The following is a 1,153,433-nucleotide window of genomic DNA, read 5'->3' as shown; positions in this document are numbered from 1 at the left end:
GAATCATGTTGATTATGTTTATTCCAGTGTGCAGAGGAGTCAATTCCCTTCACAAAGTTTATAAATTCACTTGAACCAAAATTAGGAGCACCCGGTGCTGCAAGAGTTAATAGTCACAATACCCAAGGATAAGCACAAGAGCATGACTGATATGATGGGACTGGGATTTTGCTACACTTAATTATTGCAGACACAACTAAAACTATAACTGAAACTAATCAAAACCAAACTAAACTAGCAAACAATTGGTAAAAACTGATTAAAACTGATATAAAATTGAAAATCTGAAGTCGAAGCTAAAAAAAAATAAAAACTAATGAAAATTGCAAAACTATTACAATCCTGGTCCAGACTAAGATGGCGTTGGACATCTTCAGGGCAGAAAAGGGTTGGTGTGACCAAGGTGTGGTTTGGCTTGTTGTATGTACATTTCAAAATGTTACAGCTCTGGATGGACCAGTTACTGTCAGCCGGTGATCGGCTGTGATCAGCTGATCACGGGGCCGGGGTTAAAAGAGAGACGCCACCCACCTGTTCGCCGCTCAGACATCAGTATCCTCGTGTCACGAGCTCCGAAACTCTGCCGACGTCAGTCTCCGCCTGATTCAGCAACTGTGAGTTACAATCCCTTTCAATCCTTTTTCTCTTCCCGGCTCCGCTCGCTCTCTGTCTGTAACGACCGTTCCGAAGCCACGCTTCGTGCTCAGGTCATTACTAGAATAACTGCGTGTCTGCTCCAAACCCACCGCTAGCCTTCGCCGCGCTTGGGTCTAGCCAGCACGCCACACGGGCACGCCGAATTACTGTGTGCGATCCGCCCGGCCGTGACAGTTACCAGGGCATGGAAGGATGACAGACTTCATTACATGAGGAGAAGGGAAATTTCCGGGATTGAGGATCCTCTGGGATGACAAGGCTGGAGCAACGGTACTCGAGAGAAGAATTTCTGATACTTTCTGAGATATGATGTCACTAACCTTCTCTTTTAATTGTCTAGCTCCAATGAATTGACACATGGGAGTGTGTCAAAAAGGGGGAAGTTGAGTCCGAACATCAAACAATGGTTTTATGAACATCTGATGACTTTATTTGTGTGTTTAATAATTTAGGTATGGCAAAACTTAAGCATATAATGTGTTAGACTTAGAAATGGTTCATTAATTTGTGATTTCTTTTACACACACATAGATTATGATTAGAATAAGTCCCTGGGTCAGAGAGTCCTGAACATAATATTTTAAACCAAATTTGAATCATTAGAACAATAATGGATAACAATATTAGATTATCAAGGCTAGGGAGAGAGGTGTTTTGGTTTTCTGTCTCTTGCAGAGAAAGGAACAGACACCAGACGGGGACACGGAGATGTGAGGACCCTTCACAGCAGAGACAGATGTAGGGACTGCCGAGACAGCAACTGGGGTCAAGTGTCATGGCGTTTGAGCTCCTTGAGAAGATGGATCCCATAAACACAGCAATAACCATGAAGGGGTTGGCGAAAACCAGGGACACCAGACCAACGAGGTTCAAGAGGCTCTTGGCAAAAAGGGGGACACGGCAGTGATCCCAAAACACACAGATCTTTGTTTGAAATCGGGGCAGAATAATCCCCAGAACTGTGCAATGACTAAAGGGTGGTCTAACCCCGGAGGTCGAAGAAAGAAGCTGAGAATCACCCAACTGGAAGACACTGGTAGCTGCAGCAATAAAAATAAAGGTTAAAAGCTCCTTAGACAGAGGTTCTAGTCTAAGTACATTTGAAAGGTATAAGGGGGCATTAAAAAAGGGGGTGGAAAACTGGAGCACCAAAATAAAGCTGTGGGAGAATTGGGGAGTGATGGGAGTGTCATCTGTAACTGCTGTTATGGTCGTAAATCTAACTTTGCTTGCATCTGAACTGCGTGAACACAGAGGTCATCCCACATATGGTCCACCCGTTAAAGGGGGACAGAGGGCCTCAGGACCAAGAAGAACTGGACCTTCCAATGCTGGAGTGTATGTTGTAAGTGATCTCTTTGAAGAAAAGAGATCAAAGGGGGAATTGTGATATTATTCTGTTATCATATGTTTTTTGTGTGTCCCGTTTGGATCTTTAGCCATCAGAATTGTTTGTCTTAAGTCCAAGAAAGATGCCAAGTGGATTTATTTTACCAAGTGGATCATCATGGCCTTGCCATATTGGTCCATTTGATTGACCTTTATTATAATTATGTATTTATTTTATTTTCGGTTGCTACAAACGGTACAGACATGACTGGGGGATAGGACAGGGAGAAAGAATGAAAGAAAGAGAGGGAGAGAAAGAAAACCAAAGGGGAGAAGAGACGGTGAGAAAGGGGGGAAGAAAGAAAGAAAAATAAACAAAACACCTGGATAACTGTATGGAGAAAAAAAAAAGAAACAGAAGAGAAAGGAAACAAAAAAAAAAGAGCAACATAATAAAAAACAGCACCATCACAATAAACTAGCTAGCAGTAGATAACAGTAGATACTAAGTATTAAACGATATTGTGCAGCACGCAAGATAGACAGCACACAATGTGCTTTGAGGCAGCAGCCAAGAAAGGTGTAGTCCGCGTCTGTGAACACCCGTGTGTACACCTGTGTGCACACCTGTGTGGATCAGCATGCTTGTATTACAAAGGTTTCTCCATGTAACGATCTGCTAGGGAGTGTGGGGAGCCATAGCCCCGTCCACCAGGGTATGAAGCAGGTATGGAGGAGATCCAGGCCCCAGAGTACAAGGACCCGAGGAGGACCACCAAAATGGGGGGAACCGTGCCACCCTCCTGGGAAGAGCTGAGTAGCGCCCCAAACAAGAGGTCACCCAGCAGCTACGGAGCAGAGGCCAGAGGGGGTTGCAGTGGCGTGCCCGCAGGCTCTGCCGGCAGCCAGCTATGCCAGAAAGGACCGAGCTTCAGGCCCAGAGGCCTGAGGGCATTCCACCCCCCGGAAGGGGCCCAGCCGGGCCACAGGTGCCAGGCCCCGCCAATCGGCCACCAGGAGTGAGCCGGTACATACATGAGCGCCCAGCCCCAGACGACAAGGACCACCAACACACCAACGTCTGAGGGCATCAGCCACCGGCAGGTAGTGTGGTGAGGGGAGATAGGCCTCCATACTAAGGAGGGCCTGAGATGTACCCAGAGAGGTTGAGTCTAAGACCCAACCTGACATATAGACACAGACGAACAGGCGCACGCGGACACAAACGTGCATTCCCATCCCATATGCACAACCAAATACTCGGCTCGGCACTCACCCAACGTGTAGACAGACACAAATAGACACTGCACAGACAGTTGCACTCCCCAAACATACTCTATATCCCAGGTCCAGGTACCCCCGCCCTCAGAGGGGCAAGCCGCACCTAGACCCAGGAGATGTAACACTTTTCTCTGGGGTGGAGGCAAGCGGACCACCTCCTTATCTGCAGTAGCAGGGAGGCCCCGCATCCCAGACCCCTATCTATATCACAATGTCACCAGGAGACCGAGGCCCTGTACAGGCTCTTGGTAAATGCATTGAGGAAATGAATGACTGGTTGTGCCACAATTTTCTCCAGCTAAACAAAAACAAAACTGAGGTAATAGTCTTTGGCGCCAAAGAAAAACGATTACAGGTCACCAGAGAACTTCAATCTATACATCTAAAAACCACAAACCAGGCGAGAAATTTGGGTGTAGTGATGGATGCAGACCTAAACTTAGAAAAACACATTAAGACAATAACAAAGTCAGCTTACTATCACCTCAAGAATATTTCAAGGATAAAAGATCTGATGTCTCAACAGGACCTGGAAAAACTAGTCCATGCATTCATCTTTAGTAGGCTCGATTACTGTAACAGCATCTTTACAGGTCTACCTAAAAAATCAGTCAGACAACTACAGCTCATTCAGAACTCTGCTGCTCGAGTCCTCACTAAGACCAAAAGAGTGGACCACATCAGTCCAGCTCTGAGGTCTTTACACTGGCTGCCTGTCCGTCAGAGGATAGACTTTAAAGTTCTGATGCTGGTCTATAAAGCTCTGAATGGTTTAGGACCAAAATACATCGGTGACCTCCTGACCCAGTATGAACCTTCCAGATCCCTCAGGTCATCTGGATCCGGTCTTTTATCAGTTCTGTGATATTATTCTGTTATCATATGTTACCTTATATATGTAATCAAAGTAGTTGAATTAGAATACTGCTGTAGATCATATCATACCCTTTAATATAGAGTGTGTGAGCTGTATGTAGTTTAGTTCTCATTATACTTTTGAGTTAACAGAACATATTCACATATTAGTTCATTAGATAAATGTGCATCACTCTGTATCCTTGATCTGCTGGGAATGTGTTACACTGTTTTCTTGACATGTTCTATTGTTGAATCATGAAGAGAAGGAGACTCTGTGTCTAAGACAGGGGAGATAGACAGACCACATTCCATACCCCCACCTTACAGAAAGCAGAGAAACAACTGCCGAGGTCATAACTTAGGCGCTGTAACAGAGAAAGAATGTGATGTTTTGGCTTTTACGACTAGATGGGGGCCACTAGAGACTATAAAAAGCTGAGCAACCCGTCACCATTTTGAGACTTGCTGTGACCCTCTTCAGGCATGTCTCCCCATCATGATGGTCCTTATGCTCTTAAGTGTTGAATTGTATGGAAATAAATGATTGTTGATTGAGCATAAATACACCGAGTATTGTCCTTCCTTCAGCCCAATATTCAAAGAATTGGGAGATTTCAACAGTTCACAGAGTCAGAACCAGACACGGAGAAGCTGCATTCAGCTTTTATGCTCCTTATATCTGGAACAAACTCCCAGAAAGCCTCAGATCAGCTGAAACACTCAGTTTATTTAAATCCAGGTTGAAGACTCACCTATTCTCAGCTGCATTTGAATAAAGCACCAAATCCACACTTTTAAGCTTAAATTTCAAAACTTACATTTTAACTACTGATTTTATCTACTGTTCTGATTTTATCTGTTTTGATTTTATATACTGTTTTGTTTGTTTGTTTGTTAATTAGTTTGTTTGCTTGTCTTAATCAATTTTAAATCATGCTTTTTATTTGTTTTTGTTTCTAATGTCTCTGTAAAGCACTTTGAATTACCTTGTTGTTGAATTGTGCTATACAAATAAACTTGCCTTGCCTTGCCTATCTGACGGCCAGCACCTTCTCCCAGCCCCCCAGCCCTGACGGCTAACAGAACCGGGGTGAGTGAAGACCTCAAACCTCCCTACGCCCTCTCATATGTAGTGTTGCTGTGTGCTGTTCTAAAGTGCATTTAAAACTCAGGAGAGCATGGTACTTGCTTCCTCTCAGAGAGCATCAAGGCTCCTTGCCAAAACCCTTAGTGTCTATATGCATTTAAAATTGAGGGTAGGGCACCAGCGCCAGAGGTGGGTTGGAATACACCGACCATCCTCTGGATGCTGTAAAACGTGCCCACCCCCAAGGCCCTATATGTATGTATGTGTTATGTGAGAGTGTGAGTAATGTGGATGTCTAGATTGCAGAATCAAATTGAGGCACAGGCGGCCAGAAGGGGACAGAGGGGGAGTGCCTCCCCTGCACCCCAAGCCCTGCGTGTGTGGGTGGGTGCGGTAGAGCGGGAATAGGGAGGCAGCTGAGGATGGGGAGGGAAGAAACTGTCAGATTTATCTGCCTCTGAAGCAGAAAAAGGCCTTCTCTATCAAGCCACTTCTAGCATGTCTAGAAGACATTAAATCTTGGATGTCCCTAAACTTTCTAAGATGTAATTCAAGGAAAACTGAGGTGATTCTGTTTGGTCCTAGTGGACCTTGTGAACACTCCGATATTGATTTGGGACCCCTGGCAGAGTATTTTAAATCTGTTACAAACCTGGGTTTTAAGATGGACAGTGATTTTAAATTAGACGGTCAAATTAGGGCTACTGTCAAGTCCAGTTTTTATCATTTAAGGCGCTTGGCAAAGATAAGACCGATTTTATCCAGGCCGCAGATTGAAACGGTAATCCATGCTTTTATTTCGTCTCGTTTAGATTACTGTAATGCACTGTATTTTGGAGTTAGTCAGCATCTTCTCTCTCGTCTGCAGCTGGTCCAAAATGCTGCTGCACGACTTTTAACCAGAACTCGTAAAAGAGAGCACATAACTCCCATCCCAGCTTCACTCCATTGGCTGCCTGTATATCTTCGAGTTAATTTTAAAATTCTCATGTTTGTTTTTAAATGTTTAAACGGTCTTGCCCCAACTTACCTCTCTGAGCTTCTGCATCCTTACTCACCCCCCAGGTCTCTCAGGTCAGCTGACGAGTTGCTCCTGGAGGTACCCAGGTCCAAGAGAAAGCTCAGAGGGGACAGGGCTTTCTCTATTGCTGCTCCTAATCTGTGGAACAATCTTTTCTGTCACATTAGAGAGGCCCCTTCACTGTCCACTTTTAAAACAAGTCTTAAAACCCATTTTTATTCCTTGGCCTATGACACAGTCTGACCCTGCTTTTATTGTTTTAAATGTTATTCTCTTCATCATTTTTATACTATTTTATTATTGTTTTTGCTATTTGTGCAAATTTTATTATTTTAAATGTCATTTTAATAATCATCTTATTTTTTTTTATTATTTTTAAAAAAAAAATTATATTATTTTTTTAGATCTTATTTTTTATCATGTTCAATGTATCATTTCTGGCATGTCAAGTGAGCAACACTTTGTGTTCAGCTGGGGGCTGATCTGAAAGTGCTATATAAATAAATTGCTTGCTTGCTTGTTATCTGGTCAATTCCCTACTATTTTAAGAATGTTGTCATTCACCCACTTATAAAAAAAACAAAAAAAACAAACAAAACATTTTAACCTTTTCTTCTCAGGCATTCCAGAATTTAATGACAAACATTATTTTGTTTCAAAATAACACAGTAATTACTTCATAAATTGTTAGTGTCAAACAGTGTCGCTCACAAACAACAACAAATAATCATGATAAAGAATAAATGAGAGAAATTGCCTGTTCACTACTTGAATCGTAAGCTCTTTGAGCTGTCAGTGCATTTAATCCAAAACTCAAATGTGCCACAGTGAATTGGAACATTTTGTCTTTCAAAATTTTTTTGTGGAAGAAAATCATCTTCAATCTACTTTTTAAATATGACTGTAAGTGTAATAGGACTCAAAAGTTCACAAATCTGACCAGGACAAAGTTTAAAAAATGCATATGAATATTCCAACATTTCTGCCCATTTTAAAAGTTAGTGTACTCACAGTTCACAAGACTCTAACGAGCTGTGTTAGCCTTTCTAAGTATCTTAAAAATCTTATTTTTAATTTCCTTTGTCCTAAGACAATACACAAAAGGATTTACAAGAGATGGACCGAGGATGGTGCCAATTGATAAACCTTGGCGTTCTTCAAGAGTTAATACCACACCAAACCTGGTCAAAATAGCAAAGATAAAAATGGGACAGTATAAACATATTACACAAATCAGGTGACTCACAAGAGTGCTTCCCATTTTCATTCTGTCATTATTTGATGATAATTTCACAAAAAACAAGATCCCACAGTATGAAAGACAAATGAAAACAAATGTGAAAAATAACAGAAAAAATAACCTACTGGCACCTTGATTGAAATATTTCTCTGGGTCAACACAAGTGGTTCGTAATACAGACGCAGCGTCACAGAAAGCGTACCTAAGCCTTAAGGTGCAGTGAGGGAGAGGGACAACTGTTGCAGGTAAAGAAGCCGAAAAACTAGAGGCAACAATCCACAGAATGTATGTAAGTACCATTATACGTGTATTTGTTAAATAACTATGGTACCGAAGAGGATAAATTATAGCTATTAATCGATCAAATGCCATAATTGTTAAAGAAAACATCTCCATTGTTGATCCCAGCTGGAAAACACACATTTGAATTAAACACTCCACATATGATATGGTATTAACACCAGCAAGTAGAACCGCGATCATTGTTGGAGTGGCACTAGAGGTATACAGTATGTCAACAACGGCAAGATTGCAAATCAGAAGATACATTGGTTTATGTAACTGCTTGTCAGAAACAATGAAGATGATATTGACCAAACTGCCAGTAACAGCTAGTAAATAAGTTATCAGCATAACCACACCAACTGCTACAGGCCTTTTGACTGTGTCAAACCCACCTATAATAAAATGTGTTAGTTTGGTTGAAGCATTCTGTAAAGACATATTAAAAAATATTAAATTACATTAAGTTTCAAATTGGAGTTGATAAAGTAAAAAGACAAAAATAAAAAACACCTCTCAAAGCAAAAGGTGGTTAAAGATATTGCAAATCTTTAGCAGCAGTAGACAGTGATTAAGAACAAAAAAATAATAGCCCAGCTAAACAGACAGTTTGGCTTTGATGACAAAGCATCTGTGCTTTCGCATTTTAAGCCTCACAAGATTCATTCTCACTCTGCACTTCCGTCATCCAGTGACACTGCATTGTGACATAGACAATTTTCTATTTACATATCCGCAGAGATTGCAGAACCATGCTCCCATCCACACAAAAGTAGGATGAGGACGGCTGGATACTTTAATTTACTTTTACTTTGGCTCTTTAGAGTTGCTATAACACAGAAGCTATCACCACAAGGAAATTGCACCTTTGAAAATATTAACTTAACTAATGGCAATTATTAAAACTGACAGTAGATCCATCACGGATGAAGCAACGACAAAATAACAAATAGTTTTGTACTTGATTAAGATTAACTACATTCTATGTAGTATTTTAATAGTTCGTTTAAAGAAAATTTCACATATACAAAGGCGCCGGTTTAGCTCACTGGGATAAGCTGGCTGAGAGAAGCCGCCCGGGTTCGAATCAAAGCTTTGGCCCTTTTCAAATTCAGAGATTCTGATTTTTATACTGATTGATCTCTCTACTAGATTCTGAGATAAATCAGAATCTCTGATTCTGATTCCGGTTTATCTCCACCTCTGGTTTCCTGGTCAACCCCCTAAAGTGAACTGAAACAAAACCACAAAAAACAAAGAATCCGAAGCACTCAGTCCAAACACAATTGCATAAGAGTCCGAGACCCTGTTTCAGGAGGGCGACCATGATCTGGGCAGAAAAGGAGTTCATGGCGAAGTAGTTCAGGTGGCCGACCTGGAGGCCGATGGCACAAGAGTCCAAAGTCAGGCGGATCAGGGGGTCGCCCTGGAGGTCGAGGGCACAACAGTCCATAGGTCAATGGTTCAGGGGGCCGGCCACGAGGTAGGCAACTCAACAGGCCGCGCCATCTCCTATTAGGAGGCCGGCTGTGCAGAAGGCAGCGGCGGTGCAGTTCAGGAGGCTGTCCAGGACGGCAATGATGCCCAGCTGACGGCCCAGAAAGTGGCCGGTGACGGGACAGTCATGAGTGTGGCTTGGCGGGCCCCGACAAGGCAGGAGGCCAGATGGGCTGCTCGGGCCCTCCAGCAGATGAGGCGTGGGACTGGACTGGCTCCTCAGGCTCTCCAGCAGACAATGCGTGGGACTAGACGGGCTCCTCGGGCCCTCCAGCAGGCGAGGCGAAGGGCTGGACGGGCTCCTCAGGCCCTCCAGCTAATGTGGCAGGAGGCTGGACGGGCTCCTCGGGCCCTCCAGCGGAAACATAAGAAGGTGCAGGCGCCTGCAAGGCAGCAAGCGCTCCCCCATGGGTTCTTAGTATGGGTGTGGAGCTTAGCTTCGCCCTGGCTGACCTCACCCTGGGCACCGCAAGCAAGCAAGCAATTTATTTATATAGCGCTTTCAGATCAGCCACCAGCTGAACACAAAGTGCTGTACACTTGACATGCCAAACATGATACATTGAGCATGTTAAAAAAATGAGAAAAATAATAATAATAATATAAGTAAAATATATATATATATAAAAAAAAAACAACCCAAGAAAACCCAAAAAAACCACATTTAAAACAATAAAATCAGCACATTAGATTAAAACAATAAAATCAGGGTCAGACTGTGTTATAAGCCAAAGAGTAAAAATCGGTTTTAAGACGTGTTTTTAAAGTCCAGTGGATGCAGGGTCAGACCAGATGCCAGCCACTCCCACCCGAGATGTAGAAAAGGGTGCAAGAGATGGCTGGACCCACAGCTGCCCTGACCCTAGTAGCTGGAACTAGAACAGGTGCTGGCTGGGTGACCGCTGCCTCCACCCGGAATTCAGGCACGTGGGTAAGGTTGCGCGGCGCCTCAGCCACCCTGGGAGTAGGAGATGAATCTGGAACATTAGTTTCTTGGGTTAGCATGGCAGCAATGCATGAAACAGTCCTTGAGTTTATTAAGTCTTTAACACAAGTCATGCAGTCTTCATTCACTCTTTCTAAGGGGCAGAGCACAGTTCCTTCTGACTCACATGACTCTGTCCGTGCTTCAGCCTCTGAGGAAGACAGTCCAGCTACAAAAACAACACTCACATCTTTGCCCAAAGAAGGATTATTTATAAAGTCACACCCAGTACCAGCCTCTAGGGCGGCAGGCTTGTCCCCCCGAACTTTATTCTCAAGATCATAGTCTTTGAGTGCATTGTTAATGGGTCTGAAACAGGTGTTAGTCTCCTTGCTGGGAGACTCGGAATTGAGATTGAGAGCAGTGGCTGTGCTAGGGCTAAATAGTTCAAAACCATGATGCTCAACATCTTGAGAGAAACAGAAACCAGTCATTGGGGTTTCAAAATCCAAATTGCTATAAGCCACATTCATTTTCTCATTGTCAATATTCAGGATGGGTTCATGATTTGCTCATTTAACTTTTAACTCACTGAGCACAGGTACTGCTGGCAAAACATGGTCCCCAGTAAACTCAAACACAGTCTCTTCACTTTTTAGATCATGAATTGCTACTCTGGAACCACAGACACTCACCGAGATTCCAGAAGGAACAGGAGGAAGGATGCCACAGTTCTTGACAACAGGCTCGGAAACACTCACCATGGCTAGTTCATTAACAGGGGGCATGACTTGGGGACTGAACAACTCAGGTACAGAGGCACCTTTATTATGAGTGACGTGCATAGACATAAGCCTTTCCAGAGAGTGAGAATCCCCATCATTACCCACATTATGAACACCATGGATCATGGACGACTCATTAAATTTAACTGTGGAATCTAAGATGCCTGCAGGACCGCTACACTTGTCTATGGTAGCCTCTGCAACTGAATTTTGTAACCATGGCTGTGCTTTACAAAACCCACATTTTGTCCGGCTAGCTCAGAAACAGTGTCTTTATTCATGCAAACCGCGGCACACAGATAGTTGGATTCATTGCTAACATCGGTCACTTCCAAACTATGAGTCTCTCTGTGCTTTTCAAACGCTGGTAACACAGTACCATTCTTCCTCTCCTCGGTGGAAGTTTAGGATGAAGAAACACCATCACTCACCTCCAGCTGTTGCAAGGGGTGACGACAATGCGGACGTCGTTTCCTTCCAGTAGGAACCCGTGAGCCCAACTGTGGAGCCTCCTGCGTGCTGGATGGCGTTCCTGAGGCTGGAGAGCTAGGCGCTGGTGGTGTGAGTCTCTGGCGACTCAGGGGGCCCCTGAGAGCCAGACGAGTTCCCTGGAAAAGGTGCTGATAATCGGGGTTGAGCCACGGCTCTCCCCGGAGCTCCTCCTCTAGCTGGGCACAAGCTGCTTCCTGCCGCTCATAGAGGTCGGGATCCTTGACACCCATAGTAGATCCCTCTGAACAACTAAACACAGTTCTGTCAGCTTCAGAGCACAATTCCACTATAGTTTCCGGCCCCGGCAAATCAATGCTCATCTCACTCTTCTCCACAGAAAGATCGTGAGGCACAAAAACACAGTCACTCACCGGAGTTCGCGTGGCTCCGCTTCATTCTGGTAGCAGGTGCGATGGACGCTGATGCCACCAAAGCAGAGGGTGACGTGGTGGCAATCTCATCTTCTGCCCACATCCTCGCTAAAGATGAGGCAGGGGAAGTGAAGTCTGAGCGGGGAGGTGAGGGCGAGCAGCCGGTCCAAGGCGAAGCAACAGGTGAGCGCTCCCTGTCGGGAAGGAGCCAGGGCTTCCAATGGAGCTCTTCCTCCCGATAAGCCCGTAACACCTGCTGCTGCTCTTCCTCACCAAAGTCTATGGCTTCCGTCGTCTCCGTGCGCCGCACCCTGCGGCTAGACTGTGGTGAAGACGCGGAAGCACGAGCGGATGGTGTGTCGGTGGTGAACCTCACCGTTCCGACCCTGAGTGCTTCTGGCTCACGAAGCAGCGGGGAAACAGCACAACAGCAGGGCTCAGGCGGCGCAGTACGCACAGTGGGCAGCTGCTGCGGCGGACGGAGTTGACGAGAAAGTCAATGATCAGTGGATGTAGTGCCCCCCATAACCAGGGAAATACAGATGCGCATACCCCTACTTGGCAAGCTAACTCTTCTCATTCCTCCCCTCCTGAACACTGCAACCATTTACTACATAGCGACTCCACCGTCTGGATGATCTCCCTCTCTTGTGTCGCTGGGTCCGGCATGGTCAGGTCGTACTGTCACGGTTTGTGGAGACAAACCTTGCGGAGATGTGTGTGGTTGACCTAGGTGCGAACACAAGTGAGGATATGGGAGTGAACTTAAACAAAAGCGAGCCTTTTATTGTAGCTGATGATCACCAAAGAACCAAACGAGAATGAGGGCAGCAGAAGAGCAATAACTAAACAGAAACCTAAACTGGGAACAAACTATGAAAGCTAACTATGGCAATGGCTGTGACTCTGACTATGGCGAGAAAAACAGACGACCTGACGACAAACAAAAGAGGACTGAGGACTTAATACACACATGAGGTGATCAGGGGAAGTGGAGACACATGAGAACACAGCTGACTAGAATGAAACATAATGACAATACAGGGGAGAGTAACACTAACTACAATGAACAAAGAACACCAGACTCAGGGAGCCGCCGCTGCCTTCCGCGCGGCCGGCCCCCTGAACTACTCCGTCGTCTCCTTCGCCGCCGCCGCTGCCTTCCGCGCGGTCGGCCCCCGGATCGCCATCGCCTGAATCGCCAGCCGCTTTCTGGGCCACCAGCTGGACGTCACCGCCGTCGAGGTCGGCCCCCTGAACAGTTTCCACACCGTTGCTGTCCGCACGGTCGGCCCCCTGAACAGTTTCCACGTCGCCGCCGTTGCCGTCCGCACGGTCGGCCCCCGGAACTATTTGACCATGAACTCCTGTGCCGTCGGCCTCCGGGCCGGCCCCCTGATCAAATGAACTATGGACTTCTGGACCGTCACCCTCCAGGTCGGCCCCCTGAGGAGTTATGAACTGTTCCCTGCGCTCCTGTGTTTTTGATGGACATTTTGTTTTTGTGGCCTTGTTTCTGATGTTTAGGTTATTGTTTAGTTTTCACCGATTCCCGATTATTTTTACCCTCATTGCTAGCCTCAATAAACGGCTTGTTTTGTTTATCCACACTACGTTTTGGTCTGCGTTTGAGTCCTCCCCTGCAACACATACGGTCTGCCCCAGCCAGACCGTGACAACCTGCACACACAGATATCCCCCTAAAATAGCTAAAACTAAAAACAAACTAAAAACTACTTCCAAAAACATTCAGCTTTGATATTAATGAGTTTTCTGGGTTCATTGAGAACATGGTTGTTGTTCAATAATAAAATTATTCCTCAAAAATAACACTTTCCTAATAATTCTGCACTCCCTGTACACACATGAGGTGATCAGGGGAAGTGGAGACACATGAGAACACAGCTGACTAGAATGAAACATAATGACAATACAGGGGAGAGTAACACTAACTACAATGAACAAAGAACACCAGACTCTTCCAAAATAACACAGGAAACATGTGAAGGAGACATGACAATAAAAACTTGATAACATAAGACATGCAGTCAAAACAGCCTCACAGACAAAGGGTGAGGGAAACGTAAATACAGGGGAAGAAAATACAAGAGGAATCGAAATTGACAAATGAGCTTAGGTAATCTAATGAACTTGAAAATAAACCATAAACATCAAACATTACCTAAAACTTAAAACGCTGGGTCAAAGACCCAGGATCGTGACACAGTGTGCTTTAAGGTAGGAGCCAAAAAGGGTGTAGTTTGTGTGTGTGAGTACCCGTGTGTACACCTGTGAGCATGAACGTGCTTGTTTTTAAAAGGTTCCTTCATGTAATGATCTGTTAGAGGGTGTGGGGAGCCACAGCCCCATCCTCCAGGGCATGAAGCAGGTATGGAGGAGATCAAAACTCCAGACATCCAGAGGCCCTCAGAACACAAGACACCAAGGAAGACCAACAGAAGGGCAGCCGCGCCACTATCCCAGAAAGAGCTGAGGAGAGTCCCAGATGAGGGGTCACTCAGCAGCCGCGGAGCATAAGCCATGGGGCGTTGCAGTGACTTGCGCGGGAGCTCCGCCAGCAGCCAGCTGCGCCACAGTGACCGAGCCCCAGGCTGAGAGGCCGAGGGCACCCCACCCCCGAAGTGGCCCGAGCAAGCCCCAGGCTCCAGGCCCCGATAAGCAGTCACCAAGGAGTGAGCCGGTGTATACCTGGACACCCATCCCCGGACACAAAGAACCACCAACGCACCGATGTCTGAGGGCGTCTGCCACTTGCAGGGGAAGTGGTGGGTGGAGATAGGCCTCCATACCTTGGAGGGCCTGAGATGTCCCCAGAGAGGTGGCGTCTGATACCCGACCTGACATATGAACACAGACATACAGGCACACACAGATACAAACATCCATTCCCACCCTCATGCTCTCATATGCAATTACTCAACACTCTGCTGGCTAAGGGTAAACGTAAATTCAGTAAAATCATAACTCACATCGGCAGTAATGACACCCGGTTATGCCAATCGGAGGTCACTAAAATCAATATTGAATCGGTGTGCAACATTGCCAAAACAGTGTCGGACTCTGTAGTTTTCTCTGGTCCCCTCCCCAATCAAACCAGGAGTGACATGCTTAGCCGCATGTTCTCCTTAAATTGCTGGCTGTCTGAGTGGTGTCCAAAAAATGATGTGGGCTTCATAGATAATTGGCAAACCTTCTGGAGGAAACCTGGTCTTGTTAGGAGAGACGGCATCCATCCCACTTTGGATGGAGCAGCTCTCATTTCTAGAAATATGGACAAATTTATTAAACCCCCCAAAATATGACTATCCAGAGTTTGGACCAGGAAGCAGAGTTGCAGTCTTACACGCCTCTCTGCAGCTTCTCTCCTCCTGCTACCCCCCAAAAAACCCATCTCCATAGAGACTGTGTCAGCTCCCAAAAAGACAAAAAATAAACTAAAAACCAGCAACAAAAAACTTAAACATAAACAATTACAAAGAAAGAAAAATACAGTATCCACATCTGAACCAAAGAGTAAAACAGTGAAATGTGGATTATTAAATATTAGGTCTCTCTCCTCCAAGTCTCTGTTAGTACATGACTTAATAATTGATCCACAAATCGATTTACTCTGCCTTACAGAAACCTGGTTGCAGCAGGATGATTATGTTAGTTTAAATGAATCATCACCCCCGAGTCATTCTAACTACCAGAAATCTCGAAGCACAGGCCGAGGGGGCGGTGTGGCAGCAATTTTTCACACCAGCCTATTAATCAACGAAAAACCAAGACAGACTTTTAATTCATTTGAAAGCCCGATGCTTAGCCTTGTTCACCCCAGCTGTAAAACTCAGAAACCAGTCTTGCTTGTTATCATCTATCGTCCACCTGGGCCTTACACAGAGTTTCTGTCTGATTTCTCAGACTTTATATCTAATTTAGTTCTGAGCTCAGGTAAAATAATTATTGTGGGTGATTTTAACATCCATGTAGATGCTAAAAATTACAGCCTCAACATGGCATTTAATCTGTTATTAGACTCAATTGGCTTCTCTCAAAATGTAAAAGAACCCACCCACCACTTTAATCACACTCTAGATCTTGTTTTAACATATGGCATAGAAACTGAACATTTAACAGTGTTTCCTGAAAACCCTCTCCTGTCTGATCATTTCCTGATAACATTTACATTTACAATAATTGATTACACAGCAGTGGAGAGTAGACTTTATCAAAGTAGATGTCTTTCTGAAAGTGCTGTAACTAAGTTTAAGAATATAATCCACCCACTGTTATCATCTTCAATGCCCTGTACCAACATAGAGCAGAGCAGCTACCTGAATACTACTCCAACAGAGGTCGATTATCTTGTTAATAATTTTACCTCCTCACTACGTACGGTACGACTCTGGATACTGTAGCTCCGGTGAAAACTAAGGTCTCAAATCAGAAGTACCCGACTCTATGGTATAATTCTCAAACACGTACCCTAAAGCAGATGACTCGTAAGCTGGAGAGGAAATAGCGTGTCACAAATTTAGAGGATCATCATTTAGCCTGGAGAAATAGTTTGTTGCTTTACAAGAAAGCCCTCCGCAAAGCCAGAACATCCTATTATTCGTCACTGATTGAAGAAAATAAGAACAACCTCAGGTTTCTCTTCAGCACTGTAGGCTGACAAAAAGTCAGAGCTCTTTTGAGCCAACCATCCCTTTAACGTTAACTAGTAATGACTTCATGAACTTCTTCACAAATAAAATTTTTATCATTAGAGAAAAAATTACCAATAATCATCCCACAGATGCAATATTATCTACAGCTACTCTTAGTACCATTGATGTTAAGTTAGACTCTTTTTCTCCAATATGTCATTCTGAGTTAACTTCAATAATTACTTCCTCCAAACCATCAACGTGTCTTTTAGACCCCATTCCTACAAAACTGCTCAAAGAAGTCCTGCCATTAATTAATTCTTTGATCTTAAATATGATCAACCTATCTCTAATAATCGGCTATGTACCACAGGCCTTCAAGCTGGCTGTAGTTAAACTTTTACTCAAAAAGCCATCTCTAGACCCAGCAGTCTTAGCTAATTATAGGCCAATCTCCAACCTTCCTTTCATATCAAAAATCCTTGAAAGAGTAGTTGTCAAACAGCTAACAGATCATCTGCAGAGGAATGGTTTATTTGAAGAGTTTCAGTCAGGTTTCAGAGCTCATCACAGCACAGAAACAGCTTTAGTGAAGGTTACAAATGATCTTCTTATGGCCTCTGACAGTGGACTCATCTCTGTGCTTGTCCTGCTAGACCTCAGTGCAGCGTTCGATACTGTTGACCATAATATCCTATTAGAGCGATCAGAACACGCTGTAGGTATTACAGGTACTGTGCTGCAGTGGTTTGTATCATATCTATCGAATAGACCCCAATTTGTGCATGTAAATGGGGAGTCCTCTTCACACACTGAGGTTAATTATGGAGTTCCACAGGGTTCAGTGCTAGGACCAATTCTGTTTACATTATACATGCTTCCCTTAGGCAGCATCATTAGAAGACATAGCATACATTTTCACTGCTATGCTGATAACACCCAGCTCTATCTGTCCATGAAGCCAGATAACACACACCAATTAGTTAAACTGCAGGACTGTCTTAAAGACATAAAGACCTGGATGGCCGCTAACTTTCTGCTTCTTAATTCAGATAAAACTGAGGTTATTGTACTCGGCCCTGAAAATCTTAGAAATATGGTATCTAACCAGATTCTCACTCTGGATGGCATTACCTTGGCCTCCAGTAACGCTGTGAGGAACCTTGGAGTCATTTTTGACCAGGACATGTCCTTCAACGCACATATTAAACAAATATGTAAGTCTGCGTTCTTCCATTTGCGCAACCTCTCTAAAATTAGAAATATCCTGTCTCAGAGTGATGCTGAAAAACTAGTTCATGCATTTATTACTTCCAGGCTGGACTACTGTAATTCATTATTATCAGGATGTCCAAAAAACTCGCTGAAAAGCCTTCAGTTAATCCAAAATGCTGCAGCAAGAGTACTGACAGGGACTAGAAAGAGAGAGCATATTTCTCCTGTTTTGGCTTCCCTTCATTGGCTTCCTGTTAAATCCAGAATTGAATTCAAAATCCTGCTCCTCACATACAAGGTCTTAAATAATCAGGCCCCATCCTATCCTAATGACCTTGTAGTACCATGTCACCCTATTAGAGCACTTCGCTCTCGCACTGCAGGCTTACTTGTTGTTCCTAGAGTATTTAAAAGTAGAATGGGAGGGAGAGCCTTCAGTTTTCAGGCCCCTCTTCTGTGGAACCAGCTTCCAGTTTGGATTCGGGAGACAGACACTATCTCTACTTTTAAGATTAGGCTTAAAACTTTCCTTTTTGCTGAAGCATATAGTTAGGGCTGGATCAGGTGACCCTGAATCCTCCCTTAGTTATGCTGCAATAGACGTAGGCTGCTGGGGGATTCCCATGATGCATTGAGTTTTTCCTTTCCAGTCACCTTTCTCACTCACTTTGTATTAATAGACCTCTCTGCATTGAATCATATCTGTTATTAACCTCTGTCTCTCTTCCACAGCATGTCTTTTATCCTGTCTTCCTTCTTTCACCCCAACCGGTCGCAGCAGATGGCTGCCCCTCCCTGAGCCTGGTTCTGCAGGAGGTTTCTTCCTGTTAAAAGGGAGTTTTTCCTTCCCACTGTCGCCAAAGTGCTTGCTCATAGGGGGTCATATGATTGTTGGGTTTTTCTCTGTATTTATGAAGCGCCTTGAGGCGACTTTTGTTGTGATTTGGCGCTATATAAATAAAATTAAATTGAATTGAATTGAGCCTCCTAGGGCAAAGCAGTCCTTTTAGAAGCAGCATGGTAACAAGTGGTAATGGGATAGTCCAGAATGTCATCACAAAATACAGTCTTTGGGTTAGATTTATGGCGAACGGTCTCTGGTTTATGGTGAGGTGAAAGAAAAAAGTCCATTTTGGTCACCGACTGATACTGCTGCTCCAAACGGGAAGAGCAATGGCAGCGTGAGCTGTAAGAAGTAAGAAGCACAAAGTCCTATTTATTGTCCTATTTATTGATAGCAATGATGTCATTGAAAATAAAAGCTTCTTTTTTGTGTTTGTTGTATAGACTTTAGAATGCATGAAATATAAGAAAAATAAATGGCTTATGCAATGATGAAGAGCGGATTGAGATGTCCTGATTCTGCATGAGCTATCTATTGTAAGCTATTGAAATTACAGAATAGGTATCACCAGACAATGTTCAGTTGTTTATATGAAAACTGTGCAACCTTAAATGGTGACCGCCCATAAGTAAAACTTGCCATATTTGAAAATGAAAATGTTTGTACTTTTTTTATACACATTTCTTTTCATATTTTCATATGAAAATTCATATTTCTCCTTTTGGCAACTTTCATTTTGTTACCTGTTCCTACCCCAGCTGAGTTTGTTATTTAAGAAACATTTTTATCTGAGCTGGTCAAAGTAGTTGAATCAATAAAAAGATCCCATTTCTCTTCACATTTTATCTTTATCTTTGTTTAAAAATTCCCTTCAGTCCATGTGTGCTCACTATAATAATTCTCGCACTGTTATCTGGTCAATTCCCTACTGTTTTAAGAATGTTGTCATTCACCCACTTATAAAAAACAAAACAAAACAAACATTTAAAACAACTAAACAAAACAATTTAACCTTTTCTTCTCAGGCATTCCAGAATTTAATGACAAACATTATTTTGGTTCAAAACAACACAGTAATTACTTCATAAATTGTTAGTGTCAAGCAGTGTCGCTCACAAACAACAACAAATAATCATGATAAAGAATAAATGAGAGAAATTGCCTGTTCACTACTTGAATCGTAAGCTCTTTGAGCCGTCAGTGCATTTAATCCAAAACTCAAATGTGCCACAGTGAATTGGAACATTTTGTCTTTCAAAATTTTGTTGTGTAAGAAAATAATCTTCAATCTACTTTTTAAATATGACTGTAAGTGTAATGATTTACAGGTTGATTCTTCTCACATAAATAGGACTCAAAAGTTCACAAATCTGACCAGGACAAAGTTTAAAAAATGCATATGAATATTCCAACATTTCTGCCCATTTTAAAAGTAAGTGTACTCACAGTTCACAAGACTCTAGCTGTGTTAGCCTTTCTAAGTATCTTAAAAATCTTATTTTTAATTTCCTTTGTCCTAAGACAATACACAAAAGGATTTACAAGAGATGGACCGAGGATGGTGCCAATTAATAAACCTTGGCGTTCTTCAAGAGTTAATACCACACCAAACCTGGTCAAAATAGCAAGGATAAAAATGGGACAGTATAAACATATTACACAAATCAGGTGACTCACAAGAGTGCTTCCCATTTTCATTCTGTCATTATTTGATGATAATTTCACAAAAAACAAGATCCCACAGTATGAAAGACAAATGAAAACGAATGTGAAAAATAACAGAAAAAATAACCTACTGGCACCTTGATTGAAATATTTCTCTGGGTCAACACAAGTGGTTCGTAATACAGCAGCAGCGTCACAGAAAGTGTACCTAAGCCTCAAGGTGCAGTGAGGGAGAGGGACAACTATTGCAGGTGAAGCAGCCACAAAACCAGAGGCAACAATCCACAGAATGTATGTAAGTACCATTATACGTGTATTTGTTAAATAACTATGGTACCGAAGAGGATAAATTATAGCTATTAATCGATCAAATGCCATAATTGTTAAAGAAAACATCTCCATTGTTGATCCCAGCTGGAAAACACACATTTGAATTAAACACTCCACATATGATATGGTATTAAAACCAGCAAGAAGAACCCCGATCATTGTTGGAGTGGCACTAGAGGTATACAGTATGTCAACAACGGCAAGATTGCAAATCAGAAGATACATTGGTTTATGTAACTGCTTGTCAGAAACAATGAAGATGATATTGACCAAACTGCCAGTAACAGCTAGTAAATAAGTTATCAGCATAACCACACCAACTGCTACAGGCCTTTTGACTGTGTCAAACCCACCTATAATAAAATGTGTTAGTTTGGTTGACGCATTCTGTAAAGACATATTAAAAAAATTTAATTACAATAAGTTTCAAATTGGAATTGATAAAGTAAAAAGACAAAAATAAAAAACACCTCTCAAAGCAAAAGGTGGTTAAAGATATTTCAAATCTTTAGCAGTAGTAGACAGTGATTATAAAAAAATAATAGCCCAGCTAAACAGACAGTTTGGCTTTGATGACAAAGCACCTGTGCTTTCGCATTTTAAGCCTCATAAGAACCGTACATTCTCACTCTGCACTTCCGTCATCCAGTGACACTGCATTGTGGCATAGACAATTTTCTATTTACATATCCCCAGAGATTGCAGAACCATGCTCCCATCCACCCAAAGGTAAGATGAGGATGGCTGGATACTTTAATTTACTTTTACTTTGGCTCTTTAGAGTTGCTATAACACAGAAGCTATCACCATAAGGAAATTGCACCTTTGAAAATATTAACTTAACTAATGGTAATTATTAAAACTGACAGTAGATCCATCACAGATGAAGCAACGACAAAATAACAAATAGTTTTGTACTTGATTAAGATTAACTACATTCTATGTAGTATTTTAATAGTTCGTTTAAAGAAAATTTCACATATACAAAGGCGCCGGTTTAGCTCACTGGGATAAGCTGGCTGAGAGAAGCCGCCCGGGTTCGAATCAAAGCTTTGGCCCTTTTCAAATTCAGAGATTCTGATTTTTATTCTGATTGATCTCTCTACTAGATTCTGAGATAAATTCTGAGATAAATTGCAACCATAAAAACACATAACATTCAGATTCAGTGTACAAAAGCTTGTAAACACAAGACACATTTGAATAGTTTGGTAAGGATGGAGTCAAGTAAACAGGTGGGAAACTAATTAATGACTTCTGCCAGATACACTGTGCAATATTTGCAATATTTGTTTTTTGTTTTGTCTTTTTTTTCTTATATTCGACTGTGCAATAATCACTGTGCAATATACTCACTCAAATGAGCAATCCTATTTATCCATATTGTATATTCTGTATCTATATATGTGTATATGTGTATATATGGTGTATTTATGCTTATATCCTTACTCTCATTCCGCTTAATGTATCTGTAACATGCAACTTCTTTCGGTGCTTTGCTACTGGAAACTGAATTTCCCGGAGGAACCCACCCGAGGGATTAATAAAGTTTCATCTAATCTAATCTAATCTAATCTAATCTAATCTAATCTAGATCTTCATGATTTACACGTGAGAATATGAAAATCAGGCATATGTAACTGATCAGAATGTAAGACAATGCTAAATAAATTCATTTCAGACACTAAGATATTATCTCTATAGAAACTTTGTTCTTGTAGAAAGAAGAATTCCTTATATTTATTAGCTGTAACAAATTAAGTTGTTACGGTTTTGGAGGGATTACGCCTCTGTCAGTGCGCCCCAGGGCGGCTGTGGCTATATTGTAGCTTGCCATCACCAGTGTGTGAATGTGTGTGTGAATGGGTGAATGACTGAAAGTATTGTAAAGCGCTTCGGGGTCCTTAGGGACTAAGAAAAGCGCTATACAAATACAGGACATTTACCATTACAAACTTTATCATCCATCCTTGATCTCTGACCCAGGGTTTATGTTTTGGACAGTGTGAATCTGGTAAAAATTATATTCTAAGTTTGGTTAGAACCTGCAACCCCCCCTGGCTTCTGCTCGGCAACTGCTGAGTGACCCCTCATCTGGGACTCTCCTCAGCTCTTTCTGGGATGGTGGCGCGGCTGCCCCTCTGTTGGTCTTCCTTGGTCTCCTGTGTTCTGGGGGCCTCTGGATGTCTGGAGTTTTGATCTCCTCCATACCTGCTTCATACCCTGGAGGACGGGGCTGTGGCTCCCCACACCCTCTAGCAGATCATTACATGAAGGAACCTTTTAATACAAGCGCGCTCATGCTCACAGGTGTACACACGGGTGCTCACACACACAAACTACACCCTTTTTGGCTCCTACCTCAAAGCACACTGTGCGCTGTCGATCTTACGTGCTGCACAATAATGTTTAACACTTAGTATTTACTATTATATTCCCATAGATCATCGTGATGTTGTTTATCCCTTGTTAAATGCTTGTTTTCTTTTTTCTTTCTCAACAGGTGATCCAGGTGATTGATATGTGTATTTTTTGTCTGCTTATTTTGTTGGTTTTTGTTTTTTGCCCTTTATCCCCGTCCCTCTTCCCCACTGTTTTTCTTTCCCTCTTTCTTTCTCCCCTTTCTTTTCCCCAGTCAAATCTGTCCCGTATTTAGCAAGTGAAAATAAAACAAAAGTCCTAGGTCACGGTTTCTTACACATATAGTGTTGCAACAACTGCACAAAAAACACTTGCAGCAACAAAAACATAATATTCCAGAAACACGCTTTGCCAATCCGATCAGCTGTTCATAACACTTCCTACGTTGGAATAGGCATCATCACAACTATCGCATGTCCACCATTACTTACCCAAAACCAGAAGTGACATCAATGTAGGCTTTTTTTTTTTTTTTTAACCTTCAGGGCCTTATAAGCTTATACCGGTGTTTTTAAAAGTCATGTTCAACTTTATGCTTTTCTGTATAGTTTCTGGGATGCTTAGAACTCAAATTGCACTGCTGGAAATAGTTTATTTTGATACACATGCTGGTTTTTCTTTGCAAATTTGCATTATAATATTTACTTTTGTTTTTCCTGCAGTATATAAAAATTGGTGTATCTCAAAAATAAAACTATTAAGACACTCAAAATAAATTTCCTGTGGTTGGAAACTATTTTGTGCAACTTTTTTGTATTTACAGTTTTGAGGGACAAACCTCTTAAATTTCTCTAACTAGAACTATATGCAAAAAACCATAAACAATTTTCAATTTTTCTGTAGTTTATTGCACTTTTTTTGCAATTTATGAGGTTACTATTCACTTAATGCCCACTCACATCTTGGGCCATCTGATCTCAGGAAATCATATGATAGGGTGGGGCTAGGTTTCACAATGAGCTCACCCGAAACCTTGGCTGATTGTGACCTACCTACACCCGTTTTCACACCTTGGTTCATGTGATTAGGTAGAGGATCATTAGGGTGTCCTTTTGTCCCTGTTGGGGGAACACTCCCACAGCATTTAAATCTGGGACTCTCCACCATTTGACCTTAGCAACTTCAAACAACTTAAAGAAGTCCAGATGCTTTTTATTTTCAAGCTCAGGGTTTATATTTTTGGACAGTTTGAATCTCCTTAAAATTATATTCTAAGTTTATTTATATTTTCTGAGCGACTTATGTTTAATTTTCTTGTGGGGGGGGGGGCATTCACACAGGAAGAAGCCAGAGTGGGGGAGAACAGGTAGTGGAAAGTGGAATCCTTTTTTAGATCTAAGTTGTGAACAACAACGGTGAAAGGCCTTGTGTATTGCAACTGTGTTTAAAAGAGGAGCTGGACTGTTCATTGTCAGAGACACTCTCAGTGCCCCGTGTCTGACGTCCCTTCTCATGCATGAGATAGAAGAAATAAAAGTGCTGTTACAACCCATCATGCCCGCAGGCCTTGCTAATGTGGCAGAAGGAATATTAAATGTTCTGGTTGATCCCACTTTTAGTCAGGCGCATTAGGGGGCACTAGTATAAATAGTGGCCATCTGAGCATCCCCGAATCGTGTACCTGTTATCTCCTTTCGGTCACCTGACTTCTCCCGGTGTTACAGGTAGGAGCTGCGTACATGTTGTTGTTGCCTCAGCCTGAATTGGCAGTACTCATGTTGGTTGTTGTTTGTGTTACAGAGATCACCCGTGGATTACCTTCCTGAAGCCTCCATCGTGGCTGGTATGTGTTTATTCGGTGCAGGGCGTACATTATTTCACTCAGTGGTAAACCAATGTTGTTTATAGGTCGTAGGTGCAGAAGCCTCCTATGATCCACTGTGTTAATAAATCGGGTGACGCCGTTTAATTGGTACGTAACTCTGATTTTTCACAATCTGTCTTTTATTGTTTTCTTTTCTAGTAAACACTCATTATGTATTGCAGGAAGTGTGGGCCTTAGTGGGCGGCCAGTAGCTTTACAGCAGGGCCGCTACGCCTTTTCTATTCTACGCTCAGCTAACAGAACAGAAGTGCTGCTGCTTTGCCTTCCTTTTCCTGTTTGGGATTTTCTTTTCCCTGTTGCTGCCAGTTTTATAGAAGTGGATAATTCAGAGAACAGTGGCGCCATACATGCCAGATATGGAAGCCTGCGGACGTGCATGTTAATTGACCGAAGTATCCAATTAGAATTGTCGGACGGATGACGATTTGGAGTGATATTGTGATGCCGTCTGCTTCGAGCACAGGGTTAATTCATTCCAATGTATATTTGGTTTTTGAATGTTTTGATTTGTAACCTTTTGTTTTTGCTTTGCACCACTGGAAGGAGGCCCGTTTTCTAGCTACTTTTCTATCACCAGTGTGTTCTGTGGTTGGGCTAGCCACAGGGGGTGTATATCGAGTTTGTTTTGAATCCATTATAGTTTTCTTTTGTTTCTTTTATTTAGATGCAGAGGGCCTGAAGTGGAAGTGACTGGGGTGTCTTGGTGGTGGGACCCTTGGTGTACTACACACCTTTGTTTGAGCTGCACTAGAGTGTGAGTGTGTGACAGTGTGCTGCACATTTATCGGTGGATTTTCTCTTTTTTTTTATTCGTCCTCATTTGGCATCTCTGTCACCCACTGGTAAGCCTCTGCTCTGAACTTTTTAGAATATATGTATATTGATCCACCTGTTAATGCTTTTATGGGATGTTTTAAATAGTTGTTAATAAACTGCTATTTATTTTATCCTTGAACCACGTCTCTGTCGTGGTCAGCAGTGGCAATACACCGGTCAACATATTGCCACTACCGGCTGTGGCACAAAGCAACCTGCGTATGGATCTAAACCCGTTGGGCATGCTGCATGTGCTTTGAATGATTTAAACTGCCAGCTCAATCTCATTCTTAAAGAACAGTGGAAATTGGTACCCTAGAGTAAATTCAAAAGAGGAAAGGCATGTAGCAGAAGAGGTAAGAGAGTTATGAGGGTACTAGATCCGAGATAGCTTTCGGGACAGGTGGGTGGGTTATGGGAGATAACAAAACGGGGAGCGATTTCTAGCTTTTGATTGAGTCTTTAAGTCTGACCATTTGTTTGAGGTTAAAAACTGGAGCTTAGCCTGTTAAGCACCAAGGAGCTTTCTGGGCTTCCAGCTCAAAAATGATATGCCCAAAATGAATGGAGCAGTCTCTCAATTACAAACTGTATAAACTAGTGATGGGAGCCGGCTCTTGTGGCATGGCTCCCAAAGAAGAGCCGGTTCTTTTGGCTACCAATTGGCTCTTAATTTATTATCATCTGTAGCCTCATATTTTATCTTTACTTGGCAAATATGAATGATTTGTGTGTTGATAAAACCTTTTGCATTTAGCGTTTTTATGAGAAGCCTTATAATTCCCTTATTTTGTGTATTTGTTCTGTTACAAAAGCAGGCATTCTTACATTTGTGTAATATTTTAATTAAACTTTTAATTTTGATTTAACACAAAAACAAAACAGAAATCCACAGAACCAAACTTAGTAGCCAAACTGTATGTCCTCAGTGCAGGTTGACATTCAGAAAAATCAAATGCCTCAGCTTGGATTGGCTGAATCTCTTCTCAGTTAGCACCTGCTTCTTCTTTAAACTGCAGTCAGGTGCTGCTTCATTTACGGGTGTCAGTCATATTTGCGTGTTTTTGTGACGCACTTGCACTCTCCTCCTCACCGCTGTCTACTGTCTTATTCTAAAACTGAGGAGTAGTGATGTGCAGAGCGATCCTGAAATATCGATACTTCCATTACCCATGGTTCATGTTGCAGGATAAATTCCGATATGAAAATGTCAATATCTATGTTGGGTAGATAGCTTGGACTGGGAGGACTGTAAGGTGCTAGTTCAGATTTGCCGCTACCACTCCCCGGAGTGTCGGCCAGAACACTGCTCAAGGCCCGGATGAATGTTCAGAAGGGAGACAATGAAGACACTGAGGATAGTGCAGACTTTTGTATTGACTTGATGTAACAGAGTTAGAAAATAGCTTAATGAATTTCCTCAAAATTGATGTGCTTTGTGAATAGTTGGAGCCACCTGGTGGACAAACACAGCAACTGCAACTGTTAAGGTTCCAAATTGCTGCACAGCGCATGCCTCAGCAAAGGAAAAAAACTCCCAAGCTGGTGGTAGGTGCTAGTGAGCGATACTGTTGTCAATTTTGTAATTGTATTAATGAAAACACTCTCATAGTGGTAATTGTCAACATGTATTTTGATTGTAAGCAGTACTAGCATGTATCCTGAAAGTTACAGGCATTTTGATGCATGGGTAGTAACTTTATTCACGAGTAGCATTTTTAGTTAGCATGCTAAGCTAATACTCGTTAGCTAGTTGGGTGCTTTTTGACTTGCACTTAGCTCTAATGCTTCTCTATGAGATTGTAATTGCTCTAATTCTTTTTAACAGAACTGAATGTTGCAGTTGCTTTGCACATTGTTAATGAAGACTGTGTGCTGTTTTCTTTGTACCAGGTAGGCGCTGTTAAGTATAAGTTTTAATTGATGCTGTTGTATAGGAAAAAAAAAAAGATGAACAATGATGATTGTTTTATAATAGAAAAGCTGTTTTTATATGTTATTGTTGTTGTTGGTTAGGAAAAAGGAGAAAAATAAATAAATAATATTGCTACTATACGATCACAGGTTTGGTTTCAGCTAGAACTTTTAAAAGAAAGACTTTGTTGATGTTGTGTTGTATAAATATATCTTAGTCATTTGTTAAGTGTTATGTTTGGAAAGAAAAGGAAAAAAACTCCCAAGCTGGTGAACTGAATGTTGCAGTTGCTTTGCACATTGTTAATGAAGACTGTGTGCTGTTTTCTTTGTACCAGTTGCCAGAATAAAGAGGGAGCCCAGAGTAAGGGCAAGTCCAGCGTTGCAGTGCCGTCCTTTCTACATGGGCATATCACACCACTTGCACAATAGACTCTCAGAACAGCAACAGCTACATTTACACAGTTGAAGGTAACAGGGATTGTCAGAGGAGCAGGTATTGCATACAGGCTTAGGTGCGTGGGCATGTGTGTGTGTGTGTGTGTGTGTGTGTGTGTGTGTGTGTGTGTGTGTGTGTTCTGTTGCTCATTAACGCACACTTCTCACGGAATGACAACTTCTCTGCTGGTAATCTGGAGCAGAAAAGCTCAGGTGCCTTGCCCACGTTTCTCCCTGCCCATAGTCTCTCTCATACAAAGCGGTGGGGTGACCTCTAATGGCCACTCTAAAAAACTACAGGTGAACTAACAACTGAACGGAATAAAACCGTATGTGGACTGCTCGTATCCTCTTAGCATGCTCTGATGACTTTGGTCCCAGCCATTTACATAGCAGATCAAGCTCCTCTCTTGACGTCAGTTTTAAGTCCTCTGTAGAACTGTGGAAAGATTGCTTCCAGGCCCAATAATTTTCTGGCTGATCGTCGAACCTTAACAGCCCAGAGCTTATCATCTCTCGCCGTATTAGATACTTGGCCAAGTCTGTGGTCGATGATGAAGTGGGCTCGTCAGTCCTGGCAGCACCTGTATGAGACTGAGGCGGTTGGTAGCTACTGCTGTATGGTCTCATATCATGTGACTGTGTCTGGTGTCTGTAGGTATCCCTGGATGGATTTAAGCTGCGTGAATGTTCTTGCTTGAACGGGGCTGTCCTGCAGGGGCTTTGAGTACGAGGGTAATAGGGAGTGGCATCTTGACTCAATTTGGATGTTCTCTGAACAGGCAAGTTGTATTTGCTGATCTCATCACTGTCGACTGGTAGTTGGTGCATCAGAGTTGGCATGAGTTCTGGTAGCTGTGTGTTTTGGTGAGGTTCAGGACTTGGGTTACGCTCAACGTATTCACTTTTCAGGCTAACCCGATCTAACTCCCCAAATTCGTTTTCAACAGCTGCTTCAAGAACATTCGCTTCAGCAATGGCAGCTGCAGCCGCGCTCTCAAGCCTCAAGGTATGCAAACTGGCTTGCAGCTCTGCTCTCTTCCTAGCAGCCTCAGCTGCTGCTTTTTGTTGTTCTTCCTCAATATATGCTTGTGCTTTTAACATATCTGCCTCTTTTTGTGCAAATAGTGCTTGAGCACGTGCAGCCTCTGCTTTTGCCCGTGCTCTGGCTGCAATGGCACTGGCTGAAGAGCGCTGACTGGCACGTGAGGTGTTGGAGCATATTGACCGCGTCTCAAGCGTGTCGTCATTACTATCCATCGTAGCTTAGAAGAAACAGAAGAAACTGTGTTCAACGCAGATCCACTTTTCTGTAGGTAGCCGTGTTGGGACGATGCCTTTTTACTATTCTGCCCTCACTAGGGTGTAAAGCTGGTTTCTAGCTTGGCAGATAGCTAACAGGTCCACAATAAACATCCAGGAGTCAGCGGATACATTTTAGATGTTTACTGTTGAAGCACTGTAAAACTGGTACAGAAACAAAAATAAAATATTACATTTCTGCTGTAATTGCATTTTCTTTACAACATCAAACATTAAGCCATGCACTACAATGTATATAACACATAAACACAAACTTATCCAAACCCTTTCACTGGTTATCAGTAGTGATGTGTCCTGTGTGTCGAAGCTTCGAATCGTGCGTCGGGTAATCGCGGGGGCGTTTTTCTGAAGCGCGTATCGAGGCTTGCTTTGATTACGTAGGCAGTGACGTTCGAGGCCTCGCGGGCAGTCCGTACCACGTGACTGATTCAGGGACTGGTTCACCGGTTCGCGCCAGATTTGAAATAACATGGGCAGGAAAACAGCTGATTCCCCATCACACCGTGTTGTGGAATTGGATTACGTACGTGCTACATAGTTACTTGTGCATTTCTTCTTCGATGGAACCAGCAAGGAAGAGATGTTTTGTTTTTTTTAAATTTTGTCTCTCCTAATAAAGTATGCACACAGTAATAAATATCACAAATGATAAACACCAAAATATAAATAAACAACACTACACATCCTATAATCTGATTTCTGTCTTTTAGTTTATTAAAAAGTGAAGCACCAAACACTAGTTTTTGTCATTATCCAGATGTACATAAGGTTTACACATCATTATAATCAAAGAGCCCGCTTCACTTGAATTGTCCACTTGATGGCGCAGTAGAGCAAATGAATCATCACAATGCTTCGAACCATGAGTCGACCAATTGGATGGAAAGCTTCAGTTCATCATGAGGCTTCATCTCACCATCACTAGTTATCAGGCTCACGCATTTAGCGATTAGCTTAATGCTAACATTACATGGGAAATCCCATAGACGGGCTAACGTGTTAGCATCGCTGCCGTTTTTCCTCACAAAAGGAAGTTTTCCACACAAACCTCTAAACTGCTACACAAAACTATCGCGGGAAAGCTTACAAAACAGATAGCAACTACTTACAGGCATGTGCTCTCTCAGGCTCAGCAAGAAAAAGTGAACAAAAAGTGGAACAGACGACAGTTTGTCTAAAGGACTGTTTTTCACTGGTGAGATACTACGGCAAGTCTGCTGGTACAAAAAACACACACCCAGATGATCATGCCTGCCTTAAAGGGGCAGCACAACCATATTAAGGGATACGGGGGCAAAGCATTCTGTAGCGCGGCGTGGAGTTGTGCCTTTCTCTCAGCAGTCGTATTGTGGCTCTGATTTGTTGGTGTGGGGAATTAAGATGAGTATTTTGCGCATGCTGCTTCACACTGTTACCTTGACCTCCCCCTTCGTATCGGGCGCAGTGCGGGTGGGGGTGCAAGATCAGCTGCCAATTGAAGGTATTGATCTTATTCTGGGAAACGACTTGGCCGGGGGAAAGGTGTTTCCAGCCACTCCTGAAGTCACTGATTGTCCTACTCCGGATTTTTTGTGTCATACCTCTTCTGGACTTGGTGACTCTACGGTTTTTCCAGCATGCGTGGTTACACGTGCTCAGGCTCATCTCCTGGGTGACGAGGTGGACATATCCGAGACGTTCTTGAATGGGTCTGACGCACATAATAGCCATTCCCCGGAGGTTGACGGTGAGAAACCTAGGGTTTTTAATGTAGTATCAGAGGACTTGTGTTTGGCAGTGAACAGGGAGCAGCTCGTTGAGGCTCAACAGTCTGATGATACGTTGTCTGCCTGCCGATCTGCTGCCCTGCAGCAGGTGGCTGTACCTGGTCCTGCGTCCTACCAATTTGACCACGGGGTCCTGTTGCGCAAGTGGACTCTGGCGACTGGGTTAGAGGGTGAGGTGGTCACTCAGGTTGTGGTGCCGACGGAGTACCGACCCCAGGTCTTGAGTCTTGCCCATGAGCATCACCTGTCGGGCCACCTAGGGATTAGAAAGACGTATGACAGGGTGCTCCGCTATTTTTTTTGGCCAGGGCTTAAATCTGATGTAGCTCTTTACTGTCGGTCCTGTCATGTTTGTCAGGTGTCTGGCAAGCCTAATTGTCATGGTCTCCGTGCCTGCCCGGTCGGCCCCACAAGGCTACAATTGCTGTTTCTGTTCTCTCCCTCTCTGCCTGGGCGGAGCTCACTGTGGGCTCCCGCCCTTGGCCCACACACACACCTGACAACACTCACCCATCATCACCGGGAGCACTATTTGAGGCTGGAACACAGATCCTCTCGTCGCTGAATGATTGTACCTCTAACGTTAGTGTTCTCACAGCTCTTGTGCTTCATATTCGTGATTTGTGATTAGTTGGTGACCTGCCTTCTCATCTGCCTCAGATCTCCCCCCCCCCCGGACCTGCGACCTCCCTGCTGTGGGAACGTGTGTGAGTGTGAGCGAAGAAGACATGAGCGAGTTACCCTGTGATTCCCCCGGAGTTTTGGATCCCTTCACTGTACATATATTGCACTGGCACTGTAAATAAACTACACCTTGGAGATACCTTACCGCTCTGCGTTTGAATCCCTGTACCAGAACGTGACACTAATCAGGTCATCCCTCCTGCCCCTTTACATCCTATCCCTGCAATAGGTGAGCCTTTTGAACACGTCATAGTGGACTGTGTAGGGCCCTTGCCGAAGACCAAGGCAGGTTACCAGTATGTACTTACCATAATGTGTGCAGCCACACGGTTCCCAGAAGCTATTCCTTTGCGATCACTCAGGGCGAAGGTCGTTGTGAAAGCACTTGTGCAGTTTTTTTCTACATTTGGGTTACCGAAATACATTCAAACCGATCAGCGATCTAATTTCCTGTCTAGAGTTTTTGCTCAAGTTATGTCTGAACTGTCTGTTAAGCACCGGGTGTCCAGTGCTTATCACCCAGAAACTCAGGGGGCATTGGAGCGGTTCCATCAGACTCTAAAGGCCATGTTGCGGAAGTACTGTGTTGAAACTGATTCAGAATGGGATGTGGGCCTGCCATTGTTGCTGTTCGCCATTCGAGAAGCCACACAAGAGTCCCTGGGTTTTAGCCCGGCAGAGTTGGTTTTTGGACACACTATGCGTGGACCCTTACGTCTGCTCCAGGAGAGGTGGCTGGCAGACCAGCCGAAACCCGCGCACAATGTACTTGATTATGTGAGTTCGTTTAGGGAGAGGTTGCACGCTGCGTGTGAGTTGGCACGCAGCTTGCTTTCTAATGCCCAGAGTAATATGAAGGAGAGGTACGATAGGAAAGCCCTCAAGCGTACCTTTCTGCCTGGTGAGCATGTTTTGGTTTTCCTACCAATCGGGGGTTCATGTCTTCAGGCTCGCTTTAGTGGTCCTTATGAGGTTGAGCGCCAAATCAGTGATACAGATTATCTGATTAAAACCCCAGATAGGCGGAAAAAGTCCCGGGTCTGTCACATCAACATGTTAAAGAAATATGTGGACCGTGAAAAGAGCCATGTCGACATAGGTTCTCCTATTGTGACGGTGGGATCCCCCTCCTACCAACCTGAGGTGGACGGGTTGCTTGAGCCCCAAGGCCCAAGTTTGGGGGCACGCTTAGAGAATTCTAAAATCCTGGAAAACCTTGAGGCTCATTTGTTTTATTTGGATGAGCCCCACAAGCAGGACATACATAGTCTGATCTGTGGCCATACCGTGCTTTTCAGTGACCAACCAACTCAAACTACCATGCTTGAGCATGATATAGATGTTGGTGACCACAGGCCCATCAAGCAGCATGCCTACCGGGTGAACCCAGTAAAGCGGGCTGTTATGAAAAGGGAGGTGGAATACTTGCTGAAGAATGGTTTTGCGGTCCCTAGTTTCAGCCCCTGGAGTTCACCTACCCTTTTGGTGCCTAAATCTGACCAAACTCCACGCTTCTGTAATGACTACCGCAAAGTAAATGCCGTCACTAAACCGGAGTCTTTTCCGCTCCCACGCATAGACGACTGCGTAGATCGGGTGGGCTCAGCCAGATTTGTCACAAAGCTGGATCTCTTGAAAGGTTATTGGCAGGTGCCCCTTTCACAACGGGCGGCTGAGATCTCTGCTTTTGTGACCCCAGACCACTTCCTGCAATATACGGTGATGCCGTTTGGGTTAAGAAATGCCGTTTGGGTTAAGAAATGCCACATTCCAAAGACTGATGAATACGGTGCTATTGGGTGTCCATGGCTGTGAGGTTTACTTAGATGATATTGTAGTTTACTCCCCAACATGGCCCGAGCACATGGACACGCTGCGGGAAGTTTTTGCCCGGTTGAAGGGTGCCTGTTTGACCGTGAATCTTGCCAAGTGCGAGTTCGGCAAAGCTGTGGTTACCTATCTGGGGAAGCAGGTGGGACAGGGGCAGGTACGCCCTCTCACAGCCAAAGTCCAGGCCATTTTGGATTTCCCCGTACCAACAACACGCCGTCAACTTTGCCGTTTTCTGGGGATGTGTGGCTACTACCGTGGGTTCTGTAAAAATTTTGCCACAGTGGTTACTCCCTTGACTGCGTTGACAAGTCCGTCACACCTCTTTTTGTGGAACTCTGACTGTCAGGAAGCATTTGACTCAGCCAAAGCCCTGTTATGCAGTGCCCCAGTGTTAGCTACCCCTGATTTTACTTGTGCGTTCAAGTTAGAGGTGGATGCCAGTGCGTATGGTGCCGGTGCTGTACTTTTGCAGGAGGATGATCGGGGAATTGATCACCCAGTGTGCTACTTCTCGAGGAAGTTCAATAAGCATCAGTTGAATTACAGCACCATTGAGAAGGAGACCTTAGCGTTGCTTTTGGCCCTCCAACATTTTGAAGTGTACGTCAGTTCCAGCCCCCCACCAACGGTTGTCTACACTGACCACAATCCTCTGGTTTTCCTTTCTCGCATGCGAAATAACAACCAGCGCCTCATGCGATGGTCCTTGATGCTGCAGGATTTTAACATTGACATTCAGCATCTCCGAGGGGCTGATAATATTGTGGCCGATGCACTATCCCGAGTAGAGACCTAGATTCAGCATCTCTTAAAAGGTGGAGATGCTTGATTTTAGATGGGGGGGTGTTATGACCCAGGTCATTGTTGCTGTGTGGTGCTGTGCTCTGTGATGTCTGTTTCCAGGTGGAGGCTAACCATTGGTGGAAGAGGGAATGAGGCCAGCTACAAATTGGGACCTGACGGGGCCGGCAGCAGCCTTCTACTTCCTGCTTTCAGCGAGCTGCGCGTTTGGGGCTCCTTCGTGGCGTGTGACAGAGTCGGGCTGCAGTGAAAACAGTTTAGAGAGTCGTATCTGGACATGGTAGCTGTAGGGGTGGGAAGCCGTTTCTTTTATTACCTTTTTCTCCTGTTTCGGGTAGGGAGGCAGGTCAGAGGTTTGTATTTTCTTTTGGGGTTGACTCACTATAGGTAAGTTAGTTCTGATTTATTTCCAGTGTGTTTTGTTTGTTGTTTTGGCCATGCCCACCCTGACGCTCGCTGCCTGTCAAGTTAATAAAACGACTCATTGTAACGCTGTGGCTGTGTGATTTACTTCTTTTTATTATTTTTCTTGTGTTGCACGCCGGTAGCCTAGGCCGGGGTGTAACAGCAACTCTACGTGAATTATAATCCTTTGTAGGGCTGTGTGATATGACCAAAATCTCATATCCCAATATAAGACATATCTCTCCTGATAACGATATATATCACAAAATAGTACATTTTCTGTAAATTCTGTGATTCTCGGGCAATTCGACTTATGTGAAGTGTTTTCAGTTGGGCGTTGTGTACCTGGAGTCACATGAAACTACATTTTTAGACATGAGTTTAAACGGCCGCCATTTTCTTTCTGAGTATTTATTACACAGTGTGCTGCGAGGAAAAGCCTGTTCTAACGTTTGAGTCTAAGGATTATTTTGAGCACCTGATGGCTCTTTTTTGCTTTTCATTCGTAAACTCTCTCAAAACTCATGTGATTCTTGTGTAGGTGGTTAAAGAGGTTTGTCGTGTTTGAGTGGTGGTGGGGACCAGTTTGTGGCATAATTTGCATAGTACAGTTTTCTGGGGCATGTCAGACTTTTCATAACCTAACCATGCCCATGCTACAGATGGACCAAACAATAAGGTCCTCGATTTCTTTTGACTGGTCCTTCTGTTTGGAGCTAGGTGGTTCTGCCTCATCCTTGCTGGCCATGCTGGTATTCTCTGTGCCTTCATCTGCGTGGTGACTGTAAGCGCCATTTATAGTTACTTGATGTTTTTATTTGAGGTCATTTGTTTGATGAATATTCTGAAATTTTATGTTTGAGAATAATGTATATCGTTTCAGTTTATTTTGAAAAGTCTCAACAGAAACTTGAGCTTTATTGTGAAAGGTTTATGTGGAAAATAAACAAGCGGACGGCGGAGCCAAACAATGGTTTTACCGTCATTGTTGGTAACGAAAGTACGCGTAAAAACAGTCACTTGTCCGTCCATAGTGTGGTTATTGTAAGTATAAGAGAAAGAGAGAACTAATATAGCAACTACAGTGACCATCAAAATCATGAAAATAATATTGTGTCACGGCGAGTGAGGTGAGCCGTGTGGAGGAAATGAAGGAGGATCCAAATGCAGGCAGTCGTGAAGGTGTAAAGGTGGTTTATTGAACATGAAAGTAAATACAAACGGCAAATGGAGCTAGAACTAAACTATACTGGGATCAACTAAACTACAGAGCACAAACCTTAACGAGAACGACCAGAAGAGACTAACGGCGGACAGCAGGGAGAACACACGGGTGAGACATGGTAGAAACGCAGATGAGGCAGGGTGGAATACACAGACGGACCAGCAACTACAATAACGGAGGACATGACGTAAATACACCCAGAGAAACACAGGGGAATTACACACAGGTGGTGGACACAGCTGGGAATAATCAACAAGACGAGACAGAGGTAAAACTGAACACACTCACATGAGACCCAGACCTTCACAATAAAACAGGAAATAAGAACACCACACCAAGACGCAGACCTGACACTGAGAGACAGACAGAATGACACATGGAACCTGAACTAAACTAAACGTGAGATACAACCGAGAACAAATCCTTAAACATGAAACTCAAATAATAAACATCATAATCATCATCATAAACACAACAAGAGAACAAGAAAACAATCCCTGATGCAAACTAAAACCAAAACATAATAATCTCAAACATGGAATAACAAAAACATGTGTTAAGTCTAATTGTTGAATGTCGCCATTGTGTTTCTTAAATTTGTATAGTCTTAGTTTAAGCAGTAGGATCAAAGCCATTCCTTTGATCCTGACCACCTCTCCAGCCACTCTGTGCTGGGGGAGGTTTTATTGTAGATACATCCTAACTTGAAGATCTGTTTGATGTTTGGTAGAGCTTCCTACCCTTTGTATGGTTTCACTGTGTTATCTTTGGTAAACCATACATTGGGTGTGGGGGAAGACTACCCTCTTTATGACCAAGGATGTTGTTCCTGCTTTTAGGTTTTATGACCCTTTGACCAACAAACACACACACACACATTCTCACATAACACACACACACACACACATTCTCACATAACACACACACACACACACATTCTCACACACACACACACACACTCAGTGTATACATTTACATACAGTGCCTTGTCTTTGTAACCAAAGGGGGGTTGCAAGGGGAGGTGTTTTGTAAACTATTGTTTGAAGTTTGTCAATAAAAGGCAGCGAGAGGAGGCCACCAGTGTGGTCATTTCAACGTGCTGGTCACAGACGAGAGGCCTCCCTTGCGCAAGAAATCGAACGTTGTTGCCTTGCTTTTCTTTCATGGGAATAAGTCTTAGATACAGCGGGGTCTGAGTTTAGACCCAACATTAATTGGTCCTTCGAAGCCGGAGTCCAAGAATTTCGCCGCACACTGAGGGGAGAGAGGACACGCCGCAGACTGTCGACAACCAGGCCGTTAGGACGCCTGACAAAGCCCTGGAGTGTTAAATTCGCGACCAGGCCGGTGGAATAGCGTCTCAACTCCCCTCGTGGACGGCGACTGACGGGATTCTAGGACTCTCCTGTGAACGAAACGCAACACAACGGTAAGCAATCAGAGAGCGTCTCTATAACCGTGTGAATGAATGTAGATCCTAGATACACGTCACCGTGATTCTGCGTGAAACGTTTGAGTCCGGGGGAGCGCTGGTCACGAGAGCGCACGTGACCCAAAACAATAGAGAGCGGCTACGGGCTGTGCGTTAAACGTGAGTCCGGGAGCGCGCTAGCCGCGTGAGAGAGACGCAGGCTTCTCCGCCATTTGGGGCGTAGAGAGTTCTCCGCCATTTGGGGCGTGGAGAGAACCTAGGTTCAGAGTCCGGAATCTCCGCCATTTGGGGCGTTGGAGAGTGTCCGAAGGTTGAATTCTCCGCCATATGGGGCGTTTGAGAGTTTTCAACAGAGAGCGCTAGCTGTGCGTGCAAACGCAAGCGATAGGCCTATGTTGTGTGTGTGCGGGCCAGACGTGGTTTGCGTGAGTGTGGCTGATTTTTGTCTTGTAATGGAGAATAAAATGTGTAAGTCTGCCTTAGAAGGAGATGTAAAATTTATGCAGAAAGTTTTACCAGGCAGCACGCAGTATGTAAGTTGTTGGTGTAAGAAATGTGGATTTGAAGGGACATTAGTGGAAGTTAAGTGTAAAATGCTGGTAGAAAGAATAGCTGTAAGTGTAGCAGGTAAAACAGGTAAAGCGAAGCAGAGGAAGGAATTGCAGTTAGCAGTTGCTAAGTTGTGGCTGGAGCAGGTTCAGAAGAGGAGAGAAGCAAGAATGTTAGCAGAAAGTAGAGTCAGAGAAGAGCGTGAGAGAGCAGAAGTGGAGGAGAGATTAAAGGCATATTAGGAGCAGCATTGAGTCCAAGACAGACTAGGCAAGAGAGGAGACAGAAAGGAAAGAAAGTGAACACAAACGTTACAACTACATATCCATCCCTGACACAACACAAAAAAAAAACAAACCATATGGTGTTTCTGTAACAGAGTGTGAAGATGAAGAAAGTTTTTCTCCTGATCAATTCCGCGAGTGTGAGAGTGTCTGACATCATGGTGTGTGTGAAAGGTATCCAGCTGGGGCAGACGTAATTCTGCATGTCACCTGCCCAGTGGACAAAAAGAAATAAAATAGTTGTGTGGATGAATGATAGCATGATGAGTGTTTGGTGTTTCTCAGTCTGAAACAGCTGTAATGCTATTTTCTGTTTTGGAGAAAAGTACAGTTAAAGAAAAAAAAAAACAGAGAGAGATGTGTGTTGTTTTAAGCAGTGATGAGAATAATGGAAGTGTGATGAGAGATGAACACAAAAACATACTGAAAATGCATTAACCATACTAACCCCACATGCATATACACATACAATGATACTCATGAGACCAGACAGCATCTTAAGCATGAGATTCTGTTTGTCATCTTGTCCAAGTCACTAGTAAGATGAAAGTGATACATAGACTAGTGGACTGAATATTATAGGAGGACAGATGGTTGCATTATAGAGGAGAAAGCAGAATGCTGATGAGAGGTCTTAAATGAGTGAGTTGAGTGAGCTGATTGTGAGTTTCTGGTGTGTGAAGAAGTTTTACCATGACACACATTTAGTTACATGAGAACTAAAACTGATTATGTGCTAAGACAACAGGGTTATGCTGTATGTTGTGTGTATGGCTGATTGGATGAATGTTTGAGATTAAACTGGCTGTTTGATTGTCTTTATTACTAAAGTTGAACCTGCCAATTGGGTTGTTACGATTTATCCCCCTGGCATGAAGAACACGTGTCATGACTTAAACAAGGCCTTTCTTTCCATTATTGTGTGGATGCCTTAATAGGCATCCACACTATTGAGTTCCTGTTTCTCTTTATTCTTTATTATTCCGGGTGTTTCCGTACACTTTTCGCCGTGGATCTACTTCCACAATTTTTGTGCTATTTTCACCGTTCAAACTCTAAACTGTTCTGCTCTTTCTGCTTATGCCGGCTATGACTTTTGGTGTTTATTACTATTATACTTTTTAAAATATTACACTTTTTTCCTTTAATTTGTCCCATTGAAATGAATGGGAAACTTCCACAATTCTGCTAAAACTTTCTTGTCTTTGAAACTTAACTACTGCCTCATACTTTCACCTAGAAACTCCATTCAAACTTTAAAACGTTCTCAAATGATTGGGCTATTCCTGTGTGATTCAGCTTTTTCAGATCTTCTACCTTTTTCATCTTATCTCTCTTTAAGTCTTCAGTTGCAAAATTGTGATTTTTCAGAAAATACATGCGTTGCTATGGTTGCTATGCAATTAACTCAGAGGGGACAGTGAAACTGTTTGAATTTTCTCTTCATGTCCAAACAACTTCTTGCTACTCGCTCAATTTCCACTCAAGCCGCACAAATTATACATCAAAACGTAGGTATTTTTGCTGGCTTTCAGAAAATGTCCCTATCATTGTTGTGGGACTCATAGATATTTTGCAAATCTCCTCAGAGTAACACAAAGTGTGAAAACTCTCCATATAAACTCAATGGAGAGTTTGTTCAAAATCACCGCTGGATTTCTGTAATGAGAGGCATTTTCAAATTGTCATATCTCCTTAACGAAGCGAAGTTAAGACATGAGGCTTGTCCCCGTATATCTTCAGACACTCCTGATGCTCACAATTCAAGAATTATTTTCTCACCTATTACCGTTCTGAGATGAGTTAGACTTGTTTGAGGGTAGGAAATTTGTCCCTCGCTCAGATTTCATCAGATTTCAAATTCTGGAAATGAGTCACTTTTTTCTCTCATCATATCTTTTTGATGGATTTCCACAGAGCCCTGAAAATTTCCATGACTGTTCACCAAAGCCTGCTGTTTCTTACGGTGAAAGAATGATTTTGATGCTCCATATAGATTTAGAGTTACCAAAGGTTGTTTGAGAGCAAGTCAATGCAGTTTTTGCTTCGCCTCTACTCAGTTACAGTGTATTACAAGTCATATATCTTTAATAATTTATATTTTATCTCTGAATTATGAAGACCTGAAGATTCCCCCATCTCTTCTGAACAAAACGATGTCTGAATGACCGTTCTAGCCTCTACGGTTAGGAAATTATGGCCATTTGTTCGAGGGGAATCCTGAATGTCAGAAATACACTGAAGAAAACTCACACCTCTCTCTGTGTCTGTGTGTGTAAGGGCTGACTACAGCAGGTGCAGCTAATTTAACTGACCTACATATACCAAGCCCAGACTCTCCACAGCTCCTGTTCCCTTTACTCTCTGTGTATGTGTGTCTGTGTATCAATATTTCTCCTATGTTTAGGTATTACTCCTCAATCATAGTATTTCTGCTAAAGCAAAGTACTTCTACTACATCTAAGTACTTTTGCCAAATCATAGTATTTCTGCTAAATAATAGTATTTTTGCAAAAATCATGGTATTTGTGCAAAATCATGGTTTTGGGGCCAAATATTTCTGTTATTTTATAATGTATGTGCTGAATATATTATATGTGCCAAATCATAGTATTTATCCCAAATTATAGTATTCATGCCAAATTACAGTATTTCTGCTAAAACGCAGAAATAGTACCTTTTAGCAGGAATTTCTACCAAAAGATAGTACTTCTGCTAAATCAGAGTATTTCTGCTAAACCAGAGTATTCCTGCCAAATCATAGTATTTGTACTGAAACATGGTACTTCTGCCCAATCATAGTATTTGTACTAAATGATAGTACTTCTGCCAAATCATAGTATTTGTGCCAAAGCACCGTATTTGTATGGAGTCATAGTATTTCTTTTAAGTCATAGTATGTATTTCAATCAAATCTCAGTAGTTGTTGTTAAAACGCAGTATTATTGCCAAATCATAGTATTTGTACCCAATCATAGTATTTCTGCTAAATCATAGCATTTGTGCCAAATCATGGTATTTGTGCAAAAACATAGTATGTCTGCAAAACCATAGTATATCTCTTATGTTATAGTATTACTACTAAGTCATAGTATTTCTGCGTTGTTATAGTATTTGTGCTAAAACGTAGTATCTCTGCCAAGTCATAGAATTAATGCAATTTCATAGTTTTTTTTTAGGAAATCTGTTATGTTATAGTATTACTACTAAGTCATAGTATTTCTGCCAAATCATAGTATTTGTACTAAATCATAGTACTTGTGCCAAATCATAGTATTTGTTGCACATCATAGTATTGGAACCAAAACATAGTATTTGTCCCAAAGTATCGTATTTGTATGGAGTAATAGTATTTCTTCTAAATCATAGTATTTCAATCAAATCTCAGTAGTTGTGTTAAAATGCAGTATTATTGCCAAATCATAGTATTTGTACCCAATCATAGTATTTTTGCCAAATCGTGGTATTTGTGCCCAAATAATAATTCTGTTATGTTATAGTATTACTACTAAGTTGTAGAATATCTGTTATGTTATAGTGTGTCTGCGGAATATAGTATGTGTGCCAAATCATAGTATTTATACCAAATCACAGTATTTGTGCTAAAACATAGTATTTCTGCCATATTGTGGTATTTGTGCAAGAACATTGAACTGTTATGTTATAGTATTACTACTAAGTCATAGTATTTCTGCGTTGTTATAGTATTTGTGCTAAAACGTAGTATCTCTGCCAAGTCATAGAATTACTGCAATTTCATAGTTTTTTTTAGGAAATCTGTTATGTTATAGTATTACTACTAAGTCATAGTATTTCTGCCAAATCATAGTATTTGTGTGAATTTGTATACTGTAATATCACTGTATTATGTAGTGGCTAAGTAGGGGCTGTTTACTAAGTGCATCAGTGTAAATAGGTCATCTCTTGTGTTGGAGTGCCCTCTTGTGGCGCCTTTTGGGTAGTGCCTTAGTAAACGGGAACCCTGTAAAAAGTGGCATCAGACTGATTTGTAGTGGAGGAATTTGTTGCCAGTTTTCTTAATCTTTAATCTGTATGCATGTTGTAATGCATACCCTGTTCTTAATCATAGAAACCACACCATATCACCTCTCCACAACCTCCTACTGTATGCCATACCTCCCTGTACCATCCATCTGACCGCAATAAACTCCACCTGTGGTAATCTAATCCCTGGATGTCAGCCTCTCCTTCTGACCGAGGATAGTTATAGTATTTGAGCCAAATCATAGTATTTGTGCTAAAACATAGTATTTCTTCCAAATCATAGTATTTGTGCCAAAGTATAGTATTTCTTCCAAATCATAGTATAACTGCACAATAAAGGTTCTTGAGCCACATCAGTGTTTGTGCCAAATCTTAGTATTTCTTCTAAATCCTAGTAATTCTGCTCAATGATAGAATTTCTGCTATGCTGTAGTACTTTTTTCCTAGATTGTAGTACTTCTGCTAAGTCAAAGTATTTCATGTAAATCATAGTATTTCTACCAAGTCCCAGTGTTTCTGCTTAATCATAAATAATGTTTTAGTACAAATTGTATGATTTGGCAGAACTTTCTGTGTTCCAGCACAAATGCTATGATTTGGCAGGAAAAAAATATTATTTAGTATAAATACTAAGTTTTAGCAGAAATACTATGTTTAAACTTTAAAAAATTCTGCTATTTCTGCTGATGTGTGTTATGACTTTTGACCATTGAAATGAATGGAACACATTATCAATGTGGTCACTGATTTTGCATGATGGGCTGAGCTGTGTTTTAGCTCAGTGAGATAAGCATCCGTTCTCAGACTGGGAGGCCTGGGTTCAAATCCAGCTTATGGCAACATTTCTTTCACTTAACAGTTAAACTTTTTTTAAACTCTTTTCAACACAAATTTCATCTTTTTCACCCCTTTTCAGCAAAATTTTCAGTTTTTTTAACCCCTTTTCAGCACAAATCCAAACTTTTTCAACTCTTTTTCAGCAAAAACCTCTTTTCAGCAGAATTCTGCTCATTCAACTCTTTTCAGCAAAATTTTCAGTTTTTTCTGCTGTTTTCAGAAAAAAACTCTTTTCAGCAGAATTCTGCTCATTCACCTCTTTTCAGCAGAAATTCTGCTGATTGAACTCTTTTCAGCAGAATTTTCACCCCTTTATTTTTGCCCAAATTCTGCTTATTCACCTCTTCTGAAAAAATTTCCGCCTTTCCACCTGTTATCAGCACAATTCTCAGTAGCTTCTGCTCATTTCAGCACAATTGTCAATCTCTCCACCTTTTCTTGGTGAGAAAGTGTTTTGCTCAGTGAGCTAAATAGCTGCCCTTTGACCAGGAGGGCCAGGTTCGAATCCTGCTCAGGGCATCTTTTTTTTTTTTTTTTTTCAACTTTTTCAGCTTTTTTCAGCAGATATCTTCAGCCGTTAAGGCATCCACACTGCATTTTCGCAGGAAATGCAAATTTTTCTAGTTTTCTTTGATTTCTTTTATTTTCTTTCTTTTATTTTGTTACTTTCATGGTGCACTGAAAGTTTTGTTTGATGATCTCTGTTTGAGCAGATCTGCACGATTAGAATCGAAGCGTCGTCGAGAAAACTGTTGCAAAGTGAGCTTCCCCAAAATTAAAATGGGCTCTTATTTGGGACAATCAGGAAACAAGTTCCTGTCCAAAAGGATTCAACGAGGAAATCCAGTCTAAATTATTTTTCTTTTTGAAATGACGTTGTTTTGCTGAGCGTGGAAACGAATGCGACGATAATTTCCACAATTAGCAAAAGAAGGAATCACTGAGTGAATGAGTAAGAATTTTAAAATAAATGGGGAACTGACTGACTGACTTAACACCATTGTGTGAAGTCAACCCCCACTTGACAAAGGTGTGGATGTATCTCTGTGTGTGTCTCTGTTACAGGAGCAGAAAGATGATAGCAACATCTGAGGTTGCGTGATGGTTTAACCTTTTAAATGCCATTTTTATGTTTGTGAATCTATCAGAGGTGTGTTATTCATGGGCTTGTGGTACTCACAGAAGTTACTGTGAGAAAGTGTGTACACACCTGCGCAGCGCTAACATTTGCATTTTTTCTTACAGCATTGCAGTTTTTCATGTGATTTGATGATGTGGTTTTTAGCAGAACAACTGGTGGATGTTTGTTTCTTTATTTCAGGTTTTGTTTTCTTTAAGAGTGCATGTAACATTCAGCAGAAGTGGACAAGTGACATGAGTAAAACAAATAAGAGATTACGATATTTATGGAATAGTTTATTATGGGCTCATTTGCTGGCCACTTTTGGACCCATAATAATATATGAGTGGAGTGACTTTGCTTAAGGGAAGTCACCGATTACATTAATGTTAACTGAGCACATGGGATGATCCATGTTTGAGGCGAATTATGGTAACAATAGTGATTTAATGATTTGAGAAAACCTGCACATGACACTTGTCTTGCTGATGCTGAATGCTTGTTACCCTTGTGATATACTTGTTTATAAGTGTGAAGTTTGATTTTACTTCCAGATCTTGTTTTCCAGGCCATGATGGTGAGTATGCAGGCTCCTGGTGGAGCCAGTTTTTAAGGCAGGGATCCAGGTTTGGTGAGTTGACGCATGAGAGTGTCCATGCGTCAAGAGGTGGGGTCCAGAAGTAACATTAAACAATGTTTTCTATTATTGTTGCAGTGATTTGTGTGATTAGCTGTTTATTTACAAGTATTAAACCTATGCAAGTGGTGCATCCTTGTTCAGATGAGGCTTTGATGGCCTATAAGTGAAGTTCACTGATTACAATGTGGAATAACATTGAGATGTTAAATAATTTGGAATAAATTATGGGAAAACGTAGGAGTTTAATGAGTTTAGAATAAACCTGCAATGATACTTGTCTCTGTGATGCTGAATACTTTATTACTCTTATGATCTACAGTTGGTTGCGAATGTGAAGTTGTTTTAAATTTAAGACTTTGTCTTCTGTGATACAGGAGCTGGGAGCTAAACAAGCTGAACATTTAAGTGCTGATTAATGTTTTTACACAGGGTTACAGCTTGGAGTGAAGCTGCTCCAAGGGACAAACCCTGGAGATTGTTTTAGGGAGACTGTGCAACATTCTTGTACATGTCTCATTGGGGAGTTGACACATGGCGAAAGCCGTGTGGCGAGAGGAGTGTCATTTTTTCAATTTGTAGATGTCGTGAGATGCCATGATGAGAAGGAGTGACTGAGAGGATCGCCCACAAAATGGAACCTGAGGGAGCGTGCCAAGCTCCAAAAAGTGACAGCGCAGAGGAGGTCCAGCGATGGACTTGCGGTTCTGTGAACAGCACAAATGCAAGGTGACTGTAAAATAACTAACAGCACTTTTTCCACAAGTGAAGCCAGTAACTTACTATCCTAAAAGATTAGCTCTAGTTGCTCGTGCTTTACCTCCATGCGTGAGATCAGTATGTGCAGCAGCTTAAGCTGTACAATGTTTCAATAGTTTATTTCACCTTTTGCAATTGTTAGTTCCACACGAGGTAGATGTTTACTATTGCAGACTAAACTTACATTTCTGTCACCTACAAGACACTTGTCTTTAATGTTACTGTTACTCTCACAACCACACATATTACCATAAAGTGGTGCAGAATTCTGAATCTGTCCAACCCTTTTTGCCAACGGAGGAGGGCACTTCTCATGAGTGTAGAGAGCGCGAGGAGAAGATGTGTAAGCTGAGGGATGACTTAATAGATGTGCCACTCGTTGAGGAAAAGGTTTGGTTTGTTGATGATTTGAGTTTTATAACAGCAGAGGGACAGACTAGAACAGGTTTTACTGTAGCAGACAGTGAGAGAGAGTTATCTATGTAGGACAACTAGCATGTTTCATATTTGCTTGAGCAGCAGAGATGCTAGCTTTAACGGAAGCGTGTAAAGCTGTAGAGAGACAATATACACTGATAGGCAGTATGCATTTGCTACTGTACATTTCTTTGTAGTGCAGTGAGTGAGACGAGGTGTGACAACCTCTACAGGGAAACCTGCAGAACACACCAAACTCTTGCAAATTCTGCTGGATGCAGCGTTATTAACCAGTGGAATTGCCGTTTGTAAATGTGCAGCACACATGTGAGGGAAAGATCCAGTTGCATTAGGAAAAGATTTTGCAGATAAGATCGCAAAAGAGGCAGCTGTAGTTAAACATGGTGTTAACATTTTAGAAATACAGCATCAGCAGACATGCACATCCACTCACCTACAGCAGGAAAACAGTTGTGACTTACAGAGGGAGCAAGCTTGCAGGATGATTTTTTTTATCTGTGTGATACACCAGTACTGCCTAATAATTTGTATAAGACTGCTGCTATTTTGAGCCATTGGCTATGCCATGTCTCAAACAGGAGGGAGATGAGCAGTCGTTATACTCACTCTAGGATTATTAAATACTTTTTTAAAAAAAAGCTTTTTTGCAGAGAGAACTAATGGAACAGTAAAGTTAAGATTTAGGAAGACAGGCAGGACATGGTTAGACTGTATAGAATAAGTACATGAGGATTACTCCAACAGAGAATGGTCTGACTCTTTGAGATTACACATGTTAGAGCATTTAGAGTTCCAGTCTTCTGTAGTGATGATAGAAAAGCAGAAGAGAGAGCATATTAGCGGATTAGATGCTTGAAATGTTTAAAAGTAAAGTAGTCATGAGAACAAATGATCTGCCAGATGATTCTGTTTCTTCGCAGGAGCAGAGCCTGAAGTCTGGAGATTGGATGATGATAAGGCCATGGAGAGGAAGTGCTGGTCCAGTCCACGATGGGAAGGTCCATATCGGATGCTGCTGACGACGACCACAGCAGTGAAGATTGCCGGAAGGAACACTTGGATATATCAAGCGCACTGCAAGAAGGTGACACACATCCAGGCCAGCTCGGAGTAAGTGGCAGGAAGACCGGGAACAAAGGGGGGGGAAAGCCTCCAGGGCCCCTCGTCTCAATCCGGTGAAGAAACCAACTGAGCCACAGGTACTCATCAGAATGGCTGGGAATGTGCTGTGCATCTTCTTGTGCCTGTGGACCCTGAGTGGGATGACAGGAGCGCATTGGGACAGAGCAAATCACACCCAGTACCCGCATGGGTTTTCAACCAACTACTGGTGGCAGTTTAAGAACACAACCGGATAGCATCACTTGGAGCGAGACAGTTTGTTTGGTTGCTTTAGCAACACATCCAGGAACACTGCCAACTTTTCAACTGCTCTGAACCTGAATGGAAGGTTGATTCACCAGTAGCTGGGAAGGTGAACTGCTCTGGTGAGACAGACATGCTCGTCTGACTCAAAGAATATGACTTGTTGCAGGACATTATACAGTTAAACGAACTGGAAACAGGCCAATTGCCTATGTGTACGAAGGACAATGGATTAGCCCAAGTTGGAGATTAACCATGGAACATGGCAACATCACTTATTCTTTTGTCTTTTGCAAGAAAGATGTAAACAGAGAAGCCTTTTGTCTACATTTACATCATGAACACTTGAGGTTTTGAGCCAAGAAGATCAAAACAGCTTGATCCAATTTCCTTTACAAAGCTTTTTCTGTGGTGACAACAGGACAGGAGAAGAGTTGTAAATGCAGATAATTCACAAGTTGACTCTAACCCCCACAGGATGCCTACAGTGAGAAGATTTGGGGGGTTGATAGGAGTCAATAAAGAAGGGTGTTGACTTGCTGCAGCTTTGAAGTTAGCTGAGAGCCACATGGACAAACAATAAAGTCAACTGATGCGTTTAAATACCTATGTCTGTATACAGTTGGATTGTAGAGACATATGATTTTTGAGAATGATGATTCTTCTTGTTTGACCTTTGACATTCAGTTGTGTACTTGAAGAAATACATAATGAATTGCACGACAGGAGTAGATCCGCCACAAGGCTGGATAGCTTGGTTACCGTCTGGTCCTTGGTGGCATCTTCTTTTGAAAATATTAATTCCTGTTTTTGAACTGTTGATACTGATTTGCTTATGTATAGGATGTAGTTTACTGTGCATGAATGAAATCTACACTGACACTGTCTAAACAAAGGGTGCATAAGTTGAAATTTAAGTATACAATGACAAAAAGGAGGGAAATGTTAAGTCTAATTGTTGAATGTCGCCATTGTGTTTCTTAAATTTGTATAGTCTTAGTTTAAGCAGTAGGATCAAAGCCATTCCTTTGATCCTGACCACCTCTCCAGCCACTCTGTGCTGGGGGAGGTTTTATTGTAGATACATCCTAACTTGAAGATCTGTTTGATGTTTGGTAGAGCTTCCTACCCTTTGTATGGTTTCACTGTGTTATCTTTGGTAAACCATACATTGGGTGTGGGGGAAGACTACCCTCTTTATGACCAAGGATGTTGTTCCTGCTTTTAGGTTTTATGACCCTTTGACCAACAAACACACACACACACATTCTCACATAACACACACACACACACACACACACACACATTCTCACACACATTCTCACACACACACACACACACTCAGTGTATACATTTACATACAGTGCCTTGTCTTTGTAACCAAAGGGGGGTTGCAAGGGGAGGTGTTTTGTAAACTATTGTTTGAAGTTTGTCAATAAAAGGCAGCGAGAGGAGGCCACCAGTGTGGTCATTTCAACGTGCTGGTCACAGACGAGAGGCCTCCCTTGCGCAAGAAATCGAACGTTGTTGCCTTGCTTTTCTTTCATGGGAATAAGTCTTAGATACAGCGGGGTCTGAGTTTAGACCCAACATTAATTGGTCCTTCGAAGCCGGAGTCCAAGAATTTCGCCGCACACTGAGGGGAGAGAGGACACGCCGCAGACTGTCGACAACCAGGCCGTTAGGACGCCTGACAAAGCCCTGGAGTGTTAAATTCGCGACCAGGCCGGTGGAATAGCGTCTCAACTCCCCTCGTGGACGGCGACTGACGGGATTCTAGGACTCTCCTGTGAACGAAACGCAACACAACGGTAAGCAATCAGAGAGCGTCTCTATAACCGTGTGAATGAATGTAGATCCTAGATACGCGTCACCGTGATTCTGCGTGAAACGTTTGAGTCCGGGGGAGCGCTGGTCACGAGAGCGCACGTGACCCAAAACAATAGAGAGCGGCTACGGGCTGTGCGTTAAACGTGAGTCCGGGAGCGCGCTAGCCGCGTGAGAGAGACGCAGGCTTCTCCGCCATTTGGGGCGTAGAGAGTTCTCCGCCATTTGGGGCGTGGAGAGAACCTAGGTTCAGAGTCCGGAATCTCCGCCATTTGGGGCGTTGGAGAGTGTCCGAAGGTTGAATTCTCCGCCATATGGGGCGTTTGAGAGTTTTCAACAGAGAGCGCTAGCTGTGCGTGCAAACGCAAGCGATAGGCCTATGTTGTGTGTGTGCGGGCCAGACGTGGTTTGCGTGAGTGTGGCTGATTTTTGTCTTGTAATGGAGAATAAAATGTGTAAGTCTGCCTTAGAAGGAGATGTAAAATTTATGCAGAAAGTTTTACCAGGCAGCACGCAGTATGTAGGTTGTTGGTGTAAGAAATGTGGATTTGAAGGGACATTAGTGGAAGTTAAGTGTAAAATGCTGGTAGAAATAATAGCTGTAAGTGTAGCAGGTAAAACAGGTAAAGCGAAGCAGAGGAAGGAATTGCAGTTAGCAGTTGCTAAGTTGTGCAACTTAGCAACTGACACAAAAAACACAAAAAACCAGGAGCACGAGAGTCCAGAACCAAAACACGACTGTTCACTAGTCCATAACACAGTCAGGGGGCCGACCATGCACACAGCAACGGCGGTGACGGGCAAACAGTTCTGGGGGCCGACTGTGCACACGGCAACGGCGGCGACGGGCAAACAGTTCTGGGGACCGACCGTGCACACGGCAATGGCGGCGACGGGCAAACAGTTCAGGAGGCCGACCGTGCACACAGCACCGGCGGCGACGGGCAAACAGTTCCGGAGGCCGACCTCTTGGAAGGTAGTGGCAGCCACTGAGCAGGTCCGGAGGACGGCCGCGATGCCAGCGGCGGCGACAAACTCTTTCCGGAGGCCGTCCCCGAAGGCCATGATGCCATCTTAGAGGCCCGGAAAACGGCCGGCAGAGACGAGGCGGAACGGGTCGAGCTGGCACTGACGGCGGCGTGGCAACCACAGGACCAGATGAGGCCGGACCAGACGAGGCAGGACCAGACGAGGCAGGACCAGACGAGGGCGGAGCTGAAGCTGGACCAGACGAAGGCAGAGCTGAAGCTGGACCAGACGTGGATGAAGACACGGAGGCTGGACCAGACGAAGGCGGAGCTGAAGCTGGACCAGATGAAGGCGGAGCTGAAGCCGGACCAGACGAAGGCGGAGCTGAAGCCGGACCAGACGTGGATGAAGACACGGAGGCTGGACCAGGCGCCGATGAAGACACGGAGGCTGGACCAGGCGCTGACGACGGCAGCGGGACCGCTGCGGAACCCGACGGCAGCGGGACGGCTGCGGAACCCGACGGCGGTGATGCTGCAGGAGGTGATATGGAGATGTGCTGGCTGGGTCCTCCAGGACCATCAGCAGATGTGAGGATGTGCTGGCTGGGTCCTCCAGGACCCTCAGCTAACGAGGCGTGGTGCTGGCTGGCTCCTCGGACCCTCCAGCAGACGTGGCATGAGGCTGGACGGGCTCCTCGGGCCCTCCAGCAGACGTGGCATGAGGCTGGACGGGCTCCTTGGGCCCTCCAGCAGACGTGGCATGAGGCTGGACGGGCTCCACGGGCCCTCCAGCAGCCGATACTTGAGGCTGGCTGGGTTCTCCTAAACCCCCAGCAGATGACACTTGAGGCTGGCTGGGTTCTCCTAAACCCCCAGCAGACGACACTTGAGGCTGGCTGGGTTCTCCTAAACCCCCAGCAGATGACACTTGAGGCTGGCCGGGCTCCTCTGGCCCTCTAGCCGACGAGGCAGGACGCTGGCTGGGTTCACCTGAACCCCCAGCTAACATGACGTGAGACTGGACGGGCTCCTCAGTCAGAGCCGAGACTGTTCTGGTGAGTTCTCCGGTGAGGCTGCTGGTGCTGGCGTCTTGACCTCTAGGGGTCCAGAGTTGGCTGGTGACTGACACCCAGCCTCTGGGGAGGCCCTAGAGGGAGCAACTGTCTCTGAGATGGCCAGCTTAAATGAACCAGCAAAAGTTTGTGTGGAGTGTGTTCCCTGCTTGTAATGAGGCTGTGAGGATAAAGGCTGGGTAAATGAGTGGACAGGCTGCTGAACTGGTGGCAACTGAGCTACAGGTAGCGAAGTAGTAACAGGTGGTGGAGTGGCTGGCTGAACTGATAATAAGGCTGATGAATCTCTTGCCAACTGAGCTATTGACTGGGCTATGGACTGTAACATGGTGTCTACTGGGTCTGACTGTGACTGTAATGGAGGTGAAGATTGAGCGGCTGACTGAGTTAGCGACTGCTGGGCAGTTAACCGAGCTACCGGCTGAGCAGCTGACTCAACGAACACAGCCCCGGTATAAACAGTCATATGAACTGGTGAAACAGACGGAGCGTCTTTTCCACTCACCACAGCCGGCAGTTCCGAAGTCCTAATCTCCGGCTGTGGGGCGACGCGCCAACGGCGCGATCGTCGCTTCCTCCCAGGCAAAACCTCCGGCTGGGTTGGGAAGCGGTAGCGGCTGGTGGGTGTAGGTGAAGTTCGTGAAGGATGAAGTCTAGCACGAGTGGGTGTAGTGAGTCCAATAGCCAGGGATAATCCGTGAGCAGCTGTTGCAGTCTGGCTTCCAGAACGTGGAGGGATGCTTCTCCCTCATGCTCTAGCCACAGGTTGATTATTTTTGAAGCGGAGTTCGTGATGAGGTCCCGAAGCTCCATGGGTGGGGTGAATGCCGCTGGATCCATATCTGGCTGGTCCGTACTGTCACGGCGAGTGAGGTGAGCCGTGTGGAGGAAATGAAGGAGGATCCAAATGCAGGCAGTCGTGAAGGTGTAAAGGTGGTTTATTGAACATGAAAGTAAATACAAACGGCAAATGGAGCTAGAACTGTCATGGTCCTGGGCCATGTGGGCCCAGTATTCTTAGTTTTCATGTATTTTTGTATTTTGTTCTTTATTTAGGCCATGCTTCCTGGGTTGATCTGTTACGTTGTTCCTTATGTGTTTTCCCTTCGTGACTCCTACCCCCTGTGTGCCCCTCTGTGTATTTATGAGCCCTCGTCTCTCTTTGTGTTTTATTCTATGTTTTCCCCAGCCCGTTATGTCTGCGTTCTCCCCGTGCTCTCTCTCCTCCTGTTTGAACCTCTGTGTACTTCCTGTTTTACTTTGCCCATCTCCCATCAGTGTTACGTTCACTCCTGCCGTGTCTTGTTATGATTATCAGTGTCACCTGTGTTCCCCGTGTGCATCCACTTCCCCTGATCATCCCTCATGTGTATTTAGTCTCTGTGTTTCATACAGTCTGTGTCGCGTCGTCTGTGTTCCCACCCCCTGTGTTCCGTATTTCCAGCCATAGCCTTTCCTTAGTTTGTCCAGTTTAGGTTTCTGTTGAGCTACTACTCATATGCTGCCTTCACTCTGTTTTGTTCCTTTCATCAGCCATAATAAAAGGCTCGCTTTTGTTTAAATCCACTCCTGCATCCTCGCTTGTGTTCGCACCTGGGTCCACCATACACATTCCCGCACGGTCTGCCTCCGCAGACCGTGACAAGAACTAAACTATGGATATAGGAAAAAGTACTATAGCTTTCTAGGGTATATTAGACTTAACAGTTACTATATACAGTAATGGACTTCTATACATTTTACATCAGATTAAAACTTTGAGTGTAAGATTCAGATAATTATTTATTAAAAGCTCGACATTTTAAATGAGAATAAGAAAGAAAAGTATGTCTTTGTGCCCCCCTTTTCCCTGTTCATGCCCTCTCGGCCCCCCTGGCTAAACTTTGCTAGATCCGCCCCTGCACAGTTACCAGCTGTCAGCTATGTAGAAAAAGATCCTGGTGTCGAAAGTAATATTAAATAAATTCTAACAACAGCTTATCAAGCTTAAACGTGCTGCTGTTGTTCAGCCGCTGGTTTACTCTTTCTGGTGCAAAGCGGGCCAAAAACAAGAAGAAAAACTCGCGACAGAAAAGCCGATCAGCTGATCATTAAGCAGTTTCACAATTGAAGTAGCAGCAGGAGAGAGAGGCAGTCATGCCATATATCAGTTGTTAAGCTTAACATGGGAATTCTTTACAAACATTCAGAGATGAACTTACACACTTGCTTTACTTCTCTCTGGGATAACTTCCTCGGGGATGAAATGCTGGTTTGGTAGAAGGCTAAAAATACACACAGCCGCTCTATCACGTGAGCACACTGCTCCGACGTGCTACGGTTTTGAGCCGAGTTACCCCGTGTCGCAAGTTTTGTGAGGTGCTTTGTTGATATTTAATGGCTCGGATTACATTTTTTATTTCTCGCCGATATCCGATCCGGTAATTTAGGTCAGTATCGAACCGATACCGATAGGTAATATCGGATCGGTCCATCTCTAGTTCTAGGTAAAAAAAAAATTATAAAAATACAAACTTTTTAAAAATGTCTTGTTGTTTCTCTTTTTTTCCTCAGAATAAATTGCAACTAGTCTCAATGGCTGACACGGAGGAGCAACACAGTGACATGTTAACCCCGACTGCTCCAGTTCCTGTATGAACTGAGGAACTCTGAAAATCCAAGGAAAAGTTGAGTGTATTTTATTTAAAGCTCAGATGGACCTTGATGGACATGTAGGCTGCATTCAGGACTTTGTCACACTGGTATATGAAGAGTGGTAACAAGACTTTGTAGTAATTTGTCTTACTATTGTCTTATTTGTTGTGATTTAGGGTCTGTGCGCACAAGCAGAGGTTTTTGTTTGTAAACGTAACCTTGTTTTCAGAGCCTTGTCTAACATTTAATGGTCATGAAATATGTCAGACTTTTTCCTGACATATTTCATGACAGCTAAGAGCATTTGAACACAGTGGAGAGAAAGGTGTGCATTAAGGATTTTGAACTATGATGATTAAGTGTTGTCACTGCTGAGGATTTGTGGACACAGATCCTTATTCACTACGCTGCTGTTTACAGTTTAACATTTCATCAGAACAAGCACTTCTAATTGTACTTTGCTCCTCACTGACAAAACAAGTCCAGTAAATACACTTTTATCTTTAAGGTTGGGACAGTAATCTGTCTTAATTTATTTTGTGTTTTAGTTATCATATGGGGAAAAGTCCTGTGGTTATCCATCCGTCCTGTTCGAATAAACCCAAAGTTCAGGAACATCTTCTTTAGATCTGTTCAGTTTTATTCATGTGGCACCACTTAAACAGTCAACAAATTTTGACTCAAGTATGTTATATTGTAAGGTAAAGACCCCAAAGACTTAATCTCAGACAAATGTTCACACAAATGTGAATTACATTCACTTCATTAATGAAGTGAATGCAATTCAGTAATCAAAGGTGAGTGGCTATAACTGACTACATGTGTATACTGTATCATAAGTGGACAGACAGGGATGTAAACCACACCTTAACCATTTGGCTGAGGCAAAACTACCACAAGGCAGTGATTCTAACTAAAAGGTACTCTGGATATTATTATGTGAACATATTGTTAAATATGACATTTTTTGTTTGTCAGGTGTCCTGTTTGAAGAAAACACTTGGTAGCCACTTGAATGAATGTAAATAAACACATTTACATGAGGGCAACCTGATTTCAAGGAAATAAAAATGCTCAAATTTGAAAGCTTGTGAGTTATTTTGTTCATGTATCAGTTGTTTAGTCGTTTTATGACACGACGGATGCTGTTGTTATATTTTAGTATAGTGTTTGAGTTAAGGAGAATAAAAGAATGTTTAACATTAATTGTACCAATGTTGTTGTGTTTGAAGCACAAATTAATTTAAGTTTTAATTTATGAATTTTTGAGTACATGGTGTACTAGGTTGTAATTGCATAGAAATGTACGTTTAAGGATATAAGGAGCTATATTTAATGAGTTACAGTGAAAAGAAGTGCTTGGAAATAGTAATATAAACAGAAATTTCAACTTTTCTATCAACGGAAAATATCAGTTAATGATACAGAAAATATACTGTAGGAGTGTTTAGCTTATTTTAGAGTTTAGAAATGTGTTAACATAGAATGTAGAACTATTGTAGAGATACTGACACTGCTCTTAATATAATAAAGGCCTCACTGTGTCGTGAACTTAGGAGTAGATTGTAGGAGACCTCTCCCCCACTTGAACTGTGAAAGTAAAACAGAGAGGAGTTAATGCTGAGTGGAAATTCCCCAGAGAATGTTTGGGTGGGGGTCTCAACATTTGTAACTGGATAACTGTGGTCTGGAAGGGAGATGGGTTTTATAACCTAGGGAGTCACCTACACCCACAGTGTTTTAACTGTCATGCACACACATCCACACGCACACTCACTCATGTGCACACACATACACACAGGTATGCGTACACAGTCACTCACGAGCACTCACATAGACACGTGGGAACGCGCACATGTAGGCATTCATGTGCTCGTGCACATAGACACAGACAGAGTTTGCAGCACACCGTGGGGGTTTTATGATAGGGTCGCCCCTACAAAACTGTGTTTCACAGACAAAGGAGTGAAGATTTGCAGAGGGACACACCGGCCTCGTCTTCCCTTCTAGAAGTGCATGCTTAAATGAAGATGAATAAAGATGAATAAAGGTTTTGTGAAATGACTACTGAGTTCCGTTGCCGTCTCTGGATGCTTCGACGAATAAAAGACCAGGGCTCAGGAGCCACGGTCGCCCCTGGGAATCGCATCTGTAACCGGAAGGTCACCGGTTCAATCCCTGGGCTCTCTGTCCTGGTCGTTGTGTCCTTGGGCAAGACACTTTACCCTACTTGCCTACTGGTGTTGGCCAGAGGGGCCGATGGCGCGATATGGCAGCCTCGCTTCTGTCAGTCTGCCCCAGGGCAGCTGTGGCTACAACTGTAGCTTGCCTCCACCAGTGTGTGAATGTGAGAGTGAATGAATAGTGGAATTGTACAGCGCTTTGAGGTTCTCGAAAAGCGCTATATAAATGCAATCCATTATTATTATTATTAAAACTGATTACGCAACAATACTTTCCATTTTATAGCAGAAGGAAATGTCCATAAATAGTACAGAGAGTATACTGTAAATCTACAGAATTTTCCGTTTTATCATTTACAGAAAAGTCCGTCAAACTTCCGTAAAAAAACAGAAAATGTACTGGCAGAGAATTACCAGGACATTTTCCGTTTTTCTACGGAATATTTTTTACAGTGCATGACACTTTCACATAGGACACAGCGTGCACTGCAAGCGCTGCACTGACCACTAGCTGGACCAAATAAATGACCCAAAATTTGTGTTGTGGTGGCTGCTGCGCTCTTCCCGTGTGCCATTTTTTGTGGCTGCTCTACATTTTCTAGATGTTTCCTGTCATTTTGAATCATATATATTTCATGCATACTTGAGTTTTATATGATGTCTTAATACAAACCTCCTGTATGGAACTCAGTCTGCATTTTACATTATTTTGCAGCTGACAAGTGAATTTAATATAATATTAATATCATGTTAGATAACAAACAATGTATTAATTTTTAGTACATAAAGCAAAACTTCACACATGCCCATAACTTTTATGTCTAACAACAATTTATTTCAGTGTTTAAAAAACCTGACATGCCCAATTCAGTGGAAATACATTTCCACAACACTGCTTTCCTCAAGAGGTCCCTATATGCACATAAACTGGTGTCATAAAGTTGCTTGCACTCAGACGCTCAGATAGACTCAAGTTTTTGGTTTGGAGGAAGTGTGACTCTTCAGCCTGGCTACAGCGCTGAAGAGAAACCTAGGGTTGTTCTTATTTTCTTCAATATGATGAATAGTAGGATGCCCTTTCTTTACAGAGGGCTTTCTTATAGAGCGGCAAACTCTTTACATGCTAAATAAAATTCTAAATTAGTGAGATTATATTTACTCTCAAATTTTGGAGTGATCTACTTTAAGGTACGCATTTGAGAGTTATACCAGGGAGTACTTCTGATTTGAGACTGTTTTTCAGAATATCCATACGAAGTGAGGATGTAACACTATTATAGATTATTGACTTGTGTACGAGTAGTGTTTAGAGAGCTGCTCTTTAATAAATTGTGCAATCATTAGATTAAGCTTCTTTAACAAATAGCACAAAGGACAACAAGATGATTCACATACAGAATATTTTCTGGGGTGTAATTCTCCTGGTGGCAATCTTGGTCTCCTCATCTCGTTCTTCACAGCACAAACAAATGAGTGGTTTTCAATTCAGATGTGTAATAATGTGAGTCCAACTTTATCAAGCCCAAATCTTGATATATCTATGTATCAAATACAGAAATAAAAGACACAAGTACTGTGTTACCAAACCCTTTGAGGTTCATTACTGGAGCTAGGTACTAATGATAATTCACTCAAGAGGGGTGAGTATGACACATCTTTCCTGTCAGCCCTTTGTAAACAAAGAAGTCATTAGCCTAATGAGCAAACTTAAGAGGGAACACAGTGAAAGTTGTGTCTTGTTTTGTAAGAAAGTTTAGTTGGACAAAAGATTAAATCTATCTATTTGTATTTTGTTATAATTTTATATATTTCAAATGAAAAGAAATGATTTGTTAAATTTACTTAGATTACAAATACTAACATTATTTCTAAAAATAAAAATATTTTGTGATGCATACATTTATCCACAACACATTTATTCGTTTCTACACAAATACCGGTTCAAATGTTAAATTGTGACTCAGAACCGCTTCAAGAGACAGACCCGTTTATTTAGAATGGTTGATAAGTCTTTAAGTGCTGTATGAAAGTGTGTTGGTAAATATGAACATGCTCAGAGCAGAAGAGTGCTATTCCAATGCATTTATCTGCTTAATTTATGCATAATAGGCTGCATCTCCTCAGTACAAGGCCTGCATATGTTTTATTTAATCTATGAATTTTGTGCTTAAAAACTGCTCCAAAAATGTTTCTTGTCTTTATCAAGTCTGTCTAAATTATAATATATTATTGGAATACACTAAATGGTTGTTTGTTTTTATTTGCCTTTTTCATTTGTTTGTTGTTGGGGTTTGCAACGTTGAGTTGTGTTCAGTGGTTGAGAGGAGGCGGTAGAAACCTTAGCAGGATAGTAGGAAGAATACACGATCACACTGGTAAATTCAAATCAAATTTTCAAATTCAAATTTTATTTGTCACATATACAGTCATACACAGTACGATATGTAGTGAAATGCTTGGACAACTGCTCGTGACCTAAAGAAAACAAAAAAAGGAAAAGGCTATGAATAAGATAGGAAATAAATATGAAAAATTAAAAAGGGTAAATTTAACTAGGAAGGAATAAAATATAAATTAAGGTTAAAAATGAAATAACTGTACAACACAAATTAGAATGAAGGGTAAATTTAACTGGGAAGAATAAGATAAAATATATAAATTAAAGTTGAAAATAAAATAACTGTACAACAAAATACACAATATAGAACTATATAAGAATGTATGAAGAAATATAAATAAATATATACACAATAACAGCAGCTGTACAAGTATTAACTGGAAATGAAGAATATAATGTCCAGTGTCGTGCAATCCAATGGTACTGGGGATTCCACAGCGTATCCTTTAATGCACATTCTCTTCATCAACCATACAAGGCCCGGCTGAAATGCTGCTGCTTATCAAATATGACAATGTTCATACAACCCGTAACGTTGTAAAGGTTTTCTGGAGAGGTAAAACATATAAAGTCCATCTCTCTCCATGTATTCGCGTGCAAGCACATTGCTCGCATAAATCACAGAGAGGGCAGTGGCGCACACTAATGACCTCATAACCCCTTGACTTATGTTATATTAAAGAGACACCACACCATTGTAACTGTTACATATTCCCCACGGGTTAAACAAACGCTGTCCCCAGCCGAACACAGCAAAGGTACAATCCAGACTTAACCAGCCTCCATACATGGTTCAGCAGGATAAGATGTTAAAAGTAAAACAGGGAAATGTACAGTGCAATATGGACAAACTGGCATACATGACAGTGTCCCACATGGTAAATGGCCATATTATAGAAACTTAGGATAGTGAGGACAATTACAGAATGAAAGTCCCTCTTTTTCGTTGTTTTTTTTTTTTCTTCAAAAACTGTAAGAGTCGGCATAATATGTGAAAACAGTACCAGGAAGAATTGTACAAAACTTAAACACTCATGCTACAACTGTAACCAGCACGAAACACATAAAAAATGCAACTTCAGGTACTATGGCAAAGCTGCATCAATCCCACGCTCAGGAAAAGCAGGTCCACGCACATCTAATGGAGCCACGACGAAGGGCCAAACAGAGAATGGCACCAGAGTCCACAAACAGCGCTGGAGCGGGTCCAGTCATTGCCATGGAAACCCACCACCGCAATCCTTCGATCTTCTCGATGTCCGCGTCCAGGCCAGCCTGGTCTGTTTCCGCGAAGTATGGCAGACATCAAATTTGATGCAGAACACCTGATTGTTCTGTAAATAGTTTGAAATGTTTATTTAAAAAAACACCTTGGCTACATTTTTAGGTAAACAGCTGAAAAAAACTTTGTTGTTTCCATAACTCAGTGACTTTTTTGAAGAAGTAACTATATAATTATTTTCCCAACATTGGTCATTATATACTGTATTTTGCAGACGGAGAGTTACAGGACTCTCTCCCAGACCACAGACTCATACTCATAATACAAGTCAGAGCTTTATATGAAAAAAAAAGAAAGAAAGTTTTGTTTTCTAAAATTGGAGTTCAAGTTATTTTTACTTCCAATAGTGTTACAACAACTACAAAGGTCACGAACAAGATTTTTTTTCTAACTTTTCATTGTAAGTGGGCTAAATCAGTTAATTAAAAGTAGTCTAACATAAATGTAAATGCTGTAATTTTTATTATTTTAATAAACCATGTAGCTTGGATGGATTCGATGCTGGCTGGACCACAGTGCACATGTCTGCTGTTGCTCACAGTGGTCCAAGGGGCCGCTCAGGGAGTTTGTGTGCTGGCTTAAAAACATTAAAAATTAGAGGGAACATTGCCCTGTAGCATTTTGTGCTGAGTTATGTAAATAGAATTAGTGTAATTTAAAATTATCCTAAAACTATCCTCATCTACCATTGGTTTTGGAGGGTGGGGGTGACATCATACATGATGTAATCTGCAGTCTTTGGTGATATGTAAACACAGACAATTGATATCCAGCGTGATTTGATGAGGGAGCTGCCAAGTTAAGACTTCCTGTTGTTGTGAGACTTAAAATATGAAAGCACTGTTGTGTGCTTTCAAACAGGTTTGGGTTAACCCAAACCTGTTTGGATTTAATAGGGTTAAAATTCTTTTTCTTTTGTTACAACTGTTTATCACTGTTAACAGCATATCTTTACTTCTTCAACCGCATCTGATCATTTTTGTAACATAATATTTGTTAAATATGTCTTTACAGAATGCTTCAATCAAACTAACACATTTTATTATAGGTGGTTTTGACACAGTCAAAATGCCTGTAGCAGTTGGTGTGGTTATGCTGATAACCTATTTACTAGCTGTTTTGGCAAGTTTGGTCAATATCATCTTCATTGTTTCTGACAAGCAGTTACATAAACCAATGTATCTTCTGATTTGCAATCTTGCTGTTGTTGACATCTTCTATACCTCTAGTGCCACTCCAACAATGATCGGGGTTCTACTTGCTGGTGTTAATACCATATCATATGTGGAGTGTTTAATTCAAATGTATGTTTATCAGGTGGGAGTAACAATGGAGAGGTTTTCTTTAACAATTATGGCATTTGATCGATTAATTGCTATAATCTATCCTCTTCAGTATCATAGTTATTTAACAATTACACGTACACTAGTATTTACATACATTCTGTGGTTTGTTGCCTGTAGTTTTGTGCTTTTTACACTTGTAACAGCTACACCGCTCCCTCACTGCTATTCGAGGCTTAGGTACACTTTCTGTGACTATGCTGCAGTTATGCGAACCACTTGTGTTGACCCAGAGAAATATTTCAACCAAGTTGCCATTATATCATTTTTTCTGTCATTTTTCACATTCACTTTCATTTGTCTTTCATATTGTGGGATCTTATTTTTTGTGAAAATATTATCAAATAATGACAAAAAGAAAATGGGAAGCACTCTTGTGAGTCACCTGATTTGTGTAATATGTTTATACTGTCCCCAGTTTATCATTGTTATCTTGACCAGGTTTGGTGTGGTATTAACTCTCGAAGAACGCCAGGGTTTATTGATTGGCACCATCCTCGCTCCATCTCTTGTAAATCCTTTTGTTTATTGTCTCAGGACAAAGGAAATTAAAAGTAAGATCTTTAAGATATTCAGGAAGGTTAACACAGCTGGTTAGAGTCTTGTGAACTGTGAATACACTTACTTACTGGGCACAAATACCTTACAGTATGAAGTGCCTTGAGGCAACTGTTGTTGTAATTTGGCGCTATATAAATAAAACTGAACTATTAAAATGTTCATATATGGACTTTTTAAATCTTGTTTGGTGATTTGTGAACTTTTGAACCCTATTTAAGTGAGAAGTCACATTTAATGCAAAATTGTTGAAGATAATTTTCTTACACAGTTAAATTCTGAAACACAAAATGTTCCAATTTACTCTTGGACTTTTCTGAGTTTTGATTAAAATCCAGCGACCACAAGGTTACAATTCAAATACCGAACTAACACTTTCTCTAACTGATTCTTTGACAGTTTTTTAGTCATTATTTATTGTTTTTTGTGAGCAACACTGTGTGACAATAACAATTAAGTAATTCTATTATTTTGAAACAAAATACCAAAATTAATGCTTTAATGTTGTCTGAGCAGACTTTTATAACCCTAAGAATATTCATTTCCTTTGTGAAAACAGTTAAGCTTGTTATTAAAAATATAAGTAACTGCTGTTAGATTATAATATTATTTTATGCCATGTTATACCCCTAATTAAAGATTGTGAATTATTATGTAGTTTTAGTTTGCATTATTCTCCTGAATTAGAAGAAGCTGATAACTATTGCATTAGTTAAACTGATTTGCATTACATTAAACTGCTGACTTGGTGCGAAGGAATGATATTGTTTTATGATGCATTATACTGCTGAGTTATAAGAAATCTAATTTGTCTGAGTAGAAGAGAACAGAGTGTGCTGGAGTTTTCTGCCCTATTTCAGCAGGAGCAGATAAACAGGGAGCCAAGGTCGTAGCTTAGGCGCTGTGTGAGAGAAAGCATGTGAATGTTTAGGCTTTGTATGATAAGGTGGAGGCACCAGAGGCTATAAAAGTTTGAGCAATGCTCCACCATTTTGAGATTTTGAGGCTGTCTGCATCAGTGTCCATCTCCCACGCGTGTGTTCATTAAAATCATCGTTTGACTCAACCTGGCCGGACCAGTGTTGTTATTGTGGTTTTTTCTCTTGTCTCCATCCCCAATATTTTGAACCTTAACAGCTTGGGGGCTCGTCCTGTGGTATTGGGGTGGAATTTAAAAGTTTGGACGGTCCGAGGTTGTCGAACGGACAGGCACGAGCCAGTGGTCTGATTTGAGTGGACAAAAGCCGGCTTATCTAAAGGTAAGGCACTACCTGTTGAATTATTTCCAAAATGTGCCAAATTGGATATGACTAAATTAAAGTCTACTCACTGAAATTACTGGTAGAGTGTCTGTTTTGATTTTGATGAGAATCACCGTGTGTTATGCAGTTAAAGTTGCTTAAGAGTATTTAATGAAGTTGAAGTAAATATGAACGTAATAATGTTGGGTTTGAGTCCCTGGATATTGAGCTGAAGGCTCAGGTAGTTTGGTAGGGAAATTAGGACAGAAACTGTTCCCAGAAGTAACAGAGACTGGTTAATAGTTTTACAAATTAGGTCAGAAACTGTTCCCAGAAGTAACAGAGACTGTTTAATTGGTCGTAAAAAAGTTATCTTTCTTCGGTGAGACCCGTTATGGTAAAATTTCTCAAAATCGGTTAGGTGAAAATTATTATAGGACGGCAGCCCAGAAGTCTGCTAAGAAGCACATAGCCCGGGGGTTACGCCCCCTCCTGGCCGTGGACGCGCGGTCTTGACCTGTCGGCGAACAGGGTTAGTTCAGTTTGGCTTATCTGTGGGGTACAGGGCATCCTGAAATAAGCTAGGAGTTACCGAGTCTCCTCATCGTTTAAAACGGTGTCATGTGCTTGTTTGGACAAAGTTAAATTGAGTTAGGGATTTAGAAGTTAGGTCAGAAACTGTTCCCAGAAGTAACAGATACTGTTTGATTGACTACAAAAAAGTTGGACTTTCTTCGGTGAGACCCGTTATTTTAAATTTGTCGAAATTTGTTAGGTGCTGAATCTGTCAGGCCTGTCAGTGATTGTAAATATAAGACGTCTTTGTAATATAAAATAATAGAGTTTTGCCTGAGCTTTGTGTGAGACTCTGTGTGACGTGCAGCTGCAGCGCTGCGAGCTATTTTTAGACGGTGTGTGAACATGCAAATGAGCGGTGACACGCACAGAGGACTTTTGTTGCTGTTTAGCGTGTTTTTGAGTTTTATAATTTTGATTTGCAAACAATGATACATGCCTGTAATTAAAACGCTGATTTTGCTGATTATGATACTACAAATAAGGTTTTGAATGACTAGGGTGTGAATGATGTTGGGTTTTAAAGCTGAAACTGAGAGAGGAGTGTGTTGGGAGACTGGCATGTAGTCTGCAGTGCAAAGGTGGGCGTCTTGCCTGCTAGTCTATTTAACAATGATGAAAATGATATTAAATAAATCTCTCAGTGTGTTGATACAGGTGGCTATGGGGCTGGACCAACTGCCCCCACAAGCACGGCGGCCGAAGCAAAATTATAGTAATGGAAACCAAACTCAGCAAGAATCAGCAGCTGTGGAAAAGACAGCAGCTAGAAGAGAATTAAAGGAGAAATTAAGAGAAGTTTTAACACATAAAATTGCGGCCAACAGACTTGTGGAGGTTGGGAAGGCGCCTGGAGCATCACAACAAAAAGGTGAAATAAAAACACACACAAGCAGAGAAATGTGAGAGAGAGGCACGTGCTAGAGAAATGCCTCGTTTGAGAAAAAACGTTAAATTAGCCCATGTACAAACGCACATACACGCAATGAAGAAACAGCTTACACCCATGAACATGTGAAGATTTTCCAGCAAGTTTAAAGCAGTGAAGCTTAACATACACCCGCCGTTACACAATAAAGTTTATCCACTACTAACAAATAAACCCTCTGGGTTGCAGGACAACAACTTAACTTCAAAAAAAAAAAAATCACAACCAGTGATAACACGACAAATTTAGTGGTTAATAAAAGTCAAATTGTGACATGTTTTCTTCTGATTGATTAATACAAGTGATTACTGAATGAAAAAAAATTCCATTTTTGTGCTTTAAACATGATCTTAAGAATTTTAACATGTACCTGTGTTGTCCTGTCAGCTTGGTGGGTTATGAGAGGATTATATGGTGAGAAAAAACAAAAAAAGGGGGAGAGAAGGCTGACACAGGGCCTGGTCCCGTTGTTTTTCCCCTCTCTGAGTAACACAGCCAATACAACATGATTTTCCTGTTCGTTTGTTTTTGTTTTTGTTTTGTTTTGTTTTTTCTCTTTATGCTTGATTACAGGCTGCTTTGTCGGCCCGGAAAAGCCGAGGCTGACCCTGGACTCCTGCTCTCCCCTCTACCATCGTTGCTCTCTCCTTTACCATCTTCGATGTGACTCTGACCAAATGCTAAAGCAGCTGGACCCACAACAACTTGAAACTGTCAACAGTGCTGCAGGAAAACGATCTCAGGCAGCAGAGACGGAGAGAGTTAAATCCAAGGCCCGTTTCACTACACGGGGAGATTTCCGTCAGCGTCTTTTCTTTCTGAGAAGACTGAGAAAGGCCCGGCTCCCACCACCGATTCTGACCACCTTATATAAAGGAATTATTGAGAGCATCCTGAGCAGCTATATCACTGTCTGGTTCGGGAACAGCACCATGCCGGACAGACAAGCTCTACAGAGGGTTGTGCAATCAGCTGAGCGCACCATCCGCTCCGAGCACCCTGACCTGCACTCAATCTACAGCAGGCGGTGCTGGACCAAGACCAGGAAGATCGTGAAAGACCTCAGCCATCCCAACAACAGACTGTTCTCTCTGTTGCTGTGTACGTGACAAATAAACATCTGGATTTGGAAAACGAGGCACTCGCAAAGCCACCAGCATTGTGCCTGATCGGACACACCCCTCTCACACACTCTTCACACTCTTGCCATATGGAAAAAGACAGCTTCAGCTGACAGAGCTGTGACGAGACGCCCATTAAGCCCAGATGAAAAGTGAGGCCGAGCAAAACCATGCTGACCTTAACCACTCTGCATTAAAACTGTGCAGGACAGTGACGGACCAACAATGACCATCGGGCAGCAAAAAGGGCGTGCCAGAGACAGGAGGAGTAACTGAGGTCAGGAGGCACCTCAGAATGGACAAAACACCAGGAGAAAATAAGCTGAAGGCACAGGTGTCGGGGCTCGGCCAGGAGCTGACCTCTGAGAAGAGCCGAACAGCAGAGCCGCAAAAGGCCGTGGAGCAAAGCAAGGAAAACATCAATGGACTTTAATCTGATTTCTACGGAAAAGACTCTGAGGTTTCTGCCCTCAATAAGACCTCGAGGCATCAGAGCAGAAACTGAGCATGGCCCAGGAGGAGCTAGCTGAAAATCGAACCCATCAGGCTTGGAGTCCAAGACACCGGACTTGAAATCAGGCCGGAGCATCCTGGAGCTAGATGAGCAGTGTGATTTGTCCGGTCTGCTATGGAGCAAACGTTAGGGGGATGGCTTCCTGTCGCCTCTGCCGTCCTCCGATCGCTCAGCGTCCTGGGCTGCCCAGCTCCGGACTGAACGCTCGGGCCGAGACACCCAAACAACCATGGACTCCATTCCCCTGGAATGGGACCACGACTACGACCTGAGCCGTGGGCTTGAAAGTGCAAGCAGGGATCCCAGAGAGCCTTGAGGCCTGTGTTAAACTAACAGAACAAAGATTGAGGTCTTCCACTGGGGAGGTGGAAGCTGCAGACTCTCCTATACACCTTCTGGATGTCAGCCGTTCCACCTGCAAACAAACGGACAGCAGTCGCACTTCTGCAAGCAACAAACGGACATCCAGACAATTGAGCTGCGTATCAAAACCCTGAAGGAAGACCGAAGCAAAAGGGTCAAGTTGAGGAGGAGCGAAATAAGGAGAAGATGCTGGACACTGGAGAAAAGGACTGCCTCAATTGGGGCCAGAACCAGTATGGACAGAACTCTGAGCAGCAGCACCAATGGATGCAAACAGACTGAAAAGGAGGAGGGCAGGACCCAGGGCACGCTTCAGGCCGTGGTTTACCCAGAACACTACAACAGGAAAGTGATGAACACAAACACCCACACAAACACACACATCTACATGCACCGACTCAGAGTGAAAAGAAACATACATATGAACATATGCACTCGTTGATTGAGGGAGAAATGACACACACACACACACAAATTAAAATGTTGATTCAATGAACTGAGAAGTGATCCACACACACACACGCTGATGCAATGAAGAATGCTTTACTAACAAATGCTGCACACAAACATCCAAATACGGAGTTGGTTACAACAGCAAGAACTGATTGATTATTTATTGCTTAAATGTATTTCATGCCACGCAGAGGGCATTTGTGTAGATTTAGAGGACATGGTCTGAAGCACTTTGATAATGAAAACAATGTCTGTGCGTGATGTCTGTTTATGGCTCAAAGCCTCCACTGAATTGTTTACTGTGCTTCACACAGTCTAACAAGGAGCAGTGGTACAGAGCGAAAATGATGAATGAATGGTGTGAGTTTTATTTTGAAGAGATTATGAAAAGGTTGTGTTGATTCAACTTAGTTGTTTACGTTTTTGCCAAAGTAAAGAGTTGGTGTGTAACTAGTGTCCACTATTGAGTCAAGTAAATCCAACATGTTTTGTTGGTGCAAAAAGGAGTTTTGGTTGATCTTTGGGTTTTGTTTGATACTAGGTTGATTCTATCAGTGAGGTTTGGATTGTTTTCTTTCTCTGAGAGAGAAAAGGATGGTTTTATGCTTGGGCATGTTTGTAATGGGCCCCAGTATCTGTTATTATATGAGTGTTTAATTGGTTACGTCTGTGTTTGCTTTCGTTACAGTGCACTGAGATAAGAACATCTGAGAGGTGTGATCCACCGGTGGTGATATTTTGGTATTTTGTGAGCTCCTGATTTAACAAATCGGCTCCTTAATCCAGGCCTGAGAGAGTGAATTTTAAAGTGTTATAAAATATTCTTACTGAAAACAGTCGCGAAGTATTTTTCTCCATGATTATAATGAGCTTGGGAGAAAATTCACTTATATGGGACACTGATCCTGAAGCCTAAAAGGATTGCAGCGAGTCAATCCAGTCCAAAGAAGGAAAAACAAACAAGGAGCTGTTTCCTTTAAAATGATGACGTCATCTTGCTGGTGATGGAGCCTCGAATAGGTTGCGCGTGAGACTCCATTATCAGCAATATCTGGTATGAATGTGTGTGAATGTATGCATGTGACTGGACTGTGACGGACTGACGACTAAAAGTTTTAACTGACTTGGTACTGAGACAAAAACGGTGCCGACTTTAGGATTATTAAATGTCCACAGACAATTCACCCAGCCTGTAAAAGAAGGGTGGATGTTTTGTTTTGCTTTGTTTTGTCTGCAAGAACAGAAGAATGACAGAGACTAAAGAGCTGTAGCTTCACAGCAGTGTGAACTGCAGACTGAACCCTTTGGTTGCTAATTTTGAGCTACTGATGTTTGCATTAAGGAAATTGTGTTTTAGTAGCTGTGTTTTAATTAAGGTATCACATTATATTGTTGGGAATATTAAATGCTAAAGTGAAGAAAAGGTTTGATCCCACTCATGACTGAGCATGTTATTATTAACCATAGTGGGTCATTGTAGAGAGTGAATTAATTTTAGAGAAATAAAGAAAAAACAAACAAAAAACCCTCCACCGAGGTCTATGAATAAGAGGGGAATGATAGACAGCCACACTCAAAATGGAGATATGTAATGATAAACACTGGTCCCCGTCTTTTGGGCGCTTTCTTGAAGTAGTCAACATTTTAAAAGTAAGATAAAATAACAGGGGCATGTGCTGAGGGGTGGTGCTGCACAAGAACAAGAGTAAAATAAAGAAAATATTGTTTTTAGTTTTGAGAAGTGCAAATTAAAATGTACCATTACACTCAGAGGATCAATATGAAGCTTGATATTTGTTAATTTTGAATGAAGTACATGACTGGTGACTGTTCTGTCCTGAGCTTTTGTTTTTACAGCACCCGCTTGATCACACCAACAGTTTCTCGCCACCGAAGAGGGGTACTTGCAAAAAAATAAAGAACGGGGAGGAATATCATCAAAACTGGAAAAGGTAATCCCCAAAGGGGGTGATAACGCCATAACTTTCACTATGGTCAAATTCTCAAAATTTGACCCTCAAAAATTCTTCAAACATTTAGACACAAAGTGGAGATTTAGATAAATATAATGTCGTAAACCACATAAGCATGAAGTATTTGATTCAATAAGATGGTGAAAAAACAAGCAGCAAAAGGTTGATCATGTTAATGGTGTTTATTCAAGGGTGCAGAGGAGATTATTATTAAAGACAACAAATGAAATAACGAAAAGTAGAAGTGGAAAAAATTTGCGTTAACGGTAATAAAATCAAAACAAAAAGGAATACTAACTAAAACTGTACTGAATGTTCACAAAACTAACTAAAATTAACTGGATTTATAGCAAAATGTGTTTGGTTGCATTGATGTGTGCGTGCCCTGCTGTAGTGAAATTAAGGTAGTACGTTAGTCGAGTCGTCTGTGTTGCTGCTCCGTCCACGCGCAGAATCAGGTCAGGAAAAGTCGGGAGACAGCGCCAGAATAGAATTGAGGATGATTTTAATATGACTGTTTTGTAGACATAACAAGAGTCTTGTAGTGGAGAGGGACGTAATGTCCTCCTGAGACCCAGAGAATAAGAAAAAACAGGGAGAAAATATTTTCGTTTTTTCTTTTTCTTTTTCTTTTAAATGAATCAAGTGTTATTAAAATAACAATCTCATAAGATGAAGATCAGGGACCAACCCAGAAGTCACTGACACTTCACTAGCTGTAAACTATTGGTTTAGGAATAAGTGATGGCACTGAACTTTCTATTTCACAAAAGTCAATTTATTTAGGATATCGGAGGAAGTACTGATTTTATTTGGAGACACAAAGGAACATTTGGCACTTCCCTCATCTCACATCTGTTTCATTGTTGTACCCAATCATTCTACAACTGAAATGCCTTGGACTGCTAACCATTTCAGGCAAGTGGAGTGAACCATATTTTGCTAGACTCTCATCAGATTGGGGCTTCCTTTTATTGATCTTTGGAGAGAAGTCTTCATTACTGGTATTATTCAGGTCTTGTTCACATGTTTGTCCCAGGTTTCTCAGCTAAGAGGAGCTTAAACCCCAGATACTGTGAGTTCTTTTCACACATTGAGATCACTGATAACTCTCAGCAACGACGTGATCTCGTAGAAACAATTAGGTGTTATGGATTCAACTATAATTGCGACTCTTATTTTTTACTTTACTGGAAAAGATTTCTGCATTTTACCCATATTTTATTTTTAACTCAAAATCAAAATTCCAGATTCTACTACATGTTGGTTTTGCACCAGATAGGATGACAGATTTCAGGTGGCCCTGTGTCTTTCTCTATTACATCTGCCACTGCATCTCGATAATCTTTGTGTGGCTTCTAGTGGGTCCTGACCCTCTCATATTTTGAAAAATCTATGTTTGAATCTCCCTTAATAATTGTGTTAAGAATTCTCTCCGCCTTGGTCAAAAGTTGGGTATTAGGAAAAAGTGAAATAAATATAAATATAAAGTCCCAATGTGTAGAGCACACATTAATAAATTAGTCATGTTCCCTGTGAAAGTAAATGAGCCTAATTCTTAAAGACCCCTGAAATTATTTACTAGATGTTTATTTTTTGAATAAAATAAGAATCTGAGTTTAACAAAACATTTTAAATGTAAATATCAAGCTTACCTTTCTCTCTTCCATAAAATGTGCTTGTGGGCACGCCAGCCATTTTGAAAAGGTGGGAAAAACAATTGGCAAGGCCACACCCCCACACATGTGACATAATTTTAAAGGTACTGTTGTCCTCTCTAAGAAACATCAGGACTTAGAGGAGTGGCAAGTAGAGTATGAGAGCTACAAGCAAAAAACTAAATGTGTACTACAGTGCGCAAAAATGAATTACTGGGCCATCAGGGGGTCTTGAGGGACATTTATCAAAGTCAAAGTCAAAGTCAACTTTATTTGTCGATTCTGCCACATGTACAGGACATACAGAGAATAGAAATTGCGTTACTCTCAATCCCTAGATAAATAGCAAATGAACATTTAAATATATTTAAATATAAAAGTGATTAAAAATGCAAGTAAAATAATTAAAAAGTAAAAATTTAAATAAATACAATTTTACATATAACAAGAAAGCTATATAATATACAATATAATGGGTAAGTGACATTGAGTGTAAACCAGGCAGAGTTGTGCAAATAGGCAGATAGTGCAAATGGAGATTTAGTAGTGTACGGTAAGAGAAAGTGTAACAACAAAGTCTTATGAGGTAATGGCAGTCCAATGCTCCACAAAGTGACTGGTAACTGGTGCAGGCCAGTGAGTGAGTCAGAGAGTGTGTGTGTTTGTGTGTGTGTGACAGAGTTCAGTGAGACCGTGGAGGAGAGAGGGGAGAGGGGGCAGAATCGGGAGGGAGTTAAGCTTCCTGACAGCCTGATGGATGAAGCTGTCCTTCAGTCTGCTGGTCCTGGCCTGGAGACTCCGCAGTCTCCTCCCCGACGGCAGCAGCTTGAAGAAGCTTTGCATTGGGTGCGTGGGATCAGCCGCTATGCAAAGGGCTTTTTTAGTGAGACGGGTGCTGTAAATGTCCTGGAGGGAGGGGAGAGAGACACCAATGATCCTCTCTGCAGCTCTCACTATGCGTTGGAGGGTTCTATGACAGGACGCATTGCAGGCTCCAAACCACACAGTGATGCAGCTCGACAGGATGCTCTCGATGGTGCCTCTGTAGAAAGTGTACATGATGGGGGCTGGTGCTCCTGCTCTTCTTAGTTTGCGGAGAAAGAAGAGACGCTGCTGTGATTTCTTGGCCAGTGCTGTGGTGTTGTACGTCCAGGAGAGATCCTCTGTGATGTGCACACCCAAGAACTTGGTGCTGCTCACTCTCTCCACAGACGCTCCGTCAATGGTCAGAGGAGCATGTTGGGTGTGCATTCTCCTGAAGTCCACAACAATCTCCTTCGTCTTCTCCACATTCAGAGAGAGATTGTTGTCAGCACACCACGTGGCCAGGCGTCTCACCTCACTTCTGTAGTCGGTCTCATCCCTGTTGCTAATGAGACCCACCACCGTTGTGTCGTCCGCAAACTTGATGAAGAGGTTGGAGCTGTATGATGGAGTGCAGTCATGGGTCAGCAGAGTGAAGAGGAGGGGGCTCAGCACACATCCCTGCGGGGCCCCCGTGTTTAAAATGATGGTGCTGGATGTATTACTGCCAACCCGTACTGCTTGAGGTCTTCCGGTGAGGAAATCCAACAGCCAGTTGCACAGTGAGGTGTTGAGCCCCAGCTGGACCAGTTTTTGAATGAGCTGTTGGGGGATTATGGTGTTGAATGCTGAACTGAAATCTATGAACAGCATTTATATAAAAAAAAAAAAATCCCACAAACCTTAAAAGTGCACTTGAAAAGCTCACACAAGAAGGTTAACCTAGCTTACCTAGAAGACCTCATCAGGGGGAGCACACTCCCCCTCTTTGAAGAGCTCACCCACTTAACTCGCATCCCAAGAAAATAGCTAACCCCAGATAAGGCAGCGTGATGTATCCCGAGATAACAGGACTGGGACATCTAAATAAAGGTGTGAAACAATCGCATGGAAAAGGTTATCAATTGACTTCAACCAAAATTAGGAACACTCGGTGCAGCAAGAATTAATAGCTATTAGTCTCAACACCCAAGGATAAGCAGAAGAGCATGATTGATATGATGGAACTGAGAGTTTGTTACACTTAACTTTTGCAAAACACAAATAAAACTAAATTGAAACTAAGGATTTTCAGAAAATAAAAACTAGACTAAACTAGCAAAGAATTGGTAAAAACTAATTACAACTGGCAAAAAATTGAAAATCTGGAGTCGAAACTAAATAAAAAATAAAACCTAATGAAAATGGCGAAACGTTTAAAACCCTGGTGCAGAGATTGGCAAATCTGACCAGGAACGTTATAAAATGGATTGTCAGAACAGTCAGCGTTAAAGCCACATTTGACAGTCCATACTAGGATGGCATTGGACATCTTGGGGGTGGAAAGGGGTTGGTGTGACCAAGGTGTGGTTTGGCTTGTCGTATGTATATTTGAGATCATATGGCTCTGGATGGACCAGTTACCAGGGCATGGAAGGAGGACAGACTCATTAAAGGAGGAGAAGGCATTTCCTGGGATTGGAGATCCTCTGGGTGAGTGGTTGATTAAAAGCATGCATAAAATAGAAGTTATCTGTTGTTATTGATTGGTAATAGATTGATAATTGGCCACATTTACAGCTGTATTGACTTGTTGTGGACGTAGTCGACTTCAGGTTTAAACACTCTCATTAACAGGTTGAAAATAGTGACATTAAAGGAAGAGTATGCAGCGCCACCCTGTCAGACGCCAGTGATGGTGGAGCTCACTGATGAATCAGGTGAGCTGGATTCATGGCTGATTCAAAACTAAGATCCCCCTGCTGTGGTCAGTAAGGGGAGAAAAGGGGGAAATAAAATCAAGAATAAAAGAGGCATTTATAAACGTTTAGGTGTCAAGTGAAACGGGACAAAAGGGGGTGTTTTACTGTTATTTTAATGTCAGCATTATTATTGTATGAGAATCATGCAACAAGCATTGCATCGATGATCATTTATTGAAGCTTTTGACCTTATACTAACATCTGTGTTCCTGTGATTGTTATAACCTCTGATGAATCTTCTATTTACAGGTGTTAGGATAATGATATAATTTTTCATTGCAGGTGTAACCATGATCATTTTCATACATATTGCAACTTGTTGCTCATTGTAGAGTTGTGCTCAAGTTAATAAGGGTTAAAAGCTACAGTCAGCGCGAATGTCTGACTGATCTATTGAGGGGAAAGGCTTCGAGCATAGAAGGCCACACGCGCTTACATAACATTGATATCATGTTATTCTTTGTGATCTTTTCTTCAATTATGTCTTTAAGGTTAGTTTAAATAGTGGCAGTTAATTAAACGACATTTATTAAAATATTAAATACCTGAGTCAGAACGTTACACGCGGATCACCTTAAGAGTCTGGGAAACTTTGTAGCTGCCTAACTTTTTTTTTTTGAATGTTCTAGCTCCGTTGATTTGACACATTGGAATGTGTCAAAAAAAGGGGGGGGAGGTTGAGCTTTAACATCAAACAAGGATTATTTGAACAATTTATAACTTCATTTGTGTCTTTAATAATTTAGGAATGGTAAAGCTTAAGCTAATAGCGGTCCGAGAAGACGGACCTTTTAGAGAATCAGTGAAAAAGCATAAACTATCACTTTCATGTTTAATCATTACTCATTGAAATGAACTGAATAGCGCTTAGAAGATTTGTTAATTTCTTTGTCTTTTGTTAAAAAGAGGGGTTTCAATAATTTTCAGACACACCTTGCAAATGTGCTTATAACGAGTTGGCACTCGGCCTTTTGAAGGTCAGAAGCTTCGTTCGGCGTGACTGTCCGGACTGATAAAGTGTAGGAAACGCCTTGAGTGCAGAGGGCTAAATGCAAACACGCTTACACACACATAAGATATGATTAGAATAAGTCCCTGGGACATTCTGAATGTTTTAGACCAATTTTGAATCACTAGAAGGTCAGTAGATAACAACATTAGATTATTAGGGTTAGGAAGAGAGGTGTTTTGGTTTTCTGTCTCTTACAGAGAAAGGAACAGACACCAGACGAGGCCACAGAGATACGAGGGTCCTTCGCAGCAGAGACAGATACAGTGACTGCCGAGACACCAACTGGGTCCAAGGGTCATGGCGTTTGGGCTCCAGCTAGTCACTTCAAAAGGATGAATCCCATAAATACAGCAATAACCATGAAGGGGTTGACGGAAATCCGGAAACACCAGACCAACGAGGTTCGAGAGGCTCTTGGGCAAAAGGGGGACGCCTTCCTGTTCTTTTCTGGAGGATACACGGGAGACACAGGACCCGAGGATACACAGATCGTTGTTTGAAATAGGGGCAGAATAATCCCCTGATCTGTGTCACGACTGAAGGGTTGTCTAACCCCTGAGGTTGAAGTAAGAAGAACAGAGGATCACGCAACTGGACGACACTGGTAGCTGCAGCAATAAAATAAAGGTTAAGAGCTCTTCGGACAGAGGTTCTAGTCTACGTCTGAATGGTATAAGGGAACACCAAATAAAGCTGTGGGAGAACAGGGGAGTGTCATCTGGACCTGCTATCCTTGTAGTAATAGTTTGTCTTACACCTGACTTGCGCAAACACAGAGGTCATCTTACATATGGTTTGCCCGTCAGGGGGACAAAGGACCTCAGGAGTGAGAAGAGATGAACCCGGCCACACTGGGCTACAGGGTGTTTGTGAGGTCATTATTCTAATGACCTCATCAGGGGGAATTGTTAGATTATAATATTATTTTATGCCATGTTATACCCCTAATTAAAGATTGTGAATTATTATGTAGTTTTAGTTTGCATTATTCTCCTGAATTAGAAGAAGCTGATAACTATTGCATTAGTTAAACTGATTTGCATTACATTAAACTGCTGACTTGGTGTGAATGAATGATATTGTTTTATGATGCATTATACTGCTGAGTTATAAGAAATCTAATTTGTCTGAGTAGAAGAGAACAGAGTGTGCTGGAGTTTTCTGCCCTATTTCAGCAGGAGTAGATAAACAGGGAGCCAAGGTCGTAGCTTAGGCGCTGTGTGAGAGAAAGCATGTGAATGTTTAGGCTTTGTATGATAAGGTGGAGGCACCAGAGGCTATAAAAGTTTGAGCAATGCTCCACCATTTTGAGATTTTGAGGCTGTCTGCATCAGTGTCCATCTCCCACGCGTGTGTTCATTAAAATCATCGTTTGACTCAACCCGGCCGGACCAGTGTTGTTATTGTGGTTTTTTCTCTTGTCTCCATCCCCAATATTTTGAACCTTAACACTGCTAAGAAGTCAAGGGTCACATCAAGACAGTAAGAGGATCTTTTTGTTGTTCAACTACTAAAATAGCAAACTTCAGATGGGATAGGAACGGACCGTGAAAAGAAAGATGTCTAAATTTAAAAATTAGATTTTTTTCTATAAACTAAAAATATTTTCATCTTATATATGAGAAGTTTTTTGGGCTACAACCCACATACTGAAGTGTGCTGCTAACTCACAAATGGATATATTATATGAAATATTAGTGCTCACTATATTTGTCAGTTAATACTTTGAAACATTCTCATTAAGCTGCAATCTGAATGTATCCTATGCTGTGAGAAGAAATGTTTTGCAGGGCAAATACTTTCCATGACATTATCATTATAATTATTACTAACACAAGAAGAGTGATAAATGCATCTCCCCTGATCTGATATTTCTTTTTCAAAGATATTTTACTATTTGAAGCATATTTTTTGTTTATTTTATGCATGTCATACTATAGTACTCCAAATGACAAAATAGGACTAAAATCACTCAAACTAATTTCATATACTGGTTTTAAAACCTTCTTAAAGATATTTGGTCCGGTTGTATGAAAACTGTATCCTCTGGACTGATGCCCAAAAACATCACACTAGAGGACATTGTCTGTCCTACATACCTAGGACTTTGACTTGCTCTTGTGTGCACTAATAATCATAAGTTAATAATCAAGCATGCATGTGTGCATGTCTAGTAAAAAGGAACTCTCAGTTTCATTTTTAGTTTTTTCAACTGCACTTCAGGAAACGATCATCGTTTTAGTCTGACTGACCGACCTTCTGTTCTTAAAGTAATGATGGACTGTCGTTTCTCTTTACGTAGAATTAATTTTATGGCAAGAGTACTGTGTACCAACCTGACTTCTACACAACACAACTGATGTTCCTAACACCACTGAGAAGGCAAGAAATTCCACAAATGAACCCTGACAAGGCCCACCTATGAAGTGAAACCACTTCAGGTAACTACATCATTTTGAGTGTCAGTGTAGATATTTTTCAATATCTTAGCTGCCTTAAACAACATACATTCTACATAGGGCTGGGTCATATGACCCAAAATTCATATCTCAATATTTTTTAGCTGGATGGCGATATACGATATATATATCTCGATTTTCTTTTTAAAAGCCATATGGTAAGAACAAAAAGAGAGTTCTTACTCAAAGCTGTGGCCCAGATGTCACACAGGCACTTTTATTAACATACAGTGTATATATACATGAAGAAATTACTCAAAAATAAATTTTCAGCATTTATTAAATAATAATGCTCCATAAATAAAAGAAAACAATGTTGTGTTTGTGAATAACAAAAAGCTCACAATTGTGCAGTCAAAATGTAAACTAACAGATGCTGAGCATAATAACAAAGACAGACAGATTTCACAGCTGCTCTATTCCCAATTTCTACTGCTTGACTGACAGCTTTGAGTTTGAAATCCTCTTTGTAACCACGTCTCTTAACAGATGCCATTTATGGTCCTTATACACACACAATATGGTAATATTACGTTGAAGCACAGTACGTATCACTCCGTGAGGCTCCAGACTACGGTAGCCGTAATGCTCCGACAATCCATTAAGCGGTGCGGCTTCATAGCTCACCAAAGTCGAACTAAAACGTTTTTTGACAGATTGCTGAGCGCCGTGTAGCACATAAAATCAGTTCACGGTCAGTAAGCACAACCAGAATTCATACATAAGGCACACAGGATTAAAAGGAGCAGTGCCGATTTTCATTTAAGTCAATCTCACTGCTCACATACTTTCATTAACCTTTATCTAGACGCTTTACATGAAACAAAAAGGAAAGCATGACATTTATAACTACACCACTACATCTTGGTATGGAGTTCCCTTAAGTTCAACAGAGAAAAAAAAAAAAGCAAGAGCCAAAAATCTATACAAATATGGACTTTGCGTGTGGATCTTAAATTCTTATCTTGTCTTGAAGCAGATCCTGAAGCCATCAAGACACAGACTCTCTCTGCTTTTTGATTGTGCCTATAAATTGTGTCCATAAAAATTGTGAACAGAATCGATGACAAAGGACACCCACCAAGAATGGGTCTCACATTCTACTGCAAGAGATCTGAGAGTCACTGCAGGTCCCTCTTCTAATGATTAAACCATTTTGGGCTGGTTTCAATGTGTCAGTCCTTGTTGTCTTGTGGTGGACCACTAGAGGGCTCCACTCACACCCAGTGTATAGGAAGTGTGTTCCTGTGTTTTGTGGCGCGATATGCGCAGTAAATGTTGGAGACGAATAAAGAAGGAGTGAGAACTGAGAGCTCTGTGTCGTTGATGCTTACCTTCACATTGGTGATAATGCAGACTCTGCTATGGATGCATCAGCGGCTGCCGGACCTCCACCTCCTGTTGCAGCTACGTTCGCTGTGGCGCTGAAACTGCCGGACTTTTGGCTCCATGACCCCCTGTCATGGTTTGTACACGTGGGGGCTCAGTTCGCCCTTCACAGCATCTTGGCTGACGACACGAAGTATCACCGTGTGGTGGCCTCGCTCGACCCGCTGGCCACCCGTCACGCGATGGCGCTCCTCCGGGACTCATCCGCCCAAGGGAAATACGCCGCCCTCAAAGAGCTGCTTCTTCAGCGCTATGCCCTCTCCGACGCTGAACGAGCCGAAAAGCTCCTCAACCTGTCAGGCTTGGGTGGCGGTACCGCGCTCGAGCTCATGGAGAACATGCTATCGTTGCTCGGGCCAGATGACGGTGGTTTCCTCTTCGCCCACCTCTTCCTCCGCCAACTACCGGCCGCCGTGAGAGCTGTCCTCCGCTTCTGCCTGCGAAGGATTATCGCTCCCTGGCTGAAGAAGCGGATCGCATTCTCCTGGCTAGCCGCACTTTCGATGTTCACGCCCTGGCTACGGACTCGCCAGCGGCACCTTCCACGCCTCCACCTGCCTCCCCCGGAGCATCTGCCCCCTTGCTGACGGCAGGGATTGCTACACGCCGGCACCGTGGAAAGAGCATCTGTTTCTACCATCAGCGTTTTGGCAACAGAGCGCATCGCTGCCTGCCGCCTTGCGCTTTCACGGCCCAGGGAAACGGACCCGCCAGAGCACCGTAGCAGCCGCGACCGCTGGCAATAGAGAAAGGCTGCTCTTCATAGAGGACTTGCACTCCGGGAGACGTTTTCTCGTGGACTCCGGCTCCCAGAAGAGCCTCCTTCCCCCTACCGCTGCCGACGGACTAGCAGCGAACTGTGGGCCGCAGCTCATTACAGCTAATGGCTCTCCCATCAAAACGTTTAGGGAAAGGTTGGTGACTGTTTGTTTTCATGGCCGGGATTTCCAGTGGAACTTTGTTGTTGCCGCTAGCTCTGTACCTATTTTAGGTGCTGATTTCCTGTGTGCTCATGGACTGCTTGTCGATGTTGCTAACAGACATTTAATCGATGCTCTCTCATTTTCTTCGCTACCCTGTTTTACTCGGGCCGCCGAGCCCCTGATTCGGACTAATGTGGTGACCTCCGGGGATGGTTTTCAGCGTTTGCTTTTAGAGTTTCCATCGCTGTCTGTCCCTAATTTCTCTAGCATGGTAATGAAGCATGGGGTTGAGCATTATATTCCCATGGTTGGGCCCCCGGTGTTCGCGCGCAAGCGCCGCCTCGACTCCGCGAATCTGTCCGTCGCTCGGGAAGAGTTTGCAGCCATGGAGCGCCTTGGCATTGTACAGCGTTCGAACAGTGCATGGGCCTCTCCGCTTCACATGGTGCCCAAATCGGACGGTCGGTGGCGGCCATGCGGAGATTTCCACCGTTTAAATAATGCCATGGAGAATGACCGTTACCCCATCCCCCACATTCAGGATTTTTCTGCCAATCTCGCCGGAACGTCGATTTTTTCTAAAATTGACTTGGTGCGGGGGTATCACCAGGTTCCTGTGCGCGCCGAAGACGTTCCTAAAACCGCTGTCATTACCCCCTTCGGCTTGTTCGAGTTTTTGCGCATGCCGTTTGACCTGAAAGGTGTTGCCCAGACCTTTCAGCGGCTGATGGACACCGTTTTGCGTGGGCTCCTGTTCATTTTTGTTTATCTGGATGATATATTGGTGGCCAGCTGCTAAGCGAGCCAGCACGAGTCCTGTTGTGATATTTTGATACTACGGTTAGCATTTACAGGATATTGTTTTGTAGTAATATTATACAGGAGAACTGTTACTCAATAAGGCCCATTTACTAGTTGTTTTTCTCTTTCTCTCTGACCCATGTATTGATGTGTAAGACTCACAGGCTGGTACCCCAAGGTCGAAAATACCACAGAGACGAGACCACTTCCTTACTCCCATCCTCCCTTCCTTATGATTTAGAAAAGAGCTTGTTAAAGGCCAGGTGGTTCGTTTCAGAATTCACTAATGAAAGAACTCTGTATTCTATGTCTAGGAGTGTATTTTGCTGGGATGATCATAAATTGTAGCTGAACTGATAAACTACACAAAGGATACTTCTTTGCTCACAAGGCAGGAAGACGTTTCCTTATTTGGTCTGTACCGGTTTGAACTGAGAACCTGCTGACACACGAACCTTTTTTTCCTCTATATAAGCTGTTATGTACTAAATAAACCTTTGAGTCGATTTGGGAAGGCAACCTGAAGCAGTCTGTGTTTCCTTGTTCTCCCAAGCTGCTCCCGACGTCGTAACTAACCCAGCTGAGCGGCATACCTGAGTGTTACTTTGAATAATTAGGAATCTTATAAGGAAAGGACAAAACTCTGCTTATCGGTGCTCACGCCTTGGAGGGAAACCGGGACGGAGATTTTCTCTTCAATTTGGTGTCCAGAAGTGGGATCGCTGACGAAGGTAAATATGCGTCTTTCATATTTATATAAAGACCGTATTATACCTCTCTCAGTTATCGACCCATAAAAACGGGATATGCTGACGAAGTTTCACTTAGTGATCCAGAGAGATACACTGACGACTTCCTTAGTCCCCGAATAAAGTAAATTAAAAGCAGAAAGACACAGGGAGTTGCCTGTTGTATTGCGAGAAGTTGCTCGTTAAGTGAGAAGTTGCTCACCCAAACAAAAATTGCTAGCAATAAATTTAAAGTAACCTCAGCTGTGCCACAGCAAAATACTAACATAAATCCTTCAAAGCGTGTAAACCCCTCTGGAAATCACTGAACATGGGTCAGAATAATTCAAAGACCACAGACAGGTCCGAGAAAAAATCGAAATTAACTGTTAAACCAAAAAAAATAAAATATAAAAATAACGGCTCAGTACGCCTCCCACTTCCGGTCACGTGCAACTCACGTCCGCGAATCGGTGAAGACTTCCATGATTACGTAACCAGAACATGCGGAAGTACTTACGTGACTGACTTTGTTTACAACTTAAGAACTGTAAGTTCAATACATTCTAATTTATTTCCGGAGCCCTCTCCCGAACGATTATCGCCAGAAAACAGGTCAGTAAAACTGAAGGCTAGTGCAGACCTTTTTCCTACTACCACAAAAGCTAAAAGTGTTAAGATAATGTTGAATTTTGATGTTGAAGGCTCAGAGGAAAGTGAAAAAATGATGTATGCAGGATCTGCTCCAGCACAGCAAGGAAGTTTCAGAGGACGGAAAGATAAGAGTAGAGATGTATGTTTTATTGTGGAAAAATAGGACACTGGAGGAGGGAATGCAAATCAGCAGCACATAGGTCTCAACCACAAAACACAGGACCAGTTCCTGCCACTAGGCGTCAGCAGAGCGCTTCCAGTCAAGGTAACTGGCAACAACGGGAAGCACGCAATACTGGCTCCACATCTAAGCAGCCTTACAACCCACATTATAACCCACAAGGCAGACAAGCTAGAGGTGCAAATTTAGCTCAGTTTTCCAGTAGCCGCAGAAACCCAGAGCATGACTCAGAATGGGAAAGGGTGCGTTACAATTCTCACCATGATCTTTTCCCATCATCTGATAATACCCGGCTGGACCGCCGATAGGGAGGCCCAGGTGAAGATGAGGGACAGCAGTGTGAAGCACTACACACGATGTTGCATTTGCAACTGTCCCCTAACACAGAACATTTGCCCATGCTACAAGTAGAAATAGATGGTAAGAAATACCCATTTTTAGTGGATAGTGGAGCCACTAAAAGTTCACTGTCTGGAAAATTCTATAATGGGCCTGTCTCCTCTGTGTGCATCAACACTATGGGAATTAATGGAACTGTAGTGCAATGCCCTAAAACTCATTCTCTAAAGACACGTTGGGGCCCAAAACCAGATGAAATCACATATCATCCATTTGTAATTATTCCAAATTCGCCTGTGAATTTATTAGGCAGGGATTTATTGGCAAAAATGAATCTGTGTATTTCATTTAACACAAAGGGTGAAATGTTTGCTGATACTGATAACAGCTATGTTTTCTCTGCCTTATGCACCATGGAGAAGGAACAGCCTCTGTGTCAGCTGGACGCCTCAGCAGAGGATGAACTCAACACCTTTTTGTCTGGTATTCCACGTCACACAATGTGCCAAAAACGTGTTCAAAAACCACTGCCAGGTAATCCCATATCTGGGAGCCACACCTTTGTCTCTCTCACACTGTTCAACAACATGATAACTGCTCACACCAGTGAAGGTCAAACAGTGGTTTTGTCACATAACTCAGACATAGGTTATGACATAACTACACCATGTCGACACATAGATCTAACCTACCCTATCCACTGTACTATTTCTGCAGTTACGTTGCCAGCTGAATACCAGAATATGACATTATGGTCTAAAGGTGAGAATGATGTAGGATTTATTGACTGCACACCTTATCACGCACAGCTGAAAAACAACAAGCCAGTATATGTCAAGCAATATCCCATTTCTGCCGAAAAAGCCGCAGCCCTAGATGTCATCATAGGAGATTTATTGACTACAGGAGTAATAAAGCCCACAGTATCTCCATATAATACCCCTGTCAATCCTGTGCCAAAGCCTAACAAACCTGGCGTATGGCGTTTTACACAAAATTTAAGGCAAATTAATGCAGTCATTATGCCTCTGCCACCTCTCAGACGTTCCCAGCATATTGACATGCATTCCATCCACAGCTACACATTTTACCGTGGTGGATTTATGCTCTGCCTTTTTCTCAGTACCTGTGCATGAAGACACACAGCCGTTATTTGCATTCACACATAGAAATAAGCAGTACACTTGGACCCGTTTGCCCCAAGGCATGGTAGACAGCCCTGCTGCTTTCTCAATGGTGGTCCGTGCTACCCTGGACAGCTTTACTCCTCCTGAGGGCTGCACCCTGATCCAGTATGTGGATGACCTCCTCCTCTGTGCTCCGAGTGAGGAACTATGTCAAACTGCTACACACATGCTTCTCCAGCACCTCCAACAGACTGGCCACAAAGCATCTGCAAAGAAAATGCAGTACTGTCAGACTTCTGTTCAATATTTGGGATTTACACTGTCTCACGGAAAACGTTCCATGACTGCAGACAGGGTCAAAGCTGTGACCTCCGTCCCTCGGCCTACTACACAGAAGGAAATGCTGTCCTTCTTAGGCATGGTGAACTATTGCAGACAGTGGATACCAGACTGTTCTTTTCATGACCACATTCTGCGTGAATGCTGCAAAAAAGACAAGCCTCCTCGAATACTGTGGTCCACAGAAATGACTGCCTCTTTCAATGCATTAAAGGGAGCGCTGACCTCCGCCCCTTGTTTGGGTCTGCCTGACTACCACTTACCATTCCATCTGTACGTCACGGAGAACGGCACAACCTGCACAGGTGTACTGGCCCAAGAGCATGGCAGTGGCTACCGTCCAGTAGCCTTCTATTCGAAGGTACTGCCTGTGGTTATTCAGGGAATGCCGGCCTGCCTGAGGGCAGTAGCAGCTTGCTCTATCATGATAAGGGACTGCGAGAAGCTCACACTCTCACATGACACTATTCTACACACCAATCACCAGGTCACGACCATTCTAGCAAACATAACTACACAACATATGACTGCACAACGTCGCTCAGGTTATGAAGCTACACTGACCTCCACAGCAAACCTCATCATAAAAGCGAGCAGCACACCTGATTCGCCAGCACATTTGTTGATCCGTATGCTGTGTTCTTCTGACCGACAGGATGGCTCAGACAGGCTTGACGTTCATGACTGCATGACACGTATACAGGAATCCACAGCACCACGTCCAGATCTAGAGCAAACACCTATTCCAGACTCAGCCACGGTTTATGTGGACGGGTCCTGTTCAAGGCCGAATGACAACTCATTTCTTTGTGGCTATTCAGTAGTGACATTGCCTGACATCATACTAGAGGCTCACTCATTACCATTTCACTCAGCACAAAAAGCAGAGCTCATGGCTTTAATACGCGCCTGTGAGCTCCATGTGGATAGGCGTGTGACAATTTACACAGACAGCCGCTATGCGTTTGGCGTCGTACATGACTTTGGCACATTGTGGAGACAAAGAGGATTTAGATCTGCTGATGGAAAACCGATTGCTAATTCTGATCTTGTGCAAAGACTTTTGCAGGCTATACAGCTACCATCGGCCGTTGCAGTTGTAAAAACGAAAGGACACAGTACAGCTGACACAGACGAAGCAACAGGTAATGCCCTAGCAGACGTGACTGCCAAGGCTGCAGCTGCGTCGCAGCTCCCACCTCCACAGGAAGTATTATCTGTGCCCCTACAGCTGCCACTTGTTACACTCCCAGACTATTTAGACACAAATGTTGATTTAAAATTCATACAAGAGCAAGCCTCTGCATGTGATTACACCTATTGGGAGAATAATGACTGTACCTTAGATGACAGAGATGGCTTATACAAAAATCTTGAGGGTTTGATTGCCCTCCCGTCTTCCCTGCTGCCAGTCCTTGTCTGACATTTTCACGGCGTGAGTCATGTCGGACAAAGAGGGGTTATTGCAGCAATAAAATCAAGATTTGTAATTGAAAAAACATTGCATGCAGTAAAAAGCATATTAGCAACCTGTCTAACATGTGCACGAACTAATGTAGGAAAACCAAAAGCAAAACATCAGCATTTACCACAACCAGATTTTCCATTTCATACATTACAAATTGATTTTACACACATGCCAGCACAAGGAAGCATCAAGTACTTACTGGTAATAGTGGATCAATTTAGTAAATGGGTAGAAGCTTATCCAACCTCAAAAGAAACTGCACAAGTAGTCTGTCAAAAGTTGTGCAATGAAATAATACCCAGATTTGGAATACCTCACCAGATTAACAGTGATAGAGGACCCTCATTTACATCAGAAGTAATTCAAAAGTGTGCTAAAACTTTAGGAATAGACTGGAAATATCATGTGCCATACCACCCTCAGAGTTCAGGAGTTGTAGAAAGAATGAATAGGACCATAAAAAATCGCCTGACTAAAGCAATGATAGAAACAGGAATGACCTGGATCAAATTACTTCCTCAAGTCCTCTGCGAGATTAGAATGACTCCATCTGCAGCAACCAAATTATCTCCATTTGAAATAATCATGGGAAGACCATTTCCAACACCATGGTCAGCTTCCAGAGGGGCACCGCTATTAGAAGGTGATGTAGATACTGCATTGTCCGACTATGTTCACAATCTGGTAGAAACACTGAATAATAACTATCAGAAAGTTTGTCTCTCCCAGCCTCTCCCCCCCACAGCTCCAACGCACCAGTGGAGACCAGGAGATGCGGTGTTGGTGAAGTCGCTAAAACCAAGGACACTCGGGGAGGCCGCGTTTTCCAGCCCCCAGACTGTACTGGCAGTGACGAGAACCAGCATCCTTACGGACGGACAACCTCAGTGGATACACGCCAGCAGGGTTAAGACCAGCCCAATCAGACCACCTCAGGCGTCGGATCAAGCAGACGACATCTCAGGCGGGCCAGCGCCGGGAACCAGAACAAATAAACACACACGGGTAGATGACATCTCAGGCGAGCCAGCGCCCGGATCCAATCCACCTACACACACGCAATCACTGATTAACACACAAAGCCTGAGAGAGCCAAGACTCAGAGAGCTCTTTGATGCTTCACCTGAACAAAAACAAGGTACTCGAACATCCAGCAGGAATAGAAAGCCAAGAGTACCACATGATTTCTAATCTGATAAAGCTAGACTAATTTCATCCTGATAATGGAGAAAATGAAATGCCCATTGTCATCACACGGCGCTTATTCAATGTCTCTCGAACCTGGGACCAGGCCAGGAGACGACTGAAGAACTGTGTTTTTTCTTATATATTTTTTTATATATTTATCATATCTATCGCATTAACCTTAGGATTTTTCTTTGCTATTTTGTATTGTAAACTGCAACCATGTTCACATTTCTGCAGGTCATATTTTGCTGACGATACCTCATGCTCTATTTTGCAAGACACCTACTTAATGTACTCCTCACGCTCCCTAAAATCAGTAAATGACAACATAGACGCCACTAATAAACCCTTTTATGCGCCTTCTAGAGCAGGAGTTAACTCTTGGTATGAAAATGCTAGAACAGCTGCTCGTGATTTAGGAAACAGTAATTGTTATGTTTGTTCAAAGGGTAATCCAGAACAGATTATAGTGGGATACCCAATCTCAGGGTTTCCCCTGACAAAGATACTATTCAATAATGATAAAAAGGGGCCCTTAACAGCAATTATGATGGAAGTGCAAGTAGAACTAAGTCCTTTAGATTGTTTACTCGTATACATAGGACGAGTCTCTGGTACAGATGTCCGCATGATTGACAACACTACCTGCCCCTGCATAAAGCGCCCCGAAGACCGGACTGAACCTCTTTCGCCCCCAACACAGGTGCGCCATCACCCAAATATCTCGATGATATGCATATACCAACCAAAGCTTAAAAACATAAATTATGACGCGCAAAACTATACATTTTTTTTCTAACTTTCCAGGAGCACGCTGTACCGAGACATGGTTAGCAGCGAGTATTGACAGGATACGAGATAGAGATATGTTTTCTTATTTACAGGCATATGCTAGTAAGTATTCAGTAAAAACCTTGCGTGCCCCCAACGCACTGAACGACTCATATTGGGGAGGCATATTAAAAGGCTATACGGCTTTGCGCCTGACCAGACCAATCCCACATGCTTATTGGATGTGCAATAATACCCTTAGATTAGCTTTACCTGTTAATTGGACCGGTACCTGCGGTCTAGTAACTTTAGCTCAAGAACTACTAATACAACAAACCTCGGATTCGCCTGTATCCAGCAGACGTACAAAACGTTCCGCTTACTCACATAACGTTTACATAGATGCTATAGGAGTCCCACGCGGGATACCAAGGGAATTAAAGGCACAAGGAGAAATATCCGCAGGGTTTGCCTCACTACTACCGCATATACAGATAAACAAAAATGTCGCCTGGATTAATTATGTTTATTACCATCAGCAAAGACATACTAATTTGACCAATACGGCCCTTAAGGCCCTAGGAGAACAGATGTCTGCTACCTCTTTAATGACCATGCAAAATAGGATGGCCTTAGACATGTTGTTAGCTGAGAAGGGAGGTGTTTGTGCGATGTTTGGAGATGTTTGTTGTACTTTCATTCCCAATAACACTGCCCCTAACGGTTCATTCACACAAGCTATGAATAAACTTGAAGCATTGCAGATAGAACTAAGAGCCAATGCAGGTCACGGTCAGTGGCTAGACAAGTGGCTGCAGGACACGTTTGGAAAATGGAAGGAACTAATTGTAGCTTTTGTAACCATTGTGGCATGTATTATTTTGTTTTTGATGATTATTGTCTGTTGTGTGGTACCCTGTGTACGTTCAATGATAACCCGTATAGCTACTAGTACAGCTACTTCAATGTATTTGCAATTGGCACAAATTGACCCAGATTATGTGTCAGATGTCATCAATGATGATCCTGATGTATGTATTGAGCATTAGATTGAGAATTACTCGATTATCCAAGACGAGACCAGTCACATTTATGATTTGTTTCACATTTATGATTTACTTCACATTTATGATTTGTCTTTAGATTATGTTATTACATTCTGTCTTTATACTATGTTATCATTTCATGATAAAAGGAGAGAACTGTTGTGATATTTTGATACTACGGTTAGCATTTACAGGATATTGTTTTGTAGTAATATTATACAGGAGAACTGTTACTCAATAAGGCCCATTTACTAGTTGTTTTTCTCTTTCTCTCTGACCCATGTATTGATGTGTAAGACTCACAGGCTGGTACCCCAAGGTCGAAAATACCACAGAGACGAGACCACTTCCTTACTCCCATCCTCCCTTCCTTATGATTTAGAAAAGAGCTTGTTAAAGGCCAGGTGGTTCGTTTCAGAATTCACTAATGAAAGAACTCTGTATTCTATGTCTAGGAGTGTATTTTGCTGGGATGATCATAAATTGTAGCTGAACTGATAAACTACACAAAGGATACTTCTTTGCTCACAAGGCAGGAAGACGTTTCCTTATTTGGTCTGTACCGGTTTGAACTGAGAACCTGCTGACACACGAACCTTTTTTTCCTCTATATAAGCTGTTATGTACTAAATAAACCTTTGAGTCGATTTGGGAAGGCAACCTGAAGCAGTCTGTGTTTCCTTGTTCTCATAAGCTGCTCCCGACGTCGTAACTAACCCAGCTGAGCGGCATACCTGAGTGTTACTTTGAATAATTAGGAATCTTATAAGGAAAGGACAAAACTCTGCTTATCGGTGCTCACGCCTTGGAGGGAAACCGGGACGGAGATTTTCTCTTCAAGTCCCATCAGGTTTTCCAGCATTTGGCAGCGCACGGCCTGATCATCAACCCTTCCAAGTGCCAGTTTGGGTTGCCTGTTCTGGATTTCCAGATTTCCTCGGGCATTTCCGCTGGAGGTGTGGTTCCGTTGCCCGACAGAGTCCAGGCCGTTTCGGCTTTTCCACGTCCCACGTCGGTTAAAGCGTTGCAGGAGTTCTTGGGGATGATAAATGTTTACAACCGCTTTCTCCCCAGAGCTGCCCACCTGCTACAGCCACTCTATGCTGCCTTACAAGGTAAAACAGCCAAAGATCCGGTTGACTGGCTGCCGGAACACGTTGACCAACCGACGCGTCTGACGTGGCAGTGGGTGGGGTGTTGGAACAGCGGGTTTCAGGTCTCTGGCATCCGCTCGCCTTTTTCAGTCGTACGCTGAACTAGAGCAGGGTGATATGGCCAAAAATATTTATCACGATATATATTTGAAAATTTGCGATAATGATATAACTGACGATATAATTGATGCGAGACAAAATACAACTCCACAACATTACTAGCGCAAAAAGACAACCTTCCATTTATTTTCACTTAAACAAGAAGCTGGTTTTTATGTACATTAAAGCTTTATAAAAATGTAACAGTGCAAATGCAAATTCCTTGCTGAAAGTTTAACCAAAAGGCATTTCCAGTAGAAATGGGCTGACATATCCTGAGCATAACCATGTATAATATCCACTGAAGTTAAAAAGAGGTGCTTTGCAACATTAAACTGCAGTGTGCAGTACGTATTTTTCGGACCATAAGGTGCACGGGACTATAAGGCACATTAAGCGAAACAAAGCAGTCAGATAAATCAAACTTTATTAAACTCATTCTTCTTGCTTCCTCCACTTCTGTACCATTGATTCATTTATGCTGTATTCTATCACAGCTGCTCTATTCCCATGTTGTTGCAGTATATTAATGACTAACCTCGTATTGTGGATGGATTATCTCAGTTGTTCTCCTGACTGAAGTTTGGTCCGTTTACAGCATCCTGCCATGCGATTGCATTTGTCTCTAACTATCAGGAACCTTAACGTTAACTTTTATAAGTGGAAAAGTGTTAGCGTTCATCCTCCAGCTTCACTGTTTATGTTATGCTAATGTAGCTGTGTCGCTAGCGATCACGTAGCACATCATTATATACCAGCTAGCCCAACTTCAGTAACCCTACAAACGTCACTGCTGTTTAGTTTCCTGTCTTCATTTATGTTGGAAGTGATAGCAGAGCTGTACGTTTGAATTTTTTCAGAAATCTCTCAGTCAGAACATGCAATATCATGCTTAGGTAACTAGCGAAACTAGCGAGCTAACTTCTGCTAGCTTCCTGCTAACTTCTAACTCCGTTAAATGTAATAAATTTTGTTTTCATGGATGCCTGGAAGTTAAACTTCATAGTTACACCTGGTTAAGCAGCAATGCTGATCGTTTTATTAAAGATGAAAGAATTTAGACAGTTTTTAACTCTCAGTGATGCTGCAGTGTTCGTTTGACCTGAAGTATACGGAGTTTAGGACCCAGATTACTCCCAGATTTAAGAGCATCTTAGTCTGACAAATACGACAATAACGACGGCTGCTTGCATGTTCTGCAAAAAAATGTGCTTTGTCGTGTATCTGACGGACAAACACCAAACCAGTTCCACATCACTGAAGTTGCACCATTTTTACAAACCAATTCTGGTTCATCTGTTTCACTCAACAATCGGCCATGTGCGTATGAAAACAAAGGCACTGCGCATGCGCGTTTTACTCATATTCTATCACGATATTTCATTTTCCTATCGTTGCCTAACATTATACCGGTATTACCGTGAACAGTATAATATGGCCCAGCCCTACGCTGAACGCAAGTACAGTGTTTTTGACAGGGAGTTTGCTGGCCCTGCACCTCGCGACACGACATTTTCGTTTTTTCCTCGAGGGTCGCAACTCACTTGTATTTTTATTTTTTATTCCTATTTATTCTATTTATCCCCTTCGTATATTTTATTTATATTGTCTCTGTATTTATATATATATGTGTGTGTGTGTGTGTGTGTATATATATATATATATATAATATTCTGCAACTCTGTAACTTCTGTCGGTGCTGTGCTTTTTTGGAAATCGAATTTCCCAGAGGAACCCACCCGAGGGATTAATAAAGTTCTATCTAATCGAATCGAATCGAATCGAATCGAATCTAAAACTTTACTGCGTACGTTGACCACAAACCTTTGACGTTTGCGATGTCCAAGATCTCTGACCCATGGAGCGCACGCCAGCAGCGCCAGTTGGCGGCCATTTCAAAGTTTACCACAGACATTCAGCATGTGGCTGGTAAGTCCAATCACGTCGCTGACTGTCTCTCACGTGTGTTGGTTTCTCCCGTGTATGTTGGCATCGACTACGCTGCCATGGCCGCCGAGCAACGTGCTGACCCGGACGTCCTTGCCCTTCAGTCAACAAAAACGGGCCTCGTGCTGGAGGACACACCGGTGTGGGACGGCAGTCCGCACCTTCTTTGCGACGTTTCCACCGGCCGCCCCCGCCCGGTGGTTCCCCTTTCGTGGCGTCGTCGTGTTTTTGACTCGGTGCATGCCCTCTCTCATCCCGGCGTCCGGGCCTCGGTCAAGCTGGTCAGCGCCAGGTTTGTTTGGCCGGGCCTTCACAAGATGGTGAAAGAATGGGCGGCGGTTTGTATTCCATGCCAATGCTCGAAAATCCACCGGCACACACAGGCACCCCTCGAACCTTTCCGTGTCCCAGGGTAGGCGGTTCGATCACGTTCATGTGGACCTGGTTGGTCCCTTGCCGCAGTCACAGGGTTTCATGCACCTTTTGACTGTGGCGGACCGCACAACCAGGTGGCCGGAGGCGGTACCCCTGGCATCCATGACAGTGGCGACAGTGGCCAGGGCATTTTTGTCAATGTGGGTTTCACGTTTCGGCCCCCCTGCTGACATTACCTCGGACAGGGGCCCCCAGTTTGTTTGTTTTTCTTTTTTTTCTTTTTTTTTTTGGCCTGTCCCATTTGGTTCTTTAGCCATCAGAATTGTTGTCTGAAGACCAACAAGGATACCCAATGGATTTACTTTGCCAAATGGATCATCGTGGCATTGCCGTATTGGTCCATTTGATCGATCTTTGTTTTTATTATTTATTATATTTTATTTTCAGATGTTACAGAAAGGACAGACATGAGTGAGGGATAGGAAAGGGAGAAAGAAAGAGGAAGGAAAGGAAAAACAGAAGGGGAGAGGGACAGTGAGAAAGGGGGGGAGAAAAAAAATAAAAATCTCCTGGATCACCTGTTGAGAGAAGAATAGAAAACAAGCAAAAAAAACAAAAAACAAAGCAACATACTAAACACAACACCATCGCATTAATCTAGATAAGTGTAAACAGCAGTAAATACTAAATATTCAATGTTGCTGTGCAGCACGCAGGACAGACAGCGCACAATGTGCTTCGAAGTAGCAGCCAAGAAAGGTGCGATTTAAGTCTACGAGCAGTGAACACCCGTGTGCATACCTGTGTGGATCAGCACGCTTGTATTCAAATGGTTTCCAAATGTAATGGTCCGCAAGAGGATGTAGCGAGCCATAGCCCCGTCCCCCAGGGCATGAAGCAGACATGGAGGAGATCCAGACCCCAGACAACCAGAGGCCCCAGAGTGCGAGAGCCCAAGGAGGACCACCGGAGGGGCATCCGTGCCACCTTCATGGGAAGGGCTGAGGATCCCCAGACGAGGCGTCATCCAGTAGCCACCGAGCAGAAGCTAGAGGGGGCTGCACCGGCGTGCCCGCCGGCTCTGCCGGCAGCCAGCTGTTCCAGAGTGAACCGAGCCGCAGGCCCAGGGGCCGGAGGCCTGAGGGCCCCCCGCACCCCGGAGGAGGCCTGACCGAGCAACAGGTGCCAGGCCCCGCCAGGTAGCCACCGGGAGCAAGCTGGTACATACCTGAGTGCCCAGCCCCGGACACCAAGAACCACCAATGCACCAACCCCTGAGGGCATCAGTCACCGGCAGGGAGTGTGGTGAGGGGAGATAGGCCTTGGAGGGCCTGGGAGTTCCCAGAGAGGTGGAGTCTAAGACCCGACCTGACATATACACACAGACAAACAGGCACACACAGACACAAACATGCATTCCCACCCTCATGCACACATACAGTATACAAACACTCAGCACTCACCCAACGTAAGGATTGACATAAATGGACATGTAAACACAATCACACTCCCCAAACATACTCTATACCCCAGGTCCAGGTACCCTCGCCCCCAGAGGGGGAAACAGAACCCAGACCCAAGAGATGTTACCCTTCCCCCCGGGGTGGAGGCAAGCAGACCGTCCCAGGCTCCGCAGCAGCAGGGAGGCTAATCGGACAGCCAACATCTCCTCCCAGCCCCCCCGCCCCGATGGCTAGCAGAGAACGGGGGTGTGTGAAGACCCCATACCTCCCTCCTCCCGCTCATGTGTAGTGTTGCTGCGTGTTGTTCTAAAGTGCATTTAAAACAAGGGAGAGCATGGTGCTGCTGCCAGAGAGCAGTAGGTGTTAGCACGGCAAACCCCAGTTTGTTTCTGAGCTTTGGTCTGCTATGGCTGACGGCCAGGGAGTCAAGGTCCACCGCACCACAGCATACCACCCACAAGCTAATGGGATGTGCGAACGGTTTCACCGGTCACTTAAGGCCGCGCTCCGGGCTTCCTTAACAAGTGGCGACTGGGTCGACCGTCTCCCGTGGGTTTTGCTGGGATTGCGTAGCGCGGTTAAAGAAGATCTCAGGGTTTCCCCGGCTGAACTGGTCCTCGGCCTGCCTCTCCGGGTCCCCGGGGAATTCTTACCTGAGAGTCCTCCCCCATGTTTCGATGCCTCTTTGTTGCCTTTTCGCCCCCCAAGAGACTCATTTCCTGTTCCTGGTCCTGTGCACCACTGCCTGCCTGACACTTTTGTTCCGAGTTCGTTGGACTCTGCTCGTTTCGTTTTTGTCAGGCACGATGCCCATAGGACTCAGCTGCGTCCACCATATGACGGGCCATACAGGGTTCTTAAACCAGGCAACAAACATTTCATTTTGGACTTTGGCGGTCGGCAGGAAGTTGTCTCTGTTGACAGACTTAAGCCTGCACATGTTATGCAACAGGATCAGGTGGTCCCGGCCCAGGCCCCTCGCCACAGCCACCCACCTGCCACCGGGCTGATGGATTCTGTTCTTTCCCCCAGGAGTGACCCAAAATCAATGGAGTCTGAGTCGTCTTCAGCTTTTTCTGACCGCTAGAGCCAGCCTCGCTCCCGGGCTGGGTTGCCCTCTGTCAGTTCCCCCCCCCCAGGTCAGCCGTTCCGGCCCCTTGCTTAAGCCCCGGGTCCTGGACTAGTTCTGCTGGGTGTTCGGGGGGGGGGGGCATGTGTGTCGTTGATGCTTGCCTCCACAATCTGGACATTTCAAAAATGTTTCTCCAGCAGGTGTTTTCACCTGACAACAGCAAGTCCTGTGCTTGGCCTCCAAACTTTCAATCTCTGCATGTTTTCTCGAGAGAAACCTGGATTTTGTAAATATTCTTTTGTAAATAGCTCAGTCACTGTGTAAGTATCACTTAAGCAGAAGGGTGAACTGCCCTGGCTGGCTCTTTGTCGACTAGATACTAGGAATAGGGATGGGATGGAGGCAGATTATCTGCTGTGGCAACTCCTAATGGAACAAGCTGAGAAAAAGCAGACAAATGAAAAAAGTTAACAATGGAATTGGAAACCCCATCTTAACAGAGACCTTATTTCCACTGTTTGTCATCACCAGGTATACAGCCACATCTGTCGTAGTCTTTGTGCCTTAAAACCATACACCTGACTCAGCGTTAAACAGTAGAGCTCTAACAAGAGAATATAACTCTGCAGTGCCACCCATACATGTGCAGTGCACATTCTACACATTTTTCTGATTTTCTCTGTCAGTCAGCTTGTGGACGCTGAAAAATCCATGGGAAACATCTCACATCCATGATTTTAAACAGGCTGGAAGAGCTGAAAATTCCCTTTGAGGACTGCTGAGGTCAGTCTGATGACAACGGGGCAAATATGAGGGGAAAAACAAGGGCATTTAAGCCAGGCTCCTGGATCAGAGTCCTAGAGCTCCTTTTGTTCCATGTGGAGCTCACTGCTCCCCTGACTGCTCACACCACAAGCATTAAATTGTATTAAATTGCTCCTTATTACACAGAAACTGCCACAGGTGTTTCCTGGTAGACATTACTATTCTTAAAGTTTGTTTTAAAGGTTATTACATGGTTTGTTACGTTCCCCCCGAAGGGGTCTAGGCATGCGAGTGAGGGGACCAGTAACAAATGAGTCCAGAACAGAATGAAAGGAAAACAGGCAGGTGTTTTTAGTAAATAAAATAGCCTTTATTATAGATAATCTTAACATAAAGAGCCGGCAATGCCGTTCTACCAATAACACTTGAAAAAAACAAAGGTTGCAACAACAAAGAACACAACAACCAAACAAAAACTCCACACCACGAGGAGGCACTTCCAGGGGCCCACAAGCTCACCCTGTCACTAGCAGCAGCTAGCTTTACTGCTGCCGAGGCCCACAAGCCCACACTACTCATGTAAAGCAGCTATACTATTTCCACAACTCCACACTTCAGGCAGGCTAACTACACACCAAGACCACAAAGCAGAAGACACCAGAGAAACACCCCACCCTGCTCACAGCTCATCCCCAGGTGGTAAATGAGTCCAATGAGCAGCAGCTGTGTCCTGGGGAGAGAGAAGAGCAAGAGAGAGACAGAGGGGTGGAGCAAGAGAGGAGGAGGCGGAGAAAAACACCACCACGCCCACACAAGGTGTCCATATGTTTTAAATAGAAACAGCCAGTTTTGAATTTCGCACCTCTTTTTCTGCTTATTATGCAGAATCTACCATGGGCAGTTGAATGGTAATAACTTTGAAATTACCATATGATTACATTCTTGTTTCTTCCTTGTTACGAGCTGTAATAAAAAGTGCTACCTAACACATTACTTCATTTTTATTATAAGAATATGAACAGCTGGCTGTGCATTGTGAGCAGAGATGGGCAGTAACGCGTTACTGTAATCCGATTACTTTTTTCAAGTAACGAGTAAAGTAAGGGATTACTATAGCAAAAACGGTAATTAGATTACCGCTACTTTCCCGTAGGAACGCTGCGTTACTGCGTTACTAAAACCGTGATTTTTTTGCGAGAATGTGTCATGACAGTGATGTAAGCAAGTGCTACGTTCATGACAACAGCTGTGTGCAGATCAACAATGGCGTATGAGCGTGCAGCGTTTAAAGCATGGAAGTACTGACCTTAGTTTGAGTTTGATTCCATAAAAAAAGACGAAAACATTAGTGTCAGTTGTGCGTGGGAAGAAAACTTCTTTTTACAGCGAAAAGACCCCCCCGTAACTTCCAAGCAACCACCGAGTGCGCAACTCACAGAGAAACTCGCGGATTCTTCCACTGACCGCCGCGGCACACCTGCACCAGGGTAAACCTCCGCCTACCCAACTCCTGCTTTACAGGTGAAAATAGAGCAAAAGGACTGCTAATCTTTGATTTTATTTATTTTCTGCTGTGTTTTACTTGCATCTATTTGAAAGAGTGAGTGTAAACACAAAAAAAAAAAAAAATGATGTGCTGGAATGTGCAGAAAATAGGTTTAAATATTAAACAAATTTCTTCCAGTCAGAGAATGTTGCATATAATTAAATTTTTGCTTGATGCATGAAGTTAAAAGACTCAAACTAATAAAACAAGTTTTAAAAAGGGACTTTTCCATTTGATTACATTTTGTATGATGGATTATGCAGAAAAAGTAGAATTGGGCTGAAAGAGCTATCGCTTTATCACCTATTCAGGTTGTAAATGGTGTTTTTAAAAAGTAACTAAGTAACTAAGTAATTAATTACTTTTGAAAATAAGTAATCAGTAAAGTAGCGGGATTACTTTTTTGGGGAAGTAATCAGTAATTAGTTACTGATTACTTTTTTCAAGTAACTTGACCAACACTGCCCTTGAGTAATATTAAAATTATAGGTGATTATTTTCAAATTCATATGTTTCCTGGGTCATTATTTTAATTTGCTGTGGGATGAGACTACCAAAATAACTTTTAGGTTTGGCTCTAAAATATAAAAGTAAAGTTCATATCTATGCTGTAGATTGTGGCACTATTTTCCTCCTCTGGCACACAAACTGAAATCAGCTAATTATAGCACAAATGCAAGTGGAACCAATAAGTGGAATCAACAGGTGAGCAGACTAACAGTTCCTAGGTAGTGAGCAACTGCGAACCGGTTTTCCACAAGACCCTCATCCTTACTTTCTTCTTAAATAATTTCTATTCCTCATCTACTATAAAATTGTTGAGATTGGTTGTAGAGGAGGATTTCAAAGATACATGTCGATGATTACTCTGGTCTCACTACCATAAATTATATCAGCGTCATGGATTTTTTCATGATGCAGAATATGCATCAGGCCCCACATTTATGATAGGACACACAATGGACCTTGTTTTTATTTTGGTGTAAATATTGACTGTATTTGTTCCGAGGACATTTATTTCTGATCAATACTGTATTATTTTTAACTTATCTTTTCTTTCCTGTTCAGTATCTGCACTGTAAAACCTGACCAGTTAAGTTAACTCAAATGATTTGGGGAAACCGATTGCACCAATTGATTCAAGTTTTATAACTTAAACAGTTTTGGGTTATTTAAGTACTTTATTAGAGTCCCGAGAACCCAAAGCAAATATGATAATGTAACTCAAATGCATTATGTTTATTTACTCATTGTTTTTAGTATGTTTTAACTTAAACCATTAAATTTGTTGTACTAAGATGCTGTATTTATTCAAACTTATTTAAAATGGTACATGCTCATATTCAAATTAAGTTAAATTAACTTAAATAGTTGTATTTAAACAACTTAATCCATTTGGGGAAACCGATTGCACCAAATGGTTCAAGTACTATTAACACAAAACCAAGCTATTGTTCTTTCCATTCAGTTTTTATTAACTTTAACTGCAGAGAAAATACAGAATGAATACAACCATACTTTGAGTCATAACCTATGACTGCTAAAGCCATTATCAAACAAACAAATAATTAGGCATTTTAAAACTTGCGCTTTTAGGGAATTTTGAATGTTTTTTGTAGCATTTTGAAAATCAATTAAATATACAAAACACACATTTAGGTGTACATCATATAAAAAACAATAGTCTAGAGGCAATTAGAGCCATAACAATCACAATTTTAAGTAACATTTAGTATAATAATGAAATCAGATGCACTACAGCAATGCAACTATAGAAAACAGCTGAACTAACAAAAAATATTCTCAAAGGTATTTGTGGCTTCTCAACAGTTTTGCCCAGACCTCGAATCAAGTAAACTGGCACTCATCACACAATTAAAAAATAAAGCTTGAAAGTATACTGTACATATTGACTAATTATCAGTTATCTTCCAAAAGATTTCCATGTAACTAAAAGGTGTTTTTAGAAATAAGCTTAAGATTACACACTATGTAAAGATTTTTTTCAATCACAAACAAAACGTCAAATATGGATTGTCTCCTTATTCTTAGCTTTCTCCACATTGCTTTTTAGAAAGCTAATTACCCTGAACAAATAAAACTATTGAAGCCATTCACAGATAACTGAAAAAGCACGACTATACTGACAGTGAAAAACAAACATCATCTACACAAGCTCATTTTTTAGTGTCTGCAATTTTGGTTTTAGTTGCTTTCTCTCATCGTCTAGCTTCATCAACACTACTTGAATGAACTCAAAAAAGCCAGTACACTTCTCAGGATAGCTCAGATGCAGAGCATAGATTAGCCCAAACAAACACACCAGGGCATCAGTCCATGAGTGATGAGTCATAACAACCTGATCTTCAAGTACTATGAACACTTGACGTGGTGAGAAAGGAACTCCTCCAGGCACCTCCTCTTCATCGACATCAGCAACCAGAGCAATTGTGGCTTCATAGAACTCAATTTCCTCCTATAATACACAGTGCACAATTATTCATCTGTAATACCTCTGTTAAAAGTATAAATACAAATGGTCAGGCACCTTTCTTCAGTTTTTAAAATTCTATATATCATAACATGTTTTAAATTGACAGTGAAGGGTCATTTTTCATTCATCCAGTCAAATCAAGGATGAAAGAAGTTTATAAGTCATTCAACTTCACGTCTTCAACTTTCAACCCAAGTCCAGATGACTTATAAACTCCTTTCAACCTTTTTTAAATTCAAATGTGCAAATTATTGTAATACCCAAGTACCTTGCATGTTTTGAAAATCTCTGAAGAATCCTCCTTGAGGTACATTGGTAGGCCGGCCAGCAGAGCGTTCTCACTCCCGAGGCGTAACATGTCGACGTTTTGTCACGTCCCGCGGCGTTCCTGAGGAACGCGAAAGGAGACCTTCGGCGTTCTTATGGTACGCGGCGGGTTATTGCTGGAATCCAGTGCAATGACGCTCCCGCGGTAGTAGACGTTCCAGCCCTGTATTCCAGCCCTAAACCTAACCTTATCCCTAGCCCTGACCATAACCTTATTCCTGACCTTAACCAGGACTTTAATGATGTTAAATAGCGTGTTTCTAAGCGATTTGAAGAAAAAGAGCGAACATGTGTAGGTTCAGTCCAGACGGTTCTCATATTTCCTCTTTTTCCGAGGTCGTCATTTAGGAACGTGGTGGGTAGCCGAAAACGTAATATGGTGACGATTTGTCACCTAGCGTAAAATGTTACGCTTTGGGAGTGAGAACGGGTTGCGGCCAGAGCTGCTGTTCTAGTTGCATAGATGTCGTTTTTGTCCTAAAAAAATAAATAAAATAAAGATATATATATATATATATATATATAAAAACACCCAGCACGCCCCTGCGGGCGGTTTATCCTTCAAGCTCGGGTCCTCTACCAGAGGCCTGGGAGCTTGAGGGTCCTGCGCAGTATCTTAGCTGTTCCCAGGACTGCGCTCTTCTGGACAGAGATCTCCGATGTTGTTCCCGGGATCTGCTGGAGCCACTCGCCTAGCTTGGGAGTCACCGCACCTAGTGCTCCGATTACCACGGGGACCACCGTTACCTTCACCCTCCACATCCTCTCGAGCTCTTCTCTGAGCCCTTGGTATTTCTCCAGCTTCTCGTGTTCCTTCTTCCTGATATTGCTGTCATTCGGAACCGCTACATCGATCACTACGGCCGTCTTCTTCTGTTTGTCTACCACCACTATGTCCGGTTGGTTAGCCACCACCATTTTGTCCGTCTGTATCTGGAAGTCCCACAGGATCTTAGCTCGGTCATTCTCCACCACCCTTGGGGGCATCTCCCATTTTGACCTCGGGACTTCCAGGTTATACTCCGCACAGATGTTCCTGTACACTATGCCGGCCACTTGGTTATGGCGTTCCATGTATGCCTTGCCTGCTAGCATCTTGCACCCTGCTGTTATGTGCTGGATTGTCTCTGGGGCATCTTTACACAGCCTGCACCTGGGGTCTTGCCTGGTGTGATAGACCCCAGCCTCTATGGATCTTGTGCTCAGAGCTTGTTCTTGTGCTGCCATGATTAGTGCCTCTGTGCTGTCTTTCAGTCCAGCTTTGTCCAGCCACTGGTAGGATTTCTGGATATCAGCCACCTCCTCTATCTGCCGGTGGTACATACCGTGCAGGGGCCTGTCCTTCCATGATGGTTCCTCGTCTCCCTCCTCTTTCTTGGGTTTCTGCTGCCTGAGGTATTCACTGAGCACTCGGTCAGTTGGGGCCATCTTCCCAATGTATTCTTGGATGTTCGTTGTCTCATCCTGGACTGTGGTGCTGACACTCACCAGTCCCCGGCCCCCTTCCTTCCGCTTAGCGTACAGCCTCAGGGTGCTGGACTTGGGGTGAAACCCTCCATGCATGGTAAGGAGCTTTCTTGTCTTTATGTCAGTGGCTTCTATCTCCTCCTTTGGCCAGCCTATTACCCCAGCAGGGTACCTGATCACGGGCAGGGCGTACGTGTTGATGGCCCGGATCTTGTTCTTACCATTCAGCTGACTCCTCAGGACTTGCCTGACCCTCTGCAGGTACTTGGTGGTTGCAGCTTTTCTAGCGGCCTCTTCATGGTTCCCATTCGCCTGCGGGATCCCCAAGTACTTGTAACTGTCCTCTATGTCTGCAATGTTGCCTTCTGGTAGTTCAATCCCCTCAGTTCTGACTACCTTCCCTCTCTTTGTTACCATCCGACTACACTTCTCCAGTCCGAACGACATTCCAATGTCATTGCTGTATAGCCTGGTAGTGTGGATCAGTGAATCGATGTCTCGTTCACTCTTGGCATACAGCTTGATGTCATCCATGTACAGGAGGTGGCTGACAACTGCTCCGTTCCGTAGTCGGTATCCGTAGCCAGTCTTGTTAATGATCTCACTGAGGGGGTTCAGGCCTATGCAGAACAGCAGTGGGGACAGAGCATCTCCTTGGTAGATCCCGCACTTGATGGTGACTTGTGCTATGGGCTTGGAGTTGGCCTCTAGTGTTGTACGCCACATCCCCATTGAGTTCCTGATGAAGGCTCTTAGGGTCCCATTGATCTTGTACAATTCTAGGCATTCCAGTATCCAGCTGTGGGGCATTGAGTCATAGGCCTTCTTGTAATCAATCCAGGCAGTGCACAGGTTGGTCAGTCTGGTCTTGCAGTCTCGGCTGATTGTTCTGTCTACCAGTAGCTGGTGTTTTGCGCCTCTGGTATTCTTGCCAATTCCTTTCTGTGTCCCGCTCATGTATTGACCCATGTGCCTGTTCATCTTAGCCGATATGATGCCTGACAGGAGCTTCCATGTAGTACTGAGGCAGGTTATTGGTCGGTAGTTGGAGGGGACCAGTCCCTTCTTGGGGTCCTTGGGGATCAGGACCGTCCGGCCTTCAGTTAGCCATTCCGGGTGTCTCTCGTTAACTAGCAGCTGGTTCATTTGTGCTGCCAGACGCTCGTGGAGTGCAGTTAGCTTCTTCAGCCAGTAGGCGTGAACCATGTCGGGCCCTGGTGCTGTCCAACTCTTCATACTGGAGACCCTTTCTTGGATGTCTGCCACTGTGATGGTTACTGGACCCTGTTCAGGGAGGTCGCTGTGGTCTGCCCTCAGATCCTCTAGCCACTGAGCATTGCCGTTATGGGTTGCATCCTTCTCCCATATGCTCTTCCAGTATTGCTCCATCTCCAGCCTTGGTGGTGCTGTTCTCTTATTGTTCCCTTGCCACTGAGAGTACACCTTTGCTGGTTCTGTGGAGAACAGCTGGTTTATTCTCCTGCCTTCTATCTCTCTGGTGTACCTCCTCAAGCGGCTGGCCAAGGCTGTGAGTCTTTGCTTGGCAGTTTCCAAGGCCTCAGGTATGGACAGCTTGCTGTATTTCTTAGGCACCTTATTCGTCGCACCTTTCTGCAACTCCGTTAGTTGGCTAACCTCTCTCCGTGCTACTTTGATCTTGCCCTCTAGCCTCCTTCTCCATGGAGGATACTGCCCCTTGTGGCTGTTCAACTTGTAGCCAAGCATCTCACTGATCACTGCTGCCGTATTGTAGATCAGCTTGTTAGTGTCGGTAATCGTGGTTGTAGGTATTGCCCGTAGTGCTGCATTAACATCATCTAGCAGACCTTCTGAGGGTACTTCACGTAATCTTGGTAACCGGCTACGGGGGATCCAGGTTTCAAGCTTGGCCATGATCCTATTTTTCAGGTCAGTTCCTCTCGCACTCAACGATCCTTCTCCTATCACACTTGGGGCTATGTACCCAATCTCGGGTGGGGGTGATGATATCTCCCCCCTGACCTGGCGTCCTGACTCCTCCTTGCCGTAGCATTTGTGTTGTACCTCGTCAATCTCTAGCTGTGAGAGCAGTCCCTTCTTTCGAATGTTGGAACACTGAGCTACTAGTTGTTTCGCCGTCATTGTGGATGTTGGGTATCGAAGAATCCATAGGTCCCTCATCCTATTCATGTAGCCCCTTCCGCCGGGGTTACTTGCGTAGTAGCATTCCAACAACGCCCTGTTTTCGTCCCTTGCCCACCGATGCCTTCTTGTTCCAGTAGCCCACTTTTCGTCAGGGTGCCCTGGTTCCTCAACACCTGACGCGGACCTTGTTGATCCGGGCGACGTCCGAGCCGGCATGCCTTCATATTTATCTGTCTCGCTCATGTCTGCGGTAGGCTTGCTTAGCATAGGGGGTCTAGCCTTAGGACCCTTACTGGATACAGACGCCCCAGGCAGGAATCGAACTTGCGACCCTCTGCTCCAAAGGCGTGTAGTCTAACCACTACGCTATCCAGCTGCTATATATATATATATATATATATATATAAACATAACAATGGCAACTGCCAAGCAAGCAGAATAATAATTAGTATTTTTAAATACCTGTTTTCCATATGCCAACAAAAGCTGCTCCATCCTTTCACCGACCCATCCAGTTTTCCTCTTTTTGTAAAGTCCAATCAGCTGAGGAGCATAATCATCCAGTGCAGCATAAAACACATGTGGCAGAGTCTGATTGGTGATCCGATGAAATTCAAAGTAGAGCTGAAGAGAATTCCAAAAATATTATAAGCAAAACACAGCATACTATATGAACAGCAAATGTTATATATGTAGTTGTACTTACCTGTGTCTCATGAATGAGTGCTGGCCATCTGTCCTTGAGCTCTGATACAGGAGGAGAAGTGGTGACAATCTCTTCACGCCGGAGGGCAAAAGTGCGCATCATATGCTGATGAATGAGAGGGATGTCTCTTTCTGCTGAGGTCTTCTTGAACTCCTCTACCATCAAGTCTTCTGGTTTCCAGAGACTCCCTTGTTTCTCCAGAAGGATAAGAAGGAAGGAAGTTGACCTCACCTCTCCTAGGTCTTTTAATATTGGCCCTTGGTGAAGCTCCATCTCGGTTTGTTCTGCTGCGCTTTCCAGCATTCACAGCAACATCCATGATGCCAGCTTTAGCCAACTTCTTTCTTTGGTTTCCCATTTTATATCTCAGGCTATTCTTCCACCCTTCCCACCCAGTGTCAGAATTCCTCTCTTTCAGACAGGGATGTTTTCTAACTAAAGCTTCTGCAGCCTTGCCAATTTGTGTTGTACTAGGGTATGCTTTTAGTTTGTAGATTTCTTCCCCCATTGTCTCAAGTATGTTGTGTTTTTGATCTCGTGTCAGCGTAATTACTTTCCCATTTTTATCAAATGCTGCATTACCCTCTCTTAATACATGTTCCACTTCATAAGAAAATGGCGGAACAATAAAAACTTCTGGCCATCTACTAATACGCTCTGGTGAATCTATGGTATCAGTGCTATCAGTCTGAAGGATTGTGTCATCAGTGCTCGTTGAAATCCGGTCAAGCTCAACTAACCTGACAACTTTAACAGATGCTATAGCTGGCAGGTCTTCTATTTTAACCAAATTACACAAGGCATTATCAAAATCTGGGTCATGAAACTGAAGCCGAAAGTCAAAAGTAAAATTTAGCCTAGATTTGATCGCATCTATGAGGGCTTGCACACTGTTTGGACGAGATGGCAAAATAAGTTTTTCAGCGTTATCCTTATCAAGGATGACCCTTAGCTTCAATATTCCTGTTGCCTCCATCTGAATTTGTTATTTCTGTAACAGACAGGTTTCACATATTATAGTGGCATTTTAATACATGTTTGTGTTTACAGTTATTTGCAAAATATTAATTGTGCAAAAATATAAAAACATTTATGTGAATACAAAAAAACTGAATAGATGAATTACCTTTGCATTGGTTCAGAAATTGGTGGAATCAGCTGATGTCTCAGTTCTGTTTCTTTAGTCAGACACTGGCATGAAATGGTTTGCTGTTAGAATGAGTTCATTTGCTATCTTGTAAGCAACATGCGGCATGTGGTCAGACAGTTGGCACAGAGATTTTACACTGTGACGGAGACCCCTCTGTTGATTCTCTGCTACTTCATATGAACGCAAGTGCTCAACGTAATAAGTGTCATAGTCTTTCAAGAGAAAATAAATGTTGTTTCTGATGAGCAGAATCGAACATTAGGAAACACTTCCTGAAAGAGTTGTCTGTGATCTAATATTTTACAGGCCATGTACTGAATGGTCTCGTCACTAAAAGTATGAGACATGGCAAGCTGAACTACGTCCTTTAAATCCATTAGCACTTCCCAAAAAGTGTCTCTTTCTGGAACTTTGGAGCCAATGAGAAGAGGCAACAGTCTAAGAAGGGCATGATTTTCATGCCCGTTCTCACCAATGGTCCCTCGCCTGGCAAAATTTGAGGGTATTGGATGAGGGCGATCAACTTTGTCAGAATGTTGGTAGGGAAAGCGCAGAATTGCTCTGTTTAAGTCTTCTAAGGTAAAATATCTCTTAGAAATCAAACCTTTTAAACAATGTGCCAACTCCACTGGAACGACACCTTCAAACAGGTCGTGTAGGAGGTCAGGTGGGAAGCCTGTGACAGGATGGAAGAAAGAGAGATGGTCAGAAAGAACACAGGGGTTTTTAACACCATAGTTTTCCTCAATGTCATCATTCTGAAGCTCTTGCACAAGATTATCATGAGCATCTTTTGTTCTCATTACATAATTCCCTGTAACAGCATTTTCTGTTTGCATTTCTGTTTGGGTGGCATGACAAAACCTACAGAAATATGTAGACCTGAAACTCTCATTGAAACCAGCAAGTCCATGGGCAGCAAGGTTGTCTGCCACAACAGAGTAGACAGTGCCTTTAAGACATTCACCAAGAGTCTCAATGTAGACACCTACTTCTTCAAGAGTTTTCAGATCATTTAAGAGTGGTGACAACATTTCCTTATACCCAAACTGGCATACATCATTGGAATTGCACAGCAGAGCAAGCTGAGTGCAGTGTAGAGCAGAACGAGATTTAACTGGAAAGTTTGCCAGTGTCCAATAAACTGCAAAGACTTTATGTATTTTCTTTGAGGTACCAAGTGGGTTTGCGATTTCAAAATCATCCACCTAAAGTATTATTGACAATTTCTGTCCCTCTTGTGACAGTAGAACATTTTCCTGGTAGTAGGATCCATCACAAAATGACATGAAATGTCCAGGAATCTGTGTGGGTGCTTGTTTAATTTCTTCAAGCACATCATTTTTTTTCAACAACAATTGCAAAGATGTGAGAATAGGCACATACATATAAGTGTGCTTTGATGATTCAATTAAATACTCCACAGGTTTGACATATGGAAAATTTGCTTCGTAATATGATTTCCTCCTCTTTGCTGTAGATAGTGGTCCTTCAGATGTGACACATTTATGTAAAACATTACTATCAGAAACTGCCTGACAAATCTCATCCACCAGTTTGTCCGTATATGTACAGTTGTGCTTTTTCAGTATATCTACAACTGATTTTCTAACCAGAGGTACTGATAACAAAAACAACTGATCAATATGCTCAATAATCTCCTGTGTTGCTCTCTGGGACACATGGAGAATGGTCTGCATTTTCAAGAAAAATCCAGCCAGATTGTATTGCAACTGCTCTTCTAAACCCTCATTTCCACTGATTTCACTGGTGGATGCCACTTGATTGTCATCTGATGACTCTATTGAATCAAGTTGCATGTCATCTTTTTGTTCTACATTTATAACACTTTGCACAATGCCTTCATTGTAACTTGTTGAATTTTGGTGGTCTCTGCATTTGTGGGCATTGAAGGTTGAGTATACATTGGTTTTAAAATTACAGTTCTTGAAAGGACATGGAACAGTTTCTTTTCGTTTTAAATGCCCCCTCAGATGGATAAACATTTGGCTTTCAATAAATGGCTGCTTAAAATTACACACAGGGCAACAAAATCCATATTTATTCAAATCTAGATAAGAACCGTCTTTTCTTTGTGTGGGAGTGTGCATTCTTGACATGTGTATCTTTAATGAATTAAATGTACTAAATGTACACATGCATGTGTTGTAGAGACAGGGTAAGGGTGAAATTGTGGAGTACTGACCATGGTTGAGCCGATAATGCTTCAACAACATGACTTTTATGGCAGTAGAAAAACTACACAACTTGCAATTCCACATTTTGATGCCAAATCGTTTTAAAATCACCTTTACTGGCTGTCTTTAGTGCAGTGCTGGATGATCTCTCGCATGCTACTGCTCCTTCAATCGTCAGACTGTAATAACACAAAAGCCATGAGGACAGAATGCTAGCAGAACAGTTTTTACTTTTAGACTTTTACTTCACTTAAAAACAGTCAACCTGGATAACACAATCTTTGAAAACAGTAACTACAGTTCATTTTCAATTCAGGTTGGTCAACTACTCTAAATGTTATAAAATAATAAAGCAATTTTACATAAGTGAAGTACACAATAGGCTAACCCTTGGAAAGTACAGAGTCAGAAACGTTTAGGTTTGGTGCAGTGCAGCTTTGAAAAGGTAAATTATTTCACGACTAAAATGCCACTAAGCATCATATTTTAAATTTGTGAAGGTGAACTTGTCCAGTAAACTCTTAAAATGAACACTAAATAAATCTTCTACTATTTTCACTGTGTCAAAAGTAGGCTACATTTGAACTTGATAAAGTTCAGAGTCAGAAAAGCCTAAACACTGATTTTACCAAAGGTTTTGTGGCATGCAGTTTGCAAAAATTAGACTACTTACCAACTATTTGATTGAAACAAGCCACCAACCGTTAATTTTTTAAATTGTGAAGGCAGACTCCAGACTCTTTTCTGTAAAAAAAAAAGAAAAGAAAAAGTTGACATCATGTATTTCGGCACATTCACCTCCTTCTTTTAAAACTTGTTTCAAATTCTTTCAGCAACTAAATCAAAGATGCAATGTTTCAAAGAGCAGATGTGGTGGGGTGTTATTTGACACCATTGATGATATTACTGCTCGAACTACACATGCTGTCACACTTTTTGTGAACATTTCTTGCGTATTTTGTAGGGGCAAAAATGAGTCAGGTGAGAATTTATATTTCTCCTTTGGCATTTTTCCTTTTTTTATGTGTTCCTGAACTTCTTGTTTTAGAAACGTTTTTACCTGAGAGGAAAATTAGCTGATTCAACGAAAACGTTCTCTTGCTCTCTTGCAATTTTACCTATTTCTTTGTTAAAAAATCTTACAATCCCTGCCCCTACATGCTCACTATAATCATTGTTTCTTTGTTATCTGGTCAATTCACTGCTTATTATAAGAATACTGTCATCCATCCACCTAAAAAGAAAGAAATAGCAAACACACATACTAAAACGTTAGTAAGATAACAAATGTCATTTTCTTACTTTGTTTCAAAATAACAAAGTAATTATTTTATTAACAGATTAACTGTTGTCACATAATGCTGCTCACAAACAAACAGTGCATTTTAATGAAAACTTTAAAATATATCAGAATTAATAGGAACAGTTTGTGTTTCAACAATTCAGTTGTGTAAGTAAATAGTCCCGAGGCTATTTGGTTAAAATGTGACTGTCATATCAATCAATCAATCAATCTTTATTTATAAAGTACTTTTCATACAGAGAAAATGTAGCACAAAGTGCTTTACATAATATAAATGATCATAACATATATAAAGTTATAATAGCAGTTCACAGGTGGATGCTCCTCTCCTAAATAGGATTCAGAAGTTCGCAAATCCGACCAGAACAAAGTTTAGAAAATTCGTACATGAACTTTCCAATTGTTAGGAGAAAACTCTGCAAAAAACCCAGGAGAAATAAAGACACAATGAGACAAAGTTTCTTTCTTTGCTAAACGTGTACACGGGTGAGCTGCCAGAAAACAACTCACACCATGCACAGTGGCTTGGCATTTTTTATAGGCACAGAGCACAGAGACAGTGAGAACAGGATAAGAAAATAATAAACAGATAAAATAAACAACTCCATATGTGGTACTAGTCTCGTCAGCAGAGAGCTGGGAGAGAGCTGTGAGAGATAAAACAATCTAAAACAATATGTCCCAAAACAATATGTCTTTGCTGGGAAAGTCTAAAAGGATAATTCTAAACTAATCTAACCATAGACAAAGGGCATCTTTGTACATTTAAAAGAAGGTAAAGAAACATAGAATCATTTTTCCTGTAACACCAATGATTCTGTCTATTTTACATATAAGTGCATTCACAGTTCACAAGACTCTAACCAGCTATGTTAACCTTTCTAAGTATCTTAAAAATCTTATTTTTAATTTCCTTCGTCCTAAGACAATACACAAAAGGATTTACAAGAGATGGACCGAGGATGGTGCCAATTAATAAACCCTGCCGTTCTTCAAGAGTCAATACCACACCAAACTTGGTCAAAATAACTGTGAAAAACAGAGGACAGTATAAATGTCACGGCTGGGGCAGCAGTCGTGTTGAGGTGAGAAAGGAGGATCCACAAGCAGACACTGGCGGAGGTGCAAGTGGGTTTTATTTACAGTGCACAATAACCAAAGTGTGAGCAGAACTGAACAAAACCCTAAACTGGGAAAACTAATGCAAAAGGAGGACACGGAGCGAGGAGCAGAGAGACACGGAGAAACACGGAATAACGTTAAGTACACGAACAATTCACAGAGAAACACAGACGATGCCACGAGGAGCACAGGCAGACACGCAGTATAAATACACACACCAGGTAATTAGGAAATGGCAGACAGGCGGGGACACAGCCGGAACTTATCCAGTGGTCCCAAACCCCCGGGCCTCGGACCGGTACTGGTCCGTGAGTCGTTTGGTGCAAGTCCGCGAGAGTTGAGGCTCAGGTGTGAAATGTATGGTTTTCAGAGTTTTTATCGGTTTTCAGCGTTATTTTGTTATCGTTTTGATTGTTAACTCGGTTTTCCTGGGTCTTTTCACATGTGTTAGGAATAAATCTTCTTTTTTTCGGTACCGGTACTAGTTTTATTTTGTTGGATTTATCCGCGACACATTAAAGGCCGGTCCGTGAAAATATTGTCGGGCATAAACCGGTCCGTGGCGCAAAAAAGGTTGGAGACCGCTGAACTAATGGACATAACAAGACACAAACCTACAAAGTAAAACAGGAAACTCACAGACTGTTTTACACTACCAACTGAGGACACGAACAGAACACAGAGGAGAGGCACAGGTAGGGATGATAGAAACACACAACTCAAACCCTAAGAACAAATACAAAATCAGAATAAACTAGAAAAATGATAATGATAAACTTAAAGCGCTGGATCAGCAACCCAGGACCATGACAATAAACATACTACACAAATCAGGTGACTCACAAGAGTGCTTCCCAATTTCATTCTGTCATTATTTGATGATAATTTCACAAAAAACAAGATCACACAGTATGAAAGACAAATGAAAGTGAATGTGAAAAATAACAGAAAAAATAACCTACTGGCACCTTCATTGAAATATTTCTCTGGGTCAACACAAAGTGGTTCGTAATCCAGCAGCATAGTCACAGAAAGTGTACCTAAGCCTCAAGGTGGAGTGAGGGAGAGGGACAACTGTTGCAGGTGAAACAGCCACTAAATTAGAGGCAACAATCCACAGAATGTATGTAAGTACCAATATACGTGTATTTGTTAAATAACTATGGTACCGAAGAGGATAAATTATAGCTATTAATCGATCAAATGCCATAATTGTTAAAGAAAACATCTCCATTGTTGATCCCAGCTGGAAAACACACATTTGAATTAAACACTCCACATATGATATGGTATTAACACCAGTAAGAAGAACCCCGATCATTGTTGGAGCGGCACTAGAGGTATACAATATGTCAACAACAGCAAGATAGCAAAACGGAAGATACATTGGTTTATGTAACTGCTTGTCAGAAACAATGAAGAGGATATTGACCAAACTGCCAGTAACAGCTAGTAAATACAGTGGGGCAAAAAAGTATTTAGTCAGCCACCGATTGTGCAAGTTCCCCCACTTAAAATGATGACAGAGGTCAGTAATTTGCACCAGAGGTACACTTCAACTGTGAGAGACAGAACGTGAAAAAAAAATCCATGAATTCACATGGTAGGATTTGTAAAGAATTTATTCATAAATCAGGGTGGAAAATAAGTATTTGGTCAATAACAAAAATACAACTCAATACTTTGTAACATAACCTTTGTTGGCAATAACAGAGGTCAAACGTTTACTATAGGTCTTTACCAGGTTTGCACACACAGTAGCTGGTATTTTGGCCCATTCCTCCATGCAGATCTTCTCGAGAGCAGTGATGTTTTGGGGCTGTCGCCGAGCAACACGGACTTTCAACTCCCGCCACAGATTTTCTATGGGGTTGAGGTCTGGAGACTGGCTAGGCCACTCCAGGACTTTCAAATGCTTCTTACGGAGCCACTCCTTTGTTGCCCGGGCGGTGTGTTTTGGATCATTGTCATGTTGGAAGACCCAGCCTCGTTTCATCTTCAAAGTTCTCACTGATGGAAGGAGGTTTTGGCTCAAAATCTCACGATACATGGCCCCATTCATTCTGTCCTTAACACGGATCAGTCGTCCTGTCCCCTTGGCAGAAAAACAGCCCCATAGCATGATGTTTCCACCCCCATGCTTCACAGTAGGTATGGTGTTCTTGGGATGCAACTCAGTATTCTTCGTCCTCCAAACACGACGAGTTGAGTTTATACCAAAAAGTTCTACTTTGGTTTCATCTGACCACATGACATTCTCCCAATCCTCTGCTGTATCATCCATGTGCTCTCTGGCAAACTTCAGACGGGCCTGGACATGCACTGGCTTCAGCAGCGGAACACGTCTGGCACTGCGGGATTTGATTCCCTGCCGTTGTAGTGTGTTACTGATGGTGACCTTTGTTACTTTGGTCCCAGCTCTCTGCAGGTCATTCACCAGGTCCCCCCGTGTGGTTCTGGGATCTTTGCTCACCGTTCTCATGATCATTTTGACCCCACGGGATGAGATCTTGCGTGGAGCCCCAGATCGAGGGAGATTATCAGTGGTCTTGTATGTCTTCCATTTTCTGATGATTGCTCCCACAGTTGAATTTTTCACACCAAGCTGCTTGCCTATTGTAGATTAACTCTTCCCAGTCTGGTGCAGGTCTACAAGACTTTTCCTGGTGTCCTTCGAAAGCTCTTTGGTCTTGGCCATGGCGGAGTTTGGAGTCTGACTGTTTGAGGCTGTGGACAGGTGTCTTTTATACAGATGATGAGTTCAAACAGGTGCCATTCATACAGGTAACGAGTGGGGGACAGAAAAGCTTCTTACAGAAGACGTTACAGGTCTGTGAGAGCCAGAGATTTTCCTTGTTTGAGGTGACCAAATACTTATTTTCCACCCTAATTTACGAATAAATTCTTTACAAATCCTACCATGTGAATTCATGGATTTTTTTTTCACATTCTGTCTCTCACAGTTGAAGTGTACCTCTGGTGCAAATTACTGACCTCTGTCATCATTTTAAGTGGGGGAACTTGCACAATCGGTGGCTGACTAAATACTTTTTTGCCCCACTGTAAGTTATCAGCATAACCACACCAACTGCTACAGGCCTTTTGACTGTGTCAAAGCCACCTATAATAAAATAAGTTAGTTTGACTGAAGCATTCTGTAAAGACATATTTAACAAATATTAAATTACAATAAGTTCCACATTTCAGTTGATAACGTAATAAGACAAAAAGGAAAAACAAAAAAAAAAACTCCTCAAACAAAAGGTGGTTAGAGATATTTCAAATCTTTAGCAGCAATAGACAGTGGTTAAGAACAAAAAATAATAACCCAGCTAAACACAGATAGTTTGGGGTTAACAACAAAACACCTGTGCTTTCACATTTTAAGCTTCACAAGAACAGTACATTTTCACTCGGCATCCAATGACATCCAGTGACACCTCATGTAGGGATGGACGATCTTCTATTTACATATCCCTAGAGATTGCAGAAACATACTGCCATCCCCTCAAAGGTGGGATGACGATGGCTGGATGCTTTTATGTACTTTTTACTTTGGCTCTTAAAGAGTTTCTATAGCACAGGAGGTACAGCAGGTTGTCTACTATTTGTAAAGTTGGTGGTTCTATATCTGCCATTTACCACATGTGAAACAATGAACTAATAATTTTCAGACCATACCTCAGCAGCTATATTGCTCTGATCTCCCATAATTATTATAAATCAGAAATTACAACCTAGCTTACAGCTTAATTTGTTTTTATAACATCTTTCATTTTGATTAGGGTAGTTCAAAGTAATTCTCAGACAAATCAAAGCTAATGCTAAAAACTAATAAAACAAAAACTAATAATAAAAAAATGACAAGTAACAACCTAATTCTTAGAGGAAGCCATGTCTCAGTCTAAGAGGATGATATATAGTGATTACTAATTCAGGAGGATATACAGAATTAATTACTAAACTTTAAAATGCAACAGTAAAATAGCTGTCAAAAAGCAAAGACTTGCAATTATATGTTTTTTATATCATAGCAATCCCACCACCACATTGTCATACAAGTCGGTCATTTTACCTAATGTTTTAGAATTTGGGGGCTTTTTAGTGGTTTTGTATATTCTGTGCTGATTCTTGATTTGTTGAATGTTTGTATTGCGCTTGTGTATTCTTAGTATGTTTACTCTACCATTCAGTTTTTAGTTATCTCAAAGTTTTGTATTTTCAGTGTTGCCCATCCTCTTGTGTTTTGTTATTTTTGTCTCCCATGTCAGTCTTCTCTTTGTATTTAGTTACTGTTTTCTCTTTCTGGGGACACCTCAGGCCCTCCAAGGTTTGGAGGCCTATCTCCACCCACCACCACTTCCCCTGCCGGTGGCGGACTCCCTCAGGTGTCGGTGCGTTGGTGGTTCTTTGTGTCTGGGGGTGGGCGTCCAGGTACACACCGGCTCACTCCTTGGCGGCCGCTTATCGGGGCCTGGAGCCTGGGGCTCGCTCGGGCCCCTTCGGAGGTGGGGTGCCCCCGGCCTCTCGGCCTGGGGCTCGGTCACTCAGCTACAGCTGGGGGCCGGCGGAGCTCATGGGCGCGTCACTGCAACTCCCCCTGGCTTCTGCTCCGCGGCTGCTGAGTGAACCCTCATCTGGGACTCTCCTCAGCTCTTACTGGAACAGTGGCGCGGCTGCCCCTCTGTTGGTCTTCCATGGTCTCTTGTGTTCTGGGGGCCTCTGGATGTCTGGAGTTTTGATCTCCTCCATACCTGCTTCACACCCTGGAGGACGGGGCTGTGGCCCCCCCACACTCCCTAGCAGATCGTTACATGGAGAAACCTTTGGAATACAAGTGCGCTGATCCACACAGGTATGCACACGGGTGTTCACTGCTCGTAGACCCAAATTACACCTTTCTTGGCCGCTACTTCGAAGCACATCTGTCCTGCGTGCTGCACAACAACATTGAATATTTAGTATTTACTGCTGTTTACACTTAGCTAGATTAATGCGATGGTGTTGTGTTTAGTATGTTGCTTTGTTTTTTTTGCTTGTTTTCTATTTTTCTCTCAACAGGTGATCCAGGAGATTTTTATTTTTTTTTCTCCCCCCCTTTCTCACTGTCCCTCTCCCCTTCTGTTTTTCCTTTCCTTCCTCTTTTTTTCTCCCTTTCCTATCCCTCACTCATGTCTGTCCCGTCTGTAACATCTGAAAATAAAATATAATAAATAATAAAAACAAAGATCGACCAAATGGACCAATACGGCAATGCCACGATGATCCATTTGGCAAAGTAAATCCATTGGGTATCCTTGTTGGTCTTCAGACAACAATTCTGATGGCTAAAGAACCAAATGGGACAGGCAAAAATAAATAAATAAATAAAAAATAAATAAATAAATAGTTACTGTTTTCTCTTCTCTAAGTTTCTGTGTTTTACTCCTTGTTTTAGTTTCCTGTGTTTTTCTTGTTCTATCTTGATAGTCTCTCGTGCTTTATGTTCAGTTTTGCTTCCCCTGTCTCATTACGTCTAATTTGTCCCTGCTGTGTTTCCCAGCTGCCTTCACTTCCTTAATCACCCCCCCTGTGTAATTATTGTGACAGTCTCACTTTGTCCTCTGTCAGATTGTCAGTGTATTCTCCCCAGTGTTTCCTAGCTCTCTGTGTCTCCAATGTTTTTGCTTAGTTTAGTTCTGGCAATTTGAAAGGTTTAGTTTCTTTTTCCATTCCATGTTGAGTTTTTGGTATTGGGATCAGCCAAATAAATGGCTTGCCTGTTGTTAAGATTATCCTGTCTCCAATAGTCTCTTTTTGGGTTCCCCACCTCTACACTTGGTCTGTTCATTCTATAGACGTTAACACTCTCCTGTTTGTATTGGTGCAAAGTTCAAAACCATAGTTAGTAGTAGTGATGTGCGATACCACTGATTTCCTTTCCGATCCGATACCAAGTAAAATCCAGGGTGGTATCGGCGATACTGATCCGATACCGATACTCTGTACAAAAACTTAATGTTTCATTGCATTTCATAATACAATATATAATTTTATTATATAATTGTAATAATAACATAACCATATTGCTTCATAATGATTAGAGGACATCAGACAACTTGTTTTTATTGCTTAATAATGCAGAATAATCATATAGAAATAAAAAGAAAACTGAAGTTGTGCACTATTTGAGCATGTTGCCTGCCTGCAGCACTAAAGGACTCTGCGAGAGACGTCTGTGTCCCTGTCCTCCTCTTCAGTTCGCCTCAACATAAGCTCATCATATTCTGTGATGTGATTTACTCCGAGGTGTTTGACGAGGTCAGTGGTATTGCCACAACACCTCAATGTCTTGCCACATATATCACAAACCGCGTCTAGGCTGTTTGTGGAGGTAAAACGCGTCCACACATGACTCTGTTTGCGCTCAGCCATTGTTGTGAGTGTGCAGGCCAGGGGCTGCGACACATTTATACAGCCGTATTTCGCATATGACTATGAAAGGCGTAAGAGGAAGTAGTTCCTTCCAAATTAGACGATCCGAATGGTATAGTTTCTTTCCACTGCGTTCATTTTAATGGAAAAACTACAAATTTACCCCAGAGTACTAAAATCTCGATATTATAATATGAGAATCGATTCTAGAACATAAATTGCTGGTATCGGAAGAATCGATATTTCAGTATCGATCCGCACACCACTAGTTAGTAGGTGATGTTGCAATCAGCTTTGTGTTGCCCGTGTCATCGAGCCATGTTTGAGTAAGAAGCACAAAGTCCTATTTATTGATAGCAATGATGTCATTGAAAATAAAAGCTTCTTTTTTGTGTTTGTTGTATAGACTTTAGAAAGCATGAAAAAATAAATGGCTTATGCAATGATGAAGAGCAGATTGAGATGTCCTGATTCTGCATGAGCTATCTATTGTAAGCTATTGAAATTACAGAATAGGTATCACCAGACAATGTTCAGTTGTTTATATGCAAACTGTGCAACCTTAAATGGTGACTGCCCATAAGTAAAACTTGCCACATTCGAAGATGAAAATATTTGTACTTTTTTTATTACTTTTTTTTTTTTTTAAAGAAAATTCATATTTCTCCTTTTGGCAACTGTCATTTTGCTATCTGTTCCTACCCCAGCTGAGCTTGTTATTTAAGAAACATTTTTATCTGAGCTGATCAAAGTAGTGGAATCAATAAAAAGATCCCATTTCTCTAAACATTTTATCTTTATCTTTGTTTAAAAATTCCCTTCAGTCCATGTGTGCTCACTATAATTCTCGCACTGTTACTACTGATACTGACGATACAAGATGGCGCCGGTGTACCTGGCTGCTCGTCTATCGCTGTCAGTTTTCTTTGTTTTTATATTGCTCCTGTCATGTGTCACTAAAGAAATCAGGTCGTTACTAGTGTACGATTGCCAATCGCTTCTGAACGTCCGAAGTTCTGGACAAAATACAGCTTTTTCTAACGGAGGACAGAATTCCTACTGTCCGCTGCTGTCACATATCCCGACTTGCCTATGCCGTGCTGTCATGCTACCTCCCCTGGCGAAGACGTCGGGGTAGGCGCAGTGGTGGGCTGGTTAAACTCAAGATCTCTTTGGCGCACCATCCCACTATGGTCAAAGGAATACATAGATTATTTCCTGGAGTTTTTGTGCACTGACGTTTCCTGGACCCTGTGGATTCCTGCCTCATCACCGTGGTCTGCCAGGATGACGCGCCGCTCCTCCGTGACCCCTGTCCTCCTCAGCTCAATGTACGCCGGGCGAACCTCCACAATCTGAGGCCACTGTGTCGGGCTCCCTGCTGAGGCTCATACCTCATCCCCGGATCCTGTCAGGATTGGGCTGGTGAACGCCAGATCGCTGGTGAACAAATCTTTTATTCTGAATGAGTTATTCACCTCCTGGAAACTAGACTTCATGTGTGTCACGGAGACTTGGCTTAACACTGGTGAGTCCAGTATTTTATCTGAACTTTTACCAGCGGGTTGTTCCTATTTTAACACACCAAGGACATCAGGCAGAGGAGGAAGTACGGCGGTTGTTTTTAAAAAGGATTTTAAATGTAAACAGTGTTTTTTACAGCCCTCGTTTTCCAGCTTTGAGCTCACGTGTTTTGAAGTTAATCGCTCTAACTCTGTGCTCTTTGCTGTTATTTATCGCCCCCCTAAATACAATAAGAATTTCATAAATGACTTTTCAGAATTTCTAGCTGGGATTATGCCCAACTACGATCATTTTCTTATTGTGGGAGATTTTAATATCCATGTCTGCTGCCCTGATAAACTTCTGGTGAAGGAGTTTGTAAGTCTCATTGACTCTTTTAATCTGGTCCAGTCCATACCTGGTCCCACACATGAACACAGACACACACTAGACCTGGTCTTGTCACACAGTCTACCTGTGTCTAACGTGGAAGTGACCGACACTGCTTTCTCTGACCATATGGCTGTATTTTTTGATGCTGTGTTTTCACGCACTACAGTTCAAACCAGCGCTCCTGTTTACCGCTGTCGGATTATTAACCCTTCCACTGCTGCCCAGTTCTCTGCTTCTTTTAGCCAGCTGTCTATCCCCACCGATCGTACTCCCTTGGACACAGAGGACCTCAGCTCCTGGTTTCAATATTCTTGCCTTACTATTCTGGACTCTGTGGCACCATTAAAAACCAGGAAGCCCAAGGCTAAAACTGACCCTTGCTGAAGCAACGTGACGCCGCTTTTAGATCCGGTGATGGTATGCATTACAGTGCAGCCAGATCTGAGTTGAAAAGAGGCATCAGAGAAGCCATGGCAGCGTACAAGAGAAGGATCGAAGACCACTTCAGCAACAACAGCTCATGACAGGTATGGCAGGGAGTTCAGCACTTAACTAACTACAAACCTTGCAATACCACGTTGACTGAGGGTAACGCGGCGCTTGCGGAGGAGCTGAACCACGTCTTCGCACGCTTTGAGGTGAAGGGACCAGAGGCAGCAGCAGCAAAAACATCGGACAGCAGCAGCAGCCCAAGCCTCATAGTGCAGGAATATGAGGTGAGGCACACACTGAGGGCAGTGAACCCCAGGAAGGCCGCCGGACCAGATGGGGTAACCGCAAGGGTCCTTAAAGAGTGTGCAGACCAGCTGCCTGGGGTCTTCACTAAGATCTTCAACACTTAACTGTCCCAGTCCTGCATCCCACTGTGCCTAAAGTCAGCCACAATTGTCCCACTGCCAAAGTGTACTAACATTAGCAGCCTCAACAACTACCGACCAGTTGCTCTAACACCTGTTATAATGAAGTGCTTCGAGAAACTGGTCCGACGTCACATCATGTCCTGCTTGCCACCCAACCTCGACCCGCTCCAGTTCGCATACAGAGCTAACAGATCAACTGAAGAATACGATACTCCCGGACAGACTAATAGTTAAACTGCTGGAAATTGGACTTCCTTCTACCACCTGCCGCTGGATCAGAGACTTCCTCTCAGACAGTGTACAGAGAGTTAGAGTGGGGCCTCATCTTTCCTCAGCCGTCAGCCTTAACACCGGCTCTCCACAAGGCTGTGTACTGAGTCCCCTACTGTACACTCTGTACACACATGACTGTGTTAGTTCCCACCCAGACAACGCAGTCATCAAGTTTGCAGATGATACCACCGTGGTGGGGCTCATCTCTGGGGGAGATGAGACGGCGTACAGAGCTGAAGTTCAGAGGCTGTCAGATTGGTGTGTAGATAACAACCTGGACCTCAATACCAACAAGACAAAAGAACTGGTAGTTGATTTCAGAAGGAGGAAGTCTGAGCTGCAGCCTGTCAGCATCAACGGGGAGTGTGTGGAAAGGGTCTCTAGTTTCAAGTTTCTGGGTGTGCACATAGACACAGACCTCCAATGGAGCTCTAACACCTCTGCAGTTTTTTAAAGAAGGCCCAACAGCGTCTCCACTTTCTGAGAATCCTCAGAAAAATGGACCGTTGCTCCATTGAAAGTGTGCTGACATATTACATCGGTGTGTGGTTCTCCAGCTGCACCACAGCACAGAGAAAGGAACTCCAGAGGGTCATTAATATGGCCCAAAAAATCATTGGACATCCTCTTCCCTCCCTGAAGGACCTGTACAGCACTCGCTGTCTCAAGAGGGCACGCAGTATCCTACGGGACGGTACACACCCAAGACACGGGGTGTTCAAGCTGCTGCCGTCTGGCAGGAGGTTCAGGCTGCTGAGGTCCCGAACAAATAGACTCAAGGACAGCTTTTACAACAAGGCAATAGCCCTGATCAAGGCAAATAGCTGACCTAACTGGCTACCTACCTGGACTTTTTTTGGGGGGGGTTAACAATGGTAAAAACCATAGTAATAATAATAATAATAATAATAATAATAATAATAATAATAATAATATTTATATTTATAACAAGGTGCAATAATAATTAATGTGCAATAATAACAGTGTGCAATACAAATACACTTATTCTTCTTTTTATTACTAAGTTATTATACTGTGTTGTGTTGTTTGTGTTGCGTTGTGATGTGTCGTGTTGTGTTACATGTAGTGCCGACGTAGGACAGTTTTCCAATTTCATTGTACTATTGTACTACAGTATGTATGACTGTGCAATGACAATAAAGAGTTATCTTATCTTAATGACGCCACTCGGGCTGTGAGGAGGGAGTGTCGTAGAGCTGAACGCAGATGGAAGAGGGACAAACTGCAGGTGTCTCTTCAAATCCTAAAGGACTGCTGGCGCCTCTATCAGGATACAGTCAAAGAGGCTAAGAGAAAATATTTCTCTAAGATCATTTCCTCCAACAGTCACAATCCACGTGTGTTATTTAAATCTATTGACTCAGTCTTAAATGCTCCACAAAGTGGCTGTTTGGAAGCCTCTCATAAACTGTCTAATGATTTTATGTGTTTTTTCATTGAGAAGGTTGTAACCACGCGGGCTCTCATTTCTTCCCCTGAGTCTGACCCCTCTGTCTTGATCCCTTGCTCTGCTGTTTTAACCAGTTTGAGCCTGTGACTCTTTCTTATTTAGAGGATGTCGTCAGCCACTTGAGGCCCTCTGGTTTCCCAAATGATCCTGTCCCACCACAATTTTTTAAGAATATTTTTCCTAGCATAGGCCAGGCTGTTCTTACTGTTATAAACAGCAGTTTAATAACTGGTGTAGTCCCTGCTAATTTTAGGCATGCAGTAGTACAACCCTTGCATTAGAAACCTGCCAAGGACCACACTGTATTGGCTAACTACAGGCCTATCTCCAAGTTTTCTTTTACGTCTAAAATCTTAGAGAAAATTGTACACTGCCGATTGATGGATTTTTTAAAATGAGAATGGTATCTTAGAGGTCTTCCAATCAGGTTTTAAAAACTTTCATAGCACGGAGTCAGCACTCTTAAAGGTTTTTAATGATATCAATTGCTGTCTGTGGTGATCTTCCCACGCGTGTATTAAAATCATCGTTTGACTTCACCCGGCCGGATCAGTGTGGTTATTCTTCGATCACCTCTTGTACCCTTCCTCAATATTGAACCCTTAACAGCGCCCAGCCCCAGACGACAAGGACCACCAACACACCAATGTCTGAGGGCATCAGCCACCGGCAGGGAGTGTGGTGAGGGGAGATAGGCCTCCATACTTAGGAGGGCCTGAGATGTACCCAGAGAGGTTGAGTCTAAGACCCAACCTGACATATAGACACAGACGAACAGGCGCACGGGGACACAAACGTGCATTGCCACCCCATATGCACAACCAAATACTCGGCACTCACCCAACGTGTAGACAGACACAAATAGACACTGCACAGACAGTTGCACTCCCCAAACATACTCTATATCCCAGGTCCAGGTACTCCCGCCCTCAGAGGGGCAAGCCGCACCTAGACCCAGGAGATGTAACCCTTCTCTCTGGGGTGGAGGCAAGCGAACCACCTCCTTATCTGCAGTAGCAGGGAGGCCCCGCATCCCAGACCCCTATCTGACGGCCAGCACCTTCTCCCAGCCCCCCAGCCCTGACGGCTAACAGAACCGGGGTGAGTGAAGACCTCAAACCTCCCTACACCCTCTCATATGTAGTGTTGCTGTGTGCTGTTCTAAAGTGCATTTAAAACTCAGGAGAGCATGGTACTTGCTTCCTCTCAGAGAGCAGCACGGCTCCTCCCGAAAACCCTTAGTGTCTATATGCATTTAAAATTGAGGGTAGGGCACCAGCGCCAGAGGTGGGTTGGAATACACCGACCATCCTCTGGATGCTGTAAAAAGTGCTCACCCCCAAGGCCCTATATGTATGTGTTATGTGAGAGTGTGAGTAATGTGGATGTCTAGGTTGCAGAATAAAATTGAAGCACAGGCGGCCAGAAGGGGACAGAGGGGGAGTGCCTCCCCTGCACCCTGGTGACATACCTGCACCCCAAGCCCTGCGTGTGTGGGTGGGTGCGGTAGAGCGGGGATAGGGAGGCAGCTGAGGATGGGGAGGGAAGAAACTGTCAGATTTATCTGCCTCTGAAGCAGAAAAAGGCCTTCTCTATTAAGCCACTTCTAGCATGTCTAGAAGACATTAAATCTTGGATGTCCCTAAACTTTCTAAGATGTAATTCAAGCAAAACTGAGGTGATTCTGTTTGGTCCTAGTGGACCTTGTGAACCCTATTGATTTGGGACCCCTGGCAGAGTTTTTTAAATCTGTTACAAACCTGGGTTTTAAGATGGACAGTGATTTTAAATTAGACGGTCAAATTAGGGCTACCGTCAAGTCCAGTTTTTATCATTTAAGGCACTTGGCAAAGATAAGACCTATTTTATCCAGGCCGCATCTTGAAACGGTAATCCATGCTTTTATTTCGTTCGTCATTTTAGATTACTGTAATGCACTGTATTTTGGAGTTAGTCAGCATCTTCTCTCTCGTCTGCAGCTGGTCCAAAATGCTGCTGCACGACTTTTAACCAGAACTCGTAAAAGAGAGCACATAACTCCCATCCCGGCTTCACTCCATTGGCTGCCTGTATATCTTAGAGTTCGTTTTAAAATTCTCATGTTTGTTTTTAAATGTTTAAACGGTCTTGCCCCAACTTACCTCTCTGAGCTTCTACATCCTCACTCACCCCCCAGGTCTCGCAGGTCAGCGGACGAGCTGCTCCTGGAGGTACCCAGGTCCAAGAGAAAGCTCAGAGGGGACAGGGCCTTCTCTATTGCTGCTCCTAATCTGTGGAACAATCTTTCCTGTCACATTAGAGAGGTCCCTTCACTGTCCACTTTTAAAACACGTCTTAAAACCCATTTTTATTCCTTGGCTTATGACACAGTCTGACCCTGCTTTTATTGTTTTAAATGTTATTCTCTTCATCATTTTTATACTATTTTATTATTGTTTTTGCTATTTGTGCTAATTTTATTATTTTAAATGTCATTTTAATAATCATCTTATTTTTTTAAAAAGAAATTATTTTATATTATTTTTTTATTTCTTATTTTTTAACATGTTCAATGTATCATTTCTGGTATGTCAAGTGTACAACACTTTGTGTTCAGCTGGGGGCTGATCTGAAAGTGCTATATAAATAAATTGCTTGCTTGCTTGTTATCTGGTCAATTCCCTATATTTTAAGAATGTTGTCATTCACCCACTTACAAAAAACAAAACAAAACAAAACAAACAATTGAACCTTTTCTTCTCAGGTATTCCGGAATTTAATGACAAACATTATTTTGGTTCAAAATAACACAGTAATTACTTCATAAATTGTTATTGTCGAACAGTGTTGCTCACAAACAACAACAAATAATCATGATAAAGAATCAATGAGAGAAATTGCCTGTTCACTACTTGAATCGTAAGCTCTTTGAGCTGTCAGTGCATTTAATCCAAAACTCAAATGTGCCACAGTGAATTGGAATATTTTGTCTTTCAAAATTTTGTTGTGTAAGAAAATAATCTTCAATCTACTTTTTAAATACGACTGTAAGTGTAATGATTTACAGGTTGATTCTTCTCACATAAATAGGACTCAAATTTCACAAATCTGACCAGGACAAAGTTTAAAAAATGCATATGAATATTCCAACATTTCTGCCTATTTTAAAAGTAAGTGTACTCACAGTTCACAAGACTCTAACGAGCTGTGTTAGCCTTTCTAAGTATCTTAAAAATCTTACTTTTAATTTCCTTTGTCCTAAGAAAATACACAAAAGGATTTACAAGAGATGGACCGAGGATGGTGCCAATTGATAAACCTTGGCGTTCTTCAAGAGTTAATACCACACCAAACCTGGTCAAAATAGCATGTAAAAAAATGGGACAGTATAAACATATTACACAAATCAAGTGACTCACAAGAGTGCTTCCCATTTTCATTCTGTCGTTATTTGATGATAATTTCACAAAAAACAAGATCCCACAGTATGAAAGACAAATGAAAACGAATGTGAAAAATAACAGAAAAAATAACCTACTGGCACCTTGATTGAAATATTTCTCTGGGTCAACACAAAGGGTTCGTAATACAGCAGCAGCGTCACAGAAAGTGTACCTAAGCCTCAAGGTGCAGTGAGGGAGAGGGACAACTATTGCAAGTAAAGGAGCCACAAAACCAGAGGCAACAATCCACAGAATGTATGTAAGTACCATTATACGTGTATTTGTTAAATAACTATGGTACCGAAGAGGATAAATTATAGCTATTAATCGATCAAATGCCATAATTGTTAAAGAAAACATCTCCATTGTTGATCCCAGCTGGAAAACACACATTTGAATTAAACACTCCACATATGATATGGTATTAACACCAGCAAGAAGAACTCCGATCATTGTTGGAGTGGCACTAGAGGTATACAGTATGTCAACAACAGCAAGATTGCAAATCAGAAGATACATTGGTTTATGTAACTGCTTGTCAGAAACAATGAAGAGGATATTGACCAAACTGCCAGTAACAGCTAGTAAATAAATTATCAGCATAACCACACCAACTGCTACAGGCCTTTTGACTATGTCAAACCCACCTATAATAAAATGTGTTAGTTTGGTTGACGCATTCTGTAAAGACATATTTAAAAAATTAAATTACAATAAGTTTCAAATTGGAATTGATAAAGTAAAAAGACAAAAATAAAAAACACCTCTCAAAGCAAAAGGTGGTAAAAGATATTGCAAATCTTTAGTAGGAGTAGACAGTGATTAAGAACAAAAAAATAATAGCCCAGCTAAACAGACAGTTTGGCTTTGATGACAAAGCATCTGTGCTTTCGCATTTTAAGCCTCACAAGAACCGTACATTCTCACTCTGCACTCCCGTCATCCAGTGACACTGCATTGTGGCATAGACAATTTTCTATTTACATAACCGCAGAGATTGCAGAACCACGCTCCCATCCACCCAAAGGTAGGATGAGGATGGCTGGATACTTTAATTTACTTTTACTTTAGCTCCTTAGAGTTGCTATAACACAGAAGCTATCACAAAAAGAAAATTGCACCTTTGAAAATATTAACTTAACTAATGGCAGTTATTTTTAACACTGACAGTAGATCCATCACGGATGAAGCAACGACAAAATAACAAATAGTTTTGTACTTGATTAAGATTAACTACATTCTATGTAGTATTTTAATAGTTCGTTTAAAGAAAATTTCACATATACAAAGGCGCCGGTTTAGCTCACTGGGATAAGCTGGCTGAGAGCAGCCGCCCGGGTTCGAATCCAAGCTTTGGCCTTTTTCAAAATCAGAGATTCTGATTTTTATTCTGATTGATCTCTCTAGATTCTGAGATAAATTCTGAGATAAATCAGAATCTCTGATTCTGATTCCGGTTTATCTCCACCTCTGGTTTCCTGGTCAACCCCCTAAAGTGAACTGAAACAAAACCACAAAAAACAAAGAATCCGAAGCACTCAGTCCAAACACAATTGCATAAGAGTCCGAGACCCTGTTTCAGGAGAGCGACCATGATCTGGGCAGAAAAGGAGTTCATGGCGAAGTAGTTCAGGTGGCCGACCTGGAGGCCGATGGCACAAGAGTCCAAAGTCAGGCAGATCAGGGGGTCGCCCTGGAGGTCGAGGGCACAAGAAGTCCATAGGTCAATGGTTCAGGTGGCCAGTGCAGTTCAGGAGGCCGTCCAGGACGGCAATGATGCCCAGCTGACGGCCCGGAAAGTGGCCGGTGACGGGACAGTCATGAGCGTGGCTTGGCGGCCCCCATCGAGGCAGGAGGCCAGACGGGCTTCTCGGGCCCTCCAGCAGACGAGGCGTGGGACTGGACGGGCTCCTCAGGCTCTCCAGCAGACAATGCGTGGGACTGGACGGGCTCCTCCGGCCCTCCAGCAGGCGAGGCGACAGGCTGGACGGGCTCCTCGGGCTCTCCAGCTGACTTGGCGTGGGGCTGGACGGGCTCCTCGGGCCCTCCAGCTGACTTGGCGTGGGGCTGGACGGGCTCCTCAGGCCCTCCAGCTAACGTGGCAGGAGGCTGGATGGGCTCCTCAGGCCCTCCAGCAGAAACATGAGAAGGTGCAGGCGCCTGCAAGGCAGCAAGCGCTCCCCCGTGGGTTCTTAGTATGGGTGTGGAGCTTAGCTTTCGCCCTGGCTGACCTCACCCTGGGCACCGCAGTGGATGCAGGGTCAGACCAGATGCCAGCCACTCCCACCCGAGATGTAGAAAAGGGTGCAAGAGATGGCTGACCCACAGCTGCCCTGACCCTAGTAGCTGGAACTAGAACAGGTGCTGGCTGGGTGACCGCTGCCTCCACCCGGAATTCAGGCACGTGGGTAAGGTCGCGCGGCGCCTCAGCCACCCTGGGAGTAGGAGATGAGTCTGGAACATTAGTGTCTTGGGTTAGCATGGGAGCAATGCATGAAACAGTCCTTGAGTTTATTAAGTCTTTAAGACAAGTCATGCAGTCTGCATTCACTCTTTCTAAGGGGCAGAGCACAGTTCCTTCTGACTCACATGACTCTGTCCGTGCTTCAGCCTCTGAGGAAGACAGTCCAGCTACAAAAACAACACTCACATCTTTGCCCAAAGAAGGATTATTTATAAAGTCACGCCCAGTCCCAGCCTCTAGGGCGGCAGGCTTGTCCCCCCGAACTTTATTCTGAAGATCATAGTCTTTGAGTGCATTGTTAATGGGTCTGAAACAGGTGTTAGTCTCCTTGCTGGGAGACTCGGAATTGAGATTGAGAGCAGTGGCTGTGCTAGGGCTAAATAGTTCAAAACCATGATGCTCAACATCTTGAGAGAAACTGAAACCAGTCATTGGGGTTTCAAAATCCAAATTGCTATAAGCCACATTCATTTTCTCATTGTCAATATTCAGGATGGGTTCATGATTTGCTCATTTAACTTTTAACTCACTGAGCACAGGTTTTGCAGGCAAAACATGGTCCCCAGTAAACTCAAACACAGTCTCTTCACTTTTTAGATCATGAATTGCTACTCTGGAACCACAGACACTCACCGAGATTCCAGAAGGAACAGGAGGAAGGATGCCACAGTTCTTGACAACAGGCTCGGAAACACTCACCATGGCTAGTTCATTAACAGGGGGCATGACTTGGGGACTGAACAACTCAGGTACAGAGGCACCTTTATTATGAGTGACGTGCATAGACATACGCCTTTCCAGAGAGTCAGAATCCCCATCATTACCCACATTATGAACACCATGGATCATGGACGACTCATTAAATTTAACTGTGGAATCTAAGATGCCTGCAGGACCGCTACACTTGTCTATGGTAGCCTCTGCAACTGAATTTTGTAACCATGGCTGTGCTTTACAAAACCCAAATTTTGCCCGGCTAGCTCAGAAACAGTGTCTTTATTCATGCAAACCGCGGCACACAGATAGTTGGATTCATTGCTAACATCGGTCACTTCCAAACTATGAGTCTCTCTGTGCTTTTCAAACGCTGGTAACACAGTACCATTCTTCCTCTCCTCGGTGGAAGTTTAGGATGAAGAAACACCATCACTCACCTCCGGCTGTTGCAAGGGGTGACGACGATGCGGACGTCGTTTCCTTCCAGTAGGAACCCGTGAGCCCAACTGTGGAGCCTCCTGCATGCTGGATGGCGTTCCTGAGGCTGGAGAGCTAGGCACTGGTGGTGTGAGTCTCTGGCGACTCAGGGGGCCCCCGAGAGCCAGACGAGTTCCCTGGAAAAGGTGCTGATAATCGGGGTTGAGCCACGGCTCTCCCTGGAGCTCCTCCTCTAGCTGGGCACAAGCTGCTTCCTGCCGCTCACAGAGGTCGGGATCCTTGACACCCTTAGTAGATCCCTCTGAACAACTAAACACAGTTCTGTCAGCTTCAGAGCACAATTCCGCTATAGTTTCCGGCCCCGGCAAATCAATGCTCATCTCACTCTTCTCCACAGAAAGATCGTGAGGCACAAAAACACAGTCACTCACCGGAGTTCGCGCGGCGCTGCTTCTTTCTGGTAGCAGGTGCGATGGACGCTGATGCCATCAAAGCAGAGGGTGACGTGGTGGCAATCTCATCTTCTGCCCACATCCTCGCTAAAGACGAGGCAGGGGAAGTGAAGTCTGAGCGGGGAGTGTTTTGTTTATCCACACTACGTTTTGGTCTGCGTTTGAGTCCTCCTCTGCAACACATACGGTCTGCCCCAGCCAGACCGTGACAGTACGACCTGACCAGTATGGACTCAGCAGACCGCGAGCTCTATGAGCGTCGGGAGGCAACCTTCGCCCAACTGGAGGAAGAGCTCCATTGGAAGCCGTGGCGTACCCCCGACTACGAGCGCATTTTCCACGGGACTCGGCTAGCTCTCGGAGGTCCCAAGAGCTAGCCGAGTCCCTGTAACCGCTGTAAACAATGCGGTTACAGGAAAAACTGTGAGCACTTCTACCAGGTCTACAACACTCAGTTCAGGTTTTGTTAAGTCTGGTTCAGTCATCCCCAAGTCAGCTCACTCTAAGACCGTTAACCCAAGGATTCCGAAAACTATTAAAACAAAGACTGCTAATACTAAGACTGCAAAACATGAAGTGGACAGCGGGTTCATTTTTGATAGATCTGTTTTTGTCGACCCAGTACATGTTGACCCTGAGCCTGCCGTTTCTCGGACTGTTTTTTCTGAGCCTGCTCCTTTTCCTGCTCGTGTTTCTCCTCCCGGGGCAGCTCGGGCCCAGCGTACCTCTGCACCCGTACCAGTTCCTCGGGTGGGGGAGGCTGAGGCCCAGTTGGTCCCCGCTCTGGTTTCCAGGCCGGCTGAGGCTCTGTCCCTTTCTGCACCCGTACCAGCTCCTCGGGTGGGAAGGGCAGTTGTCCAGCCGTTGCCGGTGCCTGTTCCGGTCCCCAGGGTGAGGTCAGCCAGGATACAGCCCGTCTCCGCACCCGTACCTACTCCTCGGGTGGGAGTGGCTAGTGTCCGGCATGTGCCTGCACCCGTCCCTGTTTCTGCTAAAGGCTCAGGAGAGTTCAGTCCTCAACCATCACCACCATCACTACTGCATGCTTTTCAGTCTATAGCTCAGTCATTAGCTCTGTTAGCAGCCCAGTCCATAGTACACTTTCCTGTGCTTCCGTTAACTCAGCCTTTAGCCCACTGTGCAGCTCAGTCATTTGCTCCATCACCTGCTCAGCCTGTTGTTCAGCCAGTAGTCTCGGCACCTACTGGTCCTTCCACTGCTTCAGCTGGAGGGCCCGAGGAGCCCGTCCAGCCTCATGCCTCGTCTGCTGGAGGTGACACATGACACATGAGGTGATCAGGGGAAGTGGAGACACATGAGAACACAGCTGACTAGAATGAAACATAATGACAATACAGGGGAGAGTAACACTAACTACAATGAACAAAGAACACCAGACTCTTCCAAAATAACACAGGAAACATGTGAAGGAGACATGACAATAAAAACTTGATAACATAAGACATGCAGTCAAAACAGCCTCACAGACAAAGGGTGAGGGAAACGTAAATACAGGGGAAGAAAATACAAGAGGAATCGAAATTGACAAATGAGCTTAGGTAATCTAATGAACTTGAAAATAAACCATAAACATCAAACATTACCTAAAACTTAAAACGCTGGGTCAAAGACCCAGGATCGTGACACAGTGTGCTTTAAGGTAGGAGCCAAAAAGGGTGTAGTTTGTGTGTGTGAGTACCCGTGTGTACACCTGTGAGCATGAACGTGCTTGTTTTTAAAAGGTTCCTTCATGTAATGATCTGTTAGAGGGTGTGGGGAGCCACAGCCCCGTCCTCCAGGGCATGAAGCAGGTATGGAGGAGATCAAAACTCCAGACATCCAGAGGCCCTCAGAACACAAGACACCAAGGAAGACCAACAGAAGGGCAGCCGCGCCACTATCCCAGAAAGAGCTGAGGAGAGTCCCAGATGAGGGGTCACTCAGCAGCCGCGGAGCATAAGCCAGGGGGCGTTGCAGTGACTTGCGCGGGAGCTCCGCCGGCAGCCAGCTGCGCCACAGTGACCGAGCCCCAGGCTGAGAGGCCGAGGGCACCCCACCCCCGAAGTGGCCCGAGCGAGCCCCAGGCTCCAGGCCCCGATAAGCAGTCACCAAGGAGTGAGCCGGTGTATACCTGGACGCCCATCCCCGGACACAAAGAACCACCAACGCACCGATGTCTGAGGGCGTCTGCCACTTGCAGGGGAAGTGGTGGGTGGAGATAGGCCTCCATACCTTGGAGGGCCTGAGATGTCCCCAGAGAGGTGGCGTCTGATACCCGACCTGACATATGAACACAGACATACAGGCACACACAGATACAAACATCCATTCCCACCCTCATGCTCTCATATGCAATTACTCAACACTCTGCTGGCTAAGGGTAAACGTAAATTCAGTAAAATCATAACTCACATCGGCAGTAATGACACCCGGTTATGCCAATCGGAGGTCACTAAAATCAATATTGAATCGGTGTGCAACATTGCCAAAACAATGTCGGACTCTGTAGTTTTCTCTGGTCCCCTCCCCAATCAAACCAGGAGTGACATGCTTAGCCGCATGTTCTCCTTAAATTGCTGGCTGTCTGAGTGGTGTCCAAAAAATGATGTGGGCTTCATAGATAATTGGCAAACCTTCTGGAGGAAACCTGGTCTTGTTAGGAGAGACAGCATCCATCCCACTTTGGATGGAGCAGCTCTCATTTCTAGAAATATGGACAAATTTATTAAACCCCCCAAAATATGACTATCCAGAGTTTGGACCAGGAAGCAGAGTTGCAGTCTTACACGCCTCTCTGCAGCTTCTCTCCTCCTGCTACCCCCCAAAAAACCCATCTCCATAGAGACTGTGTCAGCTCCCAAAAAGACAAAAAATAAACTAAAAACCAGCAACAAAAAACTTAAACATAAACAATTACAAAGAAAGAAAAATACAGTATCCACATCTGAACCAAAGAGTAAAACAGTGAAATGTGGATTATTAAATATTAGGTCTCTCTCCTCCAAGTCTCTGTTAGTACATGACTTAATAATTGATCCACAAATCGATTTACTCTGCCTTACAGAAACCTGGTTGCAGCAGGATGATTATGTTAGTTTAAATGAATCATCACCCCCGAGTCATTCTAACTACCAGAAATCTCGAAGCACAGGCCGAGGGGGCGGTGTGGCAGCAATTTTTCACACCAGCCTATTAATCAACGAAAAACCAAGACAGACTTTTAATTCATTTGAAAGCCCGATGCTTAGCCTTGTTCACCCCAGCTGTAAAACTCAGAAACCAGTCTTGCTTGTTATCATCTATCGTCCACCTGGGCCTTACACAGAGTTTCTGTCTGATTTCTCAGACTTTATATCTAATTTAGTTCTGAGCTCAGGTAAAATAATTAGAATAGAATAGAATTAGAATTCAACTTTATTGTCATTGCACATGCACAGGTACAGGGCAACGAAATGCAGTTTGCATCCATCCAGAAGTGCTTTAGTGATATAGATATATTACAATATATATTAGCAATAATATAGATATGTGAGTATATTACAGAAATGGGTCTATTATGGTATGTTATAATGTACACGGTATGAAGTATGTTGTGAATATTCTATAACTATAAGTATGTACAGGCTGTAGTGAGTACAAGCTATGTACAGGATATGAACAGGATATAAATATGAAAAACTATACAGAATATGAAATAAATAACTTTACATAATCTGGGATATACAGCTATACAGAAATGGGAACTATGCAAGTTGTAAACAGTTGTAGGATTAAAGATTATCGAATGTACAGAATGATTATTTACACAGAGCTATACAGTAGTGCAGTTAAGATAAGTGAGGGTGTAGATAGTTTCTACAGAGGCTATATAAAGTGCTAGTGGTTGTGAGTGGTGGTTCAGTCCATGTTATTATTGTGTTTGAGGGTACAGTTGTCCATTGTGGGTGTGTGTATGTTCAGTCCATGAGTTTAACGTGGGTCAGATGTCAGAAGGCAGAGTTCAGGAGTCTGACAGCTGTGGGGAAGAAGCTGTTCCGGTACCTGGTGGTCTTAGTCCGGAGGCTCCTGTGGCGCCTCCCAGAGGGCAGGAGGGTGAAGAGTCCATGTGATGGGTGACTGGGGTCTTTGATGATTTTCCCAGCCCTTTTCAGACACCGCTTCCTGTAGATGTCTTTTATGGCAGGAAGTGGTGCTCCGGCGATGCGCTGGGCAGTTTTCACGACCCTCTGCAACGCCTTCCGGTCCGAGGCAGAGCAGTTCCCATACCAGACTGTTATACAGTTGGTCAGGATGCTATCGATGGTGCAGCGATAGAAGTTCACCAGGATGTCTGAGGACAGGTGGTTCTTCCTCAGAGTCCTCAAGAAGAAGAGGCGCTGGTGAGCCTTCTTGACCAGCTTGGAGCAGTTGGTCGTCCAGATGAGATCCTCGGAGATGTGGACTCCCAGGAACTTGAAGCTGCTCACACGCTCCACAGCCGTCCCCTTAATGTGGATGGGTGGATGTGGGTCAGCATTCCTCCTGTAGTCCACGATGAGCTCCTTGGTCTTCTCGGTGTTAAGCAGCAGGTTGTTTCTGTCGCACCACTCAGCCAGACGATCCACCTCCTCCCTGTAGGCGGCCTCATCGTTGTCACTGATGAGGCCAATCACCGTGGTGTCATCTGCAAACTTAATGATGGTGTTGGAACCATCAGCAGGTCTGCAGTCGTGGGTGAAGAGGGAGTAGAGGAAAGGGCTCATCACACAGCCTTGTGGTACACCGGTGTTCATTGTGATGGTAGATGAGCAGCGGTTATCCAGCCGGACATGTTGGGGGCGGTTGGTCAGGAAGTCCAGTAACCATTTGCAGATGAGGGAACTGATACCCAGGTCTGTCAGTTTCCTGATGAGTTGTGAGGGGTGGATTGTATTGAATGCTGAACTGAAGTCTATAAACAGCATTCTGGCGTAGGTGTTGTTGTTGTCCAGGTGTGAGAGGACAGAGTGCATTGCGATGGAGACTGCATCCTCTGTGCTCCTGTTCCGGCGGTATGCGAATTGGTGGGGGTCCAGGGTGGGGGGGAGACAGGATTTGAAGTGTGCTAGGACCAGTCGCTCTAAGCACTTAGTGATGATGGGGGTGAGTGCTACTGGGCGGTAATCATTGAGGCAAGATGGGTTGGAGTTTTTGGGTATCGGGACGATGGAGGTGGATTTGAAGCAGGCCGGTACCACAGCGTGGGCCAAGGACAGATTGAATATGTCTGTGAGCACTCCTGCAAGCTCCCCAGAACACGCTCTGAGAACACGCCCGGGGATGCCATCAGGGCCTGCAGCCTTGTGGACATTGATCCTGCTCAGCACCGCTCCTACATCGGTGGGGGAGAGAGTCATAGGTTGGTGGTCTGGCGTCATGTCTGCTTTGGTTGTGGTTGTGGGGTTCCCTCGCTCAAAACGAGCATAAAAGTTGTTGAGCTCGTTGAGGAAGGAGACATCAGAGGATGCGGGGGAGGGTTTGGTGGTCCTGTAGTCTGTGATGGTCTGGAGTCCTTGCCACATGCGTCGGGGGTTGGAGTTGGAGAAGTGTTCTTCTACCTTCTTTTTGTAATGGTGTTTGGCTTTTTTGATGCCCTTCTTTAGATTAGCCCTGGCTGTACTGTAGGCGTGTGCATCTCCTGACCTAAAGGCAGTGTTGCGGGCCTTCAGGAGGAGACGAACATCCCGGTTCATCCAAGGCTTCTGGTTGGGGTACATGGTGATCCGTTTCTGGGTGGTGACACTGTCTGTGGTTTTGGAGATGTAATCCAGTACAGATGAGGCGTACTGGTCCAGGTCTGTGTGGGTGAACATATTCCAGTCTGTGTTTTTAAATCTGTCCTGGAGCACTGCGTCTGTCCCCTCTGGCCACACTTTAATTGTCCTCACAGCAGGTTTCACACGTTGGATGAGTGGTGAATACCGAGGTGTGAGGAACAGGGAGAGATGGTCCGATTGTCCAATGTGGGGGAGGGGTTATTGTGGGTGATTTTAACATCCATGTAGATGCTAAAAATGACAGCCTCAACATGGCATTTAATCTGTTATTAGACTCAATTGGCTTCTCTCAAAATATAAAACAACCCACCCACCACTTTAATCACACTCTAGATCTTGTTTTAACATATGGCATAGAAACTGAACATTTAACAGTGTTTCCTGAAAACCCTCTCCTGTCTGATCATTTCCTGATAACATTTACATTTACAATAATTGATTACACAGCGGTGGAGAGTAGACTTTATCAAAGTAGATGTCTTTCTGAAAGTGCTGTAACTAAGTTTAAGAATATAATCCACCCACTGTTATCATCTTCAATGCCCTGTACCAACATAGAGCAGAGTAGCTACCTGAATACTACTCCAACAGAGGTCGATTATCTTGTTAATAATTTTACCTCCGTACTACGTACGGTACGACTCTGGATACTGTAGCTCCAGTGAAAACTAAGGTCTCAAATCAGAAGTACCCGACTCTGTGGTATAATTCTCAAACACGTACCCTAAAGCAGATGACTCATAAGCTGGAGAGGAAATAGCGTGTCACAAATTTAGAGGATCATCATTTAGCCTGGAGAAATAGTTTGCTGCTTTATAAGAAAGCCCTCCGCAAAGCCAGAACATCTTACTATTCATCACTGATTGAAGAAAATAAGAACAACCCCAGGTTTCTCTTCAGCACTGTAGCCAGGCTGACAAAAAGTCAGAGCTCTTTTGAGCCAACCATCCCTTTAACGTTAACTAGTAATGATTTCATGAACTTCTTCACAAATAAAATTTTTATCATTAGAGAAAAAATTACCAATAATCATCCCACAGATGCAATATTATCTACAGCTACTCTTAGTACCATTGATGTTAAGTTAGACTCTTTTTCTCCAATATATCATTCTGAGTTAACGTCAATAATTACTTCCTCCAAACCATCAACGTGTCTTTTAGACCCCATTCCTACAAAACTGCTCAAAGAAGTCCTGCCATTAATTAATTCTTCGATCTTAAATATGATCAACCTATCTCTAATAATCGGCTATGTACCACAGGCCTTCAAGCTGGCTGTAGTTAAACCTTTACTCAAAAAGCCATCTCTAGACCCAGCAGTCTTAGCTAATTATAGGCCAATCTCCAACCTTCCTTTCATATCAAAAATCCTTGAAAGAGTAGTTGTCAAACAGCTAACAGATCATCTGCAGAGGAATGGTTTATTTGAAGAGTTTCAGTCAGGTTTCAGAGCTCATCACAGAACAGAAACAGCTTTAGTGAAGGTTACAAATGATCTTCTTATGGCCTCTGACAGTGGACTCATCTCTGTGCTTGTCCTGCTAGACCTCAGTGCAGCGTTCGATACTGTTGACCATAATATCCTATTAGAGCGATTAGAGCACGCTGTAGGTATTACAGGTACTGTGCTGCAGTGGTTTGTATCATATCTATCTAATAGACTCCAATTTGTACATGTAAATGGAGAGTCCTCTTCACACACTGACGTCAGTTATGGAGTTCCACAGGGTTCAGTGCTAGGACCAATTCTGTTTACATTATCCATGCTTCTCTCAGGCAGTATCATTAGAAGACATAGCATAAATTTCACTGCTATGCAGATAACACCCAGCTCTATCTGTCCATGAAGCCAGATAACACACACCAATTAGTTAAACTGCAGGACTGTCTTAAAGACATAAAGACCTGGATGGCTGCTAACTTTCTGCTTCTTAATTCAGATCAAACTGAGGTTATTGTACTCGGCCCTGAAAATCTTAGAAATATGGTATCTAAGCAGATTCTTACTCTGGATGGCATTACCTTGGCCTCCAGTAACGCTGTGAGGAACCTTGGAATCATTTTTGACCAGGACATGTCCTTCAACGCACATATTAAACATGTAAGACTGCGTTCTTCGATTTGCGCAACATCTTCTCTAAAGTTAGAAATATCCTGTCTCAGAGTGACGCTGAAAAGCTAGTTCATGCATTTATTACTTCCAGGCTGGACTACTGTAATTCATTCTTATCAGGATGTCCAAAAAACTCGCTGAAAAGCCTTCAGTTAATCCAAAATGCTGCAGCAAGAGTACTGACAGGGACTAGAAAGAGAGAGCATATTTCTCCTGTTTTGGCTTCCCTTCATTGGCTTCCTGTTAAATCCAGAATTGAATTCAAAATCCTGCTCCTCACATACAAGGTCTTAAATAATCAGGCCCCATCTTATCTTAATGACCTTGTAGTACCATGTCACCCTATTAGAGTACTTCACTCTCGCACTGCAGGCTTACTTGTTGTTCCTAGAGTATTTAAAAGTAGAATGGGAGGGAGAGCCTTCAGTTTACAGGCCCCTCTTCCGTGGAACCAGCTTCCAGTTTGGATTCGGGAGACAGACACTATCTTTACTTTTAAGATTAGGCTTAAAACTTTCCTTTTTGCTGAAGCATATAGTTAGGGATGGATCAGGTGACCCTGAATCCTCCCTTAGTTATGCTGCAATAGACGTAGGCTGCTGGGGGATTCCCATGATGCATTGAGTTTTTCCTTTCCAGTCACCTTTCTCACTCACTATGTATTAATAGACCTTTCTGCATTGAATCATATCTGTTATTAACCTCTGTCTCTCATCCACAGCATGTCTTTTATCCTGTCTTCCTTCTTTCACCCCAACCGGTCGCAGCAGATGGCTGCCCCTCCCTGAGCCTGGTTCTGCAGGAGGTTTCTTCCTGTTAAAAGGGAGTTTTTCCTTCCCACTGTCGCCAAAGTGCTTGCTCATAGGGGGTCATATGATTGTTGGGTTTTTCTCTGTATTTATGAAGCGCCTTGAGGCGACTTTTGTTGTGATTTGGCGCTATATAAATAAAATTGAATTGAATTGAATTGAGCCTCCGAGGGCAAAGCAGTCCTTTTAGAAGCAGCATGGTAACAAGTGGTAATGGGATAGTCCAGAATGTCATCACAAAATACAGTCTTTGGGTTAGATTTATGGCGAACGGTCTCTGGCTTATGGTGAGGTGAAAGAAAAAAGTCCATTTTGGTCACCGACTGATACTGCTGCTCCAAACGGGAAGAGCAATGGCAGTGTGAGCTGTAAGAAGTAAGAAGCACAAAGTCCTATTTATTGTCCTATTTATTGATAGCAATGATGTCATTGAAAATAAAAGCTTCTTTTTTGTGTTTGTTGTATAGACTTTAGAAAGCATGAAATATAAGAAAAATAAATGGCTTATGCAATGATGAAGAGCGGATTGAGATGTCCTGATTCTGCATGAGCTATCTATTGAAAGCTATTGAAATTACAGAACAGGTATCACCAGACAATGTTCAGTTGTTCATATGAAAACTGTGCAACCTTAAATGGTGACTGCCCATAAGTAAAACTTGCCATATTTGAAGATGAAAATGTTTGTACTCTTTTTTATACACATTTCTTTTCATATTTTCGTATGAAAATTCATATTTCTCCTTTTGGTAACTTTCATTTTGTTATCTGTTCCTACCCCAGCTGAGCTTGTTATTTAAGAAACATTTTTATCTGAGCTGGTCAAAGTAGTTGAATCAATAAAAAGATCCCATTTTTCTTCACATCTTATCTTTATCTTTGTTTAAAAGTTCCCTTCAGTCCATGTGTGCTCACTATAATAATTCTCGCACTGTTATCTGGTCAATTCCCTACTGTTTTAAGAATGTTGTCATTCACCCACTTACAAAAAACAAAACAAAACAAAACAAACATTTAAAACAACTAAACAAAACAATGTAACCTTTTCTTCTCAGGCATTCCAGAATTTAATGACAAACATTATTTTGGTTCAAAATAACACAATAATTACTTCATAAATTGTTATTATCAAACAGTGTCGCTCACAAACAACAACAAATAATCATGATAAAGAATCAGTGAGAGAAGTTGCCTGTTCACTACTTGAATCGTAAGCTCTTTGAGCTGTCAGTGCATTTAATCCAAAACTCAAATGTGCCACAGTGAATTGGAACATTTTGTGTTTCAAAATTTTGTTGTGTAAGAAAATAATCTTCAGTCTACTTTTTAAATACCACTGTAAGTGTAATGATTTACAGGTTGATTCTTCTCACATAAATAGGACTCAAAAGTTCACAAATCTGACCAGGAAAAAGTTTAAAAAATGCATATGAATATTCCAACATTTCTGCCCATTTTAAAAATAAGTGTACTCACAGTTCACAAGACTCTAACGAGCTGTGTTAGCCTTTCTAAGTATCTTAAAAATCTTACTTTTAATTTCCTTTGTCCTAAGAAAATACACAAAAGGATTTACAAGAGATGGACCGAGGATGGTGCCAATTGATAAACCTTGGCGTTCTTCAAGAGTTAATACCACACCAAACCTGGTCAAAATAGCATGGATAAAAATGGGACAGTATAAACATATTACACAAATCAGGTGACTCACAAGAGTGCTTCCCATTTTCATTCTGTCATTATTTGATGATAATTTCACAAAAAACAAGATCACACAGTATGAAAGACAAATGAAAACGAATGTGAAAAATAACAGAAAAAATAACCTACTGGCACCTTCATTGAAATATTTCTCTGGGTCAACACAAAGGGTTCGTAATACAGCAGCAGCGTCACAGAAAGTGTACCTAAGCCTCAAGGTGCAGTGAGGGAGAGGGACAACTGTTGCTGGTAAAGGAGCCACAAAACCAGAGGCAACAATCCACAGAATGTATGTAAGTACCATTATACGTGTATTTGTTAAATAACTATGGTACCGAAGAGGATAAATTATAGCTATTAATCGATCAAATGCCATAATTGTTAAAGAAAACATCTCCATTGTTGATCCCAGCTGGAAAACACACATTTGAATTAAACACTCCACATATGATATGGTATTAACACCAGCAAGAAGAACCCCGATCATTGTTGGAGTGGCACTAGAGGTATACAGTATGTCAACAACAGCAAGATTGCAAATCAGAAGATACATTGGTTTATGTAACTGCTTGTCAGAAACAATGAAGAGGATATTGACCAAACTGCCAGTAACAGCTAGTAAATAAGTTATCAGCATAACCACACCAACTGCTACAGGCCTTTTGACTGTGTCAAAGCCACCTATAATAAAATGTGTTAGTTTGGTTGACGCATTCTGTAAAGACATATTAAAGAATATTAAATTACAATAAGTTTCAAATTGGAATTGATAAAGTAAAAAGACAAAAATAAAAGACACCTCTCAAAGCAAAAGGTGGTTAAAGATATTGCAAAGCTTTAGTAGCAGTAGACAGTGGTTAAGAACAAAAAAATAATAACCCAGGTAAACAGACAGTTTGGCTTTGAACACAAAGCACCTGTGCTTTCGCATTTTAAGCCTCACAAGAACCGTACATTCTCACTCTGCACTCCCGTCATCCAGTGACACTGCATTGTGGCATAGACAATTTTCTATTTACATATCCGCAGAGATTCAAATTCAAATTCAAATTTTTTATTTGTCACGTACACAGTCGTACGATATGCAGTGAAATGCTTAGACAACTGCTCGTGACCTAAAGAAGAAGAAGAAAAAAAAAAGGAAAGGGCTATGAATAAGATAGGAAATAAATATGAAAAATTAAAGTGTAAATTTAACTAGGAAGGAATAAAATATAAAAAATTAAGGTTAAAAATGAAATAACTGTACAACACAAATTAGAATGAAGGGTAAATTTAAATGGGAAAGAATATGATAAAGTATATAAATTAAAGTTGAAAATAAAATAACTGTACAACAAAATACACAATACACAGTATAGAACTATATAAGAATGTATGAAGAAATATAAATAATTAAATAAATATATATATACACACACACACACACACACACACACACACACACACACACACACACACACACAATAACAGCAGCTGTACAAGTATTAACTGGAAATGAAGAATATAGTGACCAGTGTTGTGCAATCCACATTATGTCTTGTGCAGTGTAAATATGCTTAAAGTGATTTAAGTGATAACAATGCCCAGAATGTCCAGTGTGTGTGTAAGAACTATATGTGTGAGTCAGTACTGTGTGGTGGTGTGATTGAGAGACCGTATCGCCTGCGGGAAGAAGTTCCTCCTAAGTCTCTCTGTGTTGGTCTTCAGGGAGCGGAATCGCTTTCCTGACCTCATCAGAGAGAACAGTCCGTTGTTGGGATGGCTGAGGTCCTTCACGATCTTCCTGGCCTTGGTCCAGCACCGCCTGCTGTAGATTGAGTGCAGGTCAGGGAGCTCGGAGCGGATGGTGCGCTCAGCTGACCGCACAACCCTCTGTAGAGCTTGTCTGTCCTGCATGGTGCTGTTCCCGAACCAGGTTAAGATGTTTCCCGCCAGGATGCTCTCTATGGTGCACGAGTAAAAGTTCCTGAGCACCTTGGAGGGCAGTTGGAAGTCTCTCAAGCGTCTGAGGTGGTAGAGACGCTGACGGGCCTTTTTCACCACGGTGTTGATGTGACAGGACCATGACAGGTCCTGCGTGATGTGAACTCCGAGGTATTTGAAGCTGTCCACTCTCTCCACTGGGCACTCGTTGATGACAGGGGTCTGGTAGTTCCTCTCCTGCTTAGTGCTGAAGTCCACTATCAGCTCCTTTGTCTTACTGACGTTTAGAAGGAGGTTGTTCCTCTGGCACCAGTTCTCCAGATTCCTAATCTCCTTCAGGTAGGTCGTCTCGTTTTTATCAGAGGTCAGGCCCACCACGACGGTGTTGTCAGCAAACTTGATGATGGTGGTGGAGCTGGTAGTGGCCACGCAGTCATATGTGTACAGGGAGTACAGCAGGGGGCTCAGAACACACCCCTGGGGGGCTCCAGTGCTGAGAGTGGTGGAGACTGAGACATGTCCGCCCATCCTTACTGCCTGTGGTCTGCCAGTTAGGAAGTTGGAGATCCACTGACACATAGATGAGCTGAGTCCCAGATGCTCCAGCTTGGTGGTGAGTGTGGAGGGAATTATGGTATTAAATGCAGAGCTGTAGTCTATGAAGAGCATTTTAACATAATTCCCCCTTCTAGTGTCCAAGTGAGTGAGTGATGTGTGGAGGAGATGAGAGATGGCATCGTCTGTGGAACGATTTGGATGGTAAGCAAACTGTAGTGGGTCCAGTGTGTCTGGTAGTGAAGAAATGATGAAGTCTCTGACCAGGCGTTCAAAGCACTTCATCACTACTGAGGTGAGTGCTACAGGGCGATAGTCATTGAGAGAAGCAGGGTGGGGTTTCTTCGGGACAGGAACAATGATGGACTCTTTGAAGCATGTGGAGATCACCGACTGAGATAAAGAGATGTTGAATATCTCAGTGAACACAGGAGCTAGCTGGTATGCGCAGTCTCTGAGGATACGACCTGGGATGCCGTCTGGTCCTGCTGCTTTCCTGGTGTTCACTCTCTTGAAGGCTCTCCTAACTTCATGCTCGGAGATGACGAGCACGTTTCCGGTGCTGGCAGTATCTTCCTGTCTGCAGCCGTTAGCGCCGCTAGCACTAGCATTGTTGGAGTCCTTAGCTGCAGCCTCGAAGCGAGCATAGAAAGTGTTCAGCTCGTCTGCCAGAGTCACGGCCGCGTTCGTCATACCGGTCGTTGGTGCTTTATAGTCCGTTATTGTCCTTAGTCCCCGCCATAGGCTCCTAGAGTCACTCAGTTGGAGTTGTGACTCTAGTTTCCTCCCGTAGCGCTGCTTCGCCTCTTTCACCGCCCTCCGCACGTTATATGACGCGGCTTTGTACGGGTCCATGTCCCCCGTCGTGAGTCCCATGTTGTAGGCAGCGGTGCGGGATCTCAGAGCGTCGCGGATGGTTTTATCCACCCACGGCTTCTGGTTGGGAAACGTTGTGATAGTCTTTGTCTCCACGGTATCATCCGCTAGTTTCCCGATGAATCCCACAACCGCTTCCGTAAACACGTTGACATCATCATCGGAGCTGTTTCTGAACATGCCCCAGTCTGCGTCATCGAGTGCGTCCTTTAACGCGGCCACCGATTGATCAGTCCAGCGCGCGATCTTCCTCTGAACCGGAACTTCCTGTTTTAGCCTTTGTTTGTATTTTGGCATGAGGAAGATGGCGGCGTGATCATATTTGCCAAAAGGAGGGCGGGATTGTGCCTTGTAGCCATCCTTGACCGTAGTGTAGCAGTGGTCCAGTGTCCTTTCACCTCTGGTGGGGCAGGTGATGTGTTGATAAAAGTTCGGCGCTGCACGTTTGAGGTTGGCACTATTAAAGTCCCCCGTCACAATAAGCGCAGCGTCCCGGTGTTGTGTCTGGTGCTGTGTGAGTGCCTCATGCAGCTCGCATAAGGCGGTGACCGTGTCCGCTTGTGGTGGAATATAAACGGCACTTACAATGACCGATGTAAATTCCCGAGGTAGATAAAAAGGACGACACATGATGGACAGTAGTTCCAGATTTGGTGTGCAGGAGCGTGTGAGAGGAACAACGTTCGCACTGTTGCACCAGTTGTTGTTCACCATTAAACACACGCCGCCTCCCCTTGACTTCCCCGAGTCCCGTGTCCTGTCCATGCGGTGAACCGAGAAGAACTCGGCCGTCTGGATGGCATGATCCGGCACCGCTGGGTTCAGCCATGTCTCGGTGAAGCAGAGGAGATTGCAGTCCCGAATGTCTCTCTGGAACTTTATCCTGGCCCTGAGGTCATCAAGCTTGTTCTCCAGTGAATGGACGTTGGCGAGCAGGATGCTAGGCAGAGGTGTGCGGTGTGCACGAGCTCTCAGCCTGTTCCTAACGCCGGCTCGCTTCCCTCTAGGCCGCCGCCGCCGCTTCCCTTTTTTCTCCCTCAAGATCTCACTCGGCCAGCTCGGATCCGGAGTTAAAAACTTCGAATTGTGAGTACATTGTATTCCAATAGAAACAAGAGTGTCACTGTCATAAATAATGTACCCAATGGTGATGATTTTGCCTATTTAGAGATGCTGAAAACTAACTTAAAAAACAAAGACAAAGAAAAAGTGGTCGGAGCAGTCGTGACGGCAGCCGACCTCACCGGCGCCAGATTGCAGAACCATGCTCCCATCCACCCAAGGGTAGGATGAGGATGGCTGGATACTTTAATTTACTTTTACTTTGGCTCTTTAGAGTTGCTATAACACAGAAGCTATCACCACAAGGAAATTGCACCTTTGAAAATATTAACTTAACTAATGGCAGTTATTAAAACTGACAGTAGATCCATCACGGCTGAAGCAACGACAAAATAACAAATAGTTTTGTACTTGATTAAGATTAACTACATTCTATGTATGATCTATGATCCAAGATGGCGCGGCCACGTCCAGACGCCTTCCTGACCGCGCCGCTCCGACTATCCACTTTTCTTGTTTTTTACTTATTTTTTGCTCTGGTTTACATCCCAAAATCCTCTAGTCTTATAGTATACGACAGCGGATCACTTGTAAACATCGGTGCCAAGGTTGCACATCTAATCTTGGACACTTTTAAACCCGACCCTTCCTCGCCGCCAGAGATTCTACGCGGCGCGGAGAACAACAAAGGACAGGCCGCTCATCCGAGGCGCAGAACAAAGAAGCGCCGGGGAAAACGCGCTGGTATTAGGAACAGACTGAGACAGCAGGCGCATCGCGCACCACTGCCCAGTATCCTACTGGCCAATGTACAATCCATGGAGAACAAGCTCGATGACCTAAGAGCAAGGGTCACCTTCCAACGTGACATGAGGGACTGCAACATTCTGTGCTTCACGGAGACATGGCTGTCCCCCACCGTGCCGGACCAGGCCGTAACTCCGTCGGATTCATTCTTTGTGCTCCGCGCGGACAGAACGGCAGAGGTGGAGGAGTGTGTTTCATGGTAAACAGAAAGTGGTGTGATGCCAGGAGCATTTCTACTCTCTCCAGCGGCTGCTCGCCACATCTGGAGTTCCTGAGCATTAAGTGCCGCCCTTTCTATCTGCCCCGTGAGTTCACCTCAGTCATCACCACGGTGGTCTATATCCCACCCCAAGCGGACACAGGTATGGCTTTGTCCGAATTACATGATGTGCTGAGCTCGCTTCAAAACAAGGACCCGGGCGCAGCCCTCATTGTAGCAGGAGACTTTAACAAAGCGAACCTCAGAAAAGTCATGCCAAACTTTTACCAGCATGTCTCGTGTCCAACTAGAGGGGATCGGATTTTGGATCACTGCTACACGCCATACAAGCAGGGCTACAAAGCTGTCTCACACCCGGCTTTTGGGAAGTCTGACCACAACGCCATCTTCCTCATTCCCCAGTATAAATAAAGCATACGGAGGGAAGACGTGACCACGAAGGAAGTAAAACGGTGGACTGCCCAATCAGAAGCTACGCTACAGGACGCACTCAACGACGTAGACTGGGACATGTTCAGAGCATGCACAGTCGACATCAACGAGTTTACGGAAGTAGCAGTATGCTTCGTCAATATGCTAGCGGAGGAGATTATCCCCACTGCGAGAGTCACCACATTCCCAAACCAGAAACCGTGGATGGACAGATCGATCCGCACTGCAGTAAACGCCAGGACCGCCTCCTACAACACGGGTCTCGCCACTGGCGATATGAGCGCCTACAAAGCGGCCTCATACGGCGTGCGGCGCGCGGTGAGAGATGCCAAACGCAGGTACCGGGAACGTGTGGAGTCCCGCTTCCACCAGGGCGACACACGGAGTATGTGGCACGGACTACGCACCATTACGGACTACAAAGCCAGGGACACTGCGCCGATCAACGCCGACTCTGCATTCACCAACGAGCTGAATTGGTTCTACGCCCGTTTCGAGGTTAGCCAGGCGGCTAATGCTATCTACCGCCTGACTACCGAGGACAGTGACGTCATCAGCGAGAGACCGGTGACCAGCATCGCGGAGCAAGACGTCCGAGCGGCACTGAGGAGAGTGAACACAAGGAAAGCGGCGGGGCCAGACGGCATCACCGGCCGTCTGCTGCGCTGCTGTGCTGACCAGCTAGCAGGTGTGTTCACTTACATCTTCAACGAGTCCCTGGCGAAGTCTGTGGTCCCCACATGCTTCAAAAGATCCACCATCATCCCTGTGCCCAAGAACAGCAAACCCTCATCCCTGAACGATTACCGGCCAGTTGCACTGACCTCGGTAGTAATGAAGGTGTATGAGAGGCTGCTGAAGAACATCATCTCCTCCGCCATCCCAGACACCACAGATCCGCTGCAGTTCGCCTACAGATCCAACAGATCCACAGAGGATGCCATCGCCCACGTCCTACACACCACTCTCAGCCACGTGGACAAGAAACAGGGTAACTATGTGCGAATGCTGTTTGTTGATTACAGTTCAGCGTTTAACACAATAGTGCCCTGCAGACTGTTCACAAAGCTGAGGGATCTGGGACTTAACAGCCGTCTGTGTGCATGGGTGTTGGACTTCCTCACTGGCAGAACTCAGGTGGTGAGGGTGGGCAGGTGCTTCTCCAACAGCATCACCATCAACACAGGAGCACCTCAGGGATGTGTCCTCTCGCCACTGCTCTACTCCCTCTACACTTCAGACTGTGTGGCCACCCATGGCTCCAACACCATTGTGAAGTTTGCTGACGACACAGTGGTGTTGGGTGCCATCTCCAACAACGATGAGACGGCCTACATGGATGAAGTGAAGAATCTGGCATCGTGGTGCCAGGACAACCACCTCCAGCTGAACGTCAGCAAGACCAAGGAGCTGGTGGTGGACTTCAGAAGGGGTCAGCACAGAGACTACAAGCCCATTATCATCAATGGAGCTCCAGTGGAGATGGTGCAGTCCTTCAAGTATCTTGGTGTCCACATCTCCTCAGACCTGACATGGGCTGCCCACATTCAGGTCCAGACCAAAAAGGCTAGGCAGCGCCTGTATCACCTACGACAACTGAGGAAGTTCAGGGTCTCTCCAAAGATCCTCGGGATTTTCTATACAGGCGCTGTGGAGAGCATCCTCACACAGAACATGACATCGTGGTTCGGGAACAGCTGTGTGAAGGACCAAAAAGCTCTCCAGAGAGTGATCCGTACAGCAGAACGCTGCTGCAGGATTGCTCTCCCCCCGCTTCAGGACACCTACACCAGGAGATGCCGGACTAGAGCAGCGCAGATACTGAAGGACCCGTCCCATCCTGGCAACAAACTGTTCCAACTTCTGCAATCTGGTAGAAGGTAGAAGGTGTGTGTGTGTGTGTGTGTGTGTGTGTGTGTCTGTGTGTGTCTGTGTGTGTGTGTGTGTGTTCTGTAACACAATCTTGATGCGCTCAGGGTAGGCCCAGCAGAAGATGTTCGTTGAGGGCCTGGCCTTGGAACTGGAAAGAACAGTTAAACACAAGGCAATCTTTGCCATTGTGGCTAACAAGGGGGTGAGGGATGTACCATGACTCATCTGTTTGAACAACCTCAGAGGCGGACACCTTAACCACCGAACCGGCCTGGACCAACTTCTCTATCTCCGCCCAGTAGATCTTAGCTCGTTCTGGATCTTTCTGGAGCCTTCTCTCCACGCTTCTCAAACTGGGAACAACAGCGTTAGGGCTAGCTTTAAGGTGTGGCATGTTCTGGCGGCGAAGGAGTGGGGTGGCATAGCGTTGGATGCCCTCGAGTTCTACACGAACTGTCTTCTGCTCTAGCAGGCTAACTGCATAGTTATCCTCTCTTGAACGGGTAACCACCTTGCCTTCTGGCACTGGGATGACATCTACCTACCATAACTTCTCTACATGTTTGAGTAGCTCACTCACCTGGGGAGGAATAGCAGTTGTGAAGAGGCACTGTTGTGGCAGCGAAGAGGAACCGATAAGGCTGGAGGGACCCTGTAGTGTCCACCCTAACCTGGTGCGCATAGCAGCGGGACCACCCGGTGGACCAAGATGGACAGCTTCAGTTGCAGTGATGAGCTGTGGGTGGTCACTGCCAATGAGAAGGAGAGGTTTGACCTTCTTGAAGGCCTGGAGAGGCAGGCCTCTGAGGTGTCTCTACTTCCGCTGCAAGGACTCCACATCATCCAAAACTATGTGAGTGCTCAAAGTCTTGCCATTATGGTGAAGGATGACTGGGACAACCTTTAACAGGACTTGGCCGCTCTCTGTAGGACGATCGAGGTACAGGACGCCCGTAGGATTCTCACCTCGTGGGGGAGCAGACACTGGGCCATGTGTCTTTAAGGGCTTAGAATTCACGTCGTGAAGGACCTGCAGATGACGACCCTGACACAGGCTGCAGGGTTTCTTGAGGGTACACTGTGCTGCCTGATGGGAGCGAGCGCAATGCCAGCACCTCTTGTTGGTCTTTATCCAGTCTGTGAGCTGTTCGCGACTCAGCTTGATGACCTCCTGACACTGACTCAGGTGATGGGCACGGTTATCGCAAAAGGCACAGTAGGGCTGCTGCCTAGCTTTGTTTGGAGTGGTACCTAGTGACCTGGGTGAGCTCTCTACACTGTGAAGAACCGCAACAGAGCGCTTGCTTGGTCTGACATCAGGCTTCTCTCTGGTGATCGTTGGCGTGGGCAAGCCGTCATAGTCCTGACACCAGGATTCGTACTTTAACCAGGTAGCCAGGTCGTCCAGGGTGTAAGCCTGACCAGAATGGTTGTACATGCACCAACGGAAATCAGCTCTTTGCTCTGAAGGAAGCTTACTAAGAAGTCGAGCCACATGGGAGCCACACTGGAGTTCGACCTCCCCATCAGGGCCTAAAGTCTTCAGCATGCCCACGAGCGACTGGATGTGAAGAGAGAATCGCTCGAATGCGGCTGCATCCCCTCGGCGGATGTCAGGTGAGTCCATGACAGCAGCAGTTCTCCTCAGGGCAAGCTGGTGAGGCTGCCCAAGCCTGTCGTTAAGAGTATTCATGGTGTCACTGAAGGGCGTGGCAGAATGGAGGTAAGCGTCCGCTATCAACTTTGCTTCCTCCAGGTGTAGGTGATCTAACAAGACTTGGTACCTGAAGAGCTCTGAACTCTCCGGGGGCAATAAGTTCTCTAGCGCCATCTTTAGACGAGCAAATTCCCCAGGATTACGGCGTGTGAGCTTGGGAATGCTCGGACGAGGCCCCCTGTAGGTCAAATCTGGGGCCACTGCTAAGCCGGGGGTCTGTACATCTGTGAGGGCCAGAAAGGAGTAGATGAGGATGGAGGTGGAACTGGCAGTGGTTGCAATGGAGGGGGGTGTGCTCTCGGAGGCAGCGCTGGAGGGTAGGTGGTCCTTGGCTTAGGAGAAGTGAACCCTGGCTTAGATTCATGTGGGGGGATGATCTGACTCTTCTGTGCAGCCATAGACTCCCTCTTCAGATCCTGCAGCTCTTTCATCATTGTATCGATGCGGTCCTCAACTGGACCCTGGCTGGAGACAGACGCCTCCTTGAATTCAATAGGAGGTGGTGGTGGAGGCCAGTCCTCTTCCTCTTCAGCAGGGGGTGGCTGGAGATGAACAACAGGGGCTCTGTGCGGTGGACTGAGCTGCAGACTCTCTGCACGGTCCAGCAGCTGCAGCAAACTAGTATGAAGGGCCTGGAAATCAGCCAGCCCGGCTCTCATCTGGTCATGGGACTGCTGGAACAGGAACCTTTCACCTTGTATATCTTCCAGAGGCGGAGCCAGACATTTGAAACACCCGGGGCTTAGCCCAAAAGGGTAGTATGCATGTGGGATTTTGGTTTTTTTTGGGAGGGGGGGGGGGGGGGGTAAAAATGACTGAAAGATTAATAGGCTCTGTTTTGAGTTTTGTTCAAAAAAGAATGACTTCATATAGGGAAAAATATATATCACATGTGCAGGACACCTTAAACTAGTTTTTAAGCAGCAAGGCAGAACAAAATCAGGGCTGTATCAAGACATGAGGACTAAACCCCAATTCAACCAGACCCAGAACTGATCCAGAATTAAAACAGGACTACAACAGTTCAAAATCAGGACCACTTAGGATTTAACCAAGACAGAACCAGAATCAGAACTAGATGATAGTAGCACTAAAAATCATCATAGACCTGCACTACACTTATTTTTTAATTCTACCAATGTACAATATTTAGATTGAGAAAAGTTTATATAATTATTTAGCCTTGTTGTGCAAACAAGCCCGCATAACTTAATAAATATAGAATTTGAAAAATAACAAACCTAAAAAGAAACACTAGGTACGAGATACATGAGGACCTATGATACGGTGATACTTTTGGTAAACAACCATTTGACTAACATGTGTGTCTCACCTGCTCTTGTTCCACCTCTGTTCTGTCCTCATTCTCCATCTCCCTCTCTCTCCCTCTCTGCTCCTCTCTCTCCCTCTCTGTTCCTCTCTCTCCCTCTCTGCTCCTCTCTCTCCCTCTCTGTTCCTCTCTCTCCCTCTCTGTTCCTCTCTCTCCCTCTCTGCTCCTCTCTCTCCCTCTCTGCTCCTCTCTCTCCCTCTCTGCTCCTCTCTCTCCCTCTCTGCTCCTCTCTCTCCCTCTCTGCTCCTCTCTCTCCCTCTCTGTTCCTCTCTCTCTCTTTGTGCTGACAATCATCAAATATACAGATATTTACAAACTCTTCAGAAAACACAAACACTTTTTAAATTGTAACATCAAATCAGACTAAATGTTTATTTTTTTAGATTGATAAATATAAAAAACATATATTTGTTAACTTTAAGAGTAAAGAGAGAAACTATCTGTATTTCTTAATTTTAAATGGCACCAAATTGTATTCAAAATTGAGCCACACTTATGGAGCTCCACAGTTCTTTTCCTGGTGTTTTGGTTGACATCTCTTGATGTTCCCATGTCACAGAAACAGGCTCTGTGTTTTGCCTTATATGCATCCACAGCTGTGCCACCAGTTTACTCACATGGACTCTACGAACCTATCAGAAGCTTCTTCAGCTCAGAATGGAATCGTCTGCAGTTTTCTTATTAATTAACAATAAACTTAGTGTACATGTACTCCTAAATTTGATGAAAGTGATAAAAATAGACAGCTCTGTCTCTCTTTATTCTGACATTTAACTAATTCAAAAGATATTTCAATATTTATCTAAAACAAAAGTTTACTCTAAATTGATGTTGTACAGTAAAAATGTTTTATGTTTTCTCCCTAAAGTGTATGTAAATATCTGGTTTGTACTGAAATCCCTCTTGTTTTGCATAGAAATATACTGAACAACATACAAAGCATAATATATAAAATAACATTTACCTGAGTTTTTTCTTTGAAAGAACCCTCTAATGTCCATTCTTATATTTCAGTACATAACTGAAACCGATTTAGTCGGGGAGGGTAAGAACTGAAAATATGAAATAAACACACGTAAGCTAAGACTCTAAAAAATAGCATTTGTTCGGCTTTTCATTTCGCCATTTGTTGATTCACTTGAAGAGCAAGTAACATAATATTGGTCAAGTGATCAGTTTGATATCAATCTTTCGTGATGCACCGTCATATTTACATTATTTGTACGGTACGAATGATTTGCTTTGGTACCTGCTCAAACTTAAGCTCTCCTTAGTATGGCTGGCTCCGTTTCTCCAACAGTGCACTCACAGGCAGCAGCTGCCCCGCCCCCTCGCTCAGTCGCTTAGTGCCTGAGCTCGGATCATACCAATATCAGGGGGGGGATTCACGCACAGTCGTAAATTCCCACAGTGTGCACTATGTGCTTCGAATATTGTGTGTACTTTTTGTTTTATACAGTTGTCAGCCAGGCATCTAACTATGAAAAAAATTACACTCCAAAAGACCCCGGGCTTCTGACAAAACAACCCGGGCTTAAGCCCAGTAAGCCTCCCCCACGCGCCGCCCCTGATATCTTCTAACTTTGCTCTCAATGGTGTGACATGGCTGTGTGAGCGGTCATCAGAGGGGTCAGACGGAGGATGGTGGGAAGAACGGGTGTCGCCTCCTGTCTCACTTTCCTCCTGGTAACCTGCACCAAGCCCGGGGAAGTCAGTCTCATAAGCTTCATAGCGGAGGGGGCGACGTATATTACGCCGTGGGCGTGCACCAAGGACTGAGAAATTCTGAATATCATCCATCTTGTTAGGGTAGAAGCAGCTTACCTCCGGCTCGAAGGACCATTAATGTTGGGTAGATAACTTGGACTGGGAGGACTGTAAGGTGCTAGTTCAGATTTGCCGCTACCACTCCCCGGAGTGTCGGCCAGAACACTGCTCAAGGCCCGGATGAATGTTCAGAAGGGAGACAATGAAGACACCGAGGATAGTGCAGACTTTTGTATTGACTTTACACAGTTGAAGGTAACAGGGATTATCAGAGGAGCAGGTATTGCATACAGGCTTAGGTGCGTGGGCATGTGTATGTGTATGTGTGTGTGTGTTCTGTTGCTCATTAACGCACACTTCTCACGGAATGACAACTTCTCTGCTCGTAATCTGGAGCAGAAAAGCTCAGGTGCCTTGCCCACGTTTCTCCCTGCCCATAGTCTCTCTCATACAAAGCGGTGGGGTGACCTCTAATGGCCACTCTAAAAAACTACAGGTGAACTAACAACTGAACGGAATAAAACCGTAACCTTTTGTACAATCTAATTTGATTAAACTTTTTTTAATTTCAATTTTTATTTTATTTTTTTAATCATAAATATGACATACAATTAGCAGGACAGTCGGCAATACCCTGTTAATAGGAACTACAATCGCCTTCCACCTCTCATTCATGTGCGTCCTACGGCTCTGCAAGTCCCACGGTTCATGCCTCTGTCTCAGTGTTAAGTCTGTGTCTCTGTGTTATACTTCTTGTTTCTTTGACAGTCTGTTTTTTTCATTGTATCCTGCTTCGCTTCCTTTGTCTTGTTAGGTCTGATCACTCCCAGCTGTGCTTACACAGGGGAGAAAAGTAGTGATATTTCCTATGTAAAGTACTTTTGAGCGATTGGATGTGATTGCTACTGCTTATCATGTCCAGGATGGTGGACAGTTCTTGACCGAAGTCCACATGATGTCATATGAAAAACTTCTATGCCAACCCCTATATGAACTGTGATTGGATGAGACCAATGAAAACGTAGCATTCTTTTGATACTTAAAGTGTTTACCCTAAGCTGTTTGGGTTTGGGTTGTGCTTTTTTCTTAACAAATGTGTCCAGCTGATAAAGATTTAAAATATATTTGAAAGGCTATTGCTTGAGGCTGAGGTGTTGTTGTTGTTTTACTTCTTTAACTAAATTTTGAAACATCTCCTAATTTAAAAAGTTGTTGAGTATGTTGTTACAGAATGCTTCAATCACAGTGAAACACTTTATTATAGGTGGTTTTGACACTGTCAAAAGACCTGTAGCAGTTGGTGTGGTTATGCTGATAATCTATATACTAGCTATTTTTGCCAATACAGTAAACATCCTCTTCATTATTTTTGACAAGAGATTACATAAACCAATGTATCTTCTGGTTTGCAACCTTGCTGTTGTTGATATAATGTACACTTCCAGTGCCACTCCAACAATGATTGGGGTTCTCCTTGCTGATGTTAAAACCATATACGTGGACTGCTTAATTCAAATGTGTGTTTTCCACTTAGCAATGGTGATGGAACGGTTTGCTCTAGCAATTATGGCATTCGATCGATTAATTGCTATAATTTTTCCTTTTCATTACCACAGTTATTTGACAAATACACGTACTGTTGTTCTTACATATATCTTATGGATTATTGGATGTGGTACTGTTGTCTTGTTTCCTGCAACAGTTATCCCTCTCCCTCATTGCACCTTGAAGCTTAAGTACACTTTCTGTGATTATGCTGCCATAATGCGAACCACTTGTGTCAAGGTTGATGAGTATTTCAACCAAAGTGCCATTTGGTCATTTTTTATTTTATTTTTCACTTTCACTTTCATTTGTATTTCATACTGTGGAATCTTATTTTGTGTGAAATTATCTTCAAATAATGACAAAAAGAAAATGGGCAGCACTGTTGTGAGTCATGCAATTTGTGTAACATGCTTTTACTCTCCTATATTCATTATTGTCATCTTGACTAGAGTTGGCGTGGTATTATCTCTTGACGAACGTCAGGGTTTATTGATAGGAAACATTCTCGGTCCATCTCTTGTAAATCCTTTTGTGTATTGTCTTAGAACAACAGAAATTAAAAATAAGATGGTTAAGATATTCAAAAAGATTCTTAGACTCTTGTGAGCTGAGTGTGCTTTTCTATTATAATAATTACTATACATGTTTTGTCTTTTTCCCCACTGAAGTTTTGTGAATATTATATATGTAAATGGTTGTAAAACATCTTCCACTTCATCACATCTGATTTTATTTGTTTTTTATTGTGAGTTTATACTAGCATCCTAACAACTCTAAAAATGGCTGTTTTGTATGTGTGTGTTCTAAATCATACTTTTTTTTTTCCTTAATCAACAGAAGCTAATCATTATGAATAATTGCTTTCAACCTCAGAAAATATTGCTTTGTGGAACAGCTCTTAAGTTTTGTTTAACTACATGTTAAATGAACACAAGCATTTGATATCTGAAAACAGCACATCTTTCATTCTCTTTCAAGAAATATTCAAATGACTAATTGATAGGTTATTATTTATTTGTTTTTATTGGGGTTTAAATTGATCCATTCCTTGACTGTCTTAAGACAAATGAAATTAAGAATTTTTTTTTTTTTTACAATTAAACTAGCTAGAGTTTTGTGGAGTGTAGGCATGGTTTTTTTTTGTGCAAAATGACATTAAAAAATATTTATCAATTCTTAATTGTATTCTCTTGTCGAGTTTATTTGAGTATAACTCTAACCCACCTTGTAAATCATTGTTTTGATGGTTACTGATGGTTACTGTAGTGGCTATATTAATTTTCTACTTTCTTTCTACTTTCTTTCCACATCGTGGGTGCCGCAGCCTGCCACTGAAGGAGCTGCTCAGTGCTGTCAGTCTCCTGCATGAGGTGGGAGATGTTGTCCAATAGGGATGACACCTTAGCCACCATTCTCCTGTCACTCACCACCTCCACTGGGTCCAGAGGGCATCCTAGAACAGAGCTGGCCCTTCGGATCAGCCTGTTCAGTCTCTTCCTGTCCCCAGCAGAGATGTGGCCACCCCAGCAGACCACACCATAAAAGATGGCTGAGGCCACCACAGAGTCATAGAAGGTCTTCAGGAGTGGGCCCTCTACTCCAAATGATCCGAGTCTCCGCAGCAGGTACATCCTGCTCTGCTCTTTCCTGTAGAGGGCTTCTGAATTATGAGTCCAGTCCAGTTTATTGTTCAGATGAACACCAAGGTACCTGTAGTTGTCCACAGCCTCGATGTCCATACCTTGGATGTTCAGTGGTTGCAGTGGAGGATGTTTGTGCCTGCGGAAGTCTACCACCAGCTCCTTGGTTTTACTAGTGTTGATCTGAAGGTAGTTCAGCTGGCACCAGTCCACAAAGTCTTGGGTCAGTTCTTTGTACTCCTTGTCATCCCCATCAGTGATGAGGCCGACTATTGCGGAGTCATCAGAGAACTTCTGCAGGAAGCACTGGGTGGAGTTGTGGGAGAAGTCTGCAGTGTAGATGGTGAAGAGGAATGGAGCCAGAACTGTTCCCTGTGGGCCCCCGTGCTGCAGACGACCTTGTCCGACACACAGCCCTGAGTTCTCACATACTGTGGTCGGTCAGTGAGGTAGTCCAGAATCCAGTGAGGTAGTCCAGAATCCATGTCCAGAATCCACTCCTGAGTTCTCCAGCTTGTCCTTCAGGACCGTGGGAAGAATGGTGTTGAAGGCACTGGAGAAATCAAAGAACATCATTCTCACAGTGCTCCCAGCGGTCTCCAGGTGAGAGAGGGAACGATGTAAGAGGTGGATGACGGCATCATCCGCTCCAATGCCAGGTTGGTAGGCAAACTGAAGTGAGTCCAGTGATGAGTTCACCAGTCGCCGAAGCTGAGCTAGGGCCAGCCGCTCCAGGGTCTTCATCAGGTGGGATGTCAGAATCACTGGCCACTAGCAGTTGAGGTCCTTGGGGTGTGAAGTCTTTGGCACTGGTACAACACAGGAGGTTTTCCAGAGTATTTTGGAAAACCAGTATTGGTCTTTCACGTGGAATTCCAATAAAATTGATTCATGTTTGTGGCTGTAATGTGACAAAATGTGGGAAAGTTCAAGGGGGCCGAATACTTTTGCAAACCACTGTATATGTGACACATTGTGGTTAATTGGGTGAATAGATTTATATTTGTCCAACCAACTATATAACATTCTTTTACATTTTCTTTCTTTTTGTATTTCTGGGCACTGATTTTCCCTCATTCATACCAAGGCATTATGTGTTACATGTGAATCATTTCTTAACTGTTTATTCTATATTTGTCATTGGGCTGTCCTAAAAATGCCCTGAAAAGTCTTCAGTTCTATATCACCACTGTAAGATTCGGGAGAGGCACCATTTAAAGGATTTTTAAAAAAATACTTTCCAGTGTGTTTGGTGTTTAACATTTATTTTGAAATGTTGCCTCCTCTCCTGTTTATTTTAGTTATTTTCACCCGGAATAATCTATAAAATCTACAAGAATATCTTCAACTAACAACTGTATTGTACCTTTTTGTCACTCTGCTTTGGCAGTCAGCATTCTCTGTGAAATCTTCAATTCAACTGAATACCATCCCTGATACCATTAAGTATTCCAGCTTTTATACCACCTTTAAAACAGATTAAAATATGATATTTAAAAGTAGAATAGGAGGGAGACCCTTCAGCTTTCAAACCCCTCTTCTGTGGAACCACCCCCTGGGGGCTTCCCATGATGAGTGTTTTTTCTTAACTCACCTTTTTCGCTGACCATGTGTTTATATACCACTACACATTTAATCACGAGTTGTTATTAATATCTAGCTCTCTGCAACAGTGTGTCTTTTGTTTTGTCTTCCTCTAATCTGAGATTGTATGTTTCACTGAAACTTTTCAAAGTATTTCTGACATGTTAAAACAACTGCTGGGGACCCAGAGTTAAACAGCTCCAACTACTTGAGGATCTGGGCATAGACACAGTTGTCACAAGTGAATGGGCCAAGTTTGAGACCCTTGTCAGTCTATTTGAACCCTTTACCATTTATGCAGAAAGCCTTCAGAATGACAGCCAGCCAGTCTCACAAGTAGTGCTGTCTGTTCAACCTTGAGGCACATAAACTGATTAATCGGTTTAGCAATCTGTTAGTTGAAGTGCTGCTTTTTGAGAGTAAGAGAGTAACATTTGCTGATATTCTTAATCGTGATTTTACGTAATTTGATGTTGCACAATCTAGAGCCTGGCTGTTGGACTTAAATGTTTCACTGATTCTTCAATAATCAGATAAAATGTTGCTGATAAGAGCAGGACAGCCCTTGGTACAGACTCCCAGTCCATCCTCATCCCTCCATTGGAGGGGATGACATCAAATATCTGAAATCTCTGGTGATATGTAAATACAAAAATTGCCAAGCCCTATGTCTAGTGTGAGTGGATGAATGAGCTGCCAACTGAAAACTTGTGGGCCTTTAAATACCAAAGTCTACACTTTGCCTGGTTAACCCACAGCTGTTTGGGTGTGCCACAGTTATTTCTTCATAACAATTTTATATGGCTGGTAAAGACTTATATTTATATATTTATATATTTAACCTCTTTCTTTCCTTGAAAAAGTTCCTTATTTTTTTGTAACTCCAAAGCTTACATATTACATTTTTTTTCTTTTTCTTTTTTCTGAAACATATTTTACCACATTTTTCCTTTGAGACAAGTTGTTTCTGTCTTTTCTGCCTTAACAACCGCAATTTAAGATTTTGTTGAATATGTCATTACCAAATGCTTCGATCAAAGTAACACACTTTATTATAGGTGGATTTGACACAGTTAAAAGACCTATTGCTGTTGGTGTGGTTATGCTGATAACCTATCTACTTGCTGTTATTGCCAATGTGCTAAATATTCTCTTCATCATTTTTGACAAGAGATTGCATAAACCAATGTATATTCTGATTTGTAACCTTGCTGTTGTTGATATACTGTACTGCTGCAGTACCACTCCCACAATGATTGGGGTTCTACTTGCTGGTGTTAATACCATATCCTATGTTGAGTGTTTCATTCAAATGTCTGTTTTCCACTTAGTAGGAGTGATGGAGTTGTTTGCTTTAGCAATTATGGCATTTGATAGATTAATTGCTTTTTCTTTTCCTTTTCAGTACCACAGTTATTTAACAAATACACGTACTCTTGTTGTTACATACATTCTGTGGGTTGTTGCCTCTGGTTTTGTTGCTGTTATGCCGGTAACTGCAGCTACACTTCCTTACTGTACCTCAAGGATGAAGTACGCTTTCTGTGACTATGCTGCTGTAATACGTACCACTTGTGTTGATCCTAATTACTATTTCAATTTAGTCTCAGTCATGATGTTTTTTCTTTTATTTTTCACTTTTTCTTTCATTGGCCTTTCATATTTTGTGATTGCATTCTTAATGAAATTTTCATCAAATAGAGATAAAAAGAAAATGGCAAGCACCTGTGTGAGTCACTTGATTGTAGTAACATGTTATTATTCTCCTTTATTTGTTCTCATTGTCTTCACCAGAGTGGGTGTGGTATTAACACTTGAGGAACGTCAGGGTTTATTGATTGGGACCATCCTTAGTCCATCTCTTGTAAATCCTGTTGTGTACTGTTTCAGGACAAAGGAAATTAAAAATAAGATCTTTAAGATATTCACAAAAAAGGCTGACATACTCAACTAGATTCTTATGAACTGTGACTGTACAAATAAAAGATGCATAATTTTTTAGTCCAAATACTGTGCTGAAATGATGACATTACTATTTTGACTGTCTCTAAGAATATCTCCCCCTCATTAAACAACCAATTATGCAAAGAAAACAAAGGTTAAAAAATACATTTTTGTGCTGTGTTTGGAAGTCTTAAACTTTCTATGCACCTTTTTGGCTGAAGAATTGTAAACTCTTATTATTTTTGTAACTATCATAACAATATTTACTATTAGCTGTTAATAACAAGTGGTAGGGATATTAAAAGTAGCAAAAAAAAAAAAAAAAAAAAAACCAAAGCCACACACACAAACAATAAAAACACTACAATGCACATAAAACTGCATTAATTGAAAATTGCATAGAAATCAAAGTATAAGTAAATATCCAACAGAAAAATGTTTTTCATTAGTGTTACATGGATTAAGTTTACTGCTGCAAATGTTTAAACTTGAGCTCATTCTAAATATGTCATATTCTGTTGAATCTACAGTAATACATTATTTTATGTAAAAATCATATGTTTGTAGTTTGGCTGTTAATGAGCTCTAATGCAAAGGCCTACATCTAGGCCTAGGGCTTTAATATACACTAAAAAAAAAGTATATTAAATATCTTCATAAAATAAAATAAAAATCAGAGCTGAATAATAATTGGCAATTGACAAAGCATCAGTAACTTTTTAATTCATTTTCTTTTATGATTTCTTACCTCTATTTATATATATAACTATTTTCCTAGTATGCAATCTGATATTTGATAAAATATTAACTTCATCAGGTTTTTTTTTCAAAATGAACAGCACTGTAATTTATATTTAAACTTTTCTTTTAAATCAAGAAAATATATTAAATAATGTACAAATGGCTTAAAACATATTATGTTTCATGTAAAATTGACGTTAATAATATTTTTGCACCAAGGATGGTTAAACTTGTTGGACTTTGATTTTTTGTGATTAATATACTCAGTCTTATGTGAAAAGTATTTTGTTTCATCGTCAAACACTTACATGATTATATTTCAGCATTTTTGAAAAATAAATTGGCAGTCTGTGTCCAGTTTCATTTCAGTCTTTCTTGATACCTCATCATCATAATTCCTACACAACAAGTTAACATCAATGTATATGTATAACAGTGCAATTCACAAGCTTATATGTTACGGTCTGATATGTATATAACTGAGTTATAACTGAGTGACAACCGTTATAATCACTCAGTTATTTTTGTCTTTTTAAGATCATGGTGTTATTATTCTAAAATGACTAGCTGTTACCTAACAAATTTAATGTTTAATAATGGGTAGTCATATTGCCCTTCCTTTTCAGTTAGATTCATATTTGTCACACATGTTTCAGATCATAAAAGAAATATTAATATTAGACAATAGATAACGTGGATAAAAGATAAAAGGCACTTTTTAAATTATATTTTTAATTTACAAATGAAAAAGAAAAAACTCTAACTCCCCTTTTTTGAAAAAGTAATTGCCTGTAATACCCATACCTGATAACTAATAACTGGTAGTGTTACCCTTGGCAGCAAGAACTGCAAAAACATATTCACAATAACTGACAATGAGTCTTTCACGGTTTAGTGAAGCAATTTTGGCCCACTCTTATTTGTTTTGATTTAGCCACATTGGAGGGATTTCCAACACGAACAGTCTGTTAGAGGTCATACCAAAGCATTTCAATCCGATTTGAGTCTGGACTTTGACTAGACCACTTCAAAACATGATTCATTAATTTTTTAACACATTTTATTTATTAATATATATATCTTCTGACTTTTTTTAGAGTTGGTGTTATGGCCCGTCTAGGCGCGGCCAGACCACAACATAAAAGACGATCCACCCCTACATGCTCCTACATTAAACCAACATAGTTAAACAGTGAACACACGGTCTGCCAGTTGGGTTGGGCCGAGAATGAATGACCTGGCAGTCCCTGGTGGTGTCTTCTTATGCGCTGCCTCCTGGTCATTAGCCAATCTGTACGGTCCATCCACCCATAGCTGGACTGGCCATCGGTCATACCGGGCATTTGCATTAACAGTTATATCGTTTTATCAGTTAGTTGCTGTAACTTATCCTTCTCAGTGCCAAAATTACATTCATAAGCCCTTTTGGTGCAGGAGTGAAGGGGAAAAGAGAAAGCTAACATATTGTAGTGCGTCCACATTGGGAAAATGTCCAGATATTTATGAGGCAGTATGAAGTATGAATTTGACAGAAGGGTGGATTATTGGTCTTTATAATGGCAAGCACTAAAAGTGCTTCTATTTTTCAGCCATGCAACATTTCTATACTGGGCAATACCATGATACCACAGTATAAGAAATTCAGACTATCAAATACTCATTTAAAATGTTACAAGTGATATATAAATAGCTTCTATTCATTATAGCAGGGCAGGTACAGGAACCGCAATGCAGATATACAGATTAAAATAAGAACTGCAATTAGGAAACACAGAACAAAACTGGGAAGCAAAACAAAACCCAAGCAAGCAAACAAACAAACAAACAACAACAAAAAACAAACAAAAAAAACTTTATGTAATATTAAATAACGTGTGACAATCTTAGCCATAAATGAACAAAACGAAATAGACCTATGCTAAATTATTGAAACAGTAAAGCATGTATGGGTCGCCAATGCTCAGTAAACAATTCTCTCTGAATCCGCAGAGCATACAGGGAGTGCAGAATTATTGGGCAAATTAGTATTTTGTCCACATCATCCTCTTCATGCATGTTGTCTTACTCCAAGCTGCATAGGCTCGAAAGCCTACTACCAATTAAGCATATTAGGTGATGTGCATCTCTGTAATGAGAAGGGGTGTGGTCTAATGACATCAACACCCTATATCAGGTGTGCATAATTATTAGGCAACGTCCTTTCCTTTGGCAAAATGGGTCAAAAGGAGGACTTGACAAGGTCAGAAAAGTCAAAAATAGTGAGATATCTTGCAGAGGGATGCAGCAGTCTCAAAATTTCAAAGCTTCTGAAGCGTGATCATCGAACAATCAAGCGTTTCATTCAAAATAGTCAACAGGGTCGCAAAAAGCATGTGGAAAAACCAAGGCGCAAAATAACTGCCCATGAACTGAGAAAAGTCAAGCGTGCAGCTGCCAAGATGCCACTTGCCACCAGTTTGGCCATATTTCAGAGCTGCAACATCACTGGAGTGCCCAAAAGCACAAGGTGTGCACTACTCAGAGACATGGCCAAGGTAAGAAAGGCTGAAAGACGACCACCACTGAACAAGACACACAAGCTGAAACGTCAAGACTGGGCCAAGAAATATCTCAAGACTGGTTTCTCTAAGGTTTTGTGGACTGATGAAATGAGAGTGAGTCTTGATGGGCCAGATGGATGGGCCCGTGGCTGGATTGGTAAAGGGCAGAGAGCTCCAGTCCGACTCGGACGCCAGCAAGGTGGAGGTGGAGTACTGGTTTGGGCTGGTATCATCATAATAATCATAATCATACATAAAATTAGCATGATATACAACACAAACTCTTAAAAAAAAAACAGTTATTCCCAGTGACAAAACTGGGTATCATATCATAACTGGAAAAAGTTATATTGCTGTATAACTAATACAGTATAATATTTTACTCAAATATATAACATAGTTGAAGTGGAAAGTAGCATGACAGTGCAAAAACTTAAAACTTGTGTCCCTCTATTCTGAATTTGACCATTCATTTTCATTTTAATCACTTTGGCTGTGTTGGTATTTACGGTTTCCTCGGCCTGTCTTAAAAATGTATTGCTTTTTACTTTTTTGCATTTGAGTCATTTCTTAAATGCTTGCACTTTGGGGTTATTTTCTTGCTTTCCATTTGGATTATTGTTCTTCTACCATGAAGGATACCAAAACAGTGCATTTAACAAAAATATTGGATTGATGTGTGCCTGTATATATGGATGTCAGACAGTGTGGTGCAATTTGTCTTTTTTTATACAGATATAGTTTTATCCTCGTTGGATCTTGTAGTGGGCATCATGGATGAGAACAGTCCCTCCATCATAAAACCTCCAAAGATTAAAAAGTCATATTTAATTCCCTACGTGTAAAGAAGGCAAACCAATGGATTATCAGCACTTTGGCGGTCAAAACATCACCATAAGAGCAGAGGATGGCAAAGAAGTAAGTTAGATGCACCAGAGAAACTGGGCCTTTGTAAAAGCCACTGAAATACACAATGCAGAACTTTCAGAAGCACACTGAAGAATCTTCATCAAAAACTGCATTCCTGTACAATTTGCGTTCCTTTGCATGCTTATTCGGGTAGATGAATCAAAAAGAAAATAATACTTAATAAACTAACATTAAAATGGTCTCTACATTTTTTCATGGGGGCAAAGAGTTCTCTAACTTTTAGAAGTTATCTCAACTTACAGTGCAAAATGCTGAAGAATAAGTCACCAAATGTTGAGTCACCAAACCCTTTGAGGCTCATTACTGGAGCTAAGTACTGAGGGTAAATCACTCTAGAGGGCTGAGTATGACACTTGTTTCCTATCAACACTTTGTAAACAAAGAAGTCATTAAGCTAATGAGCAAACGCAAGATGAAAACAGTAACAAATTCTAGGCAACCATAATACAGTGAAAGTTGTGTCTTGTTTTGTAACAAAGTTCAGTTAATGAGAGATAGTCAACTCCTTATATTTGTATATTATATATTATTATTGCATTGAGTTTGGTTTTAAAGCCTGATAATATTAGACCAATATATTCCAACTTTTATTTCATCTTATTTTGTTTTATTTTATTTATTTTTAACAGGTGTTCCCAGTGCTTCAAAGCAACAGGAAAAAGAGTTAAGAGTTAAAAGTGTGTTCAACTGTTTTTCAATTCTATTGCAAATGAAATATGGGATTATTATTCAAAGTCAAAGTGAACTTTATGGTCATCTCTTTTTTTTTTCTTTTTTTTTTTGCCTGTCCCATTTGGTTCTTTAGCCGTCAGAATTGTTGTCTGAAGACCTAGAAGGATACCCAATGGATTTACTTTGCCAAATGGATCATCATGGCCTTGCCGTATTGGTCCATTTGATCGACTTTTGTTGTTATTATTTATTTTATTTTATTTTCAGTTGTTACAGACAGGACAGACATGAAAGATGAAAGAAAAGAAAAACAGAAGGGAAGAGGGACAGTGAGAAAGGGCACTTAAAAAGAGAAAGAAGAAAAAAATCTCCTGGATCACCTGTTGAGAGAAAAAGAAGAGAAAACAAGCAAAAAAACAGAGCAACAAACTAAACACAACACCATCACGTTAATCTAGCTAAGTGTAAACAGCAGTAAATACTAAATAATGAATGTTGTTGTGTAGCAAGTAGGACCGACAGAGCACAATGTGCTTGGAAATAGCAGCCAATAGAGGTGTAGTTTATGTCTATGAACAGTGAACATCCGTGTGCACACCTGTGCGGATCAGCACGCTTGTATTCAAAAGGTTTCCCCATGTAACGGTCTGCTAGAGGATGTAGAGAGCCATAGCCCTGTCCCCCAGCGCATGAAGCAGGCATGGAGGAGATCCAGGCCCCAGACATCCAGAGGCCCCAGAGTGCGAGAGCCCAAGGACGACCACCGGCATCCATGCCACCCTCCTGGGAAGAGCTGAGGAGAGCCCCAGATGAGGGGTCACCCAGTAGCCATGGAGCAGAAGCCAGAGGGGGCTGCAGTGGCGTGCCCGCCGGCTCTGCCGGCAGCCAGCTGTGCCAGAGTGAACCGAGCCGCAGGCCCAAAGGCCGGAGGCCCGAGGGCCCCCTTTGCCCCGGAAAAGGCCTGACCGAGCAACAGGCACCAGGCCCCGCCAAGTATTCACCGGGAGTGAGCTGGTACATACCTGAGTGCCCAGCCCCGGACACCAAGAACCACCAACGCACCGAACCCTGAGGGCATTAGTTACCGGCAGGGAGTGTGGTGAGGGGAGATAGGCCTTTGGAGGGCCTGGGAGTTCCCAGAGAGAGGTGGAGTGTAAGACCCAACCTGACATATAGACATAGACAAACAGGCACACACAGACACAAACATGCATTCCCACCCTCATGCACACACATACAAATACTCAGCACTCACCCAACATAGGGATAGTCATACATGGACACTGTACACACAATCACACTCCCCAAACAAACTCTATACCCTGGGTCCAGGTACCCTCGCCGTTGGAGGGGGAAACGGCACCTAGACCCAGGAGATGGGTGACTTTATGGTCATCTCTGCTATAACCAGTGCAACATACAGAGAGACCAAACGACGAGGCCCCGGTTACATCAGTGCAAAAAAACCTAATAAATAGATAGAGGGAGAATGGGAGAAAAAAATAGGAGAAGAAAATAAATATATGCTTAAGTTACAATAAGATTTTACAATTTACAGATTGGAGTGATCTAAAGTGACCATTGTAGCAGCTTGTAAACCTGGAGTAAAAAAAATGTCCATACAGCAACATAAATTGTCCATAGAGCAGCATGTCTTATAGAGGCAGTGGTGAGTAAAGTGCAAAAGAGTCAATAAACAGTTTGTGTGGGTGTGTGTGGTGGTGGGAGAGGGAGGGCTGGTCGTGAATTCAGGAGTCTGAATATTCCACAGACATGTGCCGATAATCTTGGCAGCTGCTTTAACAATCCATTGTAGTTTGCTAAGATAACCAACATTGTAGCTGCCAAACCACACAGAGATGCAGCTGGTCAGAACGCTCTGTAGACCAGAACGCTCTGAAGACCAGACACCAGCGAGGGAGGATAAGAAGGACAGACGCAACAACATTGTCATCCCCTATGTAGCCGGTGTATCAGAGAAACTCAGGAGAGTTTTCTCCAAGCATGACATCCCGGTGCATTTCAGACCCAGCAACATGCTCAGACAAAAACTGGTTCACCCGAAAGACAAAACGCCAAAACACAAACTTAACAATGTGGTGCATGCTGTACAGTGCAGCGAGGAATGCTCAGACCGCCACATTGGAGAGACCAAACAGCCACTTCACAAGCGCATGGCACAACACAGAAGAGCCACCTCCACAGGACAAGACTCAGCTGTCCATCTGCATCTTAAGGATAAAGGACACTCTTTCGAGGATGCCAATGTTCACATTTTGGACAGAGAGGACAGATGGTTTGAAAGAGGAGTGAAAGAAGCCATCTATGTCCACTGTGAGCGACCATCTTTGAACAGAGGCGGTGGTTTACGACACCAACTCTCTGCCATCTATAATCCAGTTTTGAGATCCCTTCCCAGACGCCTTAACGCCCACTCACATCCTGGGCCATCTGATCTCAGGAATTCGCATGATAAGGTGGGGCGAGGTTTCACAATGAACACACCCGAAACTCTGGCTGATTGGGACCCACACCCAGTTTCACACCTTGGCTCTGACGATTAGAGGATCATCAGGGGGTCCTTTTGTCCCTCTGTGGGGGGATACTCCCATTAAGTTTATATCTGGGACTCTCCACCATTTGGCCTTAGAACTGAAGAAGCTTCTCGGATGAGAGGTGAAACGTCTTCAAGCAACTTAAAGAAGTCCAGACGCTTTTCTTTGCAAGCTCCTTTGACTATGATGACCTGGATGACTGAGAACCTTCACAGACAACGCTCTGTATGGTGCCCTTGTAGAACGTGGTGAGGATGGGAGGAGGGTCGTTGGCCCGCTTCAGGCATCTCAGGAAGTGGAGGCGCTGCTGGGCCTTTTTGGAGGTGGTGTTGGTGTTCCAGGTGAGGTCGTCTGAGATGCGCGTCACTGCAACTCCCCCTGGCTTCTGCTCCGCGGCTGCTGAGTGAGCCCTCATCTGGGACTCTCCTCAGCTCTTACTGGGACAGTGGCGCGGCTGCCCCTCTGTTGGTCTTCCTTGGTCTCTTGTGTTCTGGGGGCCTCTGGATGTCTGGAGTTTTGATCTCCTCCATACCTGCTTCATACCCTGGAGGACGGGGCTGTGGCTCCCCACACTCCCTAGCAGATCGTTACATGGAGAAACCTTTGGAATGCAAGCATGCTGATCCACACAGGTATGCACACAGGTGTACACACGGGTATTCACAGACGCGGACTACTACGCCTTAACGCCCACTCACATCCTGGGCCATCTGACCTCAGGAATTCGCATGATAAGGTGGGGCCAGGTTTCACAATGAACACACCCGAAACTCTGGCTGATTGGGACCCACGCCCAGTTTCCCACCTTGGCTCAGGCGATTAGAGGATCATCAGGGGGTCCTTTTGTCCCTCTGTGGGGGGTCACTCCCACTAGGTTTATATCTGGGACTCTCCACCATTTGACCTTAGAACTGAAGAAGCTTCTCGGATGAGAGGTGAAACGTACTTCAAGCAACTTAAAGAAGTCCAGAGGCTTTTCTTTGCAAGCTCCTTTGACAACGCGGACTACAGCTTTCTTGGCTGCTGCCTCAAAGCACATTGTGCGCTGTCTATCTTGCGTGCTGCACAATATCGTTTATTATTTAGTATCTACTGTTATCTACTGCTAGCTAGTTTATTGTGATGGTGCCGTTTTTTTTTATTATGTTGCTCTTTGTTGTTTGCTTTCTCTTCTGTTTTTTTTCTCCATACAGGTGACCCAGGTGTTTTTTTGATTTTTGTTTTTTGTTTTTTTTCTTTCTTCCCCCCCTTCTCACCGTCTCTTCTCCCCTTTGGTTTTCTTTCTCTCCCTCTCTTTCTTTCATTCTTTCTCCCTGTCCTATCCCCCAGTCATGTCTGTCCCGTTTGTAGCAACTGAAAATAAAATAAATTCATAATTATAATAAAGGTCAATCAAATGGACCAATATGGCAAGGCCATGATGATCCACTTGGTAAAATAAATCCGCTTAGCATCTTTCTTGGCCTTAAGACAACAATTCTGACGGCTAAAGATCCAAACGGGACACAAATAAATAAATAAATAAATAAATAAAAAAGAGATGTGAACTCCCAGGAACTTGATGTTGTTAACAGTCTCTATCATGGAACCCCGGATGCTGAGTGGTGTGTGGGTGGAGCGAGTCTTCCTGCAGTAAACGATCATATATTAAATATATAAAATCAGATATTAGATTTTATTCTTATTTATTCTTATTTTATTCTTAAAATAAAAATAAAAGAATAGTGGAGACAATAAAATTTTGCTTCATCATGGAAAATAACTGTGTAGCACGTTTTGATATCTTAGGTGTGCATTCTCAAATATCACCACAAGGTGGAGACAAAGTATTCATGACACAGTATTCAGATGTTTTACATTAGACTTTTCTGTAGGTTGTCAGATTTTGAACAAATGTTAAAATATGTCTTTGACTTGCTTTGCAATTCAAATGAAAATGTTTCTGATTTTGTCTGTGAGCTTTTAAAGTTTCTTGCAATGCTTTAAAGAACAAATTTTAACTAAATAGAAGAGGTTTTTTTGAGTTTCCTGAATAATCTCAAAATCAGTAAATGCCTCAGTTTTTTTACTTTTTGACTATTTCTTTTACCCTTTTGAGTAAGATAAATCACATACTCATTATGTTTTTATCAACAAAGCTGGGATCCACTATTCTTTTTTTTTCCCCCTTTGGTATTTTTTCTATTATCTTGTAAAATACATATGATGTAGTGCTAAAATGTACAATTCACTGACTCAAAGATATAAGACATAAGATATATATTTGTCACATTTACATGTGAGAATTATATTGTCAGAAGTTTACATACAGCCATAATAAGCTTGAATATCATGGTAATTTTGGCCTTTTCATTTCATTCTGCTCATTTTATTCTGCATTGGTTAAGAGGTCAGAAGTTACAAACACTTTTGTTTGTTTTTAGAAATATAGCATATGACAGACTTTCATTAGGGAAACTTTATACAACTTTTTAAAACAGCCAAAATAATTAAAGATCAAATGGATGAAAATTCTTTAAAGTTTTACACAATGTATCAAGTATTTCTAATTATATTTATATTTGCATTATGAGGTTAGTTTCTAGGTATTCACTAGGATTATTGTTCTTCTGTTATAAGGAACAACTCTCTGCTCCTAACACAGTAAAAACAAGGGACTAACAAGAAAGCAAGGAATGTAATGGGTTTAGATGGCATCAAGTCCTGGCTTTGCAAATCCCACGCACATCAGCTGTGCAGGATAGCTCAATACATTTTTAGTATATGCCTGAAGCTAAATAAAGTGCCACAGCTTTGGCACAGCTTTGTGTGGTATCAGTTCTGAAAACAACCTCAACAGCCACAGGTTGGTGGCTAATATCAGTGAAATCACACCTTATGAAGACCCTGGAGAGTCAGGTCCTTACGCATCTTCAGCCCCAGTTGGGCTCATTGTGAGACCCACTCCAGTTCACCTATTAGCCCAGCACTGAGGTACATGATGCACCCAGAATGGCTAACCAAAGGCTGGATAGTCCTGCTCCCCAAGGATCCTCAGAAGGGACTGGTCCCATTCAGCTACCGGGCAATAACCTGCCTCAGTACCGCATGGGAGCTCCTGTTACACATCATATCAGCTAAGATGAACAGACACATGGCTCAAAAAATTAGCAGGGCCCAGAACGGAATTGGCGAAACATCAGAGGAGAAAACACTAGCTCCTGGTAGATAAAGCAATCATGCAAGCCTGCAAAACCAGAATGACCAATTTGTGCCCCTGCATAGCCTTAAAAAAATGCCTATGACACTTCCTCACACATGGATCTTGGAATTCCTAGAACTGTAAAAAATCAACAGACTAGACACTCACTACAACTACTGAACTCTACACACTGTCACTTTAAACCTCACTGCACAGTTTTTCAGAAACTTTAAATACCAAACAATTGAATTAAATTCTCCTAATATTTAATACTTTAGTAGTTTTATTACTTTTATATTTTATTATTATTATTATTATTATTATTATTATTATTATTATTATTATTATTATTATTATTATTATTATTATTATTGTTGTTGTTGTTGTTGTTGTTATTTTCTTTCTTTAATATACCTGTACACTTCTATTGGTTCATGTAAACCTGAGGAACACGAGCCTAAGAATTTCACTACTGGTAAATGTTGCCACACTGTTTAAATGTATATGACAATAAAACTTGAACATGAAACATCTCCACAAAAGCAGAGTTGAAGACAGAAAAAGCAGATTAATAATGAAAATGAATAATAAACTAAAATTAAAATGCTGTTTAACATGGAGGCAAACTATTCTTTTAGAAGTTTAATCCATCTCTTAGCCACAGTTTCAAATGCTGAAAAACAAGTATTGTGTCACCAAACCCTTTGAGGTTCATTACTGGAGTTATGTACTGAGGATAATTCACTCAAGAGGGCTGAGTATGGCACATCTTTCCTATGAGTGCTTTGTAAACAAAGAGGTCATTAACCTAATGAGCAAACTTAAGATGGAACACAGTCATATATGACAACCAACATTATTTGTGAAAATAAAAATGTATCGTGACATATACACTCTATGCATATCTATACAAATACCAGTTCAAATGTCAAAATGTGGCTCAGAACCACCTCAAGAGGTGTACAGCAGCGGTCCCCAACCCCAGACCGGTTTATGTCAGACATGGACCAGCCTTTAAAGTATCGCGGATAAATACAACCACATAAAATGATCCGACCAAGACAAAAAGTGTGGCATTTTGTAAATATAATAATAAACGTGAATGTACTGTGTAATTGTGTAACTTTATTAGCAGCGTCCTCCTGAAAATGTGCCAAATTGAGAGTTACATCCTCCTCTCTGCTGCTTAATGCTCTCTGGTCGCTATGGTAAATATTTCTTTCAAAATAAAACACACAACTACAACAAGGGAAAAGAGCCAGGGAAACCGAGTTAGCGATAAAAACCCTGAAAACCATACATTTCACAGCGGAGCCTCAACTTATGTGGCCCGGTACCAAACGACCGCTGCTGTACAGAACCTGTGATGTCCAGACGGTGTTCCTCTGGTGTTCTGCTGTGAAAACCTTTGGGTTTAGGGATTAATATAGTTGCCATGGTTTCCTTTCTTATCTTATTTGTTGTGTGTGATCAGGACAATTCTGGAGAAGATGGGCCTGCAGGGAAAAGTCACCCCCTTGCAGGCCAGAAGACATGAGATAACTTTAAAGAATACAAAGTATGTATGTGTGTTATCAAGAAGATAATTCTTAAGAATACAAGTTAATAAATGTGCAATTACTAAGAGTTGTTGTGGTGTTTTTATTTTCCTGCTGTCATTTTTGATTTCATCTGCCTTTAGGATTGCAAGTATCCAGGCTCAGGAGAGGGGGTCAGTGGGAAGCCCACTGCTGCTACTTGGCCCTTGTTTGCCCTCATGGATGAGGTGATAGGACAGATGCCTTCCACTAAGCCTCTTGTCCTAATGTCCGCTCTCCCTGAGGACACTCCAGGGCCAAGCACAGCAGTGGGTGACCAAAACAGCAGTGATGATGAAGCGAGTCAGCCACCTGCGACAGGGAGAAAGAGGAAAAGAGACAGGGATGATGAGCTGCTAGACCTCATCAGAGAGGACATGAGGCAGCAAAGAGAGGCTGAGGAGAGGAGAGCAGGGAGAGGATGGACAGACAGTTTTCACTTCTAGAAAGATTAGTTCCCAAATGAGTTATGTATTGAGAAATTTATTTATTTGAATATATTTGTTACATTGTTATATGTGTTGCATTAGTTTAAAGGTTTTATGTTATTAATAAATTGATTCAAACAAACAGTAATTGTCACTGAACTCAATTTGATTTACAGGCATTTTTAACATGTATGAACATAACGCTAACCTTGAACAATATTACTTGGATATTTATTTGATAGCAATAAAGTAAATAACAATAACAATTAAACAAGAATATTTCAAATACACAGTATGTAAAGATGGAAAAACAATATTTTCAGTTGTTCACACAGGATTAACCTGAGTGACCTGTTCCTGGACCGTTTCTTGAACAACTGTAATAGATTACAGGAAGTCTCTGGCAGTGTTGCTGAATCTGCCCGAGCAAGATCAGACATGGATGGGGTGCTGCAACTGAGATATGCGGTTTGTCTTTTCTGGTTGGCGAGTGGAGAATCACACAGGGTGGTCTGCAAAGAGAGCTTTAGGATGCTTCCTCCCACTGTCCACTGCATCGTCCATCCACAGGGTTTGCAGGGCTGGCTCAATCAACGGCTGCCACACCACTAAGACCAGAAATATGCAAGCAGGAGATGGTGGATGCTATATTATTAGTATAGTACTTGTAACTCTGTAGCAGACAACAGTTTGATGTAAAAAAACAAACAAAAGATTAGATTCTATACGTTTCAAAGATATTTAGTTTATATATTTTATATGATACAGTACATATGTAAGAATGACCGATGTTGAGGCAAAAAATTATCGTCTGCCAAAAACTGATTTCCGGTTTTTGCCCTAAACTGATTGCTCATATTTAACCTGCCTGCTATGAATAACTTGTTGGTCTATAATACGTGAAACATATGTCAAATGTATCCCTCATTAATGATATCAAGTCACTTTGAGCCACCAGCAACATTCCTGTAACAAGGTAGAAGCTGCAATCAGTTTTTGGCAGTGACTTTTATATATCCTTTATTTATCCAGTTCACAAACAATCTTGTTGACATTAGAAATTTATTATAACAAAAAAAAAATATATATATATATATATATATTTTTTTTTTAAGAGTAATCTGGTCAAGATGACAGCAGACAGTGCAACAAATATATCAATTGCGCCTACATTATAGCCAGAGTTATAAAGATACTTGAACAACAGGTAATTATTGTATATATAAAACTCCTTTGTAAACCATGTTCACCGAAGTCTATTTACCAACATACATAAAGATATTACACATATTACACACAGAAACTTTGGAAATCAGTTTTGGCAGGCGAACACTTTTTTGGCACAACGCTGGCAATAATAGACTATAGCTGTGTTCCAAAACGTCAGCTGCATCCTTCGGCGGACCCGGCCTTCGCGGTCTACGTGGGCCGGGTCCTTCAAAAACCGAGAGGGCCGGAAGTGCGAGGCTGTGAAATGGGACGGTCTAGCCTTCAGATTAGCGTCACCGCTGTGTCGGTGGAGTTTAATAAACTTGGCCGTCCGCTCCTTGCTATCTAAAATATAACAGGAGACTGGCATAAATTCTCGACCGTCTCACACTTCTGTTTAATCAGTTTTCTGTTTAACGTTTATTCAGCCGTGTGAAAATCCCGGAGGAACCCACCCGATGGATTAATAAAGTTTTATTTAATATAATAATCTAATAACTTTGATCTCAGCCAAACCGATTTACTCCGGAACAAATAAAACACCGAAAAAGGAAAACAATTACATTTTTAAGTTATCCGAGTGACTTATAGATCATGTTTAACCTGAGTAGCGAAAAAGCGGGGGTCTGAAAACGATGAAGCCGGGAGTCCGCTGCTCTCGCCGGCTGGAGTGACCATTGTACCCCCCGGCTTGCTATCGAGCGGGTGGGTAACAGACGTCTCCGAAAACGTCGGCACACTTTTGCAAATATGCGATGTCTTGATAAACCAAGCAGATATTTGAAGTTTACACAGCTACTTTCTCGCCTGAAAATATGTTAAAAGTTTATTTTGTGACCCAGAAAGATTAATAAGAGTAATTTTAAAACTTAGTAGCGGCCGCCATTGTTGGCAGCTGAAATTTGGCTGGCCCGCGCTATGAATTCTGGGATATGGTGGGCCACGAAGGACACACCCGACCCATCCTTCAAATTCGGGGAAATGAAGGACGCATTTGTCGGGCGCATTTGAAGGAGTCGACGAATTGGGACAGCCTTCGTCGCCTGGCTGTGACGTAATCGGCCTTCAAATGCGGCCTCCGGAGGATGCAGCCGACGTTTTGGGACACAGCTTATGTGCACGTTAGCATATGCTACTTCCGGTGCGGAAACTCCTGTGGGGAGCTTTGTTTCCGGTGTCCTACTCACGCCTTGTTTACGGTCCAAAACAAGTTAAGCAAATGAATGAATCAAGCGGCGATTTACATTTCTATAGATGTCTTGGGCATTTACCCAATATATCTGTAAATGATGTTCATCGACTTGTCGATATTTTTTCCCCAAAAAAGTGGAAAGCTGTTGTCAAATGTTGTTAGATTCCCATTCATTTCCTATGGTGGTCTGGCTTTTAACCGGGAACAAAGTTGATTAAAACACTCAAAATTCAATAAAAGAGGTGCTCATCACTTTTATATGTTCAAGTGCATAATATGGAGGATGTAGTAAGGCCTCAAGGCAATCGGATGTAAAACACAATATTTATGAATTTTTAAATTTGTAAATCGGTCAGATTTGACCCGACCATGACAGGAAGGCTAGTTACCTCATAACAGAACTTCCCCATCCACACATTATTTATTTGTTGCTTTAGTGAATATTACAGAATAGTAAAAATGGAAATTAAAGAATTTTCTATGAAATGTTTCTTTATAATAGAAAGTGACTATGTAGATACTCTTTGTCTTAGTCTTAGTCTAGCCATGATATCAAGGTGTGTATTATCAGGTTTTACCACAATGTGGAGACAAAGTATATGTGACTGAGGTCATAAATAACAGGAACATTTTCAGATCTGCTTAAGCATATTTTGTCATAATTTTGAACAAGTCTGGGTTTTTTTTGTAGTTAAGTCTGTGAGTTTTCTTAAGGTAATGAGAATGTAATACACAATGTTTCTGTAGTACAAATTGTATTTAATTATTATTTATTGATAGATTTAATATCAAGCAGCCTAAAAGTATTAAACTCATGGAAAACATAATTATTCTTAAACAAAATCACATTTATTTGCCAAGTGTGTTCAAACATTTAAGAAGCTAGAGTTGAGTAACAAGTGTAATTCTACAAAAATTGAGGATAGCAGTTGATAAAATAAGCAATAGTGAAATGGAATATTGAACTGTAATTTGTGTGTGTGTGTGTGTGTGTGTGTTTAATCAGACCATACTAGATGTAATGTCCTGTGAGACATTTAATGTGCCTTCAAAGACACTAGAGGGCTGCAGATTACACAAAATGAAAGAGAGATGTACACTGCTGAATGAAATGAAGTCCATACAGTTTCAGTTTTAATGACGATATGAATTCAGATTGTATTGCTGGCGCCCTCTGGTGTAGTCAGACTATATTCTATATTGTCCAGCAATATGAAGAAGTAATTTTAATCTGCGATGTATACAACAGTTACAGACATCACTCTTAATTTTATGTGTATTTATGTTTAATGTTTTAAGCACTGAACCACACATTTCTTAGACTTCACATTATGTACAGATCAGGTTTAGACAATCACAATAAATTTACACTGATTTCAATTTCCTTTGGAATGACTTCATAAATGCCTTAAAATACAATGCAGAATTCAAGTTAGTTAATATCGAAACGACACACACAGCTGACCTATAGAACACCAAAAACTAAGTTTGCTTTTTATTCTAGACTTTAAGTACTATAATATTGGAATAAAAGCATAAAGATTAGACTTTTTAATTAAAGTCTACTCTTTCTGAGTCTTAAATACATTTCCCTATTCTCCTATTTTATACAAGTAGTACCCTGCAGTTATGTATAAGATAAATGGTGATATTTTGGTGCTAAACATGAAAATGCTCAATGAGTAAATTTGATCTTTTTAATACTGTAAAAGGGAATAGTTCTTATGTATTGTATTGTATTGTATTGTATTGTGTCTTTATTTGTTTCAGACATATAAAACAAAAAACAATATATACACACTACATATATTTTCATTTACAGATACGAATATATATGTAGATATACACACACACACGTATGTGTTCAGATAAACAAAAAATATATAATGAAATAAAACAAAATCGTCTGACATAATGTAACAATGTTTGGTCTGAAAAGGAGTAGGAAGAAGTATGAACATACTTATTAATTCCTACCCCTGCTCAACATCTTATTGATCCCACATAATTCACCTAATTCCCATCATCACATACTCCACACGATACACGAGGAGAACCTATATAAACTTGGCTACCGTGATTGATATAATTTGGATATAATTTGATATTTTTATACATACAATGGGTGATCATCTTTATCGGTATCATATTCTTCCAAAATCAGTTTTCGAAGTATTTTCATGAACTTACTAATTCCTGAGCATTGCTGTAGATCTATAGTAAAACTATTCCACAGTTTTACCCCATAAATAGTGACACAAAAGGTTTTAACCTTTGACCGTGCTTTAAGAATCCTTAGATTCAATTTCCCCCTCAATTCATAGTCTCCTTCTCTGTCATAGAACATCCTCTGTATATTTCCTGGTAACATATTGTATCTGGCCTTGTACATAATTTTTTGCAGTTTTATATTATATAAGATCCATAAACTTCAGTATTTTTAATTTCAAAAACATGATGTTAGTATGGTCTCTAAATCCTGCTTTATTAATCATCCTGATTGCTTTTTTTTTAATTTTACATATTGGTTGAAGTGCAGTTTTATATGTGTTTCCCCAAATTTCCACACAGTATTCCAAATATGGCAATATAAGTGAACAATAAAGTACCCGGAGTGATTTGGAAGGCAAAAAATATTTAACTTTACTTAGTACGGAGATGCTTCTTGACAGTTTGGCTTGTATATGCTTTATGTGAGGTTTCCAGCAGATTTTGTTATCTATTATCACACCCAGAAATTTTGTATCCGAAACTTGCTCTATTTCAACATTGTTTACTAATAATTTTGCTCCTGCATCTTTTTTACAATTTCCGAATAACATAAATGTAGTTTTTTCCAAATTTAATGAGCGCTTTATAGAACATGCCTCATTCACCCATTCATACAAGCACTTTTTGCATCATGCCGAAGGATATCTGGCAAGTAGACTACAATAATAATAATAATAATAATAATAATAATAATAATAATAATAATAATAATAATAATTTAATTACACATATTACAATAGTAAATACTCGTTTGATGATAATCAGTGCATAAAAGCAGTATCTTATCTGCAGGGCAACACCTGTTTAAGTTACATTATTTGACAACATAATTCTAAAACCAAATCAGAAATGATCATTATCAATGATTATAATTATTCCAACTGCTGTAGTACCTACTAAACAGTGTTTGTTTATTTATTTAGAAAATTGTCATACAACATAAGAAAGCAAAAACATTGTAATTAACTTCAAGTATGCGTTTATTTTTTTATACAATGGTATAATGACAAACATTAATGATAAAGTAACAATGCACACTAAAAAAATATTACCTTCAGTCTTTAATCAGATGTTAATTGCTTGTGTTGTTGTTTTCAAAAATTGTTTGATTTCAGAAATTTTAATGTGCACTGCTTTTGGGTTAGGGTTAGAAAAGGACGTGACCGAGTAAACAATAACATACAATATAATTTCACATAACAGGAGGACAATGAAGGTGAAAAATGTCCAATGTTTCAGCATGTTACATCAGATTCTTTTGAAAGAGTGCATTAAGATGAAAACATCCTATTCTTTAAAAAGTTCAACACCTTTTCTCGAATTTCCTTTGTTTTCAAACCATAGATGATTGGATTCAGTGTTGGGGGAAAAATTAAAGTTGACAAACCCATAAATCTTCTGAAATGGGGTGAAACATTATTTAGTCTATATGATATGATGGTGAAAAGACCAAGACACTCCAACAAGAGAAAAACAATCAGATGTGTAGCACATGTCTGCAGAGCTTTGGCTTTTGTATCTGATCGTTTAGATCTAAAGCAAGTTATGAGGATGCGGAGATATGTGTAGAAAACAATTCCATTAGCCACTAATTGTGAAAGAGCAACTATCAAAAGGCCATAGATATTGTTAATAGTTGTGTCAGCACAGACCAAAGTCAACAGAGATGGATTATCACAGTAAACGTGAGTCATTTCAGATCGACAACGAGGCAAGCGCAAAAGTAAGAAAAAAAGCACAGCAATTAAAACTAAACAACTCATCCATACAATGGTGATTATTCTCATGATATGGGCATTAGTCATCACAGTACTGTACTGCAGTGGGTAACATATGGCAATGTATCTATCATATGCCATTGCACTCAGATTGAACACAGTGCCTGCTGCATAGATATGGATAAAGAAAGCTTGAGCAATGCAAGCTGAGTATTGCATTATCCCACTGTTCTTCAGTATTTCTTTGATGAGCTGTGGAAAGAGAGCTGATGAACCTATAAGGTCATACATAGGAAGGTTCAGCAGAATTAGGTACATTGGCTGATGCAGAGATTTATTCAGCACAATGGTGAGGATTAGAGTAAGGTTGCAAAAAAGTATGATCATGTAACTCAGAGTTGCAAAAAGAAATGCAGGCAAAACACTCTCAGAGGAGAGATTAAAGACATTAATCTGTAAAAAAGAGGATGTGTTGTATTGGTTGTTCATTTCTTAGCTTTTGCTACTTATAAAACTCAGAAATCAATCATCACTTCATTGTTTATTAGGGAGAAAATATTTATGCATTTCAATTTAGCAATCACACCAATGAACATAACAACAAAAAAATCATAAAAAGAGGAAAAAACATTGAATGTTATGATTACATTTTATTCATAAACTGTAATCATGATAACTTCATGCTGGACAACTGAGTCCATGTACACTGCGGTTAAGCATTACACAGTGTATATATTATGCATTTATGATAACATGTTATAATATTTTTGCCTGTAGTCTGGAATTCAAATACTCAAAGGCAATAGAGCAAAAAAGCATTAATTCACTTCAATGCATAATAAAGATTATATCTAAACCACATACACACAAAGCAGTCATCTTTATTGACTTATGTTAGTGCTGCCTGTGACTACCCGGTAAAACATTCAAGGCTTTATAGGTGTGATTTTGAACAGCAGGCAGATCTCTGGAGTATTGGGTGTTATCTTAAAGCTCATCTTTAGATTGTTAGTTGTGACTTAAGCACTGCTTCACAGGGTTTGTGAAGAATCAAAAATGTATTATCATCTCACTAAGGACATGCACAAACGTGCACGTGGAAATCAGACATAATCGCTCTAATTGAACATTGCAAAAAACAGTATGAACAGTGAAATGTTGGAATATTTTTAATATAGAGCTAATGAAGTGGATAGGACTTGATAACAATTTGTATAGACACTATAGGGTCAGCAATGGCAACTTCAGTAATATTCCCAGTTGCCCAGTTAATTGCAGTACTTGTAAACCTGTCAAAAACAAAATAAATAATTATCTCCAAAAGTTGATTGACGCTACGTCCAGATGAACAGAATCAACTTTTGGAGATTTACTTACCTGGATGATTGAGCATGCATCAAAATAAATCCCCAATGTTAAATTATTGAAGGTATTTCAGCACCAAAAGATGAGCTTTTACCTTTTCTTTTCTTTTCCAGGGGACCACTGACCACACAGAAACTTGTGGATGAATGGTGATAAACCTGGTAATTATTTATGAGTATTATGTTGTCATCCTATTATTCAGAAAAATATCCAATTAGGTCAAATAGCCTGATATATATAGCCCAGTATCACACAAAAGACAGGGGGTCATTTGATCCTGTTTTTTGTTTTGTTTTGTCCAGTGTGCATTAGTAAATATCTGTCTAAAATATTCTATTGAAAATGATTATGATGGGGAAATTAAATAATAATAATAATAATAATAATAATAAGCAAGAATTATATTGTCAGGGCTTGTATCGTGTGTGGATGCGAGGAAAAGAGGACCCAAACGCTGGACTCAGATAGGTGAAAGCTAGAGTTTATTATGATGAGCAGATAAACAGGACATGAAACGGAGGACTGACTGAACTGAAATAGCTGACTAACCTGGCTGGACTGGAAACAGGTATGGCGTAGACAACATCAATGACACGACAAGGACCGAAGGGAACATATACACGTGGAAGCTCCTGTCAGGCATCATAGTGGCTAAGATGAACAGGCACATGGGTCAATACGTGAGCGGGGCACAGAAAGGGATGGGCAAGAATACCAGAGGCGCAAAACACCAGCTACTGGCAGACCAAGCAGTCAGCCGAGACTGCAGGACCAGACTGACCAACCTGTGCACTGCCTGGATTGATTACAAGAAGGCCTATGACTCAATGCCCCACACCTGGATCCTGGAATGCCTAGAACTATATAAGATCAACAGGACCCTGAGAGCCTTCATCAGGAACTCAATGGGGATGTGGCGGACAACACTGGAGGCCAACCTCAAGCCCATAGCACAAGTCACTATCAAGTGCGGGATCTACCAAGGAGATGCTCTGTCCCCACCAGGGTTTTAATAGTTTTGCAATTTTCATTAGTTTTTATTTTTATTTATTTTTTACTTCAGATTTTCAATTTTATATCAGTTTTAATTAGTATTTACCAATTGTTTGCCAATTTAGTTTAGTTTTTATTTTTTTGAAAATCTGAGTTTCAGTTTAGTTTTGATTAGTTTCAGTTAGTTTTAGTTGTGTTTGCAATAATTAAGTGTAACAAAATCCCAGTTTCATCATATCAGTCATTCTCTTCTGCTTATCCTTGGGTATGTTGCTATTCCAGCTACCATACCCTGCACCCTGGACAGGTCGCCTGTCTGTCGCAGGGCTAACACGCAGAGACAGACAACTCACATTCCCACCTATGGGTTCTTTAAATAAATAAATAAATAAGGGCAGATGAACAACCATTGATACCAGGCAACTATAAAATGTATATCTTGGCCCCAATGAGACTATTAACTCTTGCAGCACCGGGTGTTCATAATTTTGGTTCAAGTGAATTGATAAACATTTTGAAGGCAATTGACTCACACAGTTATGTAGATATCCCAGTCCTGTTGTCTCGGGATGCATCACGCTGCCTTGCCTGGGGTTAGCGTCTGTTTCTGGGGATGAGGGTTGAGTGTGCTCCCTTACCTTCTCAAGGTAAGCTAGGTTAGCCTTCTTGTGTGAGCTTTTCAAGTGCACTTTGTGGGATTTTTTTCCCTTTAGAAATGTCCCTCATAATTTGTCTCTTTCCACTACAAGACACTTGCTTTATCCAAAACACAGTCATATTCAAAGTAATCCCAAATTGGACTCTGGTGCTTTCTCCTCACTTTTCCTGACATGATTCTGCGCGTGGACAGAGCAGTAACACAGACGACTTGACTAACGTACTTGCCACCTGCTGGCATAATTAGACAGCAAGAAAAAAATCTGAAAACTAAACTTCATTTTAACCCTTGACTATTGTATGACATACACACATCTACGAAAACTAAACACATTTTTGCTATAAATTCAGTTAATTTTAGTTAGTTTTGTGAACATTCATTACAGTTTTAGTTAGTTTTCCTTTTCTTGTTTTTATTTTTATTTCCGTTAACGAAAATGTTTTTTCACTTCTAGTTTTTGTTATTTCGTTAGTTTTCGTTAACGGTAATAACCTTGGTCCCCACTACTGTTCTGCATAGGCCTTAACCCCCTCAGTGAGATAATTGACAAGACTGGCTATGGATACAGACTACGGAATGGAGCAGTTGTCAGCCACCTCCTGTACATGGATGACATCAAGCTGTATGCCAAGAGTGAATGAGAGATCAATTCATTGATCCACACCACCAGGATATACAGCAATGATATCGGAATGTCGTTCGAGCTGGAGAAGTGTAGTCGGATGGTAACAAAGAGAGGGAAGGTAGTCAGAATGGAGGGGATCAAACTACCAGAAGGCAACATTGCAGACATAGAGGACAGTTACAAGTACCTGGGGATCCCGCAGACGAATGGGAACCATGAAGAGGCCGCTAGGGTCAGGCAAGTCCTGAGGAGTCAGCTGAACGGTAAGAACAAGATCCGGGCGATCAACACGTACGCCCTGGCCATGATCAGGTACCCTGCTGGGGTAATAGGCTGGCAAAAGGAGGAGATAGAAGCCACTGACATAAAGACAAGAAAGCTCCTTACCATGCATGGAGGGTTTCACCCCAAGTCCAGCACCCTGAGGCTGTATGCTAAGCGGAAGGAAGGGGGCCGGGGACTGGTGAGTGTCAGCACCACAGTCCAGGATGAGACAAGGAACATCCAAGAATACATCACGAAGATGGCCCCAACTGACAGCGTGCTCAGTGAATACCTCAGGCAGCAGAAACCCAAGAAAGTGGAGGAAGGCGAGGAACCATCATGGAAGGACAGGCCCTGCACGGTATGTACCACCGCTAGATAGAGGAGGTGGCTGATATCCAGAAATCCTACCAGTGGCTGGACAAAGTTGGACTGAAAGACAGCAGAGAGGCACTAATCATGGCAGCACAAGAACAAGCTCTGCGTACAAGATCCATAGAGGCTGGGGTCTATCACACCAGGCAAGACCCCAGGTGCAGGCTGTGTAAAGATGCCCCAGAGACAATCCAGCACATAACAGCAGGGTTCAAGATGCTAGCAGGCAGAGCATACATGGAACGCCATAACCAAGTGGCCGGCATAGTGTACAGAAACATCTGTGCTGAATATGGCCTGGAAGTGCTGAGGTCAAAATGGGAGACGGCCCCAAGGATGGTGGAGAATGACCGAGCTAAGATCCTGTGGGACTTCCAGATGCAGCCGGACAAAATGGTGGTGGCTAACCAACCGGACATAGTGGTGGTAGACAAACATGAGAAGACGGCCGTAGTGATCGATGTAGTGGTTCCGAATGACAGAAACATCAGGAAAAAGGAACACGAGAAGCTGGAGAAATACCAAGGGCTCAGAGAAGAGCTCGAGAGGATGTGGAGGGTGAAGGTGACGGTGGTCCCAGTGGTAATTGGAGCACTAGGTGCAGTGACTCCCAAGCTAGGCGAGTGGCTCCAGCAGATCCCAGGAACAACATCGGAAACATCTGTCCAGAAGAGCGCAGTCCTGGGAACAGCTAAGATACTGCGTAGGACCATCAAGCTCCCAGGCCTCTGGTAGATAACCCGAGCTTGAAGGATAGACCGCCCGCAGGGGTGAGTGGGGATTTATATATATTTTTATATAATGACTAATTGCAGAGAGGTGTATCAGATGCCACCTCTCTGGGGACATCTCAGGCCCTCCAAGGTATGGAGGCCTATCTACCCCCACCACTTCCCTTGCAAGCTGCAGACGCCCTCAGACATCGGTGCGTTGGTGGGTCTTTGTGTCAGGGGATGGGCGTCCAGGTATACACCGGCTCACTCCTTGGTGACTGCTTATCGGGGCCTGGAGCCTGGGGCTCGCTCGGGCCACTTCGGGGGTGGGGTGCCCTCGGCCTCTCAGCCTGGGGCTCAGTCACTGTGGCGCAGCTGGCTGCCGACGGAGCTCCCGCGCAAGTCACTGCAACCCCCCATGGCTTATGCTCCGCGGCTGCTGAGTGACCCCTTATCTGGGACTCCCCTAAGCTCTTTCTGGGATAGTGGCGCGGCTGCCCCTCTGTTGGTCTTCCTTGGTCTCTTGTGTTCTGGGGGCCTCTGGATGTCTGGAGTTTTGATCTCCTCCATACCTGCTTCATACCCTGGAGGACGGGGCTGTGGCCCCCCCACACCCTCTAGCAGATCATTACATGAAGGAACCTTTTAAAAAAAACAAGCGCGTCCATGCTCACAGGTGTACACACGGGTGATCACACCCACAAACTACACCCTTTTTGGCTCCTACCTCAAAGCACACTGTGCGCTGTTGATCTTATGTGCTGCACAATAATGTTTAATATTTAGTATTTACTGTCATATTCCCATATATCATTGTGATGTTGTTTATTCTATTACTCTTGTTCTCTTCTGCTTGTTTTCTTTTTTCTTTCTCAGCAGGTGATCCAGGTGATTGATATATGCATTTTTTTTCTCTGCCCATTCTGTTGGTTTTTGTTTTTTGCCCTTCTCCCCCGTCCCTCTTCTCAGCTGTTTCTCTTTCCCTCCTTCTTTTTCCCCTTCTTTCCCCCAGTCAAGTCTGTCCCGTATTCAACAAGTGAAAATAAAATACACAATAAAAGGTGAATCAAATGGACCATTATGGCAAGGCTGGGATGGTCAATTTGGTAAAGTAAATCCGTTGGGCATCTTTGTTTGCCTTTAGACAACAATTCTGATGGCAAAAGAGCCAAACGGGACAGGCCCAAAAAAAAAAAAAAAGAAAAAAAGAAAAAAGAAGGATACATTTTCAGTGCCTGACAAAATTGTATTTGCTCCATTTTGCAACGTGAAGAATCAGCCAACATGAGTGAGCCAACTGATGAAAGAAAGAGAATCTAATTTTCTAAATTTCTTTTTTTCAGGACTTAAAAAATTAAAAAGTACCTCCTGAAAAAAAAAATAAAAAAAAAAAAGCAGTGAAGTTGGCGCTCGAGAAATGGAAAGAGGGGGCTGAACATCCTTTTACCATCTGGACAGACCATAAAAAGTTTACCTATTTAAGAACGGCTAAGAAAATTAATGTCTGTCAAGCCAGTCTATAGTCTTTGTTTTTGCTCACTTCAAATGATTAGTCTTTTGCCATCCAGATTCTAGGAAGTTCAAGCTAGATACCTATGGAAATTGTTTCTGATAGAGATCCACAGTGTACTTCTCAGTTCTGGAAAGCCTTCGACTCAGCACTTGGAGAAAAGGTCAGCCTCAGCTCCGGTTATCATCCACAAACCAATGGCCAAACCGAGCATCTCAAATAGAAACTGCAATCAGCTCTCTGCTGTGTCACCACGCAAAACCACCAATATGGTCTACACATCTTCCCTGGGCATACACACAAAACACACTAACCCCATCTGCAACTGGTCTCTCACGCTTTGAAGACACCTCTGTTTCCGTAAGCCAAGACTCACCTTCTCCCTCCACATCATCTGCAACAATGTTGATACATCTGGACCAAGAAGGCGCTATTCAGATCAAGCAATCTTCAGTTCTGCTGTGCAGACAGCCTAAGGACACCTGCTCCCAGGAACCAGCCTGGGCAAAGGGTATGGCTTGCTGCTAAAGACAATCCACTGAAATGCCTTTCCCAAAGGCTCGCTCCATGTTACTTTGGACCATACGAGATTGAAGCTATCATCAGTCCTGCGGCAGTTACAGTAAGCTGCAGTACATTCCAGTCCTCTGTGCCCACGTGTGATGGAGTGACCCGTCTCAAGGCAGAGTCCGCTGAGTATGGCACCGCCACCATTAGATCGCCACCATTAGTTCGATTTGGCACCCGGGGCGGCGTATCTTTCTGACGACCGAGTAGAGGAATAAAAGGGGTGAGGAGCAAGTTGTGAGCCGCATCGGGGGTGGCTAGATTTTGGTTCCCACTTACTTGTTAAGGGCGTCGGTCGGGGAGACGTGCGGGGGATCGCCAATCGTGCAGGGTGACGCAAGCCGATGGTATGGGGGTGTGGGGTTTAAATAATGAGTTCACGTGTGTCTGGACCGTCATGAGAATGGCCTCATTACGTGGGCCGTTAATGTGTATATGAAGTCGGGTAGACTTCCGGGAAATAGTTGAGAGCTTGTATTAATGTATATGTTTTGTGAGTGTATAATGAAAAAGAAATTCTGGGGGGAGGGAGACGGGGATTAAAGTTAGAATAAAGAATTGGTGGTGACGCCAAGGGGGGAGGAGACGGGATATAAGAGACGGCGAGCCGGATATGAAGGGGGTGTGTTGTAACATACAGGCTGTGTAGCGCGGAGCTCAGTTTTATGTCTTTGGAACCATCTTTTTATGCACTGGGGAGGCCGTTTCAAATAAAGTATCCACACTAATACCTTACCGACTACGCCTGTATTTGTCCGGGAGAGGTCTGGAAGGGGACCCCGTGACATATGGTGTCAGAAGTGGGATGGCTAGTCGGAAGAGGAAAACGCGCCTCCCAGCGAAGCGCACAGGGCTGCGGTCCCAGCAGCATGAGTTTCCGGGGGAGAAGACAGCAGAGGAGCTGGCGTGGGACACAGTGCCGGCGTCGTCTTCTTCAGCAGAGGAGGAGGAGATTTCCGGCAGGATTGGTCCGGAGTTGCCTACAACCTCGACCGCAGCACGTGATGGAGAACTGATTGCGATGATGAGGGACTTCCTGGCGGGACAGCAAAGGAGAGAGACGGTGTTATTGGCTGAACTCAGGGGGCTGAGGACCGTTCCCTCTCCTAATGCGCTGTTGCCGGCGGATTCAGCTAGTCAGCAGAGCTCAGGGCAAGTGTTAGCGGGAGCTAGCACTACGGCCGCTACGGCTACACCGAGCACGGTAACAGCGAGTAGCCCCAGGATGGTGCTGCCTACCCCGGCCCGGCAGCGAGAATCCCGGCCGTCGTTACTGGAGGAACCGGCTCGCCAGTCCCTGGCAACGACAAGCAGCCTCGACCAGACGGGCGGAGAGTGGAGGCGATCGGAGGGGCCAAAGATTCCACCGTACCAGATGGGGGAAGATATTGAGAACTATTTGTTGCGCTTTGAGCGGGTGGCCAGAACCTGAAGATGGCCGGAGAATGAATGGGCCTGTCGGCTAGTTCCGTTGCTAGCGGGGAAGGCGTTGGAGGCCTATACCGCAATGGATGAAGAAAGAGCCCACTGTTATGAGGATTTAAAAGCTGCCTTGTTAGTTAAATTTGACATTTCCCCGGAGATGTATCGGCAGCGGTTTCGCTCTAATATTATTCCACCTGGGGAGAGCCCCACCGAGACGTACTACCGGCTGAAAGGACTGTACCGGCGCTGGCTTCGACCAGAGCAGCATACGAAGGACGAGATGGGAGAAGCGATTATTTTGGAGCAGCTAATTCGAGTTCTTCCAGGGGAGGTGAGGACCTGGGTGAGGGAGCATGAGCCCGCGGACGGACTGGCCGCAGCCAAGTTGGTGACGCAGTATTTCAATGCGCGGAGAGGAGCGGCCCCGGTCCGCTCAGCTGGGACGCCACAGCGATCGTCCCCGCAATCCGCGGGTCTGCCGAAGCGGGAGAGTAACCCCGAGCCATCCGGGGCCCCCAAGGTATCCACTCTACGAGGAGCGGGTAAGGACTTTCTTTGTTATTACTGCCAGCAGCCAGGCCATAAAGCCTCGGTGTGCCCCATCCGGAAGGCCAAAGTCACTGGGGCCTGCTATGCACCTCGGCTGGAGGCGGAACCAACAAAGGTCCAGCCAGCTGAGGGGCAACGCTATAAAACTGTAATGGTAAATGGGCAGCGGGTTACTGCTTTGCTGGACACTGGTAGTTTTATGTCATTAATTAAGCAAAGCTTGGTACCAGTGAACTGTGTGGACTATAGTCGACAAGAAGAAGTGTTATGTGTGCATGGTGACAAACATCCCTACCCAAAGGTGGAAATAACAGTGACTATTAATGACCAGCCATATTTATTGTCTGTTGGGGTGGTACAGAATTTGCCGGTAGAGGTTATTCTGGGGATGGATGTGCCTGTGCTTATGGATTTGTTGCAAGAAAAAGAAGAGCGGGACACAGAGACAAAAGGGAGGGAAACGGGGAATGTTCAAATGAAGGCATTAGGCCCAGTGGTCACTAGGGCCCAGGCGAAGGCGGGATGCCAACCCTGCCAGACTTGGACAGTAGTCTGTGCGAGGGTGGCACGAAAGGGCCGAGAAAATCTCGTCGCCAACGCCGCTTTGAGAAGCAGCTATGGTCCCAGGGACCGGGCAATAAGAACATGAAATGGGATGTACCTGAAAATATTTCTGTGTTGCAAAGGGAGGATGAGACGTTGGAAGTGTTGTTTGCTAATGTGCCTGAAGGGGGAACAGGGAAATGGGGAGGAAAAGAGAAGTTTGTGGTTGAGAAAAATGTGTTGTATGCAGTTGATGGGGACCACCAGCGGCTTGTGATCCCTGCTAGTTGTAGACCTCTCATTCTGCATTTAGCTCATACCCTCCCCTGGGCAGGCCATTTGGGTCGCCAAAAAACCTATTTATGGGTTAGTACGCGTTTCTTTTGGCCGTCAATGTATACGGATGTACAGAAGTACTGTCGTGCATGCCCTGTGTGTCAGAAAACTTGCCCAGCGCGCAAATCGGATCGGGCTCTGCTACAACCCTTGCCGGTCATCTCTATCCCCTTCCGTAGGGTAGCTATGGACATTGTGGGTCCGTTAGTAAAAAGTGGTCGGGGTTATCAGTACATATTGGTGGTGTGTGATTACGCGACCCGTTTCCCAGAGGCGTTTCCGTTGCGATCGATCACAGCCCCTAATGTTCTGCGCGCACTGATACAGTTGTTTTCTCGGGTGGGGATACCTGATGAGATTTTGACCGACCAAGGGACTAACTTTACGTCGAAGTTAATGCAGCTCTTCCACACTCAGTTAGGCGTTTCGGCCATCAAGACGTCACCGTACCATCCACAGACAGATGGGTTGGTTTAATCAGACTCTCAAACGGATGTTACAGAAGTTTGTGTCAGACACGGGAAAAGATTGGGACCAGTGGTTACCCTTTCTTTTGTTCGCGTATAGAGAGGTTCCACAGGCGTCCACGGGGTTCTCCCCCTTTGAGTTACTCTATGGGTGGGAGGTACAGGGGCCGCTTGATCTCGTTCGAAAGGGGTGGGAGTCTTCGACCGTGGCTCCAAATGAGAAAGGGGTGGTGCAGTTTGTGCTGGAGATGAGAGAGCGGTTGGAGCAGTACCAGGCCGAGGCCGAAGCCAATCTGCGGGATGCTCAACGAAGCCAGAAGATCTGGTATGACCAACAGGCCCGGCAACGTGAGTTTCAGCCCGGACAAAAGGTGCTGTTACTTCTCCCTTCTTCCAACAGTAAACTGCTGGCGAAATGGCAAGGGCCCTATATCGTGCTTCGCCGAATGGGACCAGTGACGTATGAGATCCATCATCCGGGAAAAAAGAAACCGAAACAAACCTACCATGTGAACCTCCTGAAGGAATGGGTGGAGCAGCCCCGTCCGGCTCCGAGGGAGGCACTGATGGCCAGGGTGGTGCACGGAGGAGGACAGAGTGAACCTGAGCAGGCTACGGATCCAAGGTCTCCGGTATTGACTCATCTGACCTCACAGCAGGCTGCGGAGCTACTGAAAATTCTGCAGGAGACGCCTTCGCTGTGTTCCGTTAACCCAGGTCGGACTACCTTGGTTGAACACGTGATCCGGCTAAAAGAGGGACAGCCCATCCGGCAACGGCCCTATCGGGTTCCGCAACACTTGGTGGAGAAGCTGCGACAGGAGGTGGAGAAGATGCTGGAGCTTGGAGTGATCGAGCCGTCCTGCTCCGAATGGATGGCTCTTTACGCATCTGCATCGACTTTCGAAAGCTAAATGCCATCTCCGAGTTTGATGCGTACCCCATGCCGCGAATTGAGGATTTACTGGAGAAGATTGGGGCTGCCCAGTATATCACCACTTTGGACTTGTGCAAAGGCTACTGGCAGGTGCCACTGGAGGAGACGTCGAGGCCGTACACTGCTTTCAGGACCCCTGCCGGGCTCTTCCAGTTTACCGTGATGCCCTTTGGCCTACATGGGGCACCGGCTACCTTCCAAAGGCTGATGGACAAGTTGTTACAGGGCTGTGACGGTTATAGCGCCGCCTACCTGGATGATGTCGTCATCTTCAGCCACACGTGGGAGGAGCATATGCAGCATCTGTCGGAGGTCTTGGGAAGAATTCATAAGGCCGGGCTGACTCTGAACCCCTCGAAGTGTGAATGGGCGCGGCAGGAGACTTGCTACTTGGGCTACCAGGTGGGACGAGGAGAGGTGCGACCGCAGCTGGATAAGGTGGAAGCTATCCAGAATTGTCCTCGGCCTCGCACCAAGAAGGAGGTGCGGGCTTTCCTGGGACTGGTTGGTTGGTACCGAAGGTTTGTGCCCCAGTTTGCAACAATGGCGGCGCCGCTGACGACATTACTGGGGAAGAACCAACGAAATCCGGTCATATGGACCGCAGCATGTGAACAGGCGTTCCAGGGACTGAAAACTTGCCTGTGTTCGACCCCCGTGCTCTGGAGTCCGGACTTTAAGAAACAGTTTTTGGTCCAGGTGGATGCCTCCAAGAGCGGCCTGGGAGCCGTGTTGGTTCAAGGGGACCCGGGCGAGGAGCACCCGATCCTATATCTGAGCCGCAAGCTGCTGCCGCGGGAGACCAATTACTCGACGGTGGAGAAGGAGGCTCTGGCGATTAAGTGGGCGCTGGAGAAACTCCGGTATTACTTACTGGGAAGAGAGTTTGTGTTGGAGACTGATCATCGGGCGCTTACCTGGATCCAGTCCATGAAGGATCATAATAGCCGACTTACACGCTGGTACCTCTCACTGCAACCTTTCAGGTTCGCCATCCGGCACAGACCAGGTACACTCAATGTGGTGGCGGATTACCTCTCTAGGTTGCCGCACATCGCCAACCTCCGGGGGGAAGGGGATGATGTGACGGAGTGACCCGTCTCAAGGCAGAGTCCGCTGAGTATGGCACCGCCACCATTAGATCGCCACCATTAGTTCGATTTGGCACCCGGGGCGGCGTATCTTTCTGACGACCGAGTAGAGGAATAAAAGGGGTGAGGAGCAAGTTGTGAGCCGCATCGGGGGTGGCTAGATTTTGGTTCCCACTTACTTGTTAAGGGCGTCGGTCGGGGAGACGTGCGGGGGATCGCCAATCGTGCAGGGTGACGCAAGCCGATGGTATGGGGGTGTGGGATTTAAATAATGAGTTCACGTGTGTCTGGACCGTCATGAGAATGGCCTCATTACGTGGGCCGTTAATGTGTATATGAAGTCGGGTAGACTTCCGGGAAATAGTTGAGAGCTTGTATTAATGTATATGTTTTGTGAGTGTATAATGAAAAAGAAATTCTGGGGGGAGGGAGACGGGGATTAAAATTAGAATAAAGAATTGGTGGTGACGCCAAGGGGGGAGGAGACGGGATATAAGAGACGGCGAGCCGGATATGAAGGGGGTGTGTTGTAACATACAGGCTGTGTAGCGCGGAGCTCAGTTTTATGTCTTTGGAACCATCTTTTTATGCACTGGGGAGGCCGTTTCAAATAAAGTATCCACACTAATACCTTACCGACTACGCCTGTGTTTGTCCGGGAGAGGTCTGGAAGGGGACCCCGTGACACCACGACTTGTCAAACAACTTTGTTTACATAAACTTGTAAATCTTATCGCTGTTTCTGTTTGGTGTTTCTGTTTGGTGTTTGCGCTTGAGTTCACTCCCACATACTGGGCTCCAGGCCCCTTTGACAATATTGCTGGTACAGAAAAGGCAGTGTGTTTGTGTTGCCTTGAGTAACACAAAGTGTATAAACAGAAATCTATATTTTGGGTGAAACACAAATTAACAAACTCAGTAATGACCTAAATACCAAACTCTGTTAACAGGCTTTGTCGTCAAATGTGTGATATTTTCTGTTGGGGCCATGACACTGTGCATCAGTGCATCTGTGATCAGTCTTTACAAATGCTTGATCTGTTTTCTTATTACAGTTTTGTATTTAACTACCCATGACTGCTTCAGTTGTTCTGTATTCCTGTTTAATAAAGAAATTACCAAAGTTTACAGACGTGCTCTGGAAACAAGAACTAAACTATAACTCTGCATTTATAGGAAGTACTTTCAGTAGGTATGCTGTGGTTAACTTAAAATGAAGTAATGTTTTCAGGCTTCTCAATGACTCAACTTTAGAATCAAATCAACCTCAGTGGCATTTTGATAAGCTTACTTTTGTTGCACTCTCAATGAAAATCATAGGGGCTAAAAAAAACAACAAATTTCCCAGGTGTGGGAGTAATAAAGGTTTATCTTATTTCATCGCATCTTATCTTAAAACAAACTTAAATTCTTTTTCCTTATTTCTTGTCTATTTATCATGTTATCATATGGAGTCAACGATGAAATTTCAGGAGTTTTTTATTCTGACACAAGCACAATGATAAAATCGAAAACATGAAAACATAAATACACAAATAAACATGTTACTAATACGAATTCCATAAGAATTAGTAAAAAAAAAAAAAAAAAACATATATGATTCACATGTTACTAAATGCATTTACTTATTTGCAATATACATTGAATATAAATTCCAATATCATTGAAATCAATATTAGATTAATTTCATAACAGTCACTAGGCAGGAGGTTAAAATAATTATAATGAACATGAGCAGAAGTTCACAATTCTATATTATTCTAAAGTAACTGCATCTGCTAATCTTGTAATTTTTTAAATTATTATTTTATCATTATTTTTGCATAAAGATTATTCTTTAGCTTCATTGGTGGTCTTTGATTTACAAAAAAAGAAAACAAAAACTACAACACAGAGGAGATCAAGAAAAGATTTCTCCGAAGAAACTTAGTATTCAAAGGACTAACTTATGTCAGTTAGATTGTAATTAAATAATTTGATAAAAAGCAATCAAGATTTAATCAGTTTATCAACTGAAACAGAAGTTAACCTACTCTGTAGAATAAAAAAGACATATGTAAACAGCACATTCAATCGGAAAAGTGGCTACATTGTTAAACCCACATTTCGTTTTAGAAACATTACTATGCATTGCTTTAGTTCTTTAGTTTTCAGTCCGTATATAATAGGATCAAAGAAAGGGGGGAAAATTAGAACAGACACACCAAATGCTCTTCTCAGAACAGGGGATGAGCTGTCGATGCGGTGAGAAATCAATGCAAAGACAGTGTTGATTTGTAAGCTTAAGAAAACAATTAAATGTGTAGCACATGTCTGAATGGCTTTTTGCCGGGCATCTGTATGATTAGTAATGACACATGTACGCAAGATCTGTGCATATGTGTACCAAATTAGTGCCAACGGGCCTCCCATAAGCAGGAATATAGTTGCTAATCCATAGTAGTTGTTCACACTGGTGTCGTCACAGATTAATTTTACTAATGACTGATTGTTACAGTAAAAATCTACAATGTTTGTTCTGCATGTTTTGAAACGTACAAGCAGAATAAACAATGTAAACATCATTGACAAATTTATGAACCATGTTATAACAATCATTTTCATTAAATTATGTGAATTCATAATGGTTGTATACCTCAGTGGAAAACATATAGCAATATATCTGTCATATGCCATGGCACTCAAGATGAGCAAATTTCCTGTACCATAAACATGAATCAGAAAAGCCTGAAAAATACATGCATGGTGGGAAATAAGTCTGTTCTCTGCCACAATGCTAAAAATGAGATGAGGAAAAAAAGCCGTTGCACCCACTATGTCACTAATGGGCAAGTTGAACAACAGGATAAACATGGGCTTGTGTAGTTTTTTATTCATAGCGATGACTGTTAACACCAACAAATTGGAAAACATAATAATTAAATAGGTAAGTGTTCCAAATACAAATGCTGGATAGATATCTGTGCTAGATAAGCCCAGTGATTGCAGTGTTAGAAGGCTACTTGTAGATGAATTAGTATACATAATTATACAATCTTTAAACTGTTTCCTTTCCTATGGAAAACAATATGTTCCTCCTGCTTGTCAAAATCTGTATCAAATTTCTCCAATTAAAAGAAATTATCATAAATTAACAAGCAATTTCAATTTGATTATGAAACACAAAGTTAGTTGTACCTGTGTTGTTGTTTTTTCCTGAAGCCTTGCATCACCCTAACTTCACCCTTAGAGTGCTGTAATTACCAATGATGATGATGTTGTTCTTTATATATGCCAAAGATGCCCCATGAGGCTAGCTGTTGGAGCATTTTGCATGAAGTAAGTCCTTACATAGAAGTAGATATGTAAAATTTTACTTTTATTCAGAAAAAGTCTTTGAAGTATACCTCATTAATAATTTTGGCATGCTTTACCCTCCTTTGATTTTAAAACTAAAGGAGGGGTTGCCAAATATGTAAAGTAGAGAATTGTTTCAAATGCGAACACTTATATATGCACGTTCAAGCTTCAATGAGCTTAGATTGACTTTCATGACCAGCATCTTATGCTGCATATCTTGGCAACCTGGAATTTGAAGTCCCAAGATTTTAGCTCTGCTGTTCTCAGCCACCTTTTGCTGGTGCATGTTGAGAGTACTTCTAAGTCAAATTAGGCACAGATGTCTCTTTTCCTGTCCCAGTCTTGCCCAAGGTATCTCATCTAACACCATGAAACTATGAGCTGGCTCTACCTGCCTCTATTTCTCCAATAATTAGGGCCTTTTCTGCCATAAGATCACAAAGAATTTCCGTGTTGTCTTCTAAGCCAGTCCCTAGACATGGAGAGGATTTATTGACATCAGCAACTTCCTTGACTCGCTGGTGATGCCTCCTGTGAAGGGCCATAGTCTTCTGCATTGTTTCCTATCCCTTCTCATCTCTGTAATTTCTATTGCCTGGGCCCCTGACTTTTCTTCACTTTCGTTTATGACAGGGGTGTCCAACTCCAAGCCTCAAGGGCAAGTGTCCTGCAGGTTTTAGATGTGTCCTTGATCCAACACAGCTGATTTAAATGGCTAAATTACCTCCTCAACATGTCTTGAAGTTCTACAGAGGCCTGGTAATGAACTAATCATATGATTCAGGTGTGTTGACCCAGTGTGATATCTAAAACAGGCAGAAGCTGAAACAGGAAGCTCCAACCCGGAGGGCGGTGCACTGTTGGACGAACCAATCGGAGTCTGCACTGCGGGACTGTTTTGATCACGCGGACTGGGAAATGTTTCACGTGGCTGCTAGGGTCATTGATGAGTACACAGACTCAGTCTGCGGATTTATCAGGAAATGCGTGGAAGATGTTGTCCCATCCAGAACAGTTAAATCCTTCCCAAATCAAAAACCCTGGATTAACGGAGATGTTCGCGCGGCACGGAGCACCGCCTTTGCCTCCGCGAACACATCGGACTACAAACACGCACATTACCAACTCCGGAAGACGATCAAAGCAGCCAAACATGAGTACAGGGACAGGGTGGAGCAACAGTTTGACAACCCTCAGAGTATGTGGCAGGGACTAAACACGATCGCAGACTTTAGAGGGGAACCCAGCACACCGCAGACCACGGCCTCTCTGTGTGAGGATCTAAACGTATTCTACGCTAGATACGACACAGCGAACACCATGAGACCGGACAGTGTGCGCACCGCGGATGACGTCAGTGCGCACACTGTGTCTGAGGAGGATGTGCGGAAGTGCTTCAGGAAGGTGAATGCACGCAAAGCTACTGGTCCGGACGGGATTCCCGGCCGCGTCCTCAAGTCATGCGCGGCTCAGCTGGCTGGAGTGTTCACACACATCTTCAACCTTTCCCTCTCTCTGTCTGTAGTCCCAGCCTGCTTCAAAATGGCCACCATCGTCCCTGTACCCAAATCCTCCACCATCTCCTCATTGAACGACTGGCGACCTGTAGCCCTGACCCCCATCGTGAGCAAATGCTTCGAGAAGCTGGTCAGGGACTTCATCCGCTCTGCACTACCCAACTCACTGGACCCTCTACAGTTCGCATACCGCCACAACAGGTCCACTGATGATGCCATAGCCCTGACACTACATACTGCCCTGTCACACCTGGAGAAGAGAGACACGTATGTGAGAATGCTGTTTGTAGATTACAGCTCAGCATTCAATACCATCGTTCCCTCGAAGCTGGACAGGAAACTGCAGGATCTAGGACTGAGCAGCTCCCTCTGCAGCTGGATCCTTAGCTTCCTGTCTGACAGACGCCAAGTGGTCAGACATGTTCAGAGCATGCGCAGTCGACATCAACGAGTTTACGGAAGTAGCAGTATGCTTCGTCAATATGCTAGTGTTGCCCCCCTGGTGTGACAGGTGCCTGGGAGGGGTGCGATCCTAGATCCTGCAGCTGTGTATTGACATAAAGAGGCACAGATCATGAACTTGTTTACGTTTCAACTGCAGGATTTATTCTCTCATCAACAGGGGAACAAATCATTAATCGCCTCTCATAAGACCCAGCAATTCTTTGTAACGTGTGGCATAACAGCTGTCAGCGCATTGTCAAAAGTACAGGAATAACCTTGCCAAGTATACATTAACCATCATAAATATAGATAACATTGGCTCGCAGTGACCAGGTTGCCTCAGCCTTTGTTCCGGTTACACATACATATCACTGCATCAAGAAATACAATGTACTGTAACTCACAGCCCGTAAATAGCAAATAACCATTCGTATACAGCACATGAGCAGCTATGCAAGCATTAATTACAGCCTTTGCATCCTGTCTTACTTCAACAAGACATATAGAGAACACACAACTGAGAACGTGCCTTAGCATCGCTACGGTACCTGAGGCTCACTTCCCCCGCTAGCCAGTCCATTAGCCTAGCACGATCACGTTCACATCACGATCTCATTCAAAACACAATACTTAAACAGTACTTAACTTATAACGGTATACTTTCATTCACGAGTTCACAACAGTCTTATTGCTTCTACTGTGTTACCTATTAGTCATTTTGAGGACTAGTAACCCACCTGTGTATTGAAATAAAGAGGCACAGATCATGAACTTGTTTACGTTTCAACTGCAGGATTTATTCTGCAGATTTGCCTCCCAGGGGGGTTTACGCTCCTCCTGGCCGCTATGCGCCACCTAGTGGTATTTTTTAAGTAATGCCATGGAAGATGTAAAGTGTAATTAGAAAATACTGATTTAACACTGAACGATATAACAAAGACCAAAATATAACTGGGGTGTTCCCTTTATTTCCTTGTATGAAGACATAAACTGAACTAACATCCCCATAAGTCTTTTTATCTCTTAATTTTTTAACTATTAGTGTAATCCAGATTTACCAGCCACACATTTCAACTAAAACACATATGTTAACCTTTTACACTAGCGGAGGAGATTATCCCCACTGCGAGAGTCACCACATTCCCAAACCAGAAACCGTGGATGGACAGATCGATCCGCACTGCAGTAAACGCCAGGACCGCCTCCTACAACGCGGGTCTCGCCACTGGCGATATGAGCGCCTACAAAGCGGCCTCATACGGCGTGCGGCTGGCGGTGAGAGATGCCAAACGCCGGTACCGGGAACGTGTGGAGTCCCACTTCCACCAGGGCGACACACGGAGTATGTGGCACGGACTACGCACCATTACGGACTACAAAGCCAGGGACACTGCACTGATCAACGCTGACTCTGCATTCACCAACGATCTGAATCAGTTCTACGCCCGTTTCGAGGTTAGCCAGGCGGCTAATGCTATCTACCGCCTGACTACCAAGGACAGTGACGTCATCAGCGAGAGACCGGTGACCAGCATCGCGGAGCATGACGTCCGAGCGGCACTGAGGAGAGTGAACACAAGGAAAGCGGCGGGGCCAGACGGCATCACCGGCCGTCTGCTGCACTGCTGTGCTGACCAGCTAGCAGGTGTGTTCACTTACATCTTCAACGAGTCCCTGGCGAAGTCTGTGGTCCCCACATGCTTCAAAAGATCCACCATCATCCCTGTGCCCAAGAACAGCAAACCCTCATCCCTGAACGATTACCGGCCAGTTGCACTGACCTCGGTAGTAATGAAGGTGTTTGAGAGGCTGCTGAAGAACATCATCTCCTCCTCCATCCCAGACACCACAGATCCGCTGCAGTTCGCCTACAGATCCAACAGATCCACAGAGGATGCCATCGCCCATGTCCTACACACCACTCTCAGCCATGTGGACAAGAAACAGGGTAACTATGTCCGAATGCTGTTTGTTGATTACAGTTCAGCGTTTAACACAATAGTGCCCTGCAGACTGTTCACAAAGCTGAGGGATCTGGGACTTAACAGCCGTCTGTGTGCATGGGTGTTGGACTTCCTCACTGGCAGAACTCAGGTGGTGAGGGTGGGCAGGTGCTTCTCCAACAGCATCACCATCAACACAGGAGCACCTCAGGGATGTGTCCTCTCGCCACTGCTCTACTCCCTCTACACTTCAGACTGTGTGGCCACCCATGGCTCCAACACCATTGTGAAGTTTGCTGACGACACAGTGGTGTTGGGTGCCATCTCCAACAACGATGAGACGGCCTACATGGATGAAGTGAAGAATCTGGCATTGTGGTGCCAGGACAACCACCTCCAGCTGAACGTCAGCAAGACCAAGGAGCTGGTGGTGGACTTCAGAAGGGGTCAGCACAGAGACTACAAGCCCATTATCATCAATGGAGCTCCAGTGGAGATGGTGCAGTCCTTCAAGTATCTTGGTGTCCACATCTCCTCAGACCTGACATGGGCTGCCCACATTCAGGTCCAGACCAAAAAGGCTAGGCAGCGCCTGTATCACCTACGACAACTGAGGAAGTTCAGGGTCTCTCCAAAGATCCTCGGGATTTTCTATACAGGCGCTGTGGAGAGCATCCTCACACAGAACATGACATCGTGGTTTGGGAAAAGCTGTGTGAAGGACCAAAAAGCTCTCCAGAGAGTGATCCGTACAGCAGAACGCTGCTGCAGGATTGCTCTCCCCCCGCTTCAGGACACCTACACCAGGAGATGCCGGACTAGAGCAGCGCAGATACTGAAGGACCCGTCCCATCCTGGCAACAAACTGTTCCAACTTCTGCAATCTGGTAGAAGGTTCCGCATCTTCCGGGCAAGGACAGAGAGACTCAAGAGGAGCTTCTATCCCCAAGCCATCCGTGCCCTAAACACACACACCCGCCCTCTCACATCATCTATAATTGACTGAGTCAGGACTCTTCCAGACACTAAACCAAGGCACAATGTACATTTCGATTCCTTTAATTTTAAAAATGTTTATATTGTCTATCCTGTAAAATAGTCAGATGCCTATCCATATTAATGTACAGAATTCACCTGCTTGCTGCTACTACTGCACATTCACCCAATGTATATACTACATATATATATATATATATATATATATATATATATATATATATATATATATATATATATATATATATATATAATGTTTTTCCTCTACACCCCCCCCCCCCCCCAATTTTTTTGCACATGTCGAGGAGCGTGTCAGGCTACATTTCACTGTGTGTTATACTTGTATAACTATGCATGTGACAAATAAAGAACCTTGAACCTTGAACCTTGAGCCTTGACTAGGCAGCATCACCTCATCCCCCATCACACTGAAGACTGGTGCTCCACAGGGGTGTGTACTGAGCCCTCTCCTATACTCACTCTACACCTACGACTGCACAGCCACTAACAACTCCAACATCATTGTGAAGTTTGCGGACGACACTACAGTGGTGGGTCTTATCACCAATGGTGATGAGACGACTTACAGGGAGGAGGTCAGCGCCCTGACCCACTGGTGTCAAGACAACCATCTCACCCTCAACGTCGCAAAGACAAAGGAGTTGATAGTGGACTTCCGGAGGTGCAGAGAAGTACACACCCCCATCACCATCAACGGCGCTGCTGTGGAGAGAGTGAGCAGCTTCCGGTTCCTTGGCGTACACCTGGCTGAGGATCTTACGTGGTCAGTACACACAAACAAAACAGTGAAGAAGGCGCAGCAGCGCCTCTTCTTTCTCAGGAGACTGAAAAGATTCGGCATGAGCCCCCGCATCCTCAGGACCTTCTATCGCTGTGCCATTGAGAGCATCCTCACTGGATGCATCACCACCTGGTATGGCAACAGCACCGCCTACAACTGCAAAGCTCTCCAGCGAGTAGTGCGGTGCTCTGAACGGATAATTGGAGGTGAGCTTCCCTCCCTCCAAGACATCTACAGGAAGCGATGCCTGAGGAAAGCGGGGAGGACCATCAAGGACTCCAGTCACCCCAACTGTTCAGACTACTTCCCTCAGGAAGGAGGTTCTGCAGCATCCGGTCCCGTACCAGCAGACTGAGAGACAGCTTCTTCCACCAGGCCATCAGACTGCTGAACACGTCACAGACACCTCACCTTCACTACTGGAACTTCAACATTATGCACTCCACACTGTATATAAATGCCACTGTTTTGCACATGTCTCAACTCTGTATATTTTTATATATTTTATTTATTGTTTACTCTATTTAATTTGTAAAATATGTGTACACACACACACACACACACACACGAAGAAAAATATTTAGTATACACATCCAGAAATGCATATACTATTATATATTGTACATATATTTATTAGTTTCAGATGTAGCCATTCTTGTATTTTGCTTGTTTACATTATTGTATTTTGCACAACTCTGTTGCTTGTGAAGCTCGCACACAAGAATTTCACTCACATGTACTGTACCAATGTACCTGCACATGTGATGTGACAATAAAAGTGATTTGATTTTGATTTGATTTGAAAACCTGCAGGACACCAGCCCTTGAGGCCTGGAGTTGGACACCCCTGATTTATCAACTGTGCTTCTCAATCTGTATCACTTCCTAGGCTGTATCCATATCTACTTTTTAATACTGCAAAGGCTTAGACCTCTGCAGAATACCAGTGCAGTGCACAACCTCAGTATACTTGATAGTGACTAATATGCCTTCTGATTCTATTTTTTAGTGATATAACTTGTTGAAGTCAGTCTAAGCTATATTCCGATACACTATGTCAGGTCTTTTCTTAACATGGGGATTTAGATACTTGACAAGTTGTTAGGTTTTGTATTGTTGTTTGTCATTTATGCTTAGAAATATTTAACCATATAGGCTTAGAGGTGTATAATCAATTGTGTAGTGATAGGATGTGTGATCTTTAGCAGGCTACAAAGGCTTGGTGCACATCCTAGGAGCATAAGAGAGGTCCTATCTTCTCTTTGTTGATATATGGTTGACATATGGTATAGCAAACACACGTATATCTCTTTAAGTATAAGAGCCTTTTGTTCAGATGGACCCGCTAGACTCCTGGCACCAGCTTTGGGGAGTCTTCACAAGGTCACATCTTGACCTCACACACACACACACACACACACACACACACACACACACACACACACACACACACAGTATTCTTTGTTCACATGTATACCTATGTAAGATGTTATATGTTAATGACCCTATGCATATTCTAGGGGTGCAACGATATTCGTATCGATATTGAACCGTTCGATACAGTGCTTTCGGTTCGGTACGCATATGTATCGAACAATACAACATTTGTAATTTATTTTATCAATTTTCCTTCTGACGATGCTGTCTGTGTTGAGCGCTCAGTGAATCTGTGTTCGACTACTCCGCCTAGGCTGCACTGTCCAGCGCAGATCCACTGAGCGCTCAACACAGACAGCATAGTCAGAAGGAAGAGCGCAGGGCACCTCCCCCACCCTCATTCAGATCTGGCGTTTGGAATTACTTTGGTTTTCATGTGACGTATGACCCTGAAGGTAAGCGAGTCATGGACTAAAGTAAAACAGTATGTTGGATGTGCCATGCAATGCTCAATTACATTGGTGTGAACTAGTGTGCTAGCGCAGTTAGCTCGTTAACGTGTTGGCCGTCTAGCCCCATGCACGGAGCGATCGGCGGTAGCTCGTTAACGGAGATTTGCCGTGTTGTGGCGTTAAGGTCATTTCAACGAGATTAACCTGAAAGCACTAGTGGGAACACGACGAACATGACTGCACATTTACGCCGACATCATCCTAGTGCAAAGACAAGTGGAAGCAGACAAAAAAAGCAAGCATGCTACTAACTTTAGACGAGTCATTTAGACAGCTGTTAGCACATGATTCTCCTTATGCTGCTGAGAATATAGCCCAGAAGAAGCGGATAGTATAGCTTTTATTTTGGAAAGAGACATTTCTCTGTAATAAACTCTCTTTTCCAAAGATGAGTGATTCCTCAATCAGATACAGGGCTTGCAATATCGCTAGCCCGACGTCCCGGAGCTAGCGATTTTTTCAGTCGGGCTACCAAAATCTATCTCTTCCCTGCCCGTCGGGCTATTGTAGGAAAAATATATGTCAATGCTTTTGCATTCTTTCAGAAATGTAGCTGGGTAATTATGTCATTGGCATCGGTGAGCCACTGTCAATATGTGACATATTGAAGTCGCGTTTGAATTTGCGCTTGTTTTTTTGCTTTCACTTTGCAATCATGCGAACTGTGTATAGAGAGCGACAGCACTGATCTGTGAGTGATGATAATTTGTGCACCAATTCCTCTGACATCGTCTTATTAATCGTTAGCTTACTATGCAAACATGACAAGTGAAATCTCCCGCAGCAAGCTTAAACATGTGAGAGGTTGATCGCGCAGAGAATCACTGAGCTTATGTGAGTGAGTGTGTAAAAGCATTTCAGTTCTGCTGAGCCAAATAAGACAGGTCAGGGTGAAGAAGTGACAGCCAAAGAAAAGCTTACCACAAAACGGAGAAGTTATGACAAATCAGACTATAAGGCAAAAAGAAAGTGCAGCTTTATGGTTTCATGGACAAAAGAATTTCTGTGGCTGCGATATGACGAGCTAAATAACCAGGGCTGCACATAAGTGGTCCGCAGGTGCGCATTCGCTGTCAAAATAAAAAACACGCACAAGGGTTAGGGTTAAATTTAAAAACTGTACTTTTGAGTTAAAATATATATTTATAATTTTAATAAATGACAAATTAAAAATGCATGAACATTTTTTTGTATCGAAAAAATATCGAACCGTGACACCAAAGTATCGAACCGAACCGAACCGTGAATTTTGTGTATCATTGCACCCCTAGCATATTCATGTAACCTCAATGAAAAAGCAGTGTTACGGGGGAACGGACGAGAGCAACTGGGGTCAAGCGAAGGAACGGCGTTTGTCCGGTTCTCTCCCGTGCACGAGAAACATGAAGAACGTTGCCTACTTCGTGTCTTGCGTGCTGTGTAATTATATTGTCTTCAACGTTCCAGCGAATAGGTTCAAGCTACAAACCTATCATAAGTGTTTTATGGTTGACTTGAATCCTTAAAAATGAAAGATTACTAAATAACTATGTAAGGATTGTGCTCTTTCTCTCGCACCACTTCCAACAGAGTTTAACATAAAGGCAGTCTGGGAACCAATCAGTCTGTCTACTGACCAACTTTGATGAGCTTTACCTGATGGTCCTTGTTTACAAATAGTTGTAAGACATGTTAAAAAGAGATGAAGTTTTTGAGATTGTATTTAGGTAAAGGCATGCCCTCCATTGTTTTCTACACAGACTGTTTACTTGTATGAGACCAAAGCATTCTAAAATGGGATTGGTCAGTAAAACTCAGAGTACAAGCAGATTATAAATGAAAATCAAACAAATTACACAACCAAAAGTAATATCCCTCCCTTACAAATTCTGCATAGAGATTTGGTTAAGGGTAAGGCGATGGGGATAGAGTCAGCACAACAGGCTACAGACAGAGGGTTCATGGCAAGCTGTTTGACAGTTAAAGGCATCTATGTGCTCATGCAGGTCTCAGGCAGTTACATTGCAATATATAAAATTTAAAAAGTAAAGTGCTTCTTACTAATTGTGATTTATTTTATGCATGTATACAAACTATGCTCTTTTATTTATTTAGTTTTGTGACTAAACAACTTCATGTTTATATATTTATAAACTGTCATGAACCAGAGGTTCAAGCAAGATGCAGACCGAAAAGCAGACTCAAAAACCCACTTAACTTTTCACAAGTCTTTATTTACACAGCGAGAGTGGAATCTGGTTAAACATGAATACACATGAGGAGACACCAGCAGAGAACAGGTGTTACGGCCTCTGTGCAGACTGTCCCTCCTGCCTTTGCCTTTGCCTTTGTCTTTGCATTGCTGCCCTTTGCAACCTTTGTGTTTAGTAACTGCCTGTGAGATGTTTAGATGAGTAGTGTTAGTGTTATTTGAATATATAAGTTGTTTGTTATGTTCGTTTAAATCACCCTATTGCCTAGTGAGATGTTTCACTAACGGCTTTCGGTTGTGTTAATAAACCTTATGTTTTTCTTTTTATGTAACCCTCTGTCTCTGGGCTCATTTATGTTACATCCCCTGTAGCAGAGCCGGGTCGTAACAACGGGTCATCACGAGGAGTCACTGGCGGAGAATGCGAGCGGAACGAGAACCCTGAAACAGCAAAATAGCAAAAAAGCATTCATTCAGTTCAATGCATAATAAAGATTATATCTAAACCAAATACACACAAAGCAGTCATCTTTATTGACTTATGTTAGTGCTGCCTGTGACTACCCGATAAAACATTCAAGGCTTTATAGGTGCGATTTTGAACAGCAGGCATATCTCTGGAGTATTGGGTGTTATGTTAAAGCTCATCTTTAGATTGTTAGTTAAGACCAGTGTTGGTCAAGTTACTTGAAAAAAGTAATCAGTAACTAATTACCGATTACTCCCCCAAAAAAGTCATCCCGTTACTTTACTGATTACTTATTTTCAAAAATAATTAATTACTTAGTTACTTAGTTACTTAGTTACTTTTTAAAAACACGATTTACAACCTGAATAGGTGATAAAGCGATAGATCTTTCAGCCCAATTCTACTTTTAATCCATCATACAAAATGTAATCAAATGGAAAAGTCTCTTTTTAAAACTTGTTTTATTAGTTTTAACCTTTTAACTTTATGCATCAAGCAAAAATGTAATTATATGCAACATTCTCTGACTGGAAGAAATTTGTTTAAATCTATTTTATGCACATTCCAGCACATAAAATATATTTTTTTGTGTGTGTACACTCACTCTTTCAAATAGATGCAAGTAAAACACAGCAGAAAATAAATAACATCAAAGACTAGCGGTCCTGTTGCTCTATTTTCACCTATAAAGCAGGAGTGGCATAGGCGGAGGTTTACCCTGGTGCAGGTGTGCCGGAGCGGTCAGTGGAAGAATCCGCGAGTTTCTCTGTGAGTTTCCCATTACGTCGTAGCGCACTCAGTGCTTGCTTGGAAGTTTAGGGGGGTTTCGCTTTAAAAAGAAGTTTTCTTCCCACGCACAACAGACACTAATGTTTTTGTCACTTTTTATGGAATCAAACTCAAAGTAAGGTCAGTACTTCCAAGCTTTAAACGCTGCACGCTCATACTCTCTCCTGCACTGGATATATGATCCACTGTTGATCTGCACACAGCTGTTGTCACGAACGTCGCACTCGCTTACGTCACTGTCATGAGACATTCTTGCAAAAAAACTCACGGTTTTAGTAACGCAGTAACGCAGCGTTCCTACAGGAAAGTAACGGTAATCTAATTACCGTTTTTGCAATAGTAATCCCTTACTTTACCTGAAAGTAAGGGATTCGTTACCTGAAAAAAGTAATCAGATTACAGTAACGCGTTACACGTTACTGCCCATCTCTGGTTAAGACTTAAGGGTTTGCGAAGAATCAAAAATGTATTATCATCTCACTAAGAACATGCACAAACGTGCACGTGGAAATCAAACATAATCGCTCTAATTGATCATTGCAAAAAACAGTATGTGCTCTGTGTTATGACATTTATGCTTGGAACCCTAACATCATCTATTCTTGGCAGGAAACAGTGGTGAAGATCTTTTATGTACAACGCCACTCTGTTTTTTTCCTTCTTTCTTTAGAAATAAGCTAGACCAAAATGCTCACTGAAATGTTGGAATATTTTTAATATAGAGCTAATGAAGTGGATAGGACTTGATAACAGTTTGTATAGACACTATAGGGTCAGCAATGGCAACTTCAGTAATATTCCTAGTTGCCCATTTAATTGCAGTACTTGTAAACCTGTCAAAAACAAAATAAATGCAGAAGTTTTGGCACGAGATATGTGAAGATTTATCAAAGTGTCTGAAATGTAAAATTCCAACCTCCCCTTTAGTATGCTTGTTGGGAAAATAGGATGAGGTCACTACAGAAACTAATACAGTCCACATGGTTTTTACTGCCCCATGCATCGCCAAGAAAACGGTCCTCATGAACTGGAAAAATAAAAATAATCTTAATTCTAGCCAATATAGAAACCTTCTAATAAGATAAGATAAGATAAGATAGAACTTTATTAATCCCTCGGGTGGGTTCCTCTGGGAAATTCGACTTCCAAAAAGCACAGCAACGACCGAAGTTACAGTTACAGAATTGTTATATATATATATATATATATATATATATATATATATATATATATATACACACACACACACACACATATAAATACAGAGACAAATATAAATAAAATATACAAAGGGGATAAATAGAATAAATAGGAATAAAAAATAAAAATACAAGTGAATTGCACATTTCAAGTATTGAGTCTATTGCACTGTTGACTATTTACAAAAAGTATTGCACAAGGTATTGTACAGTGAGGTGAAGAGGCACTACAGCTTAGTTGTTCCCCCCTCCTTTGTCCTCCTGTTTCCCCTCCCTCTCCCCTCCAGAGAGGAGTTAAACAGTTTGATGGCGTGTGGGACAAAGGAGTTTTTAAGTCTGTTAGTTCTTGTCTTGGGGAGAAGCAACCTGTCACTGAACAGACTCTTCTGATTGTTTATGGCCGTGTGCAGAGGATGCCCAGCATTGTTCATAATGTCCAGCAGTTTCTTTAATGTCCTTTTCTCTGCCACTGTCACCAGAGTGTCCAGCTTCATGCCGACCACAGAGCTAGCCTTCCTGATCAGTTTCTCCAGCCTGGATGAGTCCCTCTTTGCTGTGCTGCTCCCCCAGCACACCACAGCATAGAAAAGTACTCCAGCAACCACCGACTGGTAAAACATCCTCAGGAGCTTCCTGCAGATGTTAAAAGACCTCAGCCTCCTGAGGAAGTACAGTCGGCTTTGGGGTTTTTTATACAGGTGCTCTGTGTTGCATGACCAGTCCAGTTTATTGTCCACCCACAGCCCGAGGTACTTGTACTTGTTGACCACCTCCACCTCCTCCCCCTCTATCTGAACCGGCAGTGGACCTTCTCTGGACCTCCCGAAGTCCACAACCAGTTCCTTAGTCTTTGAGGTGTTGAGTTGCAGGTGGTTTGTGTGACTCCATGCGACAAAGTTCCTCACCAGACTTCTGTACTCCTCTTCCTGGTCATCCCAGATACACCCCATGATGGCCGTGTCATCTGCAAACTTCTGAATATGGCATAATTCAGAGTTGTAGCAGAAGTCAGAGGTGTACAGGGTGAAGAGAAGAGGGGACAGCACAGTTCGCTGTGGTGCTCCTGTGCTGCTGACCACAGTGTCAGACGTGATGTCCTTCAGCCTGATGTACTGTGGTCTGTCGGTGAGGTAGTCGGAGATCCAAGCCACCAGGCAGGGGTCCACCTCCATCCTGTTCAGTTTTTCCTGAAGCATACAGGGCCGGATGGTATTAAAGGCACTGGAAAAGTCAAGAAACAGTATCCTGACCGTGCCTTTTCACTCATCCAGGTGTATAGATCACATTAGTCTCGATATAGCCTCTGCCACCACATTAGATCAATCCCTCTGGGCTCCTTTGATCGGCTCCATCACCTAGCGGGGGTAGGGGGTCATGGTTTGGTCCCGCCTTAGCTACTGTTGTTGATATGGAGTTGGGACGGGCTTAGGGCGCCTGGAGGACCCCTAGAGACGTTATCCCTGGAGGGCTTAACCCGGGGGTTGTGTTCATAACCTGGTTAGTGGCTCTGGTCGCTCTTAGAGGTTGTTCTCCTCGTGGCTGCGTGCAGCGGGGCTGAAGGATGGTCTGTACTGGTGGACGTAGGTTACTGGCCTGGTGGCCTGGCTGCCCCTGAGTGGATCCGGGGCAGGCGTGGGGGTTTGGGGTTCGGGGGTGCTTCGCCTCCGTGCTAGGGCTCTGGCTGGGCCTTGGGGGCTTCGGTCCTCGTCGGTGTGTCACCGAGGTTGTGAGCGGGTGGGTGCACGGGGGCTCAGCCCTGGCGCAGGGGGCCTCTTGTGCATCGGCCTAAATGGGGGGCTCTTCAACTGGCGGGGAGGTTGTTCCATCCTTGCAGGAGTCCACTCTGCAGGTGGGGGAGAGACATAGGAGAGGTGGAGAATAAACTTAACCTGGGTGTCTGTTGTCTTGTATACTCTGGGAGAAGATTGAATGTTGGGGTGGGTACAGTTTCCTGTCTGTGTACTCAAACCTACCTCTGGCGCTGGTGCCCACCTCTCAATTTTAAATCCATGTAGACATTGAGGGTTCTCGGGAGGGGCCGTGCTCTCTGGCAGCAGCACCATGCTCTCCCTTGTTTTAAATGCACTTTAGAACAACACGCAGCAACACTACACATGAGCGGGAGGAGGGAGGTATGGGGTCTTCACACACCCCCATTCTCTGCTAGCCATTGGGGCAGGGGGGCTGGGAGGAGATGTTGGCTGTCCGATTGGCCTCCCTGCTGCTGCGGAGGCTGAGACGGCTCGCTTGCCTCCACCCTAGGGGGAAGGGTAACATCTCTTGGGCCTGGGTTCTGTTTCCCCCTCTGGGGGCGAGGGTACCTGGACCCGGGCGGGGTATAGTGTATGTTTGGGGAGTGTGATTGTGTGTACATGTCCATTTATGTCAATCCTTACGTTGGGTGAGTGCTGAGTGTTTGTATATGTGTGCATGAGGGTGGGAATGCATGTTTGTGTCTGTGTGTGCCTGTTTGTCTGTGTCTATATGTCAGGTCGGGTCTTAGACTCCACCTCTCTGGGAACTCCCAGGCCCTCCAAGGCCTATCTCCCCTCACCACACTCCCTGCCGGTGACTGATGCCCTCAGGGGTCGGTTCATTGGTGGTTCTTGGTGTCCGGGGCTGGGCACTCAGGTATGTACCAGCTCGCTCCCGGTGGCTACCTGGCGGGGCCTGGTGCCTGTTGCTCGGTCAGGCCTCCTCCGGGATGCGGGGGGCCCTCGGGCCTCCGGCTTCTGGGCCTGCGGCTTCTGGGCCTGCGGCTCGGTTCACTCTGGCACAGCTGGCTGCCGGCAGAGCCGGCGGGCACGCCGGTGCAGCCCCCTCTAGCTTCTACTCGGTGGCTACTGGGTGACGCCTCGTCTGGGGATCCTCAGCCCTTCCCATGAGGGTGGCACGGATGCCCCTCCGGTGGTCCTCCTTGGGCTCTCGCACTCTGGGGCCTCTGGATGTCTGGGGCCTGGATCTCCTCCATGTCTGCTTCATGCCCTGGGGGACGGGGCTATGGCTCTCTACATCCTCTTGCAGACCATTACATGTGGAGACCATTTGAATACAAGCGCACTGATCCACACAGGTATGCACACGGGTGTTCACTGCTAGTAGACTTAAATTACACCTTTCTTGGCTGCTACTTCAAAGCACATTGTGCGCTGTCTGTCCTGTGTGCTGCACAACAACATTGAATATTTAGTATTTACTGCTGTTTACACTTAGCTAGATTAATGCGATGGTGTTGTGTTTAGTATGTTGCTTTGGTTTTTTTTTTTTTGCTTGTTTTCTATTCTTCTTCTCTCAACAGGTGATCCAGGAGATTTTTTTTCTCCCCCCCCCTTTCTCACTGTCCCTCTCCCCTTCTGTTTTTCTTTTCCTTCCTCTTTCTTTCTCCCTTTCCTTTCCCTCACTCATGTCTGTCCCGTCTGTAACATCTGAAAATAAAAATATAATAAATAATAAAAACAAAGATCGATCAAATGGACCAAAACGGCAATGCCACGGTGATCCATTTGGCAAAGTAAATCCATTGGGTATCCTTGTTGGTCTTCAGACAACAATTCTGATGGCTAAAGAACCAAATGGGACAGGCCAAAAAAATAAATAAATAAATAAATAAATAATTGAATCCACTTGAGTCCCCAATGTTAAATTATTGAAGGTATTTCAGCCCCAAAAGATGAGCTTTTACCATTTCATTTCTTTTCCAGCGGAACAAATAACCACACAGAAACTTGTGGATGAATGGTGATAAACCTGGTAATTATTTATGAGTATTATGTTGTCATCCTATTATCCAATTAGGTCAAAAAGCCTGATATATATAGCCCAGTATCACACAAAAGACAGGGGGTCATTTGATCCTGTTTTGTTTTGGGGCGATCGTGGCTCAAGAGTTGGGAGTTCGTCTTGTAATTGGAAGGTTGCCGGTTCGAGCCCTGACTCGGACAGTCTCGGTCGTTGTGTCCTTGGGCAAGACACTTCACCCGTTGCCTACTGGTGGTGGTCAGAGGGCCCGGTGGTGCCAGTGTCCGGCAGCCTCGCCTCTGTCAGTGCGCCCCAGGGTGGCTGTGGCTACAATGTAGCTTGCCATCACCAGTGTGTGAATGTGTGTGTGAATGGGTGGATGACTGGATATGTAAAGCGCTTTGGGGTCCTTAGGGACTAGTAAGGCGCTATATAAATACAGGCCATTTACCATTTTGTTTTGTTTTGTTTTGTTTTTAGCGGTGTGCATTAGTAAAATATCTCTGTCATAAAATATTCTAGTGAAAATGATTACGATTGGGAAAAAAAATCAGCAATAAAAATTATATTAACCTGTCGAGAGGAGATATAGGACACCGGAATAAAGATTTATTGTATATAAACTAAAGTCATAGTGAGTTACTAAAATTACTCACATTCTACTTGATGTTCATTCCTCTAAACTGGAGATTTAAAGAAGAGAAATGTAGTAAGGAGCCTTAATTAACTCATTCACTGCCAGCCATTGGCAGTGAATGAGTTAAACCCATTGACTCATTCACTGCCATTGACGGCTATAGACGTCAATGGCAGTGAATGAGTTAAGATGTTATTGATAGATATTGTCATGTTCCTAGGTCGCAGACCCATTGTTTTCAGTTTCTTCTGTCTCTGAGTTTTTGTATTATGATCTTAGTTCTCTTTGTTGCCCCAGTTTATTCTTTAGTCTAGTGTCTTACTTTGGCTTTCTTGTATTCTATTTAGTTTTCTGAGTAGTTAGTTAGCCGCTCTCTGTGTCTCCCTGTTATTGTTCTCTGTGTCTCCCTGTTATTGTTCTCTGTGTTTCTTAATTGCTCTGTCTCCCCTAGTCCCCTATGTTACATTTCCTGTTTTACTTTGAAGGTCTGTGTCCTACGTGAATGTATTGAGTTTCGCTTCCCTTGGGTCTGGTTATGGCCGATTTCTCCCACCTGTGCTCCCCTTCTGTGTCTCATTCCCCTCGTTATTTCCCAGTGTATTTAAGCCCTGTGTTTCTCTGTGTCAGTGTCGCGATCTCCCTCATGCTCCCTGTGTCTCCCTGCGTGTGTTTTGTTAGATTCTTCTCAGTTTAGGTTTTGTAGACGTTCTTTGTTCAGCAATTAAAGCTGCCATATTGATTTCTAACCTGTTTCTAGTGAGTTTGCGTTTGGGTCCATTTCCTCCCTGCACACTGCCGGATCATGACAGATATATGTTTAAATCAGTCTGAGTTATGTAGCACACTTCACATAAACAATGTACTGAATATAAATAGACACTATGATAACTGGAGTGTGCAGAGTTTCCGTGAGCAGTTTCCTGCATCTTGACTCATGTGTGTGGAGTGTTCATAGCATCAGCATCATGTTTTTGTTTATTTGTTCTGTTGGGTTGAAAAATAAATAAACTTATGATCATACTCATGGATCACCATGGCACATATCATCAGCCATATGATTTATTTATGCACATGAAAAAAGTGAGTGTGAATGTGTCTGACGTCACAGTGTCTTTGTGCACTGCAGCCTTGAAGAGCGTGTGGAGAAGGCCAGCCCACATCAGCAGCACTTAAGATATGCTCTGGTGAATGGCTTTCCCCCACCCCTTGCTGACACAAAATGTTTATTCTTTAGCTTGCCCTGTTCGACAGCAGCCTGTGCTCCAGACCATAGATTTAATTGAGGTGGATAATTGTTAAAAGTAATCTGCATTAAGCTTAGGGTTGCTCAAATTCAGTACAATGACATATGAGATGAAGTAAAATAGGCAAATATTTAATGGAATTATATATTTAAATTGTTGTATTATTATTATTATTAGTAGTAGTAGTAGTAGTAGTAGTTATAACAATAATACTAATAATAATAGATATTAAAATGGAAAAAGATGATTGATAATATACAATGTATATGAAAGTATAAAAGTTCATATTCTATGAAAATAAAGTTTTTATTTGATTTTTGTGAAAACAGTCACACAACGAGAAAAACGTGTAATTGGAAGTTTCCATTTACTTTTTATGCAAAAGAATATAATGACAAGCAATAACTAAAAAATAAAGTAATAACCTAGATTCTTTCAAAAAGCACTACAATATCTGTCATCAGAAAACTTAATCAGCATTTTTTAAAAGACTCGACAGAGTGACTGAATTAATGTCAGACAGCAGGATAAATACGGGAAAATAAAACAATTAAAATGTTTCAGCATGTTACATCAGATTCTTTTGAAAGAGTGCATTAAGATGAAAACATCCTATTCTTTAAAAAGTTCAACACCTTTTCTCGAATTTCCTTTGTTTTCAAACCGTAGATGATTGGATTCAGTGTTGGGGGAAAAATTAAAGTTGACAAACCCATAAATCTTCTGAAATGGGGTGAAACATTATTTAGTCTATATGATATGATGGTGAAAAGACCAAGACACTCCAACAAGAGAAAAACAATCAGATGTGTAGCACATGTCTGCAGAGCTTTGGCTTTTGTATCTGATCGTTTAGATCTAAAGCAAGTTATGAGGATGCGGAGATATGTGTAGAAAACAATTCCATTAGCCACCAATTGTGAAAAAGCACTTATAAAAAGGCCATAGATGTTGTTAATAGTTGTGTCAGCACAGACCAAAGTCAACAGAGATGCATTATCACAATAGGGGTTTGTCATTTCAGATCGACAACGAGGCAAGCGCAAAAGTAAGAAAAAAAGCACAGCAATTAAAACTAAACAACTCATCCATACAATGGTGATTATTCTCATGATATGGGCATTAGTCATCACAGTACTGTACTGCAGTGGGTAACATATGGCAATGTATCTATCATATGCCATTGCACTCAGATTGAACACAGTGCCTGCTGCATAGATATGGATAAAGAAAGCTTGAGCAACGCAAGCTGAGTATTGCATTATCCCACTGTTTCTCAGTATTTCTTTGATGAGCTGTGGAAAGAGAGCTGATGACCCTATAAGGTCATTAATAGGAAGATTCAGCAGAATTAGGTACATTGGCTGATGCAGAGATTTATTCAGCACAATGGTGAGTATTAGAGTAAGGTTGCAAAAAAGTATGATCATGTAACTCAGAGTTGCAAAAAGAAATGCAGGAAAAACACTCTCAGAGGAGAGATTAAAGACATTAATCTGTAAAAAAGAGGATGTGTTGTATCGGTTGTTCATTTTGTTGCTTTTTCACACTATAAAATTGAGAAGTCAATCATCGCTTCTTTGCTAATGAGCAAGACAATATTTACGTACCTCAAAGGACATAATAGAAAATATATAAAAAGAAGACATAGGATTAAATGTTACAGTTCAGTTATAATCAACAAACTCTATCCTCCCTCTCCAAAGAACTTCATATACATTTCATGTCATGTAATTTGCACTCTTAAAAAAAACAACTTAGAATGTTTTGACCTTAAATTTAAATAACTCATAGAACACACACACACATATATAGGAGTCAATCGCTTCAAAGAAGAAAAAACATTGTACATATGCACAACATTGTACATACACACAAAGCACTCATCTTTATCCAGTTATGTCAGTGCTGGCAATGACAACCTAGTAAAAGATTCATAGGGATTAAAGGCTTTATAGACGTGACTCTGAACAGCAGGCAGTTCTCTGGAGTATTAGGTGTTATCTTAAAGTTCATCTTTAGATTCACATGGTCTTAACCACTGCCTCACAAGGGATTTATCAAGGATCAGAAATGTTATATCATGTCATTAATTACCTACACAAACATCAACAACATATCAACAGGTCAGCTTTCATCATTTTATCAGTTTTTCAAGATTATCTGTAAGCACATAGAAACTATTTTTACTAAACTTGACTTACGCATTGCCTATCATCTGGTCTGTATCCAGGAGCGGAGATGAATGGAAAACCACATTCAATATAAAACTTTATCCTCATTAACGCTCCAGTTTTCCTGGTATTAGTAAGTGACATTCTAAGAGATTTTCTGAGCATCTTTGTGTTCGTATGTCTTGATGGTATCCTGACTTTCTTCAAAAAACCCCAGGAGCACTGTGTCCATGTCCACTCCATCCTGCAGCGATTCCTCGAGAACCGCTTATATGTCAAGGCCAAGAAATTTGTTCCACTCTCCTTCTGTCATTTTTCTGGGTTATATTTTGGCAGGAGGACAGGTGAAGATCGACCTGTAAGTGAAGGGCTCACTTCCACATCACACAAGCACCCACCACACCTCACCTCCACCAAAGTCCTGCCTGTCTTGTCCACTGAAGCCAAAACTGCCTTTGTCTTACTAAAACACCTGTTTTGATCCACCCAGATACCGCAAAACCATTTATCATAGAAGTAGTTGCATCAGACTCTGGAGTCAGGGTTGTTCTCTGTTCCCAGCGTTCTGGACTAATAGGTAAGCTGCAACTTTGTGCATTTTTCTGTCACCTCCTGCAGAGAAAAATTACAGTATGATGTGGCCAACTGGGAGATGTTAGCAGTGAAGTTGGCTCTAGGGAAATGGAAAGAGGGGGCTGAACATCCTTTTAAATGGTAAAATGGTAAATGGCCTGTATTTGTGTAGCGCTTTACTTAGTTACTATGAACCCCAAAGCGATTTAAACTACATTCAGTCATCCACCCATTCACACACACACATTCACACACTGGTGATGGCAAGCTACATTGTAGCCATAGCTGCCCTGGGGCGCACTGACAGAGGCGAGGCTGCCGGACACTGGCACCACCGGGCCTCTGACCACCACCAGTAGGCAAGTGTGAAGTGTCTTGCCCAAGGACACAATGACAGAGACTGTCGGAGCTGGGGCTCAAAATGCCTTTCCCATAAGCTCGCTCCATGTTACATTGGACCATACGAGATTGAAGCTATCATCAGTCCTGCGGCAGTTACAGTAAGCTGCAGTACATTCCAGTCCTCTGTGCCCACGACTTGTCAAACAACTTTGTTTAGATAAACTTGTAAATCTTATCGCTAAGTCAGTCCCTAGACATGGAGAGGATTTATTGACATCAGCAACTTCCTTCACTCGCTGGTGATGCCTCCTGTGAAGGGCCATAGTCTTCTGCATTGTTTCTTATCCCTCCTCATCTCTGTAATTTCTATTGCCTGGGCCCCTGACTTTTCTACACTTTCATTTATGACAGGGGTGTCCAACTCCAGGCCTCAAGGGGAAGTGTCCTGCAGGTTTTAGATGTGTCCTTGATCCAACACAGCTGATTTAAATGGCTAAATTACCTCCTCAACATGTCTTGAAGTTCTCCAGAGGCCTGGTAATGAACTAATCATATGATTCAGGTGTGTTGACTCAGTGTGATATCTAAAACCTGCAGGACACCAGCCCTTGAGGCCTGGAGTTGGACACCCCTGATTTATCAACTGTGCTTCTCAATCTATCACTTCCTAGGCTGTATCCATATCTACTTTTTAATACTGCAAAGGCTTAGACTTCTGCAGAATACCAGTGCAGTGCACAACCTCAGTATACTTGATAGTGACTAATATGCCTTCTGATACTATGTTCTTGTTGAAGTCAGTCTAAGCTATATTCCGATACACTATGTCAGGTCTTTTCTTAACATGGGGATTTAGATACTTTACAAGTGTTTTATGGTTGACTTGAATCCTTAAAAATGAAAGATTACTAAATAACTATGTAAGGATTGTGCTCTTTCTCTCGCACCACTTCCAACAGAGTTTAACATAAAGGCAGTCTGGGAACCAATCAGTCTGTCCACTGACCAACTTTGATGAGCTTTACCTGATGGTCCTTGTTTACAAATAGTTGTAAGACATGTTAAAAAGAGATGAAGTTTTTGAGATTGTATTTAGGTAAAGGCATGCCCTCCATTGTTTTCTACACAGACTGTTTACTTGTATGAGACCAAAGCATTCTAAAATGGGATTGGTCAATAAAACTCAGAGTACAAGCAGATTATAAATGAAAATCAAACAAATTACACAACCAAAAGTAATATCCCTCCCTTACAAATTCTGCATAGAGATTTGGTTAAGGGTAAGGCGATGGGGTTAGATGCTCTTTTATTTATTTAGTTGTGTGACTAAACAACTTCATGTGTATATATTTATAAACTGTCATGAACCAGAAGTTCAAGCAAGATTCAGACCCAAAAGCAGACTCAAAAACCCACTTAACTTTTCACAAGTCTTTATTTACACAGCGAGAGTGGAATCTTGCTAAACATGAATACACATGAGGAGACACCAGCAGAGAGCAGATCATCACGAGGAGTCACTGGCAGAGAATGCGAGCGGAACAAGAACTCTGAAACAGAGGAGAGGAAGATTACTGGACTGGTAAGGTGATAGAGGAAAGCTGGAGGTTAGTACTGACTGAAGGGAGTTTTGCAGGCCAAAATTTGAGACGCTTCGGGGAGGGTACCTGTGGGAGTGTCCAGAGCAGGGCATGAACACTGAAAACGGTGGAAAGTCTTCCAGAAAAGTGGAAAGTTTTCCAGATTCTCCAGAGGGGTCTAGTAAAGGCACGATGGGCAGGAGGGCATGCATGTAAGCAAGGTTATGGATTCTGAGAGCAGTTTGCAGGTGAGGAAAGCAAGCAGGACCAGCGCTGGAAAAAGAATGGTAACCGAGCGTCGATCTGGGAGACTGCGACCAGGAGCTGAAGCGCATAGAAACAAAGTTGCACATGAAGAAAACTGGGATGAAGCTAACCATAAGGGACGCCTAGTTATCACTAAGAGGTAGCAGGATGAGTGGGAGACAGTGCTGGCCAAAATAACCCTCCTGCTGATTTGCTAATGAATGAGATACAGGTGAGACACCAGAACCTCTGAGGGTGGACACCAGAAGCACTGGAAAATCCCTAGCCACTCCGACAGGCCATGACATAAACCACAACACAAATATCTCCCATCTTTTCTCCATTTTTCTTATGGACCATGAGTATATTTTCTGTAATTCAAAAAACTGTATAAAAATAGAATCTAAATATATTATCATTTATAATAAAGATGATCAGAAAAATGTACTTTGATGTATTGAGCATGTGCAGTATATTGTCAATATATTGACATCACAAAACGCATCACAAAACCAAAACAAAAAGATCAGGATAAAAGTAACAACAAGTTTTCATAACTGCAGTACGATGTAGTCAACAATCATTCATTTAAAGTGGGATGAATGTTTATCTCTATATTTTAAGAATCGCTACATCTTATAAGTGTTACTGAGTCAAACTACATTAGCAAAAAGGTCAGACACAAAAAATCCACAATAATATTTCCTGTAATACAGGAAACTGCAGATTTTTCCACAGTGATGCAGATGGCGTATGTGTCTGTTCTTGTGTGTGTCATTATTTTACATAACTTCTTCATGTGTAGCTCTTACAGTTTTCAAAGTGCTGATCAGATGACGCAGTGTTTTCATTTTTATTGCAGCTCAAAGAAGATTTTTATGATTTGATTAACAGTAAGCAAATATTCACATAGATACTCTATTTTTTAAGACTCTCAGGAGAGTGCTTCGTATTTCGTTTGTATACAACCCATATACGATTGGATTCAGAAGTGGAGGTACAGTAAATATGAGCATGCCCATGATCTTTTGCATGTCAACCGAAACATTTTTGAATCTGTGAGATAAAATCGTGAATGTTGCCACAACCTCAAACATGAACAGTATAACTAACTGTGCGACACACGTGTTGACAGCTTTTGCCTTTGTTTCTGATTTCCTTGTAACCACACATGCAATGAGAATTTTAACATAGGAATATGCCTGAATGGATACGCTTACAACTTGTATAACAGCAGTGTTAAACAGCCCCATAATATTATTGACTGTTGTGTTTCCACACGTCAGCTTCAGGAGAGATGGGTTATCACAAAACACATTCATAACAACATGTTTGCACCTGGGAAGTCTTGCCTGCAAAGAGAACAGTGATACAATCAAGACAAAGTCGAGGCCCCAAACTAGTACAATGATACAACTAATAAATCTTGGTGTCATGACAGAGCTATAGCGTAAGGGCATGCAAATAGCAACATAACGGTCAAAGGACATTGCTGCAAGAATAAACAAAATGCCACCACCATACATGTGGAGCAGGAATGCCTGTAAAACACAGAGATGATAGTCTATTTTGTGTGTCTCTGTAACAATATCTGAAAGTACTTTTGGTAACATTGCAGATAGTCCTATGAGATCATTGAGTGGAAGACTAAATAGGATGAAATACATGGGTTTGTGAAGGTTTCTGTTCAATATGATTAAAGCCAACAAGGTCAGGTTGCAGGAAATTCCAAAAATACAAACTGAAATGCCAAGAAAAAATATAGGATACTTTCCTCCAGGTGGGATAACAAATGGATCAAGGGTTAACTCGGAACTAAAGTCAAAGGACTGGTTTTCCATTTTAAAGTTAGAAAAAGACAACTGTGAATTTACTAAACATTGTTACTAAAATATTTTCACATTATAATTAAAATCAAGTTAATATTTACAGAAATCAAGGGTGCCATTTTTCAAATGTAATGTTGCCTAAAGTGCTCTGAACTGTTGTGCTTCTCTTGCTTTATTAAAGTCACCTTGACCAGAACATGTAACGTCACCCCGTGACATGTATACTTCTGGGATTATTAATGGATTTACAAAGATAGAAAAAAAAAATATTTTTGTTAAGGTTGTATTCAGTATCCAAATCAAGTACTAAAAGTTTTACTTAATTTAGCTAAATAAACTAATGTTAAGCGCATTACTATTAAAATAACCACCAGTAAACTACAGGGTAAATGCAGGAAACATAAGGAATAAACTAAAATGTTTCCGACACAAAACAGTCTGTTTGTTCCAGTTCCAGCAGTATAGAATAGAATAGAATTCAACTTTATTGTCATTGCACATGTCACAAGTACAAGGCAACAAAATGCAGTTTGCATCCATCCAGAAAGTGCTTAGCAATAATATAGATATATTACAAAATATATATTAGCAATGAAATAGATATATAGACATATTACAAAAATGGGTCCATTATAGGTATGAGGGTACAAAATTATGGTCTTAAAAAATTATGCGGGTCTATTATGTACATGGTATGAAGGTATGTTATAAATATGCTATAACTAAAAGTATGTACAGGCTGTAGTGAGTGTACAAGCTATGTACAGGCTATGAACAGGATATAAATATGAAACTGTATAGAAATATGAACTATACAAGTTATAAACAGTTGTAAACAGTTGTAGAACTATAATTATTATTGAACAGAATTATAGAGTAGTGCAGTTTAGATCAGTGAGATATGTGGCTATTTCCTACAGAGATTATATAAAGTGCTAGTGGTTGTGAGTGGTGGTTCAGTCCATGTTATTATTGTGTGTATGAGGGTACCGTTGGTCATTTGTTTGTTTTTGTCCGTTGTGTGTGTGTTCAGTTATAGGTGGTTGTGGGTGTGTGTGTGTGATAAGTCCATGAGTTTAATGTCGGTCAGATGTCAGGAGGCAGAGTTCAGCAGTCTGACAGCTGTAGGGAAGAAGCTGTTCCGGTACCTGGTGGTCTTAGTCCCTGCTCCTGTAGCGCCTGCCTTAGGGCAGGAGGGTGAAGAGTTGTTGATGATTTTCCCAGCCCTTTTCAGACACCGCTTCCTGTAGATGTCATTTATGGCAGGAAGTGGTGCTCCGGCAATGCGCTGGGTGGTTTTCACGATACTCTGCAATGCCTTCTGGTCCGAGGCAAGAGCAGCTCCCATACTAGACTGCTATACAGTTGGTCAGGATGCTCTCAATGGTGCAGATGGTGCACCTTTACCTTTCAGTTAAAGGTGAGATGGGTTAGAAAGTTTCTTTCAGTTTTTATAGATGTTAGATTTCTTTAAATAAGATGATGGTACCAAATATTCAAATGTGGCTTCTTATTCCTTATTGCTTTTCAAAGATGTTTCCAAAATAGTAATTCTACCATATGTTGTTTGAATTTTACAAATGGCAAACAATAAAGTCTTATTCATATATAGATAGATAGATAGATAGATAGATAGATAGATAGATAGATAGATAGATAGATAGATAGATAGATAGATAGATAGATAGATAGATAGATAGATAGATAGATAGATAGATAGATAGATAGATAGATAGATAGATAGATAGATAGATAGATAGTGGCTTCTATCTCCTCCTTTGGCCAGCCTATTACCCCAGCAGGGTACCTGATCACGGGCAGGGCGTACGTGTTGATGGCCCGGATCTTGTTCTTACCATTCAGCTGACTCCTCAAGACTTGCCTGACCCTCTGCAGGTACTTGGTGGTTGCAGCTTTTCTAGCGGCCTCTTCATTGTTCCCATTCGCCTGCGGGATCCCCAGGTACTTGTAACTGTCCTCTATGTCTGCAATGTTGCCTTCTGGTAGTTCAATCCCCTCAGTTCTGACTACCTTCCCTCTCTTTGTTACCATCCGACTACACTTCTCCAGTCCGAACGACATTCCAATGTCATTGCTGTATAGCCTGGTAGTGTGGATCAGTGAATTGATGTCTCGTTCACTCTTGGCATACAGCTTGATGTCATCCATGTACAGGAGGTGGCTGACAACTGCTCCGTTCCGTAGTCGGTATCTGTAGCCAGTCTTGTTAATGATCTCACTGAGGGGATCTCACTGAGGGGGGACTGGTGAGTGTCAGCACCACAGTCCAGGATGAGACAACGAACATCCAAGAATACATTGGGAAGATGGCCCCAACTGACCGAGTGCTCAGTGAATACCTCAGGCAGCAGAAACCCAAGAAAGAGGAGGGAGACGAGGAACCGTCATGGAAGGACAGGCCCCTGCACGGTATGTACCACCGGCAGATAGTGGAGGTGGCTGATATCCAGAAATCCTACCAGTGGCTGGACAAAGCTGGACTGAAAGACAGCACAGAGGCACTAATCATGGCAGCACAAGAACAAGCTCTGAGTACAAGATCCATAGAGGCTGGGGTCTATCACACCAGGCAAGACCCCAGGTGCAGGCTGTGTAAAGATGCCCCAGAGACAATCCAGCACATAACAGCAGGGTGCAAGATGCTAGCAGGCAAGGCATACATGGAACGCCATAACCAAGTGGCCGGCATAGTGTACAGGAACATCTGTGCAAGTATAACCTGGAAGTCCCAAGGTCAAAATGGGAGATGCCCCCAAGGGTGGTGGAGAATGACCGAGCTAAGATCCTGTGGGACTTCCAGATACAGACGGACAAAATGGTGGTGGCTAACCAACCGGACATAGTGGTGGTAGACAAACAGAAGAAGACGGCCGTAGTGATCGATGTAGCGGTTCCGAATGACAGCAATATCAGGAAGAAGGAACACGAGAAGCTGGAGAAATACCAAGGGCTCAGAGAAGAGCTCGAGAGGATGTGGAGGGTGAAGGTAACGGTGGTCCCCGTGGTAATCGGAGCACTAGGTGCGGTGACTCCCAAGCTAGGCGAGTGGCTCCAGCAGATCCCGGGAATAACATCGGAGATCTCTGTCCAGAAGCTAAGATACTGCGCAGGACCCTGAAGCTCCCAGGCCTCTGGTAGAGGACCCGAGCTTGAAGGATAAACCGCCCGCAGGGGCGTGCTGGGTGTTTGTTTTTTTTTATAGATATATATCTATAGATAGATAGATAGATAGATAGATAGATAGATAGATAGATAGATAGATAGATAGATAGATAGATAGATAGATACAAATGGCAAACAATAAACTCGTATATATATATATTATTAGTAAAGATATGTTGGTATATAGTGCTACAAATAATACTTTAAAAGTATTTCTTTTATATACTTTTATAACTGTTTTATAACATAATTGCTGCATTAGCATAACAATACCTTATACCATAAAGTAGTGCCACAGAAATAATAAAAATATATTTTTATTCAGCTTAAATATAATTTCAGCTCTTAAAATAAAGAGCTGTAATAAAACTTTTATAAAACTATTATGTAACTGGAACCACTTTAACTAGGCAGAATTACAACAGCCAAATCCCTGATTACTTTGTCAAAACATATTTTTAATGAGCCCCTTAGAAGTTTGATTAATTGATGTGTTATTAACTGTCTCACATTTTAATTAATCCCTGGACAAATGGTAAACCTCTAGTCTAGAATGATATACTGTTTTACTTGCTAATGAGGATTGTTTTTCAATAATACTCCTGGGAGGTGTGTTTGACTCAGATGTTTACAAGTTGTTAAGTGGAGTTGCATAATAATGTGTGAACATTTGATTTTTTTAAACTTTAATCATGAACTGTGAAATTAAGTAAATTATTTTTACACCTTGGGTACTATAACACTGTTTATTATTTTTTCATAAATATATAAATTATTACAATCATTTATTGTTTTTTATGTACATTCATTTGCACTGTAGGAACAACAGTTCCTTCTGACATAGTAATTTATTAATATTGAAGTAAAATGTTTTACAGAAAATGCAGAAAGACAAAAACCATGTTTAATGATTTCAATGTTCGGCCTTTCCAGAAAGTATGAAAGAATACTAATTAAAACAGAGCTCTGAAGTGATCACAGCAGGCAATGGGGAACAAGGACAATTTTTACTCACACAAAAGGGCAGTAAGGACATTAGGACTAATCATCTTCCCCTGGGAAATTGATATGATGAACCCTTGAGCTGCTTTGATAATTCATTTGACCCACTTATTACATTATTTTCCCTTTTTTAGTACTGTTCCACAGAAAAGGACATGGGTTGAGTTTACTGTCTCGGGCCTTTCTATGTAAGGTTAAGGTATTTTTCTGCTTGATTGTTTATTTGAGTGGTTGACTTATCTGATGACATGGTTCACTGGGACATAAACATATTCACATTTGGGGAATTTGAAATTGCCCCAGTCCCTGGTTCATTTTCAGATGTTAATGTAGATATGAAATATTGAAAATATTTATTTATTTATTTTTACATGTGCTTATGCTTTTATGGAGCACTCATTGAAATACATGGAAAATCATGGAAATATATGGAAAGAGGCAGGGTAAATCCTGGACTCCAGCTTGCCACAGGGCACTTTTTTTTCTTGTATGTAATTCAGTCAAAACTAAATAAATCATAGGTGCACAAAGGAGCTTAATAGCAGGTCCTTCCTCCCAGCAGCTGTTAGACTTTATAACCATCACTCTGCATATTATCAAAAACCAGTGCTACCATTTCTATGCCACAAATTTCACAAATTTTTAGAATCCCAACACAAACAACACCTGTCTCAACATTTAGAATAACTTTTGAGCATACACTTTTTTGTGTTTTTGTTTGTTTTTTCACTCAAACTCTTAGTTTTGATGTTTTGACAAACTACCAACAGCCTTTGATTAGATGATCTCAGGCTGCGAGAGGGAGTGTGAGGTTCTAAGAGATCAGAAACATAGGCAGGAGATGGTCAAGGTTCTTTTTGCTCAAAAAAAAAAGATTGTTACAGTAATCTAAGCGAGAAGAAATAAAAGCATGAATAATCATTTCTAACTCAGATTTAGACAAAAACGTTCGCAGTTTGGAGATATGACAGAGAGAGCATTTTTAAACAGCACAGCAGGTAGAATGTCATTTGGACAAGTGGTGATGTTCATTTTATCCAGCAGAAGTGAAAGGTCATGTATGGTCAATGGGTTAAACACTTACAGCAAATGAGAGGGAGGTGGACCAGAGACTCAATGCTCATATGGACATTATTAACTTTATCTACAAAGAAGTTTAGAAAGTCATCACTCTCACATATAGAGGACACAGGTACTGGGTGGTCCACGGGGGAAACAATAGAGTTTATGGGGCGATCATGGCTCCAGAGTTGGGGGTTCGCCTTGTAATCGGAAGATTGCCGGTTCGAGCCCCGGCTTGGGCAGTCTCGGTCGTTGTGTCCTTGGGCAAGACACTTCACCCGTTGCCTACTGTTGGCCCGGTGGCGCCAGTGTTTGGCAGCCTCGCCTCTGTCAGTGCGCCCCAGGGTGGCTGTGGCTACAATGTAGCTTGCCATCACCAGTGTGTGAATGTGTGTGTGTGAATGGGTGGATGACTGGATATGTAAAGCGCTTTGGGGTCCTTAGGGACTAGTAAAGCGCTATATAAATACAGGCCATTTTATGGTTTCGAACAGTACTTTGGAATTTTTCTTGTTTGATGAGATCAACTGAGAAAAATATCCTGATCTAGCTGATTTAATGGTTTCATGCAGGGAAACCCAAACTTCCCTAAGGTGGAGCCTGTGAACATCAATTTTAGTTGATTTCCAAAGGCGTTCTGCTTTCCTACAGAGTCTTTTGACGTTCCTTATGTCATCGTTTAGGAGGAGGAGCTCTTTTTGGGGCAACAATGACAGTTTTTAAAGGTACAACTGTCACAATCCTGAGTCTTTGGACCCAGCGTTTTGGGTTTTAATATATTTTGATGTTTATAGTGTATGTTTAAGCTCATTACGTTTTCTATGTTCATTTGCTTATTAGTTTCCCCTTATGTTTTCAACCCCTGTGTTAAGTCTCCCTTACCCTTCATGTGTTTCATGTCTGCATGTCTTTTGTTAAGTTCATGTCGTCAGGTCTGCTTTACATTATGTTTCCTGTTTTATTTTGAAAGAGGTCCTGTGTTCTTGTGTTCATTGTGTTTAGTTTTACGTTTCCCCTGTGATGTCGTTATGTTCATGTGTGTCAGCTGTCTTGCCACTTCTCCTGATACCTCATGTGTGTATTTAAGTCCTCTGTCTTCCTGTGTTCAGTGTTGCATCCTCGCTTATTTATGTCTGTGTGTTCTGTTTGCCAAGTCTACCAAGTTTATTTTGTATTGTCAAGTTTAGTTTAGTTTTTCCAGTGTTCAGCAATAAAGCCACCATTTTGAGTTTCAGCCTGGCCTCTACGTTTGTGTCTGCATTTTGGGTCCTTTCATGCCTCTGTCCACACAGACTTTGACAGCGTAGCAACATCAGCACCAGTGCAGCCCCTGATCACATGAGGATCCATAAATCAGAAAACTTCAGGGCAACATCCTGATTTATGAACCACTTATTGAACAAGAGATTGGATGGTGGTGTTTCCAGAGGGAAGCTAAGGTTAAAAATAACACAAGAATGGTCACTCACTTGTACATCCTTAACACAGAGATTAGTTGTGTCTAAGCAAAGAGAAAACACGAGGTCCAAGGTGTGGCCTTTAACGTGAGTGGGACCAGAGACATGCTGAATAAAATTAAAAGAGTCAGAGGCCATGCTACAGCTAAGATCATCCACATGCAGGATGAAATCGCTGATCTAATAATGGAGGATAAAAAGTCTGTGAAATCCTGGATATAAACACCAGCGGGGCCGGGAGGGCGGCAGATTAAAACACAGTAAAATATATTTGATGAACCGACCTTAAGAAACTGTGACTCAAAGAAAGGGAAAGTCTCATAGTCCAAAGCTCTGCAGGAGAAACTGTCCCGGAAAACAGTGGCAAGTCCAGCACCACCATATAATATAAGGCCTAACTTAAATGGTTGTTTTTTGTTTTTTGTTTTAGTTTGATTAAGTGTGTTAAGCTGTGTCAGCAGATATGTCTATAACACTTAGTTGCACTTGGTAGTAATGATAAATCCATGGCGGACAAGTCCACATTGTTTCCATATCCCATTGCTTTCTTCATGTGTCTGGAAGGACTGCAGGTAGAGTGCAGGTCACAAACATACAGTGAAAAGTGGAAAGAGTACAATTTCTACAGATAATACACACTGGCCACTATTTATGGTCCTCATTGTTGTTAATAATTTAAAATGTGCTTGTTAACTTTTTTTTTTCTTCTTTCGAAGTGTATGGCAGGAAAAGTTTTGCTTTTATTCTTGCATCTAGACAAAAATTAAATATCAAGCTCCATATTAATTCATGTGGGAATCTATAACGAGCCCTTGATAAATATAGAACTGTAGCTGAAATGGAGAAGCCAGTAAATTCATATCAAATGTTACACCCTGAATATAAAAGTCACTCAGCTGTAGCTGCTGATTAGATTCCTTCCTCCACAGCCAAGGTACAAAACACTAGCAGCTTAAAACACTGTGACTTCACATTGTTGTAGGTTTTGTTGAGCATTTTTTTGTTTTGTTTTGTTTTGTTTTGTTTTTTTCAAAACATCTGCATTTTCACTATAAAATGTTGGTACTTTCCTTAGTTTATGGTTATGGTTTATTGGTGTCAGTTTTAGTTGTTGTTGTTTTACACACCATATTTGAAAATGAATGAAAAAGGTTTGTTTTTTTTATGCAAGAGAACAAGACAGAATTTGATTACTGAATATTTCAATTGAAGGTAATGTGTTTTTAAAAGTGTAATTTAATTTAATTTTGTGTTTGTTTTTCTTTTTTTGTTATCATGAAGCATTTTTAATCATATTTTATTTTTATTGATTTTTTTTCCAGGCAGAAAAAAAAGTGTAATAAGTATGTTCATTCAGCTTTAACATACTGGGACACTTATCATGTTTCATTGTCAGTGTTTTCTCTTTTAGGTTTCCCATTAAGTAAAGAGAATGGAAAAAAACAAAACAGTTTCAACCGATATTCTGGAGGTCCAAGGTTTTGACATTTCTCCACAGTTAACGTATCCTCTCTTTTTCTTACTGCTCTTTGTTTACTTCACCCTGCTTTTTTCTAACATTGGAGTCCTTTTGCTTATCATTTCTCAGAAGAGTTTGCACCAGCCAATGTACTTTCTGTTTTGTAACCTGTCTGTCAATGATCTCATAGGTAACACAGTCCTGCTGCCTCAGCTAATGGCTCACATCTTGGCAACCGAACGGTTTATCACCTACAAACAGTGTGTGGTTCAGGCTTTTCAAAGTCACACATTTGGATCGGCTTCACATATGATCCTCATCATTATGGCAATTGATAGATATGTGGCGATATGCCACCCCTTAAGGTATAGTTCCATTATGACAACCAGAACTGTGGTTGGGCTGTCCGCAGCTGCCTGGGGGGTGTCAGTAGTGCTTGTGTCTATATTAATAGGTCTTACTGTGAGGCTGTCCCGCTGCAGATCCACTATACAAAATTCTTACTGTGACAATGCATCACTATTCAAGCTTTCTTGTGAGGACGTGTCCATAAACAACATCTATGGACTCTTTTTCACTGTGCTGCTGTTTACTAGTTCAATTGCAAGCATAGCTGCCACCTATTTTAGAATTGCTCTCATTTGCTGGATTAAGAAAAACAAAGACTTAAATAACAAAGCGCTGCAAACATGTGCAAGCCACCTTGTTCTTTATCTGATCATGCTCTGGTCAGGATTTTTAACAATTATTTTGCATCGTTTCCCAAATTACCCAGACTTAAGGAAAATTGCATATGTTTTATTTCATGTTGTCCCTGCTAATCTGAATCCAATAATTTATGGAATGCAAACGAGATCATTAAGACATAAAATTACTGAAATACTAAAAAGAAAAGTGACTCCATCCTAATATTTTTTTATCTTAAATTTACAGTACTAATAATAATACATTTTATTTATAGGCGCCTTTAAATACCCTGAAGGTCACATTAGTACAAAATAAATAAATAAAGTAAGGTTTTCAGTGGTTGCAACTAAAAGGTACCTATTTTAGATTAACCTTTTCTTTTAACTGTAGTTCCAGTTCCTTTTGAAAAGTCTTTCAACAGCTCAATAACAATAACAACAGCATAAAATGACAAGACATCAGAATGAGTGACGCATTAATTTTCCTCCCACCCATGTATTCAAATCTAAATGTTTTCTACCAACCTTTTTTTTTAAGTGGGGCCAGGCCTACACACTTCTATTGATTGATTGCTGAAAAGCCATTAAAATAATATCTATGACAGAGCATAAAATAAATAAAAATGTCCTTATAATCAGTATCACTATGCATGTATTTGGAGCTGAGTAATGCATTTGTTTTCAGTAAGCTTGTGGGTTTTTTTCTGTGTAGTCATTGTTAATAACTTACAACCCAAAACTTATGCTCAAAAAGTTAGTAATGTTTTTTTTTTTTTTTACTTTAATAGAGTATCACAATACAAAATGTATTGTACATATACCAATAGGGAATATATTTTCAGTTGTTTATTATGTACCCTTGCAACTATTATTTTCCATCTAACGCTAACTGAAGCTTCTGAGGCTTCTTTTTCATATCCTATTAAAAACAAAAGGCTTTTAGAGTTTTTTAACTAATTTTACTCATAAAAGCCAACTAAGATTACTGTGTGGCTAAAGATAATAAGAAATGCCAGTGATAAAATATTTCCTTGGTGAATGGCTGTTTGGATCAACTTAATCAATTCAGTTCTTCATTCTAATCCATTATCAACACTGTTCTGTATTGTTTGGCATCATTGTGTTCAAGGAGTTGTCTTTCACACCTTCAAATTAGGACCATTAGATAGAAGGAAAACATTTTTTACCAGAAATATATTTCTGAATTTAAAAAAAAAAAAAAAGAAAGTACCATTGTAATCCCCCTAAAATACTTTCCTTGTCTTTCTGCATGCCACATGCACCTGGATTATCCAGGACAGATTATTTTCCCATGACATTTTACTGTAATTCTTCTCTACTTCTGTTAATGTGACATTGCATTGTAGTGCATTTCCTAACAGTTTAGAACAGAGTACTGCTGACTAAGCATTCAGACTATTTTCCTTTCTGGTCGAGATTAAAGAGGGCTATCCCTCTCTAAGACATATAGATGAGGGATTATACCAAGAGCTAAGCTAATGGCTGCAAACTATGAGATTTCACAGTTAATGCATAAGCGTTACACTAGTGGCATCATCATAAGCATGTTATATGTTTTAGAGAAACTGGTAACACAATTTTTATCAAAGGGTCTTGTGCTAGTATAATTATTTTATATCCATGCCAGCTGTTATATTTTCATGGATTTATAAATTAGTCAAACAAGCCATGTGAAGCATTAAAAGAGCATTGAACCCTCTCAGGGTTCACTGGAGGCCTTACTTTCTCAGGACACCACCATAACCATAGTAACTGCTTTTGATTTAACTGCTTTGTCAGATTTTGGGTTGGAGGAGGGCTGGAGCCTATTTTAGTGAGGGGTGGGATAAACCCTGGGCACATCACCAATCTATCACAGGGCTATTCAGCTGATTTTAATCTCTGCAATCAACCTGACACGTGTGTCTTTGGACTGAGGGAGCAAGCTGTTCGCCCAAGAACAGGGAGAATATAGAAGCTCCACACAAAAAAGCCTCAGGTGCTGACTGTTTTGAATGAAAAACCCTCTTTCTGTGACATGACAATGATGACCACTATATAAAAGTTACTGTCACATCACGGGTTCGTGAGGTCCCATTTTGGACCCTCTATTTGAAAATTATGGGCATTACCATTTAGGCTTTTTGGAGACAAAAGTGACAACATTAGGTTCCTTCATAGATCTATAATTAACCTTGCATTACAGATACCTGCTAATTAGTGCAGATACCCAGTCTCATTAAGTGAGCAATGCGTCTTTAACACTTTAATACCTCTTGCATAAGTCACAGTGCATTTTAAATGGGTGAGCCATAAAATAATAAGAAATAATTCAAATATATAATAAATCACCCTGTAAATGGGAATTTTTCCCATAGAGACTTAAATGGTTTATGAACCAGGACGAAAACATGTTTATTTCTGCTCAAAAGTTGTGTTTTTCAACAGTCAGTCTCAAGTGGCTAATTAAGTATTCAAGGAAACTGCAAGTAACAGTTTTTGCTGCTTAAATGATCTGTATGTTTATTTCATCACTTCACTATTTCGTTTCGCATCAGTAAATTAATTGATTCTTTTCTGGAATGTGGACATTTTAAATTTTCCTGCAACAATAAGACATTTCTTAAGCAACAGCGGATAATATTTATTTGTTGCTTGTTGATATTAGTTTATGAACACCTTAAATAAAGGGGAAATAAAAGTTGCTGTATAGAAATTAATCTGTATTTTATTTTTTAAAAGAAGAACTCAATAGTGAACAACTGAAAAAATATCATTATCATAAAATATATAGATTTGACAAAAGAACTTCCCACTTCTTGGGTGAGTGGAATAACTTTCACATAGCAAGGGGAGAAAGTCCATAAACAACAACTTTATCAAAGATTTAATTCTACTCACAAAAAGGTTTGTAATAGGAGATGAAATCTCAAACATTCCTGGAAATATGAGAAACTTTTACAGAATCTGATAATACTGGATTATTCCTGTCCTAACCTGGAATAATCTTTATGCTATTAACAGCATTTCATGCTGTCACCAAACCTTCTGAAAAGGTCTGCAGTTATATGGTTTTGCCCATGATGAGAAGGCTCATGAAAAACACCATAATGAAAAAAATCCACATGAAGAAGCGGTCTAAAACTTTGGCCACCTTCTTCCACTCTCCAGTCCTTTTCTGCGTGGCCCTCTGATCTCTGTGGCAGTTGGCTATATACTCTATGTTACGCAAGAGCTGTGTTTCATTGCTTTGGATGCTGCAGGAAATCTCTCTGTCTTTTTTCTCTCCATCACTCACTCCTCCCTTCCTGCATCTCCTCCCCTCCCCTGAGTCACCACAGTCCAGGCTTGCAAAAATGCCATTCTTCCAAGAGCTGTAGTTGCTAGTAGGGTTCTTCCCGATTGAGCCTATAGGAGACAGCATCTGATCCATGTCTTCTTTTTCCTCTGTGGGCATAGGTCCCACTATCTCTTGTCCTCTCTCCATTCTGAAGATGCAGTCCTCTCTGCCCGGTCCCGCCTGACCATTCATGGTGCAGTTGGTGTTCTGTACAGGAGGAGGCTCCTGTTTCTCTGGCTGAGGTGACATGCAGTTCTCCCCAACTTCATACACAAAGCACATTCTGGCCATGTACTGCAGAATGACTTTCTTGGCCCATTTGGGAACAGGCTTGGCATCAGGGCCACAGTGGTGTATGTTCATGACAAATATGGTCAGAGCAGTGGAGGCTGTAATCATTGTCATTGTTGCAATGTAATATTTTCCTGTGGAAGGAAATAAGATGAGAAAATCTGTGAACAGATTTGTGGTGCATTACTATCACGCATACTGGGATTTGATTCTTACCAATTAGTGGTACATTCTCAGAGGGGGGCATGATCTCTGCAACCAGTAACTGAAAGACAGTGAGTGCCAGCATCACTGTGACACCCAATGACACCTTCTCTCCAGAGTCAGCAGGAAGGTAGAAACCAAGTGGTGCCAGAAAAGAGATCATCACACATGGTATGAGCAGGTTGAAGACATAGAAGGATGCTTTCCTCTTAAGTTTCAGTGTGTAGGTCACATCTGGGTATGGGTCAGCACAGCAACCATAAAGAACAATGCTCTTCTTAGCTGGCATACCAAGCACCTCCCACTCAACGTTTTCCACCAGGTCAGCCAGGTCAGCACTCTCCATTGCATTAAGGATGTCAAGCTGGTTACCGTTGTAGGTCCAGGAGCCGTAGGTGAACCGGCATTGCTGAGCATCAAAGGGGAAGAAAGACACATCCACTTTGCATGAGCTCTTAGTGATTGCTGGAGAATCCCACATTATCTGTCCATCATGTCGAATCACCACATTGGTGTCCATGGGACCAGTGAAATGATCATCTGCGCTAAAAAACAAAGAAATCATTGCTGAAAAAACAATGTTCAACAACACTGTAAATTCATACTAGGAGCAAATTTTGAATAGGTCTTTTACAAAAACAGCTTTGATTAGTTTCAAACTGGAAAGGCACAAGTACACTAGGTAAGGATCGTGTCTGTTTTTATTGCTTTTCAATAATATAACATGATTATGTTTAATGTTTCAGCATCCTTTAGTTTCAATGACACTTTTAAACCATGGGAGGCATCATTATATGGAATTACTTTACACCTACTTACCTAATACTTTCTTGCACTTTCAATCACTTTTCTAAAATTCAAATTTTATGGTTTTGTTTTTATAGTTGCCTAGACTGTTGTATATGCTGCATTATTGGACTATAAGAAGCAGTCGGCATAGGCCTGTACACCTACAAATGACAGCTTCAAAGCATGTTTAGCTTGTGTATTTCATATTGGGCAGAATGTCGTCATACAGTATTGAATTTGTGAACTCTATGCCCATCCAACCTACCTGTTATAGAGAACTATATCAGGTCTCCATACATAACTACCCGGTATGCGGATGGTATCAAGGCCGTCATAATCATCTTTATTCCATTTAAGGTGTGCATCAAACCACACTTGCCGTATCCATAAATATGCAGTTAGAATTTGGTTTCGCTCATCCTGTAATATATTGAGAAAGGTGATCATAAAAGGGGAATATTACAGTTAAAACAGTAAAAATAAAAAATAAAACACAATAAAATAAAATACAAAACAGCAATACAGATATATGTGTATCTGCATGGATCAATTTCACTCATACGGTTATGTGCACTGTGGGAGTTTACCATGTCAATTATCTGGGAGAGTGTAACCTGTAGAGTTACATTCAGGATGGTGTTTGTGTCCTCTACAGGCCTCAGTGCGCTAGTGTAGTTTGTGAACAAATCCTTTAGGAGTTTCTGAGCATATCTTCCATGAGCACACCAACAAGCTAGGGCAAGGAACAAAACAGTTTAAAGCTATGTTAACACAAAACATGTGATGCATTTCAGTATTCATGTATTTCCATTTTAATCGAGAAAAATATGTGTTTGCTATGAAAGGCATGCTGGTATGATCACGGATCATTAGATTTTCAAGCCAGTGACATGCACAGCAAAGGCAGTGCTGTGGGTTTAGAGGGTTGCAAGAAAAGGGAAAAACATGTGGGGCATGTGAGACAAAATATGGATGGTACAGCAGATGGTGGTAGGGAACAAAGGGCAATGGCAATCTATATTTCCCTTCTATAAGGCTCTAGAAATAGACCAAACACATCTGCCAACATGTGCCAACAGTGACTTTCGCTGCTAAAGCTCAGTATATAGAGTGCAACATGCAACATTAATCCAGTGAACAAACAACAAATAAAAATGAGCCTAAACCTGGAGGCAAAGTATTGGGAAATATTCGTCAAACGCACGAAGCCATTATTCACGCATTAAAATAAAATCTAATTAAAATAATCACTCATCAATCAGGAAACGAGCAGGAAGAGTTTTCAACAGGAAACGTAGTTTATAGCACTAAATTTATTCCCAGTGTCAACAATGGATTTGGACTAACCAGATGTTAACCTCGAGTCCTGTTTCAATAAAGCCTCTGAGCTGGATGCAAAGAAGGTCTACAGGATTATGATGACAGCAAAATCCCCAAACAGCTGGCAACAAGTTTGCGGATTGCGGGAAACAGCTTGAGGGGGAGAGGAAATATGAGGTGAAAAGGATGTTCTATAAAATATAATAGATGCAATGAAATACAGATGACTGGGATCACACGTCCAACCACACTTTATAGAAAAATGTTATCTAAAGTTTTCTTCTCTGCTAGGACAGTTTTAATATAGTTCCCTTTCATATGATATTAAACCAACCTAAATAGGAACGCAAAACTGATCGACATACCGACATCGTTTTAGATTATACGAGGTAAACAGAAAATAAAACGAAAGTAAGCTTACTCGGCAAAATACCGACACACAGCAGCCAGCGGAATAAAGTCTTCGCCATTCGCCATTGTTTCATCTTGCTGAAGCAAATGCCCTCCATCCGAGAACCATTTGAACTGCTCTGTCCCCAAACACGTTTTATTCGCCGAAAATAGTCTTTACAAAAACACACCGATGGGGGAAGTCAGCAGCGATGTAATCCGGTGCTGTACAAGCCCAACAAGCGCTCAGGAAGGGGCGGGACAGAACGAATCCAGCTGATACGACCACGTGTACACCTTGCACAAACACGGCGAGTTAAAGGTGGTGTTGTGTATTATCTTTGATGGGGTTTTGGTGGCGAATTAATGATAATAAGAACAGTCCCCTGTTTGCTGTGATTCAGCACCACGGAGAGCTACCGGCAACTAACAAACAAATAATAACACATTTCTCGCTCCTTGTCTTCGGGCTAAATCTGGCCAATGATTTTTTTTTTTTAAAGATAATAATTACATAATACATAATTTGCATTATGTCGAAATATATATGCTGTAGCAATCACAACACTGTCCTCCTCGACTTTCTCTTCCGGGTGCTGGTGGTCCCCACCTACTCGTTTTACACGACAAGGATGCTACACCCGCAGGCCCGTTATCATCTCATCGGAGCATTCATCTGAGGTGCAAACAACAAAACAAACAAAACAAACACCCCCTAAAATGCGGGAATTTAAAATGACTGGATGAGCCGAGCAGTGTTTTAGGCGATCGACGATAGCTGATTGAGAAATGCACGTCCACCGCCCTGCATACTTAAATATTATTGTTACAGCGTAGGTATTGTTGGGAGAGACCACTGGCAAACAGTAAACAGGGTGAAGGTAGGATGGATTTAGCCATTACATGTTCAGTAAATTCACGCGAATGTTTTAAATCTGAAATGTTCCCGAGTGGTTCAAGATAAATATTGACCTTATGGATGTACTTGACATGTTTACTCATCTCCAGTCTATTTTCTTCTTACCTAGCATAGCTACAGATGCCAAGAGCGTTATATCCCGTATGTGATCATCTTTACACGATTGTTTCTTTTCCCGCTGTCGCAATCTAAAATGCTACAAAGTTCAAATATTTTGGGGCATGAAAGACCCCTGGTTATTAGGGTATCCTTCGCCACCTGTGTTCTGGCGACTGTGTGCCTACCCCTGCTCGGGCTCATCACTTGTGTCTTCATATCCTCTGTTTTTCATTTTGAAGATGCCACTGGTACACACTGCCAGGTAATGTGTATGTTTAGTTCTATGGTAGTAGTTGCAATACCTTATTATGTATTGATTATATATTTTTAACCTAAACAAAATTCTTGATGTGTGTTTAGGTTCCTAATTACCTGCCATCTATAAGTGCCTCTATCAGCTTAAGTCCTGAGTGCCACATTTGGCGATTCTGCATTGGACTACACTCAGCACCAAGGTTACTGGTGGCTTTTACCTACTTCAAGTTTTACAAGGCTCGCTTTGCTACCAGGTTTCCAGAGAGTTTACTCAGCTGTTTAAACCTGGGCTTTTCTATATCTGAAAACATTGGACTCTTGTTGCTCACATACGTATCATCCACTGAAACTTACTGTGAGTATTCTGAATTTAGTTTGCATTTTTGTACAGGCCTTGTCTGCACAAATATAGTGTAATACTATAATAATAATACTGATAATACTATTACCTATTCTTGTACATTAAAAACAAGCAGTTTCAGTTGTGCTAAGTATGATATGACTGGTGGTTGGTGCATTTATGTAAAGTTTAATAACATATTATCACAAGTTCTCCCCATTTGTTGGTCAAATTTCCCTTCCTCTTTGTGTTTTTGCTCCTTAGTTGTGCATAAGGAAGGTTTTGTCCTGTTCATTGTAAGTTCTCTAATCTACATGTTGATAACCTGCCGTTTATGGAAATCTATTAAGAAATATTCCTTAAGTCCTGAGGTAAGAAATAGCAAATGAGGCACTAGAACTTAAAAACTGCCATATCATTTGTAGAATTACAGTCAATTTCAGTATTTGTTTACTTTGTTGTGCCCTCACAGGATGCCAAGTCTCACCACTGGAAAGTGCGTTTCTTACTTCTCAATGTATGTTTCTGTGCTTTTGCTGGATTCTTTTACTGGAAACACAACATGTACTGTGAATCAGGGAGTGAGTATTTAACCCATCCTTATGTTTCTGTGTGGATTGTGTGCTGCTTTATTAATATTAATCATCAACCATCATATTTACAGTAATGCAAATATTCACAATATTCTGACCAAATTATATTTTTTCTGTACTCTGTTTCTTCTTTTATCAGGTTACACATTCTTTGCCCTGTTTGAGTATCTAGTTGTTTTCTCCAATATGGCCTTCCATCTTACAGCCGTGTGGGACTTTAAGAGCCGGGAGGTCATGCTCATTTCATCTTCAGAGGATAAAGACTTCTGACTAGAAAGTCAAGGACTAGGTACTACATGTACCACCCCCCAACCACCTGATGATAGCAGCCTTGATCCTGCTGAAGCGGAAGAGTGGGATGAAGGCCTTTTCCATATATTTCCATGATGACCAGTCACAAATCCTTAGTGAGTGATGATGTCTGACAAATGAACATAAGATATGCACATGTGCTACAGTAGGGGTATTAGGATAACTTTAAGTGCATTCTTTTGCCTCAGTGTCTCATTCATGGATGCCTTCACCAACCTACATGATGTTATGTAATGTGACATTTTAACTTTTATACACTGCACAGCAAATTTGTGGTCATACTAGAAATGTGCCAAAGTAAAGTGATAGTTCTTCAAGTATGCTTGGCTTTTATTTTGAAATATAAACTCAAGGATAGGAAATGGATGCATTCTGAATTCTAAGCCTTAGTGTCCAGCTTCAGAAACACTGCACTCTATTTAGAGTCCTCAAAAAAGATTGGCACCGATACTCACTTTCATGTAATAAAATGCAATATTCAGGTTGCTGTTGACAAAGCGCTTTATTCTATGTTGTTACTTATTTATGGTTTATTTTTTAAGGGCAAGTATATTACATGAACCACATTACACACCAGAGTATTTTTAATCTTAGCTAGTTTGCCATGCCCATTCCTAGTCGGGCTTTTAAAACACAAACAGAGACATAATAAAGTTCAGTAAATCATAACTTTAAATACTTCTGCAATACTGGCAGTTGAAATGTTAATTTAACACTTTTCAAAACAGATTTCCTCAGTAATATGTGAGGAACTGTGCACACTATTGTGTCCTGATTACCTAACTCTTCGCTGTGCACCAAAATTAAATCCCCCAATAAAAACCTGTAGATTTAAAGATTTTAAAAAAAGCTATATAATACTGAAACCTATGAACCATGATGTGATGACAGTAATTTTCTCCAATATTAATTATTTTATTTGCACTCAAACTTAAGGATATTTACCATAATATACTGGCATGACTTGGAAAATACCTCAGTGTGCAGGTTTACTCTACAGGAAAGCTACAGGACCCTGTGTTAGCCCAAACAGTCAACATTGCAGACATATACTCTGCAAAGTCTGTACATGTGTTTAATAACAGGAATTCTAAAAAAAAAAAAAAAAATGAGTAAGAAAAGTAACAACAAATAATATATTTTTCTTTTTAATTCAAGCACCATTATTCTTTTAAATAGAGGTCTCTATCAAACAGTCAAGGTTTCCCTTTATAGTATAACTCTGAATTGATAACCAGATCAGTAACAGTCAAATAAAATTTTTGGACACCTAAAATTTCTCAGCAAAAGCCATAAACCTTCTTTAAATGTATCTTAGTTCAACAGAGCAGCATGTTTTGGGGCATTAGATCCCCTTTACTTCAAGGGGTGTCCTGCCAACCTTTGCTGGTGTGCATGCAGGAACGTATTGCACTTCTTGGATTTCCACCTCGACACACCCTTTGGACAGAGGTCACACCATTCCAGCCTTTCACAGTGAAGCAGCAGATGTCCACACCTGTCCTAACACGCATCTAGTTGTGTTGTTGCTGTGAATATCCTGGGATGTAGCCTTCCTTTTGAAACAACACATGTGGTGGAGAATATGATTACATTTATCCAGCTTAAAATGCTGGCATGTTGACTTGCTTAAAATTGTGAGCAACTGCCAAGCAAAACCTGGATTGGTGTCTCATTCAATAAGACACAGATGAGCCAGCAATCTGAGATGCACAGGACGAGGATGTATCTAAGCAAGGCAAGGCAAGGCAAGTTTATTTATATAGCACGATTCAACAACAAGGTGATTCAAAGTGCTTTACAGAGACATTAAAGAACAAAAACAAATAAAAAGCATGATTTAAAGTTGATTAAAAAAACTGTAGATAAAATCAGAACAGTTGATCAGCTGAAACACTCAGTTTATTTAAATCCAGGTTGAAGACTCACCTGTTCTCAGCTGCATTTGAATAAAGCACCAAATCCACACTTTAAGCTTAAATTTCAAAACTTACATTTAACTACTGATTTTATCTACTGTTCTGATTTTATCTGTTTTGATTTTATATACTGTTGTTTGTTTGTTTGTTTGTTTGTTTGTTTGTTTGTTTGTTTGTTAATTAGTTAGTTAGTTTATTTGCTTGTTTTAATCAATTTTAAATCATGCTTTTTATTTGTTCTTGTTTCTAATGTCTCTGTAAAGCACTTTGAATCACCTTGTTGTTGAATTGTGCTATACAAATAAACTTGCCTTGCCTTGCCTTGCCTTGATAAAATCAGTAGTTAAAATGTAAGTTTTGAAATGTAGCTTAACAGTGTGGATTTGGTGTTTTATTGAAATGCAGCTGAGAATAGGAGAGTCTTCAACCTGGATTTAAATAAACTGAGTGTTTCAGTTGATCTGAGGCTTTCTGGGAGTTTGTTCCAGATATAAGGAGCATAAAAGCTGAATGCAGCTTCTCCGTGTCTGGTTCTGACTCTGGGAACTGATAAAAGACCGGATCCAGATGACCTGAGGGATCTGGAAGGTTCATACTGGGTCAGGAGGTCACTGATGTATTTTGGTCCTAAACCATTCAGAGCTTTATAGACCAGCATCAGAACTTTAAAGTCTATCCTCTGACGGACAGGCAGCCAGTGTAAAGACCTCAGAGCTGGACTGATGTGGTCCACTTTTTTGGTCTTAGTGAGGACCCGAGCAGCAGAGTTCTGAATGAGCTGTAGATGTCTGACTGATTTTTTAGGTAGACTTGTAAAGATCCTATTAGAGTAATCAAGCCTACTAAAGATGAATGCATGGACTAGTTTTTCCAGGTCCTGTTGAGACATCAGGGCCCGTATCCCTAAAGAATCTTTGTGCAAAAAGTGGCTCCTAGCGGCCAAATTCTAAGAAAATTCTCAGAGTCATGACGTTTTCTTAGAATTTCCCCTAAAAGTGACACGACAATCCCAGTTAATATAAAAGCTATTCCTCAAGATTCCTAGCGCTTAAAAGGGCTCCTAAGGCGAGATCTGCTAAGAGCAGGGAAGAGGACTTTTAGTGGCTTAGGAGTTCCCCTAAGCAGCTGCACAAAATGGCCAACAGAAGAGGCAGGAGAGATGTCCTGCAAACACTGGATGACTGGGAATTATTGAGACGCTACAGATTGGATCGTGCAGGAATCATGTTTGTGGTGGATCTCCTTAGAGATGCAATTACTTCACCAACTCGACGCCACAACGCTATTACACCGGAGACGAAAGTAATCACAACCCTGAGGTATTTGGCAACTGGGAAAATGCAACAATGCAGCAGTGATGACTTGGGTCTGTCCCAATCCTCTGTCAGCAGAGTCATCACCCAAACACTGACAGCTTTGTCACAACCTAATATTGTGACACAATTTGTTTCATTCCCGCTGGATGCCCGCACTTTACACACACATAAAAGGGCATTTATGGACATTGCAGGATTCCCTGGCGTTGTGGGTGTAATTGATGGAACACATGTGAGAATAATTGCGCCATCAGAGGACGAGGCTGTCTTTGTTAACAGGAGGAATTTCCACAGCATCAATGTGCAAATAGTCTTCAATGCGGCCTGTAAGATTTTGGACATTGTGGCTAAACGGCCAGGCTCCACACATGATGCGAGAATGCTCTCCGAGAGTGGCATCAGACAGCTTTTTGAGAGACGCTATGTGCCAGCTAATTGCCACTTGTTAGGGGACAGTGGCTACCCATGCAAACCATGGCTCCTTACACCTTACCTCCAGCCATGCCAAGGGCCCCAACTAAACTATAACAGGTAAGCCAAACAATACAAAAATCATGGAAATGAAATGCAAGCAATATGTTAGAGCATCCAAGTAGTGCAATATTTCCATCAAATAATTAAAGGTCTCTGTATTCTATTGTAGGGCCCACAAGACAACAAGAGCGGTGGTGGAGCATGGCATAGGCCAGCTTAAGAGGCGCTTTCATGTTCTCCACGGAGAGGTGTGGCTGAGGCCTGAAAAAGTCAGCAAAGTCATCATAGCCTGTGCAATATTACACAATATTTGCAAGGTTAGACAGATTGCAGAACCTCTGGAGGATGGCGATGAGGATGAGGACAACGATGAGGATGGTGGTGAAGAAGATATTTACATTCCACAGGGGAACCTAGCCCAGAGTGGACTGCCTTACAGGGCAAACTTCACAAATTTACATTTCAGGCAAGCTGTAGCCCCATGTCTTTTGAGAACTTGTGATGGTATTAAGAACTACCACAGTTTTACTGCACATCACCTGCAATTGTTAAATGCAAGACACAGAACACAATCTGTAAATGGTTTATTTTTTAGGTGTTCAATTTTAAGGTGGTAGTACTCCTCCTGAAGGGAAAGGACTTCTTTTTGTTTTTCAAACACATCAATTGTGAGTTGCAATCTGCTCTCCTGCAGGGGTGCTGACGGAGCAGGTGCTGCAGATGGGAATGGTGTTTGATCCGCTGGGCTATCCTGATATTGTGTCCCAGGCGCGCCTCTTGCCTTGGCTAGTGACAGTTGGGCCAAATTTTCCTCGTAACATACCTTTATGTTCGTTCACCAACTGGGCCAGCAACAAACCTTGCTCCTCAGTCCAGTTCGGCTTGCGAGTCCTTTTTTTTCCCTCCATTTTCTGTGTTTGTAGGATATTTGTTAACAAGCCTTTATAAATAGACCAGCCAGCAATCACAGACATTGATAAAAACTGAGCCGTGTTACCCTCGTTAAGACCACACTGGACTTGTAACGTTGTGATTTCCACTTCATTAAGGACAGCCCCTTGAGATAGGCCATCTTGTTTTCAATGGGGTCCATATGGGAGTGAAAGTACAAAATATGCCAGCTAGGATATTAATATGAGCAAATAAGACACGAATCATTATTTGAACAGGGTGTAATGAGTTTAAGTTTTCACATATTTTAGATTCTAATGTTAGGCTATAACCCCTACAGCTTACTATTCATTTTCCAGATATTTTCTTGAATGTGAAATATTATTTACAATTACAGTCAGCATAAGATTAGAGTGTATAATTATGTTTATTGATTTGAGGGTACATCCTTTGCTCATTATCACCAAAAGCTCATTTCCATCAAACTTGTAGGATCAACCAATCACGGCTTTTGAAATGATGACTCATACCTAGCAACGGGGTCAACCACACCTCCTCACTAAGATAGGATTTCCCAACCATTCCTTGCTCAGAGTTCAATGAAAATGTTCTGGAATCACTTCGAAGCTAAAACTCCTGGCAAGGAATTTTTAGGTTAAGTTAGGAGCTCTCTGAGAGGATTCTCAGAATCTTTAGGGATACGGGCCCATATCTTTTGTCCTTGAAATATTTTTTGTTTTGTGCACTTTATGTTCAATATATTTATTTTGTTGTGCCTGAAATGAATGAATGAATGAATGAATGAATGAATGAATATTAAGCTTTTTTTGAAAGCAGGGGAAAGTGCCATCGCCTTGACCTTGCTGTTGTCAAGACTGACGACCTGTCCAGGGTGAACCCCACCTCTCATCTCATGGTATCTGGGATGGACTCCATCAGCCATGACGGCTTGTGTAAAATCTGGTTATAGCTTATTGAATTCAGCTGTGTAACTCTACAAAGAGCAGAGATTGAAAAAGTCAGAGTTTTTGTTTTAATCAGCCGGCGAGCACTGTGAGGGTCATGTTTTTTGACTTTTCCAGTGCTTTCAACACCATCAGGCCGACCCTCCTGGGTGATAAGTTAGCAGCGATGCAGGTGGATGCTTCTCTGGTGTCCTGGATTGTTGATTACCTGACAGGAAGACCACAATATGTACGTTTCCCACAGTGTGTGTCTGACAAGGTGATCAGCAACACAGGGGCACCACAGGGGACTGTCCTCTCCCCCTTCCTCTTCACCCTCTACACCACAGACTTCAGCCACTGCACAGAGACCTGCCATCTTCAGAAGTTTTCTGATGACTCTGCGGTGGTTGGATGCATCAACAGGGATGATGAGACAGCGTACCGGGCTGTGGTCGACTCCTTTGTCACGTGGTGTGAGCAGAATCATCTGCAGCTCAACGTGGCAAAGACCAAGGAACTGATCGTGGACTTCAGGAAGACCAGGAAACACTTGACCCCTGTTTCAATCCAGGGGGTCAGTGTTGACATTGTGGAGGACTATAAATACCTTGGAGTACACATTGACAATAAACTGGACTGGGCTAAAAACACCACAGCACTTTACAGGAAGGGCCAGAGTCGTCTCTATTTTTTGAGGCGACTGAGGTCCTTCAACATCTGCCAGAAAATGCTGAGGATTTTCTATGAGTCTGTTGTGGCCAGTGCGATCCTGTATGCTGTTGCATGCTGGGGGAGCAGGCTGAGGGTCGCAGATGCCAACAGACTCAATAAACTAATCCGTAAGGCCAGCAATGTTGTGGGGATGGAGCTGGACTCCCTCAAGGTGGTGTTGGAGAGGCGGATGCTATCCAAGATAAAGACAATGTTGGATAACACCTCCCACCCACTCCATGACATGCTGGTCAGTCACAGGAGCTCGTTCAGTGAGAGACTGAGATTACCGAAAAGCACCACTGAACGACACAGGAAATCTTTCCTGCCTGTGGCCATCTCCCTGTACAACGCATCCACTTAACACACTGTTTGCTGCTATAACTACACATGTTTCTTTTTCAGCTATTTATTTATGAGTGACTTATGTATGTATGTATGTATATATATGTATATATTGTACTATTCTTAGTTAGTGTATTGTCTGTCTTGTCTTAATGTTGGTTTATAATGGAGCACTGTAACAAAAAATAATTTCCCCCAGGGATCAATAAAGTATCCTGATTCTGATTCTGATTCTGATTTAAATGTTGTATAATATTCTATTATAGTAAAAAAAAAAAAAGGTGATAAAGAGACTAATATTTTTTTCCCTCATTATTGCAAAAATACTCGATGTCTTAATGTCTCTCTTCAGCTTGGACGCTTGGATCAAGTATAGCCTATACTCCAAACGCTAGGGGGCGACATTAGCCGATGATGACTATACGGAGGAGGAGGGAGTACTAGTGCCTTTGCACTGTAGAGGAAGACAGTTCACGTCTGTCCACATTCTGCGGCTTTTTCGGTTCGGTCTCTCGGTCGGTGGAAGAGCGAGACCTCTCACAGGAGGTGGAGTTCGCCGTGCTTAAGCTACGCGGGACCAGTCGTCTCTTGCGATGTTAACAGAGAGCTGAAAAGACAGACCTGCTTGCTTCAATACATGACAGGTAACTTTATCCTGTGTTGTGGTGTGCCTGTAGTAGCATCCAGCGTAGATGAAAAACTACAATCCCTCGTCGGTAGCGCTCTCTCTTGTGGTTAGCTAAACGTCAGCAGTCGCTAATGTGCGCCTGTAGAAAATGCAGCAAGTCGACAGTGAAATAAACACCTCCATCTGAAAACTATAGAAGCGTCTATATGAGGCGGGTTAGACTGTTATTTTTCCATTGGAGGCTATTACACCCAATTGTCGAGTTAACGGAGATGTCGAGCTAGCTAGCTAGCACGCCAAGCCCTTTTTAGACATCAAACTACGAGACGGACCAGACTTCTGTCACTTTCTCATAATCTTTTTACTTCTCTTCCTGAAGTGATATTTTGGGGAATTATAGGGATAAAAATGCCACATACCAACTAAACCAGCATAGTAATGGCTTAAAGGTTACCTTAGCTACAACCAGGTATTAGTAAGCTAATGACTGTTCGATGGCTCATTCAGGAAGAAGAGTCACACATGACAAGTGAGCTTTATGTAACAGCATTTCTTGGTGTGCTATAAGCTGCTTAACATAGTTCCCTGTCCCTGGGAAAGCGGTCATATGTTGTAATATACCACCACTACACTCCGAATGTGTTATGCAAGAGTTGTCAGAGTGTTTGATGGACTCTTATCTTATTTCCAGCGTACACAAGTCATGGAGCTCCACAGATCCTTGAGCTTGTGGATATTGTGTTTGTGTCTCGTTGGAGAAAGTTGGACTGAAAAGCCAAGTTCACCTACACCGGTGGACAGTCAGCTTGCTGAAAATGGAATGCGAGGTGAGTAATCAATCATGGCAATAATTTGTTATAGCAAACCGTGAAAGATGTAATTGTATCCCTCTTGACACACACTATACCGCCTGTTTGAGGACAGCAGTCTGTGTCACAACATTGCGATTGTGTGCAGGCACTAAATGTAGCCATGCTGAGAATAGTCTGGCTGGCATTTGCCATTAAGCCCTGTCCTCCTACTTCGATCTAGCCACTGAGTCAAACAATAAGCAGTTCATCAAAAAAAAAAAACATTAGTGGAAAGAATGACTATTGGGTGAATGTAGGCATTTTATTTCCAGTAAATAATAGATTAGAATAATTATTTTCCAACTACTTGTAGCACAAAAGACAAAGGCGCACCAGCCAATTATAACCTTGTTATTTAGAAGTCCGCTAGTTTAATGATTTTTTTTTATTGGATTACAATGGATTTTTTTTTTTTTTACCTTGTAAATCGTTTCTATACTTTTTTGAATAGCAAACCAGTACCACTGAATTAATCATTTCTGCATTTTTATTATTGAACAGTGCAGTGAAATGGGAAACTGCCCAAATCGTCTACACGCATCAGTAGAGATGATGCACTTCAAATGTACTTTTCTCCTAAAAATTTCAGTGTGCCATATAATTTATTCTTGATGTGACAGTGATTTTTAAAGCTTGACTGGTATTCTAAATTATCATGGGAGACCGTGGAAGAAGGATTTATGGGGTGGAAAAGCTATGGGTGTATTCTTCATCTAAATGGAAGCTCACAGATTGACGTGAGTAACCTGAGCTCTTTTTAAAAAAAAAAAAAATATATATATATATATATATATATGCAAATATCTTATCTTGTGTCTCTGGAGGTTTGCAAGCCAAATGAGAAAGAGAGAGAAGGTCAAGTTTGGCGTTTGAGAGTGTTACAGGTGGTAGACTTTTTACTAGAATAACTGTTTTTTTTTTTTGTTTTTTTTTTTGTTTTTTTTTGTTTAACGCAAAGTGTGTTAACGTTGAAAGTGAGTAATCACTTTGTGGTATGTGGCTTTGCAAGTTTGCTAAAAGTTGAAAGCGTGCATGCTCACAAATGAACTTATAACTACACGGAAGTTCACCCACACTATCCTTCCTATTTCTATCTTTTGTGTTGTCATGTAGACCATAAGGTACATTTTGCAAGTTAAAAAAGTTTTATAGGCTTACAGACACAATATCATGGACAGAAATTATTTCAGGTATTAATCTGTGACATTTTTACTCTCTGTTCTCTGTCCTTAATTGCTAAGCCTGCATGTCAAAACATCCAGTTCTGGGAATTAACAAAACATGGATTGGTATGATGTGTTGATCAGTAGGAGGGGGCATTACACTGTAACCTCCGGCACAATGCAAGCCAAATGCCTGCAGTCTGTTATAGTTGAGAAAAAAACAAAAAAAACAATGTGGGTGTCATTGATTAATGATGAAGCTGCATGAGCTCATTTATGAAAGGGGAAGTGAGGTTATGTTTGCATACTGCTACACCATGTTATGGGAAAGATGGTACAACAAAAAGAAGAATCCTTGCCTGATAGTCAACACTGCTCAGTTTTCAACCTAGAATCAAGGTTTTTGTCAGTAATCTGTAGTGTGATTAAAAAGTTCCATAAAAATGTTTCTCCAGGAGTATGTTGTTGCTGTAAAAAATCCAAGTTCAGACCCAGAAAGGAAGTCTTGACCACTATTTCTTGTTGGCATGCAGGCAAGGCGTGCTTCCCTTTTAACTCTTTTCTTCATCGTTTCCTTTTGTGGTTAAAATTTAGTCAATTGTGTAGCAAAGCTTACTGCTTTAATATATGCTTCTTAATCTTACTTATGTTTTCTAAACTTGTTGTTTTGTAATATTAGTCATTCCCTTCATTGGTTAAAATAGTGTCTGAGATATACCTGAGATCAGAGCTGCATATAGTTCATACAAGATAGATTTAGAAGATAGATTTGAAATCAATAGAATATGAAGCTTTCATGAGTACTATTCTTGTAAGTTTACCTGAACTGTGCTGCATTCAGTCAAGGAATGCACACACACTCTTAAATCTGCCATTGCTGCACACATGCAAAAATGTTTTCCTCTTAATGGGAGTGGCGTCATCATCTCATATCTAGCAGAGGATCAGTAATCCCCCAGGAAGCAAAGTGACACAGGAAAACAGTGGGCACGCAGGGACATCATAAGAGATGTCCATTTTGATTTCTGTATAATTAGAGTCCTACATACGGATATTTTTATACAATACTAAAGCCTGTAGAATAGCAAACCTGAGTTTCTTGACATTAAACAGAATAGTGACAATGACATCTAAAATTATGATGCCTCTACACTCATCGATTCAGTTCAGTGAATGGTCTGTTTTTGGTCTACACATAGGTGTAGCAGATACAGTCAAAAGTACCTGCCTTTGTAACAGCCCGCAGTAAGTGAAAGGCCTTATATAAACAAGCCTTCCTATGCAGCCAAGGAATGTTGCAGTTCAGTTATCTTTGCTAAAGAGAGTGCTGTGGGGAAGCCAATTCAGCAGGGGACATTGAGAAGGTTTTCTGTCTTTTCTGCAGGAAAGTGCACACAAGATTAAAAGCTATTAGCCTTTATTGCATCACAGTGTTGCAGTGTTACAAATGAAGTGCTAAGCGCAAAAAAGAACATCTTAGACATTATTTTTTACAAAAACCTCTAATGTTATATAAATGTTTTTTGTTTATCTGTGCATAGTTACATCTACTCTTTATCCAGTTGTGCTTTTTTTGTCTGTTTTTGTTTGTTTGGTATTTTTGGTGATTGTAAAAAGTAAATTAGTAATTGTAGAATAAGGAAAAAACTAAATATTAGTCGACGAATTCGTGGACCTTTGTCACTTAACAACTTGTGGATATGACTTCTGTTTCTTCACCAGATTTTTGTCGCATTGATGAGCCACTATGCAAGGATGAAAATGCCTTTCTCACCTTTGAAGCTATCCGTAATATCCATAAGCAGATGGATGATGATGCAAACGGCAATGTAGATGTCGTAGAGACAGATGGCGTAAGTAACAACCTGAAAAGCCCTCTAAGTTAAACAAGACTGAAGTGTTGCTATACTCTAACAATATCAATTCTGCCCTCTGTGTTGGAGAAGTGAAGTGATATTGATACAAAGGGTTATCTTTTGTGTTTTATCTCACTGACACAGTTTCTAACTTGCTCTAAGAATAAGACATCCTTCTTTGGTGGGGTTTTTCTTTCTTTCCCTCTTCACAATTCAAAAGAGAGCTCTTTCTCCTGAAGTCTGTGAGTGAGGGGCAGGGATACAACCAGCTGAGATCCTGCTCTTAGTGAGGGAGTGTTCTAAGGCTTGGACACACTTCACTAGAGCTGAAGCTGACAGTGCTCGGAGCCTTATATACTCATTGTCATTCTCAAAATGCTAGTTTGAGAGGATTTGAGCTTTCAGACATTGCACATTGGAATGTGGGCAAACTGTGGTTATAAAGGTACTATTAACAATACTTAGGTAGGCTGTGACATATAAATTACACTCAGTTGGTACTAAAGGCCACAAACTGTGCCAAGAAACGATCACCCACACAATTACACCACCAACAGCAGCCTGAACCACTGATACAAGGTAGGATGGATCCATCCTTTCATATCGTCTCTGACAAAGTCAAATATCTAAATCACAGTAGGAATTGCGACTTATCAGAACAGGCATAGGTTTTCTTATCATGGTTTTTCTGTCCAATTTTGGTGAGCCTATGGGACCAGTAGCTCTGCATAAACACCACTGAAGTTGCAGCATTTTTACAAACCAATTCTGGTTCATCCGTTTCACTCAACGATCCGCTTTCCCCTTTCTCATTCTCCGTTGCCGCCATGCTTTTTCGGCCATGTGCGTATGAAAACAAAAGCATTGCGCATGCACGTTTTACCCATATTCTATCGCAATATTTTATTTTCTTATCGTTGCCTAACATTGTACCGGCATTACCATGAACGGTATGATATGGCCCAGCCCTAGTTGAATGAGTGTACCTAATATAGTGGCTATGCTGTTACTTTAAACCCTCTGTCATCTAAAATTTTGTAGATTTTGCTCCAAAGGTGGCCAGATAATGACTGTCTAACTGGTAGGTTCATCCTGTTGCACGCCAGTGCTCTTGCTGATATACCTTTTTCCCTTGTCAAATAATTAACCTGGTGTATTTACTGGCTTAGAAAGCATAGCTGGCATTCTTTCTACCCTTGCCTGTCAGAGTTGAATCAAAGGTATTTTTGAATACTCTTGACAGCTTTTGTCATTACAGTAGAATCACAACCATGGAAAAGACAGTCCTAAAACAACACATGCAAATGAAGGCCTAGTATGAAGATGGGTGTGGTGTGGGAGAGTATTTCTTGCACTAAATCCTGTTGTAACTTGCATGTGATTTGTAGACAATTATGCTGCAGTTTCTTTAAAAAAATGTAGCACAAAGGGGATTTGTGAAGCCACAATCTGCTTTGTGCTTATGGTAGAGTAATACTGCACAGTACAGTAGTTCTCTTCAATAGCATAAATTATAAGCAAAACAGAAAAAAATACATATGCATATGTACAGTAGTGCAATGTTGCACTGTAAGCTTTAGTGTAAACTACAAGTTTTGGCCTCGAGAAAGCCGCCTCTGGTGACTTGATTCAGGTATGGTTCGGGCTCAGTCTGTGTTATGCAGCTGAGGCCAGATCAAAGCAGGTGGCACGATCACTGCTTTTAAGAGGGGCACTTGGCATGCAACCCCCCTAAAGCAAATAATGAAGAGAAGCACAGTGAGCAATCGTATGTGTAGTGGCTTTTAGCCAAGAAATGGAAAGCTCAAAATGATGATGAAGAGTACTTCAAGACAACCCTCTTTTTCTTGTTAATCATACAGTGATTAAATAAGGTGGGGAGTTGCTTTCTTTACGAGCAAGATGAAAGTGTACATCTGGTCTCTTAACAGTAACCTTGGTGACTCTGTCACATTATACAGGTCCTGCTAATTTTCCATTGAATATGTTCGGGAGTGCTGTATTTCACCTGCAGCAGAGACATCTTGCTGCACTGTAGTGAAATCTTCCCACACAAATCTATCAAGAAAGAAAGGCATCATGACTTATTACTGTCTTTCACCCATGACTCTGCTTTTGTGGGAGTGCTAGATGTTATGTAGGGTTCATTTTTAAAAACCTGGTGAGTGGGTTAGCCTACAATACAGTGGGCAATCAGCAATGTGGTTCCAAAAGCAAGTGAGGGACAATTACCATTTCAGTGAGAGTGCAAGTGGAATTTACATTACGATCAGTCTTTGGTACAGTTTAGTGAGCATGACACTGTCTTATTCTAAAAGGAATACAAAAAAAGCTGTTTTTATGATTAAATGTATAATAGTTTTGAACAAAAGTGAGAATGGCATTCTGTGTTGCACAATTAAATAATGAGGGGAAAATCCCTGGTGAGGTATTTATTAGGTTTTATTTCATGTTAAGCGAGTGAAGGCAATGGATATATCCCACAGGAGTTGCATTTAATTGCACTAAAACGATGGATTAACTATTACAGCAGTGAAATGGGTCACAGTGCTCACAATCAATAGAAACCCTAAACACCATTTACAAATGTGGTCTTTCCGCATTGTCACAAAGCAATGCACCTCTTTGTAGTAATGGTTTCATTAGAAGTGATCATGTTTTGTGGTGTCACAGCTTTGCAACATGAGAAGTTTGCCCTCATGGCGTTCTGTCTGAAAGGCTTTTTTTTTTTTTAACTATATGGCTAATGTTTTGTACACAACTCATGATATCGTTCTAAACATAGCCAAGTACTTTTACTGCCTAAATGTAAACAAACCCTAACTGAGAGCTCACCGTTTTTTCCCCACAGCCTCATCTTCATATGGGGTTTGTGACTTAACGTTTTCACTCTCGGTGTGAACCATGCATTTGCATTTTTTTTCCAAGTTCCAAAGCTATCATATGACAACATGGCGATACCTTAGTTGTAGTGATTGCCCTACAGCAATATTGTATTGTAGGAGCAACATCAACAAGGTAATATACGGTGACACTCCCTTTCCTTTCATTCTTGATGTCACTCGCCCCTTTTAGCAGCAACATTTGTTTAGATAGTTTGGAGAACATGGCATCGATTACAATGGGTCTGATTTTTGTCTTACAAAGTTCACACCACTTCAATTAAGCAACTAAGTTTGATATACAAAGGTATCATCTTTCAAAGCCAACTTTAAGGACTTAAAGATGTGCTCAAAGTTTGGTCAGAATACGCTAGCCAAAGTTTTAAATGCACTGTCAGTTTCAGTGGTGAAATTGCAGTTGTAAAACAAATGTTTTAACAGTGTAGCTATTTTGTCATGCAAGTCTTGTAAAAGGTTTTTGTTTGTAGCCATTACAAATGTCTTTGTCATACTGCAGTTCCTGAGAGAAGATTTAAACTACCATGACCCTAAGGCCAAACATAACAGCTTCCATGGGGATGACCAGTTCATCAGTGTGGAGGACTTGTGGAATTCATGGAAGGGCTCTGAAGGTACAGTTTTGTTGCAAAAAGGGCCTTTCTTTCACATCCATTTCTATGTAGAGTTGTATGTTGTAAACCTTTTTCTGCATACTTGATACCTCCAAACACTACTTAATGTTTGATATTGTAGCAGTGATTTTCATTTTTAATGAAGCAGTCTTAGTGACTTTGATTACCAGTCAGAGAATGGCAGAGCTTTTATATGCCTGTAAATAAAGGTTTATGTGCTTCCCTCTGACTGAAAGTGTGTGTTACAGCTTATCCATGCTTGACCCTTTCACTCAATTAACAAAGGCACAAAGTAGTTGATAAGATTGCATGCCCAGCAAAGTGCACTGTTCTGCCAGAGTGGCCCAGAGTTAAGATCGTTGAAGCTGTCAGCACAAAATTCAGTCACACTTCTTTCTGACTATGTCTAACCATACTAATGTATTCTATTATACTCACTCAGAGCACTTTCATGTGCTGTATCTGGCACTCACCTTTTAGCATCCTTTCCTCTGACTGCTTTTACCACAGTTTTGTTCACAGTACTGACTTACACTGCATTGCAGTTTCTTGACAAAGTTTTAGAGGTTCTGAGCAAGGAAACAGGGTTATTGTACAAGGGAGCAATGTATTAACTTAGTCAACTCACAGTTTTGACTCTCTGCCAGGTGCTGGGGATCAGATTTGCCTTCCCCAATTATTCCTGTCAGCATGTTATGCTGCGGGGATCTCGTAGATCATTCAGGATGTGTATGCACACAGTCAAACAATGCATTTTGTGTCAACCTGTATTATGCAGTTGCAATAGTGATGCATTTTTTCTCGGCTGCAAGTGTTAGATTTGAAATGAATTGATGTTTATGAGGTTACAGCTGTTTCTCAGATAAGTTTTTACAGTGTAGCTAGAAAGGAGAACATTGGTTAAATTACTCCAGCCTTTGCTACAGTAATAGTTAATACTTAGTTTCAGATGTTGTGACTGCCTGAGGTCTATGAATCAGACATCAGGAAACACTTGGTTTCTTCCCTCTTGAATCTCTGCTGCCCTATATTCAAACATGCTTTAATTATTTCTGGTTTCAGAATTATATATTTTTTGCCTTCAGTCTGTTTTTAAGCAAGTGAAACATTTTCTATCTAGTCGAGGTCATCTAACCAACTGCTGGCGTGAGAAAGGAAGTGTAATTCCCTTTCTGGATTGCTTTGACTAACTGTTGTGCTACACGACTCTTAAATTTGTCGCTGGAAAGCTACAGCTGTCCACATGATTCCTTGAATCTTTAGAAGTTGTGTATCATCTGCATAACAGTGGAAGCTAGCACTGTATTTGTGGATGGCCCAATGGAAGGCCTGTGGGGAACACCACATGAGAAGAGGGCTGAGAATGAGCTGAATCATCCATTTAGGAAATAAAACAATCTAACTGACAAGGAGGATTCCTTGAACATCCTCAAACACAGTGAAAGATTACAGTCAAAGTTTCTCTTTTAAAACAGTTGTGTTAGAAAATAGCAAGACAGTAAAATATACTGCAGCTATTTATTGAGTTCTCTCTATGAAACGTGAATAAATATGAATTCTACTATTATAAAATGAATAAAAAAACAGAACGAATGAGGCTGGAGGACAAGCTGGCATGTAATTTGGTCTTTATATCTGGAACATTTGTGATTATAGAAATCCTTTGTCTTATATGTATTCACAGCTAACACTAGTGACAAACACTGCTATAATGCCAGACATGCTTTTATGGGGTATTTTAATTTAGAAGCAGGAAGTTTTAGAAAGGAAATCCTGTTGAGTTACAATTGATTATTATCTGTGAAGACTGATTCAAGTTCTGATGTTGTCTTAAATATCAATCATGATATTTGTTAGCAGAATGTCCATCCATCCATTTTCTGTCATGTATCTGGGTCTTAATCCTGGGGCAGCAGTCTGTGCCAAGATGCCCAGACTTTCTTCTCCTCCACCTCTTCCAGAGGGACACCCAAGCCAAACCATAAATCTAATCTCTCTTGTGTCCTGGGTCTGCCCCGGGGCCGCCTTCTAGTAGCACATGCATGGAACACCTCACCTAGTAGGTGTCTGGAAAGGCATGCTGGTCAGCTGCCCATAGATTCCTGACTTACTGTGGGGAAGTAAGTTTGACTCCGAGCCCCTCCTGAATGGCCGAGCTCCTCACTTTCTCTTTAAGGTTGCGTCGGCCAATCACTGGTGAAAGTTCATTTCCATCGCAGTTTAACTCTTTTGGTCACTACCCAGTACTCATATTCATAGGTGAGGGTGGAAGCAAAGATCAACCGATAAATCAGCTACACTCTCTTATTACTAATACACTCGTCTTACCAGCAGAATGTATTTGTCACATTTTTTTATTGTTTGTAGGTTGTTATAAGAGTTGAAGGAAATACTTTTCATTGTAAATAATTGATCCATTATCTGTAGTTTGATTGGATTTTTTTCATAGTGTTTATATTTTGGGCTACAGAAAGAATAATTGTCGCTTTGGGAACAACTAATGTGGTGCAAAATAAAGACTGAGAATTGTAATTATAGTGGATATTTTGTTTCTTCTTTTTGCCAACAGTGTATAATTGGACAGTGGACAAGGTGGTGGAATGGCTCATCAGCTATGTGGAGCTGCCACAGTATGTGGATGCATTTCGCAAGATGAATTTCAATGGAAGTGCCATGCCAAGGTGTGACATCATCATGACTTTATTTTCCTTTCTTTCTTTTTTCAAACTGAACCGATCTATGAACCCTACACATCACTGTGTGTGATAAAGTGTCTTGGTTTACTTATTACTGTGGAGATATTTTTATGTACTTAATACAACTTTTTAAAGTCATTAAATTGGCTGTCTTTGTTAACCTGTTTTATTTTGATATGGGTTACTTTAGTTTACCTTTGATGAATTAAGGACTTGTCAAGCGATCGCATTACAATCTTTGTTGTGTATGTGTCTGTGTGTGTGTGTCCCCCGCTTTCTTCCTGCGAAATGAATGCACGTCTGGTCTCTTTCAGGCTTGCTGTAAAGAACACCACTCTGACACTCTCTATTCTGAAGATTTTGGATCGAAGCCATGTGCAAAAGTTGCAGCTCAAATCGTTGGACACCGTACTCTTTGGAGCACCACTGAGTATGTAACTTTATTTTTTGCAAGTCGTGTCTGACTTTTAGAAACACGGCTTCCCCAGCAGACAGTCTACTATATGAATCTCTTGCGTTCAAATGTTTTACTGTGGAAAATAAGTTTCATTACCAACATGACCAACATCCTGCCCAATTTGGTCTACTGCTCTCATTTTCATTCGCTCTTTGTCCCTGTGAAGTGTTGTGGCCAGAGTCACCAGGTCTATGCAATGCTTGATTTATAGTACTGCACTAAATCTTAACTGTAGCTATGCCATAGCACCTTTCCAGAAACGCTACACATCACAGCAAAGCAGATCTCAATAACTCTTTGGTAATGAAATGTGGCGTATTGATTAGTGGAAGGATTATACCTCTGTGAAACATAATGTAATAGACTGTAATTGTGGCTAGCTTCCTCATTAGACTGAAGCAGTAACTCATAATTTGCCAGTTTAGCTTGTGTTTGTTTCTTCTGACAGGTGTAACAATCTGTGTATAGACTCTGTAAGTCCTACAGTCTTCTCCCCATTCTGAATTCCAGTTAATTTAACTATTGTTAAAGATTAATTGGCTTTCACTCATGACTCATGTTAGTAAAACGCAGACACAACAGTGTACGAGTATAAACAACATAACCCACAATTGTGAAAGGTGTATGCTCATTCAACCCAGTGCTATCGTTTAAGCTTAGGAAATCCTGTACCACCTGTATCAATTTCAGGGACTCAGGAAGATTTAGACTGTTAGACCACACTACTCTGTATTCCAGACACATCACTCTGCGTACAGAGACAAATAAACACTCCACTCATCCTCTTCTTCTCCACTATCTCTGCTCCAATTCTGCACTTGTAGATTGTAATCCTTTAGGGGTTTCTCAGTTTTTTTTAGCTCCTTAGGGATTTGTAACATCACAATGGATAGGTTGTCTTCGATATCATATGTCCTGTCAGCAGTTTAGATGTTTTTTTTAAAAAATTGTTTTGATACTGGAGAATTATTTCCCAGGAATTTCAAAGTAGAGTAAAGGTGTGTATTTAGAAGAGTTTATGAGACGTCAAAAAGAAAAAAAGAAAATCTAATAAACAGTCAGTGGAACCAGGTATTTGCTTTAAGCACACAGATACACACACACACACACACACACACACACACACACACACACACACACACACACACACACACACACACAAAAAAAAAAACAGGAAAGGGGAAGAGTGTGTAGTGGTGTGTGTCTGGCATGTGTCATTGTGAATGTGTTTTGTAAGAGTCACCCGCAGGAAGACATTAGCAAGGGCTGTCTGGCTTTGACAAGCTCTCAAAACCAGGGGGTCCCACTAACAGCCAGACTGACCAACTGTGAAGCGTAGCAGCATTTTAAGACACACTGCACAAAAGGTTGCACCTAATCTGGCCAACAGTTGTGTAATAATTAACCCAAGCTCGTTTGGGTCCTGTTATTTCCAGTTCTGCGGCTAATTACCTGTCACTTGATGCGCTCTTGGTGGTATTCCTGAAAGAAATTGAATGTTTTGTTCACTGTATGTAAAAGGAAATTGCCTACAATAAATAGCCCAGCAGAGGAGTGGCATCAGGAAATTGCATTCTCAGAGATAATGCCCTGTTTTTCATTTTGGCGTCTGTGCTCAGTGAAGAACTATGATGCACTAGACATGCATTTCAGTAAGCATGACTCATTTTGGGTTATTGTGTTCCAGGTCATTTAAGAGGTAAAGATCTGTTACTCAAGGTCACATTATTGGAGGAGCGACCACCAAAATAAGGTTTTTCTTCTGTTGCCTGTCAGCTAGACGTTATTGACCCATTTTGATCAAAACGAGGTGAAAAACCTATCTGTGTGCTTTTATTCTTACATCAATGTAAAAGGAGTTATTCTGTACATTATCTATGTATGGCAGGGGCAGAGAGTGATTAAAATTCTGTGGTTACTATGCATGGTTCTCAAGTGCCCACAACTTGCTGTTTATTCATCTTATTCTGACAGGTGGTCTAAATATTTGGCCTGGAATAGGTAAAAAACTTACAGGCTTGTACTTCTGGATTGTCCAGTGTTGGCCTTCATTTTAAAAACTGTGTTTCTGCCCTCCAAGGCTACATGCAGGTCAGACTAAAAAGATATGGATATATTGTATGCAAAGTGCATTCCTGTTATTCTTACTTATTCAGTGGAACTGATAAGACTTGAGCTGTACAGGTACTTGAGATTTACAGCTTGTGTTGTAGAAGTTCTGTCTGTCGAGCTGGCACGATCTACTGATATATTCATTTTATTTCCCTTTGTCTCACTCCAGGAAGTATACTGTTCTTTCCTGTATACTCCTACTCAGGTTTTGCAAGAAAAACTTGTGTAACTTGCAAAACTTTGAGAAACTACGCTAGCTGCTACATACATGTTATTTCTTCGACACATCAAATGACAAATATCTGTTGTTAGTTCCCAGCTTGGGTTTAACTTTAAGTTATTCTGTTAGTGGTTGTAAAGGGATCTGAATATGGGATGTGTTCTTACAAGTAGGATACTTGATTCCAAGCTATTGTGACTCTGAAAATCTATAAAACCCTCACAGTGATAACGTCAATGAATACTTATAGTTGCAGCTAAAGTTTGAGCTTTAGCTTCACATCTTCCCCAGATTAAAATAGGTCGTGTTAAGCTGTCTTTATCGTGGTCTTTTGCACTGGGTCCCTCTCACCGCAACCTGAAATTGTGCTGGTGAGCCTTCTATTTGTGTCACTCCACAGCAGTTGCAATATGACTATGAGATTCAAGTTTCACACCACATTCTTGTAAAATTTCTGTGTTGTTAAACAGCTTTATCCTATAATACATGTTGCTGACCAAAATGCATCTCCTCATCTATAGGCCTGCTTAATGACTTAGTTTCTTGTCTTACTAAAATGTAACCTCATGTCTTTTTATTTCATTCAGTGAATAGACATAACCACTTGAAGGACTTCATGCTGGTCGTGTCAATAGTCATAGGCATGGGTGGATGCTGGTTTGCCTACATCCAGAACCGCTACTCTAAGGACCATATGAAGAAGATGATGAAGGACCTAGAGGGCCTGCAGAGAGCTGAGCAGAGTCTGCATGACCTACAAAAGAAGTGAGGGTTTTTCCCAACACCAACACAAGCTCTATTGCATTTAATTGTATTTTCTGCACATGGCGTTCATTTTAGATTTAATATGAAACTGTTATTTTTGTCTTCACATGAGAACTTTTGAGCTTTTAATACATTTAAACTCATCATCCACTTGTCTGAGGATAACTCTCATACGTTAAACTGTGTGCTATAATAATCAGCTGTAAACGGTTATTTCTGACATTAGTAGCTTATTAGCTTATTGAGCTGTAAACCTCCAACATTTACTGATTCTAAATGGTGGAGGTCACAAGTGAACAGAAGATTTTTAGTTTCCACTTGAACATTCTGCTGATATCCAACCTTGAATGACAATCAAAGCAACGGCCTGACTCGTTGTAGCATGTTTGCAGGGTTACTCCCTAGTTCTTTTGCTGTCAACTTTCAATGTTTTTCTGGTTTGATTGTTTGGATTTGTATATAGTTTTTCCAGGTTTGCACACAATCCTGGGAAAGGTTTGATTAATGGCATTCATTGTTCTCAAATAGGAACTTGTGTTATGTTATAAAAGACTGGCAGACCTGCTCTAGCACCGGGCACTTATGTGTTTATACTTAGTTATCATCAGGCCTCTATGGACCCATTCCACGGAGCGTTTTTATGTTCAAGCAGGTGACTAATTTAGTGAAGCCAAAGTCTTTGGATCAATGGTGGAAGGTTTGCTTCATGCATTCGTGAAGCTGTCTGATTGCATGAGGGGTTTTTTTCTGCTGTTTTATTTATTTTTCTGGCTTCATACACGAGCATGTCACAGCAAGTCACACATTAACTGGCTGCAGATGCATGTGATCAAGGCATGCTTACTTCTTTATTTAACAAACTAAAACACTGCTTATTACTGGTAGCATTGGCTGCAGTTTTATAGCCTCCATATCTGCGTAGTCGTAAAGGTAATTCTTAATTTAGTCTCCAGCCATCACTTCTGACTATACTCTGACAAATTGTTTAAAAGTACACATTGTAAGTACCAGTGATCAAAATCACACTTTTCTTTTAGAAGAGAAAAATCTTGGGAATTTGTAAAATGGTGGCCAAACCTCAGGGCTAAACCTTTTAGAATTTTAGAACTCTTTAAAAAACAACTTTTGAATCGCACGTTTTATACTTTGCCCTTTCTTATATCTTATAATGCAAAATATTTCATACTCTGAGGAGTTTTTTGGCCATCGGATCATTCCAGCCTGTCTTGTGATTTAAGATTTGAAATGAGATGAAATTTCAGTGTTTTAAAGTAAAGCTACATGAATTGGTGAATAAAAGAAAGGCTAATCTAACTATTTTAGTCCTGCTAATACCTGAAGGAATGCTCAGAATGTGCTTTGAAGTGCATATCCTATTTTGCCTTTCAAGGAGACTTGAACTCAGTTTTGACGTGATACATGAACCAAAGGTTTTTGAGCTTGAAGGTGCAAAGAGATTCCCATTTTATGGTTTTGCATCTCTAACACAGTTTATCCACTGGGGGAGAGGTCATCTTCAGGTAAATTTAAAAAAGGAATAAGCTCAGGCCACTGGAAAGAGCCACATAACTGTGTAACATTCTTGTCTTTATTCTTGAGAACAAAGGGAGAGGTGAACTCTTGTTGCAAATTTTTCTTTGACTGCCCTTATTACCCACATACGTTAATGTTTGTATGTTAAATGGGGGATAAATGGGCTGTTCAAGAGACAGGCTTTTGAAATATTCATTTTATGCTTTGTCAGTGCTTACTGACTGAACTGAAACTAATGTTTGTGTCTGTCATGGATTCTTGATTTTTTTACAGTTGCACCTTTATCTCCTGCATCAGCATATTTTTGTAACAGACATGTTCTTTGTTAGTTCCTTTTCCTTTCAGTACACTAGGTGGAGGGAAAAGTGTTTTGTGGGAGTTTCCTGCTGAATTCCAACAAACAGTGCAACTGATGGCTTAAATGGGGACAAATCAGTGAGGTCAAACTCTGTCCTTCTGACGCTGCCAAGTTAGTCTTTGTGTTGACTCTGTGGATTTATACTTTGACTGTTTGTAAAACACCTGCCACTAGCATCTTTGAAGTAGATTTTGACTTTCCTTTTTTTGCTAAGCTAAGTACGCATAGTTAATTCTCCTCTACAGATCACAGTGGCAAACCTTAAGTAAATATTAAAGGCCAGCAAGTGCAGACATTATTTAGTATCCCATGCAAGTAAACAGTCTGCACCATGGTTGTGCGTAATACTTATTAGTAGTTTGTCTGTCTGCAGATAGTAGTATAGTGCTTTACAGGAACTGCTCAGATCCCTGAATTATGCTTGTTTGTTCAGCACTGCAGTAAAATTTGCCTGTTACAATTCAGCAGTGTTTTGTTCAGCTGCATTTTAAACTTCAACTCAGTTCATTTTGGCCATAGAGGTCATTTAAATTCTATTTAATTAAAAATATCTGAAATGCAAGTTGAGAGCTTCAGTGGGAACTGCAGCTGCCTCAAATCGGTGTGCTTTGAGCTTTGACCCTCTTGCTTTATGTGTAGTTGGCTCAGAGGATTGTGGGTTAGAGTGGCAGGAAAAGCATGCGGGCTTGTGCAAAAGTGTGACTGCATGCAAAAAGGGCGTTCTATTTTTGGCAATACTGCATGCGACTTTTTCTAGCATAATAAATGCTATGACAGAAAAGGCTAGACCACGGGATCAAATACTTTTGTTGAGTCAAGTCATTTCAAAACCAATAGTATGAGGTCATGAGGATTATAGGGCTGCATTACTGTGCAAGCATGGGTATTGTGTGCATTTCTGAGGCAATATGAATGCCAAAGAATATGCAGGTTCTGGTATAATAGGCTATCAGACAGGCAGCAGGTTTTTCAGGCATGCTTGTTTCAATAAGACCGCCACACAAAAATCAGCAGCTTGAGAGGTTTGTGCTCTGTCTTTAGTTGTGTGTTTCCTACTGATCCCTGCAGCCAGCTGCTCTCTTTCCATACCTTTAAGCAGATCCTGCGATGCTGTCAAGTAGCCTGGTCCAAACATGGCTTCACTGTTGGGAGACAGTGTAAGGAGGTTGTGACGAGAGCTGGATTTCCTGGGTGACTTTTACAACACTCTTTGACCTGGCCTCCCCCTTCACTGGTGGGCGAGTGTTTTAAGCATGACTGTTAAACATGTCAGCTCTGATGCAATTCACCCACATTTGAATTTGGGTGTGGTGTGCAGATGAAAGGCCTGAAAAAGGACAGGTGACAGGGACAGCTTGTATTGCATGTGAAAAAAACTTAAAGGTTGGGCATATAAGGCTACGTATGTCTTATAATATCAGTGTGTATTCAGTAACATTACCTGCAAAGTCTGCAGAGACATTGTGTCTGCATTCTTTAAGCTCTGTAATTCAGGTCATTTCATTCAGGAACAGAATTTGGCATCTACTCTGTGGACACTGTTACTCAGCCAGTGCTTTCAAATTTTAGCTAGAGAATGGCAGAGGTCAGGGTCGAAAGCATTAGCAGGACTGCCCACCAGCAACATTTTCCATAGCTCATGGTCTGGATCAAGTTTCAATTCTCTGCACTTGTGTACTACTTCTGCTGTTGTGTTCAGCCTCAGTGGGGGAAAGTGCTGCTCCCTGGTGACTGAAATGTGTTTGTACGTTCTGCCCTTGTGCCACATGTTTAACAAAACAACAAAACAGAAATTTGAAAACAACAGCATTTATTTTGTTGTATCACAGTATATGTAGTACTGTAGTTCTGGGACTTGTCATATTCATCAGGCTATCAAGCCCAGTGACATTTTTCAATTGAAAAATATTACAAAGTCCTGCATAAATGTAACCACATCACGGGTTTAGTTGGACCTGAATGGTTACAGATGAGAGTATATCGGAATGGTGTGTGTCTCAGTGAAAACAATCGTGTTATTGGTGACAAGCCCGCTTTCAAAGGCTTTTTTTTTTTCCCTTTTTTTGTTTTTGTTTTAAAGGCTAGTCTAATTATATCCACCACTTGCATGTTCAGAACTCTACAGGAGCACTGGGTGCCACACTGTACTGTTCTAAACTTAAATCCTGACAGCTGTTCTCTTCTTGGCTCTGCTTCCTCTGATGTCAGATTATTGTGAGCTGCCTAGCAGCTGACCACAGTCCTTTGCTCTTCTACATGTTAGCTGTTTCTGGTGATGCATGGCTGATGCAATGCCTACTATGGCATGCAATCTAGGCACCCCTAGTAAACATTTCTGTTGATTTCAGCACAAGATAAACTTTCTAAAAGAAATAATGTCAGAGAGAAAACTATCTCCTTAATGTGTTTTGCAATTGTTGAGTAAAAAAGAACAAGAAACACAAAAGATTTAAAATTTGATTCCAGGTACCTTTTACCAAAAGTCAAAGCTTTATAAATCCTCTGCCTCTCTAATACTTGTCATAACAACTAGCACTCAAGGGCTCCTTTAAGCCGGTGCAGCACTGAGCACTGCCCAGAAGGCAGGAAAAGCCTTTTTTGAAGACGCCAAAGCATTTAACCTAATTAAGAAATGGTATTTAGCAGGATCGGTGGTGGTCAAGTTAAGGTCTGGAACACTGAAAAAAACTGATGCTACTAGGATAGCTGGAAAGGTAAATCAAAATTTCTCTTTGACTAAAAAAATCCTTGGCAGACTGATGGTGCATTTTTTCCACTGTGCAGTCTTCAAAATCCTGCTTGCTTATCACAAAATTCAGCATTAAAGCCATGCATATAAACCTCTAAACAAGCCTGATACAGTCTAGAAATTAATCCTGAGGTTGGAGGATAAGATTAAAATAGAACTTATTTGCTGTGATGAGCAAAGGTATGTTTGGAGATGAAAGGGTGCTACAGTTACACAAAAAGAACTTTCCAACTGTTAGTACAAGGGTTGATTGATCATGCTTTGGGCTTGTGCTGCAGCCAGTGGTACATGGAACATTTTCACTGATAGAGGGAGGAATGTACTAAATAGCTGAATAATATAAAGGCAGTTTATTCTGGGAGCAGTCTGTTGCTAAAAGCTGAAGATGACAAGAGTCTGGATTATACAACCGGATAATGATCCTAAATATACCCTAAAAAATGCACCATGGACTACCTCAAGAGGATCGACCTGAATGTTTTGCCTTGGCCCTCTCAATCCACTGATTTAAATATAATCCAAAATTTTTGATTAGACAACAAAAGAGCAGTGACTGCTAGACAGCCAACAATCTGTAACAGAAATTTTGACCAGGGTTGCTCAAACCTAAGCACATCTCCATAGTTCATAGAAAATAACAATAGCTCCAACACGGCTTCAGTTGCTTGGGCTTAGTAAGCAGCCACTGACTAAAAATTGAGCATGACCTTTGGTCCTTTTTTCCTTAGGTTGCAGATTGCCCAGGAGGAGCATCGAACAGTTGAAGTAGAGAAGGTAAATCTCGAGCAGAAGCTGAGGGATGAGATAAACGCTGCTAAGCAGGAGGCCCAACGATTGAGAGAGCTGCGTGAAGGCACAGAGAATGAGCTGAGTCGCCAAAAGTATGCAGAAGAAGAGCTCGAACAGGTAATGGTTGCAGTCTGATCAGTTACATTTAAACGCAATCTGTAGTCCACAAAGTAGAAGCAGTGAATTTGAGTAAATAGAGAAGAAGACTTCCAAGGTGGCATCGGCACAGTATGTTTAGGTCTTTCAGATTCACACTAGCTATAGTGTAAATACACCCACTCAAGTCTTTGTCCTTTGGAATTTGGCAGAAGCAGCACAGTTCAGCCCACGTACATAAGTGAAACTGTTTGTGCTTGGAGGATTATCACAGTGCACTAATTCTGATGCTTTTGTCACATTTGACTGTCCTGCTAATTTGGGATTAAGCAGGGCTTCTACAGTCCATATATGAGCTGTTTTCATTAAATACAAGCCTGAACTTTACTAGATTTGAAACCCCTGCTGCGTAGTACCAGTTGTACCCATTTAAAGAATAGTGCAGGTAATCGTGGATATAGGTAATTAACAGGTAAATGGTGGCCAAACCTGCGTGATGCCGAGACTCTCCTGATGTGTGCAGTTGAGAAGGGGCAACTATGGAAATGTTCGGACTTGATTTTACATAAATTGTCCAAAATTCATGTTTGAAAATGGGGGGCCATTTACGTAGACACCTTTATTCAGGTTTGAGGTTACATCTGAGCTTTCAGTGTGTGGGATTGGGTTATTTGTGGATATGGAAAAGGCTAAAAATTGTTGGCAGATTGTGGGTCCATTTTTCCTTATGTGCTCATCTAGTATGGCTAATAGTTGAAACTTGTTGCAGGTGCGCATGGCATTGAAGAAGGCAGAGAAGGAGTTGGAGTCACGGAGTAGCTGGTCGCCACCAGAGTCTCTACAGAAATGGCTGCAGCTCACCCATGAGGTGGAAGTGCAGTACTACAACATCAAGAAGCAAAATGCCGAACGGCAACTCCTGGTGGCCAAAGAAGGGGTTAGCATGAAAAATATATATACATTTCCTTGTGTATGTTAAACAAATAGAATATCATAAAGATAGAGCTTTATGCTAATAATTTAATATCCAAAAATGGTAAACTTCCACAAATTCTGTATTCATTATCCATGAAGCTTTTCCTGTTCTTAAATATTTGGTCAGTTGTTGTAACCTGGGCACCACTTTCCACTTCCTCCTGCTTACCTTGATAAGTCCTTGGTCACTTGCTTTCGCAGGCAGAGAAGATAAAGAAAAAGAGGAACACTCTCTTTGGGACTTTCCATGTGGCTCACAGCTCCTCCCTGGATGATGTGGACCACAAAATATTAGCAGCCAAGTAAGTTAGAGACTCTTAATTGTGCGTTGATATGTTGTTAAAAAATAAAAGCTGAGGAAAGATGATTTCATACATACATTTCATACATTCTCCTCTTTGCAAAGTTTTCTTTTAAATACTTTCTTCTGATCTTTTGCAGACAAGCCCTTGGCGAGGTGACCGCTGCTCTGCGAGAGAGGCTGCATCGCTGGCAGCAGATAGAGATTCTAACGGGTTTTACCATCGTCAACAATCCAGGCCTCCCATCACTGGCCTCGGCCCTCAACCTCGACCCCACTTTCATGGGCGGCAGAGCTACACCTCAGCACTTCATCATGTCTGACGACATGGACGACATGGACGAGGATATCGTACCCGGAACTCTGCCATGTAAGAGTTCCTCCGAAACGCTCAGCCTTTCAGTGGGGATTAGCAAAAAAATCCCTAAACCTTCCTCCAAGGCTCTGCTTGGGAAATCCAAAAATCAGCTCACATGACAATTTGGACCTAATGCTACATGTATTATTGTTGCCTCCATGGTGCTGACGGTAGTGGGGGTTAGACATGTCGAAAATGAGTATTGAATGGTGTTTTACACTTCACACTATGTAAATTCAGATAATTGTCTTGTTGTTTTACACACGATACCACTTGCCTTTTTGTTAACTGTTATTTTGGATACATTTGTTTATTTCATTCAGTAAATTATTGAAACTGAAGATTGCCATGATTTTCCTCTGGAAACTGAAACCCAAAGAAAAATATACTTCTTAAAGAGAACAATTTTTTGTGTTGACCGATTTGTAGTGCTTGTGTCATGTTACGTGTTATAGATATGTTGGATCAGTTTTTTTTTGTTTTTTTTTTCGAAGGATGCCAAAAAAGGAAATACTTCAGATGTAGTCACTGCCAGAATTATATTCCTATTTAGGACCAAGATAGGAACACCAAAAAACACAACTCAAATTCTTACACACCTTACAGTTCTTGTAGAATTCATACATTTTTATACATATGTCAGTTTCAAACCATATTTGACTTTATATGTTAGGTTATGGGTTTAGGTAACTGGAGCTCCAATTTGCTGCACAAGTGAACAAGTGTTTAATCAACATTAATTACACTGCCTGTCTCACTCCCCTCTCTCCCTCCACCACTTCTCTGGTATTTGGCTCCCACTGCTGTCTCATTGGTCCAACTACAGATGGCAATCGACTGTTGGAACGGCGAGCTAGTGACCTGTGGTCCATTGGTTCAGACTGTCAGCCCGTGTGGAAATATCCTGGTTGGCCATTTATTCATGCCCCACTTCAGTCCTCAGTCTGACCTTCCCATCTCCACTTTTGCCTAAAAAGAGTTTTCATACATTTTAACTGGCAGTATGCTCCAGATGGACCCAGCTGTAATAATAAAAAAAAAAAAAAAAAACACCTTCTCCATGCTGCCTTCATTTAAAAACACCCCTGACCTGACCTTAGTTGCTTGCTTGGTATTGAAATCCTCCTCCTAAATGTTGCCCCTCCTCCAGACAAACCCCTTTTTTCTACTCCACTATTGTTTTGTATTTGTTTTTCTTTTTTAAAGAAACAATTTTTTCCTATTTAAACTTATTATATTCTTATAATTTGCCTTTATTAGATGGAAAGATTAAACAAGTGTTGGGATTTTACTAATATGCATCACTATTGTGGAGTAAAGAGGCTAAAATTTGTGTATTTTTATATTTAATAATGTGTAACGTTTCCAAAGACTAAAGCATCTTTTCAGTAATTTTCTCATTGTTCTCACTTTTTCCATCAGCCATTTATTTTATGTTAATGTTACTACCGCTGTTATTTTGTGCCAACAGCTCCCAGTATGATGTCTCTGCGCCAACGCCACATTGATCCCCAGCTGGCCCTGGGCTCCCAGAGGTTGGTAGAGAGTTGCCTGTTGGCAGGGCAGCAGGGCGAGGGAACCCCCTACCATTCGAGGCCTAGGGCTACCTTCAGACATTCACGCAGCCACTCGTTTGGGCAGCTCGATTGTCTCCCTCTGCCTCCCCTCTCCTCGGCCGTTTCTCACCCGTCCATAATCTTTACTTCCAGCCAAATTCCTCAGTCGTCATCATCCTTATCCTCATCTTCTTCCTGCTTACCCAGCTTTGTGGGTGGCAGTGCAACCCCTCATTCCCATGCATACCATGCTTCTTTCCAGCCCATGGATCCTATTCCTGATTTGTCATTCTCAGATGTCTCCAAAGTGCACTCCTCGTGCAGCGACAGTTTCGGGTACCCATCTGTCTCCATTCTCCACACACTTTGCATGTGCGTGGGTGTTTTTACACCACCTGTCATGGTTTTACCTTGATAACACATGTAGAGTAGATACACTTCCCTTAGTATATTCATTTTGTTATGTTTCCATTTTATTTTGTAATTTTTTTTCTTTTATAAAATTTCTCATCCTTTGCTGTTTTTAAGCCATTACAGAGACTTTGCATTTACTCTCTTTCAACCTCTCAGTGTTCCTCCTGTTCTTTGCCTGCTCAACTAACAAGTGTGGAGCCGCACTATCCAGCCTGTGCCCTGTGTGTCCGTGACTTTCAAGGCATAGTGTAGATAAACTCAAGCATGCAAAGCTGCTTTTAAACATTCCTTGGATCTGATTTTTCCTTCTCTAACTTGTGAATTTTTCTTCCTGCAGGGATCTAAATCGCTCCGACTCAGACTCCTCTTTGTCCCTTTCACAAGTTGGTGATCGACTGTCTGCCTACAGCTCCAAAGGCCACCTAATCAAGCCCACTTCTCTCATGCACGGCCTGTCCAACCGAGCAGATGATGCCGTCTCACTGCATGCTCACACCCCCAATGGAGGGACCCGTGTTCATGAGGGAGGTCCCGACAGCCCCATACTCATGAAGAAGGTGTACAGCCTGGGAGAGATCAACAGTCTGTCTGAGTCATCTCGCTCACTCAGCCCAAACTCCACTGAACCTGACACACCATCACCAACAGGAGGGCAGGTAGGAGTGGTGGGAGCTAAAGCCAACAGCCGCATCCCACAGCTGTCCTCCAAGAAGAGCCCTCTAGAGGAAGATAGTGGTTCAACAGGAGAAGACACAGATTCAGCTGCCAGCCGTAAGAAACATACCTTCAAGATCTTCAAAAAACAGAGGAAATAAAAGCTAAATGAACTATGGGCTACCAAAGCTGTCTGACTGTATTCCTCTGTCTAACCTGTTTTTGTTATGTTTTTTTTAGTTTCTAGTTTTGGGGGTTCATTAATGGTCACATGATTGCAAGATTTTTTGTCATTGAATCTTTTTGTAGGTTACAACACCTACTTTGAGAGACTGTGGACTGTTTTACCCAGCTTTATCTGCTTACACTTGGTCAATGTTGAGTATGTGGGGAATGGGCAGGTTTGTATATTGGAATGTAAAGTATTATTTATTCTGCAGGAACTTGTGCCAGTGTCAAAGGGAAATATGTCTCCCACTTGTTGTTTCCTTTTTTTTCCTTCTTGTTCTACAATCTATAACATTTTGCATGTCTTCACTTTTGTTTGACAGATACTCGAATGCTCTAAGTGTTTGCTTGGTTCTTGTTGTTAACCTGCTTAGACAACACTTGTTTCTTTTATTACTATCAAAACACCTACAAGTCCAAAGTGAATGCGCACTCCTGACTATTTTCTTTTTAATGATGGGTACACTTTGTCTGTTTTCTTTTTGTTGATGTCTTGTTTGCGGAGAAAATGACACATTCAGGGGATCTTCAAATACAAGAGGTGTATTAGAATGCTCCTGTATATTACCTTTGGCTGTAAAAACAAATGTTGCGTGTTGCTATTTGAACTCAGTATATTACGATGCCTTCTTAGGGCCATTCTAGGGAATAATAATAATAAAAAAATAATAAAAAAGGATCAGGGAGGGGGTGATACTCTGAAAAAGAAAAAATCCTAACTTTTATGATGTCTTAGGTGGAAAATTTCTTTTTAAAATGAATGCAAAAAACCCCAAAAACTATAGTCTCACATTGAAGTCACAAATATAGAAAAATAAAAATGTTCCTCTTTTTGTAAAGCAATCTCATCACACTAGATGGTGCTTTGCCTCTATTATTCCTACTGACATTATTCAGATGCAGTCAGCAACTATCTGGGAGCCCATAATATCACATTAAGTATAGCTGTTTATTGGGTTATTCAGAAGAAATATACTGATTTGCATGAGATGCTTTTGTGTAACAGTTATTCTTGCATCACGCCTCAACTTGGCCATTTTCTGTTTAGCAATAGAAACCACATTTTTAAAAAGATAAAATAAAAGATAATTATTAAGGGTTTTAATATTTTTCTCAGAATATTAATCAGTTATCTTTTTTCCACATAGAACAGCCCTAATAAGCTGTCCTAGTGTATCAGCATTAACTGCTGGGTCTAAATGTATTTATATTGCACCCTAGAGGTAAATTCTTGCAAAGTATCTAAAGGACCAGCATCAGACCTTTTGCGGTTTTGAGTTTTAGTGCATTTGAAAAATGGGAGAGTGAAGAATGTCTCTTCTCTTTGCTGAAATATCCAGCTTATCTTAAGGACTATCACTGATTAAACTGGGGGTTTACACACACCCTCACTGAACCATACGGTTATCAGGTGTTTGAAGACTAAAAATAGGGTGTATATAGAAAAAAAAAAATTTATTAGGCAATAAATTACCAAAATGTTTGAAGTGGCAGCCATGAAATGCAATGGTATCTTTAGGTATTTAATTTTAAAGTTAGGATACACATTGTGAAAAGAAAATGCTAGAGATGCTTGCTTTCTACACCTGTATATCATAAGAAAATGTACACCTTTGGGTTTGTTTTGTAAGAATAGCCCCTTGAAGGTTAACCAGTATCCCACAATTTTCACGTAATGTGGATTGGGCTATGCTGTCCTGTCTTTTAGTTTTATTATTTTGTCTTTTTAGTGGACATTAAAAGATCCACAGCAGTTTTTCAGTGAGGATTGGTTGTTGGTAAGGGCTATAATTAAGGAAAGTATTTTGCTCTGTACAAGACTGAAAATTTAAAGTTGTAACCACTTCTGGTTAACGTTTTATGGAGGCAGGAAGTCAATCATGTAAAAGTGCCAAATTGTGATTTCTGTCAGAGGCCTTTGTATTTGTAGTGTGTTCTAAACCTTGAGCCCCTTTTGCACAGAAGACAAAAGTGCATGATGTATACAGTAATGTATATTCAAAGATGAAATGCTGAATGTCCGAGGGTATATCCTGTATCAGTACCGTATGTTTACATTTGTAACAAATAATTATTCTCAGATAAGTACAACAAAAAAAAAAATACCTTGTGCCAGTTTTAATGTTGATTGCTTCATTTGAGCACAAAACTATGCATCTAGTTGTAGGTAATTACTAAAGTAGTAGGGACGCCAGTACACTTAGGGTGCTCCTGACCAACGAACAACCAAAAAGTGCTGCAGAAGACACAAGAAGTCTCCCCCAGCCTCATAATGTAACAGGTGGTTTGGATTTATAAGACACGTTTAAATATTTTATTTTAAAAAATAAGACGAGCTTAAAAAAAATAACAATTTCCTACTGGTACTTTTTTTAAAGTGTCATTTGTACCTTTTTTGCACGACAGAGCTGTAAATTGATTATGCCATCTGAATGTGTGAGTGTGTCTGTCTGCTCCCGGTATAATGCACTGTAACGTTGATGCATGTCAACTGTCATAACGAAACCTATATTGGGTTAAAAGAGTGGATCAGCTTAAGCTCTTAAGTCCTTCACCCTACTTTTCTCGTTGTCTTTATTTTGAGCTTCTATTTATGAAAACCTACAGTATATTTGTACAGGGAAAAAAATCATTTTGCATCTAATGTTGTGGTCTAAACTTTGATGGCACTCCTGCATGAAAGCAATAAACTATTTTGAATGAAAGGTGAGCTTCTTCTCCTAATACACAGCACTTTGATTTCCTGCTGTAGATTCTTTTTGAATTTTTAGATTTGACTCTAAAGTTCGCACCAGCACAAAGAATTCAAATGTAGGTTGTGAAATGTAGATTCAGGAAACGGTGAAAGATACTGGGTTACCTTTTGTTATATTATCAGCAGTGAAATGCAACCAAATCCAGAGAGCTCCACGGAGGTGTATATAGTAAGTGGGTGGAGCTTTGTGCTGTCAAATATTTACCTAGGAGAGTAGCTGAGTTAGAGCAGGATAAGATCCGGGTCTTGATGCTTCTGTTTCACTGCAGCAAGATTATTGCTTGGGCAATGGATTTTCATACACTGTACAAATATATCTATCAGCTTTGCCTCACGATGCAGGTAGGAGAAGGTTTGCCTTCATCAATAATTCACTAATACACTGGTTCCTTCTTGTGTAGTCTTCTCAGGAAAATGTATGCTTGTCTTCTGTCACATACAGGTTGTTTGGGGTTTAGATGAGGTGAAAATCCTGAATCCTCCAGAGGAGGCTTTGCCAGACCATCTTTTGCAAGTATTCTACTCTTGTGATGAACCTGCTACAGTACAGCTGGACTGTGTTGTATCCTTTGAAACTGGCACCATAAGCACATTTCTGCTAAGACAGTGGAACTGTGTCCCAGGTGTCAATAAAATAAGGACTGTGAAGCTGAATCTGCCAGACTGGTTGGTGTATCAACCTGATGGGATTGTTCCAGACTCTCAGTGGGTGCTGAGTTGTATCCTTCGAGCCTCAGTCAGACACACTGGATATGATGATACTGAGAAGTCTGTCAGAGCTCAACATGTGGCAAATTTGAAACCTAAGCCCTACTTAAGTCGACGTGTCAAACAACATCAGCTCTGTATTGCCTGGGGCACACAAATGCTCCAGCTAACTAAACAGTTTATCCAGAAACAGTGTGCCTTGGAACAAGGTGAGGTAGGAGAAGTACGAGTAAAAGTTAACTCCATATGAAGTTAAAGTGAAGCTATGAAAAAAAAAACATTCTCTCACCGTATTTGACAGCAATATTCTGTGAATCTTAAAGATTTCAGAGAAAGATGAAAAAACTCACACAGTCCTCGTTTTTTAAACTTTGCAATAACCATGCTAAATTGTAGGCTTCCAAATTTCATTTAGAAACGCTTCATTTGCTGTCTTCAATCTATGCTTCAACTGGAGAAAGCTTTGGTATCACAAAGACACTGAATCCCCACAGGAATGAGGTTCTGGAGTATTTACGTGTTAAAGCCATCTCTTTCCCATGGTATGATAGACTGTTTACAGTATATCTGCTAGTTTTCCATTCTGTCATTGAAGTTACCATTTAAGGTCATTTAAACAAGTCTTTTTTTATGGGGGGGTTTCTAGGTGTACGCTTTCCATCTGGATATTTGTAACCAGACACTGCCAGGAAGCCTTGTGTGGCGTGTTTCATCATATAAATTCCCAAAATAGTTATATCACACCAGCAATACTCCTCACAAAGTCAGGTATAGTTAATTTTTCTTACATATTCTATTTATCGCATTATCTTGACTTCCATAAGGCTCATCTTCATTCACATTAAACACAGGTCACCTACACATCCAGATGAATGGAGAGTCTCAGGAATCCTCTGCATTTCTCTCTTCATTCAAGGTCCCTTTAAATGTGTGGTGCAATCTTATTGTGATGGTGCAAGGTAGAACAGTAAGTAGTCTTTTGTTGACACAGCATACCGTTTATCATGCACATCATCATCATAATGAAAAAAACATGCTCATTGTCATTGCATCTCAGGTGGCTGTCAATATGGTATGCTTGGATAACAACCAGAGAACAGTTAAAACTTCTGAATATATGTAAGTCTATTTCTAATGTGACATCATGATTCAGTTTTTACCCAGAGGAAGAAAATGCATTTGAGGTGTACTATAACACTATGTGCTCTTCTGCTGTATAACATGCTTTACAGGTTTAGATTTATTATCATGTTTGATGACACAGAGGGATATTTTGTGATTGGAGGAGGGAAGTATATACCAGGAGTGAAAGGCTATTTTGGACCAGTGATATACCACCGGAACCGAATAGTGTCTGACATTATGGTACTTCTAGTAATACTGTACTTACTTAATACTTGTAGCTACATCCAACTCAACTGTTCACTGTGTTCAAGTCTGATTATATCTTTCTTTTTCAGTCTGAGTTTTATATTCCAGATGTTATACAGAATTTAAATCTCACCAGGTGGCTGCAGACTTGTGAAGAATTTAGCTTTGACATGAATGTCAAGATCAGTGGCTATTCAATCAAGATCCAGCAGAGGACAGAAGCCGGTAATACCAGCAGTAGGGTTTACTTACACTAGATGGTGCAAAAAATAACTTTTCAAATAATGACACTGTGAGTAATGTGTTTGTGCTGCTTTTCTTCAGAAACTTGCTCTCATGCTTTCCATAAGTGGGTGGTAAAACACAGACAAACATCAAATCCACAGTGTGCATCGTGGGAAGCAGCTGCTCCTCGCAGAAGACATGCCGCTAAACTGGCCAAATTATTAGTTTTAAAACATGGTGAGAGATGAAGTATAATATTTTCAATTGCCAGGGCATTTTAAAATATAATGCGGTCTGAATTAATGATGCTTTTCTGCAGTTGTAATAGCTGCTGTTTTGGATTCTGCATGTCATTAAACACATTAAAGTTCAATTTGTTCCTTGCAGAAGGAAGAGCAGTTGGCCTGCATGATTTGGGCAGAGCACTATACTCCTTATCACTCCATAAGCTGGGCAAAGCGAGAAGCACGGAAGTGGTCAGCAAAGTATTATCACTGCTTCTCCAAGCTGGCTGTCTAGCTGATACCCGAGCTCTGCACATGTCATCTGTGCTCTACAGTACTGGCCTAGGAGTCCAGAAAGAGCCTTTTAAGGTCTGTTTTATCAGGTCATTTATAGTTTAATTAGTTATTTGTTTTTTAAAAGCTTTTTTTCAATATATTCTCACATGTTTAAATGTATGATGCAGGCTTGGCTCCTTGGCCTGCTGGGTGCCCAAAAGGGTGATCGATTGGCATTGCTGCATCTTGGGCACCTGCACCACCTTGGACTGCATGGTCAGCCCAAGGATCATGATCTGGCCTATGCCTATTATGCTAACATTGCTCAACAGACAACTATAGACCGTCACAATCCCTCACCACAGCAGGTTTGGAAACCATTGTTTTTTTCTATATAAATAATTTTTTTATACAATGTATGACCTGCTTTACCAATACATTTAGATTACTTTTTATCATGGCTACAGTTTTTCGATTTCTGTCCTCAATAAATGTATCTTTGTTTCTTCAGTTCATAAAAAAGCAGCAGTATAATGAAAGCGGAATTATTACAGTGATCAAAATTAGTTAACATTTAATTTAAAGCAAATTTATTTTTGAACCTTAGCATTTGTCTCCTCTTTTTTTTTCTCCTTTTTAGACAACAGTTGAGGCTATTTTTGTGAACGATGAAAAGATGTTGAATATCCAGACCAATGAAAACCACCACATCTTTCAATGGCTCAAACATCAGGCCCGGAGGGGAGCAACTGAGGCTGAGGTAGTCTACTGACTTTGTTGTTGCCCTTTTGTTTCAAGTATGCTTCTCACATTTCATCAAGCCAAAGACTGAGTTAACAGGTTTGTCACAAGACTAACTGCTGATATAACTGTTGGTATAATTGTTCTTCCACAAAGACAAAAGCAGAAGTAAAATCACTGATGTTCATTAGCAAGAACTACAGAGGCTACAGAGGTGGAGCATGGGCAAAGGAAACTCTGCTGGTGTTGATCTGCATCACTTTTTTTTTTAAAACTCGACTCCTGGGGGGATTTCAACATTTAGATTTTAGTAATACTTTGAAAATTTTCTTACAGCAAGCTATTGCCCGCATGCTATTCTGGGGCCAGCAAGGAGTGACTCCAAACATCCTGAAGGCTGTGAGACACTATGAAAGGGGAGCTGTCCAGTGGGAGGATCCAGTGTCAATGTATGACTATGGGATAGTACTTCTGCAGGTCAGATTTGTGTTTGATATGCAATATGGAACAACATTGACAAATATCTTAATCTAAAGCATTTTCCTTCCACCTGTGTTAACATTTAGTCACATCTACTTGTAATATATGAATGTTTCTCTCTGTAGGGACATGGAGTGGAAAAGAACATTCCAAAAGCTGTCACATTCCTAAAGAAAGCAATGGATAAGGTGGCTAAATGTTAAAAACTTCTTTATGATGTATTTGTTATCTATGCTGTAACATCTGGAGTCCACTTTAAGTTTGCATCTCATTCTGGTTCTCAAAATAATCGGTCCTACAGGGTCATGTTCCTGCAATAAATGCCTTGGCTTGGTACTATGAGCACTTTGAGAAGGACTACAAACAGGCCATACAGCTATGGGAACAGGCCGATCTCCTCATGTGTCCAGAAGCAGCTTTCAATCTTGGTGTGATTTACTCACAGGGCCTTTATCCAGGAAAACCTGCCAACCAGGTAAGCTCAACCGTAACATCATCATCCACTGTAACGTATATTTCATGGGTCCTGTAAGTGGTAATAACAAATATATCTTATAATATAACAAATTTATCTGTCCTACAGTATATAGCCTATAAGTACTATCTGAAGTCTGCAGAGAGAGGAAATATCAGGGGAGGGATTCTGATTGCTGACATTTGGACCACTGGGATGCCTGGCTTTGTCAACAGACATCCATCCGACGCCGTTTTGTCAGCAACTTACTTTTTTATTTATTTTAATTCACATGCATTTCTATTTGTCTCTTAACCAGAATGTATTCTTAACTTACTGCAGGTGGGTAAAGTGGGCAGCGGAGCACAACGGATACTTGGGCAGCATCTTACACAAAGCTTTGGATGCCTATCTCAAGAACGACATGTAAAGTCTTTCTCTAGTCACAGTTGCCAAAATCCTGATCAGATCACTAGAATGCAATTACAGCTATTTCATCTTCTGACTTCGCTACAGGTTCACATCACTATTATATTACATGATGGCTGCTGAAGCAGGATATGCAGTTGCACAGTTTAATGTGGCGTACCTGTGTGAACAAAATTCGGTAAGTAACAGAAATGTAAATCTGAAATGTGCCTCTATTAGCCTAAATGTTATTGTCACTTTCCTGCTTACTTCAGCTCTCCCTCTTTATTTACTACTTTTATGTCAATAGGGAGGTTTTCTGGATCCTGATTATGCATCAGACTGTATGTGGAGATATTACAACATTACGATCCAAAGTCAAAATCCTAACACTTATGGTAAGTCACTAACTTTAAATGCAACAGAACAGTTGCAGACTTGTGCACTTACTATACCTGATTTGATCTCGAAATCTGTTTTCGCCCCAGCTTTTATTAGGATGGGCGACTTGTTTTACGAGAGGCATGGTAACAGGCAGAAAAACTTGTTTTCTGCAGCACAGATGTACACACTGGCAGCACTAAGGAACAATCCCCAGGTTTACCTGCTTTTACATTACACCTTTGCTATGTTTTTGTATATATTGTGTGTGTTTGTTTATGTTTTAGTAAGTCATACCTGTCATTTTCCACAGGGATGGTATAATTTAGGTGTCCTTGGTGAAGAAGGTTACAAGCTGCCACTGTCTATACTGATTAAACTTGGCATCTCAGAGTTATACCTGGCAGACAAGGAATTGCTTCTAAATGCCCTGTACAAAAGGTTTGTTTGAATACTGTCTGTATTAAAAATGCAGCTTACTGCACGTACGTATATGCAACAAAAAAATCTATATTTCTTTCCAAAAGATGCAGAGACTCGGAAGATGCAGACTCATTCTTTCCTTGCAGCCTTGCCCTCTTCAGTGTATACGTACAGACATTTCAAAAGCACTATAGCGCTGCTATTAAGGTAAGTGTAATATCCATATCTACAACAAATCAGTGACCAACATAAGATTTAACAACCCAAAATTAGGTTCAAACACAATATGTCATAACTGAAGTACTCAGTGTCTTTAAATTATCATTCTTTGTGTAGCCTGTAACATGTTTCTATCATTATACAATATAATGACATTCACACTGATAAGAAGTCATCAAATTTTAAAACTTGAAAATATTAAAATCTAAATCTATTAGGTAATGTGGTGTAGTATAATATTTATCTATCAAATTAATATTAATACTGCTTCAATCTGAATTTTGTGTTCCTGTTCCTTTTATTTCCCACAGTTCTGCACTGCTCTTGCTGTGGTTGCAGCTCCAACAGTGTTTTTAATCATCCGTGGTATGTTCAGGAGACGCTTGTCTCTCCACTAGAACCAAGGTTGTTGTGACACTTGCCTGCAAACAAACTGAAGGACTATGTGGAAAAATCAACCTTCATTAGCACAGAAACACCACAGTAGTTTACCTATTGGTTACTTGGGACAACTGTACGGAGCAAAGCTGACATAAAAATGAATGTATTTTTTGTATATGTCTGTGTCTGTAATCTGTTTACTGCTGTTAAAAAGACTCGCTTTTATTTTATTTTTTAATTGAATAAATCATAAAGATTGCTGTTTCCTCTGTTGATTATTTCATCTTGGTTCATTTGTGAGTGAATGACCAGATGGTCAGATGGTCAACTCCACCATCACCACTTTATACTGCATCATGAGAAACACATATCTTATAGTTCAAAATTAATATTTGGATTTATATAAAGTAAACAAACTAAACACATTTGTTTAAAAGCAGTAATAATATCCACAGCCCTGCCACTTTCTGGTTTAAATGTAATATATGTATGTACACTCAACAAAAATATAAACGCAAAACCTTTGTTACTGCTCCCATTCCCCATGGGATGGACGTAGAGACCTAAAATTCATTCCAGATACACAATATAACCATCCCTCCCAAACAGTGGTCACAAATCAGTCCAAATGTGTGGTAGTGGGCACATCTGCTATATTGAGATAATCCATCCCACCTCACAGGTGTGCCACATCAGGATGCTGATCTGACATCATGAGTAGTGCACAGGTGTACCTCAGACTGCCCACAACAAAAGGCGACCCTGGAATGTGCAGTTTTGTCTCACAGCAAAATGCCACAGATGCCACAAGCAATGAGGGAGCGTGCAATTGGCATGCTGACAGCAGGAATGTCAACCAGATCTGTCGCCCGTGCATTGAATGTTCATTTCTCAACCATAAGCCGTCTCCACAGGCGTTTCAGAGAATATGGCAGCACATCCAACCGGCCTCACAACCGCAGACCTCGTGTAACCACACCAGCCCAGGACCTCCACATCCAGCAGGTTCACCTCCAAGATCGTCTGAGACCAGCCACCCAGACAGCTGCTGGAACAATTGGTTTGCACAACCAAACAATTTCTGCACAAACTGTCAGAAACCGTCTCAGGGACGCTCAACTGCATGCCCGTCGTCCTCATCGGGGTCTTGACCTGACTCCAGCTCGTCGCCGTAACAGACTTGTGTGGGCAAATGCTCACATTCGATGGTGTCTGGCACGTTGGAGAGGTGTGCGCTTCACGGATGAATCATGGTTCACATTGTTCAGGGCAGATGGCAGCTGAGAATGTCCCAGTTCTTGCATGGCCAGCATACTCACCGGACATGTCACCCATTGAGCATGTTCGGGATGTGCTTGACCGGCGTATACGACAGCGTGTACCAGTTCCCGCGAATATCCAACAACCTCGCACAGCCATTGAAGTGGAGTGGACCAACATTCCACAGGCCACAATTGACAATCTGATAGACTCCATGCGACGATGTGTTGCACTGCATGAGGCAAATGGTGGTCACACCAGATACTGACCGGTTCTGGGTCCCCAGACCCCCAATAGCGCAAAAAACTGCACATTCCAGGGTGGCCTTTTGTTGTGGGCAGTCTGAGGTACACCTGTGCACTACTCATGATGTCAGATCAGCATCCTGATGTGGCACACCTGTGAGGTGGGATGGATTATCTCAATATAGCAGATGTGCCCACTACCACACATTTGGACTGATTTGTGACCACTGTTTGGGAGGGATGGTCATATTGTGTATCTGGAATGAATTTTAGGTCTCTACGTCCATCCCATGGGGAATGGGAGCAGTAACAAAGGTGTTGCGTTTATATTTTTGTTGAGTGTATGTGTGTGTATATATACAGTAACACAATGCTGCTTACAAACAGAAAACAATCCAGAGAATTTCTATAGCAATTCATATTCTAATAATCAGAGTTAAACAAGTAGTCACTGACAACTCTCCTCAGAACAAATTAGTTCAGCCACATCTTAATTCCCCTGGTTCTATTTTGGGGAATAATTTGGCATTTGTTGGGGGGGGGGGGGTTGATGATGGTATGACAAATGTTTAGTTAATTAATTTTACGATAACATTGCATCCTTTGATATTGAAATATAAAAAGAAAATTGTATTTTTTTTTATTTTTCATCGCTCAAAATAAGCGTCACACTCGCGGAAGCCGGTATACCCGCCGAAACGCCGTGCATTTATCCAGACTTTCAACCCCAGATAGGCCAATTATGGATCTTCGGATCCACATTATGTCAGCAGCTGTTCTCCACCGTGAACTATGTTAAAAACAAACACCGCTCACGCCTCATAGATGATAGCTTACAGTCCTGCGTAAAGATGAAAGTGACTTCGTACAGCCCCGATTTGCAGACGCTGTGCGCAGAGGTTCAGGAGCAGAAGTTCCATTGAAAACATATCACGGCAGACCCGCTGCTTTTCAGCATCTCTTTATTGACCACTTTTCATACACGGTTGCTGCACGCATACAGCCGGCTATAGTTTTTCAGCTCACAGCCCGACAACACAACAGCAGAGAGAGCACAGACTTTAAGGCGGCGAGGCGTGATTGCGGGTGCCGCTCAGGTGCGTCCGACTCCCATGCAGCGGAGCTGCAGACCACGCCCCGCCACACACATTAACCAGGTAAAATACATATTTAGGCAGAATTTTGCAAATATCTATTTTTCATTTTTTAGCAGCATAGTGCTTCTTTTCCAATTACTTTTTAAAAGTCAGGTCAAGGCTCCAAAAGCCCAAAGGCGATATAAGGGGGGCGGCTCACAACAGTTTTTGTTTGCTACATGGATCATTTTAGTTCAGCTGGGTGTCTTTCCTTTTGTTATATTTCTTTAAGAGTTCAAAATGTGTTAATTACATAAATAAAATATAATTTTCTCATTAGCACTTCATGGATTTAATAAGCAACACACTTTAGTTGTTCACACAAAACATAAAGGTAAAAACAATATATACAGTGTTGTCTTCATTTTTTTTCTCTCACTTGTTATTTATTCAAATGTCTTTGATGTGAATTTTTCCCTCGCTGTCTTTATTTCCTTCTTTTTTTTTTTCTTTTTTTTCTTTTTTTTTTTTTTAGTGTTATCTTCATTTTAGACGTCAAAAAATTTTTGGGGCTCCCAGTGTTTTCTTCTGCGTGGAAACCGGGTCCAAATGGCTCTTTGGGTGTTAAAGGTTGCAGACCCCTGGGCTAAGGGATTTGACCGGACAGGCTGAGCCATGTTGTTTTAAGCTAGCATTACCCAAGAAGTTAGCCAATGTTATTGGCTACTCTTAGCTCCAGAAACAAAGGAATCTTTTTCCCCCTTTTTTACCCACATTGCAAAGCATAATAACATTATGACTGTTGCAATGTCGAACCTGTTGAATTAATTATTGGATAGGTCAATGCAAGCTTTTTCAGTTAGTTTTTTTTAGCTACATTTTTATAGTATTTCTCCAGCTAAGTGCAAGAAAACTTACATTTAAACCGGGTTAAAATAGACTTGAAAAAACAACAGAATTGTCTTAACTCTTCATTGGATGGATTCAACAAAGTGGTGGAAACATTGCTCGGAGATTTTGGTCCTTGTTGAAATGATAGCATTACACAATTACTGCATATTTGTCATCTACATAATTGTGATGCCACCACATCCCAAAGGTGCTCTATTAGACTGAGCCCTGGTAACTGTAGAGGCAATTTGAGTACAGTGAAAGTAGTACCTACCATATAAATGTTACAGCCTTTAAAAAGACTCATCAGCTTTTTTCCAATCGTCTGTTGTCCAGTTTTGGTGAATCTGTGTGAATTGTAGCCACTCCTGTAAGCCATCAGCTTTAAGGTTTGACAAGTTGTGTGTTCAGAGATGTTCTACATTTGTTGTAGCAAGTGGTTGCTTAAGTTTCTGGTACCTCCCTGTCACCTTGAAACAGTCTGGCTATACTTCTGTGAACCCCTGCATCAACAATTCAGAGATCCATCCAACATCCAGAGGAGCTGCCATTCACTGGATGGTTTTTCTTTTTCGGACCGTTCTCTGTTAACATTAGAGATGATTGTGTGATATAATCCGGTCATTTTGACCGTGTCTACATGACTACACTGAGTTGCAGACATGTAATTGGCTCACAAAATATTTGTGTTGACAAACATTTGAACAAGTGCACCTAATAAATTGCCTGATAATATAGTGTCTGTATTTGTGCATCATAGGCAAATACCCCAACTAAGTACAATAATTTGACAGCATGAAAACAAAAAGTAACAATTATTTATTCACTCATGAATGTACACTGAATGTACCTTAAATTTCAGTTGAAATGCCGCTTCGTGGTGTTGGAGATTTTTTTTTTCATTTACTGGTGATGGAGGCTATGACTAATGTACCTATTGGACAGCAGCTTGCAGTCAGCAGGGAGACTGACCTTCAGCCTCCAGACCTGGATTCAAGTCCGTGCATCAGCTTATGTTTTTGAGAAAGTTCCAAAATTCTTAAAACCTGGAGCGTTTCTATTATCCAGGTGACCTCTGTTCTTACCACAGTGCTGAAAAGGGCAATGACGTGGTTACAGAGGGTTGACAAATTAATGTCATCACCTCACTGATAATGACGTGAACCCTAAAGTAATACATCAGAATTACAAACACTGCCAAAATGGTTGGTTAAATTACAGGAGCCTGTCTGTCAGTTTAATATATGTCTCAAATTCCCAATACTACCCTGAACAATAGCTGTATTATACTGTGTGAGACATTAACCTCTCCAATTGAGCTGTGTAACAGACAGAGGCAGAATGGGTAGTTGGACAAGTGCTTTTGAAATGTAGAGATGGATTTTGTGCTGTGTATTGCTTACATTATAAGAGAGTGGTGAGTTCTGTACTTATATTAGTGATGATAACTATTTTGGCATGATTTGATAAACCTCTAAATGGTGAACTGCCTGTTATCATTTTTAATTTATTCTAATTTTACTGGGTCTAGTAATTTAACGGTTGACATATATGCCAGTAACAAAGAGAAATATACATGAGAAAAGCCAGTGATGTCTGAATAGTTGGTCTCACTTGTTCTTCCACTATTTTTTGCTGCTCTGATATATTACCACTATTTCACGGCCATTTTTATCTTGCTTCTTTTGATTTAGGACAGGGACTGTTATACAAAGCATATCTGTTTTTGTTCCCCTTACTGTGACTTTAATATGTTTTCAATTACTTTGTACAAAGAGAGGTTATAGGGTACGCTGTCCAAGCTTCAATAAGGTTCTGCAATCATTGTAATTTAAGTGCACCATAGCCAGGCTTGTGATTTGAAGCTCAAAAGCTGAAATGTGGAGAGAAGTTGAATAGAAAAGGAAACGCCAGCACTTGGGGAATTTGAAATCAAATTAGTGTAACTCTGCAGCTTTTACTTTGTGCATGTTGGTTTACAATGAATGCAGCTCCTGACAATCTACATGATCAATGCAATCTGTCTCGCTTTTTCTTTTCTTCTTTTTCCCATCCACTGGTTTTGATCTCCTTTTTCTCTTTTTTTCATTTTTCCCATCTGTTTCTCTCCCTCTGTGTTTGCAGAGGTTATTTGGCTGGTGCAAGGAAAGAGAGCTGTGGCAGTTGAGTGTGTACAGATAAGGCGAAGGGAAGAAAGTCATTCAGGCGGTGAGCTTCACTCATTTGTGGGATATACAACTGAAAGGCTACACAGAGGTGCAGACACTGTGAAGGTACTGTGTTTGTTAGTGTGTGTGTATGTGGTTGTGTGTCTATTGTATTTGGGGACGAGTGTAAAGTAGTACTAACTGCAGCACTTGTGGGCATTTTTAATCATTTCTTGTTTGCAGCACTGAAGACTTTTAGTTGGATTGAAGCTTTCCTTTTCAGAGACTTAAAAAGTTAGTTTTAAGTTCAAAGGAACATGTGTGGTATTTGTCAACTGTCATTATTTTTTAAGCTAAGTCTCCACATAACTGTCTTCAAGGATATCTGCTGTCTTTTCATTTTGGGTCTTCAGCTAAAAAGCTGTCTTTTCACTTTTGGTTAATATTCTGTTATTTAATCTTACTCTTACAAGTTAGGGTTATTATGGAACATTGGTATACCGAAGCTATAGTACTGTGTGCTCAGTATAATTAACTATAGCCTTGAAATATTTTATTTCCTTTAAAAATGCGATTCTGGACTAAAATCATATTATTGTATTATTTATTCATTTTTCCTATTTCTGCTCAAATCTTAAGCAAAATAGTGATATGTTTATGAGTCACTACGTTTTTCCATGTTAGAAATTATATGCCATAATCAGTGGGCCATAGATATCATAATGTAAGTGGTGTGATAAAAGCTATTTGAGAATTTGCAGCACACTCATTTTCTGGTAATTGTGGGGATCAGAGGAACTATAAAGAAAACACTGATCAAGCATCTTAGTGCACCAATAAGGCCTTCTTTCTAATGTGGAGATATATTGAACGAAAGCCAGCGACAATATTTAAAATGTCTTGGAGGACTTTTTAAAACCACTGATGAGTTTTTTCTACTTACATTTACATGTAAGAAAGAACATTTATCCACAAACTTTGTAATGCTGAAATTTATTAAGTAAGTTGAAATTTAGTGTTATCTTCCAGTTCACACACAGGATGCAAATCTCAAGCATGGATTGGAGCTGTCACTTGAGAAAACGAAAAACAGAGGAAATCAGTTTAGGCTTAAGGGAAAGAAAGTTGATGCTCACAAAGTAAGAGATGGATAAACAAAGCTATCACGACATTTTCAAGTGTCAAGAACTATAGTGAGAAATATCATCAAGAAATTCACACAGTGCAGAACATGCCTGCCAGAACAAACATTTCAAAGACTCTAGTCTTGTTTGAAAGAAAACTAGTGAGAGATGTGTCTTAAGACCCCAGTACAACTGGCAGCACATGAGTGAATCGCTCAGGCAAGTCGGGAATTGTGGTATAAAAGAAGACAATCAAAAGAACCCTACACAAGAATGGATTCCGAAGTTGCAGTGCAAGAAAAAAAAGAAAAAACCTGCAAGCTAGACTGAAGTATCCTAAGGACAATCTGGATGGAGAATCTGCATCCAGATTGTCTGACCAAGTGCATCCCTCGGTCAGATACGATGAAGCTAGAGCTAGAGCTCTTTGGCCATAAAGACTTGAAGCCCATTGAAAATCTGTAAGTTGAACTGAAGACCAAGCTCCATGCCAGCAGACCATCAAATCTGGAGGAGCTTGAGAGATTTCCCAAGGAAGAATGGGCGGATTGCTCAGGAGATGTGTGTGAGACTTGTTGAAAACTTAAAAATAAATCACTGCAGGCTGTTATCAAAAGCATGTTATCACACTTTGGATAACAGCATCAGTTAGCTGATGCTAACTGACTGTTAGCATCAGTGGGTTTAATAATTTTTGCTTGGAAAGTAAAATAATGTAAGGATCCAAAATAAAACTAGGATGTTTGGAAAAGCTGTGTTTAAAAAAAATCCTTGCTCTATTTAACAGCACTTAGGAAATATTTGAGGAAAGAAATTTCATTTCATAGGGAATCCTAGCTAATTCTTCCTTAGCTGTACTATATGTTGCAACTTTTCTAATCCTGGCACAAGAAGACAAAAAGAACGTTCTCGTTCATTTTCTGGATTTCTGTGAGGGAAATGAGACTTTTCCAACCCAGAAAACACACTAGTGAACATCAGAAAACACACTAGTGAACATCAGAATATGAAATTCAGAAAAAAAGAAAAAACAATCTGCAGGTTTACTTGTGTTTATTTTTCTTGCTGACTTTCTCAGGAAGCATTGAAAACTGACTCCTTGCAGAACTTAGCAATTAGGTGAGAGTAAGTTCTCTTTTGTCAAATATGTTGTGTATGTGTATTATTACAACGTATAGGAGTTTAGGTTTCAATTATATATAACCCTATAATAGTCACAACTCTGACTATTACAAGTTGTAATTACATTAAATGTTCAGTTCTCCATTGTGGTTTTTGTATGTTGGATTAAGCAATACTCTACCAGACTGATGTGTTGTAATGGATGGTGATCAAGATTGTCTTCATATTGTTTAGTATTTGCAAGTCTTTTTTTTTTTTTTTGTCTAATTATGAAATGGAGCCAAATCATCTTTTTCTTCAGTGTCAAGATTTGAATAAATGAGTGCATAAAAGTGTTAGGGTATTGATTTTATTCTTCCTTTGAAAGCTCGTTGTTAAATGTCAGAATGAATGATAGCACTTAGTATACCTTGCCAGATAGTGTCCATGAGTTATTAAAGTGGGAAGATGGAGCTTTGCCCACATTTTACTTCACTTCATTGCTTAGTGAAGATAGAATATGTGTCTTTGCAGATATAAACACAGTTATGAGTATGCATCGTTTAATTAAGAGCAAGTAATAATAAGTATTTAATAGTGGTTATATACCGCCCAACCTCAGCTTTATTATGTATTTATTAACACATTAATAAATCTTACACAGCCAAGTAAGTTGCAGATTATCATTTGAAGTGTCTGCTATGATCAATTATGATTATTATTGTTATTGTCTTGTACTACTGTTGTCTTTTCAAGTAACTTAGAGGTACTGCTGGATTGAAATGTTTAATCATTTCCTGATGGTCTTACATTTCGAAAGCACATTTTGTTTGTTTCAGATTTCACATTATTTTTATGTATATATTTCTGAATGTCTTAATTCATCAAACTCTACATTTTATTAAAGGTAAACTGATAGATTTTATCTGACTTAGAACAATTGTACAAGTATAAACCTATATTAATACTGTGCACCCGTGTATTATGGGCACCTTCATCCTGCAGCTGTTGTTTGTCCTGAACTGATTTTTGTACCATAAGTTAATTTCAGCTGTAATATTGTTATATTTTTCCAGGTATCAGAAGGTACCATGGTCACAAGAAGCTTCAGTACTGCAGGATGCAGAGCTCTCACAGTGTGTGTAGCGCTTTCCCACTTCAAACTTCCTCTCATTTTCTGTGGTCACTTCCTGGGTGTCCATGGTCAAGGTAAGAAAACCCCCCCAAATTAAACTCTGTTTCTACTACACTGTGCTATGAGGCAGGAAACATGAAAAGGACCAGCTTTTATTTATAGTTCAGGACCACTGTAATCAGAAGAACATCGGTGTTTCCATATACAATCATTTATATTTCTTAGTAAGGCCCTAGTGAGGCCTTTCCTGCCCTTCGACTTGCATATATCAAAAGCATAGGGAAGCATGGGAAGAACTCACCTCTCTCACACTTTCTGCTTCAATTGATATCAAATTTGTTATTTATAAAGTATCAATTGTTCTCTGGTTCCAGGTGGATGTGTTTTATTTTGCATTGTATTGTTGGAAGGTCATTTTCACTTGAATTTTTTAAAAATTCATTTTGGTCCCAAAACACAATAAGAGTAAACTTAAAGACTCTGCAACATCATATCCTGGGTGGAAGCACCAGTGACGCTATATGATGAGGTATGTAAGAATAACAGTTTGAATGTTGTTTTATATTTTGATAGATAAGTAATACAGCATGTTAAAATCTGTACATAATCTATATAATGTGCAATAGCACACTATATGAGATCCATAGTGAGCTGCAGAGCAAATTTAATCCCCATATCCTAGAGAGACAAGGCCACTATGCCCTCTGCTGTCAAGGCACTCCACTGGCTTCCATCCCTCCCTGTGACTGGTGTTATTTATAGCATGGCAGGAATAGGTACACTAACAAGTGACAAAAGCTTAAAATATACACGCACACGTATACACACTCACATATTCTGAAGAACAGACACTAGTGCACACTAGTTCCAACTTTCAGGGGTGGTAAGGGGCAGCAACAAGGTTAATGCATGAGAATCGAGTGCGGGGTATTCAGTCTTTATAAAATTAGCTCTGATTAATGGAGCTCAGCTGTGGCATGTGCCAGGGTAAAATGTGTGGGAGGACAGATGAGGACATTCCACACCAGAAAAAATAATTGATCCATCTTAAGAAGCAGATATTAAATACTTGCCACAGTTCAGTTACTATTCTTCTTTAAACTGCTTTGTCTGTCACAGTAATACTGAAACATTTTTACTTAATGCTATAATCCACACTTGCTTATCAGATGCTTGCTTATCAGACAAAGAAAGCTTCCCACAGATCTTTTGACCTTAAACCCTGAAAGTTAGTTTTATAATTGGCTGAAAGCTAAAAATAACAAAACGTGTTTGTGGTTGACATCTGGTTATTGGCTTCCCATGCTTCTATGCCTTCTGTTGAGGATATGGTATTCTTGTCAAGGTGAACTGCCTGCTGCAGAGACACAGGCAGGAGATTTAGCTTGTTCTCTGTGCTGCCAGTTTGCTATGCTCTTCACATGTAAGTAATGACACATCACATTATAAATAAATAAATAAACTGAAATAACTAAATCTAGTAGTTTTTACCCCTCAGTCATAAAAGGCTGATAGGGTATGGTAGTCAGCCTACTGGCCGTGTGGGCAGCGTGGACACCTAAGATTTTGAAAGTAATAACTCGAGAACAAGGCGACATAGGATTATCAAATTGATGCAATAGGTGCAGCTAATGAAAATCTTGGATGAGTTTGAATCTCAATGAACTTGACCTCAAGGTCAGAGGTCAAATTTTCTGAAAATGTTGTGAATGCACTAACTCAGTTAGAAAGTCATCTGGGCTTTTCAAATTGATACCAAAGGTTAAATCTTGGACAAGTTCGAATCACGGTGTCCTTGAGCTCAAGGTACAGGTCAGAGGTCAAGTTTTCTGAAAACTTTGTGAATGTGATAACTCGGGAGCAAGGAGACATATTTTGAATTAGTGTGTCTACTAGGAGGCTGAAGGGTAGCACTGCCAGTTGCTATTTTTTGACTATAAACATTAGACACTAAAACCACCAACATGGGTCATGGACTGCACTCCTTTCCTGCAGTTCTCTGCAACCTGCCCAGTTCTCCATGGTTATAGTTGTCTTTATAGTTGTGGCTCTAAAGTTAGTACAAAGCACAGCAGCAAAGCTATTCACCAACACTTCACTTGAGTCCTTGCAAAATTACTTTGGCTTCCTATTCACTACTTCGTCTTTTTCTAACTCGTCTCTTTAGGGGTCGCTACAGCAGATTATCTGCCTCCATCTCACCCTATCCCCAGGATCCTCTTCTGTCACACCAATGCTCTGCATGTCTTCCTTCACTACATCCATGACTTTTCTCTGTGTTCTTACTCTTTTCCTCCTGCCTGGCAGCTACATTTTCAATATCCTTTGCCCAGTTAATTATCTTTTCATTGCAAAAGCCATCTCAGCCTTGCATCTTTAACTTTGTCTCCACAGCTGTGCCTCTGATGTAGTCATTTCTAATACTGCCCAGTTTTTGTTCACTCCGAGTTAAGATTTTAGCTTCTTCAATTCTGCCACTTCAGCTCAGCCTCCTGTCTTTTTGTACACATCATAGCAGATCTCGCTACCATCTGGTAAACCTTCCTTTTAACTCTATTCTTCAGCCACAAATCACTCCTGAAATTCAGTTCACCCTGCTTGAAACCTGCTTGTACATTCTGTTGCTGTGAATTGTTGACCCCAGGCATTTAAACTCATCCACCTTTATTACCTTTGCTCCTTGCATCTTCACTTTAATCTTCACTTCAGTGCATGCTCCACTTTATTTCTCAGAACAATAACTGATTCACCCTCAGAGTGGAGAATCAATTACAAAGGGGGGACTGTGTATTCACCATTTCTTTGGAACAAACTTTCTTTTATCATTAAATCAATAAAAGCTGTTCCCCATTTAAAAAAAAGAAAACAAAAAACGCCTGTGCAATTTGATTTTTGTGTAATTTCTTATAATATTTTCTTAAAATTTTACTCTAGCCTCTTTTTCACTTGTTTGTATTTATATTTTTCTTTCATTCATTTTATGTATTTTGGAATGTTATTATGTGTTTTTGTAAAATCTTTGAAGCAACTTATAACTTACACATGACTTTGGTCAGTATTATTATTATTGTTATTATTTTAGATCTTGCTGATGATAGGACAGCCTTCATTACAAAATATGTATAAGTTAGCCAACTAGGTAAGGTTATGCTGATTACTATGAGGTCAGAATGATGCCTTTGGCAGTTCCAAGTATACAGTAAGTAGTCCTGTTGTTTGTTTTATTTATTAATTTTTTTTAAATATCCCACACACTCCAAAATTTACTATATGATGAATAAACCTCTTTTAAGAAAAATGATGAAATATGCAATATGATTCAAAATGACCACTTTGGCATTTTCCAGTGTAAACACTGTTTTGTAAGATAAGCATTTTTGTCAACACACTGTAATACTTTTGGCTGATGTAAATCAGCGTCACCCAGAGGTATGAGCTCATGTTACTGCTGCACTCATTCTTAATTGCACTGGTTAACTGCATCATCAAATAGCCTAAAATAGGAAGTGTACTGTATGCTCATCTTGTGCCATCATATAAAACTGTCATGCAATTTTAATACATCCGTTATAGTAATTCTGCCAAGTCACGATCTCTGATTAAACAATCAGTGTAAATGATATGCAAGTAATTTCTTAGACACACTGGACAACCCCGGGAACAGCACTGGAGGCACTTCAAATGCTTGTAATGTGCCAAAAGACAACTCTGCCTTATAAGTAGCAGTGGAAGCCTGCCAACCACCTTCCAGATTGATTCTTTTCATTACCAAGAATAAATGGTTATAGAATCTATGAGTAACGTTGTGACTGGCACTGAAGACGCTAATGTATTTAAGTTGAGTGTGGGAAAGTAGAGTTTGACAGCTAAACAGATTGTGTCAGGTGTAGTGTTTTACATTTACACAATGAAAAGTGCCCAAAGCTGCAAGAGGGGACATCGAAAGGCTTCACTGCACTGGCACTGCTCACATTTTTCAACCCCTTCCCGTTAGTACTCTTTGATTTGCAGTGCTATATATTTGTGGTACCAATCAGCATATATAACAGTAGCTGCTTTAGCTTTCGTGTAATATGCAAACACATTCTTAAAACATCATTGCAAGAAACTTTTTATATAATTATCCTGTTTACTGTATGTTTTATTACAGGAGAGAATTGCAGTGGTTTAGTTATTTCTTCATAGCTTACTTTCTTGCTTATATTAAGTAAACATACCAGAGGGTACAGATAGAGTCAAGATACAGCTGTGGCTGTCGTACCATTTGTCACTGCAGGCATTTATTTGATCTAGACGCCTGGGCCAACCTTCAAAACCTTGAGAGAGCATGGCAGACATTCAAAGCGGGAGCATGGTGGTGCAGAAATAAAACAGGCCTGTAGCCTTTCTGAAAGAACACCTGTAATAAGTGAAGCAGAGTCCTGGTACATTTGGCACTACTTACAGAAATCCAACTCTGTGGTAGATCAGTATGACAGTGGGAATTACAAAACTGTCAAAAGTAGTCTTTAAGCATGAGCATGCAGCATTTGCTGGGCAGGCTCAAGTGATAATTACAGGATTGTGGTACTTTAATTTCTGCTGGTCTCTAAGCTTCAGAAGTGAGGGGCACACACAGCACACCCAATCTGCTACTTGTGTTATAAACACAAAATCTCATCTCAATACAAGCCAGTAATTTTACTGCTCGAAGAAACAGGAAACCTAGTCTTACGTGTGCCTCAGTGGAATTAAATCAGAAAAATCTGTACCATTTATATTTCTTACTTTAGGTTGTTGGTTGAGGACATCAAAAACATCAGAAGGGAAAAAAAAAATGCAATTTCCACACTAAATGGCTATTTTAATATACTTTACAGCATACCAGTGTATTCTCAACTATGTTAGCAGACACTAGTGATAAAAGCAGTCAAAGCAGTCAGCTGTATCGTCAGCTACTGCTAACCCAAACAAGTGCAGCAGCACAAGAAATCCACATGGAAGTTTTGATCTGCTAGTAAAGAAGCATCAATTTTAAATACTGAGTTTGACAAGCAGGCATCCCAGTTGTGTTAGCGTGTATCTTAGTTAGCAAACAAACCAGGATCCCTCATCTGCTTCTGTGCACACTGCTTCTTTTTGATTCTGGTCATCTTGTTCAAGTTTCCTGCTGCAGTGCCTGCTCTTCTTTCAGTGACCTTTTAAATGTGCTTATGCAGTGTAATTTTTCCAGGAGCTTTTTTTGGCTTTCCTAAGTTACAAAGTCCCAAAACAGGAAGTTGTAAGGTGGAAATGGAAATGAAAGTGGTTCCATACCTAGTTTATTGTGTCACATAATACATAATATTAAAAAAGGACTGTGGTGCTAAATTTCTCTGTATTGTTAATAAAGCCATTTAATTCCCCCTTATCTGCTTTTAAAGAAACTTATTGAATAATATTGATATTAAGACTCTTTGTCATCTAATAATACATGTTGTTGCTTTGAATGCTGTCATTGGCGTCGCCTGTGAAGACGTGTCCACTTTCATTAAAACACTAGGTGGCACTATTGCTTTGTTTCAAATTAGTAACTATTTTAGGTAGAAATGATGTGTCAAAAGGACAGGGATTTAATTATTTGATAAGTACTATAAGGTGACTTAGTCTATAGTGTTTATTCCTTGAAGTTGAATCCTTTCCTGAGATACTTTACTGTATTCATATTAGTTTTCATTTGAAAGGTAATGTAAATCAAACCTCTTAATATAGAGAGATTTTTACAGTTTAATGCTTGATATTAATAACAAATTTGTTTAACAGAGATGCTGTGCTGTTGAGAGTGGGGTGATTTTCTTCCTTTTGTTTTCTAGACCTCTGTGTCTGCAGTGTGTCTTATTTTTTTAATGAAAGTGTGGAGTCATCTAACATTCATTAGCCCAAACACTGGTGTTGTAGTCAATTGAAAAAGCCCACAGCTCAGCAGGGTGCGGCTCCATTACAACACAAATGACTTCAGAAAGCCATCTTACGAAAACCACTATTTAGGGAGTTCATTTAGGATGCCTGGTTGCACTTGCTTATTCTGATGACCTTAATGTCACTGAGCCAAAACACATCACGGTGGAAGGGTTTTTGTAGCAGTGTTTATTTTAGGAGACTGACTGGTGCCGCTGTGTTTTTCATCTGCTTCACTCTGATTTACCAATGTATAGGGTCATGAAATATTACGGACTATAAAAGTCATGGCACATATACCGCCCAGTACAGAACTGGGGGAGTGAAGTCTCAGTGGACTATGTCACAGTCACAGCCTGTGACTCCCTGCACAGAGCAAGCCTCATTAAATCTGGCTTTACGCTTCCCACGAGCAACACCTCTTTTACAACTGAAATTGCTGTGATAGTAATGTTTATTCAGGAATAAATGATATAAATGTGACACAGTAATTTTGTGTTATGAGGTTGCAGCCTTTAAATTGTTTTCTCGAAGAGTCGCAGCATAAAAAAAGACATTTGAATTTGAATTACATTTTGTCATTCAGCTAGAAACTCCTGCCCAGATCAACCTCAGCGACTAGTTCGTCTGCATCATAGGAAACTAGCAGTGAGACGTTCAGGGGAGGAGAGACAAACATTAGCTGCAAAACAAGACAAAGCGAATTATTGTGGCACTCCTGGAGACAGTGTTGCTATCACACTCTAGTCATTTTCTGTCCTCTCTTTGTGAGCTTTTCTTAAATCGAATTGTATCACATAATAATGTCAAGATGGACCTCCTAAAGTTGTTATGGAACTGCAGATGTTTAGGTGTAAAAGGAGATCCAGAGACCATGTGTGAGGGATTGTGTAATTCCTTTTGTGGCTCGTGAGCTTTCTAAAAGCGGATAAAACGAACCTGATTCGATGACACCACCAGAATTTGCACATACGGGAAATGTGCAACATGGCATTTTTGGAGCCAGAGTTATTCTTGCAGATCAAATTCTAACTCTACAGCTTCAGCTTTTGTCAGTTTAACATATCTAATATAGGCCTCCTATCATAGATTTCTAATCCATGTAGACTAAAGATTCCAGCGAGATTTGTTTTTTGCTGTCTACCTTAAAAGAAGTAGTATATAATAAAATAAATCAACTTGTGGATGGGTGTTATCATTTCTATTTCATTTGATTCTTTTCTGCATTTGATAATTACTTAAATAACATTGACCAAATATTTGTTCATGTTTTACATTTAATATTTCTTGTATAAACACTAAAGTTATGGTTTATAATTCTACTGTAATGGCATCCACATAAAGGTCAAGCCCATAACCCTCTTGAGAAAAACAAGATGAAAAGTGTGCAACAAAAATAAATACCTACAGCTATAATGGAACAGGTTTCTGTAGCTTTACCTGCCTTGAGGGAAGCATTGAAGCTGCAGCATAAAAGGTCTAGTGAACCTTGTCATCTTGCACAATGACCCCTGCATTGTGTTCTCTTGTTTAATGCACCTTTTCCCCTGAGAGAGCCCGGCTTTCATTGACCCATTGTGATCCTGCAGCAGTCGTACCTGTGGGCTCAGGAATTAGGTATGTTATTGCATACTCTTGAGACACCAATTATGGAGATCTTTTGGTTTTTGAAATCATACTCAGTACTTGTGCTTTTGTGACTCTGACTGTGCATGAGGATTTATTTGTGTGCTGCTCTTATAAATTTAGCTCTGTTGCCAAGTGGGAAGACTCCAGATGTCCTCTGAGTGTTTAAATGTTTGTCCTCTGAGCATGATGGTGTTGTGGCGGGGGGTGTGGCTGCATGACTGGGCACCTGCTTTGGTGCTAGCATTGACACTGTTCTTCAAAATGACATCTGAGGGAGGGACCTTTCTCCATATGCATCACAGTCTCATCAAGTCTTGCAGCCTGCCCCAGATTAATGGAGCTGAGAGCTGATTATGCAGGGCTGTACATCATGTCTTTCTAACTGCCTGCTGCTCTTTCTGCTTGTCAATGATCCACCCTTCTAGAGTCTATGCTTTCATGGAAAATGTATTCTGTTGCTTTCAGAATGAAAAACACCTGTTGTTTACTCCCAGACGTATGATATGTTTGAGCAGTTTTCATGTAGTTGTAGATAAAACTACATGGTTGGTGAATCTTCCTACTATCCTTATGGTTGCTACTACTATGCTGGTACTATAGTCACTTGTAAAGATGTCTGCCAAGACCATACAACTTGGAAATTTTAATTGGAATTTGAAAGATGTGGTTTTTGCCACATGTGGGAACTGTAGTTTCCAGTATTTTATTGGACACCTGTTTTTACCCCCAGAATTATGCAATATTATATTCTTAAACAGTTTGTTATTAAACTGTAAAGAAAGTACCAGTTTGGTAAAACATCTCCACCTTTGTAATTGATATACATAATTGTAAAGCCATCTATCAAACACAGTTTAAATACAGTTTTTAAAGCACTTGCACCATATTGTATCCCTTAGTTGACAGGACATGGACATAGTGTGGGTCTAGGAGGTTGGCATGGCATCCTTTAGGTCATTTGGGTTGTGGGATGGAGCCTCAAAGGTTTGGTTTGTTGCAGTGTATTACGTGGATGCCCAGTCAAAATTGAGTGCAGGAAGTCTGGATGGCAAGTAAAATATCTTAGACCGTTGACATGTCCTTTGTTGATGTTGAATAGTTTGTGCACCACAGGGCACTCTGCAACTTTGACAAGTTGTGATAGTAAAAACAAGATTATTTATAAATGGCATTTTTCTTTTTGCATAAGTAAGGATTAGGGATGTTCCTTTGGACTAGTTTCTTAGTGTTGGGTCTATGCAGGGGCCTCCTCCAGGTAGGACATGCCTAGCTGGAACACTACACAGGAGGCGCCCGCTCACCCACCCCCTGCTTGGGTTTTATCATTGTCCTCCTGGGAGAGATCTTGATTATTAGGGAGTACCATTTAGGTGGCATGTGCCGAGGTAATACCAACGTCAGTGCCAGGCTTCAAGGTTTCAGAACATTGCCACATGATAATGAAATGGTCGTATTATTCAAGTAGTTTTAATCGTCTGTCAAATCAGTGTACATCATATAAATGCTGGGGGATAATATGCAAAGTATTTGATGAGTAATTTGTTAAATGTGCTGCAACAAATTGTATTTTAAAATTTTGCAAAACATTAAAAGGTACGGGATGTATGGCATCTTGTAGATTTAATTCATGACAGTGTCACACTAGAAATTGTAATTAAATGGATTGGAAATACTAATATACAGACATTTTAACTCTGAAGGCCTTAACTGCTGAGTTGGGTTACCTGCATGTGTAAATTACCTCAGTCGCGGCACCCCGTGAGCCCAGCCCAGTGTGGGGGATGGATTAATCTTCCCAGCACATTATTGAATGTGTTCCCTTGCTTGGGAGCAGCCGATAAATTGTGCTTGTCACAATGGCCCTGCACCTGCTCTCCACAGCCTTGGAATTTCTAACAAAGCGTCACATTTCTGAACATAGCACTCAGGGACATAGGGGAAAAAAACAGTCACAACATGGATAGAAAATGCTTGAGGATGATATGAAGTGTGTCATTTGGAGGTTTACCAATAGAACCATAGCAAAGCCAGGTAGAGAAACCTAGTTGTTATTTTACATGGCATACTATACTTAATGTGAACATCAGGATTTTAAAATGTAATTATTTAGAGATAAATAATGGTGTGGTCTTAAAAATCAATAGTAACTGCCACTGGACTATTTTGAGCAACATGGGTTGCATAGTCAATGAAATATTCTTAGCAGTGACATTTTATATAACCATTTAGAACAAAATTGTTTACATTTTGACATCTAAATTAGCTATTGTTGTCTATTTAAAATCACCGCTGAATCCATATCTTTGGGGTTGCACAATTCTGTGTTACTCCTTTTTTTTGGTGTCTACAGCAATACTGCGTTTTAGTGTCTTGCTGAAGATATGTGTTCTGGCTGCTGATGTTATTGAATGTTAGTTTGGATGTAGACTCCTACATACACTGGCCTTTGCAACTATAATGTCTGCACATGATTCATGCAGACTTGAAATTCTTGGCTATTAACAGCTACAAACAGTCCACAGAGCAGAATTAGCCAGCCAGCTCAATCTGACACGCTTAAACACACATCGACTATGAATATATTTCATTTGGAAACAAACGCAGAAGAATGAATGGACTCCCTTTACATCATTTGCACTGCTCAATAATTGAAACAGCTCCCACAAGTATATTTTTTCCACTGATCTCCCCGTACCTCTTTTCATGCAATTATTGTCATCCAGATCAATAGTCAGTACACTCCACTGAGCACACTAAAGACTATTGACTTTACAAAAGTCTTGGAATTTTTTTTTCCACATTGCTCTTTTTGTTTAGTTGCTGATTCAACAACTTTTCTTATATACTAAGCACATTGCATAGCTTCATTTGAGCCTGAAATGTTATGTCCATCTGTGACTTGTACTAATATGCAGTGTGGTGTAAAATTTCAGTGTCACCAATAGGGGGAGCTTGCACACTTGCCATCGTATTTGTTTCTTGCAAGCTCTCTTTCAGTCCTTCGTCGAGCAGTTTTATTCATGCCATCCCATGTAGCCCTTCTGTAGCCTTTGTTTTTCTCTCCACCCAAAAAGGTCACATGCTGTATATTTTCCGTGATAATTTTTATTGTTTTGTCACATTAGTGCTTGGTGGTTTGCAGTGCTCAGACAGCAATGCTTATTTTGCTTCATTGTGGAGTCACTAAACAAGACCACTGACACCAGTTGTCAAATGAATTTCACTACATCTCCTACTCCATCTTCACCTTCGTCATTCATGTCTCTTTGTTTTTCACTCACTTCTCTCTCTGCGTTGACTTCCTACACCAATACCACCCATCCCTATTTCCCACCCTGGCTTCACTCACGCAGTTTCATCCCCAGAGGTGAAGAGCAGACTCCTATAATTACCCAAGTGTCTGTGAAATGAATCATTGGGCGGCTGATTGAGCTGCATGATGGGAAACATCCATCCTGAGTAGTACGACTGAGTGTTCTCCGCCCTCTACCCCATCTCTCTGCTGATGCCCAGGGCTGGCACGTGTGCATACTCATTGCCACCGCTGAGAGAGAAAGGGTGTGGTCTGCAACCGCTGCATGCTGTACTAGAATCCCTGACAGCTGACAAGGAAATTTAGTAATCATGAATGCTCTTACATAAACAACTCAAGCGACACACGGATTACTGCGCTGGCATGATTGCAATTATAAAATTGTGAGACTGTGCAAAGATTTGAAATCATGCATGGCATAATTGCATGGCCCACCTAATAAGATGCACATGTGTGTTCGAGAGTTTCTTTTACCTTCTTAGTCTCTTTGGTTGTATAATTTGAGCACATGCTCCTACCTTTAGCTGTTTATTTAGAGGCTGTGCACACTGTTGTGTGACATTTCATTGTTTTGAAAAGAATATGAGGCTTATCCTCGTCCTTTTAAGTTCATTTTGATCCCTCACATTACCCAAGACTGAGTAAAGATACCAACAGTTTTTGATTGTTTTGATTAAAAAAAATAGAAAGATAAAATATAATAGATGGTTATCCAGATCAAAGAAGGTAAATTCTTGTTCACAGTTTGACTTTTCTTGTCAGACAAACATGGCAATTTCTGCAAAGCTCAACCTAAAATAAATGTTTATTTTGTTGTGGTTATTGGTCTGTACTTGTACTTTGTTATTGTTAAATTAACTATCCAAAAGCAGTTTCTTACCACAGTTACTGCTGAGTGTAGCAAACTAAATATGTTTATTTTTATGTGCCAATAAATCTGAGCGTTTGTGACAGAGATGAAACAGCATGTGCAAACTAAGTGCCTATTTTCCTTGACTGTTACCAGACTAGATACACCACAAAGTTGCAATCTCTTCCTAATGTTAAATGGATAAAAGGCACCACTTTTCAGATCTTAGATAAAGGCAGAACTGTTTACTTGGGTCAGGTGACTTGTTAGCAGTAAATGTTCTTTCAACTTGACAACATGATCAGTCTCTGTGGTGGCTCCTCTCGCAGCTTTCCAAGTCGACAAAACCAGATCATTGTGAAGTCACCTGATGATTTCCCAGGAGGAATAAATGACATGACTGTTTACATTACTGACTAGTATAAGTTCCTGGGGACTTAGTCACCTTCAGATGTAATAAAACCTGCATCTTTAAAGCTTCCTGACAGATACTCAGCACACCCTTAGTGTACACATTGGAAGGATTTTAAAACATCATCAACATTTTTTTTAAATGTTTATTTATAAGATTTTAAGTTCAAAGTTACATAACGTCACACCAGACAAAGGACATAAGATTCAAAAACAATAACATTTAAGCACAGAAAAAAAAGAAAAGAAAAACCAGAAACCAAACACGCAACAAAAAAAACCCAACAGGAAAACAGGAAAGAAAAGGAAAAAAATATATATAAATAAAAAATAAATAAATAAATAAATAAATAAATGAATAAAATAAAAAAAATAAAATAAAAAAATACACCGGTTAGCCAGTACAATTCAAAAGTTCAAAAGAAACACCATTGTACAAAGAAGATGATCTTCTGTGTGAGTTTAGACAGGGCAACAGAGAGTTCACCAAGACCAAAAAATGTGGGAAACAAGTCCAGGAAGGAATCAGGGCCCGACAGAAGTGCAGTTTCACACAAACACAAAGTGCAGTCAAATGGGTTAAAGTTTATGTTGAATTCACATTAATATGATTGAGAAAAGGGCCCCAGATTCCGACAAACTTAAAATGGGTGTCAGCCAAACGATAACGAACCTCTTCAATATACAAACAAGCAATCATCTCACGTAGCCAAACCCTGAACAATGGAGGAGATGGTGATTTCCAGGCTCTAAGAATAAGTATTTTAGCTACAATCATGCCAAACATTAAGGCTTTCTGAAGAGGATGTCTGAGTTTCAATATCATCAACATTTTTATGCAGTTTACTTTCACTCTTACGTTCTGTATTTAAAGAGAAACACTCTTTAGTAAAAACATTGCTACACTAAGCCTTCATGGTTTGAAGGCTGTTGACACAGACAGTGTTGACGACTCTCTGTGTGCCAATGGAGTATATTGCATTATACAGTAGATCCAGCTGAAATTATGCCTTGTACAGTATGTTACAGTAGTATGAGGTAGCTTCATTCAAGTTCAGTTAATAAAACACGTATTTCTGTTCCAAATTTCTTTTAACGTTGATTTAAATAATATGTTTGTGGATTAGTTTTGCATCAACTTCATATCGTCTATTTACTGTGGATGACATTGTATTGAATATGAAATAGTATGCAAGGTCCTGTTTATTCCTGCATCCTGTTATGAGTAAGTGCTGTGCCAAATGCTTAATTTCATGCATCCACACATCGAGAGAAAGTTATTTCAATACACTTTTGGAGTGGCAAGTCCGCAGTGCAACTTCAGTCACATTTGCGCTCAGCGCTTTAGCTTAAACTCAACACTAAAGCTTTGGTTTGCTCTGTCAGAGCTCAGTGCGGCTGCTGCTTTGATGCTGACTCTGTGCTCACAGAGACGAGGAGAGATAGGGGCACAAACAGTGTGTGACAACAGCCCTTCTCTCTGACTGGCATTAGACATGGGACTTTATACTGGGGAGAGGATGAGTGCTGTGACAAAGTCAATAGGACAGAAGGGGAATGGGACTGCATGGGCCTGATTGTTTAATTAGACTTTACTTCATGGCATGCCAAGCCAAATGAAAAAAAGGGGGAAAAAGTACTGGGGACAAAAGTCTGATATTCTTGGCCAGAACTCATTCTCACAGATTGTGATGGGCTCATGAGATTCTGGTGAGTTGCTGATAGTGTTGTCATTGTAGAATTAGCACTTGTGTTCAAAGCCAAGACTTTTCATATAAACAATCACATTTTTTACATCATTTTTATTCATGCTTTATGAACTTGCTAGCATAGTCATGTAGTGTGACAGTGTGCATTTACTAATATTTCCTACACATTTCACTATATCGGACAGTGTATTAGCCACCTGGTATAACTCATTGGTAACACCCATCTCTATCAGCTTAGTTGTTCCCCCCTCCTTTGTCCTCCTGTCTCCCCTCCCTCTCCCCTCCAGAGAGGAGTTAAACAGTCTGATGGCGTGTGGGACAAAGGAGTTTTTAAGTCTGTTAGTTCTTGTCTTGGGGAGAAGCAACCTGTCACTGAACAGACTCTTCTGATTGTTTATGGCCGTGTGCAGAGGATGCCCAGCATTGTTCATAATGTCCAGCAGTTTCTTTAATGTCCTTTTCTCTGCCACTGTCACCAGAGTGTCCAGCTTCATGCCGACCACAGAGCTAGCCTTCCTGATCAGTTTCTCCAGCCTGGATGAGTCCCTCTTTGCTGTGCTGCTCCCCCAGCACACCACAGCATAGAAAAGTACTCCAGCAACCACTGACTGGTAAAACATCCTCAGGAGCTTCCTGCAGATGTTAAAAGACCTCAGCCTCCTGAGGAAGTACAGTCGGCTTTGGGCTTTTTTATACAGGTGCTCTGTGTTGCATGACCAGTCCAGTTTATTGCCCACCCACAGCCCGAGGTACTTGTACTTGTTGACCACCTCCACCTCCTCCCCCTCTATCTGAACCGGCAGTGGACCTTCTCTGGACCTCCCGAAGTCCACAACCAGTTCCTTAGTCTTTCAGGTGTTGAGTTGCAGGTGGTTTGTGTGACTCCATGCGAGTCACACAATGTTTGTGTTGTTTGTTAGTTCTGATGATATTCTGGCACATACAGTCAGGTCCAGAAGTATTTTGAGAGTGACACAGTTTTCTGTAGTTGTATCTTTGACACCACCAAAGTGGTGGTAGAGGTCGTCATCTACTAATCGGAAGGTTAATGGTTCGAACTTTGACTGCTTTAGTCTACATGGCAAAGTATCCTTGGAGAAGACACTGAACCCCAAGTTGGTCCTGAATTGTTCAGAGTGTGAATGTTAGCTAGGTAGCACATGGACGGAGAAAAAAAAGTTGCTTGTATGAATCTGTGTGAATGGGTGAGTGAGACCGCGTTTTGAGTGCTTAAGTAGAAAAGTGCTACGTACAGTAAGAACCAGTCCATTTTTCAATCACAGCGGATTTGAAATTAAACAACTAAGATCTGATTGATGTACAGACTTTCAGCTTTAATTCACTTGTTTTAACAAAAAATGATTAACCATTTAGGGGTTATAGTCAGTGTTTATATCAATATTTTTTTGTTATAAACTCATAGTTTATAACAGACTGGCGACCTGTCCAGGGTGTACCCCGCCTCTCGCCCTATGACAGCTGGGATAGGCTCCAGCGCCCCTCGCGACCCTGAAAAGGATAAGCGGAAGCGAATGGATGGGACTCATAGTTTATAACATGACAAACTAACATTGTACACAAGTTGTTTACTTTTAACTCAAAGGTTAAAACAAGTCCAGAGATCTATTAACAGTGATTGCCCCAGCGACTCCACAGTAGGAACAGGTACAGGTAGAAATGATGGTACATTTCTACAAGTCTGACGACTCATCACTGGTTTTGTTACACTTTGACATTCAGGCTACGTCCACATGCACCCGGGTATTTTTGAAAAGGCAGATTTTCTATACGTTTGCACCTTTCGTCCACACGTAAACGGCGTTTTCGGTCACTGAAAACCGAGATTTTTAAAAACTCCTGCCAGGGTGGAGATTTTTCAAAACTCAGTTTTTGCATTTAGTGGACGAGGAATACGGAGAAAACGCAGCGTCAAAGGTGTGCGCCTTTTTTGACGTCGCACTGTGCGCCACGTTATTATTTCAGTGAAATGGATTTCTACAATGGTGGACTTAGACAAAATACTGTTAACTTTACTCTCTGCAGTGTTTACATGCTTACATATACAACACAGTTTCTGTCCCTCCACACATAGGACTCAGTTCTGCTTCTATGCGCCATCTTTGTTTACTCTTTCCCATCCAGGTTTCTAGACTTCTGATTGGCCAACATTTCTACACGGTTAGGAATATATTGCCACCTGTTGCTTTGGCATGTTCCTAGCAGCGCTTTCCTTCATTTTTGCGTTTACGTTTGGACAGGATTAAAAAGAAAAAACGAAAACGGAAAATCTCAGTTTTCAAAAATGCCCGTGTGGACGTAGCCTCAAGCTTTGGCTGCTTGTCAGAGGTCAGTATGTACTCATGTTTAACATCATTCTGGGTTGATGTTCTTTGTTACAAGCTTTGTGTTAGCAAATTGTCTTTGCATATTATTACAAAGAGTTGATGTCTTATTAGTAGACCCAGTTGTTTCTAGTTGTTTCTAGGCACGGTTTCCCATCATGTTCTTGTTCTTACGTACAATAAAAATACCACTTATGTTCATATTTCCTTAATTGAAATTTGGATACAGTTTTTCTCCTCCTTCCACATGAACTAAAATCAGCTGATTGTAGCACAAGTTTATAGAAAAAAAAAGATTAAAAAAAAGATACTTAGTCATCGGTCTGTCCACAAGTTATCTTTACTTGATTCTTCTGATTATAGACCATTACATCCACCTTTTCATAGGTGATCTTGTCACAGCGTTTCCTTGATGCCATATTTTTGTTAACTTTTAACTTAATAGTTAATAGTGTCACTATTCAAATACTTTGACCTGGAAGTGCAGTTGACACATAAAATATACAAGAAAAACAATTCTTTTAAAAGTCCTTGTTACTTACCCAGACAGCAATAAAACATAATTTTCGTAGACGGATCCAAAATCAGTAATTCACCTCAGTGTTGCAGTTTCTTTTACTGACTTTCAGAGGTGATTGGTGTATTAGCCACCTGGTTTGCCATATGCTTTGTGAGTTGACAAAAAATGACACCTGAGTAGATGAACTTTCTATATTTTTCCACGTCTTCATATGAATAAATAAATAAGTAAATAAAACAAAAAACCAATAAAGGGACAGTCCTGTGCAACTATATAATTTACAAGTAGAGAAGTGTTGAAAGATGAGATCCGTATCTCTTGTCCAGTATGCTCTGCTAATGCAGTGCATGTGCATGTTTGTGGACTTTGCTGTTTGACACAAAGAAGTCCAGCTTGTATATTACATCCTTGTTCCAAGGTATTTTTTGACTGTATTATGGCTTGTATCTCTCCGCTGAACATATCCATATAAAAAGACACTGGGTATTTCCCCACAGGCTACTCTAAATATACTACTTTTCTGAAGCACACCTGTTTTAGCACTAAAGATTGGGGAGAGAGATTCCCACCTGTCCTCGGAAATTGACAGTGCTGTGTTGTGTGACATCTCTTTGCTGTTACTGGGTTCTCTGGGTAATCCAGTGCATATGGAGCAGTACCCTGACAACTGCAGCAGCTCCCCAGCAGCCTGAGAGAGCTTGCAACTGTGCAGTTGATAGAGTATACCTGACTATTGTCATTGCAGTTACCTCCACCTACACACACTTCAACACAATTTCTGCCAGTCATCACAGCCTAAAGAAGAATGATTGAACTCTCAAATTATTAAAGTCCTTCATATGCCCTTTCTTCTTCCAAGCTTTATTATCTGCAGTATTTTCCATCATCTGGATTCAGTGAATATGCATACTTCTTTTCCAAAGGGGATGTTTAATAAGAAAAATGAAGAAAAATGTTAACATCCGCTTTTATTTTAATTATTGCCTTTGCTTCTGCTGATATGGTATACACCATATCTGTCTGCAAGAAGGACCATATATTACATTTTTTTTAATAAGGATTGTGTTCTGAAACAAACAAAAGATATTACTTCTTGTTTTTTTCCCTATGTTTAATGCATTGCTTTTTGAATATAAGTGCTTATGAGGCCTGATAAGGTCTGAGATGTGTGACACAGAGTGTAATATCACTGCTGTGGCCATCGCTTGACTAGTCTGAAATTGGGACAAAATGCCTGCAAGGATAAGCTTCACAAAGCAGTTTGAATGTGACAGCGTGAGAGAATTGGCACGGATTTATTGAATTTTCAGTAGGATGTGGAAAAAAAACACAAACTAATAAAACAACATGAGCTTTTTTCCTATAGGGCCATATTTATGACTTTTTGCCATCTCAATAAGAACTGAGAGCTACGGGTTTGTGCATTTGTCTTTAGGCTATGTTGTAATTATGAACCCCCATCACCCTGCTAAGGAAGGGGCTGAGAAAGGGCCAGTCACGCTGCATCTAAAATGACTTTGGGACTGCCTTTATTCTGCTGTCATGCTGACACAGTTATATTTAGTCTTTCTTTTCATTTGCTTTCCTTCAGTGGAGGATAATTTACATATGCTGTGCTTCAGAAAGAAAATACAGAAACAATAGAAGTCTCTTTAATATGAGTACACCAGAGTAACATGTGTGGGTGGGAGTGTGAACAGAATACAAATATTTGCCCAATTAATTGTCTGTGTATTGTGGACTATATAACATGGTCACGTTTTTACCCATTTGGCCACTTTTGTCAGTTATAAGAAGTAACTCATTGCTACCTTTTAGTTGTGGTCCTGTTTGCGTTCATGGTAAACTTGAAGTGTTAAACTACTTTATTAGACCATTATTGGGATTGCCATCCTGCATTACGTCCCACATGGGAAAATCACATTTTGGTGACTGTTAGTTGGTCATAAAGCTCTTTATGGCTTCTTTTATGTTGATTGTGGTCCACAAGGAAGCAGATTATGGACACTATTAGTTAAAACTGACTCATGTACAGTTTGCTCATTTAATTATATAGGGTAAAATCATTTTTACTTTCTTGCTTGATTATTTCTATAATATAGATAAACTAATATAATATATTTTATATATATATTATATATGTGTGTGTGTGTGTGTGTGTGTGTGTGTGTGTGTGTGTGTGTGTATAGTAGCTTTTTGAATGTGTACTAAATTTGTGCTAAAATTGCACAGATAGTATCTGACACGGGGTGCTTTGAGTGCAATCTGACCTCAGTTTTCAGTTGGTTAAACTCTGACCAAAGTTTGACTGACAGCTTGTATATCAGCATAAAATAATTGAACTAAACAAGCGGCTGCACCAATTTGATCGATATGCACTGTTAAACTGCACAAATGCAAAGTTAGATGTGAGGCAAATTATTTAAAGCAGCATCAAACATTAACATTGAAGTGTGTGTACTAGAACTTGCCTGTAATTCTCTTGATTGCAGGATCTCAAGTATTTCACATGGCACCATTATGGTGATCTACGCCATACAGAGCAAGACATTTCAATTGGATAGAAAAGCCTCTTCCTTTTCCACATTTCCTCTTTTTAACAGTGACAACTCTAATCATCAGAAATTGATATTTTAAATGCCAAGTCTTGAGCTTCATTAAAGTGGTGTCAGGGGCAATAATAAATATCTTTAAAGTAGAAAGAAATGTGTTTAATAATGACTTTAATCTAATTCATATCAGCATGTTCTCTTGGGGAAACTGTTTAATTTTTATGATTTACACATAGTTCCTTGTCTGGAGGCGAAAATGAGCAATGGCCCATATTTTTGTTAGCATGATATGAAAGCATTAATTTTCACCCACAAACCTGACAGAACAGGGCTCCTAGAGGCAAGTTAATACAAAATGATCACATTTTCACTCATAATCAATATTGGTCAGTGACAGTAGTCTCCTATTTTTCATTCCACCAGTTGTCTGGAGAGAATGATATGTGGCTCTTTCCTGGTAAAGGGCCCTCTCAGCGACTTGGAGATGGAAATGGCGTTTTTAACAAGTGGCCTGGGAAGCTATTGATTATAGTGCCATTTCTGGAGCTGCAGTTTCTACGCCCTGAGAGCCTCTCCAGCCTTCTACGCCGGTTGGTTCTTAACAGTGTGAAAGTAGGAATGTTGAAACTGTTGCCACTGTTGTGTGATGCTTTATTTTCAATATTTGCTGTGCAAGTTGGCTTTGTGGATTTGTCAGTATCTCCAGTATGTTGTTAGTTGAGGTGACCACTTATTCATTTCTTTCATTTTCTGGTTTTTGATTTTCTGTTTTTTTTGTTAGTGGGATGAAAGTCATTTTTAGTGTTTGGAACTATTAAATTGATTTATACTATTTTCCTTAGCTAATTACTAATTACTAATTACTAATTGACTTTTCTAATGACTTTTACTACCATTGAGCTTCCAGTTGTGTATGTTACTGTGGCATGTACAATCCACATAAATGTTGTCGTAAACCAACCCTAGGCCCCCAGCCCCAAGGGAACAATGGTCCTAAGCAGCAGCCAGCTCCTCTAGCAGAAAATGCTGAGGGCCACCTCAAGGAACAAAACAAAGAGACCTAAACTTTGATGTGCAATCTTACGCTGAGAGGCCACAGACACAGCTCATAACATCCACAGCTACCACTTTTAACAAGGAACCTCAGAGGTGTCATTGTCGTGCTTGATGGGAAAGGCACACGGAGGACCTAAACATTATTAGGTAGATACTGATCAGTATATATGTCAGGATCTTGGCACACCTACTTAGTACAAAACTAATATTGCTAGATTATTTTCATATTTAAAAAAGATAAAAATATCAAAATAAAATGTCATCAGTGATTCAGGATATAAGAGATGGTGATTTTCTGCCCATCCTTGTACATGCATATAGTAAGGCTAAAATAATTTTTCTCTTGTAACTTGGGCGTAACATGTAAGTAGACCTCAGGGCCTTATTATTGACCATTATTAGCTGTTTGGCATTTATAACAACTGAAAAATGAAAAATAAACTAAAAGGAGACAGGAGAAACATCCTTCAACTGTGTGTGAATATTGATGTTGTAATGTTTGTCCACCAGATGGCACTCTGCAACTTCCCTGTTGGAAACTCATGTGTTGGGAACTGCTGATCCGGGTAAACAATTTTTTAAATGACCAAATAGAATAAGTCTTAAAAATCCTATATCAGCCTGGCTCTGCATGTAACAATACAAGACAACACTTAAGACAGAAATGGATATCACAGTTTGTTGACAAACAAACATAACATAGCAGAAACAAACTTCAAAGTAATAGTACTACTTAGTGATAGATGGGAGGAATAAAGTAATTTGTAAAAGTATATAGTAACTACTGATATGTAAATATACCAGAATATGAAGTGCATCACTAAGAGATGAAAGCATAAAGCTCCTCTTAATTTAAAGCGTAGCTTGTCAGTGTCTTTCTGGACCTCCATCCATTTTTGTCTGCTTGTTCAATTCAGACTCCCAGAGTAAGGGTGGAGCTCATTCCAGCTTTCATAGAGAGGGAGGCAGGATAGACGCTGAACAGGCTAACACAGAAAGACTGACTAAGGCCAGTTTAGAATCACCAACTAAGCTAACGACATGGATGTCCTTGGACTGTGGGAGGAAGCTGGAGGACCTGGAGAGAACCCACCACCTTCTTGCTGTGAGGCAACGGTGGTAACCACTGCACTGCTGTGCCGCCCACAATGCAAACATACCGTACAAGACTGTAAACATGTCTGAGTTAGCTTGTTGAGTCTCTTGATGCAAAGAAGGACCCCCGAGGTGTTGAGGAACCTTAATGCGTGGGAGAAGAAGCTATTGCAGTGTCTCATGGTGGTGGCTGAGATGCTCTGAAACCTTTTTCCAGGCAGCAGAAAAGTGAATGCTTCTCACACACGAGGGGTCTGCAACAATGCTGGTAGCTTAGCGCACAGAGAGTGTTGTTCCTTAGGGGAGCTTAGAGCCATATAAAAAAACAAACACTATCTTCCAAAATTGTTCTCTCATCAATGTCTGGGTACAGGTTTTCTTCGCTTTTGTTAACAGATTAAAATGGTTAGTCTTTTAATATGGGTATTACAAATCTGTTAAGATTGAGTACACACCAGAGGATATGTGAAAACCTCTCCACACGGTTTAGTTGCTGTATCCCAACCTCTCCCAAGCTGTGCATCTTAGGTGACATCAGTGAATTAGATATGGAAGTAAATACATCACATATACTCCTTAGTTTTCTTAGTGATGCATAAATAAATATTTTCATGGACTGGAAATCAAAAAACAGTTTCTATGGGTATCTATGGGTGGTTGACTGTAGGGATGGTTACCGGTATCTGACATAAACGGTAGTAACCAGACCGAAAAGCAGCGCACATTTCGGTGCTTTATTTTGGTGCTTTTTTTTTTCCTGAGATGTCATACACTTTGGATTCCAGCCAATCATTTTACCTTTGCAAGGATAGTAGTCGGGCCCAGGTACGTACGTTCTTTTAGAGCTACAGATTAAAAATGCCCAAGGCGAAGCGGTCAAAAGTCTGGCTGTACTTCACATGCAAACTCAGCAGCCTGCAACAAGTGCTTTAAGGTGATACTGTGATACTGTGCAAAGGAGGTAACACCTCGAATCTGACGACGAATCTGGCGACGCATAGCGTTTTTTTAAAAGCCGAGAAATGTACCGAGTTAGCAACATCCCCCAAGAACCCGAAGAGGAGAGTCCTGGCCCCTAGCCCTGTCAGTGTAGCAGAAATGATGATGGCAGCAGCAGCCGTTCTTCTCTGCGTGAGTAGCTTAATGTTGTTCGTGTATAATTTATGTTGAGTAGGCTAACCACGTTATTAAATTAATGCATGTAAGGTGAACTAGCAAACACCGTCGTAGTTACATGCAGCTGTCTTCTTGTTTGATGGCAGATACTCCCTTCACCCTGGCCAAAAAGGCTAAAATGACCAAAGAAAAAGTGGAAAACAGCTAAACATGAGAGGTTTTTGGACAAAGTTTGTGTTTTTTCCATTGTTTAAGCACTGCTTCCAGCCAAGAGTGATACCATATATGCCCTATAGCTGCAGAAAAAGCTAACATTGTTATCTTTTTACAAAAAAACAGCTAAAAATAAGAGGATTTTGGACAAAGTTTGTTTTCTCTATTCTTTAAGCACCGGTTCGAGCACCGTTTAAGCACCGGCACCGTTTCAAAAGTACCAGTTTGGCACCGGTATCGGATAAAACCTAAACGATACCCATCCCTAGTTGGCTGTAGTCTTTTTTCCGCCTTCATCCACCTTGCAGGTGTTCACTGTGTTGGGTGGGTTGGCCAATGCTGGGAAGTCCGTTCCGCACCTTGGAGGCTTGTGGGTGCACCAAAGACCTATGGTGTGGATTGCTGGGTGAAGCTTGTCCCAGACCCAGACCTGTGTGTGTTGTCCCTCTTGTAATAAAAGGATAGTGCACAAATAGAAATGTTCACGCCACTAAATTACATCTTCCTGAATCCCCCCCCCCCCCATTTTTTTTGCCTGTCCTGCCTTAGACATTGTCATACTGTATGCCACATGTAATGTAATAACTTAAATAACACGACTAGAAATGAAGAAATAAGCAGATAAACCCTGAAGAAGAGGAGCCTATAGAGAATTTATACAGCTGATCTTGGAAAAGCAAAATGTATTTAGCACAACAGTGTATTCAGATCATGATACTGATTACAAAAGCTGCCAGATAGGACAGGATTTTTTTTTTTTTTTTTTTTAAAGATTGAGTTCACAGAAAACGCTGGTAATAAAAGTTCTTGTGTAAAGTCATTGTTAAGCTGACTTTAGGCACAGCACATTTTTGTATCTTATTTCCTCTGTGACACCTTTACCCCATTGGTCCCAAGCTTACTTGATAATCTTGTAGCAGCTCAATAACAACTTACAATGTGTTTGCAATATCATAACCTGAGCTGAAAGTAGAACTAGAACCTTTGGATACTTAGAAATGTTGGGTCAGGTACTGGTCAAGGTTGGCAACACATAAAATTCAATCCAAAGATAAATTATCTACCCCTTTTATGACTCTGAGCCTCAAGTCCATTTGTTTGTGTTGAAGATTGAAATCTTAAGCCTTAGAGCTTCTTTTCCTCCCTTAATATACTACAGAGACTATACTATATACTACACTCAAGCTACAAAAATAAAATAAATCCATCAGCTTTAGAGGGATCACAAGAAGTAGCCAAATTAACAATTTGGTATATTTTGAGAATAAAGACAGTACTAGTGGGCACACTAGTAACTTAAAACTAAGTCTAAAAATTGTTGTAATTCTTATCAGAATTTTATTACCTTTTTAATGATCATCACTCAATCAAGTTACGTAGGTAAACATGTCCCAGTCTGCTCAGAGCCCACTGTGTTTCTGCAGGTTTAATTACATTCTTATTGTAGATTTTATTGGCCACACAGAAAGAAAACAAATATTTCAATCATAGATAGGCAGAAAAAATGTGTCATTAGTCTGTCGAGCTTCTCCCAAAGCCTTTTTTTTTTTTTTTTTTTTTTACCTTGGAGTCACCTTACCATTGTATAAATTCTTACAGAAGCATCTATTTTCATTGCTCATTAATTGCCTAATTACTCCCCAACTGTCTTTGTTTCAGAGGATGGCTTACTGACCAAGGGGGTAAGTCTTCCAGCTGGTGTCTCAAAACAACCTATTAATCCTGTGTCACAGCAATTCTATGAACTTGTCAGCATTAGCAATTCATTCAACTCTAATCACAACTTGAGCTTTATTTTTAAGAAATTTCAGGTTGCTGAGTTGAGTGGATCTGGTGTTATTATAATGTACCATTGGCTAATCCTCTACCTCTCTAAAATATTTTAAAAACTGAACAAGGAGATTTACTGCAACTTGCTATAGGAAAGACCATATTTTAATATATACCCAGGTTATAAGAAGGGGAAGTTTTTTTAGTTGCTACAACAGCTTTAATTGTATGCCATAATTAATTGACTTTCCTTGTATCCTTATTTATTACTTGATATTTTCTGCTTGGTCTCTTCATTTCCCTAGAGATTTGGTTTATTGGTGTAGACTATAATTAGGCTGAGTTTTGATTCCTGTGCGTTTCTTTTATTATTCCTGTTTCTTGTATTTTAGAATTGTAGTTACTGTGTAGTGTTTTTGAAGTTTTGGTTTCTTTGGTTTTCTCCTGGTATTTTGTTATTTCTAGCCTTCCCAGTGTTCTCCTGTACCTTGTAAGGCTGACTTTTGTCTCTGTTTGGTTTAGTGTTCTCATTATTTCCTATTTTACTTTGTTTGTTAGTGTCTCTTGTGTCTTGTTTGCTTATACCACCTGTGTGGTGTTCATCTTGATTTTGTTCAGCGGTGTCTCGATCACTTCCTGTTTCCACTTCCCCAACTAGCCCTAGAGTATATAGAGTCCTGTCTTTCCCTTGTTCACTGTCAAATATTTGTTGTGTTTTTGTTGTTCATTCCATTTTTCACTTTTTTTTGTCTCTCAGCTTGCTTTGTGAAATTTTGTGTGCAGGACTTCAGCTCTCACCCTAAAAAAGGTTATTTTTTTCTTTACTGTGTTTGCCTTGGAGTATTGTGTTTGGATCCACTCTCTGCTGAAAACATAACAGATGAGTGTGTGTAGATCATTAAACTATTGTTAGTAATTTAAAAAAATATATTAATAAATAACACCAACACACTTCCACACAGTTCCGATTGGGGTGAAGAAAATGGATGCATCCCCTGGCTTTTTCTTTTAGGTCTACCAGTCTCCACACTCCATGGAGTGTTGATGAATGATTTGCTTGGCTGAGCGTACTAACAGCAACTAGAAAGAGAGATTATATTTATCACATAGTGGTTACTCTTCATTGGCTCACTGTAAAATTCAGAATAAAATTTAAAAACCTTCTCCTCACATACAAAGTCCTGAGTGATCAGGCATGATTATGTATTTAAGAATGCATGAATTCATAGTAGGATTGTTTCTCAGTAGAAAATATTACTTTCAGAGTGAAGGTTCCTAAAGCTTCCAAAAGTAGAATGGGAGGTAGATCTTTCAGTTTTCTGCCTCATTTCCTGTAGAACCAGGGCCCATTTGAGGTTAGGAAGAACTGTCTGTGAAGGTTCTCAGGAAGAACGTTCTCTTCTTGTCTTAGAACTCATGTTTGTCATAAAGCTTAAAGTCAGGGCTATATCAAATGCCCCTGAAACATCCCTTACTTATGTTGCTGTAAACTACTTTAACTTAGTTCATATTTATATTTAAAGTATTTAATACTTAGTAAACATATGACATACGGTATTTATTTTTAAAAGTTTGACAGTGAAACCATGATAAGATGTTTTGAGCCTTTCTAACTAAATCCATTTGTAGATTGAACTTTAGACTTTGTGTTTGTAATGGACCATGGATAGTCTTGCTAACAAAAATACCCCCTCTCTAGACCCCAGATCCCAATTTGATCCAGCAGATGCATGGAGACCTCACATGATGCATTGTGCAGTGTATTTTGCCTCCACTGCTTTCAACATGTGTTGATATGCTACTATTGCATGTTATTGGCTTTGCTCTTCTCATCTGTACATACTTTTGGCCTGGCTGTTTTTCACAGTCTGTCTCAGTCATGTCAGATAGCTGAAGCTCTCCGAGTGTGGTTTTGCCTGAGGTCTCTTCCTGTTAAAGGGAGTTCATCTTCTTCTCTGTTGCCAAGCATTTACTCACAGAGGATCATCACATCTCTATGAAATCGCTGAATATGAAACACCTTCAGATAATTGTTGTTGTAAACTGCTGCTGTATAGATAAAAGTGAATTTATAGCAGCTCATCAGTCTACATTTGATTTGAGAAAGTAGCAATACAGCTATACTATAAGCCATTACAATAAATCCAACTGGCATTTGAGGGGAAATATGGACCCAAAAGCAGATTTACATGCAGACAAGATTAACGAAAGGCCTTTAATAATAGTCCACAAGATGGGAGTTCAGAAATCTGAAGAATAACACAGTCCGACTCTTACTGAAAACTCAAGGGGCAGGGTAACATTGGATGACTAGAAACAGACAGTACAACAAGACAAAGGATAGACTCAAATTGAGGGTTTAAGTACACAAAGATCGATTAGGGGCAAAGGAAACAGGTGGGTGAACAAACAGGCAGAACCAATCAAGGGAAACAAGAGAAAAGCCAGACATGGGTCAAAATACTATCAAAATAAAACAGACAGCGACAAGACAACAACCACCTAACAAAGAGACTGAGACCTGACAATAAGATACAGGCAACACAGGGGAGTCCAGATAAACTGAAACTGAAGAATTCTAACCACAAACAGTTAGTCTGCAAAAAGCTAAGAACAAGAAAACAGAGACAAAACTGAGACGACTAAAAAACAACAACCTGGAATTAATTCTAATCACCATAAAATTAATCTAAAAATAATTAGAGAAGTCTAAACTTGTGCAAAAAACCAGGGACAATTAACACCAAAAAGCCTTGAGGTAAGTTATCTCGATATTTAATGTGATATACACATCACAAATGGATGACTGAGTTTTGTGTCTTGAAAACAATTGTAATTAACTGAGGAGACATAGATTATGTGAATGGGCTGTTTTGTACTGTTGAAGATGAGTGGCAGCTTACAACTGCAGATCTGTTAATTGCCACTGATAATGCTGGTAACATGCCAGAGGCTAAACAACTAAGTAACTTCAAACACATGAACCTAGCTGCTCAGTGAGTTCTGTAGCAGACCTCTGTGTCACCATTACTTGGAAGGATTAAACAAATCTCCACAGCTAATCATACCTTGGTGGTAAAAGCATCAGCTGCAGCATATGCCACTTGCTGTTTAGCTTGAAATTTGAATAGAACCTTTAACATAATGGAGAGGCATTTTTTTTGTTTTGTGCAACAACCTGCCATTTGTGTTGCTCTCTTCTTAGTTGTGAAAAAGCAGAGCTGATATTAACACTAATCCAAATTGCCATCAGTGGCTTTTAAGCCACTGAAATTAGTGGGCATCATTGCACCTTTCCATCATCTGAATTATGACACATGAACAGGCTTTGGTGGTACAGCCACATAGGACTTTTGGGAAATTATTCCAGATATATACGTTGGGTTAACTGACTCACATAGCCTTGTTTAACCTGATGTTCATGTCATTGATGTTCAACTGGACATACACTTGGACATTGGTTTTTTTTTGCCAGTCCCGTTTGGTTCTTCTGCCATCAGAATTGTTGTCTAAAGGCAAAGAAAGATGCCCAACGGATTTACTTTACCAAATGGACCATCCCAGCCTTGCCATATTGGTCTATTTGATTCACCTTTGCTTTTATTGTTTATTTTATTATCATTTGCTGAAGACGGGACAGACTTGACTGGGGAAAAGAAAAGGGAGAAAGAAAGAGGGAAAGAAAAAGAGCGGGGAACATTGTTAAATATCCCAATTCTTTGATCTTTGGGCTGAAGGAAGAACAACACTCTGTATATAAATGCTCAATCAACAATCTCTTTATTCCATACAACACTTTGAGCTTTAAAAACGTCTAGACGGGAGATGTGGACAGGAGGGTGTCCGCCAGATCTCGAAGTGTCTGACTGTTTCTCACATTCTTATAGCTTCAGCCCCCCTCCAAACTAAGCATTCACATTCTTTCTCTCTTACGGCGCCTAAATGACAGCCTTGGCTTTCTGTTTTATCTCCTGATGAGATGGGGCAGAAAACCTCTGTTCTGTTCTTTCTAATCAGACAAATAAGGCCATGATTCTCTGAAAACAGTGTTTCTTATAAATCCGCAGTATAATGCATCATAAAACAATGTCATTCATTCACAATAAATCAGCAGTCTACTGTAATACAAATCAGTCTAATAAATGTAATAGTTATCACCTTCTTCTAAGTCAGGAGTATAATGCAACCTAAAACTACATAATGATTTCACAATCTTAGAGGTATAACGTGGCATAAGATAATATAATAATCTCACAACATACACTTTATAATGAGAGCTTAGACTGCAACACTGTGCAGTTTCTGCATATTTTGTATTATTTTGTATTTTTGCATTTTCCATTGTCACAGGAGGCGACCAAGGACAGTTCTGAAAAACTAAATCTTTTATGATTATTTGATTAGGTTTAAGATGAAGGGCATGCACCAAAATGAAGAGTATCTTCTGAGATGGATAAAAGTAAAAGATTCAGTGAGGTTGGAGTAACTGCGACTGCCAGCTCCCACTCTTTTTTTTATTCTTTAGTAAGACTCTTGGGTGGGTGTCTTCAGCACACTTAAAAATACTAGATACTCCTGTGCAAAAACATACAAAGATTTAAGAGATTTAGGAGCTGTTTGCTTTTTAACTCTCAAAATATGAGGTGATGAGGTTTTTCCATTTCTCTCTACATCCTATCTGCTGTTAGAAACATACTATTTATAATTTATTGTTAATATTTTTTTAATCACAGACCTTGCAAATGTCTAAGAGCCTTTCATATTTCAGAACCAGCTAGTTGGAAGTAAATACAGATTTCAGGCAGTTCACATTCAAAGAATTTCTATTCAGCTGTAGCAAACACTTGAACATCGCCATGTGTGTGAGATTATAATCACCTTGTCATTGTGTCCTCTGTTGTTGTTATGTGTTGATCATAAAGGTGCTTAGTGTGGGGCTGGGCCACAGCTATACACATGTGGCCATATGCAGGGATCCTTCTGTCCTCTCTCCTGTTTGACATATAAGCTCTGTTGGTGCCAGATGAGCTCTCACTGAAAACTGGATGTAGGCCGGTCAATCCTCACGGGCTCACCTGTCAGCCTGTGTTTCTCTTTCCCTTCTAAAGCAACGCTGACACTTCCTCTGTCCCTTGTCTCTACTCTTCTGCTGTCACTCTTTCTTCTCTCCTTCACATTCTTACTGACTCAGTGACTAGTGTCACCAGTACAGGGTTAATCATGTACCTGGCACAGGTATTTCCAAGATGCCAGATCCTACCATGTATCAGTCTTGTCTGGGTCTATATCGTTAGTTCTCTTTAATCCATATATGCCGTGATTTTGGGCAGCAAACAAATTTGTACAAATTGATCAGTAGGAAGGTTGCTAACTGGCCTTTTATACTTCTTCTTCTTTCTTTTTTCTTTTTTTTTATCTTGCGCAATATTCTTGTTGTTGGTGGTTGTGGCTGTCTTTTTCTTTAAAACCACATATTTCTAAAAAAAAAAAAAATCTTAAATACATATTTCAGTACAATCTATCAACAGTGCATACTGAACAACAAATAAAATAGTAGTCAAATAGTATTTCATTTCTGCTGGAAGTACTTAATTGTTTATCCACTAGTCAAGTCAAGTTTATTTATAAAGCACATTTAAAAACAACCGAGGCTGACCAAAGTGCTGTACAATAAAATACAAATATAAAATACAATAAAACAGAGCCTTTCATATTTCAGAACCAGCTAGTTGGAAGTAAATACAGTTTTTAGACAGTTCACATTCAAAGAATTTCTATTCAGCTGTAGCTGTAGTTTGTTTAGGTTGCAGTAGCTCTGGTTTGCATTTGTTTGAGCCTTGCTTCCCTGTAGTGGTGCAATCATATACTCTCCAAGCGCATTTTAAGTTAGTGGGACTCAGTACTTTTTGTCATAGATTCATTCCAATTACACTGTTGGAAATATTCCTTTGAGATTCAGATTCATGCTGACAATTGTGATTGCAATACAATTTTTGCAGATTTGGCTACTGCTTCTTCATCCTGATAATCTCCCATTCTGCCACATCCCATTGGGTTTTATTGGATTCCGATATAACCACTGAAAATCACGAGAGTCACTGTCATGATATAGCTACATAGACATACACATAGCAGACAATAGAATTTGACTTTGGTATTTATGCCGTGATTGATTTGTATTTATTCCATAAAACCTTTGTTTCCACAAATGTGCAGAAGGCTGAACTTTGACACTAAACAGGTTGGGATCAATGGATTCAAGCTGTTGACACTAAAGTCTGACCCTGCCATCTGCATGCTATAGCACAAATTAAGATTAATCAAATCCATGCAACCAGTGCAGTCTGTGTGAGCATTATAAAGAGTGTGAATTTTGAGTAACTGTGTGCCAAGCTCAAAACAGTCTGGCTATTCTCCTCTGACCTCTTTCATAAACAAGATCTTAGACAGCCGGCTATCTCCAGGTTCTGTTGATTCTTTTGCTTTAGATTGCACACAGATTTCTGTTTCACCCCTTTGCATGTTGAGATGAAGTGCTGCTATTAAGCCAGGCAGACATATTGGAGGAAAAAGGAATGAAGCAGCATCAAAGAATAACGGTAAGATAATACAGTAATAGAGAACAGCCAAACCTGAACAAGCAGGCTATTGGCAAGCAATTGTAACTTACTGATCAATGTGCGATATGACACTACACAATGGTTTAATTGCTTGATTAAGCATACGAAACTGTATTACTTATAAAAAAGCTAAAACAAGAGAGTGTATCAGGTTTTTATTTGTTTATTAGTCTAAGTAATTCTTTGGCACATGTTTTGTGAGGTGATCTCATTCATCTCACTTAATTTGTTAATGTTTCATATGACCACTTTGAAAATATTTATTTTTCTGCCAAATCCTGAAATTTTTCAGTTGATTTAATTCATGTAACATAATGTCGTAATAATTAATTGACCTATTTTTTCAGCATAATATGATTAACTGCTCCTCTGCAGAGTTTCTGTGTAAACAAACAACATATGGGCATGTCATTTATCAAAAAAACCTGCTGTGGGTATTAAAGTTCAAAAACAACATGAGGATAATTGATGATATTATGTTTAAAAACCAAGCAATAACAATAAAACTACTGAATGTATTTTACACTTGACTATAAGTACAGTAAATGCATGCATACATACACAAAACTATATTGATTGCATGTAAAATGCAATTATTAAAGCACAGCATATCCAGCTTATTGCTACAAGCTGCAACCCCCCCCCCCCCCCCCCCCCCCCAAAAAAAAAAAAAAAAAAAAAACAACCAAAAAAAACAAAAACATTATGCAACATGTAAAACTTTACATATGGATTCAGTTAGGAGACTTTGTTACTAGTACTTTTGAAATCCTTACAGGGCTAGAAATTAAATATAAATAGATACTTGAACCTGGTGGAGCAAAAATATTTAATCAGTATATGAGTACACACTTTTTGTATCAGTTAGATAAGAGCTTGTCAAATGATGAGTTTTCCACCTCTCCTATCACTCTATCTCAAGTTCATCTTCGATTTCCTAGCTGCAGCCTGGTGTTAATGCTAATGTTATGTGGTATCATTGGAGACACTAAAGTTGATGGCTAGCTTTAGTGGACTTGTGTCCTGTATAAAACCCTGTCTCCAGATATACCAAGAAAGATTTAGTGAAGAGCGAAGGGGTCTTTTAAATGAATAAGTGCTGGAAATGTGGTGACACATCTCTACACCCAGCCATTTGGATTGAAATTGCAAAGAGGTGAGCACTGAGGTCCTGTCCATTTGGAAGACTGACAGCACAATCAGGGACGTCTTAATCACATCTGGTTGTCTCATTAATCAAAGGAAGTACTATTGTTAAATGTCATGCCTCTGTCCATCACTTCACCAGTACATTTCTGGTAATAATTTGGCTAGCATTCAAGGAAAGTTCTTTGAATTGACACAGCATGTAGCTGACCTGCTGTCTGTTTTAATTTTTAGTTTGCAAATATCATATGGCTACATTTTCAACTACTGAGAGAGGGGTAGTAATCAAGTCCACAAAGTATATGTGATTGACATGACACTGGAGGCTCTGTAGCATGAGTATTTTCCAAAAAGGCAAAAGCAAAGTGTGCTTACTGAAATAGTTGCTGGGGTTTTTGCCAAGTAGAATTTCCAAAGTATTTTTATTTGATTGAAAAGAAGTCAACACTCCCTTAAACGTTTAAATGTTGCATAAGCTGTAGAAAGTGAGCAGCCATCAACATGTATTTGACATCTCATTTCAGTATTTTTTACTTGGTCCATCATATAAAACTTACATGATTGATCAGTTTATTAGGTTGTCCTTACTATTATTTTAAAAGTTCAGAAATTGCTAACCAACTACTCCCATTCCCAGAGCAATGCACCACAAGATGGGTAAAATGAATTGCATAGCCAATAGTTCTATTTATCATTAAGTTGACGTAACCCTTGTGGTGTCCTCGGATCAAAAATGGTCCCTAGGTGAATGGCAAACAAGCATATGGGAATCCCGAGGACACCAGTGTCAAGAACTGGAGAGAGAAGTATCATCAAGAAAGCGAGAGCCACGCTGTACAGAACAAGCCTGGCAAAAATATTTCAACTAGTCAAAAATGTATCTAGGAATCTCAGAACAACAAAATCTATCTTAAATTCTGTACTATGTTTAACAGCATTTGGGAGATAATTAAAAAAAAATCATGGAGGCTAATCTGTCCTCTATGGTATGTTTTTTGGTTTACACTTTAGTTTACATATTCCTTTATCTACTCAGTCTAATTGACTTTTATTGATATGCAGTATTGTCTCAGGGTTTTGGCGTAATGGAAATATTTGCTGTGGAGCATGTTATTTATTGCATTGTTTAACGATTCATTTATCAAAGTACATGAATGGCCGCTAACACCACCACCACCCGCCGCTTAATCCACCACAATTAGAATCTAATTGTTCGAAAATCCCTGCACAGTATTATTGAGAAACTCTTTTGTGAATGACAAAGGGTTATTTTTTTGTTTTTAGTTTCTATTTGACCTGCAGAATATATTTGCCATTGCATGTTTATACTTTTATTATGCATGCTGAATACAGACTTTTCAGTGCTATGAATTGTACAGTGGAGATTTCATGTTTGGTATTTTTTTTGTGTCAGATACCTGTATCAGCACAGCTAATAACATTCTGCCTCCATGCTTGGGGTCGGCCATCTTTCTAATTCACTCCGATGTACTTTCAGTTACAGTATACTCATTTTCACAAACTGCACTAATCTGTCCAACTACTATCCCGTCTCACCTCTGGACAAAGCAGGCGTCTGACTGCCCAGAAGAGTAATTCTTAAAGATCCTGCTGAATGCTTCCCTCTTTTGGCTGAGGTAGCTTAATCATTACAGTTAATGGAGATACTTGACTGTCTGTGGGTTTAATACTGTACTAGATGGAATCCTCAAATTTTTAAAGCAAAATTGACTTGTAGAGTCAGTTGTCGTTGATCCTTTCATTGCAGTGTGGCACAAGAGTCCAGGGTTGTCAGTTTCAGGATCCTCCTCTCCTGCTCTTCTGCTCCCGTTGTGACATAGCATGCTGTTGATATGTTGTAGGAGAAATGTCATTTTTAAAAAATATATATATATATAACAGGTTGCCTTCAACTAGTGTTGACATTTCGATGTTCAGCTGAGGACAAACACTCCATAAACCCATGATGAGGGTCGACTTGCAGAAAGCTATGACGAGCTAACAAGCAATCTCTTCATATTCAGTCTCGCATCATCACTGCAGTGCTTATGATAAATGCATAGCGGTCAGCATTGTTTCAGGCAGGTTACTGCTGCGAATGGGATTTATTGACTAAGACATAGTTGTTTGTATGAATTAAAGAATAATTGTTTTTTCATGTGTAAGGTTTTTGATGAAAACAGTGCAGTAAAATCATAATGTTAAACTCTCTTGAACAGTTTGTAGGCAACGATTGACTGACTTTCTGCAACCTTCAAGTTGGTCTCATAAAAGCTGGCTAACTGTCACCCCTGTCAGCACAGCCCGAGAGGTGGACGAGACATGTCATCCCAACAAAATTTAAAATGTGTTTTGAGGCCCCTTAGTAGAGTGGCTGCCACTCTTTCTCATCCCCAGGCAGATTTAATGCCCAACACTACTCCAGAGAGCAATGTGCCCACCCCAGCACATCATGGGGTGTATTTCTGTCTTTCTCAAACTCTCTCTCTCTCTCTCTCTCTGTCTATGTGAAGGGACCCAGGTGAGGCTGTTATAGAGCTGAACCTTGAATTCCCTCCAGAATGTTTCTGTATATCAGAAGTTTGACCTCTCTGCTGTCCATTGAAGGCATCTGAATAAGAATTATTACTGTAGGAATTTGTTTGCTTTACCTGAAACCATAATAAACTGTGTGTGCCTGTGATGGAAATATCCTCAGAAATGCACATTCATTGCTTAAATAAATGTGAAAATTTTGAAATTGCATCTGTGAAACTTCGTGCATGGAGCAGTTTGCCTTTTACCGTAATTTAGTTTATAGTACAGGCAGGTTTAGCTGAAAAGGCTCTGCTCTTTTTTGGGAGTTCTCTACGAATTTGAATAGGAAAAACTGTTTAGCTTGTGAATCACTTATTTTTATTTGGAATAGTTTCCTCATTTTCTGAATGCTGGAAATGAATTGCCATCTTAATTTGACCAGAAAAGTCTGTTTCTGTCCTCGGAAATCACTTAAAGACGTACTATGTTTGAGAGTATTCTCACCTAATATACTCTTCTCTCTCTTTCTTTAGTCATCCCCCCACCACAGCCAATATTTTGTAATAACATTCTAACAACAGTTTCGTATTCAACAAAGGAACATATCCTGAAATCATAGCTAAATAATTAACTGATTAATCAAAATGTTCTGATTCTTTTATTGATAAAGGAAATTATTGCTATTTTCAGTCATGCTCTAATATGGTCACTGCCAGTAGCAACATTTAAAATTGCGGAAAAGATTGTGCCATTATTAAGAAAGCAGTCCAGAAGCCTTATGTTTTATTTAAACTACCAAATGCAAAACATTAAATATGCCAGCTACGTGCAGCCGTTGAGCTCATGCTGTTGATTTAGATGCATGGCAATACAAGTGTAATTCGAAATGCGTCACTGCCAGTATACCTGCTCTAAGTATTCACAGTAGTCCGTATTATCAACTAGGACAGGTATGATCTGTCAGTTAATCAGCTTTTCAAGTGTCAGAATTTATAGGTGTGATACAAATGTACTAGTACTAGTACACCTTTCATGTGTGACTAAGTGTGTGGTGGTAGACTACACTTTCTTACCATGTGACAAGTGTCCCTTTTTCCTGATGGTGAACATGGAAGTTCAGGGGAAAAAGAATATCATTATGGAAACATCGAACTGAGTCTGAGTGCACCTCTCCACTGCTGATTCTGTGTAGTCATCATTTAAACAGGATAGGGGGATAAATTTCATATTGACTGGCTGATTATACTCATTCAATTTGCAGTGATCAAACGGAAGGATGAGCTGTAGGCTTCGGTGACTGTATGGTTGCTGGGTTGGCAGCTCAAATAAAGCCTGAGGTGCCTCACATCTACCTGGAAGTCTCTGTGAGATGATGTGATTGTTGGTGATGATATGGGGTAATGGATGTGTATAGCTTTCAATCTATTGGCAGTCTTTCTTACTCCTGTGCCTGTTGCGGGCAAACTCATTTTGTAAAAACCTCAAGAAAGTTATTCAGAGAGACAGGGGTTCTTACTCCATCCATCTGACTAAATAGCACTCTGACAAAGCTTTGGGTGTGTATTTTTATAATGAGAGCTTCTTTCCATGATCCCAAACCACCTTTTGGCATTTCTGCCACAGTTATTTTGTATTTGATAATAAATAACCCCCACACAGTTACTTTATATTCTTAGAGCAAACAAGCCCATGGACTGTATACACCCGATGATCAATTGGCTACCAGTCTAATAGTCTGCAAATGTACAGTATTCAAATGAATGAGACAGTGCATCAGCCCGAAGCAGAACTGAGCTAATGATTTATGTCTGCTGGCACAGTGACTTCAGTGCAGCCCATTTCTCACCTTTCCATAACATTACCTATTATGGTTCCTCTCTACAACTATATGATAGGCAGTATGAGTAGAAGTACTGTGTTTCTGTATGCAGTAAAATGATAAAAATCCCCACATGAATATTAAAACTTTCACAGAGGGCAAAAGATGTAATGTTTTAATCTGGAAAGGGTCAGAAGCAGTTATTTAGGTATTCATAATTCTGAATGGGCAAGTACTAATAATTAAAATTGTGTTCTGCTTAAAGTAAAATGTCATCCCTAATAAATAAAAAGAAAAAGCTATAATCGAAGCTGAAGGTAACCTTTATCTTCTCTTGATTTTCATGACTACTTAACGTTTAGTTTTCTGCAGGGTCAAGTACCAGTTCACCATGATGCTTACTGAGATATTAATATTATCACTCTTTTCACACTTTCCTGGAAACCATTACCTAAATTAACAATTGTCACAAAAATTTAAAAAAGATAAGCGTTTTCTGTATTTCTGCCTTTATTAGTTAATGTAATTTAAATGATAAAGTAGTTCAATAGCCAATGAGACTTATAGCTCTATAATATAGAGCCTGGGAGACAACATTATTGTGATAATGCCATATGTAACTCAACTCAATTTTACTCTTGGAAATAGTTAAAGCTGGCAAACTAGTTATGTATTGATCTGTGGTGCTAAACTGTGCAGGTTAGTTTAGCAGAACTATACAGCTCCATCTAGCATTAGACTATAATTATAATGCAGCATAGGTGTAACAAAACCACAGCAGGAGAGAACTCAAATGCAAACCACCAGTTGGGACAGATATCCAAAATGCTGGTCTTTTAATCCAGGCAGGCAGTGCATGCACAAATGTTTATTACATCAAACACGTCCAGCAAGGTACCAGACACGGCAGAGACCAGAAACAAGCAAAAGGTTATACACGAAGAAATTGCAGTTTGCACGAGGTAGCACAGAACATTCACTAGGAAAACTACAAACACTGGTGATGATGCACATATGAGGGAGAGAGAATTTTGACAAGGGAAAAGGGCAAGATGAATATGAATTATGAAACTGAATCAAAGGTTGAAATTGAAAAAGGCAGTCTGGCAAGTGGGAGGGGAAGGACATTAGATATACACTGAGAAGACAAATTGGCTAACTAGAAACGGGTAGGAGAAATTAGACACAGGTGAAACTGGTGAGGAGAGGGCAAACAGCTGGAAAGGAAGAAAATCTAAGAGCGACAAGAACCTGAGAGACCAGGGGGTAAAATAAAAAATAAAACAGGAAATCACTTGAACAAAAAACCCAGAGCCATGCTTAAATTTAAAAATTCCAGTAGTCTGATGGCAGCTTTTGCCCCAGAGTCTTGCCCCAGAGCACCAAAACATGCTCATGTGGTTTTATTGATGTATTTTGCTTCGCTTGGTGTCGCTTGACGCTTTCTCTGTGTGACTGGAAACCAAAGCATGGGAAAAAGGTACAAGTTTGCAGTTGGTGTGAAGACAACCTAAACAAGATTGCAACTCGCATCTTCTTGTCAGCACTTTTAAAAGAAGCATTTACTGTATCAAGATGCCGTTTTGTTTTTAATTGCGCCTAGATTAACATGTCTATGATAATCACCACCTTGATGATATCACCTGGTGATAAAATGTCTTAATTTTACCTAAATTGGTGCTTTACAGTTTTGACTTAACTTTGTCTATTTTTCTCACATAAGGCAGCATACGCTCTAAGCTTTCAGTTATGGCAAGCAAAAATAGTTTAGTTGAGGAGTTTGTTACAGTGAAAGAAATAATTGTAGGTCATATTTTGTTGAGTTTTAGATTTATTCTAAAAAATTATAACACTTGACATCTCTACATAAACTACATTTACCATTATTGGAACTTTGCAGCAATGCAACAGTGGTGGGATTTATTTATTCTACATTATTTGTTTTTTATTTGTTACACTCTGTGCCACCATTGTCTTTATGCCATTCTAATAGCGTCATTGTGTCACTATCTTGCAGGACTTTGTTGTGAACAAGCGAGTAATTGCAAAGTACTCATGTGACATACTGCTAATGGGCCCACTCAACAAAAAAACCAACAAAAAAAAAACAAGCTGAAATGCTGTGTTGAGCTGTAAGAGGATATAGCGATTTGAAATATGAGTGAGGCAGAGAAAGAGACAGAGAAGGAGAGAAAAACCGTTGAGAACAAGATTGTTGAAACATGTTATTAAATTGATTGTGTGATATAGAGTGCACAGTGCTGTTGGTCTGAGGAGCTTGTGACCTTCAACAATGAGACCATTGATCAGGTGAGTGGAGATAGGAGACTTGACCACATGTACAATAGTCTGTCCTGCTAGTGGAGAACAAAGCACCGATAGACTGATTCATGCCGTTACAGTTTTGTAATTGTTGCCAACTTTTTTGTTGCCCCAGTGGATTAATGCGGGGTACAAATTATTTAGATTTTTACTTTGATACTGTTGACTAACAAAGCTGATGGATATGAATTTAATGCATGCTTTTTCGGTTATGATGTATTTTCTTCATCACATGAAAATAGATTTTGTTAAGTATAAAGCAGTTGTAGCAGTATCATTATTCTTATGACTTTGTATTAGCATTAAAATCAATCTGTACAAATTCACTTGTTGAAAATGTGTTTCCAGTTTCCACCTTTTGTTGGATTACAGATATTAATACAGATGTTACAGACATTTTTAATTGCCATTAAGGTTGTTTCTGTCAAAGTGTAAAAAAATAAATGCAATGGTCCTTGTTAACGATGCGCATATAAGAGAGAGCAAAAACACCAATACCAAAGCAGTTTTAGCTAATAATTCCTATATTAAATAAATGTGAATTTATCTGCTGTTGCAGTTAAAGATAAAGACAGCTCTTTTTAAAATTAATTTAATAAAGAATATGACTCACTTGCTGTTAAATTCAGAAAGTCAGCTTAGCTTCATAAAAATGTTATGCAAAGGGTTTTATTACTACCCATAAAAATCTGATATGTTTAAAAAGTATCAGAACAATAATGTCCCAGTGGCAGACAAAACCTTACAACCACCTGTTGTGCAGGTTATTTCAATGACAATTAACTTAATCTAAAATAAAGTTAGGGTTGAGTGCACCGTAAGTTATGTGTTTTGTTAACCGGTCAGTCCAAAGTTGTTTCTCTTGGACTGCAAGAGAAGATATTTTTAATATGTCCCCACCTTCTACTAACACTAAGATGCATGCCAACTTTTTTGCCCATTATTCAAAATCAGCTTTTCTTTCCCCCAGTATAGGCCGATTGAGGATAACACTGCATTAATACTTGATTGTGTTTTTTAATTGAGGATGAGAAAACAAAGGAAGACCTGAGCACGAGGCAGCAGTTTGGGTTGGTCTCAGCTGCATTTTCGAGTCACGCTGCCACCAGTGTTCCATACAAGCATGGAGCTGTTGCTTTTTTTAGCGCCTGCTTTCCAGTTTGCAATGCTCTATTAGACAGAATGTCCATCTGCCAATATATTCAAAATGCACAGCGTAGGGTATTAACATGCCCTTGGAAAAAAGGGTTTGGCTCTGTAGGGCAAGCATTTCCATAAATCGCAGCAGAGGCAGTTTTATTACAGGTTGTAAATAGAAGTCTCTGCCATATTTTATGACAGCCATCACTAACTCATTCTGATTCTTATTACCTCTCTGTTCTTTGACTTGCAGGACCATTCATAGACACATTCTGTGCACAAGTTTATGCGGCATAAAGGATTGATTGTAAAGGAATTTATTCCCAGTGTAATTGCGCCTTTAGCTTGAGCTACACTTTTGTCTTCAGCTGCTGTTTTCACGTGCATTATAACAGGACCAGGCACTTTTTACACATAAAATTTTCATACGGATGCCATATGTACATATGTACTAGGAAATTGATTGAAGAGCCATCAAGTACAATATGTTATGAAGGCAGGGAACACAGTGATTAGATTACAGATTATTAAATCTACATTGGGCTTGAAGGGAAAAGTGACTGTTTGATTTTTACTGAATTGATATTACTATAAAGCACTTTATTGTATAGGGATAATTGTTTGTGTAATTTTGTGATTAAGAATTAGCATGACCTTTAATTAAAATTAAACTACAATATCTAGTCTTGTTAGACACTGTGCCCTTGCATTTATAATTTTTACGCTGATAAGTCATCAGCCAGACCAGCCAGGCTCATACATATGTGCATTGCAAATATATTTGCTAATCGTTTTTTAGAAGCACTCCACTTTTCTAGTCTAGCTTGTTTACTTATTTGAATTGGCTGGCAGAGCCATAATCAGCTTATGATCTTTATCATTTTGTTGCCAGGAGCGATACTGAGATTATTGCTTTATTCAAGTATGGTGATTTGTTGACCATAATCTATACGTTTTAGTGAAAATATTAACAAAAAGAGAGTGGCATGACTTTCTCAGCTTTGATATCTCAGTACAGTTGAATTTAAAAATTAGGGAAAGGGCAACATTCAGCTGCTCAAAGAAGAACAGCTCTACCACTGATTATTTGATTGTTGTTGCTCTGATTCTAGCGAATTATAATTAGAATGTTGATCATTTCCCAGAAGTTAGCAGTGCAGGGGAAATAATAATTTTAGTGCTGCGTTTCAAGAGAGGAAAACAACAAAATCTCTTCCATTATAGACTTCCAAACTACACCCCTGTTTTGTGCTGGGACACACATGGGTGGAGTGAATGGGGATGGATGGCTGGATTAGGAATGCCGGGAGCGAGTAGATTATCCAGTATCTGGGCAGGCAGATGCGCAGAGAAGAAAATGACTACACAAAGAGCCAGATCTCCATCAGGGGATCAATTCATGTTGCTTGGTCTGTCACTTCCTGTGAAAAAGCAAATTTCATGGTGTGTTTTTCACAAGGCCAGCTCTGAAAATAAACATCACAAAGACAGTTTCTCGCTCTCTGTCTCACTCGTTTCCTCTGTCCTCCTCCCTGTCCCCACTTCAGCTATTTCTGCTCCACACTCACCTACCACATTCTTGGAGTAATAAAATGTGCAATCAAATATGCACACATGCACAGTTACACTTGAGACACATGACCACATGCGTGCTGTAACCTATATTTGCTGAGTATGGTGAATGCCGGTGTGTAAATTTTTTAAGAGGTTTAGCCAGCAAGAGCTGGAATGAGCATTGCTGTTGGCTGAGTTTCTCAGCCTGGGGCCCCTTGCTTTGCTCCCCCATTTCGCCCAGTAGAGCTTCGTCCTTATCGCTGTCCTGCACCCCATCACTGCTGAAGCTGGGTTCCTTTCCTGCTTGACCACATTTATCCAGGGGGCTCTTGTCTGGGGGTGATAAGCTGTTAGACTTACCAGTATGGACGTTGGGGTTCCCACATCCTCTCCTTCACTCCACTCTACAACTCTTTACTTCTTTCACAGTAGTGAGGACCGTTTTGGGGACACTACCCAATTCAACAATACTTTCACACTTAATTTTTTTCCTGCTTTGGCTATTACACACTGCACAGGTTCCACTCTCATCCCACTTATCCCATCTCTTTCTTTCCTCGTCTTTCTTGTGCTAATGTGATAAAGCACCTAAAAGTGAATGAAACAAAAACTACTTTCAGTGATTAGTTGTAATGAACACATTGTGATCATATTGTTCAGGTACTCAAATTTGTATCTGTGTGACAACAGATTGCGCAGACCCCACCTTTTTGGGTTCTGAAGGCATGCACAGTTTGTCTTGAGTTATTTTCCTGTGAAGTTTGCATTCAGCACTTTCTCACGTAGTTTAAAGTCTTTGTCAAATTTCTTGTGTGGTTGTGTCACTTTGCTGTGTTTAAAAGGGATTGTGATGGGCAGAAGCCTTGGTTTTATAAATATTTAAAAATAGGGGAAAAAAGACTCCTCGTCTTTGTTGTAGTGTGATGAATCCTTTGCTTAGTATGGGAATGAGAGCTGTAATTATAGCCTTAAAAGTAACAGTCAGAGTTTTCAAGGTTCTTGCTATCCAGCCTTGGGTTAAAAGCAGCAAAGCCATGTGACACAATCTCTAACAAGTTGTCAGTGTAGACCACTTTCTATTTAGCACAAGCCATACCACATCCTTCATGTGTTTTCAGGTTGTCCTCCACTAACCGCTGGCATTGGAGTTACTTGTTGCTTAGGCTTGCCAGCTTCATTTAAATTTGGAGCCCAAGGAACCATCCCAGGCTTTTTATGTGTAAAAAGAATAATCTCTGAGTATTACTGCTTAACAAAAAAAGCTCCAGGCATTTGATGAAAAAGTACTGCTTAGAAGCGTAGACATGCAACTAGATTTATTGTGGTATTACAGTTTGAGTTTGCCTTTTCTAGTCCCGATTTGCTTTTGTAATTTTATATCTCAATTAACAGGAGACTGTCGTACTTTAAATGATGTACTTTAGTTATTGTCTAATAGCCCGTAGAGAGACAAACATTGCACTTGTTTATTTCTCATTGGAAATGTGTATTGCCAACATTGTAACGAGATGTTACAAACACATGCTCCTGCTGGTGTCATCTCTTTTCTCATGTGCAGGGAGCTTAATTATAGTTCTTCGTGTTGTTGCAGGTTGTTATGAAGAGAAAGCGAGATAGCGTGAAGAAATGGGAAAAGGAGAGGGTAAACCATTAAAGACTGTGTGCAGATTCAGAATGTTAATTTGGGCTGTGTATAAAAAAAATTATGGACTTGATCATGGGTTTCCTCAGAAGCTGTAATTAGGACATTAAAGCCATGGTGTGTGTACGACAGCCTGTTCTCACTCCCCACTTGTGAAGTACTTGTTTTATGAACTTGGAAGCATACTGACCTTGGAGCTTTGAGATATCTAATATCTTGATCAGCTACACACCACCAAATATTCAGAATAATCTGTTTATCTACTTAAGATTTTGTATTTTTGTTTTTATCTGTGTGTCTGCTTAATTTAGGCACGTACTGGAGGACCTGCGGTTTTTACAATTCTTTTAACTTAATTGTTAAAAGCTATACTGTAGAATACAGAAACTAGTTTCTTTATCTCAGTGAGCAAAATCGCTAAAATCATCAAGTGTAAGTTGTAGTTTTTGGGCCTATGGAGTCTAAAGCTGATGTGATCAGCTGTTTGCCCAGTCAATAAAAAGACAATCCAGTCACTTAATCTTTATTAGCTGTTTGTGAAGAGAAAATGGCAAATGTCCTCAGGTTTGGGCTTGCTGCTTTTTTCAGTTTTATGCAACACTGAATCAAAATATTTTTGTGTTTCGGACTGTTGATGGGGCTGACCGTACGCTTTGGAGGTGTCACTTTTGCTACTTAGTTTTAAATATTTCAACCCAAAAAAAATGTAAGCATTGCAACAAATAAGAATAAAAATGTAGCTGCTTAGGTTTCAGATTGATTGAAAGATTTAGTTTGACTTCATCAGCAATGTTTCCGGGATGTCTGTCACAGCTTTTCTGAAGAGCTGTCACTAAAGGGGTGGGACAAGAGGTGAAATCCCTACAAATTCCCTACCAGAGTGCTCCTTGGTGATCCCTCCTCTTTTCTATCTGTTCTTCTTGCTCCTTTTGCCCTTTAGATCCCTAGACCTTTACATTCTCAACGGAGAAACAGTCTCCATGCAAATTCCCTGCATCTCAACAAATATGGACCTTGTTCCTCTTCTGTCACCTTTTCTCCCCATGCTCCTGTGTGCTGTTTACGGTATCAGACAGCCTCAGTCAAACACACCCACGGAAACTCCTTGCCACAGCGCTGAAGGTGGATTGTGCTCCTACCTCTTGTTTTCTCTACAATGTGAAGCTCTAAGCCAAAGACAGAGCTCAGAGGAATGAATTCCTCGTGAAACCCAGAGTGAGGAGAGCAGGAAATAATTCAGCAGCAGCTCCAGCAGCAGCATCAGCATCGATAGTGGTGGCAGCAGTGAGCGTGAGAGAGACGGAGAGAGAGGGAGTGTATGTGTGTGTGAGAGTGTGTGAGCAAGCTTGAGTGAGAGCGAGTTCCTATGCACTGAGCCGAGCGTAGCTGAGCCGTGCCGTCGCATGGCAAGCTGTGTGTTCCCCTTTGGTTCCCGCGCGCTCTGATCAGGCAGAGCTTACAGAAGGGAGAGATGTGGCTTCACTCGGATCTCCAGCGTCAGTGAAGACCAGCACCCAGCCGGGGCATCACACAGCAGCATGGTAGGACTAGAGACCCACTGCTGACACCAGCGTGACTGATGATGACAGCCCACGCGTGGGTTACCATGCGCCACAGCCGCGCCGCTCTAGGAGGAAACACAGCCATGTGAAAGTGACTCGGCTGCCAGCAACTCTTGGACATGTTTTCCAGGGCAAAGTCTGGATTTCTTTCTGTTTTGAACTTGTTTGTTTTTCTCTTGGTGCTGTCTGGCTGCCCCGAACTCACCTATCAGGCAAGGACTAAAGGCAGATGGAACAAGGGGGGTAAGTCATGATGGGCAACCGTGATTTCGATTTATTTTGATTATTAATTGGAAAATTGGAGTAGTGTCATTGAACTGACCTGTACCAGGATATTTTATAAATGAGACATTGGACATTTGACTGTGATCTTGTGTGGGATAGTGTTAAAATCTCATCACAGACTGACGTTGCCTTTAAACACATTTGGAATAATACAACTGTGGATTTAACTGTCATGCTTCTTTTGCAATAACACACTCTGGTAGAAGTGTGTGCAAAGAAAGTTTACCCTTTTTTTTTAACACAGCACAAAGTGATGACCGCTTACAACCACAGAATGGTAGCTCCCAACTTTTCAGAGCTAGCCATTGAATCGCTGTCCAACACAGAGGTTAACATTTTTCATAGATGGGATGTTATTTTAACTGTCTACCTGTGATCTTTTAGATTTTTAAAGATCTAGCTTGAAATCCCTTCACATACACGCACACCCTTCTGTCTCCGTGTGGCGAAGGTGTGTTGCGTGAGATCACATTTATCTTTGCACCCTGGAATATTTGGTTGGCAGGACATGCCACCGGTGTCTTAGAACTGTGATTTTTGGTTTAAAGACTTAGATCACTAGTCTTGAGGGGAGGTGTAAATAATTCATCTCAGCCCCTCCGTGGGAGCGGTCCTCTCGCCTCTCTTGTAGCATTTAATCCCCTTTGTCGGATTAAAGGAACCTCTAATCTTAGTGCTAGTGCTCAGCGAGAAGGCTGAGAGATGCTCCCTGCAGCCTATCGGCATTGTTAGCACTCAAGGCTCATGCTCAGTGGGTGTGTGTCTTCAAAGAGGCAGTGTCACCACTGTGATCTATGTAATGATTCCTTGTTACTTTGCTCTTTTTCTGCCTCACCCACTCTCCACTTAAAATTTCTTGAAATCCAGCTCTTTCACACCCACCTTGTACATGAACTTCTCACTGAGATGCATCATTAGCACCCAGCAGTTCTAAATTAATGACTTGGACCAAGCTTTCAGGTCACTAATACACATTTTTAAAAGAATATTAGGTAATGAAAGAATTTCTCTTTCCATTTCCAGTGCCTCTCACGTAAGCCGCTCTACATATTCATCGTTTAATTTTTCATAGTTTCAGCTATTGGTGTATTTTCAGCCCAGTTTTGAATCACTTGAAATGATAAAGTGTGCTTAAGAGTAGAGCTTGATTTTTTTTTTTTTTTTGCAAATATGAATTAGCAATCAGTAAACCAAGAGTAAAAGCAGTTACACTATGAAATCCCAGCTATCACTGGCCTCTGGTGAAATGGAGGGCAGTGACCTCCCTCGGTGTAATTAGGCCATAAACTCCATCCCTATCTGTGCACTGTTGAACAAATCATTCCACAGGCTTGCTCTTAATTTTAACCTTGGTGGCTTAAACCAGTAGTTTTGTGACAAAAAAAACTAATGTTTCTTCATATTTAAGATAAGATATGTGTGGAGTTAAGAAATGTTTATGGATGCTGTTTCATTCGCTGTAAAGATACTAGTTGTGTGTAATTTTGTGTACGTCATTTGTGTACCATCACAGTGTAGCTGGATTTCTCACATGATCATATAATTTGCCAGAATTATTTAGGTTGTCAACATTTACCTTGCTGTTACTTATAGCTAACAGTCCTTTGGAAAAACGTGTGCACACTGCATAGTTTTATATGTTCAGACTGAGTTTCCTGTTGCAAAAATACAGCATGAGCAAAATATAAAATGATATAAAAAAACATCAAAAAAACATCAAAATGACCCAATACATTGAGGTTATTGGCCACCCAATATCTTATGAATGTCAGACACTCGCCATCCACCTTCCAGAGGAATGAAAGCTGTTTATAGAAATTTGGATTCCACTAGGGGCAAGTTGTCACAGTGGAAAGGTGATCAAAACTCTCATAGAAATATCTCAAAGCACTTCTGCAATCTAAGGAGACTGGCTCCCATATTGTGATATCTCACTCCATGAGCTTTGAAGCTCCGCTGAAACACCACTGCTACTGTTTTTGAGTGAAGGAAAAAAAAAGACTATAATATTTCTCTGCCTCCTGTGATAAGCGGAAAAAGACTTGCGTTGCGTTGATTTGGGTTGCATTGTACTGTAAAGGTTGGCAACTGAAAGAAATGTACTGATATAAAACTGAAAGTCTGTAAGTTAGAACTTCCAACAAGAAAGTCCATCCATCCATCCATCCGCTTATCCTTTTCAGGGTCACGGGGGGCGCTGGATCCTTTCCCAGCTGTCACTGGGCGAGAGGCGGGGTACACCCTGGACAGGCCACCAGTCTGTCGCAGGGCTAACACACAGAGACAGACAACCATTCGCACTCACATTCACTCCCGCATTCATACCTATCGGCGATTTAGACTAATCAATTAACCTGTCCCCACAAACTGCATGTCTTTGGACAGTGGGAGCAAGCCGGAGTGCCTGGAGGGAACCCACGCAAACACGGGGAGAACATGCAAACTCCACATAGAAAGACCCCGGCCTGATGGTGGAATTGAACTCAGGACCTTCTTTCTGTGCGGCAACAGCACTTACCACCGTGCCACCAAAATAAAATCCATTTATCTATAAAATTACAGCAGAAAAACTTGCATTGCATATTTTTGCTGTCAAATTTCAAACGGACTCGAGCATCGGGCTTTGCTTTGCAGCTCAGCGTGGCTGTAGTCGATATTAGAGGTGCGAACTTCTTCCCACAGATTGATGTCTTAGTCAGTGGTATTCTTTGGTTGTTGCTTTAATCGTTTATCTTAAAGGTAAGAGTAGTTAACCCTACCTGCTCGCATGCCACTGATGGGTATTTCACTTGTCATTCCTGCAAGTTGCTAAATTTCTTTGTTAATTCATCCATTGATCACCACATGACCTCTAATCTCTTTCTAAAGGTCTATCATATTTTAGACATAGGTACAAGCTAGATATGATAACTTATAAAACAACCTTTATCTTTATCTATATGTTGCGTTGCTTTTATCTGTTCTGACACCTGACTTCAAAGGTAAAAAGAACACAGACTATTCCCGACTGCCAACTAGCATTATGACAGAAGAATGTGACAGAAGTGAAGGCTTTTTGTAGACACATATTACTAGTAACTTTTAGCAGGATTTTGAGATCAAATCAGAACTGGTTGGTCCAACTTGTTAAAAAATCTTAAATCAGTGTTGTCCAATAAAGCTGCAGTCGGAGCATCTTTCATCCATCTTTCCGCAGCCTGGTTTGTGCTGACGGTGTTTAGCCATTTGATTAACACCATGTGTACAAGGTGTGCTGCTGTGTAGGTAAAAATCAATGGTTAAACATTATTTGCTTTCATCCAATCTCAAGAGAGTGCTTGTTCTGAGTGTCTTGTGATCAGGAAAGATTCCACTTACTTCCTATCCATGATGTCTGACACGACACTGGAGAAAATCCAACAAATTACTATTCCTTCATATTCTTACACCACCCTGCAGAGACATCCTCCATAACTAATATCACACAGGCACCCAGATCAGGGACAGTAGAGATTGAACTGAGCCCAGCAGTGGGGGAGAAATCCAATTGAATGTATTACAATCCCACCAAACTACAATAAATGGAAATGTGAAGACAGTACCAGGTGGAGAGAAGCCTGGCTGTGTTAACACAAAGCTATGAAGACAAATGATATTTGGAATACTCCAGGTTTAGAGACGGGGTCACTTTTTGTAATGTTTTCAAAAACTGATTTACTAAATGGGGGGCCTGCTGAGGTGGTCAGCGATGAACACACATTAGAGAAATAACACACACTCCAACAACAGAGTATCTCTGGCGTCTGGGATGATAGTGAGAGTATCAGATTTATAGAGCAAGAGAGGAGATGGGGAATTAATATCATCACTTCCTACTCACACAGGAATAATATGTAGCCTACAGATCAACAGCACAAATTGCTTGCTTTATCACTGTGTTTGCACATGCTCTGCTTCATAACTGTGCAATTAGTAAGTGCCGGTCAAGGCCGATCAGTCCATTAGAAACAATAAAGCGATCATCTGAAAACGTTGCATACAAAACAAAATTAGCCAAACAAAATGACCTTTTTACAGATTTATGTAGGTAGGCACCCTAGTTTTAACAGACAAGCGCTGTTATGGGATAATTTGTCTGTTTTGCACATATCAAATTCATACATTCAAATTATGAAAATACACGTTCATACCTTACTGACATGACACTGGGATATGGATAAATCAGCTTCTATCAAGAAAAAATGACGCATCACTGCATAGGGATCGTAAATACATTAGAGGGTAAAGTATACAACTGGAGCCTGAAATATCACCTAATGACCAACCACCAGCGACAAAACAGGAAATGATTTCCATTAAAATCGGATAGGTGCATTAGTGTTCTTACTTTTAGAGTAGTTAAATGTCCCAGGAATCCACAGGGTAGAGGCTTCTGGCACAGTTTGACCTGCGTGCAATGTGGATGGAGAAGATTAGAAAGTCTTGCTCCAGCAAGTTACTGCAAGTTTATTGTTTAAAGGATGTGTTGCAGCTTGTGGCCAGACAAAAAAAAAAAAAAGAATTACTCCTCTCTCATATACTTACACTACCTACTCTATAAATCAACCCTTTTCCATACATTTCCGCTAGAGAAATCAGACACGGGCACATCAGTGGGCTGAGCATAGAGATGCATTTTGTAGTGTTTCCTTTTCCCCCACATCTTTGAAATCACAGCTCATGCAAACTTTGTCTCTGTTGGCTTGCTCACAGTTATGAATAGAGTCAAATCACAAATACTCCCCAAAAGTTTAATAGTTATTCTTTATTTACTACCGACAGCCACCACATTTAACAGCTCAGTTATAAGGCAGAGCTCAGCTGACTATTCAGCAGCAGAGACTGCCCGATGTTGTCGTGTTTATGCTGTTTACCACAGTTCATGACCTCAGTATAGCATTTCCATACGAATTTGATAGAAAGAGAAGCATTTATTTTTGAAGGTAACAAAAGTCAGTAGTATGAATAATAGATGATAGTATTGAAAAAAAAATGCTTTATGTTGGTACTGTAGTAGATTTAGTCTTCCGTTTTCCTCAGAATTGGGTGTATTTTTTGTGAACCAGTCTTTATGTAAAATTGCTATTAATGGATATGCCTGAACCCCCAATGTGCCAGTCATGCTGTGGCCCTAGCAGGAAGTCAGAGCTGGCTGCAGGGATAGAAATATTATACAAACTAATGGGGGGAAAATTAGGCAACAGCCTGACAGGAAAATTAAATCACTGTCATTATTTTTACAATTAATAAGCTTTGACTTGTGTCTTGGGGCAGGGAACACATGAAGGACTCTCACAGAACAAGCAAAAAAAATTAAATAAATAAAAATCACTCACTATCTGTTCCTGTGACGTTTTGCTGACATTCTGTGACTCAGTTTGATTTCATTATAGAGATTTCTCAGAACAGTTTTCACCCTCTCGTGTATGCTAATGTGAAAATGTAGGCCGAATTTTCAGTTCTGCTAAACACTTGATTTTATTTTAGAAAAAAAAATGCTTACAAGACAGCCAAGCAAGTACATCTGTAATGAGTGAAGTAGCTCTCCTAATTACGCAATCATGAAAAAGGCTCAAAAGGCAAAAAAAATATGCCTGCTGTTTCTTGTTCATTCCAATTAGATCATTAAGCTGTGTGCCACTGCAAGTTCAGAAGAATCGTTTTCTCAAATGTACTTGCCTTATGTACGCCTACATGTGGTTAGGAAAAAAAAATGCATTTGTACAAGCTGAAAAGTGTGGGCGAGATTACAGATACAGTGGTAACAGGATTGAGTCAACATTAGGTAAATGTTGTTGCTACCCAGTTTAGAGTGTTAGAGGGTTGATGATAAATGAAAGCAAAGAAAATTATTATTTTATGCGTTCCGACGCTGCTTTCTTTACTTCTTTCTTTACTGAATGTATTTTTTTTAAACATAAAGCATACAATGACAAACATACACACACAAAGGTAAAAAATTCAACATTGTTATTGAAATGCAAATTTTAGAAGTAAATATATAAACACATCTATCGCTGTTTTAATTTGTGATTGTGTGGGTGTCACAATTTGTCGTGCAGTATGTGTTTATTTATATTATCTAACAATCTTTGTGTTGTGACTCATCGGGTTGTAATGAGGGACTGAGGCTATTCATTTATAGATAGGCCAGTGTTTTTTCTCTCTTCTGTGTGAATAGGAGTTTGTCTCACTGTAGTTCCGCCTTCAGACGAACACAGAGCTTGTTTTGAACCTTCACCTTTCTTTCACCATTTTTTTTTTTTTATTGATGGGTTTTTATGCCACGAATCTTGTTGCAAGAAAATTGCCCGCTTTTGTCACTGATTTGGCTTTTCTTTTTACACCTATGGGAACAGAAGGATCAGGAAAATTGTAATCTTTTAATGCTTGTATGGGTGTTTTGAAAATGATTTTACAGGTTAAATACAGTTAGGTAAAGACAGAAAAAGGTAAGGACATTTGTGGGATAATAGAATTCAATAGTAATATTCAGTTATCTGTCATTCCCATTTTGGTATGGTTTAAATAACATGTATGAAAATGTGCCACTAATTTTGCTAATGTGACTTTGGCTGCCAATCAAAATAATAATCCATCTGTGTGATTAAGTCATCTAAATATTATGCAATTAAATATGTCAGTCCCTGTGTTGTTGTTACCCCTAGCTATCTTAAACTTTTAAGTGAAGGGGTTTATCATTTTTGATAAACCTGAGGAAGATTATTTACTGTGGACAATTACAAAGGAAGAGGCAGTGAAATAACTAATTCTGTAAATGGGTAAAGTGTCATCACTGTACTTATTGCTCTTTTGCCACTTGCCATGTAAACAGCTTAGCTTAATTTCCACATTCTAGTCTTCCAATGAAGCTGACTTCTAATAGCAGAAGAAATTACACAATACAATAACAGTGTTTGTGAGTAAATTTCACACCGTAAATATGACAGCTTAGCTTGACGGATAGAAGAGGGCACATTTTATAGCTGCAGATCCTTTCACCCTGTCGTTATCTGACTTGGCTACAGCCACGTTGCAGAGTATCTGCTTGATCACATGTGAAGATGGTCCAAGTATAATAGTGTATGCATGATTGCTTTACTGCACACAATATCCTTTCCTCTTGCATCTCGCTCTCTCTCTAGCTTGGTCTCTAGAGATGATGATGGCTATGATGTGATGATTGTGACGAAACACAAGTTTTGCTGTTTAAACTTTGGATTTAAATATTGTATTGCAGCAGAAAAACTGTGCTAGTCAGCAGAGAGTGTGGAGAGAGTGTAACGCCTTACTGTTCAAGGTAATTGTATTGTAGGGATTCTTTATTATTTCTTTGGAAATGTCAGGAGCTAAGCTCTAACATCAGAGTCTCTGGCCAATTGAATTTTTCTACTGTTGCCAGGAAGATGACGCTGTCACGGTCAGAAACAGGAATCCTTCACAAAGCATGTCAGTAGACAGAACTACATCTCAGTAAGCTTTTCTTTTCTTTCTTTCTTTCTTTCTTTCTTTCTTTCTTTCTTTTTTTTTTTTTTTACCTTATCTGTGACTCTCTCCTCCACTCTAACTCACTTTCTTTTGATATACCTCCTTACCGCTCTTTGCTCTCCCCAATAAAACTTTAAAGAGGTAAGAAGCTTTTTTCTATTTCAGGGTCACCATTAGCCTGAATAATGCATTGACAAGAGAAGAGCAGTTTGAGTTCTGTGGAGGATAGAAGCACAGCCTTCAATTAAATTATACATCATTATCACAGCTGGCAAGCCTGGTGCGACCGTACCCACTCCATCCTCCTCTAAATGTTCCATGTTACTGCCTTGTCCAATATTGTGTGTCAAGCAACAGCCTCTTCTTGTGCCAGCATAGAGCTGGGATGCAGATAGCACCGCCTGTGTTGGTTAGAGGAGCACATAAAAAATGGGAACAGTCTAATACAGCAACTTAACTGAAAGTACTGTAGTGGTGTTATTCTGACTTTCTGATTACGCCCATCTTTAATGGACCGTGGTATGCAGATTGTTAAGTTGTTCCAGTCAGTCTGTAAAATAATGCAATATGCAGCAATATGTTTAAATAAAACGTTAAAGCAATCTCCTGTTTGTTTGGGTTTTTTCAAAATTTCCTGCAGTGTGTCCTTGAGTAGTGTATTTGAACCTGTGACTGCTAATCAGTAAGGACATTTTAAGAATTGGGTCCATTATTGTTTCTGGTCTGTTTCATTCTCATGTCTGTAAAATCTCTGCCAAAGGAGGGAATTTCTTCAAATTTTGCACAAACAATAAGCTTGTCTAAAAGATAAATTCATTAGAATTTATGGACTATGGTCGACAGTAAGTATTGTTGTGACTTTACAAAACCCATTTTGTCCCACTGTCACATCTCAATGAGTGGCACACATTATCGGCTATCATGTGTGACATAAGCATAAATGACATACTGCGTTTTTGTTTGTTTTTTAACTGTTGTTTTTTGACTGCAGCAAACACAACAGATTTTAATATGATACCAGGCATCTCTTAGCCGTACATTTGTGGCAGCTAATTGCTTCTTTCGTAAAGAAAATGTCAAATGTAAAGATCTTAAATTGTTCGCCAGCATATTAAGAAGTCTGAGCACTCATTTGAACAGCATCTTGGACAATAATCTGTTTGCAGGTACAACAGTGTATATTTTTATTGCAGATTTATTAATGCCAGTGGCTTTTAAAAGCCACTGTTGTATAAAATGATAACTTTCATTGTACATCCTACTTGTAGAAAAACTGAAAGCTGTAGTTGAGAAGGACATTCTCTAGTGTGTTATTACCTGCCCTATATTAGTGCTGCATTATTAACATTGTCCTTAGCCCACTAGTTAATTAACCCCAAAGACCTTAATTTACAGACGAATAATGCATAACAATGGATTACCTTCCTGTTCTCATTACTAAGATTGATTGATTAAAATCACAGTTGTGTTATCGGTCATGCTTAAATATGAACATATTATCAGTGAGTTGCCATTATTGAGCTATTACTAGAAATTAACTCTAGCGTACTGTATTCAGCTTTCTCATATTCTGACAAAGCTGGTACGTTAAGCAGTTTTGACTATACAGACATGACTCCCGCCCTTTGTGAATTATTTCAAGTCAAGCCGTGTTAATACAGTTTAATCTCAGAGTTGTCTTGTGATTAAATATTTGTAAAACACATATGCCGTACCATGGTACTGTAGAATTAGGTGTCATTAAAAATCTACGGAGTGTCATTAAGCAAGGGAACTGAAATTTTAATATTTTCATTAGCAGTCCAAGTTCTAATAACCAATCATGTTTCCTCAGGCTACATGCATAGTGAATAAAACAAACAGAATTTGCCAAATAGCTTTTTTGAAATTGCCAGCTTTAATCTGACTTCAATTTGACCCTAGTGGATAGCTGATGCGTTTCCTGGCTAATGTTAACATTTCAAACTTACAAATTATACAGTCTTATATGCGTTACTACAAGACAAAAATAAATAAGAAAATGCAGCAAATTATTTGTGGAAATTTTTTTTCGTTTCTCTGTTAAAAGGAAAAGCAGCCTTAATAGCAGTCTTGTTAAAAAAAAACAGTCCTTTTTATATATGTACCAAAGTAAAAAAAAAAAATCTATCTGCATGTGCTCATACTCAGTTTTAATACCATATAAAATTGTTAAAATTGTAAAAAACATCCTTCTGAAACAGGACACTGCATTTTTGTTGCATTGAGCTCATATTTAGTGCAGCATTATTTCTCTGTGCACTTTTGTGTCACCGGATTAGTGTGTTTATAGTCCAATTTATCATGTTGGATTTACCTGCCATGAAAAATCTCTTCCTATCTCTGAATATGTAATGGCTCTGCTTTGCAAATACACCGAGATGAATATTAACAAGTGGTCTCTGCAGTCTTCCAGCTGATGCCCTGCAAAGGTTTTAGAGCGTGATGTCTTGCAGAGACTAAAATAACTTGTAGAATATTAACCCAAAGCCAACAAATGTAAAACAAAGTAATTCCCAGGATCTCACTATACCTACCAGAACCCCTTTTCCTTAAGCATATAAAATACAAAAAGTTGGATCACTGGGAGCTGCAATCTTTTGCTTTTTGTCTGCCATAAATGATCCAACAAAGGTTTCTCACCTTTGCTTTCTGACAGAGTGGGTGGCTATGATGCAGTGGATAAAATGAAGTGATATGTGACCATGGATGCTTTGAAAGATGAGGTGGAAGTCTGCACAGTGAGGCTGGATTAAGAGTTTAATGACTGGTAAAATTGTGGCATTTCGTCCAAGGTGACCCCTGTGGAGAGGTGATCACGCCAAAGCTAGATGGAAAGTGAAGGTAATCCTTCCTGCCTCATTTTCAGATAGATGTCACCAGCACAGGCTTTGTCACCAAAGCCCAAGGCATGTAATTACACTTTTATTGGCTTTAGGGAGCCTGCATCATTCATTTAAAGAATAATCTCACTTCTGAGCACAAGCCACAGTACATATAGATCATACCTGCATGAAAGCCTCTTGTTCTTACTTGCTGTGGCTTAATGGACTTCTATGAATATAGGTTGGATTCATTGCTAACAGCACGTAGGGCGTTAATACCTGAGTGTTGCCCAGACGTTAGCCCTCTCGCTTCCTCAGTTGGGTGTTTCGTGAGTTGAAGAGCAAGGCCATATGAGTATGACAGCAGTAGCATGTGAGTGTCTGGATCTACTGCCAACCAGCCTTGACACCATTAGCTCTGGTGACACATTAAGGTTCTGTTTGCCTTGTAATTTGTTTTGTCTGTCAGTTTGATGGATGTCTTGTTTGCCGGCACTTCCTCACACATTGGAAAATGGTGGCTCGAGGACATTGTTAAACGAACTTCAGAAAGGGAGGCAGAAAGCATTTGTTTTCTTCAAACAGGTTTTTTTTGTGCGTGTGTGTTAATGGGTGTGTGCAACAATGTCTCCACTCCATACCGCGTCACACGCTGGGTAATTAAAGGTGAAAAGCTCATTTGAGGGCAAAGGCAGGGTAGGTACAGCGGTATGAGTAAGCTAGAAATGGAGATGGCGGTGACATTCCTTTGAGTAAATTTCCTAGCACTGAGATTTAAGTCATATGCTCAAATATGATTTGTACTCGAGCGTGAAGACTGTAAAACCACAAAAATGTCAATCTGATCTCATTTTATTTCCTATAAATATATGCTGGTAAGCACCGCTTTTAGTAATTCCGCTCTGCTATGCTTTGTTCATACTATTGACCTTACGTCTGTGACTGAGCAGCATGGCAGTATCCGTAAATGCAGTTTAGCACACTTGAGGAAGTGTAGCAGTATGCCAAAGAATGGTTTCACCTCTTTCTGCACAGCAGGTCACGCAAACGGCAGCATAGGACTGTTGAAAATTTCACTGCCTGACCACTCGCCCCCAGCTGTGCAATGTGGGAAGCCATCAGAGCCTTCTACCTCGACCACTCGGCTGTGGAAACATTTCTGCTACAGCACCAGCTCAGCTTAATGAGCCTCTTCGTCATTACCTACAATATATGTAGTGCCCCCAAAGGTGGGTGAATGAATAGATCTACAGTCAACACACTTTATTTGGTGCTCAAGCTTCAAGGATGTTTCAGATATGGGACATGCCATAACATCGTTGATGTTGTTGTTTGTCCTGTCTAAGTGTGGCCAAATATTGGAATCCCATAAATAGCTTAATATGAATGAATTTAGATACATAATTCTTACTGTTTAACACTGCGCTCATATGGTTTGATGTTTACTCAAAGTGGCAGTAAATATTAATATAAATGTAGCTGGTTTCAAACAAGTTTTGGTAGATGGGTCCAGCTTAGATTGATTCAGAATTTGGATTACTGAATTTTATGTCTAGGTTGTTTATAAAGGTGGACGTAGCTACTGTGATACTATGTATTGGTAAGTGAAATCCTGGAGTAAAGTCTCAAAATGAGTTTTTCTTAACTCACAGCTTCCTGTTTATAAATCAGATGTGACAAACGAGGGGCACTGACTGCACATAGACTAGCAAATCAGTAACAAGGTACTCCCACCCTAAAACATAACTTGCTTTATCCTTCTTTTTGACTTTACTGAGGCCTGTAATTTACAAAATGAACATCATGTTGTTTGAATAAGACTTGAAAACAGTGATTTAAAACCACGCAGTTATTAAGAAACTGTTTACCGAGGTCTTAGACAAAGATAGGTGGAGCACCATTTTCAAGAACAACTAAATAACTGGAATCTATTTTGCCAATGTTCCTTATTATGTGAGAATTTTGGTAATTACACTCTAAAGAAACTGCAGTATAGTCACCTGCTCGTCTTCAGTGCACAGTGATGTTAGTATGGAGCAGGTGAGCAGTCTGTGATGAAATGCTGCTCAGGTGCTGCTCTGCTGTTTTCTTCTGTCAGCCCCATTGACAGTGTACTCAGCTCACTCAGTCTCAAAACTTGACTAAAGTTGGTAAGCCCCGTGTGCTATCACTCTTCCCCTCTTTTCCTCGCGTGGTTTCATTTGTTACAACAGACCTTGAAATTTGAGAGACTGTGAGAAGAGCGGTGTAAGACTGTAACAGACATATCACAGTCTGGAAGCCATGGCTTCTCTTCCATTTTTCCTCACACGTGGAGAAGATAATATGTTACAGCTGAATCTCTTCACCACTCTAATCCACGGAGCAGGGGATGAAATCTTATTTGGGGATCAGCACCAGTGCATCACTGCCATGATAGCAACAACATGCAACTCTGCAAGCTCTTTTTTAAGAGCATTAGAGCCTAGGAATGAATCAGTCAGCAAAAAACCCCAAAAAACAACTTTTTGGCTCAATTATTTACTTATTTTTATTTTTTCAATTAGAACTGAAACAGCTGGATGCTGGTTTCTTAAAGTGTGTCACTAAAATAGCCATGCCTTAATCCCTCCATTCATTGAAAGTATCAACTATACTCGCCATTAAATTATGGATGTCTGTTTGAAACGCTATAGCAAAATATTTGAGACAGAGAGCGTTGGATTATTCAAATACAAAGGCTTGGTGAATGAGCTTTCCTTTTGTATGTGTTTGTTTCCTTTTCTGTCCTTTTAAATCTGAAGCCAAGCTTGTCTCAGAAGGATATGCAAATTTAGAAGAATAGCTGTCTGGCTCCCTGAGAAGCTCTTATCCTGCACTGTAGCTTCAATGGTGAATAGAGCTGGAAGATTTTAATGTGCTATAAGGGGCCGTTTTGACAAACTCTTCCTTTTGAACGATGGAATAAGCGTCTGTTCACTGTCTGAGCAACATAACTGGACCCTTTGGTAGAGATTAAAGCATTTCTGTTTCTCTGTTCTGTTGTTGATGGCCTAAATAACTTTGGATTGTCTATAAATAGCTAATATCTGTTATCCAGCATCCTGTCACCAGTTTAAATCTCAAATCTTATTTTAGATTTTGACAAGCTAGTCTTAGTCTGAATAACACCTGCTCACGTAAAAGAAAGGAGGGCACCTTATTTCCTATCATGTTGAATCACTGAGGGCTGAACTTGCTCTCCTCTGTTAAACTTGCATAGCAAATAAGGGTCTCCGAGGAGCTATGAAAAGCTGGAGGAGATTGTCACAGCTCATAAACAGGAGCTCGGGAGAGGTATTACAAAGCAAAAAAAATCGGAGAGGTAAAACTGCAGAACTGCAATTTGACAAGCAGGTTCAATCTTCATTTCACTCAAGTAGCTGCTGACTGTGATTGTTCTCCACAAAAACTCAAATGGTGTCGCTTTTATTTTCTGCTTGTAATGCTTACAGTGTTTCCAACACTTGATTTGCGCAGAGATGTAGTGATGCAGTTATTCAGTTTGTGGATGCAGCCAAAGTGTTTTTGCTGTAAACATTTGTTCGTGATTAAGAAGACACCATTAGCATATTGGAACTCTGTTCCAATTAATAAAGATAATTTCATCCATGCCCACACATGCCCCAAATCTGTGCATGGTGGCAGCCTACAGTAACAGCTGAGAGGATAGATTTTGACTCAAACAGATGAATGAGCAGATGTGAGTTGACAGTTCGCCACCACAGGTGAATCTGATGTTGGGGATATCATAGAAAAAAGCAGCCTACCCCAGAATCATTTTCAACAATGCAATCATTTATTCTAACAGGATTAAAAGCTACTTATGAGCCAAACTATCACTCGATTCCATTTTTTTCTTGGCTGGTTCCTTCTTTCTGCTACGTTTTGTTGCAGTGATGTGTATCAAAGTAAATACGGACCTTTTTATTACAAGAAGGGCTGATTTTGTGTTTTTTAAAAAGCTGTTCACGTGTTAATTTGAGGACCGAGTACAATATATATTCATCATACTTACATAGACTGCTTGTGCTTTAAGTAGATATCAACTATTAGATGATGGCCAAACTTCTCAGTCTCCTCAGCTGGACTGCACTAGGATGAAGAAGGTGTGGTGCTTCTGTGCTTCAGGCCATCGTGATCACATACTGTATGAATATTTTATTGTATGTGCTCTGATGGGTTACTTCAGTAAACCACAAGGACAGACCATTGCTAGCTGTAGATACACTGTAGTTTTGCCCATCGGAAATGATCTTTTATTATTCTCTTGACTCGATGGGTATATAACCATAGCTAATGATGCTTAGAATGTTTGTACCATTACTTTTGCATTAATGACTCCAGTATCTATTGTTTTTTATAGTCTGTAATGGTGTTTTTATGAATAGAGTTTAAAAAGGTTTTTTTTTTTTAAATAGCAATTTCAGTTGAATAGTAAAACTCCATTACAAAGATTATACACTTATAGTTATGCAACAAAAAAAGCTGTCCCTTTATGAGAGTCACATATCCAGGTATTTCTACGTGTAACTGACTTGTTGGATAGTCTACTTGTGGACTGACCCTAATATATATATGAATTCTTTTCATGTGGATAGCAGTGGTATTTAAATTAAAAATTAGTTAGGAAAGGAAATGTAAAAACATTTAGGTAAGATTTCAAATTTCCCACACTATACTTTTGTTAACTTAAGCCCCCTACTCAGTAAAAAGGACTCAAGAGGCAGAGGGGGTGTTTTTTCTCTTAACTTTGTCCCATTGGGATGACACGCTGTCTTTGTTATCTTACACCCAACATCAAACTCCTGATCCCAATCATAGCCTCTCTTTTTTTTTTATCTGACTGTGCACACTATTCTCCCACGTCACCCCAGCTGCTCCAGCACTGCTCCTCAGATTAGAGAACTCGCCAGCTCTCAGCTTTATCTACCATTGTTCCCCACCAAATAAAATTGGCTCCAGCGGGGAGTGGGAAGGAGAGTCGCTGGGGTTTATCTTAATCAGGAGCAGACATTAAAAAGTTACACAGAATTAGTTTTTTTTCTTGCTCCTCTCTGACAAGGGTCATTAGGGTTAACGCTGTAAAAAAAGGGGTGGGATGAAGTAGAGATTTGTCTCAGCATGTTCTGGCTTGAAGTACAAAGCTTCAAGGACAGTTGTGAATTGAATACACCTGGTAAGACATGGTGGGACAGAATGAAAAAGAATCAGCATGACGCTCGACAGCAGTTTGTATTTTGGATCTGTGTCAGAGGCTTTCAAAGGATGGTTACTGTAAAATGTTGTTGTGTTTTGTCATGAAATATCAATTTCTCAACTTAGCTTGTTTTACTCATGTTTTCAATGTAGATAGTTGCATGGTTGAACAAAGTGTCCTTTATCAAAGTCATCATATCGAAATTCTGCCATACTGAAACTACAAAGCCTTGTATTACTGTACAGTTTATATCTGAGCATGATATCTGGATAGGGAGGATTAAATGTTAAATGCTGATGTAATTAATTACAGCACATTACAATCACAACGTGGGTGGATAGTTCAGACAGGTAGACTTGACCACTAGACAATATTGGACAATTTGACCTAATATTCAAGATAAAAACCTTCTCAACATATTAAAAGGTCAACTACATCATCCACCTGTGAACTTTGTTTTGTATTGATATAAAGACTGAAAGTGATTCAAAACTCAGTCTTTTTTGTAATAGTGGGGCGACCGTGGCTCAGGGGGTTGGGAAGTGCATCTGTAACCGGAAGGTCGCCGGTTCGTTCTCTCTGTCCTGGTTGTTGTGTCCTTGGGCAAGACACTTTACCCTACCGCCTACTGGTGATGGCCAGAGGGGCCGATGGCGCGATATGGCAGCCTCGCTTCTGTCAGTCTGCCCCAGGGCAGCTGTGGCTACAACCGTAGCTTGCCTACACCAGTGTGTGAATGCGAGAGTGAATGAATAGTGGCATTGTAAAGCGCTTTGGGTGCCTTGAAAAGCGCTATATAAATCCAATCCATTATTATTATTCAGCCACCATCTTAGGGTTATTGAATCCCTCCATTTGAAACCTTTGGCCCATTCAGAGTTTGTTAAGTGAAGAGCATGAAAGTCAAAGTAAAATAAACATGTAGTCTGGAGCACTCAAACAGTGCCATGCAAAACTAACAAATTTAAGAGGATGAATATGGGTGGTATTTGTCTGTAGCAAGATTTGAGAAATGTACAATAGGTAGTCTAATGCAAACTCAAATGAAAAAATGGTTATAATGAGCTGTGTATAAGGCGAGACAAAAGAGAATGGACAAAAGGACTTGTAATAACGGGCTCGACGAAGAGATTTTCACTGGAAAGGATGTGCAGTAAGTTAGGTTGAAGGATTGAAATGGATATGTGCTAACAAGTAAGGAGTGTTGAGAAAATGGAAGGAGTACTCTGGGAAGTTGATGAGACAGAAGGAGATGTGACTGTGTCTTTGTGGATCTCGAGAAGGCATTTGATAGGGTGCCAAGAGAGGAACTGAGGTATTGCGGGTTTAAGTCAGGATTGGCAGAGACGTACAGTATGTGAGGCAGTTGAAGGACATTTATGAAGACAAACAGTGGAGAGGTGTGGTAGTACTAACGGATACTTTCAAGGTGGGGATAGGATTACAACAGGGATCAATTCTGATGTTGAGTTGACAATTTTATCTCAATTTTCATATTATTTTCATGACAACACAATACATTGCACTGCATTGAGTTATTTGTCATTGTCGCAAAAGTATTGTTTTTAATTTGAATTTTAATAAAGAAAATGTTTTTCACACTTTTTTTTCAGAGTTTTAGATTAATTTTAGTCCCATGTTCCCTGTGTACCAGAACTGTTGGTACTCAGTGAGCAATTCTGGCTCAAAATATCTTCTCTTCCACACTGGCCCAGTTGGCATTTCCCTGCCTGCACCTGCACTCCTATAATTAGTCATGTCAATGTTTCCTAAAAAGTTCAGGTGTAGACTGAACTATCCGTGTTAATGGCTACCAACTATATATTGTTTGTGTGCATATACACATTTACTGTACAGGTCAGGACAGACTGGATGAATTTGTGAAGAACAAATGCCTTTGTATGCATTCACCCATAGATTGCAAGACATTAGCTCACACAAATGGAAAATTTAACTTGGACATTTACTGATTTACTTTTGTAAATGGTCACATATGCTACAATTCTGGTCACAATCTGGAGCTCTGAATTTAAGTTTAGATTGTTTTAATTGGATGGTGGATGTAGATAGAGGAAGCTAGTTTCTTTAACCTTGACATGGGACCACCAAATCCATCAGATCCAACTAGGCTCATATGATACTGAGATATGACTGTAATGTAGGCAGCACTGATAACGAAAACACTTATTAATACCAAGATGAGGTAGGAACCAATGATCTGATGTCATTATGAGATAAAGCACCCCTGATACAGGTTCATCATTTTTAATTCATAAATTTAGTTGGATGTTTTGTTTTGTTTTTTTTTAAACCTGGTGATTATACCACACACCCATGTCACGTTACAAGTTTCCTGTGAGTGTGGACCTTAAATGGTTCTGATTCTTATCAATTCTCACTATGTCCTGGTTTCAGTCCTGACTCACACAGGGACTAAATGTGATGGAAAGTGAGTGAAGGACAGCCTGTATGTCCCTGTGGCCAGTGTCCAGTAAGATGGACTTCAAATATGACAGTGAAGGGCAGGGGTTATGGACAGAACCAAATCCCTCATCAGAATTTTGATTGAAACCATAAGACAGTGACAGATTCACTATGACCCTGACCCAAGCTGACATGGCCATGGTGAACTATTCAAATAGATCAACCACAATGAGCTTTTGGTTTTCTCAAAGAGCTGACCTAACTGGCACGTTTCTCTTTCAGTCTTTGTCAAGACACAGCTTACACTTCCTGTATCTCCTCTACTTATCCTTCATAACTCCATTCTCTGTAACCCCTCACGTCAAACCTCCCATTTGGCCTAATTTTCCCATGAGCTGCGTGTATTAATCAAGCTTAAGGCCTGATTGACAGGAGTTATCACCAGTGAATCAGTTCAGCCCTGCCTATCTAGCCCTTTCTGTCTGACTTGGAGACTATCAGAGCTTCTGCTATCTCTTGCGCCTGCAGCCAGTGTCTACCATGAGGAAGGGCTGCTACATCTGTGGCTCCCGCTTATCGCTTTCATTTTTAAACATCCCACAATCAAAGAGCCTGTAGCATTTCCTAGCTAATTGCCAGAGGATAATAAATTGCAAAATCCCACAACACCCCCGTCCTCTCTGTTAACCTCCATCTATGGTGCTTACAGTAACTGGCAGCAGGTAGCTAATAATCTGCTTCATTGGCGCCTCTCTTGATCGCCTGACTTGAGCATGTCCGCTATTCAGTTACAGGCTGAGTGACCCACTTTAATGGAAATTGTACCTGAATCCCTGGAACTCATCAAAACAAATGGTAAGTTATTCCAAGCGATGTGATGGTATACTGGTACTCTATCTGCCAAGATACAAATATGGAGCACTGTGGCTGAGCTGCAGTTTTCATTTAAAGATATTGGTCTCTGTCATTGCCCCAATTTACAGGATTACTATCTTTTCATTATGAACTGGTTATGTTAAACCAGATTTACTGTATTTAAACAGATGGCATACGAGGGTGTCAATTTTGCATGACAGGATTAGGCTCATCTCGCCATTTGGGGGTCTTTTAAAAAGCAGCAGAATATTAAAACATGAGCGCATTAGGAAAGATGCTTTCATGCAGAGTTGCTGAGTGTAATACTAAGGGGTGATAATTGCTGGGGATACACCCTTGGTCCTAATAATGTAAGGCTTAATTATTCCATGAAAAAGAAATGTTGCCTGATCATCTCGACTCCAGCATTTAATCTAAGCCTTATCTAGATTCCTATAGCCTTTTCTGCATTTGTAAGCATCCTGATATTAAACAACATTGGCCCGTTGAGACTTATCTGGTTCAGGATGTTCTCTCTGATTATCACTTTAACAAGAAGATTCTCAATTTTGAAGCAAATGTGTCAGTTTATTAACTGCATTAACTCCACACATGTATACTCACACAGAACACTGTGGTACACACAAAAGTGCACATTACTCTCTCTTTTTAAAAAATATCTATTTACACATAGAGCATTAAATTATTATCTAATGTTTTGACATGTAAGTGGAGGACTTTTTTATGTTTTTCATAACACAACGAACCTCACATTACCCTGACGTTTGTGTCATACAGTTTTCAGATCTCTAAGATTTGCACAGAAAGTGTTTTGACTTGGGATCAAAGCTGTTGCAAAGTGTCTGATGAATATGTGCATTTAGATTGGTTACAGTGGCGTAAATATGTTTTAGCTGGTGTTTTCTACTCCTGGAAGGTTAAACTTCTAGGAAATTTTACCAATATTTTACCGATAATTTTCCATAGTTATGAAATTTTACGTCACCAACAGATAAAGTGTTTGAGAAGACTTATGGATTAACAAGCTAGTATGTGAGAAATAGAATTTTTGAATATTAAAAAACACCAGCACAGCTAGTCTCAGAGCACTAACTGTAACATGAACATAGGATTATAGAGTGAGAATCTACAGTTTTCTCTGGAGTATCTACTTTGCTGTACCTGTCATTAGGGGATCCCTCTTGGAACCCTCCAGTCATCCTTCTCACCATTCCTGTGTCCCAGTTCCCACTCCTATTTTTCCTCTGGGTACTAATTATTGTGTGGAGGAGGCTGAGAAGTTAACCAGCAGATACATTATAACAGTATCCCTATGTCTCTGTGACTCCTCCCAGGGACACAAGATACTACTTTTGATATCACTTCAAATCAGAAACACATACTGATACTGGTGTTTACATATATTTCTGGTAATTTTTTTTTTTACTTACTTTGCATTAAAACCGATGATGACACAATTTCATATAGTTTCATACAATAAAACTTTACCAAGTGCCTGCAGTTCAAAAAAGTGCCCCTCCGACAGCCAAACTCATCTGTTCTCTGATTGGATAGTTGCATTTGTGATTGACATGACATTGGCCAATCAGATGAAAGGAAGAAAAACAGGGTCAAAATTCGTACTTTTAACTTGAAATTTGTGTGCAGAGTTTCCCACGTATTTTTTGACTAAGTTCACACACAAATCGTTTTTACGCACACACAAATTCTTTTTACACATACAAATCTTTTTTACACACACACACAAATTCTTTTTACACATACAAATCTTTTTTTACACACACACAAATTCTTTTTACACATACAAATCCTGATTTACAAGTGCAAAACTGATTTACAAGTACAAAATATGTATGACCACAATTTGAGCCCATAATCAGGTCCTCTACCATAGGCCTAGTTTGAGGGTCCTGCACAGTATTTTTGCACATTTCCTAGTATCTGTTGGAGCCACTCACCTACGTCCAAGTCCACACACAAATCTTTTTTACGCACACACAAATTCTTTTTACACATACAAATCTTTTTTACACTCACACAAATTCTTTTTGCACATACAAAACTGATTTACAAGTACAAAATATTTATGACCACAATTTGAGCCCATACCTGATCTTGAAGGATAAAGGCTGCCAACAGCTGCCCAATCACATGGCAACCTGTCGGTGCATTTAGGCATGTTCACAAGGATGTTAATCCAAGAATGTGTAAGACAGGTGATTTAAGTGACTGAACGTAGCATAGATGGTGGTGGCAGATGGGCTGGTCTGATCAGAAACCTCTGATATACAGGATTTCCTGCACAGCCATCTGCAGGGTTTAAAATACCCATGAGCAGAAACTCTTCTTCAGAAGCTCTTCTGCTGGCAGTGTAATGGTGTGAGGGAGTGTTTTTATATATATTTAGAGAATACTCTCAGTCACTATTAGCACTAACATCTCAGTGTGTTACAGGCTAAAGCGTTAAATCTGAAAAATATTAAAACATACCAAAACCAGCTGACCTTGAAACTATGTTCAGTTAGCATATGGGGAAAAATAGCTACTTGAACAAAGATGCTAATACATACATAATCCCAGTAATTCATAAAACATGTAACATTAATGGGCATGCGTAAACAACCTTGTTTATTCCACCAATGTTTTAATGACTCACCTTTGTTTTGACCTTAGTAGGCCATATAATGTGCATTTTTAATGAGGCCATAACATCCATTTTAACATAAGTAAACATATTTTTGATTCATTTAACACGGAGGCTTGTTTGTATGATAATGACCCGGATTTGTGTAATTGATCAGTTGTTATTGTTATTCTAGTTTATCATTAATATAGTCACTTTTATATAGTTTTGTGTGTAAACATTTTTCTGCCACTGGATGCATAAATAACAATAACCATTATATGTTTAAATCACAGTCATGTGGTGTCATGGACAGCACACGATAATAATCACATTTATTATGAATTTTAAATGAGGTGTTTACACTTTGGCGCTTTCATCCAAGTCTATATGGCACATAAAGAATGCAGCCACTTACGAAGCAAGTTGTTTTCTAATCTTGGTGTATAGCAGTTGCTGGATGCATTATTGAAGTTTTACCAATCTGTGTGTAATAAATCCTCTTGACTCCTATTATTCATTGCATAATGGCTTCCATTCATCACTGAAAACATAGGGTAAATTAGCTGCTGGAACCTGGTGTTTGGCTCTAAGGCTTTATTGAAAGAATCTTTCAGACTCTTTGTCTATTAGTTCATGTCTTTAAGAAAAGGAAAACTTTACTTTGTGTAATGAACCCTTTTAAAATATTGCTTTTGAACTTTAACAATAAGATATCCCCATGAAGTGGCAAACTGTTCTTTCGAATATGTTTTTTAAGACCTCACACATTTGAGATAAACTTCATATTTTCTGTTCATGAGCACTCCATGTTTTAGATCATCACATTACACAGTTGTGTCTCCTCCCATTACTTTCAACCCTTCCCCCCCAAATGATAATTAAACAAGGAATGCGTCAGAAAGCACAGAATTAACGCACTTGATTATGCATTCTTCACACATTAATCTTTCATGATTTGGGAATCAACATTCTTAATTATTCAAAACTGCAAAATGTATGAAAAGTTGAATGTGGAATAGGCAAAACACATGAATACAGGAATAAGAAAAACCAAATGCACGTGGAAATGGAGAAGCAAAAGTCTAATATCACATAGTGTGAAGCAAGCTTTCTCTCAATTCTCTCATCATTAAGTCAAAAATGTGCATCAGGGAAGAAGACTGGGTTTAATTACCTGATAAAATTTTAATGCAGGGCAGAGAACGGAATGGCCTAAGTGGTGCGGAAGAGATCTTTGACCTGAAACGGCAGTCCTGCAGGGCACATAGACCAGTAGGGATAGAAGGGCCTATTTAGCTATCATGTTGGATCAAAGCGAAGTCAAGTTAAATTAGGTGAATAGAATGTGTCAAGGTACCCATAGTGGTTTTTCTCATCTGTCCAGTTTCAGTTAATCTTATCTAGGAATTAGAGTAAACTTCACAAGGGATTATTTTGTGTATTTTTTACTGGAAATTGTTTAGCTCTAATTAATAGAGAATGAGAAGTGATTAATTTAATCCATTTTAAATGTCTGCAAAAGATGAAAGGCCACGTTTTAATCCACCCATATTTCAACAAATAAACAATCTCTTGCATGTTTGCATAAGGTCACACTAATGCTGTGTATGCTCTTTCAATCTGCTTGTGTGTATATATACTGTGCATTGTGTTTGTTTTTGGCTAACCCCAGTTAAAAAACCAAATCAATTAGTCACTGTGACAGTGAATACATTTCGACCCCGCTCTATTGTGGCCATAAATTGGTTTCAAGTTTATGTAGTCTAAAGGTCCTTCTGAGAACAAAACACTGACCTCTGCCTCTGAAATCTTCTGTAGTCTGACAGTGACTCTGTAAACCACAACCCTAGGAGAGAGTTGTTACTGTGGCTGGAGGTCACCCAGGCAAGTCTGCTGGGATGACACAAGGGCTCCCGGCATGTTTTCTGGCCACTGTTGCTTCCACTCCCGGTCACCAAAACAAAGACAGTAGCTAGAGCCAGCACTTGGCCTCTCTCTCCCCGGCCCTTGAAGGCAGTCACAAACATATGCACTATTGTGCGTGTGCATACACACATAACTGTGCATTGGAGTTGACCAAGGTTCCCCATGAGGGTCTTGGCTTGTCATCTGACAAAGCCTAACAATAGCGGTGAGCAGATGCCTGGGTTCCAGGGCCAAACAGATGGATTGGCCAAGTGGCTTGGATAAAGATCACCTTCCTAACCCATAAAGGCAGCTTGGGGTTCTGACTGTCATGGTGTTGTGTTTTTAGATAAATTAGCACAGTGAGAAGAAAAACAGTGGGGTTTGGGTTTGCAAAGGTCCAGCAACAGCTTGCAGGAAAGCAGGCATAAAAGAGAAGCTTGCTTAGGGCCTAGACTCCTACCAAGTCTAATCCTTCACCCATGGCTTGGAAGTCCAGAAGGGAGGACTGGTATCTCTCAATGAGGGTTTGAATTATTAAAGTAGATTTAAACCATCAGGCTGGCCTGTTCTATGGCTGATGGGCTGGTTTGAAATGACCTTTAGATGTAACATGCTATAGGCAGTGCGTCAGTAACCACGGTTCCCACTACTGCAACTGTGCCTGAGAATTAGGGATTAAATATATATATATATATATTTATTTATTTATTTACTGTGTGTGTGTGTGTGTGTGTGTGTGTGTGTGTGTGTGTGTGTGTGTGTGTGTGTGTGTGTGTGTGTGTGTGTGTGTGTGTTTTAAACCCTGAACAACATTTTTGGTACCTAAAACATGACCAACAAAAAGTAAAATAAGCAGCTAGTGAAAGGGAATTTTTTTAAACGGTCCAACACTAACTCCAGTCTTTGTGATATATAGTCTAGTTTGTGATATTTCTACCCCATGTACCTCCTAACATGGAATTTGTCACTCTCTAAAAATTTAAACACACTTGTGTATCTTTTATGGAACACATGGGTCTTTTGGGTTGTTCCGTTGTGTTCATTTATATACAGGAGTATTTCTGCACAAAAGATGTAGCAAGAGTTGCACCAGCCACACAGCTCCCTTGTGCCAGCTGTGCCACCCAGTAGGCATTATGGGAGGTGGATAGTGTTCTGTTAAACTAGTGTAAAATAAAAACTAGTTTGGGCTGTTTCCAAGCTGCATTTTTTGCTATTATTAGTATTCATATTATAATTTATACATTTTCTCTTTGATGTTATCCTTGTTTCACTCTATACTCCAAGCCTACTCCAACCTAAAAAAAAAGTTATTAAGAGATTAGTGAAGGAGAGTCTTTGCCTTCAAAGAGCCCCAATGTGCTGCTGATGTTACAGCTTGGCTTGTAATGATGGCTTTGTTGGCTGGCAGCTGTAATTTGAGGAAGAGGAAGTGCTGGTGTCTGACCTCTTGGTTTTCAGGCAGCCCTCACAGCACATATAGTATTAAAACTCTGGCAGTCAAACAGGGAGGGGCAGTCGGTGTAATGGTCCTGAGTAAAGTAGAAGAGGGTGCTTAGCCAGGGTAATTTAAGAGCAGGGCATACGGATGGAATTGGGGGCAGAGAAGAGACTCGGCAGGGCAGCAGTGATTAGACAGAAGGGCTCTCTTAAATGCAGCAATGGATCTTGCCACCATGATAGAAGAGCCACGAGAACAGGGGAACCCTCCTTGTGACGTCATCAAAGGGGTGAAAATGACCATGAGGTTTGGGAATTCTATAATTAAAGGGCTCAGTGAAGTCCTTTTGACAACGCTGATCATGCTGTTTGCTAAAAAGCAAGTAGGACACCGGGTTGCTATGCTCAGTAAAAATGTCCTCGTGGTCAGCAATGTACAACAAAGGTTTTCCCAGAGGATAAGAATACGGGAAGTTAAACGTTCAAAAGCCAAGTACTTTAATGCTACACTGCTGCATCAAGCCTTGTGCACACACAATCAGAAGAATTAGCAAAAAGCACAAGTCATCATGCAGTGGTGCTGCACCCTCAGGTTCAAGAGGTCGCTGTTGATAGGGTAGGTAAGCACTGAAGGCATGCAAATGTATTTCAGATGACTTGATGACAGGATGTTACAGACCTTCCTTGCCAAGCAATGAGTACACAATGCCTGCGGTCCTTATGCTGCCTGGCCCTTATTTATCTGAAGGTAAAACATAAATGGAAAGCTGCAAATGGCACTCAGCACCTGTGTGCATGTCTGCTTGGGCATTTAGTATAATGAAAGCCACATGTCTCCTGTCTGGACAGGTTGGAAATGATGCAGCTCAAATGAACCTGCCTCTCAGTTAAATGTTTTTACACTTCACACTCCATTATAGTGGTGCTGATGTGAGCAGCTCCAGGTGAGTCGCAGGGATGAAAGCTGTCAGTGGAGGAGAGGGGCGGAGGTCCTTGGAGTGGGAGTGGGAGAAAGGAATGAGAATGGAGCACAGCTCATTGGGAACATCAGCCTGCTACAGGGAGGACAGGGAACATGACTCATTAGGTATGGGCCTCTGCACTTTCTATACTGAGCTGCATGCTAATATAGGGAAGACATGGCTGTACTGGGACTTCAGTCATGGATTATTACAATGCTAGAGAGTGGGAAAAGGTTGTGGCTTTTCTTTGGAGCATATGTTAGATATATCACATCACCTTGCAAGAACCAATTGCATGTGATACAGTCAACAATGTTCATATTGTTATAAAAGATCAACTTTTCTGTGAGTTTACTGGAAACATAGTAACAACCACATGATTGATTTGAATAGTTAATGAGAAAAAAAGCCTTGGATCATATACATTATGACCATCGAAAAGCAAGTGAACCCTGATGGAGAATGAAGGAGAGTGAAAACCTTTATCATACTAATGAGGGATATTAGCCATACTTTCAGGCTTCAACGACATTGACAATTTTACACTTGACATTAATTGCCTATCTCAAGTACTGAAAATCTTTTTTAACCTCAAGAGTGCAATTTTATGAGCCCGAGTTAAATATGGAGGGGTTGGTAGTGAATGCAGACAGCCAAAAGTTTCCTATTTGCAACTTTGGGTTGTCAATAAAATGCTTCTGTGATGGAATTAATATATAAAAGTACATATCATCCCTGGGTGTCATATAAAAAAAAGCAAACAACACAGTTCTATTTAAGTCACATTCAATGTGTGAAGCCACCCTGTAAATTATCATTAACCACTAAACACAGCACATGGGGATGGACTGTGTTTAAACACCACAAAACAAATGAGGGTTTATTTGCTCTCTAATTTTCTTCCTTTTCCTGACAAAGACTAATTAGATGCTTGAGGATACATCCAATTAAACAATATGCCGCTCTCACAATTAAATGTCATGTGCAATTACTATGAGAGAAGTGACCATTCCTCATATCTCAGAACCCATTTCCATGAATCCCTCTGTCATTCTACAAGCTCTTCTTTTTAGATTTTGATTTCTCTCCTGCCCTTTGTAAATGCAGTAATTGCATCAGAAATCTGTCTGATTACTCATGATGTAAACTGTGTAAAATGTTCAATAATACTAATAATTTTAAAATACCATATCTTAAAAACAAAATGTTAGTAACTACTTGAATAAGAAGAATAAGCTATTTGTTAGTGGAAAATGTTCATTGTTGGAATTTGTTTTCTCACATGATTTGTTGGCAATGTTAAATATAGAATATCAACACACATATGTTGTATTAAGAAGTAGTACTTTAGATAAGTTTATGTTTTGCCTGTGGTCCTACATTCTTAACAGAGGTGTCCCAGTTTTAAAGAGATTTATGAGAGATTTGGTCCCCAACTAAGGCAGAAAACATCCCCTTTGGGCAAAACTCCCACTCACTCACACCAAAGTGAACAACAACAACTGAAAGCGAAGCCCCTTTGAAAGTTGCCTCGAGACCCGCGAGCTTACCTCTGCATTGTTGTTGTGTTTTGCTTGTTGTTCACCTGCAGTGATTTATGTGTGTATCTGGCGGCGTGTTTGCTACCATATTTTAAGTTCCATTTTTGGGGCATTTCAACTTTATCCTGTCATCATGTAGCACAGGCTAGACTCGAGCCTCAGTGCCCCAAGAAGCAGGTAGAAACCTGACCTTGCTACATGACGGCTATTTCCTAAGTATCAAATCATTCAATCCCATCTGGAGTACTTCTGAAGAGGCAGCTCATAGTGAAGTGTTTTTGATTTGGCTCACATGATGTGACCATTTCCTTTATCAAAGTGCAGGCTGTTTCAGTTAATCTCAAGGGTGCTCCTTTAGAGAACCCTCACCCACCCACACACACACACCCACACACCCATGCTGCTGCACCCCTGTGACAGTCACCTGTTTTCTGTTTCACACAAATCTTGCGTGGGTAGTGCAGTGTTCATCCGCAGTTGCTGCCGTGTCACTGGGAGAGGGTGTATTCTCCAGAGTAATCCAGATCTACTCCTCCGTAGAGCCCGCGCACTGCTGCCTCGATGGCTGTGGAGTTGAAGCACAAAGCTAGTTCCACCATACTCTTCTTCTCTCTTGCGCACTACCCCACCCATCTTACATGTTCCTCATCTGTTTCCAGAGGTGAGATTTGGAATCGGGTGGGAGTGTGTCCAATGGCATTAACCCACAGTGGAGGCTGAATCAAAGATTAGAGCAGTGGAGGGACTATGCAGACTGGTGCTGGGTGGGAGGTGATACTGTGGTGAGATGGGGCTTCAGGCGCCTGGGAAGGGTGGACAGCTCTCATCTGGGCCAGCAGGGAAAGAGAAATAATACAGAGATATGGGGCTTGAAATCCAAAAAGGGATAGGCCTAAATCTTATGCTATTGAGATGAAGCTTTGGGGCTAATAAAGGATTCCCTTGAAGAAAGAGTGAGAGCTCGGCAGCTTTCAGAGTTTGTAGTGTCCCTGCTGGCGCCATAGTAGACCAATTTATCATCTGTGTTCCTTTTGAAAGCTGCTGCAGTCATGGAAGAGGCAAATTTTCCTTGATGTCAGTAAAGTTTAGTTAAAAGTTTTACTGACTTGTCAGCATGTTCGGAAATTTGTCTTTTTAAACTGGCTTTCTAGTGCTGGGTTGAGTTATAGAGATATTGAAGCACTTTAAATTCAAGAGCTCATAAAAGAACAATTATTTGTCAGTGTCCTTCCCTTTCCTTTGCTTTCCTTTCCTTTCCTCTTTGCCCTTGCTGGTATAAATCTGTTTGATGGGGCATTAAGCGACGAGACACTACTCAGAGTATCATAATATGTGCAATGAGTAAATCGTCAATTTGAGGGCAGCACTATACCACACCGATTTCACAGGAAAAAATAATCAGGGTTTTTTTTTTTTTTCAGATTCTTGTAGGTCGTTTGACTTTAACTGAATACCTTTAAACATCATTGGAATTCTTAAAATATTAACAAAATTTGTGAATATTTATCAGTGCCATAGCCACGATACACTCCAGCATTACAGGTAAAAGCATGAAGTACTTTTACTTCCTCTGCTTTTTTACAATATTAATGTCAGTCAGTAGTAAAAAAATTACCTTTACATTTGGGTGAACTTTCAAAATGGTAAATACATCAATCTTGAACGTTCTGCTCTTTCTGTCTCAGTGAGTGTGTGTGTGTGTGTGTGTGTGTGTGTGTGTGTGTGTGTGTGTGTGTGTGCAAGGTTGAATGAGTCCATCAGTCTTCTTTGCACTGATTAATAAGGGACACGCTGAGAAATATGAGAACTGGGAGGGGCTGGTGTTTGTATGCCAGTGGTACCTGCATGTTATCAGCACATTACACCAAGTAAAAATGCACTTTTTGTTTATACAAGTTACCGCGCTGTTTACTGAGAATCCCTGGGAGATCTGTCAATGATGAGGACCGGTCTAAGTAAGATAAGTGGCAGGAAGGTGATTCAAAATGTTTTAGTTATTTGAAAGCAGGAGCAAGTTGCGTCAATACAGAGGATGGTTCTGTGAGCATTAGGGTAAAGTGCATGAGCAATAATAATTTGGACTATTTCCTTGGAGGAATGTAGAGATGGTTGGTGATGAGTAGAGGGGTTTGCGTTTATGAAACAGCATTCAGTGATGGTTTGATAAGGTATCTAATCGAAATGTACCACTCACTTATTTCTCCTGCAAATCGATCCCCAGATATTTGGCTGCTATTACATCAAGATCAGCAATTATTTAATCTGATTTTTTCCCCTTTTCAAAAGTTCATAAATGTCTTTAATGTCTTTGTCTTAATATTTCCCCTGGCAGAAAATCCGTATGTATTGATTTACAAATGAGGGGTCAAAGGTGTTGTTAGAACCAGCAAAGATTTAAGATAGTTTGACTGATAACCTTTAAATGACATAAAACTAATATATTTAGTGGTGTTTAATTTAGTCAGTGTTGATGATTAACTGTGCAGTTATTTGAGTACTTATTACCTGTATCAAAGGTGTTCCTCTGTATCACTATAAACTGAGTACACTGCTGATTAGAACCACTGGGCTCGAGGAAATTGTGATCCCTATTACCTACTTCTGTGATTCAAAATCAGCAGATGACTTAATAGGGAAAATAATTACAAGTGGCAGCTGCATTTCGAGTTGGGCCTTCTTCAGATCACCTGGAATCGGTTATACCAACACTGATTCCATAAGGAGCCTAACCTGTCTCCTAACAAGTACTGAAATTAGGACAGTTAGCCTGCACCAGCCAGTTATTTACACTGCACTGAGCCAAGTAGTCATTATTATGCAAATTCATTCAATTGCAAAAGTGGGGAGAGAGTGGTCTTGTGAAGATGAGGAATTGAAGATAATTAGCAAGAAGGCATTTTGTTTGAACCCAGCCACTTCGACTTGGGATGCACTACGAAGATTGGGTGATAAACAAGCAATGAAAACACACAAGGGGAAAGAGAAAAAAGACAACAAGCGCTTTCATCTAAACCCACACAGAGATAAGTCTAAGGAATACTCGGCTGTTGTGTTGCTAAATGTTGCTGGTAGACAGCTTTGGAATTAGCCATCTCCAATCTGATTGTCCCCAGCACTTTAATCTGTAATGCAGATAAATATGGCTCCAAACTCTTTGGGAGAGTGGCTGCCGATGCCCCGGGTCTGGCCATCTAACAGCGTCTCTCTAAATGGCTTTGACTGGCGATGAAACGAGACTGTGGCAGCAGCACTGATGTGATGTTAGCTCGCTCTCTCTGTTTGTCTGTCTGCCTGCTTGTTGTTCGCTATAGGTATCATTGTTTCCATTCCATTTCACAGCAATCGGCCTTGGTGAGAGAAAGTGCTTTTCTATCCTTGAGCTGTGTCTTTGTCATATCAAGGCCTCTAGCTTGAGCTACAGATTTTTTATATAAGCGTAAGAATGTGTGTATTTGTATGCTTATCTAACGTATGTGCCTGTAGTTAGAGCAGTTTAACTTTACAGTACATAGATTTTTAATGTGTGCAAGTGAGTATGTGCAAAAGTGTGTTTGTGAGCACTGAATGGTTAAGAATGCTGATGGATCTATTTTAGGCTAAAGGCTCTCTGTCAAACGAAATTGCATTAGTATGACAACAGACATTCAAGGCTTGTTGAAAGCAGTCACTAGAATAAAGAATCTTTTATCAAATCCAGGCTTGCACATTTTACAAATTGTATGCAAAGACCTTTCTTCTGCTCTTTAATTTTTCAAAACTGACAAAACACATTTTGTGTGGCAATTTCAATCGGCTGTTTTCTCTTTGTGTCTTTTTTGACATATGCATATTTTGGGTACCTACTAACAGTGGCTGGCTTTGATTTAATGAGTGTGTCGTCAGCAAAGCAAAATTTTAAGAAAACACATTTATGCACTGTGCAGCTCTGACAGTGTTAGAAGCCGATTCCTTTCAGTTTTAATTGCGTCCTGATAACATAGGTAGAATGATGCTAGGAGTAATTAATCACGCAACTCTTTTGTAAGTACATTTATAACACACACACACAAGTAGACTCACAGAGACGCACACACACACACACAGGGTTGTGGCAAGGTGATCAATCAACCTACGGCAATGTTCCAAACACACCATCATTCCCTCCATGGCTGCCTTTATCAACAGGCTAATTTGTCTCCCTCTGCACCTCAAACATTATGAGTCCTCACACATTTAGCCCCACACCTTTCCCTTTTATCTTTCTACCCACCACTTAATACAGCAATTAGAGAGCTGTGGAGGTTGCAGCTTCCCATTAACTCATGCCAGCTCAGGGTAGTTGCCACAATCACATACTGTAACCTGTAGCCTGCTGTGACAGCTACAGTGTTCGGAAGACAAGGCAATTGCTACCTCAGCCCAGTTTCCCTCCCTCTACCTTTTCCCTGTCTCTACTTTTCATAACACGTCCCACAGTTACTCTTATTACATTATTTCTTGCATACCAGTCTCATCGATCTTCCTGCTTGCAAATCTTCCGTCTCATATGCAGGCTCACTGGGTTGATAAAGCAATCAGCACTACTGTAGCATTAAGTAGGTAAACATATTATCACTGCCGCGCTGTGCTCTCTCTCCTCCCCCTTTTCATTTCCTTATAGTTGCCCACACCTTGTGTCTCTCCCCTTCACTCTTTCCTTGCTCTCGCATACTTTTCTGCTTTCATGTGCTCCCCCTGCTCTTGTTCTGCCCTCATCCTCCAATCTTTCATGTTGATTTCAAAACTGGCAAGTCCACAGATGAAAAGTGGAATGGAGTCAGTTGAAGAGAGCCAATTTCCTCTTCTCTTGTGAAGATTAGCTGAGGCTCATTGGAACGTATGCTTTGTGTTAAAGAGCCTGCCAAATGACAGAACACGGTTGGGGAATTCATAATTATCTTTTTATTACACTGCATGTATAATGACTGCCCCTATTATAAAGCTCAGGACGATGTACACAATTACATTGCCCCAGACAGTTGTGAAACAGGTGCATCTATTGTACATTATAGCTGATGTCTTTTTGATAGCGAAACCATGTATTTTGGCCATTTTCTATATTTGTTTATTTGCGATGCATGGTTTACTGCGAAATGTGATATTTTGCAAATAACATTACGGAGAATCAAACGGCATTGCCTATTAATGTGGTTAACATCGTCATAATATGTGCGCACACTATTGGAGCTTTGGAGGTGAAATGAATGGAATTTCCTTTATCGAAGCAGCAAAGCTGTTTGCAGTATTTACCATATTATCTGAATTATGTGCAATTTTGAGAAACAGTGAGACCTAGTGGTGAATAAAATATGAGGGCTCATAGAGGGTAGAGCATCTGTTATAGATGTAGCCTGAAGGCATTAAGAATGACTGTGGATTACCATACAGTGCTATACCAAAGTGTTGTCTTCATTCCTGGTTTACGTGCAGCTGCTGTATTATTTAAAGGTGGTATGGGAATATGCACATTTTTCCCGACTAAAGGTTTAAAAGGTTTGAGGGATCACAGGAGAAAAAGAGGACCATTTCAAAAGCAGGAGTGTGTCAGCAATACATTGAGAGCTTTTGCAGTCTTTGCACTTGTCACCTATGCATTTTTATTTATTTTTTTGCACGCAGTTTCAGATTAAATTCCAAGTATTTTTCTTAAAATTGAATTTTTTCCTTAACTCTCTGGTTGGTCCCATTCTTGCAGACCTTGAAAATTAAATTGGAAGGAGAATTCCAAGTTTGTAGTAGTGTTTGCCTGGTTTAGGGAATGTGTATAAATGCAATTGAAGGGATGCTTTGAGTGAATATTTACAAATACCTACACATGGTCTTATCCGTGATGCCAAATGGTACAGAGTTCAGCAAGGGCTGGGTTTATAGGTTTTTAAATGAGAGTGGATCAGAACAAATGGGTGGTTTGGCTGTAGTATTTCTGTCATCCCACCACAAACAGAAAAACAACAGGACTGCAGGCTTGTGAATAGACTCTGTTATTAACCCCATAAATCACAAGACTGCTGATGGATGCCATATATGAAACAATTCATCAGATTTTCTCGCTCTCTTTCTCATTTGCAGTCTCTCACACACACACACATAAGCCCATACACACAAGCACATGTACAAACACGCAAGCTCGAAAAGTACTAAATGTTTCAGCTCTTTCCCACAGTGTAGCATGACATTGCATTTTGGTCACGAAGAATGTTTTCTTTTTCTTATTTTTTTCTTCTGCCAACCTAAACAGGAATGGATGATTCCCTAAAAACTGTTCACATCCTAACTGTCCTAACAACTTGTGTTAGACAAGGTATTTGCTGCTTGGCGAGCAAGAGAAAATATCTCTCCACGAATAATCCCGTTGACTCTTGTGGATTGTGTGAAGGAAAAAAAAATAGAGGGTAGATAAGATTATAGGTAATGAAGAGGAATGGATTGAGGCAAAGCAGATGGAAAAATGGAAGGAGTCTTAACTCCATGACCAGCAGCTTTGTGATAGTGATTTAAGAGGTCAGAGAAGAAAGATAAAGGCTTGTGCATTATTAATGCTGAAGGGATCTAACTGATGTGACTGCAAGTTTCTGCTGGTGTTCCTGCTGCAGAAAAACGATAATTCATCAAAGTGTGTTATCACTGCCTCATGCAATAACATGTTTGAATCTGTATCTGCTCTCATTCCTGTTTCTTCATATTGTAAAAATAGAACAAATACCTGCTTTTTTAGCTAGCTGTCACTTTCCTGGGGTGGAAGTATACATGAACTGAACTAAATGCACCAAAATGAATTTTTAAAGTCAGTTCTGCAGGAATTTGACCTCTTTCTCTGTGGAAGTGCTTGAAAAAATATTTCCCTTGGTGTTTGTGAAACTGGAGAATATTTATCTACAAGTGTGGAAAGTTTGTGCAACGCAGGCTGGTGAAACTGCAAACACTGTTACCAGTACACAGTCGGGTCCTTGCACATGTGGCGTTCTCCTAGAATTGTGTGTTTGTGTCTGTTGCCCGTATTTGTACGTGCATGTTTGCGTGCGAGATTGAGTGTAAGCTTGATGTTTGCTGTCGCTCCCAGTGTAGATTGATGGCTTATGGACAGGTAATTTATGACCTCTTTGTGGCAGGCGGAGAGAATGGTGACATGTGACTTTCCCTGCAGAAAAAATAAATGTTGCTGTGGAGCCCACATCACCTTACCCTCACTTGTTTTTGAAAGAACAGATTTTGTTTTTCTGTCTTCTCAAAAGCTCTGTTTTTATGCAGTAATAGTATACTAATTTCTCTTTCCTAAACTAATAGTTGTTAAAAAAAATTCACCCTCAGTGATTGATAAATACATGAAATATAGCCAATGGTTTTTTTTCCATATGCTGCTACTAAATGTTTTAAACCATCATATTATAAGACACATGCTGAAACTGAAGAACAAAGAGAACACTACAGGACTTAATCATTATAGAAGTTATATTGCAATGTAATAATAATACTGATGATGATGATGGGGTCAGGGTTGGAACCTTGGTCTTATGTTTGGAGTGGAGGAATGGAACAGGAGAGAAACCAGCTGGGGCTCAGGTGCTAGAGCGGGTCATCTACCAATCGGCAGGTGGATCAAACGACGACTCTTACAGCTCATGTGCCAAATTATACTTGGGCAAGATAGTGAACCCCGATCTTGTCCCCAGTGCATCCATCAGTGTGTGAAAGAGCGTGGGACTGTTGTATGAAAGTGCTTAATTATAGATAAAAGCAACGTGTGTGTGAATGAGATTTGCAGTAGAAAGCGCTCCGAGTGCTCAAAAAGGCGCTATATAAGAAGCACTTCATTTAACATTTAATTATAAGCTATGTTTAAGATTGTGACAAATGAGATACTAACACTATGGCACTGGCACTATGAAATTGATGACCTAAAAATAGGAAAATGCATCAAAAATAGTAAACACCACTAATTTTATTGGTCTCTAAAATCTGACATCAGTAAGTGCTGCCAATACAGTTCATCACTTTATTATTTTTTGCTCTAGAGTTGTGCAAAAGTTGTACTCCACCACTGCTGGCAGATTCTCAATGACTTAGCTAGTTTAGGGTTACTGCATGTCTCTGATAGCTAGCTAAACTGGACAACTGGCTGAGAAACAGCACAAACTGCCACAGTCAACGTAGCCTGAAGGGCCTTACATGTATCACATGTCTTCATCTTATTAAAGTTGAAGAATCTGAACTTGTTGTTGTAGCCAGGAGTGATACCAAATCCACAATGCATTATCTGGCAGTTACACGTGTGTCCTTTGTCCTCTGCAAGATTGGTTGAAATATTTTCGATTAAATAATTTATTAAAGGCAATCGATACACTCTTAAAATTACACTATAGTCCTGAAACCACACAGTTGGACTCATTGATTAATCATTAGCTGCCTTACATTTCACCACAGTTTTTTCTCTGTGCCCATTATTAACCATGCATGTCTGACCCTTACCTCGCTGCTCAGATTCCACCTCTAGCTGTCTTTGTTTTGCCTCTCTCTCAGTAGGGAGCTGGGGACTTTGACATGCCAGCCATCATTTACAGGAATATGGTGTAAAATCGATCTCATGGAGAAGTCTACTGCAACAGTAAATTTGTGAGGGCTGCAGATTAATTTCAAGGTCTTTTTGGGGGAACATATGGTCTGTCTGAAATGGGGAGAACACATGAAGGTGTGATATCATATTGTAATTTATCATGTGGCTATATTCTCTGTTGCCTGTGCGTCTGTGCCAGAGGTTTATTGAAAGGACAAGACAGTTTCATTTGAGCTGAAATAAACATCAAATGGTGGCCCAGCTCAATCAATCGCTTTGTCCGTCCAAGTAATTCTTCCCCAAAGATGAAGGCTGTAGTGAGAGGAGCAAGAGCAGGAAGTAGAATGGCAGCGAGGGAGAGAAATGTGTGAGCAGAGGTTGCCTGATGGATGGGCAAGTTATTACACCATGGGGAGGACGTGTCATTTATTGCCAGTTGCCTGTCTCTTGTTGCCTCTTGTTTCTTTTATGGCAGTGATTACAGAGCGGATGCATGGACAAACAGCTCCCTCAGAGATCCCCATAAGCCATATAAAACACATGCAGACAGAAACACAAGCAAACTGGATTCTAACCTTCCACAGCAAGCCGGTGCACCGCCAGGACAGACAGGGCATGTTGTGGGTAAGAGTTAGATTAGCGAGGTCTACTACAGGATGTGTCTGTCCCTAATATGATGTCTTGCTAAAGCCAGAGTCCAACAGACCTTGAACAACTTCTTTTGTTTCTTGCTACCAGGAACTGTAAACAAATACAAAATCTGCTGCACACAGAAGTCGTTAGTGTGTCTGCGTAAGACTGTGGCTCATCCCCAGATCAGTCGAGCAAAATGTCTGTGGTAGAGCTGGAAAAACACAATCACAAAAACAACTGTCTGAAGAATGTAGCTGAAGGAAATGAGTATTTATTTTATTGCATTTTTTTCTTTTTTATGGGTACATTTTAATCTGAATAAAAATGCAGACCAGGCCAGCCTTAAAAAAATATAATTGTATTTGCCCAGACTTAAAGAAACTGATAATAGACTGTATTGTTGAATACCACATTGTCTATTTAAAGGCGATCACTGGAAGATATGAATTGCCTCCTTCTTTACACTTTACATTTCCATTATACAGAATTTGCAAACTTCTACCCATAAAAAAAGACTTAAGTCGCTGCTCGGGAGATTTGTGCCCATGTTCATTGTCTCCTAATCACTCAGCTATCAAGCCAGCCCCACTGCTCCAACTTTTTTATCCAAGGACAGTGGCAATTTAGTGGTGCCTGTTCCTGACACTGTGCCAAGCCATGCTCTTCTTTGTTGTCCTATTTTTCATAACGCCACTTTCTTCCGGGGCTAAACAATAACAGAAGGGAGGGCCTTTAATAAGCCTCCATCTCAGCACTGTGGAGCTCAGGGGCGTGTGGCAACAGTAACTGTGTGTATATATTATTGATGGCTGGCACCTTGGCCCTATGTTTGCAGTGGAGGAACGGAACAGGAGAGAAACCAGGTCATCTATTGCGCTATGGAGAAAGTGCCGGAGGCCCAGCTGACTCACCCAACCAACATTATTGCATTATTATTGCATTTCTTTCATTACTGCTATCACCTGCTTTTTCAGTACCTCTGGCTTGGAGTCACAATTCCCAAAGAGTTTTCCTCATGGCCTTACGGAGAGTCACTTCTCACAAATTTACCTGTTCTGTTACACACACAGATGCTTTACTGTTTCTCTCAATCCTCCCAATCTTAACAGCCCCCTTTCTCTCGTCCGGTGTGTGAAGTGTTTTTCACATCTTTGAAGAAAAGTAACATGATTAGCCTTTGAAAAAACATCACTTCAATTCAATGTTGTTGAGTTGCTGCAAGGGATAATTTGCTGGACCAAAAATGTTTTGCTACAAATATTTAAACAATCTTTTACTCTAGGGTAATATTTTAGCCTAGTAGATGGTTATTTCCCATTTAATAGCCTGGTTTTACACATGCATTTGTGTTATGGGATGCAATTAGGATGGACAGAATGTTGTTGTTCAGAATTATGTTTTGAGGTCAAAAGCACAGTAAACACCTCAGATATATCACATTGACCCCCAGTGTGTTTTTTGTTTTAGAGGGGTGCATTAATTTGTGCTGCCGAAATTATACTGCACTACATGTAACACCCACATGTTTAAAGTGAAGTAATTATAATTTGTGGGTTGAGTAGAATGGTCACAGAGTTTGTAAACATTGATGCAGAGCATTTGTATCCTAGTCATATTGCTCTTTCTGTCTCCAAGAAGGCAACTGTGGGTGTTTGATCTCATTAATGTGGTGATTAAGTGTTCATTGTCTCATATTTCTCTACTAGAAAAGATTCTACTCTCTTTATGTGGCTGTGAATTGTAAATGTAATGGGACTAAATGATACTATCACATCCTGCATGAGCCATTACTGTTTCAGGGTAAATGTGTTTCCCAGAATTAGCAGTAGGTCGGCCCATTGTGTTATCACACGTAGTGATCACGGGCATGAATGCCTCACTGAAATGTTTCCTATTCAAATGGTTAAAATACACAATTAAAAGTGCATAACTGCAACTTTATTCAGTAAAATGTTCCTGTCTGATTTCAGTCACTGATCCATTTGATTGGGCTGATACAACCATGACACAGCCTACCATGATATTTATGTACTTGGTATATTGGTACTATGAACCAGAAATTTAGTAGGTAGTACCAATACCACAGAATTGCATGATTCTCAATACTGGTATAATGTTAGTTTAAGCAGTTATATAATGTTAGCCACTGTAAACATGTTAGCCTATGAAAGGCTATGCATAGTTGATTTTTACAAAGACATTGCCAGCTGCCTTACACAAGATGGTAAGCTGTGTTTCAGGAAAATAATGCTTTGACTGCTGTTGGATGTTGAGCTAAAACTGCACCAATTTCACCTTGAATTATTTGAACACATCTAGGTTTGGTCTTTTAGGTGTTTCTCTGAACTGGAAGCCTTTCCTTTTGGTATAGAAAGATATGACAGTTTCCGTTCTGGTGGCCTCCATGGTTTGTTTAAACCATCACCTGTTGGATTTATGTCATACAATATTATGGAATTTTGATCTTTGTTAAATTCGCAATTATATATTAAATTAGAGCTTTTTAAAGTTTATAATTACGCTGTGTTGTAAGGTGGAAGTAGTTTTGTTGCTTTTCTACTGAGTATGGCGATGTAATCTATAACTCAACAAATTATGTTCATGCTTAGCCACTCACTGTGTATGGCATATTTATTACCTTTATCTAACCAGGATGTTCTATTGATTTCAAATCTCTTTTACTAGGGAGAACTGGTCAGGAGAGCAGCCGTAGAAACTCAAAACATCTAAGAAATCCAAAAAATACGACATGGTTGGAAATGGAAAGAAATTCTGTGCTTAAAACAGAACATTAATACTGAAAATGTATCTGTTTTAAAACACCAGCACTCCAGCTGACTTTGTGTATTGTACATCAAACAAATAAATAGATTAAAGCATTTCTTTTTAATCTAGCATAGAGTGATTTTCCAAAGTATTTCTAGATTTTCTAGATTTTTGATTGATTGGTGGATTGAAAGGAAGTTCAGCAATTCATCACCATCACATTTATTTTGATGGATTTAAAAAACACATGTTTTCAAACATGTACTGAATATCTTCACGATTTGGGGAAAAAATGTATTGCTGGGAATGGTGGGATATTCGCTATTTTCTGATATTTCATGGACTATTATTTTTTACTATACCCTAGTTGTGCTCATGTAGTGGCCGCTTTCTTTTATTTATTTTTATACTGCGTGTGTTTGTGTGTGTATGTGTGTGTATGTGTGTGCATGCTCTGTCTGACAAACCATCGCTGGCCTTGTTTAATGGAAGGGTCACTAGAGGTCATTCAGGGCCAGAGCCGACCACGGGCCACGCATTCCTTGGGTCACTCATAATTACCCGGCTTGTAGCCTGGGGGGGCGCCATAAAAATGAGATAGGCCATCTCAATCTCCACTCTTCTTGGCCAAGCCTTTTCCTGCGCTAGTTTTAAATGTGTTCAGCGACCCCCAACAAAATACTTCCATAAACTACAGTGAAGTGTCCCTGGGTTGTCAGTCATGTTTTTTTGTTTCCCTTTTTTCCCCATCAGATATGATGTAGGAAGTTATATGAGCATATTAGCCAAGACCTTTAATGTTTTTATGGACCACCTCTGAAAATTGTTTGTTTCAGTAGTTGTGTTTTCCTCATCACACAAGTATAAAATATTTCATCCTTATTAGAAACCTGCATAGCTCACTAATAATTGATAGCATGAAGGCAGGGTTCCATCAGAGGAATAGCAATGAGCATTATCTCTTACACCTTTTATGGGGAAGTAAGTGCTCAGGAGTTGTCTTGTTTTGCATTTGATCATTAAGGCTATCATGAGCTCTGCACAACAGATAGGGCGGGGTTTTTTATGGGTTTCATTTATAGCACTCAAACTAAAGGATCTAGTACATTAAATTGGGTAGACAAATAGCTACAACACGTAGATGCAGAGTGTAACTATGTGTTTTACATGTCAGGATATGTAACTGAAGTTGAAATGAATGTCTTTGTTGGTGGTTTGGGGCAGTGAGGCTCCAGAATAATGGTTGACTAATCCACATCCTCAACTTTACATATTTCATGGAACTATAGTTAATTTTTTCCTCAAGTACATCATTTTCTTTTCAAATCTTCAGCTCTTTGTTGTCTCGTTCTGACTTGTTCCCCAAATGTCATTTTCAGCGTGTCTTGTATGCTCATCATTCATCTTCAGGCTCCCATAAAATTGAGACAGTGATTTCTTTTATGGCTATTATTAGGGATGGTGTCTGTCTTCAGAAGCCTGCACAAAAGTGTGAGTGGTCCCTTGTGCACTGTTTCATATCAAGGTTAACTTGTAGTGATTAGAATAAGGAGATGAGTAGTTGCCATGGGGATGAAGGAAATGGTAGTGGAGAGGATGATAAGCCTAAAGTGTCTCAAGTCTGATGTTTGTGTTGCACTGCAAACAAAGCTAATCTAAGCATTGTTCATATGTATCATTTTTTTTTCTCCTTTTGCAGTATGGTGTGATGATGTAACAGATTCCTCTTACATGATTATTACTACAGTTGAACCGTAGTCTAATATTGTAATTACTTACTTGAATACAGTATTTTATTTTTTACTTTTTTATACCTACAGATGATGGAATGTATTCACTTATGTATTTCTTTATTTCTGGTTTAGAGGGATAATTGTAATTATTATGAACGATAATGAGTAATCAAATGTTATTTTATATTATAAATGTTTGCATTCAGCGATTATACAAGCAAGATAATTAAGTACTTTTATTCATTTTTGCTGTGACTCTGTCATTTTGTCTTATGAATCCAACACACACTTTTTCTTTGTTGTAGTCCACTTTTGCACCTCCCTAAAAACAAACAAAAAAACATTCACAGATCTCCTGCTTTGTAGGCGTTGCCCAGCAGGGATCATTGTTTGCCAGTGTAAGACAAAAACATTAAAAAACACCCCCAAGTCATTTAGTTATTTGGTTTTCGGTTAAGCCCTAAGAAAATCAGATGTTTCAAAGAAAATGTCAGAACAAAGATCAATAAATGCATAATGCTTCTAAAACTGAGCAATCTGAATTGTAAACAATCATCATCTCAGTATTTATTATAATATTTGTGATTATGATTTTGGCTATAATCATAATCAAAGCTAGCTCGTAATATTTTCCATTAACCGATGAGTTTTGGTTGGCCGTCTGAACTGTTGCTTTGGGAATTCTGGCATCTGTCTTTGAAAAATATGCATCCACAAATAGTATTCATGTGATATTGAACAATTTTCTCTAACTTAACCTCTTAAACAGCACTTTGTTTACAGTACTGCCAACAATTTCAACAATCTAGGCTCCATCTTGGATGGAATTTCTGTTCTTTGACATATTTTTTAAGTAACTGTTTAAGGCTCTTTATAGAAAATCCCCTTGAAATCATAATCGCAAATAATGTAAAACCCTAATCTCAATCTGTTGTTATCAACTGGGTCATCTTCAGTCATTACAAAAATTGTGTCTTTAGTGAAGGAAATTCTCAAAGTTGTGTTCATTTTGTTACAAAGACTGTATAATTGGTGATTTTGACCATTTCTATAGCTCCATGGCACCCGCTTCTTCTATGGAGTTAAGCCAAAATCCTATTCAGTGTATGTTTCCCTTGGCAGTGCCTTGAACATTCAATCTATAATCCTTGGAGGAAAGGGCTAATGCCCCATGATCGCCCCCGTGAGAGGTACTATCCTCACATCCCTAATGCAGAGCTTCTTCTCCCTGCTGCCGTCCCCAACAACACAATAATTAATGAGCTCGAACAGCCTATCACTGTACAAACCTCCCTGCCCAATCTCAGTTATCCACATCATGGAATGATAATTTGACTTACGTAGGTGCTAATTTCATATAAGTTAAAAGGCAATTAGGAAAATGTGTCTTTTTGACAGGCAGAGGGATTAAGGCTAAGCTGTGATGCCACCAGTCTTCAGAGGCTTCAGGCTTATACTGGGTATGGAGGCCTCTGCTTGGCAACAACATTATCGGTCATCACATTAATAACCCCATATTTCACATCTCCATTTGATGTGCTACATTTAATTAAAGTGTGAGGTTGTGTGACGAATTAATGCCTAATTGGAAAGCACCTCTTGAACAATCTCTTTGCCCTACACCAGATGTGGTTAGTTATGTGGTGAGATAAGTTGTCTTTTCTTGTGTCCAAGGCTAAAATAAATAAAACTGGACACATTTTATGGATGCACATATTTCTTTTGATACATTACTAGAGTATGTCACCTGCAGAACTATGCATTTCAGAAACAAGGCGTCTTCAGTGATGCAGTTTGACACAGCAGTGTTTGTGTGTAGGATAGAAGGTCGTTGCATACAAGAGTATCAACTACACAGGTAAAACTCACCTGCCAGCTAAAATTAAGGGTAAAAGCTCTGAAAATGTGGACAACTGGACCCAATCTTCGGCTTAGAAACCTCAAACATCTGCTATTCCACATTATAGTCATAGTTCAAATCTCATAAAAATGTAAATTTGCCATAAGGTGCAGGAGAGTGCTTAGAAAATGATTTATAAATACCTCTGACATACTGTGTATTTTCTATGCATATATTTCTCTCTTTGAAAGCTAGTGGATGGGAATTTGAGCTAATCTGACATTTCATATACCTCAGACTATTTTGGGAGATACTTAAAGATAGAGGTTTTCTCTCCTACCTCAGCATTCCCTGAGCGTAGAAATGATGATTATTGTGGATTTGCATAGAAGTGTTGTTAACGAGTTTACTCATACCGTTTAGAGCCTAAAAAGCAATTTTCACCTAGGCAGTAACCATGCAGGATATTGAAGTATGATATATGCTCAGTTCCTTGGTTCTGCTTATTCCTGAGGACATTTTGACTGTTGTTTAACTTGCTGTTCTCTCTTTAGATCAGGTTTTCTGGGCCTGATTGTTTGTCTTGTGCGTGTTCTGCTCTAAAGGAGACCTAACAAATTGAATTTGTTTAATAGTGGCAGACAAACTAGCTCCCATTACAAACAGGTTAGCCCCATTTACCCTTTTCTTTGTTTCAAATTAAAGCATCAATGTTACACTTGAGCTTGTCAGTCCACTGAACTCCCTCCTGCTGCACATCAGGCAAGTTTTTATTTTTTCATTGTGTAGCTGTTTATCTGCACTAGATATGTTCTCGTGCCGGCATGTTTTTCATCATTTGTACCTCATGCTGTAGTAATGACTCTCAGGAACTTGATTAATGCGAGTATTGATTTCATTGTTAAATGCATGGACTCCAGTGTAGAATTCATCAAAATACAGTTGCATATAATTAAATTGTCTGTTTATATTTAATGGCTCTACATAATTATAAATTATTAAAACTGACACTGGTATTTTTAACACAGGATAATGATGCTGTCTGTTAATATGTTTATTATGTTAGAAATGAAGGCGAAGGTTCATCCAAATTCAAACACATGGTCTCATTTCAGGTGTACAGTACTACAAGGAGCATTCTGGGCTACATGAATGTAATAAAAAACGGCTGGTAGGACAATGAAAGACCAGTACTGAAAATGTGTATATTAAAAAAGACCTTTATTATTGAAATGCATCTTCTTCAGTAATTTTTTCAGGTGGCCTCATGTGGATATCTGTATATAAATGTCCTTTTTGTAACTGGCATTTAAAATACAAGCACTTAAACTGTTTTGACGAAGAGGGGAGGTCACTGGGACTGGATTGAAGCTTAATGTGACATTTCTTTCTTGTATATTAACAAAAAATGTTTCATTAAGACCACAATCTTTAAGAATGTTGAAAAGTAATCAAACCTGAACTGTTAAATAAAAGATAACGGAAACATCCTCAATTTTTAGAGTCAGCTGTGCTTTTTATCTCTAATCGAGTCAATGATCCACTTTCCTATTCTTGGTAGTATTTTCTGCTCTTACTACTCTCTCCGTTGTCCATCATCCCTACTATAGCTATAAAAAAAAAATCCTACACATACCCACCCCCACACATACAGACACCATTTTTGGGTAGTGGGATTATGGACTGTGTCCCAATGCATCCATATTTCAGGGTTGTATCTCTAGTGTCACTCTGCATCTTGTCTGTGGAAGCAACAAGAAGGATTCAGCTTGTGTTTAAGCATGTTTATGTTGCTGACCCAGTTACTGGATTCTTGCAGCGTTAGATATGTGGGCAGGGTGGGGCAGAATGTAGACATCATTTATTTCAGTTTAGCTTTGCATTGTAATAGAGATTTACACATTCACACATGAGCACAAATGAACGACAATACATAGGCATTCAGTGGTGCACACACAAACACACACACCTCTCTAAATTATATGTGACGAGCGCTCAATCACTTGACCAATCCTTGAACTTTATGTGATTCTCATAAATGGCATTAGAAAAAGGCACAAGCGTAGAGCTTCTTCAGATGCTTTAGAGTAGCTACATTGTAAAAATACAAATTAGCTCCCAGTGGATGGGTAATGGAATACCTACGCTGAGCAGAGAAAGTGGTTAGATAACCAGGGAGACACAAAACCATGTGGAATGCTTTAGAGTTTTGTTTAAAATCCAAGGTATTCAATAATGTAGAGAGAACTTTGAAAGCTCAGCCGAGTATTCAAGCACAGAGGATGTCAACAGTGTTGGGAAAGTTAAAGGTACAGCTCGTTCTGAGCAGCGACTGCGGTGGGTGTGTGAGCCTGTGTGTGACGAAGATGCAGACGCAGCGCAGAGCGTGTGGGAGCAGGGATGCTGTTATGATATGGTGAAATGACATGAAAACAACAATCTGGTATATTTTCATGTTCAGGTTTTTGGGCATTTCTGTTGCATTGCCTACAGTCAGGTTAAAACTGAACTTTGTGATGTCATGTTTACCAGAATTACTGCAAGACGTCAGCCTGTTATTTGAACATTCAACACATGAAGTAATACAGAGCTCTTATTGAGTCACCACTCTTCATTATTCCCTTTCTCATATTTTTCAATACTCACTTTACATCATCTTTGTATCAGATGATGTGAAATCTGTTTACAGTTCTTGTTGTTCATTGCAATATACACTTACCAGCCACTTTGTTAGGTACACCTGTTCAACTGCTGTTAACGAAACAAACTATTTAATCCTCCAATCACTTGGCAACAGGTCAGTGCATTTAAGCATGTAGGTATGGTCAAGACTTTGAATGTGGAGTGGTTGTTGGTGCGTGATGGAGTGGTCAGAGTGTTTCAGAAACTGCAATCATCTCTAGGCTTTGGAGAATGGTCCAAAAAACACCCAGAAAATATCCAGAGAGCAGAAGAACACTCCTGTCATTCAGGAAACGGAGGCTGCAACTTGCAGAGTCTCACTGAAATTGGTTAATATAAAATAGGAAAAGTGTTCTGCTGCAACTTTTGTTATCCTGTTTAAGTGTCCTGTTTCGCTTCAAGGGTTCAGGCCGATCGAAGTGATGTTTTCGTGTGGGGGATATGTTCTTGGCACACTTTGGGCACTTCAATAAAACCGAGCATCGTTTAAATGCAACATCCTACCTGAGTACTGTTGCTGTCTATAATCATTCCTGTACCACGGTGTGCCCATATTCTGATGGCCGCTTCCAGCAAGATAACAGAGCATGTCACAAAACTCAAATCATCCCAAACTTGTTTTGAAGTGGCCAGTGAGTGCCTCACTTCGCAATACCTACCCCGCTGGGTTTTTACATCAACTCATGCACATCTTTTGTGTACTTAGTAAAGGTCAAACCACCATAATTATCTTGCAGCAATTAGGGGATAATAAATACATAAATACATTATCATGGCATCAAATTTAATACAAAACTGTATTTATTCGTTATTCTTTTATCCCTCTTCTTCCTGTTGCATCTGTGTTTTCTGTGGCATAAGCTACTCTAAACTCTACTTGCTGAGTGAGTAGTACTTTCAACTTTTTGTAGACTCCTGATAGACTGCTGGATCCCCCAGTAATGAGCCATGTCACCACCACATGTGAAGAAGCTGCTGTCTGTTCACTGGAGAGATGTTCTGCTGCACACACTAGCACACAAACACACATGCTTCATTCACCATCACTGAGAGTTCTTCTATGACTCTTAAAAGAATGATGCTTCCTCTCAAACAGGTGCAATGTCTCATGTGGAAAAGCTACGTCTGTGAAACCTGTGTATCAGCTTTAAGACACATTTTGCACACATCTAATTATTAAATGATACTAGCTGCATTCTTTACCTCCTTGATCTCACTGACAACACCATCCATCTGTGTGTCCTTCATAACTCTGCTGTCAGTGAACATGTGACACCACTTGTCCTTGTTGCGAAGCTTGTTGCTCTGACAGTGCTGTGAGATTAATGTATTCACAAACCTTTACTGATGTCTCTCTCTCACTCTCTCTCTCTGTATTGGTCCTACAAAGCTGGAGAGCTTGGTCTGTAGGCGTTATGAATGTTAAGAATATTTTTGTCATCACTGGGTTTTGTCTCTGAGGCTATCTTCAGGTTCCTTTAAGTCTCTGCAGTAATTCTCATGATGTTCTTACTCTGAAACTAACCCAGGCAGCAAACATAATTGAGGTGCCCCCTTTTCTCTCTTATGCTGTCAGGATGACACTGTCCATCCTTCCACTCTCAGCTAAGAAGAAGACAAAGGCAGTTATCTGGTCTTGGCATGGTTGGCTGTGAAAGTAATTAGAATGCACACTTCTTAGGTCCTTACATAGATATGCTAATTCACCCTATTAATCTTGTCCCCCTCCATGTAAACATGGGAGCCAGATGCTACACCAGTTGCTCCTTGCTTTCAAAACTCAGCTAATGCTGCTTTACTGAGATAGAGCAATCTGCTGGAAAATAATCAACAGTGCCTGACCAGAACATCGCTCTGGAAACTCCCCATGACCTCACTGGCTAAGTTCAGAGCCCAAATATCGCTGGAATAATTAGGGTGACTATGTATCTTCCCCATTCCCTCAGCCTTTATCAGTAAACTTCATCCTGTTTATTTAGTGACACTTTAATTGGACGGGTTTTTACTTCAAGCGAAGGGCTCTTTACACATTAGATGTTTATGGAAACGTTCATCTAAAGTGAATATGTTAAATCAGTTTTCAAATGCTGTCTATGAAGTAGCTTCTGTGGTGTTCAAAGTGAGCACAGTCTCCTTTTTAAGCACTCTCGTAGTCTTGTCCTTCCATATGGCATAGACATTTATTATTTAATGGTATTTCTTCTTTGTCTCTCCATTTCTTAAAAATATTTAAGTTTTGCAACAGTGGAGTACACAGTACTGGGAAAAAATTACTTGCAGCAGGTGAACTTAAGGAAGGGATTTCACTTATTTATTTCCTTCAATGGCATGTGCTCACACAGTGAAGGGCACAGTTAAGTTGATTATCTTGTTACAAGTGCTGGAGCCTCACTGTATACATTACTGCATACTGTGGATCCCACTACAAAAGAAAGAAAAAACTCAGAGAGATATAAAACAGAGAATGCGTAAGGTGGTAATGTTGTTACTCTAATAAAAAAAGCCCCTGTGCAGCTAGTTCATCTTATTCATCACTCATAGAGGAAAACAGGAAGAACCCTTGTTTTCTAGCACTGTAGCCCCACTTAATAGTCAGAGCTCTGTTGAACCTTTTTCCTTTAGTTGTAAGTAGAAATAACTTCATTATTTTTTTTTTTTGAATAAAAATGCAGTTAGAGAAAAGAAAATCATAGCATGGATACATCATTAAGCACAGCAAATGTAATAATTGCTTGTATTTATTAGGTCTGCTTCTCTCCTATTGATCTTCCTGAACTGTCCTCAATACTTACTTCCTCCAAACCATCAACATTACTTTTAGAGCACATTCGCAAACTCTTAAAAGACGTTTTACTACTAATCTCTACTTCAGCTTTACTACTACTTAAAAAAGACCTTGCTAGATCCATCTGTCTCACTTATTTATATACTGATTGCCAAGTTCTTTCCAGAAGGTCTTAATAGAGTGTTCAAACAGTTCTGTGACCATTTCCAAATGGTTTATTTAAAGAGCTTTAGTTAGTATGTAGAGGTGATGGCACAGACACTGCCCTACTGAAGGTTACTTAATATCTTCTTATGGTGTCTGACAGTGGAGAGTGGCCCTTGCAAACTTAATTGTAGCATTCAAAAGCAGTGATTACATTTTACCACATTAGAACTAACCAGTATTAAATGAAATACAGCGATCTGGTTTGAATTATATCAATATGTATCCACAGCATCCCAAATGGTTATGTAAACGAGGGGTGTTCCTAGCACACAAAGTTCTCTGGCTGATCCTTTTCACATTATAAGTGTTTCCCCATAGATAATGCTTAGATAACAATGCATATATTTTCATTGCTACGCAGACGATACCCAGCTGTGTTTATCAATGAAGCCAGATTAAACAAATCAATTTGTCATGTCTGGATGATTTTTAACTTCTTGCTTCCAAATGCTGATGAAACTGAGGTTTACTATTAAATCCAGAATTTAATTTAAATTCTCATAACATTCTTCTCCCTCATATCCTTTTAAAGTCTTTTTAGTATCATATTACCACCAAAAGTTAAGTTATGTGATCCAGAGTTTTCAGCTGACAGGACTCTGTCCTGTGGAGTCAACTCCTTGCTATCATCTCTACCTTTACATTTAGGCTTAAACCTTTCCTTTTTAACAAATAAAATATACTATAGTTAGAACTGGATCAGAAAACCCAGAATAACCTCTTAATTGTGACTCTGTAGGCTCAGGCTGCTTGGTGGGCTTTTGATGATGCAGTGAACCCTTTTTAGCTACACCTGATGAATTTGCATGCAACTACTGCATTTCATTAACTTCTTTTTCCTACTTTCTTCCATAGTTTGTGTTTTTCCTTGTCTCTCTGTGCTTCTGTCTTTCCATTGTTCCCTCAACCAAAAACGCAGATGACTGCCACCCCGTGACCCAGATTGTCCTGGAGGTTTCTTCCTGTTAAAAGGGAGTTTTTCTTTCCCATTGTCAACAAGTGCTTGCCCACAGGACATAGTTTGATTGTTGTGGTCTTATTGTAGGGTCTTTACCTCGCTATATAAAGTGCCTTGAGATGACCGTTGCAGTAAATTGGGCAATATTAATAAAACTGAATTGAACTCAATTCAACATATAACATACATGATGTTTGTATTGGGTAGAACATTTCATGGTTACAGAAAGAAAAAGTTGTCACTACTCTGGAAAAAAACACAGCATTTATGCTGTTAAATTTCTTCTTATTAATTAACGTGTCATTCAGGAGATGAAATACATGCCAATAAATATATCTCCGATGAATATATTAACTTTAATCATTCAGACTCAAGCAAAGCTGTGTCAAGCAGTACTGCAGTGTTGTCGGATTTGTCGAATTAAGTGTGTGGCAAGTAAAATGAAACTGTAATGAAACTGTCATCAATATCATTAGGAAAATTGGCAACTTTGTTATTCCAAGTACATTTCTTTCAATATTTCAGACTGACATGCTAAAACACACACACACACACATCGATACACAATGAATACATGCACAAGGGTGAGAGAAATATGCAAATCTACATTTGCAAATCTTATTCTGAACGATGATGTATCCTACTGCTTTTAGAAATTATATGCCTTTCCGACATATATATCTACTTTACTATAAGGCCTCCTGTTGCTGCTGAAAGTTCCAGATATATCTTTCAAAAGTCTCCTACGTGGCTCTTAAAAGCATTTAAGATCTCTGTGGCTGTAGCATTAAATCATATCCACATTTTGCTCTCTCTCCAGTCTCCATGACAATAACTATTTCTAAATACATCTGTAAGATTGCAGGGATTAATGTTTATAAAAATTAAGACCATGGAGTATAAGATTTATTTGGGTAATTACAAGCTGGTTAGTACATAACAAACATTGCCCTGCTGTTTATCCACTGTGTAAATTTGTTATCATCAATAGTTGTGTAATTTGTTTTACCAGATGCAGGTGGAAAGTATATGGAGTGCAGATTTACTTCAGTGAGCCCATCCCCTCTCCGTGGTGTTGTAACCACTCTGGACCACTGACCATCACTGGTAGCTGGTCATGTCACTTTATCAGCTTTATCAGGTGCTATGTCATGTCACTTGTTTGGTGTGGGGAGTGTGTGTGTGTGTGTGTGTGTGTGTGTGGGGGGGGGGGGTCTTTTTTCACTTCATGCTTTGGTAGGCACGGCTTTGTTGACCAGGGTCTGCCTGCATGTGTACTTTGGGCTTGACATGACGACTGTGCTGGATCAGTGGGAGAATCAGTGGAACAGAACTTGACAAGAGAACACGAAGGTTCCCTCTGGAGGACGTTAGACAGAAAAAGAGTCTTTCTCTGTGGGGGAAACATTTCATTCATTGTTTGGCTGATCCACTGTTACCTCTTGTTTTACCCCAGATAAGTCCTGATGGATGATCACAGACGTCTCAGATGTCACTAAGATGTAGTGGATTGCTAAAGGCTAAGGATAAACTGTCAAAGGAGAACTCCACACATTTAACACATGCTTAATTTACCTGTGTGTGTGTGTGTGTGTGTGTGTGTGTGTGTGTGTGTGTGTGTGTGTGTGTGTGTGTGTGTGTGTGTGTGTGTATCTTTGGTGCATATTTTAGTGAGTTATTCAAATTAGAGATGGACCGATCCGATATTACGTATCGGTATCGGTCCGATACTGACCTAAATTACTGGATCGGATATCGGAGAAAAATAAAAAATGTAATCCGATCCATTAAATATCACGAAAGCACCTCACAAAACTTGCAACACGCCGTAACTCACCTCAGAACGTATGCATCACGTGATAGAGCAGCTGTGGCATGCAGGACCTGTCGGTGGTCTGGATAGCATGTGGAGCTTCACTAGCAACCTGGCATTTCATCTCCGACAAAGTTATCCCCGAGAGAAGTAAAGCAAGTGTGTAAGTCCATCTCTGAATGTTTGTAAAGCATTCCCACGTTAAGCTTAACAAGCGACTGCCTCTCGCTCTCCGGCTGCTACTTCAATCGTGAAACTGCTTAAATCAGCTGATCGGCTTTTCTGTCACGAGTCTGTCTCTGGTTTGTTTTTGGTCCACTTTGCGCCAGAAAGAGCAAACCAGCGGCTGAACAACAGCAGCACGTTTAAGCTTGATAAGCTGTTGTTAGAATTTATTTAATATTAATTTCTACACCAGGATCTTTTTCTACGTAGCTGACGCTGGTAACTGTGCAGGGGCGGATCTAGCAAAGTTTAGCCAGGGGGGCCGATAGGGCATTAACTGGGAAAAGGGGGCACAAAGACATACTTTTCTTTCTTATTCTCATTTAAAATGTCTAGCTTTTAATAAATAATTATCTGACACCCAAAGTTTTAATTTGATGTAAAATGAATAGAAGTCAATTACTGTATATAGTGACTATTAAGTCTAATATATATACCCTAGTAAGCTATAGTACTTTTTCCTTTGGGAAGGTACCATCTGTGCAGTCTGCAATTTTGTTGAAGAAAGATGTTGAATCTATTTAATATTTCTTGAAAAATAATTGATTTCTGTGCATTTTTTTTCACACTGCATCAAATTAAGGTTGATTACGTCGATTAAGCATCATGAGGTGGCGCGTGAGGGGTGGTTCCCTATTTTTTATTTATTTAATTTTGTTGTTGCTGGGAGTTGGAACCCTATTAGTTAGGTTGCTTAATATTTACGCTAAGTACTCTTTAAAATACCAGAATAGGGAGGATGGTGTAGGTCTAAGTTTATTAGATTGATCAGTATTGCTGAACTATGAAATATTTTTTTTGTATACAGGTATAACAGAATAGCTTTAGTGTAGTTGTTGTTTTAAACTTGAGTATGAACTTGCAGACTTGCAAAATGCAGCAAGATATTTAAAAAAAACAGTTTTGTTGATTAAAAAACACTATATCGGATTTATATCGGTATCGGCAGATATCCAAATTTATGATATCGGTATCGGACATAAAAAAGTGGTATCGTGCCATCTCTAATTCAAATGTAAGACATTTTTTTAATTGACATTTGTTAGGTGTTTAGGCTTTCAAGTTTGAACTCAAGCATGAATTCCCCAACCTTGTGGAGTTTCAGGTCCTCATTAGAAAAATTATTTAGGTCCTCTATTTATTTATTTTTTGATTCACCAACAACAATCCAGTAGTTTTGGCTAATTTGATGCTGGTCAAAGGTCAACAACTAAAATCTCTACTCAATCAGCTTTTGTGGTTTCAGTTTTTTTTGACAGTGTTTAGCATCTCAGTAACAGAAGCCCAAAGAAAACATTTATTTCATTTGAGAAAAGTTCAGTAGCAGCAAACTAGACATGAACACAGCACACTTTGTTTTGATGAAATATGTGCTCTTGACATTAATCTGAATACTGTTACTTTAGGCTCTGGAGCTGCATGCAGCTCTTCTTGAGTGGCTTCCTGTGTCTTTAAAAAATTCTGGATGAACACGAATATGGAAACATTTTCTTTTTACATTTAAAATTTTATTTATCATTCATTTTAGTAATTGTATTCTTCAGTTATTAGAATTTTTAGCCTATACCGACACCAGGTTAAAAAAAAAAGTTTAGTTAACTATACTGTGTGTCATACCCTGTCTCTTTAACCTGCTGACTTATCTTCTGTACTAAACCTCAGTAACATGGACTGTTATCAATATGTACAAATACCTTCACTTCATAATTGGCAATCATTTTTGCTTTAATTTCATAGATGCAACAAAAGAAATGCTTTTTGAAAACACACATTAAAGGCACTAAATATCCCTGAATAGCCCACTTTAGAGTAGTCACATGTTAAAAGATTAATTATAAGGCTCAAGTAGTTTTTTTATGTCTCTACGTTTTTTTGGGTGGAGGTTAAAAATTGCTCAATAATGATTCATTTGATCGTAAAGGTTGCCAAACTCTGGTCTAGTAGAACAGGATCATTACTGGTTTCATATTCAAATGATGATTACCTTTTGAAAGTTTACTGACGTGCTCTGACTACAGAAACACGGAGAACACTGACGTGTGTGTAAATATAATCTGTTCTGCAAACCCAGATTTGTCACTTGGCTGCAGGATCCCTTGTACGGCTGGCAGTGTCACTGTGTGAGATGGCTGCTGTTGTGATGGGTAGTTGATTATGGCTCATCTGCCTGCCAGCACCCTCAATCAACATCCACAACTAAATGGATGAGGAAGAAGGATGTTTATTTGGGCCTGGATTTCGTAAATGCTAGTGTGGAGATATAAGCCCTGTGCCTTATTTCCAAGCTTGACTTTCTCTGCTTTCTCTCTCTCCGACTCTTTCTTTCTTTCACACTTCTCCTCATTCTCCCCCTGTCAGCTTTCTACTCCATTTCCCCCTCAGTCCCTCTGCCACAATCACAGAGAAATGTTTATGAGTCGAGCTTGAAATCGTGACCCAAGCCACCCTGTCCCATGTCTCCGTCACCTGCTGTATTTTTCTCCAATCTCCTGTCTCTATGCCAAAGTCAAATTGGCGAACCCTTAACATCTCCTACAGCCCCACCAGACAACCTCCTCCCTCTCCCCCTAGCCTGGCTCAACCCATTCTGCCAGTCTGCTGTGCTGTTCTGTGCTCTACACGCTCCAGTGCGCTGTCGGCTGGTGACAGGCTATTTGGGATTTACCCACTGCTGCTGTGCCTGTCTCTTCATCTGCAGCCTTTCATGGCAGTAAAAAGCAGTCTCTCCTCCCCCTTATCCTTTTCCTCCCCTCTCTCCCCCCCCCTCACCCTTCATCTCAGCTCATTCCAGCCATCCTCCCCCTCCCCTCCATCCATCTCTGCTCGTAATCCCATCCTCCTAAAGACTGTAATTGAGCAGCGTGGCATGCTGGGATTAGGACTGTTATTGGGGGTATTATCATTACAGGAGAAATTTGGGTGAAAGTACAGGCAACCGGAATCTAGTGACACCAAGATGTGAGCAGATGGTTGGGGATTGCAGGGTGTAGGGTGAGAAGGAGGGGGATGCATATTCAAAGGCTGGGTTGGCTGAGGGAACTGCCATCACTGGACCCCAGTTCTGACAAGGTTGATCTCCAGGTCACTGCTGATATCCAACAAGCTGACAGGAAATCCATAAAACCATCACGCTTAAACAATAAAACATCAGCTCCTACAGACCAAAATGACATCATATCACTGAACAATGATGGTCATACAGTATTCTCCATATAGCATCTAACATTTGGAATTACATTTCACATGAACCATGGGGGCTATTTGAGTGATGGATAGCTTTAATGGCAATTATGAATCCATGTCATACCACCTGATATGCTATGTGAAGAGAAAAACGTGTGACCTGGCACAACTGGCTCTGTGATGGAAATTTACAGCTTTGTGAGAGGAGAGGCTTGTTGTTAAAAATGTGCTTGCCAATTTATATTGGTCAGGTCTTTGGGCCTTGATCCAACCTTGTTTTTAATGTTTTCAAGAGATAAAAGTGAAAGTTACTTCAAGTGGACCGAGGTGGAGTTCATTTTTCCCTCACTTTCCAAGTTAATTGAGGGATTTGCCATGACCCACATGGATATTGATTCCTAATGGAAACTAGATATCAACTGGCAAGTAGGTGAAGCAGGCCACTGAAGCAGTCAATAAAAGATGAAGCTTCAATTTATCTGGTAGCATCCAAAACAATTAATCAGCTTTAGTTTAACAAACGACGGCAGTTTTACATTTGCGATCAAGTGTGCACGATTTTGATCGTGCAAATTGTCGTGTGGACAGCATGAGGTGGGATGTGTATTTAAACTCTTTAGGATTTAAAAAAGTCATGCAAACTGCTGTGGAATCATCAAGTTTATTTCCCTGTACTTTGTAAGCTGCTTAAGTCCTGTGCCAGCTTAGCATTGCCATATTAACATCACCCAGTGAGACAGCTCTGACAAGCTCCCTTCCTCCACAGTTGCCTTCTGCTCCTACTGCCTGACTGGCACTGTTGGAGGAAAAAAATAGTCTTAAAAATGTCTTATGAACTGATACACACACACCTTTTGCTACACATGCAGATCCTGCTTAAATGCGCTTTAAACAGACGCGTCTTTTTACTTCATACTGAAGCTTTACGATTTGATACTAAACAACATTTGTCCGAACTGTAACGTTTGCCAGGATTAGTACCTAAATCATCAAAAAAATACATAGCTGAGGTATGTACATGTGATGATTGACATAGCTTAAAGTCATTTTACCAGATGATCAACACCATTTGCTTACCCTTGTGTTACTGGCTTGGTTCCCTGTTTCTTCACTGTTGAGTTTGTACTCCTGTGCCTGTGTAAAAGTAGGCATGTGGAGAGTGAGGATTATGAAGTCACTGTTAAGGAAAGGCATGAACACAACATAGTTTTGTGCATTAGGCGATTAGTTAATGACATGTCATTAAGTAGTTTGCCTTACATCTTCTTATATGATGAAACCAGCTGCCCTGCGACTTTGATAAGTCTGACTTTTTAAGTCTGGTTAGCTGTTGGATACTCGTTATTACTGTATGACTCTGGTTTGATTACAATTTTGGGAATGATGAATCCTAAGAGAACAATTGCGCTGCCTACCAGATGTAGCTGGGCAGTAGCAGCTTTTTATATAAAGACTTATGTAAAGGAACAAATTTCTTCCTAGGTTTTGGCCCTTGGCACTAAAATTTAGTTCCATATGTGACTGTCCTCGGGCTCTGCTCTATAGTAGTGAGTAAGCATCCATCTACTGTTACTAGTTGTTCACTCTACTTTAGATAAAACTTTCTTTCACTTAGTTTAAGGATAACAAATATCAGGTGTTTAGGGAAGAAGAGCTCAGTTGAATATTTAAAGTTACTGATTGGATTGCTGCCATTTCTTTCAGATGTAGTGTGTCTTTCTCTTTACCAGCTTTTGTTTGCTTTCACATTAAGATGCCTTTACATCTGAAGTTGAGTAAGTCCTCTATCTTTTGACATATTGCGAACATGGCACATGCTTCAGACGGTGACAGGTCCAGCTTTTTGTCAGTGACAAAATTTAACAGCACGCATAAGCCTCTTACTACTGCGGCAGCAAACAGGATGGACCTTTATTGGTTGGTACAAAACAAAGGTATCATTATTATTGTGTGAAGAAATATGCCCGTGAAAATTATGTTCGCCTGTCAGACTGATTTCTGAGGCAGCGCAAAGCAATAAATTTGGAAACTGAAAATGTAATTCTATTCATGACATTCTATATTCCCTGAGTAATGTAACATTTATATTATGTAGCAGTCTGGTTTTTCTCTGGAGTCTCTCTCATATCAAAGCCTTCAGTTTTCATAATAAAGACCTTATAATGGAATAAAGAGTACTCACACATTTTGATGTTGCCTTCTACAAAAGCATTTGCCACTTTTAAGCTATTGCTGTTGGCCACGTTTTAGCATAAAACCAAATATTTACTAGAGAGCGAATGATGTTCGGCACATTGGAGGCCAGGGTTGGTATGCGATTTATAATATGGTATGTATGATTCATCTGGGTAATGAGAACAGAGCTCTTTTCTAAGTCGTTCCACCCACCGTATGCCCTGATTGATTAGGCCCTGGCAAAACAAACTCAGTGGATTCATGTTCCCTTAATGCTCTGGACCCCAAGCTGGAATATTAACCTAGATGCATTACAATAAAATATTCACCTTCTTGGGCCTTATAAATCACAAAGTGGGCAGAGATTACAGTGAATGTGCCGCTGATGTGATCAGGGTCAGTCCATTTTCTCCTTTCTTACTGCGTCTCATCCTTCTCTGTTCGCCTTCCTCACTGCCGAATCAGTAAGAGCATGTCATAGACAGACCACAGGGTGGGGTAGGAGGACACATAAACAGCCATATGTCTTCAATCTGCAACACAGCAGCCCTGGGGGGAAATGGGAACACAGCCCAATGCATCACACAGTTTGTGTAGAAATGGATATAAAGATGCCATTTGTTATTCTTTTTTCTTAAAGCTGTGTTTTATATTTTCTGTCTGCCTTAAATAAGAATTAATAAAATGGGATTGTGCGTTGGAACTTTGGTTAAGAGTCTTCTGGAATAAACAGTAAGATGTCATCAGTCATCAGTACTTATTAGACTTTGATAGGCTTATGCATTCCTTTTATTTAGCAGTATATCCCATCATGTGGGTGCTACATCGCACCCTGTGGCTGTATTGTAGGTGAATAATGAGGGTGTAAATCTAAACGCTGGGTTGGAAAGCAATCGTGGGCACACCTTTAATATTCATCTGAAATTTCAGTTTGGCGGAAACTTTCATAAAATTGACAAGAGAGACATATTAACACAGCCTTTCCCAGTAAGAGAGGGAAAAAAAGAGGGCTGAACAATGCCCAAATACACACACATGCACAGAGAATGAGACAGGAAGACAAACAGTTTCCCCAATGAGCGTGCAACATTAATGCAATTTAGAGATGAGTAACAGCGAGAAACAGACAGCATATTATCAACTAATGGCTTTGGTTTTGCAATCCATCTCGCAGTGAATGTGCATGCTGATATAAATAACATTACTAACCGCGCTTGGAAAAAGAAACGTCTCCACTGCAAAGAAATGATCGTGAAACATCAAATAAAAGAACAGGGCTTTTTTTTTTTTTTTAATGAAATGAAATGAAGAGTCAAGGTTGTGCCATAATGTTTCTATTAGACCAAGAAAAATGTCAAAGGTGGACAGCTTGTGGTTAAACTCACACTGGTTTTAAAAAGCAGCTGCCTTGTGTGTGATGTGGCTTGAGACATCTAACATCAAAACAGCATAATAAGGTTTGTCTGTGAGTGTATATATCTTGACACCAGTCAAATCTATCAGTCAACAGTATAGATCCCCTGAGTTTTCCAGAGTGATGGGTTTTATTGCTGTCTCGCTGTTGTTGCAGTGATGATCTAATAGTTTGTTGTTATTATTAAGTGTAAAAAAAGCTGCAGTTAAAGCTTTGTCATTGTCCTTAAATCCCTCCTTTGTTGGATATTATTAGATTCTTTTTTATAATTATACATCTTCACATTAGGTTCAGTTTTTTTATATTGACAGATTCAAATATTCATTTTGGAACTTTCCTTAGGGGCACACTGTAAAAAGAAAATTGTTTCTCTGTAGGTAGATTTTCTTCTTGGCAGTAGTGTAAAATTGTGCAGCATGTATTTTAGTTTTCTCTCACTCAGGGATCCAGCAATCAGCAGTATTCATTGTAGTGCACTAGACTGCTAGACTTGAAAAGCAAAAGGTAAAAATGCAGAGTTGCATATTAACAAGAAGGAATGAGATGTATGTTTTGCAGGCTGACTTCAAGCCTGCAGCAGTAAGCATCCCTGAAAATGAGTATCTGAGTGTCTCTGGGTTATTATTGTGCCCGTCCTCCCAGGATTGGAGATGGTGGTAGGAGCTGCTCAGAGGTATGAAGAAACTAACAGGATTAACAACTCTATCCCCCATGCACGCACTTTGGTTCATGTAAGTGCATATATGTGGTCATTTATGCAGAAATGTTGTTTTATTAATGGAAACATTTTTCTGGGCCTTTTAGCTGAAAAAGAAACAAAAAATCATGTGGTTTTTCTTTCCCCATCTTCACCAGATTCCTCTCAGCTTTGTTCTGTTTTGCTTTACTTTTGGAAAACAAATTGATTTACACACTCTTGATAACACAGTTGGTTGGGGTAGTAAATAACTGGAGTACAATCTTGCCATTATCTCAGGAAGCTCCAACAGCTTTTGTATGTGTTCATATTTCTAGACATGGAAGTCATTATTATTTTGTCCATGTTCGTCTTGGAAACATTATTTTTGTAAATGGTTTTCCAGCACATGTATAGCAGGCCTATTCTTGGTTTTCATTACATGGATGTAATCAACTATAGACACATGTAATGGACCCCAGCGAAAAACCTAGTAGACACTGAGGAGCTGGGGCATCACAGAGAAAACATACCAGTGAGGTGCACAGTCCTCGTGGTAAACTCCATTCCAAACAACATATTTAGATTGTTACTGAGACGTGTCTCAAAACTGTCTGTTGTTTTTATTATTTTCTGTTACTATCAAGTAAGAAGGGTTATGGGACAGCTGTGCAAAGAAACATCTTGCACTGCTAACAAGAGATGGGCAGTAACGCGTTACTTGTAATCGGATTACAGTAACGCGTTACTTGTTACTCTGATCAAGTAACGAGTAAAGTAAGGGATTACTATTGCAAAAATTGTAATTATATTACCGTTACTTTCCCGTAGGAACACTGCGTTACTAAAACCTTGAGTTTTTTGCGAGAATGCCTCATGACAATGACGTAAGCGAGTGCGACGTTCGTGACAACAGCTGTCTGCAGATCAACAGTGGATAGTATAAGGAGTGCAGGAGAGAGTATGAGCGTGCAGCGTTTAAAGCGTGGAAGTACTGACCTTACTTTAAGTTTGATTCCATAAAAAGTGACAAAAACATTAGTGTCCGTTGTGCGTGGGAAGAAAACTTCCAAGCAAGCACCGAGTGCACTACCACGTAATGGGAAATTCACAGAGAAACTCGCGGATTCTTCAACTGACCGCTGCGGCACACCTGCACCAGGGTAAACCACCGCCTACCCTACTCCTGCTTTGCAGGTGAAAATAGAGCAACAGGACCGCTGAGTCTTTTACTTTATTTATTTTCTGCTGTGTTTTACTTGCATCTATTTGAAAGAGTGAGTGTAAACACAAAAAAATATTTTATTTTATGTGCTGGAATGTGCAGAAAATAGGTTTAAATGTTAAACAAATTTCTTCCAGTCAGAGAATGTTGCATATAATTACATTTTTGCTTGATGCATAAAGTTAAAAGGTTAAAACTAATAAAACAAGTTTTAAAAAGAGACTTTTCCATTTGATTACATTTTCTATGATGGATTATGCAGAAAAAGTGGAATTGGGCTGAAAGATCTATCACTTTATCACCTATTCAGGTTGTAAATCGTGTTTTTAAAAAGTAACTAAGTAATTAATTACTTTTGAAAATAAGTAATCGGGAAAGTAACAGATTACTTTTTTGTGGAAGTAATCAGTAATTAGTTACTGATTACTTTTTTCAAGTAACTTGACCAACACTGCTGCTAACCATAAACCCTGCTGCCTGACCACATTACTGCTTCACAAACCACAGTGACATTCTGTATCATTTCTTTTTAATTCTTTTGTAATGTTTTAACCCATTTTGATCGTACTATAAATGAGTGAAATGCCTCAGTTGCAGTCTAGACTCTGCATGTTGGTTAAACAACCCCGAGGGCTTAACCAGGTTGGCATCGCTCTAAATGGGGGAAAGACTGGTGAGTTGGCTGCTGTCATGTCTGCTAATAAAGACATCACATCCAGTGGGCACGCATGCTCACGTCCTTGGTTGGCATGACAAATAATACCATTAACCCTGCCTCCCAAAGCAGCCATTTTGATTGATGGCAAGCAAAAGTGAGTGGTGCATGTGTGTATTTGTGTGTAGAATAAACCAGTGCTGGTATTTATTGTTGACCATTCTGTTTTTGTTTTTTTTATGAAGCTGGTCAGCATTTCAATTAAAAGCTGAAATGCTGGATGGGCTGATTACCTAGCTGAAACCCCGATCAGATCTTTGTATGATATTCCACAGATTTACCGAGCAGCTTTACTGCAGGCACATGGGGTGCCAGTGATTTATCACCAGGTGGCAGTATTTATGTACAGAATAACTGGGAGCTGCATTGGTTCTGAATTCCTGCACTGTAGACCCCTTTTGCTTGGCAAGGGTATGGTGTATTATTTTGCACATTGCTCACAAGAAATTAAAAATCTAATTTCTGAGGATGAAATACTCCAATGTCTCATAATTAAAAAATGGAGGACATTTAATGTGAATAAAAATTTAATGGCTCATCCATAATTTAGAGAAACAGATGGGCATTCTGGCACATGGGATTGGCTGCATGTGAAATGCTGTCACTTTTCAGGGGGTGCCGTGTGCTTTGTATGATTTGTATGATTATCGAGTGATTGGGTCATTTTGTTTTGTTTACTCTGAACACATCCCCTCTTGCAGGGCCTTTTGAATGTGAAAGTTGAATGTTAGAGTTTCTGAAGGTCACATAAGAACTGTTGAAGTCGATGCACAATCACAGCTGGTCAGATGTATACAGATATGAGAGCAACAGTGCTCTTTTTTGTCTTTTTGTCTTGATTTCCCTGACCGTTCTCAGGTTCATATTAGCTTAAATTTTCTTATTATCTTATTAAGTCATCGAAAAACACTCTCACTTATAGAAATAAGGATTGCAAATACACAGTTTATCTCATGTATTACTTGTCGCCAGTTCTAAGCCGGTAGTTGCGCATACATTTTATTGTTGTATTTACAAGTAGAATTAGGGAATCATGCTCACTTCCAGATCCTTTTGTGTGCACCAGCAAAACTGTCATGAAAAGGACTGCCAATTAACATCTCCTGAATTTCACTCCCATCATCTCCAACCACCCCCCCTCCCATCCTCCTCGACTGCCCTTCACTCTGTGGATGACCCAGGATCACTGAACAGAACTGAATGTCTGACTGTTTTAATAAAGGAAATTGCAGTCAGAACACTCTGGACCCAAATCAGATTTGAGTGATGATGATTTGAGTTACGGCGGAGCATGCTGAGGACTCTTTGTGTTCCGTGCTGCATGTATGTGTGCGTGGACACTCGCTCCCACACACATGGAAACGTATGTGTGATTTCAGGGGCTGATTGCATTAGGTGCTACAAGTTAGTCCCTGTGGAGGAGCCACATGCTCGTTGTACCCCAGCTGTAGCTGAGATCTAATATTCCTCCACCAGCACCATTATGCCCTTGATGGGCCAAACCCAATCTTCTGCTCTTTGTGTCTGCCTGGCAGGGTGGAGGACAGAGTGAAAAATTGTGTGAGGAGGCACACTGTATGCAATATTAAATTGCAATGTAGACTTACAAGACTGACTTTAAGGCAACTCCACCTGAAGAGCCTTTGGTTCTTTATACTGACATTTAGCTTTGTGGGAAAGAAGAGAAGTCAAACACCAGTCTGAAGAGTGACACTTTAAATGATTCATCTTCAGTATTGCGTTTTGTCTACTGAGGTAGACAGAAAACCTTTCAGTCTGTCCTTTGTTAATTTTCTCAGTTCAGAGGACAAGGGAGCATCCATTTCTGTTTGTAGCTGATATTTAGTTGATGTTTTTTTTCCCTCTCTCTTTTGGCCGCAGTTGATGCAAACACATGCTGTAGTGTGAAGCGGTCAGACAGTGGGCACTCTTGTTACCTCTCTTAAAATGGCCACTGTGAAAGCCTCTATTAGACAGCATTCAACTTGTGCTCAATATGCCAAAACAGCAGCCCTGACAAACAGAGAAGCCTCACTCTCCACTCCAGTATGTGCACATCAGTTTCAGTCGGCCAATTCACTCTTCATTTTAATATGCCCCACCATGCCAGATGGTCTAAGTGCAAGCTATATTCCCCATTTAGGGTTAATTCTACAGCTGTTGTGTTTGTTTAGCATATAATGAAAATCCTGTCTGTTTTAACAGACACAGGCTTCTCTCATTGCTCTGTATGCTTCTGTTATAGAGAAGAAATTGACCTTTTCGGGCTGTAATCTCACTCCATTGTCTCTGCTGATTACCATTATTGTCATCAATTCATAAGCAGTTAGGATGGTGCCATGTTAGATTGACAGTAGCAAGCGGAGAAGCAATTAACACAAACAGCTGGTTAGAGAAAGAGACAGGGACTGTCATTCACGGGGGACAAAAACAAACACCATCATGGCAAACGCTTTGTCATACTGGAGCAGCTTATACAAGTTCCAAGATTACGTTGCACATTATGGCATGTATATTAAAGTGTATACAACTTGTGCGATGAAATTTGGTCTTTGTGTATTCATACTTGAAAAGAAATTCCGCACCAGTATTTCAAAATCTGTATTGTAACGGGCAGAATGACTGGATATTTTCAGTACTGAGACAGCATCTTGGCTGCAGCTTAAATTTAGCCATATTGTGTTTTATTTATATAAGAAGAAAACACCCTGAGTGTTCTGAGCAGGTTTGGTGTATGGGAAGCAAATGTGATGTAGTTATTGTTTATCATAGAGTTAACACAGAGGTATACACGCACAGCTGTACATGTGTGTTTCTTCAACAGCAAAGTCACACTATCCCAGTGTGGGATGGCTGATTGTATGCACAGCTTGTTTTTATGGCTGTGCCATTTTAGATCCAACACTTAACTTTCCCTTTTTAATTTTCGCTGGTCATTTATGTGAGAATTTTTAAATAGGTCTTTATTCACTGACGTGACACAGGCTATTATACTCTATATGAAATATTTAATGGAAATGCTACAGAATAAAACACTGATTCATTTCAATCATGAGTGGTGGGGTGGTGGGCAGTTGAATAATTCCCCCTAATAGTAACTTTGTTGCCATGGTAACACTTCATTCTGGCAGTACGTCAAAGGCTATTGAAGAGAAATTAAGCAACCCATTTGCCACATGTTGCCTCTTTTGCCATATGTGCTCATTTCTGACACCAGATTTATGTGCTCATGTGAGCAGCAGTTAAGATACTATCGTTTTTTTTATTTTGAGGTGCAGATTCATTTCATCAGTGACCTGCTTGTTTACCAACATCTGCTTAATTAACCTCCTGCCTTGGCTGCAGACTAGTGAGTGCTATCTCCCAGTCCAGGACAGCTGCCAACTGGCCGGCAGGTGACTGCATAAACCAATGGACCCAGGACAAGATTGATCACTCCAATAACACCTCCGGATTCAAATGTGGGAGATGATTGCTGTAGTGATTGGATGCCTCTGATAAACAGCAGGCTTTTTTGGGAGCTCTCCTGCTGGGTCGTTTAGAGTCTTCTGGGTCCAACATGGCAGCTCTGTGTCCAGATGTTTGATAAGTGAATGCCCTTCATTAGGAAGTTTTTGAACTTTACTTGTTTGCTTTTGCGGCATTTCTATTGTATGTAGGCTTTTTTGTGTTTTGTTCTTTTTTTTGCATCAGATATTTGCAGATATCAATATCTTGCTGTACACTGTCTTAATGCATTTCATGGATGACACTCCTAGGTAACGTTATGGTATTAGATATAATGAGAAATCGCCTATTGCTTCTAATCATAGTATATTAAAAAGAGCAGAATAATTATTGAGAAATGATCACTCTCAGTATTCACTTCATGTGCAGAAATTCTATAAAAATGATTTAAGTCCCCCTCAGATGTTTTGATCGTTGCTTTAGGACATAGATGTACTCGTACTGATTATAAGAGAAAAGGCAACGAGAACAAAAAGTGGGAAGTAACCTTTGAAGATGATCTTCTTTGTCACCTCTCTTTGCTACCGGCGATGTCTCTATTGAGGCAAAAACAAATTTCATTAAGATGTGGGGGATGGTTTGTGTTTGCCTCACAGTTGAGCCCACATTATATCATTAAAGACTTCATCAGTGTTTCAGATTGAGGAAAAGAACGATCAATACATAGTTCTGAAACAGTGTACCTTGCTGCCCGAAATCAAATCCTACGTACATGATTCAGCCACGAAATCACAGCGAGTGGGGACCTCACCAATTCAAGGTGTTGGTGTGGGCAGTAAAAGTAGTGAGAGGCTCTGCTTTCTTTAATCTACTTTTTGCCTCTCGTGCTTCTATCATTGTGCTTCCAGCACTCTGCTGAGCAGCACGAGGTAGATTGGAAGGGGAAAGCACTCAGAACATGACTTTATCTCTTTTCACCAGCTCCTCTCTGCTCCCATCTATAGAGGGAGCAGGGGAGGAGGGTGAAATGCAGTCTTGTGCTGCTGCTTGCAGGCTAACTCTAAAAAACGACAATGATCGCAAACCAGTCATGGCTTACCTATTCTGTGTGTCGCACTTCCTGTTTTTTTATGTTACTCTGGGACGCTGATCTTACTGTACGCACAAAACGGCTCCAAGTGGGAATAACAATTATAGAAGTTATGTTAGTTAAGTTAGTTAGGTTAATTTGCAGGGTTGGGACATTTATGTAATGAAAACGTTGAGCTGCTACAACAAATTAAAGGGTGATCAATGGTGGAGTTCATATGTAGACACCAACAAATAAAGCCTTCTAATGCACAATTTCATGTCAGTTAAACTTTAAATATTTTAATTACTCTGCTTAAATTTAAATTAAAACTCATATCTTTAAAATAAAAATGTATATTTAATGTTACTGTGGCCTTGTGGTAATTCGTGCATGTGTGTGTAAATGACTATAAGCCTGCAGACTGGCATGGGGGAGGGAATGGTGCCCTCTGCTACTCCTAGTCAACACATTAATTAAAGAATTATTAGCAGTGTTCCACATGTAGCCAGACATGGGTGATTAAAATGAAGAGAAAAAAAACTATGTTCAGCCTTTTTTGTTCTAATCTATGAAGCCAAGTCTCTGATATATAATTAAAGCCGTGGTATCATTTAGATTAGAATTATGCTGACATTAAAACATCTCATTTAAATAATGCCACTGTCAGAGCCAAGTTTAGTTTAATCAAAATGTACTTTGCTCAGGCTGACCTGTAATATTGCCACACACGGGATAAAGATGGTAAACTCATGACATCAACAGATCAACCTAGCTACGCATGCTTTAGATAAGAGAACTGTGCTGACTGGAATAAAATAAGCAATGGCTACGTTCTTTTCATGTTATTTGATAATGCAACCCTGAATTGGATAAGCGGTTAAGAAAATGGAAAGATGGATGGACGGAAATTAAAAGCAAAGCTAACCTTTACTTTCATGCATTTTAGGACAGACGGCACCCTTCAGCAAGCCTGATTTTTACCCACAGGCCATAAATCGAGGATTACTATACTGTAAGTGAGGCAGATTGTGTTTCGCTAAAGATTCTTTTTCACTTAAAATATGATCAGTGTTAAAAGCGAATACAAGCATAAAGTGTTGAGCATTTTAAAGTTGGGTATTTGTTTGAATGTTTTAGCTTAAAGGCTGATGATCGATATATTTTTGGATCCTTTTTTTCATTCACGGTTAAGAGGAAGAGACTCAGCAGAAATGGGATTGAGTGTTATTAGTGCTTTAACATCACAGGATTTGCTACTTAAAGTAAATGTGGGATTAGTGCAGAGAATTGTCAGTAGCTTGCAGAGATTTTCAGGAATACAAATATTTAAAACAACAACATGTTGTCTGTGTTTATTTCACACGTGTGTGACTGCAGATTTATAAGCTTGAAGATTGTTTGGACGTGGGTATTTTTCTTGTGCATGATCAAGCATCCTCGGTTTTGAAGTTATGACGGGGCAGCCTTTCTGTCGTGGTTGCATGGTCATGGCAGAGCACCAGTCACTTCTCCTCTCTCACACCAGCTACTGTCACACTCTGACTGATTTGCTTTATACCCTTGACTGCTCATAGATCTCTTCGGGCTTTTCACCTCTCTTATGTATTACCAAATTGACATCTCTGAATATGAAGAGGATAAAAGTACATGGCTCATTGTTTTAAGAAGAAGCCATCAATGTTCCGAGCAGTTTAATAAGTCCAGAACTTCATAGCGATCAAACGACAACCTATTTACATATCCAGCAGACAGGAAGTGCTGGATATGTCTCTCAGGAGGTAAAGCAGGTCGTCTAGTAGGGGTCAGTCGTTTGATCCTCATCCCTTCAGTGCACATGTTGGAGTGTCTTTGGCCAAAAACCAATTTGGGCTGAACCCCAGATCCTCATGAATGAATCCATTGTGTCTGTTAAAATTGTATGAAAAGAAAAACATGGATTATAGCTTAAAAGAGCGTATAGTGCTCATGTTAAGGCAGAAAAGTGGTATATAAATATCAGTACAGTTATGATGGGCTTTGGGTTTTCACTGATTTGGAAGTAGACTTTAAGAGAGGATGTTTCTTGCTTGGAAAAAGTTGATGATTGTGGAAAAAATGTCAAAATAAAGTCTTAATGAACGTTACTTTTTAATGTATTGAATATGATATCATATTTAATACATAAAAAAGTATCAAGTAAAACTTTCACTACAGACTAGAGTTAGGTAATATGGCCAAAGATGTTCATATTAATGAATAGGGTATAATTCCTCTCTTAATGGATTCCCTTCATCTCTTGCAACAGATATCTGTTTTTCAGAGTTAGAAATCTCCCCCCAAAAAAATCTGTTGTGTGACTATTCTGCACAACAGTTTCCTTATTTTTTGAGCTAATGTGTGACTTTCCCCTACGGCTCTTAGCTCTCACTTTTCATCATGTTTTCTTTTCTTTCCTGTTTTTGACCTTACAAATAACAGTTATCCAGTAGCAAAAGGTGATTGTACATCAATATGTCAGAGTCATATTTTTTTTAAAAAGAGTAGCTAATAAGCTCATGTTTTCTAGGCTTCATTCATTTTGTTTATTTATTTTTTCCATGTGCTTGTACATTTTGTCATCCGGCAATGCTGTGAAGATTCTTTTGAATCTCAGTGACAATATAAGTTGCGTAATAATAATAGTAGATAGCGCACAGAGAAGCAGGATGAGATCGCTTTACCATTCAGTTTTCAATGAATCACATAAACTCCAGTCCATTTTCCATAAAGACAGGAACAAAAAGCTAATATAGATATATTTCTTAATATTGTCTGAGACGCTTTGGGGATTTGGTGAGAATAAGAAGGTTTTATTGGTATAACACAACTTGAGCTGGAGTGCTATAGGTTATTTAAACAAACCCCCTTCAACCAAACACAGCTCCGTTTCTGTTTACCAGCATTAATGCTGTGTTATTTAGTGCCACGGGCCCGTAGGGAACAGGGTTCGTCTACAGGGTGAATATGCATCTGGGACTGACACCTGAGACACACCAGCTTCTTCTTCAGCCCATCCTTATTCTTCATTAGAAATGCAGTGGATGACACATATTGACTACATTGTTTCAGAAACAGCCACTAGAATCAAGACATTAATGTTTATGTAGCTTAGTAGAAGTGTGTGTGGTAATTAAGATATGTTGCATATTGTAGTTAAAAACTAAGGTACAGTAAGACTGATGATGTTATCGTTAGGAAGGGGAAGCTGGAAGAGTGTTTTATCTTACAGTATTTAGATTTAAGAGTATTTCCTTGATGCTAGTGTAATCCAGTGTATTGTGAAGCATAGAATTGCAGATGCCATGCTTTTGAGCTTCCTCAGGCTTCTTTGTGTGCAATATAATGAAGGCATTGAGCGTTTTATGAAATCCATTTCCCTCTAGATCAATCTGGCCTAATGTCATCTGTCTCATTCACATCTAACTGCCAAGGACTGTATTAATAATTGCATCGGCTGTATTGATTTCTATTGACTGTCAGAGCAGCCTGTGTGAAACACTGTAGACTTCAAGCTCCCTGACCCTAAATCAAGTGACATCTCATTAGAAAAGACAGTGGCTTTTAAACAGATCTTTTTCCAGCTATAAAAATGGAAATGGGGCCGGGCCACTAACATAAAAGAGGATTGTTTCTTCATTCTTTGCTTATATGTCATCTCCTGAATGAGTCAATACATCCTCTGAGGCTGACAAAAGCCACCTTGTTCTGTTTTTGTTATTATTATCAAAAAATAAACATTCCCACTGGCAACTTTATTAGGAACATTTGCCTTCTATTTTATAATCACTTTCAGGGTTAGATTTAGGAAACAGCCTTGTTTGCCCCAAATTTTGACAATAAACATGCATTTTTCATATATTTTTGGATACATTTTTACTTGGAATCAAGTATATTTTTAAGATGTATTTAACTGTTTTATGTAGACTTGCTGCAGAAATTAGAAACTCTAAGAAACATAAATAGCTGAGTGAAATACACACTATAATGTCTGACATTATTTGAAGTCATCATTTGAGATTGATGTTGTTTGAAGTGCAGTTGGGGGTTAATTGGATAACAATTAGAATCACTCTTGCAGTTAATAGTAACATTACAGTCATGCTAATGCACATAGCACACTCATTGCTGAGGTTCAACTAATAGAAATTTAGCAAAATTTTGTTTGCAGTGCAAGCCTTCCGAACATTAAGAAATTGTATATGTATTTCTTTAGGTAAACACAGAAAAATAAACATAGAGTATAAACACAGGAAATAATTACCTGAATTTTTTTTTTTTTTAATTGTTAACTCTCATGGCACAGTGGTGCAGCAGAACGGTCCATGGATTTGAATCTCCTGGTTGGCTGGAGCCCAGGACTTTGCCTGGATATCGAGCCTCCTCCCAGAGTCCAAAGACATGCATGTAATGTCTAAGTTGGCCATAAGTGTGAATGTGAGCATGAATATTGTCTCTCTGCTACCTGTCCAGGTTGTACTCTACTCAAACAGGCTCTAGCCCTCCCTTGATAAGTGGAAGAGGATGGATGGATAGATGGAAAAAGTATAGTAAACAGAAAGAAAAAGGGTTTTTGGGCGGGACCACACTTGAGTTTCAAAAGCAGGCATTGCTTTGATTATACTGGTGGATAGTATTCATAGTATTTAGCAGGAATGATGTTCTAAACATGTAAATCTTTGCTGTCTCAGCTGTTTCTGTCTCTCCATTTAATCTCACACCGACTCTACAGTCTTGAGACTGGCGTTCTTTCAGATGTATCTGTTTTTTAACTCCTTATTCTTCTGAGAAGACTTCTTCTGGCAAGTCTCATGGCATATTTGAGATCACAGGCTTGAACTGATTAATTAATTTGCACTAAGCTCACTGATGATGTTGCATCTAAGCATGTTTGTTGTTTAGAATTTCTGGGCCATCACTGTACTATGCAGAGGCTAATTGTTCATTTTCACACACCGATTTGTTTATATTTATGAGGAGTCTGAGGGTTATTGCTCGGTTGGACCTAAAGTTTAGGGCCATTGTTAGTTTATATTGGTCCTTTAATTGTTGCTGAGCATTTCCAGCATAATCACTGACATTCATATCTTTCTTTGTTTTTTCTTTTTTTTTTTTTCCTGCCTCAATGGACCTCATCCAAAATAGGTAAGTTCAAAAATACATTTGCCACATTGCATTGCCAAAGCTTCGGTTTGTTTTGTTTATGTTTTGTAATCTAATGAGATTCTACGGTTTCATGCAGGCTAGTCTCCATTTTCTAAGCACTGTAAAAATAAACCAAAATAGCTTCAGCTTGTGTGTTCAGCTTTATACCATCTTTGTTGTCATGCATTCTCTAGAGTATTGTTAGCAAGCTAAAATAATCAGAGCAATTAAGAATTTTAGACTTGTGTAATTAGAAAAAATAGTCTAACGCAAGTTCCTCTTTCTTGTCTTAGTGCAAGCAGTCAGGAACATCAGTACACACACAACACATTTAATAATTAAACACAATTTCTGTTTCAGTCTGTGTATAACAGATAAATTAAAACTCTCTACATGTCAGAGTGATTGACAGAATAGGTGTTGACTTGTCAGGATTACCAGTTGGAACAATTATTCATTTTGTACAGTGCTGCCCAGGCCAGTATAGAGGAAAATCTGTTCCTGGTGTTAAATTAGTGTTTTATGATTCAGTGTGGTTCTCCCATGGCTGAGCTGCATTCAGTAATGAGTTAGTAATGAAATTTGGGTTGGTGGGTGCTGGGTAATATGGCTAAGCAATGCGCTGGAGTCCATGGTGTATGCTCACTTGCTTGTTGGGCCCTGGGCTCTTATGAAACCCCCACAGGTTTTAATATTAGAGCAGAGGCCAGCTCTGTGTAGTTGGACTAACGTGACCTTATTGCCTTCTGATAAAGAATATTGACAAAGACAGGCATTTTCCACATCTCACCGAGGATACACACGAGGAGTGATTAATGAATAACGAGATAAATAACCCATATAATGTCCAAAATAATTCTCTCTGATTTAACATTATGTCCGTTCGGTCTTCTAGCTACCCTTTCTATCACTTCTCCTCGCTTACTTTCCAATCTTTTCCATCAGACCATTCTGCTGAAAGCAGCAAAATGGGAGCCCTCGTTTTCAACTTTAATAGTCATTAGATTTGTAACAGAGTGACAGCTTCATGAATCCACAGCGCTCCTTTATTGTGTTAGTATGCTCAACCTTGTAAATTCCTTTGTGAGTCTTTGTAAATTTAAAGCATCAATTACATTGTGTAGTGACGATCTGTGATAAATCCATGTGGGGAAAGTGGCGCTGTGAGCTCAGAAGGAGATCGCTGTTGTTGCATATATCCTCCAGCTGCCATGCATCCCAAAACAAATCTTACTCTGCTGTCAGTATGTAAATGCATTTGTATTCATGTCACTACTTCCGTGACTGATTAACTATAAAATTTAAATAACTACCTTTGCATAGATTATTCACAGCACAATTTAAAAGTAGTCTTGTATAAAGTTGCATCAAGCCTGAAGTTATTGCATGTGTTTAGTGAACAATACGTTCTCACTCTGTTACCTGTAATTAATGTAATTACCTTGTTGCAGTTTTCAATTTGTTTTGTTGTTGTTGTTTGTTTGTTTTTGTTTTTTTGCTTTGTTGTGTATAAAATTTATTTTGAGAATAAGAAGCTGTTTGTGTCAAAGTCAAGCCAATGTAGGTACTGTTCTCTCTGCAGTCCTTTGCTTAAATTTAAGTCTCTTTCCTGCATTGCCCGAGTCAGTATAGGTACAGTACTGTTTCCAAATTCCACCTAATCCACTGTGGATTTTTACCTGCCTTCCTAGCTTGCTACAGCAGTGACGGTAACACTAGACATATATATACAGCCCAGGGCCAAATAAAGAGCACCTCTACCTAAGGGAAAGAGGAACCTCCATAATAACTAGTTGAGACAGCTGGATGAAAGAAGCACAGCAGAGAAAAGAAAGCAGAGAGCAGAGCGTGGCTGACCTAAGGATCACGCACTGGTTTGGCCCTGTGGGGTTTAGATCATAGCCAATTGTAGTGGCCCCACTGCCCTGGCCTCACATGCAGCATTTCCTGAGCAGGGCTGTTCACAACCTTTCTACAATACTGGCACTGCTTATATAAAGTATTAAAGACGTATTAGACCCTGACTCTTCTTGGAATAAACCTGGTGATATTAATGTGAAAATATATATTTATCACATCATTAGAATCTAATTTATTTTACTATAGTGTTTCAAAAGGTGTAGCTTAGTTAATGTTTTGTTGCATGACACTGTCAGGGCCCAGGCAACTCTGTGCTCCAGCCGTGTTTGGTGCACCTCATTTAAATGGAAATTGTACAGTTATAACTCCCGTGTAACTCTACCGCTGTGATGAGAAAATTGAGACTTTTTTTTGTGTCAAACATGCATTTTTGGTTAGGCAATTACTGATTTAGAGTTTCTTCCTTTTTTCCACAGGAGGGGAAACTGCTTAAGGTGTGGTTTGCCTCTAAATGCACTATAGCAAAGATAATGGCAACTATCAAGCTATCAAGCTTTTTATTACATGGGGCTCACACACAGGGAGCCCATAAGACTGAGTTCTAGTAATCTTCTTTCCTGCGTGACTCCAACCCTTAACTGGGTTTGGCAAGGCCTGCTGGCACAATAGCCTCAACACTTATCATAACCACCTGCCATTTACCTGCAAACACAATTCCATTCTCTGACTAGGTAATTACTCTGTTTGCTTCCACATTGTTGTGCCTCCACCATGCTGATAGTCATGTCTGAAACTGACAGCCACTGCTGGTTCTCCAAAGCCTCTACAGCAATGTGCCGTATGTGCCTAGCCAGCATTGTTTATCTTTTCGTTGAACGTAAAGCACCTTAAAGAGACAAGCATGCATCACATCTTGTTTTTAAACTCTTGTGCAGCCTTTGCACCTCTTTTCGTTTTATTGCTTTTTCTGTAAATCGAGTCAATGAGGCAGAGGGGGTGTGAAGATCTGTGAGCGACCATTTATCCCTTGCAGCACAGTACAATTGACTCAGTGGATAGAGATGGAGTCAGAAGTAATATGAAGGACTTCACAACCTGTCTTTGACCTGGCAGGACAACAGCTGCAAGATGTTGACTTGCACAAATACAAGTCCTCTACACTGGCTGGGATTAGCGGTGTGGAGAGGCGAGGTCGTACAAAAAGGGCTGGGAGTGGAATGTGGTTTTGAGGGGTAAAAAAGCAGCTGTTTGAGGACTGTAAAAGCTTTCATGATGTAGGCCCTGTGTGCTCGATAATGATGACCTTGCATCCTATTACTCCAGAATGAGGGACTCAAACAGTCATTCCCTACCATTTAGGAGCAGGATTCCAGTGTGTAATGAGAGGCCCCTGGTCTGGAAGACATGGAAACAGCCATGTGAAGCAGGAAGTCACCTTGATTCCAGGTCACACAACAAACACACTGACCTTAACACTCTTAAATCTGATAACTAAATACAGTTTATCCATTAAGTGTGTGAATATGATCCTTGTAAAGAATATTTAAGATTACAAAATCACTGCTGCTCATGTTTTAGGATAATCTTACCTTACCTCTAAACCCTACTAGGTAAATAAATAAATAAATAAATAAACCTAACAAGTATCCATATATTTAAAGATTTAAAGTAAATCACAGAGCATGGTGTTATCAGGATGACAGCCTGTGTTTGTCATCTCGGAAGGAGGGTGTAGGGATGGGGGCTGATAAAATCATTTCAAGGAAGGACAATTGGTCTCTGCTGAATTTTAAAACTCATTTACTGTCTTTTGCCAATTCTTGACAGATGGGAAAGCTGATGTTAAGCTCCCCAAAGACTAAACAAATGAAATGCAGTGAGGTCACTGACGAGTTCCTGTGACTGAATTAACTCAGCCTCTTCATAATTGCTCTAGAATATGTGTTGTGAATTTCAGGTGATAAACATTGCCTTATTGTGCACATAGATTTAGCTTAGAGCCTGACCCCCTACAGCTGTAATTCACATCAGGATTAGATTTTCCCCACATGCTTCTTCCCTGTTTTTATATATTTGAAACTCCATCTAGGTGCAGGCATCATCCACAGTAAGTTCATAATAGAGTTTATTAAAACCCACCATGGTGGGTTTGGTGGAATGGAGGTCATATAAGAGAGTCTAACCTGTGTCATCTATAATTCATTGTCAGAATATGCTCTTCTTAGTGGGATTAAAGTTTAATAACTTGACAGACTCTGTAAATACCTCTTTGTGCAGAGCTAGTGTCTTGCCTGGTGCAGGGACTGGTGCAGGAGCGAGAGCTTGTGCTGAGTAGGGGGCTGGGAGAGATGGGGAGTATCTGCTTTGGAAGAAGAGGTGCAGTAAGCCCAGGTTAAGCCCTAAGAGCCCACCGTCAGCAGGCCGTTCTCGTGCGCAACGACAGGCCCGGCTGAAATGTGTTTCCCTGCAGATAAGGTCCAGTCCAGAATGGGGGCATGGAAGAGATGTGGCCCCTATCTGTTATGGTTCTTATTGTGTGGGCAAGCGATTAGGTTAGGGGAAATGTAATACCTCTGTGAAAGAGTTTTGCAGCATATCTAAATACTGTAGTAACTTTAGGTGAGGTTAGACAGGGTTGAGGACGTGTGTGTGTGTGTACAGTTGTTAAAGTCATAGAGTTGCAATTTTACAGCCTCATCATCACAGCAACATATTTAGCAAAACTGCAGGTTGTGTATAAAACACACAACACATGGCACACATCTTTGTGGAATAAGTACATGCTTTCTTTTATAATATGTCGTGGCTGTTTCTGATTTTACTGTCTCAGGAGAGTTTGGCTTTGCAGCGAGAGCCTTGATTGCCTTTGGCTGGCTCTATTATTAGTAGATACGTCTTGTTTATAGCTACATACAGGCTTTGGACTAGGTGGGGTCACAGAAAGCAAAGGAAAAGAAACAAAGTCTATTTGGCTATCACTCAGTTCTTGTTAAAAATTACAGCTCTGGCTCAGCACATAACGCACTTTTCCTAGAGTGCAGTACTGCTAAAGTATCTGTAACTGATCTGTTATATTCCTGCATTTCATAGCACTGCTTCAGTGCAGTGACTTTTCTCATGTATCGAGTTAAGTAGTGTATGTTTTTGATCAGACTTTTGTAAATTAAAGTGCCTGAATGCTAACTGGCATTCATGCTAACTGCTTCTTCACGCCTACAAATAATTTCTTATAGTATGTGCACAGACTTAGCCTTCACTGAATCTGTTTGGCACCAGACCAAGCAATTAACCTCCCTAAATGGCAGTATGGATTGTTTGAAATCCTTTTTGTCACATTTAGACCCCCTGTGGTTTCTATCAAGGAACAACAGGGTAAGGGGTGAAGTCTGAGTGTATTGTGTGTGTTTGTGTGTGTGTTTTTGCATGCTATTATTGAACTGAAAGTGTAAGGCATAGTCTCAGAGCTATTCCCTAGTAATTCCATTTTCTCTTTAATATAGCTTGAACTCTCGTTAAAGCTATGGATATGTACGTATATTTCTGCCATTTCCCCCCTCAGTGGCCCCTCTCTCAGGTTTATGGAGCACATTACAGTCTAATTGCTTTGATTTGGATCCCTCTTGTAAAATCAAACCCGCTGTAGTGCATTTCAGACCGTCTTCTTACTTTAAAGAAGAACCATCTGTCCCTTGCAAATGCCCTGTTTGCTGTGGTGGCAAATAGGTGAGCAGGAGGAAGTGCTTCCCTTCAGACTCATCTCACTGATACATACGAGTCTGCAATTATTTGTAATGGATGAGTTAAAAAAAAAGCTTTTGTTTTTCCCCAAATTTCACCTCCATCCTGTTTTTGTGTATTTTGTGTGAGTATTGCAAATATGTGCGTTTTTCTGAGTGTGTGTGTACATGCGTGCACACAGTGGTGGTCTTGTGATTTAACCACATAAAACAACCTGTATTCTTGGCCTCTCGGGGGCTGTCCTTTGACACTGAATAAATTAAACAGTGGAGGAGATGGTTTTGTGTGCTCCGTTGGGCAAGTGTTACAATGGTCAGGTAATGCTAGTGTAATGCATTTCCACCACACCTCTTTTACAGGTCTGAGTATATGGCCAACAGCAACACTGCAGCATTGTCTCTAACTATTGTCTTGTGACTTGGCTTGTGTGGAGAATTTACCAGCAGAGTGCTCAGGGAAAACACAACATTTAAGTGAAAATGTCTCAGCCTATTAATATATTTTCAGCTGAAAAAAAACCCTGTCTATATACCTATATATATTGCGTACAAAAAAAAATTGAATCTTAAATTTAAATCAAAGGTTAGGTAAAATAATTTCAAATTAACCTACTTTTGTCCTTTAAAATTGATTTCAGGAGAGTAACTGATATATTTTGATAAGACTGACACTGCAGACACTCATGTATGAGCAGATAATAATCTTTTTTTTTTTTTAGATTAAAATACCTTATTGATTTAAAGAGTGCTTTTGTCTGTATTACAAACTTAAAAGAAGCAAAAGCCCACATAAAGGTGGTTAAAAGTATTAAAGTAAATAGTATTAAAAAGTATGTAATTATGTATGATACATTCACCAAAGGGTATGAATGTTTCATGGACGTTATGGCAGTTAACAATCACAAGACATTAAAATTGCACCACTTTTTCTAAGGTCTGTGACCCTACCTGTTGTACAGCAATATGAACACGTACAAATTAAAAATGCATTGAATATTGATTTCACTGTATTGATTCATTTGCCTTGTCTACACAGATCTTAGCCTTTCCTCGTAGGGAAATACTGAGTCTTACCTTTGTTTTTGAGGTTGATCAAGTGGGATTGCTTTGTCAAAACATGTGGCTGGCTATTTGTCTTCATTCAGTGAACAATTGCAGTGTTACCATGGGGCTTCCTGTCTCTATTGTTTCCTTCAGTTTTATTCATTTTTCTCATCTACAGTCATTTTTTTTACTCAGTGTAGAGACTTTGTGCAGGTATACAAACCCCAGAATGCTTTGAAAAACCTGATTACATACTCTTGCAGGGATAATAAAAAAGAGTAATTCCTTCTGATTGTTCAATGGCGATCTGTTCTGTAGTATACTTTGTGGACATTACTGTCAGAATCCAGTAGAGGGCATGTTTTGCCAGCTGCTTTAAGTTTCAGATCACTTTGTTTTTTAAATTTACCACACTTTATTCTCTCTAATGCTCTGCTGTTACCAAATAGCTAAAAGGAATACTTTTGAACTCACAAAGCAAACATAATTGGGTTGAAGCATGTTTAAACATTTGGGTTTCAGCATTTTGTCTTTAAAAGGTTTCTTTTTCTGACTTTTTTGCAGATGTTTTTCAGTATTTCTCTGAAAAAGAGAAGGTGGGAAGAGGATTGTCTAAAGAGTTTTAAAGTTTTTTCCCTGGATGTCACTGATCGTAAATCAATTCTGGCGTACCAACATTTAGGTTTAAATGTGAGAAGCATAACAACCACCTTGGCCATCATTCTGCACACATGCACACACTAGATTTATGACTGAAGTCATAGAACCCCTGGGAGAAAAGCTCAACATTTTGTCAACACAGAACAGGAAGAATATATAGCACTCCCAGTCACTGAAAGCTCAATACTTGAGTCTTAGGGAGAGATTTTCAGTGCTGAACTTTCACATCCTCAGAATATATGTGTATCTAGCCTCTTGAATAAGATGTGTTCCTGGTTTCTTTTAGTATTGCTGTGTTGCTTTTTTATAGAAGGGAAATGGCACACAGAGTTCATGGCACTCATTAGAGGAGAATCACTGGCCATTTAAAGGGATATTTGTGTGGGTTGAGACTCTTCCTGCTATTGCAGTAGCTTACAAGTACAGCTCTATCTTTCCTTACAGTATGCTTGGCTTGTGGCAGAAAGAAAAAAAATATTTTATTGCATTTACATTAAATTAGTAATATCAGCTACAGCTTCAGAAATGCTTTAACTTTGTTTTTTTGGTGATTTTCTTTCTTTAACATATTAGCACTAAGAATTTAATTCGTGTTCACATTTCCAAGAAGTATAAAAGTACTATACTTCCTACATCTTGTTCTTTCTTTGTTTCTTTATATGGTGGATAAGTGATGTCTGCACTTAAGTGTAGCCTTACTAAACCTGTTCTGCAGATGCTGAATCATCCTTCAACATACAATAAAGACTGTGGTATACCGATGCCTTTTTTTCACCCTTTTTTCTACACAAAGCTGAAAAGCACTTTGAAAAATAAAAAGGGGGCAGGGCGACTGGCTATGTATTATGTAATCTACTCTATTTTAAGGAATAGACTTAAATTATAGTTGGAGAGAGGATTGTTTAGAATTCTGCAGATGAATAGTAAAGATTTGAAAGCCTGTGGCGTTGACATGATTTCTCAAAGCCAGTGTTCAGGAAAGACGGCATGCTGTGAGGATGGGAGAGGGCAGCAGATGAGGTACACTAATAAAAGATAAAGAAATGCTGCCCAAAATACTGCTTGAATAGGATGTAGTTTGTAATAGAAAAGATGCCCAATTCATATTTTATCTAAATGTAGTTTGTTTAACATGTAGAGAACTCATTCTTTGCATGAACATACTGTGAATAATAGTCTTTCTAATGTGCAGTGCTCGGCTAATAATAATTATAATCATAATAAGAATATCATGAGAAAAAAACACTACAGTCTGTTACAGAATGACACCAGGGATCTCTGGTTATGAGAACCATCAGTCAAATGCTAGATTAGACATCGACATTAAGCCAATAAGCTAAACTGTTTCTTCAATATATTTGACATGCTTCCTCACATAGACTGCAATGACAAGCAGGCACCCAACATCAACAACAATACCTCTAACATGCTAACTGCCTCCACTGAACATGTGTATAGGTAGCTAGGAAAACTTCACCTAACAATTGGTGCTCTCCAGCTGTTTGTCACACCTCCAGCACCTATTTTGGCCGATGGGTGGCCCCACAGTTGTGGGAGACCTCCTTCCTAGTGCCACCAGTGACTACATGTCATTGTCATTAACAAAAAATTAAATTAACATTCATAGAATACCCTTCAAATAATTCTCCATTTTGCCTACTAACCAGATGGAGTTGATGACAGTAGCATTATAAACACAGTCTATTGTGCCTACAATCATAGGTCAGGCCAGTGGATGCTGTCAGAATCATTTGATTTGATTTCTCCACTAGCTTTTAACACATTTTAGCCTACACCACTGAGAAAGAAGATGATTGCTAAGTAGGCAGCTCTTAGATGCATCAGATGGGAGGATGTGTCAGAGTACCAGAGGGTGGTGCACAGCTTGTGGACTTTAGTGAAGTAAACCATCTGCTGCTTAACATTAGCAAAACACTAAAGCTGTTGATAGACTTCAAGAAATTCAAGATTTCTACTAATTCTTTGTCTACTAGGGAAGAAATCAGAATGGAAAAAGTACAAGAAGGCTGTCCTCCAAAGTATTGAACCCTCACTGAAGTGTTGAGTCTGTGGTACCTAGTGTTGGTCTGCTGCATGCTCATTGGACCTTTATTTGTATATCAGTTCAACTACTCCTTAAAGCAAATATCTAATAAGCTAATAACATGGCAGTAGATCAATACAGGTGTGTAGATATAGTCAAGATGGACTGCTGAAGTTCAATTTAAGCATCAGAATGGGGAAGAAAGGCGATGTAAGTGACTTTGAATGCCGTTCCAAACAGGCTGGTCTGAGTATTACAGCAACCACTAATCTTCTGGGATTTTCACACACAACCTCTAGATCTAGGCTTTAAAGAAAAGGGTCAGAAAAAAAGAGAAAATATCCAATGAGTGGCAGGTGTCTGGACAAAATTGCCTTGTTGATGCCAGAGTTGTCAGAGGAGAATGGCCAGACTGCTTTGACCTGAGAGGAAGGGAACAGTAAGTCCAATGACATAAGCTCATTACAACCAAGGTATGTAGAAGACCATGTCGGAATGCACAACACATAAAACTTTGAGGCAGCATAAGACCACAACTGGTGTCATTCCTGTCAACTAATAACAGCAAACTGAGGCTGCAGTTTGCACACAGGCTCACTACAATTGGTCAACATAAAAACAGAGGCTCTGCACGACTACAGTGTACCATTTACTAATGGGAGCTTCCAGCAACACACCTTGTCATAAATCTCAAATCATCTCAAAAGAATGTTTCCAGCACTTTGCTAAATCTGTGCCATGAAGAATTAAGGCAGTTCTGAAGGCAAAAGAGGTGTCCAACCCAGCACTCGCAAGGTGTACCTAATGAAGTTTTAAGTGGGTGTATATGTAGCAGAAAAGAAAAACATGTCAAAAACTCGTCTCTGTGTTAGACAACTTCTCCCACCTTCTGGGTGGTGTTCTTGCTGGCCGTAGGAGCTCCTTCAGGAAGTTACTAATATTGACAAAATGTTTCATTGAGCATCGCAGGCGGGTTTTCCTTCTTGTGGACAGGTTTTTCAAATTACACACAGTAATTTTCTGTCTTTTATTTTCAGAATTAATTTATATTTTAGTTTTCCTCCACATTCACTTATGTTTTTTTTGTTATAAAAAACCCTAATAATTCTTCTTATTATTATTTAATATTATTTATCAAACTTTTCTAAGAATGTATTTATAGTCTATTATGTTCACTGCTTTGATACTAAATATTTGTAACTTTTCTTAAACAAAGCGTTCTTGGTTAAACAAAATAATTTTCACTTTTTAACACGAAAGTGTGTCAATATTGATTTTTTTTTTCTTTAAAGACTGTTGGTGCTTTATCACGAGTTATTTGTGTTACTTTAATTTTGAAATGGTATAAATATATAAAAAAAATCTTATTGTCTATTCTGGGTTGATCAATCCTTTTGTAGAACTGCAAAAAGTATGTCAAAAGTAAAAATGGAAAAATGTTTTTATTCCTTTGCTGATGTTTGTCTCGAGGCTGCATTGTTGAATTTGTTTGAAGTAGGTCACCAAAGCAGAGCAGTGTACAAGCAAGTTTCTGCATGAAAACCTGTGTCCTACTTTAAATTGGTACTGCAATAATGCATATATTGTAAATTTAAACAGCTGTTTATTTATACAGCGAATCACATTTCTGAATGTTAGTTTAAATATAATTCTGTAAAGTGCTTAATGTATTTAAAGTAAAAGACCGATTCCACCAAAATTATGGCCATGCTCTAAAGAGAATTCAGAGTTCATCAGGTGCAAATAAATTTTATACATATCCCTATATTTGCTTTATCGAGGATGAAATCATTAACGTTATTTGTGCCTCTTAGTGGAGTGTCCAGAGCCCCAAATGACTTATTTGTAAATATGCACTAGTCTTTACAAGCCAAAGCAACAATACGACTTATTTTCACTTTCAGCGATGGTCAAAATCACTACCTCGTATTATTTTTATTACAAAAAGGATTTAGAAGCATTTATCTTCATAATGACCAAGAGCCTCTGTCTTTATGGTGAACACTTTCCCATAATAAGTGGTGTTCACAGGATGACAACTGCTCTTTTTCTGCATCACCGTCCGTAATCACCATCTCCAGTAAAGCATGTATCCCATCATACCGTTACAACCACCCTGCTCACATTACAACTGCAATAATGCCACTTTTTAGTGCTTGATTATATCCTTAGGACAGATCAGACAGTGACCACCTTCCTGCTGCAAACTAATCAGCTCCAAAAAATTACTTATTGATCCCAGGCCAGACCGAGAAAGGGGGATTTAGTGGCGGGGTCAGTAGGAGGGCCGGTAGTGCCTGATTGCCAGCCAGCTTTTCTGAATCACGATAAACATACACTCACATTGATATGCACACACATAAATATACACACATTCATGCAACACATTGAAAATTTTCATTTCCCCCCAAAATGAATCAGTTACAACCCAAACATGCACTTGTAATGTTTTTCTTTTGCAAAATCACATCATGATAGATGTGACAGTAACTGGAACTGGTTTCAAATAAAATACTCCCCAGGCGTAACATCTCCTCCCTTTAAGATACATAAATTGGAAATGGATTTTTTTTATATATACACTGTGCATGGCATTTAGCTGGGGAGAGTAATACGCTGGGACTGGAATTGAAAAATCGTCTCCAGTAGTAATGCTTACTGTATGATCCTCTTGAGTTTTGTAATAGCTCACCGTTGGAGCGCAGACATATATTGAGGCACTGAGGGCTTTGATATTGTTTTTCTGTTAAACCTATTTCTTATTTCTATATATTATTGATGTTACAGAGTATATGGGCTAATACATACCGTTGCAGTTCACCAAATTAGTGTTTTGTCAATAATTTCATTCAGCCTAGTTACAGCTTTAACCAACCTGGTCTACATGGTTCTCCTGTACTATTCCCCTGGCATGGCATTCCAGACAGCATTGATCGGATCTTTTAGAGATGAATGGATTAATTACAAGCAGTGAGAGGAGACGAAATATAGTTTGGCATGGGGACGAATGGAATTGAGGACTGGGATTGAGAAAGCCATTAACTCAAATTGAGGGCATTAATGACTGTAGCACTGCCAGGGGCCCCAGTGGCTCACCCTTTTCCTTGGCACTACGGCTGTGTAATGGCTTTCTTGGATGCTCTTTTCAGGGATTGGTTGAACAGTGGCTCTGTGGTAGTGTGGCTGACATGATGTACTTTTCTACACCTCTAAACCTTTGAGATTTTACAGTGTTCCAAAAAAGCTGCTTCCAGAAACCACATGAACCACCTGCACTGGTCTTTCTTATGTTTATGTTAATATAAATTGTACTTCAAAAAGATAGGGTTAAAGGTTATGTCTTGAAGCAATATGTTTATGTTTAAAAGGGACAGTTCACATTAATTACAGTACTGTGTGAAATTCTTAAAACTCTCCGCATTTCTTTAGATTTTGCTTGCAAGGAGGCTTCTTTGTAATCTTTTTTAGGTCATCTTGAGCTATAGTTCTCCAGGCTTTCTGAAGTTTTTCCTTCAACATTGGCTGATTTTTCACTCACTTTCAGTCCATTCCCTGCACTTAATCATTTTCTATCCACAACTTTGCAAAGAAGCAATAAATGCTCACAAAGAAAACGGCGGCCGTTACAACTTATGTCTAAAAATGTATAGTTTCATGCATCTGTTGAAACACTCGACTCCAGCTACATGACGCGCAGCTGGAAACACTTCCCGCAAGTCGAGCTGCCCAAGATTCATAGAATTTACAGAAAATGTTACATTTTTGTGATTTATATCGTTATCGGGACGATAGAATTCTTATATCGGGATATGAGATTTTGGTCATATCGCACAATATCTAAAAATCAAGTCCTTAAAAAATCGGAAGAAATCCAACCTTTCACAGGACATGAGAGATACATCTGGCCTTTCGGTTGATCCATCTACCGCTCACTGAAGCCTCGTCAGAAATGGTCTCAGTGGGGGGATGGCTGTCGAGAAGCCGTTCTTAAGGAAGAGAAACAGAGAGAAAAGGCAATGTGTCAATGCAATGGTCTGAAAAGCAATGTCTTATGACTGAGTCCAAATTTGAAAAATGTGGATCAAATCATTGTCAATATATATGGTAAATGGCCTGTATTTGTATAGCGCTTTTCTAGTTCCTAAGGACCCCAAAGCGCTTTACACAACCAGTCACACAAATAAACACACATTCACAGGTGATGGCAAGCTACATTGTAGCCACTGCCACCCTGGGGCGCTCTGACCACCACCAGTAGGCAACGGGTGAAGCGTCTTGCCCAAGGACACAACGACCGAGACTGTCCAAGCCGGGGCTCGAACTGGCAACATTCCGATTACAAGGCGAATTTCCAACTCTTGAACCACGATCGCCCTATATGGAGAATGTCAGGAGAAATGTACAAGAGTGAGTGTCTATAGCCATCTGCAAAACATGTGGAGGCTCTGTTTTGGTTTGGATCTGCATTTCATCTAGTGGTGTTGTGGATATTGTCAAAGTTGATGAAATTTTAAACATAGAAAGTACCCTCAATTTTTGATCCATCATTTAAAACCATCTGGGAAGTGTTTGATTGGTATTTTTCAGCATGTCAATGATCCTAAACATACTGTCAGTGTGATAAAAGCATATCTAGACAGAAAGACACAGTGGGACGCGATCAGTAGTGGACTGCCCTCTTGACAGAGAATAAAACAAAAGGCAGCCAACATCCAAAGCAGAGCTTTGAATGTCCTTCAAGAACCCTAGAGAACTATTCCTGAAGACTACTCATTTCAACAAAGCTAGTCCAGCAAAGTTCAGGTTGTGTTTAATAACAGCAGTGATACCAAATACTGACTTTCCAAGCTTGTTAGATTTATGCAAACCATTTTTGCCTGATATACTGTATTTCCATGTTTCAACAATTCGCCGCACCTCTATTTACCAGCAAAATATAAAGAAATGAGGGGTGTCTCAAGACTTTTGCACATCGTGTTTAGTTCTTTTTGTAAGACTTTTGTAAGTGCTTAGGTCGATCATTTAAATGTACCAGATTTGGCCATACTGGGAATCCCTGGCTGTCTGCTGGAATTTATGGGCTTTACAAGATAACCTACAAAAGCATTCGGACACACATAAAAACAGATGTGCAAATACAAGCTGAAACAGTGACATAACTCTATAACAGATTAAAGAAACATAAGAGAAAACTGAAGCACATACGATTGAAACAAAGGCATTTACTGAAGTACTGATATAACTACTCTATCAAACAGCATGTTTGATTTTCAATTAGTCCGTTTTATAGATTTGGAAAAGCAGCTTTTCTCAATGACATTAAAATGGTAGATATATTTAGATTTCATTTGAAAATGCACACAATTGAATAGTACAGGAAACACAGGCTCTTTGTTTATCTAATTGTTCTTGTTCATATTTTGTGTTTTTTTTAATAAACAGTTGTGTTTTACTTGCAGGCTTTTAACACACCACACAGGTGCATCTAAAATCATTTAACGACAGTTTAGAATTTAGCCACAAGAATAAACATATGTATTAAAAATGCTAGCTGGTGCATTTTGTCACCAAATGTTATGCACATGAGGTCCAAGTACGGACGTAACAATTAATAATAATATGAAGAATAATTATAATAATCATGGCGTTTGTGCTCCTCTTTGTTCTTCCCTTTTAAATTCGTTTCACCCCTTCTCATTGCCTGGGCTGTTTAAATCTAATCTAGCTGAACACATTACTCCATTCGCACGGCCGCCAGCTGAATGTAGCAACTCATAAAAGCCCAATATTTCAGCCATATTGATTCCTCTGGTAAAATTGGTTTGAGCTATGAATGCGCTGCAACACTGTTCACTGAAATGTTTTGCTGCCCGGGGGGGGGCGAGGGTGACCTTGAATGTTTTTTCCCCCTCCTCTTACTTTCATATCAGTTTTTCTCATTCTGCCTTTGAGCACTGTTTCATAGCTTTTCTGATATCCTTATATACGCTCTAACTGGAGTGACCTATGGTACGCTATTCACATTCTCTCAACCCTGAATTACACTCTCTATTCATGCCTTCTCAAAAGAAGAAAATATTTGGATTTGTTCCTAAATTTGATTGAGGAAATGACATGGAGCAGCTCTTGTTTGATCTCGGGTTCAGATCATTCGTGTGATGGTTTCTCTGCATCCTTTCATCTTTTTAGCTATTTCAGCAAGAGTTCACTCAGATGGAAAGTATTTTATGTGATCTTTGACCAGTATTTCAATAGCATGCTGCTGCATTACAGCTTACAGCACACTGACTATACAGTATGCATCTGAGATAGGAAATGTTGCATGGTAAGACACCTAATGCCTACAGGTTTTCAGTTATGAATAACCCTAAAGAATATCCTCACACAAGCTCAAGCATGTGTAAACATATTTGTCTGTATTTACTGTAGTTAACAACAGCTCTAGCATCATTTGCACTTTATCTTCCTCTTATCTTGATTAGTGCAGACAATGAATGATCACTGCTACAGCTGGCTGTTTAATTTTTACAATGATCCATTCACTCTTTAACAGCAACAGCTGCAGTCTTATCAGTACTAACGATGGGTCTAGTTAGGATTTTATAGATACTGCCATTTATACAGTCACTGTCAATACTGCTCTTAGTGCCTTAATGCTAAGGGCAATTGAAGTTCTTTTTCACAAAGGGATCATGGCATACAGTGAAAACAGGTGAATAGGTGAGGGCTTATACATTGAATCAAGTTCGGCACATATGCATGCAGATAGTTTTGGTTAACCAGTTAAAGTAGATTTTATCCATTTAGCATGAATTCAGAAGTCATCTCGAAGCACTTAATACCACGGTTGAATGAGAAAGCAAATAATTTCCTATGAACAAGCACTTAGTGATAATGGGAGGGGAAAAGCCAATTTTACAGGAAGAACTCTTCAGCAGAGCCTGGCTCAGGCAGGACAGCCATCTGGCCCAAATGGCTGGGCTGAGGGAAAAGAATAATAATAAAGAACATCATAGAAAAGCTATAGGCTCACATGCAGCACATCAGATATAGGAAAACAGCTGAAATGCTGTTATTGCATATTAAGGAACAGAGCTGCTTAATGCCATATGAACATCAGACGACATATCATATGCTAAAGTTACTGTTAGTTTTTAAAACCTTTTATTTAGGCCTTTTTGTTTGGAGTTTTTAGGTTCTGGCTGAATGAGTGTATTGAATGGTGTTCCATTGTTCCATCCATCTGTCCATTAAGACTTCCTTCTACAATGCAAAAGATTTGCTTCTTCAACTAAATAATTGGTCAGATTTTAGAGAAGCGTGCATGAAGTGATCACCTAATGGGTTTTTACCCAAACCTTGCTCAAGGACAAACTAGTTGCTTTACAGGCACTTCCCCATTTTCACAAAACTTGCTGCTCCTCCTCGAGTGTTGGTCAAATTATAATGGAAGATTAATTTGTCCTGGGTATGATGGTTGGTGAGCCTCCTTGACCTCTCAGTGCATTTTAATTGTCTTCAATACAGCCAAACAGTAACAAACAAATTATAATTTTCTTTCTGTAATCTACCCTGTGAGCTCTGATGAGTTACATTTGACAACTGAAACAAGCAGAAGTGATAATATGATTCCTGAGCAGCCACTTTGCACTTGATGGGTTTTTTTTGTTTTTTGTTTTTTGTAATTCTGCATACATCATTGTGCAAAAATATACAGTATTGCCCTTTAAATTAATAGTAGGCAGTATTGCTTCATCATGTCATGTCCATCTCACATTGGTATTTTAATGCTGGTATTTTAATGCTTGCTTTCACCTGCAGAGGTCCAGTAGATTTGACAGTAGGCTATCAGTGGAAACACATGTTCCTCTAACATTTTTGCTAGTTGATTTATGTCCTAAAAAGAGAAAGAAAGAAAACTCCGCTCTTGTTTTCTTGAACATGTGCTCCTCTAGGGCAGACTTGTAAGTATAATGCTGAACTGTAATAAAGCAAAGGGGTAAGACCTAAACTCAGTGGAGGGAGATGGAAGGAAGTAGGAAATTGTGTGCCAGGATCTTCAGCAGCAGGTTCATTGTGGCAAAATTGTGCTGCTCCAGAAAAAAAGTTCTACCTGATGGAAATAAATTGGCTGCGGGAGCCAGTGCTGAGCTGGAGTCTCTAAAGACAGAGCCAGCTTCTAAATGGCTCAATTTAGCCTTTGTGGGAGACAGGAACCAGAGCAGGTCACGGGCCCACAACCTGACACAGTAAAAATCAATAGGTAGTTTCAGAACAAGGGGCCTTATTAAAACAGGTCCTTTTTCAGTGAGGTCTTACGATGACACCGTCGCACAGAAATCATTAAGCTCAGCTCAAACTACTCACTCGCGTTTAAATTGTTGCAATCCTTTTGACCCACACATCCTCTCGTGTTGTCTCTTATATCCTCTTTTTGATCCTGAAGATAGTGGGAGCACAATTACGATCAACTGTAATTGGATACTAGAAACTGGATCATGAATTTTCCAGTTTATTGCCTGGAAACAACAGCAGTAATAACTAAGGGAAAAAATATTTTTAAGGAGAAGAACAACAAGATAACTTCGATAAACTGGTGCAGTTTTTGTTTTTTCGGATTGTTGTTGATTTTTATATATGGCTATGAAAAAGAACAGGTCTCCGAAATAAATAGTGGGACCATGGGAGACTTCACTGAAGCAAAGTAGGTTGTATTGTGTGGTGGTTCAATTATGTTAATAGTAATACCATGTTATCTGAGCCTCCAGAGCCTTTCAAGTGTCCAAAACTCCCAATAAAGTAAAACATTCATGACAGGACAAACATACCTTAAAAACTCTACCTGTAATGATGTAAAGCTTTATCGGCACACTGGGATTGTAGATGCACAGCTGCTGGAAAAAATCCCAAGGAAAAAGTTGGATCCTTTTCTATTACCTTCTCTTTCTCTCTTTTCCCTGTCTTTCTTTCTCTTGTACATGTAACAATCTCCTGTTTTTAGAGCAGTGATGACCTTTTCGATTTTATGTGTTAGACCTCGATAGCACACTGTAAAGTCTCAAGGGCAGCAGTGCTGCACATCAGAGCTGGTGTAGTAAAAATCCAGATGATGTTGTTGACCAGAGACCATATGCCCGTACACTCTCTGCATCAGCCACAGAAACACAAGCAGTGTTTTGGACATGCAGGAGCTTTCAGATCCATGAAGTTCTGAACTTTTATTTTCCTTGATCATTTTTTAAACAGATGATTTCAGTCACAGACTCACCGGAGAGCACATTCACTCCCTCACCACATTGTAGTATTATTTCTTTGGTCTACCTTTATTCTGAATTCATGATCTGCCCCAGCAGGAAACCATTTATAATAAATGGCTGTGTAGTGTAACATTCTTGCACATCTGTGTCTGTTGTGTTTTTGTTAGCTGTAATTAAAAAAGAAGAAAATAGATACACCGAAGTAACAACCTAAAGCATTACATCAACCTTATCCCCAATACTAGTGCTTTGTTTGGGGGGTTTTGTGTGTGGACATATATAAAAGTACACGCTGTACATTAATCTGTCCAATAAACCATAATGCTGCCACTAAGCGCATGCCAAGGAATGACAATTTTTCCACCTCTGTAAAGTGGGGAAAAGGGTGTTTTACTCAGTTTCTGCTGTTTCCATGCAGGCACGGTATGGGTAAATATAAGGTTGGGTAAATATAGAAATGAAACACAGTCATTAATATTCATAAAACCTCCACTGAATATTAGCCTACTGTCTTGGTTCATGTGCATGCACTTCTTTCTTACTCTGAAATAGACAAAAGTTTAGAAAATGCATCAACTTTCAGCCATGCTATGGGACAGGGAATTTACTTTTTCTTTGGGGGGGGGAGTCAAACGGTTGTCAAAGTGTCTTTGACACCATAGTTAAGTAAGCATCTATCAGCAGTACGTAAACCTGAAATCATTCCTCGTTCATATTCTCATTGCCAAAAAATCAGCATGCGCCTCAGAAGCTCTTGGAACACAGCAGCTGAGAGTAGCTGTGGGTCAACATTGTGAAGGGAGGGAGATGGGGTTACACAAAGATGGTGCCAGAAACCAAATGGTGCTGAGTTCAGTTTGAATTGTAACAACAGAGAGTCATGCAGCAAAATCAGCATCTAATTTTATTGTCCAGATGTGTCCGTCTTGTGCTTGGGTGGTAGTACCAGATGTCTATTTTCAATTATTTTCTGGTGGTACTTTATTTTGCTTACACTGCTTAAATAATCTCTACTGTGTGACATGTATACCCATGTCCAATGAATCACTAGCACATTGAATTAATAATCACTGGTACATAATGAAAGGTTTCAATCTTCAGCCGTTGTCCTTTGGACCGTATGCCAAAATATCCAGAAAGCGTGCCGTCATTGTGTGAAAACCTAAACGCCTTCAAATGTGATTTGAAATGGAAAAAATAACTGATGTTTTTACAGCTGGAAATTGCAATGTGACTGTAAACTTCAGTAGTAATATGTGGACTCAGTGTTGTAAAGAACAAGTATTTGAATCAGAATTTGTACCAGGGAGTGATCATCTTTTGTCTGCTCTGCCAGCTTAGAACAGAAGAAAAAGCTATTCTTGGAGGTAGGGATATTATAATACTGTATGAGTTGAAAGTAAGCCAGATTAGACAACAAAGGCAGCAAAAACAGTAATTTATTGGAGCATTAAAGCGGATTATGGAATTTGCAAAAATGTTCTTTGATGATTCCTTGCAACTGAGATGTTTACCAGCTCCAGTTAATGTATAATGTACAGTAGCTGTAAAAAAAAACATCTTTGATGAAGGTTAGATTTTAAGTAGAAATACAGTCTCACTAAGCTGCACATTGTTTGGCCTCATTATATTATCTTTTACTGTGCTGTGCCATAAAAAATAAATTAGAAGAAAAAGCGGCATTGCCTTTTCTTCCTGCCATTTCAGTATGGAAATGAGAAGTTTAACTAACATGCTTTGTTTCCTTTTCTAATTTGGCATCCTGTTTGCTGCATAAAGCAACTAAAGTTCTTGAATATCACTCAGTACACATTCTATAAAATGTTTGGAGAAGATTACAATATTTAAAATACAATAAAACAACATAAATAAAGCGAAATTATGATTAACGTGCCGTGTAACCATAAAACTTTCTGAGTACCAGAGCAGCATTTCTGTATTGATGGCATCGTGGATTTATAGGCTTCCATACAGCCTTTGTGTATTCATAGCTTTCAGGTCTGTTTGGCTTAATGTCCCAGTGCTGCCGACAGTATTTGTGGCACGGTGCGAAATCTGACTTCTTCGGTGCTCAGACTAGGCCTGTAATGGCTCTGCTGGGACAGAGAGAAAGTGCTTCTTCAGCGCTCATTAATGGAGCAAATTGAACAGGTCTCCTGGCCTAGCTATATAATGAGGGCCTCCCTCTTTTCTACCCCCCTTCCTACTATCATCCTGCAGTCTATTGTTCACCTGCAGTTAGGGTCAGAGCTTCCGAACCATAATTGTATCACTCTGACCCTCTTTTGGTTCTTGTTTTGTCACAGATACCTGCTCTTTATTGGATGCCGACTATCCTTCAGGTTGTAAAAGCCAGTGCCCCTCCTCCCATACCTAGGGACAAGGGTGCTGCCTGCCTGCCTGCCTCCCTGTCCGCCTGCCAAGGATCAATATGCCACTGTCGTTAACTGGATTTGTTGCTGTGGCGCTTGCTTATGAGGCAGCAATTAGAGTGTGAAGTGGCAAGGCCAGGGTATGAGGCAGCGACCATGTGAGCGTTGGCCCTGGGGGATGGAAATGTCAGGGGCACAAGCCCAGTTTCATTAGGGCTTGAAGAGAGTATGACGATCCATACTGTCCGTGTAATTCATTCTGCCGAGGGGGGTTTATAATTATTTGTTGGAGACAGTTAGCAAACACAGAAAGAGGTCACAGGTTAGGAGTGGCTGTGGACACTTGCTCACTGTGAAATCCACTTACACCATGTGGAAGCCACTTACATGCCTCCATTGTTTTATTACCAGATCAGTGCTTTGAGGGGAGCTTAGCCTGAATAGTGGAGCTGATCTACAGTCTCTTTTCATGTGTCAATTCAACATCACTCGTTGCCATTTACAAATCAATCTGTCCTCCATTATCCATGTGTTCCAGTGTAAATGTTTCTTAAAGCTTTGGCAGTCATTTCAATCTGATTGTTGATGTATTTTGCTTTTCTGTTCTGTTTTTGCTTATAAATAATTATAGGCCAGCATGGTCATGTCCAGCGTCATTTGTGTCAGACCATCACTCATCTCAAATTGGAGACATCGAAGACTTTATGGTAGATGGGGGCCCCTGTCTGGACATTTTCCTCCCTCAAAAGGGTCACGGTGTCCCTGGTCAACCATGAGGATGGGGTGCCCTAATGTGTCATTTGGGACTACTATGACCTACGGCTCTAAATCACTTTCCTTTTTGGGGGACAATTAAGTTTGAGCCTCTGATGTATATGGCCTTTGGCTGATTCTGTCGATGGCACTCAGGGGTGGGGGTCATTTTTTATTTTTTTGTTTGGTCGATGTTTTTTAAAGTGTCAATGTGCTTTGTTTGCAAGGCGGTCAGATATATTGATGATTGAGTCAAATGCGACAACTGAGCAACATTTTAATTTGGCATTTACACAGCCTAGGTGAATTTATATGTGAGGGTTTTTTTGTAACCCCTTCTTTTTGCTCCATATGAGCTTGCTACTGTAATTACGTCTTCATTCATAACTCCAGAATGCATCTTTGGTAATGCCAGTTGTCTTCATGGAAATGGATTTGTTGTGTCGGGCAACAGATATCTGATTTCTGAAAATTGCCTAGAGCCTAACAGAACTAGCCCAACCAAGAGTTAGCAGATGTGAACAATGTTATTCAATTCTCTTAACATATGTCTCCTGTGTGGTGCAAAGGAGACAGTTTTGTGTGAGGGTTAGGCTGTTTTTCTAGTCCACAGTCAGTTTGCCGAGGTTACGAGGGATGAGGAGAGTGAAAACATCTGAGTAGGGGTGAGAGAGAAGCTGTGAGAGGAGCAGTTTTAATTCTAGGCTCTGTTCCAAAAGTGAGTGCATTGTTGAGAGTGTAATGGGTTACATATTTTAGGCATAGTCTAGACTGTGTCCAAAAAAGTGCAGTCTTTTCACTGATAAAAGCCAAAATTCATCGACATTATTTTCCCTCAAAATGGGCTTCTGGTGAAATAGGTGGATTATTATGTTTACCATTCAAATTAAACCCCAGCATATTGGACTGAGTGCTGAAATGGATAAAATATAACAATTGCAATTTGCTAATTAGAATTAGGACCATTTGGAATGATTGGACGCATCCATAAAAGAAGTGAATGCAGTAGATTTACAGTACCTATCCTTTAATGTATCCTTTAATGTCTTCTTCTTTCTTGTTAGAGTAAATTAGAGTATGCTACATTGCTTAGTATAGTACTAAGTCTAGTGGCATCGCTATCTTCCATTATAGAGCTCTGTGTTGTCAATAAAAAACTTGAATCTAAGACATTTTCAACATTCTGGAATTAAGGGCTAGCTGCAAATTCCCTACATAACTAACTTTAAAATCCCTTTTCTCAGAGCAGCAATCTTTTCCATGTCAAAATACAGTTTTTTAAGTAACTACTTATATAGTATATAGCCACGTCTATTAGTTTTCAGCCCCATTACCACAGGTACAGAGTTGCACAGTGCTATATAAAAGTCTTGTTCTACTGATCAGTTCTTTATATTCTGCTAGGAAAATGGGAAATAGGTGCAGCAGTTTACTGAAGCATGTGCAAACAGAAATGAAAAAATAGTATATATCTTCAGCTCAGCCTGAACTCTATTAGGTAACCTTTTGTCTCTCAGGTACTATGCCAATTCTATGAAGGGTTGTTTCTATTTTGTAAGGGCATTTTTTCAGACACTGTTCATCTGAAATTAAAATGATATGTTTTTGGGACAGGCTGATGGTAAAATGTACCAAAAAATAGAATCTAAAATTGGTTCTTTGTTAAGTTTTCTGTTATGTGTAGACACAACACTAGCCTTTTTTATTCTTGAATGATTGATAAGTCAGTGTTAAGTGGCTGAACAAAAAAAAAAAAAAATCTGAAAATGGTCATGCACAGGGCTTAAAATAAGTGAAAAGTAACAACAACAACGCAAAGAAAAGAAAAACAAAAAAATGTGCCTCTGAAAATGGTGAAATACAAGGAATGAACTAAAAATTAGTGAAAAAGCAACCAATGTTGAAAAGGGTTTCAACAGCTTTGAAAGAGTTTCAGTATTGCTCAAGACCACTTTGGAAAATTCCAGGAAGGTGTTATAAAAAAAAATGTGGGGTGACTCAAGACTTTTGCACAGTATTGGACAGAATCAAGGATCTAGTCATAGTTATAAACAATTGTGAAAGAATGGGTCTTTGTAAAGAACTCACTAGTTTTGAGCATGGTACTGTAATACAATGCTACTAAGCACAACAAGTCAGTTTGTGAAATTTCTTCTTATGAAAGAACCACATCAACAGATTGACTCAATAATTGGTGAGTTCCAAACATCCTCTGGCATTAACAGCACAAAAACTGTGCGCTGGGAGTGTCATGGCATTAGTTTCCATGACCAAGCAGCTCCTGTACAAGTGGTGTGTAGATATAGCCCAGTTCTTTTGTTCATAGAGTGTATGTGGTTTTCTTCATTAGTCATATTCAAATCAAAACTGTTTTAAATATGAACCTCCTGATCTGTAAAGTGCAGGTAGTGAACCATGCATATCTATACATGCTGTGTGCATTTGTACATTGAATGCCAAATATACAATTTAATGTAATTCTAACTTCCAACAACAGGACAGTGCAAAAACCTTAAATACTGTTTATTGATCAGATGTCACCACCACAAAAGGAGGTTTAATGAAACCCATAGTTCATGCTAATACCCACTCTGCTTCCTCTAACAAGGAATAATAAATATTTACAGTACATGTCCATACTATTGTATGGACATGTCTCTTTCATAATAAATAATCAAACTTGCTGCATTTATATATTTACAACTCAAGCTATAACAATGTACAAGTCTTACAACCTGTAATGTGGATGCAATTAGTTACTGGAAGCTCACACATCCATTTAGAGATAAAAAAGAAAATATTAACAGTTGATAGTACGGCATGTATGAGGTAATCATTCTTGCAGAATACTAAATGCTAGCGGTGAGCACCAAAAATAGACTTGACAATCTTCCTCTAAAAGTCTTTTTCTACAAAAAAATACTTCTCCTGTTAAATTACAAGCCAAAACAAACAGTAAAGTAGGAAATATATGCTCTATGTATTTATTGGTTAAATCATGTGAGAAATAAGGGTGTAATTGATTAAATGAGGCATATCAGACATCAGACTTTTAATGTATTATTTCTGTCTTATAGAGTTTATTCTACCCACCAAAATTTGTAAATTGTTATGTCCCAGTTGAGACTTTTCTTTCCAACTTACTGGGAAACTTGACAATTCTTTATAATGATTTTAATGAGCCAAAAGGAAATGACAATGAATACGTGTTTTTGTATATACAGTCAAACTGCGACTGTAAAAGGGACTGGTTTCCTTATGTCAATCATAAAACCTGTCTTCACTTTTTTATAGTCAGGTCCTTTATGTATGGCTAAGGGATTTATGAAGCGCAGGAAACAGCGTCTGTTCTGAGCTTTGCTAATGATGGGTATAGCTGTGGAGGAGGACTGGAAAGAGGAAGGACAATGTCCTAACTGATAAGCAGGTTTGAGAGATACTTGAGACCCTCCCTTCCTCTCATTCCCTCCTTTCTTACTCATCAGGGCTCAAGTATTCTCACCCATTAGCCGCTGCTGCCCATCGTTCACTGGACCAAACTGTTTACCCTGCACTGTCATGAAAATAACGTGTACCCTGTTGTCAAGTGCTACCCTAGGTGGGGAGTGACAGTCATGATGAGTTTCCACAGAGGCAGATTAAGCAGCTGCGTTCAGGAAAAAGTAGGGCAGCTAATTAGCTACAGCGATCAAGACCATGGGAGTGGGCTGTTTTTTCACCTAGACAGGGAAATTCCGTAAATGGCAGGAATGTGTTTAAAGAAGTGGGGCTGGAATATCTAATAAGAGTGGGAGGAAAGCAGAAGATGACATAGAATAGAAAAAGTGAAGGAGGGAGGCAGATTGTGCTGGAAAGTTTGCTCCGAAAAGGAACTTATAGTGTCATTTAAGCCTTTTTTTTGCCATGTGTGGGTTTGTTGATAGGGTTAGGGTTATCTTTTGAAATGTGTTTTTCAGAGGAAAAAATGCGTGCATTACAGCGTCTGTTCAGGACTAAATATAAATGTTTCTGTAACTCATTAATTTTTATTTTTGTTCAGTCATTAAATCTGAATTGATAATGTTTTGCTTTTCATTTCACTTGAAAGATAATTGTATTTTGCTAGTCTTTATTTAACTTGTTTGGTGTGGACAGGGCTCGGGATGTGGTGTCACATTTTTGTACGCCACAGTTCAACAACATTTGAATTTAAATGTGATTAGCTCTGAGCATTTTTGCTCAAAATGCTAGACCACTGACAGTTAAAATCTGATCAAACAACACCCCAGAGCCTTGATGAAATGGATAAACTATTAGACCCCATCTAAAAAATATCTAAGAATGTTTATCTTTGATTGCTGCATATGTAGTCATGAATTTTTGATAAAGAAATAAAAATGTGAAATTAAGTTTTATGTTTTTCACACTTTACATGCAGTGCTGTGAAAAGTACTCACCCCCATTCTGATTTTGTTTTTGGCATATTTGTCACACTTATGTGTGATCATCAATCTAAAAAAATCAACAACAAAAAAAAGCAAAAAAAGCAAACACAGTTCTGGAAAAACATGCATTGGACAGATGAAACCAAGATCAACCTCTACCAGAATGATGGCAAGAAAAAGGTATGGAGAAGGTGTGAAACGGCTCATGAGCCAAAGCATACCACATCATCTGTAAAACACGGCAGAGACAGTGTAATGGCTTTGGCATACATGGCTGCCAATGACACTGTGACACTAGTGTTTATTGATGATGTGACACAGGACAGAAGCAGCCAGCTGAATTCTGAGGTGTTCAGAGACATACTGTCTGCCCAAATCCAGCTAAATGCAGTCAAACTGATTGGGCAGCATTTCATAATACAGATGAACTATGAACCAAAACATTCAGCCAAAGTAACCCAGGAGTTAATTATGCCAAAAAGTGGAAAATTCTTGAATGGCCAAGTCAGTCACCTGGTCTGTTGAAGACTAAACTTTGGACAGAAAAACCCACAAGCAAACAACAATTGAAAGTCGCTGCAGTAAAGGCTTGGCAGAGCATTAAAAAAGAGAAAACCCATCACCTGGTAATGTCCATGAGTTCAAGAGCAATTATCCACAAATGGAGACACAGTAGAAGACCTTTCCAAGAGTTGCTGGCCTATAAAAATTTCTTCAAGAGGACATCAATGACACATCCAGAAATTCACAAAAGAACCGAGAACAATATCTAAAGAATTGCAGGCCTGCTATATCTGCCATAAAACTAACACAGCATTTTATAAAAAGAGCATCATACCAGCAGTCAAATATGGTAGTGGTAGTGTGATGATCTTGGACTGCTTCAGAACCTGGACAACTTGCTGTAACTGATGAATTCTGCATCAGGTCGTGCCCTGAAGCTCAAGCATGCTTTCTTTATGCAGAAGTACAATGAAACACACCAACAAGTCCACCTCTGAATGGCTAAAAAGTAAATAAAGGAAAATGAACAAAAACAAAATGAAGGTTTTAGAGTGGCCTAGTTAAAATCTGGAATTAAATTCAATAGCGATGCTTTGGAATGACCCTAAACTGGCAATTATGCAAAGAATAGTGGGCCAAAATTCCTTCACAGTGTTGTGAAAGACTTATCACAAATGTTTGATTGCAGTTCTTGCTGTCAGGGATGGCACAACCAGTTATTAGGTTTAGGGGGCAATTACTTGTTCACACAGAGCCAGGTAGGTTTTGATAACTTTTTTCCCCTTAATAAAAATCATCACTTAAAAACTACATTTTGTATTTTCTTGTGTTATCTTTGTCGGATATTAAAACTACATTGGTGATCTGAAACCTGCAAGTGTGATGTGGATGGATGAATATTGAACAGTTAAAAAAAACAGCAAAAGAAAAACCCCAAGACAAAACATTTTACTACATAAAGTTCGTCCTAAACGAAATCTGTACAAATAATAATCCACTTCACAGCACAGATTTTTTTCACTTCTGTTTTTTTTGTCTCCTCCATGTCTTTCAGTCTTCTGTGCTATTTAATTCTTTCTTTGCGACTTGCCTTTGTTTGATTTACATCATAAGGTTAATTTTTCTTTTTCTCTCTTTCTTTCTGCTCCTCTGCCAGTTCTTTCTGCACTTGATCGGATATTCTTGATCTATCCCTGTCCTGTGTTCTTTTTCTCCTGTTTTTTTTCCTTTACCTCTTCAAGTTCTGCTTATTTTACTTATCCATGACAAATTCCTTATTCTTCTTTATCAGCTCTTTATTTCCATCCTTCAGTTATTTATTTTTTATTTTTTTTATTTCTCCCGTGTTTTTGATTACCTACTTTTCTTTTTTCTTTACCTTGTTAAGCGCTTTCTTCTCATCCAACAGTTTTTTTCTTATTTTACTTCTCCAAAGTCGCCTTCTCCTCCTATGGTTTTTCCTCTCTGTCACCTCCTTTCTCAGGCTCTTCTCCAGAGCGTTACATTTTGGCCTGCTATTTTTGAAGGTTTTCAGTTAGCCCTGCAGAGAGGCTCTCCATCTCCTTGTTGAGTTCTAGTACTTTACTGTCCTTCTCCCTGAGCAGCTCTTTCAGGGTTTTTACCTCTTCCTGGCAGGCACTGGATTGATTCTCAGTCTCTAAACAGTCCTTGTCTTTCTGCTGGTTGTTCGTTAAGTTTTTTTCTTTCTCTGCCTCCAGCAGTGTGCTGAGTCTGTTCAACTCTTGTTGGTGTGACACTGGAAGCTTCTCCAGCTTGTCTGTTTTCAGTTTGTCCTCATGCACATTATGGCACATAGACAACCTTTCGGCCAGGAGGTATTAGATGAACTATGTGACTCTGTACCCTGTTTCAATTGGTCATTTTAACCCTGGCGGCATCAAAAACCTCAATTAAGTAGCCCATGATATTTTCCTAAGAAATGTTCACAAATCCTCGTTTGCATCATTGATAGTTCGTCTTGGCCACAAATAAAAGGGCAACTGAAAGCAACAATTTCTTGGTATCATAGGTATCTGTAGTTTTTACCACACATGTGTGAAGTATGGGTGTGTAGATATGAATTTTAAAAAAAAAGCTCCAGAGTCCTACGGCAGTCGGTGCTATTGCTCAAATGTGACTTGTTAAGATTTGTATCTCCGTCATTAGTAATTGTAATGTCAGGTGGTGGGGCCGGGGCATTGGCAATATATGCCAATATTAAGTATTGGTATACTGATAAATGAAAATTTAAAAAATAAATGAGAGATAGGAGAAATCTAAAATCATCTAAAAAAACAAAACAAAACCCAACAATATTGGCCATTATATTGGATTTTAAAAACACCAAATATCTTTATTGATGTTTGTCACAAAGATATTTGGTTATTGGCAATGGGTTCCATTCACAATAGGCTAATATCCAGTGTTTGCATCATATATATCTCAATTCCTAACACATGTTTGATTGAATGCTTAATTGGATGCTTTTCATTTTTAAGGATAAGTAAATTTTATCCACTTTATACATCTAGGTAGTTTAATTGGAAACAATGTAGTGAAACACATCTCAGCTCGTAATCTAGTAAAATATTTTTAGTAAAATACTTGAAAATAATTAACACATTTACACTTAAAGAGTTTAATTCCCCAAATAATACAGGCAGAGGACAGAATGTGTATATGTTTACTTAGCTGAGATCATAATACATAAATAAAGACATTTTTAGCATAAGTAGATGCTGTAAATGTAGAAGTAGTTGCATTAAATTCAACCAGAATGCACAAAAGTGTGTGTGATGCTCAGCATTTGAGGGAGAGCTTCCTCAGACTCTCCGTTGATGTGTCCGCCTTCTGGTTTTGTTTGTTTGAATCCACTCGTATCCAAAATTTGTAATATGATGTAAATAGCAATGTTCAGATTAAAAAATAAATCACTTCATCTTTTAAATATATATTTTGGCCACAGAACTTGACATGAACTTCAGAGTTAATAACATAGAGATTCCAGTATTTTTTTTTAAATAGAATTTAATAAAAAGTTTATGTATGACTATGAAAAGGTGATTCCCTTGTAAGTACCACATTAAAACTTGCAACCAAAATCACAAACTGATGACCTTTTTAGTCACATGAAAATAAGAAAGTCAGCAAACTGTGGAGCTGAAGTAGATGTTAAAAGAAAGAACGCCTGTACAGTTAATCTTCTACTTCAATTTTCCAACATTTGATAGGGTTCCCCTATCTCGCTTCCTGTACCTTTCAGTGAACACAGAGGAAGAACAGACGATGCATTACATGCAAGGTTTATGTCCTGCTGATGGAAGACTCTCTCTACACTGAGCTCAAGTGTCATATCCTCCATACTCTCTCCATCTGTCTGGCCCCTTACTTAGCTTCTCTCAGGGAGTATCAGAGAGTACAGGTTTTAACTGGTGTCATGCTGACTTCCATTAAACATTTTATTGTCCCGAATAAACCCAAAATTTGGATACCTATAAATGTCTCCCCGGTTCATGTACCTTATTAAAGAAGCAAGTCTAGATTGCAAAAGCAGCCCTAGTTTAGTCTTAGCCAATATTTGAGGGGTATTTGCTTTTAGCTGGCCTCATTTCTAGACAGAGATTTTACAGAATCTGTACTCAGTAGCCATTCAGTGTGACCTTTTTAAAACTGCATGGGTCTTATTCACTGGTGACTAGAGTGATTTGCATTGTTGGACGATACATCATAGTGAAAGGTTTGTCACTTTTTAGGCTTAATGTGATATTGGGCTGTGTGTATTAAAGAGTAGAAGGAGAGGAGGGAAACAGTGATATCTAATAGATCTATGGACTCTTTGTCACGCTGAAACAAAATCAGAAAAAGTTGCTAAAGAAGGAAGTAATATTTCAGCGAATGTTAATGCACATGTGGTGATGTGTTTGCAAGTTCTGCCTGTGCCACACTCTGCCGTGTGTGTTTATGTCTGTCACTGGATTGTATAGGAATGTGTGTGTGTGTGTGTGTGTTTGTGTGCCCGTGTGGGCGTTATTGCCAAGGCTAGTGCGAAGCGGAGCACAGCTTAATATCTATGTTTGACATAGAGGCCCATTAATAAGGGCCTGATCCGAGCTGGGTGACAGGACTGCTGACAGAGGAGGATCATGGGGAAGAATCATGCCCTGCTGAGGGAGCCTGGGCTGCAGGTAGGCCCATTCTGCCTTCCCCAGGTGTCATTACGGATGCTGGGTAGGGAGCATAGGAGGAAGGGCCACTACTGACATCTACATTAATCACCCCTCCACACATCAAACCCCCCACCCCACCATCCTCTGCACACCACCTCCTCCCACCTCCAGCTCCTAATCATCCCCACGCAGAGACACAAACCCAGTAAGGGGATACTCAGCCATGAAAGATATCCAGCTAAGAGCTCCCCAAATACCACTCTGATCTGATCATGAGTGATGTTGCTACCTGAACCTCTGACCTGGCGCACAATTAAAAACACTTTTCTTTTTCTCCCTCGGACACGCAGGAGAAGCACTTCTGATGAAACTACACACTTTGTCACTGTCTGCATGTGATTCATAGTTTGCATTTGGATTACGCCACAGTTACATGCAATTAAAGTGTTGCAAATACCTCTGCTGGAACGTGTAGCCTACAAACCCCCAGAGTCCGCAGATGCTGTTGTACACACTCCTGATCATCTCGTAGATATCACTCGGTCCACTTGGGGACCCGCTATTGATTCTCAGCCATGCTTTTATCTGCAGAAAACAACCACACTGTAGCACTTTGTGTTCGCAGCGCTTTAGTATAACCTGAGCCTCATCATGGACAATTCTTAGTGAGAAAAAAACTGCAATAATTAAAGGGTGGAGCATTTCATATGTAGGCTGATCATGTCAGTTGTTGTATTGATTTGCAAACTAATATTTTGAATACTTATATTTGCCATAAAAGTAAGTGGACTTGACCAATTAATGCCATGTCATTTGACAAGTAGATGAGGATGGATGAATGTAGGTCAACCGTCCCAATGAATGGCTCCACCCATGGATCCGTCAATGAGCAGATGTTCTGGGGACATTAATGGGTAATTATCTGATTGATTATTAGTTTTGATTTAATTAAAAACACATAATTGCACACAAAAACATGACAGAAATTAGTTTAGGTCAAAACAAATGATTCATTTCAGCATCTGGTGGTAAATTCATATATATGTTGTCTCTTTGTGGAAAATAAGGTGCACTTGCATGCTTTTAATATATTGGAGTCCTGCGTTTTTAATGCACTCGTTCCAAACCGCTGCTCCTGATTTGCTTTCCCCCCCACTGACGTCAGCCTCATTTGTTTGTGGTTACACCTCATCTGCAAGCTTTCAGTTTTTGAAATGAAAGAACTAATCAACCCAAGCAAACCTTGTTTGTCAGTAATATTATAAATGTCACCCTAATGAAAGATTTGTAATGTACTTCCAGCAGTGGAATGAAGCATAATCAGAATCAGAATCAGAATCAGAAAGGGTTTTATTGCCAAATGTTGAGCAGGTTTACAACATTAGGAAATTGCTGCGGTGCTTCAGTGCAAACATACTGTCATAAAAATATAAAAATAAGAATAAGAATTAAAAGTGCTAAGTGGATAGATATATACATGATATATACATGAGTGCAGGTGGTGATCAGTGCCAAACATGGAATGATGCAGTGAACACAGCGTAGGGTCATGTGTTAGTGGTGGGAACAGTCATACGGTTATTGTTCATGTGTCCGACAGCAGAGGGGAAGAAACTGTTCTTATGGCGAGAGGTTCTGGTGCGAATGGACCGGAGCCTCCTGCCTGAGGGGAGCAGGTCAAACAGACTGTGTCCAGGGTGAGAAGGGTCTTGTATCCTGGTGTCCGTGAGTTATCAGTCCGTTGCGTATGCCCCCCAAACTCATTTTTATGTAACATGCCTTGTCCTGAGTAAACACAGCCTCCAGTTTAATTAAAATAAATCCACTTTGAGCTGATATTTAGAAAGCCACAAAATATCACTGCTTGTGCTACAGATAAAGTGATTGAGAGTGGGGAATAAAAGGCTGGGCTTGGGGGAGAATTACACTCTACTTACTTTTCCATCAATGAAGCCATACACTCCATTGTTTATGTTTGAAGTGGGCTTTTCTTTTTCGTAAATGACCTTTCTCCAGTTCCCTTTTTTCTCCCTCTCCTCTCTTTTATTTGCCTTCAACCCTCAGCAACACTGATGACACAATAAATTTCTGTTTGCCTCTTTGTGTGTCTGTTTGTGGCTGCATGCATTTGCTAGAATCTAGGACACTGGAGAGACACTGAGAAGACAGCATTTGCATGCAGCTCACAAACATATTAAAATATGAAGACAAATCACTGTGTCTGGCCAGCTGACAATGCTCCCTGCAACGAGAGCCAGCTAGCAAACTTACAGCATGTCGCAGTTCCCCGTAAGGCCTTTACAGGGCAAGCTTCGACATGTAGCTCAACAAACAAACAGAAGAAAAAAGTGGCCGTGAGCAGTCAAAGCTATCATTAAAGGCGGTGGAAGTGTTTCCTTCTGCCACAGCTATTCGATCATGTGCCTTAGCCTGTATATTGTTTTTAGTGGGAGAGCAGGGCTTTCAAACACATCTTGGGGGCACATATGTTGGGCTTTGTTGTATGGCTGACTTTGATGTAAATCACAAAATGAGAAATCCAAGCCTTTCAGCCCACACTTCTGCTAATGTTGCGTCCATTCAGAGGAGAAACAAAGCACCAACTTGTTAGATTGTGCGTTCCATCTTTTTACACTGGCGTGCCCAGAGCTGTATTCTTTAATTTGCAAGCATGCTTATTTATTGCTTTGTGCCATTTTTGCTTTCTGAAAGTCGTTTGAATTACACAATATACTGACTGGGGAAATGAAATGATAATACTTTGGTACAAATTTTGGAAAACAGTTTGTCAGCGTAATCATAACTTTTTGATGTAAAACAGTGCATTCGGCTTGTTATTTCCTAACATAGAAGATTTGAGATTTGCGTGCTGAAATTGCCCCTTAGGTGTGGCATTTATCAAATCATGTGAATTCATCTACTTGATATAACACAGCAATGCACGCAGTCTCCAAGTTTTCTTATATCCGTCACACTCCTGTTGGGTCTCCATATGCTGTACCATGGCTGTATACGGCTTCGTAAGCCGGTATTAAAAAAAAGAGAGCATGGTAACAAGAAGGTAGCCATAGCTGACACCAGTAGGGGGAGCTCACAGTTCATAGCTCCCCCGTAATAAACCCTGTACGGAAACATGCAGAAGGCTGCTGCGCGGTAGTTCAGACCACATACACGAACCTCCCCTCTATCTCTGACCATCAGCACATCTCTGGTCCTCCTTGTTGTTTCCAATCACGATTTGGCCATGATTAAAATTGGACTGCAATAATGTTGTTCTCTGCATTCCGTGTGTGCGTCTGCATATCTCGCCCTTAAAAAGACATTTGTGTATTTATTTGTTGGTATGCAGAGCTGCTCCTCTCCTCATCCTGGGGCAGGGCCTCGGTCAATCAGTCATTGATTTCTGACAAAGATCATATTTACAATTCTGCTTCAGTATCTCAATGGATTAATATCCTCATGCTATTCAGCTTATAATTTCCCAGCAAGTGTAATTTGCCTGCGTTCAAATATGGAATATATTGATTAGCAGCTTTATCATATGATGAATGAATTCCATTCATAAAATAACGTGATTCTTATGTTATCCTGTTTTCGTTTTCCACCCTTTTACCGCTGTTGCCTGTGCAGATGTAGTTGTTGGCCCCACTAGGAAATGTTTCAGTAAATAAGATGCTTAAACTCCTTGATGTCTTAAGATAACATTGTTCTCCAACATCCAGCCCTGTGGTGAACAATGACTGCACTTGAGGCTGTAAACGTATAAAAAGTTAAACTCCTAATGTGTAAACATTCAAATATGTGTAAAGTGGTTTTATGGCTTTATTATCCTCCCTCTTTCTCTCTCTCTGCTTGAAATGCTTATCTTGATTATCACAACTTAAGAGAGATTCGGGCTGACATCCAAACTCTCCTCGTTCTCAAACCACTAGGCTGCTCTCTCTTCGTCTCGCTCCTGATTTCGCGAACCGATCCTTGTTTTGTGCGAGTGCGTCGAGCTTCAGTGTGGTGGGCTGCGGGCTGTGCGCAGAGACCGTGCGCTCCTAGCGGCCGCGCTGTTGAAACCCAAAGGCAGAAAGAGAGGAGGATGTTGAACTGTAGAATGACTGTACATTTACAGCGCTGAGCACATGGGTCTTTCGGGAGCTGCTTCTCGCTACAATAACACAACTTTCTGGAAATGCATGATAGCTGAAGTTTGGTTTGCTGCCGAGTCGTCTCTCCAACTATGGAGACGTCGCTGAAGATTTGAAAGGTGCCAGAGACGCGTCTCAAGGACCCGATAACGAGCGGAGAAGTATAGATACTATGCTGTGTTTTCCAGTGTGGACTTAAATTACCTTTCTTTCAGACTCTGTTCGTTACAGCGTGTACAGTAGGTCATCTTGTCAAACAGCAGAGACTGCAGAGGAACTCACGGGGCAAGCAGGGATAATATCCAAAGACCGAGAGTTTGGATTCAAGGTTCGCTGTGTATTTACATCCCGCTCTGCTCCGGGTAAACTACTACTTTAAATGGATCCTCTCTGTTTCTGGACCTTAACACTGGCTTTTGTCAGTAAATAGGGCCCATCCATAACTCCTAGAAACACGGAATTGACTTGATTGTCATTTTGGACATCTTTCTTTCTGTAGTGAAATCGAGGATTTACGCGCCCGCCGTGGATGGTTAATATGCTAGTATGGGTCCGCTAGCGTTCATCCTTGTCAGTGGACTACTGTATTTTCAAGTTGATGGTAAGTTACTAAACGCGTTGTTGTGTAAAACTCCTTAAATATATTATAATGTTCTGTTCTTCCCTGACTCCGCAAGTCCCTGCCGTGCAACACCCAGTTTAAAGCCAATTTTGTTTCTCATTTATTTTACAGTTTAATTATTATAATAATAATAATAAGTCGCCATCAGCATTGGCTTTTGGGTGATAACATGACGAGCTTGTGGAGTTTTTATTTAAATGAATTTACATCTCCTCAGTGCTTATTTTTCATTTTCTTCTCTTTTTTCATCCACTAAAGTCGAAGCAAAAAAAACGAAGAAATGCTTAAAACCAACAAAAAAGCTCCTCCCAAGAGGCTAAAATCGGAGCAAAGATTAGGTGTATTTTCTTTTTATATGCAACAGATGAGAAAAAGCTGTTCAATATAATATAGAACCATAGCTCATACCATGACAGAACACTTTAAATGTGTTTTGAAACACTTCTGACTGTGACACAGGTTTTAGAGAAAGCTGAATATAAATGATTTCCAGGTTCTGTCACAGCGGCTACAGGTATTTCCATTGCAGAGGTGAGAGAGACCCTTTTGGAAAAGGAAAATACAGAACGTATCAAACATATGAGATTCGATGTGGTATAAATGGAAGTAGTGCTGTATAAAACAGACAGTAGCCTAGTTCTGCTCTGTAAATTTGGGGGTCATTGGCCTGCTTCTTATATATGCTATGATTGTACAATACTCAGTGTCTGCACTCTGCACTACATGGCGTGGTTTCTGTGCTTTAGGTTTTCAGAGCTGTGGTTGTACATTGTGGTGTAAGCTGACCTAAACCAAATCTGGAACAGTGCCACAGTTTATTATTTCCATTTGTTTGATTAATGTTTAATGATGATGTGGATTACAGACAAGATTGATTCATTTCTGCAGCCAAAAGCTCCTGCCCTCTTGATCCAGTCTACCACTGAGTGCCCAGTCAGCATCTTTATATTACATGCTTCTCAGGATTCTCTGGCCTACAAGGGAACTAGTTTAATAGAGGAATTAAAACAGCTTCAGCTAGAGAGTTAATGTAATGACTCACAGCAATCATCAAAATAGGACAGCTTAGGTGACGGAAATCGTGATTGGAATGGGTCCAACCTGTGACTGGCGAAACGATAATCGGTATTAAGATGTATTACCTTCAAATTCCGTGGTCTGCTTTCATTTTAGTGCTTCTTTTGAAAAGGACACACCTTTTTTTCAGTGATCTTGCACACTGTCTGCACAGACAATCAGAGGCTTATAATCAAAGAATGAGAAAAGAATACTTCTGACGAGTCTCGTGCTGGGTCATTATATTATCATACGTGAGTGATGATTCACACATATGTTTGTATTGCATTGTTTGCTCAGCTTATCCATATGTGAACCAGTTTTTTTTGTTGCCCCTGAATGCAAGAGTCTGTAAGGTCCCATTTTTTCTTTTCTTTTGCCTGTCAACCCACGCTTTTGTTCCTCACAGCTGCAAGTTTTGGTTCTGAAGCGTCTTAGTTCAGTGTCCACGTTTAGTAGTTTGCAAATCAAGTCTCCTTTCTTCTGGGAATTGAATTTTTTTCCCCTTGGCCTTTTTTGGTGTTTTTTACTCTGTTCAGCCACTGGTTGCTAAGCAGTAGCTGATGGCATTGCTAGCTGGACAGAGAGAGAGAGAGCACATCTCCCAGGGAGCAGTGGATCTTCCCAATCATTTGCCTGTCACCCTCCTCCCCCCTCTGTCTTGCTCTCCTATTCCATCCCAGCAGAACTCACCCATCACCCAGCCTTTTAAGAGGTAATCTTAGGGTCCATGGAGAGGGAGGAGCTTCCACTAAGAGTCCACTTGGGCAGACAAAAAGGCCTGGAGTTGCATTCACTGGGCTGCATAGCCAACAAAGCCAAGACTTGTGAATGGCGTCAGTCACTGTTTAGTGTGCTGTGATTAATACTGCTAGTGTGCAGGAGAGGACTGATACTGGGAGGGAATAGGTGGAGAAAGTGGATGTGTGTTGGCTGTTGTTGGCCAGAGTTGGAAGACATTTAGTGACCCGAGACAAGTTGTGCATCTGAAAACAGTTTTACCACAGTGTGTGGGGTTTTTTTGTATGAAAAGGCCCACTGCAGTAGGATATACTTTCTGGAATACACATGTCTGCAGCTGTTTTTGTTATCTTACAAACTCTGCTGTGTTGCTTTTGAAGCTGGTTTAGAACATGCTTTGCATAGTGGACATGCACTCCTGACCCTTTGCTATTTTGAGATCTCCTGCATGCCTGTGTCTGATGTAGGAGCTGGTGACATCACATTCATCCTGGGTGATACACCAAGAGGTGCTGAAATAAGGACCAACTTAAATATGTCAAGGAGGCTGTTTAGATGGCCGCTTGGGGATGGGGTCGTTTCTGTGGATAGTGTGTAGTTTTTGATTCACCAGCGGGGTTGGGGCTTCACTAATGCTGAGTCAAGAGAAACTCAAACCAGGAGAGCACGCGTGTGCGTGTGTTATGGAAAGGAGGAGGGACAGAATGGGTGCAATCAAATCTAAAAACTGAGAGAAGAGTGGTTTAACAATACAATCTTTTAAATATAAATTGCAAGGCTGATGCTTTATTACCGAAGAACACTGCAAACTAACAACTCTGTTGATGGTTATGATTAAATGAGAGAGGTTTATAGTGCTGGCCTATAATGGAAAGTAAGCCCAGATTAAAATAGTCTAGGTGAATGATGAGGCAGGCTGAGGTCATTGTGTAAGAGCCATTGCGATTCGTGCCCCAAATGTGATTGTTCTGCTCGAGCTGGCAGTGTTTAGGCAGTGTTATTGTAATTGCGGTTCATTTGCTGGAATGGTGTTGCTGTAATGGTGAACCTTCATCTCAAATGTACAGGAAAGTCCCCTCTCTACTGTCTCCCATAGTCTCATCACTGTCAAGGAAGTCGCCTTGCTCTTCGCCATGAAGCGCTACTGTTTATTCTCTGATTAACATCAAAAATGAGTTAAGACAACAAGACTGAAGCTGGTAATCATAATACAAAGTGACAGAATAGGGAACGAGGAAATGGGATGCGGTGAGCACTTGTCCAGTAAAAATCAGCTTCCTGATCCTTTTGTGCCATTTAAGTGATAAGTGTTACTTGGCCGGTAACGTTGTCATGTCATCTCCTATGATGTTTTAACAGCCAAGTCTGGCTGCTCAGTGGTTCGTGTTTCAACAGCGATCACTTCACACATTCAACACGTGATAGAGTAAAGTTTGAGCTCTCCATAATTCTTTTAAATCACAAAAATAATGCCGTGTGATCACTGAGATATAAGAGGATTCACAGCTGTTTTAAATTCTTGAAACACGATAGGTAGTGTCTTTGCAGTTTCATGGTGCAGATGTGGGAGAGAAAATGTCAGCTTCAGACAATGCACATGGCTGGTTTTCCTCTAAGACCAGCAAAATGGAGGGAAGGTAATGCCACTTTTCCCTGTTTTACCTCCGCTTTATTAAGCCCCAGTCAAGCATACCCCTGACATTTACAGAGCAGAATTGCACAGAGAAAAAGACAAAATAACTGAGAGATTACAACAGGACCAAGTAGAGGTTTAACACTGTTAGGTAGACAGCTAGTGTCTTTCCTCCCACAATATATATTTTCAGATCTTCCCACAGTCTTGCTCTTCCCCTGTATCTCACGTACACACATACTGTCATTGCTCAGGTATCCCATCAGTGGCGGTGTCAATGAGGGTGGAATTCAAACAATGAGGAGTTTATTGTACACCTGTGATAGGAGCATAAAGTGGGAGTGTGTTTAGGTTGGGGTGGGGGAGGAGTGATATGATGACTAGAGATGACTAAAGCAGGTAAAACAAGTGGTAAGGGCCTTCACCTGTCTCACACACCTGTACTTATAGAATACACACCTGTGCTTACCGCCTGGGCCCCAGAGCACAGATATAAGCCTCAGTCTGTTCTGTCATCGTCTTTGTTTCGCAAACAGCAGATTAAAAGTTGTAAGGGGGCCAGCAGTAAATAAAGGTGCCGTTATATAAATCAGGATGTGCAGGATGTGTTACTCATTTACACTGTGGAGTTGATGAGCAGTCCTATCAGGAAAAATGTAACTGTCGTAAGAGCACGGCAAAACAACATGACATAAGGACTGAGTATAACAGAAGCCGGTAGTGATGTGAACATGGAAGGGACTGAGTGTTTGTCTTATCTGTGTTTTCATGTTCCAAGCTGCACTGAAATGTTTTTGGGGAAAGCATTTATTTACTCTGTGTCCCGTTGCCCTCACCCTGCCCTCTGTTTGGCTGTCTCGCAGCAACCTTCAGATAGGAGGAAGGGATGTCAAGGTTGAGTGACTCATGGAAGTACATGGAACTGTATAATCCATGCTTTTAGGATAAAGCCCCCTACACAAACAAACACAGATACACAAATCCACCGTAAACTTACAGACCATACAGATCTATACTGGCAAACATAAAGTGATTGCAGGAGGATAAAGCAAGAAGAAATAATGCACAATTACAACAGTTCAGATAGAGGGGGGAGGAGGTGGAGGTGGAGGTGGAGGTGGTCAACAAGTACAAGTACCTCGGGCTGTGGGTGGACAATAAACTGGACTGGTCATGCAACACAGAGCACCTGTATAAAAAAGCCCAAAGCCGACTGTACTTCCTCAGGAGGCTGAGGTCTTTTAACATCTGCAGGAAGCTCCTGAGGATGTTTTACCAGTCGGTGGTTGCTGGAGTACTTTTCTATGCTGTGGTGTGCTGGGGGAGCAGCACAGCAAAGAAGGACTCATCCAGGCTGGAGAAACTGATCAGGAGGGCTAGCTCTGTGGTCGGCATGAAGCTGGACACTCTGGTGACAGTGGCAGAGAAAAGGACATTAAAGAAACTGATGGACATTATGGACAATGCCAGGCATCCTCTGCACACGGCCATAAACAATCAGAAGAGTCTGTTCAGTGACAGGTTGCTTCTCCCAAAGACAAGAACTAACAGACTTAAAAACTCCTTTGTCCCACACGCCATCAGACTGTTTAACTCCTCTCTGGTGGGGAGAGGGAGGGGAAACAGGAGGACAAAGGAGGGGGGAACAACTAAGCTGTAGTGCCTCTTCACCTCACTGTACAATACCTTGTGCAATACTTTTTGTAAATAGTCAACAGTGCAATAGACTCAATACTTGAAATGTGCAATTCACTTGTATTTTTATTTTTATTCCTATTTATTCTATTTATCCCCTTCGTATATTTTATTTATATTGTCTCTGTATTTATATATATGTGTGTGTGTATAACTCTGTAACTTCTGTCGGTGCTGTGCTTTTTTGGAAATCGAATTTCCCAGAGGAACCCACCCGAGGGATTAATAAAGTTCTATCTTATCTTATCTTATCTTATCTTATCTTAACATTGGGGGGATGTATGTGTTTTTAATTTTTGACGTTTTAAGCCAAAAAACAAAACATACTCTCTTGTTCTTCATTGTTAAGACTTTGTGTGACAGTTGTGCCTGAGCTGAGTATCTCACCAGTGTTTTAAAGATGAGGTCAGGTCTGGTGATAAAAATGCATGAGCTGTCTCGCAGTGCAAGACATATGAAGATGGACAGCCAGAGTACGACACTCAAGCACACATCCATCACGCGCAGCAGTAGTCCAGCACAGCTGTAATGCTGCTCAGAGTGGTGGAGCCACTGAATAAGTGTCTTGTTCCACCGTCTTCATCTCCTGCTCGGTCTATGGATCACCTAGCCATGACAGCTATCCAGCTTTTCTTACCTGAAGCTAACTGGAGGATAAAAACCTTTAGAAATACAAAGACTCCAGACTATAGACCATCACCTCATTAGAGTAGTGTTTCAGAGCAGAGGCTATTACTTTGATGATGCACAAATGAAAAATGCACGCATCTCTCTCTGTCAGTACTGTAGGAACCTGTTCTTGTCGTGTCCTTGCTGGGAAAAGAAAAAAATGGCACCCCACTGCTTTGTAAACCTAGTCACCATGACCCGGGGCGAGTTGATTTACTGTATATAATGACTCCTGGTGAGACTGGCTTTGTGGTTGAAGTTTCAGTGTGGAACGTGGCATCAGCCAAGTGTCACAACCGTTTTGGTGAAGAGGACAAAAGCCCTAATCACATCCTTGAACATTTGAACTCTCCACTTTCACTTCCAGGATGGTGGTGATTTTTTTTTCTGCATAGCTGCTCCCGGGCATTTGTCACTGAGAGGCTATGCAACACAGAGCCAGCTCCAGAATTATGAACTGCTGTAGGAGTGTGCGGGTAAATGTGTTTTGGAAACACTATTAATAACCATCAAAGTCTTGTTTTGTGTTAGCGTGGATACATGGGCCTCAATAAACTGAATGAGTCCTCTTCCACTTACTGCTGGCACCCTTGACCCTGTATCCCAAAGCAAGACCACACTAAATGTCTTGTGGTATAAAAATTTAATAAATCTTATTCTGACTTGCTTGGCTGCACCTTAAAAAAGGAAGTATCAGAGCCGGTGCTTTGCTTTCTGAGTTTATCGGTTGGATGGTGTGGTTATAGCTCTTATTTTTCATGTTTCCATCTGGAGTTAAGCTTATCTAAGGACCACTGGAGTGCTTGACATGCAGGGAGGACCAATGAGTTTTTATATTTCCTTGCTTTTTTTACAACTTGGGTAAGAAATCCTCTTAAAAACATTTTGGGTTTGACCTCTGTCCTGTGAAATAATATCATTCGTTTTGAGAAAATACTTATTTTTTGTTTGTGCGCTTACATAGGAGGCTCAGGTTAGTTATTTACCTTCTGACTACCTGATGTCTCTGTGTGACATACATATGCTCATCCTGAAGAGGACTCAGCTGAATGAAATGCTTGTGGTTAGATAGCAGAGAGATACTGTTTCTGAACACATCAGTCCTGGTTTTGGCCTTTCTGTTTAGTCTCTTTTTTTTTGTTTTCTCCTGAAAAACTCCACAGCTAAATTTAAGTTAAATTAAGGTTTCTATTATTTGAATAGCTTATTATTTTGAGTGCTTTATGAAAAGTGTGTCAGTATCTCCCAGCCTAACTGTAGGCAGCTAAATAAGTCTATTTAGGATTAGTCAGTCCACTTACTGCAAAGTCACACAGTCACAGCTCAACACCATGTGTCACCTACACCCTTCTCTATCCCCCTCCACATTTGATCAAAATCTATATTTTTTAATTTCTGTTAACACCTGAAAGTGATTTTGAGTCAGCTGTCTTTACAATTACACGCACTCTGCACACACGATATACCATGAAAAGATAGATCTAAACACTGCTGCTTTCTTATCTAATTTGTAGAACATTTACAGAGATTAAAATGACCAAAGAAAATTGGACTCTATTACGATTGCTTATTACTGATGATCATTGCATGACTGGAGCAAGTGAACATTACCTTAACTGTAAGGGATTCTTTGTAGTGGAATAGGAAGGGGAGACTGGGCTGGAATTGAAATCGTTGAGTTTCCAAGCACACAACTTTAATATCAAGGTTACTGTCATGGTGCAAAGCAAAGGCCAACAGTCAAATGCTAGAGCAGAGGCTCTTCAAAAGGATCTGCAGGAAAAAAGAGAGGTTTGAAAAAGGTGGGGTGGCGCAGTGAGCTACACGCTTCACTGGCCCAGGAATCGGAAATCATTTAATCTGCATCACGCAGTTTAGTATCCCTACCAGTGGCCTGACAGCCCCACAGAACTAGCACTGTACTCCTTGTACTAATCAGTCCATACAAAGAGAGGAAGCAGCACGCTTGTCAACACTTTTCCCTTTACAATAAAGCAGTCTTAACTGTTTTTACGTTATCCTGCTCTTCCTCCTTTAGTATCTTGTTGCAAGTCAGCGATCTCCGCTCTTTTGAGACGAGGCAAGTGCTGAAAAGTGATAACATCGCCTTTTCTGTGCATGGATACTCATAGTAGGGTGGAGAGTAAGAATGGGGGAAAACAAGGTTGAAACTCCTTGAAATACAAGCAATGTGAATCAGCCCTTTGCAGTAAAATCAGATATTCTGTTTCCCACAGTTATCTATTTATATATTCCATCTGCATGGGGGAGAGAGTAAATACATGGATGCAAAGTCAATTTGACCCCACCTCGACATTGCCTGAAATACACTCAGAATGGAATTCTATCTGATATTTGTTAGAGGCAAGCATGGATGCATTGAGGGGTTGGGAGCAGCTCATAGAATTACCCCTGTGTTTGCTTTCAAAGTATGGATCCTAGCAGGAGAAGAGAGGAGCAGTATGCGGAGCACTGAGGTGGAACAGACTCCATCATGTGAGCCAGTTACCTAGTTGAAACCCCTCCCTCTCTTGAAACAGAAGATGAAGCGGAGGAATCTGCTCTGCACCTGTGAACACTCTTCATTTCACTCTGTGTGTCTTCAGTTTGAGGATTCTGCTGTATCGAGTGGCTGGCCGGATGCGCTGGACTGGGCTGGGCTCCAGCAGATACAGCAGGATGTCTCCAGTGACACCTCACTGAGATGGGCTGTTTGTCTGGTATTGGAGTATACTGGCGCTCATGCGCTGTGACGCCACTGACAGCTTGGCATAAAGAAGATGAATTTCGGGTGCAGAACGGGCTGCTTGGAAGTGTCACGGCAGGGCCGGTGCTGAGGCGTAGAGGGCCAGTAACATCCGTCTTTCACCATCACCAGTTTCCCCCTGCTGCTTTATCGTATTTCCCCTTTGATGACATGACGGATATGACTCAGTCACCCTCACAGTGAGGACAGCATGTAACAGGACAGGGAGCAAGTGAAATGGACAGAGGGATATGGGGAGGTAGAGGCGGAGATGCATAGAGAGAAGGAGATCGAGTGGGAGGTTGAAGAGAAGTGGAGAGAGTTGGGAGAAGTGGGAGGCAGAGGGAGGGTATACTTCAGATTGGACAACATGGATCTAATGCATAATTCATTCACTCTGAAAATTCTTTGAGGTTTTCTTTTTTTTTTTTTTTTGGACACTTTTATATTCACTCAGTCCACTGGGTTTCAGCACTTTCTGCCCGAAATACCTCGGCCTTTTCCACATTATAATATTACTGCATTCCTGGCCCGGACCTTGGTTTTTTCTGTTTGATGTTTTATGGCGCTTTGGTGACCAAAACTTTTTGCCTTGGTCTGGGGTTGCCATTGGTTACCTCCGATTAGCATGCATCTGTTGGTAGAATAATTAATATCTCTTTGGGGAGCCCTTCCTTCAGTGCTCTTCCTGTGACTGGTGTGTGTATTGATTTGGTTGGTGGGAGAATTTCTCCTGGGAGCTAATAAAAATAATTACAAAAAGATCATCAAAGGCCTGGCCTTCTGTTGCACACATGAATAAATATGTGACAAAGATAACAGAAAAGACCAGTTCTAGGTGTGTGGTCAGTGGTAATGCAGGAGAATGAGTTGTAGTTAAGCAGCTTTTTATCTCGGATTTAAAGGACAAATGTTACCCATCTTATCTTGTTTAACCTATATGTTTTTCAGTTATATTTCAATGCTAACGTCACATATTGGTTGAAACACTATAGCGGGAGAAAAGCGGGTGCTCAAATACTGCACATTTCTTGGATAACAGCACAGCGAAATTGCATCCATTTCAGTGAAACTGACATAAGTAGACGGGAAGAAAAAAGGCAGAAAAGAATCAGCTTCTGGTTCAGTAATCCCTCTCTGATTTAATTCCCTGTCTGTGTGCTTGTTTGTTTGTTCTGTGGTTCCTACTTTTTTCCAAAAGTGGATGACTGCACAGCAGTGGTGAAAAGTAATGGCGGTATTATTGCAGACAGGGGGAAACACAGCATTTTGATTGGAGCGTGTGCCCTGAGACCCAGTGAAGTGCACTCGCCTCAGCTCAGAGAGCACTTGATTGCACAGCACCAATGATCACATTAAAAGGGCAACAGAAAGCCCATTTACCGTAAAGAGAGTGGGAAAAGGGGCCCAATAGGAAGCTGAAAATTGACTTTCGCTCCTGTGAGGAGTTAGGTCTGATGGCTCAAGAATGTATATAAAGTTTTTTAATTTGATATTTTTGGACAGTGCACATTCAGGGACATTCATGGAAGCCACATGAGGGCTGTAGTAGATACACTCGCTTAAGCTTGTGCAAATATTTTCTTTGCACTTTTCAAAGTGAAACTGCTCACAAGGTTTATGTGTTGAAGTTTTTCAGTATTGAGATTAATGGGTCATTTTCAAACCATATTCCACAGCATATGGATGTGCTTTTAACCTCTACACCTGACTCAGGAAGGACACTGACCAGTCACGTCTGGCCTTCTGTGCACCCAGCTTAGCTTTTTTTGGCAGTGAAAGGACAATTGTAGAGGCATCTGCTGTGTTCATTTCCACAGGAAAGAGGAGACCAGATGGAGACTCAAGGTTTAAGTGATTAGAAAGCAGTAGATTGGAATACAAATTGGATTCAAAGAAATTAGACTGATAGAAATCGAATAGAGTCACTGCAGTTTAGTCATGTCCATTGGCCTTAGCGGAAAGCCACTGCACGATTTGTGGATTATTGGGGAAGCAGATGCTCCAATGAGATAAGAATAAATGTGCGTTTGACACTGGATCTGAGGGAGAAGGGGGCCTACATGACTGTCCTTTATCTTGCCCTCCATTTATCAATGTCACAGTGTTAATTACTGCTTAATCTATTAAGTCACTTATTGCCAGAATACAAACTTGCTCTTTGCCCTCTCTGTGACAGGAAAATTGGCTGCTGGCTAGGTTATTGTTCCCTACTTTTGGTGAAAAAGATAGCAAGAAAAATACCTTAGATTTTTGTTCCAAACACCAGCTATACTTCTTCAGTTTTCCACATAATACCAGTGAGATTAGATCATGGACTCTGGGGACAGAATATTACCTACCCCTCTACTACAGATCGCTGTCTGTGGCACCAGTTAGTGCAAGACACCAGGCCTGATCACTAATCAATGACAGGGAAATGGAAGGAATTAGCCCAAATTAGGAAGAAGAGAGAACAGACTGCCTCCTGTTCAGGGGTCAATATGTCCCTATCTGATCCCTGATTCCTGACATTTTGTGGACTAGTGCACATTTCCAGACTAAATCTGTGTGTTTTGTGTGTGTTTGTGTGTACATATGCACACACATCCACCACACTTGGTCTTTGAAGTGGATTTTATGCTGACCAGCAGGTTTCTGCTGGCTCGTGTCCCTTTGCCTGTAGACTCATGAGGAGAAAAGACCTCGGTACAGCTTGTCCTGGTTTCCCCTGGGAGGTTGAAGTGTAACGGGTGGTGGGATGTGCAAAACCCAGCCAAACAAAGAGCTGAAACCACCGCTGTTATGCTTGCATCCTGTGTTCAAATTACCCCTTACATAAGCACAAAGGCCTATGTGGTATACTGCACTTCTGTGCAGCAGGCATCATTCTATTACCCCACTGTACTGCCCCCAGGGAAGGGCACAATCATCAACTCTGCTCAATCACATGCACACCTGCAACAGCTCATTTTAAGACAAAGAGCTGAGCTCTTAACTTAAGGCAACACTGAGTGGTTAACATTTAGCTGTCAACTGAAGCAGAGTTATTGATGAGGTATTGAATGGTTCAAAAGAAAAAAGGGTTGTTGGAAAACTGTGCCTCATTCCCCATTCCCTTTGCTGTGTCTTTGATTGCTGGATCAGACTGTTTGATTGTTGCATGGTTCCCATGGCTTCCTTGATATAAGAGTGTGTGCGTGCGTTTGTGTGGCCTACAGCCTCTTATCACCATGGGTAAGACCTGGTCACAGACACACTGCGCACTCTGACTCGGGGAGCATTATCTTAACTGCCAGGCTCCAAAAGCTTACCCACTGTAAGCTCTAATGAAAAGGAGTGGGCCAAGGTTTTCAACCACAGGGGATTAGCATTTGACATTAGTCTGGACCCCAACATTCATATTCACATCACATGCCTGCTTTTTGCATAGTGAACTCCCACTTTTCCTGACTTTTTCTGAAAACCAAATATAGAGGGCAGATAAACAGCATAATGTGGGTCTATGTGTGTAATTCTAATGTAAGCTAACTGTATGCCTTCATTCACTGTTTGCCTGTAAGTTCCATTACTCTCAAGCTCTTGCATGGGCTGAGAAGAGCAGATAGAATATTTTTTTGACTAACCTGTTATGGTTATTAAAAGCTTTAATAGGCTTTTATTACAAGCTTCCATCCCAAGTCAGATATATAAAGGCACTTACCTCTGCTATTTGGGTCCAGGCAGCAAGAAAAATAGCAAAAACAACTGCTTTTGTCACCTGGTTTTTGAACAATGTGAATCAAAATTGGGGGGGTTTAAATGTGGATACATGTAGCCAGATTAGCTGTTTTGGGTGGGTTTTTTGTATATACCTATTGCTGTTGAGTTGAATTGTAGCTTGATGGTTTTAGATGTCGCTTAGTGAGTAGTAACTGCATTTGTAAATTATGTATAGGCTGCCAAATCAACTCAGCAGAACACAGTGGATCGCAGTGGATATTGGATCATTACACAGAAAGTAGAAGTTCTGTTGTCCTTCTTTTCCAGTATATATTAACTTGAGTTTACTTTTTATTTGAAAAAGTGGATTACCAGAGTTTCTTTTCCTAGTTGTTACTATTTGTTTGTTTTTTATGGGATACTTAACACTGAATTATATATGTCCATCAATTTTCTTAATCGCTTTTCCAATCCAAGGTCACATGGGCACTGGTGCTTATCCCAGCTGTCAGGAGCAAGAGGCAGAATGCATTCTTGACAGGTCGCCAGTCAATATAAATGGCCAGAGCATGGAAGCAGACAATCATTCACGAGACATTCACACTTACAGACAAAATCCCCAGTTAACCTATTATGCATTTCTTTTGACTGTGGGAGGTAAAAGGCAGTAGGTACCCAGTGGGCACTGGGTAAAAACCCCACACATAAAGGCCACAGCTGACCAGTGGGTTCACCCTGGACCCCTTTGCTGAGAAACAACACTGTTTATATGTGCTTTCACTGTGCCACCTGTTTATATGTTTTTCTTCTTTAAGAGTAAAAGTTGTCAATTGATACCTTGGAGACCGCTTCAGAGCCACACCTCATAGCTTTTGCTCTGGGCAGAGGTCGGTCTTCCTGACCCAGACAACTTATTTATTTTGTTGCTATGAGTTGTGTTTATTAATTAAAACCCCATATTCCCACTATTTTTCTATTGTTTGTTATGAAAGAGGTTCTTAACTTTATAAAGCTTATATAATAACATCACTGAACATAAAACATCCTTTTTTTTCCTCAGGATCCCGTCTGCGCCAGGAGGACTCCCCACCCCGGATTGTGGAGCATCCCTCTGACCTGATCGTATCCAAAGGGGAGCCCGCCACTCTCAACTGTAAAGCAGAGGGGCGGCCAACCCCGACAGTGGAGTGGTACAAGGATGGAGAGCGGGTGGAAACAGACAAAGATGACCCACGTTCCCACCGTATGCTGCTGCCCACCGGCTCGCTTTTCTTCCTGCGCATCGTTCATGGACGGCGGAGCAAACCAGATGAGGGAGCCTATGTCTGCGTGGCCCGGAACTACCTGGGAGAAGCTGTGAGCCGCAATGCATCTTTGGAAGTAGCATGTAAGTCAAGAGTCTCTTCTCCTCTTTGCTGGAGTTCAAAATGATTCTGCTCACATTATGTAATTTATAAGGACAGATAAAGAGAAATCCTGATCTCACTGCTTACTGATGGAAAGACTGGATTTGCATTCAGCACATTCAGAATACATTTTTGATCTAATCAAGCGTTGAAACATCGTCTCTACTGTAGGTACTTAAAGTAAACAAGTCAACAATTTCTGGCACTATTTTTAGTTAATTTCATTTTTCTTCTCCATTTACAAACAATACTAATTTCCTGCTGGTCTAAAAGAGCCACTTAAACCCTATTACGACCTCACATTGTGGAATATTGGTCGGAGTTTTGGATAATGAGTTTTTTCTTCCATGCACTTGATAAATGTGATCCAAGCCCAAGGGATATATATTGATGTTGTGTGTATGGGTTGGAGTATGTACGTAAAGCTGCTGGGAGGCTTTATGATGGGAACATGATGGCATGGCTGACATGGCTCTCTCGCAGGTGAGTGGGGGTCGAATGACAAGCACAGTTTGTGATGGACATTTAGCACAGGCCTTCTGAAGTCTGTTGGTGAATGGTGACAGGCATAACCTGAGCTGTGTATCGAATTACCTTTGAAGATGAGCCTACCCCCCAGCAGTCTCAGGATGGGCTTCCTATACAGCCACTCCCAGGCACCTCAAAATGCCCATAAGGTGGAGGGGAAAGTCCCTATGTCCTTATGTTGTGGAAGAGGAGAATTCTTATCATGAAAGTGACAAACTTTAGACAGTCTCTCAAAATGTTGAGCTGGACTCCTTAGACAACATAAAACAAGCAAAAATTGGAAATCAAATGTTTTAGATTTATAGACAAAAGAGAGCAGGAACAACATCCTCTGCCTGTAATTGTATTTCTGAGGTGATGACAGTAAAATTCATAGTTAGTTTTTGATCCTTAGGAAATGGGTTGGAGGGGGTTGGTCTCTGCTTCTGATCCACTGCCCTGCCTTCCCGAGGGCCTTCCAGTGGCCCCCAGGTGCTAACTGTGTGACAGCAGCTTGATCTATCGATTGCTGTAAGAGGCCTCTCCCACTCTAAATGAAAATTCATGAAAAATTGATGAACCCTCTCGATTATTTTATTTTTTTCCTTCTAACACGGTTTCTTAGCCTTTCTTCTTCAGTATTCTCTCTCTCTCTCTCTTTCTCATGGTCTCGCTCTCCCTCTTTCTCATGTAATATGGACTGAGGAGCAGAGGGGGTTGAATAGAGGCATTGACTACTTGAATGGCTTAAAGGTGAAGGGTGAGGGGTCACTAGGGCAGGAGGGAAGAGCAGAGCTAGGTGAAGAAATATGTATAGCGCACATCTGATGGGTATTAACAGTGATGCCAGGTTTGAGAGTAGGGTTCAGCATACAGGCAACAAACAAGTGTACAGAACTGGACATGTTTGTGTAGCTCCATACACTATACAAGGTATAACAAAAGAATGGTGTAAAAGTAATCTATACAATACACCATCATAAGACAACACTGCTGGCTAAAAAGACAAATACACTGAATTTTTCACTCAGTACTTTGAGGTCTTTACTTTTTAAATTACAGTGAAGACTTCTAATTGGAGTTTGGTTTATTTTAGCTCTGCTGTAAAACACTTAACAAGGACCAATTATGAAAACGTGAAATAAGCTGAACACTTCAGTATTCATTATAGTGACAGCATACTGGCCGGAGCCTGTATGAGGCATAGCAGTTTGAGAATGACGGCAATGGTGGCCTGACAAAGATGGAGTGTGGGTGCAGGAAAAGGCTCTGTTTGACAGTCATTCACTGTGCTACTTGATTACAGTGTGATGGTGCACAAATGTGACTTTTTGTTAAAGTAGGGTAATTTTGATTTAAATTATTTTAATAGTAGGAGATCAAAGCCCTCAGAGGCATGTTGAAGAAAATGGAAAAGGTGAGGAGAAGGAAAAAGATGTTTAAATATTCAGGTAATGTGTTATATGGAGACATTAATTATTTGTTTCAATTTTAATAATACTGTAGGTAATCCTGAGCATCTTGAGGAAGAATTTCCTGAAGCTGATTGGCAGCATTTCTTTCTGAGCTAATCAAGTATCTGGCTTAAGGTACCAAAATGGTCCGAAACAGTGCAGAGCTCCAGAGTCTTTTGCTATTGTACTTTTGTCATGGTTAGAGCGCACTATCTTTTTCCGTCTTTTAAATATAGACTATTTTTGGTCTTTTAAATGTGATTAGATGACCAAATAATTATGTTCCTTTCCAGTAAACTTTAGGTATTTGTTGACATCTACAAAGTGATGATTAGAAATTTAACCTCCGTGATAAAAAAAAAAAGTGCCCATTTTGCAGCGTATTTCCTCTGTGTGTTTCATTTTTACTGAGATAAGGGTATCATAGAGCCTGAAGAAGAGGGAGGGGCACTTTGCGGCACGCTCCATGCCTGGTCTGTTTTGGGCCCTGGGCTTTCTCAGTTTTCTTTCACAGCCAGGTCTTCAGGGGACTGCGGGGGCAGAAGGGGGGGCGATGTGCTAAATCCCTCTGCATTCGCTTTACAGCAGTGATTAGCTTTATCAGGTCCTGACATCCGTCCAGTGATTGTAAAGCCAAAGCTAATCTCACAAGAAAAAGTCTTAAATCTATATCCATGTTGAACTGGATTTGTGTTTATGATATGTCTTGTAACCCCCCCAATCCTCCCCCATCCCCTGCCTCGATCTCCCCCTCCATTGTATTGAACGCACCTTTGCCCCCCTTCCATTCACGAGTGGTTGAACAGGACCCTGGTGAGATAATTGAATTGCAGTTCTGAAACAGATTGAACTCTGTGTCCACTGAACAGAGTGGCGCTGCTGCATGCCAGGCATCAAGCTGGGCCGGACTCACCACTCTCTCTTTTAGAGGAGGAAATGTGGAGTGAAGAGGCAAAGGGGGAAGAGCCCTCCAAGAGGTGCCAATGCATTATTAATGTGGGCCCGAGTGGGCAGGGGCACTTGTGCCTTTACTGGGCTTAGGTCTGCAACCTTGTCTCCTTTAAGTGTTGGATGTTGAGCACAAATAGATGGACAAGAACATGGACTGCTTTGTGTAATCTAGCTCCATGGTGCATGTGCAGAGTGTGGGGATAATGCCCAGACATCACTCTGCTGCATTTGGGAGAGATTTCATTATAGCTGTTGTTCACTGTCCTGTACTTCAGAAGATAAGAGAACTTGTAAATGTGTTGCCTAGAGGGTATCGGAGCAGCCTGCCTTGTAATCTTACTCCTCTTCAAAACTGACTCCAGGCCAGCAATATGGGATATACTGCATATAAGAGAATGTGCCCCTTTTCTCTTTTCAGGATAAACTAGGTCAATGAGCAGGTTCATAAATCATTGTGAAGCCTGTGTCAGAAATGCAAGCTGCAGCCATCGCTGCTGCATAAATTGCTAGCACTGCGAGTATCTGTGTATATGTAAGTGTGACAAGGCACACCTGGGGCAATAGGATCCCAAGGAAAACGTTAACTAGCCCAATCTTTTCAGGTGCTTGACGCAAACTACATCCACCTGAAACTAGCACATATCACTTTTAATTGAGTGCCAACTGTGATATAGGCCCTCTGACATGTCTACTTGTGTATTAACTGTATGTAATCATCAGGGGAAAGGCACCACATATAAATGAAGACAAAAAAAATGAGTTTTAGATGTATACCTTTGCAGCTTTGTTCGGTTTTAACCTTTAAAAATGCAAATGACACTGAAATGAAACAGATGTCTTGGGTTGGTTCTAAATGCCGCTTGGAATGGGATTGGATGACTTTTAAAAAGGTCCTTTGATATCATCTAATGTACCACTTCTGCAATTAAGTGAATCGTTAGGTAGCAGTTGGTACTCGTACAACAAGGTAATTAGCAGGAAAATTGAGTTGGGAAAGGTGCGAGTGTTGAAGAGAGGAGGAGGGTTACCAAGCTGTTGCTGTTGTGTCCAGCATGAGGTGGGGAGCTAATAAAGGGATGGGCCAAAAGGAGCAAGCCAGGTGGGGAGTCAGGATGAGCTGCACTGCTGAGCTCATCTGGACTCATTATTCCAGTTCAGAAATGAGAAAACGGGGTGACAAGTGCACACAAACAACAGACACTCACGCACTTACACACGCGTGTTCACAAACACCTGCCCTCGTGCTTGTATAAACCCCGGTAGACTGAGGTTTAATCTGTGCGGGAGTCCTTGAGAAATAATGAAGGGTAATGAAGAAAACAGCAACAGCGCAACCATTACAGCGCATTAATGATGCATGCTATAGTTAGGAAATACAACACAGTCTCAGAAACTCTCATTTGTAAGTGTAATATCTAAGTGTTTTATTCATACCACACATCTTGACGTGTCTGTTTCTTTATGTTCTTAGATGTGTAAAACACAAATTTCCGGGTCCATCTAAAACAGTTTGTCTGGTTTTTCAATAACTTGCTCAATAAATAAAAGATCAGTTGCTCACACAGATAAAATAAACATAAATCTGCTGCTCACACCACACCAAAGTATTTTCTAGTTTATTACATTTTCATATAAAAAAAGTAAAAAATAATTTAAAAAACCTTCCTGCTGGAGCTCACTGTTGTCTGAGCTGAAACAAGCACGGAGGAAAAGCAAAAAGCATACATGCAGAAAAAGTGGGAATGTTGTCCTGTGATAAGAGGGATGGGGAGAGAGGGCAAGCATGTGAAACATATCTTCTCCTGATAGTGTTAGAGAGGAAAAAATCCCTGATTAAATGTGTCAGCTGGAGTTTGCTGACCTCTGTAGAGATCTTCCTGTCTATTCATATGCACACACACATACACACACACATATTCAGATGCACGGCTATAGTGTTTTCCAGCCATATACAGCGTCACGCAGCTTGATCGTATCACCTTTATCAGTCACAGATGGTCACAGTAAATGAGGAGCTCCTACAGATGCCTAACTCCTGTGCCATGCTTGGAAAGAGGCCGGGCTGCAGAAATGGAACAGAAATTTGGAAAGTCTCACAGGAAGATAAATCATAGGGATACACTACGGTCACTAACATCCTCACTGTCTCTCTCTCATACACGCACACGTACACATCCTGAGACTGCACTTTTACTTTCCTCAGTGGGCTTTGTGTCCCAGCTCTGACCTCGCCAGCTCCACCTAGGGAAATAGATTACCTTTAGATGAAGCGACAGCAGTACTCTAGAAGGGAAATACGGTGCACATACATTGTGGCTGAATCACGACAACAGTAATGTAGAGGTGTGACAAAAGCTGCAGACAAAGATGGAAAATGTGGTGAGTAGGTGGCGAAGAGATCGAGTACTTAGATCCAAGTTTGGGATGACCTTTGACCATCTTTCTCAGCCTATTATCAGTCTTTTTGTCTCCTTTTCTTTCAAACTTCACCTCTCTACTTATACCATTATGTCACCTTTGAGTGTACAAACTGGATTAAGTAAGTGCGTGGCGCTCGGTCAAGGATGCCATGGCCCGTCACAGGAGGAGTGAGCCATCAAGCAAAGAGTGCTGAACCAGCCGCTTCTCACGCCCATTAGTGGCCAGCAAGATGAAGCACCAGTCGCACCAGGTTTTGTTGTGTTTCTTTTATATACCCCGCTCTCGCTTCTTCACACTCTCCCTCTTTCTCCCTTCATAGTGACACTTTTATTGATGGCCTCTCCGCTCTGACAATGCAGGTCTATTGCTTTGTCTCTTCTCCCTGCCTGCCTGTGTTTTGCCTCGTCCTCTTTGCTCCACAATGTCTCTCATCACCCATGCTACATACCCCGGATGCTCACTCACCAGAAAAAAAAGTTAAAAAAGAACCTTTGCATTAACATAGAGTGTATAAATTTTACAAATCGGACAGCACTGTAGAAAGAGAGCCCTTCTAGACAGGTATCAGACAGTTTCACATGTAGACTGAGCTCTAAATTATTGAAACATGTCTGCAGGCTGATTATTGATTAACTTTAAAACACAGACTGGGTGACAAGATCTTGCTTTCTTCACTGTATTGGTCTTTGATTTCTGTTGTCATTTTTTTAAGTGATGGTTCAGGTTTATTTGAATTGTGTACATTTTGCAAATTGTTATGTTTAGCATTAAAACAATAAACCCTTATCACCGTATTAATCTAGTCTTCAGTGTCTATCTGTTAATAACACATGAAGTTTCCAATTTTAAGTCTATTTTAATTTGTTGCACAGGTGTGCCATTTACCAGATTTGGATTAATATGTGTGACACCACTCTATTTTCTGGCAAGTGGGCGAAAGGACAAGTGAGTGATAATAATATTAATCAAAAATGTGACCCTGAGTTAAATCCCTGTAGACCACTGCATTTTGAGGGTGGCTTGCCATTGCGTCCAGCCGGGATTGGATCCTCTGACCCCTGAAAACCCCTTTGCCCTCTCCTATCCACCCCAGATCTCTGTCATACCATAATTCCTTAACCTAGCGCTCCCTTCCGATGAATATGTCCCTGTCGTAACTGACCTCCCCCACCCACCTTCCCTTCTCTCTAAGACCCTCTGAGGCTGCCAGAGATGGTAATCCATCATGCGGAGCCAGGGAGGAGGTGACAGGATGAAGGGCTGAAGTTCAGTCACTAGCTGTTGTGGGTTTGAATCAAATGTTACCGAAATTGATTCAGGCTCTGGTGTGTGAAGTGCCGTGTTTGTTCTGTGTTCAAGTTCCTGGTTCAAATGTCCATTATTCCTTATACTTTCCTACACACCCTTAAAAAACACATTTATTCACATGCATGCATGCCATCACCATACGCTGCAGGGTGCACAATGCTCTTGTGAAAGGGTCAGGACTCAGCCAGGTCCATATTTCAGTGTGTGTATTTTGGGCTGCATATGTCACACTGCAAACTGGTGTTCTGATGGATATGTCCTGTTAAATACTGTTGTGCACACAAAAGTACACAGGTACATTTACACAAGTACATAAGCAAACTTAAAAATGCTTAAGGTAAATGGCTTTTGTGGCTGTTTTTCTTGTTGTTCAAACATTAAGGACATTCCCTCCTTAAAGTAGCCCTTGGGGAATGTAGGAGATGCAGCAGTTCAGCTTCATTACATTCTTAACTGAACTGTGGGAGAAAGAAGCGAACCGGGGAAGGGAGGAGGAGAAAACACATACTGCAAACTGACCATAAGAAGCACAGTATTCATAGTATATTGCTTTTCTAGCCTTGTGGTTTTTAGGGGGAAAAACAATCACCAGTGGAATATTCTTCATTATTAATTCATATGTTTATGCAGTTATTTGTTCTCTTTTTTGCACTGAGCTTTGTTTGCCCCTGCATCACGCTCGTTATTGAGGATCCGGATGTGTTATGACTGTGATTTTTTTTCCATGGCGTAGACAGATAATGTGTTTCACTTGGATTACGTTTGCTGTAAGGGACACCTAGAGCCCTCAACAGCTGCAGACCAGCGTTGAAACCTAATCATCCAGTCTCTGCTGTCTCCATCTCTTTCCTTCTCTTTCCCTCTCTCTGTGCTATCTTTCCCTTTTTCCACTCCCCCCTCGCTCACTTCCTTTCCTGTTGTTTGAAACTGATACTATAAGTATTTTAGTCACTTTCAAAAGTGAGGGGAGACAAGATCAAATGTTTGAGAGGACTTTCTAAAACAGCTGTGGTTCCTTTCCACTTTGCAGCTTGGCCCCTACATGATTGTGCTGCTCTGTCCATTGCACGCCAGCAAAGGAAGTTACATAGATGCTGTGTGTGTTTTGAAGGTGACCTTGTGTGTTCCAGAGCTAATAGCTTCCCATTTTGATGTGGATTGGGTGCTAACTGCTGCCTGTGCCTGTTAGACTGCTGTGGGATCCGTCCCAGACTTGGCCAAGGTGTGGATGAGTCACAAAAATGTGATCCGTTCACTCAGCCACCAATGCACCACAGTAAGCTGCCCATCTACTCCAGTGAGAAATAAATGTCAAAGGTTTTGCGCTTCAGGGACAGACACTTCGTTTAACAGGGGAAAACTATCTTGCTCATTTATATGTAACGCAGTATGACCAGGTGCAGTGAAATGACATCACATGGTGAATGAGACTGGGAGCTGTGGTATGTGTGGCCACCTGCTTCTGCAGCTGCGAGAATGATTAGCAGCTAGCCAGGCTGATTATTAACCGGCCAGACACTGATCCAGCCAAACGGACAGACAGACAGACAGACCGGGACACTGACAGACGTTGCACATTGCCAGATATGAGCCTGCATATTTGCTGGCACGGTGGAGACCAGTCACCAGACAGACTTGCCCAGACCACTTCAGTACTAGCATGGCCAAAGGCCAGCTGAATAGAAATCAGAACTCTCTATTCAAATGCTAAGCAGAATCTTATCTCAGTGCCTCTTGCTGCTGGCCCCTGTGCACTACACTGTACAGGGCAAAGTTATTAGCGAACATGCAGGTGCCGAATGTGTTTGTCTCTGTTTCACTGCGTCTGTGTGTGTGTGTGTGTTCAAATGGTTGGACGGTTAGTTGTCTTTTCTTTTTGCTTCCTGATTTAGTAAAAAATGTGGAAAATAAATCATGTCATGTCATACTGGTGGTGTGTTTCGAATGAATCTTGTTAGTGTAACAGTCTAAATTTAATAATACCACACGCAACAGCACCCGCCACCCAGTAAGGATGAAATGAAGGCAGTGAATCATCTGAAGTGTTGCTATGATTGCAGGGATTTGTCTGGGATCTACCAAGATCCTCTTATTCCACAGGAAATGAAATCTAATGACACTAAGTGATCACCAAAGGGTGTGTGTCTAACTGATGAGCACGCTCATTTGACTCCACCGATCTTTAGAAGCCATTAGTGTTCTCCTGTTTCACGCACAAATTAGACCTCCACACACAAAGGCACACAGGAACAACGGTACATAGCTGTTTCTCATACACAAGGCAAGGTTTGTAAAGGCACATATGCACTAGCACACACATGCCTGTGCCCACACACTGTAACAGACTCCAAATTCCCCCTTTGTTGTCCAACTGGCACAGTCAACATTTGCCCATTTGAGCCCTAAATTGCACAGTAAGGGAAAAATGAACCCCAAGACACAGCGTTGTAATGGAGCTGAAAAGAACAGCTTAATTGGCCAACATAAGCCATGCCCAGGCATTAACTGTGAAATTTACATGTTAGCTGTGCTGCCATCTTTCTTTTAAAGGTCCCTGTGGTGTTTGTGCGCAACAGACACATGAATTGCAACTCTGACACTTCATGAATATCGATCTAGGCTTCTGTTGCTGTAGGGGCAGGCTATGGAAAACAATATTATTCAAAACATGCTGAGTGGGATACATCTGCAATTAGTCGGTTGATAATTTATGCAGCTAATGTGTTATTAGTTTAATTGCCTGTTTTTGGCAATTTACTTATCCCCCCCTTACACAAAACTGCACAAAAAAAAAATCCTAAATGGCAAAAATTAGCTCTGATTTAAAAATATCGTTCGCTTGTTGTTCTCATTTTTTAATTATAAAACATTAGTTTAAAAATGGGGCAAACTGCTCTTCTTATCAGGTTCTCTGACTCGAAGCAGAAGGGAGCTGTCCACATAATTTAGTTCCATTCATAGCAGTTAAGGGGTTGATAGGCCCGTTGTACCTTTGGGTCCAGATAGGCTGACCTTTGGCCAGGTCTGGATGTGACCTCCCATTGATTGACCATCATCTGACCTCATGGCTTGAAAACAGAGCTGCATTCAGGTCCATTTGGCAGTCTGGAGAGCATCTCTAGCATACACTGCTAATACAGTTATGCTAGTGTTATTGGGAGATGTATGAAAGGAGAAATAGCTCAAGAAGGCAGGGTTATTCCTGTGTCAGAGGAGGAAGAGCTCAGATAATTTAATTATAGATTAAGGGATATGAGGATCTGTCAGCTTTTTCATTCTTATAGTACGCCCTACTCAAGTTCTGTTATTAGTGGTATAATCTCGAAAGTAGAATTGTTATTACCAGCTCTATGGCTGACTGGGCTCATGTAGGTATTGTGATGTTCTTTAGTAAGTTTTATTTACCCCACAAAGACATTTTGTGAAACTAAACCTAAACAAGTGATTGTTTTTTTTATTTATTTTTTTTGCATTTGCTACGGGCTATACTGGATTTTGTTATCTTTCCCTCAGTATCTTGCAGCTCTTCAACCCACACCCCTCCTCCGGTTCTCCCTTATCCCTTAAATTGATGCTCACTCTGCTCTGAAACCAAAATGCTGATCGCGTTCCCCTTCTTGCTATCACAAACCAAATAGCGACCTTGTGATTGACTGCTAACAAAATTAGCAGAACTTCTCATAAACCTTAATTAGTAATTTGACTCGATAAAGCATGCTGATGAAGGCAGGAGACAGCCATGTAATTGAGAAGAGAAAAAAAGAGGAGGGGTATACTGTATCATTCATGTATCACTCAATAGTGCCAAATGGGGTGTTGACTGTCATAAATGTTCTCAGACCCTAAATTTTCACCAATGTGCCACACCCCCCCACCTTACAAGAGCATCTCACCTCTTCTCACTGTTTCCATGTGCCAAGACACGACACCCTCAGTCGCCTATCTCTGTCTCTCTTTTCTCGCACGCAGCAGGGGGATGGTTGGCCCAAGAATGTGGCATCATTAACTTACTTGAGTGGCAGACGTTAGACGTGCAGAGGGCTGTCCTGTCCCACCCCCCTGCTGGGTGTCCCTCAACCCCCATCACTCCTTCCTGTCATCCTTCATTTCTGCATTTCTTGATTCCTCACCCCCCGAAAAAAAGCCATCCACAGATTTCGTAAACTTGGTGCTCCATCAACCGTAGATGAGTGGACGCATTAAGCCATGCATTTATAATTTCAGCATGATGGGCGTGCCACATGATTATTTATGGGGTTTTTTTAAAATACAATTTTAATACAATTTTGCTATATATGAATGTCAATTTTGATATTCCGCCTATTGTGACTAGCTGTTTTAAAGTGTGACAAGTCCACAATCCCTCAGTGTATGGAGTTTTTGTTGTTGCCACCAGTGCGGCACGTGCTGCTGAGCTCCTTGTGGCGCAATGCCCTGTGTCATTAATCACAAGGCCAATGCTGCCTGGAGCCCTGACAACTCACAACCTGGTGGCCTACCACCTCCCCTCATCTATACTGTGAAGGCTGCGCCATTATCAGCTCACATGATGAAGGTGCCACACTAATGACAGCTGTTGGTGGTCATATGAACCAGCCCCATTTTTCAATTGAAACTCCTCATTCATGTATCCCCCACCAGGCTTTTTGGTTTTCACTTGTCTCGGGTTCACAAGTTTTGAAGCACCAGGGCAAAGGTCAGTGGATTTTCTCTGTCACCACAGCAACTCTCAACACCATCAGATGTCAAGAGAGTTGGTCGACCATAACGGAGCCAGGCAGAGAGCGCTGCTCAGCCAGCCACTTCCTTCTGGAGAGCAGAGGAGGCAGGACAGAAGGGGAGAGAACATCTTTTGTTAAGCATACACTCTCCCTCTCTCTTGGCTTCAGTCCGGGGTGTTGGGGGTTGTCATAGATGGGTATTTAGGCTTTTATGGGTGGAGTGTTAAAGGCTTGTTGGGGTCCAAGTCAGGCTTGTACTGTGGGGTGTGGGGGCTCAGAGCAGTGCCGTGGTCTAGTTGTGTCATGACCATGAAGCTGAGCTGTCACTTGCGTCTAATTGGCTTAGATCAGCCCACGAGTGGCTCAAAGCTCACTGACCCACCCTCTGTCTTTCACTGTCTCCCTCTCGCTCTACTCTCTCATTAGCTATTTTCCTTCTGCCGACCCAAAACAATGGTCTCCACATGGTTCTTACCATCATTCTGCTTGGTCCAAAAGTTCTCTATTGTTCCAGAAGGCCTGGCACTTTCTGTGTGTCCAGTTATGTCTTATTATGAGGAAGAATCCTTGTGATGAGCAAGTTACTAGAATGATGGGGAACGATATAAAGGCTTGATCTAATCTTGATTTGAGACCTCATTGATCTGGAAGCTGGGGTCATCACAAGGTCAACATAAGGAATGATGATAATATTGTTCATCTTTAGGGAATAGGCCTATCATAGCACTTGTACATGCCATTAACTCTCAAATCTGTCCCAACAACAACTTGTCTCTAACAGATTCATCCTGAAAATACTACTGAGTATTCTGTCTGCCTTTCTGAAGCCTGTCAGAGTGGGGGTTCTTTCTTGGGTACTTGGATTTACTATGTGTTACAATGGTTCAGGCAATGACCCTGCGGTGTGCATCCCTGATGATGTTCTAATTGGATGGAGTGACCTTTCTACACTGTAATTTTGAAGCGTCCTTGGTCTTTGGGGGTGGAAACAGATTAAAAAGCAGCAGGAGCGGGATGATTGATGTGTTCTGTGGGTGGTATGGTTGTGGATGGACAGTGGCAGGTAGTGCGACAGTAACATATGAGTCCACAGCTGTTGAACGAGGGTGTCCAGACTGATACATGGGAGGTGGCTACACCCAGCCTGACTGATTGCTGCCTTTTGGTACATCAGCATTTTCTAATGGCCGCAAAGTCTACATCTGCTTTGATTGAAGGTTGGTTATTGTGTTTGCTTATTCGTCTGTGGTGTCTCATTTCATGCAGCACCTTTATAATTTTTAATGTGAGGGATTTTTTGTACTTATTTTGAAGATCAACACGGTGAATAATATTCTAAAGGGTGGAAGTGGTTAAAACCTTGCACATGACTGACATGAACCGGTTGCTTGAATGAACTGCATTTTTTTTCCTTCATTGTAAGAAGTCAGAGAAGCATGTCCGAATGTTGAAGGAGGAAAAATGTAAGCATTGCTTGGGAAAAGTCAAATGTGGCAATGAGAAAAAATCAGCACGCACAGTACCTATAAACATAAATATTTGTAATCAAAAGGAGTATGTTTATCCTTGAATTTTGTGTGTGTTTTTGTGTGTGTGTGAATATGACATTTACTCTGCTTTTCTTTGTAGCCAGAATGAAGTGAAGTGTGGTGAATGGGGTTGTTTTGGTGCATTGACTGGTGGATCCTATTTTAACAGCGTGTGAAGCTGGAACTAATTCCTGCATATTTATTTGGCCTGGTCTTAGCAAACTAAGCACTTACCCTACTTGAAATTCTACACAGTACTAACAGGAGCAGACTGTAGGTGATAGCAAAACAGCTTTATAGTGCCTTCGGAAGACTGAGCAGAAACACTTGGAAACCTCAGAATGTAGAAATCATAGAAGTATTTAATAGAACATTTTAAAATTTGCTTTTCCAGCTTTTAATTAGTTTATGTTTATGTCTACTCTGAATGCTATGCTAAAATGTAGTGTAGTATTAACTGCTACAATTATTGTCAAAACTTGCTTGATGAGTTCAGTTTGGTCGCTCAAAATAAATGAGATTTTTTTCTGCATTGGTTGTTTCGTCTAGGTTCAGCTAACCCCTTTGTCTTTGTATTTCCAACTCTTCGTCCTACATTAACTGAAGAAATGTAAAAGAAAAAAGATCAGAGTGTGCAAGTCTGATCCTGTTCCCTCAGCCATCTCGACCAAGCTTGAGGTGCTTTTGTTGTGGGCTGCATTTGAAAAGATCAGCTTTAACAACCAAAGCAAATATCCATGGAAAGGCTTGTGAATGGAGGACTTTGAACCTTCTGTAGAACAGGTGTGTTTTATAGCACTGTGTTTCTCCTTTGGTCTTTAATGCTGTACGGTCGCATGTTGTGTGTGTATGTGTGTATTTCTCAGTGGCTGAAGCTCCACTGTAGCGATGAGCCAGTCCCTGCAGGAGGGCCGCAGTCAACCCTGTGCCATGTGAGAGCTGCAGGGAGCGGGGCTAACGAGGTGTCCAGGCAGCTGACAGCTTTGTCCTGCCGCCTGCGAGTGGCGATGGCACAAAGAGGGTCCTGCAGAGAGTACTGTCTGTTCTTTGTGTCTGCCTTTCTCCTCTGCCCAGGACTTGTGTTACAAAAGAAAGCCACGCAAGAAAGCATTATGGCATCAGGTGGATGAGGCACTGTGCCTGTTCTCCATTTCCCTCCTCCCCATTTGCCTCTTCTCTAGACCAGAAAAAAAGAAAAGCATACATTTTAGCCTTGGATTGCTTTCAATGTGTTTCTCGTGTAGCTGTTAGATTTGAACAGTTGTTCTTTTCTAAAGCTTTACCAAATATTTAAATCAACAATTATATAGTTTTATTAGCCTTCCCACATCTTCTCTTGCTGTTTCTAGCTTTTCCTTCTCCCTCTTTTCTGCCACATTCTCTTGAGTTGAGTGACAAGCCAAATGGGAGATAGTTTTCTGTCATGTGTTTGCTGCTTGTATTTGCTCAGTCTCCCTTCTTCCTCTCTTTGCTCATGTCTTTAATTTATGAACTGCTACACTTGAGTGGGCCTAGTGTCTGTTTAAACCAGTACAGTGCCTGTGTTTGTCCTGGCTGTCACAGCTCCACAGGAAGCTCATCTAGAGCCTTCAGTGCTTAATGTCACTGCAGGAGGTGAGCAAGAAACACGCAGACTTCCGTGGATCCTCTGCACACTGGAGGGAGAGGTTTGACGCTTCTTTTAAAAGGCCAAAGTCGTTTGTCTTTGTTGTTTTTTGTCTCCTAGGAATTGTTTAGAGAGAAGAAGACAGCCAGAGAGATAAAGGGTGAAAGGAAGAAAGAGCAAGCAAGAAAACATGTCTTCCTCCCAGGAATTTCTTTGTAGAAGTTGTGAATGTTTCTCATCTGGGCAACAGCTCTAAAGCTAGTTTTTGCTGTGTTCTGTACTCAGGAGCCTCCGATGAGTGTTGCTATCATTATGCATTTTTCTCTCCTTTGGTTGTGTACTGTTTCATCCTCTGAGTTTAAAACATCAGATTCAGAAAGCTGAACAGATTTGGTGTTTATGTATTGAATTTTTTTTTCACATTTCTCACCTTTTAGCTTTATTTACTGCTGTAAAGCAAACTTAGTCAACACCATATGTGTGTTTGGCTCTGCACATCTCTGCATGATTAATGGTTAATCATGTGGACAGTAGCTCTGAATATTGGTTTTTGGATTTATGGTCCATCAGCGCAAACATTCTTAACTTCGGTCTTTTAACCTGTGTGCTACATTGTGAGTGGACCGAGAAATAGTGTTTGCTCTGTGAGTGAGGATCATGAGCTGAATATCCACATCGGAATCAAGGAAGCTCAATTAATGTTGAAGCAGACTTTCATTCTGATAAACAATCCACACCTTTGGCATCGACAAACACCACATTCGTAGTGAATGCACAGTGTTGCTGCTTTGCTTCACATATGAAATTCAGTTGCTTAGCTCATCCGAGTGTTTCCATATTGTAGAAGTAATCGGATTTAAAACAGAGGAACACAGAGGCAGACAACCAAGAGAGAACCACAAAAATCACAGAAAGGTTAGGATGGAATCCCAAAGGACTACAAATCCCTTCTCTGAAATCTCATTGTTTGGAAACCATGAAACCGGATTCCTGTAACAAGTCTCTGATCAGTGGAGCCTCGGCCCAAAGGACTCAATTAGACCAGAACGGCCCTTTCTGACCAGGCCTTTATTTTGCTTCCTTCCCTCTCCCAGCATGCTGTTACCACTGCAGAGGAGCTGCCTAATGCCCTAGACTGGGAGCAAAGCCATACAGCACACCGAGCAATCACATCACTCAGCCTTTGCCCCTCTCATTACACACAAACGGTATAAATCCGTACCAGAATTTGTGCATGCCCGTTTCTGTTGCTTCACAGTGAACCTGTAGCACTCCCCTTGACTTTGTGTTTTAATTGGCGGAACGAGTATAGTAAACATATATTAAAAAAGCTGGCAGAAAATAGCAGTTACTGAAACATCCTTGCGATCGGAGGCTGTAATCCAGAATTTAATTTCAGTCATTTTGCCCTCCTTCACTTATGATTAGAGTGAATTATGATAATTTCTTGATTATGGTTTGGCCCCTGCCTGTGAGGACACCACTTGTCTGAGCTCAACAGAAGAGTGCAACCCACTGGATCTGCAGTATTAACCACTTGCCTCTGAGATGGTATAAACACAAGCTGTACTCGGTTCTGTTTGTCTTCAACTTGCCCTGCAGTTATTGAAGCACATTTAGCTAATGATGCAAGGATATGCTTTTATTCTGATCCATGGTTGCAGAAGTGTTTCACTATCCATCTGTAGTTCAACATCGGTTTTTAAAAGTCTCATCTAAAGGTGCAAACAAAGAACCAAATGAAAGCGGTAGATGAAAGATATGAAAGCGCTTGGCTTAAAGGCGTGAATTAATGTATGGATGACAATGAGGGAGGACATGTGTGACACAGAGGAACATCAGCAGTCAGGCCAGCAATCTTCCATGGTGTGCAAACACAATACCATATCACTAATTCACATTCAATCAGGAATTCAAGTAATACAAGCTGGATCAGCCACATTGCTTTCTCCACACGAAAGTCAATTAGAGCTCCATTTAAAAAGCAAAATTAGTTGTTATAGATTTAATAAGTGACCTGGGCTGTGGCAGACTGGGCAGAGGATAGGAGACAGTGGCTGGAGGTCCATGGGGAAATGAGCACCACATCACCAAAGCCCACTCGTAATGACTTCTGTTGAGTCTTGATAATGTCTACTAATTAGTTAATCAAAGACAATGGCCCTCTACATACACCTCCCACCTTAACAGCTTCTGTCTGCTTCACTGAACAACAGCTCGGCGTCTAAAGCCTTGAAATCCCCATTCACTCTCATCACTGGCGGACACACCTGGTTGGGCTTGGTGTATGCCTGCAGTAAGATGTACAACACATTAATTTGTTGAATTAATGTTAATAGGTGCATGCACACAAAAATATGCAGTGTTCAGTGTTATAAAGCATGTAAGAGGATAATGAAATATAAAGGTAATAACACTTCATCTCATGCCTGGTGTCCATGCTGGTCAGAAGGTCGATATAAAGACCCTCAGGGCTGGACAGACTGGGAAAACAGTGCATTGACAAAGTGTCTCAGCACCCCTTGGAGCTGCCATCATAGGGTGAGTAATACTCTGTTTTCTCCCTAATCAATTAGTAAGCCTTCATTAGCTAGGCCATTCATTATGTTGCTGTGTCAGGGACGGGACATGGTGCTGTGGTTGCCCCTGGGATGGGCACGTCAGTGGGTGCTGATACATGACAAGGCTCTCACGATTGCTCTTGCATCTAAAGAGGACACAGCTATTACTCTGTTCCACAGTCAAGGATTAACCGTGGACAGCCAAATCAACAACACTTTGTTGTTACACAGCCAGCCAAGTAAACATTATTCATTTTAATCGCAGCCTAGGCAAATATTATTTACTGCTCTTACACAGCCAAATATTCATTACACTGTATTGTTTAAGCCATTTACTCTCATTTATTTTTCAACTAGAAATGCTATTTCTGTCCAACAGCATATGGGAGCTAAAACCTACACTGCATATTTGGGGATTTTTGAAGTAGCAAAGTGCAAGAAGCCCTGTTTTTAGTGTAGTACTACATAGTTACACTTCCTAAACATATCCCAATTACTTTGGTTTCTCATAGCCCTTGTGAATATTACAGTAGCTTGCGAGCTGTGCTACGAATCATTAATATAAAACAGATGTTAGGCACATTCCAGTGCACCAGCCCTCATTGCTGGAGTCAGTATCACCACAGCAGCCTCAGCAGTGCTTGTTTGATGCATAGTTAATAGAAACACAAATTATTGTGCTATACATGGCCAGGAGAAAGAGATCATATGACTGTGCTTTGACTACGTGTGTGTGTTGGTGTGTCAGCGTTTGTTTGTGACCAGTGTAAAATATGCCCATAGCACAATGTGAGCCTTCTCTCCATGTGTAATGACCTGTGCAGTGGAATAATGTTGAGGGGTAGACAGAGATTAAAGGAGTTAGATATTGAATAGTCCTATGATGGATGAGAGCTGTTTGGAGATCAATTAAACAATAAGAAATTAATTCTGCCAGCGACATGCTCATTAGAGACTTGGTGAAAAGAAGGCAAGGGGGGGGGGGGGGGGGGGGTATAAGTGTCATTTTTTAAATTTTGTTCATCTTGACCCAATCTAAGGCTCCTGGAGAATATGGATGGCATTCATTTACAGTTTTATTTCATTTGATTTAAACATTTATTTATTAGCACTGAACCTGATCACATAACAATACCCACAGTCAGTCAGCTACTTGGCAAATGGTATTCTGCTTGCGTGCTGCCACTCTCTGATGCTATCTTTTATGTTTACCATATTGCTGACCTTGTTTAAAGGCCAACACTTATGGCTTCTCTTCCTTTTTGTGCTGAAAAGAAGCTGTTGTCAACCTTGTGCCCTGCTCTGCAATGTTGCCTTTGTGCTGCCCACTGCTGCTAGATTAGGCTAAGCACAGAAATAAAGGAAAGTCAGCTAGTTACGATAGCAGCTCATATCAAAGGGCTGCTGTGCATTGCAGATTCGGGAGCCAGCAGATGTGAGTAACAGCTGCCATGTTGAGTGTCAACCTTCTCGCTGCTGTCATTCTCCATTTGCCCCGTGCACGGGTAAATAACGTGTTGTCTTAATTCATTTGCCTCCACTTGCAACAGCCGGAGCGTAATGGATTCTAATATTAAACACGATCCCATTCCAGTGTGCAATTAGTTTATAGCTCCACCTTTTAACACTTACTTATTAATGACGTCTCCCAGGATTTGCTGAATAGATGTTGTGGGCAGGAGTGGGATACAGCTACTGGCAGGTGCCAGTGGTTGGGGATCCTTCAGTCTAGCTGCCAATTGAAGGCACTGTGGAACCTCTGTGGTCCAGTGGCAAAGCCAACCTCTCTCCTCCTCCATGGGGAAGGCTAACCTGATGTGCTGGCTCGGGGGGTGAGCACACAGACGGACAGGCGGAGCTAGTTGCCAAGTCGGGCCAGGCCTGCTTGGTATGTGGGGGGGTTTCAATGTGGATAGACTACTAAGTGGAATTTGAAAAGATGGTGTGGGGGTGTGGCTGCTAAGTAGTCAAGGGTATACTGTACAGATGGGGTATATAAAGTTTGCATGGCGAACAGATGTTTTAGGGGTCTCTGTTTGTCTTGAGGGTGCGACATGGTAAGTGAAGGGCAGTCGAGAGTACTGTACAGAGGACATTTGTTGTAGAGCCTGCTGTTTTTCAGGGGCTATTCAGAAAATGTTTGATAAAGCTTGTGGATTGTACTTTAGCAGTTAATGATGGTGTTACAGTCAGTAGCCCCGCAGACATTTCTTTTCTGTATTCACATGTGTTTACTTGTTGTTTTGTCCTGAAGACGGCAACGCTGGCACTGGGTTAGCAGGGAACTTGCATTTTTGTAGTAAAAGGGCTTGATGATGCACATTCATCATAGCACTCCTTTCATCCCTAGCCTTTTTCTCTGACTGCTTGGCACTCTTTCCTTTGGTGCATGGCAGAAAAAAGCAGATTGGAGTTTTCATTAAGGCAGAAAAATGTCAGATTCTTGACAGCTTTTGGTCTGGACATATGCTCTGTTATAGCAAACACTAAGCCTAGAAAATCTCCCTCTCTCATCTCTATCACTTTTTTCCATCAGCCTGTTGCGCTATGTTTCTGTCTATATTTTTACTTCACCTGCAGTCGAGGAGAAATGCTTGCCTGGATCTGTTTTTCATATTTGCTGGAGCTTTTTTTTTATAATTGGTAGATAGAGATGGGTCTTTGAGTATGGATCATGGCTCTGTAATGACTCTCTCCGTGTGTATGGGTGTGAGTGTAGGGTGTAGACTAGCACTGAATGGGAATGAGATGAATGCTGGGTGGAAATGAATTTCTAAAGGCCATGGTGCTTCATCACTAGCCTACCACTGCCTGTCCCACTCCTGCCTGAATAACACCAGAATTATCACTCAGAGGGAGGAGAGAGCGATGAATACCTCCAGCTACTACACCCTGGGGATTTGGGTACCCCTCACCCTCCCTGTTGCTTTCACTTCTACACATACACATTTGGATGTGCTGCACACTCACACAGGTAGAGATTGGGAAGGGGGGCCTAACATTATCCACTAATGGTGTGCTCCATTAATCATACAATGATGAAGGCCATTTTCTTTATTTAATTGGCTCCCAGTATCTCTGTGCCTTTGTTGCATGTCATTTCAGACTCACTGGCAATATGCTTGTGTATGTGGGCCACTTTTAGCTAGCAGAGTGCAGCATCAGGGCGTGGCTGAGAGCTCTGTAGACATATCAAACAAGTGTCTTTTGTATCTGTTCACAGCATATCTCTAATAGACTGAGCAATATTAGGAAAAACAACCCCCCTTTATTCCCTTTTGTGCAGTTTTTCTACACACAGCATTAATATACACTTGTTCTAAAACCATCAAATTTCCTTGAACAAGCAATTTAGAATTTTCATTTATTTTCGCATTAATGGTACATGCTTGCTTTTGTTTAAACGAGATCCTGACAGAGCACCTGCAGTACTGTGCGCTGTGTACTGTTTTTAAATGTTTAGATCTTACCCATCACAGAGTGTCATTAGCAAGCATCTGGTTAAATTCATTCTATAGCATCAGCATCAATTATACAAGTTATGCTCATCAAAAAGAAGTACTCCAACAAAGGGTATGCCATAACAGAGCACTGATCTAAAAATCATCTTTTAAGTCTTGGATTACTTGAACAGACAGAAGTAACTGAGACAGCTTAAATCCATATAAGAAGTTCCTGAAATAACCTCCTCAGTTTTATTTACATAACGCCAAATCACAACAACAGTTCCCTCAAGATGCTTTATATTGTAAGGTAAAGACCCTACAGTAATACATACAGAGAAAAACCCAACAATCATATGACCCCTTATGAGCAAGCACTTTAGCGACAGTGGGAAGGAAAAACTCCCTTTTAACAGAAAGAAACCTCCAGCAGAACCAGGCTCAGGGAGGGGCGGGGCGGGGCCATCTGCTGCGACCGGTTGGGGTTAGTGAATAACTTGACATTTTTGTGACATTTTTAAAGCATCCTTTCTCTTCTTTAACATTGTCTGAAGTACTGAGTAATATGTTGAATGCTGATATGTAAAATGATTCCTGCTTCAGTGTAAAGTTAAAGTTGGGTTAAAGTTACTGGGCAAATTAACAAAACTGCTCAGAATGAAATATGCTTTGGGGCAAAGCATAGAAACAAAACGCTAGTTGGAGTTCAAATTAACAAGTGATACCAGGCAGATGTAAATGGATCAAATATGTGCTCGGTAAAGTCAAACACCAGGGTCTTGCATTGAACAGGTTTCTTTATTGCTGCCACATGGAAAGCATTTGCTAGAGTGTATCCTGTATTAGATATACACCATAATTACTGTGATGATTTTTAACTTCTGTAATTTATGGCATACTACAATTGATTTTTGGTCAGATTTACAGGCTGACCGTGGTAATTAGGCTTCATTCATTGTTTACTCACCAGAGGAAATGGAAGCATTTGTGTACCGCTGCACAGTTCTGACTTATAGGGATCATATTTACCACTGCTCACCCATTTATGGAGCTTCGACTTAATAAAATGTTATTGTTTGTGAAATGTCTAAATGTGGTTGCACTTTTTTTTTCGATTAGAAGCTTTGACAATATGAAAGTCAAATGTAAAAGGATGATCATTAGTACCAATATTTATTTTCTTTTTGGTCTTTCTTTGATAAAACAATACAATAAAATAGCAAAAATACTTTTCTGTTTTTAGGCCTTAACTACTTAGTCGCAAATATTTGAAGGGTATTGAGTAGAAATGGTACTCCCATGGATCATATTGCTTCAAAAGACAATTAAGACAAATAAAACCATCAGTAAAAGATATTACATAGTCGAAACTTGTTTAAGAGAATTGCTGTTGTTGTTTATGTTAATTTCTGAAGCTTTCAGTCTACTCAGTCCTTTGTAGTGCTTCTAATTAGACAAGACAGCTCTCACATTGCAACAATAAGGGAAACAAAAAAGTATGCCATTGTGTACTGCTTGCAACAGCCTTTTTGATTTACAAAACCCAGCAGCTTTACACAGGCATGTCTATTACCATAATGCCTAGTGCCTGTTCACTGTGCAGAGAGTAGAGCAAGACAGGCAGAATGCTGCGGTTGGCTTGTTTTGCTCTTTGAAGGCTGAAGGAGGGCATGGCAATATTTACTGAGAGAGTGCCCCCCTCTGTCCCACCCTGCTAGCCTTGTGTTTGAGCTTCACAGCCGGGGGATGTGTTTTGCACCAGTACATCACTCCCCCCCTCCAGCTCACCCACCCAAGTCCTCCATGGGCACACTGCACAGGGACACCCGCTTCCTCATTAAAAAACCAACAGCCATTAATGTTAGATGAGGGCAAGAGGAGCTGGAGGAGGTAGAGTCGGGAGAGAGAGGGAGGTGTTTTCCCCTTGATCGACTCCTAAGGATGCATGATGAATCCTCACAGACACAGGCCAACATGCTGAGGAAGGGGAGGAGATGAGAGGCTGTAGACATTTTTCCCAATGATAGACTGACAGACACAATCGAGGTCCTGCAAAGCGACTGCAGAATCTCCCAGACTGACACACAGTTGGACATAGTGGTAAATGCATCAGAGATTCATACAGAAGAATTGTAAATTGCAGGATTTGCATGACTGCAGGAAGCATAATTAATGCCAAATTTGTTAAAAAGCACTGTCTCCCTCCCTGTCTCCCTTACTCTCACATACACAATCAATGTGCCCCCACCCGCTGCCCTTTGAGATGGACTGTTAATACTCAATACATCCCTGCTGTGCAGTCTTAAATTGGTAGGCTCCCTTGGGTGGAAAAAGTGGCAGGGGGCGGAGGGGGCAACACCATCCCAGCCGTAAGTCTTGGGACTCAGCAATAAGATGCAGCTTAGGCTTAGAGCTTAAACATAAACAGGCAAGCTCAAATGCTAAAAAACGAAGGCTTCACAAATGTCTGCCTTTGCCTTTTCATTCTAAGTAGGCTGAAAGTTCCTTTTACCTGCAGCTATCCACCAATGTACGCAATGATCAATTCTCTGAGACCCTCCACTCAATTGCACTTCTACTTGTACAATTTTTATAGACAGTTTGGTCCAGGTAATCAATCCCATCAATCTTGGGATTGACTTCAGCTACATAGACTATGACACAGGCTCAGAAAACAACAGCAGTTTTGGACATTTACATTTCACTAGTTTATGCACATTGTTGAAATTTTCCTTTGCTATGGTCTTTATTCTGCACTGTGTGTCTGTGTGTGTGGTGAAATTTGGGTCATTGTTATTCTGCTGTATTTAGAGAGAACCTCCAAGAAGACGGGATTACCGCCCAAAGCAATGTCGGTGAGTGTTATAGTGGGTGTGTATTTAGTTGCTGTGCGATGTATGTGCGATTATGTGTGCGTGTTCGTCTTTTCTTTCCAAATATTCATCCAGAGTTATTGGGGTTGCGTGGAGAGTTCCAGAGCCCTGATGAGCTGTAGAGCTGTAGCCCTATAGCAAAGGCTGGTCTATGGGGAACCTACTGTGTGTGTGTGCGTTTGTGTGTGAGTGTCTGGAGGCCCTGTCTGTTGCGTAGAGCTGTGGGAGACAGAGATAGAGAGTGCGGGCAACAAGAGCTATCTGACTGGGTAATGAATTTACTCCTGCGGCACTCTTTAAAGCATAATTACACTCATCAAAGCCAGGAAGGTTTCTCTCGCCCACTGACTCTTAGCTAAAACAAAGGCAGAGCAAAAACACCACTGCTTAATGTTCTTTCCATATTAAGGTACCACAGTCATCATTACAAACCGCAATATAATTTTTATGTCTTTATTTTGTCTTTAGGCAGAACACAGACTGGAAGTCGGATTTTTCTGTGTAGCAGTAAATGACCATAGCGATTTGTGGTCAAAGGGCGTAAATACTCCAGAGTTCAGTTTAAAATGTAAACAATACAGACAGTCTTTTTATCCATACCTTTTAACCTCTGCTTTTAGTTAGTCACACATTACATTTTAACCTTAATACTTTATTCCCAATCTCCCTGTTTGACCCTCGTTCTCAAATTCAACCCCACGTTTCTCTTGCGCTCGCTGTCTGCCCCCTCGTCTCCCCTTTGATCTCCCTTTCACCTTCGATTTCTGTGGAAAAAGGTCAAGGTTGTGTGTCCATGCACCCATGGGGTGTGGGGTTCTTGTGTGTGGTTAGAATACAGAGAAACCCTGCAGGGAGTGCATGAGCTCACTTACACCTGTACTAGCTCTGGTGACGAACTGCATGCTTAGTACAGCTTCCAGTTCGGAGACTTGAATACAGACAGTCTGACACTGTTGGGACCAAGTGTGCAAAAGCTAATATTGCTGAATGTTTCATTCATCTGTCTTTGCAATTTTGTTGTGAGATTCTTTAGGACTTAAAATTCTTGATTTTACAAAATGCATAAGTATGCTGTTGTAGCAGTGGCTTCTATTCAATGTTTGGTGTCACTGGGACACTCATGAGCAACCTATCATGATAATGACTACAAACCCACTACACAGCAGCCCACAAAAATTCGCTAGAGGACAGATGTGGCTGACATCTTTGAGAATACTACCATTATACCCCTTCAGATAAGTGTGTCTCTTTGAAGCCTTGCTTGTAGAAGATTTAGGAGAAGAACCACAACTTTGATCAATTTAGAATCAGTGAGTTTATGATTTGAACCACTATGATTCAACATAATAAAAGTCCACATTTGGAGACCGATGAATTAATTACGAGCTGTCGCTTTTCAGCTCACATAGTTGTGGAGAGAATACTGTAGGTTGTATGTGTTTGTGACTGTGAATTACTGCCGAGGAGCAGTCGTGTCTTGGTCATACTGTGTGAGGGGAGACATTAAAAGCAGTAAATACATTATGTGTGCTTTTGTTAGGTGTGTGCACAGGGTGTTTGTTCAGTCTGCATTTAGTCTAATTACCGCGGCCCCTCTGCTTGGTGAGGTGATTTACACATTGTTTTTCCTCCACCAGGTCTTTTGGTAAATTTGAGATAAGCTCTCTCTGTTTTCTTGCCCTCCAACTCAACATAATAAACAGTTTCATTGTCTTGTTTTCCTCTGCAATGCCTTTGTGTCTCTTGGGAATTTATCATCTGCCTACAGTATTTTAGGGGTCTTAATCTCCTACCATTTGATTACTACCAGCTAATTAAAGAGAGGGGATGCCAAGCAGGTGACGGAGCGATGGAACAGTGAGGCAGCAGCAGTCGCCGCACAGAAGACAGGGCTCCTCTTTTGTTCTCTGTTCCACTTTCCATGTGCATAATACGACCATACTTGTAGAAAATTTAGTTTGCACAGTGAAGCACAGTATATCTTCAGATCTGTTCCATGAGCTGAGTTGTTTTTCTTTTTGGTTTAGATAGACACAGTCTTTATTTTGCTTTACCCTTGCTACCAGACTGCCAGAGGCCTGTAAGAGGGAGGGGTGCTGGGTTTCAAGGCTCTGTGGCTAGAAGTAAAGAGCTGCTGACATCAGCACCCAAAAGCTATATTAGTGAGAAGAAAAATAGTACAGTGGGAAAAAAAATCTTATAGATTTTTTTTTGTTGTTTTTTTATTTAAAAAAAACAACATTTAAATCGCAGGGAAAAAAATCTTTTGTTCCGATTTTCTCCCAAACAAAGTTCCGCGTATTTAAATTTTTAGTCGCTGATGTGGCTCTTTAACTCTGTATCCATTTGCAATGACGCCTTGCCACCCATGAGGTTGCTTTAACTGAGGAGTGAAATGGTGGTTTGCAGATATGAGAAGGACAGTGATAAATGTCACAGATGACAATGAGTTTGTCACAGCGCAGAGATGCCCTTTTCCCCAATCCCTCAGCAGAGATGCTCTCTTCACAGGTCTCAATCCCTTGTCAAGTGGTTGAACCTGGACATACATATGCATGCTGCTACACATGAAACAGAATGCATCTGCTTGTCGTACTCTGCGGCTGCCCTTGTAGACAGGCAGACAGGATGTTCTTAGCCGCAAGGCCAGGGAGACAACACACGATCTGCTGACCAGGAGAAAGGGGCCACGGAGATCCTCAGGGCAGACGGATGCGCTGCTGTGACTGTGGATGAACTACTGTAGCTTGTTGACAAAGTAGACTCTGTCAGCATATCAGCAGAGCGATATTCAAAATGACCTCTTCTGGCGATTCACCAATTTTGCTCTCGTAAGGGAATGCACATTCTTTGAGGGGATAAGGATTGTGGTATTTCTTACTGTAAGCATGCTGAAGAGCCTCTTACGTATTTTGGGATTATATTCTTATAGAAAGCACGGAGCATAAATATATATTTTTATGATTAGATGTAGTCAAACACATTATCCACTGAAGAGATGTCAAGCTGTACAATATGTATTTAATACAGCTTTTTCTGGTGTTAAGTATGAGCAATGAATCGCTGTTGTTTTTTGTAATTAGAACAAAATACTTTTGCTCTCTGCTATTACAGGATGTTGCTTTCTATTTTAATTGTCCAGAAGATATATATTCCATCCGCTTTTGTTTCTTCTGTTTAATCACAACCAGAATCATCTGTCATAGTGTGGATTGGTGCCCATTAATCATAGGAGAAAATGGGATATCTTTTTCATAGGAAGTATCTTGATAATGATGATTTATTGGACAACGGTATAACCTTTTTTTTATTTCCAAGTTTTGTTTAGCTTTCTAAATGAGTTCTTTTTCAATTGTTTTTGTATGGCTCTTTAATGTGATGCTTTACTGATTTGAAACAGTATCTCAAATATGAATTGCCTCAGCGACACTTAATTAATCCTAATTGCTTTGAAACAAGCCAGCCTGCAGAATCACCTCGTTTTTCTAAACGACTCTTCCTTCAACAATATTGCATGCAACCATTTTTCCCCTTCTCTCCTGGTGTGATGAAATGCGCTTTTCTTTGCTATCTATTCCTTATCCACTCTGTTCCGCCACACACTCCTCTCTCCGGCTGAGGAAAAGCTTTCGGAGGCTGCCAGAGCAAACCCGTCATCCGCTGGCAGTCTATTTGCTGTTGTTGGTGGGGGATGAGTAATGGCAGTACCACTGTCCTTATCACCAGTCCACACACCTGCACTTCTGCCTGTGCCACACACTTAATTGCTCCCCATACCCCCACCCCTGCTTCAGGCCCTGATATCTGCTTATGCTCTGCATTCCTGGATAGAGGCCTTATGTCCATTAGTGCCATGGCTGCATAGGATTTATAGCTTTGCTAGAAATCCAGTGCAGCCAGAAAGCTAGAAATCAACATTTGTGGTGTGATGAGGCTGGAAAGGTTTTCATCTTGATGGAAGATTGTTTTTGGTGCGACAGATGGGGAGTCAGCATTAACCATGTTTGCTGTGAATTTGCTGAAGAAAAGCAGTGGTGATATTTGCCTTGATTTTCAGAACTGACAGATCCCTCATGCTCAGGGTCACAGCTGGCGTGCCACTGAGGAAACAATGAGGGACAGAGCATCAAACAAATAATACCAGAATTCCTTGAGGAGCATTGAAGTGATGTCCACATAAAGCCAGGCAGGCTATTCCAAGGTGAGGGTGATAACTAGGTGTATGCAGATATATATTTTTTTATAGCCAAAAAACCATGGAGTTATGAGCCTGACAAAACAAGGCCAACAAGCGGAAGTGCCTATAGGCTATAAGATATATCTAAAGGAACATTACTTTGGGCTGTTGAAAGGTAATTGGAGAGCTATTTGAAGTCCTGTGGTTGTAGATTCCTTAGGCCCACTCCACCACTGACAAGCCTGTAATAGCTATGTCTCTCAGTAACTGTGAGAATAAGGAGGGGATACCCAGTCATTCTTTCCACGAGGAAAGAACTCTCACAAGAGATCATGATTGTAGCTTAAGAGATTATGTCTGTGTATTATTTGTCTTTCTAAATGTGGAGGACTTGTATGGAGTTATTGGTCTGAAAGGCTTTTTTTTCCTACTGGTAAATGCACTTGAATGCATTTATTCCCCCTATTTTCTTTGTTAAATTGCAAATGTCATATTTAAAAGGAATGAATATTTTTGTGCTCTAGCACTTTGTTTTTTTCTCTTCTCGATGTGTCACTACACAAAGGAGTTGGAGCGAGAACTTGAGACATGCAAATGATTCCTGTTTGTAAAGACTGATAGAAGAGTGCTCATTCAAGCCAGCTGCCTTCTCAAATAGATGCAGTGGCAGCATGGGCTGCAGCTCTGGCCTATAAAAATCAGCAGCAGCAGCAGCTTTAGTATCTATTTAAGAGTATCCATCCTCCTCTGGACGAATACCCCAGAGAGAGTCTCTATTAGGGCTCCAGCTGGATACAGTAGCAGCTATGGTTATACTCTTATCCTGCTACCAGCCTCCCAGGTCAAGGGGGTGCTAAGAGGTTCCTATTGGCAGCTCACCCCTCCCCGGTGATAAATATCCACAAGCCTACTGGATGACACCAAATTTTTCATCATTAATCCGGGCCATTATGAGGCTGTTTCCTCGGCATTGATCCCCAGTCGAGTCCAGCTGACGCAGCCACTCCAGGGTTGATGGGGGGGCTGGGGACTTGTCACCAGTGGAACTGGGACACAGCCAGGCTGCCCAGTCAAGTGCAGGGTGGAAAGCAAGTATAAGCATGAACATGAAGCTTTGTTTGTGCATGCTAATCATGTGCACAAACAAACTCAGGTGAACACCTTCATACACACATACATAAATATAAACACAAAAATGCGCTTGTGAGGACTGGGTTATTATGAATCAGGGCCAGATGTCCAGGTGTTTGCTGATAGTGAAGTCTTAATTATATTCACATGTGCTACAGAGAGGCTGTTGCCTTTATGCATGCACTGTACCCACACACCACTGAGCTCAAGGGGGCAGATGCACAGCTTTTGTCTTAATTTCATTGCAGACTTTTCCTTGATCTGCTCTCCTTTACCCTTCCTGTCTGGCCCAGTTGTGATTGGCCTGCTGTTGCACACTCCCAGTGTTTCAGAAAATGAGATGAGCAGAATGCATTAGATCCCACTGGAGACACACGTAGAACAGGGAGATTCACCATTTTTTTTTTTTTTTTTTACAAATGATATCGAATCAGGGAAAGGAAAGTCTGTCAGCTGTGAAATTACTGATCATCCGGGTCTTTCTTGTTTCTGTTCACTGAGAGTCACAGAGACTGTAGAGAGAAACAACACAGGAAAAGCGAATGGGAGGTGTTGGGCTCAGCATGTGTTCCTCATCCCTCATTTTTTCTTCTCTTTGTAATTATCTTCTTTTTGTCATTAGTTGTTGAGGACAGTCTTGCCAGGGGTGACACATTCTTTGATGAAGCAAGGCACCGAGATTGTCCTAGAGCCACACAGAGGCTCCGAACTTTACCTCCAGGTTAACAGTGGGGACTGCTGCGAGTCACACCCCTTTAAATATTTCTCTTTTATTGTTCCCGAGGTAATGGCTTCATGTACTTCATGAAAGCTGAAATGAGTGTTGTTTCCGAGGCGGTACCGTCAGCCTTAGTTATAATTAAAAAAACATGGCGAGTTGATCTTAGGGTGGCCTTTTTAATCGAGTAACCATATTGTCTATATAGCTCTCCCAGACTCTTCATTGCAGTAGTGACAGCCACCTCGGTCAGAGTGGTGTGGAGGTGGTGTTGTGTCTGTGGAGAGAGGGTCAGATGGACGAGGTAATTACTTGGATCAGTGAGCATGAAGGTGGGGCCATGGACCGCTGTCATCACCAGGCTAACAGCTGGAGGCTAAAGCCTCTTCAACAGCTGGGTGATTACATACACACTCCAGCACCAACACACACACAACCACTTGAGCACAGTCCACAGGAATTATCTTCACCTGTACTGAAAAGAGTTTGAAGCTGTGATAATTGAAGGCACGGTCAGCCAACAACTACTCTTTGCTTATTGAGCTGGGCACTCCGCAAAGAAAGCAATGAGCACACAAGGTCCTCCCTCTGTCCTGCTGTTCATATCGTCATTAAGACCGTATGAGAATGTGACCTCCCCCATGCCCTCCCGTTTTCTTGTGTTTTTGAAATGTTGACATCCCTGTCGCTCTCTTTTATCCTCCTACATGTAGAAAATAGAGACATTAATGGAGCAGGCAAGCCTACTGTGTGAGTTATTATACTGCTCTTTCCCTAATGGAGAAAAATTTAATTATCAGCTAATTTGCTGTGTTGTCTCTGGTGACATGAAGTTCCCCGTAGTGTCGGCTCCCATTAACTGCTCTGCCATGACTCCTTTATTCAGACACTGTGAGTGTAGAATACAGGTAGGCATGCTAAAGTGATAAGTTCTTTTGCCTGTTGTAGTACACGCTGTGTGGATGGCCGCATTTCAGGAAAAAGAAATGACTTTCACTGTTTAGTTGAATACCAGTGTCAGCTTCACATCTGATCAGACACATTGTAAAATTAGAAAACATAAAATCAGGATAATTGGATATAAAGTATCGGAATTTCAGGACTGGGACCACGACTCCAAACACGCTCCCTCTGGTTCTTATCGATATATGTTCCCCCAGTTCTACAAGCTGTTCATTCTCGTTTACGTGCCCCACCCTCACTCCCCTTTTCAATTCTTTAACTTCTTCACTTCTATTTAGAAAATGGGGATCTGCTAGGCCCGGGAGCTGCCAGTTTGGCCCTCTCCAAACCGCAGCTCAATTCATGTCCAAGCCATTCACCTTTATCTACTAAAATGCTGTCAAACCTAAGATGAGGACGTGGGCCCAGCTAGTAAACTGTATGTAAAAAAACAGTCAGTTGTGAAGACTATTACTGATAGCCCTCTTTTAAAAATAAGTAACCTGTATTAAACCTTTGCATAGTTTGTCATATTTTTATCTACTAAGTGCGTTCCTCATTTATCTGTCTGTCTCTGCTCATAACCACTGGGTATAATAATAGTCAGCAGTGGAGCCGTCTTGCTTCCATATATATTGTTGATGTCATCCAGTGGGACCATTAAAACAATGTGTTATGATTGGGCGTCTTGAGCAGTGAAAGGGATTGATTTCCATTTACCCCCCATTAAATCCTCAGACATCTGGCATGCCTTTGCCAGCATGTTACCAACTCCTCCTTTTTGTTTTCTGTTGAAATATTCAGGAGTACCTCTTGGTTCTTTGCACTTACTACCTCCCTGTCAAAATACGCTCAGTCTAATTTATTTATATATTTAGTGTTAGGGTGTGAGTGTATACTATGCGGGCTTTGTGCATAATCCGTTGACAGCTGAATTGAAATCAAGTGATATTATGTGATTATACGATGTGACTCCATAATTGCTTTACCCCCCCAGTGTGTAAGTGTGGTTTTGTGTACCTGCATGCGTGTGGTGTCTGTAAATGAGTGAGTCTGTGTGCAAGTGGTTGTGCCAGTGCTGTAGTGAAGCTCTATATAGCTGGTATTGTGCTGTTGTATGTTAGCCCTGCAGGTCAAGCGTAAAGACTGAGAATGCACATGAAAAAAACATGATAATCATCCCACCACAGTGCACACAAAAGCTTAATTGGAGAGAGGGACCCCCTCCTTATTTGGGTGTTACTGTCAGTTCATTAGGCTTTAGTTTTTATCTTTATGTCAGATGTATAGCTTTGTTTTGTTTTGCTATCGATAAACATTGCATTTAACACAAGGATTCGGTGCTAAAACAGCAGATAATGAATGTCACAGTACAGTGAGGGTGCAGTTTAACCAACATTATTTATGGTTTTGGCTATGTGTATGTATCTCATTTTATTCAAGAAGCACAATTTTACTAAGGACAGTGCTCCAGTTTCACCATCTTCAATCTGAATATTCTAGTGGCTGTTATTGAATTTGGCTAGAGGCACTGTCAAAAGGGGTATAAATATGTGGGTCAGAAGTGAGAAGTGTTTGGCCACCCCCGTCTTTGCTCTCATAGCCATTAGAACAAACACCACACAGATGTTTATCCATGCGTACCTCGCCTGCAACACAATATCTTATCATCAGAGAATCCGCAGTAACCAAATCAATTAGAGCCTGTGAATATCTATGGATCTGCAGTGCGAAAGCATAAACATCCCCCAGCTCCTCCTGAGAACAGCCAAATTAATAACTCTAAGTGGATAATGCCCTTGCTCCTATCAGCATCAAAATTGAATTTTTGCAAACAGCTGAAATATAGCTAGGGCATGCTGCATTGTGGTAGTCAGCAATACGGGCATTTGCTTTGATAGTTGGGTATCCTAGGGTCCCGATCTGCACATTGAAATTCAAAATGCAAATTCTTAACAGTATCTAATTGGCAGGGGGTGCTTAATGTAAAAGTGTTCCTGGAGCCATTTCTTTCCAGACACTCTCAGTTTAGCATCGATTCTCCACTGAGCGACAAAGAGACTATGAGTACAAATAGTGTGGTGAAATAGTTGTCGTGAGCAGAAATGGGTCAAACGGAAGTCAGGTCTACTGGTTAGCTGTAAAACTGGGGACTCTTGGGGATAGGAAGCAGCACTGTTTTGAAAATGAGTGCAAAGGACAGCGTAAGTGCTTTTTCATAATACATAGTAACATGAGGGCCATCAAAGTCCAACCCCCTCCTTTGTTTTTTTTTGAATGCCCATCGACTGTTGAGATCTCACGGCAATCGGTTATTTTCACTGTTTTATCCACTGTGGACCAACTACAGTACAGTGACAGGAGCAAAATAACACACTTATTTAAAGAGTCCTTGTGCTGGCACCACTTAGACATTCACCATTCACATTGGCTGTGTGGGTATGGTTAGGAAGAATGCATTTGAATAATCAGAGAGATAGAGCTGTTGTACTTGGTAATATCAACCAGTCTTTGAAGCAGCAGTACATCAGCCTGGACTCGCTCAGTTGTTTGTCCCTGGAGTTTGTTAAAGTAAATCTGGCACTGATTAGCTCTTTTAATAAGATAAAGTGTCTGTTCTCTGGAGTGGTTCATTCTTCCTGGAGAACAGGCTTCTATGTGTTTTCCGTGTTGTACTTTCCAAGGACTTTGTCATAATTTACTTCCCATCATAAATGTAAGTCGGTACTGACCCTGATTCACACACATCCTTTCTTATCCTGTTCAGACTGTTCTGCTCGATGGAATTTTGCTCATTTTAAGGCCATTTCAAAGCCTTCACTGATTACTTTTTCTACCTCCTCGTTCTTTTTTCTGCTTTGTCCTCCTGTCCTTTTTGTCCTTCTTCATTTCCTTCATCATTTGACTCTTCTCCATCATGAGTGGATAGTTAGACTAAGTAGTTCTTGTCTGTGTCCAGTACATCATCTACAATGGCCCTTGAAGCAGCCAAGAAAATGGATAAAATGTCAGAAGTAGCAACATGAACACAGAGGGCACTGCCCTCTTTCTTTCAATGTCAAAAGCAAAGCAGTGGCAAATAAGCAGCAAATAACTGAAGTGGAGGCAAATGAGATGCCATTGAGAAAAATGCAAATCTGCGTATCTGACAGGATGCTTTTTAAAGAAAACACTTGAACAATGTATTAAACATTTTCTCAATCAGTATTTCCAAATGTTTTAAATTCACAGAAATACAGCAGTGTTTTGAAAGCGGTCAGTGGAACACATGAAAGGTTACAAAAGCTGCGGTCTATCCTCTCTTTTGTCCTAGCCGTACCGCAATAGTACGTGAAGTTATTGGGGTCCACCGTGATCTGATACAAGGGGAGATAGGGTCAGGTAATCCACTAGCCTCCCCGCAAACACTCTTTCATGGTAGACTGCCTTTCAATAAATAAGAAATGTTGTCTCCTTCTCCAATATAATATTAACCTGATCCCCCCCAACGGAGAGTGTGAGGGGTGGGGGTGGGCACCTCCTGGGTTAGTGGCAGGAGAAAGGCCTCCAGGCCACACTGCTAATGGATACACACGTACACAGTGTTTGAGGATTAGATGAAAACCCATCTAGGGGGAATATAGTCCAGGAAAGAAGAGGACGGGCATCTCATTTGTGTTCATTTCCAAAAGAAACCCCATCACATCTTTAACTCGTGGTCATGCAGTTCGCAACGCAGAATCAAGAAGAATTTGTATATAAAACGGCACACTGAAATGTCAGTGTGATATCATCAGGACTTATATATGACTTTCCTGTGCTTGTTTCTTATTGATTATAAGGTTCACTTTTTAAATTCCATCTTTTTGGTCACACTTAATACCACACAGCACAGCTTAGCCCACAGAAGATGAGATCCATTCCAACCAAGTACTACTGGACCCATTGTCATTCAAAGAATACCCCAAATACCAGCACTACAATTCAGCCGATTCAAATGATTTTGAGGATTATACAAGATAAAATATTGTGCCGGAGACACAAAGAATAATTGCTAATGGTGGATTTAGAATGGCCTCATTCTTGAAATGAGAATGAGGCTGACAGATAATATTTCAATTCTTTATCTTGAGCTGCCGTTAATGCAAGTTTAATGGAAAGGATGCTGAGAGAGGAATGTTAATTATCACTATTCATTTTTTGCCAAGCAGAAAGCCCGAGAAGGTTCCACCGGAACAAAGATGATTCAGACGTGATGTTCACATAACCTGTGAATGCATACCGACAGATCCAGCCTGGTTTATTACGTGTTAATGTGACCCACCCTTGGCTTTTGACAAGCATCTGCGTTCATACATTCAACTCTTTATTTTTAGTCCCAAACCAACTTGCACGAGGCTTTCTATGTCTGTAGTCAATCAATAGTTATGTAGAATATTGGACTACTTTGTGAGTAATGAGAGTACAGAGCCTTTAATGTCAATCTTTTATTTATGTTTCCACTGGGTTTTGATATATGTATGTATATTAAAGAAATGTGTGCTTGTGTCTTGGTTTGTAGAGGAATGCAGATGTAGTGGTGAATGCAGAATTGATGCTCCATTGTTCACTGTGTGGAACTCGTCTATAATTTACAGGGTCTCCACCCCTCTATGTCACTAATGGATAGGGGTGTCTTCCTGGAGACTGAGGGGGTTGAAATAGGCTCTAGGATTGCCTCTTAAAGACCTCCATGGACAGAGCAGATAAAGAAAGCCCACTTCAATGTGTTGCATGCCTAGTGGATGCAGTGGGTTACCAAAGACACCGAGACAAATCTTGAATACATCGCTATGGTTTTGAGGTGGGACAGGTGGTAGATATTTGAGGGAGGGATGATGGAGGTACAGAGGGGAGGGGTGCACAATGCGGAGTGTACACAGATCATTACCATCTCCTATAGCTCTGGGGCTTGTCATGCTGAAGGCAGGCAGATTGAAAGAGCTAATGGGAGCTGGGGTGATGCTGTGTGAAGTAATTTAGTGCAGGAGGCGTGGTGGCTGAGAGAAAGGCAGGGGGAGACGGAGCCCCTAATCCTTCCCATAAAAAAGAGATATACCCTTTCACCTTAGCGTAAAATAGCACCTTTGATACATTTGGGACAGGTGCTCAGCTCCAAGAATGAGGGAGGCTACTGTGCCCCCTAGGCTACATTGGAGTGACTTTATACCAAGAGCTGCCTATCTTTCTCTGTGTAGCATCAACTCAAAAGAGGACTTTGTTGTTTGCTTGTTCAGAGCCTTGACACCAGATGTGTGTCACCCTCAGGATGAAGAACAGCTGCTGTGGGGTTGGAATGGTATGGCCTGGGTAAAAATAACTTGCATCTTTGCCTGTGAAGTTCAGTGGCTATATGCTGATAGTATGTGGATGGCTGGTATGGCTTAACTGAACAGGCTGGACTAAAATTTGGGCTCAGTTAGATTTGTTAGGGATTTACTGAGCTAGCACATACAGCAAGCGATACAGTGACCAAAGCACTCAAATAGGTTAAATGTTACTATAAACTCATGCTGATTGACATTTGAATTTCTTTCTATTATTCATCTATTTGCTCTGCTCTTAGATGGACTAACCACACTCTTTACTTATTTATAAAGACAGAGAGAGAGACTGAGACATTTCTCTCCTGCTGGCAGAGGATCAAGTAACAGGGGTTCCATCCAGATAGCTTTAGGCAGAATGGTGTGATGAGAGGGCTTGATGAAATCATTGTTTGAATATGAAGGACACAGAGGAAGCTGTCTGAAACAGGTTCAATTTAATTTGAGCACTGGGATCAAAGGCAGGCCTCTGGGCTGCTCAGTATTTTTAGTGCTGCCTTTAAAATCATCAGTCATTTTCAATCCTGATTAACTTATGGAAATCGTACGATATTTTTGAGGTGTTAATTCTCATTAGATTATTGATAAGCTGATGATGACTGATGTATAAGCCATCGCTGTTGACTAAGGCTCCATTGATTTTCTGCTTTTTAATATACACCATGTCACGCGATTCTTTTTCCATTTAGTAAAAAGTTTTCGCAAGCCGTAGGCTCATGTGGTTTTATGTTTAGTAATGGTACCAGTGTGACAAAGCCTTTGCTGTAGTCACTCAGTGATTCATAAGAAATTGCTCTTTAGTCAAACACTGAGTAAAAGCTTTCCTGTTTTAAACACAATGTTCGAGGTATTGTATATAGTATTTTTTAAAAGGTCTATTGTTGTGTCTGACCTATTAAGACGTGGCCTGAGGACACAGTACTTTTCTTGGGAATGACTGCATGGCTTGGACAAAGCGGCTGATATAATCTCCACCATCTTCAGGAAGATCAGAGGTGTCATTGAATGTGTACCTGAAGCCAAATGATGTAGAAGTGTGTTAGCATTCATAAAAGAGAGTAAGCACACTTCAGTGCACCAGGATTAGCTCGTAGGTCCTTGTGGGCAGCCTGCTGTTTTCTGCATCATTTCCAGCCCGGGTGTTTTTAGAGAAAGATTAGGACAAGACCAGATTGTTGAGTAATTGGTGGAGGGAGGCCACAGCTCCCTATGATCCCATCACACCCGTCACACTTCACTGGCGTCCCCCCCGAGACCAGTCCCATACGGATAGTACGAGAGCCATACATGTAGATGTATGTGAATGTGCATTTGTATTCATGTGTGTGCGTTCTTGATCGTGTGTGTCCATAATGTTAGAGCACAATGGCACACCAAAGTGCAGATTGCAATATTTAAATAGTGTTTTAATGTTTTTGATGTTGGTCGAGCGATCTTGTGTCAGTGCTGGAAGTCTGTTAACCTGTGTTCCTGTCCCGAGGTTCATGCCTGGATATGCAATCTTTCCTCAGCTATATCCTATTGCCCCCTAAACCCTTTCCCCTTTTGATCTTAGACAGATAAATTCTGCCTGGCTGCCCCTCCGTCAGAGAAAACCCCAGTGGTGGGTTAGCCAAGGTCGTGTGGAAGGAGGGACAGAGAGAGGGGTAGGGGAAAAGGATAGAGCGCAAAGAGACAGAAATAAGCTCAAGGAAAAAAAAGGTGTTACAGAAAGTTTCGCCTGCCTTTTAAAAATATTGCATCATCAGCAGACATTAGTTTCATTACAGATTTAAAGTTAAGACTTTCTTTGCTAACAGTGAACAGGCTCAAATTCCTTGTTAAGCGGATCACACAGATTAGCAAGGATAATACTAATAATGGGCCAAGGGAGTATATACACTTACCGTATCTACTTCAGTTACCTTATCTGCGTTTCTTTTTTCCTCCCTTTTCCCGGCCTGCCTTACCTGCCAGCCAATATTGATTGTCCTTATGTATATTTGCTTAGTGGTTAAAAAGACGCTAAGGCCACTGTCATGCTATCATCCTGCTTTGCTCTGTATTTATTTATTTGGCAAGCTATCCTTTCTGATTCTGCTCATGTCTTCCCTCCGTCCCCGACTCTGTTCCTTTTGAAGTAGGTCATTTTATAGATAGGGAAATGTCATTCCCCTTTTTGCTCTGCCCCTCTGGTTCTCTCTGTCTCCCTCTGTCTATCTATGTTTGTAAGAAAAAAAGCCAACTGGTTTGAGATAGTGGAAGAGAAAGAGGCTGAAGCATAAAATATTATTGGAGAGCAATGCTACCATGTAGACAATGCATATATCACTGTGCAGTAGTCCTGGTGGTGAATGAGTGACTGTCAAGGCTCTGCTTCTCTGACAGGCCTGTTGACAGAGTCTACACACATGTGTGTATGTGCGTGTAAAACAGGGGGCAGCTTAGCTTTGTCACTCTCTCAGCACCCAGCCTTGTGGGTTGGACACATGGCCGCATGCCTGCAATTAGCAGCATACAGACACAAATATATTTTTATCTCCCATGTGCCTGTGTGTGGACACATGCATGCTTTGCTCCTGGCATCCAAGCCATTTGCGTGGATGCACAAAAGCACACAAATTCCTGTGTGTACTGGTAATAAGACATACACAGACAACTTAAACAACCTGGGCTGGCAGGCACGGCGATGCAGTTGTGCTTTGGGATGTGGTTGTATTTTGAATAAATACATTTGAGGAGTATTAGAAAATAGTGTTGAAATTCCACTTAGTTCCAGTGAGTCATTATATTTTATGTTAGGCATCCTATTTTCAACAGATTCTTATAAAGTCTCAAAAGTATTTTCTCTTTAGTTAAGTGTTATTTTCTGTTTTTTAACTAAAAAATACCCCTTTGAAAAATTTTGTTGTCGTTTTTTTTTTTTTGCAACAGATGCAGACATAGATTACCCTCTTATGTCTGTTGTTTATACCAGGAGCATTTGCACAGCTACAGGCAGACAGGAAGACACAATAGGTGTGAGGTTGGAGGTTTGACCCAACCACCAGCAGCTCCATGCCCCCTCCACCTCCCAACACCTGCCCCTCAAGTCCTCCACCATCCTGACTGACATCCCTCTATGGACCTGTACCCCCAGCAGCAATGGTCAATAAATCCCTACCTGATTCCACACTTCAAAAACAACCAGCCCCAGTCCATGCTCAAGCCAACAGCATCATGAATAACAATTAACACCCTCCAAAAACAGCAGTAACCTCCGATAACTCCAGTCTATCTAGCATCTGCGGTGCATTTGCATTAATGATTTCTCTCCCTCCCTTAGTCTCCCTCTCTGGGGCTTGTTCGCTTTGTTTCGCTGTGCCTTTTTGTGTATCTTTTTCCATTTTCTTTTTTTAAACAGTGTATATCGTAATTACAGCTTTAGATGGATAGCAGTGTTGTAGCTACACAAATGCAGTGATATGAGTTGTTGTTTGGAAAACTGCATCTTTTTTTTCCCACCTTTGCTTTGTGTCAAGAAAGACCGAGTAGTAAACAATTTTAAGTATTCCAGATTTTATGCAAATCCAGTCTGTTCCACAGCAGCGGGCGGCATCAGTTACAATGTGAACATAAAATACTTACACTGCGTTTCCAATGCACTGTTTAATTCTCAATCTTGTCTCTCCTCCATGCCACTCTTGCCTGGTGATTTCATCTTCCAAAATCTTCTCATTCAGGTAAGTCATTTTAAAAAAAAATCCAATTAAGTCATTTCAAATTTAATATTTACGTAAATGCTCTTAAAACTAATTGTATTTCATTCTTACTTATTTAAAAAAAAAGTCCTTACAATGTCATGAGGTTTCCTGTAAGTCACACTAAGCAGGTGTAGTTCTAGTAATGTTTCACCACACAGGCGTGGTATCAAACTCAGAAACACACACACACGGAGTATGTGAACATGCAGACACGCACGCCTCAGTCACACCAGCATCCATAACGGCTTTCTACATAAGCCACTAGAATTGTCTCAAGGGATCCGACTAAAATAACTGTGATATTCCTTTGAAGGCCCCTTTAGAGTACAAAGAAATGAACAATCAGCATGGAGTCTACATGTTGTGCTGTGAAATTGTCATGAATTAAAATGAACAAAAAGGGATTCATACTGGCTTTTCGGTGGAAACAAGAAACGTCTCCACTCCACACCTACTTCACTTTTTGTTTTAACAACTTTGCCAATCTATCTCTGATACCTGTTCTGTCCTCCTCTGTTTCCTCTGTTTCCATCACTCCTCCTGCCTGTAGCGTCTCATTTCTCTCCCCCATCCTCGTTTCCATATACATCTCCCTTTCTTAGTCTTTCTCCTCTCCTCCTCCTCCTCCCCTCCATCCTCGTCTCCATATGCTGTGTCTGGGCTTGTTTACATGGCTGGAGGAAAGGAAAGGAGAGGAGAGGGCTACTTTGAATTATACATGCAGCAACAGTGGTGCACCAATCCAGTTGGGACCCACCAGATGCTTGCCCTCCAGATTCACTGCTTTTGTCTCGGTTGCTTCTCTTTACATGCACTCTGTGTGTCTTCTGTTGTTTGTATTTTTATGTGTAGTCTTAGTAAACAATTTTAGAATAGTTGCAGCATTCAGAGTATGAGGACATCCGTTTTTGGACAAAAAGAACTGATGTCTTCATCACCTTTTGTTTGCTTTTCAGCCTTGCATAGGGCAGCGATTACAATATAATTGCATTTCCTGTCATATAACTCCACTTCTTCATGTTTATCATATGCATTAATCCAGTCTTTCTGCTTTGTCCCGGGGTTAGTGGCTCCCATTTCTCAGGTAAATGTGATTGGGGAACCCGTCACCCCACCTTCTCAGATGTGTCTGCAGCATGTGTGTATGTGCATGTGTGCCTATATGTGTGACAGGGAGATTTACATGCTCTAATGATGAGGGATCAGGGTGAGGACGGGGCCTGTCAGCACCCCTAATGAGAGAGGGCCTGCCTGTAGCCCGGGGCCAGGGTAAAGAATTGGAGGGGAATATGGGTAGAGGCTGGGGGTTGCACTTTGCAGTTGTGGGGGGTCCTAGGTGACAGGCTGGCATCTGTCTTCAGTGTCACTGCCCTCATCTGTAATTCAGAGCACCCTGTCCTGAATACCTCTGTACAGAAGTGATGTGCATACAAGAAGAGGTGTCTCCGCTCTGTTGAGGAGGACTACTGATTGGGGCTGTGTTAGACTCTGCAAGGGTTGAAGGCTTTTCACTCAGGCACACAGTGTCATCCTGCTGTTTCAACTCTGGTAAATGATGCTGCTTATTGATCCAGAATTCAGCTATAACAACCCCATGCTGAATTATTGAATTCAGACTGAAAAATATAAATGAATCAAATTAAGGATCTGGAGTTTGTTCTGCTCTTTATAATTTATTAACACTTACCACTCGTTATTGATTTCAATCAGATGCAGATCCACCGTTTGTAGATGAAGGGTGTTTTTCCTAAATTGTTTTCTAAAGAAGGCAAAATCCCAAAGATTATCCGAGTCTTATAGAAAGCCTCTAAAGATGCCCTGTAGGCCTGAATTGCCTCTCTAGACACACCCTCACCTGAGGGAATTTTCAGCTGCTCAGCTCTGCATTAGTGTGAGGTGCTGCTGTAACATCACACCTATGGTATTTCTCTACTTGAGCTACTTAAGCAAATGTTTTCAAACCAAAAATGGCAAGACTGACCTCCCACAGGATTCTCTCCCCCAGATAAATCCATATCCACAAAGTGCAAATTCTCACTGTGTTTGTCTGCAGTGTATTTTAGATCAGATTATTACTTTCCAATCATTAATCATATCAGACTGATACTCTGATAGATGCTGATGCATTTGTTTTTCTTTTGTTATCACTTATAATCTCTTTAAGGCTGTCAAAATCACCCTAAAGTCTCTAATGGTATAGCTGACAACACATAGTGCATCAATGCAGGCCATTGACTTGACCTCTGACATCAGAATCGTCCTCAGGGCATGCCCTGGCTGTTTGGAGACCTCCCATGACACGCTGATGCTGTTCTGTGTCCACACGTGTTGGAGTGTGGCTCTGCTAAGTCCATTGATAATTCAGCTAATGAGTGTGACAGGATGACCAGGATTAACCCTCTTTAGCATCCCACTGTCTACCTGCCTATCTGGCTCTGCTAATCAATAGCACAAGATCTGTCACACGGGAACCAAAAGAAGAGGTATTTTTAGGTAAAGAAAGTACATGTTTTCCTAACAAAAAATGACACACATGTATATATTGCCATGCTAGAGTTACAGTCTGCTCTATTGTTGTCCCATAGTTTGGTAAAAGACATAGCGGATAAGCATTAGAGGGCTTTTTGCAGAGAGCAGCCAGGGGTTGCCACATGCAGCAAGCAAGGCCCTGTTCAGGGACATGTTCTGTGCCTGGCTTTACCACATCAGTAGAGGAGTCCTTATTCAGCAGCCCTGCCTCCTCGCTCCTCTCCACCTCCTAACCCATAGACCAAACCCAGGCCCAGCCTCCACTGCTCTAATTATAACGGGAGCTCCACAATCTGTAATTTATAAGTCTAAAACACTGTAATTAACTACAGCTTTTATAGGGAGTCATAAATAATGCCAGACCTTTCTTTTTTTCATAAATCTGACTTCTCTACACTCTTCTTTTTGGCCTGCTCTGGGTTTGTTTCAAGGTAACACGGGGAGACCTAAAATAATTATTCCAGCCTCCTACATCATACAACCCTCTAAAATCCCACTCATGTAGACAGCCTTTTTTCTGTCTGGTATGGGGGATTTTGTGGGGTTACCCAACAACATTGAGTCAGAACATTTTGTCAAGTCCTGCCAGTTTTGGGATGGCTGACTCAGAGTTGGGGAGGTGGGGAGGGCAAGAAGCACAGCTTAATATGTGTTTGGTGTTCCTGGAAATGAAAGTGCGGTGAGGGATCCCTCTGAATGATCCTGATATACTTGTCTTAAGCATAGTGATGTAATTAATGACTCTAACAGAGTAAGACATAAAAGCACCAAGGACAGGAAAATGTTACCATATGGCTGAAGTGAAAGAGTTCTCTGTAACGCTCTGAGAAAAATATAGGATAGAATCACAACACATACAGTTTCCAGGTTGACAGTTAAGCAGCAGCTATAGCTTATGTGGTTGCAATACAGTCTGGTCTCTGTGCAGTTAAAAAACAAATCCCTGCTGCCCTCCCACAGCCGCCTTCTTATGGATGTTTTACTCAGGCAGCAGCAGATTTTCCAAGATAGTTGAGATAGTCAGATATGCAAGGGAGATGATGGTGCATATGGATGATGGTTCCTGCTGTAATCAGTCGCATTGTCTGACGGCTGTTTTCTTTCCCGCTTGTTTGGGTGGCTGGTGATTTATGTGGTGGTCTTTATATTCAGTCCTTAGGGAGGGACTGCCACCAAACAGGCTGGAACAGCTAGACTCAGCATTCGTCTCCTGTCACTACCAGCCTCCTTACTTGTTACTCAGACAACACAAAGCAGCCTACCCAGAGAAAAATGACCCCCACCCCACCCAAAACGAATAAAGAAGAAAAAATCTTTTAAAAGTTAACAAAAGTGAGATACATAGTGAGGCACAAACCAACAGCAAACAAAACAAAGTGTAACAAAGCAAAAGACTGAGGGGAGGCATGGAGGTGAAGTACGGGATAAAAAAATGGGCCACCCTGGGCACAAGGAAAGCTCTTAGCACCCACTCCCCAGGACTCAACAGACAATAGTCCATCTGCTGGAGACACACAGGCGCTTTCAGTCTGCAGAAAAGCCCCCTCGTTTGGATTCAGCCTCCGAGTATCTTCCACTCCCCTCCCTTTCGACCACCCAGACACTGCCGCCACCATCTCCCCACTCTTGCACATCGCACATATGCAGGAGATGATTATAGTCCTCCCTGTCTTACGGCCCTGCCTCCAGTTTTTTTAGTATCCACTAGAGACAGATCCTGCTGATAGTTCAAGGCAGACAGAGGCTCTGTTCTATTGCTGCTTAAACCCTTCTCTTTAGCAGACTATTCAGCTTGGAATCAATTAATCTCAAGCCTGCCTGGTAAAAAGCCTGCAGGTGGGATTTTAGTTGAAACCAGCATTCTGGGTTTTTTCCAAGAAAATTCACAGCAGAGAATTTAGTTTTAGGTGTTATGAAGCGCTAAATAGAATACTGATCAATTCCACAGTGTGTCTCAAGAGATTTTTTTTTAATCTTGTTTTTTTTTTCCTCTTTACTTTTGAAGATGCATATAATGAATGTGCACACATATGCCTGTCTGCCTGGCAGTCTGTGATTCTGGCTGTTTATTTGGGCTTTTGTTTGAGCAGTTCTGTGGCTGGAACTGAGTGTAGTCCTCAGCGGAGTAGTTAGGCCTCCTGAGATGTGGCTCTGGGGTTTCCTGTGCTCCCTTGCTATGCCAGGGTCTTTAATGACAATATGGTGGCCCAGGCAGTGGCAGCTCCTCTGAGAGAGAGCGAGAGCGCGAGGGGAGGAGGTAAGGCACGGCAGGGGCTGATTAGCGAAGAAGCCAAAGATGTTTACGAGGCTTTACCGCTCACTGTTTTAACCCCTATCAGGCACTCTGTGGAGATTAGGCATGATTTTGACTCCACTAGAGAATATGCAGATTATCTTAGCTTAGGTTTCTCACCTTTAGTGATCCCTCACATGTTAAGAAATAATGTGATTTCAAAATTATTTTAATTTTAATTAGGCTGAACCATGCCGTTTCTTCCTAATTTACACTTGTCATATTCAAAGCAGTACTCTATCCACTCTCGGTACAATCCATGAGGCTCCTAAGGAATCCCGGGATGTAGTGGCCTGGATTCTAAATGTTTTAGTGGGTTTACGAAAAGGGTTTTAGTCTTAATGTGGTTGGCAGCTTGCCACTGGTCCCGCACTGATTCGGTTGAGGATAACTAAAGTAATTGTGTGTATGTGTGTGTGCTTGTATGTTCTTGCGGCTGTTACAACCCGAAAGCTCTTGACGTGAAGTAGATTTTAATCCTCCCTCTAACTAAGCTGCCAGCTCTTGGGTATAATTTGAACCCATCCAATCTAAATCTCAGCGTGCCTCTTCACTAAGTGGTAGGTTGTGGACTGCAGCTTCTTTCTGTGCGTGGCAGCTTTTCCTCTGATGACATAATGTGCTGACCCTCCTTCTTGTGTTTTATGCAGTGGGCTGTTGGTTGTACAATCACATAATCCGGAAATAAGTAAGTGGCAGGGAGTGGGGATGTTCTCTTTAAAGCTTAGCTGTCTGCCTAGCAGTGATGAGAGGTTTCAGTGTGAGGATGAGGGGATCTCAGCATATCCCAGTGCTCTTACTCCTGCCGTAGCCACTTTTCAGGGACAGACTGAATGGGTGCTGGCAGGTCTCCCCCTGTTCCTACTTCGCACTAGTTCACCTCGTCTCTCTATGGCAACATACACCTGTGGGAGTAATAGGAGCTGCGTGCTGACTGCTAATATTGTGTTTACCAGAAAGCACAACAAGCTTCTTATCACTGCACTGTATGTTTTATATCTCAGATATAAATGCAAATGTATTCCTTATGGGGTCTAAATAATTCTCTACTCTTTTTATGAAATACCAACCAAACCCCGTAGTGCTTTGATGGATTTGTGTACTACGTTCAGTGATGCTGCAGAGTGGCTCCGTGTATAATAACCATAATCAAATCAGTGCCAGTAAATATGTCTCTTGAGCTGAGCAGGCTTGGCATTAATGTCAAAAGTGTTGAGATGTTGAAGAAACAGACTAGATGATTTATTTGCTGAGGAAATCGCTGTCACAGCAGCCCTGCTCTCAGCTCTTTCCCTAGTGCCCAGTGGGCCAATTAGACCAGCCTCTAATCCAAGGTACAACACCTAACTATGCCACCAGAGAGTAGAAGCATACACAACACAGATCAGCTGCTGTCATGCACATTTCAGTCACTCTCCTGTTTGCCTATTTTGCATTCTTATCCGCCTCCCTTCCATCTTAGTTCCTTCTCTCCACTTTCTCTCCCCTGTGGTATCTGCCACACTGTGGGCCAGTCAGGCAGGATGGCTGCTCGGCCAGTGCCGTATGGTCGCTGCCATGCTCAGGTGATTAGGCCTAATTATGAAGACATTTGTGCTACACTAATTAACGAGCCTGTTGTGTTTCCTCTCAACCTCTTCTCTCCTTCCCTCTTATGTCCCCGCTTAAGTTCAACCTGTGGTCTCTCACCTGCTCCGCAGCCTGACGTATGCCCTTGCACTGTAGCAGCAAACAGATTGTAATCTTCACACTGTGGCTACACTCCCCCGACCAGGTGTTGACAATTAATTTCACTTCACCTTCATCAAGAGCAACAATAAATCTGAAATGCTCTGACAGTCAATCAGCATGCACTGGCAGTGTGTCAGATATGACAGCACTGATGTTTGACTCTGTCTTGTCAGATGTACGTCTGTATGCTTTCATCCAGTGAACCGCCAGTGGTGCATGTACATTTACAAATAGACACTCAAACAGTCAGGATTTCCATGTACACGTAAAAAAGAGGCCTGATCTTTTCAATCTAGCCCATAATGTATTAGAATATCCAAAAGAGGCTTCACAGAAAGATCTCAATGTTCTCTTGTTGCTGATGGCTTCCTTGACAGTGGCACTATTAGCAACTGGTGTCAGGCTAAGGGCAAATCTGGGCGGGGATGGATGGTCTCCGGGGAGAAAGCGAAGAGCTATATGGTGGCTAGGGACGAGGGGGATGGGTGTCATATTGCAAGTCATCAAACAAAGCAATGAGATTACTGCCAGTAACTGGTTTTAATATCAGAGCTAGGATATTGCCAGAATCTCCACTGTGGCAACTTAAAAATGTCAGACATGATTTAAAAGGTTATTCCAGTGCCCAATGGGGAGGAAGAGACAGTCTCTCCTTTTCCCTTTTACTCCTTTTCTTTGTCAGCTGTTAGATTTTTATCTGGTGTATTATCTCCACTTTAGCCATCTTGTCTAAATTCTGACAAGTGTACCAACAGTATCATTTCTCAAATGATTGATCTGGGAGAGAAAAAAAAAATCAAACCATTTTAGACTCATTTCATAAAAAAAATCAATGCATCTCCTGTTTCGCTCCAAAACAACTATTTCAACTGGAAGTCTCAAGAAAACTCAACAATATCCTGCATTGATCTCATTGTGTGGTCTTTGTAGTCTCATTTTGGCTCTTGTCGTGATACGAGCCTATTGTGTTCCCTATGAGACTGTGCTATGATCTAAATTCATAGGGAGCCCTCAGTCCTGTTGTCTCCCCATGTTGTTGCCGAGGGGGGCCCTGTTGGAACCAGCTTTTCCAGGGGCAAGCTTTTGATACTCACAGGAACCATTAGATGTCTTGTTCAAGCACATTAGTTCCAGTGTTGACTAGGGAAGACTCAAGAGGACGGGGTGGACTGAATCTTAATGTTGCGCTCTGGAAAACCTTAGTTTGGCTTGTATAACAGGTTTAACTTCCAAAGTTGTGGCTAAGGTCAAAAAGGCTTTAATAACAGTGTCTCAGCTGAGCTTTACATTGCTGTATAAGTCTGATATCTTGCCTAGACAATGTTTTATGAATGCTCATGCACCTGCTCTCTTCTTCCCCACTGCTCCCACACATCTAGGCCCCTCAGGGAGGAACAAAACTGATATTCTTGGCACCCCACCCCACCCTCACCCTTCCACCTATACTGCCAGCCACCCGTCAGTTTCCCTCTCATCGCTCATTTTTCTCCAGTTGGAAAGCAAACAGGATTTGGCAAAATACAAAAATAAAATTAAAACAAATTCATGCATGGTAACAAAACCTCCTGCCATTACGCTACCAGCTAACAATCATCATCTCTTTCTTTTCTTTATAATCAGAGGGTGTCGGGTTTGTTTTTTCTTCCTTAACCCATTTTAAAGAATGTCTCTTCTTTAACACCTGCATTCAGTGAGTAGTGTGCCTTGGCAGCTGTGCCAGGATGTTTTTCTTGTTTAAAGCTTGATTTAATGTCATCTTCTTAATGGAGAGGTGAATGATACGAGGAAGCTTTTTGCTTCCTCGGAGACACAAGTGTATATGTCTGTGATCTGAGCCAGCAAGCTGTACACTGCACGTTCTGCTCTTTTTGTCTCCCATCAGCAGGTTTGTGGTGTGGCAAGCTGAAGTGGTGTATGCTCATTTACAAATTTGTTTGCTTCATAAATCATTGGCTTTCTTCATGGTAGATGTACTATAGAAGGGAAACTGGCAGGGAGTGAAAAAGTGCTCTTTAAGCACCCCCAGCTGCTCAGCTGTCCTACTCATACACAAGTGAAGACTGAGGCAGTGCAAATTGAACCAATCCATCAAATAGGGCGCAATTTGTTTAACCTTCTGATTCAGATATTTAATGGCTTAGTTATTCCATGTAGGAAAAAGGCCGCATATACTGTTCAGTCAACTTAAATAGTTACAGAAATGAATACAGGTACACAGATGCAGATTGCATGCACGCACACATTTCGACTAATGCAGCACCATTAAAGGGAATAGAAAAGTGCTCCAGAGAAGAGTGCTAGACGAGAACCAAAGAGAATAGAGGAGAAGATAGTATGCAAAGAAATTGAGAAAAAAACGGTGTAGGAATAATAAAACAGTTTCTCTGGCAGGCATCCAGGCAGAGTGTGAGGGCAGGGTTCAGATAAAAAGAGGAATAGGAGACTTGGAAGTAAGCCAGTCAGATTTCACAGTTTTTTACTCCCCCTTCTCCACCCCCCCATTTATTGTCAGTGCCAAGATCTTTTGCCAGAAAGTAATGGAAACTCCCTTGTAGCTGGCGTTCAAATTGTGGAAGAGAAGAGCAGGTCTGCTGAAAGGCCATTTTTGATTCTCTTACATGTTCAGTATATATATGGTTTCCTGCAATAATCAAAGGAGATTCTCCACCATACCCTAAAAACCCTTTGACCAACTTGTTTTTAATGCATGACTCATACTTTAACTGCCCACTTTAGATGTCACCAAGCCCATCCTGTCTCAGTATAACTCAAAGTGACCCAGCAGATTTTAAGATAGGGTTTCTATGCTTTTCACCACATGTAGCCATTTTAAGTCTTAATGCCAAAAAGAATCCAAGGGAAGTGAGCATTGAGCAGGAAGGTCCCCAGTTTTTTGAGTGGGAAAGAAAATAGGCAATATTCAGCAGCAATCGCTGAGATAGAGACTTTCACTCCCAGCTGTGGAAGCTTTTTTTCTATAAAAAAAAACAGCAACAGACTGGGCAGCTTCCATGTGTGAATGTGAAAGTGTGAATGTGCAGCAGAGAGGTCCTGCAAAACAGCACGCTCAGTTGACCTTCCCCGTGTTAATAAAGGATTGAGAGGGGAAAAAATAGTGCATCATGCTTTTCATAACATACACCATTAACATGTAGAGAATTCATGTTGTGAAAATTGCAACCTGCTTGTGTGGTTGACATAATGCCCCCAGAATGACACAATTAAACCCTAACAAGCATGCCCTTGACACCCTGTCTTTTGCCCTCACAGCCTACTTCCAGAGCCCAGAGGTTTGTCTGAGCACCAAGAGGAAAACGCTGACATTGTGGGCTGCTGCTGTTGCTCGTTATAGCAACCTACATCTCAGAGCTGTCAGGAGCTCGCTCATGGTGACACGGGGAAATTGGACTGACTGATTTCTGGAGGGCATTCCCCCCTGCTATGCTCTGACCTGAAATACGAGAGAAAGTGCACTAGTCAGTGGACCATCACCTGCCTTGAGATACAATGGCAATTGTACCTTAACTAAAAGCAGCAGTAGCCAGTATTTGGATTTCAAAGTTTGTTTAAGAAAGAATCATACGGCTAAGCAGTTTTCCCCCTTTGCATTCTCTTCCATTGAGGCTGAAGTGAGAGGATTCTTGAGAGCAAGGGGTATTGAGCAAGACTCACCAGTGGAAAGAATTTATCAGCGATTAGTAGGAGATTGAATGAACTAATCCTTGGGAGCTACTTCAAGACTTCTCAGTCCCCTTTCCTTGGGGATAGAGTCCTGTCTCCACTAATGTGTTACAATCCACATAAACACACATGCTCCCACACACACACAAGAGCTCTTATTAACGGAAATACAAAAGGAAAAGGTGCCATCTTTAAACTCAGCTTTACAATGATGAAAACGTATTCAGATAAACTCATGTTCACGCACATTCACACAATGAATCACACACACTTATGCACTAGCCACAAAATCCTTTCTCCACCACCTGCTAACCCACATCCATAATGTTTTCCTCTCCCCTGCAGCTCATCAGGGATTAGGGAAATTGCCTGGAATGAAAGAAATATGTTCTTTGATGGCCCCCTTTTCATGCATATGGTGGCACAAGACGCAGCTGGAGGTTCTTTCGGGAGCCAAAGAAAAGGTTCAGCTGTGGAAAAGCCAAACAGTGAACGATGAGGCGTCGTGTCCCGCTTCCTCTGTGTTTAAAGATGGGCATTTATAGCTTGTGTTTTCAGTAGCAGTGAATTTACCCACTATTTATATTCTGTAGGGTAGTAATAGTATGGATTATGCATCAGTTGTCTGCTGGTGAAGCTGTGCCATGCTCCTTCAGCAGATGTTAAGTGAATTGGGACATCCTGTAACCACAGTTTTACATTGGTCTAATCTAATTGGCCTCCCAGCCTTCCGAGCTGCTGGAAAATTTTGCTGCGGTGTTGCATGATGCCGTTTACTTTTCACAAAGCGCACATGGCTTCCCCCTCAATTGCACCACATGTAGGCACCTCAGCTCATAACCAACTGGATGCCAGCGGCCTGATGGTGAGGGTAGAGGTAATGACCCCCTGTTCATGCGTGGGTGGGGCTGAGAGGGCAGACAGGAGTGTAGTTGCCTATAATTTACCCAGTGTGACTACATGTTGAGGGTTTCATCTGTACTTGATGGTCTACGAAAGCCGTGCATCCTGTTGGGGGCGTTGAAGGCAGGGGAGTTAATTGACTGGTTTTAGCAAGGACTGCCATTCTACACACAGAAGTTCAGGTTTATCACTGCAGGAGCATAAAGCATAAGACCTTTATCAGAGGTGTGTGAGGAGCATGTTTGTAACTGAACCTCACAGTCCCCTGAAAAGGATAATTACACAAAGAAATGTAAGTTTTATTTTTTAAGATGATATGCATGTATGTATACTGCCATGGCACATTTATTTCCACTGTGATTCTGCAAGAGTCAGCTTTAGCTTACATCAAGTTACTGTACTAACATTGTGCTGTGGAGTGATATACATTCAAAAAACTACAGAGAGCCTGCTCTCACCCTTTTCTTAAGGAGTTCATGCTATCATAAATTTAATCTGATGCTGTAAGTAAAAGCAGAGAAGAGTACACAGATTGACCAAGTTAAGGTCATCGTGTAAAATTACAGAAATTGATCTATCAGCTTAACCGGTTATGGGTCAAATTCAGTAATATTTGTCCTCAAGTAATTGCTTTTGGGATTACCTTGACTACGTATGTGGGTTCAACTGATGAAATATATTTCCTGCTTTTTAGATGTAATTACCAATCAGGTTTCCTTGTGTTTCATTTCAAACTGTTCTTTGCTCTCCTCTCTGTGCCTCCCTTTCTGTGTTTTTCACTTAAGGATAAACATACCACTTTGTGTGTCTTTCTGTGGGAACAACTTCGATTTTGGCTTTGTTTTAACCACAGCAGAGAGGCTTTGATCATTTTGAGATGGACTCTTATTTTAGGACTTGTCTGTTAATGATCAGCACAGCAGCAGATGTGTACAGCACATGCACAAAGAGTGGGGCGAAAGACGCAAGCTGCATGTGTGCAAATACCTTTGTTTTCCCTGTTGGTCCTTTTCTTCATTGTGGAAATTATACAATCGCAGTGGCTCTGTACCCTACAGTGGGGCTGTTTCTTTGCCCCCTCCCTAAAATGAAGGGAAAGCAAGGCTGAATTTGAAATGGACTCCCAGCTTGGGACTCAGGACTTTGTCCAAGAACCACAAGCAAACCGGAGTTACTCCTCTGTGGTCAGCCCAGCCTTGTAGCATCCTGGCACAGACCAGTGGCACAGAAATAACAGCAAAGAAAAGGGAAGTCATTATGGGGCTGTGTTACTGTTCACGTTGAATTATTATGATAGTGTCCAAAATAAACATGCACACCACAGTCCGTTGGTTTATGAGAAAAGGGAAAAATAATCAAAATTGAAAATTGAATGTAATTATAAAAAAGTGGCATCGTGTTTCCTTTGAAGTCTGTCATTTTCTAATTTTGTTTTAATTTCACTCTTTCATCCAGTTGGCACTAGGTCCCTGCATTTCTTGATATGATGATGGAGTGCTGATTATAGAAATGAAATGTGTGGAAGAGAGCTATTACAAGACTTTGACTTAATGGATCTGTGAAGCAATCAGAGAAGAAATGTTATGTAGAGTTTAGCACAGGAGTGCCATCCACATGTCCAGTAAATCATGCCCCAGTTCTGCCTTTTATTCTGAACTTCAGTCTAAGTGGCAGAGGCATAATCCATCAGTAACAGAGAAGCCAAATCCACACCCTACTGTGCTAATGGAGGGATTGTATCTTCTTAGTCCCACAGGGAAGTTGTGCCATATACCTTCCCATTGTGAGGCTAATCTCTGGTTTATGGGCCAGAGAATATCTTTGCAACCACAACAACTACTTTCCAAAATCTCTCTCACAAACCACACAAGGTCATATCTCAAGCAATTAACCAAGTTCAGCCAACACATAAGCTGCCTTCTCCCAGGCATTGAGAAGCGAAAAGCCAGCACTTGCATGGGGTCCTGGGATGGTGACTGCCCTGGGGGCTATTGGAATTGATTGGCTATCCTTACTTAGGAATGACCGAGCTTCTCTAAGCGCTTAGCATTCTGACCTAAGAAAGATGAGGTTAGTGTCCTCTTGGCAATTTCCACACAAATCCACTTCACTTTACTCCGCTGCAGCACTTGACTTCAGTTCACAGGTTCTATTCACTTTAGTTCTCTGTGCTCTGAGAGAGAGAAGATGCATGAAATGAGATTAAGTTGGTGGCTCTCCCTTTTCGTCTATCCTACCCCTCTTTTTGTTGTGGCGTGCCATAATACCCACCTCAGGGTCACAGCAGCAGAGAGCAGTTTGAAGGTAAATAACTATGGAGGGTAATGAAGTAGATGAATAATAAACGTGGGAGTGTGCCATGTGGTGCCAGGATTCAGGGGCAGCCAGGATCAGTGGGTTGTATGAATGGGGGCCCTGGGGTCATAGTCCACACACTTGGGTAGGTGCCAGGCAGCAAGATCACAGCAACAACAGGAACATCTGGATGTTCCTATATTACAGTCAGCATAGATCTTTATCTTCTAGGAGCATATCTTGATCTTCTGCTTAAATATAGTCTCCAAATTAGTGAGGATCAGGTTGGAGTTTGAATCTGTTGACTTTCAAGATTGCATTTACATGGTTTTGGGCATGATAATCGTGACAATCACAGCATCTTCATTTCTTCTAGGCAATATAAACCAAAGCTTTCAGCATTTCAAAATCTATTTTATCATCTTTTAGTCAAGTAAATGTGACCCAATGTAGTCATTTTATACGCATGCTGCATTGTGGTGTGTCATTTGATGTTAGAGCTATCTGCTCTTTCCTTAGAGATACAGATGCAGTGCTTTCATCTATGAATTATCTACTCAATGATTGTCTGTGACATTTTTAGGCCATTGACAGCTGTCTAAATTTTGAACTTTAAAACCTCAGTGCAAATCTTTCTTGCCCTTTCTTTTTTACTTGATTTGAGATTTTTGAGTTGTTTTGAAGTTCACACAAAGAAGAGATATAAATCTTTTTTTATTTATGTGATAATGTGGTAAAGAATCCACATGCTGATCCTTGAGCGGCTGGAAAATAACAGCAATATCTAAGCATTTTGTTCTTAGGGGGGCAAAATGTATACACTCTACTAGCTTCCAGCTGGATCATATCTCACAAACACTATCAGCATCATTGGAGCACATCATTTATATGAAAATTCCTGCAGAATGTGGGTATTAGGTAAAATGCAATCCCTGTAAATGTATGGTGGAAGTGTGGAAGATGTCTTTGACAGCCATAAAATATAGAATAAATAGTTGTCTCTGGATAGGTCAAAGGCACAGTACATGCTTATTATTGGGTTTGGTTAAAAAAATCCAATAAATTCACACAGCCTGACTATCACTCCATGGACACAACATCTTTCAGGCCCACATCCAATACACAGCCCCTTTTTCTTTAGCCTGAAAAAGGATGTCAGTTCACGGGAATTTAAATTGTTTTTCTCGGCCTGAGACAATGAAATGATAACGGATAATGGTGATCCACGAGGCATAAAGAGGGAAAAAAGAAGAAAATGGTCAAGGTTGAGAGAGTAAATTTCCTGGGGTCAGAGGTCTAGGGATTAGCAGATGTTAGAAGGAAAGCTGGGAGTATGGGGTGATACAGCCATGGTGGTGGGGAGACGAAGGGGGCAGAGAATATGATAGTGGCCTCAGACATGATCCAGTAGTAACCCGAGGTCACCATTACTTCCTCTTAGACCTACATGAAATGCATTGCTTTCTTTCTTACTGGATGTTACTGTTGCTTTCTATTTGCTTCAAACTAACCAGTTCTTTTCTTTCTTTTTTTTTTCCATGTCTGCTCCTTGACCACCCCTTTGTCTTCTGCTGCATCCTGAACTAACTGTACACTCCACAGGTGAGTGAAAATAATTTAACTGAATTAAAATAGACATACTAATTAACAATACAGCCACTGAACTATCAACAACATACACAAAACCAAAACAAAATTAATTAACTGGTAGATGTATAGATCACACCTAGTGAAAGCCTGAGAAGAGCATTTACTAGATTAAGAACTAATGCCATAAAGAGGATTTTCACCATATGATCTTGCTCCTCATTTGACACACTCTAGCAAGGATCCTATGCAATCCTCTAAATCTGAGCTGTTAGTATATGTTCTGAAGACCCGTCTATGTGTGTTTAACCCAGCTGGGATCCCACTGAGTGCTGCTGAAGAGAAAATAAAATCGAGAAAATCGGCTTAATTGGCTTAAATTAAAACAGCACAGGAGAAATTGGAGCGGATGTGGTGTGAGGTTATCTGGAACGATGCACTTGTACAAATATGTGTGCGTATGTGTGGGAGGGCACCGCAGCACATTGTAAGTACTGCCTCAGTTCCTTCCTCTGGGTTGCTTGGCACCAGATGGCCTCCCTGAGCGAGGAGCAGCTGAGGAGTCTGACGAGCCCTCACGAGGCCATGTGCAGAGATGTGAAAGAGGCTCCACCTTTCTTACATGTAGCTCTGTTGGAAGGGGTGAAGGTATATGGGCCTTTGGAGACCCGTTAAACTTTCATCTGCAGTCGTCCTCCCACTCTACAGCTGGTTCAGCCCACATCCGTGGTCCCAGATAGGCCACGGCCAGGGTCACAACCTCTCTACAGCCATAAAATATACATCACTCCCACTAAAGGAGTTCCTCCAGTCCATTTTCCCATCCCATTATTCTTGACACGGTTTTCTTTGTACGCAAAATGATCAGGAACAAACTTGTTCCTCTTGATATATTCGTCCTTGTCTGGCTTTGTTCCACCTCTGTTCATTTACAGTGTGAATTCACTCCCACTTTTGCCAGAGAGCAAATGAAGGTCTTCGCTGTCGTTTCCACATGTTGAGTGTCACACTCTGTTTCCCTCTGTATCTCAGTTTCTTAACAGCAAATAGCATTTCTCCTAGCCTGGTGTTATCTCCTCACTCCTCACTGTTGAGGGAGAAAGGGAAGTGATCCAGACTGGCTTGATCTGGTTGAACTTCTCCCTGATAGCAGCAAGTCAGGGCATCCTGGGATAATGTAATTCTCTCTGTACACTATTAGAAACATTGAGAAATAAAGGGAGCTCTTTGTGGGGGGGGGGGTTGCAGTCCTCGAGGTTGACTGATTTACCTTGCATGCCGTTATTACCATGTCTGTGAACTTCACTGGCGTAGGTTGTTCAGCACAGGTGGTTCTAGTCACCAGGCAGCAGTGGAGCATATACTGTATGAAGTGTCTCAATCCAGAACAGCATGCTGGCAGTTAACTGATAAAACTACAGCAGTGTGGTGGTAGAGCTGATGAGTCAGGAGATGTTTCTTCTTCAGCTGAAGTTCAATCTGCAAAAAAAACAAACAAAAAAAAAAACAATAAAAGTGAAAAGTCTAGCAACTATGCTTGACTGCATTCATGTACAACGAACGTGGGGTGGGGGGGATTTATGAAGTCTGGACTTGTTCTTACTTCACCCCAGAGGCTCATGATGACATAACCAGAGCAAGTGAGAAAAAGAGAGAGGAAATGACCATCTATAAACACAGCATGTTTCATCTGTTATGTTTTGTTTATTGGAGAAGGCAGAAGAAGTTGTCTGAAGAACATTTTTAACAGCCGTCTTCACATTTCTGGTCAGGTTGACATGCTGTATCATAGTGAAGCTATCCGAGTCTGCCAGCAGGGATTCGTTCAGACTGAATCCTTTGGGTGTGTGTGTCTGTCTGGGTGTGTGTGAGTGTGTATAGACTTCTATAATATGTGAACAAATTAATATGGATTTATATTAGGTTAATATTGAGGTTTATTGGTCCTAAATTTGACTTGTGTGTATAAATCATAGTTATACCACACATATATACACACTGAGTAAGTGTGTTACACTGCAGCTGCCCTCACTTACACTCAAAACCAAAGAAAAATTAATGGGTTTTTCACCAGCTATGGCTGACCATGTAAACCTTTTCTGCTGCTACTATTATTAGTAATATAATAATGACATTTACATATTAATATATTTACACCTTTTCCATCTAAATGTGTAGTTAAGTTAATTGGTGACATATTCAGATCTGCACTGAATATGTATTTGCAAACCAATATATCATATACATATATGTGTTTTTATGTTTTTTTTCTCTGTATCTATTATTGTACAATCTACTGTATAATATAAAGCGCCTTGAGGCGACTGTTGTTGTGATTTGGTGCTATATAAATAAAATTGAATTGAATTGAATATTACCATGCATTATGTTTATGTAGCACACAGGAGCAAGAAGGCAAGAGATTGAATGTCAGCTAGTCGCTTCTCATTTTTGTATTGCTCTTCTGTGTTACACTGCACTCCTTATTGCTTGAAAAAAAAGCTTCCTGTTAAGAAGATAGAAGGCAGCTCAACCATATGCTTGTTTGTTATTTCTGCCAACTTATGCCAGCTTTTACTGTTTGAATAAAAGTTGATAGAAGTCAATTGGAACGCCTGGTGTTCCCTTGTCTGTTTCCTGTAGCTCTGATTCCTCATCCGTCTCTGACGGATTGAGAGGGCAGGAAAGAGTCTTAGATGTGAACAGGTTTTCTCACCACAGCCAAGTTGCACTATGTGAACTGTGTGCGAGTGAACCCTGTTGAGACTGGACAGAGCAGGACTCTGTTGGAATGAGACCTGAGGATGACTTGTGCGTCACTGTTGGCTTATTTCCTCTCCCTTTACTGTTTAAAAGCCACAGACTTAGTGATGAGGCATGCTGAAACACACGATGTGGGGAGTAACATTCCTGACATTGTTGCCTCAGCCAGTCAGAGGTAATTGTTTATTTGAATATTCTGGTGCAAGACTGCTTCAGCATGTCAGCTGCTCAGAAACAAATTGATGAGCAGCGCTGTTGTGAGAAATTGGCTGATGAATGGAGCTGCAAGTCCCAGGGTGCAGAACTTGGCAGAAAAACCTACAGTTCATATGCCACAGTTGTATATACAGACTGCGTTTTTCTGTTACATGAACCCAAACTTCGTACTGACTCTACATACTTCCACACTTTGTTTACAGAGTTTAACCTGCAGGGTAAGGAAAGCACACAGAGAGTAATCAGCAAAATAGTCCGAATAAACACCAGAGACCTTGAATTGCCACATTTCTGTAATAGCTAACTACGCTACACCTGGGGAGAGTTGCCCACTGGTCTTTCCTTTGCTCTGACGGTCATGTACACATAGGGCGTCAGTGTCTGGCAAGGATCACATCAAAGACTGTTTACCCATCCAATAGTCAATGCAGACTGGGTGATGTTTATTTGGCCCTGGGCTCTCGTTCAGTTAATAGGCAGGGCTGCACTCTTGATGAATTATCAAAAAGAAAGTGCCACATTCCTCCTCTGATGGCACTTTGAAAGTGTTATAGCTTTTTTATTGCCTTCCTCCCTTAATGAGTAGAAGGGAGCCCAATTACCAGCAGAGGCCATCAGGTTTCATCTCCGTAACACATTTCAACCGGAGAGTATTATTATTGTTCATTAGGTTAGGGCCAGAATCTGCGTAGCTAATGAGAAAGCTCAGTAGCCAAGAACCCTCCTGTACACCAGCAAGACCACAATTCTATTAATCATAACATATTGCCTAATACTGCCTTGAGAAAGAAGCATAATCATCAATTATTATGTCCCTTTTCTTCTTCTTTTAAAGACGCATCATAGTAAGCCACACTGTGAGGAGTGTTTGTTTAAAGAGCAACTCTCAGAAGGAGTTGAGTCCAGTTGAGTACTGTTGAAAGAGACCTCTTTGTGTTTGTTGGCAGTGAGAGGAGATTGGGACTGTAGGAGGCCTGCCAACACTGCTGTTTAAGTACATACAACGTTACTGGGTTACTCCAGAGGGGGTGGGCGTAGACTCGGCAGGCTTGGATTAGCATGGGGCCAGAGAGCGGCAGCTGGGTGTTTCTGGTGGCACAGGATGGGGGTAGGCATGCATTTATGTGTGTCCCTGAGAGGGAAGCATCGGGGAAGACGGTGAAAGAGAGAGCATAGAGAGAGCATGCACAGCCGCCGCTCAACCATTTTCTTCGCGACATTTACTCCTTTTCCTTTTGGGGCCATTTCTCTTTTATAGTCTGTGGCATAAACAGGGAACTGCTTCCCTGAGTGTAAGAGGGCTTCAGGTGAAAAACAGAAGCTATTGCCTCCATCATCATCCCCAGTGACTCACCTCATCTTCCAGTCTACCAGTCCCAAGTTCCCAATGTCTAATTAGCTCACCGGCACAGAACACAGGCAAAGTAATTGCGCTCAGTGTGGAAACTCAGCCCGTAGCAACCTGGCGTGTGTACACACAAGACTGCTCAAATAACGTGGTGCTGTGGCAGGCGGCCACCGCAATCTTCTCTCCTTTATTTATTCACTTACTCATCCATTGAGTCACTTAGCCCTGCTTGCCATCCTCGCTGTGACGCTTAATCAGATTTACCACGCAGTTAAGACTGTTTCAGTCTTCATGTTGTTCTCTGTGGCTTTACTGCGTTTTTATTTGAACCTGTCAATCGTTCTCGCCTCTCCTCATACTTTCTTGTTGCCACAGGTCTTTTTTTCTACTGTTTTCTTCTTGAGGACTTTTTTATGATAATCTTATAATCTGAGTCAAACATTCAGCTCTCTTTGATCCATTAGATACTCGAGAAAACTTTCTCACTTGATTGTTATACTATGTTTAGAAAGACTGCAGTTTGAGTCACTGAACGGAGGACCCTGGAGGTTGTCAGCCCTTTAAGCAAGGCTCAAAAAGTGAAATCCTATTTCGTACTGGCATGGGTTCACACGAATATTAGCAGATATTTATACAACTCTTTCAGTGTTATCACACAACCTTTTAGGGATTACAAAGAGTGGAAGTGAAGTGTACTTAGGAAATTGCATTGTGGCTTTGACTGTGTTTTGTAGGCTTCAGGGTTATTACAGTTTTTCCAAATAAAAGACCACAAATCCTTCAGACAAAAATATTTTTGTGTGGATTGCAGATTCAGAAGAAGACACAACGTGCAGACTTGTATACTCGCAAACACAAATACATAGGGGCTCAGTAACTCTTCTCTGAAATAAATGGAGAGACTATTCACTTCCCTCTAGACAGCAGTATTTAGTAATGTCACCTGGGGCAAATGGGGAGGGGTCAGGAGTCAGGGGGCTGAAAATGGACCCATCTAACCTGCACCATCGTTCATCATGATGGCTGGGTTAAGGGAGAAAGAAACAAAAGAGGAGGCTAGATCGGAGAGGAAGACAGCTTGAGCATGGGGGTTCTCAGACCAGGTTTCCCACTATGATGGATAGAGGATGTTTAAAGAGTATAGTGCACTTGATGCTTGTGCGGCTGAAGAGCGAGGGAATAAAAAAACGAGGCTGAATGAAATGATTCATCACTAGTGAAAAGGTATTAGTTGAACTGAAGGACCAGTAAAGAGGGTAAAAAATGGGGAGGAGTAGACAAGGGGGGAAAGCGAATGACATAATCTCAGAGGTTTAAAGGTGAAGATTTGGTTAAAGAAGGGAATTAATGCCAGCTAGCAGATGGAGGATCTGCCAGGCAATGTTAAATAATCATGCTGAGTTTAAAGAGGAGTGGGTGGGATGGGTATTGTTTCGTCTTATCCCACCCCTTCAAAGTACAATTTTTTTCCTGCTGTCTGTCTAGTGGTGGGTCTTGGGTGTTACGGGGATTATGAGTTTTGCCAGGCAGGCTGGGGTTAAGATGAATCGTTGTCCTTTTGGATCCAAGATGGTCATTATCATTCCCACATGGTGCCGCCAGATAAAGCCCCCGAAGCCTTTTTGATTCACATGGGTTTGTTGTCCGTCTCATTTTTCTTTTGTTTCTTTGTTTTCTAAGTAAATGCAGCACTGCTTTATTCCACCTCTTGAAGCTGAGTGAGGCCCCCATAGCTCATTTGTAAGTTTAACGCATATTGTTTTTAGAGCTCAGTGAGTGATAGCACTAATAAGGGAAATAACATGCACTTTCCAAAATGCTGCACTTATAGCACTTATATACTTCACTTTTAAGTGAAAACAATGAGTCATAATGATTAAGCAATTACATTGTAACAAACAGCTATTTTTTTAATATCAAAGCATTTGTCATTTGTCAAATAAACACGGCAATTTAGTGTTTAATGTTATCGGATTTACTTTTTTTCCAAATGAATAGAATTACTGCGGGTGGTACTGCTGGTTTAATTGTAAAGTCAATGCGTAAAAGAGGATATTTGCAAAAAAGAGTTAGTATTCATCATCTTTCTCGTCTGCGGCATAGATGGTCCTTGAACAAGCACTATTTTTGTCCATAGCGAGACACAACAATACATGTGTTTCCATCTGTCGCCTTGGTAGCAAATAACAGGGTTTAAAACCATTTCTCACATGGATTCCCTTAATGGTTGTCTCTGTCTCATTCTTCTCCAATCAGAGGCCAGTGCGATTAGCCATGTCAGTCACGAATAAAAGCCCCTCGTATACAGTGGCTCTGCAGTTTTCAGAATGAAAAGACTTGGGGCGGGGGGACTCTCCAGTGGCAGTCTGAACACTGGAGACATTCAAATTCACATCCGCTTTTGTAGTGTCACTTCAATATTGTAGTATGGAGAAACATGTTGACATTCCTCTCCACAGGATTATTGTCAGTCTTTGTGCTGTCCATTAAGGCCACGCTACACATTATTCTGGGTAAATAATAATCCACCCAGGCTCACTGCATGACTCTCTCAGATGCAAATAGGTTTTAAATGACAAGGAGATTAAATGTCAGCTTGTCTGGTCAGCTCACTAGCAAATTTAGCTAGTCTGGACAATATCAGTTTAGAACAGTTTTGATCGGTATGTGAAAGCTGTCAGCAAGTGTTGGTGATCTGAATATGTGTGCTTATACTAGGTCATGCATGCCGATGCGAGGTGGTGTGTTGATTTTAAGGAGACGTGCTGTCCACTCTGTTATGCACTTTGCTGCAGCAAAGTGTATACACTACCCTCTTCCCATGTGCACCCATGTTTGCACAGCAGTGGACATGAGCCTTGGCTAAGAGCATCTAGGGTGCTATGATTAAGTATTAATTCAGGCATGTGATCGATTTCCTTCCAGCCTCTGAAAAAGCGCTGAGCACGGGGGGGGGGGCAGTGTTCAAACACTGACTCGGATTAGTGTTCAACAACAGATCTTTTTTTTTCTCTTTTGCTCTGGGTGCTATGTAGAGCATTCACTGCTGAACTGACCAGACAGACCACATGCAGTTAAAGAATTATGTTCTCTTTAATCACCATCACGTGATGCTCTTTAATTTTTCCTCTCCAGACACAAAGTTGTCAGAAGGGTCACAGAATGTTACTGCTGCACACTCTTCATTTGATTAAAGGGAAAATGTGTTGTTTCTCTTTGATTGTAGGGCGAAACATATCTTTCGCTCTTTGCGAGAGTGGCAAACTAGAGATGCGTCCCTATCCCTTCACATCTCCCCCTAGCAGATCACTTGATCTCTGACCCATGCTCAGGATAGATTGACACTCATGCCACTCTGTCAGTGGAAAGGCCTTTCGAACCCATTTCTAACCCTGCAGGTCACCAATTAGGCTCTACGTCCATCATCCAGCTGGCCATCCCAGACCCCCCTTTTCCTATAGATGATAGCCTGCCACAGGGAGACCATATTGGTCCTGTCCATTTGTCTTCATCAGGAGCTATCGGAGTAGAGGCCTTCCTAACCCCAGAGGGGCCCCAACCTCTGCTCATGTCTCACTCACTGCCTCTAACTTTCCCTGAAAGGTCCATGCATATTCTTATAAACCATACCTTGAGAAGCACTTGATGGTCGGCAGAATGGCACCCTATTACAATGAAGCACTTTGTTTTTAGCATGACAATGAAGAGTGGGAATGGGGCGCAAGCAGCAGACAGCACGCTGAATAACGATAGCTTCAGAGGGGCCATGGTGCACTGAAGCGTTAGTAGGGCTTCGCCAGTATATTTCCCTGGAATTGGACAGGGTGAAACAAGACTGAAATGGCAGTCAGAGGTCAGTTAATGGGTCTGTCAACACAGCCAACATTGCGTTTGAGTTTACTGTTTTAGAAACATTTTCTACGGGGGTGTGTGCATACGTGTGAGAGTACTCGCTGGCCATCTACACCAGTGCACATACAGTTTGTGTGTATGAGGGCCTCCTTCCTCATCACTCAAATCGAATGGACATCAGGCAGCAGTGAAATTAGACTGTCTCTCCTTGAATGGTGGACTGTCACTGCTGAGATGGAAGCAAGGTGAGCAGTCTGGTCCCAGGGCACTTTTAGTGGAGGCCCATTTTGAAGCATTTAATGTTTGACAGACAGTGTCAAAAGCACGATGACCTACAAACAGCCACACTGTCTATAAAACAGGTGTGGCAAGGCCACAGCAGGAAAGTCACACACCCATTAAATCAGGGAAGCAGTTGCTCTTTATTTTGTCTGAGGGTCTGTATTTGGCACCATCTAGCTACCAAGTATCAACTAAGGCAATTGATGTAGTTGTATAACGAAGGGGCCCCTCTTTTTAGAGAAGCTTTGGATAGATAAATGTATATGGCAGTCAGACCTTCATGTTACTAAGATATGACTAAAGCTATGCAGGCATGCACATGAATTTGCACATGAATTTTAAGGTTAATCTCAAGACCACCCCCTCCCTTTACAAGCTCGTGATTATAAGGTTTGGTAATTACTGTGGAGGTAATCTTCATACTTTTCTGTCTCTCTCACTGTTGGCATTTCCCATCACTCTTTATGTTCCAGACATGTAATATATGACTGCTTTACTCCTTGTCTTTTTTTCAGACCTACATACTAAACACGTCTGTAAACATTCCTTGTGTTCTTTTTAGTGTGCAGAAAGGCATACATGAGACTTAGAAACAGCTGGCAACACACACAGCATGTTGTGACTTTATGGTGATATTGCTCATGCACTCCCTGAAGCATCTCTTTGTCTGATGGCTAAGTGGAGTGAGGTTACAGTCTCTTATTTTATCAGGCTTTTACCACTCCTCCGCTTCCCTCTCTCCCATTACAGGTCATCCTGCAGCATCTCCCGCCGCTGTGCTTAAATGTTTAAAAGCCTTTTCCCCTTCAGCTTTACTGTTTGTTTATCTATTTATTATTTTACCATTCCCTTTATACGGCCGGTTATAATATTACTCTCGCTTCTTTTTCTTTCTTTGTGTATGACTTGTTTTTTTTCCTCACTTTGTGTCTGCTCTGATAAGTGTCTAGCCAGGTGCTTGGCCTCCCAAGTCAGTCAATGGTCCTAACACTCACAGCAGATCAAATATGTCCACTGAGTGCAGAAACAAAACTGTATCTATATCTTTTCTCATGCCCCGTTCTTAGCATGCCTTGTGATCCCCTAGTTTATACAAGGTCTGGTTGTCCTTGCAGATTTAGCCACTTTAATTTGCGTTTGCCCATAAATGCTGTGTTGATTCACGACCAGTAATTTAGCGTGTGGCCACAAGAGGAGTGGATAAGGCCTGGTTCCTGGCCATTAATACTGGAGCTGCACACGAGTGAGAGTGGAAAGTCCTCCAGACTCCATTGATTCACCGTCTCCATGCTGCATACTGATGCAAGTAGCCCTGCCTAATGCTCTAGTTCAACAACCAGTGGGTGGGCAGGGTGTTAGGGTTGAGAAAAAGATTTTCAAAATTGTCTTGGATTGACACAGATCACAGTCTACACTGAGTAGCCTTGCTGGTTGCAACTCCAGTTAGACCCCTACTCTCCAGAGGAGCGCTGAACTATAGAAAGGCCATGTTTTTTCCTCTTAAGTTTTCACCAGCTGTCGGTGACTCTTAGTCATCTCTCAATTGTCTGTTTAGACAGAAGGCTTCAGAACAAAGTGGTGGGTATAGCAGGTGTCTTCCAGCATGCAGGCTTACCTCTAGTTTATAATGCCTTAGTAGTACATTTGTAATTTCAGTCATGATGAAGATTAATAGCTCATTCTCATCAACTAATCACTGTTGATGTTCAGTGAAAACAGTCATGACCTTGATGGCTCAGTCAGACACCCAGAGGGTTCAAGCAACTTAACCCTGAGGGGTTAAAGGTTGACTAAAATGGTTAACAGAGCATAGAGTAACACCTGATCTAACCTCAGTGTGACCTGAGACCAAAGATTGACCACCAGTTGGAAGCCCAGCTAATTTGTCAGTTGGACTTTCCCACATTGCTTCAGCACACATGTGTAGGTGACAAGGTCATGAACACTATAAAGAGGCAATAGTGGCATCCTGCTGTGAATAGCATGAATAAAAATTGAAAATGCATAATGTTTTCTGGCAAAAAGAAGGGCTGAAGGTGTAGAACTTAAGTAAAAAAGAAAAAAAGGACTTACAAGGAGTTCAAAAGTCAAAGTGTTTCTTGAGTTATATCTTTTGTTGTCTAAAAGAAAAATAGACTTTAACCAGTAAGCTTAACAACAGATTCACTTTAAGCTGAGAAACATGTGCATATGTTTGTTACGGAGGCCCCTTTCTTCTCAAACAAAGAGTCTAATGCTGCCAGCTTTGTTGAACCCCTGTGCTCCAGTATGGTGGCTGTATGTGTAGCTGGCCTATGTGTCAGCGCTGCTGAGGCCCTGTCTCCTCTCTGGGGAGTCTCCTTCCACTTGCTCACTTTATCCTCCTGCTGTTGCTGCCTTGTGGGACACACAGGCACACAGAGCCCAGATTGAGCCACTCTTGCTTGGCCGTGCTCCATTCCTCCAACAACGCTAATTACATCTCAAATGGTAATAGATGAGGCCTCGTTAGCAGCTCTCACTCCCTTGAAAGATTCACAAACATACATCAGAGGGGCCACTGATCGGCCTGAGCTGCCTCCTTCAAAGCCGGACTTCTCAGGGAGCTGGGGGCCCGGTTCGCTAATTACTCCTGCAGTTCCACACTGTTGCCCTGCACACCGCCTGCACAGAGAAGACAGCTCTTCTCGCATCACCGGTGCTATTTTCAGTTATGCCTGCCCTCAAACCCAACCCAAACTGCATAGGCGTGTTAAATCTATAATTCAATGATTAAATTAGTTCGCTGTCTATTTTTTTTCTTTTCCGTAAACCAGCTGCTAATGTAATGACATTGCAGAAATCAGTTCTCTCATAGTCACCAACAGTTTTAACCCCAATTATAGAAACTCTGGCATGTTATCAGATAGACAAAGGATAGTTCATGGGGAAATTCTGTCTCATGATCTTACCACACTGTCTGAACAGTTTTGCATAAAACAGATGTAAAATTCTGGTTCTTCCTTCAAGTATCTCATTAAAATACACGTCCATGTTTGCACAGTGTTAATATGCACAGAATATTGCATTTTTGTGTATATTGTTTAGTATTACAAGGCTGTATTTTGCATTTGCTACCATTGCCTTACCTGTTGAAAGCTGCCACTCCACATGATGTATCACCGTGAAGAAAAGCTGCTCTGCAAGCTTGTTAAGCTTGGGTGCATATAAGATATTGATTGGTATATACCCCTATGTGGCTGGATTCTCTTCATTGTTTAAGTGATTTAATTCCACAGAATCCCATTAGATTTCATTATCATTTGTGTTTCATTCGCCGGCTGCTGTGAAGGAGATGAAGTCAACAAGAAGATTACATGCCGCTCTAATTGTGGTGTGGTTTACAGTGTGCCTGTTTGACTGCATCGATCCGCTGCGAGAAATAATAATAAAATGAAAGTAAAGCAACGCAGGGAAGGAAGAGGAGGCAAGCGAGCAGGCCCTTGTTACTGAAGGAATGATGTATTGATCGCGTCTGACAGGGTACTGTGGACTGATCAATTCTGATGGGCAAGAGGAGCCTGTTAGGAGGTCTCCTGGGTCGTTAGGGTCACTCAGGCAACAGGCAATTTGAGAGAAATTAACTCATCAAGGAAAAGAGGTAGGTGGAAAAATGGAGGGTGTGCGTGATTAATCGAGATAAAAATGTGAGGATTATGTTGAAAATGAGGTGAGCATTTTCATTTCTGTATGAATGAATAAGTGGGCCATGAACCTCCTACTCCTTACCTGTTCCACTACGTGAATGGAACCACACCTTATCTTAATTTTCAGGTTTGCAACTGAAAATAGAAAGATGTAGCAATAGTGTCAAATGAAGTATTTGTGTCTGCTGTCCAGCATCCTTCCAAGGATGCTTTTCCCTTGTGTGCACTACGCCTGGTCTTCCGAGCTAATTGATAGCCTGTACATTAATTTAAGTCAGACATGAGTGGCTGCTATTAATGAAGGTAGAATTTGCTGTCCTGACAGTGAAGTGAGGGCTCACGGGAGAGTGATCTACAGCTTGAGGCACAGTCTAGAGGCAGATGCTGGAGTGGTGTAGAGTGAAGCAGCCATTACATTTCAAAAAGGTATTCACTGTGAGCTGCGAATGAATCCATTTTCACACTAAAATTGCCTCTATAAATTGGTCTAGGACCCATTTTCTGCATGTAACTCCTCAATTGCTTGGACAAAACTCACAGAGGATAATGACGAAGCGAGCAGCGGGGGTCACTCCACAGTGGCAAATGTACGATCGGGTTTGTTTATTGCTTTATATGCTCAGATCGATAGGTCCATCCACACTGGCACCCCATTTGCATTTAGCCTGCGTAATTGCTGGCATTAATAGCACACATTTACAAAGTATTGTCAGCCATGAAGTGATTATGGTAATCAGCAGACGGATTTGAAAAGGCAATTTTAAACTGCATTTTTTTTTCTCAAATGAGTTGATCGACTTCAATCATCTGAGTGCTCTGCGGAAGAGTGGCCATCAATTATCTGTGTTAATGACAGGTTTTTAGCTGGACAGGGGTGTTTGCACAACGATGTGACAACGCAGTTACACGCGTGTTGTTTTCTTCATGGGTGTCTGTTATTTGCACAATGCTGGAGGGTTATGTTGACATAAAACATGCAACAGTTACCTGGTGGGATCACACTTTTGTGGGCATGGTGAGGTCAGGGGGTCATCCATAGCAGAGTGCTTACATGTCACCTTTCTGCTATTTAAACTGAGGCACTTTGCCCCATCCCCGCGTTTCCCCCTTGCCCTCATATTTAATTCAGTAGCTGCCCAGAGAGCAGGACCACTGTGTCTGGGTGACTTCTCAAATGTTGTGCTAAAGCAGGGACAAATAATTTTGCCCTCCTTTTGACAGTATCTCTAATAGCTATGGTTTTACCACTGACCAAACACTCCTACTGACTCATTAATAAAGGACAGATATCAGAAGTGGATACTTTAGCCATCATTATTTACTTTTTGTGTTGACTAAGGGGATGAGGTGCAGACGTCCATGCTGAAATTGAGGAAGCAGTCAAGCATAAGCAGAGCTCCTGGCTCTATATTTAACGACCGTTTTTGGAGGAGGAGGATGCCTTCTTGTGGCTTGTTATGCTTCCCCCACATTCAGACCTGCTGTATACAGCTCTCCGTCCCTGCTATCGTGGATTCAGATATTCAGTTATTCATAGCTTGAGGCTGAATAATGAAAGACGGTGAAAAAACACTTCAGTCTGTTCCTCCCTCTGCCTGTCTCTCCCCTTCTGTCTCTTGACTGGATTTCTACTTAGTTCTTAAGTCCTATTAAAGAGGTGCACCTCCATCTCCAACTCACTAACATGGCATTTGATATTCAACAGCGTTAATGAAATTTGAAAATTAGTAGCGATCTTTGCTAATCAAAGATTAAGATATAAGACAGTGAATCCTCCTCTGTCGATTCACACAGAAGGCATCCTATATATCTTTTGACATGGTTTTTCAGCCATACAGTATGCTAGGTGGGAGCCTTGGCATTTTGACAGTGATCCATGCCTTCAAAAAGCCCAGAGTGATGCGGCATATGCATACAGAAGTAGCTCTTTTGATGGCTGCGGCGGAGCAGAGGCTTGCACAGCACGGAGGCTGCAATTGCTGCCACTCTGTTCTACTCTTTTATGTGGCTGTGAGAGACGGAGGTGTTAGAAGACATGCATAAGGCTGTGACTGTGACACTGCTTCATTCTTAAGTTGTGGTCACTTATTTGTTTATTTTATTGTATTGTATTTTTTTTGGTCCGACAGCACAGCTACATATTTTGAAGCAAAGAATAGACCTAGTGTTAAAAAACAGCCTTTATTTTTGCTAAATTGCATATAATACACAAGGACACACTTTGCTTACATCTTCTGAAAGCTAAATTTGATTATTTATTAACAGTTTTAAATCATAATTCATTCAGATCTTGTTGTGTAGTGGATCACCTCTGTTTCTCTGTTGACAGTTTGATTCTATACTTATTGGTGTTGATTAAGCCTCCTGTGGAGAGCACATTACCCCAGTAATTTATTCTCCATAGTTCTTATTTTTCCACTTGCACCTGCTTGGTTGTGTGTGTCCAGAAGGGGGCAGACAACCAAAAAGGCAAATCAATGTTTTGCACTGTGTTATCTGTGTGTGTAGCTCGAAGAGAACTGATAAAAGCGCACACACTAATTGGGTTTTACAGCAACCACAATCTCACAATGCTCTTTCATTACCCAGGGGACACAGTGTCTAGTTGTTTCTGTGTTCATACAGGGGGGTTACACCATGTGTGCATGCAAGTTAATGTTTGTATGTGTGGGCTTGTATCATATGTGATGTGCGTCAGCCCCCACTGATCTGAGACTGCAGTGCCTGCGTGCAATCAGGGATATCAGCGGAGGCAAGAAAACAACTCAAGTGGTGTCTTTAGCCGCACTACAGTGAATGTCCACCCCAACAACAGGTGTTCCTCCTAATGGCTCCACAATGTTGTGCTTTGTGGAGTTAGATGAGATTTCAAATGTCATTTTATCATCACAACCTTTCAAGGACCTTTTTAAATTGAAAATTAAATATTGAATTTGAAAATATTTAAAGAAAAAAAAAAGGTTATGTCAACCCCAAATAGTCACCTTTGTATGGCGTATTAGTTGGTGATTTTCAAATGGTTTAAAGTCTGGTGTTTATACTCCAAATGATGCATTTTTTATTGATTGTAATTTCCTAAAAATTTTAGGGAAAAAGTTGTGAATTTCTTTGTAGATATCCACTCCTTAACTGTCTTAACTATAGATACATTTTGAACTTATCAGCTATCGACTAAATGAAAGACAACCAAAGTAATCTTTGCACTTATTTGGAAATAATTACTCAAGTGGGCACAAATTGAACCCTGTCTTGATTTTCCTTAATAATGGCTATCTAATTACATGTTCCACACAGTAAGTAATTAGTGCTTATTGTTCAAAAAGTCTCAACTTAATTATTTTATTTAATTGTAATTTATTTAACTTAAAATAAAAAATAAAATAAAGCTGCACTGATATTTCCCCATGTCTAAAATTGGTCTGCAATCTAGTCATTGCCAGCAAGTGTCTTTCAATGCCCTTAATGTTCTTTGTCTCAGAACCAGAGCACAGATTTGCATTTACTTGTTCTTGCTAGACACATCAGTGTCAAACAGTGGCAAGCATCCTACAGAACCTACATATTGTGTTGCCAGACTAAACCTTATTTCGTTCTGTTTTTACCAGTTCTTGCTCAGTGGGTTTACCTCATTTAATCATTTGCTAATTGCCACATTCAGTCAGTGCTGATTGATTACTGCACAGCAGCTCTTGGTTAATAGCATTGTGGGCCTATTGCTGGTCACAAACTGGATTCTCCTGTGTGGTCACATCTCTATAAAAAATGGGGACTGTAAAGATAAAGAGCACTGCATGGGTGAAAGTTGAAATGCATGTCCATGCACGCCCACACAAACACACACACAGTATCTTTTCACTGCTCTGTCTGTGCTGGAGAATGTTTGCCCTGGAGAGTTCTGGGATCACTGTGCTGTGCTGCTGTTGAGCCACTGTCTTGTCCTTGTAGGTCACTGGTGCCCTCCAACGATATCTTATCTCATCTGCAGTGCAGTCGATACTGTTGACAGAACTCCAAATAGCTTCTGATTAGAAGTTCCCTCATTAGCTTTGTTTCTTTGCCTAAATAATTAACCCCACATCCCCAGCCTACAGAGATGTTTATGGTACCAGCGTGGTATGAAGCAGTGCGGTTTTATCTCCCTTTTGATGGAGGAGAGAAATGGAGAGGCTGAGGAAAGGGAGGGTTGAGGGATAGAACGGGAATGGTTTAGACACACTGCTCTGCACTGATCCTGAGCATGGCAGCCAGTGGTGTGTTTCAGATTGTTTTCCATTTGCATGATAATATGAGCATGGATTGACTCACACAAACACACACAGACATTCACACATACACACACACATAAATGCACACCTGGGTTATTACATACAGACTGCTGCTTTATACAGGGCAGATTACCTGAGTGAGCATCCTTGGTTTTACTCCATGCCCTGAAATGAATGAAATTCTCACCATTAGCACACAGGTTACATAAGCCCGGTGTACAGGTATATCCAGCTGCACTAATGCTGTAAGCTGATTACAGATGGAATTAAGACAATTACTCCTCTGTACAACAGTTAATGTGACTGAGACAGTGGAAAAAAAACTAAACTAAACTGTGATATGGATCCTCTCAAAAATCCACAAAATAACACTGAAGAAGCTGTAACTTTATAAATCCTTTAAATGCTCCAGTAAGCTGGTTAATGTCAAACATCTAAGCATTGTTCATGTATTTATAAATGCAATTTCAGATTGCATTCATATGCAATTACATGTCAAGCATAAACATGTCAATTATTATGTGCTTCTTGTTGTGTGATATTTTTGAAATTTCTTTTCATTCGCCCCCTTCTCATGGTGAATATAAGTATTTTTTTTTAATTTGGTAAAGATCTTCACTTGTACTCAGGGTTAAAGGGATTAGATGCCAAAAGTTAAGATCGCTTTGTTTGTCTTTTTGTTTTTTACCATACTCAACAAACATGTGAATGTGATCATGTGAGGAAATGTATACCAATGTGTAATAGGATGTAAAGGGATAAGGTGATGTTTTTATATCCAAAAAACTGAAAACAAAACATATACAGGCCCTGACTAATCATTAAGAACAAAGTGAGACTGTGACCTTATTTTACATTGGAGTCTTTGGTGCCCACTTATTAATTCTTTTAAAATCTTCACTGTATGATATAAACAGCTGCTTGACTAGTTGGTCTTATGTCCTCAAGGTGTTAATTCTGGTTTTATCTCAGGAGCTTCAAGGGAATGTGCATGAGAGCAATTTCTGCCATTTCAGTGAATTATAGAGTGATCATGCTGTTATTAGTGCTGTTGGTGCATAACTCTGCTGCGTGCAGGGCAACTGCTTTCCATACAAACTGACAGACTGCAGCACAGAAACTTCAAATGCAATTTGTATATGTATGAGTATGTGGTACTTAGGTGAGGCTAATGTAGCAGTGATTTGCTGAGCAGGCAGAGGCACTGCTACAATTTATTCCAAGTATTTAGATGTTATGTGCAGCATTCAATCATGCTTCAGCAGACACACATAAAACGTATTGGGGATAATAGTTGCGCTGGTTGTACAAAGGGGAGTTTTCGAATGCACTGCCTAAGTGGTGAATTGCTTTACTCCCTCCGTCATAAACAGCGTACACATATATACAGTGGAACATGGAAATGATTAAAAAAAATACCTGCCCATGGATGAGGCAGTTGTAAAGGTCATCTCTGTATCCAGTTTAATTTTTGCTCTCCCTCAAGAGTTAAGATCTATAAAGCGATCAATAAATCTCTTTAAATGTCTCTGCATCCAGGCTGTGTGTGTGATTTAACACCCTGCCTCTTCTGCTTTCTGTTCACCTCACTGACAGACCTCAGCCTTCCTCTGCTCACAAATCTAACTGTATCACCTCCTGCCTGAGCCATCCACATAGAAAATGGTCAGACCTTTACATTTGATGGATAACAGACCTGGTTCAAAGTCCTCTGGAAGGTTCTGATTCAGAACCATCAGATGATTCCTGATACAGAAAATGTGTCACCTGTGATCTACAGTGGGGAACAACGTGTCCTTAGGTGTGGGATTCTTACTTTCAGGGAGTATTGATTGAAGGACAGATGATCTGAAGAGGCCATTAGGAGGATTGAGGAGGGGAGAAAAGGCAAGGGAAGACTGTGATGAACATGCACCCCTCTAATCATTATGCCGCGTCCAACACTGCCTACAGCATCAACCTTACATGCCGATCTATACGCCGTAAAGTAGAATTATTTCAGAAGTTACAGCAGCACTGTGAGTGTTCTGTTCAGTTCATTTAAATTCTTGTTTGTAGCCATTTGCTGTTACCATGTTGCAGGGCTGGCTCTGCATCTGCACCAATACACACATGACTGCACACCACTGATGGGTGGGGCTCTGTCACAATGAGCACAAGGAGACACAATAATGGCATACATGCACAAACACACCAAATTTTTTACAATGTCTCCTAGTATCTTCTTAGTCCAGGATGTAGATTGGTGTCAAGGGAGGACAGCTGAGTATAGTAAACTGGGCTATCTACAGCTGTTGCAAACGCCTCCTTTCCTCCTCCAGCTTGTCCTGCAGAATGTTATGAAGCACACTTGCACTTGGGGCTCATCAGGCCAAGCTAGATAAAAGCTGCTCAACTCCAGCAGAGAGCTTAATTAAAACGGGGCTGCCATCGCAGAGTGACACCTTTTACAAGCTCCTAACGGCGTTCTGCTCGCCGTTACTGCCAATCCAATTATAGAGCAAAACAATAAAATAGACACACAAGGAGCTGCAGCAAACAGGCTGGCATAAAGAGGAAGACAGGGATGCTGTTAAAGGTTTTATAAAGATTTGCAGAGTGGACATAGGTCTAGACTGCAGAGGTTTCCTTTTTCACCAGAGATGCCGATGTAAGTATATGCCACACTGGATAAGAAACTACTTCCGTGTGTGTTTCTGTGTGCATGTGCACACTGTGTCTAAGGTAGTTCTGCACTGTTCTTTCAGTAGGGACACAGTTCAGCAGCTTCCTGGGATTATATTTCCCTGTGGAAGGACACTACCTCAATGTCATCAGGCCAGAACTTACACAAATATGCTGAAGAGATGCACACACAGCACCATTATCATCGCACAGTACCCACAAACAGCATATCAGATGTTCGTTTTTTCAGGGCCAGCAATGGAGCTACTCTTTCGGTTCGACAGCGTGTCACAGCTGGACTTGTGACATCTGTTACACTTGAACAGCTACATGGAAAAAAAATCTGTGGGGGGTAATACATATTAACTCTAACCCTGCAGGTAAGAGGGGGTGATGGTGAGGATAAAATGTAATAAGATATTCGGTAGTATAGAAGGAGAAGATGACAGGCAAAAGATGTATGAATTTTAGTATTAGAGCCTGAGCGAACTCTGGAATTCAATTTGTATACTGGGCACCTTGTTTTAGCAAATCGTATCCCTGATAAGAGCTAATGGAGTCAGTCTCAGCTAGTGATTGGGAGCCGCTTAACTAAGTTTGCTTTTCCAATTGTTTCAAAATCCAACTTATGACTCACTCCATGTCATATATACCGAGATAGGGCTGATGCAATAGGAGACTGATTTCTGCTGGAGGAAACATTAACAGGGGCATTTGCCTGCTGCAATACTTCCGCTCTTCCTTTTTAGCGTCTCACTTTACTTCCTCTCTACTCTTGCTTTACCCGATGCAGGAAGCAGACCCACCTGCTCAATCATGATGCCTCACTACCTCTGTCCGTGCTGTCTCTTTGCTGGAATTGGCAGAAAATCAATCCCACTCTCATCTCCAAACCCCCCACCCTTCATCGCGTTCCTCCTTCACGTCTCACTCCCCCTTCTGGCTGCAAAGTGTCCATTCTGGACTGAGCACAACCATCAGCACAACATCATGCCTTATCAGAGCAGGCACAAAGGCCCATGGGCACATTGTTCATCAGTATCAGCCAGCTCCAGTTTCAGCACACTGCCTGCATCTGCCAAGCCCCCCAAACACAGTTATGACCATAAACAAGACAACAGACTGAAAACTGGAGCGGCCACCAAAATCTTTTTGGGGAAAAATGCATCTTTAATTGTAGTGCCTGTTAATTACGGAGTGCTATGAGAATGGGAAAAGATAGAGATGAGGATATAGCCCATCATCATTTATTATGTAAATGTATTCCATTTGAGACACAATTAAGTGATTAGAAGGCTGTCGCTCTCTGCTCTTTCTTCTCCTTGTCCTCACTTGTCTTTTTCTTTGCTTTTCAGCATATTACTGTAATGAAGCCATTACTTCTTCAAGTGAATTTTAATGAGTTTTTAAATAACATTTTAATGAGCTATACATTACCATAAAGCATGGATTAGGCTAAATTGAATTTTGTGTGTGTGCGAGCGTGTGTGTGTGTGTGTGTGTTAGTATTGTTAAGGAAAGAGGTTCATTAAGAGTTAATTATATTGTTTCTCAGGAGCCACACCACAGATTTTTCTTGGCCTCAGATTTGCCCACTGTCCTCTTACTGTCATTACTGTGCTGCTCAGGGGCTTGTTAGGCCAAATTAGGGGTGCTGTTTGAAAAATTAGCTTTGATTGGGGCTGCTGTTTAAATAAAGATATTTGTTTCGGCTTATCTACTTAATCAGAGGTCCTAGCTCCATATGAGGCATGAGTGTGATGGAATGCGCTCTCTTCATTTACATTCAGCCCCATCTATTTAGTCCCTTTGTACTCCTCACCACCTCTTCAGTTTGACCTTGATCAGGCATCCTCTCGTTATCCCCTGTTGTTTTGTGTTATGTTCATTCTTTTTTTCTCAGTGCTCTCACCAGGACACAGGAGCACTGTCTCTTTTATTCCCTCCGAGGCTCTATTAAAGATCCACATTTCATACGGTATCCCCCCAACTATAATATCACTGGCAGCCATATGAGTCTCTTTACTTTCACTATTTTCCATATTCCGCGAATCTTATCTGCGAAAGTGTCAGTGTTATTTACAATCCCTTAGCGCAGGATTTGCAGATAGGGAGAATGGTGGTGATCATATCAGACTTGGCCATGGTCCGTGGAGGATGACTGGGTGTGAATGTATACGGCTTCATCTGCAGAACCTCATCTGCAGTCAGTGCAAAGAGAGAACACTGACAAGTCAGTGAAAGTGAGTGTAGGGGGCAAGATGCAATTCATTGGACAACACTGGGATTGGAAAAAATGATTAACAGAGAACGCAGCAGAGTGACCCCTGATGATGGAGAGAATAAGGCAGACAGAGAGATGGATATTATTTGTGCTAATGATGAGAGTCTCTATCAAGCTCTCAAAGGAGGCACAGCCTTGGGCATGGCCAGACAGTCATATTTTCGCAGCTGTTTCTGTGGTCTGACCTGCAGCCCCTCAGTGGAGGGATATAGGGGATATGTGCGAACCTGCTGTTTGCCTGCCTGCTGAGGGGGTAATTTCTGCATCTGGATGAGGGGCAAAGGTTAGCTCTGGCCGGTGGGAGGGCAAATGAGCGAGTCAAACCTGGAGAAAAAGCTTGCATCCAGACAAATGCAGTATATCTCCTTTCAGTGTGGTATAATATAGTGTGGCATTATCCTTCTCCTGCCTTCAGCATCAACAGCAATACAAAACATCAGTGACAGTACATACAGTAGGTTTGCTTTGTCAAGTGAGATATATATTGTCTATCTTCTCTAAGGGTGGGATTGAAAGTGGTGGCATTGTAAAAGCACTCTACCAGATGAACCGCAAAAACCACTCAAATGAAATGATATTATAGCTTGGAGCTACCTCTCTACAGCTCTCCTAGTTTGTGTGTGCATGGTTTATTTTCTAATCAGAGTGTGGGTGCCGGGGTGTGGCCCCAGGCTTCTAACTGTTGTAATCTCACTGTGCGTTTCTGAGCCCCTGACCCAAGAGAATATCTATGAAAGCACGGAGGGTCTGTTCTACCATTAACGGGGAGGGAAGAGTAATAACAAGCACACAAACATACAAAAATATTCATATTTGCAGTATCACAAAGAGATATGAAAGCCGGCGGCTTTTAAGACTGCTTCACAGTTTGTCAGGGTTGGTGTGTAGTTGTTTGTGTATGTGGGGAGCATCTATCAAGGTGATGTGAATGTCAGAAATAGGTCTCAGACGTCTGTGGTGTTGTGGCAGTGAGCACAACCTTTGTGAACCAAACCAAGGTGCGCTCCTGTAGGTGAATGTTTGTCGGCACTTATCTCGGTATGCAGGCTGGACGCTTCAGTCAAGGCTCCCCACTAATCTTTCTGACAAGCAGTGTCACCCTCCAGTGACTAATATCTTAGGTGGAAGAAGAGGGGGCACTGCACAAAATATTTCCCCTCATGCTGTCCTTGCCCTGCCACCCCTGTGCTACGATGCTCGTTGTGTGAGCTGTCATCTATCTGCGTCCAGCTGATTTTTGTGTGCTGAGTCTATCTTAGCTAAAAACACGCCTGCATATAGACCTTTCTAATGGTTGCTGGCATCGGCCTCTCCTGCCAATGTAGCACAGTCTGGCTTACAAAGTAGCTGTGTGGGTGTCTCCTTTGTGTTTTTGTGTTGGCAAAGACCTCCACTCTCAACCCGTTGGCTGTTTTACAGCACAAGTTGCAACCTGACTCCCTCCCCTTTAAGTTGGAGGTGTTGAAACCGTGCCAGCCGAAAGAGCTGCAAATTTGCCATGCTTTGCCCCCTGCCTGATGCTCTTTCATTCAAATCAACCCACTCCTCTGATATTTAGGAAATAAATAAATAAATAACACACGAGCGGGAAAGGCATATTAATATTTTTCAGACATGGGTTCTTTTTAGCCCGCAGCCAGATCGACAGATGTAGCACTAGTCAATAGAGGGAAGGGAATGTAAAAATATATAAATATTAATAAGCAAGTAAGCGAGCGAGCAGAGTTTGTGGCTTCCTGGTACTTCATGGGAGGTGAGGTTTTTCGGCTGAAGAAGAGCTGAATGTTTCAGGGGAAGAGAAAGGTAATTACTTCACGTCTGTTGGCTGATTCAGGCCTGAATGCCTACAGGGCCTCAGAGTTGGAGCAAAAGTTCAGCTTCTGACGGATACATACAGACCCACCAGTCGATGTTAAGGTACTAATATAAAATCATTCCCTCACAGTAGCAAGCATTGTTCCACCCATTGCATTGCCTCTGGGCAAATGAAGCCATGGTAGAGTTACAGGCTGAAATTGTAATAAAGAAGGGCAAATGTTAAACGGAGAGGATGAAAATCTGAGCTGTAGGTGTTTTTTAACTGTAGGCTGATGACCTTGATGACTGCAGTTAGGATTAGATAGTTTACCAAAGTGTATTTGGGTTGGCCCATCCTCTCGTTTACTTAGTAAATGTGTCTGGTGAGTATTTTCTTGGTATCAGCAAGCCCCGAACCTGCACACAAAGCATAATCCTCTCGCCAGTGACATGTCTGTTTATTTGCTCCTAGCTGTTTGTAACCTAATGTTTATCCTGCCTGCAACAAGTGCGTGTGTGTATATCTGTTGTTCTTTGTTTGCTGGAGTGTGTGACTACTCTGTTTTTATTTATTTATTTTCCCATTTCTATTCATCGCATATTTATTTAGATTGCAGTGCAGCGATGCATTTACTGTGACGTACTGTGCCGTATTAGATTAGATTAGATAGCGTGGCACAAGCACCGTAATGATGCACCTAATGCGTGTTTCTTTTGTCACTGTTCTGTTTCAAAGGAAATTGATTCTGACAAAATCCCATGGGTGCTATCAGCAATGAATGGAAAGGAGCAATTAAATCCAATGTGATCTTGAAAACAACAGCCTATGTATGGTCCAAACCAGACTATGATTTTAAACAGCAGGGCATCTGTTTGTAATGCAAATACAGAGAGCCCATTGGTGGTGGCTGTTCTAGCCACACTGGTTAGGGGGACCGGCACACTGGAGCTTGCTAATTACCTTAGCTTTTTAGATTAGAGGTCAGCCCTGCATAAGAGAGAGAAAATCTCTATCTCTGCCTACTCTGTATTCTCTCTTATTACCCCTGTGTAAAGGTTTCATTTGAATTCATGTCACACTAAAGTCCCACTCTATACCCCTGTGCATCCCCAGGATAATTGGGTTGAAAGCTTCCTCTATTCCTCCACTCTCCTTCCCCTTGGTCTAAATAAATAAATAAGAAGACAATAGCTTTGTGGCTTTCTGTAGATAGGGTAAGAAAAGTGAATGAAGAGATGAGAGAAGCCTGGAGTGCAGGGACCAGTTATCCCCTCTTATAATCCTGGCGCTCCCTGCCATTGTCCCTTGTGCCACATGGAATTTACATAAGGACCTGTGGTGCTGCCCTTAATTCAGCCCTCCTGAAGATTCTTCAAATATCTCCCAACAAGCTCAGTGCTTTCATCAGCAAGCTTAGTCAGTCATCAGAGGGATCGTCTCCCTCACCGCTGCACTGATAGTTACACTGCTGATACCAAACTTCCTAAAGTGCTACTCCAATTTATTAGATTTATTAAAGCCTGAATAGGGAAAAATAGTTTCATTTCACACATCAGGGAAGCCCCAGCTATTTTTTGAGTACATTAGGTCTATGTTATTTTCATTCATTCATACGGTAGGTGTGTGTTCTGAATACATCAGTGACTCAGGGTTTAATTTCTCACAGTTAGTTTGGCATGATTGTGCTTTCATGTTTGTACTTCGGTGCTTCTTGGTGTGTTTCACTGTGACAGCGACTCCCCTTGTTTGTTAATGAGCTGCTGTTGTGTGTTTCGCTGAACACTTTAGAGGGGGAGAGGCTATCCCCGCTATGGCGGGCCTACCTGAGGGTGATTAGATGCAAGGCCACAGTTGTTCAATGGACCACCCACTGTTTTTGTGTGTTAGCACATATGTGGCTGTGTGTAAGAGTACATGCCGAAGTGAAGCGCTGTTGCACCCCTGTGAGCTCTCACAAGTGAGTGACACCAGGCTTTAGGGCATTCTGACTCTGTTTGTTCTGCTCCCTCCACAGGGACCTCCATTAGCTCCAATTAGCTTTCACTTGTGCTCTCCCAGTCAGATGAAGCTGTGCATCCCATTTAAATAGCCTAGATAACCAATGCATACACTCACACTATGTTGTGCAATTAACATAATACGCAGAAAGGCAGTTTCAGAATGGTAAGCTGGATTTCATTCAGGCAAATGAAAAATCCAGCCAAACCGTATCTACTAACACTGTACTCTTACTCAATTGGCTGCTCTTTTTTCCCCTCAGTGCTGAGAGATGACTTTCGACAAAACCCTACGGATGTAGTGGTGGCAGCAGGAGAGCCAGCAATCCTTGAGTGTGTCCCTCCCAGAGGGCATCCTGAACCCACCATCTACTGGAAGAAGGACAAAATTCGAATTGACGATAAGGATGACAGGATCACTGTGAGTATCGTAGCTATTTTTTTTAATAACGGGACAAAATAAGAAGAACTATTATCAGTGTCTACCGTGAATGTTGCTATTAGTGTCTGGGAACACAGGAAAGAGCTTTTGCTTCTGGAAATGTCTGCCACTGAGCACAGTTGGCTGGGCATTCATGTGTTTGAAGCCAGTGAGGGGGAAAAATGCTGCTTTTGTGTTGTCCAATGATTTGACAAGGACAGAATTCAGATGTGTAAAATGTACAAGCTTTTAATTTATGAGTTTTTTAATCTATTTATTTATTCATTTTATTTTTTTAGATTCGAGGAGGGAAACTAATGATCTCCAACACAAGAAAGAGTGATGCAGGCATGTACATCTGTGTGGGCACCAACATGGTCGGCGAAAGGGACAGCGAGACAGCACAAGTCACTGTATTTGGTAAGGATTGCTCCTTCAGGCCTCCTGAAATTTATCTTCTCAGTTATTTGGCAGAGTGACATCCATCCATGTTACTGTATACTCCTGAAAAGAAATACATTGAAGCCAAGTTTTCTCAAAGCTTAATAACAGTGTTTCTTTTGCTACACTCTCCCATCTGAGTTGCATGCAATCTGGAGCACATTTTTGTGTTGCTCATTAAACTGTCATGAGGTTATAAAGAGCCAGAGTGAACGGTAATAAATAGGTTAGTTCAATAAACGCCAGTTCTTATATTTCCAATAAAGTTACAGGTCCATTTAGTGCACTATTGCTGTATATTTGTGCCTCACGGAGGAACAGAAATATCAGATAATGAACAAAATATGAGTAACTAGAGGGATAATTATATAGGAACTGGGCAATGTGAGAAATAAAGCAAAGCCAAATCCTAACATAATGAAATTGTGCTTTTTTTTATGCCCATGCTGCAGAGAGACCAACCTTCCTCCGGAGGCCAATCAACCAGGTGGTCCTGGAAGAGGAAACGGTAGAGTTCCGCTGCCAGGTGCAAGGAGACCCCCAACCCAATGTACGCTGGAGGAAAGATGACATTGATGTTCCTCGTGGGAGGTATGTACTTTTACCGGAATATTCTCCAAATGGCAGCGCTTTAAGTAATGAGATGAATATAAGCAAGCAGTTTAAATTGCATGTGTGTGTGTGTCTGTCTGTCTAAATGCCAGCTTATGTGTTAAGTTCTAATGTGACAGACTGCACTTACTGCAAAGGCACTAGTGTCAGTCTAAGTGATTGTTTCAAACTAATGATAACTCACACTGCCAGCTCTCACCTGGTGTGGCTGCCAGGGAGCAATAAATACCCCATTAGGCTGTACACAATGCACATTAACCATTCTGAGGAAAAAAAAACATTCTACCTGTCGATGCCAAAAAAGTCAGGCAGTGTCTCATGTCATGGACGAGGTCTGCATGAAGACAAACAGATACGGAGCTAAACAATTAAATCTGACTGACAGGTAAGTGGGCACGGGATGCTGAAATGTAGACATTTAGAGAAGCAGAAAAAAAAATCTGCCAGGTTGTGTAACAGACAGGTAGAAACCGATAGAATGACAGGAGATACAAAGAGACAGAGTATAGCAGCTGACGTGACCCTCAAGTGTCTATGTACAGGTGCAGCTGTTCAGGGGAATTCTTGGCATAGACACCAGAAACCTGGAAGATAATCATTACCTCCTATACACGTTTAACCCCGTTCAGTTTGTGTATCATCACAGACATGATGCACACGTTTACTCACACTTGCAGAAATAGAAACCGATGTAAGGAAAAAACAGTAAAAATCTACAATTTGGAGAGAAACTCTAGCACCACTGCCAACTTTAGGCTATCTGACTTCCTGTAAAAAGCCACTGACGATATAGTGATACTGTTCGTTCTGGGTCCTGCGTGTTGGCCTGTTTCTTCCCATGAGTCACTTGACTTAAAGTCAAAAGCAGTGTCATTGTTAGAAGTGGACTTCAAAGAAACCGGTATACTGTCCCCAGCCAGCAGGCAAGTCACACACTGCTTGGATCACCTCATAACACGTACACACAGTGGACCTGTCCTCTCTCAAGGCTAGCTGCAGAGCTGAGCGTAGGCGGGTTGTTTGTGTCTGATAAGGATTTGGTTCACTGGGCAGTGGGACATGAGCTCTGTGCCAAAGCAAACACATAAAAGTATTTCACTCATGTCTTTGATAGGGAGTTGGCTCTGGAAATGAGTTCATTTTGTACACTAATTAACAGATTTATAACGGAGTAGGATGAGTGTCATGTGCCTGCGTCCTTGCTAACTGTTCCATCCCTTTGAAGTTTGGCCTTATTTGGATACGATGCACATGAAAAAGATAATGCCAAAATTAATAAGAGATAAATATTGCAGTGTTACTAATTACAATATGTGAACGGTTGTTTTTTCTTGCTATATTTAATTCTCCCAGTTTTGCTTTGAAGCAGAAAAACAACCGTGAAGACAGACGATATTTTAATTCTGACATTTTCTTCTGCCTTTGTTGCCTGCCAAAAAGAAGACTGCATTGTATATTGTTAAGTGACGATCTGTTCCTGCTTTCTCTGCTGCTTATCTTCACTTAATAAACATCAAACAGAACTCCTTTTATTCTAATTAACAGAAGAGTGGTTAACATTCTCACTCAGGACTAGTGCCTAGTTTGCCTTTGGGCCACTCCAGCTGTATCGGTATGGGTTTCCATCACAGGAATGTAGATGACTAAGGATCAAGTAGTTCTATATGCAGTGGGAAGTGGTCTTTGATTGCTCTTTAACCGAAAAGGTTACAGTGTCCTTATTATTATGATAAGCTGTAGAAAGAGGGAGACTTAGCAAGGCCCGTCCTCTTTACCATTAAATTGTTTTAACTTTGCTGGTCCCTTTATGTACCTGCATCTCTATGTGGATGTCTCTGTGTGCTTCATTTATACTAGGAAGAAGGGAAATGGAGCTTCAGCTGAGTAAACAGGTTGTTAATATGCTCAGTGGCTCCAGCAGCCTCCCAGGCAGCCACACACACACACACACACACACACACACACACACACACACACACATTGGCACATAGACATAAAGCATGCCAGGATGGCGCTGGCTTCGGTCTCTCTGTGGGATAGAAAAGAAGATAGAGACAGAATGGTTTCAATTAGAGGACAAAGACAAATGTGATGCTCGTTTACCACTGTTTGGGTATTTTACTGTATTTGCAATAGAAAAATAAATAATTAATCACCAAACAGCTACATCTACTCTGGGATACTAGTCAACAGCCCTTGATAGTGCAGTGTAATGAAATAGGTCAACTCTTCTGTTGTCGTGTCATTATACAGTATGATACTGAAACCCTTGTAATCTCCAAGTGAAACCTTTTAATTTACAGTCTGGCATATGTCAGAGGAAATAGCCTGAAACTGTAAATTTAAAGGTCAGAGGACAACAGCTGCAGTATAATGATAAAGAATCCAGATATTCCTTTTTCTTTTAACATTTACACTGAGTCTTGATCTTATTCTAAGTAAGATGAGAATTAGGTAAATTTATACACTTGTTATCTTTGGACTATTTTTTATTTTTTTCCCGGAAAGTCCAGCTCAGATAGAACTGATATTCCTGATGAACACACAGTTGCACCAATCCTTCTCTGCTGAATCCCAGAGAACCATGATCTGTAAGATGATAGAGTTAAATACATTACATGTGTTTACCACACATTAAATTACTTATAGGATGGTCACTTTATCCAAACAAAAAGACCAAAACAATAAGCTATAGCTAAAATGAGATCAGCCCATCTTTCTCTAGTTATGTTTTTCCTTTTGTTCTTTATCATCTGGGCTCCCAGATAGGAGTGGATTTTGCTGTCAGGTCAGAAAAAAAGAAACACTTCCACTTCCTCTATTGTTACACAGAAATTCAAACAGTGTGCTGAACTAATTAAACTAAATTTCAAGGTCTCTCTTAGGACAAGACCTAAATTATGAGCAAACCATTAGGTGTGCTGAAAAACAGTGGGTAATGGGGACTTTAATTATTACCAGCATAGGAGAAGAAAATTAACTTAGATGTGCTCCAGGTGGGATTAAAACCACTGACCAGTACATGTAATATTACAATTATCCAACTTCCTCTTTTTAAATGTGTTTCAAATTGAACTTTTTTTTTCTTTTCGTCAACACAAAGCATTTAAGATTCAGCTCAGATGGAAAAGCAGCATGTCCTCTCCAGGAAAAACCTCTTGCAGATGTCTTCAAGCAGCTGGATTTCTGCGCCTAAAATCCACACAGTAGTAGAGTCACCCATAATTTGTCAGAACTGACATAATTCTTATACATTTGTTTACGCTTAAGCAGTTCTTTCCAATTATAAAAATGTCTTGATGTGGATTAAATTAGTATCAGATTAATGTCCATCAGTTGGACGTTGTGGAGGAATCGTGCCAAAAGCACACAATAGCTTCTCCCACATCAGAGAGCCTGGAAATGAGTGCTGGCAAGCTTCATTTTTCAAAACAGAAAGGATTCTATTCTAGCACAGTCTATGAACCCCAGTGAAAAGACTTGGGCAGTGTGTATTATCTCCCGCTGCCTACTAGCAAAGTGTGTGGCCCATGTCTTTCCCTCCTTCGGTATAGCTCTCGCTCTTCATTTGCTTTGGAACCTTGTACCCTCTCCTGTGCCTTATCAGAGCCCCTTTGGTCCTGCAATCCATCTGTATTCAAGGCACCTTTCCCTGTTGACCTCCACAGCACAGCCCCTGCAACATTCAGCAGAAAAGCCTTTCTTTCTGACTCAATTCCTTCGTGGTGTGTTCATGTGTGGGGGTTCGTGTATGATAGAGATGTGTGGGTCATTCTTTTTGAGAGAGCTGTTAGAGCTAGTGTGACAGGAGTGCCTGTGTTATGCTGACCACCCAATTTCAGTGATTTCTCACCTCTGCAACTCAGCAGAATGAAAAGATGACAAGCTATGGTTCCTGTCTCCATTACTTGCCTTGATATATAAGTGGATACATCTAGTATTTATGAGTGGGTCTGTAAGGGGGTGGGTGAATGAAATATTATTCATTTGTTCAGGTGTATTTTCTTTAGGATTTCTTAACAGTAACTGTGTCACCAACTAAGCAAGCTAAATAGATAACTGACTAATAGTTTGTAACAAGAATATGACATTGTTATGCATTATTAAGAACATCTACTGGTAAGCGACCATAAATATGCCATCATATATCAAAAAAGGCCTCCAGGCATTGGTTAGCAAGGTCCAGTTTTATGTTTTTTCCATTAAAGCCATAGTGCCTGCTTTAAATAAAGTTTGAACTGCTTGCTAAGGCAATGGGGAGAAGAACTATTCGAAAAAACATAATAATGGTAAAAGGGTAATTTTTTCCCCACTAAACTGCCAACCTAATCATAAATTTTGGAATCTTGCTTAACCGTTGTGTGATTAAAGTTGGACACAGTGATGAATGTTAGTTGGACTGTTGTGAAGGCCCTTATCCTGCTAACACAAGAGGTGTGCCAGGGACCAAGGATTGGAGCTCTGGCTCAGGGCCTTAGTGAAGCAAGATGAGAAGCAATAGTGGTTAATTGATTCCCTCTTATGGGTGACGAGGCTTGGACAGGTATACTCCGGTTGCTTTGATCAGCATGAGGTAAAGTAGCAGTCAGATGGTGTAAAACTGGATCAGACTGTCAGAGCGAAATGGAGCAGAGGAGACTGTGTGTTAGAGCAGTGAGGCCAGAGAGCAAGCTGGAATTAGTCCTTTACTGTATCTGGAGTCTGACTCCTGTGCTTAGAGTTGGCACACAACCCCTCTCCCTCCTCACAGTTCCGTTCACATGCACTCGCAGAGGCGAGGCAGATAAGATCCTCTCCTGTTGAATCATTTTGTAGACACACTCATCCAGTCATACATACAACCAAGATAAGATTCTCTTAATGTGAGTGAATTGGCACAAGACTGAGGGTCGAACATGGGTGACTGTGTTCTTGACAGACAGTTTAAAGGCAAATCCTCTAAGATGATCTGGAGGATTTTTGAGCCGTAATCCTTTTAAATTATGTCCAGTAAAGTTGTCATCTCTGTGCTGCTTTCTACATTCAGCATTCAACACATCAAGTTGACAACTGAAAAATGCCGCTTTGTTTCGCCATTTGCTTACATTCCTATCACTCCTCATCTCCCTTCACGAGTGAATGACTCTACATATGGGAGGATATGTGTTTGATGATTGTATACACCATTCTGTGTGTGTGTGTGTGTGTGTCTTCGTATTTCTTCCATCTCTGGTTTAAAAAAAAATGGAGTCGAGCAGGGTGAACTTGGCTCTCCTATCCTTTCCACAGCACTTCTTCATGTGCAATTACATTCCTCCTCTAATAGAGAACAGAACTCTCCCCAAGTTCAGTCACAATAAAGAGCTACTGTTCCCTCGCTGTGCGTACGTACGTGTGCGAGTATGTGTGTGGGTGTGTGTGTGTGGCAACAACTGCCTCTTATCCGTGAGTATTTCCACTCATCTTGTCATTAAGGTTGATATCATATGGGAAGTTGATTACAGATTGATTGTACTCATGTTCCTCTAATAAGTCATGGACGGGCCTAAGGTCCTGTTTTGAGAGTCTGACAGAGATGGGACCAAGAACAATAAGAATGTTGTCCAATATGTGCATACCTGGGTTGTCCACAAGGCAAGGGCTCAGTCAAGACTGTGGGAACCTCTCTAAGCACTTTAGCTGTTACAGTAGCGTCTTTATGGCTGATTACATTGTCTATAATATGCATCAGTGCTCTTAATATATAAAATGAAAAGTGTAAAATCTTGCCGAAGGCATATATAATGTACTTTAGACTTTAAAAGATCACATAATTAGTAAAATTAAATAATTTGCTAAAGTCTAACGATGACTGCTGGGTAAGACCTCAGTCATACTAGTGCAAAAATAGGAGGGCAGCCTCAGTGTGACCAGGGAAAACTGATGGTTGATGAATGATTGCATTTAATTTTTTGGCTTTCTGGGATTTTGAGTAGTTGAAGTGACCAGCTTGCAACCAACAATTTTGATTGGTCCATCACTGTCTGACTTCAGTCCCTCTCAAACAAACTAGTGAAGGTTTCCAAATGATCACCATCAAATTCATAAATGCAGACACATTGCCAACATGTTGTAATCACTCTGAGTAAGTTGGAGTCAGTCTAAACCAATGAGCAAAACTCATCTGCGCTATCAACTAATGAAATGCACAAACCCAATTTGCTAAGGTTTGTGGTGGGCAATTTACTGTAAATTGCACTAAATTTAATACAGAAAAGCATATCTTATTTTGCACACGATATGTGAGAGGGGGAGATGTTATCAGAATGAGTGTGTAATTGACACCACTAGAAAGCTCAAAACTGTGAGCCCAGTGCCAAAACTTTGGCTTTGCCCTGATGCTCTTTACTTAGTGCTCACTTTGAGTGTTTAGAGAGAAGCTCCACATATTCCTGCTTCACAATGAGATTGGGATATTGTTGAAACAGAGAAGAACTGAACTGTACTTATTGGAGCATCTGAAATGCATACAGTACATACAAATGCATGTCTTCCTTTTTGTGTTTCAGGCTTTTAGTCACATTTGTAAATTTCTAAATTGGTACACAATGAAAACACATCTGAAAGCCTTTTATGAGCAGTTCACATAGAGAAACATCCATGTTTCTGTGTTATTCCATTTAATGTGTTAGTGTGTTAGATTAATGTCTGAATGTAACAGTATGTTAGGGTTAGGGTTTGTTAAATGATATATTTCCAGACTCATGCTTTCCACTTCAGACCTGGCAATCAAGACCAACAAGACAAACGGTAAACCATGCCAGCATTATAGTCCCCATCTACTTTGCACTCTTTGGGAAGCTCTACCACTTAACTGTAATATACAACATAAAATAATGTCAAAATACAACAGCACAAAATGCTGTCGGATTAAAGAATTATTATGACACTACAGTAGATTCCTGAAAAAAAAACAAATTTGCTCTGACAAGAGATTTTTTATTTATTTTTTGCGTTACTGCAGAGCATCGTCTGCAGCATATCACCTTTATTATTATTATTATTATTGGGGTTTTTTAACACAGCTATAATTTTCCACATAGATAACTAAGGTTCATCTAGTAAATTAATGTTAATTCTGTAACATACAGCATCAGTGATGCAGTGAATAATCTCACATTAACATTGATGTTTTCACTCAAGAGTGTGTGTCTTCCTCTCTATTAACCCATCACAGCAGCTGTAACATCAGTTGAAAAACAACAAACCGTGTGCGTAACATTTCTTTTGAAAAGCCTTTGTAGCTGCAGGATATGTGACACCAGTGATGGTACGCAACTCCAGGTCATTTTCTCAAAATGCAGAAAAACCAAAGCAGTTTGTGTATTTGGGGACATGGCACAGTAGCGCTAATTTCATTAACACATAGACAGCTTAGGATCTGCCAGTAAAAAATATTTTGTGTTCTTCTACACGTGCATGCCAGCTGTTATACATAGATTCCAGATTTATATAGTTTGTGGTAAAGCAGCTCAGGATAAATCCTGTTCTCCACCTGATTCTCGGTTCTCAGGACTACAACTAGTTCCCTATAATTTTTAACAGAAGAGTTCCCCCTTATGTAATAGACATATTTCTTTGTCTTCAGCCTACTCTTATTTATCATTTATCAGCAAATTTGTGCTGCTCTTGTTAGAATGATGGTCAGTAATGAAATTAATTACCTGCATCTGTTTGTTTCTAAATTTATACATCTGCCCAATTTAGATCTGGCCCAGTCTGTGTGGATTCTGCCAGGTCTAGTAGTAGCACGCTGGTACAGCGCTACACGTTTGACGTAGATGCCAACATATTTGCAACAGTCTGCAACAGATTTGAGTTTCCTCACAGTTAATCATAGTATTATCAGAAACAGATTGTATTTAAATGCCAGCTTGACCCTGTTCAGTCAAAAACTGATAGCAGACTTACTTTGTCTTATTGCCGTTTTATCACATTCTTGATGCACCAATGTGAGTGTGAAGAAACGAACTCATACAGGTGTCGGACCTGGACCCTTCATTCAAAGTGACCATTTAAAAAGCAAGAAGATTGTAAGTTGATTCACACTGTCATAATAATTTTAGTTGCGCAGTGGTCTCTAAACACTATTTCTGTAGTGTAGCTGTAGCCTAACAAATAGAAACTGTAGCTCTGAGTGTGACAACACAGAGAAAAGGGACAGATTTACCATTAACTACTGAACGCTTTTGAATGTGCTAGATAATTATTAGTTATATACTAAGTAACCACTGTTGTGCCACAGACATATATGTATACAACTCCCGTACTTTAGAGATGTGCCTTTGGATCCTATAGTTAAATCTATAATGAATGTATTTTTTTAAACTCATATGAAAGATTCCTACAAATAGCTGAAAGCAACAAACACAGTGCCAGTTGCTTTTAATGTTTTCTCAAATCTATGTTCATTATTGGTGAGTCCTTCTGTGCTGACAAAACCTTTCAGAAACGATTGAGACTGGTCTGGCCAGTGTTAAAATGTGAGAAACAAGGTGAAAGCGCATGTCGTGCAAGAAGTTTGAGAGCCAGCCTCGGTTGAGAGTCGTTTTGCGTAGCTTGATTGAAAACGGTGGAAACTATGTGTTATTCACTTGCTCACCTCTCCTTTTGTTCAGGAGTCGTGTTGTTTTGCATAAGCCCTAACTTGTCCCACCACTCTTTCACCTTTTCTTCCAAGTAAGGAAATCACGTTGATCCTTACCATCCGGAGGGAAGGTACTGGAGGATGCTTTCTTTATTAGCTTGTTTGTTTTTCATCTGACAGCAAGCTTGCCACAGAATGTGCTGCCTCATTCCTCTGGATGCCACGCACTCGGTTTCAACAATAAATGCTTTATGCACATCCCCCACTCTTACCTGAACTGTACATCACTTCTCTCTAGAACAAAGCAGTCAGTCATGACTCAGTCAAATAATCATTATGGCTCCTTAAATACATGTGTGGAGGGGTGGAACAGGCATAGTTGAGGAATTTACTTCAATAAAGCTGCCATTGAATGCTTGCTGAGGAAATGTCATAACAGCAGGTAAAAAAAAAATAGACATGGATAGACAGGATAGATTAGTTTTGCAGCTGCCAGTGGAAAACAGCCATCAGTGCACCTGATGGTTGAGCAGAGAGGTGTTTTCCACTCTCAGGGAAATGGACCATATCATACTCTTACCTTAGTTACAAAGTACTACTGTTAAACACTGTTTGTCCTTATATCCAAACTTCAATTGTGGTATCCAGAGTAAATGTTATCCTCTTTTTTTATAAAAAAAAAAACAAACACACTTAAAAGTATAATTTCATTTTTTATTGACGATCAAAAGCCAAACTCAAAACTTTACACCTTTAACTAGTATCATCTGTAAAGCCAAAGCCTTATATGGTGTATTTCTCTGTGTTGTAAAGTTCTATTGTTATCAAAAAACCATTAAAAACACATAAAACAGTCAAACTGTTGGACTGGGTAGTATTTTTCTTCATTACAGAGAACATGACCAGTGTAGTTTGTTCAGAAACAACTCTGCTTTGGCATTTTCAATCTCTGTAGGGTTTGCTCTGTAACGCAGACATTGCGGTTCTTTATGTGTTTTTAATAGTTGTTGGAGTGCAAGTGTGGAGCTTTATAGCACATGGGCATGTGCTATAATAAAAGAGTAATATGATGTCAGGCTTTTTCTTTAAAGCTCCTGTGTGGATTTGAAAAAGTCTGAAAATCTTTTGCAGACTTTGCAGACTTCGACAATGATCCCTCTTCGACAGTGGTGTTGACTTGGTTGGATCTTATGAAATTGTATTTTTTAACTCTTGAAATAATTATTTCATGGTGTGCTGTGAGTTATATTATATGACAGCTAAAACTCTTTCAGGCCCTCATTCATTCTTTTTAAGAAATTACCAGATGTTGCTGATTTGCTCACTTGTAGTAGTTGCTGTCTCTCTCATTTATTATTATTCTTTTTTTTTTCAGCCTAATGATGCCCTCCCTTACTGGCACAGGCATTTATATGTGCCTCATACTCAAATTGACAGTGAAAAGCTATTAAATAACAATTCAACACATTGAATCAACTTCACATATTATGTCTGCTTCATTTGTCATGAAATAACAAGGGAACAGGCCTCACCTGACCACAAATCTGCTTGTCAGTTAATTGTCCAGTTAATGCAGATTTTTTTTTGTAAAGCCTGTTTAATTAAAGCTGGAAGTCTGCACTTTAACCAGATACTGGATGTTTAATCCGTTTAATTTGAAGTCCACTGTGGCAGTATACAAAGGCAAAAATACAAAAATTGTGACTTTGTCCAACAAATTATTGAACTAACTGCACTGCATCAGTTCTACCAATATTATTGTTTTCTACATGCTAATCTTTTAAAATATCTGTAATCACATTCTTGTCTAATGCAGATCTAACATTAATCTTTTGAACTGATGCCTGTTTTTGGCCTCTGTGAGTGACAGACTGTGGACAGGGAAGGACTGTCAGCCTGACAGACCACCATCACACAGCACTACCACCCCTCAACTAACATACTACTTACACACTGCCAGAACAGGCACCCTCTTCAATTACAGACTGCAAAAACAAACCATACCAGCATTGCCGGCTTGTCAACTACCATATAATTCACAAAGGTCTGCAGACACACATCAACACAAATATTTGACTACCACAATGAAATTGGAAACAACCTTTCCCTGCTATACTTGATATATTGATTCAGTCAGTTAACATGTCTTACACTAAGAAAGTGTAGTGTCGATAAAAATCATATGGAGCTGAGACACACACACACACACACACACACATGTATATATACACACAGTTATTGAAAAACAGCTCATGAATATTGCACAGGTTTTGAGCGTTTCCAATTGAATGAATACGTCTCTGTGTATTGCCGTCATTGTTGAATAATTGATCCTGCTCCTTGCGATCTCCATTTGTCAAAACGACCAGTTTTGCTTCCCTGTACCACTCCAAGAGGGGAAAACCTTTAACATCTATTGTCATACAGTTCTAAAAAGAGTTTTACTTGGTTAATGCTTCTTTTTCATAGCATTTGAATTAAACGATGATCAGGCAACTTGAATATTAGTGTTATGTTTTTGTTAACAGGTATGAGATCAAGTATGACAAGGAGGACTATGTGCTGAGAGTGAAGAAGGCTTCCATTAATGACGAGGGCACATTCACCTGTGTCGCAGAAAACCGTGTGGGCAAGCTGGAGGCCTCCGCCACCCTCACAGTCAGAGGTATGAAACAGATATATATCAATTCAAACAATTAAATCAATCAGTTAAAAACACACAGAGAAACTGTTGAGTGTATTGTTCTTATTCTTCTTATATACAAAGATGAAGTTTTGGATTGATAATTCACTCGTTACTGTCCCCATTACACAAGTGGAAATGCAGAATGCTGAGTACTATAGCCAAGAGAGATGTAGGCAGTCCATGAATCTGTTTAATTATTTACATTTCCAAGTGCAGCGTCGACACACTCTGCCACCCTCCCCCTGTTGTGGTGGCCTGCAAGCCACACTGCCCTCCATGCTGTAACCACCCAGTCAGCAAAGCCATTTCACAGATTACTGGTGCACACCACACCTGGGGTTTGCAAGGTTAATAAAATCATTCTAACCATTTTTTTTTCTATTTTCACCACTCTTCTTCCCATTAAAGTCGAGTGCTTAACGTCTCTGTGGAGCGCTTTACAGCGACACAGAGGACCAGAGGAGGTAAAACAAGGTCTTGGTTGACTACTTGTTTATGAATCCAGATTCGTGAGAGCACCACCTAAGTTTTTTTGTTTACTTCACCATGAGTACCCATACGGCAATGCAGAGGAAACATTGGGAACAACTACCAACAACTACTTCTCTGTGACACTTTCAGAAGACTCATCCTTTGGATATAACCTACATGCCTGACTTTTTTTTTTGGTTCTTTTTCCTCCTCTTTCCTTTTTTTGGGTTCTGTTCATCAGCATTTATGGCAAACACATCTTTGCCTCGCTACTACAAACATACACCACCCATAGAATTGTAGATTTCATTATTGCAGAGAAGGTCCAGCAGTGTATTTGTCCCTGAGGAGCAATAATGACTGCCCACACTGAAATTTGAATGCAATTTAAGACTTTTGACTACCAGTGGGTATTCACATCAGACGGCCTCTGTCATTCAGGGGTCTGAGAAACAGATGATGGGAGCTCATCAGCAAAACTGTCCAGTGGGCAGTGGACAAAACCTACTGGATCCTCTCTTTGTAACGCTTACACTGTGCTAGAAGTGTGTTTGCCCAACACAACATGTCATTCATTCTGATTTTGATTTCCCTTGTCTTATTTTATTATGTTCTGTTCCTTTTGTGTTGTTTTATGTTTGTGCGTCTGTGTCTTAATTTGTTTCTTTTGTGTATCCACTCCACCATTGTCGTGTTTCCAGCTCGCCCCGTCGGTAAGTACCCATCCTTCTGATTTGATCCCATGCTGCATGCCTTCTCCATACACCCTGTTGCATTTGACTGCTTGACAATCACTAACCATCGCTTTAACATTCCTGTACTTGACTAACACATTTGTTGCATAAGTTGTCCTTTCCTTTCAGTTGTTTTTTTTTTGTACATCAGATACTTGTGAGATATTTGCAGATTTTAGAGCTGTATCTCTTTTCGTTAACTGGCTCTTGTATGTACTTTAGAGTTCAGAAACTATACTAAAACTTTTCTGTCTATACATCAGATATAGATTTAGACAGATCCTTTTTTTTTGTTCTCTCCACGCTGTGCTCTTTAGCATATCCAGTTTAAAATGAATGAATGAATGAATGAATAAATGATGTTTTCTAGTGGCAGTTCTCAGGTTTAATTTCAGGAGTGTTAGGTACATAGAAATTCCTTGATGCTTTACGACTTTACTAGAAATGCTTTCCCGTGGATAAACAGCTGTCCTAAACTTTGCATTGTCACAAAGTTACTACATTTTGTATTTTTATCGCATATACTTGAGCTCTACTCGCAGCTGATGAATATTGCGTATGTTGCTTTATTATTATAGATCAAGGCTTATGTTAGCATTGTTCCTCTAAACTGAAGGTTCTTTAGATTGTAGTCTCTATTCTTTACAGTGAAAGAGTGGGCTAGCAGTGTAATTGACTCAGACATTGTCATCTCATATGGTCCAGAATGTGTTTAACTTGCGAGTCTTGAGGCCATCTGTGGATTTTTGGATCACAGAGCTGAGATCTGTTTAGTTTTGATCAGCTTCTTTCCTTCTGAGCCCAAGAACACCGGTCTGGGAATGTCGTTTTATTTCCCAATAGATTGGTGTAGGTCAACAGAAAACCACATTTGGCACACTTCATATGTGAGATTGTTAGAGGGAGTAAGTGAAAATTGGCATCTTGAGAGAGAGACGTGCTTTTGAGTGCAGAAATGGGAAGAATGCAATAATGAGAAATATGCAGGAGGAGAAAGAAAGGGAAAAGAAGTGTGTGTCAAGACAAGCTTGACTGGTAGAAAAAAACAGACACTGCCTCAATGGCAGGACTTTGGTTGGCAAAACAGCAGTGGCGGTTCTCTGATTGTCAAACTGTCAGTTTCCAAGAAGATGGAGGAAATTACACATTCACTCTGCCTGTGGGAAGAGACAGTAATTGCTGTCAACTTTTGAATAAAATATGATTGAATGTGGGATTTTAAAGGAGGAAGAAATATTTGTGCTTGAGTGTGCTGAATGGATCGCTGTCTCTTTGTCCATTTGTTCTTTTCACCCTGACTGCTGTTTTATGCCGAGCCCTCTCCAAGCCAGGCAGATGTGACTTGTCATGAATTAAATATGGGCCCCTGATCGTGTGTTTCCTTAGGAGGGAACAGGAAGGAGCTTCTCATATGTCATTAAGGGTTTCTGAATAAAAAACAGGGCCAATGTCTGCTAGCCCTGAGCCAAGCTGTGAAACTGTCGCACACTAACTTCCCCTTGATTTGTTGAAAGTTTTGATCTGTTCTTCTCCATTGGACCCTGTCTACCTTTTGGTCATTCTCAATCACATTCCCCATGACTATTTTATTCAAATATAATTTAAAGATAGAAAGAGGGATGAAAAGTTGTGAAATATGTAGTTGACTAATAGAAAAGCAGTAAAGACAAAGCCGAGCCTTTTTGTTTAAATTGCAGTTTTAACTGGAGTCACCAATCACACAACTGAGATAGGATGGATTGGATGTTTTTGGCACTTATTAGTAAATCTAACAGTTTAGCACACTTGCACATTAGGAAGCTTAACCATTAATAAAAAGATATCTCAGAAAATGCCCCCAAGATATCTGTGGGTCATGACAAAACTGGTTTCCAAACAGATTGCTTCCTTTTATTTGGTATGTTAACATTGGCTGTAGATAAAAGAGGGTGTTTTTTGGTCTGCCTTTGGAAACAATGAGTCATACCTGAAAAACAGTTCAAAGCATAAGAATTCAGGCCCATTTAACATGACTTTAAATCATAAATAGTGGGGAAAAAAGGAAGTAAGCATCCTTTTTCTGCTTAAGTGTGTAAATAAGTCCATGAGAATGGCAAACAAAGAGTCATTAATGGGAATTGAGAAAGTGACAAAGGACCATGCTGGGTAGTACAGTGATAGGAGGCATTCTGTAAGGTGTGAAACCACATTTTAGTGAGTTGTTAATAATGCAGTGTGTGGTATGGAATGGAGCAGAGAAGGGAGGGAACTAAGACCTTGCCAGAGCAGGATTTAAGAGCTCTGTATCAGGCCCAGCATTGTGAGAGCCACAAGATATCCAAGCAGCAGAAGGCCAAACGGCAAAGCAGTAAATCTGTTGCCATCTGCACCATTCCCAACTGTGTGTATCTTTGACAAATACACACGCCCAAAAAGGGATTACATGATGAAACCAGCCAAATGGGAAGAGTTTGGCCTTACTGGAACCAGCTGGCTTATCAGAGAAAGGACTTAGAAGAAATCAAAAGAAACAGAAAGAGTGCAAGATGTTGCATTGCAACAATTCTTGTCAGAATTTCGCAGAAGTCTTGGTGTTTCTCATTGTGTTTCTGCAAAGAAAATGGTCCCTCTAATCCACTCTCTGTGCTTATTTGATAGTATGGCAGTGACTCAGGGCCCTTAATGTGTTGACTTTCATTATCTCTGCAGGAGCTGTGTTTCCTCTGTAAGAGTTTTTGATTTTTATCTTGGCAAACATGGCTCTTGTCAACATGACCCTCAATGACATTCACCGAAGAAACAAGTAGAGGCCCTGGGTCAGGCAGTAATTTACTCAGATAATTAAAATGCTTTCTTGCACTTGTACCGATCATCATCTATCAAATGATAGATTATTATGTCTGGATACTAAAGTTTTTCATGCATAAGGACACATGCTATATCCCTTTTTTGTGCCATCTATGCACTTGGATTATGTCAGCTTTTGCTTGTTAAATATCTCATTAAAAAGCAATTGAAATATCTGTGAAACAAAGTTTGGTGTGAAATTCTCCCTCCTTCACCTGGTGTCACGTAACGGTCAGAAAGCAAAAACGGCAGCACTGCACGCCAATAGAAGTTGTATCCAGTCCGCTGTCTTTGTTATTGACCTGCATCTGTCAAGTTGTCAGTCAGAAATGTCTCACTGTTCGTCTAGCTGCTGATAAACGTGTGAATGTTAACTGAGAAAGCTTCACAGTACAGTTTCAGACTTTGATAGCTTTTCAAGTGTTAGCTTGTTGTGTGGTAAACACTGAAGTAGTCTTTTCTTTCTCTCACTCACTTTTGATACAGCTTTGATCAGAAGTTGTATCAAGCTGCTCACAATCTTGACTTTTATATGAGATGCATTCTGATGCAGAGTAAACCCTCCATATGGAAAGTCAGACACAATTAACCCTGTCTATTCCTGTTATAGTTTTCGATGTTTCCAGGGCATGGGTGTGCCTATGTGTTGTCTCAGATCTAAATGCCTTTGTGACTGAGACGCTTCCTTGTGTGAATGCCACTGTGACTGTCATTCATTCAGCTTCAGTCTCACCTGGATGAATGGCCAGCCTTGTTACCATGGCAGTGAGAGTCATGATAGTCACTGGTGTTCAGAGCAAAAGACAGATATGATGCTGCATGGAAGCTCTGTACAGCACTCCCATTTTGATTTTACCATGTGGTATATTGCTTGTTTTTGCTTGAAGTCCTTAAGCCTTAATGTTCGGCTTCACTATGCACCACAGGTCCTCTAACACTGTTGTTCTGGCCCTTTGACTTCAGCTCCTCCCCAGTTTGTCATCCGTCCAAGGGACCAAATCGTGTCACAAGGCCGTACTGCTACCTTCCCATGTGAAACCAAAGGAAATCCACAACCTGCTGTCTTCTGGCAGAAGGAGGGGAGTCAGGTACAAACACAGACTAATCCAGTTTAATGTTGTTTTTTAATTACTTTTTCATTATTATTTTTTACATGTGAAAACATATCACTCTCTTTTTAGGCGGGATTTATTATCTACCGTACATCTGGCGTTATCAGGTTTCGATTCTACCAACTGTACACACAGTCATTGTGTTTTTTGGATTCCCCTGCTTTGCACACACACACACAGACAGCACTTCTACACTATCTGCGATCGGTATCTTTACCACAGACACATAGATACACCTTTGTTCTCAGGATCCGCCAAATCAAAGTGTGCCTGGCAAAGTGCTAATTGGTTTTCTGTGACCCTGTACTGATAAGAACGATCCTAACCCTCACTCAAGCAGATAACCCATTCAAATACCTGGGTGTCCTCACAACGGTCAACAACAGTGCCAATTAGGAACCTGTTGAGGCTTGTAGATGAGCCACAGATATGATTCAGCTCTCGCTAAGGTTGAAACACGCTCACGCATAGCCTGCAGGCCAACAATTAGAACAGAGTTTTCTGAAAACAGTGAACAGAAGTGAGACACATGCTTACAACTTTGCACAGGTATGATACTCAAATAACAATATGTTACCTAAAGCATTGTGAGTCAGTGCTATTGAGTAATGTGAACTCAAATTTTGTGTGTGTCTCACTTTGTCATTAAAGTTGAGGCTTTTCAAATGACTGTTCGTTCTTGACATTTCTGCACTTGTTGGCACTTGTCCTTGTGTTTATTAAAGCTTTCTATTCTTTATCCTTACTGTGATGTGATGTGATGGTATTTGTTAAAGCTAATTAAGTATATTAGTTAAATAACATTAATGCATTTCTTCCAGTTGAACATCTCATATGTTCTGGAGACCCATAGAGTCTAATAGAAAAGAAACTGTGCAGTTTGCTACATGTAAGTGATTAGCTGTAATTCAATCCAGCTGTTTTTGCTGGTTCCCTCTGGGGATCCTAATAAAAGAGTACAGGAATAGCTGGGACAAGGTGGGAACTACTCAGAAAGAAGTACTTTTTTCTGTGTCATTAGTCGTCTAATTCTGTGTATTTACTCTGAAATGTGTTACGCTGATTATGTCTTCCTTTCTAAATTCAAGATTACATTATATTTAATAAAGTCTAATTTACATGAGGTGGTCTCCTTTTAAAAAAAATACATTTAAAAAAAAATCTCAAAACCACTGTGGAATTGAAACAGAGAGGAAAGTGGTCATGAAGCCAACAAGAGCAAAAAGTTCCCTTCCTAAGAGAGTGGAGCCACTGGCTTGGCCCAAGAATAAGTATGAAACCAAGTCATCAAACATGTTTTGCAGCTCGTGAAGTCGGTTCACATAGTCAAAGAGAGAATTGTTCATGCTGTGATTACACTAATAGTCGGATGTGTTTGCATGTTAGTGTGCACAGTATATGTGTGGATTCAATGGTGATGGATGTGTGAGCATTTTTGTAATTCTTCCAGGTTGAACTGCTTCCATGTTCTCACTAATTGGCTGTTTGTTCCATTTCCTGCAGAATTTGCTCTTTCCCAACCAACCCCAGCAGCCCAACAATCGCTTTTCGGTGTCGCCCAGTGGAGCCCTGACCATCTCATCTGTGCAGCGGGCAGATGCTGGTTACTATATTTGCCAGGCCCTGACCGTTGCAGGCAGTATCCTCGCCAAGGCTCAACTGGAGGTCACAGATGGTGAGGAAAACCTGACGTGTAACTTCTGCCATGCCAGCACACTACTACACACTGACACATTGCTTAGTACCACTGCAGATGGGGTGAGGCAGGTGAACCATCACCAAACAAATTACTTATACTGACACTGATGGCATCTGACTTGAGTTTGTCAGCTTTTAGCTACAACACGGCTATTGCCTGGTTAAGTGCAAGTAGGAATTTGGCCTTCAAGACCTTTGTGTGTGCAGTAGGTGCACAAGTACAAATGAATTTTTTAAACAGTCAAAGTGCAAAGAAAATTCAACTACTGTTGAAGAAATGTCAGTATGTCCATAACCTTCAGTTACTGTGTTTTTGCTCTGTGCACTTATTTCTTTCTTTCCTGATGCAATTTAATTAAAAATGCCTCGTCTTCCTATTGGAAAGAAAATAGAGCATTGCCCTTGAGTTTGTTCAAGTTTAATGGTCAGCGGTTTGGTGAGTGAGGGAGCCACATGTTTGTGTATGAGGGCGGGAGCAGGAGAAGGAGACTGATAGAGTGACAGTGGCTTTCTATGAAATGAATTATTTTTGTCTTGCTAGGCGCGGGAGCATCTAATCAGCTATTGTGATGGCAAGATAGACGGCTATCCATATGTCGGCTAAAGTACCTGCTAGCAAAAAGATTAAAAACACAGCATGGGCATTTTTTTGGTTTTGTTTTGCAGTCGGGTGCAGGTACATAATTGAAAGTGCCCTTCAAATTCCTGCTTATCACTTTTTCAGCTGTATTTGTATTTTTATTTAAACAAACATTTTGTACACATGGCATGCGGGTTTAACAGTCACAAGTGTTAGAACTCTGATTGGGCTTTAAATTCTTTATGAGTGTCTCAGACAGACTGAAGAACTCTATCAAAGTCTTACAAAGAAAGATACAGATATCCTTTTTGGATATTAGTGATACTACTTCCAGCTCACAATTGGCAGTACCAGGGCCACAGGGTGATCAACTTAATGGCAGTATAGTGGACAGGTGGTGGCAACAAATAGGATGTCTCCATAACTCAGTGTAGACAGTATGGTGAAAAACACATTCACTTTGGAATGAAATGTGTAGCATTGTTATAGTTAAGGTATTTTAATTCCCACTTTTATTTTTGCCAAGATATGCTATTGAAGACATGTTAGCAAAATGAATCAAATCAGTGGAAAAGGAGGAAAGAGTGTGGTGTGGGTCAGGGTGAGGTCATGGCCACACCTGCTGCAGTCTTCATGTGATTTACTGCCCGGAGTCCCGCCAGCAGTCTGTGGAGTTCAAGGAGATCTGTAATGAGAAATTCCTGATCCAGAGACCCAAGGCCTTAGTCGAGCTTTGCCTCCTCCCTTTGTCACTCCCACATGCCATGGACACATAAATTAAACGCATCAAACCCCTTGACCAAACCATGCCTTCTGTTTGCGCTTTAGCTTCTGTCAAACCGAGTCTTACAGCAGTGTACTGTACTAAGTAAGGACTGCATTAATGTGAGGGACGTTGCTTTAAACATCTTTTAACAAACATGGATGCACATTATAATTTAATGCATCTTAATTTGACAAACTATGCTATCAGAAGACAAACTGTATCTTACTGAGTCCCTGGCTAGAAGCAAATGCTTTGAATCGTCTCTTGGCTGGATTTCAACTTTACATTATTACTTTTGATTCATTTGATCACATTTGCCCTACTTACTTATTATAGAGGCCTAAAAACAAAAAGGTGGAATTAATGTAGTATATTTGGCTGGTGGATAACATATCAGGTTTCTCTCCACCTTCTTGACCCGAAGCATCTACGAAAGTAGAGAGAATAATCTGGAAACACTTCCTTTTATCAGATGTAACTGCGGGACAGAAACTAGGGTTGCAAGCGAGGTGTGATAATGTGTTGAAAGGTTACTGAGGTACTTGGTAATTAGCCCCTGCAGGTCTGACATCATTAATCCATACTTTCTAATTAATGTAGGTTCTGCGAAGCCAGGGGGACTCCACATTATTCAACTCTAAATATATAAACTGCCTTTGTGCTACAGTACTAAATCTCTGAGATCGCCTCTGACACATCCCCTATTTTACAGATGTTACCCAAAGGCTTTTCTGGCACATTAAAACAAATGAATTTGCTCATATAAATGGAATCCATCAAAGTTGTAGCATTTAAATTGAAACTGGAACCAAATAATAAAAAAATTAAGGTTGCCTTCTCTGATTCTTTTGAAATAAAGAGTCCAGTTTCCGTACTTTCTAAAATTCACCTTTTATTGTGCCCCACACTGCACATAATGAAGTATTTATCTGAACCATACTGGCTCAATAGGCCAGTGTCTCACCGCCAAACTGTACCACAGAGTCTAGAGTAGTGTGTAAAAATAAAGCTACCCAGGCAGTAACTGGAAACCGCTTAGCATCCCTCTGCCACATCAATGAAAGAAGAAAACACTACTCAGCTTTTCTTTCCTGGAAATACAGGAATCATTGTTCTGTGGCACAATTACAAGACCTGCAGAGAAAATAGTCTACTTTATGATAGATACCAATATCCGCCCCCCGCTGTGTGTTTTATAACCAGTGCTATCACTCAGTTTATTTTATAGTCATGCGCATTATATGAGCATCATCATTCATCTGAACTACAGAATATGGATAACACTCACATTTTCCTCTTTGTTTCACAGTGCTCACAGATAGACCTCCGCCTATTATTCGCCAAGGCCCATCCAATCAGACCCTGGGGGTTGACAGTATGGCGCTACTGAAGTGTCAGGCTTCAGGAGATCCTATCCCCTCAATCAGCTGGCTGAAGGATGGGGTCAGTCTACTAGGAAAGGACCCCCGCATGTCGCTGCAGGAGCTGGGCAGTCTGCAGATCAAAAACATCAGGGTAAAAGATTTTAGTGTTAAAGTCACAGTTACTACTACTAACTGCTACTATGTGTTAAAAGTTTTGTGCTTTCTTTGTAGCAGAGCTTAAAACCAGCATTAACATAAAATGTTAATGCAGTTATTTGCAACCGCATGGTCATGTTTTCAAGACTCCAGGATACAAGGTTTTTCCAGTGGGCATACAAGAAGTACCAAACCCCCCTGTTTAACCTGCATGATTGTATCACTTAGTGGCATGGTAGCTCCATTTGAGTTTAGCTGTGAAGGGTTGGATGGAATCCAGCTGTGGTTCAGAATATATACACACACATTTATGCACACGCAAATGTATCAAGTAGATTAAATTTAGAAGAATCGCATCTCCCTTTCTGCACTCTGTGGCCTCAGTGGAATACCTATTACGCTTGACAAAACCGGTGACCACTGACATGTTATTTAATAAATGGAAGGAAGGCACAGGGACAGAAACCAACAAACAACCAAAGTTCCTAAGAGGGATGGAGAGACAAGCCAGCTGTCATCGGTCCAGGGGGTTCTTGCAGCCCATCCTAAATTAATTAGCCTGTCTTTGTTGTGGTCGGCAGGACAGTGGGGAAATAAGGAGGGGGAGTGGAAAAGTGATGGAAGGGTGGTGAGTAGAAAATGGAATTCATTAGGAAATTAGCGTCAGCACTTTGAGGCACTCACAAATGACACACGGTTTGTCCAGCGCAGGGCCTAGCCGGAGAAGTCCCCCCATCAGTTTCACTGTGTCAGCGATAGGAGGAAACACGTATTCAGTCACTGCTGCTTTTAGGAGGGGGAACTAAAATGTCCCTTTCGCTAATAGTGTTATTAATGGAATCCTTACTACTGCTTATATTGTTTGCTGCTTGTTTTCATTTATATATATGTCTTTATTCCACTGTGTTCTAGCTTGCAGACTCTGGGATCTACACATGTGTGGCCACCAGCTCCAGTGGCGAAACCTCATGGAGTGCCTTCTTGGAAGTCAAAGGTAGGTCGAGGGAAGATGACATGATATTGACGTGATATTTGTTTTAACTTTACTGTTTATTGATGAAAATGGCTGTTTGTTGTATTCTTCACTGAAACTTTCAGAATCAGGTGGAGTGATTGTAATGAAGAACCATGATGATAATGAGCTTCCAGGCCCACCATCTAAACCTCAAGTTACCGATGTCACCAAGAACAGTGTGTCCCTGTCCTGGCAGCCTGGGCTGGCTGGAGCGTCTCCTGTTTCCTCCTATGTCATTGAAGCGTTCAGGTTTGTTTTACCACTCCCATTAAAGCGCCAGTCACTAGCTATCAGCTTTGGTATGCTATGGATTGCAGATATAACTTTATTTCTCTTGCACTGCAGTCAATCAGTGAGCAACAGTTGGCAAACAGTGGCAGACCACGTCAAAACCACCCAGTTCACTGTCAAAGGTCTCCGTCCGAACACCATCTACCTGTTCATGGTGCGAGCTGTGAACAGCCAGGGCCTGAGCGATCCAAGCCCCATGTCTGATCCTGTCAGAACACAAGGTACCTTACATAACACTAATATAAAGCAACTTCATTACATTCACTGCATGTATGCATAGGTTCTTCATAAGCCACAAGCTGAATTTGATTTTTGTTTCTAAGGATAGATTAAGGTCGCTGTGTTCCACTCCAAACTCTGGTACTTATCAGCCCATCTCAGCAGTCTGCAGTGAACAGTTATACTGACACTAACACTGCACAACTTTCAAGAGGTCAAATTTTTCATTGCAGTTCAGCTCATTAAGGCTGCACTTAAGCAATTATGTAAAATAGCCATGTCTACTTTTGGAAGGCCTAACAGAGTTAGTGCTATGCCTGCTATGTTAATCATCATAACAGAAGAAAATGACTGTCTCCAAACCCAAAGATGATTTGGTTACAGTACTGGACAGTCTGCAGTCAGATTGCATTGATATGATAACACCCTCCCACAAGCAATCCTTTGGCCGTGCTCTGTCAAATGTAAGCTAATACCATCCTAAAAAAGTGAATTTGATTTGCAGCCTATCTCTCTCATGGTGAGATGAAGACCTTCAGATGATATATAGAAGTGTTGATTGACAATAGCATGCACTGATGATAAAGTGATTTTTTACTACTACTGGCTTTTTTTCCTCCAGTAAATAACTCAAAATGTGGCTCATTTCAGCCACACTCAGTATCTCATATGCTGGATTTTTTTTATTGCTTATAACTTGAAACACATGCATGGGAGAAATGAGCTGGAACATAGTGTCATGTGTCCATTCATCTTCCATCCAGTATGTCTAAGGGGTCATATATTCAGAGTTCATTCAGTGATGTGGTTTTTCAGTCAGATCCCAGTAAGTGCAGACAAGTCGCACGTCTAAAGAACTTTGCAAACCCAACTCTGCTTTCTTTTCTTTAGATCAGAAAAGTGCTTAATACAAAATGGAATGAGGTCATTTTAATGCAGATGAAGTTGCTCCTTTTTAAATGAAGTCGTGATTACCAAGTGTACACGTCTTTGTTAAATCTGGCTGGTCTATTCATTCTTTCTTTTGTTATTCCACTTCTGATGGTGATGAATCAAGGTTTATTGTGTGGAGCTGAGTGAACAGAGTTTAAGAAGAGTAAGAAACATTTTACTCTCTTTGACTTTACTTTGGGACTTCTCCTTCTCATTTTTACTTTCTTGTTCTCTTGTAGATATAAGCCCTCCAGCTCAGGGTGTGGACCACAGGCACGTACAGAAGGAGCTCGGCGAGGTCATAGTTCGCTTGCACAATCCTGTTGTCCTGAGTCCCACAACCATTCAGGTCACATGGACAGTAAGTATAGCTTAGCATACTCAGACTTTAGCTGAGTATTTTCACTGCAAGAGCATATATTGTGATTCTTTGATTGTGCAAAATTGAGTCACAGTCAAGATAGTTGGCATTAAATATTCCTCTTTGAAGTCAGAAGGTGCTCCTTGAGGCTAGGATTTGTTTTATGCCAGGAAATTTTTGTCAGGTTATTCCCTAAGACTGCAGCTTTGAAATTGTAAATGGGAACTTAAAAGTAACTGAACATCAGATAGCTGTAAAATGGTTTTATTAACCACAGTAACATCAAAAGAGATGTCAGAGACATCTGGTTGTTCATCTATCTTCCATATGTCTTCAGCTGCTTCCTGCTTACATAAAGGACTACCGTACTCAGATAAAAGCAGATTGAAATTAATTTTTGTGTAATACAGTGTAGTAATCTGCAAACAGGAACCTTTGCATCCACTATATCCTATATGCACTTTCTGATGCTTCAAAATAAGAATAAACTTTTGGCCAAGTTTAGAACATTTTGCCAAATGTGAAACACTTTAAAAAAAAATTTATATCTGTTTAATAATAAGAACAGAAACACTACGGTGTTTAGACTGTATAATATGTACATGGTTATTTTGATTGTGGTCCTATAAATCCCTTGGTGGCAAAGGGAGTGCATTTTCAAATGATCCACATTAGCAGTTTTCCTGGTGACATCTTTATTGACCCCTGTGGACTTGTTCGCTAATTTAATGCTAAAGCATTGCTTTATGATTGCAGTGTACAGTCAACACAAAACACGGCTGCCTAATCAATCAGTGGCTGGGACCCTTTAAGTAAACAGAGTGGCCCCTTTCAGAAAGCTTTTATATTCCCAAATCATTCCATTAATAAAATTCGTGCACCAAGAACGGAATCCATTTTGCTGATTTACTCAAGCTACACTGGTGAAAAACAGCTGCTTAACATCCCACTTGAAAGCCCTGCTCACTTCTTCTTCTACTGTTAACAAGCCATTACAGTGAGTTATGTACCCGTTCCTCCTCTGCATAAATTCAGCTTTTTCTGTCTCGCTAAATGGTTCCAAGTTTTAGACGAAGGACCCGTTGTGGATTTCAGGGGGCTACTACAATTGCTGTCTCTCCATCTTTTCTATGGGACATATCTCCTGTTACCATCTCTATTGTGTATCCTCCTTATTTCCCCAGGGTGTATGTATTTGTTGCTGCATGAAATTCTTATATTCATACCACGTCCTAAATATAGTAGGACTTGCTTTATGGTGCCACTATTTAGCATTTATAATACACATGAGACATTCCTATGTCCTTCATGGAATGCCTTTTTAATGTTGGGGGGACCACTTTGTGGTAGGATCTATGGTATGAGATGATGTCAGTGTTAATTCAGAAAAGTGTAGAAGTGCTGGTCATAAAAGCCTCTAAAGTGTTATACATGCAGCCCTGTAAGAATTGCAGAAAAACATCAATGCATATTATCTATCAAATGTCCCAAAGTAGCATCCATTAATCTCCTCTGCACAGTTCTCTTTGAAATAAAAAATAACTAAATGAAAATAATGCCTTCTTTTACCTCTTTAGGTGGATCGTCAGTCCCAGTTCATCCAGGGTTACAGAGTTCTTTACAGACAGACATCGGGACTGCCATCACCAGGACCATGGCAGACCCAGGATGTGAACGTCCCCTCAGAGAGAAGTGTGATCCTCTCTGGTCTCAAGAAAGGCATAGTTTATGAGATCAAGGTCCGGCCTTATTTCAATGAGTTTCAGGGCATGGACAGTGAATCCAGGACTGCAAGGACCACCGAGGAAGGTAAGTGGAAGAACTTGCTGATTATATGTATATTACTGTATGTCAGGAGCAATAAAATCAAACTGTGGCGCAGCCACTCAAATGATGAGTGACACGATCCCATAGGCTGCTTCCGTGCCAGTTTTTGCTGCAATATCATTGGTGCCCCTCTTTAAAACTAAGAACTGTATTTTGTTTAAACATGCTTCCAGGATATGCTCATCTTTTTGACCTTCCAGCTGTTTTGTTTTTTTTGATTGGTGGTGTTAGTGCCAACCTTCATCTAATCCATCACCCAGCAGCCACAGATCTGAGCTGTGATTGGGCACAGCTCACACTTCCTCCTGTGAAGATGATCTGTCACCTAAAGCTTGATTCATACAGGCTCTGACAAGGCCACAGAGCAATGCGGTGCTATATTATAAACAGGCGCACAGACAGATATGTATTTCGATCAAGTTTATTGTAGTGAACTAAAACTGAGCGACCAAAGTGAAGCTAAGTGTAAAACTGCTTTTGTTTTAGTGCCTACTACAAACTACATTACAATTAATTACACATTTTTAAAAAAACCTGCAATAACACTGTTTTGCTTTGATATAAACCTGAACACAAATACAACCACCAACCTTGTTTCAACCTTTTAACCATATAACTTTATACCTACAGCAGCACAAAAAGACAAATGCAGACGCTTAATACTGGAGGCGAAGACTGTCTTTCCACTGCATATTCAGGCTGCATGGACAGGAGACAGTTCACATCCTGTTGGGATGACAGGCCCATTTATTTTCCCTTTCTCAGAGGGACCATATCTCCTGTGGTCAGCTAGTGCATTCACTGCAGCAGTCGAACTGCCATCAAGTTACAGCTGTCGCCAACACACACTCTGGCACAAACACACACATACCTTAAAGTCACACATGCCAAGGTACATCTCCCTAAGGTTTCCTAAATCCACATGTCACAGCTATTACCAATGCTGATAATATTCCCTATCTGCATCCAGGTCCTGCACAATCTCAACAACTTTCTGCCATAACTCTGCTGCTGCGCTTGGTCAGAGTTAATGCACTGTCAAACACAGGGCTCTAGGCTCTTCAGAGTCCCTGGGACTACTGAGAAAATGTGGCTAGACAGATAGAGAAATCCGGTTCAGAGTGTGATTAAAACTTAGGTTGTTATTAGCACAATTAAAGAATCCCCAGAGTACGTCCAGGCAGATTCAGGGTTATAGTATGCTCAGCGCGCCAGTGCTGTGTCCATCTTTTTGGTCTCCCTTTGCCTTTTTCACACGTCCTCTCACTCTCCATCTGGACAGCCATATCATGGCTGATAAATGAACTCTGACTGCCATCTGATTCCCACTGCATAATTGTCTAAGAAGTCACCACAGAGGATCATGTTTTATGCAGAGTAATTCTTATTTAAGGAGAAGGGAAATCAGTAATGTTTGTATAAATGTTCATTTCTAGACTAATGATCTACAATACATTGATCTCTAGGGAGATCCCACTCCCAGTCTTTTCAATAGCTATTGGCTCCTTTTTTGTATGGATGACATGTTTGTATTCCTTCATCATCCAGCACAGCATGCCATGTGCATGCGAGACAGAGGGTCACATTCCTGCCTGCCATACATCACTCTGCTAATGGCTCTATTAGCGCAGCCTCTGAGGCCTCTAATGAAAAATGTGTATTGTTTAGCACAAATATGCATGATAATAAGCTGCTAAATCATTCATAACATTAACTTTGAACGACATTGCTTCTGATGACTGCCATGCACAAATCCAGCACTTCGTCACCTGAATGTAATTCGGTGTTGGAGAGCCCAGAGCTTGATGGTTGATCAGATGCTCCCTTGGAAGATTGTTTCTAATCTGGCTAAGGTGTTGGGTTCATCATTGGACCCATTCATCTTCTACCATGCCAGGGCCTTCTGGCTCTCTGGGGGTTGGTGTGGCCAATTGCACTGAGGGATGAGCACAGATTTACAGGGTGACACGTGCCATTTTGGATGGAGGTGAGGTGAGAGAGCGGCAGCACAGGAGTAATTGACCTGTCAGTATTCTGCTGTGGTGCTGCACCCCTGCCAGCCACTGTGGAAATGAGAAAACATTATTTTTAAAACGTTATTTCCAGTTGGGCCAACTGTTATTTATTTTTCCTTTTACCCCTTGTGGGGTCAGAAGATTGTTGCCATCAGAATAACAACAGAGGTTTATGAAAGCTTGGACCTGTCTTGTTTCTATCCACTCCCAGGCTGCCTGTGGATTGTGCAGATTCCACTTAGATGGGCATCACCCCTCTGATCCTCACCTACTGGCTTTAGTTTCATCTCGCTGATCGATGGAATCAGTCAATATGTTTACTGAGACTTTGTTTCCTTTTCCTAAAATTTATTTTTTTCACATTTCCTTCTTGTCTGCACTTCATCCTATAAGCTCATTGACCCGTGTGCCACCCTGGTCAATGCTAGAGTCTTAGTGTGACTGAGAGTGCTTGCCTGACTATGCCAGGCCATTATTCTACAAATCAATACCAGTATTTTCTGTGCAAACCTACCAAGCTGGAGACAAGGATGATATATTAAATCAATGTGATGTATTAAAGACAGGTTATAGCAGTATCGGATGTGCTCTACTTTTTATGTAAATCCCCCTCTAATGAAAGATCATGGCAAGCTTCGGTCACCTGGGTTGTCCTTATAGAATATCATGGCGAACAAAAATCTGTGTCTGGTATGTGCATCCTTGTTTCTGTTTTGATTCTCTTTGCCATAACTGATGGATAGTGTATTTGACTTTTGACATCGATATTTGCACCTCTTCTTTCAGCTCCCAGTGCCCCTCCTCAGCAGGTAACAGTTCTGACCGTTGGAAACCAGAACAGCACTTCCATAAGCATCTCCTGGGACCCCCCGCCACCTGATCACCAGAACGGCATCATCCAAGAGTACAAGGTTGGTCCCAGCACGTCAGCATGGATTCTCATTTAAGTCACACAAAGCGAAAGGCATCACTTATTTTTGTCCTTTCCGTTTCAGATCTGGTGTCTTGGGAATGAGACGCGTTTCCATGTTAATAAGACAGTGGATGCAGCCATACGCTCTGTAGTGGTGGGTGGGCTGCAGGTAGGAGTAGTGTACCATGTGGAAGTGGCTGCCAGCACAAGTGCAGGGGTTGGAGTGAAGAGTGAACCCCAGCCTATTATTATTGGTAAGACTGACTTATAGACATCAAATTTCCCTTTCTTTTTTTAATCCTTAGTGAATGATATTCGGGTATCGAATAATATTGTTGCAATAAAATTGTATTTCAGCATTAGTGTTTAATCTCGGGAATTGAGCAAATATCATTACTTTTTGTCATGAAAGTCTAGGAATTACCAAATGGATGATATTGTTAAAATATTTTGATATGTGGTCTGACTGGATATGATTTATGTGGAGCTATGGCAGATTGTGCCTGATTTGACCCATAACTGATGGCTTGGCCCGCAGCATGCTCTTATTTCCCCAGCGTCACTCACATAATCCATCTCTGAGAGCAGAGCCGTGAGCTTACAGTTATGATATGTTGTGTTTGCCTGTCTGTGGACGTGCAAATAGTTGTGTTCATGTGGTTGGTAATGTAAAGAACACGAGCATTTGAGCATCTTTGCACGTGCATATGCAGACATATGTGCGTTGTTATCCTTACAAGTGTACATTTTTTTTCCTGTCACTGTATGGGAATGTTAATAGCGTGCGGTTTGCACTTTTCCTACCATGCTGCAAGAGATATCGTCAAGCACACTGGTCAGGCTGCAATTGGAGATCAATACAGACCAGGGTCCTCTCATCTCATTTCACAGTGTGTTTTATCAGCTGTGGAGGGAATTGGGGGCTAAACTAAGCAAACAACCTGCTCACCTGGGGATTTGTTATAAGCTTTTAAGCTTTGTCTTTTTCAGTCTGTAAAATATATTTTACTGCACATCCTTTAGATCGACAGTATGTCCTGCTTCTCTGGTCAATACCTCAGCTGAAATGTAACAGACACACTTTCTTTCAGCTTAATCTAGCTAACCTTTATGTTTCTGTTGGTGTGGGGGAAAAGTGAAATATTTCTAAGCTTGTCAGTATTTGTGCATTAACCTTCACCTTGAAAAATCAAATGATACAGAAAGGCATAAATCTTTATGTTTTTTCTCAGTAACTATTCAGCCAGCATTATATAAGTGCCGCCTTTGTGTTCCTGCACAAACAGGTAAAGAGTTTCGGGACGTGATTATACATGGAAACCGGAACAACAGCATCACAGAGCAGATCACAGATGTGGTGAAACAACCTGCTTTTATCGCCGGTATTGGGGGGGCCTGCTGGGTCATCCTCATGGGCTTCAGCATCTGGCTGTACTGGAGAAGGAAGAAGAGAAAGGGTCTGAGCAACTATGCAGGTTAGATTGATCACAGTTTCACGCATTCTGGTGCCTTAACACACTCTTCTAACTTTAAAGTGATTTTCTTCCTCTTTCAAAGCAGGAGTATTTTACCACGACTACACTATCGTTCTTCAGTTTTAATGAGTGCAGTCTTGATGAAATATATCAGAACGCTGCGATGAGATTGAGATGGCTACTGTGTTAAAGCTCAAAAGGAAGACAGATGTCAGCATGAAACATTTCCAGAGGGTCACAGTTTTTGACAAATCCACCCACTGTGTTGGTTATTAGCCCAGGGTGATGGAGCTGAGTGGGCAGGCTGGACTCTCTGCTGGTCACTGAAGCTTGGGTTTGTCCAGTTCTCCTCCCACACACTGACCCTGACATCTTACTGAGAGACCCCCCTGTCAATACTAGCAACCACCAAGTCCACATAATCTGCCAGGAGTACAAGATTTAATTAGAGAACAGAAAATGGTAATGAGCTGACAATTTAGTGTCGTATTCTCTGAGTGTTCTCGCGTTATTTCTTTCCTTTTAAATAAGTCTAAATCCTTATGATGTTTTCTGATCAAGTCAAGAAGTGCTACGATATGCTGACTTGGTTAATTTACTCTTCATTTCTGTTTGTTACATTTGTATGTGTGTGTGTGTGCGTGTCTGTTTTATTTTGTTTATGCCACCCTCTTTACACCTCTGTGGCCTCTGAGCTGGCTGCTTTCTGGCTGTCGCTCTGCACACTGGGTGACGTTGTGGTCTCCCATTCTCTGACCCTCAGCACCTCTCAGCTTGACCCAGTTCCTTGTGTGCAGATACCCCCCTAAAGCGCTGCTTACCTCTGCAGGCTTTTAACACACAACTTCTCTGTCTTCTTGTTTTGCAGTTCAGTCCTTCACCTTCACCCCTGCAGGTACTGTTCATTTGTCCCGTCTCCTCCCCCCACCTAAGTACAGCTTCATCTCCTGCCCGCTTCTAGTGCATATGTTTGAACTGTCACACTTACGGTCATGGCTAATGCAAATTGAAACCTCATGCTGGTGAACGCAATGTGTGCCATCAGAGAATCAAAAATAGAAGCGAAAAAACATTTCAGTTTGTTATTGGCCATGATCTGGGCCCTGCAAACTTAAACTCTTTTTTTCCTGCTCAAACCACAACTTTATTCCATGTCGTGTTGTATTTGTGTGTATTTCTATTGAAGCTGTCTGTTTCTGAATGGCGAGTCATTCTGATTTGTGTAGCTTTGTTTGTGGCATTTTTGTGGGGTACGGTTAGACTGTCCATTTCCTTTCTCCTTAAACAAACCCTCTTTGTTTTCTCTTTTTTCGATTTCCGAGCATCTGCTTTCCTTTGATGTCATCTAGTCAGCTGGGTGCCGTTTCCTTTCTGAGTTTTGTGTTCCTTATTTGTGACGATTCCTCTACTACTGTGACAACACATGTTTGCCTTCCTTGAGTGGCATTACATTTTTAATGGGCCAATTTCGTGAGTGTATGTTATCATCTTCCTTTTAGCTAATTCAGCTTAAGAGGAGTCCAAAGTGTATAAATGATTCATCTGAATAAGAAAAGGGAGAGAAGAGTAGCGGTTGGAAGTTTTAAATATTTAAAATATTCAAAAAAATTAATCCTTAAAAAAACTTCAGTAAAACTACAGTTTTTTTCCTTCACTAATTAATTACTTTTGTGAAGTATCACAGCATCCCTTGCAGGACATTTGCTTGGAAAAACTTGGAAAACACTCCTTAGAGATGCTAAAGAGAGAGCAGGTTTTTTCACAAAGAGTGTTGAGTAACAAGAGCAAACAAGGGCAAACACAGCATAAATTGGAGTGCTATATTTTGAATGGGAGTCAAAGTGGTGCTGAAGAGTCTTACAGTGCTCTTGTCTGCATTGACAATTAGTTGATGTGTTGAGCGTGTCCAGTCTCAACCCTCTAAAGCTGTCTCCACAGGAGTGGTAAATCACAACTATGTTAAGGCACGCGGCCAGCAAAAATTAGATTTGATGGAATTTTTATATGCTGATTATGCCACTCCCACCCCCACCTCCACCCACGATCGGTGCTTATTAAAGGGGATTAATCTGTATTCATATTGGGGGGAAAAAAGTGCTTATCTTGAAGACGGAGGCGAGAAGCACAGCCCTGCCGCCATGTCACTCTGGCTAACATAAAAGTATTCCACAGCAGCCCAGAAATGTGCCCGAGCACAGATAGGGACTTCAGAGGCCTTCCCCGCTGAACAGCCTCCCCCTCACACCCGCCTGTCAGTCCTCACTCAAACAACTGAGTATTCTTTAATGCAAGTTTGGTGGTGGGGAACAAAGAGAAGCGGCTTTGGATTTCACTGAATAAAGACTGCGGTTTCTGTCTTGAGCTCTCTGAGATCTATTTTATTCTAGCAGACTTGCAATGTTGGCTCTATCTGGGTAAAACAAAGTATTTTAATTCCACCTGCTGGTGTTCACTTGCTTAAACCCTAATGTAGTAAATAAACGTTCAACTCTCCAACATGCATGCTTGACAGAATTTAAATTGTCTCGCTCTCATTTGAAAGCCTGGAATTGTGGTTACGAGAGTAAAAATTGGATTAAGTAAGCTTAGGTAATGTTGGTGATACATTAAAGTGTAGCAGTCTCTCTAATCTATTGTGGGAGTTTCCTCTGTCTGTCTTCTGTTACTACGTCACCCACAGAAAAGCCCCCTCTTTTGCCCATGCCTAGGCTTGTTGTGGAACCGACTTGAATGAAACAGAAAAAAAGGGGGAATGTTCAGCCTTCTTCTCTCTTTAATCTCCATCTGTGGAACAAATGAGCCAAATTACTAACAGCTTTCCTTTGCTCTCTTAAGTAAACCAGCTCTCTTATTTCCCCCCCTTTTCATTCCCCCCCCCCCCCCCCCCCTCATTGGTACGAGGTGGTTTCCAAAACTCTTGCTGCTTTTCTGTGTTTCCTGTGATCCATTGAAGTTCTTACATGCTTAGAACTCTCACTGCTGCTTTGCCATCACAACAGAGATGAAATGGATCCTTCACAGTCGGCTCTCACTTTCGGCCACGCAGTTTTACCAGCCTCCGACTAAGAGCAGCCCTTGTTATCTGTAGATCGCTGTAATGAAACAGGCCACATGCATACCTTCTGGGGAGCCCTGCCAGCCAAAAAGCATCAGCAACTCAGCCTCTACGCTTGTAGATAGAAAACTCTGTGTGGTTAATGAAGCCTCTGCCATTTCTAATCTTTCTTTTTTTTGGTTTGAGATTTAATCACAAATCTGATAATAACACAGCAGCAAAATAAAAAAAAATGAAATGAGTTTTCCCTCTCATCAGGCATCTTGTCCTTGAGGAACACATGACGTCTCCACTTATGCAAAGCAAAGCAATATGCAGTCCTCTTCATAGCCGTTAAAAAAAGAGAACGACATTGGATGCAGACGGACATCTGCACCCCTTTGTGAATCCATCAACTATCATGTCGTGCATGAAAAAAATGAATACATTGCTATTGAAGCACAAGAGCAAAATGGGCAATGCTAAAAAGACAATATTTCTTTCTTCTTATGGAAACAAACCCTGGTTTGCTTTATGTTATACCTGAAAAACTTAATATCTGGTATTTTTTTCCCTTTTTCTTTCTTCTCTTTAGTGACATTCCAGAGAGTTGATGGGGGGCTGATGAGCAATGGAAGGTGAGTATCGCATGAAAGTGAATCTCACACCCATTCTACACATTTGTGCGCAGTCTCATCTAAAACGAGTAAAAAAAAATCCTTTACTTTATAATTATTTACTTCCCTATGTCATTGGCTTTACTCAGCCTTTCCTCCATAGTTATGCATGAAGTCCTCAGCAAGCTGCTTTTGATCCCAGCACTTCTAAATGTCTAATAGATTGATTGATAACCGATACCTGTTGTGTGCCTACCATGCAAACACGCATAGAAATATACATTTCAACCACATCTCCATTCATGCATCGGTAGATGAACTCATAAATCTCCTCAGCGGAATTAACAGAAACAATTTAAGCATAGAGTGCTTTTATTTTGTCATTTATCTTCCGCTGCTGGCTATAGGCAACCCCGAAGCCCTCTGGAGTGATAAATTTGCCTGTCACCTTGCGTGGGCGGCTGGGATCTGAGCACATGTAATAATGTAAAAATAATTACCCAGGGGAGAGGTGTGTGGAGGTACCCCTTATGCACCCCCATACAGCCTGCTCCATTTCACTCTGTGTTAGAGGGGCTATGGTGACTAGGGCACATCTCAATGACACCAGTTACAGAGCCTTTGTAGGTATTCAAGAGACTCCCTGGAGAATCCCAGGCTTCTGTCTATCTACTGCTTATCACACCTGACTAGGTAGAATCTCCAGATCTCAAACACTCAGTGAGAGTCTGCAACTAAATTTGACCCTGAGTGTATCTGGGCGTTTGGGAACGTGTCTGCTCTGCAGTCTATTTGCAACAATTTGTTTTTTAATATTTATGCTCTTTTTTTTCTCCAAATTTTCCCATTTTCTGTGCATACAACTGGATGCTACTGTGGACAATTTTGTTTGTATTGTTCTGTCAGCTGCCAGCAATCTCTTAATGAATTAGCCACGCCACTTGCCATGCCGTTTCTCATCTACTTTCTGCTGAAGTGTTTTTCCTTCAATTTTCCACATAAGTGGTTCTGATTCTCACTCCAGCGAATGGGATTTGAAATATCTGTATTTTTGCTGCTTTATATTTGTCATATTTTTAGTCAGAAGCAGTGACTTCCATAATTTTCACAACACTGGGATGCAATCTGGAGCCCTAGCACAAGCCTCTGATCCATTAGTCACTCTATTGTCATCAAATCCCAGATGTTGCTACTTCCCCATCTGCCCTGAGAGTGAAAATGTGGAACAGAATATCTTGGGGGAAAAGTGTTCATGTGTTGCCTGAGATGTTTATTGCATTAATTAGACAATAGCAAATTAAACCACGTCTGTTTCTAGTTTCTCATTGGCTCCTGCCAAATTGCTCTGACTGAACAATTACACTTAATCGATCACAAAATAAATGATTCATGGAAGATGAATAGGCTGCAGATTGGTAGACCTGGACCATTTGACTTTGGCTGCTCAGCTGAAATTGATAAAAGCTGATAAGGGTTCATTTCTTATCCCCCTGCCAATAAGGAGATGGTAATTAGAAGGTAGTAATAACTTCCTATCTCGGCGCTGATCAATATTTTAGCACAGCAGATTTACTCCGATCGGCAGGGAGCATGGGATGAGCACCGCAGTGAACAGGTTTCACTGACACTGTTGCTATGGAGATTCCTTTACATCCCAGAATACTAAATGACAACATGTTCTCTCAGAGTTAATCTAGAAAGTAATCTGTGTTTCCCCTTGTGCTAAGTGTTAGCTAATGTCTAGACTTTTAATCCAAGTTCTATTCACTTGTCTGTGGGACCATAAACGCTTGATTTATGAAGTTGCTTTGGAATTAATCTCTCTCACTTGGCTTATTTATGGGAAGCTCCGTGTCAGGCAGTATTTATGGTTTCCTTCCTCCTCATCACAAGTAACTGAAATATCTAACAAGAAGAAGAAATGCTCCAAATCAAATTTCTTCTGCCAAGGTTGCTATCCATTCTAGGATAGGCATGGATTAAGAGTTAGGTGTCAACTTTTCATTAAACGTATGACCCTGTGTCTGTCCTCCAGCCCTTCTCCATTACCCCACCATTGGAATACACACATGCACACACAAACACATATAGCGAGTCTGTGGCAGAAATCAGTCTTATTCTAATTATCCTTAGAAGAAATGCTGCTTTGTGATGAATACAAGGACGATGCAGCCATTTCCTCTGTCAGCTCCTTGTCTTTCAAATGGTCTTCCTCAAGTGGGCTGGGGGAGGACATGCTGGAGCACAAGCCTATAGCTGCATGCATTTCTGTGCTATTGCTGGAGTCAACAAAATGAACAATGTCTCTTCTTTTTCAGCTGTTTGTAGTTTTGCCCCAAAACAGGTGAAAAATAAGGTTAGAGAAAGAGAGTGTGGCGAGAGAAAATAATGGCAATGGAGTAACAAGACAGCCAGAAACAGAGGTAGAAGGACGAGATGGCTTGGAAGATGTATTACCCTATAAAAGTGCATGTGTCTGATGCACAGCCATCAATTTGAATGACTTGTCTCCCCCGAGGGCCTGTTTTGGCATTCAGGAACCACAACGAGGGCTCTTAGCTTGCCAGGGCTGCAGTTCATTTGGACTCCCCCCACTGTGGAATCGGTGTCTCCTCATTAGAACTTGTGGCTTAGGAGAGAGTGACTGCAGCAATGCCATTACCTGCCCTTGTCCTCAGGGCCTGACTCCCTGAGAGCCAACACATCACCCCTCTGGAGCTAAGGCAAAAAAAATCCCATCAGGCAGCTTGACTGGTAACTACTGTGTTACACAGCTTCTCAGAGTGCACACATATTGCAGAGTGCAGTCTGCTGCTAACTGAGGGGTCTGCAGTATACGCTAAATATACCGGCTGAGGATCATTTGTCTAACGAGGTACACTAGTGATTACGCAGTTAGAAATTTTGTTTTGCATTTTAATCAGCTTCACAAGTGGCAAGTGGTGTGGCAGTGAATTGAAAACAAAGGCATTTAACAGCATCTTTCATTCTCATTTTACTCCATCTGTGTTCCTCATGGTAACGAGCCTTAGACGTGATTGTACAGTAAAGTGGCCCTAATGGCCTCCCAGCAGTCACCCATGACAGGTTAAAGTCGTGATGACTGCTTTTATAGCTCTTACACCTCAAGAGGGACACAACACCTGTTAAATGGACCTGCCCTCTCCCTTAGACAGACATCCCACAAGCCGGTTCCAGGACCGAGGTCTCACTCCCTATCAAATAAGATTTAGACTGTCTGGACGTCACCACAAGGGGTTGATGGGAAAACACAGCAGAAGGGGCAAGATATTAATGAATTAGGAAATATATACATGTGGGTGTCAGCATGTACTGCTGCACTTTTATGCAAAGCGCAAATGCATGCATTAGTCTGCCCACGGTGTGCTTTTGCATTAATAACTCAGAAAATGTGACAAAGGCTCAGCAGGAACAGAAATTAAAGGGCCTGGAGGAATTCCAACTTTGCGGGAGAAGAAATGTATCTATATAGCGTTTCCCCCCCATACTGAAGACTTGTTTCATCAGCTTCAGAGGTTTATGGAAAACGTATCTCCCACAAACACACATGCGTGTGGACAGTAACATTTGTTTTAATTTTTTTGATGTCTTCACAACTTCTTGCTGTTGATTGCTGTCATATTTTCTGTATGTGTGTGTTCCAGTAACATAATAAAGAATTAAACAGGGTATAATGTGTAATTGGGGATAATCTTGTATGAAAAAAAAAACAAAACAAAACAAACCTTTTGTAGTAATATAGTTTTATGGCCTGTATCTAATCTGTTGTTTGATCCTTTGTTTCCGCTTAGCCGCCCAGGCTTGCTAAATGCCAGTGATCCAGGCTACCCCTGGTTAGCAGACTCTTGGCCAGCAACCAGCCTGCCTGTCAACAGCAGCTCCGGGGGACCAAATGACCTGAGTAACTTTGGTCGAGGAGGTGAGCGCCCCGGTGCTTTCCCACTTGCTTTGAGAAAAAAGACCATGAGAGATGAAAGATGACTGCTCTGCCTTCCTCGCTGTGACGCACATATATGCATTCAGGATGTATACATGCATGTACATTACATTTGTGTCTGGATATATATTTATCACACCAGAGGACAGCTACAGCATTAACAGCAGGGGCTTCACTGTCACCACGCTGAGTGATGGCATATAGTCCAGCCTGGTGTCAAAGCCCATACCTCAGAGCAAGCGAATGAGAGAGGAGAGACGGGCAGAGGAGCAGGGGGTGGATGGCTGTTTGAAAGGATGGTGTTGAGCAGCCAGTCGTGAAGGACAGGCACAGCTTGACTGGCGCAGATGCGGACACTTCCGCCATGGCTTTACATCATCTCCCCTTCACTGGGCATGCAAACCATGCACTACGGAGAGAGAAGCTGCCTGCTCTCCTCCTAGCTCTCCCTCTTTGACTCTGTTAGTACACACACATGCAGAGCAGCAACATTATGCCTAATGTGTAGGAACACATAGGGAACCTAGTGAGATATCCAGAAGATATGTGGAAGGAGAACAGGAATGTCATAATGCTACAGTAGAATTTATTTTCAACAAATATATTTGTTAAAATGTGCAACTGATGGCAAGATATACCATAGATATTGCAACATTTTCGCTTTTTTTCCATTTTCTTTTGTCAGTAATGCAGAGCTACAGGTGAGGTGGGCATTTTTTAAAAGGAAGCCTTTCATGTAATCTCTCCATACTCTTACCCAGATCTCCCCACTGGACAAGGGGATAAGACGGGCACCATGCTCTCGGACGGAGCCATCTACAGCAGTATAGACTTTACCACAAAAACCAACTACAACAGCCCTGGCCAAACATCCCAGGCCACTCCCTATGCTACCACTCAGATTCTCCACTCCAGCAGCATCCATGAGCTGGCTGTGGACCTGCCTGAGGCCCAGTGGAAGGCCTCGTTGCAGGCCAAGCAGGAGATGGCCAACCTGGGCTACTCCCTGCCCGACAAAAACTCCTGCAACAACAGTAAGTTGCAAAAGTAAATGCAGTCTGTAGGGATTTGTGTGTATGTGGGAGGCTCACCAAGGTTTTTTTTGTTTGTTTGTTTGTGTTGGGTTTTTTTTTATAGAGTATGATAATATGTCAGCCAGAGCTATTGTTCCAGTGACATTAAACTGAAAGCCAGATTACAAGCCACAGGTTTACAGTTGTAACAAGACAGCCTGTTGGTATTGAAACTTTTCCCTCAAAAGTCGTGGAGGTCTTTGTTGCGCCACTGTGGTGGGAAGAGGTTGTCTTAAAAAGAGCGGTTTCTACCTCAGCAGACATCATCTTGGTTTTTCTCCAAGGCTGAATAAACATCTCACAAAGGAATACTGCACTTAAGCGATCCATCTATTTACCCGCTGAGTTTTCTTGACGGTACCGCAGCTCCTTCAGTTTCAAAGTAATTGGCAATCCATTTTAGCTTGACTAATATTTAAGAAAATAATCCAAATTAATTGGATTTGATGCAGGATTTTTCAAGGCCGAATGGAGTTTGATAGTTTAAACGTAATGAGAGTTCTTTGGCCTTATTCTAATACGTATTTATGATCTGGTGATTTTCCAACAGTCTAAAATAGATTAATTATAGTTTTTACACATTGCAGTGACTCTTTCAAAATGTTTTGTAATTCTCCCTGAAATTATTTCAAGAAGTATGCTCAAACATGATTATACCTCTCTGAAGCAGGACAAATAGTGAAAAAAAATCTCTACCACTGAGTCATTCATCAGTATTGTGAAAGCTTAGCTTGGTGTTTATCAAATCAACAACAAATCAGATTGGTCTGTTGCATACGAATCAAATAGTGTTAAATAATTCAGCTTTTTGAACATATGAGTCCTGATTTTATCCTGCTTGCTTGATGCTCTAACTGCATGTTTGCATGTGCTTGTGCTAACTGCCAATCACCTGATGCCACTGTGATTTTTGCCCTTTAACCCCCACTGTAGCCCTCCTATTCATTCCTGACTACCGATTGGCCGAAGGATTGTCTAATAGAATACCACACAACCAATCACAAGATTTCAGCACCACCAGCTCTCACAACAGCTCAGAGCGAAGCGGCAGTCTCTCAGGTTGGTTTACGCAGCAGAGAATTAAGCAGACTGGGACACGCTGCTCCCCAGCCAACTTTATGATCGACTGATGTCTTAATTGCTTTATTTATTTGTTATTTGCATGTACAAACTTTATATCCAAAACATTCTTAATAACACAATTCCCTCACCATCACCAGTGATACTTGGCTCACACAGCTCTCCCTGCTTCTAATTGATCACATATGAATGGTATGGTGTTATTTTTGTTATGTGGGGTTCTGAGCGCAACTACTGCTGAATGTAAAGATGGATGTGAGTTGAAAAGTCTTTCAAAGCATAATGAAATAGGAAACTTAAGTCAAAAGAAAGAACAGCAATATAATCAACTGACAAATTATGGCTGCAATTGCTAAGGCTGGGTTCATGCCATTACTGCTGGTCTTTGGGAAGGCTTTGTCTCTCACTGTGTGAGTGAGCAGACGGGAGTAGGGGCAGAGGGAGTCTTTCAGACAGAGTGGACTATATACACACACAGACACCATTAGAGATGCTTGGCTGGGTAAAGTGGCAAAAATACCTCCCTTTTTCCCTCTTCCTCTAATGGTGGCCAACTACACTAAAACCCATGTTCAGAGAATTACAATGTCATTTATAGGACACCAGGGCATCCCTCTGACTGTCTCCCTTCCACTCTCCTCTTTTATCTAGTTTCAAGCCACTGCTTTAACTGGTCTCTAATTCAATGCTGAGGCACACTGTGGGTTGAAGAGAAGGATGTGAAATGGTCATGCCTTACAGGCAAATTCCTCCTATAGAACCACAGGTGACTTATGTCCCTGTTTGGGCTTGCCACATAGTAGTATAATTTAATAAGATGAAAAGAAGTAATTAAACGCATAAATTTCTGCTTACACTAAACAAACAGATTGTGCAAATATGCTTTAAAGCAACATTTTGCAATCATTTCGGGAAATATATCTAGACATAGATGAGAAGATTGATGCAAAGTAATAAAATCCACACAGCAATTAGTCACTCATTAAACCACAACCTGTTGTTCTTTTTCAGTTTTTCAACCTATTAAAGAAATGGAAAATATTGTGTCAAATAATTAACTTTCCATATGCTAATAGACAGATTTTCTCATATATTCAGAGCTTTCTTTACTCTAGGCAAGCTATTGTCTCCTGGCATATGTTTACAGTTACGGTAGACAGATTTAGATAATCTGTTTACCTAATCTCAGCAAATATTTGCATATTAATGCGCAGAGTCTGTGGGCAAGGGGCAAGAAGCTTTCTGGTTTCCACTTGAAGTCTGTTTGTATTCTGTGACCAATATGTCCTCATTTGAGAAGGAAGTACAAAAAAGAAAAAGAGTGCATTCCCCAAAACATAATTTTAAACCATCAGCTCCTATGTAAACCGTGTTTTTTCTTTATCAGCTTTTTAATGGTATCTAAATTAGTAAACGATGGCCAGCAGTTTGAACAGGAAGACTTGGCTAAGATATCCACTGGCTAGACCAGAAGTCCTGAAAGAGCAGAGGTTAAGTCTGAAGACAATAGCAGACAGATATCCAAATCATTTCTACTTCTATCCGATGACTTGAAAGTAAATACAAATAATTAAATCATTAAGAATTAAGTCAAAAAGACGGCAGAGGTGTAACTATATGTGGATTATTTAAAACAAAAATGTTTTAAGAATTCTCCTCATTAAGAATCTTTCAGTTATTTTTAAATAGATGTCTCTTTTTTAATATTGTCTAGTATATACCCAATATAATGTGCAGTGAAATAATCATGCTTACTGATATTAATGATGCTTTAAAAGTGAATTGATCAATAACAGATATTCTGTGAGGTGAAACTTAATGATATTTTGAACCAGCACATGCTAAGCTTTGATTCAGACTTCAACCAAAGTAAACTCAACATATGAGGGGAGGGGGGCTGCTGGAGTTTCTGTGCTTTGCTCTCTCTCTAAGGACATGGAAGGAATAATGAATGTCAGGTCTGAAGGAGGAGAGAGCGGGATAAAAAGAAACCGAAATAGAGCAGCTTTCATGACAGCATGGATCTCCACTGGGACATGAAGCTGCTCATTAAAACCTTTCTTAGTGTAGGGGAGAGGAGGTAACTGGTGTTTTCTGTAGTAGTTAGAGACCCCAAAGACACCTTGTTCTCTTCCTACACTCTCACCCATCCTGTGAAGCTGCAAAGTCTGTGATTATGTGAAGTTCATGGTTGTGCGTTACCTGTTGTGCTCCTGAACTCTCTGTTGTTGCATCTCCATTCATTATGTAACATGTTGCCTTATTTCTTTTTAACCTAAACTAAATATGATGATACAAGACTTTCAGTTATATATTTTCCCCACTCATGAGTTGTATTTGGCTGTATAGTCTTTCTCAAGTCTCTCTGTGGCTTTTCCTCTCAGCACTAAGGCACCCAATGAAAACAAAGCAAGCTCAAGGCTATGCAGCCCTACAGTTATAGAATGGGAGTGCCCAAACCCTGGGTATAAATACCCAAAGCTCCATCTATATTTAGTATCACTTCCCCTTTGAAGAGAGGCCCAGTTTTGTCAGAGGAGATGAGTGCGCTGTGTAATTCTTGTATAGCTCCTAGCCACAGCTTCTCTCTATATTTTTCATATTTGGGTTGAGCTGTTGCAATTCCAGCGCCAGACCATCCTGCCCTGGAAGAGGCTCATTTACAATATTGATGGCTGGTCTTGTGTAGAGGGACTAAGGATGACTGAACAATCACGTCAGCTCACCATTTATTGGTAAAAGTCAAGCGTTGCCCAGAGGTACGATTAGGAAACCCAATTACTTTCAGACTATACTTACACTGTGCTGCCACCTGCCTTGGGCTTACAGTTGTTTCTTTTATTACTTCCATTCTTTATTAATCTTATTCTGACACTTCTTCCATATTCTCATTTTTAATTTGTTCTCTCTAGTGCCAGTATTATTACTTGTTTTGGGTTTGTTTGTTTTTAACCATGCTCACCTTTCATTAAAGTGTTTTTGTCATTCTTGCAGGTAAGTCTTAATAGCAGAAAAATCTATACTTTTTGGATTAAAAACAAACTGCCCACTGTTTCTGATTTTCATGCTGTCTGGTATTCATAAAAAGAGATGGTCAAGATGTACTCTATTGCTTCTGTAAATGTCTTTTGATGACAGATATTTTTTTACCATGTCTGAGCCATGTTACTTCATTACATTACGTTAGCGTGCGTGATGTTACATTGCATAAAATGCCATACTGGCAGCTTTTTGGGCCAGTGGAAAAAGTGATTACAGGCCCTTGGCAGCAAAGGCTAACCAACAGATGACAAAAACAAATGCGTTTAGCAGAGATTCCCAAAAATAGCTTTCAGTATTGGTGGTGATGTCAGGCTGAGGTTATTTTATGGATTGCAAGGTGTTTACTTGTAGGAAGAGCCTGACATAATCCACAGAAGATTCCAGTCCCCTCGCCCATGGACAATCTGACATTCAAATACTAATATTAATTCCCACATATTGGTTGTGTGCTACAGGGTTGTAAAACTCAGACATATGCATGGTGAACCTTCAGATGAAAAGACATTAAAATGTTCTTTTCTCAGAATAATACAAAGTAATACTAACCACCAATAATGTTATAAAAAACATATTTACTGTGACTATTAAGTATATTTTTATTTTCATTTATTTAAAAACAGTGTCCACTTTTACTGTAGCACTGAAAGTCAAAATACAGTACAGAACATCATGAAGCATAATTTCATTTCATGGATCTTAAGATGTTTTGGCCATGAAGCAAATTTAATATGCATGATGGGGTAAATGTGCAGAAGACCTTTAACCACAGTATAATGCAGTTTAGTATCTGCTATAATCTCAATATCATACACGTGGAATTATCATGTTTCTTAAAAGGTGTCTGCAAAACCTGAAAAAGTAGGATTCATGGCAGAGCTGTTGAATTGCCCCTAATGAAGTGGTAGATATAAGATACATTACATATAAATAAAAAATTATTATAGAAACTAGATTAAAAAAAACATTCAAATAGCCATAAAAAAAACAGGAAATCTTTTTCCAGGATATATTTTTGGTGGTTTTGTTTTTAAGATTTGAAGTCAAATATCTTTTAAAGAAAAAAAAATAAACAAATAAAGGTTTCTTCCAAAGTGACCAAATCATATAAAACTTGGTATTGAACTGGCTGGCAGATTTATAAAGATGGATGGGACCAGGTAGAATCTGGTGTTGGAGGGATATGAGTGGAAATAGATGGGGTTAGCGGCTCTCCGGTGTAATAAAAGAAATGAAAGTAGTAATAGACTCTCAGTGAATTCCATTAGGGACACATCGACACTACACAAGCCATTCATTATGATGATGCTGTGAAGTGAGATATTTCATTGTGGAACCCAATGCCCGGTGTGAAAGGGGACGCTGAGGGATGGGTGGAGCACAAAGGTCTGCCTCAGCCTCGTTTACTGCAGTTCTCTTCTGTTTCTATGGAGATTTGAGGCTTTTCAGCCAATCAATCAATGAAAGCATGCTTTTCATCAGGCAACCTTGAGGTTTTCTATGGAAGCGCTGATAGGCAGGAGCGCATTGAAATCTTGTGTTTGAAAATGTGTACGACTTTGCAAGGCTGTGTTGAAACAGTCCAAATGGATTTGTAAACCAAGTAGTGTGTTTAGAATAATTTGAGTTTATTTATAATAGACATTTGTCAGATGGCAAATGCTCTCCCAGTTGTTTATTCGTTTTTAATTGGTTATTGTATACAGTGTCGTTTTCATACAGTTTCATACTGTGTCTCATCTTTTCTAGGTGGAAAGGGAGGAAAGAAGAAGAAAACAAAGGCTGGCTCTAAACCTACTAAAGCCAATGGGTCCAATTGGGCCAACGTTCCCCTGCCCCCTCCTCCTGTTCACCCTCTCCCTGGTACTGAGATGGACCATTATCCCAATGATCACCACGACGGGGGAGGGTATGTCTGCTAATATAAAAAAATACACACAAATTATTCCATCTTGAATGGATAATGAAAAACCATTTAAATGCATAGAAACAACATACACACTTTACAGCTCAGTTTTCAGTAGAAAATGAAGCGCGACACAAGTTTTATTTTAACCAAACGATCAGATACAAAATCTTTCAAACTGCTCTCCTTTTTTGTATTTGTCATTATTTTTCATTAACTTTTACAGCCCATTTGACCCAATTATGTTGTTTTCTGGATCACCTCCCATTTCACACTGGGCCTCCTGTTTTTTGGAGCAACCAAATGTAATACGTCATTCTATTTTAGTCTACTAATCCTGTCTATACCCAGACAATTAAGACATTACAACGTTTAAATTATTTTTTGAAAGTCAGCTCAAATACAAGTCATGCTGTCAAGAATTTGTTTAAAAATATTGTGTCCACTGTCATTGAAAATCTGTTGTAGCCAAGTTAAGGCTTTTAGGAAAAATTTAGGAGGCTAAGAAGCCATACACAGAAGCTTTGTAACTGGCAATTCTGATATTGAAGAGAAGAAGCATGAGCTCATGTGGAAGCGCAAGAGGGAGAAAAATAAACCTGTTCCAAGTAATATTTTGTGTGTTTTGTGGGCAGCTAGCTACACACAAAATAAAAATGGCAGTACAAAAGAAATGATCACAGAAAGCAAAACGATATAGATGATGTCCAACAACTTCTTGTATAAGCAACACACTAAATCTGGTTGCATTCTGCATTAATGTCATCTGACTGTACCTCACTGAGTTTATTGACTTAGTACTGCAAATCTGACGAGAAGCAAAGAATCAATGCGTGTATAGTCTCTACAGGCAGCACACGTGCTCTTTTGCACAGGGCTCTTACACAAAAACCCACATACAGATGGGTGCCAATCAAACTATCTGCTGACCCGTTTTTCTATCTATAAAATAAATGAAAATAAAACATGTCTGTCTTTGTGAGTTTGTAGACATACGGGTAGCTTTGGCTTAATCTCGCTGATGAATTCCATAGTGGGGAAAAAACCCCTCCTAATAGTCCTGTTTTATAAAGATATATTTATGTTATCCACACACACTGAGGCTGAAGTTGATATAAAAAGCTGGATTCTTATAAATGATTAATGCCGTACCAGACATCTGATATTTTTTGTTTAATTTTCATTTAATGTAATGGTGCAGTGGTTTGCACTGTTGCCTCACAGCCTTTCTTTGTAGAGGTTGCCTGTTGCCTTGTTTTTGCGTTAGTTTCCTCTTGAATCAAGCTTCCAGCCACGGTCCAAAGAGATAGTTGTTAGGTTAATTGGGGATTCTACATTAGCTGTGGGGGTGAATGTGATAGTTTACCTGGTAAACATGGATGGAAATGGATTTTGTGTGGTAAATGCAGTAAATCAACACTGTACTTTAAGTGTGAACTAACAGTAACTTGTGTAAGTGATTGTGAGAGTGTCTCTCTTTGGTCCAGTTGGCACCATGTCCTCTTACTCCCATTTCCAATCTGGGAGAGTCATCTGCTTTAATAGGCTATCTGGCAAATGAAGAGTCTCATGCACTGTAAATCTGAGGCTGCTCTTAATGGCAGCAGATTAAAACAGTTATGTCCTATGGAGTGTGCCCTGACAAATTTCTATAATGAACACCTTCTTTATGGCTAGTATTATTTCAGCATGTATAAGCACAGCTATGAGGAATTGAAGCTTGACACCAACTGTAATTCTAATCAGGACTGTTGTATAACAAATTGCTGTCCAATGAAAGTTGGAGAAGGTCACAAAACTGTGTTAGCACATATCAGTTTCTTTTGACATATATTTTTTTATGCTATCTACTTTTCTCAATCGTCTTTTACTTGCAGACACTGACAATATCACACATCTACAGTAATGCCATTACTATGTCTGTCCATACTTTCCAGTTTGATTTCTATAAAACATGCATAGCTTTAAAATCAGCAAGCTGTGCTAAATTAAATTAGTAGATTATCATTTTCGGTTGTGGTGATTAAACCTCCAAGCTCCTTATTTTTTAAGTCCATCAAATGCTTCTGGTATTTTCAGATAAACTCATTGGTTGATAATTGGGAAAATACTAAATAGTAAAAATAAGTCGATATTAATCAGTAACAAAAATAACAGCTTATAGCTCTTGCTCAGGCTATATGTAACCTTAACTACATTTGTGTGGTAAACATGCATTTTCCCTCAGGTATGAGAGCGATGGTTGGGGACCGCCCATGCCTGTGCAGACATATCTCCACCAGGGCATGGAGGATGAGCTGGAGGAAGAGGAAGAAAGGGTTCCCACCCCGCCTATCCGGGGGGTCGCCTCATCCCCCGCTGCTGTGTCCTTTGGACAGCAGTCCACAGCCACCCTGACCCCCTCTCCCCGTGATGAGATGCAGCCCATGCTCCAGGCCCATTTGGATGAGCTGACCAGAGCGTACCAACTGGACATGGCAAAACAAACATGGTAAACACAGCAGCATTAAAAAGCATTGTAAATATTTAAATTAGATACTGCAGTCCTATCAATCTATTTATCTAGACAGATATACTGTTGTAGTCGTACATGCATTGTTTTTATTTTACAGTGCTTACTGTACATTGTGTTCCTGTTTATTGCTTCCAGGATTTATTCTGTTCCTGCAGTATTCCTCATGTCAACTGTGTGTGCAGCGGAGATAAACCCATTAATCATTCCATTTTAATGGGCCCATGCTACCACTTAGGCGACTACTGTATTTTGCTCACTCTAAGAGACACAATTTCGTACCCATGGTTGTTTACTCCCCCTACACTTGTACGGTGCATTCCATTGTTGTGCTCATGCAAGTCAGATGAAGACCATGCTTCATTCTGTCAGCAACGCGCAGAGAATGAGAGACTGGCATTCATTCATAATAGTGAAGTGGGTGGTAGTGGGAGAGCTGGGAAGCCTTGTCAGGAAGGAGATGTCATGTTACCCGGTAATGACTCTGTTGGTTAGAGAGCATCTCTGACAACACCAGAGGGCCAGTAATTACAACCAATTCCCACTGCAAACCGCGTCAAAGACTTTGCACTCCTCTAACAAACGTGACTGTCAGCAGAGCAGGCTGCCACTGAGGTGACAGCCATGTGTCGACAGGCCTGGAGAGCATCCCTTTATACCATCCACAGCAGCAATTAGTAGGTCATTGTGTTAGCATACAAGCTGCACTGTGGAATTAGTGAAATTGTCCATATTTATTCAGCGGCCCACATAATACAGGTCTCTGTAATTAGCTCTACATTTCCACATGCAACCACATGTTATACGTTCGATAGTCATCACCGCTCCACATTCCCCAATATCAGATTATATGGAGTATTTATTTATTAAAATTTTTTTTTACCAGGCACATGCAGGGAGGCTCTCTTCCTCCCCAGGCTCCAGCTCCTCCAGTGGGCTACGTGTCGAGCACAATGGTTTCCGACCTGGAGACTGACCTGCCTGATGATGAGGAGGAGGAGGAGGAAGATGAGGAGGAGGATGAAGGCTATGGAGCCAGGCATCCCCGCGGAATTGAGCACACACCAGGGTCTAGCATGGACAACCTGGACAGCTCTTTAACAGGTAAGGCTGTTGGATTTGTATCTGGAGCCGGCGGGGCTTTAACCTAATGTTGTTAACCGCAGTATAATTTATTTTAATGCATAAGTAAATGGGATTTGTTTCTTTTTATTCAAATGTCCATAAGCAGGTAAAATGCATTCAACTCCCATCGTTGTTACATCTTGTTTAACGGCAAATGGATTGTTGTTCATAACGCGTTCTTCATGACTTTGGTGTGTTAATTTTTGGCCCTCAATCAAGTTTTTTAAGCACCTTTGGCAGGCTCTGGGGAATTACAATTATCATTTTCAAAAAAGAAAACAGATAAGAAAGTCCATGAATTTTAAACAGGATAGTGAGAGGGAAATTAAGAGGAGGGAGAGGGTAGGGGAGAGTGACTGTGATTTAACTTGCACACAGCTCCGGAGCCAGAGCCAACCGTATCTTCCCGAGGAGATTTGAAATAAATTTCACGTGCGGCATATTCCATTCCAGACTAGAGGCACCATTTCCATTTTTACAACTCACTGAAAACTTTTACAGCCGTCTGTTGAGGGGACATATGAAGGGCATGACATTGCAGTGGAGGAGCTGGGTTCTGGATTGCTGCTATCATACTGACCAGGCCTGACTATCCATCTGCAATGTAAAGGGGTAAAAGTGCAAAAATGGACTTTTATGATAAAAGTGACATATGGGGAATAGGTTTGGTAGAAAATTCTAGTTTAGTGTTGACCTGTGATACTGTGTATCCATCAGGTTATGTGTGTAAACACTGAAAAATAAAGGCTATATTGAGACATTTATGGGTGGTAAGAATAAGGAAGAGAGCAAAAAATCGAAGGAGCTGGGCTATCTGAGAGAGAAAGCTCAAAAATAAGAAGACAAACAGTGCTGTATATTGGCCTACCCTGTCAGTAGAAACATTAAAGAGTGGTTTTCCAGGGGATGATGGAACAGTGGTTTTGGTAGCACTGACACATGCTGCTGCTGATGTATTTAGAGGAATATAAAGCGGCAACGGGGCCCTAATCTGCTGCATCTCTCCTCCACTGTATTACTCTGAAGACAGCACTATTTCTTTTTATCTCTCTCCAAGTCTGCCTCTCACCCCATCGTTTGACAACACAGACACAGCCCCAGCTCCGGGGTGAGCAGGAGGAAGAGAGGGAAAAGGGGAGACGCTGCTGAGATTTATTGTAGCCACCGTTTTAAGGCTACACAAACAGGGGAGGGGCAGGAGTGAGATTGCTGTCAAGCGTCGCTTGATGGATTTGTCATTGTTTTAATAATATGGAAATAGGTCTGTTTTCATAATGTTACACCAAAGGCCAGTAAATCTAACCTTTCAGTGATGTTCCAGAAAAAAAAAGAAGAAAAGAACCTGCACTCTCCTCAGGGGCATTTTTCACCAGCGGACTGTCTGCACAGGTTTTCCAATGCGTTATTCCATGCTCTGAGTTAAGGCAACTTATTTTTAGCTGATAAATGTAACTCCTCCTGTTGTGGTGGTATTGCAGAGCGATTGCTTGCACAAGCTACAGAGTTGAGGTGAACACGTAGGTATTACTTGGCTCTATATAGGTCATGCACAGCTAAGATGTGGTGGCAGTGAAGCTGTTATGCGTACAATGACTCGAAAGCTTGGCTGTTCTGGGCGATTACTCACCCATAAAGTCTTGCCAGGTTTGCGAGGTGTGGGGTCAGATCTCCTGGTGGCAGGTAGACGCCTGCTCATCAGGGGGAATGATTTTCCTACTTAACGACATGCAGATTAGGGTTCCCGTCAGTGTAAATCAGTTTTAGTGGCAGGAGGGAGGCAGCCTGGGTTTTACTGCCCTCCATCCGCCTAGCGTTTACTGGTCTTGCTCTATCAGTGCATGGAACATGGAGGGTGTCGGCCAGCGTTTTTTCGAGAACACAGTTTGGCCCATTGCTCTTGTTCAAGATGTGATAAAATGGCAGATATGTAGAGCAAACCTTGGTCTGGAGCCAAAAAAAAGTTATATTTCTAGGGCAAAAAGAAAACTAGATTGAATTTTTATCAAATTATGTTAGAATGATCACAGTTTGATTGGATTGCTGTTTCTGAGAATAGAAGTGCTCCAGAGGTTCTGCAGTAGAAAGTGGCAGTTAGAGCAACTGAAAAGTCATTCTGTGATGTGATTTGCTGAGGCAGTGTTCCTTCGCTGAGCCGAAAGGACTTGGAAGCTTCAGTGCTTTGGCTGGCACTGCCTATACTTCATTATCTGCTCTATTCTTTGTGGGAGGATTGGACCCAGTGGAATTGCTGTCTTTCTTTCTTAGTGAAAAACTCTTAGAAAAGAATTTCAAAGAAAATGGCCAGGAAAGATGGAGGGCTCAAACTAGTTGCCTTTGATTTCAGTTTGCTCTGTGAAAATGGGATGTGTAAGGGGGTACTCTACCTTATGCAAGCCTATATTTTATAGAAGTTTCCATTAATCTGAGAGAATTTCCCTGCAATAGGAGTGAAAAGATGTTGCAATCTCTTCTGTTGAAAGTGCAATTCCATAAAGTCACAACCAGTGACTAAGTTACAGTCTCTTTGAGACATCTGGTTACAGACAAAGAGACTCACAGATGGGGAAGTTGGAGAAGCCTTTGAAGGGGATTTCCCAGTGTGTCTGGTAAAATAAACCACAGTGATATTAACAAGTTTTATGTCCAATTGTTAATGTGCTCTATTGTGTTGCAAAGGGAAGTGCCATCTGAGAGAGCACACTCATGTGTTAGTTGTGTTCATTTGAATCACAGCCTGCAATATGCAGCAGTCCTGGGCCAAGAATCTGCTACCCTTTGTATTATCCTGACCTTTTAATGAATCCTGCTGCTAACTTTTGTCCCCACCGTTCTCTAAACAACCTTTAACCTCACATCTCCCCAATTCTGTGTTACACCAGTTTGTCCAATCACATCGCTCTGTGTGAGGGAAGGATAGTGTGTGTGAGCTGAGTGCTTGGGTTTATGCCACTTTAGCAAAGACTGCCAAACCAGTCCCACTGAAAGCTGTCACATTAGCCGACTGTTCTCTGTGTTTTTGCTTGCCAAAATGGCATATTTTTATTGGCAGAGTGATGCTTTTATATTTAAAGTGCTGGCCTAGCTTTTTATGCGAAGGAAGAAAAATGAAGGCATAAAGAAATATAGTAGCATATAATCCAAAAGCCTGACAATATATACACATTTTATTTATTTGTGCCCCTTTGATCCTGTAAAAATACTCGCTTGTGTTGTTGTAGCTTATTGAGCAGTATATTGATTAATGCTCATAGAATTTTAAATCATTAAAGTGCTGTGCACATAGAAGTTAAAACCTGTAGTTTTCTTAAAACTACTGCACATTTTTAGACAGCGATGGTTGTGCATTTTTAAACGGGACTAAAAAAAAAACTGTGCGCATACCTCCAGGTGTTTGATTCAATACGATGTTTTGTGAGATGTCACCTGAGGCAGTCGTGTAGCTAACTCTGCTCTGCACAGGTGCGCTCATTGTTCTTTATCAAAAGACGTGCAAAATAAGTTGATGACAGTCCTGCTGTTCCACTGTGTATATTCTGGTGTGTGTAAATGTGCACTTTTGTGTGTGTGTATGCAATGTGTGTGTTTATAATAGATGAAAGAGGGCATGCCAGAACAGAATGACTATACAAAGCGCTCACCTGCAAGAACAGAAATGCCCCACAGCAAATTTAATTCATTTAAGTGTACAATATTCATATTGCTTCTTTTTTTTTTAAGACCACTCAATAAGTTTATTCATCTAAATGTCTAATCAAAGCACAGATGTTCAGAATGTGAGCTCATATATCCATAGAGGCTATAGCTGTTGAATCTGTATGAGCTTGGGATTTCAGCGTGAGTGTTTCAGATAAATAACTATCCATTTACACACATACTCACATAAACACACACAAACATCTATGCTGAAACCTATGGTGTTCTACAGGGTCCATGGTGAATGGGTGGGGCTCGGCCTCAGAAGATGACCGTAATTTCTCCAGCCATAGGTCCAGTCTGGGCAGTTCATCTGATGGCTCGATTTTTACCCACTGCAGTTTTGCCCAGGCCCTGGTGGCTGCTGCAGACAAGGCAGGCTATCGCCTTGAGGGCACTAGCCTCAGCAAGAGAGGTTGGTGTGTGGGACCAGATATCCATTGCTGGGCTGGACCGTCTGCCACTGACAAATTATCTTTTCATCTCTGTTCTAATTGTTCCTCCTGTCATCCATTGGCTGATGTTTTCCCCATAATGCTGCCTTGTTATTTTCTTTTCTGTTGCTTTTGGATGCTGTGCCCAGGTTGTGCATGGTACCTGCTCTATATGGCTACATTGCGGGTATCTCCTGATCCTTAAATGTGACTTAGCTCTGATCTGTCTCTGCTTTCTTTGGTGCATTGTGTAATATCTGGGTGATATGCTATGCTTAAAACCTTTTAAGGACTTCAACCAAATGCTCTCCCTTCTAATGAAAACATTTACCTTTTTCCCCTATTAGGCTTGCTGGATCTTGATTGATAACTTTTCCTTTTCCTGATGACTGTTTTGACTTCACTGTTGGCTCCGTAATATCTTTACTAACCATCTGGCCTGTGGTCCTTTATCCCTCCTGCAGGTAAAGGCTTGTCCCATAGGCCTCGGCCCAGCAGTCCATTTTCAACAGATGGCAGCACAGTCGGCACACACAGCTTGGGCCACCAGAGGGCCACTAGGCCAACTCGCAAACCCAGAAGTCAGGGCACAACACCCCATCGGAGAGATGCTGGTGCAGACGGTGAGGGAGGAAGCAACCAAAAACACATTTTGAAAATTTAAAAAAAGGGGTTATGGTAATATATACATAACTCATGTATTCAGTTGATTTAGTGTGGTTTTCTCTTGGCACAGACCTACCTCCTCCACCTGAGCCTCCTCCCTGTCAGGGGCAGGGCCGTATCCAGGGGGGCCGCAGTATAAACAGCATGGCGCCCCCAACAGATAGGAAGGCTTCTTCCTTAGAGCGCCCGCCTATTTCAGGATCCCTGTGTGGGCCAGAAGACATGAAGAGCTCTATTGACAGACAGACGCGCACTTCTTTGGAACATCATCGCCAGGTTCAAGACAGGCTGGGCTCTGCAGACCGAGCTGATGATGGCCGCAGGGGCCACAAAACAGGTGCAGATGAAAATATTTAGCCATAAAACGGGAACTGGCATTAATGCATTAAGGCTAACACAGAGATAAAATTTCACTTTAAAGCATAGTATGCAACAATGTGTGTGCTAATGGGTTACAACAATTGCAAAAGCATTAGGCTGAAAGTCAGGTGAGGCTTTCCATGTGGTTGTTAGGACTTAAAGTTTTTTTTATGAATTAATGTAATAACCAATTGGAAATGTTTGTCTTGCTGCTGTTGTTCAGGAAAGCACATTACATTTTGCTCACATAAACAATTCATCCTTTTTATTTGTTAAAAAATGCACTTTGCAACCTAAAACAAAATCTATAAAATAATTATACTCACATAAAACCATTCATTAGCAAGAAAAATAACATTATTTTCAAAGCAAGTGAAGTCAAAAGGGAAGTGGAATATTTCTTGTTAATGACTGAACTATTTATTTTAATACAAAGATAATTCCTTTCATTATGGCCAGAAAACAACAATAACACAGGAGTTTAGCTGCTGCTGTGCCTTTGCGGTTGGGGATTTTTCTCTAAGTGATTGTGTTGAAGTTAGTCATGCTGCTTTGAGACTGGGCTCCCATGAACAGATTGCACTGTCTGCCACTTGCTCTGGTTTCCAGAATGCCCCCCCTCAGCCCTCCCTCAGCCACCGTAATGCCCCTGTAACTGTTGCCAGTACCAGCCTGCTCCACTCCAAGTAAGGCAGGAGGCCCCAGCAACTGAAATGCACTCTAATCGCTTTAGCTTTCTCTTCTCACACAAACAGCAGCTCTCTACACTCCATCTGTGTGTGTGTTCATTAATCTTATGTGTGCACACGCCTGTTTGTTTGTGACCGTTAGAGCTCTTCATGCTGCGCTCCTTGGACTCTTTGTGCCAGGAGTTTCTCAGACAGTTAATCTGAGGCTGTGAGACAAAGACAGGTGTCACAATCAGCATTTTTACGAAAAACACTGTAGGTGAATTCCCTCATGTTTCAGTGCACTGACTGATTTGCAGTAGGCTCCAGTGAGGTCAGGGAAGGCTATATTACAGTCATTAGCAGAGCAGTGGGGAGCAGTTTGATGAGATTTCACGCAATGATGGAGACTACTGAGGGTCAATGTTATGTTGCCCTGCAGCAGGAGGTGCCACAGCAGCCAGTAGTCCCCCTGTTATTGTATTTACCCTCATCGTAAGGGTGGTGGCTGCAAGGCCATGTGCGAAGCTGAGAGTCCTCTCCATGGCACGCCCTGGCATTGCTCGTTGGCACGGCCACTCTGCAGATGTCAAGAGTGTGGGGTGGTGGTTGCAAAGTGTTCTTTGTCTCCATGCATCAGATGCAAGATGTGTAACACTGCAATAATAAAAGTTCAAACTTAAAGTATGCCTCTCGGTTCCTATGTGTGTGTTTTTAGAAGAGGGGTGTTTGCCATATAGTAAACCATCGTTCCCTTCCCCTGGTGGCCACAGTTCTGGCACAGGCTCCTCCAAGGGCTCAACAGGGCCACGCAAGACTGAGGGTCCACGACAACCACAGCAGTGGACCGCCACAGAGCATGCTGAATTTCTGGGGACCAATGGACAAGGACAGTACTCAGGAGAGTTATGTGAGTAATTTAGTACTTTGATGTTTGACAGCAGTGTTTTATGGTATATGGCACGGCACATATACTGCAGTAAAAAAGGGCAAGTTTTGTAGTGCAGCAATGCTTACCATAAAATTACTATAACTGCATCTTGCCAAACAACAGTTTATCCACCCTACTTGTGCACACTTCCTGTGTTAAGTGTGTCTGGCTGTTTCAGTATATATTTCCTGCAAAAGCTTGTCAGTGTTTGTGTAAGTGGATGGATTCAACTTAGATTTTATTATACTGGCAGTTATTGTTTTAACTTGGGAAAGAGTCAGTCCAGCTGTTTCCTTTGAATTCCTGGCAAAAATGCCTCCCAACATGTTTATTAGGTTCTTTACTTAAAGAAAACAATTTTTTCTCTTTTTTTCCCAATCCTAATGTTTTCTTTTATTCCTCTTCTCACAGAGTGATCTGCCTGCAGTTTAAACTGGAGAGAACCTGTTCTCTCTTTGGAAGAGTGACACCCTCTTTGCCGGGGTAGTGAACTTTGTCCTTACCTGTGTGTTCTCAGAGGGAAGCAGTGCAGCAATGAGAACTACGGAGAAAAACAGTGTCACAGAACTGTAAATGCGATGTATAGACACAGACATACTGTACATCTTACTATGTTTTTTGTCCTCAAGAAAATATTTTCCACCTCCTACCTTACTCCAATTTTCTTTTTGTTAGAAAAAGGCAAGTTAAAAAAGAAAAAAATCAAAACATCTATAAGAGAACAAATTTTCTGGTAACTGCCCTTGAGGAAAAGGGGATTTTGTTTCCTGTAAATATATTCTTTAACTTGTTGTTGCATTGCTATGCAAGCCTGATTCTGTTTGAGCTTTTTATTTCCATATACAGGAACAGTTGGGTTTTATCTGGTTATTTGTATTATATGTGAAATGAGTGGCTGTTGTGCCATAAAATAATTGTTTTATAATCCATTGTTTGTTGATAGCTACCATTAATTATTATCATTATTATTGTTATTATTAATTATTGTTTTTGCACTGCAATTTTTGGTGATAAGCACAAAAAAACATAGCTCCTGCTGACATGAAGAACCGGAAGAATATGTGAAGAGGAGTTTCTGTACTGTAAAGTAGAGAGAAGAAAAATATATGCTAATGTACAGAGAGATATTAAAGAGTAATGCTTTGCTCACAGACAGCAACAAATAAGGCACCCATTTCCACAGTTGAGACAAATTGGGTGGCAGACACACAAGGTTCCTGAGGGTCTGAAGGACAGATACGAGGCCAAAAGAAGTACAGAAAGGATTCTGTATTGCTGTAGTTGGTTATTTAACCCCTAAAATAATAGAAATATCTAGTTTTCGATGTTTGGGGGCAACTCCAAGCATTGGCTCCATTCTAGTACAAGGGTTTCCGAGCATTTCAAATTCTTTTTCTTTTTTTCATTTCTATTAGGTTTTACTACCTAAATAATTCAGTAAAACAGCACACTTAGAATAAAACGGTTAAAAGGGAGGAGTCGCTGAAATCTATCCACATGCTGCAGTCCGGTCGGAGCACTTACAAAGGCAGATTTGTGATTCTTCTATGGCCTTAATAGGTAGGAAACACAAACAAAGGAGCATTTATTGTTATTAGTTGTAATGTTACTCCTAAATCATGAGTGGAACAACAGCAATTGTTTACATCTTTTGTGTTTTTGTTTGTTTGTTTCATTTTATTGTCTTTTGGTTACTAATATTTTTTTAATTGTTTGATTTTTACAGCACTTACTCTTTGATGTTTGTGATGTTGTCACTGGGTACAGTATGATCCAGGAAAACAACACACCGACCTGCTGGGTTCAGCTGGGTGCTGTTCATTAATGAAATCTACAGAAGCGGCGGTTGGCCTCCAGTATGCTAAGATCAGCACAGTCTTGTGTCAGTGATGTTAAGGGATAAAAATGAGTGCGTATGTTTTACAACGTAGCTGTGAGTGGAGCGAAAATGGAGAAAGGCCTTGTATATTAACTAGTAGGTCTCACTGCCTCCATGTGTGCAACCCGAGTGTGGAGCAGAACACTTTCTGTCTGCCCGACTGCCACAACACACACACACTTATGTTTTGCCGCTTTCAACTTCTCAGCCTCTGATTCTCAATTGTTGTCTTTTTCAATGACTTTTTTTTTCTTTTTTGGTTGTCCTTTTTTTAATGAGAAGCTTGTTTCTTTGTATGCCTTTTATGGACTCCAAAACGCTGCTTAAAACAATGTTTTCAATATTAATGTTCAGGATTTTTGTGGTTTAATGACTGTTTGTTTTGTCTTTTTTTGTACTGCTAATGTTGATAAAGGGGGGGTGGGAAACTAAAGGCCATCAGATGCTGTTGTACTGTTGTCGTCATGCCATGTCATTTTGTTTGTTTTACCATCCACCCAGTGGCCAGTGTTCTGGAAATGAGGTGCAAAGAGTATCTCAGGTTATTTTACATTCTGGTGGTGTTTATGTATGTGTATATATGTGTATATATCCATACGCATCTCCACTTGATTATGCCATTCCATTTCCATTGACAGTTTATCCCTCTCATGTCTGATTCTGTCGTCCCCTCTTTTCTTTTCTGCTGTGGACTTTGAGTATAATGTGCTGGTTCATCCACCTTAAGATGTCAGTAAAAGAACATACCAAATTAAGATTGTCTAATGCGTTTTAGTGTCTCTTTAATACTCATTGTTTTCTTTTAAATCACAGTGTCGTTTTGTATTTATTAAAATGATAATAAAAGTATATTGTGAAATATGCATAAAGATTTGTGAGATATAAAATGTGTTTTTTTTTTTTGTTCCTTGTAAAGTTTGGTGTCAGAGCCGAGCAGCGAGGCCATATTGAGATGAAAGGCACACTGTGCTCACAGCATGGTGAAGTGCCGGGTCAGTAGTCGTCACTCTTCATCTTGCATGTTCACTGCACTGCTCTTCTCATGTCAAAACTGAAGAAACTTACAATCCTTTCAACACAAGGAGTAAAAATGCTCACAATTTGCTTGTCAGGAGGACAAAGGATAAAAGTGCTTTTCCTCTCCTTTGTTCATTTTCTCAATATTGTTGGTTCTTTGTAGCCTATCTGTGTGTTGCCTTTTTTGCTATAAAAGAGGATTAAAAATGACAAAAAGAGAAAGGTGTTGGGTGAAGTCTTTCTGTACAGTAAAGGGTGAGGTCGACACCCTGATCCAATGCCATTTCTACAGTACAGTACATTCTCCTTTTTTTCCCCTGTAAACCACCTTCTGTATTCACTTGCATGTCCAAGAAGAGAGTGGATCAAGAAAATAAACTTTTACAGCTTCATTCCCACGTCCTGTAAGATAAATCCATGTTCTTTTATTTCCTTGTACCTGGATCAATATCAAATAAAATATTTTTGAAAAATGGAAAATGGCTTTGTCTGTGATAGAAAGACTATAGCGCGGGAGGTCAGATTCGACACAGTATGACAGACAAAATACATACAGTACATACAAAAATACAGTCAAACAAGATTATTTTCAAGGTTAAATATTCAGTTTTTCTTGGATACTTGCACTGCAGCTGCAACATTAAAAATGCAAGTTTGCCTTTTTTCTACAAAACATGGCCCTGCTAATATCTTAATAGTGTTTGACTCAGCAACAGCACAAGTGTAGTTTATTTTGTGCTGTGTGTGTATGCAGTAGAGTTGTTTAGCTCACTGTGTGTTTAAAAGGGTTCCTGACTCAGCTGTGCGTTTTATGTCAAACCAATCCCTGCCTTGATCCTTCCAGAAGAGCAGCTTCAAACACAAACCCAAATCTCCTAAATCACTGAGACAGGCAGCTTGCTTTCAAGCTCTCTTGCACAGAGCTCAAACTAAAATCTGTGAAAATTCTCCAAAAAACTTGTGAAAGAAGTGGTGTAGAACGGGGTGCATAAAATTAGGAACAGCCTCTGTATCGGCATTAACATTCAGGTATAAACAAGCAGGCTGCATGGTGGTACACTGTCAACTAAAGCAAGAAAGTCCAGGGGCTGAATCAGCCAGCCAGAGCCTGGGACCTTTCTGTGTTGAGTTTGCATGTTTGCATGTCAGGTAATTGGTGATGTTAATCTGGACATAGGTGTGAATGGCTGTTTCTATGTGATAGCCCTGTGGTGGACTGGCAGCTTGCCCAAGGTGTATTCCACCTCTCAAGCTATCACAAATGAGATAAGCTCCTACCGTACTGGGATCCTAAATCACATAAGTGGTTAAGAAAATGGATAAAAATTAATTACATTGCCACCTAAATCTATTAAAAAGCCCAACAAATAATTATATTCTTACTTTTTTATGAAGGAGTAGTTCACATACCGGCACCGGCAGTACAAACTACCTGCTCTGGTCTCAAATAAGCAATATTTTGGGTATAACGGTGGTTGTTCTGGATTTTCATGAAGGTGCCCATGGAATGAATCATAACCACAAAAAATGAGCTATCTAGACCATTTGAGCCCTTAAAAATGTTCCACGTAGATGTGATATGTTCAGAATGTGTTACCAGCTCCATAGCCTTGGCTTTTAGCCTTGGCTAGCCCCTGACTGGCTGAATCTCAAACAGAAGTGGTTGGCACTTCTATGATCACAACCAGAATGCTATATGTTTGACATGATCATGCTAAGTGTATTAGCAGTCAGTGACCTCACGGACATCCAAGAACAGAAAAAAAAACCCAGTCTGGAACCTGAACATACAAATATTTATTGCCAGATGCAAATATAACCCACGTGAGGTGGGACCAGACTGTAAGTTTGTAAGTGCAGTAGTCATACTGTATTAATCCTGGTACATATTGTGGTGTGTTGGGAGCGGCTAGTTATCTCCCATCATGCCTTGGGAATACGTGTTGCTGTTTAAGATGTTTATTGTTACGTGACTCTTAACTGTTCTCTTAACTGTTCTTTTAAATGCTGCAGTATAAATTCACCGACAGTTAGTGTTGATGGAAAGAATGCTGTACCATGAGTGAAGTCACCAAGAAAAAGTTCCCACACAGTTATTCCTGACAAAAATATTTGTGAATCTCCTCTTTCAATATTTATAAAATCTCTATAAACACTCACAAACAATGAGCTCACATTTTAATCATTATAGTCCATCACTTACTTCCTAAATGATACCAAATATATGTTATATGTGAGCTTAATAATAAAAAAAGATTATATCTGTATTGATAAATTACATAATGAGGAATAATTCTTTTTGAATTACGTATTAAGCACTTGCTGCATAGAGTTTATAATAAGTCCTGACATTTCTGTCACATCATGATCTGGTCTACTGAGTTTTCTGCATTGACTATGAAGATCCATATAGCTCCTCCAGAGATTGATGAAGCACCCCAAGCATTTTCATCAATACATGTTCAGTAGATAAACTACTATATAAAGTTATGGGGGAAAAAGTAAAGTTTTTTTGGGAGGAAATTTAAAGAATGACCTTGGTGAACTCACAAATTAGAGTTCACTTTGTTCAATCTGCATGGTTATTCCAAACACACAGCTGTGATCTTTTTATTAAATCATGTACTGTGATGTCACTTGTTCTGTGTTATTTTTCTACACCTCAGTTGCACCATTGCGCAGATGTAGATTTCACCATTTAGGCACCAATAACTATGGAATTGTATATAAAATTGTGCTTCCGTTTTTATGCTAACTTTTTACTTATGTTACTCATGTATAAAAAGAACCTGAAAGCATTTTCTTCCATCTTTTTACCAAATTCGGTGTCAGCAGTTTAGCGGCCTAGTGATCGCTGCCTAAAACTGATTTCCAATGTTTCCGTGTATTTTTTATATTTTACGTATGTTGGTAAATAGACTTCGGTGAAAAGGGTTTACAAAGGGGTTATATATAAAAAAATTAAATTACCTGGTTTTCAAGTATCTTTATAACTCTGTGTTATTGTACTTACCATAACCAATCTGGTCCTTTTTGTTCACTTAGAATATGTTTACAGAACTATTGTTATATTTATTGCAATTTCTGCTGTCCTGTTGTCCAGATTACTCTTAAAAAATACATTTTTAATGTCAACGACATTTTTTTAACTGGATAAATAAAGGATAAATAAAAGTCACTGCCAAAAACTGATTGGCTTCTACCTTGTTACAGGAATGTTGTTTACAGCTCAAGCTGAGTTGATGTCATTCATGAGGGATACACTTGACATATGTTTGACATATTATAGACCAACAAGTTATTTATAGCAGTTTAAATACGAGCAATCAGTTTTGTCAAATACCGGAAATCAGGTTTTGGCAGGCGATCGCTTTTTGGCACAACAAGCACGAGACCAAACACTCTCAGTCACGTGCATCTGAGGCTAAGAGGGGGGGGGCAAGAGGCCCACATTTCTGGAATTTATGAGTCTAACGTGACGCAAGTGGTCAACAAATACTAAAAGTCAAATGTTTCAAGTTTCAGTTTCAAATGAAAGTAGGACAATTTCTGTAAAGCTGCCAGTGGAGACACGATGTGAAAATACCGAATTTTGCGCATGTTGGCTTAGGACTTCTGAGTTATCGAAACCATGTTCTTGAAAATGCCCAGCGGGATTCACACAGAAGTCGGATATTATTTCCAGAGCTGGTTGAGCAGAGGACACGTGATTTGAGGTAAGACTATCCACTACGATAATGAGACACTGTTTGTTAAATGGGTACCTGTTGGGTCATCGTCGACAAGTAGAAAGCTTGAGAAGTGGGTGAAGTTTGTAGTCAGTTTTTACGTCATCTAAGATGTTTTCAGTTTAAGTAAAAATTTGGTGTTTAGCCAATGCTAAATTAGTTGGTGCCAAGGACCTTGTGTAATCTATGCTCCATTCTGCCAAAAGTGATGACTCCATTAAACAATTGCTTAATAATACTTATGCAAGAGGAGCTTGATCTGTTTTTTCCTTTCCCACTATTCTTCCGTGGGTTATTATTTACTTAATTGCTAACTGCCAGCCACACGTTGTTTTTTTTTTTTTTTTTTTTTTTTTTAAACGTGTAAGATGTGCCAAAATCAATTGAGGCTGTCGCCAGTTATTGAATTAGTGAAATCTGATACTTAAGTTTGAAATCAACCACTTTTGGTTTCATCTTGTAAATCTGGTTGAACATTTGCAGTTGCATCTTTTTTGGACACTGATCTATGCCTCGTGCAGGCTTGTGATACTTCATGCGTGGTTTCTCGCCATGAATGATTATGGCCTATGTAAAGCAGACACTTTTAACAGTTTGAACTTCTTTACTTCCTCAGTTGCTCATAAATGTCAACAATTACTCATATCAGTGTTCTTTTTTTCCCCCGCCTCTCATCTTGCACTCACTTTCTTCTTGCTGCCGGATTTTTCTTGACTCTCCTTCATCTGAAAAACATACTTATGCAGAAAAACAACCAGTTTCTCTCTAATACTGGTTCTTTTTTTTTTTTCTTTAGTGACACTGAAGCCTGAAGAGTTTATTTATGTATTTGTTTGTTTGGTTATCTGTCAGAGCGTTTGGACTCATGGTGCAGTGGGAGATCGAGCCCTGCAGTTTCTCTTTGGTGTGTCGTGGCAGAGGCTTTAAAAATATCAGGCTTTACAGATCATCTTACTTATACTTGCTAACTTAGTTTTTGATATAGCTTTACTTCCATTAATTTAACTCTTACCTTCATTTTCACAGTTGTCGCAGTTATAATCTCCTGTGCACTATTATAGGCATGGCAGGAAACATACATTAATCATGTTTTTCTGGTGTTAAACTGTATTATTTTGGAAAAGCACTGGAAAAAAAAGATTTATTTTATTGACATAAGGTCATAGAACAGATTCATGTAGCGTTGAGATAAAAATTCTTTATGAAATATTGGAACAGCAAGGCATAAAATTTAAAACACCCCCCCACACAGAATCAAAGAATAATGTGTAAATAACCCATTTTCATGATATTTCCTTGGAATGGTTGAGAGGTTTTTGCATTCATATTTATGAAAAAGGTTCACCGATCTATCCTGACCTTTTAAACAAACCCATCAGTGCAGACTGGGAGGCAAGCGCTGCTGTTTCGCAGCTCTTCCTCTCCCTGTGCCTGGGGGGTAGGACGAGTAATGACTGCTCTGTTCCTTGCCAACAAAGCAACTTTCCCCTTCCAGTCCCATTTTTTATTTCCAGCTGCTTACCAGTGTGTACTTCACCTCTTATTCATTCTCTCTTGCAATGGGATGTGTAGCAAATATGCAGTTTATGGTGGAATACCTGTTTTTTCGCGTAATCCCAGAAGCCCTTGGTTTCATATGGTTGTAATTGTTGCATCAGGCGTTGGTGGAGACGGTCTGGAGAGAGCGAAAACTGGTTAAGCAGCCAGAAAGAAAAAGGCTTTGCTCAGCAAATACATACTGCAGTAGGATACAAGTTATCAGGGTGTGATAACAGGAGTGATAACAGGAGTGAGTGTGCATTTGAATGTGTGTGCGCTTTGATGTTGGTACCAGTGGATTTGTGTGGGGAAAAGGGAGCGTCTGCATGTGTGTGCGCACGTTTGTGTGTGAGGCGATGAAAGGAAGCATCTACTGCTTCTGCTGCTTGTGCTGCAGGATGTTCTCCCCCCCCCCCCAGCTTTTTTCCTCTTCTTTGTCTCTAGACTGGTGACAATGAGTGGAGGTGAGAGGCCAGCAGTACCAGTGCAACACCATTCATCACACATGTCAAACAGTTAGACCAGCTGTGTGGGACAAGCGGCAAAAATTAGCATTTCATCCCTCTCCCTGTCGCTCTCTTCTGTCTGTCAAGCTGTATCTCTGTTTATTCCCATTGTAGCACCGAATGTGATAAATGACTTCAGAGGCTATATAATATTCCAATTGTTTGAATGAAAACATGGTGTTATTGACCAGCACTTCCACATATTGAGCTTGTTTTACAAAACAGACTATCCCTGCATAGTACTTCTGATAATGGGTGCTGTTGAGATGTGGGTCTGAGGACTTGTAGTCTGTAATGACAGTGTTGGTGAAAATGAAAATGTTGAGGATGGTAAACTGGCCAGGATGTCTCTGACTGTCAGGCAGTAGAAAACTTGATTTTCTGCCCAATTCATTGACAGTTAATTGAAGGGGAAAAAAAACCCAACCTAAAAATGTAGGGAAGAAATAATATAATATTAGATCTGATCTGATTAAAATCTGGATTAGAACTTCATTGTTTATATGGACCCTAAGTAAGGTGATCTGATCCTGATGTGCATCTAACATGTGAACAGAATAAATAATTTTGACATGCGGGAAAACAGTATGTATGGCTGATATGAAAGACAAGCACAAGTATTTAAAAGCAAATGTTGAAAACAGATTTACCAGGAAATTCCAAAGGATGTGATGTTAATGCATCTCCTGCTCTACTACAGTGACTATTGTGCATTTCTAGCTGACATTAGCTTAAAAACATGCGATGCATCACACCCTCTTCATGGTGAATAGATCTTAGTATCATCAGAATGCAGGTACAGTCTCACACCCAGAGGCTGTTTATACTTGCAACATCACTCTGTTGAACAAATCCAGATGATATAATATCACTGCAATAACTTTCGCTGCAGTTATTTCTGGTTCTTTAAGTTCTTAACTGTGATGTTTTTATTGTTCTTGTTATATTTGTTCGACAGTTGCAGCAAAACAAACCAGAAATTTCTCATATGGTGATTAAAGAGTGAATACAAACATTAAACAACAACTAGCTTAGCACAACACTACTCTAAACCAGACTTTGAATGGTTTAAAAAAATAAACATGGAAAAAAGGTCAGAATTAAGGAAGTGTGCAAGGATCCTAGGGTTTGCTATAATTTAGCTTGGTTGTATATTAGTTTGTACTGTTTTCTGGTAAACTACCAAATGCCATATTCATATAGAGGAACTAAAATACAGCTAGCTTGCTACCCCTTGCTTTCTCACTACTCTTTTGTGAATGGATATACTGCATAATTCCTAGGGCTGAACGATATATCGCATTTGCGATAATATTGCGACATGATCAAGTGCAATTTTCTAACCGCAAAGGCTGCGATTATACTGCGATTATAAGGCTGTCCAAATTACTACCATATCCCAGAATTCATAGCGCGGCCCAGCCAAACTCCAGTTTCCAGCAATGGCGGCCGCTACTAAGTTTTAAAATTACTCATACTAATCTTTCTGGGTCACAAAATAAACTTTTAACATATTTTCAGGCGAGAAAGTAGTTGTGTAAACATCAAATATCTGCTCGGTTTATCAAGATATCCCATATTTGCAAAAGTGCTTCGACGTTTTCAGAGGCGTCTGCTACCCACCAGCTCGACAGCTAGCCGGGAGCTCGAGGGTTACTGATGCGGCCGAGAACGGCACAACTCCCGGCACATCATTTTCAGATCACCGCGGAGTTTCGCTGCTCGGGTTAAACGTAATATATAAGTCACTTAGACAACCTAAAAATGTTATTGTTGGGCTTTTTTCAGTGTTTTGTTTGTTCGTGAGTAAATCGGTTTGGCTGAGATTAAAGTTATTAGATTAGATAAAATAAAACTTTATTAATCCCCCGGGTGGGTTCCTCCTTGGTTTTCACACAGCTGACTAAACGTCAAACAGAAAACTTATTAAACAGAAGTATGAGACAGTCGAGAATTTACACCAGTGTCTGGTTATATTTTAGATAGCAAGAAGCAGACGGCCGAGTTTATTAAACTCCACCGAGACAGCGGTGACGCTAATCAGAACTAGACCGTCCAATTTCACGCCTTTAAACTTTAAAGGCGTGTTTGTGTGTGTGTTTATACAATTGCTATTATGTTTGCACTTTATGTGTAATGTTACTGACTGCAGAGATCAGTAAGATGTGTGTATTTTTTATTTATGTTTTATTTATTTAATATTATTTTTTAATTGAATGACTGTCTAGTAGTTCACAGATGTCGAAAAACTGAGTGTGGTAAAGCCACTGATTTTTTTTTATGTATATTTCTGCAATCTGCACATTGTACTGACTTTCATTTTAATGTTTACACCAGGGTTCCTTGTCAGCACTTTATGCTCAGATGTTTGTAAGCTAAAAATAAACTATTGTGTATGTTCAAATATACTGTTGTGATTGAAGAAGTTAAATAAAAATGTCAGTCATCAATTCATGCATCACCTCATGTCATCATAACAGAGGTCTGTCTTCCAGGAAAGAACAGTTTAAAATTAATGTAATATAGTATTGGCCATACTATATGATGTATTGCTTGTCTTTGTTTAATAATACAGAAGACAAAGACCTTAAAAAATAATCGCATATCGCATCGCAATCGCAATATTGGGGCAAAAAATCGCAATTAGATTATTTTCCATAATCGTTCAGCCCTAATAATTCCCACCCACTAATCCCATGGTTTCGCCATCTTTGCATTATGCTATTATCTATTGATAATTAGAATTAGAATTCAACTTTATTGTCATTGCACATGCACAGGTACAGAGCAACGAAATGCAGTTTGCATCCATCCAGAAGTGCTTTAGTGATATAGATGTATTACAATATATATTAGCAATAATATAGATATGTGAGTATATTACAGTAGTGCAGTTAAGATAAGTGAGATATAATTCCTACAGAGGCTATATAAAGTGCTAGTGGTTGTGAGTGGTGGTTCAGTCCATGTTATTATTGTGTGTTTGAGGGTACAGTTGTCCATTGTGGGTGTGTGTATGTTCAGTCCATGTGTTAATGTGGGTCAGATGTCAGGAGGCAGAGTTCAGGAGTCTGATGGCTGTGGGGAAGAAGCTGTTCCGGTACCTGGTGGTCTTAGTCCCGAGGCTCCTGTAGCGCTTCCCAGAGGGCAGGAGGGTGAAGAGTCCATGTGATGGGTGACTGGGGTCTTTGATGATTTTCCCAGCCCTTTTCAGACACCGCTTCCTGTAGATGTCTTTTATGGCAGGAAGTGGTGCTCCGGCGATGCGCTGGGCAGTTTTCACGACCCTCTGCAACGCCTTCCGGTCCGAAGCTGTAATAGATAAAGTTGTACCAATGGGTAGTAGCCATGTCACTATCCAGCTAACTGGTAATGTTGGTAATGGTAATGATAATGACAATCTTGATTTTTAGATGCCATGTCACTGTTTTGCCTGACGCCCAGGATCCTTGGTAGGAGGTGTAAACATGGATGGACTTCAGTCTCAAAATTGATGCAGGTTACAATATGTTTACTACAACAACAGCTCTGTCCATTCTGTTGTTATACATTAATCACAGTCATCATCAGCTTAACAATTGTGTCCCACAGTTAAGCCTCAGTGGGAGCTTGCTACTTGTTTTATGTTGCTTTTACAAATCGCTTATTAGATTGGTAATTACCGAACCTTCTTTTATATTTTAGTGCTGCTAATTAGCAGTCAAGCTAATGGGAATGTTAGTGTTTGCAATTATGCTGCAAGTGTTAAAATTCTCTTTTTGTTTAAGTTGTTTTGAATGTGTCAGTTTAGATTATGAACAGTATTTATTATTTCTCTGTGTTGAATACCCAGAGTTCATCTTTCTATTCAACTCTTCTGGCTAATTTTCCATCCCACACTCTTCTTTATCACATCACCCTTGCCTGCCCACACTTTCCTTTCTCTTCACTTATCTGCTCTCCTTGAGATTTGTGGTTCAGTTAGGTGTGGAGTGGGAGGAGGCGTTACATTTCACCTTGCAGTCTTTTCAAAAAGGACTATTCATACAAGCTTAGAGCAGAGATGTTCATGAAAGCTGGGGGATTTTATTCAATAGAAAAGAAAACTGTTGGCAAAAATAAGCAGCAGTTGGTTGTCATGTATTGTAATGGCATCTAGGGAAGGTAGAAGCAGTTGAAAAGAAACTACTACATGCATTGTTATTACTTTGCTAACTTGAATAGCTTGTGTGGATATGTCTGTCTGCTTACCCCAGGATATTTGAAGCTAAGTACACTTGTAATCGACTGCTAGCACCAGTGTTTCCAAGTAAAGGGCTGTAGATGGAAAGCATCCTATCCTAAGGGTTTTAAATGTGCCAGTGGCAAAAATAAGCAGCAGTTGGTTGTCATGTATTGTAATGGCATCTAGGGAAGGTAGAAGCAGTTGAAAAGAAACTACTACATGCATTGTTATTACTTTGCTAACTTGAATAGCTTGTGTGGATATGTCTGTCTGCTTACCCCAGGATATTTGAAGCTAAGTACACTTGTAATCGACTGCTAGCACCAGTGTTTCCAAGTAAAGGGCTGTAGATGGAAAGCATCCTATCCTAAGGGTTTTAAATGTGCCAGTGGCTGCTAGTGGGATGACTTGATGAGCAATCTCTTAATCAAAGCTTAATTGTTTAGCATGATCCTGAGTGACCTGCTTAATGGAACCCCCCCTTGATTAATGATGTGTGTTAACAAACACAGTGGGAGACACCCCAAAACCTTGTCTGATTGTTGTTAATTAAAGACAAGGTCCAACAGTATTCGAAAGTAGATTATTTATTATATAACGTAACAAAAGTAAAGACAAAAATAGCCAAGATTCCTCTTGTGCCTGTGTGGCAGTACCAGCATATTAGATTTTTTTAAAAATTTTGTGTAGCATTATATATTTCCTGTGGTGTATATTTAAATGAATCAAGGAATACGCAAAGTAAAACAACAAAACAAAACAGCAACAACATACATTAAGACATCATTTCTCTCACTGTGAACCACACTGTGTCCCTCTGTTCAATAAAATTCTGACCACCAAAGAAAGAAGCGTTTCTAAAACCTTCAGCTTGAAAAACACGCTGAAGGAAAACGAAGCAGCTTTGCCAAGGCCAGCTTTTGTCTCTGGTTGAATGAAGTGGGGCAGAAAAATATGCCAAACCATCCTTTTCAGCCCACACATGCACTCAGATAACACATCAGACTAACATTTCATTTCTTTCCCATATCTAGTAACTTCTATGCAAGTTTGCTCACGTTTTTTCACACAGCAGCACTTGAACACATACGATTTCAAGTCTTTGCCAAGAACCTCACCGAAACTCTGACCCTGCCTTTGAATGCTGCAGTAATAATTTCATGCTTGTATATATTAACACTAAGCTTTACAATAGAAAACAGATTAAAGCTGTTTAATTTGTGTTTAAACAAGATGTGAAATAGTTTGATAGATGGTCATTCAATGCAAAATACCTCATTCGATATATGCTCATTGTAGATGTTAAAGAAATCTCACTGCTACATTGCATGTGAGGCTGAAACTCTCTTTTTTTTTTTTTCTTTCCCTGTCTTGCTGATAATGTTCTCTCTTCTTCACCTGCTGCTGTTCCTTTGAAGGAGGACAATTGCTGGCCTCCAAGCATGAATGTCACCACTCTCTGAGGCATAATGAGTTAATCACCCCCAGATGGGCAAGGTCACACACTGCCCCACCACTTATCTTCTATGGCTCAGGCCACGCAGGAGGCAGAAGTAAAGCTGGAAACGAAGAGGAGGAGGAATGACTAATGCCAGAGATTATATTATCCTGCATCTTTAATCTGTTTTGGGTCCTTTAAGCTGAATGTCATCTTTGCTTAATTGCTTAAAAAGCCTCTGTCATACTTATTACACAGATTGGAAAAAAATAAGTGTGGTTTGACCCATCTTGGCACTTTTGCAGGTCCTTGGCGTTTATAAGCCTAAGAATGTATGCACATCGCTACCTTCCCAAAATTCCTCTTAGACCTCTTTTTCCACTCATTACTTTGGTCACGGACAATGGCAGATGGTGCAGCTGCTTGTTTAATTGTCTTTATTACAGAGGCATCTGCTTTCTGTTTTTTTTAATCCAGAACACCGTGGCATCGTCTAGGCAGTCAAGGCTGTATTTGTGAAATTAGAAAATAAACAGAGACAAAGAAAAACAGTTTCTCCGTCAGGTTGTAGCGATACAACACGTTCTCATGTAATGGTCTGCATATTACAGTAAGTTGTCCTGCATCTCGGTTTGTGTTACTTTAACATAACGCATAACTGAAATAATAAACATTATTGTGTGGGTATGTTTGGAGCTTGCCATCTGCCTCACATGTGTTGCTTATGCTAAAAAGTTTGTAAATGAGAAAAGGAGAATCCCTGTGGCTCTGTTCAGTTATTTTCTTAGCTGCCTAGATGTGTTGTACTGAGCTGAGGCTAAGGGAGACAACAGCAGATGTTGGGCTCCGACAATCTTTCTGCCTTGGATCTGCAACAACAAAGCAGCTAAGGGAAAATGTCATATGCGGATCATCCCTGACGGCCCTGCGTGAATGAATAATTACTTTGACTCAGGTCAGGGAAAAGAAGGTAAAGAAAGCTCTAGCCCCTCTACCTTGAAACCCTTTTAAATGAGAAGCTGTGCATCATGACATGCGATAAGACACTGAGGAGGTTGTGACACACAGATCCTTCAGTAATAAAAAGATTTTTCTTGTGGCAAAACGTTCAGGAAAATGAAATGATTTACCTCAGCACCCCAGTACGTGCTCTTCCTCAAAAAGATGAGATGGGGACATGGGGTTTATCTGTGAAGAGGGTTGGGGGGGGGTAGGGAAAATGTCGGATTGGTTAGCTGTGTTGAGTTTACCGCAGTCATGTCAGGAAGCAAGGAAAGCTTTAGAAATGCATCATTTTCACCATTATGCTTAATAATTTGAATGACATCTTAGCGCATGACTCAAAGGCACTTGTACGGGGGCAGGCGGGGTTATTAGAAATGACTCCCCCAATGATGCGTGTCACTGAAGCAGCAAATTAACATGGGGAGATGGAGGCATGTTAAAAGCAGCTGAAAAAAGGAGGGAAAAGCTGAGCCGGAGAGAGGAGCGGGAGTGAGATGTGAAGAGGAACAGTGATAGATGCGGAAAAAGATGTTGCTATTTTCGCCCTCTTTGTTAGCTAAGACGCTCTGGTTGTGGTGTTCCAGCTCCTGCTCTGTTCAAGCTTTTTCTGAACACCAGGTGCTCCTATTGTGATAAATGATTCTCAACTGTGCCGAACAATGGCAGAGGCACCCACACATATCCCTCATCAAACAGTTCCACAGCTCCTCTTCCACAACTACACAATGAGCACACTGGATTGTGCTGGAAGTTGTTTGTCTTGCCACCACACACGACTGAAGGCTATTTTTGCTTCCTGTTTACCATGGTGAACAGGAAGTCACTATTATAAGAGCTGACAGTTAGGGCTGTTCGATATAACGATATATATCGGATGACGATCTAAAAACGTCTATCGTTGCATTTTACGCTATCGTTTGTTTCGTGGTGTCGCAAAATAAACTGTTTACGGCAATATTTTTTTCATTATTTTGGTCACTGTAGTGGCTATATTAATTTCTTAAAGTTCTCTCTTTCTCTTATATTTAATATAACTACACTACAGACAGACAAGCGCTTGTTTTTATGCGTTGTCGTTAGCGTAACGGTAGCATAACGGTAAAACCACCGCGTGTCTGCTTGCTTATTTTCCACATAAACCTTTCACAATAAAGCTCAAGATCCTGTTGAGACTTTTCAAAAATAAACTGAATCACGCGAAAGATGCAGAGTATTTACGGATGAGAAGAAAAAAAGAGCCGCCAGGTGCTAAAAAATAAACCTTAGACTCAAACGTTAGAACAGGCTTTTCCCCTCAGAACGCTGTGTAATAAATACTCACAAAGAAAACTGCGGCCGTTACAACCTATGTCTAGTGTTTAGTTTCATGCAGCAGTTAAAACACTCGACCCCAGGTACGCAACGCTCAGCTGGAAACACTTCACGCAAGTCGAGCTGCCCGAGATTCACAGAATTTACAGAAAATGTTAAATTTTTGTGATTTATATCGTTATCGGACGATAGATGTCTTAATATCGGGATATGAGATTTTGGTCATATTGCAGAGCCCTACTGAAAGTCCCTTAAAAGATGCTACTGTATGACTTTTCTACCTATTGGTCAGCCAGTGTTTTGTCCAGCACAACTGGCTGGTCTTCTTATCCCCTCTAACTGCACATTTTACATCCTTGTCTATTTTTTTGCTCAGCCACTGTGGGTTCCTTTGTTTCCCTGTCTGCTGTCTTTGACAGCAGACGAGGGTTGATACATGTTCAGCGCCTTCACCTTTTTCCGCCCAGTAATTTATGCTGTCAGAGGTTTTACTCTATTTGGATGGCCAGGCTTTCATGTGTGTGCAGAACAGTATTGTGGGTTGTTGACACATTCCTTCGTGTTCAGCATGAAGCAGATTGTAGCAGGTAATTGATGGGGGTTTACTGCCACAGGCACAGAGCACAACCAGGGAAGAACCCACCAGTTTTCAACCCCACCAATTAGATTTGCAAAATGTGGTGTGGTGAGCTCAGCAGGGTGCTGATAATGTAAACTTTCAAGTGTTTTAGGTACAGCTCAATTTAAACAATTAGTACTGATAACAATGCTGCCACCTGTAGTATACTGTTTGAGACTCAGAGTGTAATGATTTTCCAAATCTGTGGTTCGGATAGGACCACGATCTTTAGCAGGTTGGTGGTGCGTGTATTGTGGATTTGGTCTTGGTTTCAGAACCATTACATCACTACTATAATCCCTCTGTGACGGTTGTATCTCAGTTTTTGTTGCCTACCACACCAGAGAAGCCTTAATCTTCCAAATCATTAATAATAATGCAGGGCAGTCCAAAAATGACCATGTAGCTGTTAAGAAGAAATATGGGACTTTAAGCTTTAGCACTTGATTTTCCTCTGGAAATGGAGTTCATTTAAATTGTAGATGGTGAAAGTTCTCTTTACATTTTGAGGACTGTTAAGATTGAAATGGAGTTCTCTGCTTTTGATCAAGAGTTCACCTTCATGGTTGCTCTTTCCTCACTGTGCTGACCTGCCAGTTTCTGTCTTATTTATTAGTGTGAAGAAACTTGCCTCTTTGTTCTTGTCATGCAGAGGTATGGCAAGAGTGGTGATCAAATTGTAAATACTGAGTGAGCTGCAGTGGAACACAGCCTCCTAGAGAAGATTCAATGGCACCTGGAATCTAAACAAAACTGTAGAACTGAGTTTTTTTGGGATAGTAGTTGTTGCACATTTTCCGGAGTGCCATTTCCCCTCAAACAGCTAGATACCCTTGCTGTTGGGCAGTTGAATGCTTTAGCTATAGAAATACAAGCCCATCCAAACCTGTACTACAGAAATTTATAGACTTTGTTTTTTTGTGATGTACAGTCATTTAATTTAATTTTCTTACTGACTCACATATTGGTATTGTCATTAACCTTCAAAATCCAGTATTGATTTAGCCCTAATTTTAAGATGTGCCGAACGGATTAGTCGATATATCAATTACCTTTTTCCACACTAATTACTTTTCCAACTATCTGAATAATTGATTAATCATTTAAGTAATTTCAGTTTGCAAAAGTGGCAGTTATTTTCTGGTGCCAGTTTCTGAAATGTAAGTATGTGCTCCTTTTTTTTAGTTTTAAAGAATGGCTCTGATAATCATTCTTAATTTCCTTATGTGAAGTTTGTTTATCTTTGACCTGCTTTAATCCAAAATCCACTGTACTGTAGCTAGAGAGGAGCTTACATTCATCTTCATGTTGGCACAACACCTTCGTGCTTAATGGCATCAGTTCCTGCACACCTCCTTGTCCTCAGAGTAAATCGTCTTGCCATTCATCCTCACTCCCCATCTACACAATAGTCCTGTTCAGTATTCAGGCAGGCATACTGGCCAAGATTCTGCCGAAGTGATAAAACCCCATTTATCAGCGGGAAGTGTTCACAGACTGCACATATATCCAGTCTCTATGCTTTCTGGTCGCACAAGTATGATTATTACTGCCTTACTGAATCCCCAGTGGTTAACTGCTCAGGCACAAGATCTCATTACCATTTGGTGCTATTTCCTAATGAATCTGTGTCTAATCATGTTATTTGTTAGTTGCCTCACATAACTTTTGGTAAATCATGCAACAGGTCTCCAGGAGCAGGACTGGATATAAGCCGTCCCTCTGGATTTTATAGTTTTTAGAAAACAACTCTGCAATCTGTATTCTCTGTGGTTGATTTGGCACTTTATTTTGGAGTATTTAATAGAAATCCTAACTGGAATGCTCCTGAAACAGTTGAGCGATGAAAATCATTTTCATTTTTATTATTTATTTATGATCCATGGTCATTTATCATAGTGCCAAAGCCGCCATTGTAAACGTAACCTTTTTCCCCAGCTGATGGTAAGCTTCGCATAATACTTACCACCTTCAGGTTGATTACTGGAGCTGTTAACATTCAATCATAAATGTGTGAAAATGTATGTAATAAAGTTTTTTTTAAAATGTGCAGCCACAGCATTGTTCTAATCGCTTTGCAAACATTGCCTCAGAGGAATAAAAACCGCATCACGCTTAGATCCAATTTGTGCTCCACTCACCAATTACTTTCACGGTCCACTTCCCATCTAATACAGAAAGGCCAGATTATCCGCTGGATGTCTGGGTCCTGCACACCCTAATTACAAACACAAATTGGAAAAACGCAACTTGTGACAAAAAATTTAGCATGCGATTTGTCCTTTTTCCAAGAAAAATATTTGCACTAATTTGCTTCGACTCTGTGTCCTCAAGGAGATACAGAAGGCCTACTTATGTAAAATATGAAGAGTTTTTCATCTTTCCATTGGTCTTGTAATCAGATAAAGCTGTAGCATCGATGTACTGTGTCTAATTGGGTTGATGTATAATTAATCCAAACTGTAGCACCAGTGTCGTTCATTACATGACTGATTAAGAGGATATACAGAAGGAAGAGACGGAACATCAGGTTATCAGATATAGTGCAATTCTTTGAAGAGCCGTGTAACTCTACAAAGCCTGGATGCTGGAAAATTAGGCTTTCAAAAAAGCCTCTGTAACCCAGTATTAACTGACTACCGTGTTTCACTTGCAGCTTGTTTTGCTCTTTCTTGCCGCTGCGCAAACTCATGCAGTTTCTGCTGGCTGCACACATCTCGTCCTTGGACTCACACAGGACTCGACTAGCGAATAAGTCACGGGTGATTGATGGTTGTATAACTGAGGATCCAACCAGTAGCTTTGAGTATAAGATTAATACATGTGAATTTGAAGGGAAATCTAATGATTTGTGTTTAATAAGGAGTCGAACTGAGAGACAGATCCAAACTAAAGAAACCAAAATGATGACACAGTGAACTTAGATGAGTTAGATGATGAACACGTCACAACTTTTCAGCAGTTTTCTTCTCCAAACCTTTAAAGTTGAAATATAAAGTTGATTTGGGACAGTAGCTAAGCACTGTTGCTTGTTTGTTTTTTGTCAACCTCATGTAATCATATGGTAAGACTTGAAGTTATCAGTCTGGTGTTTTTGATTTATTTTTCTTTCTCTTCCTTTTTACAATTTTATCGACAGAGTTTCTAGGTTTAGTCAGAGGTGTACACTGTTGGGTTCGATGGTTTCAGGCTGTCCTCTGTCATCTTTGCTGATCACATGGTTGTGTTGGCTTCATCGGGTCATGACTTCCGTCTTGTGCTGGGGTAGTTTTCAGCTAACTGTAAGGCAGCTGGCATGAAATTGGCAGCAAGTCTGAGGATATGGTTCTATTTTGGAAAAGACATGAGTCACTTTTAGCTTAGAATGCATTGCTACCCTAAGTACCCTAAGGATTTGGAGGTCTTTTTCAAGAGTGAGGGAAGTGGAGTGGTGGAATGTCAGATCGATTGGCATAGGATCTGCAGCATCTGGTGTGGTATCTTCAGTGATATAAATGCTGTGTTGGTGTGTCGTGGTGAAAAGAGAGCTCAGATCTATGCCCTCACCGATGATCACAAACTCTGGGTATTGACTAAAAAAATTAGATTGAGGCTAGGGCTGTGCGATATGACAAAAATCTAATATCTCGATATAAGACATTTATCGTCCTGACAACGATATAAATCACAAAAATGTAATATTTTCTGTAAATTCTGTGAATCTCGGGCAACTCGACTTGCGTGAAGTTTTTACAGCTGGGCGTCGTGTACCTGGAGTCGAGTGTTTTAACCGATGCATGAAACTATACATTTTTAGACATAAGTTGTAACGGCCACCATTTTCTTTCAAAGTTTGAATCTAAGGTTTATTTTTTAGCACCTAACGGCTCTTTTTTTTCTTCTCATCTGTAAACTCTCTGCATACTCTTTCACTTGATTCAGTTTATTTTGAAAAGTCTCAACAGGATCTTGAGCTTTACTGTGAAAGGTTTACATGGAAAATAAACAAGCGGACAGCGGAGCCACGCTATGGTTTTACTGTCACTGTTGCTAACGACAACACGTAAAAACAGGCGCTTGTCGTCCATAGTGTGGTTATATTAAATATAAGAGAAAGAGAGAACTTTAAGAAATTAATATAGCCACTACAGTGACCATCAAAACGATGAAAAAATATTGCTGTAAACTGTTTATTTTATGACACCATGAAACAAACGATAGCATAATAGGAAACGATAGACGTTTTTATATCGTCATCCGATATATATCTTTATATTGAACAGCCCTAATTGAGGCTCATGCCTCCTTTAGAAATAGAGAGGAGCTTGAATTGCTTATCCTCTACATTCAAAGGTTGAGTTGAGGTAATAAAGGCATATGGTTATAGGTTGTCTGCTGGACACTTTTTGCATCTTTAGTGGTCCTTCACCCTTTGTATTTCAACTTTTTAGGCATTATCTTTTGAAACCATAGCTTAATTTTTTATTGTTATGCAGATGATACCCAGCTCTCTCCATGAACCTAGATGACACACACTATTTAGTTAAACTGCAGGAATATCTTGAAGACATAAAGACCTGGATTTCTAGAGTAGAATGGAGGCAGAGCCTTCAGTTTTCAGGCCCCTCTTCTGTGAAAGTTTAGATTTGGGAGACAGACACCCACTTTCCTTTTAAAGGAAAGCTTAAAGCTTTCCTTTTTAATTTTTGTAGGGTCTACCTTACAAAATAAAGCACATTGAGGGTGCTGTTGTTGTGATTTGGCGCTGCATAAGTAAAACTGAATTGAAGTTTATAGTGAGATCATATGATGAGATCAGGTGACTGTGAACCCCCTCTTAGTTTTGCTGCAGTAGGCCTGGGATGCTTGGGGCTTCTTCTGATGCTGATGAGTGTTTCTTCTTCACTCACCTTTTTAATTCTCTTTATGTTTATACATCACTTTGAATTTAATGATTAGTTATTGTTAAAGTGTGGCTCTCTTTTGCAATGTGTCTTTTGTCCTGTCTTTCTCCCCTCAACCTCAACTGGTCATGGGAGATGGTCTCCCTGAGTGATTATGAATATATTGTCTAAACAGTGGGTTTTGGAAACATTTTGTGAGGAAAATTTGTGAGATGTTGCAGACATCATGATAGTGATGGTGAGATGAAAGAGGAAAGGTTGTATGCTCGATAGGGTGAGGACCAAAGGGATCATGATTTCAGGTGAAAAATTGGAAAAGGCCAAAGTAATTGTTAAATGTTACATAAAAGGCTTGCTAATGAGAAATACCAATTGTTTTGGAGTAAAAGAAAGAAAAGAAAAGATAGAAATGAGTTAGATTGCGTTAACAAAGAAGCACAAAGGGCGTCAATTCTCCACTTTCTATTACTGAATAAATCTGCTATACGGTGAACAGTGACCATTTATTTAGCAACAACTGTGATCATTACTGCGTTCATAATGACTATGTTGTTAGTTTTTTGTGCCCTGTGTGTGCAGCCCGTCACATGTGAATTGCATCATAAACACTACAGCAACCTCAGAGCTGAACCACGACTGGCTTGAATTCAGAGTAATAAAGGAAAGAGCCACACTGTAGAATAGTAATTACTCAAACAATCAGGCAGGTCTGATAAAATGAATAAAAGCGTATGACTTGGCAAACCAGCTTCATGGTTAATTCAGGACTTCCTGGATGGAGTTGGAAGTTATTGGAGGATTGTTTCCCTGCGGGATAGTAAAGTGATTTGGCCGTACTCTGCAGATGTCGGTCATATAGAAGAAGAGATAACGGCTGTCCGCCGCAGGATGGATGAGATGAGGAAATTAGAGAGACGTAGACCACAGATCAGTCTATGACTAGGATGCGAATGACATTATCAAAGGAACAATGCCAAGACTGGTGAGTAGAGGAAAGATGTAGTGGTTTCATCTCCATTTCTCTTCTAGTTGCAGGAAGTCCAAGATTATATTCAACCATTTTGGAGAATCACCCGCAAAAGACAGAAGATAAAGTGGCATCTTAGTTATTGTCAGAACAGGCAGGAAGTGATCACATGACCCTGGGAGGTCAGTTTGGCCTCTATCATAGAACAGCATCAGCTATTGACACACGGCAGTAATGACCTACCTTAGGGCTGGAAGCTTCACACAGAGTGATGATGACCCATTCCTGCCTGCAAGCTACTGCTTCCCTTCTCATCGATGCAATTACTGCACTGAGGCACGGCTGGTCATGGTCTCTTCATCTTTGCCCCCATGGCAAAGAGGAAGATCAGTTCCCTGCAGTGGCTTTTACTACTGGTCTTACAGCCAGAAATAACACTAAGACAGTGACTGTGTAAAAACTGTAAAGCTAACTGGTTAATCTGTAGCAGTCTGTAGAGGGATATCAGGTGTATTCTGTACACAGGTCGTCATGATGCATTAATTACTGTTGATGTTCATGTGCGTGTTTAGCCCCTCACCAGTGAAAAGTGAGATGACAAAGGAGGTAATTTCCTCTTTCTCTCAAGCTGGTGTTTAATTGTGTGAGCTACAGTATAGGTGATGGGGCGGGGGGTGGTGTGTGTGTGTGTGTGTGTGTGTGTGTGTGTGTGTGTGTGTGTGGGGGGGGGCTACTGGTAGGAAGGAGTCTGTGTGAGGCTTCTCCCTCCTCATTCCTTCTGACAAAGATTTTAATTCACCGTAATTATACAGATGGATTGAAATATACAGCAAGACAGGGAATCACTCCAATTATGCAGAGTTGATTAAAACTTGGACCCCATGCCAGGGTACTGCAGGAGCATGGGGGGAGTCAAGATGTGCACCACTGAAACACTGAACACATAATACCAGTTAACATCTGCAGCAAAAGTACCAAAACACTGAATATTATTTCTGTAGCTCTTGTAAGACAGATGTGTTTTTTTGTTTGTTTTTTTTCTCTATACAACAAAGCTGAACATTAACAGTTTGATGGTGTGGCGCATGGACACAAACATTTCTGGTCTGGAATGAAGGCAGAATTCTTATAAAGAAGTCTCTTTACTTTCTAATTAAGATGGATCCATGCTATTCATTTACTGTCAACTGCACACTCTGTGCAGCACAGCACATCTCTTGCATTGTGTCATTGCATATAGCTGCAGTATTGACAGACAGAAGGGGAGAAAGTCCTTAGCATCTAGAGGCCATGGCCAGCGAAGGAGAACGAGGAGGAGAAAATAGGAGGGAGGAAAAATGGAAGATGGAGAATAAGAAACAAAGAGAATGAGAGGGAGAGAGAGAGAGATCACAAATGGGGAGGGATGGAGTGAAAAGGGCAAGACATTTGTCACCCTCTCCTACAAGACCATAGGAAGAAAGAACAATATCATTAATCTCCTGACATTTCAATATTGTATTAACCTTTCTAGTGGAATTCTGTGTGCTCATTAGTCTTTTTTGAGAGAGAGAAAAATAATAATCGATAGAACAAGCTCTGGACACGATTTAGAAATACACTGCAGTCAAATAACATCTAACCTTAAGCCAGTCACATGCTTTTGCCCTGTCTTTAGCAATCTAGGTCTTTGTCTACATGAAATTAATTGGTTAAAATACAAACATATCAAGTAAAAGATACATTTAGGTGAAAGGTTGCTCTCTCAAGTAGGTTACAGTCATAAAAGAGAAAGAATGGCCTGGCTGTAAAACAACAGCTTAAGATGGCAACATAAGCACTTCAGCCATCTTATGTGAGGAGGAAAAAAAAGCCCCAAGGCCACACAAAGCATGATGTCTCACCTCCACCATGCAGTCTGTCAGCAATGGAGAGAGAGAGAGAGAAAGAGAGCGAGGGAGAGAGAGGGCTGATCCTAAAGGCGCCTAAAGCCTTTAAATTCCACCAACATGATCCTCCCCTCCCTGTAACACCTCCACTGCCCACTCACCCTTGTCCTCACCTTCCATCTATCAATGCCTGGAGAACACCCGCCATTCAAGTACCCAACACTCCCTAGGTCATTTGACTAAGAAAACACTCTAATTTATTCACATTATGTGCCCTTGGTGAACATCAAACACTGCCAGACCTTTTGTCTGTCATCATTTACTTTTGGCCTCCATGATTGGTCATGTCAGTGTTTTGCTGAACGTGTTCGGTGATGCTGTTATGGAAACATGTGCCTTTTTGAGCACTGTGATTGTCTGTTTGTGTTGGGCATTCAAAGCCCAGAGGAAAAGTCACACGGGTTCAAGGTTATTTCCAGTACTGTAATTATGGGTCTAACAAACACCTTGACTAACACTAAAGGTCTTTCAGTGGGATTGTTTGACTTCACCGGGAAATGAGTGGGAGGTAAATTCACACGCCTACTATGTATATAAGGATTTTAATCTGTTTACTTTTTCATAATGTTGCAGAAAAGAATCATATTAGTAAAAGTAGTGTATTAGGCAGGAGCCTGAGTTACAATCTATAAAGGACCAAGGAGCACATGTAAAGATTGCTCTACAATCTCTGAGTTATCTCTCTTTAATAATGCAGGTTGTATTATGTCAATGCAGACCCAGTGTTGCAAATCAATTATTTGGACTGCTGTGTGGCAAAATGGGATTTACATGACTGTTGCATCAATGTGATTAAGCACCTTGGCATGTATTTAATTTACTGCATTAGCACAAAATCAGCCATTCTAGTATTATTGTTAAATCCATTTCCAAAGAACAGTGTAATGATGGTAGTGCTAAGGTGATTATTGCATTAGTTAATTCGTCAAATGATGGGCAGCTACCCAAAGATTGGTTTAATCTGTTGTTCAATTGAAAACAAATGTATTCAGTAGATATATTTAAAAAAAAAAAAAAAAAAAAAAAAAAAATGGAGTTCAGTAGAATGCAGTAATGGAGTGAATTTTCACACTTATCTTTAGTCTTCTAGAAATGCCATATGAAGTATAACGTGATTATTTATTTATTTTTTAATGCATAGCAGTAACTGTACATCATCTCATGTGTTAGAGCAACTTTAAATGTGTTGAATGTTTTTTGTAAAACCAAAAATTTCTGTGTGTGGTCTTGGGTATAGGGGGTTCAAAGTCAGGTGAAAGTGATTGTGGTGGAGTTTTCTGGTGTTATTAAAGTAAGGTTATGTCACCAGCAGCATAGAATGGTCTTTATGCAGTGATCACGGGTAGTCATTATTATCTGAAATGCTGTGTGGGTGCAGGCCATTTCAAATAAAATGACAGTAATCCAAATTATTATTATATAATATTAATAACTAATAATAATATTATCTTTCATTAATATTCTCTAACTTTTTTGAAAAAATGGGTAATGTGTGTGATGCTCTAAGGCACTAATGTTAGTGTTGAGGGAATGGGTTATAAATCATTCACATACTTAAAAAGAAAAAAAAAACTTTCTTTCTCCCTCTCTCATCCACACCACTAGGATTTACAGTAATATCAGAGTGTCATTTGGACTGGAGAAATGTAGTCAGATGGCAATAAGGAGGGAAGATAGTCAGAACTGAGGAAATTGTTGCCTTCTTATTACTTTTAGTACATTGCAGACACTGAGAAATCCCACAGGCAAATGGGAACCATGAAGACATCACTAGGAAAGCTGCAACCACCAAATACCCGGAGAGATGAAGGCCAGTCTTGAGGAGTCAGGTGAATGAAAAGAACAAGAAGAACAATCAACACCTACGTCCTGAGAGTCATTCAATACCCTGCTGGGATAATCAGCTGACCAAAGAATGAAATAGGAGGCAGTGACATCAAGACAAGAAAGTTCATTACTGTGCAGGGTTTTACCCCAAATCCAGCACCCTGAGACTGTATGTTAAGTGGAAGAAAGAAGGCCAATGACTAGCCGGTGTTTCTCAGGATGAAACAAAGATCCATGCACTTCAAGCAACCTGTTCATACAAGAACTTTTTTTATGCTCAAGTGCTAACATTGACACATTTACACTCTTTTGGATGCATCTGAGAGCAACTTGGGGTTAGTATCTTGCCAAAAGGTATATGGCATGCAAACTGGAGCAGCCAGGGATTGAACCACCAACATACCGATTAGATTAGATCAGATCAGATGACCTGCTCTACCTCCTGAACTATAGCCACACATTGTCTGGACCTTGTTTTCTGCATATTGATTAATGGAACTAAAAACAAGTAATTCTACGTCCTCTTTTGACTGATGTGCCTGTAATTGGTTGACCTAGCCTCCTCTTCTAACGTCGCTTCTGTAGAGATATCAAAGTGGTGATTATAAGGCATGTCTTATAGCTCACAAATACTACCAGCTGGCATTCGATCTAAAATAACCCATCTTTGTGCAAGTGTTTGGGTTTTTTTGCTTGAATAACACTTTTTTTTATCTTCCTTTTTTAAATCTTTATTATATATATATATGTAAACATCACTGAGCCAACAACTGTTTAATAATTATAACAAGCACTTTGATAAAGTCCATGATTCACTGGTAGTGTTAAATGCTAGATTTTGAGATCAACTTACGGAAGCAAAGCAGAGAAAAAGCTGAGGGAAGAAAGATTCCAGGGGACAGCATGAGGAGGCTATATTCCTCTGGGTTAATTGTGCAGACCCGTCAGCACTAAATAAGGATGGTTAGAATGACTGGCTAAGTGACAAATGGATGTACAAATCATCCAGATTACTTCTTGGTTATTAAAAAAAAAAAAAAACACGCACAACTTGGATTTGGCAGGCTTCCACGGTTCCTCTCTCATTACGCCTGGCAGTCTCTCACACTGACGGCCATCCTTTACAATAACTCTCATCAGTTTAGTTTTCACAAGTTTCACGAGCTTAAGAGTTTAACACTGATTATAAACAACTCTTTTTGTAATGGCATGTAATTGTGATGAGCTGGTTGGTAAGACTGTTAAACCTAAATTAGTTTTGATTGATTGTCTGAAGAGATGGCGTTTGACCTGCAGCTGTAGTGTAAATGGCTGTGGAGAGGTGCTGGTAAGCCATCTAAACGCTGCGCACCTGTGATGATGGGTTCCTCGCTGGTGTTTTCACAGAGGGTAGTGACAGTATAAGATGAGTTGTCAGACAGAGCACAGCTGTTCACTTAATTACCTTCTAGTATGGGAAGGAGGTTAATGAAGCAGTTTTGCGATCAGAAATGAGAGACAGCCTGAATGTGCACAAAAGAAATTAGTTTTTGGCTGCTGGGAAAGCAACAGCAGTTTAAATTATTGATTGCAAAAAGTGAAACACTGAAGGCATAAAGATGGGAATTTAAAGGAGGGAGAGATGTTAGTGTGCTTATATTCCTGTATAGAGTCACAGGAAGCAATGTAATGCATGCAATAGAGTACTGAGAAGGAATTGCCTTCTGCAATTTAATCATTCACTTGTTCTCTTCAAAGTTAGGCAAAGGCAGTGAACCCAATGGCTGGTATTTTGCAATCCTTAGAACTTGTAAAAATTGCTTAGATTTGTTTTGTAATCTCTTCATTGCAGTCACCATAGACTGCTTATAAAAGATGGTTGTAGTCATTATAAAATGACCTAATAGTTAATAGTTCTGTTGTTAAGTTTTGAGCTCAGTGTTTTCGCCTTTACAATGTCGGTGTTTTGAAACCATATGTGTCTCGAGCGAGGGGTGGATCCACACAATCTCTTCTTAATGATATGTGATTGATTAATCATTAGGTAATGACTCTGGGGAATCCTCTTTCTGACTTTCAGAATGACCAATAATTTAGAAAATGTTAAATTTTGATTCATTATGATCTGAAACTACTGACTGACTTAGTAAACCATTATGACTTTATTGAGGCCAAAAAGCAGGCGAGCACAAGAACTCGGACTTCTGAGCAACTTTTTGCAACCAGGGGAGTCGCCACCTGTTGGCAGTTAAAAAGACTGCAGGTTGAGGGGACTGAGGTTGATTTAACTTTTTAAACTCAAAAGTTCTGACCCTCCTCTTTTACTGTTTATGCCTTGAATCCAGTGCCCAACTGCCTTAATACTGTATTTTTTCAATAGATCTTCTGCTCCTCTTACTGGGAAATATTTTGATTGCATAGCAGTATGTGAGAAGTTGAAACTTGTTTACTGGTCCTGTGGTGCAAATTAAGACTTTTGCAGATGAGTTTGAGCTTCTCAGTCACTATCATTTTGTATTTTGTGGTTCCCTTGTCAGCCTTGAATCTCACCAGGTGTGCAGTATGGCGTTATTTTTGTGCCACTATTCTGAGCGCACGTAAAAAAAAGTTTGTAGGTGCAAGTGTTGTATTTTGAGGAGAAATTTATTTTGAGCGAAGAAAAGCTGAATTTGAGTGAACAAAAGTCATTCCAGCGTGCAAAAAATGTATTTCAGTGTTTGCTGTTGGTCTCCAATCAGCTCGAAATGACGAAATGCAATATCCCAGAATCCATTTCGTCCAAAACTCAAACGAGGCAGTGGCGGGGGAACACAGAGTGGCGGAGTTTGAAATATTACTCTTTCTGGGTCACAGAATAAACTTTTAAGATATTTTCATGCGAGAATGGTGCTGTGTAAACTTCTAATATCTGCTCGATTCATCAAGACATCACATATTTGCATAAGTGCTCTAACGTTTTCGGAGATGCCTGTTACCCACCAGCTGACCGGGTGGTCACTCGGGTTAAACACAATATATAAGGCTGAACTGACAAAAAGATCATAGACTACACCACCAGGTATTATAGGAAAAACCATAAAGCCTTTGAACTAAAACAAACGCTGTTGTGACAGTGATGTACACTGTCTTGTTGGTATATATGTATGATTTGTATCACCTTCATGTTTCCAAACCGATATCATGAGCAGCAGCTTTTACAGCTGTGGCTCCAGCCAACATCAGCTGATACTAGAAAGTAATTTTAAATAAATTATAACAACAGCTTATCAAGCTTGAACATGCTGCTGTTGTTGTTTAGCGCAACATACGCTGGTTTCCTGTTTCTGGCGCAATGTGGGAGATAAACAAACAAGAGAGATGATCAGCTGATCATTGATCAGTTTCATCATTGAAGTAGCAACAGGAGAGGGAGGGGGAGAGAAAGAGGGGAGAAGAGGCAGCTGTGCAACGTAAAGACAGAATAACTCCAGCGTTGTCTTTTTTTCATTCTAGCTAAAGTACGGGACTCTTTTTCCCTTCAATACGAATGTATTGTAATTGGTCCAGCTCAGAGTTGATCATGACCAATTGGCTAATCCACCACCTTTCATTGTTTATACCGTTACAAAAACAAACAAACATAAAAATGAAAAATCATCATCGGCCCACCGGGCAAATGTCCGGTATGCCCAATGGCCAGTCCAGCTATGCGGTCAGCTGGTGGGTAACAAGGCATCTCCGAAAACGTTAGAGCACTTACAGAAATATGTGATGTCTTGATAAATCGAGCAGGTATTTGAAGTTCTCGCATGAAAATATCTTAAAAGTTTATTTTGTGACCTAGAAAGAGTAATATTTCAAACTCTGCCACTCTGTGTTCCTCCGCCACTGCCTCGATTGAGTTTTGGACAAAATGGATTCTGGGATATTGCATTTCGTCATTTCGAGCTGATTGGAGACCAGAACAGCCAATCAGATTTTTTTGCATCCAAGTCTGTGATTGGCTGGTTTTATGGCACAAATATAACGGTGTAGAGAAAGAGTTGAGCACGCACGGGCAGAAATGTTGAGCGCGCCAGCAACACATTGTGAGCGAGCGCAAATGCAAAAACTGAGCGAGAGGGGCTGCTATTGTGTGTGTGTGTGTGTGTGTGTGTGTGGATAATAGCAAACACCGAAATAAATTTTTTGCACGCAGGAATGAATGTTGTTCCCTCAAATTCAGCTTTTCTTCGCTCAAAATAAATTTCTCCTCAAAATACAACACTTGCACCTACAAACTTTTTTTTACGTGCGCTCAGAATAGTGGCACAAAAATAACGCCGTAGTGCAGCATATTGTTTCGGCTGTGGCGTGCCTGTTGGAGTTGCTTGTGCCCTCTCAAGACAATAATTACAATTCCACTAGATGCACTTCAGTGTCCCAGAAGTGCTTTCCACTCACCAAAAAACACTGGAGCAAGTCTATTTTTGATGGAAGTTGAATTAAGCTGTAGAGAGGACAAAGTCCGACAAACAACGCAACCGATTTGATTCTGTGGCTGCCTTGTGATTTACAATAGCAAATTAGTTTGGAGCTTCTTAGTCAGATCCATCCTGCCCTTTTGATGTCACAAACTAATAGGTGATCAGCCAGTTAATGGCAGCCCAGGCTCACCTGAAATTTGGTGAAGTCGCCGCTGAATCTGGGAATTACCTACAACCGTTACCTTTTACAGTTTAACCCTATGTGGCTCCATAGTGCAGTGGTTTACACATTTTCCTAACAAGAAGAAATATCCCCGGTTTGTTCCTGGGAGCTACCGGTGCTGTGGTGAACCCTGTGATTGGGGAACAGAAAGTATCTTTCTCTCTTATCAATTGCTACCATGCAAAAGCTTTGATGTCCTCCTAATTATACTTTTATAGTATAGAAATATTTAATTCAGTAATATAGAAATTCTAATGTAGTTATTTTACTGGTAAAACTTTTTATTTTATAAGCTTGGAACTGATTATATTTTTGCAGTCAGTAAAGGCTGCAACTAGCAGTTAAAATATTTTTTATTGTCAACCAATCTGCAACCTGTTTTTGATTAATGGAGTCATTATTTGTTTGTCCAAAAGCTCAATAGGTCCTTTTTGGCCAGACAGTAGAAAGAAATAGGGCCAAAATATACAACATAGAATTATTTCAGATGCACATATATGCACACAGGTTGAGTAACTGTAAGGACCAGACCAGAGACAGTTCACCCTCATTGTGCATATTCATGTCATTATGGGGTGAATAACCCTGGCTGCCCGGGTATCCACTTAAGATCTTTAATCACCTGCACTTCATTGTGAGAACAGGACACACCTCTGCTCATTAAAATGATGGATGGAGGCATGAGGGGATGCTCTCTCCTGTTCCAAATTTGTTCTTATTTAGAAAGGTGCTTATTAAAGAACACCTGGGGGAATGAGGGGGGAAGGGATCTCCGAGAGCTGAGGTGGTGGAGGAGGTGGTTGAGGAGCGAATCACCTATTCTGAGGGTATAGCTGCAATTATATTGTTGCTAAGTAATACAGATATCTTTCACATTTTAATTTATGTGTAAATGTTAAATGCCAAACAAACTATGTTCTCTTATTTTTAAAGAAAAAAAGTACAATTTTATTTAAAAAAAAAAATTTAAAAATGCAAAAAGAAAAAAAAAATCAACATATTCATAAATGGTAAAAAAAAAAAAATTAAAATTACTTCAATAGTAGATGCAAAATCCTGCTTCTCAGCTAGAGGCATACGTCTCTTGATGGTACAGCATGTTGAGGTGGGCAGCACTACTCATTAGCTTGTAAAAACAGGACTTAATTCCAGTTCTTTGAGGTTCATGAGGGAGTACAAAGGGGAGGAATCATCTCTATTTCTTCATCACTGCTGTTTGAATAAGCCAGTCAGACAGTGCTTGACATTAAAGACTCCCATAGGCCAGGTTATTGCCTCTTTGAGAACAAGCAGTAGGCAGGTTAGATGTAATAAACTGGAACAAATGTATTTCCGTCTCCAATTAGGATAAGTCGCTGTCTAGAGTCCCTCTGTGGTGCCAGTGTCATTTCCTGATTCTTTTTATGGATATTTTGTTTTGTTACATCAGCAGCCACCCATCACAGAGTGAGTGACGAAAAGGGGTGAGTACTGTATTCACTCTCTTATGTAACCTCATTGAATTCTCCTTACACCTAATTGGCAGCAATCTAGGCCTGTCAAATTGAATATAATCCCTTCGCTGTTGGTTTTAGCTTCCCTCTATGGTTCCAAATGCCTTTACTGAATGACATGGCATGCTGATATTGTGAGTAATGGAGAACACTAATGGAATTGGCATTAGGTAATACATTTGAATAGCTACAGTACAGAACAGAAATGGCTATTTAGCGACTGAGCCAAGAATATTGATAGTTCCCTCCTTGATGGTGTTGTTGAAGTACATTGTATACTTTTGGTTGAGGTCAGCTCATATTAGTTCTCATTAAAAGTGTTTAATGTAGCTGATGCAATTACACTTGGGTCATTATGATCAATTACATTTATGGTAAATATATCATTAAAATAAATGTGTGCCTTTTATGAATCATTTATTACACCAGCAGAAATAGTTTTGTATACTTCGCACACATTATTGATTAGTCAGAAATGGGAAATTAATAGAAATCCTGTTTATGTTTTTGAAAAGTGCTAAAAACGAATTGAACATCTCATTGCTTATGTTGTGCAATACTCTAGAAAATGCTCTGGAAATCCTGACAACGTTTTGGGGGGTTGGCAGTGGGGGGTGTCAGCTATATGCAACTGAGAGATCAAAGTGGAAAGTGGATCACATTTTGCACATTATTTTAGTTTCTTATTTTGAAAAGTTAAAATGTGGTGTTGGCTGTATTTAGCAGCCTGGGAGTTATCCAGTATTTAGTAATGCAAAAATAATATAAATGATTAAAAGCTGCATATTGTCAACATGCTTTACTCTGTTTATAAGTCTGTGGTATTAGAGTTGCACAACATGTCCTCAAAATTCTGTTCCGATATTTGGAAAAATGTTGGCTCATGTTCCTGATGATGCAGTGAAAAAAAATTGTTTATCTGCATTTATAAGTTATTTTATCTTTTGGTTTTAAGTAAAACCGTAAAGAAACCCTTTAGTTTAACAGTCACTAAAGTAACTTAACCTTTCTAACTTGTCAGGAGCTGCACAATATTGTCACATTATAAGACTGAAAAGTATTTTCCATCTAGGATCTAGTCAAGAAGGGTTGCCTCATTGTTTTGTGCACTATAGGAACAATATTGCGATATGATGCAAAAACTTGCAAATGACTCCAAATGATTTGATGTAGCACAGACCTGTTACAGTATAAAAGGCTAAAACTGCCATTTAGATATTTGACCCAATAGTGACAAAATGCTTGCTGCAGACGTGCAGAGAGTATCACAGTTTTTCAGTTCTTACTGCCAGCAGCAGCTCCTTTTGTGCCGTGATGAAAGATGTGTGCGCAGGTGGGCAGCTTATAAAAACTTGGTTCTGTGTTCCCTTAACGGTGATGTGTGTTGGTACACAATACTGTTTCTTAGTGTGTTTCTTACTTGCAGACAAGAAAATGGAGGCAGCTTCTTAGTAGTGATGTGCAGATCGATACTGAAATATAGATTCCTCCGATACCAGTCATTTATGTTCTAGAATCGATTCTCATAATAAAATGTAGATATTTTAGTAATTTAGGGTAGATTTGTAGTTTATCATTAACAGGAACACAGTGGAAAGAAACTATATCATTCAGATTGTCTACATTGGAAGGAACTACTTCCTCTTCCGCCTTTCATAATCATATGCGACTGTATAAATGTGTCGCTGCCCCGAGTGCGCACTCACAACAATGACTGATCGTAAATGGAGTCATGTGCGGACGTATTTTACCTCCACAAACAGCCGAGTCGTGGTTTGCGATACAGGTGGCAAGACAGTGAGGTGTTGTGGCAACACCACTAACCTCGTCAAATACCTCAGTAAATCATATCACAGAATATGACGAGCTTATGTTGAGGCGAACTGAAGAGGAGGAGAGGGACGGGTGCTGCTAGGGCGAGACAGACGTCTCTCACGGAGTCCTTTAGTACCGCAGGCAAGAAACGTGTTCAAATAGCACACAGCTTCAGTTTTTGAATTTCTATATGATAATTCTGCATTGTCAAGTGATAAGAACAAGTAGTCTAATGTCCTGTTATCATTATGAAGCTATACAATAGCAATACAATAAATAAAATAATTTTTTGTACAAAGTATCTGTATCGGATCAATATCGTCGATACCACCCTGAATTTTACTTGGTATCGGATCGGAAAGGAAATCAGTGGAATCGCACATCACTACTTCTTAGGAAAAGAAAACAGGGCAATACATAGGTTGTTGTTTTTTTTTTTTTGTTTTTTTTTCCCCCCCCCCCCATTCTTATGCTGAGGGGGCATAATTGCACATAATTGAGTCTATGGTGCGATCATCTGTGTCATTATGACATTGTCTTTTTTTTTTTTTCTCCCTGCCTTGTAACGGTTTCGATATGAGTTGTACAAACTTTAGCTTTGTTTGGGGTTTTTCCAAAAACACCAAACTAGGAGGCCTGGGAAAGCCTCAGGATCCCTGCAGGAGTTGGAAAGTGTTCCTGGGAATAAATTCTGGATAAGCGGTAGAAATCTGATGGCTGGAAAGATTCTTCAGTAGGAGTGGGGTTGTGCCAAAAACACCAAAGGAAAATGGATGTTGAGTCATAGAATAACAAATTGTTGGTCTTAACCTTTTTGTGGATTTGAGCTTTTAAAAAAAAAGGATATAGGCTTATCCTTTCAGAAAATACTGACAAATGACCAAAGGAACATTTATAATTTGAACTTTTTTTTTTATTCATCTTTTTTTAAAGTTCTTTTTACTTTTTTGCTTTACGAAACAAATGTTTGCAGATGTCCTATGAATAAACAACAGCACCCTTTCTCCTTAAAACAGGGCTCAATCAGCCCTTTAGTATCAAGAAAAGAGACTCTTCTTGTCCAATTACAACCTCTCCAGATTCCCAAAGTGACATTTTTCCTGTATTTGACATTCATTTAAGTGCATTCGGAGTCAGCATTACCATTTCAATTAATGTGCAATAGCTGAGTTTATGGTCAATGTGAAAAGGTATTTACATTGCAGCTATGACTCACATTAACTGTTGTTGTCATCACTTGTGTCAGAACTGGAGAGGAAGACAATCACAACATAAGGAGTCTCCTTTCAAGCACAGCCTTTGTAAACGGCAATCTTTACCTACAACATCATCATCATCATCATCATCAGGATTAACTAGACTCTTTTGTCATACCTGTTTTCCTCCAGTAAGACAAAAAGGTTAATAGATAGAATGGTTTAAAATAAAGTTTAGTGATTGTGCTTTTAAAACCAAAGTAAAACAAACAACAAACATTGATGACAACACAAAACATAACAGTGCATTATAAAAAAAAAAAAAAGGAAAAATCCCAAAGTGGCACTTTCTTGGGGAAGCTAAATAATATAGCAATTTACAACATGGATGGAATTGATAAAATAATTATATTTACTGGCATAATAAAATTAGAATTTGCAAAAAATAAAACAAGGAAGACAATTTTGAGGTACCACAATGGGTAAAACAAGAAGACATCATGTATACATGTATATTTACAGACAGTCCACCTCTCTCTGCTTGCAGCTAATTTATTACAGTAACATCTCACTGTATGGGCTTTCCAAAGTTCTTTTCAAGGCAAGCTGAGTCATGTCAATATCTGGAGTAAGAGTTCACTCCATATTGCATTGGAATTATACATAAATATACTACTGTGTATTTTGTTTTGAATGCACCATTTTATTCTTCACTCTTTCGTTTTTTTCAATGGACATATAAAATGATAAGTTAGAAAAAAAACAACATTGGTCTGTTTTCCAGATGTAAAGAAACACTACTGATGTACAGTATGAGGGCAGCCAACATGATGGTGAAATACTAAGATATTTAAAACTGTAAGAGAAACAATGGTGCTCCATTCTTGGACAAAAAATCAGAACAGTCTGTCCTTTTCCTCCTCCTTCAGCTTTCTACCATCTGGGAAAAACAAAAACATTTTGGTTAGCACAAAGGTCAGCCAATATTGACTCACTGTAGATCTGTATCTGTGTATCCCATTGTTGGAGGACAATTTAAACAAAAGTATTTTATATACGAAATTATTGGCTGCAAAGGATTTTGATTCTTTGCAATCAATACCTTATTAAAGTCATAGACATCACCAAAAGCCGTTTTGTTCAGCCAGGCCATCACTGGCCATGTAACATTTTCTGTAAATTCTGTGAATCTCGGGCAGCTCGACTTGGGGGAAGTGTTTCCAGCTGCACGTCCTTTACCTGGAGTCGAGTGTTTTAACTGATGCATGAAACGATACATTTTTAGACATAAGTTGTAACGGCCGCCGTTTTCTTTGTGAGTATTTATTACACGGCGTGCTGCGGGGAAAAGCCTGTTCTAACGTTTGACTCCAAGGTTTATTTTTTTAGCACCTGGTGGCTCTTTTTTACTTCTCATCCGTTAATAATCTGCTCTTTCACGTGATTCAGTTTATTTTGAAAAGTCTCAACAGGCTCTTGAGCTTTATTGTGAAAGGTTTATGTGGAACTTAAACAAGCGGACACACGATGCTGTTACTGTCGTTGTTGCTAATGACAACGCATAAAAACAGGCGCTTGTCCGTCCATAATGTGGTTATATTAAATATAAGAGAAAGAGATTTGGACTGTGAAGTGTTGTCTGTTGGTTGAACCTGAGCTGAGCTGAGAGTATATCCCTGTACAGAATGAATCCATCTACTTCTATCAGCAGTCGCATCATAAATAAACGCTAGTGACCCAGTTTCATTGGCGGCTGTACGTACCCATTTTTGCTGTGTTTTTGATCAGGAACTGTTGCAATCCTACTAATTACTTTCCTTTTCACGCCATTCTGGTACAAGATAATTTTGGTTTTATTTTTGTTTTCTTTTTTTCTTTTTGTCCAGAAGAACTGTGCTCTTTTATGTGATATGTCTACCTCCTTAAGACTAGCTAACTATTGCATAGGGTTTTTCCTAACCAAGGAAAGAATTTTGTGGTCATTCACTTCAGGTGTTTTCATTGGTCTTTCAGGCCTTTTGGTATTGCTGAGCTGCCTAGTGCATTCCTTGTTTTTAACAAATATGGATTTGGGCCATTACTATAATTTTTGCTTTCTCTCTGATAGGTTTATTTTGGCTTTTAGCCAGTAGTGTCTTTCCCTCTTTTGCATGATGATCTTTTTTTCCTCATGTTAAGACTTCCAGTTATTGAGACTTAACCTGCCTACTACACTATTTGTCAGTCAGTTGTCCAATTCCTTTTCAGCCTCTGAAAATTGCCAAACAACTAATGCAATATGTTTGGTAAAAATACCTTGATTTAAAATATAGAGCCGTTGAAATAAAGTTGGCTCTATACAGTCTGATGGTGTAGAGAGCCAAAAATGACAAAGATTGTGTCATTGTCCAAAAACTGTATTCAATCTCTTGCCAAAATTAACAGATGCAAACATGGGACATTGTCTTTGACATTACTCAAGTAGAATGCAGATGCCCATCAAGTATATTTCAGAGAAGTAGAATCTAAGACTACCCTTTACCTCTATCTCTTCATCTCCTGGTTGGAAGGCTCTGGAGGTGTTGAGGCCCATATCTGCAGGGTTCCTTCGCCCTCCTTCTCCTCTCCGCCGGCCCCCTGAGCCCCGGGAGGACATGGAGCTAGAGGAGCTTGGGTCTCGGGGGCTGTTGACTGTAGGGAACTGTGGTCGGCTATACGGCATAATGTCTTCTGAACCTATAAACAGGGAACAATAGTTAAGAATCAAGGTGCTACCCATCGGACTGAAGAATTCCTTTATGCTGTAACTATCGTAGTACCTGCATGCTGGCGTGCTTTGTTGGTAGTGCTACTCTCATGTTTATTCCCTTTCCCTCCGTGAGCAGTCTTTTGTCTATCCTGAGCATCTTTGCGTTCAGATGAGCTGGTTCTGGGGTCCGAGTCCTCTCGGGCTCGATATCCCCCTGTTCCTCCTCTCTTGTCTCGACCTTCACCGGCTTTGGGGGAAATCACTCCCCGGCCCTCCAGAGCTACCTTGGAAGGGTGTGTAGGGGACTTGAGCACTGCTGGAGGGGGGATGGGTGGAGGTGGGAGATCTGAAAAATAAACACAGGAAGCAAAAGCACATTAAAAACAAAATAAAACCCCACAAGAGTTTAGAAAATTGCAACAGACTGGAGAACAAGATCTGTGTACTTATGAAACTTTAGTGTGTATCATCTGTCACTCACTTGTCTCACACCTGCAAGGTGATGCACAAACACAGCTGTGATGTGTGTACATACACCCAGAGCTGCAGACATAGCCATGCTGAACGGAAACTCCTCCAAACAGACAGTAAACAGAACAGATGACATTAGAGAGGCTGAATCTGCCAGAGAGTTATGAGATTTGAGCAAGAGAGGAGGGGAGTGTGACGGTCAGCAGCTGCCTCTCTGGCCTATTCGACTTCTTCTGTCGATGAATCAATGCTGCTTGTCCTTGAGCCATTATTCATATGAGACCAGCCAGTGAGCCGCCTGGCCTCTCACACATCACACGGCTATCTAAACAAAACGCAGAGCAAAAGCCTTGTCTGCTTGCGATCAATGGCATTTCATCTTCTAATCAGCTACCAACCTGGAGGATGGTTTTGTTGGCAGCCAGACCCATAATCCACATTGGATTAGAACGTTATTAAACATAGTGAGCGTCAGCTCTTACACTTAAGATCTCAGTGGCTACCTCACAGACTTTAAGACAAAACTGGATTAGAAGAATCAAAGATTTTTATTCTTTTTTTTTTTTTTTTAAACACAACAAGCTAATGGGGCTGGTAATGTCTTTGCTGTGTTGTTTTAGCAGTATAGTGAAGCTTCAATACACTTTCCTGATTATCCTCCACTCCCCTTGAATACAAAAGGGATGGTCAATATCATATAGCAGAGAGGCGTCTGCAGTTTTTTAATATCTGTCTTGCCTCCTGAGTTCTGCCTCAGTCAGAGTCCGATCAATGCCACAGTCTTTGAGCTATAGCTTGCTACAACGGAGGAGCTGAGCGCCTTTTAGATTTACGAGGAAATATCGGCGAGAACAGAGCTCAGATCTGAAACTGTCTCAGAGCTTGCCAAGGAGGATTAATCTGAGGGTCTGGTGGTTAATTAGGCAGGCAAGGCTGAAGCATATCGGAAGAGAAAGGAAAGGGTTAAGTTCGGTGAGGAAGCAGACAAAGGCATCAGAGTCAAACATAATATGAATCATGGAGAGAATATAACTTCACATCAACTGTGCAAACAAAAGAAATGACTAGGTCAAAAAAGGATAAGTAGTAGGGAAGTGAGGCTGCTGAGGTGCAGGGGTAGAGGTGTTGATTTTTTTTTTCTGGTTAGCAGTCTTAACCTAAAGAAATTAGGACACCTCAGGGATATATAAACAAATGACAGATATGTGTTTGCCTCTGTAAATGTAATTTGTGCCTAGAAAACAGGGTTTGTTTCCTTTCTTTTAAATTTCATTAAATCTTTTTTACCTATCACCTCAGAAGCAGTATTCCAAACCACAGACGGGGTCTGTAGGGTGGGAGGGTGGGTGGGTGGTTGGGGGCAGGGGAGGCAATAAACTCTAAATGAAAAACAATCCATTCAGATCAAATGTAATCAGCAGGAGGACTGATAGGCAGACAGAACTGCAGAGCTGTCAGTACGCCCCCTCCTTGCTCAAACAAAGACGGAGCAGAGCAGGAAAGGAGAGGAGAGTGGAGTGGGATGGAGAGATCACGCCAATGGGAGGGGCAGCGGATGGGGAGGAAGCCAGGATATAAGGATGATGGTTTTTGGGGCGGGGGGGGGGGGGGGGGGTTCTGCAGTGATATAGCTGGTCTGGCTCCCAGTGAGCTGGATATTAAATCTCCCTGTCAAGTGCTTCCAACACTCAAGGACACCTGACACTAAGAGGAGAGCCAGCTCTGGGACAGCACATACTGTACACACAGGAGTGACAATGTGCACATTCTCAAATACAGATAAATAATAATAATTAAAAAAAAAAAAGATCTTTCCACAAGATCAAAGCAGAAAGGAAGTGGGGAAAAACAGGTTGGTAGGCGGTAGGCTTCTGAGTTTTAAATGATGGTGCTATAAAATGTTAATTGCTCTGTCCCTTAACAAGGTTAAAGCTTTTCCTTCTCTGTGCAGCTGTTCCAGTATTTAGCCTCTTTTTAGTTTATGTTCCACCCCTACTGAGCTAGGTGATGCTTCAGTATGAGCCACAGCACCTTGATCCATTTCATTAGTGGCTAGAGTAGAGAGACATCCTAGTGTCAGCATCTCCAAGCTGGGCAGAGCCCCCGTGAGACAACCCCCCTCAATTTCTTCCCACCATGGCCCTGGCCTCCAGCCCACCACTCGCCCGATCTGTTCAGCCCTGCCACAGATTAGGAGTGAAGCCACGTATGCATGCGCATAAACACATGAGAGAAGATGATTAAAATTCTGGCTTACAGCACACCCATACTCAGTCATTTACAGACACTCTGTCACAGATAACTGCACTTCTCCCTTCCATATCTTTACAGGAAATATAGGAGCAGCATTGATACAAACTGACCATCTGTGTACTTGTGGGATACAGCTAAACTGCTGCCACTTGTCTGTGTAAATAATGATAAGTGATAAAGAGACTGTGTGTGACCGGATGGAGATGATAAACATTTAATTTTCTTGATAATTGATCATTTTTAGATGCTGCATAACACACACACACACACACACACACACACACACACACACACACACACACACACCAACCATAGGCTTTAAACAAAAAAAGACCTGAAAGAAATATTCGTTAAAACAAGACTTGTAATTCTGGATGACTATTACTTGAACCTGAAATGTTTTTACTTAATTGTCAGAAAGGATTTTTACTATTTTATCTTAGTACTCTACAATATCAAATGAGCCTGTTTTAAATATAACTAGATGTAATTAAAAGATGTGTACCTTCATTGAAAACTTCACGTCTCTGGTTCGCTGGATGACCTACTGGATGTTGTTTCTGCTTTTTAGGAGGCCTCCTGTGTACAGCGGCCATACTCATGTTACTGTCTGTAGACACCGGGCTGCCAGGACGGTGACTTGATGGGTTTATTTGGTATTTTCGTGCTGACAAAAGAAACAGAACAATAGTTTTTTTCCCCTCTTTTTCTTGGACAGCAAGAGAATAAAATTATTGCAATAAAATTAAATTATTTCCTATAAAAGTGGTCTACTTTACCCGACGCTCCCCCAACTTCTTGGCCCTGTGAATTATGGTACTTTGCCACCCTGAGGCCTGAATACTCTGCAGCTGCAGCAACCGCTTGAGCAAAGTCGGCGTCTGTGAAGAAGGATCCATCTGATGAGCTGACTGCACTGGATCTCCCCGAAGAGACATTATCCTCTTCGGAAGCTGACCCCCATCCGTTGATCATGGAGCCCGTCACTGAGCTCTCCAGGTCCCCCATGCTGGATGCAGGCGTCTGTTCTAGCCCTCGTAGCAGCAACCTCCGTGGATGCATCTGGGGATGGTGAGGGTTTGTGTGGGGGTGGGTGTGGTGGTAGTGCATCTTAGCCACCTCTGCATCTGTCTCATCGCCGTCCTCCTCTTCCTCCAGTATGTCCTCCTCCTCCATACCATCCGTGTCCAAGGCTAACGGGGTGTTGATATACCCATATGTGTGTGAAGGAGACATGGGCCTGGGAGGGGGTGGGGGGCTCACAGCATGGCGCCTATAAAAAATGAGAAGAAACTCATAAACTGTAGAGTTTTTTGCATCATTAAATCATAGTTACCCAGTTATGGAAAAAACAACCTAATCGTCCCATGTTTTAGCCAATTGACTACAAATGAGGTGCTTTACTGTTGATGATGCTGATGATCTTCTGATGTCACATTAGAAGTTAAGTTTTGATCACCCCAATGATGTGAATTTGCTAATTTATTTTAAAATGGCTTCTCTGTGGAAGATGAACTTCAAATTCATTATGGCATCCCCCCCCCTTCAGGCACAATAACAGGGATGAGTTTTCCAAAACAGTTCTATCTCACAGCTGGATTTCTGCACAATTATAATCACTGACAAAAATACATTTGACTAAATTTACGCTGATGTGCTACCTATTTGAAACACATTTAAAAAAAAAACAAAAAAACCCCTAAATGTTCTACTGCTTGAATCCCCGTACTATACTGAAATGAACTGCAACAAATGACTCCCTAGAAGGTAAGAAATCAGTCTAAAACCTAAGATATGCTTTTGAAAAATGGCCAACGGTGCACACAATATACAGACGATATACATGGAGTTTAATGGGCTCAATCAGGAAAACAGCCATGAATTTCAAATGCAAAGTAAATCATGTTTCTTTATGAGGCTTTAGAGAATAGATACATTTCTTGAGGATTTTTTTTTCTTTTCAGCAGCTGAGTGCTCTTATTCTGCTACTTTATTCTTGCAGACAGCTTGACATCATGCTGCTGTACCTGCGTTCATGGCTGTCTGGGGCATCCTGGAGCATCGGCTGCATCTCCTCCTGGGGTGAGGGGGTGAGAGTGGCTGTGGACTGGTGACTGTAAGACACGGCAGCAGGGGAAGAAGCTGCCCCACGGATGGGAGGAGTGGGCCCCCTCTCCATCTCTTCTTCCTCCTCCAGCTCATCAGGCTGCAGGTACATGTGAGAGGGGGGCATGGGGCACTGCATGTCTGGATCACAGCTGCCAGCAGAGAGAAACAAGCCTCATTACCTTCATATCACTCAGCAAAAACATGAATGTTTTTTTTTTTTTATTGAAGCCAGAAAACATCCTCTAAATATTCATGTCAGCCTTCTATCAGAGTCTGACATGAACCTAGCACTAATGGACAGAAAATGCTCGGGGCAATTGTTTGGAATGAATGTGGAGAAAAGGCAGCCACAATGAACTAGTATTTAAATATACTGTCAGATCAGATGACCATTTAGACATGTCCCACCTTTCTTCCATCGGTAGAGAGTATTCCTCTGTGTTCCGAGTTGGGGGTGGGTTTGCAGGAGGAGGGGGCAGAAGGTCAGCCCAATTCATTGTGCTTTGTTTGGGTACTTTGGGGGTGCGCACTCCCTTCTTTTGACCCTGACTCCCTGTTCACAAAAGGGAAAACGATCATTCACAGGACCGCTACAGATACACATACTCTCTGTCTCTAAAAATCACATCAATTATTAATGCTGGAGAAATCACAAGGTAACAAAGATACTGACAGCAGAGACAATTGACATTAATAAGGCTGACTGACAAGAAAACGATAATTTTACATGTGAGAGTGAAAAGGCTAATGCAACTCTCCAATTTATGTAAGTATGCCCATACTGCTCAGAAATTAAATGAGGGGAAATACTATAAAACAGCTATTTCCCTGAAGGGGTATAACCCAGTATGAAGAGAAAAGGTAGAAGGAAAACAGCAGAAAAGGGTCCAATTAATAGAAAACTATTAAAATTGTGAACCAATGAGCTGTGATGTGCAGGCAGCACTAAAGGCTGCTCCTTAATGGCTTGAACTTCAAACGCAATATCAGAATGGATACATGGCATTAAGGTGGCAGTGTTGCATGCCGTCTGCAATGTGTTATCATTTGTCCTTGTCCAAAGACAGACATTGAGGCCATGATGAAATTAGGCTGCTCCATACTGGAATTAAAGTAAAGCCAATTAACGGAAGTAATGCAAAATAAGCAAGGACAAACACAGAAATAAAAAGTACAAAGCAGAATAACAAACACAAAATAATTTGAAGATGCATTTCCTTTTATCTAATTTGCTTTAAACATCCTTGGATGATGTTGCATAAAGAAAACAAAAAACAATGGAAACATGCTCTCATGCCTTTGTTTCAAAGTACTGTTGGCACTTGTTTTATTCACCATGTTTCCACACTGAAGGCTTTGCTTCAAGATGGGCTAACATGCAAATTAATCAAATTACGATTGAAAGCATATTTTATTAGTGGCTCAAAGTGATTTAAAGCCTTTGAGAAAACTGGGATTTTAAAATGGAGCTTGAGGGTATATGTGATTATAGAATTCATAGTAATAATTTAGCTGGAAAAATAATATTTTGCCTTTTTTTTTTTCTTCCTGCGAACATCGAATGAGAGTCTGTGTTGATTTGTATAACAGCCGACTGCCCGACCTGAAAAAACTCCTGTCCTTGATCCTCTAACCATCTTACCGGAGGTACTACTGCTGCCCCGGTCAGAGCTGTTGTAGGAGCCCCCAGTGTGGCTGTCATGAGTCTGGCTGTAGGGAATTGTGGCTGGCATAGGGCTGTCACCTCCTCTGTAGCGATCTGGTGGTGAGGATAGTGAAGGATATAGTTATTGCAGGGAGGCAGGCAAACAGGGACACCACAAAGACGACTACTTTGTACTAAACAAAGATCACCGCTTTACATTAGAAACGTTAAACAATATATGGAGTGAAATGAGATTACACCGAGAACTATGTATTTAGCTACACATGAGGCATGCAGGTCATGCTTTCATATTCATTCTCATGTGAGTATGTGAACACATGCAACAGCTGCACTGAAATCTTAAAACTATCACACCAGCTGTGGTTCCTTTCTGCAGGTACGACCAGGTGATGATAGCTTCATTCAAAGCATCTTTAAAGATCTTTGAGTTATCTTTATCTTTCCTTTAGAAATCTGACACCAAGGATAAACTCTCACACCTGCTTTCGTTATAAAACAAGACACCCCAGATACCAAAAGATGATAGCAATTCAAGCCTGGCCCTCATTTAGCAGTAAAGATTCTACTTGATTGCGTGGAGAGGTTGCATGAATGCCATACAGACAGGCAGAAAGACAGTGATGGTGCTTTTGTTGAATGAAAAGGACTGAGACAGAGCCAAGGGATACATGAGCATGAAACTCTTCTACACGTATCCAGAGTGGGGCGAAACAGCCAGGAGAAGAGAGAAGTGAGGGAAAAATCGAGTGGAAGAAGATCATGGCTTGGAGTTGGCCTCTCTAAAGATGGCTGCTGGCTATTCCACACACTCACCCTTGTTCAGCTTGTTTTGCTCCATGATGTTGTACTGCAGCTGGGAGCTTATTTCCTGTTTCTGCTGCTGGACTGAGGGGGGCTTCCAGCAGTGTTTCTCATTCACCTCTCCTCCACCCACGAGTCCACCTCCACTCCCTCCAGTCACTCTGTCTGAGTTCATGTTGTTTCCCATAATGGAGGACTGGATGAGCTGAGTGGTGGCATAAGGTGTCGGCTGGCCCCCTGGACCTACAAAGCGGCCATCTTTAAGGTTTGGGCTGTTGAAGGTCTTCATCTCATTGATCTTGTTGGACAGGTCTACATCTCCATAGACTCCTGACTCAGGCACCATAAGGTTGGTCTGCTTGTTTTCCATCTGGTTGTTATAATTGGCGATACAGTCGGCTGAAGAACATGAGGAGGGCATTTAGTCAGTCTTTTCTACTGCTGATCAGCTTAGCAGCAGTATGCCAATTTGGCAAAAGATTTCAAACAATAAGGCATCATTTCATCTACTGTCGAGCTGAAAAAATTAAGAAAAGCAACACATTTTTCATCTCAAGCTTTTTGAATGATCCCCACCTTCCAGAGAGACATTTCTACTTATGCTTTAAGTCTCAGTTTTGTTTGCAAAAATGACGATCTGCTCTAGGTGACTGACACAGGTTATGTTACCCCCTTCTCAGTTTCACCCATGACTCAGTGTAGGTGTCATCTGTGTTCTTTTTCTTCTGATGGTTGGGAGCGTCTTTGCTCATTGAGAGGGATGGAGACATGTCTGTATCAAAGACCTGGAATGAGGCGTGCAGTAAAAGCACAGCTTCACTGACAGATCCAATTTTCCCTGGCTCATAAAATATTCAAATCCTCCAGCAGATCTGAGAGCCAGCCTTGCGGTAAATACCAAGGACGGCCATAGGTGCGCGCAGCTCGTGCCACGTAACTCATGTTTCAGCTGCATGGAAAAGCTCAAACACTTCAAAAGGTTGATGTGTGAAAGCGCCCCTATGGCTGAGATAAAGGGACCTTAACTCGTATTTCTTTGCTCTGTCACCTAGTCAGTGATCCTTTTAATGTTCAGAATTTAGGTTTGGCACACACACAAAGCATGCGTCTGGCAAGCTCCTTAGTGTCATACAGCAGGGTGTCATGCGAGTGAGGGCTGCCTCTAGCCTGTTATTCCCTGTTAAACATCTCAGACCATGTTAAGGTAGAGTTAAACACTTCAACCTCAGAGGGGTGATTAGCACAAAGAAAAACTCAACTTGACTATAGTCTACAAAATGAATTATTAATCCTCACTGGAAAGGTTTGAAGTCAGGAGAAACTATTTAGTGGCTGGATGGATATTGGATTGAACAGCTGGACAGGAATTATGTGCTGCCCTTAAAGGCATAGTCCCAAAGTGCATAATTTAGAACATAAAGCATTTCATTGCAATCCAAGTTCCAGAGGATAGAGGTTTTTTGGTCATGGCTGTTAATTATTAATATTACGTCCTACATCATACTCTGTGTGTGTGTATGGTTTGGCAGCAATGCATAAGATTCTGAGGCCAAATATGCTTCCCTTTGTTGATAACTGTACTAGTGCTAAATAAACTAGAGGCCACCTGGTGGTGTTCTCTTTTTCCCCCCCTCACCCTACTTATCTTATCTTTGCTCTGTATTTATGCCAATACATCTCACTGTAACATACACTAATTCTTCATCACTACTTTTTCCATCTGCATTTCCAGGTACACCCTTCTCCCTCTATCATTCTCTGCTTCTGGCCATCGTCTGCAGTCCAGCCTTGACCCCTTCGCCCGCTGCACATTTCTTAAATAACTGAGCACTTAGGGGAAATTACATTACCGGGTATAACAACTGTATGGAAATCAGCAGAGCAATTTGATTAGCAACAGAGTAGAGCTATGAGCCCTGCTCAGTGTGCTCCTTTTATTTCCTGCCTAAAACAGCTCTACTTTAACCTCAGATAAATCAAACACACAAGCGCACAGCCTCTCTTAATCCTAATATTTCTCTAGGTTTTTCTTGTGGAGACCTACAGAAGGGAGCGATACACAGAATAACTCTCCAGGGAGCTAACCTAGATATCAGATTTTACTTCCTTTTGCACTGCAGATTCCCCCAGCTCCCTACATTTCTTATCTCTACAGTTATTTTGTCAAATGATTGCATTGTTGCCTTCGAGAGGAGGGTTTATTTTGGTTGTTGACTACATACGGCACTGACAAAACATGCATACCTGGTCGGCTGTATGTTGCCAAGTTGCTGTCGCTGTTGCCATTGCCAGCAGTGCAGCAGTTGATGCTGCAGTCATTGTGGTTGGAACATGAGTTGGGCCATGTGTCGGCCAGCCAGGGTTGAGTGGCAGAGTCCCCAATGTTTAGTAAACCAGGCCTGTGGACAAAAAAAAGGAGGGGGGAAAAAAACAAAAAGGGCACCAAATGGTTAACAATAGTAAGAAACCAAGCCAATGCCGCAGTGACATTTATGTGAATGAACTGCAACACCCACAATAACATAATATTTGAAAGAGAAGATTATGTGAGTTTATTTATCCAGCTAAGAAGGGGAAAAGTAGAAATCCGGCTTTAGCACTTTTTGCCTTTCGGCCACACACAGGCCCAGGGAGCACATTAGAAAAAAGCCCAGCTAAATAGATTGTGTGTGCTTGGCTTGGCCATAGCCGATGACACTTTCCCTGAGCCCTCGTGAGCATTAGCGATCCGCCTGGATTAGACAGCTAGATAAAATTCTCTCCCAATGCTGCGAAATCCACGTCCTGAACAGGCAGTGAACCACAAATACTCACAGAGTAGATTCCACAGTGTCACACAATATCTCTATCATTGGAGAGTGTTTTCTTTAAGCTGTACACAAGGAGAACAGACTTGAGCAACGGAAGAAAAATGCATCCTTATCATTGTTTTGCCATCCATCTCTGTCTTGTCTCCTGTTTTTCAGCTTTAATTCAAATTCAAATCAAGCTGGCTCATTTAACAGGATTCTACTGTACTACTGGACCTTAAGCCAAGTAAAGACAGTCTGTTTTTGCTCATTGAACGAATCAATTTAGTATACAAAAAGAATGCAGGAACATATATTGTGTGAGTATCCAAATCTCTATAGAGTGACTCTGGGTTCGCGTATCGAAACAGTGAATTAGCCATGAATTACATTTTCTTATTCCCTCTTAAATGACTCATTTCTTGGATTCGTTTTGGGTAATGAACACATTTGTCTTGTACAGCCAAATACAATCTCACAATGACTCCTCAATCACCCTGGCAGTTATATGTTGATACTGAACAACCATTGTCTTTGTGCAGAGCTGACAATTCAGTCATACAACTGAATAATATAATGATGGCTTCAAGCTAACTGTTCATTAACAGAAGAACAACACACGCATACATTACAGTATTAACTATGTTTTGGACTAGAGTAAAGAGCGCATAATGAATGAATGCATATTTTCCTGTTTTTTCCCTGCTATTTACCAGTTATGTGAACACATGCCAAATGCCATCCAATGGATATACAGGTCCAAGTCCAGACATTCTTGCTGTTTATGCAAAATGCACAATTCCACTACATTAGGCGGCGTGCTGTTGCTGCTGTGTACATGCATGTAGCTCCATTAATGTTTTATGGTGATGCTACGGCACAGCCTGGTGGTTGCATGTGGTTCTCCACCATTTGGGACAAGGATGGGCACTTGGCAGACTATATGGGGCTTTGTTCCTGTAGAATTATTACATACTTAATGCAAGTCCTTACCCCTCTCCTCTGCTCTGTGCTACCTTTGAAAGGCACAGCACTCCCCCTAGTGTTTGTCAAAGCAAAGTACACAAGGCACACCCTACTAATATATTCCGGAGGTTTAAGGATTCTTTGTATTTGAAATTACATTCTTAGCATTCATTCACTTAATGCGCCTGTTTAAAAGATATATTTTTTCAAAGACACTAAACAAACTCTTACCTTCCAGCACTGCTGACACCTTCTCCACCTCTTTGATATGCCACTGAAAAAGAGAAAATGAGTTTGTCGTGATTCCACCAACGTTATGATTGTCGTGATGTCCTTCTTTTCACCACAGCCATGTAAGTTCAACATAAAATTCTTTATTTGAGTTACTTATTTTCTTATTGAATTATTTATTTATTTTGAATTGCCAATTTTGTGAAAAATGATTGGGAGAAAACTGCTTTTAAGCTAGTGCTGTGTTTTTGTGTTTTGTATCAGAGCAAGTGAGTGTGTGATTGAATGCATGTGTCATCATTTCAGCTGAGTCATAGACACACACGCACACACGAAGCAACAGGAGCAGGAGGATGTGTAAGAGGCTTATGAAGAACAAAGATGCAGAGCTCTTTGGTTGTCTGGCTCGGGTTCAGCGTGTTTGAAGCTCTGTGTGCTGCAAGTTGGACTCTTTCAAGGAGCTCTAAGCTGCCGGTGTGTGTGAAGGCGAGATAAACTTCTAACTTTAATTACAATCTCTTCCCTGAGAGGAGAGAAGGTGGAAGAGGGGTAGGTTGGGCCTTTGCTGTGTTGATTCCATGTCTCTCTTTCAAAACAGGAAGTGTGTGGTTTGGTCTCTGCATGTAGCCAGAGGAGATCTTATGCAAAACTAAATTATCGCAGTCTGGTTAAAGATGAAAATCAGTATAATGCTCAGTAAAATCCTGGTTTCACACAGAGTACCAGGGCAGGGAATTTCTCTCTAAAGAATCGAACCTAAACGCGCAAGCAAGGACTATGTTTCAGCTGAAAGATTTCCATGAAACAAGCCTGCCACTGCAAAATTATTCTACCTGATTGCAAGCCTCAAGGCAGACACAAAGCGCACTGCTACCGTGTAGATACAATCCCTGCACAGACAGGATCAACCAGTAGAACAACAAACACAGAGTGCACTGGATTGTCTCCTTCACTGTTACTTCCTCTTATCTATTCACACGGTTTCACATTTGCCATTTCGCTAAACACCGCCAACACCCTTTTGCACACCTCAAGGGAACAAGGAATTTCCGAGGGATGAAAGTCCACGAGTGAAAGAAGAAGGTGGAGAGAACTGTAAAGACAGACTTGCAGGGACAGAAAGATACAGATATACAAGGAGCTTTTCTTTTATCTGTTTTATGCTGTGTCACTTCAGCTCACAGATAACCTCCTTAGCTCTGCTGCCACTTGCCTGTTTAATTGGTGTGTTGGAGACTCTGGTGGTGTGTCATTCTCCTAAATCCCCTCTGAGGTTGCCAGCAGCCCTTTGATCAAGTTACCACTACTATAAAACAGATTCTTGGTACTGTGGCCTCTCTTTTTTGAGCTTTAAGTTCTGAAACAGCTCAAATATTTGCTGGAATATTTATGTGGAGGTAGACCATTGCTGTGCCAATTAATTGGGCCTTTCTTTGTTTTTTAATCAAGTGTTCCTCACCAACTTCTCTACAGCTGGTAATTTCTCTAATGATTCTATTAGGACTGTGGTTGTTAAAGCCATTAAAGGACGCTTTCCCCAACGGCAGTGAAAATGTTTCTGTTGTTATAAGATATTCTGGTTTGGTTTGTATTTAAAAGGAAACAAAGAGGACAACCTTCCCACTGAAAGAATAACATATTGAAGGACAAACAAGGGATCTTTGAATAGGTTTAGGAATCTTTTTTTGGATTTTATGGGGGATGTGTTTCTGTCATTGTCAGATTCTGATTGTTTTCTTGTGTTGTTTTGTTTGTCCTCCTTTTTTCCTGAATTGGCCTTTTTCTGTTGGGAAACTGGACTGAGATGTGCTTAAGGTTTTGAGCACACTGTTTGGTATTTTTATGTTCCAAGAAGTTTGTGAAAATGGGAAAAGGCCTGTGCTGTAGTACATTGAGTTTATAAAAACATAGATACTGTATGTACTGCAGGAGAAGGTGCTTACCTGTTGGTGTAAAAGTGAAGGATGGCACTGTTGGAAAAGACAGAGAAAGAAAGTTATTGAATTATCAGAACTATCTTTCTAAATATTAACTCCACAAAATGTATAAGTTTCGCAATACACTTCAATAGCCTGTATTCACACGCTGCATGCTGCTTGCTAGTCTTTGATCCTCTCAGACATCCCAGAGGGAAAATGAATGTTGAGCCAGCTGCTGGTTCAAGTCGTGGCCCAGACTGTCGGAGGCCTGCTGTTCAGAGGTCTCGCACTGTTGAGATGTCTGTTGCTATCTCAACACTCACATCATCACCCTCACAACTTAATTGCTCGCACAGGCATGGAAGGGGTTCTTTATTAAACATCCATCTACTGTAGTAGGGTGCCTGTTTTTGAAAACTCTTGTAGAAAATAGGATCCTAAGTATCTGATATTTACTGCAAAAAATTACTGATATCATGCTATAGTTTTTAACTTTAACTTTGTGACTTTTTCAATACAACATGTGGCAGGCAAAGAAATGCATCAAATTCTGTTTTGTTTTTTTTAAGATTATTGCAGCCCAACAAGTAATTATGGCCTGGTCATGAAAGCCTTAGTACAACATTATTTTCACATTTTCATTTTTATTTATTATTACTTTTTTTTTTTTTTAAAGCATTGGTTTATGAAATGGTTCAGAAACCCAATGAAAGTGGATTAAATTCTTTAATAACTTCTATATTTTTATGGTCTTTAAAATATAGTTGAGTCGTTTCCCTGTTTGAAGAAGTTAAGAATGCTCCAGTAAACACTCCAGTTGATGCAACTTTGCCCCATGCTGGTAGTCATCCAGCACACTGCCTTAAATATGTGCATTTTTTAGAAATGTTGCACTTTGCCTTCAGACTAAAACTGCTTTTGCGAAGAGACATCTAAGAAGCGGATACTACTGCTGCTGTCACATTTTTATTTCCTCAAATAATTACCTCATACAGTACCCCGTGCGAACAGATGTCCTTTAAACATCACAATCATCTTATCACGTTTGAATCTTTCCCCTTGATGCTCAAACAAATCGAAAGATATGAGTGGTTGGAAAAGATTATCTGTTTGATAAGCCTTTGAAGAAGAGACGTACCCAAAACAGTCGTGAGAAATAGAAACGTGACTAACATGCATAAATCAAGAATCAGGTTGCCATTCTCGCAGATGTTTGTTCCCAAGAGCGATGAACCAGTATGTAACCTGTGACTGTATGTAACTGCTGCTTTCTTTTCTTAAAAATGACTTGAGCTAAAAGATGTGAAGGCTTCTGTAGCATCCCATAATAACATTTGTGTTACACAGTGATGTCATTTGTAGTATTTCGAATAATGACAGAGCGCCATGAGGTCATGAGGGAAACAAGAGAAAGCTGTTTAGACTAATTTTGCATTGACAAAATAAATGTAATCTTTTAGAGACGGCGCTAGCATATACTGTCACACACAGATACACAGTAATGCAAATTCAGCTTAGCGAAGATTGTTGATTCATGTGGTTGCAATTATACTCTTTTCAAAACAAAGACTGTGGTCTGGGAACACCAGGAGGAGAAAAAGGGGAGGTATGTCTGCCTCCTGGTTTTCTAAAGAGCTTCCATCTTTCTTTTTTTTTCTTCCAAATTTGACCAAACATCAACATATATGATTCACAGCGGGACATGAGGTAACCTTACGCTACACTGTCTTCTCGGATCATGACTGCATTCATTAAATATTGGTCTTCACTTTGTTTTCTCTGTAATCTAAGACATAACAAAAAAACCCCCACAATAGCTCTCACAGACCACACAGGTAAATGTGCAGGAGATCAGGATAAGCTTAGCTGAGGTCTCTTTTACTTTGAGAGACACTGCTCCCACTTTTATCATGGCTGGAGTAAATTGAGAGCACAGATAGCCACAGATTTACAGCTAAAATCATTGTTTGTGTGTGTATCAAGATTGAAGGGTCTATCTTCTCTAACCTTGGCAATCAGCAGTAAACCTAAACCTGGAAGTGAGGCTGTAGAAGGTAGCACTCACAGGCAACAGCTGCACAGCCCAAGGCCACACATTAAGCCAGCCAACACATAAATGAGACTCTGAAAGAGGGGCTAATGGCTCTCTTTATACTCTAAATATTGCGGGCAGAGGCTGGGGATGTCATGAACCTCATTACTTTAAGTCGGGTAAAAAAAAAATGAATGAGTTAGGCAGAGGCTATGCCAACATCCTTGAAATACAGTCTTTGAGTTTTTGAAACAAAGGTATGAGGTCCTTATTAACCAGAATGAAATAATTGGCTGCTCTGTATCTGAAGGCCTCTCTCTCAAAAGTACTTTGACCACGTGAGAATGTGTCCTTGAAAAAGCGAGATTACAGCCAGACATTATCCCTTTCCCAGCGCAGTCAGAAGGGAGTTGGTAAAAGGAGGAATTCTGGATGCCAAACTGTACTTGACTGCAAACACTCCTAACACACTCCTGCAAAGACAGCGTGACAGAAGTATGAAAACAAAATAAAAGAGGTGTTTATGCAGTACTCTCAGCAGGAGCTGACACTGCATCTTAAAGTACTCTACGGGAGACCTCACCTCCAGCGCTGCTCTACAAAGAAATCTTTGTGTTTGACAGAGAGAATGTGAGGTAGGTTGGCGTCATTTAGGGTAAAGACGATGGGGAAGACCGAATTGCGTCGCACTCGCTCACTAAATGCAGTGAGAAAACCTCACTGAAGTAAACCGGCGCCTTGAATTTGAAATTCAAGTTGATAGTTCGGTGATTGTTGAATTTGTTACACTCGTGTACTGACCTTTGCGTATACCTGCATAGCTGCTGGACAGGCCATTCCGCTTCTTTCGGTGTCTGTACAACCAGATGCTGAAGACCATGAGGATAATCCAACAAGCAGCTCCTATGCCTGCTATAAATGCCGGCTGTTTGACCACATCTGAGATCTGCTGGGACAGGGGGTTCTCCTGGTTCACTGTGTCTGTCATTCGGCCAGAAGCATCTAGAACAGTGAGAACAAAGTAGAAGTTATTTTTTGTGCTTTTTGCGATTATTAGACAGCATATTAGTAGACAGAAAAGCAGTGAAAGTGTGTGGTGGGACTTGACCCCAGGCCGCTGCATTTCAGCCATGTGGCAGTGCTAAAACTGGCACCCACAAAGTAGAAATGATTGAAGAAGCAGTATATTTTGACTTGCAAATTTTGGATGGGACAAGTGAAATAATGTGAGTTGGGAATGTGAAAACAACATTATTCAAAGCTGAAACTAAACCAAGTGGAAAAAGACTGAAATAGAGAAATACATTTAAAATAAATGGAGCCTGCACAATACATAAATAGGGATATTCTTTCTCCTGGTACATAAAAAGATTCTTCATCTCAGCGGGTATGTATGAGGCTGGGGTTGTTGTGGAAAAGGAGTTGTTTCTATAATTCAAAAGGCTTTCATTGCAAATCCCAGTCAACAATAGCAGGTGAGCATATAAAAGCAACCAGAGACATTCAAACAGAGCCTGTGCAGCATAACAGCCTGATGGAAGCGGATAGGAAAAAAGAGAGACATCATTCACACCGAGCAATAGTGGTATCATAATCATATAAATAAATCCAAAGAGATCAAGCTCAAACACAGATACCACAGTAATTAGCAAACCGGGGCACATCTGTGGAAAAACTGAGGTGTGAATGCCTTGAAGCCTGTTTCACTGTGAAATGCGCTGCTGCAAAGATGCTGGCTGTACAGCTGCTCACAACAACAACCTGCTCTCGGTCTGTTTTTCTCATCGTGACACATGAAAGATTTCTTTGACTTGCCCCAACCCCTGTCACTCTGAAATTTCTTCATGTTCTCGTTACTTTGTCTTCGTCTCTTTTTCTCGCGTCTTTCATGTTGTAGCCACTCTTCTAAACTGGCACTCTTAGCCAGAAGCAAAAACACTTCCCAAAAGAAACCAGCTCGCTGCCTTTACCCCTTCTGTATCTTTCTTTGTCTCAGGCACTGAGGCTACGTCTCCATTTGGCTGCATCCCTTCTTACTTTGCAGTCTTCTCAATTTGTGGCTCTGTCTGGCCGAGGGAACGCAGCATGTCAATGTGACTAAGCAGCCCACAAGGGACTGTACAGGTATCTAGGCCGGGATGACGCATACAAGCTCCGAGTGTGACAAATGCATTTGGGTGAAGCGCTGGTCCCCGAGGCACATTGTTCCAGTGCAGTGTTGGAACATGGCAACAATCACCACAGGAACTCTTCAAGTGAGATAAATTGTATCAGTCACAGCCAATGCTTCTTCATGCCCATCCCAGCCCACTCAATCACACATTTGAAACCAGATGGAGCTCTTTCTCTCTCTGCCTCATCCTGCTATTCATGTGTTTTCCATCTCTCCCGAGTAGGCCAGCTCAGAGCTTTGGGGAATAAAAACTGACAAAATATCTCCAAATATTTGTCCATCTAGACTAAAAGAACAAAAAACAATAAGTAAATTACAACAACTGGCCTCTGAAGCAGGCTCCGCTGTGTGTCTTAGCATTAATAACATGTCATGTCTGAGCCCGGAGTGCACGATTCATTATTGCCTTTGTTGTCTGAAGCGAAGCAGAGGCAGAAAACATTGCATCCTTGACTGGAGAATGGAGCAGGGTGCGGCAGTCAGTTCAACAGCTCTGCCACACAGGAATTTAATGTGCCTGTGTTGATCGTACTGCCAGCTACTGTAAACTAAAGCTATTTCAGACTATGCAAAAGCTGTATAAGACCCCCTGTCATTCAGACTCATCAGACTCCCGTGTGGCAGGTTTGATGATGTTTTTCTAACAATAATCACTCCAATTATAGTTTTAAAACATCGTTGATGATAAAAAAGAGAAGACAGGCAGAGGCTTGCACATGGCTGTTCCCATAAAGAAGGGCATTACATAACTGTCTGTTTACTTGGCATTAAGTCCTTTCTCTCTAAAGCTCTTAATTTAAGATGTCTGGATTAATGCCATAATTATTTGTCAAATATTTGGACTTCACTCAGTTGTGAGGATTGGCAGAAGACAAAGGCACTGAAGTAATGTTTTTAAAAAAGGAAAAGAGGGGAGAGAGGCAACAGTTGTTTCTACTCACCGAGCTGAAAGAAAGTGACATCACTCTTGACCCCTGGACCTGCACCAGTGCTGGCTGCTACCTCCACACTGTAGCGGATCCCCGGGGCCAGACTGGGAATCAGCACGGAGAAGGTTGAGCCATCAACTGTACGGTTGATGTGGTACCTAGTCTCATTCCCCAAGCACCAAATCTGCCATAACAGAGACAAAGATGAAGTGGAGATTGAGGCAATGTTATGAGCGTTTCGTGAGAACATTTAGTTTGGTAGCTGCCACTGGTCTTGTGCTCTTATAATAGGCTGGGGCCATTTTAGCACAATCTGGGTATTGCGTTTCATCTCTGAGGCAGGAAAACATGTTATAACTCACAACATTTTACAGAATATGCTCAACACAGGGTTATTATTACTTGAGGTAGTCATAACATGTCACGGAGCAGTCTCAAACCAATTAAAAACAGTAATCATCTCCTTAACCCAATTTTAGCAGAAGCTTAGAGCTGCGAGTCCCTAGAAGGGCAGCTGTCTCACAGACAAACTCCAACAGGGTCACAGAAGTATACTTTAACCTGGGATTAGGACTCAGAGACATCTCTGTCAGTCTGTTTTCTTTACCCCTCACCTCCTTCCACCAGTTAACTGTGTTAATATGCTCACTTCATCCAGCGTGTGTGTTTTTGCACTTCTGTGATGAAAACTACAAAGGCTTAAAATTTCCTGTGCATCTTAAAAATTGTGGTGAGAAGCAGTGCCGCTGGGGACTGAGCTCAGTAATGAGCAGGGAACACTCTCGAACTGTACTTAAAAACCATGAAATTACTCTAAAGTCTATCAGCAGAAAACATTTACCTGGAAAATTAACAGTGGCTTAACTTTTTCACAGGCTCTGCCTCATCTCCCTTTTTGCCACTCACCTATATCTCTTCTGACTCATAAAGGCTTTCCAATTAAAATAAAGGACTTCCACAGCATAATGTATGACAGGACAGTGCTGTCCTATATTGGCCATTGTTAAAGTGTGAATATTATCTGGTAAAGAGGTAGGACAGGGGACTAGAGTTGTTACAGAAAGAAAGATACTGAGGTCTTTTGCCAAAAGTTTACTCTCATTCTTATACACACACTACACTGATGTCTCTACTACATCTTTATTGACAGCAGGAAATAAAGGCAAGTAGTTTGTTCTTCAAAGGAAACTTCTCAATTTCATTAATACCACTACAATCATATATTATAAAATACATAATCTCCCCTAAACTCCTAAAAAACTAACATTCCATCTCTACTTCACAAACACATCTGTAATCACAGCTTAAAGCCTCACTACAGCCCAGCAAATAATAAAAGATAATAATAACATTTTGGTGAAAAATATACAACACTGATAGATTTTTACTTTTGAAATGCCACAAGATGTGTGAATTTACCACCTCCACCAGATGGCACTGTTTCACAACTGTTTCCACTAGCTTTCCAACTTTCCTGTCTCTGAGCTTTTGTCAGCAGACACAGAGGTGTACAAAGGTATGCCTCATCTAGGAATTCATTACCTTTCCATGTCTATGTATTGTCTGTTTCTCTGTTATTCTTTTATCTGAGCATCTTCACCTCTGTTTTGTCTCCTTTGTGTCTCTTTCTGAACAGTCCTACTTGCTCAGACCTGAGGTAAGTGCTGGCTGTTTGGGGTTTTTTTCTTCCTTGTTACCTTGTACTCCTGGACCACCCCATTCTGCTCCTCTTCTGGAGGGGGTTGCCAGGAGACGATGATGGCAGTCCCATTGTCCCCACTCTCTGTCACTGTAACCTTACGAGGAGGGGCACTGGGGGCTGGGGAGGTAGACAAAAGAAAAAAAATGTTCATATATGATAGGGGGAAAAAAAAGCCTAAGTGCCTACAGTCTCTCCCTGCTTTCTCTGTGCAATTTAGCTGTCAGAATTTCTTCTGTGCGTGACTAAAGCTCATGTGTGAACAAATGACTAATTATCAAATTTATAAGCATTTTTTTAAAATCTGAAACATCACTTTGCTAAATGTAAGTGTTTTTTGGGGGGTAAAAGCAAACAACTGTTATTCAGAATAGACAGTTATAGTGCTGGGGCATATGCTGCTGTGTGAGCGCCAACCTGTGATGGTAATTAAGCGCACACAAAAGAAAAAAGAAAAAGTCACAGTGTGCGTGAGTGTTACAAACAGACATCATTATGAGAAAACAAACGTTATGTTTAAAACTCCAGAAACAATTATCGACACAATTGGAAACAAAGGAGAATCCAGCAGAAAAAGATCAAAACACTCCCACACATGCAACACAGAAAAACGCACGCACTCCAGTAAACACTCTGCACTACAAATTAAAATTTGCAGTTGGGTTTAAACCAAACCTCACAAGTCTGCCACAACCACACCCTTATGAAAAATGAGTATAACACTTGCAACTGGGGTGTCGTATATTGCTCGCCATACCCAAGCATGCGTGAATATAACACAGTTAGCGATAACATAATCCTGCCTGCTGCCAGCAGCTGTTGTATTCTCTCACACATGCAAGCCGTGCATATAAAACTGTGTAAACATGAAAACATGCATGCACACATGCAAGCACTGAAGCACTCTCGCACACAGCCGTACACATTTACACCCTCCCCACCTTCCTCCAGCGTCTTGCCAATTTTGACATCACTGTCTGTTCCCTGGAATTCATTGAAGAAGGGGCGGACTTTGAATTCGTATGTGACGCCCTTCCGAAGGTGCGGCACGACGGCGCTGCCCTCCCCAGGGGTTCGCACCTCAAACACGGCCCATTCACTCCTCTGTTGCCCCTCTGGTGAAGGCCTGTACATCACCTTGTAGCCCTGGATGTACTGTGACTGCTGCTCCACCTAGTGAACGCAACAGGAACAGAGGCAAAGGTGGTGTCAGCTTAACTGGATCATGCATGTCACAAGTAACAGTGGAAAATGATACGGCAGCGTAATAAACTGTAGCATCACTGGACAGCCATGGATTCATGCAAAGAGGTTCGCCAGACGCAGATGGAATGGGGTGCTAACTCATCACATCACCCCTCTGTTTATCCATCCCCATCTTCTACATTTCTCCTTTCGAAAGTCTGTCTATGCGCCATTTGGAGCAGCAGTGATTTGTGCAAACCACACTATGAGGTCATTGGCCAAAGGTTCCTCCAAGTCTGGAGCTGCTTAAATAGGGCCCAGACTCCCAGAACTGCCTGTCTCATCCTGTCCTGCTCTCTACTGACTGCTAAAGTCAGGAAAGAGAATAAAAAGTGCACCTTTATACACGAAGTAGTAGTAGTAGTAGTAAAAAACAAAACAAAAATACAAACAAACAAAAAATGGTGTGTAGCTGAATAAAGACATTTGTTTAAATCATAGTGATAATTAATGTTACTTCCAACATGGAAAAGAAAAGAATAACTGCTAACCAGTATGCTAATATCCCTATGAGTCCCTGTGGAAGGCAGGCAGCACTGGCTTGTAAAGATTTTAGTGATTTCTTTATCCCTCCCCCATAAAATATGCTGCTGGCTCAGGTGGTCTTCATTAAGCTGAAAACTGTGCAAGCATTTACCACAACACAAAGGAAAATGTAAAACCAAGAAACTGCACATTGAGAATAGATTTAACCCCACAAAACAAGGAAGTTGTGGTGCTCCCTCCTGTCATGTCTTTTACTGGAACATTCCAGCGAGACAGAGCAACTGGGCAGTAATGGTTTAAATCAGTCTTGACATGTCAGTATCCTTTTTACATTTCCTAAGCCCCATTTATCACTCACTATGGCACTTCATAATACCTGGGAATGCTGGGGTGGCCTTGTGTCAAAAGACAGAACTGGGATTGTTTTTGCCCCTTGGTGACCCCCATCCTATAGTCTAATATCTACTATGCAAGGAAGTCGGTGGAGCACAAAAGCGTATTTGCATTGTTCCAAAAACATACATTTGCCAGATTAGTTATAGAAGGCCATTGGTACTTGTTATTTAGCTTGTACCAGAAAAGAAAAATCACCATGAGCTGCCGTTTCTACTTCTTCCTCACCCACCTATCCATTTTAACATCTGTAAGCCATTTCTACTTTAGAGCATGAGTTGGCAGCTTCTTCCTTCTCACTCGTATTATTTTAACAGCCGTCAACTGTTTTCAATCTTAGATGGCACAGTCTGGCATGGCACACACTGCTATATAGCACTACATGGCCTGTTGCAAGAGGTTGTGCTCTGAAGTCTAGCTTTTGGGTGGATGAGTGGTCCGCTATAGACAGAACTGCAAATCTTTGGTTTCTGGCCAGCTGACCAGTTCAGACTGATGCCAGATGGACACTAAGAAAACTTGGATTGTGTTCCAGGCTGCTTTCTGCAGTGTCCTTTCTCTATACGATGCTAGGATGTTAGTGCATCTGCTCGGCTGAGTGGTCTGACAAATTGACCATAGGCCTATAACTAAACTAACCTTGAAGCTCTAGTGACGAGCTATACCAGCGATCCACTCTGCAATCTGATCCTGAGAAAAAACAAACTACAACAGTCCATTCATTGCTAAAATTATACTCACTGTCCACTGAACCCTGACAGATGAGGAGGAGAGAATAGTGGGGTTGTGCAGGTGGATGACAGCATCTCCTAGCTCCCTCTGAATCTGACGATGGTCCACACCCTGACTGGTGGGAGGGATATCTGTGTGGAGGCGAACAAAAATGAAAAATAGTGGTCATATTTTAAAACTCCAAATGTGACATTATTATATTTTTAAATTTACATCAATAAGAATTTATTATATAGTTCTCACCTTGTGTTTTCACAGCATCAGTGATTGGACTGGGATCGCTCAGCCCATAGGCATTGGCTGCCCGTACTAAGAAGAGGTAGACTGCACTGGGCTTCAAGCCCTTCAGTACAAATGACTCAGGTTTCACATGCTCTGCCAAGGTCTGCCAGCTGCTTCCTGATGCATGACTGTGGACACACCACAAAGAGAATTAAGATTTAAAAAGCTTTAAATGAAGCCCTCCAGTTATTAGTTTGTTCTTGGCCAAGCTTTACCTGAAGGCTTCTATGATATAGGAAGTGGGCGTGGCTCCAGCATTAAGGTTTGGTTTCCAGGAAAGCGTGACAGAGCTACGGGTAACATCAGTGACCTCAGGTTTGGAAGGAGCGCTGGGGATCAGGTTTGGGTCAGTAGGTCTGTTTGGCTGGAATTGGGCCCCAGATTCTAAATGCAGAACAGAGAAAGGCAAATAATAAGGAAAACATAGTCTACTGCTGTTTTCCAACAACCAGGGGAATGTGGAACATCTCCAAGGCTTATGTCTCGTGTTCGCCTTCAGTTTAAATAAACACAATCACCAAAATAAACGAGAAAAAAAAGAATACACTTGTTAGTAAAGTGGTTAGGCTTACCTTGGACCTCTAAATAGGCTTTCCAAGAGGCCTCTCCACTGGGTGTGGAGGCAGTGCAGGTGTAGGTGCCAGTGTCACTGAGCTGAAAGAGGAGGAGGAGAAGGGAGGATGTTTGTTTAAATGGAAATTATTTAAATGTGTCCCACGGTTTCCTGAACTGGGCTCTGCCTCTTGTTATCTTCACCCTACCATCATTGCTTTTGCTTATTGACATGCCGAAGGAGTCTGTAGCAGGCAGCTGTCATTGCCTGATAATCTCAATATCATCTCCTTTTGAGCAGAAACTGGGGGAAAGCAGCTGGAAAGGCCAAAAGTGGCGGAGCATTCCTAGTCAAATGGAAAAGATTTTCACAGGATCATACACTAATTGGAGACCTTTTCTCCCTTTGCCATCCACCTGAATGCCAAACATGAAAGTGACTGCTCTGTGCAACACATGTGGTATATGTTTAAACCTTGATTCATGATTCATGTGCTTGTAGATGTACTGTAACTTTGCCAGACAAAGACAAGGTTCACTTGCATTTTGGAAAATGTGAACCATTGTGCAGCAAATGGGTAATTAAGTATATTTGTGGAACTGGGCATAACTGGAAAAGGGCTTATTTGTCTTTCTTTCTGACTAGTTTGTTTTGAATAAAAATAAAATTTTAATAAAATTCTATTAATGCATTAGATTCAGGGGAAAGAGTTCTTTCAGTTAAAATGCAGCAGTTTAAGAAAAACTGAAGAAACACATGTTCTCTTTAAAAAATAAAGTCAAAGTTCCAGACATCTGGATCTGGATCCAACCAAAAACAAATCAGAATTTCTTGGCTTGTAGCCTGAATTTCCTCCTAATTTAACTGAGATTTGTTGACAAGTTTCTAAGATGCTAATAAGCCAAACATGAAACATAAACATAATGGCACAGATTACAAAAAGGTACATTTTTAAAACTGTCTGTTCTGTCAGCTGGAGTCTATGCCTCTGCTTGATACTAATGACTCTGTTACGGTTTGTTAGTGATTGATGCTATTCTGGCACTACTGTGCTTATGTTTAGACAGTAAAACAGAAAAAATGAAAAAGATAAATGTTTGAATCATGAAGTATAAGGATATCCTGTCAACAGACCTCTGTTTTCCCCCCACCCAAATAAGAATAAAATTCATTAAAAAAGTAACACCCGCAAAACAATATGAATAAAATATATCATCCCAAACATCAAAAACATCTTCATTAAAATATTGTCTGGTATAAATGACAAGTTCATTAATGTAAAGTGCCTGCAGAGTTTACTCTTCTACAGCAGGGGAAGGGTTCAAATGCATCTCCTTTCCTGCCTGGCGGCCCAGTCGCACTGCAATCTTGTCACCACAAGACGTGCCGGCATTCATCAGAACGCCGCAAAATGACGTGACCTCTGACCCTGTGACGCCTCCATCTGGAAGACACGTCGTTACCCCCTCCTTGTCTCTACCTAGAAGTGTGTTCAGCATCACACAGCTTGCCATGACACATAGACGTGTGCGCGCACACACACACACACATGCAGCCCACAGCGCCTGCTGACTGACAAGAACTACAGACTGTTCAACTTCACAGACTCCATTTCAGATCTGCGGCAACTGACTGACAGCCTGCTGAGGGTTGGCTGCTGGCAGGCAACACATGCTTTATTTACCAACCAGCAGGGGTTTGCCAAGCACATTATGCATGTGATATGGGTAACCTTGAAGTCTATTTTAAATGGATTGAAATCATGTATTATATATAGTGTATATAAATACATGGCAATTTAGCAGATTTTGAGTGAAATTATGAACAGCAGTGGGTACTACGCTGTCCTTTAACTTTGCTTGACACTAAAAACAGACTTTTTTTAAATGTGTCCAGGTGTCTCACCTTTGCATAGCGTATCTGCAGTGCACCTGTGTCCAGTTGCTTGACCCTGGAGTCATGTGTGGACACTAAGACGCCGTCCTTCCTCCACAGGATGGTGGGTGTAGGGTTACCAGATGTCACACAGTTAAGAACAACCGTGCCATCCACAGCCACCGTCTGATTGGTTGGGCCTTGGCGGATGACTGGTGGCGGGCGGTCTGACACAACTGTGGAAGCAGGAAGGAAAATGGGCAATTATGTGGATGGCGCTAATCTGTGAAGGTTTCATGTGGTGTAGCGGGGAAAGAAAAGACACGGGATTCAGTCAGTTATATCCAGCTTGTGGGAGTAAACACACAAAAGGTATAGAACGGTGAGAATTGGGTAAACAAGCTTGTAACAATGAAAGAATGGGAAAACTGCAATGGTAGCAGGAGAGGAATTCAATTCAATTTTAAGAACTGGAAGCAATTTTCTAATCATTCAACAGCAGGAGTCCAACTTAGCCAAATAAAAACAGTGTAATTAAAATGAAAGCGGCTCAGATACTTCAGTCCTCTCGCTGCAGATCCACCATAAGACTAGCAGTATACATAAAAACGCTTGCAGCCAACAATTCCCTGGCCCATCCCCCTGCCATAAAACACCAAACAGGGAAAAAAGGCTTAAAAAAAAAAATCTAGCCAGAACAGACAAAGGTATTAGCATGAGGATGTTTAAACTCCTCCCTGTCTCACAGCCTGTGAACCCCGGGTGTTCAACACAAATCAAACAAAGACAGAGTAAAAGCGTGTGTTTGACAGAAAAAGGATGTAATGCACAAAAACGGCGGAAGACTTTAAATAATTTCTGCCGTTTGCGATTCATCATATTCCTACTATAGGTTTTCTGCCTCCCCCAGATTATCATTATTATTCATAGCACTATTGATGACCACTGCTGTCAGCCCCACTGATTTACTAGCAAGTTGCATTCAGTGAGAAGAACTCAAATTAATATCTAACACAGTGTAAAAGCAACACATAATGATATATGTATGTGTGCGTAGATCTTCAGAACCATGCTGTGGTGTAATCTGTGGGCTGCTTTGTCTTTGCTTTTGTGCCGGGGATGGTGCAATTACTAAAACACTGTCAGCATGACCTGTAATTACCAAATCTGCCTGCGGAGATAGTGGCCTCAGAGCGGCCTGCTCACTTTAATAACTGTTATTATTATCCAGAGAGCACGACAGAATGAGAGAGAGAGGAGGACGTAGATTTGGAGCACGCCATTGTAGGTCTTAAATGAAGAAGGACATTTGTTAAATGAAGGGATGAATCTAGGTGTGTCATAGACAAACTAATAGCTGCCCAGATTACTGTGGGAATGGTGGAAGTGAAGCCGAGGTTAGTCCACCAGGCTTGTCAGGGATTGGCTAGAAGGGTAATTAGAGGACCCAATCCAGACCTCACCACATGGCTACAGTCTTCCAACAGTAGACAGCAGCAAGCCAGCCATGGAATACTGAAGGAGACTTTAGCCAGTGTGAAGCCAAGTACTGCGCCACGGTCTGGGTGCACAGGCACCAGAGAGTCTCTACCTCTGACAGGAACACAACGAACTGGCCAGACCAGACCTCACAAACCTCACTTTGGATATTAATATGCTCTGAAGCAAAGCCACAGCATTACATTTGAACAGCATTATACCAATAAACCAAAGATTATCTGAAATTCCGAAGTATTATCCGACATATTCCTCTAAATGTCCTCCTAGTGTTCCTAATACTCTCTCAGGCTTTGTTATATGCAAAAAGGGTGTTTAAAAAAAGTTTGCCTACCATCTGTGACCTCTAGCAGAGCCTTTGTGATCACACTGCCAGCAATGTTGAGGGCCTGGCAGCTGTAGTATCCCCCATCTGAGCGCACAGCATCAGTGATGGTCAGATCCCCAGTCTGAGACACTGAAAACCGACTGGAGGGTTGAGGAGGTTGATAGGAGAACAGCAGGTTCTAGAATGGATGAAAAAGGATTACATGTGGTCACCATTTTAGTATTTCCTTGAGCAAATCAACTGGACAGATGGAAGATTTCATTCTAAAATGATAGCCAATCATGTGAACTAAGCTTACAAATAGTTATTTACAAAGCTTTTTGAGATGAAAACTTTTACTGCAGTTTATTTTATTTACCTGACTGCCTTCCCGCTGCCAGAAAATGGCCGGTTGTGGGTTTCCAGTGGCCTCACACTGGAAGGTGACAGTTCTGCCAACTCCAACCACCTGGTTCTTCGGTCTTACCACAAATGCTGGCGGTACTGGAGGACAGCCATGAAAATGGTTAGCCAATGAATAGACAAACACACTACTGCCTATTACATTTATCACAGTATTATAGTTACAAGAGGGTCTGAGTTCTATGAATAGAAGACAAAGGAAATGTAAGCGCAGGCCAATGTGCTTGTATTTAATCTGTTATTGAATCCGGCTCGTTTTCAAAACTTTACATGATGTGTGCACAGCAGATCAAACAGTATGCTGATCAAATGCAAAAATGCAAGCATATTATTGTTGTAATGAATAGAAAAAACAAGGCTCACTCCTGTGCCCCTCATTTGCATGGGCAAGGGCATGGACCATTAAAATTTACATGGAAATGGGGAATAAATTTAAGCCATCTGTCCATGCTGACACCCTCCAGTAGTGCAGACCTCAACCACAATGCCATATCCATGCATGTTAATGACAAAGTCCATCTCAGACAAAGTGTGGTGACACAGACCAATGTCACATGGTGACACTAGTCTCAGTCTGTGAGGACAAATAACCTGTATGTAGAGGTCGAGAGGCAGCCCAGTTTACGCTTTTAATATCAAAAGTGCTGTGGATATGCCCTCAAATGATACAACTCTGCACACATTTTCATATTTTTTACACAGTGGCTGTATAATACATAAGAAAAGCAATCTGAAAACTGTCACTTGAAATACAGAAATAATTTGTCCATGAATAAGATGGGGTTTGGTAATGCATAAAAGGGGAAAATAATAGAATGAAATGGTGCAGCTTTACCTTGGAGGCCCAAGCTGAGTGTACTTTTTTTTTTTTTTTTTTTACCCATTAATGTCCTTTTGCCACTGTTGCCCGTGACAACTGAAACATGAGTGCTGATTGGATGGTGGAGAGGTGATGTGAGGAGAATGGAGGGGGGTTGTGACAGCTTCCTGTCTCTGTCAGGGCGGTGAATAGGTGACGGGTGACATTTCAACTTACCAGACACAACTAAAAAGGAAACAAAAACACAACAACAACCCAAAGGTGAATAAATAAATATTAAACAGCATGACACAAAGAGGAGAGACAAGGAAAACAATGTGATGTCCACATGTACAAATAATCATGCCATCATCAGTAAAACATGTCATATTTCATACTTCACTCAAACCCTAGGGACCACACGATAACATGCAAAGAATAATTCCTGTGAATGAGTCAGAAAGGCATTGAAATGCATCTGATTCAATGTGATTTTAATTTGGGAAGGTGTTCAAGGACAGGAAAAATGGCAGACTAAGTGAAATAAAAAGGCACAGCGATATGAAGCACACAGAGCAGATGTTTTATGCTCAGCAACATCAAGCTTTGTTTATCATTTTTCCTCTTGTTCCAGGTGTTGTGTGAAGGTGAACATCCCTACACCCTTAATGAGGTTTAGAGCACCCTTAGGAATGGCTACACCAGTCTCTTAAATGTAGCCTTGCAAATGTACCCCGGGACTATAAAAACACAAGGTGAATGTTAACTGTCACTCTCCGGTCATAAATCTCCCCCAGCCAATCACTCACCTTATCTAATCTGTCTGCTTCAACGGCTCCCTCGGAAACATAAACGCTGTCAGTCAGAGTAATGACCAACCTCTTCCTCCTCCCCCTGCCTATCGCTGGCCTTTAAAATGCAAATAGCACGCACATCAAACAAACCTAGAAGACGCTCAGCACTATCCATGTGCGAGATGCTCCAGGAACACACAGTAATGTGAACATACACAACACCCCCTTCACCTTGCAACGCTTCCACACACCCATTCATGTGTGTCTAAGCCTTTAATTAGGTAACCCTACCTCTCCCATGCTGCTGTGATCACAATTGTGGACCTGGTGGGAGAGGAGATCTTTAAACCTGACCTGGCTACTTTGTTGTGAGCTTTCTTCTGGCTCACAGAGCAGAGGTTAGTCTATCGATAAGCTGATCAGAGCAGCCGAGGAAAACACACCGAGCACTGTGGCATCCAGCCCAATAGGAGGCAGACTATGTACCGAAGACCACAGCAGAGATATTTATAGGGGTTTGATCGAGGCTGCTGTTCAGTGGGCCTGTCATCAACACAAGACTCAGGCTGCATGCAGAGGATTTGGCCTGATTAATAGCAGCTCCCACTGGGAGATGTACATCATACTTTATTCTGTCCCTTGCTGAGATTTTGTATTCTGTACATGAGCCGAAGTGGAGATCTCACAACAACAGGCAAATATTTATTATCACAGGTTTTGGTATTTATTATAACTCGAACTGCACACACAAAGCCGGCGGGAAAGTTCCTCTCATTCACTCTGTTTTGGCACCAGTTCCAAGTCTCCTTCCAGACCCTTTACATGGGTTATTAGCAGCGCTGCTCTAGGGACCACCATTGCATTCATGACCTTTCTGCACATAAATCATGGCTAAGGACAAACTTAACCAGCTAAGAAATAATAACACATCGACTTTTTTAAAATTCTGTGCACTACAATGTGAAACAATGTTTAAATTCCATACTGCATAAACATTGTCCCCATGCCCACTGTAGTGTGTTTTTTTCTAATTCTTAAACCTTATAGATTTTGTATTTTCATAACTTAATGAATAGCTGAACAAACTATCTCAGGACTACATTCTCAAGTGGCTTAGATTAGCTATTTTACAATCAATGTATAAATAGAGCTGGTGACTTGGCCAATTCTGTGTTTCTTCCATCAATCAAATGAATATTTCACTTGACATATTTATAAGACCAGAGGAGCTGTAGCAGACTGACAAACACATGTGTAAGACAATAATTCACTGATTAAGTTAGTAATGAGAGCAGAGCGCATTGAAAGAAAAATAGCCCCAGGCGCCACTTTCACAATGTCGTCATTGTTCGCTGACAATCCCACCACAGAAAGCGTGAAAATCTCCCCGTCCATACAGAACAGCATTCTTCTCAGAAACTGTCCCGCTCTATAATAGATTAGCTTTGAAGGCCAGTATCTTTAATACTGCGTGTCTCGTTATAGTTCTAATATTTTTTTTGCTCAATCAGCTGCAATGATAAAGACATTTCATAATGACATTGTAGGAAATGACTTCTACATTGAACCGTTTTTTAAATCCAGTTTTAATTAAACTGGTTTTATCTTACATTTACACATGACCACACAATTAGAAGAAAAACTTCAATTCAAAGAATATTTATATTCATTTCATTTCAGCCTTATATGCCCCTTTACTTTTCAGGCTTAGCAATATTGCCCTACTTTGAGTTTTGATTCAGGGCAACAGCAATGCCCACTGAACCCACAGGCTAAACGACTGCCCCCCATAAGGCTGTTGTCTTCAGTACTATAGCGGCATCTTACTACCTATACATCATTTACTCTACTTTGGCCTGCTCAGACCTACAATTACCCAGCTTTTCTTTCCATTCCTGTGCCCACATCTGTAATTAGAAGCATGTCATTTCCGGGCGTGGGACTGTGGCCTGCTAGTCTTTAATTAGCTGGACTACTCAGTGGCCACAACCTCGATGGCCTCCTCGTGTCCTGGTCTGAATAAAAGTCATGAAATTCAAGGATAAATGGAAATGATTCTTAGAACTTGGGTTTAGGCATCAGCCATCGTTGGATTTAACCATAGCATTAGCTCAAGGAGTCATATGATTTAAATTACATGCTATTCACCTGGTGTTACACTTGGAGAGAAAAAATTGGTTTCTAACTCTGTGGAGGTGGTTTTTCTTTGTAGTTTAAGTGTTTTTTTGTACCTTTCTAACTCTTATAATATGTGGGCAAACAGTAATGTATTAAAAGAGGGTCAGGGCTTTGCTTCTCTCCTTCTCCACACAGCAGGGAACTGGCCCGAGGTTAAGACATTTAATTTCCACTCAGGACAGGAGAGGTTTTAGAATTTCTAATATGACCCTTGCTCAGGAGAACAGCTTATTGAACTGGTGCATCAATGCTGTTCCCTTTCATTAACTAAGCTTTCATCAGGGAGAGAGAAAGAATGAAAAAAGGCAATAAGAGAAGTAGATTTATTGACGGGTTTATTGGCAGGTGTGCCTAATCTTGCTCCTCAAACCAATCTAAAGATCGCTGTCTTGTGGAGAAAAGCAAGAAATAATTGCAAAGGGTAGCCATGTGAGGATGAAGTATCTTTTTTTAAACATGTGGGGGTTGGCAGAGGAATAGAATTGCCTTGTCTCCTTAAATCTCGGCTGTGCAGACTGCTGGTAGTGACATTAATATGACTGACCTCACTGGAGAATTCTTTCTCCCCCTCTATCCTCTTCACCACAATTGCCCCCAGCCCCAAATCCCAACCTGTTCTGCATCATTGGTGAGGCACCTCCATGACCAACATACTCACTGCCCTTCCATCCAACACCACTAAGCTCCCCCCTCCTTCCCACCCGTCTTGTCTCACCCGACTCTCAGCATTCCCCCTTAGTTTGCCGTTAAATGGTCTCTGTGTTCCTCTGATTCTCAGGAGGGTTTGGGGGGTGATCCCAGCCCCCAATTCCTCTGAATGGTTTCTTTCTGAATGTTCATACTCTGTGACCAGCTGCTTTATATTCCAACTGTGTTAATAAGACATCCAGTAGAGACGGCTACTGGAGGCACTGAGATATTCCATATTTTCACAAATACTATTGTACATCTTAAAATGTGAAGGAAGACAGGCCTCCGGAGTAATGCCACTTGTATAGGGCAAATGAAATCGATTACAGCCGAGCTCCCATGTGCTCTCTACAGCTGTTATGGATTTTTGCGTTTTGTTTTATTAGAAATCAATCAGCTAATTGAGAGAGAATAGCTGAAAGTGATGACCATGTGGCGCTAAAGCTGAAGACCATTATTGCACCGTAGCTGGGCTAAACTGCATTTAAATCAGGCAGCACAATAACCCAAAATGGAAATGAATTCAGAATAGCTGTCCAAGGGGCCATGAATAACATATTTGTAGGACTACAGGAGTATTTTGTCTTACCGTGGACAGTGAGCGTAGCTGATGCCTCCGCCTTGCCCACCATATTTTCTGCCACACATGTGTAGGAGCCCACATCAGCAGAGACCAGACGACGGATCTTCAGGGTGTGGTCCTCGCGAATTTCATACCTAGATTAAAACAGGTACTCATATATCACATGTTGTCAAAGACAAAAACAGTTGCAGACAAAGACAAAAGCGAGGGTGGATCAAACAAAGACAGGGAGTGTGTGACTTAGGCAGGTATTGTGGGATGAAAGGGGACCAGTTGATGAGTCAGACCTTCCTTTCGGCAGATCACCATCATCTTTCCTCCAGCGAACAGTGGGAACTGGATCGCCACGGGCCTCACACCTGAACTCTACGCTTTGGTCCACTAACACCACCTGGCTACTCGGGCGACGGACAAAGCTGGGACGCTCTGCAGAGATGAAAAAGAGCACGTAAATGAACACACAGCAGTCCTTCAATCATGTTTTTTTTAATAGAGCTGAAGCTTTGATTCCATAAAAAAAAACATAAAAAAATCTCAGATCCGTCCAAAAAAAACAAAAAAAAACAACTAAAAATAAATCACAGTGGAGAAAGTTTAAAAACAAAAAAAGAAAAGAAAAGGCAAAAACAGTCGTTTTGTATTTATTTAAACCAAGCTGTCAGTGTTCATGCTAATATAATCTCTCATTATTATTCAGTTTCTAGTACGTGTCAGTTCAGTAAATGAGTTTTCTGATTTGCCTTCCTCTGCTGTTCACCATTTTCTCTCTTTTTAGTGCAACTTCCCTTTACTTTGCCCTACTTTACCAGATAAGCGCCACCACAAAGATTCAATGAGCTTACATTGAATCTTTGTGGTGCCGCTTATCTGGTAAAGTAGGGCAAAGTAAAGGGAACTTGACTTTTGAAAGTCAAATTGCTTGGGAAATCAATTTAGAGCACCTGCATGTGCCCAAATATTGATGTTTGGTGCTAGAGTATTTTTATTTGTAAATCCATCATGGATCCAAGCTATAGCAATATTTGAATCCCACCCCAACAAAGATAGACACCTATAAGACAAAATCCAGTATACTATAGAAGCCAGATGGTATATACCACTCTCGGTCCGACTCTCTCTGCTCAACAAGTCACAAAAGTTAAAAAAAAAAAAAAAAAAAAATTATATTAGTAATTTATAATATTGAAAAATAAGAAATTCATATCTCTTAGTCTTAACACATTCCATCAGATGGGACATGGTGAATGGACTGGTTCTTATATAGTGCTCTTCTACTCGAGCAGGCAATGCACTTTTTATATAGGTCTCATTCAGCTTCTATCTAACATTCACATACACACCCGATTAATGCATTTGAGTAACTCTGGGTTCATTATCCTGCCCAAGGATACTTTGGCAAACAGACTGGAACATCCAGGGATGAAACCACCAACATTCCAATTAGTAGATGACCTGCTGTACCTCCTGAACCACAGCCACATACCATGGTTAGTTGTTGTTGTTGTTGTTTTTTAATTTATTTAGAAAGAGGGGCAATACATATTAATGAACATTTAAACAAATGTAAGTTGTAAGGACAACTAAGAACTTAAATGAAGAATTTCTTGATTATGACACTCAGAAAAGTAGAAGGAGTAGGTAGCCCTTATGTATTCTGAGTTTATTTCACTGTAATTTTCTTATCTTGACAAGGTTTCTGGGGAAAGGAAATAAAGGAAGTGAAGAAGATGATGCTAAAAATCAGGAGTCTGGACATGTTCTGTGCTTAGGCCAGAGAGAGTCAGGGTCAGAGGTCAGTGACGGTGAAACAAGATGCAGCTGGTTTGCAGGGAAGCTGCAGAGAACAGCCTGAGATTCATAATGAAGTGTGAGATTGGAGGTAATCTCACACTTCATCTGATAAAGGTCAGTGACACCATTTAGTAACCTGGGAGGGAGACGATCATAGCTTAACATCTGGACCTTTGTTTTTATTCTGCAGGCCAAAAAAAAGAAAAGTGTGTGGCTGTTGCATGTTTTGGGGGTAGCATTAGAAGCAGAAAAATAGACAAAAATCTGAGGTACATACCAAGCACTGTAAGTTCAGCTATTTCGCTTTCACGTTCTCCAACCATATTTGTGCCGACGCACACATACTTCCCAGCATCGCTTTTCCGGGCATTTGTAATCATCAATTTCCCTCCACGTATCTGTGAAAGCAGAAGAGAAGGTGATAGGCTTTGTATGGAGAGAAAAATGGCAATATTAGTCTGAGAGACACTTGGGACTTGTTGTTGACACACAGAAAACAGCAAAGCCCAAACATTAGGAAACATTTCCTGATTGCACTCAAGAATTCCAGCGAGCATTTATGCACCAAAAGCCCATTACAACACCGTGATAAAATGCACTCACAAACATATAATGGCTTGATGGGAAAGAGGCTTTTCACTGGGTTTTTGCTTTGAGCTTACGGAGACACAGTCCAACCGGATGACTTTAGTCTTTAGTTGTTTTATGCTGTTTGCAGTCATATTGAACTTGACTCTAAGCCACTATCAGCTGACCTGTTTCTCGCCAAGCTAAAGAATACTTTTCAAATCCAGCAGAACCACAGCTCACTGAGGTAACACCTGAGGCATTTTTTTATTATTTTTTATGTACGTTCATACAACTACAAGTGAGAGCAAGTGGACGTTCATTCAAGCACACATGAACTACATACACGTATACACACCCACACACAGAGGAGAAAATGTGTGTTTGTCCAGGTGAATGTCATGTCTGTTATTTCCCAGGGCTTTGATTACAGGCCAGAGGAGATGCTTTGTTCTCAGGCAGTCGGAAAAGCAGTCCTGGTCCCAGCACAGGCCCCTCAGCCCTTCTCTCTGCTGACAACCGTGCCAGTCAGCAGAGATGCACACAATAGCACGGTGCACGGTGATCTCTGTGCCCTGATAAAGCTTAAGGTTTTAAATGCACACATCAGCCTGCAAGACCAGGACCACCCTCTGCAAGCATGTAATGGATAGCTTCATTAGGGAACACCTGACAGAGAACTTGACACACAATATTGCAACAATCTGCTTCAGCCATGACCACCGTGTTAAGCCCAGTTACACATGTAGTCACATGCGTGCTAGGGCATCTCATCTATACCTCAAACAGCGTGTTTTCATCTGTTTTTGTAAAGTAGTTGCAATAAGTTTAACTTTCTTGAAGGACAACTTTGGACAGCAGACACATTCTTCTGGTTCTGCGGCATTCCTCGGCCCTTCACCCCTGATTAATATTCATGGTAAAGCAGGAGGCAGAGGGACTTGAAGAGGCTTGGAAGCCTGGCTTATTTAGGGCACCCTGTGGTGCTGGAGGGGTTTGAAGTATCATTATGTTACTGTTTGTTTGAGGAAAGGCTTAACAGCTAAAACACTGTGACACTCACAAAGGCCCAAGGTCAGGGCAGACCATGCAGCAGAGAAAGAGGGGGTGTACTGTTGGTTCCACAGGGCTTTGACATGAGGAACCACTTAAGGCCCCTGTTCCCTCTATCCATATCCTTACCTCTGTGAGTCTGTGGCAGTTTCCCATTCTCTGCAGGCATATTTGGAGTGCCAGAGCAGCAGGGACTCTGAGAGCTGGCTAAAGTAAATGAATGTAGCAGCGGCCCTCTTTTTTTTCCTGCATGCATATCCTCTCAACACAACACAGTGCAGCACACTGGCTGCTGAAAGCCCCAACAATCTGACCATTATCCCTGCAGTAGAGGGAGATGGCACTATCCTGTTGCCTTTTGTCTCATGTCATTTGGCAATGCTGATAATGCAAAAGCCCCCCATTCAGCACCAACTCTGTTGGTATTCACACAGCAGTTCATTTTCCAGGCCGATAATTAGCCACAACTACAGCACAAAACGAGAAGGACAATGTGCTGCATTTTGGCCATTTATGATGCTGCCGGCAGACTCTCTCTCTAACGAGACAATGGTCTAGGCTTAAATACTTTTTCTTTTTCTATTTAGTTGTCCCTCCCTTATTGTTCCTGGAAGACCATTTAGACAGAGTTGAGAGGGATGTGGCCAGCTGCTGCTAGTGGCACAGCAGCAGGGTAACTTACTTTTTATGGCTGTGGGAAACCTTTTGCATGAAGTCATGAATATATGTGAAATGGCGCACAAAGTAGGGACGTATACAATATCAGGCAGGTGGTTTTAATGCCGTGCTGGATCCATGTGTGTCACGGCACGCAGTGTGCAGTAGGTGTTTACGTATAGCTGGCTAAAATAGATAGCACACAGAAGAATTCCGTGCGCTCTCTCTTCCTTTCTGGAGTTAATTCCCTCCTTTTTAAGCTATATCCAGTAAATCCAAGCCATCCCAAACCCAGTATAAAGTGCAGTGCAGAGAGAAAATCCCCACTGCAGGTGGTTTGGGACCTTGCTCTGATCAACAGTGATCACCAAGGAGACTGCACGTTTAAGCATGCTGCATGGTGGGAGAAGTGGATTGAAACAAACATAACAATGCAGACTAGATGGGGTGGGGTTTGACGAGCTCAGCTGTTCATTACATTAAAAAGACCTCTGCTTCTCCCTCTATGGTCATTCATTGCAACCAAATTTACTATACCATAAACAAGCTTGCCGTATGATTTTTCTATTTCTAATACAACTTGATCTGTTAACATCTGTCACCACAGTTGATTACACATATTCCGATTGCCATTCATGACGTCTGGCGCTACTTTTAAAATGGTCATTTGGGAACACTCAATCTGTACAGTTTTGTACTTGACAGGAAGTTTACAGTGAGCAACACCAGCTGGTCCAGACTGTTTTTAGTTCCTCAGAAGGCCCAACATTGCTCCAAGCTACAAGGACACAACTGAGTCATCAAGCAGCAGCATTGAAAACGTTTACTCAGAGAATTTCATCCAACAGCAGACAAAAGTCATAGCTTCCACTATTCTGGGTGTAAAATCAGTATTATTGCAGAAACAGGAACAGTTTATCCGTGTTGTTCTTAAATAGGCACAAACATGATTAGGTGGAAGAACGTGTGTGTGAGGCATGCATGACACGGAGATGAAACAGGACTGCCTTATCTTCAAAGTATGAGGTAGTCCAGTAGATAATAACCAAAACTGAAAGGGTAAAGGATGACAGAGATTAACATTCCTTTTATTTTACAGAAGATCAAATGCTGAACATGAATAGTTTTGATGTCAGTTTAAGGAGAGAACACTATCTGTGATGCAACAGCGGGCAAAGATAGCTGCTGTGCATACAATGGCCAGATATGCACTATTTGAATGAGCAAATACTATACTAAATTCCTCCAGTCAACAAGGTCCACTGTGTAGTGAAATTTTCGTGCTCCTCAGTGACAACTGACTAAACTCAGAGACAGATATGATTTAATTCTCTTTAAACCAGATTATGCGCTTGTTTCTTTCAATTATGCTGTGCAGCGTCCAGATTTCCTGAATGTGCGGCTTAGGAAAAAAAAACTGAGAAAGAACAGCTACACTGTTAAAGAGCTTGGGACTCAATATATCCAACCTCAACTCACCCTCGCTGTGCAAAACTGTGTTCAGTCATGAACAGCTCTCCGCTAAAGATAGCCAGCAGCGATAAATCACAATTCTGACCTGCCCAGAAAGTTTTATTTTATTGTGCACAAGTAGCCCAGGCTGGTTTTTCAGCGACAGACTGCAGGCATACTGAGTGGAACATCTTTATTAGTAGCTTATATTTATTATCTGGGCAAGATTAGATTTTCCACGACTGTACAGTGAAGTTCAGCACTTTGTCAGCACTTGGGGGGCCAAATTCTTTGATTGCCTAAAAATTGTACAATGTGCAGCCAGAATCTTAAAATCCATCTAGTCAGATTGTTAAAATGTGATCCAGGCGCACTACTAACTACTGCCTACTCACTGCCTGCTTATGTTAGCCAACTGCTGAGTTTGACTTACTTCTAGCGAGCGCAGTATAATTAAACCCAAGTAAAAATCTCCTGCTCAAGAACAATTACTACAGACACAAACTTGTGTTTGCTACAAAGTGTTTAAGCTAGGGATAATCAAGAAACATCTTCAGTAAGCAAGCATGTAGAGCTGACTGATACTGTTGTGCTGGCCTGGGTGCTATTTTAATTAAACTGAATAATTGGTGGTTTGGTTGTAAATGCAGATAGTTGTTGTTTTGATTCTGCAGTCAGTCCTGCTGCTGCTGAGTGCAACTTTCTTCGATTCCAGTCAGCTCATTTCTCCCCTCCTGATCTACACTTCTCCTGGTTGATTTCACCAGTAGGCCATCCCTAATCAATGCAATGCTGCCAGCTAATGGAGCAAGACTAATTCCATACCTCAGTTATTAAGTGCAGAAGGCATCAAGATTGGGTATTTTGGGTTTGGGAATTGCTATTTGTGAATAATGAGCCGAACAAATCAATCTTTCAACAAACGCTGAGGTGGTGGTAATGACTTGACCTAGAGTACTAGGTCATTCTCTCTCATAGATTTAAACAGACATATACAAAGCAGTCTCTAAGCTTCAGCACATGTCAGCGATAACAGTTACTTACAGTGATTCTCTCATCTCTGTCATCAATATTCACTCCATCTTTTTTCCATGATATGGTGGGTTCAGGATGTCCACGAGGAGGTTGACACTCCAGGACTGCCGGCTCCCCCGCAGCCACAATCACATCTGCAGGATTTTGTCTGAAGTCGTCACGTAGAACTACGAGAAAACACACAAAAAAGGGAAACATTTAATGAAATGCTAAAATGTTTCCCTCTGGGGATGGTATGAAAAAGAAAGAACGAAAGAAGCACGCTATTGAGGTGTGTTTTTTTTTTAAAAACAACAACAACAACAAAAAAACAACGCTTTAAGTCAAGTTGTCTTAACACACAAAACTGGCTCTGCATCAAATGACAAAATGTTGAGCATATCTCGCTTCTGATTTACTCCATGCAGAGGATCATTGTGTACTAAAGAGTGTGTCTGTTATTGCATCTTCATCTCTCCTTGACCTTTCATATTTAGATATTCTGAATTCATGCACCCATTCTATTTTAACATGCTTGAAAGCCTGCCGTAGATCACTGCCACTCCTGTCTTTTTGATTTCCCCTGCTGGAGTGCTTTAAAATAGATGACACAGCCATGGATTTTGATTTTTTTTGGATACACGAGTTCCACTGTTTGTCATTTAATTATTTCTTGTGGAGAGTAATTTGATAACGAATAGATGTGGAGGTTTTAAAATATGAACTGAGTAGTTCTGTATACGTGGCTGCACCTAAAAATCATTAGTCTTTGCCTCCCTGCCTAATCAGACTAGTAGATTAATATCATTAATAAGTGGACGTCGCAACAAAGTAGATCAATGCAAATCCACTTTCTGAGAGGCAGACAAACTTCATATCAATGAGCTCATAATGTGCAGTGTTAAAGATAAACTGGAGGTTTATTGAGCGGAGAGAAGGTTATGAAAAAGCAACAAGCTCCTTTTGGCAGACAGTGTGTGCCAGTAATCATGTTTCCAGCTCCAATGCATATATACATATAAAATATATAAAAACAGTGTCTGTATCCTGAAATTCAGGCCACACACAGAGTAGGGAAGATCAAGGCACTGTGTGCGTGTGCATTGCTATCTGTAGGTAAAACCTGAAAATTATGTGCAAGTTGTTCTGTCTGCATTTTGAGGATAAAAGTTGCACTTTAGCTATCTTTTTGTCTCAGGCTCCTTAGCTTGCTCTCAAGTCACCGAAGGACCCCTCACCTACTGACAGCCTACAAATTCCTGACTAAACCCTTTAAGCACTTAATTGGTCATTGGCAAGCCCAGATACTGCTCTCTGTTTCTTGTAACACTGAGTATTCAGTCCATTAAAAGGAACTTTGTTTTAGAGGAAGATGGCCTGTAATGGCTTCCACAGTCCTGTTGCCTAATCACACCCACGCCTCCCCAGAAGCATCTAAATTCCAAAGCATGCGGCAGCATTTATCAGAAACAAAGCAAAAGGATTCACTGGATATTTTGTGAGTTATTTGCCATTGCACCATCAAGAGAAGGCATGGGTCCGCAGATCTATACACACTGTGCTGTATACAGTTGAAAGGCAATTACGTGTGTAACTCCCTAACTTTTCAGCCTCTCACTCTAATTCATCTCACACTCAGCAGTGCAGCTGTGGGCCGAGTTCATGCTGTATGGTTAATAGCAGATCGAGTCATTCAGGAATGTAAACACCAAACATCCGATCCATTAGAGCACCAGCTCCATCTGAAGAAACTGTCTCTGTTTGTATCAGCAAATCCAGCTTGTCCTTAAGAGGATTATTGTAAAAGTCAACCTAATGTACCAAGGTATAAATATGCTGCATCAGTTGGAGACAGTGATTGATACTGATCAAGAATCTGTACATTGAAGATATGAGGGAAATCATATTTTTCCTTTGAGGTAAATACAGTCTTTCAGTGCCAGGGAGCTAATATTCACAGGCATCTGTCCCTCTGGAAAATAAAGAATGATATGCTCGGAGGAAAAGAGGGAAAAACGATGCTATATTGACTTGTTGGAGGCCCGAGGGAGAGCTGGCATCATTCAGTGTTTACACCAACAGTGCAGTGAACCCCCCCCCTCAACGGCACTCACTCCCCCACCTCACGGCCTCTCTCCACCTCCAAACCAACACCTCTTTGTTATAAACACAGCTGAGTGCAGCACAGCAGACAACGCTGAACATCTGCGTAGTGGAAAACAAAATCCTCTGGGATTGAGGAGGAGTGAGCAAGAGGGAGACAGAGGCAGCCAGACAGTCTGTGAGATCGACAGACAGACCGAAATCTGGATGGGGTACAAAGCCCCAACTCTATCCCCAGAAGCCCCATCAGATCTGGATCTGGGGCTGTGGCAGAATCATTTTGCCTGCCCCCTCCAACTCATGTAAATAAAAGATCCAGTATTGCTCCTTCCTGTATTCACATATATCTCTGCTCGCCCCTTACAGCTCCTGTTTTGGGACCCAGAATTCTGGTGGGGGGAAGTGATGCAAGGCGCTCACACTACGTGCTGTCCTGTAAGTGTGTGCGGTGCAGTCTGTATCTGTGTTTGGGATAATGAGCCTACTCTACCATTCTGTCTCTCTAGTGAGCCTGCAGCTGTCCCCTTGCAGATAATATTTCCTGGGCTATTAACAGAGGGGCCAAACTCGGTGTGTGTGTGTGTGTGTGTGTGAGAGAGAGAGAGAGAGAGAGAGAGGAGTGTATGCGTGTACATAGAGATTTTCAGTTTGTAGCTTAATATGTGGAAATGAGCCAAAGTCACAGGTCCCAGCATGAAGACGCCTCTTTGTCCGTCCTGGATTTGCACAAATATGCTGATGATGGGATGGAACAGAGTGGATATCCGGACCTGGACAGATATCAATACGCTTTGTCAAGGTAAAGGGATGCATTCTGCCCTGCATTTCCTCTTTTCAGGAGTGGAAGAACAAAACATGTTTTACCTCACCTGGCTGACATGGCTTGCTGCAAGACAAATTGCTGACTATGCATAAAAAAGGGGGAAAAAATCATTCATCAAAGCAGAGTCTTAGCTTGTAGTGGCAAACATCTGTTGGGCTATATTGTACTGTATAATAAAGCTGTCTCCAGGTCCACAGTAGCAAATTGGAGCTGTGTTGAAGCTAATGCAATTAGCTGCCATCATTTCTTGCATTCAAACCCTCCTTTAAAGGTCAGCTGAGATGGCTGCTCTCAGTTCTGAAAACTAACAGGTTCATCACCCCCATAAGCTATCCCCTGTCCACACACACAAATGCGTGCACACACACACACACACACACACACACACACACACGCTCATTCACACACATAAACACACACTCTTTTCCTCAGGAAATTGAAAACAGATGTTTAAATGTCAAATTAAAATGAGATTCCCGTGCTGCCCTCCAACATTAATGAAAATGAAGACTTAATGCCACACACCAGTCTGGGTGGGAAGATCAGATGAGCTTTGTTCTGAGGAAATTAAACCAAGTAAAACAAGCTCTTCACAAATCTTTAGAGGGATACAAAAAACAGACCCACCAGGGAATTAAAGGTTTATCAGAAGGCACCCGCACTCAATCCCACAGAGACACACAGCACAGCGTGGGTCTCGCCTTTGGCTTTTTCCTCAAAACAGAATGGACATGGCTATCTCCACAACGGAAGCAGCGGGAATGACAGGAGAGGAGAAAGTGAATTAATGAGAGGAAGAAGAAAAGTAGAAACAAAAGGAAGAAGAGACTCTGCTCGATGTATAATGCAGGACCGCTTCCTTTTTATCCATCCTGGTTTCCTCAAGGTAGTTCAAGTTCACAAGCGGCAACATTGTCGGGCTATCAGGGGCCAAATATCATCAAATACTACCTGAGGATAGTAGACAGAGATGAATGTGCAGCGCAGCGAACACCAAGAAAAATATCAAATGGCTAAGCAGCCCCAAATGTTCCTGGTTATAGGTGACTGCTTAAATCCTCAGCTGTAGCAGAAATCCATTCTTTTTTTTATTTTGCACTGCAGGAGTATTTACTATTAAAGTGTCTCTATGATTCAACATGATTGAGATGTTAAAGTCTTTGTACACGCAAAATATGTACATAAGAAATGTTTAAAAAAATGGAAATATTGAATAATAGTTTACAAAGAAAGAAAACATCCACTAAATCTCTCCTTTTCTGGTCAAATAACGGATTTATGTGCATTAAACTAAAGCTTACAGTGGATGAGCTCCCCTCCAGTCCATTTCTACTGACTATTCAACATAAATCCTCTGCCCCATCATGAGTGTTGTTTACGCCATAAGCACAAACCTGGCCTAATCACAGTGTGGCTCTGTTGTATGCTTCCGTACTGATGCTCTTCACCTTGCCTCCAGCACTGTCCTGCGATACAGACAGTGCTCATTCGCTCACTCAATGCATCTCCAACTTTGTCTTTAAATTTCTCTCCCCCCTCTCAGCATTTGACCCCCTTATCTTACCTCTCTTTCGGCTCACACACATTGAGCGGCTTATATCAAAGACAGGCTTATAGCAATGGTGTGTTAACCCATGGCACTCCACTGCAAAGGCTGTTGCAGGTGGATAATTTGCCAGAGGCGTGCATACTGTGTGTCTCTGCTTGCACTGTATAAATCTGTTTTTTTGCTGGTGGGTGTGAAGATATAACAGGACTCCTGGTGCACTCTGGAGAATCACTGCCTCCCGCCTCCTTCTTGTTTCTTGCTCCCCTCTGACCCCACCACCAGAGAGTAGAGACTGGACACAGCAGACGCGCCTCTCTTTCTGGATCTGACTGGCGTTCTTCTGCTCTGAGCTTATTTCCTCTTGCCCACTGTGCAGAAAGTCTTATCCGTCTGTCCAACAGCAGGCAGATAATGCTGTCTAGGACAGATGATTGCAGATACAAACTTCCAACTCATGAATATATATCCAAATACAGAGATAAAAACTGACAAACAGGGCAGCTGAAAAAAAGAGTTGACATCATCGTGAAGCCATCACAGATTTTCCACTTGTAAATGTTTTGTTCTTTAAAGAATTGATTCATAGCTTTCGCATTTATATTTAAAGTCTGGGTTTATAAATCACATAGAAACCAATCAAAGCTCCCCAGACAACCGTGACATTCAGTATGAGGTCACATCTGCAGAGTCACGTCAGTAAAAATGCTTGACAGCCTATGTGCATGGTTGACCATAAGATATCTCATGCACACCCGTAAATATGTCAACAAGAGCAGAAGGACTATTACCCCACTGGCCTTTAGGGTTTGCACCTGCACGCCCTGAACATCATGAGGTCATCCTACAGAATGTGATGTCATGTCACGGAGCAGAGACAGGATGTCCCGATTACTCCTACAAACAGAACTAGCTTGAACAATAAAGTATGGGAGTCCTTTTGTAAACAAAGAAAACTCAGGCACAGCCCTCAACATGTATTCACAGCTTGTCTTACTTGTCTTTGGTATCAAGATACAAAGGAGGAATCACTGCGGTTTAACATTACTGGAAGATTTCTCAACAACTGGTTTGTTGAGGGTGACACACAGACACATAAATACAAACCAAGCCATGTAGGGAAATATGCCAGCTTAGCCGATGTGTTTGCGCGTGTTGGATAAAGGCATTTTTATTACACTAGGCCAAGTGATTTCAGTAACTGACACTGGCAGGCAGGGCAGATGGCTTTGCGAACCCTTAGGTGACATACCAGAGGGCTTGTCCGAGCTTGCTCTGGCCCAGCGAAGCTGCCAATGCAGAGGGTTCAATCTCGGCACCTCACCCTCTACACACTTTAACACGCACATGTAGGCCTCATGTGCAGCAGTATCCAACAGTAATTATGTCCGTACATAAAGAACACAAACATGTGCTCACACACAGGCGCGCACACATGCACCACATAAAGGAAATTCTGCCCCACAGCCGCACAGACAGAGAGGCCATTGAGTGCCTGTGTTTGTTTAAATGGTCATAAGTCTTCTCGTCAGGCTTGGAGAGCGAGATGGCGTTTGGCGAACATGGCAAAAGGCACAGAGGGCAGCGGGGAAGCAGGTTTATGTGAGTGACTGAGTGAGTGAGTGACTTGGCACCTCATAGTTCAATAAACAGTGCCTGTTTGATTGGAGTGCTGGGTGAGCATGAGTTGGACTAAAATAAAGAGTGTTTCAAGTGCCGGGGCAGTAAAGCCAGGAATTTCAGAGGAAAGAAAAGAAAAGAAAACTCGAGAACAACTCTTTCGGTCCAAAAAAGTTGTGAAAAAGGAAAAAAAAATACAAATCCAATAAAATCCAGATAAGAACACCCACTGCCACAATGCAAGCTGTGCAATAAACATCTGTGTAGGATTATCGCATTTTCATTTAATGACTGAAAAACATTGACAAGCTCCTTGTGGATTTGTGAGCTGACAGATCACTCACTGTCTACATATGAAAGTAATCAAGGCTGTTTGGATTCTCAGGGAGAGCCTGTTACCTGTTGTGGAAACTGCATCAGATATTGTGGGTATTAAATGCACTCAAATCAGTATCAGTACTGGTCAGGCTTAAAAAAAATCCAAAACACTTTTCCAAAGCATTATGCTGCTTCTATTGGAATTCATACTTTTTCCACTCTTGCTGGTTTAGAAGTTTCACTATGCACTAAAACAATAATGAGGGAGAAAGATGGGAGAAACAAGTAAATGAATACACTTTATGAGCAGTGATTTACCTTCACTTTTGACAATAGATCACTTAATTACCACTACAGCAATTCTGTGCACACCTAACTGGTGGGTTCGGGATTTGTCCAGCCTCACTGGACTGTGCTCTACTTTTAAATGTACGTCATCTGAGTAAAACTTCTACTTTGTATTCATAATGGTGTCTATAGGTGGAGCTTTGCATCCAGAGGAAGACGAGGAACTGAGAGCTGGTGTAACTTAACTCTCACCACTCACTGTATAGCCCCGAGCCTGCAGCTCTCTGCACACAGATAAAAAAAAAGAACAGGTGTAACACTATCGTCCACACAAGCAGGTACACCTGTACTGTGTGCTCGCTCATTCTTTGGCTCTTTCTCCCTCTCAAACACAACAGAGAGACATATTGCAGCCCTGCTTGTCATTTCTCTGAATTGAAGTCTTACTGTGGCTTCCAAATGCTTTCTATTAAAACTGCATAATGTAGATCCTAAAAGAATTCTCTAGATTTATTATTATTTATTATTATGGAAAACACATTGAAAAGACATTAAGCTTTTAAATTTTTTAAATGTAATTCTTCAGCACTGTGAGCACCAAAAAACAAAATTCGGTTACTTTGTACTCACGGGTAGAGGCAGAAATCTCAAAGATGGATCTCAAAACCTCAAACCACATATACGCACAATGAGATACTAGTTGAAGTAAGTGAGAAAATGTGTTATTTTGCTGCTTGGGTGAACCTGATCCTTTATGAACTCTTTTCTCCCTCTCGTTGCGTTTATAGTTTCACTCGCTGCTGTTCTTTCTTCTCACCCTGTGCTCAAGCTAGACTGTGCTAGTCTGAGTCTTCACAGTGTAATAGGATTTTACACAACACACAACTGGTGAGGATATGCAGATCACACATTTGTCACCACAGAATGCTCATTATAGTAAATCCCTTTACTTCGAGAAAAGCAGGCGTAAACATGCCAAGAGCCATGGAATATCTCTATCCACAAGTGCCTAAATCCCACTATGTGTCTAACACGGCTTAGTTCACATTGTGTCAGTTATGTTTTCTGACAATATCGCGCTGTGAGCTGCCCTCCTGTCTGTGTGGCCCCAGCAGCTAACCCTCTCCCAGCATCTGCAAAGATGAGAACCTTATTAAAACAATCTTCCCAATTAACATTCCTGGCACTTGGAGCCCCATCCCCCAAGGAGCAGGACCTCCTCAGCCTCTCCTCCAAACCTGACCCCTCCTCATCTCTGTGATGACAAAGAAGCTGTGTAGGACCAAGACCAGCCATGAGACCCTTGAGCATGAGTGGTGAGAAAGGGGATGTGAGGCAACTTGTTTTCCTTCCTGCTGCAGAACAGAGATCCGTGTGCTTGTCTGTTTTTACACGTGCATTTGTTTACGTCTTCATCTGTGTACCGTGCGCGTCAAAACGAGAGGGAAAATACAGTTACGCATAAGCGAATTACTACCAATCAGGACAGCACGGTCATCGCAAATAATCCTGATTTGATGTGACGTGCAATGACACGGGCTTATTTGCACAGGGTGGAAAACTCATGATCCTGGGCTCAAAGAGGTACTGTAAGATCAGGCTGTCCACTGCAGCTAGCACACATCAGAGAAATTACATCCATAAACACAGCATGCTTTCCCGTAGAGTGCCATCTGACCCTTTGTGACCCTGTCAGAGATTTTAAAACACAAACATCTGCTGCAAATCTTTTCACTTCTCTATTATCCTGAGATCTCACAACCAGATAATCATACTCGTTCCAATCTCTTGCCCATCTTCCCAAAACAAAGCTATATCAGCTATAACAGCAGAGACTAATGGACACGGAGCAGAGGTATTCTATAGCAGTGCTGTGCAAACAGCACCGTGGTGAGGGGAATGAGATCCTGATGTTAAAAGAGGGATGTGATGTTTACAGTGACTGAGATTCTGGCTATGCTTCATGTGAGTGTTAATGGAAATCACAAATATTAAACAGCTCCTGCTCACCATACGTTGGCTGAACCTCCCATTGTCTTATATACTGAAGCATCTAGTGTGTTTATATGAGTGCTCATGTGCAGGTAGGTGTGTTTGCTTGGGTTTTAGTTCTCCTGACTCACTTTGCTGCCAGTCTGTTTGGACTACTCCTTATTAATGCATGCTTAATGAGATCCAGCATACACACAACTTCACCGATGCCTTTGTAGCATATGTCAAACACACTAATTCAAAGCTGAAAAGTTAGAATTCAGCCTTTCATCTTAAATTGGTGTAATGGAAATCTTAGCCTAATACCCTTAGTTTCCAATGAAAGTCTAATTTGTTGGAGGTTTAGGAAACAGTAGGAGTGAGCGATTGTTGCAGTGTCTTGGTCGGTCTGAACTATAAACTGGAATTACATCAGTTGGTGTTGCAGAGGTGACTGGGAGGAGTAATGTGATAGTGGCTGCGTCGAGGGAAACAGGCGCTGAGGAAAATGGTGAAAGAAAAAAAAAAAAAAAACGCTAGGGAGTCCAATGTAATGTTACAGCAGATCTCTTAGCCTTTCGCCATGGCCACTTTCATTTCCACTATCCCGTTCCCTCACCAATCACTTTACCAGGCACAGAGGAGATGGGAAAAGAGGAAAGGAAGAGCGACAAAGACAGGAAGAGCTTGTAGAGGTCAAGTAAAAGTTGGGAAGTGGGGATAAGGGGATAGAGATATAGGGCACAGGAATGTTAAAGAGGGTGAGACAAAGCAAATGAGGGTACTGGTATCCAAACATGTGTTGCAGCTCCAGAGGGGCACATCTTTGTCTGATCAGTTGCCGTCCCCATTTCAATGGTTTCCACATGGACCCTAAACTTTCCCAGATGAACCCTGAGAAGATGAAAAGCTGTCCACATCATATCTAAGAGGAGATCTGTTACAGTGGGAAGTGTTGCCGAAAGGAATGGAATGAGGGAATGCTGTCAGATACGGTGTGCCAAACAGAAACAGAGAGTTGAAATTTCATCTTTAGCACTTGCCTACTAAGTGCGTACTCCTATGTGATCGCTGCCAGATACTTTGGCGCTATAGCTTTTCACTACGCTTGTCAACTTGTCCAACATGCAATATCGAGCTTTGCTGATACCAAAGAGGTGGTTTTGTAAATGTGCCAGAAATTAACCTGATCTCTGTGAAATTGACAGTGTGTAAGGTTTCAAGACTGATAAGTCCCCCATTTTCCAAATTTCAATTTTCACAGGATTGAGCGTGCAGACAAAAGAAATGTTTTGTCATAGTTTTTCTTCTTTGTTTTATGGGATACTTTGCTACTGTTAACATGCCTGAAACATCCTACTGAGCTGATTTATGATAGTCTCCCCAGGGTACAAAGCCAAGCCCCGTAGAAGTGGAAATTTAAGGCTACTGCACTCACAGAGTTGGCGCAGTAGCCTTACAGTAGATTTATAGAGGTGGGAGCAGAATCTTTTCCACCTCTGTGGCAATGCATGCCTGTTGCATAGACTGAATTTTCAAGCTTGGTACCCTGAGACTAGAACAAAGCTGAGTGTCGCAGTGTTTTCCACCTAAACAAATTTTATGTGGGGAGTTTGATTTTGTTAATTATATTTTAACTGAGGTCATTCAGAGTTAGTCATCTTCATCTTTTTATCACAGACAATGCTGTCGTGAAGCTCATTTTTCATAAAGAAGATTTGTTTGACTTTTTCTTAAATATAATTTTCAAGAAAAATATATCTGATTAAAGAAAACAATAAGTGTCTATTAAAATCACATGGTTTAACATCATGTTTGTCCTGTAAAATTGTTACACCTACGTGATGTGACACAAAGTTATAAAACCACATGCGATAAAGCTATTAAGTGATTCGTAATTGGAAATTCTCGAAATAGAAAATATAAGAGGGAAAATTGCTCAGAGATGATAGACATATCCTGGCCTCATTGGGTGACAGCAAAGGATAATACTAAATACTGGTCTCATATCTTTTGAGCCCCATTCCCTGCAGGCTTTCTTTGCAATACAGTTGGAGATGAGTCTTCAAAACACAGACGTGAAAAATTCATCTATGAACATCTAATCACACTAAAGAAATTTCCTCTGGCAGTTAATCCTTTTGGGAAGAAGAAAAGCAGTGACAAGGATGGTGTAAAACCCATCAACTGTACAATGTAATGGACTTATTAAAGATCAGGGACATTTCAATTGTCTTTTAATAAGGGCAGCTTATCCTGCTGGTTCTTCTTTCTGTTGTTGTTTTTGTCATTTTTCTTTTTGTTTTCTAAATTGTTTCTTTGACTTTCTGTCTTTATTAATCATTTAAGAGTATTTTATTTATTCCTTTAATTTGAAACACTGAGAGCCTTTCTTCTCTTTCCTCATCTTCTGAACTATTTTGCTGACAGACAACAGAAGTGCAACCTCTCTTTCACCTCTTTCATTAAAAAAAAAAATCCTACTCAACACGGATGCCATTCCCAACATCCAAAGGCATGTGGTCAGCCCAAAGCCCTCATGCATCATAGACAAATTATCCTGAAAGCAAGAGAGGAGCCCATCTGGTGCAGAGGAGGGGCAATGAGCAAGAGGAAAGGAAATTTAAGAAATGAAGGAGAAAGAACTGGTCGGCCGATAAGAAGGATAAGGGAATGGAAGGCAGAAAGGCAGAGGAGTGTTTGGGGGGGGGGGGGGGGGGGGGGGGGGTGGCAGATGTTTGAATTTTCTGCCAAAAGGGAGAAGCAAAGATCCATGAGCTGGGTAGCTAAAGCACTAACTGGGGTGTGTTGTACAAATGAGTCTGTGAGAGGCAAGAACTGGTGAAATAAGAGTTCGTGTGAACACCATTTAAAGCTTGGCAGTCTGGATTATTTAAGAGGGGAATAAACACTCTGCTATAGGTGAAATATAACTAAAAGACATTCAGCATGGTGGCAAACTGTGTATTGCCGGCTGCTAGATGAGGAGCGCATTTGAGGTCAGAAGCCACGTGTACACACACAACGTTGTGTTCAAAGCGGTCAGGTTGCGTGGTCAGTAATACAACTCATTAGCACTTGCTAACCCAACTGCTTCAGTGTACTAATAGAGCAGTGGAGCTGCGGTGTAAAACAAGCAAACATGAAAACTCTGAAACTGTCCCTTGGCAAAACAGAGCATGTGACTGTGAAATCAACAAGCAAGACAAGAAGCCCCCACAACCATCATCCGCTCCCTCAGCATCTCTCCAACAAACTAACAATCTCATTTGCAGAGGTAACGACTCAGCGAGCAGATAAACTACCTCCATTCCTCCCAGTTCTCCTGAGATAAGACCTAACATCTAACATGCCTCACAAAATACTGCCGCCGCCTCCCCGCGGAGGTAATCACAGAATAAACTATGTTTGGTTTCTACCAGGTACAAAAAAATGCCAACAAATCTTTGATAAGAGACCGTACTACTAAAAAGCTACATTGTGCAAAAAAAAAAAAAAAAGGGAAAAAAAAGAAAGAAAAAAAAATCTGAGTCAGGATGTGAAAGGGCTTGTTGCCCTCTGGAGCGCCAGATGAGGGCAGTTTGTTGTGGAGAAAAGCAAAATAATTCAGAGTTCATATTATGTGGGTTAGACCAGCCTGGAGGCAGAAGCCATAAGGGTGACATCAATAAAACATTCCTTCACTATTTTTCTTGAGCACAGGGATTTTGGCATAGTGCAGCTCAAATGCAATATGCAACACTGGAATTGGAAAATACAATATCAGCCTGACAAAGCTTGACGGTTACTTTTATCTTGGTATATTGGTGTTACGTTGCTACAACAAGCAGTGACATTATGATTCTGTCCCAACAAGAAAAGTTAACATGCGACGTTTTATGATACTGGCCAATTGGAGCTTCCTTTGAAACACGGTGACTCAAAAGAAGTATGGCCCCCTAGCACCTAGTTTCAGATCAACTACAAAAAACACGATGAGAAAGATGATATTACACATCTGGTGTTCAACAGCACAAAATACTGTGCAGTTTGATCCTGATACAGCACAGCCAGAGCTGCAAAAGCAAATTGGGAGTCTTCCTTCCCTGTAATTTGCATCTTTTTGAAATGTAGGATGAAACAAGCAAACCTGGGTCACATTATGCTGGGAGAAAAACTCAGCTAAACACTGCACATATTTTAACTTAGCTAAAAACAAAACATTACATTCCCTTGCAAACAACTGGATCTGTCTGCAATTTTTGAAGTGATTGCAAACACACAACCCTCCTGCAGTACCAGAGACCACATGCCTTCTATTGTTTGAGTCCCCACCATGTTGTCTGTATCTGGGAGAGATAGCATCTCTGTAGAGCGCTGTGGCGTTCAGAGCCTGTGGGAGGCAGCACACCTGCACAACAGAGAATAGCAAACGCTTCTATGGATACTGGGAGTCTTTGAAGTGGAGATGGATTCTAGTTCAATACCCAAGACCCTCTTTTATCACACAAATCACTCTGTGGTTTCAGTGCGCATTCTTTGTCATGAGAAATGGCTTTGAGACAAGTCAACTGGAGCTTTTAGGGATGTTGAAGTGTTTGGCTGACCAGCTACTGAGACATGAGAGAACGCGTTCACACGGAGCATGCACAAAAAGTCAAAAACACTAAGATCTCTGAACACCAAGGTCGGCTTACTCAAATTTTTATTGCACAGTTAATTTGCAAAGGTTCAGGTATCAAAACAGAGACAGTGTAAATACACACATTGGGTAGAGACTAATTAATGGAAGATGAACTGAGAGTTACAATATGTTTGGGTTGGAGAGGGAAAATAACACACACACACCGTATCAAAGTATCACAGCTACATCTCCAATATCTACCTTCAGTCTCTGGGCTTTTACGGGCATCCTGAGTATAAACTAGCTGTGAAATATGACATCATAAAAAGCAGTCAGTTTTTCAATTGTGAAGAACCTATGAATTATTCAGAGGCAACTACTGGCAATATATTTCCCCTCTATCTAGCTGCTTCCATCCTTATTGCATAGCTCTCTCTGCTTTTCATCTCTGCCGCTCTTTTTAACTTTTGTATATGTGTCAGTTTTTGTCTTATTTGTTCATCTCTCTCAATCCCCGTATACTGAAATGACTAGCGTAACTGCGGAGTGACGATGACAGAAGAAAAATGGAGCAGAGTCTGGAAAACATGAGAACACCGCATTGTGAATGACTGGTGTTAAAGTGGACACCTCACCCTTTGACAGATCTACAACAAAGTTAAGTGAGTGGAAACCCCGACTAGTAAACAGAGACATCAGAGCACGCAGAGACGATGTTCCAGTGTCAGCTCTGTCATCATGTGGCTAAAAACCCAGCCAGTGTTGTCCTTGCAATCCCAGTGTCTGACCCTCCATCTGTCACCATCTATTTTACCATACCTCCTTAACTACACACCATGAGCACGAGGCCCTAGAAGTAACCCTCTTACTGTACATCACAGTGGTTTACTGTGCTTGCTTAAGCATGATACAGTAGGAGTCTCTGGGGAGTGAACCAGTCACATGACAGCACCTTCCCTCCGTGGTGACAGATAAGGCCATACTGTATGTCTGTATGCACAGTGATGAGTTATGATCTCACCGGGGCTCTTTGTCTCGTATCCTATTTTCTATCTATACAATTCTGCATAAAAAGATGAAGCACATTTCCCGTTAATGGTCCACCATCAAAGCGTGCTGCTGATATCACTAATTAAAACCATTAAATCTCAAAACTACCATATAACGTTTGAGGGTAAGAGAGTGCTTGGGCTAAAGGTCAGAATTTTTAGATTTTTTTTTACTCATATTTAGACAAAACCTTATTAGTTGTCCGTGGCTGGTGGTGGGTGTTTCGTGCAAAATCATTGGGGTGGGGGGAGGGGATTTTTTTTAATTCAAATTTGGACGCCGCTCACGACTCAGGATTCAGGAAGTGGGAACAAAAAGGAATAACAGCGATTTGTACAGTAATGAAAGATGGCCATTTGATGAGTTTCCAAGATTTAAAAGATCGGTATAGTCTAGAGAAAACCGATTTTTACCGGTACCTGCAACTCAGAGACTACTTTTCAAAGAAAGTACGAAGTTCGCGTACGTCTTATGGCATCCTGAATTGCGTAATTAAATCATACAGGGGCCTCCAATTCAAGGAAATTTCTGTACTATATAAAAATCTAAGAGAGAACACGACAACATCAACTGAATACATAAAAAAGAAATGGGAGCAGGAAATAAAAACTGATATCTCAACTGAGGAATGGTTAGATATGTGTGAAACCCAGAACACAACGACTAAATCAAGATGCTGGAAAGAATTTGGATGGAAACACCTTACTCGATTCTTTATTACACCAAAAATCAAAAGTAAACAGACCCAAGACAGTTTGCCATGCTGGAGAAGATGTGGTAACATGGAAACACACCATACGCACGTGTTTTGGGAGTGCCTGAAACTGCATAATTTTTGGAAGAATATATCTTGGGCTATCAATTACCACACAATTTTAAAACTGTATATCTTGGGAATATTAGAGAGTATGTTATGTACGACGACTTGTATTTGACAAAAATCCTATTGATAGCTGCAAAGAAAGCTATAACAAGAAACTGGTACAAACTGGATCCGCCTTCTTCAAAAGACTGGTTAAATATTGTTGGAGAAATCTATGCAATGGAAAAAATGACTTACATTCTCAGATTAAAGGAAGATATTTTCGTTGCTAAGTGGGAGAAGTGGTGGTGGTCAGAGGGCCCGGTGGCGCCTGTGTCCGGCAGCCTCGCCTCTGTCAGTGCGCCCCAGGGCAGCTGTGGCTACAATGTAGCTTGCTATCGCCAGTGTGTGAATGTGTGTGTGAATGGGTGAATGACTGAATGTAGTGTAAAGCGCTTTGGGGTCCTATGGACTAGAAAAGCGCTATACAAATGCAGGCCATTTACCATTTACATTATATGGCACCAAGGAAAATTAATGAACGAACAAAACATTTAAGGTCTATAACTCTGTATATCTATTGATGCATGCCCGTATAAAAGTACTTATATAAGCTGGAGTATGTATGCTGCGGAGTAAAGGCAGGCATGCATACCGTAGTTGATTAGAATTGGCACCCACACCTTTTGTTCGCTTTAGTTCTGTTTGTTTTGACTGTGTGCTTGCATGGTTATTTCTCCTGTAATGCAATACATGTTTGTGTTTAAACTGTGACAAAACTATCAATAAAAATTTGAGTGTCAAAAAAAAAAAAATTGGACGCCACTCAGATTTTTCTTGTTTGCATTCTGACACCAGCTTGAACTTTACACTGAAATGAGTGAATATTTTCTTGGCTCATTTCCAGTTACACATTTTGGACTGAAGTCAGGGTTGCTAAGGAAATGTTTATTATGTGTGTTTGTTATGCATTTATGTTTCCGGATTTTCACTAATTGCTCCCTCATTTAATAAGAAATGATTACTGGGCCAGATGTTGAGTATGTTGGACAGTAATGAAGATTATACAGATACAGTCTATGAAAACTTAACTTCCTGATCCAAAATACATTACCTTTATATAATAACAATAATAATGATAATAAAAAACCCAACTTGTAGGAATAGATGAGCCATGACATCCATTTCAACTGGCTACACAGTCCGATTCTTCCATTGTTTCACTACAGATGCCACATGCACATGCAAGCACACATACTGCATTACATATACCACACGTGTAACTTTAACACCGCTGTGAAAACGCAGCTGTGTGCACCACTAATGTACTCCAAATTATGTCCTTGAAAGAGTTACCACCACTAACAAAAGCCATTGTTTAGAATGGCTGGAGTAAGGACTGGCAGTGATCAACTTGAATGATGTAGTAAGAGCAATCCATGGCCACTCCACAGGAGATAGAAGAGCACTGCCCAGGCTGAAGAGGCCCTCCACCTTCTCATCTGTCCACTAAAAGCCCTCTGTCACTGCTTCGTGCATGTATCCTCATCCACCCACGCCCTGTATGAGGCCATAATGAGCCCTGGGCTAATGCATAGAAAAACACAATTAAAGTCAAAATGGATACTTCCCCACTCAGTCCATGCATGAGCATGCAAGAGAGCACTCTCTGTGTTGATGTGCTTATGTAGCTTACAATGTGAGCTTGACCACTTGTGTACTGTCCGTGTGTGCGTTTGCTGTAAGAAGCTAACAGAGCCGACAGCTCCAGCCAGCAGGCCTTTGAACTGTGGCCTGAAGGCCCAGCAGAAGACAGCAGCACTCGCTTGTAGTTAGTCCCTTCTTTTGGCGCAGAATCCTTGGCAGGTCACTATAAAAGGCCATGTGCACATGGACCTGATCCAATATGCATCGCTTTGTTTGATCTCTCACTTGGCACACACACACACACAGAGGGAGAAAAGTCCCTGTAGAAGATCCATGAAAGTGACCTGAGGGAGAGTCCAGCAGTGTGCTTCACTGTAGTCAAAGAAATCAAAGTCCAAGATTTCCACTCTGAAAGGCCAACTCCAGCTCCCAATAATAGTTTGACAGAAGCAATATTTGCTTCCAACTGCACTGTATGCGAGTTAAACTGCCTACACAATGGTACATTTATTATGGCCCTGATATATTTGTCTTCGTCTTTCTCTTTTTCTGTGAGCCAAGAAGAAAAATCATTCTTGGTTTCTCTGCTTCCTTGCCTTTTCCCATTTCTGTCACAGCTATTATTTCATGAAATCTGACTCCTGGTATTCAGTTTCTTTTCAATTTCCTTTTCAGCAAAGCCCGACTGTTTTCTCCTCCCATGTCAACCATGTCTTAGTGCACATTACAATGTGCCAAAAATATCTCCGTACCAAGAAGCAATCTTAAAACTACATTCAGCTACATTTGTCATTTCATTTCAGGAATGAGCTTTCATGGAAATACAAAAAACAACTCATCTGAAGAATTCAACTTGCCTTTGTTCTACATCTCATGTTGCTGTTTGTTTACTCATCTGAGTGTGTTTGACCACTTGTTTTGGACAGTCAACAAGAGCTCCACAGACTTCTACTGAGTCCCAGACAGCCATCCTTTCCCCAAGGATAATATACACTCTTATGTAGAAGTAAAAAGCAACTAATTGACCAGAAATCAAAGCTAATTGGCTCTGTTTAGCCTCTTCCTGTCCCATAGCAGTATGGACACTGGGGAAATACAATCTGACCCTATTCACAGACTACCACCAACAAAGAAGCAGTAATGAGTAGTGGAAGTGTGATACTGGATTGTATTGGTACCTGCAGGGTGTGGTGGCCCCTGGCTGAGCTGTTGGCCACTTTTGACTTGCTGACCTGTGTCTGCCAAAAGCTGCCTGGGAGGATATTTCTATCAGCTTCCAACATGAGAGACATTTAAACGTCTGTAAGTTCCGTGGATCTTTTTCTTGATTTCTCTCAGGAATCATGCTGTAACACATCTTTAGTGTGTGCATTATGATTTGAATTTGGTGCATTTACTAATCTTTATCAACAGTAAGATTTACACGAAGCAAGCAGACTTCTCTGCTTCTAATATGTTCATGCCGTGTATTTTAGTGTACTGGGCAACGTACAAGCTAATTACATGATTATATTTCCACCGGCTGTGACAACCGCAGTGGAAATAAGCAGTGAGCAGATGAAAGTACCTTCATCCGATAGCCACATTAGCTGTCTGTTAAGTTATCATTAAGGTAGCGCCTAGCGGCTATGGCTAATAATAAAATGGTAATGTTAATGTGGGGGCTAGACACCAAGCGCCATCAATCCTGCTGTCTGTAATGTTATAATAGAGAGTGTTCATTTACGAGGATAACACAATTATTGTGCCCCAAAACTATTATGTTTCTCTTAAATCCCACATGAGCTGAGAAAAGTCTACCAGCAAGAGGACAGCAACAAACATGTGGAGCCAAGTTACCAGAAGCACAGCACTGCTTCAGACAACTTGAACGTTATAAAGACGTTATAAAAAATGGTTCTTGATTTTTTTTTTCCATTTTTGTCCCACATGGTAATGAAAATGGTACAGAATATTTTCTTGGGTATCAGTATCGAGATTGAAATTCTAATATCGTGACAACCTGACTTGATATTAGAAAATAAATTATCAAAAAGGTGGAAATACAATATTATGTGTCAAGCAGTGTTGACTCCCTGTGAAGATGTTTATAATACATTCTTGAAAAGTTACTTAAAGGGGGACACTCCTGTTCAAAAATCTATTGTGTAAATGAACACCGTGTTAACTTTTCCAGAGATTTCACACCAACAATCTCACCAGGTCAGTCCTTGTGAGATTCATGAATCACATGAAAACATGACAAAAGTCTGACAGGGAGACAGAGAAAGAGAGAGATCCAGCTTTTAGCAGCAACAAGATCACTAAACCTTTGAAAATATGGTTAAACTTAAGTTGGTACGTGCAACAGCTGCCTCAATTGCAACAAGTCTTTTGTGCATAAGGCAAAATCTCACATGCACACCGCGGTGCTCTCAGTCATGCTCATTTACTCTGTTCAATTGACGTCTCGAGGAACATTAACTAAAATTTAACGTCCCCACACTTCTAATAGCAAACACAGAATATTCTCTATTGTAAATTTGTTTTAGGGAATTATGTATGCATTTCCCAAACACAATAATGTGGTTTTATCTCAGCCAAGTGGAAGAAAAAGAGGCGCAATGTACTCAATTTCATCTATGAGGTAGAGGGGCAGATAATCCACAATAAACAGTGATGGGTCATAAAACAAATGAAGCAAGCCTCAAATGCTGCTTGCACTGCTGTGGCTACATGACCTACATCTGTAAAGTGGAGGAATGCCGATCCTTATCTAATGTAGGATAGAGCTGGAGGGCAGTTCATCTTGGCACAAAAACCTCACTGTTATTCACCGTAAACTTTCTATTCACAGTGTGTTGAACTACAAGAGAAAACCCTCAGAGTTGGTGAGTGTACTTTAAGTATTGCAGTGATAAAGATTGATTTGTGTTACATCCTATAAGGAGAGCCATGGAGTATCCGATGAGAGCCCTGGCAAGGTTACATTAAAGGCATTCCAGTGAACCCTCAGCTCTCCACAGCACAAGATCCCAGTTTCTGTTTCTCCCTTCCAGACAAATGCCAAAGTCATTGTTTTTTCTGAGCCTGCTTTTCGGAGGGAAAACTCAATCCTACTGGCTGCCGGTGTCACCAGTGGCCCCTTGTCCTCCCCTGTCATTCAATCCCATCTCTCCTCCTTTCAGGAATGCACTTCAGTCATTCTTTTGTACTCGCCTTCCCTTTTTCTCCAGACCACGGTGCCCTAGGCAGTCTGGGGGCAGTGTGTGTGTTTGGTTGCCCCAGATCTATTCATCCTCTCTGGTGAAACAGGATACAGTGACCTCCTCTGTGTCCGGTGGTCCCCATCCCAGGCTCCTGTCTGCTAAGTGTCAGAGACCGGGAACTTGTGAGAGGAGACGAGGTAACTCAATGGCTGATCAGGAGGAAAGCCAAGAACGCACGCCTGTTGGGCATCACAGATAGATGATACTGGATCAGAGTGAATAGACCAAAAGTAATATCAGTTTATGTTAACACTCTGGACCGAATTCTCAGAGCCATCTGGTGTGCTGTCCTGTTCTGACTCCCTTGGAGAAAGCCATATATCTAGGTTCCAAACCGTGACTCATAAATGATGCAGAGTGATGGAATATGCCATACTGTACCTCAGCAGGGGATATACACATAGATGTGTTGATTTCAATGCCATTTTACAACACTGTGTCATACGTCAATGCTACTAGCAAACCCCTCCCTTCCCATTATGGAACAAAAGTGGGAGCATTTTAGGAAAGGTTCCTTCATTATACAGGGGAATACATGACACCCCCACCTCACGAGACATGACAACCTCTCTGCACCTCACATTAGCATAATCGACTTTTACCACGTGAGCTGCAATTTGTCTGGAAAATCTTTCCCCTACAGGTTCATTATTGAGAGTGTGTCCATTAAAAATAACTGAATTACCATCACAATTGGTTCACCATAAGGTACAGTGTTGGCAGTCTTTGAAAGAGTAATTGGATCCATTAAGGCAGGAAAAAATCCTGCCGCAAGAGCCAGTAAGATGCATGTTCTTTTGTGTTCAGTGTGTGCAAATGTGTGCGTCAGTGTCTCTGTAAATGCCACTGCATGGCAGTTCCTCTCGGCTCTCTTCTTCTGCTACTTCTTCTCCGCAAAGGTAGATTGGGACCAATTAAGATTAAGTTTCATAATTAAATTTAGTATTCTTTAGAGCATATAATGTAGGCAACGATTTATTATAATGACAATTTTCAACAAGAGATCCTCCGAACAGAAATTTGAATGTCACTCCACTAGTCACAAGGATGTTTCTGGCAGTATAAACAGCCACACGGAAGAGTCCCGCTGTATTGATTTTTATGCAAAATAACTTTAAAAATGGAATGGAAATGTAATTTCTATTGCAAATTTCATTACACATAAATGCGATATGCTTTACTTAACAATAGAAATAAAAGCATAACCATAATAAAACAAGTGACAGGCAAAATAAACGTAAGCATGGTCGAAAGTCTGAAGAAAAATCTAGAAAAAAATCAAATGTACACCATCACAAACTTGTGAAAGGAGAAACCATTATGAAGTGCTGGCCTGTTACATACTGTCAGCGCAACTTCAAAGCCCCTTTGTATTGATTCTCCAAGTCTCTCGAACTCTACTGGAGGGATGGAAGACTATCCTTACAGAAGATTTTCCTTCATTTGGTGCTTTAATGATGGTGCTGGAAAGCCCTAACATCTAAGATCTCCATCCAAAGTCTCCCAGAAGTATTCGCTTGGGTTCATGTTTGATGACTCTGAAGGCCATAGCATATGATTCACATTACTTTCTTATTCAAACTATCGAGTGAGTGGGCTTGACCTTTTAAAGGACACTTTTCCGTCAGTATAGAAATATTTAACCACATGATAAAGGTGATAACACTGAAATTTGCATATACCCATCCCTCATAGACTATGCCAGCAAATGCACTGCACAGCATAATAAACACCTAAAATCTGGGACTCTCAACCAGTTGCTCTTAGAACTGAAGAAGCTTCTCAGATGAGAGGTGAAACATCTTCAAGAAACTTAAAGAAGTCTAGTTGCTTTTCTTTCCAAGCTCCTTAGATTACCAAGACCTGGATGACAGAGTACCTTCACAAACAACAGCCTAATTCCTTTACTATAAAGGTAAATGTTTTTCCATTAGTCTGTCACTCATCTGTACATCCCGAGCCTTCATTTATTTTTATTTATTTGTTATATAAACTTGAGGATACAGGCTGAATTCATACAATTTTTGATGAATATTGCATTGCTTCTGCAGAAACACCTGTGTTGTCTGCTGACTCACAGAGGATAGCGTGTACAAATAAGAGCAGGCAAGCAGGATGATCCATGAGAAAACTGCTCTCCCGTGTAAAGCACCTCAGTCATGCGAATCCATTTACAGTTTAGCCTTAATAAAAGGCTCTTTAACTTTGCCGCACCCAGTATGCTGGACAACTTATCTAGCTAATGTTAACAAGCTGAGCGGGAGTTGTGCTCCGTGATAAATCTGGCCACAGCCAGGGAAAAGCTCCACCAAACAGCCTCTGCCTTATGATGAATGAACAAACCAGCAATAGTCCTTGAAACATGAGGGTAACTAGAAAGTGCCACAAACTAATCTGTCTCAATTGTGTTCCGCTGCCTGTGATTTCTATGGGTCTACGCAGGAATGTGTGTGTGCGTCTGTGTGTGTGCCCAGAATAAAATGCTGTAACGCCATTACCTGTCTGAAATGGTGGCCCAATTATGACAGTCTCCTTCAGCATGCAGCCTTGCAAAACCAGCCTCCATGAAATTGATTACCTGCACACCTGGACCTCATTTGAGACTATTTTTCCCTCACCACCCCCCCGGTCTCTGCTGGGACCCTGTTCATTTCCAACAACAGGGGAAAAAATGTTTTTTAAGGATGCATGCATAAAAAAGTATTTGTATATTAATCGACCAATGCAATCTCATGTTGGAAGAGAGAAAGTGCAAAAGGGAATTAATTTTTGCTGAGATGTGAGAAAAAACCAATTTAAGACAAATTGGGAGAGAAAATGAGAGGGTGAGGAGGAGTGATACAGGGCAAGGAATGAATTTAGAGATACTGAATAATCACCTGACTCCCAGTGTTGCCCTCCCTGCTGCTATCATTAGCAACCGCAGGTCTTTTATTCCCTCATTCTATTTTGTAATTCTCTTTTAAAAGAGTACCCGCTCTGATTCAAATTGACCTCCTCCATTGGGCTCAAGGTTACTGGGGTAGGCACAAGGACAGCGCTGTGAGAGAAACAGCAATGCTTGGCTGCCATTGAATAAATAGAGACGTTTTATGAGTGCTGGTGACAGTAAAACTGAATGAGATGACAAATCTGCCAATTGGGTTATTCTGAAATGTATTTTATTGCTGAAGTAAAGATGAATGTTTAGAGGTTTTACAACAGTTAATAATTTTTTCCCAGATATACAAGTGTATCATGCTCTTATTCTATGAGATAATATTATATATATCTGCCATATTGAGAAATAAATTCAATGGTTGTTAGTGATGGCACTTCACTGCGGCTGCTGTTCTCATTTTGGTTCACTTTTATTTGGTCTTTGCACCTCTGCCGTGCTTATTTGAGGTCTGCTATAAGGAGGCCTCAGTTCTCATTGACCGATAAGGTTGGGAGGTGGAGGTAAAAGGGGTGGGAGCTAGTTGGTGATGCTGTCTTACTCCCTTACGGCTCCTGGTAAAAAAAGCCCATTTGTGTTCTGCTGTTGACCTCAGTCTCTCAGTGGGAAAATCTCTGGGGACTCCCTCTGCTCTCCATCTCTCCATTTCTCCATCTTTTTAGCTATCCATTCTTCTCTTTATCATCCACTGCCCAGTAGCAATGCATTTCTGCTGATAATGTTACAAGGCTTTTCCCCTCACAGGGATACCTTTATGGGGAAGTGGGATGACAACCTAGTCAAGTAAAATTGCAGACATATGGCTTATATCATTGGCAGTTTTAAAGCAACCACAAATGTCGAGTTACTTTTTTTCTTCTTCTGGGTCCCAGTTTCTAGCCTGATCTTAGTTTTTTCTTAGATGTACTCCAGGGATTGTCTGAACTCCCACTCAATGAGCTCAAATGTGGGTGGATTTAGTCTTGCCTGCTGGCTGCAGTTAGAGCAATGCTTGGTTGCATGGTGCTACAACCGCAATACAGGGCTGTCAGGTTTGTGCAATGGCTATGTTAATACTCAAACAACCAAGAACACAAAGCAGTGTTAGTTTCAAAACAGGATGGAAGAGGAAAAGTTCTGAAATCTGAGGTGGTGAATGTAGCGAAGCAGTCACGCTGTGGTGGGTCCCGCATATCTGTAGCTGGTGAGCAAGCCCGGCGTACGGATGACTGCGAGGCAACCTCTCCTGTCTCTCTTGACTGTTGTTTTGCATTCCTCATAATTAGAAGTGCCCAAGCATGCTAGACATTCCTAATAGAGGTGTTTTACTCTTGTGGCTGACACCATCACTCAATCTGAAGCCAGTGGTCCTTTCCCAAAAGGTCAACAGCGCAGTCTTCCCCTCTTTCAAGCTGCCTCCTTCCAAGAGATGGGAGGCCCACGCGTCAGAGGGACAAAACCACACGCCGCCTTCTTTTGTTCCAGTGCTCCTGTTCTACCTCTGTGAACCCCAGGGCTGGATACTAGTTAAACCTAGCTTCCCTATAGTGACAGATGACTCCGCTGCTCTCTATACCAATGAAGACGAATGCTACGCATGAATTATTAAGGGCCGGAGCAGTTCAGAATATTTTTATATTGAACGTCTCATGAATAATTCCAGCAAGGCTACACCAAAATGAATTACCTTGTTCTTAATGTACTGCAAGGAGGTGCTACTCTTTGTCTCCAGGTAGTGGAAAAAGATGCTGGATGTAATATCTCGGACATAAAAATTCATCTCATACTGGTATTTGGTATTGGGAGTGAGGCGAGAGCAACCTGGGCTGTGATGTGTTTGGACAGTGCGGGATTGTATATTCCCTTTGATCTAGTGGTTGAAGATGGGTCCACCGAGAGACTCACACTGGGATGCGAAGTATATGGAATGCAGAGGGGGCTAGAGAGAGGCAGTGATTGGGAGGGGAGGGATGGGGTTGCATGTCCAATTATCTAGCAGCCAAGGAGAGAGGGAAGCTGGCCAATTAGAGGAAAAGGGGAGAGACCTCTGCCAAAGACCCCAGATATACCCCACCGAGAGAAAGGCTGACAACCAGACAGAAAAACACAGCCTACAGAGACAGAAGCAGAAACTGAAAAGTTAAAAAACTAATAAAAAGAAAAAACAGAGCAGGGTAGATAAAATACATTTCTATTATACTGTCTTGGGAGGTGAAGGAAAGGCAAGCTGAAGATGAAATGATTTATTCCCTCATTGCTGCAAGAGTATTGTTGCATGGTTCCTGCTTAGGTTTACAGTACTGAATACTTTATTATGATAAGCTCAGTTCGGCTTGTGTTACATGAATTCACTGAATTTGGATAAAATCAGATTTCACTTGTTTTTCATTTTCCAGAAGCATTTCAGGAATTTGTTATTTTGTTCACCGGTGGTAGTGCTCGTATATGATGAATACTGTAAAATAATTACTATTTAGTACACTGTGCTGCTGTCAGTTCGGGTAAAATGATGATTTACAACCCTATAGAAACTGCAGCCAGCCAAATCCCCAACTGAAAAACACTTAACGGGATTATAACTTAATAAAAAAATGTCACACATCCACCCTTATAAACCTCTGAAATGTGCGTGCTGCTGTGTTTCCTATAATTTACAGTGAGGCTGACTATTAATCATCTTCTGTCTTAAAGAAACTTCTCAAAGTGACTTGGAACTAAATCCAGGTGTAAACAAAGAGAAAGTCAAAGTCTGTTTTTTTACTAAGACAATGCCACCTTGTCTTTCTAAAGATGCAATTCCCTGTCAAGACAAGAAAGGTGCTTGGAAGAAAAACCCTCGAGCACATGGAGCAGAGATAAATGGAACAATTAAGGATCATCCATTATCACCTTCTTATTAGGGAGGTCGATGACTTTTTGAGTCTCAGAACATGATTAATTGTTCACTTTACCAGCACTTAAACTCTTTGAAGGGCTTCCATTTTGAAATAATTTAATATTTCTTGTTATTTCAAGTTTTGCTCAATTACAAATCCATGCTGGATTTTTTAATGATTAATTGTAGCAGAGGATTAACTCAGTTAACATGTTGTGCACTGTGCAAGCAAAAACATGACAAGTGAGGATCAAGGATTGCTCAACTAACTTAGTCACGCACTGAAAACAAGCATGATAAAACTCACCTCAAAACCACAACACTTAAAAGTCCTCAGAGCTCAGAAACTTCATCTTACAGTTAAGACTACCAGTATTTGTGGCAACTCATAAACCGCTTAGCCACCTTCAAACTCAGTCAGTTACAATTGCTTTCTTTGTCTCTCATCTCTGTGCCACTGAAATACAGAATGATTGCTCACTCACTTCAGGAATGTCTGGTGACTTCTCAATGTCTCATTTAAGTCTAAGCAAATTGAGGGGTTTTGAGCTAAACAGCATGGCGCTCCGCGGCCAAGTCAAGTCCAAACAGCGGATCCTGTCGTTTCAGACCAACTGTATAATTTCTGACACCACAGGAATGGAGCCACAACTCTAAACTGAGACAATGGCTGTTTGCTTTGAAAGGCGCGCAACGCTGCCCAGAAGTCTGACTGCCGTTCTACGATCACACTCTTTGATAGCAGGAAATCGTCTTCACTGCAATCAAGAACATGGCATTCTCTCTTTAGGCACCTGTGCTTCTGATTGTCATCTGTTTCCAAGACTAAAAGGACATGCTCAATCATCTTCAAAGCAGCAGCCTCCATTTCTGTCGTGCTCCTCTGATACAGAGAAACATTTAGGAGCTGCAAACAGGATATTAAAGATCTTAGTCATCTAGTCTTACAGCTGGCTCCAAGTACAAAGACTGCAGTGAGTTAATAATTAACCACAGGTCCACTTTACACGCTTGCCTTGACCTCTGACCTTTTTTACTCACCACTACTTCCTGTGAGCATATTTAGGGTCCTATTGTAAATGGCCCTTTGATCATGAAGCAGGGCAGATGTTTAATACATACAAAGCCATTAGTAGTCCTTTGTGCTTTAATACATCATAATTTGGAGTTAAGCAGACAAAGGTCAAGAGGTCACTGTGGTCTGACCTGGGAAGGCCCTTAGTGCTTGATCACTGGTCAGTCTTTAACAAGCCTCCTCACGGAGAGACAGTGTGCCGGCTTAAAGAGCAGTTAGTGGGGGCTGCTTGGTAATGTGCAAAGCAATACAATTTACATGAGACGAGAAGAGAAATTAGAAGTAAATGAGAGGAGGACTGGCTCATCATTCTTTCAGTCCTCAAGCTCACTCCCCCTTCTTTCTCGTAAAATTTCAAAATAGAAATGAAACAGGAAAATAACATAAAACATCTTGTGAGTCTGTCCTTATATTGTATGAACAAAGACAAAAATTCAGACATGATGGGTAATCAGGGTGTAGAAAGGTTTCTGAATACTTTTGGGAAAAACTATTGAGAAACAGACACAAACACTGAACCTTACTAGTGAAACCTAGTAACTCATTGCACATCAGTCATACCCACGGGCAATTTTAAAGCCGATTTTCTTCTTTCCAAATTCTGTCCTTCGGTCTTGGGCCTTTTACATTTTGCCAGTCCTCCTCAGTGTTTTCCAACTTTTACTGGAACTCTATCTATCTCTGAAGTCCTTTTATACCTTGGTTCTGAAAAATCACATAAGTCACATCCCAGGTATTTAATATGTTTTGATATAAATTAGGCTATAATGTGAATTGTTAATTAGCCCTTCCATTGTAAGTCACTACACTAAAGACACGACTTATCGCATACATGCTGATAATACCAAAATGACCAAAGAAGAAGCAATTTGTTCAATGTGCTGATGTTAGTAGAAGCATCAATAAAAACTGTTTTTAATAAATCAGTATATGTCTATGCTGTGTCAAACCGGCTCTCTTTCTGTCAGCAGTTACAAAAGTGCACAGAGCCATTCATCAAATTCTACCAGATTTATTAAGAACCAAATAGCTCTAATAATTTTAGCCCCTTCCCTGGCAGTCAAAGGACACTAAAATTTTGAGCCCGATGAAACACGATTTATTAGCAGACTAAGGAAGAACGCAAGAAAATTGGAAGTTGGCATCTGGACAGATTAAGATAGAGAAATTTTACAGTGCCGCATCTGTCTTCAGTGTCCCTGGGCTAGAAGAAGAGCTCAGACTGATTATAACCTGTGGCTGACGACAATCAATAAAGTCCTGCCTGCAAATCAATGGCTGACAATGGTAGATGATATGGAGTGAATGCTTGTGTGTCTCTGTGTGTGCGTTACATAATCAAAATACATTTGTATGCATGGAAACAGTAGAACAGCTAATCCCCCACACCCACCCAACCCTTATTACAACTCATCTATCTCAATGAGAGAAGTAAGGGATGACTGGCATTTGGCCCTCTCACTGAAGACACTCAGGAACACTCATGCAAACACACAAACAAATGTACTGGGGGGAAAAAAAAGACTTTTGTTATTAGCATATTTCCAGGTTAGCTGTTTTTCAAGAGAATGAAATCATGTTTTTCATTGATGTATCTGTGCTGCATGTGCAAACTAATTTGAAATCTTAACCCTGAATACCTGGAGCTACAACCACTTTATTTTATTTATTTATTTTTTTTGCAAATGAAGATGAACAACCAAAACAACTGTTAAAATTTAAATTAAAAAAAGAAAGACATGCAGGAAGAGAATGTATGTCACAAATCCTATCAGTTGTAGGCCTGCACATGGCTATCTCCTCTTTTTCTTTGACTTACTTATAGCACATTTTAGCAAAAATATGGCTTATTAGAATTTGTATAAGCGCAGTTCTTTATGTCATTACATTTCTACACACATAGCTGTACGCAAACATGCTTGCACTGAAACATGCCAAAGATGACAATGAATGCTCTATAATTAGTATAATAAACATGTGTGGAAAGTACCATACAAAAAAAGCTGTCGATGATTTACCAAGATAATTCATCCCAGGGAATATGGTGGGTGCAGTAGAATGTGCATAAACACTACTTAGATGCACTAACCTCCCTTTTAACACCTGTCTAAATAAAGAACAACGTTGAAATGCCTGTTTATACTCAGCTGTAATGTCACTGACCTTGCTTTTATCCTTGGGAGATTTTTAAAATAGAAAACTTCAAACAGTTTACGCATATGTTTAACACCAGTGCATGCTGACCCAATGTCAAAGGCAAGTGGATTTCAGATACAGCTGTTTTAAAAGTCGCTTTAATGGCAAAAATGTGGAAACTGGCACCAAACTGCAGAAGTAAAACACTTGATCCATCTTATAATTAATAAATCATCATTAATCAAGTACAAAGTACATCCGACGGCTCCATATGTACGCTAACCATGCCTGTATCAGATGTAGACCATCTTTAAGTGAGCAACAGAATGCTCTTCCAGTCTGCAGAGCACTGGCTGCTTCTTTCATGTAATGAGGGTATGCTATGGAACTAGTCATGACGAACAGCGCACAGATGAGAGTAGAGCTGGGCGATAGAACGATAACGATATGTATCGCGATATAACTTTTACTCGATAGAGAAATTACGCTATCGCGATAGACCTCGCCGCTCTTGTCCTCAAAAAAAAAAAAAAAAAAAGGTCAGCCAATCCAAATTAAGTAGCGCAGAGCCGAACCAATCACAGCCGCAGCGTCACGTCGCGTGACTTGTTACGTACAGCACAAGTGCCAAGCCGCACGTGTGTTTGTTTGGGAAGCAGCCAGCGGGTAATGGAGGAAATGAGTGTGCCGACTAGAAAAATCAACCGAGCGTGACCGAAGAGAAAACAGATGATGGTTCCAATGCCGGAGAGATTGTCGAACGGAAGAGCCATAGAAGTTCCGTAGTGTGAAGGTATTTCGGCTATTTCAAGTCTGACAAAAAACAGAGTAGCATGCACTGTAAATTGTGCCGAAAGCAAGTCTGGAAATACAATAAACTGGTGCATGCGTCACACTGTGCGCCACGTTATTGTTTCGGTGAAATGAATTTCTACAATACTGTTAATTCTACTCTCTGCAGTGTTTAGATGCTTACATATACACACAGTTACTGTCCGTCCACACACACGACTCGGTTCTGCTTCTATGCCCCAGCTTTGTTTACTTTTTCCCACCGAGGCTTCTAGACTTCTGATTGGCCAACATTTCGGCACGGTTAGGAATCTAGCGCCACCTGCTGCTTTGGCATGTTCATAGCAGCGTTTTCCTTCATTTCTGCCTTTATGTGTGGACGGGATTATTTTTTAAAACGAAAACGGAAAATCTCCGTTTTCAAAAATACCCGTGTACGTGTGGACGTAGCCTCAGTCTCTGACTGGAAGCGCTAATTCGTCATTCGGCTTTTGTCAGACTAAAGTAACTGTTAAAACTGTTTGAAAAGCTCAGCTATACAACAAGGAGAGATTGAGAATTTCCTTTTAGTTCTCAGTTTATTTGATATTGACAAAAGTTAGTCAGTTTTGTCTGTTCTTCTGTAAAACAAACTAAGATTTATTTTTAGAATTAATATTTTGTTTCTAAGTGGAATTGACAATTTAGTCTGTTTCGTTTGTTCTATTTTGAAACTTAAACGCTTTAGCGGCTGCCTTGTGTGTAGTTTGCAATATTTGCCTTTATTTATCTGAAAAAGTCTCATGTTCCTTAAGTACATCTACCCTGTTGAACTTATTATGGGAAATAAATATTTAAATAAAAACAAGCTGCTGATTATTTCACATTTTACTTGTGAGCAACGGCACATTTAAATCTTACAAATAGTTATTTGGCTCATATCGTGATAGATATCGTTATCGCCTGAAATGAAAAAAACATATCGTGATATGAAAAAATCTCATATCGCCCAGCTCTAGATGAGAGTAAATACCACTCGCTCACAGCTGCGTTTGCTTGCTTCTCTGAGGGTGCAGTGGAGAGAAGACAGAATGCTAACATGAGAGCAGGGAGCATAATGCGAAACAGCGCTCATCTAGCCTGACAGTTATTTGCATGCAGGGTAAATAGGAGAGGAAGGAAGGCAAACTACAGACTGCAAAATACACCATGAACCCACCTCCGACTCAGGTAATGATAGAGCAGAGCTTCAAAATGAGTAGGCGCACAGAAGTGTGTGGAAAGACAAGCGAGTTAAATAGGGAGAAAGGAGGAAGGAATAACTCACAGGCAGATATTTTGTCATCAAAATCAGTCTTTTAATCTCAAGAGGCAAAGTTACCTAAAGTTTCCCTTGAAAAGAAACGTTCAAAAGGAGGATATCCTCATATGTCTGCTGCTCTTTTATTGTAAACCTAATTATCACCAACGCATCTGACAAAGAACGAGTCCTCAAAGAAGCGTTTTGTCAGAGAAAATACATAAAAGATTAAAAGCCCGGGGAAGAAGGGAAATATTCACTTTGATAAAAACACACTTATGGTGGTAATGGACGTCTCCGCCTGTGCTGTTTTCATTGCCCTCCCTCATGTTTGGTGAAATTTTATGGTCTCCTGGAATTTCCCAAATCTCTGTTGGTAGGAGGGCTCCTTTGAGAGCAACCACATCCCAGGGGAGAAATGTATGACGAGAATGCTTTTATCCTTCCCAGAACCGTCTTTTTGTACAAAATTCATCATAATAAGTGCTACTTTGAACATAGACACTCCGATTCTGCCTCTGAAAAGATGGTAGATTTCATTTCTTTACAAATGGATCAACTAGTTTCCAAGAGGTGAGCATTTACAAGTTCGAAAGGGATTCATAATGAAGGCTGTTCCCCGTGAAAGTCATTACTACTGATGAGAGCACGGGGCTTATTAACAGTAAGAGAATCACCCGAGGTGTCTGGCATGATCTTCTTTACATGTGTGATCACTCTCGCGCTCTCTTCCTTGCTTTTCTGAAAGGTTAAGAGGGAGGTAATATGTTATAAAGAGAGGATTAATCCAGCTGTCTGACTACCACTTGGCTGCGTGACTGTGCTGATAACAGGTGCCGAAGACATCATGGACAAATTAACAGTAACTACATACATCGATTTATTTACTGTTGTAAAGTCCAATAGGAGAAAGGCATTCTTGTGCACCGAGTTAAAAATGAAGAATAGAATTGTATAAAAAAACAGATCAGCTGCATAAATAAGCCAACATTTGCTGTCACACTAAACCAAACAGGCCAAACATGTTCATACAATGCTCACAAACAGGCAAACAAAACCCCGATGCACCTGTACTGCTGCATATAGCTCTAATCAGGTCAGAGACTGTGACATAGAATGCGTTCACTATCTCACTTTATATGATAATGTGCCACGGTTGACACGCTGGAACCTAGATAAGCCATATCAGGCTGGGAAGATAAATGTGACAGGACTTGCAAAGGACCACTGCTAAATCGGCTACAGTATATAGAGTTTATTTGGTGACTGCCTGGCGTGAAAGTGAGGATATGGCCCAATGATCTTGCTTGTTCCAGGTGAGGGCCTTCGCTATTACATTCGCTTTCACGACAGGAGCAGCTGACGTCCTCCCACAGGGAGTCACAGTAAAGGTCAGAAGCACCCTGAAACAGGTGATGGAGAGAGAATCGCACTTGAGCTTTGGATTTAATGTTTTTAAATAAAAACCCAAGAAGCCGTGTTTATCGTGAAAAAGTTGAGTGGGCACACATGTTCGTGCTGAGCAATGCAGGGCTTCACATTTACACCCAGGACCCACCGACAGCCTGTGACTGCTGGCAACTGACCAGACCCACAAGTGTAGCTGGCATCAAGTGTACCTCGACAGCAGCTGCTGAGAAAGCATAGAGTGTGAAAGCAGCAGTGCAGTGGAAACAACATTGAAATTAATGTGGATGTAGAGGCAAAATAGCCCGTTTCCCTGTGGAAAAGCCGAGGAACTGAGGAAATCAACCTTGGCGTGGCAGTGACACATCCTCAAGCGGACGATGATGGGTCAGCAATTCCCCTCACCCTCTGGAAGCAAACCGTGTCAATGTAATTTATGTGAGTGAATCTGTACAGTTTGTCACCTACTGTAGCAAAAAGTGAGTTATAGCCCATTATGTATAACTGATTCTTATATGTACTCCAGTAAATATAAATCCTCCATCGCTCTATCCATGGAGAGCTCATAAGGTGTGCAAGTCTGCTGCACCCTGGCTGGGAGGCTGCTGGTGCTTGTGGCAAAAAACATCCTCTAGTCTTAGCCTCTCTACAGACCAAAGCATGTCCCAGGCTGCCTTGATTTAACCAAATGCAAGATTTTACACTTGAGAGTAATGACTTGACTAGAGCACAAGCAGGAAGAGAATCTCAAGGACCTTCTGCCGAAGGAAACAAGGAGACTGAGAATTCTGTAGCATGCAGCTAAATGCAACCAATGGGGACCAATTAGTTATTAGAAAGTACAATTCTCCACACTTACTCGAAGTCATCGATTAAGTATCTGCCAACCCAATACTCAATTCAATACTCCCTTTTTTTTTTCTTTTTTAAGACTCTGTATGTGTGCACAATTGTGTGTGTAAGGAGAGAGAGGTGACACACATATCCCTTCAAACATTGAGGTATGGTGATGAAGTATGGCAAACATCTCCACCTAAACACAACGCAACAAACACGGTGACCCCGCTTTAACCCCGGCTCTGTCCATCCATCACCCAGCAGCACACACCAGTGAAACCCATATCTCTCTCCTTTGTCGACATCAGGCCTACCCCGTGGAGAGATTCATGCGGCTTCACTCCATTAACGGTTCCAGCGCGCACACACACAGAGCCGGACAGTTTAACAATCTAACAGACATTTTATATATGAAGTTATAGTGAAAATGCTTGGGCATTGACAGCAAGCTGTTTAAATCAAAGAGCACAGTTTAGACTTTAGGTTTAATGACTTTCCACCTGTCCCTTTACAGAGTTGGAACAGAAAATGTGCGCTGGCTAAAGAAATATAGCTCCAGAACAAGTTTTTTTTGGGTTTCTGGAACATATTTTCACTGTGAAAATGTACTTTCCCCACATTAGTCATAATGAAGAGAAAATTACAGAAAAACTTCTGACAACCACTCTGATTGCCAGTGTTTTTTGGAATGCTTTCAGTTTATGTTTATTACGTTTATTACATTTATAAATGATTGGATATCAAGCCTTTCAGTTAAATGGCACCGCCACTCCTCAAAACACCAGACAGATAGAAGATAAGAGCTTAGACAGTCAGACGTGGTCAGAAAGGCAGAGGAAATCCCTATCATTTGTCTCAGGCCCTGCAGACGTATGTTCAAGCTCAAGTCTCAACCCCCCTATCTCTCCTCGCTTCTCTCTCAATAGTTTAAGGTTCATGTGGAGGTGAGGGTTCCTACCTCCCCTTCCTCCACAGTGACCCCTTGCTCTCTGCGTGTCTCAGTGGAACAGAGCCCCTCAGGGATCAACCTCTTCCCCTACAAACAAACAACACACACATCCACACGTGTTGCTTTTATGGTCTCTGCAGGTGCTGCTACACACAGTGAAGCATACAAAGTCCCAAGATGCACACTACGCAAGCCAAGAAAGGGCATGGTTCTTTTTCTCCAAAGAAAAAGATTTCGATATTGTTGTTTTGCGGTGGTAAGACCAAACTGGGAGGGGGGGGGGAATCTTTCAAAAGACCTGGACTCTTGTTTCAAAAGGCAGGTACGGTCTGTACTTTATTGTTCGCAACTGGAGTTAGAAGATTTAGACAGCGCTCGATGTGCTAGAAGTTTCAGAGCAGGTAATTATTGTAATTTAATCTTGAGTGAAGGAACAACAGAAGAAAAACTAGTATTACTGCTCAGCGTGAGGGTGTTTCAGGGCGAGAAGCAAAGGGAACTCGGATGACCGTGTGCTGCATAGAGAGCACTGCCAGTCAAAATTACTTTAAATAACTAAAAATGTTACTGCAACGCTTGTAACATATGTGATGGAGGATTTTTCACAGCGTGACACACTGTCCAGGTGATGCAGCTGTTCCCACTTGCCAATCACATCTTCCCCCCCCGGACCTTCAGGTCTTTCTAAACAGCAAATTTAGTCTGACTAAATTACGAGGCACATAAGCCGAATTCAACAATCATGTGTGACTGTGTTTATCTCCCTAGAGGAACCATGCACTACCACTGACTGACTGAAAAATGTGGGGATCCTGCAGCTGATCTTGACCACCCAGTCCTGAAACTGGAGAACACAGCGCTACGCTTGAGGTGCACAGAAATGCATTAGAACTGTTATCCTGAACTATTTAGATATTTGTTTTCTAGGCATACGGCAGAATTTCTCTTTTAGGATTTTGTTTTTTTAAATATCCATTTGCTTATTTTGGGTACCTGATATCCCCTCACATTCAGCAGTGACCATCCCTTTTCACTACACCCTACTGGTGCCAGCATGCTGACTATGTGTCTAAATTAGGAGTCTTTTTTTTAAAGCCCTTCAGCTATTTTCTTCATAAAAGCACCCAGGAAAAAAATATCTGTGGACAGTGCAGCTTCAAACGAGCTACACTTTAAGAGAAAGGAAAAAAACTCTCTCTTGTATCATTCAGCAAATGAGTATTGAGACTGGGCACTCTGTGAGGAAAAAGTAAAAGAGGCTTCCATTTTTCTCTAAGTGATCATTTTACTTGAAAATACAATGGAATCTAAAGTAGAGTCATCATTGTTAACTCATATGCATGATGACTTTATCAAATTATAAAATCCCATGCCAAATGGCAGCTGAAGCTTTACATGTTCCCTGTTAATTATTAGCAAAGCTCCAGAGCACAAACATTGGTATTCAGGACAGCCTTAGATTGCGGTTACATTCTGGATACACCGATAATGATATGCAGGTCAGAGAAGCTCCATCATCCATAATCAATAACACACAGTATTAGGTCTGCTCATCCATGGAAATGTGATGTGCAATTTTAGACCGCATACATGTTGCTGGAGGCAGAGGCAGCATTGTTCCCTGACCCACATGCTTCACCTCTTAGTGCCTTGGCAGCACCCCTGGGCTTGTGGCGGTAATGAGAGGGCAAGGGGACAGGCAGCCTGGGTTCACACATAGAGCATAGGCCAGGGGGGGGCAAGCAAAAGAGGCCAAAGGATATACAAGCCTGAGATGCATACTAAAAAGGCATCAAGCACAAATTCCATTGGCAGCAATCTTTGTCAGGTCCATCACAGCTAATATAATTACCCTGTGATCCAAAAACCCTGCTGAGCACAGAAAACCTAGAGGGAGGGTTGTGCATATCTTAATCCCTCTGTCAAAGACAGCATATCTCAACATTAACTGCTCTCGTCACCTTTTGCGAGGGTAAGTTGATAGGAGGAGGGAATTTCTTTTGTATCGCAGTGGCGGAGAGGAGATGATCAGAAACTCCTTGGAATATTTTAACATAACACAATGAATTCTTAAGTAGACTGACATTTAACCCTAACATTAGGTTGCCTGGGATTGAGCGAAAAAGAAGGACAGTGTGTGTTGCGTCTTCTTTTTTTCCTGCAGCGGCGGTTCATTCCCCCACAGGACTGTGGCATGACAGCTTGGGCCCATCACTAAGATGAATGGTTCTGTCCTACACAAGGCCTTTTAATTAGCTCCACAAGCTGCCTTTTATAAAAAGCGCACACAGAAACGCACCCGCACACACGTCATGCTACGCACATGTTCACAAAACATAAAACCCACAAGCAAAGAAGAAACCATATCAAAACTACACTAGGGAAAGTTTTTGAATAGAGCAATATTTCTGTTGGGGAAAAAAATATGCCAACATTAATTACCTTTGATGAACTTCAGCCCCCATCTATGCTTAACCCAAAAATGTGGGAGGGCTAGTAAAAAGCAATTTCTGCTCAGTGTTATCAATCTATCATCATTTTACTGGCAAAAAAAGGGGGTAGGGATTAGAGCAAGCACTGAAAGGGGTAAGCATGCTGGCGACCAGACATGCACCATCAAGACTGGGACAGGAAGCAAGAAATCACACTCTTCCTCCTCTGGCTCCCTTTCATTGCCTTCTTTTCTCCATCTCATACTCCTCCTCCTCCTCCGCCAAGACTCTTCCTCCACACATGGTTGGGAATGTGGAGTCCCATCCACTATTAGAGCGTGGGTGGGGTTATAACAGGGCCTGGGAAGGCTACAATGAACCACCAGGGCTGTTCCAATTACAGAGTGACTGATACCAGATGATGAAGCTTGCGGCATCTCACATTAACATCCACCATAGCCACAGCATCTGCCCAGATGAAGGGCCATAGCAGGACATTGAGCTGCACACACATACTGCACTATCCAATTAGTGGAACTGCCAGCTATGCAGCATGTTGGTGGGTGGAATAAAAGGAAGGCTGCCTGAGTGGACTCAAACCTGTGCTGCAAAGCAAAAATGCTGTAATTGTGCTACACGCTCTCATTAGCTAAAGGTCCTAAGTTGGGTTGTGCGTGGGTGAGTGTGTGTGTGTGTGTGTGTGTGTCTTCGAGTGTGTTAAGATAAAAAGAAAAAGTGAAAATAATGGAGAAAGAGAATCATAGACGTAGACAGAGACATATTTCTGATTTGACAACAGCAAGATGGTCAGTGAAGTACAGATAATGGTTTGATCTGTCAAACTCTGCCTTCACAATGTTCCACTGCTCTTCCTCCTCGCTAGGCTTGTTCAGCCACTTGGACAGACGCACACACGCTTGCGCGTGCACACGCTGATAATAAAAGCAGCAAAGGGCTTTACAGTACATCTGCCACACTGCTGAAGCAAACACTGTGGCCTCTCAACACAACACCAGCTGTTCTGGAGCTAGGACTCAATGTTTGTTTATGGCCCATTGTTTTCTCTGCCCTGTCTTTCACTCCTCAATTTCAATTTACTCAAATACACACGAACACAAAGGAGGGCAGTGTGTCAACGCCCACAGGCCTTTGAAGTGCAGACTGAGTGTTAGTTTAGACATCCGAGAGCAGTTATAATGTGAGCGTGCACCCATTGCACCCATTCATTGCACACGTTTGGTAATATATGGGGGCACTCAGAGGATGTAGAATAGATGGAAAAAAACTCTAGCACTTTCTGCCCATTCTGACCCTCAGCTGTATCATTTGTATAGTTAAAGAGGTGCAACAAGAGCCGTCTGGTGCGGAAGAAAAGTTAATGATCATAAGTCACTAAAATAAGATAGATATCGAACATCTTACACGTTTGCACGACTGATTTCCTGACCTGCTCCTGGTGGTAATAAAATAATTTGTTATCAGATCTACTTTAATAACTGACAGCCCTATAAATCTGTCAAGTGCACCATGAATTACTGCATTCCATTCACTCAATCCTGATATTCTCTGTCTGCATGGAAAATGGCCGTAGCTGCCAGGCAAGTCAAACAGATTTGATTTCACTCATATCTAGTAACAGTACGTTTTTCTTTCTCCTGCACTGCCTGTAACAGAATATGCCTTGTTCTTCTTGGCCTCAGGAGAAATCTTCTGCCTAGCAGGGCTAGAGATGGACGGAGAGAACCCTGACTGACTGTGCCTGGCGGCGGGTCTGTGGGGAGCAAGCTCATCAGCAGTCTACTGGAGAGGGAAAGAGGGAGGAATGGGTTGAGGGAAGGGGTGAAAGAAATAGGGAAGAGGAAAGGGAGATCAATAAGCCAACCAAGAGTATCCTTTTTCTTGTATGAGAGAAATTTCCCTTTTTTCCCCTCTTTTCTCTCTTTCGCATGAAGGGTTGGTCCACAGCACCCCAATCACACTCATTGAGAAATAAAAAGGATATATATATATAGAGCGACTGATATTACAGACAGTCTTAGCAGGACAAAGAATCCAATCATACACCCAATATGTACTGAACTTTTCTTAGTTTTGGAGAAAACTACCCAAAACTTATTACTGTAGGAGGTTATAGTGCTGGATATATCTACAGGCACAAACATATACGGAAACCAATATAACTGAAAGTGCCACGGGGTGCTTCTTTGAACACATTCACACACAGTATTGTCCCAAGAGGAATTTATTTGATTTCATTAAAACACACAGAAGATGTCTATTTTCTTCTTCCCCCCACATCTAATCCTGTTGTCTCTGAGTTGTCAGCATAAAGTCCTGATTATGATGAAACATAAAGATGATAGACTCCTGAGGGTTAACAGTAAAAGGCAGTATCCCCTGAGAAGTGCCCTGACGACTTGCTGGAAACAGCTAGGGAACACATATAGGGAAGAGAAAAGTTCCTCCTCCAAATGAAGTACATTTATTCTCCATCTTCAGCTGGAGAGAAAAGTATATCATGCAACAGTGCAGCCATGTCTGACAGATTCGTCATTGTAACCCAACTCGTTAGTCACCCTTTCAAAGGCCATCTTTGTTACTACCGTCATTAAGAGGGAACAGATTAGTCAAGCAGGCATATGAACATTTAACCTCTGTCCACTGAGTCAGCATGGCCTGATCGATTCCTTCAGATCAGCAAAGGATGACAAACAATAGCAAACAGTCATTGTAAGCTCAGTACTGAGAGCAAGACCGAAAGCCTCTCCTGCAAGGTCAATACTGGAACCTCTTTACCTTGATAAGGAAGCAATGGGTGATAAAAAGAGGGCAGAGTTGACAGTGTTGTACATTCTAGTCGACATTCATAAAGAAGATGACCTCATATCCTTTTTTATCATCGTCTATCTAACATGGTTCAAAGTCCTCAATAGGTACATAGAGAGTTCGGCTCAACTTAAAAGAGCTTTGACTTCGATTTGATTAAAACAGAGGGGGATCGCAGGAGGGCCCTGACGCTGCCTAGCACAAACTAGAGCTCCAGCTAAAATCATTCATCCTGAATATTGCCAACAAAGCTATGTCACTGTTATTCAGGCTTCATCTGAAAAGGCCATGTTTGATGAAAGGACAGCTGTCATAGCGGGGACCGGAGTAAGTACTATGATGACAGAGTGATGCCGAGAGAAAAGGAGGTCATGTAGCTGAGAGTCACTTAGGAGACATGGACCAGGGGAGGCCAGGATATTGTTCGTCAACACGACTAACCTCACAGGGCTCACAGAAAACAGTCTGGCTCTCATTTAGTCTACCTCCGTCTCACCAACTGGAATCACAGTACAACAAACATACCAGCATTTAAAAAAACTGGTGTTCAACATAAAGATTCATTGATGTCGTATAGGAAATTTACATCTAGTCTGCTTATTGAAGCAAAATTCATGTTTGAATTATCTGGTAAAATGAGTCATCTAATAAAAACATTTTTTTCCTCTTTCCCTCCTTTTTTAAAAACAAAAAAAACAAAAACAAAAAACAGAACAAAACACAGAACAGAGGCATTAGAAGCACTAGAGCCAGAAAAAAAAGAATGAAAAAAATTCACTCACCAGATCCCAATAGCACCCCGGAGAGGCCGAGCTGTTAAACATAAGCGTCCTATCTGCATTTCACTGACATTTTCCTGGCAATATTTCTGGGAATATATGCAGTTTTCCACTTTTCACTTACTGCTATTTGAATCCACCAGTGTGAGCTGGCCATCATACCCCTAAGTCTATAAATAAAGGAAATGTTCAACAAGCCAAGACATTAAAATTAAACCGAGACAGTAGCAAAAGAAAACGCAAAAAGCACTGGCATGTGTCTTGTTGGTTTAGAGTAACATGCAATCAAATTGTTTTCTTCCTTCCATCCTTTCCCCTGTCAAGGGCCTGCAAACAAAACCGCCTCGTTTGAACAATAGAGCCATGATTGTTGTGGGCATAAAGTGAAACTTATCTGACATGTAGCACCCTTTGAATATACAGCACTGAAGCCTTGAGAGGGAAAAGAAAAGCCAAAAAATGTCCCTCCGGTACAATGGCAGCCTTTGTCAGAGTGCAGGCTGATACATAGCAAACTAAATGGTAAATGTTTGAGCAATGAAACTGAATCCATGTTTCACTGCTCAAAGCAGGGTCTAACCTGTTCAGGACTTTGGCAGGCTATTTATGTGTCTGGGGAAGAAGGAAAGAAAAGAAAAGCAATAGAAGGCAGAAAAAGCTCAGTGCTTAACAAAATACCACACTTTAACCAGTTTAAACTCTCTGTTCTCCAGTCTGCCTTTCATTTAGTCTGAGGCTTTGCTTGTAGTCTGCATTTTTTACTGCTGACCAGATGAACCTACAGTATTTCCACATTTGTGCCTCTGATGACAAACCTATGTTTGACTTTTTGGTTAAGGTCACGTGCTCTGTTTGGTTTTGGGCCCCTGATCTCAGACTGCCAACACATACAATACAAATCCACAAGTCACTCGACTGGCTCAGTTAAGAACCCAAGCTTAAGTTAATGAGTGTTTCTTTAGCCCCAAATTAAGAAAAAGCTGAGATGATGGAGCTTTCACATAGGACAGATGATGACAACTTTCTTTGGTTGCTGAATCTATCAGAAGACCCTCTAGATCTGGATTAGGGCTCCCCAACAAAAGTGAACTTCAGTATCCACATGAGGAAAGCCAGACCATTCCTCCTACCTCAAGGGACAATGCTGTGGTAGAAGTCTTTGGCATACATGGCCATAATCAGCTGTGGCCATGTTCACTCACCTACTGAGAAAACCCAGATTGATCCCCTTTCACAAAAAAATCTCAGGGAGGGATACAAATCACATGTGACACCACAATGTAAAGACACTGAACAGAACTGCAGCACGGAAGGAGACATGGACAAGAGGAAGGAGAGGATGAAAGGAGGCACCAGAATGTCACAGTGAGTCTATTGTGGATTTTTAAAGACTGAATGTGTTCTTCTGTAGGGAGAACTCAAGCATGCCTTCCTCTGCACTTCTGATAATGAGGGTATCCACACACACACACACACACACACACACACACACACACACACACACACACACACACACACACACACACACACACACACACACACCTTAAAAAATATATTGTCAAGACATCTTACTATTGAAAGAAGCTTTGCTTAGTCTACCTATTCCCATTGTATAGCCCTGCTCCATAAATAGATGAAGCCAAATGGTATAACATAAACTCAAGACTGACTTGTGTCCCTTAGTAGCATCTGCCACGGAGTAAATCTGCCCACAGCCTGCAGCTGTCAACAGGAAGCCCAGAATGACCTCCATATACACACACGCACTCAGTCAAACAGTCACATAGAGCTGCACGCACACACACACACACACGCATAGGCTTTCATCTGTCAATGATTGGCTTACATCCAGCAGTGTATATCTGTTCCACTCAGTTTTAATAAAACTTCATACTCAGGCTTACTCAAGACCAGTCTTGAATATTAAAAACTGCTCTTTAACTTTGTCTGTGTATTAAAGGGAAATGGAATTAGTAAGACAAACTGTGTCAAAGAACTGTTAGAATAAATAAAAAAAAAGTGCTCTTGGAAGGTTGGAAACACTTCCTATATTTAACTGGAGTGGCAGCACATATACCTTGTAGCAGAGTGCCGACAACCACGTTCTCGAAGGAGGGAAGGGCTTCTGGTTTTTGTCAGCGCAATAGCTCCCAGCACCTCAAGTGCTGCGCCTCGATTGCCAGTTTGCTCATATTTTCCCCCAGCCCCTTGGCAGAAAATTTACAAGAACGTTTTTAACAGTTTGTTATTTCATGGGCTGGCAGAGTCAGTTTTGCTGAGAGCCTTGTAAATGTCTTTTAGGACCTTGGATAATCAGCGGGACTATCAGCTGCAGAGACTAGAGTGCATGAAAATAACAGTTTCCAACAATCCATCATGAAGAGACAAAGGTAAAGCAGACAATAATTGCTGCATATACATATGTGGGATTGCCCTGTTTTCAGCCTGTATCAGAAAATGTCACAATGGCATTTTTTTTTCATTTCTCACAGCTTGTCATTAAGATCAGATGGAGCTGCTGTTTTAAAATTGTACAGATGGGCTTTTACAAAAGATGTTTTTCAAGTGACAGCTGATTCAACCGTCCTGCAAACATCTAAACTCTCACCAGTCTTTGTAGACAGCTGGACTAAACTGCGATAAACATCATCAATGGAACAACAGAGAGGATGCGCACACACATGCGCAAACACGCACACAAGCAAAGCATCATATGCAACAAAACAGACCAACAGCAATCCCTTAGCGATAATGGCCATATACCAGTGAGGGTGTGACTGTGGTAGAAAGATAGGGGGTGTGCACCCTGTTTCAGTGCCAATGTGCCATCTGCACCCAGTACTGGCTGAACTAATGAGAGGATTAGGCCCACATGCACAGCCCTGGGACAAGGCCCCTACCCTAACACCAGCAGGAACCCACCACACCAGCACTTTAATATGGAAAAAAATGACAGAAGCAAGGTGTGCACATGCTGAGCAGAAACCCCGCTGACTGACAATGTGCAAGGGCATGTGGGTTGTCTGTTTGGCCATTCATGGATGAGACTCAGTTTAGGTGTGTAGAAAAATACCAGTGTGCACTTGTGTGACTACATTGCATGGGCATACTAATAAAGGACAAAGCAATGTGAACATGAAGGAAACCAGAATCAAAAGCTCAGCAAAGGGAATAGTGGGGATCACAGGGAGTCTTTTCCTCATCTCTCACAGACAAAAGATCTGCTTGATAAAATAAAACAAAGAGAGAAAATAAATCTGTTCACCTATGAAAAAAAAAAAATCTGGATTAAAAAAAACATGAATATGTTAGCTGTTCAGATAGCATCGACTCTATGAGTACACTGTTTATACCAAACATACCATCAACACCAACACCAGAGACTGCATATCCTAAGGCAGCCAGCCCTTTTACACGGCCCACAAGGAGTAAAAGCTCCCTTAGGCATTCCCAGCTAGTAGTGAAGCCTTTATGGGGCACTGGCTTCCTACTCAAGGCCATCATCACCTCCAGCGAGGTGTTTTGTTGCAGAGGGAAACACGAAAGGAGGGGTACAGACCTAAATGACAGCAACGGATATAAAAATACCACCAGAAAGGATGATTACTAAACAAATGAACAGATAAATGAATAAATCCACTGACCTTGGGTGCAATTAGTCGTTAATTACTGCACACCATGTGCTCTGGGAGACACATTAATTAAAAGGGGATAATGGAAGGCAACAAGGGAAGCTTCATGTGAAAATGGTTGCCGGCAAAGAAGATCCACCAAAGGCACCAAAATGAATTTTTCATTTGAAGACTGGTGCTCATCTATACTGCATGATAGTGTAGCACGACGATGGTGTGAAAATGACCACAAAGTAAAGATACACCATGAGAAAAAAAACAAAATACAACAACAACAAAAAAAATAGTTGGTCAAACAAGTGCTCAGATTTCTTGAAGCTCGAAATTTATTATTATGGCTTTGGGAAGTAATGAAATGTGAAATCACACAAAATACTAATCTGCCACAGAAAATGCCATTATAGGTATTATAGCAAATATCTACTAGCATTCATGCTGGACATTTTAATTTAAACCTTTCATGTCCAATACTGCCTCCTGACCACAGTGAGGAAACTTTAATGACCAGTCAAATTGGGTCTTGGCAAAAGAGGTAATTTGCCTTGTCCCCCTTTTAACTCCATCTGTGTCTGAGCATATTTCTGTTCATAGTCTGCTTATGGTTCTGTTCCCACAACTGAGATGGACATTCTTTCCTTTTTCTTTTCTTTATGGCTGTGGAAACCATCATTACCCTGGCCACCACCTACACTAAAGCACTCCTCTGAGGGCAAGAACAGAGACAAAATGAGTTTGCATCCACATTCAAGGGTCAAACAAAACCTAACCTTTATCATTTGGGCCACAGTCTTCCTTTCTCATTTTGTGCCACATGAAGCAACAGTAGTAAGGGCTGAATACCAAAGGACAATTATGTTTATGTCTTGACTGTCTCCTTCCTGCTCTCTGTTGCCCGTCTCTCCACACTGGCTGATCAAGGCCCTGAGAGTCCTGTAGTAACACTGAGTTTAGACACTCACTGACTGTCAATTAGAGTCTCTGTCTCTTGTGACCCCCCACACAGAGACTTTAAGGATCTGTTGACAGAGTCAGTCATCTCTACCTGGTTAGTCACAGTACTATTTAAGGATAACGTCACCTTAAAACACTGACGTACTGCTGAGTGTCTCCAGTGTGTCCAAGACAAATGGACACAGTTTCAAACAGTATAAGATGACAACTAAGAAAAAATAGTGTACAAAGCTGGAGTCTAACAGCTTGATAAAATATGTGCTCATAAATTAATAAAATAAAATCACTGGCATGCTCAGAAATGGAATGACTCACCGCTTGTTCACGCAAAGCTAATAGAGAAAAACAGACCCAAGAATAGACTTAAATAGAATGAAGGGCATGACTCTCCTGTGCCTCACATACAGGGCCAATAGCAGAGCTGGCAGAACATTGTCCAGCGGTTCTGTTTTATTGAAGTCTTGTATTTGTTAATGTGTCTGGGCTCCTGCACTGCTGAGAGAGACAGCCTCACAGAGAGGCTGTTGTGTTCGGGTCTGGCTGAGCTCCACTGTCCCCTCCAACCAAACTGCCATATTCACACTTTTTTATAAACCCTTATGAACTGGGGGCACTATGTGTGGGTGAATAGTCACTCTACCTATTCACACACAGAACACTGTTTTTAGAGTTCACAGAGTCAGCTGAGCTGAGAGCAATTGTTCCAAGAGTGTGTTTATGCTTTATTTCCATCACTTTTTCTTGTTCAGTCTTCCTCTGTGCCTTTCCAGGCTGCTGAATAGTCTACACCCTCTCTTTCATGGTGCCCTCTCTGTTGCTGGAGCAGTGACGCCTAGGCAGGACTTGGGTCTTAAATAAGGCCTTGAGGCCTGACACATGTGGCCTGTGAACTGACAGCAGCTTTGTGGCAGAGGCAAGAGGCGTGGGAGTTGGAGGCCAGGGGCCAGGGACACTCGGGGAAGAGAGACAAGCTAAAGGAGCCCCTTGAGAAAAAGCCTGAGCCAATAACCACAACAACACCTCAACAAGGGCTCCAGTCATCCAGTGGAGTCGAGCTGGAAGAAAAGTAAGGAATGGTACCACTGCTAAGTGCCAATGAGAATCAAGAAATCCAGTGGCAGAGGGAGATGAGGAACAGGCGTGCTGTGGAAAACCAAAAAGGCAAAGTGAACAGATGATAGAGTGCTGGAGAGAGGAAAAGGGAAGAAGAATGAAAAGGAAAGCAGACTTTACGGGTGGGCTACTGATGGCAGACAAAGGCATGTGGGAAAAACTGTGAGGAAGCCAACCTGTATAAAGGCACAGTAAATGTGAAGAACAGGAACAGGCAGGTGAGAGAAGAGAGGAGCTTGAAAGTGTGTTGTGTGTCACAACACATTGCTGCACATGGTGTGGTACTTGTGAACAGGCCAGCAGGGAGGTAAACAACTTCAGAAAGCATATTACAGAAAAAAGCAGCCAGAAATAGTTTGACAGCGGAAGAAAACCTGCAAATATTTAAGAGTGTCTCTATCAAATTAGATAGGGAACAGGCCTAAAACAAAAACTCTTAATGATTAGTATTATTGTTTGCCACCTATAGATTTCAACAAAGTATGAAGGAAACTCACAGCCAGGGAAAGAAACATTAAGAATAAAAGAAAGGAGGGAGTCGGTGCTTTTCCAGAACAGCAGACAAAGAGAAAGACAATTACAGAGGCTCTAAAAATCTATTCAGTGCATTTTGCTGGGAACAGTTCCTCCTCCATTTCAGTCACTGTGCACTTCTCTGGCTCAATCCCAGCTTAATCCTCCAATTTACCTCCATCTCAAGTGATTTCACAGTTGTCACCGAACACTGAATTTCCTTTTTCCCCTCTTTCCACAACTGTTATGGGGTACATGCCAAGATGGCGCCAAGATAGAAAACTGGCGTGGGGGGTTGAGGTGGAGGTGTTTGTGAGTGTGCGTGTGTGTGTTTGGTGGCTGCAAACCTTTCCTTCACGGATGTTAACATTCTCGAAACAGCAAGTTTAAACACTTGACTGTCATTTAGCAGGTGAAAGCGTTCAGGCTGGACCTGCTGTCGTTAAGACTTTAGAGAGCTGGAAGAGCCGTCGCAGCAGCTAATGTCCCTCACTTAACATTGGAACCATCGACATTTCACTAACGAGACAAGAGGCCCTCTGAGAAGTCAGCAATCCAAGTCAATGAGTTCCTGAGGCACAAATAGACACACACATACACACGCAGACACATACTGAAGGTCAAAATGTTATCCTCACCTGTCCCCAACCAATCAACTGATGTCCACACATCATGATGAAAGTCGTGTCTGTGGCTGGTCTCCAAAGCACCGAACTGGAGTTGTCTAATTACAGTTGGAGAGGTCACTGTCCTTCCTGCAGCTAATGTGGATTTACTGACACTAAATCCTGCCTTAACAAGGCATGGAATCTATCAGACACATAGAAAAAAAACAACACACAGCTGTGCAACATGGGCATTTTGGATAACAAGACAAGAGACGGTAGCTAATGGTTTAAAATCCTGCTGAACATTAAATCTCCTCTGTCATGTCCACAATTGTGCCCATTGATTCCCTCCTACAGCTGCAATACTGTTTTGTTTTCTACACTTCAGATCTCTTGAGCTTTGTGCCATGAAGCTATGCCACTGGTATGCGACGACTCTGGGCAGCGGAGTGAATTAGGTTTGAAATGGGGTCAAAATAAATACACTGGGGCAATGTTCTTGGCATTGACAGCACCATGTGTTACCCAGGCTGGTTACCGCTACACAGAGAAGTGAGGTGTGGTAACAGTAAACAGCCCAGACACAAGAATGCACAGTGCAGTAAAACGCTATACAGCACCATTCATCACAGCACCCCGAGCGCAGCAGGGGCACAAATATCAACGTTTCCTCCTCACGCCCTGTTCTACAAACAGATTTCAGCATACTTTTAGTCTCCTGCTGTCTATAATTCTCCCCCATGTGCCCCACTGTCTATAACTGACTGACATTCTTGCTGTCTGTTACTGATGTGCTTGTCACTGAGGTTTTCATTAATAGCTCTGTGAGTAAACCATTTGAGGTTTAGCGTTATGCCACATAGGCTGTGGTGAATGCCAGACGGGTCACCTCTGGGACAGAATCTCAGAAAAAAAAAGGCTCTGTAGTGCAAAGTGGTGTAGCAGTCTAATGCACAAGGTTGGAATACTGTTATTTTTTTTAATTTATTTTAGGTGGGAGGACAAGATTAAGCACATTAAATAACACTGCACCGTGCTGATTTGATGATAAAATACGAGTCAACATTTGTACGAGCTAACAATAAAAAGCAAGCGTCTGTGACCAGTAAGAGGAGGTGCAGTCCATATACACCGCTATGGATCATTTAGTGCACCATCAACAGAGCAGGGCTGCAGAAGTAGAAGCATGTGTGACATTCAGGCGTTGGAGGTGTCTTTGCGCGAGTGTGTTCAAACACTGAGTGTAGGAGTTCCTCTAAACCCTTTTGGTGATAAATTCAAGCTTTTCCGGCCAACTTAAACACAGCATAAATCTGTCCTCAGAGCCAGTCAGCAACAAACAGCCTCAGAGGCAGATTTGTAAGGAAGAAAAATCCAAGAGTGACAGCCGGCAATCTATTCTCTGCTCAACGTGTCCTTTTTCATGTTGAACACCATCAGCATTTATCTCACTAAAGCTTTTCAAGTTTCAGTCTTCATTTTCTTCAATTTACTGTATGTAAAAATATACTTATATATATATAAATGTTGCAAGCAAGCAATTCAGATAGTAATAATACATATACCGCACGCTTCCTTTTGTTTTTTTCTTTCTCAAAGATTCCCAAGGATATTGGATAGGCAAAATGATTTAACAAAGAGCTGGGAGTAGAACAAGGTGCTTGAAGCAGAAAACAAAAAAAGGAAACAATGAGCAATAAGGAAGACTGCACAGAGAAGATAATTAATGAATAGCTGCGTCAAATAATACAAGCTGTAACAGTGGGACCTCTTGTCCTACTTCTTGCTGTGTGTTATGCACTCACAAAGACACGCACGCTCAAATAAGGGGGAGGAGGAGGAATTAAGACGTGGTTCCGAAAGGAATTTACGAGTGATTTACTAACGGACTTTCCCATTAAAATAAAATATGGAACAGTATGGGTCATTGAGAAAGACAATGAAAACAGAGAAAAGCTGGCAAACACAAACAGTCTTATAGCAGTGACACGACTGCACTGCATTAGTTGGTTCAGTAAAAAAGAAAAAAAAACCACAGAATTTTAGGTGGAAGCAGCAGCAGTGTGGGGGGGACTCATGAATTTTGTTCTGTGGACGGGGTGTTGGAGTTCACTTTCTTTGTTAGGCTGTTCAGGTGGTCAAGGCCACGGGGGAAACAGACATGCCCACCAAAAAAAAAAAAAAAAACTGGACAGAGCCAAATGGTGTGGAGAATGGGGAACTATTTTATATGGAAATCCCAAAGGTGCACTTGCATTAAAAATAGAAGTCAGTCTAGGAAAAAAATATACCGGTCAGATAATGAAACCGGTTTCCAGATGTGCATATTCACCACAAACTGTGACTTGTAAATTAATATTAAAATATATTCAGTTCACGGGTCCTGCTTCGAATTATGTGAGGCAATTTTGCCAGTGTTGAGAAAGTGCCTGATTTCTGTGGCAGGTAATTGAGAGCAGTGATGTGAATAGTGTCGGATATGGTGAAGACCTGACTCTCCCCTCAGCGTCAATGTCTCTCGGAGGCCCAGGAAAGAACCATTGTTCCATCAAGGGACACAAAAAAGGGATTAATTTGAATTTGGTTTACAATGCCATGCCTTTCAAGTTAATCCATCTGGCCTGTGCCCCGGAGTTGCCAGTTACTCCCTCCATTCCTCATTCACTCTGCCAGTGCTCTTTGTCTACAGGAGGGCTAAATGTCAACTCTACCACTGCTTGCAGACTAAGAGCCCTGAGAGATGCTGAGAGACAGAAACAGAAAATGAAGACAGAAAGAAAAGAGCGTGCTTTACAGATACATGTTTATACTGAAATTTAATTATCCTTTCACTCCTGTTTTGTGCCAGCAAAAGCTACAGTATTGACAGAGAGATGCATTAAATGATAAACTTTTAAAATCTCTCTAAATGCAAAGGAATTTTGCAGTGCTGTACTTAACAGATGGAGATTTGGCATTCTGATTCAGTAAACAGCTGCCTGTGTGGAAAATAAATAAGAAATATAGTCACGTCCTTTCTTCCTTCCTGTGTAGTTGTTAAGTGGCCCACATTATCTGGCACCCCTGCTGAGAGTGGTAAGATGAACCTTCCCATACATCCATCATGTCTGCTTCCTCTCTTTCTCTTGCAATAAAACCAGCTTCTACCAAATTACTATAATGGACTAGGACATTTCAGTCATTCTTTGGTTCTCTATATTAGTTCTTAATATTTTCTGCCATTTAAACTTTCACATTTTCCAAATGTTGTGGCTTTAAAGGTTTAAAACATAAATCTGGTACATTTTTTTCTCTTTAAATGGAACAAAACTAATTGGGGAAAGAGTACAATACTTGATGCTGTCACTTCTACACTCAGTACTTAACATTTTGTGTTTGTTTCAGCAATTTTAAAAAAAAATACACATTAATGGTATCTGAAGAACTGCAATAATTCATAGTCATTGCTGCTCTATAGTATATGAGCATGGTTTGGAGAACAAAGTGAGCCAGTGACTGTGAGGCACCAATGGGTGAAGCATCTAAAGGGAAAATGTATGGCGCTTTAGGGTACGGAGTGAAAGATGATTTTAAAACACTTTGCTAGCATCACTGGCTGAGATAATAGCAGCACTTCTCCTTCACTTTCTCCCTTATGCTATATCTGCTGCCAGAGGGACGGTCACATTACTGACCTGTGTTTTTTATCTTTTGTATTCTTTTTCTGCACAACTCCCATCAGACTCCTAATACACTCCTGTAGTACTCACATCTCAGCAGATCAACACAGGAGGACACTAAACAGTTGCGGTAGACATCTGCAGGGTGAGTGCGAAGTGGAGAAATACAGATGGGGTTTTTGAAGTCTCTTGGCTGTTTCCTCGCTAACAAGCCTTTCAATTAGGAAGCGCGGCAATTTATGGCAGCAAATATATCTAAATGCATGAAGATGATTCATTTGGAGCCGAACTTGATGAAAATTATTTTGGTCCCAAGAGAACCGAGCAAAACCCAGATAATAAAAAGAACAAATAAGAAAGAACACTGATTTTAATTAGAGATGTTTTGTCAATGCTACTGTCTCAGCTGATGTCCTCACCCATTCAAATACTCGTCAGTATTAAGCAGACAGCTCGCTGAGTAGATTATGCATAGAGAAAGGTCTATAATTCTCCACAGATGGAGAAAAATGGGATCAATTTTCGACTTTTTCTTCCCTCAAAATCAGGCCCAGTAACACTACTTCATACTTTCCTTTTTTTTTTTAGCAAAACGTTTCAAAAGCCTAACACAGGAGGATGACTAACCCAGTGCACAATACAAATTAACAAACCTGCCTGTGATATTTTATTTATAATCATGCACAGAGCTTTTCAAAGACTAGGTGCTAATGATACCAAATGATGTCTGCAGCTATCAGATTCATCTAACTTAAAAGCTGGTGTGAAATGGAAAAGAAAAGAGATCTAAACAAGGAATCATCAAAATACATACACAATCGACGCTCCGCTGTGGTTGGTACTAGACTTGAGGTAATCGCTGACAAACATAATAACAAAGAGATGATGATCTAATTAACTTAAGATAAACACAATGGTAGAAGCCCAACTGTGATGCCTGAAGTGGGCACAGTACTCCAATTACACATTTGGGCTTTTTAGGTCAACGCTCAGTAGTATGGCAAGGATTTAACTAATATTCAATTACACAGTGGCTTAGTTTTTCATATAAGCCTGCAGATTTAGCTGTCACTCAGAGTTTATTTCCAGCACGTAAAACTGGAAATAAACGGACACAGTGTTTTGACCAGGTCAGATGTGTTTAGCCTACAAAGATCCTGCATCCTGCTTGCATTTCCTGGTACACAAGCGTGCCATCAAACCTGTTTACAAGAGGTATTTTCCCACAAATATCAAAATATCTGTTTTACTGCCAAAGTGTCAAAAAGACAGAATCAAGTTGCGGATTTGGTAAACAGCACTATGAGTTCTACAATGCAGCCATTCTTAAGTAATGAATTTGAAACTTTATACTTGAGTTAGAAGTGCAAAACATTGTGGGACTGATGACTGGAGACACAGTTAAAGAGGTGTATTGAGGTAGACAGCTTGTACCACCCCCTTCTCATACACCATTAGCCCTGGCAGTGGTGGGGTGGGGCCCCACAACTGTGGGTCCATCTAAAGAGTGCTAATCCACTGCTGGGCCATGCAAAACAGGGGACGACCAAACATAAATAAATAAGAATGAGCTGAATCTCCGTCGACTTTTCCCATTTCAATCAAGTGCAGGGATGGAAGCCAGACGGCACGGTCACATTCAGGGGTCAGTTCAGGCCATAGCTGGACTGGCCATCGGGCATACCGGGCATTTGCCCGATGGGCCGCTGGCGATTTTTTGTTTTTATGGGCCGATGGTTTTTTTTTTTAGTTTTTTTTTTTTAGGAAGGGTATATATAATGAAAGGTGTTGGATTGGCCAATTGGTCATGATCGACTCTGGGCTGGACCAATTACAGCCGAGGAGGCTGGCTGCACCCTCCCCCTTCTTTAGCAATCACGTGATTTTCGCGCATTGCATGCCGGGAACTCGTGGCAAAACAATCCAAGTACCGCATCAAATGCAAACATTTGCAGCACTGCAAAACGTTCATTCTCCGGTTCCAATACCTTCTTTTTTTTTCTTTGCCGCACAAAAAAGGAATGTACAAAACAAAAGGAGAACAATGCCGGTCCGTACAAAGACAGTCTCGACGAAAAGACAAAGAAAAGATACGAGGAAAAAATCAAAGGAGTGAAAGAGTGGACAAAAGATGTCAGCGTGCTGCCCAACTTTCACCACGCTCAGATTTATAATTATACGCTTCTTGGAGTGAGTGCATACACTCATGAACTTTAGTAACTTCAGGTCACTGCAACAAGCCCAGGTACAGTTTACCGACGGATGGGTACAGGACCTTGAAATGCACCGTGTAGAACGAAAGACTATTGCACATATCATAAGTTTACCAGTCTCACAAATCGTCTTCATAAATACACATTCATTAACAGTTTATTAATAGGACCTTTAAGCTCAACGGTAATTAATTAGTAGTGGAAATAATTTCTGGTAGTGTAACAGTGTTTATGTGGTATTATTCCACTTGCCACAAATATCAGTGTAATGGGGAAACAGCGCCCCCCTCTCGGTGTGGCTGGCTGCAGTAATCGCTGCCAGTCTGCCGTACGAGCCATACGAGAGGTGAGTTGTATTGTTCCGCACACAATATAGCTAAGTAGTACAGACACATAAAACATGTTTGATTAGCTGACGAGCACCGAGTGTAATAAGTGCTTAGTGGACACATGTCCAACACCAGTTTTATGTACTTTTCATTTGTTTATTAATGTGTGAAACTGTATGCTAAAGCGGAATGCTAATGAGATGTTCTGCCGTAGTGTGCTGTGCGGAGTGGTGTGTGGCGAGCCTGTGCACTGATAATACACCGTTGTTTCCATTCAGGTACATCATTTGTTGTTGCTGTTATTTTATTGTATATTAGAAATTGTAATATTGCTGCAGTAATCGCTGCCAGTCTGCCGTAGCCATACGAGAGTGTGCTGTGCGGAGTGGTGTGTGGCGAGCCTGTGCACTGATAATACACCGTTGTTTCCATTTAGGAAATAAAGTGGCAACGATCGATCAGAGACTCCTTGTCTTTTTAAAAACACTACACAACGCAGAGTCGAGGAGTCTGTTTGGGCCGAACTGTTGCAGCGGGATGAAGCAGAAACCGGTTACAGTAGCATTACAGAAATGTAGCAGTGACAATAATATTGTATATTGTAATCGCACTGGACAATTAGTGATACAAAACAACTGTTTTATCTTGTGAATAAAAGTATATGTTTTTGTCAGTGTACCATGGTTATAACAGAAGCGAAACGCAATATTGTGTCAGGACAATTCACTATTTATGCACAATAAACAAAGGAGCATAGCGCGACAATTTCTGTTCAGCGCCAGACTTGCTTGTAACCTATATCACCAATTATGTTAAGAAAAATGACGTATTAACTACTACAAAACTCTGACCTTTGTGGGAATGCTTGGAGCAGACTAACATGTGAGCTGGAGTGTTCTGAGACGTTATATTTGGTATATCCAGACCATCCATCGGCTCTTACTTCGGAAACATGGCTTAAAAAAATTTCACTTCAACGACGTAATCCGATAAAAAAAAAACGATCTCTTTACCCGTCGGCTTCCTGTGGCTGTCATGCGACCGGCTATTGCAGTTAATAATAATACAACAGCTTCTTGCCATTTTTTGGGTTTCTTTTTATCGCTGTGTAACTGAGTTCAATTGAAAGCCTGCGTGCGCTAGTACCTCTTGCCACAAGTTCCCAGAATCCTTTGCGGTTTTATCCCTGAATGACGTCACATTTTCAATCTTTATCCTGGTGGGCCGGTCTCTAGTCAAAATGCCCGGGCCGATTTTTTGTCCCAGTCCAGCCTTGGTTCAGGCCCAATTAGAAAGCCCTCCATTGAAAACGGGAGTGATTATTTTTAAACCTTTCGAGTGTCTCTGCCTACTGGCAGACAAGTGGGGAACTTAGGCTAAGGAAGGAAGGGGGAGAAAAAAAAACCTTTGCGCCCCCCCAAATCTGCCTTTCTCCCCACACTGCCTGTCAAAATGCACAAGGTTTATAAACAGAGACAGACAGGATTAAAGGTGTAAAGAGGGAGGTCAAAGAGAGAGAAAGGACCTCCAACTCTCTCACTGACACATACCAGTCGCAGGCAAGCTGAGGATCATCACCAAGACCACACTGCTATTGAAAAAAAAAAAAATACAGCTGAGCCAGTAATGTCTGGGAGCTGGAACAGACTTTATTAATTATTATCACTCATTAAGAATTCAGGTAAAATGATAGGCACCACACTGGGGTGGAAAAAAAGAGTGGGAAGGTGTAGAATGGGCTTGTGTTAGTGCTTCATATACCAAGGGAAGATTATCATGTAAATGGTATACTGTACAGTAAAAACCCTGCTTTTATAAATGATAGCAGCTGGGCCTCAGAGAGGGAGGGATGGATCCGAGCATAAGTGCTCTTCAGGGATACTATCCCTGCATTTTGTCTGCTACATCAAAGAGATGCAGCTGAAGAGCTTCCATTTCCATAGTTCAACACTGTGAGCTTCCTCTATGACATGTCCATAATGCTTTCTCCCTGACAACAGTCATGTGCATGTATGACAGCTGCACATGTTTGTGAAAGTGAATGGTCCTCTCCATTTTATATTGCCTTTCATTTCAGACATTCACAATTATTCTATTTGTGACCTGGGGAACACTTGGGAGGATTTCATTAAAACTCTGCTTGATAACACAATTCGTTTGATTAACTTAATGGCATCCAGCTAGTTTTATGCTCTACTGTTAAACACTTATTAACACCGTAACTTCCCTCATCATCCAAAGTGTAATTCCACATGGAGAAGTATGCATACCACAACAAAATTTCAATATTTTGGTGCCAATCCCTGTCATTTTCTCAAATGTGTGTTGACACTTATTTGGATTAGGATCAAAGGAATAACAACAACAAAAACACAGCTGGGTGGCAACTGTTGTAGTTCAGCATGCAGCATGCATGATTGGTGAAATTACATCCAAGTCAATTTATTCTCTTTCTACTTTAAACACTGTAGAGGTAATACGGTCGTCACTCGCAGGTCACATTGTGCAACTGTCCACATCAGACTACTTGTCTTCTGCTTGTCTAGTGCAGAGATGTTTAATTCTGTCAGCCAATTACAGGCCAGTGCTGTCAGCAGATTGGTGCTGAAGCTTCCTGATGAATGCACGCATGTCAGGGATATGGATGGGTTTCATCTGGAGTCTCTCCACACGTCCAAAGTGCACATACAAACACACGCATCCACACACTTCCACACCCTCAGACACACATCCTTGCTGAAAAATGTCCCCTTGGGACTCATACATCTCACTTTGTTCCACAAACTCACTTGGGCTCGTTTGCAGAAAAAAGCCTTCAGTGAGCATCTGCTGAACACAGTTGTGCAGGAGTACAGTCTTTTAGCTTGACATCAAAGTTGACCAGTGAGTGCAGTACTTAGCAAGTATGAGAACTCACTACAGATCAAATGGAGAAATTGTATGAATAAAAAAATACTGCATGGAAAAAAACAGGCAAAAGTGGACTATAATATGCTGAAACTGGTTCCCACCATCGCTTGGATAAAATATTCCATGACATTCATAACTAGGATGAAGTGTTTGTATAACCCAAATAACTGTATTTTATCCTGCTTTCTAGGTGCTGTAGCTCAGGAAAGCCCTGCAGGGATGAACAGTCTCATTCTGCTACGTACAGGCCTGCTAAGAAGAAATATGGCTACAAACTACCACCAAGTTGGAAAAACAGTTCCTAGTTCTCCCGGAAATGTATCAAATCCCTTGACCGTCTCTGCCTCCTTGAAGATATTCTTAAAATTCCACTGCCAATGAGAACCCCGTTGAGATTAAATATTTTCCTATTCCTCCACTAAATTCCTCAGAAAGGGGAGATAGCCTAGATAATACAATTGTGCATTTAATGTGTAGTCTACCATTTCCATGCAGCAAACCTTTTCTGTAAAAGCTAGATTGATGCTCATTCTCCATCTGTAGTAGAGAGGATTAGCAGACGGGCTGAGGGAGTGTCTTATCTCACCTTGCACAGATAAATCAGACAGGGAAACAGCTCTGTTCATGCACTGCTCTGGAGAGCAGTAGAGAGGAGACACAGGCATTTGAACAGAAATGCCACACACAGCCTCGACACCAGACTGTTTGTTTAAAACCTGCTTTAAGGGTTTATGCTCTGCTCTGGCTGCCCCAAGGAGCGAGTGGGCAACGGCCGTAAGCTCTGAGGTTGTTTGGAATGAGCAGAATAGTCACCTTGATCTCATCTCTTCTGACAGTTTCCACACAACACGACAAAGAAAGCTTCCTGCTGAGAACTTGGCCTAGTTTTTCTATACCTGACCTGTTTCAGATATTTATTCTTTCTGTGGAATATCCTGGCACTCATTTGCATAAACAAAATCAGAATCTTTTACCCAAACAAGAAAATACCAAACTGACACGTGAAGCTTAGCGATGAAAGTCACACATAAACATCAGACAACACTGGGTTTACGTGCTCCTCAAGGTTGCACTAACATGTACCAGGCAACAAGAATTTCCATAGTACTGTGACTGTTATTCACACTGGAGCATGCATACTGTTGTAACACCTGCAAAGACTTTAATGTATGATTCGGTATCACAGAAAAATTGAATGCTGACATTTCTATTGTGTCCTGCATGCTACAGTGAAAAGCTACAGGATTCCTACAACTTTATGGCCAAAAAGGAAAACAGTTGATGTTCAGAATGAATATATTTCTAGGTATGAGGACAGCTATAAAAACATGTGTGTGTCTGGAAGACAAAGATGGCTTTATGTGGACTTGCCTCAAGGGGAAATAGCTGGACCCTTGTGCAGGATGAAGGGAAACTATATTTCAGATGCCATTCAACCTTGGAAAGCAGTGCTGCAGAAGTTCTTGTGGCAAAGCGAATGTAAGGAATTGACCATGTCTGAATGCAAGCAGTGTGTGATCTAATCACTGCAGCAATTTTTCATGTAGCATTTTCCACAGTCACTGCCGAGACAAGCCTGTGCTGCTCATTTGTCTCAAGACTAGGAGACACTAAATGGTGAATCTCAAAGCTAGCTGTTCTGTTAGTGTGTTAGCTGAACAAAAAGATCATTTCCACTCACAATATCTATTAAGCAGTGGGCGTGTATTTGAAAGCTCCCAAGCAAATTAAAATCATTGATCTGCAGAATTATCTCCACGACTGTTAATTAGATATTTAGTCAAAATTAAGAGATACACACGAAGGTACCAGGAACCTTGAAGGAGTCATTCTGCATAAATGATGAAATATGTGTCCCCATTGGCCTGAATGCAAGTGTCATTATGGTCTTTAAAGGATTTTAAATTTCATTACGAGTCTGCTTTAACAGCTGATTAGATTTGGAATGTAACCATGAGTCATATATGGTGAAATGTTTAGATTCTAATCAAGACTGATAGGGAAAATAAATTGAGCATGGATGCAGAAAGTGCTGATAGTGCTTTCATCTAAAAAAAATCACCATCATTAATTTTTGCATATGAAAAAGTTCTTTGCCACAAAGAAGGCACCCTCATCAAGGTGACCTCTGGGGCGTGAAACATCAATGAATCAGGTGCAAGCCAACTGTTCTATTGAAGGTGGGAAGTTGAAAGGAACTTCAAAGAAACCATTAACAAGAACAGAGAAAAAAAGAACACTCATAAGAGTTGACACCAATCAATAGCGGTCTAGGAAATTGATTCCTATTCGGTTGACCAAAAGCAGTGCTGGAGGGGAATCTTTTTTCTGAGCCTCCACCAGAGCACGATGGCCACGCAGAGCATGAATTACATTTAAGAGCAACTTGCATTGTGAACAAACTTTGTGGCGCTCAGGGATGAAAGCCAGCTGTCAGGCCACTGTGGCAACTGAGTGCTTCACCACTGAGGACAGTGCTTGTTTGCCAACAGCAAATAAGCGCCTCTGGACCATTTAGTGCCATCTCTTTTTCTTTTCTGCAAACAAAAGCAGTCTGCCACTGAGATGACACAAGCTCTTCTCAGTGGCCGCTACACTGCCAGATCAAACACAGCGCTGTATGTGGAACGAGCCCAAAGCCAACACAGTAAAGAACTCCGAACTAACCACAGTACACGCATGCTACATACTGCCAGGCCAGCACAGAGGAATTTTAAGTCCCTTCTGTTTTGGCTCATTTGTCAACCCAGCATTTGCTTTGCATGGAAAAGTCTTCATTGGTCATGAAATAAAGTTCATGAGGCACCGCAGGGTGGTACCATATCGATGCGGAATCCTGCCTACAGTAAAAAGTCTAACAACAACAACAACAACAAAAATCTGTCAATTTTGTTGCTGTTCTCACATTAAGGGTGTAGGTTAAAAAAAAGGCAACAGTTCAACTGGTCATTCATACCTCAAAATGAGCACAAACACAATTGGTTGTGCAACTTTTTGTCATATAGAAAACTGAAAAACATTCACTTCTTTAAGCAGGGTTTGTTCAATTCTACTAACTAGCAACCTATCATTTCTCTCTATCCTCCCTGGTTTTTGGCTGCTAATTCTTTCCCCAAGCACTGTGCACTGTTGTGCACTGTTGACCATGACTGTAGTGGAGGCACAGATAAAGGTAAATGTACGACCCCAGTACGCCACTCCCAAAAGTTGGGACACTGCATAAAATGTAATCAAAAAGAAAATGCAATGATTTCAAATTCATAAACCCAAATTTTATGGGTTGTAGTAAATGTCAAAAATGTGCACCTTCCATTGCTCTTCTACACACAGAATCTACAGATTATTGACACGTTTAATCCTCAACGCGCATGAATAAAAATAGTCTAATAAAATATTTACTGGCATAAAATCGTCAAAAGCTGCTGTGTTTCCAGAGAGAAGAAAAACAACTATAAAAAATAAAAAATATGACTCGAGAGTGACATCAGCAACATATCTTAGCTGCCAAGTGTTTAAACAACTTTCCAAATGCAAACACATGTAGCTATAAACACACAAGAACTTATAAACAAATGTCACACAAACATGCATACACGCGCTCTCGGAGACATGCACACATTGTATGGCAGCATGCTTATAGGCAGAGAGTTGCCAGCTGTCTGAGATCTTGGAGAGAACAGAACACCACCTGTCCCCTTATCTTCCCCTCAGAGACTCTCTGTCCAACTGGAGCCACCTTCTTCTACTCTCTCATCCCACGCTTAATGGCAGCCTGTCCGCAATTTTCTCCTCAATAGTTTATCTCTCTTTGTTGTTCCTTCCTATCTCTCCTTTTGCATGTTTGATCTCAAAGCAGCAGATACTGCGCAATTATTTAAAATCGCATCAAGGCTTCTTTTTTTTTAAGTGGACAAGAGAGTAATTTAAATGTTGTACCTGGTGGAGATGGAACCTGATGACGTTTAGATTTGGGCTTAGGTGGACAGTTTTGCCAGATGTTTCTCCTATTGTTGCCAGATAGGAATTCGGCCATCAGGTCAGTGTCGGTGTGTGTGTGAGACAGGGTGTGAGGTCAACATTTTTCTGCCTCTGTGTTTACATTATCTCACTCCTTCACCTCTCTCCTCGCTGTGCCATTGTTTTGCTTTTGCTTTTGGTTAGCTGAGTCTTTGGGTGCAGACAGATTGATAAAAGGCAGACTAAAGCATGGGCAAAGTCCAACCACAGCTAAACCAAGTTTTGCTGCTTTCTGTGTAAATAGCAGCCAATATGATGTCCTGAAAGAACACAAAAAGTAAATGTGATGAGCAACAGATTTTAGTCCCAAAATCAACCTTAATTGGGAAAGATGGGGTTGGGGGGAAAAAAAAGGGAAAAAAAGAAAGCGCTACAGAGCTCTTCCATAGTCTAAGTATTGATCTAGAGCACATTTTTAGTAGCAGCTTTGCTTGGAGCTTTTAAACAAGAGAGATTGTGTCAGTCTGTTTTGGTAGCTAGACGGCAGGTAACCAGCCATAGTAAGAATGTGCATATGACGGCAGCGCTAATGGGCCAGACTTCCTCCAAGGAACACACACACACACACACACACACACACACACACACACACACACACACACACACACACACACACACACACACACCTTCCTGCACCTACTGTACGCACATATACATACTGAACAAGAGCACTTTAGCCTGAAAAAAGAAAAAAAAAAACTAGAAGAAGAAATGAGTGATGGTTCAACCAGCTGTCTGAGAGTTATGGTCTGAATCATGGAGAGAGGCCAGGCTGATGCTTTTCAGACAACCTGAGGAGCAGTATAGCAGATGGTGGTCACCACTGGATAGCATAGCTAAAATTAACCCAACAGCTTAGCATGAATTAAGCTGGGCCTCTGGGCAGAGAACCTGCATCCCCTCAGGACTGAGGTGGGTGCTGGGTAGAAAGTACCAGGCCGACAGGGACCAAACCGCAGCTGAAGGAAGGTTTCACAAAATCAGCAGGGTGCTGTCTGTCTCAGAGCAGTTATTCTGACTCCTCTGAGGTTGAAAGTGAATTTACATAGCAGTAGTGAACCCTGGTTAATGTGATTAAATCCTGGCAACACACTGAGTGATGATTAACTTATTCTCTCCCCTCTCCATGCCCTTCCATGTTGCTTTTTGCATCTCTGTAAGACAATCAATAAGCTATTATAGCTCCAAACAGTGGGGTAAATTAACTTAGGCTTCCACCTGCAGAGTCGGCACTCTGGACTAATCCCATTGGCAGGGGAAAAACGCTACTGGATGCACAGGCCTGGTCTCAAGATCATGCGCTTCCACACTGCGATTACTGACATGACTCAGACAGCAAAGTAGCTTCTAAAGCCCAAACATTAAATAAGTTGCACTATAAAAGCAATGGAGTAAAGGTAAGGTGTGGTATAGTGCCTCTTAAAAGTTTTCCTTTCTCAAGAACAAGAAAGGAATAATGAAAGTGTTGAAAACTAGAATCAGTAAGCGTCCAATCCCGAGGTATTTTTAGGGGTTAAGGGAAGAAACCAGCTAGATCCCAACTGGTTATTGACAGCCTGTCTATCCGATCCATCAGATGTGAGCCAATCTGCTAAAGAGAACTAAGGCACCATTGACAGATTTGAATCTGATACTAGTGTAAGGTGGACAGAGAAAGAAACATAGAGAAGGCGGTGGGAGAGGGGGTGGTAGGGTAGGGAGAATAGAAATGTCACCCCTAAGCTTAACAACATCACTATGGTCATACAATACCATGCCTCAGTGAGTCACATGTCAGCTATTTCAAACTTACCCACAGCAACACTGACTACTGTTTGAATTTTGAATGGATCCTCTCTACTTTTCTCCTTTTACACATGACGTCTCCCGTCTGTCTTTTATCCAACTCTTTGCCTGTATATGGTTACACGGAGCTCCCTTTGTGTTGCTGCCACACCCTGTTTAGAAAGGTCAAAGGGGCACAAAGAAGAGGTGAGGGTGTTTCTGTTCTGTTCACTGCTCAAGCAAGCCACCCTCTTCTTCACTGTCCAAATTAGACTGTTAGATGTATATGTTTACATACCCTCCATCGAGGATTATTATGATCACTGCACATGTAATTAACCCCAAGCTGCACAAACAACATTCGCTGTGAAGCTAGTGAGCCAGATGCTTAAACATGTCAAATAAAAGCTTTCAGATACAACCTGCATAGCATTAGTTTGTTACTGTTCCAGTTCATCCATTTCTTTTCATTTGCTTCATCATTAGTACACAATCACTGTGGTAATGGAGCCAATCCCTTCATTTGTAACATGACCTAGCATGTTGAATATCTGGGGCTTAGAAATGAACTGTTAGAATTACAGAAAGGTCAGAAGAAAAGAAAGCTTGTGGAAGAACTACATTGTGATAATGAGCATCAACTTTCATTCATACTGGTCCTATTCTTGGACACGCTCTTGTCTATGTAACATGACAAGGAGAAACTAATTTTCTCCCAATTTGTGCCTTAATGATCAGAGTAGCTACCACAGCGACCAAGGGCGATTAAATGACAAATGAATGCCATCATATATCTCCTGTTTGTTTGTCACTGAGTGATTGCAGGGCTCTGGCTTTCCATAATCAGTAGCAAGAAGACTGCATTTCATTGGCAGTCAGATAGCACAAGGCAGATTATTATCACTGTTTGGGTCGACTGCTTAGTTCTCCAGCTTTTCCTGCCTGTCACGCTCCAGGCTCAGCAACATGCTACATTTTTGATAAAATTTCAGATGTCTTTTTTCCCCCCACTTTCCCCTCCCTTCTCCTTCACAGAGGTTGTGGAAATACACATCGGTACTTCAATCTTTCTCTTCTTATCAAGTCACAGGAGACAGAGCGAGAGAAAGCAAAACAGTGAGGAAAAAGGGGAAGGCGAGAAACACAGTGGGCAGGAAAAGAGGAGATAGCAGTTTAAGAGGGAATACATATCACATAAAGGCTCGTATCACACGAGTGTGGCATAAACACTGTTTTCTGTGCTATCAGTCCACTGAAGCTGAGCAGAATCAGCCCATCTGTGCTTATACTGCCAGACAACCACCTAACTGCCTCTCAACAGCCCAACAGAAGCTAGAAATCCACAAATTACACAACCAGTTCACATATTTGTGTGCTGTCCACTTGCCACAGTTTCCTGTCACTATAATTTATATTTAATATTTTTTTTAACCATTTCTAAAGTTTGTGAACATTACAGTTCAATATAAAGGAAAAGAACTAGCAAAAAAAAAAACCCTAACCCAAAACTTACAACTAAAAGTTCTTAAAGACTTATCAGTCTCATGTTATTTGCTTGATACATGATTCATTTGTATTTAACAGTGTATATATTATATTAGAAATATGCTTATTGTTGTTATTGAGGTTTATATATATCTTTTCTTTTCCTAAATGACCTTCTGTGTATTGTTTACATGATATAAATAAATGCTAGAAAAAGTCTGAACAGTCTGTCACATGTGCAAAATTGGTGTCTGTCTTCATGAGTAAATCACAGTATGAGACATTAGTCTTTTAAGATAAACACAAAAAATATTTACTATACTTTTTGATTTTTGGTGAAATTTTACTGGTTGTGTTTTTTACCCTAATTGTAAAACAAGCAATAAGTTTCATTCTCCCATTCATGAGAGAGTGAGAGTAGAGCTGAGGCTATCAATAGATGGTATGTTACACAGCGAAAATCCCTGGATCCTGACCTTATAGACTAATGCCTGTGCAATTTTAAAAACATTTTTCTCCATGCACGCTAGCCTTTCAACTAAATGCGAACACAGTTTTGGGTCAGTAAAAACTGACCCTTTGCAAAACTTGTTTAAGGCTGAAGAGATTCAGAAACTGTTTGCAATGCAGACAGGGAAATCTGAACTATCAGTGCTTCTGACTGGTCAACATAGCTTTGATGTTAGGTTTATATTGCCAGTGATTGGTTCCCAAATCTCTTAACAGCATGCTCTTGACACAGCTTAAGTTTTGAGTTATCGTATAGACAGAGAGCACTTGTGTGGGCAAGATTACATTTTAGAATAAAAATATTCGTGTACACTGGGGCAGAATGTGCCTCTTGAGCACACTTTCAAAACTTTGGCAAAAACCCCTAAAGTTCTGGTCTCCAAACCCCTTAATCCTCCCCAACGCCATCGTCTCGGATCGAGAAGCATGATAGAAGGTTTCAAGTGAGGGCTTAACCCAGGTTTAATAACCAGAGTGTGTCTGCAGAGCAGAACACCTCATCATATGACCAGACACCAGAATGCAGGCACGTATGAATGCGCAAGCCTCAAAGACATATGAACACTCATACGCAGAGACTCTCTGGCCAAAGGAGGGGCTCAGACCAACAAGAGATTACACCTACCAACAAGAGTAATACCCGACTCACAGCAGAAGAAGGGGAGATTAGATCTAGCAGCATGCATTCATCTAGTTCTCACCAGCACTGACGCAAGCTTTACCACCATATGGAATATAACTCAAAAAATATGGACACATTTTCATTAAAAAAAAAAAAAAAAGAGCACAGTAAAATACACTTGCTGGACACAACTCAGTTTTTAAGAGTAGAGGAAGGGAAACTACTCTGTTATCAGTGCTGCTCCTAAGTGGTAGTACAGGACCACTGGTCTCAAGAGCTCACACACTTTATCTTATCTGTCCTAGACTAGCACTTCATAATGTTAATATCATACTTCACTATCCTGGGATCCAGCAGCTGTCCTACAAAACCTCCTGTTCTGCACTACAGCCAAAGGCGAGGATTACATCAAGATGAATAAGCAGTCACTGTGGCGACCGGGGGGTGAAAAAAAAAAAGATCTGACGCACAAGAGTTTGGGGAAGTGTCCAAACACTCAGACAGACATAGCTGTGAGGTAGTTTCGCCTTTTCCAAAGAAATCCAGAGATATCTGGGCAATGTCATCATATGTAAATGGACGGATTGCAAAAGCCATCACAGAAACAGAGAAAAGTGCTTGACGTGGACTCGGTAAGTCTGGGCTAGCTACCTCGTTAACAGAGACAAGTTATTTACTGCATGAATGCACACTGAGAGATCTGTAAGGCAGAAAGCGCCTCGTGTCAGTGTGTAACAGCTGTGTTTAGCACATCTAATGCGCTACACTCATTCTGTCTTTGTATATAGGGAGATCAAAGAGGCCAATATCTATCACACTAAAAAGACTAACCTAATATAAAGGAGTATATTGTCACCATTACAAAGTGCCTTACTCACCCAGGCTCTGTGTCTATCGTTTAATGGCGAAATTCTACTTGTGACAATCAGATAATATAGGTGATAGATACAGAGTGGGAATCAAATGGACTCTGGGTTCTCAGGTACTTTTGGAGGACACGTCCTGCTTGTCTCACCTGTCCCACTATGCTGTCAGAGATGGGTGGAGCATAAAGGGATTGATGGCACATTGAGCTTTACCCATCCCTATACACCTGCACCTCTAGTCTCTTTCACAGAATACATCACTAGACATTGTTCAGTAGAGCAGTGTACACAGACTGATGGAATTAAACATGAACACACACGCATACACACACACAGGAAATCTCGCTCTGTCGAAAGCATCATTCTTGTGTAAACCAATCCATTCATTCGAGTTTCTCTCACTCTGCAGGATGTGTGTTTCTCTTTAGGCTCTGTGCCCGTGTTCACTGTAAAACACCACAAAGCGCCTAAAACTCTGTCAAAAAGCTGCTCTGGCTCTTATCTGCTGCTACTCTACTGTTTCCCATGGTGAGCAATTTCAGCGCTTGGCCTCCGATCGTGCCAGCAGTATTAGTTTTGGTGGGGGAGGGCTGTGTGGGCGAGGTTACGCTTGCATGGTTGCGAAAACCATGTTCCAAAAATCCCCAAATCACTGTGGCATTTGACACATTTTCACATGACTGAAAGAGACACTAGCATCTTCTCTCCTTCACCCCAGGTTGCCATCACTGCTCAGAGTGACAACTCCATTTTAGGGCAGTTATGTCAGCCAATATCTGCCAGGATGCTTCTTATGAATATTTAGTGAACATGGTCAAAGTTTTAAGGTACATATCCAAGTCACTAACAAGAACTGCATGCTAGTTCCGGGCTTGGTTGTGTATCACGGAAATTTTCATCTCAAAAGGGGACTTGGGTATCGACCAAGCATAGCAAATGGATACTCCAGGTTTAATTAAATGGAATGCATTGATTTATGCAAACAGCCTGAAGCGGCAAAGACGCTAAGTTCAACAGACCACACGTAACATGCATGATAAAAATTGCTCTATGCATATATGGCTATACAGACGACTAATTGAAATGCATGTGTTGAGCATATCTCCCCTGCAGAGGTTTCACAAAGACTAAGCTGACAGTTATGTGCTGTGGGGAGTGTAATTAGACAGTAACCAGTTGCTACCCATGTACTGCAATTTCAAAATTAACAACAGCGGACTGAAATAGGTTTGAACAGCAGTACACACCCTGGAACTATTTAGAACAAAAAAAAATAAACATGAATAATGAATCCAACATTTCATAGGCAACATGAATATTTTACTCTAATAGGAAATAGAGACTTTCTTTTTTTGAGGCAGCTTTGACAGCTACACATGCACACGCCATCGGGCTCAGAGATTGTGGACCGGGTCTGCATTCCAACATGAAACAGATTGGAGTGAAGGCCAAGGAGCGTCTGTGGTGTGGAGCCCACGCCTCAGCTGCATGTTGACTCACGAAGCAGACCCTGGCTGTGCCGTTTGCACCAATTTGCTCTGAACCTCCCTGAGACAAATAACTGCCACAGAGCTGTAACGCACTGCCTCCAGTCCACTGGCAGCTTGCCAGCACACTCACTGGTGCTACTGGTGGAGTAAGCTATCCTGTTTTTTTTTTTCTTTTTCAAAATCAGTCAGCTCTTTCACCCTTATTCCTTTCTTTCTTCACCTCACAGTCTCATTTTGCTTCTCAAAGTTCTTAATATTTGCTGAGCTGAAAAAGGGGATTAAAAGAAGCGCGATACCCCGAAAATGATAATAAAAAAAGATGGATGTGAACAAGAAGTTGATGAAATTTATAAACCCAGACCTTCTGCACTATATTGCTCCTCTCGTAATAAGTTAATGAAAGGCAAAGACCATGACAAATAAATAATTACTCTGCCATCAGGCAGTGAAAGAAGCTGTTTCAGTCACAGAGCATGTTCCATTTCAGTGGGCAGCAGTGGAAAAATAATCACAAGAGAAGAGATGAGGAGATGGGTAAGGGCAGCGGAGAAAGAAATGTTTGACAAAGTCAACTGGAATGTTTATGTTGTGTGTCAGGTGGAGAGGATTAGTCTGAAACGTTTACAATACAAAGACCCCAACTTTTCGATATTCAACAGATGTAGTACAAGAGATGTCCTGCAAAAGAGACAGGAGGGTCTTAAGATCAGTGGGAGGTGGCTTCTTTGCCTTTGGACTGCTGCATGCCAGCCAACTGTCCTCCACTCTGCAGATGACCCTCAGGCATGGCCCAGAATCTGTCAGGATCAACTGAGCCGCCTTCAACACATCTGACGCCCTGACCTACCCCTACTAATCAGAGAGTCGGTGAAGCCAGCTGGCTGCACATGGTGACAGAGATTTCACAGCAGCATTGAGATCAATGCGATTCTGGGGTAAACTTGGCTGAAAAGAGTTATATGCTGTGGACCGAATTCAAGTAAACATCCCTTTGCTTCTGTTGTTAGTGGCTGTAAAAAGTAAACCCTGCCTCTGGAGAAAGGAATCTGTGTGTGGATATGAAGCCTGCAGCCAACCCTGTGCGGTCAGCACTGTGCAGTCAGCCAGGCCACTACACAGCAGGCCCTGAGGTTATCGCCTACTCAAGTGGAGCAGTGTGCCGTCCATTACCTCACTGTACTATCTGCACAACCAGGAAAAGGGAAATAGCTATTCATAGAGCCTCTCAGGGACTCGTACACAGCATGGGTAAAACAATCTACTCTGACAGATCACAGGGTATATCGACGATTATCATTTTGTGCCTGTCTGGAAGTGATTACTTAAAAAATTATAACCATTATAAATGATTCTCTTACTTAATATATAAAAATTAATAAAGGTATTCATTTCCATTTTAGTGGAACAGTGGTAAGAAGATTCAAATAATTAACTTAACCCTTTAAAGCACGCTCCGTTCTGCATAACTATTTTTAAATCCCGGTAGCTCTGCAACCACGTAAGCCAGGGTAATAAGTTTTTTTTGCATATGAAACCGGAGGAGTTGTACTTACATCTTATGCCATCAGCCTGTCCTAGGTCAATTTCCTTCCACATATAGCTTTGCAAAAACTGCATAAAAAGCACTTGCAGCAACAAAAACATAATATTCCAGAAACACGCTTTGCCGATCTGATCAGCTGTTTGTAACACTTCAGCTCGAACTATCCCGTGTCTGCCATGACCTGCCCGAAACCGGAAGTGACATAATGTTGAGGAAATGTAGTTTTTTTTGTTTGTTTTTTTACCATCAGGGCCTTATGAGCCTATACTGGTGTTTTTAAAAGTTATGTTTGACTTTATGACTTTCTGTGTCGTTTCTGGGATGCTTGGAACTAAAATTGCACTGCTGGAAATGGTTTATTTTGATGCATATGCTGGTTTTTTTGCAAATTTACATTATAATATTTATTTTTCGTTTTTCCTGCACTATATAAAAATTGGTGTATTTCAAAAATAAAACTATGAAGACACTTAAATTTCCTGTGGTGGGAAACTATTTTGTGCAACTTTTTTGTATTTACAGTTTTGAGGGACAGGCATCTTAAATTTCTCTAACTAGAAATATATATTAAAAAAACTAAAACGATTTTCAATTTTTTTATGGTTTATTGCACTTTTTTGCAATTTATGTAATTACTATGCACTTAATGCATACATATTATTAAAATTTGGGCTATAATGGTTGTATTGATGTATATCAACTTAAAATGCTCCCAAAAATGGCTCTACAGCATGTAAAAATATAATATAAGCTCTGGCAGACTTGGTTCTATGGTAGGTCTTAAAGGGTTAAGAAAAAAAAATCAGTTCTGCTTCTTCTGTTCACTCACATTAAAGTAATCTCAGAAACACTTTTTACTTTTACTTTCCACTGCTGAGTTCAGAGTCTTGTTTGCTCAGTGTTTTGCAAAGAAAAAAAAAGAAGAATGGCATTTGAAGATTTATATCATGGAAAAATAATCATAATGTTTGAAATACTTTTAGTTACAATCTTGAACAAATGGTCTTTATCACCTGGCTGTTCTCAAGCACAAAGGCATTTCATTATTTGTCGCTGACATCTCTAAAGCAAAGAAAACAATAACACAATAGGCAAAGAATTCTATCTTAAGCTTGTCTCAATGCACCAAGCAAACATGATTCATGGTAAATGGCTTTGGGTTAAGAGGCTGAGATAGAGAGATTGTGGGCTGTACTGTACATGTGGTTAATGATAAACCAAACAAACTGGGCTAGCTCTCCTAGCTGGCAAAACAGGACTTGTTGAAATGTGGATTACGTTGACAATCACTGGTGAGCACAGGAAACTGTCAAAGCCAGGGTCTTAGAATAACATCACAAAAAAATTCATGTTTTCAGCTTTTAAAGTGCTTTTAAAGCAAAAATGTTAGAGAGGGAGAACGAGGCAAAGTAAACACAATTAAACCCATGACTTCCTTCTTTGGAGTTTCATTGGAAATTAAAAGTCTGGCTAATCCCTCAACTTAACCTGAGTGAAAAATTCTATCTACTATATTGAACTCATAACAGTATCATTATGACAAGCATCTGTAATGACAACAAGGGGTAAAAAAGGGTTTAAAACTTTCCTAAACCCTCATAAGTCAGATATACGTCTCAAAGTTTATTTACTCGGAAGTTTAAATGTAGCCTCGAAAAGAAATCTCAGAGTTTCTGAACTTTTTCTTTTGCTTTTCTTTTTAATCTCCAGGGTTCCATCCTGGTTGCTCCAACAACATAATTACATGTAGTTAAGCATGAACTGTGGAGAGGGGTGAGCGAGAGACACCAGCTAAGCGAGAAGGAGAGAGAGTGCTGGAGCACAGTGGCTTGTCATTATGCATCTGTTTGAACCTTATACAGCATAGACCTAAACTTGAGACTGAGCCAGTGGTGCTCTGGTCCTCGTGTTTCCCGCCAAGTATCTTGTTTTTCTACTTGAAGAATCCACCTCTGAAACAAACACAGCATATTGCCTACTACAAGGGAAAGTTATTTTTAGCACTCTGGCCTATGGAAACTTGTAAGTATACCAAACTTAAATGGTCTTCCACTTTTATTAAATTGTGCAGAATTGTAATTTTTATGTTAGAAGTTAGTTGGGAATATATATATGATACTGATTCTCTGCAGCTCTTTGTCATTATCCTTACTTCTAAAGGAAGACCTTGACTCTCAGCTCTAAATCAGAGCATAGACAATACACTATAAAAACTTATAGTCTGATCAGCAGGCCTCGAAATGTCTTGGATCTATTGCGTCTGCTTTACATTTCAGCTGACAGTTGGGATAGAAAATATTAAAAAAGCAATCAGAGTGGGGAAGTTTTGTTACATTTGTATATTCCAGATATTCCACTAATTCAGCTTAAACTACACAGCAATCCCTTGACTGACACCTCATACCCAGTACCACAACAGCAGCCCATGCCCAATGCAGCAATGGCTCACATTCATTCACACATGCTCACATTCAAGCGCACACACCATTCTTTCTTTCCCCATCTTGATTAGATTACAGTGAGTGAGGTTGGTGACAGCCTCTGGGCACGCTGGAGGAGCGGTTGATATCTGAGCTCCTCAGCCTTCACTCTCAGCCAGTCAAGAGCGCAACGAGATAATATATCTGAAGAGCTGACCTCACCAACAAAATCAGTCTTTTAAAGAATCATGGGAACAATTTTGTCAACACCAGTCACAACTCTTAGAAAACACTTAAGGTTTTAGAAAGACTTTTTTATTATTTGTCCTGCATTGCAAGCACACTGACAGCCAAATATTAGCCTTGTTAATGTGTCACAAAGGCCTCTTGTTGACCCTACAGATGCTTAATCCACTCTACATCAAAGCTCAACTGTCATAGCACAAGCAAAGCAGACAATAAAAAGACATCGCCGATTCTTCAATGAAATGAGTAGGAAGGCTCTTTATTAAAAGATGACTAAACACAGATGCAGCAATTGCATTCCTTTTGCTATAAAACCTCATATCTATCTCTTTGACAAAAAGCAGAGGTAGGATGAAAACAGAAAGGACATTGTTCCTATTGTAGCTCATGACCACCTACCAAGGGCCCTTTAGAGAAGCATTCACCCTGGAATGATCAGGCCACTCTCCCCCCCCAAGGCTCTGCAGGCCTACAGAGACGGCTGGGCCAAACACATCCTGCCCATCGCCCGAGAGATTATTCAACTCAATGAACACATTGAGCGCAGAAACACAGGAAGAAACTGGAGCCTGCTATTCAGCAACATCTGAACCCAAACTACTCTATTCACACCCCACACCAGAAAGTGGCGTGGGTGTGAAAGTGGGAAGACATGCTGCACTTACTGGCTACTTCCAGCGAGGCGTTGTGGCTCACTGCCTCTCCCAGGTAGTTGCGAGCAACACAGACGTAAGAACCTTCATCCGGTTTACTCCGCCGTCCGTGGACGATGCGCAGGAAGAAGAGAGAGCCACTGGGAAGAAGCATGCGCTGAGAACGGGGATTGTCCCTGTCCGTTTCCACCCGCTCTCCATCCTTGTACCACTCCACTGTTGGGGTTGGACGGCCCTCTGCTTTACAGTTGAGAGTTGCGGGCTCCCCTTTGGAAACAATCAGGTCAGAGGGGTGCTCCACAATCCGGGGTGGGGTGTCCTCTTGGCGCAGACGGGATCCTGAGAAGAAATTACAAAAGTGACGATTTACATCTGCGAGTCCTTATTTAAGCTATTTAAAGGAATGATAGGCTTGTTGTGGACTTTGTCTTATTTGATTGAAAAGTTTTAAAGGGTTAGTGCAATGTGGCTACAGTAGATGCATGTAAATTTTAGCAGCTGATGGTAGGCCACTTTAAAATACTTTTTTCAGTATAAATTTTAAACAGCTAAATTAATTCTACTTTACATATATAGCAATAATCAGTTCTTAAGTATTAAACATGCTGATTATTTTTAAATACAGACAAAATTTGATAGTAATAGATGTATTTAAGGTACTATTTGAGGTTGTGGTGATGAAAGAAGTAAAGAACACGTCTTCCCCCCCCCCCAATAGCAGCTCCTGTGGTAAAGGTTAACATTGCTGCACCTTTGTGAGTGTCATTTCACAGATTGAAGAGCAGAAAAGGCAACGAAGGGAAAGGTAAACAAAAATATGACACACCTTGAAGGTTAAAAAGGAAATTAAGAGATAAAAGATAAGATAAAGGTGCCATGTGTAGCTTCATGACAGAAAAGGAGCAACAGCAGAAATTGCACTTTTGAAGAAAGACAGATGAGCCACAGCAGAGCCAACAGCAGTGCCAGGGGGTTAACACCCCAGTGCTATCTCTGGTCATTAATATTGCTCTCTGACCAGTCAGCTGTAGCTATCAAACCTGCTTTACATGCAAATTAGCTTCCTGTTGTTAATTCCTGAAGGGCGGGACTGGATGGCTGTGAATGCATTGTGTGGCTACACACAAAAGTGTGTTGTGTGTGTGTCTGTGTTACCAAGAGAAAGAGCTCTTCCCCTCTCACCATATCTCCCAGCATAGGCCTTTGGAGCCCATTCAGCACCAATTAAAGAGAGTCGGGTATAATTGGAGGCGCAGGCCTGCAATTAATTTACCCAGCATCCCGTGAACTTGCCACACTACCTCATTTATGTGCCATACACCCACCCATGTTACCCAAGAGAACTGGTGCTGAGAAGGCATCTTCTTGTGGTCGCCACATATTTTTGGTAAAGTCAGCATAATTAGTGACAGCTTTGTGGAAAGATAAATCACTTCAAGGCAAATGTGTACTTTGGTCAATGAGATATAATTAATCCAGTATCCCAGTGAAGGACATCACGATCCCAAGTCTTTTGAAATATCCCAATAGTAATGATTTTGACAGGTAAGGGCTGTGCGGACTTTTTGAAAATTGCTTGATTGATGAAAGAGACACTGTTAAAGAAATGGAGTTTTTATCTCAGAGGGTTGAGGCTTCTTCTGCACCTCATCATTCTTACATGAACCCTACACAAACACTGAAATGTGGCGTCAGCTCCTCCATTGGGACCCTGTTTGATGTTCATATGATTCTGCACACTTTTTTTTTAAATTATTGGTCACAAACTGCAGTGCTTGATTGCGGTGCTTGTGGGGAAAAATATCACAAAAGCAAACGAGTTGACTGTTTGCAGATTGCAAGGTTGCTGATTATTTTCTTCTCAGGTAATTTAAATTCAATGTTATTATTTTATTTAAAGCGCTTAATCTGGTGGAGGACAAAAAGAAAATCCTCCAATAACTTTTCCAAAAATGAAACACTTGGTGACACTTAACGTGAGCATTTGTTTAAAAACTGGAATTAAAATAATGATAATTAAATGAAATTCTGCGATTAAGATGGTAGCATATTAATGGTGCAGTGCAATAATTGTACACCACAGAGAACTGCAGTCAAAATGTACCCGTAATCAGTACTGTATCTGAAATTATTACACTAACGCCAGCAAAGCTGAAGTTTTATTATTTTGTGGCCACATGACACATAAGATAAAGTCACACACAGAAATCCCCACAATTCTGAAACTGTTTTGGTCCTGCACGTCAGACGCTCCGTGGGTATAAAAAACACATTTGTAGATTAAAGCATTTCTGAGAGTCGAACAGAAACAGATGGAGAATTAGAGAGCGATATATCAAGCCTTTAGCAAGAATGAATTAGTCCTCTATCTGGCACTGAATAAAGTTTATAAAAAATACATATCTCTGCTTTCTGGCTATTGAAACCGTCTCAACCAGTACTAGGCTAATTAACCCCCATTTGTAACCTGCTCTCAAAACAGACCTTTTAACTTAAAGTCCATATGCTAATAAAGACCCAGCCCTTTGGTCAGACAGCATGGAGCTGCACTAACTTTGCTAGCATACACAGGCTGATTACTACTGTAGCAACTGTACCACTACCACCCCTCAGCAGACAAGGCAGGCTAATATGTTTTATTAAAGAGGACTTTGAAGAGCTCAGCCGCTATCTGCTCTGCCCGTTCCCTTCCTGATTTAGATAGCTTCTCTCTAATTTGAAATGGTCTGAAGTTTGGGGCCTTATGGGGGAACCATTAACTATTTAGATGTAGCACACTGTGAAGAGAGCTGTGCAGCAGGCGGAACTGTGTTTGATCATTGACTGTTTACTGTAGATGATTATGGCCGATCTGCATGATGAACATGCAGACTGATGATACAATATGAAGTGGGCCACTGTGTCCTGTAACAGAGAAGCTGGTGAGAATAATTGTATTAATAAATATTCAGCAGTTGAAATACTGAAGTACACTAATAAGTGTTTTGTGTGCGTTTGCTGAGAGGGTGTGCGTTTTGAGCCGTGACTGGGTGCACGGGATGTATCAGTTACACAATGCTATCATCCCTTCCTCGTCACGACTGAATTCTTTCTAGGCATATTTTGCTTGTGTGTGCGTATGTAGGCTTTGCCGTGCTGATCCCCGCAGACACTTTGAGTGACCTCTGTTACTTCAGCTCCATTACCCCTCACCAGGGGAAAGAGAATTATCCTGTCAAGGAACAAACACTCCCGTGCTCCCTTCTACAGGTGCAAGCTTTTAGGAAATGGAAGCTCACTTCACTCCTTCGATGCAGCACACACAGACGACCAAATTTGAGACCGAAATAAGAGATGAACAGAGTGCGTACTTTCACCATTGCTTTCTCGCATTACTTTAAGTTGCACTCCCCTTTATTTCAAAGCGCTGCCCTTCCTTCTCCACTGCCGCTTTCAACCATCCTCCCCCCTGTTTTCTATCCCCCTCGTCACCCCCCCCCCCCCCCACCCCACCCCCCCTCTTTGCTTCCAGACAGAGAATGCAAGATGAGCTAATGCAATACACAGCTTCACCAAAGGGAAGCTGGGACTTCTACTGCAAGGATCTGATCGATTGGTGCCTGAGGCAAAATTCTACTTCTCCCTTAACCGTCTCACTTGCTAGAGAGCTTTGTGCATCCGTCTTCTCATTTACTCACATAGGGAGACTCACACTACACAGTGTTAAACTATGCTTGAGGGAGTCTTTGCTCACTGGAGGTAATTAAAAAACAACAACAATGGAGTCAGAGTTTTCTCACTCATGAAAGTAATCTTAGTAACAAACAACAATCCCAATAGCAAAAGCGAACACAATGAATTGGAAAGGCTCATGCCAAACCACATTGCCACAAGGGTGCAGACCTAGACATTGACCCATATACTGTACGCATGCAAGGATTCATGAAGACCTCCAGGCGTTTGCTCACTCTAAAACCCAGACTCTTCCCCCCACTCTAAACATGGATAGACATGGCATAAGAATGAGATTTATGATGGTTCTCATGAAGCAAATGGCCATTATATCACTAGGAATATTTATGTGTATTGAGATTATGGCTACTAGCTTCACATGGATTCATCTATATGTCTTGGGGCTAAACTTCATTTTCACCATGCAACATGAGATGATATACTCTGACTTTATATTCCAAAAGATAATCATGCTTCCTCAATCGGATTAAAGAAATATGCTAAAAAGAGACAGACTACTTCCAATGAAAACAACATAGTGAAACCTCAGGAGGGGACTATTTTTGCACTGGACTTGTAAAACTATCATGAGAGATGATATAATCAAATAAAGTCTCTTTAACTTTGCAGTGTAAGAATTTATTTGTTAATGTTTACTGCCAGTGTTAATCGCCCAGGTATCAACATGAAGAAGCAATAGAGTGCAACTGTACGGTAACAAGTTACAACTATTCCTAAGTCTGGGATGTGGCAATCAATCGAGCTAACTATTCTGACTTAAAATAGAGAAGAAGGCCCTCCATCGACCTTAACTCTCAGCAGCCTGAGGACAAGAAACCCCCCCAAAAAACACAAGGTTAGCTTTCGTAGAGACACGGGCCATTTCGTTAACACTTTTGCACTTTGAATTTAAAATGCAGTTGGAAGAAATCTAGAAAAGAGAAAAATAAATGAATAGGAAATAATAATAGAAATAAACAAAGAAAAAGAGACAGAATTAAAGAATTAAAAAATACTCTTTACTTCATAGCCTCAAGGATATACTTCTAATGCACTTGAAATAATTCAGTGTATATTTTTGGATTAAAACCATTGCTGACCAGATGAAAGTCCTCTGCTTTGCTAGTTATGTCCTTAAGCCTTTTTTAAATGTTTTTTTTTTTTTAAATTTCATGTCATTTTATTAATTTTTTGGCTCTTTATTCTGCTTCATAGTAGTTACCTTCTTTGCGCTGAAAAGCTCTATGATTGACTAAAACAGAACCTAGAGGAGGAACATGAATCCAGTTCCTTGTGAGACCAACTCAATACCAAAGATATTAAAATGTTAATATGATTTTTTTCTGTCCATTGACACCAGTCCATCAGTGGGGAAGACAACTGCATTTATTTATTTATATATATATATATATATATATATATATAATTTTTTTAACTAATCATGCACCACTGACTAAATCCCTATATGAAGGACTGAAGGAAAGAAGAAAGACAAGCTAAAAAGACGTAAAACAATTACCTAGCTTCAGCAATCAGTTCTGGTCCAGTGATTTCCCTAACTTCAAAAATGAATGTGCCTTTGTCCCTCACAGCTGTTTTCCATGGCTACTATCTTCACAGAGTGTGAGGAAGAGGAAGGGAGCCAGGCACCTGCCCTTTACCCCAGAGTACTCACGGGGGAGAAGGACAGTGAAGCAATTTAGATCCGTTGTCAGTCTGGTCCCCTGAGGTAGGGAGACAGGATAATGTGTCTACTTCCTTGACTGATAAAACAACTTCACAATGCCGGGTCATTTGACTGTCACAGAACAAAGGATCCCAGCGACAAATTTCATTTGATTATATGAGTGAAGTTGCTGCAAGTTTAATTTCCCCCATCAAAATGGGCAAGGTCACAGAATATCATAAAGAGAGGCAGTAAAATTGAAAGCTATTGCAGGAGCCTTAGCCGTATCATCACAAGCCATATCAGATGTCCAGCTGAGCAATGGTAAGAGATATGGAATATGGATCTGTGATAAGGAAGGCCAAGCACAGTAGGGCACTTTTTATCTACAGCCCCATTAATCTGTGATTAGGGGACTTAAGAGGGATTTATGGCAGAGATAAGAGCAAAGGGTGTGTCCCTCGGGGTAGCCAGGCGTACACAGGAGCCACGCCTGCTCGGGACAGGGCTGGCCAATAAATGACTTAACACAAAAGAAAAGGCACCCTTTTCTGATGAATTAGAGACGATAAGGGAGAGAGGGGCAGAGATAAGCGGGAGAGACGGACACAGAGAGAAAAGACGAGGTACTGTACTCCTGCTGATCAGATGACATTAACAGGAAAGTGAAACTGAATCTTTTACCGTTTCAGCCTCAGAATCCCACCCTGGAATGTGCTGCATGAATGACTTTGCCAGTTGCATCAGATCAGACCTGTTTTTAATGTTACACAAGGCTATCGCTTACACTCCTAAGAGGCAGGATTAGAGCCCTGTGTGTGAGTCTGTATGGAGCTCCAGAGGTTGGGTGATGGAGGGGGTTGATGGATATCTTTATGGCCTCTTTTCCTCCTCATCTCTTTGTCTCCATTTACCAAACACAACAGGGTATGGTTACCTCGCTTATACTACATCAGCACTTGAGAATAGTTATCAATTTCCAAAAAATGGTATCTCTGTCCAAATGCTTTTTTAACACAAGCAAACCAGAAGATTGTTATCTATGAGTTTATACACAACAGTACACTATTGGGTTGGCTGTATTTGTTGTTATAGAAACGAACACTCACAGATTACAATGCTCCCATTGATATTTGAGCAAAATATGGCTGTGGCAAACTGGCAATTTGCATACACATCACAACACCCCTTGATAAAAAACAAAACAACCCCCCTCCACCCTGCTTACTATTGTGCGTTTCAGCAGAGCCCACTACAATTTATCCAATCAATTCTTATAATTTTCACAATATGATAAACATAGAAGAAGAAAAAGTAAGCCCAATTACTTGTTATCTTCCACCATACTTGCTCCAATTTCCAACTTGTGCAAACACAACCTAACTATTAAGATCTGTCAGAGTCCCTTTATCACTGTTGTTGCCTTTGATCATCCTGTTGCTTGTTCTCACCTGCAATAAAATCGTGACAAATCAGCTGATGATACCATAAACAAGGCGTTCTACTTCCTTTACTCGGGGCCAAGGGTTACTAGCATAACTTCCAACGCTCTAGGATATTCACACTTATCGCTCATCAGGACAAGAGCCAGCAGAGGTCTCAAGGCCTGAAGCACCAGCCCGAGTTCCTGGCTGTGTCAGCTGGGAAACGCATCCTGGCGCATCCCTCTGCAATGCGAGCCAGGTTGAGAGTAAGACAGCATAGCAAAGTACTCCTTTGGGAGGCTGGAGCTCATCCTGCTCTGGGGCCCCCATCTGAATCTAAGACAATAGTAGCAGGATTTTAACTTCTGCACCAGGCTGTAGATACAAGGCACAGGAACAAGTATGATGAATGCAAAAATATTTGTTTCGTGTGTCTTTGAAAGAAAATGTGAGCACAAACGTATTTATAAATAATGTTACACACTGAGGTTTACCCCCACAGTTTAAACAATCCAACATAATTTCACATACACTGTCAGCAACATACCAAGCAGGAGTAAATGTGAAAAGATGTGGCAAGAGAAACACACACACTAAAAATAATGAATTTTCAACAGGCACCCATGGGACACAATTGTGAATGAATTGCAGTTCTTCCTGATACCAATCTGCTACAGTCAGTGTCATTAGACACAAACAAAAGCTGTCAAACTCTGCAGAAGGCCATCAGGGCAGATTTCATTCCTACAGGATAAGTATAATAGCTATTCTTTATTATATCAATTCACTGGGAAGAGGAGGAAATCTGCAGTGGAAAAGACTGGAATGCTTGTTAGGATGCAGCAAATTGGCTCTGGAGACCGCAGGCAGATGGGATGAACAGAGCAGCGTGGATGCAAGTACAGAGTCCGTCTGTCTGCATGCATGTGTGTCAGTCTGTCTGGTATCTATCTATCAATCTATTCACAATGTGTGTGTTTGTGTGTCTTTGAGCAGACTTGCAGACTCCTCAAGTTGACCCTGTATATTCACAGTGATGACCTGAGAAGAAAACCTAGCTCAGACTTCTCATGAATGCCGGTGTCAAAGATGTCATTCCATCAGCAGTGCAGATACCCCAGGAAAAGAGTTGTAATTAATATGGAGTGCAGATGACAGGCTTGGACCTTCTATTAAGGAGCTTCATGCAGCACAGTCAAGGCTTCAAGTAAGAGTCGGGAGGGGATGGGGGGGATTACTGAAAAGAAGCACAAGGGAGCAAGACTGGGCAATTACTTCTTGTTTTTGTTTTCCAGCATTGCCGGTTTTTAATGAGGTTTGACCAGTGTGATCTCTGGGATACATCAAAGCTTTCTACAACAGCAGGATAGGAGAAGCAGAGGTAATTGAATACACTGGTACATTTATTTCCCAACAGGGGACAGTGAGTATCTCACTGCTGACTTACGCAAGCTGCTAGACTTGAAATCCTCAAGTGATTAATACAACTGTATTTCAGCAAAATTAAGTGTTTACTGTTTTTGAAAAAATAAAAAAAAGCATTCAAGCAAGAATTATGAGCATATTTCGATGGGAATGGCACAGTAGAGTAAATGTAAATAAAACAGTTTGCTTAATTTAATTTCGAAAAGTGCTGCCTGCTTAGTTTTGTGTCAGTAACAATATGATCAGGTGATTCTCTCCTCCCAAGGTCGCTCTCTGGGCTAACTGCAGTATTTCTGTCCAGCCACTAGACATGTGGGGACTGAAGGCAGGGGAGGGGCTGAAAGAGCAGTGAGGAGGAAGAGGGACCAGCACACTCAGCTGGCACAGCCCAGTCGTGGGGAGTAGGGCATGTGGGCTTAATGCCAAGAAAGAGAACTGCTCTGAAGAGATGCCAATGTGAATTGAGGCAGGCATGGCCAAAAGCACCTAATGCTTTTTTAAATGTTATTTATTTGATGGCAACAGTGATACAAGTCTACTTTGGACCAGCGTTACATTACAGTTGCTTAGTGCAAAGCTGAGGACCTTAACTTCTTATGTGGGCTATTCTAAACACTCAGCCAAAAACATTCTGTAGTAAATCTCAGACAGCTGCATGCAGAAAGGGAATTTCATTTATTGCATTCAGTCGAGGGCACAGTGGTAACATCTGAATGTAGAAACCCGGCACATTTCCTTCTGGTGCCCTTTAGGTTAAAAGGGCAAATACAGAGCACATAGTATTGATGTGTCAATGTGTGCAAGCTTAGGTATTGGCATATGCAACAGCGGTTCACATACGGTTGGCTATGATGGTATTCTTAAAGTGAAACGTGGCTCCCACAGCATAGGTTAAGACTCTGTGGAGCCATGTGGCAAAATCCCAGATACACCAGCATGGGCCTGCTGAGTGGGACATGGCCCAAGTCCAGCCAAATGGAACACAAATTGCCCCAAACTGTTCAAAACCTTGCCTGGAAAAAATTTAAGTGGGATGTAAGGTTTGCCATGTGATGCACAGTAAATATTTGGTCAAAATTAATGAAGGGGCAAAGTCTGCCAAGAAGCCTTTTTCTAGACGTCCACAGAGGGGAGACTGTGCCCAGTCTGGCATTAAAAAGAAATTTCCTTTTGCAGACAACTGCTCACTGGCCTGAATGCTTTCCAGCACCCACTTACCACGTCTCTTCCTCAAAACATACACACCAACTGTCCAGGTACACAATGTAATGAACCAAATACTGCTTCCTTTGATGCTTCAAAGTGAAAACAACTTGATCGCAAATTTAGTTACTCCCCATCTGTCAGTGTTCCACATTTGACAGCAGAAGCACTGCTCAGACTAAAGCTGTGAGAAATGCTAGTTTGGAAATATTGATTTAGGATGATTTAAAAAAAAAGAAAAGAGAAAGTATATCTGAGTATATCTTAACATCATGCCCTGCCACTGGTCTACTCAACATCCTCTTTTAAAAGTGACCTGTTGAACTGCCAAAATAATGATTTTCAGACAGTACTTCATCATATATGCAGTGCAATACATTATGGTGTGAAAGTCCTTTGTTAGGATAACGGGAAATATGACCATATGTGGAAACGTGTGGAAATATACATGAAAATACAGCACACAAAACAAAAACTGAGTTTGTAAAATTTAACAAGCTTGTAAGTCAATATTTGGTATGACCAATGCCAACGTATTCTTCAATACACTCCAAGTCTTTTAGGCAAACTTTCTTGTAATTTCTTTAAAAAGTCTTCAGGAATAGTTATTCAGGACATTCAAAGTTCTCCTTTGGATGTTGGCTGCCTTTTGCGCCATCGTCTATCAGGATGCCACACTGGTTCAACGTTAGTTAGATTCCTTTTTATGCTGAATGCTCCACAGGTCACTGTTAAGTCATTTAACGAACAACAACAAACCAAAAAAAGAAAGAAAGGAAAATGGTCAGGTTCAAGGACTGTAATTAAAATGAATGAAAAAGCAGCCAATGGCCAAACTTTAAAAGATCTTCAGAAAGCCTGACCAGACCAGAGAATTATAAGTCTGGCTCGTTGAAAGAAAAAATAAAGAAATAAGGGGTCGCTCAAGACTTTTGCACAGTACTGCAGCTAAATTGAACATTAGTTAGATTTAGAAGCTACGAATGGAAGAAGAGTTCTGAATTATTTTGGTCTTGTCTAAGATGCTCAACGTATTCCAATCATTGTCACTGTACGCTGTGTAGAGGTGAAGAAAGAACTGTAGTATTTTCTGGCTAGACAACCTGTCAAGACTACATTTTAGCAGGAAGTAAAGCCTTTCTACATTAATGACTTCTAAGGCAGGAAAGGTGAATCTGTCAAGGCAAAGTGCAAACAGGGAAATGGGGATGAGGCCCTAAACCTACAATGAACCTGTTTTAAGTCAGAAGTATGAAGCTCACCATTGAGAGTTGCTGACTGACATACAGACAAATACCAAAGCAATCTTATGTTTAAACGCTGAGGAAGCTGTCTTTCACAGAGTACCTACAATTGTTATTCAATTAGAGCTTTCATGGTTTAAGCAAAAGACGGCACATCAGAAGGAAAGACGGGAGGTGACTGCAAAACAATCACACAGTTGAAGGACTCTGAACTCTTTACAGAAGAACTGAAGCAGATTTGCAAGTCTCTCGAAACTGAGAAGTAAAAGCTTTCTGAAAGAGGGGAAATTCGGAGCCTTTACACATAATTAAAAGGCGTTATTCTTGTTCAAAGAGTTCAATAGCATTTGGACATTTTAGAGACTGTGGCACTTCACACATTATCAACCAAGAAAATAAGAGGAAAAAACAGTTTGGGGTTTTTGTGTGAGATTCAATGGTGACATCAGGTTTCAGAAAAAATAATGTCACCAATTCCCAGAAAATATGTGAGGCTGATAATGGGCTGGGATTAAAGTTAATCTCTTAACTCAGAGCAACAGTGTATTTACATGATGGGGAAAAAAAAAAAATCACCCAGTTATTTGAAGCCTCCTCACCATGGTTACTGCTGAATGGTAGAACAGGCTCCAAAAGCAGTCCTGTAATAGTAAGTTTCAAGGTCACCTTCCCATTAATTATGTTTTTCAGTGCTTCCCCTTAAATAAAGTGCACCCCTCCTACTTCTATCACTGTCTTTTGTGTGACAGAATTAGCCCCCAGGAACCAGTAGATTTAGCTGCTGACAGAACTCACAATAAGAGTGGCTTTTAATCATGAATCTGCACTGCATAAATAGATAACAAATGTTTCAAAACATAAAATAAACAGAATAATAATAAAAAAATGTTTGATATAGGAAGACAACCTTGTCACCAAAGGGAATCTTGAATCTTAACAGTGGCAGCATAGCTGAGAGGGGGAGGAACCAAATACATTAATCAACTAATTAGCAGTCTCTCTTTTAACTGCTAATTTAATCTATTCCTCTCAGCCTCTTTAATGGTATTTTCCCCTGTCAGTTATAACCAAAGGGAGGTTTAGCATTTCAAAAGTGTATCCAGGCCTTGAAATGAGAGGGTAATAGAATGGTCACAGAGGCTGGGAGGAGGCCTGAGCTCTGGGAGTGAGAAAGAAAAGACGGATACAGGGAAAGGCTGTCCTCAATGCCATCTCTCAGTCTCCCCAGTGGAGAAAATGAAAGGGAGGGAGGTCTGAACCTTTTTAAAATGCACAAGGCAGAGCACCCCACGGTAGCACAGCTTCACCGCCACAGCAAACGGTAGGCCCAGGGCAAGCCCTGTGAGAGTTCCTGAGCATGCAAATGTTAGACACGTGAGGGATGTTGGCCATGCAGCCCGAAAACCAAACCAAACCCTCACCGCACCACTGAAGCTTTGTTCCAGGATCTTTAATTTACTCAGCACTTCTAAAAATCAACTTCACCTGTCCCCACATGTCCTCCTCTAAAAAACCCAACTCACAGTTTACCACCTCTATCACCCTAATCAGCACATTCAGCAGTGCCATGAGGGAACAGTAAGAATATGCAATGTGCGCACAGGGAGCCATATCAAGAGTATTCCCACAAGCTGGCGTATCGTGGTATGTTTGACTGCTCCATCCTCCCCTTCGTCCTCTGTTCTTCCTCCCTCCATCCCCCTTCAACACCCTAGGGTAGCCTTTGTGTGTAGCTGCACTCCTCTCTTCACACACCCTCAGTCTCTGGTGAACTATTCTCTTCCCCTCCTCCATGCCTTACAATCGCCCCGTTAAGGCAATACAATACGGCCTCCTCGTCCCTTCCCCACAGGCTTTTTCTGCGTGTCGGCCTGCTTTATTTAAGAAAGACTCTGCACTGACCAGTCACAAAAAAGGCAAGTCTTAAAAAAATTGGGCCAAAACAAAAAAAGAAAAGAAAAAAAGTGGGGGATGGGTAAAAGGATGAAGAGATTTCTTAAGCCCCTTTTGCCACCCCACACAAACACAAGCCCCATGTGCCTGTCTTTTATTCTTGATCACATCTATATTACTGAAATGATCAGGACACCAGTAATACATTCAGGATAGATCAAAAAAGCATGCATGTGTGATACAGAATCAAATGTAACTTGTAGGGCTCTGTAGGAAACAAAAAAGGTCTTTATATTTTTTTAATAACAGAAAGCTGTGGGAATTCTAAGGGTGCCATTTGTGAAATGGGACGGAAACCAGACAACACCGTTCATCCTATAAGGACACAACATTCATCACTTTTAGACCGAGTGGCAAGAGGGAATGTTTGTCCTCCACGTCAACCGACAGAACAAGATGCATTAACTATATTGGCCCAGGAGTCTAATAGCCTAGACATGCCTGCTGCCTTCAAATATCAGCCAGCTGCAGACTAAAATGCTTATATGACTTATATGAAGTTATGTTCCAGAGTATTCTTAGTGTAGACAGCTTATCTCTGTCTGGCTATACGTTTTTGGGGCTTAGACCGACAGACAACTTGACAGACAAAGTGATACTTGCTAAGTAAGTCATGACAACATTATCAGCATGGAGCGAGCAATACTCTACGAAACTCACACCGTCTAAACTGAATCCTGGTGAGACACAGCCGTTAATTCCTGTGGTACTTAAAATACCAAGAAGTTGACACAAAGGACATTGAGAAGTATCTTCCTCAGGTTTTTTTTTTTTTAATCTAAATCCTCCATTTCTCCTTGCAGACATCCGTATCAGTTGAGCTGCAGCCACGGCAAATTACAAACTATTGACGTCAGATGGATTTGTTAATTAATCCAATTAAGCAGTCCTTTGAGGTCATTAAAAGAAGAGCAGCCGAGGGAAGGCAGATCATCAAGAGTCACTGCCTAATTTATCTGCCCTCAAACAAACTGTTTTGAAATGTTTATCTTGTCGGTCATTAATGAGTTAGCCACAGTTCTCATGGACAGGAAGAGCACACTCGCTGGCCTCCCACATTCCTCCATGTGTTTTCACTAAGCCAAAGTCTACCTAATCCCGGATCTTAGGGTGTAAAACCCAGTTTGATTCGGATTAGGATCAGATTAAAGTGTATTAGTGGAAGTTATGGAGCTACAGCTTTATGGACACCATCATCTCACGCAGGTGTGAGATTTTTAGAGGTGACACGACAGACTCGAGACTCAAATTTCTTAAGAAATCTGCTTTGCTTACCCAAAATCAGTTCAGAAGGTTAAACGCTCAGATAAATCATTATTTCATCATCATCAAATTTTCATCATATTTTATTCGCCACATGCAGTAAACTGCAGTGAAATGATTATTTGTATTTTGGGGCCATTTGAAGCAACTCCTAAACACTATTTCACAGAACTGATAAAGAGAAATGGGTAAGGGAAAGACTGGCTTTAATGAGCATGTTTCCAGGCCATGTGGTAAGAAGCCAGGAGACAGAGATACGTCTCACCTGTGGTCTCTGGCCATTAATTGGCTCTGGAACCTGCTGTGTCCTGTCATATGAAATGTTGTGATGTAGCAGGTGGAAGTGCTCCACGATTTATCAGCACTTATGGGTCAATTTGTCAAGACCTCCACAGCTTGAATGTGCCAGGGCTGGAGATGCTTACCGAGGTGGTACCACTCCCACTGTCTATGTTTTTATCAGCATGACTACACATTCACACTTAGGCACTCTGTTGGGCTGGATGTAATCACTCCAAGGGTTTATAACAGCATAGAAGCCAACTTTTAGAGGAAAGTCTGATATGTGCCTTAAAGGTAGAGCCTCCCTGTTAATATATATATATATCATTCTAACAACCCTTATTTCCTCAGAGTAATCCATAGCATCTTTCTGTGTGTGAGAAGCAGAGCCACCTCTTGCCCTCATCTGAATGGCACCTCTGAGGCGAGTGCAAGGTTTGATGAGCACTTGGAAGAGAGATAACAACCATTTAGTGTATAGCAGGAGGACAGATCATTCTGATAACAGGGCAAGACAAGACAGAAGGAGGTATCAATTTACACCCTTCACACACAGCAAAGCGGCAATAAGCAAGTCATCACAAGTCTGTCAGGGCAAAGGTCATTTTATCTCTTACTTGCTATTTCACAGATACAAGAAGTATTAAAAATATATTCTCTCACCCAGGCTAAATCTTGAACGTTTAGAATAGGATACAAAGACATGTTACTAAATGCCACTGAGAGTTTGCTTAAGGGATCTGATATATTCCCTACTCCAGAATAAAGTTCTCAGCCATGCAATTAGTGGCAAATGTGAAATATTTTTTCCTGGGAAGTGGCATGAAATCTAATTTTCCTGACACTTGTGTCTAAACCAGGGCTAGTCATTATAGTATTTCTTGTCCAGTCCATCTCTCCCCAGAAAACATCCCGAGACATTCACAGACGGGAGTAATTGGAAACTCTGCTCTCCTACAGGACGGGACCATTACTGGCTTAGGAGCCAGCTTAGGGCGGAGCAGATTCAATTCTCAGCCCTCACCTCTGACCTGACTTCCTGTTTAGGTGCTACAATATTTTCTTGTAGGTTCACAAGCTCTCCCCATCACCATACAATAAACAATGGCCAAACTTGCATGAAACAAGTCAGAGGTTCAAATAACTCAATGCAGAAACACTGAATCAAAAAATGGATGAATATGGGCTGCCAGACCTTATAGGGAATGAACTGGATATTTTATTGGGGATAGGTCACTTTAAGGCTTAATAAAAGTCATTTAAGTGTGAGTATGAGTTTTGCTGACTATTACTTAGGTAATGAGGTGTGCAGTAGCAACAGTAAACTGCAGTAAAGGGTTCAAATGTCACTGCTATTTCTCTGACACAGTAGTTTCTTTACAAATATAATGTATATTGAGCATCTTCCTGTATAGAAGTTCTGATAACTAGTTTTTTTTGTTTTGTTGTGCAGTTCTTTGTCTACAAAATGTCCCCATTCCAAACCCTCTCCTCTTAATGTCCTAAAATGAGGTGGTAAGCATTTCTTCTCAACTCTGAAGCAGCTGACCTGGAAACCCCAGCTAGCACGGTCCAGAAACTCTATAAAGAGATCCATGTGATGGGTGAGAAGAAACAAAATGTGAAAGATAATGGGAGGGGGGTAATGCAGGATTAGGCAACAAAGACACCTAAAACTGTTGTAGTTCTACATGAGTTGCATACATTTGTATTACAAAACAACCGATGTAAAAAAGAAAGAAAGAAAAGAGAATAATCTCTGTGATTTGATTTTAATTTTATAAGCATAAAAATAGTGTTGCACTCAGCAATAATCGTGGTCCAGGGGGAGAATCTTGACATACATAGAAACATGTTCCCCATAGGGGCATGTGCTGTCTGTATGACCGATGATAGCTGCTCTTTCCACTCATCCCATACGGCCTCAGCACTTTATGTGTGACTTTATGTGTGCTCAGCTTTTAAAAGTTAAGACAACCCCTTTACCCTGGATGTTGACTTTTGTGGTGAAAGAAAAAAAAAAAATCACCGTTTCGTGTACTTTTCTCATTTCAAAGCATGAAAGTGAAAGAAAATACATTAATAAAATAGGATCATCTTACAAAGGGCAGAGCAATGACTACAACACACTTCCTAACAAAACTCCAGCTCTCAAAATGTGTTTACTTATTTCTGGTAAAGTTTGTAACTACATTAGTGCAGAAACCATTCTGCACGGAGTGCTCCTAAATCAAATACGTTTGTGCATCCACTGTCACTTAAATCATTTTAAAACGGCCTTTATAAAATTAAAGATTAAAACTTGAATTTAATTCTTCCCCGAATTTTTCATTTCAGCTAGTAAAACCCCAGTTAAAGGCTAGCAGATTACTTTGAATCATTACCAACGACTTACCTGAGCACACATGGAGAATTCCTAACAGAAATACAAATCCAATTAAAGTTGGAGACATCATTCAACGTCTCTCTTGTGAGAAATGTTCTCGTATAATCCAAATTATATAAATAAAAATTGAGGCATCCGCTTCTTCATGTCAAACTTCACTCAAAGGGAAAAAGCTTAAAATCCACAGTTTAAAAACAAACACACTGATTTTCGTTTGTGAGTCCCAAACGCAAATGATAAAAGTCCAAGATCAGTCCAACACGAGCCTGATATGGCTTCTTGGTGTAGGTGAAATTGGGGAGTTGAGATGGGAAAGAATAAAACAGAAACAGTCCGAGATTTCAACACATGTTCTGTTCCAGTAGTCCAGTTCAACTGAATGATAGCATGTGTTAAATGTGTGCTAGAATCTCTCAGCGCAGAAGTGGCAGAGCTTTATCCTTTCTTTGGATTCATCCCGTTGCTGCTTTCACTGATCAACCAGGATGTGTTGTTTAAATCGTTTAGTTCCTTTGTGCAAAAAAAGTAGCAAAGTAATAATTCCAGCGCAAAGCAAAACTTAAGTCCAAAAGTGCGTGAAATCACGCCAGCGGTCGCCAGAGTCCACGCTAAACTGCTTGCAGTCACATTATTTCATTCCAGTTCTGAATGTGTCACTTGAGATCGGAAACTTTGCGAGTTAGTCCTATCCTCTCTTATCCACCGGATCCGGACACAAGATCACTGCAACTTTTCCATCACTTTCCCCCCCGTTTCTCCTCCGCTGCAACTCCTATCACTTGTGCGCGTCGCAGACACCGAACCTCAGGCGAGTGGGGGGGAATACGGATTCATATTCACAGGATTTCATTCAAGGAAAGCGGAATGCCTCGTCAGTTGGTATGCGCCTTTCTACCCCCTCCATAGACCCGAATCTTTCGCAGAGAGGAAATTTAACCTCTTCCTGCCTGGATCCCACCGAGCAGCAAAGTTTCACAGAGACAACTGGCAGTCTACTGTAATTTCTTTCAGTATGTCCAGTCATGAGACAAACCCTAGAAAGCTAGTCTATCCGGATATGTGTTTTATTATTTCTGTGGCTCCTGACCACGAACATGCAACAGCCGATTCCAGTGCTATTCCTACAGGGATTTAATATAATGTTTTCACAACTCATAGTTAGTAGTCCCTGTAATGGGTTTAACATACTTTAAGGTTTTGTTTTCCCTCCGATGGTTTCTTAGACCAGTGATTATGCAACTTTATAAACTACTTTAGGTATAAAATTTTGTTATTTTAATCATTTTAAGCATTAGGCTAGAGTTGGATGAAATATCTCTTCTTTAAATATCCAATACTGTTTTTAAAACTCCCTTTGTTTTACAGTACATGTAAAACAGTAGTCCTCCAGTCCAAACAGCTAAATGCTGAGACTGGGAGCTGAACTCATAACATGTTTTTCCAAATACCCCCAGCCTTTCCACCGTTTCAGAGAAACAGTATGAATATATTTTAATATAAACCCAAAGAAAACAGCTCACAGTTATTGCGACAAAGTGCACCGTCCATGACCACAGATAGTTAATTGAATTCTGACAGTATTTATATTCTAGCTTATCATTTCCTTAAAACAAAAACAACAACAACAACAACAACAACAACAACAACAACAACAACAACAGAATAACCTATATAAAATGTGTCGTCCCGCGCCCCCTTTTTTGTGAGATTTCTCCGCTATGGTCAAATCAGTGCAGTTTATAGATCCCAACTTCTGAGGCGCAATAGTAGGCATGACGACTTTAGACAGCGAGTAGCTGTCTAACATGTATAAATTACAACTCAGCAGGATATACTATATACTTTATTAGAAGACCCAAAATGTGGAAAGAAAAAAAAAAGGAATAGCAAAAAAAGAGCCACTGAAAGACACATTGCCTCACATTAGATCAGAGCGTCTGTGTCGGATCAATTGAGCATTTGTTACCACACAGCGCCCTCCAGTGAACACTATGTGAAATAATCCAACAACGACTGCTTTGTCTGCTTTCGTGAAAGAAGGTGTGGCAGTATTACCACCTGGCACTGAAATATGTGCCCCAGCTTTTTTCAGACAACAAGGAAGTGTTCACACTGTGAAACCTGAGCACACTGGCTTGCTGTGATTACTGTTATAAGGCGTTCATCTTCATTAGAGGGAAGGAAACAGAGTATAACAAGCCCTAACAATCCTTTCTGTTTTACCATGACAGCATTTTGGATGGTAAAAATATTATTATGAATACATAAATTAAAAATATTTCTAACACGCATGGTTTAGAACACCTCTTTCTGCATTCTTAAATTTAAAAAAATATTCTTAGATCTACTTTAAGCCTTCGCTGCTTTGATTGTTTCCTTCTCTGTGCCCCAGTTTTCGCTCCTGCTGATGAACAATTCCACATGACTGACATATTAAGAGAGCAGTCTGTTTTTGTTTCTCATTCATCCATGTGTGCATTACATTACACTTTTACACACTCCATTCTCACTCCATCCTTGTGCCAGGTTTTCCTAAAAGCTTTTGCAGCCCTGGATCTCTAAAGTGGCTGTTCAGTTGATCACTACCAGTTGAATAGTAAAATTTCCTCTAGCCAGCAGCAGATGACAGTAACATAGAAGCAATTATCAGCTAAGTTCATGGTTAGCTCCATCAACACAGGAGGGTGTATGAAAATGCTGACTGCTACAAGAGGACGTGAGTATTTTAATGGCTAGATGTTGCCCAGCAAAGACTAAAATGTAGGTATAAAACTGAATTTCACATAGCAGACACAGTTATCTGTGTCACAGATCACTCATAGGGCTGTCTTATGTCTTTTTTCACATTAGCTACAAAAAAGGAGACCCCCCCCTCCCAAGATGACACAAGAGAGGCCGAAAATTGTTCCCAACAATAAAATGCCGTTATGCTTTTATGCCATTCTTGGACTCTAACCAGGACCAGGACAATAACTAAATATGGTCAAATTACATTAAAGTCTTTTGTAATCTGTCTTCTTGTAGTTTATTTTCTTCTTTCTTCACTCTTCTTCAATGGTTGTTAAGAAAAGAAAAGAAAAGACAAGAAAAGAAAAGAGCCAGTACAAGTTATGATGACTGAGCTCTGTAAATGGAGGTTCTTTGTCCTCACACTTCCTTCTATAACCTTGATTAGACTAGCAAAGGGAAAAAAAGTGACACAATATCAAGGCTGTGATGGCAAGAGCCAAGCTGAGAGCTTTTAACACTACAGCCTAACGTTTCCTACAAAACATCTTCCAAGAATTTGTGAGGTAAAAAAGGACACAAAAACACCCGCTCCCAGACTGCAAAGTGCTCCAAATAATGTTTTAACAGTTGTTAACTAAAATTACTTTTTGATCCTGTCAAAAATTTCAACTGGTAGTTACATGGCATTGCAGTTTTGTACTTACTGTGAAAGATCTGGCTACACTTGTGGAATCGCCTCAAAGTCTGATGTTTTCTGTGAAGTTCAGGATTGTTTGGCATCTGTTTGCACCAATGGGACTTCTGTAATCCAGATAGGCGATGGGTCGCGTGTGGACCCTTATGGTCTTTAGGGACTCCCAGCATGACCAACATTGCAAACACCATCACCAGCAAACCAACAATCTGCATGGCGATGAGTCTACACAACACAGAGCCAGGGTAATGTAGATGTGCATATAAAAACACACCTTTCAAACAATCTACTGAAGTAAGGAAATTTCACAAACACTCCTTAATTCATCCCTGCTCCAATTAGATAAAAGACACTCCTTAAAATGTAGCAAATAATAAAAATGCAATCCAAATTCTCCAAAGCAACAACTTGCAAACACTGCCGCACTTCCCACCAGTCCTTCATGCTGCTACTCCTGAGATCTGCCAAAATACATAAACCCCTGCAGTCTTGGCTACCCTCCTAAATCCAGGGACAATGTTTCGCCCCAGAGTACGATGGGATCCTAATGAGGGCAAGTCTATGTACAATATGCGTGGTGAAATTCGCTCCCTTCTCCATCTCTTCATCCCAATGCTCAAAGGAGAGACTCTCTCTCATCTTCCCAGTCTTTTCTTTCTCTGATAATTCTTTTTAATATTCAAAAGGAGTTTGTGGACATTCTGTCTTTTCTTATGATGTTTCTATGCATGCAGCAGCACAGGGGATCCTGTTGACTACATGCTGGGCGTCTTTTCAATTCTGCTGGCCTCCTCACAAAACCTAGGCCCCCTCAGCACAGAGGTGATGGGGTGAAACACAGGCAGGCTATAGCAAGGGAGCCTACATCCCCCTTTTTTCTGACTAAGACTATTTAATGGCTTTCATTCCCATCTCGCCAGCACACCAAACAAGATCGCATAAGACAAAAACTTTCCCCCTCAAAAAGATGCTCCCTATTGAGAGGCAAACACAACACTCTTTCCCAGAAGACAGAAAAGTGATGCAGTATGGGATTTAACGTTCCACAGGCTAGCGTTGTTACTCCTAAATCCATTGAGGCATAAACAGAGACAGACTTGCAATTGGAGTCACCTTGGAACCACAGGTACAGTATGTTTGAGTTTCCTTCACAGGCATTTCGGCTGGACTGTTACCATACTTTACTCGCCTCACATTGACTACAGTCAGCTTCTTCTCATTCATGTCGTGTCCTTGCAGAGCCATCCTTTTATTTATTCATTGTGCTACTTTTATAACACAACAATTCAAATTTACAGTCTCCTTGAGTTAGCAGTGGACAGCACAACCCCAAGGTGTTTTCAAAAGATAAAGACGAACAACTTGAAGAAAAAAGGACTTGTTTAAATGGATTCTCATAGCATTTTACAAGACAATCAGCAAACACCTCCAGGGAAACTTTGTCCTGCTCCTGATTTTGACTGTAATGCATTTTACAGTTGCACAAGTAGCCCATCACAAATCAAAGAGAATATCTGAGATGTCAGGAGAGAAATGTCCTTTGACAAGCAAGGTCAAGTCTCTCTGGGCTTTATGCTCAGATCCAGACCTGAAGCTCCATGAAATAAACAAAAGAAGACCAGAAAAAAGCCATGTCCTCTAGTCACCACAAAGCAAAAGATGGACTTAAAACAGATTCAATTAAAGATATGAAATTGGACTTCATAAAACTCCTGTGCCAGTTTGCAGAAATACCCCTTTTTTTAACAACGTAAAACAAAGTAAGTGTTGCATATGTGCTGGATTGAACCTGCAGAATATATCATGTTGAATAAAGATTGCTTCATCATACATGGATCCTACAATGAGAACTTCTTCTTTGTCAGGTCTCTCTTGAGACAACTTGATTTTTAGGAGGCATGACAGACTCAGTGGAAGGAGTGGGAGACAAGAACTGATGTGAGGTGGAAAGAAGAGGTGACTTAGGGTCCTGAAGAAGTTGGATGATATTATTGTTACTGTGTCACTGTGGCAACAAATCATTTCTGATTGGTTGGTGAGGGGGTGATAAAGCTTCAGGAGCACCAACCACACTATAACTAGGTGTACAATCATAAGAATTTCACTACAGTTACCGTAAAGAGAATTACTGCAGTGTTTAACCACAGAACAGTCAAAAACATTAACATATCAATGAAATGGGGGAGGCTCATCAACCAGTGTGGACAAGAGTTTAGTGCACACATCTTCAGGAGTTAGACTGCCACGGTGCCAAACAATGAATCAAATTAAAAACACAGCTGTCTAGTTAGTCTCAAATCAGCCATATTTAGACCCTGACACTATTCAGTGTGCAGTAAGTGCAGTCATGTCATATTTCTGGAACATCTATGACAGAAACCTCAGCAGCTGTCAGGCCATTTCGTGATGCCTCTCCACTATGCACAATTACACTGGAACATCAGCTCTACAAGAGAGCCCAAGAATGTATCATTCTGGGCTCTGTCCCAGGATAAATACAGTTAATCCACTAACGTGCAGCCAAGGAACAAGGCAAAAGCCAAAAAGCCTTTTAAAACTGGACATGACCAAAATGTTTTTGCTATTCTCTACTGACAGAAATATCACAGAATCAAAAAAAGGACAGGCAAAACAAAAAAGCAAGATGCAAAGCTGCATGTAACAAAAGCTGAAGAAAAGAGTAAGAGTTTTTGTCTTCTTACTATAGAATCTTTGTTCAGGCATTTAAAAAAAAAAAAAGTAAGAGATCCACTAAAAGAAAATCACAGAACAAATGTGTTTCTGTTCAGGGAATGTCCTCATGCATGACACTGCTGCAAGAAATGCGAGGCCGGGGTGGGCACTGACGACAAGAAAGAAGGGGTGCTTTGCAGGATGCCACAACGAGGTTTGGAACACAAAACAGGATGAGGCGATAAACAGGCTGTTGCTTTTCCGCTTGCCTGCGCACACTGAATCCCTCTTTCCCTGTGTCTTTTAATGGGCCTCACATTAGCATCTGTTTAGCGTCAGCCTCGACATGGCCTGTGGAGTCTGATTAAAATAACCCAGCTATCACGTAACACGCTGGCAGCGACATCAAAATACAGTCAGACATTGGAATATGTGCAGCAACAGACATTGGGGAAGTTAACATGAATGTTCTCTACTTCTGTTGTCCGAACATTTTTGATTAGTCGCTTCTGTTCAGACTCTCGTCTTGCGAGACCACATTCCGTATGGAAAGACATCAAGCGTTCAGATTACTGTGCAGCGCTCACTATGGTATCTGATTGGTTTTTTTTTTTATTCATGACTGTGCTTGCATCACGTGGAGATAAGATTTGAACAGTACAGGCCTCTCTGGCTGTCCTTGGATGCTCTTATTTTCCTTGAATGCAGCTTGTTCAGTGACCAAAACTTCACTCCTTCCCTCATAAAAATGCACAACGGAAGAAAGAAGCAGCATTGTGTTTCATGCTTAATTGGCTTAATTGCTTTAGAGACACAGGAGCTTTAATGACTGACAGTAGGACTCAGTAACTGAGCCAAGAGATTCTTTTGTTCTTATCACTGCTGGACCTCAGCCAATCACATGGCAGTGAGATTGAAAACAAGAGCCAGAGTGGAGCAGCAATCTGACTTTAATTTAGGTGGAAACATAAACAATCATTTCCTGGTCAGATTCATTTTATGCAAGTCACACACTGCAGCTGTCTGATACAGTATATTTAGGTTTTGACTCTTATGTCCAACTGAGTCAACTCTGTAGGTACTGGTTTGCAGATACGGCATACCTGTACAAAGAAAGTCACATATAAGGAAAAGTATTGCTATAGGCAATCATATATTCAGAATGTTCTGGAGTGCGTCTATGTCAAGAGCAGTTGCTCATTTTACCCACATTCAGGTAATTTTCTTTAAAAAAAATAGTCAAGTTTTAACTGAGAAAAGCAGTAGTTCAGCTAAGATGGAAGTACTGTCAGATAGGCAAAGTCAAAGTTATTTATATAGCACATTGAAAACAACAACTGTTGACCAAAGAGCTATGCATTTAAAAAAATCAAGAGATAAAATAGAGAAAAGAAAATCTGATTAAGAAATAAGACAAATAATAGTAGTAAGAAAAAAGTAAGTAAGAAAAAATCTAAAAGCTCCTTTACTTCCCAGAATTCATAGAAAGTCTGAGGCACCACTTAGAGGTAAAAACAGAAATAAAAATTTTCACCTCCAAAAAGTGAGTAGCATGGCTGCTCTCTCACCTGTTAAAACAGGTGTTACCTGTTTTAACAACCAGGCGTCTAAGAAAAATAGGCTTTATAAGATTTAGCCAAGCTAGAAGTTAGCAGGAAGTTAGAAAGATAGTTTCCACCTAAACATGATATACCATATCCCAAATGAATTATTTCTAAAAAAAAAAGTACAGCTCTGTTAGCAATGTTTGGAGGGGAAGTGAAGTTGTGCTAAGTGGGGTATAAGGATGTCCTCGCTACAGAGGTATGGTTAGTTTAATATAAACGCATTAGCACAGAAAAGGTTGGGAGGGGGGATAGATTGTTCTTGACAGTTCTTGAAGTTCATATTGAGGGTTCCTGCTGGGCAGAGATAAATACCATTATATGGCAGGAAGAAGATGCTGAAAATAGATCCGATTTTATCCAAGAGAAAATCTGAGATGATCCCTTTCACTACAAGGTTTGTCATTAATATGTTGCTATGTGGTTTGGATTACTTGCTGTGAAAAACTCCTGATCCTATACTCAATATTCACACTGAAGTCTTAGTTTGCCTGACTGGGGATTTAGACTTCAGCAGGAAATCTACAGCATAGGTTCGTCGTACCCACAAACCTCTCTGAAACCCTGTAACATAGCCTGATGTGCAGCCCCCTGGAAATGTAACTGCACGACCACAAAGTAATTAACACAAGCATAAGTACTGGCGATGACATCAGCCACTTACATCGGTTACATTGTTGGCTCTACAAAGATGCACTGCTGAAGTCTAAGACATTCTAATATTTGGTGTCCAAAATCCATGAGCTGTAATGTACATTTGTTTTTAAAACTTAGTTTAAAGACATGTTGCACATACAAATAAATAGTGCTTATAAAACGCTGGAGGGGCACAGAATGACTACTGATTATTTTTGGGGGGCTTGTTTTTTTATTAAATAAAACAACACACACAGCATTACCACATGTTAAAAACATGACAGCCTTAATCACTCAGACACTGGAAACAGGGTTGATCTGTCACTTAGCAAGTGGATTTTCTAACAGTTTTGAGTGTACACTATTGTGAAATTACTACAATACTACCAGCTCTCTGAGACTCTAGCACAGAAGCATTTAAGGCTAAATGCTAACACACTCCACGTCCTGACCTGAGTTTGGTAAGTGTAAAGGACAGTTGTAGTTTAGAATATTAAAATACAAATATTTCTGACTAATAATGCATAAGGCTTGTTGTGATGCCATTAATTTTACAGCTATATTTCCTAATTTACTAATGACGGCCGGAGACGATCACTATTTACAGTTTTAATCACGAAGAAGCCATAATTTTGTATCTGCAAAACCTTGACAAGCTATCCAGTTGTAGTTTAGTGTTTTCACTAAGCTACATTGTGGTGGTAGGTAAGAAGTCAGAGAAAACTAAAGCTCTCAAGGTAAACCTTCTAGGACCACATTTTATGCCAGTCCAGTGATTCAGCTAGCCAACAGGCCCACACTGCCATTGTCAGAGTCTTACAGCTACTTTTATTATAGCCGGTTACTGCTTAACATTCCTAATTCAAAATGGTTTGGTTTGTAAAATCTTTCTTTTATATTTTGAAAAGAAATTGATCAGTGAAGCAACAACACAAACAGTTGTTTCAATAATCCACACAAACCTAAAGTGGCACAAAGCTGAGAATTGATGGGGCATTAATATTTTTCCTGTGAGGTAGTTCTTATAGTAACTTTCCAAGTGTATTTAGAATATCATTCTAGTTGCGGTTACAGTGGATGCTTTGAGCCAACATCAGCGATTGATCTTCTAAGATCCCGAGCAAGGAAAGACGCTGCTCATGCTAAAAGCATTCACATCCCTCAAATAAAAAGCCTATTCTTTCTTTTTCTTTCCCTGGTGCGATCAGCTGCCAAAACAAACTGGTGCTGTGATGAATGCAATAAATATGATCGATGGGATATCTGGGTGCTGCTGACCTCACACCACGCGCCAGAGTAGAGGGAGCAGGTGCTGCTCAGATTTACAGCCCACCTCCTCGTGATATTCCCCTCTCTCACACACACAGACAGCGAGCCCTTCTGAGACACAGTCACACTGTTGAGTTTCCACAGCACCCCTGCAGCTCACGCCGACTCTCAGAGAAACAGGCTTATTATTGTCTCTGGCTATACTTCATGTCCAACATGACTATGCATGAATCATATCACCACTAATAAAACCAGCAATGATTTTACAGATCATCAACCAGTCAGTCCGGCTGACAGTTATTACAGTAATTTCTACTGGGAGGAGCACATGGGGTTGTCGGCGAGGTCGAAGAACTCCTTATGCGTTGGCTCGTAAAGATAGCTAATTGATCTGAGGGCAAAGGCAACTCTGGAAGTGAACATATAAACTACAGAGTTTTGCCAGGAATAATAAACACCAGTGCTTTGGATGGGTCATTACAAACAATAAATCTGGGAGGCATACAACAGGTTCAAAAGAGCCACTGATGAGTCACAAGATTAAAACCAAAGGCAAAATTTCTTTGGTCCCCCTTGTGCTGCTTATGCATCAGGGTTTTTATACTTTGGTGGTTGTTTTGGAATCCTAGATGTAGTTATGGGACACTTAGACATTTTAGTACACTTTAGCAAATGGATCAGGGCTTTATTGAACTGTAGCTTAAGTGAAAAAATTACCCTTGCTCTTAGATCCTGATCAATCCTGCCTTTGTGCCAGGCTGATTGAGGATAGGTAATTAATGTGCATTTGTGGATAAATAACTAAACTCAAATGCTCTCTCCCTTTCAAAAAGCTTGTGAATAGATTGTAGTGCTATGTAATGCTTCAAGTACATAATGAACTGACAACAAACTACCTTCAGCTCCAGTTAATGTTTTGTCAAACTCAGCTTAATGATGAGTCTAGTTTGACCAGTCCTACTTTGTCTTTAACAGTCTTTAACAGAGGTTACTTTTTTGAAAACAAATGAGTTTCACTTGGAACAAGAAATTGAGTGTAGTGTGTTGTACCTCTGCTCTCAAGTCAATGTTTTGATTGTAAATCCACCGAATTTCATCACATAACTAACTAACTCCACATATCTGTACCAAATGTTGCTGTGCTGAACAGATTAAATTCTGATTTTGCAAAAAGCCATTCTGCTCACAGCTGCCTCTTTTGTAAAGGAAAATTGTTTGGGGACTTGTGCGCACAACACTGTTACTGCATTGTTATACCAGAATTATAGTAGCCTCTCTGTGTGTTGAGCAAAGAGATCCAAACAGGTCAATAAAATGAGGTAAAGATTTCTTCCTGAAATTATTTTATTGGCAGGATCCTCACCCTGACATGTGACAGGTTTGCCTTTCTGAGCTTTCATTTGAGGTCCCTGTTATAGAAACTTTGTGAACCACCAACTTATGTATGGCTGGACAAACCAAACCAGTTCGACCACTACCATTTAGGAATGGAAAATTTTGACCCATTTACACTCTAAAATACCTCCAAAACATTTATTATCCTTTCATTTGGAAACAAAGCATATTTGACAGGACAAGAGCAGAAGATTATTAGCACTTAGCAAAACCCCATCCAATTTTCTTCCCAATTATCATGAGGACACTAGAAACGTGAATCTGAATATTCTAATTTAATTCTCACCTCATAGTCTTTGTGTTTTGACCCCTTTGCACTCATGCTAACTCCCATCTCCAATCTTACTGCCACTCCAGTGCCTCTTGACCACATTACTACACTTGCTATCCTGACAAGAATGGCTAATAGACCTATTTTTTTGGACAGGGCTAAGCTAAGCTGTGCAGATCAGGGAGATGAAAAGAGATTGGATGGGGAACAAAAAAACCTCCAGCAGCAAAGAGACTACGGGGAAGCTGTATATAGGGCATTAGTGCTTGGTTATAACTAATTATATCTCAAGTGAATCGCTCCTCCAGGCGTGGCAAGGGATATCTCTCTATTGTTGCACTGTTATGAAATGAGTGCTGTTGCCATACTGGGGATAATGTGTGTGAGTGCAGCAAGCTGAATGTGTACAATTCTCTTTGCTTCCTGTATCATGATTATCAGGGCACTACGTCTGATGAACATAAATGAGTGTCATGGAGATGTGACACGATGATGCTGTGGGGACTCTTGGGTAATATATGTGAAGGTGATGGTGTCAAGGAAATTGGTTTTCAGGGTGGGGACTCAAGGCCAGCGCAAGAGCCCAGTAATGAAAAGAAAGGATGAACAGGGAATAGAGTTCTCCATCTCTATCATGATAACGCTGTCTGTGCCATGTATCCAGGCACAGTCCACTTCAGCTCCACATCAATAAGGTGAAAACAAGCGCCAAGATCATAAAGACATCGAGTAAGCATTAACTCCATCCACTCCAGTTAAATAGAGGTATTATTTCTTTTCCTAGAGGTTAAATTGCTTTTTGTACAGTTTGGTAGCAGCAGCTGATTTTTAAAATTCCTTTTCTGCTAAATTTGTTTGATTGTGCAGTTTGATAGATCATGGTTTAAAATGATTTTATTATTAGTTTATGGACCAAAATCAATACTTGGTAAAACTGAGTGTAACTGATTAGATATTGAGACTTTATTTAGTTAAATATGCTGGATTTGAACATACAATAACTACTGCAACATTAGCATGAATATAAAAAAATACCTTCTCCCTCCAAAAAATTAAATTTGTGTTTGCTTTTATCGTCATTGTAAAATAAAAATGTGCCATGTGACAAAATGACACCTGACAGAACTGTGTCACACAATGTATGCTTTTACTACAGTATAGGCAAGAAGCTAGGCTCAGCTCAGTGTTGTCTATATTCTTTTGAAAGTACCAGCATGGTTCAACATGAATAGGGTACACACTAAATGTTTTTCTACATTCATGCTGCACTTGGTATATGCATCAGTCTGGTGGATGTTTCGGTAGAATACTGTTTATTCTTAGGTAGACATCAGGTGACTGCTGTTTGACAAATACAGTATTTTAGAGTGTGAGACATCATCAGAAATGACTCGACTACAGTATATACTACAATGTGACAACCAGTGCTTATTGCTTACATACAATTTAGAGATAGAAGTATGCATATGAGTAAGTCAGTAGAAGTGACTGTAAAGACAAAAAGGAGCAACAGCCTAGAGAATGAATATCTTACATGGTGTATATACAGTCATCATCTTTATCACTCGCACTACACCTTTTTTCATTTCACTACAGAAATGTGGACTAACAGCCTGCATTGCACTATGTGAACGCCCTGATGGATAATTTCTATTTGATCACATCTTCAGCAATATTAACCTTGATGCCTCCGCAGCTCTCGGCTAGACACGGCTTTGTTCTCCCATCACCTGTCTGCACATCCATCAGTGTCGTGAATGGTTTCTTGGAGACATTGAGGGGTGACTGCTTTGAGAGAAGATAAAATGCTGCATTTTGACATGCCTGGACCCCTCTATTCTGAAGCCAATCAGTGATGACAGCGTGGCAACCTTCAGTTCCCTCTCTTCCTCCCTATTTCTATTTCCATAACCTTACAAATAGAGCAGCTCTCTGAAGTTGCCGTCCTTTGTGATCTGTGACAAACGCAATGGTAGCTGTCAGCGGAGAGGGAGGATATGAGTGCTGATGTGCTCTCTGAAGTAATGCTCAGCCTTTCATGTTGAGGCAGAAGAACCAAAGACCTGTCTCCTCTGTGTGTGTAGGCCTGCCAAGCACTGGCTAGCAAAGTGTAAGTGCAGGAGTTTTAGCGTGCCTTTCTAATCCACTGCTTTCACACAGGTCAGTCTCATTTATTATGAATGTGAAGTTCTGTGCAAAGCTCTTTGATATCGGGAAACAATTTAGAGCTGGCTGAGAGTCAATATCATAAGGGACCAATAAAAAACATTTTTAATGTGTTACAAACTTCAGGTCAGCTTGTGTTTCCTTATAAAATTCACAGTAGGCTGTATTAGTCCCGGGTGACCATAATATAAAACATTACTGAGTCAGTGCCTGGACATGTGGCAGTTGTTTTTAGTTTCACCTAAACTAAAGAAGGTCAGGTTAAAGTAATGATGATATTGGTAGTGATTTCAGACATGTTATAAAAGGACATGGATGACAAGGACATAGGATCCTTGAATCGCGTGCATAGAGTGTGATTAGTTAATCAGTGAAACTTACACAGAAATCAATGAACTTTGTTTCTGGATGAAGGTCACAGAGATCGAATGAAAAACACTCATAATTAAACAAACCCAGGCACCTAAAAGGTTCTTCACCTTAACAATTAATGGAGCAGTCTTTTTTTTTTTTTTTTTTTTTTTTTAGCTCAGACTGGCAGCTGTCAAGATTATCCTCACGTTTCATCCAGAGAGTCACGCTCCTTGTAAATGGAGTCTTTGGCAGCAGCCCACTTTGTTCTATCAGGGGCAGAATGAGGTATTAGGGCACATTAGTCTCATTTCCAATTCACTGACTGGGCCAGATCGATTTCCTTCATTTTCATGCACAGATGGGATTAAATGGCCAGATTAAAGATGAACTCTTGGCACTGTCCAAAAGGTAGATTTATCATTCTAAAGATGAACACAAATGCAGTGAAGCAGACACAACATGATTTTCCTCTTTAAACCTGCATTCAAAGTCTTCAAGGCCTGTTAGCTAGGTCATTAGCTGCCATTTTCTAGGAGATATCTGTAATGTCTCAGACCTTTTCCCTTGGCATTACTGATGAAGGCCACACTATGGTGTTTCTGATGGTTATGTTATAGTTTTGCTGGTTATCTTTTAGAAGTCCAAGTATAAAAACAAGCTACCAGGCTACAACACATTGTGATGGACCACATAAAGATTTTGGCAGTCAATTTGGATTTCCCTTTTCTTCACAATATTTCCTGAAGATGTGTGAGGTCCGGTAAATCACCTAGTGAGGTAGGCCTTCTTGCTACAACAACACAGGGGGAACACTATTCACCCGCACTCTGGGAAAAGAGCCCAAAACTCAAACAAAACACATGCATCATCAATAATTTTTTCCAGACTTGTTTCCTTTTTGAGTTTGTGCGTATGTGTGTCTGTTAGTCTCTTGGGCTCAGAAGCTGCTTCTGGCTTCTCATTTCCCTACAGAGCACTCATTTATTGAAGACATCCAACTACAAATGCTATTCAGTTTGGTGCCTCATTTTCCCACAATTCTCCTCTTTCAGAAGCGGCTTCCACTGAAACACATATGGAACATGGTGTCTAAACTAAGTGCTTATTTATTCTGTGAAAATACTTTCTGATTGAAAAATATAAACAACTGGCTGTTCTGAAAGCATTCTGAAATCCTTTTGACTGCCAATCTTAGTAAAGGATTAGGTACAGTATAATTGGCTGGTGTGCCTTGCTGTGACAGTCAGCTCACTTTTTCTGATTTTAAATTGAATTCCAAGTCTAAGTATAACCTGTTTTGCAGAAGAGAGGCCTAATGTTTGCTTGTTCATTGCAGATCAATAAAAAAAAAAAAAGATGAAAATTGAACTTGAAAATTCTCTCGAAAAGTGAACCTGGAAAATATTTCGATTTTTTTCACATCCCCCAAGAAAGTTATGTTTTTGGTACCACTGACATGCATGTCATTCTGTCTGTCAACATGATAAGTATCATATTCCTTTGGACTTCTGACCTCTTCTTTAGAGTAAAATAAGGTCAAACATTCACAAAATGCAATTTATCTTTAAAATTATACTTAAAATTCTGCTGCCTTTGTTTGTGTTGGCAACATTTAGGAAATGACACTAATATACGGGGGTTCTAAATACCACACTTTAGTTTGCATCCAAATATCATATCACATTTGACCTCTGATCTATAACCTTGATTTATGTTCAGTTATTTACAAATCAATGCCTCTTATCTATTATTATCCTCTTGCATGTTTATGTAATCAAAGTAAACATCTATCATGCACGATTAACCTTAAAAAACATTTACAACATAAACAAACAAAAATCAAAAATGAATGTGTACTGCTCTCTGGGCAGGTACCTTGGTTGACATAGAGTTCCTGTTTTGTTTGTTCTAAAGTTTACTGCTGGACACAAGGCCGGTCTTACTTTACTAAAAGTTTGCACAGAGGACTCAGTGGCTTCAAAACTGATTGGCAACAATTTAAGGTGAGCACTGAGACATATTTCCACTAAAAACAGCCAAAAGTAGTGTTGTGTAACCAATAAACACAGAACATATGTGAGTGGACTTTTAAGTTAAAAGCAGAAGCAGTACCTGTGTAGCCCAAAGAGTTGTCATCCTCATGCTCAGTGGTAGGAGCTGGTGTTGCCCCTTCGCTGGCACCATCTTGAGCGACTCCCATCTCTGTCAACAATAACACCAAAGGGACTGAGAAACTAGATGCATTCTGCCCACTTTCCACACCCACGGTCCAGACCTCCAGCCCTCTGCCTCCCTGACACAGGCAGACTGTAAATATGCTCAGAAGTGCCAGGCTCCATCCCTGTAAACGCTGTCTCTTGCAGAGGAGTCCAAACACCCACATCACGCAAACATCAAATAATCCAAACACTTGTTTAAATTCCTTTTTATGTGCCTAAAACAAAGCAACCAAAAACTTTTGAAGTTTCAATCAGCCGGTAGGTGAGGACAGATCCATCAGAATGATCGGTTGATGCAATCTTCAGCTTTTCTTTGGGCTCAGCAGGAGGCTGTTCTGCTACCCTGTGTTGGGATTGAATGTGAGCATGTGTGCGCACAACAGAGTCATCCCTACAATATCAATAGCCATAAGTGGCTGCACCCCTATAGGAGCACATGTGGTGGACAGAAGAGGGAGGGCCAGGGCACACTCTGCATGACTGACAACATCACTCTATATGCACACACATACACCGTGCACGCAGTCCTGATGCAAATACAATGATGCACCATTAATCGCTAATCAGTTTCTTTTGATTTGTGCCCGTCTTTGTGCCTGTCTCTCTTTTTGGATTGACAGATTGAGTATGTGTGACAGACTGCATGAGGGCGGGACAGCACGGGGAAGAGAGTAAAAAGAAAGGCCAACGGGGCCCTGGTGTATCTGGCTTATCGAGGAGCCGAGAGGCCCGCTGTGCCCTTATGATGACTCTGTGTGAAATAAATCAGGCTCAGCCATGCCCATTCTTTTTGTGTACCACTGACAGGGGGTTAATGTGGGCTGGGCAGTTGGGGTGGGTGGTGGTGGGGGTAAACTGAATCTTAATCATCTAACCCCTTTAGCTAAGTGAGTGGCAGTCTGTCGGAAGTATCTGTTTCCTCAATGAGATCTGGCATCACTTCAGATAAATAGCAGACGGGCAGATGGAATTGTTCATTGGAGAGTACTTTAAGCCATTAGAGTGAGAAGAAGAAGGTGACCTACAATATCGTCTGCCACTCCCACCATTAGAAAATTGACAGTCCAAATTTATGCAAACTTTTCATACACAGCAATGACCTGAAATCACATTTAACAACAGCACTGGACACATTAATGATGGTAACCACAAAGAAGACATTCAAAATGCAGCGATTACGCACCCCTGCTGTGCTCGCAGTGATGCAATTAGCGTGGCAGTAAAAGGGCTTCATGCTGGCCCGAACGTATTATCTGGCACTTTTCTGCCTGTGTGTTTGTCTAAGCAACAGGATCCGACTGACACAACAGGAGAGCAGAGCCACTGAGTCACACATTAATAACCATGTAGGTTACTCAGTATCGTGCATGCGAATGAAGTGTGATGACACATGTAACGAATGAGATGAAAATGTGCATGGCATGAAGAAACACAGACATCAACAGCAGGTCTGATGCACTGTCTGACAATTATAGCGTGACACCGGCAGTCAGAGATTGTTTTTAATTTGTTCACAACAGACAGATTAAACACAAACATCTGCTACTGGAAAAAAATGTAGCTTGACACTGGCAGCAATTATAGCCTGAAAGCAAGGACAAAAATATATATGTGTGTTTTTGCAAAAAAATAAAAGAAAAAAAATAGTATACATAATTCCACAACCAGGCATATATAAACTAAATCAAATACACCGACTTAAAGGCTTTTTTCTCATTCTAGTGGAAAAGGATGAAATTAAAAAAAATGTTGTTAAGTTTATAAACTGAGTCCAAAGGTCCATTAATAGCAAATAACACTAACAAATATTGTGGAAAGTATTTTCAGCTTTACTTAGCTTTAATTGAACATCTTCCTTACAAGCATAAGGAAAAATATCAATCTGCCAATTTTAAATAAAATAATATCCTGAATTTGTTTACTTTTTGGATGATTATGACTTACTAGTTTATTTCAGAGCTTTCAACATCATCTTACAGTTTTTAATCAGCAGATGATCTTTGCTCAGTTGTGAAAATGGCCTTTACCATCTATTTCTGCTGGTGAAAACAGTTTGATATGACTGACAACCATTGAGCTAACCTTTGAGTTAAGATAATTGTGTCAAAGACATATCAGCAGAAGCATGTTATTATATAAAAAAAAAAGCATAAGATCAGATAGTCTTAGACTTTGTGTTTCTCCATCTCTACTAGCTTCGAGTCTTGTCTGCAGTATCTGCCCTTTACATCTTTATGCTGTATTTCCTGGGTGGTCCATAAGCGGAGGTCCTATTAGAGACCACTTCAGAGTTCATTAACAGGTGGTGTACACAGATCCCCCTGGGGCATCAAGACAGATATCCAGACCCACAGTCTGGATCTCCCTTTCCTTTTAGCCCAAACACAGCACACAACATCAGATCCCCTGCTAACTAATTAACATGGTCCATGTGGAGTGAACTAACTACTTATTTAAAGATACAAAAGCATACATTCTGTCTCTTAAACCACTCCCTTGTTACTCACGGGCCCCTGGTTATAAGCCCTGGCCTCGGAGTCAAACAGAACAGCACGTTGCTTTTTCTCCACCACAGCTGTTTCTTCATGTCCACAGGTTAGGAACTGTTAGTATCTTGGCAACAACGCGAAGTCAATCAGCACTTCAGCTGCTGTCCAGTCTGACTTATGCAGTTATTGCTAAGTGACAAACGCTGGGAGCTTGTAATAAATGTGAATGAAGAAGCTGAGAGACTTGCTGTTGTCTCATTGTTATCTTGTCACTGGCACCCTGGCAGTCTGCAAAAGTGATGGATGGGCTTAAAATGATTAGTTTGGGGAGTCTGACTGTGGAGCTTGTTAAGAGGACTGACTGATTATTTGCTGTAGGACATGTTCCTTCACACAGGCTGATCAGAGAAGCAGCATATTTCTGTAAGGGACCTCAAGCCATTTCACTTATTAAATTGGTTTCTTTGAGAATGTTCTCCACTAACATCTGTTTACTTTTTTTGTCTGATGACAGAGGGGAAAAGTATGAACAGCCAACAAGAATGCTAATTATTAAGCACAGTCAACAAGATTCCCACTGCTTTCATTTGTAGCAGTCATTCTCAAAGCTGCAAATTTAAATAAAATCTTTGCTGCTGATAGTCAAACGCATGACATCATCTTAAAACTTCATTTTTTTGTCGTTGAGGAGCTGAATTCAATGGCCTTCACTATAACAAAACGGTAAAGAAAGAAAGTACAAAAAGCTCCTTCAAAAGAGCCCTTTTCAGCAGAATCTACTCTGTCTGCTTCATCTGTTTCCACAGCACCATTACATTCATTTCCATTTTGATTACTCTTTCTTTGTTTTCTGCATGACTAATGGAGTTTTAATTAGGCCTTGAGATAATACATACGTACGCATTAAGGACAGAAAGCTGGAGAGAAGTACAAAGTCAAAGTGGAGAGGCAGTTTTGTCACATACAGTGTAAAGAAGAATGGTGGAGGGTGAGCTTAAAGAATAAAAAAAATCAACTTGTGCCAGACAGTGGATGAACTGAATGGCCACACAATCCCCAGTATATAGTAAATAAGTATTTTTTTTTTAACTGTGAATCATGGAAATCTGTTTTAGTAGAGTCTGAGAATAAAACCATGATCGTCAAAATGAGCATATTAGGACCTGTTTAAATGAGAAGTTTGACTTTAATTAAAAAAAATGCATAGTTTCTTTCCCCTTGAAGATTAGAGATGATCAATACTACTCACATTATCTTATAGTTGGGGTCAGCAGACTTAGTTTAGTACAAACACTAAGAAAATCTGCCTACTGCTGCTCACAGTTTTTTTTTCCTTGGAGTCCACACTCATGGCAAATAAATAATCCAACACAATTGCCAATAAAATCCCTATTTTTCATTTTTACATTTCAGTTTTTGTACAGATTAAACTACTGATATAATATAATATATATAATATATACTCATTTGTGACTTTAGAGATGCTGGTAGGCAGATTTTATAGCTTTAACACAAAGCCAAGCTGGGTATCACCCTTCACACTAATCTAAGCTAGCCAGCTGTAGCTACATACCATATAGACCACATTTCACATTTTATTTTCAAAACTGGTAAACTATTGTTTAAAGACAAGATTAAAACGGTGCGTTGACAGCATAAAATACCATGTCACAAATCATTAAGTTGTGCAGCAGCTGTCGTGAGAAAGTGGAGCAAATGGCTCACACTCACACATGCACACTTCAGCTGTGCCGAAAGGCTGGCTCTTAACGTTCATGTATGAAACCATACCCCTGCAAACACGGTAAAGTACATTAATAGCTAGCTGATAATACCTTTAGCTCCAAGCATGAACTAATTATTATACCAGAGCAGTTTAATTCATGATAAATGAGAGGAAACCAATATATACAATCCACAAGCTGTTACTGTTTGTATTTTATGTTGCTCTGCCAAGCCCTGTGCATATTAGTTGTCTATAACCTGATCTGTGAAGGATTAAAGTATATTTAACCAGCTAAAACTGCCCCATTAGAAAGAACAAACATGACTTAGAAACTGAAAAAGATATTTTATGTGTTTTTCAATAGTTTCTGTAAGAACAGGGGGAGCGCTTGAGTATGTTTAAGACTCTATTTAATTTCCCACACAACTATTATGTTCTCAACAGATATTTAAGAATCAAGCCATGATATTGACAATGACAAACTACAATAATCAGGCCTGTATTAGTTCCCATGAGTGAACTGCGGGGAAAGGCTGACTGAATGACTTTGCAGCTTTTCCACCAAACCCTCTGATGTCCTTAACAGCCACAGGTTCATTGCACCAGCTGGAGAAAATAAAACGAGTATAACGACAAAGTGTTCTGATCAGACATGTTAGTTTGTGCATGAATGCCTGCAAACAGGATTTTGCTATTGACAATTTCACTGCGGTTGTGCGAACTGTATCCTTTCCCCCCTCATGGTTTCGTTGGTTACAAAACTGCCACACACCTCAAAGTTGGAATGTGACTCACCTCTGAATACATGATTGGTTGATTGTTATTAAATAGAAGCGCAAACGTCAAGGAAGAAATATGTGCCAATTTGCTCACTGATAGATTTGCTCGGCGGGCATCGGCAACCAACCACAGAAAGAAAAACAGTGAGACAGATCCAGGACAAAGAGTGCTGATTGGCTTGAAGGGTGCTAAATATTGCATGGTCACTCTGCTGAGCTGCAATCGGTGAGTGCCAAGTAGAATCCCACTGAGCGAGCAGCTCACGCTGAAGCTCTCATAGCTGCTTTCAGGGCACCTTTATCCCTGAAAAGCTAACTTTTGCAAAACACTTTTTTATGGACATCTTATTCCCATACCTTTACGTTATGTAAAATAGATATTATCATGCTCACTTAAAATGTTGCCTCTCAGATTTGTTTAACCACACTGATGTCAAATAAGTTCAAAGCCTGCAAGGAGTCTGAACTTGCTTTGACATCCCAGTGGAGCTGAGGCAAGCATACTCCAAGCTGCCAAAAGCCCAGATGTCCATTTCTGTGACACTGGAACACTTTTTCTGCTCAGAGAGAGACAAATTGGAGGATGGAGAAAAGAGAATGATAGAGAGGGAGAGACTTCTCATAGGTGAGAAAAATATGATCTTTCTAGAATTTAAAGTTCTGTAGCCAAGGTGAACAGCTCATGGTCATGACTCAGAAGCAGCTTGTCAACATCCGCACCATCACTGCCGACAGACTAGTGACCTTCTCTGACTTCCCGGTATAAAATCTGCTTCATGCAGCTGCTCTACCCTGCACTTCACTCAAATACCATAAGATTTCTTTGTATGTGGGGGTGGTTTGTGTGAGTAATGACAGCTAATACTAGTGTTCAGATTCTCTTTCTTGGTCTATATAAGACAGAGGATGGTAGGGGAAAAAGTAATCTATAAGAGAAACTGGAGGCTCGTGATGATAGAAAATGAGTTTAGAGGGCAGCAGAGCAAATAAATTAGACCTCACTTCAAAGCAGCGGCAAATTACTGACAAAATACAATGATGGCATATTGTCCTGCTCATTGATTCACTTAATCAGGCAGTGTGCTCTAAACATACAAACACACATGCATGAACACACACAGGGAAAAAACACCCTCTAACTCAGTTCACATGTGTTTTTTAATAATCTCTGAAAATTCCATCAATATGTTAATGTGAACAATTCTTTCCCAAACCAAGAGACCAAAAAGCAAGCCTCTAATCCGTCATTCCTCCCAGTAACATTTTCTGGAGCTGCTCCATCGCCGAAGTCTGACTTTCCAGGGACAAGGAAAATTTCTTGGGTTTTTATGCTTAAATGAGATTTGGTGGTTACTGACCAAAATTCTTGACATGTGACCCCAAAACTTGTTGGTGTATTTAAACTCGAACTCTTCTCATGCAAATTATGCAGGACAGAGATGTAAAGACTTGATAGTTGTTTATCATTTCCAGTTCACCTGTGCCCTCAATGCCCAGCAAAGTTTCCTGGTAAACGCCTCGAGGTTGTTTGTGGCATTAACGTAAGCCAAGGGGAATTCTGCGACTTTTTAATTAAAGCTCATGAGAGGGGAAAAGATCCACAGCTGATGTAAAACCTTGTCAGTCTTTGATGTTATGACACCCGGCTTTCAGTTCACACTAGGCACACCTCTTAATCTCTTTCTTCTCTCAAGCTGTGTTGTGGTCAAAACAAATGAGCAAATATGAAATGCATCTTGGTTTGGCAGTGTTTGCTGAACCGCTTCAATGACATGCAATTATTCCTTCACATAATACCTTTTTCCCCCTGACCTCTACTTAGAAAAAAAGACCAGCTGTTAAAGGATGTGTGCATACATAAAGACAACATGACAAATTAAAGGAAAAAGCCTTGACCCATAATAAACTAGTCTCTCTGTTGTACTACGGAAGAAACCGCATTATGAAGGAAAGATCTGGCACTTAAAGAATTTAAGGAAATAGAAGGACTCCATAACCAAAGCTGGTTGTTGTCCTTCCCTGTCAACTAAAGAGCTAATCATCTGTTTAGTAACTGTGGGATCAGGAAACATATAAAGCCAAACATGTTGTTACACAGTTGCTGTTCACGGCAGCTTCTGACTTATGGTAGCAAGGATATTTCCTCATTAGAGATGTACGCTTATAAGTGTGCTTTTCATTTTTCCTTGCATATTATGTTCTGGTGAGATGAGCCAGAGTCACTAATTATGGTGACACTCTGGAGTGAACTGTAAATGATGTTGTAAATTTGCATATGTAGCAGAAGTAAGCAAACCATATTTTGCGGCAAACAACAACAAACTTTTGAGGGATGTTTTTCTTTAATCTAATTTCTATATTTATCATATACACTGGTCAATGCCCATGCCCTGCTCTATTATAGAAATATAATTGTAGTAGTTATTAGGTGGTTGCCAAGCAATGTGATGGCTTAATAATATAAATCATAATATTCAAGTTTTGTTTTTAAAGTAGAAGTTAATTGTGGTGATATGAAAAATGTCTATAGGTACAAATGCTAAAATATGAGGAATTTTAGTCTATTTGTAGGTGGTTGCCAGGCAACACAACAATGTCGTAATATCTGATATAGATAAGAAAACTCTGGAGCCTAAGATGTACCTGTGTGCTCGCTTTTGTTGCTCAACTTTTGATCATGTAGAAGGAGTTGGCAGACAAAGGAACAAGCACACAGACAGAAGGAAAGAGATTTACTGTAATGACTCAAGGGAATGATTCTGTCAATGTACGATATTTAGATTAAGATTTTATATACCATTGAAATTAAAGTTACAGATCTCTCCCCATTTATTTAGGTGGGGCCTTGTTTAACCAGAAATAACGATGCAGAAGGTTAGCCCAGAAGCTTTTAGAAGGACTGGGGGAGCATTTTGCTGCCATAGTTTTGGTCCAGTTCCTCTCTTAGAGGACAGATGCAATGCCAGCAAGTACAAAGTTGCTCTAAGCAATCCTGTTAGAAAACATAAAACATGCGATAAAACATTTCCATAAGGTAGTGGTGACAGTACACTCAATTACCAGTATCAAAACATCAAATATGGGAATATCTTTTGGAAGACTGACAATTATTCCTGAGGCACAGATCCAGTTCCAACTTAGAGAATCAGTGCCAAGGAGCACTGAAGTTGTTCCGATTTCACATCAGGATCTAACTTACTGAGACACTTTTAGTTTTTACTAGAGATTAAATCATTACATTGTATCACATTTTATTATTTATACAAATAATTAGTTTGCAGTTTTACAAACCTGAGTTTCCATGCTTCAGCTTTAGTTTGATGTATAAGACAACACTTACTGGCCTTTACTCTGAGATACAGGTATTTTGCACATAGCAGTTTTGTAATGATTCTGTTCATTTGCCCATGTCACAGTTCAGTCACGATCTGATCTGAAGTCAAGCAAACTGAACAAACAGCGAGCGCTATCTCTCTTTCCCAGCCTATCTCCCTCTCTTTCTGCCTACACAAACACTCTCATTCCACCACGGACTGGTGCTTGTCAGGGAGAAACATGTGTATGCTAATTTACTGGAGCACACACTAACCATTCACAGTCCAATGAGAGAGGGCAGATAAACCAACTCATGCTCTGAGTATGCCACTTTCTGATTAGAAGAGATGAAAATGAGGACTTGAGACGATGTGCGGTAAGAATGTTGCAGGCATGCAGCCAGTTTCTCAGCACTCATAAAACTAACAATCTCAGTAGACAGCCAGATCAAGTTGGTAAGACCACAAGGGGACTGTAAGGATTGTTTAAATCTACAGGTCAACTTGAAAAACCCACCTCTTTTTCTGATGTTTAAGTTACAGTGTAGTTTACAGCTGCCAGCACGGATCAAATGTCAGGAAACCTGCGGCACGGCTGTGATTTTGGTCTATATCACACACAGGCACGTCTCAAGTTTGTCATACAGTCTTGCACATCTGTGATGCCATTTTTAGTATAACAAACCAAAATCACTGTTTCAAACTTCAACTAACTCAGTGGACAAGAATGTGGATGCTGTTGGTAGGCCAGCTCAGATTAAACCCATTTGTGCTCTTGTTAAAAGAAAGCCTTTCTAAAGACAACAAAGACAGTAAGAAAAAAAGAAAGAAAAGAAAGCAAATGTAGTGTCTCACCTGAGGCAGTTTTTAAGCAAAATTCTTAAGGATGAAGACTGGATCAAGTTTTACAATGTGAGACCTCAACATCTGCTTTCTCTGACAGCTTAAGCCATTCATTGTATGTTCACAAAAGCAGTTTTAAAGCAGTATAGTGTATTTATGCTTTTTTAATGTCCAGCAGGTTTAAGGAAGATATCAACCCAGTCACTTTACCAACGTAAGAAATACACTAAAATTGAGCAACATATGGCTTTTGACAATATGACCTCAAACATACCCTTGAAACAATATTCTTCTATGCAATTCATCTAACTGTCATCTCATTAAATCAAAGCTTGTTTCCACCTGAAATTCTGCCTCTGCCACGGGGTGTTTAGATGACGACATAATTATAGGCCATAAAACAAATCACAATATTTCATTCACCAGTTTCCATAAGTCATTTCAGTCCAAAATCTTTTCTTAAAGATTTACAACCTTAAATGTATCTACTAACCTCCCACTTTATATCTCCTTTAATATGATTCTCAGCTGTCTAAGAAAAACTGTATTTGTGTGTAGAATAGGAGCCACATACAAAAAGGGACGATCTGTGATATCCAACCTTATACCTGATATGGAAAATAGTAGCTGACTGGCCTCATATAGGACCATATGAAGACTTTTTTCCTATCACATTCCAATATATACCAAGAGCAAATTCATTATTTAACCTCTTATTCAGTCACTGTATTAGGCAGATAATAATAATTTGCATGGGCATATACAATGTTTTCCTTAGACCCTTACTTTAAAAGCTAAAACTTTAAAAGTTATACATATAATAAATAACTTAATATTATTATTAGCTTTGGCAGTGTTAAAAAAGCCCACAAGCAGCTTCCCAGGCATGGCCTCTGATGATTTTTGCTAGCTGTAAAGCAGAGGTGTCACATGACACATGGGAGAGCCGAAGCACCGGAGGGCCGGAGGCTGTGAGAAGCACATCGTAAATCCAAGAAAGGCAGGAAATGCAACAAAAGGACAAAGTGCAACCCTCCAGTCCTCCTGTAAAGGCATAACAGCTCTCCCTTCTGTCACCCCTTCACCAAATGAAATCAGCAAAATTTATTAGTGACAGGTGAATTTCTGGATTGCAGCTAGATTATGGAGTGATGTGTTACAGGCAGGGTATTGCATTACCATCTGCTTGTGTTGAGTACTTTAAAAAAAAGGGTGAATTTCTATCCAAGGAAACTTGGCACACTGTCCATGAAAGATGAGAACGTAAGGTGGCTGCACACAATGGAATGGGTGATGTTTTTAGTTAATGCTTTATTGCAGTACATCTGAAGAAATATAAAACGTGCAAGAGACCAACAACATTTTTGTTACATTCAAAGGGGTTACAGAGGGTGAAACAAATCACATGGTGTCAGACATCTGGTGGTAATATGTCCAATAGCGCCTTTATGTGGCTAGGGACTATTTCTGTGCTCATTCCCTTTTATCCCACCGTTTTCTGAATGATGTGTAAGGCTGCTTCCAGCATCTAGTACAAAATGAAGTGAGCATCTAAATATAATACCTATAACATTAATCAAACTCAGTTATTAATTGTATTCCAGCTGCTTTTTCTACTTACAGTCTTCTCAAAATTAAGTTACAACAAGACAGTTCAATATAAGAACACCAACCTTGTATTGTTCCAGATTTCCAATTAGCAAATTAATTAGACAGGTTCATTTTAGGTCTTATGACGTGAGACTCCACAGCCAGTCTTCATTAGTGCTGATTAGTGTCGCTGCCACAATAGGCCTCTCACTGAATCATAAGTAGTGGGTGATTCCCTACTGTTCCATTGCTCACGCTGCACTTAAAAAAGATGTTACAGCAAGACATCAATATTTCATTCATGCAGTAATGTGACATCATTTGAAAATGTTAAAAGCACAAAACCAGAATACCTCTTTGAATTAAAATCGTTTTAATTTTTTATGCAGTTTTATTAGAGATGCTCCGTGTGGTGGCAGTAAAGAGCAATTTAACGTCAGGAGTCTACCCACTAATCAGCCTTGGATTCTGCATTCACTTTGTAAGCCACGATCATCGTAGCTCAAGAGTTGGCAGTTCATCTTGTAATCGGAAGGTTGCCGGTTTGAGCCCTGGCTTGGACAGTCTCAGTCGTTGTGTCCTTGGGCAAGACACTTCACCTGCTGCCTACTGGTGATGGCCAGAGGGGCCAATGGTGCGATATGGCAGCCTCGCTTCTGTCTGTCTGCCCCAGGGCAGCTGTGGCTACAACTGTAGCTTGTCTCCACCAGTGTGTGAATGTGAGAGTGAATGAATAGTGGAATTGTAAAGCGCTTTGAGGGTCTCGAAAACCGCTATATAAAGGTCCAGATCATCAAGTGGCATTATTATTAATGCCACTTGATGATCTGGACCTGGACCAAGAGAAAATCTCTTGTATGCCTGGGTTGTGGAAACAGATGGCTTGAATATCTCCACACAAATGCAAATCATGAGCTCACAAGTTAACCAGTGTCTGAGGAATGGATTTCCATTATGACAGTGCTGATACTGTAAGATGGAGCAGGGGATTGTTGTGAGTAAATGGGGTGTGTGAATGCTGTGGAATGCTGATACATAGACCCTCTCCCACGATGGACGCCCAACCACTGGCACAGCTGGATTGTGCTTAAACCGATGTGTGTTTGCCACTATTGAGGACATGCAGACAGCAGAGGTGGATTAGTTATTGAGCTTTCCAAAAGAAAAAAACAACAACAAAACTGTGGGGGAAAATATGTTTTTGTTTATACAGGGCTGCTCCAATGGTTCTTTAAAAAGATAGGAAAAGCATAAAAAAATAAATATAATCGTTCAAATGGAGTGAAAACAATTAGTTGCAACTCAAATATTTTTTGTTCCATTTGATAAGAACTTAAATTTATGTTAAATTTGTGTAAACCATGAATCAGCAGAAACAGTAACAAAACACTGCAACAGCCACAAACCTCCACTAGCCACGTTGCCTCTGGTTCACAGTGTGACCAAAATGTGTTACAGACAGGCATAACACCACAGCGACTTAAGATTGTGCGCTCTCTGGAGGTGTGAGACCTCTATAATTACCACTTCATCAGTGAAGTGAGGGGAACGAGAGCCTCAGCAGATTTTCATCTGGGCTGGTAAACAGCTTGCTCTGTCTTTGCTGTGGTTGGACGGTGTGGGTTTGCTGCTGTCTGGCAGACAGACTGCCTGTCCTATATATGCACAGTTATGTCTGAATGCCCTACAGCATGTAGTTCAGAAAATCAAAGCAAACCTGTCTCATCAGCAGAAAAGTTAATGGAGTCGACAAATGTACCTTAAATTGAACTCGCTCTATCAAACGTGAATATTTAATGTTCATGCAAGAATGTGCAGTCATCAGTATTTCTCTTCAACAATAGCATAGACTTGCAAAACCTCAACATTAATTTCTGTTAAACCAAGAAGGCAAAGACATGAAAAGTGTGATTTTTTTAACTTTTACCGCAACCTCAATATACTGTGCAACACAGACTTAGTAGTACTATAGTGAGAGCATAAACACAACCATGTTTCCCTTCTAATAAACACTGGATTGACAATTTCCGCAGACTGGGCTACTATGATGTCACCCATGACTTGTAAGTTTTTTGCAGCCAGAAGTTGCCATAATTGGTTGAGCAGCTGGAATGCTAACTAAGATTAGCAAGCTATCTCCATGAATGTGCAATGCACAACATGCATATCTGTTCATTTGCACAGACCAATAAACTAACAAGACAGAGTGCACCACCATGTTATTTCTCAGATAATTTAATTAAAAATGGCAAAAGGCACAAACATGAGAGGTCCAGTATAGTGTTTGCTGGCAGCCAGCTGCTATAGCTACCAGTATATCAAAGCAGAAACATAGTTTTTAAAGCTATACAGCTGGGCATATAATAATGTGACTTGCTTTAAGAGCTAGTCAGAAGTGATGTCAGCGACTTTGCTGAGCGCAAGTCCTGAAAGCTGAAGTTCTGATAGGTGAATATTTTGTGTCTTTTTAAAGGACGAAACACTGGCACCAGTTACGTGTTCAGAAAATTAGAATTAGAAATAGAATTAGAAGCGCTTTTTGTCATTATAGAATGTGTAATAAATTTGCAGATTGGCTATGCCTCAGGTGCAATGAAAAAGACAAACATACAGTCATATACAAAGAAAATGTAGAGATAAAAGTAGTAGAAATGTTAGTAGGGCTAAATAAATAAGGTAAATACAAGGTATGGTGAGGTTATTCAAGGTTTGATGTATATGTACTCAGACTATAATATGTGTTACATATCTGGAAGATATATGGGTGTCCAGACTAAAACAGAATAAGAAAGTGAAGTAAGAGCATGTGCTTTTCCCCCCATTTTATATATCTCACATCCAGATGTACAAAAGAAAAGCATCTGCGTGTGCAAACATTTCCCTATAAAATGGCTAAAGTGAAAGTGGCGTGAAAAAAGGAGGAATAAAACATCAAGGAGTGGTACCATTTGAATTTTAGCCTTTAAAGACATGCCTCAGTACTTAATGACCCTTGACCCTGAATGTTCTCAGAATCCTGTGATTTCCCTCTGGCTCATGCTTCTCTGAGCCCCATATTTATGGGCCATGTCTGATCACAGTATCCACCTGTTTTTTTGACATCTCTCTGCTGAAAAGTTTAAATTCTTCTCACATGAAGCTGTTTTTGTGAACGCATTAGAAATTCAAGGATTGGATTACTACAATAAGAAAACATTTATTTAATTATTTATTTATTTATTGTGCAGGCTTGTTTGGAAAGCAAAAGAATAGCCACTGAACAGGCATAGAAAACACACGCATGATTATCATGTGTGCCATGTCTTGCTATAGATCCTGTTTTTACAAATACTGAGTGAATCAGGTTCATTGCATTTTAGGAACTGTAACAAGATAAATGATCCAATATCAGTGACACTGAGATTCCATTTGCACCCTCTTCCCTTTTGCCATCCCACTGTGCCATAAACTGACCTTCCATCGCTTTGTTTCTGACCTTGTGTATGGCGTGCGGTAATTGAGATTCCCAGCTCACGGTTATCTAATTAAAAAATGTCTGTACCTCTTAGAGCCTTGGGCAGGGAGAGAAATGGGAAAGGTGTGATGAAGAGCACAGCTTAGAGGAAGCAATGCATAGAATGACCAAAAAACCTGGGAAAAAAAAAAAGAGAGAACACATCTGGGCTCCGGTACTCATTAGCACATCTAATAGTGAATTAATTAGAGTGTGAGTGTGAATAATGAAGAGTTGTTTCTTATTTGGTTCCAAATATGGAAAAAGTAAGTGATGAGGGTTGAGGAAGGTTTCTAATATTACAGCAAAGAAAAGATTTGGATCTGGTGCTCATACCATGAGATTCACTTTATTCCTTACACACAGTGAGACATCTACAATAATTGTTCCACATATTTACAAGCTTCTACTGCTTTGGGCTTTGTTTCTGATGACTGTGTGTCTGTGGTTAAGACTGTCTGGACTCCATCTGGCCTCTGACCCAAACCACATGATACAGTCCACTGCTCTTTATCACTCATTATTTCCCTCAAACTCAAACCAGCCCAGCATGTCGCTGTTGCCATCTATTGGATGTATCAGTTTATATCTTTGCATATGCAGCTCCAACAAAAAATCATTCATGCTAGCCACAAACTCCCACAGAAAATCATTTATGCTAGCCACAACTAAATTTGATATTTACAATGTAGCGTAAAGCTGCACACAACGAGGTTTCATAAGTTCAGGCAAATGAAACCAGAGAATTATACCAGAGACTTATATAGGCCACATACTTTAAACTACATACAGCTAGATAATTTATCATGACAATATTGCAGGCAGTAGTATTTTTTGTCACACAAATCGACCATGTAATGGAAAAATATGGCGATAAATCAGTCAGTTTATTTACTTTTTTTGCAGAATAAACTGGAATGGTTATAAACCGTTTGCATGGAAAACATTTAGTATATCTGAAATAAATAAGGCACTTTGATCAAATTTTGAGAGGCAGCCAGCTAGATTTCTGTGGATTCTGTTAGCATCCAGAGCAGAGTAAATCAGCCATAAATCCTATAATCTGCCTCATAAATCACAAGGATGAGGCTGTGACAGAAGCAGAACCGAAACCTCAGCAAACAGCATAAAGCTGGTGGTCCATTTGTGGACTTGTTCATGTAAGGGTTCACCAAAGCTCATGTTTATCCATGAATACTGTAAATATACTGTATCAGTTATAAATAATTATGTCATATCTGCTTGGAACAATAGAGCTAACACACTCCTGAGTTGTCTTCTTGACAAGCAGAATGTTGTAAAAACTAAAAGTTACACATAGAGATGGTGCATCTGAGGTGTGTGGAGACAACTTGATGCTAAAAACAGAAAATGTAATATTTTATTTATTAACTGCATGCACTCATACCTGCACACCAGTTTTATGGATTCTGCTTCGAGTTCATGCACTGGCCAACGTGTAAGATCATGAGAGGGTGTGACATGAAAATACAAAAAACCCACTGTGTGCTGACATTAGCTGTAAAAGTACACGTTACTCTTCCAGCGAGAGGAGCTCTGCCTGCACACTCTTAGCAGAGATTTAGTCTCGGATAGCAAATATTAGCTAGTGACATTATTACTTATATCGTCAGAATTCACTTATGCATATCTCTTTATGCTTTGTGTGCTGCTAAATGAAACTTGCATGCAGCAGTCTGCATGCCACATTCAGTATCCAGGAGATGAGTCGGATAAACCCATGAACATTTTATGAGTAACATTTCCCCATTTTCGTGGTTTTTAGAGATTAAACAATTTTTTTCTGTAGAGTGGATAAGGTGACAAGATAAGGCGACTCTAAGGTGACAGCCTGCCACAACAGAAAGGTTAAATGATTATATCACCACATGGGCTTGGATGGAATACAGATGAATATTATTGTGGAGACATAAACCCCAGCATTAGCTCATTTGTTGACCATTTTCACTGGCAGCAAGCTATAAACACTAAAAAACTGATGTGTTATCACTGGCAAACAGCTGTGTATTTACATATCTAGCAGACATAGAGGAACATCTGTGTTCATTTTGATTTGTAATACAAAAACCTTTTAGACATCTGTTAATGCAAAATATGAGGAAAATGCATTAAAAGAAAAACACATAAAATTTGATCACGTCCTATTGCATTGATAAAACTACATTAACACTTTAAGTAGTCCTTAGAATGCAAATAAAACAAGAAAAATATAAAAATGTAGCATATTGTCCATCATTATAACCCTTTATTGCTATGTTTTGAGTCATGTTTTATTGTAATAACCACACATCCTGTTAAATAGATAATTAAGTGGTTAACCAGCTTGGTTCACACAGGGGGCTATAGCCTAACTCACCCAGCATTGGAGTGACACAGACGTGACACAGACGTCTATGTCACAGACATCTTGGAGTTTGTGAGGCTTCACTCAGAACTAACAGAACCATACACTGCATATAAAACATGAATATGACTTATTAGTTTGTGAAGTTTTTGCTGGAAAGTTTGCCTGGCTTCTTTTTAAGGTCTCATTATACCTGCTGTGTGGGATCTGATGAAGAGCACTGTATGACAAAGATGATGTCAAACTGACATCACAATCTGCTGTCACGAGCTGCCCTTCCTGCTTGTGCTGTACCTCTTGATTTTTGTGAGCTGGCTTGTTGTGCCCCCGCTGCTCAAGCTGGGTTGAAGCACAGGTGTATGACTGTGTCCATTTTTACTGTTGTTTTAATGGCGTATCAGAAGCTTAGAGATTCACAGATTATACGGAGAGATATATTTCAACCATTTCCAAAGATGAAATTTTGCAGGGACAAAAAGTAATTTTGAGATTACAATAATAAAGACTATCACTGCCAGGGTACATTTACTATACACCCTCCACAATTCTCACTGTGTTGCCCAAACACAAAAAACACATCAGCACTACTGCTGTTGGTCAGACAGATACACATATTAAGGAGTTAATTTCCCACATTTGTAGACTGAGCATATACAAAGTTGTTCAGTTTATATGTTTTAAATGGTTCAACAGTCTTTTCCCCACTCTTTATCATTCTCTCCAAACACACAGGGACATCTTTCAGTGACAAACAAATACACAAAAAAAACCCCAAGGAGTTGTGATCAACCAACATCTGTGCAACCACACAGTTTCATTAACTCTAATTTAAAACTCAAAACCAACAGACATAAATACCTCACTCGACCCTCTCCTTTTTTCTCTCATTTTGAGATGAAGATGGATTGCAATAGCTGAGTCTCACATGTACATTCAACTTTTCAAAAACAGCTTGCCTGCAAGCTTGAACCTGTGTACACTTCCACCTGGGCATGTCCTTTTTGTCCATTATGTTCACAAATGTCAACATGAAACTGTAGCGAGATATATTAAATTTAACATGAACTGCCCCCTGCAGGCCATTAGAAAAAATGCGGGTTCAAAACACTGCCGGGGTGATTTCTTTGTTCAGACCCAAAAGCTATGTCCATCTTTTGTGTACAGTCTGTGGTTGGAGATGATGATTGACAGCAGGTGACAAAAGAGTAACAAGTCTGAGTGGATGCTGCAAGTTTGTTTGATAAACACTGAAGCATGGAAACATTTCTTATCTCTTATTATATCTAAAATAGAATTATGAACATGGGCATGAGCAACCAGCTTAAATAACAACCTAGAAACTCTGAACTAAAATTACTTGAAATTTGAAAGTGAAAATGTATTCTAGTCATAAACCAGTCAGACAATACACACCTGTATTTCCCTGCGGATGTTAACTGAGTGAAACTGCATAACTGCATATTAATGTGTATGAGCGTGCTTCTGTCTCTAGATACACAGAAGTTGTTTCGAGCTTAAAAAAAGCACAGCTTTAGAGCACAAACTTGCTGTGGCTGCTGTAAAAAGGCAAATTATCAGTAAATTTGATTGACAGGGAGACTGCATAACAGAAACAAGGCTTAAGCAATAATTTGTACAATTTGCAGAAACAGTCTTTTCTATATTTTCTGGGTAAAAATGTTTCACTTATTCAAGATGATATATTTTATAGAGAGCACACTGTGTGCAGAAGTGCTTCCCAGAGTGGTGTAGGTTTTTGAGAGTCTCGTACCTTTTTGTATTTACATTTCACGTCCAACGTTTAGTCTCAGTGTAGGTTTCCAAACCAAAAGCCAAACATTTCTTTCAGTTTGCCATTCACTAAAAAAGAAAGAGGGTTCTTGTAAAAAATACTCTAGTGATCTGGTGACTGAGACTACTAATGCACTTTACAGGATTTCCAATTCCTTTGTCAAGTAACTAAATATAACACCAAACGCAACACTTCCAGTGTCATTGCCATCTAAAACTGTTAACAATATCAATTTTCATGCCAACTTGAGACCAGCTCTGTCTCCTTGGGAAGGCAGTGACCTCCTCTAGGCTGACTTAGTGTCTTTTCCATCCCATTCCAGTCATTTAATCTTGGAACAGTATCAAGATAGCGATCTCCCTTTAACCTCCACAGAGGGGACAGACACAGACACAAAGGGACATACCCTGCACTTCATCACTCAGAGTCAAGCAGTGGTGGCATGCCAAACAATCCTATTAGCCAGCAGCCAAAAGCCAGGGACAGCAGCAATGTCCTGAAACAACCGCAGCTCTCATTTGAACATTCTCTCTCCTCCCAACATCCATGCACTCATGTGTCAGCATATATAATGAAGTCGGAGCTACTCTCAGCTTTTACTCTGAGGAAATAGGCAGCTCTATCACTCTGAGTAGCTTTTTACAACTCCACACTGATCAATTAATGACTACGAATGAGACCCGGAGAGATATTCATACAGGAATATTAGAGTAATGCTGAGCGAAAGAAGGACACATGGAACAGGATAATAAACTATGGATTGCAACTCATAGTAAATTCAAAAGCAGAAAGGCACTTTGCAGTCACGTACATATTGATACCTCTTAAAGCTGGCAACACATGCCAAGCTTGCTGGACTCATATAAGTGAGTTATTTCACTCTCATATCCAGGTGCCTGTCACAGAGAAATGAGCTGAGACTCAAACAGCAACCAGAGCAATCAAAGTGGCACACAGTGCTTAGTGCTTCCCAGCTCGTATGTCACAAGTCCCAACAGTGAAAAGAGCAGTAAAAAAACAGCCAGAAAAGAAATGCTGTTGGACACTCTTGCAAAAGAGGAAAAGGAAAGACAAGAAAGAACAAGTAGAGAAAATCTGATGCAGTAAAGGAAGGAGGAGTTACTCACGGCTCCTGTCACCTTTCCACCTCCAGCTTCCTTTGTACTTCCCTGAGCCATCTGCTGGTGCACAGACTCCACTCAACACCTCCACCAGCACCACCAACAAGAGAAGAGGCAGCTGCCCGGTGGCCATGCGCGTCTCTGAAGCTTGCATCAGGGCTACAGCAAAGAGTCAAGGGCCATGGGGAGTGCTGTCCCACTCTCAGACATATTTCACACAGCTGTTTGGTTTGAGAACACCTCCTCCCCGGCTTCCCCTGGAGCGTTATTCTCAGGTCACAACAGTGAAGCCCCAGAAAGGGTCACACAATCACAGCAGAAACCACTCCTCCTCCTTTCCTTGGAAAGATCCTTTTGAAAGAAATAGCCTCGCAGACTGACTGTAATCCCAGCATTGATAGGAAGTGAAAGTAAGCCTAGAATTTTGGAACTTTGTAAGTTTTTTCTGTCTTTGCACTATTTTTCTGTGCCTCACAGAGTTAAGAAGCTATCTGTTGCAGTCCTGGTCAAAGCAGAAGAATGAGCTAGAAACTGTTGAAACAGCAATAAATCCCCTTCATAAACATACATAGCACAAGAAAAAGCAAATGTTTCACCCTCTTGCAAAGCTGAAGTTGTCACACTGATGGTGACACATCCGACAGCAGCTCACGCTTGTCACCCACACCAGGTAGTAGCTGAGTGAGTCCAGGACTGTGTGCAAATGCATGTGTGTCCTCCCCCTCTCTCTTCATCCACCAACCACAGGTCTCAGATCACAAGAGGTAGTGTTGATATAAAAAAAAAGAAGAATAAATCACAGAGATAGTCACTTCAGAGCAGCCTTGACTTTGTAAACAGAGCGTCTGAGAGAGGGAGAGAGAGCACATCCACAGAGCAAGTGAGGAGGGAGGGCAATGGAAGGAGAGAGAGAAGCTGAGTGAGGGGGGGTGGGGGTGTGAATAGCAATTTCACAAGTGCAATGGCGCTCTTGTATCCATATCCATGATGCTCATTCATGAGCGGATTTTCAACGTGGCCAGACTGATTGAGCTAACTGGTTATAACATGTGGCATACATGTTACTAGAACAAGATCACAGAAGACTAATGCCTTGCAACAAACAAGACAAACTCTAGGACCTGTATGCAAATAATCAACCGACACGGCTGTTTAAATAAGTAAACAAACCTGCATGACAGCCTGTGTTAGTGCGTGTGACAGTAAGTCTATAATTCAAATTATTACAAAAGTCTGGAAAGGAAGTCAGAACAATATCACTCCTGTGAAACAGATTAAAAAGTTATTATGACACAATAAACGTAAGCTTGTTTCACTGTCAAAGAATCATTTCCCATCATTGAATCAAACTGATGAGTTGTTCAAGTTTAAACAAGTTTAGGCTGGTTTGGATATATATTAATAGACCTAATAATTTAAGATGAATTTTGTATGAAAAAAGCAATTACAGTTATAGAAGCTTGTTTTGCAAGATGTTTGTACCTCTAAAGTCTTCATTCAGGAAAAAAGAACAACATTATTCCACTAAATTACCATGCTTCTTTATTTGAAGTGTAGTAAATACCCCATATTTTGTATATCTTATTAAAAATATATGCAATACACCACACACATACACACATTTGCAAACACATACACGCATTGCAAAAGACTATTTTTATAAAACACAAGCTCAGCAAGTCTGAGTTTCAAGTTACATTGCCCGTTTCCTCCCGCTGCCCCAGCTGTCAGGAGGCAGGTGAACACAGGTTAACGTGGGAATCTGGAAGTGTCAGCAGCACCTCCCCCTCTGCCCACTCCCCACATCTCTTTCACATGCCCTTCATTACTGCTGTGTAATTGCCAAGTGTAAAATACTACACAAAAGCAGCCAAGTCCAAAGTATTTCAAGTATGGGAGGTGAATCTAAAGATAATAACAAATGTGTATACTGACTTTACTATAAAATTTATTCTACATATTGAGTTCCTAATTTAAGTCTAGTCACTTGATGTTCTAACCTAATTGAATAGTATGGACAATGCCTTACAAAACCATGCCTATTTGTCAGTCATGTAATCCTGATGTAGTGGTCCTTAAGGATCACGCTGCTGGAGATGTAATTAATCACGTTCCATTGGGCACTGATGGAAGTCTGATTAAAACAGCTCTCTAATGATTAGGCCTCTGGAATAATTATCACTGCAGTGACGACAGGCCACTTCAACCCCTCGGGGTGCCAATCTAGCTCTCCCACTACCTGCGAAATGTCACTGCTAATGCCAACAGCACAGACGCTTAGACAATGCAATGCTAATTCTACTCATGAAGAATAAATGGTGTGACAAGTTACAACAGAGGCAGCATTTGCAAACTGTCCGCCTGGTTGCCTAACATGTATAAGGTGTATCTTTGTTTATATGCAGTGTGAAAAAAACTGTTTCGCCTTATGTTTACTCAGAGTATGCCTAATGAAAACATATAAATAACCCTCTCTGACAGGTTTTAAAGAACGGATTTATTAATAAAAGATTCTAATGCAAACTCTTAGCATGGCTATTATGGACTCCAGTCATTTTTCTTTTCATGTGTGCTATGAAAATGTGACAAACAAAGGGGCTAAAAATTAGTGTTCGCACAAAGAGGGAGAGAGATGAGGAGATTTATTGTACTGTCTTAAGCAACTCCTTGTTTCTTTAGATCTTGCTTTGAAGGACCCACACTTTATTGTAATTTTTTTAAGTGTGTCTTCCTGTCTTCCAAACAGTTCTCCCGGTGTTTCAAAGCTTTTCTTTGGATATTGGCTGGTTTTTCATTCATTTTCAGTCCAGTTCTTGTACCTGATTATGTTTAAAGGATTTGTTTGTTTGTTTCTTTGTTAATTTTGTTAACTTAACACTGACCCGTGAATTGGAAATGAATTACTATTGTGTGTACATATAAAAAAAAAAAACTTAGCAATGCAGTGTGGACAGCACGGTGGCATGGTGGTTAGCACTGTTGCCTCACTGCAAGAAGGTCCTGAGTTCAGTCTATCATCAGGCCGTGGCCTTTCTGTGTGGAGTTTGCATGTTCTCCCCATGTTTGAGTGGGTTCTCTCTGGATACTCCGGCTTCCTCCCACAGTCAAAAGACATGCAGTTCGTTGGGTTAGGTGAATTGGTAACTGTAAACTGTCCATAGGTGTGAATGTAAGTGCGAATGGTTGTATGTCTCTCTTGTTAGGCCTGCGGCAGACTGGCCAGGGTATACCCTGCTTTTCGCCCTGTGACAGACTGGGATACGCTCCTGCGACCCTGAAAGGATAAGCGTAAGAGAATGGATGGATGGGGTCTTGAGGCATTGTGTTACTGCTTTTTGCACATCATTAGTTCCATCATTTTTTCTTTAGCTGAATGTACAAAAAAGAGAAGACAGTTTGACCAAGGAGATTCACTATTAGCCAAGAATTTGTCGGAATTTAGCAATTAATGTGCCATGTCCTTAAAAAATCTGAAGAAACTGTACAAGTGGAGAACAAAAGAAGTAGTATCAGGCCTGAAAGACAATCTACAGCAGATCAACAGTATCTGATGAGTCCTGATGTGTCCTTACACAATCAAAATATCTTTTCTATCTCTTAAAGAATGCTGTTTTAAAGAAAGAGCTTAAAGATGTAAGACTCAGCACAGTAATAAACAGTTAGGTCAACATATATTTGAACACTGACACAAGTTTTTTTTTTTTTTTTTGGTTTTTTTATCTGTTTACTGAAAGATATTGTAATTATAGTGTTGTGGACATGGACATAGTGTGTAGTGTCTTAGTTTTCATTAGTGGGTAACCACATTCAAATTGGGTGTAGGGCTTAGAAGTTTCAGCTCCTTAACATGTGTCACCCTCTTTTTAAAGGCAACAAAAGTAATTTTGGACAATTGACTAAAAGGCTATTTCATGGCTGTGAAGAAACAACATGGGGTCAAAGGAGCTCTCCATGCAGGTGAAACAAGCTATCCTTAAACTGTGAAAACAGAAAAAAAAACATCTGAGAAATTGCTACAGTATTAGGAGTGGCAAAATCTACAGTGTGGTACTTCCTGAGAAAGAAAGAAAGCCCTGGTGAACTCAGCTACGCAAAACGACACAGAAGTCCATGGAAAACAACGGTGGTGGATGCTCAAAAAAAAAAAAAAAGATATGCATATCACATCACCAGCATAGCTGTACCAGGAAATCTAACCTGGTTTGTGAAAATTTAGCTGTAATACCATTGAAGTTGACTGTTGTAGTATATTGTTTGTTAACTTGTTTGTAGATTTTTATTTGATTTTCTTTATAATTAGAATGAACTGTAAGATAAAGCAAAATCATCTACGCATTATTATGTAGCTTTTGGTTTAAAATAAAAAATGTGCAGCTTTCAAAATAACTTTAAAAAAAGACAAATAAACACTTCAGTTCTCGCAAAGAAACTGACAGATTATTGTGCAAGGTTACACCATCTGCTATTTTGTTTTATTTAAACTTTTGTCTCACCTCCACATGCTATTATATCTCTCAGGTTTCACATGCTCTGTGTGTACTTCTTCCTTTTTTAAATGCTGGTTTATGTGTAGGAAAAGGTATACCCATTGTTTTTGCCTGTGTATGTTGTTTATACATAAAATTCTACATCTCTTAATGCTGTATGGTACAAAACAACCTTTCTTGTGCCTCCACAATACAATAAGACTGTTATGTATTGGATCTTTCAAAATTTACCTCCATTTTCTTACTGCCTGAGGTCAGAGGTCATACATATTTGCATGTGTGGGTTCTAACAGAGAAAAACCTTTGCCTATAGGGAGTTACAAAAGCTGCCATATACAAAGTCACAACCATAAAGTGTCTATAAAAGTCCAGGGCCAACAGCGCTATGTAACACTGATAAAAAAAACCCCAAAACATTTATCTCTCTTTTCTACCTCCACTGCAAGTCTGCACATAAGGTTTGGATGGACAATTAAACTGAGAGCTATTACATCAACAACCTAAGACCTCGGTCCTAGGCAACAACATCAGACTCCACCCCACCATAAGCTGAGATGAAGAGGAGATGAGAGGAGCCACAGAGTGATTTAGCTTCAAGGTTAAACCACTGCAATGTACTCTTTACTGGGACCTTTTCCAGAAATCTCCAGAGACTTCATTCAGTGCAGCAGACTACACTCAAATCACACCTCAGATTAAATAGCTACCCCCAGGACTAGGGAGGGTGAAAAAAGTATTAAATGTTTCATATTGAAATTCTATTTCCAAAAAAAAACAACGTCCAACATCCAGAAAAGTTGGTGAAAAATAGATACAAAAGGGTGGAACTTCTCCCAAGTGAGGAGTTTGGGACATTGCAAATGCATTATGAATGCTAACAAAATATAAATGTTTTGGACAAACATATGCTAAAAAGCTCTTTAGTCCCTAGGGAAGGGTTTGTTTATTTCAGCAAGAAAATGCACAACCACATTCTGCATATTTTACAACTGCATGTCTCTATAGTCAAAGCAGGCCTTTGACTATAGAGCCTGAGACGTCTCCTATTGAAAATGTTCAAAAACAGACAAAAATTACAAAGTCTCAAAGAGGTGATGCAAGATGGCCCTGACTTCACTTTTTGTTTTTAAATTTTGCATCAAATGCCATACACTCAAATAATTTTCAAAAAACAGTGAAATGTATTATTTTCATCATTTGATGTGTTGTGTAGAATTGTAAATTATTAGTTAGGAGTTGTTTTTTCTTTTAAGACAGTGGGGTTTTTTCAGCCAGAATCATAAGCTGAATGCACTATGCCCAACATATTTGATTTTCCATTGGTTTACTCACTATTTTCTTGATAAATGTCGGATATAACAAGATTATTGGATGGCACTATTCAAAGCATGCATCACATGCCCACAGCTCAGCCTCTATAAAATATAGTCTTGAAAATTAGATCGCCATCTTGTGCCTCCCCCCTTGTGCAAGTAGGGTGTTTATGATGCTTCCTTTCTGGCTCCTCTTAGTTCTGGCAATGTGATGTGACAGCAGGGTTGATGGGTGGTACAAAGACTCCCACCAGAGATGAACAGACAAATGACTGGACATTAGCACACAGCTTGGAACACAGCAAGATACTGATTGGGAGGTGGGCGGGGAAAGTGACTCTCTCCCTCTTTTACCAGCATGTAGCCTCAACCATTGTGAAGTGAATGCCTGCAGGGGTGATTACAGGGCCGGTTTTCCCTGCTATCTTAGTGTGGACTTTTAGAAGTTAAAAACAAATAGATAAATATACATGGACAACATGGACAGTGGAAAAAGCCCAGAGATCAGAAAAACAGGCTAAGTAGAAAAACCTTTGGGCAACTGCAAGCTTACATCTATTTTTTTTAACATTTTGGCTGACTAAGAAGAGGTTATACAGGATTGATTTGGGAAACTTTTAAAGGGTATTTCTCTGCCTGTCATAAATATTGCAAAGATAGTCTACAAGCTATGAGTCAAGCTAGGGTAAAGATAACCTGGCTTACACACAGACACACTTGTTTAAAGTATGGTTTGGTGTGGGGTGATACAAACATTCATTCAGACACTGGCTGCTGATAATCCAGATGCCAACGTGCATTTGAGTGCACCAAGAAAAGCTTGCCTACCCAACAGCCACTTAGCTTAGCGCAAAGCCTCAAAATAAAAGAATGTCACTGGCTCAAAATGAAATACAATGTGCTAATACTGTATGTGAGATTAAAAGATGGTGGTAAATGGATTACTTTAAACTGAATTTTTCTCCAAACTTTAAGCAGAAGTTGAATATTGGCTGTTCCATATCAACGTTTTGTCTTCAAGAGTGATATCAGTTTTTTACCCAGCACGGGGAAACACAGCAAACAATGAAATTCCCAAAATGTGAAACCATTACTAGTGAGTGAGTAGCTAAAATGTAACACCTTTACCAAACTTACCAAACAAACTTGACTATTTAATAACTGCTTCATCTAAAGTATATACTAAGCTCATCAAAGTAATAACATTCAACTTTATAAACTAAAGAATAATTTTAATAATTTTTCTTTCACAACTTTAAAATATAATAACTTAAATAGAACTTTTTTTCCCCAAAACTTGATTAGGATTTTAATTACAGTGGAGGATGGCAGCTGGAGCTTAAATTAGCCATCGTGATGCTGTACAGTAATACTGTATGATGACAGAAGGGTTCCTAGTGATTCATGTTTCATTAGTGTCTCAACCTCAAGAATAAAAAAATCAGTACCCATCCACATTTAAAGGGACGGGAGTGTCGACCCAAGGTAAGAGTTACAGCACAGCACAGGCTGTAAATATAGTTCACAACCTGGATGTGCTGTGGTGTTCCAGTATGTAGGCACGCTCTTTGGAAGACTGCAGCAATACTGTACTGCTGTTGGAAACACATGTGCTGCACAGCAAAGCCCTGATGTTTCTCAGTGATTTATGTCAACCATGTATGGAGGATGATAAACAGGACCACACCCAGCATTCCCTGCATGATCATGATGATGGCCCCACTCAATCAACACCACTGTCCCACCCACACCTCCATCCTTCAATCTGTCTTCTCCAATACAAATATATCACCTGCCTCTCCAGTGCAACTCTCCAATCAATGAGAAGTCACAAGAGGAACCTGGCTGAAGGTTAATGTGTGCAGGGGAAAACACACGTGATTACTTACAAAGATGCAAAGGGGAAGAAACTGCTTCTAGACAGTTGCTTAGTTACAAAACTCAAGTTTTACAAAATGTTTTCAGTCTTTATTGTTCATTTGTTCATTTTTTCTCACCTGTACGCTTCCCATGTTACCATTCAAATAATGCAGTGTGTAAGTTGAAATCATGTCTGAATGCGTTACTATCATTCAATCTCTAAATGTAATCAATTAAATATGATTAAATATGATTAATGATTGCAGCAGTCAAACTAAAAAAAAGAAAACAGTACAACAATTTTCTCAAATTGTGTGTTAAATGAAGCTGGCTGACATTAGCATTCAAGAAGAAGGCAGAATGAATGAGTTCAAAATACTTCTGTTTATGTCAGATGATTTTATGGTGCCACACTGCTCCACTAACATCTGCCATTTTATAGAGACAAATAGGGTGAATGTCATTTGCCTCCCCTACCTCCACCCAAGTGTCCTGGTTTCATTTCCTGTAATGGCCGTTGTCAGCAGTCTCACCTTGCAGAGAGATTCCAGCCCGCAGCACTATCGTCCAGATCGTAGAACGCACTGTGATTTACAGCTGCTGTGGCTGCAGGGCCATCTGGACCATAACCACTCCTGAACACTCAGCATTAGGCTCTACATCTCTCTCTCCTTAGCGCTCTCTTGGTGCATGCTGCGTGCTTTCGGTATAAATCTTCTTCTCTTGCATATATACATATTCCCTGCTCTTTCTTCATCCAGATGCAAACTTTCTACCTGGACACCCTCTCTCTTTCATCTTTGGATGACATACATGCGTACATCTGCTCCATATAGACGCATTCATGCTTGCTTTCTCCAATGTCACTGGGTTTTGAGGCATCTCAAATTATAAATTGCTACTGTTAAAATGAAAACAACCAGGAAAACGGCATGCAACACCTTTTATTATCATTATAGAAGACCAAAAAAGCAGTGTAGATTATATTACTGAGTAGAACACCCTATACCATCTAATCTAATCTAGTCTTTTTCTCTTTACTGTAAACATGTTCACAGGAACAGGTTCACAATTACAGCAAGGGTAAAAATGTGCTTTTGCTTGCAAAAAATCAGCTAACAGGTGCCTGCATTGCATTTAATGATGTCTAATTAAGAAAAACACACACAATATCAATGCTGAAGCTGCACTTAAGGTTTGCTGGCTTCCTCCCAAGTGCATAGGTGATAATCGCAAAACCTACAGCGTAAATGTGCACCATTCATGATTATGGGGTTGTCATAAATGTGTACCTGCATCTTTTACTGCCCTGTTTCTCTGATTCGGTGTCTCTCAAAGGGCTCCTGCAGCAGTATGCGCTCGCTGAGCTGTGTGATGAGACCCAGTTGAAACATCTGGTGTCATATAAAAGGTGTTAGAGCATTAAGAGCAGAGGCATACCAGCTTCAAAATAGCTGCAGATGTAAGAAGGTGCAGCTGAGGTCAGCTGCTGCAATGTATCTATTGTCCAGGAGGAGGCAGTGTTGGGTTTGACATCAATATCAATCTGAGCCACCACTGAAAGTGATTCCACCCCAGGGAGGTCAGGGACACCTGAGGAAAATCAGGGTTTTGGTGTTGATGTGACACCTAGCAGCCAGGCCTGAATTAGAACCATTTAGAAAACATTTCTCATTCAGCCACCCTCAATCTAAACGATAACTTACACCACAGACTGATTGGAATAAATAATTGTCAGTTAATTTATTTAACCTTATATCCTTTCAAGGACAAGCCCTTGTACTGCTCAGGCTGATGGGAAAATCATGTGACATCCAGAGGAGTGATCTGATTTTGGTAGTTTACTCAAGGAATGTGACATTTTTCATCTAGTCGAAAAAGGAAATGGGTTTAACAGAAAATATGCAAATTTCTTTTCTGTGGGCTACATAATATACCTGATAGAGTAATTTTAAAATGCCAGCTAATTTTAAAGTCTATTTTCAGTATAAATTCTTTTTCTGCTTATAAAGAGCCCTTGATTACTTTGGGTCCTACGTGGGTTTAAATTTCATTCTCAGCTCTCAATATCAGCAGAAAATATGTGTGTGTATTCCTGTAACTCGGTGCAGGACGTATACCCTATCCCATAAGTGTGCATCGTTTATATTAAATTTGTGCATCACAGAGGAGCACTGCAAATCAAGTGGGATCTCACTCTGTTTTGTGCTAAAAACCAATCTCTGCAGAAGCTGTGCACATAAAACATTTACCCTTTAAAACGGCACAGAAGAGTCTCGGATATAAAGTAAAATTCTAAAGTTATATTTATTTGTGAATCAAATTTTAGTACCTGCTGTTGTGTGAAGCAGAAGATAATGGGAGAGATATGAGAAATACAGCCTCTGACCACAAGGTGGCACTCTAAACCAAGATAAACTTGGAATCATGACTGGAGTCTCTGAACGGATCTGTTCATGCTGTGGAGATATTTCTTATATCAAACAGCGCTTTTTGTGGACCTCAGTTCACACTAAGACGTCTTTAAATCTTTCAGTTTAATACACAGATCGATGTTCTACAAAAAAATAAAATAGACCTACAATTAAAAACATTTTTGTTAATGGTACCACAGCCCGACACTGAGGAAAATTATGATAACAACAGATGCAGAAAGTATAAATGTATATGCATCTTTGACTTGTTCCTTGCAGTTTCATATCACTATATTTGTGTTCTCTTCTCTTTGGAAAGTTTGATGTTTTTTATTTAACTTTCTTCCCCCATTTTTATTTACGTTCTTCTAAAATCCAAAGTCCTTTACTTTTAGATTGCTGTGTTTTGTGTGACGTTTTCTTTTCTTCCAAAAGAGGGCAGTAGAGTCTCATATTGTGAGACTGACAGGGCCAGCACTTAAAGCTCTGATTGTTCATGCTATAGTTTCCTCGAGCCTATGCTCGTCACGCTGTTTCATCGGGACTAATTAAAGTGTCCTTCATCAAAAGCAAAATGTTAATGATTTGCTCCCAAATTGGTACTAAAATGGCTGCACTGGGTAAGTGTTCACTAATTGTTCAAAGTACACACACACACCTACCTGAAGTATATGCTGACATACTGCTCACATTAAATACTCAAGTTTCTCTCTCATTTCTCTTTCCCCTTGAGAGCCCACTATAGGGTTTATTTTTCCACTCTTGCACTGTTCCCCCTTTCTATCTGGATGAATTGACACACCAATAAGCCTTTAATCTCTTTAATATAAACTTAACAGAATGATTTCTTGTGGCATAAAATAAACAGAGAGTGTGTAAACAGATCTTCTCCCAGGATACGTTTAGTTCGGCTGCATACAGCGGATTAACTTGAGAAGTAAGCCTGCAAGTTATTTTAAGAGAAAAAAAAGAATGGAAGTGTGGAGAATAGCACTGAATGTCACAATAAGTCCTGTGCAGAAAGGAGTTAGGCAACACATGAGGAGAATAATCATATGGAGATGATGGTGGTGGTGGCTCTGTGATTAATGGGCCCATTTTCTTTGCACAGCTTGGATAGTGGGCCTACTTGGCCCCATTAGGAAGAAGCCTAAAGCCACCCGGTTCTGCTGTATGCCATTCATCAGAAAAATATGAGCAACAGAAATGGTTTTGCCCCAAAACCCATGAAATATGCACTGTAAAATTCCCAGAAACACATTCCTAAATTCCTTTTATCCTACTTTGGGTTATGATCTATATAGGAGAATACCTGTGTCAGAGGTCTTCAGTAGTCAGTGAGATGCACCAAGAGAGGCATTTTTTCTTTTCTGCTGTGCAGAATTGGAGGCAGAAACTAGTCCTTGTGTATTTTCTTTCTTATTTGATGGACTACAGGGAGCAAAAGTGCCAAATACTGGCCATACAAGCACAGAGACATGCCAGTCCCCCCTTTTAGAGCAATATGCAAATCCACTGTTAAATTTCATTTTTCTAATCCCTTTAATCAGAAACGGGGGAATAAAGCCAGCTGGTAGGAACCCATGTTAAGATGTAATTAAGCATCTGATTGAATTTCAGTGCATACCAGAGTGTGTGTGCCAAGGCGAGAGCAGGAGTAGGAGGAGGGGGTAGAAGATGGACGGGGGGGGGGGGGAGGGATGGGCACTTGTACACCAGATTGAGTGTGCGGGCTGGTGGGGGGGACACATTGCCCAGCGACAGGGGACCTAGAGCTCGTGGTGGGCTTGGTATTTTCCAGCACGCTCCACTGCATGAGTGAACAGTGATCAGAGGCACATTTTTATACATTACTACAACGGCTCCCATGTCAATCATCTCCCTGCTGGCACTGGAATGGTTTTCTCCTGCTTGAAAGTCAACAAAGTTTCCAGAAAACAGACACAAACTGCATCGCAACATGTCGTTCCCATTAGCAAATATGTGAAGGAAAGTAGCGCACGGGTTATTTGCCTGTTAAGTAAACTTCAACACGGCCTTTTACTCTTCCATCTCATTCGGTCTGGTTTTGTTATCGCCACACAGTATTCTTTTGGGGTCAAAGATAATCCATGCTTACCTTGGTAGCAACCAAATATGTGACCCAATTCATGTGCAGTCAATAAAGGCAAATGTAGGAGTGAAGAGAAAAGAAAAGAAAAGAAAAAACATGTGAGCATACACACACGAGAGCCTCTAATGAAATTCATTCACTCAAAATGTATTCGCTCCCAGACAGAGACAATATAAAGTCTGGAATGGGGAGAGGGAAGAGCTGTCACTCTAGTTTAGTTAAGCTTGGATATAGAAAAGATCCATTACTGAGACCTTTCATCACCAAATGATGCATAATACCTGTGGGGCTCTGAGGCAGACCCTGACAAGGGGAGGGTGGTGGGCCACGAAGAACAAAAAAGCAGACAGAGACAGGTGACAGAAGTTGACAGGTCATCATGTGTGTGCCCTCCCACTGTCCTTTCCCAGTCCTCCTTCACCCCTGCTCCGTACTATGGCTGTCAGCACCCAAGGCCCATCTGCCGAACAAGCTGCCTCTGACAAACAGAGTTAAATGAGACCCAGACTACACCACCCTGACCTCTGCTACCCCAATTACACATAACTAGTCAACAATATTATGCAGATATTATGCAGGCATCATTTGCCAGCAGATAACCAATTTTAAACTGATACACGAGCTTAAGAAGTCCAGATTGATCTCAAATGTCCCCGAATAATGGCTAAGTGCCTAAAAGCATTCATTCAAACTACATTGTCTCAGTCTACAGCACAACAGCATCACCCTCATCTGGTATGGACTCTGTGAAATGAACAAGTTCCAATATTCAGTCTCTTATTCATTCTTCCACTTGGATTTTTCACAGCAGTTCAACAACATCTCGGAGTAATTTCCTTTGTAGTAATGTGTGTAACATTCAAAGCTGACAGGGGAAATCCTTTTTTTTTCTTCTGTTGTCAAGCTTCACTCAGACAGATTTAATGCTACATTCTCACAACCAGTTACAGTGTGTATACATAACTATAGATAGCTCTTTGTCTACAAGCCACAAAAAGAAGTAGAACTGTTATGTGTTTGTTTACAATTCATTGTTAGAGATCCACGGTTTCTTTCAGGGAGACAAAAGGACAGAGGTAAGCACTAGTTCAGTGAAAGGTGATGTATGATCAAACGTGAAAGCAGTATTGATTTTCCTGAATTGTGTTTGCTCCGTTTGCCACTATTAAATATGGATTCTGCGTGACTGCCAACTTGACTTTGTCTTGAAATTGACACTCTCTCTATAAAGGGCTATAGCTTTTTCAACAAAGTGTGTGTCAAGAGAGACAGAGCCAGAGATTCCACGTTGGACTTGATTCAATGCCACAGCTGGGCTCAGGTTTAAAACAGCCCAACCAATGGTAAGACAGGGAGCAGCCACATAAGAAAGCGACTGATGTTGGATGCTCCTCTAAAAACAGTACTGTCTAAAATTTGATACTGATTTCAATGCATTGCATTTATTGCCCAGGTGCACATGTTATTTATTTTCACAGAGGTTCTAGATGTAACAGCTCCAAAAACAACCACACAGGGCCATGTAACAAACTGAAGAAGACCAAGCTTCGTAAAGCTGTGCCATGATGCTGCCCTGGTTCCCCTAGGGTGGTGAAACTGTGTCTCCATTTCCCACCCACTCCATAGTTACTGTAGCTAAACTTCAGTGTTCAAGATGGTTATGTGCTGTCAAAGGAGAGCAGGAAAATGATTATGAAGTTGATTGGGCAGTTGTGTTTTTATAGCATACTAATTATTATTTTAAAAAAGAAATAACTTGCATAAAAAAAGATAACAGAACCTTTATAGTAAAATAACAATATACTTTACATTGTTAAAAACAAAAACGAGTAACACATGAACATGTCTGAGAGACGAAGTATCTGTAGCTTGAAATGAGGACAGTCTTTGAATTGTGACAGTGAACACAGAATAATCTTTCTCTGCAGCATCGATTATGGTCAAACATTTCATTCAGTGCTGTTCCTGCTTTTGTCTGGAGATGAATAAATCCAGGCTGATACCCATCTAATGCAGTGTTTACAGCCATCGCTTGTGACAAATTGCACATTACCCTGGATGCCATGTCCTTGTGAGGCCGTTCCTGCATTGTAGCATCTATTAGACACATTTTGTTTGAGTTTTTCCTGACCATTACAACCCCTTCAAAGAAACCAATGCTGCTCAGCATCACACTGAGGAAGTAGAAAGCGTGCGTCACTCTGGCTTTCACAGTTCTTTAAACTGAGAAGGTGAAGCTATGAATAATTGTCCGTTTAAAGCACATATGTAGACACAGGTCTGTTTTGAATATATATATATATATATTCTGATATAGAGTTGGTTTTCAAGATACTGGCTCACATCTGCGTATATTAAAAAAAATATTAATGCTACAGTTAACAATGGACCAGAGAATGGATCCTATTGCAACAGCCAGAGTTTGATAATGAGATATTCATCATCATGTATAGTTATAATAGCAGTATAACTTGATTGCCTAACATTACAAAGTAATTAACTTAAAAACTATAGAGACCAGTAGCTATAACTGTGACTCCAGAGATTAAATTAAGGATATATAAAATAAGCGCAATAGTCCAGAAGATCTCAACCCAAATGAACACCAATGGGAAATTGTTGAATAGTGTCTTTGACAGTGCTCTCCAACACTTTCATCAAAACAACAAATGAAAAAATATATTTTTCCAGGAACAGCTTTATGCCTCCAGCAAAGGCTCACTACCAAAGTACAGTGAAACTGCTCTGGTAGCACATGGCGTAGCCTTTACATTGTTTTTTCCTTCAATTTGTATTGTGCCTTTATGTGCGAGTGCACATAGTCAAAGTTAAGTAAAAAATATGCTGATTTGGCTTTTAATATCTCCTGCAGCAGTGTCTGCCAAGGGTTGTAATCTTATTATGAAACCATATTAAAGAGCACACATTTTGACCTTCACATTAGAGTCACCACTGATACTGGCAAGCCTATAGCCATTGTGTGTCTGCATATTGCAGAATCACAAATTGGTAGCATGTGCTCATATAGGTATGTTATCCCTACAAAGCCACTCTCATTATTCCGTGCCCCTGATATTTCAGAACCGCGGACAGCTCCCATATTAATCTTGAACTGTGTATTGCCTGTTCCCCACACATTCCTGCCCCTAATGACAGTTTTATCATAACTTATTATTGCTGCCCCAACCCTGAGCTGAAATTATGTAAATGTTGTATGTTTGGTGGGGGAAACATCTTTATGTTTTGCTCAATGGTCGCTCAAGCAGGAATCTAATTCTGCTCACCGACAGCCTAAATGAATCGTCTTGTTACGGTTTGAATAATGGCCTAAGCAATGGGAGACGGGGTCGGGCTAACTGAAGGTTGAGAAGGAGAGACCCACTTAGTTAGATGCCGCCTTATCGGATTGTACCCCCGCCTCATTCATTACCTTCCATCACTTCCCTCATTTGCAATGAGCAATATCATTACAGGATGATTTGCCTCAAACGTGGGGTTGAAGTAACATCTCCAGGCAGGAATAACTGCTCCAAGATTTGTAATTTGGGGTGCAATATAGGCCAGTAATAAAGCTTCAAATTTACTCTGAGACACACACACACCCACCCTGCTCTCTTTGTTTTCCCTTTGTCTTTTTCACTTTTTCACACACACACCTACACACACACACACACACACACACACGCACACACACAGCGAGGCAATAACACAGAGAACACCACTTTAGCTTTAATAGGATTTTCTTGAATGCACATCTTAATTGGCCATAAAAGCTTCACAGATGTCCAAAAAGTATCTACTCCTATCTACATTTCTGTCTGTGTTGCTATCAATTTGTCCATTTCTGACGCTTTGTCTTTCTCTCTCTTTCTGTCTCTTGAATTCTCTCCCCTTCTCATTTGCAGTCAGCAACATCAGACTCCAGCCATATTATTCATTAAGGTAGTTAAGTTAGCAGCCTCACAAGCAGCAAGCCTGATTTCCAATTACCGGTACACTCCATTTTTCTTCCTATGAGAACATCTTTAGCTTTAGGAAGTTTGTGCTGCTGTTAGTGCCGGACTTAATTTATGTGAGTTTACAACTTTCCAAAGCCCCACCAAGATTATAAATCCACCATGATTGATATCTATACAGAAAATGGGTCTATACATTAGAAAATTTCTTCCTTCCACTCAATGCACATGACAGTCCATAAAGTCTAAAAGTAGACTCAGATAAAACAAAATAGGCACTGGTTTTGAGTACTCTTAATTCAATCTCATTTTGACAACTCACGCTGGCTTAGCAACAGCATCTGAATCCCTCAACCACTCCTGCCACCATGTGGTAAAGCACCAGTGGGCACGTCTAGCGTCTTACTGGTGATGGAATCCCATCCTCCGTAATTAGATAAATGTCCCCTAACCACCCTTTCAGTGCACACTAACATGACTAAGTATATGAGTCCTAATAAATTAGCAGCTTGTGAAAATGAAATTAAAAGGATCACGGACCTATTTTGAAAACTAAGCCTCCACCCCTACGATCCATCACTCATGTAGCATGAATTAAGCACACCCAGGGAGCAAAATAAATTCAGAGAAGAATATAAAGTATAACTTGTGATATGCGTTTATGGTTGACATTTAGAGTCTCACACTTCATTTTCTGTCTGGAAATGTCACACAAAGAATATAGACATTCCTAAATCCGTGCCCTTTGCTGTAAAGCAGATGCTAAAAAACACAGGTGTCTTTTAGGGATAAATTGAGGAAAGACAAAGAAGAAAACAACATGATCGTAATCAGTGGGTAACAATGGGTCCCTGACAGGAAAACAAACCAGAGATAAAAAAGAACGTTTGCAGCTGCAGGGTTCAGCTGCTAACGCTAATGATGAACCTGTACAGTTGCCTTTAGGATCGTAATTACTATTGCAAACAGCCTCACTGCTTCATGTTTTCCACAAGGTTTGTGTAATGGGTGATGGGGTTCGATAGCACTGGGTGTGAGTCACAGACAACAAACAGAGGGATATAAAAAGAAAGACAGCCTTCTTGAGAGTAAACACACCACACCTGCAAACTGGTCAGAGTTGGAGTTGGAGGAACATTTCTCCCTTCGCCTGTATGGTCATTGATTATGAGACTGCTGAATATCGACAACACAGCCTGCAGGCAGGGACAGATGGGCCGGTGCTGCTGGAGCACACCGACAGCACCGAGTCTATCTCTGCTGTTGGGGCCAGCTGATCCCAGATGGCTGGCTGGACAGGGGACAATGAATTATGAGTGATGCAAAACCACTGGGTAAGTGCACTGGAGCATTTTTCATGGTTTGTGTAGCTGTATGGCTAAGGGAATGGCTTCTCGGTGCAGGACAAAGTAACAGAAATAAACAAGTATGTAGCAACAGCAGAAGACAAAGAATTATTAAATTACTGAAACAGCATTTCAAGTTGTGTTGGAGTATTTTTGGTTTTTATGTTTGCTTGTTACAGTCTGTTATCGTCTTCTTCTTGTTTTTAAGGTCTGTCTCAGACACACTGTTCTCTTAAAATAAACAAAGAGTGGCCTTTCACCTTTCTTGGCACACACACAAACATACACGCACGCACACAGCTTTCTCCATCTCTACTGAACTGGAGGCAACTTCTTATTCTGTACTTATGTCTGTATATTTAGGGGAGTGGAGCTGGAGTGCTTCTCCTTGGCTCTAGGTCAGGGGTTTTGTCCGCCAGGGACTCTGGCTTCTACCAACTTCTCAGTGCTCTAATGGGGCATCGAGGGAGAGGGGGTGTCAGCCGGGATCGTCTACCTCCTGTGGAAAGCTTAATTGGGTATAAAGAGGTAGCCCTCTCTGCGCCCTCCACCTCAGGGTAAATCATATGATATGTTTAAGGAAAGGCTCTAGACGTGGTGTGCAGGTTAAAGCTTTCTTTGCCTGGAAGGGAAAGACAGCATCTGCCTGAGCCTTTGTATTCTTAGATGTGTGCAGGACATTACCCTCAGCTGAACAGTTTTCATTTTTTCTGATGACCACAGTGGTTCACTTAGTGCTCTGTTGGAATTGCCTGTGTTTCAGGAGAAAACTGCCCTTTACATTGATTAATGGGCCAGACTGTCACTTCTCTGCAGCTCTCGTCAATTTCTTCTTAAAACTGATAAATCAAGTCAGAAGCTATTGAATGCTCTGTAGCATGGGGGCATTTACGGTGGTAGAAATGAACATGAAACCTCTCAAAGAAAAAAAAACATTTTGAATACAAAGGTGGATAAATCACCGTGCAGGTCAATATTATTGAACAATATACTTTTTTTTTTTTTTTTACCTTTCTTTTATTAGTGATCAAAGAAAGGCTGGCAACACAGGTACAGTGGGGGTTGGTTCAGCATTGAAGGAACTGTTAATGTGTGCCAATACACTAAAAGCCATGGGGCCTTTTCTAGGTGATGGATGGTCACTACTAAATTAGTGAGCATGACAGCTCTAGTGCTGCACTATAGGTCAAAGGAAAGCTGTGGTAGTGATGAAGGTAGCGATGGATAGGCTGAGGTACAAGTGAAAGACAGTGGGTTAGAAATTGAGTGCCAATGGCAGGCAGTTAGCTTCAAGTCATAAACGAACAAAATATCCAAAACATGCTGATAGCAATACTTGTGCTTCACATGTAGAAAAAAAATGTTGGAATAGATGTTTCTGACATTAAAAAAACTTGATAAAACTATAGATTTCCTGAATAAGTTACCTACTCTATTAAAACAGATACAAACATGTTGTCTCGCTCAGAAAAAGTGCAGATATATAAACCAAAGATACACATAGCAGAGAACCATGTTACGAAATACATAGTTGGATCATTTTGATGATATTTATCCACTAATGATATAGTATATTCCATTTATCCATTCTATTACCAATAAAGTATTGGTCAGGGTTGGACCATGCATAAGCCCATGACTGATGGCTAATCAATATCAAGCGGCACAGGTCTTATTGAACAAATGGCTATAGATAGAGAAACATCTGGAAATGCTAAGCCTTCTGAAAGCTCTGGTAATGGAAGACAGCAACACATTCACAAGAAAACTGGTGAGCACAAATACATGTCTGTAGTGAAAGTTGGAGTATACTGTGCACATCTTTAAAAACCTGACCTGTCAAAATCCCAACACGCAAAGCAATAAAACTATTAAACCACGCAGATCTGTCCCGAAGACCCACGTAATGCTGGTGAGGTGGAGCACAGTGGGGAGGGTCAGTGTTTGACAGCAAATGTCAGATCTGGTGTGAACATGTCAGGTAGGAGTGAAACAAGCCTTGTCAGGTCCTCACTCACACTCCAGCCTAGAGCGCTGTGTCAGCTATCTTGCTATTGATTCGTACGCTTCTTTGGGGAATTTTGCTTCATCCATTGTCACAGGAACAGCAAAACCAATTGAAAAGAGAAATCAGATGTATAAATAAGCAATGTTCTGCATGAGGGCGCCCAGGAATGACACACTGACATAGTCACCTTGACATAAACCTGCAGCCCCCCTCCCAGAGCAATCAGTGCTGACCAGTGCTGTAAAGCCTTTACACAATGACACACTCACATCCCCTAATGACTCTATATGTGCTTTTAAGTAGATAGAGTCCGTGTCTTTCACTGTCATCAGTAGAAGATTCTTTTTTTTTTTCAAAGTGGAAGAGAGATTTCTCCATCGATTTTTATTGCTACTATAAAATTATAAGACAAGTTTTAAATCTGCCGTTAAAGGGATCATTAAAGACTGTAATAGCTATGCTTGATACTGTCCTGTCATTCGTAATTATTACTATCACAGGATATCTTAAGAGTGTGTATAGTACTGTGCCACAAGACTGTCTGACCTGCTCTTTGTGATTGACTATAAAGATCTAAAAAGTAAATATTTAAGCAAACTAATATTTGATATGTGAGGGTGGGTATGATGAGGTCAAATTATGCTCTTTGTCTGCTCCTTCATAGGTTTGGACAAAAGAAGACTGATCAAAGAATGAAATGTACCATTTATTTATTCACCCTAGAGTTGGCGATATGCACTTTTAGGATATTTAAGCAACTTGTGTGTAGAGGGCAAGAAAACATCTCTATTTTGTTATTCATTTCACTCTGTGGGTAAATTACACTTTATCACAGTTCATAAATAACTGTCTCTTGCAATTGCATTTTTCATCTCTCTGGCATGATAAGCAGAAGACTCTTTTTCTAAAGCAGCCACACTCACAAAATCACACAAATGAAGCATTAAAGGGGATTGTCTAAAATGGGCACAGCTCACACAGTCATCTTACTACTGTTAAGTGAGAGTTGAGTGCTTCTCTTCTCTTTTCTATGCTTTGCTTCCTGCTGTTGCTGGGTCAGGAAACATGAGCTTAGCCCCTTAGCTTCTCCCTCAGACATGCAAAGAATGGTCATGTCAGCAGACACTAAGGGCAGTTTTCACTATGGTCCACTTATTCACCATGCAAAGATGTTTACTGTGCAGCTGCACAGAAGCTGAAAATCATTTTGCGGTGTGATTTGCAATGCACAGAGGGCCTTTGGAAAGTAACAGGAAAGCTCATTCTGCAGTGTAGTTTAGTTCCATCATAGTTCTACTTCCAATGAGAAGTAGGTAAAGATGAGCCACCCCATGGGTCTCTTCTGCCCACCTCCACTCAGCACACTCATCATCAAATACAGCTCTGATCAAGTGAGTGCATGAGTGGTAAATGGGTGGAAGCCTAAGAGGGATGGGACACGCTTTTTTTTGCTTTTACAACTCCGGGCGGTCAGGAAAAAGAAGAAGAAGGGTGAGGACGAGGTAAAAGATACTTTGAAAGACAGTTCACTGACAGCAAGATTAATCACCCAACACAGAGAGGTCTGGGGCAGTGTAGCCATTTGATATGGAACTCTGTACCCCCTCCACACCTGGCCACAATCCATATGAGTCCTGTAGATTTCAGCACCCATTAGCAGCAGCCTTGGCAAATGATACTGTCCCTCACATCCCGTCCCTGCCAGCATCTACTCTAGATAATAAAATACCGCATAACAGACAAAAAGAAAAAGGACCTGTCAAAGATTGTGAAGGGCAGTTATATGGTAATCTGGGATATGTGTGTGTAACTGTGTGTGTATTAGCGTTGTGCAATTTATAAGCACAGTAGAGGTAAGTGGGCAGGTTGAAGACCTCTTCACCACTGTTGTTCATATGGAAATGAGCAATAATGAAGTCAACACTGTCAACTTCACATCTCTCTGTATTGTCACAGTGATAAAGGGCACTAGAGGCAATTAATTTCAGTCAAAATAGTGAATACAGAAGGCCGGGGAAAGGATGTCACAGAGGCTGAAGAGGCTGTATTGTGCCATTGTCAAGTTTCATGTCCTCACAAATCTGTCACAGCACTTCACACAGTTTCACAACAGGCCTCTTTAAACACTAATAACTACCTATTTACACATTAATTTATGTAATTTATGAAAAAAGGAAAACCAGGGCTACACCCCCCCCCCCCCCCCCCCCACCCCCACCCTCTTTTTCCCCTGTTCGGTTGAAATATGCAAAAGCACTCTTTGTCCAAAAGAGTGCAATCCATTGCATGCATGGTGCGACACATAATGTGTAGATGTGATGTATTATGCAGCTCAGTCAACACTGTTGGACATAAATTTATTTCTTCCTTCATCTTTGGGGTAACTGTGGCTCAGGTAGAGCAGGTCATATACTAATTGGAAGGTTGGTGGTTTGATCCCAGGCTGCTACAGTCTGCATGCAAAAGTATTCTTGGGCAAGCTTCTGAACCCCGAGTTTATCCAGGAGGGAATATTAGATAGAAAGCACTTATACACAAAAAAGGAGTAGAAAGGTGCTACAGAAAATCAGTCCTCTTACCAATTTAAAGGAACATCTTCTAAAACAACTTAATCTTTTTGTCTTTGAACAAAGCTAATGCAGTGGAATGCAACAGCACATTGAAGTCGCAACAGCATATTGATTGAAAACATGAACATGACATGAATACATCACCGGTGCTCTTATTTCAGAAATGACTGATCTGACGTCATATAAACCCGTTTAACTGTGGCAAAACACAATCAAACGTTTAAATATCAGATGTTAATTATATTATAATGCATCTGAAAGGCTGCCAATAAAATACATAACTCTGTAATTTGCTACAGTACATTGGTGCATTTTCATCACCTCAGCTCAGTCAGTAAACTCAAAAGTATATCTTTAAAAATTACAGAAAGAACATACGTAAACATAACATTAGCCAAAACGTGTTTTTATTTAAGTTACTGACTTTTATACAAAATTCCCTCTTGGTCTCACAACAAGTAAACTCTATCCAGAGACACACAGAGAGAAGCTTCCATACTGTGAGAACTAACTTTAAAAGGTAATATAATTGTGGCATTAATTATAGCTTCTGTTTACCTTCAGAATATATTTTTGCACAGAGCGGTGCACAGCTGCGGATTTTATCACCAACCGCTTAAATCCGAATCGATTCTTTCACAGTCCGTATAAACCGGAGAAACAATTACACACAGCATTATCTCTTTCAGTGTACATACAAGTATGAGAGTGTTATATCAAGAACACATCTCAGAAGTCATCTCTTGATGAAGGCTGTTGGCTAATGAGGCTAATAATGTGAGTGAATCTTGAACAAACAAAAGAACAAGCTGGTACCTGTATTACACCGGTCAGAAATTCTCAAATAATGATCATTGACTTGCTATTAAAGCCTTCAGGCATAAAAAACCTGTGACTAATACTAATGTTATAGCACTAAAATGATCGTGAAGGATATATCAATACATCGTTTTGAATTGCTGCTACTCGTGGGGCACTGTAACCTTCAAGCTATGCCTCCTGCAATCAACTCCATGCAGCCGATAAAAGTGAATGTCGAGTACACAGCTGCACTTTTGTGCAGCAAAGCCTGAAGGTGTGACAGACACAGGCAATAAAACTGCGCAAAGAAAAGCAAGATGGTAGAGGAAGCTCGGTTTCCCCTTACCTTTACTCGAAGAAACTTGACATTAATATGACAGGGAGAGATGTAGAGTGGGGGGAGTGCATCATATGGATTCAAGGAGAGGGAAGCAGGGAAAGAAAAAGAACAAGGTAGAAAAGCTGACACTTGACATCAGTCAAGTGAATGTAGTTGGTGGTTCTATCACCATCAGTACCATCATTATCACCACGAAGCTGTCTCTACAAACAAATGTGTACTTAAAGTATGCGCAGGTGTGTGAGAATATTTACTGTGAGCATATCTGGACTCTTGTGTCTGACTGCATGCGGAAAGATTCCCTTTTCTTCGATGCTGCGGCCTAGCTGTGTACGTTTAACCCCCCACACACTTGGCTCTGCCATAGGTCTTCTCATCCAGGCAATCACATGACAAAGGCCAATGTCCTCTCAGCATCCTTGAGTGCCTGTGATGGGCACCCAGCCAGTGACTGATCACCTGCTCGTTCCCTCTTGTCAGCACTTTCGCTCATCCAGCTCGTCATCAGTGCTCCGGGGTAATAAAACCAATGTCAACCTGCTCCTTGTGAAGTTCACATGGAGAGATAAGGGGAAAAAACCTTCCACTGGCTTTTTGTTCCAAATTAATTTCCCGCAGTCTTTGTGCACACCGTTTCCTGGGTGGCATTTAGTGCTGACAGAATGCTAATCTGATGTTTTCCTGCCTGATTTAAGTGTTCATTAGGAAATTCTGCTGTTTTAAAGCCATTTTCCATTTGACTTTTATAGTCAAGTGTGTGTTTCTAAATGGAAATAACTGATCAGGTGAGGCTGTTCTAGAGCAACAGGGACACCTCTTTCGTTAATTAAAGCTGCATGGGGCTGCTGTAAACATCAGGAAAATAGGGCTGTATATCAGGCTTATTACCTAGATATGATCATCAGCATGGGGACTTTGTCCAGGGAAATCTCTTTTAGTCCGTCAAACAAAGGCTTTGCTCCCCCTAAGGCCACCTGTTCTATATACACACATCATGAGATCCAGAAGAAATTGTAGTCATAGAGAAGGTTAACAGCAAGAGAAATGGAGCAAAAGTTTTGGTAGATCTGCTATAACTCCAACTGGGACTTGGAATGTGCCTTTTTAAATTTCTGCCTATTTACTATTATATAAAAAGTGGAACATTCCCTTTGTACAGTAAAGAATCCTATCTCCCAATGTCCCCTAACAGTTTTTACCCAAATCATTACTTGGAATTGCAACAGACAGCAGTATGTTGGAAGCAAGAGGACCTGTAGGGATTATGAGGGTACAGGTGGGACAACATTAAGAGGAGATAAGGGAAAAACAGAAATATTCTTCCCTAAAACCACAATAGATGCTAAGGCAGTCTTACAGACCGTTATCAGGCCATCATCATAGCTTGGTTATCGTCCCACTGAATGGAAAGGTGGACCGAGACCATCTCAGCACTGTTTACTAGAATGTAGGCATGCAGGCAAACATTTTCTGATTAGTGAGCTTACATTCATAATGACTTGACAACCTAAAAATGTGATAGAGGAACTTTTTGTCACAATAATAACTGAATTTTTACTATAAATGAATTCAATATATAAAATATGCTTCTTTTTTTGGAAAAATATACACCTTCTAATTAAATTAACTTTTAGAAACATTATGGAAAATTCAATTACAAAGTCTACTGTTACATGCAATATGTGTTGTCTCAATTGGAAGTGCTTCCAAGCAAGCCACTGCGGTTGTTTTCCACTCTCAGCCATGATATATAACATCCAGTTAAGTCTTCAATGTTAGACTCGATATGAGCAAATACACTAAACACATTATATTTGTGGTAGAATACTATTAAAAATTACTGTATAACACTGAAATCCTTTTTACATACTGAAATAATGGATCAGATGCATCTTTCAGCTGTGGTTTATTGATGTGGTTGGAAATTTTATTGTAAAGAAAAATATATAACACTGTCCACAGAAGGAGTTGTTTTTTTTTTAATGATTTTTGGTGTACACCGTTTTTCAGCTCCAACATTTCCAACAAGTTGTGATCTTTTTTTTTTTAAATTTTTTTTTAATAAAAGTCTATTAAAATCAGCAAAATCATTGTGCTACTTCACTATATATAGGCAATGAGGGCAGCTTCTACAGGTGGATCCAAATCCCTAAATATTGCAATTTTCACTCAGAAAGAGCCTTAAAAATGGAGACAGGAAGCCTTCATCCTGCTCGCTTTTTCCTCATCGATTGTCTGCATGTCTGTGCCATTGTGCCTCACGGTGGCAGAAGCTAAAGTGATGGAGACAAAAGGCAGTTTGAGTATTAATTCAGCACTCACGTCTTCTTTCAGGATCTTTTCACATGCAAAGCACCGGGCTGCGCATTGGGCAGAAGGGGACGCTGACAATTACAGCCTCACATTGAGCCACCGTCAGAGACTCACTCTTCAGCCTGATTGACAAATGAAAGAGCTGAAATAGCTTCCATTTAAAATGGCCACTTGCCAGAATAGGGGGATCATCTCCAATATCTTGTCTCAAATGGGAAAGGGAAACGATGAGCGTGCATAGGAAATTGAGCTCACAATTCAGTACTTTACAAAGGCCATTCAGGCTACATGCACAGAATACCCAGTTGTTAGGTATTTTAGTACCATGGTAGCATTTACTGGATATTGTTTTATAGTGACATTATGCAGGAAAACTCTGTCATTCAATAAGGCCCCTTTGTTTTAGTTATTTTTCTCTTTGACCCAAGAATTGATGTGTGAGAATCACAGGCTGGTACAAGGTTGAAATACCACAGAGATCACTCCCTCAGCTACATTAGTTTCTTAATCTTTTAGACGCCTGTTGAAGGCCAAATGGTTTGTTTCAGATTTCACTAATGTAAGAACTCTTCGTTTTGTGCCTTGAAAATATGTCGCTGAGATAATCACAATTGTAGCTGAACTAATAAACTACACAAAGGATGCTTCTTCACCCAAGGGCAGGAAGACGCTGCCTTATCTTGGTCTGTACTGGTTTAAACTGATAATCTGCTGTCTCATGAATTTTACCCTCTATATAAACTGTTGTACTTGTGAATAAAGTTGAGTCACTTTGGGAAGACAATCAAAAGCAGTCTCTGTTTTCTTGTTCTCCCAAGCTGCTCCCGAGCTGCTCGTACTAACACGCTGAATGGCATGCTTGAATATTACTTGAGAATATATTTGACTGTGTTACAGACTAAGGGACATTCTCTGCTGATAGGTGAAGGTACATTCTCTGCTGATAGACGTCCACGCCTCGGAGGAAGCCGATCCACGGAGTAGGCCCTGGAAACAGTTTCCTTCACCAGTGGTACTGCAGAGGCTTTAAAGCTCAAATTCAATGGAACATCAATTAAGACAGAGCAGCGACTTTAAGAGAGGATTTGCATCCAACTGTTCTTTCCCGCAAAACCAAAACATTTTCATACTTTTCCAACTCACCCACCCCCTGATAGATGCACAGATGAACATATACAAGGAGTGCATGTGGAACATAAACATACACTGATGAGTGAAAATTGCCTTTTCTATATGCCTGGAAATCCCTGAAATCCCTGCATGTGATTTCAGCAGGAACAAATAAGATGCTCATTGTCCCAAAAAGCACGTAGGCAGGCACATGGATTTCCAATCATGGGTGATGCTCAATTTGTCTGCCAGTCCTTCAATACATCTCCACAACTGAGTTCAGAATCCAAATCAACAGTTTGTAGAGACGGATGCCTATTGAGCTCCTCATCAAAAGTGAAACTGGAATGACATGACTCCTGTGTGAGTGAGAAATGACAATGTTTTCCTGTTGTGGCAGTGTTATATTTTACTGACCTTGAAAATGTTAATATCCTGTCATTACTGCATGCAACTATGCTAGATCCAAAAGAATAAAGCAAAAAAGCCAAGAGGAGTTTTCAATAGGCTGGACATTCAATGTAATCTAAACCAAAATCATAAAACGATAGCTGTGACTACATAGGAAACAAGGAAGCATGTGATTTTTGTAGTTTGTCTGCTTACTTGATCATGACATTAAATTTAAAGACCACCCTTTGCAAGAATGCAATAATGTCTTCACACTGACTTAACAAATTCAACAACCTTGATGGGAAAAACTAGTAAAACAATGAGAAGCACACATGAACAAAAGCACATGAGAAATGCAATATGGCAAGAAAGAGTCTCACTGCTGAGTGCATGAGATGCAGGTAGCCGGAGCACAAACAACACAGGTATATAAAGAACAAGTACTTGTGTCTGAGAGCACAAACAGCTGCAGGGGAGTTCTGCGTGCTGCTGTAGGAGCACAAACAGGTTCTTTAATGGAGAGCGGGATGTGAGGAGAAATTCATTTGTGAGATGACACTCTCCCGTAGCCCCACAGCACAAACCCCATGAGAGGGATGTTTCAGCTCGGAGAATCAGGAGGGCGGGGGGGGGGGGAGCAGTGGGGTCGTGCATGTATGTATGTATGCATGTATGTATGTGTGTGTGCAGGTGTGTGAGAGAGGGCCAAACTTGAGGTATGAGGTGAAAAGATACAAAGGTGCCTGTGTCATGTCTCTGTGGAAATCAATAAAGTCTGCTGTATGCACAGCACACCATATCACGCGTGCATACAAGTGTACACACATTCGCAACTGGGGAGAAATAATGTATGAAGGAGCTGCATGTGAAAAATATGTGCAGCTACACTGGTATTGTACCATCTGGTACTATATTGCCAATTATATTTTATTTAAAACTCCTATAGGAGCCTAATAAAGAATAGACAGGAATATGATTTTTTCTCTCTCAAATGTGTCCACTGGAATGTTTCTGAATGAAATCATTAAGCCACAAGCTGAGTCATACTGTATGAATATTCAAGTGAAACACGTAGTGCTGCTTGAAGGATGTTCAAAATTAGATTAACAAATGCCTTAAACAAGGTTTCCCAACATTTAGTTAAAATGCCTGTGAGGTTGCTGATGTATGCGTGGCTGGTAATGGTTATAATTAGTCAGCATATTTTATGATGACATTACAGCTTCAGCCATTTCTGTTTATCTTGCTTAAAGTGCCGGAAATGGCTTGCACACACTTGGCAAAGCATGTGATATTAAAGTTTTTTGTAGTCTCATCATAGTTCACCTCTGCGCCTCTGTGGTATTTTATCTTTTGTTGCCTTAGAGGAAGTGTGACCTGAGCTAAATCTTACCTTCCCCTTGGACTAACTTTGTTACAGACCCATTCTTAATGGTAGGGAGCTGAGGTTCAAGATAAAGTCACACTTCATACGTGAGAAGCTATAGCAGAGGGTGTGAAATACAGAGAGCACTACTTCTAAGCTCAGAATATCAAATTTCAAGCCTGCGAGCAAAATATATTGCCAAAAATATGCTGGTTGTGTACAAAAACACCTTCCTTTCATTCACAGACACACAGCTCGATGGCAAAAAGAGAAAAGAATGATAATAAAACAAATGCCCAAATCTCCCACAGCAGATTTTTCATCATTAAATGATGGCCTGAGGGTGGAGGGAGTGTGATGAGGAAACACTGGCTTCTGCTCTGCTCTGTAATTAAATGGTGGCCGAATGAAGTGAGAGGCAGGGAGATGATAAGCACAGGGCTCTGTGCCCCAGGACAGAGGAAATGTGTCAGATGCTCCCAACAATATGGTTATCTGTGACCGAAAATGCTGTTTTGCAAAAAGAAAGATGGCAGACAGATTGCCGCCATTTCCTAATGGAACACTGGAGGCTCTTACACAGAAGTGCAAAAAAAAAAGGCATATTTACATGAAAAACAGAAAAAAAACCCCTCCGTCAACAATATATGATTTTAAATCCTCTCAATAAGACAATCAATAATAACATCAGATACATTTGGTTCAATTTTTACTCCCCGGGAAGCATAAAAGCAAAGACTTTGTTTTTCTGAACACAATTATTGCCATGTATCATTCTTAATGTTGCAACAGATTAAAAACACATGAATGTGAATGCACTAAAGACAAAAAAAAACATGGGATAGAAAGTGCAAAGGAAAATAACGCACGGCCACAGCACCACAATTTCAGATGACAAGACTGGGATCGGTTCGCTGAAATCAGTATGGACAGAGTTCAGAGGGAAAAATGAGCACTGGTGTCTTTGACAAAGCTTTTTAATATGTCTTAATGGAATGAATAGTGTCACTAAACTGTATTGTTTTAAAAAACATTCTATCACAAGAATTTCATTATATTAAATGCCAAGCGTTCAATCCTTCCTCTTCCTCCAATAACGCCATACTCTCTCTTGAGAAAGAAAAATGAAACAGTGGTGGTGAAACGAGGATTTTTCATCTAAATACAATTACTGAGCATTTTGCAAAGTGCTGTGAAAAGCAATCAGGAATTACTCTTGAAACTTGGCTAGGAGAGAAACAGACCTGGTTTTTAATGTCTGGGTATTTTATTCTGACTTTTTCATTGCTAAAAAGCTTTTCCTGCCCTTTGCCAAGCAGAGTGTTGTATCGCTGCCAGTCAGGTTTAGAATTCTTTTGATGGGGATTGAAGATGAACACAGTCATCCCTGAAAAAATGGCTGTGACTCCAAGAAGTCACGTGACTGATGCTGAAACTGGCGGCTTCATTTTTTTGGCGTTAGCCTCAAATTAAATCAGACATCAGAAACGACCTTCAAATATCTGCAAAGCCAATATGCTGACTAGGATGCATCGGAGAAAAAGGCCAGTGATCAAGATTTATGGAGTGAGGCTACTCTGTGCGTCAAGAGTGATACATGTCTCATCAACGGTGAAATGAAATGTCAAATTAGTTTGTGTATGCAGGACAGCTGTTTCAGCTCATCTACGCGGATGCTCTAACAGTAAACAAGATACAGAAACAAAACGACCAAAAACTGCAGTCAAATGAGATCCAGAGTGAGAGAAAGGAAGGAAAGAATGAGTGTCAAATAGGGTGCTTATAGCGCAGAACACTAATAAGGAGAGCGTCAGCAGGACAGTGGCAGCAGATCCATTCTCCTCCAGGCTTCATCTTGGCAGTACCTGTTATAAACTTCCTCTGCCGTCTCGCACAATTGGTTCTGTAATTTAAAAAGGTCAGCATGGCTCCTGTGTAATTCAGTACTCTCATGGTGCTGTATTAACCACATATTTAATCACCCTCGGGGTGGTGTGCAAGCTGAATATTGAATGTAAAGGGAAAGAGTGGGACCCACAATACACCACAGGGTCTGGCTCTCTCACCTGACAGAAAGCACTCACACTATGTGGTGGCGCAGTTTAACCATGAACTTTGCTTAGTGTTTCAATTTTTTAATAGAAAAGCATTGGAAACCTGAATGTTTTAAGAAAAAATAGAAGGTCTCTGCAGGAAAGTTTGTTTCTAGTCACACAATGGATGAGTAAATTGAATCAGTATCTGTTGCACTTTGAGTGTAACAGATGTAATATCGTTTGTTATGGATTTCATTTGTCTAGAGAATCACATCAAAGAGCAGATTCACCAAAAACCGCTGTATGAAGAAAAGAAAATTCTCCTTTATGGGACATGCAGAGCCACACATACTATATATTGAATGTTTGCTACAGTACAATGTTAAAAAATCAATATAAAGAAGAAATTTAAAGTCAAACTGCCGATAAAACAGAGAAAAGCCTGTATCTGTATCTGCAGTAAATGGACTACACTAGATTCAAACCCTGGCCTGTACAAAAACTTTACGCCATATGGTTGCCTGATCAACCAAAACTGTAACTTTATTCAGTTGATATATAAGATACCCTGGAAATGGATTTGGCCTTTAACATGTCAAAGCTGTACCGTTAAAATTGTATTCTGTAGGTAATATTAAATAAAAAACCTACATCAATGTCTGAAGCCATATTTGACACAAATATATTTGCTTGTATGGTTATATCACACATTTTGCAATGGCCAACTGTGAGGTTACTAAAATTATCCTCCAACCCTTTCACCAGACACAGACAAGCTCATTATTTGTAACGTATGCAAAAAAACCCTCCAGATCATGTTCAGCAACAACTTTGTGTGAATTTGTGCTCGCTGAAACATCTGTGGATGGCAGCTACAGTACAGTAAAGATTACAGCATGTTTACACAAGTCAACTTTCTGTTGCATGCCAGTCAAATGTAACTTTTTTCATTAAAAAAATAACTTTATCCATTAACTGTATCGGTCTTTGAACACTTTCAAAACATGAGTGCCCTATACTCAGTCCTCCAACTGAATGCAGCCTCTCAGATCACAGATGGAGGACTGAAGATCATGCTAACAAGCTGTTCAAGCTATGCAGTCTGAAACAGTCGAGATCTGGGAACGTGAGATACACTGACACCCACCACCATGATATCCCCATCCACAGTGTTACAAAGAGTACTTCTTCCTGCACTGGCCCCGAACAATGTCACTGAGTGCAAATTACTAGCTGTAGAATCTTTTAGAGCAAACAAAAATTTTTTATGGTGTCCTATTTTTTCCGCCAAAGTTAGATAGTACACATAATAATGGTGCATTACTCATGAATCAGACATGGTTAACAAAGAAGCTCTGAAAACCCAAATGATGAAAGTGCCCTAAATAAAGGAAACAGGGAGTCACTGCTTTCGGGAACAGCTGATATTTACATTAAAGCAAGGAAAATAATAGCACTGTCAGTCATGAAGTATGTAAAGATAAAAAAAAATAAAGCGGCGCTTTGACATTTCTCTCTCATTGAGAAACACGGTCCTGGTGGAATTCAGCTTTCCTAAATCTAGACATTACTGAGAGCTGCCTTCCTTTGCTGACACATGTACAGAAGGTACAACCCATGACTTAGATCTTAGGTTAAGGTGAATTGCCACTGAAGCTAAACAACAGGTGCCTTACATAAGAAAGAATGTCTTTTTTCATATCTTTGTTCCTGACACAATTTTGACTTACAGATACTTCACCCACCACTTAGAATTCTTGTGGGTATCACCTTGCATCTCTTCAGTGATAAGCTATAGAGATAAGTAAAAGCCCTTGGTATAGCACTCTGATGCCATCAGATTGTTAAGCAAAAATGTTTCGATTCAATCTTAATATAGCTCCTACTGCTGCCAGTCAGAGATCGTGCTCCAAGAGTGTGATTGAAAGCATTTCTGCCAAGGTAGCGATCCCTCATACACACACACGCACACGCACGGACACCATCACATCGGAGACCAGGGAGCTGCATACTGCCCTCTGCTTGACAAGTAAATTGCTTCCTAGATAGTGCTGGCGAAAGAAAATACAAAGAGAAGAAGGTGGTGGCGTGAGCATGGTTAAAGAAAATGAATGAGAGGTGAAAGGCAATAGAAAGAAGCAGAGTAGCCAGAATGAGAAGGTAACAGCAAGCAGTGAATGTGAAATGCTCTGCTAAGCAGGACTGCAAGGGCCTGTTGTCTTGCTGGATGAGAGCTGGGTGGAAAAAAGAGAAATCAGCATGGTGGAACTGAAATGACTGTCAATTGCGGTGACAAAAGCACATAGTGTGGGTGGTTCACTTATCTCAAACAGGGAGACATTTCAGTAAAATGTCACAGGTTAGAAAATCAGTCATGTAAAAACAACCATATCTTAAAGTCTTAAAGCAAACAAGACATGGAACAATTTTGATTATTTATCTCATAGACAGATAAGAAAAGAAATCTGTAAAAGTCAACAGACCAACTTTCAGATATTGATGGCAGAAGCCAGTGAAGTATTCATTTAGCAATCTGTGGGTTATTTCAATCTATTTCCCACTGTAAAAAATGAAATAAAAAATAAAAAATCAATTTTTAATAACTTGCAATTTTCAAAGGATGTGAAATCCTTTGGTGACCTTGTGAACTTGAACTTTTTATCAGAAACTACAGAGTAATTCACTTACTCAGTCAAAACTAAGACTTGAAAAAGTTCACCTCCAAATCGCATACACTACAAAAACAACTCCTAATACTTGAATTCATGTGCTTTCCAACCATGCAGCTTCATGGCATCCATTTCCATGCAAGAAGATCCTGCAAATGTAACATGTTGCTGGTCTAGTACTTTTGTCCATATAGTGCATGTATTCAATATATGTACATATATGTTGTCAGGGATCTTCAAAATAACGTCATCAAACATGTAGAGGACTCCTAAAGAAGTTGATAATAATGATCAGCGGAAGGATAAAGTGTTAGTAACATCTACAGTATACTTTGGACACATATAATGAACATAACTGAATGGTGGCTGGATGTGCAGCCCCCACCACAGCTGGTTTTTCTTTAATTCCTATGATTCCTATGACTCTGCTTTATTTCATGTACTTTACTTGTACATCAAATTCCCAAACAAGTTCAAGAAAAATTGTTTAAAACAAGATCATCTTACTGGCATAACTTTAGAATCTCTATATCTGTTTTACTGTCCATCTAAGGTTTCTGTGTATTTTGTGTCTTTGTAACCCTTCCATTCTGTATTGTATTGTTTTACAAACCCAAGAAGAGGGAAGAGGTGGGTAAGGTGTAAATTATTTTCATACTGACAAGCAAAAGTAAGTTCATAGCAGTGCAAAATTAAAATTTTCTGAATATTAGTGTGCTCAAGCCACGGAGGGCCGTTACAAAGTAGTGTACTTCTTTATTTTGTTGTTTGGAAAATCAGGGACTTTTCTAAATATTCCACAGGTACAAGTACCTTTCAGTGAATCAGGAACAGTTGTGCAAATAACTTGAGGTTTAGAGCTGCAAACGCTTTTACTTGTTGTAAAAAATGTCACCAAGAAAATTACTTTGTGCCAAAAAAAAGTTGGCAAAAAAAAAGTTATCTTAGCTCCAAATGATTCAGGATTTAAGTCCCATGTCAACAGTAAGTCACTAAAGCTACAAGAGCGGTGTCAAGCATACAATAAGTCAGACAGCCGTTGACTGACAGACAGACACAGACAAACCATGACGATGGAGGCAGACCATGAAGTCTTGATCACTGATGAGCTGACAAGCACGTGCTGAGAAACATGTCATGTCTTACCTGGGATTAAAGGAACCTCTTGACCCCAAGCCAGCCTGAGGAGGACCATAATGAAGAGGGGCGTGGCCCCTGACCATGTGCCACGCATAATGATGCTCACTGTCCTGGCATCACTTAAGGTCAAACTGAAAAAACAGATTAAAAACAAACAGTTAAACATCGGTTATATAGCTGGGAATTCTCTCACACATGTAAATACCAACCGGAAAGAAAAAAAAAGTTGTGTAATGCATAAAATTTCCTACTTCTTACTTTCAAGAATCATAATACACAACGCAGCTCTCACATCTAAATGACTCACAATCTTTTAATGAGTTCCTTCACGTTGTAATTCAGTGTCATTCCATAATTCTTTGTCAGAAGAGAGTTCAGTCTTGCTAACAATGCCAAGAAGGCTACAAATCAACTTTCCTTGTTGCAAAACTCTGACCTAGCATCTTATTTTGTTCACAACACAACAGAAGTCTGTGTCAAATTGATTTCAGACGCGGGAGCCAAGATGTCAGAGTTTAGTGGTGTGTGTGTGTGTCTGAGAGAGAGAGAGAGAGAATGCTGCCCTACTGAAATCACCTGCACATAGTGACAAGGACCGTCTGTGGCATGGAAATAAATCGGAGGATTCTCCAGATCAGCCATCTGTGGAACAACCTGGTCACCCTTGTTTGATTACATCCAGCAGGCCAGGCAGCCTTGACTGCTTCGTTTCTTGGTCTTTCAGACTTCCCTCCCTGCGCTGTGAGGCAGTATGATTTTCTCTTTACAGCCTTTTTTCCAGGCATGACATACTCCTTGAGTTGGATATGCTTCAACAAAAACATGATGGACATGCTTTATCAAATATTTCAAGGCACCACAGCAGTGACTGAGTCTCTACAAGCATTGGATCATTTATAATGATGATTTACATTACCATTCCACAACAACCAGTGGAATTCAACATATGTTGCAATGACAGTGAATTTGGCACTGCTATGAAAACTTTCTGGTTTCATATTACTTAATTCTTCCAGACTTGCATGTCTTTTAATAACGCACTAAATGGACCATGTATTTGCCACTTATCATGGAAGCTTTTATGTCATTCTTTTCCTCACAGCTGCATCGATTTAGTCTTGCACCTCTTTTATTTCCTGGCTTTTGAATGAGATAAGTCACTGAAAAGTCTCTCTGTTAGATCTCAACGTTGGGGTTGCACCAACATGTGTTTTCATTACTTTATTCCTTCAGTGTCACAGCAAACTCTAAGAATTATTTGTTGTATTTGCACATTTGTTTCCATATGACAATCATTTTCCTGCCTAAATGTCTTATAAAGTCCCAGTTGTTGCATTCACTACTCATGGCCATGTGAATCCATACCATACTAACAGTTTCCTTGAAGACTAGCAGGCTAGCATCCCCCATTATTGTTGATAATTGTGTCAGATAAACACTGCATCTTCCTCTTGCAGGCAATCTGATAAATACCCAATTACCAGTAAGGAGATGGCTGTGACAAGTCAGCATCAGAGGTCTTTGGTTTGGGAATGGCATTGGGAGGACCCCCTCAACCCTCCATCAAGTAGGGAGCTGGATTCATAATTCAACTCATCACAGTGTTCCATTTGATTGATGAATGGACAAATTGGAGATAAAAGAAGATTTATTTGAGCCCTACCTCCTGGAAACTACAAACACACATAAGGATGCATCACAGTCCAATCATTGACTATTGCTCAGGACTCATTATTAAACCTGCTTCCATCAAAGGGAATGCACATGTTTCGCTAGACTTGTTTCAGCGCCTTCGACTTTGTTCACTACAGATTCAGTTTGGGAGGAATGAAAGGACTTTATTGTCTCTTTTTATCTGACTCAATGACTGCTGAATGGATTCAAGCCAATTAATCAGGCACTGACAAGCAGCATTGCTGCTGGCTCAGTGACCAACTCCAACAAAAGACGGGAACCATCAGCAGAACAGTCGCTGCCCACAAATTGATTTCTGTAGGCCTACAAAACCGAGGCAATGCCAACTCAACAGGAATCACAACCTGTGGGTGAAATATTATCGAACATTAAGGAACAAAGACATATGTTTTTCTCAACTTGCAAGTATTTCGTGATGAATTAAGAAAACACAAAATCCATGTGAACTATCCATGAACCTGGAAATTCTCAGGTGAAATGTTTAAATACAGGACTGGCAAATAACTTTCGGGAAAGCTAAGTGGAGACCTCTGGTTATAAGAATGAACTTCATTTTACCTCTGACTGGGACTTCTACTTTTCATTGCTTAATCCTTTTTTTTCTTTCATCTTCTACTTCTGATACTAACTGCACACTAACCAACAGTAAAGCAGCTTGGGAAGCAAAAGCACCGAGGGACAGCATTGGGGATGTATTGGCTGAAAAGGCTGAAACTGCCGTTGTCGAGTGCAATCAGCATAACAACAGACAAATAAGCTGACAATTACTAAAGGCAGTTATTTGCCAATGTTTGTTTATTGTAATGCATCAGTTTTATGCTTATGTTTAAAGATAGTGTAATAAAAAGCCGAAAGACTTCAAGATTTCAAAGAATCAGCCCAACTGGTATGACATAAACAAATACAATAAATGCAAAACATAAAGTTAAACTGTGACATAAATGCATGGTATCATTTTGCAATAACTATTTGAAAGATTAAATTGCAAAGACTTCTTGTAAAGTACTGGTTTGAGTGTACAAGCAGAAATTAGTTTTCTGTTCGCATTTTCTCTTCAACACTTGTTGATCACGTGATATAGTTTGGGAAATGTCACTAACCATAAAGATGCCCCATTCCACACTTTTTTAGCTCATGGATCACTTTATGCCAACTACCATAATTTCATCCATTCTTAGAGATTAGATGACATAAAGCACAAAAACATTAACACAAAAACATTGTGGTTGATGGTTCGATCTCTGGCTGCTCTAGTCTGTATGTCAAGTATCCTTGGGCAAAGCACTAACACCAGTGCATTCATTGGCATCTGATTTTGTGTGAATGTTAGATAGAAAGCATTTGAGCACAGAAAAAAGTGCTTGTATGAATGGCATGTTGTATAAAGCACTTTGAGTACTCAGGTAGAGTATTTAATTTAATAGTTAATATTTCAATCTGACGTTTTCTTGTTATTTTCTATCCAGAATAAAGTTTATTGCTAAATACTCTACTGACGTGCTTCTTTACCGTCTTTCTTACAAACAAACACTGCTGATATGCTCATGCTGTTTTAAATATCTGGTCACAATTTGTCCCCAGTTTGAAGAGAACCTAAAATTTCAAATACTGACAAGCAATATTATCTTGGTGACTTTGATCAGAAAGCTCTTAGTCTTTAACCACAGGGTTAGCAGTTCCATTATAGACCCTGGCCTCTCCAGTATTAATGAGTATTTCTATTTGCCACTGACCCTACTTCTGAAATGCATCCGATGCCCTTCACAGCCTCATCTTAGCTGTGTGTGAGTGGAATATTGCTGAAAGTTAGCCAAATAAAACTGGATATTTTCCAACATTAAGGTATTTTTAGGATTAAATCGGTACCTTTGTTTCTTCCGTGTTCCTTTGCCTTGCAGGACCAGAAAGATGATAGTCACATGCAGGTTTGTTTTTTAGAACACAGCAATAACAATTACCCACCACTGGGACAAAAATATCCACAGGGTTTGTTAACTCAGACTGCTATAGCTTCAGCAGTTAGAAATAAAATAGATAGAAATGCCTTTTTGCATGAAATATTGACTGTAGATGTCATTTATTTCTGAAATGTATTCCTCACTATTTAAAGAAATCACATTTTCTTTTCTTTTATCACTTTCTCTGAATATTTTGGCACACCTGGAAATGGTCAAACAGATTTGAGAGTAGGTCAAACAGTATTATAAGTATTAAATAAATCTTATATTATAAAAGTTCTGTGCTTTTTCCTGCTCAATAATAAAAAAAACTGCTTTAGCGATTCATTGACTACATTTTTTCTTAGATTCAGATTCCAGAGTTAAGGATTAGTGCGCCATGTGCTATATATATCTATAAAAGACTTGAATCATATGTACAGTAACTGGTACAACAATAGCGACCCAAACAAAAGCGCATGGGAATCACACTTTAATGAACAATGAGCTTCAGTTCATAGCAGTCCATTTCTGATTTGGTGAAATGTGCATAAACTGATAAAACCTACTGTATCGGAACAGGTTACAATGAATGAGTGAAAAAAGAATACATTTACAGTACATGTGCAGTGGTCATCAATACCATTAAGGGGATTTGCTGCTTCTGTACATACACCTGCAAATCTCATTAGGTGTGGTTTATCATGCTGTGCCATGTCAGCACTGTATTTTGATGAATAGTCCCTGTGCCTCTCATGCACTCCGTTCTCTGTGTCACCATGTCTTCTCCTTTCTCATAAAAATGCCAACACTGGATTAAGGATCTCACATTCACATTATGCTCCTTCACTTCATTACAATAAACGGATTAACCTGCCTGGGTGGTGGAAAGTGATCGGTAGGGAGGGTGGATGACACGTGGCTGACCTGTCCTTCCTTCTTTGTGTAAATCATATCTCTCATGCTCCTCCAAGACCTACTACCAATCTTCCACACTGCTGTGGGAACCACAGTGCAGACAGTGGCAACATTCAGGGACGAGAAACAAATCTGCAGCCATTAAGACGCCCTGCAGTTGACTTACATAACAGCATATGCTCCATCCATTCCACCGGGAGAGACCCGTCTTCACTGTCCCACTTTCTGTTCATTGCTACTGTATGTCATGTAGTGAATGATCATTTGGATTTGTTTTAATGGTGGAAGCTACTAGCCTAGATGGAGGTTTTTATTCTGGTATAGAAAAATTAGACAATAAGCAGATCCAATTTAATAAGCATCTCTTTGTCTAGAACCGGGAAGTTGATGCAGATAGAAGAAAAAATAAAACTCAAATCACAGCTGAAGCCACTCCAGTATCTCTCCGGAGATGAGCTTGGTAACTTGGCTTCCTTATAGTGACCTGTCTTCTCATGAATGTGATCTTTAAAAAATTAAAAGCTTGTTATTTCCTGGAGTGAGAAGCCAAGCGCATGGCCCCCAGCCCCTTCACTAGTGATGATGGATTAGTCCTTAGCCTGCACTATGGACCTGTCCCCACTGACTGCACAGCGAGTGACGCCACAGGCCTAAGTGCCTGCTATCAAGATGCCATCTTTGACAACTCTTAATTTATTTGAATAAAGGCTCCACCATTTCTTTAAAGGACAATTCCATTATTTCAGGATACAGATGGGTGGTTCTTTGATTTTTTCGAAGTAGTATTACCATAAAAACATCCAATCCTATTTAGTCCTATTACTCCATGTGGACATATTTTTAAAAGCTGGGCAAAGTGCTTCTTTCTGTAAACAGAAAACATACATTTGTTTTCTAATATCAATAAAACAGGCCTTTAGTTAATACAAACTTAACTTTATTCCTTTTGAGTGACTTTAGACCATGATTGGGAGATTGCAAAAGCTGTTACTCGGTGAGAAATGTCTCTCAGTGAAACAGTATTATTGAAGTCAGAGAGCACCAGGGAGCTATAGGTTCTGTGCTCAGGTTCAGTGTCCACAAGCTTAAAGTAGCCGAGGTTTTCGCATTATGGGCCCATTCTTATGTGTCTGAACCATTTTCCCAGGGTCAGCATCATTTGGACGACTTACAGCGCAATTTGTCTGCAGTGATTGGGTCTGCCTGGGTTTGAACAAAAGCAGTCAGCCTGGCTATTGTGTCCTTTTGTGTCCCATATGTCAGAAGTCTGCTACACAAACAATGCAGCAACTGCCAAGAGCACAACAGTCATTATCGGCTGCAGAATCGCTGTCATTATCCTGCTGCAATCATAACTCTAATTACAAAAGTTGCTATGTAAGCAGGTAGATTATGCAATGTTAATTACGCGTGCACAATGCGGCAAGCGTATGTTCAAATGCCACTCTCTATTATGCCCCGCACAAAAGCAGCACACGTTTTACCCTCTGCCACATGCAAAGCAACACCGAGTCCCTTGATGGCCGGTTTAAGCACTCACAGTAGAGTCGCAGACCTCTGGTCATTAACAATATCTTATTAATAGTTGCTATTAATCATCCCTAACTATATTTTCTGTAAGAAACTAAAAATGATTAATTGATGGTCTTCATCCCACAAACTGGTCCATCTCATTACTCAGACTCACCTACATTGGATATCAGCTGGATGAAGATGAGCTGCAGGCATTTTCCAATTTAATTCACAACCAGTTCCCACATACTGCATACAGATTTGTAATTAACCTCTCACTAAACACTCTCAGATTTAACATCTGTCACATCCACCATATGACAGGCACAGAAACAAACTGTTAGATATAGAAATATACATATAAAACTGATTAAAATGTCACACAGGCAGGTTTACAACTGCACTAAGCTTACTTTTCAATTCCAGGCTAAACACGGTTGAAAAATGTGTGTTAATAAAATCTCAGAGATTTTATAGACAAAAGCTAGACAGTGGACGGTTTTCCTAAAGCAGAGCATGGGGTTTTTTGCATTAATCATCATGAGGGTGCACTTTCCCAACCCACTCTGGCAAATTAAATCCTCAGAATAATATCTCCATCATTGCTGTATTTCTATGCTCTGTCACAAGCATCTATCTGGGTTTGGAAAGGAGTGCAGCAGAGCCTGCCAACTCAGAAAAACCTGAAACCAAGGGGCAATAAAAAGTGACATCAGCAATGGGAAAGTTAATAGTGTGTTTCAGATGCACTTTCTGGAGGACAGGAGTAGCAGAGGTTTCATTTACTGTAAGTGACAGTGGCTGACAATCTCCTTCTGCCTTCCATATGCCCTTATGAATCTCAACCCGCTCTGTGTAATAACCTATAAATAGATAAGGCTTCTGGGGGGAGGGGGGGTTCTTTGACAGTTTATAATGTCTGGACATATACTGCATTTACAGTTTGTGTACAGATCATTGTAACACCTTGTTTTTTCTATTCATCTATTCACTGTGATGTCTGATTGAAACCGGGCTGCAGTTCCCTGTGGGGTTGTATAGTGTAAGAAGTGTCACAATGGTGGTTGTGTAAGACTACTTTTTTTTAACTTCAGAGGTCTGTTTCTAACTTTACAGAGCTCATTTCAGCACAGCTGTCAGAGAATGCCTCAAGCTGAATAAACAGAATACAGAACCACGAAGGCAGACTGAAGACAACATGACTCCAGGCGTCTGTTTGAAATTGGGCCATAGGCACATTTTCTTCTGTTTCCTCCATGCTACATGTTCTCTTTCTCATTTATTAGCCAACATAACTCTTGCTGCCTCTGTAGTGAATTATCATGTATCATTTATCTTTACAGACCTAGTTAAGCTTTTTGTCATAACAGTATGATGTAAGACAGTTAATCCTGAAAATAAATAGGGTTCTTGTATACAACACAGCAATCTCTAATACAGCTTTATGGACTCCATTTTGCAATACTGCTCTAGGCCTGTATTTATCAAACTGTTAAGAAAACTTTATAATGTTTTACTGAGCAAAAGAAATAAATAAAATTGAAGAATAAGAAGCATTTATCAAATGACTTGATAAAGCGTAAGAGGAGCAATTATGGAATGCATGCTCAGTAAGTGTCGGAAAAAATAATGATACAGCAGTATCTTCTACAGGTTTCTGTTATGATACGTTGTCTTTCAGTATTTGACTTACCAGAGTCACTATTCCTTATCTCTATTATCAAATGAACGAGGTAAAGTAAACAAAAAGTAACTAACTAAGAGAAGAAGAAACACAGAATAAGACAAATCAGACAGCAAATTAACTAAATTATGTGCCAATTTAATGACAATAAATAATACAGTACACAATTCATGCACGTTTAGGGTATTTTTTTCTCTTACATATTGGATAAATCTTAGATGACTGTTGTATATGGGGTATGGTATAAAAATGTCCTGCCCTGTTATTGTCATTATTGTGAGCAGAATATTGTAGCAGCATTGTATTATATGTAACTGAATCCCACCCCATTGTACAGAGCAGAAAAAGAGGAATTTATGCTTCTAATTATACTTTACTTATTATACTTATTATTCTAGTTTATTTAATTTATTCTCCAGTTGAGTAAAAAGTAGCTCTTTGAAGGACACCCTCTGCCTGCTATGCAATTTTATTTTGTAAACTTAAATCATAATTCTAGCATATGTACTCATCTTGAACATCTGTTTCATAGAACACAGGAAGAGAAACAAAGGGATTTTTTTTAAATCTCTCTTTGCTGGGACCTAGATTTTAAATAGGTGACTTACACCTATACAGTTAAGGTAGGATTTGGCAGATGTGGGAATCCTAACTCTCCAGCAGAGTTGGAGCTGAGCTGTGCTGCTGCTCTTTGTGTTAGCCAACTAAATTTAACAACCTATAAGTAGATGGTGTGCAGTCATCATAGCTAATTTGCTACTCAGTGTAACCCTAACATTGACCATGAACATCATAGTCACTTCGCACCAGTGGAACATTGTGCATTACTGTAAACTTCACCAAAATTTTGCAAATTAATCATTATATCCTGTCTTAAACGTCGCAGCACTGCCAGTCACCCAAATAGCATAGTTCAGTTTGTTTTGCAGGACTTTTCACAATATGAAATAAATAAATAAATAAAATTTTACTTCAGCAACACATCATGAATTCAATAACATTCTCGGATAAATAAGGACATTCTTAGCAAGCTTTATAATCCCAGTTTATTAAATGTCACTGAGCAGTCCCTATCTCTCTTCTTCCTCTCCTGCTTTCTTTCATCCTTCTCCATCTCTAAGTAAAGCTATCTCACATTCCTTTCTCTCCCTGAGAAATACAGCAGCTGTACCTTTAGCTGGCAGACACATGTGACAAATTGCATGGATACAATTTGCATGTGTGATTAAATTTGCTAAGCGTTTCAAAATGTTGCATTTGAAATTGCCTGCCACTTAAAAAAAAGTTACTCTCTTTATACTGGCTTTTTCTCTGTAGTGCTACCTAGATGCTGAAATACTGTGAGTCCTCATTGTTCCAGATCATTCTGGCACAGTCTATCCTCAGAGTATAGTGCAATGATGCATGAATTATATAATCTTTGCCATTTTCATCGCTTCATTTGCATTTAGCAGTAATGGATACACCAATGGAATTGCATTTCATGTTTTATTTTTGCCTCCATTTAGCTCCAAACCAGTTTGATTTGACTTACAGCTAAGACAATAAGCATGTTATGAAAATGTAAGTACAGAAATTAGTACTGAGAAAGTACCTAAATTTGTGTTAAAATGTAGATAATAAAAGTTAAAAGTTGAGAAAAAAGCAAATATTCAAGTATAGCTACTGAAAATTCTGCTTAAAGTAAGAAAGTATTTGCACTTCATTACTATCAGTTTCTATGTTTATCCAATCACATGGCAGCAACATAGTGGTTTTAGGGATGTAAACTTGAGTACGATGATCTGCTGAATTAAAAACTGAGCATATTGTGGAAATCTGAAATAAATCGAGCTACACAAACTTTGTAGGTCTTTGTAGGTTTTTAATTCGCCTTAATAAAAGGTCTCTAATGACGATACAGGGTAACAGTAGTTTGCTTGGCTTTTGACGGACAATAAAGATAATCACAGATTCATTTATAGCAACATATTATCCACGCACCGTTGTCACAGAATACAGTCAGAAGATTCCATGCAAATTATAGCTTGAACAGTCGAGTATGTCTTTTATTAAAAGATTACATAAAGACAAAACATGGTGCTATGGAACCTTCATTCATCCAGGTCAGCTTATCACAGTAAAGGGCAGAATGTTGGGGGAGAAAGATGATTTAAGTGACTTTAAATGTAGCATATTTTTGATGCCAGAATGACTGGTTGGAATATTACAGGAACTGCTGATTTACTGGAATTCAATGACACAACCACCTAGGGTTTACAGAAAATGGTCTGAAAAAGAGAAAATATCCAACTGGCAGCAATTCTCTTGGCAAAAATATCTTGTTGAGGTGAGAGGTCAGATAAGATTTGATTAATGGGAAGACAACAGTAACACTTGTTGCAAATAGAGTATGCAGAAAAGCATCTCTGACATTGACATTGAGTCTCAATGGGACTACCCATATAAATAAAGGTTAAATGAATTACATAAAAAAAACAGCAGCACAAACCTTGAAACAGCTGGGCTACACCAACCACACCAGGCGCCATTCCTACCAGCTAAGCGCAGGAAAATGAGAATACAATTTAAATGCGCTCCCCCACAAATTGGGCAATAGAAGATTGGAAAAGTGTTTCCTGTTCTGACAAGACTCCATTTATAGTGCCACATTTTGATCACAGGGTCTGAATCTGGTGTAAAAGACATGAAAGTATGGACACGTCCTACCATCTATAAAGGGCTAAGGCTGGAGTTAGTGGTATAACAGTATGAGGGATATTTTTGGCACATTTTGATTCCTTAGTATTAGTGACAACAGACCACCCATCCCTCAATGATCATAGTGAACCCATATTCTGATGGCTGTTTCCAGCAGGATAACATGTCATGTCACAAAACTCAGACCATCTTAAACTGCTTTCTTAAATGTGACATTTAGTTCATTGCATACTATGGAACCTTTCATCTATACAGGTCGGTGTGAGGTTGTTACTGTACATGCTGTAATGTTTCCAGCACCTTGTTGAATCTATGCTATGGAGAATTAAAGCAGTTTTGAAGGCAAAACAGATGATTCTAATGTTTATAAGTCATAATGATTACAAGACGGCCCCGATCTCAAGAAACTGATACTGTAAATCCATCTTTAAAATGGACCAGCTGTGAAATGGATACAGTTCTTTCCTCCCCTTTCAACATTCAAACCACTGGCCCTGACAATTCATAGTGGTAGACTTTCATGCTCCAGCAAACAGCAGACAAAGATCAAATGTGTGATATGAGACATGAAAACTATACAGGGATAAACAGCAGCAGCTGCAACGACTGCCACAGAGCAGGAAAGAGAGGAAAAATCAGGTAGATAATGAGAACACAGTGGGTTTGCACTGCCTTGTTGCTGACAGACAGGAGCAGTGGTCCTGAACATGTACGTGGTTCAACAAGGCTCCGACATGGTGAGCCTTTCTCCTTGGGACTGTCAGCCTTCAGCCGAGCACATCATCTCTCCATGAGGATTTCAACACATTAGCCTAAGCCGGGTGCACAGATAGTAACAACAGAGAGTGTATCGTCGACAGGCAGGCACACGGTACCCAATTAGAGCTATCACACACACTGTAATTAGCAAGACTGACTGATTTCAGTTTGTGTAAAATGTATTCATATTATCCAGATTACAAATAAGCACATTCATCTAATTAGCTCACGTAGCTCACAAGCTTAATTAAAGTTAATGCATTATGATACTCCAAAATCCAGAGATTACAATGCTCCAAGGTTCTAGTTAATTAGAGTATTCACACACTGACAGGCAGTGATCCCAGCCTCCTTTTCCCTTAGCCAATTAAAACAGAGGGTCAAAGTGGACAAAAACTTTGTTTCTCTTGTTTTTGAGGTTTTCCCACAAGCATCTGGTAAATGTAATGTGCTCAGAGAAATGCTTAACAGACTCTTCTTTTGTCAAAATATGCTTTTTCTGTTTCAAACTTTTTGTCTTTTTCTCCACAAAGTGACACTACCAGGTAAATCAAACTGGCAATTACAGAGTCCTACCTTAGAGTCAGGTTATGAAAATAACTGACAAAATCAGATTCATGCCTCTTCATTTATCTTTACAGTGGCAGTCAAATAGAAAGAAGACTGAGCTGAATATTCATTGACTTTCCCACTACTCAGAGTTCACTTTGCACTTACATGCTCTGCAAAGCTGCATTAACATAAAGTCTCTTATAACAGTATTGCAATGTTAGCAGGCCTGCTTTGTTACGGATGGTACTTTAAATTTGAAAGAAAAGTGCCAGTGTTAATTTGTTGATAGGGCAGGGTATTAAATCTGAAAGTGCTAAAAACACAAGCTCTTTAAATGTTGCCCTTGTTAGTATTAGCCTCGTCCTCTCAAGTGTAGGTATCACCTGCTCTACTAAATCAGACACCTACAGAAACACATGCTGGCACACACCTACATCTCCAGTGTATTTTATCATTTGAGTGCATACAAGGACAGAGACATCAAAAGAATTCATTTAAAATGCATCTCAAGTTCCATTAATAGGCTGTCAAGAGAGAATTACGATATGGACAGAACATGGGTTTTTAAAAGTAGTAAAAACTCTTTCTTGGTCAACTTTTTTAAAAGTTTTCTTTCTGAAGGCAATTGGGAAGATCAATATCACCTCAGATCTGGGGTGTTAAACATATACTGACTATGGTTGTGATCTAAACAGTCAGTCCTTAAATCTCCTTTCTCTGTCACACAAAGCCATTTAGCTCTCATTGTTCATGTGTGTCCCCCCCACATTCTTTCCTAACCCAAACTGTTTGAGGTACACTGTCTTCAAGTCCCTGCTCAAGGGTGAATTATTGTGTTAATGTTATTCTATAAAGTGCCAGAAGATGACTCATGATTTGGCACTTTCTTTTTTTTAAAGATGAATTAAACTGAATGAAAAGTGAGAAATATGAGACTCTTTAAAATTGTCTCCTGCAGAAAGTGAATGCTTCCTGATGAATTATACGTAATTAAAAATACGTAACAATACAAAAAAAATCATCTCCACTTAACTCCACAATGCCATCAACAAATGAACAAGTTTTCACCCCTTTCTATCAGCAGGTCATTTTTCTAAAACCAGGTCCCACACATTAAATTTAAATTGGTTGCCAGCTGCTAATCTTAGACACTGGGGAAATGTATTAGTTACACCTCACCTTGTAAGTATTGGTTTGGACCACCTTTTGTGACATGGCACATTATTTCGCTGGAAGCAGCCACGAGTTGATGGGTACAGTGCTGTCATAAAGGGATGGACAATATTCAGCAACAATACTCAGGTAGGTTGTGGTGTTTAAATGATGCTCATTTGGTACTCAGGGGCCCAAAGTCTGCCAAGAAAATATCCCCCACTCATTACAAGCTGAGGAAGAAACATTGATACAAGGCAGCGTGAATCCATTCTTTCATGCTGCTTACACCAAAGTCTGACCCTACCAGTGGGATGTGGCACCTGAAATTGAGACGCATCAGATCAGGCAGCCTTTTTCAATCTTCTGTTGCCCAATTTTGGTGAGCCTGTGTTAACTGTAGCCTGAAGTAGACATCTGTGTCAAGGTTTGTTACAAGTTACAATTGCCTTCATGTCAGTTGTATCTAATATATTGGACATAAGTTCTGTTTAGTGTAGCATGTGTATTTCTTTTGTTATCTTCAGACAGAATCAGGCTAATTGTTTCCGGCATTAAATGCTAAAAACAAACATATTTATCTGCCAAAACAGGCTTACTTATAAAATTACTCATTTAGAATGTATTTATGTAACTGCAGGCAAGGAGGGCAATTGGCCAATAGGTGCGAGACGGTTTTCAGATGTGGAGCTGAAAAAAAAGATTTGCAGAGAAAGGGCAGGGGTTGAGTGTCTCTTTATTTTATGGCTTGACTCTCTATTAACTTATATATTTATTTCCTATAGGAACAATGGACTTACATCATTGTAAATGTTCCAGTGTAGTGGAAACAGTGCAGGTAGTTAAAGCATCAAACATGACTTTTAAACACTACACTATCATCTCCCAGACTTAATCTGAAAAAAGAAGGTGATAAAATATTTACACTTTGGTGAAATACTGCCTGCTCTAACCCACCTTACAATTATGACTATTTATTAAAAGAACGTTTATAATATGCTTTATAGAAGCCTGGCATAAAGAATGTGAAATATAGTTTGGGGAATCTTGACTGAACAATGTCCTTAAATTTTGTATGAGGAGAGTTATATAAAAGATGTGATCAAAATGTTCTGAGGACAGAACCATAAAAATATAAAACCTTACCTGATTTAGATTTTGCTGTTGGCGATCAGTTGTCTCATGCGCTTGGTAACTGTTTTCACTGAGTTTTTTATTTTTGTCCCCTTGAACTTGTCCTTCTGCAATGGGCATTGGATCCTCTCCAGTGTACCAAAACAGCAATCTTTCAACTTGATTTTGATTTTCAGGAAGTGGGCGAGGCTGTGGGGCTGCCAAATCTGGCGAGTGGTCCAGGTGCTCAGGAAAGATTGTGTTTGTTTGAGCAAAAAATTCAAGAGCAAAAAATGCGTTTTCAGTGCATTCTGAGCTGGCATGAGATGGGACGCACTGCTGTTCTGATCGTTTCCTCTGAATGTTCTCCCTCAGGCACCACAGTATGTTATTGTACAAGTCAGCTCTGCCAGTCTTACCTTCGGGGACGAATTCACAGTGTACAACCTGATGAATCTTTAAAAAAAATAAAATAAATTGAGCATGCTTCTGGTTTTGCTCTTCACCTGACATGTTGCCTTTAGGCTAGAAAACTGTGGACTCTTCAAATAAAAAACTACAGAAAATTGCTCAGTCAAAGCCGGAGACATGCCTTTCATCACCAGAGATGATCCTTCACTTGAAATTTGGATATAAAAAAGAATTAACTGTTTGCCCTTTGCACAAGTTATAGGTTTGTTGTAAAGTCATAGAGCACACAGGTTGGAACAGAACTTCCAGGGAGCGGTGTAAAAGTGATAGCCATGCTAAATGTGACATTGACCAAGTTTCAGAATTAAAAAATTTAAGTCTGTTAAAGATAAAGTGATAAGAAGAAGTCAGAAGTCACGTGTGAATGCTAAACTTCTTAAAAGGATAAATCATCACTTAAATCATAGCTAGAAAATGTTTATAAACTTTCAGGGTAAAAACATTCATAACCTATAATCCCTTTATGCAATGGGAGATGCCAAAAACTAATTATTATTTAATGTTTAATAGATAACGTTAAATAGAATAGAAGTTGCGTCCAGCTGCAGCAGCTGATTCAAAATTCATGATGAATAATAAAATAGTACTCTACTGAACTATAGTCTTTTTCTTAAAATTGGCAGATATTTGACATTCAGTTTTAGCAGTAAAAGGTAATGCAGCACAAAAGCCTAGCGCATAGAAAGTGTCTTCTAAAATACCCAACTGCATTACTCTTGGATTGAGGCATTCGGGCATACTCAGTAGCTAAACATTATATGTTCACAATATCATAAATATCTCCAACAAATATTAAAAGAAGAACTTAAAAGTTTTACGACCAAAACAAGAGGCCATTGTTGCATTCAGGTGGTGTAAGTGGTAACTGAGAAGAGCAAGAGACTGAATAACTTAATAAAAAAAATAGCTCATTTTCACGCCAGTCAAAGTGAAAGTATGCTTATCTTGCGCTGTGCAACTCTGGTGCTAGAACACATTAGGTGGATCAAAATGAACCCTTCCAAAAGGCTCACAATACCTCAAACTAATGGTTTGAGACATCTGTAGATGAGCAACTCCATTGTTCTTCTAGGTGAAATTACTATTCTTGTCAATGGATTCTGGTGGCTTTGAAGAAAGCGACTTAACAGCTTTGAGTCCTCTGTTGGAAAAGAATGTTTGACTGCTGGGTAAAAACCCCAACTGAGTAAAATCAGTATACCCAGTGAAACAGTTACATTTAAAATATTATAACAGAATATGAAAAATGATCTTATTAAGTTTCTCAAAAATGTGCATTGGCTCCTGACTGCTTTTAAGTATGTCATCACATTTTTTTTCTAAATCACAGTTTTTGGTTGTAATAGATGTGCTTCTGACATCTCACATAATGCTTTGACTTGCAAATGAACAGCTAGCCCACTCTGTGGAAAAGATCATCTAGCACCATTCAGTGTAAAAACTCCAGTAGGAATTTTATGCCCATATCTCCTAGACCTAGTTCAGGAACAAAAACGCTGTTCTTATGTGAACAGACATGAAGGGACAAACATAAACACACACACACACACACTCAAGCTCGCAGACAGACTTGGAGGGTATTCCTGTCTCCTGCACCCTGATGTAGATGGATGTCCCGGGCTGCTGATTCTGAATCTACATCAGGTCATTACAATAAGCTGTGAGGCCCCAGTGAAATCTGAAAAGTGGAGGGAGCGGAGCAGCTTGGGAGGAGAACTACTCTCCCAGCCCTGTGGGGAAACAACCTTGACATAGTCATCTGTCTTAGTTACATCGGAGTTAGACCTACTGACACATACACAGTGGAGCTGCACCAGCCCATGCAATCTGTGCCATGTTGTTATGATACTGCATTAAAGGAACTAATAGAGTGCACCTAAAAATATTGAAAATGTGTTGAATATCATAGATGACAAAGCTGTTTGGGGTGGGGGTTGTTTCATGGTCAGCTGGTGGAAAGGGTGCAGCAAGGTTAGCAATAAACTTGCCTCAACACAGGTGGCTTCTGACCCTGAGCGTCAGGTGAGGGTAATGGGAAGAGGTGGAGTAGGGAGGCCGAGGGTGGACCAGGTCATGACAGATAGACACACAGAGATGAGAAGTCTGGAGAAAGAGAGAGAGGAAGAGGAAGAGGGAGAGAGGCGGGACGCTGGTGTCGCTGCAGTGAGCTCTCACTCAGTCACCCCAGGGCTGTGTTTACGGAACTGTCAGTCACGTGGTGACGCGTCTCCCAGGGGACATAGGCCACCAGGGCGATGAGAAAATAATAGCTCCTTCTGTCAGAGCTTCGAGGGACAGGGGTCTGATGGACACCACAGGGAATTAGAGCCAGCCTTTGGGACATATCCAGCCCAACACTTAAATACAAGCGGGATAGAGACTCACACACAAGACAAGGAGGAAGAAATATCTACCAGCCTTCCCAATAATATGAATATTCAAATGAACAGTATTCATATCCAAAACTGGAGTGCCCAAATGAGCCTTGTTGATAATATTCAGATAATGAAGTAAATAGAGGTAAAAGGTATAAACTGTGCTTTGTAGCGGTATATAATAGACGATGTAGTTGTTACCCTCATTTTCAGTCCAGATTACCTAATTGTGTCGGAAACCTGAGTGACATCAGCTATCCAAATCCAAGAAATCATCAAATTTGCTGGAACGCTACAAAATTTTGTTTCCTGGGGTTGCTTTAAGGGCATCAGAGTCTGTCAGTGCAGTATTAGCCAACTCTAAAGTCCAAAATGTCTTTCCATCCTTGCATGCAACAACAAACCGAGTTCTCAAAGTGCAATTGAGCCTAACAATAAGAGATGGCATATAGCTGAAAAATGTAATTGATTACCTATCGCAGAATAATTTTGAGTCTCTGCAAGTTAATTTTCACATTGCACTAAAATGAACAGTGATCAATGGCTGTCTGGCTGAAAGAAGATCGAGGTAGACACGGCTCGCAGTGAATGGGACAAATTTGCTGGTTTGCCTCAAAAACAAGCAGTACCAGATCTGACATAAAGCTGTCTTTACATCAACCTCTAAAGGACAAGGCAAAGTAAAAAAAAATACAGTATCGCTGTCTAAAAGCTGCAGCGCAGCCCTTGGTTATGAGAAAGACTAGAAACTACTGCTCCATCCATAAAATCTGACTTTAAATCAAGCTGAACCTCCATTAAAGGGTTGAAAGATAGACTAGTGATGCTCATCATTAGTACAAACACTCAGAAATCATGGGGTAGCATCTGTTTTCTGCACATCCTCCCACATCAATGCTCAGAGCAGCAGGCCTCGGGGAGGGGGGGCGTACAGACAACTATTCCCCCGTCCCTTACCATGAATAACAATCTCTACCTCCAGGTAATTAAAGGGGACAAACGATGTCCACAGGGCCACACCAACCCATCATTAAGCAAAGAAACTATTGCAAAATGTGTACACAGACAGGGAGAAAGGGACTCTTTACACATGTATCCAAGTAGCATAATGGCCATTGATCGGAGTCGGCTACGAGAGAGAACATTTCAATATATCTATTGCGCTGATTAATCCATATATCTTTTTTTAATCTACCTGCATTAATGCAAGTCTGCACATTTAGTGCTTTGTTCCCAGCTGCTACAAAGGGGGTATCTACTGCCTTTGTCTCTGTGGGGAGCTGAGACAAGATGATGTGCTCCTTACTGATGACCTGGCCTACGTTATGGGTTACCACTAATCCCAGTGGCTGCATACACCTCAGCCGGCACATGCACACATTAAAAACAAAAAAGCTGTGCACATTTGCACTGCTAACTGATTATTCAGATTCATATTTGGGAGTGGATGTTATTACACACAAATAATGCAAATGAATGTGCACACATACACAGGGTACATTTGACTTTGTTGCAAATTTAGAGCAGCACAGACAACTGAGAGACTGACAGACAATACACACCAGGCAACTGTGTACTCTTTCTCATCCCATTTGGAATTGGGTATTGACATCAAACAATGAGCCACTGCTGAGTATGCAGAACTTGGCCACTATGTTTAAAGAAACTGCGTGAGACAAACAAATGCATGCAAATAACAGCTGGCATTCAGAATTTGAGTTAACAAGAACACACTGCAGAAGTGACCTTGCCTTGGTTTTTGTGCTCTCCACTCAGTCCAATGTCGCACAGTAAAAGGCACTTTATTCATTAAGTGTGCTTTGGGTAATATGGAGATTGAGGGACTGAGGCATTCTCATCCCAAGAAGCAGTGGAGCAGTTACTGCAGCTGATCGTGATATCAGAGGCACATGAAAGGAAGAAGGTAGAGCTAAGGCAGAAAAGGAAAAAAAAAGGGGGAGGACAACCTTCTGATAAGAAAAAAAATGTGATATTCAGCAGCCCCTTTCTGCCTCCACCCCACATTTCAAACTGTGTCCAGGCACAGGACAGTCCCCCAAAATCAAAAGACGCTTTAAAAATCCCCAGAAATGAAAAAACACCCCAAGTACAGCTCAGTGCCTCCCGCTGGGACCCAAGCTGTTTTATGACTTTAAAACCTGTTAAATAATGCAGCACATTATAGCAAGAAAAACACAAAATAATAAACCACAGATATCCTGCCAGATACTGGCTAGTGTGGGTGCCAGTGATGTAGGAGATGTCCAGACACTAATATTGAGTTTTATCGCAAAGTAGGCATACTCCAATGAGCTAGAGGAGAAAAATCAAGATATAAGATATGGCAGGGAAGAAAACTGAATTCTTATTCCTAACCCTTGGGTAAAAGCTGAATATGTAAGTGCAGTAATTCAAAGGTAACACTTAAAAAATTTTTTTTTCAGAGGCAGATGATAGGCCTTGGGAAATGAAAGAAGGAGAAGAATAAGACTTAAAACTATTTTTTTCACATTTCATTTGAATTCTTCACAAGAAAACATAAACTGAGATGACACTAGAACTATTGTGTACATTTTCCTGAGAAGGATAATGTCAGCAGTTGACTGACATTTGTGCACTAGTATTGTTAGTAAATGTCATAGCGCTATGTATCTGACTGTACATCCTCTGTATGGTCTTTAAGCAGTAATAGAGTGAGTTTTCAAGCGTTGCAACAACACATAGCTGCTTATTTGACATTTCCAACTTTCAGCATATGGGGGACTTGTGCTATTCTAGGAACGTGTTCCTCTCAGAAATAGCAGCCAGCATGGTAGACTTCTCGATAGCTAACCCTCACTATGAAGAAAGGATTGAGAACTGGATAAGTTAGCTTTCTAACATTAGCATTAATTCCCTCCTGCTGTGTCAGCAACTCCAGCGCCCTTAAGTTGGTCCCAGATTATAAAAAGGAGAAGCATCCTGTTTCTGTTGGAAGGGTATAGTCACGAGGATGGAAAATGAGAAAGTTGCTGTCAAAACCCACAGCGAGGAGTAGGTTTGTGTTGACCTCAGATCCGTGTAGACTCCAAGATGTAAACCATTACACTGACAGACTGCACAGATCTGCCAATCTAGTTAGAAGTACTAACAGGGGGTGCTGTCATGACAACAGCAATCTAAAAAACTGGTAATATTATCCCATTTTAAATGGTACTACCTTAATACGAACTTTAATCTTTAAATATGATTATTGTACTTTTTTAACTTTTGGACAGAAGAAAAAAAGCTCTTATGTGGCCTGTGAATGCAAAAATGCACAACTTCATTCACTTTTGATGTTAAACAACAGAGAACAACAACTTTTCTGTTCAACACTTCTAAACTGAAGAAGAACTAACAAAGCACTTGTCAACATTTTAACAATTAAACTTTTTTGAATATAAGCAACACCAGAAACCACATGACATTTAACAACATAAGCCACCACTGAACACTACAAAAAAGAGCATTTTTTGTCTCTCTTTCTACCCACAGTATATTATGGATTTTATTAATAAACTTCTTTTGTTTTTACTTTAACCTTTTTGTCTAAAAATCAGATGTCTTGTTAGGGATCTTGAGGCTGACAGTGAATAGTGAGGGTTTTTTTTTTTTGCATTCACAGAAAGCTTTTCTCAGCATTTACATTTCTCTGTTAGCTTTACTATGTAGGGAAACTTGTGCATGCTGAGGAGGCTGACGGGCCAGGAGCTTATCACCTGATGCAGGGGCATGAAGCAGCTTACAGCAGCTGCACAACACAAACCCAGGGATAGGACAGCAGTCTATCGCAAAGGCTTACCCCCAATACATTTGGTTTGATACTAAGTGGCAAGCAGCTAAACATTTTTTTTAAACTTTTTTCTGTACTGAGGTGTGCAACAGGGCGTCTTAGAGCCAGCTACTGCTGATCGAGATCACACTTTATGTGGCCCATTTTACTCAGAGTTTTAGAGCAGCAAATGCACAGTTATCTTGAGACAAATCATGGAATACACTCTCAGCCACATTTTCAATCGTTTCCATTTCACACTTTATGGAGCTGTACATTGCTTTGACATTACAGATTTGGGCACAGAACAAATTCCTCTTCTGTGACAGTATGTTCATAGAAAAATACAACTACTGGCCTGGCAAAGACAAATATATTAAAGCTGAAAAACTATAATAGCCCTCATCAAAGAAAATATTGATGTGGTTTGAGAATCCTGTATTTTGACCAAGATGAAAAAGTGGAAAAAAATAGAAAGTGAGTCATTCATGAGACATCTGCAAACAAGCAACCTCTGTTAAAAATACACACATACAGAGTAAAGACAGACTTAAGAAAAAAGCAATCATCCAGGTACTTAACAGCATAAATCTCCATGTGGTGCTGCAAATTCTCTGTTTGATTCACACAACACTGAATCTCCTTGAGAGGCAAGCATAGACACCTTAAACCACAACTTTGATCACAATCTCCTGCATCCCAATTCTGACTTTTCTAGAAAGCCTTCATCTTTTTCTCATTCTGTTGTTTTTGTTAGTCATTTATTCTTAACTTTGGTCTTATAACATGTTTTCTTAACAATTACTTGAGGAACGTTTGATGAATTAAGATAAAAATGTGAGTCCTTAATTGTTTTGTGGCATACAGTAAGTTAACTGATTGTGATGGGAAAATTGTAATCCCTTTCCAGCGTGTCCTCCACATGCAGATGAATGACAAAATCCAACAAGCAAACATACCCTAACTCCCTTAAGACGTGACTAATTGACTTGCCACCATAGGTGACTGACATGCCATCCAGGGGGCACCATAATGGCCGTGTCATGGGGGAATGATGAGACCTGCCGACAGCGAGCAGCCCTCGACCTTTTGCATGTGAGGTCGGGTGTCAGAGGGAACGGGATCTCCCCGTTGATGGAGCCACAGCCTCGGGGCTCTGAGGGGGATGAGCTAAACTGAACTGGAGTTTTTCAATCAAGCAACCTTGCAGGACAGCAATTTCATCCGGTATGACAGAGAAATGAAAAATAAAAACAATAAAATAGAAATCAATCGTCAGAAGCCTCAGGGTATTCAAACATCTTCAGGGTGGAAAGTAGATGAAGAAGAGTAATGGTTACTTCCTCTATCATTTTCACCTAACAATGGGTTATCGTTGTGGTTTTTTCTTTTTTGTCATTTTCTATTGCAGAAATGTTTCGAATACATGAAATACCTGCAATTTTGAATGATGGTTTCTTGTACTCTTTGGAAATCTTTCAATCTTCTTAACCAGTGAATACTAATAAGTGAGAACAGGTCTTTTTATAAACAGTGAAAGTGTGTAAACACAATCAAAATATTGTAATGCAATTCTGGAGATTTGTGACAGGAAAACCTTTCAAAGAATCTTTACTGATTTTATTAGTTACTGTTGTTGGTTTTACTCACAATGTATTAATGTTTTATTCATTACCCGCTTTGCTGTCTTATTTCCAAATATCCCTAATCCTGTTAGATGAGATCTCTTCATGTCCCGCTCTGACTGCCACGCACAAAATTTCAAGTCTGCTGATAAGCCCCAAATTTGCCATGACGGCATATATGATCCGCCTCTCTGGATTAGAGAGATTTACTGAAGCAACCATAGATGTGTGACCAGCAGTTCACAGTGGGCAAAGTCACCCATTCAACAAACAAAAGCAAGAGTAAGCTGCAAATAAAATGATTTTAAATTCTGCTATTATTCTCTCTGAATAAGTCCCTAATATCTCATTCTTTGTTTTGTCCCTGATCTCAATTTTTGAACCTAATTATTATCAATTTGATGCAGTGTGATATGGAATATCCAGCATGTTTAATATGCATGTAATATCATTTTCTTTGTCACGACAAAGAAAATGGTAATATACCGACATGTGAACTGGAAGTGCAGTGAAGAGGGAGAGATAAGATTACAGCAAAAATGGGATTTGGGAAAAATGAATTGTCTTTGTAATGTAACAAATGCTAAATGCACACAAAAGAATAATTGATAACATAATTAAATGTCAGTAACACAGCAGGAATGGGTATTATAAAAAGACTGATAAAATTATTACAACAGGAGAGTCGAATTTGCATGAGAAATATGTAATCTTATTATTTCCAATAATAATGTGTGTTTTTACATTAAAAAAAAAAGTCTTAAGAGAAGTTCCAGAAATTCTTACTTGCCTTCAAAAATGCTCAAGGAGGGACTTATATTATAACAAAAAAGCCATTCATTGGTTTTAAAATCCAGCCAGCCCAATTCATCACCACCATCACTAAAACCAAAAATAGGAAAAAGACAAAGAAAAAGAAAAAGAAAAGAAAACGCTGGTCAGCTCTCTGAGAAAGTGAATCAGTCTGTAAAGTGCCACTGTGCCAAATGCTGCCAAGACTATTAAGACTCACACAGTATTACAAAGGGCAGTCTGCTCTGGAGCTTGAGCTGAGATAGAAAATACTGTATGAAGCAATGCCATGGCAGCAGCATCAACGGCACTCCACCTGTCTACAGAAATCCTCACAGCCATATTGTAAATCTCAGATGTGAAGAGCTTCAGATTAGTGATAACAGCAATCACAGACAGGAGCTCCTCACAGTGAATCTGAGTTCACATAGCTGCAAGCCTTCAGCCAAGCAAAGTCCATAAATAGACCAAAAACTGTTCAAAACTGACTATAATGCATAACCATAACTCTTAATGCTTTAAATCTTAATATATAGCATAAAGTAGATCGTTTTACAATTTTAATTAAATTCCGTTTTTTTTTTTAAATTCCCTTTGTGTTCATTCAAATGATGCCTGTTCCATCCCTCTCACTTTTTACTGTAGTCCCTGTTGAGATTTCAGTGCTGTAAGTCAGTGCCGTGGGAGTTACAGCACTGAAAACCTGTACGAATCATGTTGCAGGTAGACCGGTAAAGAGCTTAGTTGTGTTTACCTTTCAAATCCTAAATGTCAGTCCCTGGAAATAACAAAAATACACGAGTACATTGCTTGATTCCTGTCACTGCTCTCCTGTGATGCGACAAGCCACGCGGCCAGTTGGGAAAGTTTCAGCACCACAGAAAAGGGACAGCTCCGCCGGCGGAGTATGACAGCCCATCAGTCAACAGGGTGCTTTGACAAGTAACAGACACACTTGTCAAATCACAAGACGACATGACACTAGCTGTGGAAATGGCTTTAAAATAAAATGTTAATTTTTACGACACAATTTTATGTACCCGAATACATCAAATTTGCTGTAAAAGTAGATCACCGTGTTTTATGCGCTATAAAGAAAAATCTACCAAAAGGCACCAGTTTTACGCATAGAAAACCAGTGTGTCTGTGCAATGTGTTTAGTCAGAAGAACTGCAGACTAGCCTCCATGAATCACACAGACAATAGTACACAGCAAGCCTCCGCACCGACAGAAAGAGCACCATTTTTCACCAAACTGCGCTTGTCATCGCACTTTTCGCAGCACTATTCACTAACAACAGCGAAATTCAACTTACCTCTCCAAAATGACGCGACGGGCTGCTGCACGTGTGTGTGTTTCACTTAAAAGCCGAGGTGATCCATGCCGGCTGGTCCGTAAAACTTTTATTTGCTGTGCACGTAGCTGTGAACAAAACCCAGGGACATGGACAGCCTACAACTAGTAACTGAGCGACTTGAGTGGAAGCGGGTTATCCTGCTTCCCAGAAACAAACCATTGGAAACTGGAACCAATGCAGAGTCCTTTGATAAACCTTATCCTTCAGGGTGAAAATGAGAAATTCCGGTCCGTTATGTACAGTGGTGTTAGGGTAGCGGTGGAGAGCCAGCGCATTCAAATCTGTTCATGCTTCTTCTGCAGGGAGCAGCCGCGTCAGCCTCTCTGGGTCCTAAAGCTGCGCTAAACTAACGGCACCGATATCTGCCTGCGTGTCTGTCAGAAGACTGCAACCAAACAGCCTCCTAAAAAATGCCTGCTTTATAGATGGTTCTCGAGGTTCTCGTGGCCACATCTTCTAAAGCAAACGAAATTCAAGACATTTTTGAATAATAACCTATTGTTGTTTTTTTCCCTTATAGAATCATTTTGAGAACAGTTGTCTTTTTTATATGAAACACTGGGAAGAACTTAACCTAGCTGTGTTTTGAAAACTGAAGCTTTGGTCGGGGTAAAACTGAGATTTGATAGTGAATTCATCAGGTAAAAAGTGTTTGAAAATTCACAGCTACTTTTTCAGCTCAGTAACAAGTGCAGGTAACAGCAAAGTCAGCTCTGGAAGGACGAGTACCCCACTTGAAAAATCACTTGTATGTTCAATCAGCTGCTCAAAACCCGGATACGGTTCAGTTTAATGAGCTGCCAATCAAACATATTTATCTCACAAAACTGTGTCCCTGAAACACATCATTCAGTGGTGGCGGCTTCGGGATGACTGTTCGGTTTGCTTTCCCCAGGTAGTAAAGTTCCATGTTTGCGCAGCTGGACAGTGCCAGCAGCCTTAATTTATGCGCCCACGACGTCACATGCGCCAAGGCGTTGGGTAAAGTAGAATATAAATAGGAGGGTGTGGCAATTAATTATAGTCTTCGCAGGTGCGTCACTCATCTCATACATTTTAAATGGCTTTGAAAAACACAAAAGGGCAAACTGCAAGCTGAGTTCAAACCCGATTCTTACTGTTGTCTGGCACAGACTGATATATTCACACATTCTGAATAGTTAAGATATATGATATTGTCAAGGCAAGAAATGTATGCACTAACTCATTAGCACTCACCTCAAGCTGTATTTGGATAATGATACAATGATAAATTCTGCTCTCTACTAGCAGCCCGACTGGCTGGAGATCCCAAAATTTAGCTGTGTAGCGGGCATTTGTCTCCAACTATAAGTGTATTTAATATTTCTGAAGAAAAAAACAGCCTACAAATCTTCAGATTTGCATCTGTTTGTAATCTGTGCTTAAAGAGGAACTTTCTCCCACTGCCTTCTTTAAAAAGAAAACCAGCATGGACAAAAGATTCTATTTGGCTTTAAAATTGAATTTCTATATTGATGCATTTATGTATTCCATCATCCTTTTGAATCAGTCCATCAATTCATGCATTATGCCTCCCATTTCTTTTTTCCTCCTGTCCAGCTATTCACTTGCCAAGCAATTTTGCAGTACAGTATTTGTATTCCTCTTATTTATTTACTTATTTTTTACAGTCTCATGTATTTCTATAAGGGTAAACATGAACACAACCTCTCCTGTCAATCAGCGCAGAAGCTGACTTTCTGAGTTGGACTGAACATTCAGACTGCTCCTGCTCTCTTTGCATCTTAACAAGTCTGCCTGGTGTGTCCAACGAGGGACAGAGGTTATGTCCACTGGGAATGAAGATCCACATCACAAACTTCTTATCTAGCAATGGACCTGCAGTCTGACTTACAAGTTACACGTGTATGTCAGACAGAGAGACCGTGTGTGGTGTCTAAATTGATCTAAATGCATCAATGAGATAAAATGCATTGTCTTGGAGTTGTTTAATAACAATTATGTGTCATTATATTTTAAGCTTATTAATTTCAAGGTCCTTGCATAGAGGTTAACATGACAAATGGCTGCCAATATTGAATAAGACAACTGCATACTGCTAGTTTCTGAGCTGCTTCATAACCAGTCTCTTAACTATGGGCACCATAGTAAATGAAACTGCTGCCATCTGCTATGAGCACTGCGCTGAGTCAAAATCCATTGTTCCATAATGATTATAATGTAAATATTCCTGTTGATTGACTATGTTTACTTGACCTGTTTTAATGCAAAAGGTTTCAATCTAAAATGTACTCTAATGCCATTAATCACTAAACCATACTGATCTGAAGACCTGAGCTGAAATATTTTAGTTAAAAGCTTGAATTATTATTCTATTCTTTTTGTCAAATAATCAGACCAAATCCTGGAGAAAGTATTAGGAGAATATTTGAGAAAGAAGTGAAAATATTTAGGTTCCCTCTGCATATCAGTCACAAAGGGTGGCAAGTTCAGGTGTCATGTTCTAGGTGTATGTTTGGTGGTCTGACATTATCTCAAAATCAGTTAAATTGGCAAATTTATTGACAAACAGTAGTTAGCTTGCACCTCATTACCTTAAAAAGTTATTACGCACCTACGTGGAATGAATATCTACTCAAGTTTCTGGTGCTTTGATGAATAAAAGGCCGGTATTAATAGGTTTAGGCTTGTTTTCGATCACTATTAACTTTAAGAAAAAATCCTGCTCTTTATCTTCAGCAGCTTGTTGATCATCTTGTCTATAGCTTGAGATTGGTAAGGTACTGTACACAGCAATTGGCCTCTCTGGGGACAACAGCAATACATGTTAATATGCTCTATATTTGACCCCCTTAAATTTAACACAGATATTTGATCCATTGTTAAAAAATATTACTAACGCTGCTTCAATACTGAAGGTACTGCAGCAATGATTAGATGGAAGACAATATGCTTTATTAAATAAAACTCCCATATGTCATGCACATATTTTCATTGCAGTTTGATTTAATTTCATTGTTTATACACTGTTGTTTCTTTAGCGGATGAGGTGCCATTGGAGGTCCTGCAATATGTCAGAATGTGATGTTGAAAGGCAGCTAAAGTTCAGATCCATTTATATTCACTCGGTGTTCGTGGATGGAGAAGAAATCTGAAGAGTCAGCTGCTGAGACTATGCTTGATATGCAGGATAACCGGCTGCATCTGCAACTTGTTAATCATATAAAAACAAGAAAGCAATGACACACAGTGAGGTCAGGCATCAGTCTTGAATAAAAGAATAACAAGAGATAATCTTTTATTCATTATTTGTTGAAGCACACAGGTGCATCTGCAGAGAGAAGCCGTTCACGATGCAGGTATTAACAATGAATAAATATAAAGAGAACGCTGATCAAATACACTGGTGTGTTCATACAACGCCTGGTCATGAAAACAACCTGCATTAGTAAGTGTGATAACTTATGCAAACCACTGTCTCACATATTGCCTTGAGCTTGTGGTTTGGCAGCTGGTAGGTGGGAGAGTGTGAGATTAATTCTTTCACTCATTCTAACAAGACTTTTACCGAACATCTCATCAAACATTTATTCTTTTATGCTGCTTGCACCATAAGCCGTAATTGCCACCAGCATGCAAAGGTGCAAATATCCCAGGTACTTGATGGAATGATGCGTGTGTGCGTGAGCATGTGTGTGTCAGCAGCAGTGAGACGAACAGATGGAGAGAAAACAGAAGCAGTTGCAGATGGGCATTGATGGACTTGAACATTAACTTGTAGACAGACCGACAGGTCAGCTTTCCAGGAGGACTGCCACATGTTCAGCATAACCAGCCAAAAATACCATGCTGCTATTCTAAAACAAAAATACTTCAGTCTACACACACACACACACACACACACACACACCACACACACACTGAAGAATGAAAGCAAAGCACATCTGTACCTCACTGTTACACTGGTATAACAAGTCTGACAAACAGCACTTTGATATCTGCTCTCATACTATGAATAGTGATTAAAGCAAAGAGAAGTCTGTCAGAAAAAAAACTTGTCTTGTTTAAACACTGGGTGCATTCACAGCTGCTCAAAGGGCCCTAAGAGAAAAGTCAGACGAGGTAAACTTTGAAAAAAGAAACTAACTTTTAAGTACTTGGAATGTAAACTCTTTGAGGAGTAAAAAGCTGAAACTTACACAGTTAAAAGTACCAGTCAGAAAGCTGGACTTGCTTTTGATCAACTCACAATATTAGATCATCGGTCTCCTTGTTTTTGAAGGTAGCAAGACTATTTGTGTTGAGGAAAAGACACCATATGGTCATTACATTTTGTGAATTGTGCCATCTATCACTTTTTTATCCTAAGATAATATTGTATTAAATGGAATTCTACAATACAGAAAATATGTGAGAATACCCTGCAGTATGGTAAATTATATTTATGGAAAATATAGAAATGCCCCAGCAAATAACAACACAACCATCATGAATTAATTCAATGTATTATGAAGATCTTCTAATATCGAGTTTTTCACAGATTAAATCGTAAGCACCCGTCTATAGAGTTATATTAAATCAAACAGTCATAAACTGGCCACACTTGGAGCTTCAAGACAGCAAAACAGCAGAGAAATTAATTATGAGCGGGGAAGAAAGGAACCACACAACTGATAAAATATTGTATAAAAGAAATAACATACTGAAAGACACCATACGTGGTTGCAGTTGGGAGAGTGCTGAAAACATTTTGAAATACACTGAAAACGTATGCAAACATTCTCCAGTGTGAATTTTGAACATCAGGTTTGAGCAGAATATAAGATCAGATACCAGCAGAGGTGTGACAGATGTTCTGCAATCAGCATATCACTTAAATTTGTGCTTAACTTGGTTTTTGGTACTTCTTATGAACTCTGTAAAGGTTTGCAAGACTGATCCTCATACTGGTAGGTAATATTTAAATATTACAGGTAATTGGGAAGACAGAGACACTACTGATAATGCTTTGTAGTTCACAGATTTTTTTATGACCTGAGTAATTTTTAAGCTTTCATCTGCTAAGAACAGGCTTTACTCATTAGTAAAGTAAAGTAAGACCATAAACGTAGTGTGAATCAGATAACTTGGAATACTTGAACTGCTTATAGTGAAAACCAAAGGACGTGTACTAGTCTGGCAGCTAATACTCCCTCATACACAATGGTGAGTTTTTGCATCGACTTTTTGCATGACTCAACAAATATAAGCAGTAAAGACTACTTGAAAACTACATTGAAGTACATTCAAAGTGGTTCAGGCGCTGTTTTGTTGTAATATCTGAGGCATGCTTGCTGGGTACAGACCTCAGGGCAGGCATATGGTTTCATGGATTCCAGTAGATTTCCCCTCTGTTTTGTGAGGCACTGAGCTCTTATGGTAAAAGGAAGTTCACCCTGCTTTGTTTGTCCCAGAGGCACTGCAACCCTTACTGGGATAACTATCAAGATAATTGAAGCAAAACTGCAAACAGATCCTCAGCTCCTCTAAGACAGGCAGAGGATGTGTTTGCAGGTTATCTTGTTTCTATTAGTCTGTTAAATCAGTTAAGCTGGTTCACATCAGTCCCATTTCACTCTCAGCTAACCATTGTTGAAAAGGGGGCATCATATCTGTTGTTGACATAACTGGACAACACCTCTGTTAGAAAAACCCATGCCTTGCCAATTTTCCCCTTGTCGCTGCTATTCCTGGAAGAGTTGTGTCTGTAAATTTAACACTATACCAGATTTCTGTCAGTGCCCTTTACAGCATCCTTGAGCTTCAGAAAGGACACAGCTCAAATAAAAAGGGAGCTGTTTGAATGCCTGGTGGCTTGGTACTCAGTGGGATAAAGACATGAAATACACCATGTGTCATCTGCCATCCACTCTTTTTTAAGCAATGTGTAGTTGCCAAGAATCCCATCCTGGGGTGTTCTTCTCTTCTATCAAAGTGGGGTGGATAGAAAAGAGCAAGTCATGCTCTGTCCTGGTCTTCAGCCACACATGGTTTTCTGTCACAAATGGAAAGCATCTGAACTGATTTCAAACTCCCTCACATATTCCTACAGTCCTAATTGCTTGCCCTACTTGTGATTAGGATGCTGTCATTTTACTTCACCACAGTTTCCAGTGTGATGACATAGCATGACAAAAACACTTTTCCCTCCACTGCCATACTACAAATAAAGACTTGGCCTCCAATACCAGTGCCACGTTTACAGAGGAACAGAGGTAGTTGTCACAAATTGGTCATGGAGTTGACAGCGTATTGTGTTTGTGTTATTTCCACTTTCTCCTGCCATCTAAGTCTGAAGCCCTGCAGTATAGCTGCTGTCTTGTTTGTTCAATAAATGCTGTGGCTTTTCACACTGTGTGCCATATGCCACAGTTAACAAACATCCTACAATACCGAACAAAGAAACAACTTATTACAGCTATTCCTTATGTGTACATACATTTGAGATTGCGCTACGGTTTAGAGTTATGCATTATAAAGTGCATGGGCATTTGTAGTGACAGGTGGGGATCTACACACATGTTTGTACACCTAGCAATTAGCATTGGTAGAGGTTAAAAAAAGATACACACATGCTCCATATTTTCCTCATGCCTGCACAGGAACTAACATCAGGTGACTGCAGCCAAGTCAAAGAAATCTTTTGTCTCTCAATCCACTCATTAATAAGCAGCAACATTATTGTGAATGTAATGTGATTATTGAATTTAATACAATTATGTTTTATGTGATTCTGATAACAAGTGATGGCATGGTGGTTATGTCTTTTTTTATACAGCCTACAGCATTTTGTTATAAAATATTGTAACTTTTTTGTGTTAATGAGAGTGACATAAATGATAAATGCTCTGTACTTATAGGCCCCTGCAGTGATCATTTATCCATTCACACACATTCCATGCAAAGGACTAAACTGGTGGTCTTACTCAAGGACATTTTAGCATTTGAAGGAAAGAAGGGTCAAACCTCTAACCCTATCATTACTGGGCAATCTGGTCTACCACCTGAAATCCATCTATTTTCACAAGGAGGGGGTTGAGGCCTGTCCCAGCTGTCATAGGGCAAAAGTCTGGGTTCACCCTGGACAGGTTGCCAGTCTATTGCAGGGCTAACACGGAAAGATAAACAACCATACACATCAAAGGCAAATTTAGAATCATTACATGTAAACTCCACATAGAAAGGTCTCAGCCAGCCTCAAATGCAAAACAACCCTCCCTGATAAAAGTGTTAAGGAATTACAAAATGAATTGCAGTTTATTTAGATTGTAGACTGAATATCTGCACCAAATGATAGTCCACTCAATGACTGTTGAGGCATTTTGTTCAAAACCCCGCTGGTGAACCTCACAGTGGCACTAAAAAAAGTAAGACTATCACCAAAACCATCAGGTTTTATCCATAAAAGTTTGTACAAATATAAAAATCAACATAATATAATTGCTATGAGATCAAGAAGATGGACTATAAATGAAATGGATAAAACTTCCATGAGAAAGAGCCTCTGCAACTATGTAGTAAAACAAAAAAAGAACGGAGGCAGATACAAGAGACACAGAACAGAGTAAGGATTTCTGGCACATCATCACTCACTGCCAAGGTGCATGGCGAAAAAGAAAAGTCTGAGGAGGTCAAAACTCTTGCAAAACTTGGAGCTTAAAAAATACAATAAAGTGGACGGTGCCTAAATAGCTTCTGACTTCATGTTCTTTTCTTTGCAGATATTTTGCCTCACCAAACAGGGGAAGCCAATAACATTAATAGTAGTTGTATTAGTTGCTCCAGTAGCAGGATCCCGTCACATGACAACACTGGCTCACTGTGGCACCAAAATAAAAGGCGAGGCATCACATTTTTACTTGTTACATCAAAGCAAAATGTGTGCAACATAAATATCCATTTTGTTCTGCAATATTGTTAGATCTAGGTTCAGTTAAGTCTGACTATTAAGTACTATGGGGCTTCCATTCCATTAGCAGGAAAGGCAGCAGAGCATAGCACATGACAGGAGAGGGAATTGTACTCCATTCTGTTGTGATAGATTCTCCTCAAAAGTCGAGATTGCATTTTTATTGTGGTTTCCACGGAGCACAAAATCCATAGGCACTGGGTATTTTATAGGCAAACCTCAAAGTTTTACCATTCACCTGGGATGGCCACGGCAGTACTTTACCGATCAGCAGCTCCCCAGTTAATAGCTTCATGTATTGGGAGTTAATACAGCAATGGAATTAAATTATAAACCATGTCCAAATAATTTAACATCAAGCCACAAGCAGGTGCATTTTTTGGACAGGCTGAGAGCATTAGCAATCTAACGCACAAGCCTTCTCTCCTCTTAGCTGTGGGGCCCCAGCTTCCAAGTAATACACCTGCTGCCCTCCCACTTTCCCCACAATTTCCCATTTCAGAGGCCATTTGGTGTAGAGGCACATGGGGGTGAGAAGTACTACATAGCAGCAAGCTAGATTAATGTGTCATCTGAATGTGGATCTATAAAGAATGGGCTTCATCTCTGTCCAAAAAGTCAAAGGAGGAAATATTATCAAACATCTCATTGGGGGATTTACCTGTTAAAACATTCATTCTCACTTTCAATTACTATTTGGCTTCTCATCACAGAGAAGAAAATTACCACGTATGACATTCCCATGGGATATAGAGATAAATTGAGACTGAAATCCACTTTGATATTGCTATGCAAATAATCCGATGTGAGTAAAAGTGTTCCCCTTCTACATTTGTAGTGCTGAGTTTGAGTTCTTTGTGAGAAAACAGAAGGTGAATGTAGTCTGATAGCAGTGATTTTTTTTTTGTTAGAGTTCAGGGACAGAAAAATTGTTGGTCCCTGTGCCTGTTCTTTTGGGACATCAAGCTCTGTAGATGCTAAAATACAACATGCTTTTATCTTAATAGCTCTCAGGGTTCTTAATGTGTTAACTACTTAACCAATGCTTTGATAACAGTGCCAGATATTTAACCACTGCATTCTGCTTGGAGATTAACACTTTTGTATACTCAACATGGTTTTACCAGTGTGGTATTTTCTTCTAATTTTATGAGAATTTAATTTAGATTAAACACGTTGAACAGTCAAAGTGTGTTTCTGTCTTAATTTATTCATCATAAATCTCTATGTGTGATGAATTTTGGGTAAAATAAAAACAAAACTTTGCTAGTTAAACAGTTTGAAATTATGTAACTTTTCTCAAATGTGTAAGCGCAGTTTTTGGCAAAAGGCTGGTTTATCATTTTATAACAAATTGGGTTTTTTAATGAGGTCTAACGAGGTAGGGGGGAGGCTGGGTGTTTCTATCACTGCCATTATTTTTGAACATACACGGGTGAAGTCTGCAGGATCCCAAGCAATGAGGAAGAAAAGCCAGTGTCAAGAGCACATGACTTAAAGTGCATCCTTATCTTCTGCATTTCATCCGAGTCATGCCAGCAGAATGGAGTGTTGCATCACCTCACTAATGAACCTTTTCTTTGCAGAGGAATTTTCACAAAATAGATCATGCCATGTGGTCATGTGGGATTTCATTAGAAAAATCCCAACTATTGCTCCACTCGTCATACTGTCATATAGTGTTGAGAATACTGAATGTTTCCCTCTATTGGATCTGCACAATGAAAAAACCTCTTTCTCTCTCTAGAAAAATATAGATATACACACACGTGTATATCTATCTATCGATCGATAGAGAGAGAGAGAGAGAGAGAGAGAGAGAGAGAGAGAGAGAGAGAGAGAGAGAGAGAGAGATAGATAGATAGATAGATAGATAGATAGATAGAGAGAGAGAGAGAGAGAGAGAGAGAGAGATAGAGATACAGGGAGTGCAGAATTATTAGGCAAGTTGTATTTTTGAGGAATAATTTTATTATTGAACAACAACCATGTTCTCATTGAACCCAAAAAACTCATAAATATCAAAGCTGAGTGTTTTTGGAAGTAGTTTTTGGTTTGTTTTTAGTTTTAGCTATTTTAGGGGGATATCTGTGTGTGCAGGTGACTATTACTGTGCATAATTATTAGGCAACTTAACAAAAAACAAATATATACCCATTTCAATTATTTCTTTTTCCCAGTGACACCAATATAACATCTCCACATTCACAAATATACATTTCTGGCATTCAAAAACAAAACAAAAACAAATCAGCGACCAATATAGCCACCTTTCTTTGCAAGGACACTCAAAAGCCTGCCATCCATGGATTCTGTCAGTGTTTTGATCTGTTCACCATCAACATTGCGTGCAGCAGCAACCACAGCCTCCCAGACACTGTTCAGAGAGGTGTACTGTTTTCCCTCCTTGTAACTCTCACATTTGATGATGGACCACAGGTTCTCAATGGGGTTCAGATCAGGTGAACAAGGTGGCCATGTCATTAGTTTTTCTTCTTTTATACCCTTTCTTGCCAGCCACGCTGTGGAGTACTTGGACGCGTGTGATGGAGCATTGTCCTGCATGAAAATCATGTTTTTCTTGAAGGATGCAGACTTCTTCCTGTACCACTGCTTGAAGAAGGTGTCTTCCAGAAACTGGCAGTAGGACTGGGAGTTGAGCTTGACTCCATCCTCAACCCGAAAAGGCCCCACAAGCTCATCTTTGATGATACCAGCCCAAACCAGTACTCCACCTCCACCTTGCTGACGTCTGAGTCGGACTGGAGCTCTCTGCCCTTTACCAATCCAGCCACGGGCCCATCCATCTGGCCCATCAAGACTCACTCTCATTTCATCAGTCCATAAAACCTTAGAAAAATCAGTCTTGAGATATTTCTTGGCTCAGTCTTGACGTTTCAGCTTGTGTGTCTTGTTCAGTGGTGGTCGTCTTTCAGCCTTTCTTACCTTGGCCATGTCTCTGAGTATTGCACACCTTGTGCTTTTGGGCACTCCAGTGATGTTGCAGCTCTGAAATATGGCCAAACTGGTGGCAAGTGGCATCTTGGCAGCTGCACGCTTGACTTTTCTCAGTTCATGGGCAGTTATTTTGCGCCTTGGTTTTTCCACACGCTTCTTGCGACCCTGTTGACTATTTTGAATGAAACGCTTGATTGTTCGATGATCACGCTTCAGAAGCTTTGCAATTTTGAGACTGCTGCATCCCTCTGCAAGATATCTCACTATTTTTGACTTTTCTGAGCCTGTCAAGTCCTTCTTTTGACCCATTTTGCCAAAGGAAAGGGAGTTGCCTAATAATTATGCACACCTGATATAGGGTGTTGATGTCATTAGACCACACCCCTTCTCATTACAGAGTTGCACATCACCTAATATGCTTAATTGGTAGTAGGCTTTCGAGCCTATACAGCTTGAAGTAAGACAACATGCATGAAGAGGATGATGCGGACAAAATACTCATTTGCCTAATAATTCTGCACTCCCTGTGTATATATATATATATATATATATATATATATATATATATATATATATATATATAGTAGATCAGCTTGTTAGTGTCGGTAATCGTGGTTGTAGGTATTGTCCGTAGTGCTGCATTAACATCATCTAGCAGACCTTCTGAAGGTACTTCACGTAATCTTGGTAACCGGCTACGGGGGATCCAGGTTTCAAGCTTGGCCATGATCCTATTTTTCAGGTCAGTTCCTCTCGCACTCAACGATCCTTCTCCTATCGCACTTGGGGCTATGTACCCAGTGAGATCATTAACAAGACTGGCTATGGATACCGACTACGGAACGGAGTAGTTGTCAGCCACCTCCTGTACATGGATGACATCAAGCTGTATGCCAAGAGTGAACGAGACATCAATTCACTGATCCACACTACCAGGCTATACAGCAATGACATTGGAATGTCGTTCGGACTGGAGAAGTGTAGTCGGATGGTAACAAAGAGAGGGAAGGTAGTCAGAACTGAGGGGATTGAACTACCAGAAGGCAACATTGCAGACATAGAGGACAGTTACAAGTACTTGGGGATCCCGCAGGCGAATGGGAACCATGAAGAGGCCGCTAGAAAAGCTGCAACCACCAAGTACCTGCAGAGGGTCAGGCAAGTCCTGAGGAGTCAGCTGAATGGTAAGAACAAGATCCGGGCCATCAACACCCGTGATCAGGTACCCTGCTGGGGTAATAGGCTGGCCAAAGGAGGAGATAGAAGCCACTGACATCAAGACAAGAAAGCTCCTTACCATGCATGGAGGGTTTCACCCCAAGTCCAGCACCCTGAGGCTGTACGCTAAGCGGAAGGAAGGGGGCCGGGGACTGGTGAGTGTCAGCACCACAGTCCAGGATGAGACAACGAACATCCAAGAATACATTGGGAAGATGGCCCCAACTGACCGAGTGCTCAGTGAATACCTCAGGCAGCAGAAACCCAAGAAAGAGGAGGGAGACGAGGAACCATCATGGAAGGACAGGCCCCTGCACGGTATGTACCACCGGCAGATAGAGGAGGTGGCTGATATCCAGAAATCCTACCAGTGGCTGGACAAAGCTGGACTGAAAGACAGCACAGAGGCACTAATCATGGCAGCACAAGAACAAGCTCTGAGTACAAGATCCATAGAGGCTGGGGTCTATCACACCAGGCAAGACCCCAGGTGCAGGCTTTGTAAAGATGCCCCAGAGACAATCCAGTACATAACAGCAGGGTGCAAGATGCTAGCAGGCAAGGCATACATGGAACGCCATAACCAAGTGGCCGGCATAGTGTACAGGAACATCTGTGCCGAGTATAACCTGGAAGTCCCGAGGTCAAAATGGGAGATGCCCCCAAGGGTGGTGGAGAATGACCGAGCTAAGATCCTGTGGGACTTCCAGATACAGACGGACAAAATGGTGGTGGCTAACCAACCGGACATAGTGGTGGTAGACAAACAGAAGAAGACGGCCGTAGTGATCGATGTAGCGGTTCAGAATGACAGCAATATCAGGAAGAAGGAACACGAGAAGCTGGAGAAATACCAAGGGCTCAGAGAAGAGCTCGAGAGGATGTGGAGGGTGAAGGTAACGGTGGTCCCCGTGGTAATCGGAGCACTAGGTGCGGTGACTCCCAAGCTAGGCGAGTGGCTCCAGCAGATCCCGGGAATAACATCGGAGATCTCTGTCCAGAAGAGCGCAGTCCTGGGAACAGCTAAGATACTGCGCAGGACCCTCAAGCTCCCAGGCCTCTGGTAGAGGACCTGAGCTTGAAGGATAAACCGCTCGCAGGGGCGTGCTGGGTGTTTTTTTTTAATATATCTATCTCTCTCTCTATATATATATCTCTATCTATCTATCTCTCTCTCTCTCTCTCTCTCTCTCTCTCCATCCATCTATATATATCAGTTTTCACAGGACTCCATGAAAAGCTACGTATACCTCTACAGCTGCCATAGAAATTAAAGGGTAAATAGCAGTCAGGTGTTGCTAATCAAATGATTAATTGACTTTCATCACCTCTAAAAAAGCAGAGATTTTCTGAGTTTGCTTGTCTGGAGCGTTTGCCACAATCCTCCCAGGACTGGGCTTCCCTGAAAATTCACCATAAGGTCAGACAGTGCAATGCCTAAGTTACATCTCAGATTCTTCAGGCCTCAGTTAGCATGTTAGATGTTCAAATTCATGACAGTACAATTAGAAAAAGATTGAACAAGAATGGTTTGGTTTGAAGGATTACCAGGAGAAAGCTTCTCTTCTCTAAGAAAAGAAAAATGGCAGGAATAATTTAAATGATTTTCTTCACTTAAAATCCCATTTTTGTTCATCAACTTATTTATTTTCGGTTACTGTAAACATTGTTTACCAATAAGCAAAATGTGAGAACAGATGACCAATAAGTCATGTAACTGAGGTACAACTCACTTGTTTAGTGGCAATGACTCAGCAGCCTCTCCCATTCTCTCTTCACCTTCTCATTGACCCAACAAACCCCTCAATAACTCTGCTGTGTCTCATTAAACTGTTTGCCATTTATTGTGGGCATATCTCTTCAGTCATATCAATTTTCCAGCCAGTCCTGTTATTATAACACAGCTTTAAAAGCCCGGCGGACATAAAAGGAACTTTTAAGTCGCATGTCTGAGAAAACATGTCAACTACCAAATTAATCTGTGCAGTGAAGGATTAAACATGACTGAATATTTTTGTGTAAAGAACAAGTCACCACAAATTAAACATTCCTGAATGCCACACCACAAGCCACTGCAGTAACTGAACAACAAACTCTCTAAATAAAGGAAATATAAAACTGAAGCTTGCATTTCTGAAAATACTGTCTATGTGATTAAACAGCTCACTTAAAAAAAGTTTTCTTTTAATTATGAAGATTTTTTTTTTTTGTAGTGTACTTTTCACTGGCATGCAAAAGGCCAGATGTAAAGACTGCTAAAAGCAGTTCCTGTTAAAATGGTACTTTGAGGATGTGGAAGAGGTCAGTGAGGGTTTTTCAATTATGATGATCAAAGCACAGCTTCCTCAGTAAATAAAACATAATGAATACAGAAACAGGGGATTCCTTCATGTCCTAGTGGAGGTTTGACTACATTACATCTCTACTCTTGGTGAGTTTAAATAGTTTTGTCACACTAATTAGTCTACTTTGTAAAAGTTTTCAGACAAAACGCATTAGCAGTCAGCCCTTATGTGGGGGTTAGATGAAATTTAAAATGTCTCTTGTCATTCTAAACATGTTTTATTTGGTATTCCTCAGTGCTCAGTTCCCTTCTTCAAACAAAAGCGACATGTTTGCTCTTCCACACTGTGATCTTTCATGTAAATATCATTGTCAGCTAAGCTTGAGCACATTTGCATTCTCACATCCCTCTCACAGAAGGCCCACACCAAATACAAGAACCCTGAGTAGACTTTGAACATCACACAGATGCTCATGCAGACAGTTGCCGAAGAGACTGAGACAGAAAAAAAATCAAAAACAAAGAAGCAGAGAGTCCATAATAAACATGATCCCTGTGCCCTCCCACTGAGTGAGTGGTAGGCTGGCAGACATAATGTACACTCAGAGGCTGGTTGGCAGTAAACAGTGCAGAAAGGGACAGATCGAATGAGGGCCTGAGCATGTGGTTATCTGTGGCAGAATCACGTGTGAAAGGAGCTTTTGCCCTTTGATAGAGAAAAGATGAAGGGTGAGGATAAGAAATGGCTATTGATCGATAGTCGCTTTATCTGCCTCAACCCTGATAACCAGACAATGCAATCTAACTTGGCCCAGAAAGGTGCAAAGGTGCTGATGGTTTTTCAGACTACATTAGTTTCACTCTTAGAGTTCATACAGTCTCATTATAGCTCTATTAAATTCAACACATTTCACTTTTTTTTCCTCTCTCACAAAAATATCAGTTCAAATTTCATGGAATATCAAAGCTGAACTTAATATTTTAATATTACCAGTAGCGAGAAGAACACATCATAGCAAGTGATTGCTTTTCATCTTTTCTATGTAGGCCACAGGTGACAAAAATTGGTGCAAACTAACTATTTTTATTTTCTATTACTTCTTATAACCATTTGTGGCTGGAGAAACAATCTAAAAGTGCAACACTGCCCTAAATAATATTGGTAGCGTGTCCAACATTCATACTCTTTTTACTGTATGTTAACCCTTGAAGGAAATATCTGGCTTTAACTGCTAAAATCACCATCATGTTAGTTAAACACTGTTAGTCAGTCTGGCTATTATGTGGTATTGCAATAGTAAACTGCAATAGAATTTCAACTACTTTCCCCTATCCTCCAGACCATGATAACTCTGGTAACATTGAACCAAAACACCAAAATGATCTGTCAATCCATCCACTTCTGCTCGACCTTGTCAGGGTCGCAGGGCACCGAAACTAATGTTTTGCAGATCTCAAGGGTAATGTAGTCAACTAATGGCTCTTTTTCATGCAAGAGGCGATACTGTGCAATGTGTTATTACTGGAAAATATTAATCAGAGATTCTTTAATATCATGGATCTCCTTCTTTCATTGCACCACTCTGATCATGTTGTGAAATCTGGTGCATTCACATTTTCTGTTTCAGGAATTTATTCTGGTTATCTCCAATGATCCAACCTGAATCAAAAACATTCATTTTGCCTGGCTGCATCCAGCCATAGCTTATTAAGTGTGATTGCTTGAACAAAATGCACGAGGCAGATTGCATTTGCATTCCCTAACACATTACCATTCAATAAACAGAACGCATTGGTGTCATGGGAGATGTGTGCTTTATAATGAGGAGCCACACTGCTATTCTCAAATGTCCCTTAAACCACAAAATGCACAAATCCAGATATATACAATCAAGCAGAGTACACACACACACACACACACACACACACACACACACACACACACACACACACACACACACACACACACACGCAGCATAAAGTCAATGGGTGCGCTTCAATAAAAAGGCTCCACTTCTCTCCACAAGCAAAGATCATTTTGGGAGCACTGATGGAATATGGTGAGCCCATGTGGCCCGAGGTGGATATCAATTAAAATGATGTATAGCCCCAGTGTTTTCTAATTGGGACATGGTGATGTATTTAATAACACACATTAGAAGCCTAATTAGAAGTAAATTGAGCTGCATCCTATTGTCTGCTAATCAACATAGTGGACTGGGTAGATAAATAACCTTAGTTGGAGGGTCTCTGTGGTTTAAGGCATTTACCTTTCCAAAAACATCTATTTGTTTCTTCCATTTGTGGGTTTCAGCGGTGCATTTTCTTTTGAGGAATTAGGTGGTGTTCAAAACAACGTGTAAAAACCCTCAGTTTCACGAGCCGCTAAAACATTTTCTCCTCACCTATTTAGAAGTAAATCATATTTTTTAACGGATGCTGAAACAGATAAATCACAGTTAATCATAACGCTCCGTCAGTAATGAAGCTTAAACATAGTTCTCCTCTAATGAGTTGTCATGATGGATTTTCTGGCTGCATAAGGATCAGGGAAAAGAAAAGACAAAGAAGCACTCTTGATTATTATCATCCTTTCCTTTAAAATCATTCGCCCTTGTGTAACTAAATGACTTCATCTCAGACTGAGAGACAAAGAAGTCAAATCAATCACATTATTAGTTCCAATAAAGCAACAGAACCTTTTTTTTTGTTACTTGGCAGGAGGTGCTTTCCATCACGGATAATTGGGATTTGCATGAAAAGGACCTGAAGTAAAAAGAACTTTACTCATGAATTATTGTCATTTGTACTGTTTGAACAAAAGGCAGTATTCTAGACTTAATATTGAAAACTGAAGTACATTTTACATACTTGTGCCATGAAGAACGGTTTAGAAAAGAAAAACGTCCAATAAAGGTAACGATCTATGTAGCAGGAAGTTTGGTGTTTTGCTACAGCATGACTGTTTTTCCAGGAGGTCAGCATACTGTAAATAGTAGTCATACATCCTTACTCCAGCGTAAAAAACCCCTGTGAGCACATTTTATGGATTGCAGAAACGTTTGACAAGCTCTCTGCAATCAGATGTGTCAGTATAAAGGATTATGTGTTTTATGGAGCTTGGTCTTAGGAGCAGATCTGCTCCAATAAACATGCACTACAATTTAGCCCAAGGTGTGCACTGGAAAGGTTATCCAATCACCCCTTTGAAAGTGCCTCTCAAAATGAGTGAAAGCCTTGGCCGGTGCAACACAGTCATGCTGTAGCACTGCAAAACACGGAAGTATTCTATCAAGTGGCTGAGATAAAGAGCAGCACTAAAACAAATGCAGCTTCTGCTTTCTATCAGTATGTTCGATCATTCCTTATTTCTCTGTCCGCTTCCTGTTTTGTGTTTTTTTTCTCAGAACTAAAACAGCTTTCTCTGTATTTCACACTACACAGGAGCAAACACACCCACGTATTGATTGCAAACTCACTTGTACTGTATTGGTTATCTATATGGTAATGCAGGATTGCGCTTCTCATTTTATTATTGCATCTTTCTCTGTCTCCTCATTACAACGGTGCAGAGCTGTGAACACCTCCTGTGTATCTAGATAAGGCTATTTGAATGGATAACACATTCTGCTTTACATACAAAGGGTTATCTCTCAAAGAGCAAGCCCACCTTCTCCAACAAAGCCATTAATCATTGTAGTGCCGTATTCCTTCACTTTGGTAGATAATGAACATAACTTTGCCAAAGGATTGCTTATTTAAGGGCAAAAAAAGATGTATAGATGGATATTATCTGAGGGATGAGTTAAAATGTCAGGAACTTTACACTGTCATCGTTAGATATGTTTAGAGAGTTACTTTCACAAGAAATCACCTAAATGGCCTTTTTTATTTTGGCACAGTATTCACTCCCACTTATGCCGAAACCCTGAATTCGTCATATAGTGACCTAACATATTGCAGATGAATCAGAGCAATAGTATTCACTAGATGTCTTCTCCCACCTCCCATCACCTTACAGACCCCCTTGTTTTGTGCAAATGAATATATCTGGAGCACAGCAAAAGAAGGGAACCGTAAAGCCTCATACAAACAGATCTGTGGGTTATAAAAGTTTGTAGCTTAGTGCAAAGCAGAGGCTGTGGTCAGTGAAGTTTTGATAAGAGTTCACAGTGATATAAACTCAAATGTTCAGAATGTTCTTCACAAACAGCTCCTGCAGCATAATCTACTTCTTTGCTATCCATCTGTGTGCCCGGTATTTTCCAAACTGTCAGATTTTTACAAAATGCCTTGGCTAATAACTCTGCTTCTGTCTCAAGTCCTCTGCTTTCTTTTTCCTCTTAGCAAGTCTCTAGTCTCTCAGTGGAATATTTTTCATGATACCAGTTATCAAATAATTTAATTAAAGGTTTTGATTGGATATGTTTATGTAAAGGAAATCAGTTTGGGTAACTGGAACTTAACCACAGGTTAAGATAGAGCAGCCTAATACTGGCAGGACAGATGACATAACAATGATACTAGCAGATAAACATGACTTCAAGAAGAAAGGTATGCAAATTAACGAACATGTGCAAATGCCAATCTTAATGCATTACACACAGTTACTGTAATTAATATTTTTCAGTAACACAGTAATGTAATGCATTACTTTACAAAATCCAGCAATTAGATTACAGTTATAATTCAATGATTACTTGCGTTACAAAGATTCTTCAGTTCTTTAGAAAAACAAACAAACAAACAAAGATTTTTTTTTCTTTCTATCCTCTTGCACTACAATTTGCTGATTTCAGGTTGCATAGCGAAAATGATGGAGTGGTACAGGACTACAGATCTGCACATTACTTTTATAATTATTGCCCAACATGAAATCTGTTTGATGATAAAGAGGAAATTGCATCCAGGACAGAAACAACCACATGATACTCCTAACCTTTTTTGGCTGTTTTATGAGTATGTCTTAATTTTGGCCCCTTCACATGATAATTACTTCCTAAGGTAGGCTTAACACCAGAGAAGTTTGAGAAATGCTTTTGTTTTTGACCATTTATAACGCCTTTATAGCTCTAATCCACTATAACAATCATGAAAGAAACTGAATATGTCTTTCATTTTCTGTGAGGAGGCAAACTACAAGCTTTATTTCAATGCTTTTCTGTAAAACAATGGCAGCATTTCTCTATTCATGAAGAGTAAAATCATGAATTTCCGTGCATATCTCTGTGTCAGAATAGATGACAGTGATTTTTTTTTTTTGTCCCACTGCTGATTTCTGGATTTTTTTTTATTTAGCTTTAGATTCACTCATGGTCAGATGAACCTAATGAGGAGGCAGGTGCAATTACCAAGTTGTGAAACAGTCAGTCTTTCTGTGCTTCAGGCCCTGTGCTGGCGGCAGTAAATATAGCTAATTACATCTTCCGCTCCACAGCCTCTTTATCTAAACTCAGCAAGACATAGACCTGCCCACCCAGCACTTCATTACTGTGCACCAACCTAATAGGGACTTGATGTTTTTGACCGCCCTAACAAATTGCTTTGTAACAGTCAGCAGCATGCAACAAAATGCACCAAAAATGACCATCTTAGGGCAATCGTGGCTCAAGAGTTGGCAGTTCGTTTTGCGATCGGCAGGTTGCCGGTTCAAGCTTCGGCTCAGACAGTCTCGGTCGTTGTGTCCTTGGGCAAGACACTTCACCTACCACCTACTGGTGTTGGCCAGAGGGGAAGATGGCGCGATATGGCAGCCTCGCTTCTGTCAGTCTACCCCAGGGCAACTGTAGCTACAACTGTAGCTGCCTCCACCAGTGTGTGAATGTGAGAGTGAATGAATAGTGGAATTGTAAAGCGCTTTGAGGGTCTCGAAAAGCGCTATATAAATCCAATCCATTATTATTATTATTATTATTATTATTATTATTATTATTATTATCATCATCTTTTTTTTAAAAATCAGCCTTATTATAGTCTGAAATATCAAAGTCTAACTTTAGATAAAATTATTTCTTTATCTCATATTATAAGGACCTTACTATAACAAGTTACCAAAATGTACATTTGAATATATCTGTATATAATGATCATGTTGCATGCCTTTACAGTTTGGCTCAGGTTGGCAAACATAGTATAGACATTAATAAATGTCTATACTAAATTTGAAACTACAACTCTATTTAGAATCTGGCATGAATAAAAGGATGATTAACTTTTAATTAATGTTTCAGAGAGTATGAAGAGTGTATTTTTAGGTTTTACAACACTTTAAAAATAGATATTTGTAGGTAGGAATGAGTATACAGTATGACTGTAGATCATGTAGAACTAATGACTAAATCCAGAGTGATATATAAACAAACAGCGAGGGAGTGAAAAAAAATCCCACAATGCATGTTGGGAGTCCCCCAGCAGCCTAGGCCTATTACAAAGTAACAAAGTGAGGATTCAGAGGTCACCTGAATCAGATCTAACTATATACTTAATTACAACAAAAGGTTTTAAGCCTAGTCTTAAAACTAGAGTGGGTGTCTGCCTCCCAAAAACTGGGACCTAGTTCCACAGTAGAGAGGCCTTAAATCTGAAGGCTCTGCCTCCCATTCTACTCTTAAATACTCTAGGAACCAAAGTAAGCCAGCAGTCTGACAGCAAAATGCCCTTTTGGGGTGATATGGTTCTATGAGGTCATTAAAGTAAGATGCAATAAATGCAATCATCCAATAGAAGCCTCACATATCTAAGTGCATGCAGTTTTAAATGGTCAAACTATCCTACTCCTACTTGAACTTAACAGAGTCGTGAAATGATTATAATAACAGTTTATAATAGATTATAATAAATTTCATTTCTTTGGTTAATGAATGTTTTGGCTGACCTTACTGGACTCAAGAAAAAAAAAAGGGGGGGGGGGGGGGGGGGCGACGGGCTCTTGAGTGGCAGACAGGAAATGAACGAAAGGGAAAAGTCATGTCTGCCGTCAGCTCTTTTACAGTCAGTCCCAAGGTCAATAGTTCTGCACCCGGGGGAGAGCGAGAATGAGAGGGAGCAAGCGAGAAGGACTTAACTTCACACAGACCAACTTTTTCATTTTCAGTCAAATTACAGTGAATGAAAGAGGATCATCAAGATGACATGGAATTCATTCCATGTAATTCCTCTGTCATATCTGTGATAGAGAACATCTCATTTACAGTAGCTGTGAGAATTAATTTCCGGCTTGATTCAAACCCGCCGCTGCCTATTTCACACACTTGACTCTTCACCTGAGTCTGAATCTGCACACTCGGCCGTTCAATTAAATGGCCATCCAGCACATATGAATTTGTAATGTACATTCAAATTAATCATAAAATTCCCACACACTTTATTTTCTATTACGCAGGCTGAGCAACCATTAATCACATTATTACAGGAATATGATTACATGTGACAGGGGCAGGCAATGTGTAAGATCAGCAGCTCTGAGGTGTTTGTGTTTAAAGGTCAGGTGTAATTCCAGCGCCAGCCAGAAACCACCTTGCACGCTTAAAATGTGCAGCCCATTACATTCTGTGAGGCGACTCAAACATGCACTCGTGCTGTGTTTATGTCATCACGTTCGACAGATCTTGTTGTACTGACTGAAGAGCTCATTGATCACACTGCAAACACATCTGTGCTGAGTGGTCCACAGATGTGAGGGATGAGAGGGCATTAGACAAGAAAGCAGGTCCACACACAAACAGCCCTCGCTGAGAAAATGGAAGAAGTTAAACAATAATGAATGGGCACATTTGTAGTCATTGTGTGAAACATCACACCCAGTATCATGCTCATTCACATTCCTGCCACGCACACCAACACACACCGCTGTATCCCAGCTCTTCTCTTTCTCATTTTCCCCCTCAGCCCTGCCTGATTCCCCGTGGAAACTCGAGGTCATCGGTGTTAGTAGGGGCAGCTCCAGGTTTTAGTGTAGCAGAAAGAAGGAGGAAGGCAGAGAAAGAATCAGGGAGATGCAGGTGCTAACCTCTGAGAATCTTAGATTGCTTCTGACTTTATAGCCTTCACATCACCACACACCTTGTTGTGTTTGACACGTGTCGGCTGAAACACAGAGGAAAAGTCATTCATCATCAATGATTGGGCATTGCTTAATTTCCAACTTGATGATATTTACTGATATCATTTGAAAGAAGTCAATGTAAAGAAACTCTGGAAAACAACAAGAATAGAAGTTTTTATTCCCTTGAACCAACGTCTGAGTCTGTGGATGGACTACTAACATCAGACTTGTAATTGTAGCAGTTTTATTGTGGTGTAATTCGGCTTACTGTATGCTTGCTTATCTTTAGAAAAGGACAATTAAAAAGATTTATGTATACTGGTTATTACAAAAAAAACAGTCAATAACAAAACAAAATCTTACCTGATCATAGTGTACCCATACTCCACCTCAAGGTCGCATTCATGAGCACCTCTGCACCCCCTTCAGTGGTACTACTATTTTTTAAATTGTGTTCCGTTCTGACCTCATGTACATCTTTTCCACTGCATCCAGACAGCGATTCTTCAACTGGATTTATGTTTTGAGGAAGCGGACAAAGTTGTAAGGTGCCAAATCTGAAAAGCAGGGAGTGACCACTGTACATTTGAGCTATGAGCAAACACATGATGTCACATAAGTCATTTTTATGAGCATAGTTGTAGAAGGTTTCGGTTTGCACGTTATTTATCATGTCAGTGTTAAGCAGCATATGAAGCTGCTCTGCAGACACAACAACTCCTACAATACATACCAGCGCTGTGGGAAAGAGGGGGTCTTGGTAAATAGTAGGGTTGTTCAGAGCACTTTGAGAAACAATACTGATATTTTTTTTTTCCTTCAGAGAAACATTTTACAGCATCCTGTTTAAGGCTTTGGGTGAGTGGAGTTACTTTCTCTACAGTTTTAAACTACATGCTTTAAGTTTTTGAAATAAAACTAACTATGATTTATATGCCAGGAGATATTGGGGTTTTTTGGGGTTTTTTAAGAAAATAATTAAATACAGGCAATACACAGAGAACATTTTGTAGTCAGCGTAATTATTAACATTTCCCACTGGAAATTAGCAACTACACTCATAATAAATATATACATTATATCATTAAAATATATTTTGCAACATCACATATTTGGTAAGCTAAGTTACCACATATGATGCTTACCAAATAGAAGACACATGAAGAATAACTTTCCTGCATCCTTTTCCAAAATAAAATTGAGGAAGAAGACAAAACTTTGTCTTCTCCCTTATTTCCCAAGGGTTTGCCACAGCTGATGGATCCACATGTTTGACTGGGCAGATTTTTACACCAGATGTCTTTTCCAGTGCTCTTTTCCCAGCCTCCCCCCATTTATCCAGGACCAACGCTAGGTGTACACTAATTTGTGACTTCCTGAACTTGGTTTTGTGTATCCTCCTAATCTCTAACTGGGGATCGTTTGAGTCTGAGGCAAATATTTTAGCAATTACACCATGTAGCCACCTTCATGAAACAGTATACGACAAACTAGAGTGTCAAATTTCTCAAACCAAAATGTTAAGAAGCCAGTAGTATGCACCAAAAAATCTGTAATTTATCTGAATATCTTACTGACAACAAAACCAGAATCTCCATCTCATTTCATAGTCATAGTTCTACATAATTTTATGCTGCGAAGTTGCAGTCAAGCAGCACAATGACTTTGCCTTTCACTCAAGCAAACAGAAAGTAGCCTCCCTCCCCATTTATGGTGTTTTCACTCTGCTTTTCCTCCTCGCTTTCTCGCTCTTTCCATCTCTCCAGACAGCCGCAGTGGTCCCTGCCTCATCTCCATTTGGATCTCTCTGTTTGGAAATAAATCACATTCATACAACACCTGAGCTGCTTACGGGAGCCGGATGGGATCAGGGTCCCAGGTGGACCATTTCAAATAGTATTCAATTCTTGCAGTGGACACGCACACACACAGACACACACACAAACCACAAAGGTTATGGTCAATCAAACCTCCCGTACTCATGGGTCACACATACAAACTATAAGCCAATGCACACACCTACATATTCTTTGTTTCTTTGTGTTGTTTCTTCTCTTCTTTTCTCATTGTCTCTTATTGACACACGCACACATGCACCGGCACATGCACATGCACAAACACACACACTTAGTTTCTCTTTGCCATTCATTAACTGACAGCTAGAGACTCTCCCAGGTGGAACTGTTGGGAGGCAGAGGATTTGCATTTGTATTTTTCCAATATCTCCTCTGGACAGAGGATCATGAGCTTACCAAGGGAGAGAAAAGAAGCTGGTTTGGCTGCACCGGCTTGACATTTGTTAAAGGCATTCATCTCCTCTCATCTTGTTCTTTTTTTATCATTTGAGAGAGGACTCAAACCTGTTGTCTCTGGCTGTGGGGAAGGGCATTGTTGTTAAGGGAATGATAGGGTTACTCTTCCCATTACATACTGGGCGGACGAACATGGAGTTCAAACCTGAGGTGATACAGCTGTCCTTAGCCGGATTGTTCTGGTTCTCACCAGAGACAAAGAGCTGCTGCTATCAGTGTGTTACTACCTAAAACAGAATCTTATGCATGCTTTAAATTCTGATTTAAGAATTAATATACCTGAATGGGAATTAACTTATTTCTTCTAATACTCTGTAAAGCAAGCTAACAAAGCAAAATTTAAAATAGGCGATACACAGGAAGGGAATCTTAATTATTCAAATACTCCAGTGATTTCAAGTAGCAAAAATGAAACTTCACATGACCATGTGAATAAAACAATGTGAATCATATTAGTGCTTCCACTACTGCTCAACAAAGGGCACGCCGCAGAAGATGGACATAGTCACTGTGATATCCAGTTTGTGGAATTTCTTTTACCGTTTTTTAAATTCTGTCATATTGGTTTTCTTTGAACTTGAAGTGACCACATATGGATAACAGTCATGCATATTATTTGTTAACACCAGCTAGCTTGTTTTGCAAGATGCACCCATAGCATCCAGAAGCTGTTGGTGCACATACATAAAATATCACAATTTTATATTTACCCAAATACAGGCTTCTTAAGCAGTTTGTTAGTACATTTTATATACAACTAGTAATAATATTTGCTTAAAAATCTATTTTTAAAAAAGGCAACACCACAAGTCGGAGCTCAAAGGTTGGATTCAGGGACTTAAGTTAGTTGAAATGACACTTAAGAGATAGTTAATGATACACCCACCTATTTTGGCTCACCTGTAATTGTGTATGTCATTAGGCTTAAGACAAAAACAGTTTCATAAGTTATGAATTTTAACACTGGTTTCCATGGAGACTCTCTTTGGATAAATTTCACACATTGTCTTCAACCAAGCCCGTGAGTTGCTACAAACGGCATGGTGGTGTTTTGCTTTGTTTGTTGCTTGTTTAGAGCCCAAGGAGCTACTTTGATTATGCACTTTTATCTAAAGTAATAAAATCATCAGTTGTGGTGAGACTAAGTATTGATAATAAGTCAACAACAGTGTGAATATAGCACTCAACAACTAGAATTTGAACTAGAACAGCTACAGATACAGCTACACATATATTAAAATGTGTTTCATCTTCTGCCATGGATGATTAGATAGCATTGGTTAACCTTGCCACTCATAAGCATTACTAATGACTGGTGGCTAAATTGTTTATTTTTATCACTTGAAATTTTGGTTAAAGTTTTGTTATGGTATAGGAATAAAGTTAAAATGATGGTTCCGTTTAAGTTAGATCCCAGTCAGTGAGACCTAGAGATCATTTGGTGACCTCCCGGCACTGCCACAAAACATGTGTTCCCCAGTGGGTTACTGGCAGTTGTTGGCAAATTAAACTATTTGCAAATAGTTGCAAATAATATAGGTTGCCAGTCAAAAATTATTCTTGACATTGCTTTGCTTGCTGTGACGGCCAGTGGGCTGGCCTTGTGTTTTTCTTTTTCCTTTTCCTGTTTCTTGCAGGTAGGTGGAGCTGACCCAATTATTGATGCAGCACACCTGAGAGGCCAGTCCCAGTGTATATAAAGACACCTTGACTGAACCAGGGTGGCTGGCTTTTGGCTCCCTCTGGCACGTGTTATGTTTATTTGGAAGTTTCAGTTATGGCTGTTATGTCCTTTAACTTGTGTTTAAGTTGCTTTACCTTATTTTCATTAAATGTGTCTTACAGTCTTTAAAAGCCTGTGTGTGGTCTCCCATTTGTTTGTCACTTCCTATGAGCCGGGTTGTGACAAATGGGGGCTCGTCCGGGATCGTCCTGGTTTGGTAAGCTTTCTAACATTTGATTGAGAGCTGGTCTGTTTGCAGCTGCTTGTCTTGGCTAGGTCTTGCCTTGTAGGCAATTGTGAGTTGATTGCTGATCAGTTTGGTTATTTGTGGTGCTTTGATATTTTGGGTCTGCTGTGTATTGTGTTTGGGAGGCCATTTGGGTTAGGCAGATTGAGTGGAGGCAGTCATGTTAATACTGTTTACTGTAGACTTGAGCTAGTGTTGATGTGCTGTCTTGTGTCAACTTTGGAGCGTATGAGCTGTGTTGATTATTGAATATGCAAAGTTGAAATCAGTGCTTTCCCTATTAGGTTGAAGGAGTGTTTCTCCCTCGAGAAACATTCATTGAAATTTCTGTTGCGGTGAACACGGTTAGAGCAGTTGTCTCGGGAGCACGTCCCCAGGATTGAGGGGGTCGCTGTTTGTGCAGTTGCCTTTCTCTTCCTGGCGGTTTTTAGTGCATAAGTACCCACCGTAAGTAACTGCATGAAGACTAGGCTTTAGTTAAGTAGATTTTGGTTAGGCAGTTAGTGGGAAAGTGCTGTTTTAAATTGCATGTCGAGAATCAATACTTTGCTGTTATGGCTACTGTTGATGCTTTTGTTCAGTCTCCATCGGAGGAACTCTTGAATAGTTGTACTAAAGAACAACTCCTGAAACTTGCTGAACATTACGATGTCGACATTGGAGATAAACGGTTGAAAGATGAGATTAAAGGAGTGTTGAAGGCTGCATTAGTAAAGAAAGGCGTGTTGTCACGTAAAATGCAGACCTTAGTGGCTGAGGTTGATCAGTCTGTGGTCTCAACTGCCGTTGCTTTGTCTTTTGAGCAGCAAAAGGAGTTGTTACTCTTACAAATGGAGAAAGACCGTGTAAGGTATTCTTTAGAAAAGGAAAAGTTGGAGTTAGAGCAGTATCGGTTAGACCTAATCAAAGCGGGCAAGTTATCAGGTGGTGTTGAGGCTAAAGAGTCTTCTCCACAAGAAGTTGAAACTTTTGATGTCGTGCGTAATTTGCGCTTGGTGCCGAAATTTGATGAAAGAGAGCCAGATGCCTTTTTCTCCCTTTTTGAACGCATTGCTGATTTGAGAGGATGGCCAGCAGCTGACTGTGTGATTATGTTACAGTCTGTGTTGACTGGAAAGGCTCAGGAAGCTTATTCAGCACTCAGTGCAGTTGATTGTCAGAGTTTTGCTACTGTTAAAGATGCAGTTCTGAAGGCATATGAGTTGGTACCAGAAGCTTACCGTCAACGTTTCAGATCATGGAGGAAGTCTGATAAGCAGTCGCATATAGAGTTTGCGAGGGATTTAACTAAACACTTCAACAGATGGTGTTCGGCACTGGGAGTGACAACTTTCCAGGATTTATGTGAGTTGATGGTATTGGAGCAGTTTAAAGAGTGTGTTCCTCCTGTGGTTGCCACTTACATTGCCGAACGGGAAGTGACAACCGTTTCTGACGCTGCTAAATTGGCAGATGAATATATCTTGGCACATAAGGGGCAGGTTGGTAGAAACTGTTTTCCAGTTGGTGCTCCCGCTAGAGCTTTTTGTCAAACTAAGTTTATGGCATCGGACCCTGCGAAGGCCATTGGTGGTGTGAAGCCCAGTAAGTTTGGTCAAGCATGCAACTACTGCCATGGCGATGGACACTGGAAAGCAGAATGTCCCTTGTTGAAAAGCAAGTTGGCACGTACAGGTAAACAGGTTAAGCCTGCGGCTCTTACCATTCCTGCTCGGGAAATTTCAGTAGTCTCTCGGGAGACGCCAGTTTCGACTAAGTCTGACTCGGAGAGCTATTCGGGGTTTGAGGATTTTGTGTCAGATGGGTTTGTATCACTCCCGGGTGATGATCATAAAGTTCCTGTAAAGATTTTGCGTGACTCAGGCGCGAAGGATTCTTTTATCTTAGTCTCCGTGTTGCCATTTTCACAGGTTACTGATACTGGTGAGTGTGTGCTTGTTCAAGGCATGGGTTTAACCACTATCTGTGCCCCATTGCATAAAGTCAGGCTGTCATGCAGTTTTGTGGATGATGATATCTGCCTTGGTGTTCGTCCTGCTTTGCCACTTGAGGGCGTACATGTGATTTTGGGGAATGATTTGGCTGGAAATCGAGTCTGGGCTGACAATTCTTTACCTGTTAAATCTAGAGTTCTGAATGAGTCCCATGAGTGTGAACAGGGTTTTTCTGACTTTGCAGCTTGTGCTGTTACGAGGGCTGCAGCTAAAAGGGATGCAGAGCCTGTAACTCAAGCAGAAGAGTGTCAGGTTGAACCAGATTTGATTGTTCCTGAACATTTGTCAGTTTCCCAGCAAGAGTTAATTCAGGCACAGCGTGCTGATGCTTCACTGACTGAGCTGTTTCACAAAGTGCAACCTAGTGATGACGCTAGAAGTGCAGCCTCTGGTTATTTTCTGCAGAAGGAGGTACTAGTCCGTAGGTGGATTCCGCAAGGGTTGGACTGTGTTGGGAGTCCAGTTGTCCAGATTGTGGTTCCAACTAAATACCGTGACGAGGTGTTGAAGTGTTCTCATGACAAATCTGGGCATTTGGGTGTGACGAAGACTTATAATTACATCTTGCGCTACTTCTTTTGGCCACGTCTTAAGCGTGATGTTTCAGCTTACATTAAGACCTGCCATACTTGCCAAATTGTAGGTAAGCCAAATCAGTCTATTAAACCTGTTCCACTTTGTCCCATCCCTGCTGTGAGTAACCCATTTGAACATTTGATCATTGACTGTGTGGGCCCTCTTCCTCGATCAAAATCTGGTTCGGAGTATCTGTTAACTGTAATGTGCCAAGTTACGCGTTATCCTGCTGCATATCCGTTGCGTACCATCACAGCTAAGTCTGTGGTGAAGGCTTTGACACAGTTTATTTCTGTATTTGGCATACCGAAGATTATTCAGAGTGACCAGGGATCAAACTTTTTGTCACATCTTTTTGCACAAGTTCTTAAGCTGTTGAATATTGTGCATAATAAAGCCTCTCCTTATCATCCACAGAGCCAAGGTGCTTTAGAGCGCTTCCACCAAACACTGAAGTCCTTGTTACGTGCCTATTGCACCGAAATGAGGAGTGACTGGGAGGAAGGTTTACCGTGGCTTCTGTTGGCAGCGCGTGAAGTGTGCCAGGAGAGTACTGGGTTTAGCCCAAATGACTTGGTCTTTGGCCACAAAGTTCGGGGACCATTGACAGTGCTGTGCGATAAGTGGTTGTCAGGTGAACCACCGGTGAACTTGATAGATTATGTTAATGGTTTTCGGCACAGACTGTATGTGGCAGGTCAGTTGGCCAAACAGAACCTTGAAAAGGCTCAGGTCAAGTTGAAATATTTTTATGACCGGCGTTCTGAAGAGCAGCAGTTTAGTACAGGTGACCAGGTTTTGGCTTTACTGCCGATTGCAGGGTCACCGTTCCAGGCACGGTTTGCTGGGCCTTACACCGTGGTACAAAAACTGTCTGAACAGAATTATCTGATTGATACCCCGGATCGCCGGAAAAGAAATCAACTTTGCCATATTAATTTGTTGAAACCCTATCATGTTCGTCCCTTATCCGTCAGTCTGTCGGGCTCTTTCGTTTCTCCTTCTACATCGAGTCCAGGGTTGTCGGCTTGTACAGTGGCGAAGTCAGTTTGTGGGGGGGAGGATGTGGCAGCACCTGATGATCCCTTATTGCTTGGCCGTCTGAAGAATTCAGAATCTCTTCAGAACTTGGATGTGCTATTGGGCCATTTGCCTGCTGACAAATGTGCAGAATTGTCTGCATTAATTACAAGGTATCCAACCTTGTTTGGAGACACACCTTCTAAAACAACTTTGATAGAGCATGATATTGATGTGGGTGATGCAAAACCAATCCGGCAGAGGTTCTACAGGGTCTCTGAGGAAAAGAGGAAAATAATTGATAAGGAAGTTCATTACATGTTGGACAACAACATTGCAGTGCCGTCGTCATCAAGCTGGGCTTCCCCTTGTTTGTTGGTCATAAAAGCTTTACTGTGCTCAGAACCTGTGCTCTTAGTACCTCGTCTGGATCAGCCCTTCAAGCTGTATGTGGACGCAAGCCACATTGGTGCAGGTGCTGTTCTAGTCCAAGCTGACAAGCAAGGTACTGAACATCCAGTTAGTTTCTATTCCAAGAAGTTCAACTCCCATCAGCTGAATTATTCGGTCATTGAGAAGGAAGCTTTGGCATTAGTCTTGGCCTTGCAGCATTTTAGGGTATATTTAGATTCTGCTCGGCCAATTGAGGTATTTTCTGACCATAACCCTCTCACTTTCTTGAACACCTTGCAGAACCCAAATCAAAGGCTCATGCGGTGGGCTCTCTTTCTGCAGCCTTACAATTTGGATATCCAGCACATTAAGGGCAAAGATAATGTCTTGGCAGATGCTTTGTCCCGTGCCCCTTTGTAACCAGCAGCTTCACTCCTCATATGCTTGAAGTATGTCCTCTCCAGTATCGTTTTCCTTCCTCTTAAATTGCTCCTAGGTACCAAGGTTGCTGAGGTTGGAGTTGAGCTGAAGATGATTTTTGAGCATATAAAAGGTGTTGAAAGTGAGGGTGCGTGTGTGTGTGTGTGTGTGTGTGTGTGTGTATATGTTATGAATTTAAAATATGTTAGTTCTTCTAGCTGCAAATTCATAATGTAAATGTGTTTGCCAATTCAGGGTGAGACCCTGTTCTTTGGGGGGAAGTGTGACGGCCAGTGGGCTGGCCTTGTGTTTTTCTTTTTCCTTTTCCTGTTTCTTGCAGGTAGGTGGAGCTGACCCAATTATTGATGCAGCACACCTGAGAGGCCAGTCCCAGTGTATATAAAGACACCTTGACTGAACCAGGGTGGCTGGCTTTTGGCTCCCTCTGGCACGTGTTATGTTTATTTGGAAGTTTCAGTTATGGCTGTTATGTCCTTTAACTTGTGTTTAAGTTGCTTTACCTTATTTTCATTAAATGTGTCTTACAGTCTTTAAAAGCCTGTGTGGTCTCCCATTTGTTTGTCACTTCCTATGAGCTGGGTTGTGACATTGCTAACAGACTATGTCATCCATAGTTTGCATGGCAGATGTTGACTTGACTGAAAACACTTATTTTTCATTGAGCAGTAGTAAAACTGTGAAATGTTAATAATCACGTGGTGATTTTTGGAGCAGTACTCTGTCTGGGACCAGTTCCACTTTTTGATAGCCAGCAGGAACCATTTGCCAACCAGCAGGGGAATACATATTTTTCCTTAGTGACCAGTGGTCACAAAGGGGCTTTAGAGAACCCTCTTTAATGGTGACAGTTATACCAAAAGGTTGTGTTTATTGCTGTGTTGGTCTTAATGGTTAGCAATCATCATTTATCCAATTTTTACTGTTAGCTAAAACTAATGACTAACAGGAGATTTCAGTGTTTAAAGTCATCTATCCTAATAAAAACAATTACTAAGGACCATAGCTGTCAATTGCATATAATGACTCAGTTTCACAAGAGTAAAAACAGAATGACTGGCTAGTGGTAACATGCTAAATATTTGGGTAGTCAAAGACTAATGTGCAGTGGTTGCTTTCACCACTGTCTTTCCTGGTGGAATGCAGCTCCTCTTGAAACTGACAGCAATCACTGGCAAACAGATTGATGAAAGTTTGCAAGTCGTTGCCATCTAATTCATACATATAGAAAGATGAACACACTGCCATTAAACTGAGTCAGTCAATGGAAGCAACTTCTTTGCATCATGTATCTTTGTAATAGGTTATATTCCTATGTAAAAGCAAGGCTGCAAAGTAAATATGTTATTTTGTAGTTAAATTGCTCTTCTGCAGTAACTAAATCACTATTTGTTTTTGTTTCAAATCTATGAGGTTCTAGCTGGACTCTGAAAGTGAGCGCTTAATGTCGGTTTCTGTTTAATGTAAATTTCTGCAAGTATATTGCAACAAATTGCAATTTTTCCTGATTTAGCACAGTCCTATTATCATAGACTGAATGCAATTGCCTGCTTGACACCAGTCAACTGCAAACTGATAGCAGACTGATTTTTTTTTCTTCTTCATGACACTCCAAAATTGCTTTGGAGATGACTGTAAGTAGTTGCAGACATGATCCTTTTCTTCAAAGTAATGAGATCACAAGCTTATTACACACAGAAGCAATAATTTTGGTCATGCTGTCATCTCCAAACACTGTTGACTCTGTGACTATAGCATAAATGCATGTTGTTTTGGGTATTTAATCAACTTCAATCATAGTAGATATGATAAGTATGAAAGAAAAATCAGGTTTCATCCAAATAGGTGTCAGAAGACGCAGGTAAAGATAAAAACATTATCAAATACTTTAATGACAAAAACTCTCGGCTAAAAAATAATTAAGGGTGATTTTCCAGTCATGTTCGTGCACTGAATTGTTTTGATACTTGTGGTATCGCAAGAAATAAGTGGTTATATAAATATATGAGTATACATAATAGTTATTATTCATAGATACCTACATCCTAAGTTCCTGTTATTCTTCTGAAAGAAACAGAATGAATGTGTTGTTACAATGGTAATGCCAGGAGAGGCAGTATTAGTTCTGTGTTACATTAATGTGTAAGGAAGTGGAAGAAGAGTGTGTCCTGTAGGAGGCAGTAGAAAATGGATGCTCATGTTCTGTACATGCCCTGAAAGAAAGGTTCAGTAAACCAGTGCAACGATACTCCGGTGTAAGGCTCAGTTATTGTATTTTTATTTTTTGAAGATGCGACATCTTTTTGGCGACGAGGACGTTTAGGGGGAAGGAGTTTGGGCGATCGGACTGAAAGAAAAGAGAAGAAAATAAAGTGATGGAGTCGGCTACAGGTTTGGCTAGCTTTTCAAAGAATGCAAAAGTTTTCGGCTGGAAATAGAAGGCAGTGACCTCGAAGCGGAAATGGCTACAATTGGTACGCTAGTAGCGTTCGATCCAAAGAATCAGACTTGGGGTGAGTACACGGAAATACTCGAGCAGTTTTTCACAGCTAACGGGATCGACGATGCAGAGAAACAAAGAGCGATATTAATAAGTGTCGTCGGAGCAGCGATGTACAGCTTGATGCGAAACCTTCTCAGCCCGGCCAAGCCCAAAGACAAAACTAGAGATGGACCGATCCGATATTACGTATCGGTATCGGTCCGATACTGACCTAAATTACTGGATCGGATATCGGAGAAAAATAAAAAATGTAATCCGATCCATTAAATATCACGAAAGCACCTCACAAAACTTGCAACACGCCGTAACTCACCTCAGAACGTTAGCACGTTGGAGCAGTATGCATCACGTGATAGAGCGGCTGTGGCATGCGGGACCTGTCGGTGGTCTGGATAGCATTTGGAGCTTCGCTAGCAACCCGGCATTTCATCTCCGACAAAGTTATCCCCGAGAGAAGTAAAGCAAGTGTGTAAGTCCATCTCTGAATGTTTGTAAAGCATTCCTGCGTTAAGCTTAACGAGCGACTGCCTCTCGCTCTCCGGCTGCTACTTCAATCATGAAACTGCTTAATGATCAGCTGATCGGCTTTTCTGTCGCGAGTCCATGTCTCTTGTTTGTTTTTGGCCCACTTTGCACCAGAAAGAGGAAACCAGCGGCTGAACAACAGCAGCACGTTTAAGCTTGATCAGCTGTTGTTAGAATGTATTTAATATTACTTTCTACTCGAGGATCTTTTTCTACGTAGCTGACGGCTGTAACTGTGCAGGGGCACATCTAGCAAAGTTTAGCCAGGGGGGCCGATAGGGCATGAACAGGGAAAAGGGGGCACAAAGACATACTTTTCTTTCTTATTCTCATTTAAGATGTCTCGCTTTTAATTATTTAATATTTATCTGAATCTTACACCCAAAGTTTTAATCTGATGTAAAATGTATAGAAGTCCATTACTGTATATAGTGACTATTAAGTCTAATATATATACCCTAGTAAGCTATAGTACTTTTTCCTTTGGGAAGGTACCATCTGTGCAGTCTGCAATTTTGTTGAAGAAAGATGTTGAATCTATTTAATATTTCTTGAAAAAGAATTGATTTCCGTGCATTTTTTTTCACACTGCATCAAATTAAGGTTGATTACGTCGATTAAGCATCATGAGGTGGAGCGTGAGGGGTGGTTCCCTATTTTTTATTTATTTATTTTTGTTGTTGCTGGGAGTTGGAACCCTGTTAGTTAGGTTGCTTAATATTTATGCTAAGTACTCTTTAAAATACCAGAATAGGGAGGATGGTGTAGGTTTAAGTTTATTAGATTGATCAGTATTGCTGAACTATGAAATATTTTTTTTTGCATACAGGTATAACAGAATAGCTTTAGTGTAGTTGTTGTTTTAAACTTGAGTATGAACTTATACAAAATGCAGCAAGATATTTAAAAAACAGTTTTGTTGATTAAAAAACACTATATCGGATTCATATCGGTATCGGCAGATATCCAAATTTATGATATCGGTATCGGTATCGGACATAAAAAAGTGGTATTGTGCCATCTCTAGACAAAACCTTCCAAGAGCTGGTGCTTCTGATGAAAAATCACTTCGATCCGAAGCCCAGTGAAATTGTGCAAAGGTATAAGTTCGACTCTCGCTCCCGCAAGCCGAATGAAACCGTCATGGAATATGTAGCGGAGCTGCGTCGCCTGGCACAGGATTGTAACTATGGCAACACGTTACAACAGATGTTGAGAGATAGGATCGTCTGCGGAATTAAGGATGACCGAATTCAGAGACGTCTCTTGCCAGAAATAGATCTCACTTTTGACAAAGCTCTGTCAATTGCAGTAGCAATGGAGACTGCAAATAAAAATGCACAGGATCTGCAGACCTCAGGGGCATCAGCAAAATGTTTCAGTCTCGCTAGAGGACAACAGGAGAGTCGTACCTTTAAAGCAGAAAATAAAGAGTGTTATCGTTGCAAAGGAACCAAGCACACAGCAGCAGACTGTAAGTACAAACAAGAAAAATGTCATGCTTGTGGTAAAATGGGACACATAGCTAGAGCTTGTAAAAGCAAGACTAAACTGAACCAGAAAAAGTATGGATCGACATATGTAAAGAAAGAAAAAAAGCAGAGTTCACACTACAGTACTCACAATGTGGGCGAGAAAGCAGATAACAACAAAACTGATAGCTCTGAAGATGACTCTTTTATGTTGAACTGTGTCAAGTGCAGTCAAGGGCACAACAGAAAACTGTTCAAGTTAGGGCGTGGCAGTGCGGTACACTTAAGAAGAGTAGACCCCTACACTGTGGATATGCAAATTGATGGGAAAAAGGTGAACTTTGAAATAGACACTGGATGTTGCCTAACAGTCATGAACGAAGCAACATTCAGAGAAACAGGGAAAGACAGTAAGCCCCCCAGCCTGCAGCCCATCAAAATCAAGCTTGAAACTTATACAGGGGATCCTGTTAAGGTGATTGGTGCAACACGAGTCAGCGTCAAATACAAGCAGCAGAAAAAACATCTGCCCCTGGTGGTGGTCGAAGGCGACGGCCCCAGCTTGCTAGGTCGAGCTTGGCTCGAGGAAATTAAATTGGACTGGGGTGAAGTGAAAAACAGTCCTAACAACAGAAAGCTGCACCAAGTCAAAACAACAGAGAAAACACTTCAGCAAGTGTTAAGTAAACATGAAAATGTGTTCAAAGAGGAGTTGGGCACCCTGAAAGGAATGAAAGCTGCTATTCATGTGAAAAGTGATGCCACCCCACGCTTCTTCCGTCCGCGTTCTGTCCCCTTTGCTATGCGAGCAAAAGTCGACGAGGAAATAGATCGACTGTTGAAAGAAGGCATCATCTCGCCAGTGAAATATGCTGAATGGGCGGCACCAGTAGTGCCACTCCTGAAGCCCACAGGGACAATAAGACTGTGTGGGGATTACAAGCTTACTGTAAATACCGTGGCTTCACTGGAGCAGTACCCCATACCCAGAATGGAGGACTTGTTTGCCACACTGTCCGGGGGTAAGCAGTTCTCAAAATTAGACATGAGCCACGCTTACCAGCAAATCCTCTTGGATGATGAATCGAAAAAGTACGTGACAGTAAACACATCTCGGGGGCTGTTCACGTATAACAGATTGCCTTTTGGAGTGGCCTCTGCTCCAGCAATATTCCAGAGGACCATGGAAAGTTCAGTTCATTTATTTCAAACATTTCAAACATGTGCCTTCACAATCATTACAAAATATCATTCCATTATTTGTTTGAAAAGGAGTAGGCTGAAGTATTTACTTAGTCTACAAAGTCTTTTGAAGGGGATACCTCATGTAGCAGTGTATTTAGATGACATCTTAGTGACTGGAGTGGATGAAGTAAGCCATCTACAGAACCTGGATGAGGTGTTGACCCGGTTGGAGGAAGCTGGGTTGAGGTTAAAGAGGTGCAAGTGTGCCTTCATGCAAGAGAAAGTGGAGTACTTGGGGCACATAGTGGACGCCCAGGGGCTCCACCCAGTGGAAAAGAAAGTTAAAGCAATCATGGACGCACCTACCCCCACAAATGTCACTGAACTGAAAGCATACTTAGGTTTGCTAAATTACTACAACAAATTCCTTCCAAACCTGGCAACCCTGTTGGCACCCTTACATGAACTTTTGAGACACGAGGTACGGTGGACATGGCAAAAGAGACAAGAGGAAGCATTCCAGAAATCTAAGATCCTGTTGAACTCAGCAGAGGTGTTAGTTCATTATTCTGCTGACCGTGAGTTGGTTCTCTCATGTGATGCATCCCCATATGGCATAGGCGCCGTATTGTCACATAAGATGGAGGATGGAAGCGAGAGACCTTTGGGGTTCATGTCACGCACACTCTCTCCTGCTGAGAAAAAGTATTCTCAGCTTGACAAAGAAGGTCTAGCTGTGATATTTGGCATCAAGAAATTTCACAAGTACTTGTATGGCCGAGTTTTCACGATTTACACAGATCATAAACCCCTAATCTCACTGTTCAATGAAAAGAAGCCTATACCTCAGATGGGCTCACCAAGAGTACAAAGATGGGCCGTGACATTGAGTGCTTACGAGTACAACATCAGGTACAAGCCAGGAAAACATCATGAAAACGCGGATGCGCTCAGCCGGTTGCCGGTACCAGACTCAGCACCTGAGCAAGAGATGGCTGAGCAGGTTTTGATGATGGATGTACTGGATGACACATTAGTGGACACTGCACAGATCAAACGATGGACAGCTAAGGATGTCTTGTTGTCGCAAGTCCACGAGTACACCTTAAAAGCCTGGCCAACTGAGACCGACACCTGTTTAAAGCCGTATCGACAGAGAAAGCTGGAACTGAGTGTGAGGGATGGTTGCGTGCTCTGGGGAGCCCGAGTAATTATTCCCACCAAAGGCCGAGACAAAATATTGAAACTCCTGCACCAGACTCATACAGGCATGTCGAAGATGAAAGGCTTGGCAAGGTCGTATGTATGGTGGCCAGGGATGGATGAGAACATTGAAAGAGAAGTGCAGGCATGTGAGGAGTGTCAGAAACACTCCAAGTCACCACCTACTGCACCATTACACCCTTGGGAGTGGCCGGAGTCACCATGGTCCAGAATCCATGTGGACTATGCAGGGCCTTTCCTCGGGGAGATGTTTCTAATCATTGTGGATGCTCATTCCAAGTGGATGGACATTTACCCTGTGAAATCCTCTACATCACAGGTAACTATAGAGAAACTGCGCCAGAGTTTCAGTGTGTTTGGACTACCTAAAATGTTAGTTTCAGACAACGGAACATGTTTCACAAGTGCTGAATTTGAGTCATTCATGAAGCAGAATGGAATTGACCATGTAAGATCAGCACCTTTCCACCCTTCTTCAAATGGGCTGGCTGAGAGGGCGGTCCAGACCTTTAAGGAGGGGATGAAGAAAGCCAAGGGTGATACCTTGCAAACCAGACTGTCCCGATTTCTGTTCAGTTATCGCATCACGCCGCATGCCACTACTGGTTTATCACCTGCAGAGTTGATGATGTCACGGAGACTCAGATCAGTTTTGGACTTGCTCATGCCTGATGTGAAAACAAAAGTGCAGCACAAACAATTGAAACAGAAAGAAAATCATGACACCAAGAAAAGACTGAGAAGTTTCACACCAGGAGACAAGGTCTTCATCAGAAACTACTCCTATGGCCCGAAGTGGATTCCCGCAGTCATTGTGAGAGCATCGGGTCCAGTGTCTTACATTGTTACCATTGGATCAGGTCAAACTGTGAAGCGGCATGTGGATCAGGTGAGAGCAAGAGTGGCTGACACTGTTCCCAGTACACCAGACAGGGAGGTGGAGCCATTGCTTGACAAAGAATCAGTGCCTGAGTGCTGCTTGCCATCAGAGTTGGACACATCGCCACAACCTCCGGCAATGGAGTTGCCTTATGCTCCGGAGACTCCAGCTCCCGGAGACTCCTCAGGGACACCCGTGTTGCGACGTTCCCAGAGAGAGAGACGTCCACCAGAGACTTTAAAGGACTTTGTTAGGTAGTGTGAGATCTTCCAGAAATAGAGCAACAATGCGCTCTGATCTCACAGGAAGGACGTACCTTCCTAGTTAGAAAAAAAAAAAAAGAGAAACATGGAAACCTATGTACAGTTGTATGGTTGTATGGTTACCTTAATTACATGTTGATTGTTTGTTAAGCATTCTTTAGATAAACAGTTATTTTGTAAGTCAAGGGAGTTGTTGACTTAAGGGGGGAGGAGATGTGGTATCGCAAGAAATAAGTGGTTATATAAATATATGAGTATACATAATAGTTATTATTCATAGATACCTACATCCTAAGTTCCTGTTATTCTTCTGAAAGAAACAGAATGAATGTGTTGTTACAATGGTAATGCCAGGAGAGGCAGTATTAGTTCTGTGTTACATTAATGTGTAAGGAAGTGGAAGAAGAGTGTGTCCTGTAGGAGGCAGTAGAAAATGGATGCTCATGTTCTGTACATGCCCTGAAAGAAAGGTTCAGTAAACCAGTGCAACGATAAGGCTCAGTTATTGTATTTTTATTTTTTGAAGATGCGACAATACTCTAAGTTTTAAAACAGAAACTAGTGCATTGGTGCTAAAAGCTAAAACTTTGAACAAAATCCATTATCCACCTATTATGGCTTTCCTAAGGAAAATTAAACATAATGTAAGAATATACTATACATTTACTGCTGTAAGTTAGAGGCGGTATTATGTGCAAGCAAACACACATCATTTATGTCCACATCTGCAAGGCTCTAAACAATAAAATGCAATTTACAAGGCCTGGCAGGTAAATTTGCATTTGCTATGTGTGCATACTAAATAAAAACAATCAGTGCTACAGAAACAGTATCTTTGTTACACAGTCCAGCTATATAAAATTATTCATACTGTTCATGCTATCCCTTGGCTTTCCTCCACCACAAATCCATCATAACTTGTGGCTACCTACTATGAATCCTGACGTGATCCAAAAAACAAACAAAAAACATACAAAACCCCTCAGATATCTGTTAATAGTGAATTTAGGAGCAAAGGCTTTGAAATATACTTCAGAAATGTTTTTCTACTCAAAACAGAACAATGCAAAAATAAATTGCCTGTGGTTAAGAAATGTGCAAAGAGCAGCCAGGAGTTAAGGAGGAATTTTGCCCTTAGGGAATCTGTTTTTTAATATTACCTCGGGCTGTGCTGGACAGGACTAATGTATTCTGCCTGGCAGAACCAGAGTGGCTCAGATCCTCAGTGTCAGACAGCTCAGTTATAGCTGTACTTAGTGCTGATGTCCACTCAATTAAGTGACTGGTGTCAGTGTATAGTAAGATAGTTTATTAATCCAGTAAGACCAATATAGTAATTTTATTGAGGGGTGCATATTAGTAAGTCACGCTGGGAGACATTCACTGTCCCCTCGAGTCGTCTTGTCTATTAAATTAACTACAAGGAGCTGAAATTCAGAGTCTGTATTTTCACAACATAAATACATTTGAATACATAAATCCTTCAGTATGAGACAGACATTTTTGATAGTATTCTCAACCAACCTTTGAAAGCATCTGTTAAAAAAATGAAAAGAAAAAAAAAGCTTAACAGCTGGTGGTGCTAATTATCCATTTTGGAGCCAATAAACTGCTGCAAAAAATGGAAATATGACATTTATGCTTTTGTTTTTTTTGTTTTTTGCTCAAATTAATTATTAACTGCTCCACATAGATCTGATGTTTTCATTGGCTGGCATTTTCCTTTAGCTCAACACTGAGTGAATGTGGATGTAGATGCTACTGATACACTCAGGTCTTATTATGAACAAATTTATAATGTAAATGAAGGAGTTGGAGGGAAACATACTATGGTATAATGGTATCATAAAACTGAAAACTGAGATTTAATTCACAACCAAAAACAAAACTCCTGGTCAGAAACATAGTTTTATACTGTAGTATATTAAACGCTAATATAAAAACCTGATTGCAATAAAGGACCTCTGTACTTATCCCACTTTTTAGACACATTTTAAGCAATGAATTAGAGTACAGATATAGTATGTGATTTTGTGAACTTAAAGTGTGCACATGGTTCTCTTTTATCGTTGTTACTATTTTTTTGTCTCTGAGACACCAACGCAGTCATCCTGATACTGAGGGAAAACATCAATAATCACACCCCAGAATAGCACAACGCTATCAACATCGAGGTATTGTTGTGTGATACTTGATTCTGTTTTTATCATGCAACTCTGACACTTTCACATTCTCTTTCTACAAAGATTCAAACCTAATCTGGACTTTTTTGAGCGCTGCATAAATAATGTATTTGCATTTTGTTCAGCTCATCATTCACATAGTGGAATAATTTTGAGGCTAAGAACATAAGAGGATAGATGTTGCACTATTTAATTCAATACACAAACTTAAAAAAAAAAAAGCACTGAGGGCAAACTTGTTCACAGTGTGAGGATATCATGTGCTTTATAGAAAGTCCATTTAAAGCCTATTGGGACCCGCCCATGCACGTTAATAACGTGTTAGGTAATATTTTCTAACCACAAAACTATATGTTCTGTGCTAAAGTATCGAATATGTTTTTCACAGTTTTCAGGACATAGTTTTGTTTCACTTAAGTCTTGTGTAGTGCATTGAAATCCTCACTAGGGCTGCAGCAAAAAAGGAGCAGTAATAACAGCAAAGACTACACCACAGGATTACAGCAAAGTTACTGAAAATCGTAATTTTGAAGAAGAGTGGTAAGGTTATAAAACTTTTTCAAGGACAGGACTCTTTGATTTCAATCTCTAAACACTTCAGAAATGTCAATCAGCCGCAGCACTGCATTCGCACGTATAGAGCGTGCGCAACATTTGTTCTGGAAAGGCGGACAAGTTCATTTCCAGGCTTCTTCCAGCACACATCAATGAGAATACAACATCCACAAATAAACTGTGGAATAACTGTACCACAAATAGATTTCAGTACCCCCATACAAAGATAACCAGAAATGTGTGCCCCCTCTGGTTTATTGGAATATTTTCTAATTTCAGGGACCCTGTGAAGTGGGAACTCTCAGGGATGGATTTTTGGAGACACAAACAAAACAATCTGCTTCAATCCAGTATGATTACTGCCCTTTTCACCATTATTTTTAGTTGTACTTTGCTTCAATAAGTTCAAAGTTGTATTGAGTTGTGAAGGGGAATATACAGCCATCCGCATTGACAATACCAGCATGAAGAAGAAGCTGGGAGGGGAGAGGCTATTGATTGTGTCACCTTTCCATGAGCCTGAGGCTGTGAGGGCTCTTTGTGGGTCCGGCTCTCAGTGGAGGACTCGGGCACTTGTACATAAAAAGACTCAGTGTATAAAGCAGCTGGGGCTGAAGGGGAAAGCTGCACAGTGCTACAAACTCCTCTTTCATGTCCTGCTGTCTCTCCGTCTCCCTGTCTCTATCACTCTCTCTTACTCATTCTCCTCTGCTCGATTCCTCCTCCTCCTCTGTGGGGTTTTTTTCAGTGTGTGTTGTTTTTTTTTTTATTAAGTAAACTAATAATATCTTACACTTAGAGCAGAACAGATAGACTGTTTTTGGCAATAATGCTTGAAGGTACTGACTGTATTCTTTCTGGGAAGTGTTCAGATATGAAGTTAGTGGCTGGCGCCGGTTTCTGTGGCAACAAGAGGGCAGCTGTTACTGGCCAGATGGCTTCAATAGAGCTATTTTAGTGTGAACAGCGGTGTCTAAGTGGTGCTCTCTCACTTTAATTTGCTTTCGAACTGGGCATGTATTGGAAAAAGAATTCCTATTGTCTATTTCCCTATTATGCTGTTGTCAGAGAGGCTTATTAGCTCTCTTGAAAATGTTTTACAGACCTCAGGCAGGTGCTTTTGGAAAGAATTAGATGAAACCTGTAAGGGCCATGTTTATCCCGCTGAGGCTTGAGGCATCTGCATTAAAGGCCAGCAATCAGCCTGCAATTACCATGTAACCTTAGCTAATGGTTCTGAAGAGTCCACTCAAACTGTGTTTACACATTCTCAATCAGATGCTGTAATGTCCAGGTCAAGTTTAGCTTTGATAGAGAAAATAGAAATACCTAAAAGTACACTTGGACCCCGCTGGGTAAACTTTTCACCGATGTTTTCACAAATGGATGCAACACCTTGTAGTTAGAAAAGCTAAGCAGCGAATACAGAGTGAGGGGTAAACATTTTCACACAGTGATGAGGTAAATTGGGTATTTTGATGAAAATTATAGCTTTAGCTGCATAAAAACCACCAATTTGTTGGTCAGTTTCTGAAAAACATACAAAAGAAAAGTTTAGACACACCTAACTTTTAAAACCTTCAGTGGAAGTTTTAAAGGCTGAAATTTGGTGTAATGTGTCTATAATAATGCAAATCACACTGGGGACTTATTATGCTTATTTCCAGCTGCATTGTTTTATTCTTGGGCTAGAGTAGTTGTGCATTATTCATGATTCAAAATATTGTTTATTGTGGACCTTGGTTTAGTCTTTCCTGCTACACCTAGATCTGCCCCAAGGGGTTTCTGAGCTTCCTGCTCAAAAATGTAATGCCCAAATTTAATTGATTATTTCTCTGCAATTACAAACTCTGTCCTTACAATCTTGGCATCAAAATAAAGCTAACACTTGTGAGATTTCATCAGAGGTGTAAATATTGAAGCAGATATTACCGTGTCAAAGTTACTGAGACTGGAACACAGAAAAAGTAGGTCGATTTTATCCCCGCCGAATTTTATTTTATTTTATTTATTTTTTTTAGCATATAACCCTTTTAAAAATATGCCTCAGTTCACATTTCATTCCAGAAATTCAGTAACCAACATATAAACATCATGTATGCAAAGATTTATGTTTCTAAAGTGAAACAGTGAAAAAATTACAGCCCTGTCAATACATGAATATCCGCATGTTGTACAAAAATGTCCAATTTTGGCACACAATTGGACACCATGCCAGTTGAATTTTTAGGTATTAAAGAGCAGAAATTAATAAATTTTATTAACAGACCTAAAATGCTTTTTTTAAAAATATATTTTTGAAGAAATAACCACACATTTACATGGCAGTGGGCCTTTTCTGCCGTGCGCATGGAGCGTTTAATTGGTCTCTGGCCCTTTAAACTCCGAGAGGCTGTAACTTTGGTTTCTTTTGGTCTATTTGCATGATTGATACCTCTCTTTAATTGTTTTAGCCAATAGAATCACAGTAATGATGCCACGTTCACGTCACTTCAACCAATCAGACATTGCAAAGCCAAGTGGTTAAGTGGTTAAACCCTTTGTTTTGTACAAGGGAATACGGCCTCCGGTCTGCAGCTAAACACCCCAGTAGTTTTTGTAATAGCTTTAGCCTGGTCGGATTGGGGATCAAAGGGCTACTTAAATACCGCAAACTCCTCTGCTCCTCCACTTGGACCGCTAGCACTGGCCATAACTATCGCTGGCCATAACTATCGCTTGACAGACTGACCACGCACACCATACACATACTTTTTTTCCTTCTTTTTCGAATCTTCGGATCACGTGCGTGCCGAACCGTGGAGTGGGATCGGTTCGGATTACGGATCAACCGTGATCCGTTGCACCACTAGTGTGTACTATAGGTAGAAAGAGTTTTTGTAATCTTTTGGGGTTTTTTGGCCTTTTTCAGCTTTATTGACAGATTCAGTGAAGAAATTCCCAAGCATTCCCAAGCATTTCACTACATATCGTACTGTGTATGACTGTGTACGTGACAAATAAAATTTGAATTTGAATTTGAAATGACAGGAAAGGAGAGAGAGAGAGAAAGACAGGGGAGGACATGCGGCAAAGGGCCACAGGTCAGACTCAAACCCCGGCCGACTGCTCTCAGCCATATGGCACGTGGTCACCTGCTCAAAGCACTGAGCTAAACCAGGTAGGAAGAGTTGGAACATTTAGACCAAAGCTCTGAATGTGTGTGTGAATATGGTTTGCAGTACAAAGTACTTTAAGTGCACAGAGTAGAAAAGCACCATATAGAGAGCCAGTCCATTTCCATTTATCAAAAGTAAAAGGCTAAACTAAGAGGGGAAAAGTACCATTGCATTTGTAGCAGCAGTATAAAGTCTGAGCTTTGGGTCATGGAGATTACTCGTACTGCATATTATGCTGATCTCATTATTTGAAGCTTTGACCATGTTTAATATGAGCACCCATGACCACACTGCTGAGAAATGTTAAGCTGATACTTAAATTACGCGTCTTCACCAATGAAATATTCAAGCTGAAAATGTTGATATACTGATATACTCAACAGTCAGTGGAAACCAACAATCTGAGGGCTCGAATTAAAATTAAAGTAAAAATCTAAGTTAAAATTGCTTGAGTGTTCCTTTAAATTCTTTGAGTGAGATAGAGGTTGTATCATTTTTAAAAGGTTGCCCATAAGAATTCTACAGCACTAAATCTCAATATTATGTCTTCTAAACAGATTCAAGGTCAGAGAAGGCTTATCAGGAGTTTTGTCTTTTTTCCACTATTTAAAGGGAAAACTAAATTTAAAAAGTAATCATTCTTTACAGTTGTTACTCATGCAAAAAAGAAAAAAAGCACTGGATTAGCAGTGGAAGCTGCTGAGCAAAAGATTATGTCTGCTTGCTAACAAGGAGAAACATGTTAATCCTAGGTTGCCTTTGTTTGATTTCTGATGAACTAATTAGAAATGTTCTAGTAACATCACAGACAGATGATCAAGGCCATCTGCAATGTTTATTCTGAGCATTACCATAAGCACAGTTCAATTACTAAGTACCTCACAGTCTGCTGTACTCTAACAGTGTTTACACTTTTTTCCCCATACTTCAGCTAAAGCAGTTTCTGGATCAGACAGTGTCTAAGCAACTTTGACTCCTGCCCTGCTGATAAGGATCATATTTATCACAGCAATGGATAGCTCATTAATTTCTCCAGAAATACCATCTGGGGACAATATCGTGCCACAGTGCTACTTGAACAAGGCCAACACACCATAAACTTTCTCATCAACCCACAGTATACATTCCCACAAACTGTGCTCATGCTTATGTCTGAGTGACGCCGTGAACTGGCAAAGCCACTTAATGTCACAAAGGAAAAGGTCAAGTTGATTGAAGGGAAAACGACCTCACTCAACGGTACGTAGCTGCAGTAACAAGAGCATAGGGCTGCCTTCTGAGCATGCTGAATTGTATTAACCACCTTGTCAGGTAGAAGACACAGTCAGTCCACCCGCTGACCTGTTGTGTGAGATGTAATTATCCGCTGCAGTTCTTCTGCTGCGTTACAGGTAATTAATGCTTATTTCCTCAGGAAGGGTTAAAATCTGTATTGATTGTCAACTTAAGCAGGCCAAGTTTATCACCTGGCTCCCTTCCTCCTCACTGAAGAATCAATACAAATTTCACCCAACAACCTCCTTCACCCATCTTCACCATGCTAAGAACTGAAGGCCTCTCTCGTGCTTAGCTACTCTCTAATTCGCAATGCCTTCATAGCACAGTGCTGCTCCACAAAGCTCTGCTTAGCCTCTTAACTCGCTGCTCATGAAATCTAATTACACCCTCGCTCACTAATCTGGAATTAATTCACTTTAGATGAAGGTGATTGATAACAGCCTATGGAAAAGTCACCTAGGTCACCCATCAACAGTCTGACTTCACAATGAATAAAGGAGTTGAACTTGACAGATCAAAGCTATTTTAAAGGACAGTGTAAAGTGCAATATAAAGACTGCTGTAAATGCTACACTTCACACTGTTCATAGCAGAGTCTGATGCTTTTTCTAACAGATATCACCAATAGATAACCAACTTCCTTTGTCGAGTTCGGACTAAGAGCATAGAGACTGGTTAGTAGCCACTGGTTGATAGGGACAATGTAGATTCTTTGGCAACAGATTGCTGGAGTTCCTAACTGAAAGTGAGTAGAAAGAACCTGTCATGGTCGGGTGAGTTTCCACCTTTGGGCAGAGCTACCTCATTCTACCCACGATCAGCACCCGTTGGTAATTTGGACTGCCAGTACTTGAGACCAGCTCAACGAGTCTTCCCCAGATCTTCTTCTAGCCTGCATTAGTGTGAGGCCACCAAGTCCGTTTGTGTTTATCACAGTCGCTGTTTATACTTACCTGGTGTGTTTTTCACTGTTTCACTCAGCATGTTTCAAAGGTACAACGTTTACTTTGAAGGCAAAAAGGTTTTATGTCCTGATTATGTTGACTTTTCACAGTTTCGCTACTTCTTGAAGAGAAACAACTTCGTCAGGGAATGCAGGGGATACCCTCTTGACCTGTGCTTGCCAGTGGGGTCACTTAACAGTCTCTAGGCCTGTGTGAACAGGACATTACCAATCAGTTTCACAGTGACTGACATCAGTGTCCAGCAACCATTTGCCAACTTCTTGAGAAGATTTCTTTTTTTTTTTTCCCTAAGAACCAGTGGTTTTCAGATGTTGCCAACTTCTCTCTAGGTCTATGTGACCGTGGGCTAAAGTAAAGTGGTGATTGATACGCTAGTAAGACAGATTCACCCAGATCCTCCAGGAGGTCAGCCTCCAGTGGTTTATGTCTTTGTCTCTAGCTCTCTAGCAACATCCATTTTACATACAGTACACAAAGTGTTAGTTAGCTTTGTACTGTAGAAGTAACAAGATTTTGACTTTTACACAGAACCACCTAGCTGTTCCCACCAATTTGAAGTTTTTATTCTTAGCTTAAGTGAGCCTTTGTTTTGTTACTTACATACCGCAAGAAGGCAAATAAGAAGTTTTCCCAAAATATCATCATTGCCCATAAAAACCATCTAACATGCTTTAGTTTTCTTTTAACAGTATTTGATTAATTCAGCCATTGCAATACAGCAGCTTTCACTTGATTTTAGCAGCTCTCCCATCAGTGACGGATAGTGACAGAGATACAGTGGAACACACTGCACAATGATATGGGTCGTATCCTTCCATACAGCTGACAACAATCTAAGATGGAGTCCCTGGCTGATGAACACCTCCTCCCCTGGAGAGTAATAACGTGCACTGAGCCAGAACCTCAGAGAAAAAGAAAAAAAAAACAGCAGGAGCAGAGGGCTGAGCTTCACTGTCTGTCTCTAGTATGGAGCCCTAAGAATAAGCTCCAGGGGACAGACGGAGAGCTAAATTATGAGGTGAGCGAAGCTGGTCTCTTCATTACTCTGCCCTCTAACACATGATGCTCCCTTTCAATGGTGAGTTCATCAATCTCTAAAACTTTTGCAAAAGATTTCTGCCTCTATTGCTCGAGTGAGTAATGTAGATGACAAAGTTGTCTATAATTGCAAAATTAAAATAACAAACTTTGACTCGCTGGGTAAAAACAAAACACTTTAAACAGTTTGTCTAAGGAAATAACTGCCTGGAGTGACACTGGTTTGTCACCAAAGACAAATGAAATTTTTACATGTAATTTTCTGATCTTAATCCCCATATTGACAGCACAATATAATTTGTCAGTTGTACAGTCCTTATTGTTAAAATTTGACTCAAAAAATAACCTGACATACAAAAAAGTAAATGAACTTTTTTGCTCTATAAAAACTTCAACTTACTGTGTTATAACCAACTGACAAGATCTATAATTACTGTTGCTGCTAGATGGTAATATTTTTTATAAGAACAGACAAAAAAAAGACACTATGTCAAGGTTTTATTTGATATTATAGGGATCACAGGTACAAATTCCTTGGTGGGAATCTCAGTGAAGGCTCTTTAAAACCCAGAGAAGAAAGACAAAATGATCTGGGTAAGCCGAAGCAACTGAGATGAGGACCCTCAACGAATAAGGTATTTTTTTCCTACATAGGAGACACATGTTTTGACTTCGTGTCATTAGATTAGATTAGATTAGATTAGATAGAACTTTATTAATCCCTCGGGTGGGTTCCTCTGGGAAATTTGATTTCCAAAAAAGCACAGCACCGACAGAAGTTACAGAGTTACAGAATATTATATATATATATATATATATATATATATATATATATATATATATAAAATACACACACACACACACACACACACACACACACACACACACACATATATATATATATATATAAATACAGAGACAATATAAATAAAATATACGAAGGGGATAAATAGAATAAATAGGAATAAAAATAAAAATAAAAATAAAAATACAAGTGAATTGCACATTTCAAGTATTGAGGTCTATTGCACCGTTGACTATTTACAAAAGTATTGCACAAAAGGTATTGCACAGTGAGGTGAAGAGGCACTACAGCTTAGTTGTTCCCCCCTCCTTTGTCCTCCTGTTTCCCCTCCCTCTCCCCTCCAGGGAGGAGTTAAACAGTCTGATGGCGTGTGGGACAAAGGAGTTTTTAAGTCTGTTAGTTCTTGTCTTTGGGAGAAGCAACCTGTCACTGAACAGACTCTTCTGGTTGTTTATGGCCGTGTGCAGAGGATGTCTGGCATTGTCCATAATGTCCATCAGTTTCTTTAATGTCCTTTTCTCTGCCACTGTCACCAGAGTGTCCAGCTTCATGCCGACCACAGAGCTAGCCCTCCTGATCAGTTTCTCCAGCCTGGATGAGTCCTTCTTTGCTGTGCTGCTCCCCCAGCACACCACAGCATAGAAAAGTACTCCAGCAACCACCGACTGGTAAAACATCCTCAGGAGCTTCCTGCAGATGTTAAAAGACCTCAGCCTCCTGAGGAAGTACAGTCGGCTTTGGGCTTTTTTATACAGGTGCTCTGTGTTGCATGACCAGTCCAGTTTATTGTCCACCCACAGCCCGAGGTACTTGTACTTGTTGACCACCTCCACCTCCTCCCCCTCTATCTGAACCGGCAGTGGACCTGCTCTAGACCTCCCGAAGTCCACAACCAGTTCCTTAGTCTTTGAGGTGTTGAGTTGCAGGTGGTTTGTGTGACTCCATGCGACAAAGTTCCTCACCAGACTTCTGTACTCCTCTTCCTGATCATCCCAGATACACTCCATGATGGCTGTGTCGTCTGCAAACTTCTGAATGTGGCATAATTCAGAGTTGTAGCAGAAGTCAGAGGTGTACAGGGTGAAGAGAAGAGGGGACAGCACAGTTCCCTGTGGTGCTCCTGTGCTGCTGACCACTGTGTTAAGTTTGGATACCACTGTTAAATTACTTTCCCGTTACATACCTCCTTGTGTGAAAATCAACAGGGTAGTGATGTCTCAAAGTGAACAAGGCATCTTGTGTACTTTGGGTTTGATTGATTCTGACAATATATCTTCCTCCTAGTGCCTGAAAAGGGTTTGGTGGTCCCTTAAGCTCCGTAGAGGCTGTGAATTGTACTGATGCTGACCAAGCTAACTTATTTTATGACAGAACCATTCGGAGGTTTTACTCTTACTTATAATATCAGTTCTCAGTGTGAAAGTAGTTAAGCACTGAAATTACCTGTTTTAAATATGGAAGCAGAGAATTTCAAACATAGGTGAAAAACGCATGTCGTCTGACTCTGAACCTGAAAGCTGGTATGCAGACAATGATAAATTAGGACATAACTTACCATAGAGTAAGATTTATCCCTGGAGGCTAAACAACAAAAACATGAACTCTATTTTTTTTTTTTTTTTAGCTTTTTCTTGTTTTAACTGTGCCAATGGCTACAGACCAGTTTTAAACTATAGAGCTGTAATAGAATATTACATCCAGATGACCATGCTCTTCAGTCAAAATCAGCTCAGGCGAAGACAATAGGAGAGAAAAAAATGCTACCCATAGAAAGGCAATGGGCAAAAGGCAAAGCATCACACTTCAGATTTAATGGACTCTAATGACTCCATCTAGACACTTCATTTTGCCTCGTTGAATGAATAAAACACAAACTATTTGGTAAGAGCTTCGAGTAAAGGAGACAAAGCCCAATTATAGCCAATAACAGAGCAGTAACTTGATGACAGTTGAATCACTTTAAAGAGGGTAATGACACTAAAGCAGATGCTGCTGAGGCTGATTTTTCTGTACCAGTGTCGTTGAGCAGAAACACAAGCATCTAGTCCACTTTTCTAAATGAGTGTATTAATGTGGATCAGCAATAAAGTTATTTTGTCTAGACTTTTCTTATTAGGTTGTCAAGATGATATAGATAATAGATGGATCTTTTTAATTAAACACTATAGGATGAAAGCTGCAGTGTTGGCACGCTCAGGTTACTTTCAGCTGTTCATTCCTGCTTGACACACTTGTATTTTTCATGTTCGAAACAAAGCTGCGCGCTATGTCTCGGGTGTCCTGGGTGGGAATGACTCACTATACCTCTTTGTCTACTGTGGCAGTGGAAGAAAAGACTGAAGGGATGAGAACAAAGGCAGGAGTCGGGTTTTGCCTGCAAAGAATTCATACATCTGTGAGATAACAGCGATGTGGAGGCATTTCTAGAATGACTTCAGGGGTCTCAAATTACTGTCATGTAACTTTGTAGAAAATTAATGAATTATGAAGAATGCACACAAAAGAAACCTCTTTGCAAACTCATACAGAAACTCATGCTGAGTGGTGCCACCATGTCTTACATGCTTCCCTATTCATGTGAATGTGATGAATATGCCTCTTTTTGCCTTTTTTCTTCCCTGCAAAGAGTGTCAAGGGGATCTCTTTGTCATAAATAAATCGTGTCTGCCTGATTATTCATCCATGAAACGTTTTGTTCTCAATCAGCAGACAGTCTGCCCTCTTTCTGTTGAACCTCATTTGGCAAATCTATGTAGATTTGCACACTCTCGGGGAAAAAAGTAGCTAAAAGAGATCATTTTAAAACACATATTGGACATCTGAGCAGTTCTTACTGCCAGAGAGGAATTCCTTGTGTTGAGTTGGTGATTTGGCTTCTGGGTGCAGCAGCCATTTTTTAAATGGGTTTAATGTAGCCAGTGGATATCCAGGCCACAATTCCCATTTCAGTCCTCAGGTCTTTGTAAATTTGAATCATTTTTTTAAAGCTGCATCATCACAAGAGGTTGGTCAAGGTTTATGGTCACCACAGGGACCGTTTGCACAACTCGAACTACAAACAGAAAACTCGCAATTTCCAGTATTGAAAATGATCTCCACTGATTGTGCGTATTCATATCGTATGGAAATTAAAATAAATTATTAAAATGCTGAAAACAAAGCAGTACATGACTGGAAGAGTATCTTCAGTTTTCTATAGTACATTGTAAGTACTTTGCAGTGCATCTGAATATAAATCAACTTTACTGGTGGGAAGTGGTTTGTGGCTGCGAAGGGTTGGAGCAGTGGATTCTGAGTGTGGTGTCAGGGGAGGCTGACTCACAAAGCTCACCTGCATCATCTGATCATGTTTCCCCTTTTGAGTACATCGCCAGGATCAGAAATCAAAACTGTGTGTGGTGTGAAGGAGAATGAGAAGACCAGCTGGAAAGCTGCTGCAGTAACCGTTCAAAAATGAAAAACGAACATGCAAACAATACAAACGTAACAACATGTAACACTGTGTGCATTAGGGATGGGTATTGATAAGATTTTCACGATTCCGATTCCATTTTCGATTCTGTTTAACGATTCGATTCTTTATCGATTTTCTTATCAATTCTTTTTAAAAAAGGAGAACACTAAGGTCGATTAGCTTAGAACTTTGTTTTATAACTTCTCTTTGAACAAGATAGAAATTTAGGAGTAACATGGCCTTACAAACCCAGCAGTGAGATCTTAAGAGATCCAGCCTACAGCTCTTCAATGGGTCACAGGGCCCCCGGGAAAAAAATTGTAAATGTAAAATAATAAAAATAAATATTCTTCTGTAGCAATAACAAAGTATAACATAAATTATTCTGTAGCAATTACACAAGAATATCCAGTAATGTCCCTGCCTACAATTAAACACATTCACTTACCAAAAATTGGGGGCATCTGCTGTGGCAAATGGGTGCAAGCCTTTGACCACAAACTTAGTCACTGCTCGGTGACATTCGTCTATCCTGGCCTGAAAGGAGACACTACCGGCAGACTGCAGCAAGAACTGCCAGCGTCTGAGCCAGCCAGACTCTGTCTGTCTCTCTCATCATGGTCACCTAAATGCACAGTAATGGCAGGTTTTGTAATAAGGCAGATCGCGCTAACATAATATGCACTGTTAGTTGATTATTTACCTGCCGCATTAACGGGAGAGGACGTGCAAACGTTACCGCTGCTGCTGGGTTGAGATTCACGAGTCCGGAGCGGAATTAAAAACACGACATTCATTTAAGGTTATCACGTGTTTTATCACTTCTGGGTTAGCTTTGTGGGTGACTATGAAGTGGTATGGTCAGAGAAGGGAGGAGTCACACAGATATATCACCTTAACGTCCTTAAAGCATAGAGACAGGCTGAAACTGTGTCCCTGGTGAGTCTGGTTAAGGAAGTTAAGGAGATGAGTTGAGACCAGAGGTGCAAAATTCCACCATTCCAGCCTCCTTTCATTGTGATGACCACCTCACATAGGCCCAGAGAGCAGATGTTGCAGTGTTTAAACAGTGTTTTGCAGATGTGTTCTCCCCCTACCTGGCCGTACTGATCTCATAGAGCACCATTTTGAAATGCGCAGCTGGCGTGACAGTGCATTCATGAACCTATAGGTTACCTGAGTATAAAAGACAAACTATTCAGAGAGAATTGGCAAAATGCTAAAAATGGGAGCAATAGAAGAGTCACATTCTGGTTTAGCCCCAGAGTTCTTAAGGTGAAGAAAGATGGGTCTATAGGGCTCTGTGTCAACTACCAAAAGGTGAAAGAGGTGTCACAGTTTGACAATTATCCCATAAACTGGATCGACAAGTTCCTTGACCAGTTGGCAGTGTAGCAATGCACAGCTCTCAGAAGACGGTGTTAATTATGCAGTTAGAAAAGAACTGAACCGGTAGGAAGATATCATCACATACAAGCAGGTGAATAGATACTGGCATAGAAACATGTATATATACAGTAGGTGTTACAACACATGGCTGACCAAACATGTTATGGGTCTGTCCTTCACTGATGCTAATTGCTGTCTGCACTAATACACTTCTGGGTTAGCTGTTTTGTGCCTCTGGGTAAAAAAACCCACTGGGTCTCCAATATCACCTTAGACCAGAGGCAGATGTCGTGTCATTTCTTTCATTGCTGTTGAATTGTTTAGCTGAAATACAGCATGTTAGCAAAACCTTATAATATAGTATAAACTGAATATACATAAACAAGGCAGAAGTTGTGCTGTACTGGAGTTTATTTTTATCTGTTTGACTAAATCTGTAAAATAACCACAAGGTTGGCCTTGTTGAATTTACGCAGTGCACTGTGAATTGGAGGTTTCTGCCTTGGGGCTTTAGGGTGGCTGGATGATTGAGGAGCTCCTTGCTTTTGCCTCTTTTTTTGTCAGTAATGAGGCGAGGGACTCATAGAGCTGGCAGCCCACTTAGGGTGTGCTGGTGGGCAGGCGCCCTTTGATGGCTGCTGATGAGTGGGGAGCGTCCCGAGCCACTGGGGTGAGAGTTGGCAGGATGTGGGGTCTGTCCAGATGGGTTCTCATCTGGCCCATGCTTCTTCCCCCTCCCTTTGCAGATCAGCTAGTCTCACACAATGGGACAGAACAGCAACAGACTCAGAATCTCAGAAGACTCCAAATGAGGAAGAGAGGTATGTGGTACATCAAAAGTACCCCTGATTGCCAGGCATCTCAGATAGAGATCCATCACTGACATTTAGAGATTGTCTGATGGCCAGAGAAGGAAAGGTTAGATTTTAGATGTTTGAAGCTGAACTGCACAGCAGGGATGCAGCACACAAGGGAAGGGAAGCGGAATATGAACTGTTGAATATCAATGGAGAAATAAACAGGGCAAACAAAATTAAATAGTTAAAAGTTATATAGAATGAAATGCTAATAGAATATTTATTTTCCCCTCTCTGCACCGAGTATGTCCGTTTCCTTATCACTACCACTTAAATCCCAGAGCTAAAGGTTGAGTTTAAATGTTGGCCAGAAAAAAGGAAAATGAAACTCCACAACTATAGCCAGCAGCAAGCAATTTTCCTCATCTGGCTGAAGAATAATAAACTACAGAAAAAAATAAACCTCATTTGTAAATCTCTCCTCTCTCTGGGCTCATATTTTTGCACATGATAACATCACCAAACAATGGCTGCAGCAAACTGTTTATCAAATTGAGTTTTCTTCACTCACAATAAGGGGGGAAGCACCTTCTTCCTGTGGACACTATTATTTCAGAATACGTGGTTGGACAAAATGCAATTATTGATATGGAAATGCTTTGAGCCGTCAGATGATTGAAATCATAATTCACAGCTGCTGTTTTTCCTTGCATTATTTACTGTTTTATAAGCACATAACTCCTACTTTTAACTGCTGCGAGAGTGAAGTAAATATAAAGAATGAACATTTAATTTCACAACTTCATGACCCAAGCGAAAAAGACAACACACAAATGTTAAATGACATATGCACAAATGAAAATTTTAAATGAAGAAAAGCACAGTGTAAATCTTTATGACACGCTCCATCCGTGTCTTTCCACACCCACTATGTTTACAAATCAGTACTGCTCGTGTCTACTGGGAACCACCGGCGGCAATGATTTCCGATACATAGAAGATCCCTCCTCCATCCCTCCTTTGAAAGCCCACACTAATTCCCCTTCCCTGTGCACACTGAGCTAAGCAGGGTTCCCTGTGGGCCAAGTCTGTGTAGAGAGGGGTTACAGCTGAGCTGACTGGCCAAGCATGGGAGTCAACTGATGCAAATCACTGTGGAATCAACACAAGCTACAGGAGGGGAAATCTGATCACGACAGAAGTATTCGCTTCACTTTTGTTTCCATAAATTTCAACCAGTTTTCCCTCCCAAACCTCAATTTTCATAGGACACAACACAATCTGAAAGATTCTTTAAAATATTGAAAGAATGCAAAACACCACCTTAGCTGTCATGATGCAGCACCAAAGCAGTGAATGTGTCGCTCCGGGATAAAACAACCTCATTATATTATTCACACAAGTAATAACACAAGTCCACAGTGTTGCAGAACTGAGATCACACAATTAACCTGCTGCCAGAGAATGAAAGTAATCAACCCCGGTGAATCAAAATGTATAATTAAAATGCAAATCCTCTGGGCTCTCTACAAATCTAAACGGATTATTTCAAATCACCTGTCATAAAAAAAGTGCCATTAATATTACATCCACTGCAAAAACTTCAGTGACTCTTTAATATCAGACTCTGTGAAAGAACTGTGGATTTGCGGAAACCATGTTTGTGTTGGATATACATGTACTTCCTGAGTATTTGGGCTTATTTGTCTCCATTCTGAGTCACCTGTTAACCCTCTCTTATTAAAACATGTAGCACTTGAAGCCTATTAAAAACTATTTTACACAAAATCATATCACTTATTAGTAGGTGAGAACTATCATATAAGAGACAAAAGTACCAATGTAGTTTTTGGGGGGTTTTTTCGCTGAAGAGAAAACATCCAGCCTTGTCTGGTTTTTGCCCCACTTTTTCTAAAGCGGGGGGGGGGGGGAATCAGGGTACAACAGGTGAATCGCCTGCAGAGAGAATATTATTGGTTTGTCATATCAGGCAGGCAGTGATTGCTAATAACAGAGAAAAACACTTTCAGTGTTGAGCAATAACAAAGCAAAAATTTCATCCTCTCCAGAGTAACATCTGCTTGTTGTTCTTCTGTTTTCCATAAAAAAGGCACAAGGCCTAGGTCAGTCTGCCCAGAAGCATACTGTATGCAACTACAAATTGCTGTGTTCCTTGTGGTCACGTTCCATCTCTTCAGATCATTTAAATGTTCTGTGTGTGTCTTTCCTTCCTGTTGCATTAGTCACATTTTGTTGTTTTTAACCCTTTTACTATTTTTTGCTCTTCTTTAGTCTTGTGCAGCAGAGTTGTGCAGCATGTCTTTGTGTTTCTCTTCATGGTCTCCTTGTCACATGGCTTCGTGAATCTTTTGTTTGCAATTATTTTGTACATGTAGTCGTGCCTGTGTCTCTTTGCTGGGCCATTTAATTAACATTGACACGTCGCCTCAAACAATGCCACACGGGCTACGGAAAAGTGTTGAATATTAATCGTGTATGGTAGTCAATGTAAAGGTAATTCACCTGGAATTGGTGCTTTTTCTAAAAACACAAAGCTTCAAAAAGCAAACTGACTTTCTTCCATCCAAATCATTGATCATTCCACATTTTATGTCAGCTCACATAATGAAAACTAAATAGCACATTAACTCGCTAGCGGACTTTTCAGCCATCTGCTGGTGCCATGGATGAATCTCTAGTTTAAACACAGCAGCGTAGTAGAGCCCATGTGTCTGTTGTTTCACTGTCTCATGATGAGGATGGGGGAGGGCTGTCTTATGTCTCATCACTGTCACCGCCAAATTGAAATGAAGCGTGCCTCGGCTTTTGAGGAGGTGGCTGAAAGATCGGGGCATTGCTCATTTTGCTTAGCAGATTACGGTGGGGAGGGGGTGTTGGTGGGGGAGCTTGGAAGGTATTATGAAGAGTGATGAGCAGAAGTAGGAGGATCACTAAGATGTAAAGTGCTTCATCTTGTGCCTCACTGAGCAGTGAAGAGGTGTGGGCCAAACAGGTGGCAGAACTCTCCATCAAAGACTTCACAGAGTCTGAGCATCTTGACTCAAGGCACTCAATTCAAACTGTGTGGGCAAGCGTGTATCCGCTGATTAGTTCCACTTGTACTGAACATGGGATCTTGGATAAATATTGTTGATATTGCTCAGTTAAATTATTATCTTAAATTAGGAAGCGGATGGCTCCTTTACAGCAAAGATCCCAATTTCACATTTCATTAAAATTAACTTTTTTGTTTTATTAATTTTTTTTATCAGTTGACAAATGTTTGTTTTTGGTATCAATTAATACAAGTTTTAAATTAGAAATAAGAAAATAAGTCAGTCTGCCTAGAATCTAATTAACTTGGATTTTTATTAGAAATTTGTAGACCTACTGACTACTTTTGACTACCAGTCACATTTAGACCAAACATTCATACTTTATAATACACTTCATCCGTTTCATATCCATGCCAATTTAGAATCACCAATTAACAAAATGTATGTTTTTGGACTATGGGAGAAATCCAGAAGAAACCCACGCAGGCACAGACAGAACATGCAAACGCCACACAGAAAGGCCCCAGCCAGGATTTGAGCCACATCCTTCATGCTGTGAGGAGAAAGTGCTAACCACTCCACCACTGTGCTGCCAGATTACTGTCAGATTACTTAAAAAGTTAGACAGGTTTGCATTAACCCTTTGCCAAAGATGGGTCTGCAGTCAACCTAACATTTTCTAGCATATCCTCACAAAAGCGTATTTTCAGGTTGTTTATTAGGCTGAGAAATCAAAATAAGCACATCAGAGAACTAGCAAAAACTCATAGAAAAAAGGAATGCACTTCCCTTTAAGATAAGAATAATGCCACACAATCCTTTTCTTGGTTAAGAAAAACCCCTTCTTAACATCTATCCAGGTCAAAAACACAAGATCAAGTAAGTGTATCATAGCTGCAATCAAGAGATGTCTTCATGAACAGAAATAGAGAGGGTTTACAACAAGGTGAAACTCATTCAAGAAGTGAAAGGCCAGATTATGTTTTATGAGAAGATTATTTTAAATAGTCCCAGGAAAAACATCCTTGCACAGATGAAAATGAGATTAACTTGTTCCAGAATGATGGGAAGTGAAACAATAAAGGAAAGAAGCAGCTCATGATCTAAAACATACCATATTATCTGTCAAACATGGATCGGGCAATGTTATGACAGTGGGTCACTAGTGTTTGTTGATGATGTGATGGCTGATAGAAGTAGCTGAAGTGTACAGAGCTATATTCACTGCTCATATTCAGCCAAATGCAGGAAAACTGATCACAGTGGAAATGGATAATGACTCAGAGTGCACTGAAAACCAAACCAAGAGTTTCTCAAGGTAAAGAAACTAAAAATTCTTCAATGGCCACCCACGTCAGACATCTGATCTCAACCAGCTGGCACGCTTTTCAGCAACTGCTGGCCTTTAAATACGCTCAATCAACATGGGATCTGGTAATTCCCACAAAAATGCAACTTGTAAATACATTTTATTTCAGTTTTTTAATTGATGCCCAAGTGAAGACCTTATTGTGAATTTTTATATCTATTTAAAACACTCTTAACTTGTTACACTACTTAATTTGTAAATGCAATTAATGTGTATGGTTCTGGCGTTGTAGCCCATTGCCTGTGTCTCACAGCACTACAGGACACTTTGGGCATTTTTGTGCAGCACCCGTAGCATCTGACAGAACGGAACGAGGATGCATTGAACTTACTCTGGGCAGCAGTGTAAAAAAGGAAAAATTATGAAAACACTATAGCAGATGGTGAGATGTGAGTAACAAATGTTTCTACAAGTATGCCATCAGGATAATTTGGAAGATGGTGTAATTACATTAAAAATCTACATGTAGGTTCTTGATGAGAAAAGTCCTTCGGAAAACTGCCTCAAGAAGTTAAGGGTGTTATCAGGATGCAGTTTGAGCAAGTAATTTGTGGACTCCCACAGTCTCTGTGCAGTGTAGCATGAGAGATGTCTTCTGATGTCTTCTTCCCGAGTTCCATACAATAATCTCCTGCCCTCTTCAATTACTAACCCATCAGGTATAGCAGAGTCTAAACTATTTCTCTTGCCAATCATTATTTCTACCTAAACCCACTGCCATTTTATAAGTGCCAACAGTAATTGCCAGGCTTTTGAAGTGGAAAGAATAAATATAGCAGGTGTATAAAGACAACCTGTGAAAGTCGCAGGCTGACAGTCTGTGAAACTCTGTAACCATTTTTCTTTTATTCACATTGACAGTTGAGTCACACTAACAATTCAACATCCCTAGGAAAATTGGAATGACTGAAAGAATGACTTATCTTTGTACGAGCATGACTTTCTTACCTTAGGGAAGTGATTCTGCATTAAATTGCTTGTTGTGATTGAAAATAATGCAGTGGCTGCAGGACGTCTCACTCTGGACAGATGGCTTTTTCTTAACCCATGGCTACAAGCCACTGCCAAGCACAAAAAAAAACCCAGGGGTATTGTGTGTTGTTTGTTTTGCAGTGTGTTATATCTTGTGGAACTGAAAGAGCGCATTTTGCGTAAGAGGAGGCAGACGTGTACAGATAAACACTCAGGAACGGGTACTAAAATTAGTCTCCTCCAGGCTTCCTAGTATGGATTAAAAGTGGGAATTTTATCTTCCTGATGTCTAGACAGGTGGCAAGCAAAGCCCAAGGTAACATGGGCAGCCACCTCTCAGCCTCCTACTTTCTGTGCTCTTACAGCCTGAGGCAGACTGGAGGACAATGGGCACTTAAGAACACGAGTAACCTGCAGCTCCATAAGAAGACAGCAATGAAGCAAAAGCAAACAACAACCTCAAGGTCAGTGGCCTTATCTTTCCAAGAACAGAGCTGTCCACCTAGGCCTGGCTGGGATATTATTTGTCTGTATTTACAGCTGCTCATGTTATACCGATCTGTGCACATATGTTTCATCAATTCCCATCCTCCACACACTGTCCTTTATCCACCCACACCGCTTATGCTGAATTCATTGGTATTTTACATTGCTTTTACAGGAATATGAAAGCAGTGTAAAATACCAGAGTTTCAGTGCTGACATTGAATTAGTTCACTGAACAGATTGCCTGAACGTCATCACTGAAACACCCTGCAGTTAGTGACTGCTTCAAGTTTTGTTTTTTTTTTCCCAGAATTTTTTTCCATTGAAATTTGTCTCCATGCTGTTACCTATTTCTGGTTCAAATAGGCTTTAAACAGCAATAATGCAGGTCCTGGGGGACAGTTGGGATTTGACCGTCTGTTGGGTAATATATGCAGAAGATCAGTCAGCCAGACTAAAGCGAGGTAGGGGGCAGCCTGTGTGTGCAGCTCATGTCTTCATGACACACTGATAGACTGGCCTCCAGCTGAAGCACTTCCATGGCACTGCTGACATGAAAGTGCTTGCTGCCAGGGTTGCAGTGAAGATTATGTTGTTACACTGTGTTGATCATTAGTAATGGAGGAGGTAAGATTAATTAACTACTGTACATAGTGCAAAACAGATTCAGCATGCTGCTGTATAATGAAATATGTATGCAATATTTTATAGAGTTAAATAGATGTAACTATAACTATTATATATTAAGTTATATTAAGTTAAGGATAATAACAAAACATATATTTACAGCATCAAAAACAGTTAGTACAGTCTATTCCCTGCACTAACATTCACTCTGTTTTATGGAAAGACTAAAAGGCAAGATCTGATACTTCTGTATTGGTGTTGTCCTCATATCATTATAACAATGTTGGTCCAGGATCAGTGCAATTGATAAGTCAAGTTGTCTGAGCTTTCAATTAGCATTAGCCAAAAAGTTAGCTAATGCTATTGAAAACTCTTACAACCAAACCAAGATAGTTAATCTAAATCCAGCTAATAGCAAACTTACATTAACTTGATATTTTATTTATAATATTGCAAAAATTAATGAAGAAAACAGTTCCAGGAGAGATTGGGGCTTTCACATTCTGAAGTCCAAACCACAACAATGTGATTGGTCAGTTGCAGTGTGAATCATGGGCAAACATTATTGTGACCATACAGGAACAACACCAACACAGGGATATCAGATGCACCAAGTCCCCTTTGTACAAGCTAGAATACGTATAATTAAATGCTACAATCTCTTAGCTTTTCTCACAAATTCCTTTCTAAAAGCAAAATATTCTTGTAGTTTCTGCCTTTGTTGTATTTTCTATTATTTTCAAAGCAAACTTTGTAATTTTTTTCTATTTTTCAAAGCAAGTAATCACCCTTAAATTTTGAAACATATGTATGTGTAATTTTAACAAAGTTAGGCAGTTTTTGTATATCACACAAATATATAAGAAAAATATATCACAAACACTGCTCACCTCCTTTTTGTGCATTTCTTCTGTGTCTGGGAACTCCTCTGGATATTCTTACACCAGAGAAGAGCTCCTTAACTGCAGGACTACAACGCCTGTGGATTTATTTCCAATATTTGTCGCATCTGCGGCAGATTTACTGCTGACTCTGATCAGGAAAGTGAGACGTCGAAAGAGAGGTAAGCGAGCCGGCGTACTCGTGCGTTTGAGGAAACGCGGACTGAGAACGGCCCTTCCTGGGATCTTCCTTTCTAATGTACGCTCACTCTGGAATAAGATAGACGAACTGGCCCTGATGAGAAGCATGAACAGAGACTTTGCCTCCTCCTGTGTCTTATGTTTTACGGAGTCGTGGCTCAGTGAGGACATCCCGGACTGCGCGCTCAAGCTGGAGGGCTTTCATCTGCTGCGCGCGGACCGGCAGGCCGCTCTCTCCGGTAAAACCAAAGGTGGAGGTGTCTGCTTCTACATCAATAGTGGCTGGTGCACAGATGTAACAGTGATTGCTCAGCACTGCTCTCCCTCTCTGGAATATCTTTTTATTCACTGCAAACCGTTTTATTCTCCGCGGGAGTTTGCTTCATTCATCCTGGCCGCTGTTTACATCCCGCCAGACGCGGATGCGCGAGCAGCTCAGTGCGCACTCGCAGAGCAGATTCTCCACACGGAGCGGACATACCCGGACTCTCTCATCATTGCTCTTGGGGACTTTAACAAAGCCAATCTGAGCCATGAGCTTCCGAAATACAAACAGTATATTAAATGCCCGACCAGAGAGGAGAGGACATTGGATCACTGCTACAGCACGATCAGCGGGGCCTATCGCGCGGTGCCCCGCGCTTCACTCGGACTTTCTGATCACGTCATGATCCACCTAATCCCCGCGTACAGACAGAGGCTGAAGCTCTCCAAACCTGTCGTGAGGACCAAAAAACTGTGGAGCAACGAGGCTGTGGAGGAGCTTCGCACGTGTTTGGAGACCACAGACTGGGACACATTGAAGGCTGCTTCTAACAGCTTGGACGAGTTTACGGACACTGTCACCTCCTATATCCACTTCTGTGAGGACAGCATTGTGCCATCACGCACCAGGGTGAGTTATAACAATGACAAACCCTGGTTTACCCCTAAACTCAAAAAGCTGTGGCTGGAAAAGAGTAAGGCGTTCAGAAGCGGAGACAGGGACTGCTACAGAGAGGCCAAGTACAAGTTCACTAAGGAAGTGGACATTGCCAAACATCAGCACTCTGAGAAGATGCAGCAGCAGATATCAGAGAATGACTCGGCCTCTGTGTGGAAAGGTTTTAGGAATATTACAAACTACAAGCCTAAAACCCCCCACTCCACTGACGACTTGCTCTTGGCCAACACCCTTAACGACTTCTACTGTCGTTTTGACGAGCCATCAGGCAGCCTTCACACCTCCAACGACCCCAACAATAGAGGCACTTTGGACACTCACTCCCCCACCTCTCCCCCCTCCATAGAGCCATCACCACCTTCAAACTGTTCACCTACAACACCCGCCCCCTCACCCCACACAAAAGAGGATTTCACACCACCTCCTCCCACCACAACTCTTCATATTCATGAAGCAGATGCGAGGAAGCAGTTTAAGAATCTGAATGCTCGGAAAGCTCCCGGCCCAGACGGTGTGTCTCCTGCCACCCTCAGACACTGTGCAAACGAGCTGGCCCCAGTGTTTTCTGGCATCTTCAACTCCTCACTGCAGGCATGTCATGTGCCTGCCTGCTTCAAGTCCTCTACCATAATCCCTGTCCCCAAGAAACCTAGGATCACTGGACTAAATGACTACAGACCCGTGGCTCTGACATCTGTGGTCATGAAGTCATTTGAGCGCCTAGTTCTCTCCCATCTCAAGACCCTCACGGCCCCCCTCCTGGACCCCCTGCAGTTTGCATATAGAGCCAACAGGTCTGTAGACGACGCCATCAACATGGCCCTACACTTCATCCTGCAGCATCTGGACTCCCCAGGAACCTACGCCAGGATCCTGTTTGTGGACTTCAGCTCTGCCTTCAACACCATCCTTCCAGACCATCTCCGAGACAAGCTTTCCCAGATGAATGTGCCTGATCCCATCTGCCGGTGGATCACTGACTTCCTGACGGACAGGAAGCAGCACGTGAGGCTGGGGAAGAATGTCTCGGACTCCCGGACCATCAGCACCGGCTCCCCTCAGGGCTGTGTTCTTTCTCCTCTGCTCTTCTCCCTGTACACCAACTGCTGCACCTCCACCCACCAGTCTGTCAAGCTAATCAAGTTTGCAGATGACACCACCGTTATTGGACTCATCTCGGACGGGGATGAGTCTGCCTACAGGAGAGAGGTTGAACGTCTGGTGTCCTGGTGCAGCCACAACAACCTGGTGCTGAATGCCCAGAAGACAGTGGAGATTATTGTGGACTTCAGGAAGCACACAGCCCCACTCCCCCCCATCATCCTGACTGACACCCCCATCACCTCTGTGGACTCATTCCGCTTCCTGGGTACCACCATCACCCAGGACCTGAAGTGGGAGCCCACCATCACCTCCGTCATCAAGAAAGCCCAGCAGAGGATGTACTTCCTGAGGCAGCTGAAGAAATTCAACCTGCCAACACGGACGATGATGCAATTCTACACCGCAATCATCGAGTCCATCCTCACCTCCTCCATCACCGTGTGGTACGCTGGAGCCACTGTCAGGGACAAACAGAGACTGCAGCGTGTTGTGCGCTCTGCTGAGAAGGTGATTGGCTGCAGACTCCCATCTCTGCAGGACCTGTACACCTCCAGGACACTGCGGCGTGCAGCCCGGATCTCAGCTGACCCTTCCCACCCTGGACACAGTCTGTTTGACCTGCTCCCCTCAGGCAGGAGGCTCCGGTCCATTCGCACCAGAACCTCTCGCCACAAGAACAGTTTCTTCCCCTCTGCTGTTGGACACATGAACAATAACCACATGACTGTCCCCGCCACTCACACATGACCCTACGCTGTGTCACTGCATCATTTCATGTCTGGCACTGATCACCACCTGCACTCATGTATATATCCTTCTACGTAGCACTCTTAATTCTTATTCTCATGTATATATCTAATGTATATCTCATGCACATATCTTTCCTTCTACATAGCACTTTAATTCTTATTGTTTGCACTGAAGCACCGCAGCAAATTCCTAATGTTGTAAACCTCAACATCTGGCAATAAACCCATTCTGATTTCTGATTTCTGATTTCTATACACACTCACAGCCAGTGTTGGGAAGGTTACTTTTAAAATGTATTCCACTACAGATTACAGAATACATGCCCCACAATGTATTTTGTAAAGTATTTCGTTACGTTACTCAATAAGAGTAACGTAACGTCCTTTTTCTCCCTCCCTTGCTCTCACTCAATGAGAGTAACGGATTCTGAATACTTTGGATTACTTAATATATTATCATGCTTTTTACAACTACATGAATGTACTATTGCTGTGTGGTTTATTGAGGGTTACTCGCCATACCAATACCAACTGGATGCTTAAATCTTAATATAAAATGAGTAACAGTCAGGTGGACATTAGGTAAGGCTGCAGTTTTTGCAGCGATCTCGTACAGAAAACTATTTCGCACGTATATAAAACACGTCCGCGACTCCGAACCGTAGTAAAGGGACCTCTGGCTAATACGTCGGGTTCCTTGTCGGGCTCGTAGCCGAAAACTAGCTTTACTTTGTTGTGTGGGTCAACTTTGCTAGCGAGAGACAGAGAGAGGCATTGAAAGGCTGCTCCAACAGAACTTGTTGTTTCAGAGGAAAACACGAACACAGTGTACAGTCGAGTCTTAATAGCTTACTTACAACTGGGCTCGTCAGGCACTCTTCTTGGCTGCAGTGGTTATTATTATATTTACATGCTTCCAGCTCCTGTTTCTGCTCAGTGACAGCTCATACTTTTCTCCTTTTTCTCCCTCCCTTGCTCACACATAACGGGTATGACAGTCCATTGTTCCTGCAGCACAGACTACGCTGCCCATGAGGCTACATTCTTTAGGGCAATGCCTGTAACACTCTGCTATTGCCTTCATATTAAATCATTTTTAAAAATATTTCTTCACGTCATTATGCGGGCCGCAAGTAGAGGTGACATAAGCCGCGAGATTGAGACACAGGCATTTGAACCTCTTAATGCGTGTTTTGTTTGGGTTTCCGTGGAATTACCAAAAATAGAGAGAGCATAGCCTGACATATGAAACTAGAAAAGACCGCCGTGTAATCGCTTTATTTCAACAAAGTAACTGTATGCTGAATACCACCTTTTTAAACGGTAACTGTAATGGACTACAGTTACTCATATTTTGTATTTTAAATACGCAACGGCGGTACATGTACTCCGTTACTCCCCACCACTGCTCACAGCATTAGCTGAAAACCTTTGACTCTCATATAAAGAGATCTTGACCTTTCAGGCTGCTTGTGGCCATATGTTAACTAGTTTCCATTATAAACATATGTCACTGTAACTGCAAAATTAACACAAGGTCAAAGTCCTAGTCTTTCTTTCTGTATAAAAGAAATAAAATGGTATAACTCTTTTATTTCAGCTTCAATTGTTGTCGGTGACTAGCTCTTAACCATGGGAAAATAAATTGCCAGAGGTAATATTAAATGGAGAGAAGCCTGCAAGCCACTTCAGGCTGACAATTTGAGCTGTTCTTTTATACTAATGCATGACACACTCTACTTACCACTGTGCATTCATCTCTACTCTCTACTCTACTTCAGGCTCTACTCTACATGTAGAGATTATTATAGTCACAACCTTGATGTCAATATAAACTCTGTGCATGACCTGTATTCACTTTCACTAGTCACTAGTCACTAGTCAGTTCACACTGAAAAAGTCCTCTTTATAAAGAATTATTACTTTTAATTTGTGTTGTAGCCATGAATTGCAGCAATGATGATGCCCTTGAAGTAAAAAGTTAGAGCAGACAGAACTTTTTAATAAACTCATTGCTTTTCATTTTACAGCTACACCACCACATAAAAAGATGTGTAAAGCAGATGTGAAGAGACGAGGACAGACATTTGTATTTGTTGCACCATTATAGCAACCTGCAGGTGACTTTATAATACCAATGCTCTTCAGCAGTGGATCAGTGAAGATCAAAGGGAAATCTATTAGAATGAGAGTCTAAGAGCAGCAGAAAAAGACCCAGATCAGGACCAGGATCAGAATTATCTTCTCTTGATGAGTATATTTACACTGGAAAGAGCTCTCTTATCTCAGGGGGTCACCTTTATTCTTGTAGAATGTTAAGTTGCTGTGTACAGAGAGAAAGCAGTTTGGCAATTCAGTTCCAATATAATTTCAAAAAGATAAAATAATATTCAGGCTACAGCAAGGATGTAAAACATGTATAAAAAATGACTTGTTAAAAATTTTTCCTGAGGTGGGTGAGGACCCTACCAATCAGTGCCTGTTGTGTTTACTCTGCTGTAGTGGTGTTACTGCTGTATGTGACATGTATATCCAAAACAAAGATGGTGTAAAACAACTGTGGTAATGTGTTCAATAAATAAAAAGTGAGGATGGCAGGATTTCACTTGGAATTGTTTGACTAAGTATGGAAATTTTGGGGTTTATTGGGAAATCAACCCAAAGAAGTTCAGGTATATAATAAAAACATATAATGCTAATATAAATTATGCAGACTAAGAGCCTTGTTAAATGGTGATAACCAGCAGCATTTGGATTATTTGTTTGTGCCAGTAAAAGTCTAGTCAAGACTGAAGAACCACTATGATGAGTAGGAGTCAAGTCTCAACACTATCCAGTGATTTTTTTTTCCTTACTGGTAAAAATGTACTAGAGATATTTTGGGTATAAAAGGTTTGATTTGATTTGATTTGATTTTGTGGAAATTTTTGGTTATAAATGTGAAGTTTTCAACTCATGATGAAATCATGTCAGTTCTTTTGTGAAATTTTAAAACAAACCAATGAACCAATGAACAAAAGAAGAAGTTTTTACAAGTGTTATTCAAAGCATACCACATGGTTTAAAGGTTCAGATGGAAAACAAAAAATCTAAATCAGGTAAGAAGAAATTGTATGGCCTCTTAAGCCTTTGGAAAATAAATATTTCAGTTCTAGAGTGTTACTGGAGGATATCAAATAGCTTCATTTTATGTTCCAAATCAAGGTCAATCAAGTTATTGTACAGTATAATTCACCATACGACGGTTTGGGTTGGAGGGATGGGGGGTATGGAAATATTTTTCTTAAATTTTGGGGTTAGCTATCAAATACCAAACAGCTCTTTAAGTTGTAACTTTAAATTGCTGTTATATAAAATTACACCAACCTGATGCTCTTTTTGTTGGATGATGAGGCGCCTGAGGTCGCTGTCTGTCATTTGAAAACTGCACTTAAATATAGAATGAAGAGACAGATTTAGGCCAATGCTCTGCAGACTACTCACTCTATTTCCTTTCTCAAGTTAGAGCAACGTGTTTATGTCTACTTCCCTGAAGTTTAGAGTCTGTGTGAACACAGAGAATAACAGCAGAACCACAATGGTTTCAAAACAATGAGTTCTTTTACAAAATTCAAAGTATATAAATAAATCATAACCACTGTTTTGTACTACTGTTTCTCTAAATAAGTGGCTATCAAACCATGAAAGGACCAAAACATAGGCAGCGTCTGAGCTACAGAAAGATGTCTGCCAAAACATGACATCAAGTCCAACTTTTCAAAAGGATAAAAACCTCAAGGGGCTACACAGGAAAACTACAGTACCACAGACATGAAACCAAACACAGCTGCTTGTCTTTAGATGACATGTTAACATTGAAAGAATAGACTCTGACACATCAGTGTTTGCCATGATTCAGATCCAACAAAATGTGCGACTTGCTTTTCCCTGCATGCAGTTAGTTTCTTCCTATTATTATTATTATCATTATTATCATCGTTATTATCATTATTATTATTAAAAAAGCTGTAACCCAAAACAAAAGAAGTGACACTATCAGGTCTTTGTTAGAATATTTAAAGTTTGGATCATTTAGCAGAGTAAGTTGAAAACATAAATACTAGTGGTCATATTCTGAAGGGTCTTTTAAGGCAGCACATTTTTTTAAAGATCCTCTCCAGGCATGTTTGGATATGTACAAAAACACATACAATTTTTAACAGACCTATTATGCTTATTTCCAGCTCCATATTTTTATTCTTGGAGTCTACTAGAGTAGCTTTGTAACATCCACAGCTCAAGGTAACGCTTAGCAAATGCGTGGCCTTGGTGCAGTGGCTCAGTTTATCCACTGCATGTTAACTTGTTTCCCTTTAAAGACACAATCCTATTCTACTGGATTTATATATGCATAAGGTTTGTGGGGCAGCCAGCCCCACAAACCTTATGCATATATAAATCCAGTTCACAGCTGCAGTGTTGTTCCTGCTCACATTTACACCTATATGGTCATTTAAGAATCAACAATTAACCAGACAGATGCCAGTGCTTGCACTGTGGGAGGAACTGGGGTACCTGGAGCAAACCCATGCAAGCAAGCTGACTGACACGTTCTGTCTAAAAGCACTCTTGCTGTGAGGCAGAAGTGCTAACCACTGCACCACCACACATATACGGTATATGAATAAAATATACTATGGATGTATGCAACTAGTCAACTAGACATGTAAACTTTACCCTTGTTAGATGTATTATTCTTATAATATTAGTGCAGAACAGCAGTTACTGGTTCAAAGATGTTACACCAGGACCAACGGACTTCTCCAGCCCTGGCAGACAGCTGTTCTGCTCTCTAGTTCTCTCTGTGAAGGGAAGTTGTAAAAGAGCGAGTGCGAGAGTAAAGAGATGACAGCTGTGCTAAACAGCCCTGCTCATCATTACTTTCATGTCAAAAATGAGCGGCTGTATGTCAGCTTTCTCAGAATAAACTGGAATATAACCAAGCAACCGAAGCAATGTGTAACCACATTCTGCAGTGGGATGTTAATGCTAACATGAAAAAAAACGAGGTCAGATTTACTAAGAAGGGCAAAAAAACATGTGAGCGTTAAAAAAGCATGTGAGCGTTATCCCCAAATATTCTAACCGGCGAAAATAAAAATTGGTGAATTTGTAAATCAAACCAGTGAAGCCAGCAAAGGACAAGTGAAAAGCATGCAAAAAAAAACTTGAGGAGACAGAAAAAAACGAAATACACAAGCAGGGAGTGGATAATAGGGCACAGGTGAACTCATTGCAATAACAAATGGTGCAATAAAATGAATCATGACAGTCTGAAATGTAGGCTTCAAACACCTTTTGAGTAATTGAACCAGAAATGACTCCTTTAAAACATGTTTACAAAATCTTCATGCTTTTTCAACAGAAGAACTAGAAAGCCTTCTAGTGTTCATCTCAAAGGATACATAAATTTTGTTTGGACGTTCTTGACGAAGAAGTGCTCAACTTCTTTTAACTTTGAATTATTATTTTTTCAGAAAGTCGTAGTGGAAACAGCTTTGTCAAGATCGACAGAAATATGTAGCAGATAATTGTGGAACTAGCCGTTATCAAGAAAACATATAATGTTTGAAATAAAGAATCCCAAAACAAAAGTGAGTAAGTCGTGCAAAATGTAAGATGATTATTTGTGTATTAAAGATGCATTCGTAATGTAAGCGACCGTGAATCGATCAGAATAACTGAGAGTGGCATTTTTATTTATAACTCATGCTGCCGCGGACCTTCAACAGATTAGGCCTCATAAACAAATCTGTCATTATAATGGAGAGCTTCATGTGCTAATTGTTATCAGGTTAGTGATACGAACGTAAGTTACGGCGGTGTGGTAATGAATGGATATTTCTCTTTACAGGTTTAATTTAGCCTCCCTAAAACTAGAAGGGCCATTAAGTCTGAGATCAGGGCAGCGGTCATTAAAGTCATGGGAGCCATTAAAGACCAGAAAAGGGGGGAAAAAACCCCTTGATCAGAATTTCCTTCTCTGCCCTCCCTCTTTTTGCTGCATGCTCAATGCAGCATGAAGGGAAAACATTGCTTTATGTGACCAGCAAGGGCGGCATCATGCATCCTTCCTTCCACGGATCTTTTACTGCAACTCCCCCAATTAACTTTAATGGCCAATAATATCATTTTATGTTTTTCACTTCATTCTCTCTATTTGAACTCCTCCATGAATCCATATTATCCTCCTCCATGCCCTCAGCCTTCCGTCCTGAACAGCCGGCTCCTCTGCTCCCGTTCTTCTCCTTCTTTTTCACCTCACCAGACCTGCAGTGTCAATGGTTTAAACAGATTGCTCGTGCAGCCAGTTAACCTTCTCATCCCATAAAAAGTATAATTGGTTTACCATAGAAAGAAGCCTTTTCCATGCTAGGGATAATCCCTCAGCTTGATTAATGTTTCTCTAATCAATTGGTGTCTGGGAGACCCGCCTCTTCAGTCACATCCTATAAAGGGGAACAGCTGGCCTTTCTAAAGGTCACACAGTAGGGGGTCACCTGGGGTCGGAGAGGCTGATGGATCAAGCAGGGGGTGTCAAACCACTTATAAACATTAACAAAACTCATCGCATTATTTTTCAGGAGTTGTCAAAGTGGGTAGAAAACAAACACACTGTATTTGTTACCAGTGTGTGTGCGCACACGTTTTTTTCTATGTATGACTCAAAACTGATAAGTAAAAAGGAACGAGTTTGCCAAAGGATTATGATTACAATAAAAACTGTGATATTTTTAAGCTGCATGGATTTAAAAGGCTCAGAATTAGAAAATGGCTCATGCGGGATAAAGGTTAAGTTTAGGTATAGCGCCATGGGTGAAGGTTAAGGTCACATGGGTCAAGGATGGTAATAAGATCCTCCCAAATGTGAATTGCAAGCATGCATCTCTATCTTAATGTTTAAGGTCCAGGATCTCCCATGTGAATTCATGCACATTTGTCAAGCTGCATGAATCTGGTCCGTGCATATATGCTGCACAGAAAAAACAAAGGAACACGAAAATACTTCTCTCGGAAAAAAATTGCTGCATGATGTCTGTATACTGACATCATACGGAATGAGAAAGGATTCCCGGGTGTATTGCTCTTGTAATTTTCTCTTCAAACAGGACGGGCTATCATCCTCACAGCCAACACTGCTGAAGGGTTTGTGCTCCATTCAGAGCAGATTTGAATAAGACTGGGAAATTGACACAGAGCCTGCTGCGATGTATGAATATCAATGTCACCTCTGACAGAGTAGAATGACAGACTGGAAATATCGATTCATTATGAGTTCTCGGTCGGGACAAACTATTTCCGTTTGAACGTACCTGATGTTTTTCCCAATATGAGCATGAATGGTCTACATATTCTCCTAGGAGCTAGCCTGGAGACAGAGAAGTTATCTTCCCCTAACACTGTAATCAATACACAATAATACCACTGACAGACACTTAAAGATGACCAGGCTGAACAAGATATCACTCCTGAGGACTTGACTAGCAAATAACGAATCACTACATTAGTACAATGTCTGTTGTATACATTAGCATTCAAAGTGGACATCTAAATTACTTTGAATCTATAAGTGTCACCTGTCACGCCAGGAAGATGAATGCTTCTGTCTTTGCAAGAGCTCTGACATGATCCGTGGTACTCAAAACAGACAAAAAACTGCCCTCAGTTACTGTATGTGAGCACAGATAGACTGCTAGGTAAACCTGGAAATGAATGGTGCATTAATCTCTGCGATACGGTGATGCTAATAACAGTAGACTCCTGATGTAACAGGAGCAGTGATGAATTATCTCGCTCGTCTTTGCTGGAGATCATTCACAGCTAGGCCTATCGCTTTACTACCGTGCACTTATTCTTTGGCATTCCCTTTCTTTCAGCCTTCCAACTTTCCACCGGTTGTCACAGCTGATCGGCTGGTGATTTAGTTAAACTTGTGAACAACAGCAGCCATCTGTCTCCATCAACTTTAATAACAGCTCAATGCTTATTCCCTTATTTATAACAATCCGGAGCGCAGGCAGCAGGCGCTCACTGTTGGCATAGGGGGAAATCGCAGCACAGCCCGTGTTAGTATGCACATACATGCTTCTCTCCTACACACAGACTCACTGCGACAACACTGCAGTCAGACATGGGGGGGAAATGGTGAAAAAGGAGTGGGGGATGGATGAAGGGGTAGGGGTGGGGGAAGGGGATAGGAGGGGAGATCTGTTTCTGAATACTTTCAGCATCTCCTGGAGGTCAGTGGTTTGGACTTACATACAAAGAAAGACGCCAACAGGCTTAAATAAACAGAGAGATCTTTAAATGAGGTGCAGCAAGGTGAGCAGAATTAATATTTTACACAGACACACTCACATACAAGAAAATATAATGGATTTGCAACGGATCTGCAGTGAAGTAGTACCTGAGCCCTCTCATCGTGTTGTTTTATTATTAATACTCTTGAGCCAATGGGCTGTGGAATATGCATCGGGTGACCTGCCCTTCCCTCTTCTTATGCTAATCATCATTGACATTTCCTGCACACAGCACACCCGCTTTGGCCCCTCTGCAGTGGACCAGAAAACCACCAAACATTAGCAACAATGAAATCCCTCAAATGGTGCAATAACTTGCCTTGAGACATTACCATAGTGCAATTACAGCTATCCATAGGCCACAATGTCGCCCCAATATCTTAGAAACGATTTTGGTGTCTTCTTGAAGGTTCGACCATCCAATATTTTCTGTATGCGAAAGGCTATAGCACTCATCTTCTGCCCATTTATCATTCCTGTCTACTTTTCTCCAGACCACCATTCATCCATCAGTCCATTCATCTTTCCAGCCATCAGTTCATATAGCCTTTGTTGCACATTTGGATTCATCTGTCATGGACTATGTGATGCCCTGTGCTTTTATATATAGACATCTCATTCCAACTGTCCACCTTTTTGAAATTGCTTAAAATGAACAGTTTTGGAGCAGAAGCTTTATTTTAAAAGAAAATGTTAGGGTAGAGAAAAGCCTTTATAAATTTGTCCATCACTTTGACAAAAAACAAGCTGAAAGCAATTTATGCTCCATGATGTGCAATTCATGTACTTCGTTTAAGAATATATGCAGTACACTTTGGTGACTCTTTTAGAACCTCATTATAACCTTCCAATGCACTCTTCTTAGGGAGAGAAATAGTTTTATTCTGTTAGAAGCAACTGGCAAAGCACAGATAGATATCCTTTAGCGTCAGTACCTTGACACATAGGCAAGAGCAATGCTGAGTGATAACAGTCCAACTTTAAAGAATGACATTAAGAGGTTGAAGGAATGGTGATGGAATTCAGACCCAGTCACACGGGCCCAGAGACCAGTTGACAAACCCCTTCTTGCTAGCGAGAAATGTGTATTTTCTGAGCATTTGGCAAATGGTTGCTGAAAGTCAGTGTGAAATTGTTTTCTAAAGTCATAGTCATCCAGAACTAGAGATGGTCAGTGACTACCTAGCAGGTACATAGAGAAAAATGTCTATTCCACAACCAGTAGGTTGGCAAGTAGTTGCTGCCAGTTGCTATGTCAAATCGATGGCCAAAAGGTATATGGTGATGGAGCTGAAACTTAATTTAATTGCTTTACTAGCTAGCATATAGTCACCATGTCCATTCACCCATAGTTTGCATGGACTTTTGTCCTTTGTCTGACTTTTGTGAAAACATTTTCCAACTTCTTGCAGAGCATTAGTGAAATTGTGAAAAGTAAACGTTGCAGCTTTTGAAACATGTTGACTGCTGCGGTGATGCGCAACTTTAAGTTTTTTTGAAGGCAAACATTCTCCCTTGCCAGTTTGCTTTGCACTTGTTCAAGTTCTACTACTGCTCAGAGAGTAGGGATGAGCAACACAAAATTAAAATTATATCATGATATTTGTAGAGATAATGATATTTCTAATGATGAAAAACAACATTTTATCAATGCTGTTGTAAGTTGCAGCATTTTGTAAGCGTAAAAAGTGGTGAAAAAAGTTTGAAAAACATGCAAAGATGAAAATGAAAGTATTGTGCTTTGCTGGAGGTTGTTGAACTAGCAATTTTTTAGGTGCTAAATCATCAGGCTGACACATAGCGCTCCCTGTCAAACAAGCCTAGGCTTTAGTTGTCGTGGCTACTAGGGAATGTAAATGCATGGCATTGCTATAGCAGTAATATCACAATATGACATCAGTATTATGGTGCACAATGTGATAGGCACAGCCCTAGAAGTTAGAAAACGTCTATAGACATGTCAGCCTTTCCTATGCAAACTACAGGTGACTACTGGAATCTATTAGTGAAGAAAGCAATTACAAGGTGTTTGATACAGTAGCCAGTAAATTCTAACAAACACGTCCTGGTCATAGAGTACACATTTTTTCCCCATTGACCAAGACAGTCACTAAATCACCTTTAGGCCTGAAGTGTTTTTTGCTTGTTTCTGATTAGGGAGCTTTTGCACGTTTTGTACTTTTTATTGTCATTTTTACTCACTGGTTCAATCAAGACATCAAAAACTTTTAGGTTAGGTTTGGTTATAGCTAAAAGTTTTGGTTAAAATAGAGACCATGAACATGAAAATAGACACATTTGCAGAAGTTGCAGTAACAGCAAAGTCAGATATTTTATTTCAAGCCAGCATGAAAAAAACAAAAATCACGAGAAACAAACATTAACACATTTACATGTCTATACTTATTAGCCGCCTAGCTTACTTGTTTCTGGCGATTAAGGACCCTGGAATGCACTTCATAGGTTTTTTGCTCACTAGCGGCTTCACGGCTTGAAATATATTATCTCCCCTGCTGTTAATGCAACTTCTGCATGCAAGAATGCAACTTCTGCATGCAAGAATGCAACTTCTGCATGGTGTCCATTTCACACTTTGGAGAGGCAAAGCATTAAATGGACAATGTGGACCGGCGTGTCTATTACAAGTTTTGGTTTTGGTTCATCCTTCAGATTGTGCATGGTGTAACTTCTCCAATATTCGTTTTTATCTGCGATTTGAGAAAAAAAAAAAAAAACAGTAATAAGGGGACTTTTAAATCCAAGGTGCTAAAGCAATATAATGTGCTCCACTACTGTGTCAAGGGTTGTGAGCACCAAGTAATACAGCTGCTACATCCACTGTGTCTCTCTTGATCTAATTTGTAAAAACTATTATTTTGTGATCAAAACAAGTGAATCAATGAGTTGATGGAGATGGAATAACAACCAAGCTAATTGGATTTCCTGGCTCCAATACAAGCCAATTAACCTTACACTGAGGCAATTAACGGTGAATGGAGTGGTTCAATATCACAAAAGTGAGGCCCCCAGAAGTTATTTGCAGAATAGTTTGTCTCTATTGAACTGCATGGTGCCAGCCTTACAGGACGCAATCCACTCAGCTTATGCTGTAACCACCTCTGCACTAGCCGGTAGATGTGACCCTGCGCCATGTCATCTTTTAATGATGATTCATGCCCGCTTTCTGCCCCTGTAGCTGGATACTCCTCACCTCTCTGCATGTTAATGATGACTTTCCTTCTGAATGGGTGCTGTAGGTTCATCCAGTGCAAGGGTTTATACATGGCTCACTAGAGACCCTCGGCAGACCTCAGTGTGATAAACACATGATTAGAGAGACAAATGAGATTAGGGCCAATCATCTCCCGCCTACTGTGGCCATTAAAACAACACGTAGCAACAATAGATCAGTACTAATTGGATGCAGAATATGACCGTAACAACACATTGCTTCCATCAGTCACTGAGACTGTCTTTGAGGGGAACTTGAGTTGACCTAATAATTTACATCATTGTTGTTTCAATTTTTTAACAGCAGTAACTTTAAAAGTCAGAGGGTCAGTTGTAAAGATTGCTTCTGTTTTGCTCATCTGGTTGTTTCCACAGCATTACAGTAAATCTGGATGAGCTCCACCGACACATGACATTTCTATACTAAACCATGCAACATGAAAATAAAATAAAACTATGTAAAAGCAAATATTTTGTGTATTCTGGTTTTGTTTTGTCTTCTTAACCACATTTGTATACACATAGATACTGCTTTAATCTCTGCTGTTTATTGAAATGTCCCAACTCAATGCAAATCTATGCCAACAGGAGATCTATCTACAATTAAAAATCATCATAGCCTGCTGCGTTTTCAAGTCATTTTCAAGCATTTTAGTTTGTTACAAATGCAAAAAAATAAAAATGTTTAATTGAAAATACTGGCTTTCATACTTTTAATAGGCCTATAATATCAGAGTTAACAGGAAACTGCTGCTGCTTTTGTGAAGGCCAACCATAAAAATTGATTGCAAGATGTAAAGACTGCAGGGATTACTCCCATCATTTAAACGAGCGGTCTGTCGAGTCAGTCTGACTGAAATGAGAGCTGCACACTAAGGGCTCAGCTCAGTTTGCTCTGTCTCTTCTCCTCACTCCTACTGTAGGTGCCTGCCTTTATGTTTTGGGAAGCTACACATAAAATAAATATTAAAAAAGAAAATCTAAAAAGAAATCAAAAAATACAGTACAGTCCTGTGAAAAAGGATGTTTTCGCAGTCATGTGAAAGATGAATTCATTTGCTATTGAGTTTTATACATTTTTATTGTTTTTTATCAGCTTTGAATGCTCCATTGTTTTAAATGTATACCTTTTTTATAGTTGTCTGAATGACAGCTTGATTGTCTATACAGTATGTTGGAGTTATAATGTTGTTTTTACTGCTACATAAACAAGCTTTATTATAATCATCAGTATTAATGTTATTATCATTACTATCAAACTGTCAACTACTATCATATTAAACGGAGTCATATCTTGGTTAGTTTTACTGTCCCTGTTTTCAATATTATGAAGACAACCTCAATATTATTATTTGCTGAACTTTTCCGTTCCAAAACACTGCAGCATCTACCTAATTAGTTTCATTTTGTCTATTTTCATTTAATATTCGACTGTACGCATTCTGACACGTTCGTATCATTTTAACGGCGCTTTCGTGAATTATTACTCTGATAACTGTCTTGGGTGTTTCAGATTTGACTCTCCTTTTTGACAGGCTAGTTACAGCCTGTGGGTTATCATAAAAATGTGTTGTTTCACATTGTGAATTTAATGACTGCAAAGGCTCTTAAATGAGACAGACTGTCTCCAACAAACTTGCCGCTGACAGCAAGACAGAAACCCAACCTTTTCTTTCCCATGACATGAAACCCTAAAACATTTAAAAATATACAATGTTGGCCTTTCCAAAAGGATTTAAGTGTGTAGGTGCCTCTGGCAAATCCCAACTGAAATCTCTTTCACAATGCTCTGCCTCTTATTAATAACATATCACTTAACTCAACATCTGTGTTCAACATGAGATGTATTCCTTTTGGACCAAGAAGAGAAATTCAGTCTGCTTCATCTACCTTCTTGGAAAATCAGTTTAGCCATGCTTGTCACAATCCGAGCCAAATGCTGGTGTAAACAGCAATAACAAAGTTATATTAATAGCACTGTTTGTATTATCCAGAGATCATAAGCTGCTAAACCGTCCAACCTTATAATCGGTTATTACAATTGCATATACTCTGAGAGGATGTTCCTGGGAAGCGATCATCATCAGTTCTGCAGTAAAACTCACATTTTCAGACATTTTGGGTAATGAAGAGACACAGATAGCTTTCCCAGGATTTATCAATTAATGGGATGGGCAGTTTCTAATCTCATTTTTCTCACAAACGGTCAACAGAGCGAGAGCTGCGGTGTTTTACATCCTCTGCTTTCTCCACAGAAGCTTTCATCGGGTCACAAGTACAGACCAATCATCTGTCAAATGGAATTGACCAGTGCAGAAAGTATGGGAATCTAATGGCAACGGATTGTAATGATGCTTTCACACTTCTGTCAAAAACATGACAGTCAGTTGGGCAGAATCTAATAAAGGTTGAGTCTAGGTTGCAATAGCTGTACTGGTTCAGGGATCAAATAAGAAGTTAAAGGTCCAAAGCAGAGACATTTTAAAGCTCCGTTTGTGTGAAGTAGAAACAAATTGACATCAGATTATCGACAGTAAAGAGTTTTTGTGTGATTGCTTTGGTGATGGAAGCTCTATTCAGCCTCGACACTTCTAAGTAAAAAGAAATGTCAGCAAACAAACCAGCAGGAGAGAGGGGGAGGGGAGAGCTGGCTATTGCCAACATGTAGAAAACACACGTGATGCAATTTCAGAATGTATGAAACATGGAAATAATGGTTGCGAGTTTTTAAATCAGTGCTAACTATAATGTGGCACTTGTACACTTTGTTCAATAACATTGCTGCCATTTATGGCACCAGCATACATCTGCTTGCCTCACTGTTTATGGAGCTCTTTTGTGTATTTATCTATCTATCATTTTATAAGCGTCTCAAAGAATTTACTTCAACATATACACGTCACCAAACATGAGTTATGAGTCTAAACCGGTCGTTAATTCTAACGCTAACACATACATTTGGTTCACCAAATGATTAATATGTTTTCTTACGGGAAAAAAATAAGAACAGTGTTTGAGTTGGAAAGTGCCACGCTGAAGGCATCCAGATTGAAAAGCCGGAGTGTGGAACGACTCCTAGTGCAAACAGAATGACGTATAGCACCTCTGAAGGTATGAGGGTGAAATTAGATTCGAAGTGTCCATTAATTTGTGTGACAGAAGGCTCTCCTGGATTGTCAGTGTGATATCACTTGTTAGATGACCCACATGAAAAGGCCTGGCAGGGACCGGCTCTCTCGTCTATTAACAACTGTGTCATAATGCTCAAGTGTGTTTACTGTCAAACTCTCGTGCAGGGTATCACTCGGAGCTCATATGCTCACCAAATCTTCTGTTGATTTTTAAAAGCCCTAAACATGCTGGCTTCCACAAGTGCTGATCTGTGTTCAGCGACTGCTGCCAAATACAAAGCTGCAAGCTGAAGGCAAACTTAAAAACCAAAAAAAGCCTGCTGCAGTTTACATGTGTAGTTGGTTATCTATAAAATCAATATTATTGCAGACATTTTCCAAAAAGCTGGATATTAAGATTTAAAGTTTTATTGCTTTTCTTTTTTTGGCAGTGCAACTCAAAATCCACTGATTTCAGGCAGATTAACACAACAATAAACATTCTCGAGCTGTAAGCTAAATTTCTGGGATCTTTCAAAGATTTTTTTTCTGGATTTTTGCTATGTGTCTTTTTTCTTTAAAATTGTGAAATTGAAAGTATTTATTTGCACTATTTGTTTTCTTACATGGGACAAAAAAAAAATCATGTAAGATATTTCAGTCATCAGCTCCTGCCCTCTTGTGCGACCCTGAATTAGATACATAGCTAATAAAACACAATAACAGTTCCCTCCTGTAAACCACCGCGAAGGATGTAAAATCCAATAATCAAGATGTAATTGAAATGCAGACTTTCAGCTTTAATTCAAGAGGATTAAGTATTGCATTATCTTTTTAGGTATTCTACCCATGTTTATCCAAAGTGCTCCATTTTCAGGGGCCTTAAAGTAATTTGACACACTAAGATAATTTTAAATAAGGATTGTTTTTGATACTTGGATACTTACCAATCAATAACTGCCTTAAGTCTAGAACCCCTAGACATCCACAAATACTTGTTTTCCTCCCTTGAGATGCTCTATTGGGTCTTTACTACAGCCTCCTTCATTTTCTGCTTCTTTGTGGGCCTTTCTATTTTGTCTTCAGTAACTGAGAAGCATGCTCTATTGGGTTGAGACCATGTGGCAGACTTAGCCATTGAAGAAGGTTTTTTCAGCTTAATGATGGCCTCCTTCACGCGCACCGACATCTCTTTGGACCTCATATTGACGGTTCCAGTGAAAAGATACCAAATAGTTCAACACTTGGAATACACTCCAAACATTTTCTGCTTAATTTTTCATGGAATAACAAGCAAACACGCCTCACATGGCCACTTGTAAGTCAGATGTCTAATTACTTTTGAGTCTCTGAAAATGGGCAAAATATGTCTGAATGTGAAATATGTCAAATATGTCTGAAAGAAAAGGTATGGATTGACTGATATGTATTTAGAATTGCTTTTCATTGTGTTGCATTTTGCAATATTCTTGTTTAAATTTTCAGTCATTCAGTTTTTAGTGCTACTACACAGGTATAGTCAGACAGGTATAGTCTCCAAGTGAGCTCCTGCAATCAACACTCCCAAGAGAGGCTGCCGTGTCACTGGTGACAACGTTATCAAATCCCTGGTGATTTATTACAGCCATTTGTGATATGGAACAGTAAAATCTTTCTTAATGCACCCTTAAAGGTACAACAGAGCTGTAAAAACACCTTAGGGTGATGTTAAATCTTTCATTTGTGGGACTGGGGCACATCTAGCACCTGCTTTTTCACTTTGCTTCCTTCTGTCTTACCCTCTGCAGCTATGATTGTGCTGACGGTTGTTGAAGGGCACTCTGGATGAGTTTATTAAAAAGTATCAGCACTCAGCTCCAGCACCTGACAACTCACAGGTGAGTAACTCCCTTTAAAATAATAGTTTGCCCTTCAAAAACTAATGCCATAGGCAGCGATATAGTGCATTACAGTCCAGTAGCATAAAATGTTTTAGTACCCTTCATAAAACAGCACTTTCTTCTGTGTCCCCCTGTGAAAGATCTATTTTTCTTTGGGATCTAATGGGTCTCGTTGGAACTCCTAATTGGCAGTCACTGTACACACTGTCCTTTGAGCTGCAGTTGCTATGGGGGAGAATTCAGTGTTCAAACTGGCTTTGAAGTCCTTAAAAGTGAATTCAGTCTTCACTGCTGTGGCAGCAGAAATAGCTGTGACCAGACGAGCTAGCAACCGAACACGAGCGTTTTAAATTTAAGCAGTGTCACCGGCCTACCACACCGTACCAAGAGTGCACTTAAAATGGCAAAACTAGCAGCAGCTTTCAAAAAGACCTACCAGGTTCTCTCTGTAAAAAGGTGTGAGCTTTAGCAAAGTATTTTTAAGTATAGAGAGAGAGAGACACATTCACAGACACAGAGAGTAAGAAGTCTTTCATGTCTACCCTTCCCATGTACTTTAAGCACACTGAAGACACTAATTGCTTCTTTTTAAAATCCCTACTGGACCACCTTCACACATGCACACATTTCCCTTGACCTTCCAGAATCCATGAGTGCATATCAACAACCAAATGAGCCAGTATGTCAAGGTGAAGTGTGCTTTTTATGAATTTATTTTAGTGATGAGATTAAGGGAAATCAAATCTATAAATAAGACCTGTTTGTATCATGCAGTTATCCAAAAGCTGCTGTCAGCATCTGTGCAGCGCTTCATCTCCAGAAAATAATTACAATACACTGCATATAATTTCATTTAAGCTAGTCTGTGTTGATGCTCTATCATATGCAGTAAGTCACTTCCCTTTGTTTAAGCACAGTTGCAATATGCTGTGTTGTTCACCTGTTAGCTGATATCCTAATTACATTTAAAAATGCATCTCTCTACAATTTTTAAAATCTATTAGTCTGTTTTCCCAACAATTTCATATTTAAAATATGATTAATAGGTTTATTTCAGGTGTGGTGGGAATTAAATAAATAAACTTTAATGCTTATTTCTTAAGCTAACTGAGCGGTGTTGTTAGTATGTTAGGTTCAATTCAATTCAAGCTTATTCATATAGGACCTCAAGGTGATTTAAATGATATGATCAAGATTCAATAAAATTATAGAGAAAATTATCCAAATATCCTCTACAAGCAAGACTTTGGTGGATGTGGAGATTAGTATAAAGGGAGCGTCTGGAAACAAATGTCTTTGGAAAGTTGCAATTAGATCCAGACACAAACTGATCCCGGCATGCATCTGAAGAAGACCAAAACGTTTTAGATTACAGTGCTTTCTGAATCTCTAACTGAGAGAGTAAAAATAATTAGAATAAAACAGACTGAATGGAAACAACAGAAACATCCATAGTTCCTGGAGGGTTCAGACACACGCTGAGCTGAATACAGACACACGTAATTATTTCCACAGACACTGCAGGATTCCAGCTAACCTCTATATGTGGGCTGTGTGAGGGTTAAAGAAACACAACAAGTCCAGCAGTCAAAATTAGCTCAAGGCAAAAAATTAGTTTTGCTATCTGCCTGACTCGGAATATATCTTAGATGGTATTCGTTTCAGCAAGATCTACCCAAAGCATACAGGATTACTTTGTATATCGCATACTTCCTTCACAAGAAAATCATGAGAAAATTACATAGAGGAAAAACTGCAGACAGAATATAGTGAAAACTCAAAGTGGCTGCTCTGCTGTTCATATTTTCTCAGAGCATGAGCAAAATAAGCTCAGGATTACTGTTATTATCAAGGGTCAATGTGTAAACAAAGCATATTCAGTTGTAAATGTTCTGTTTAATGCTATCAACAAAAACCTTGACATTCCTCAGCACTCTACAAGATGAATCCATTGACCCTCTCTGCACCTCCTGCAGGAATAGGTCTTATAGTCTGAGAAACAAAAGCTGAGGCATAGATGGCAGTTCAGCAGATAGGATTAGGCTGTAAGTCTTCAAAGAAGTCCCTCTCTGCCAGAGCTGCTCACTTCAGTCATGCTAATGCTGTTTATTTTTTTTCCTCATCCATTTTTTTAGCCCCTCTCTGTCTCTCTCTTTTCTGCCAACAGACAGCTAAAACATCATCTCATCACTTCACTGAAAATACACTGACAGGTGAATATTTTCAGAGGGAGTGTTTAATACTGGCCCTGAGAGCAGGCAAGCTTTCATGCAGAATTTTTGCCTGAGGCAAGGCCAAGGGACTCTCATACTGACAGCGAACCCTGTCTGCAATAAGGATTTTTTTTCTCTATTTCATTTGGGCTTTTATGCTGAAAAACGACCTCCTGCCCCCCTTCTCTGCTCTTGACTGCCTGTAATATGAACACGCACTCATACAGGACTCCGGGGAAAGTAAACATTAATTCAAAACCTTTTTTTAATGCTACTTTATGCTTGTGGTGCTTAATAAATTGTTCCGGGAGCTTTTGTCATTCAGTCAGTTGTACCCTCTGAGCAGTTGTACGTGAAATATTTTCTTTGTGTGTGCGCTTGACGACTAACAGTACACCTGTACTTCAACATGTATGTGACTGATTTTTTATCTCGGTGCTGAGCATTTTTAACAAGTTAATCAACTACAGTAATCCACTCACGCTCTTTCAGCGCAGTTTGGGCAGTGGAGTTTCCAGTTAGTCCACAGAGCAGTCAAGCATTGAGAATTGAATGCAAGGCAGCTGACAAGCAATTAATATCAATTACAGATGGAAGCTGTGTGAATGTGACTTCACTAGATGCTTGTAGTTTCCACTTCTATATGTTAAAAACACACACACACACACACACACACACACACACACACACACACACACACACGCTCTCTAGCAAAAAGAAATGGTATATATCTAATCAAGCCCAATGCACTGTATTTCACACTCCACTAAAGGTGCTTAGAAGGAGGATTTAAGAGTTTCTAAGCCATGAGTCTGGGCACAAAAAGTCATCTTATGGTTACCACTGCTATTGCTTCCCTCATAATTGCACTAGCGGACTTTTCTCTTTCACAGTCAGTGGTAAAAGTGACTAGCTTTGTGCACACCGTCTGATAATGGCAACAAAGAGGGAAGCAGTTGAGTGAACAAAGCATTATGTAATCAATAGCGCTGGTCAGTCAGAACAGGAGGGTGTTGATCTGTTGACTGAAGTACTGTTTACATAGATTTTCTTTTCTCACGCTGCAGATGTCAAAGGAAAAACTAAGCCAGGAGGAAAACGAGAAGCATTTTAACATCACAAATATTGAAAACAAAAACAAAAACAATTAACTATAGTCCGAAGAAAATGAATTGATTGAAGGCACCTTGAGGGGCAGTGATCTATGTCAGAGCAGGGCAAGGTCAAGGCCACTCATGCTTATCTCTGTAAATTAAAACCATCTCGAACAATGGAAGGATGATTTCAATTAAATTGTTCAGTGAAAGATCTCAGGAGTCACTGAAGAACAAACACTATAGCTTTATTGCTTTCACTGTGCTCCCTGCTGTGACCAAAACCTCTGACAGCCCCACAGGTCAGGCTAATACCTCCTAGTAAAATGCAAGTTAGGAGTCTCTGGGGAAAAAACACATTACATGTTATTTTGCCAATATCTCTGGCTTATATAATTTTATATTCACATATAATTGGTGTCCAACAAGAAGAGGACAAGCTAACATTTGATACTGTTAAATATTCCCTAAATGGGCAGTAAGGGGTGATTTAATGTGTCCATGTTAAGCAATTGCTGATTGCATATCAGAGTAGCTATTAGATTAATGACTGTATCAGGGTTTAGACTGGTTCTCTGTAAGCCTTTCACGTTGGAGCTCCAGTCTGCTCTCACCCCCATGTGATCAAAGACTGCCACACTGTGAAAGCTACTGCCATCAGGTAGAAATGCACAAAGGGACTTCCTTCCAGCTTGACAAATATGAAGTCTTGTTTACAATCCCTGTATTGCACATGTTAAATGCCACAGGGAGTCTTAAGTGTTTTTTTTTTTCAAACATGCAACAGGTAATAATATTATTTGAGGAGGATATTTTAAGTACCAGTATTTTCCTGCACTTAACCAAGTTGTTCTGGTACCAAAATCTAGCTAAGCTGAAAGTGAAATCAAAACAAAATGGGAAAAGAAAACTTTTAAACTGGACACAAACTGTTGAGAAACCTCTGAATGTTAAGACTCACATGTGTTAAGACAGCTTTTGCTTTCTAATATTTGTGGGGCTGGAGCATCAAGGCACCGATGCCAAAGGACATCTTGCCCACATCTCTTTGATGCCAATGGTTTATGACAAAGACAGCATTCAATGCCATGGCATGAAAATGATTTAACAATTCTGTCTGCCGCTGGGTTCTGTGCAACAGAAAAAAAAGAGCTTTTGTTTTAGCTGGTAGCTAAAACCAGCAAAAACAATATATATATGTTGTAATGAGGCCTAAGAGCCATTTGTTGTCAGAAGGAAAGAGAGCCAAGAGAAGGGTGATAACAGCCAAAGAAAAACATTTTTTAAAGAGTGAAGGAGAGCGCTCCAGGATGTACGAGTGTTCAAAAAGCAATGTTCAACAGGCATTTTAACCAGATCAGCAAGTAGCAAACCTTGTAATTATTAGCCTAAGACAAGATTGGCCTTTTTTTCCTTCTTTCTTTTAAGGGACAGGGTGTCCTTTTAATAACAATATTCCACTTTACACGCTGCTTTCATTGAAGTGTTTGTGTTTTTGTCATTACTTGCAAAATAGTTATGTACTGTATAGCTCATTATGTCATGTAAAAGAAGAACCTACATGAAAAGACTTCCAAAATATTCTCCAGAATTTGCTTTCCTGTGAAGAGTGATAAGGCAATTAATTTCTGAAAACAAGGAACACTAAAGTCCAAAAGAGGTGTCCTTATTAATTCAGGACACCTTCCAGCAGTGTCCCTGCTACGTTGACACTACATTAATAACCTCTGTGATTGATAGCAACACTTTTTGTCTTCATGCTATGAGGGAGATATCCATATTGACACGCAGAGATACTGAAAAATGTGTCAACAGAATGTCCTTTTTTCCATTTTGGCAGTAATGATGTGGTTTGCAAACATTTGGAGATGAAAATGAACTTTGGATTGCTGAATTTGAAAGTTGTCATATATTATTTGCACAAACGTGGGGGATGAAATTGCAGTTTGATTAACAATTTCAGTGAGTTACTGTCAGCTTTTGGATTAGACTTTAATAGTTGAAGTTAGAATAAGTAAAGATATAAAAGTAATTGTGATTCAAGCATTTAGACAGACTAATTTTCATAACTGAAAAGCCATCCATTTTCTTCTGCTTTTCCAATTCAGCATCAAGGGGAAGCCTACCCCAGCTGGTATAGGACAAGAGGGTATAACCAATTAGCCTAATTAGGTGCATGTCATGGGAGGAAGTAGGAATACCAACACAGACACAGAAAAATGGCCCCACCCAGATTTTGGATTCAAACCCAGGAACTTTTTGTTCTGACGCTAACCCCCACACCACCCTGCTGTCCTTAACTGAGGATTTGTATGAAAAACCAAACCCTTGAAACATTCAGTGTGAGCATACATATTTATATAACTTGTGTACAATTATTGCTAGTGGTATATAAGGGCTGAGATGTGAGGGTGTGATCTGACAGATTGACCTTTGTCAGAAAAGTGGCAGCTGCCACTCTGTCTAACCGTCATCAACAGCCTGACCTTCACCATATGTCAGCTGCTTTACCAACAGTCCACTGTTTCCAGGTCTTTTCATTTTAAGGTGTGCTCTGAAAATTTCAGTTTTGTTTCCCATTTTTGTGACTTTTTAAAAAAAACTACAAGTCCCTGTAAAACGTGATTGCTTTGTTTTCGTCCCTTTTCGGGCCCAGTGTGCTTGGAGATGCTGGTGAATTGTCAGTTGGCCTAATTAAAGCGATTTCATGGTTCCCACACTTTGGGGGATTTTAATCTGAAATGCTCCAGCGTGCTTATGCAAACGTTCAAAATTAAAAGCATATCCCTTAAAATTAGCTTCATTCTGTTTCTCTCCCCCAAGTTTGAAAGCCTTGCCTTAGGTAAACTGATGGGCCACCCTCTAGTGGAGCTGAACGTTAGCATTTATTCTTCATAATCACATTCAGTTAAAACCTAATTGGCAGAGGCAAGGAGGCATAAATTGAAGGACAACAAAAGCTACAACAAATATAAATTAAACCAATGCTGCCTAAATTGGTTGGCGGTATCAGAAACACATTTAAAAGAAGAAAGAAGAAAGTACATAAACTGGTTTAAAATCAGCAATAAACAACTAGGCAAAGAGAAAAGACTCTCTAATGTGTCCCCCCTTTAAGTTATGTGGAATAGTATACTATATGCCAAGATGAGAAGCAGCTCCCATGAAGCATTGCACTTCAGGCTCCTTTCCTCCCATCGCAATTAGAGAGAAGCACATCAGTTAACCTGCATACATATTCATGTCCCATCATGAGGCAGATCCATGACTGGGTGCAGCTCTGCAGTCAGAGCTTCTCCATTGGAGAGCAGCGGGGTCTCACACCCTGCAGCCAACAGCCAAACTGAAGAGAAACAGAGTGTAGGAGGTGCTTGAGGCTAAGACTCATTTAAGACATCCCAGCCGTCTGATGGATGTCACCCCTCTCTCTATCCAACACCACTAAGGCCCTTTTTAATGAAACCGGACTGCTTGCTCTGCACAGCAAGCTCTTTGATATTGTCCACGGGAGCCTTATACAATAGCTTGATGTTAATTGTGACTAATAAATCCAGCCTACCTCCTTCTCCTCCTCCTACTAGATCAGCCATCTCACACCCAGTGCCTGGACCGCCTTGGACTGCTGCCAGGGAACAGAGACGCAGCAGTGTAATGAAAAAGCGCAGTGGCGGGCACACACACACTCATGTTAATTATTTGTTTAATAAATATGCAATAACTATAACTCCTGGGGCAATAACAGCTCAGTGCTGCATGTCTCCACAAGGAAGTGGGATTCAGTGATGCATTCCATGAAACTTCTGCAGCAGTTATAGTCTCACATTGACTGGATGGTCACATTTATACAGACTCTTTTTCTATATTGTTCTGTGGGCTAGCCTAATCCTGATTATCCCCAAATAGCACTGGAGACAAGTCACACACACTCGCTCCTCAAATAGCTTCATTTTTTTAGCACCAAAGACTTTAATCACCCACCACAGCTCAGATCAAGGATTTTACAAGGGTGATTATGAAAGTTAGTGAGCAAAAGCAAACCAGAGATGACAGAGATAAACTTTATCCATGAGCCTCTATTACAGGGGTACAAGACTATTGAGCTCATTTTCTGTTCTGTTGGAGGATGACACTGCAACTCATGTACAAACACAAGTGAATGACTTTGTGGAACAATGTGACACTATCCATCATCACAGTTGTTCTTCAGTGTTTGTAGTTTAAATGCAGAAAGTGTTGCTGGATCGTTGGGTACTGATATTGGCTAATGCAAGTGATTTAAATGGACACCAATTTGGAAATTGCATAACACAGCCAGTAAAAGTCATTGCATTGTGCTGTGCACAGGCATTGAAAGCATATGATGGCTCTAGGATGTATCCAGATATTCATGTCACTCTCTTCCTACACTTTCAGCAGTCATGGGTGTAGAAACTTAAGGATGTTGAGTAGCTCATTCCTTGAATAAGTAAATAAGAGTTTGGGGTTTTTCCCCCCTTAACAAAACGGAGGAGATAGTTACTTCCTCCTAATTTCTCCAAAAAGTTTTGAAACACTTTCTTACCACTTCCTACAAATACAAAAAAGTGTGTGTGCTAGTGTGATGTTTCCTTGCCCCTTTTTGTGTCCCTGGTGTATTAGTATTGCAAAGAAATGTTTAGTTACCAAGATTTAGGCATCAAAGGCGTAGTTGTAAGTGGCAGGTGTACATGTATCTTTCAGTTAAATAAAATGCTTTGGCACAACTATTCTATTTTTCCGAAGCCTTCTGTAGGAACAAAAGTCTTTCAGGTATCACCCCTTGGTGAATGCAGGTTTAAAGCATTTCTACCTTGGCTTTATTCTTCAGACCAGGAAGCTACATCCATCTTTTATACCGTCTTCTCCAAAACTCACCAAAGAACAGTTGCTCTTATTGTGCCATTTCAGAGTCAGCTTGGAGAATGCAGTTGGTGCGTAGTGTTCTCACAACAAACTGTAGACTTAACCCTCTGATCACAGAATTTATATAACTCTAATCCAAGCAGAGTTTGTCTCCTAGATGCAGTAGTGATGTACAAGCCCTGAAATTAATAAACTTACTTTTTTTATCCTTAAGAAATGAATTGATGTATTTTCACATATTAAATACCATGACAACTTGTGTTTTTTCATTATGCTCATCAGATTTAAGCATAAATTAAAAATTTATTCAATACCTGCTTGCTGTAAATGGCTCACAGATAAAAGCTACTCCACTGGTTTATTTAGGATTTGGCCCCAACTCCAAGACTCACTATGAAGAACTAAGCAGATGAGACATTATGCAAACTAAATAATTTCAAGTGTACAGAAACCTTAACCTCGCCGCATACTACAGGCTCACTGAGGTTGTGGAGGCTCACTGCTCCTTCTGCTCACAAGTTCATGAGCAGATAGAAAGGTTGCGCCTTTCAAATGTCAATACTGCATCTGAATTCGGTTTCTTGACTCACAGGTCACATACTAATACACTGCAACACAGCTCTGAGCATGTTTGAAATACACTCGGTATAGACTCCACCATCTAGCTTCTTTTTTTCCACAATCCCTGAATTATATTCAGCCTCACAGTCCCCATCTTCAAATGGGAACCCTGTGGGTTTGTATTTTCTGCTGTCAGCCTACACCATAAACCTTCATCCAGTTCTTTGTCACAGCATGATCGAAGACAATATTTGGGATCTCTCACTCATTCTTCTCTCAGTTGTAGTGTTTTTTTTTCCTTTTGGCTGTCCACCTCTGTCCAATAACTCCCTATTTTTTGTGAAGTTCAAACAACCTGAGACTGAGTGCCTGGAGCGCTGAGTCATCTGGAGTCTGGCCAGAGAGAAGCTGAAAGACAAAGAGAAAGGCGGAGGAGACAGAAAGCCAGAGAGAAAGATTCAGAGAGGTAGTCAGATGAGAAAGATTTTTGGTCCATTCCTGTTCAGATGAGTGACTGGGTCTGAACCAACTCATTTCAGTCTTTGTCTGTTACAATTTTGCAGTGCCTCCTAGTGCAGAAAAAGAAAAAAGTTAGTTACAATAACTTCAAAAATAAGTTAAGCTTGTGTTTAACTTAGTATACAGCCTGTAACACTACAGCTAATCATGAGATTTGCTGTGTATTAAGCTTCGTGAGAATGGTCTGAGTATTGGTCTTTCCTTTTTTTCCAGAGTAGTCTCAAAGCACATTACCTGCGTTCAGGCTTTATTCAAAACAACAACATCTACTATATCTCTACAAGCTCTTCCATTTTTATTTTTGCACGTGTGTAAATTCAGTCAGGTTATTGTCGCTCAGGTCATAGCTAAAGGTGGCATTTACTGGACTGCATTACAGCTGGAGGCCAATAAATTTCCAATAAATATAATATGAAATAATATAACATAATAGCTCAGTCAAAAAAAAAAAAAAAAAAAAAAAACAACAGGCGTATAAAAGTGATACAACAGCTGATCGCGTGGTAAACTCTTTTGGTTATATAGCTTTATAAGTAAACTCTGATGGGCCAAGTATACACTCGCATGTATGCATTTGTCAGTTAGATTAACTGGATTAATTACTTTGTGTCTGAGTAATCACTCCATAAATTGTTCCTCTAACCCTGGCACCGCATGAGCCGAGTTGTCAGATTCTCAGATCGTCTGAGCAACACAAGAAACAGCGAGATTATATGAAAGAGATACCAGCAAACTGTGAGGAAAAAAAAAAACAAACAAGAGTTTTTGCGAGACCCCCAAATATTTTCCTCATACATGCTGTGACAGAAAGCTGCATGAGGGTCAGCAGTGCAGCAGCGTCTAAGGCAGAGGGTGAACAGAAACTCGCAGCAACCTTGGGCAGCATCTGACACAAGAAAACACAAACCACAGGGCATCTGTTTGAAGCTGGAGGAAAGTCAGGACAAATACCAATCTCCAAGAAGCCAAAAGCTGAAGCTCATTATTTTGGACTGTGGTTGGCTCAGCTGTGGGAAGAGTTGCAATCTGAGCTCAAACTTTAGAGGAAATGTCAGTATATTACCAGGTGTCACACTGATTAGGTGGACCTGTCAGCTAATTTTGAAACATCACAAAGTTAGTGGCTTTGAAAGGCATTTATAGTCTAATTATTTTCTCCATTTATATCCCTTCCCTGTCACCAGTACAAAAGAAAAATATCTGAGTTTAGATATAGTATTAACCATTAGAGTTCTATAAAATAATTAGAAATGCAAACTAGACCAAAATGGATCCAAAGAAAGCCTTTACACTGGTAATTTGGCTAAAACAGAAGGCTGCATTTCGAGAGCCTTTGCTCCTGCTAGCCTTTCTAAAAATCTGTCTTTGAGGAAATAATATGAAAAGCAAATTTTACTGGAATTTTTCCTCTTAATGACAACTTACTGTTGGAAAGATTTTGTTTCAAATTGGTAGAATTTATCCATCCACAATCTCTATTCTGCCTGCAGTGGCACGGCTCTTCAACTTTTGCCTGGGCTTAATTGCTGATTGCCTACACCCGATCAGGTGCAGATAAAGGCCTGCCTGAAATGAGCTTGGAGGGGAGACACCTCTTCACTTCAGACATTGGCGTGCTTTCGTGGCTGTCATTAGCTGAGATTATAAAGCAATTTAAAATGAAAATAACGTTTCAACAAACTCTGGTGTCAGTGACTATGACATCACCCATTTGATTCTGAAGCTGCATCAACAATCAGGCTTGCCAGTGCAACTGCTCGGAGCAGTTTACTCACAAATAGACATACCTACTACTTACTGCTAAGTAACAGGAGAGAAAAAAATAAAGCTGGAGCACACTTTTCTTGGATGGCCATATTATTTTTCAGATACTTCCATTAGAAATGCCCCAAATACAGCACAAATGCAAACAAGAAGTCCAGTACAATGACTCCGTAAGTAGTGTCTTCAAATATAATCAGCCGCAGCCTATACTTTTAGTCTAAAATTCAAATGGATAAGTTATAAAAACTAAAAAAAATAAATAAATAATCAAGCCCTGTATTTGTTTTGAAGGCTGAACTGAGCTACAGAGGCCAAAACGCTACAAGGCTCCAAATATGAGAAATTCATTGCTGAAATTGGATATGTTAACATGGGAGTCTGTGGGGATCAACCCAGTTTTGGAGCAAGCTTCAAGTTGCCATTGGAGAAACTGCAGTTTTTGGCACTCACACTTTGCTTTGGAGCCCTGGAGGTTGCCACTTGTGCAATCTGTGGTTATATCTGCTTCTAACAAAGCCTCCATGTTGGTATTTTCACAGACATGCATATTTATCAGCCAAGTAGACGGTTGGAATTGTGGAGCCGTCTGCTAATTTTCAATCCTGACAAAGTCAGTGGCTTTAAAAAGCATTTATTTTTGTTAATTCTCTGTCATTAGTGAAAAAGAAAAACACATCGACGAGGTTTGATATTATATTTCTATAAAAAGCTTACAAAAGCAATACTTTAACAAAAGGACATTAGTCATTGTGTGCAAGATGCATAAAAGACCAAGTCTATTCATTTAGTACATTTTGAGTTATTTAATTAACATTGTGATCGTCTATTATTGTAAATACAATTTGCAGGGGACGGAGAAAAACAACGTATCCTCCATAAAAATTAGCACTGAATAATTTTAATTAAGGCGCAGCGATTATTTCATTTATTTGACTGGCAGACTCTCATTAAACAGCACTTAGGACCAACCATTTCATCTGCAAGGCAAGAATACTTTCTGTCTTTCCGTCCCTCCCCACACACAGCAGTTCTTGTTCTCTCTCATTCCCGTAAGTGATCACAGCGTGCAGTCATTCACTGACACGAGGCACAGAGCCAGTCTCACTGACAAACTGCACCGCAACCTTTTACCTCTGTATGTAATTAGGACTCTGGACATACAACACATTCACTTAGCCTAATTAAAGAATGACAAAGACATATTGTACCACTTTTCAGCGGACATCTCGTTAGCTACCAGTAGATTCGAAGATATTTTCCCACTGATATTATAAAGCGAGTTCAAGTGTAAAAGTAGCTGTTTTTCTTTGCTCCATTGTTACATTCCTCAGACTTGTAGCGTCAGCTAATCCTCCTCAGTGTCTCAGACGCTGTCAGCACAAGAATGAACTAGGAGGCATTTCTGTCTGCTCCAAAAGCTGGATTACAGAAACAAGAAGATTACCCGTCCAACAACTTGAACAAGCCAAAAAAAAAAAAACAAAAAAAAAAACAAAGCTATCACAATGCTTCACAGTGTGTAGTGATTAACTGTATTCTCTGCTCGCATTTATTAATATAGTCTTGTAGCTGACAAGCTCAAAGAATCCCTACGGTGCAAATTAAGTGTAACGCTCAGAATGCTGTTGCGGTTTGCTTCCCTAAAAACCTCTGGACAATCATTTGTTTTTCATCTGCTTTTACCATCTCTGAATCATTGTGTGGTGTTAAACAAACAGGGTGTTGGTGGCGGCAAAGGATTGAACACACAGAGGTTTCTCTCCTGTCTGGATGAAGTCCTCCTAAGTGGTGAGAATGATCAGCGGCTGTTTTTTTTTTTATTCCTCCAGCCTCTCATAAATCCAATAATTACATTATGGTTCTTGAGGGAAGAGAAAAGTTTTCCCATTAACTAGTGCTCATTAACCCACTTCCAAAATGTATAAATGACTAACTTGAGGGAGTTGCGCAGTAATTCCTTATCACATATTTAAATGCAAAATTCACCAAAACCTTGATTCACATGCAGAACACGTGATCCTGCTCACCGTGAGCAGTAAGTGATCGTTTTGTTATCAATATTTTATGATGTACATTAATTAACCTTGAACTGTCTGCGAACGGCAGACAAACACTCCCCAGTGACTGTGTCAGACATACACCAACATACACTGTCCTGCTGTGACTGACAGCATTTTAAGAGCTGCTTTTGAGAGAGGGATCCTTTTCTTCTGCAGAAAAGCCAAACATCACTCACTTAAAGATGTGTGCAGTCTGTAATCCAGGCTTCAGAGGCTCTTACCAAACCACTGGCAGTGATTTGCAGTCAGGCTCAAAGATCTGTCATGTAATAATAATGATTAGTGCTCGGTGGCAGTATTTGTTTGCTTTCTATGTTATGATTTTGTTCACAGCATATGGCTTTAAGGCTATCTTTTAAGTAAAAGCTTGTGCATATTGAAAAACCCAATATTAAAATGGGATCTGGATGTAAATTCCTGAGGCAAACAGGGTTGAGTTACTTAATCATTCATCCTCTTCATCTGAAAGACATTCCTAAGGAAGGCCAGAGGGTATGAGATGGATGACGTGGTCGCTTGTAGGTATAACTCCTCAATTTCAAAGTTAAATATCAAGCCGGGACAAAGCCCCCGTCTCTGCCCTACCATCACAGGACTGTCAGAAATGACAGAAGGAATACTTTGGTCCTGTATGACATGAGACGAGGACAGGACAGGCGGGTGTCTCTGATCACATCACACTGCTGATTACTGAGGAAGGCAGAGGGATAAGAGCAAAGCCAAGGGTCCTATTGATCACACAGATGCATTATGGTAAGAGATGGTAAGAGCAAACAGGGACAGTAAAGTGCCTTTATCTGACATTAAATGTGTGCAGGACAGCCTTGTCATATGCACTGCCTGAAGGCTGCACCAGGGAAACCACAATGACTCAAGTCTCACCAAAGATAAAATACTGTCATGTTCAATCAGTGTTAAATCAGTCTTCTGATTTTATCTCAGCGTTAATTTCCTAGCATAATAAAAACACTGACCTTCCTCTCATTTCAGTAAAATATACAACTGAAAAGTACGATTTAAGATCAACATCTTTCCCACATCTGTTGGCAAATAGTCAACTGGAATAGCTGCTGAAACACTAGCTTGAGAGATCTGGCTGGTGTTTGGGTTTTGTCTGTTTTGTCTTTCCTGAAAAAACTACAATCTGTTGACTGGTTCAGAACTTTTGCAAGCCACAAATATTAGATCAGTAAATAGGACTTGGATCATCATCTCACTTGTGCCAGGATGAATGTCTGTATTATCACTCTTAATGGGCCAATATTTTTTTATTAGTCCTTTATTTATCCAGGCAAAAAATGTCACTGAGATTAAAAATCTCATTTCCAAGATAGACCTGGCAATAATAATGCTCTTGGGGGGAAAAAAATAACTTTGAAAGTAGGATACTGTCAAAGCAACCTATGCTTAGGCAAATTAATCAAAACTGATTTGATAATAAATAGAACAAAGAAGCCTAATAGCTTAAAAAACGGCTCCAGGTCAGCAGAATTCACAGGGAAACCAAACAAATCTGTCCATAAACTCTTAAATTCTCTATTTTCCATCTTAACATTTGTTTTTTGAAGGACTGGGAATCCATAACAAGGGGAATTGAGACTGGTCATTTACATATTTTTTAAGTTCAGTGTACAGGTTACACTTTTTTACAATTAATACAAATTTACAAAGAAAAATACAGAATCAATAAAAATACAAAAAAAAATTAAAACCACTACCTTTTTCCATATTTAAATTTATGCTTATGTTTGTTTGTTTCATTTATTTATTTATTTTTTCTCAGAGCCACAAGGAAACCAAAGGAGATGGACAAAAGAACTATATGCAACTCCAGAATGTGGGTTTGAGACCCACGATTTAGGTAGTAAATGTGCTTTGTTTAACTCATTCACTGCCAGCCATTGGCAGTGAATGAGTTAAACCCATTGACTCATTCACTGCAATTGACGGCTATAGACGTCAATGGCAGTGAATTAGTTAATTTTTAGGGAATGATCCTGTTAGACTGCATTAGAGTGCCGTACAAATGGCTAAGCAGGTATACTTATCAAACAGAATTTCTTCTGTTTGATACCACAGAACTTCATCTGTTTGCCATTACAGTAAATTACAGTCGAGGTTTCTTTAATGATGTAAGGTATGTTGAGAAGTAGCCCCATACCTTGGAGACACAGTTGTCCTAATTAATCTTCAGGGCACATTTTTGTCAAAATTTACTTTTTCGATTGTTTGTATATTTATTTTATTCAGAAGAGCAAACATAAAATGCTTTCGAGTCGAGCTTTAACCTCTTCGGACTTTAAAGGTGTGTCTTTGTCTACAAAGTAACTACAGTTCTGACAGTTTGCTAGTGTTTTTTATTCCTCCTTCACATTCTATCAGATCATTTTGAAACGTAAAAAAATATGCAGTTGCGTCATCTCAAAATAATATAATGCATCAAGTCAGATGTGAATAATGACTCTGCATTTTTTATGATCTCTAAAGCAAAAAACAAACAACAAAAGCACCCCAACAGCTTGATTTATGTGTTCACAAAACTCCCGTTTCAGTGAATCAGCAAAGATCTGGAGAGAAGAACTGAGTGGCTACTTTTTAGTACATCCGACTGAACAACTACCCAGCATTCTGGCTAAACAAACTTGGGGAAAATAGCTTTGTGTTGCCTTCTGTATAATCAGCCATCAATTCCACACTTGTATCTAAGATTAAGTTGACGGAGGAAAAAAAAAAAAAAACGTTTGGGTAATATTTTGTATTTTTAGATTCTGTCAGATGACTTGTAAGTATAAAAAAAGAAATATTGCTGCTTCTTCTCAATATGAGGACCTAATGCATCAAGTAAGATGTAGTGAAAAGGAAAGCAGAAACAGAACAAAAAAGCACCCCGATAGCTTGATTAATGTGGCCACAAAACTTTAGTTTCAGAGTCAGCTTCAGTCTGGGGAGAAAAACAATGTAATTTTTGGGGTGCAGAAAAAAAATAATAAAACACCAGCTAAGGGAAGTGATATTTGTTAAAGCCCTGAACCCTTTCCAACAGAACTGGATTCATGTGACCTTTTCTAGTCAGGGAACGGTTTACCAGTCATTCCCACGGATTAAGCACAAAATCATTAAAATGGCCGTGCTAGCAGGCAGACCGGACGCATCAGAATGAGAGCCAAATGTTATAGCACCTTATGGAGTGTGAAAGGTTAACTGGGAAAGGAGAGCAGACACAGAGGAACTCAAGCCTGAAAGCAAAGGACTGGGAAATGTATTCAGTGTTATCACACTTCTATTATTACATTTTTTAGACTTAAATTGTGACGCTAATGCGTGTTCCACAATAGTGATTCAAACAGTATAGAACAGCCTCCAGATTCGACTTTGCTTATTACTTATACCTTTATGTTGATTAATCATAATTATTTAGAAGCACATAAACACATTAACATTTCGCAGGCATAACATCCCACTAAATCTTCTGCCTTCTGCCATCTTCACCTGACTCCTCCGCAGACGTGTGGTCTTGAATTGTATTCAGAATGTGGAGAAGGGACCGGGTCCAGATGGTGGCTCCATTAGTCAGAGCAGACGAACCACCCTGCCAATGCAAATGCCCATGTCCAATAACTGATATGGATGATTGTAAACTCCATTTGCAAGGATAAGAATTAGGAATTCTCCTAATTGTCAGTAAAAGATGCAAACTGGCTCCACATCAGTTTGAGCATTGCCCTTTTGGAGATCCAAAAGACCCACTTAACTGAAGAAAGTGTACTGATGCGGACAGCACACAGCATCGCTATCAATTTTTCAAATAGAATGACTGACAAAGAGCACAAACCTCAGCTGTATCCTAGTGTTAAGCAGAGATCTTCGATTAGAGCAGAAAAATCATTAACCCTCCGCTTATCTACTGCAGAAATATTTCACAGAAAGATGTGCGAGTGCAATGAAAAAGGACCAAAGCATATTGAGTACAACTTTTTATTGCTGAGTTGGAGCTGAGTGACCGTATACATATATTGCTCCCCCATTATGATGCTTGTGCAGGCATTATAGTGAAATTCATAAACAGGCACACTTAGCCCACTGTCAGGACTTTAATGTATACAAATTTGTCCAGGAAAAAAGCAAAACTAATGCACGTACACATCTCCTTCCTCTGTCTCTGTTCTTTTTGTGCCTGTATGTCACCTGCATGACCGTTACTTATCCTTTACACGAGTCATCTGGACACTGAACGCCTCCCACTAACGTAACTTGAAGTAGGTAATGATGGTAGACAGCCATGCTATTTAACTTTGGCGTGCTGTAGATTATGTAAGTTTCACTAGAACCATGAGTACTTCTTAACAGACAAAATTTAAGCTGATGACTCATGCAACTACAACCAAAAGGGCTCTCACTATGTGCAGTTAGTATTTTCAAGATGACATTTCGTGGTTCCACACTGTGGTGGCAGTGGTGGTGGTGGGGGTTCGAACCTTCTGGCCGCCTGGGGACTTTCTGGATTTTGTTTTGGCCTCCTCTGTCTGCTTGGGTTTCCTTCCACAGTATAAAACATACATTTTAGGTCAACTGGTGATTCTAACTCTTGCAAGCGTAAATGGTTGTCTGATTGTGCTCTGATAGGTGTGCCACGCCTCTCCCCAAATATTACCTGGAATACGCTTTCATATAAAAGAGGACATTTGGCACATTATTTGACTCTTCTGCTGAGCAAAATGGATCAGTTCATCGTCTACTCCAGTCAGAAGCATTATCAGAAAAATGGCCATGCAGAAAAAAAATATTATCTTTAGTTATAGCCTATTTTATCGCTCAGTACACTGTGTGCAGCTGTACATTAGAGGTCTGAAACTTCTGATGCATTTATTAAATTATTCACTGTGTTCACGTCTGACATTTCCGTAAGATTAAAAAGGAGTGTTGTTGTAACACTTGTTTGTTTGTGTATTCACGTTACATGTGTTAGTAATGCAGTTATGTAACACATTACTGCAGTAAATTCAGAAATCACATTATAGTAATCTATGATGTTACTCGGACTACAAAGGTTCGCTAATCATCTGCTCTACAGTCAGTTAATTTCGGGTTGTGTGTGCAGAAGAGGAAAATAGTGGAGCACTCTGGAAGTTTTGAAGACTGGCAATATGGACATGATGGTAAACTACAAACTACATTCAGGACAGAAACAGCTGCATTATACTGTTAACACAACAGCAGCTCTTTGCAAACTTCACAGACGGCATGCTAACACAAAGCTAGCAAAGTGCTGAGTGTAATGCTGCATGATGAGCCAGAGACTGTTCTTCAACCGATATAGTGATGGGCCTGTAGCTTTGTATCTTCCATTTCTACCTGTGCTTCATCCTAAAGTAGAATGACTGTGATGTTTACGTGCAAGTCTCCTTGGACCATTTTTCAGCTGCTTTGTGTTGTCGTCATGCTCTGACTGGTCTCCACAGGTGACCACTCAGAGCAGGATGACTGTGATGATGATAAATTCATTTCAGAAAGTTTTACATTGCCACTTTTACATTGCCAATACATGTAAATTTTAGTAACACATACAGTTTACATAGTTTTAACTTTACAGCCCAGCTTCATTTGGTGATGTCATCAAGTATTAGTTGATAAGGCGCATATATCAAAAGTTTTCTGACACTCAATGGACACTTTGATAATTTGAGCTTTGTGGCATGGTGTCCCAGAAAATGGGGACACTGTCATAAAGGGATGCATATATTAGCAACAATACTCAAGCAGGCTGTAGATTTAAAGTATGCTTAGCTGGTATTGGTATACTTTTAGAATAATCAGAATCAGAAGTAAATTTTCAGCTGCTGCAAACAGCTCTGTTTTTTTGTTCAAACACCAATTCTCTGCTAAAAAAAAGTACAGTCTGATTATGTGCATAAAACACGTTTCACATGACTATCAAATCAGCTTTTGATCTTCTCATAACACATATGGTCATTGGCCATCAATGTGAAGCTTCAGCATAAGGCCCAAAATATAATTTTCATTCCTAACATGCAGCCTGAAGATTGCTCATCACACTTGGATGCAAAAACCAGCCACACACAATTATGCAGGCTTAGTGATGGTATTCAAAACATAATTTAAAATCAATGTTTAATACATCTGCCAAATACACTGATGAAATACTTAGCTTACTTATTCTTCTTCCTCTACAGATGCTTGCCAGCTTTAACCTGCCATCTTCATATGTACTGCACATTTATATGCAAAGTTTTCAACCTTTGGTATGCCAGTTTATATTCTGATGTTTGTGGTATGCTCCATCTGTTTACAATTATTGCTGTATTGGATCTGTGATGGTTGGTTGTCTTTTGTTTGTTAAACTGTCAGTTATTTCCCTTCATGCCTTCAGCTGATTGTTTGCATAATCATCTCTTTGATGGTTGTAATTGATGGATGAATGAATTGAGCAGCTGTAAATTAGATTCACATACACATTTTCAGTGAGCTGTATGTACGATTTCATAAATAGCATCACAAATTGGGCCTAAAGGATAAAACACTCTTTCTGAAATTCTGAAATCGATCAAGACATTTTCATGCTTGTTGGAATAAGTTAGTTTAAACTTTTCCTTTTTCCCAAAGTTTTTAATCTTGGGTCAAATGGTTGTTTTATGAAGCATAAAAATAAGCCGTTTATTCAAGCTAAATGAGTTGCTTTTCCATAAGTTCTTATCATTTGGCATGTTTGTGGCTCCGTTAGCAGTGAAAATCCAGGGATCCTGCATATTGCTGATGTATTGAGGACAAGGGGCTATTAATCCTAACTGAACCTGTCGAGATAAAGCAGAGCTCTAGGGGATTGTTGAGTTTGCTCCTAAAACTAGAAATTTATTGTTATAGCAATGACTGCTCCCCATGAATCTATCTCCACATTACTTTGAAAGCCAGTTTATGCAGTTGTGCCAACTTTGCAGTCAGTGCACTAAAAGCTAGGACAGTAAAAATACATTTTATCTCCTTAAGTCTCCGAGCAAATATTGAATGCCAAGATAACATTGTCTCCAAAGGTCAGATTCATGATGAGAGATTGTGACACATACATTATGAAGGTCCTTAGTACAATCTGGGGATAAATCACTGCAGTAGCACAAGTGGCCACTTTCATGAGTAAATCATATATAAGTTTTTACTATTTCTTTTCCATATGGGATGTAACAGAGGAAATAAGGGATTCACTTATATTATTTGGGAGTACTGGTCTGACCTTTGCAATATTTCTCATCTGCACAAAGCAATACTGGACTAGACTTTTGACATGCTGGTGGAAACTGATGTTGAAAGCTAATGTCCTGTTTTCTACAAGGATGGCTTTTGTAATGATTTGCTGTGTGGCAGGCAGGATAAAGGACCCAAAAGCAGGACTTGAAACATGGAGGGATGAACTGAAAGAGGCAGCTTTATTGTACTGTACAAACTCAGATGGCAAAATGCAGGGAAACAGAACATATAAACTGGGAACTAGGAAACTAACTTGGAAATGGAAACCTAAGAGATTAAAGACTAAGAAACTAACAAATTATACTTACACGGGCACACAGGGGAAAAAACACAGCCGAGTAAGGGTACAACACGACACAGGACATTGAAAACACAGAGCTTAAATACACACTGGAGTAATCAGGGACCGGTGGACAGGAGGGAAACACAGCTGGGAGAACTCAGACTTAACGAGACAAGGGAAGCAAAACTAGACACACTGACATGAGACACAGACTTTCACACGGGAAACACAGCAGGCACAGACCTGACACTAAACTAAACCTACACTAACACGAAGATAACAATAAAAATAATAATAATAATAATAGTAATGATAATAATAATCAGAACAGCACAACTAAGGAATCAGAACCTAAACAATAATACAGAATAATACAAAAGCACAAGAAACAGAAGATGCTACAATTGTGCACAGTGACTATACTCTAATAAGTAGGACGAGAACCATCTGAGTGCCTGTCTGCTAAGGCCAGCTTCATTTCTAAGTCTTTTGAGGAGAATGGTATGGCAGTAAAATAATCAAAATAGGCTCTCATTAAAATGTAGCCATACATATGCAGCCAATAGCCATAACTAAAGAAGTTCTTTACTATGTTTCTTCTACAGAAAGACCGAAATGTATCAAAGGTTGTTGGTTCACCTCTAAAGGCTGCCTACTGACCACTTCTTCAACAATTAGTTTTTTAGTTTTGAGATAGTTATGAAGTTTTGTTTTGTCTGAATGTGATTGGTTCAAATAAAACAGAACCTCAAACGTCTAAAATAGTCTTTGGCGTGGTCAGATAAAACAGACTCCTTTAAACTTCTGATGATCTATGACGTTACATGAATAGAATGCTAGTTTTCATAAATTTATAATATTTAAATGGGACACAGTGTAATGGAGTAAATGCATCTAACTGCCTGGTGGAGTGAGAGATAGAAATGAACAAATTGAGGCAAATGATGCTAGGAACTTCTCACAATTACAAATACTGAAGGCTTCATGTGTGTGTGTATATATATATATATATATATATATATATATATATATATTAGGGGTGCAACGATATTCGTATCGATATTGAACCGTTCGATACAGTGCTTTCGGTTCGGTACGCATATGTATCGAACAATACAACATTTGTAATTTATTTTATCAATTTTCCTTCTGACGATGCTGTCTGTGTTGAGCGCTCAGTGAATCTGCGTTCGACTACTCCGCCTAGGCTGCACTGTCCAGCGCAGATCCACTGAGCGCTCAACACAGACAGCATCGTCAGAAGGAAGAGGGCAGGGCACCTCCCCCACCCTCATTCAGATCTGGCGTTTGGAATTATTTTGGTTTTCATGTGACGTATGACCCTGAAGGTAAGCGAGTCATGGACTAAAGTAAAACAGTATGTTGGATGTGCCACGCAATGCTCAATTACATGGGTGGGAGCTAGTGTGTTAGCGCAGTTAGCTCGTTAACGTGTTGGCCGTCTAGCCCCATGCACGGAGCTATCGGCGGTAGCTCGTTAACGGAGATTTGCCGTGTTGTGGCGTTAAGGTCATTTCAACGAGATTAACCTGAAAGCACTAGTGGGAACACAACGAATATGACTGCACATTTACGCCGACATCATCCTAGTGCAAAGACAAGTGGAAGCAGACAAAAAAAAGCAAGCATGCTACTAACTTTAGCCGAGTCATTTAGACAGCTGTTAGCACATGATTCTCCTTATGCTGCTGAGAATATAGCCCAGAAGAAGCGGATAGTATAGCTTTTATTTTGGAAAGAGCCATTTCTCTGTAATAAACTCTCTTTTCCAAAGATGAGTTATTCCTCAATCAGATACAGGGCTTGCAATATCGCTAGCCTGACGTCCCGGAGCTAGCGATTTTTTCAGTCGGGCTACCAAAATCTATCTCTTCCCTGCCCGTCGGGCTATTGTAGGAAAAATATATGTCAATGTTTTTGCATTCTTTCAGAAATGTAGCTGGGTAATTATGTCATTGGCATCGGTGAGCCACTGTCAATATGTGACATATTGAAGTCGCGTTTGAATTTGCGCTTGTTTTTTTGCTTTCACTTTGCAATCGTGCGAACTGTGTATAGAGAGCGACAGCACTGATCTGTGAGTGATAATTTGTGCACCAATTCCTCTGACATCGTCTTATTAATCGTTAGCTTACTATGCAAACATGACGCAGCAAGCTTAAACATGTGAGAGGTTGATCGCGCAGAGAATCGCTGAGCTTATGTGAGTGCATGTGTAAAAGCATTTCAGTTCTGCTGAGCCAAATAAGACAGGTCAGGGTGAAGAAGTGACAGCCAAAGAAAAGCTTACCACAAAACGGAGAAGTTATGACAAATCAGACTATGAGGCAAAAAGAAAGTGCAGCTTTATGGTTTCATGGACAAAAGGATTTCTGTGGCTGCAATATGATGAGCTAAATAACCAGGGCTGCACATAAGTGGTCCGCAGGTGCGCATTCGCTGTCAAAATAAAAAACACGCACAAGGGTTAGGGTTAAATTTAAAAACTGTACTTTTGAGTTAAAATATATATTTATAATTTTAATAAATGACAAATTAAAAATGCATGAACATTTTTTGTATCGAAAAAATATCGAACCGTGACACCAAAGTATCGAACCGAACCGTGAATTTTGTGTATCGTTGCACCCCTAGTGTGTATGTATGTATATATATATATATATATATATATATATATATATATATATATATATATATATATATATATATATATATTAGTACCACAACATCATACCCCAAAGGTAAAACTGCTTCTTTTCTATAGTTACTGTATTTGGTACAGATAAATCTGGGTTAAGGATCTATAGCCCTGTATCTCATAAACAACCAGTTTATGAGATATAGGGCTATATAACATGCAGATTGCAGACCCATAGGCAGACTTCTGAAGTCAAGTTCTTGAACAGAAAACAAATTATTTATGAGGTTTATGAGGTCCAGGTATGCCAAGAGCTAACAGATGGAGATAAAGAAAATCAGGACTATAAACTAAGGATTCTAATCAATGAAACTCTAGGAGCAAAACTAAATAAATCATATAGAATAAACAGGAATTAAAAAAAAAAAAAAACAATTCTGGGTTTAACTCCACTGGATCAGTAGAAGCATTTAATGCATTTAATGCAGAGGGGGGGAAAAGTCTGACTGCATTTTAAAAGTAAGAAAGATCACAAGAATTTAATTTAAGAGATAGCTAGTATTGATACCTTCAAGTGACTGTTGTGCAAAGTTTTAGAGATTCCCTGGAAACACTCAGAGATTTTAACTGATGAAGGAGACGGCGAGCCATTACCTTTTAAACCAACAAGTTAAGGCAAGATTACCTCCCCCATCATCTTCAAGTGAGACTGTCCGGGCTCTACATTTTACTACTTGACTGACAGCACGAGCTGAAGCTGACTGGACACTAACCTTTCTGACTGTTAGCTAAACACACTATAACCACACATCCTTTCAGGAACAAGTGTCACAACTGAGCAACCATTTTTAAAAGCCTCCAAGCACTTATTTTGAAGTATTGTTAATATTAAACCTTAATTTTAATGCTCTCTGTGGCATTTAAACTACATGTATAGAATCACCAGTCAAATAAAAATGACTTTAAAAGTCTGCAGACTTTGCTCGAAAATAAGGAAAAAAATTTTAAAAGCTTTTCCCCCTGGAGGTTGTACTTCTACCACAATCTTTAATGTTGAAGAATTGTCGTATAGATTTCAATTCTAGATTTTCTGAGTGCTATTTCTATCTTATAATGGGTCTACAGCAGCGAAGAAGGGAAGTTGAAGCTATTACACTCATTTCCAGCTCCATATTTCTATTCTTAGAGTCTGCTAAAGTAGCTTTGCATGTTTGCATAATTCACATTTAATATGAGTTTGTTTCTCAGCAGGGTTAACACAGAGAAAGATAATCAGATACCTAGATTCAATTTAGAATAACCAATTAGCTGTATATGCATGCGGACTGTGGGAAGGCACGGATGCACTCAAAGAAAGTACATGCAAACTCCACACAGAAGGGTCCAGCTGGGAGCCATGTTGGAAACCAGACACAACCATCATCCCTGAAAGATGATGAGTTAATTAAAAATGGACAAAGAAGAGAACTGGACCCACAGTCTGAGTTAAAGGTTCACTATTTTTTGATCTATGTTACACTGCTAAGAAAAAGCCAATAAAATGTAGCACCTTTTCTCAGAGTTCACATCTTGTGTCAGTGTTAAACCACCTGAACATGAATACAGGAGTCTGGTCCTGGAAAAAGGATTAATTCAATTTGCCCTTTTCAAGACAGTAGTGAGCAATCCTGCTGCATGACCCCAGCTTACAAAAAGATCCCTGTATGTTTGTTAGCGTGGATACCGGAGCACATGTATTAGAACCTCTTCCTGCTGTAAACATTTAGTGTTGTGCAACATGTAGTATGCCATGATGTAGGTTGTCTTTGCTGTTTATACTGGAACGCAGATTCAGTCTGGTGTAATATAATAATACAATTTTGTTTACATGATTATCTTTCACACTTTTTCTTGATTCTTAAACCTATTTGTGATCAGTGTGGTGAATTATTTTGTACCTCTGAGGCTGATCCTTCTTTGTTCTGCACATCTCTGTCTGAATCCGTGCTCCTTGTCCCTGATACCTCTCACAGTCAATGACTCCATCAAAGGACTGACAAAATCCAGACAGGCCCCTCTCCATCACTCGCTGCTCCAATGAAATGAGCTCTGGATCTGTTTGTTCAAGGCGAAGGGGCCTCATGGGCTCTGATGGGACACAACAGTCAGCCTGTCCCCAGGAACAAATGGCTCACAACACACCTCATTTTCTTGTCTTTTTTAGTGTTATTGAGATTTCTTACACAGAAGGCAGCTATCAGTCATTGTCGATGCTGCACACATTTTCTTTAGACCTGTCAGTATCACAGTCCAAAGTAGTTGTCAGTCCAATGACTCTCAGTATTTTAATGATAAGTGAAGAGTGTCCTCGAAGGGAAAGCCATGCCAGTTTTCTTCAAGAGATCCCAACAACAGCATGTTTACAATCAACTGATATAGTGCTGATGTCATGAAAGTAGAGCTGTTGGACAAAACACTGCTGTGTTCACATTTTTTACTGTCATCACCTTTTGGTTTTTATAGTATTGACCACTATTTTTCCATAAATTTTACGGAGTTAGAATCAATGTTTCTAATTTTTCAATGGAATAAATGAGCGTCACTCATAGTGACGAAACAATGCAGCCATAACGTGACTTCCCTCAGCTTTATGGAGCTTTTTAGCAGCTTCCAGCTCACAGTTTTACCTTTCCAACCCAAAGCTTTGATGTTTTAATGCATTTTCATTTTTCTTTTCTGCATTTCTGCATTGTTTTCAGCAACAAACTGGCATCGTGTGTGACTAACATAACAATTTTCAGACACTTTTTTTTTTGTGGCAGTTCAGTCTGTTTTTCTCACTAACACTTTGACTTCAGGAATTGACATGGAACCACTGACCTACTGATTAGTAGGTGACCTGCTCTGCTTCCTGAGCCACAGCTGCCCTATTTTATACCATGTAAGGGCAGCATAGCCTTGACCCCGACCCCAGCACAAAACATGCCTGAAGCAACTCCCTATAAACATGTAGTGCAGTGGTGTTCATGGCGTTAAAGTCACGTAAAACCCTCAGGAGTTGAGAAAAAAAAAAGGCAACTAAAAACTGGATTTACCTTCATGATGTGGACACCAGCAGTACTTCAAATGAATATTAATGAACCTCCATATCAACTGTGTGTAATTAAGCATATATTTTCTAATTAGTTACTAAATTATTAAGGCTGTAGCTCAATTTTTATTTACTGCAAGTATTTTCAGGTCCATCCTTAAAATAATTTCAACTTTATGTTTCCATTATCAAACTGTTTTGGTGCTCATACCTAACAATCCTTAACCTGAATCATAGCAACAATTTGTAATCATTTCTGAAGACAAATTATGACATCCTACCATTAGAGGTATCGGTTCAGCAAACTTTTGTAGGACTTGCTGGACTTCTGGTAAATGTCGCCGAACTAAATGGGCACTCTCCTTCATTTAGAAGAGCTTATCATTTGTCCAATGCCATCATGTTTTCATCTTCTTATTGCAAAGATGTACGCTTACATAAGTTATTGATGCTCTCCAAATAAATGCCGAAAAGCCTTCAGTCTCAGCATGTCATCCTCCTACTGTGAGCTCTCAAACATCTCTACACCAACTCAGTAAAGATTTTTCCCTGGTCTGAACCACTTACATTATTCTGTTTGTTTGGCATATTGTGTGCATGGTTGAGCAGTCAGCCTGAAAAAAAAGGGGAAAAGAAAGAAAAAAACAGCTCCTGCTGTGGTCCAGATAATGGATTATCAACATTTCCCCAGAAAGACAGTTATTTCTCACTCGAACAGAATTACCTATAGAGACTCCAATTTGTGGAAGAGGCTGCAACAAAACAAAGCGACTTCAAAAATACTGATAGTGTATTTACCTGCGCGCGGCCGTTTCTCTTGCATTTCATTTCTCTTGGTGAAAATGTAAAATCCACTGATGTTTACTTACCCAATTACAATAGCCACAACTCCAAGCAATCACACTTAAACTGGAAAGTGTGATGTTAATTGCCATTTAAAAGGCTCCCTTTACCTGCTAAATTGCTCGATTGCTTATATTCTCTTTAACAAGATTGGTAAGATTGGAAGGAGAAATGACTGGACCAGAGATGCTGCTGAAAGAGAAAAGGGCACAATTAGTTTCCCAATCAATTTGCAAAGAAGGGGGGGGACGAGAGAGATCGATACTCTGATTATGCATAAGGACGTCATATGCTTACACTGAGATCAAAGCACCAGTGACCTTAGCAGAAGCAAATGGAGATGCATCTATACGTGATCCATAACGTAAATGTGGAGAGGAGAGGTAGATGGTGAGCAGACACATATATAAAAGGATACATTACAGAACGACATGTAAATGGAGACGTGTTATCTTCACCCAAGAGTCTTTGAAATGATGTTGGCTTTTATTATCTCATTTGTAATCAATAATGTGAAAATTCTCTGTGGAAGTACTTAGAGGTGTCCTTCGGGAGTTTTTGTGTTTGAAAAGCAAACAGGGAAAAAAAAGAGGGAGTAGTCAGGTTTTATCTGAACGGCTCGGAGCTAATAGCAGCATCAGAGGCTGGACAGCTGAAAATGCAAGTGAACTTGAGATATATTTACTGCACCATCAGACTGGATTCAGACTATTAGTGAAAGTTACACAAGTCAAACATTTACACTTAGAATCGCAAAAAAAAGAGTAACCGGTCAAAGGCAGAAATAGACATTAAATGATTTGAGTTTAAAGTGTCAAGTATGTTTTTCCTCTCCACTGTGGAGCTATATATATATATATATCCAAGTAGACTGATCTGGTGTTAATTGGCGAACTGAAAAAACTCGGCAGCTATTTCTGTTTTTTCTACAAATTGTGGCCCTGTTACTGGAAAAATAAATAAATAAAAATCGAGCAGGAACTATTTTCTTTCAGCCAAACTGCTTCCACCATCCAAAGGAAGCATGCATTAAGGTTTAGATCCTGTTACACTGTCACAAGCACAAGCCTGTTGTCACAGTTAGATGCACACTTGCTTTTCTACAGTGATACGGTCGGCAAGTGGAGTTTGGGTGGAGTATTTTTTTTCCATGCTTTGAGCACTACAAGTTGGGTATATTTAGTTCTATTACATTCAAGACATGGTAGACACTTGTTCAGACGATATCCCCAAATCTTGGAAACAAAAACAACCTAGACTGATAGATAACACGACGTGCTAAAGGAAGACAATGTAAATTTCATTTTGGAGTGAAGAAACTTCTGGTCTGTTTTTGAGGTCAAAAGCTTGAGACAGAGCCCAAACATTTTGTGTTTTTAAAATGATAAGCAAGTAAACACATAACATGCACACACAAAAAATGTGAAAATTGCGTGAAAACTAGTTTTAATTAGTCAGAGCATCCTGAATGCACAGTTTGAAATTAAGTGACTTTTATTGGTATGAATCCTGTTCTGTGTCTGAATGGAAGACATTGTTCTGTGCCTTAACAGAGAATAGGAAGCAGCAGACAGATAAGTAAGCGAGATGAAAGAACAGTACACCTGGTCGGTCCGCGCTCAAACATCTTTGATCCGGTGAGGCAAACATCAAAGACTCTGTTGGGGGCTTTGTGTGGACTCCAGCCTATGAAGCATTCACCACTTTAAGTGCCAATCTAGCATAAAGTGCAACTCAACTCAACGAGAGGCTTAAGAACGATGATTTTTTGCTGTCTGAAATTACAACAATTGTGCAATCTCCAAAGCAAAAGTAGGCCTGATGTGATCAATCCACAGATAATAGGAGTGAAATTTCAGTGCAATCACTGTCAGAGGAAACATTTGTGGGAACATAAAAAAAAACATCAAGGGTGTATGATGGGTTTACAGTTTGCTGAAGCCCTGTATAAACTAAAAATGGACTGTTAGATAAGAATGCACACATAGACATTTTCTCACACTGTAAATAAGCTCCAGCTTTTATCAGCTTTTATTGTTTATGGCAAAATAAGTAACATTCAGAGGAAAGGCTCATCCAGTATAATGAGTCTCTCATCTACTTCATCAGTACTTTTTGTGCACTTGAGCAAAGAGAACCCTCTATGTAAATAAATACCAAAACAAACCACTTGAAAACTGGGTGAAAATTTAGCAAGTTAACGTAATATTAATTAAACATATATTAAGCGATGTTCCTTAATATGGCAGTATGGTCAGGTTAGAACTATTTTCACAATATGTTTCAGTACTTATTACTAAATTATTTGATATATTTAGAATAAGACATTAATGGAACAAAACTTTTTTTCTCCAGAAAGGAGTCTGGACCCTTGGAGCCACGTCACTGTGTTTAAAGCCCTCCATAAGGACTTTATCAGCATTCACATATTTGAGTGGCAAAACACTGGACAAGACAAAAACTTTTACTGCTGGGCAATGTTAGTCAACTTACTGGGCTACAGCTGTGTTGGGTAATGGGACTGAAAGAGACTATCAACCGGTACGAGATAGCAAAGCTTTTAGGTTTTCCAGTGGCTGAGTCAAACAAAGAGCAAGGTACCACATGATAAGGAGCATCTTTTCAATTACTACTCAGTGCTGGAGAGAGCAACAACATGCCAGAGCTAAGGGTTTCAGATAAGTCTCAAAAGACCGGTTCAAAATAGCTTGTGTTGAGTAGATGGGTGCCAATTCAAAAAAATGAACAGATATAAGCACCGATCGCCTTGGACACCAAACAGCTCTCACAAAAGGGTTTAATTAGTTGTGTATTGTTTTGATTAAAAAGTGCCTGAGGAAATTTTTAATGAAAGTGGGACCTGCTATCACATGAGCAAGCATATTTTAGTATTCACATAGGAGGGCAGGAAAACAGCTAAAACTATAAAACTATATAAAAGCAGGCATATATTAAAAAGATACAGGATATGAAATGGGGAGATGAGGAAGAAAAGAAAGTTTCCAAATGCAGTCCTGTGAAAAACTAAGTACACCCTTACTGCTTCCAGAGGGATTAAGAGGGTAAGCAGTTAATAATTGGATGTATTTGTATAAACAGAAGTTTTTGACAGCTCGCTGGTCAGACAACCCGACTGAAATGCTGAACAGGGCCTTAAGAGAGCTGTGCATAAATGAAGAATAATAATGCATTGCATTTATATAGCGCTTTTCGGGACCCCTCAAAGCGCTTTACAATACCACTATTCATTCACTCTCACATTCATATACTGGTGAAGGCAAGCTACAGTTGTAGCCACAGCTGCCCTGGGGCAGACTGACAGAGGCGAGGCTGCCATATCGCGCCATCGGCCCCTCTGGCCATCACCAGTAGGTGAAGTGTCTTGCCCAAGGACACAACGACCGAGACTGTCCGCGCCGGGGCTCGAACCGGCAACCTTCTGATTACAATACGAACACCAAACTCTTGAGCCACGATCGGCCATAACCACAAACATCAATGAACTGAAGCAATGTTGTAAAGATGAGTGGGCCAATGTTCCTCCACCATAACATAAGAGACTGATAAAATCATATAGACAAAGATTACTTCTAGCAGTTATTGCTGCTAAAAATGCTTCTATAAGCTACTTAATCATGGTGCACGCTTAGATTTTCACAGGACAGCACAGAGTCCTATGAAAACCTTCAGTTTCACATCGCTGTTGGAAATGTATGAAGCTGCAGGCAGATGTAGTCAGGCTGTTGCCAGGTGTAAGCGCTTCAAGCCCTTCCAATTAATTGTAGATTATTATGCTTTTATAATATACTTCTTTTTTGTCTCACATGTTAAACTTTGGACTAATCATGAAGAGGTGAATGAATAAAACTTTCTCTTTACCTTCTTTGCTTTTCCCTGAAATCCCCTCCACAGTGGGAATAACAATATAATAATAACAGCATATTTTTTAAGCTGAAGAAAGACCGCGCAGCTTTACTTGTGAATCTCCTCAAGTCTGATTAAGACAGCTGTTAGAAAAAAACAAACAAAAAAATAAACCTTGAGAACTTTGATGGAAGAATAAAAATATAAACCGATTAGAATAAAAATTCACATCAGTACAAACCATGAAATAACCTGCCAGGAACAGCAGTGATACAACAAGCAGGTAAATGTCCAGGGCAAGAAAAATGTTCGTGTGCTCTTTAAAACTATGAAACAAGCCTCAGCCTGACGAGGTGAATAAGCAATACCTTGTTTACTTTCCCCTCTAATTCCCTCCACAGGGGGAACCTTTTAATAACAATATTTAAAAAACAAAGCTGGAGAAAAACTGTGCAACTTTTTCAGGTGCCAATCTCATCAAGTCTGATTAAGACCAGAAAAAAAGCACAAAAACCTTGAGAACTTTGATGAAAACATGAGGGTATACATGCATCAGTATAAACCATGAAATAACCCATCAGGAGCAGCAGGTAACCCAGAGGGCAAGAAAAATGTCAGTCTGTAATGTCGGCTCTTTAAAACTATAAAACAGGACATGCGTTAAAAAATGACTGGCTCTGTTTCCCAGTGCAGTTTATTCCAGAGAAACAGATGCACCTGTAGCAGCTTGAGCCTTTTTATTGTGCAGTGAGCAGCTGCCCATATGAGAGACAGATGTAGTTTATCAAAAGAAACATGGTGAATCAGAACAGACTGGAAAGATGTTTCAGCAGAGATGTTCCTATTTTTTAAGTTTTAACATTCACGTCTGCAAATTTGTTATCCTAAAATGAAATCCATACAAATAGATGAGAATTGAGCAGTTTTCTTGTGCATTTTCCAACAACTGCATCTATTCATGGCATTATCGTGACCACTGAGCAGATAATGAGGTACCTGAAGTTTATCTCACTTGTTCTTTTTTAAATTACTCACATGGTTTTGTTCAATTTGTTTGTAATTTTTCATTGTTTTCCCACTGCTGTGATTTAATTAGCTGTAGGATAACAATAGGCTAGTTTATTCAGGGCATGGCTGGTATACTAGCAGTGTTGGGGGAGAAGTTTGACTAGATGTAATTAAAGTAGTAAATATGCATTGAATTTTACATTCCTCTTGTGGCTGTTCAACGAAATTCAAATTTAAATTGTGTTAATATATTAGCAATTTTTTTGTCTTGTTGACCCTGGAAGCATTGTTAATTAGTGTTACACATGCAATTACTGCCTACAAGAAAGGAAAACACACTTTCGCTTTTAATCAGATTGATTCAGCTAATTATAAAGACAGATTCATATTGTATGTACATAGTGCAAATGACAAACCATGTCCTTAAGTGGTGAAGATAGAGATCCTATTCAGGCATATTGTATATAAGTACAATCAATACTGGGGACTTAAAACTGCAAGACATTGATCGGACAAAGGCACAGAAGGCCTTTTTTTTTTTACTTAGAAGTCTGACAAGAGTTGAAACAATCCTCTTTTTTTAAAATAAATTAAGAAATAAATCTGATCTAATCTGCAGACTAGAAATTAGTGCTTTAAATATACAATTCCCCACAATATTAGAATTCCACATAATAATAATTTCAGCACTCTGTGGATCCAAGTAAGTGTAGTGCTTTGTGCCTGAAGCTGTTGGGATGAGGAGCCTGGGGCAGCTATGGGGATGCACACAATAAAGGTTAGACTTTTTTCTGCCTATAGAAAAATACCAGTAATGCTTCTGTCTTCTGATTGGATGGTATGCTTAGTAGCATACAATAGCTTACACAATTGTTTTCTTGCTTTGCATATAGCTATGAAATTAACAGAGACAATTGTACCTCACAAAATTAGTTTGGTAATTGTGATTTTGTGGCAGCATAGTGGAGAAAGAGGTGTAAGGGACAGACTTTATTATGAGCTCATCCTGTGAGTTGAACAGAATAAACCACAGTAAAATAGGATGCTTTTACATCTTTGTCTATTCGCCTTATTTTATTTATTTATTTTTTATTATGGATTATGTACAAAAAGCAAGCATTATTTCAAAAAAGGAGGAACTATCGTGTGTGGCAAGAACCCAGCCATTGTTATTCTACATTCACAATGTCTGTCAGCCTCTGTCCTACTCCACACATTTTTTGACTAGCTGTGGACTCCTAAAATTTCTCTTGTGACCACTTTTGTCAGGTCATTTATATTCAGCACCTAACATCAAGGGCTCATGGGATAAGGTGTTCTTTAAAGGCCACTGTGAATTGAATGAAAGGATGGATTTTCAGCTATCAGTGATCATAAATGTCTCTTTCACTTTTGCTTTATGAACCTTTGCTTACAATCAAAGTGTTAATCTTAGATTAGAAGTTATCAGCCATTTTCTGAATAAGCTCATATACAGTGCTCTGCAAAAGTCTTCAGCCATCTGTAATTTATGTTTTGCTTTTGAAGAGCCAGACTTTCTCTTAATGCTCAAGTGGTGTTGAGCAATAGTTCTCAAGGCTTTCCGAAGGTCCTTCATAGTTTTTCTTTGGACTTCCTTTTCTTACTCGTTATTGGTCCAGTCCTTGCTCCTGACCTTTATAATTTAAATAATTTAATAATTTAAAAATCATAATTTTTAAACATTTTGGAGCCATCTGCAAAACACAACTGTCTTGATTTGGGACTGTACTTTGGCCACTGATTTAAGGGATCTTGTCAAAATTGATGGACTTATGAACACAGAAAAGTATAGTCAGATTTTGATCCACCAACCACCATTTGGAAAGAATCTGATTGGCACAGCTTCATTTTTAAGCAGGACACTGATCCCAAACTCCCCGCCAAAGCGTCAGTCATGGATTGGCCTCCCCCAGAGCCTGGACCGTAATATTACTGAAGAAGTGTGGGATCATCATAACAGAGAATGTAACAACAGGAAGCCAAAGCCTAAAGAACTAAATAGGCGTGGCTCAAATCTTTTGTACAGTACTACTGATAATCAGTATATCAATGGTAAACAATTTGTGATGTCGAAATTTACTGATACTTGGAAAACCTGGAAAATAACAAAACAAAAAATATGTTATAATTTTTTAAGAGTCTATTCCTGTTGGAAATGCATTTTTTTGTTTTTTGTTTTTTTTTAATCTACTGTTTGTTTTTTTGGGCGGATAGTATTTTCTTTCTACACAGACAAATCCCCAGGTCAGATTAGTAATCCATCCCATCAGTGATGTAAATCAGAGGTGGGCGGACAGTCCGCTTATTGTTCCTCCTGAGGATGCACCACTGATGGGCTGCTTATTGAGCTGCAAAGTAAAAAGGGCTGACGACTGTCTCCAGTATAATTGGACAAATGCATCAATTACATCAATAGCAAATTACAACATTCGTAATTGATCCCTGGACAACTGCAGTATAGATCACTGGACTGCTCGATAGCTATACCACGATATTCATGTTGCACGGAGCATATTCAGGAACTAATTAAATCTCAGAGGAGTGGATCGATGTTTGAAGAAGCATGGGAGAAATATTGATCGTACAACAGAGATCACTTATACCAGTGATTTAAAGTGCATGACAAGTTACAAAGGATTTCTTATGATTCATTTGTTAAAAGATTTTAAATTATGATTTTTAGATAGATGTCTTTTTTCAAGTATTGAGAAGTTCATGCGCAATTGACTTTGGCCCATTTGCTGTCTCACTTGCTTTTACAGCTCACACATATTGTGAAAACAAAATTTCTCTTGAATGAATATAAAATATATCCCGTAGACCATCTATTGCATCTTTATTGTACAACCTGCATTAACTACAAGATTTAATTTAGATAGTGAGCTGGTGCTAAGCACAGTGCTCAGGCATTTCAAGAGTCTTCACAGCACTTGCAAAACGAAGGTGACTATCAGCATGAGATTTCACTTGATGAATCAATACCCCAGACAGCAGGATAAATGCTAATGTCTGGATGCAAGGACACGGTATTACTGTCTAAAATGCTCAGTAGTTATGAGGGTGTGTGTGAAGCTCTGGTTAAACTTCCTTTTATCATAATAAAAGTGTTTTTTGTTGCATCTAAAGAAGGACACTGAAATGACTCATCTTACTGCAGCGTATACTGTACAGCAAGCTATTCATACTTGAAAAACAATACCCAATGCTCTAACAATCCATCAAGCAGTGCAGCTTCGTAGCTTACCAAAACCTTTTTTGAAAGGTTTCTGAGCGCTGTGTACCACATAACATCAGTTCGCGTTCAGTAAGCATAACCAGAATTCATACATAAAGGCACACTGTCGATTTTTGAGAAAATGAAAGAATTTCAGGCGTCAACGCGTTAGCCCGGTTAGCTCGTTAACGCGTTGACGCTGTCCAGCCCCACGCACAGGCGAACCGCGGTAAATTGTTAACAGAGATTTGCACCGTTAATGCAGTTATGGCATTAAAGTCACGGTGACAGCACTAAAATAGTAATCTCCAAATGTTTTCTTTTTACCAACCAGCTCCTCTTTGATAGCGTCCTGTCGTTGCCTGCAGGTGAAGCGATGGGGGAGGGGGAGTTGTGTTCAGTGAAGGAGAGAGGCGAGGCAGAGTAACGCAGCGTAGAGACAAAAGTGGATGAAAGAGAGGCAAACTTGCGGCTCCACAAGTATAATTATAACGATAATTATAACGATAACGATACAATCGATATAAACAATATTATCACATCTCATATCTCGTATAAAAATATATCGATATATTTAAAAACTCGATATATCGCCCAGCCCTACTAGAGAGGGATGTACAGGGAAATCAAATCAGATCATTACAATGAGAGGTGGTTCCAAGCAGATTCTGAAATGCTCTGCTAATGCTAATCTGGCACCAACAACATTGTTCTGTTCAAAGTCACTTAGACTGCCTTTCTTCCCCATTCTGATGCTTAGGTTAAACTTCAGCAGGTGATCCTAACCGTGTCTACGTGGATTGAGTTGCTGCCATGTGAGTGACTAGATATGAGCAGTTGAGCAGGTTTACACGTGTCCAGTGAGCATATATTTTATATCAGAATGGTTACAGGTTTAGATAACAAATGAAGTGTCAGCTAAATGGTCATAATCACTTTGTTTAGTAATCATAACAATAAAAAAAATGTGAAAATGTGTTATACTCGTATATTGCTTTGCAAATGGATACTGCCAAATATCTTATAGTGAATTAATCAGTTTTACATTATGTTAAAATTAAGCTTCCAGTTGGCAATGCAGTTCCACCAAAACATTTATGTGAATTATGTGATTTCTAAAAAGAGAGAGCAGCGTCTGCCAGTTTTTACCATTTCTCACATAACTTGCTATTTATATTTTATATAGATTAGCTCATGTGTAGAATAAATAGAGAAAATACATTTTCAACTTTTATTGTGTCTTATAAGACTCACTTGTCTAATACTGTCATTTATGTTTTATTAGATAAATAGAATAACTCGCGAGTAATATATATAAAGCATCAACTATCAAAGAAAATGGGAACAATTTGTAGTTGGCTCTATTTCTTTTCTTTATAAGCATACAAATATGGGCTAGTCAAAAAGTCTCATTCTATTACCACATATTAAACAAATAGTTTGCCTTTTCCGAGTGTGGGTGGGTGTGTGTGGTGGTGGGGGTGTGGGGGGGCATGATAGTTCATAGAAAAAGGTTAAAATGCATTTGCAGCTGAAATATTGGTTGTGTCATTTAAAACTGGCCTTCTCTTCCATTCTCCTCTCTGTCGATGACCTTTTTCTACTGTCCACGTCTCAGCGCCAGAGAAGAGAGAATTTTGGCCACACTCCATCTCTTCCCAAATGAGGCCAACTGAGGAAGTGAATCACTGTGTTTTTCCCCTAGTCATAGGAAACAGCTGTCATGCCGTCGTCTGAGCTGCCTTAATGCCAGAGCCGGCTGGGAGAGTCAGCAGGGAGGAGAGAGCTCCCACTCCATATCCGCTCACACTAAACCCATCACCTGAGTGAATTCAACTTGCCATGCCTCCCAGCTACACTCAAAGCACAGGGATATAAACAAAGAACCAGCTATGCTACAGCAGAGTAGCTCTCTGGCACTGCTGCAGTATTTCAGAGTACTGGTTCTAATTAACTTAGCATCACTTTTATACGTCCTTGGATGATTTTAAATGTCATTCAAGCAAATGTTGAAGGTTATGGTTGCAGGTGAATGATCTGATATGATTAAATGCTGCCAGTCAAGCTATTCATATAAATGCAAAGACAGGAGGGGCGGATGATATTGAAGTAATATCAGGGAGGGAATGAAATGCTTCAAAATAAAAAATGAGAAGTTGAAAGGGGAGGTTTCCATACAAACCTTTAGCATGTGTTTCATTAGCAGAATGTGACCTTATCTCCCAGGACCAAACCTTATCTCTCACAGATACCACCAGCATGCATAATAGGAGTAGGCCCTTTGTGCCAAATGCTGCGGGGCAGAGCCCACATCGCTCTCTTGGTACAGACTTACCCTCCTTTTTCTCTTTCAAGCCACAGCTGTACACACATGCATACAGACACTCAGGGATGCAGAAAAGCACACACAGAAAGACACTCACCTCCCCTGTGTTCATTGCCTTCTTCATGTTGCTTCCCCCCACCCAGAAGCTGCCTTTGTATGAGTCAGGAGGTGATGTCCAAGATTATAACCGGACTCCTGCACCAGAGACGCAATAAGGTTTTATTTTACTGGGAACCAATAACAGATAACAGCCAAATCTCTCTGTCACTCATGAAAATGTATGCATGTACCCAACCTGCTTTGATAGTTTTGATTAGAAGAAAAGGAGCGTGCACGTGCGTGCGTGTACATGTCCCTGAGCTCAGTCTCTGTATGTACAGTATGTGTGTGAGCGCACATGTGTATGTGTGCAGAATTCACGATGAGCATCTGTGCACAGCTCAGAGACGAGTGCAGGCTACCTGCTCCATATTCATGTGTTTCCCCATATGTGACCCAGCTCTGTAAACAAAGAATATTAAACACGGATACTCAGAGGCAGCCTAATGAACACATACACATATTACTCACAGTGTAATGAATCGATAGAACTTCCTCTTTCATCAAATATTTATTGTAGTAATATTCCTGAGCCGTTCAAACTGAAACAACAGTGCTGTTTGGAGTTTAACAGCAGACCTTTGTGGCCTCAGAGCTAGGCTAAAAACAGCAACTCGTTACATGAAAAATATAAATCCTCACCTTAATTAAATCCATCCGTCAAATCACTACAAAAGTAACACTTAGACAAAGTACCTTTTAACATTTGTTATAAAGATTTTTCCAATATTATTTAAATATAGATACTGTAGATATTGCCTATAAAACCTGCTTCCCATAACGGATAAAATAGAGTGTCATCATCTCCAAATCGCCTGTGACAACAGCATACAGTGTCAGTAATCTTTAGAGCATGTTTAAAGAGTCACCTTCTGACTTCTGTGTACTGGAGTCGAGGACATCAGCAGAGCATGACGGCATTGTGGGATAACCACTGCTGCAAAGGCTGTGAAGTAATAGAAAAGCATGTTGGCCCCCTGAGACACTCGGTCTCTTTTTCTGGCGCTGAAGCAAACCAGCTGACAGGTTCTTATAGCTGACTGAAAACCTCTTGAAACTCTGAAACCTGAAACACCTTGAAAAAAAAAAAAGACAGATCACAGCTGTGTCAGACTCCACGCCTCTCATCACCCATCTGCTGGAACAGGTTTTTCAAAGCTCTCCACTCGGATTTGGTTCCTCAATGCAAAGTCCACCAGACAGTTCGTTTATTTGAGCCTTAATTGTATAAATCACTTCTGAAAAGCTAGACTTGACCATCTATGAGCTCCTACCCTCATCTTATTTTTTATTAATTACGCTTCTATTAATTAATTAAACATTTTGCACGTAAACAAAGTGCAGTGGTGCCCACTTGTTTTGTCTCAGCAGGAGGACAAATAGCTATTGGGCTCCCTCTATTGGCCTTTATGCGTCCTTTTTATGCATCCATCTGCATTCTGTCCAGCAGCAGGTTCAGAGGCGATACATGTTTGAGCTCCCTGTAAGAAAACACTGGGAAGTTGTTTTCATATCTGTATCTCACGAAGATGTGGCCTAACCTACACATTACTACTCTATTACTTAATTTAAAATTTAATCCCTGAAATTTAAAGTGAGTTTAAAAAAAAGTGGTAGTCATGGTTTCCTAGAGCTCTATATAAACAATAAAAGACCCAAATGCATTAATTATACAGTCATACTGAAATAAACACAGAAAAAAATTAGTAGACACAGTTAATTAAATACAGTTGTTCAGAAATTGTGCTGGACAAATGAAAATCAGGCTAAAAAGCTGTCACATTACAAGCGTCAGTTAAACTGCTTATATGATTTATATACCTCAAAGCCATGCAAGGTGTGACCTTGTCAGTCTTATAAATCAATGTTTGGTTGACTGGAGCAGCTCTTTGCACTGGCCTGAAAACACATGCACTGCATTTGGCTGATTATTATTGCTTGAACAACCACCTGCACTGACCACAGCGTCTGAGTCTAATTAGATAACACTATATTCCCCACAATGTCCCAAGCCATTATTGTTGCAAAGGAGCCAACTTCTGAAATCAACTCTCATTGTAATGAATTATTCATAGACTAAAGCAGCAAAGCCCCAATCATCCATCTACATCAGGGGAAAATACATAAACAAAATCACTCACATAAAGTCAGCTTTAAGTCTTAGTTTGGGCATTTAGTGTGTAGCCACAGGATATTTATTATTCCAGCTTCGAAGAGGTTGTGGAGCAACTGATATGGATTTAGCCAATTTACCTGGGGCTCGAGTAACTTAATTTATTTTCTGGACAAGTGCAGGAATCGTAACAAAGTGGCAGCATTGAATGGGGCTCTTATTGGATGTCACTTATAAAATCTGTCAAGGCAGAAAGATTGTGTAATTGCTGCATCAGCAGATTCTAACTTTCTAAGTAGGAAAGCGAAGGAGAGGTTCACCTAATAATAACACTATTCTTGTGCTGCATGTCCAGCCTACGGACACCATGAGAGAGACACATGATTATTTTTCTCATTCTCTGTCTTTGACCCCAGATACATCCCCATGAAGCAAAAAGTGAAGCAAAAGTGTGGTTACCAGTCTCCACTCTCTCAAGCTGTCACTTCACATAAGATTATTTGTGTTCCCCAAAGACCCAAAGGAAAAATTCAAGCGGCTCCTTTGCAAATTGATACAAAATCTATGGAGTCCAGATTATGAGTAGACTGGACATCAAGCTGAGTATTTGATATTTATGACTGGTTATGTGGTCATTCTCTATCCAGGACTGAAATATCTTTTTTCTCTCTATCGCTCAAGTACAAGCAATGCCTGCATGAGTGAACTGATCCTTTGTGCCTACATATGCAGAGCCGACTATCTGACTGCTCTGTCAATAGCAGACTCGCTGCACTGAAGGTGTCACTAACATTTCAGATAGGACATGTGTTACCCCTCGACATCCGTCCTCTGCAATATTTATAAAAAAAATGTGTATGTGGGAGGAAATTATGAGAAAGGAGGCAAGAAATAAATTGCTGTCTGAAAGGTTACATTTAGCATGAGGAGCTAGACAGAGAAAGACATGCAGATTGCAAACTCTGAAAATGGATATGACACATTTGTAACCAAATAAGAAAATAATAATATCCATACTGGTGCACAAGCGTTCATGCTTTCTCGCAGTAACTCACATATTTGCAAAGGATTTACTAGAGCAGTGTACTGATCATTGTAAGCCAACATTTTCAAGGTGTGAACTTTTTTAAAATTAGAAAATGCAACATTTTTTTTCCATGTGGTAATGAAGACATCTTATTTTAAAAAACAAAAAGTCAGTTTATCATTGTATATGTCAAATATTTAATATGTATAAAATGCCAAAAACAACTTCTAAAAATGTCATATTAAAACCCATACGCCTGAGTTATCTTATTATGCATCAGAGATAGTGTTAGCTGTGAGTTAATTATTTTACTATACTCTGAGCACTGACCAAAGCTCCTTGGGAACCTTTTGCTCAACTAGCCTCATTTATAAGCAGCTCAAACCTGGCTCATTTATCTGCTGAAATTATTCAATGGTGCATGCCTCATTAATACAAAAAAGGAGGAAAAAAAAGCAGCACACCGCTCAACAATCTTTCCAGCACTACTGTTCTGTGTATTATCCTGCCAAGCAGTTCATTTTATTACCAATGGTAGCAATGTCTGGGCTAGTTGCCGCCATTTGGTCTATATGCAGCTACATTGTTTTACTTGTTTACAGGTTGTATGATCAATAAGAACAAAATGCTCACCAAAAACAAAAAAGGAAATTATGTGCAGCCTTATAGCTGAACTAGACAGAAATCAATGACAGGGGTAAAACAAAAATGTGCAGTGTTCCTCCTGCAGCTCTCTTCTTTCCAATCCATGCACACACCTAAAAATAGTTCATACTGAGATCTGGTTTCACGCAAGATTTCAAACTGCTCGCCCAGGTTACTTACAAATCGCACCAGATCTCTTACTTCCTGAATGAACCTCTTTACTCCAAACAAATTGGGCATTTAAATATTATTTAAATTTTTGACAAAGATGGCACACGTAAACATAAAATAGAGCTTCTAAATGAACATCTTTATGATTATGGAGAAAACAACTTCAAACCTACATGGGTCTGCATGAAAAAGTGATTGCCCCCTAAACCTAACTGGTTGGGCCACCCTTAGAAGCAACAACTGCAGTCAAGTATTTGTGATAACTGGCAATGAGTATTTATAGCAGTATTTTTACAGCCCACTCATCTTTGCAGAATTGCTGTAATTTGGCCACACTGGAGGGTTTTTTAGGTCATGCCACAGCATCTCAATTGGATTGATGGGAGTACTTTGACTGGGACACTCCAAAGTCTTCATTTTGTTTTTCTTAAACCATTTGGAGATGGACTTGCTGATGTTGTGGATTATTGGCCTGCAGCAGAACCCACGTGCGCTTCAGTTTGAGGTCATGAACAGATTCCTTGAGGATGTTTTGGTAGACAGCAGAATTCCTGGTTCCATTTACCACAACAAGTCTTCAAGGTCCTGAGGCAGCAAAAACAGCCCCAGACCATCACAGTACCACCACCATGTTTACTGTTGGTGTGATTTTCCTTTTCTGAAATGCTGTGTTACTTTTACACCAGATGTAATGGGACGCACACCTTTCAAAGAGTTCAACTTTTGTCTTGTTAGTCCAGAGTATTTTCCCAGTAAGTCTTCGGGATTGTCAAGATGTTTTCTGGCAAAACTGAGACGAACATTTGAGTTCCCTTTGTTCAGCAGTGGTTTATGTCTTGGAAGTCTGCCTTGCAGGCCATTTTTGCCCAGTCTCTTTCTTATGGTAGAGTCATGAACACTGACCTTCCCTGAAGCAAGTGGGGCCTTTTTTAAATTCTTTGGCTGTTGTTCTGGGGTCTTTTGTGATCTCTTGGATGAGTCGTCACTAAGCTCTTGAGGTAATTTTGGTCCGCCAGCCTCGCCTGGTGAAGTTCACCACTGTTCAATGTTTTCAACATTTGTGAATAATACCTCTCAATGTGGTTCACTGGAGTTCCACAGCTTTAGAAATGGTTCTATAACCTTTTCTAGACTGAGACACTTACTTTGTTTGTCATTTGTTCCTGAATTTCCTTAGAACGCAGCATGTCTGGCTTTTGAGAATCTTTTGGTCTACTCCACTTTGTCAGTTAGGTCCTGTTTACGTCATTTCTTGATTGAGACCAGGTTTGCCATTAATCAGGCCTGGGTGTGGCTAGAGAAATTAAACTCAGCTTTCCAAAGGTGTGATACAACCAGAGATGGGCAATAACGTGAGTAAAGTAAGGGATTACTATTGCGAAAAAGGTAATTAGATTACTGTTGCTTTCCCGTAAGCACGCTACATTACTGCGTTACTAAAACCGTGATTTTTTTTGCGAGAGTGTCTCATGACAATGACATAAGTGAGTGCAACGTTCGTGGTAACAGCTGTGTGCAGATCAAAAATGAAAATCAAAAATGGATAATATAACGAGTGCGTGAGAGAGTATGACCGTGCAGCGTTTAAAGCGTGGAAGTACTGGCCATGTAAGTTTGGATTTTTTCCCCCTTAATAATAAACACCTGTATTTAAAAAACTGCATTCTGTGTTTACTTGTGTTATACTTTTGTTTGATTATCTCAAACATTTAAGTGTGACACAAATACAAAAAAATAGGAAATCAAGAAGGGGACAACACGGTATCTTAGCCACTCTTAGCTTGACACTTAGCATGACTACTGCTGCCCAAGCAGTTAGCTGGCTAAACAGTATTGATTAAGCTTACTTCCATGTCACCCCATAATATTAGCAAATTTATATCTATCTATAAACAGATTAAAAGGGACTGCTATACCACCTTGTGTTACACAATGACAAGCAAGGGAATCTTAACTTTTACGCTACGCAGCCAAATATTAGATTCAACTTTCAAGACTGTTTATTGACATCGCTATTTTATTATTTACAGGCTGTGTGTATGCATATGTAATGTATATACCTGAGGGTTGGAGTTGTGTGGAACTGAACTGTAGAAAAATGCACTTTACATGAGTTAGTTACATATAAACAAAATTATAAAATATGCATAAGGAGGTTTTTCCCGAGGGATGTGAAATTGGACAGAAGAGCAACCACTGCTTGATTGACCACTGTCAGACTAAACCTTTTATGCTGCTGTTGATGGTAACAAAGTCCTCTCTTTTAATATTCTTAATGCACTTCTAACAAACATCTCAGTGCTTTACTTCTGTGTAAAAGGTATGATGTCAGAGTTCCTTGTGAAGAAAGTATTTTGAATTTAGGTTTGAATTTATTTTTTTTTCAAAGTTGAAATTTGACACTATTTTTAGAACAGCTGACAAGTGCACTGGTTCCCCAGCCATCATTGTAAAAAAAAAAAAAAAACTGTTATATGTAAGAAGCATAGCAAAGGTAGAAAGCTTTCAACTTCTTAGAACTGCTTGGGTTTATGCATAATCTATAATACTCACCTGATCGTGCCTGAAAAGACCTGTGATCGGCCAAAGTCTCCCATTACTGATTAGATTTTATCCACCTAAAAGAAGGTGCAGGAGTCTAGTTCACTCTCAGACCACTTAAATTATAATATGCTAAAAGGTCATTAAATATTTTGTGTGTTTCCTACCCCAGCTTTAGGTCTATAAAGTGATAAAATAACTCATCTAATTTAGTCTGAATGCCAGGAAGAATGCCAGGATAGAATAGACAACTGTGTCCAACTTATCGGTCTGACCTTTCCTGCCAGGATGAGGAGTGCCTTTTAAAAGAAATGGAGAGGCAGGAGCTGATGGAGCAATGTCTTTAATGAGGTATGCTGGGGCTGTTGTCTCACCATTTAATTAGACAATTATGCACCCTCCTACGGAAGAAGGAGCATTCAGGGTCACAGGGGAGGGGTAGGCGATGCCACAATGCCACCCTGTCACATACAAAAGTAAGGAGGCTAAATCACAGGTTAGTCCCTCTGGGGCAAGCACAGACCCTGCTCCCCTTTTGGGAGCCATTATAGGCGCATCCTATTTAAATTCAGTCCAACTGTCTTCGTCAGTATTCATTCTGTTTTTGATTAGGCAGGTAATTACCATTCCACGAAGACACTGTCACCAGCATCAACATTGCTACAGTCGGATGGTATTAAAGGACCTTTCATCAACGTTTTAACTCTACAGCAGTCATTAATGACAAGAAACCTGTATCTTAAAGGACGACCGCTCAGCCATTTCCAAAGAAAGATTTTTGCAAGTAGGATATTTGTAGCTGCTGTGAGCTTTCATTCCACCAGTGAATTATAATTACAGATTCACTACCATCTGGTCTCCATGCTTGTCACTGCCCATTCTTCAGCATTGCCAAAGCAGGCTCCAGTTTTCATCGATGCTGAATTGCTTTAACCTCATGTCTGTTGTCCCAATGGATGTGTCAGTACACCACACGCTCAGGCGCGCAAAACCAAAAGTGCATGGTAGGTTTAAGACACACAAGTGAGGTTAAGGTTTAGGTGGCAGAGATCCGCATCTAGAGGCCATAACTCACACAGATGAATGGTTGGAAATTTCTGCTGCTGATGAGACAAAATTCATTTTGGTGATGTATGAAGTGCTTTTTGGAGCGATATTATTTGAACATAAGTCAGCAAAACTGAAAGCAGCACGGGTTCGTTCATTTCTTTGTTCTCTACAGACAAGGTGAGAGCAGAGATCAGGTGATCATCGGTAATGCTCAGCTGCATTACAACAGTGATATACTGAAAGGAGGGGTTTCACATCTTTTGAAATTAAAGCAAAAAGAAAGAAAAACACATTTTTTCAGCTGCTGTGAAGTGCAGGTGAAGTTTAGCCTATAAAAAGCTGGACTTTGTCCACATTTAAAAAATATTCCTACTGGTACGTCTGAATCCCAATTAAAATTGTTTAATTTGAAGAAAAACAAAACTCTTTACATGGAGTTATGTTCTACACCATTTCTTGGCCAAGAGCAGCAACTCCCTGAAGCCTCAATAAGGCTGTTTGAACAAACCTTAGCTTGATATTTTTCCATTTCCAGTCTGTCTGCTAAGCTTACCATTTGCTGGCTGCAGCTTTGTACTCAGCAGACAGATGTGAGTGTGAATCTATTTTCATTCAGGTCTCATATGTGCATGTCTTACTAAAAACTTCTACTCTGAGGACTTCATAGCAGTTTGAAATTAATTATACTGCATGCCACCACTTTGATAACTACAAAGATAGCATTACAGAGATAAAAATCACAGGAAGAGAGTTTAGAGTCATTATGCACATAAGTGCAAAGTCAATGTGGGAATCTGTTGCATCTTCATATACTTTCTTGCATGTGTAGTTTCACAGCTGCAGCTTCCCAGCTGACCATAAATCATCATCAACCTCCAATTGTCTCTGCACATATATTCATAAGCAATTCAGCAAATGAGCAGCATTTCCCAGGAAAGTGGTCACCCTGCAGAGAGCCTGACTGAACGTCATTTCTCACTGCTACGAGTGTAGTTAGAGAATAACAGAGGAAGGAAAAAAACACGCACTCAATCTGCGATGACTGGAAGCTGCTCTTTAAGACAATATATCCATCATTACCACTGGTTCAGCCTCAAGAAGACTGATGTATAATCTCACTGCGGCCTATCCACAAGTGAGCAGCGACTGCCTGCACGGCTTGGCTATTCTGAGTTAAAACATATGCTACTGTAGGGAATTTGCTCTATGTGCCACAGCATGAGCCAACTCGCACTGTAGACACATATTTAGATAGAAACAGTGCTGTTGATGTCAGCTAAAGTATTATTGGTGGCAAAATATACGAGACTGCAAATCAGTGCACCCACACACCAGCCTTCCATTTCCATTACTACAACAGCAAACAGTGATCAATAATAATCAAATCAGGAAAATGCTTTAACTGTAAAAGGTGGTGATTAATTTTGAAGGTGGTTTTTCCCAATTGTTCCTTTTGCACTTTAGAGAACTTCTTGTAGAAGAATAAATATTTTGTCTAGAGGCAGTAATATTATTTTATGCTTAACCTTCTAACCTAAATGTTTGCTAAAAATTTTAACTCATGGTGTAATTAACACAATTCTAAAAGGCAGACTTCAACCATATAGGTGAAACCTCAGCTGAAAGAATAATACAATCAATTGGTTCCGGGCAGGCAGGCGGATGGATGGATAGATAGATAGATAGATAGATAGATAGATAGATAGATAGATAGATAGATAGGTAGGTCGATCGATCCCAGGTAGTTGCACAATATGGTGCTTTATAAGGGTTAGTCGGTTTCCCTGATTTCTAATTGAGATTTAAAACATGTGAGGAGAGTAGCAGGTGACCACCCTTCAGTGAATATTTCATTGAAGATAAAAAAAAACATAAAATCTTTTTTTATAGTTAACAGTGTTAGCTGACATATACCATTACCTTTAATTAAACATTGAAATAAATGTATTTTATTCTGATGTTACTGATTTTTGGGGCTTCTCTGTATTATTGTAGGTTCTTTACAGAACAATATAAAGACCTGTGAGGCAACTGAGGCAATGTTTGTTGTGAAAATATCTTAAATTCACTTCACTGCAAATAACACCAATTTCTGATGCAAATCCCCAGATGGGAAAATGAAACTCAGGGGAAGCAACCAGGTGTGAGGGTTGTAAACAGGTACAATAGACACTAGGGGGGGTGAAGAGAAAAAAATTCCAATCAACACCAAACCACTCTTCCATGACAGCATCCCCTGGGAGTTGGTCACTATTAAGCTCCCAAAGGACAGAAACTGACTGTAGACATGAAAACCTCCTATTAGGTGTTGTTTTTATGGCACGTTTTTGTTATATGTCTTTTCACTTGTATTATTATTGTATTATTTATGTTCAAGTGAATTACTTTGCTGCATTTTTGTCATTATTTTCTAACATGAATTTAAAATTGGAACAGTAAAGTGAAGTGGAAGTTCAGAAGGTGAAACATCATTTCCCATTAGGTTTGGCTGTGTTATAAAAGGCTCTTCTGGTGACAGATTTGCAATAATTCAAACAACATTCAGCTGGAGTGTGATAACACATTATGGCAACGTCTTCCACAGTTTTTACATGTTCACCATGGGGTGCATACGTGTTCCAGGACAGACTGCACCAAATGACATAGTTATTTGTCATCCATAAAATAACAGAATGCACTAGCTTCACATTTCAACCTGTTATCGACAGGTGTGAACCTTGGCATTTGACTAGAATTTTAAATAGAGTTATGTGGGTTTTGATCATCACCCAGTGTAAAGTTTAACATGCCAAGAGCTTTGTGGGGGATAGAAAATATTCATTTTTTTGGATGAGCTTTAAAGGAGCTATTTCTTCTTTAAAAAAAAGAAGAAGAACGAGAAGAAGAGTGCAGGGCCATTTAATATGCGCACCCACTCTGTAAACACAGTTCAAGAGTTTCCTCTATAAACACCCAGTTCTATGTCAGTTAAAACAGGGGGGGTTACAACAGAGCCAAGTTTTTTCCCAGGTTGGCATTGGTGTCAGTTCAATATTTAGAATCACATATATTTAAACTAGTTTCCTCTGATGTACAATGCGAAGATTCATGTCCCACAGGCTTTGTGTTGGATATTTCCTGTAATTTTATCATTTGCTATGTTATTCAGAGCATTTATATGAGATACACACGTACCATTCACCTGCAGTTCATTCTGCTGCAGGATAAAACTAAATATTATGGATCCCAATGTGCTCGAATTAATCATGAATAAAAGCAGGAGTTCACTGGATGGCTTTGCAGAAATTAATAATCAATATTCAAGCCAAACCTTTTGTTGCGAGCAAAATGTGGCACTCATGAATATCAATAAAAGGCAGACATGATAAAAACACTAATTTGTTTATCTCTCAGTGGTGCACTGCAATAAAAAGGCCTTTCATAATAATTCATGAGGGGTTCTGTCTAATCCATTTTGAGCAAAATACCATATGCCTATGTGTGCACACATTTGGAGGGCAGGAAGGCCTGCGTTTCTGTGTCAGACTCGATGGATTTGAGTCAATTTCTTCTCTGCTCACGGCTCAAGGTCACGGTTCTCTGTGACTCTGCACGGCCTCGCGATTCTTGCTGCACGCTGTGTTCTCACTGAAGGCCGTGCTGTCTCAGCTTTCTGTCTCACAATCTGCAAATGCTGCCCTTGCTCTCCTGACCTCCCAGAGCTCAACCTGTCAACCCACACACCCTCATAACCCGTGCACCGTGGAGGGAGCTGAGATGGAGAAGATAAAAAAAAAAAATGGAAGAAAAGCAGAGAAAGATTCCGAAAAAAGAGACAGAGGCAGGGAATGGGCTGTGGAGCAAAAGACAGAAAACAATTTGGAGCGGTAAGAATAGAAAAAGCCAAAGTGCTCAAGATCAAAAGGCCTCTTCCTCTAATTTGCACCATATTCATCACCTCAGAGGGCAGACACTCTCATATCGCTTTCCATTCACTTCCTCACCCTTGGCTGCAGGTCAGAGAAAAAGGCAATTTCCCCCCAGCCTGTGTACAAGCTTCTCCATTCCTCATGGATAAACTCGACTTTTGAAATGCGTAATAGTGAGGGCATTCATCACCAAGCCAGGTCTCCCTCGTCCTCCACCTCCTCCTCCTCCTTCTCCTCTGCAGGAAAAGCTGGAAGAAGCAGACATGTCTGATTAATAACTTTCTCCTTGTGCAGTTAAAGACTGCTCGGCAGGGCCGCTGTCAGTCAAGAGGGGCAGTGTTGGGCATACTGCCCACCTAATTCGCTTACTGAGCACTGGGCAGCATGCCCGCCTACTGAAGACGCAGAGCAGGCTGTCCCAGGCTGTCAGACTTTTATCTGGAAGATCCACCATGCTGGGCCTGCCAATGAAGACACCAGGAGTCTGTTGCAAATCCACTCTGAACACTCCCACACATCTTCAGCTGGGAAAGAGAAGAAATTAGGGCAAATAAAAGTCAACAGAGCCAGGCAATACAGGCCTGGGTTTTCAAACCAGATGTCTGTGCATAAGGACACAGTAACATTTATGAAGGAAAATTGCCAAAAGGTGAGCGCTGTTTCACTTTATTTTCCTGTTAATAAAAGAAAATATGTTGTTAAAATTACTCAGTAGGATTCCTGTCAAAGTGGCAAAAAAAGCAAAACATAGACATGTATGTGTGAACATGCATGCAGCCATTCTTCTCCCCTATTGCATCAAATTTCCATCTCTTGCTCACATGCCGTACTCCTCCCTTAAACATCACTTCCACTTCAGAGAGGCAGAAGAGTGAGAGAGAGCTGGAAGTAGATGGATGATGATTATTCAGACACACTCTCTTCTCTTTCACCTCTCACCATTGATCCCATCCCATCAGAGAGGCTATAAATATTAATAAGTAGGCTTTGTTTTAGCAACCTGTGTGAAGATCAGAGCACAGAACAATGGAAGTATCTGGACATGTTTTTTTCGTTTTTTTCAGACAGGCAGTCAACCTGCAGAGAGTCCATGGGGGAGGGGAGCCTGAGGGGAGCCCAGCCCAGCGCCTCAGGCTCAGTGTGTTCATGTCAAGGTCGGCTCAAGGGGAGCTGATAATGTGGAAGACCGGAATCCTCTTTAAAATTAGCCTTTACACAGGCTGATCCAAACATGCCAACAAAACACGTGTAATAGATACAAAACATTTATGGACAGTAGTTTTGTCAGATTTGTAAGTATTTTTCAGAAAACTACAAAAGCATTTCTAACACTGACAAAGAGGTTTTATTTTTTCCTGCACAGGAGAAAAGCCAAAGACAGAAAGACAGAAAAATTACCTGCTTTGGATTTAGACTCTTTTTTTTCTGTTTAACATTTTATTATTTGTTTTGGGGGGGGTTGGCTTCTTGTTTTTGTAATCAAATACAAAATATATTTGGGTTTATCAAAGGTTCAGAAAACAGAAACATTTCCAGAATTTCTTTAAAAAGATAACACAACTTGTAGCATTTGCAACAATCTTTAGTTTAATCTTCAGTATGTAAAAGTCCCCCGACTCCCACCCACTAAACCAGCGGCCCCCAAGCCCCGGGCCACGGACTGGTACTGGTCCGTGAGTTGTTTGGTACCAGGCCGTGAGAGTTGAGGCTGGGATGTGAAATCTATAGTTTTCAGGTTTTTTATCGTTAACTCGGTTTCCCTGGGTCTTTTCCCGTGTTGTAGTTGTGTGTCTTATTTTGAAAGAAATATTTATGTGTTACCATAGCGACCAGAGAGCATTAAGGCTTCAGAGAGGAGGATGTTGCTCTCATTGTTGTTGGACAAAGTCACTGTAACCTCACCCAGTTTTTTTTTACTCTGCATTTTGACGCGTCAGCACAAGCATCAGCATCGAGATCCTGACTTTGAATCCATCGGACAGCTGGTAGGGCCTTTCTGTGAGGAGTTTGCATGTTCTCCCCATGCGTACGCAGCTCCTCTCTGGGTGCTCTGGTTTGCTAAGTTAACTGGTTATTCTAAATTGGCCATAGGTGTAAATGTGAGTGTGAAATGTTGTCTGTCTCTCTGTGTTGGCCCTGCAATACACTGGCCACCTGTCCAGGGTATACACTGCCTCTTTCCCTATGACAGCTAGGACCCTGAATTGGATCAGTGCAAAAAAATTAATGGCTGGATGAATGTTAGCATTTTAAGCCAGAAGTTACCTTATATGGATAAAAAGGTAGAGTGCTATGGATACAACATGCAGACCCGTATATTGGCTAATTAATGCCAAATCACATTTTAATGAAGCAATATGATTTGTTTCAGCACAAACTCCTATACCACACAGCAGGCTATAATATTAGTCATGCACCCCATTAAGCAGTGGATGATCAGTGTTGGGGAGTAACGGAATACATGTACCGCCGTTACGTATTTAAAACACAAAATATGAGTAACTGTTTTCCGTTACAGTTACCGTTTAAAAGGGTGGTATTCAGAATACAGTTACTTTGCTAAAATAAAGCGATTACACGGCGGTCTTTTCTAGTTTCATATGTTAGGCTATGCCCTCTCTATTTTTGGTAATTCCACGCCGGTGGAAACCCAAACAAAACGCGCATTAAGAGGCTCAAATGCCCGCGTCTCAATCTCGTGTCTCATAATGACGTGAAGAAATATTTTTTTAAATGATTTAATATGAAGGCAATAGAAGAGTGTTACAGGCATTGCTCTAAAAAATGTAGCCTCACAGGCAGCGTAGTCCGTGCTGCAGGGAGAATGCACTGCCATACCTGTTATGTGTCTGTGAGCGAGGGAGGGAGAAAAAGGAGAGTGGAAAAGTACGACTTGTCATCGAGCAGAAACAGGAGCTGGAAGCATGTAAATATAATAATAACCACTGCAGCCAAGAAGAGTGCCTGACGAGCCCAGTTGTAAGTAAGCTATTAAGACTCGACTGTACGCTGTGTTCGTGTTTTCCTCCGAAACAATAAATTCCACTGGAGCAGCCTTTAAATGCCTCTCTCTGTCTCTCGCTAGCAAAGTTCACCCAGACAACAAAGTAAAACTAGTTTTCGGCTACGAGCCCGTATTAGCCAGAGGTCCCTTTACTATGGTTCAGAGCCGCAGACCTGTTTTATATATGTGGAATAGTTTTCTATATGAGATGACTGCAAAAAGTGCAGCCTTATAATGTCCACCCTACTGTTACTCATTTTATATTAAGATTTAAAAATCTAGTTGCTATTGGTATGGCGAGTAGCCTTCAGTAATAGTAATAAATCACACAGCAATAGTACATTCATGTAGTTGTAAAAAAGCATGATCATATATTAAGTAATCCAAAGTATTCAGAATACGTTGCTCTCATTGAGTAACGTAACGGAATACGTTACAGAATACATTTTGGGGCATGTATTCTGTAATCTGTAGTGGAATACATTTTAAAAGTGACCTTCCCAACACTGTGGATGAGGTCTATCAGACTCCAGCTCCTTATGTACGGACACCTGTCAGTTACCCTCACTCAATTATCCAGGCGGATGATCTATAAAAAAATTGTACATTCATAAAGGCAAAAGCCAGGACTCACTCACTGAAAACCTAAGAAAAAGGAAAGGCATCGGAAAAGTTGTAGATTGCCATGGAAACCCGATCTAATTTCAGATAAACTAATTAATGTCCAATTTTTTTAAAAAATGTCAATTAAATTAAGGACATCCACTCAAAGATATAAATTAAAGATTTATATACATTACATCTAACTTGATGTACTGCATTGCATTGTGAGATATTTATGAAGCTATAGTGTTGAGTCCTTACATAATCTTGTATTTTCTCAGACATTTTTAACACTTTTCTTTTGTGGTTTTAAAAAAAATACACTGAATGATGCCTTGCAGTGCTGGAAGGCAGATTTTATTCCTGTTTACCAGTGTCAGACTGCTTATGCTGTTTAACAGCTACTAAAAGAGTTTAGCAGCATTGTCACTTCACTGATTCATTTATTTATCTGGAACATTTAACTCAGTGGGTGTTTTTTATTATGTGATTTCTGCATTCATATGAGTCCATTTTATTTTCCTTCCTAATAGCGACCCAGATAAACACCACTAATAATAATAAAAATATGTCAACAAATATATTTCATTGTGAATAAATCAGAAGTGAAACATTATTTCTAGCTGTAAGTGAAAAGATACGATTTTATTTGGAATGGGTGAAGTGACCCTTTAAACCAATTAAAGAGAAAACATAAAGAGGTTAAATATAAGCCTAGTTGGGTCTGACGCTCCCTCCTCCATGGCATCATTTAGTGTCTTAAAACAGTATGTGTTTGTGTTTTATGTGACCTCCATTTTCTCATCCTGACCTCGCTAAGCTTGCAAGCGAGTGAGGTCAGGGTGCCCCTCCACTTGGTTAAACGTTTTAATGTTGTACCTGACATCTTTGTGTTTACAAACTAGAGTCATCCCTCTCACGGGGAAGACAGTGATGGAGGACCTAGGGTTAGGGAAAAAAAATCCTAAAAATGAAGCCGAGACAGTGGCTTTACCCAGAACAAAGAGAGGGGGAGAAAGGAGGAGGCAGACTAGATCCCTCTGGTTAATGGGAGCGCATGATTTACAGCAGATGTTGGCCAACTCCTGTTCAATCTAGAAACAATACGTGTGACATGGGGTTCATTTCTAGATGGGAAACGAATCGATGACACAGAATGGCGTGGACTTTATGACAACCTGGGTTGGCCAGGCTGTGGGGGTGTGACAGATGCAAGTCATCCAAAACGATTCACAGCACGCATGTGACACCTGGAAGAAAAGTGAAGCAGAAGGCTGCGTTCGATACAGCCACAATCTGTCTCTCATGGATTACCATTAGACTGAAGTATAGGAATTCACAACCTGGAATTCCCGTTTTTTGTTTGTTTTTTCTTCTTTAACCACACTAAAAAATGGAAAGATTTCCTGGAAAAATTAAATATAATCCACTGAGTGTTTAAAAAAATGCATAGGGTCATTTAGAATAGGAGTGTCCAGTTAACACGAAAACATAACCAGACAGCAATGCCAAAAATCAAACATCATATTTTGCGTTTGCTAACATAATTTGAGATACACAGAAGAATAAAAGAAATCAGGAGGGGAAACAGCACTTTATATCAACACATGTATACAGTTTTGGTTTACGTTGCACAAGCTCAAATACGATATACCATTCATAGCCAATGACTGTAGGTGTGGTGAATGGCCATGGATAATTAATGGATCTTGATCATCCTGCACCACTTTTTGGATAAGCAGCTGAAAAGTTCTTTAACAAATTGTTTAGTTTTGCTTCCATAAGCACAGACATAGAGAGTCTTTTCCACTTCATATCATAATTGCTGCATTAATTTTAGATTCCTCATTGATTTATTGAATTACTTGTTCATGTTTATGACTGCTGTAACACAGGGATTTCCCAGCAGTCGGAATCATCCAAATCAGAATACTTTAATAATCCCTGAGGAAATTATGTATGTATGAATACTTCTGCTGCTGCTGATTTCTTGCTGTTTTTTATGCTTCCAGCTGATGACAGGCATGACTAGAGGTATTGTGTGTTCAGGACATAACTTGGCACAAATGTTCACTTTGGCCCAAGAATGAGCTGAATGAATGAAATAAATATGACAAAAGATTAGATTTTAGGAATAAAGGTGCAAATTAGAAAAGGTTCACATTATTATTATTATTTTTTGATACAACAGAATAACTATATAGCTTTGACATTAAACCATCAGATCCTCTGTGACTTGAATGTGAAGTAAAACTGAAGGCGAGTTAATCTCTTTAAATGGGGTTGTGTGTTTTTGTGCAGCAGTGTCTTCTGGGGAGTTTTATTCTGTGTTTCAAAGCTGCTTATCAGTTGCAACAGCTGACGAAAGATTGCATTAGTCCTAATTCTCAGCCTTTTCTTAGGTGGAATCAATTTCAATTCGAAGGCTCCCCAGTAAATGCTGCTTTAAAACCTTCTTCTTCTTTTTAAAGTCTATTCACCGGTTGCTAGGGAACCCAATGAAGGTCAAAAATCTGATTTTGTAGGGATCACAAAAGTCTAAACCATCACTGGAATAAATTCATAATTGTAGAGACCCTTCTTTTACTTATGCAAGCTTTTAAATCACAAAGAGAGTGGTTGACCTGAAAGTTAGAAAAGGGAAAAGAAAAAGGAGTCCTGTGGTTTGATGAATTCAGCCTCTTATATTGAACAAAGTTTGTTTTAATGTATTAAATCATCGGTATGCCTCATATAATGAAAGACGATGAATTCACATCTTAGAAATCAAATGCACTGCTGTGATTTTATACTATATTAAAAAAAACAAAGATGTGCAACACAATAGCAGAAGGAGGAAATAATCAAGGCTCATTAGAGCCTGCGATGTTTTAAGAGAGGAGGAAACTGAAGGCTTAAATCAAAAGATGAAATTAAAAACAGTGGGGCGTTCTGTTGACGGTGAACCTGCCCAATTGCTTGAGAAGTTTTGTGGCATGTACCCTGCAGGGCAGCGACATCTTGGCAACAAAAGTTTGATTTTAGAGGAGCACAGAATCACCAGCCAGCAGACAAAGAAAGAAATCAGGAGCGCCATGTTGTCGTCTATTGTTCAAGTGACAACAGGAGCCCAGGCCAAAAGGAGACTGGCTATGCAGCGGGGTATCTTGACCGGTCTGACAGTATGAGCGTTATTCCTCTGCTATCTCTTAATGCCTTATTGAGAGAACCAGCAAGGTGTTTGCATGCATTTCATTTGTTGCGAGTCGCTTGAGAGTCTCCAGTCTGACCTGCGAGCAGGTTTCTCTGCAGCCAGCTTTGCGATGTTGTCGCCTGCCTGCGACAGTGCAGAGCCAAACGTTGGCTGTGTCACGCTCCGATAGCTCAATTTAAATGGAAATTGGATGAACTGCTTGGAAGTGATCCAGCCATCCAGAACAATTAACCCATATTACCGGCAGGCCTTGAAGGAGTAATTTGACTTTGAATGAGAATGGTGAGGATGGCCTGTGGTTTTTAACACAACTGCAAACAAAATAGCCCACAGAAAAGATGACGTTGTCAGATTTTGGTAACGAAACCAGTGTTTATGTCAAACATTTGGGCATTTAAAGTGACGCCGCAATACATTGTTCAAGCTTCATTTTCACTCCTCACTCCTGAGAGTTCACATCCTTAGCTGCTGAAGCCACTAAGACTGTGTTGTATTAAAGCTGCAATTAAATATTATTCAGCACTAGAAGCTCACCAGCTAACAGAGCTCTCAATGACTAGAATAGAATAGAATAGAATAGAATAGAATAGAATAGAATAGAATAGAGTCAAATGGTGGACACCAGAGGTGAAGGGAGCCACCAGGCTGAAGAAGGAGTCCTATCGGGCTTGGTTAGCCTGTGGGACTCCGGAGGCAGCCGACAGGTATCGACAGGCCAAGCGGAATGCGGCTCGGGCAGTGGCTGAAGCAAAAACTCGGGTGTGGGAGGAGTTCGGAGAGGCCATGGAAAAAGACTTTCGGACTGTCTCGAAGAGATTCTGGCAAACCGTCAGACGTCTCAGGAGGGGAAAGCGGTGCTCTACCTGCACTGTGTATAGTGCTGGCGGAGCGCTGCTGACGTCGACTGAGAAAATTGTCAGGCGGTGGAAGCAATACTTCGAGGACCTCCTTAATCCCACTGACACGTCTTCCGAGGAGGAAGCAGAGTCTGGGGATGAGGGGAATAACCCGCCAATTTCCGGGGGCGAGGTCACTGAGGCAGTTAAACAACTCCTTGGTGGCAGAGCCCCTGGTGTTGATGAGGTCCGCCCCGAGTTCCTGAAGGCTCTGGACGTTGTAGGGCTGTCCTGGTTGACACGCCTCTGCAATGTTGCGTGGAGATCAGGGGCAGTACCTGTGGACTGGCAGACCGGGGTGGTGGTCCCCATCTTTAAGAAAGGGGACTGGAGGGTGTGTTCCAACTACAGGGGGATCACACTCCTCAGCCTCCCTGGGAAAGTCTATGCCAGGGTGCTGGAAAGGAGAGTTCGTCCGTTAGTCGAACCTCGGATACAGGAGGAACAATGCGGTTTTCGTCCTGGTCGCGGAACACTGGACCAGCTCTTTATCCTCTCCAGGATACTTGAGGGTGCATGGGAGTTTGCCCAACCAGTCTACATGTGTTTTGTGGACTTGGAGAAGGCATTCGACCGTGTCCCTCGGGGTGTCCTGTGGGAGGTGTTGCGGGAATATGGGGTGTCTGGCCCATTGCTACGGGCCATTCGATCCCTATACAACCGTTGCAAGAGCTTGGTTCGCATTGCCGGCAATAAGTCGGACTCGTTCCTGGTGGGTGATGGGCTCCGCCAGGGCTGCCCTTTGTCTCCGGTTCTGTTCATAATTTTTATGGACAGGATTTCTAGGCGCAGCCAAGTGGCGGAGGGCTTTCGCTTTGGTGGCCTCAGAATCTCATCTCTGATTTTTGCAGATGATGTGGTTCTGTTGGCTTCATCGGGTGAGGGCCTCCAGCTCGCACTGGAACGGTTCGCAGCCGAGTGTGAAGCAGCGGGAATGAGGATCAGCACCTCCAAATCTGAGGCCATGGTTCTCAGCCGGAAAAGGGTGGAGTGCCCACTCCGGGTCGGGGATGAGTTCCTGCCCCAAGTGGAGGAGTTCAAGTATCTCGGGGTCTTGTTCGCGAGTGATGGGAGAAGGGAGCCGGAGATTGACAGACGGATTGGGGCTGCAGCTGCAGTAATGCGGACGCTGCACCGGTCCGTCGTGGTGAAGAGGGAGCTGAGTGTAAAAGCGAAGCTCTCAATTTACCGGTCGATCTACGTCCCTACCCTCACCTATGGCCACGAGCTGTGGGTAGTGACCGAAAGAACGAGATCGCGGATACAAGCGGCAGAAATGAGCTTCCTCCGAAGGGTGGCTGGCCTCTCCCTTAGAGATAGGGTGAGAAGTTCGGCCATCCGGGAGGGGCTCAGAGTAGAGCAGCTGCTGCTCCACATCGAAAGGAGCCAGCTGAGGTGGTTCGGGCATCTGACAAGGATGCCCCCTGGGCGCCTCCTGGGTGAGGTGTTCCAGGCATGTCCCACCGGGAGGAGGCCCCGGGGCAGACCCAGGACACGCTGGAGAGATTATATCTCTCGGCTGGCCTGGGAACGCCTTGGTATTCCCCCGGATAAGCTGGAGGAGGTGGCTGGGGAGAGGGAGGTCTGGGCCTCTTTGCTTAGGCTGCTGCCCCCGCGACCCGGCCCCGGACAAAGCGGATGGAGATGGATAGATAGAATAGAATAGAATAGAATAGAATTCAACTTTATTGCCATTGCACATACACAGGTACAGGGCAACGAAATCCAGTTTGCATCTATCCAGAAGTGCTTTAGTGATATAGATATATTACAATATATATTAACAATAATATAGATATGTAAGTATATTACAGAAATGGGTCTATTATGGTATGTTATAATGTACACGGTATGAAGTATGTTGTGAATATTCTATAACTATAAGTATGTACAGGCTGTAGTGAGTACAGACCTTCTCTATACTAGATGTATTAGTTGATCTCCTCTATATACTAAAAAATGTAAGTAGCTGGACACTATAGCCTTTAGAAAAAGATGGATGCTTTTAATTGAGAGTATTTTGTTCTATGATGAAATAAAAATTTAGTGTTATTAAATTATTGTTGGCCCTTTCAAAGAATCAACTAAGATTTATATAGCTTGCTACAGTATGTGTAAGAATTACATGCGCATCTACCTTTAAAAAGTCAAGCAATCAGAAAATCAGTAAATATATTTAAAGAAGGAACATTCAATCAGTACTTTTAGATGCATAGATTAAGAGAGAAGGTTAATACATGGAGGCTAGAGACCGTAATACTACCTCGTCTAGGTGAGAGACTTTAGCAATTGCAGAAGTGTCACCCTTACTTTATTGGGGTGGCAACAGATAACTAAGAGGTTGCCATCTTACAACCCGGCCAAATAAAACTCAAACTGTCTGTGAGACGAGATACCACTAGGAGCGAGCAAGAAAAGATGATTTTTATGGTCTGAGTGGACCCGACCTTTCAACTCTACTAGGAGGAGAAAATAGAGTTGCTCTTAGAAGAAGAAAAAATCTTTCTGCACAAATAATGCTGTACATAAAAACTAAAGCACATCTCCTGCTTTATCCCTTTTATATCCTCATCTTGCCACACGTGGAAAGAAAACATTCATTTTCAATCTGCTAAATTTGGGCCTGCATGACCTTTTCCTTTTTCATTACATTGCATATTTATAAAGCGTGGTCAGGTTGCTTCCAGATTACAAAAAAAAAACAAAAAAAAAAAACATTGAAATGTGAGCACGACCATCTGCAGACTGGAAACTAATGTAACATTAGCAACATGTCATTTGTGTAGTCTGACTTTCAGACCATTTGGCATTGAATGGATAATAGCTGTCACGCTAACGCTGTAATTAAAACCAGTGTGGTGAAATTCTCTGATTTAAGAGTAAACGCACAGCCACAGTAAACAGAAGACTTGGCTGGGGGAATAATTATCACACAAAGCACATCTCTGTTTTATAGACAAGTATTTAAAAGTAGAGAGTTACTATGCCCCCCAGTGGTGCTCACTAAAAGAAGTTGGGGCGGGAAGCAAAGGGAGGAGAAAGAATGGTTAAAGCAGCTGAAATCATGGTACTTTGTATGCAGGGGACTGAAGCGTGCTGGACTTTTGAGTCAGTCAGGTAATGGGTGAAATTGTGTCTGCTGCACAGCTTATAAATCGCAGTGCTGGCAGTATTTATCTATGTCTCAGACAATCCTGCTGGGAGATGGGAACGGTGAAATGAGAATCAACAGCCTACTTCTCCTCCCCTCAGCTCCCATCAGGTCATTTCACCCCCACAACCCTCTTCTTGAAAGCAACGTGTGAAGAGAAACTGATAAATATAAAGCAAGCTGGGAGCCGCCTGCATCTGCCCTCTGCCTTTTCGCCACAATTCTTCAGGTCATTTTAATGTATTTTGTCCACTTCTGCAGGGAACCTGACAAAACCGCCTCGCTTACCTAAAATTCCTTGTAAAGTATTAGCTATGATGAAGTATTTATCCCTGTCTACCACTGCCATCATGTCTGGCCTAATGTTGCATTTTCCCTCAAACTTTGCATATTTCATCTCCCAAATCAGAGGGTTTTGCACTTAGATGATACCCACTCTGCTTTGTAATAAAACACGCATCTGGGCTATTTCTAGCTTCCCATCCAAAACAATTGCCCTTTGGCTTTGTCTCTAATAGTCACACACAGTTAGAGAAAGATGCAATGAAAGGGACAGACGTGGGCATGAGAAAAAGGGTGGAGGCAGAGGAGAGGACAGGAACACGGGGAGGCAACAATAACACGCAATTTCAGGCCTTGTTGTAATTCCTCTCTCATCTCGGTCCCAAGTGACGAGCAGTGAAGCCGCCCAGGATTCCAATCATTCCTGTTGTCAGATTGGTACCCCAAGTGAGACTGAGTTGATTGCTTGAACAAATTTGCAAACTAACAATGCAATTTGATGTCTTTGGAGGGTTTTAGGCATCAGATTTGTGGCATCAGTGGAGAGAGTCGCGGGAGACCACGCTGGAAAGTTGTTGCCTTCTCAGAGAAAATTGTCGGCAACTAAATTTATCTCACTGTTCATGATTACACCCATAAGGCACCGAGCTGTTTGATATCTGTGTTTGTGTGGTCTGTGTGGGTTTTTATGGTGCTAAAGGAAGTCTTTTGAGAAATATCCACGTTTGCTTTATTAAGACAGGAAGACCGGATGAATACGATGCTTTAACTCTCTTCTTTTGTACAGTGAACACAAAGCTGAGCGGAGTCAGCAGCAGCAGCAGCAAGCTTGGCTGTATCAAAGGGGAGCAAAACTCACCTGCCTGCACCTTTAATGTTTCATTTATACTTGTGTGTTAAAACTTGACTGTGGCAGTTATGTGTTCAGCTTCTGTGCACCTCCTCACAAATGTAATACTTGTGTGAAGGCTGAAAAATGTTTCTTATCTTCTCTTTAATACAAAACTTGAAAAGCCATTTGCACTGCAAACTTTCTGCAGAGTGCAACCCCTGCAGTGAATGGAAGAACGGAAATGTGCCAGCTGCAAGTTTTGTATTCGGTAAAGCGATAAGGGAGGCCATCCAATTGGATCTTTATAGTACGCATGAGATCGGTTCAAAAACTAAAGAGATGACATTTCAACATAATGTTTGCTTTTGTAATTTAGTGTTTTATGTATCAAAGCACGTATTATTTGGTGAGATTTATGGGGTGGAAGCTTTGGTTTGTGAGTCGTTTTGGCCTCTTTTAGCCCTCTCAGTTCTTGGAAACCAGATGTCAAGAGCAAAGGCTAGTATGTCATGCTTTATCATCTATTTAACTCTAAATGAAGCCATCATTTAGCAAATTAATATCATGCTGTTAACTAAGACTCGGGACTAGCTATTGAGACCACAAACACATAAGGAAATTAGTTATTGAGGACATAAATCAAGTGAACAGCAGAGTAATTTTTTCATAGACATCTGGACTCTGGACCTCTTTTATTCCAGAGAAGTTGCCCCCTGCTGGTCAGTAGAGAAAATGCAGGTTTAACACACTTCCACAATGGCTGTGTGATCATAGGCATTTTTCAAAAATTAAAAAAAGGACCACACTAGTTCCTCCCGCTCATTTCGGGTCCTTATCCTAAGCTCAACCAATCAGCTTCTCACTGTAGCTTCAAACAGTATTTATGAGAAATCTGATATAAGATCAATATTGATTTTCTCATTTAATTCTTATTAAGGAAGCAAATAATCGGGAAATGAGGAAGCATTCAAACCATTGTGTCCTCTAACACATCAGGGATGTTTCATCCTTATGTATAATGAGACATGTCATTTTCCACTATCTTCGATCAATGGACGTCACAGCCTGAGGAACCCCAATCATAGACAATATGAATATGAATTGGTTGCTGTTACAGATCATTACAGATTCCACCGACATGTTAGTGCACCAAATATAAAGACCGTTCATTTCCAGTGTGACACTCACCATTCTTCATGGCAATTACTCTTTTATGAAGTTTGACATATTTTAATAGATATGACAGATCGGTGGACCAAGGTGTGCCAGAAAAGTATATTTGTCTTGGAATGAAATGATTTGTCAGTGAGATCTTGGTGAAAGATTTAAAGGCAATTTCATGTATGTAGTCCTATGCAAATGAAGAAACCGATGGAAAGATCAGCCAAATATTTGCTTATGAAAAATCGCATGACAGATATAAAACTAAATAAAGATCTGTATGTCAAAAAGAAATGGGGTTGCTAAACTATATAACTTCAACTGTTTAGATCTCAAGAGTGTAATAAACTCACATTCCAGTATTTCCAGCATCAAAAAGTTCATCTTAAGTCTCAAATCAAGAGTTACATTTCCCATTTAAAAATCACATTAATCTGATAGTCGGGGCTTTTACACAGACATGTTTCCTGCTGGGTTTTTAACTAGCAACCAGCATTACGTTAGATATTTTAGTGTCTGTGTACAATTTATAAACTGCAGCAGAATCTTACTGAAATATATAATGAAGTAATTTTTTTATTTAAATACCTAGTTGTCTGTTAAGTGACAACCACTTAACCAGACTCAGATTAATACATCAATATCAGTCATTTGTTAGCTCTCAGACTTTTTGTTTATGATCGTCCATAATTTTGACCTTATTGCTTAAACTGTTTATTCTGACTCTGTCTCGTGTACAGGAGCAAAAACGTCTACTTTTACTCATGTAGGCTTTGATGGTGACATTTGTCAATCTCAGAAACTAGGTACATTTTGAGCCCTACTCGTTGGCTTAGTCCAGGTTAACATTGTCATGCAACATGTGCTGCACAGCCAGTAGAGGCAGTGGTTCCTGTTAGATTGCTGTGTAGTGAACTGTTACTGAGCGACCGCTGAGCTGCTGGAATCGCTGGAGGACCACTGGAAAAACGATTATCCAGACACCAATGGGCGCCTGGCTGCTCCCACTGGCAAAGCAATCACTGTGTTATTTGGTAGAGAATGAATTACTGAACATTTTGAGATTTGATGCTTAATCCCCAAATGAATGGCTCAGAGTATTAACGTGCTGCACTGTTTGTGTGTTGCACCTTTTTTGTCTGTCATTTATTCTCCCCAACCTCCCATTCTGTGTTTTTTTAATCTTATATTATATGGATTTTATAGGTACAAGCAGGAACTGTTTGTTATAACAGTCCCTACAGTGGTGGCATCAAAGGATTGTCGTCTCCTTGGCTTTGTTCTTTGTAGTTGATCCAACTCTATGCTTTTACTCATCTCCTGTGGCCATGTTTGATTTGCTGTAGCCTTGACCAAGGCTCGGTACTCAGCATTGTCACCCCAGATTACCAAGAAGCACAGATCTCTACAGAGCCCTGCAGAGGGCAAAAAAAAAAAAAAAAAAAAAAAAAGCATCAGAGATTGCAATGGGTAATCACGGTTTTTTTTTAAAAAAGGGCTGCAAAGGATATGAGAATCTTTGTACAAAGAGGTGTACTCTAGCAATATGAATGAGTTGGAAAGGCTGTGCCCTGCAGGGATTTCTATCATCTCTCTCAGAACTTGATACCAGGTTGAAGACGAAGCTTGCACCAGCTCCTTTTATCTAGCCTGAGATTGGTGATTAGATTGAGGAGCCCGGCAGAGGAGACGCAAGTCCTCTCCTCCACACCAAGAGGAAAAGCAATGTTCCACAAGACTACACATTCATTACTCAAAATAAATCTCCATTAAACAAATGCCACAAGCATAATTAGGCTATAGGAATAATTATAATTGTGATTAGTTTCTCCATGGGCCGACCTATGTAAATTGTGATTGACACTCTGCAAATAGGGAATGCATAAATCTGGCATTGGAGATACACAGACACATATGGCAGCAGAATACTGAGGAGACAAAGGGATTGAGGGCATGGGTGGCTGTAAACATGCCTCCGCTGCACATTCACAATCCAAGCTTTACAAGGCTACACAACCAGCATGTGTTTTGTATAAGAAATAAATCCTCAAAGAAAGGATTACATGCACTCGGCTGCAAAGGCATCGTACCACAGCAGTCCAGCAACAAATCCAGCCATTATGAGGGTGATAATCTTTACATTTTATTTAGCTGTAGGCCTCTATTGAAATAAACACTCCATTTGAAATGATACAAAACAACAGCACCACAATGTACAGTCCCATATAGCAGTGGCATAATATTCAGATTGTATGCCTGCGTGTGTGTGTGTGTGTCTGTATTTTTGTTTTTGTCCTTCTTTTTTTTTTCTAGATAAAACAGGAAAAATTATTAGTTTAGTGCAAGTAAATTTGACATATGATGCCGAATAAGTTATTTTGGGTCTATTAGAAAAACAACGTAAGATTAAATTATGAGCTAATTATGGCATACAGTATGTAAGGCATAACCGTGTCCTGTCATTTAATAACAAAGGGACGACTTAATTAAAATGGCGAGATTCAAAACAGACTTGAACTGTGTCTCAGTTCCATAGTGAGACATCATAGGAAGGACTTTGTTTATAACACAAGAAATCAAAAAAATTAAAGGAGAAGTCTGTCACTAAAATAAAAGACATGGATTTGTTTGGGAACAGCACTATCCTATGGCAGTAGTCTCTCCCAGCAGGACAAGATGCCCCAAAAAATGCTCAGAAACTCAAAGTATGAACCCCAAAGTCTGGCCTTCAAGTTTACCAAACCCAGTCAGATCCAGTGTCCACCGAGGGTGACCACGTCGCAAGAAACTAAATGAGAGGCTAAGAGTAAGTTTGTCAACTAGTAAACTCAGTGCATTTTACAAAAAAAAATAATAATAATAATAATACACATATGCAAAACTACACTGTTCAAAGATTTAGCATTGATCACACAAAGAACCTTAATTGACTAATTAAACTTAACTAATTCAATTAAATACATTACTTGAGCACCATTTCCTGACCAGCTTAAACAGAAGCTTAAATTTATTTATTTTTTATGGTCTGAAGCAAAAGTCTATGTAGACTTGAGTATTTCTATTTCTAGCACAATGTAATATAAACTGTAATTCCACTGCTGCTGTCTGGTAACTGTCTTTGTTTCCCCCCTTGGGATGCGACCATACATTTGCACATTTTGTTTCAAGTTGACCTTTGTAAACTGGAGCCAATCAAAATTTAAGACTTCATCAAAACCCAAACCAAAAGATCTGTTACCAACATTCTGGTGCTAGACAACATTACCCCCAGAGGTCGCACCATTACAAAGTGTTCCCAAGCACTAGGCAGATGGTTCTACTGTCCAGGCTACCTGTGGTTAAATTTTATTTAACAAATTCAGTATAAAACTATTACCTTTATAAAGCCAGACGAGTTTAGAAAGATGGTTCTAGTCCGCATGCACACTGACCATAAAAGCAGCCATCGTTTGTGTTTTTACAGACACGTTTAACACCTGATGCAATAGGACAGAGGATGCCTGTAAACTTTGATATGCTTAATCTCCACAAACAGCAGTCAATCAGTCACATAGCACAGAGTCCCCGTCTAGCTCTTCAAAAGGAAATGATTACAGCCTGGGCCTTGATCCGTCCAAACTGCTGCAGGATCCCGCTGGCGGAGCAGTCCAGATATTTGTGTGGAGATAGCAGAGCCTATTATTACCAGGCTGCGGTTGCTGCTGAGGTTCCACTTTATGCGCACCTTTGATCTCCAAAGATATCTTTTAGAGAAACAATACCCAGCCCAACCCATCCTTTTGAACTCACCAGGTGGGGGCAGCAGTGCTGATATCAACTGAACAGGTGACTGGTGGAGGGAGGTGGTGTCTAGTGTTTTGTATCTTATCTGCTAATACACTGTGTGACTGCTTTGTCAATACATATGGTAACACTAGTGTCAGCAGCTTTGCAATATATTCAAAAAAGGGCCACCCAGCTTGCACTTGGTTCTTTCCATTTTAATGGACCAGCTAACAATAGCAGATAAAGGCATTGATAGAGAAAGAAAACCATCCAACGCTTCTACAACCACAAGGAGACATTTTCAGGCTATAGGATCTAATCCTGCCCTTTGGAAACCAATTTCCCCAGAGACACTTGGATTCACACAACCAGAAAAATGACATTAAAAGACCACAAGATAATCAGTTATGATATGTTCACATTTATTGTGCAGTGACTTTTATATACATACATTTTATACACCTAATTTACATGAACAGAAATAAATTAATCTGCTAATGTTCTTTAACTCATCTGGCTTTAGTGTTGCCATTGACTGGACACAGCAATCGTTGAAGGAGAAAAAGCACAATAATTCCAAGTGACACATGAGTGACAAGGCAGTAATATGAGTCAATGTAGTCTAAGTTTCAGTAGTGTTATATTTTTTACGCACATAAAAGAAGCAGTTGGTAAGAGTTTTAGTGTTGTGAGTTTGAACGAATGGAGAGGCCAGCGTGGAGCTTTGCTTCCACAACTGGATGGAGACAAATGAACAGATGTTAAAAAACTTGTTTAAAACGACACTGTCACACTTGTCTGAAGCACCAACATTTGGTTTTATCTTTTAAATATAGATTAAACACTTTCCATAGTGCTGGTCCTCTGATTTTAGCTTTTAACTATATCAAAGTGTTATTTAAGAGACTAAGTCAGAAAACTAATTACGTCAGTCGTTAGCTTAAATCATTTTTTAAAAATGGCTTTATCTTAGAGAAAAGATGTGCATTATTTTGCACCAATGCATTTAAGGGGGTTTAATGTTCCATAAAATATATTTATCTTTTATATATTAATGAATTAAAGATGTTTCAGACACAATTTTAACTCTGGATTCCTTTTACATTATTATGTGTTGTCATTTACTTGTGGCGATGCATTTGATGTGAAACTATTTTTTATACAACATGGTCAAACAGATGCCCCCTAGTGTCCAAAACATCTCACAAACTGCATCTTTAACATTAGATGACTTACTATTGTGCTACATACAGTATTGTTCACTGACAGACACAAAGATAAAATACAACTCGGCTTAGTAGTGTGTTCTTTATAAAAACTAAATCTAAACGAGCTAATGTGAAAATCGTCTTAAATGTGTACACTGTAGTGTGTGAAAACGATAAAAAAATACATTAACTGGAGCGGCCAGGTACCCACACACATTAAAGTCTGGCATAGGAAAAGAATAAAAATGTAAACCACTTAGAGATCATCTCTAGGTTTCCCTGTGACAAACTAAATACAGACATCAATTTGCTCTCAACTTTTCAGTGTTGAAGAACCTGACAGGAAGTCTAACTTTCTACTGCTAGCTTATGATAAACACTGACACTACCTAGAGTGACATGCCTATGTAACACGAAACAACACATCAGCTCCAGCCTCCTCTTTTACCATACAGAAACACAGAAAGAATTTACAGGATACACTGATGGCTCTTAAGCACTACAATGCTGCAAGCAGCAAAAACTCTAAGCTATCAAAACATGCAGCCTGTGGTGAGTTTCTACAGTACTATTCAGAAGTTGTTGGTGGTAAATGTCTTTGAGAAAACCCAGAGTTTGTAGATTGTTTTTATTACTATTATATCTATCATAATATAATGATTTTAAACATGGCTCTGTTGTTCCATTAGCCTCACTCAAAATCTTTTCAGACTCTCTCAAATAAAGTGAACAAATAATCGCATGGCAACCGCACTGGAACATCTGATTATTGCACACTAGCACTGAACTTGCAAATGTTCATGCAGAATGAATGAGAAACACACTCCACTCGAATCAGTGTTTGCTCACTATGTGACAGATGACCGTAGAGTTCTTTGGAAGACTGAAAATACATTGTTTGAGTCGGGGAGCGGGGTACATGACTACGTGGCACATCACCGAGACATCTAAAACTCTTTTGTTACAACCTAAGGTGAGAGAGAGAGAGAGAGAGATGCTGTGATGTTTTAGAAAATCAGTTTGGGGATCTGACACCAACCGACCACAAGTGGTTTACAGTACGGTCTTTAAAACAGTAGAAAAGGAGGCGTGCCGGAGATGATAATTGCACTGAGGGGTACGAGGGGACGAGAGCATATGTGTGAGGGAATTTATCAACCTCTTTTTCAAGCAAAATCTAGCATTGCATTTAAAATATAATACATCCATATTCAACATTCATGGCATTGTTTCTGTTAAAACACAAAAATATTAAAGACTCACAGGAGGAGTCCCGGCAAAGACAACATTTGATGCCAGGGGCTCATCTGTTTGGAGATGAGAGTTTAAAATTCTTGTATAAAGTAAAAGCCGAAAAAAATATATAAATAAATGCAATCTTTTCAGACACACATTTTCCCCACAAACTACTCTGCACACTGTAGACTAAGTGACGAGACAAGTCGTAAGGCAGAAGGATGAAGAGAAGGACAAGTGAGAGTGAAACGGGGGCTGTTGTGATGGGTCCTGTGTTTAAAGGACAGTGTATCATCTGCACTCGAGCTCACGGGGACTGAGATCCTGACCTGTAGCTCTTGAAGCTGCCGAGCAGACTCTGCATGCCTTTCTTGACGCGGCGAGCCACAGAGTCGGCGGGAGGCGTGGGCAGGCAGGAGGCGAGGCTGGGCGGACGTGCATCCAAACATTTCTGGTAGCGAAGCTTGAAAGAGAACAAAACCACAAACATCGATGTCTAAGGTGACAAAGACAAGACTCAACACTGGATTCCACAACTGTGGCAAATTATCTTCCCACTTGAGGACAAACAGGAACTCTTATTTAGTTTAGTCTCATGCTGACTCATGGTGAGTGTTTCATGTGACTCACCATGCAGGCAGCCTGCACGGCCTCACTCAGACTGGCCGCATTGGGTTCACACCAAAACATGTGACAGGTGAAATCGTGGGGACCTTCCGCCATGATGAACGCAAAGGTGTGGACGTCCTTCCCCACACCCATGAAAGACAGGAAACGCACCCTGCACTCTGACAGCACCTCCTCATCCTAGAGTTTTAAAAAAAATAAAAAATACAAAGGTTGTCCAGTCAAAAAAATTTGTTAAAATGTGGAAATCTTCTGCAGTCCACCCTAACCCTCAGACACAACTCTAGATCATCACACGAGGAAAACCAAGTACCTTATAAGTTCTTTTCAACTACCAGCAATATACAAGATGAGTTCAGGAAAACAAATAGGTCAGAAAACAAAGTACCACTTGGTAACACTTGGTATGTGGCTTTGCTTCATCTGTTCAGTTTCTCCTTACAATCTAAATATTTCATGGTAATTTTAGAGTAAATCGCAAAATCCTAGTCATAGAAAAATCATTTGATTTTCAAAGCAATTCCAAAAGAAAAACATTTAAGTTTATCCTCTAGGATGGTTACTGCAAGTGATAAATATCAGAGTCCAGACTATGAGAATCACTGCTATTTCTCACAAAACTTTAAAAAGAAAAAAAGAAAAGAAAAGCGGACAAAAGCAAAAAGGACTGTTCTTCTCTTGTGTGTGTAGCTTAATGCCCCCAAATTAATTAAATTACTTTTAATTAAAGTAAAACGTAAATAAAATGACTTATTCCCACAGAATAGAGTTAGGTTTAGGGTTATCACTGATGATGACTTCATCGCACATTTTAAACATACTGATGACAACTCAGAAAAGGACCAGTGAAGATGACAATCAGTCACTGACTTTAATTCCCCATACTGTTCTGTCATGTTCAGACTGTTTTCCAATACCTGTCGTGAAAGTATTGTGAGGGTGGCTGGTGCAACATTCACAAAGACAGGAGTCCAGTCATTTTTATCTCTGCCATTCATTGCTGTCTCTAGTGTTTCATTGACTATGTCCATACCTGAAAAGAACACACACAGAATATATGATCAGCACATCACAAACACGGTCAGCATGACAAAGTACAATAGAAGTATTTAGCACAGCAGTTACACACTTTAAGGCGTTTTCTTACCAACGGGTTTAGCCACAGGCTGATTGCCCAGGTAATAAACACGGAAGCGCTGGAAGAGTTCATTTTTTGGAGCTGGAAACTCTGTTAAGAAGTGAGGAAACATTATGCAACTTGTTCCTATGCTTTCAGAAATTAGGACATTCAAAGTGTCTAACTTTGCTTTACCTTCAACAGGGATGACCACAGGTTTGCCTGGGTCAGAGTTGAGCCTGCTCACCCCTGGCTTGGAGGCCTTTCTCTCCATCATTATCTGAAGTTAAATAAGGGAAAAACTGTGAATTTTAATTAAATTTAAAAAAAAAAAAAAAAAAAACTCAAAATCAGCGGAGACTCTTTGAATTCATAATGACAAATCTAATAAGGGCTAACCTTTGAACACATCTCATGTAAGCTGGTGGCAATGTTCTTGGCGGGCGAGTCGCAGCGGAAAACGTGACACTTCAGAACTTGGGTCAGGTTGTCTCGTGCGACATAAGCAAAATCCCTGCAGGAGAAAGATTATATACACATACAGAGTGGCTTATTAAATCTGCAGTTTTTAAAAATACGGTTTTAAAAATACAAGCTTACGAGAACATAAAACACAGACAGACATAGGGCTGGGCCATATCATGCCGGCCACGGTAATACCGGTATAATGTTGGGCAAGGATAAGAAAATGAAATATCGTGATAGAATATGGGTAAAACGTGCATGCGCAGTGCCTTTGTTTTCATACACACATGGCAGAAAAAGCATGCCGGCGGCAGAGAATGAGAAGGGCGAAAGAGGGAACGCTGAATGAAACAGATAAACCAGAATTGGTTTGTAAAGCACAAAGCACTATTTTTGGTAGAGCATGCTACCGTGTTTTTTGGAAAATACGGCACACTTAAAATCAATCCTTTGATTTTTCTGAAAATCTACAGTGCCCCTTATAATCCCGTGTGCCTTATGTATGAATTCTGGTTGTGTTTACTGAGCTCGAAACGATTTTATGCGGCACACGGCGCAAATCTGTCAAATGTTTTAGTACGACTTTGCTAAGCTATGAACCCGCACCGCTTGATGGATTGTCAAAGCATTACGGCTATTGTAGGTAGGAGCCTCACGGAGTGATACGTACTGTGCTTCAACATAATATTACCGTATTGTGTGTTTATAACCTCTTTTTAGGTTTTGTGGATATTATACATGGTTATGCTGAGGATATTTCAGCCAAATGCAAATTCCTTGCTGGAAGGAATTTCCATTAGCACTGTTACATTTTTATATAACTTTAATGCACATAAAAAACAGCTGCTGTTTAAGTGAAAATACATTGATTGTATTTTGTCTAGTGTCAATTATATCACCAGTTATATGGTAAATGGCCTGTATTTGTATAGTGTTCTACTAGTCCCTAAGGACCCCAAAGCGCTTTACACATCCAGTCATCCACCCATTCACACACTGGTGATGGCAAGCTACATTGTAGCCACAGCCACCCTGGGGCGCACTGACAGAGGCGAGGCTGCCGGACACTGGCGCCACCGGGCCCTCTGACCACCACCAGTAGGCAACGGGTGAAGTGTCTTGCCCAAGGACACAACGACCGAGACTGTCCAAGCCGGGGCTCGAACGGGCAACCTTCCGATTACAAGGTGAACTCCCAACTCTTGAGCCACGATCGCCCCTATATTGTTATTGCAAATTTTCAAATGTATAGCGTGATAAATATTTTGGGTCACATCGCCCTGCTCTAGACAGACACACACGAAAATAACAACAAAATGGCACACAACAAGAATTATATACAGTTTTTAGAATAGTAATCATTAATGGATACCTTTCCCTGCTCATGATTGAAAATGCAGCATGAAAGAAAAGAAAGAAATACACAATTATTAAGAAATCAGCAACAGGAGGCAATGTTATTAAAAATCCAGCAGAGGGCAGCAGCATGCTGCAAAATAAAGACTAACACAGCCACCATGCCAGATCTCAGAACTGCAGCACATCATTTTAAGTCACTGAGTAAGGACCCAATACAAAAACAGCAAAAAAAAAAAAAAAAAACATTCAAATATGGAAAATAAAGCAGCTTATTCAGTCAGAAGTTATGAAGAATATTCAGGAACTCAACTAAACTAAATTTCACTCAATGCAAAAATTCATCACAGCAAACTTCAGTTAACCTTAAACCGAGTAGGATTTCCGCTCCATTTAAACATTTTGGCATCCATCAGGATAGTTATCAAGATTGTGATATGCAAGATATGATCTGCCCCCCTCCATTTATAAAGTGGAGTTAAATTTACTTAAGCTTAAAATACATTGTGCTTGTCACTATTCAAAGTAACTCAAAAATTGGGAAATGCAAAAAAAATTTTAAAAAAATATTTTAAAAAAAATCCAATCGGGTTTACATGCCCTCCAAAGGTAGATTTTAACCTAGGAAAAAGCCTGGAGATATATTTAATTTGAGATTTAAATAGCCTCATTAGAAACATGCTGTCACTGAGCACCTCAAACAAATTACAAATGCGAGCTACATTTTAATAGAAAGAAGAAAAAAATGCATGTCCAATTTAAAAAAAAAAAAAATTATATGAGCTTAAAGTTAAAAATTATATTTTTTAAGTATCATAAAAAACAGCAGAGCCAATGACATTACATTTGTTTTCAAAACTGACTGAAGAAGGCAGTTAAATACATTTTATAGTTCTGCCATTTTCAATTTGCCCTTGTGCTGTGGATACTGACCTGCCGTTGTCTCTGCCGACACCCCAGACCCGGATGCTGCCAATCGGCTGAGCATGAAGCAAAGTCTGGCCCAGCGGGTCGATCAACTTCATGGTGTCATTCTCCAGGACCATTAGCATGTCTTTACCCTGTCACAACACACGTTTCAGTTTGAGAAGTCAGACTAAGCACACATTTCTACAAAATGTTGTTACCCACGGTACTTTAAGTATTTCTCTTGAATTCAAAACACTATTTTAGAAATGGAAATGGAGCATTATCAATCATTTTCAATCAAATCATCAAAGACGAATTGTGGTTGGAACCAACCACTAAATGAAACATGTTTCTGCCCTGCACATTCAAAGAAATTCTTATTAAAAAGAACATTACATAAAATGTCATGAACATATCTGTGTGCGTGTGTCATTACAATCATCTTACCTCTCCCCAGATCCCAGCGGTGTCATGAAGGTTGTGTTTGTGATAAGAGAGCTGCCTGATGCAGTTGTTGACAGCGACACTACTCTTGCCAGGTGCCATGTCGTCCTCAGACATCTCAACCCAGCCCAGAGAGCGCACTGCGAAACACTGACAGTACAAAAGTGCTGCATATTAGTATAAACTAGGACACAAAAAACTCTTTCATGTGCAGAAAACTAATCTTTGGTAGGTAGGTAAATAAATAGATAAATAATCAACGCCCCTACACATTTCATATGTCCTACATCTCTGAGACCCATTCCAATGCCAGTTTTCTGTGACAGCATTTCTAAAATGAAAACTGAGACCCAACTACTCTGAACATATTGAAAAAATCTAAAATTAAGCAGATGATTTACCTTAGTTTCTAAGTCTGTGCAGAGTGGAGCAAGCTTCTCTTCATCCTCAGATTGGGAGCAATTATAACTACAATGACAGAAAATAAAGTTAAACATCTCCAAAATTAACACTGACTAATTAGAAAGTTTTAACACCACATACTTCAGGTTGATAGATGCATAGCGTAAAGTTGCTCCTTCAAACTCCTTCAGACTTTGATCAGATGCAACTTCTCCCTCCTCCTAAAGACAAACATTTATGTGCAGATGGAGCCATTTGATCACAGAGCACATATGCATGAAAGGTATGTAAATTCTGTCATATTGTCCAAAATACTATAAGGCTTAGGGTTGTTCCTGGTGACTAACTTACTAGTCTTAAATGGGAGAATGCAAAAACTTTAACTAGTGAGCTAGTCTTAAAGTTCAGGAAAAAAAATCAAGTTCTAATTCATTCTAATGAATTAGGGTAAATAGTCTCCATCAAAAAAAACTGTCTGTTTGTATTTAGGGTGTTTTTAATCCATGAATCATATTCTTTAATAGTCAGATCTTATTTTAAATGTCTGAAATGTGTGGCATAACACTGCACACCCTCTCTGTGAGAGGCCTGCTGCTACCTAATGTGATTGTTTACACCTGAGTTTACCAAGTGTCTTGGCAACCTGCTGCTTGATTGTTAGATACTGTGTTGTTATTTTTTTTATTGATTATTGCACTGTAGAGGCTGGTGAGAAACAACATTTCAGCCTGTGTATTTCTGCAAATACCATCCAAAATTACAATAAACTATCTTGAATCTAGGAACTACCTAGGTTTGTTAGCAGATTCTGAATAACATTAAATGTGCTAACCAACAGCTTTCATTCTTCAGGGATGTAAGCATCCCACCTAGCGAATGCAGTTAAGCATTGATTTATTTGAGTATTACATACAACTATCCTTGTTCTAGATCAAAGTACTGTAGAACATCTGTCTTACCTTCCACCTTATAGATTGATAAACTGAAAAATTTTTCTAACTAAGCAATGACAGCAACATTTAATCTTCTAGGACTCGTTACGCACAACCCTACTAAATATACTCAAAAGACATTTCAAAGAGGTGAGTTGAATAAAACTCTAGCCATGATTTACCTTCCACAGTTCCCCTTCACCAGCACCTTCATCAGTGCTGGACAGTTGGGCCCAAGATTCCTGGAAAAATGTGACAAGACTTACCGTTAACAACAGTTTTACTTGTCAGTGCCTCTGTCAAATTAGGATGCTGGTTAGACCTCACCTCAGGTTCCTCGCAGGGCGTAGTCTCCAGGGACATCGTGGAGGACATCATGGAGTCCCCAACTTTACCCAGGGGTGAAGGAGGCTCCCACTGAGTGGTGCCTGTGGGAATGTGCCAGTAGTACGTGCCCGATGTATCTCGCACCCTCATCCATCCCGAGGGCAGGTCTGTGTCCGTCTCAAAAGCGCTGGAATCCCAGAAAGACTCTGAAGGGCGGGAAGTAGGAGACCAAGGTTACTATAGGTAACTTCATCTCAACTAAATGCATGGAAATGCATATTAATTATCTAATTAACAAAGTAAAAAAACATTTTCCTTTTTTGATTTGGTCAACACAACCAGCCTTTGGAAGCGTTGGTGAAGATGTAATAGCTGTTCTGCTTTCTAAATTTTGCCCCTGAGAAAAAACACCCCCCTAATATTGCAGTATTTAAAAGGGGGAAAAAAAAGGAAAGGTTTAAACTAATAATAACTAAAAATAATGAGTTATTTAAGTAATAAAGTATAGCATCTGGCAATCAAACTGTAATTTAAATAAAGAGATGATAATTCACTATTTCCAGGAGTCTCTTTTTTACTGATATGTTTAGCAGCCAAATCATCCTGTGTTGCTTCTATTTTGACCGTTTTGGCTTTTCTTGTTAGCTGCAGTATGATGCTAATAAACAGAGTGTATTCTTCAGATTTTTTAATATCTGCACAAGCTACAACATAAAGTTGTCTAAACACCTTGTATGTTTTGTTTAGTTTTTACCTCTGTTGCCATTTGGAGAGCTGTCAGCTGTGTTGTCCTGAGACAGAGCAGGCCAGCTGGACTCTTCATCACTTGGTGTCCCGTTCATGTTGGAAAAAAGCAGGCAAGCGTTCCTCCCCACTCTCTGAGACTCCACATTACTCTCTTCTTCTGCCAGTTTCTCTCCTCTGGTGTCACCTGATGTTTCTTCATCGTCTTCCAATTTACTTTCCTTCTCTTTATCATCCTCTTCTCTCTCTTTATCTTTCTCTTCTGTGGATTCCAGGGTGTCAATGAGAAGCGGCTCATTAAGGATGTTCTTTGACTCCTCCTGACTGAGACCAGGGGTCATTGCAATTTTGGGAGACTTGGTCTGCTCCTCGTTACCCTGTTGATCTTCCTGAGTGGTGTTCTGGTGAGGGAAGTCTTCCCTGTTCCCATTCTGATTGATATTGCAGTTGTGGTCTTGGTCCTGCTGGTTCTCCGCTACTTTCCGCAGCTGGTTTTGGCCTTCCTTGACCCACTTGGCATTGTTGCCGGTGGACTCCTGGTCGCACCAGTGGCTGCCGTCATTCAGTTTGTTCTTTAGCTCTTCGTCTTGCTTCTGTTTATTCACAACATATGTCATATCTTCATCATCATGACCACCCATGGTAACTGTCCATGTAGCTGCTCTGACAGAGAGAGGAAAAAATACATTAGCATTGCCTTTAGCATACTAGTTAGCAGTGATTTTAGCAAAGATTCTCATCAAGGTTTCTCAAATATAGAACGACCACTTGATACAAATACATTCAAATATTTCACAGTGGCCGTTAAATGTTGAATCAGCGAAGTAATAATGTTTAAAAATATGAAGGATGAAGTCAGTTTCTTGTTCGTGTATTCCGGGTTGGTCATTTTACTGGCAACTTTCACTGTTTGGTTTCAGGCGAATACAAAACGCACTTCAGCAGCTTCACCTTCCATTTGCCAACACGACCTTTTTCATTTTTAGATAAACGGGCGCTGTAAAGAGCCTGTATAAACCTGGGTCATTATTTAGGTTCACTCACATGATTGTTTAATAAAACCTAGGTAAATACCGTGGTTTTACTTGTTAGATAACATCGCCGCAATTGGAAATAACGGGCACCGTCCGCCATCACCGACATCTTTGCTAGGCTAATGTTAGCTTCTCGGTTGGCTAGCTAACATTTCCAAACTGCAGAAGCAAAGTGACTGCAGCAGCACTGTTTTTATTAAAAATTTTGACTCACCAGCTCACCAAACTCCTTTGTCGTCGAAATGCGCTAAAATGTGTAGCGTAACTACATATTTCCAAAGATCGTGAGGGCTCTCGCTCGGTTTCTAGGTGGTGTTTTCTGTCTGTGGGCTCGGCTAGTGATGGAGGGCGAACCTGCGTCACGGATTAACGTCACGGCCAGAGCCCACTGCTGCCACTCAGGCACAGAGCAGGAGGCAGACCCAATGAAGGAAAACCGGTCCTTCACACTTCACACACAAATATTGATTAGACGCTGAGCGGGAGGGGGCATACAGGTCGCAGGGTAAGCAGCTCCCGGTCTAACCAAGAAAGAAACCATAACGAGTAAAATAACAAAAGAAGGCATGCAAAATAATCACAGGGAGATGAAGATGACATCAAAAAGAAGCAAAAGTTGGCCAAAAACAGGCTCAAATTGAATTTAACAACCACAGAGAGATGCAAAAGTGACCACAAAACACCTGAAATTAATAAAAATGACCAATGTTAGACGCAATAAAAGAATCAATAAAGAGCTGCAAAATCGCACCACAAGGAGACGGAAGGGTTCCAAAAAGGTGGAAAAATACAAAAAAAAAGAAGAGGTTTTTTTTTGGGGGGGGGGGGGGGGGGGGGGGGTTGCATCTGTGTGTGTTGATTCTTGGGGCCTTTTACATTTTTGTTGTCTCTGCATTATATGGGTTGATCCCAAATGCGTTAAATGTTCATATTCATATTAGCAGACCACTTTTTAATAAGCCCAGCTTTTATCTATACTAACGTCTTTGGCCAAAAAAGTGCTAATGCAACACTATAAAATACTTTGCTGAGTAGTAGCAGTAGTAAAAGCTTGAAACATATATTTAAAAAAAAAAAAAAGTCAATTGTATTTCGGTGCCTCAACTCCACTTATATCATTGAAACTAATAATGTACTGCTACATGTCACTGGACACGTTTGGAAGAAAAACTGCCCTTAAATGAAGAAAGTACTGAAAACATTTCTCAGTGATTTTGGTCCATACTGACATCACACACTTGTTGCAGGTTTGTCAGTTGCACATCCATGATGCAAATCTCCTTCCACCACATTCAAAAGGTGCTCTTTTCCACTGACATCTGGTGACTGTGGAGGACATTTTGAGAACTCGTTGCATTCAAGAAACCAGTTTGAGCGTTTGTGACATGACATTCTATCCTGCTAGATGCACTGCGGTGATAAAGGGATGAACATGGTCAGTAACAAGACTCAGGCAGGTAGTAATTGGCTTGAATATTGCAACAGAAATCAAGACTCATCAGAACTGTTATTGTCTAATTTTGGTTAGCCCAAACCCCCCGTTGCTTGTTCTTAGCTGACAATAGTGGCACCAGATACGATCTTCTGCTGCTTTAGCCCATCTACTTCAAGGTTTGCTGTGCAATCACAAACCCTCTTCTGCACAATCACAAACCCTCTTCTGCACATCTTGCAGTGAATGGTTATTTCAGTTACTACTGCCTCCCTATCAGCTCCAAGCCATTGTCGTCTGACCTCATCAACAAGGCATTCTTGCCCAGAGAACTGCTGCTCTTTTTTTTCCAGACCATGCACAACTACACCAAATTCAAAGCGACTTAAATCATTTTTCTCCTGCATTCTGATGCTCAGGTTTATCTAAGCAACATGTTCATATGCCTAAATGCACTGGATGATAGCAGATATATGCATTAGCAAGCAGTTAACCTGGAGAGTATGTCCGATATTGGGAAAGTATGCTTTCTAAAATAGTGATAAACCCATAACTCTATTATTGTCTCATACTACTCAATCATGTTTTACATTTCTGATCAAATTTGTATGTCAACACTGACTGAGATAATGAGACTCAATACTACAGAAAGCTCAGAAAGCCCTGTTCCTCATAAGATAAATGTTACGTTTAAATGTCAATACAATGACACTTATGTCGCCTCTCTTGAAGAGATCTGCAATCTTTATGCATTTCCCACAACAATCCTGTCATGTCCAGTTCCCTCCAGAAAACGCACACATTCAAGTTGTCCATATGTTTTATTTTTTAATATACTCATATATAAATACATACATTTGCATATGTCATTCTTGATTTTGGCTTCAGCACAAACAAGCAAGCTGGTGGAGGCACAGAAAAGACAAAAAAACCTTGAGTGGGATATAAAGCAAGAAGTAATCCAGTGGATCAAATAATAAATGAGAGAACACAAACACATGTTAAGTCAAACCCTTGATGAAAACCAAAGAACTGGGTGAAGTGTCCCTGACAACACCTAATTTTGACTGCATCCATCTTATGCTTTAATAAATTACATAATAGGGTGCAGCTTTCATGTTGGTTCACAAAGAAATGATGCCAGCATTGAGCTGACATCATTTCTTTGTGAACATTTTTCATATTTCATCATTTCTTTCATACATGATGACACAGGCTGACTGACGTTTTTGTTCAACAGTAGAGCAAACAGGATTCAAATAATGTATCAGGGGGAAAAATAATTACTGAAAGATTAAGCAAATAAGTAATGCCGATTACATTAACACAATTACCAAGAATTCCATTCCATTCTGGGTGAATTTTTCCCAAAAACTCCAAGCTTTTATGGCCAGTTTTAAATCATTGTGAGGTTGCACAAGATATAGTCGGTCCACGAAAAGGCCAAGCTCATCATTACCACTATGCAGCCCAGCTAAAAGGCACAACGCTGCTTTTTGTACATGCGCTCAAGGGCACTGCTCATTCATATTGTTTTATTATCTAATACGTTTAAATGTTCAGCTTCAAACATTTGATGATATTAATACAACATATTCCCACAAGCTTTTGGTTAATATGTTATCCATTTGTTATGGACCATCATTGCAAAAGGAGCAGTCACCTTAGAGGGAGACTTTTTAATACAGCGAGGATCAGCATGGCAGGCCCACCACTGAAGGAATTCAACAGAATGTCATGCTGACCTCCACGGGTTATTTTGTCACTTTTTGTCACTTTACTCAGTTCAATATGATTGCAGTTTATACAGTGAACAGTAAATACTATGCTTCTGCAGACAGTGTCAGCAGATCAGTAACAAAATTTTGATATCACTTTAACAGAAGAGGAAAAAAAAACAGAATATAAAAAGGAGTGATTTCTGCTGAATTCATCTCACAAGCAGAAGGTACAGTGGTGTTGAAAACAGCGGTAGAGTGTGAGAATGAGACTTTAAGGCAATATTGGTAAGCACCACACCAACATCTCAGAGTCAAATCTGGGTTAAGATATCCTGTTGTTCATCAGTTAGGTAAAGAAGGTCAGAAGACGTTTTTCACTTGTCCTGCATTTTTTCCAGAATTGGCACAATCATGTCAAATTTAGGCCTCTTTGCTGGATCTTCGTTCATGCATATCTTCATGAGCTTGCAAATGTGGGGAGAGATGCCAGGGGGGATAGTGGGCCTCAACCCCTCCAAAGAAACCTATAAACCAGAACATACAGACACCTTAAATCCATTAAACTAACAGGTAATAACTGTGAGGTCTGTCTGCAAGCTGCTGATATCCATTTGTTAATCTAATAAGCAACAGTGCTGCTAACCTTCATGCCTATCTCCATGTTGGACAGGTCAGCAAATGGCACTTCCCTGGTTACCAACTCCCACAACAGGATAGCAAAGCTCCACATGTCTGCTGACCGGCGGTTGATCTCTTCTGGCTTCTTCTGAAGGGCTGAGCAATGCCAAGAAAAATAAAGAAGGTTATAGAGTAACGTAACGACATGCCACATCCTCAGACTACTGTGGAGAAATGAAAAGTTATTGCAACGAGTGAGGCTGTTCCTTCCTTAGGATGTGCCTAATTTGATAACATCATGAATAGCTGATCAAAATCACCACCTTGTGTCACTTGCGGTGTATTGTCAATGAGTCTGCAGAACTCAGGTACAAAATATAGTAGTCAATGGTCTACTAATCTGCAGCAAATAACATCCAAAAAAAACCCTGCATTATAAAACAAAATTGAGGCAATTTCTGTTTCCATTCTTGCAAACTAGTGTCTGCCTGCAAACAGCAGCAGACAAGCAGAAATATATACAGTATAAAGTGGGGAATCCCAAGGAATGCATTTTGCACGACAGTTCAGTATTTATCTTAAAAAAAAAGCTTGAACAACATGGAGCTCTGTGGGCTTTTTGCCTGTGATCTAGCATCGTATAGTATATGTTGCTATGGAAACCAAATCTTGTAGATGAAGAGAAACTGAAGACATTTGAGCAGCCGATTTCACAAAGGAAGGTAGCAGGTTACAGATACAAAGCGCAGCACAAACCTAATGTCAGATTAAATACATTTACTTCAACAACAGTGTGTTGTGCCATCTGTTTAGTCTCACTGTAAGGTTAGTACATGTACATCAGCTTGGATTCCAGGCTAAAGTAAAATCTAACTAAACTAATGCCTCTGTAAGTGGCCATGTTTCTTTGAAGATTAAACAGCCTGTTTAAAACCAATTGCCAACCAGCCATTAAACCAAATTCCATAATCCTTTAGAAATTACTGAAATGTAAATATCATCATGTTACAAAAGCAGTAGAAACATATTGTTGCAATTCTTCTACAAAATGATACAATAAGCAAACTTGCTAATATAAGGAAAATTCGAAGCAGTAGTGCATTTCTATTATTACATATTACAAACAATTCTTGAATATAAGGCATATTATTAAAATCTGTTACCATGCCAACTATGTGAATTTGTTTTAAACACAAGAAACACTCCCTTGCATATCACAGCATACATACATGTTGTTTCTATGTAACTGGTGGTGATAAATCCCCTTCATCCCATCCCCCACACGCTGTTTCTGTTTGCTTCTCTGTTGCAAATGTTCCCTGGTTATTTTCACATTTTGTAATCAGTTTACGTTTCGAGCTAACTTTGATTTCAATCTATCTCCTGGGGAAATCAGCTGCAAATTACATTTGGCTCAGAGACAGTCTAGAGTTTCCTGCATCCATCATTCAAGTGCAAGCTTGTGTGGCTTCAGCTGTCACTTTGGATCTGTGCTGTATGACTGATGCCTACCCTCAGGGGCTACCCATGCTGGCGAGTACATCCTGCCAGGACACTGGAAGGAAAACTTGACGTCTGCCATGCTGATCCTTGCCGTCATGTCCTCATCTATCTGTGAAAACGGAAAACAGAGTTGACTTAGACGCCTCAAAAAACTGTACCACACATCTCTTATTCATAGTTTTCTTCTTCTTACCATTACACTCTTGCTGTTGAGGTAATGGCGAGGGATCATGGGTTCAAGTGTGTGTAGGAACGCCATTCCATTAGCAATGTCAAGGGCAAACTTGACAGCCTGTGTCTGATCCACCACAAAATCTGACAGCATGATGAAGAACAAGTAATAACAGGTTTAAGCCATGTCTTTCACTACATTACTGGATGACAGTGAAATCACTACTGTAGAAAAAGTGATGACAACTTAATGACCAAAACAAATACTTAACTCCAATAAATCACAAATCCCTACAAATCACCCAAACTGGTCACAAGTATGGCCTGTGACCAGAGTAGAGGTACTCACTGGTGCCTTCATGCAGCACGTTGTAGAGGGAGCCATAAGGCATCCAGTGTGCGATGATGATGGGGTGAGGGGCGGGAGGAGACTGACATGCTCCCAACATGGGTAGGACATTCGGATGGGAAAATATCCTGGGATTCAGCCCAAGAGGGAAGGACAGGGGAGACAGACAGACAAAAACAGGCAAATCCACAAAGGATTTGACATAAAAAGTATGAGATGCACCTCCCAACGAAATAAAATTATACACAGAATTTGGCTCAAGACAGTGCAAACAGACAAATGAGTGACTGTGAAGGCAAAAAACGAAAAAGTCTGCAGAGAAAAGTCAGGATTATATAAGAACCTGAGTTTGGGATACTCCTCATTGAAGTCTCTGCCTTTCCTAGTGGTCCAGTCACGAACTTTTAGCAGTTTAATGGCAATTTCATTTCCCTGCCAGCGCCCTTGCCAGAGCTATAGAAGAGAAACAAAAAAAGTGAATCTTTAATTCATCATTAGCAGCTCTGCATTAACATTGAGCACAATGAAAAACAAGAAGAAATTACCTCTCCAGACTGGTTCTCGTTTACTTTATGGGCTAGAGAAAGCTGTCTGTAGTCAATGCCTGCCTGTTTATTCAATGTTCCATTGCCTAAAAACACAAGACAGAGACATAACTCAGGACGCGAGTTAAAGCTCAGACAAAAAGCTCATTATTTATATGAAATCTGAAAAATCTGTGGAAATTTCAAAAGCCACATTAAGATTAATCTGGAGACTAGCACAGAACATTTTTCCATTTCATGCAGCACTCTGTGCAAAACTGTGGGTGGAAAGTGGTCAGCTAATAAATTGGTTTTTGGGTTGCTGGGACTCACGGGGACGGGTTCTGGTGGTGCCTTTCCAGAAACTGTCCTTGAAGGGAATTTTAGTCAAGTTCTGTCCCATTTTCTCAGCCTTTTCTGTATTGATAGTAAAATGAGAAAGTCAGTACAGAGCAACAAATCTGAAAGATGTATGACTGACGCTGACATTTTTTTTTAAAAACCAAACAGTCAAACCACAGGCATACCTCTGAGGAGTTCACGGAGGTGAGGTTTCCCTTTGTCCAATGGAGTTTCCCCATACTTGTTACAGATGCTCACTAGAGCTCCATTAGTCACAAGGTCCTGAGAAAAAACAAACGTTATCAACACTTTAAAAATACTTTAAAACACACAGGTTTTTAGCTTCATCGCCACCAGGAGGCACACTAACCTCAGCTACTTGGTCTTGTCCCCAGAAGCAAGCATAATGCAGTGGTGTGTTCCCGTGTTCATTGACGGCATTGGTGTCTGCTTTGCACTGGATCAGCTAAAAGAAGGAAAAACAACGGATTACATGCAGAGAAAGGCTGGTCAGATCTTGTTTAGGCTGTACACAGAGATGATCCCAATGCTGCCAAGAAAAATCATGCACGGTTGTTTTGCCTGTAGACACATACCAGAGGTATTGAGACGTGTCTAATATTAAACTCAGTAGCTGCTTTACAGCCATTTTAAAATCGACATCGTGGAGCAGAAGCCCGCCATTATATCAACAGGACTGTGTACAGGATAATACAAAATACCTTTCTTTCTTTTATGGACAAACATCAACAACTTACAGCAAATACACTTACTGCCACAATGTGTTTGCTGCACTTTGAAAACCCAGCTGTGTTTCCTATAAAGAAAAACACTGCAGGTTTAATATGCTGCATTGAAGTCCCTGCCGTTTGCTTTGCAGCTCCAATTTTGTCTGTGCATTTATATGTAGCAGTAAGCACATTTTATATTCATGCTTCAGTTTTGTCTGTTACAAAAGGTTCAAGTACAAGAACAGACAAGACATGTTTCAGCTGTTCAGATGATATCATTTTAGCTTTCACAATATCCTGTGCTAATGAACCAAACTTGCAGGGAGAGCATCATTTTGAAACTTGTATATTAAGATCTTGCATTTGCTCGCTCTCACTGCTCCGTCTCCAACCGATAACACAACCAATTTGTATAGAAAACCATTTTGATCCCCACTGCTCATTTCAAACTAACAACTGCAGGGATGATATTTTTGTTTTGTTCTTTTATATATAATCAGCTCATATAGAGAATAAGGCTTAAAGTTAGGTGCGTGACTGCTTTGCTACACAGATGTGCAGACACAGACAACTGTATCCAGAAGTTATCTGCTAGGCTTCACTTCTGCAAACTCTAGTCTGGTCCTCTTGACCATGTTTGTATTGCTGATACATAATGAGCCTGAAGTTTATGCTGGCTACAGTTCTAGTATTTAATAATCTGTTAATTACCACTCTTAAACAGACCTATAGACAGTATTAAACACAGATATTGCTTTTGAGTCAGAAAAAGAAAGCCAATGCCTTAAACCTGTAATCTATGTGAAAGCTGCCAGATGGCTTATGATCCTATAGAAGTCTGTGGGAAAATGGCTTTCTGTCTTCACCTCTGCAAACATTTTCCTGCTAAGTTTATGGTCTCAGTCACTCAGTTTGGGCCATACTGAATTAAAAAAAAAAATGAGTCTAATTTGGAAATCTCAGTCATATTATGTTTCAACATAGAGGATTATCTAGAGGGGGAGATGAGACTGCATACAGAGCTGAAGTTCAGAGGCTGTCAGATTGGTGTGCAGACAACAACCTGGACCTCAATACCACCAAAACAAAAGAACTGGTAGTTGACTTCAGAAGGAGGAAGTCCGAGCTGCAGCCTGTCAGCATCAACGGGGAGTGCGTGGAAAGGGTCTCCAGTTTCAAGTTTCTGGGTGTGCACATAGACACAGACCTCCAATGGAGCTCTAACACCTCTGCGGTCTTAAAGAAGGCCCAACAGCGTCTCCACTTTCTGAGAATCCTCAGAAAAATGGACCTGAAGAAGGAGCTGCTGACCGTCTTCTACCGCTGCTCCATTGAAAGTGTGCTGACATATTGCATCGGTGTGTGGTTCTCCAGCTGCACCACAGCACACAGAAAGGCACTCCAGAGGGTCATCAACATGGCCCAAAAAATCATTGGACATCCTCTTCCCTCCCTGAAGGACCTGTACAGCACTTGCTGTCTCAAGAGGGCACGCAGCATCCTACGGGACTGCACACACCCAGGACACGGGGTGTTTAAGCTGCTGCCGTCTGGCAGGAGGTTCAGGCTGCTGAGGTCCCGAACAAATAGACTCAAGGACAGCTTTTACAACAGGGCAATAGCCCTGATCAATGTAAATAGCTGACCTGACTGGATACCTCCCTGGACTTTTTAGGGGGAGGTAACAATGTTTAAAACGATAACAATATTTATATTTATAACAAGGTGCAATAATAATTAATGTGCAATAATAACAGTGTGCAATACACATACACTTATTCTTCTTTTTTATACTAAGTTAATATACTGTGTTGTGTTGTTTGTTACGTTGTGATGTGTCATATCGTGTCGTGTTGTGTTATATGTAGTGCCGACGTAGGACAGTTTTTCCAATTTCATTGTACTACTGTACTATGTATGACTGTGCAATGACAATAAAGAGTTATCTTATCTTATCTTATCTGTGGTATAAAACTGCACGCTCAACGGCAAATGACTTGTCAATCATGATTCATTAACCAATTAGCATGTAGTTTCAGTAGAGTCAGGTCTGCCCAGCCTCTGGGGTTTTTTTGCAACCAAGACAGCAACAACAGAAACAGTCAGCTCATGGCTTCAAAACAGGAAGCCAGAAACCAGTGGGTGATGAGGGCACAACAGTTGCATCCATCTTTTATACCACCTATTGTTACGTCCATTCAATCTATGAATGCAGCTTGCTCACCAAGCACTACTATCACTCCATACATAAAGAAAGCGGCAGTAGCCAGAAAGCCAAGGGTGAGTCCATAAACTAATGGGTGATGTCTGTCTTTTATACACAATCCATGACACGTTTATGATACATTTTATGTTATAGCCACAGTGGAATTCATCCAAGAGACTCTAGACAGAGTTACTGTGCTCCAGTGTTTACAAGAACTCTACCTTTCCCACAATGTCGCGATGTCCATGGCTGGCAGCCAGGTGCAGGGGTGTGTCGTCTCCCCGGTTCATGACATTAATGCGCGCTCCTCGCATGATGAGCATGTCCACCACATTGGAGCGACCCTCTCTGCAAGCCCAGTGGAGAGGGCTGAAGCCATGGTCATCTCTACAGGGGCAGAAGCAATACAAGCTGAGCATGTTTTTTTATACAAAAACCTGCTTAGCATAACCTGAGGGACAAAACATCAGCAATTTTCCACACAAACACCTCTGTGGTATAAATGGTAAAAACTACAGCTGTTTTGGGAAATGGGTTTTTGGTTTGACAAGAAAACTTCATAAAAAAAAGAAAAACCCAGATCCTCAATGTAAAGATATACATGTTAAGTGAGATTACCAGTGCCTCCGTTCATGCTTAATTACCAGTGCAATGAGAAAACTGAGCTAAAAAATCTAATAAAATACATTTACACAACTGTTGCTTTAATGTAGATAACACAGCTCCAAAGCAATGCTATGAGTGAGTTCTATGAAAAAAATTGAATGATTAATCCTTCACAAAGCCTGAATTTACTGCAAAAATACTTATTATATTTGTTCCCAATAATCTGTTATGCCAGTGATGTGAAGCTGAGTTATGTATGCATGATAAGTTTATTCATTTTTACAGTCATTTTCTGCTTCTGTAAAAAAGGAAGCTCATGCGACTCAGTGACAAAAGCTAATAAGCCTCTGGCACTCATCATTCCTGTCTCGGTGACAGCAGCAATGCCACACGTCGCACAGTGGCCTCGATTATATGACAGACACACTGATGGAGTGTCTTCACTGTGAAACACAGTAACACAGAGATTAAGACACAGGAAGAGCGCAGTGACAGAGTCGATCACGAAAAAGACTGGACAAAAAAACAGCAGCGCTGAAGTCCTTAAAAGGCTCAGTGAGCCGCGAGTATGACTCTGTCTCATCACTCCACTCACTTCTACCAGATCATCTGGACTACTATGATGGATTTTACTTTCCATGAGCACAGTGCTCTTTTTAATATCTTTTTCACTTCTTCCAAAATTATAAGTAGACAGACAGCATAATAATAAGATCTGAGAACTGAGGGAGTATTATGATTCTGCAGGAATTTGAACCGTCTGCCCCAGCACTCAATGCACTGGCTTGTATTCACACAAAACAGCATCAAGAGTCCCACAGAGATCCTCAGTCCCACAACACACATCTAACTGTGTGACCTGCTGTGGATCAACTCAGAGAGTAATTTCCTCTCAGACCAAAAGGCCAAATCCTGAAAACTAATTAGCTTCAGTTTAGGAGAGAAAAACTACCCACACACTTTTCTAATCTGATTAGCTTTCAGTGCCAAGCAAGTCTGTTTGGGGGAGGAAGTGGAGCATCAAGGTTCATGTACATCTTCTGTAAAATCAAGAAATTACAAAATAAGCAAAATTGTGCTCTGTATGGGCTTAAATGTTCTGTTTAACAACAGCTGCCATGGATGGATTAGCTTTAAAACATATCTGTCCTCATCTGTCCTGAGAGTTTTACATTTGAATTCTCTTACAAATCAAAAGCTTCTCCAATGATACAATGTGCTGCTTTTTTCAGTTTTATGTCACTGAACAACTTTGAGTTGTGGCTTTAAATAAGAAAAATAATAATAATTCCCTATAGCTTTTGACAGTGTGATTTTCTTTTAGAGTTTCCTGAGTTGATGCACAACTTGTTCAAATATGACTTGTGCAAAACATTTTAACAAAATAAAGATTTTAGATGAAGTTATTTCCCTTTATTTTTCAAGATATATCTTGAAAAATCTAAGTTCAGTTAACTCATTTTTATTCAAATATTTATATAAAGCAATTTTATTCTAAAAAAAAGTACACAATAATAGCTCAGGTCCACATATAAATGCTGAAAATGTACTGTGGTTACATCAAGTAAGCCTCAACACTGGTCTCTGTGTGTATTTTTGTTACAGGATGGATTTTCCCTTTAAGCTACCTTCATCCCACAAACCCATGAGGACTTGAGTGCCAGGGTTTCCTCTTGCTCACTCCCTCCTCACTGACTGCAGTAATTTATTTCAGGCACTTTCACCTGCCAGCAGAACTCATCCGGGCAGACTGAAGAGCCAGAGGAAGCGTCCCTGTCTGCACCTTGTATGTCTGCACTGACATCTCCACTGGCTCATATAACAAGCCTCGGCTAAAGAAAAACAAATCCACTGAAATATCTAAAAAGCAGCTACGGGAATAGTAAATTAGTGTTTTTACTCTTGAAAAACTCATTTTTCTAGTATTCATTTTATTCATTCAAATATCCAATGACAAGAAGGATCATTCTAAAATAAAAGGTACATAAACTACAGTAGAACTACCACAGCCAAATCACAGTGCATTTCTACCTAATACTTTATATTCTGATAGATGGGAAATTTTATCTCTTAGTGTTACAATTAACCTGATCATGTTAAATCCCTTTTGCAGTAGCTGCATACAAGAATAACAACCTGATACTAGCTACACTAAAAACAGCTAATCCGGGACTACAGCTACATATTTTTATTCAAATGTGCAGAGCATTTTCAAATTGATTGTTTAACATATCATACAATGTATTCTCTACCATTAAAAGTTAGAGAGGGGAATTTAAAAGAAAGTATAATTTATTGTTTCTTTACTCAATTAATTTGTGTTTGTTTTACTTCAGTTCAGACACATGGAGCAGAGCACAGGAGACACAGTGAAAGTAAAGATCACATTACTTGAGTTAAAGCTTCTCTTCACTGCAGAATTGATCTTTAAATCCTCCTTCTCGTCCACAGTCCTGAATAAGCAAGCTCCATCACATCTTAAAGACCTCAGTCTCACATTGACCCAACAGAGCACTTTGCTCTCAGACTGCAGGTTTTGAGCCTTCAGCTATGAGGCTGCTCTTCTGCAGAACCAGCCTCCAGTTTGGGTTCAGGAGCCAGACATCATCTCTACTTTTAAAATTAAACTAAAAAAAAATCTGTTTTGATGAAGCTTACAGTTAAGGCTAGATCAGGTGCCTCTGAACACTCCCTTAATTATACTGCTATATGCTTGGGCTGCTGGAGGACGTTCCATGATGCACAGAGCGTTTCTTCTCCACAATCCTATTTTCCCTCCTGTTGAACTGACATACAGCTGTTTACTGTCATTAACTTCTTTCCACTCACTCCCACAGTCTGTTTTGTTCTTGGATTTCTATGCTCCTTTTTTCTTTTCGTCTTCCTGTTAACCTAACAACCAGTTGCAGCAGATGGCAGCCCCTCTTTTTTTAGATGGAAATAATAATAATAGTAATTATTATTATAATAATAACCCAATAACATAAGACCTGAATCAAACCTTATGATCTCTGTCAATGCTTAGCACTGCTTGTTCTGAATCCATTACTACCCATTTGAACAAGAATTTAGACCACTGTGTTTCCAATTACCCACCATCAATCAACCACAGCAGTCATACTGGTCAATGGAGCTCTATGTTAGAGGTAAAAAATGCTTGGACATGGTACAGATACCTTACTAGGAGTCAAACCAAAGAGCAAAACTAAATATTATTATAGTACTATCACTTAATCTGTCAACGGTCTGACTTCAAGCTTTCCCAGAAGTTGAAGACACTATGGATTTAGGGAGAATAGGGAATAGGGAGAAAACACACATGTGAAAAAGTCTTTGCCTCCTTCCTGTTTTCCTAGTGTTTTTCATATTTGTCACACTTACATGTTTCAGATTATCAAACAAATTTTAATATTAGACACAGATAACCCAATTAAATACAAAATGCAGTTTTCAAATGATGATTTCATTGATTAAGGGAGCAAAGTTATTTAAACCTACCTGGTTCTGTGTGAAAAAGTAATTGCCCCTCTTGTTAAATCTTGAATTAGCTGTGATTAACCCCCTTTTTTTGGAGAGCTAAGCTTAAAAAAGGCGGTTCTGAAAAGACGAGGAGGTCAGATTTCCTCCACAGTACTGTGAAAGACTCATTACCAGTTATCGCAAAGTTATCGCAGTTGTTGATGCTCAGGCTGGCCCAACCAGTTATTAGGTTTACAGGGAATTTACTTTTTCACACAAGGCCATGTAGGTCTTTAATAATAAACACCTGCATTTTGTGTTAATAATAATGATCCACCAACCAGTAAAATGGTACTGTAAAAAATACTGAGAGACAACATCAGAACATAATGACCACATTACAAATATTTAGGAGAATATGTTTTAAACTTTGCAATTAGAGTCTTCTAAACTTGGCGGCAGCAGTAAGGGGAAATGAGTGGAGCTATCTAATACCACAGGGAGACATACAGGAAACATATCAGTAGAGAAGGGGGAAGGTGATGTGGGCTGCTATGGCTTAACTATGCATTCCTCTTTTGAAAAATTCACTATACAGCCCCACATACACAAAGATTTTCTGTCTGTCTTTTCAGCCCTGCCCACAATAATAAACTCCTCCCCTTAGCCCTCAGTTCTGGTAGGTGGTAAAAGCTTCCCTTGAGGCCCATGTGTTGCTCCTTGTAAGGAGATTCTGCATTCCACTACTACTGTTCATGTGGGAGTTACATCAGTGTAAACACATCGTCATTGTAGAGCATAGAAAATATCTCAGGGAGGGTTCTGTCAGGCAAGAGCACAGTAAGTTTACTAAAACACAGAAAAGGAAGGCTTGAGGCTCTGTAGTGTCTTATACACTGGAGGACACACATCAGCCGGAAAAGGGAACTAGACGTGTAATCAACTAATGGGCGAGTCGCATGCATGAATCCACACTGGCTCAATGCAATCAGATAGACTCACAAGAAGTGGAAAAAACAAAGCAAACAGGAAGCCAAAGAAAAGGAAAAAAATATAACTTTCTGAATAAAGTGTATGTATAGACAGACATATCTTGTTTGCATCTATTTTTAGAATACAGCTATATTTTCAAGTTATGATGTATATTCTCAAGTTCCTCTTTTATATTTAGAGCAAACACGTCCCAAATAAGAAAAAAAAAAGATGCTGACCAAATAGCAATTTTAACAACATTAAAATATTTCTTGAAACATCCCTGTGCCTCTGACATTACCAGTTATCTTTTCTGTCAGTTAACAAATGTTTTCTTGGTTACAACCATGTCAAAAAAAAAAGAGGACGACCACTAATCCAAAAAAAGCTCTTTCGTTTTCATAGTACTAGCAACATAATGAAAGCTTGACAACTATGTCATTTGCAAATGAATAACTGTCAGTAAAAAAAACCCTACCACAAGTCCACTAAAACAGAGAGAAATGGAGAAGGAAAGAGAACAGCTACCACTTACACAAGGAACATAATTAAATTGACTCATTTATTATTTCTTTGTTTGCTTTGAACACAAACACCGGTAGTCTAAATCTTAAACAGAGCTCTCTAAAAAGACAAGATTCGTGGGTGGCCATCCAGACTGGACTGCCAAGTTTTTCCCAATGTAGCCAGCTTAGGATAAAAACAGCAGCCCAGGACTCTTAATCTGGAACTATTAGACAGAAAATGCTGTGTACTAAATGTGTCATGTCAGAAGTAAAGTACAATATTTTCTGCATCCAAATCCATCCAAAACCAAGTTGTATCCAGAGCATGCAGAGCCTGATTTTGACTGCTGTGACTAACTATACCATCACAGCATGCTTCCTGTCCAACATCATGCTTTTGATTTACTGTGCTGGCATTCTAAACATAAACATGCGCACACAAGGAAATGGGTTCAACGGCAGTCCACAATCTCACAGGGGATTGAAAAGGCGGGCTTTCAGACTGCACCAGAGAAGAACTTTAAGAATAAAACATTTTAAATAAAACACAAGATCACATTTGAAATTTTGAGCCACGCTATTTGGAATCACAAATTCATGTTTTAGCAAGTCACAAGCAAGCAGGCACAGCTGCTTGGGGATATAAATGAAATTCTTAATTAGGATTCCAGTATCCAACTTTCATTTGAAATAATATGGACAGAAGTGACTGATAAATTCTGGCTATGAAAAAAACTGCAGCTCACCCTTGATTGAGATCATTCTCTGTGTTGTCCAGCCATAAACGAACTGCCACTGCATTGCCTTCCCGGCACTGAGTGAATATATCATCCATTTTGGCTGGTGTATTGTTTTTCTTCTAGGACGCACCCGTGGGAGCAGATGCAGAACTAAACTGGGACAGACAAGAGTTGCAACCCGATGGGTTCAGGCACGTCCTGGCCAGCATCAGTCCCTCATTTGGGACAGTATGAACCACAATCAGAGCAGCACCAACACGACCCTAAAGAAATTGATTTAAAGAAAAATGGTCACTCAGTTAAAATTATTTCTTAAAAAACAAAAACAAAAAAACAAAAACAAACAAACAAACTGCTGTACAAACCTAAAAAGGAGAAAGCCTACAGACAAGACAACCTAGTGTTGAGTAATCTCCAACTGAGTAATACAGGGTGGGTATGCCGTTTACAACACAGTGACTCACAAAATGTAGCTGTATGAAAAAATAGCCCTGGACACCATGGACACCAGAATAGATAAATATAATCATCCAGAGTCAAACTGAAGTCTGTATTCCTTTAATACACCGGCAACAGACTAATATATTATACTGATTATACTAATATATTGATAATAAATCAATCACTTCATGGCCCTATCAAGTTTACAGTCTGGATTTGCTGCTCTTCTTTGTAGAAAGAAAGTGGTTGATTTTTTATTATCTTCGTATTGGTTTTGCAGCTCTAATTGATTGTGAGACTGGTATTAGCCAATAAGTGGGACGGTATAATATGATAATACAATATTTTTTTAAATTTTTTTTCAGTATGGTCACAACCTAAGTTTCACGCGCCATTGATCCACGCAGTTTATACCATTTACACTCCCAACAATGTTGTCACTGCCTGACTAGCTGCTTTGCTATCCGGCTAACACAGTGAGGGGAAAGCTCACTTAAGTCAGCCGCCTAGTTCTTCTACTCGTGGCAGCACCACCGACTGCTTTTACTCCACCATATGGAAGATATATATCTTGGTTAGCTCCTCACTATAAACTTGCATCTTCTACGTCGTGAAATAAAATCCATTTGGGTCTGTGCTAACAAGCTAACTATCTATCCTGCCGCGGGGGCTGTCCGTGTTTCTCTCATTTAACGGTGACCGACTGAGGATTTCACTCGAACCATCATTTAATAGTTTAAACAGGTCAAATTAAAAAAATTATTTACCTCCATGCCTTTAAACTTACCGGATATATTAGCTTGTTGCGGTGTATTGTAGCTGTACAGAGGAAAAGTTACAAGCCTTGCTGTGTTACCTTCAGCATTCAGAGAGCTGTGCGTCCACACCCGTACGTACGTGGAGGAAGAAGAGAGAGAGAGCCGCCTATAGGTTGCAAGGAGAATTGCAACGATTTCAAATTCACCCCCTGAGGTCATGATTTTTTTTCTTGAAATAATTACATTTTATGTGTACAAAAATCTAAAATACGAAGCTCAGCTCAGGATTACAATAAATGCCACCATGTCACTACATGTAGTCTATAACATGTTGCTCTGAGACCTAATGTTACACACTACAGACTCAGACAGCTGATGTCAGACCTCCAACTAGAGCATATATTGAATTAAAATCAAATTCAAATTTTATTTGTCACACACTTAAGGGAGCGGAAGCGCTTCCCAGACCTCAACAGTGGGAAGAGTCCATTGTTGGGATGGGAAAGGTCCATCATAATCTTCCTAGCTTTAGTCTTGCACCGCTTGGTTTAGATGAACAGCAGGTCAGGAAGCTCTGATCGAATGATGCGTTCGGCCGAGCGCACCACTCTTTGCAGATCTTGTCTGTCCTGCTTGGTGCTGTTACCAAACCAGGTGCAGTTTCCCTTCAGGACGCACTCGATGGTGCAGGAATAAAAGTTCTTGAGCACCCTCAGTGGCAGATGGAAATCTCTAAGCCTTCTGAGGAAGAAGAGACACTGTCGGGTTTTCTTAACCAGGGTTCTAATGTGGCAGGACCATGACAGGTCCTGAGTGATGTGGACATCCAGGTACCGGAAACTGTCCACTCTCTCCGCTGGCATGCCATTGATGATCACGGGCTCATAATTCCTCACCTGCTTTTTAGTGAAGTCCACGATCAGCTCCTTAGTCTTGCTGACATTTAGGAGGAGGTTGTTCTCCTGGCACCAGGTCTCCAGGTTCCTAATCTCCTCCAGGTAGGCCTTCATGAAGGACACACACACACACGCACCGTTTTGAACCTTGTAAAGGATCTGAGTTTTACAGAGGGTCAGTTTAAATTGTCATATCTTCCTTCTGAAGTGACATAGGGCTTTCTACTTATTTCATTTAAAAGCAAACAAATGAACAAGGAAGGAGCTTTCCTAGTGGGTCCACTTAAGCGGTAAACATGTAAATAAAACTGTCTGTTGTTTGTAGTGTCTGCAGATTAAGTTTAAATTCTCCATTCTTCTGTCTCTAATCATAAGCACAAAGACATGTTACAGACACATTTTGGGGTCTGTAAAGGGGAAAATCCATCCTTAAACACAACATTTCTTGTCATATTGCATGGTATGTAATATGATGTTTAAGAAAGTTTTTTTTATTACAGGTGATTAAGAACATACATATGGCCTCAGTGGTCTGGAAATCATTCCCTCCGTCTAATTTACTAGTTTTAAGTAAACAAATAATTTCAAGTAAAGTAAGTTTCAAATTTCAAGTAAAAAGGAAAAATGTTTTTTTAAATTTTATTTATTAAACCCAGTGTGTCCTTTTGCGTGTCCCTAATTACAGAATATAACAATTATGCAACAAATATATTGTGTATTTGATATGTAGGTTTACTTAAGTCAGTCCGTCTGTTTATTGTTGTTTAGATTGGATCTTACAAATATCTATAAGATCCTAACAAAAACACTGTTAATTTTGATTATTCAGAGACATGTTTGGTGAGAGAAATCTTTGTAAAACTATATTTTCTTGAAAATCGTTGGAGCCACTGAAGAGTTGCATTTTTATTTTAACTATTTTTAAGTTGTTTTTATTAATACAACTTAAAATCCTTAAAATTAAGAGAAGCTGAATGTTTATCCACGTCATCACGGAAAACGCCATTTCCCAGATATCTCCGGTGTGCTTACGTCAGTTATGTGCGCCCGTAACTCTGTTTTGCTCCCCTGACGCTCATGACACTGAACCAACGTGGCTTTTGCTTGAGAATAACTTTATTTCTTTTAGGTATTACGTGTAGTTACACGTTCATTAGATAAAAAGGTTTCATGCAAACAGCGGGAAGAGTTCCTCTGACACGTAAATCAACTCGTTTTGCTGCCTGAGAAACAAACTCGTGAGTAGTTCAGACATCATATAGGACTATAGGTTAGCTCTCTGATAGCAAAGAAGTGCGCTCGAAAGAGTTTTTCATCTCCAGTAGCGGTTTACAAAGGTGTGCGTTTTTCTAAAAGGACACACAGAAACATGTTTAACGAGGATGAAGACTGGAATGATGAAGAAGAGGGTCAGATCTTGAGTAAACCTGCCCTCAGTAACACCAAGAAGACAAGCAGTGGCATCAATGTGAAGGTACGTGTTTCTTTTGCGCTTACGGAAAACTTTTTATTCTCGCAAAGCATTACTATGTTTCTACTTATGGTAGTCGCTACTCGTTTTAAAAATATATTATTCAACCTGCTGTGATCCTCTGATCAGCCCAGGGTTGTGGGTAAAAGCAGCCTGATGCGGACACTGAAGACTCTGGGGTCAGTACCAGAGTGGAAGAGCGACAACCATAAACAGGACAGTGATGAAGACTCCGAAGAAGCTCCATCAAACATTAGGACAAAGAAGAAGAGAAGAAAAAAGAGAAAACTTGCAGAAAAAACAGAGGAGCAGCAAGAGAACACAGACCAGATCTTAAAGGAGGAGAAACCTGCACCAAAAAAGAGGAAGAAAAACAATAAAGCTGGTGAGTAATTAGCTGGTTATAAGCTTAGAAATCTGACACAGTGGTTTGCCACATTAGAGTTTTTAATCCAGCATCTGTAATTGGAGTGTTTGGATGTACAGTATTGTGCAAAGTCTTGAATCACATCTCATTTCTTTGTATTTTTTTAAGAAAATGAGAAATTAGTTCATCTATTTAGAGGTCGCCACTGCAGGCCATTTGTTTCCATCTCACCCTGTCCCTAGCATCTTCCACTGTCAACCAACCCTCTGCATGTCCTCTGAGTTCTTCCTCTTTTTCTCCTGCCTGGGAGTTCCATCTTCAGCATCATTTGTCCAATATGTCCAGCATCCCTCCTCTGCACATGTCCAAACCATCTCAGCCTTGCCTTGCCTCTCTAACTCTATCTCTAAACTGCTCAGCATGCTCATATCTAATCCTGTCTAACTTTGTCACTCCCAGTGAAAATCTTAGCATCTTCAACTCTGCCACATCCAGGTATGCCTCTTATGTTTTTGTCTTAAAACTCTACATCACAGCAGGTCTCACTACCATCTTAAAAAATTTCCCTTTCACGTTTCAGGCTGTCCTTCTGTCACTCGTCTCTGCCCAGCCTGCACTCTCTGCTAATTATCTGTTGTTTTTGATGATCTTGCCCTGGTCTTTTAACTTGTCCACCTTCATGACCTCTATTTCTTGCATCTTCACTGTTACACATGTCCCCCTCTCATTCACACACATGTATTCTGTCCTCCACCTCTCCGGGCTCTCTTCCACACACTCTCACTACAGATCACAGTGTTATCTGAAAACACCATTGTCCATGAGAATCCTGCCTAAACTCATCTTTCACCACTGGAAACAAAAAGGGAGTCAGATGTAATCCAGTCACCACATTAAACCTATCTGTGCCTCTTACCGCACACCCCACCACAGTCTCTGTGTCCTCATTCATGTCCTGGACATCTTCATATACTTCTGTCCATATGTCCATACTATATGCTTTCTCTAGAGCCAAATAGACACAGTGCAACACCTTCTGACCTTCTCAATGCTTCTCCATTGTGGTGCAAAAATACTATTTTATATCTGTCAATCTGTGTTATCTTTGACATTTCTTTGTAGATTCAATTCAATAAATGGGGATAAATTATGCTCTTGCAACAGGCTGCAAGTAACAATTCAAAATTAGTTGTGTTAGATGTCTTTCTTTGCCCTGAAAAAGGTCAGGTGGAAGGATAGAAATGAGTGAAGAAGCAGCCAATGTCCAAAGAAAAACTTAAGACTTAAGTCTTTCAGAAAGCCTGGAGAACTATTGCTCAAGATCACTACATCATTGCAAAAGTCTGGCTCCTTGGAAGAAAAACTTAAAGAAATTAGGGGTCACTGAAGACTTTTGCATAGTACGTAGTACCAGCCTCAATCTTTCCTGAGTGTAAAATATTGACTAAACTGTTTTTTTGTTTTCTTCCAAAAGGATCTTCAAAGGCAAATGGCACATCTTCAGGGGAGGAGAAGAATAAAGAAATGACTGAATTGCTGATGAATGTAAACAATCCACAGAACACAGAAAAGATTGGCAGAAAACAGTGGAAAAACAAAATGAAGAACAAGAGGAAATGTAAAAATAAATACCGCCAGAAACAGCCTGAGGAGGAAGTAAATAAAGTAAAGTCTGTGGGTAAACATGAACTAAAGGAAGTAGTTAAACCTGATTCACATAGCAACAGCAACACTGGCAAAAACAATCAAAAAAAGAAAAATGAGAAACACCCTGAGGAGGCGAGTAATGAGAAGGAAACAAAGTGTGTTCCAGTTCAGAAATGTGTGCCTGAATCTTCTGCTGATGGATCAGAACAGAAAACACGTGAACCTGCAGTGGAGATTAAAGTTAATCAGCAGCAGTTCCCCATGAAAAGACTGAAACCTGAGCAGAGCAAAGCTCAGAGTCTGAAAAGACAGAAGCTGCAGAGGATGCTGCACAGCGAGGAGACAGAGCACCACGAGACTCCTGCAGAGCAGGAAGATAAGCCAGCAGAGTCAGAGGAAGAGGTGAAACAAGACCGCTCTGCCTCCCTCAGGTCCCGGATGGAGCAGCGGTTGGAGGCCGCTCGTTTCCGCTACATTAACGAAGTTTTGTACAGCACGTCCAGCGGCGAGGCGAAGCGTATGTTCAAGCAGGACCCACAGGCTTTCTGGATCTACCACAAAGGTTACACGGCTCAGGTTCAGAGGTGGCCCGCCAATCCAGTGGACGCCATCATCTCTTATATTCAGAAAAAGTGAGAAGCCTTCAATTTTCTGTGATGTTAATGCATGAAATAGAATTTTGCCCACAACCAAGGAATCTTCATGATTACAAATTTATAAAATTGTGCCAAATTTTTCAAATGTGTATGCCTATAGCTGGCATACACATTTACACCAGCAACACAAACAAGCACATTGTGTTCTTTACTCCCACCCTTTTAACCTTTGGGCCAGTAGAAGCTGTGATATGACTGTGAAACAATCAGGTAATATATCCATGAAGTATAAACACTGAAATGTTTTAGAATACAAATAGTTCCAAAGAGCACAGCTGGGAATATCCATTTATTTAAACTGCTTTAGCATTAATTGAATTGGGGGTTGGAACACAGACCACTTAAAGTGCTCTCTGGTCAAGAAAGTGTGAGACCGCCTGATAATGGCTTTGCTATAACAATCCTTGGGCAGCGTTTCAAACAGAAACAATTAACCTGATGATAACAAAGCCCACCTCTTTAAGACAAGTTCATGTGATGAAAAAGTCCCTTGGAGGCAGGGAAAAGCTCCAGAAAGCTGAACAGGACCTCTGAGCACAAAAGGTTTAAAATTAAATCTTAAATGTCTGCACTGCAGTGTGTTGTCTGACCGAATAGGTTGGTTTGTCAAACTGTGCACTGATGGAATTGTGCTTTAAGATCTTTTCATCACAGGATGATCTTTAAAGTGGGTCTTTGATGCTCATTTCCACCTCCATACTTTTTCTTGGACTTTACTAGAGTTGCTTTGCCTGATTCACCCTTCAAAATAATACTTTTGATTTAAGCCCCTCTGTTCGTCACCTGTCTAAACAAACTATTTTATCTCCTTTCCCTTTAAAACATCTTTCTTCTGAATTGCAAACCATCTTAAGCACAAGGACTGGACAGCAAGGCTGCGATTTTCACAGAGCTGTGTGCCATTAAACAATGTGACATTGTGCATATATAAAAAAGAGAATAGGGAGGGGTTTCTGTCATTATTAGGCATCATATTCACACTAATGGAAATCCTCAGTTGGGTTCCTGTCTGCATAGAGCATGCAGTGGGGTTGGGACACCCACTGGCTCACCATAAATTCACCTGCAACAGAGATCACATCTGCTTCATTTGCTTCAAACGTTTGTGTTCTCACTTGTGTTTGGTAATGTCTGGAAAAAGTTCAATGTTTGCAGTGCATGTGTAAAACTGCTTAAGACAGGAGATTCTTAATCACCTCAGCTCAACATCTGAACGATTCATCATATTTTGAGCAGAAAGCACGGTGTGCTGTGTACACTGTTACTTTCAGACTTTTCCCAAAACATTTCCAGACCGTCTCTGCTCATCTCAAGAGTAAGAAGGAATTCTTCATGTAGAACTCCGGATGCTGACATCATTTATCTGCTGTAAACGGTAAACAGAAGACATTACTCTGCTGCACACTCTCGACAGCGAGGACTCACGCAGCTGATAATTTTGCACTGTGGGTGTTTAATCGATGCCTGGTTTTGCTGCTGTGAGAAGTTTGCCTCGTTAACATCAGCGGTTTGTCAGAAGACAACAGTTCTAACTAAAAGAAACACATCTACTGTACTGTTTTCTTTTTGCAGACCTTCCTCTCTCGTGGTTGCCGACTTTGGTTGTGGTGACTGTAAAATAGCGCGCAGCGTGAAGAACAAAGTTCATAGCTTTGACCTGGCAGCCACCTGTGAGCTGGTTACGGTCTGTGACATGGCCCACGTGAGTGTCTTTCTGCAAAATACAGACACAATTGCACTGCGATTGTCGTAAAATGGAACTAAAATGAAACGCCCCGTGTCTGCAGGTGCCTCTTAATGACGCCTCTGTGGACCTCGCTGTGTTTTGCCTGTCCCTCATGGGGACCAATCTGGCGGACTTTTTAGCAGAGGCCAATCGAGTGCTAAAAAAGAGGTGTGACAAGGATTCTGCATATGCATGTGTTTAATGTCGTGCACACACTGTGTTTCTCATTATTTTTTGGCACCTTTGTTGCAGAGGAGTCCTTAAAATAGCAGAAGTGGCAAGCAGATTCGACAACGTGCGAAACTTCATCACTGCACTGTCAAGTCTTGGATTCAAGATGGTGTCGAAGGTGAGAAAAAGGGGTGATGCTTGGGACCATGTTTACAGGAAAACAAGTACTTCTTCCTTCTTTAAAAAATTAAAGCATGTCACAGTTATAAGATGAAAGTCTGAATTAAACATGTAAATATATAATATTTACTGTGTTCAGGTGTATTTTCTTTCTTTTGTCGTTGTCCTTTTTAAGAGCCTGTTGCTGAAAAATGCTTAATAAATTTGTCACAAGTAGATCAATGTCGTCTAAACAACTGAGTCTGAAGAACACTTGGACCACGTGATGAGTAATAGCTTAAACATTCATGTTTGTCTGCTAGAATTACTGTTATTTTGTCTTTTTCTTCCTTTCAGGACACAGAAAATAGTCATTTCTACTCCTTTGAATTTGCGAAGACGGGAAAGGCTCCAGAAAATCTGAAGAAAGTTGGACTACAGTTGAAGCCTTGTCTTTACAAGAAGAGATGAAGATGTAATAGGAATTCATAAACTTCTCTGTGCATCAGTACATAACTGGACAATGCTTCACGGGGTCACAGTTAATATACACTTAAATGTATCATATTTTTTGGTATATTTTTGATTATTCCTTTTGCATTTTGTTATAGATACGTGATTTTTTTTTCATGTAACAGAGGTCTGTTAGTCTTTATCATCAGTATCAACATGGACGCACATTTTCTCATCACACAATGCACAGATCATTGATTGTATTGTTTACTCAAATACTGTAAATAAGAAATGTTTTTACAGTCCTGGAGTAAGTCACTGCGTTGGGTACAAAATCAAAAATGAAACTCGAGGCTGCTTGGTGACAGAATTTTCTAAGACAACTCTGTAAGTGCTACAATTGCTGTGGGAAAACCTTTAAAAGTCTTTAAAAATATAAACTTTTAAAAATAACTGTGTGATGTCTGTGATGCTTCAGACCCAACATGTCGTTCCCTAACCCTATTACAATTACTCTATATGAACAAACAACTGACTCCATAATTATTTTCCACAACAGTGCTGCAGAGAAGCTGCAGTTCAGTCTATTTACATCTGAATCACACATAGTACAGAAATGTATTTATAGCTTCACTCCTTTTGTCGTAGCAGATGGTCCTGACTAATTAAGCATTGCAAAGACACTAGAAGGACTTTTTTCATGTTGGAGCAGTGTGACAGTCATCAGTATGTGGGACTGTTTGCTGTGCTTGTAATGAGTTTGTTAAAACTAAGAAGTTAAAGATGAAAGATATTTACTTTGGAATCACTTTATTGACAGATCAAAAAAAATATACATCTGAAAAGAAACTGTAATAATGAAAAATTCAAGTAAGATTTAGTTTTTTTCTAAAAGTGCAAATTTTATGCATTTGAATAAAAAAGCCGGCAGGTGCCCCAAACTGCAGTTCCTAAGTGCTTCAAAAGTGAGTGACTCATGTTGAAATATTTACAGGTTGGTGAAAAAGAAAAACAGTTTTGATTTCTATGGATGCTTTTCCCTTTCATAACAACTCAAGGGTGGATGCATTTTGTATTTAATTTGGTATTTAATCATTTTAAACAAGTCATCCATCTTATTACGTTGTGTGGGTCTGCAGACATAGTTGTAACCTGTTCTGTCACAGAACTGGACTTTTTGTGCTGTCTAGTATTATGGCCTGATAAAAAGATACTATTAGCTGCCCCCTTGTTCTCTAGGGCAGGTGCTTTAATTTTCCCATAGGGGTTTGTGTCTCCTGCAGGAGTCTAGTATTATGGCCTAATGAGTATTTTATTAGTCTGTGACTTACTGCTAATTACCAGATATATTACAATTTATGAATATGAATAGTTTGTTAGCACTCCACCCTCTAGTACAAATATGTGAGGTCATGGCTCAAAAAGCACAGAGGCTTCAGAATGTGGAGTCTAGTATCAAGGGGTGACTACGTACATCCTTTATACAGTCTTTAGTTTAAACAGTAAAGTCATCAATGCTAATCTGCTCAAAATCTCACATTATTCAGGATATATACATACACAGTTTTTTACTTCAATGCTACAGAAAAACAAAACACTTGGAAAAAAAGAGTGCTACAGTTCCACTAAGATGCCACACCTAGTTTGTGCACAACTGGATGTGGTTTAAAAAGCCCCACAAAGCATTGTTGTCTTCACACTGTACTCTTGACGTCAATGACTATGGAGTAATTGACCATAGGAGTGCCCTCTTTGCTGTCTTTTTCTGTTACTGCTGGCTTTTTCACCTCAGGGGAGCCGGGGTCCTGCATGAGGGATGTCAAGGCTGAGAGATACTCCTCCTGAATTATACGGAGACAGATGGAGATACGGAGGAAAAGAGTTCAATTTAGTTTTGGATTTGAGACACTTAGCAAAGCTGGAGAAAATTATCATATTTAAATGTACCTTGTGCTCTTTCCTGCTGTTTCTTTGACTATAAAACAAAAAACAGAGGTTGATGGTGAATTATCTCAGTCTGGTATGGCAACCTGACTGTGGCAAACAGGAACAAACTGGACAAGATTGTCAGAACAGCTGGAAAAATCTCATTAGATAAACTGTATCACACTACTGCCTTACAGAGAGCTCAGTCTATTGCTGACTAAGAACGCCCTCTTTAATCAGATTTGATCAAATGGCCCCAGGACAACATTATAGGATGCATTTTGTGCCAAATCCAATTAGTATAGTGAATAACAAGATGCTGTGATGTGATTTCTGTAGTTTTGCTAATGTTTTATGTATGTATATGAATGAATGACTCTTGATGACTATCAGTATTTTTTTATATAAATTGATTTGTGACTTGGTGAACCAAAGACAATTATTCAGTTCAATTTAAATAAACCCGTTTTAAATTTATTTTGAGAGATTTCACCACTAGATGGCACTGTGACATAACTGGCCACACCGAGTCAATTCAAATAAGCAAGCTGCAGAGGTGAATGCATTATATGTGACGGGAATATCAATGAATACGAGTGGTGACCCAAGCCTTCATCATTGATCTCTGGTGTCAAAAGCAGACGCTCACTTTGTACACTGCGACCTCAGTGACACAAACCCAGTGATGTCCTGCTGCTGACTAAAAAAATGTCCTCATGCAGCACTGGAGATGAGGGAAGGAGGAGTGGGGGGTTGACATTAGTCCCAAAATAACTTTCCTCTGTGGGGAGTCATGTTTTCTTGTTGTTCACTGGGTGCCTGACCTTCCCAAATTAACTTGACAGGACCCTCCCACTGGAGCGTGCGATAACGTGCCTAGACTCCGTCAGCCAATGGCACCTTCACCAAATGTTCCGGTCAGAGTGACAGGCGTATTGAAATAACCTGTAAACCACTCTTGTGCAGCTCTATTCACAGCGGGGCTTGATCTGATCCTGACAGACATTCTTGTGAGAAGTTAGATTTGGCAGTGAATGTGGAAATGTGGAAGCTTCTGGAGGCAGAAACCATTAACAGTTCTAGGACTGTGAAAGATATCCCACATCAGTACTAAAAGATGTGACTCTTTCTCCAACAGCAACAGGATTAAGAGATGAATTTGTGGATTTTTTTTCCACTGGTGAATGGCAACTTGAATTTTATTATACTAATAACTTCCGAACATGTGGACCTTCTGCACATTTCACCTTCCCTTTTGCAAAGTGTCGGTGATGATAATTGGCCAGCGAACAGCAGTCTGCTGCACAAATTGCCAGAAGTAACACCGCTAAAAGCCAGAACAGGAAACTGGAAAATAAATCTGTTTTTCTGACTGCCTAACAGCCTCTACCTGTCTGCAAGCAGGGCTGTGGTGGCAGAGGCACCTGTCTGCTTCAGCCACATTACTTCCTGTTTGTGAATAACAGCTTGGTACTGGGGTTTTGGTTAGTTGGGTTAACGATCCACACATCCTGTTTGTCTAGTACTCTCTGTACACTCTGTGCCATCGGCAACATTGCCCTCATTTGCCCGTCAGCGCATCACCTGCCAAGTTGCTGTTTGTCACCTGTGGAAGCGCGTAACTCACCAGCACACACAGAGGATGATGACAGAGATAAGAACGAGGGCTAATGCTGAAGAGATGCAAATCATGGATGTGAGAGCTGCAACACAAAGCACACAAAGAAACTGATATCAGCTAAACATCTCAGAAAACCTCACAGTGAAACTGGTTACGCACGTAAGCATGCCGATATTATCAGGAGCTCTCTGTTGTGTCATGTTCCTCTGAGTGCAAAAGCCCATCGTGGCAGACACGTACCGAGCTGTTCAAGCCTAGTTGTGACTTCCACCTGAAAGCTGACTGTAGCAGTGTGGTGACAGAAGGATGCCCAGCAGGTGTACAGGCCTTTGTTCAGCTCTGCAAGCTCTGACTGGAAGATCATCGCAGATCCCTCCGTTTGCACAAATGAGCCATCACTCCTGAAATACCAGGGATTTACAACTGAGTTTCTCTTTAAGTGACATTTTTGGGGAAATATAGCCATGTGCTGTATTTCTGAGGGTTAAAAATAAAACTCTAATCACTCTAATGTCTGTACAGTAAATAGGAGGCTGTAGGTAACTGGCTTAACTTTGCTTACAGAGTGGAAGCAGGGAAAGAGCTAAGCTGGCTCTGCACCACTATCCCTAAAGCTCACTTTAACGCTTCACATTGTGCCAAAAACCCCAAAACAAAACCAAAAGTGTAGAAGTTTCCATTATAGACATTACATGCCAGATCATTTCTTAGCTGGTAAAATCATCTGAAAGACTGAAAACAGGTGGAAAGTTGGTTAAGAAATCTCTGCACATTACTCTGCATTACAAAAGTTGTTCACACGTGGTTACAAAAAATCAACAAAAAATGTACAAATGGACAGAACCAGGGTAATTATTTGCCTTTATTTAAACGGTAAAATACCCCCTAATAAATCGTGCTCTATGACAATGTGTTGCTTCTTCTACTTCCTCTACTACTGTGGGAACACTCAATTTTGTGTGTTCACAGGAACTTCCTGATCATGATTAGGTGGTAGATAACAGATATACCTCCTGCCAGCTGAGACTATAATTGGACAGGCTACTGTTTTTTTGACAACAGTAGGAAAGTTAATGCACCTGGTACTAAAGGTGCTGTTTTTAGTTGTTTGCCTGCTCCCAGATAAAGCAAAGTTAAACTGTCTCCTTGCTGTTGTTGGCTATTGCACTAAGCTCTTTATGTAAATAACTCAACTGATATTTTCAGAGAGCTACTTCTTAATTGTGGGAGCACAGATTTTTGTGCAGTGCACTATGTTCAGCTTCCTCATTGTGAACAGGTGGTTTGAAACACCGGATACAGCACCTCTTACAGCTGAGCTCGTACTCTGGCACGTTGCCTTCAATTTCGAGCAGTATTTTCTGGTTGTGACGATTCTTGTCGAGGGACAGTCTGTATACAACAGGTTGATCGCTGTAGCGGCTTTGCAGAGGAGTCGTGAAGTTCAGGACTCTCAGAGAAGAGATATCTGGCAAAAAAACAGTAGAAATATTTAAGATGAACTTTGTGCGTTAGTGTTCAATCGAGTATTGTTTCTGTTGCTCTTACAGTATCTGGGCATATGAACAGTCCTTCTCTGTGTGACCCCTGGTTCAAAATGGTACACACAAGTCAGGTTTTGCCCCTCATGACGGTTCAGCGGAAATTCATAAGTCGCCCTGAGATTCATTGAGTTTCTTTCATATTCTGAGTGCACAGAGGTTTGCCTTTCATTTTTTTCGGGAAGGTCCCATGCAAGGTTTGTCTCGAAACACTCCCCTGTGCACTCGCACACTGCCAGCCAGAGATGAGAGTCTTGTTGTCTCACCACAGATGCGCTCAGCAGGGGGGCTTCTGAAAAAGAAAAGGGGGGTGTCAGGAAGGGGATGAGCAACCGCGTGAGGTTGTCTGTGTCATAGAAGGTAATATTTCTAAGAAATGACTAGCGTACTGTGCATGGGGATGTTTATTATTCTTTCCTCTTCTGCCTCCAGGCTCGGATGCTTTACTATGCAAGTCAAATTCTGACCGGCATAGAGAGAGGACAGGAAGTGCACAGAGCTGCGAGCAAATACCAGACCATCAGCCTGCTGTTTGGTCTCCACCAGGCTATCGATGCTGTTGTTGGTGTTCCTTACGTGCCAGGTTATAACTGCTGCCGGAGGGGCGCTGTCCACAGAGCATTGCACCTTTGTGTACTTCAGACCTTGTCTCCACTCAGTGCTGGTGTTGACGGTGATGTTAGGGTGAGCTGTGCAGGAAAGAGAAGTTAAACAACAGGAAGTGGAGGGCTTCCACTTGATGAAAAAAATTTAATGTATGGCCACATATATCCACTACTGATAAGAAATTAGGGTTGGTTGGTTGATTTGCTGAACATACCACAAAGAGGGAGTGTTATGCTTCTGTTCTCTGGTTTTTCAAATGCTGGGTGATTTATCACACACTCTGCAGTGAGCTCCCAAGGCAAGCAGGGAGGGAGGAGTACAAACCCCCTGACAGAGTGGCTTCCATTATGAGAAGTGGAGTTGAACCAAAAGTCTTCAGACACACCCTCTGGTAGAAGCCAGGACATGTTGGCTGCAGGAACAGCATCATCTGCTGAGCACTCAATCACTCTGTGTCCATCTTCAGTCCGCAAATCAACTCGTATTGTAGGAGGAACTGATGGGAAACGTATAGAGAGAAGAGTTCACATCAATATTTCATAGTCAGATGATAGAGAAGGTCAAAGCAGAGTTTCACCTACCTTGTTGTATAGGTTTAACAGTGACATTGAACCACAGCACTGCTGTAAGGTGCTGATAAGAGAAGGTGCATTTGTAAAGACCAGCGTGTTGAAGATCCACAGGGCCCTGGAGTCTCAGGCTCTTGTCCACCAGCTTCACACTCTCAGGCAAGGGGCCATCATCTCTGGAGGGCAAATATGCAAAATATGCAGGAATTCAGAAATGTTTTCATTTGTCTTAATATAAGAATACAAAAGGAAAACAAAGCTTGAATAAATAAACATTTGAATCAGAAAATGTATCTAAATATGGTTCCTGCTTACAGTCACTTGTGGTTTTTATGCCACCAAATATGCCACCACTGAAACTACCTACATATCCTGTGGAGGATGTGTATATTCTTTCTCTGTATATATACATGAAAAAAGTGTGACTGAAGCTTGTTTTTATTTTTGTAAAAGCATATTATTTTTGCAGGTACTGTTCATTTTTGCTCCTTTTCTTTTGGTTATGTGGTTAGTTTCCCAAATATCTGAACCAGCCCATCCAGCACCAACAAATGTTTCTTTGCAGGTTACTCGACCATGACCTAAATTCACTCAGTTGCTGATTAGATATTTGCACTGATTCACAGTTGAACAACTGCACCTAATACGGTAAAATAGGGAAATCAAACACAGTACGAGCACTTACTGATGAATATACTTTTTATTTTGTCATTAATGGGTAATTTCCCCATACTTTTTTAATAAGTCATTTTTATCTGTCTTGCACATTATTTTCCATTATTTGTGCACAATCATGGAGTGGACTTACTTTGTATCAGATTCTCAACCTTAACCTTCCCTAACATGATGAATTTCATCATCATGCCAGCTCATAACGCAGTCTGTCTGTTATAATTATCATTTTTAGAGTTCGAACGCTTCTATAATATATGAAATTGATGTAGTAGTCCTTTGACACCAAATATTTCCTACTTTTTGCAGGTAACATTGTAGCGTGGCACGTTCCCTTCGACCTCGAGTCTGATAACAGCTTCAGTCTCCTCTTCCTGCAGCTCCACGTCATTGCTGTTCCCTTCCAAGTCTGAGTACAACTGACCTGGAGCCAAATCTGTAGATTTAAAAAAACAAAAACAAACTCTGTTCCTCTGTTACCTCTTGAGCATTAGCAGTTTATTCAACACTGATTGTACTCACAGAAAACTGGCAGTGTTAGGGCTTGTGACTCCTTTTGTGTAAATTTAGGATGGTCAAACACACAAGTGATGTTGTGACCCCCGTATTTTGTTACGGGGAGGCGGACTGAGACTCTCTGTATGTCTGAGTCTGTGTCGTTCTCTCTCGCCAGCTCTTCAGCCGTGTTCAAAGCCAAAGAGATGTCAGTGTCAGGTCTCCCTCCAGATGAAATGCAAGAGACCACCCAGAAATCATTTCCGTCTTCTTGCTGTACCATCTCTGCTTTAATAGTCACATTTGGCCTTGCTGCAGAGCAGGAAGAAGGGCGAGAAGAGTTATTTTTCACAAGCTCTAATGTTTTTTCCAGCAAATTAAAAAGTCAGATAGCAAGTAGAGGCTCAGGGTGTTTTGGTTAAATAGGAAGCTGGGGCCGGATGAGCTGAATGTTAGCTAAACACACGCCATGAGGAGCTTCTGCTTGGGTTTGGAGAGTGCTGACTTAGGCTTATCACCTGTCCCATCTGTTGGCTGAGCTGCAGCTGAGAGCAGATGTCTGGCCCAGCTGCTACCCAACCAAAGCTGAGAGAACCGCAGGCTTTAATACGAGGAATCAGCATAGATCAGAGTCTATTATCAAATACGTAAAAGTTTTGGTGTTACGCAACAGTCAAATGCCTCTAATGAGCAAGTGGGTTAACACCTCATAATAAATTGGGTGCTGGACAGGGGTGTGCACACATTTGGAGTGAGTTAATGCACATAAAGTTATGTCTGCATTTAACCACTGCAGTTTGAAAATTACCTAAGCTGCTGTGCTTCAGTGAAGTGGAAATGTATTATGGACAAATGAACTGGGTGGTGTGGCTTACGTTAATAGGACTGTTACTAGGTCTGCCACTGAAAGAGCAGTAAGAGGCTGTAATGCTGTACATATTAGTATGATTGTATGAAGAGAGCATTTAAAGCTTTGTTACCAAACATATACAGTGGTGTAAAAAAGTGCTTGGCCCCTGATTCCCGATCGCCTACTTTTTGTATGTTTTTCACACTTCAATCAGATCATCAAACAAAAATAATACAAGTAAACACAAAATGCAGTTTCTAAATGAAGTTTTTATTATTAAGGGGAAAAACAATCCAGAACTACACGTCCATGTGTGAAAAACTAATTACCCCCTAAACCTAAACCTAACTGATTGGGCCACACTTAACAGCAACAACTAAGATCAAGCATTTGTCATAACTGGCAATGAGTCTTTTACAGCCATGTGCAGGAAATTTGACCCTCCCATCATTGCAAAATTGTTCTAATTCAGCCACGTTGGAGGGTTTTCAAGCATGAACTGCCTTTTTAAGATCATGCCAAGGCATCTCAATCGGATTCAGGTCAGGACTTTGACTAGGCCACTCCAAAGTCTTCATTTTGTTTTTCTTAAGATCTTCAGAGGTGGACCTCGTTTGTTTTGAATCATTGTCCTACTGCAGAACCCAAGTGCACTTCAGCTTGAGGTCACAAGCAGATGGCCCGACATTCTGTGGTGAATGAATGTGGTCATTTACCACAGCAAGTTCCAGATTCTGACGCAGCAAAACAGCCCCAGATCATCACACTACCACCACCATATTATACTGACTGTTTTCTTGTGTTTTCACTTTAAATTTGTGTGATTCATTTTTGAATTTGCATCTTCGGTGAGTGAAATTCATGGACTACATGGTGTTTTAAATAGCCAGCAAGGGCCACTAATATAGATGCAAAAATATGCTGATCGACATACAGCTTCATTTAGACTTCTGTGTTCATATGTAGTAATCAGAAACTCATTTTATCTCTACACCACAACCTGCTGTGTAATTCAAGTTGTTGTGACGGAGTTCTGGTTATGGGATAAGTTATGAAGTAGGACGTAGTTATGACGTAGTTATGAAGTTATGACGTAGATCTGATTTGGGTGTAAAAGTCAGGCAAAAATGGCCCACAGCTCCCCTGCTCTATGACCACATGAAAATCTGTCATTTTAAGTCTTACTGAATAAAAATTAAATGCATTTAGCTTTTATCTTTCTATGTTAGGATTTGAAGTGGAAAAAGCAGGTTTAGGTTGCTTCGAGCTTGTCATGTCTCTGATCAGTGTGATCACCACCATCATTGTAAACAGATGGATGGCAGATCATCGGATTCAGCAGCTGTTCCTACACTACATATGACAGTCCATGTACTAAGGGTATTTATTTGCTGGGAAGAGAGCAAGGAGCTAAGATTTATTAAGTTAGCAATGACATGTACATGACATGGTGAAATTTTTCATCCTGAGTGAAAGAAAACTTTTATAGTATGAGAAATCTTTCCTGCTTTGGTCCAATACCAGTAGAGCTAAAGCATCTAGGTGTAGTTAATGATCCGACGTCCTGCCTTTGCCTGTGAATACTGACAGTGTGAGGGGTCTCGTCATGGTAACCACGCTTTCATGACAGTCAGTGCAAAGTTGCTGAGGTATAATGTTTGTTTGCTTTGTGGTTGCTCATTATCATTACTGACTCTATAACAGTGTCAATGAGGGTTGTGCTAAAGAGTGAGTCTTTGCAGGTGCACTAAATTACAGTGTGGATGGTTTTATATTGATGTTTGCTGTATTAATCTGTCTTTCCTGTGAGCTCGGGGTTTCTGTATGTGTGTTTAGCCTATATTTTCATCAGAAATGTTTTTTTTTATTATTATGCTTTCATAGACCAAGATTATATTATATATATATATTTTTTAATATATTTTTTAAAGTTTTTAACTTACAATCATGAAAAACTAACTTATCATTTTATCAGCTCTGTAATAACTCAGAGTGCTGCTCTGCTCGTATTGGTCATCCGCACTGCACCCTCTAAATGCAACATGTTCCTGCAGCTCTGCAGTGCTGTGGATAAAACAGAAAGGTGCTGCCCTAAAAAAAACAACAACAAAAAAAACCCCATATCATGACCCAAATGCTAAAATGCTCAGTGGACCTGGGAAGAACTGCAGAGTCAGGTAAAGTACGGACTCGTTACTTTGACCCCCCGTCCTGCGCTTTTTATATCAAGATATTGGTTATAGCAGCTTTAACGATTTGATGAAATCTATGAAACAAAATATCGTGATTAACTGGGATGCTGGATTTTTAGCTTTAATGTTATGCAGTCGGATTTTCATCAGGTCAACAGATGCAGGTGCGCATCTTTTGACCTGCTAGACTTGAGCCATTAAACTGTACACTGCACCATATTACAGTACTGTTATTAATTAGTTACTGGGTCGTTGCTTCATTTTTGCTTCCATATACTCAGCTTCAATGGAAGAGCGCATTCCCACATGAATGCATAGCACTGTGCAACGTGATTTATGGTCTGTCACTGTGCATGTGGAGCAGAGTGAGAAGGAACAGGCTGCGTAAAAACTCAGCAGGAGAAAGTTATTGTGTTGCAAGATGCTGAGTCATGATGCATGATTGCAAACGTATGAGTGGTAATGCAACACAATATGTCACCACCTAGCAACAGGGACATAAAAACACAACAACTCTGATGCTCTTACTGTAGGTTTCCACCCTAACTGTGGTGACCGCGGGCTGTGGGAGGGTCCGGTGTTCAACCACACAGGTCACGTTGTCCTCCTCCTGCAAGTGGGTGGGAAAGCGGAGGACGCTGCTGACGGTGAAGGTGTCATTTGAAGGAAGGGTGTTATTCACAACCTCGATGAAGGGGAAATCTGAAGGAGGATACCCATTCACCAACCAGCTGATCTGGGGCTCAGGCCTGCCATTGATGGCAGAGCATAACACAGACTGATAGTGAGTCCCATTTATGGTCTCTGCATTCAGAGTGATGTTGATTTCTGGTTGAACTGTGAACAAATTGAAAAATAAACACGTTGAGTGACATAGGCATGTCTCAGGATAATAATGCATCTGTTTAATTAAAATCTGGTGGTGCATCAGTTAACACCTTTTAATTTTAGAACTGTTTGTGGCAACTTCATCGGGCTTATTTGTTCTCACAGAGGTGAGTCGATTATAGAAAAGAAATCACATGTTATTGGCGTAGCTTACCTACTACAGTGACGATTACAGTGCCAGTGTAAGTATCTTCAAGTGATTCAAACTCACAGGTGTATTGTCCTTCTACTTCCACACCGGTCACCCTAATCTGAATTGTGAGGTTGGTGAGAGAAACTGGGAGTGAAAAGTTATCTCTTTGAAATGGTCTCCCATTGATAAATCCTGCCAGTCGCTTTTTTTTTTTTGAACTGATCTGTTGTTTCCACTCGCTGCTGTCAACAGGATCGTCACCCAGATAGATACAGCTCAGATACATGTCCTTTCCCAGGACTGCTGTGATGCTCTCAAAAGGCTCTTCACTCGAACCTAATGAGAGATCAGAAAACATTGAGAAAGCAGAAATGCCTTGAGGGGGAATGGGTTTGATGAGAGGACTGGGCACAGGGTGATAGATGCTACTTGTTGTGTTGACTCAGCCTATTGTCTGTCGCTAGTTAAGTAAAACTGTGATCAAAGAGGTAGACTAACTAGGTCAGTAGTGATAAACTCCTCAGTCATTTCTCAATTAAAAAAAGACATAAAATCGTATAAAAATAAGGCTAAAACAGACAAACAGACTATATTTAATTTGTTACAAGTAAAAGTAACTGAAAAGAAAACTGGATGAAAATGAAAAGTTTAAGGCTCAGTTTGAAACAGAGAAGGCAGACTGCGTCGACAACGAGCAAGCTTCCTTTTTTTAATCCACAAAGTAACACAATCCAACAGGAAAATCCAAAAATACAAGGAGTGAGGAAACAGGAGAACACGAAGAGTTTCAGAGGGCAACACACAGGGAAGCATACACAGGGAATGTGACGATGATGAAGATGGGACTACTTATACACCGAGGGCTGACGGCAGAATGAAAAACAGGATGAGAATGAGACACAGGTAAAAGTAATTAACACAGGTGAAGACAGTCAGAGACGGGAAGTGAAACTAATACATCACATGAAAGATAACCAGACCTCAAAGGAAGTAGCCAAAAGAGAAAGAATAACAGGGAGGAGAAGACTCTCAGGCACAGAAAGATGACAGAGGAAACTATAAGTCACCCATAAAATAAACACAGAAATTAAAGACTCATTCATAATAATATCACCAGAAGCAAAGCTCACAGTCTAGAATAATAAAGAAATTAAAACAGTATTCCCAGAATTTAACAGGCCCTAAACTGAAACCCCAAACCCTAGGATCATAATATTTTTTAAAATAAAAGATCAATAAAAGATTAAGCGAATTAATTGTCTTCACTTTGTAAAATTCTGGTAAATTATTTGTTTTTACAGAGAAAAAGCAAAAGACAAGAGGTTAACTTGCACACAGTGACAGTAATAAATAAATGCAGCCTTGTCTCCTGCCTGTGTATCTGATGGAGGACTCCATTATGTTAATGAAATGAAAACCATCCAAAATAAGATCCACACCCAGATCTTATAGAAATCAGCCACAGTTAGGGCATTTCACAGGAGAGGGCATTTAATATAGGCTGGCAGGTTTTAGCACTCTCAGAGAGGACAGTGTGCAGACTTTAATGCATACCAAGTCCCCTTCTCTCTCTGCTTCCTCCCCAGACTTCATCAAAGTGCACTTAAGGACACAGCTTGCTCTACCAGTCAGCTGGAGCCAAGAACCTCTATTCAGCTTAAGGTACATGATGAGTAAAATGACGACAGCTTACTGCTGCACTACTTCATTGAAAACCTCTTAATATGCAGCCGGCTGCTGCAGTCTAAACTGTTTGCATCAAGCACTGTTAATGCTGTTGGTCTTACTATACATCACAGCAAATGGAAACAATGTGGAGAGGCTCCAGAGCCTTTTAAGAGGAAGAGAAAGCAAGAAAGAGAAATAAATATGCTATATCAGTTCAATTATGCCTGGTGGGCTTGTAATTCATTTGCCCTTGCAGGTTAGTGCCAAAATAAATGTCAGCCAAGAATGGAGAAGGCACACCTTAAGGATACAAACTAAGTAATAACTGTGAAAGAAAAATCACACATTCTTCTACTGCATCATATTTCCTGAGTCCCAGGGGCTTCTTTTTCTCACCAGACAGCAACAATGCACCAGTGGCACAAAGCACACCTTCCTCTGCAGACTAGGGATGTGGTAAACAAATAAAGACTTTCGACTTTAGAAAATGAAGCTCTTTCACACGTTTAAACTTTCATCTCCAGCTGGAAGTCTCGGTGACTCTGCAGAATGAAGGACTGCACCAAATCAAAGGGAAGAATCTTTAAATAAGTACAGCCAGGAGAGGGTTTTCCCCAAATGTTAAAGACCTCATATATTAGTTTTAAAAGCCTGTAAAAAAAATGCAGTGGTCACACCGAGGAAGCGCATATGATTCCTAATAAAGAGTTGCCTGCCAGGTTGACATTACAAACATACAATCAGGAATGTGCTGCTGAAAAATGTATTATTTAGAACTTTGTGATGCATCCAGTGTGTAGTTTTATTGCTCATTTGTAATTATAGTTGGACTAATCAGTAAGGAAAGCCAGTAGCACTGCTGGGTATAAATGCCTCAGGTTAAACAAGAGCTTAAGGTCCAGTAAAATGAACACATAAACAGCTGATTGCAACAGATGGATTGTAACTCTGCAGACTTACCCAGAATTTCCAAAGAATGAGCAACATGTAAGAGAAGACCCAAAATCAACAGCCATGAGCATCCCATGGTGGTGTCATTGACTGAAGCAGAACTATAGACCAGCTGCATGCAGGGCACATGGTATTTAAAGGGTGTGTGTATTATGTGGTTTATGGTTTATGGCACACACCCTCTACAGCTGATATTCAGTTGTGTGAGCCACACACACACACACACACACACACACACACTTAAAAGCAACTTCTTCAGTTTGCAACAGTAGGTGTTCTCTTGTGTGTTTTGCACATGTCTTACAGTTCTGTTTTTGTCAGCATCGCTATACAGGATGCGTCTGTTCAGTTACTCAGCCACCTCATATAGCACAGTATCTTGGGAAGTGGTAAAGCTATGCATCCCATCCCGCCTGGGGCCTGCAGAGACTGCCTGTCTGCGAAACAGCTCGCTATCATTCATGCCCTGCAGTTTGTGAAATCACTCACTTCTGGTCATTGTTTCGTGGCATAATGCTCCTCTAATTCACTTTGACTCTGTGTGTTTTATGTTTCTTCTTTCTTCTCTTTCTCAGCATAATTTACCACCCTACGAGGAAAAATAAAAACCAAACAATTGTGGTAGAGAACAGCGAATCTTGCAGAGGCTCAGCAGTGCACAGCTTGTCAGAGGTTGCCATCTTTCTCTAAAGTTGATTCACTTTGGCACTGACTCATGTGGACCACAAGAGGAAGACAGTGAATGAAATGACCTAACCGAAAAATTTCTGTCAACACATTTTTTTTTTTTGATCGTGTGGTTTGTAACGGCTGTTTTTGAATTATCCGGTATGAAACTGCCACCCATAGTGAGAGCTTTTGTAGGCTATGAAACTGGCTTTACAACAAAGAAAATGGTAGATATCTCATCCTTTTTTGCTCTCAACCTCACATACTCACACACCCATACAGAGTAGTGTTTCCATTACTTCACAGGACTTTACATTTCCTGAAGACTCCACCATAGCTACTACTTGTCTAACCTGACGCTTACTCTGACCTTAAATCAAGTCCCCACCCTAAAATGGACATATTTACATTATGTAGAGGAGCTTTTAACCCCAAAAGGGAGGCAGCTCCCTGAACTATAACAGTGTAAACAGATTTATGGCAAATGAGTTAAGCTGGTTTTATGGTCCTGACTTTGTGTCTTTTTATGTAGCGCTAAGACTACTCAGAGAGAAAAAATATTGGAAATTAACCAACAGCAAAGTTATGGAGAAGAACGTCCTTGCAGTTCTATAAAGATCCCTTCACGATACGTCTTAGCTCTTAGTATTATTCTAGCTCATACTGTCTCTTAGTATTTAGTTTTGACTCACGTCTCTGTTTGCATTTGAGTCCATTTTCCTGATTCAACCTTTGGCCGTGACAACGAGAAACCCCTTCACAACTGCCAACCAAGTGAACAACACTTTCCAGGATGTAGGCATATCAATATCAGTGTCTACACTAAAGAAGACTGCATTAAAGTAAATACAGGGGGTTTACTGCAAGGTGCAAGCCACACATAAGCCTCAGGAATAAAGAGGTAGTGTCACTACTGTGACACTACTGTTTATTGCCTGGCAGAACATTAAAAATGAGGAAGCCCAGCATCTGGTGACGTTCTTTTTTTTTTTTTTGCCTGTCCCGTTTGGCTCTTTTGCCATCAGAATTGTTGTCTAAAGGCAAAGAAAGATGCCCAACGGATTTACTTTACCAAACTGACCATCCCAGCCTTGCCATAATGGTCCATTTGATTCACCTTTTATTGTTTATTTTATTTTCACTTACTGAATACGGGACAGACTTGACTGGGGGAAAGAAGGGGAGAAAGAAACAGGGAAAGAAAAACAGCTGAGAAGAGGGACGGGGGAGAAGGGAAAAAGACAAAAACCAACAGAATGGGCAGAGAAAAATTAAATGCATATATCGATCACCTGGATCACCTGTTGAGAAAGAAAAAAGAAAACAAGCAGAAGAGAACAAGAGTAATAGAATAAACAACATCACAATGATATATGGGAATATGACAGTAAATACTAAATATTAAACATAGATCAACAGAACACAGTGTGCTTTGAGGTAGGAGCCAAAAAGGGTGTAGTTTGTGGGTGTGATCACCCGTGTGTACACCTGTGAGCATGGACGTGCTTGTTTTTTTTAAAAGGTTCCTTCATGTAATGATCTGCTAGAGGGTGTGGGGGGGCCACTGCCCCGTCCTCCAGGGCATGAAGCAGGTATGGAGGAGATCAAAACTCCAGACATCCAGAGGCCCCCAGAACACAAGAGACCAAGGAAGACCAACAGAGGGGCAACCGCGCCACTGTCCCAGAAAGAGCTGAGGAGAGTCCCAGATGAGGGCTCACTCAGCAGCCGCGGAGCAGAAGCCAGGGGGGGTTGCAGTGACGCACCCGTGAGCTCCGCCGGCAGCCAGCCGTGCCTGAGTGACCGAGCCCCAGGCCGAGAGGTCGGGGGCACCCCACCTCCGAAGTGGCCCGAGCGAGCCCCAGGCTCCAGGCCCCGATAAGCGGCCGCCAAGGAGTGAGCCGGTGTGTACCTGGTGACGTTCTTGAGTTCAAGGCTCATGGGTTTTCAACAAGGTATGAGAAATGAACATTTTTTTTCAGTTATTTATTTTGTCCAATTAGTTCTGATCCCCTGAAATGAAGGGGTTGTGTTAAAAAATTCTTTAGTTCCTCACACTTTCTTTTTGTTCAACCCACCGAATTAAAGCTGAACATCTGCACTTCAACTGCATTTGAATTGTTTTATTTAAAATTCAGATGCAGACTTTTTTCACTTAATACAAGATATTTTAGCTTGAAATAAGTGAAAAATCTGCCAATGGAACAAGTGAAAGTTTTCTAGTTTCAAGATTCACAGTCTTGAAACAAGTTCATACATCTCATTGACATGTCGCTCTGTAGCTGATTGTGTCTTATTTTAAGTGTAATGAGATAATATTAACTAGAAATATGACAAATATACTTAGTAAGATTTTGAGTTTTTGCAGTGAAATTAGAAAAAAGTTGTCTCTGTCCAGATATTTATGGACTTAACTGTACATGCGATTAAATTCCGATACTCTGATTAGTGATAGAATTACAGCCACAAACATGAATCAGTTTTATTGGAATTCCACGTGAAAGACCAACACAAAGTGGTGTACATGTGAGAAGTGGAATGGAAATCATACATGATTCCAAACATTTTTACAAATAAATAACTGAAAAGTGGGGTGTGCGTAATTATTCAGCCCCCTGACTCAATACTTTGTAGAACCACCTTTTGCTGCAATTACAGCTGCCAGTCTTTTAGGGTATGTCTCTACCAGCTTTGCACATCTAGAAACTGAAATCCTTGCCCATTCTTCTTTGCAAAACAGTTCCACAACTGCTCTGTGACGGCCTCAGAGGTTGTCTAAGAGAATATTGGGAGCAACAACACCATGAAGTCCAAAGAACACACCAGACAGGTCAGGGACAAAGTTATTGAGAAATTTAAAGCAGGCTTAGGCTACAAAAAGATTTCCCAAGCCTTGAACATCCCACGGAGCACTGTTTAAGCGATCATTCAGAAATGGAAGGAGTATGGCACAACTGTAAACCTACCAAGACAAGGCCGTCCACCTAAACTCACAGGTCGAACAAGGAGAGCGCTGATCAGAAATGCAGCCAAGAGGCCCATGGTGACTCTGGACGAGCTGCAGAGATCTACAGCTCAGGTGGGGGAATCTGTCCATAGGACAACTATTAGTCGTGTACTGCACAAAGTTGGCCTTTATGGAAGAGTGGCAAGAAGAAAGCCATTGTTAACAGAAAACCATAAGAAGTCCCATTTGCAGTTTGCCACAAGCCATGTGGGGGACACAGCAAACATGTGGAAGAAGGTGCTCTGGTCAGATGAGACCAAAATGGAACTTTTTGGCCAAAATGCAAAACGCTATGTGTGGCGGAAAACTAACACTGCACATCACTCTGTTCACCACCATATTTGACACCTGTCAAATATGGTGGTGGCAGCATCGTGCTCTGGGGGTGCTTCTCTTCAGCAGGGACAGGGAAGCTGGTCAGAGTTGATGGGAAGATGGATGGAGCCAAATACAGGGCAATCTTGGAAGAAAACCTCTTGGATTCTGCAAAAGACTTGAGACTGGGGCGGAGGTTCACCTTCCAGCAGGACAACGACCCTAAACATAAAGCCAGGGCAACAATGGAATGGTTTAAAACAAAACATCTCCATATGTTAGAATGGCCCAGTCAAAGTCCAGATCTAAATCCAGTCAAGAATCTGTGGCAAGATCTGAAAACTGCTGTTCACAAACGCTGTCCATCTAATCTGACTGAGCTGGAGCTGTTTTGCAAAGAAGAATGGGCAAAGATTTCAGTCTGTAGATGTGCAAAGCTGGTAGAGACATACCCTAAAAGACTGGCAGCTGTAATTGCAGCAAAAGGTGGTTCTACAAAGTATTGAGTCAGGGGGCTGAATAATTACGCACACCCCACTTTTCAGTTATTTATTTGTAAAAAATGTTTGGAATTATGTATGATTTCCATTCCACTTCTCACATGTTCACAACTTTGTGTTGGTCTTTCACGTGGAATTCCAATAAAATTGATTCATGTTTGTGGCTGTAATGTGACAAAATGTGGAAAAGTTCAAGGGGGGCGAATACTTTTGCAAGCCACTGTATACACTTGTTATTATTACACAATTTCATTATAAGCAGAGAAAAGATACCAGCAGCAAAAATAAAAAAATAAATGCTACAACAGTTTTCCTGTTTTTTTGGACACTGCACCCCGGTGTGAGTATGGTGTGAGTATGGTGTGATTATGTAAATACAACTTGTAGACGCAGAGCATTCATTAGGCTCTGGATATGATAAGTATGCATCACTCTCTGGACTATGCATCTTAAAGTATGATCTAGAATCAAGAATCTTTGCAAATATGTGGGGAATATACTGAACCACTGTAGAGGCATAAAGTGAACTTTTGAGGTGGAAAACATCCATTCAAATGCTATTTTATTAAATATTGACATTGTGTGTACTTTGGTTCCAGTTCAAGATCAAATTCACGTGTTTAATCCTTCAAGTGTAACAATCTCATTCACATTTCATGCTAACTGGCAAATTTCAAGCACTGTATCATTTGTTTTTGAATTTCTTTTTAATTATTTTGAACACAGATGAAGGGAAACTGCATTGTGATGTGTAAGATTTACTATCTGTAATCAGGCAAACCGGATTATGAACCACACAGACAGATGAGAGACATTTTGTCAGTGGGATCTAAAGAAGATTACGGCTCTCATTACTTCCAGTTTTGCTCTCTGACTTGATTCTGACTGTGGACGATCATATCTCCGGAAGGTAAAACTCAGTTCAGTCTATTACCTAAATTACATGCAACATTTGGTTTTGAGGGCAAACACTTGACACGAAGTTGAGTTTTTCTCTTAATACCTGCTGGAATCACATGGTCATGGATGCTAATTAAATTACCTGAAGCAGTTTTTCCAGAAAGATGGAAGGAGGCGGAGGGAAATTTGGAGAAGGAGCCTGGAAACCTTCAGTCTTTTGCGGGTGTGCCCTTTGCTGTCTGCGAGCCTATGCATTTTACTGACAATGAATTGTCAACATTTCACAGACGGGGTATTTATTGATTTCACAGCTGTACAGCTGGCATCCTTTTCCAGTGGCTGTCTTTCTCTTTATCGCTTTCTTTATGGACACATATGTGGAAATTCAGCTGGATAAAAGGTAGTTGGTGATCAGCCAGTAATAACGTGTGTGCAGTAAAGCATCAGGAAGCCTGCCTGTGAAGGGCTGCGTGGTAACCCACTTAACTCAGTGGAACGTTATCATCAATTTCTGGAGAGGAGGAAAGTAACTGATCATCTGCAACGTCTCCTCCTGCTGTTCTTCATTTACAGATGAACTATGACCAGGCCCTCCAGCCCTCCCACACACACAAAGGCACTTTAACAGATTCTAGCCTGACATGCAACTTGATTGATATGCCGCTATCAATCCGAGTTGCATACCAGCATTGGCATTCACGTAAAGGAGAAAATTAAAGTCACCCTATATATACGATAAGCATGCATCATTCTCTAGACTATGCATCTAAAAGTATGATCTAGTATCAAGAAGTTTTGCAAACATGTGGGGCATATACAAATAGAAAGTGAGAGGGGAAAAAAGAACTCAAGTCAGTCAAATAAAAAAAAGAAAAACTGCGTTTTGCTTCAATGAATATCAGCTTTAAATGTAAATAAACATGGCCTGTTATTAAAAAAATAGGCTAACATTTTGGGTTTTATGCTTACTCATTTCTTTTTCCAAAGAGATAAAGGAGATTACAACCAATTTCTAATTGTAAGGTTAGCTTGACACAGACTGGAACCAGTGGTAACAAAGGCAGCCTACCAGCACTAAACCTCACTAATTGTGTCTTATGCATCCTGACTTTTAGTCCATACAGAAAGAGAATTGCTTGCCGGTAACTAGAACAAGATTAGCCAGATTGCATGTAACACCTTATTAATGCAATGTCTCACTCTTGGCTAGATGAGACATGCATACTTCTCTATTTCCATCACATTTTTGGCTGCCTTGTCTGCTGAACACAAAATAGTGACACACCCTAATCAGCATCTGTTAAGTGTAGGCTGTGTGCAGGCAGGAGTGGTAGTAGGAGGACCCAATGTGCAGACACTCGGAGGCGGAACGTGAACTCAAAACAGCTTTAATGCTAAACTCAAAAGGGACAGAACAGAAAACAAAAGCAGGACACAGGAAACACCAGAGCCCAAGAAAGTATCCCAAACACAGTGCAGTTCAGGGGGCCGACCGTGTGGACGGCAACGAGGTGGAAACAGTTCAGGGGGCCGACTGTGCGCACGGCAACGGCGGCGACCCAGGCGAAGGGGGGTCCGGAGGCCGGCCAAGAAAACAGTTCCGAAAAAGTTTAGGGGGGCCAGCCCAGAGGCTGATAGCCCAAGAGTCCAGAACCAGGCAGTTCAGGGGGCAACAAAACTAGGAATACAAAATAAAATTACACAGACAGAACACACAGCTAGATAAGTGTAGATCGCGACACAGAGAAAAACAGGGCTTAAATACATAGAGGGAGCAATCAGGGAATGAGTAACAGGAGGGAAACACAGCTGGGGCAAATCAGGCCTAACGAGACAAAGGAAGCACAACCAGACGCATTTACATGAGACACGGACTTTCAAAGTAAAACAGGAAACATAACACAGACTGAACTTACAGACTCACAGGGAGGCACTACAGAGGGAACAGAGACGTGGGGCCAGGGCAGACACTGACACAGAGATATAGCCGTCAGGGGAGACAGCAACTAAGGATTACACAGAGACATAAACCATAAGACAGAACTCTAACAAATTAACCAAAGACTAGAAATTATAAATAATATAATAAACTCAAAAACCCTGGGTCAACGACCCAGGCATCCTAACAGCATCAGCATTAAAACCACCTGCCAAATACTGTTTGCGCCAGCAAAACAGCACTGAGCCATTAGAGCAGGGGTGCCCAATCCCGGTCCCCGAGAGCTACCGTCCTGCAGCTTTTAGATGCACCCTTGTTCCCACACACCCGAATCAAATGAATGGCTTGTTATCAGGCCTTTGCCAAACACGATGGCATGCTGAAGAGGTAATCAAACCATTTGATTCAGCTGTGTTGGAGTAGGGATGCATCTAAAAGCTGCAGGATAGTAGCTCTCGAGGACTGGGATTGGGCAGCCCTGCATTAGAGCATGGACATACACACCAAGACCTTGGCATGGATCTTTGGGGTCCTGTGGGTCTCAGGGCCAGTTTTGAATGAGGGGTTTTGAAGGCCAATTTAAAGCTTGACCAATAGTTCCTCAAGTTGGTCCTGAGCTGCTTTTCTTTTGTGACAGGGTGCTGGAGAAGGCCATTGGCACTGAGGAGTGTTGTTTTTCATTTCACTTGTAAGTGGTTTTAATTTTGTGGATCAGTGAATAACTGCAAATATTATTTAATTTATTATATTTAGTTATTGTCAAAAATATTTTCAACAAGATATAGCAAGATAATGTATGGGTCAGGGCAGGTCTGGTACTTCGGGCCCTCAGGTTAAGAGGAATCAGGGGAAAAGGGTGTTTTAGCAATGTCAATCAAGAATAAGAGTAGGAGTGGGCAGGAATCAGGACTGGGGGCCATAGCTGGTAGACTACCTGTAAGGAAGAAGGACAACAAATGCTAGACAGGAAACGAACAGCTAGAATGAGTCTGACAGACTACAGCACACCGGGTATGATGACTGCGACGAGTGAAGGTTGGGGTCAAAGCTTTAAACTGCAGGTAAGTGGAAATGGAAACAGGTGCACTGGCCGAGGAAGCGCGGGAAACCTCTGCACACCACGCCCCCAGGAAGAACGTCATGCATACTCGCATTCACGAGAGAGTGAGAGAGAAAGAAAGAGATACTACTGTCAGTATCACAAGTTGTTCGAATGCTGCCAGGCAGGTGTACAGTGGAAACTGTGTTGCTAAGAGTAGCAACGGTGAAAAAAAGCATGCAATGTAGACAATCCATAGAGCATGGTTTTATCATCTAAATGTACCCAACATAAAAACAGTTATAATGCATAATATCCCCTTCTATAAAATTAAACTAGTTCCCTGATGTTCATTTTCTCTACTGAATTATACTACAGATGTTTGTGCTACATAGTCCACCTTAAATCACAATATAACACCTGTCTAAATATGTAAGTCTTCTCTAAAAGAAGTTCAATACACATTTTGTATTATGACTTTCACGATGTGAGGATTTATTACAAGAGTGTAAGTTCCTCATAAACCCTCGTAGGATTAGGGGGTTGTTTCCCATGCATTCTGTTGCAGCGATGCGTCATATTTTCTCAAGTCGCAATTTTTGTTGTCATGCATTTTCATGCATCCTAATTCATGGGTTTCAGTCATCTCTAAATCTAAAGGGCGGCTCGCGGGAGTTTGATGGGGGTACATGGTGCACTCCGCTGTTGAGGAGGTGCTGACCACAAAAGCAACTGTGCACTTGTAACCACGAAAAGATAAACACATTTAAAGCAGAACAGAAGCCAACATTGTAACGGCACCTTCAAAGGTCTGCTAAACATTAAACATAAAATTCTTCTTAAAGCATATATCAGGGCACTCATGACTTCAATTCATTCACATAACTTCCTGACCTTGTTGTGAGGAGCACATAATGGTCGCTGATGCGTTTTATCAGCTCCTATAAAACAGTACACATCGACAATGAATCATAGGCATCTCAGGGATGTTTATGACTTGTTGTCTGACAACCTTCTAAAGTCACTTTAATGCTTTGTAAATCCATCACTCAGCAGCATGACATTATACACTGACTACACACGGACACGCTGGCTTCAGGCACTTTGTTGTGCGCCTGCAGCGTAAGATGACTCATTCTGAGACACTGATTTTGGTAGAATCATTTCTAAATCTGAAAGGTCATTAAATATAAACAGACGGTACTTATCACAGAGTAGAAAGTTTTGTGCAGGTGCATGCTTATAGAGTTGAAAACTTTCAAATGTTTGAAACATTCTCTGCCATTTCTTTGTTCCTTTTCCTCTTTGACTCATAACGTCTCTGATCAATCTCTTCTTCTTTGATGCCCAAGAGTGTTTTAATTGTTGAGGGGAGGTGGTTGCTGAGTGCTTAATGGTTATTTAGTTCGTGGAAATTACTCAAACAGTGATGCGGGCTGTTCTAAAGATGATGCATCTTAATGTTCAGGTCATGAACCATTTATGAACTTCAAGAGTTGAGGCTGGACAGTTGAGTGCTTTATGGTTATTTAGTTGATGGAAATTACTCAAACACACTCAAGTAGAGTGAGGAGGCATATCTGGTCATTACAGTAAGTAGTGGAAGTGGAAGTGAGGAAAGAGGGTTAGTAATAAATGATGTGCTTTGAAACATGTTTCAGGGAAGTATAGCTTTTTGTTTTCTGCCAGCTGAACCCAAAGCTTTTGGTGGCTCGTGTGTAGATGGGAGGATTGTTCTCGTTCCAGGGGTGAAAAAGCGAGCTGCTGGCTGAGCATCAAGTGAGAATGTAAGCGAAATGGACAGCAGATGGTTCTGGTTCATGCACCGGTTGTTTGGGATGTGCTGAGCATGACTGGGCTGGTGCACCCCTTCAGACCTGGCACCGGTCCTGGCTTTCCCCGCCACAGCACCAGCAGGCTGAGTCTGTGCTAATGCAACCTACAATACTCCCATTAGAGGAGGAGGTGAGTTACAAGGTGCATCTAGAGAGACAATGAATTTTGGGCCTAAATAAAGCAATCACAAAGTCCCAAATAAATAATAATAAAAAATCAATCTGAGTGGCTGTATTTTTATCTTGTTACAAATCACTAAACTGTAGCTGCTGCTGCTGCTGTTGTTGTTTTTGTTGCGGCTAAGAAATTATTGTTACAGAACCCAAAGGACACGCCTCAGTAACCACTTCCCTTAGCCGCCCTGTGAAAAGGTCAGTCACTGGTCACCTTGCAGGGTTTGTACATATTTAAAGCCAAATTCAAGACGTTTGAGCTGACATTCATATGACTCAGCAGCTATAAATTGACATCATTAGCTATATGCAAATAATCACAAACACAAGGAACCATGATGCATGTACTGATTGTAACACTGATAATAGGTTTTGACAGAATGTGATGTGAAAAGTTGAATCACTACAGAGCGCCAAGGCATGCTTATGAAACTGAAGTCAGTTCTCTATTTTATTTCAAAACCTGAGCGTCAGCGTCACATTCTGGTCCCAGAAACATACCACCCAACTACAACAGTGTTGGTTCAAATCTCACAGGAAACCTTTGTAACATTTGATCCCCTCTCTCTTCTTTCTGCTTCTCTGCTGTATACTTTTGAATAATGTTTCCTAAATACAGTCAAATATCAACAGCAGGTGAAATTGTTATGTGCAATGTGAAACTGCTCATTCATATTAACAACTACAAAGAGATTTTTCACAGACTAAGCTGTTCCAGTTGTCACTGTGGAAGATTTAGGTGTTTTTCTGCCCATTAACTTGTTTTTTTGTGATACAAAGTGTCTCAGTTTTTCGGCATTGTTTTTTTTAGCAGCTGCATGCAGATGTTTTCAACTCTCTGCTCAGCATCAAGCAACAGACAGACACGATTAACAAATAGGTGGTGAACATACTGTAGCATTTAAAGTCCAATAGCTCCTTTGGGAGTTTAGACGATGAAAACAGAGCTGGAAGGAGAGTAAAGATGGGACACATGTCTACAGATGGATGTAAATCTGCAGATTCATGTCATTAGTGATGGTGAAAATGAAGCTTTCTGAAGCGCTCAATCACTATGGAGCAATTGCATTTTTTTCCCGTCCTCCACATGGATTCATTCATGCCATTTGGGCTGCACAGGGTTCTTTCCTTTTCTTTCTTTCTTTTTTACACTTGAAAATTAGCCAGATGCTCTGTGCCGTTCCTGTCTGACTTCCTGCCCCGATCATCTGCTGTGAAGCCTGCCTGACTGATGCACTTTCATTAAAAACAGGCACATTCTTCAGCAGTGAGTTGCTTCTGGGTGGCTTACCTGGTGGAATCACAACTAATGTCATGAGTGAGTGCTATGAACTCCAGTTCCTGGTGACATCTGCTGGTCACATTCTTAATCAGGCCCCTCATCATGTGACCACCATACTCCAAAACCTCCACAGTTGTATTTTAATTCAATTCAGTTTTATTTATATAGCACCAAATCATAACGACAGTTGCCTCAAGGTGCTTTACATTGTAAAATAAAGACACTATAGTAATACAAACAAAACAGAAAACCCCAACAATCATATGACCCCATTTGAGGAAGCAGTTTGGCGTCAGTGGGAAGGAAAAACTCCATTTTAACAGGAACAAATCTCCAGCAGAAAGACATAAACTGTGAAACTTATCCAGAGTGTGCCCACTTGATGACAGCTCCCCCACCCTGACCCTGAATGTATAAGCAGCTAAGAAAATGAATGAACTGATGGGTTGGTAGCTTGCTCTGTCATTATGTCTGGCTTCGTGACATCTAGGTTGGATTATTGCAACTCCCTTTACTTTGGTCTTAACTCTACTCTTCTCCATAGATTGCAAACTCAGAATGCTCCCGCTCGTCTCCTTACTGGTAGTGGGCGGTGTGTCTCTATCACCCCTGTCCTTGCCCACCTGCATTGGCTTCCCATTAAGTATCGCATTCAATTCAAAATCCTGCTGCTAACCTTCCGAATTATTAGCAATATAGCTCCAAGCTACCTCATTGAGTTACTTAGATTATACACCCCTACTAGAGCACTAAGATAATCTTCTCAGTCACTTCTGGTGCAGCCGAGATCCCGGCAGAAGACTAGAGGTGACTGAGCGTTTGCATTGGCTGCACCCGATCTATGGAGTAACCTCCCCATCACTATCTGCAAGTCTGATTCTATTCAATCCTTAAAATCGGGGTTAAAACCCACTTATTCAGCCTCGCCTTTTCTACCACTTAATGATTGTTTGTTAGTTAGTTTAATGCTTATTTCTATCTTCGGTCTACTCTTAACTACTTTTAATCATTTTTAAAATTTTTTGACTGTTTTATCCCTTACACATATTGTTCTTTCATGCTTTTATATGCATTTCTTTTGCTTCTGTGTTTTTAATGCTATTTAACATGCTAGCATGTTTGTACTTTGCCATAGCCTTCATCCTCCCTGTTACCTCATCTTACCCTCTTGTATGTCAAGAACTTTGGTGCACCACTGGTTTTTAAACGTTCTATATAAATAAAGTTTGTTGTTGTTGTTTACAATAAATGACACATGAACTATAAAACTTCAGATTTGTTGGCCCTCATAGACTGTATATACAGGGAGTGCAGAATTATTAGGCAAATGAGTATTTTGTCCACATCATCCTCTTCATGCATGTTGTCTTACTCCAAGCTGTATAGGCTCGAAAGCCTACTACCAATTAAGCATATTAGGTGATGTGCATCTCTGTAATGAGAAGGGGTGTGGTCTAATGACATCAACACCCTATATCAGGTGTGCATAATTATTAGGCAACGTCCTTTCCTTTGGCAAAATGGGTCAAAAGAAGGACTTGACAGGCACAGAAAAGTCAAAAATAGTGAGATATCTTGCAGAGGGATGCAGCAGTCTCAAAATTGCAAAGCTTCTGAAGCGTGATCATCGAACAATCAAGCGTTTCATTCAAAATAGTCAACAGGGTCGCAAGAAGCGTGTGGAAAAACCAAGGCGCAAAATAACTGCCCATGAACTGAGAAAAGTCAAGCGTGCAGCTGCCAAGATGCCACTTGCCACCAGTTTGGCCATATTTCAGAGCTGCAACATCACTGGAGTGCCCAAAAGCACAAGGTGTGCAATACTCAGAGACATGGCCAAGGTAAGAAAGGCTGAAAGACGACCACCACTGAACAAGACACACAAGCTGAAACGTCAAGACTGGGCCAAGAAATATCTCAAGACTGGTTTTTCTAAGGTTTTATGGACTGATGAAATGAGAGTGAGTCTTGATGGGCCAGATGGATGGGCCCGTGGCTGGATTGGTAAAGGGCAGAGAGCTCCAGTCCGACTCAGACGCCAGCAAGGTGGAGGTGGAGTACTGGTTTGGGCTGGTATCATCAAAGATGAGCTTGTGGGGCCTTTTCGGGTTGAGGATGGAGTCAAGCTCAACTCCCAGTCCTACTGCCAGTTTCTGGAAGACACCTTCTTCCAGCAGTGGTACAGGAAGAAGTCTGCATCCTTCAAGAAAAACATGCTTTTCATGCAGGACAATGCTCCATCACACGCGTCCAAGTACTCCACAGCGTGGCTGGCAAGAAAGGGTATAAAAGAAGAAAAACTAATGACATGGCCACCTTGTTCACCTGATCTGAACCCCATTGAGAACCTGTGGTCCATCATCAAATGTGAGATTTACAAGGAGGGAAAACAGTACACCTCTCTGAACAGTGTCTGGGAGGCTGTGGTTGCTGCTGCACGCAATGTTGATGGTGAACAGATCAAAACACTGACAGAATCCATGGATGGCAGGCTTTTGAGTGTCCTTGCAAAGAAAGGTGGCTATATTGGTCGCTGATTTGTTTTTGTTTTGTTTTTGAATGTCAGAAATGTATATTTGTGAATGTGGAGATGTTATATTGGTTTCACTGGTAAAAATAAATAATTGAAATGGGTATATATTTGTTTTTTGATAAGTTGCCTAATAATTGTGCACAGTAATAGTCACCTGCACACACAGATATCCCCCTAAAATAGCTAAAACTAAAAACAAACTACTTCCAGAAACATTCAGCTTTGATATTAATGAGTTTTTTTGGGTTCATTGAGAACATGGTTGTTGTTCAATAATAAAATTTTTCCTCAAAAATACAACTTGCCTAATAATTCTGCACTCCCTGTAAAGATGGACGTACCCACAGTTGTCATGATCCGGGTGAGTGCAGGGTTTTTCCCATGGTTCCACCTCTGGGTGCAGTCCACACCTGTTGTCAATCTCCAGCTAACCTCTGTTAGTGTAGGCCACCACAGCTCTTGTGATTTTGTTCACAGTGCTTTCTCTGCTCACCCTGTGCTTTGTCTGCTTGCAGTGATCCACCCGGTCTCCACGCTCAAATGCTGACAATACTAACCTTCATTTGGACGATGGTCTTCTCAGCAGCTCTTTCAGTCCCAGCTCATGCTCACTTCTCTCCCCTGGCTGCCTCCCTGCCTCAGCTCCTGGATATCTTGGATCATCATCTGGCTTTATCTCTGTCTCACTCGGACCACTTACCCCTTCCACGCCAGCCCTCCATCTGCAACAAGTAAGACAATTCATGTCCACGTTTTGCTCTTACCTGAACTGCACCAGAACACCTTCTGAACTTCCTCCTTGTGTTACAGGGACTCTGGGGCGCCCCAGAGTTCATGTTAATATTGTTTCCTAGTGTTTCATGTGTATTGCACAATTCACGTTTGCTACATTACTTCATAGAATTTCACGTGCATGTCATAGTTCACGTAAACTTCATAGTTCACATGGTTGCTTCACAGTTATCTTTCTCAGTTTGCAAATAAAGCCTTGTTTTCACGTTACCAGTGCCTCCATCTGTATCTGCAGTTGAGTCTGTTTACCTGGTTTGGCCTTTGGCCATGACAACAGTGACTTCACCCACTGACATCTGTAAGACTTCTTTAAGAGACAAGTGGAGTCGCCTTCTGCTGGCTAGCTGTCTTTGTCCCACTGCAAATCATAACTTTATTTATATATAGCGGCAGTAAATATAAGGTTTTATACAAATATACGATTATTTCTTTTTAAAAATGTGCTTACTGCCCTTTAACAGTTTCCATATACTGGTTTGTGTTAAATCAAACACAAATTTCCTGTTGAATTTATGTGTTTGTGACCAAGTAAAGCATGCTCTTTTATTGAAGATGAAATATTGCCTTTTGCAGTGTGAGGATGCCTTCTGCAGGAGGTAATAAATGAGTTAAAGCTGTTGCTTTCGTTGACAGCAAGCTCTTAATTAAAGCAGTATGGGATAATGAGAGTTCACCTCCATTCAGGCATGCTCTGCACTAAACTCAGCTGACACAACAGAAAATTCACATGCAACCTTAGACCTAGGGGACAAATTACTCTGGCACCAGCCAGGCAGGGACTGTGCAGGAAGGCGAGCATCAAATCAATAGAGTTTTATAGACCTGAATCCCATCTAAGTGTTCCTCCTTAGCTCTGTTACTTTCATTCATCTTTCTGTCTTAGCCTGTTCAGTAGAGGAGTGAAATGACACATTTTCAGACAGCTGTGATGGATATTATGTTTTTTACTCTCTGTTAGTTGATGTGATGTCTCTGTTCTTACTATTACACCTGTTTTTATGCTTGATACGATGCCACTTCACGTTTCTCTGCATAGTTTCACGTTACAGACAAAAAGTCATTGGTGGAAAGTTTATGTGAGAAGTCTGTTTAAAATTTTGGCTGAACAAAACTAATGGCTGCCACCTGTAGGTAGAATTGATAACTTGTGATTTCTGGTAAAAAGTACTCAACATAGTAGAAGGAAGCTTGCATACAATATCTAAAATGTTGCAAAACATCAGAAATGAAAAATAAGTCTAAACCCAGTCCCAAGATCATTTGTAAAGAGCATTTCTAGCATATGTGAGAATGGCTTTAAGATGTACATGGATGACATTTTTCATCATTTACTGTTTTTCTATACTGTACAATATTTATTTAAGGTAATATACTACACACCTGTAGATGCCATGACAATTAATTACAATTATATATTTGACTTAACATGATGTGCAGAAATCTGAACACTGAGTAAAGCTAATTTCCTTTTCCACAGATGAGTCTCTGGAATTATGTTCTGATCCTTCTCAAGACAAATTGGATATAAAGTGTATTATTATTATTATTATTATTATTATTATTATTATTATTATTATTATTATTATTATTATTATTATAATTATTATATGTCATCAGCTCAGTGAGTTTAGGCACGTCATGGTCAAGATTTCCATGATTTAAGTGACTTTAAACGTGGAATGGCTGTTAGTGCCAGACAGACTGGTATTTCAGAAATGATGATTTAGTGGGATTTTCACATCAGAACAAATTCTCTGGGGTTCACAAAGAATGGTCTGAAAACAAGGAAATATCCAGTGAGTGGGATAAAAATATCTTGTTGATGCCAGAGGTCGGAGTAGAATGACCAGAGTTCTGCAGTGTGATAGGAAGGCAAAAATAACTCAAATTCAGTTTTATCATATATTTATATATAGCACTAAACTGGAACAGCAGTCACTTCACTCATTACAACCAAGGTATGAAGAGCATCTCAGAATGCACAATACATCGAACCTTGAACCAGATCAGCCACTCCTGTCACCAAAGGCTCACCAAAGTTGGACAATGAAAAACAGAAATATAATTTCCTGGTCCAGTAACTCAATATCTGCTGGAACATTTGGCCAGTATGGTCAGAATTTGGTTTAAACGACATGAAAACACGGATCCTGCCTTGTATCAATGTTTTCAACTATCAGCTATCTCAAGCTAGAGTCTTGAACATAACATTGATTGCACTCAAATGTCTGCCCCAGTCACCATATTTGAATAGAGATCTTGTGGGTATGGTTTAATGGGAGATTTACAGATTGGCTGGCTACACGGATGTCCAGATTAAAAACCTGCAAAAAATGTTTGATGCTATTAAGTGTATATGAACAAACTTTGAGGAATGTTTCGAGCACCTTGTTGAGTCTAGGCCATGAAACATTAGGGCAGCTCTGATCCAGTTCTGACCAGGTCCTACCTGGTCCTAACAAAGTGGACCTAGTAATTTGCCTGGGGACTGTAAACATGCCTTCCAGCAGCAACAAATGACATAATATTGTACCAGTAATCATAGTTCGACTATACTTATTTACAACTAGGGTATTCCTACATATCTCTGCTTCTATCTCTATCATTTTGGTTATATTACCACTGTTAATAAGTATTTATATCTGGTTGTAATGGTAGTTGTAGTTAAGAGTATTTCTTTCATCATTAGCCACTACCTGACAGAGAGCGCACAGCTGTAACACACAATTATACCCTAAAGTATAGACAACATGATTCCTGCCTCTCTAGAGTTCGCATCATTTCTGTTGTCAGTAAAATTGACCCTAAATCAACAAACAGTTTTGTATGTAGACTTAAAAGCACTTGGTCATGATAAATAATCCTCTGCTGAGGTGGTTTGCAGTCCATCAGCAAGTGTGAAAAACCATTAAGCACACACATAGACGATGCAGACCCTCAAAAATCTCTTTGGCGCCTCTTTTCCACGCAATGAGTCCTCAGGCAGTGCATTCTTGCAGCACACTGTACTGCAGGGTCACCAGCGTTCACACGCAATTTAACAAAGCAATGACAAAATCTAAAAGAGAATCCAAACCTTTGACCTCTGATGGCTGGAATTACATATCCCAAACCTTATCAGCGGAAACCATTTCAAACAAGACTTTTCAGAAAGGATCTTCATTGTACCCAAGTGATCGCTCTCTATGAATCTGGCTGCAGCTGACCTTCATCTTACCTACACTGACTCAGCATTTCCTGCTTAATGTTAAGTGATTATCCTGCTGATGATGCCCTGTGGGGATAAGAGACATTTGTCAAGAATCAGTCCAGCATTTTCCTAACCACGCAAGCCTCAGAAGTCTGAGGCCATAAATTCCAGCTATCTGGTATCCACAGTAAGCTTCAAATTGTTTCTTTTAATTCAGTGTCATTATATATGTGTACTGTGAAACATTAAGTGTATGTCAAATGGTGAAGTCTCGGTTTAAGACATAAGTCATTATCGTTAATATATATGCCAAACAAGAAATAAAAGGAGTAATAAAAGTCCCATATTCTGATTATTACTGCCTCATAAGCTATGGCACCATGTCATAAATTATTAGCAGTATAATGGCAGCCACTAAAACTCCTCTGCTAAATTGTGTTCATGAGTTAAACACTGTCACCGTGTTGAGTGTAATGCATTACTTTTTAACAGGTTAGCGTCACCTGATTACTTTTTTTGTTAGGCTGTCTAGGTCTCAGTCGCACAGGCCTACAGACTGATCAGTGACACCCATCCATCCAGTTACAGGACTAACACAGTGACAAATTATTCACACTCTCATTCAAGCCTCTAGCCAATACTTAGAGTCACTAATTAACCTGTGAAACATGTGAGTGGTTGCTTTGGCCGGTGAGAGGAATCCTAGAGAGAACCCATGCAGACATTGGGAGAACATGAAAACTCCAAACTCCAGTCTGGCAGTGGATTCAAACCCCAGACCTTCTTACTGTGAGGCAATAGTGCTACCCACTACACCACTGTATGGGCCCATTTCGAGAATCACTGTCCTAAAAGTTCACATTCTTTTTAATATGTCTGGTTCACATGTAGAGCGAGGAAGTCATTTTTTACAGATCGGATAAGTGATGCATGTGCTATTTGATACATAAAGTTTGTATTTCAGTGTCACGAGGCTGCACTGCATGAAATGGATCTGTTTGAGGGAAACTGAGGTCATCAGTAAGTTTCATATTTTCTGTATTGAGTGGCAGCACTCAGTTTAGAGACGGTCTGTCACTGCAGTGCAAGAGTTTTTTGTGTGTGATGAATGTGTTTCTGCTCATGTACTGAGTTCAGCCTCATATACTCCGTTTCCAGTCATACATCAATAAAAGCCTTATTGCCCCAGTTTGTTCTTGTACTCATTTCTATGCCTGTTTCTCTCAGTTTGTAACACTTCCTCAGTGGCATCAGGCCCTGTGAAATGCTGCTGATCTCCAGTGAGGCCCCAAGCTGCATTCTCAGGAAGAGATTAGTGCTTACCACCCATCGATTATCATCTTTCAATATACGTCAACTTATTATGATTGAGTTTATGGTCCTTGGTAGTGAATATTGGATGACCGGGGAATTTTGCTCTTGGTTTCTTTGTTTGTTTTTGCTGTAATTTTTGGTCTGTCAAACATTTTGTTCCCAAAAGAAATATATTAACAAATACCAAACTGATTAGCACAAACTATGGTAAATTCATGACTCCCAGAGGATGATTCATGATTCAGGCGTCGCCCTTTCTCCTCAAACTTTGCTCGGGCATCACTAGAAGGGTAGCATGAAAACCAACACATTTCAAAAAGTGTATATCTTACTTTGAAGGCAAATGAGTAGTTGGTAGTGTTGGGTGTAATTCATTCCTCGGTTAACCTTTTAAGGAGTTTCTGCATTAAATTTAATAATCAACTTGCTGTTATAGTTTCCTAAGATTTCCTGAAGATTCTTCAGTTATCTGGATGACAGCCAGATATAAAGACAAAAAACATCAGCCGTGCCTTTTAATCATCTGATTTTGGTTTTCGTCTATGGAGGAGGAGAATGGCGGGGGGATTTATATCTTTTGAGGAGTGGAAATATGGAAATTACTTGTATTTTTATTGAACAAAAGGACAAGAACATCATGGTAAAGTGCAACAAGGACATAAACAGGTATATTATATGCTAACACAACTTCAGCTCTTTGGAAACATCTGCACAAACGTGCTAACGCAGAACAAGAACCAGAGAAGCCAGAGTGGTGGCAAAAACAAGTTGCAGCCCAACAGCCAGAGCCTGATCTTCAACAAGTAAAAGGCAGTGATGGGGACTCAAGCTGTTAGCACTGTAGGATCTAGTTCTACCTGCACGGTACTGTTGCTACAGAAGAATCAATGTTACCATAGCGCTGAAGTCTCTTTGGGGTGGTTTTCAACTTTGAACACAAAACCAACAACCAACAGCAAACTTAAAAACACTGAGGATTTAGCAGTTGAGTGAGTTTGTAGTCACTGAGTGTTTTGTTGTCGCTCAATAATTTATTGATCATAGCACAAGTCGTATGCTTTGAAAGGGTCATACATTTTATTCACATTATGGCATCTCTAAAGTTGAAGAACTGGAAAGAATTTCACATAATTTAATTAATTATTAATTTTCTTTTCTTTTTTTTCTCAAGCTGTTTCACTTTTCTACAAAGATGACATGCAGGGCAGGGGCAGAAAATCCAATAACTTGTTTGTTTTGAAAATTCTAGCAAACCCAGCTGTGAGATAATGCCTCAACACAGAGACCCACTTTTTGAAGCTGCAGCTTCTCTGCCAACCCAAACACAGCTTGACCACACTGCAGTGACCTCTGTCCTTGCTGGTGTCTTGGTTTGGTTTGACATGCACTCCCTCATTATAACACACGACCTATATATGATTACTGTCTCTCCATCTCCTGGCAAATAGCTTTTTTGTAATGACATGTAACCTTTAGAGGAAAAAGGAGATCTAAACATGTATTTTGGGATTTACATTCCACTTAATAATATCGAGGGGGGAGGGCTGGGACATTTTTTTGAGTAAAGCTGGTCTGACTGGAGCCAGACGCAGAGGCCAGACAGTTTTATTGCGCTGTGGGATTACTGGCTGAAATGAAAGTGTATCATCACGGCTGCTGACGGGCCAATTCATGACCTCCAAAGGTAACAAAGCCCGGGGAGATTTTTACACAAGAACATACACGTACATCAGCCAAAAGAAGAATGCCCTGTGACATTTGTTCTGATACCACCACAGGAGACACCCGGACGTTCAGCTAATTAGGGAAGGAAAGAGTCCCGACTGTGCTGTGATGGGGAGTTCAAGTCAGGTGAGATTTTATTTACATTCCTACTTAATGAAACAAATAAAATTGCTGCTAATAATTTGAGAAATACAAATACTGAAAATACCAAATTATACACTAATTCTCTTGAGAAACATTATGTATTTAACAAGAGCAACATGGCCATTAGGCAGTTAGCACACAAAATTAGCTTGTAGTATTCACAAGTAAGCATAAAACAGGACCTGGGAACCATGACTAAGAGAAGCTTAAAGGTAAACACTGGGAGACAGCATTTGAATGCATCATTTAAACTCCTGCGATGTGGAAGGAAATGCTCAATATACAGAAATCAGAAAAAAGTAGCAGAACAGTGAAAGTCTTTGAGCTTTGCACACTTTGATGTGATAGATTCGAATGCATTCATGTGTAAGTACCATTCAAATTACTCAGTTTAGAGGTATTTTTAATCTGGTGATTATGGGAATTTTCATGCATCACATGACAATAATAATGTAACAGCTCATATCACGTTTTAACTTTAAGAAAAATGTAGTGAAGTGGTACCGCAAGCTCTAATAGATGCAGTTACACTTCACTAGTCATCTCCACATCTAGTAATTGGGTAAATTAACAGTCCCTGCATGCAAAATGCAACAATGGAGTTTTACTAGAAGTGAACCAAGGGGAACTGGAGAGGAATCCTCTGAAGTGATGAGGGGGAAACGTTTCACAGTAAGAAGCTTACGCTCAGCACCTTCAATATTTTTTTGCAGACTCCTAATTGCTCCAGTATTTTTCCATCTATGTTCTAAATCATGGATGCCTATTACACTTAACTATAGCTGCAGTTTCCATAGTTTCATGAATAAAATTCTGTTGAGAACATGCTGAAGCCTAATCTTTTTTTTTAAAATAAGGCATCCGTACTACTCCGATACTGGAGTTTGGGATGTAGCTACATTGATGGAAAGATGTCCAATACAGGCAGCTGAAGCTGACTCTAGTCACTAAACTGAGCTTCTTCACTCTGGGTTTGTGCTGTTGGAGCCTTTTGGAGAATTTTGAATTAATTATCTGACTAATATTATGTTTTGCTGTGTGGTACAGACCATCCCAGAAGTTTGTGATTCAGTTGTGTTGGCTTCTGTGAGACCAACAGGCAGATAGTGAATACAAATTGTTCTTCTTAAAACAGGAACAGCGATAATATTGGTTATTGTTCATCATCCAACCATATCCACCTCTATGTAGAACAATGTTTTTTTTTCTAGATTTGGCAAATTTTTAAAGCATTTAGGCAAATCAGTGACCACCCACAAATTAACATCTCAGTATGTAGAAAGTCTTCTTTGCTGAATCTTCCACTGCTCTTTATAAAAACAGAAAACAGTTGCTATTATAGGACCTTGTTGTAAACCTAAAGTCTGTTTGCTCTGCCTGTGTGATTTATTTTATAATATTAAATATGGATTCTATCCGTTGTGAAGAGCATTAAAGAGATAAAGACACATGTGAACCCTGTCATCCCAGGCGGAATGAACACATGTGTATCCCTGTTCTCATTTGCACTCTTACCAGTGCTTGCAGAGCTTCGGACACAGTATATTTCCAAATAAGTGACCCCACCCACCTCAATCTGAACAAACAGTATTAACACGATTAATCAGCAGGGAGTAACCTGCGATCATTACCGCCAATAAACTCCAGTGTGCATGAAGGTTCATTCTGACAGGAGGATAAAAGGTGGAGAGAAAGTGTAATTTGTTAGAAACACATCTCATCCTGACACCGAGTGGCAAACAGGATCAGGCCTTTTATCTAAAAATCCAAGAATGGAATTAAGTTTAACCAGCCTTTATTATATCCCCCACCTGCTGATAAAAACAGTGAATATGTTCTGCTCAGGCTTCATTTTTTAGTCTTCTCTCCTTCCTCTGAAACCATGGGGGCAGCAGCCTCCAACTCCTGACCATCGCAGCGTGAGCGGAGCACTGGCCAGTGTTAAGTCTCAGTAATTAAGACTTCATGCTGTTCAACTTTAAAAGCTCCTAAATGGGCCTCCTGCTGCACCCCCCGAACCTCTCTGTTTCAAGTAATTTATCCATTTTGACATGAGTTGTGCTTTGCTTCATTCTCAGGTCTCCTGCTACACACGCTTGTGTTGTGGTTAGCACAAAAGAGTTCTTCTCCTCCTTTTGTCTCTGCTGCTTTGTCATCCCTGGTTCTGTATATGATCATGGTTGTGTTTAATTAAGTCAAAAGTGCCCTAATTTAAAGTAGAGGGGAAGTAAGTCATGTGGTCAATCGGGAAATGATTCTGAGGAGATTCTGATTCTGTATCTCATTCATCTTGTACAGATTTTGGTTGTATGACTGGTGAGTTTTGATCTATTATACAACCACTGATGCAGCCTCTTGATTTTATAACTCAGCTAACTTGAGGCCCTCAGGTTAACTGGACAGCAGCACAATTTGCTCTGGATTACCACTGGCACTATGTACAGTCATGAAAAAAGCACTCTGTGCTCTTTGTACAGGACACTAAAAAGTCCTCTGAAAAACTAATTACACGCTATAGCAGCACTAACATGAAGCAATCATCTTCTCTATAACTTTATGAGTTTTTCATGTTGTTGTTTTTTTTAAGAATTTTTGGTCCACTCTTCTTTACAACATTGCTTCAATTCACTAAGATTTGTAGTTTATGTACTTCTCTTAAAGTCTCACTGAAGTATTTCAATCAGGTTGAGATCTGGACCTTAACTGGGTGACAGCAACACCTGGATTCTTTTCTTTTTCAGCCACTGTTTTGTAGATTTGATGGTGTGCTTGGGATCATTGTCTTGTTTAGTGACACAGTTTATGCCAAACTTTAGCTCTCAGGTTGCTTTCCATTTGATTTTAGAATGCTTTGTTATACAGAGGAATTCATGGTCAACTCAATTACTGCAAAGTTCCAAAACAGTTGTTACAGAAGTTGCAAAACAAGGCCAAATCATCAACCCTCTCCCACCATGCTTGACAGCTGGCTTGAGATGTTTGTGCTGACGTGCTGGTTCTGTGCATTCTGGCCGAAAATCTTCACTTTGGTCTTATCTGTGCAAAGGACATTGTTCCATAAGTCTTTCTTATAGATGTGGTCACGCTCACTGATGATTAATTAATCAAGCATTTGATTAGCAGCATCTGACTGCTATTTACTCTCTTAATTCTTGGGGACGCAGTAAGAATGTATTTAGAGTCCAATGAAAGCATTCTTTTTCACCATAGGCAAGGCAAGTTTATTTGTATAGCACAATTCAACAACAAGGTGATTCAAAGTGCTTTACAGAGACATTAGAAACAAAAACTACAGGCTACATTTCACTGTGTGTTATACTTGTATAACTATGCATGTGACAAATAAAGAACCTTGAACCTTGAAAACAAATAAAAAGCATGATTTAAAATTGATTAAAACAAGCTAACTAATTAACAAACAAACAAACAAACAAAACAGTATATAAAATCAAAACAGATAAAATCAGAACAGTAGATAAAATCAGTAGTTAAATGTAAGTTTTGAAATTTAAGCTTAAAAGTGTGGATTTGGTGCTTTATTCAAATGCAGCTGAGAACAGGTGAGTCTTCAACCTGGATTTAAATAAACTGAGTGTTTCAGCTGATCTGAGGCTTTCTGGGAGTTTGTTCCAGATATAAGGAGCATAAAAGCTGAATGCAGCTTCTCCGTGTCTGGTTCTGACTCTGGGAACTGATAAAAAACCGGATCCAGATGACCTGAGGGACCTGGAAGGTTCATACTGGGTCAGGAGGTCACTGATGTATTTTGGTCCTAAACCATTCAGAGCTTTATAGACCAGCATCAGGACTTTAAAGTCTATCCTCTATCCTATCCTAGGATATGCAAGTGGAAAGGAATTTGTGGAGATTTGTTATTATTGCAGTTATTTTTGCTTCACACAGTTAAGAATGATGAAAGAAGGAGATAGGCTTCAAAATATGATATTACTGCGGTAAATTACCAAAGCCTCTCAACAAAAGTGAAACTGAATGATAATTTTAAGAAAAAGAGGAAAATATGGACGTGCTTAAAATAACATAAGCGGAGAATGGGAGAACTGTATATAGATATGAGCACGCAGCAACGACAGATGTAGTTAAAATATCCAAACCAAAATGACACAACGACATGAGTCATGAAATGACAACATGACTCAAGTTATAATGATGCTGGCTGCTTTGAATTGTGACTGCTCTGTCTGACCCTGCACTAAATCCCAAGTGCTGGTGATACATCATCCAGAGGAACAGCTGAGTGTGACAAGCTCATCTGTCCCAGCCAGGAATCACGTCAGGAAACAGGGAAACAGCTTGACAAAAGACTCAAGGCGAAGGCTGGAAAATGAAGACGGCCAACACAAATCAGAGTTAAACAGATAATAAAAGATAAAAGCCAAACTAGCAGACCGATTCAGAATAAGGTGAGTTGGCAGGGGCTTTAAGGTGAAGTTTTATGACCACTGATCTGCTCTGAGAACTAGGAACAAACATCTACAGCCTCTGCTGGTGGTCTGCTGGCTGATAAGCTCTGACACCGAAGCAGTGAACCGGGCAGAAGTCACATGACGAGCGCCGTCACATGCACAAATGCACAGAGTCGGTGGGATCAGAGTGGAGTGTGGACTGCCGGTCCGGCTGTCAGACTGCAGGTCCAGCTGTTCACAGGAAGCGTGCAGCAGGAGCGGTGGGTGTCCGCTCAGTCACATTAGATACTGCTTATTGGGCCTTGTAGAAGTAGCAGACTGACAGACGCAGGCAGGTGAAGGAGACAGAGATTGAACACTAAAAATAACAACAGAGGATCCAGAGAACAACAGAAAGACAGATGGAAATGCAGACAGATAATGATCGATGGTAGTGGAGAGGTCTTTTTTTAGGCAGGCCAGCAGCATGGCCCTGAGGATGACAATGTTTATCGGGTGATCAGGTGATCTTTGGTCAAGACTAAAACAATGGACAGATATTCATTGTGGCTGGAGGATGTATTCCATTGACTTTAGTGATCCTGTGACTATTTCTCTCCCACAATTGTTCTCAGACAAAGAAGTTAAAGCCCCACAAATCCCATTTTCCCTCATTAATTAACAATAATGAAAAATACTCCAAGATCATTTTTTATTTAATAAATTATGAATGAACTATGTTTAACTATATTTTTTTGGAAAGCTGAGTTCAGTTTCACTATCCCATTTAGACGTGAAACAGACTAAAAATGTCAAAAAGCATATCATGTTACAAACTACAGAAACAGCTGAGAAACAAGTCATTGACATCTGTCAGTCTGCAAAGGGTTCCAGCTTTGGAACTCCAGTGAACCACATTATCCAGAAATGGAAAATAACTGGAAAGAACAGTGGCAATTCTTGCCAGGAATGGCTTGCCTGCCAAAATTACTCCAAGAGCCCATCAACAGCTCATTCAGGAGGTCACAAAAGAACCCAGGACAACATCTAAAGAGCCGCAGGCCTCACTTACCTCAGTTAAGGTCAGAGTTCAGGATTGAACAATAAGAAAGAGACTGGAAGAGTTCAAAGGTGAAACTCAATTCTGACCAAAAGAACACGAAGGCTTGTCTCATATTTGCCAAAAAAAAACCCCAAAACTTCTTGATGATCCCCAAAACTTTTGGGAAAATATTCAGTGGACTGATGGAACAAAAGTTCCGATTTTGGAATGTTTGCATCCCATCACATCTGGCATAAAAGTAACACTCCATTTCATGAAAAGAATAGTCAACAGTCACAGATTGTGGTGCTAGTGTGGTGGTCTTGGGCTGCTTTGCTACTTCAGGGCCTGGACAATTGATGGAACCATGAATTCTGCTCAAGCACACTTTGGCTATGCAGCAGGATCCACCTCTGAAACAAAATGAAGGTTTTGGAGTGGCCTATTTAAAATTCACACTTAAATGCAATTGAGATGATTTGGTATAACCTTAACAGGCTAATCATAGTCAAAAATCCTTCAGAGTGGCTGAATGAAAACAATTATGCAAAGATGAGTGGACCAAAATTCTTACAAACAATAATCACAAACACTTCTTTATAGTTCTTGCTGCCAAAAGTCTAACAAGCAGCTATTAGGTTTAGTTTAAAAAAATTCTACATAGGCCCATAGTGTAATGGTTACAACTGCTTGGGAAGTACAAGGTCACTTTTTGTGCTTGCCAGGGTCACTTTAGTTTTGTATAATATTAAAATTTAATTGATGATCTGAAAAACAAGAAATCGGGAAGCGGCAAATACTTTTTACACTTTAACTATACAATGTTAAATAATGTAATAATATACACTTAAAGCTTCTGTGATAATCATAGATGAAATATGGTGTATTCTGCTCCACAGTGGTTTAATCTACTACCCACAATTCCCTAATTTCTCTACTTTGCAAAGGTGAACCTGAAACAAAAGACGTGTGAGACAGCGTTCTTTTACTACTTTTTGATAAAATAGATTAATGGTTATAATCACACTGCATTTTGTTAACTCCGTTATCTTGTGGTTGAATGTTGTGTCTCAGTGCCAAGGGAAGGCACCTCTCCTAATACATGTATATGGAGGAAGGAGGTCTGTGCATGGTATCTGGTTGAACTGTCATGCAGTTTTAAAGTGGTTTTGTTCTATATTCATTTCTGATAGAATGTGGTTATTTTCCATGGGCTGTCCCACCCTCACGGGCCAGTTTTTAGGCTTCCTGTGCAACCCCATTTAAAAAATCCTGGAAATGCCCGCAGTTCTTGTGGTTCACCAAGCAGCAGCAAGGCCTCAAACATGCTCAACTCAAATATGCAAATGGAAATGACAATGTCTGGCCCAGCTGGTGTAAACATGCAACCCCAGTGAACAAACAAAAAAGTGCCCTTTAAATGCACTGTTGGAGGTCCTCAATCTCAGTCTTAGAGGAGGCCATATAGACTAGTTAAAGATATGCAGAGTGTTTCCATGACCACACTAGTTAACAATCACAGCGACCTTGGGTGATTGTGTGCTTACTGTACTGAAGAAAAAAGGCAGAAAATACAATGTTCGACCAGAGGAAGAGAGCAAATTCTCATCTGAATTAAGAGGGTCACCCTTCCTTTTTTTGTTTCATGTTACTTAAACTGCAGCTTGGACTTGTTTGGCTTTGAAAATATTCCGGGTGGCACACATCAGAATGTGCAGCTTTCTGAGAGCAGCTCAAATCACTGTGTACTTAAATTGACCCATCTCTGGAGTTTCAAAGTTCTCACGGTGAAATATCTTAGCATCTCCAAAATGGCTATTCGTAGTTCCCGGATGACGTATTCTAATGACTTTTGGGATCCTCTGACTTGTCCTCCAGCGTCACCAGCAGTTTGACATTTTTGCGTTTTATTGAACTATCCTGACAGTTACTGGACAGATGCCCTAAAATGATAAAACAAGCAGTTTCTCCAGGCACCTCATATATCTTTCACAAATAAATATGCAGGTGCAGCTGACTCCTAACGGCATTTCAGTCTGCTCCAAATGTGTGTTGTTGTTACCTTTTATATACCCTACGGTGACTTCCCAGGGACCACTGCATTGTTTTGGAGGGATTAAAATTCACTGAAGATTATATCTGCTTCAGCACTGCAGAACAATGGAGGGGGATATGGGGGTCTTTCTGTCGCCGCCCAGTAACATGGCTGCCCACCCATTCTGATCAGAGGTTGTAGCATGCCCGGAGCCCAATTAGAAGCTGGTTTATATAAAAACCACACAGTTAACTGTCTGCTCCTTTCACCCTGACATGAGTGCTTTTTTGTCTTTAAAGGTGGCTGCAGTGATAGCTGTTCTCCTCGACAAATGATCTGATGGATATTTTCTCACTGCTACACTCCCCCAACCTGCATGTTTATACTATATTTAATGGACTCCTGAGAAAACCACTCTGTCTTCCCCATTTAACTTTATATTGTACAACACGATATGCTGCTCCAAGTACTTTTCCTTAAAGTGTCTCTGGAAAACTTTCTGAGTCAGCAGAGAGAAATGCAGCCTCACAGCAGCAAGCTTTTCCATGGCAGCAGAGCGGGCTGGGAACCGCACACGGGATCTGATCTGTGAATGGCCCTCAGTGCAATCCAGAGTAACAATGCGGCTCATCGATGAAAACCTTCATTGTCTTTGCTCTCAGTCTCTGAGGACTCACTGCACAAAGGGGGTTTTGTCACAGTGCCCAGCCTCTCTCCTTTGTCGGAAGTACAGCACACAAGTCAAATCTACTGCTTAAAGGTGATGCAGCAGGGTTTCTAAACATGCCCTGCTTCAGATAAGAACCCCTTGTCTCCTGGAAGCTTTTGTATAGGCAAAATTTGTATGCTCTTTTCTTTCTACACTGCAGTAGAAAGTGGATAATGAAGACGGTTTCCATTGCGGCAGTCATGTCGGTGATATACGGCATCATTTAAATTCTCCATTGTAACAATGAAAACCTACACTTATGGCATGTAAATCACCAAAAGGCAGAGTGGAACAGCAGCCCTCTTAGCAGACAGCACCACTTTTCCATCCATAGGGTGAAGGAAAACTTAAGGACAGAATGGAGTTTTTTGTCATTTGTTTATGGACAATAGACTTTCTCAAGTTAACGACTAGTTGTGTAAAGAGTTACTTCACTAACTTCCTTACTCCTTAATTTGTTGTGGGATCCTTTAAAAATAAATAGCAAGAATAAAAAAACAAAATGTGGCCTGAAATTTGTGTCATAATCGAAACAAAAACAAAATCTCTGGGCAGGGTCCTTTCAGTAGTTGTATTTCCCCAGGTGAACTTTAAATGTTTTCTGAGGTCTTTAAGGACCAAAGTTGATAACTTTTGAGCATTTTGGGACAGCAGAAAATAGACTGTCACGTTTTACATTTACACATTCAGCTTATGTAAATCAAAATGACTCATTTGGATTCACATTTGTTGTCACTTTGAGAGTCAAAATGTTTTTTGGCTCAAGAGTGAATCCTGTTTAAAGCTGCCCTTCCATAAACGGCTACTTGAGTTTGACTCCAAAATCACCCATGCTGTGTTAAAATGCCCAACTTTACAGCATCTGTTTACACTAAAAGTTGCTGAAAGGATTGTTGTTTTGGTTTCTGTGTTTCATTTTTTAAACCTGAATCACAATGAATTTTGCGGTTTGCTACCGGAGCTAGCTGGTTAACACTAGTTCTAGGTGGTCATAGCTCAGTTCAGCTGTCTAGCCTGAAAAAACAAGATTGCAATGACCAAAACCAATGGGTGACGCCTATGAGTCAAATATTTAACTGCACCCTCTAAATGACCAGTGGATGGATGCTTGCCTTGAGATACCATATGTTTCATCTCAGCAATGCCTGGCATCATGTTCCTGGTCAAAACTCAACTACAAACAGACAGATGTTGATGTTGTTTCCATGCAGAACAAAGGTCTAGTCTCTTACAAAGTGAGAAGTATTGCTCTAATCAAATTACTGAAATGAATAAAAAAAACCAAAAACGCGTCTGTGTTTGTTTTTGTTTAAACAGTTAATATGGTTAGCACATGGTTGCAAACAGACGGCCTCAGTGTCTTCGCCACGTAAACAGACTTTGATTACTTGAGCCAACACTTTTTACATTTATGCACCTCTAGACTTCTCTCTCATTTGTTTGCATTATGAACTTAATCTGTAACACTTCACTGCTTTAGACTTCTGCTGTGAATCTTTGTAGAACCAGCAATGTAACCTGCATAATATCACTGCTGACATTTATTGTGCATTGTCTGCTAATTACCTTATGGTTATGTCCTATGTTCTATTTGCAAAGCCAGCAGATGGAAACAAATAAAATGCTGGGACTTTTCTAAAGGCTCTCCTTGCCTTTCTGGGGAGGTCCAAGTAAGATGGCGTATGTGACATCATAGGGTTTCTGATAGGATGGAGTTACCACAGAGGTATCGCCTCTCTGTCCCCAGTGTCAACATCACCAGGAAAAGAACCGGGTGAGCCTTTTTTCTCTTCACATCCTTGACATTTGAGCACATGTAATTTATTTTATTTTATCATAGCTGATTAAGAAATAGCTGAAAACAATCATTTAACACAAACTTTCTCTTGCTAGGAAGTGTAAGAAGGACACTGAAGAACAAACATTGGTTCGGTCACTACTGAACCATGACTAGACATGGAGAGAAAAAATTGCCAGCCAACAGAGCAGGCACAAACAATCCTACGAGAGCTTTAAAATGAGCCAAAACAGTAAAGATTTTTGGTGGAAAACCAAAACAAAGAGCTGAACCACAGTGTTAAGGTCAATAAACCTGAGAGGGGCTGCGGAGGCGGATTCATTGCTGCATGCGACACCTTTTACACACAAGCTGCCAATGATCCACTGTTGAAATCTGAACATCTGCATTTCCATGTCATCTTATGTACTGGGAAACAACTACAGCGAAATCAAGGTTCAATATCAAAACATTAAGTAAAATGTGAACACTCTAAAGAAAAACAAGTATAGCTGTTTATGTCAAACACGTTTTTTTTTCTGTTCCCAGTATTTGCCGTTACAGTTGGCCCCTGCCCCGAAGCCTCACACGCTTCACACCGAGACAAGGCCGGTGAGACCGCGGGCCATGTGACAACATTTTTGTTGTAACTGCTCCACACTCTCCCACCCTCTGCAGTAGTTCATTATTTCCAAATCCATGCGTTCAAACAATTTGTCTGTTCAGCTCAGTCAGCTGTGGCCTTTGATGTGAGCTCCCCGGGGCTGCGGTCGTGTTCATTAGCTAAAACCTCTGTTTTCGAAGAAGAAGAATAGGGTCACAGAACTAAATACACGTGGCTACCTCTCACTTCAACGAAATGTACAACATAAAGTTAATGCTGATACTAACAAGGAGGGAGAAAACTTGAAAACTTGACTTGTTGAAGTCTGATGGAGAATCCCCATTTTGGTGTGAACTTCTTTGGGTGGGGTCTGTAAGGAATGCTGAAGGAACCCGCTGTGGTTTACGAGGTAACAAAACTAAACACATTTGCTGACTGATTCATTATGTGTGAAAAAATGCCCCTTGCAGCCATCTGCCAAAAACTTAAGAAAGGAAAAACAAGAAGTAACCCAAGCCCACCAACACGGCGTTATTTACCCACCCTGCCTGCACAAACATGCAGATGGTAGCAGTGATGGATTAGGCTGGGGTTATCCCAGTCAGGCAACACTGTGATAATAGAGTGAGTGCTTTTGGTTCTGGCAGACGTGGACCCTGAGGTGATGAAAGTGAAGTCCAAGAAGGGAGTTTTCTTTCCATGCCACAAAGGATTAAGTATCTGGTTTCTCCTTCTCCGCTTAATCTGGACCAGAGGGAGCGATTGTCACTTTGCTAAACAACACATATTGATAGTGAGCGGCACTCCCAAAGCCAGGTTAACACTGGGGATTAAACGCAGGCACTTAGAGTAGGAGGGCCTGGATTAGGGATGCCATTGTAAATTCCTTTGTAAATGTTTTCAGGGCATAATTTCAGTGTGAGAAGTTCACAGTATTTAAAGAGAAACAACTTATTCTTTGAGGACTGATGGGTGACGGGGGGAGTTGTGGGTGGTCAGTAGCCCTGAATTTGGTGCGGGTGTGACAAAAACGCAGCGGCATCGCTCTCTTCTCTCTGTGAACCAGTGATGAAGAGGGTGGTGAGTTGGACAGGATGGAGAGCCTTGTGAGATGGGTCAGTTAGTAACTACACAGGTGTGGATAGTGGAAGAGGAGGAAGGTGACAGAGATTAATGGTTTCTGGCTTCAATGACCTCTTCACTTCATGTGTGGAAGAATTCCATCCATCCATCCATGATCAGACATCCAATGGACACAAGTCTGTAATGTCCCCCAATCAGCAATATCCGCTGACAGATGATCTGCATAACACTGACCAGAAAATTTTGGGTCTTGGCAACCCCTTCAGATTAAACTTTGGCATGTACCACATACCTAAACATTGCTGAAGACAAGCACACACACCTAACAAAGGTCCCCAATGCCAATGGTTTTCCCCAGCAGGACAATGTGCTGCACCGCACTGCACATGTGGTTAGTAATGGGCTCAAGGAAAACCACAAAGACCCCAAGATGGAAATTGACTAACCCCCATTGATCCTAATCTGACTGGAATCAATGACATTCACCGCCACAATTTGGCTATATTTAAAATCATATCTGCACTGGGACTAGAGAATTAAACAAGTTCAATCACATACAAAAAAATATTCTCTCTCTAATAGAGCGAAGCTGAAAATGAAACTAGCTGTTCTTTGGGGCTAGTGTTAGGATGGTGGACCTTTAAACCTGAACACAACTATTGTTTGTCAAATCTTGTTTCCAAGATTAAGAATTAACTTTCCACCACAAGTGAAACATTACACAAAGAAACATGAAGACTTGTCAACACTGACTGAAACACTTTCTTCACCAAAACTGACCCCTGACTTTACATTTAACAAGTGTGTGTGGAGATGAATGACAATAAATGTTTTTGCAATTTTGCCTCTGTACACCACCACAATGGATTTTAAATCAAATAATAATAATAACGAACAATCACATTGTATTACAACTTACACTATAGGAGGACAGCAATGTCCTTGGTACTAGAAATAAACTGCTGGTTGCCTGATAATTGCATGTAGTATTTTTGCTGTCAGCAACAGAATGTAAGTAGTTGCGGCAATCAACATCCAACAGCCTCAGTCTCTCAGCAACCACTTGCAATTGCAAGGCAGTTGCGCCGGTTGTCTGTTAGGACCTGTTTCCAAACAGCTCCAGTCTGACTCACACTGACTGCAATCACACAGACAGACCGATTGCAAAGGTTGCTGTTTAATTTATAAGCACAGGCATATTTCAATCAATCAGTCAGTCCGAATCTAAGAAGTGAGTGTGAATTCTGTGTCTGTAGCCAGCAGTGGATTTACAAATTTCTGATTCATTGCAAACAGATTGCATGCAATTGACCGCTTAACCTCAACTGACTGCAAGTGGTCGCAGACCTCGTCCCTATTCTTAAAGGAGCTATTTCAAAGGCAATGAATGAGATCACAAGCTCACTGGACCCGTACTTTCAGATCAGAATTAATTGGACAGTTTATTGACATGTAGTTACATAATCAGGTGAACACTGTTAGCACTTTATTTTATGACAGATTAAGAAGAACGAAAAGGTTGATTCTGTTCATCTGGACGTAGCGTTTTCAATGGGAGAAACGTTTCGTCACTCATCCAAGTGACTTCTTCAGTCTCAGCTGACTGCAGGTTTCCCCAACCTTGTAAACAGTACATTTGCACAATAATTGAAACCAGCCCACTGAATGAGCAATGGCCTGTGAGGTCAGTTCCTTGATCATTACTATGCTTTTCAGAGATGGTCTTTCCCTTTTCACGTAAATGGCCTCCTTAACTCCGCGCTCAAACTAGCGATCCTCTCTGTCCTCTGTGTACATCCTCATCATTGAAAGAGGGTCCACTGGCCTGTAGGTGTAAATAGACTGCAGAGTCCTGGTCTGATGAGGTAGCTCTTCTGTGTTGTGCCATCCGCTTCACGAGAGATTGTTTGGTTTCCCTGATGTATAAATCCTGGCAATCCTCCTGGCACTTAACGGCGTACACTATGTTACTCTGATTGTGTCTGGGGACCCGATCCTTGGGGTGGACGACTTTTTGGGCCCAGCCTGTTTTGGGGTTTAAAAGCCACAGAGACTGTGTTTAGAAAAAATGCGTCTCAGCTGTTCCGATATTCCTGACACATAGGTGATCACTATGGATTTTTGCTTAGGCAGCAGTTGTTCTTCTCTCCTGGATCGGCTGGAGGTTTCTTTAGGTGCCTTCCCAGCTTTGACAATGTCCAGCTGGGACAACCACATTTACTCAGGGCCTTCTTGTTGGGGAAACCTGCAGTCAGCTGAGACTGAAGAAGTCACTTGGATGAGTGACGAAGCGTTTCTCCCACTGAGAACACTACGTCCAGATGGACAGAATCAACCTTTTGGGATTTACGTACCTGGATGATTGAGCATGCATCAAGACATTAAGAACTGTTGAACTTGCATTTGTCATCTTTTAACAAGAATTTTCAATATGAGCTCCAAACTTGATGCAAGTGAAATAAGCCATAATTAGACTAAAAAAAGCTAAAGAAACCTTTAAACTTTTGGTGTAGCCAACATACTGCAACATTTTTGTGAAACTACTGAATTAAAGCTGAAAGTCTGCATGCCCATCACATCTCAATCGGACTTAACTGTAAGGTTTGCAAGGCTATTGTACTAGTCTTGTGTCTTACTGACAGGCTTTAATTTGATAAGGGAAACCTCTATGCAAGATAATTAAAGTAAAAGAATTTAAAATCCTTTGCAAAAACAGAATCCCAGGACACAACTGAGTGCAATAATGGTGGTTTTTATTGCAAACAAAGGAACATAATACAATCTATCAAACTTCCATCTCCGATTCATGTGAGACATCAATCATTCAAATGACAATGTACAAAATAATTGGTCACAAACTCTCAAGAACAAATACAAAATGCAGTGAAAACAGGATCGCCGCCTATGTTATCATGAGACAAGCTCCTCAATGCTCGAAAGATAAACTAATACTCAGAAAATTACAGACCTCATACAAAAAATAAGATTCTTCAATAATAATAATAATAATGATAAAAAAAGCCAGCATATTTACAGGACAATAATATTTTCTATGAATCTGGCTTGACTAAATTCCCAGTGAAACTTTGCTTATTGCAATTCTCTCAGTAACCAACTTGTTACATGTGTCCTTCTTTTAAAACGTATAAGGCATGACAATCAACCTTTTGTCAACTCTAATGCTTTGATAACAGCAAATCTTAAATATGGAGATGAAATACATATTAAAGAACCAGTCGGTCCTCCTCTTTAATGATATTAATAGTTTTAAGTTCCTAAGCTTGTGCATTGCTCAGCCCATTTAAGGCACCAACTATTCAGTAGGGGAATCCAGAACAAACTGTACACCAACATTTAAACCGAACCGAGAGAACAGCTAATCCTAAACGAAACCTAATCCCAATATGTACACGTATAGAAACATTTGTGATGAGAAATAAAAAGCAAATAGTTTCATTTACATGCAAACAACTACAAAAACAAACAAAAAAAACATTCATCACTCCAGCTCATTTTTGTCTTTCTGAGATGTAGCTGAGACTGAATAAGAAACTGAAGCAGACAGCTATGAATCATCGGCCATAGAAAAAAAAAAAAGAAACAAAACGCACATGCAGACATGGACGTGCTATATATCAGAGAGCCCGGGCACTTCTGTCGCCGAGTGTGATGACGGGGGGAAAAAAATAAAAGTTAATTAAAAAGCCTGAAGTTTGAGGCAAGGACTGCTCCTTGAATGTGGGCTGCAGTGGCAGATGTGTGGCGGGCGGGTGTGTGTGTTTTGGCGATGAGAGTGAGAGCGAGCTGAAGAGATTAAAGTAGTTTATTCTCAGCTTCTAAACCTTCAACCAAAGCTCTGGCATGAGAAATCAAGGGCGGAGAAATATTTTTGGTTTTTTTAAGTGCGTCCAAAATCTATTAAACCTCATAATAATAAATACACCTGACCTCCTGTCCTGATCTGACTTTAATACATATTCATAGACTTTTCTCTAGCTGTAACACACAAGCTGACTAAAGTGGTGCGTTTCCAAAAGGGTACGTTTTCCCATTCATGCGAGACTTAGCATAGGTCACTTTGATTCATGTATCATTCCTGAGGAAACAAATGGCTGAGGTCAAATCAAGCAGGAACAGATGAGATCACTGATGATGTCGACTTTTTAGCTTTAACTTAATATTCCTGGGGTTTGTTCCAAGTTTTTTGTTGTTTGTAGGAAAAAAGAAGAAAATATATATATTTCCCTTGGGGAGCCATTGCAGAGACAGCTTTAACCTACATGGTTCTGATTTTTTCATTCATGGATTAAGTTTCCCGTTTCCATGATTGCTGCGTATCCTCGGAGGAGCCAAACCCCAGCATTAGGGCCTGTACAGTAGTGACGTCAACTGCTCGCGACGTTTCCAAGCTACTCAAACAATCACACTTTAAACAAACACATCCAATCTGAAACTGAAGGATCAGTTTATTAGTACTCCTTCTCCATTTGTTGCTTATTTACAATAATGAATCACGACACTAGAGTGTCGAGCGGGAGCAGTGAAACTGTTGGTGGTTTATGGAGCCGCGTAATGTTAGATGATGACAGCCGTTACAGTCACATCTGGTATTTATAACACATTACTTTGAAGTGAAGTTTAAAAAAAAAAAACCCTATTGGTGTTGGTCTTACCGACAGAAATCCGAGGATAGTGAGGAGGGAAAATGGAAAAGACAGCATCACAGCCTGTTATCATGGCTAAGTGGGGAAGGCCAAGGCCCGGGTGGCTTCTTTTGATGTTTGCTCACAACTGTAATAACAGAGTTGTGCTTTTCACTGCATGAATGTGACTGAATTAACACATTTCTCCACTGAGTAAAATGAGTAAGTTAATATCAAAGCAAATGTTTTAATTCTACTTAGGGTCTGCGCTTTTTCTGGATTAGCCATTCGAAGTAGCTACATTCACTGATTATAGTTTTTAATTAGTCTGCTATTACTGTGCTGCTAACCTAAAGTGTCAAACATTTTCTGCTGTCTCACATTTAAAGAAATCGTCTTCCAAAAAACCATGGCAGATAGCAATGACTGATTTTTTTTTTTCATTCGCAGTTTTATCAGATCAGGTGTTGAGTTGAGCGGTTTACTAGCCCCTTTTGCTTTGTACATAGCTGCTGTGACATCAAATCCATGGGTGTTTTCAAATCAACCAGGCCTGGCATTTTACAAACAACAACTATATAACAAAATAAAATAATTGGAGCTGAAAGTAAAACTATATCCACAAAGTGTGACTGCGCTCAGGTTTTCCATAGTATAACAAAGTTCCAGGAGATGCTGTGAAATGACAAAAGCCACAGAAGAGCTGTGCACGGGGGCAGCGTCTATGTAAAGTCAGCTTTCTTTCCTTTGGTACAATGCCTGTGTAATTCTCCCTTTTAAACACGACTTTCCCTTTCACTTACAAACATACTTTGGAAAACAAAAAACCCAAAACAAAACCATGCAATATAATTTGCTAGAAATACTGATCGCGGTCATGATAAACAGCTCGCCTGTACGAAAAGGCTGTAAGCAATCATGAGATCATTTTTTTTAATGCCACAGAATTTAATGGGAGCAGAGCTCAGTCAGTCAGGGCAATAAATACTTCACTGACAAGGCTTTGAACACCTGACATGTGACCTGCGACAAAGACAGGTAGCAAACACGAGAACGAAAAACCTCATTCACATCAGATGAAACGTCACTGTACGCTGAAGCCTCTTAAACCTACACAGATAATATCACCGAGGCGCTCCAGCATATTTGCAGCTCCTTGAAATGCCACAAAAGTGAAACGCAATCCATGTCCATGTCCTTAAGGTTTAAGTGGTTAAAATCAAGGCAGAGCAGTATTGTTCAAAGAGCTCATTGTGAGACTGAGCTGAGAAATGTTCTTTTATCCTTTAACTGAAATGACACAGCTTTTAATGATATTTAAATCTGTCATTTGTCAAATTATTCTCAGTCAGCTGTCCATTTCTCCCCCTCCATTTGCTTGTTTCTTCAAACATACCACTCCCTGCGTGAAATCACAGATCCGTCCATGTGGGACACGTAGTCGCTGTCTGTACCATTGTCATAGCAGTCCTCCGGGAGATAGGGGGAGCCGTTGTTGACTATGGGGCTGTGCACAGGAGGCCCGCAGGGGTGCATGTTTTGGCTGTTGTAGTGATCTGGGTAGTAGTTTCCCTCCTTGAAACCCCTGTTGGCATCTCCCCTGTCGACCCAGTCGTCCCTGTCTTTGCGCTCAGGTGTGTAGTCGGGGTAAATGATATCCCCACCCAATTTGGGTTTCAGATCCTGGCTACCTTTGCTCGTTTTGTCCCCGTAGACCTCTTGCAGCTCGTGCGGCTGCAGCACGTCCAGCTGAGATTCCTTCTGCATGTCGGAGGGTCCCAAATACTGTTTGGTGTAGTAGTCCCCTCTGAAGGTTCGACGTTGGTGCATATAGCAAGCCCCGCCAAGGATCAGCAAGAGGATCAGGAAGAGAACTCCTCCCACTGCCCCACCAACTATAGTACCCAGGCTGCTGTCGTGTAAGGACGCCAAGGTGGGGGAGGTGAACGGGGATCTCCGCCGGTCCACAGCAGTGCCGGTTCCAGGGGTGTCGTGGAGGACAGAGGCAGTGGTGCTGGCGGCTGCGGTGGTGGGGGGAGGATCTGCAGAGCAAATGTGATGAAATGATTTAAACCAGAGAGGAAAGACAGCAGATGGAGAGACAAATCATAAAACTGAAAGGAAGAAAGACTACACTTTATGTTCTGTAACAAAGCAAGTGCGAATGGTTTTTAGATCAATTTATACCAACACTGCACAGACACATGCCTCTCTTGAGAGAGAGAGAAAGCTGTGCTGTAGAGCAAAACGGGGGGAAATAAGCAGGGCAGAAAGAGGTTAAGTGTTAAATGTCAATGTGTGCGTGAACATGACAGTGAGACGGAGAGGGATCGGAGCACGTGCACTCCTACGCATCAGAGAAAGTGTGATTAGCTCTCCCCTCTTTTTTCCCCTCTAAACTCTGCTGTGGGGAAGTCATGTGAGAAGCTGAAACACTGATCGATGTGCGGTTCCTGCATCTGATTTGCTCTTTGCTACAGCTGCAGAGGAAAGGGCTGCCTGGAGCTCAAGGTCAGGATAAGTGCTTCCATGATGACCTCCAGCTTCTGAAACGAAGAGCAGTCTGACACTCCTTGTCGATCAGTGCGCAGGCAGATCAAAGGCCCGACTACAAAGCAATATGACTCGCACTAATAAAAGGTCTGCATCACCAGGAGGTTCTTAAGTACTAGTTATCAAAATCTGAATCCCCATAGAGCTATAATGATTTCCATGATTTGGTAACTGAGTAAGAATCTAATTACCTACAATTACACACAGTGTGTGAGCCTGAAGGATCAGGAGTAAAGCAAAAGCAGGAGAGAGGAAAAGGAAGACAGATCAAGGTTGGAGAACCGATATACTGGCAATCACTTCCTTCATCAGTCACCATCAATCCCACCCTGCAGCGGCACATTTTAACCCCACGCAGATTACAAGCGTCTGCAACTATGTAGCTGATCATTTGAGAGACGAGCGGCCAAAAACCACAAGGCTGCGTACGCAACTGGGAATGTGAAACAGCTACACCAAACAGCTCCGGGGAGGGTGAGGGTGTGGGGAGGAAATATCACTGAGCTCAACCCAACTATCTCTACAGGACAGAGAGGCAAGGGGCCGCATGTCCAAGTTGTAATATCTGACAAGAGAAGCAAGATAATTGCTCAGGACAGGATGTCAGCTGTGCTTTTGTTTGGAGCGGGACTCCAAACCAGGACTGTACGCAGATGGAGCTTGACAGACTTTTTTGGGACATCTCCAGCTCACTCCTTTCGACAATGGGAAACCAAAAAGACTGCGTGTGTTAGAGGAATACGTGGCCAAAAGCAGCAGTAGCTTTGTTTGGAATAGGATTAAAAGAAGGAGAGGAGAAATGAAAATAAAATGATGTAGAGTTCTCAGGATCCGCACCCTGATGGCAGACGGGGGCAGTTCAGTGAGCTGCATGTTTTATGACAAGAATTGTATCAATGGATCTACAACATTCAACAAATCCAACTGCAGGGAAACCCCAGTATACAATTAAGAGGTTTTCTCTACTTGATAGTCTCATTTCTGAAGTGCTCAATTAAACTAATTCGATCATAATTTGTGCAACTGCAGCTGTAAAAAAAACAACAACTCCTCAATAACATATTTCATGGTGTACAAAAACAAACTTGTGTGTACTGCAAATCTGCAAGCACAATTCACTAGGTCCTGCTGTGAAACTTGACCTCAAACAAAACACAGAGAAAGGCTACATGAGTGCGTACTCTGCTGAGCAAGCAGGGGTAAACACCCGCTTCCTTATCTGAAACATCTAATGTTGCCAAAGCCACAACACTGGAAACGTTTGGTACTGATACTCTATCTGCACCCCGTGCTCCTCTGTTGCCAGGAATGTGTGGAAGCGGATCAGGGCAGGGGCATTTATACGTATATAAAGACCTAGCTCTGCTAAAAGTGTTGATATGGGCCCTGATTTAAAAAAGAATTTAATCCTACATGAGAAAAGCATGAAAAATGCAAAAAGGCAGTTATTCATTTTAGTTTCAGAGTGAGTAAGCTCTCAAGATTTCCTGAGATGACATCAGGATTTTCACTCTAATCTGATTGCAGGGGCTAAGCTGACCCCTCTTGGTTTTAATACAATGGCTGTTTTGATTTATTTTTAGGGACCTTCCTGGCAACTAATTTACTAGTTGTCTAAATTAGTCAAACAACTTTTCTTGTGAAAACCCTGGAGATGGTTAAACAACAAAACCAAAAAAAGAAAAAAAAAACAACAACAACAAGAGAGCTGTTAAATAGCTAGAGAGAGAGAAAAGGGAGAAAAAATACCTTGTACCCAAATGTTCACAACCTGACTGCTGGTACCGATGTCATTCGTCACTTCGCAGTGATAGACTCCAGAATCATTGCGCTCCAATGGCCGAGTGAAAGCAAGGCTATTGTTTGAGATCTCAACACCCTCAGGCATCAAGCCATCCAACCTGTACACAAATTAAACATGACAGACAGACATTTCAGCGTGCTGTACAACAGAGAAAAAAGCCTGCAGGACTGGAAAAAAAAACATCACTACTTCATATTTAAGATAAATCATTTTCGATGTACAACTGAAAAAGGCTATTCAAGACTTGCGATGACATCACTGCGCTGTTGGTCCAGTTTTCCTGGTGCAACTATTATAAGATCACATGATAATCTGAGCTGCCTGCTCTGCCATCAGTTGAGAGGAAAAAGCTTTCTGCATGAACACAAGGTCTGGCCCAAAAGAGGTTGGCTGTCTAGACTTTACTGAGGCTGTCAGCCCAAATGAGAGCATAGTCCTTGTTTTCAAAGCAAGATGATGACAAAGAGATGCCAATAGGCCAGCGCTGCTCTGATGCATGAACTGTTTGGAATCTTTTTATTTATAGCAGGGAGTCTTCCCGATGGGCGCAGCAGTGCATTCGACAGCTCCAGTGTCCAGGCTCGAAAGTTATGCTGGAGGTAATTTATAGACTGAGGCTTCTTCACTTCATTGCTTCACTGAGGTTTGTTTAAACCCATCTTAGATATATGCAAATGAACCAAACAACAGCTGATCAGTCCCGTCGTAATTGCTAATGAAGCGTCCCTTGAGCCCGGTATTGGACGAGCTACTGATCAACTAAGCTAACACACAAGTTTCAGGGTACTTCCGTGTGAGTGAGATTTTACTTGATGACCCATAGAGAGTATTTACCCCTGGCTTCTATTATTTACATTCTTCAGTAGTGCAGATCATGAATATAAACTCCCGACTGCTTTAAGACAACAAAAGATTTTTCTCGGGTTTATGAGTTGACAAGTGCGTCGCTTTTACAGCACTCAAACTCTACTCAGCGCTGCAAAGGTTACAACAGCTGAGTCTAAGCAGTACCTGGCCTTGAATTCCTTAAGTCCAAATTTAGATCTATAGCTGGTGGTGCTGTGCAAACAAGATAACTCAGATGAAATGATTAATGCATTCTGTTTTGCAATAATGCTCTTGGATTGCCTTCAGCACTTTCCTTTCCAAATTAATCCCCTGCCTGGGTACTGCAGATTTAGTTTATTCCACATTTAGTCAGTTTATCCATTTGAATTACAACTGAAAGAACTTGTAAGCTTTTCACAGTTTGCAAGTAACTGTGTTAATTATTGAGCTATTTGACTGACCAGTATAATAATGTGTGTGAGAGATATAATGCATTTTTTGTATTTCACATATCAGAGACTGTTGAGGCATACTGACCTGGTCCATGTGAACTGACGCGCAGCTGGGTTGGCCTTGGCTTCACAGTTTAATTTCACATTTGCTTGGCCAGCGTACCAATTTTTGCTAATTCCCATGATGGATACCGCTGGTGCAACTGTAAAACAAAATATAATAAAAAATCTTTAAAAATCACAATTTTACTGTACTTTTTTTAACCTCCTCCTGCAGTCGGGTTGGTCACACTGACCATCATTTATTCTCTTTTTTTCTTTTTCAAGTTAAAAGACTTGGACTTCACAATCAGTCATTGTGATCCCTGCAGCTTGATGACAAATGAGCTTTTCCGGAGGAAACAAAGCACGTATTATAAAGCACAGCAGCACATGACGACAAAGAAAAGGCTTTGCAGGACTGTAACAGGGCACAGGATCTGTTGGTGAAAGCGAGCCAAGCGAACAAACAAATGATCCTGGGTTGGTGGAAAGTTCGAAAATGACAGACTCAGACAGCAGATGAACTGCAGCTAATAATACACTCTACTGCGTCGCCACGACAAAGGGGAAAAAAAAAAAAAATCAAGGAAGACGGGAGGATGCCTAAATGAAGCCCAGCACATGCCACTGTAATAAAACATGGCAAACACTGTCTTAGATATCCAATTTTTCATTTTGATTTCTCTGGAGGATAAATGAGGAACTCATTATTTCGCACAAGAAGATGTCTTGGCCCACAATGTCCGCTGACCCTTTTCACACGGTTCAACGTTGAAATTGTGCTTCTTTTGCACTTAGAATCCCTTGCCTCTGCACTTGGTGTGATTTATTGAGCTGGGAAGCTCCTTTCTTCCCATATTAACCTTGATTTTTCTGCGTCTCCATCCGCTGCCCCCAGCAGCCCGAGTCTGCTACTTGAATTCCTGCTGAGGTCTGATCAATATTTCATAAAACACCTTCATTAGCCTGCACTCACACAGTCCAAACACAGAGTAACGTTACTGCTCGCCAAGGAAGTATGCATCAATGATTAGAACATTAAGACGACTCCTAAATTGCTCTTTTATAGGCGAGGAAGAAACATTTACTGAGCATGCTCATTGCAAATCAAGGCAGCAGCACGGGTTAATATTGATAAAATACACTGGTTGTTTTAGGGCTAAAAATATAGTGTTATAATAATGATGATTATTTTGTTCTATATTGTAAAAGCATTTCAGTGCAGTGGCTGCAGGATTATATTTGACACTTTTACCTCTACATACATTTTCAGCTGTGTTTGAGACTTTTGTTTTGTTTTAAAGACAGCTGATTTTTTAAAGTGATGATTAATAATTTTATTTATCTGTATTAGCAGCCTCAGTGTTGACATTAAAAACAAGGATGCAAAGATTTGATATGTGCATGCCAGATCAAAGTGGTAGATGTATCTCAGTATCAGCAACTAGTGTGAGAGATAACATAGCACGAAGGAAGCTATCAGCACTTTGGAGGGATTTCACACAGCTATACCAGCAGCTTTTCTTTATGTGTTGGGAGAATTTTTTTTTACTTAACTGAAATCTATGGTCATGTGAGTTGACACAACAGTGTTTTAGCGCCTCTTCCTCTTCCTTTAAACGTATTATGTTGAGTGATAGAGAAATTACACAAGGAGGACATTGGCTGAGTGTAATGCTTGTTCAGTAGATTTTATCGCTTTTATGGTAACATAATGTGTTGTACACAACTTTACTAATATTATTTCACTTCAGCTGACTCTTGGAAGCTCATGACATGTGTATGGTTTTGTGGCTGTAAATGACAGCAGCCTAAACATTCTCTCAGAGCTAAGACAAGACTATGATAATGTGCTTTAAATTTACCTTGAGCCTGTTTTTATCTGTTATTTTACTAATTAATACAGAATCAGTACATTTTATTAACTGCTACATTTTATTTAAACAAAGTTAGAAGACCAATGTTAATTTAAGCCTGCAAGGATGATTCCTTGGCTCTTCCTCAGCAGGAATACAGCCAATTAATTCAACACTGGTATTACAGCCACACTGTGTATCTGCAGTTAGCCAAAACTAAGGTATCTATATTGGAAGGTCTTATGTTTCATTACTTACACTGGACATTTAGCATGTAGGGTATACGAAACTCTGTCTGCAGGGCTGGGTGTCTCACCACACAGGTGAGTGTCTTCCCCTGGGCGGAGCTCCGTGGCTGCCACATGTAGCGCACATGTACGGTGGTGATGCCGTTTGCCTCATTCTGACTCTGCTTCTCAGATCGCCCGTACAGCTCCGTCTCCCAGAAAACCTCGGCTTCAGGAAGACCACGCTCTGCAATGCAGGTGGCCACCAGTGACTCATTGCCACCGTCCAGCAGAGCTGTGGGGCCTGCGGACACGTACACTTTTGGCTCCACTGTGTAAAGGGAGAGTGAAGAGAAGGAGGAGGGGGAAGAAATGACAGAACGGGGGAAAGATTACAAAATGAATATCGATCCCGTTGTGAACGAATATGAATAAATAATGCCCGGAGGCTTCAGTGTACTTAACTGCCAAAAGAGCACAGATTGACTTCTTCCATTTCACCTATATGCTTTAAAAATTAATGAACCACGCCATTCAATTATATGTACACATTTCTGTGGAGACTTCTTTATTGCTGTGTGTCAAAAATAAAGTATGTCTGAGTGAAGGTAATACAAAGCAGTAACCTCCATTAGTCCTGTTCTGTGAAAAGTGCATCAATACCTGAAGCAGGCATGGGACTTTGAAGAAAAACACTGTGCTGTGTTTATATTTGACTTTGTTGTACTGGAAGACGAGGAGCTGAGTTACCGTACTCTTCTCAGCACTTTAGAGGTGAAGTAATGATACACCAGCTTCCTGAGAACGACTCAATGTTTAAACGCAACAAGGATTTTCTCAACAGAGAAACAAAACAGATCCATGTGAAGGGGACATGACTAGAATTCAACTCTCTACCTGTTGTGTAAAGCAGTAAAAACTGTTTGTCTTATTCTAATCTATCACAAAATAAACATATCACAAACCATTGCCTTATTCTTTGTCCCGCAGTGCACAATCTGAACCGTCTCCCCCCTAGCTGCCTCTTTTAAATGAAGACTAACAGCTGTTCCACTTACTACAGTGGTGACAGTTTTAAAGGTGGTGCACGGGGGCAAGCGCTGCAAGGCGAGACCATCATCTTTAAGACACCTCAGACAGGCAGGAGTTCCAACAACAAATTCAAATAACTACCGGCACCGCCTTTTTCCAAAAATAACCTGGCGTCTCCTGTCCCGGGGTGGGGACGCTGCTCTTAGTCCTCTACCTCACATTATTCACTCCCTCCTCCCTGCCCCTCCTTGCAGGCCTCTGACTATAAACAGTAGCAGCTCTGTGTTCGGACGCGAGCTGGCTGAAGCATCAGAATACCTAAATCAGTCAGGGGTGTTAATTTGAAGTTGCTGTCAAAAAGGGAGGGGGACGCTTTGGATGAGTTGAAATCTGTTGGGGGAAAGGGTAACGATTTCCCTTCAGCAATCTGGCTGCTCTGGCCCTTTCCTGTCCACAAATGCAGACTAAACGCTGAGTGGAAAGCTCTATAAAGAAAAGGTTTAAAAGCATGGTCAATGGCCATGCACTTAAACACTGGAACATTTTTACGGTAAAATCTAGCATAAAAAAATAATAATTAGAAATATTAACTGTTTGAAGCAGTAGTTCGGGTATGGCAACAGACTGGAAAAAGCCATCTCTTTGCTGGGCTCTTTTCTCAAGAACAGAGTTGCAATTTGGGCCATATGAACAGTCAGAGGAGCTTAAACCTCTAAAGAGTTATCAGCAGGACCATTTATTAGTACACACTTACATCTTGCCAGTAATTTAGTGTGTTTTGTTTAAAAGACAGCCAATTATTTTTTCAGTAGTTTTCCTTTTGCCCTGCAAGTATCTGAAAACAATGGGTCATGTGTCAAAATTTCCTCCTTTGGTTCTTTCCGATTGTTTAATGTCGAGGACTTTTGGCTCACATAGCAAAGAACATTTCCTGTTGAACTGTTCCTTAAAAGCTTTGGCCCTTTTTATGAGTTGCTGTTGACACAAAGATAAAATGAAAGAACGTGAGAAAGCTAATACAATTATTGAGATTGTGCCTCACAGTACTGATACTATTCATAGCAAGTTTTGCATCACGATTGTGTGAGGTTTGAAATTAACCTGACGTCTCTTGCACCTGTTGATCATTATGAAGTTTGTCGTGACTTTGGTGCATTATTCATGGGCTTGAAAGTATCATTGATTTACTTTAGTCCACTTGAAAGGAACGAAAATGCAGTCATCTGTCTTCGCATAAACCTCAGAGTATAAACAGGAATCAAAACTGGGAATCTTAAGTTAACTTACAAACTGAAGCTGAAACTAAAACAACTTTGATTTACACTGGAAAACCAATATTATGTACACAATCGTATGCTGGATTAACCATGACGTTTTCTCCAGAAACCTTTGTTTTATTCAGAAATTCTTGTTTGCTGTGGTTGTTGTTCACATTGGACTTGTGACAGTGGGGCTGCATGATCAAAAGAGTGGCGGAGGAAACTGTAAAAGTCACCTCTAAACAAAGCAGAGATGAGGAAGGCACTCCTCTCTGAACCTGCTGACATTTGGTGTTGTAATCGTGATGTGCCTTCTCACAGAGAAATACCCTGTGAGATAATCTACATTCCACTTGACATGTATCATACTGCAAAGAATATACACCACACCCTAATTACATCTGAAATGTAAAGTAGGACTAAGGATGTGCTTTTGTGTTTGAGTGTGGATATATGCATCCATATAAGACCCACCCACCCCCCCAAAAAACAAAAACAAAATATGCAAGAAGGTGTTCAGAGAAGACAGAAAGCTGTAACTGAACCCTGTGAGGTTCTAGACACCGTGGCTGTCACAGCAGCACTTAATGTACCGCTCATTAGACATCAGAGTCTCCTTCAGTCTCTGGAGGATGATGAGAACCTGCTGCTGCCTACACTGCAATCTCCTCCTCTCAGCAACGGCACCAATTTAGGGCTTGAAACATACGCTGACCACAGGGAAAGTTCAGTGTTTCTGCTCCTCTGGAAAGTGAGGCTACAGTGAGAAACTTCTATGTAAAGGAACGTATGCTGCTTTCAATGTATGCTTTGTGTTTGGATAAAATAAGAACATACTAATGGGAAAACCCATTAAAATATAATACGGCTTTGTTTTGTTTATTTTATTTGGAAGCTCAGAAGGGATCCACAGGTAGTTTTCATTTTTAGTTTAGTGACCTGGCAAATAACCTTGCTTTGATTATCACTTAAGGACATAATGGACAAATGGTTAAAGGAGAGAAAACTATCAACAATCGTCACAGCCTTGAGGGAAAGAGGTGCAGACTGTAGTTGTAATCCAGCTTAGCAAAACGCAACTAAATGTCATGAGAGTCACCCTGTGTCACACCCTACAATTAAACTGTTGTTGCAAGCAACTAAGTTGCATTGAGCTGGGACACTCTGAACTTGCTGCATTATATTTATGTGCTTGCTGAAGGAGAAGGTTTCCGTTTTGTGTCTTGCATGTAGGGCCTAAGTGACTTTACAGAGGATGCCATGGAAACTCTGTGAAACATTTGGATATAATGTTGTGAATATAAAAACAGTTACATTGGCTTTTCTTTTAAAGTAACAGTGGGGGAGGGAGATAGGTGGGACCACACCAAAGCAGCCTTTATGCAGCTTCAGATTCCTGCAGGGATTTAAATGTACATGGCATGTGTCCAGGCTGTAATTTAAACGTTAGGTTGCTTCAGGGAGCCGCTGTTTCCTCCAGGGCAGACACTGAGTGCTCACCTAGGCTTTGCTAAATCACAACAAACAATGACCTTCATTAAAAAGTGAGATTTAAGGACAATATGAAGAACCACTCAGTGAGTAAGTGAAGTGAGGAAGCAGTACTTTACCTAAAACATTAACATGGGTGGATGCTTGTGTATTGCCCAAAGGAAATGTAGCCACTTTGCAGGTGTAGGACCCGATATCCGTGAAGTCAACTCCTTCAAGGGTAATGGTGGCATCTCGTATTGAAGGGGAAACAAATGAGATACGTTTTTCATATTGTGAAGAATATGAGGTTCCAAACTCGGGATTAAATACCGCCAGGGTAATAGTGCCTGAAGGAAGACGACGCTCCCAGGAGCTCTGCGTGAAGCTGAGGCTGGGACCCACTTCTATTCGGCAGCCCAGTGTGATGTTCTTTCCCAGCACTGCATTCACTTTTTCAGGAACAACTACCTGGTTACTGCTCACACCTGCTGAGAGAAAAAACAGAGTTGGGATTCAGAAATACAAAAGACAGAGTTTCAGCTTATAATTAAAATGGGAAAAATGAATTTCTCATGACAATGTCACTTCATTGGATTAAGAGATTTTTTTTTAATTCTCTGGTGTGTAGCAGTGGAAGAAAATTGTCTGGGAAGTCACATAGATTCAATTTGCGTCTCCTCATCCAGTTTTTCAGTTGTAACAACACTGATATAGATGTACTATCACCACCAGACGATATTAAATTTGAAAAACAGTAGCTGAGATGAGCTAATTCAGGAAGATTTTTTTCTGGAGGATTGTGTCAACTCTCGGAAACAGAACATCAGCATATACTCACAAGGCATGTGGTATCTAACTGCACTACAACACATTTTTTCCCCCACTTATGTGAGATGTTGGACCAATTTTCTAATGTTAGCAGTGTGCACCAAACATAATGGAGCAATATATCAGAACATTCTGAGTAGTTTTCCCAAGGTTACACTAACAGCCATTTGTTTCATTCATGTTTCTTCCTGTGGTTGAAAAGCAGAACAAATATCTTCTGGGTTCTGGGTTGCTCTTAACAAGCAACACACTCTCACCACAGGACACTCAGCCTGTCCCTTTTGCTAATTATCAGAGTACCTTTTAAACAAGCAAGAAAACAATTTACTGGAAGGAGATGAAACAAAGCAAGCCAGAGGATGGCTTCATTGCCTATTTTTATGAGGCCCTTAATTTGAATTAAGGCCCACCACAGTTTTTTTTTTAAATGCAACCCGTAAACTTGGCTTTGAACATTAATGACCATCTGAATACTGTAGACAGAAAAACGAATACAGTACCACAGCAAAAAGTTACAGTTTGGTGAAATGAATGGTTGTGTCTTCACATTTGTATCATATCTGTATGTGTCAAAAGATTTATCTTGAAAAAAAGATAGATTTGACAACCTTTTAACACATATGAGGACCAATATCTATTAAAAGAGGCGTATGCTAGGATTAGCCTAGTTGTACATCACAAACCAACCATAAGTGTGTGACCACTGCCTTATGCTGATGACACCATTGTGTTTCTTACAAAATAATAAACACAAACTTTACAACAAAAAACTAACAATATACTATTTATAAGCTACATAAAAATAACCTAAACAAATAAGTTTTACAGAAGGAGCTTTCTCTGCATTTGTCTGTAATTGGTGTTACTAATAGTATGTAGTTACTGCATCTGCAAGAGTGATAGAGTTCACCAGGCTCTAGTTAACGGTAATTTCAGAAATTGGTGGGCACGAGGCTCGTTGTGTGTCACAATGAGCCTCGTGCCCACCAACATTTTCTGTCATTTTCTGTAAACACGCCTTAATCAGAAAATGACATAATCAGCACTACTTAACACTCAGCTAAGTTTCATTTGCAGCTCAGCAGGCAAATGATAGGAGTCAAAAGTTTGGCACATTGTATACAAGCGTTTTACTGATGGGTGCCCCACACATTGTGCATTGTGCATGGATGGATAATGATAATACAATGGGTGCATGCAAGAATACTATGCTGCCCCAAAGAAGAACATCAGCCTATGGAGTACAGAGTACATGTGCCAACCCTACTGTGTACAGAACTAAGAACCAAAACAAAGAAATCCTCTTTCTCCTTTTTGAATTGATCAAACCATGACACCAACAATCAGAACTGGATATTTTTATTGCCAAAGATTCTCATCCCTATCACTTTACAGATCACTGCTGACAGGCATGCGGCTGTGTTTAAACAAAACAAACAAAAACATCTAGTTTGGTGGGAATGAATGCTGTATCTTGGAAAGGTAACCTGAAATAAGTCTTAAATTGCAGGTTTCTGGCTAGTGCTCTAAATGGAAAAAAATCCTTCCTGTTTTTTTTTTTTTTCTAGAACAATCTCACCAATGAGTGATTGATTGACGCACGTTTACTCATTTTTCAGAGTCGTACAAAGACTTACAGCCCTGCTTCAGGTTGAAAAGCAGAATACATCCACCTTAAACTTTGTGAAAAAGTTGCATACATCAAACATAAAAAGGTGATTTTATTCAAAATAATCAAACAGTATTTCTTGGGTTTCTTGACATGCTTGCAGAGTAAGTTATATTTGGGAGCCATAAAGTTCCACTTTGTCCGTTGTCTCGGATGTGTATGGAGTAAAGCTTATAAAAGTGGTCCACTGGCTGGTATTTTGAGTTGCTGGCATGAATGTGAGCGGTAAGCCACAGCAATGCTATCTTGGTTTCTGAGGAATACAGCCAATGAGGCTGAGGCTCCCCGTGCTCCATTACGTCCCCTGTAATTTCAGTGACTACACACATACACACACGGACAAACAGACACTGAGTTTCTCTCTTCCAAAATAAGAAATAAGTGTGTGAACATGTGTGCGAGTCGGGCATATACTTTGAATGGCTGCTCAGTCTTAAATGTATGTTGCATTGTGTTGTGAAGGTTCATGCTGTACTGTCACATTTGGGCTTTCCTGAGTTTTTTTCTTCTTCCTCACACACATTTTCAAACCTTTCTGTGTGTGCAGACTGACCCAATACAGCTCTGCACTGCATCTAAACTTTTAACCTGAATTGTTTAGTCCAGGTGGCCTTATTTGCCATCTGCCTGAAAATGACATTTGGAAAAGTCACTCTGGGTCATTACTTCATTTCCCCACAAAAAAATTTCCCCTATAATGTGCTTTGCAGTGCATTTGTTGCCCTGTGTTTGCATTATTTCTATAGGAGTCCTCTGGATGCACTGGTGTGGGGGAGAATCAGGGTCAGAGCCACATTCTCCACTCCACAGTCATCTGAGCCATCACAACAGCTGTTTTCTTTTTTGTCACCTTACTAGTGCAACTCATTTGTTTGGCTTGACGAAAGAAAAAAAGACAAATGCTTGACAGAGAGATCAAGACCTACAACGTATCTATGACAGAAACAAGAATGTAGATGGCAGGCTGATAAAACCCCCTCCTGCAGCACACTTACATACTTGGCATGCGTGACATTGTACTGATGTATGCATACACGTGTCTCTAACCCAACTTCTCTTCAACATGCTCCACATTCTGCTGCTACCTGACACGACACCCCAACTGCTACTGTAGGTAGTTTATCTGACTCGTGTCAGTTTTCAGGCCAGTCAAAGCACACAAAGAAACTAAACTCCATCTATGCCATGCTCTGTTTGTTTTGCAGTAGGCATTTGAAAATAAGAGGGAACGGGGTGGTGGTGGCAGTGCGTGTGTGGGGGAGGTGTTTAAAGAGGACTCCACCCTTACCATTAGGGGAGTAGAGACAGATGGCCTCTGCATGGGATACCTACAGCCAGGAGGAGAGTAGGGAAACTTGGCACTGCTAGCTGCAACCATGAAAAACACAACCAATGCTCACAAACTAGAGCGCTGTGATAAATTGTCTAAAATACGGCAGGCAACTAAATGTAAGCAATGTGTTAAAAAACAGTGTTATACAGTTTAAATCAAGAAAATAGAACGCAGAGCTGAGGCACAGCTCAGATGTGTCACTAAGTTTATTATTGGTTATCCATCTAAAAAGTACGGCTTATGAAATAAACATACAAACAAAACTTATCATGCCGTCCAACTTTATATGTTGTCACTGTTTTTGACGCTTTATAATCCAGTTGGTTCAGTTTAAATGTGACACCTTAGCCTGCAGATCACGAAGACCTGCAAAACCTAACTTGGCCAAAGAGAAACAGGCTGCACTTTTGCCCCCTTTTCTCTTCAGAAACCCGAGGAAAGAATGAACTCATGGGAAGAGTACGCTTGCTCTTTGAAGAAATGCCTCATATTTGTTTCTTTCCCTTCTGACATCACTAATTGCGACAAGCTGCTCGGAAGACGCGATGGTAAATCAAAACCTTCCTTTTTGCCTGGCAACACTCAAACAGTCCAAGTCGGCCACTAGACGAGCCAAAATCTCCACCTATCAGAGACCCGACCCAGCTTCAGCCTTGACCTCCCCTGAGGAAGCAGTCTCGTGGCTTGAGATCCTCCCAATGAACCCTGCAGTCCGTTTCAGAGCAGTGTGAAACAAGAGGGATCCACAGCCAGCAACATTCATGAGCAGCAACAAAACAGACAATATGTCAGGTTCATGTAGACAAACTCCATGCATAGATTATCGTGTCAAACAGCACTCATGAGGAACTGATCTGAAGACCTCACAGGAGAAGAATGCAGACATAGGATCTGTGCAAGAGGGAGTGTGGTTTAAGACTAAAAGCAAGAGGAAACTGAGTTAAGCAGAGAATGAATACAACACAAAGCAAGAAAATAGGACAGCTATTCAGTAGAAGTTCAGCAGTGAAAACAGAAGAGTGAACAAACATCCTGATCTATGTCAGGTCATGAAAATGAATCTGAGCTGGGTCATTTTAACTTTTGACATGAGCTGATACCGGGTTTCTCTAAGTTGACATCTCACACTTATGATACTGATAAAGTAATGTTAGGCTGGCCTCCCCATTGCTTATTTTTAAAAATACTTTTTATTCCCTGGCTTACATCCTGGAGTGAGAGCTTAGATATTTAGTCTGCTGTACGGGAGATCGTGGCTCAAGAGTTGGGAGTTCGCCTTGTAATCGGAAGGTTGCTGGTTCGAGCCCCGGCTTGGACAGTCTCTGTTGTTGTGTCCTTGGGCAAGACACTTCACCCGTTGCCTGCTGGTGGTGGTCAGAGGGCCTGGTGGCGCTAGTGTCCGGCAGCCTTTCCTCTGTCAGTGCGCCCCAGGGTGGCTGTGGCTGCAATGTAGCTTGCCATCACCAGTGTGTGAATGGGTGGATGACTGGATGTGTAAAGCGCTTTGGGGTCCTTAGGGGCTAGTAAAAGCACTATACAAATACAGGCCATTTACCATGTATTTTTCGCAATCCTGTAAATATATTTACTCTTGTGAGCTGGCATGTATATGAGTGTATATCTTATTTTATTGTTCATGTCCTGTACTTTGGTCAATGTTGTTGTTTTAAATGTGCTTTGTTTATTGTATTTAACCTTTATTTATACAGGTGGTTTTATTAAAACCTAATGTTTCATTTACAACAGAGCCCTGTTTCAATATGTTTGTACATATTGCAATTACAACAATAAAAGAAACAATAACATGGCTAAAAATTGTCTAATGTTTACATAGTTTATAAACATAAAGGAACATGACAAAATTCAACAAGTTCACATAATTGATCAAACCTGCAGTTTTATATACAGTCCAAAGACTGCGCATAAAAGATGGATGTTGCCATCTTAATTTTTTATAAGACACAAGGCAATCTCAAGTTGAGCCTTTCCATCCTCACTTATGTGGTTTTTTGAAAGTGAACACAACTGGTAATGTGGAGATCTGACTGAAACAAAGTTACACAGTGGGCCTTCTTTTATCCTCCTTTTTGACTCCAATGGAGATCATGAAATACAAAATTCAGTAAGCCTTGAAAGTAGTTACTGAGGTCATTAACTCATCAGGAAAATATTTACTGAGGTCAGAGAGCAAGGAAGCTGAGTGCAGGTTTGTGCTGAGTTGCCTACTGTTGCTTGCTCCTTGCCATTTGTAACATTTTCAGCTAAATTTAGGGATTTGGTCATTTTTGTGTTCTGTTTGTTGTGTTCTGTTTTTAATTAATATTTAACAAGCATCAAACTTTAAGGCATGTTTAGAACTACATATGAAACATCCATCCATCCATCGTCATCCGCTTTATCCGAGGCCGGGTCGCGGGGGCAGCAGCCTAAGCAAAGAGGCCCAGACCTCCTTCTCCCCAGCCACCTCCTCCAGCTTATCCGGGGGAATACCAAGGCGTTCCCAGGCCAGCCGAGAGATATAATCTCTCCAGCGTGTCCTGGGTCTGCCCCGGGGCCTCCTCCTGGTGGGACATGCCTGGAACACCTCACCCAGGAGGCGCCCAGGGAGCATCCTTGTCAGATGCCCGAACCACCTCAGCTGGCTCCTTTCGATGTGGAGGAGCAGCGGCTCTACTCTGAGCCCCTCCCGGATGGCCGAACCTCTCACCCTATCTCTAAGGGAGAGGCCAGCCACCCTTCGGAGGAAGCTCATTTCTGCCGCTTGTATCCGCGATCTCGTTCTTTCGGTCACTACCCACAGCTCGTGGCCATAGGTGAGGGTAGGGACGTAGATCGACCGGTAAATTGAGAGCTTCGCTTTTACACTCAGCTCCCTCTTCACCACGACGGACCGGTGCAGCGTCCACATTACTGCAGCTGCAGCCCCAATCCGTCTGTCGATCTCCGGCTCCCTTCTCCCATCACTCGCGAACAAGACCCCGAGATACTTGAACTCCTCCATTTGGGGCAGGAACTCATCCCCGACCCGAAGTGGGCACTCCACCCTTTTCCGGCTGAGAACCATGGCCTCAGATTTGGAGGTGCTGATCCTCATTCCCGCTGCTTCACACTCGGCTGCGAACCGTTCCAGTGCGAGCTGGAGGCCCTCACCTGATGAAGCCAACAGAACCACATCATCCGCAAAAATCAGAGATGAGATTCTGAGGCCACCAAAGCGAAAGCCCTCCGCCACTTGGCCTGTCGATACCTGTCGGCTGCCTCCGGAGTCCCACAGGCTAACCAAGCCCGATAGGACTCCTTCTTCAGCCTGGTGGCTCCCTTTACCTCTGGTGTCCACCATTTGGTTCGGGGATTACCACCACGGCAGGCACCAACCACCTTGCGGCCGCAGCTCAATGCAGCAGCTTCGGCAATGGAGACGCTGAACATGGTCCATTCGGACTCAATGTCCCCAGTCTCCCTCGGAATGCTGTTGAAGCTCTGCCGGAGGTGTGCGTTGAAGATCTCGCGGACTGGGGCCTCTGCTAGACGTTCCCAGCACACCCTCACTACGCGTTTAGGTGCACCAGGTCTGTCCAGCGTCCTCCCCCGCCACCTGATCCAACTCACCACCAGGTGGTGATCAGTTGACAGCTCAGCCCCTCTCTTTACCCGAGTGTCCAGAACATATGGTCGCAGGTCTGGTGATACGATTACAAAATCGATCATCGACCTACGGCCTAGAGCGTCCTGGTGCCACGTGCACTTATGGACACTCTTATGTTCGAACAGGGTGTTCGTTATGGCCAAACTGTGATTAGCACAGAAGTCCAATAACAAAGCACCGCTCGGGTTCAGATCAGGGAGGCCGTTCCTCCCAATCACGCCCCTCCAGGTTTCGCTGTCGTTACCCACGTGAGCATTGAAGTTTCCCAGCAGGACAACAGAGTCTCCAGGTGGAGCACCTTCCAGCACCCCCCCCCCCAGGGACTCTAAGAAGGCTGGGTACTCTGAACTGCCACTCGGCACATAAGCGCAGATGACAGTCAGGACCCGTTCCCCGACCCTAAGGCGCAGGGAACAAACCCTCTCGTCCACCGGGAAAAACCCCAACTTACCGGCAGCAAGCCGAGGGGATATTAGAATACCCACCCCAGCCCGCCGCCTCTCACCAGGGGCAACTCCAGACTGAGACAGAGTCCAGCCCCTCTCCAGGAGACTGGTTCCAGAGCCCAAGCCATGCGTAGAGGTGAGCCCGACTATATCTAGCCGGTACCTCTCAACCTCACGCACTAACTCAGGCTCCTTCCCCACCAGAGAGGTGACATTCCATGTCCCTATTGCCAGTCTTGGCAGCCGGGGGTCAGTCCGCCAGGGCCTCCGCTCCTGGCCGCCACCCGGCACACAATGCACCCGACCCCTATGGCGCCTCCTGCGGGTGGTGGGCCTGCGGGAGGATGGGCCCATGTCTCCTCTTCGGGCTGTGCCCAGCCGGGCCCCATGGGCTAAGGCCCAGCCACCAGACGCTCGGGCACCCTCGCCGGGCCTGGCTCCAGGGCGGGGCCCCGGTAACCCTATCCCGGGCAGGGTAAACTGTTCCCTCGATATCCTTTTCATAAGGGTCTTCTGAATCGCTCTTTGTCTGGTCCCTCACCCAGGACCAATTTGCCATGGGAGACCCTACCAGGGGACAAAAGCCCCCAGACAACATAGCCCCTGGGATCCCTGGGACAAACCCCTCCACCACGATAAGGTAGCGATTCAAGGAGGAGCATATGAAACATGTCAATGGAAAACCCTCAGAATACCAGGTCTAAGAAAAAATCTTATCGAACTTATCGAACAAATCAGTTTGGCTTATAAATGAAAATATGTCTGTGAACCTGACTACACTCTAATAACATCACAGTAGATATCTGAAGCTGTTCTGAACGAAGTGGGAAAAATGATCATTCTGAAGGTAAAGGTTATCCCTGTCATGCTCCTCTCCAGTTTGTTAGCCTACAGCTTGCTCCCTTTCCTGGTTCAGTGATTTTTAAGTGAGTGTAGGAGGTAGGTGGGTTGAAGGGCAGTGTTTCATTACCGTTTAATGAGTGCAGTAATTTATACTCCTTACAGACACTCTCTCCCTCTCGTATAAGCCAACAGAACCATTGGCCTACTATTAAAACTTCCTTCTGATGATCAAGGTCACATTGTAAAAATGTTCATTAACATTCATTTGATAATTTCATTTGCACACACTGCCAATATCACACAAAAAGCAGGTCAGAATATAATTCAGAAAATAATTATCCGCTAATATTTAAGTGGACATGGGAATTGTTTTCGCAGACATTGTACCAGGTCCTCTATTTGAGAGACATCTATGACTTTAAACACCGCTAATATAATAAAGTGAACTGGCAGTGCAGAACCACTTAGTATTGTTAGCTTCTAAAGTAGTAGCAAGGAAAAATAAATCATTAGACAATGCCTATATGCCAAACACAGGCCCCCACATCTTTTCTTCATTCTTGCGGCACCTATAACTCTTCCTTAATCAGTTAGAAACAGGATCGGCCAAGTGGCGCATTGGTGAATAGTATGCTTTTATTGTTAGAAATATTTGTGCAGTGTGAACCCCCCCTCTTCCTTCCTTCAGAGTATTATATCCTGTGAGGGTGTGAGTTTTTTTCAGGGGTCTAATTCATGACATAGACAAATACAGGCTGACAGGCCTTTAAAAAAGGGGCAGGTCAGGCCTCTTTCACATGTCACTGTCCTCTTAAAAACCTCTTTCTCTTTGCTCCCCCATAGCAATGCAGACTTGTGTGTCCTTCACATCTGAGTCACATTTGATTAAAGATCGGAGCTTAAAAGAAAAAAGATCAATAATGTAGGCATACAGAGTGTCATGACAGAAAGCAAACTCTCATCAGAGTCAACTATAGCTGTGCCGTAGGACCTGTGAAGGGCATTGTGTTGCTTGGTACATAGTGGAAGATAAACATTCCTACAGTGTCCTGTCCTACTGTGTGGGATTTGTTATTGTTTGCTGTGGGGGTTTGCGGTACTTTAGTATGTGCGTGCAAATTTGCTAGATGACCCAAAGATGGGTGGAAATGTTATTTTTCCATGCATGTGGAAAAGAACAGAGAAGGCTATTTACAAAAGTCACAGCTGATCTAAGAAGGCAAAAAAGACATGTGAGTTAAATTAGAAAAAAAAATGCTTTCCATTTAAACCGGTCTATATTTTTATACAACTTCAGTACATTTAACAAATCCTTTGTCAGTTAAAGACCTTTAAAGTACAATGGCATGGGTCACAACTTTGCACTTTTTAATTTGTGTTATTTTCTTCCAATATTTTTGCCACCAAATCAATTTTCACCCAATCCATATGTCACAATCTGAAGTAAAATCTTGTTTTAGTTGTCTGTGATTTTCTCTACAACCAACTTCCAGAAACCTGCCTCAATAGCATGGGATACAACATAGTTTCACTGCAAAACTACACCAATCTAATACCTACGATGCAGAGAAACATAAACATGTTTTATCTACTTTCAGATTAGATAAAATCTGTTCATTTAGTATAAATTATCTGATTCTGGGGGGGATCAGATGGAATTTCTTCCCAGATTAAAATGATTTGGCATGGGATGAGGCATAAAGAAGAAGACGAAGAAGAATATGCCTTTGTGCTGTGAGAATAAGCAACTTAATTTTGAAGGTCTCTTTTTTTAAAATAGAGAGGCAACAATTTGAGAATTTCTTAATTAGAGCTTAAGTGTATGAAATCCCTGACAAGTAAGTGCTAACATAGACCACTGTCACTATACAACACAGTGACGAAAATTACACTTAGGCTGCAGGTCATCTCTTTCCAAATGGATTACTCAATAGATTAGAAAGATAATTTGAAAAGAAATAATACCTTCTGGAATCTGGTAAATTTTTAGGGGAGTTGAGTAATTGGATGTAATGAACATATCATTACATCTTTAAAAAAAACATTATTCAAGTGAATATATTTAGACTTCAAGAAAGGGAAAAGGTGCATCTTGCTTGAGATCAAGTTGGAATGTATTTGGCCGATGACTTGACCAAAATGAGTTTGACACGTCCTGTATAAACATTTCACAGCAATCCATTGCTTTAGTAACTGTTGACTTGTCTGGGCAGACATTGCACCAGTGAAGTGTCTACAAAACAACAAGGTGCGCTTCATGGGTGGCTTAGTATCCGATTAACTAATCCCAGTAAATCATTCACAGCATTTGTTAAAATCCCAAACAGGCCAAGCAAGGACAGTATACTATGGCTACAAGGATAACCCTCCACTCCAGGCTCTGTGCTAATAAAAGAAGTTGGGTGAAAACAACAGCCTCCTAAACTATGTTAACCTTGCAATGACCTTAGAGGCACACTTTGTTTTTAGGTACCTGCTGTTGCCTCCACATTTACATGTCATTATTCCCTTAAAATTACTGTAATTTCCTGATGAAGAAATTAGGACAGAAATAGATCCCGCCCTTGTTGGGTGGTGCTGAGGGCTTTACAGCGAAGAAAAAATGAGTTCTCTACTGATCACAGACTCCACTGCCTTTCGCTGAGTCTAAATGGGCTACTGTACTTTCATTAAGCCAATCAAACATAATGGAAACATACTTTCCCACAGCCCCCAGAGGGAATTACAATGTTTTGCTTTCAAATGATTCTCATGATTGTCTAATTCTGGATTTCTTGCATGATGCCAATTTCTGCTAACAAACAGTATTTAAAATTATCATCTCCAAGGCCTATGAATGTCAAAAACAATGCTACTCCGTGGACATCATCTGTGTATATACAAAGAGCTGTGTTCATTAACTCCAACAAAGATGGAACAATAATGTGGCTGGATATGAAAAAATACTCAATTATGCCATTTTATCTTCTAATCAGCTAAACACTTAACTTGAATGTTGATTACAAGCATATTTAAATACATTTGTGGTCATGCTAATAAGCTTAAATATTGATATGAAATGAATGAAAAGCAGAAGAAAGTGACTCTGAGTTGCTTGGACTACAAAAGTACTTGATCAACTTCATACTTTCTTTTACTTTACAATTAGTCATTGGTGAGCCACACCAAACCACAACCTTGAAGCACATACAACATAAGCACAATGTCAAGATTATGACCAATGGCTGAGGGTGTGTACTGCAGTCATATTTTCTGTTGCAAAAAGTTCCCCAAATAATAATTTCACATTATGATATTAATTTAAATATGAGTATGAAGCAAAATACTTCATGCTGCAAAGTCAGCAGGCTAGAGTTGGCAAAATATTATACAGTTTTAATTCCAGTCAAATGCCCAGTACTAATACATTATGCCTGGTGTTGTTTGGACTAGAGAAGCTAATATGATCCCTTCTGATGGGATCTGAGTTTTTTAAAAACATGACCACGAAAATCCTGATACATTTTAGTATATTGTATAACCATGCTGGATAATTTATCAGATTATAGCTCCAACTATTACAGAGTCAAGCACAACCTTTCTTCTTTCGGTGATTTGCATTTGTCCTAACTTAAAGCTGTGATTATGCTTGATGCATTGGCCATTGCTCGTGTAAACTTTAACCTCAGCAAAGCCCCATGACCACTGGTGCTTAAAGCGTACTGGCCTCAGTATGCTTTTTCATCCCCAGTTTTCTTACGAACATATCATCTTTTTTCAACTGCTGCAGCATCTTCATCTAAGTTTCTATGCTGACATGTAATTGAATTGCTGGTAAAGACCAATCTGTTCCAAGCTGGATGTGCCGGCTGTGTGTCAGACAAAAAACAGTGCTGCTGCCAGTATTTCTGATATCACTCTTGGCATGCGCCAAATTTCGCAAGGGCAACAAATGGGCATAAACTAAGTGTGAAAGCCAAAACACAGTCACAGTTTACCTTAACTTGAGCAATGACGGAAAGAGTCTTTGATCAACAAGATCTATCCAGGGCAAAAGTTGTAAAAGGTTTCTGAGGATGAACCTGCAGCTGCCTTTGTTTGGTGTTCAGTGGCATGCAACCAAGGTAACAGCTGGTTTTTGGCTTCAGCTCTTCACTGTCCCTGTGGCTACTGAGATGATCTCTCTTAAGGTGCACGAGTCCCGTGGCACAAGGACCTCTTGCTGTCCCTGCAAACACCCAGGTGGAGGCTATAGGCTCCGAGCCTATAGCCTAGCATAGGCTAGCATAGACCAGCAGTTAACCGAAGTGTTAAACAAACCAGATTTCAATTACTGATTAAAGTAATCCCCTTTATGATTTCTACCACAATCAAACAGACAAATCATACAAAATATTATCCAGACACCTGGAATAACTTAAAGACAGACTCAGATATCACTCAGATAGGCTTACACCTGTGGGTTTTAATTAGTGCAATTAGTATATTATGATTTCTATGCACGTATAGAGCAATATGGCTGTTTTACAAAAGGGGGAGGAAGTAAAGCAAACCAGCAAAATCCTATCCTGTTTATATAAGTAGTAAGTAGTTTGGTCAGTGTGGCATTGCCCCAGCATTATCCTGCTAAGAGGAAGTTTGTTTTTCCGGCACACCCACTCACATACTCTCACCATTTTTCTGCAGCAGATTAAGGCGCTTCTCTCTATTCAGATGTGCCACCCACTTTCAACAGAGAGAACAAGGAGATAATATGTAGGTGTCTGGGTCACTCAGGTCTTTTGTTAAAACACAAAATGCAAAGCTGATTGAAGCTTGTATCCACAGGGACCTCAGAGAAACAGGCAAATGCATAAGTACGTTCTACACACTCTCCACATTCACCTGCATTTGTTCAAATCAAAAGAGATTCAAACTTTTAACAAATAGATTTAACAAATTTAGGTTACACAAGCTCACATGTACAAAACAAAGATTTCTGTTATTGCTTGCCTAACACATTTAGGATGTAGAGTATGTGCCTTGCTTTCTCAAAAATCTGATATTGTTCCACTCTTTTAAGACCTAAAAGGAACCGGTCTGTCCATTTGTTTTGTTGATTATTCTTTCCAAGGCAAAAACAACAACAACCATGAAGTTTCTCAGAGATTAGCACTGATTTATGACTCATCCCCTCAGTGACAGAGTAACTTAATGTGGGGAAAAAAAGTGTACAGATATGGTCCACTTCCCTTCATCAATATTAAAAAGTAATAAAAACCTGCAGTCTGTTTGTTCTTCTTTGCTTCTGCTTTAATCAAGGTGGGGAAATGTATTCAGCTGAAAGGAAGAAGGGATCAGAAACTAAAACAGAAGCAGAGAGACTGAAGAATGGAGAAGGGAGCTGCATGGACATGGGTAGTGTAGCGGTGATTCTCAGGGGAACAGAACAATCTGTCTGAAAACCAGCAAGAGTACGGCTGTGCAGTATTGTGTTGAAGCTTTTACTGCAACAAATCTGCATTCTGGACCATGCTCAGAAAGACAAATTAGCAAAGTGTGAATTAGGAGACAGGTTTTCCTTCCCTGGGTTTGAGTGTCTGAAAACCTGGACCACAGTAGATAAAACAGTAACTGTGAAATCCAAAAAGTGTCACGGCATTGATTTTCTTAAAGACAAACAGGCTGTTTCAGATAAATGTTAAATTCCGCAGTCAGATGTTTAAACTACCCTTGGTAATGCAAGAAATAATTTAAGGCTGTCACTCATGAGAAAATATATTATTGTAAATAACGCATGCAGTGAACATTTCCTTCTCACTTCTAGGTTTGGATCACAGTTCAACCGTAAACGGCAAGTGAACTGGTATTTATATATGACTTTTCTTTTTCCACATGTCTTTAAGTGCTTTTTACCCATCTCACACTCACACAGAGATGGATGCAACTGGGGCCATTTGAAGCTCAGTACCTTGCCCAAGCACACATGAGGACAGGAGGAACAAGGAACTGAACCTTTCAACCTCCAATTAGCCAAATATTTCTGTGCTTTCACTGCTTAATTCAGGTGTATGTCAATGATTATCCCCACAAAAAAGAACCATACAATGAGAATCAGATGAAGGAGGGTAAATAAGGTCTTTGATAAAAGCCAGAATTGCGACTGACTGACGGAGGTGAAAACATCTTTCAATAAAATGTCTGTTTTCTTTCTCTGTGCATATCACATGTCTTATTACTAAATAAACATCATGCTAGAGAACTTAGAGCACACATGGGTAAAACATGGCTGGTGCTAAAAGGAAAACTAAACAACCTCTAAAAATAAACAAAAGATGGAGTTTGAGGAGAGAGTTTGAGCCTATGCACATGAAAGGAGGTGTACTCATGACTTCTTAAATATGTAAAAAAAAAATAATCCCACTTTACATCCATCCATCCATCCATTCGCTTCCGCTTATCCTTTTCAGGGTCGCGGGGGGCGCTGGAGCCTATCCCAGCTGTCATAGGGCGAGAGGCAGGGTACACCCTGGACAGGTCGCCAGTCTGTCGCAGGGCCCCACTTTACATACCTTTTTAAAAAATAAATAAATAAATAAATAACTGAGGTCTCAGTCACACGGTTAATGATCCCCTTCCCTCCTGGAGTGTCAAGTAGTTTCTGGAGGTTGCTGGATCTTGCGCGATGAAATCAAGTACAAAGAGGGCACGTCACAAAAACCTCCTTGCAATCACGTTCATTACTAACGGGTTGCCACAGTAGTCTGTATAAAAGATCTGCAAACACTCTCAAAACTGCTCTCCAACTAGTAGCAAAACTGTGTACGATGCAAACTGGGAATAAAGAACAGTTACTTTCAAGAAAAAAAAAATTGTCTTAACGCTGTGGCCAACACATTTTGTGAAACTTTCAAGTGCAGTATGTGTGTTAGAAGTCTTGACTGTAATTACCTACATAGGTAAAAATGTCACTCACTCAGGCACACAGTCAGAACACAACAGGAGATTATTTGATGCGGTTGAGCAGATGAGTAATATGAAGGTGCGCTTATTCTTATTCAATTTAATGCACCTTACTCACCATACTTTGTGGGCACGAGACCACGCTGCAGATAGCTTCCCCTCTACGACCAACACTGCCCAGTATTTGACTGGTGGGTGTTAATCTCCCACCTGGGTGGCAGGGGGTGTGTCAGTGCACACAACTGACTGCGTGCTCATCCCACACTTGAAAAGAGTGAAACAAATGAGACGGAGCGGATGAAGCTCAGCCGCCACACCTGTTTCCCATAACCTCTGTGCTCCTCTCCTGGGGAACTGGATTGCTGACTGTGGACATACTGTATGTATAGCTTTTTAATATGGACTGTAAAGCAACAGTGTGCTCATGTGACCCTAACAGCCACACAATGTGATCTACTCTTTCTGTTTTTCTGGGAAAAACCCTGGACTCCTGAAAACAGTAGACAAAAAACACTGTTTAAAAAGTTTCCCTCTGTTCATTCACGGTAGGTAATTAACCATGGAAATATCTGGAAGACTTTTATACAGCACCGTTTCCTATGACTCAGTAATTGAAACATTTGATTCCTGTCTATCCAAGATTTATTCAGTAGGCAAGACACACTAGTAAAAATAGTACTGCTAATATTAGCATTTTTTGTGTATTTTTCTATATTTTCCCCTTTCCTTCCAATTCTGAATGGCTAAGCACTCAGGCACTGCAGTCATAATGACTGGTAACTACTAAAGTTGGTACAGACATAAAACAACAAATACCACCAGAAGTCAGTGACTGACAAAATGAGACAGTGGGGTTAAAAATTACTTTTAGATGGATTCTATATAGTCACCCCTCATTTCTTTATATTTTATTTCACTAGCTGGGCCCACGTCCTCGTTTTAGGTTTGACAGCGTTTTAGTGGGTAAAGGTGAATGCTTGGACATGAATTGAGCTGCGGTTTGGGGAAGGCCTCGAAGAGGACTGGCGACGGTTCCCGGGTCTGGCAGATCCCCATATACTAAATAGGAGTGAAGAAGTTAAAGAATTGAGAACAAGGAGGGAGGGTGGGGCATGTAAACAAGAATGAACAGTTTGCAGAACTTGGGGGAACCTATATAGATGACAACCGGAAGGAGCGTGTTTGGAGGCGTGGTCCCGCTCCTGAAATTCCGATACATAATCTCCAATAGAACAATGGGAAATTGGGTTGTATACAGTATATAAGTCAAAAAGTAGAGCTTTTACGATTCTAATAATTCTTGAAAGTCAATATTTGATAAGATTACCTTTATTCTTTAACACAGCCAAGCTTACTTAGACTTTCTTGCATTACTTGCACATTTGTGTGAAATGTGCTTTATTGCAAAGCACAGCAGTTCATCCCTTGAATTAGGTGCCTCCTTTTTGATCTTTGAAAGATTCATATGTCAATGACAAGTGGTTCAACAAACAACAAAATGCTTTGGAACACATTGGTGGAATGTTGCAGTCAATACCAAAGCGTACTGGTGCATTAGCCCACTCAAGAAGAAAGAACACAAAAAGAGAGCTATTCACACTGGAATGAATGGAAAGTGGTGCCATCTTCTATGCCCCACTTACAAGGTATAACAAACAGCAACTTTAGTGTCACTGACGATGATGTGTTTTAAATTACAAACAAATTTGCTGAAGAGGTAAAACTGCGGTTTACAACTCAGCTTTCACTAAAGGACCACCAGGAAGCTGCTTGCAATTCAGAGCCTCTGACAGTCAGTCACATCTGTCATGGAAGAGGAAGCAAAGGGTGGAGTCAACAGGAGCCGGTGACCACAGACTGCTCCCTGAACTCCCCACACAGCCTACACACCAGCCTACACAACAAAGCCACACACTCATCTGCTGATGGCCTTCCTTCAAAAAGAAAACCCTGTGTGCATTTAATGTCATTAGGGGTGTTCAGTCAGCTGCTTCTCAACTGAGATCAAATAAGGAGGCTCAGATGGATGTGACAGCTGTGACCCACACATGTGAATCCAAATGCTAAAATGCTCTTTCAAAGCCATTTTTCTTGCTCATAATTCTGATAACAAATAACAACTGTGGATAATTAACATCAGCAATGAAGAGAAATGGTTGAATCTACTGACAAATAAATCAATAGGTCATGCTAAATTATCACTATCACTGTTTGGAAGAGACTAGCTGAAATATGCAGAAGCATCAAGTGAGTGGTGCAAAATTTATCATGACAAAGGGTGTTTTTTTTAAGCATTAGCTATGGATAGGCTGATTATTGGGGTCATTATTCTGTGTTTTTGCATGCTGATTTGTCACAATACAAAACTGCCTCTCTCTGTATGACTTTCTGTGATATAGGGTCCTACCCACATAATGTTCTGATTGTTTACATGCTATGGACAAAAGCCTATCACCACTGAGCACAGAGCAGAACACAGTCTGAAGCAGCTCCCGTAGTGGAGCTGTGGTTTGGACTGCATATCGCAGATATAGCTGACCTTGCAATAAATGCTGCAATTCTTTCTGCTGTACGACCACACAACCATGACAAGCATGCACAGTTTCCCAGATGCATTAATGATCAAATGCAATATTTTGCAGTGACATCCAATGAAGGCAAGGATAGCAGGCTTGCTATCAGGCCAGCTGGAGGGGTGAAAGTAAGACAATGCTGTCAAAACTGAAGAAAACCAAGACATATTGGGAATAGATAAGGAAAAAGGATTACAGTGGCGAAAGCTACACTAAAACAGCAAAAGGGCAAAGGGTTATGCTAGTGGTTAAGTTAGCAGGCAGCTTCAGACTACACTGAATATTCATCCATCAGTTTTCTACTGCTTATCCAATTTAGGGTAGCTGGAGCTTATCCCAGCTGCCACAGGGTGAGAGGCAGAGTACACCATGGACAAGTCACCAGTCTGTCGCAGGGCTAACACAGAGAGACAGGTAAACATCTGCAGTCGGTGTACCCGTATAGAAAGGCCTTGGCCAGATGGTGGATTTAAACCAAGGACCTTCTTGCTGTGAGGCAACAGTGCTAACCCCAATAGTGCATAAGGCTTAAACAGACACTAAAACACCATAACAGCTAATACTTAAAACATAAAAAAATAAGCATTAAAATAGCAGAATAAAAACATGACAACATGCTATTTTTAAAAATATATTAAAATATTGGTTATCCTATAATTACTAATGTCTGTAATCAGTCCTGAAAAAGTTAAATCACTCGATCCAAGGTATTAACGCTGTGATTGCTCAGAAAAGCCAGTAAGACTGGGATGTAACTTTATATTAAGTTATCCAATCTCCTCCCCCAACAAAAGGGTCTTGACCTGATCTGCCCTATACCATGTGGTGGCAAAGCCACGGTTGTTTTAATTATATTCCTAATGACAAAGTAACTTTCTTGGCTACATCATGCTGTCAATTAATGAGTCCAGAATCATATTAAGCTTAAGGACCAAATCTGCTCAGTCGCTGCACTGCTTTTTCAAATCTATTTCTGAGTCTGTAATTTGGGGTGGCTCCATTACTACATTATTTATTTAGATTGTGAATCATGTGGCCCCAAGAGAAGGAACCACAAAACTATGGTCTTCAATTACAGTCCTCACAGCCAGTGGCCACGCCTTTTAACAAATCCCCTCCTCAAAAATCCTGTCCACACACTACAGCGAAGTGAAGAAAACTAACTTCAAAAGTGTTTACATCACAATGTCCCCTAGGACCACATGGCTGCTAACAATGTTTTTACGAGTCAAAAACCTGTACACATTTTTATCCAAACACAAAACCGAAAAAAAAAAACCCTAAAACTAAAAATGCTGGCTACGTTATCGTATGTGTTCATGCTAAGAAAATCTGGCTGTAGAGGTACCATGTTGGACTGGAAAATCAACAAACACACTTGAACACGCCTTTGAGGCTAATCAGCTTAGATTGCAACATTGCATTGTTTATCGGTTTGCTGTGATGATTTATGAACCAGTGTTTTGTGGGAACAGACACAAAAAGAAAGGCACGAAGAGGCTTCTTTAAAAACATTTGTTGAAAGCAACTGAAATGAAACTGACTGTAGCAGGAGGACAGGCGCAAAAGACAAGTGCTCAACCGATTAATCAGTTTACTATAAGAGCAGATATTATACAATTTAAGACAAGACATGGCTTCTCGGAGAGTTTTTGCTCAGTCTTCTAGGGTTTTAAAGCAAAAATATCTGCTCTTTAATTACAGATCTGACAAAACATGGCATCTCTGTACATCAGCTTAAGCTCTGGAAAACTGTAACACATATTGTTTGGATCAAGCATTTAAGCAAGAATATAATTAGAGATAAATCAATAGTAATTCTAAGTGTCTAGGCAAAAAGCACAGCTTTTAAAAGGCCATTAGTTACTGTTATATTGGGAGCCACACTTGTGCTGGGCAGCATCCTGAGCTTAATTTCATGCATGTTTGAATTTTGAAAATAATGGTGAACAGGCGAAATGCTCGCTCAGGTTTTCCAAGTGGTTTACATGCACTATATTGCCACTAGGAGCGCAGAAGAGTGTACTGAGATGATACCCATATTAACTCAGTTCCAATCATACACAATATTAACAATCCACAACCTGTGGGGGAAAAAAAATCATGGTACGGAATAATTAATGATAAAACCACTTAAAGCATTAATAACAGTACATTTACATGACTAAAACAGAAAGGTGCCAAGAAATATCAGTGTTGTGACATAAATCACAAAGTTTGACCTTGCATTAGTCTTATGAACATAGTCAAGTTAGAAACAAACAAATATTTGCCCTTAAAAGAGGGCAGAGACAAAATAAACACAATAGTTGGATCACGTATTTTGAGACCTTACTTGAATCACCTTGTTGCTGAATTGCGCTATATAAATAAACTTGCCTTGCCTTACTATGATTTCACTCGCTTTTCTCCGAGCTTTGTTCTTTATTTTTTGCCTCTATCGTAGAGTGAAGTGGATTTTTTTGTGTGTCACAAGTTGAGCAAACAGCTTCATCCCAACTCCTGTAGCGCAACGTTCTGTCAATTCGCCTCACTCTGTATGTAATCACACCGCATGAAAACTTCTGTTGGCATATGGTTTGAACACATCATAACAATGTGTCAACAGCTAGGGAAGTAAGGGTGGGCTTCCCTCATTACATTCAAGAACAGTGAAGCCATATGGGGGATGAAAAAAACAAGACTGGGGATGAACCCAAATGACTTGAGACCCAGAGAGGAGCTGGGTTTGTCGATTGTTGATTTTTCAATTGTAAAGAAATGAGACTCGCTTTGTGTCATGCTGTCTCTGTGCTGGACTTTCACTGGAGGCAAGTCTAAGGGAACTCTACTCGCACACAGCAAAAGGGAATCAGGTAGGGCAACGATATGAGGTTAGTCAAGGCTTTTTCAGACCCAGCTCTGCTGTGGAAATATTAATGCTAAGGAGCCAGTTTGACATCTAACCTAAAAGCAGAACAAGCAGTCTATTAAGGACCGAGTCTACTGAACACATGAGCACTACTGATAAGAGTCTAAGTGTGGTTTACTTATTATTTTGATTGTTTTTTTTTCTTTTAAATGGTTTAAAAGAGAAGTGTTTTTTTTGTATAAACCTTACAGATGGCCATGAAAAAGTTAATAGTAATAATAATAGATCTATTATGAACCATCCAGAATCTTAAAAAAATACCATCATGCAGTTGGTTTTTTTCCATACCGCCCAACACTATGTTACACATTACAATGAGCAATACAGTAAAAGTTGTTCTTTCGTGTATTGCTCTTGGATTCAGAAAAGAAAAGAACACTGGTGTATTTCTGGGTAGTATTTACTTAAGCATCCATCTGTGTTTGTGTCTGAGACACAGCAAAGCTCTCCAGCTGCTCTCCTCGGGACAGTGAGGGGGCTGGAAGGTGCTTCAGCTGGCATGCAGCCCAACTGCAGGTCAATACTTCTACAGACTCTGCGACTGCAGTGCATGCACTCAAATATGTCTTCATTTCCCCTGCCACCCCTTACCCCAAAGCTGAAGACTCTGCACTGACTCTCCTTCTGTCGTGTATCACATAACCTACAATCCATCTGTAACCAACCACTTGGCAAACTTTTCACAAAGGAGCCTCTTTTTTTTCCTAGCCATACGTGACACCCGGATTGTTCCATTTCTTGTCTATTTCTGTGCACCTCTAATCACTGCTTCTCCTCAGTTTGTAACCATGTGGGTGGGAGACAAACTAGCCGGTAAATCCCCCAAACGCCCTGAATGATGTTAGCCAAGTCATGATGTGACATACTGTAAGTAACCTCAGCTTGAAGGTCTGCCCATTATCACCATAACACCAATCAGTGCCGTGTCTGAGTTATGTCTCCTGGAATAAGCTGAAAATCTTAACACAGTTAGCTTGTGTGTAACAGTCGCTCCGATGTAAAGAAGTTAACTGATGTTAACGGAGTTGAATTCAAATGGGGGGAGGAGAGTGAGTTTTAGCTAACGGTCAACTGACGCAGCAGCTACTTTCCCATCAGTGTTAACGTAAAGATAACTGTCCACAGGCAACAACTAGCCTGCTTAAGCTTAGCTTAAATGCAGCAGGACGAGCCCACCACAAAACAACAAAAACTAGCCAGCCGGTTTGAGTAGTGGACTGTATCCGTGAGGACCCTCTCCGAGCAATCCTACTGCAACAACTTCTTTCAATGGCCTCAAAAGTATTATGGGAGGGATGATACAGAAACCGTTAACTCACCGGTAAGTCCGTATACGGTGAGGAGGGATATTAAAAGTCGCAGTCCGTTAGATGGCAAAGTCCTCCTGAGCGGTAATCTTTTCTCCATGATTCCTGTGTGTCTCTGCGCCTCGGCACTCCCGGATCCGTTCTCCTCGCTCCTCGCTCGTCCCTGCTCTCTCTCTCACTCTCTCTCTCTCTCTCTGGCTCGTGCTCCTGGGGAGCCTCTCTCCATAGCTACAGAACCGCGTGGGCTGTACCATTCTGCAAGTCAACAAAAAAACAAAAAAACAAAAACAAAACACACACATGAAACTTAAGAACGCACGCGCGCTGACCCACTCGTCTCCGTGTGTATACACTTTTAGCGCAGTTCTGAAATGCTTGTCATTGAGCCGTTTGTCTTTTTGTTTGTTGGTTTTCTTGTGGGATTTTTTTTTTTTTTGGTACTTTATATACAGATTCGGGCAACATAAATATAGGTAGCAGGGCTATCACGATCAGCACTCTAAATTATGTTTAATTGTTATTTTATTACGTTTAATTTCAGTTAGTTTCTCGTGTGGAGCCAGTTGTCGATGTTTGATTGTTAAGAAAAATTTTTAAATTTATATATCAAATCCATTTAGTTATTTATTCTTATTTTCGCTCATTTCTTTGTCTTCTTCTTCTCATTGTTATTATTATTATTATTATTATTATTATTATTATTATTATTAGTAGTAGTAGTAGTAGTAGTAGTAGTAGTAGTAGTTGTTGTTCTAGTAGTAGATTTTCTCTCATTATAATTTCATTGGTATATGTCAGGGGGCTTCAAAGCCTAGAGCAGATACTACAATGTAAGCACTGACTCTTAGTAGACAACCCAGTCTTAAGAAAAAAAATCTATCGTGGCTTGCTTGTATTGATTGTGTTGGGAAAACTTGCCCCAAACTGACGTTTCAGATAGCTTTGAGCTTTTTTAGATGTCACAGTATAGTTCAAGTATGCAATAGGCTAACTGCCAAACTGAAGTGACTTTATCCAGTCATAAAATAGACGACTTAGTCTAGTTTTACAGCAAAGAAAGGATGCTTTCAGAAATAAGTGATTCTTGTTTTTAATTTAATTTAAAAAGCGGCTAAAAGTAGAACTTTTTGGTATAAGCACTCTTTATCTTTTAAACAGTGTCAGTTCTTCCTGTCAAAGAAAATGAGGTTGTCTAAACATCTTGGATAACTTGCCATAGTGCTTCAGTGGATTTAGGCTGTCTTGGTATCGTCTGCCTGTTCACGCAATCCCAGACTGACTGCATGATTTGAAATCGGGTCTCCGTGGGGCCATATAAACCATCTGTTGCTGTATGTTTGGGCTGTAAAATATGGGACCGATCAAAAACCTCCCGGGTGATGAAAAAAAAGTAGAAACATCTAAACTGCTTAATTATTTTCACTTGAAATATTACAACCTTAGCAATAGCAGTCATTGTTGTTGTTATTGTAGGGACAGCAGGATTAGCAAGAGGGAGTCGAAAACATTTTCATACGCAAGATTGATGAAATAGTACTACATTTATTAAGAGGCACAGTTTCATAAGACTATCTTGATACATCTGAAAGGACTTTTGCAGTTAGAAAGGATCAAATTTTGACTATGACTAGGCTCAAAAAAAGATATTGATTTCACCCCTAAGTTAATATAAACCTATCTGATAAGGATCATAAACAGTTTTATAAGAAAGAAGTACTAAAACCTCACATATAATGAAGTTTTGTTTGTTTATTTGTTTGTTTTTTTCTTCTTCTTTTTTGTGGAACGAGTGAGGAATTTCCTTGTTTTAAGGTCTCACTTGGGCAAACAGACATTAAATGTGAACAGAACTATTTATAGCACAAATAACCATTTGCTTTTTAATCATGATTATCGTCTTCAGTGCAGCAACTGAACAGGCAAAGGTTCATCAAGTTGCTTAAGAATATACTAAAGATGCTTTTAGTGGGTTCACGGGTTTTGTGGGGATTAAAAACAGCAACCTACTGGTTACCCTTCAGTCCCTCTAATGACCAAACCCAATCTATTTTACATCACATTTTCATAAGCAGGTGTTGAGGAGATTGTAAGATGATATAAGTGCTGCTTTCACTTTAGCAAGTCCAGTCAATCACTTTATGCCCCTTCTAACCTCCTTAATTACAGTAAAATACACAAAATACGCATCATGAGCCATTCTCCCTCAGTCCTTTAGCACGTAAAAAAGGAAACTGACAATAACCCCTACACACACCAGAAATGCTAACATTGCTGTACCATTAACCAAGCCTCAGTGCACACAGTGCACACAAAGGTTTTGTTTTTTTTAAATCAGCTTATTAATGTTAACTCAGTCACAGATATGCTGAACTATCCTAAAACTGTAGTGGAAACAAGGAAGTGAATGTGAAAGTTAATATAAACCCCAGGAGATCAGTCACTGAAGGACAAAGCAATCACATGCAGGTACAGTGCTGGGGGAAAAAAGTGTGCACTCATCAGCGTGAATGCAGACACACTTCGACTACTCTGTCCTAAAACAAAGTGGTAATGAAACACTCTTGCATTGTTCTTTTCTTTGAGATAATTACAGCTTTTACACATTCAGGAATCCGACGCTGTGTGCAGCACTGTGTTATTATCATGCACTGAAGCTTGAGCTGATAAACTTGCTCGCTCAGCAATTTTAGGCGAACATCATATTTATTCACTGAAGATAAGCAAAAATGCTTGTTTCGATGTGCCTCCCTCGCGTTGAGCCACCAGTTTCATTCTGCAGTGATGTCTTTATAGACTCTATTAGCTCCGAGTCCTCATCAGGGCAATGTGAACTCTGCAGGGAACCTCCATCTCCTGCAGAACTGAACTCACTCCCTCTCAGTGCTATAGCTCAGCTTTACAGTGATTAAAGCATGACCCGGCATGTGTCACCACACTGTACCCCCTACCTTCATACCCTCTGGTGGTTTATTTATATCCTCAAAGAGCTATAAATCCCCAGGTGAAATGATGGCCTTTTCACTAATCAATCTCCCCTCCTGGGGCACTTTGCATTGAAACGATAGAGTTAGTGCAGCAGGCAACCTCTTGTCTTTATGAGATGATAATTCACATCTTATTTTCGATTATCCAACTCTTAATGTGTTAATTATATCAACAATTTGGGCAAAAACTGCTTCAGCAAGGCTTATTCCACACCACTGGCATAAATGCATACTGCTGCATAAATACTTAAACCCCCCTCAGTAGCACTAAATAGTTTATGAGCATTTATGGCCCATGACCTTTGTAATTGTGGTTACCTCATTGAGGTTTTATGCAGCAAAAATACTTTTCACTAAGTGTTATTACATTTTCTTCCAGGCAAGCAATGCTGCACTGGCACCACCTCCCCTGTGACCAGTGGCTGCACATCCACACAGGCTGTCTGGGAAATTTGGTTTTACAGTCTGTGAAAACAGCCTTTGTTAAACACAACATTCCTTACTAGTCGCACTGGTCAGCTGGCCCTTGCACACCTCAAAACCTCCCACCCATTCCTCCCCCATTGTAGCCACACTTTCAGTCCAATCTCCTGCCAAGGTTTGACCATCTACAACGAGGAGAGGTCACCTCACTGCTGACGCTACACACTTGTGCTTGCACCTCCACACAGGTCTTTCCCTTAATGAGCTCTGTATGAAATGGCCTCTGTAGTACACACCGACCTTAAGAAAGTACATGTGAAATTAAGATAGAGTACCTGTTACAGAGGACATACTATGGATAAGGCCGATAACTGTGCACAGCTTTAAAATGTTATTTAAAATTACTCAGTATTCAATCAACTTTTAAGAGATGCATAAAAGTAACAACTGAAGAAATAAATTACAGTGTTCGGAATTCAAACTAATTAAAATTCATACAGAGTCTCACTGTACTTTATGTGCAGACACCAGTTCAGGGACAAAATGCCATAATGTAAATGTAGGTATGCAGTACAATCTGGGGCTCCTGTTTAATCACAACTATTAATTCAAAACAAATCAATACCGGCTGCATGTGCTGGAGTAAAATATGAGTTGCATTTTGCATATATAAAATACATGTGGCATGATATGAAAATGTAAATGCAATGCATCCCACTGAAGCAGAGGGCAAAGATGTGTAGTGGAGTGGACTTAGATCGCCATCTGCTGGAATAAGCATAAATAAACTAAGACAAATTTCTCTGCTTCATCACATTTTTAACTTTCCTGGGAACAAAGACATTATATCCAATTATGAATAACTCTTGTTTTCCATGTTTTAAATTTTTCCTTAAAGCATCATAATTCATACATTTTTAATGTTTTTCCAGAGGTTGAGTCTTCACTTTTTTCCTGTTCAGTGGCGGTGTGGAAAGACTGCTGCTGTGGATGAAGTGACGACAGGAAAGCAAAGGAGGGGTTTTGAAACCTGCCTAAAAGCTCTATTGAACTCAATCAGGACATGGGTAATTAGCAGTGAAGGTAAAGCTGCTGAGTGAAAACAAGAGATACAAATAACAAGCAAGCTAACGCCGTTTTTAAAAGACTTCTTCAGAGGGACATACGGGTGGGAATCTGTAGACATTTCAACTGCAACAACAAAACAAAACATGCAAGAATTATTGTAATGCGCAAAGAAGGTGCTTGACAGTCAGTCATCTGGGCAAACTTACTGTGTTTACAAAGTGTCTTCTGGTCATTTTAGAAAACAGAACATTTTCACAATGACCACAGGGGATATTTTGTTCGCATAGTTGGCACTCGTGCATCTCATTTGAAACACTAACAATTGAGTTTGGCAACAATGTAAAGTGGACACACGGTCTCCTGTCCAATTTTAGCAGAAATTAAAAACGCATTTTCTGTGGATCAACACCATAACAACAACACGAAAAACAGTTTGCATTTTGTTTACACAGGATGTTTGTATTTATTGCAATAAATCTTGACATAATACAAATGATTTGTGTTCGTTCACTGTTGGTAACCCAAAAAAAAAAACCCCATTAAAGAAACACTCTTCCAAGAAGCTCTGAATTATAGATACCCTTTTGTTGATGTTGTTGATGTAAGCACATCAGTTTGACCAAACCAAATATATTACACATCATAAAAGAAGACAGTGTTAGAATAATGAGAAGTTATTGTTTTCTGATACTCGTGGCTGTTTGTTTCAGTCCTCTCTTAGATAAGCCTCAGGCACCTCTTCCTCCTCATTATTCTCTAAGGAGGCAGCATACTGTGCCATCCTTTGAACCTCCATTACTTTAGTCTCGGCTAACTTCTTATCTGCATCTAGTGAGAGTTTTCGTGCCTCCTCCACTTGCGCCTGGGCCAACTGAATGTTCGTCCTTGCAGTTACAGACGCATGCTCAGCCCCTGAAAAAAAACAAATGCAAACAGTGTTCAAAGACTCACACAACAACCCTATCCAGTTCAGACATTAGCTAAAGTCATTAGGCAGCCTTCCTTGTCCATCATCTCCATTCTGTTTAAATGCAAAAACCTGTCCGTCTGCAGAGTGACAGCAAATGATCCATACACCGATCAAGGTGCAACACTGTCAGCACCTGAATAGAAACCACCACAAATGGCAATGTAGAAAGCTTAAAAAAGATGAACCCTAGGAGAACTTGCCTCAACACTACAACCTGACTGCTGTACCACACAGGCCAAATAGCTCATGTTTTTTTTTTTTTTTAAAACAACACACCTGATGTGTATGCGGCCTCAGCTGCTGCTTCACAGAGCTTCATTGCACTGAACCAGGTTGACTCGAAATGCTTGCAGTCTTCCTGTCTGTCATTAACCTGTCAGGACAAAATCAGAATAAGACCCAAACAGATCTACAGCAACCTGTTTGTAAATCTGTGGTCACATTTACAAAGAATGACGAAAAAAAACAAAACGAGATGTTTTTCTTTAAATACTTCTAACCGAAGAGAGCAATGAAGACTGACCTTTGCACGCTGGCCAATGATCACCTGCCAGACTGAATCCTCCTCTGCTGGGGTCAGTTTTCCCAGTGAATCCAGATATCGTTTTTGTAGGGCAATGAGTGTGTGCACAGCCTGGAATAAGGACAAGGAGCTTATTAAAGAACAACTTAGTAGTACTTTGGAAACAGTAGGAACACTTCAGGGGTCACCACAGCAGAACATCTATCCCCACTTCACCTTATCCTTTACATTATCTTAAGTCACACCAACAATTTCCCTGTCTTTTTCTTCACTTCATCCCTAAACAGCTCCATGGTCACCATTTACTGTTGTCCATTTCTCCACTGCACATGTTCAAACAAATTAAACTTTATTTTAATGGTTTTAACTGCAAGATTAAACAGTTGCTAGATTTATGATGCAATCTGAGAGCATGAAAGTGTTGGAACAAAGTGATATTTGGAGGCATTTTCACATGCAGTTTAATGTGTTGCACTGAGCAGGATAAGCACTGCAGTCTGCAAACTCGTGATTTTATAAACCTTTATTTATCAAGCTAATAAGCAGATTTTTGAACAGGCATGATGTGTACTCACTGGGAATGGGAAACTCGATACTGGCCTTACATGATATTCTGTACACTGGTCTGAAACATGGTTCAAAATAGCCACATCATATGACCACAGCTAACTGATGTTTTGGTTCATTTCATGCCATTTTTGACAAAGTGGCTTTTCTGGTGCTTCTATGTTTGATCAGCAGACTGCTGAACAAACCTGATGACACTAAATACCCAAAAAACATATGTCATTATGATCATCATCAGTGTCATCAGCAACCACAGCAAAAGAATCAGCAAATAGTTTGTGGGAACTCTTTGACAGTGAAACCCAGCTATACCCACCGTGCAAGCATTGATGCCACTGCAGAGGTCAAAAAAATACTTCACTGATGTATTTGTTCCAGACATGACACATGATCCACAGGTCGTTTACTGACATTTATTTACAGGGACACTGTGTTGTTTTTATAATAAATAAAAACAAGTGTGCTGTGTGAACAATTTTTTCATGGGGATGTGACAAAAAAGAAACTAACTCCCCCAAAATGCTGAAAAACTAATTTTTGAAAGAACATTTTTTTTGTTACACATGACAAATTTAGACATTGTTACTTGTTTTTCTCTCACTGAACTGTACTAAGCAACTGAAACAGCCTCGGTTATGTTAACGAAAATAGTATTTGCTGAAACACACAGTTCATAACAGTCACAGCATGCTGTTTTTATACCAGTTTTTCTTGATATGTTTTGAGGATTTCGTGAACACATGTATTGATCGTAGTTACTGATAGTCTACTAATTCTTATTTAGAACTGTGAAACGCTTGATGATAGGTATAGCTGCCAGTGGGTGTCATCAGCAGTAATAATCTTTACAAGATGTTAGACTGAGGAGTCTGTGGACCAGGTGTTTATATACTGAATTATGTGATTGTCTGCTTTGCTGATGACAGAGTGATGATGTTACTGCTTTGAGCAAGGCATGATCGGGCTACTGTTTCCCACAGACAGGAAAGGCATTCTGTCAGAAAAAGAACAAGCAGCTACTTTGGCTACTGCCTTTTCACAGAGGCTCATTACAGCAAGTAGGCGGGTAGTGATTTGGCTGAATTTTACGCCAGATGTCCCTCCTCTCACAACCCCAAAGGGGAATTCCTCAAATGGAATTGAACCAGCATCCTTTAATCTGCTAAATCAAATGTGTTATACTAAGTACTACATTATGGAGCCACAAACTGAATTATGTTTAATTAATGCAAAATCAAGGGGCACACACAAGAAACCAAATAAATAAACATTAGCAAAAACACAAAATAATGCCTCCAAACCCCTACGATCACAGTATAATCTTTAGGTGATGGGCCAGAACGTTCTGATCTATGGAGCCCACACCACCCTGCAGAACACAGGATCCAAAGGATCTGCTGCCAAGATTTGAGCATGGGCACAGAACGACCATGTCATAACAGGTGAAAACTGTTTGGGCAGGTACTACTCAACTTTGTGGCTGATCAGTATATACTTTAGTAGAAAAATGTAGTACTAGTTTTCACATAACCTGTTCAATGTTCTCCCATCAGGCAAAAGATACAAGAGTAATAGTAGCAGAATATCAGACTTCAGGAGTACTACCTACCCCCAAGCTTAAATACGCACTGAACCTTTTATTAATTCAGTTTATTTACATCCAGCTGTGATGATATAATCTGAACGTATTATGCACTGAAATTTATACTATTATCTTTATTATAATAACACAAAAAATTATAATAATTAAAAGTTATATATTAAGCTGTATATTAAATGATCCTCTTGCACTGTGGACTGTTGTTCCACTAAAGCCATTTTAAAGAAAACTGATCCAGTGGAGTTTATGGGGTGATCTATAGCATGAACTTGTATTTTTATACCATGTTGTGCAGAGTTGTGTGTTGTTGGATGTTTCTTGCAGTATATGTGAGCCCATCGAGATAAATTCCCATCAACTGTGATGGTAAAAATGCTACAATAAACATGAACTTGGACTAGATTTTACTAATTGGACAGAAAGTTTCCCATAAGAGCCAGACTTACTTTGGCGTACTCTGTGATGGCATCTATTAGTGCTAGACTGGTCTGAGAGAGAAAAGTGCTTGAGCTGTCGGTCGCCAGAGAGGCTGCTCTTTTGATTAGGGAGTCATGGGAAAGGGGTTCAACCTGCAGCAAAGACACAGAACATAAACATGTAAAGTAGGTCAGGTAGCGGATATATACTGCTGTGAAGTTTGTAACAACTGCTGGGGCAGGGAGGCCGACTCACCTGTTTGAAAGGTACAGCACACAGCCCACCGCCCACAGCTAACGACGCTACACCTGTGTATAGAATATTTCTCCATTTTCCCAGTTTACTAACTGCAGGCTTTCTGCTGCTCAACAGGACACTACCGGAACTCCTGATAAAACAAAAACAAAAAAATACTTTCAGTTTCAGGCTGCGAATTCCAGTGAAATCCATGACGTTTTTACCAGTCGATCAGGTACCAAAGCTCAAAAAGCCCAACGAGGGGAAAAAAACAAACAAACTAAAACCAAATAAAACATTAAAACAAAAGTGAAGCTGGTTTACAAATGAATGTAATTTTGAACATTTTTATTGAGTCACAAAAACAACGCTCATTTAAGCGTAGCTGAGTTATGACTTTAAGACTCATAACTTCCCGTTGCCATTGTTAACCGCGATATCAAACAAAAAAATCATTTTCCTACACTAAAGGATTTTCTTTTCAAAAGTCAGTTCAGCCTAGGATAAATCGACCTGATGACAAAATCAGTACGTATGTTTATTCAACCTTAATGCCTTACCTGACGAAACGGAGATACACTGCTCCCTTCCTAAGCGCGGCCATATTGATCGGCCGCAATTACAACACATCGAGCAAAGGGCTCCAACGGAAGCCGAGGAGGGACATACAATACAGGGTGCATTTCTATATCCATTTAACCTTTTCTAACGCCGTTCTTTTTAAATGACATCTAATAAAACGGAAAACATTTTCTATCAGTATAATGACTAGACTACTTACTGCTGTGAGAATACAAATCATTTCTGTACTCACTCATGCGAAATATGCCAGCAGGATCCAAACTACAAGGGTGCAACAAAGCACTGGGAGCATATTTATGCATTTTTAAAATTTATATCTTCATTTTCTTACACTTTGCGTAACATTAGGCTGTTATTGCATTGGGGTTGCCACAGTATAAAAACTAATAATAAAAATGAATATATGATGATGAAGATATGATGTTAGGATGTATGACTGTTGGATATGGAAATTCTTCAGTAAAATCAAAAAATACAAAGAGACTTGTTCTTCTAGGAGTTTAATATATACAATACTCATGACGTTTACTCTTGATATTACTCTTGACTTCCTTAGACGCAGGTATTCATGGAAATATCACATTCCTATGTGTCAAGTGCTCCAAATATCCAGTTCTGTATGATCAGGTCTGCTTAAACCCTGTCCCTGCCCTTTTATAGATTTTGATTTAAAGAAGAAAAGAAAAGAAAATATCTTTGTTCTATTGAAAGGCCTTTCTATTGAAAGACTGATTCTTTACACCCCCCCATGTTTAAACCCTGAAATAGTGTATTACAGCTTTCTGATTTCTGACTACATGGTATTAATGGCTGCTGCTAATACTGAAATTGGAGTGTTCACCCATGGTATTTCTGTGTAACTGTCAAAGCTTTCATATTAATTTCTACAAGGGCTGAATGTGCCTTGTGTTGGACAATCTTGTAATCTTCATCTAACAATGAAGTGAAAGCTCTGCAAAATACACACAAGGTCGCCCCCCTGTGGTTAAAGAGCTACATGCACTGTCTATCTATCTATCTATCTATCTATCTATCTATCTATCTATCTATCTATCTATCTATCTATCTATCGAAATCAAATAGACAGACAGGCAGACAAGTTGAAGGCCCTTAGAAAAAGACACCCAAACTAAAAGCAGAAAAAAAACCCAGAAGTGTTATGGTCTTTTTGGCACATTTCTGCACCTCATGCATGCATTTGAAATTTCTTCCTGTGTGTCTTTTTTTCTAAATATTCATGTGTGTTGCCCTGACATGCCCATGGCAAAGGGCATTTTAAACCTTATCGATTCTTTTAATTTGGTGCAATGTGTGACCGGTCCCACACATGAACGTGGACACACTGGATCTTGTTTTATCTCATGGTTTTTCTGTTTTTAACATAGAGATTTGTGATCCTGTGTTTTCTGACCATAGTAGTGTGATGTTTGTAGTTTCTCTTCCCTGTACCTCAGTTAAACCTCGTACTGCTGCTCAGCACTGTCACATTTTTAACTCCTCCACTGCTGAGCAGTTTTCATGAGTTTTTAACCAGAGCTATAAAATCCTGGAGTTTTTATGCACCCAGACTGAGGAACTGAGCTCTTGGTTTTATTCCACCTGCGGGACTGCTTTGGACACTGTGGCTCCATTAAAAACCAGGCTGCCTAAAACTAAATCTGAGCCCTGGCTGAACAACATGACCCGAGCTGTCAGATGCGAGTGCCGTGAGCTGAGCCCATATGGAGAAAGGACAAACTACAAGTGTCATTACAGATGCTAAAGGACTGTTGGAGTCAGTATCAAAAAAGTGTAAAAGGTACCAAAAGTAAGCACTTCTCTGACTTTAATCTATCAAAATGTCACAACTCGCATGTTTTATTAACAGACCATTAACTCTGTTCTTAGTGCACCACATACTGACTGTATCGAGCCCTTGCCTGTAAAAATCTTTTTATACATTTTTATTGAGAAGGTCTCCTCCACCATGGTTGAAATCTCTCCTTCTGCTCATGACCCCACAGTCTCTGCTTCCTGCTCTGCTGTCTTTGACAGGTTTGAGCCGGTGACACTGACTATGTACACTAGCCTGGATAGATTTGAAAACTGTGTTTTTCGTCTGAAAACGCTCCGTGTCCACACATGCGTCCACATTGAAACGGCCCAAAATGCTTACATTCCAGTCATGCGTATGCGCATAAGAATTAAAGAATTTGAAGAAAAGCCATCTGGAGCATGTACAAACTGATATTAATCTTTTTAGGGCTGTCAAAATCGAGAACAATCAAAACAACTGCTGTAATGCCCTTCGCTATCTTTGTTTAATTGGTCACGTGACTGCATCACATGACTAAAATGCGTCATTGTTTTAGAAAGTTTGCGTTTTCGAGTGTCCACACTGTGATGGGACAGCTCCATTTTAAATGTATGCGTTTTCGAGAGCGTTTTCAAAATGCTGCATTTTTCCTTGAGGAAAACGCTGTCTCAGTGTGGACGGGAGACCAAAACAGAGAGAAAACGATGCGTTAGTGTGGACATGGCCTCTGTTCTCTTTAAAGGAGAGTCATTTGAAGCCTGCGGGGTCTCCAGATGATGCTGTCCCTCCCCGACTCTTAAAAGAGGTGTTACCAACAGTTGGTTCTTGAGCTGGTAAACCACAGTATGTTGTCAGGTGTAGTCCCTAATGATTTTAAACATGCTGTTGTCAAACCCCTGACTAAAAAACCTGCTCTTGATTCTAGGTTCTTGCAAATTACAGGCCTATCTCCAAACTATCTTTTCTAGAAAATTCTTGAAAAGATAGTTCACAGCCAATTAATGACCTTTCTGGAAAAGCAAAATGTTTTAGAGGTTTTCCAATCTGGTTTTAAATCCTTACATATCACTGAATCAGCCCTTTTAAAAGTTTTTAATGATTTTTTTTTAGCTACTGACGCTAGCCACTGTGTTGTTCTTGTGCTTTTAGGTTTGACAGCTGCGTTTGATACACTGGATCATGCCATTTTACTCTCTAGTTTGGAACAGTAGGAACAGCATTAGGGGCACAGCACTCGAGTGGTTCAGGTCCTAAACTTTTTGTGTCAGTCTCTGTGACCATGTGTCGTCCCCCGCTCCTCTCTTTTGTGGTGTCCCACAGGGCTCAGTTCTAGGCACCCTCCTCTTTTCTTTGTATCTGCTCCCTCTTAGTTTTATACTGAGAAAACACGGCATTGCATTTCACATTTATGCTGATGACTGTCAGATCTATGTCCCTCTAAAGAAAAAAGGCACTTATTCCATAAAGCCATTACTTCAGTGACTTGATGACATTCAGGCTTGGATGTCTCTTATCTTTTTAAAATTCATTGACAAAATGACTCAGGTGATGGTTTTTGGTAGTCCCACTGAGACCCCCAATGTGTATTTAGATTCCTTGGCCCAATATAATAAGCCAACTGTCACAAACCTGGGGGTCAAAGTGGATTCTGAACTGAAGCTTCACATTCAGATTAAGGCAATCGTAAAATCAATTGTTAGCACTCGGCTGGATTACTATGATGCACTTTATATAAGGGTCAGTGCGTCATACATTGCTTATCTACAGAGGGTGCAAAATGCTGCGGCCCGTCTTTTAACTGGCACTCGAACGTTTGAGCACATTTCCCCAGTGAAGCTTCACTTCACTAGCTGCCCATTCCTTTTAGGATTCATTTTAAAATTCTTTGCTTTTAAAGCCCTCCATGGCCTAGCCCCATCTTATCTCTCTGACCTGCTACAGCCTTATACACCCACCTGCTCTCTCAGGTCAGCTGTTTCCTGAATGTACCCAGGACTGAGCGTAAACTTAGAAGAGATCGTGCTTTTACTGTAGCAGCTCCAAAACTGTGGAATTATCTGCCTTTATAGATTAGACAGGCCTCTTCTCTGCCTGTGTTTAAATCACTTCTGAAAACCCATCTCTTCACCATGACCTTTGACACCATGTGAGATGTTGTTGTTGTTGTTTTTTTTTTAGTTGGTTGTAATGAGCTGATGATGCTGATTTTAGTGAGATGCTGGCCTTTGACACCTTGTGAGATGTTGTTTTTTAGTTTATTTTTTATTAGTTTATTCTATGTTGTTTTATGTTGTTTTTTTTAAATATAGGGCTGTTTCAAATGTAATTTTATGTATTTGTGTTTTATTTTTTGGCTGTTCTTAACTTACTTACTGTACGTGCTGTGCTGGCTATTTTAAAGTGCTTTATAAATAAAGTTGGATTGGATTGTCTTTTTTTTAATAGAAAGCAGAAGTATTTTTATTTTTAATTGTAGATTGTGTAAATAACAAAGTGAGTGTTGTGCAAAGCCATGCTCTTAGATGGCTCTTGCAAATTTCACTGTTCCAACATACTGAAGAATTACAAGAATGCTTTGACCAGCCACCTATCCCAAATGGTGATATGACCATTTAAAGTTTTGCCAAAATCCAGTTTCTGAATTTTTCTTAAGTGACTTTTCAGAAATCAGGTAAACTCAGGTTATGAATGATTGTTCTTCTGCACAGAGATGTTAAATTAGCGGATTTTTCTTATTGAAACTATGACATATCACAATATAATGCTACGATGCTGAAAGCTAGATTAAAAAAGTTATGGTGAACAAAAAGAAAAAAATTCTTTGATTATAGCTCTTGGGGTGGGTATAAAAAATGCTTGACTGCATTTTTAAATACCACTTATTTACTTTTCTGCACTGGAAGTTTAATGTAAATAACTTTTGTACTTCACAAATGATCAGGGTCCACGAATGCAAATTAAACAAATTAAAAGGTCATATGAAGATAGCAAGGTGTGAAAGATATCGCACACCTACATTTTGCAATAGATCCTGTCATATAAGCATTATTTCTCCACACCTTCAAACTCATTTAGCAGTCAGGAATATATCTTAACATTAATATAAGTAATTTCAATTTAAGTTTTGTTGACTATTTTTCCCCAGTAACTTTAACCTTCTGTTGTTTACCTGCTATTGCATGTGTTGTCATTAACTGCCAGTCAACAGAGCAGTCTTTAAATAATTAATGATCCCGTTAATGATCACTTTTAATTAGTTTCAGTGGAGGTTATTATTATTACACAAAGGGATAAAGTCAACTGGCTAATTATCATCATTATGACTGCATTAAAGAAAACATCAACTGATGACAAACAACCTGGAACTCCCCCATGACATCAAACTGATGAGCAGGTCAAACTTTGAGCAGTAATTTGGCAATGTTTTAAAACCAAGCAAAGTTTCATTTTCCTGACATACGTCTAATTTTCCTGACATGGATATAATGATTCCAACACTGAAATGTCCTAAAAAAAAAAAAAGAATCTGCTGTTTCATACTTAAACTGTTTCATGTATGAATTATGAAATCATGAAACAAGATTTCCGTCAAGATTTGTGATTGTGATTTCTGAGAGTTTTTATTTTTCTTTAGAGAAGAAAAATAAAAACAAACAAACAGTGTAATTGAAATGTTACCAACTCATTTTTCATGGTGTTTGCAAACATGTTTACTCACCTGGACACTTTTTTGACTTTGAAAAAAAGTTATGTATTCAACAAACCAATAACAGAAAATGACTATAATATATATATATATTTATACTGTTATGTTTTTTCCTCATATTTTAACATTTTTAATACTTTTCAAAGCAATGCAAAAATGTTGACCCTGACCCTGACCAACAAGCTGTGGACTTTTAAACGTTTTCTACAAAAGTACTACTGCCACTCAAAATAATGCAGTTCAGTCTGACTTAAAGGAAATTTGACAAAACATCCAGGGTAAAAAATACAAAGTAACACATTTGCATCAATTAACAGAAACTATTTCAGGGACATACCTGGAACACTTCACCGAGGAGGCCTCCTAGTCAAATGCCAGCCACCCTTTGGAGGAAGCTCATTTCCGCTTCTTGCATCTGCAATCTCGTTCTTTTAGTCACTACCCAAATGGGAGAATAAAGGATGTAGACCAACTTTTAAATTGAGAGCTTTGCTCGCATCGAGGCTCAAGAGTTGGGAGTTCGCCTTGTAATCGGAAGGTTGCCGGTTCAAGCCCTGGCTCCGACAGTCTCAGTCATTGTGTCCTTGGGCAAGACACTTCACCCGTTGCCTACTGGTGGTGGTCAGAGGGCCTGGTGGCGCCAGTGTCCGGCAGCCTTGCCTCTGTCAGTGCGCCCCAGGGTGGCTGTGGCTACAATGTAGCTTGCCATCAGCAGTGTGTGAATGGGTGGATGACTGAATGTAGTGTAAAGTGCTTTGGAGTCCTTAGGGATTAAGTAAAGCGCTATTCAAATACAGGCCATTTACCATTTTACACTCAGCTGTCTCTTCACCAAGAGGGACTGGTACAGCGTCTGGATCACTGCAGCTGCAGCACCAATTCATCTGTCTATCTCCAGTAGGGTGTACATTTTAGGACATCCTCAGGTCTCAGGAAAAAAAGCTGTCAGGTCTCAGGTGTCAATTGTCAGGTCTCATGTGTCAGTTGTCAGGTATCATGTGTCATGTCTCAGGTGTCAGGTCTCAAAAGTCAGGTCTCAGGTGTCAGAACACAAGCTATCAGAGAGAGAGAAGCGTCCTTCAGGTGCTGCTGTTGTGAGGTCCCAGCCAATGACTGTAGAAAACATGGACGACACTACAGCACTTCATCCCATTGTACAAGTTGCAAGAACTTCGCTGCAAAGGAGGTGAATCTTTGTCCAGGTCGAGATTTTTCAAGTCTTTTGCATGATCTGTTGATGGGAAAGCCTGCATGACAGTTAGGCAATTGGATGCTATTTTATGAAGTCTCAAGTTCGAGATGGCAAGCATGCCTTGGGCTGCCTTGAGAAGACTGATAGCTGCTGTTGCAGATGGCAGTGACTTGAGTGCATCATCAACGTAGAAGTTCCTGTGTATGAACTCCTTTGCCCCCTCCCCAAACTCGCCCTCTCCATGTAAAGCTGCTCTCCGAAGCCCATAAGTAGCCACAGCTGGAGAGGGGCGGTTGCCAAACACATGGACTCTCATACGATATTCCACAACTTCCTTCGTGATGTCATTGTCTTTAAACCACAGAAATCTGAGGAAGTTCCTGTGGTCTTCCCTGACAACAAAGCTGTGAAACATCTGCTCAATATCTGCTGTGATGGCTACCTGTTCATGCCTAAACCGCATTAGGACTCCCAGCAGAGTGTTATTTAAGTCTGGCCCTGTCAACAGCACATCGTTCAAGGAGATGCCAAGATAAGGAGCGCTTGAATCAAACACAACTCGGATCTGGCCAGGCTTGCGTGGATGATAGATGCCAAAACTGGGAAGGTACCAGCATTCATCTCCATCGTTGAGTGCTGGAGCTGGTTCAGCATGATCTCGATCAAAGATATTCTGCATGAAAGCCAGAAAATGTCTCCTCATCTCAGGTTTCCTTTCTAGAGTTTTGCAGAGACTGGTGAAATGAGTCAGAGCTTGTCCTCTGTTGTTAGGCAGCCGTGGTCTTGGCATGCGAAAGGGAAGGGGAGCTACCCAACTGTTAGCATCATCTATGAACATCTCATTATTCATCAACTGAATGAACCGTTTGTCCTCAATAGATGGGGCAACTTCATTGTCATTCTCGACCGAGGAGGCCTCCTAGTCAAATGCCAGCCACCCTTTGGAGGAAGCTCATTTCCGCTTCTTGCATCTGCAATCTCGTTCTTTTAGTCACTACCCAAATGGGAGAATAAAGGATGTAGACCAACTTTTAAATTGAGAGCTTTGCTCGCATCGAGGCTCAAGAGTTGGGAGTTTGCCTTGTAATCGGAAGGTTGCCGGTTCAAGCCCTGGCTCCGACAGTCTCAGTCATTGTGTCCTTGGGCAAGACACTTCACCCGTTGCCTACTGGTGGTGGTCAGAGGGCCTGGTGGCGCCAGTGTCCGGCAGCCTTGCCTCTGTCAGTGCGCCCCAGGGTGGCTGTGGCTACAATGTAGCTTGCCATCAGCAGTGTGTGAATGGGTGGATGACTGAATGTAGTGTAAAGTGCTTTGGAGTCCTTAGGGACTAAGTAAAGCGCTATACAAATACTGGCCATTTACCATTTTACACTCAGCTGTCTCTTCACCAAGAGGGACTGGTACAGCGTCTGGATCACTGCAGCTGCAGCACCAATTCATCTGTCTATCTCCAGTAGGGTGTACATTTTAGGACATCCTCAGGTCTCAGGAAAAAAAGCTGTCAGGTCTCAGGTGTCAATTGTCAGGTCTCATGTGTCAGTTGTCAGGTATCATGTGTCATGTCTCAGGTGTCAGGTCTCAAAAGTCAGGTCTCGGGTGTCAGAACACAAGCTATCAGAGAGAGAGAAGCGTCCTTCAGGTGCTGCTGTTGTGAGGTCCCAGCCAATGACTGTAGAAAACATGGACGACACTACAGCACTTCATCCCATTGTACAAAAATGCACTTTTGGAGCCAGAGTTTGCACAGTAGCGACTTGAGGTGGAGCGTCTGCGTGACGCTCCCGTCCACACACACCCGCTGGACGTGACCTCGAACACGTCCCCTACACTTTTTACGTAGTCTGGCTGCTCCTTTATCTGCCGATGGGTTTACCACGACTGACGACTCATTCAATTAAGGTAAATACAGCCATGTCACAATTATAAAAAAAACCCCCAAAAAACCACACAGCTTATCATCTTATAGTTCTACAACATCTAAAATCACTCTGTTGTTAATTCATTTGCTAGATTAGCCGCTAGCATATACAATGTATTGGAGGTTTGTTGCTAGCTAGTTAGCGATGCTACACACCTGTTACTCTAATAGTCTGTATTAATGAATGATTTAGCACTCCTTAGTTTTTGTTATCCAGTTTTAGACAGAGATTAGATCAGCTGCCCAATCCACAGAGGCCCAGAGTTACTGTTAATATAAAAATGTAATGCTGTCCTTTGAGATTTTAACATAAGACTGAAGACTTAAACACTTTTAGATCAATTACACTGACAGAGCACTCCACAGCCTGCTAACATGGAAACTTTAAATAAAGACAGCAGCAGAAGGTTTCATAGTAGTGTAATTTTAATTTGTTCTTTTCATTTAATAACAGATTCCACATTATTATCAACAGCTTCATTCACGCTGGGGAGAAACTAGTGAGGGAGACCATGAGGACCAAACCGGGTTTCCTGGGTCCAAAGATTTGGAGAAACATCTTCCCTTTCTTTCATCACAGCTGTCCTGTGCCAGATGTTCTGTTTACTGACTGAGAGAGGCATCATTTAACACTAGGAAGATTGAAGCTCATCACACTGATCAAGCAGGACTCATGATCTTCACCAGCAGCTCCTTCACAGGAAAATCTTCAGCACTCCTCCGTAGGCCCGCCCCAGAAGATGGATACACCCAGCATTTCATGAACACTGTAATGGAGACCTTTGGTTTGTGTGAGATGAAGGAAAGCTAAGGCCAGCATTGAGAAGGCAGCAGCTGTGAGTCTGACATCAGATATGTGGACCTCCATCAACACAGAGGCCTATCTTGCAGTCACCTGCCATTTTGCTGATGAGTCCAGCACATTGTTTTAGGAGTGCAATATTTTCCTAATGCACACACTGCAGAAAATATTGCACAAGTGAAAGGCTCACTCATGACAGAATGGGCTATTACTGACAAAGTCACATGCCTAGTAACAGATGGAGCTGCCAATATGGAGGCTTGTGCAAGGGAGCTATAACCCAAACATGCCATATGCATAGCTCACACCCTGAACTTGAAGTGGTGAAGAAGGCCCTTGACCAGACCCCTGAGGTCTCTGACATCCGCGCCAAGTCCAGGAAGATCGTGGGATATTTCAGGAGCAGTACCACTGCAAAGGTAAGTTCTTAAGTGGCTTAATTACAGTTTCTTAAATGCTACTTAAGTGTATAGTTCTGCTCCCTTGACAATCTAATGTATGCTTCTTTAATTGTATTTTGTAAGGAGAGGCTTTCAGTGGTGCAGGAACAACTAAGGAAGCCTCAACTCAGGTGGGATGTCTGTTGTGAGACATCCCACCTGTTTCATCTGAGGAATTTGGTATAATTTCAGAGTGTCTGATTGTCCTAGCACCATTTAACGATATAACCACTGAGCTCTCTCAGGAAAAAAGGGTGTCTGGGTCAAAGGTCATACCTTTGCTCACTATGCTGGATCATTGCCTCAATGAACAAATGGAAAAATCACCATCCATTGGGTCTCCTCTGGCTCAGAAGCTGAGGATGCTATTGAGAGAGAAGCTGGATAAAATACAAACCATGTGTAAGGGGCTACTAGCCCCGCTATATAGGGGCGAAGAGGCGCACAGGTTGCCCTGAACGACTAGTGGGTGGTGGGATCTGAGTCTGTGACCCCCCCCCCCCCCCCCCAGTACAGTTGACCCTGATACTTACTTCTGTAAGAATGGTTTTAGCTGTCTGGCTGATACGGGCACAGAAGAGGGGCTCCAGGATTCAATCTTGAGAAACGATGCCTGCCTGGAGTATACTATACTATCAGACACAAACACAGCCTAGCCTACCTTTCCTCTGATTTTCTGTACCCCAACCAGATAGCTTGGGTGCCCCTACTCCAAGGCAACTTGGGTTAGACAAAAACATGAAACGGTCTCTTCTAAGCAATGTTAAACTTTAATTTGCTCAGATGGCCCTTTGAACTTTACCATCCATCAGTTATGATGGGCCCTGAAATCATGGATGGCAAGAAACAAAAATGCAAAAGAAATAAAAAGAAATCAGGTTCAACGAATGAAACAGGCAATTGTGATCCCACTGTTGTAAAACCCTGGGTTTACACTAGCCACAGACGGGGATCCAAAAAAAAAAAAAAAAAAAATCACGATACAAATAAAATAATGAAACAAAGAAATTCTCTTCTCCAGAATTATTAACACTGTATCACAAACATGACACAATTTACAATGTTCACAGGGTAATAGTCCCAGTTCCTACGAGTCAGTCCCAACAAAATGTCCTTTGAACATGCAACCATATACAGTCTTTTTTGAGGTGTAACTGTAGTGAACAGGAGCTGACTGCAGGGTCCCAGTCCATTAAGCTGACCAAAGTTACAGCAGTGGGAGTGAGCAGTCCAGTCTCAGGTTCACGAAAGCAAGGAAAATAGAAACCATACCTTTGTCTCTCGGCGACAGTGCGTGGGAAAAGCACTGGGCTACCAAAGGGCTACACTTTCACATACAGCGTAACCAAGGACGTCGTCTGGATGGCAGGGTAACCTATTCCTCGGGGACCCACTTTGTCCTTGATGTCGGGTCCGTAGAATACATCCAACCTCAGGCTAGCAACGGGCAACATTAAGTGTTGTGACTAAACAATATTTCAAATTAATACAGGCAATCCATCATAAAGCAATCATAGATCTAGCCATTACAAATAAAAATCCACCAAGAGGGATGGCAAAACAAGTGATTAAACTCACTAAACCAGCTTCATTAAACCAGCCTCACCTTCTGAGGAGGTTCAAAGAGCAGTAGAGAGGAATACAGAACAGTGGTTAGAGAACAACCTGCTGGCGCTGCAAGAACATTACATCAGCGTGATTACAAACTACGCTAACCTTTCTTTTAATGAAAATGCTCTCCGAATAGCAATTGCTTGGGCAGGAAAAAGATATAAGGCTAGATTCTCTCAATCTACTGTGGAAACCATACAGAACTTCTTTTCAGGGGAGGGAGAATCACCTGATAGGTCAGTTTATGTAGAATCATCCCCCGAGATATCACTGGAGGGAACATCGACATCAGATTTTGACATAGACAGTGAAGGAGATTTTCCACCATTGCAAAGATCAGAACAAGAACATCACCCATCCCTCTACCCCAAAGTGATAGTTGGGAAGCAGACCAGATCAATGGCTGCGGCCTTAAATGACAGAGGGAGGAATAGCCACGGCCCAGAGAGGGTCCATCCACCCCCACGGGACTCTCAATCCACTCCGTTTGGAGAGGAATTAACAATAGACCCTCATATGAATAGACCACTAGAGGGGACCCGTAATCGGACCCTCTCCCCTATAACACCAATACCCACATTTGTGGAAAATAACTCGGCTGCACCCACTCAGGTCCATTTGGGGACACGTGAAGCTAATGTAAGTCAAAAGGGGTCTGCCTCTCCGCCCCACAGCCTTCACAACAAGGATGTGCGGGCGAGGGAGACCGACAACATAGGGAGAAAGAAAACAGACCCCCCTTTCGAACATCTGAAGGTGACTTCACAGAAGGTAATGTTAATCGGATCGAAACAGCTGGCAAATTTAACAAAAGTGAGGGCAGTTTAAGAACAAATAAACATTATTCTAGACCCACAAAATTGACCAGTGTATCTCTTCACCAGCCTACACAGGCAAGGAGCAATGTGGCGGTCTCTCAGAATGACCTGGGCTTACAAATTCATGGCTTTGAACAGGAGAGTAACACTCATCTCTTATTCTACTGCTACGGCAGCAAAATACAGGTTGCAAGCTGAAGGGAGTGCCGCTGTAATGGACACAAGAACAGGGGAGCGAGACACAGCTAAAAGAGTAGCGGGAAATAACAGCATGATGATGCAGGGCCCGGTCAAGCGCAATAATGCCGACTGTGGGACGCAGACGACCTCATCTGACCCTAAAATTACTCCCTAAATGTGTCAGCGGCAACCTCACATCAAAAACGAAATAACTCAAAACAAATGACAGAGAGAGAGAAAGACAAATATGTACATTTTCCCAATACCCATAAGGGGAGAAAGATTATGGACTGGCAATTCAGATGTAACAAACCAATTTGGTTCCTGGGGGACTCTAATCTGTATCGTATGTCGCCACATTGCTCAGGTGAGATTCAGGTCGACAGTTATCCAGGAGCGTCGTTTTATCATTTTAACCAGATCCTGGAAAAAACCCCTCCGCGTGCACTGGTGAAGCTGGTGGTGGTGTCGGTAGGTATCAATAACAGAGACCAGGACCCTCATAAAACATCCATAAAACAGCTTAGAATGCTCTACAGGAAGGCTCAGTCTGTCTTCCCCAATGCAAACATTTACTTCCCATTGATTAATTATTCACACTTCTTACCTCGGGAACAGAAACAGTATTTAGACATTGTGAATGAGTTTGCGCTAAAGCGCTTGCCTGTGATAAGCCATATAGCCGAGAACCAATTCCATACGGTCACAGATAACATCCACTGGACTCAGGAAACAGCGGGGCGAATATTCAAGCAGTGGTGCAGCGAGTTGCAATTGGATTTTTAACTCATACTGAACCTAATATAGGGGATCTCCCTTCAGATTCTACTCGGGATCACTGTAAGGAGAAGCAGGCCTCCATCTTCCATTTACAGTCTCTCACTGATCCACTTAATAGAATTCAATTGGATTTTCATTTGCCCACAGATGGGTTGCATGATTTGAAATCCTCTAGACACACTTGGCGTGCTGAGGAGAGTAATATATTAAATTGATCAACTCTATTCCAACCCACTATGAGACAAATAGAATTTTAGAGAAAGGGCTTTCTTATATTCCAGCCCCAAGTACGCTAGACAGGGAGGATTTATGGAGGGATATTTCCTTATATCATAGGAGGATTAAACTCTTGGATTACTTTGGGGAGGATAAAAAGGATGGGGACTATGGGGCTTTTCTTGCGCTACCATCTAATTGGGAACCTACTTGGGGCCAGTTGGATGAGAGAGTGAGGAAGCTAATTGAAGCCGATTCGCGTGACTCTGCAGGATTCCGACAGTGGACAAGGCGTACAGACGGTGCTGGAAGAGAGGAGATGGAACTGATTAGGGAACTTCAACAAAATAAAAACATTATCTTTAAACCAGCGGATAAGGGCTCAAAGATTGTGATTTTGGACAAACATCAATATATTTTGGAAGCTAATAGACAGTTAGCTAATGCAAAATATTACAGATCTATTGAGAATAGCATTCAGCAAAATACACAAATTCAGGTCCGCAGTATTGTGAGTAAATTATATAGTAGAAAATACATTACTGCAAAACAAAGAGACTTCTTATATGGCCCGGATGAACCCCAAAATAGGCAGTTTTACCTCCCTTCTACCTCCCGAAGATCCACAAAGACCGCAGATGTGGACAGTACCAAATGTGATCCCGCCGAGAAGGCCCATTGTATCGGAGTGTAGCAGCGCGACTTATAATATCTCCCTCTATATAGATCGATTTTTGGGACCTCTCTTTTGTAAACATCCTAGCTATCTGAAAGATACATATCACTTTTTGGAACTTATTAAACCAATACGATTACCGATAAATACGCAATTGTTCACAATTGATATTGAAAGTCTCTACACGAATATCAATACAGAATTAGGCCGAAGAACAATAAAAAACATTTTGGAACAGCATCCGGACCCTAAGAGACCGGATGAAGAACTTTTGCAGTTGTTGGAAATCTGTTTAAGATGCAATGACTTTGAATTTGCAGGGAGACAGTACTTACAGGTTCAGGGTACAGCTATGGGGCACAGATATGCCCCTTCCTATGGTCCCATGGTGAGAAAAAATTCACTGAATTTATTGACATCCTCAACAATCACCACCCCTCTATCAAAGTCAAATATGAAATGCATCCGGTACAGGTGAACTTCCTGGACACGACAGTGTTCTTGGAACAATTGGACCAAAATCTGAAAAAAAATTTCTACTAAGGTTTACTTTAAACCTACAGACTGTCATGCTCTTCTACACAAGAGTAGCTATCATCCTAAACACACCTTCAAGGGCATCATAAAATCGCAAATCATCAGATTCTATAGAATATCCTCAAAGGAGTCAGATCTTCAGGACTCAATTAGTGTATTATTCCGGAGCCTCAGAAAGAGGCTTACTCTAGTAGGTTTCTCAGAGCAATTAAAAGTAGCACACTTGCAGGACTCAATCCTAACATAATGAATATAGGTGAAGTCTCAAATGATTCAGGGGGAAATCGGACTCAAAATCAGGTACAACTGGGGGAACCGAACAGACTTATGCCACTGGTAACCACTTACTCGCACTCCTACCTACCATTGCATCATCAACTCAAAACAAACTTTAAGAAACACACCTCCGGTTTGACACAATTCCAAAACTGTAGAGTAATCTCTAGTGATGGGATTTCCGGCTCTTTTTAGGGATCCGGCTCTTTCGGTTCGGCTCACTAAAAAGAGCCGGCTCTTTCGGCTCCGAACCGGCTCTTCAGGTTGTTTTGTTGCTTTAATTTATTTATTATTAACAATAATATAAAATTATGCACAAAAGGAATTACTAACGTAAAAACAAGTGGTTTTATTTATATATGTTTATATATAAATATATGCGGTGGCCCCTAGAGACAAAACACGTACAAACTCCAAAACACATTTCTAGCATGAACTGAACTTCCAAAGCAGAGCTACTAGATCACTTAAATTACACAATTGAAAGCATGTGTGTATTGTTTGTGTATTTATACACAGGCACTCATATATATATTCAAATAATTTAAAAAAAAGTTCATTTACCTGTTACTACCACACACCAAATCCGGTCGTTGGTACTTGCTGGCTTGTGTAGCCACAAGATAACAAAGGCTCAACACTGCGCCCAGCATCCTGGAGCACTTCTGTTGTCTTTTGTACGTGTTTTGAGTTTTTATGTGCTTCTGAGTTTTTATATGCTTCTGAGTTTTTACGTGCTTCGGAGTTTGTACGTGTTTTTACGTGTTTTGGAGTTTTTACGTGTTTTGGAGTTTGTACGTGTTTTTACGTGTTTTGGAGTTTGTACATGCTTCAGAGTTCGTACGTGATTTGAAGTTTGTATGTGCTTTGTCTCTAGGGGCCACCGTAAATATACTTTTATTTATTCACTCCACATAAAATGTAATAAATAAATCATATAATACAAAAATCAACTATTCACATTTCAAGTTTTAACTATTTAAATTTTCAGCTTTTTCCTTTCACAAATTTAAAGTGAAAAGAACACAAAACACTGCAAACCACAACACAATTAAATATAAATTATAATATGAAAACAAAAAGAACATGCATATTCTCTGTCATATGGACCTGCATGAATAAACTTTCTCAATCCTTTATCATCTGCAACCGAAAATAGTTGTGGATGATTACTATACCTTTCTAATGTTGTTGTCCCTGCCTCTCTTTCTCTCTCTCTGGCTCTGTTCCTGTGCTACTGAGTGTAACTACCGCCCCTCCCCCCTCTGCCCAGCGTAAAGCACAAGGCTCGCGTGCAGAGTGAAGCGGAAAAAAAGTGCGAGAGAGAGGCTGAGAGAAAGAAAAAAAAAAAAAAAAACCCACGTGACGGCTCGCGATAAGGAGCCGGCTCGCGTCGTTCACGTCAAAGAGTCGGCTCTAAGAGCCATTTCGTTCGCGAACGACCCATCACTAGTAATCTCAGCCCATAGGAGAAATAAGAAACTAAGAGACATGCTTGTCAGGGCCACATTACCAGAACAGATGAGGCGAATAAGATCAGCGAAACCCGACCATTGGGCCTTTAAGCTGAGACTGTTTTGTGTACAATCCTCATGGAAAAATAGGGGCACCCATTCTGCAGAGAATGACCCTTAATATGAGGAATATCATTTATTGCATCTGGTGCGAAAAATGCCGTCTACTCTATGTGGGTGAAACAGGTCAAACTTTGTTGGAGAGGTTAAAACAACATATCTATAGCATTGAGAGGAACAGACTGGGCACCCCGTTAGTATTGCATTTTCAAACACACACATTACAACATCTGAGCATAATGGGACTTCAAACCTGTGTGACGTGGACGGAGGGCCAGAGGAAGAGATATGAAAGGATATGGATCTCCAGACTGCGAACTCAACATCCACAGAGCCTGAAGGCAGCCTGAAGCGCTCCTTTTAAATTGTACTGACAATTATTGCTGTCTTTATGCAACGCTTGCCATGACAATAAAAGCTGGAGAGGTACCTTCTGGGGATATATATATATATATATATATATATATATATATATATATATATATACATACACACACAGTGGGGCAAAAAAGTATTTAGTCAGCCACCGATTGTGCAAGTTCCCCCACTTAAAATGATGACAGAGGTCAGTAATTTGCACCAGAGGTACACTTCAACTGTGAGAGACAGAATGTGAAGAAAAAAATCCATGAATCCACATGGTAGGATTTGTAAAGAATTTATTCGTAAATCAGGGTGGAAAATAAGTATTTGGTCAATAACAAAAATACAACTCAATACTTTGTAACATAACCTTTGTTGGCAATAACAGAGGTCAAACGTTTACTATAGGTCTTTACCAGGTTTGCACACACAGTAGCTGGTATTTTGGCCCATTCCTCCATGCAGCTCTTCTCGAGAGCAGTGATGTTTTGGGGCTGTCGCCGAGCAACACGGACTTTCAACTCCCGCCAAAGATTTTCTATGGGGTTGAGGTCTGGAGACTGGCTAGGCCACTCCAGGACTTTCAAATGCTTCTTACGGAGCCACTCCTTTGTTGCCCGGGCGGTGTGTTTTGGATCATTGTCATGTTGGAAGACCCAGCCTCGTTTCATCTTCAAAGTTTAGTATTTAGTATTTTAGTATTTATTTATTTATTGTCATTGTCAAGAACAATGAAATTGCGTTTGGGGCTTCCATACAACCCCAAAAAAAGAAGAAAATAATAAATACCCCTTAAAACCCAAGTGTACATATTTAACCCAGTGTGACTCCAATGCAATAAGACAATCCTTAGCAATAATGTTCGTAGAAATTCAGACAAAGACCTGAGAAACATGACAAAATACAACAATGCAACCCATTCAATATTATTGTACTGTGAGATATGATATCAGATATGATAGTTATCTATTTAAGAAAGAGGGGGGGGGGGGGGGCAGGAGGGGGAAGAGAATAAAGATATGATGCACCAATGCAGACCAGTTCATTGCTATTAAGAAGTTGGATATGGTTATTGTCCGTGAGAGGGGGGCAGAGAGTTCAGGAGCCTCACAGCCTGTGGATACAGGCTGTTGGCCAGTCTGGATGTTCTGGCCTGTATAGACCTGTACCTTCTCCCTGAGGGCAGCAGATGGAAAAGGTGGCGCGCAGGGTGATGTTGGTCCCGCAGGATACTGTGCACCCTCCTCAGACAGCGAGTGGGGAAGATATTACTGATCTCTGGCAGACTTGTTCCAATAATTCTGCCAGCTTCTTTCACCACCCGCTGGAGTGCTTGCTGATCGGCCTTGGTGCAGCTGGGGAACCACTCACTGATGGAAGGAGGTTTTGGCTCAAAATCTCACGATACATGGCCCCATTCATTCTGTCCTTAACACGGATCAGTCGTCCTGTCCCCTTGACAGAAAAACAGCCCCATAGCATGATGTTTCCACCCCCATGCTTCACAGTAGGTATGGTGTTCTTGGGATGCAACTCAGTATTCTTCTTCCTCCAAACACGACGAGTTGAGTTTATACCAAAAAGTTCTACTTTGGTTTCATCTGACCACATGACATTCTCCCAATCCTCTGCTGTATCATCCATGTGCTCTCTGGCAAACTTCAGACGGGCCTGGACATGCACTGGCTTCAGCAGCGGAACACGTCTGGCACTGCGGGATTTGATTCCCTGCCGTTGTAGTGTGTTACTGATGGTGACCTTTGTTACTTTGGTCCCAGCTCTCTGCAGGTCATTCACCAGGTCCCCCCGTGTGGTTCTGGGATCTTTGCTCACCGTTCTCATGATCATTTTGACCCCACGGGATGAGATCTTGCGTGGAGCCCAGGATCGAGGGAGATTATCAGTGGTCTTGTATGTCTTCCATTTTCTGATGATTGCTCCCACAGTTGATTTTTTCACACCAAGCTGCTTGCCTATTGTAGATTCACTCTTCCCAGTCTGGTGCAGGTCTACAATACTTTTCCTGGTGTCCTTCGAAAGCTCTTTGGTCTTGGCCATGGCGGCGTTTGGAGTCTGACTGTTTGAGGCTGTGGACAGGTGTCTTTTATACAGATGATGAGTTCAAACAGGTGCCATTCATACAGGTAACGAGTGGGGGACAGAAAAGCTTCTTACAGAAGACGTTACAGGTCTGTGAGAGCCAGAGATTTTCCTTGTTTGAGGTGACCAAATACTTATTTTCCACCCTAATTTACGAATAAATTCTTTACAAATCCTACCATGTGGATTCATGGATTTTTTTTTCACATTCTGTCTCTCACAGTTGAAGTGTACCTCTGGTGCAAATTACTGACCTCTGTCATCATTTTAAGTGGGGGAACTTGCACAATCGGTGGCTGACTAAATACTTTTTTGACACACAGTGTGTGTGTGTGTGTGTGTGTGTGTGTGTGTGTGTGTGTGTGTGTATGTATATATATATATATATATATATATATATATATATATATATATATATAAAAAAAAACTAAAAGAACAAAAAACAAACACCCAGCACGCCCCTGCGGGCGGTTTATCCTTCAAGCTCGGGTCCTCTACCAGAGGCCTGGGAGCTTGAGGGTCCTGCGCAGTATCTTAGCTGTTCCCAGGACTGCGCTCTTCTGGACAGAGATCTCCGATGTTGTTCCCGGGATCTGCTGGAGCCACTCGCCTAGCTTGGGAGTCACCGCACCTAGTGCTCCGATTACCACGGGGACCACCGTTACCTTCACCCTCCACATCCTCTCGAGCTCTTCTGTGAGCCCTTGGTATTTCTCCAGCTTCTCGTGTTCCTTCTTCTATCTATCTATCTATCTATCTATCTATCTATCTATCTATCTATCTATCTATCTATCTATGCTGAAAAATGGCATGAAGCTTTATGACAGTGTTGTCTGAGATGAAAGGAGAGTAATCACTTTAGTGTGTTGAATGTGTACAAATTAAAATACAGACAGGCACAGCTAAAACCTTATAATTTGGACAAAAGTGAGGTCATAGTATTGGACCTAAACTCAGAAACAATGGCCACATATTTAAACAGAGACTTACTCTGGAAGGAAATATTTTAGGTACCAGACGAAAAACATAACAGAAGCCACAATTCCCGAGTTGAACATGAACTTTCCCCATCATTTACAGTATTGAATCCAACAGGGATTAGCAGTAACAGATGTGTGCTGTGGTAATGACATTGTGGGAATATTTACTTCGGAGTGACATGCACAAATAACCCTATCTAAAGACAGAGCTCAGCATAAAGCAGTTTTGTGGTTGAATGGTTTGGCAACTACCTTTATGTCTCTCAGTCTGTTTGATTTATAATGACAATACAGCAGATGTGCATATGTGTGCTTTTTAGAGTGAATTTTACTATTTGCAGATGTTATGAATGTTTCTAAATGGGGCACTTTAGACAAAGATAAATTATTCCTGGATGGCTCTCTGTCTTCAGAGGCAGAAAAAAGTGTTTTTAAACGTATGGTTGACAACAGCTCATTCATTGGTGTTGAATCCTCAATGCAACAACTCAATGGCCAAGTCATCATTGTTCAGGTTTTGGTAGGAGTTTTCCTTTGCATCAACACTATGTTGATCATAACCTTTTTTATGAAGGACACCTTTTACAGAACTATGCGCTACATCTTATTTGCTGTCACATTACTGTCTGATTGTCTCATTTTAATTCTGACAGATTTGTTGCTGATCTTGAGCTATTTTCGTTTATCTATACAGGTGTCATTGTGCCTTATTATGTTTGCAGTGTCATCCGTGTGTAACTTTGTCACACCATTTACTTTGACAGCAATGACCCTGGAACGCTATGTGGCCATTTGTATGCCCCTGCGTCATGGAGAGCTTTGCTCCACACGCAGCGCTCCGCATTGCATCCTCATCATTTACGGCCTCAGCTCTGTGCCCTGTATTTTGATTCTGTCTGTCTTCTTTGCATCTGTATCCTTAAGCTTCTTCACACAGTACCGGGTTTGCTCTGTGGAGATGTTCATTTTACGTAGTTGGCAGGGTCATCTCAGGTCAGCTATAAGTCAGTTTTACTTCTTGATTATGTGCATTATCATTGTTTTCTCTTATATTCAAATAATGAAAGTGGCCAAAGCTGCATCAGGAGAGAACAAAAAGTCAACACATAAAGGGCTCAGAACAGTGGCTGTTCATGCTTTCCAGCTGTTGCTATGTCTCATCCAGCTGTGGTGCCCATTCATTGAAGCTGCTGTCCTTCAGATTGATTTCATGTTGTATGTTAATGTACGGTACTTCAACTATATAATGTTTAGTCTTACTCCTAGATGCCTGAGTCCTCTCATTTATGGCCTCAGAGATGACAAATTTTTCCTTGCACTAAGATATCATGTCCTCTGTCACTTACACAGGAAAAAATCTGTTGGGGTTTCTAACTAACACCACATGATTCTACTAAAGAACAAGATAGGAACTGAGCTTTAATGTAATGATAAGGAACTAAGCAAGCAGTATATGCTCTATCAATTTTGTCTCCCAGCACTTGGAACTTATTATCATGACACTCAGTAATTCTTCTATGCAGAATACATTGTTTAACTATTAACGTGTAACTAGTCCACTGTAGTAAGAAAACCAGTTGATTAATTGAAGCTTTAGTAACATCAAGGCCTCTGGTACCTTAATTTTGTAACTTTTAAAATGTTGCCCAGGATCATTTAATGATGATTTCAACATTAATATTTCAGCATTTAGAACACATTCAGACTGTTTGTAGCCTGCATTTAAAAAGCACTTTGGACTACATTTCATCCTGTTTAGAATTATTTTGGCCACATCTTCACTCCAACAAGATTCTGTGACATCTGTCTGACAACATGATGAATGACTGATCACGTTGTGTTTTAGCTTATAACTAGATTAACACATAGCAAATGCTTCATTGCAGGGGAGCTGGCTGACAACCTGACTTACTATCGACAGAGTCATAGAGTTAGAAGGATGTAGCTGATAAATTTTATTTAGAGATCATAATTATGATTTTCCAATAGTCACTGTCTGTATCCTTACACTGATGACTTTTTTATTGTTAAAATGCAAATGTTAAATAGAATAACAGCTTAACATCTATCTGGGACTTCAGTTTCTACAAACATAAACTTCTGCAAATTAATGTGTTCCAACATTTGCTTTAATAATGAATACAAATATAAAGAAAGGTGAGTGTCCATCAGCTGGTTCAGGAGGGTTGAGCCTTCTTTTGTTAAAGAAAACATTTCTAGCAAGTAGGCTAGGTTACCATGGCAACATGTCTTATCTATCAGTCATGGAATTAATAAGCAACATTTTCTTAATTTTTCCTTCAGTGTATCAGTTCTAATCAGCTGTTTTGCCTTATTAAGCTATGTGTTTTTTTGTGTGTGAAATTTAATCTGTTGTCATGTTTTTATTCTGACAGCAGCAGTTAACAACAACAACAACAATATTTCACAAGGGGTTATAGCAGTTTGTTTTTCTCTAAAGGGATTTAGACTCAAAACAGAAATGTGTTGATAATTAGCTGATCGTGTGATGATTAAGTGGTTCATCAATTATTTATACAGTTCCCCTGTGTTGGGTTCTAGAAGTTATACTATTGAACTATTGCTTCATTTTTATATTTTCTTAAGATGTCAACATAGTTTTAAAAACTATTATTGGCATGCACGTTATAGTTTATTAATTTGAGACTCTTAGAAAATTGTACCAATAAAATTAAGTTCACTGTATTTGTGCAACCAGAATGAAACAAATAATTTCTTTACATTCTTATCAATCTTGCAGTAAGTTATGTTTTTAGTAGCATTTGCATGTGTGTGTGTCATTCTGCCTGTAATTATGATAGCTTGAAAACTTTTGAGTGAACCTTGATTTAACTTTGAAGCGTGTAGAGTGGGATCATGTTAACAATTCAATAAAATTTGGACTACATCCAACAAGGTCTTCAATGTCAACTTAATGATATCTTGGTCAACATTTGAAAAAAAAAAAAAAAAGCCTTATAACTTAGAAACTATGATTGTTACAAGTGTTGTATGTATTGTCAACATAAAGAAAGTACTGTATAAAGATTTAAAAGGTCAAATGAGAATAATGCTATATAGAGCTATTTAAAACAATGTTTCTTACTGCCATTGTTTGTATTTACAACATAAAAAGACATAGGAATTATAGCTGGGGGATACCAAATATCTCACTATTTTGGACCTTTGAGCTCTTCGTCGTGGTTAAATAAGGTCAAACTTTCACGTGGTCACACTTTTATACAATGTCTTTTGTCTTTAAAACTATGTTCAAGTTCTGCTACCTTTATTTAAAGGTAGCAGAACATTTAGAAAATGATACTGGTATACAAGGATTTTTTTTCTGTATTTCCTAAAACTGGGAACCCTGTATTTCCTTTATAGTTTATGAGCTGAGTGCACTATTACTATGTATTCTAGAAATTCTACTCAAGTCCCTCATTTGGATTTTTCAATTCATCTTGTGGTCTTTTTTCATGTCGAGCCATGAGACACACTGAGAAAGAGATACATCAACTAATAAATGTACTAGTGAATGGTCATTCTAAATGATTACATTTTCAATAAACAGAAATGAGTAATTGATTGGATTTATTGTGAATTTAATTTTTTTAAAAGATTTTTGCATTTTTATATGTCTTTGTAATCTGTGATGATGTCAGGAATGATAATACAGGACCCCAAAACCAGCAGGTAAAAATGAAGTCCAGGGTTAGGCTAACCATAACCCTAAGCATTCATTCATTGCAAGCAAGCGCAAATGTAAAAACTGAGCGAGAGGGGCTGCTATTGTGTGTGTGTGTGTATATGGATAATAGCAAACACTGAAATAATTTTTTTGCACGCAGCAATGAATTTTGTTCACTCAAATTTAGCTTTTCTTCGCTCAAAATAAATTTCTCCTCAAAATGCAACACTTGCACCTGCAAATTCTCTTTACGTGCGCTCAATTTTTTTTTACGTGTACTCAGAATAGTGGCACAAAAATAACGCCATATTAACATGCTTAGGGTGAAAATTCTCCTTGTCACAAACCCACTGTTACGAGCAAGTCATACTGAATAATAAATTGGCTGAAAGAAAGAAAAATAACTTCATGTGAGTACAGGCAGAGGCCAGCACAAATTCCATTTACATCGTACATGCTTCCTTTAGCCAGTAATATAAGAAGGCAAAACATACATTTTCATTGCTATGCAGATGATATAGAGCTTTATCTATCCATGAAACCAGATGACACTCACCAATTACTTTGTCTTTTACATGTGTGTTAAAGACATAAAGGCCTGGATGACCTATATTTTCCTCCCTCTAGATTCAGATAAAACTGATTTTATTGTAATCTGTCCTAAAAATCTTAACAACATGGTGTCTAATCAGATACTCACTTTAGATGACATAACCTTGGCCTGTTTGAGCAGGATATGTCCTTCGGTGCACATATTAAACAAATATGTACAACTGCTTTATTGCATTTGCACAATATTTCTAAAATTAGAAACATCCTGTATTAGTGTGATGCTCATAGTAACTAGTTCATACGTTTATTACTTCTAGGCTAGACTATTGGAATTTTCTATTATTAGGTTTTCCTAAAATCTCCCTAAAAATCCATAATCCAAAATGCTGCAGTGAGAGTAATGATAGGGAACAGAAAGAGAGGGCATATTTATCCTATATTGGCTTTTCTTTATTGGCTCGCTGGTATATCCAGAATCATATTTAAAATCCTTCTACTCTCATGTAGGGTCAAAAATAAATTATGCCCCATCTTTTCTTAAAGACATCTTAGTGCACTAGCCCCTGAATAGAGCACTTTGCTCTGAGACTGCTGGTTTACTTTTGGTTCCTAGGCTATTAAAAAGTAGAATGGGAGCCTTCAGCTCTCAGGCCCCTCTTCTGTGGAATGAGCTTCCAGTTTGGATTTGGGAGAAAAGACACTCTCTTTAAGTTTAGGCTTAAAACTTTTCTTTTGATAAAGCTTATAGTTAGGGATTGATCAGGTGAACATGTACCCACATGTAGCTACTCTGCAATAGGCCTAGGCTGTTGGGGGGCTTTCCAATGTTGCTTTTTCATTCACAACTTTTCACTCTCTATGTAGACTGCTTTGCATTCAGTCATAGTTATTTTCATATCTGCCTCTCTTCCACATCATGTTTTTTGTCCCTCTTCCTCTCCCAACCCTATGGCAGATGGCTACCATTTCTTGAGCCACAATTGCTCATAAAGTGCTTCAAGCTGACTGTTGTGGTGGCATATAAATAAAATCAAATTGAGTGAGGTTTCACTTCATTAGCTCCATTGTTAAATCCAGAATTGAACTTAAAACCCCTTTACCCATTTACAAGTAATATGAGTTAGTTAAAATGCATGCTTAATCATCCAGGTAATGAAATCCCCCCCAAAATTGCTGTCAGGGTCAGGGTTCCTGGGTTGACTCAGTGTTTTCAGTTCGTTTATGTTCCCTGTTCCACTCCTTGTGTGTGATTAGTCAGATTCAGTTCAGCTGTGTTCTCACATCTCTCATCATTATCACTCTTGTGTATTTAAGTCCTTAGTTTCTCTCTCAGTTCATCTTGTCATCATTGATTCCACATGTGTTTTTCAGTCAGTCAGTCAGTCAGTCAGTCATGTTCTGTTCATCCTGCCTATATAATAAACATCATCCTCAACCTTCAGCAACCCATGAGTCCTGCGGTTGGGTCACCTCTTCCGTCTCTCCACACTGCGATGCCCTGATAATTGCAGGTTTGGGGAAACCTGGAGTCAGCTGACACAGAGGAAGTAACTTGGAGGAGTGATTAAATATTTTTCCCACCAAAAACACAATATCCAGATGAACAGAATGTTGTTGTTTTTTTGGGGGTTTTTTTGCGATATCAGTTAGTTACCCCAAAGAAGGCACATTACAAAAATTTCAATGCAGATAAGTATATTAATGACGTAAAAGAAATTCACTGGACTGACATCTGCCTCGAGAATGACCCTGATAGGGCATTATCTATGTTTATTGAAAACTTTTGCTACCTGGCTGATAAACATGCCCCCTTAAAAAGATTTACTGTTAAAAAGAACTATGCACCTTGGTTAGATAACGAACTTAAGGTTGCAATGTCAGAGAGGGATATAGCAAAAGCAAAAGCACATAAGTCTATCAGTCCACAAGAGTGGGCAAGATATCGCGAGTTAAGAAATCAAGTAACTAAATTGAATAGGCGTAAAAAGAAAGAATATTATCAACTTAAGCTCAAAGAGGCCAATAAGGACAGCAAAAAGGTGTGGAAAGTTTTAAATAATATAATGGGTAGAGATCTTGCTCCGGTGATGCCTCACATCCACACGGGTGGTACGTTTATAAGTAAAGCCAAGGATATTGCCAATTATTTTGTGAATTATTACAGCAATAAAATAACAAATTTAAAATCTAATATGAGCAAAGGCGATCCCACCTTATCATGTCGTCTTATACAGGATGTTATCATGAATAATAAACTATGCCAATTTAAGTTTGAGGCAGTGAACGTGCAGATGGTAGAGCGCTTATTGACATCACTTCCTGACGATACATCCTCCGGTTCTGATAACATAGACAGTAAACTGCTCAAAGTCGCAGCCAAGTTTGTGTCCCTTCCTATATGTCACATATTTAATAAATCTCTGGCATGCAGCTTATTTCCATCGCAGTGGAAAGAATCGAAAATAATTCCGATTCCTAAAAACAAGAATGACATTTTTAATGGTGTCAACAGCAGACCTATCAGTCTGCTACCCATTTTAAGTAAAATTATGGAAAGGATTGTCTACGAACAAATTCAACATTATCTAATAGAAAATCAGTTACTCACTCAGTTTCAACATGCCTACAAACCTGGTTATTCCACCAGTTCAGCTCTCATTCACATGACAGATAACTGGTACAAATACCTAGATAAAGGGAATTTGGCCGGGGTGGTATTTCTGGATTTTAGTGCTGCATTTGATTTAATAAATCATGATATACTGATAGATAAACTAAAATGTTATGGATTTTCACCAGCTGCTTTGTGCTGGATGGAAAGTTATCTGTCTGGAAGAAGGCAAAAGGTTTATTATAATGGTTATTTCTCGGAGGGCCGCGAAATGAACTGTGGTCTACCCCAAGGCAGCTGCCTCGGTCCACTTCTCTACTCAGTTTTTACAAATGATTTGCTGTATGTCCTGGATAAATCTCATCTTGTAATGTACGCTGATGATTCCACCATGTTTTATTCAGCCAGTAGCCACTCTGAATTGACAAGCGTATTACAACTAGATTTGCTGAATGTGTTTGATTGGATAAGTAAAAACAACATGATTTTAAACGTGTCTAATCCAAATCCATGTTAATAGGAAGTAGAGCACGTTTAATCAACAGTCCACAACTAAATCTTTCCATAGCTGGATCGGCATTAGAACAGGTCACCCAGATTAAATTACTTGGTGTTACCATAAACCACCACCTTTCATGGTCTCAGCACATCAATTCTGTTATTAAGAAAATGGGACAGGGCATAGCTATAGCTAGGAAATGCTCCTTTTATATTACTTCTTCAGTTATGAAAGATGTCATTAACGCATTAGTATTATCTCATCTAGAGTACTGCTCAATCATCTGGTCTGCAGCTAATAAGACAGATCTGAATAGACTTCAGTTAGTCCAAAATAGGGCGGCCAGATTAGTGTTAAGGTGTTCATACTATACAAGTATTGACAAAATGCATGATAAACTTTCTTGGCTTTCTGTACAAGCTAAATTATACTATGGCTTACTTGTATTTTTAAAGAAAACAATACTGTTAAACACACCACACTTTTTTTGTGCTCAGTTGCAGTATCCAGATGAAATTCATAATCATGCCACACGATTCTCAACCAACCAAAATTTAGTAATTCCTCGTGTTAAAAGTAACTTTTTGAAAAACTCTGTTATATTCAGAGCATCGTTTCAGTGGAATAAGTTGCCTGAGGCAATAAGAGAATTGGCTTCAATTCATAATTTTAAAAATCACCTAAAAGCCTATTTAGGCAGTTTTTAATGTATTTGTAAAAATTGTAGAGGGTAATATCACTTGTAATGGAAATTGTGTATTTTGTTTGAGTGTTTTGTTTTGGTTTTCTGCTTTTATATAATTTTTAATATTCACATGTTTACATTTCAGTATTGTAAAACTTTACTGTAGATCTAATTGTTGTAACATTTTATTTGGAGATATTAGATGGCTTGGGCCCCAGGAAGACTAGCAACCACTGTTGTGGAAGCTAATGGGGTTCCTTATAAATAAACAAATAAACATTTCCAAAAGTAGAATGAGAAGCAGAGGGTTCAGCTATCAGGCTTCTCCCCAGTTCATAAGTCTGGCTTTAGAAGACAAATGGTTTCTCTAATTTTATAATTAGGCTTAAAAATTACACTTTTGATAAAGCTTAAAGTTACACCTAGATTACATTGGCTTGCAAAAGTATTCGGCCCCCTTGAACTTTTCCACATTTTGTCACATTACAGCCACAAACATGAATCGATTTTATTGGAATTTCATGTCCCAATACGGCTGTGTGCAGGCAAGAGTAGGACCCAAACGCAAACTCGCAGAGACGAAAAGCAAACTCAAAAAATACAGCTTTATTGCTGGCGTGGAAGGGAAACAGAGAACAAAACTAAACTGGGAAAACTAATACCAACTCATACATGGAAACACAGGGAGAATCACACAGCTACGATGGAAGACGCGACACTGACTAAGCGAAACATGGGGCTTAAATACACTGAGGGATAACGAGGGGGAATGAGCCACAGGAGGAGAGCACAGCTGGGAGTAATTAGGCAGGACGAGACAAGGGAAGCAAAACTAGGAACATTAACATAGGACACAGACTGTGAAAGTAAAACAGGAAGCACACTGACTGAACTCAAGACATGTAAACTTAACAGACTGGGGAGACAGAACATAGGGACCTGAAACATGGGACAGAAAGACACAGTAGACACAACATGAACATAACGACGCCACAGGGGAAGAGTAAAACAAAACGCAGGAACACAGAACCTCTTTCAAAATAAAACAGGAAATATAATGAAACACAGACATGACTACATGAACTTGACAACATAAGAAACACAGACATGAAACACATGAAGGACAAGGGTGACTTAACAGGGGTTGAAAACACAAGGGGAATCTAATAAACAAATTAACTTAGATAACCTAATGAACTTAAACATAAACCATAAACATCAAAAATAAACTAAAACTTAAAACGCTGGGTCAAAAGACCCAGGATCGTGACATTCCACGTGAAAGACCAATATAAAGTGGTGTACACGTGAGAAGTGGAATGGAAATCATACATGATTCCAAACATTTTTTTCCAAATAAATAACTGAAAAGTGGGGTGTGCGTAATTATTCAGCCCCCTGACTCAATACTTTGTAGAACCACCTTTTGCTACAATTACAGCTGCCAGTCTTTTAGGGTTTGTCTCTACCAGCTTTGCCCATTCTTCTTTGCAAAACAGCTCCAGCTCAGTCAGATTAGATGGACAGTGTTTATGAACAGCAGTTTTCAGATCTTGCCACAGATTCTCGATTGGATTTAGATCTGGACTTTGACTGGGCCATTTTAACACATGGAGATGTTTTGTTTTAAACCATTCCATTGTTGCTCTGGCTTCATGTTTAGGGTCGTTGTCCTGCTGGAAGGTGAACCTCCACCCCAGTCTCAAGTCTTTTGTAACTCCAAGAGGTTTTCTTCCAAAATTTGGCTCCATCCATCTTCCCATCAACTCTGACCAGCTTCCCTGTCCCTGCTGAAGAGAAGCACCCCCAGAGCATGATGCTGCCACCATCATTTTTGACAGTGGGGATGGTGTGTTCAGAGTGATGTGCAGTGTTAGTTTTCCGCCACACATAGCGTTTTGCATTTTGGCGAAAAAGTTCCATTTTGGTCTCATCTGACCAGAGCACCTTCTTCTAGTGATGTGTCGGTTGTGAACGAAATGGCTCTTAGAGCCGGATCTTTGAAGTGAACAACGCGAGCCCTTTCTCTCACCCGCTTTCTCGCACTTTTTTCTGCTTCACTCCGCACGCGAGCCATATATAT

General features: G+C 40.8%; 26 protein-coding genes, 2 long non-coding RNA genes and 2 pseudogenes across 50 annotated transcripts; 14 read left to right on the top strand and 16 right to left on the bottom strand.

Moving 5' to 3' along the window:
* Nucleotides 1-6,736: 6,736 nt before the first annotated feature.
* On the bottom strand, nucleotides 6,737-8,940 carry LOC147314929 (olfactory receptor 5P76-like). Its single transcript, XM_086262045.1, has one exon. The coding sequence runs from the start codon at nucleotides 8,194-8,196 to the stop codon at nucleotides 7,258-7,260; it is 939 nt and encodes a 312-aa protein (XP_086118171.1). The 5' UTR covers nucleotides 8,197-8,940; the 3' UTR covers nucleotides 6,737-7,257.
* A 9,878-nt stretch (nucleotides 8,941-18,818) lies between these two features.
* LOC147314928 (olfactory receptor 6C1-like) lies at nucleotides 18,819-20,935 on the bottom strand. The gene has a single exon (XM_086262044.1). The coding sequence runs from the start codon at nucleotides 20,928-20,930 to the stop codon at nucleotides 19,986-19,988; it is 945 nt and encodes a 314-aa protein (XP_086118170.1). The 5' UTR covers nucleotides 20,931-20,935; the 3' UTR covers nucleotides 18,819-19,985.
* A 39,843-nt stretch (nucleotides 20,936-60,778) lies between these two features.
* On the top strand, nucleotides 60,779-61,717 carry LOC147314927 (olfactory receptor 7D11-like). Its single transcript, XM_086262048.1, has one exon. The coding sequence runs from the start codon at nucleotides 60,779-60,781 to the stop codon at nucleotides 61,715-61,717; it is 939 nt and encodes a 312-aa protein (XP_086118174.1).
* A 36,263-nt stretch (nucleotides 61,718-97,980) lies between these two features.
* Nucleotides 97,981-103,410, bottom strand: LOC147314926 (uncharacterized). Its single transcript, XM_086262043.1, has 5 exons — nucleotides 103,234-103,410; nucleotides 102,990-103,151; nucleotides 99,375-99,413; nucleotides 98,878-98,946; nucleotides 97,981-98,591 (listed from the first exon to the last, which is right to left on the bottom strand). Exons 1-5 carry the CDS (start codon nucleotides 103,393-103,395, stop codon nucleotides 98,283-98,285), a joined length of 741 nt encoding a protein of 246 aa, XP_086118169.1. The 5' UTR covers nucleotides 103,396-103,410; the 3' UTR covers nucleotides 97,981-98,282.
* Nucleotides 103,411-123,062: 19,652 nt separating this feature from the next.
* Nucleotides 123,063-124,320, bottom strand: LOC147314925 (olfactory receptor 6C1-like). Its single transcript, XM_086260302.1, has one exon. The coding sequence runs from the start codon at nucleotides 124,033-124,035 to the stop codon at nucleotides 123,097-123,099; it is 939 nt and encodes a 312-aa protein (XP_086116428.1). The 5' UTR covers nucleotides 124,036-124,320; the 3' UTR covers nucleotides 123,063-123,096.
* A 12,298-nt stretch (nucleotides 124,321-136,618) lies between these two features.
* On the bottom strand, nucleotides 136,619-139,152 carry LOC147314924 (olfactory receptor 2AT4-like). The gene has a single exon (XM_086260301.1). The coding sequence runs from the start codon at nucleotides 138,558-138,560 to the stop codon at nucleotides 137,622-137,624; it is 939 nt and encodes a 312-aa protein (XP_086116427.1). The 5' UTR covers nucleotides 138,561-139,152; the 3' UTR covers nucleotides 136,619-137,621.
* Nucleotides 139,153-143,252: 4,100 nt separating this feature from the next.
* Nucleotides 143,253-145,803, top strand: LOC147314923 (uncharacterized; annotated as a pseudogene).
* Nucleotides 145,804-151,615: 5,812 nt separating this feature from the next.
* On the top strand, nucleotides 151,616-152,551 carry LOC147314922 (olfactory receptor 6M1-like). The gene has a single exon (XM_086260460.1). The coding sequence runs from the start codon at nucleotides 151,616-151,618 to the stop codon at nucleotides 152,549-152,551; it is 936 nt and encodes a 311-aa protein (XP_086116586.1).
* A 3,428-nt stretch (nucleotides 152,552-155,979) lies between these two features.
* LOC147314921 (olfactory receptor 10G4-like) lies at nucleotides 155,980-157,814 on the top strand. The gene has a single exon (XM_086260300.1). The coding sequence runs from the start codon at nucleotides 156,182-156,184 to the stop codon at nucleotides 157,121-157,123; it is 942 nt and encodes a 313-aa protein (XP_086116426.1). The 5' UTR covers nucleotides 155,980-156,181; the 3' UTR covers nucleotides 157,124-157,814.
* Nucleotides 157,815-175,680: 17,866 nt separating this feature from the next.
* On the bottom strand, nucleotides 175,681-176,616 carry LOC147314920 (olfactory receptor 52D1-like). Its single transcript, XM_086260298.1, has one exon. The coding sequence runs from the start codon at nucleotides 176,614-176,616 to the stop codon at nucleotides 175,681-175,683; it is 936 nt and encodes a 311-aa protein (XP_086116424.1).
* A 14,014-nt stretch (nucleotides 176,617-190,630) lies between these two features.
* Nucleotides 190,631-191,569, bottom strand: LOC147314919 (olfactory receptor 51E2-like). The gene has a single exon (XM_086260297.1). It carries the CDS (start codon nucleotides 191,567-191,569, stop codon nucleotides 190,631-190,633), a length of 939 nt encoding a protein of 312 aa, XP_086116423.1.
* An 18,769-nt stretch (nucleotides 191,570-210,338) lies between these two features.
* Nucleotides 210,339-211,274, bottom strand: LOC147314918 (olfactory receptor 52D1-like). Its single transcript, XM_086260296.1, has one exon. The coding sequence runs from the start codon at nucleotides 211,272-211,274 to the stop codon at nucleotides 210,339-210,341; it is 936 nt and encodes a 311-aa protein (XP_086116422.1).
* Nucleotides 211,275-215,562: 4,288 nt separating this feature from the next.
* On the bottom strand, nucleotides 215,563-216,763 carry LOC147314917 (olfactory receptor 52B2-like). Its single transcript, XM_086260295.1, has one exon. It carries the CDS (start codon nucleotides 216,496-216,498, stop codon nucleotides 215,563-215,565), a length of 936 nt encoding a protein of 311 aa, XP_086116421.1. The 5' UTR covers nucleotides 216,499-216,763.
* A 7,159-nt stretch (nucleotides 216,764-223,922) lies between these two features.
* Nucleotides 223,923-225,558, top strand: LOC147314916 (olfactory receptor 52N5-like). The gene has a single exon (XM_086260294.1). The coding sequence runs from the start codon at nucleotides 224,623-224,625 to the stop codon at nucleotides 225,556-225,558; it is 936 nt and encodes a 311-aa protein (XP_086116420.1). The 5' UTR covers nucleotides 223,923-224,622.
* Nucleotides 225,559-227,704: 2,146 nt separating this feature from the next.
* Nucleotides 227,705-232,069, bottom strand: chrna10a (cholinergic receptor, nicotinic, alpha 10a). Its single transcript, XM_086262039.1, has 5 exons — nucleotides 231,701-232,069; nucleotides 230,547-230,692; nucleotides 230,225-230,379; nucleotides 229,183-229,715; nucleotides 227,705-229,100 (listed from the first exon to the last, which is right to left on the bottom strand). Exons 1-5 carry the CDS (start codon nucleotides 231,786-231,788, stop codon nucleotides 228,400-228,402), a joined length of 1,623 nt encoding a protein of 540 aa, XP_086118165.1. The 5' UTR covers nucleotides 231,789-232,069; the 3' UTR covers nucleotides 227,705-228,399.
* Nucleotides 232,048-236,428, top strand: LOC147314914 (acyltransferase PGAP2-like). The gene is made up of 5 exons (XM_086262040.1): nucleotides 232,048-232,949; nucleotides 233,048-233,297; nucleotides 233,547-233,653; nucleotides 233,755-233,863; nucleotides 234,015-236,428. The coding sequence occupies exons 1-5, from the start codon at nucleotides 232,782-232,784 to the stop codon at nucleotides 234,143-234,145; spliced, it is 765 nt and encodes a 254-aa protein (XP_086118166.1). The 5' UTR covers nucleotides 232,048-232,781; the 3' UTR covers nucleotides 234,146-236,428.
* A 4,813-nt stretch (nucleotides 236,429-241,241) lies between these two features.
* On the top strand, nucleotides 241,242-267,747 carry stim1a (stromal interaction molecule 1a). Of its 4 annotated transcripts, none has more exons than XM_086262035.1 (14): nucleotides 241,242-241,434; nucleotides 242,110-242,245; nucleotides 245,155-245,285; nucleotides 248,688-248,802; nucleotides 251,372-251,483; nucleotides 251,813-251,928; nucleotides 254,875-255,052; nucleotides 260,421-260,598; nucleotides 261,347-261,514; nucleotides 261,754-261,854; nucleotides 261,994-262,223; nucleotides 263,038-263,118; nucleotides 263,683-264,103; nucleotides 264,519-267,747. In XM_086262035.1, exons 2-14 carry the CDS (start codon nucleotides 242,122-242,124, stop codon nucleotides 264,994-264,996), a joined length of 2,433 nt encoding a protein of 810 aa, XP_086118161.1. In that variant the 5' UTR covers nucleotides 241,242-241,434; nucleotides 242,110-242,121; the 3' UTR covers nucleotides 264,997-267,747. The 4 variants fall into 4 exon arrangements, with proteins under 4 accessions (XP_086118161.1, XP_086118162.1, XP_086118163.1 ...); XM_086262037.1 differs by having other exon boundaries at nucleotides 241,244-241,434; nucleotides 263,683-263,746; nucleotides 264,519-267,744; XM_086262036.1 differs by lacking the exon at nucleotides 263,038-263,118 and having other exon boundaries at nucleotides 241,243-241,434; nucleotides 264,519-267,746.
* A 141-nt stretch (nucleotides 267,748-267,888) lies between these two features.
* LOC147314912 (protein sel-1 homolog 3) lies at nucleotides 267,889-274,373 on the top strand. 2 transcript variants are annotated; one of them, XM_086262034.1, is made up of 23 exons: nucleotides 267,889-268,160; nucleotides 268,261-268,735; nucleotides 268,942-269,068; nucleotides 269,173-269,294; nucleotides 269,378-269,493; nucleotides 269,584-269,645; nucleotides 269,759-269,891; nucleotides 269,987-270,122; nucleotides 270,222-270,359; nucleotides 270,510-270,715; nucleotides 270,811-270,990; nucleotides 271,263-271,382; nucleotides 271,700-271,840; nucleotides 271,969-272,031; nucleotides 272,145-272,318; nucleotides 272,427-272,554; nucleotides 272,640-272,723; nucleotides 272,814-272,904; nucleotides 273,016-273,103; nucleotides 273,194-273,303; nucleotides 273,400-273,527; nucleotides 273,614-273,716; nucleotides 274,040-274,373. In XM_086262034.1, exons 1-23 carry the CDS (start codon nucleotides 268,068-268,070, stop codon nucleotides 274,124-274,126), a joined length of 3,105 nt encoding a protein of 1,034 aa, XP_086118160.1. In that variant the 5' UTR covers nucleotides 267,889-268,067; the 3' UTR covers nucleotides 274,127-274,373. The 2 variants fall into 2 exon arrangements, with proteins under 2 accessions (XP_086118160.1, XP_086118159.1); XM_086262033.1 differs by having other exon boundaries at nucleotides 273,016-273,527.
* Nucleotides 274,374-279,743: 5,370 nt separating this feature from the next.
* LOC147314911 (uncharacterized) lies at nucleotides 279,744-302,904 on the top strand. The gene is made up of 3 exons (XR_015124657.1): nucleotides 279,744-279,854; nucleotides 283,030-283,162; nucleotides 302,754-302,904. It is a non-coding gene; the product is annotated as an uncharacterized LOC147314911 (long non-coding RNA).
* Nucleotides 302,905-327,519: 24,615 nt separating this feature from the next.
* On the top strand, nucleotides 327,520-587,557 carry robo2 (roundabout, axon guidance receptor, homolog 2 (Drosophila)). Of its 8 annotated transcripts, XM_086262029.1 has the most exons (32): nucleotides 433,651-434,128; nucleotides 434,266-434,367; nucleotides 447,670-447,996; nucleotides 527,838-527,995; nucleotides 528,295-528,415; nucleotides 528,889-529,027; nucleotides 540,182-540,318; nucleotides 541,512-541,523; nucleotides 545,334-545,458; nucleotides 546,986-547,157; nucleotides 549,836-550,041; nucleotides 550,959-551,040; nucleotides 551,145-551,310; nucleotides 551,407-551,573; nucleotides 552,744-552,865; nucleotides 554,443-554,674; nucleotides 557,494-557,618; nucleotides 557,703-557,874; nucleotides 558,907-559,095; nucleotides 559,964-559,990; nucleotides 562,725-562,767; nucleotides 566,559-566,686; nucleotides 567,466-567,738; nucleotides 568,711-568,836; nucleotides 573,646-573,805; nucleotides 576,030-576,293; nucleotides 577,201-577,418; nucleotides 581,365-581,547; nucleotides 582,031-582,189; nucleotides 582,303-582,569; nucleotides 583,979-584,170; nucleotides 584,603-587,557. In XM_086262029.1, coding segments are annotated over exons 2-32 (4,749 nt in total). In that variant the 5' UTR covers nucleotides 433,651-434,128; nucleotides 434,266-434,312; the 3' UTR covers nucleotides 584,605-587,557. The 8 variants fall into 8 exon arrangements, with proteins under 8 accessions (XP_086118154.1, XP_086118152.1, XP_086118157.1 ...); XM_086262028.1 differs by lacking the exons at nucleotides 433,651-434,128; nucleotides 434,266-434,367 and adding an exon at nucleotides 327,520-328,145 and having other exon boundaries at nucleotides 584,034-584,170; XM_086262025.1 differs by lacking the exons at nucleotides 433,651-434,128; nucleotides 434,266-434,367 and adding an exon at nucleotides 327,522-328,145.
* Nucleotides 587,558-590,436: 2,879 nt separating this feature from the next.
* LOC147314909 (uncharacterized) lies at nucleotides 590,437-634,295 on the top strand. The gene is made up of 3 exons (XR_015124728.1): nucleotides 590,437-590,803; nucleotides 627,648-627,857; nucleotides 634,215-634,295. It is a non-coding gene; the product is annotated as an uncharacterized LOC147314909 (long non-coding RNA).
* robo1 (roundabout, axon guidance receptor, homolog 1 (Drosophila)) lies at nucleotides 618,680-845,193 on the bottom strand. Of its 7 annotated transcripts, XM_086262022.1 has the most exons (32): nucleotides 844,907-845,193; nucleotides 820,519-820,643; nucleotides 766,659-766,748; nucleotides 734,210-734,536; nucleotides 662,361-662,518; nucleotides 657,865-657,985; nucleotides 656,084-656,222; nucleotides 655,803-655,930; nucleotides 650,709-650,833; nucleotides 650,357-650,528; nucleotides 648,556-648,761; nucleotides 646,670-646,751; nucleotides 646,313-646,481; nucleotides 646,059-646,225; nucleotides 645,825-645,946; nucleotides 643,901-644,132; nucleotides 642,958-643,079; nucleotides 641,273-641,444; nucleotides 638,960-639,160; nucleotides 636,151-636,177; nucleotides 634,208-634,250; nucleotides 632,466-632,620; nucleotides 630,234-630,620; nucleotides 629,397-629,513; nucleotides 628,163-628,307; nucleotides 627,673-627,903; nucleotides 626,425-626,918; nucleotides 626,151-626,312; nucleotides 623,403-623,495; nucleotides 622,992-623,267; nucleotides 622,715-622,908; nucleotides 618,680-621,133 (listed from the first exon to the last, which is right to left on the bottom strand). In XM_086262022.1, exons 2-32 carry the CDS (start codon nucleotides 820,604-820,606, stop codon nucleotides 621,119-621,121), a joined length of 5,160 nt encoding a protein of 1,719 aa, XP_086118148.1. In that variant the 5' UTR covers nucleotides 820,607-820,643; nucleotides 844,907-845,193; the 3' UTR covers nucleotides 618,680-621,118. The 7 variants fall into 7 exon arrangements, with proteins under 7 accessions (XP_086118148.1, XP_086118150.1, XP_086118145.1 ...); XM_086262024.1 differs by lacking the exon at nucleotides 623,403-623,495 and having other exon boundaries at nucleotides 844,907-844,997; XM_086262019.1 differs by lacking the exon at nucleotides 844,907-845,193 and having other exon boundaries at nucleotides 820,519-820,678.
* A 27,025-nt stretch (nucleotides 845,194-872,218) lies between these two features.
* Nucleotides 872,219-884,593, top strand: LOC147314907 (uncharacterized). Its single transcript, XM_086260427.1, has 4 exons — nucleotides 872,219-875,759; nucleotides 876,144-876,215; nucleotides 880,141-881,780; nucleotides 881,871-884,593. The coding sequence occupies exons 1-4, from the start codon at nucleotides 872,219-872,221 to the stop codon at nucleotides 884,130-884,132; spliced, it is 7,515 nt and encodes a 2,504-aa protein (XP_086116553.1). The 3' UTR covers nucleotides 884,133-884,593.
* Nucleotides 884,594-976,403: 91,810 nt separating this feature from the next.
* apbb1 (amyloid beta (A4) precursor protein-binding, family B, member 1 (Fe65)) lies at nucleotides 976,404-1,003,996 on the bottom strand. Of its 5 annotated transcripts, none has more exons than XM_086262016.1 (15): nucleotides 1,003,801-1,003,996; nucleotides 1,002,563-1,003,215; nucleotides 1,001,809-1,002,014; nucleotides 1,001,664-1,001,723; nucleotides 1,000,691-1,000,770; nucleotides 1,000,549-1,000,615; nucleotides 1,000,151-1,000,297; nucleotides 999,728-999,855; nucleotides 997,373-997,487; nucleotides 997,169-997,253; nucleotides 997,004-997,084; nucleotides 996,774-996,889; nucleotides 995,860-996,036; nucleotides 995,559-995,692; nucleotides 976,404-976,422 (listed from the first exon to the last, which is right to left on the bottom strand). In XM_086262016.1, exons 2-15 carry the CDS (start codon nucleotides 1,003,191-1,003,193, stop codon nucleotides 976,419-976,421), a joined length of 2,031 nt encoding a protein of 676 aa, XP_086118142.1. In that variant the 5' UTR covers nucleotides 1,003,194-1,003,215; nucleotides 1,003,801-1,003,996; the 3' UTR covers nucleotides 976,404-976,418. The 5 variants fall into 5 exon arrangements, with proteins under 5 accessions (XP_086118142.1, XP_086118140.1, XP_086118141.1 ...); XM_086262014.1 differs by lacking the exon at nucleotides 976,404-976,422 and adding an exon at nucleotides 990,411-990,435; XM_086262015.1 differs by lacking the exon at nucleotides 976,404-976,422 and adding an exon at nucleotides 993,170-994,961 and having other exon boundaries at nucleotides 1,003,801-1,003,995.
* Nucleotides 1,003,997-1,005,826: 1,830 nt separating this feature from the next.
* Nucleotides 1,005,827-1,020,805, bottom strand: LOC147314905 (scaffold protein ILK). Its single transcript, XM_086262010.1, has 13 exons — nucleotides 1,020,695-1,020,805; nucleotides 1,019,473-1,019,729; nucleotides 1,013,405-1,013,570; nucleotides 1,010,617-1,010,712; nucleotides 1,010,432-1,010,528; nucleotides 1,010,238-1,010,321; nucleotides 1,009,926-1,010,011; nucleotides 1,009,724-1,009,833; nucleotides 1,009,381-1,009,508; nucleotides 1,009,054-1,009,175; nucleotides 1,008,870-1,008,969; nucleotides 1,007,383-1,007,513; nucleotides 1,005,827-1,007,263 (listed from the first exon to the last, which is right to left on the bottom strand). The coding sequence occupies exons 2-13, from the start codon at nucleotides 1,019,559-1,019,561 to the stop codon at nucleotides 1,007,114-1,007,116; spliced, it is 1,359 nt and encodes a 452-aa protein (XP_086118136.1). The 5' UTR covers nucleotides 1,019,562-1,019,729; nucleotides 1,020,695-1,020,805; the 3' UTR covers nucleotides 1,005,827-1,007,113.
* A 1,791-nt stretch (nucleotides 1,020,806-1,022,596) lies between these two features.
* rrp8 (ribosomal RNA processing 8) lies at nucleotides 1,022,597-1,028,711 on the top strand. The gene is made up of 8 exons (XM_086262009.1): nucleotides 1,022,597-1,022,799; nucleotides 1,022,918-1,023,035; nucleotides 1,023,162-1,023,417; nucleotides 1,024,874-1,025,678; nucleotides 1,027,275-1,027,404; nucleotides 1,027,490-1,027,596; nucleotides 1,027,681-1,027,777; nucleotides 1,028,116-1,028,711. The coding sequence occupies exons 2-8, from the start codon at nucleotides 1,022,931-1,022,933 to the stop codon at nucleotides 1,028,227-1,028,229; spliced, it is 1,614 nt and encodes a 537-aa protein (XP_086118135.1). The 5' UTR covers nucleotides 1,022,597-1,022,799; nucleotides 1,022,918-1,022,930; the 3' UTR covers nucleotides 1,028,230-1,028,711.
* A 299-nt stretch (nucleotides 1,028,712-1,029,010) lies between these two features.
* LOC147314903 (uncharacterized) lies at nucleotides 1,029,011-1,042,413 on the bottom strand. The gene is made up of 14 exons (XM_086262006.1): nucleotides 1,042,333-1,042,413; nucleotides 1,039,726-1,040,040; nucleotides 1,039,212-1,039,520; nucleotides 1,035,669-1,035,953; nucleotides 1,035,447-1,035,582; nucleotides 1,034,487-1,034,650; nucleotides 1,034,120-1,034,401; nucleotides 1,033,689-1,033,988; nucleotides 1,033,307-1,033,591; nucleotides 1,033,064-1,033,226; nucleotides 1,031,999-1,032,159; nucleotides 1,031,765-1,031,840; nucleotides 1,030,159-1,030,186; nucleotides 1,029,011-1,030,052 (listed from the first exon to the last, which is right to left on the bottom strand). The coding sequence occupies exons 1-14, from the start codon at nucleotides 1,042,397-1,042,399 to the stop codon at nucleotides 1,029,906-1,029,908; spliced, it is 2,718 nt and encodes a 905-aa protein (XP_086118132.1). The 5' UTR covers nucleotides 1,042,400-1,042,413; the 3' UTR covers nucleotides 1,029,011-1,029,905.
* A 38,491-nt stretch (nucleotides 1,042,414-1,080,904) lies between these two features.
* nectin3a (nectin cell adhesion molecule 3a) lies at nucleotides 1,080,905-1,114,286 on the bottom strand. 2 transcript variants are annotated; one of them, XM_086262007.1, is made up of 6 exons: nucleotides 1,113,993-1,114,286; nucleotides 1,091,641-1,091,991; nucleotides 1,087,771-1,088,070; nucleotides 1,085,700-1,085,817; nucleotides 1,084,280-1,084,431; nucleotides 1,080,905-1,082,019 (listed from the first exon to the last, which is right to left on the bottom strand). In XM_086262007.1, the coding sequence occupies exons 1-6, from the start codon at nucleotides 1,114,078-1,114,080 to the stop codon at nucleotides 1,081,364-1,081,366; spliced, it is 1,665 nt and encodes a 554-aa protein (XP_086118133.1). In that variant the 5' UTR covers nucleotides 1,114,081-1,114,286; the 3' UTR covers nucleotides 1,080,905-1,081,363. The 2 variants fall into 2 exon arrangements, with proteins under 2 accessions (XP_086118133.1, XP_086118134.1); XM_086262008.1 differs by having other exon boundaries at nucleotides 1,091,641-1,091,988.
* A 4,607-nt stretch (nucleotides 1,114,287-1,118,893) lies between these two features.
* On the bottom strand, nucleotides 1,118,894-1,123,418 carry LOC147314901 (diablo IAP-binding mitochondrial protein-like). Its single transcript, XM_086262005.1, has 6 exons — nucleotides 1,123,330-1,123,418; nucleotides 1,122,788-1,122,920; nucleotides 1,122,562-1,122,684; nucleotides 1,119,949-1,120,059; nucleotides 1,119,702-1,119,798; nucleotides 1,118,894-1,119,367 (listed from the first exon to the last, which is right to left on the bottom strand). The coding sequence occupies exons 1-6, from the start codon at nucleotides 1,123,371-1,123,373 to the stop codon at nucleotides 1,119,162-1,119,164; spliced, it is 714 nt and encodes a 237-aa protein (XP_086118131.1). The 5' UTR covers nucleotides 1,123,374-1,123,418; the 3' UTR covers nucleotides 1,118,894-1,119,161.
* Nucleotides 1,123,419-1,143,522: 20,104 nt separating this feature from the next.
* Nucleotides 1,143,523-1,145,212, top strand: LOC147314900 (odorant receptor 131-2 pseudogene; annotated as a pseudogene).
* Nucleotides 1,145,213-1,153,433: the final 8,221 nt, after the last annotated feature.

This window comes from Aulonocara sp. 'chitande type north' Nkhata Bay, linkage group LG14 (genome assembly GCF_057382095.1).
Source record: "Aulonocara sp. 'chitande type north' Nkhata Bay isolate Kocher_YH1m ecotype deep benthic linkage group LG14, A_spYH_male_GT1.1, whole genome shotgun sequence".
Taxonomy (NCBI): domain Eukaryota; kingdom Metazoa; phylum Chordata; class Actinopteri; order Cichliformes; family Cichlidae; genus Aulonocara; species Aulonocara sp. 'chitande type north' Nkhata Bay.
Note: the sequence above shows the minus strand (reverse complement) of the source record. Positions and strands in the feature narration are given on the sequence as shown.

Coding starts and splice junctions, on each gene's coding strand:
- LOC147314929 (XM_086262045.1), bottom strand. CDS start 8,196: ATGTCTTTACAGAATGCTTCAACCAAACTAACACATTTTATTATAGGT.
- LOC147314928 (XM_086262044.1), bottom strand. CDS start 20,930: ATGTCTTTACAGAATGCGTCAACCAAACTAACACATTTTATTATAGGT.
- LOC147314927 (XM_086262048.1), top strand. CDS start 60,779: ATGTCTTTACAGAATGCTTCAATCAAACTAACACATTTTATTATAGGT.
- LOC147314926 (XM_086262043.1), bottom strand. CDS start 103,395: ATGGTAGAGGAGTTCAAGAAGACCTCAGCAGAAAGAGACATCCCTCTC. Junction 99,414..102,989: donor TGTTGGCATATGGAAAACAG/GTATTTAAAAAT, acceptor TTATTTTTTTAG/GACAAAAACGACATCTATGC. Junction 98,592..98,877: donor AGATTTTCAAAACATGCAAG/GTACTTGGGTAT, acceptor TGTGTATTATAG/GAGGAAATTGAGTTCTATGA.
- LOC147314925 (XM_086260302.1), bottom strand. CDS start 124,035: ATGTCTTTACAGAATGCGTCAACCAAACTAACACATTTTATTATAGGT.
- LOC147314924 (XM_086260301.1), bottom strand. CDS start 138,560: ATGTCTTTACAGAATGCGTCAACCAAACTAACACATTTTATTATAGGT.
- LOC147314922 (XM_086260460.1), top strand. CDS start 151,616: ATGTTGTTACAGAATGCTTCAATCACAGTGAAACACTTTATTATAGGT.
- LOC147314921 (XM_086260300.1), top strand. CDS start 156,182: ATGTCATTACCAAATGCTTCGATCAAAGTAACACACTTTATTATAGGT.
- LOC147314920 (XM_086260298.1), bottom strand. CDS start 176,616: ATGAACAACCAATACAACACATCCTCTTTTTTACAGATTAATGTCTTT.
- LOC147314919 (XM_086260297.1), bottom strand. CDS start 191,569: ATGTATACTAATTCATCTACAAGTAGCCTTCTAACACTGCAATCACTG.
- LOC147314918 (XM_086260296.1), bottom strand. CDS start 211,274: ATGAACAACCGATACAACACATCCTCTTTTTTACAGATTAATGTCTTT.
- LOC147314917 (XM_086260295.1), bottom strand. CDS start 216,498: ATGGAAAACCAGTCCTTTGACTTTAGTTCCGAGTTAACCCTTGATCCA.
- LOC147314916 (XM_086260294.1), top strand. CDS start 224,623: ATGGAAAAAAACAAAACAGTTTCAACCGATATTCTGGAGGTCCAAGGT.
- chrna10a (XM_086262039.1), bottom strand. CDS start 231,788: ATGGAGGGCATTTGCTTCAGCAAGATGAAACAATGGCGAATGGCGAAG. Junction 230,693..231,700: donor GTGTGTCGGTATTTTGCCGA/GTAAGCTTACTT, acceptor TCCTTGCCCTAG/CTTGTTGGTGTGCTCATGGA. Junction 230,380..230,546: donor TCTCCCAGATAATTGACATG/GTAAACTCCCAC, acceptor AATATATTACAG/GATGAGCGAAACCAAATTCT.
- LOC147314914 (XM_086262040.1), top strand. CDS start 232,782: ATGCTACAAAGTTCAAATATTTTGGGGCATGAAAGACCCCTGGTTATT. Junction 233,298..233,546: donor ATCATCCACTGAAACTTACT/GTGAGTATTCTG, acceptor TTTGCTCCTTAG/TTGTGCATAAGGAAGGTTTT. Junction 233,864..234,014: donor CATGTACTGTGAATCAGGGA/GTGAGTATTTAA, acceptor TTCTTTTATCAG/GTTACACATTCTTTGCCCTG.
- stim1a (XM_086262035.1), top strand. CDS start 242,122: ATGGAGCTCCACAGATCCTTGAGCTTGTGGATATTGTGTTTGTGTCTC. Junction 251,484..251,812: donor AATGGAAGTGCCATGCCAAG/GTGTGACATCAT, acceptor GGTCTCTTTCAG/GCTTGCTGTAAAGAACACCA. Junction 263,119..263,682: donor GCCCGTGTGGAAATATCCTG/GTTGGCCATTTA, acceptor TTGTGCCAACAG/CTCCCAGTATGATGTCTCTG.
- LOC147314912 (XM_086262033.1), top strand. CDS start 268,068: ATGCTTCTGTTTCACTGCAGCAAGATTATTGCTTGGGCAATGGATTTT. Junction 269,892..269,986: donor GAATAGTGTCTGACATTATG/GTACTTCTAGTA, acceptor TTTCTTTTTCAG/TCTGAGTTTTATATTCCAGA. Junction 272,032..272,144: donor TAAAGAAAGCAATGGATAAG/GTGGCTAAATGT, acceptor TCGGTCCTACAG/GGTCATGTTCCTGCAATAAA.
- robo2 (XM_086262025.1), top strand. CDS start 328,022: ATGTTTTCCAGGGCAAAGTCTGGATTTCTTTCTGTTTTGAACTTGTTT. Junction 566,687..567,465: donor GAGTAACTTTGGTCGAGGAG/GTGAGCGCCCCG, acceptor ACTCTTACCCAG/ATCTCCCCACTGGACAAGGG. Junction 582,190..582,302: donor GAGAGATGCTGGTGCAGACG/GTGAGGGAGGAA, acceptor CTCTTGGCACAG/ACCTACCTCCTCCACCTGAG.
- robo1 (XM_086262017.1), bottom strand. CDS start 766,929: ATGTGGGTGTTTGGACTCCTCTGCAAGAGACAGCGTTTACAGGGATGG. Junction 627,904..628,162: donor TCTCTACCGATGGAAGAAAG/GTGGGACATGTC, acceptor CTCTGCTGGCAG/CTGTGATCCAGACATGCAGT. Junction 623,268..623,402: donor ACCTTGCAGGTGTGAGACAA/GTGAGTGACAGA, acceptor TTTATTTTTCAG/ATCTCCCACCTCCACCCATC.
- LOC147314907 (XM_086260427.1), top strand. CDS start 872,219: ATGGCTACTGTTGATGCTTTTGTTCAGTCTCCATCGGAGGAACTCTTG. Junction 875,760..876,143: donor AGTCCAAGCTGACAAGCAAG/GTACTGAACATC, acceptor AATTGCTCCTAG/GTACCAAGGTTGCTGAGGTT. Junction 876,216..880,140: donor AAAAGGTGTTGAAAGTGAGG/GTGCGTGTGTGT, acceptor TGCCATCTCTAG/ACAAAACCTTCCAAGAGCTG.
- apbb1 (XM_086262013.1), bottom strand. CDS start 1,003,193: ATGGGTGGTCATGATGATGAAGATATGACATATGTTGTGAATAAACAG. Junction 1,002,015..1,002,562: donor CTCTCCAAATGGCAACAGAG/GTAAAAACTAAA, acceptor CCCGCCCTTCAG/AGTCTTTCTGGGATTCCAGC. Junction 997,488..999,727: donor GTCGGCAGAGACAACGGCAG/GTCAGTATCCAC, acceptor TTTCTCCTGCAG/GGATTTTGCTTATGTCGCAC.
- LOC147314905 (XM_086262010.1), bottom strand. CDS start 1,019,561: ATGGATGATATATTCACTCAGTGCCGGGAAGGCAATGCAGTGGCAGTT. Junction 1,010,012..1,010,237: donor CACCACCAGAACCCGTCCCC/GTGAGTCCCAGC, acceptor TTGTGTTTTTAG/GCAATGGAACATTGAATAAA. Junction 1,008,970..1,009,053: donor TCAACAGCAAGAGTGTAATG/GTAAGAAGAAGA, acceptor CCGTTTTCACAG/ATAGATGAGGACATGACGGC.
- rrp8 (XM_086262009.1), top strand. CDS start 1,022,931: ATGTTTAACGAGGATGAAGACTGGAATGATGAAGAAGAGGGTCAGATC. Junction 1,023,418..1,024,873: donor GAAGAAAAACAATAAAGCTG/GTGAGTAATTAG, acceptor TTCTTCCAAAAG/GATCTTCAAAGGCAAATGGC. Junction 1,025,679..1,027,274: donor ATCTCTTATATTCAGAAAAA/GTGAGAAGCCTT, acceptor TTCTTTTTGCAG/ACCTTCCTCTCTCGTGGTTG.
- LOC147314903 (XM_086262006.1), bottom strand. CDS start 1,042,399: ATGGGATGCTCATGGCTGTTGATTTTGGGTCTTCTCTTACATGTTGCT. Junction 1,033,592..1,033,688: donor AATAAACATCCCCATGCACA/GTACGCTAGTCA, acceptor TTTCTTTTTCAG/AAGCCCCCCTGCTGAGCGCA. Junction 1,033,227..1,033,306: donor TGTTCATATGCCCAGATACT/GTAAGAGCAACA, acceptor TTTTTTTGCCAG/ATATCTCTTCTCTGAGAGTC.
- nectin3a (XM_086262007.1), bottom strand. CDS start 1,114,080: ATGGAGAAAAGATTACCGCTCAGGAGGACTTTGCCATCTAACGGACTG. Junction 1,091,992..1,113,992: donor CACCGTATACGGACTTACCG/GTGAGTTAACGG, acceptor TTTTTCTCTCAG/CAGGTGTGAGCAGTAACCAG. Junction 1,082,020..1,084,279: donor TGTGAACATTTGGGTACAAG/GTATTTTTTCTC, acceptor TTTGCTCTGCAG/ATCCTCCCCCCACCACCGCA.
- LOC147314901 (XM_086262005.1), bottom strand. CDS start 1,123,373: ATGGCCGCGCTTAGGAAGGGAGCAGTGTATCTCCGTTTCGTCAG. Junction 1,122,685..1,122,787: donor GTGCTGTACCTTTCAAACAG/GTGAGTCGGCCT, acceptor TCTTTGCTGCAG/GTTGAACCCCTTTCCCATGA. Junction 1,119,799..1,119,948: donor TCATTGGCCAGCGTGCAAAG/GTCAGTCTTCAT, acceptor TTGTCCTGACAG/GTTAATGACAGACAGGAAGA.